This window comes from Emydura macquarii, unplaced genomic scaffold, assembly GCF_026122565.2.
Source record: "Emydura macquarii macquarii isolate MOO-44397 ecotype Brisbane River unplaced genomic scaffold, CSIRO-AGI_Emac_v2 contig_3128, whole genome shotgun sequence".
Lineage (NCBI taxonomy): Eukaryota > Metazoa > Chordata > Testudines > Chelidae > Emydura > Emydura macquarii.
The window spans coordinates 289,940-1,402,415 of record NW_027133265.1 but is presented as its reverse complement, the minus strand read 5'-3'; the positions used below and the strand labels follow the sequence as shown (position 1 = coordinate 1,402,415).

Sequence of the window (1,112,476 nt, the reverse complement as noted above, 5' to 3'; positions counted from 1 at the left end):
GCAAGAAAATATGCACACTACTGGATATAGATTTATTCCCTATCTCAGCACTGCCCACATTTACTTCCTTACTATTGCCTGATTGGAAAGCCTGCCTCACTTGTTTGTTTAGCTGATCTTTCATCAAAAGCTGAGATATTCATACATATCTGATTTGTAGGAACAGACAGATGAATTGAGCTCCAGAGCCATAAGTAAATAAGCTATGCCATATTAGATCAAATAATTGGTCCATCGAGTCTGATATCCTAACTTGAGCTGTGGCTTATATGTGAAGCTTCAGAAAACAGTGTGCAAAAATAAAATTAAAAAAAATACACAGAGAAAAAACCAGACAGAAACTTTAGGATGTGTCCATAACTAATCAAAGCAAAGGGGCTAGTCTAGGATTTAGCTCAAAGGTCACATAAACTAACTGGTTTTCTATTATGAGCTTAATAGATCAGATGAAATTACAGATGTATTGATTTGTCACTGAGACTGCTTTATTTTTAGCTACTCTACTTCGGTGTCTCCAAAGATTGTAGATCTAAAACCCAGCAGTATGTCATGCTATTGGAAAATTTTTGCTATAAGGCTGAACTGGCCGCCTAGTAAGAGCATACCATACTGGACAACAGGGGATATCCAGTTTAAAATACCTAAATCAGTCTCTCACTCCCAAGCTGGGAGGCATTTGGAAGTGTTACAGCACATTGCTTTGTTTTTGAGTAACTCTCTTTGAAGGGGTGATATTAATTAATTATGAGCCTGAGTTACCTCAGAGCTAGAGTGGGGTTGCAACTTCCCAAAAGGCTGGAGTGGGAGAGGGATGAGAGTGTTATTTAGATTTTTATTGACAATAAAGAACACCCACACAAAGCACCAGGGCACTGTACAATAGATTTCTAATAAATCATAAACAGAGAAAAACCCAAACTGCTTTCATAAAACTACAGACAAACAAAAAGCAGACAAGAGGAGGACTCTGCATAGGAAAAAGGGGAAGAGAAAAGGTTCTAAATCTGGCGGTAAAATTAGTTATAATAAACAAATTTATACCATTAACAGGACTTTAGCTACTTAAAAGTGGAGATTGTAGTGCTGAGATGGGTATCAAAGCAGAGGGGGAGAAATTGGGGTAAGAGTCCCCTCTAGCTGTCATATAATAAATTTAAATAAAGTTAGCGAGAATATCGCACCATGGCACTACATCAAGGGCCTGATCCTGTGTACACTGAAGTCAATGAGTTCCAACAGACTTCAGTAGTGCAGGATCAGGACCCACGACAGGAGCAAATTCCAACTATTTCATTTAGAAACTTCTTTGAATAGAAGATAAATGTAGTGTCATAACAGCACTTGCAATATGTGCAATAACTAAGGAATGATTAACAGCTATGTCTGTGGGCAATTAAACTGACTATCTGCCTTCTGTCAATACTGAGATGTAATTCTCTCCTGTAACCTACACAAAATATACTTTACAAATATAAGTTTGTAGACAGAATTGCAACTTTGGACAAAATTAATTGAGATTTCTTTTTCTTCTGGGACAAAATGCAGGTCTGTCATTGCAGAAAAATCCAGGACCTGTTCATTTTTTTTGCTCCTTAAATGATACTTCCCTGAAAAGAACTGAGTCGTGGCAACACCATGTCACGTTCTGGTTTCAAGGCGGAGAGCCATAGTCAAGAACAGGTACAAGGGTTGAAGCTAGCTGTACAGTAAGGACAGGGCTGAGGGTTGCACTGAAACCAAGGCAGGGGACGGGCCATGGATCAGACCTGAGGTCAGAATCTGCAGACAAGTTAAATCAAGATAGTAGTTGCAGTCCAGATGCAGGCCGATGCCAAGGGGCCAACCCACACCACCTGGTGGGCAGGCCCAGGTATAGTACTACCCGCCGGAAGTGCAGGCGCAGAATGGGAAGGGGAAATATAAAAGCAAGGTCTTGTAGCTTAGTCAGGGGAGAGGAAGGATGTCTCTCCCCTGAGGCTGGGACATGAGCTCAACTGCTGCACTGCTGAGGAGCTGCTAGAGCTGCCTACTGACTAGAGGATCTGCCTGTCCCCTGCAACCTGCTGGAGCTGCCTGATGCTGGAGCTGCTGAGGGAGGGGCCTGCTGACGCTGTCCCTGGTGGTTTATCCTGAGGCGGTGGGTGACGACCAAGGCCGCAGGTACACGGACACAGGCAGTGGCGTACCGAGGGGACCAATTCTTATATTTGTGCCCCCTCCCCTTGTTGGTGGCAGCACCCTGGGGGGGGGGAGTCTGTGGACCTGTTTCCTGCTCTCCCTCCCTCTCCCCCCATCAGTGGGTGCGGTGGGGAAGCAGGAGTGGGGGAGAGCTGGAAATGGGCCTGCAGATCTCTTCCTCCTGTGGGGTGCTGATGAGGATGCCACCAACTGGGGGGGGGGCACAATTATAAATATGAGGGGGCTGCCTGGTGGTGGGGGGCATGATGGGTTCTGCCTTGGAGCCCTGCCTTTGGCTGCCTGGCCCCTGTGTGGCTGGGATCCCTGGGGCTCCCTCCTTGTGCCCAGTGCAGGTTGGAGGGGCCAGGTGGACAGGAGGCGGAAAGGCCGGGTCAGCATGGCCGCCGGGGATGTCAGCAGCTCTCCTCTGAGGGCCCAGCTGGGGTCCCCCACCAGGCTGGTGCGAGGGGGCATGGCCCCTCTCACTTCCCCCTCGGTATGCCACTGGGCACAGGGTTGGAGGAAGTAGCCCAGGCGTAGCTGACCTCAGTCTGACTGTGCTCGAACTTGAGCACTTTACAGCGAGTTTTGACTGGAGCCCTGCTGACCCCGTGGTGGAACCCTCCGCCACTGCTAGGGCCCTGGACTGTGACGTGGTGGAGGTGGGAGGGCCTGCGTCCTTCCTCCCCCTTGACACCCCAACCCTGGGGTGACCACCTCACCAGGCCTGTGAAACCTCACTGGGCTCCAAACTGTTTGCCTGCTTTGCCCTGCTTGAGGGCTGGGGCTCATAGACTCCTTGAGGGACTGCCTGGATACAGACTGGCCCCTACCAATTTACTGCCCTGCCCTGCCCTGCCCTACCAAGGGCCTAGGCATATAGACCAATCTGTTACACAGGCCAAAGGTCAAAGCCAGGTGGGAGTTCTTCCAAGGGTCTGGAAGCAGGTGCAAGGCTGGAGTGGCACAGTAATAGGGCCGGAGCACAGTCAGAGTAGGGCACAGGCAAGACTGAAGCTGACTGGGATAGGAATAGGGACTGGATCAAGGGCAGGCTGCAAGCCTAGGAAGTCTGTAACACTGTGAGGCAGCAAGAGGGTTCCTGGCCAGTGTTGCCTGATTCTTGGGTGTTTGATAATTTGAATAGGTTATAGGCTCGCCAATTGATCTGCTCAGAAGATAATGAGGTTTTTGTCCTGGAATCAGGCCACAGCAGGGTTTTACAAGGACCCTCGAGGTGCACAACAGGAATTCTCGCACTGATGACTGAATATGTATAATTTTACAAACTTTTATTGAGATAACATAGAATGATAGACAAATAACTAATCAAAGGAAATGAATAATCAAATGGATAATGATTAGAATTAGTCTTGTTCTAAGGCACATATGATATATAGATAATTGTATGCTTTTGATTAATATACTCACACCCTTCCCTGATGACCTGGTTGAGAGAGATGTCTGGTTCCTCACTCCTTGAGTGGAGGATGGAGAGCTGGGCAGTGCTAGAGAGCTCAGAGCTATAAGACTAAGGCTAAGATTATGAATAGTACTAAGTATAGACTAAGAACAAAAGATCCTAACAAACACCAACCAAAAGAAGGCCAAAAGAAGAAGTAGTTGGTGATCACACACCAGTAATATGGTTTGTCCTTTTTATAGCTTGAACAATATGGGTCCTCCCTCTAAGCCCAAACTTGACATCTTCACCCACAAATTATTAGGGTATACTTATTCTTTAGGCTGGCAGGTTTGTGTGTATTAATAACACATCCATATCCGTTCCAGATGCTTTGCTCATCTCACCTTTGTTATTTCTGGCCCTTTCTGTATATTTTGTGGCATACCTGTGAAGTTTACTTGGGGCATAAATCGAAGCAGCCTCTCCGCCCCCAATCTTGATGCCCCCTGACTTATCTAGGTAAAGGTTATAACCATATATGTCTTATCCTTTAACTCATCATTACTTATCTGGGCCAAAGGTCCCGAACATATGTATGCTAACGGCCTTAGCTTTCATACAGGATATGGCCTGTAAGGTACCTTGCATTACAGTTATAATACATTAATATGAATCTATGACTCTAGTATAGTAAAACAACAATACTTAAATCTATAAGGAAAGGTGTATATACGTGCAAGCAAGCAGGCTAGTCCTATAGGCTACACTAAGGACTTATCTACTCTTCACAACTGCAGCTCTTCAGCAAAGATGCTACCTACACTGACAGGAGTAGTTCTCCCCTCGACATGGCTAGCTACCACTTCTCAGGGAGGTGGAGTAAATTGATGGGAGAATTCTCCCATCGACCTAGCACTGGCTATGCCAGGGGTTAGGTTGGTTTAACTGTGACCCATCTGTGCCTAGGGTAGCCACCTGAAAATGCCAAGGTCAGGGCAGGCTGTAAAAGGAGAGCAGTTTCTCCCAGCACTGGTGGGTGACACTGAAGTGAGACTTCCCAGCCAGCCACAAATAATGCTTCTGATTCCTCACACTGGTCATCAAGAAGCCAAAATAAAAATGTTCACAGCCCCCTTTACTGCATTCCAGTCTCTGGCTCCCAATCAGCCAGTAGGTCCAGTAAAGAGACCAGTTATTTAAAACTCTATGCTCTTTACCAAAAAGGTTTCTCCTGACCCCAAAGAGTCAGCCACAGTATCAGATCAATAAAAGTTTAGATCTTACCCAAAATACCATGCTGTCAGCCAATCCTTTAGTAAATAAAACTAAAGGTTTATTATAAAAAGAAAGAAACAGACTATAAGAGAAATGTTAAAGGATTAAAGCAATCAGATACATACAAATGATTTGAAAGTCCATATATATCAGGTTTCTAGTAGAATTGTGGCATTTGCAGGCTTGTATAGTCTCTCTGGTATACATCCAGTACCTGGATGGGTTTCAGTCCTTTGTTACACAGCTTCAGTTCAGTTGTAGATGAGTTGATCCAGAGGTAGGTGAAGACTGAAGACAGAAGACAGACTAAAAGACAAAATGGATCTCGGGCAGCTGCCTTTTATGTCCTTTGGTCTTTGCCATGCTGCTTGTGGAATTTTACAGGAATAAGATAGTCCAGAGTCACATGAGTAAGTCCTGGCAACTCATCAGGTATATCCCTGGCTTCTCCCTGTGGGCCCATTGTACCTGTAAATTTCCTTAATGGGCCATTAAGCAGGCTAGCGCTGCAGCCATCCTGTCTGGGGTGTTGCCTAGACACAGTACAATTTGAAATACAGATATATCAACCATATTCATAACTTCCATTACACATATAACACATGAATATAAACGTTATTATCTTACTTAGCACATTATAGCCTTTCTAACAGCACCTGACACGGCATATCTCATATGAATTATTATGATTTGACATACTGATGTTAAATAATATAATAAATCCCCCTTCTCCCCCCCGCCCCTGCAATCTAGCCAGCGTGACAAACTGCATCACTTGGGAAGTTGATTTTTCACACTCCTGAGCACCATAGTTATAACAACTTAATTTCCTAGCATACACTAGGCCTAATTTACAGTCTGGCAGGATCGATTCTAAGGTCAGAAAGGACCAATATAATCATGTAGTCTGACCTCCTGCACAATGCAGGCCACAGAACTTCACCCACCCACTCCTGTAATAAACCCCTAACCTAGGACTTGTTGTATGATATCCCAGTCTTTCGCTGCATTAGCAAAACCTCCCAACTTTGTATCATCCGCAAATCTTTATTAGCACACTCCCACCTCTTGTGCCAAAGTCAGTAATAAAAAGGTTCAATAAAATTGGTCCCAAGATTGATCTATGAGGAACTCCACTTGTAACCTCCCTCCAGCCTGACAATTCACCTTTCAGTATGACTCGTAGTCTCCTCTTTAACCAGTTCCTTTTCCACCTTCCAATTTTCACATTAATCCCCATCTTTTCCAATTTAACTAACAATTCCCCATGTGGGACCGTATCAAATGCCTTACTGATATCTAGGTAAATTAGATCCACTGCATTCCCTTTGTCTAAAAAATCTGTTATCTTCTCAAAAAAGATCAGGTTGGTCTGGCACAATCTACCTTTTGTAAAGCCACGTTGTATTTTATCCTAATTACCATTAACCTCAATGTCCTTAACTACTTTCTCTTTCAAAAATTTTTCCAACACCTTGCATACTACTGAGGTCAAACTAAAAGGCCTGTAGTTACCCGAATCACTTTTTTCCGCTTTCTTAAAAATAGGAACTGTTAGCAATTCTCCAGTCAGACAGTACAACCGCTAAGTTTACAGATTCATTAAAAATCCTTGCTAATGGCCTTGCAATTTCATGTGCCAGTTCCTTTAATATCCTTGGATGGTGATTATCCGGACCCCCTGATTTAGTCCCATTAAGCAGTTCGAGTTTGGCTTCTACCTCGGAAGTGGTAATTTCTACCTCCATATCCTCAAACCCATTAGCCCCCCTGCCATAATCCCTAAACTCTTTTAGCACAACCTGTTGCCTTCTCCTCTTTAGTCTGTTCTTTACCCACTTTACAATTCTTGTACAAATCCCTACCTTTTTAATGTAACTAATAATTTCCCATGTGGTACTGTCAGATGCTTTACTGAAGTTGAAGTATATTAGATTACTACATTTCCCTTATCTAAAAAAATCAGTTACCCTTTTTGAGAAGGTAATCAGATTAGTCTGGCCCAATCTACTTTTGGGAAACCCATGTTGCATTACATCTCCCTTTTCCTCCATGAATTTAGAACAAATTGTGAAAGACAGAATTAAAGTTTTGCATACTACTGAGGTCAGACTAACAGGTCTGTAACTGCCTAGATCACTGTTTTTCTATTGCTTAAATACAGGTATGGCATTACCTATTTTCCAGTCATTCGGTAGTACCCTTGAATAGATAGAAATTATTGCAAATCCTTGCTATCAGACTAGCAATCTCATGTGCCAGTTCTTTCAGTATTCTGGGATGGAAATTATCCGTTTCCCTCAATTTGAGCACATTAAACTCTCAAAGTTTTTCTTCCACCTCAGATGTGGTAATTCCATTTCTATATACTCATTTCCATTAGCCATCTTGCCTTCATACCCACGCTCCATCTTATCCTTATTGAAAACTAAGGCAAAATAATCTAGATAGTCATTTAGGTTTTTTGCTCTATCTTTAATCTCCTTCCCTTACATATTGCAGAGCAGCTCAACCTCATCCTTCCTTATTCTTTTTATTAAAATAAAAAATGTTTAGTTATATAAATTTTCTTGGCAAGAGCTAATTCATCTTCACTTTTATCAATTCTTCCTTTATCCCTTACGTTTCCAAGATGTAGCTTTCTTAATTGATCAATCCCTTTTTCAATTCCCTGTAGGCTCTCTCTTACTCCTAATTACCATTTTGAGGCGGTTATTCATATAGTTAAGTCTGAAGCCTTTCCCTACCAGTTTTTTCCCCTTACTTGGGATACATATTGCAAATTTTTGTACACTTGTTTTAAATAAATTCCAAGCCTCCTCCACATTTCAGTTCTAGAGGGCTTTAGTCCTGTTGACTTGTTAACTAATTTCTTTAATTTCCTAAAGTCTGCCATTTTGAAATAAAAAAAATAGTTGATGGCCAAGTTTTGATTATCCTTCCATTTCATTTAAACTGAATCAACTCGTGATCACATGATCCAAGGTTATTTCCTATAACTTGCTCTCCTGTGATGTCCTCACTACTTACCAAATCCAAGTCTAAAATTGCATCGCCTGTTGGCTCAGTGACTATTTGATGAAGAAAACTGTCATCTATCACATCCAGGAGTAACTGGGCCCTACCAGTATTAGTAGCATTTATTTTCCAATATATATATCCAGGAAGTTAAAGTCTCCCATTATGACACAATTCCTGGCAGTATTTATCTCTTTTTAATAATATTAAAGAGAGATAGCTGAGTCCAACCCTGCGGTCCTACAGCAGACCCTTAACACTGTCTCAATAGGTCCTCTTTGATGATCCTTCTCTTAAATGATTTTTGACCCAACCAGATTCAGGTTTGTCAATACTATCATTTTGTATTTCTTTAGTTTACTGCATCCTTGATGTACAACAGTACCCCACCACTTTACCTTTGTTTCTCTCATCTAAACAGCACATACTCTTCAATACCTGTATTCCAGTCCTAAGTGCTATTCCACCACATATCTGTAATCCCTATAATATTTGGTTTGACTTCCTGCACAAGTAGGTCCAGTTCCTCCATTTCATTGTTGATGCTCCTTGTGTTCATATAAAAGAATCGCAGTTTCCCTCGGACCACACCCAATTTCCTAGCTGGATTAGATAGTCCTTTCACTAACTGATCACTTACCTGATTACTATTCCATCCAATATTTGTACTTTCTTTCTCCTTGTCGGTACTCTTACCTTGTGTGTTCCCTTAATCCCTTACTATATCTTCATTTTAGCTGATCATCATGATCATCTAGTCTGAGCTCCTGAACATTGCAGGCCACAGAACCTCACCCACCTTCTCTTGTAATAGGCCTATAACCACTGGCTGAGTTACTGAAGATCTCAAATCTTGATTTTTTTTTTAAGGACTTCAAGTTACAGAGAATCCATTACTTACTCTAGCTCAAATGAGCAAATGACCCATGCCAACACTGTGGAAGAAGATGACACCCCCCTGAGTCTCTGCCAGTATGACCTGGTAGAAAATTCCTTCCCAACCCCAAATATGGGATCAATTAAACCCTAAGTGTGTAGATGAGACCCACCACCCAGACACCTGGGAAAAAATTCTCTGTAGTAACTCAGAGCCCTCCCCATCTAGTGTTCCATCACCAGCCATTGGAGATATTTGCTGCCAGCAATTGCAGATCGGCTACATGCCAGTGTAGGCAACCTCATCATACCATAAATTTATCAAGCTCAGTCTTGAAACAAGTTAGGGTTTTTGTCTAATTTCAAGCATAAACTTGTTGATGGCCAGTTTATATCCATTTTGTTCTCATGCAAACACTGGGTCTTAATTTAAATAATTCCTCTCCCTCCCAGGTATTCATTCCTCTGATGTATTTATAGAGAACAATCATATCTCTTCTCAGCCTTCATTTTGTTAAGGAACTTGACATATTTAGCCTAAGTCTTCTCTTATAAGACAGGTTCTCCATTCCTCTGATCATTCTAGTGCCCTTCTGTGCATCTTTTCCAGTCTGAATTCATCTTTCTTAAACATGAGACCAGAACTGCACACAGTATTCCAGAAGAGGTTTCAGCAGTTGCTTATACAAAGCTAGTAATACTATCCTGTCTACTGGAAGTACCTCACCTAATGTATCCGAGGATTGCACTGGCCTTTTTCACAGCCACATCACATTGGTGGCTCATAGTCATCCTGACCAATATGTCCAGGTCTTTTGCCTCCTCTGTCATTTCCAGCTGGTAAGTCCCCAGCTTATAACAAAAATTCTTGTTCTTTGTCCCTACATGTATGACCTTGAAACAGTGCTTAATTTTCCCCAGCAAGCCTTGACACAAATTAAGCACTGGCGGGGAGGATGTTAATTTTCCACTCGGCCAAATCCATGGATTCTGTACAAAGGGGCTGTGGGCCTCAGCACCTAAACCTGGATCAGGGTGCCTGCCTGGCTGGAATGCCCTGGAGGGGAAGAGCACCCCATCCCTCATGCAAGGGGGTCCAAGATAGGGCCCAGCTCTCACCTCCTGCCGGTGTGGGTCCCCCAGGAGGGTGCACCAGGCAGTGCTGCCTGCCAAGCATGGCTGCTGCTGTGGGCTGTGGCAGCCAGGGTCATGGGCACCATGGTAGGGCCAGCACCCCCTCAGCTGGAGCATAAAGCTGTCTCCCTGCCTGGTCCACCTTGTGCACTCAGCTTCGACTGCTCCATTCACCTACTCCGCCTCCCCTGGCGGGCCCTGTCTCCAGCACCAGGGATGCCTCTCAGAGCCTCCCTCCTGCCCAGTGCCCGGCACCCCCTACTGGATCCATTGCTCCCCTACAAAGGGGCTGCTGGAGCTGCAGCTTCCCCTCACCAGTGGGAGGTAACAGCTGGAGCCTACAGCAGCCTTTCTGCAGGGAATTGGGGGTGATGACAGCTGGAGCCACAACCTTTCCGTGAGTGACAAATTAAGCACTGTCTTGCACTCTGCACTGTTAAATTTCACCCCATTTTAATTATTCCAGGTGTCAACATTGTCAAAATCTGCTTGAGTGATATTCCAGTCCTTCTCTGTTTGGTAGTACCACTCAACTTTTTGTTATCCACAAACTTTATTAGCACACTTCTGCTTTTTGTGCCAAGGTTGTCAATGAAATTTGTTTAAATAAAATTGGTTTCAAGACTCTACTGGTAATCTCCCTTCAGCCTCACAGTTTACCTTTCAGCATGACCCCATTGTAGTCTCCTCTTTGACCACTTTTCTACCCACCTTTCAATTCTTAGTTAAATTGGACAAGATGAGGATTAATATAATTTTCTTTGTGGAACTGTATCAGATGCTTTATTGAAATTCAGGTAGATAAGATCTACTGCATTTCCTTTGTTTAGAAAATAAGTATCTTCTCAAAGAAAGAGATCAGGTTGATCTGGCACAATCTACCTTTTGTAAAAACCATGTTGTATTTTATCCCAATTTTCATTTACCTCTGTGTCCTTAACTATTCCTTCTTTCAAAATTTTGTTCTAAAATCTTTTTGAGGTCAAAATGCACTTGGAATTTCACAAATCACTTTTTTTCTTTCTTAAATGTAGGTCCTATACTTGTGCTGTTATGCCGAAGTTGGGAAATAACACCTATTTGTTGTAGACCAATTCGCCAATCAAGATAATATTGAATTCTAATCTTTTTCTCCAAAGTGCTTTCAACCCCTCCCAGTGTGGTGTCATCTGCAAATGTTATAAATGTTATAATGTTATAAGTTTGTTATTCAACAAAGTGTGTGTGTTCAAAACACTAAAATGAAATAAGTTTAAAACATGGATAATTAAAAAGCAGGAAATTACATTTCCAACAACAACTTGATGAACTTTTGCTGTTCATAGTACTGAGCTGCTTCTGCCATTGCCCAATAGGGATCAAATGCCAGTTGCCTGGTACTGTTAGTATTTCTAAGAGCCTCTTATCAACCACAATGTAAGTCTTTCTCTGTGTAACTTTGGGGGGAAAGACTTTTTCTGCTTATTGTGGTTTGACTTTTTTTCCAGTGGTTCCACTCTGAAGTTAGTTACAGAATACTTTTTCTCCTGCTGTACAGTGTTATACGTTGGCTTAAATTTTAAAGCAAACAAAACGTGGTTAACACCAGTTGGAGCTGGCTGTGGTAGCTTATGCACTTCAAGCAGATCAGTATGTGAAGGGTCATTTAGTTGTATGGGGTAAAGAAAGGGAATAGGGGAAGGAAAAACAAATCCGAACAGAACAGCCATGAAAATCTAAATCTGCTGACTATTGTTATTCCTTGGATGTTTGTCTTCAGAGAAGCGCCAGTGGAACTAAAAATGAATGAGACAGTAATGCAAGCTAGAGTGGACTTTGACTTCATCCACTGAAATGAATATGTTGTCTTACAGTTCTGTTTCTATCTCCCTCCCCTTTTGCTGTTTGCATATCCTATATGGTGTCATGTACATGATAACTTCATTCTCTTTTTTAACTAGTTTTAGCTAATATAATCACTCATAAAATAAACCAGCACCAGAACTGGCACGCTTCCAGAAAAGGTAGTGTTAATGTTGGAGTGGTTGTTACTTGAATTATTTTGCCTTCCTGTAGTGGAGGGCCTATTGAAAATCATTCTGGATTTTTCTGAACTTCTTTGGGAAAGCAGGTTACCACACTTGACTTATGCTCTTCAGAGACTCTCTGTTCTCAGTATTTACCTGAAAGTACTTCAGAGCCATAAAAGTGGGCATATACCAATACATAGGAGCAAGATGTAGTGCTTCAAAATAATAAATCAAAGCAAGAAGATTTTTTTTCTTTTTTGAAGGAAGGGGTTCTAACCACTGCTTCTCCCCCCTCCCCTCCCCAAAGAGAAGGGTAGATTACTGAAAAGAAACTACCACAAAGAAAGGTAGGCAAAGTGTTCTACGTTTTCCATTTCTTCTCTGTGAATGTAGATCTTCCTTGCTGGATCTGATGATTGACTGGGAGCAGGCTCGTGAAGAACTTTTGTTTTGTCAATGTTCAGGGTTAGCCCTAAGCTTTTGTAAGCTTCTGAGAAGCCGTTGAGGGCTGTTTGTAGATCCTTCTTTGAATGTGCATATAAGGTGTTAAGTCAGATGCACAGTTTAGCTGTTAGTCTCAGTTTCAAGTACTTGTGAGTTACTTCATATACATGGTATCAATCCTATTAGCTGAGAAATAAAATGCGGAAGATTTGAGATGAATATTTATTAATTAAAATTGAACTTTCTAAATATTTCACAATAGACTCTCTCAAACGCTCCAGGCAACATTTTTACATGGATGTGATAAATCTGTGAATCAGTGCTCACCGGTGTAACTTTGGCTGACCTGTAATGGAGTAGAGCAGGAGTTTAGAAGGATTCACATCCAGGGCTGGATTACAGCAATCCAGGGCTTTAGGTGCACCACCTAGCACTAGATCCCCAATTATCAGTATAGCTATACCTACATACTTGGGCTGTGCCTTCTGTTTCAAGATTTATTATTATTACTGTTATTAATTATATTATTGTAGCACAGAGGAATCCCAGTTAACCAGGGCCCTGTTGTCCTAGGCACTATACAAACACAGAACAACAGGACAGTCCCTACCCCAAAGAGCTTACAGTCTAAGGCCTGCTCTACATTACAAAGTTTTGTCGACCAAAGTCAGCCTTTTGCACCAAAACAGTGGTTTTATACACACTACAATCCTCACCCCCCCCCCTCTGCCCCTAAACTCCCCGATTTGGCAACAAAATAAAATCGCTTTGATGAGAGGTGCAGAGCTTTTTGCACCAAACTTTTAGAGACAAAGCATCAATCTAGACACTGTGCTTTGTTTTGTCGTGGTAAATGGCCTCCAAGAGGTGTCCCACAACGCCCATCCTGACCACTCTGGCCATCAGTTGGATGGCTGCAGGGCAGCAGAGTTCAGCTCCTCCTTTTAAAGGTCTGAGAATTTTTGAAATTCCACTTCCTGCTTGGTTGGTGTGGAGAACTCACAACGCATCTTCCCAGCTGACCAGGGTGGCTCCATGCACCAAACGCTCTTCTGCTTGGAGCACACGCATTTGGGGAGAGGAGGCTGTGCAGTCCTCGCTCCTCTCCAGCCATAGGAACTTTGACAACTATGGTGAAGTCATATTTCTTGTGGTATGGTGGAGAAGGACTATGAATGAGACATGCTGCAGTGCTTTGTGAAAATCAAGGAGCTGTGGCAGGCGTATCAGAAGGCTGGGGAGTCAAACCTTCACTCTGGTGCACAGCCAAAAAGCTGCTGCTTCCATAAGGAGCTGGAAGCCATCCTTGGTGGCAACCCCCACCTCAATCTCCAAGAGACTTGTACACACCTTCGCGGGTCTGGAGACAGCAGACAGTGGACTCACCCATGAGGATGAGATCGTGGATCAGGAGTTAGAGTTGGAGGACAATGTGGAGCAGGTTTGTCCTTAGCTATCTGCATCAATCTCCCAAACAATCACCGAGAACCTTTTCCCCAGCTTGAGTGTCCCCTCCTCCCAGACACAACTCACTAGGCTCTGGGTGATTGTCAAGCTGTGCGCTTGCCAAGGGATAGTGAGAATGAGGTGTATTTTACGGTAGTGAATCAATGCTGTTAGTGCACTAACAGTTGTGCTTCTGTTCATTGTTTATTGTACTTGTAGAAATGTGCCCTTGAGGAGAAATCCCTATGCAGTGGCCAAGCGCTTGCAGCTGATGATAAAACGCCTGTGGAGGTGTAAAGAAGAGATGTTCCAAGAACTCTTCCAGTCGTCTGAGGGGGGAAAAAAGAACAAAGGGCATGGAGACACAGTGTGATCAAAAATAAAAGAATCGATAAGCAGGAGAGGAGAGAAAGCCATGCGTGAGTCACAGTAGGTCACAAACGCATGATAAAAGCGACAGAGGAGCAAACGTGCTTCTCCCCCCCGCAGCGGATACAGAACTGCTTTCCCTGCTCTCCCCAAACTCCCGTTCTGTCTTTATACCCCATTCAGTACACCCATTCAGACAGCTTCCAAAATGATAGCTGGACTTACACCCGACTGTGATAGCCCATACTGCACCTCACTGCTTTCTCCGCTCCAGTCTAGCATTTTGTGTGTTGTGAATAATTGTTTGTTGTTTAATAAAGACATACTCTGTGAAATATAAGCAGTCTTTATTTGTCTCCTGCACATGGTGGTTGAAGCTTACATTGATACACAGGGCAAGCTGGCTAGAAGTCCTAGCATGGACCAGTGCTGTTGACAGAGACACCTTAGTGGTGATCATTGTTAAAATGATTCTTGAGGAACCTGATTTGAATGACACTCCCCACCCCCATTGTGCCCCTCTAATACTTCTGACATCCGCTTGCTCCTGGTCAGCTGCAAGATGATCCACCTCTGCGCTCTACTCAGGGGGAAAACTTATCACCCTTATCTTCACAAATATCATGGAGCACAAGCAGGCAGCTATAACTAGGGGAATATTTTCCTCATTTAGATCTAATTTGCCATCAAGGCATCGCTAGCGAGCTTTTAATCTGCCAAACGCACATTCAATGGTCATTCGGCACCTGCTCAACCTATTACTAAAGCACTCCTTGCTACTGTTCAGGTTGCCCAAATAAGGCTTCATGAGCCATGGGAGTAAGGGGTAGTTTAGTCTTCCAGGATCATGATGAGCATTTCAACATCCCCCATTGGAATCTTTTGGTCTGGAAAGAAATTCGCTGCTTACAGCTTTCTGCACAGGCCTGTGTTCCTGGAGATGCATGCATCATGCACCTTTTCTGACCAATCTGTGTTGTTGTCAGTGAAATGCTCAAAGTGATCTACAAGTGCCTGCAGTACTATAGAGAAGTACTTCTTTCTATTGATGTACTGCATTGGTCTGCATTTTGGGATTTGTGCCATCTATTGCTCCACCACAGTTAGGGAATCCCATTGCTGTGAAGCCATCCACTCTTCCACGTGCATTTCCAAGACTCTCAGTCCTTCATAGCAGAATGCAGTTAATGGCCCTGAACACTTGTGATAACGCAGCCCTAAGAGTAGACTTCCCGACTCTAAACTGATTAGTGACCAACTGGTAGCAGTCTGGAGTTGCCAGCTTCCACACTGTGATTGTCACCCACTTCTCCACCAAAAGGGCAGCTTTCATTCTGGTATCCTGGTCCCGCAGGGTAGGGGCAAGCTCTGCACACAGTTCCATGAAGGTGGTTTGGTACATTCAAAAATTCTGCAGCCACTGCTTGTCATCCTAAACCCGCGTAACAATGCGACCCCATCACTCAGTGCTTATTTCACGCACCCAAAAGCAGCGGTGCACCATGTGCAGATGCTCTGTGAATGCAAAAAGTAATCCAGCATTATTTCTTTGCATGGCACACAGCAGGTCAGGCGTCTTGGATTTCTATTCAGATTGGGAGCTCATGATATACTGCATGAGTAACCACGATGTGCTCAAAACACTGACAACAGTGGAGCAGTGCAGGATCCATCCTTTCAGACAGAAGGTGGGAGCACAGGAAATGGGCTGTTGGAACATGCCCCAAAACACAGTTGAAAACCCATGGAATGATGGGACAGAAAACTGCATTATGGGACGTTGAGCCCACACCCATGATGCACTGTGATCCTCTCCACCTTCCCACAACTCCTAGTGGCACAAGCTGGCGAGTTGCATAGTGGGATAGCTGCTCACAATGCTCCGCTCTCACTGTTGATGCTAGAGCACCAACTGTGGATGCACTTTGGTGACAGAATGAGTGCTGTGTGAATAGACACATGCGTTGAAATAATAGTGCTTTTTGATCATCACTGTAATTTGTGTCAACAACACTCTCTAACATAGACAAGCCCCAAGTGTAAGGCTAGAGACAACAGGTGGATATACACAGACTGATGAGGGCAAGTACAAGGAAACAAAGTGAGAATATCGATCACAACAACAGTGGTCTCAGCACCCCAGCAGCCTCGCTGTTAAGTAGTTTGTAGGTTTCATAGCAAAGGAGAGTTTTAAGGAGGGTTTTGAAGGATGATAAAGAGTTAGTTTTGCAGATGGTTACAGAGAGCATCTCCCAAGCATGAGGTGCAGCATGGGCAAAAGCATAGAGGTCCTTGCTTGAAAGTTTAACAAGTGGATGATGGAGGTTGGCATAAAGGGCCAACTGAAGGTGGGAGCTGACTTTTTTATTCTGAATGAGAGATAATAGGTATGTGAGAATAGGTTGTTAAGACCCTTGAAAGTGATTTAGCCACGTGTATGTAAATATGGACCTATAACTCATTCCTAGTCAAACCCATAAAAGGAACAGCAGGAAGTGGTGATATAACTGGATCTCTGCCCGAGTCTAATGAGGATAGTTTCCTGGGAACCTGGACTTTCTTTGTCCTGATCCTGAGACAATCAGATGGCAGCCATAATGATGACACTCATGCCTTCTCCTTCTTTCAGTCAGTCAGCACCATTCTTCCCTTTGCCTGTCAAAAATTTCTTTTAGGGAGCCCCAAAAGAGGAGTGATGGGCAGAATAGTCCATTCTTTCATTATTTTGTTCACCAATTGGGCCTAACTTCCTACATGACAAGTTTAGTCCATTAACTTCTGGTTCCATTCTTTCCTTGTTTACCAAGTATGGTCTCAACACAGTCCTTGAGTTATATCAGTAAAGCCCTTTTGTTTAGACTAACTCAATCTTTCTATCTCCTTTCTGCACATTTTCCCACCAATATCTGTTATTAAAGGGTATTGTGACATTGTGTGAACTTTCACTTATTCTTCACAGTTGAACTCACAATTAGAGTAAATTTATAGGTCCAATCATTCCAATAGGTTCTAGCAGCAGCTTCACAAACAGTGCTCCCTCTCTCTGCCCCTGTCACGCATATCACTATGCAGCTATAACATATTCATGTTTTCCAGAACCAAGGAAAGGCTTGTTAGTGAAAATGTATCATTTATCTGTTGATAAATTATATACTGTTTGCCTATACAATAGAACAGAAAATAATTGTGGTATATCAAATACCAATGGTAACTGTCAGTAAATTTTAAACAGCAACCATTTTCTCTTTGTATAGAGCCATTTTCTCTTTGTATAGAACCATAAATGTAGTGTACATTTATGTTTATTGTAAAAATGGAAAAATTTCCATTTTAAAAGTTTAGAAATTTAAACTCTGTGATTCCCCCACTCCCATTCAGAGATCCATCATAACCGACAGAGTTTATGAAACATTGCTTTAGATAATTTGTTCTTTCCTTTTAACATTCTACAGTATATTTCTATGATAATACCATGGACCAATTGATTTTTGTCCCCAGATTGATTATAGTCAGATTATAGAATCAGAGAACCATAGCATTAGAAGAGACCATAAGGGTTATCTAGTCCAGTGTTTCTCAATCTTTTTGATACCAGGAACCAGCTTGCTGCCTTCCTAAACTGTGTCAGGGATTCGTGGTGTTGATAAAAACATGTACATAACAGAAGAGTTTGTAGAATTGGTTCCTATCACAACAACAGGTGACGATATCTTTAATAATTTGGTGGAAACTTTGGACAGATTAGGTCTGGATGCAAGCTATGAGTTTGTTCTCAGGGACCAGCGCCAGTCAATGGACTGGTTGTTGAAAAACACTGATATAGTTTGGCCCCCCTGCCAAGATGAAGGATTTTTGTGCCTAAAGCATCCAAGACAGATGGCTATCCACACCCTTTTTGAAAACGTCCAGTGAAGGAGATTCCACAATTTCCCTAGAAAGTTTGTTCCATTGTCCTACTGTTCTTACAGTTAGAAAGTTTTTCCTGAGATTTAATCTAGATCTGTTATGCTGTAGTTTGAACCCACTGTCTCGTGTCCTGTCCTTTGTGGCAAAGAGAACAATTGGATTGCTAGGAAGAAATTGGATTCACCTAACTAAGACAGGGAAGAGCATCTTCGCAGGCAGACTGGCTAACCTAGTGAGGAGGGCTTTAAACTAGGTTTGCCGGGGAATGGAGACCTAAGTCCGGAAGTAAGTAGGGAAGTGGGACACCAAGAGGAAGCACAAGGAAGAGGGTGCAATAGGAGAGGCCTCCTTATTCGTACTGAGAAAGTAGGGCAATCGGCTAGTTATCTTAGGTGTTGGTACAAGAACGCAAGAAGCCTGAGAAACAAGCAGGAGGAATTGGAAGCCCTGTCACAATCAAGGAACTATGATGTGATTGGAATAACTGAGACTTGGTGGGGTAACTCACAGAACTGGAGCACTGTCATGGATGGGTATAAACTGTTCAGGAAGGACAGGCAGGGGAGAGAAGGTGGAGGAGTTGCATTGTATGTAAGACAGCAATGTGATTGCTCAGAGTTCCAGTATGAAACTGGAGAAAAGCCTGTTGAAAGTCTCTGGGTTAAATTTAGAGGTGAGAGCAACAAGGGTGATGTTGTGGTGGGTTTCTGTTATCCACCACCAGACCAGGAAGATGAGGTAGACAGGGCTTTCTTCAGACAACTAGTGAAAGTTTCCATATCACAGGACCTGGTTCTTATGGGGGACTTCAATCACCCTGACATCTGCTGGGAGAGTAATACAGTGGAGCACAGACTATTCAGGAAGTTTTTGGAGAGTGTTGTGGACAATTTCCTGGTGCAAGTGCTGGAAGAACCTACTAGGGGCTGTGCTTCTCTTGACCTGCTGCTCACAAACAAGGAAGAATTGGTAGGGGAAGTAGAAGTGGGTGGTATCTTGGGCAGCAGTGATCCTGAGATGGTAGGATTCAGGATCCTGACAAAAGAAAGGAAGGTGAACAGCAGGATACAGACCCTGGACTTCAGAAAAGCAGACTTTGACTCTCTCAGGGAGCTGATGGACAGGATCCCCTGGGAGGCTAATATGAGGGGGAATGGAGTCCAAGAGATTTGGCTGTATTTAAAGAAACCTTATTGAGGGTGCAGGAACAAACCAGCCCAATGTGCAGAAAGAATAGCAACTATGGCAGGCAACCAACTTGGCTTAACAAAGAAGTCTTCAGTGAGCTTAAACACAAAAAGGAAGCTTACAAAGAGTGGAAGTTTGGTCAGATGCCCCAGGATGGAGTATAAAAATACTGCTCAAGCATGCAGGAGTGAAATAAGGAAGGCCACAGCACAATTGGAGTTGCAGCTAGCAAGGGTCGTGAAGGGTAACAAGAAAGGTTTCTACAGGTATGTTAGCAACAAGAAGAAGGTCAGGGAAAGTGTGGGCCCCTTACAGAATAGAGGAGACAACCTAGTGACAGATAATGTGGAAAAAGCTGAAGTACCCAATGCTTTTTTTTGCATCTATTTTCACATACAAGGTCAGCTCCCAGACTCCTGCAATGGGCAGCACAGAATGGGGAGGAGGTGAGCACCCTCTGTGGTGAAAGAACATGTTCAGGACTATTCAGAAATGCTGGACATGCACAAGTCCATGGGGCCAGACACAATGCATCCGAGGGTGCTGAGGGAGTTGGCTGATGTGAATGCAGAGCCATTGACCATTATCTGTGAAAACTCATGGTGATTGGGGGAGGTCCCAGATGATTGGAAAAAGGCAAATATAATGCTCATCTTCAAAAAAGAGAACAAGGAGGATCTGGGGAACTACAGACCGGTCAGCCTCACCTCAGTCCCCAGAAAGTCATGGAGCAGATCCTCAAGGAATCCATTTTTAGGCACTTGAAAGAGAGGAAGCTGATCAGGAATGGTCAGCATGGATTCACCAAGAGCAAGTCATGTCTGACCAACTGATTGCCATCTATGATGAGATGACTGGCTCTGTGGTTGTGGGGAAAGCGGTGAACGTGATATACCTTGACTTCAGCAAAGCTTTTGATATGGTCTCCCACAGTATTCTTATCAGCAAGCTAAAGAAGTATGGGTTGGATGAATGGAATATAAGATAGATAGAAAGCTGGCTAGATCATTGGGCTCACTGGGTAGTGATCAATGGCTCGAGGTGTAACTGGCAGCTGGTAACAAGCGGTGTGCCCCAGGAGTCGGTCCTGGGGATAATTTTGTTCAACATCTTCATTAATGATCTGGAGGATGCGGTGGATTGCACCCTCAGCAAGTTTGCAGATGACACTAAGCTGGGGGGTGTGGTAGATACGCTGCAGGGTAGGGATAGGATACAGAGTGACCTAGACAAATTGGAGGATTGGGACAAAAAAAATCTGATGAGGTTCAACAAGGACAAGTGCAGAGTCCTGCACTTTAGACGGAAGAATCCCATACAGAGCTACCGACTGGAGACCGACTGGCAAGGCAGCAATTCTGCAGAAAAAACCTGGGTGTTACAGTGGACAAGAAGCTGGATATGAGTCAACTGTGTGCCCTTATTGCTAAGAAGGCTAACGGCATATTGGACTGCATTAATAGGAGCATTGCCAAGAGATCAAGGGAAGTGGTTATTCCCCTCTATTTGGCACTAGTGAGGTCACATTTGGAGTATTGTGACCAGTTTTGGGCCCCCCACTGCAGAAAGGATGTGGACAAATTGAAGAGAGTCCAGCAGAGGGCAACAAAAATGATTAGGGGGCTGGAGCACATGACATATGAGGAGAGGCTGATGGAACTAGGCTTGTTTAGTCTGCAGAAGAGAAGAATAAGAGGGGATTTGATAGCAGCCTTTAACTACCTGAAAGGGGGTTCTAGGGAAGATGAAGCTAGGCTGGTCTCAGTGGTAGTAGATGACAGAACTAGGAGCAATGGTCCCAAATTGCAGCAGGAGAGATCTAGGTTGGATATTAGGAAAACCTTTTTCATTAGGAGGGTGGTGAAGCACTGGAATGGGTTACCTAGGGAGGTGGTGGAATCTCCATCCTTAGAAGTTTTTAAGGTGCAGCTTGACAATGCCCTGGCTAGGATGATTTAGTTGGGGTTGGTCCTTCTTTGAGCAGGGGGTTGGATTAGATGATATCCTGAGGTCCCTTCCAACCCTAAGCTTCTTTGATTCTATGATAATTTTTCTCAGTCTTTTTTATGGTGACCTCTCAAGTATTTGAAAACTGCAATCATGTCTCCCATTTAATCTCCTCTTTTCTAAACTAAAAATACCCAGTTCCTTCAGCCTTTGTTTAATGCTTACCTTCCATTCCTTTGATCATCTTTGTTGCTCGTCTCTGGATCCTTTCCAGTTTCTCTACATCCTTTCTATACAGTGATATTCAAAATTGTACTCCAGCTGAGGAGAAACGAAAGCCAAGTACAGAGGTATTATCACCTCTTGTAACTTGCATGCTATGCCTTTGTTAATGCAAACCAAAATTGCATTTGCTTTTTTTGCAACAGCATCATGCAACAGCAACATGACTCATGTTAATGTTGTGATCCACCATAACTCCCAGATCTTTGTCAGCGATGCTGCTGCCAAGCCAGTTATGCCCCATTCTGTATTTCTGCATTTGGGTTTTCTTCCCTAAGAGTAGCACTTTACACTTTTCTTTATTTAATTTAATTTTGTCATCAACAGCTCAGTTCTTCAATTTATCAAGATCCCTTTGGATCTTAGTTCCATCCTCCAAAGTGTTTTCAACCCCTTTCTCCCCCCTGCTTTGTGTTATCTGCAAATTTGATCAGTATGCTCTCTATTCTTACACCCTGATCATTAATAACAGATCCCTATTATTGAGCACTTGATTGTGAGACTAGTATTTACCGATATGGAACTAATTTATCCATAGTATTATGGCTACAAAATGATTTAATATGCATTTATTGCTGATGATCTCATTTTAAGAAGTTTCAGGTGTTTCTAATTTATTTTTCTAAATATACAGATTTTGCCTTGCCTTAGAAAGGTATATTGTAAAGGCAGTTAGAATGACCTCAACCTCAGATGAGAAGTTAAAACTGGCAAATTATATGGGAGACTATATTAAGATTAATACTACTTAAGTAAACTATATATTTCAATAATAAAGAATTTTTGGTGCACAATCATAGTTGCAACTTTATTCTCTTTAAATGCACACAAGTTTTTCTTTTGTAACCTAGTTGTTTTTTCCATTACAACATAACTCAAAATTGGCTGGAGTAGGTTTTTCTTAGCTTTCCCAAAATGCAAATTAGGAATGAAAGTAAATATGAGAAATTTCAGTCCACAAGGGATTGTTTTGTGGAAATCAGAAGAGAATGGAAGCAGGAGACAGGAAAGATTGCACTCACAACTCCTGTTGAAGTTAGTTGGAGCAATGGGGGCTCAATGCCTATGAAAACCTATAAAGTTTCTTTATTAATTCCTCATCTTAAAACACAGGGATAAAAATAATCCACCTGCACTCTCTTTGAATGTTATTAACTGATGAAAAAGTTAAAAACAATTAACAATGAGAGGGACAGAGGAAAAAGGGAATAAACCAAATATTATAGAAATAACATAACTGAATGTCTGAGCAGAAGATATATTCACAAAAGCCTTATGAAGAAGTGATACTAGCTTTTAAAAATTATGAATCAACACATAATAATTATAGTTTTACAACCAGGTGTTAATCTTATCTAACTGCCTTTTCTGGGAAAGTGACCCTGGTATTATAATGAAACCTTTTATTTTATGATTAATTAGTGCCACTTACATCTGGTAATCTAGTTAAAGATTCACACTGAAGTTAACAAACTCACTATCAACAGATCAAAATGTTGAGCCTTGTTGCCTTCTCCAAAGCCCCTTAAATGCGCATATCACTTTAAACAGTACAACTTTTTCTTGCAAGATTAATTGCTACTCATAAACAGGGATAGAACTCAGATCCTCCTGCTCCAAAAGCTGAGGTCTTGGCCAGTAGATCTTAGGGAGAACCCCCGTTTGCTGATAGCACAGGATTGGGCCTATGACGCACAGTGGAGCAGGTCTGATTTCATATAGTATTGGACAATGGCAGATACACACACTTGACATAATGATACTGTAAAATACTTTAAACAACCATAATTATTTCTCAGTTATATTGATGCTGTTGGTGATTTGAGTCTCAGGAGCTCACAAGCTATCCTTCTCTCATGCAGGAAAGAAGGAAGGGGGAAGCCACTTGTAATCCATAATTCTTTTTCTTGTCACCTTGGGGTCATCCCATAAATTGTAAAATCATTTATAAAGACTCCTTAGGAATCTTGCATTAACTTCATTGCCTTCTGCTTAAAGATAAGAAGTTGCTGAGGGTGTGTGCTCTTTGTTTCACTTAACCACCCAAAGCAATAGTGTCAGGAATGGAAAAACTCCACAACCTGCAAAACCAGCTGGAGAAAAAACGTGGTATGACAGCTATTAAAGAGGTGGACAGGAGGAGGAGACGGCAAGAAGAGTGACAAATGGGTTGTCTCTGTATCAAAGGAACAGTAACAGTAGCAGTAACGCAAGCGGGCTGGTGTACCTTGGGGAAAGGGATCAGGAAGCACTGAATGATTTCTGCAGAGTTCTAGACAACTTCAGAGTGTGACAACTTCATGGCTTGCACATGATGGGATGCTGCCGCCGAAATAGCAGCCGCATTTACTCCATATTACGCCAGATGGCGCTGTTGCGCTCAGCCCTCCTCCCCGGGGAGCAGGTTCGCACCGGGTGGTGCTGGCACTCAGAGTGCAGCAGTCAGCTTGGACTAGGAGGCTTAACTGTTGATCTGCATTTTTTTCAGTCACTAGGGATAGAACCTGTTTCCTGAAAGAAAGAAAGAAAAAACATATTTTCCGGAGCGATGTTTCTCCTTTGGAAAGAAATTCTGATGGAAACCTTCTTGGGTAGGTGACCCTGACTCTCTGACCTGTGCTATTCATTGCTAATAGTTTCTTATGCTCTTAGAATTATGTGTTAAATTAATTTTACTTTTGACGTGTGTGACTAGCTATCAGACATGGGTATCTAGTCAGAAGGATATTGCTGCAGCAAACTGCTCTGTAGAGTGAGGGGTTAATGCTTCCAGATCACACCTGCCAGGTCTCTTTCACTGAGGTTAGAGAGCGAGTCCCTCATTTTGAGACTAATGCTAAGGGCAATGTTTAAAGTTTTTCCTTTTGGAAATGGAATATTTTCTGTGGGTGTTTTGATGAGAGATTTAAAATCATCTGCCTTATTCAAATTGTCCTGGCTTCAGAGAGATCTCAGACAAAGAACTAGAAACAATGCCCACTGCAATGAGGAACTAACTGATTGCTTTTTAAATATTGCTAGCAATATGTGCTGAGGGAGGAAAAAATCTTTTTGCCGGATGATGGTTTGAATGAGTTGCTTCTTCTGACGTTCCCTAGTTTCATAGGGTCAGAAACAGGATGAATGCATTTCACTTAGTTGCCACTTAACTAGGTTTCTTTATTGGCTGCTATGGATTTTTTCTATTACCTGAAAGCCAATAGAAAAAACCCCAACCCTATAATGTACAGAATTAACAGAAATAAAATTGTGGAAGGCTTCTGTTGTTTGTGTAATGTGTTACTCTGTACTGTGGTGTTCCACCTCAGAGGTGGCTACATTTCAGTGATAGTCTCTAAGGTTGAGAGTATGTTAACATCTTTAGATGAAAGATACAGTGCATCATTTGAAAGCTTTCAAAATGGGTTTAAACAGGCCATCAGTCAATGACTATGTGCAGAATATTCATGGCAGCCCTGGGTAAGTGCCCAAACAAGTGTGCAAATATGTGTCTATAAGTACTTTCCTGTACCACCTCATCACAGGGAGCAGATAGTAGTTTTGTGTTTTAGTAGTTAGCAACTTGCAGAGAACATATGAGAGAGAGTGCAAAAGAAAAGCGTTGAGCTAGTTGATGGTGGGGGAGGGGAAAGGGACTATCTTGTTCCTGGTGTGATTATACAAATGAGTATAGATCATTTTTTTCCTGGCTGCTGTAGAGAAAAAACTGAATGGGATACTGTTAGCTCAAATTTGGCTTCAAATTTAGTCTTTGCTTATTAAAAAAAACCAAAACAAAACACAAACCCCAAAATCCTCAGCTTTTACAAAACCTAAAATCCACAGATAATGTTTATTGAAGGTACTTTAAAATAAAATCATCCAGTGGAAATAATAAGAATAAGAATAAAAAACTCCTGCAGAGTTTGCAACCAGAATCACACTGATTGATATATGAGAACTTGTATATGACACTGACTAAAAATAGTGTGTGTGTGTTAAAAAACAAACAAAAAACCAAAAACCAAAACAAACAAACAAAAAAACCCAACAGTATTTACATTGTTGAAATTGTGAAAAAATGTAAAAAGAAAATAGCATACCAAATGGAAAAGTAGATTTAATTTTGGTTTTAATGGGTAGGTAAACATATTTTTAGTAATAACTTTGTTTAGTGTATCCCTTTTTTAAGTTTCATCATAAGCATGGTGAAAATGATGGATGTTGAACTTGCACCATAGAACAGAAATATCACACTGATAATTTTGGAATTTATACACATAATACCATAATTCTTGGAAAAATATTTTTAGATCATCTTATGGCATTCATTTATTTCCTATCAATCTGACTCTACTTCTTCATCTTTTAGGCATAGTGGGGAATTTCTCACGTTTCCAGTGAAGGATGTGCTACGTGTTTGTAAGACTTGGGCCTTACATTTTGTGGGCAGCTACAATGTCAGTGCTAAAGTCTGTCACAGAAATTCTTTACCTGTTTGGTATGCTGGTGTAAACCAAATCATTTGACTTATACATAGGACTCTGATCCTGCTGTCAGATCTGTTTGTACAGATCCCTGCACCTCTGCAGAGCTTCTTAATAGATTTTTTTTGCAAGATCGGGGCCTTGGTCTATTTGACTCACAAACACTTCTGTTTAAGATGTGGTATGGCTCTTCATCGGTCTGCATTCACTGTTTGGTAGAAACATTTCTCAGTTAGAATTAAAAATAGTGTGGCCATGTGCCTTCCCCCCTGCAATCTGGACTGGTGTATAGCTGTGTCACCCCAATTCCTCACTCCTGGGCCCCGACTTATCCCGCTTTGCTGTGTGAACCACCCACGCCTAGGTCAGCCCATGCCCAGGTCAGCCCACGCCCAGCCTCTTGCAAGTAGTCAGTCCCTGATCTAGTGAAGGAGTGCTTCTGTCCAGCCACTCATGGGATAGACTCCCAGCAAACACCCCCAGTCCCAGATGCAACCCTGGGAGCTGCTATTTTGCAGGGTTCAGTGCGGTACACTGCACCCTATAAGCTCATTTACATTTGTCCGTCAATCTATCAAAGAAATTGATGCACACCAGCTCTGTCACTCTAAATTAGGTCTCTGCACACACTCAATCCGCTTGCAGTGTTTTAGATAAAATAAACAAATAAGTTTATTGATACAGTAAGATTTTAAGTGATTCTAAATCAGATTAATATAAATCAAGAGATTAATTATAAATCAAGGAGTTGGTCACAATTGACTAAAAGACAACTTGCATCTTAAACTAAGATTAATATTTCAATAGCTTCTGTGATGTCAGCTTATCCACAGCTAGTTGCAATGCGTCTTGCAGCCAGGCCCCCCCTTTTGCGTAGATTCTCAGTCCTTGGTGTTGCTTAGTGGAAGATGGATTTCAATGGAGAGCCCAGAGACAAAGATGCTTCTTTCTTTTAATAAGTTTCCTCGACGCCCCCAGGTGATTGTCCATGTCTGACAATGGGCATGATTTTTCCCTGTAGAGCCAAAGTGCTCAAAGGTGCTTAGCCCAGTCCATTGTTCCTGCGTGCATGCCTCTGCAGGACGTGGAACCACAGCTTTGGGCTTGTTTGCATCTGTTCAAATCATGTGAGATACACGTTTGGGGATATGACATAGCAGATTTTCATATCTGTACATATGTATGACATTGCAGGAAACATGCTACCATAACAATAATGTTCAATATGCCATGAGCATTCCAAAAACACCTTACATGACATACTTTCCATTAGACAATACACTGTTACATTATAAGGGTGAACATGAATGACACACAAATCACACTATAAGGGTGTACATGGGGTACAGTGTGTCACAGGCCAACTGCCCATCAATATGTCTTCTGATTTGATGAACTGTTGATTATTTCCTCACTATCCTTCTAGTTTATATAGCGAATATAGTTATTTAACATGAAATAGAAAATATCTTTCTCTAAAAAAACCACTGCTGTTATCTAGTCAAAGTTCAACTTTCTGAACTCTAAGCACTACTTTTCAGGCAATCTTAAATTAACCATGTTATGAGAAATACATAATGTAATTGTTTTCTTTATTTTAGGTTACATTTCCTGGTCACTGTACCATGCTCTTCCACCCATGATCTATTACTTTCCTCTACAAATATTGGGACTTACTGGTTTGGAAGCTTTTGCTGTTGCTTTCCTTTCTCCAGTATTATTAATAATCAGTCCTTTTTGGAAATTGGCTAACAACAAGTACATCCTAGCTTTGCTAAGGCTGACTATGGTTGGTAAGTATACTTTGTGGTTTGCTTAACATTTAATCGATATAAGGTATTTCTAATGTACCCGTGACCCATCACTGTGGTATCTAGGTGCAAGATTAAACATTCCAAACTGTCTTAAATTTTGAGTGACTCTGAAAACACATAGGAATAGACGGTCCTTCCCCCCCTTTCTTCTCTTAAAGCTTTTCAGTAAAATATGAGAAATATCTCATCCGTTTATGGCATTGGTTTTTAGAACAGGACTGCATAGCCAAAGGCAAAGCCAATTATAATTCTGCTTGTAAACAGAGCCTCTTATTTTAGCACAAAGTCTTACTCTGTAGGAAAAATGCTTTTTAAACTCTATTACAAAAAAGAATTGGCATGCCAGAGTGGATCAGTGGTCCATTTACACAAGTACCATGTCTCTGACAGCTGCTAGGGACCAGATGTTTTAGAGGAAGGTGAAAGAAACCTGATGACAGACAATTATGAAATAACCTGCTCAAAAAGAAAGCTTTTCCCTAGCCCGTCAGTTAGCAGCTGCCTTATGCCCTGAAACAAGAGGGTTTATTTCCCTTCATTATTATTATATATATTTTTTAACTGCGGCTATTCTCATTCTTTCTGACAGCTAAGGTCTTGGTCTCAATGATATTTTGTGGCAAACAGGTTCCATGGGTTAATTAGGTAAAACTGGGTAAAAAAGTGTTTTATTGATCATTTTTAAATATGTTGCTTTTCAGTTTAGTTGATTGTCCCCTCCTTCTTGTATTGGGAGAGTTGATAAACAGGACATTGTGTTCACTTACGAAATAATGGATGGTATGGAGAATGTCGCTATCATATCACCTCTGAGATGAGGTATATAGCCACACTGATGAGAAAGGTGGCCCTGCATGTGGGACTAGCCCCACCCTTGTCAATCATATATGGCAGTTGGTAAGGAGGAGGTATTTAAAAAGGAGGAAACTGCAGTCAACTGAGGGAAGAGATCACCTTTGGCTGGAAACTGCTGGAGCAACTCCTAAAGTCATGGAGGGGACTTCCATCTAGCAGATCTCCACTTGGACCCTACAGGAAGTGCAGGGAACTCCCAGAATAAGCCTGACAGAGTGCGCTGATTCAGCAGCCTAGTCAGAAGGATTACTTGAAAACCACTGCGCAGATGGCCCCTGAAGTAAGAAGGTACTGTTGGCCTTGTTTCCCTCCTCCAGGGCTCTGGGAAGAAATTATTCTCTGGTGTGCTGGCACATTTAATGTTCCTTTTGATCCCCTACAGAAGAGATTTAAGAAAGTCCCCCTGCAAGAAATAAGGAACTGGGGCCTGTGTATAAGCCAACTTGTGTAAATAACTGGCCATGATTAGGGTCTCCCACCATCTAGGAGAAAACCCTAAGGAGACTCTTTTACAGCCTTTTACTCCTCTCTGCTCTGTACTAAGCATCTTGTCTGTTCAGTCTCTGATTAAATGCAAGTTACTCCAGGACCCTAATAACTTTGTTGCCCATCTCTGACCCCCTTTGATTTCTGCTGTATCATTTTTAGAGATAGGGCAACCAGACTAGAACACAGTATTCTCAGTGAGGATGCCTCATTGCTTATACACATGGTATTATATTTTCTATTTCATTCCTTGTCCATCCTGATACATTTGTTGTTTGTTTTTTAACTGTGACTGCACATTGAGCAGCAACTTCAATAAGCTTGTGATGCTCCAGGGCATTTTTCTCTGTGATTACTGTTAATTTAGAGCTCAGTAACAATACAGATGTGGAATAATACAAAAGATCTGTGTTTGACAAACATAAAATAATTCTTCTATTTAGCATTGTTACCTCCAGGTAGGTAGAGAGGTTAACCAACTTTACCAAGGTCACACAGGAAGACTGTGGCAGAGCTGAAAAGAAAACCTGAATCTCTTGACTCGGTCTTGTGCATTAACTATTGCAGGTTTATATAACTCAGCCAGAATATCTATGACTGGTACAAATAAAGGAAAAAAGGAATCTATTTGCACTGATGAATGACGACTGTGTTTTTGTTCTCAGGTGGTTGAATAGCAGAATTCTAAATGGAAAATGTGCAGGAGAATAACTTTGAAAAATGAAATGCATTGGTTAGGAAGAGAAGATTAAAGGCAATTCATAATAAAAATGACAGAAGCTTCTCAGTTCTTTTAAAGACATCATTAGGTTCTGCTTGTCATCCACAACACTATACACTGGTGAACAATGCAGACAACAAATCTTCTCCCATGAATATTTTTACACTGCAGCAAACTGGGAGGGTGTATCTAGTGGGGTCCTGCAGGGATCAGTTCAGGGTTTGGTACTAGTCAGTATTTTCATTAATGATTTGGATAATGGAGTGGAGAGTATGTTTATAAAATCTGCAGATGACACCAAGCTGGGAGGGGTTGTAAGCACTTTGGAGGGCTGGATGAGAATTCAAAACAACTTTGAGAAATTGGAATTCTGTCAAAACTGTTTTTCAGTGGAAATTGGGATTTTTGATTAAACATAATTTTCCTCTGTCTGTTTTTTACAGAAATTTAAGTGTTTCATAATTTTTTTTAAAAATGATAAGCTGACACTTTCTTTGGAAACCATCCCACCTCCTGTTTTTCCAACCACCTCTACCTCTCACTTTATTTCCATACCTACACAACTCATTATACCTTGGGTATACTGTTTTATTTAAAAAAAACCAACTCAATCCTATAAAATTTGTCCATTTTTATCTATATATACACAACATACAGTGTGCAACTTCTCATATATTTACATTTAGTAGGCCAAATAATAGTAATGTTAAAGCAAGGGTAAAATGATTCAGGAGTAACTAATACTGCTTATACCAGAGAAGATATATATATTTTTTTAATCTGGAAATTCTGTATTGTAGCCATAGTCATGCAATTATAGTAGTGGTATTAGATTAGGAAAATCTAGAGCAAAATGCTACATCTTTGCCATGGTCAATATTTATCTCTTAGTTCAATAAATCTCATGTTCAAATTTACAGAAATGCATACCTGTTTGATTTGTATAATATCAGAAGTCTCATTTTGCTATAACTTCAAATAGTTGGGATGGGGTACGGAGCATATTTATCAAAAACAACTTTTTTTTTTCTTTTTTAAGATATGGTTTGCAGGTGCAATATTCCTGTCAGATAAACAGGCTTTTTCCCTCACTTCCACAATCTGCTCATGTTTAAGAGTGGCTTAAAATCATTTATGGTAAATTAACAAAGATGCATTGTCCAACGTGGGCAGACGTATATAACATTTTGAAAGCTCTCTAAGAAATTATTTATGTCACTCTACATATAGAGTAGATTAGTTTTTAATTATTTTTCTAGAGATTTTGGTGGTACAATAGATGATGTATGAACATTAGCTGGGAGCATGATGCAATGCGCTATGGAAGGTTGCCAGGAGTGTAGGATTATACTGTTCTCGTACAAATTTGTTTTAAGGCACATATGAGATACATACATATATAGTATGCTTTGGATTAATATACTTACACCCTTTCCTGATGACCTGGTTGAAAGGGATGTCTCGTTTCTTACTTTTTGAGTGGAGGGGTGGGAGTTGGGCAGTGCTAGAGCTATAAGGCTAAGTAAGACTAAATGTACAAATAATAATGAGTATCCTAAGAACAAAAGAGTCTAACAAACCCCAAAGAAGCTCACAAGGAGAAGTAGCTGGTGATTACACCCCAGTAACATGGTTTGCCCTTTTTATACTTTAACAATACGAGTCCTCCCTCTAAGTCCAAACTTGGTTTCTTCACTCCCAAAGTATTAGGGTACACTTATTCTATAGGTTGGCAGGTATGTGCGTATTATTGAGACACATCTATTTTTTTTTAGATGGTTTGTTCATCTTCCCCTTTTGTTATTTCTAGCTGGTTTTGTGGTGTACTTGAGTTTATTTGGGGCATAAACTAGGCAGCCCCCTCCCTGTTTTGATACTGCCTGACTTATTTAGGGTAAAGATTATGACCATACATGCATCTTATTCTTATCTGGGTCAAAGGTCCTGAACATATGTATGCTGACTGCCTTAGCTTTCATACAGGATGTGGCCTGTAAGGTACCTTGCATTACAGCTATAATACTTTAATATGAATCTGACTCTATTATAATAAAACAACAATACTTAAATTTATGAGGAAAGGTGTGTATATATGTGCAGGCAAGCAGGCTAGTCCTATAGGTTACAAATCTCCCCTTTGATGGGGTGGTTGCAAAAATGAACCTCATTACACAAGTGTGGATAGGGATGGTTAATCACTTGTGGTGACAGTCTTACAACCCCCTTTTACAAGCTTATGGTGGAGGTAGGATATCATAATGAGAGAGGGTTTTTTTATGTTTTGGTGCCTTACAGTTATGGGTACCATGGATCCATGTTTTTTAATATTATTATTTGGTACCTGTCGGGGTCTGGGTTTTGGCTTATACTTGTTAGTTTTACACTGCATGCATTCTAATAAGATGAAAATAATTTTTATTGCAATTTCCTGTACAACAATCCATCCCTGTAATTTGACTTTTATTTAGGGGCTTACTGAAGGGTTTTTATTTATTTATTAATTGGGTAATGGCTTGTTTGGCCTTGGTCATATTACTAGTAATTTGTATGACACAGATTTTTTTAATAAGATTTTAATGATAACCCTAATGGGAGAATATAGACAAGGAATATTGGTGTACTTGTATAGTTAAATCTTGATAGGCTGGATCAGACAGCATGGTAGTGATGTTATTAAAGGTGGGAATTGGGAAAATCGCTTGATTTCCAATTAAAGTAGGTTGCTTTGGAGTAAAACAAAAATTTGGGTCTGTGACCTGACACTTTAAGGGACCATAGTGGTACCTTCTTTGATCGGTTACCACACAAAATTGGCCATTTTTATCATAGGACACCCTTTTAATTGGAGTTTTTTACTTTGTCAGCCTTACCAGGCATGATGAGGACAATTTGTTTTGTAACTCTTTCTGTAATTTACACATTACACCTACAGGGCCCTTTTTTAGAGCAACAGGCCATTTGTGGAACTTTTTAAGTCCGAGTTGAAGTGTGATAGACCACCAAGGGAGGCACATTGACACATTTTTTGTAGCTATCATCTTTCAGATGACCTATGGACTGGGCAACTGCCAATTGCTTGTACACATTTTTGTTTGGGTCAAACACTGGTAAAGAAATAGTGAATAAGATATACAAGGACCGTGCCATCGTACAATTTTTGGAAAAAGAACAACTGTTTTGGTTAAGAACAGGTGTTACAGATTTTATTTTTTTTTGTTTTTCAATGACAAATGCTGGCATAGATTCAAACATGTGGATTGCTTTCTTTTTAGCCTTTGAAAACACCTAGGGCAATACCAACTTAGTAATTGCTTATTTTTTATTAGGTTTGGAACCTTTTCCAATTTTAGAGCTTGCAAGGTATTTGTGATGGTATTTATAACATTTTTTATATGCGGAGCAGATAATTTTTTTTTTTTTAAAGATATTGGTTCTTTTGCTGATTATTGTTTAAAATGATCAGTTGGTTAATTTTAAGTTGGGTTTTATTAAACAGTTGGGTTATATTATGCATGTTATAAATGGTAAATTGCTTTTTTTTGCACTAGTTCCTTTATTTTCTGTAACATTGGGTTGACTACCTGGTTAATTTATGTGTTACCAAAAAAAAAAAAAAATTTATATGTTTGTGAATTTTTCAAACATTTATTTGATTTCAGATTGACATATTTTTAACCAAATAGTTCTGTTAAGGACCCCAAAATGTCAAGAGGATTTAAGCTGCATTTTTTAAGGGTATGGAATTTGTTGCCCATTCCTAGCAGAGTAATGTTTTGTATTTAAGTTGCAACCTTATTTACTAGGAGCACTGAGAAAAAGGAAGCCACTTTGGTATGTTTGCAATAACTAAATTTACCTAGAGATCCATTAGATAGATTCAATAGCACGGGTATATGCATGAACCAAACTTGATTAACCAATACCATTGATATAGGAATTGTGGTAAGACTGCTAGTGGGTCCTGGGTTTACCACTGGACAAGTTACATTATTCTGTATTGGATTATTATATTTATAGTTGATGATTGGATTCCAGACTTTTAACCTAAAAGTTACATTTAGTATGTATTTTTTGTTTTCTGATTTAGTTTAGAAGGTTGCTATGATACATACTTTATATTGTTCTTTATCCTTATATTTAATTTTTGTATAAGGTTAAACTATTACATCTGGCTCTGTTTTTCCAGGTTCCGTAAGGTACTTTAAGTTTCAAGAAAGTTGAATTTGTTGGTGAGGAGGTATAAGTTTTACGTTCCCCCCTCCCCCCTCCCTCCTTTGAGTTACCATCTAGGGGCAAGATTTTTTTCCAGCCACTGGATGGTAATGCAACTACTTTACCTAATTTATATTTAAAGGTGACATCTTACCCTTTAACTTCCAAAACTTGTTGAATAGGGATGTGGACAAGTTTTGGATTAGAGCCTAAATTCACAATTTTAAAGAGAATATTTACATTTGATGATTGGACTTTTAGTTTGATGTACTTCCACCAAACACAATTATTAGGGAGCTTGAGGGCATGAGCTGCTGTGCACACTCCTGCTCTCTATCTACCAGACATGCGTGGGGAAATATCATGTATGGTTAATGCCATTTTATTAATTTATGCAGATAATTTAGGGTTTTTTAGTGTAGTTACTATTCATTTTTCCTGTTTCAGTGTATTTTTTAACCCAAAATTAGCTTAAATCCTTTGAACTTTAAATTAGGTGAGGGTTTTACTTCTGTTTTTCTTTTAACTTCAAACAATGTTTATCACCGCATTAGCACTTAAAGCATTTACAAAGTAAAGGAATGAGTTTATAGAAGCATTTTTTACTGGTTTGGTATGCATTATGAAGGTAATTTTAAGGCCTGGATTGATCATAAGACTTTGTTTTTCTACTTTTTTAAGTGTGTTTTGCTTTAAATGTTTAATTGAGCGTATACATGTTGCCATGTTTTATGGTTTTGGGTAATTTTGTATTTTTAAATTTTTAATTTTTGGCTTAGTTTTACCCTTAGAGCGATGATACGGGCGCAGTAAATTAGGAATACCAGTCTTCATTTTATGATGGCTGGCTGCTGGGCTTCAGCAGCAATGATTTTAAATGTTGTTTACCTAGCTCCTGAGGAGGAAGTTGCTTTCGAGACCTGGATGATTGATACAGCTTTACCTGATTAGCGTGATAAATTTTGTCTTTATTATGCTTGCCTCCTGTTATCCTAATTTTATACACTGCTGAACTGAGTTTATTGAATATTTGGAAAGGTTTGATCCATTGGTTACACAGCCCACGCTCTGGTGCTTTGTAAGTTAACAGCATTACTTGGTTGCCAACCTTCCAAGTATTTTTTGTTGAAGTAGGCCTTTGCCTTTTGTTTGGATTTTTTTTTTTAATTTAACAGCCATCTGCATGTGGACCTGATTTAAATGGTTTTGCAGATTTTGCAGGTATGTATTTATTTTCACTCCCTCCAGTTGAGTGCCACTGGTGTGCCAGATTACATGTTTTGGTAATTGCATATTTTGGCCTGTTATCACCTTAAAGGGTGTTTTATCCGTAGATGCAGCAGGTGTTGCCCTCAGTGCCATTAGAATTAGAGGCATGAGGGGTCCCAGTTATGCCCATTGGTATCATATAGTTTTCTTAACATTATTTTTATTGTTTGATTGGTTTGCTTCACCATCCCAGATGAGTGTGGTCTATATGGGATGTGTAGTCTTTGTGGGACTTCCATTTATTTAAGGCAGTTTTTAAAGAACTGTCCTGTAAAGTGTGATTCCCTGATTTGATTTCACCTTTGCAGGGATTTTTCATTGAAAGAGAACTTGTTTTACCAGAACCTTGGCTATGACTTTTGCAGTATTGGTTTTTAGAGGAAATGCCTTAACCCACTTTGAAAAATGATTGACAACTACCAACAGATATTGGTTGCCTTTTTGGGTTCTTGTCAAAGGACCTATGAAATTAATTTGCAAAGCCATTTATGCGCCTTTATATACCTGAGATTTTAATGGTGCATTTCTTTTGGATGGAATAGGATTGGCTTGAGCACATGTCAAACAGTTGTTCCAGTATTGATGCACATCCATCCTCAGAAGTGGCCACCATTCCACAGATACAAGACATTGGACAGTTTTATCCACTTCCTGATGTTTTCCTGTTGGAGTGTTATGAACCATATACATGTTTTTTTGTAGGTGTTGGAACTACCCACACAGGGAAAGGACCTCTTGTATACATCAGAACTTTGTCCACTACTTGCAAATACTGTTTGTATTTTTTTATCAGGAATTTGTGAATTACCACTTATCTTTTGTTTTGGAAAGCTCTTGGGTTACGTTTACTATGTCCTTATTTAATTTTTGCATTTTTTGTAAAGTTAGGTATGTTAGTTTTTACAACCTTAGTTGTGGCAATTGGCACACTGGACTAGAGATAGTAAAGGAAAAAAAAATAAAGGCCCACTGTAAATTAAAACCCTATGCTATAAAAAACTGGAAGGCCAACCAGAAAAATCCTGAAGTAAAAATAAAAAATATTCTATTAATTGGTCTTTTTGGGGTAGTGAGTTTTGCTGCTAACCAGTGGATGTATTTTAACAGCGGTCATACTTAATAGGTGACCTGTCCAAAGATGTGAACCCATTAGTTTTTCAACATGGTAGAAACTCTGTAAGAGAATTGCATACCCATGCTGAGTCTGAAAATAGACAAATATTTTGATGTGCAGTGGTGATGGAGAACTGCACACAGTACTCCAATACACAAGCCACTGCTGCTAACTTAGCATATTGGGCTGAACGTGGGATGCATGAATATTCTTTCTTCCAAGGTCTTCCTATTTCTTTTGATGGAACTGCATAGATTTTGAACCCAGGTTTATCTTTATGATAGTAACTAGAGCCATTTACAAAGAAATGAGACCCCTTGAAAAAATTTGCTTTTTGTACTAAAGGTAGCCCTTTGATCCAAGTGTGAAGTATTTGGACACATGTGGTTTCCCTTTGTACAGTAGGGCAGTTGTTAGGACACTATCTCTGTAACAAGGTTTTACTGCAGTATCTTTCCCTTGCAACAGCAGTGCCTAATGGGTTAAGCAAGCATTTGAGATTTGCCCATCTTTTACCCGATTGGACAAAAAAAAAAAAAATGGAAGGGGTATGTGATGAGTGTAATAAGATGGGGATGAGGCCAATTAGAAAAGAAAAAAGTTGAATGGCCCAGCTTGAGTCCAATAAGTACTTTTCACAATTGTCCTATTTAAGCTCAATTGGTGACATTAAACGTGAGGCATAAGCCATGGGTTGGATTTTCCCATGACTTTCTTGTGAAGCCACAGCAGCTAATGCATTAACATTTACCCTATCATCTAAAGGTGGCAGTATTTCTGGATTTGGAGTGATCAACACAGGAGACTTGACAATGGACTGTTTCAACTGGGATACTACTTACATGTGTTGCTCAATCCATTCCCATTGAACACTTTTCTTTAACAGTTGGTACCAGGGACCTGCAATGGAAGCAAAATTGGGAATGCAGTCTTTGTGGTACCCAGTTAAACCCAAAAAGGATTTTAAAGCTGTTGCGTCCTGCAGTAGGGGTAACTTTTGTATTGCATTTACTTTCTGTTGCGCTGGGGTTTGACCCCGTTTTGTCAAAGTGAGACCTAAGAAAGAGGCAAGTAGTTTTTAGCTGTGCCTTGTCAGGATTACACTTTAAACCTGCTTTCTTTAGAATTTGAAGGAGCTCATCAAATCTTCCCATGTGCTCCTTCTTAGTATTAGTCGCTAACCAAAGGTTATTTATGTACTGGAACAAAACGGTCGATTTAGAAAATCACAACAATACCTACCTTATTTGCGCATGAAACAACGTAGGAGAATTTTTATATCCCTGGGTTAAACAATTCCATATATATTGGACCCCCTAGAAACTAAACGCAAATTGGTACTGGGAAATGCGGACTAATGGTAACGTCCAAAAGCTATTACTGAGATTGAGGACCGTAAACTAGGCTGCGTTTGGATTAAAGGACTTGAGAAAGTTTGGCATTTTGGCCACAGTAGAGGCTCAAGTAGGTGTTACCTGATTAAGATGTTTGTAATTGTGAGATGCCAGGAACCATCTGGTTTCTTGACAGGCCAAATAGGGGAATTGGCAGTGGAAGTACATCTGAGTAGTACTTCCTGTGCTAGTAAAGACTTCATAGTTTTGTTTGTATGGTTTGGCTTGGTTTGGGTAAGGATATTGTTTCTGGGCTGGTACATCGCCTTCTACAACAATAGTGACGGCCATACATCCGCAGTCATGTTTGTGTGTAGCAAATGCATCCTCATGCTTGCGAAGCAAAGCTTGTAACTCAGGTTGGTCCACGTGTTTAGCCACTTTTGTTCCAGTTATAGTTTGCTTCCAGTTTTTCCACTGGAGACACCACATTCAGGCACCATCACTGGTGGGTTGTCAATTGCCTGGTCTGTAAGATACAACAACTGGTTAAACAAATTAATAACACATTCCTGTTTGTATAGGAAATCAGATCCTAGTAAGCTGTTGCTTGGGTTTGCCAATTTCATTAAAGCAAAGATATGTGCTTTTTGCAAGCAACCTATTTGTACTTTGATGGGTTTAGAAAGTATAGTTATGACCTGGTTGCCTGCAAAAGTTGATAGCGTTTTTGTATGCCCTGAAGACCGAGGAGAGGATTTAGGGTCTTTGACATGAATAATGCTTATCATTCTCCCAATATCTATAATTAAATTCATGTGGCAGCCCCCTACCACTGCAGATACTGTGGGTCTTCTCTTGCATCTCTGGCTAAATGGGCTAGGACTTTACTCAGGGCCTGATGGCATCATGATGAATATTTTGAAGACAAGTAGTTCATGGGCTTTTTGCCCATCTTCTTGGGGGCAGCCAACCTTGTAGGAGGGGAAGCTGTCCATGGGAGAGAAGAAAACGAGTTAACGGAGGCCATGGGCCAGTCCAAGGGTACCGGGCCTTGGCCTTCCAACATTAGCTTAGTTAGGCATGTCCAAAGTTCACAGATATCTTGGTGTTGAGCTTTTAGAGTTTGCTGCATTGCTTTAAGCATTGTCACTACCAAGTCCTTATTTTGGCGGGGAGGTGATGAGCTGGATTCCTGTGGGCATGCTTGGTTCTAAGCTGTATCTAAAAGAAAGGAACATGCTTCAGGGGCCCTGCACTGGGTCTGAATGTATAACCCTGTTGAGGGGCATGCCCACTTGAAGGTTCAGGATTATTACATGGGTTAGAATTATTTTGCCAACGTTGGGCTCTAGGGAATTTAGAAACACCGTGGTGTAATCCTTGAGGTGATGTACTCAAAGGTTCCTTAATCCTTACAGTGGGATTGGTTTGTGGCTCCTGAAGTGTTGCAGCAGGGGCCCACGCCGATCTAATTATGGCCTCCCAGAGACTGTGCCTTAGCCAATAAGGTCAATGCATCCTTCAAGGAAGTGTTATTGACATGCTTGTTAATCTTTTCCTGCAAATGGGGCAGAGAATTATTGATTAATAAACTAATGTATTGTGGCCCATCTATGTCCTTTTCATGTGACTGTGCCAAACTGCAGATAACTGCAAATGAAATTGATGTGGAGACTTAAGTTTTTGCATTAAATTTGACAGGATATCCACTTCAGCTTGCCCTGGGTGCTGATTTCGTTTCAATAGGGCAACTGTTTTCTTAAAAGATTTCTCATCCACCCTATACTCGGGGAGTAATGTACTCCATAATGCTTGATTTACCATGAGCTGTAGGATTTTAACCCAGTCTTTCCCTGGTAAGCCAAACACTTTTGCCATTTCCTGTACATGTTGTGCATGTACTGCAACAGAAGAATCCTCCATCATTCCTACTTGCTTAGCCACCAAAGTAAAGGTTTTAAAACCTTTAAACTACTTCCACAGGATAATTTGAATCTGAATCTGGGGTTCTCCTACCTGAACCTGAATTTGAATTTATGATTTTTGGGGTGGGACTCCCCAAATTAGGAGATGGGTTATTTCTATCCTGATTAGTACTCTCTTTATTAGAGCTATCGAACTTTCCTTTAAACACAATTCTAGGGTTAGACGGTCAGGATAGCTTTTTATAAAACATTTGCGTTTTCCGCTTAAGGATTTTTTACACTGGTGCAGGACATCTTTGTTCTTGAAGAGGTGTACTTGGGTGCTCTACAGGTACACCGTGTGATATCAGCATATACCAAGGGGGTGACCTAAGCCCACAAAATTTAAGGGATCTAGGTAGTACTTGTAATGATTGTTTGACTGACAAGTGACCACCCGAAGGGGTTAGATCTCTTGAGCTATATGGTGCCAATGTAACATTAGGTGGGGGTGCAGGGATAACATCCTTGGGCTGTTGTATTACTTCCTGTTGTAATCTAGAGATTACTATATTATGGGCACTAGCTGCTTGTGTCACTTGTGAAACTGCATCTTCCACGCCCTGCACGATCACAGACTCCAAAGGCACTCCCTTTTTTTTAACAAGGACAGATGCTAACGGAAGAGAAGATATCTTCTTCCCTTTTCTTCGCTTGTCTCATTCTGTACATTACCAGTCACCTCCTTTAAGATGATGTCTGACTTCTGCTCTGGCTGTGCCACTTTAGGACTTCTCTTTTCTGCTGACAGACTGCTCACAACTGCTTTACCACTAACTTTCTCTTTTGGCTTCCTCTGTGACTTCTGAGATTTAATTTCCAACTTTGCTTTAAAAGGTACCGTGTCAGATTGAACTAACTCTTTCACCCTGTACTTTGGTTTTCCCCTGTCACTTCTACCATACCAATGGGGATGGGAACTGATGCTCCAATCATTCTTTAACTCGTTCCCTATTTCTCTCACAATCTGTGTTACCATTTACACCTTTTTGCTTACTTTCTCTTTCAAGGAGCTCACAGGTGGTATCTTTGCAGCTCTGCTGTACTCCGGTGATGCCATGCGCTGATTTATCTTTTCTTTCCAACTCAGTGATTCAATCTAACAGACTACGCTCTGATTTATAGCCGTCCAGTAGAGCTTCCAACTCACTGATTCAGTCTAACAACTGACCATGTTCTGATCTATAGTTATTCAGTGATCTTATGCTGGCAGCTGCCCATTCCTGCCAGCAACAAATTTTCTCGTCTGCTTTCTGTATCTGATGCTGACTTCGTTTTAACTTTTTCTCCAACTTCTGTCCTTTTTCCAACAATTCCTAATTGGTCCTCTAAAACTTCACTTAGCTGACTTGCTAACTTCTGAATAGTCTCTTCTTTCTCCTCCAAAGTTTGCTGGGCTTTTCTAAGTAACTCTGTTTTCTTATTCAATTTCCACCCAGGTGCGCTACAAGCCGTCAGCAAACACTCTACAGCAATTCCTTTCACCTTTTTAGCCTTCCTTTTCTGTTGCTTTATTTCCAGATCAAAAACCTGACTCATAAAACCCCATGGATTACCATGTTCAGAGATAATTTCACTATCTCTTAGTTGTACTAAGACTCCTCTGTGTTCCTTGATGTATTTTCTGGCAAAGTTTTCCAGAGCTGTACTGTGGGCAACGCCCATGGACTCTACTACCCTTGCTTTACTCATCTTAACACTAAAAAAAACTTAATCAAGATCCAAAATAAATAACTTAAACTCTAAAATTTAAACTCTATTGGCTAGCCTAATTTCCAACACTATAGAAACAACCACTATATTCTATATTCTTAACTTTAACTCTAAATCTGGAGACATTCCTTTAATAACAAAAAAAAAAAAAAAAAAAAAAAAAAAGGGAGAAATAACGCCCCTGGCCGGTCTCAACAATTACTTCAATTACTTCAAAAAAGTGTCAAGAAAAACAACAGATGGGTGGGGGCAAGTTTCCTTCTCTTCCCTCGATGGCTAATGTACTCTTAGCTGATCAAGAGGTCTTTACCCAGTTGGGACCTACCAAACAGCCAGGGTAAGCTGGTGGTGGACAGATGTGGGCGCAGCCTGGGAATGTTGTGGGGACTGAAACTCTGCAGCCTCTTAGGCGGCTTAAACAAACAGAAATCAACTCCCCCTGGGTCACTAGGCCCCGGTGCTATTGCAATTACTTATATTTCTGATACCTCAATATTAATCCTCCTTCTACATTCAAAGGCCCTTTAATAGTACAACTTTCTTCCTCTTGCAAGATTAATTGCTACTTATAACAGATTCTATAGTGCAGTGAAAAAACAGGAAAAACTTCTGGGTGCATCACCAAGAAGCAGTCAAGGGAAATCAAGTTTCCACTGCCTTTAAAGCAGTCTACTAGACTCAAATACACAGACAGCTTTTTTGCTCTCTTTTGCTCTCTAGCTCAGTTTACCTCAGGTGAGTCTCCCAGGTGCCTGGAAACACCTAGAATTCCTAAAAATTCCTGTCACACTCCTCGAGCCTCCTGGCTGGCTCACCACTTGTTGCCTGATTCTTGAGTGTTTGATAATTTGAATGGGGTTATAGGCTTGCCAGTTGATGTGCTCAGACGATAATGAGGTTTTTGTCCCAGAATCAGGCCACAGAAGGGTGTTACAAGGACCCCTGGGGTGCACGACAGGAAATCTTACACTGATGACTGAATATGTATAGTTTTACAGACTTTTATTGAGATAACAGAATGATAGACAAATGACTACTCAAAGGAAATGAATAATTAAATGGATAATGATTAAAATTACAGTTTTGTTCTAAAACACATATGATATATAATATAGTGTGTGTTTATATAATATATATATATATATAGTATGCTTTGGATTAATATACTCACATCCTTCCCTGATGACTTGGTTGAGAGAGATGTACGGTTCCTTACCTCCTTGAGTGGAGAGCTGGGCAGTACCAGAGCTAAGAGCTATAAGGCTAAGTAAGACTAAACGTACAAATAATACTGAGTATCCTAGGAACTAAAGATCCCAGCAAACATCAAAGAAGCTCACAAGGAGAAGTAGCTGGTGATCACATCCCAGTAACATGGTTTGCTCTTTATATACGCTGAACAATATGGATCCTCCCTTTATGTCCAAACTTGGCTTCTTCACCCCCAAATTATTAGGATACATTTATTCTATAGGTTGACTGGCTTTGTGCATATTATTGATACACATCTTTTTTTCCTAAATGGTTTGTTCATCTTCCCCTTTGTTATTTCTAGCTATTTTTGTGGGTTTTATGGTGTACTTCAGTTTATTTGGGGCATAAACTAGGCAGTCCCCTCCCTGTTTTGATACCGCCTGACTTACTTAGGGTAAAGATTATGACTATATATACATCTTATTCTTAAGACATTATTGCTTATCTCGGTCAAAGGTCCCGAACATATGTATGCTAACTGCCTTAGCTTTCATACAGGATGTGGCTTGTAAGGTACCTTGCATTACAGCTATAATACTTCAATATGAATCTATGACTTTAGTATAATAAAATAACACTTAAATTTATAACGAAAGGTATATGTGTGCAAGCAAGCAGGCTAGTCCTATAGGCTACACTGGGGAAGAAATGAATAAGCCTTTCCTGCTTGGAAAGAGAGGAGTAGCCTGATCCTAGAGGAGCTGAGTAAATATGTCAGCCCTGTCACAAGAAATGTTCGGTCCTGTTTCATAGGAAAGCTGTCCTATGAGGAAGCTTGCTGGCCCTGGAGAGCTGTTAGAAGGACAGGGAGAGATTAAGTTTACTGTTTCTGTGAGAAAGGAGAAGAGCAGGCCAAGAATGGATTTAGGTGAGTCTAGGGAGGATTTGCCTGGGAGGATAAATATAATAGGGAGAAGGAACAAACCGGCCTCCTATGAATAAATATGCTAGGCACAGTCAGTCTTGACACTGGAAGGAGCTCAACTGTCAAAAGGGTTTCAGTGTCACCAAGCCTGTTTCACAAAGTAAATGACTGAATTGCATGGCAGTGTGTGCAGCTCTACCTGGGCAAAACCTTGTGTCAAGCTCAGCTACATGGTGATCCCCTTCAGATAAAGCTGTAAAGGTGCAGTTTATGAGTTTACTAGCTTGTGATTTTGTTCTTTTTAGAACGTGTCACTTATGGAACAGCTGGCAGAACAGACAAGCACCAAATCATATTGGCAAATCAGTGTGGTAAAAATTGTGAAAACTAATTGGCTATTAGTTTAATGAAAGCTTTATTTTGTGTACTGTAGTTCCAAACCAAGTTATCCTTGATATATACATAATCACTAAGTCTCTTGGAGGTACTTGGGTAGGAATTTTTCATTTGATATTTTGACAGGCTGTAATAATGGGGTTGTCAGGGCCAATTTGGGGTTATTATAGCTCAATAATAAAGGAGGAGTCATCTGCAGTATTTGCATGGGGAAAGATTACTTGATCTCTTTTGAAAATATAGCCCTTAAAAGTCAGTGCATGTGTTTGTTTGCAGGAAGCATAGCTTCATACCAAGCTCCAAATGCTACACTTCGAATATTGATCTTGGCTCCAGGTGTTTCTTCCTCTCTGGTGGTTCAAACAGTAACATGGTGGTCAGGAAACAGTTTACAAAGGTATTGTCCATAGTTATTAAAAAACATGACTGCAAATGGCTTCTCTTTATTTATAAACTAAACATCAATTGAAAAATGCTTATAATCGAATGTAACATTTGTGCAATAACTAAGGCCCGATATTCACTATAACACTTATTATAAAATGCACCAGGTACTCAAGAATTGATTCTGTATTTACAGGTATAACAAGATCTGGGGATTCATACTGGGGAAGATTCTTCTACTGGTGCTCCGAATCTGGTATACTTCACTAAACCCAGTCTGGAGCTGTCAGACTGCCAACACCATCATACTGATGTTAGGTTTCATAGCAGCTGTTGAGCGAATTTATGCAGGTAAGCACAGCAGGGCCATATTATCCATTAAGCACAGTGCTTAGGGCCTACGAAACTTTCAGGGCCTACAAAAATTTTTTCTATATATTTTTTTAATTTTTAATTAAAACTATTTATTAATAGCTTAAAATCAAATTAGTTATTTCAGTTGGGGGGCCTACAAAAGTCTTAAAATGGCCTTGAAGCACAGTGTGTGGTTTAAAAAAAAAAAAAAAAAGAAAAAAAGAGAAAAAAGCCCAGCACACTTCTGTCACTATGCAGGGCTTAATGCTGCACATAAGCAAACTTAACGTCTCTTGTAATATCAGCTACTGTTCCTTGATGCATCCACACATTTATAGACTTTATAAGGTGCGTTTGCTTGTGTATCAGCTGGCAGGATTAATCCCTCAAAGAGCAGTTTTCTTCATTTAAATGGGTTATAGTACATAGATGCTACTAGTGAAGCACATTGCCAATATTAATAATGCAGCAGCACACATTGCATGCCCCCGAAGTGTGCTGTTTGGTTAGAGCTGTACCTAAATGGTGTGGCAGTGGATTGTCTCATACAGAGCTAAGCTTCAACCCAAAGTCTGAAATAGTGTTTGATAGGGTGCTACTCTGAGAGTGTGAGACCTAGGTTCTATTTCTAACTCTTCCATTGGCTTGCTATATGACTCTGGCAAGTCATTTAGCTAATCTCTCTTTTCCCATCTGTAAATTGGAGCTCATGCTTATATTAGTAAGGTACTTTGATATCTGTGGAGTAAAACTACTATGTAAGCACTAAGTAGTATTGTCTATTAGATGTGGTCTTTCCAGGTCAGTGCTGAGGCATGTTGGCAAGGCAGTGTGGGGAGGCTAGCACTGTCCCTGCTTGTGCTGTGTCTCTTTAGTGGCTTAGTCCCTAAGTGGCAACCAGGGAGAATGAAACTGGCACCTTTCACAACAACTAAATCTACTTTAAAGTTTCTTTAAAAAAAAAAAAAAAAAGTTGTTAATATGTGTGGTGTCATCCACATAAACTACCTCCCTATAGTAGGTAGCGGCACTTGCCTCCCAAAGCTTCCTATGCCATGCATTCTTGGCCTCTTATCTGTGCTTTGTATTTGGTGTCCTACTTATCATTTTGTGGGGGTGGGACATAGTGAAGGGAAAAGAATGGGGACAGAAGGATATAATAATCTTTCAGATTTAATCTCCTAGCTGGCTCATAGGCAGCAAAACAAAAATGTATGTGTGGAGATGGATAGAGGCTCATGCCTGGTGCTTTCCACCTCTATTTGTGTATTTAAAGCAAGCAAACAGACAAATAAACCCAACTTATAAAACAAAACCAGGTTATCCACTCATCTGTATATAAAGATACTGGACTCATTCCTCACCCACATAAGATTTGCACTGAGTGCTCAGAGCAGCTGGGGCATTGGACAGAGTGTTACAACAGTGATGCCCATTATAAACTTGTATGTATTTTAAAACCCTGAGAGGAAACACTGCCAAGAAAAGCAGTCAAAGATGGAAGGGCTGGTTCTAGGCAGCCCATCTTAAATCCTCAGAAGCACAGTAAAAGCTCAGCTTGAATGACCCATTACTGTGTGTGTGGATTACATGAGGATGTGATGTATACATTTTATCAGATACGTAGGGAAGGGAACGTCACTCAAGTGGATTATGCCACGTGAGTGGTGATAAAAATATGCATATACCACACTACAGTCATGCATTCTGTATATGCCACCTATGCCACAGAAACTATTTCAGGAGTGTTTGAGTGCTTAGTAGTCCTATTGGGACTTACTTTTGTATCCTTCCACATGTGAAGGCCTCCGGGAGTCATAAAAACTTCTTAAATGACCATAGATTTTTCTATAACCTCCCATGTAATTTTTGAAGTCTAATGCCTCAGCACCTTAAGGTCTGGAGATGAGTGCTTGTTTGATTGGGAAGGTGAGATTCTCCCAGTAGCTTCAGCAGGATGTCACACAGCACCTCTGAAAATCAAGCCACTTTTATATAGGTGCCTAACTATGGATTTAGGAAAACTGATTTTGATTGCCTGGATTTGAAAATATTGTCTTAGAAGCTTTTAGCTACCCATAATACAGAATGTTTGTACAAACAGACGCTCTTAATAACAATAGTATTATTCAGAGCATGCAAATATCCTGTTTTTAAAGAAACAGAAAACATGCTCCCTTTTTTTGCTTTTGAGGGGTTTAATAACAGGCCTTTCACACATTTAGTTATATTCAACAACTGGAGTTCATATCAATCAAAGATTTTAAAGTGAGAGTTCATTCTGATTTTCAAAGTTTTGTAATCTTGTTTTTTTCCTTGAGGAAAATATCATTTGATTGTACAGGCCTAGCAATGTCAATCATAGAATCACAGAAGATTAGGGTTGGAAGGGACCTCAGGAGGTCATCTAGTCCAACCCCCCACTCAAAGCAGGACTGACCCCAACCAAATCATCCCAGCCAGGGCATTATCAAGACGCACCTTAAAAACCTCTTAAGGATGGAGATTCCACCACCTCCCTAGGTAACCCATTCCAGGGCTTCACCACCCTCCTAGTGAAAAAGATTTTCCTAATATCCAACCTAGACCTCCCCCACTGCAACTTGAGACCATTGCTTCTTGTTCTGTCATCTGCCACCACTCAGAACAGCCTAGCTCCATCCTCTTTGGAACCACCCTTCAGGTAGTTAAAGGCTGCTATCAAATTCTCCCTCACGCTCTTCTATTCTGCCGACTAAACAAGCCCAGTTCCCTCAGCCTCTGCTCATAAGGCATGTGCTCCAGCTCCCTAATAATTTTTGTTGCCCTCCACTGGACTCTCTCCAATTTGTCCACATCCTTTCTGTAGTGGGGAAGCCCAAAACTGGACACAATACTCCAAATATGGCCTCACCAGTGCCAAATAGAGGGGAATAATCACTTCCCTCGATCTGTTGGCAATGCTCCTACTGAAGCACCCAATATGCCACTAACCTTCTTGGTAAAAAGGCACATTGTTGACTCATCCAGCTTCTTGTCCACTGAAACCCCCAGGTCCTTTTCTGCAGAACGGCTGCCTAGCCAGTCGGTTCCCAGTCTGTAGCAGTGCATAGGGTTTTTCCGTCCTAAGTGCAGGACTCTGTACGTGTCCTTATTGAACCTCTTCAGATTTTTTTGTCCCAATCCTCCAATTTGTCTAGGTCACTCTGTATCCTGTCCCTACCCTGCAGCATATCTACCACTCCCCCCAGCTTAGTGCCTCTGCAAACTTGCTGAGGGTGCAATCCACCCCATCCTCCAGAACATTAATGAAGATGTTGAACTTGGTGAATTCACGCTGACTGTTCCTGATCACCTTCCTCTCTTTCAAGTGCCTCAAAATGGATTCTCTGAGGACCTGTTTCATTATTTTTCTGGGGACTGAGGTGAGGCTGACTGGTCTGTAATTGCTTGGTTCCCCCTTTTTTCCGAGATAGGCACTATATTTGCCTTTTTCCAATCATCCGGGGCTTCCCCCAATCGCCATGAGTTTTCAAAGATAATGGCCAATGGCTCTGCAATCATATCAGCCAATTCCATCTGCACCCTTGGATGCATTGCATCCGGCCCCATGGACTTGTGCATGTCCAGCCTTTCTAAATAGTCTTGAACCTGTTCTTTCAGCACTGAGGGCTACTCACCACCTCCGCACTCTGTGCTGCCCAATGCAGTAGTCTGGGAGCTGACCTTATCTGTGAAGGGAGAAGCAGAAAAAGCATTGAGTACTTCAGCTTTTTCCACATTATCTGTCACTAGATTGCCCCCCATTCTTAAGGGGCCTACACTTTCCCTGACCACCTCCTTGTTGCTAACATACCTGTAGAAACCCTTCTTGTTACCCTTCATATCCCTTGCTAGCTGCAACTCCAATTGTGCTCTGACCTTCCTGATTTTACTCTTGCATGCTTGAGCAGTATTTTTATACTCCTCCCTGGTCATCTGACCAAGCCTCCACTTCTTGTAAGCTTCCTTTTTGTGTTTAAGCTCACCAAAGACTTCTTTGTTAAGCCAAGCTGGTCACCTGCCATAGTTGCTATTCTTTCTGCACATCAGGATGGCTTGTTCCTGTGCCCTCAATAAAGTTTCTTTAAAATAGGCCAGGTCTCTTGGATTCCATTCCCCCTCATATTAGCCTCACAGGTGATCCTGCCCATCAGCTCCCTTAGGGAGTCAGTCTGCTTTTCTGAAGTCCAGGGCCATATTCTGCTGTTTTCCTTCCTTCCTTTTTTGTCAGGATCCTGAACTCTACCATCTCATGGTCTCTGCTGCCCAGGTTACCACCCACTTCTACTTCCCCTACCAATTCTTCCTTGTTTGTGAGCAGCAGGTCAAGAGGAACACAGCCACTAGTAAGTTCTTCCAGTGCTTGTACCAGGAAGTTGTCCGCAACACTCTCCAAAAACTTCCTGGATTGTTGGTCTGTGCTCTGCTGTATTGGATTGTTCTCCCAGCAATACAAAAAAGCCGGATACTCACTTTTTAGACAGGAGACAATCTAAATCAAATGGAAAAAAGCGAGGGGAAGAGTGTTTTTGATTTCTTTGGAAGTATCAAATTTTGTTATCTGTGGTCAGGGTTTCAGAAAGCAGATCCCTTTCAACTAAATTTAGTAACTTTTTTGATTTAATATCCCAGATTATTTAAACTGTGCATGTGTTTAATTGTTTTAAAAGTTTTTGCAAATAACCTATGCTGGTGTGAAACAAAACAATAAGTTGAACAGTAAGTCACCAGGACCAGATGGTATCCACCCCAGAGTTCTGAAGGAACTCAAATGTGAAATTGCAAAACTGTTACCAGATTTGCCCGTTACCTTAGGGTATGCTCATTTATTAGGGTTACTTTTCTTGGGTGGGGGAAGTGGAGTGGCGTCATTTGTGTTTTCATATGAAAGCTTTGCTTCTTCTGCAGGTCCCCTCCCAATGGAGCTACCCTGCAGGACCTAAGTTTTCTGGGGCTGGAGGCATCCAGCCCTAGACTCAAACACCCACATTCACACACACCCACATTGACAGATTAACAGAGCACGTCTTAATAGGTTGGGTCAAAAACAGCACTTTCCAGCTGCCACCCGTATATACCACAGGTTCAGCATGCTGCTATCCCCTCTTTCACTCTACAATTCTGGTAGTAACTCCCTTAATGAGCAAACCCCACAGGATTTTAGGGCGTTACAGGGATTTTTGGCTTAGTTAAAAAATGATGCTGCAGAGCAATATAGGGAAGCTGAGAACACAAAGGTGTAAATGAAATTTGGAGAGTCTGGCAACCAGTTTGTTTATAAAAGTTATTTGATTGCCAGGTATACAGAGTAATAGCCATACAAGGAGAGACCAATAAACAAAACAGTTACAATATTACGTGGTTTCAATTGTGGTATTGAGGCAATCTAGACCAAGTTTGATTACAAGTCAGGTTTAGAAAGTTATACCATGAGTGAGAGAGAGATTAAATTAGATCTGAGGGGGAAAAGTGGGCTTAACCGGGGGTGGAGAGGGGAGAGAGAGTTGGGATCAGTGCAGCTTGAACCGGTCAAAGGTTCTCAGGAGACAGGCTGTTCAGCTTAGGGTCTGGAGTGCTTGAGACAGGCCAACAGGGTCAGGAAAAGGTGAAGTCCTAGTGGAACTGATGCAGCTTTTGGATCCAGGCATCAGAACAGAATTTTGAACTTGGGTAGGGGTTTTTTGTAGAGAAGAAACAATGGTTCAAGGGAAAACACTAGGTTTGTTTATGGGTAAACGATGACTCAAGGGAGTATACCAGAGTTGTTCTGTTTAGGCTGGACAATAGGAACTGATCATTCCTGGTGATGGGCAATGTTCCTTTGAGGGAGTTCACAATACAATCAGGCAGATTTAGTGTTTTGGATACCAACAAAGGCTCTATGACTAGAATTGGTCTGATAACTGCTGAGCTGGGTGTGTGCAGGCCTGGTTTCATTACCATCTGGAGCAGAGATCTCCCATCATGCCATGGTTTTCTGCTTCGCTGATCCCAGAGTTCAGTGAGGTCCCTGCCTTGAAGCTTGGTTCTCCATTCAGTATGCTAATAGAGATGTTTCCTTGTTCCATCTTTGATGTTGATGAGGCTAGAGGAGTTATCTTAATCCTGTCACCCTTGTCCAGAAGGTTTAGGTGCGTCTCTTACTGCCTTTTTATTGCTTTTTGTAAGTCTTTCTTCTGATCAGTTCTGGTTCAAGCAGAGGCTCAGGGGAGTCCTTGAGTCAGACAGGCTGGATACTGTGCCCTGGTTCCCCAATAACACAGCTGACAGGTAGCAACTACTAACTGTGGTATGTCACCTATCATTTAAATCAGCTTCTGTACCAGATGACTGGAGGATAGCTAATGTGATGCCAATCTTTAAAAAAAGGCTCCAGAGACAATCCCAGCAATTACAGCTGGTAAGCCTAACTTCAATACCAGGCAAATTGTTGAAGGACCTTGTCAAAGGCTTTCTGAAAATTGAAATACACTATATCCACTGGATCATCCTTGTCCACATGCTTGTTGACCCCCCTCAAAGAATTCTACTAGATTAGGAAGGCACAAAAACCCACGTTGACTCTTCCCCAACAAATTTGTGTCTGACAATTCTGTTCTGTACTATAATTTCAACCAAAGGCCCTTAAGTAAAGTAAGCTGTCATGGGAGAAGAGGATAAGATCCTCCCCTGGATCAATAACTGGTTAAAAGATAGGAAACAAAGGGTAAGAATAAATGGTCCGTTTTCAGAACGGCAAGAAGTAAATAGTGGTGCCCCCCAGAGATCTATACTGGGAACAGTATTGTTCAACATAATCATAAATGATCTGGAAAAAGGTTTAAATAGTGAGGTGGCAAAATTTGCAGATGATACAAAACTCCTCAAGATAATTAAGTCCAAAGCAGATTATGAAGAGTTATAAAGGGATCTCACAAAACTGGGTGACTGGGCAACAAAATGGCAGATGAAATTCAATGTTAAATACAAAGCAATGCACATTGGAAAACATAAACCCAACTATACATATAACACGATGGGGTCTAAATTAGCTGTTACCACTGAAGAAAGATCTTGGCGTCATTGTGGATAGTTCTCTGACAACATCCACTTAACATGCAGCGGCAGTCAAAAAAGCTAGCAGAATGTTGGGAATCATTAGGAAAGGGATAAATAATAAGATAGAAAATATCGTATTGCCTCTTGATAAATCCATGGTATGTCCACATCTTGAATACTGCATGCAGATCTGGTTGCCCCCATTCAAAAAAGATATATTAGAATTGGAAAAGGTACAGAAAAGGGCAACAAAAATGATTAGGGGTATGGAACAGCTTCCATATGAGGAGAGATTAATAAGACTAGGACTTTTCAGCTTCGAAAAGACTACTAAATGGGGATATGGTAGCGGTTTATAAAATCATGACTAATGTGGAGAAAGGAAGGAAGAGTCATAACACAAGAACCAGGGTTCACCCAATGAAATTAATAGACAGCAGGTTTAAAACAAACAAAAGTCAGTATTTCTTCACACAACGCACAGTCATCCTGTGGAACGCTTTTTGCCAGAGGATGTGGAGAAGGCCAAGACTCTAACAGGCTTAAAAATGAACTAGGTAAGTTAATGGAGGATAGGTGCATCAATGGCTATTAGCTAGGATGAACAGGGATGCAAAACCATCAAGTGTCTCTAACCTCTGTTTGCCAGAAGCTGTGAATGGGTGACAAGGGATGAATCACTTGATTACCTGTTCTGTTCATTCTCTCTGAAGCACCTGGCATTAGCCACTGTCAGAAGACAGGGTACTGGCCTAGATGATCCATTGATCTGACCCACTTAGACTGGTCTTTTGAGCTGAGCAAAATTGCTCACTTAAGATGGGTAGACTTTTTTTTTTTTTCTTGACAGTCTAATAAAATATAATTACATTTTCCCATTATCAGTCATCATGATAAACAGGAGGTGAGTAGATTTTTTTGTCCTTGAGTTGGTAAATTTTCATGACTGTTTTGTGATCCCAACTATTAAATCCTGCTAAAAAGATTTAACTTGTTGGCACATATGTACAGTTTGTTCATGTCATTTTTCTAGGCACAGATAGTATGAAGCAAGAAACAAACAAGACTGGTGATGCAGTGAAAGAAGCCATTTCTAGATCTAACTGGCTTTTGTCAGGAGCAGCTTTTGGCAGTATAATGTTCCTGATGCTCTGGATTTTTGGAGAGGTCTCACTTGTTTCTAGGTGGGCTGTGAGTGGACATCCATACCCTGGGCCGGATCCTAATCCATATGGGTGAGAGGTGTTTGGTTTTTTTTCATTCTTTACAAAGTAGTAACTGAAGTGCCAATCCTGCAATGATGTTCATGTGGATGTGGGGTTATTCCTACACAGAGATCATGTCAGGATTGTAGCCCATATGTATTAACTGGAGGACATAATGAGAGAAGGAATCAAGTCCTTCTCAGTTCTTTTCAGATGTGCTTTGTCAAGGGCCTCACTGTGACTTTTACTGATCTGGGTTGAACCCCAAAGAGTGTCACTAGCACAATTAGTCTTTGATCCTTGATTGAATCATCTGGGTTCTACTGGAATAGAATTATTAATGAGAATATTTAGCCAGCCTGATTAATGACATAAGATTTTTATAATCTGGGAGGAGATCTGGTATTTCAGCTATACATCTGATTTATGATCCCAAAAGTGTTTCACTGAATTGTCTTAATTTTGACTTATTTTAATGCAGTAGACTTTGCTGTAAAGTACAATAAATTGCCTTATTTACAATATAAGTAAATTCAAGAAGCAAATTTATAAACTAACATGAAATTGGATCACTTTAGAACTACACAGATGCACTAAAGTAAAAATTCTAGAGCAGCGGTTCCCAACCTGGGGTGCAGGACCTTGTGGGGGGAGAGGGGGCAAAGATTCCAGGGGGTCCATGAGGCTTCAGTAATGAGGTAAGTTAGCCCCCCACGCTCTGCACTGGGTGCAGCAGCCTCCAATTCCACGGTGGCTGGCATGAAGGAGCAGCAGCCCTGAGCTCCACTCTGGCTGGAGCAGAGGAGCAGCCCCCGACTCCTTCCCAGCCCTGCATGGGCCAGGCACCCGGCTAGAGAAGAGCAGCCCCATGCTGGTGGGGGCCTGGAGCAGCCCTGGCAAACCCCCCAGGGCCTTCCTCCATTACTCTCCATCCATGAGGGATGGAAAGAGGCGGGGCCACACAGGGTGTGTGGTAGCAGCTGTGCCAGGGAAGGCTTAGCTTCTTATTCAGGTTGAGTAATTAATTATTTTATTATATATGTAATTTAGTTGTGTATGTTTATGGCTGGTGAGGGGGTGCGTTGGGGGGGGGGGAATGCATGTTTGACCTTGTTTTAAGCAGTAGGGCTTTCACCCAAAAAGATTGGGAACCACCGTTGTAGAGCAAAAAAGGGCCAGATCCTGTAACGATTACACAGGTGTCAATGGGAGTTTTGACTTGAGTGTGGACTGGAGGAACAGATCCTCAGTTATATATTGCTCATCAGAGTTCCAAAACCTAGAAGAAAACTTGATTAGTCATTCTGGGAGTTTGTTAATCAACTCTGTGTCCATAGGGGCACTGATAGTTTGTGGCTCAGTGTGCAAAAGGGCCACCTAAGAGTATTAGCAGTACTATAAAATATACAGTCCATTTGTAGAAGCTATGAAAATATTTCTGTTCAGCCTGGATTTTTCCCCTTTCCCCTGTCTTCTCTCTTTTTTTTTTTTTTTTGCTGCCTGAAATTGCAATTATTTGTTAATGATGCAGCTGAACCTGCTTCACATGTATTTCTATTATTTAAAAAAACCTGTGATACTCTAAACCAAACACTTTGGCTTCACTGCAGGATGAAATGGAAGATCTGGGTGCAGGATAAAGAGATGTGTGTTCAAATAAAAGTTCTCTAATAGGAAAAAGGTCATAAAATATTATTGGTAACTTTTTTTTTTCTGCACAAATATTTTCTGGTTAGTCTGACAGTCCCCTTTTTCAGCATTCTGTATTACAAGATTATAGTAATGTGTACTTTTTTTTTTTTTCCAACAGAGGTGCAGTTTTGTTGGGACTGGCTCATGGAATGATGCTTTCTTTTTTGTCTTGGTCTCCTATCGCCGGTTTTGCATGGTGTCTTATAGGTATGAGCAAATCTGGTGTTGACATGCTGCACTTCTTATTTCTAATACCTCACCTAAAACCCTCCATTTTTTGTGTGTGCCCTCATGGCTAAATAAACGTTTTGTCTTTCTTCATTACCTGAGTAAATGGTAAAGAAATAAGTTTTATTAACAAGTGGCATCAGTTATCTATGTGCAGGCTATTTGATCCCACCATTCTTCCAGTACTAAATGTATCACTTTTATTGTACCTATACTCTGTAGGCCAGTGGATAAGAATCATGGACCAGAGCTCCAGCCTGGTGTAAATCACTGTTGCTTCATTCACTTCTGTGATTTACATCAGCTGCGGCCCCCGGAGTGCAGTCTGATTGTTCACCTTACACAATATGTGCGCACTGTAGGACTTAGTCAGCAAACACTTACTAGAGTGTAGGTTCACTGCAAAGTCAGGGGGAGTGAATATTGAAGGTGTACCTTTTTTACCAACCACTAGGCAATAAAATAAGTGCAAACACTTACTGTTTAATCAGAAATTCACTTTGAGGCAAATCCAGTTCCTGCCTCTGTGGCTGCAGAGATTGTGTCTCTGATTCTGCCAGCACTGATGGCACCAATGGTGAATGGATGCTAGGGAGGGGCTATTGGATCTAGGCTCATGCAATCAAGTGGCTAGCATCTCCTGTAGAGGGATGACAAATGGCATTCCAGAACCTGTGGAAGACCATGAAGGGCCTGCACTGCTCTTAGGTTCCCTGCTCCCTCAGGAGAATTTCAACCGTAATGAATGCAAAATGGAATAGAAAAACGACCTCTACTTCATGGAATTCTGTATAAATATCCATAGGTGTATTTGGAGAGAAGACAAGACGGCATTGCCAACCCCAAATGTTCAAAAATAATTTCTCTTCCCTCTGCTGTTCCCTGCTCCCCTCCCCCAAAATAAGGAGATTTTTAAAAAATAAAAAGAATCCAACATTTAATTTGCCTTCTGTTTTTTAAGCCTGAGGGGTGTTGTAGGGTCACATTTTCAAGCTGTTTTCCACAACCACAGGGACTAGAAACTTTTATTTTTAATGGAAGCTGAGGTTCTCCCGTAATCACTTGTCTCCAGGAACTGGGACTTTAAGTAAAATACCAACTATCATGACAGTAACAATAAAATCTTGAAAGGTGACAATGCTGCAAACAGAAGCTGTCTTAATAAATTCTATTATGTCGATGACATTGGTATAGTAAAACACAAACATTCTAGCTGTATTGTTAGTATCATTTTTATTTTTGTTATTCGTAGATCACTTGTTCTACCCAAACATCAATTAGCTCTTGAATTCTATTTCTATCATGCATTTGCCATGCTAAAAATGTTAGTAATTCACATCATCATAGGAAAATAGTTAGAAACTTTTACTAATATTCATTATCACAAGACAATAGTTATTTGAGTAGAAAAATATTCACCACCTCAAAAATACTTTTAAAATATTTTATTTTTATAAGCATATTCTGTATTATCAATATTCTGTTTCTGGCCAACTCCCATTGCACTTAGTGGGAATGTGGTAAGGTAAGTACATTGCAGTCTGTGAAAGGTTAATAGGTTCCTGACTGTCACATGGCTACTCAAGTAGAGTACAAAAGTAAGGGGAAGCTGGGTTGAGAGAGAGATAAGAGGAAGGGTGTGTACTCTTTCCACCTAATACAGCCTGCACTGTCCTTACATTATCCCAGCAGTCTTTCTGCAAGAGAAACTATTTGGCTACAGCTCTTGGTATTTTCTACAGACTCTTACCCAGCTGAATGAGCAATCTTTAGGAAAATGAGCTCACTCTTTCATTGGATGTAAGGAAAAGCTATCCCTTATAATACTATCTAGAGTGCCCATTCTCACTCCAATCACACTTTTATATTTTCCATTCAGTACAGTATATTTCTGGCTACTATTCCTTTTTTTCTAAGCCTTTTAGAAAACAATTTTTCAAAGCAAGTGTGAACATCAGGAGGAAAATAAAGTGTAACTGATCATCAATGACTGATACCATTTTGTGTCCCTCCACAGGCATGGCATCTGCAGCTGGTCTCCTTTATTTAAAGACCTGGGGTGCAGCTATCGCAGGCAACATCCTTGCTGTCTTTACCATGTGTATGTGGCCTCGACTGACTGAACGTTTTGTTAGCTGTCCGCATCCTGGAAAAGCCATGTCTACAGCCATGCTTGTCTATATTCTAGAGATATTCTTCTGTGTGTGGTGTACAGCTTATAAATTTGTACCAGGAGGAATTTATGCTAGAGAGAGCTCCCACCTTCTTTTAGGTATGTTTGTGATCTTGAGCCAAGACAACTAAGCAAATATAGTTTTTTAGCCTCAAGCAATCATTTAAAGCAATGAGTTAAATTATGTGGTTCTTCTCCATGCACATTTCCTATTGACTTGAATGTGGTGGGAGTTATCCATGTGGAAGGACAATCAGATAAGAAAAATAATTAAACATTACAAATCTACTAGCTTCTGTTTTATTTAAAATTAGTTTAAAATATGGACACAAAAAAAAAATTATATTCAACTTGGGGAAAATGTAAAATGGAGTGGGAAATATTTAATAGAAAAGAGATCTGGAAATAAGAGACCTACAGGTGACAATTGCCAGTAAATGACTTGAGTTTGCAATGTGACATGGAAGCAAAAAAAGGCCAGTACAATGTAGGCCTGCATTCATAGCAATGTGATCTTAGAAAGTAGGGAGGTAATAGTCTGTCTTAATGGATCTTGTGAAAATTACATTTGGCCAACCTTATCTTTGCTGTAATACTCACCAGTTTAGATCTGAAAGATACAAATAGGAGAAGAACAAAAATGGTTAGGGTATATGGAGAGATTGGTTTAAGAGGGAAATTCAAAAAGAGCTAAATCTGTATTTTGCAAAGTGGCTGTTATGTGAGGTTGAGGAGGGGGAAACATAATCTCTTTTGGTTTGTCTATGCTGGCATGTGAACGGTGTTAATGGGTAAATTTGAAAAGCATTACTTAGCACTTATGGTAGACAAACATGGCTATGTTTAAAAATGCTAGCTGGTTACTTAGGGTGAGCCATGCCCAGGTAAATGGTATTTAAATGTGATTGATTGTTATATTTTGATTGGGGAGTGAGGAATGTGTTCTTTATATACTTACTTGAATCATGATTGTCCAGACAGTTTTAAACTTCAGATATGCCTCTGCTATCATTCTCCATCTTTTTAAATTCTCAGACTGAATATGTGTGTTTCTAATACTATAGGAATCATTCACAGCTTTTTTATTTACATGTATTTTTTAGCTTTCTTTGCTCTTGGAATATGCTGGAGATCTGGAGATAATTTATTTAATTTAAATTTTTTTTTTTAAAAGCATGTGAAGAAAGTACTTATCAGAGAAGGGTCAAATACTTTCAGAAATAACGCTTTTACAGAGCACAAATTGTTATATCAATCAATTTCTAGGACACTCCCTTGGAAATACACATTTGTGATTCAGAGGGCAGGGCCATTGAGTGATAAGATAGAGGTGGCCCCAGACACAGCACCTTTAGTTGGCAACATCAAAACTATGAACTGGCAGTCAGTGGAGCTACACCAATTTATACTAGCTGAGGATCTGATTCTTCAAAGGAAGATATAGGGACATTATGGTTTCTGGGTATTTAGTACCACTCTGATGCTTACAAAAACTTTTCATCTTATATCCAGAGACTGTTTTTTGTTTGTTTGTTACTGTATTTCCTCCCTAACAGCCTGGCTTTCAGCAAATGTCTGGTTTCTTTCAGGTGTCAGTGCTATTTCCTGCTCTCTCCTCCTGTCCACTATCCTACCTTTTTCTCACTGCAGCTTGGGTAGGGAACCACCCTGTGGGAAATAATGAAAGTAAGATCATTATATTCATTACTGTGCTTCTTCAAAGTGATGATACTGACCTCAGGCCCAATCCCATTGAAGTCAATGAGTCTTTCCATTGACTTTAATAGACTTTGGATCAGTCCGCAGTCGAGAGGGTGTTAGTGTGCCTCTCATTCACTGAGCCTAGAACTAGCACTGCAGTTTGCAAGCATTCATAACATTAGTAATGCTCAAAATCAGTGAGGAAGTTAAACTTTCATTTACATAACTCTGCTGTTTGACAGAAATGAAGCGTAACTTTTCGAACTAGTTAGGGACGTGTGCTCCCTTTAGTGCACATTCTTGCATCCCAGCAGAGTCCTATAGTGTGCATGCTTTATGCATCCAAATCTCCATTGCAGCCAGTGGGATTCTTTGATGCATAAGGAATGAAGGATAATACCTATACTGTGAATCTAAATTACATATATTGAGAGGAAAATATACTCCTCAGATTGTATTGCAACAGTAAGCAAATTGAAGCTTCAACTTGGCTTTTTAAATATGTCAGTATGTAGTTGTCTGTTCTTAAAAACCACAGCGCCCTCTATTGACTCTCAAGATGAACACAATACATTGTTTGCCACATTAAACTGGCCTCTAAACTTGACTCTTACAGACCCCTTACACAAGTTTATAGGACATAGCTGAAAAGCTGGCCCCGTGGCTCCTATATAAACAGTGTCTCGATGAGAGAGCAGTGGATCGTAACAATAAGATATTTAGAATCCACAATGTATTTTCCAGCAGGTTGTTGTTTTAAGGCATAAACTGTTGTACAGATGAGTTCCAGTAAATTTTAAAAGGATTGGTCTAATGTGGGAGTTGTATTGCCCAGCAGAACCATTCAGGGTCATTTATCCAGTGTATATTAGAACATAAAATCTAAGACCTTGATCTTGCATTTGGACCTGGTGCCCTGGGGCATTGCATTGAAATGGTTGGGACTCCGCAGAAGATTAGTGGATCTTGATGCGGAATCATGATGTAATTTTGTTTAAAAAAAAATCTTCTTAAAGAGCATTGTGGTAGTACTCCTGATCTCAGAATCAACATATGCATGCAGTAAAATAAACTTACAGTGTTTTAGTAACAAAATGAACCTGATAAAATGTTAAAGTAGGAACCAACAGCACCCAAGAGTTATCTCAGCAATTCCGTTATAAATAATGAGTCAAACCCTCAGGACTGGCCATTTAGCACCAGGTGCAGTTTAGAGATGGGGGCTGCAAAACTAGCTGTAAGTTGACTCCCTTGATCCCTGGGCTGCTAGGCACTTGTCAGGTCCCAAGGAACAAGCTAGAGCAGCTCAGTTGCACGGGCTCCATAGTCTCCCCAAGAGATGCAGAGGGACTGTCAGAACCCAAAGGATGTGTGCAGGGAAAAGTATAGAGTTGTCTCTGGGAGTTCTCTATGTAACATAATCTTCAGCTGGCTACTGCCAGAACAGCACAAAGCAAGCTTAAAAAGGATGACACCCCATTGTCTTTTTTTCCCCAGGAGTTCTATAAATCAGTGTTTCCATTTGTTCTAGGCATATTAAATCTTATCTCAGCAGGGATTTATTAAAATTAAATGTAAAATATTATTCTGGCTCTCCATAATTTTTGTTTAGAATAGGTGTACAGTGAGGCTTTAAATAAATAATTGGGATACTCTTATTTTGAAATATTTACAATTTGTGGCAAATTTAATTTTGATAAACAATGAATGTATCCTTAGTAACTGATCGTTATTGTATACAATACACATCAACAAGTATTTGGCCATAATTTTGCATTTGATTTAAAGTGTTACATGCATTAGTGAGTATCATGCCATTGATAAGTGGGGTCATAACAGCCAGTATAACTTGTGTGCATCTATTGTATTACTATAGTTGGTATTACATTATCTATATTTGCTATGTGGGTATGTTGTTGCTGTGGGAGCCATACCTTTGAGTGTCCATAGAGACTTTGCATATGTAAATTCTCAGCCATAAGATTGTATTATCAAAGTCTCATTGCATTTAGTAAGTAAAAGGTACATGGAAAAACTAATGTTATGTTTGTTACAGGGGTTGTCATGTTGTTTATTGGGTTAGACGTACTAATTGGCTCCAGGAAGGACTGTAATTGTATATTTCAAGTCAAAAGTAGTCATAAGCCACTATTCAAACAAAGTGAAAAATATATCAAACTATGTAAGTATAATTTTGCTTTCTTTCATCAAGTACCTCTAAATTAATTGTGCTGTTGAATTGGGAATGATTTCAGTAAGAGAAAAGTAAAGCAGTGCAGGATTTTCCCCAGTCAGTTTTCAGAGATGTTTGTTCTAGTCCTTTTAGATACTAGGCCAGATCTTCAATTGGTGAAATCCTGGAGCAGTGCTGATTCACATTAGCTGAGGATCTGGTCCACTATTTACAGTATCTTTCTTATCCATTTGCAGAAGTAGTCTTAGCTCATGGAGTGGTATGAACAGAACTATATTTCCTTACTCCACTGATAGTGACAGGTTTTTAAAATTGGTCTGAAAACCAAAACAAAAGAACTGGAAAGCTGTTCCTGTTCTAACAATGTTTATTTATTTTAATTAACTGAATATTGAAATCATAACTGCTGTTGGCACTTTAAATGCTTCGGTTTCATGCAGCTATAAAATATATTGTCTGGATTTAATACTCCATAAAAGATGCTGGATTGATTGGCTTGTTTATTGATAGAATTTTAAAACAATCACAATAGTAGTATGTGTGATACTATTTGATCTTTTGACTGAAGTTTCTAAACTTGAAAAATGACTTATCAAAATAACCTTTTTTCCTGTAAATAGAGGGAATTACTGGTTGGCACACACATGTCCTAAGAGGCATAGAAAAATGTGGAACACTACTATATTGCAAATAGCATTAGTGACATATTACAAGGCTTTAGTAATTTTATTAGTGAATATGCTAATGAAAATGATGGGGTGCGATTGCCCACTGGTACTCAGGGGAGGTTTTAGGCGCAGAGTACAGATCAAGGAGAGAATATGGTCCTAGATTATTAAAGTTGCTTTATTTGCTGCTTTTGTAAAGGAGCCAATAACTAAACATTTGATACTAAGTGGGAAAATATGCCAAAAACATTAACCCTAGGTGGGGGGAAACACTTTGAGTCACAGGGCCAGAGTCTCTGGTTTATCAAGTTACCTATGTCAGCTGCACCATTCAGTCCCAGCACAAGGAGGAGAAGGGGGCATATCAAGGATGGGAGGGTGAGTGGTAGAGCAGAGTTTCACTACACCTGATCCTCTACAGTATTGCCAACCCCTAATGTTCAAAAAATTGAGTCAGGACTCAGAAAAATAATGAAACATTTTTTTAAAAAGTTGGATTGTTTTTATTTATTTTTGGCCTTCTCATTTTTAAACCTTCAGGATGTACTTGGGTCACATTTTTGAAGCTTTTTTTCCTGCATGCATGAGAGATTAAAAACTTGCTTTCTTATTTTTTTTAAATGAAGAATAAGATTCTCACAAAATAACATGATTCTATGAGCTGGGGCTTTAAGTAAAAAGAGTGCCAAATATCATGGTACTTGCACTAAAATTGTGAGTTGGCTACATTGTTCATACCAGTGACACAACTGGGCACAGGACTCTGACTTGCTGTAATGTCTGCTGGGCTGGCAGTTGAAGATCTCTGTGGCTGCCACTCTCCGCTACAGTTGAGCACATCTGAGACATAGTGGAGAATCAGGGTCACCTAATCCAATAATAGCTTTTCAGTTAGAGAAAGAATTAGAGAAAGATGGTCTAGGACAGGGAGAGGTTAGGGCATTAGCCCAGGATGTGGAAGGCCTGTGTTCAAGTCCTTGCCTGCCATGACTTCCTGTGTGACCTGGGGCAAATCCCTGAGCTTCGTGAGAGCTTAGTGAGTCTGTCTCACTTCCCCAGCTGTAAAACAGAGGTGGTGGTACGTCCCTACCTCTCAGGGGTGTTATGAATATTATTAAAGATTGTGAAGTAATCAAACAGTGATAGCGGCCATATAAGGTGTACTAAAATATATTTATAGTCAATGTGAGAAGTTTTAACACCCCAAAACAAAGCCATTGGCCTTGTTATAACTTCAGAAGAGTAGAACTGTAAAATGCCCTGTCTACTGTCTTCACTACACAGCCTTGTGTAGCTATTGATATTAGTTATTGTAACATTGCCTCTGTCTTTGCTTCCCCAGCATTCTCAGACTTTATTGCTCTCTGGTTAATTTCTCCCTCAAACACCTTTGTGCTTTATAAGGCGTGTAGATATGTGTCCTTTTTTTTTTCTTTCCTGCCGTTACTCATGGTAAAATTTGCTTAAATGCGCATTAGTTGTTTTACAAGAGTTTGATATGAATGTAAAATTAATGATCTGGCAGTTTATCACTGTTTATTTAAGGATTTGATGAATGAATTGACTAGAGTTAACTGAGTTTTTTGGTAGGCATTATATTCAAAGGCACATGTGAAATAATCATAAAGTGATATAATCATCAAGTTATGAAGTGCCAAACTCTGAGAGTCTGTAGCTGTCCACTGCTGTGTTTTGGCAGAAGCAACAGAAAAGCTATGATTTGCATTATGTGAGGTCTTAGTTCTTCTTCAAGAATCTGCCAATTTGTACATTTAGAAAAGTGTTTCTATGGAGGTTTGGCAGAGACTGCATCTGTTGGGTTCCAATGCTGATAGCAGAGGACGAGGGAGGATTCCACTGCTGATGGCAGAGGATGCGGGACGGATAAAGCACAACAACCAATATGATTGCAAGCAGAATCGTTTATTCCATCTTGTTCTCCAGCTTATATACCTTTTTATCATCTTTGCATACAATGGTCACACAATTGCTGATTGGCTATTATATGATTTCACCTACTTCACACGGGAACAGCTTACATATTACTGGTAGCTTCTTAGCTCACACAACTATCTTGTTTTCGACCTTGAATACTTTCTACTATCTAGTGGATGGCGGCCAAGTCCCGGGAACTTGAGGCGCCTGAGTGAAAGTGGCCACCTTCCAGCTCCCTGTAGGCAGCCTCACTTGACCCGGTGTCCAGCACCAGGCCTGCTGTAAGTGTCCACTAGGTAGCCATCAGGTCAGCGTACAAATAATACACTCCCACATGCATCTTTCTGGGATCTGGGAGTTTTTAAAGCAAACTATATCTATTTGATTGGCAAGATAATATTAACAAATTACTATTTCTGTACTCCAGAAGGATGTCTGGTACAAGACAGGAAAAAGTGCTTTTTCTTTTTGCCATTATGAACTTTCTGTAATAGGTGCTTCAGTAGAGATCATTTTAGCTATATAAAGCCTATGCTATACAAAGGGAAGTGCTATACGAAGCCTGCTGATTCTGCTTTGCTCTGGAGGACACAAATTCAAGGCAAATAGATTCTCCCTCCTTCTAAAATTAACTGCATACTGCTGGGCAGATACTTTCTAAGTACACTTCCTTGGGACTGTATTATTGTTGACATGTGGAGATTTAAGTATAACCTGACAGTATCTCCCATTCCTGGAACATTAATCCCAAGAAAGAGAATGTACCCTTCCATGTTTAACCAAGACCATGAAATTAACTTCTTACTCTTTCCCTTTCTTTCTCTAACAACTAATTTCCTGTTTTCTGTTTCAAGTCTTGTGGCTGTTTGTTGGTGTGGGCTTGCTAGGATTAGGACTGCGATATAAAGCTTATGAGAAGAAATTAGGCCAAGGGGTGAGTAATGCATTTATTTTTTACAAAGCAACATATTTTCAAACACAGCAACATGTGCAAACGTTACCTTACAATCCTTCCAGCAATACACAGCAACCATAAATCATTCAGTATATGCATATGTATTGAACAGAGGAAAATGGTCTTGAGGTTGAGTCACTGGACTGTGTCTTGGGAGATCTAATCTGAGTTTGACTTTGCCGCAGGCTTCTTGTATGACACAGGGTAAGTCACTGAATCTCTGTGTCTTACTTAAGAACATAAGAATGTCCATATGGGGTCAGATCAAAGGTCCATCTAGCCCAATATTCTGTCTTCTGACAATGGCCAATACCAGGTGCTTCAAAGGGAATGAACTGAACAGGTAACCATCAAGTGATCCATCCCTTTGCCCATTCCCAGCTTTTGGCAAACAGCAATCCCTGTCTATCCTGGCTAATAGCCATTGATGGACATATCCTCCATGAATTTACCTCATTATAGTCTTGGCCTTCACAACATCCTCTGGCAAGGAGTGCCACAAGTTGACTGCTGTATGAAGAAATACTTCCTTTTGTTTTTTTTAAACCTGCTGCCTATTAATTTCACTTGGTGACCCCCTAGTTCTTGTGTTATGAGAGTGAGTAAATTACACTTCCTTATTTACTTTCTTCACACTGGTCATGATGTTATAGACCTCTATGCTATCCCCCCTTAGTCATCTCTTTTTTTCAAGCTGAAAAGTCCCAGTCTTATTAATCTGTTCTCATATGGAAGCTGTTCCATGCCCCTAATATTTTTGTTGCCCTTCTGTGAACCTGTTCCAATTCCAATATCTTTTGAGATGGGATGACTAGATCTGCATGCAATATTCAAAATGTGGGCATACCATGAATTTATATAGAGGCAATACAATATTTTCTATCTTATTATCTATCCCTTTCCTAATGATTCCCAACATTCTGCTAGCTTTTTTGACTGCTGCTGCACATTGAGTGGATGTTTCCAGAGAATTATCGACAGTGGCCCCAAGATCTCTTTCTTGATGGGGTCTAAATTAGCTGTTACCACTCATTTTATATGTATAGTTGGGATTGTTTTCCTATTTGCATTTATTAACATTGAATTTAATCTGCCATTTTGTTGCCCAGTCACCCAGTTTTGTGAGATCCCTATGTAACTCTTCACAGTCTGCTTTGAACTTAAATCTTGTAGTTTTGTATCATCTGCACAATTTACTAACTCACTGTTTACCCCTTTTCCAGATCATTTATGAATAAGTTGAACAGTACTGATCCCAGTGCAGGCCCCTGGGAGACACCACTATTTACCTCTCACCATTCTGAAAACTGACCACTTATTCCTACCCTTTGTTTCCTATCTTTTAACCAGTTTCTGATCCAAGAGAGGACCTTCCCTTTTATCCAATGACAGTTTACTTTGCTTAAGAGCCTTTGTTGAGGGACCTTGTCAAAGGCTTTTTTAAAATCTAAGTACACTATATCCACTGGATCACTCCTGTCCACATACTTGTCGACCCCCTCAAATAATTCTACTAGATTGGAGTGGCATGATTTCCCTTTACAAAAACCACGTTGACTCTTCCCCAATAAATAGTGTTCATGTGTGTCTGAAACTTTTTTTGTTATAGTTTCAACCAATTTACCTGGTACTGAGTACTTCCCCATTTGTTAAAATAAAATGGGGATAATACTGCCTCTCTTACCCTTTGTCTGTCTTGCCTATTTGAATTGCAGTTGTTTCAGTGCAGCAACTGTCTCTTGCTCTGACATCTATTACACTGGGTCCCTGACCTTGCTTGGGACTAAGTGCTTCTGTAATAGAAATAAAAAATGTGGGAATAAATGAAGACTAAAATTAAGTTCAGAATTTCCTCCAAAGCACTTGTCAGATGAGACTAATGAATGACTAACAACCATTAGTATGGTGTAAAACTGAGGAGAGGAAAAGAAGTGGGGAAAAAAGGGAATGGTGCAGAGAAAGTGTAGGACAAGAGAAAGGAAAATGAGACAATGTAAGAGGAGGAAGTGGGAAGAGAGAGCAAGTGAGAACCCACTGGACTGTGAAGTGTAGATCTACAATATAATGACCCCAGAGGCTTTTATGGCATAAGATATTTTGAGACCTCTCCAGGATTGGGAGAGTTCAAAATCTTCAAATTGCCTCTCCTTGAGAAAGTGACTTTCTACTCCCTCCACCCTCCTTCCATGATGAATGTAGATGGTGATTCTCATTTCCAGTCTGATTAGGGGATGATAGTGATCTTTCCAGTGCCTCAGTAAAACTGTCTTGTATAATATAAAGTAGTCTGTGAGGACACTTTTGTTGTTGTTTTAACATAGGCTGATGCAGGGTTACCTTCATCAGGGCAGAATTTAATTTGAGGAGTAATGAGGGTGTTCATGTGCTTCATTGATGTTGGTGCAGGTAGTTGCCCATGTGTTCATGTGTGACATGCCCTCAGAATGTCGGATAGTGAAGCAAGGAAATGGCTTTGTTCCCAGCATGTTGGAGATGCTGAGCTCTCTGCCTGTAACTTGGCTGAGCCCTAGTAGAATCTGTTCAAATTTTGTTGAGTTGGGCAATGTAGACATGTGTATGACTTTGCATCAGATTAACTTTCAAGCTTCAAATTCATTGTTGATAAATGCAAAGTAATGCACATGTGACAACATAATCCCAACTATACATATAACATAATGGGATCTAAATTAGCTATTGCCACTTAAGAAAAATCTTGGAGTAATTGTGACTGTTCTCTGAAAACACCCACTCAATGTGCAATGGCAGTCAAAGCTAACAAAGTTGGGAATCCTTATGAAAAGAATAGATAGAAAATATCATATTGTCTCTATATAAATCCATGGTATGCCCACATCTTGACTACTGCATGCAGATCTGGGCGCCCCATCTCAAAAAAGATATACTGGAATAGGAAAAGGTGCAGAAAAGGGCAACTAAAATTATTAGGGATATGGAACAGCTTCCATAAGAGAAGAGATTAATAAGACTGGGACTCTTCAACCTGGAAAAGAGACAGCTAAGGGGGATATGGTAAAGATCTATAAAATCATGACTGCTGTGGAGAAAGTAAATAAGAAAATGTTTACTCCTTCTCATAACACAAGACCTAGAGGGTCATCAAATGAAATTAATTGGCAGCAGGTTTAAAACAAACAAAAGGAAACATTTCTTCACACAACACATAGTCAACCTGTTTAACTCTTTGCCAGAAGATATCGTGCAGGCCAAGACTATAACAGGGTTTTAAAAAAAAGAACGAGATAAGTTCATGGAGGATAGGTTCATATTAGCAATGATGGGCAGGAATGCAAAACCATGCTCTGAAGTGTCCTTAGCCTGTTTGCTAGAAGCTGGGAATGGGTGTCGGGGGATGGATCACTTGATTACTTGTTCTGTTCATTCCTTCTGAAGCACTTGGTACTGGCCACTGTTGGAAGACAGGATACTGGGCAAGCTGAACCATTGGTCTGACCCAGTATGGCCATTCTTATGTTCTTCATACATCCCCCTTCATGAGAAGTACCAAGTTTTTGTTCCATTTTGACCTGAATAAATGAAGTATGCGTACTGACTTTGATTAAAAAGTGGAGTGCTTTGATTAAATTGTAAATTTATCCATCTAGAAAGCATTTTGTTTGGATCAGGTGAGTTGGAATTAAGTTCTTTATTAGCTGGAATTAAATCCTTTACTTGAAAGCAGTCACATGCTGCTTGTTTGAAATGCAGGCTTAACCATGACTTCTCTCTATTCTGATGTGGTAATGCTCTATTGCTAGAAAGCATAGCAGTATAAGGTAACTGCAATGAAAAACTAAACTGAAGCTGATACAATGATCTGTTGTGCTGCCATGAAGGAGAACCAGTTTTTGAAAAGACTGTGGGACACTTAGCCCACAAATTCATTTATACAAGACAAGTAGGTCACTGTATGGCTGCTAGGCTGTCTCCCCAGCCCAGGAAGAACTAATGCTACTTTTGAACTCTATCAAGGCCCTTTTTTCAGGGCACAGTTTATTCTTCAAACACAAACTCACAAAATTATTCCCCTGACCAAAGCAGGCTTCAAGGGCCCCAGGCCTTCCCCGTTGTCTCTTCCCACTCCCCTGCTCCAGAAACTGCCACAGGAGCCACCTTGCTTCCTGCAGCTCTCCCTTCAACGGAGTTCTTTAGGAATCACCTGATCCCTTCCCAGCTGAGTCTGATAATTGAACAGGGCTAGTTGGTCCCAGGTCCCCTGACCCTAATGAGGCAAACTGCCTTATTCTATGTCACTCTGAATGGAGCCTTTCTGACAAACTATTCCAAGTCAGATGCATCCTTCTCAATTGATTCATTAAGGAGATTTGATTTGGAAAAAAAAAAAAAAAAAAAAAAACGGGGGGCAGAGAAGTTGTAGGATTCAAGCTTCCTACCTAGCTTAAAAGAGCTGAGACAGCTTTAGGTGAAAGAGGTTGTTTTTATGCTAAAATATTTAAGCATGCAGTTTACTTACAAAGATTAGTGTTGCCTTGAGTATTCAATAGTCTCAGTTTGAAATTAGAGCTGTTTGATTGGACACAGGTTACATGACCTGTTTCTGTTCCATGATTGGGTGATTGTCATAAAATCAAGTTTCTGGTGTGAATTGCAATTATGAATTAGAAACTTGCTTTCTGTGACTATCCTGAAATATTCACTCAAAACTTGCTTTTTAGACAACTATTCCTACTACTAAATGTTTTCATTAGAATAGTCACAGATGGCAAATAGAAAAAAGGGTGTGAATAAAGGTAATGCAAATACACTATAATGTGAGTGAGTGTCTGTGGGTAACCTTTTTGTGTGCGATATTTTTCCAGGTTTACGATACATCATGAAGGGGGAGGGAATAACCCCCTCCTTATTAATTTGCCTATATTATTTCTGTGGGTGCATTTTAAATGCCAGGACTAACTAATTTTTCTTTCTCTATGGAAAAGATGTGCTATTAATACCTACAGACCTCTGTGATCTGCTTATCTGTGTTAGGAGCATGCAATGATTAAAAGGTGTAATTTTAGATCTGCTTTATTGCACTTTAAGAGATGAAATGACATAATAGAATTTACCAGGTTTTAAAATCTTTATTCTCTTTTCTTACAGCTTCCAAAGAGAGACTTCTCTGCTGCAATCTGGCCTTTCAGGTTTGGATATGACAATGAGGGGTGGCCAAACCTGGAAGGTTCAGCAATTCTGCTTAATGAAACAGGTACCCTTTTTTGTCAACCTCAGTTTTTTTTTCCTTTCCAACTCAACTTAAAGATGAAATCATAGGAGCTAGAAAGAAGAGAACCTACTGGGTCATTGAATCCTTTCTTCTGTTAGCACAGAACTGTTCCTCATGACATTAGGAAAAAATAGTTTCATTTAAATTTTTGTGTATGTAGCGGTTCCATTATGATGGATCATAGAATCATAGAAGATTAGGGATGGACGGGACCTCAAGAGGTCATCTAGTCCAAGCCCCTACTCAAAGCAGGACCAACCCCAAATAAATCATCCAACCCAGGGCTTTGTCAAGCCCAGGCCTTAAAAACTGCTAGAGATGGAGATTCCACCATCTCCCTAGGTAACTCATTCCAGGGCTTCACCACCCTCCTAGTGAAAAAGCTGGGGGGTTTTCCCCTAATATCCACCTAGATCTCCCCCACTGCAACTTGAGACCATTGCTTGTTCTGTCATCTGCCACCACTCAGAACAGTCTAGCTCCATCCTCTTTGGAACCCCCTTCAGATAGTTAAAGGCTGCTTTCAAATCCTCCTCACTCTTTTCTTCTGCAGACTAAATAAGCCCAGTTCCCTCAGCCTCTCCTCATAAGTCATGTGCCCCAGCCCCCTAATCATTTTTGTTGCCCTCCACAGGATGCTCTCCAATTTGTCCACATCCTTTCTGTTGTGGGGACCCCAAAACTGGACACAATACTCCAGATATGCCTCACCAGTGCCGAATAGAGAGGAATAATCCCTTCCCTCAATCTGCTGGCAATGTTCCTACTAATGCAGCCCAATATACCATTAGCCTTCCTGGGAACAAGGGCACACTGTTGGCTCATATCCAGCTTCTTGTCCACTGTAACCCACAGGTCCTTTTCTGCAGAACAGTTGCTTAGCCAGTCGGTCTCCAGTTTATAGCAGTGCATGGGATTCTTCCATCTTAAGTGCAGAACTCTGCACTTGTCCTTGTTGAACCTCATCAGATTTCTTTTGGTCCAATCCTCCAATTTTTCTAGGTCAATCTGTATCCTATCCCTACTCTCCAACGTATCTACCATTCCCTCCAGCTTAGTGTCATCTGCAAACTTGCTGAGGGTGCAATCCACCGCATCCTCCAGATCATTAATGAAGATATTGAACAAAACTGGCCCCAGGACTGACCCCTGTGGTATGCCGCTTGGCACCTGCTGACAATTAGACATTGAGCCCAATGATCTAGCCAGCTTTCTATCCACCTTATAGTCCATTCATACAACCCATACCTCTTTAACTTGCTGACAAGAATATTGTGGGAGACCGTATCAAAAGCTTTGCTAAAGTCTAGGTATATTACATACATGACATATCAGTGATACAGTTAAAAATCCATTTGCATGAAACAAGTCAGAGGAAGTGATATTCCCTTTGGTTTTAAGTGGGATTTCCAGCTGGAGAGAACTTTTTAATAATCAGTCTCAGATTTTTTTTTTTTCTTGTAATAGAGTGGAATGACTTTCTAAACACATTTCTGTAAATGTAATACATAAGGTGAAGGGGGCAGTTAACATCTCTACATTTGTAGGACAAAGAGTTAGTGGATGACAGATTTATAGTAATGAGCTATATATCCAGTGTCTTTACTAAATCAATGATTTTTTTTAGTGTCCAGCAAAGTTATGAATTTCAGCTCCCAAGCTCTGTCCAGTTTTCTCTGAGAATTAAAAGATCAGATATGGAGTGACTGACTTGTGAAAAGTGACCTCTTAGTCCTTGTTCTCAAGGGAAACCTACACAATTATTTCAAAAGATGAGCCTGTGAGTTGAAATTCATAACTCTGTTATATTTAAAAGATTGTAATGAGTCATAAATCCATGGCCACTGTTGGAAGACAGGATACTGGGCTAGATTGACTATTGGTCTGACCCAGTATGTCCATTCTTATGTTCTATGTTTTTATGTCTTTATTGAATCAATCTGTAACCCTCTAACCTTCCTTTGTCCTATGACTACAGAGATGTTTTAACTGCCCATTTCACCTTGAATGGTCTCTTGCAACATATGGTAATTCCTTATGCTTAACAATCTGTTCCACCTTGTATTTAGCTGTGACATTCTAAGTACCTTTCCCAGACCTGAAGCAGAGCTCTGTGTAAGCTTGAGAGCTTGTCTCTTTCCCGCAACAGAAGTCAATCCAATTAAAAGATATTACCTCATCCATTTTGTCTCTTTCTAGCAGTATGTATGTATATATGTGTCTGGATTGTCCCTTCTGCTCTCATGAATGGAAGGTTACAAGCTCAGATGACGCTGGAGTGTAGGTGGGCAGCTTTGTAGCATTTTTCTCACAGAAGCTTCTCTGCAGATGCACAAAGGGCATTAGGCAGGAATGATGGTGATGGGGTTAGCATTATGGCTTGTGTGTTCTCATTCTACTAAGGGAATCATTTATTCCTCTGAGCAGGGGTTGTCTCACTTGTCTACACTAACGCTGGCACAACTTTTGTCACTCAGGGATGTGAACAAAACGCCCCCTACCTCCCCCCTGAGTGACATACATTTTGATGGCATAGTGCTGTCCACAAAAGCACTTATGTCAGCAGATGTTCTCCTGATGATATACCCATCGTGCTTGTTTAGGTGGTTTTATTATGTCAGCGGGAGAACTCTCTCCCATTGACATAATGCGGCTAAAGAAGCACTCTCACAGCAGTGCAGCTGTACCAATACAGCTGTTCTGCTGTAAGTTGTAAGTGTAGACTAGCCCTTGCTGTCAATGAGCAGTTTGCAGGCACTGACGCAGTACATCGGGCTGATGTGTAACATGGGGGCTAGGAAGCAATAAGAAGCACTAGGCTACTGCATAGATATGCTGACCTCCTCAAGTGCCCTGGTGGTTTTTAATGTTTAGGGGGCTGACACCTCAGCCCATTCAATAGGCAACCCTCACCCTCTGTAAAAACCACTCAGAACTCCATGAGCTGAAAGTTGGGCCACTTTCTGGCCTCTTACAAATATAACAATGTAGCCCATGGTTTGTTTGTTTTTTTTTAACCTGAAAGTATCCAGATAGGAAATTTATTGAAAGTATTTTTTCTGATGCACCTTAAAACCCATCAACTGAGGCCTCCATGAACCAAAAGCATAAATGATAGGATCAGTAATTTACTTTATTTCCTTTGAAAGTTTCTTTGCGCTAGTGAATTGTTTTATTTCCAAAGAAGCAATTCAGACATAAACAGTAGTAAGATGTTTCAAGACAAACATTAGATTAAGAAATCTTCATTTCTATCTACTGGTGATATAGGACTAATATAAAACAACAGAATTCTGCAATTTTATGTAAATATTGCATGACTTTCTAGGAGATTCATAAATGCACTAATTGAGGCGTAGCAAATTTGAGATTCCATCCTTTCAATAAATGATCAAGCATAGCTTTGTTTCTGATAAATTATCTAATTTTTTATGAGAACCATAGAGTAAAAACAGCATGTCTCAGGGCAGAGCAAACTTCTCCCACATTGTCAGCTGTCAGCATACCTCAACCTTGGAGGGGACCTCTCCAATGGTGAGTGAGTAGCTCAGTCCCTGTGCTCATTCATTTCTAGTCTCCTGATGACATAGCCAATAAAAGAACCAGACGTGGTGGTTTTTGTGACTTGGACACCTGTCTGTTCTGAACTGGACCAAGACCAACTTACTTTACATACATCAACAGTCATCCAATAATAACTGCTTTCAATCATTACCTGTGTGAGCTGCATTTGAGCTAATCCCTAGAAATGAAGAGTTCTGTATCCCATTCACATCCTCGGAGCCACCAGGTCCTCCACTAATAATTTTATTGTACTAAATAAAACGCTCAGTGTTCATGAAATAAGGCTGTAATTCCATCCTGTGGGGATGCAGGAAAGACTTTTGTGCAATGGGCTGAATTGTGGATGTAAAGGGTCCAAACTGAGTGGTAACTCAGCCCCTTCCTCCTAGGTTAGCAAGGGCTGGGAGCACATTAGAAACTGCGTACACAACCAACGGAAGAGAGAACACCTTGCATCATTATTTAGTAACCTCTGGTCAATGTAGGAGTGGCACTGACTCGGGGTAGAGGGAGCTGAATCCATTCTGTGTGATCAGAATAATTTTTTTTATGGATATAGTTACAGTTTTTCAAACTTTCAAACTTGTCTACCAGGTGCCGATTTTATTACTATTCTGGAGAGTGATGCCTCTAAACCATTCATTGGGAACATTGATGCAACCATGTGGTTAGGAGAAAAACTGGGCTTTTACACCGATTTTGGTCCAAGTACAAGGGATCACACATGGGGGTGAGTTATCTCTGGAAACACTCACAGTAGGTGAGGAAAGACATGGATTTAAAAAAAAAAAAGAATTAAAATGTCACAAGCTTAATTATAAAATTATAATTAGCAACTTAATGTACAATACACCCCTTATTTTTCTAAAGGTGGACGAGGGACACTCAATCTTGGTAAAATCAGGGAAGCTGGACAGCAGACTTTGAGAACATGTGTGCCGAGTTCCTAGCTACAGAACGCAATGAAGAAGATGCCAGTTCAGAAAAGGCCAGTCTTCAAAGTCTGCCCTCTAGATTCTTCTACCCTACAGCGGAGTGAAGGGAATTACCATTGGTTTGTAGTCTGGCTAGACCTGAGACTATGACTACACTCCAGTTTAAATTGACCTAAATTATGTCGCACAAGGATGTGAATTAGCCGCCCCCCTGAGCGACACCATTTATGCCAATTTAAGTCTCAGTGTGGACAGCGCTACTCTGGTGTGAGAACTTCTCCTGCCGACGTAGCTACCGCCACCCATGGGAGCTGGAATATTTAAGACGACTGGAGAGCTCTCTCCCATTGGCTTAGAGCAGCTACGCTAGAGAGCTTACAGCAACGCAGTGTAATCAGTGCAGCTGCAGTGCTGTAAACTCTTTAGTGTAGCCATAGCTTGAGAAGAGCCATGTTCCAATTATAGGTAGCTGGTATTTCTCTTCAGTGCATTCTGGGCTTGGGGGGTTCGGGGTTCAGGCTTAGGTACAGTATAAATCGAGGCGATGTAACTGTGCTGGGAGTAACTTGGAATTTTGATTAACATGCGTTTAAATCCAGCTTGGACTTTATGCAGGGAAATATACAGAAAGATACATCTGTGCACGTTCTTTGTGGTCAGGTCTCTGGTATCCAGTTCTACTCTGGTATCCAGTTCTGCATTACTGTCTGACCAGCTGCCACTCAAGTATACTTGAAGGTCTTTCCTGCCTTGAAATAGCAAATTTTATGATACTGGATTGTTTTAAGGGGAATTTTGAGGTTTCAATGGCATATGGAACTTCCTAGTAACATTTATTACACTTTATATTTCATTTCTACCCTGTGGTTCAACACTTAGCAGAACCTGGTTACAGGAATCTTCCATCTCTTCTATTTTTAAAGGCTGAGGAATGAAGTAGAGAAAGGAGTAGTTGGTCACGCCCCACAACATTTCCCATTAAAATACTACGTCAAAATATTTTGAAAGTAAAACGACACTTAAAAATAAGCATTGGATTGGACCCCAAATGCTAAAATCAATCTACATGCTGAATTTCATGTACCTTTCTTAATGCTCTGTAGAGCAGCATTTGTGGTTTTTTTTTAAGTGTGTGTGTGTGGGGGGGCTCGGGGGTGTGTGGTCTACTTGTTTATGGGCTACCTCATCATGTTTTACAACTGAAAAAATTAAGTTTACTTCTTTTTCACTATAGGATTATGGCTCTGTCAAGATATCCATTTGTGAAATCCGATCATCACCTTCTCCCATCTCCTGAGGGAGAGATTGCACCAGCCATCTCCATGACTGTCAACTTCACTGGGAAACTGGTGGATTTTGTTGTTGCTCACTTTGGAAATGAAGAGTGTGTGAATCTTTTGATTTTCTATGTAATAGAATTTAAAAAAAAAAAAAAAGAGAGAGAGAATTTAATTGACCTTAAGCAGTGGTTTTTATAAAGCAAATGTCCTCTAAACATTTCCACCATAATAATTGCTTTTTAACCAGGCACAATAGAGGAGAAACTATGATAAAGTTAACGGTTGGGGAAAGGATCTTGATTTATTATCTTAAGATAGAAAAGTATTCTGCAAAAATCAGTCATGCCTGAGATATGCAGGTTTGTTACTACAGACTTTGCAAAGCTACTGTGCTGATATTACAGACTATTTAGTGAGTACTTAAAGTCAGGAGTGGCTTTGAGACTGTAGGAGATTACTTCCCTCCCCCCCAACCTCCTCTCTCTCAGTAGATAAAGTTCCATTCTGCTCCATCAGGTAAGGTAAACTTCTGTTGGTCAGACACAAGCTTTCAAGCTACATGGTATGTCTACCCAACAAAGAAAAACCTATGGCTGGCCCATGCCAGCCAAGTTGGGCTCATAGGGCTCAGTCTGCAGGGCTCTTTCATTGCTGTGTAGACTTCCAGGCTCGGGCTGGAGCCCAAGCTCTGGAGCCCTACAAGGGTCCCATCAATGAAACAGTCCAGTAGCCTGAGCCAGAGTTGGCTGATATGGGCCAGTGGTGGGTGTCTAGTTGCTGTGTAGACATACCCACTGCAAGTCAGGGAAAGGTACTCTGAGCGTATGGCTCGAAAGTGTCTCTCTCTCGCCAACAGAAGCTGGCCTAGTAAAAGATACTACCTCATCCACCTTGCCTCTCTAATATCCTGGGACTGACACAGTTACACTGACACTGCCATAAAAACTAGAAGAGACAGTTAAACAGCTTCCAATTTACTCTACTTTCAGTTATTATTCATAGTGCTCCTTAGTGTACTTTACAACTAATTAATGGGTCATACTAAAAACAGATTCTGTCCTGAGGAGATCACAGGCTAAAGGCACAGAAAAAGTGAGCTGTACGAGAGCAGCGAGTAATTACTGGTGACGATGCCGTAAACTACCTAATTATTATAATTATGTTAGAAAGCAATTTGAAGGTGTCTGGCCATAACCAGCTGTTAAAAGGATGGCCAGGAGCCAGGGGAATGTGGGAGATAGTTTTAAAATGACCAGTTTCCTTCCTTTTGCACACCCACATCATAAGGACCTGCTCACTCCATCCCCTCTTCATAAGATGTACTACCAGTTAGCTGGATCTCTTAGAAACTGTCTTACTAATGAAACTGAATTGGTCTGAAACAGCTCCCAATTTGGCTTCTAAAAGAAAGCTTAAAGCAGGCAGCCTAGTCACTTCCACTTTTCTGTCCCAATTTTGTGCTCCCACCCCAAAGAATCTGGTTGTCAGGGTAGAGGAGAAGTTGGGATGTGCTTCTCCTCCAAGGAAGGAGTGAGAGAAATTCCCCAGGGAGAGGGGGAAGCATCTGTTTCTCTCAAAAACTGCAGTATGGGGGAGTCAGAAAAATGCTCAGATACACAGAGAGAGGAGCAGAGGGAATGCTGCTGGAAGCTGTGAGGTTAACTCTAGGCCCTCCACCTGTACATCAGCGGGCAGGATGGCCCACCTTGGTTGTTCTCCTAGCCCACTGGTACTTCTCAAGCTTGGGGTCAGGTCACGACATGGTTATATGGGGTCACCAGTTGTGATCCCCGATCCCAGCCAGGTGTGGGGCTGTGAGCTCCACCCAATGTTCCTCTGTGCCCCAAACAGGGTTCTGATGGAAGTGAGGAGCAACTCCAGGGCTCCCTGCATCCAAGCCACTTTCCTCACCTGGGCTGATCTGTGAGACAAGCACCAATAACTGTTGCTTCCTGCCCTCCCCTTATGCAGCCCAGGTGGGGAAAGTGACCTGGATGCAGGGAGCACTGACGTTACTCCTTGCTCTCCCCACTTCCTCTCCCCCACCAACCCAGCACAGCCCCACTTGGGGTGTGTGGAGGAGCAGCATTCAATAGGGAGCGAGCCGAAATACTAGCCTCTCCGTGCATGCAGGTCAATTTCCCCATGTGGGCACAGGAGATGGGTGCAGGGGCTAGGGGTGCAGGGGTTTGGGGCAAAGGGAGAGTGGAGAACTCATGGCGGATGGGCAAATTTAAGCAATAGGGTTTAAATTTAGCACTTAACATAATGTTAAATATAAAAAATGTCTTTAATTTCTAGGGGGTTGCACTCACAGGCTTGCTGTGTGAAAGGGGTCATCAATACAAAAAGTTTGAGAACCACTGTCCTAGCCCTTTGACTTGCTAGGAGTAATGCTGAGTGTCTTGCTTAGTGAGTGGTCCCTTTAGAAGGTGAGCATGAGATAACACAGCAGGTCTCCTAGCACTTAATCAAAGGGCCAGAAAGAAAAGAATAGAAACAAGCAGCCCAGCTGCTAGTTGTGCAGGGGAATGGAAGGAGCTCAGTGCCTGCATTTCTACCTGCTGATCAGCCTTGAGTTCCCTCCAGTGGTACTCCTCCCTAACCACCCCCTCCCTCCCCTTCAGCAGCATTTTCCTGGAGACCTAAAGCCTCCAGCTCAGCTTTCCGTTTATTTAGGGGAGAATACTAGTATTACCAATTCTTGCAAATTTCTCAAACCTTGTGATATTTGGCTGGATTTTTTTCTTAAAGCCCCAGCTCCATGATTATTAGAATCTCAGCTTTCACTTATGAAAAAAAAATTATGAAAAAAATTCTAGCTCATGGATCCAGAGAAGTTTAAAAACATGACTTGCATGCATGTCTCAGAAGCCTCCTTTGAGGGAGGAACTTGCTTCCCTTCCCTTCCCCCTCCCCCCGAGCACCAGATCCTTTGGAGAAGGGGCACAAGATCATTCCATATCAAACATTACTCTGTTTATCAGTCCATACTGTTACTGTCAGCTGGCTAAGGAAGCAGGTGCAAAATAAATTGTGTTGTGAGACTAATTATGAGAACTCATATTCATAATGGAGGGTTTATAATGGTGGGTGTGTGTGTGTGTATATATATATATATATATATAATCTTTTATTGCTGCTTTTGAAAGTGGGGAATGATCATCAGAAATCGTAACTTTTAAATTAATAAAGGATTCTGATTTTTTTATTTTATTTTTTTTAAAGGGTGGGGGGTGGGATTATATCAGTGCAGGTCTCCTCTCATGGAGACCCAATGTGGAAGATAACTAGTTCAACATAGAGCTTTGTATAGATCTGGATCATTGTCTTGTTTAAACCATTCCTTTGTTTGGCTTGTGTTAAGTGTTCATTAGCTGTAGGACGAAGCAAACCAGCTCCACTACTTGGATTACTGATATTTTTATTGGAGTCCCTTAGAAACCCAGTAAATAAAATAAGAACATTGGAAAAGTATATTCCAACATAAACACTTTTTATCTGCGTCTGTCCAGCAATACCAGTGCAAGGCTCTACAATACAAACATACATGAAAATAAAGATTTTTTTCTGGTGTTGTCTACACACAAAATTTTTATTGGTTAACCTAAAATCAGTCTTTAAATCAATTTAGTTAAACCAATGCAAACTCCTATGTAGACACTCTTTAAAATTAGTTTATGCCAGGCTTATTGATTTAACTTAAATTGATTTAATTTACCAAATTAAGCTAAATCGATATAAGCCTGGACTGAGCTGATTTTATGAATGTCTACAGGAGTTTACACTGATTTAACTACATCAACTTAAAAATTAATTTTAGCTTAACCAGTGCAAATTCACTCATTCACCCCACTAGCTAGTGAGCTTGCCACAGTGATGATTGCACTATTCCTCTTCAGAAAAGTAGCAATGTTTGCCCTGCTCTGTTTCTGTCTTGGCACTAGAGAACCTAAATGCAGCTCACTGGCTGAGCAGTATTTGGCCCCAAATCTAAACATAGAAGAGAACTCCCTTGACACAGCTGGTGAAAGCTGATAACATGAAGAAAACTAGAAGAAACGGGTCACTATACTACACCTAAAACTGAGTCAGGGACCTGGTTACAACATGGCAGTTTACAGGGACATCTGATACACTACTGTTTTTAACCATGTTGGAACAGGGTTCTATGACTCTGTTATAGTTATAGACTACACTGAAGTCCCATAGTGCACAATCGCCTGGCTTGGTGTGTCCATGTTCCAGCACCATTTTTGTTAGTAGTGTTTGTGGGACAGTTTTTGAATGGTGTTAGAGAAGTTACATTACATGTGTTAGGCTTATGTTACGTTATCGAGGCTTTAGCATCATTCTGTAATGGATCTGGTTATCTTGTCCACAGTACAATTAAAAGAACATGGATATCTCATGTTAGAACATGGATATCTCAAAACGTGCCAGGCAGTTATGTTCCAGTACAGTTAAACTTATAGTTTAGACAGACCTAAAGTCTTAACTGCACAAGACTCTCAGATACCATGGTGATGACAGCTTTGTTTAAAAATTTAGAACCAGCTGTTCGTGGAGTGTGTTGAGGAGAGAAAAGCTCTTATTTTCAGCTAATTTGTGCCATAGGTCAAACATTTCAAAAGCATCCTAATTTTGTAAGTTTTCACACATCTTTTTCCACTGCAGAGCCCATGATTTTCTGTGCTGTATCAGTGAGAATCTTTTTGATCCTTTTATAATTTTTTTAAAATAACCATTTCTCACTTTTCAGAGAGGACTTGGACAGAAAGCTCCAGGCTATTGCTGTTTCAAATCTGTTGAAGAATAGCTCTCGACAGCTTGTATTTCTAGGATATATCACTTCAGCTCCGGGATCCAGAGATTACATACAGCTAATTGAAAATGGCAATGTTAAGGTAATGTAGAACTATTACTACTTATAACAGTTTACAAAAAATCAATTCAAGATTCCAAATCTACTGATTACAGGATTAAAAAATACACACACTTTATTTTTAAAACATCTTGTTTTAAAATCTGTTCCATTTTTCAATTACCTGTTAGGGACAATTAGTGTAGAATAAAATACCTTAAAAAAGCAGTCTTCCTTTATTTACCTGCCTGGATCTGGTCTGCATCAGGATTTTGTTTTCTTTGCAACTTTTGATTACATCTCAACAAAATAATTTCCTTGTTCTTGATCCACATACCGATTCTGTTACTGAGATCTGGTCTATATTTAAAATTTAGATCAACCTAGCTATGTTGCTCAAGGGTGTGAAAAATTCACACCCTTGAGCACTATATATTGACCTAACCCCTGGTGTCAATGCAGCTAGGTTGATGGAAGCATTCTTCTGTCAATGCAGCTATTGTTGCTCAGGGACGTTGATTACCTACATTGACAGGAAAAAAACCTTTCTGTCAATGTAGGAAGCATCTGCACTATGGCTAGGGCCCTATCAATTTCACGGCCACGAAAAATGCATCATGGACCATGAAATTGGCCCTTCCCTATGAAATCTGATCTCCTCTGTGCTGCTGGAAGCACTTCTGATCTCCCCCGTTGCTGCTGGCAGTGCCTCAGCCCGGCTGGGACTAGCAACTAGAGCCTCTGGTTGGGGCGCTCCCAGCAGCACAGGTAAGACCCCCCACTCAAGTGCCTGCTGCCTTCAGAGACCAGGTCTGAAGACAACACAGAGGTAAGGGTAACAATCCTGCCCCCCCCCCACAATAAGTTTTTCACACACACCCCCAACCCATTTTTGGTCGGGATCCCCATGGTTATAACACTGTGAAACTTCAGATGAAAACATCTGAAAATTGACCAATTTGCAAATCCTATTGCTGTGAAATTGACTAGAATGGACCATTAATTTGGTAGGCCCTAACTATTGCACTACAGCAGCATAGCTGCAGTGCCCTTAGGATAAACATGATTTGACCTAACATCCATCTTTGAGGAAACCTTGTCTCATTTGCTTTTTTTTTTTTTTCCATAGGATATTGACACTACAGATAATGACAGGTGGTGTGATTACATCATGTATCGTGGACTAATGAGGTACATCAAAATGGATAATTTACCCATTTGTTTTAAATATGTTACCATTATCATTTTTAGATCTCACGATAGAAACCTTTATAACTCGTCTGAATAGAAGAGATTACTCACTGTATCTAATTCTCATTTATAATTGACATAAAACATTTTGACTGGCTGAAGGCTGACATGCAGGCAGTTAAGTATCACATGAAGTAATGTGGAACCTGAAAAGTGGATCTCAGACTTAGTGTGATTCTACTTTGTAAAGTTACTCTGTAACAAATGGCACCATGGGGGTTCCAGCTTTGCATTTCTAAGACTTCCAGATCAAATCTGCTTGGTTAATATGTAAAGACTTTATTTTCCTAAATCCTAGCTCTGGAATGTGAAAGCCAAGCAAGGGGTTCATTCTTGCTCACTCATCACCACCAGTGATATGAATTCTGAAATGTTAACTTGGGGCTTGATTTTGTGAGGTGCTGGGCACTCTGGCCCCAATCCAGCAAAGCTTTGCACTGAAGTCAATGAGAATACTCATGTGCTTAAAGTTAAACACACTCTTAAGTGCTTTGCTGGACCAGGGCTGAATGCTTAGCATCTTGCAGGATTGAGCCCCTAGCAATGAATTCTGTTGGTGCTTCATTAACCAGAACAGAATCCAGCTCACTCTGACACAGCTGTGTAGATTCTGCAGTGTTGACAGGAATAAAAAGTAGTAAACTATATTGTTGACAGTGAGGAGACTGAATACACACAGGGAAAAGTTGTATTGAGTAAGATGCATTTATAATATGACTTTTATTATTATGCCTGTATTTTAAGTTCAATTATCTTCCCTGAATACTTATTGGAAACTTTCAAAATGTTTTAACTGAAAAAAGTTAAAACATGCCAATATATTCTAATGACTGTAAACCACAACACAGTGCTTTCTAAAGAATATTCCTAATCCTGTATCTGTGATCTCAGGCACTTACACTGTTTCTCAGTTTTTTTCATCTGCAAAATGGTGTGAAGCTCATGTTTGTAAAGTGCTTTGAGATCTTTGGATGAAAAATGCTATAAAAATTAAAATAATTATATTGAGTTAAAATAATTATTAAAACATTGATTTAAAAGGCTTTGATGTGGTGATATGACTTTGAGCTATTTCTTCAAAGTAATTATATGTTTGGATGTGATAGGTTGGGATATGCCCGCATTTCCCATGCTGGCCTGAGTGATTCAGAAGTTCAGATGGCCAAATTTAGAATCCCAGATGACTTGGATAATTATGTTGAAAATGACGAAATCATCATTGACCCCAGCCAAATTCCTGAGGACATTCATTTCAACCCCAGGTCAGTGTATCAGAAAAATAATTGAAGATGATCATTATTATTTGTATTACCAAAAAGGGAAAATTTGAGGAACTCTTACATTCCAAGGTGTCACGTTCCACACCAGTGAGGGGTTGTCACCACCTGCTTCACAACCTTGGGTGCCTCACAGTGCTTTGCTGTTGTAGCTCCCAACCAGGGCCACTGACAAACAGCCTAACAGCATGCAGGTCACAACCTGAGTGTCTGGGTATAGTTGCAGCCCTGGTCAAATAATGCTGATCCCAGCAGCCTATCAGCCACACTCTAGTTACACTCTGGCTTTCACCCAGCCTTGGTTTATACTTGCAGGGTGACCCTAACATATTCCCCATTCCAAATATTCCCAAAATGGGTGTTCTGCACTGTCCAGCCTTCCTTCTCCTGGACAATTCAGATATTAAAGGTCCGTTGCCCCTGTAAAACAGTCAATATGGAACAGTTTGCTCCCTTAACTGGAGTTACCAAACAGTTCAATTTAAACACAACACTGGATTAGTTTAGTCTAAAAATAGAACAAATGTATTTAACTACAAAGAGAGGCTTTAATTGAGTACAAGGAATTAAAGTCAGAAATGGTTTAAAGACAAAATGTTTTCTAGTAGCTAAACTTAAACTAGCTAGACTTGGTTTAAGGTAAATCCTTAACACATGTTCCCAGGCATAGGGTTGACCAAATTCTCTGGTCTGGATCTCACTTCAAAGTCAAACAGCAGGTTTCTTTGTCTTCTTAGGTGAATGAGAGAGAAAGAGATCCCTTGGGGTTTTCTTCCCCTTTCTTTTATAGTCCAGTTAACTTTTGAAGTGGATTCTTCTAAGGGTTACCCCTCAAAGAAAGGTTTATTCAAAGAGTAAAGAAGGTAACTGGAGTCTGTGAAGGAGGCTTCATGTTCTTTTTTCTCACCTGTGTTTGCTGAAATAAAAATTAATTTGGTCTCTGGCCCTCTTCTCTTCCTGTTGTTTCAAGGACCGTTTATTACTTATATGTAAACTGAGGTAAACGCACATTTCTTTGTCCAGGATACTTCTGTCTGAGCAGGGCTGTGTGGTTTTGAACATGTGCTAAGAACATCATGCAGAGGGATTTCAAAACTTTACTTAACAATGTTGCTACACACATTTCTCCCTTATTATTGAATAGTGAGTTATTAGTTTTCAAATGATACCTAACAAGACATATTTTGTACAAAGATTATTACTATAGTGTACAGGGAGTGAATACAGGGGTGCTTTCGGTCACAGGAACAAAATTGGGCTTTATGAATATAACATTGGAGGCAACATGGTCTGCTGGACTGAGAACAAGATTAGGAGGCCAGAGCCCCTGATTTCTAATCCCATCTCTTCCACTGATTTGCCATATGCCTTCAGTTATTTAACCTTTCTGTATCCCAATGTACTGCTCTGTAAGGTGAAGATACCTACCTCATACTGGTGATGTGTGGATTAATTCATGTTTAGTGCTTGATCCTGAGAGATGCTGAGCATCTGCAATTTCTTTTAAAGTCAGTTTGATTTACATGTTGCATGTTCCTCAGCACCTCAGGATCAGACATTTTATGTAGTGCTTTGAAATATAAAATGCAATATAAATACTAAACAGTCACTACATAAAGATTTTTAAATGTTGTATCTATCTAGAATAGTATGTCATCATAACAGATCAAAGCCCAGATCTTTGTCCATCTATTTCAATGCAGAATAAGTTTCTTTCTGTCCTAATTTCTTTTACTCCTGCTTGAAAGCAGGAAAATGACAGCCTCCCAAGAATTTTTTTTTGTTTTAACTATAATTTTTTTTTAATTTCTATTTTTGTCTAGTTAAGTCTGACGTTTTTGAATAAACAGAGCTGATCTTTTTGTACAAGAAAACATCAGTAATAGTTAAACTGTAATTAAAAGCAACATGTTTAAGTGTTATGTGAAATGTACTTATCTCCATTCATCTAGGGTTTACAGCTTTTTGGCATAATTTTAAGAGTAGGGGTTATGGACAAATAGTGAGTCTGAGCCTTCAGGCACTTTATGGATGAAATCCTGTCTTCATTAAAGTCAATGGCAAAATTCCCATTGATTTCAGTGGGGCCCAGGATTTCACTCTGTCTGTCCAATTCTCATTCAACTGAAGTTCTATTTATGGAATGTCCATAGTATTGGACTGTCATTTATACTGTATATTTAAATATGTTCATTATACTCACTGCTTCATAACTAGAGCGTGTAGGTAATTATGGTTTACTTGTCCAGGATGTAGTTCCTGATTCTGACACATGTAGACTTGTGGCATATTGCTGTAGTAGACTAAACTTTTTGTTTTCCTAAAAGGAAACTTCTGTTTTTGCTTCAGAGCTGTCATGCTGTTTAATTTGCCTTTCACACATGCTTGCTTTTTTCTCTCATCTTTGCTTTTTGAAAAAAATGTATCCTCAACAAATCTACTTTAAAATGAAGCTTAGTTTAAAAACAGGGGCTTCAGATTAAATGTTAATTACATTATAAAATTGTGAGATTTAATTGCATGGATGAATTCATTTTAGCTATATTGTGATGCTTTTGCTTTGTTGTTTTTTCTTAGATTTGGCTCCTACAAAGATGGACACAACTTTGAACATACTCATCATTTTCATATGAGCACACCTAAGTATTTTAAACAGACTAGAATGAGAAAATAACACATCAGTGTGACCAGAAAGAGAGAGAGATGTGTCGATCTAAATCCAACTGCCAACAAACCAAAACTACACCTTTAGAGACTGAACAACTTCCAGACAGTATAACATTGTTAATGTCTGTGCAATACATGATGACTAATAACTTATGAAATTGGGAAACCTTTACTTTAAGGTTCACTTATCTTTTTTTAAGAAAGAGATTACCAATCAAAATGGTCATTAATGTGGGAGGGAGGGAGGAAGGGTTTTGTTAGATTTTATAAGGACAAGTTTGTCTGTTAAGTGGATAACATGTAGGCCAGACTCTGCTTTACACTCATCAAAGCAGAGAGTGGGGGCTGTCAAGGAACTGGTTATGGCTCTTTAATTCTTCCTGAGGTGGCTTTATCCTGCACTAGCTGGTAATGCTTCTCAGGAGACTAATTAGAAGCTGAACATATCCTCCTTTCCTGACATGCCCCTGCACTGGGGACTTCAGGGAAGGAGGGTATGCCAGCTCTGTATCCCCAATGACTTCCCTGTGCTGAGAGGATCATGAGCAAGGGGGATGAAGCTAGTTTCTGCTCCTTTTGCACCAACCGAGCAATAAGAAGAAACAGAGCAGCATAGAGAATTTGAAGAGGAGGTTATTTACCTGTAACTAGGTTCTTCGAGATGTGTGGTCCCTATTTGTTTCCCAAACGTGGGTGTGCATGTGCCCAATGCACTGGAACCCAAAGGTTTTCTTAGCAGTGTCCATTGATCTGCATCTGCATCCTGCATCTCCTAGTGCTTGCAACCAAGGATATAATAGGCCATACGGGTTGGTGACTCCCCAGTATACCTCATACCCCTGAGTGGTCCAGTATGTGACAGAGGGGATAGAGGGCGGGTGTTGAATACAAATACGGACCACACATCTTGAAGAACCTCCAGTTACAGTTAGAATCTCCAGTTAGAATCTCATATACAATGTAACTGCTCAGCATGCCTAGCATTCTCCACAAGGATCCATAAGTCAGGAGATGCATGGTTGAAGCTTCATCTCCTAGAGAAATCTGTGAAGGCCTCTTTAGACCTTGAGGAGACAAGCATCAGAGTCCTGAGAGCAGACAAAACAGCTTCATTCAGCATCCCAATTAGCACACAAGTGACCCCGAAGACCAGCACACAGAAGAGTGCCAAGAAAAGACCTGGTATCAACACAGACACCCCCGGCACAGAAGCCAACTCCAGTTTTGCCACAGACACCATTGTCACTGAAGCTGATGCTGTCGACATTGAACACAGAGGCAGAGACCTCAGGCAGAGTTCAATGGCTTCCTACAGGGACAGAATACTTTAGGAGACAAAACCATCAAGTCTTGCACAGTATCGGGCTGGAGATAAGAAGCAACCTGCAGCACTGTGTGAGACTTCTCCAGCACCCACCCCGGATCCACTGATGCATCCCTCAGTATTGACACCTACAACTGAAGATGTGCCTCTGGAAGAACCAGGACCATCATCGGTACAGATGCATCTACCTACAGACTCCAGTACCGAGAATGCCATATACCTTGGATTACCCCTAGATGGGGTTTATTCCTTCTCTCTGTCACTGGGGCATACATTCTTACAACCTTTTGAGCACAGAACCCACTCATCTGAGATCCATGGTGACACCATAGAAAGTCCTTTTGGCTTTCACTACAAGGCCTAGCTGCCCACTCAGAAATGGCACTGGACTGGCCAATATCAAACAAATCAGCCCTATCTCTCCAGCATGCTACCATGGCCCTGCTGGGCTTATTCAGGTCTGCCACTGCATGCCTCCAGGAGCTAGCGTCCACTGCACTTAAGAAGTTGCACATCTCTCCACTGCACTCTCCCAATTTGCTTCTGAGGTAGAACAGACAGGTGAGGACTACTAGGAAAAACCAGACTTGGAGGTAGGGCAACAATAGCGTCTTGGTGTTACCACCAAAGGACCTTTCATTTTCATCATCAAATAAAGCAGTGTCCTCAAGGTGGAAGACTTCAAGAGTTCCTTGTGACAATTACAGAGACTCTAGAGATAGACATCAGTCATATCAAAGAAATCTCACTAGCTGTTTAACATTCTCAAAACTTCTGATCCAGCCCAAATCACCCTCCCCATAAATTAGGGATTGTTCTAACTAGCAAAGGCCATGGGCCACTCACTGGCTAGGATAACACCCACTGCAAAACAGGTAGAGAAGCAGTACCAGCTCCCTCAAAAAGGGGTTGAGTACTTTTATGCTCACACCAACCTGGGCTCCTTTAGGTGTCTCAGCAGCATGCAAAAAATCGAAATAAAACAAGAATACCCCTGAAGATAAGGACCCCAAAAGTCTCGACCAGTTTTGGGAGAAAATCTTGCTCCTTGACCTCCCTGTAACTGTGAATGGCAAACTGTCAGGCCTGACAGGCTAAATATGACTGTCTGTCCTGGGCCGGAGTGACACCCTTTCTATTCTATCAAAACTCCAACAAGACAAAAGGAAGGAAACTCTGGGAAATAATTAAGGAAGGCCACTTAGTGGCCAAGATAGCTTTACAGGCGGCAACGGATGCTTCTGACACCATAGCCAGATATATAGCCATGGTGGTCACAATGCACAAAGTATCATGGCTCTACACAGTAAGCATCCCTAGGGAGATACAGCTCATTTCTGCTTGTACTTGAATACTTTGCTGATCAGAGGAAGATGCCAACAGGAGACTGCTGCAACCACAGAGTACATCCTTTCCTTGTTCTCCCAAGTAGGACTCCTTACGAATTATGAGAAATCCTCTCACACACCATCACAGATGATAAGAGTTCATGGAAGTCATGACAGACTCCTGATTGGGAGGTAAGCTCTTGCCAGAGGACAGGTTCTGGTCTCTCCATCTGATAACAAATGAGCTATAATCAAGTCCAACAATGACAATGTGTACATGTCTGAGGCTACTAGAACATATGTTGGTGTGTACGTATGTGATGCTGCTTGCCAGACTTCATCTCTAGCCATTACAACTATTGCTGAGGTAAGTATATTCTCGTGACCAGAAAAAACACAGTCCTGCCTCAAGTCTTATGAAAACTTGTGGTGGCTGGACCCAAAGAACATTCAAAAAGGGCTGTCGTTCTTTGCCCCCACCCCAAAAATGATTTATAGACATCTCAGGGACAGGTCGGGGTGCCACCTGAATTATCTACAGATGCAAGGGACTAGGTGGACAAGGGTTCTAGGTGGACCTGAAACTATGTATGAATGTCCTGAAGCTCAGGACCATCAGATTGGCCTGCATGGTGTTTGTGCCTATTCTGCAGAACTCCACCATGCAAATTTTGACAGACAAGAAATCCACAATGCACAATATAAACAAACAAGGAGGCACTCAGTCGTCCCCACTGTGACAGAGTCCAGGCACCCTAAGAGGAGAACAGGAGGTTTAAGCCCCTCCAAAATAAGTAATTAAACCTACTGATTGCATATTGTCATTGTACTATAAAAAGTAAGTCAAGTAAGGTCTTTTATAAAAGCATATGTTCTGAACTTGATAGTCATTATGAGATATGTATAGAGACCTTGGTTATGAATGTATATATGTGTACATATAGAAAACTGTAACTTGTCCCTGTGGTGCAACTTTAGCATCACCTCATAACAGGGCACTGAAGCAATCAGGCAGAGAGGGTCTACCACCCAGGCCAGATGTTTTAAAAGAAACCAACTTCAAGTAACCATCCATCCATTGTCCAACCCCAGAAAAAGCAATGGTGAACCATTAAAGTTAATGGGAAGACAGTCTGGCTATCAACTCAAGAGGGAATTTCCCCCACTCTGAATTACCATGAGTCACCATGCCAGAAGAGAGGGAGAAAAAGGGGGTGGGGTGTTTTTAAAAAGGACGCCTGATGCTGAAATTTTCATCCAGAACTCGGATAGTCTCAAAGATGGGAGGCTCTGTGAATGCTGGATTTCCCCCTAGGTAACTTGGGTTTGAAAAGGGATTTTATCTAGAAGAGTAAAGCCTGAAGTTGCATCTGTAGGTTCATTTACTGAGTAACTTGTATATGTGTGCTCTCCCTTACTGATTCATCTTTGAATCTGTAGTTTTTCTATTAGATAAACCTTTTGTTCATTTTCACCACCAGTAAGTCTCTATTGTCCAAACTGTATGGAGTGTGTAAAAAAAAAAATGGACTGGTGTTTGGAGGACTGCTGTTACACATTCAGGGCTGATGAACCAGAGGAGAAAAATCAGTGTGTCTGGTCCTTAAGAACTTGGGAAGGATGGAATTGGGAAGACTCAAAACTAGAAGGGCTGTTGGTGTCATCCTGCAAGGAATAACTAGGTTGCTGAAAGCCAAGGTGAGACTTGGTGTTCGTGGACAAGCTGCTGGTGTCAGGGATCTAAGCCAAAGCTGCACAGCATTAAGGAACCACACTGTTACAGGGCAGGCAGTGACAGAACCCCTTACTGGTCTGGGTGATCTCCAAAACATCACACCTACATCTGCCAGGAAGCCATTTTGCTTTGGACATAGTATCATTAACAAAGGGAAACCCCATTGGCTCTACACCTTCCAGGAGCCAGCAATGACCTAAGCAGGCTTCTTGAGCAGACAGTGGTAACCAACGACAAGTGCTCACTGTAGAAGTCTATCACAGAGCTGATATTTCATCAGTGGGGACTCTTGCAACAGACTTGTTTGTCACAGACACCACCACCAAATGCCTGAACTTCTGCTCCAGAGGAGACTTGAGTCTGGGCTCACCACTGGATGCTTCTCTCCTTTGGTTATCTCAAGTTCTCCTATATGCTTTTCCATTGATTTCTCTGATCCCCAGGATAATGTCCAAGATTAGACATGACAAGGCTACAGTGATTCTGATAGCATCCTGCTGGCCAAGACAGTTTTGACTGTCAAACCTATTGCAGATGTCTAGGCAGCCTCCCAAACTGCCCAGACATAAGATCTCAGAACCATGGTCAGAGACCGCATCCAGACCCAGTTGTTGCACTTAATGGTTTGAATTTTGGCTGGTTGAGCACTACTGACAAAGACTGTTCCCTGCAGGTTCAGTAAACTATTCGAGCAGGAATCCTTCCACTAGGAAGACCTACTCCTCAAAATGGAATGGATTCTCCCAATGGGAAGCCCAACACCAATCTAGAGCCAGTAGAGGCCTTGACACCAAAGATCCTCGACTACATGCTATACCTGAAACATGCGGGACTAGCATTTAGATCTCTCAAGGTCCACCTTGTAGCAATGTCAGCATGCCATGCTTCGGCATGGTCGTACTTTACCTTCTCACATCTGATAGTATTAAAATTCCTCAAAGGCCTCCTTTATACTTACCCACAGATGGCAGACCCAACTCCATGTGAGAATTCAATGTAATTGTCCTAAAATTCAGGGAGCTTCCTTTTGTGCAGCTGTCAGATTGTTCAGTACATCTTACCATCAAGGTGGTTGTTCTAGTTGTCATCACCTTGGTACAGAGAATCAGCAAGCTCTGACAGACGCTGCTATTCAAAAGAATCCCATCTTGTTCACATGAGGTGCATGCACACCTACAGTGGGATCTACACTGATCACAACATCCCAATAATCCAATTACCATAGGGTGAGTAACCGTTCTTTTTCACTCCGTCCATATTGTCAAAACTTCCATTGACCTAAATAGTTCTGCTTGACGAAGAACTGGGTAAGGACTTCAGGTTTGCTCACAGTGCACAAGATGCATAAGAATTAGGTATAGAAATTCAATTATTTAAACAGAAACCATCACCTTTAAAAAAGATGCTCTCTCATGAAAGCAGAGTACTGTACTTGTGCTCAATTGTATAAAGGGAGATCTCAAACTCATAGCAGACAATAATCCAGAAGTTCTATGCCACTACTGAGGAGTCAGAGCAAGTAAATAAATGAATGTAGTTGCCCCCTGGGTGGGGAGTATGAAGTTGGGCAGTGAGCAAGTTGGATTAAGATGGGCTGGAATTATTCAGATGAGTGATTTGGAATCAATTACATAAATGCAGTTGCCCCTTTGAACCACATGAGGTCTCCTTTATCCCTAATTCAGTAATAGAGCTATGATATTGTACATGAACAGAGCTCACTCTTGTGGAGCTCTGTTGTATTTCCTAAATTAAATCTTTTCAGCAGCATTATGTAAAACTGTTTTGTTTATTTTTAGTAGGAATTCATATCTGTAAATGATTGATATGTTTGATTATTAGATTTTTCTGTATGTATTGTTTCTCTAACCCACCCTTTTGTTCTGTTTCTGTGATATGGCTTTTTTTCCCAAGACAGCAAAAACGAGAGTTCTGTAGCACTTTAAAGACTAACAAATTTAATTTCTGCAGGCATAAGCTTTCGTGGGCTGCAACCCACTTTGTCAGATGTAAGGAATAGAAATCAGATTGGGGGTATATATATACATCTAAGGTTAAGGAACAACAATGGGGAAGTTAAGTATAAGCAAAGTCCATTCAGTTAGAGTAGTTGAGGCCTATTCACAACCATTGATTAGGAGGTGAGAATGTGTGAACAGTGACAATAACTTCTTGTAATGAGATAACCATTCTAAGTCCCTATTTAGACCTAGTTTGATTGTGTCAAGTTTGCAGATGAGTTCCAATTTTGCAGTTTCTCTTTAAAGTCTGTTTTTGAAGTTTTTTGTAGAAGTATAGCAACTTTCAAATCAACTACAGCGTGTCCTGGGAGGTTGAAGTACTCTCCGACTGGTTTATGGATGTTACCATTTTTTATGTCTGATTTGTGTCCATTTATTCTTTTGCGTAGTGACAGTCCGGTTTGGCCAATGTACATGGCAGAGGGGCATTGCTGGCACATGATGGCATATATAACATTAGTAGATGTGCAGGTGAATGAGCTTCTTATGGTGTACTGTTGCTGGTGGGTATTACCATACACCATACAAGAACACTGACCCAGGAACATACCCCTGCAACAAACCCTGTTACCAACTCTGCCCACACATTGACTCTAGTGATACCATCACAGGTCCTAACCACACAGTTTTGCCAGCTTTGGCAATATGGCAGAAAATTCTTGCTTTTACAAAGACTTTTATCCATGGGTATTTGGATTGTGCTCTGATTTCAGAGTTAGGGTATGACGTTTCCCAACAAGTATTAGCAATGCATATTCTGAAATAAAGTTTGTCTCAGGGTTAGCACAAAAAACTAGGAATTACTGTACAAGTAAATGGTTCTGTTCCCATTCTTTGTGTGACTGTTGGTGAAGTTACTCAGCTTCTCAGTGCTTCAATTTCCCTTTCATTAAAAGGGAATTAAACTTCATCGGTGTTGCCTATGCAACTTTATCTACCACTTTGTGCATCCAATCTGTGCACCTAATAAGGTTAGGATCTTGTGGGAAACATAGCATGTGATCATGTAATTAAAGCATGTATCATAACGCATATGCACAAGGGAACAACATTAAGGCTCTTTGGGAAACCACAACTCTGGTGTTTCCTACCTTTTGAGTCTGACTTTGTAAACTAAACTTTCTTTAACATAGGGAATTTTTTTTTTTAACTTAAGATTTTTTCCCCTAAGGTAAAAACAACTTCTATGGTATGTACAGCTATAACCATGCCTCATTATACATCACTAGCAGGCTTAAATCCAAAACCTTCAGCATTGTGTCTGCTTTCTTCCACTTAAGCTACAGGAGTAATTACATTAGATGGTAGCAGAAGGCTATTATGCCAGCAGGACTATGGGCCACTGGCACTATGTACTTGGTCTAGAAGGATGGATGGTAGGCAGCTGGACTGCTAGCTGTATCTCTTCCCTCCCCTATGCCCAGAAATGAGGAGCGCCTTCCCTATGTGTTGCTCTCAGAGGGGGAAATGAGACACTAGGTAGGTACTGTACCTAGTGGAGTTTAATTAGGTGAAGGGAGGAGAGACCCTTGCAGCTCCAGCTGTTTTGTTGGTCTTCAGGTGTTCCCAGGACAGTACCTACTCCTGCTTTGCAATGTCTGACTCTTTAGCATGTGGGGCGGGCGCTGTCATTTTGGCAGGCTGCCAGAATTTTCCTACAGAAAGCAACAAGAGAAGGACAATGGAGATTTTGAATAGCTTTTACATCAGCTAAACCTGAATGATGATCCATGAGACAAATGAATGGCACTCCTCTAAGCCAAGGACTTTCTTCCCTGTCACATTTCAAATGCCTATTTATTAGAGTTTTTCTCAAAAACACTCCCCAAAACAACCCACTGCCAACCACAAAGCTACAATAATATTTTGTTAGGGAAAATATTATACAACCTAAATACAGGCAGTTCTCAAAACATGAATGGCCCCAGGCAGTTTTTAGCTTCCTGTGAAGAAGTCAAGCAAAAAAAAAAAAAAGCTGAGCAGAACAGCAGTATGACACCCAGAGCAACCACCCTGCTCGACTTCCCCTAGAACCTACCCCATCTAGAAGCTCCCATGTAATACTAAAGGATCGTTTACACAGAGTACTGCAGTTTAGTCAAGACACAACCTTCTATGCCGATGGGACAGCTGCTTCTTTCGTCATAGGTACTCCACCTTCCTGGAGATACGGCGCTGTGTACACCAGGAGCTCGGTTGGTATAACTGCATCGCTCAGAGGAGTGGATTTTCTACCCCGGAGCGATGTAGTTATATCGACATAAGTCTATAGTATAGACCAAGCCTAATATGCTTTTATTTTATTAAAGATGGCCTCTTTAGTCAATGTTGGCCTGTGGATTATGGGTGTGGCTAAATCATACACTAAAATACAAGGAGGTACATTTACTGCCAGTAGCTGGGGAACTGCAAATTTTATTTTACATCTGAAAATTTTAACAGCATAAAATAGCTCAGTCTGCTATTTGACCAAAGATCAGCTTTTACTTATAGCCGTGTTGTTCAGTCTACAGCTCCTTTTGGTACTATGTGTCTCTCATATTACTGTCAGCTAGAGAGCTGGTTGTGCTATAGATACTTTCATAACCACCAAGAACTTATTTTAGGTATAAAGTTTCAGAGGGGTATCCATGTTAGTCTGTATACAGCAAAAACAAGGAGAATCCTGTAGTACCTTAAAGAAGGTGCTATAGGATTCTCGTTGTTTTTGCTATTTTAGATAGGTGATTGAAAACCAGCCACTGGTATGCTGGACTCACTCATGTTCAGCCTATTCGCTTATTTCCAGATACTTTATTGGCAAAACAGTGTTACCACAGTGGAAAAGACAGATTTATATCAGAGGTATGTATGATAACTCACCTATTCTAGCTCCAGGCAGGACTACACGTTTGGGGTCTTACCTCCTCTGTTCATATGCCATTCTTGAGCATGCCTGCTGTAGGTAGGTATGGTCAAGAATAACAAATGAACAGACAGAGCAAAAGCCCCTCAGGCCTGGTCCTGTTTTGGTCGGGTGATGCACAGTTGTTCCCTGATGGTCTTTCCTGGATGTATGACATCAAACTTTCAATGAGTATAATGTGAACCTTAGAGCCTTCATTCCGGCCTCACTTATACCCTCTACCTTCTGTAGTTTTCCAGAACTTTTTGTCCATTTACTAAACATCAAGTTGCTGCATGTTTCATCATGATAAATCTACTCATCATGTTTCTCCAGGAGTAACTGACCTTTTCAGACATAAGCTAGTGCTGCTGTCCCAGCCATTCTCTACCTCTGTGGCTGTCGGGGAAGCCTGTTCCTCCCCTTGCGCTGCAGGGAGGTCAGCTCTCAACACCCTCCCGCAGGGCATCTCTGCACAGCTCCCTGCTGGACCAGTCTAGGTGTGAACCACCACCGCACCTAACCTCCCTAACACAGCATCTTACTGTCCAGTCTAGTCCCACCCGCTGCAAGCAGCTGGTCTGTTCTCCGCTCCGCTCTCTTTAACCAATCACAACAGGCCGAGGGCGTGGTCCATTGCCTCCCAGACCAATCAGATTCACAGGAGACACAAAGTAGTGTTCTTTGCACGCGCTCTCAGAGCCCGAAATAATTGACGGCGGCAAGGCCCAATCAGTATGGCGGGGAGGCCGTACTCGTTGCGACCTTTGACCAATAGGAGGGTGGAGGTGGACGTGTCGGGCAGTGTGGGCCAGGCCGAGGAGGAATGACAGGTTTGTGGCCTAATTGCGCAACGAGATACGCCTCGGTGTGAGCCAGCCCGAGCCAATGGCGTGCATGTGTGGGCGGGGCAGGAGGGCCCGTGCCTGAGCTCTGTGATTGGGAGAGCGAGACAGAGGGAGCCCCGGTCGGGCAGTGTGTGCGCTGCACGAAAATGCACTCGGATGCCGCCGCTGTCAGTGAGTAACGGGCCGGCCGGGCCGGGCCGCTCGCCACGTGCAGGCTGAGGGGTCTCTGCCCGCGGGTCGCGCCGGCGGCTCCCACAGCTCGTTGTGGGGGGAGTGTCCGAGGGGGGAAGCCCGCGGGACGGGGCGGCGCGGGGCCTGCTGGGGACATTTGCGGAGGCATCTGGTGACGGGAGCCCGGCACCTGCGAGCCGCGGCGGGGCTGGCTCGGCCGGCCGGGGGAGGTCAGTGGAGACCCCCTAGATGCCGGGGGCGGCGAGCAGCTCGGTGCCGGCTCTGCGGCGGTTCCGGGCGCTGACAGAGGCTGTGACGCAGTTTCTCCAACCTTGTACAGGAGCCCCGAGTCCGACCCTGGCCCTGCAGCGTCCCTCTCTGGGGCCGGGTGTGCGGGGGGCCGGCCCGGGCGCCGCCCTGCGGCTCGTTCTACCGGGGGTAATTTAACGGCTTCAGTGTCAGCCCGGTGCGGAAGAAACGGGCTGTGAAGGGGAACGGGTCCGGTGCATTGTGGGAGCGGGAGTCTATCCTGCTGCACAGCGCGGTTGGCCTCAGCGCCGGGGGGACTACGACTCCCAGCGTGCACCGCGCCGTGGCTCACCTCCCCCAGCTTAGGGAACTGCAAGTTGCAGCCTGATGCTCTCGGGCCAGCTCGGGCACCCCGCATTGGACATCGGCCTAGGCACCTTGCGGGGGGAGCGCGGGCAAGGACGTGCTCCCCGCCCGGGGGTGCGGGACGAGGAACAGCTCTCCCGGGGTGAGGGAATAGCAGGGGAACCCGGGCAAGGCAGCGTGTGAGCAGCGTGCTGCCCGTTGCGAGGAGGGGGAGCACCCATTGGGCTTTGTCTCCGGGGTAGGGTGCAGGGGTCCTGAGCACAGGCAAGGCTTTGTTTTAGTGCAGGTTGCCTGCTGAGGTGGGGGATCGCAGGGATGCTGGGCACAGATGTGCTTCTGGAACTTGTTCCAACTCTAAAAGGTGGGAAGGAGGCTACAGTTCGAAGCACAAGACTGTCCCAGTAACATGAGGTTGTTGACTGATGTATGTGACTCTCAGTAACATGCTGTCTCTGATGGATGAAGAAACACAGCACTGAGAACAAACTATGGCGTTTCACCATTTATAGCATTTATTTATCTCATGGCAAAGTCTGATCTAGAACATCACTATTTCTTCATATTTTCTTTCTGATTTTGCATGATCTCCACAAGCCTGAAAATAGCTATTGGAAGAGAAATTGTATACATCTTGGATTTTCTTGAACCCATCTTCTATCTGTGAAAATTAGAGATTGGACAGAGAGAGAGCCTAGCATAGGAACATAGTGTAGATGTAACCATATAGGGTTGAAACATTGTTCCAAGTCTGATGATTATTAATTTGTATTGCTATAGCTCCTGGGAGCCAGTAACCAGCACTTGTTCTTTCAAAGGAATGTAAAAAATACCACCCCCAAATTAACATAGCTAATAGCATAGTGAGATATACATTGGTGAACAAAATTCTCTTGATCCCTGCACAGTTTATACCTTGAAGCTACACTAACTATATAATGCCATATGTTTATCATCATATAGAAAAACAGTAGGATAATTATCCCCAAATACTCTCTTTACCATACAGATATCACGGGGACATAAACATGTGCTTCATGTTCTATTCAGTCTTTTCAGAAGTTATTACTAAGAAAATAATAAAGGTGCAAACCCTTATTGTGAAGATGTGTTAGGTGTAGCTGACAGACACTTCCCATTGCTCCCTCATTTGAGATGTTTATCCAGTTATCCAGTTATAGGTTATCCAGTGCCCACTTAAGATTTTTTTTTTTTTTTTTTTAATTTTTCAGTAGAAAACTTTCAGAGTGCTGTTTCCTGTTTTCCAGCTGTCACTGACTGCTGATTCTCCCCATTTTTCTCTTCCACAACCTCCACTGAAATGCATTTGGATCTTCTGTCCCTGACAGTTCTGTGGATTTCCTTCTCTCTTTTTACTCACTTTCATAAAATCATTTGGGTATAGGAAATCTCCAGTATGTCAACTAATCAAGCCTTGCAAAATGTGCTTATCAGGTGTGAGTAATTTATTTTCAATACAGATTTTTAAAATAACTTTATCATTGGTATTATGGTTTGAGTGAGTAGATGTCCTGGGCTGGTAAGCTTTTATGATAATTTTGCAAGACTGACTTAATTCTTTAATTTTTCTTCCCTCTTCCACCTAATCAGGAAGGACTTAATTATTTCTCAAACATCTCTGATATTTTAATATCTTGAAAGAAATTTTGAAAATTTTAGTGATGGAAAGTCTTTAACTCCTTGGCAATTTATAACCTTGCATATCTACTTAAATATAAATATTTCCCTAAATAAACACGCTTTGTTGTCTCTAGTTTATAGTTCTATTCTCATTCATTAGTGTGGATGATTGAGATAAGAATTAACTGTTTTCTTTATAGCACACCTGTACGTATGTTGACGTGAGCCTAGAGTGAGACCAAGACAAGACATGACCAGTCCTCATTCTTTTACTCTTTCCTCAGAGCTCTGATTTTGCTAAACCTCTGTTGTTTGTCTCCTGTGATATGAACTGCGTCAGTCCAGTTTCTAACTCTTCTCCATTTTTTTCAGTCCTCCTTTGTGGATGACTATTTGCTGTGAAACTTTCCCTGAAAGATGTGAGGTATGCTTGCCCACTTCATCCCCAAAGCAAACATGTCATCTGAAAATTTCTTGCCAGTTCAGTTAGAATAACTGGAAATCACTTCTGTCTTCTGTATTATAAGGTCACACAATGAGTTTCATTAATGGTAACTGGGTGACTTTTTCTCCTCATCACCTGTCTCCATTCTTTCAAACTAGGGAGTGTTGGATGTGTGTGATTCTAGCACTTTAGTGCAGGTTTCTTCTTATTTGTGGAGTACTCTGACATTTTCATGTAAAGGTACCAATTCTCTGTTTCCCTCCCTTTTCCTCTCTCTGGCTTTGGGGATACTGAAACAAAAAGATTTTTCTTATTCTCCCTCTCTGGTCCTGTTTGAATTCTAATTTCTCTGTCTTAGGGGAAGACTCCCTTAGATACTATGTCTCCTGTGCTTTTCTAAAGGCACTGGGCTACTGTTGGCTACAAGGCTAGTGATTTTGCATGAGTTTTGTGTTTGAGGAGAAAAAAAGAAGTTCTGAAGGACCCATGACAATATGCAACTCCTATATCCATTGTAAATACTTGAGTGCTCGGCCCTATCACTGGATCACTCTGCCTATATATAGGGATAAATAAAACTAACAGAAACTGTATACAAAATATGGGTTAGCTCAAATCTGTTCTTAATCAATTTAAGGGAAACTGAAATAAACTGGGTTTAAAATGACTATCCACACAGCCTTTTTGTATTGGTTTAATTAAAATTAATGTAGACATCACACCTTAAATTTAAAGCAGTGCAATACTGTAGGTAGGTCAGCTCTTACTGTTAACATTTTTCAGATTCTTAGTAAAATAAGGGTTTTCTCCATAAAGAAAAGTAAAATTATTTTTACATTTCCCTTATGTGTAACATGCAGATTGAAATAAGTAATCTTGGAATCGCGAGTTGCAGGTGGCTGACTAGTAACTGCTAAGTGACTAACTTTACACTATAGCTGAGTTTAAAAATAACATATTATGCTTTGAGTTGGGTGTACATGTGCATCAATGACTTGCCTCACTGAATCAAATTTTGTTTCTTTTCTCTGCTTTTAAATAGTTAAAATTTATGGCTTTATCTTTAAAGCATACCAGAACAAAGTTTAATAGGATTCTTTTTAAAAAAAACAAACAAAAAAAACCACCCAAAAAACCCTAATCTTCAACTTTTTGTTTTCTGCCTTTGGTTATGTATATAGGCGTTTCAGAACTGTTCATTTTGGAAGTTGTGGGTTTTAGGCCTTGTTGAGAGTCTTGGTGCATTTTAGATCTGGGTTGTCATTTAAAATGTCTTCACGAGATAAACTGATATACTGTTATGAGTCTGTAGGCAGACCTAGGTCTTGTCAATGCGAAAACTTAACTGTTTTTAAAATTGATTCCAGTTAATGTGGTTTTCCTGAGTGAGAAGAGGTAATTTATTTTTAAGTGGCTTTGTAGATTAGCTGGCATGAGATTGTGTAGTTTGGAATTTTTTTAATCTGTTCCTCTGGGCTGGCATACTTTATAAAAAATAGGTTCAGGGAATAAAATTTTGAGCATACTCCCTCTTTTTTTTTTTTTTCTTCTTCCACAAGGGATGTTGGCTTCAAAGTCAAATTATTATAATCTGATTGCTGAACAATGTACTGGGAACATCCAGCAATTGGATTTTCTTGCTGTGTCCCAATGTTTCATAGCACGCTGCTGCATGTACAGCAGTTACACTACAGAGTTAGGTCAATGCAAAGCACTTACGTTGACCTAACCCTGTTAATATCTACACTAAAATGTTGCTCCCACTGATGTAACTTGCCCGTTACGCCAATTTAATAACTCCACCTCTGTGAGAGGAGTAGCGCTTATAGACTCAGACTATAAAGTTAGAAGGGACCATTATGATCATCTAGTCTGACCTTCTGCACAATGCAGGCCACAGAACCTCACCCACCCACTCCTGTAATAGACCCCTATTCTAAGACTGAGTTATTAAAGTCATCAAATAATGATTTAAAGACTTCAAGGTATAGAGAATCCACCAGCCAGTGATCCGTGCCCCATGCTACAGAGAGAGGTGAAAAACCGCCAGGGCCTATGCCAATCTGCCCTGGGGAAAAATTCCTTCCCGACACCAAATATAGCGATCAGTTAAACCCTGAGCATGTGGGCAAGACTCACCAGCCAGACACCCAAAAAGAATCCTCTGGAGTAACTCAGAACCCACCCCATCTAACATCCCTTCACAGGCCATGAGGCATATTTACTACTAGTAATCTAAGATCAGTCAATTGCCAAATTAGGCTGTCCCATCATACCATCCCCTCCATAAACTTAACAAGCTCAGTCTTGAAGCCAGTTGGTTTCTTGCCACCAGAACTTCACTCCTCTGATTGTTAGAAACCTTAGTCTAATTTCAAGTCTAAACTTCCAAATGGCCAGCTTATATCCATTTGTTCTTGTGTGCACATTGGTGCTGAACTTAAATAACTCCTCTCCCTCCCTGGTATTTATCCCTCTGATGTATTTATAGGCAGCAATCATATCTCCCCTCAGCCACCTTTTGGTTAGGCTAAACAAGCCAAGGTCTTTGAGTCTCCTCTCATAAGGCAGGTTTTCCATTCCGCAGATCATCCTCATAGCCCTTCTCTGCACCTGTTCCAGTTTGAATTAATCTTTCTTAAACATGGGAAACCAGGACTGCACACTGTATTCCAGATGAGGTCTGACAATGCCTTGTATAACAGTACAAACACCTCCCTATCTCTACAGGAAATAGCTCGCTTGATGCATCTAGGACTACATTAGCTTTTTTCATGGTTACATTACATTGGTGGCTCATAGTCATCCTGTGATCAACCACTACGCCCATGTCCTTCTCCTCTGGCACTTCCAACCAATGTGTCCCCAGCTGATAGCAAAAGTTCTTGTTATTAGTCCCTAAGTGCGCATGGCCTTGCACTTTCCACTATTAAATTTCATCTTATTTCTATCAGGGTGGATTGATTTAAATCAAGTTTCCCACTGATATTTCTTAAACAATGGTGCAAATCTGATCACTAAAACATGTTAACTTACAACTCAATACAGCATTTTACAACATCTAGGACAGTGTACTTTGTGTAATTTTTTAGATAACTTGATTTTTAGTAATTTCGGAAGTAGTACATAATACTCATTACCTATGTCAAGCTGCAGATGCAGCAGCAGCACATTAGGAATGGTAAGAACTAAATCACACACAAATACAATAGCACTTATTATATTTTATTAAACTAAATCTTAAATGTTACATGTTTCACAGTTGCAATTGCAGCTCTTGAGTTGACAGCTGTCCTTAAACCTTTTTTTAGTTTTCAAATTTTATTAACTCTGACAAATCACAACACTAAACGTACGCTGTCCTTAAAACTTCTACAACTAGCTCTCATCTTCCCCACTCCTACTGTCATTTTTATTCCTAGACAAACAGAAATACGAGTTTTCCTGCTTTTTCAACTCTCAGTCGATTTCTTAGCTTTGAGTGAATAATACCAAATGATGAAAATATTCTCTCTCTGCCTACAAAGGAAGCTACTGCTGTGAAAAGTTGGCTTAGCAACTGAAGGAACCGTGTTTCAAGGTGCCTGGCTAATGATTTCTACCAATTCAGGAGAGTGACTTTGTTCAAAACATCATCAGTAAACATGTACTGTTTAAATGGTTCCACTCCAGCCCTGAAATTTATTATGACTGACATAACTGAGGAGTGATTTTGAGATGCCCATGCCATGACAGCAACATCTTCTTCAGAAGTTAGGCATCTACCTTTATATCTGGGGTCTAGAATGTTTGAAAGAAAATGAGGTGGAGTTAGTTAGTGCTTGATCCATGTGCTTCTTTATTGCCTGCAGTTTAACGTTCTGGTCAGGTATTTCTTTCTTCAATGTCTCTTGAAATGCCTTCCAAATTTCAACAGCATCAGCAATGCAGCAACAATTTCTCTGAAGTTTGTTTAAGGCTGTGGATATAGCCTTCAGTATACTGAGCATATCCTCTAGATTCCTCTTTAATCCAATGTTAGATAGATACTTTGGATGCGATACTTCCGTCTGTTTTATCACGGTTTTCTTCACAAAGTTCTACGAGAATAGGCCAGTTAATACATTTTTGAAAAAAATCAACCATCAAACATTTTAAGGGAGAATTAGTTTGGCTCCTCCTGCTCTCTTCAGTGATGCTGAAGCAAAATGGTTGTTATGGAAGTATTTTGCGACTTCTCCAGGAATAAAAGAAGATGTTGAAGACGTACTTAAGTCTTTGGCTAAAAGATGCATTAAATGGGCACGGCAGCCATATGTTATTAAGGAGCATCCTTCCGTTTCTTCTTCCAAGTATCTTCTCATCTTTGCCACAGTTGAAGCATTGTCTGTGACAAAATTGTGCACATGAGAGTTGGATTTTTGTTCACAGTTTATTACAATTTTCACTACCACTTCTTTTAAATATTCTGTTGCGTGGGCATTTCCCAATGTATTTATTGTTTCTGAAAGATATGCAACCCCATCTTCTGTTGTCACACAGGCATATATTACTGGATTATTATGTACATTGCTCCACCCATCAAGGCTTAAACTGGCAAATTTCCCCTCAGTATTTCTTGCACAGTGTTCAAGCTCCTTCTCATACACTGTATCTAGCAACCTTCCACCAATGTCTGCTCTACCAGATGCAGTGTAGCCTTAATTTTGGATTAAGCCCCATAGAACTCACTGGCACTTCTGTTTTTTGAGAAAAAAAAGTATAGGATGGGGTTCCCTTGGGAAAGCTGAGTTATGCTGAAGTAAAATAGGGAATAGAATTATGGCATCACCATTATGGTCTGTGGCAATGATGTTCCAAAATAAGGGGCATGTATTATAATATAAAATAAGAAAATGACACCCAGTGGCAACTGGCAACTCTAGATTTATCTTACTTCAGCTTTCTGTATCATATACTTGGGTGATATATTCTAAACCTAGTTACCTAATTAAACAAGCCATAAGGATTAGCTAAGCTAAATTTTTTTTCTAGCAACATCAACATAGCAAGCAGCTTGGGAATTTACTTGTTCAATCACACTTATACTAAAAGGCATGGAGAGAGTCTTGAAGAATGATGCATTACAAAATTAATTATTTACATTACTAACCAGTTGATCCACACTGTTCTTCAGACATATCTACATCTTCATCCACATCATTTTCTCCCAGTAATCAGTTTTCATTATGATGTTTCATTCTTGCAACGAGGCCCTGTATCTCCTTCTTGCACTGCTTACACTTGACACGTTTTCCTTTTTTACCCGGGGAAGGAATTTCTTCAAAATATTCCCGGATAGGGTCTCTCTTATGCCCAGAACCCATGACAATTTTTCTGTGGCAAAAGTGTGGGGGAATATAAGAAGTTGTGTGTGTACTGAATAATGTCTTTCCTTTTTCTTTCCAATCCACTCGTGTACCTTTCCACTCTGCCTCCATCCTTTGTCTCACTGCCTTAAAGACAGAGTCTTAACTAACTCCTCTGCCTTGCTTGGCCCAGCTCCACCACCACATAAGCACAGAACAACAGTCCTATCCAGCCTGTGTCTTTCTTTGCACATGTGGCTTTAGTCTTCTAAGAAACAGACACTGAAAGCCCAGAACTTTGAAGCAGCAAGAGCTGGTAGTTAGGCTGGATAGACTAGAGCCATTAATTCATTTTTATGAGCTTAAGTGTAGGTTTAGCATATTTATGATGAGATTTAATTGTAACTTATTTTTTAAACGAGAGAAATTTAGTGTTTTAGTGGTGATTTTAAAAAAAATCAAATCCAATTTAAATGAAAAAAATTGGATTTTTTTATTTAAAAAAAAAATTATTGATTTTTATCCACCCTGATTTCTATTACTTCAGTTTACAAGGTCATCCAGATCTTGTTGTATGAAATCCCTGTCTTTCTCTGTATTAGCAATACCTCCCAACTTTGTATCATCTGCAAACTTTATTAGCGCACATCCACTTTTTGTGACAAGGTCAGTAATAAAAACGTTAAATAAGATTGGTCCCAAGACCGATCCCTGAGGAAGTCCACTAGTAACCTCCCTCCAACCTGACAGTACACCTTTCAGTATGACTTGTTGTAGTCTCCTCTTTAACCAGATCCTTATCCACCTTTCCATTTTCATATTAATCCCCATCTTTTCCAATTTAACTAATAATTCCCCATGTGGAACCATATCAAATGCCTTACTGATATCTAGGTAAATTAGATCCACTCCATTCCCTTTGTCTAAAAAAATCTTATCTTCTCAAAAAAGAATATCAGGTTGGTCTGGCACAATCTACCTTTTATAAAGCCATGTCGTATTTTATCCCAATTACTGTTAACCTCGATGTCCTTAACTACTTTCTCTTTCAAAAATTTTTCCAACACCTTGCATACTACTGAGGTCGAACAGGCCTGTAATTACCTGTATCACCTTTTTTCCCCCTTTCTTTAAAATAGGAACTATGTTAGCAATTCTCCAGTCATATGGTACAATCCCTGCGTTTACAGATTCATTAAAAATCTTTGTTAATGTGAAATTGCAAGCCCATGCCAGTTCCTTTAATATCCTTGGATGGTGATTATCCAGGCCTCCTGATTTAGTCCCATTAAGCAGTTCGAGTTTGGCTTCTACCTCAGATGTAGTAATTTCTACCTCCATATCCTCAAACCCATTAGCCCCCCTACCACTATCCCTAAGCTCTTTATTAGCCTCATTTAAAAACTGAGACAAAGTATTTTAGATACTGGGTCATGACTAGGTTATCCTTAACCTCCACTCCATCGTCAGTGCCTAGCGGTCCCACTTCTTCTTTCTTTGTTTTCTTCCTGTTTATATGGCTATAGAACCTTTTACTATTGGTTTTAATTCCCTTTGCAAAGTCCAACTCTACTTGGCTTTTGGCATTTCTCACCTTGTCTCTACATGTTTTCATCTCCAAGAGATATCTTTCCTTGCTAATTCCTCCCATCTTCCACTCCTTGTAGGCTTTCTGCTTTCTCTTGATCACCTGTCTGAGGTGCTTGCTCATCCAGCTTGGGCTACAACCCTTGCCTATGAATTCTTTCCCCTTCCTTGGGATGCAGGCTTCAGATAGTTCCTGCAACTTTGACTTGAAGTACTTCCAAGCCTCCTCCTGCCTTTAGATCCATGAGTTCTTCAGTCCAGTCCACTTCCCCAACTAATTCCCTTAATTTTTTAAAGTTAACTCTTTTGAAATCAAAGACCCTAGTCACAGATTTATTTTTGTTTATCCTTCCATTTAGTTTGAACCAAATTAGCTCATGGTTGCTCGAAACAAGGTTGTCCCCTACAACCATTTCTTCTGTGAGGTCCTCACTACTCCCCAATACAAAATCTAAAATGGCATCCCCTTTTGTTGGTTCAGCAACTACTTGATGAAGGAATCTGTCAGCTATCAAATCCAGGAAAATCTGAGCCCTGTAATTATTACTAGCACTTTATCTTCCAGTCTATATCTGGGAAATTAAAATCTCCCATAATCACACAGTTCCAAATCAGATCCTGGTGGTCTGTAGCACACCCCAAACGCTATCCCAGCGGAAACTCTAGCCATTTTCTTCCCCAATGTGATTTTTGCCCAGACAGACTCTGTCTTCTCCATTGCATCACTTCTAATTTCTTTAGTCCACTTCATCATTGATATACAACGCTACTCCACTACCTTTGCCTTTATATCTGTCTTTCCTAATCAGCATATACTCATCAATACCTGTATTCCAGTCATGATTACTATTCCATCATGTTTCTGTTATCCCTATAATATCTGGTTTCATTTCCTGCCCCAGTAGCTCTAGTTCCTCCATTTTGTTACCCAGGCTTCTTGCATTGGTGTACAAACATCTTAATTTTTGCTGTTTGGCTTCGCTCACATTCCTTACACAATTCACCACAGTCATTCTACCGCCAGCATCACCTGTTAGACTGGTATCTACACCACCCTTCCTCTTCATGTCCATTCTCCTATCCACTGCTATATCCTTTCCTATTTCATTTTCCTCCCTCTCAATGTTAAAATCAGGCATGGAGATCAACCAGGCATCTTCCAGCCATCTCCCCCAGATTCCTAGTTTAAAGCTCTCTTAATCAGTTGTGCCAATCTCATCCTAGAAATCTATTTCCCTCCCTATTCAGGTGAAATCCATCCCAAGAGAACAGTCCTCTGTCCATGAATGCCTCCCAGTGGCCATACATCCCAAAGCCCTCCTTATAGTACCACTGCCTAAGCCATCTGTTGATCATCACAACCTTCTCATGCCTTTGTTGTCCTCCTCTAGGGACAGGCAGAATACCACTGAAGATTACCTGAGCCTCCATTTCCTTAAAAATCTTCCCAAGCCTGGCATAGTCTCCCTTGATTCGTTCCAGTGAGACTCGAGCTGTATCATTTGTTCCCACGTGAAGGACAATCAGTGGATTCTTTCCTGCTCCCGCTAGGCTCCTCTTCAGCCTCAGGTCCACATCTCATATCCGAGCACTGGGCAGACAGCACACCCTTCTGTTCTCCAGATCAGCTCTGGTTACAGGCCTGTCTGTTCTTCTCAGGAGGGAGCCCCCAATAACGTAGACCTGCCTTTTCCTGGTGACGGTGCAATTCTGTGGTCTCTCCCCTGTTCTTTCTGGCTGCAAGTCCTCTCATCTTCTGTTCTCCCTTTCAAACTTCTGCAACCCATCCTGGATCCCCCTGGGGCTCTTATTTGGTGATATGTCCATTGGCTTATCCATTCTTTGTATAGGTCTAGCTGCTTCTCTTCTTCCTTGCTCTCCCACCTTCAGTTATTGCTTGCTGCGCCGCTTTTTCATTTTCCATTTTGCAAACCTGTTCCTGAGCTCTGTTTCCCCTTCACTAGCCCGTCTATTTCTCTGACAGGTTCACGTAGTCACATGATTCCACTGGCCACTTTCCTTACCCAGCATTCTCCTCTCAGAGTTCTTTGGTCCTGCTTCTATCTGCAAGTCTGGGCTTTTCTCTTCAGCCACCTCACGGCTTTGCTCCATCATTTGTTCAAATCCTCTTCTATACTCAACCAGAATTTCCACCTGCATATCCAAGCCTCGGATCTTTTCTTCCATCAGCTCTATCAGGCGGCACTTCATATGAACAAAGCTCTTTTGTGGTACCCCTCCAAGACTATGTACATCCCGCAGCTCCCACATCTAGTCATCTGCATTGTCTCTTCCACTGCTTGGGTCACTACCACTGTTGCTTCTGTGTCTGGCATAGCTTCCTCACCTATGTCCTGTTCATTGCCCCTAAGGACCAGGGGCTTGACTCCTCCCTTCTCCAACAGAACTCCCACTCAACTACCCTGTTTACAGCTCTGTTTGCTGGCTCCTGTGTCACTGCCTGATTGGGTGGCTCCCTTTATAGGCCCCCTAATTATGGAAGCCTGGCTCCTTAATCAGGCTCAGCTGCTCTCATTGTCCTGCCCAGTACCAGTCCCTGCAAACTGGAGGGGAAAAACAAAACACCAAACACAAAAAACCAAACACAATAAAAGGAACAAACCCACAAAACTCATTCACTGCCCCTAAGGACCAGAGGCTTGACTTCTCCCTTCTCCAACAGAACTCCCACTCAGACTCCCTGTTTACAGCTGTTTGCTGGCTCTTGTGATTGATGTAGTTAGGGTGACGCAGTGTCAGTGTAGACACTGTTACTTATGTTCCCTTTTACCCTCCTGTTACCTTCAGGAGTGAACTCTGCTAAAATCACCACCTTCTGTGGAAAATGGTGCCAGTATTTATTTCAGTTGCCCTATCTGCATATATTGATGCCTGTGTGCTATCTCTCCCATTATTGTCCCAAACCGCCCCCTCCCCTCTAGGCAGTACTCTCACCTTAGCTGTGACTGCTGCCGTGCTCTATGAATTCCAAGGAAAAGTGAAAATGCAGTGCTTGTAACTTGTGTTGCTCAAGAGGACCGAGTTCAGTATACCAAGTTTTCATTTATCTTGTGAATACATTCACAATAGTACCTCTGTGCATTGTATCTTTTGCAATTGGAAATGTAGCTTCGAGGGTCTCTCCATCCACTCTAGTGAAGTGGCTCAGCCAGATGAGGAGAAGGGAGAGGATGCAGGATGATATGTTCCAAGAGATCCTGCAAGCCTCTTGTGCTTTGGATACTGAGCACAGGGTTTGGATGGTCACCCTTGTGGACAGAAGGGACAGGGATGGTGCAAAGAATAGAAGAGCACAGGAAAAGGAGAGAGACTTCCAGCAGGAGTTGCTAGCACTTCTCAGGCAGCAAACAGATATGCTGGAGACTCTTGTTGACCTTCAGCAGACCATAGAGAACTGCATTCTGGGACCTCCTATGCACCCCCACCACCCATGCCCACATTACACATGGCGTCTGAGGGCACTGCGTTACGCCTCCCACTCCACCCCAGGGGAGAGTACAGACAATCACAGCTGCACATACATTGACCTGTGAGAGACAGTTGGTGTTTGTGAAATGAAAATGACCATTCTTTCCCCTTCAAAGGTTCTTTGCCCTGTGTTTATAAAGTTTCATTCAGTTATAAATGTCTGTTTGCATAGGTTTGGAATAAAAGTCTATTTATGGAAACTTAATTAATCTTTATTAATTCACAACATATGCTGGCTGGGGGTGACATCATTCACTGATAATAGCAGTAGATGCATTTGCAATGTTGTAGTATTACACATGGAGCACTCATTACAAGGTTCATACCGAGGTACAAAATAACAATGCCAGGCAGAACACACAGCAGCATCACATACTATTGTGGCTCACTATTAAAATGGTCTTTCAAAGCCTCCTTGAGTTGTATAACTTTCTGTTGAGCTCTTCTTAAAGTCCTGGTATCTGGCTGCACAAAATCAGCAGACAGCTGTTCCACCCGTACCCTCCACCCCCGTGGAAACTTTTCCTCCTTTGCTTCACAGATATTATGAAACACAGCAGGCAGCTATAACCATGGGGATTTTTTTTCACTGAGGTCTAGTCTCGTGAATAGACAGCAACAGCGGCCTTTCAAGTGGCCAAAGACACATTCAACTGTCATACTGCACCTGCTGAGCCTCTAGTTGAAGCACTCCTTGCTGCTGTCGAGGTGGCCAGCGTACAGCTTCCTGAGCCATGGGAGTAAGGGGTAAGCTGGGTCTCCCAGATCACTATTGGCATTTCAACATCCCCAGTGGTAATCCTTTAGTCTGGAAAGAAAGTCCCTGCTTGGAGTTTTCTGAGCAGGCTTGTGTTCTTAAAGATGTGTGCGTCATACACTTTCCCTAACCAGCCTGCATTGATGTTGGTAAAATGTCCCCACGGATCCACCAGTGCTTGCAATACCATAGAAAAGTAGCTCTTTCTGTTGATGTAATCTGAGACAAAATGGTCTGGTATCAAAATAGGGATGTGTGTGCCATCTGTCATCCCACCGCAGTTTGGGAATCCCATTGCTGCAAAACCATCCACTATGTCCTGCACATTGCCCAGTCACAGTTCTTCGTAGCAGGACATGATTAATGGGCCTACACACTTGCATGTAGCAAACCCTACAGTGGATTTCCAGTGATCAGCAGCAATCTGTTGTTGCAAGTCTTTCACACAGTGACTGCCACTCACTTCTCCACTGTCAGTGCAGCTCTCATTTTGGTGTCGCTGCACCAGAGGGCTGGGGCAAGCTCTGCACACACTTCCAGGAATGTGACCTTGCAGATCCAAAAGTTCTGCAGCCACTGTTCATCATGCCATACCTGCATAATGATGCTATCCCAACAATCAGTGCATGTTTCTCGAGCCCAGAACCAGCACTCCACCATCTGCAGTTGCTCTATGAATGCCAACAACAACCTTGAATTGTTTTTTTGAGTCCCAAAAGCTACCTCACCATGGCTCCTCTGGTGTCTGCAAATACTGCAGGATCAGGTGCATTGTGCTTGCAATGCTCATCACAATAGTGCAGATCTGTGCAGGATCCATGCTTCTCACACAGATAGCAGATGCATGGATTTGTGAGGCTTTTGAGAAGAGGCGTGAAACGTGGTGCAGATAAAATTATGGGATAGAGAAAAATGCATCATGGAACGCTGAAACCATGTTCCCAGTCCCCCTGCTGCTGCACAACTCATGTGCCTACATGAAGCCTTGCAAACCCTTGCCCAAACACACTGTGCTAGATAGTGGTGAGTTCCATAATGGGGTTGCTACCCACAGTGCACAGCTCTCTGCATCTATGCAAGTGCTGGTACTGAGGACGCACCCCGCCAACACAAGAAGTGATGTATGTACATGCAAAAGCGATTTAATTACTGCGGCGGCTGTATGTCAACATAATTTAGGTGGATTTAATTTTGTAGTGTGGATTTGCCCCCAGTAATAGAAAACAATGAGTTGACTCTGATCTGGGTTTTAAAAGAGAGTACACATAGAGGGGAAATAATAAATAGAGCTAAACCACCACATAAGGGGGTATTAGTTGGAAAGTTAATTTTTCAATATAAAGAGTAGATATGGCAGTTACCCATTGTTTTTAAAGTATTTCATTAAACTGACATGCAGGGTATTAGAGAGAGATTTCATGTAGTCTCCCACATACCCAGATAAGCCTTCCAAAATTTTAAGGGAAGTTTTATTTGTTTTTCATTTACTAATCTATTTAAATACCAGTGCTAATTTATAGTGAATTGGTACTGTATGCAGTAGTTATGGCTCTGTTCCAGTTTCATTTATAACATTTCTCAGTTACTCAATTTTGTCAGACTAATTCCTTTAGTCTTAAATTTTCTACTCTGTTCAGACCTAGAGGTGCCTTTTTTTTTTTGTTTTTGTTTTTGAAAGCCCAAGTGAAATAAATCAGTTTGTAGTTCATGCAAGTGCATGTGGGTAATACTCTAGGTTGTATGTTCTAATCAGGTTTGCATGTAGGTTGCTCGACAGCAACTGAAGGTAGATAAGATTTCCAGTGAGAACTGAAACACAAGCCAAGTTTGAAGAAAATTGGTTCAGTTTTAAACTTTAAGTGTTCAAGTTGGAAATTTCACAAATGCAGAGTGAAATTTTACTAGGTTTTAAAATCCATTCAGCCTTTTTGGTTGGGTTTTATGCATTGAGTTGCTCAAGCAGATCTTCCTGGGGGATTTGTAGTCTTAAACTGACTCTTACCTTGACAGTAATCTGTTTCTTTTAGAAACATGCCAAATATACTGCAGATTCTTTTGCTTTGGTCATGATTGTCAGACAGTTGGTGAAGGGCATTTTGGAAACACTATGTAGTTTTTTCTCTATCTTTGTTCTGTAGATTTGTTGTTTTTGTATACATCGTGAATTATCATGACTAATTGACCTGCCCAAGCCATGTGTCAACACTTGTTCATAATTCAAGCAGTGTTTTCTACTGAACTTCAGACCAAAAAGGCTTGAATCTCGTAGTCTTGGACTTCTGGCAACTGAGTGTAGGGATTGGAAAATATCAGCAGTATTTCCCTCTTCAGCTATATTACATACTTCATTCTGAAGGGTCACAAAGTATTTTAGGAAATCTGGAGTTAGTAATTGCTTCACTCACCAGTGAAATGCAGTTAACAGTAGGGTGGAAACCAGTGGACAAATATACACAGTACATCAGTTTTGGCAAAGGACACTGAGGCAAGCCCCATATCTTATGGAAAGTGCCATAAACTAGTCTTTTGCTAGTTTGCCAGAAGCTGGGAATGGGCAATGGGATAGATCACTTGATGATAACCTGTTCTGTTCATTCCCTCTGAAGCATCTGGCATTGGCCACTGTCTGAAGACAGGATACTGGACTAGATGGACCATTGGTCTGACTCAGAATGGCCGTTCTTATGTTTTTAGTGGCCACAGAGCAAGCAGACTCTCTGGTGGGCTTCTTGCATTTAGGTCTCATCCATTTGACCTGAACACAATAAATTGCATTCCAATAAATTGGAATTCAGCTACCATAGACTACTTTACTTTCCTGCAGGAAAAAACTAAGTAGTGTTTGACAAATCAGTGTACTTGGAGACCCATCACTCATTCTACTGAAGAATATCTTTTGTGTATTAACTGTCCCACATAAGCCTGAGTAGCAGGTTATTGTGTTAGCAGTCTTCTTGCTTCTGACTGTAAAATGCCACTTTCTTCACTATAATTTTCCTTTCTTGAGGGAATGTTTCCAACTTCTGGAAATTGGTCTACTTTCAGTTAAAGTTTAAGTTTTATTCTGGCTCCATGCATTGTCGGACCATTGGCCTCTCAAAGAACTCTCCTCTCTACTTTTCTGGGAAGAAAGGGTTGAGGTTTGATTGCATTTTCAACTGGTTCTTTCTATCTTTCCCGCAGTAATTTTGGCTACAGGATATTGACCTTGAGAAAGGGGAGGCAAGAATAGTTGTGAAAATGTTACCATCTCTGCTCATGTAGAGCTTTAGTGGGAAATAAAATCATTCTATATCTTGTCCTACTTTCACTTCTCTGAGATGTGGGTTCAGTTTGAAAAGTGGTGTATAAAATCAAAGTATTGCTAAAACCAGGCCCCATCCTAAAACTAATCAGTTACAAAACCAGAGTTGTAGAGGCATGGTCATCTTAATAGATTACATGATTCAGGGTGTTGATACAGAAGTCTTCTGCCGTCACTGTCAAATTTGCATATCCACACACAACTGAAGCCTAACTTTTTGTATGTTGCATTCTAAGAAAATCTGGGCAGCTATTCCTCAGTGCTTTTACCGGAAATGAAGTACCCAGAGTTTGTTGTCACACAGTAGAACCATTTAACAAATGGGATAATACACTTCGAGTTACACACACTCAGACCTACAGAGCTAGGAAAGGGGGCGATTGGCCTACGTGGTGACACAGGCATGCTTAGGGTATCCTGTTAACATTCCAAAGAAAGTTTCTTGAGCTAGCCAGACTAGGCTACTGGCAGGCAAAACATGAGCTGCCTTGATTATTACTAACGGTGCTTAAGTCAAAGGATGAATGGGGACCATGTATAAAGCCAGCAGTACTATTAATTGAAAAACTTAGTTAAAGTTGTAGTATGGACAGACCTTAGTCTTTCAAGACCTACTTTATTTCCAGATTTGGAAAATTAGTCCATGTTGACTTTATTTCTTTTCTTAAGATTTTTTCAAATAATCTTAGGTCTCCAACTCTACTCTTTATTACTAGCCTCAAAGACACCAAATTCTGGCAAACTGGGAAAATGGCATATAGGAGATCTAAAGACCACCAAAGGAGAGAAGCATCCTGTGGTGATCCCAGGCTCAAGTCTCCTCTGGAGTAGAAGTTCAGGCATTTGTTGGTGTTTTCCATGACAAACAAGTCTGTGATGTAAATCCCCACTGTTGAAATATCAGCTCTGTGATGGACTTCTGCAGTGATTGCTTGTCGTTGGATACTGCATACCTGCTCAAGAAGCCTGCTAGATCATTGCTTACTCCAGGGAGGTATAGAGCCAGTGGAATTACCCCTTGTTAATGAGACCCTATTTAAAACCTGATTGCTTCCTAGTAGATGGTGTGATGTTTTGGGGATCACCCAGACCCCTAAGGGAGAGGTGGTTACTGCCTGCCTTGTGATCTTGGGGTTTCTTAAAGCTGTGTTGCCAGCTCAGAAGGAGCTTAATGTGGCTTTCCAGCATAATGGCTACTACTAGCCTTTACTTTTCATAATTATCTTTTCCCTTTTGATTGGAGTTAGAATCATCTGTTTTCCCATTATCGTTAATAATGTTCACATGAATACAGTCAACTGAGGTTGGATTAGGGTTTAACTGCTTCTATAAAAAATAACTAGAAAACATTTTTGTGTAGGTCCCATCAAATGTGATAAACAGCTTTAACTCTTGAATTTTTTAAAAAATTCATTTAAAATTTGAAGACATTTCCATCAGACTATAACTATGAGAAACTATATTCGATATTAATATAAATTGTGTCTTTGAAACCCCTAATCTAAATAATTCTTTCTTTTAAAGGGACACCAACTTAAATCACGTTTTAGATTGAAAATATTTTGTCTAACATTGTTACAGGTACCACTCACAATTACTGTAACTATTAGTTTAGAATTATTCAACTTTTCCAGCTCTTTTACTCTCTACACTCCATTATTCTGGGTACTCAATTTCAATTTCTGTGTGGAACTTTCGCCTAGCTACAGGGAAAAGAAAAATACTTAGATTATGAAATCCTTAAGGTACGGTTTGTATCTCACTATGTTTGGACAATGCCTTGCCTATTGTGGGTGTTACTGTAATACAATTGACTAGATAATATTTTTCAGCAGGAAAACTAATTATGAAAGGACAAATTGTAAAGGGGAGCCCAAGAAAAAATTTAGTGCCTGAAACTATTTTTTACTCATTTTGATTGAAATGTCCAGATCCTTCTTGAATTACTGCTATTTCACATCTTCGATAGGAAGGTATACAGGTAGTATTGCAAGCACCTTGTGATGTACTGAAGATTCTCCATCGTTGTCCCACAGTTGCAGTAGTTGTCATTTCAGCAACTGATAAACAAAGAGATTCTTCTGAGAATATCAGCATATCTTTCACTCTCATCATGGCAGAGTGTACTTCAGGTGCAGTGCTTTCAGTCCCTAAAGGTTTTTGGATTGAGATTTCTTTTTGAACAAGAAGTCAAGCCCAAGTCTTCCATGTAGCGGTGAAGTATACTTACCACCATGTCTTGGAAAGGTCTGCAAATGTTTATTTTTATTGACTAGTTGTTGATATTTCAACTAGTCTCTTTTAAAGGAATTTCTTCTGATTTTGCTGTTTTGTCCCTTCCTTTAACTCTCTTTTTTTGGAATTATTTGTGATATGGAATGGATTATTTATATAGGCTAACTTGGTTTTTGGCTTTCACAGTGCAATTTTTTTTATCAGTCTTGTTTGGCTGGCAAATATCAGGCTAAATCAAACAGTATAAGAGAGAATCTGGCCAGCATGATTGATAGAACATAGTAATAAGACGTGGTCTGCCCTTGAATTAAGCTATACTAGGTATGGTAAGGAATAGAATTATAGATCAGCAAAATTACTCCTTCTAGCCAAGGTACTGAATTAAAACTTATGACTGTGTCTCTGAAATGTTTAAAAACAATGTTTTATCCATATGATGAGAGAATTCCAAATTCGTGCACAACATGGATTCTTAAAAAGTTGGGACTTCCCTCAGCTACACCTTTTCACTTACAGCAGTGTTCTTCCTATGAGAATAATCTGAATTGTACTGTATTTTGAACATAGACTTAGTTTTTAATGCCTCACATAGTTTACTTCTGTACTCTGATTTCCATAGAGTGTGTGTTCTGAGGACTATTTTAGAATATTAAAGGTGGAGGTGTGGAAATAATTTTTTTCCTTTGTTTTGTCACTATTTTATTTATTTAGAAGCTGGAGAGGGACCAAATGAAGTGTTCCCTTGAGGAAATGCTTTGATATAATGACTGGTATTAGTAGGGTGACCAGATGTCCTGATATTAGGGGATTTGTCTTATATAGGCAACTATGTTTCCTTCCTTCTCTCTCTCCGAAAAAAAGGTGTCCCGATTTTTCACATTTGCTATCTGGTCACTGTAGGTATTAGTGGATCTTCCATGTAAAATTCTTTTATACAGGAGTTTTGTGCTGGTTATGTGGTTGATGTCTCTTTGGCTGTTCAGATAGCACTGCACAAATGTTCACTACAGTTTTTGGTCTCATTTAAATTCACAGGTAGTTGTAGTTATCACTACATTTGTTGGTTTTGAAAAGTATTCACTCTGGTTTTATATCAGAGCCTGGTAAGGATTTTTTAAAAAAAGAAGCGAATACATAAAATCTTGTTTATAGGGGTGAAAACTATATTCTATAGCATAATTTAAACCAGGATAAGAGACCCAACTAAATTTTATTTTTCCTCTAGATTTTCAGCTGAACTCTCATCTATCAACACTGGCAAATATTCACAAGATTTACCACACCCTCAATAGGCTGGTAATGACTTGCAATCTTTTCTTTACCTAATAGCTAGTTATTTACTCTTGAATGCATTTATTCGTGCTATTGAATATTTAGGTTATTACACTTAAAAGCTTTTTTTTTTAATTTTCTGATGGGAGGGGAATGGGTTTGAGGGATCCACATTAAAGTTACACAGTTAACTGTCTCTTCTTGTGTTTTAATTGCTTAAGGTTGCTTGTATGTGCACAGGTCAGAATTAAGTTTTGGCTGAGCCCTTTTCTCTGTATGTGTACATTATGGTATGCATGGAAGCATGTGTGAAAACTGCATGTTCCTTGTGCTTACAGTTAATGTGGGAAAATATGTACTGAACACACAAATCAGTCCATTTAGAGCAATACAAAGAACAAGGCATAAGCTGTTGACGATACTTACCTCCTTCACTGTAGTGTCACAGCATTTTCCATTGCATGGCATAGCTAACCATGCACACTTTTACAGTTGAGAGCAGCCGCACCTCTGTTTCTCCCAGTGGTCCAGCAATGCTGCTCACTCCCACGCATTCAGGTACTCAGTTGTTGCCCCTCCTTCATGGAGACACGTGTCCCGCTACCTTCTGATCAGAGTATTTCTAGGCTGCACAGATGCCTGTCTTCACTGTGCATTTCCCAGCACAGATAGTTGCTTAAAGACATCTGCTCGCTTTCATTTAGGGGTGGTTAACAGATGTAAATTATAAGGTACCACAGAACACTTTCTGTGCAAGCCTACTTTATTTTTAAGGTAAAAAGCATTATAGAAAAAACATTTAAAATAGTAAACATGGATGCTAATAAGCTTACCAGAATTAACCACAGCCCTAACATGACGTCTGACAGGAGCTGTCGTTCAACCTCCCCACCCAAGGAGATTTCTTGTGGTTACCAGTTTATTACAGCTTCAGCTCAGAACTAGCACCCAGTCTTATGTGAGGCCAATAGGCCCAGTCCTTCCAACCCTATCCTAAGGATTGGGGCCCTCCCTGGACCAGGGGACTTATCCATATGCTGGATCCGGAAGAAGGCCATGAACCAATTTAAAGACAGCTTATTTATTTAAACATCTTTTTTGATGTCTTGGTTTCTGGAGAAACCACTTTGATCTAGCATATGTGGACCTTTCTAGGGACGTGGCTTCTCTGGTGATATTGCAACCTGAGTGAATTTGCCTAATTATCCCCTGCTGTTCTCCTATTTACCCTTCTCATGGAAATACATACAATTCCACAATAACACATACATAATTGCATTTTTAATGAAACAATGAACTCCAAAGAAGTTAAAACTAATTCAGTAAGGTTTAATTTTATTAAATTAACTTTAGTTAAGATATTGCAAGAAATTTAGTCTGTTATATCTCCCTCCTACAGAAGTGGATGTTGGCTGGCACCCTAGGAGAATCCATTGACTTTTTGTTTGTGTTGGTTTATTTCTTGGATGGCAGTTCTGCTATTTTGTAATTTCACATTTTCCTGTTTAGGTAACACACATTTTGCTAACAAGCCAGCATATTTTCTACAAAACATTGTTTGGAGTTGTTTGATAACCATTCTGCATCTTTCTTTAGAATCTATATGCTGATCTTTACGTTTTTAATACAGTGCTCTCCAAAGATGTTAAAATTAATTAATTAAGATTTAACTTGTTAAATAAAATTTATTTAGGATATTGTAGGCAATTGTTAGTCTGACTCTAACACACAAACTTCCTCTCTCTCTCTCTCTCTCTCTCTCTCTCTCTCTCTCTCTCTCTCTCTCTCTCTCTCTCTCTCTCTCTCTCTCTCTCTCTCTCTCTCTCTCTCTCTCTCTCTGCAACCTCCTTTAGCTGCATACTTCATGAGCTTAGTGGACAATGTGTATTCAGAGTATGAGTTATAAACTTTTGAAAAATCAGTCAAATCTCAACTAGTTTCCCTGGGAACATATAACAGTACTTTTCTTCAAGATGGTTTCCATGCCAAATTTCAACTTTTTGCTGCTGGATGCTTCAATACTAAAGCTCTTTGAAACAGCATTGCAAGATTTTTCTCCTACAATGAGGACTTTTGTGTTTCGCAATCTTTTTTTCTCAAAATAGCTGAATAAGTTTTGCTCAAGTTTTGAAATATTTTAAAAAGAGTACTCTTGGTTAGATTCCCAGCCTGGAAAATTTCAACTCAGAACAGTAATGCTTCAGAAAATTAAGAACTGAAAACTGGGTTAGAATGGAAACCATTATGCAGCCTCAGCTAGAGCAGTTGCTAGTGCATCTGTGATAATGAAAATAAATTGGAGTACTATGTCAAGTGATAGCTGAAAACACTATTATAGAGCTTTATATTATAAAGGCTACCATATCCCTTAACTGCATTGATGAAAATGTCTTACTTACAGAATCTGACAGAAGACGTTGGTCAAGACGATCACCAGACAGGTATTTGATAACTATTTAGTAGCAATATACTGTAGAAATTTAAGCATGCTATCTAAAATGATTAGTTAGATATCCATTTAAGGTATTATACTAGAAAATAACAAAAACAAATTTGTTTTCTAAAGCAGTGTTTTGAAAAACATTTGTGCTTCTAATTTCTCCAACTGTGAATGGTTCTGGTAGGTCTCAAGGACATCTGCCATTTTATTGCTACTTCCTAACACAAATTCGCTAAAGACTCTATCTGTATATGACTCTCACTTCTGGGATGTAGCTTCTTAGCACAAGACAGGCAGCATCCTCCTTGCTCTTAAGGTGTTTGGAGTCTTGTGAGCAGTAGAGGGAACAGAGCACAAGCCAGGCCCTTGCTGGCCATTGTGTGGCACCCCTTGCTGCACTTCAGATACTCCAGTCAGCTTTTTCTTGACTGGGATTGAGGTAGGAATCTTGCTTAAGGTCAAGGAGGTGAACCTCTCTCTGTGTTACTCCAGTTCTTCTCCATATTCCAGTTATACTTGTTGAGTGCCATTTGTTGGTTATAACCCTGCATTCTAACTGGGTCCAGAAAGTGCTTTGAGCCCTTTATTTTGAATGTTTGGCAGTGTTGTGATGTTGTTCTCTGTTAACTGGCACCAAAGTTTTCTTACATGGCTTGATGTTTTACAGTGTGGTGCTTGTCTTAGTGCTTGTTTCTATTAAGCTAGTGCTGTCTTTGATGTACAGTACCTTTCTCTTTAATTTAGGTATTGTATCTGGGGAAAGATAAGTTAGTGGCTTCACACCTTGATCATGTAGTAGAACAGTGCCTTAAGACTGAACATGTTTGTCATGTTATCTGCCTCAGAAGTGTTAGTTCTGTTTGCAGGTGTCACCTTGAGCACTGAAGAAAAGTGGGGAGTGCCTGTAAGTCCTCGAGACACCCCAGGAAGATTCTTGTAAGTCCAGCATATGGTCAACACAGAGCAATTAAAAAGACAAACTCATGAAGCTCAGGGCTGACGTGGCCAGGACTGTTGAGTGCCAAGATTTGGAGCCTACATGTCTTCCATCCTCCCTTGGTAAACCTAGTGAGATTGTTTCACCACTGAAGTGCCTTCTACCATCACTAGAGAAGGGCTTCACCAGATGTTGGCTCCTGAACCCACTCAGGACCTTGGCATTTGAAATTGCTGATACTGAGTGTGGCTTATGAGATGAATGAAGCCTCTGTATGAGAGGCTGAGTTAGATGATGTCGAAGGATCAGAAACTTCCCAGTGTGCATATGTCAAAACCCATGACTCCATCTCCACGTTGAGACCTCAGGATTTTCTCTTCCTGTATCTATATGCTTGAAGTAGAGATGGTTAAGTTGATTTGGGTATTGGAATATGCTCTGTAATTTGGCCTAGTCACTCCAGTCCTTTGTATGGCTGCCGTGAAGTCCACAGTACCTGTTTTGAGATAAGTCTCTTGCTCTGCCTCATCCAGGGTAGGAGCTCTACATACATTTGAAACTCTTCTTCTCAGTCTAGCGCTTGTATCCCAAGAGTCAGTACAGTAAACTCAAGCCTCAATGCTGCTGCTCTTGTGGTGGGGATTTGTATGCAGCCAGGATTAGTCCTGCCAGTGTCAGTGCCTTATGAAACATTTAGGATACTCCAGGTTTCCTTGTCGCCTACATAGATCTAGCCATTGAGCTGGGGCAGGCTGAGAATTAAGGTGGTATGCTCTGTTATATGAACTCCTATTAGACAGAGGAGTCTTTTGCTTCCAAATACACTTCCTTTATGAGGAACACAACAATGAAGAAATCCTACCTTTACCATTTCTCACGGAGACTGTCCAAGACAGCTGATTTTGAGTTAAAATCAGACTAGAAGCCTACAAGGGTTATTTCTGAGCAGTAGATGGCTGAGGAGTTTCTATCCAATAGATCTGCTATGCTTTTGCATCCTGTTCTGGGTATGCTGAGGGAAAAAGGCTTGATCGATCCCTTGCATATCTTTCCCAGTCTTGAAGGCAATTGAGAGAGTATTTGTTCTCTGGAGACAAAGTGCACGTGCAAGGAACTATTTTGGCTTTTCAGGAGCTAGTTAAAGATATACCAGTGTTGTCTGTTTCTTCGGGGGTTTGGCACTTCAGAAACATCCTTTTTTAAGAGGTTTCTACAAATCTAATGAAAGGTCCTTTTGAACTGCTCTGTTCCTGGGACTGTAAGTTTCTTAGATGGAAAGTGACTTTTCTGGTGGCAGTGACTACAGTGCTTGGTTGAGAGAGTTTCAGGGCATAATGACTTGACTTATCCTAAATTGCACAAGGCTATAATTGGTGCTGTGAACTCCTCTGACACTCCACTGCAAGGTGGCATTTGAGGTGACCTTAATGAGTTTCACCCATCAAAATTTTTCCCACCTTGGCATGCCTATCCTGGGGAGAATATTTTTCTCTACAATATGCTTAATAACCTAAGTATCTTTCGACTCTTTAGAACAAACAAAGCCCTTACAGGCCACTCAACTTTTTGTTTCTTTTGAGACAAGTCTACTGGGCAGCTTTGTTAGTAAGTGAACCCTTTCTATAAGATGGAGTGATTCAAAATCACTTGACATTTTTTTCAACCATTGAAAATTAAGTGTTTGCAGGATCAGGGCCATACGCAGGTCTGTAACTCTACTCGCATGACTAGTCCCTTGACTTCAATGAGACTACGTTATGCTAAGTTAAGCATGTGTATAACTGCAGCATCTGGGGTTAAAATTGGATTTTTATTAAGAACTTAGTGGCGTAACATCATTGTTGCTGCAAAACTAAATTACTTCAGTGTTAATAGTGAAAAATTATTTAGAGGTTCAGTATATTATAAAGTTATTATGAACTCGTTTATACACACAGGTCAAATTTTTCAAAAGTAGGAGCCTAAAGTTATGCTCCGAAGAATGGAATTTTCAGAAGCACCTGAGTGATTAGGGAAAACAAGTCCCATTGACTTCAAACTGCAAACCCTAAGTAGGAGAGTATGGCCTGATAGAAGCATTTTAGCTTTCATGATATATACAGTTGGAAGGTGATGTTGATTGCAAAGATAGCATGAGCTTTTTACTTATCAGTTTCAAATGAGTTTGTGGTGGTTTTCATAGTAAGGGTATTAATGAGGTCCTGGACTTGTCTTTTTCAGCATAATGAGTATTAACTGTGAAACTATCTTAGTTGAAAAAGTCTCTGTAAAATCTGAAATTCTACTAACAATTAAGATGAACTACATCTAATATATATTTCTCTGTTTATCTGTCTTTCTGTCTAAATAGTCACTTTATAACTTCTGTGGTCCCTATTGTTCTTGAACGTAGACAAATTCAAACTAGGAATAAGGTGCAAAATTTTAAGTGAGGGTAATATGCTATTGGAACAATTTATCTGGGATATGATAGATTTTTTCCATCACATGAGATGTTTAAATACAGATTGGCTGTCTTTCTAAAATATTTGCTGTTGCATAACCAGAAGTTATGGGCATGATGCAGGAATTCCTGAGTTAAATTCTTTGTTCTGTTTTATTCAGGAGGTCTGACAACATGACCATAATGGTCCATTCAGGCCTTGAAACCTGTGAATTATAAGAATACATAGTATTGTCCCCTCCCTCCATTGTAGGACCAGTCTTATTTCACTTCTCTTTCCCCAAGCACATACATTCTGAGAAGTAGCTTATTGATTTTGCAGTCCCGACCGTTGCTTTGGTAACTTACTAGGAACTCAAGGCCCATCCCTCTGTTTCATGTAAACGTATATATTTTATATAAAACCCCAGTGCCTATATTCGTATTTATATCTTTATTTTTATATATAGTAATTATTGCCTGAGTGTCCTGGAAATCAAACTACAGTTGATCAGCTTTGTCTTTAAGTTACACTTCGAGTGGAAGGAGTGGCCATAGGCTGTATTTAGCATTAACGTGTATCTTGGGCAGTCACATTAAAATTTAGGGGTACCCTAGAACCCATATTCCATTTACTAAGTTGTTGTGTAATGATCTAGTTGGAGGGGGGGGACAGTCCATAAATCTGGTCCTCTTGTCCTTCTCTAAACAACTGCTCAGTCCTGTTGTCATCTTAAGACTTTCAGTTTGTGCAGGTGTTTTATCTGTCTATTCACTTGCTGGCAGAATCTCTAGAAACTTTTTAAAAGGCCTGAAAAATTGCAACCTTTCTTATTTTTAGGCATTACAATATTGCGTAAATGAAATTCAGCGGATCTATTCATATGGATTTATCACTAAAAAGATGACATAGTTCCTTTAATCCATTCTATATTATGCACAGTGAAGTATATTTTGGAGCTTTTGACACCATTTAGATGTCTGTTGTTCTTCTCAAATAGCTGTCACTAGGGCTCTCATCTTTTGCCTCACAACACCAGCAATGTACTGCTTGGAATTCTTATTGTTTAACTAGTTCCTTAATTTATACTTAAGTCTGGCATAGTAATTTTTACAGTATTTAAGAGCTCTTTTAAGAAAAAAACTAGCGTGCATGAATTTATTATTTTGGAAGCCTTCCGGAGAACATATTTAATATTTACAGCACACCTTCTCTTGTCCTTTTCTTTCAATAGTATCTTCTATTTATTTTCCTTGTCTTTTCTGTGGTTTTCTTCTTTTGCTCTTTCCTAACCCATTAGCTATGTATATTTCCATAGATGAGCTATTTTGTTTTTACCTCTTCCCACATTGCACTCCTCTCTAGCATCGGCTTGACCACTCAGTACTTTCCTGAATAAAACAGATACATGAATGCTGGGGGTTTGAAGAAGACTTGAACATCACAGGTAGGTCAGTGCTAGGGAGAATTCCTGAAACTGAGAGAACCGCCTTGCTCCCCACTAAAACAATGTGAACGGGAGGGCAAGACCAAAACCAGATAATAGATAGGAGAGCATGATCAGCTGAGACCAAGTCAGTATATTTAATACCAAAATTAGCTTGAACACCATACTCTGTACTTAGTACAAAAATATACATTGAAGCTATCGTGTAAGAATGTATATACAAAATATAATACAAACAGATCCTATGAAGTTATCTCAGTTGTGCATCTGAACTTCCTCATTTATATTGCTTTTAGAGCATTTGGGAGAGATTTTCAATGGCGCAAAAAGCAGTTAAGTACCAAACTCCATTGCCTTTTGATGGAAGTTGGACACCTATCTTCAACCTGTGCCATTGTGATGCCTAAAAATGTAAAGTTTTATGGTCTGATTTGTATAAGTCTTGAGCAATGAAACATATTTAGAGGATTATATGAGGTTTTAGTATACTATTATGAATTACCTTAGGTGCCATAGGAGCTACGCAGAAGGTGAACTAAAGATTAACTATGAACACTACCCTGTTCTGCTGTTCCTTGCAGTTACCTTAGCTTGGCTTCTCTGCCTTTTCTTACTCTTAGCCTTCTCTCCGTTTCCTTGTTGAGTTCTGTGCATGCTACTCAGAGCTGTGATGACTCTTCGAGCTGTTCTTTATCCTGTCTCTTCTCTTATGCACAACTTCTTCAGGGTTCTGTGCTGTGGTTATTTCTAGTTAAGGAGTGTTGGACAAAACTCTCTCTCTGGGATCAGTCATTGTGGCTCCTAAGATAGTCAAAGCAAAATGACAAGGGAGCTCCCTCCCAGTAGGTGCTGAGTATACCCCTCCCTGTAAAGCACTTCCTGTTCTTCTTGGGCCAGAGAACAAGAACTTGGGTTAAGAAATCAAACAAGGGGGTCTTTGAGATGTATTGTGCTCTAATCACCGGGCCATTCCTTTATTTTGAGAAGTGATGGGCAAACCTCTGGTTTGAATAAATACGCAAAAGATAAGATGCTTCTCTGAAGTTCTAACACAAACTTTCTCAGGAGATTTGGGGCCCTTATTTATAATAGAGAGATTGAAACTAGCTCAAGACTACTCTTCATTCCTGTAATACTTTTCAGTGCTTTAGATCTTCACAGAAACCAGGAAGTAGAGTGGCACATAAAAATGGGTGGCACTTTATTTTGAAAGGAGAAGGGGGAAGTTTGTTTAACTTTAAAATCTCAGTTCTTTTATTCAAGTCAATTCACTGGTCTCTAATTTTTTGAGGAAAAATTCACATGGATTCACTGTCCTGCAACTATTTTTCTTCCTTGTGCTTATTTTTAATTCCCTCTATAGGAAGTCTCCGATCTTGCAGTTCATCAGACTGCTTTAGCAAAGTGATGCCTCCAAGGAAAAAGAGGAGACCTGCCACAGGAGATGATTTATCTGCTAAGAAAAGTAGACATGATGGGTATGTCATCTTAATGTGAACTAAAAATGATGAAATAACATTATTGATGAATAGCTGGTGTGATCATCCACTTGTGAAATGGTAAAAATGGCACTGAATGTGAGATTCTGTGCCTCAATGAGGAAGGATGGCTTTGTGGTTATGACCCTAGATTGGGATTCAAGACCTTGGTTCAATTCCTGGTTTTGCCAGAGACGTCTTGTGTGACCTTGGGAAAGGTAGCTTAATTTTTGTGCTCCAGTTTCCCAACTAAAAAAATAGGCATAATACTTCCTTTGTCTTGCTTTTTTTAAACTAAGAGCTTTTAAGGGCGTGTGTGCCCAGGACCTAGACAATGGGGCTTGCGCTATATTGCTATATTGTATAATAAATGGCTCAAAAAAGCAAATGTACCCCTAATAAATGTCCTCAAATGTAAAAAGATTTTTTTCTAATTGCCAGCCTGAAATCGTATCATAATACCTTATTCAGATTTATTTCTTTCCCTTTTGTTCACTATTAATAAAGGTTCTTCAAGCCAAATTAGGCCCCTAATTATGTCTAAGCAACTTCATTGGGTTTAATGGGGTTGGACAACTGTTACAGACTTGGAACTTATTAAACATGTTGATGCTGATGACAGGAATAGAATCCAGCTCCCCTTTTCTTTGCTTTGTTGACTCTGCAGTACTAACAGGAACAAAAAGTAATATACATTTCTTTTTTAAGCATTTTTTTTACTGATTTTCAGAAATAAAATTAAACAGTAAAACAGGACGCATAAGAAAAATTACAGCATATTCATAAGAATGTTGCAGAAGTACACACACAAATGGCAAATCGAATAAGGAAGTCAAACCAGAAACCACTTTTTTTTTTTTTTTTTACGGAACCTAATAGAAATGTTTATATTGAACTTTTCCTCTACTGAAATGTTGAGACAGTAAATGAGATACAGACAGCATTGCTCTCTGTAAACAAGGGAAACTGACTTTAGTGCAAATAGTAAACAAATGGTGAAAAGCTAATTAGATTTCTAACATTTTTCTGTTTTAATAATCTAAGGTAGTGTGTGTTACACAAGTAAAGAAGTTTAAAAAATATTCTGGAAGTGTAATTTTAAGGGTCTTCATTGGGTCTCTCAACATTTAGATGTATAACAAATAAAGTCTTTTCATCCTGTTAAACTCTGCAGATGTATTTCAGTCTGCTTTTAACTTTGGGGCAGAACCAGAGCCATCATTCACTGGCAGCAGGGGAATGCTCCACTCCTTGAAGTTCCTTCCAGTTTTATCTGCCAATGGCTCAGGCAGACCTCTCTTCTTCAGAGCTTTTCTGAGGAAAATTTCACCTTTTATTTCATACTTCTCACTAAAAAACGTGACTCACTAATTTGTTGATAATTCCCAGCTGCGACCCAGGACTACATTTGTCTTTTGGGGAGAGATTCCCCTTGGCTGTGTTTGCTTTCTGAGGTATTTGTGGTGTCTGAAGCTTGTTCATAGGGACAAAGTCTTAAGGGGATATTAAATAAATTGTCAGTGCTGGTCCTTTGCTTGTCTTCAGAGGGCAGTATGGTGTATAATCCTCAATGCCTGGTTCCCCTGCTCACCTTCATGGAGTGTAGCATGACAAATTCATGCAGGAAAAGACCAGATTACAGACATGCTGATTATCTAGGTGCCCATGTGTATGCACACAAAAAGGGGGGATTTCTTCCTGCGTAGGGGAGGAAGATCAGCTGCCTGAATCAGAGTTACAGGATAACGTTATTTCAACCCTCAGCATAACTCTCAGGTGGCATCAGCTCAACAACAACAAAAAAATAATTTAAAATTATGAGATCTCATTTGACCCCATCCAAATGTTTCACAAGCAGTGCTAATGGTGGTGAACAAATATTATAAAGATAGTCCCTCTTAGCCTAAAAATCCTATAGCATAAATGCTTCCCCCGAAAATGATAGTGGGAGATAAATCTGTTTCATACACATATAATGGAACCTTGCTTACTGAGATCAGATGCTCAAAGAAATCAGTTCCTCACTCTCTTAGTCCTACAGTGAGCAACTTCATAGAGGGCTTGAAGCTATTCAGAATCACTGGAAAAATAGCTTTTGCCTGATCCTGTAGAAAGGAGTACAGATCACATGGAAGCTGAAGTAGTTCTTGAAAGTGCAACAAGGGAGAATGTCACTTTGCAAGTGATAGCTGGAACAAATCCAGGATGCTATGAGTGTGGTCAGTAGCTTTCCTTAGTTGTCTCAGCAATCTGCATCACTCCCAAGCAGCCCTGTGTTGAGTTAGAATGGTTCCAGGCACTTTCAGTGTGGGAGCAAGGGCTTACCTGCAGCTTTGGTTAAAATGAGGTCATTGGACATTATCCAGAGTGGAACTGTATGGACTTGTATAACAACCACAGGCACAGTTTTGTCCCTGTCACATTTTCAAGCACCCCAAGGAAGTGCCAGGATATGAATGAAACCATACTTCATTTTCTTAATATCAGAGCAAAATAACCCATTCATGATCCTATTTCTAACCTCAAAGAATCAAGGACAAAGAGCAGGAATTAATCTGAAACATCTGAATACGTTTTTAAAGGATGCTTATCTTCACATTATTCTTTGAGTAGTGTCCCTCTGGGTACTCCAGTGTAGGTGCATCCCTGCACATCAGATTGGAGATTTTAGGTAGCATTGTGTTCAACCCACACATGTGCTCTCTCTGACTTTTGTGTTGCCTTGAGGCTGTCTAGTGCTATACGGATGAACCACCCTCAGTTCCTTCTCAACTGCCCTTCGCCTGAGACAGAGCACTAGCAGAGTCTGAGAGACGATTCAGTGCTAAATCTTACTTTAGTTTATGGAGTAGTTAGTAGAGTTTCCGTTATTTAGATTAATACTATTCCCTTTCCCATTTCTTTTACGATCATCGGACTAAAGAAGACTATAAATACCACTGTTTACCTCAACACCAACGAACCAATTGAGACAGACCAATTACCACCATCATATTGCAGGAATTTAGTTTCTCCGAATCGCTGAAATCCCCACTACTCAGTGCTGGTGTCACGGTACCAACCACATTTTGGTCTCTGGACTTCCCTATGGTACCGAGATACCATCGGCCTTTTTAATCTGCTCCACTTCTATCGAGCAAAGAAGAGGGTGGTGATAACTTATTTTCAGTCTCAATGCAAAGCTCCTCAGAGCATCATCAAGTGACACATCACTTAGAAACACATACAGAACCACAATACTGACAGGACAGACAAAGCCCACCCACTTAATATGGACACCTTTGGGCACCACCAGCCATGCCCTTCGCACCACCTTAGTGGCTGTATTGGGCAACCTTGGCAGCCTATAGACACCAGTTCTTTAGGACCTCGAGTATCTCCCATAGAGATAGAGGCAGACAATCTCTCTCAGCTTCCCTTTCTTGATCCCCTGATCCTCAAGATGAGACCTTTAAGGATCAGGAGGCAAGAAATTACTCCAGCAACAAACATTTCATCATCCTCTCCAGATGAAACTGTAATGCCCGCTCCACAATCTATGGAAGACAACTTCAAACGGCAGTCAAAAAAAAGCTAGCAGACTATTGGGAATCATTAGGAAAGGGATAGATAATAAGGCAGAACATATTGTATTGCCTCTTTATAAATCCACAGTATGCCCACATCTTGAATACTGCATGCAGATCTGGTCACCCCATATAAAAAAGGATACATTAGAATTGGAAAAGATGCAGAAAAGGGCAACTAAAATGATTAGGGATATGGAATAGCTTCCATATGAGGAGAGATTAATAAGACTGGGATTTTTCAGCTTGAAAAAGAGACGACTAAGGGGGGGACATGATAGAGGTCTATAGAATCATGACTGGTGTGAAGAAAGTAAATGAGAAAATATTATTTACTCCTCATAACACAAAAGCTAGGGATCACCAAATGAAATTAATAGGTAGCAGTTTTAAAATGAACAGAAGGAACTATTTCTTCACACAATGCACCATCAATCTGTGGAACTCCTTGGCAGAGGATGTTGTGAAGGCCAAGACTATAATAGAGTTAAAAAAAAGAACTAGATAAGTTCATGGAAGATTGGTCCATCAATGACTATTAGCTAGGATAGGCAGTAATTGCTGTTTGCCAGAGGCTGGGAATGGCTGATGGGGTGGATCACTTGATGATTACCTGTTCTGTTCATTCCCTCTGAAACATCTGCCATTGGCCACTGTCGGAAGACAGGATACTGGGCTGGATGGACCATTGGTCTGACCCAGTATGGCTGTTCTTATGGTTTTATGTAAACAATTTCAGGACTTTACCAAGAGAGTGGCAAACTCACTTCAGATCCCCCTTGAAAAAGTGAAGAAGTCGCAACACAAGCTGCTGGATGTCCTGCATATGTCCTCTTCAGTGCATATTGCACTCTCAGTCAACGAGGCCCTACTAGACCCAGCCAAAATCATTTGACAAACACTGGCTCCGATAATGCCAACATGTAAAAGGGCAGACAAAAAATGCGTCCTCCGTAAAGATGTGGACTTTCTTTTTTCCCATTCATCACTAAATTCCTTTTTGGTAGATGCTGTAAATGAATATGGCAGACAGCACCGCGCTAAATTAACACTCTACAACAAGGATTGGAAAAGACTGGACTTAACTTGGGAGAAAATCATACTCATCAGCAACCCTGCTCATTATTAGGCCCTGATGGTGCAGTATAATTACATCAATTATGGGAAACTTAATGTCTTTATTGACCATCTCCCAAATGATCAAATAGAACAGTTCCAAGCATTTCTTGCCAAAGGCCAGCTTCTGGCAAGAACAGAACTACAGACCGCATTAGATGATGTGGACATAGCTGCCTGCTTCATATCAGTAGTGGTAGTAATGAGGAGAGCTTTGTGACTTCACCTTTCCAATCTTCCAAGAGAAGTCCAAACGATTGTGGAGGACCTTTAATTTGAAGGATCCAAACTTTTTGTGGAGAAGGCAGATTCTTCACGCCACGCACTGAAGGAATCAAGCCACATTATATTCCTTGGAGATCTATGTGCCTGCACAGAAAATGAAGTACTGCAAATCGCAGACATCACAAAGATCCTGAGCAGCCCAGTTCCCTCCACTCCAGAGACACTGTGAACCCCAGCAGAAAAGATAACAGATGCAAAAACAAAAGCCGACAGCCCTCCAAACTTCAACTGTGCAGTCCTCAATGTGGAAACATCAATTTTGAGACATTGGTCAAGGCCCCAAGCTACCACTCCCACCATCAATTGCTGCAAAACTTGAACTAGTTACATCCCTTTTGGATACCGTCTTGTTCTTTCAGGATAAAAGGGGGGAAAGATAACCTCAGATTAGTGGATACTGGAGATCATTTCCAATGGTTATTCAGTCCACTTTACTTCCCTCCTGCCTACCCATTTTCCCTTCCTGTCCCTCTTCGGGGACCCTTCTTATGAGAACCTGTTATGTCAGGAAATAAATCTACTAAACCTTTGTGCTATAGAACCAGTTCCCAATCAACACAGAGGGAAGGGATTCTATTCCAAATATTTTTTTATACTGAAAAAGAATGGAGGATGGAGACCCATTCTGGATCTGAGGTCACTAAACAAATACGAAAAGGCACAAAGATTCAAGATGCTTACATTAGCAGCAATAATTCCATCTCTAGACCAGGGAGACTGATTCTTGGCCCTCAATCTACAAGATGCTTACTTTTGTATCAAGATTTAACCATCCCCCAGGAGGTTCCTGAGATTCACCTTAAGTGAAGACCATTTTTAATACAAGGTGCTTCCCTTCAGCCTGTCATCTGCACCCAGAGTGTTCTTGAAGGTCCTATCTATGGTAGTGGCCATATTCACAAATCAGGGATCATGATATGTCCATAACTAGACAACTGCGTACTCAAAGCACAGTCCTTCAACACCCTGATAGCCACGCAAAAGACTATAGATGTAGTCATGCAGTTGTGACTTCAACTGAATGCTCAAAAATTGACACTGACTCCAGTGTAACATCTAGAATTCATAGGAGGCTATTCTGATGTGACAAAGGCTGATGCTTTCCTCCTGCTACACAGATACATCATCATAACCATCTTAATCAACACCATTGAGATCAGCCCCCATACCTTGGCCAGAAATTGCCTTCAACTACTCGGGCACATGGCGGCAGGCACCTTTGCGATAAGTCACACAAAGCTCCATATGTGCTGCCTTCAGGAATGGCTCAAAATGGTTATAGACACCAAACAGAGACAGATTGAACAAACTCCTGTCTATGCCCTTGACAGTCAAAGATGCTCTCAAATGGTGGAAAGATTCACAAAATGTCTGTGCAGGGGTCCCCTTCATGTAGCCACCTCCAACATTGATACTGACAACAGATGCATCTTAACTGAGCTGGGGAGCTCACCTAGACAATCACATGGTTCAGGCAAATGATCCCCCTTGGATTCAACACTGTCTACTGACTATTGGAGCTCAGAGCAGTCAGGAATGCTTGTGCATATTTCCTACCATTTGATCAAGGGTAAACATAAAAATCAGGACAGACAACATAAATAGCCAGGGAGGAGTGAAATCACCATCCCTTTGTGCAGAGGCAGTGGCACAGCATCATTATATCAGCAGCCTACCTGCTGGGTATGCAGAATACCACAGTGGAAACCCTCAACTGAACATCCTTACAGGAACATGAATGGGAAGTGGACCTTGTTGTTCTCCACAACATATTTTGGCATTGGGGAGTCCCAAAAATAGCTTTATTTGCCATGACCAAAACCAAAAAATACTCCCAGTACTGCACCAGACCTGGTCTGGGACACCATGCTCTAGGAGATGCCTTCCTCTTTCACTGGACCACAGGTCTCCTTTACGCATTTCCTCCAATTCCTCTGATATCAAAGGTACTGCTTGAGATAAGAAAAGAGAGCAAAAGTTATTCTCATAGTTCCCACATGGCCAAGACAATACATGGTTCCCATACTTTTACTCAGTTAGCGATGTGCCCGCCAATCACTCTTTAGCCCCTTCCTCACATCCTCTCTCAGAATGCCAGACACATCCACCATCCCAACTTACAGGTTCTCCAACTCAAGGCATGGCTCCTCGATGGTTTGAAAGCATAGAGATGTCCTGTTCAGAGAATGTGAAAGAGGTGCTGTTCCACAGTGGAAAAATTAACAACTCTTCACACATATATGCAGAAATGGAAAAGATGTTTGTGACTCAAAACACATTACCAACACATCCTCTCCCTTCCTGCTAGTATTAGACTACATCCTAGATCTAAAAAAAGTCAGGATTATCCCCATGTTCAGTAAAGGTGCATCTCGCATCTTTCATCATAAGATATATGGCTACTCTGTATTCACTTATCCTACAATGACAAGATTCCTCAAGGGTATTGGTAATCTCTTCCCACAAATCAGACATCTTACTCCAACATGGGACCTGGTCCTCAAGTGCCTGACAGCCCATGACGACATGCTCACTTATGCATCTATCTGTGAAAACAGCAGCCATCACCTTGGCTTGAAGAATTGGAGAAATAGAGGCCCTAATGGCACACCAAACTTCACAATTTTTGGGGGGGATAAATTCACAGTGAGCCCACATCCAAACTTCCTCCCAAAAGTATCCTCTGACATCTATATTAACCAGCTTATCACCTCCCAACCTTCTTCCCACAGCCACACCATGACAACAGAGAAGCAATATTACATACACTTGATGTCAGGAGACCTTTGGCATTCTATTTGGACAGAACAAAAAACTTCAGAAAATCTCCTAAATTATTCCTTCCAATTGCAGAGAGGTCTAAAGGATCCTCAGTCTCAAAACAAAGACTCTCTAGATGGATATCAAACTGCATTACCTACTGCTATCATACCTGCAATTTTCAATCTCCATCTGGAGTTTGAACTCATACCATGAGTTCTGTTTTCACTTCTGTAGTTTTAATCAAAAACGTTCCCATCACAGAAATATGCAGAGCAGCAACTTGAGCATTTGGTCATACTTATGTGGAACATTATGCAATCAACGTGAGTGAGCATCCAATGCCATGTTTCGCTCCATTGTATTATCATCAGTACTAGACTTGACTCCGTAGCCCCATCCCTCCATCAGGGGTACTTCTGTAGAGTCACCTACAGTGGAGCACCTATAGGGACACTACTCAAAGAAGAAGGGTTTATTCACCTTGTGCAGTAACTGTGGTTCTTCGAGTTTTGTGCCCCTGTGGGTGCTCCATGACCCGCCCTGCTACTTCAGAGTTCTTAATGAGGAGCCCTGCAGTAGAGAAGAAACTGGGGATGGTTTGCCCACATAGCGCTAGATAGTCTCAAAGCAAGACACGAGAGAGGAAGAGGGTATGTGTTGGCCGAACAGATATTGCTTCCTAAAATTTTCAATCTGAGTTGCAGGGATGTGGATATACCTACAGTGGAGCACCCATAGAGAGAGACATCTCAAAGAGCCACAGTTACTGTACAAAGTGAGTAACCTCCTCTTCTGGTCTAGATATTACTTAGTTCTGCCATGAGTGCAGGGGACTGGACTAGATGACCTCTCGAGGTCCCTTCATGCCCTATGATTCTCAATTTACCATTATACAATTATCCTGATTTGCATATAGATTATAGGGTTTTTTAAACTTTGATTATTGCCATTTATTCTGACATTTGCTCCCCATGTCTCTTCCAGGATTATGCTAATATTAATATTGGCTTGAAAAAAAAAGAGGGAACTCACTTCTCCCTCTTTCTGGAAAGATTTATTGATCAGGGCTCTGTATTGAGAGAGAGCTGAAACAAACACACACACTGATACAGTTTCTGGAATAGCTTTGATTCACAATAAACAGACTTATGGTGCTGGAGAGGTCAGTCATAGGCCTGGGCTGGGGATGAATCCTATTGAGCATAAGGATCTCAGAAGAATGTTAACAGCATATGAAGATGGGCATAAGGAAAAACAAGTGACGTCACAGAAAAAGCTAAGATTTCACTAAGAATTTTGGGATTGCTCATCACATGCACAGATGTGCTTCAGTAAACCTCAGTTCATACGAGCCCTGTCCAGTAATACCAGTTCCCTTCTTATTTCACTCTAGACAATTTGCCAACAGAAATTATATTTTCTTCGCTCTCAGCTGGTGAATGTAGTGAATTATGGTGTCTGTTTTTTTTTTTAAAGAGATCAACTAGTGAACTAGGCAGGCTCATCTTATTGCCTCTACATGTGTCAGGGCCCAGGATGAGAGATGTTGGATGATCTGTCACAAAACTGGGCAAGGCCTCTGCTATATGCCTTCTTACCTTTTCCACTGCCTCCCAGGACCAGGAAGGAGGGAATTGCACTGATACTGGTGGTCTTTCTGGCTGAATTAAGCTATAGTTCTCAGGCCTGATTAACCTAGTATTGGACCTTTCAATGTCTCTGCCTCATAGATTTCTACTATTGCGCCAAAAAAAAAAAAAAAACCCAAAACACCCAGGACCAGACAGGTTCAAAATGAATAATAGGATGAAAAGATTATCATCCTTGTAGAAACTAGTAAGAAGAAAACACACAGAACTTATCCTGTTGGCTAAAATGAGATCCGTGGTTTAACTGCCACAATAAACAATTGAAACATAGCCTTGAATTTCTCTAGGAGGGCTTTATTGCGTGACTGAGCAAAAGAGCCCAAGTGAAGTTGCTGTACTATGATGTTCTCAGAATGTTCAAGAAACAGTTTGTACAAATCCTGATGTTAAGTGCTTCTTTAGAACAGCTACCCTGATTCCAGCCCCACAAGGTTATGAAACAAAATGCTTGAACCTCATTTTGGCACTACCCCAATGGCAGCTGTTGTCATATTTCATATCCAGTAAGCAAATTTCCTGATAACTGCTAACTATACCACTATCTCCAAACTGATGTGTTTAGGTTGGTAGTTTTCTTGGATGAGACCCAGTACTGTACTTTGAATTAAGACAAGTATTCCTCACAACTATCATAGCATTTATTCCCAAAGTAAATTCAAGAAATATTCTTCCTTCTCTCAAGCACCAAAATCCAATCTGTAGGAGCATAAACAATCTCGGCAGAGAAGTCAAGTCTCTTGTAATGAGACTTGCTAGGTGTGGGCATCAGTAACTACATTCACTGAATTCTATTGGTCATTCAGTCTTAGCCAGTGCTATTTTTTGACAAAAGTCTTCTCCACGGCTCAGTGCCGAGGAAGAAACAGAGGATATATAGTTTACCTAATTTTGGATGTCCATATTTGAAAGATGATACTGTGTCTCATCTGGGACATATGTTGCTGTGAAAATTCCATTATAACAAGATCTGTGGACCTTAGCACAATGAAGAATAGGAAAATGTATCTGTTTGCCTGAAAATTTCCATCACACTTTGGAGACATACAGATCATCCAGAACAGAAATGGAAACTGATATCCATAGGTTCGTTTCATTAGATGAAATTATCCCCATTATTATCCCACAATTATCTGCTATAGGACAAACTGTGCTTTTTGTTGAAAGTAATAGTTAACAGTCTTGTAATTTAAAAAATAGAATGAAATTTTCCAGCCTATGGAAGTTTTCAGCTGGAGGAATTTCAGTGGGCGATGCATTCCTTAGTAGCCAGTGACCTGACTGACTGACTGGTCTGGTTCTGTCTCATGCTATCAGTAGGCTGAAGTACCCACTGTAACGGATAGGTAGTCCTTATTGCTTGAAAGAAAATTTTCAGGTAAGCACAGATACATTTTTCTTAACTCACATTCTATCTTCGAGTGATTGCTCATATCCATTCCAGTATAGGTGTGTGCGCGCCCCGTGCACAAATCCCGGGAACTTTTTTCCCTTAGCTAGCCCTGTAGGGTCAGCTCCGGCGCCCCCTGGAGTACTGCGCTCATGCTGCAGTATATAGGGTGCTGCTGACCCTGCAGCCCCTCAGTTCCTTCTTTCCACCAGTGATGGTCAACGGAACGTCTGCCTCTTGCATTCAAACGCAAGTAGCATCCCTTACAGTTAGCCCTTATTGTTAGAGTTTGTTGTTTTGAATAGAATAGTTAGTAGTTAGTTGAGAGTAGTTAGTGCCCTTAGGGGCTAGAGTGGAGCCATGCCTGGCTCCACAGGCTTTAAAGCCTGCACTCAATGCACTAAAGCCTTCCCTGTTAGCGACCCCCATGATCGTTGCCTTCGATGTCTGGGGGAGCTACATAGGAAGGAAAAATGCAAAATCTGTAGGTCCTTTAAGCCAAGGACCCAGAAGGAGAGGGACGCCTGCTTAAAGGCGATCCTCATGGAGTCCGCGCTTCGGCCGGACTCCGAACCGTCGCGCTCCCCGGCGGCACTGAGTGTTTCCTCGGTGCGGAGCGCTCCGCCGGCACCGACATCATCGGCACCGAGCGCATCGGCACCGAGTGCTCCGGCACCGACAAAGAAGAAGCAGCGTGTGGCCGCTCACATGGACTCCCCCCTGCTACCGGGAAAGCAGGGGGTCCGACAGGAGATGCCCCAGCCACGTACTGTGGAGAGGACACTGGCACCGGCATGTCCTCGCAGAGAGCCTCCCCCGACTCCTGGGGGTGGGGGAGCGCCTCTGCACACCGTCGACACCGGAGGCTTTCGCTGCGGCTCGCGCCCTTATGGGTCTGACTACGCCTCCATCCCCCCCTCGGCTGAGGGTTCCAGGACCGGTGTCTCGGGGCAAACCTGCGTTGGGTTACCCCGGTGGGTGGAGGAGACAGGAGTCGAGGTCTCCCCCCAGACGGCCAGGGAGGGTTGAGAGTGTGGGCTCCCCTCCCAGCTCCGACTCACAGTCGTCGAGCTCCCCTGCACCGCGGCACCGAGGGCGGTCCAGGGAAAAATGCTCGAGGCGAAGGAGATACAGTTCCGCCTCGAGTGTGGACCTGAGCATGAGCTTTGGCACTCCGGTGCGGAGCCCGGCCACTCATCGTTCCCCCACTCCGACGCAGACCAGTCTGCCTTCCACAGCACCGGGACCCATGACGGCACCAAGAGCCTTGGCACCGCCGGCACCGCTTCCACCGCCGTTGACACTAACTGTTACGGCACCGACAGTCTCGGCACCGAGCGCCACGGCACCGACAGTCTCGGCACCGAGCGCCACGGCATCGACGTCGCGTTCCAGATCGATGTCACGATGTCGCCGTCGGCACCGTTCCCGATCACGATCAGGAAAATATCTTCGCAAGTCATCCAGGGGGAGGGGCCGTGATAGCTACAGCTCTTCCAGCAGCCCTTCCCCTCACAGACACCGCAGACGTCGGCACCGAAGATCCTCCTCATCTAGGAGCCGCTCCCCTTCCAGAGCTCACAAGCAGAGGCGGAGTGGCTCGAGCTCAAAAAGGGGAAGGATGGAGCTAAGCCAGCAGGCTCCTGCACCAGCACCTGCGTGGCCCCAGGGCCCCTGGCAATGGCCATATTGGAGGCCGTGGGGTACCCAGATGGGGCCAGGGGCCAGGGACCAGCTCTGTACATATCTTGGTGGCCCTGCCAATGGCCCCCACAGCAGACCCACAGGAGGGTCACCCCTCTGAGGAGGGGTCTGACCCAGATGAAGGGCCTTCCACAGGACCCATTCCACAATCCTCCTCCTCTTCTCCAGACGAGGCGGTGGCCAGAGACACTAGAGCCCCCCTCTTTGATTTTAAAGGCCACCAGGACCTTCTGAGGAGGGTGGCGAACAATCTTGGTCTGGAGATTAAGGAGATGTCTGAGGAGGAGGATCCCCTATTTGGTGTCTCAGACACAGTAGGCCCATCACGTCTGGCACTGCCTGTCCATGAGAGGGTAATGAAAATTGCAAAGACCCTCTGGCAAACTCCATCCTCAGTAGCTCCCACCTCGAAAGGAGCTGAAAGGAAGTACTATGTTCCAAAGGAGGGGTTTGAATTCTTATACACTCATCCCACCCCAGGTTCGCTTATAGTAGATGCAGTGAACCAGCGGGACCGTCAGGGTGGTCAGGGGAACACCCCTAAAGACAAGGACAGCAAAAAGCTGGACCTTTTTGGGCGCAAGATGTATTCCACTGCGGCCCTACAACTGAGGGTAGCCAATCACCAGTCCCTCATGGGAAAGTACGATTTAAACTTATGGTCCTCATTACAGAGGTTCTCCGCGGGGCTGCCCCCCGACCAGACCACAGACTTCGCCACGGTATTACAGGAGGGAGTGGCGGTAGCTAGGGCGGCTCTGCAGTCCGCCAGTGATGCAGCGGATACAGCCAGCAGGGCGATCGCTTCGGCCGTCGCCATGCGCTGCTGCTCCTGGCTCCAAGCCTCAGGGTTGTCCCAGGAGGTCCAGCAATCCATTCAGGACCTTCCTTTTGACTATTCCAGCCTCTTTTCAGAGAGGACCAACGAAAAGCTTCATGCTTTGAAGGACTCTTGGGCCACCCTGAGATCCCTTGGCCTTTACACACCTCAGGCCTCGAGGCGCCAGAACCGGCCCCAGGCACAGAGGCAGCAGCAACCTCCGCTGAGGCTGCCCCCTAGACCTACTCAGCCCGGGAGGGGTAGGGAGAGGTACCGGGCGCCTAACCGCCGCGACTGACAGGGACCCCATCAGGGGTCACAGCAAGGCCCTAACAAGGGTGGTGTACCCCATAAGAAGTTTTGACGGGGTACACGAGGGCGGCATTTATTCTCCCCCCCTGGATCAGCCCAAACCCTTTCTATACAGACTCCGGCCATACATAGCTGAGTGGGAAGCTATTACCACCGACCAATGGGTCCTCGGCATAGTTCGCAGGGGCTATGCACTGCAACTTATGGCTTCCCCCCCCCATTTTCCCCCAACCCAGTCCCTCTTCAGGGACCCATCTCACGAGCAACTCCTCATATAAGAGATCAATTCCCTCCTCATGCTGGGTGCAATAGAGGAGGTCCCTACACAGGAACAGGGAAGGGGATTCTATTCACGGTATTTTCTAATCCCCAAGGCCAAGGGAGGCCTAAGACCTATCCTGGACCTACGCCGCCTAAACAAGTTTCAGGCGAAACAGGTTCCATATGGTTTTCCTAGCTTCCATTATTCCCACCCTAGATCCAGGGAACTGGTATGCCGCCCTCGACTTGAAGGATGTGTACTTCCATATAACCATCCTTCAAGACCACAGAAAATTTTTAAGGTTCATGGTAGCTGGATTCCACTACCAATTTTCTGCCCTGCCATTTGGCCTCTCATCCGCACCGAGAGTGTTCACGAAATGCATGGCAGTGGTAGCGGCTGCAAAGGGGTCCAGATCTTCCCCTACCTGGATGATTGGCTGATCCGGGGCAAGTCCAGGGCCCATGTCAAGGACAGCCTAGCCTTACCTGCGCCACATGCACCAGACTGGAGTTGCTCATCAACGAGCAGAAGTCTATTCTCACCCCGGTGCAGCGCATAGAGTTTATAGGGGCCATATTAGATGCACGAGAGGCCAGAGCCTTCCTTCCTCAGACCCGGTTCGAGACTGACCGCCATAATCAACGATCTCTACAGGTCCCCCACGATGACAGCCAGGCATTGCCTTCAGCTGTTGGGACATATGGCGGCATGTACTTATGTGGTGAGGCTGGCTCGCCTCAAGTTAAGACCTCTCCAGGGGTGGCTGGCCTCAGTGTATGTACCGGCCAGACACAGACTAAACAAAGTGGTAACGGTTCCCGCCCAGGTATTGTCCTCCCTAGAATGGTGGAAGGACCCAAGGGAGGTGCTGAGGGGTGTTCCGTTCAGGGACCTGGATCCCTCAGTGACGTTAATAATGGACGCCTCGGACAACAGGTGGGGAGCGCACATCAGCAGAAACCTGAGCACCCAAGGGCTATGGTCAATACACGAGAAAGCCCTCCACATAAATGTCAGGGAGCTCAGAGCAGTCCACTTGGCCTGCAAGGTGTTCATCAACTTCCTGAGAGGCAGGACAGTTCAAGTCCTCACGGACAACACGGCGGCCATGTTTTATGTCAACAGACAAGGGGGAGCACGCTCATCAGCCCTTTGCCAAGAAGCCATTCGACTTTGGGATTTTGCCGCAAGGCATGGTTTTCACATTTCTGCCTCTCACCTCCCGGGGGTCAGGAACGACGAGGCAGATCGCCTCAGCAGGTCGTTCTTACCCCGACACGACTGGTTACTGCACCCGGAGGTAGTGGCTTTCATCTTCCGGAAGTGGAGGGTTCCCCAACTGGACTTGTTCGCGTCGTCCTGGAACAGGAAGTGCCCGAGGTTCTGCTCGCTCCGAGGTCGCGAGCCGGGCTCCCTTTCTGACGCGTTCCCTCTAGACTGGAAGGGACCCCTCCTGTATGCGTTTCCCCCTATCCCGCTCCTACCCAAGGTCCTCTTGAAAATCAAGAGGGACAGAGCGGATATGATACTGATTGCGCCAGCGTGGCCACGACAGCATTGGTACAGTATGCTGCTCGACCTGTCTATCAACACGCCGCTCCCACTTCCGAGGCGCTTCGACCTGCTCTCACAAGACCAGGGTCGCCTGCTGCACCCGGACTTGGACTCCCTCCACCTGACGGCATGGAGACTCTGTGGCTGACGGCGGGAGAGAGAGCCTGCTCGGCGCAGGTCCAACATATCCTGCTGGGCAGCAGGAAACCTTCCACACAGGTCGTGTACCGGGCCAAGTGGAAGCATTTCACTTGTTGGGCGGAATCCCGGGGTGTCCCACCATCCACCTCGCCCATACAGGTGATATTGGAGTATCTACTCCACCTAAAGCTCCAGGGCCTGGCACTGGCGTCCCTGAAAGTGCACCTGGCAGCTATCTCCGCCTTCCACAGGCCGATGGAAGGGCATTCACTATTCTCCCACCCCATGTCAGTCAGGTTCCTCAAAGGGGTGGAGAGGCTGTATCCCCAGGTCCGTGACCCGGTACCTCCCTGGGATTTAAACTTGGTCCTCACCATGTTAACAGGACCCCCCTTCGAGCCTATGGCTACATGCCCGCTGCTCATCCTGTCTTGGAAGGTAGCCTTCCTGGTGGCCATTACATCAGCTAGGAGGGTCTCTGAACTTAGAGCTTTAACATCAGAGCCCCCCTACACGGTCTTCTATAAAGATAAAGTCCAACTGAGGCCCCACCCAGCCTTTTTACCTAAGGTGGTGTCTCAGTTCCACTATAACCAGAGTATCTTCCTCCCCGTGTTTTTTCCAAAACCACACGGTTCGGAGGAGGAGAGGAGATGGCACCTGCAGGATGTCAGACGAGCCCTGGCCTTCTACATTGAGTGGACGCAACTGTTCGTGGCGGTAGCAGACCAGATGGAGGGTTCACCTGTCTCCACCCAGCGCATCTCCACCTGGATCACCGCCTGCATCAAGACCTGCTATGAGCAGGCGAAGGTGCCGCTTCCAGGAGCTGTGACAGCGCACTCAACCAGAGCCCAGGCCTCATCGGCGGCCTTCCTGGGAGGAGTGCCCCTGCAGGACATCTGCAGAGCCTCGACTTGGTCGTCGGTCCACACCTTCACGTCCCACTACGCCATCGTAGAGCAGGCGAGAGAGGATGCAGGATTCGGCAGAGCAGTACTGGCGAGAGTAGCTCGGCGCTGACTCCTACCCACCTCCAAGGTATGGCTATTTAATCACCTATGCTGGAATGGATATGAGCAATCACTCGAAGATAGAAAACAGGGTTATTAACCAATAACTGTTGTTCTTCGAGATGTGTTGCTCATATCCATTCCAAACCCACCCTCTGTCCCCACTGTCGGAGTCGGCAGAAAGAAGGGACTGAGGGGCTGCAGGGTCAGCAGCGCCCTATATACCGCGGCATGAGCGCGGTACTCCAGGGGGCGCCGGAGCTGACCCTACAGGGCTAGCTAAGGGAAAAAAGTTCCGGGGATCTGTGCACGGGGCGCGCACACACCTATACTGGAATGGATATGAGCAACACATCTCGAAGAACAACAGTTACTGGTAAGTAACCCTGTTTTTTAGTAAACTTCACCAATCAATCTTTATAATTCTGGGGAAACTTGACTATCAATAAGCAAGGTGGCAGATATAATGTTCTTGGTGTAAGACTCCTGTACTAGAACTAAAAAAAATGGGGGGAGAGAGGGTTTGAATATCTGCAGATTAGTATGTTTGTATATGAATATAATGGATCCACGTCTTTGAAATAAACATTTACACTCTCAAACTAAGGTGGTTTATAGTATAGCTGTGTTGTAGAGAAGTGTACTTTCTCATGGAAATTACTCGAGGGAGATTTTTGTCATGTAAACAGTAAAACATCTATGTCTACTTTAAATAAAATCTACACTAACCGTTTTCATATATAGTTTCTATTTGTTATCAGGTGTTAATATTGTATGTCATCAAAGCAGTTTGGTGGTGGACTTCAAAAAGGGTCCTTTGTGCAATAATAACCAGCATCATTTGAGGAATATTATTTCTTTTTGAAAACTTCCTTTCTACTCGCAATTATATCAGTTAGATGGATGAGAATTTATCTTCCATGGCTTCTCCCCTTCCCCCAAATTAAACTTTAACCAAAAGTGGTGTCAGTTATATAGTAGCTTCATTTAAATGAAGCTGGTGTCTTGGTATTTGTTCCCTATCATCATATTACCTGAGTACCTTGTATACATTGATTTTTATCCTTGCAGTGTTCCTCTGAGGTAAGGAAATAGTATTTCCCTTTCTTTACAGATGAGGGAACTAAGAGAATTGCTGATGATGTCATAGGAAGTCTGTGGCAGAGTTAGAAATTGAACCCAGATCTCGAGTCCTAGTCTAGTGCTTTAACAACAAGATGATCATGTCTTTCCTTGTTTTCTTCTCTGTACTTAGTGACTTGCTGAAAAAGATTTGAATGTGAAAGGTTAGATGTGAAATAGCCAGAAACAAACTATTTTGTAAATCATCCAAGCTATTTATGGGCTTCTTGGAAAAAGTATGACATACAGGCCATTTCTGTTAAAAATTAGTAACGGATTAAGTTTTCTATCCAGCCCTGTTTTATGAGCAGGTTGCAGTCCTAGTACTAAAATACCTAAAGCTCCTTCTACAAGAGGAGTAAGTCTCTTGACTGCTTGTCTCCAGGACATATCAATTCTTAAGTAGACATATTACAAATTTGGAGTTCAGTTCACGTGTTCTCTTGATTCAGAGTCTAGTTATACGCTCATTTGGGAGGACTGTGTGCTTCAGTCTTTTCAGTTGGTAATTACCCTCCTAGATATTGCTGTTTTGCTAAATTCTGATGCTTGTAATTTCATAAAAGTGAAAGATAAGTAATGCCATTAGCTGGTGTTCAGCTTATTAGTTTCTACATAGATCCATTGTTTTCCTGGAGTCTTTAAAACAGACTTCATAGAAGTAGTGAGAAACTGAAGGCTAATAGGTGGCAGGTTATTTATAACTGCATTTTGAAAGATTCAGATCTCTGGTTGAGGAATATGTGCCTTTAATGCTTTCATTCTTTCTAATGGCTGAAAGTGATGGTAGCAAACTTCCCTTAGCATGACTTTGCAGAAGCAATATTGTTGTAGCACTACAGTGTATTAACCTTTAATTTCTTCAGATATGTATCTGTATGGATTGTACTGCAAGTGCACATGCTACTCGTGTGCGAGTGGATTTTTTTTTTTACTAATTGTGCCCGTGAGGATTACACATGCACCCTGCGCCACCTCATGCTTTTATATGAGGGCAGAAAGGGTTCCATGGTTGTGACCCTCCCTCAGTTCCTTCTTGCTGCAAATGGTAGTGAGATAGAGCCTGGCAAGTGTCCATGCCACTAGTTTTTAGCTCAGGCTAAATGTGTTTAATATCTTCAGAACCATTTCTGATCTCCTGTTTTGAGCATTGTGAACTGATCACCAGTCATCTGTCCAGGGATTTTCAAATGATAGATTCAAAACCTTCAGATTTCAAGCCCTGTCTATCCTGTGATAGACAAATACCCATGAAAGATGGGCACAGTATTAGGTGTCTCTTGTGCGTGGGGGAAGCAGTCCAAGATAATGCTTGGAATGCTTTTTCCTCATGTGGACTTGAAAGTAACAAGATGCAAAGCTGAAACTCCACCTTCTGAAGCAATCCCTGGAGGTCTCAGCAGACTCAGAGGAAACAAGCTCCAAAATTCTGTTATTGGACAAGCCAACATCATCTAATGTCCCATTGAGCAGAAAGGTGACACTTAAGGTTACTGTGGAGAAGATGGTGCTGAGAAAAGACCCAGTACTGACATCAACTCTGGCACCAGCATCAACATCAGCACTAAAACTGGTACTGAGCACTAAGGCAGAAGCTCAAGAAGGAGTTCCATGTCCTCCCGTAGGAAGAGAGAGACAGCAAAGCCTCTGGAGAAAAGTCCTCCAAGCTCCCCACAGTGTTGAGGGATGGAGAGAGAAAGGGCAGATTGTAATACAGCAGATTCTCTCTGTACTTCACTGACACCACCAGTGCTCCCTTTAGTATTGTTCATGGCCTCAGAAGATGAGGCTTGGGTAGGACCATCATCAAGACGTTTTTTGGCACTACTTCAGACTCTGGTACTGAAAACACTTTATACATTGGTGCTTCACCCAGAGAAGGTCTACGCCTCACTGTCATGGGGCATTCAGTCTCCCTACTGCAGACCAGAAAACCTTCCCCTTGGAGGTCTGATCAGCACCACCGAGACGCCTATGGGCTCCTGCTAAAAGCCTCGTCTATGCTCTGTCCCATCAATGCTGGCATTGATCCAGCCAGCAATCTGCAAGTCTATCTGTACTCATATATTATGTCACTGTGCCGTGTTGAGAGTACTGAGGCCTGCTTTCACAGGTATACAGGTGTACAACCCACAAGAGGACCACCGTAACAAACAAGTCGTTCTCCCACCATGAGTGGTAACATCCCTGTCATGGTGGTGTGATCCATTGAAGGTTCTGGTGGGCACCATCTTCCTCTACCCGACACGATGCTTACTACAGATACCTCACTCACAGGCTGGGGCACCCATATACAGGGTCACACAGCCCAGGGCCTAGAATCACCTAGAGAAGCACGGATGCATATCAACATCCTGGAACTGCAAGCAGTCCTGCACCCTTTCAAGCACTCCTTCCTCTTGTCCATGCACGTACAACTCCTCTCGGACAACATGACTGCACTAGTTTGTATAAACAAGCAGGGTGGGGACAGGTCTCCATCTCTTTGCCAAGAAGCAATCCTATTATGGAACTGGTGTCTACGTCATAATGTCACACTGCAGGCAACCCACTTACCAGACACGGACAACATCCTGATGGACAAACTGAGCTGATCCTTGCATCACACCCACGAGTGGGAACTCTACGACCCAACTCTTCGTTCCATCTTTGAATAGTGGGGCACTCCCCGATGGGACCTGTTCACCACAACCATCAACCATAAACTTCCCCTCTTCTGCTCTAGGGGACCTCTAAGGTGCAGCTCTCAAAGGGATGCCGTCCTCATCCCCTGGACACCGGGTCTTTGATATGCCTTTCCATCCATCCCGCTACTTTTCCAAGTACTCTGCAAAGTGAGGAGGGATCAAGCAATCCTCATACTTGTCGCCCCCTTCTGGCCCCGCTAATATTGGTTCACGGACCTCCTTCACCTTTCAATCCGCCCCCCAAACTGCCTTCCTCTCCTCTTGAACCTCCTCACCCAGCGGCAGGCTGAATCCAACATCCCAACCTGTATCCCCTCCACCTCATGGCCTAGTATTTGGATGGGGCTCAAGGGTAGATATCGCATGCTTCATGCCGGTATGAGACATACTCACGCATAGCCAATGCCTCATTAATAGGGCCTGCTACCAAGCCAAGTGGCGGTGCTTCACAGCATGGGCGTCCAACAACCATCACATCTTACAACACATATCCATACTGAGTGTCCTGGACTGTCTACTCCACCTTCATCTCTGAGGCCTTGTCCACTCCTCCATATGGGTACACTTGGCGACGATCAGTACCTTTCTTCTGCCAGTTGATGGCTTCTCTGTTTTCAGCCTCTACTCGGTTCCTCTGCAGCCTCCTTATTCCCTTCTGTCAGGAAGCCCACCCTGTCTTGGAATCTCAACCTTGTACTTTCAACCTTCACTAAACTGCCATTCGAACCCCACGCCATGTGTCCACTCACCTACCTGTTGATGAGGGTGATCTTCCTGGTGGCCATCGCTTCTGCTTGGTGAATCAGTGAACTCGAACCGTGATAGCAGACCTGCCTTTCACGGTATTCCACAGGGACAAAATCTCCCTATGACTCCACTCCAAATTCCTCTGCAAGGAGGCCACAACATTCCATCTCAATCAGGTTATCCATCTCTCCACCTTTTACCCTAAACCACACTTCTCCAACAGGGAACGCACGTTGTGCTCTCTGTGTTTGCCAGGCACTGGCCTTTTATCTCCAACCACCAATGCTTTCCACACTTCACCTAGACTTTTTGTCGCAGTAGTGGAATGCTGCAGGGGCAGCACCCTCTCCTCCCAATGCATCTCAAAATAAATCTCCCACTGCATCATGGAGTGCTATTCCCTATCCCAAGTTCCTCCACCCCCCCGCATCACAGCGCACTCTACAAGAGCGCAAGCCACCACATCTGCCACCTTCGCAGATGTCCCATAGCATGAAATTTGCAAGGCAGCAATGTGGGCCTCTAGTCACATGTTCACAGCACATTACACTATAGCTAACTCATCAACCACAGATGCGCCAGTAGGCCATCCAGTCCTACAAATTCTCACATCCTCCGAGCCCTTGTGTTCACCTCTGCGCTGAATACTGCTTGCTGTGCTACCCATGTTTGGAATCCGCATAGGGACCAGCACTCAAAGAAAGGAAGGTTACTTATTGTAACTGATGGTTCTTCAAAATGTGTGGTCTCTATCTGGATTCCAATCCTGCCCCCCATCCCCTCTCTGCGGCTCGAGGCCTGTCAGTAAGAGGAAGCTGAGGAGGCGTCAACCCGCACAGCCTCATATGACCTTGAACGTGCTACGTGGGTGATGCAGGGGCATGCATGCTTGTCGACGGAGACAGCTCTAAACAGTTCCATAGCATGACAGGCACACGCACTCACGTTTGGAATTCAGATAGAGATCATATGTCTCGAAGAACCATCAGTTACAATAAGTAACCTCCCTTTACAGTTCCTATAGCTATCTTGTCTATGTTGAAAAAGTTCCAAACTTTGAAATAGCAATCCTTATTTGTACATTCAATATTTCTAATATTTAGTTTTATGGTATTTATTCTCTTAAGCACTTGTGCAAATTAAGTGGATGTATGAGGGCAAGATGTTGAGTAAAATGCTAAAAATTAAGTAAGGCTTCTGACTTCAGATTTTAACTGGTAAACACCAATTAAACACCCCTGATACCAGAATTTAAAAAAGAAAAGAAAGGAAACTGATGTTTATGCAATAAACCTGGCAATGGTTACTTTTATCTAAGGACTTATCTGTATGGATCAGTAATGCAGACTATGGAAGTGTGATTTCTAAAACTCACTTGTATGTTGCACGTTAACTGGTCTGTGTAGACTCTGCTGAAGTGCATTAATAGTTCCCTAGTGCGCTTTAATGGACTGCTGCTTGAAACAATACTATATTAAAGTGTGCTAAGGAAGATTACCAAGAGATTACTCATTGCAGCATATACTATTGTAATGAGTAATATGTATAATATACATTACTTATTACAGTATATACAGAATTTTGGACATCTACCTAAAGCTCAAAAATTGCCAAAAATAGCACTCCCTCAAAATGAAATTAATAAATCTTGAAAACCAGAATCCCTAAAACTAAACTATCCATATTAGGAAAATGATATTGCTATTTGTATTGGCTAACTGTATCTTGACTACAAAGATGTTTTTTAAAAATGTAAATGACTTACCAATTGTTTTTTCCATTTTTAGCATGTATAGAAAATATGATTCAACTAGAATAAAGACAGAGGAAGAAATATTTTCAAGTAAGAGGTGCTTAGAATGGTTCTACGAGTATGCAGGTAAGGTGATATGTACCAATGCCTAATCCTGACAACTGTCTAAATTTATATTGACATTTAAAGACCATATCAAATGAGATTTTTTTCCAAGGGATTTCAACCTGAATATAGATGTTTCTTGGTAAAGCAAAGAGTTTGAAAAAGAATCCTTGAATATCCTGTTTATAGTCAGAAGCCAAAGAACTCCAGATGCTCCACTGTTTGAAAGAATAATTAGCACAGTGGAGAAAATATATTCCCCAAACAGAGAACATTTCAAATGCAAATAATGTGTCATTATTTTGGTTACACACAGTTAAAAATTAACTAGTAACTGTGCATTAAATAAAATCAAGCTTTAATTGTGGTTTATTGCTAAAATCTGTACCAGAATTTATTGCTAATAGCTGTACCTTAAATTAGGTTTCCAACTGAAGTTTAACTCATTGGTTTAGAGCTTTGGTCCCTTACAATTAAGAAGTGTAGACATGTGGTGACATGGGGCCGATTTTAAAAGGGGAAGGAGGTTAGCCATATTTAATTTCACTGCTAAATCTGGTTCCAGTTCTAGGCAGAAAATGGAACTGATTCCTGAGATCACATTCCCCCAGGAATCTTTCCTTTGAATTATTTTTCATCACTAAGCATGAGAGTATTAGAGAGAGTGAGAGTTAAGCCTGAGATTTTAGCTTCATTCTCATTATTGTATGTTGAACAGGACTTGAATTGACTTGGCAGTTTCTTCTGGAACCACCTATTATGATATACTGCATCCTCTGACAAAATACAAGCAGTGAGTGACCTGCTGTTTTTGCAGAATAGAACACAAATCTCTCCTAAAGGAAGCAATTAGAAATGGCAGAAAATAAATCTCTAGTACAGGAAAGAACACTGAAGTGAATAGATGGTAGATATGAGAAATGGGAACATTGGGTAGTTTCTCTGAAAGCATGCCTAGAACTTGAGGTGGTAAACGATGTATCTTTTTTGCAGCTGCTGATTTGGATGCATGATATTAAATTCTCTCACCTACATTCCTCTTTGGCATCTGTACAACTAATAAATTACCACTTAATTTTTGGTGGTAATGCTGTTAAAGTGAAACATGATTTATATGAACCAAACTAATCTGGGGTGTGTGTCTCTGGCTGGTTGGGAGAAGAGAGACAGAGACAAGGTAGAGAGAGAGGCAGGCACCATATTACCAGATTCATTGCCTTGATGGCTTTGTGGATTTTCTACTCTTGTTCAGAGATTGTGAGGTAGAATTTTGATTTGATTGCTGCTCTTCTTGCTGTTGTATTTTCTAAAACCTGTTTATATAGCAATTACTTTGCAGAGTTATAGAGGGATTTGTGTGTGTGTGTAGTCTCCATAATGCCGTGTGGTATGGTATTGTTACTGTGTGAATAAAAATGGGCATGAGAGTCTTATTTCAGATTTTTTTAAAATAACTTAATGGAGATAGTTTACAATAAACAAGTAAATGGTGTAATAGGTTCTGGGAGTCTCAATCCCATAGTAGTATAATATATAATTGTTAGTCACCTGTATTCTCTTCTTTAAAAATACCTAATGTATTCTAATAAAACTAAAGATTTATTGGCTGCTTACTATTAAGATAATTTTAAACAAATTTGTTTCCTGTCTTGAGCCTTTAATAAGTTCCAGTAACCACTGTGTTCAGCTCACCCAGTGTAGCAGAACTTTGGTACTGAACCAGTTTCTGTAGTCTTTGTCCTACAGTGCCTTCCTTATTCACTTTCCATAACTGCTTCAATTACTGGGTACCATGGTACAAGTTAAAAATAGAACGGAAGGATATTGTTGATATTTTGTTTCTCTCTTTTTACCCCTTGTCACAGGTAAATTTTTAGTGTAGTTTAATATCTTCTCGTAAATGGTAAATATTTGTATAAAGAAAACGGAATCCTACCGAAGTTCAGCTTATGCTGTATGAATACTTCTCTTTTACAGTAGTGATGCGCTTGCAGTGAATTGACATTTCACATTATTGTTTAAATTAAATTTGTTTGCAGGAACTGATGACGTTGTAGGTCCTGAGGGCATGGAGAAATTTTGTGAAGATATTGGAGTTGAACCAGAGAATGTAAGTTTTATGCTTCTCCCAAAATATGCTTATGCCACTAAAGTGAACATGAGCCTGGCTTGTATCTCGCAATCTCTTATCATCCAAGTTGGAAAATGTTTAAATGGAAAATTGAAGAAGCCATTGTTAATGGAGAAGCATAAACCAGGTGGGTTTATTTAGTTGTTTTGGCACACTTGAAAACTATTTGCCTTGACTTGAAAATCAGTAACTGTTAACCTGTGAAAGCCCAACCCTTCCAAAAAGTGTTTATTTTAATTGAAACAACCTTAGAGGTTTAAGTTAGAAATGAAGTGGATTTCTGCACTATTGGGCTCATATATTTGTTTCACGTTTCTGAGGGAAAAATATTGTCCCATTTGAAAATTTGCTAATCTTGTCCACTTGATTTTGAAACCAAGTGAAATGGAAAATTTGTGTCTGTTACAGTCAGGGTTGTCTTGTGAATTGTATGATACACCCGTCTTGTACAAGAAAGGCAAACTTCCTAACTTGTCTTTTGTGGGATTTTTAGAGCATTAAATCTGGCTAAATAAAATAAGAATTCTGTATTAACAGATTTATTTGAAATACAAGACACAACTCAATTTTGTAGTAAAATAACACACTAAGCCCTTTTGGTTGGTGGAGGACTCACTTTTTGAGCTCTTGGGAAAATATTCCTGTAATTATAATTAGCCACAGAGTCTTTAACTGCATTAATAGCTGCAAGACTAGTGCCTGACTAGGTTTCAGGCTTTAATAGCTGATCTTCCTTTCACTCTGTTTCACAGGGACAGTTGTCCTGCTCCTTATCTCAAATGTATCTTAAAAGTTGTGTCTAAGTTCCTGAATTAAATCTCCCGTTATTTTTTTCCAAACCTTCTTTCTCTCCTGGGGGAATCTAGGCTTCATAGCTGAGATCTCAAAAAGGTTTTGAGTTTTTATTTGGATGGGACTTAGCTATTTAGGAATTATTCTATGCTTTTTGTATCTTTTGAGATTCATTCTAGAGTGCCATTTTCACTCAGCTTCTGTAGGTATTGTCTACACTTTGAGCTGGAAGGCCTCAATTTCAGCTCAAGGAGAAACAACGAGAGTCCTGTAGCACTTTAAAGACTAACAAATTCCTGCGGGCATAAGTTTTTGTGGGTTGCAACCCACTTCATCAGATGCTCAAGGAGACTTACCTGTGCTAGCTCTGATAGGGCTTGTGTGCTAAAATTTGAAGGTAGCTGCGTCGCTACAGGTGGCAGGAGGGGCTAACTACCTTGGCTCGAAGTGCAGGCATATCTTAAATGGATTAGATTGTGTACTCAGGCTTACTGTATACTAGCTAGGCTGACAGTACCTGAGATCCTTAGGGCTAGGAGGCAATCAGCTGCAGCCTTGTAACATTTCCCCTTTGGAAATCTGTAGGGCTGTAATCTTGGATTTCATTTAGACATTTATTTGACACTACTCTCTAGAATTGATATCTAGTTTTCATGCATGTTGTGGGAAATCCAGTTCTGTAATCTTTGTTTAATTAGAACTTCCCAGTCCATGTTTCTGTGGACTGTGCTGCTTTGAAGACTCCCCCAAAAGGGAGTATGCAATGACTAACTTGAAGAAAAATAGTAGATTTAGTGACTGTGGTTTTTGAGTATATTGGCTCTGCATATTTGTGCTACCAGCCAACAATCCCCATTCCTCAGAGTTCTTCTCTCATAGGATCCTCGGACTAAGTGGAAAGAACTGAGGCAGTTGGGGCCACGTGGCCCTTTTATAGCCTTTAGCTCCAAATGTTTCATGTGTAAGGGTATTTGGTTGAGCCAACAGCTGTAGCTTTTAATAAGGTTTCTGAAGTTTTGGAACACTTGGGAGGCACATACAGAGGTGATGCTCTTTGGAAGAATCACAGTAACTGACAAACATATTTGTAGGAGAGTCCTTATGCTATAATAAATCCTACCTACAGCTAGGTAAAGGAGGGTTTCAATCACCTTCAATTACTTTGAAATTGGAGTCAAGAGTTGGACCACTCTTCTTTATGTAAATAGTCATTACTGTTTGTGTTACAGCAGTGTTTTAGGATATGTCTACACTACATAAAAGACCTGAGACACAGCCGCAGCTGGCCCAAATCAGCTGGCTTAGGAGGCAGGACTATAAAACTGCAGTGTATACTATGGGGCTTGGGCTGGGGCCTAGGCAGTTTGATAGCCCCACAGCCCGAGCCAGCTTATCCGGGCTCTGAGACTCAGCACTTCTTGTTTTTTATCACAGTGTAGTCATACCTTATAGGTAGCATACCCTGTCATGGTAGATGCTGTACAGACAATTCCTGCTCTAAAGCTTAAAGATGTAGTTTGACTGACAGACTTTGTACGTAGGCTTAACAAATTGAAAGGTAGGGTAGAGAGGGTAATTTAATACAGAAGTGTTTCTGCATAAATGAGCAGTATGCTCAATTTGCAGAACTTAAAAAAAAATATTTTAATTTTTCAGTAATAAGAGTTTCAACATCCTGCCTGTTCCACTCATATTTGAATGGCTCTTACTCTAAACTGAATAAAAAGATTAGGCAAGATGTCTAGTAAAGAAAGCTATTGTCCCCCTCCGTCCTAATATTGTCTCATTTTTAAACAGGTAGTTATGCTTGTTCTAGCTTGGAAATTGGATGCACAAAACATGGGTTACTTCACATTGCAAGAATGGTTAAAAGGAATGACATCGCTGCAGTAAGTGCCTTGAAAAAGGTTATAAGTCCTAATTTTGCTGTTGTAAATGTAATAATGTAAAATATTTTTTGTCCAAAAAAGACATGTTGGTTTACCACACACCAATGGAAGACTCTGCTCTGGAGAACTCGGCTATATGTAGCAGTATGGCTCACTTGCAGACATCTGTAAACCGGTGTTTTCTTGCAGTTAGGCTATGCATACTTGGCTGACTAAACACTCATGGCTTAAAATGTTTACACTTTGGGCAAAATGCTCATGTCAAGGGGCAGGGGGAGGGATGCTTTAATATGTTCCAGACTGAAGGAACAATGCATCTGTAACCAGACACTCTTTTGCTTCAGCCCACTCCAAACAAGATTCCAAACTCTTCAAGTCTCAGTCAAAATCTTCTCTCCTTGCAATTGCTGTATTAATACAATGCCATATCTCAAACATAGTGACTGCTCTGGATTCTAGTCTGTTCACCCAAATTATTCCCACATGCAGCTTATTTGCAAGGGTTCTCAGTCACTCCTTGGCATTCTTGGTTCCTTTCAGTGCTAACTTTCAAATGCACTTCTGTAGGAAGTCCTCCAGCCAAGCTTTCTCCCCAGGCTTTTTCCCTCTTGGGGCTCCTCTTGGCACGTCTGGTTTATCCCACATCTCAGCTCTGTCATTTTAGAGTGGACCAGTCTGTTCAAGTCCCAGAGTTTCAAAGTCAGTGTGGATGTGTTAGGCCACATTGTCAGGCTGTTATATTACAGCATCCAAGGTTTAACACATCGAATAATTGCAATATTGTAATAGGTGCCAAAGTTTTATCTGGACAGGAAAATTGCACTGGTGTAACTTAAATCAGTTTTTAAATTGGTGCAAACCCTGGGTAGATGGTCTTACTTTGATTTGAGTGGCTTACTTAGGTTTAACTTTAACTTGCTCCCAATCAACTTAAACTTAAAAAAAAAAAAAAAAAAAAAATCAGAAATCCCTACTCTTAAACCAAAATAAGTGTGTCCCCAAAGGGGTTTGCACCTGTTTAACTAAATCAGTTTCCATTCACACCTTAGGTTAAAATGGGGCAATGTTCTTGTGTAGATAAACCCATAAATGTGTATGTAATTTTCATGCCGGATGCATATATAAGGGGGGGAATGAAGACAAAGCTATGTCTATTAGGGATATCTTTTTCTAAACGTTCAGATGAAAATCTAGTGTTGGATTATAAATATTTTCTCTTTTGTAGATGTGATGCGACAGAGAAACTAAGAAATTCCTTGGATTACTTGAGATGCTTATTAAATGAGCCTACAAATTTTAAGCTAATTTATAGATACGCATTTGATTTTGCACGGGTGAGTAATCCAGGAGTCAGTGTGAGGTTTTTTTTAATTGCTTTCTGTGGGTTCACTTTCACGTACAAGAGCTAAAAGGCAGGGACTAGTTGTTTTCAGGATGCCAGTTAAGATTGCTTCCAACACAACACACATAAATGTACTCTCTTGAAAACTGATTTTAAGTGTGTTTTCAGATACTGTGTATGCCAAATATCAACATTACAGAGGAAAAAAATGGAAGGACAGTCCAAGGGCTAGCGTGTTCATTTTGGATGCAGGAGATCCCAGGTTCAATCCTCAGCTTCACCAGTGACTTCCTGTATGATCTCGGACAAGTCAGTTGGACCCTGATTCTGTGCCTATTGAAGTAAATGGCAAAGTTTCCATTGACTTCAGTCACTCAGGATCAGAACTTTGGTGTGTGCAAAGCTCCCTTCCCCATGCAGCAAATGGTTAATGCAGTTTGTAAATGGGAGCACTTACTTACCAATTAACCGTTTAACCATTTTGATATTTTACATCCCTAACCTGTTAATGACTGTCTTGCAGAAAAGTCACATATTTGTGACGCTGAGCAATAACCGAGCCCAACATAAGTTATTTAAACTGTTACAGGAGGCTAAAAGCTGCTCTACAGCCAGGAAGAAAACCCTGGTCTTTAAATGTACAAAATCTAACAGTAATCTTCATTACACTTATAGGGATATCAGTGTCCCCAATGATATTCTTCAGAAGGTTGATACAAGACTTAGGAATGCCAGTTATTTTTCTTCTCTAATGTTTTCCGTAAGCTTATCATGGAACTCCTCAATTGCGCTATTAAAAAAAAATGGGCTAGAGCTTTCTTTTAACGTTTAGAAATGAGGAGGTGCAATGTCGTTGCAATGAGGTTTAAAAGCAGAATGATGCAAAGTCCTTTACAGTACATGAAGGAGGGGAGAGAACATGTGACAAAACCCTTCAGTATGAAGCCAGAATTTCCTTTACTGGTGTTCTGAGCCACATAATGATCTTTGTCAAGACAAAGATTAGACTTTTTTCTTTTAAAACCACACACGCCACACAACCCAACAATCTGATGTGACAAAAGCTGGCTGTGATATAAATACTGGTTCATAACTCTTTTGAAAGATTATGAATTGTATTCTCAATACCTGTTAGACAGACATTCTGATTTGACTCTTCCAAATACAAAATCTGTACTGGTAGTACTGTGCTTGGTATCAGGGCTCATAATTGATGCACCACTATTCCCACACAAAAACATTGATAAAGTAACTTGGAACTCCTCAGAGTCACTAGATATAGAGTTGGTTGGGAATTTTTTGACAAAATATTTTTTTGTCAGAAAATGCTGATTAGTCAAAACCAAAACTTTCTGCATAAATGTATCTGTGTTTATTCACTGAGCCACAAAGGGAGAGTGACTCTATAGCCAGTTTATCCAGAATCAAGTCCCTGCTTTACCTGATTTAGAGCAAGGACTTAAACGTGGATTTCCCACATTCCAGGTGTGTACCCTACTCACCGAACTATTGGCTGCTGTGTCTCTGAATTTTTGCAAAAAGGGTCTGTTTCTTTCCAGTGCAAAACGGAACCTCCATTTTTTGCGAAATGGAATTCTTGTTTTCTGACCAGCCTTAACTAGAAAGCATATTGATCATATATGTATTGGAAGGAAATTTAGATCAACTCTTCGTGATGTTAGCGCATACATAGAGGAGCTTACTGAAGTGGTCAGTTTGTGTGGCAAGACAGAAGATCAGACTCAAGTAAAACAAAAACTTCCAAAGCACCAAAAATTGATAGTAAATGGCTAATAGACCAGACATTACAAAAATAATTTCATATGGAACAGAAGAATAGATTTTAACTGCTACAAGTCTTAGATCCACCACAAGATGTCAACACTGATATGTCATTGTCCTGCATGATGGTATCATAGATGCTGCAACAGCTGTAGTTGGTTCCTAGATAAGCCAATCTATAGTCTGCAAAAGTTGAGCATATGTGGAGGAAAGGAAACAAGCCAAAGCAAATACATCCACTCCTCAAAAACATCTCCAGAAAAAATTGCAGCAAAATATCTGTATAAAACAAAGACAAAGTAGTAAAAAGCAACGCAAGAAGAGACAAGAGAAAGTACATGGATAACATCACCAAAGAACCTGAAGTGGCTTCTGAAAGAGGAGATATTAAAACATGTTATCACCACAACAAGGTTCTAACTAGCAAATTTTCATAAGCCAGAGGGCTTGTTAAGAATATACAAGGAAAGACATTAACAAAAAGGAATGAGAGCAATTGGCCAAGCACTTTTCAAGAGGTGCTAAACAAATGAACACCACAAGAAATTAGTTACTTGGTAAAGAAATTAAACATCCAGTGTAACACTGGCTGCAATGACTCAAGAACATGAGTACCAACTTCAAGGCAGACTGTTAGAATGCATAGCACAAACCCCAAATTGATTGGTGAAATCTAAGTATAGAACTCCCAATCAGTTATTAAGTGAACTCCGACATTATAACAGCCTTAACAAGAAGTCAGAGACAGTCCCTTTGGATACTTTTATCTAGCTTGACATCTGGGTGAGCATACCTTTGTGATAGATGGTCCTTTACACCAAGAATCAGCAATATTCAGAATACTTCCAGTTCCAAAAGACCAGTTGCTTATACCAGGTCAGTTGCATATCACACCAAAGACAATGCTTATAACCGATCCTATAATAAGCTTTATCTATGAAATAGGAAAAAGAAACAAGAGAGTTACTTACAAGTTAAAGCAGGTAAACATATATACACAAATGAGTTACAATTTAGGTTTCAAAAGATAACAGAATCTTCTCTAATAAGCAAGCTCTATATGTCCCTTAGGGCTAACCCAGGCTTAGCAGCTGAGGATCTCTTGCTTATGCCTAGAAATATTTTGTCCCCATAGAGTCCAAGCAGCATAGAGATAATTGGTTCCTTCTTGTTAGGGGTTTTATTCTCTTCTACTCATGTCCTTGAAGCTGCAGACTCAACTGATGGGAGGAGTTCACTTGTATTACTCATCTTCATAAGGAGGTCTTTTGTCCTCTTGTTGACAGTATGTAGGTAAATACCAGTTGCAAGGTTCCATAATAGACTATCTGGTATGGAGGAACCTTTCCTTTTTGGAAGGGCGTAACACTTTCTGTTGAAGATCAGCCCTTTGCGCTCATTAATGTGTCTCCTGTCTGATGATTTACGCAGACACAGAAGTTCACAATGCAACTGCTCAAATATTGCCTTACAATATGGGATAAAGATGTTATAAGTGAGATTAATGCATGCAGCAACTCACAAGCATCCAATGAAATCTAAACATTAAATACATTCTTCTAATACCTGTTTTAACAGGTGAGCCAAACTGATTCCAGCTATGTATTTGCCAGTGTTCAGTTAAGAAATGGGGACCTTGATATGAGGTGCCACCAGGTCTGCTGGTGGCACACTCAGAATTAGACATAACATCTCACGGATAGGGAGGTAAAATATCAAACAGTTAAATGGTTAACCAGTAAGTATTAGTCATCCTTTTTACAAATTGCATTAACCGTTTAACTGTTTGCTGCATGGGGCAGGGCTGTGCATATGGAGGGTGAGTTGGGATGGGGTGTTGCAGGGAGGGACGATGTGGGGGGCTGGGATATGCGCTCATGCATGCGCAAAGGAGAGCCATGGCGGCTTAGTGGTTTGGTGCCAGCTTGAGTAGCAGTAAGTCGGGTGGCTGAGGTGCTCCCAGATGAAGGGTCTGCAGGGGTCAGGTGGGCATAAGGGGTGTCCCTGGTCCTGGGGCAAGGCCAGGAGCCTGGTGGAGGGGGGAGGGGCAGATGGGCTCAGTGGATGGGCAGGGCACCAAGGTGCTTTATTGTCTCCTCCTACACCCGCAGGGCAGTGGGCTCCAGGGGCAGTGGCACCCTGGCTCTGGAGAGCCCACTCCAGGGCAATCGGAGGAGCCAGGGTCCTATGCGGTTGTGGGGCTGAGGTGCGGTGGGATGCCCCCCATCCAGTCCCTGCGTGCCCCCCATGTCCCCTTAAGGATATAAAATATTATATTGGTTAAACATTTAACCAATATAATTTTAATCATTTAAATGGTTGTTTTGTTAAATATTTTACATCCCCACTCACAGCACAAAGTGAAAAACAAAATAAAAAATGTAAAGTCTGAGGAAGCTGTAGCAAATACCAATTCTTCAGGGAAATGTTGAAAACTTGCGATAATGACCATTGATAAAATTGCCAGTTTAGTCAACATTATAATCAAAATATCAAAGAGAAGTGACCTAAGTACTGCAGTAGCAGGAAAGGTATTAAACTTGTCACTGAAAAAAGTGTTTCTGCAATATCATCTTAAGCAGAATAAAAGGAGTGGTTGAAGCAAAGCTAAGGGAAGAGCAGGCTGAATTTCCAGTCAGAATATCATGTGTCAACCAGATTTCCACCCCAAGAGTAAGCCCAGGGCCTGCTGCTTTCCAGAAAGTTCTGAAATTGTACCCCAAGAGTATATGCTTCTGTGGACGTGTCCCTGGGACCGGGGAGCAGCGTCCGGGTCTGGCTCCCTCTCTGGGTCCTCCTCAGAGGGGGACCACCCCTCCCGGCTACCTCTCACCGGGAGCAGTCTTGTGCCCTTCTCAGGGCAAGCAGCCTAGCGCCAGGCCCTCAGGCAGGGCTGGCGAGGCAAGCAGTCCAAGGCCAGGCCCTCAGGCAGGGCTGGCCGGGCAGACAGTCCAAAGCCAGGCCCTCAGGCAGGGCTGGCCGGTGAGCAAGCCACTTCTGGAACGGCACACCGGGGGAGGCTTCCTCACAGAGGATAGGGAAGGGGGACGCAGGCCCGCCCGTCTCCACTGCGTCCCAGCCCAGGGCCCTGTCAGTGGCAACGGCGTTTACCACTGGGTCGGCGGGGCTCCGGCCGCAACACGCTGCCCGGGTTGCCCCTGACTCAGCCACTAACGTGTGGCGATCCCTGGGCTTCTTCCTCCCTGAAACCCCCAGTACCTGCCTCCTCTGGGTCGCTGAGGTTTGGTAGACCTGGTAGGCCCTCCTCGTCCACAGGCAGCAGCTCAGGTAGCTCCATGGGCTCATCTTCGGAGGGTAGCTCCTCCAGGTCCTGCGGTCCCCAGGCCTCGGGCAGGGCCGGTAGGTTCTCAGGGTCCCAGGCTCGGTATTGCTCCGGCAGGTCCGCTTCCGGCTCCCAGGCGTCTCCAGGGGGTTCTCTTCTGGCTCATAGTCAGTGGGGAGTTCCGCTGGGCCTTCCTCCGGCTCCCAAGCCGTGGGGGTCTCTGGTGGGCCTTCCAACTCCCAGGCCGTAGGGTACCTAGGGGAGGCCTCGGTCAATCCCCAGGCTAGGTTTAAGGCCGGCCGGCCACTCTCTCTCAGCACAGCTCCCCGGCCCAGCCTTTGCTAGGAGCTCCAGAGGAGACACATCCTCCCCCTTCAGCTGTCTCCCACCAACTGAGTTCGCCAGCCTGGCTCTTAGAGGCCTAGCTCCGCCCCCCTGCTTCCGGTCAGGTGGGGCCACTGGGGCCTTTAAAGGCCTAGACCCGCCCCCTTGCTTCCGGTCAGGGGTTTCCCTGGGGCAGGCCTCTGTCAGCCAGGGTGGGTCTGGTTCCCTCTCTGGGTCCTCCTCAGAGGGGGACCACCCCTCCCGGCTACAGCTTCATCTACATTAGGGATTCTTGAACTACAGTTAGTATGAAAAGCAATTGGTCTTTCTATATAGCATGGCCATTAGCTGTAAAAAAAACAGAGGTTTTCATTAGGAAGTCTTACGTTCTTGTGTATGTTAAAACAATACAGTATTAGATATACAGGTTGCCTGCAGTTTTAGCAGTAGTTTTTATGATGTGCCAAGAGTGAACAGTGATTTAATTATTGATGCAAATGAGTAACATTGAGATAACATTTTAACTTTGTTTTTTCCCTTCCAACAGGAAAAGGACCAGCGCAGCCTAGACATAAATACTGCCAAGTGTATGTTAGGACTTCTGTTGGGAAAAACATGGCCTCTTTTTCCAGTATTCCACCAGTTCCTAGAGGTACACAACAAAGTTTTAGTTTGAAAAAAATTCATGGTTTGCTTGGTTTTTCTCTGAAATATTAATATTTTAAATGATATGTTAGTGCCAGTAGACTACTGAAATGAGACTCAGTGCTTATATTCAAAGTTGTCATTTTGTTTATCTCATAACACTTGAAATGCAATGTCCGAGCCCTAAAACTACACTTTTCCATTGACTTGGAGCTTCAATTATTACCCTTTATTGGATTTGAGTCCTATTAAAAACTTGCAAATTTGAAGTGATTTTTCTTTCATGTTGTGAACTCCAAGTTTGTTTTTATAACTTATGCTTCTTATCTTAAGCAGCAATCAAAATACAAAGTCATCAACAAGGACCAATGGTGTAATGTGCTAGAATTCAGCAGAACAATTAACCTTGACCTCAGTAATTATGATGAAGATGGAGCATGTAAGTATTCCTTTGGTTTTCTCTATATACCCCTACTCCTCCAGCCCCTCGTCCAAGACTTATGTAAAATATAATTATTTGATATCTCTCTACAGGGCCAGTGTTGTTGGATGAATTTGTGGAGTGGTATAAAGGGAAACAGATGACATAGGAGTTTAACTATGCACAGCCGCTCAAGAGTCACTGTTACCACAGTTATGTCAACCATTAGCCATAAACTGCTGTTTGTATCAAAGCGCATGCTGCTTTTCTTGCACTGTATCCCTTTTGCAGGGAACTTTTGGTGTTTGCTATTTAACAGGCCAGCTATGCTTGCTGTGTAGCATTGTTCTCTTTGAAGGCTGCTTTGCATTTTGTATTTACACTACAGATTGGTGAGCTTGCCAGCGTCCTCACTGTGATTATGTGTATATTGCTGTCTAAATTTTGTATATGTGTATAAAAAAAAAAAAGCTTCACCTAGGGATTATTTCTGCAGAAATGTATTGTAAAAATAATTTTGTGGCATATTTCTAGTCACTTTCAATGAACATGTAACTTCTAGTTTTTGTTTTTCATTTGGTCTCAAATGTAGCATTTCAGAAAACAAAATTAAGACTGTTTGAACATAGTTACCACGAGGAGGAACTGTTGGCAGTTCTAATGTTACTGTTTAAGATGCCATTTTTTGAGAGGAGGAGAGGTGCATTAAGATTTTCTTCACAGGTGTATGCCAAACATCACTTTTATTTAGTAAGAAGTATTGATGTCTTTTTTATTATTATTATTAATATTATTATTAAAACTGTAATAGTTGTACATGCCACAGATGATTTCCACTTAGAGAAGAAAGTACTGGCTTTTTAATGTCAAAACTGCAGTAGTATGAATATAGGTACAAGTGAACAAATTAAAGTACCTTTTAAAAATGGGTTTTAGACTTTTGTAAATTGCCTTTGGCATATTCCTTTTATTTTTGGTGTACCAAGACTGTTTGAACTATGTTGCTGCAAAGTGAAATTTAAACTTTTTATCTAAAATTAGTGTTTAGCTAGGGAATTAAGGTTCATCATTCCCAACCAACACAGTTCACCTATGTTTGGTTTTTGTTTGTAACTTTAATTAGCCTTTCCCATGCTATAATTTTGTTTCTAAGTAAGTAAAAATTATATTGAATAGTGAAAACTTTCCTGCTGGGGATTGAATTTTCTTGGCAAAATGCTCATTGCAGGCAATGGATGCATTAAACACCAGCATTAAGGAGTTAAATAGACAGTACCTTTTATAGGGGCCACTTCTTAATTTCATTAATTTGATTATTTGTATAGGAAAGTTTTAGCCATTTATTTGAGGAAAATGAATGACTGGGATGTATTTTAACTTCTGTATTTTGCCATGTCATCTTTGACTTAATGCTTCATAAAATAACATCAGTATTGATTTTTAAAAATAGATTGTCAGAATTTCTGGTGCTATTAATTTAAATTTATACTTTGGTCCCTAAGGATTTGTGAAAATGCCCCCCAAATGGTATATTTTAACAAAATCAGCCCCTGAATGTTTTGGAATAAAGCAGTAACTTTGCTTTGCTGTAAAATATTTTAAAAGGTTATTAGCAGATTTGATAGCCTTCTAGATTGTGATCCAGAAAAAGTACCTTAAATTGAATTTTCAGCTGTGCTGAAGGCTCTATTCTGCTGTTACTGAAGTCAATGATAAAACTCCTGTTCATTTCAGTGTGTGCGGAATTAAGCCTAATTGACCAAAAGCATTCCAGTCTTGCTGCCCTGGACCAGAATCACAGTTCTTTTGCTATCAGTGGTCATTTTGTGTTTAAACTTGTTTTTTCCCTAATTCAGCCACCTGAGACAAATGTTACTTATGTATATCCAGTATATTCGCATATACAAAATCTAAAATCACGTTATGGTAAGATGCAAATACTGCCTTCCTCCACCATGTTTTATCATGGGATTAAAAACAAATAGAAATCTTAAATTTCATAGCGACAAAGCATACATAATTGTTGCCTGTATGTATGCTCTTATGTTAAACATAACTTACATGTTTGATGCCAGTTTGCACAAGACAGTAATTAAACGGTGTTTGGTATTTAATGTTTACAATAAGCCTCTTGTTAAAACACATGTTTTAATAAGACTTCTGATGAAAATGTATATATTACAGTGAGTATAGCCATAGGGAAAATATCTGTGGAGCTACTGGTTTAGTTCTTTTAAAAAATAAACTTGGAAGCAATATAGCTTGTAAAATTAGGCTAAATATTGGTTGCTGAAAAATTAGGTGAAATACTTGTGTGTTCTTAAATGTTAGGCTAATTACAATTCCAGACAAGTTTTTAGCTTAGAGTGACACAGTTAAAATATGAGATTTTTTTGCATTACGAGTTTTATAAATCATGAATAATCTGGCTTCCAATAATGGAGGCAGAAGCCAAAGAAACTTGTAATCATTATTATAACTAAAACTGTCATAATCAGGGTCAACAGAAATCTGTTCAGATCACCTATATATTTTTTGTAGATTTTACTATGTTTAATGGAATCTAAAATTTAATTAACACCCCCCCTCCCACACACACACCTTTTAAGGTTACTTGTGCTGTGTAAATTGATATACTGCTCTCATTTGCTTTACACGCAGTTCATTGGGAGGCAGGGTCCAAGGAACTGGTTTGAACATGAAACAGATTAATGGTGACTGAAAATACATACTTTTTCATCTGCTTCCAGTTGCCTATATGAGTCTCGGGTGAGTTTCTAACAGGTGTCCTCTTAAATCAAACCACTAACATAGCTGCAGATAATTTTCACCTTTATTGACATTTATAGTGTAAAGGCCAAAAAAAGAATGGATCCAAGATTGAATTGATTTACCTGTCCATGTTGACTAGTTAATGTATGGAAACTTGCACTCCTGCTGCTTGAGCTGTATTTGGTCGGTGAATAAACAGAGGATTTGTTCTTCATGGCTTTCAGTGATAAATCTCAAATACACTACCTTTTTTTTAACAATGGGAACTCCCTAAACTTCCCTTTGCTTTTTGTTCTGTACAATTTTTTTATATGTAATGAAATGACTGGCACTTCAGCTTATTCTTTGTTTTGCTAGAGAAGATGCACAAAATTTGCCAACTTGTTGGCTTAGAAACTAAATCTAAGACACAGGTCATTCTGGCAAGATGTTGCAAGTTCTGTGCATGTTTTTCTAATGTAAAATAATTGTGTTGTTGAGGTTTTAATGATTTACGTGTTAAGTTTGGTATTTAAGAAAAATGAGGCAAGGAATTGGTTAGTGAGGAAATTATCATCCAGATACTACAGTGATTACAGGAAAATGTAACAATATCAAATTTACATGTCTGATTCCTTCTACTGCAAATAGACTAAAACAATCTAATACTAATAGATGGGAACTTGCTCCATTTAATCCTAAGTATTATCTTTATTGCCTCGGTTAGATCAACCTCCCCCTTTCTTTCTTTCTTTCTTTAAGCAACTCTATTCAAGAGATTGACAACTGATGCTGCCAGTCTAAACAACCTATTTCAATGTTTTTTAAACAAGAGTGCAAATTTGGAAAGAATGCAGATAGTGTACTTTAACCCTTTAATAATTAAATTCTCGGCTTTTTTCCTGTTATATCACAAATTCATTGTTTCATTATTTCATCACAGATGTACCTAGCACAATCAGTTAAGTAAGACCTGGCATAGGGCTACTGACTTAATGTTCTGCAGACTTGTTTTTGGAGGAATAGAAGTATACCTCAATTTTGCTAGGATTTTTCCAGATTTCTGTTGGCCCTTGGTCACAAGTCTAACAAATTGTTAAATACTTTTGAAGTTTATACAGACAGCTTTAAAGGTTAGCTTGTGCCCCTGATTTTAATTATAACTGCTATAAAATACCTCTTATAAGCCTTTATACTTTAGCCTTTCCTATTGTTGTAGAAGTATATAGAATCCATCCACCAACTAAAACTGTAGGTTGTCTGTAATTGAGACCAAAATGTGGGTTGATTTTGTGTTGTCACAAAATAGTTTCTACTGATACTGCTGTTACAGGAACAGCAAAGCTGTGAAAGCTTTTATGTCTTAGGTATTTGCATATTATCTGAGGTGTGCTAAAGTCCTGTGACTCACAGCCTGACTAAAGTACTGTTATGCCACCTTACCTGAGTTCAGCTGATTGGTTTTTAGGTTTTGCTGGAGTTAATGTAAAATGATATCCCACAAATAAACAGTATTTGTGTTGGTTTCAGAAATGGACTTCAGATTTTTCTGTGGCTCACTCTTCAAATATTCACTCATCTGAACTTGCCACACAAGGTGATGGTCTAGAACTGTTACTTTAACTCATTTTAGCTGAGTTTAATTTCTGATTACACCACCGATTTAAGATGCATTTATGCCTATATAATTCAGAGTTCTTTCTCTTCTGATTCATTAAATTGAGTTAAGCTTCAGTGTTTAGGCTTAGTAGCAGTGCAGAACATTTCTGTGCTGCAAGTCCCAATATATTTTGCTAAAGGGCACTTATGCAATCTCATGCTTCTTAATGTTGATAATATAAAGGCAAATCTATTAAAGAAGAGTTTGCTAGAATATACTGCATGCTTCAAAAGATATCTAAGGGGCTAGTGTAATGTGAAAGGAATTTTTTATGAAGAGACAATTTCTTCAAGCTCATCTATTCAAGAGGAACTGCACAGTGAGTATCTTTGTAAACTGGTCTTCTCTTAAATCATACATTATTCAGGAAAAGTCCATGAATGATTTTAGGATAACATGGGAAGAAGGGGATGTTCAAGTCAGGTTAAATGTGAGTGATACTTTATTTTAGAAGCTGTGTGAAAAGTCAAGTACATACATTTGTCTTTCTTTGGAAGGAACTACTTTTAAACAGAGTATCTGTTTGTTGTAAGCCATTCAGTTTATTTTATGAGGAAAAAACTGCAGCCTACAGTATAGTAAGACACTTTTTTTTTTTTAAATCCGCCTTTTCTGTTGTGGCACAGTTGCAGATCTGTTTTTGATTTAGTGACCTAAAACAATGCAGAAGGAAATAATGAATAAGGCTGCAGCAGCTCTGAGAGCTCTGTCCGTCCTTGACTGGATCTTTAGCAGCTTTTTAAGATATGGCTCCCAAGGCTCACCACTTACCGAATTTATTTTAAAAGTGATAAAACTTGTGCCAGAGAAGCGATGCCTCAGATATATTTGGACTAATAACCAAGGGTGGGCTTGTTTTCTACAGTTTAAGAATGTAGAATCTGCTGCTTGTATTTACTCGATGACTTGAATCTTGATCCTCTGTACCAACTCATCTTCATGCTATTTCCCATGAGCCTATTTGGACTCGGGGGCAATTATTTATTACAAGCGTTTGTTACAAACATAGACAAACGCTTGTCAGGGATGGTCTAGATAATACTTAGTCCTGCCTCAATGCATGTGACTGGACTAGATGACATATCAAGGTCCCTTCCAGTCTATGATGCTGTGGTTACTGTCTTCACAATATCTGAATACACTGTATGTAACTTAATTTAAGGCCAAAAAAAACCCTCCCATGTATAAGTAACTACAATGATACACTATACTGCCCATCAAGCTCCATGACTTTGAAAAGATTGATCGGTGAGACCTTGTACATAGATCAAATGATCAGGGAAACCTAGCTGGCAGTTATCAAAAACCTAGGACAAATAGGTGAGTGTTCAGAATGTGGCCAGCCTATGGTTTGTGGTACTGATGGCTGTCTGTATTCTGGAGCAAACCTACCCTCAAACTCAAAACCACTGTTCATGAGCAGTTTCATCACAGGGAGAGCAATAACACCTTGTCCCTTCAGCCCTCTTATCCTTTTCTAATGATGCAGCCAGACAAGGATTCTCTGAGATAAGATCAGTCTGAAGTAAAAGTCTAAAACAGAACTGCTGGTGCATCTAACAAAGTGAGATCTCCAAGCCCCCTTTGGATAAGACTTCTGTCTTCATGATCAGCCTGCTCTTTATGGAACCTCTTTGTGGATAATCTATTTATCCAGTATCAACAGTGTATACAGTGGCTTACGGCTTGTCTAAACATAAATGTTGTACAGCATTAATTATGCCAGTATTGTTAAAACAGTACAGCTCCCTTACTGTGGATGCAGTTATACTGATAGAAAGATGTCTTATATTCGTGTAGCCTATTTCAGGAAGGGGAATAAGCTATACCAGTTGTATTCCGCTAGGGCGGAGTGTTCGTGTGAGTGATCTCAGCGGCGGAAGAAAACAACCAGACAAATATCCAAGCACAGTTTTTATTAAAGCAAAACTTAAGGCAATATTACACATCAACTTCCTCATTGAAGCAGAAATGATTACAAATCTGCACAAATATCACATAAGAGCCAAAGCACTATTACCCAAGCAGCAAAGACCCCAAAAAGTACACAGCCTGCTATGAGAAAGATCGGACACTCCATTCTAGACTGAAGGGAAGTGCCCACAATTACAATTATTATTCTTATCTGAGCAACAACAACATTTAGCAATCACAAGAGCAAGGAGTAGGCCTGCCAGAAGCACACCCACCGCAATGACCACCTGCAGGCCCATAAATGATACTAGTATTAACTCTTAAGCACTTATTAGCAGTATCGAGAGAAAGAGGAAGAATAATAGTATTTGCTAGAGAGCCAGAGTACAGCAGACCACACTATTAAGAAAGCACAAATGGTACCTACTACCAAGATTGCATGAGGCCCTAGCTGTATAACAATAATTGCTCGCAAAGGCACAGGGTTATGTCTCATAGCAGGAGGACCCCTTAAGCATCCTAAGCAGGGAAGAGGGCGCTTACCCATACGAAGGCGAGGAGACCATTGTTCGCATTGTGAAGCGAGTAGCGACCAAGGAACTGACCTATCCGAGGCATCCGACAGCGCCTTAATGGATCCACGGAGAGTCTCAATAGGGTGGTGTCCAGGGGTCCCTTTATATCCCTTATTCCCTGCTCCCAGCAATAGGTTCTGCCAGACAAGAGCTGACGTATATCTCAATCCACTTGGGGATTGGGCCTTAATCTTGTTTTCCATTAATCTATTGGTTGTTAGTTAGGGGCTTTTTGCAATAAGGTGACGTTAGTTGTTTATTACTAAAACTACCATTTTTATTGCTGAACTCATTAATTTTATTGCTGAAGCGGCTAATTTCTTGTGGACTCTAAGGTCAGTTGACTTCTGTATTCATCTCAAGGGTATTTCCAGACCTGGGGCTAGTTCCTCTTATCTTAGGGGCTTTCCAGACAAGTCTGGTTCTTGAGAGGTCTAGCTCTTGCTAAGAAGCCTGCTGCTATTGTCTAGGGCCTAGCTCTTGCCATGCTACGCTGACCCCGAGTTACAATAATCTTGCGCGCCCTAACACCAATATAATTGCATCCACTTTAGGAGGGGGTTGTACTGGTATAATTTCTTCTAAATCATCTCTAACTGAAGTTATAGCAGCACAATTTTCAACTGTAGACCAAGCCTTACTGTGTAAGCCAGGCATGAAGGATTCTAATTTGGAAGATTTAATGTAAGATGGGAAGAAGAAAAGGTTCAGTTCACAATCAAAGGGAGACTTCTGAACAGAAGGGTAGTATGGAAGAAAATGAGTGGAAGGAAATAGATGGAATAAATGAGAGGGTTAGGCTAAATGAAATGATGGGGGAAGAGTAAGAATTGTAGGAAAGGTCAAAGTTCAGAACCTTGAAGGAGCGGGGAAGTAGCTTGAACTTGATATGGAAAGCAAAGGAATCTAAGGGAGCCTCATGTTAATATGAGCAGATGGAGGAAAATGTTAGCTGTAGCATTTGGAATGCACTGATGAGGAAAGGGAAGAGGCAAATAAGGCTGTTGCAATAATTGAATGCAGTGCATTAAAAAAGGGTTTTAGTAGTAGGGATGGAGAGGAAAAGTCTCTTCTTAGAGATATAGAAGACACCAGAATTTGGCAACTACCTGGATTGGTTGGGAGGAAGAGGGGAGTATATACAAGATGACGGGAAGATAGTGGATTTTTATGTGACAGACAAAGATTCAGGCAGAAAACTTCAGTTTGTGGTAAACTCAGCTTGAGTTGGGGGTGGAGTGTCAACAATGAGATGTTGAATGAGAGACTGAATAGAGTGGTGGAGGTCCAGGAAGGAAATGTATACTTGAATTATCAGCGTACAGATAAAGGTTGAAGCTCTGGGAGTGGATGAGATTAATTGGATAAAAGGTAAGGAGGGAAAAAAAGACCAAAGACAGAATCCTGAGGGATTCAACAGTGGAGGAAGGGAGAGTTAGGAGTCACTAGAAATACTAAAGGAGTGACTGGAGAGAAATAAGAGAGAACCAAGAGAGGACAGCACCATTGAAGCCAAAGAGAAGCATGGAGAGGTCAGCTGCCAAAAGTGGCAGAGTTGAAAGTACTTGAGAAGCCTTCAGGTTAACTATGAGGGAGGTCACTGGTGTCCTTGGTATAATCAATTTCAGTGGTAAGGAAAATAAATTAGATTTCAGGTGATTCTAGAGAGGAAAGTAGACAGTGAGAGTAGACTAGTGTTCAAGGTGGTTGGTGCTGAAAAAGTTTGTCTGACTTTTCTTTGAGGTTTTTTATCATTTTAAGTTTTTTCTTTTGATTTAGTCCTAGTTTGGGGGGCTTTCCAGCCTATGTTGAGGGCCTGCTGACTATCAGGGAAACCTAAGCCAAAGTCCCTAGAGATCAAACCTTGTGCAGGCTGCAGGAAGCCTACACTTCATAGTGACTCTCACCCCTCCTACTCAAGTGTTTGGGTGAGGGCCATATTAAAGATAGGTGTTCTGTTGTGACTTGAAGCGTAGGATGAAGAAGCTGAGGGAGGAGTATCTCTGATATATCCTCATGGAGGCTGTCCATAGACCAGCTTCAATCATCTAAGAGAGGCTTTTCCAAGACTCCTTAAGTTCTCCCCCAGCTATGTCAGCTGAAGGAGGTCACAGAAGATCCCGTTTCCGGGACTGACCTCTTCAACTCCAAGGGAGTTGGAGTCCCAACCTTAGAAGCACAAGCAAAAGTCTGCATTTGGCTTTTCAAAGCTTAGAATGCGAGACTGTTCACACAGAGGTTCCTTCAGATACCAAAAGTAGAACATGCACTTTGGCTTGCCACTCCCGAGTTTGAGCTGTTGACTCTGGTGTCCTCTCAGTGACTTTTGAGACCAGTTATTTCTACAGTGGTGACAGATCAGGCTTCTCTGATCTCTCAAGGTCAGCAGCCCATGTCAGGACAGACTATGCTAAAGGTTTATGCCAGACCTAATGAGTTTTTATGCCTATCAGTACAGCCATTGTCTTTGCTTCAGGGTGAGAATCCTTAGGATTTACCAATGATCCCTAGATCCAGGAAATTAGGTGATTTCCATCGACTTACAGGACACCTGGAATCCACCCTGGCCACAGGAAGTTCATGAGATTCATAATAGGTCATAACCACTACTAATTCACAGCACTGACATGTGGCCTGTTGTCAGCCCTGAGGGTTTTTACCGAGTTCATGGTAGTGATAACAGCTTACCTCCTGAAATGGGATGTATGTGTATATTGTTACCTGAATGACTGGCTGGTTCGGGACAGCTCCAGATACCAGGTTCAGGCCTCTGTTCATCAAGCATTGTGTCTCTTCAACTTACTGGGCCTGCAACTAAACAGAAGTCAATTTAATCACCTATCCAAAGGCTTGTATTCATTGTGGTGGTACTGGATTCAGCATCTGCCAGGGCATTTCTGCCTCTTTCCAGGTTTCAGACTCTGCAAGACCTATGTGTGTCACTCAAAAGATATCCTCAGACCTATTGTAAAGAATTGCTTCAGGAGTCTAGGTCAGTCCTCATGCCAGACTGCCTTTCCAGGCACTACAGATAAGGCTGCACTTGGTCTGTCATCTCCAGGTTCACCACCTGGACAAACTGGTTCATATTCCAGACACGATGTTGTCTGTCATCTCTGGACTGGTGAATGAGTCAAGTCAGTATGTGCAGAGGACTTCCTTTCTTGCCTCATCTCCCATCTGTGACTCCGATAACAGGTGCCTTGGCCATGGGATGGACAACGCATGTGGGCACCTTCCAGGTGCAGGGGTTGTAGACTACCCAGGAGGCCATACTCTACATAAACATTTTGGGGTTGAGAGCGATATTTTATGCCTGCTGGCAGTTCCTGTCTCATATCAAAAGCAAGACAGTCTAGGTTCTCACCAACACCACCACAGGAATGTTTTATTTGAACAGAAAAGTGGTGCCAGGTCCAGCAACCTTTGCCAGAAGGCAGTCAAGTTACAGAACTGGTGTATTCAAAGTTCGGTCACTCTAAAAGCATCCCATCTACTAGGGGTTCAAAATGGCTTAGCAGGTCATCTGAGTTGATCCTTCAGTTTAGACTACAAATAATCTCAGAATACACACGTTTTGGCTTGGGTGTTTTGCATGGCAGGTTTTCTGTCCATGGACCTATTTATGACCTGGCAAAACAGGAAATGTCCCTATTTCTGGTCCAGAGCATGTCATAGCCATAGGTCAAAATCAAATGCTTTCCCATGGAAACAGGACAGGGCCCACGTCTGTGCATTCCCTCTAGTGCCCCAATTCCTGGGGTAATTATCAAACTCAAGCAAGAGTGTTGCAGAATGATCCTTATTGCTCCAGCCTCACCAAGACAGACATGATTTTTAGACCTCTGCAATCTGTCCTTTCAGGAGCCCTTATTGTTGCCAGTTACCAAAGACCTCTTGACACACTCTGGATGAGTACTGTACCTGAATCCTGAAGTGCTTCATTTCACAGCCTGGTTCATCAATGGTTGAATGAGGAGGAAGCACATTGCTCAGCAGCTGTCCAGAATATTCTTCTTAATAGTAGGAAACCTTCCATCAGAGCAACTTACCTGAGTAAGTGGAAATGTTTCTCCATCTGGGAGGCCTCCCAAAATGTGTCTTCAACTCAGACTAGCATTCAGTCAATGTTGGACTATCTTTTGCCACTTAACAGGTCAGGTTTAGTATTCAGCTCGGTTAGTGCATCTAGTGGCCATTTCAGCTTTTCATCATTTAAAAGATGGCAAGACTGGTTTTAATCACCCTGTCTATCATGACCAGATTCTTGGTTATTTTCACCGATCAGAGAACCAACACTTTCCTGGGACTTGAGTTTGGTGTTTTCTGCACTTAATGGACCCTTTTTTTGATTTATTGGCATTATATGATCTTTTCTGTGTCTATCACCTCTGTCAGGAGAGTAGAACTAAATGTGTTGATTACAGATCCACCATATAGTTTTCTACAAGCACAAGGTCCAGCTTAGATCTCACCCTACGTTCCTCTAAGAACTAATAATAGGTGGAAGTAACTAAGAGTGATTACTCCCAGCTGAGCCACAAGCATATGCTGTGAAAATAGAGACACCAGAGAAACTCAAAATACCTGAGACAATCCATGTATTGGTGGATACTGTACAAAAAAGTAAAAACTCTGTTCCTCAAAGGCCATGTGGGGTGCAAGAGGATCTGTGTCAATGACTGTGGAATCATTGTTCATAGAGGCATTGTAGAGGTCACTGAGTGCACATTTGAGGCTATCTTAATTACCAAAGCCAAGTTCAAATAATCCTTGGCTGAAACTGCTACATAACCTGTCTAAGGAATAAATCATGGTAATGGTCATGTCCTGAGAGAACCAGCCAGATAAATACAGGAATGAAATAAAGTATAACTGATTGAGAGACAGATGGGTGAGGTAATATCTTTTACTGGACCAACAGAAGTTGGTCGAATAAAAAATATTACTGCACCCACCTTCTCTCTAATATCCTGGGTTTAATCAGTGTCCATCTAGCGAATCCTTGGCCTCCTGGTCAATCCTATCGTCTGTTTCAGGTCTCGCTGATGGCTGGTGAGAGAGAACCTTCTCAGAGCAGAACTTGTCCTTTTATACAGTTCCAGTCCCTTCTGTTAAGTGATCCCCTCTCCCTCAGTGGCTTCAAGTCCCTCATCAAGTGATTTGTTACTTGAATTCCAGCCAACCTGAAATCCAGACTGGAACAACTGGTTCCCCTGGACTACAGCCAACTCATTGTTCTAAGGTGCTTCCATTTGAATGGAAGACCATCCACACTGATGACTCTTGATTGCTCTCTAACGTTAGCCATCTGCTAGGTGATCTCTCCTGACACCTTTTGGATGTTCCAGCTCAAGTTAGAGGCTGGAGTGCCAAAATGGTATTCACAGAACATATTGGGGATTGCAGCTTTGATATAGATATATACTATATTAAAAGTGTTTTTAAAATTCTATAATTGCTATTTAAGTGGTCCTTTATCAGCAACATGCTTAAAAAACCATTTACAAAAAATAAAGTTGACAATGTTCGTTTGTCAGGCAAAAGGGAATAAAAGGATATTTTACAAGGAGACCATTTCCAGGTGGGAAATATCTTTTAAGGTGCCTTAGTAGCTAAGCACAAATAATAAATACTAAAAAGAAAATAGACCTATTAAAAATGAAGCAGAGAGAAAATTAATCTAATTTTTAACTTCATTGAATAGTCACAGCTACTACAAGGCTTACGTATTTTAGAAGGCTAGAGTATATTATTCTACTAAAACCATTTTGCTTACTAAAACTGACTTATTCTATTTGTTTTGAACAAGAATTTTTCTACAAACACACTATTTTTGCCAAAATATGTGGCTCTTTGGAGATTTGTAATCTCAAATGGACACTTTAGCCAAATACTAGCAAATCAAAAATGAAGTATGGTTGTGTGTGACACTCTGTTCACGACCCACAGAACTGTAAGTAGCTGTGTTATCCCACTGCTTCAGTAAGAGTCAGTTTTGCTGGAGATTAGGCTGTGCACCAGCTCCCTGCCACATTAGTTTATCTGCTTCCCCAGCAAACTCCTCGAGCCTCTGCCAGTCTAAACCTTCCTTTGCGGGTAGCAAGCAGTGAACCTCACTTCCTGAGTTCCACCTGAGATGTCTTTCTGTAGTGTACAGTCCCGCTCAGTAGACACTTACAAAAATGAAGTTTGCTGCTTCCAAAGAGATAGTATACACACCACCCTGTTTGGTTAGCTGAAGAAACACTTTACTTCAATATACAGCACAGAGATGGCTTTGTAATAAAACAATAAGTTTATTATTAAAGAAGAGATTTAAGTGATACTAAGCAAATGAAAAAGAGACAGGTATAGTTACAAAACAAAACTCAATCTCTATTGTCTAAAACTTAATTTTAGCAAATTATAATCTTTGCCTAAGCATCTTTCTCACTTACATCCAGCTACCAGCATCTCTAGCCCTCCTGACCAGGGGACCCACATTCACAGGCAGAGGGGTGCTGTAACCTATGTCCCCTAAGTGATGGATAATTAACATGTCTTTTTGCTCCTCTTATACTCTCCAAAGTCCATTGTCTCTGCCTTAAGAGCCGGGAATACTTCATAGGGGTGCAAACTCTGTCTCTGGGTGTGCTTATTAAGTTGCAGCTTGTTAGTTTGATTGCTTTGTTTACCTTATACATAAATGTTCTTTCATTTTCCTCTGCTTGTAATCAAGCAGGTCAGACAGGGGAATCCATATTCCTTTGATAGGACAGGCTGAATGCATGCATTACCTTCCAAACAGATTTTAAAGAACATACTTCCAGTACACATTATATATAATCTCATGCACGTAACACATTGATTTTTGGGGCCAATTTACCAGTTTACATATGATACCTTACATGACACCTTTTGGATGCATATTATGACAACTGTGTGTTGCAGGTATTGGGTGTGTTAGGCCTGGTACGAGTTACAATACAGTGGACTCTTAGGGTTGTACTACTGTCATCCCTCTTCAAGTTTAAAATAGTTTTACATCATGGATTTCTGAAATAACTCAGGGCAGATAATTATACTGAGAAAACTGGGCATGTTGGTTGGGTGTTTGGGGTTTTTTAAGTTTAATATTCAATATTTATCAGTATATAATTGAGGAACCATACTCCATCTTAAACTAAGCACATTTTGACATTCACTTAAGTACTATGTAAGATTGTGTACTCCTAATAAATGTTGCAGGGAGCCTTAGTACAGTCATTTAACATCCTACATCTTATTCAGTGGAGTCCGTTTTCCTACTTTGTAGAACACTTGCAAAACCATCAAAAGCTCTTTTCTTCTTAACAAAAAAGCTGCCCTCTGCTAAAAGCTGCCCTCTTATGACTTCATTTTTTTGATCAGGTGTTTCACTTGAATTTTGGAGGATTGCAACTGTTCTAGAACTGTTTTCTAATTCTGCCAAAGAAGTTTCATTCTCAGTCTCATTGGTTCTGTTGGCGATTGTATTTCCTTGAGCATTTTGTGACTCCTTGCATAAACTATGTTGCACATTTTCATTAAAGAAGCTCAGGGGTTGTGATGAGAAACATACATTCTCTTCATTCTGATGATCAACTTGTAAGTATTTTTCTCCATTGAAAACTGATTGCATTGTCTCAGAAGAGGTAACAGGGCTTGAATTTGTCATAATATTGTGAAACTGCAGTTCCATTGTACACAAGCTAGAATTGCTTTTATCTATTCCAGACAAAACTTCTTGTTCTGTGTGTTCATCACATTCCTTTTCATTAAAACCCTTTTGCATTCTTTGTGCACAAGTCCCAGACATGTTCATATGCTGTTGCTGTTGCACTGTTGAGCCCTGTCTCTCAGTAATGTTTACAACAGATTTTTCATCAGTGTTCTCAGAATGAGATTGAAGAGATGGCTCATCAGTGGCTATGTTGGAATGCAGTAGTGATGCTTTATTAGCAAAATCAATAGAAGTGAATATAAAATTATTGTTCACATGAGGAGTGTTAATATTTGCTATATTTAATGTAATGCCATCTTCCCCATAACTCCTCTGGGAAGTACTGTGAGCTATATGATTTTCTTCTGTATTGATCTCAGTAACATTTTCTTTTTGATCAGTGGGAGTGGATCTGTCAAAATGCTGAGTTAGAGTAGAAAATTCACAAAGCTGCAAACAAGTGTCTTTAGAAATAATGTTCTCTGTATCTGGCATAGACTTGGGAGAATACTTTAATGGTGGTAATGTTACATAATTAAAACTTATGTTTTGTTCACATTCAGAATTAGAAAGTATATTTTGTGCTGGTGAATTTGGACTGGTAACATAGTCATTCATATCAGGAACTTCGTAACATGGAGGATTATTTGTGTTTGAATCTGATAGGGTTACATGATCATCAAACTTATCAATATGAGATGTGTCATCTACATCAATATGAGATGAATCTATATGAAGAACAGATGAATAGGTTTCAGACATGCCAGGACCTGATCCAGAAACAATAGCTGTTTCAGAATATGTTTCATTCTTATTTTCATGTTTTTCCATAATATCTTGAAATCTAGTAGTAATGTTAGGATTCTGCAGCAATGTGGTGAACTTGCCAGTGCCACTGTTTAAGCTAATCACCTGCTCTGCTACAGACAGGTTGGTCAGATGATCATCACCAGCATTAGATTGTTCCAGTTCATCTTCTGTTAAAGAACTAGAATCACTCAGTGTGAAGGCAGACCCTTCCTCTGTAGAACTGCTGTCACTAAACATGTCCACTGGATTGTCTTTATTTCTAGTATTTTCTTCTTTACAGTCATATTCTTGAATATTAGCAGGAGAATTTTTCTGTGTTTGGTAGGTGTTTGAATTTTCAATATTTATACCACTTTCATAATTAGGAGGTAAAATAAAATTCTCACTGTTATTGAGCATATTCATGTTGTCATTTCCATCAACCTCTTTATCACAGTTATTCCTTCTGAGCATAAATTGCTGAATAATCAGTGGCTGAGTGTGGGAAGTCATTTGTCTCATCTTCTGCGGAGATGCTGCAATTTCAGACTGCAACAGATTAGATCTGTTTGCATCATTGTATTCAGAACTGTGTGCATTTGTTTGTATTTGTGCTTCAGAAAATGGAAAGTTAGTTTCTCTTGCAAATGGTGAATCTAAATCTGAAGATTCAATGTGGAGTGAGTAAGAATCCATGTTAAATCTACCGGCAACATTTGAATCATCACATGATGAAATGTCATTGTTCGTTAATTCTCTTTGAAAGGCTTTATTGCTGTACTGGTGATCTGACATTGCAGAAAAATTTTCTTTATCATCAATGCCTATATCTGCTTCACCAACAGAATTAGTTGCTTGGCTATTCTGAGACACCTTTTCTTTCTGTACTTTGATATAGTTGCTGCTTTGACCTCGGTTTGCTTCTTCTGTAGTTGGTTCAAGTACTCTGTTATGAAGGGCAACTTTATGCACGCTAGAAGCTTCCACAAAGTAAGAGCCTACGTTTCTTGAAGAGTTTCCACTACAAAAAGACAAATTTTGCCGTACACTTGTTTGCATGTTGGCAGTGTTATCTCTTGTCAGTGTTTCAGATGAAAATCCTTGATTAGAAAATGTATTTTCTGAAGCTGAGCTTCTGTTTCTGCATATTTGTCTCCAGATGCTGCCAATGTAAGGTCTAGTGAAAGCACCAAGACAAAAAGCACAAATAAATGTAATGAGCACTGAGAGACAGATTGCCAAGGTGAAATCTCCTTCTGTTCTTCCTTCTCTAATAACAGCATTGATGTCTCTGGCATTTCTAACCAAGAATGATGAATATTTTTGCTTCACATACATGTCATAGATGAGATATTTCATCTTCATTCTTTTACAAATACATGCATATAGCCCTTCTGCAGGTTTCCCAACATTGTATTATTATTAAGTTTTTCATTTCATCCTGTCTAATATGAGGAAGCCAGTTATCCTTGGAAATTCTGCCACTGGGTGTCCACCAATATATTTCTTCATTCCCTGAAATGAAAAAAAGATAATGAAGCACATCTTAAAAAATGTAAAATGGTTGTTGCATAGGGCTAAGTAGTCTTCTGTGTGGCAGCCATTTCTATATGGACACTATGTCTGATCTATCTTTAACAATTTCACGTCATTCATTCTTAAATATTAAATAAAGCCCAGCTTCTACTTATTCCCCAAAAGTCCCCTAATACCTTGCCACCTTGCTGTTAAATTACCATACCTTCTCATCCACATTTCCAATTTGGACCATAGTCTCTCAAACTTCCATCCTGTGTATACTATAAAAATAGAGGGAAATTACTAGAGATAAATGAATATGCTTTTGGTTCATACTGGAAATCCTTTACCATTGAACCATGTTATAGATACATATCTGTAGCTGAATCTTTGTGACAACCACTTAAAGCTTTAACTGGTGCAGATGTGGCGGCTTGTTAATTACTGGCGTCTCTTTCTGGGAACCTATTTACGTATCTGCATCTGTGTGGGCTTCCAGTTCATCTTTGGGTGCAAATGAATGTATTGATTTTGATCAATAAACCCTTTATGGTTTGGGTCCTGCACATCATAGAAATGGCCTTTCTCTTTGTGTCCAACCATGGAAATAGATATTGGCTGGCATACCTGCCAGTTCCTATCCATCCATCCATCCATTTGGGGACAAAGCATTTCAAATGGAGGGTCCAAAAGCCTTCAATTTACTTTCCCATTCATCTGTCAGAGCCTATCTTTGCTGAACCTACAGGATCATGCAAAACTTGTTTATTTATTGGACCTATCTTAGAGAGAGAGCTAAGTGAAAAAAGTCTTAGCCCTTGTGGGCACTGTTAACATTGAGAGGGGTTAGTGTTGATAATGGGTCAAGACTCAAGAAGAATTTGTTTTCAAAGTGAATTATTATGTGTTAGAGCTTGGATAGCCACACACATAAAATAAATAAAAACAACCCTCTCCCCTTCACACATGGTTTAGATGGTCTTTATATAGGTCTGTTTTACTTTACCCAGTGAGAACAAGTTACCTTTAATTTCTCTACAAACAGTCCAGAAACACTGTCCCATAGTCATCACTCCAGTAAGGATGGTAAAATTTACTCTGCCTTCACCATCCTCCAAAATATGTACTGATTTAAATTAGATCACCTGTTCTTAACTTCCTGGTATGACTGATTCTGCACCATAAATTTGTTGGATCAGAATATGGAGTAGGCCATCAACATTTTAAAATAACTATTCAAATCCAAAAAACTTTTTTAATCACAACATTCTAATGTTTTAATGTATCTTAAATATATTTATTGTATAACTATTCTTCATGAAGATTTTATCTGAGGAATTGGCATTGTTTCCTTTATTGTGAATCAAGATAGATTATCATCGTATATGTATTTTACAGGAACTTAAAATGGTGGATGATTATATAATTGTTACACATGCCCCATATTTTATCCAAGCCACAATCTAGCACAGCTGTTTCTCCTATTGGGAAAGCAATTTTCTTAAATGTTGTCTATAGCCATTGCACAGTTTAAATTAAACCTTTTGAGAGACAGCAGAAGTTGTCCTGAGTTGCTGACTGGTTTATTGCATAAGATATTCCATTTTTTCCTCAAAGATTCAGAAAGAAAACTACTGAAATGTTTGAAAGCAATTAGCCTGCAGTTGCATATCCAGGGATTATTTGATAAATCCACTTCAAATTGAAGTATGTTCAAGTCAATGAATATCACTGGTAGAAGGGTTGTCACAGCATTGTTGCTGAGGTTCACAACCTATTTGAAAGTAAGTTACTAAAAATTAATTTATAAAGAGCTGTATAGAGAGAATGGTGTCAAACTTTTTTGTATATTTAGCAATAACATTTATTTTAATAAACCAGTTTTTATGTGCTAAGCATTTTTAAGGAACCAGGAAAAATAGCTTCCAAATGTTCCAGATGTAACTATTACATCTTTGTTTATTAAATGAGTCAAAGAAGATTCCAACATCAAACTAAGAATAAAGGTTATTCCTCACAAAAGATTATGATAATATCTTTAGAACGCCTTCATCCTCAATGTGACTACTCCTCCATAGGGCCTGGAAGCTTTGTGAGGTTCTATCCATGAAGTTTCTACCAAACTGTAGAATTGTACTCTTCCTTTGGCAAGGAGGAGTCCTGTTTCTTTCAGTGGTGTTAATATCAGATGCTTCAAAGGAAGATAATTCTGCAATATTTTCAAATATCTTCCTGACTCAACTGATGAACAGTTTATGCTCTGAAGAATGAGTCTTCAGTAGCTAGGATTAAAATTATAAGGGTAACTATATTAAAAATAATACCTGTTTTAAGTGTACTGTTCTTAATTTTATAATGTCTCTTTGCTCGTATGTTAGGGGAAAAAATAAATAATACACCTAGATAAGCATTCCCACCTGATTATTTTATATATTTCTATCATATCTCTTTCTGCTCATCTTCTTTCCAAATTAAATAATCTTGGATTTTTAAATCTCTTTATCTGTTCATGAAGCAGACATTGATAGGAAAAAAAGTCCTGAGATTTATGCACTGAACTGTGGTCTTAATTCTGGAACTACATGGCTTGGCCACTAAGATGCGTGCATGTGTACATATGATGTAAAAGCAGTGTTAATATACATCTATATTCTGGTCAACAGCAGGCCCATGTACATTGCTCGTGCTTTTAATCTGCACCAGTTTGTGAGTGTGGCTAGAGGCCTTTACCATGGTTCATGAAGCATAAGCATTGCCCTGTGAGGGATCCATGTAGCAGGGAACCTGGATTGGGAGATGTTCTGCTATGCCCCCTGCTGTGCATCAAGTGCCCGAAAGCACTTTGCCGCCTGTTAAATTTGGTTCAGATAGTAAGCGATCCCATAAAGGGCTCTGTTCTGGTACTTGTTTTCCACTTAATTTAAAAGGAGCTGTGTAACACACACACTCATTTAAATTACACAATTATTAATATTCTTTCACTTTGAAATTGGTGTGTATGCACATATCCTAATAAGGTTTAGGAAATATATAGAGTGGAGTTAGCCCAGAAGAGAAGATGAAAGGTTTGCCCTTAAAAATTAAAACACTTATGAAGGTTTACAAGAAAAATGTGTATATTTTACAACTTTCCCCAGCTAGCTGTGGTTTAAAGCTGTTGTCACAAGACTGTGTTTGAGGATTTTCTCAGATAGACCTCATTTTCTTTAGAATAATTTTTACAATTGTATACTGATGGGGTTGTGGATTAATATCTTAATGCTAAAGAGTTATGATGCTTAATGCCCTTAACAAGTATTAATATACACCACTATCATTTGTAAAATTATAATGCCATATTTACAACCTGCAAGCTTTTGAGATTCTTGAAGGCATCGGGATGAATTTTAGTTATCTTGTTGATCTGTAAGTAGATGTTCTTTAGCTGAGAACAGTTTTGAAAATCATTCTGATCAATCTGTGATATCTCATTAGATGACAGATGCAGACTTTGTAATGATTGCAGTTTCCCTAGTCCTGAAAATACAAAAATGTTAAATCTAACACACTTGCCTACCTTAAATGTAAAGCCCAAAGTGCTGTCTCAATGTTCTATCAGTTTCCTCTGGTAAAAATGGTTTTCTGTTGTCTTGACAACAAAGTTTGTTTTACTTACTACTACATATTACAAATGGTCACTATAGTCTTTGGTTTATCATTCATATTCTAGTCAGCATTATTGTCTTATTTTTAAAAGGGTACAGAGTATCAATACCATCATTTTAATCTTTTGGCAAATCAATATCATCTGAAATTTTCTTTTCAATTTGTGAGTCGGTTATAGCATAAAATTTCTCAGTGCTGTCAAAAACATATATATTTCCTATCTGCTGCCCTCTGTAGCTCCATGCAATTTATAATTTTTAATTAACATAGTAAAACAACTAGTTGTGGACCACCTGGGCTCCAAAAAAAAAAAAAAAAAAAAAATTGTGATATCAGTCTTAAATTTGTTTGAGTGTGAATAGATTATATGAGTATCTCTGATTGCAGAACATAAGCACTAAGTGGCATCGAAGGGGTGCCTAAGTTAAAATGTGCTTCCCAGTTTGGGTCACAGAAGAGATCTAGCTCGGGGGTAAAAAACTAATTCAAATTCTCAAAAATGACTTAAACATTTAGAAGCGTAAGGGAAAGTCTACATTAGAGATGGAGGTGTAGTTTCCAGCTCGGATATACGTACCTGCTCTAGCTCTGATCCAGCTAGTATACTAAACTAGAAGCATAAGCAGCCATGGCGTGAGGGGCAGGACAAGCTAGTGGCCAAAGTACGAACCTGATGTTTCAGATGGGATTGTATTTGAGACAGCTATACTCTATTTTTAGTGTGGTAGCTTCATCAGAGCTAGCATAAGTATGCTTACCTCAGCTGGAAATTATACCTCCATCGGCCGTGCACATCGACCCCAAATCTCACTGAAAGTCACCAGGACTAATATCTCCTCCATGCTAAGTAACTTTTGAAAATTTTACCCTAGGGCTCAGCCACCTCATTGGATCCCTTACATGAGAAAACACTGGGCTGGATGAACAGTTGCCCAATCCCACCAGCTGGGACCATTGTGAAAAGTAGTATCATTCCCACCCAGGTGTTGACTCGTCCGTTCCTGCATTAAAGTCAACCATTCTTGTCATTGGTATCAAAGGCTCTGTCTTATTTGTAATAATTAACATGAACATTTGAACCCTTGTACTTTTGATAAGAGGAGATCTTCAAACAGAGAAACCTACAAAGTATCCTTCCTGTACTCACGTCAGAAATGCAAGGCTTCCAGAAATGCTGCCTCACTTTCACTAATATTCCTACAGGGCGGGTTAGAGTCAGGGCAATAGATTAGATGTTTTCTTGACCAAGAGATAGTGGGATGTTTTCCTGAACTGGGGCCTAATAGCTTTTTAGTGAAGCTGGCATTCTGCTCTCCTTAAGGGAAGCATTAATGATGTCTCTAGCAGCAGACACTACATCTCCTTGCTCATGTCCACTAGCCAGGAGGGACATGAGTCTGACTTACAGACAGTGGCCTGAAATGGGATTTTCAACAGTGCTTAGTGTTGGCCTAACTCTGCTCCCATTAAAGTTAATGGAAATGTTACCATTGACTTCAATGGGAGCACAGTTAGGCCAACACTCAACACTATTGAAAATCTGACCCTGAAGCTATGCTACTACTTCTAGCACCTTGTTGGAGAAAATTGGTCAAAACTCAACCAGAAAGAAGCTGGATGTGTCATTTGTCCCCTCCAGATATGGGTGTGTGTGCGCCTCAATAGAAATGGCCAAATATGCTGATATGTGCCAAATATGCTGATATGTGCACTTCTTTACCAATATAAGCTGCTTCTAAACTTTTGGCAAAACTTTTCTACTGTAGACTAGACCTCTAACAAGAATTGATGTTTAGCATCTCCTACTACAAAAACTATTTGAGGTGAGTGATACCTACTTCCCCGATTCTCCAATTTTATTTTATTTTTAGGATGCCTTTATTTTGCTTTCTATGTTTATTGAGAAGTTCCTTGGTCTTCTCTATAATTAAAAATCAAATTTTAATGCTTGTCTTTTTTAAAAAGAAAAAGTTGTTTCTGTTTATGGTGTATTTACTTTGTACCCCCTTCTACTTCTAGTGATATTTTGAATGTTCCGATATTGTCATTGTTTGGATGTTTATATTTACGGAAAGAGCCTGGAGCAGTTCAGTCTCCAGCCTAGTCAGGCTCTTAAAGTATTTATTTTTGGAGAAACAATGCCTGTAATTGGGTCACTGATAACCACATCTCTCCTATCCTATCTCTTGATCATCCACCTACCTCTCCTTCAAACAGAGGGTTCCATGGGCACTTTTTGTTGCATCTTTTTTAAACAAAGATTTTTAGTTTGTATCCGCCTTTTAGCTTGAAAGGAATGGATGACAGCATCCAGTGTCCCCTGCTGAAGCTACTAGCTCACAGCTTGAGCTATGGGTGTTCACTCTCCAGTCTCTGCTATTTGGCCAATGTACTGATCTGCTGCGGTTAGGTATTTTTGGAGAATGATAGTTACAGGCAAATAATTATTTCTTCTTGATGTCTTAAATATCAAACTTTAGTGTAACATTGTTACTGCATATTTATTATTTAATTGTTTGTATTGCAGTAGCATCTAGAGGCCCCATTGTGCATGCATTTTGCGCTCACACAATGAAGACAATCACTGCTCCCAGAGTTTACAAGCCATGCACATTCATATTTATACATTTATTCCTGTGGAGGGACTTGTAACTTCTACATGCTTATTTGAAGGACACAGGCACAATTCCCCTTTAAATCACGAGTCATGTCTGACAAACCACCAGACAACAACATTATTCCAGGGAGTGTAATAATGTTAATTTTTCTATTCAGGTAGATTGTAGCACCATTGTGCTCCTCAAGTAAGTGTGTAGCAGCTACCCACTGCTGCGGTCTTTGTTGGGACTGGAGTGTTATGGAAGGGGAGAGGAGCTACTGATAAAGTGTGAGTTACTTGTTGAAAAAGTTGCAGAAAAGAGATAATCACCCTCCATTTGTCCATAAACTAACGATGAGAACTAAATTTTGTAGTAGGACAGGTCTAGTAGCATATCAGAAATGTAAAACTATAGCCTTCTTGCTATTGATTACATATGAAAGGAGGTTAGCAAAGAGTTGGAATAATTTATGCTTCGAACAGGATTTTCAGATAATAGAATAGGAACAAGTTGCATATTGTACCCACATGTTTTGGTTAACCCATATGACCAACTTTGGAGCTTTACCATCAGTAATGTACAAATCACATGCCCAAATTTTACTCTTGAATTTGCATGCATAACTTCTAGTGAGGTCAAGTGTAGCTGCATGCATGTATCTAAGGGTATAATTTAGTCAACAATTATCTAGATTTAACTTCCAACCCCTAATAAATTGCACAATCTTGTCCTTATGTATGTATCACTAATTTCAATATTTGTTACAAATATCCCATAAGTGCAAAACTACATTATATTCATGTAAATCATGCCAAAGTTTCCCTGCCTGGCATTTGCATTTACCATACACTAAGAATCCAGCATTATCTAATTTGTATAGATTCTATATCGTATTCTGTGTTGATAGTTTTGGTACTGCATTCCAATATTTTCATCTGATTACAAACCACACCAATGTTCCTCTATGAGAGGGAAAGGTGGATTACTCTCTCCCATTTATGACATCTTATCAAGCATGTGATTATATTTAGCTAGTAAAACAATCAGTAATGTTCTAATACAAGCTGTGGCTAAACCCTTCACAGAAAAGCCTGATTGGTCCAACAAGATAACAGTGCAAAACATTTTAACTATGTGCTCTGGAATTATTTGGAGATAAAAGGGCGGAAGAGTGGGGTAAAAATTAATACACTTGCTGCTGAGAAGGTGCTTTTTCATGTGCTGAAGGAATTGTATGACTTTAGGATTGTTCAGCCTGCTGTACAGAAACTTTGCACCTAAATTTCCTTGTCTCTGCAGATCATATGTTTAGGGTGTGTCTAAACTGCATTCTTCTTTCAGCAGCTGTATATGTACTTGGGTAGGCTCCTCCCCTTGCACGAATATGACTAGTAGTGTACATTGTGAGGTATGGCTTAGGCAGTGAAGACACACCTGAAGGGTATTGGTATGTACTTGTGTACATACCAGACGTGACTCTTGATTTGTCCAACCCGTGCCTCCGTCTACACTATTTTTAGCAGTGTAATGTCCTGCTGCCTCCTCGCTGCTGGAGTCTTTCCCGGGAAAGACTGGCAGTGGGAAGGAAGCAGGGAAAGGCTTCAGCAGTTCCTTATGGCAGGAGCTGTTCTCTGCTGCAGGGACTCAGTGGTGGGAAAAGGCTCTGGCAACAGGGAAAGGCTTTGGCAGGGGGGAGCTCCTGAAGCCTTTCCCTGCTGCTTTGCCTATGAAAGAGTCTTTCACTGACATGAGTAGCTACATGCCCCAGCATGGACGCAGTGCACTTTTCTCTGCAGTGTGTAGCTACCTTTACCCTATTCTCTGCCAAAAGTGGTGTAGACATAGCCTTAGACACTAACGTTTGTGAATCTGATAGCATGATGAGAAAAGTCGGTCTAAAGAGCACTCTAATTTTCCCTATCCTTCAACACACCAGGAGCATCATGAATAACAATACATATAGATATTCTTCTGTTACTTGCTCGTCTTAAATTTAAATCATGAGCTCTTTAGGATAGTTTTGTTTCTGTAAGGTGTTTGGCATACTTCAACAGTGTTGGGTGAATAAATACACTGCAGAAAGTATCTGAGCCTTAAATCTTTCCCCTCCTCGCCCCAGTTGCGAGTTTGGTTGAACTTTTTATTGAACTGCATTAAGATACTGCTAAGTGTTTGGCAAAATATTTATTTTGGAAAAAAAATTCTCATAATTTGCCTGTTTTTAAATTTGTGAATCTTTGAAATTACTGCAAAATTTTTTCCATTTCTTAAGGTAATGTATTATAAAGTTCCTCACTTTTCTCCACCTATATTCATGTGAATTAGGTGCTGGACTGAGACTCAGAAAATCTGTGTTTTGTTCCCAACTTTCCCAAAAACTCGCTTCAGTTCTCTGTCTAGAAAATGGGGGACAATAATACTTCTGTACCTCAGAGGTTATTGAGGATAAATTCATTAATGTTTAAGGCCCCAGCTAATAAAGTGATAAGGGCCATAGAAAAGACTAAAAATCTTGTTCTGAATCCTTTGTGGATCTTTCATGTCCACTACACGTAAAACAGAACTAAATGAGATTCAGATTTACATAACACATTCAGCTAATTAAAACAATCTACAAAATTATATACTTGCAGTCAATTCTCTTAACTACTACTCACCTCGTGGAATTGCATTAAGATTATTTCTCTCAATGGACAAGACTTTTAATGAAGGAAGGAAATCATAAGTATGAACTTTTCTATGTTTATCAGTCCAGTGTACTGGTTTACGTATATATCCAGTGTGACGTAGTGGATGGTATTACCACTGAGATTTAGAGTTTCCAAAAGTGGAAAATTTCTAAAGCTATTAAAAGATTATTACTAAGATTCAGGTGTTTGATATCCCATTTTTCATCTTTCCAGTTTGACCACAATAAGGTAGTAATATTATTATAACTTAAATCAACTATTGTTACTGTTTGTGACATGTCTGTGGGGATAGTAGATCTTCCAGTGAAAGAACAATTCATCAAGAACTTCCCATCCCACCAGCAGTCAGAATTGTTATAGATACCACCAGTCTGCTGCAATTTGGTCTCTGACAATCCAGTAAAATTCAGGCAAAGGACCACAGCTATGACACTCACATAAGGATTTGCCATAATATCTAGAAATAAATATGCAAAATTATAATTACGGACTAAAGAGAAATAAAAAATCTTAAGCATTGTTTCTTTAAAGTAAAGAAAAAATATCTCACTGCTAGTTGATATTAAACATTGTTTCATTAAGAGCTTCACAATTACTTTACAAAATGTACATTGTCTTAAGTTGCTAAAAACGTATTTTCAAGTTTTCTTACTTTTCTCACAGATGATCAGTCCATAGCACAGTCACTCAGAAACTCGTGAAGTATTAACATCAGGGACTTTTGAACTCCAGTTTCCTCTATTGTACATATTTATCATGGAGCAAAGTCTACCTGTTGTAATATGACACACAGATGTGGAATGATTCTCATTATCTTAGTTAATAAAATACTTGTATCATTATGAGTAAACCAACACTATATTTTAAACTAAATTTAGTACACAAAAAATTTCAAAGCAGAGAGTCTAGATTTTTAGAATTTATTTGTTTCACTTCAAAAACATAAGGATTAGAAACTTAACATTCTGTTTTACATATTGAAACATCAGTCATTACAAATGCTGAGGATAACTTTCATCAAGAACAAGAGGGTTTAGAAGTATATAACACTTTTACAGAGGCTTGTAGTCTGTATTTTCAATATTTCTGGACTCCCAAATGTATCTAGTAGTTAAATAAATAAAAGAGCACATACAAAATCCTCTACTTAAACAAAAACATCCAGAAAATATAAATGGATGCAGTTAGAAGTTAAACCATAAATAAATGCACAACACAGGATGGATATGGGATCAATATTTTTTCAATCTGTGTAACCTTTATGAAGGGCAACCAAATATATTAAGAAAATTTACAAATAATTAGCAAGCACCATACATATGAATCCTTATATGAAGAAGGATTATTTTTGCAAATTTTCAGTTACAAATGGACATTTTAAACAAATCCAAAGACATAATTAAACACTATTAGTTTTTTTTAGACAAGTTCTTTCAAACACTGCATTTAGTACCTTAGTGAGAACTCTGAATCCAGGTACTATATACAATCATGTGGTCATGCACATAAACTAGTTAAAATTATCAATATTAACCATATAATGGCTTCAGTATGCTCATACACATTCTACTTCTTAATCAAGGTATTATTTAATTAACCTTTTTTCATATACCTTTGACAGAAAGTGCTGCTGAAAAAAACTTTTTAAAATGAAACTTCTATAAATTGAAGCCCACAAAGTATTAATCTGCAATTAGTAATATAGAGTGAAAATACTAAAATCTTTCCATTTTGTTTCCTTGCCACATTGAGCTATAACACAAGAATTCTATATACCAATACTTAAAACAGCAAAGGCATTTGTACGTTTTTGGGGAAATGTGTATATTAAAGAATAGTAATATGGATAATAAATATCCACTTCTATAAAACAGTTTAAGTTTCTTGAATGAAATGTGGTATGTACATGAAAAATGTTAAACATTTATTCCATGTCTGAAGTGAGTGAGACAATTACTTTCACTACTATGATTTTTTAAATTAAACCACTGAGTGAACAATCACATTGCTGTTGCCATCATTCATCCTCACACCAACCCCTCCCTCCTGTTTGACACATAGTTGTTGCATCATGTTTAAAGCCCCAATCCTGCAATCCACTCCATGTAGGTAGATTCCTGCATTTGTGCAGAGTCCCACTGACATCAACTGGGCCCAGTGCAGGATCAGGATCATAGACTGTATGCTTTAAGGAGCAGAGACTGTGCCTACCACACCTTTGGGCACTGTACAGCAATAAAATTAGATTAAAATATATATTTTCATAACAAGTACCACATTCAGTGGTAAAGTTAATGTGTAACATTTGTACACCTGTTAGTACTAGAAATGTATTGTCTAGTACAGTCTATTAATAACCATTCACAGGAAATCATTTACATGGCCTCCATTATTAAAAATAATGGAAGCTGTTAGAAAACAACATTATTTCAAGCTAAATGTAACAAGTATAATTTTTTTTTTTTTTTTTTTTTTTTTACAGTGGAATATTTGATTCTCTCTCCAAAAACAGTTCAGGGGTTTTTAATAAAATCATAGAATCATAGAGTTGGAAGGGACCTCAGGAGGTCATCTAGTCCAACACCCTGCTTCACAGCAGGACTAACCTCAGCTAAATAATCCCAGCGAGGGTTTTGTCAAGCTGCAGCTTAAAAACCTCTAAAGTTGGAGATTCCACCACCTCCCTAGGTAACCCATTCCAGTGCTTCACCACCCTCCTAGTGAAAAACTTTTTCCTAATGTCAAACCTAGACCTCCCCCCCTGCAACTTGAGACCGTTGCGCCTAGTTCTGTCATCTGCCACCACTGAGAACAGCTGCCATCATTCTCAGAGTGCAATGATTTCATTAACATCTCAAATTTGTCATGATACATAAGAAGTTGCATAACTTTAAACATGTAAATAGTCCCATTGATGTTAAATTTAGGCAGATGCTTCCATACCATACAGAATTGGGTTTTAGATTACTGTCATTTTTAGAACTACAGATCATCTGCTCAAATCAGAATTTAAATACCAGGCTCCTTAGTAATAAATTTTGCATTTCTAGTCATTGTAAATAACATTTTTCATTTGTTTGGTTTTTGTTTTTTTTTTTAGAAAAGTAATGGTCTCAATCACTACAGCTTGAAATAGTGTTATTACAGTGTTTTGAATCCTCATGTATAGAATACCACAGAATATTTTTTATTAAGGTACCCAAGAAAAAAATGTGTTCCCTTAATATAAAAGAGGAAAGCTAATATCAGTACAACTTTGCAACACATCACTTCAGCAACATAAATAAAATATTTTATAAATACTTTATATACTTCAAATATATAGCATAACTAGGCTGGTGCTTAATAATGATGCTGGGAGCGCAAGAAATACTTCTGATAAATCACAAATTTCAGTATTGCCAACTAAATATTTCAAACGTGAAAAAATGAATGATTCTGCTGACACAATAACTGAACTAATGTTGATGTATGGAAATATATTTTCATAGTGGTAATTCTGAATCTAGAGAATTTTTCTTTTTTAAAAAACAGGCATCAAAATGCACAGCAGAAGCTACTGGAAATTAAATGGGATTTGGCTGTAGGCTCTTTCATTAATATATGATAGGGATGGCATATCATATAAATGTTTTGGGAAATGGTCAAAATGCAAGCTCATATAGGATGGGATTTTCCCATACATATATGTCTATTAGCCTGCTGAAGGTTGATACTGCTATTCCCAGTATAGGAATTGAGTCCATCCACAATTTTTATTTGGATATCTACTTAATGGCTTTCTATTGCTTTGCAACAGTTCAATTCACAATTTCTTCTCTAAGCTTCTGATTGAATAAAGTATGGCACATCCTTACAAAGAAGCAACTTATTCCCCAAAGAAAAAATACATATGTTACTAGCTGGGCAGCAGCTACCATCTATACTGATTCAAATCATAGGTGTGCTTTGAAGCCAGAAAGTTTATTATCCTTTGATTCCTATTAAGAATTTGTTTTGTTACAACTCTTGTTTCTATCTGTGAATTGTTATTCTTCAACTTTCTGTATTAATTTCACATTTACTACTACATGATCATGTATTTGAATACATGCTGCTTTGCTACCCTCCAAAAATAAATAAATGGGTTTTCAAAGTAGAAAACAAGCTTCTACATATCAAAGCAGATACAATAATTGACTGTCCCAGTTCTGCCTAAAATGTTGGGCACAGATTTTTCTTAAAATGCCTTAACTGAAAACAACAATAATAATCAAGGGTTCATATTAAGATTCTAACAGTCAATATGCGTCAATTGCAAACAATCTATCTGAATAAAGATTTCACTGCATTCACAGGGTTAGTTTTAAAAGCTAGCTTCTGCTTTTGCATCTAACGTGTGAGTATGGTTATTTGGCGATGGAGAAAAGGTCACTTAGATGTAGATACAGATTTTTCTCTAAAAAGCAGTCATTTAGATGACTGACCTTCCCTGCACTCTAAATAATGAAGGTTTGGTTGATAGTGGGCTGAAAATAAGCATACAACACATCTATATAAAAGAACCCTGATTGCCCTGTGGCCCCTTCCTGTAAGGTTTATCGCTAGAGAACTGTAAAGATCCTCCCCAATTGTTCCTTTGTGATTGGGCTCCTGCTACCCTCACAAAGCATGACTCCAATGAATCTATGCTGGCAGGGACTCCCTCTTACCACAGTTACCCCAAAGTCTGCTTCTTAAAGAATGATCTGCACAACAAAAAAGGGACTCTATAGAACAAGCTGCAATCTGTATTGCCTTTTCAAAAGAAACTCTGCAGAGCCAAAGGTGGACCAGTGTGCATTCTCCAAACACCACCCCTCACCCTAGGCAGGTTCCAACAATTTCTCAGAGTCCTGGGGTAAGAGGAAGTAAAACATTTCAGAGGCAAGAGGTTGAGGATTCTTTGCAAGAGTGCTCAGCATCTTATATGATCAGTTGCTCAGTAAATATCTCTTACTGGCCTCAGTTCAGCAAGGTACTTGAACGTGTGTATCTTGAAGTATATACTAAATCAGACCCATCATTATGGTAAATGCTCTATTGTAAATACTGAAATTATGCAATAGACAATACTGCTGAACATAACATCCTGTGTTAAAAATGTTATGTAATAAACATAATAAACTTTATAAAAAGTGAAATCCTTGGCATGCAATTGTTTTACACACAAATGTAAAAATGTAAATGAACTCTCCTCATGACTGCTCCTGTCCAAGAGCTTTGCATTTAATGTGTGGTTCCACAAGGATTGACTGAGGTTTGACAACCCATGTTGCGAGTCTTCACTTCAACTCGGAACAGAGTTCCATCTGCACACATACAGAGCTTGTAGCGCAGCCAGTCAACATTATTAAACTTTTCCCCATAAGAACTTGGCAGTCGAGACGTGCTGAGCATCACAGTTCCATTTAAGATAATGCTGTTTTCCTAATAAAGAATAATTATACAATTTATCGCTTGTCAGAAGTAGGGTGTTTACTTCTAAAAGAATGTAAACTAAAAGTTTATTTTCAAAGCTATCCCAAAGATAAGATGTAAACAAAATTAATAATCTTTCTATTAAGTCCTTGCTTAAGATTTTATTTTAAAAAAATTACGAATGACTGTAGTGATCCATTATGACTTGCAACGCACCTTGCTGTTCCACTCAGAGGCCAATATTGAGCAGACTACTAATTTTGTGGTAGTTCTATATATGATGCACAATACAATGAGCCCACCAAACTTATCTTTGCTTATGAACCAGTGTAAACCAGACTAAACTATACTAATGGGTGAGAGGTGATAAGTCTCTGCTTTCAATAGGACAATTTACAGATTTGAATCCATCCAAAAATTAAGCCTAATTTTTTTTCTTGGTTTTAACATGTAACTGTTGGAAATATTTTGGTCAATTTAAAATACTTACTGCCTTTAGTTCCAGATCACCACCCATGTGAAACTCAATGGTTTTGCCCATAATGAAAACACCTTCATTTCCACGAACAATGGCACGTCCATCAACCTTTATATTTAGGTCACTGGTAGCATTGCTGGTAATCTTAAAGGAAAAAAATATCCAAGAAGAATGAAATAATGGTAGAGTTTTAAAAGTTCTACTTTTTCTTGTCTTTTAGTAGTTTTGTCAAATTAGTTACCTAAATGATAGTCACACAGCTAAAAATTTGAATAAAAACACAAGTCAATGCATGTTGCACATCACTCTCTCCACGTCTCTAAAGCTTCTACAATTTTTTATTGCTCTGAACAATTAGTCAAGGATTGCTTATTCTGGAAAATTTCTGTGTCATGGTAAAAAGTTTAACTTTCTAGGCTTACACTTGCATATCACTTGGCTATGTTTAGTAAGAATTATTCAATTAAAAAAATTATTGACTTTCTAAAATGAATGTTAGAGAATTTAGAGGAATACAGACATAGTTTAGGTGCCAAATATAACCTGCCTTATAAGTCTCTCTTATTCTGAAAAGTGATTATATAAAAATGGCTCCTCCTTAACCATCAGATCTGTTCCTTGTGTGTATTCAGAGTTATATCTATTTACTTCAGGTACAAAAATAAGCTCACTTTTTATTCCTGTTAGTGCTGCACAGTAAACATCACTGAGGCCTGGTCTACACTTACTGGCAAATATGTAGCTTGAGTATTTTCTGTCGACTTCCTAAAGTCCGTTATGCACACTCTCTGCTATGCTTTGCCAACAGGAAATACATTCCTGTCAATGCAGCATTACTCTTTTTCCAGGAGTGGATTTATGATGTTGATTTCAAGATCGACTGAGCGGGTCTTTACTTCCACTCAATCGATCCCGAGAAATCGATCTGATGGCGGTGAATTTGCTGCTGTCAGTGAAGACATACCCTGAGAAAGTGAGCTGGATTCTATTCCTCCTTGTGCATCATCAAGAAAATTGGTCACTAAATTCCAAGTACATGGCCAGTTGTTTGTGTAAACTTATTGAAGGCAATGGGGGTTGTATAGTTGTGACTAAGGTCTGCAGACTTCTCTGGCCTGAAGACCCTTTATTACAGATGGTGATGTGCAAGAAAGAAACCTCGGAGCTTGAGTTTCAGATCCCATATTGAATTTGTAGAGTTGGCAGTTGGAAAATGTCATCTTTTTTCCTAGTAAATGGAGCATATTTGATCTGGAAGTCAAACTGACAAACATGGAATCCTGCAATGCCATTGTTATTCACTTCTCAGTTTAACTGCATCTAAAAATTGTTATATTGTGCTGGAAATTGTCATCTAATTTCTGAACATCTGATTATAACAAATCTATTGCCAAGGAAAAGAAAGCAAACAGGCATAAGTTCTGCATGTGCACACGTGCATATTTTTTTTTAAATTGAATTTTTTTTTTAAATCTGAATTCCCCCCACTCTCTGTAACAGTAGTAACTATATAACATACTATTTCTGGAACTGTTAGCTGTACACATCAATAATGCTGGGGCATGAACAAACAGGAAAACTCCAATGGGAAAAAGAAAAATAAATGTGGGTATTCTGGTCCTGATATGTTAGGGTGGTTAGTTAGACATTTTAGTTTATCTTAACTTATTCTCTTACTTGCAACAGTGTACAGTCAAATAAACATGGCTATGACTTTTCTTTAGCATTTTACAGATTACATTTTGACAGTTATTTTCATGACAAAATATTCTTTTGGGTTATGCTTCTGTATTTACTCGAATATGGCCAAGTCACAACCCAAACTGCATTCCCACTTTGCAATAACAAACAATTCCATAGATAGATCACTTTTTTCTTTTTTATAAATGCTATTAAAATAGTTCATACCCTCTCTGTAGATGCCTTCTGTACATTCAAAGTTTTCACTCCATTTGGCAAATGAAACTCATGAGTTTCATAATCTGTGCTGAACAACGTATTTTGTGTTCTTGGATCAACAAATTCCATACCAATATCACTCGTAATGGAGGTTTTGTCCTTTTCAACACTGAGCTTTGTTGTTCCTTGCTGAAACACAATCTGCGGAAACAAATCATTAACATTATTTTGAAACATGATGTTTCTACTATGGTTACAATTAATAATAATATTGCAATTCCCCCATATTGTTGCCCGCATACATTCAACTCATGATGTAACTTACAGGCTGGTTATTTCCAGTGATAACCAAATCTTCATTACGCCTGCCTCCTACTGTGCTTTTATATAATGGATGTATAACTCCCATGTCGGATACTTGTTTAAAGCGCAGTAAGCCACTCTCATGAAACTCCATGCTGTCACAACCATTAGGCCCAATACGAATCACAGCCCAGATGACAAGTGTGATCTAAAAGAGTAACACCAATATAGTTTTATATTTACTGTAATACTACTGCTGTGGGAAAATCGGATTTTTGAAAAAAAATTTTAAAGGACTGTTTAATTAGTTATTACATTTGAAATAACTGCAAGCGTACAAATGATTTAAATGCTAGAGATTTTTACAATAGGGTGTGAAAGGAAGTTTATTTCTAAGACAATATTTTCCTTTGCTTTACAGTATTTATGCTTTCTCCCCACTGAAAACACAAAATGCAGTTAATCACTATTCATATTTATGATTATTTTCAAATCCATCTGAAATATGATTTAAAATAGTTTGCAAAAATATTATAAAAACCTATATTTTCCATACACATTAAATTAAGTAATGTGTACGATAACTTGATAAATCTTCCTGTTTGAGGTAATTAATGACTGTATCCTTAAGCTAAATAAACTCAAGGGGAAAGGTCACTGTCAATCTTGAGTTAAAAGAAAGGACCCTTCAGTGTTAGATGGTATACTGAAATGCCTAACTGAGAAATAAAACTTGTATTATTTGGAGGCAGTGAATTGCAGTAGCAAATCAGACTGCAGATTGTACAGGATGAATTCTGAAAATTAATGTACAGTTCAATTAGTAACTATACAGCATTCTTGTGATCTGATGGGTTGAGACCTTCATTTCAGTACAATTATTCTTAATGTGTGTATGTTGCACTGGTAATATTTTGCATTGTCGGTCATGTACAGCTCTGGTTGTGGGAATAAACAGAAGATTCCTGTTCCTGATGAATATTAGGGGCATAGGCTTGGTTGTGGTAGTGATACATGTGGTCTCTTAGATGAGAGGATATAAAAATAAGATTTAGAGTTGAAGCTTTTTGTGGCAGGAACAATGTATTTTTAATCTCTGTAAAACACCTTGCAACATTACATTATTTTTAATAAAAAGAGAGAACTTTTGGGAGAAATGCAGCAAATGGAGGGGGGAAAAAACATTGCTCTGTTTAATTATACTAAGAAAAAGACAAAAAAAGATTGGGGACTTCTTGCTAATAAACAAAACATCCTGAAATAATCTTTTTGAGACTACAAATAAGCAGAAAAGATAGGGAAAAAATTAGAGTAATCTTCCTTACTACGCTTTAAGCTTCTGCTTTCCAGAATATTCTGATCTATGCTGGAGAAGGTTTATATTTAATAAATACTCAATTAAAAATAAAACAAGCATGCCCAAATGTCACTTGCAGTCTAAGTATTATACTCACAATCAAATTGATGACAGCCAAAATAAAAAGGAGAACAATCACACAAATAGCCAAGTTGCCTTTCCTGCCCCGTAAGCCTGTTTTATGGAGACGGTCTTCATCAATTGGAATATATCCAGCCTTAAAGTTACTGTTGTGTTCTTTATTAACATTTCTCCGCTCTACAGCTTTCTCACGCATAGACTTCTTTACAGGGCCATTAGAACTTTGCTATAGCATGACACAAAGCATGGGTAAATGGTTATTTTGCAGGTAATCAAAATTTATAATAAAAGTAAAAGTTTGAACTAGTAGAATATTTGTCTGCTATCCCAATGTTTAGTTTGTCTATTTTTAACTGACACCAATACAGAGGTACTTTTAAACCAGTTATACACATTTTTTATAACAATCTATAAATTAGTGATGCTGTTGCAGTAACTAATTACATTTCAACTGTAAAGAATTTCACTATGTATTTACATTTTGGGGCCGATACAAGATGTGCTCCTTATATCTAACTGGATTATTTACAGACTCCCAAACATTTATTTTAGTTCCCTGTGAACTAATGTAGAGTCTCTAAATTTACTCAGGTAGGTAGCAAAGTGGATTTACTCAAGAACGTAGGAAAGGATAAGGATACAAGCCACAAAATTATCTCACTGGTTGTACAAGGCAGAAATCCAAAAAGTTGAAAAAATTAAAATTTTAAAGGCACACCATCAATTAAAAAAAATCATGCTTCTTTGTATATTGCTTAATCATAGGTAACGATTAAGATTGCTCTAACAAAGAATAGAGAAAAAAATCTTTCAATTTTATTGTATGCATCTGACAACATTTTGTGCCTAGTCAGTTTCTCTGCTTACTGTGGATCATTTGCTTTAGGAACAGGGAAGAGGGAAAAAAAACATTGTAAAACCGCAAAAACTAGCAGAGAAACTGGTGGGCATGTATAACTAAAATAGTTTGAACATTGTTTTGAACTGACAAGATCTCAAGGTGACAGTATCCCTTTCATTGATATTACTGGAGGACAAATTAACAGGTAGAGCTTTCATAGAAAGGTATTGTCAGGGATAGAAAGTGGAAGGCTTGTAAAGCTTTGTACAAAACCTTATGCTACCTTGTTCTTCCTCCCTATTTTTCTTCTCTTTCAATACAGCAAGCTGCTATTTTGGGGTTTAATCCTGCAAACGCTTTGCAGATGTATTTTACTCACATAAGCAGCATAACTGAGCTCTATTAAAAATGTGCAAGATCGGAGACACTACGTGCCATTCCCTCTTCCGGCCACAGGTAATGCTGCTTCCATGGATGATTGATGATGAACTCTGAGGGCACGTCTCTCTCCCTTCCCCTACCCCACCTAGAGCATCCACCCTCCCATCTTCATCAAATTCAAATGCCAAGAAGAGCCGCAACTTTAAATATTCCCGGTTTAGCGAGGCTGAGGCTAGCCTCGCTCAGAGTTAGTTTCTTCCGCCAGCAGGGATGGGGAAGAGCGAGCAGGTTTCCGCTCCCCCGGTCCTGGCTTTTAACACCCGACTGACGGGGAGGGGAGAGCGCGGTGTAGACGGGTTTCGCTCCCACCCAGCTCTTTCGGGCCGGGGCAGCTAATCCGAGTCCGGGACTCCCGGCTGGCTCTTCTCCGGCTATCGCAGGCGCGGAGCCGATGGAGCCAGGGCGGCGGGGCGGGCCCGCCCGGGATTATTAACGCTGCGAGGGAGGGCCGGGCTCTCCCAGGCCGTGGGCGGAGGAGGGGCTCTGGGGCTGGCTGGAGTACGGCCTGAGGCCGCACCCACTGGCCTGCCTGCCTGCAAGGCCAGCCGGGCCCCCTGGGGCAGCGGGCCCATAGGGGGCAGGCTCGGGGCCTGGTTGCAGCGACTTGGTGGGGTCGCCCCGGGGAGTCCCCAGGGCTGGCGGTTCCCTTCCCTTCCCTTCCCGGGGGCGGTGCCCGCACAGCCGCCTGCGAGGGGCTTGTGCACGGCCGCTCTCCCTGCAGCCCGGGCCCCGCTAGGGCTGTTCTGCCCACGGCGATGGGGGCGGCCCGGGCACAGACCTGCTCGGACGCTGCTGCTGCTGCAGCTGCTGCCGCCGCCATTTTCCTCTCTGTCCCGCTGCGCGGTCCCGTCAGGTGGAGGGGGGGAGACTAACGCCGCCCCCCGCCTCCTTTCGACCCCGTCTGTCGCCGCAGGCCGCTCCCTGTGCCGGCTGGGCTCGGGGCCGGGCCGAGCTCTCTGCGCTGCCCGGGCCCCGGCTGAACTCTAGGGGCAGGGCCGGGCATTCCTGGGAGTGACGCTGGCCCACAGCAGCCAGGCAGGGGGTGGGTGAGTCTGACGCATATACCCTGGCACCCCAAAATGCAGGGCTCCTGTGCCAGTGGCAGGGCGGAAGCATGAGCTTACATTGAAGGTTTTGTGGCTGGGGGGGTCAGGAAATCTGGGTCTTGTTCCTTGGCCTGCCACAGACACTGGGCCACTTTCCGTCTTGGAGGCCGCATGAGTAAGAGGGAGAGAATATTTCCCTACCTCTCAGGGCTGTTGTGAGGATAAATTCATCATTAATGTTTGTAAAGTGCTCAGATAGCACCGAGAGAGCGTGCACACCACAGAGAGACCGTGGTAAGCTGAGCCACAGCCACTGGCTCACATCTGCAGCACCCATGGTGAGTATGACACGCAAAATTGCAAACAGAGCTCTTCCCCAGCCATTCCCCCCCGGTGAGTGTGAAACTCAACTAGTCCGCCTCTGTGACACACTGCACATGAGTCTGGCACCATCCATTTCAAACCTGCACCCCCAATGAGTCTGACATGTACATTTATTAAAAAATCTACTTTGGCTCCTGAGGTGAATCTTACACGTGAATCTCCACTGGCATGAGGGGTCTGACACACATCTTCCTACATCAATGTTCTGGTCCCAGGTGAATCTGACACGCACATTCCCCTTCATCTCTCTTCATTGTCTTGATAAGCTATGCAAGTGTTGCTAAGTGCATAAGAGAAAGGCGGTTCAGGCATCTCTCTGCCCTAAGTAGTAGGATTTGTATCTGAATGTGGCTGATGCATAAATTCCCCACATTCCTCTACACCCAGTTGTGTCTAAATTCTGCACAACACTTCATCCTGCTGAGTTTGACCTGTGGTTCTATACAGACAAGGATATCATCGTTTTTATAAATTGTAACAGGTTTTCTGTATTTTAAAAGTTAATTTACTGCTCATTAAAATTGCTGGGATTGATAATTATATACCACAGTAAAAAGTGCATTATAAATTCCTACAGAGACAGCCTCAAAAAAGCCTGCATTAATGGATTTGGGGGATGTAAAGGAGAATCTCAGCTGTTCTTTCTTTGTAAATGTTAGCTTTTTTCCTTGTGAAACTAGTTTTGAAAACATAAACCAATGGAAGCCAATCACTAGGTTTGAAAGTTTATCATTTATCCTTCCTAAAAGTCACAGATTATTCACAGACCCTTCAGTCCACCCACGGCTCAGCTTTGGAGTCCAGAATAAAACAGGTATAGGTCTCATGTTTTTTGAGAGTATCTTAGATCAACTTAAATTTCCAAAGTTACTTCTCTTGAGTCAGCCTAGATTGAGTGAGAGTGGCCACACTGTGAAATAGCACTTGAGTTGCTGCATTCACTTGCATGTGGCGTTAAGAATTTGGTGGGCACATCCTGTGATTTTTAGCATTGCAGTAAGATGAGCAGCACTGTGAATTATTTTCCAATGAATTGTGTGAGAACGTTTCTGTCTTGTATGGGTATATGAGGGGATTTTGGGAAGGAGTTGGAGGATTAGTAGCACTCGAGGTTGTGTTAGCAGCTGACAAGTATGCTCACTATAGATTTAGCCCATACCCCCTCAAGCCAGCCATCTTCAAAAACACCACCACACTTGAGTTAAGGATTATGTGTGTGGAGAGTAGTCAAGATAGGGACTTCACTTAAGTGATAACTCTAATTAACTTTGTAACTTGAAGGCAAGTTTAAATAGTATTTTGAAGAACAGGAAAAGGAGCTTGAATTTGATTTGTAAGGGTTTGTTTACATGGGGGAATTGACTGGCATAACCACAGTGCAATATTCCTATATGGATGCTTTATTCTGGAATAATTACTCCTCTTTCAAAATGGGGTATATCATTTTCCCACTACAATATAGCTCTGTTGGTCAGTTTCCCCATCTAGACAAGACCTACAAGATGGGAAACCAGTAAAGAGGTTCAAGGGAAGGGCACAATGTGTTTGCAATATCAGAAGCAGAAGTTTACTTTGACAGTAATATTTTGGATAGATTGAAAGGAGGAGAAGTGAAGAGCATAGAAATTGCCACACTTTATCCAACCTGTGGTCCATCTAGTTCAGTATCCTGTCTCCGACAATGGCACCAGATGCTTCAGAGGAAGGTCCAAGAAACCCACAGTAAGCAGGTGTGGGATAATTTGCTTCTCGTGAAAATCTCATTGTAATCCCTAATAGGTAGAAACTGCTAAACTTTTGGCCTCAGTAACTTCCTTTGGCAGCAAGGACCATGGTCTAATTATGTGATGTGTAAAAAAGTTTAGAATTTTCAACCTTTCCGTTTCATTGAATATCCTCTTATTCTTGTCATGTGAGACATGGAGAATATAAGCTCCCATCTACTTTCTCTGAATCATTCATTATTTTATACACTTTTATCATGTCCCCATTTACTTGTCTCCTTTCTAAAGTACACAATCTCAACCTTCTTCATATGAGAGTTTTTCCATGCCTCTAACCATTCTTGTTATCTTTCTCTGAACTCCCTTTAACGCTGTGATATCTTTTTTGAGGTGGGGTGACCAGTATGGCACAGTATTTCAACTGAAGGGGTACCATTGATTATATAACAACATTACAATTTTTCCCGTATTATTCTCCATCCTATTCCTTATGCATCCTCACATTTTGTTTGCTTTTTTGATCACAGCTGTACACTAAGCAGTGGTAGAATCCTGAAAGGTATATAAGGAATAGAAGTTTACAGTAATCAGTGTGAAAGAAGACTAAGAGCTTGGCTACATGAGAAAATTTACTGAATTAATTATACTAGTATACCTCCGTATTGGATGCTTTTATTCTAGAATAAAGATGCTTTTCTCTGATTTTGCTAATGTTGCTTTGGAAGCAGTATAAGATAAACACACACAAAAAAAGCCCCCTTATTCCAGAATAAGAGTGTACACATGGAAAGTTATACTGGTATAACTTTACTGATATAATTATACTGTGCCAGTATATTTTCCCATGTAGATAATCTCCAAGACATGGACAAGGGTTTTTAACAGCATGGCTAATGAAGAAATGGCGGAGTTTGGTTTTATTTAAGTGAAAGAAGCAGCTAATTTTAGGGCAAGACTAGAGATGGGTGGCAAATGAGCAAGTAAAGTAAACAATGACATTGAAATCGAGAGCCTGAGAAACAGGAAGGATAGTGTAGTTCTTAATGGAGAGAGGTTCAATACAACACTCAACAATCAAGTCAGACCCACACTTCTCTGCTCAGATGGTCCATGAGGTTGTCAGTTGTAGTGATGACTTTGTGATATGACATATGTTCTGTTAGGAAATCATTGCAGAACTGTAATCACACTGCAGCTGACAGAGAAAAAAAGGTGTCTTTATGGCATTGTTATGGGCATGTATGGTTTTTACCTCTGGGGACATAAACATTTATAATTCCATTTAAACAATAATGCTTGATAAGACATTTTCTAGCACTTCTGCTGTGAAGTCTGTATGAAATTAGCCAATTGAACCACTCATTAGGAAAATAAAATAATTTAAAAAGCTTCATTTCAATATAAGTCTGTACATTAGCTCTCAATGAACTGAGCCACCATATAATCATACTGATGTTACCCCATCTCCTGCTCTTTCACCCCCACTCCTCTCTGCTATATTGCTTTCCTTTTGTTACTTCATGTCTAATTTATGTTCCAGTCTTGCAAATATGTATGCATGTATTTTAACCATAAATAAATGAATAGTCCCATTCACTTTACTGAGATTACTCATATGAGTAAAGTTCAACATGCATATAAGTGTTTGTGGGATCAGATCTCTTATGTCTTGGTCTTTTAACCCAGTTAATCATAGACTCATAAACTTTAAGGTCAGAAAGGATCAATATGATCATCTAGTCTGACCTCCTGCACAACGCAGGGCACAGAACGTCACCCACCTATTCCTGTAATAAACCTCTAACCTATGATGAGTTACTGAAGTCCTCAAATCATGGTTTAAAGACTTTAAGGTACAGAGAATCCACCAGCAGGTAAGCTGTGCCCCATGCTACAGGAAGGTGAAAAAACCCCAGAGCCTTTGCCAATCTGCCCTGGGGAAAAATTATTTCCTGACCCCAAATATGACAATCAGTTAAACCCCTGAGCATGTGGGCAAGACTCACCAGCCAGGCACCCAAGAAAGAATTCTCTGTAATAACTCAGAACCCACCCCATCTAACATCCCTTCACAGTCCAGTGGCATATCTACCACCAGTAGCCAAAGATCAGTCAAATGTCAAACTAGGTTGTTCCATTATACCCTCCCCTCTATATATTTATCAAACTCAGTTTTGAAGCCAGCTAGGTTTTTGGTCCCCACTGCTCTCTTTGGAAAGCTATTCCAGAACTTCACTCCTCTGATGGTTAGAAACCTGCATCTAATTTGAAGTCTAAACTTCCTGATGGCTAGTTTATATCCATTAGTTCTTGTGTCCACATCAACTGCTAGAAAATACCTAACATATAGGTAATGGTTTATTTTATAAATGATTTATATTGAAAAGGGAAATGGGTTAAAATCATACTATTTTTAAAAACAAATGTCCTTTTCCAGGTAACTAATATTTGAGATGATTAAAAGTGAAATAATTTTAAACAATCTAATTTTCTATTTCCAGTCAATACTGTTAGTTCACATTTTGTACTTCATTTTGGACAATGGAAATAGTCAACCCATTGAACAGCTCACTGATGAATGGCTGACTTGGGACTTCAGAAGTGTATCTTCTGCTTCAGTTCCATGAATATCTCATTGGACAGTGGGATTGTGACATCAGAGGTATGTCAACCAACCATCACTCTTCTCTCCTTTTGTCTCACTCTTCCCAGTGAGATTGTTATATCAGAGATAATAAGACATCTCCCTTTCTCTTTACTCTTTATCCTTCTCTAGCTCTTCCCTGGGGGGCATTGATCAGCATTCACATTGCACTCCCCATCAACATCTGGCCCAAGCTGGGGAAGCTAACGATCCCACCAGCAGACCAAATTCAGTGATGAATCCTGGTCATGTGCCACCTGAGGCACGTTGTGCATATGTTAAGAAGAAGCTCTTCCTTTAATTAATTTGCATAGTGATGTTCAGCCTACATGCCTCATTTGCCTTCTTCAACCATCTCAGGACTTTCTTCCATAGCCCTCTCTATGCGTAGATTGCCCTTCCTGAGCTGGTTCACCAAGCCACTTCTCCTAATTTAGATCTAGTCTTCTTCATTCTGTCCATTTATCAGAAAAAAAATTGTTTATACAGCATGCTGTATAATGGTTTTACTGAGCAACTGCATAATCTTACTGATATTCCTCTGTTCACCAAGTCAGTTCATAAAGGTCACCAAATAGTAAATAGAATGTTTTGGTCATTACCGAATTGGATCTGATTTGAAATAGTTGCCTAGAGATGACATTCTGCCCTTCTTGAAGAAAGAAGTGTATAAGGCTAAACTGTTGTCTATCTGCATGTGCTCTGCTGGCAGTTGTGTTCAGAAACTTTGGGTCACATGCTGTCCTCCTATGAATAAGTCCATGGGAGTGTAAAACATGACCCAAACTCTGATTTAGCACCCACAGAGTTAAAGGGATATTTTAACCTTTGGGGAAGGACTTGGGTCAGGGCAAGGGAAAATGGACGCCTGTAAAACCAACAGATCCATTAGAACTACTGGGAAATCTATGCAGACCCACCAGGATCTTAGCCCATCCTCAAAGTGAGCCATTCAGGGCCCGTCAGAGTTTCCTTCCCCCTAGCAGTGTATAGCAGTTAAGTTGTGCTCTCATTGATTGACTCTTGCACTCTACTCCCTTCTCAGAGAGTGCTTTCAGACAGAAGAGAATCACAGAGACAATTCCAATGTACGTTTCTGCTGGGAAATCCATGCCCTATGAAGAGCAGCATGTCATGTCCATCCCCTTTTAGACCTCAGAGATCTTGTGCAAACCAGTTCAGGAGGCAGGGGTGCATGTTTTGGAGACACAGATTACCCTGTTTTTACACAAGAGTGGCTTTTCTCCCCCATTTTACTCCTTTCCACATCCTGTAACAGCAAGAAACACATGGCTTTTTATTTTCAAATATATTACATTTTATTACTACTCATGAGTGCTTATGTTTTTTAATGTTGGGGCTAAGCAAAATGGTTAGTTTCTTACATACTGTAATATGAAAGATAGAGGAACAACATTGTGTGTGTCACAGATTAAAACCATGTAACATTTATCTCTAAATTTAATCCCATTCATTGCTATTTGGATCCAAATTCTCAAGCAAATGTCCCAAATCTGCATGATACACCTGTCCTATCTCTGTTAGCCTTTGCATTGGGATAGCTGAATTAATTGAAAAATAAGTAAAATCACCTCCCTATTGGCTACACATCTACAGAGACTTGAGAATGCTAGTAATTACCTCTACAGTGTGGAATAAGTTAAACTTGAAAAGTGTGCTCTAGATATTTTGCAGATGGAAAAATAGATATACATTTTTGTGAATGCAGTGTCGAAATCTCCCACACTCTATTTTTAAGCTATTCCATCACAAAGACAGAACACACGTGTTAGCACATTTTTGAAGGAAAACAGGATTCTGGCAGAATACTAGTTTAATGCAGAGGCTACTCTAAGGCCTGGTCTACACTTACCTCAGAGATTCAGCGGCAGTCGACAGGAGGTACGCAAAGAACTTACGTAATCCTGTCGACTTCTGTGCTTCTCTTCTGTGCGCCGTCTTCACTGCACTGCGCTCGACCCAGTGCTACATCACTTGAGGAGGTGGTTTTAGTACGTTGACTTCTGGATTGACTGAGTGGGTCTTCACTGACCGCTCAGTCGATCCAGATAAGTCGATCTGTTTGCTGCCGTCGGTGTAGACATAGCCTCAGTTATAATAATAACATAATTAGTAAAACACCCATTCTTTCATTTTTTGGATCTTTAATATGAAGATCTCAAAACAGAATCTGACCCAATAGAATAGCATTTAGCTTGATTCAAATGGTAGCATACAAACAACATTTATTTCTTTTACTACTCTGCTCTCCCAAACACATACATGCATTCATTCTTTTGTGAAAGAATGCTTTTTGTGGAGATCCATCCTAAGTGCAAATCTACTCTTTTTGTTTGTGAACAGGAAAATGCTGTCTGATGTAAGGCCATAAAACACATTACATTCTTCCAAATGATTAAGATTTGCACTATGATTCTCAGTGATGAATTTGGTTCTTGAAATGGACTTATTAAAAGCTCAGTTTTGTTTCATTTAAACCTGTACATGTATAAAATGATGGAGCAAATGGAAATTTACATGAGCCCTTGTTCTCTAGCCCTTTCATAACAGAAGTCTTTCACTTTTGTATACTGAGCCAAAGAGTGTAGGTTTTCAAACTTTTTCATAGTGTGGACCACATTTTAGAGAAATTGTTACATGGAGGATATCCACATACATTTGCAATTGCAGATCACCTCCTCTCTCCTTCACCATCCTGTAACAACCCAGTGGCAACTACAATAATTGTTTACATAGGGAAGTAATATTAAGAAAATAATTAGCTATGTTAGCTGTCTTTAAGTGGGATAGGATCTTGTCCTTATTGAAGAAAGTTAATCACAGGTTTACTTTTGCTCTTCATTTCATTTCCTCCTCCCATCTGCTCTGTTTCTTTCTGCTGGAAAAAGGGAGGAGAGACACCATGACCAGAAGTGCTTTGCAGAGCACCAGTGGTCCAGTGACTACAGTTCGGGGGACCTCTGTTTTATCGGCTTAATCTGTGATCCCTTTCCTGTGTGTCTGAGCTCAGCCTTAAACATCAAAAGTGCAAGACAGGAAAGCTGTGGAGAAACTCCCTGTGAAAATACATTTTCTTTGCTAACAGAAGCAATTTCACAGTGTCCAGAAAGCCAACAGCACAACTAGAGAGTTCAGATATTTTTCAGACAGCAATCAGTCAAGTCCTGCCTGGATCACGTTTTGCATCAGCTGATCCCTTTACTTTGTCTGTTTTCAGGGGTTCACAGTTTGTTAGGGAGATAGATTGAAATCCTTTGGCCAAGTTAGAGCGACTTCAGCTTCAGTGCATTTGAAGTGCCAGACAACAGGAGCAAAGAAGGCAGCTGCTTCTCGCTTACTCGGTCCCGCAGACCTACCCGGATTGACCAGAGTACATCCTTTGGGGAATATTCTTGCCGGATCATCCATGGTGGATGTGAAGGGGAGATCTGCTTGCGGAACCAGGAGAGAAAACGCCCTTAAAAAAATGCCCCGATAGGGTTTTTGTTCAGCCAAGTTAAATTGCATCTCTTTTGCGTAATAAAGGCTACTTTGTTGTCTTGCTGCGCCTTAAAGGCGCCTTGAATTGAAACAATCAAGAGTGTCTCAAGGGGGGGAAACAATCAAGAGTGTCTCAAGGAGAGGAGACAGGCTGGGGAGGGAATGGGGGTATCAGGTGGATCCTGGGAAAACTCCTCTCCTACATGCTTTTGATCTGTCCCTGCCCCAGCTGAAAACATCCTCCTCCCCTTGGCGCGGAGTAAGTGATTAGCTGGAGCCGTCTCCAGAATTGAAGCTTCTTTCTCCTTGTGAGTGTGTGTGGGGGGGAGAGGTTTTACAGCGTTGCTACAACTAAAAAGCGGCCCCTTCGCGCAGCCGTGGCGTCCCTGGGTACACGTCAGTTTGTTTAACAATCGCGGGGTATAAATGCTCAGGCGATCGAGGCGGCTGCAGGAGGGAGCAGCGCCGAGCCCAGGCCAGAGGCGGTGGCACTGGCCGCCACGGGGATCGCCTCGCTGACCTCTCCCCGTTTAGTGCCCCGGGGCTGCTGATGTCGAATACCAGGGGGAGGATTATCTATGCTGTTAGTCCCGTAGGAAAAGAAACCACCCTCCCCCGGACCGAGCCACCCCACCTTGCCTCTCCATCGCTGTGCGAGCTGAAAGGGAGCCATGGCCGACGGCTTGCGGAGATTAATCAACAGCGAAAGCTGCCGGATTTTGCAGGAGAAGCTGGAGCACTGGCATAAAGATTACCACGTGAGTGCGTGTGATTTACCAAACCTCTCCTTCCTTTTGTTCTCGGCCGCCGGGCTTTAAAGCGATTTGAGCCCCCGGGTTTGTCTTGTGGGAGGCCAAAGGGGCAGCTGAAGCCCCAGGGCATTTGCTGTGTTCCAATAAAGGTGTTTTGCCACGAAAAAAGAAAACCTTCCACCCACCCCAGCTTGACACAGTGGGGGTGAGACCGTGCTGCTGGTCTCCACGTTTGTAGCTTCAAAGAGGTTTTGTAGCGTGAGCCAATTCAGGAATTAACGTTTATACCTTATCACATAAAGGGGAGAGAATACACACTAGAATTGTGGCTGGTTCCGAGTGTGAATTTAGGCTATTGGAGGAAGGCTATGGTGAGGGACTAATCTGTGTTAAACGGCTCCAGTTAGTGCTGGATACCTCGAGTGATTTCCCGGGAAGGCGGTAACCAAGGACGCTGGTTTCCAGACACTGTTGTGGTTGCTATAGTTACTGACACCCATTGACACTGTAAATGCAACATATCAAGCCAGAAACAACTTGCAGCAGCTGATTTCCCCCTCCTCTCCTCCTGTTACTCTGATTCAGACATCTGATCAGATGAAAGTAAATATCAGTTGCCAAAATACAAGTTCACACTTCTTTTCAGACTCACCAGGGCCATTTACACTCTTTCCCAGTGACTAATACTACATCAAAAGTATATTTCCCCACAAAGAATAACAGTGGCTTCCATTTGATTTTATAACTCCTTATATATGTAAATACTTTTCAAAACACTGTTAGATTTCCAAGCACAATCGCTGCACTGTAAGTTGTTGAGTATAATAAACATCAAGGAACATAAGAAGACCTTTAAATATCAAGAAAAGTTAGACAAGAACTGCTTTATTGATTGTAACAAGACTGCACCAAGATAATATAGCTTGTTCTGCTAAGGTTCTCAAAGGCCTCTGGCGAGAATCTCATCTCCTGTTGCTGTTGTGGAAATGGAATATGATTTTTTTGACTTTAACATTTCTGGATATTTTTAACTGTACCTGATTACAGTGCCACACATTTGAGGTATATCAGTTTGAGAACTAAGAATTCCTATTTTAAAAAAAATCAGAGCCATTAATAATGGTTAGAAATTCAAAACTAGAACAAATTACTTATTTTATGAAAGCAAATTCAGTTTACAGCTATTTCATGTATGATGCAACAAAAACAGTTTTACAAAAATGTTTAACTGAAAAGATACTGCAATTATAATGTATTACCAAAATGAAGTTATTCCTTGCAGATAATATAGCTATTGAACATGGTATTGAATGTTCTTTGTAGCTGTTCTGTTAGATGTTACTTGTGGTACTATGACAAGTTTTGGGTGTTGGTGTGGAGGAAGAAGAATACAGAACTGTTATTACGCCATAGTTTTTGAAAGCTGATTCTGTAAAATAAATAGAGTTGATTGAAGTAGCACAATTGTTTCATGTTTAGCAGAGGATTTGACTTGGTCTCTAGTCACTTAAGGTGTCTGCAATTTCTTTTTATCAAATAGTCACAATTAACCTAAAATATGGTAAACATCAGCAGAAGTTTTTGTCCTAAATGTGCTGCAACATCTGAACTTGCAACATTAGAAGATACTCTAAATGTAAAGGTATATATTGGTTACCCAAACTAAGAAGAATATGCGTGGTTCTTGGCAGAGTAAGTCTGGTGTGACATAATGGATTTGCACGATTGCTTGCCTAACTGGTCTGGAGCTTAAATCTCAAACCATTGACTGGCTGTCTGACTAGTAGATTGGGCAATTAAAGCTGTGATCTAAATGACAGAAACCTTAGCACATGGTAACTGCCATTTATAGCACTTTGGTGATAAAAACACATTTTCAAAGGAAATAGTCAAATATAGGGTGAAATACGCTCTCCTCTCAGATAGTGTTCTATATTCTAATCTCTGGTCTGTTCATCTGAAAACTATTTGTAATTTGTTTGGCGAGACAATATTTATACATACCATAATTTAGGGCTTACATACCTAAGTGATCCATAGGAGCTTAAAACAAATAACTTTGCATGGTGTTGTACATACATTAAAAAGGCAAATTTAAACAAACATAGAACATGAAAGTAAGACAAAGAAAGTGGACAGAGAAAATAGGGATGAGAGTTAAAACAAATAAAAATAATATGAATTAATCAGACTTCTGTAAGGTCTGATATTTTAAAATATAGACTGAAAACTTGTGAGTGATCTGCTCCTTCCTTCTTGTTTTCAGTGAGAAAGCAAGGTCAAAGAGATTAGAGCATGGGTTTTGAGGATAGATTCGAAGGAAGAGAGTGAGAATACTTGGTGCACAGGAAGAAGGATGTCATTCCTGGTGCTGGAAATTTGTTTATTATGGCTGAGGCCAGACAGTGGTGCTTGATACACAACACAAAAATGAAGACAGTCCCTGCCCCAAGAGTGTGTAAATCTAAGCCCTGGTCTACACTTATCGTGAAATTCGGTGGCAGTCGATGAGAGATATGCAAGCTACGTAGAGCAGCTTCTGTATCTCCCGTTGACTTGCTAAATTCTAAATAGCGCAGCATCCCCACTGTGCTGCGCCGACAGGAAATGCCTTCACATCAATGCAGCATTACTCTTTTTCCAGGCATTGATTTATTCGTTCGAATTCCGGATTGATTGAGCAGGTCTCCACTTCTGCTCAGTTGATCCCGAAGAACTGATCTGACGGCGCCGAATTTGCCGCCATCTGTGAAGACATACCCTTAGACAGATGCAGAGAAATCACATTGGTTTGGGAAACCCAGGAATTTCCCTCCCCCCCATTTAATTAATAATTTGCTTTTTGTTGGCCTCAAAGGAAGTGAGTTTTCAGGAGTTTGGGGAAATTACTACAGGGTAGTAGATGATGGGTGAATCGTGATTGGGAGGGCATTCAGTGCATTGAGGGCTGTGTGAAAAAAGGTGTGGCAGGAGATAAATGAGGCATCGAGGCTGGCATGGTTGGCAGAAAAGAGAGGATGAGTGGGTATGTTGTAAGAGACAAGGTCTGAGATGTACATTGCAATAGATTTGAAGGGAAGAATGAAAAATTCAAACTTAAGGTGATGGACAAGTCGAGGACACTGAGGAAGAGCAAGGCTGGTGAGAGAATAAAAATCAAAGAAGGGGAGGATTTTGGTAAGGGACAATACCATCTACATAGAAGAAGGGAGGTGAATGGAGTTTAACAGAGTTCAGTCTGAAGAAGGCAATGAAGTTGGAAGGCAGGGAGGGAGGGCTAGAAGTAGGAGAAATATGAGAATAGGATGCCAGTGCAATAGAACGTCTCTAAATGGAAGGCCAAACAAGCTTTCTGGACCTTTTTTGAGTGGGATGTGTTAGAGAAAGAAAGACTACCATGAGAGAGTGCAGCTGTGGAGGGAGTTTTAGAAGGTGAGAGACAGGTTTCAGTAAAAACAGGGAGTTCTTTAGAATTGGAGCAAGAGAAAGATGGAGAAGGGCAATGTGAGAGAGGACACAGAGGAGATAATGGGAGAAGGAAGAGAGAAAGGACAGGCAGAGAAGAGTGGGGTGCGAAGGGGAGATGAGATTTAGGTAAAAGGCAGAGCTATGCAAAGCCTTAAAAGTGAGGACAAGGTGTTTGAACTTTCCCTAAAGATGATATCATGGCAGGATTTTTACTTCTGGGCCTTAGTTTTTCGACATAGGACTGGCAGAGCTCCCCAGAAATTTAAGGTTTTTTAACCTTTGAGGGGAGTGATAGTGGGGTTGATGATGAGACAGACCCTCTACTTGTGATCATGTGCCACCTGATCTGATAATAAATGCAGCTCTTTGAGCACTAGCCAGTTCCTTTTTGACCTTGCTCATTGAAGGAGCTCCCTACAGGAGATTACATCTCATTAGCCATTGCTCCAGCTCCTTTCACCATCCCTTCTCCTGACTTCCAGTCAGGTCTTGTACATTTATGCTATGTAATTTGGCCACCTCAACAAACATCTGTAGATCTTTTGTTCCCATTTTTTAGCCTGATTTTTCTCCACTTTTGACACTTGCCTCTGTGCATAGGTGAAGAGAAAGTTTTGATGCTTGCCATTCTTTGGGTTGATGTTCTCAGTGTTTCTAAACAACATGTGGGATCCTTTTTCCTTGATACCTCTTTGTGCACCAATACCTCAGGGTTCCACAGTTTTTCATTAGGGTACCTAGTTTGACAACTTTCATGGTGCTTGTTTTTTCCACTTGGTCTGGCACGTCCTTCAACACACACCAGTGTTGGCAAGTATGGCATCTAGAAAGGGAGGAAACTGGTGGTGGTTTCAAACTCTGTCAGCACAACACAACAATGTCAAAGATTGAAAATTCTGGATGCCAGACTGCCTGCACATATCACCAGTGTCCTGAGGTGGAGAGTGTCTTTAAGCCTTCCTGGAGGTGTCCAATAGAGCAGTGTTTCCCGACTGGTGTGCTGTGGCACATTGGTGTGCCGTCAGGCCACAGAATTTTTTAAAAAACTACTTGAAGAGTTATGAATATTCGTGAGCCAATTCAGGAGTTCACTTGGAGACTATATGATGGTGTCCTTCAAAATAAGTAAAGATATCAAGGTGTGCCATGGCAGAGAAAAGTTTGGGAATCACTGCAATAGAGACTCCTGTAAGTCTGGCATGAAACTGGCTAGGATGGAGTGATTCAAAGGGTAAATCCTTGAAGCTAAAGCTCAGTTTTTGTACAACTGCTCAATATACGGACAACCGTGTTTGCTCAGACCTGCTCCCCACTCCAGTAATCTCAGCTAGACATCTTCAACTCAGTCTCCTGCAGCATCATCGCCAGTGTAGCTAAGGGCACAAGTTCAGGATGTGGCGGTACTGAGTCCAGGCTAATGGGATGGGGACGGACCTCCATGCAGGAGTCCGAGACAGAAAGCACCAAGACAGCATCAGCAATTCCCTGACATGCTTTTGCCAAAGCCCCTGACTCCTGGTAGCTCTAGATCAAGGCCTCTGTATGTTTCACTCTTCCATCTCTTCTTCAAGAACGTGAATGCAGGTGGTGATTACAGGTATCAATTTATAGTTGGTGACCTGGACTGATCACTTCTGGCTTCAAAACATTCCTTGTCTTGGTTATCAGGCACAGGAAATCTCAGTGCAGTTGGAAATCTGTTTGCACCAAAATCTAACCTTGCATCCCAAGAATCAGTTCTCCTTGTGCAAGTAGCTCTGCCCTCTACACTGCCACTGCTTGGATTGGGAATTCTAGTGCCACCGGTGTCCGTGCTTCTGGAACTTTGATGATACTCCAGGCTTCTCTGTTACCTGCACAGTTCCAGCTATTGGAGCAGAGTCAAGGTGAGGATCAGGGTGATGAGAACTGGTCTTCGCACTTAGATTAGGCAGAGGACTCTTCTGATGCCAAATACATCTCCATTATGAGAATACCAAGACAATGACTCTGTGGCAGAGGATCCTGCTTTTCCTCAGTTCTTACAGAAGCTTTCCAAGACTACTGATTTTTCATTTAAAACCATGTCAGAAATATACAATGACCATGATTAGGAGGTACCTGGACAAGGAAACCACGTCCATCTAATAGGATTGCTGTGCCCTTGCACCCTGTTTTTGACAAGTTGGGGATAATGGAAGTTCCTTTACATAGCTGTTCCAATCTTGAAGAAAGTTAAGTAAACAGTACATCCTCCCAAAAGACTGCCACAGGCTATGTCTTCTCCACTCTCAAGCCTTCCCCCCTCAAGCGCTTGGTGGTGGGGGCTGGACACACTTATGGTATTTTACCCAGAATCCTCATCTGCAGTGCTGTAATTCATTTAGAGAAAAGGTGTGGCTGCAATCCTCAAAGTCATACACTACCAGGCCTTTGTGACCAAGAGTCAGGTGGAACAATAGAAGAAATTCTATCTTTGGTTGATTTTCTTCCCCAGTAGAAATTCCAGAAGCATAAGAAGCTGATCAAGAAGGCACAGATTTAACCTGGTATCAGGCATGGGCAGCTTTTGACTCTGATACAATGGTGAGAGCCGTTGCCTTCAACGGTGGGTGCCTGGAGATCCAGAGAGCTTAACTACCTGTCTTACATTCTAGACAACTTGTTTGGGAGCAGATAGGGGCCTCTATACAGAAGGCAAAGGAGACAAAGGCCACTCTGCATTATCTTGGAACTTTGTCTTGTTCCTTGGGTCCCTCTTTCAAGGGAGGGAAGAGAGAGGCTTCATTTTAAACACTGGCTTTCATGCCTATAGCTTGCTTTAAGGGAGCTCAGTCTCCACCATGCACATGGTGTTTGGCCTCAACGCTCCCAGAAATGAATGGCCCTACGTTCCCTTTCAGCAAGCACCAAAAACTGAAGGATTTGGAAGGTTAATTAAAATCAAGAACATTTCAGTGACCATAAAAATCCATTTAATAGTTTTTGGTAATTCCGCTGATTGGTGTCCAACTTTTAATTTCAGTTCACAGGCCCCTACCCCAATATCTTACTTCCATGCTAATTGCCACAGAGATGGGAAACCTGCACGACAAAACTTGTGGATATGAACATGAAGAATTTTAGGCAACATTCATATCTACAGCCATGCCACCTCAAGGTGACATCTTATCAAATCTGAAAAGATAGGTTGGATTAGTTGAGGTAATTAATTGGTTGGGAAAATTCTGCAGAAAGCCCTTGCACTGTAAGAAGTGATGATTCTCCTTCGAATGATTGATTGTGCTCACATACATTCTACTGCTGGTGTAGGTTGCAGCTTGAGTGTATTGAGCGCACACAGAGCTGCAGTGGAATGTATATATGTGCAACACATCTCAAAGAACAACACTTAATGCATAGGTGAGTAACCATTTTTTCTAGCATGTTGTAGTCATCTTTCTGAGGCAGCACTGTACCAGTACATCAGTGTGGTGTTAAGGGCACAATGCTGCTGCAGGTGTAGTTCTTTCAGATGTGAGATGTAAACTGAAATTCTGGCCGCTTGTCGTTGGTAAAGACCCTTTAGAGCTTTTCATGACAGGTATCGCATTAGCAGTAGTGTCCTGGACAAATTCCAACTCCAATAATTCCATGAGATAGCTGAAAGCTTTCTGTAAAAGTCTTTGCTGCATTTTGTCAAGGGCATAATGCTGGTTTCTTCCTGTTCTTGAATACTGTTAGCTTATAGGTGATTTTGCCTGTTTTTAAGACATATTGAAACTATGTGTAATTATTGACACTGCAACAAAGTAACCTTATAAGTGGTTTATTCTAGCTAGCCTGTAGAAAATATTTTGCATTTATATAGAACTTTTCATCTAATGATTTTGTATCACCTTTTAAACATAAATGAAGTTTCATGCCACTTCCATGAGGCAGGTAAGTGTTATTGCATCTATTTTATGAATGGGGAGAGCTGAGGCATGGAGAGGGTGAATTATTTCTGTCCCCTAGTAAGTCATTGATAGAGTTGAAAATAAGACCTTGAAGTCCTGGCTTGCAGCTCTTTGGTGTAACAATTAACGTGTTACTTCCAAGGGGAAAAAAGTATCTGAACATTCTAATGCAGTTTAGGAAGCAGTAATGAAGTGATAGACAAAGTTATAGAGCAAGTCTTACATCATGTTCATGTACATCATAAACATAATTATTTAGAAAAGTCAAAACAAAAAAACCAAACATATTTTAAATCTTCTGATTTGCAGATTAACTCATGTGATCAGAATCTGAACCAATGCTGTGAAATCATAGAAATGAACTCCTTGATTCAGGGACAACTCTTCACAATCCTTAATCAAACAGCTCGAGAAGGTGAGAATTTTCCATGTCTTTCTGGTTTGTATGTATCACCTCCATTTGCTTTTTAAGCTCAGGCTAAGAATTGATCTCTGCATTTTCTCACATGTTCCTGGCTTGTGTGTTTCTTAGGTGGGCATTATGCAGGTGTAGAGACAATAAAATCCCGTCTTCTGCCATGGCTAGGGACTTGTTTTTCCAGTACTGCTTCAGGAAAGCCCTTTGAAACCAGTCTTTCTCTCATTCAGGTATGCTGAAGGTTTATTTAAAGATGATAAAAGAATATAAATCAAAGACTTCCTGCAATTAAAAATCAATGTTTTTGTACTAACAGCTTTCTCACCATTTGCCTTCTGAACTATTTCCATGGTTGTTAATGGTGACAGTTATGTCATATTTTTAAAAATACTTTAAAAGGGGAAGGAAAGAAGTAATTGAAGTTAATTTGACTAAATTGATTTAGCAGGGATTAAGGTCTTTTGTCTTGTCCAAGAAACTAGATTCTTATATAAATTTTTATATCAAGATAAAGAAATATGCTAATTATAAGTTTGCGGTGACATCACCATAAGACTTTATGCCATATCTGTATTGGAAGCAACTTAGCGTTTTGTGAAACTCTTCATGTGAACTCAGGGGCCCGCATAAGGTCCCATGTCCTCTAATTGTTAGTTCTCATTGTTCTGACACTTGTGCTCTAATATGTGTGTTGTCAGTCATTTTTTTATAGGAAATAAGTATAAATCGTGATACTATCATGCACCTCCCTTCCCCTGCATGATTCATAAGATTTACATAAGGTGCTGTTTACAATACTTCTGCTGGAGATGTATACTTTCTGTGACACTTTTGTATGTTTTGGAAGAAAACAGTAGTGTTAGCTAGTGGAGAGATTTGGAAAAATATATTGAAGATCATGAGGCCCAGTAGCAAATGTTTTCATCCCCTCCCTGATTTCCCAGTTTAAATCTTTTACCAAAAAAAATCGCTGTTTATAGTTTAAATAAGCTGATTTCCCCCTGAGTAGATGAAAAATGACATCCATATGGACTAGGGTTAATCTGGCTAGGGTCTATACTTGGTACCAGCTATAGAGAAACTTTTTCTTAGTTTACTTTTACAAATGACAACATTTAAAAAGGTGTAGTGAAAGAAATAATCTATGTGATAATTTATGGGGTTTCAACTGCATGTGTAAATCAAAGGAAAGCCTCCAAAACAGAACAGTGCACAATTTCTAGTTTATTTATAGTTTTATTAGGGTATGCAATATGTTATTAAAAGCAGAGTTGCTTGTGCGAAGGTGTATCCTTTTCTGTTATACTAGTTGCTTAATAAGCTCTCCTGATTTTTCCCCATTATTTTGCATATCCAGTAATGTATAAAAAGTGAATTAATGCAGGTTTAGAAAGCATTGTTGGCATATTTAGTTCTAAGTTTACTAGAAAAAAAAATGATGGACAAAATGTTGTGTGAGTGTTTGGGTGCATATCCATATGTATATCTATCTAATATCTATCTATCTTACAATGAAATAGTAAAGAAGATGGAAAAGCATAACAATATGTAACTTTTTCCCCAGTGTAGTTTAATCTCTCTCTGGTTGTTCTGTGCTTGCTCTCTCTCTCTCTCTCTCTCTCTGAACAGGTACAATGTTTTTGATCAATTTAGAATTATGCTTTACTGCCTCATTTCAGAAATGCACAGTGTATCATGAGCTGTTCTAAGGAAATGCTGTATAACTTTCAGGCATAATGTTCAAACAGTGTGGTATTTGTATTTCACTGTAGGATTCACTTGAGAAAGAAAGGCAGCTGAGGGAATTTGCCAGCACTCGGAACCACGAACTACAACAGCTGGAGAAAGATCTGAACTCAACTCGTTTACAGCTCAGCTTAGTGCAACAAGAGTAGGAGAACTAGCTGTGTATTTTTCAACAGCAACTTTTTTTTCTCCTTAAACCTCACTTCTAATAGAGATTTGCAAAATGTTTAATTTCTGCTTTGAAATAAGAATTTAAAATGTATCTAGACTCTGGATTTTCTGAATTTGAATGATATGGGACTATATATCCAAGGCATTAAAAGTCTTCTAGTAAGTAAGTTAAACTTTGGTTGGTTGGTTGGTTTGTAAAATTAAAATAATTAGAAAAAATTATATTGGCTGCCTGAAAGATAGTAGGCCTGGCAGAAAATAAGCATTTTGCCATGAAAACTTTCCATCATAATAGGGGTAGCTTATTCAATACAGATTCTGTACTGCATGTTGTTGCACAGGGGAAATTTTCGTGCCACAAATGACATATGACACATTTTGAATATATCCAAATATATGTTTTTTTGTTTGCAGTGTTGTTGTAATCATATTGGTCCCAGGATATGCAAGAGACAAGGTAAATATGGTAATATCTTTTATTGGACCTTCTTCTGTTGGTGGAAGGTACAAACTTTCGAACTGCACAGAGGTCTTCTTCTAGTCTGGGGAAAGAAATCGGAGTGCCTGAGCTAAATACAAGTTGGGACAGATAATTAAGCAGATTCACAGGATCTCTGCTATGTCCCAACTTTTAAACAGTCTCTTGGAGGAGTCATGTTAGTGTGGCAGACCCGCAGGGAGCCCTACACTTTAGCTTCAGGGTAGGCCACCCAGCCTCACCACCTTCTAAAATCTAGACTGAACTTCTAGGCTCCAACATTCCTGCTTCATACCATAAGCTCTGCCTAGTGAGTCCAATTTAGATAGATTCCTGGTAGAGACCTGTACACTCTTCAGGGACTAATGCACCTCAGCAATATTTGCAGTGATAACCAAGCAGTGTTTTCATAACAGAGTAGGATTTATTATACAGCATTGGAAGTCCTTAGGTTAGCATAGTGAAATCAAGGTTCAAGCATAGTCCATTCTGGTCAAGCCAGAGCAAAGCTGTAGTGGATTCCATCTTAAGACTGTCTCTGTCTCTCCCTCTCTCTCTCTGACTCCTTAAGAGTGCTATCTGTCCCAACTTACATTCAGCTCAGACATTTTTGATTTCTTTCCCCAGACCTGAAGAGGAACTTGGTGCAGTTGGAAAGCTTCTACCTTCCACCACTATAACAGGGTTCAAAAAAGAACCGGATAAGTTCGTGGAGGATAGGTCCATCAATGGCAATTAGCCAAGATGGTTAGGGATACAACTCCATGCTCTGAGCGTCCCTAGCCTCTGTTTGCCAGAAGCTTGGAGTGAATGACGGGGGATGGATCATTCGATGATTGCCTGTTCTATTCATTCTTTCTGAAGCATCTGGAATTGGCCACTGTCACAAGACAGGGTACTGGGCTAGACGGACCATTGGTCTGAACCAGTATGGCTGTTCTTATGTTCTAACAGAAGTTGGTCCAATAAAAGATATTACTTACCTAACTTGTCTCTCTCATATCCAAAATATGACATTTCATAGAATAGGTGTGGTTGAAAAGAATGCCCAATATTCTTATCCTGGCTAACTATTTACAGTTATGCTTCTCAATAGCTAGGAATACTAAAGGTAGGTCTACACAGCAATTGGAGGTCTGACTGCAGTATGTGTAGATATACCAGAGCTTATTTTGATCTAGCTAGCTTGATTAACAATAGCAGTGAAGTACAGGCTGTACAAACCTGTCTGGGACGCTGGCTATGTACTAGATTGAGCAGCTAGCTTATGCTGCTGCTCATGGTGCCACAGCTTCTCTGTTGCCATTATTACAGGTATCCAGATCAAAGCTAGCTCAGGTAGGTCTATACGTGTTGTCATCTCACCTCTGACGCAGTGTAGTCGTACCCAAAGAAAGGGAGAAAAACCCTTTTGTCATCTGTATCCACCCAAGAGATTTCTGCCTTCCTTAAGTGGAGAATGAAGCAGCTCCTATGCATCCAGTGAGCTATATCATGCAAGTACTTTCTGGGGTAGATGCTGAGGTAGTGGGTTCTACAGGGCAAGAGATATCTAGTTACAGAGCATCAGCACACTAATACTCTAGTGTTAGAAATTATGACTGCGATCTTGCTCCCACTGAAGTCCATTCCAAAACTCCCATTGGTTTCAGAGCAGGATCTGGCCCTGCTCCCAAGAGACCTCCTGTATATATCAAACAACATATGCATAGCAGAATAGGTGCTTAAGGGACACCACATTTTAGTTCCCTTAGTAATGACATATAACCATCTGTTCCCGCCAGTTGTCTCCGGCCTTTTATATGTGAGTGGGGGACAGTCACAGCAGTAACTTCTTTGACACTGAAGCATCGATTTATATTCATAAATAACTCAGTTATGGATAATTAAATTAAGCTAATAAATAAAGGTAGTAAATGAAGATTAACATCTTAATGTTAGCTAAAACTAAGTTATTATATTTGCTAAATATAGTAACGTATTATTAAAAATAAAACAGCAATGAATTGTGTCCTGTAACGTTTTCATTGTTGTCATAGGCCAGTGGTTCCCAAACTCTACCACGTTGCGTACCACCACCATAAAACGCTACTACTCATAGTACCACCACTAAGAAGAAGCAACTGGCTGAGAATCACTAAGCTGTCTGCCCGTCCAGTTGCCAAGGTAGCTTAAGCGGAGCGTTGGCAGCAGCTTAGCCTAAAGTTCGTCGAGCAGCTTAGTGATTCTTGGCCGGTCACTTCTCAAACTTCCGGCTTCTGGTCACGTGGTCGGAAGCCGGAAGTTCAGGAAGTGACTGGCTGAGGAACTAAGCTGCCTGATCTTCAGTTGCCAAGGTAGCGTAAGCAGAGCATTGGCAGCAGAGCTAAGCTGCTAAGTAGAGCTAAGCTGCTGCCAGCGCTCTGCTTAAGCTACCTTGGCAACTGGAGGACTCGCGCAGCTTAGACGCGTACCATTGGGAGGTGGCCTGTGTACCACTGGTGGTACGTGTACCACAGTTTGGGAACCCCTGTCATAGGCAACTAATACTTTAAAAATGGCTGCTAGGAGGGAATACATTTTTGCACGTTTATGTTTTAACCACTTAAAAGTAATTTCACCAGAAGCTGCACCCAAATAGCAATTTTCAAGAAGAAAACCCTCAATATTTGAAAGCAGCTAGGACTTGATTCGGAAGGAGGGTTGTTGGTTATACTAAACCCCAACTTCTCACCACTGCTGGTGGAGAGAAAAGGAGGAGGGACTTTATTTTGTCAGCTTTATAAAAAGTCTGAAGTTAGTACATCATCAGAAATGTAACTATTCCCTAGTGTGTAAGGCCAGTCTTCTGGCCTACATACCCTACACCCTTCTGCTGCCATAGCTATGTCGGTCTGGAGTATGAAGAGGTGTAAACCTTGGCCCACACAGTTGTTTAGAAGATGTCCCTGTAGATACAGCTATATTTGCAAAGCTGTTTAACAGATATAGCTGTGTACGCACTAGGAGCACTTGACCAGTACAGTATACTGGTATTCCTACTGGCATATTGGTAAAATGCTCCTAATGTAGATGTGGCCTAAGTTACACATTGGTAAATTGGTGTAAGTGCAATAGGCTTAAGATATGCAAACAGAGCAGTTACCAGTTAAGCTTTAGACACCTGCATTTTGAACACTCAGTTTACATTTTAGCAGGGTTCTTCCTTAGATCATCATGGTAAACCACAAAATTTAAGGTTGGCTGGTTGGTGATGTCATTACACACACATAGCCTCAGGGGTTTAAAGTCTTATTCATAGTTTGCTTTCGTGTTGTTTTATACATTTCGGGGACACCACAAGGAAACCACATTTTAATAAACAAAGATGTTGTTTATTGAAAATATATGCAAAGTGTTTCTTTGCTCTAGAGCTGATGATTATGTATTTGTAATGGTTCTTTGTGTTAAAGTAAAATAACATATTTTTTTGGATTTTGCGTAAAACTTAGTTTGCTTTCAAGACAGAAATGCATAGTTTATTGTGTAGGGGCCTGTGAAGTCAGCAACAATTCAGCTAATTACCTGAGAGATTATTTATGAAGGTGTCCATTACCCCTGCACTTGCATGTAGAGCTCCCATGGAAAAGTTTGATTTGGAACAAGAAGTCGGATATGAGAAATGTTCCATGGAAGAGACATTTACCCAAAAAAACATGTTTGGGAGAACGGAGAGGGAATTTTTTGGAAATTTCTGGTCGGGGCTCCCTATTAGCTCAGCAGATGGGTTGCTAAGGCACTGTGTGCCTGAAAGCCCAGGGGACCCTAGCTCAGCATGCTGTCAAGGAGCCTGGGAGATTAGCAAGCTGGCAGGAAACAAGTCAGGTTTCCATCAAAATCAACCCTTTCCTGCAGAATGTTTCCATGTTGACAAATTGGGATTTTCTGATGGAAAAATGTTCTGTTGGGACATAACTGACAAGCTCTATTTGCATATCTTTCATTAATTGAAACAAATACAACACTTACAAAATAGGTCTTTCCAAATAACTCTGTAAAAACTTCCTTGCTGTGCTCTGATGTGATCCCATTGTCAGTTAGAGGCTTGGCGACTGTGATTTTATCAGGTAAGTCTTCCATTCATGCCTGGAGTGTGCCAGATTCTCATGGATCACTAGATGGAGCAAAGTCCAAAGGTATATACTCTCTATTGGGAGTGCCCTGCTGCCAGTCCTAGAAAGGTATAGCACAGGAGCCAATAACATGAGCATCTCAGCAGATCATAATCACTATGACAGGACAGAGGAAGAAATATAGTTTCTCAAATAACTAGCTACGACTGAAGAGCTGGCAACTAACATTTTGAACTGCACACAATAGCCTCTGTGAAGCATGGAGCACTGGTATTATCAGATCAAAATGACTTACCCTACTCAAGAAGCAAATCACAGCACACTGCACTTGCAGACCACATGAAGAAAAGTAAAACATTTTGTATATGTTTTGTTCTTTTTTCATAACTGCAGAAATGCCCTTGAAAGTGACATGCTCAGCTATTCAAATTGCTGATCACATTTCATGATCATTGGAGCAAAGTAAAATAGTATGTGAAAGACAAAACCGTATTCTCCTCAGTCACAACTTTGCGGGTTTGCCTTCTAAGCAACACCAAGAGAGTACTGAATGTTTAGAAGTTTTCTAAACATCATAGGCTGCATCATCCCCAGATATAGGAAAACCCCAAGAATTTGAACCTTCAGAGTTCGCCTCATTGAGTTCCTTCTTCATAATCCCTTCAGTATATGACAGATGTTTTATAGGTCTGCCAAGAGCAAGTGGCAGGAGGAGATGAAACTGTATAGATTTTCTAAGAATTATGTGGTTGTCAGTCCCCTTTCACTTCTGGCAGGGCAGCTCACTAAAGAATTGTGCTGACCGCCTGTTAGTTGATCCCCACACTGAATAACAAAGGGGATTAATGTTGAAACTGTCAGCTGTGACTCTTGTGGGTTTGCAGTGGGATGATGCCAGGGAGAGTAGTTATCCTCCATTTTGGCACTCTTAATCCTCAGGCTGATATGCCCACCTGTGTCACACTAATAGTGATTAGAGATGGGCAAAATTTTTAGCCTGAACTTTCCTTCCCCCTTTCTCCACCCCTTCCCCCCCAGCCAAAAAAAAAAAGGCAGATTTGAGTCAACCAAAACATTTAGTGAAATTGTGGAGATTTTGGTGAATTATTTCAGTCAAAACAAAAAAGAGAAAAGTTGGAAATATTGAAACGGCTTTTCAACCAATTTTCAATTATGGTAGACAGTGAGACATAGGAAGGTCACATTTCAATAAAGGCTTCTGTATGAACAGGAAGAGATGGTTTAATTGGACTGAGAGGAGGAAGTACTAGAACCGTAGAATCATAGGACTCAAGAGGTCTTCTAGTCCTGTCCCCTGAGCTCAAGGCAGGACCAATCATTATCTAGACCATCCCGGACAGGTGTCAGTCTAACCTCCTCTTAAAAGTCTCCAATGATGGCGATTCCCCAACCTCCGTAGGCAATTTATTCCTGTGCTTAACTACCCTGACAGTTAGGAATTTTTTCCTAATGTCCAACCCAAACCACCCTCGCTGCAATTTAAGCCTATTGCCTCTTTGTCCTGTCTTCAGTGCCTAAGGAGAACAATTTTTCTCCCTCCTCCTTGTAACAATCTTTTTGTACTTGAAAACTGTTATCATATGCCCCCTCAGTCTTCTCTTCTCCAGACTAAACAAATCCAGTTTTTTCAATCTTCCCTTATAGGTTATGTTTTCTGGACCTTTAATCATTTTTGTTGCTCTTCTCTGAACTTTCTGCAATTTGTTCACATCTTTCCTGAAATGTGGCACCCAGAACTGGACACAATGCTCCACTTGAGGCCTAATCAGCTTGGAGTAGAGCAGAAGAATTACTTCTCATATCTTGCTTACAACACTCCAGCAAATACATCCCAGAATATTTGCTTTTTTTTTTTTGGCAACAGTGTTTCACTGTGGACTCATATTTAGCTTGTGATCCACTATGACCTCCAGATCCCTTTCCACAGTACTCCTTCCTAAGGAGTCATTTCCCATTTTGTACGTGTGCAACTGTTTGTTCCTTCCTAAGTGGAGTACTTAGCATTTATCCTTATTGAATTTCATCCTATTTACTTCATGAATTTGAAAATGAATTTCAGATCATTTCTCCAGTTTGTCCAGACCATTTTGAATTTTAATCCTATCCTCCAAAACACTTGCAATCCCTCCCAGCTTGGTATCATCCGCAAACTTTATAAGTATACTCTCTATGCCATTATCTAAATCATTGATGAAGATATTGAACAGAACATGACAAGGCTAGATGAAAAGGGAGTAAAGTACAAAGAGTGGTTCATAATATAGGCTGGAGCAAGTCTGCAGTAGATTTTAATACAAAGGAAGACAATTTTGAACTGGATCTGGTAATGAATGGGGAATCATTGTTAATGATACAGGATGATGGTGGTGTAGTTGCATTTCTTTGTACAATACATATATAAAAGTGGACAGCAATATTTTACACATTTGGAATCTAGAGAGCAGGGATTTGGGGATAGAGATGTGCTAGTTAAGTCGAGGAGAAATGAATGAAAATTTCAGCAGCAATGCCATCAAGGCAGTGGAAAAACAGGCAGTGTTGTGGAGCTGGGGATGGGCAGGTTTGCAGATGGAGAGGTCATGTTCAGAGATGATGCCATATTATGGATAATGGAGACAAATTTGGACATCTAAATTAGAGAGAGAGAGAGGCACTGGAGCTGTGATAAGATTAATACCAGTGGGTTGCAGCACAATAATTCTGTAGTTTATTCAGATATGACTTCTGCAGGCTATTCATGTGATGATATACATGCAGGTGACCTGCAAGAAAGATAAGGCTGCTAAAATATTTCGTTTGTCATGCAAAATTGACTGTGAGAATCTGTACCTTTAATTTAAAGGTATTTTTCTGATTATTAATTTCTCTTGCAGTCTGGCAGAAGCCCAGATGTCTCTTGAAGACACAAAGACCAAATCAGCCACTACCCTTTTGGCAGCAGAGGATGAAATTGTTCATCTAAAAGCAGCGTAAGAAAATTCTGATGTAGGGATATTTGTGGCAATAAGGCAGCACACAAAGACACAGTTTGTGATTTGTGTTTGTGTTTTGTTTACATTTTATAATGCTCAATTCTCCACCCTCCTGTGCTACTCCAAATAAAGGGAATAATTCCTCCTCCTCACATGTGAAACTAGGCAAAGGCAAAGCATTTGTGATGTGGTGTTCCTCTTTTAAAGTTGATTGGCTGATCCTGCTTGATTTTCTTCTAATCTCTAGCAGTTGAAAACTGCTCTTTTGGCTGGATAGGCTTTGAGGGTTTTTTTTCTGCTGTCTTTGGAAAATATCTTTCCTCTCTCCAGCTGTCTGGATTTAGTTACAGTCATTTAGGCAGGGATTATTTAATAATAATTTCTTTTAAAAAAAACACCTCACTTTTCTTTGGAGTGTTTAGAGATATGGCCCATTAGTTGCAGTTTCATTATCTCTCTTGGCCAGAGAATACCCAGCAAAAAGCAGCCTTTTGGTTTGGACACATTGGGCTTTCTCTTAACAGCCTGTTGGTTGGAGCTTTGGCTCTGTATATAGGGAGCCCCTGTGACTTAATGGAAATAGATCCCGTGTGAGAGGTCCCATGTTGACTGTGTGTCCAGTGTGAGTAAATTATGTGTGAGAAGCTCCAGGAGTGTCATATGTAAGACCTGAGATGTATTAACAGGAGTGTTGTATGTAAGACTTGGTAGATAATTGTCTCCTCTACTTGCCATTGATGAGGTCTCAGCTGGCGTACTGTGTCCAGTTCTCGGCACCACAAACAAAGAATTACGTGAACAAATTGGAGAGAGAGTCCAGAGGAGAATAGTAAAAATTGTAAGATGTTTAGAAAGCATGACTTCGGAAGGGAGGTTGAAAGAATAGGCCATTTAGAGAAAAGAAGCGACATTGAATCACAGAAATATATGGAAGGGAACCTCAAGAGTCGTATAATCTATTCCCATGCACTGAAGCAGTCCAACTATACCTAGACCATCTTGACAGATGTTTATCTAACCTGTTCCTAAAACTGTACAATGAAGGGGATTTCACAGCCTCCCTTCATAACCTATTCCACTAGTCAGCTAACCTTATAGATAGAAAGATTCTTCTAATGTCTAACCTAAATCTCCCTTGCTACAGATTAATTGGGTTACTTCTTGTCCTGTGACCATGGCGAACAATTGATCATCATGCTCTTTATAACAGCCCTTAACATATTTGAAGATCATATCCGGTCCCCCCTCAGTTTTCTTTTCTGAAGACTAAACATTCACCGTTTTTTTAAAAACTTTTCCTCATAGATCAGGTTTTCTAAACCTTTTATCATTTTTGTTGCTCTCCTCTGGATTCTTTCCAATTTGTCCACATCTTTCTTAAAGCATGGCTCCCAAAATTAGACACAGCATCCAGTTGAGGCTTCAGCAGTGCTGAGCAGATTGGAAAAATTACCTCCCACATCTTCCTTATGACACTTCTGTTAATACACGGCAGAATAATATTAGCCTTTTTCACAAGTGCATCACATTGTTGACTCATTCAATTTGTGATCTGCTATAATCCCCAGATCCTTTTCTGCAGTACTACTGTCTAAGCAATAATTTCCCAATTATTTTTTGTGCATCTGATTTTTCCTTCATAAGTGTAGTAACTTTGCACCTGACTTTACTGAATTTTATCCTGTTGGTTTCAGACCAGTTCCCCAATTTGTCAAGGTCATTTTGAATTCCAGTCCTGTCCATCAAACCTTTGCAACCCTTCCCAGCTTCCTGTCATCCACAAATTTTATAAATATACACTTTACTCATTATCCAAGTCATTAATGAAAATGTTGAAATGTACCAGACCCAGAACAGACACTTATGGGACACCACTAGTTACATCATCCTAGTATGATAGCAGACCACTGATAATTTTTCAACCAGTTTTCACCAATAGTAATTTCATCCAGACCACATTTCCTCAGAAGTGACAGCATAGTTGAATAGTCAGTTCATTCTTATCTCCAAGTCAATTCTATCTTTTCTGTAGCAGAAAAGAAGCTTTGATGTAACAGGATGTAAAATTCTGATATTTGGCTTTCCAAAAGAGGTGATTTATTCAAGCTTGTTAAGCAAGATGCCTGCACTCTAAATGTAAATGGCAGTGTTCCACTGTTTGAAAATAATGGAGACCTTATATGCCTAATCACACTATAGGAAAAGGTATCACTTTTTTTCAATTCACCTTTCCATTCAGGACACTTAACACAGAGAATGGACTGTTCTTGACAAGAAACCAGGCCATAAAAGCTTTTAAATCATGTTCTACTCCCTTAGACGAAAAGCCTGCTGGGGTTGCTTGCAGCCCAAAGAATTGATCCCAGTATTTCAGGGTTGATTAAGAAGTCCATTCTCCAAGAATGATTAAGAAGCCTGGTTAGCTGGCCCTTGTGAAACTGATGTACTGGAAAGAAGAGTTCTTGACTTTATGAACTTTCCAAAATTTCAATGCTTGGGTAAGTAAGATTTATCCATATATCTTAGATAATTATAGGACATCTGTCAGCTTGGTATCTAAGTACCAAGAGAGACTAGTCCGTGGATTGTGAAACTGAGGATCATGTCTCTGCCTTAATCCAGTTGGTGCTGGTTACAGTTTAGGTGTGCCTGCCAGTCTGGAATCCATGTTAACATGTCTGGATATCATGTTTTGAATGCATTTTCCTAAGTGTCTCTCTAACTGTGGTTGCTTAGCCATTGATCACCTCAGTCTGCGCTCTGTCTCGCTATTCTTGTCTCCAGATCTCAATATTAACTCACCAGATGCTTGCAAGATAACAGTAATTGGCAGAATTCAGCTGTGGAGTCCCAAATAGGTTCTGGAATAGATTCTCAGACACTAGCCTTTTGAATAGAGTGACAACTTGGGGCATAAAGGGATCCATGCCTATGGTCTTTCATAGAGATGGGTTCCCTTCATCTATTGGGTAGAGACTAGATCATGCAACTCATCGCTTCAACCTGAAGTTTAAAGGCCATGTAGTAGAGATCCAAATATAGCATGCCTGCATAAATTGAGGTTTGGAGATGGAAAGAACAAAGATCTAACACATGGGGACCCAGCCCATCGAAGTTTCTTGTAGCAAGAGAGGAATTTTCTACCATTTTCAGTCGTTTATGGATATAGTAGCCCTGAATTTCATGGCAGTCTGCCAGAAGAATTGGAACTGCATGAGTCCTTATTCTTGATGATATCTTTTAAATGACCTTATGGGTTCCTAAATAAAGTGCAAAGTAGCGAGAATACTGTTTTTTGTATTCTGGGAATCATTGCCTCTAAGGCTGAACACTTTAATCTATGGGTACTTCCCTCATCTGTGAATGGATAGCCAATTCAGCAGTCATCTCAGCTGATCACATGTGCACACCCTGAGACAGGCTCCTTTGATCAATAGATATGTTGGTCATGAGGCTCCTGGTCATCTTTGTTTATTAGCCTGGTTCTTGAGCACGTGCACATGAAGAGTTCTTTAGAATGGTTATCTCACTCTGCCTGTGTGCAAGCAGGCTATGTGTTCCACATCTTTGTTTCTGTGGCATTTTGATCAAGGCTTACTCCATGCAAAAAATCAACCTCATGCTCTTTAACAGGTGATACTTATATACCTTTCAGATCATTACAGATTTGAGTGTTCCTCCTTTGAAATATAGGTCCTGTATGCTGCAGTTCATCCATTTTCTCAGTTTTTCCTAGATATACCCTCTGTTCTGGTACTGGGTACGTGAAGTTCCATTTTGCCTAGGACATAGAAGGATGTTGGGGACTGGTAATTTCTTGTATGTTAATTTGATTTTTCCGTATCCTGTACATAGCAACCAAGACATCCATTTGTTGTTGTTGTTGTTCTGTCTCAATTTCAGATAGTTGTCCTGGATTTTTTCTTAATTTTCTATTGTAGGTTTTTTTTAAGATGAAGTCTTATTACTCAGGAAGATCCTAACTGATCAGAGCAGGCAGCCCACTTTTCGAGAGAGTGGTGTCATAAAACTTAGCCTTTTTATTTTCTCCGTCTGCTGGAAGGAATTACCTATACCCACTTATCTGGTTTGGTAAAGTGGAATTTAGAGAAACAGGATAGAACTCCCCCTTGAAATCAATGGGAGTCTTTACATTGACTTCAGTGGGACCTGGATCAGGCCCTGAGACAAATATATTATTTCCTCTTTTCTCTCCCACCTTCACTACACTGTGGGTTTTTTTAATTTTTGTTATGTTTTTAATGATATTGAGAAATTTATGCATAAATGAACAAGAGAAGTTTGTTCTTTGGTTTCATGACAAATGATAGCTGAACATTCAGTAATTGAACATTTTCTAATACATTCATATATATATATATATAGTATATTACTGTACGTCTGTTTTTTCTTTAAATGAAAATGCCAGAATATTTTCTGAAAGGGCTTAATTTTTAGTGTATATTTTCAACCCCTATGAAAGATATAAAATTACTTTAATCTCAGCATGCTTTCATCACAATTTTTTTCCAAACATCCTCTTCTTATCCCTGTGTTTCTATGTTAGTAGACCAATAATTAATCTGGATTTTGGCATTGTGGGTCTGTTTTTAGGGCTTCTAAAACAGATTGTATTTTAATCCTATTCAATCTGTTTTTCTTTTCTTTAAATGTTATTGCTGGGTTGTTTATTATTTGTTCAATTGATCATAGTTAAGGCTATTGACTGTTTAATTTGGTCTCTTTTCTAATTGTATTCCTTTTTGATTTTAAAAAATCGGATTGTTCATTATTTTATAGCACAACTTTTAGTTTTTAATGACCACTCATTCTCCCACTCCAGAATTACCTCTCAGACTGTAATCAGCCGGACACCATCAGTACGAGTCTTAGAAACTCCATGACTCACTAATGCATTTCTGGAAATGACAGAATTTGGATGGGCCATTTGAGGAGAGTGGAACATCGATACAGAAAAAGTTAAATATCTTACAAATTAAGATGAAATAGTCAGCTGGTACGATTTACAATAAGCAGAACAAACAAAGGAGCAGAGGACATGCATTCATTAGTTCCAAGTAGAGGCCATCTAGTGTGTGTCATCTAAAGAGAGGGGATTCAAGGTTGGTTAAAAGATGAATGGGTTTACCGTCACAGGCTTACATAAAGCTGAATGAAGGAGCAAAGTACCAGCCTTATAGTATGCTGGATTATTTTCTCTTTATAAATAATAATTAATGTGTGAGATTTTAACTTTTTCTGTATCGATGTTCCAGTCTCCTCAAGTGACCCATTCAAATTCTGTCATTTTCAGAAATGCATTAGTGAATGATGGAGTTTTTAAGACTCATGTTGATGGTGCCTGGCTAATTACAGTATGAGAGGTAATTCTGGAGCAGCAGAAAAGAAAATTACGTACAGACTAATATATGTGAAGATTTAAAGTCTGAAGGAAGCTAAATAACAACAAAGTGTAGGGGGCCAAACAAACTGATGAGGCGTTAGTAAACCATGATGATGTGAGTATAGTAAACTATGATGATGAAGATGAACTATATGTAATGTGGTAGCATGAAGAGGCCTCATTCCTGTGGTGCTAGGGGCTGTACAAACATATAAAGAAAAGATGGTTGCACCCATGTACACCAGCACTGAATTTGGGTTATTGATACTACAATGGAGCATGTTTGAGCTGCTGAAATTGACATTCTGTGGCCTTTTTGATTTAACACTAGTTTTCAGGGGCTTGCTATTCCAATGTTGTAATTTGGGTTCACTTTAGAACCTTGACACAGAATTTCTTAGGCTGTGCAATTTTATTTTATTTTTTTGAAAAATTAACTTCCATCAATTTAAGTTGTCTGTTTTATTTTTAAATAATGTATAGAAAAGTTTAAGAATCTCTGGTAATTATTTTATCCTTTAACTGAAAAGTTATTTTAAAAACTGAAAATTAATAAGCAAGTCACCATGAATGTGTGGTATACTGGTGCCTTTTTTAAACAACAGATGAGTTTTTAAGGAATGCACGTGATATTCATAGTTGCTTTTCAGAAAGCATGATTTTCACAGAACACATTATTTACTTGATTTGTTTCTATTAATATCCCCTAAAGTCCCTATAATGTTCAGAGCTTTGTACTGTCAGTGGGAAAACTGATATTCTACTGATTTTTTTGAATCCATAGTTTTATAGTAACTGTATAATATTACTAAATAGAACATTTAAAACAACTTAACACCTGCCCAAGTAAAACTAGGATTGAAAGGGGATAATGTTAAGGCTTTCAAAGGCTAGAGCTTGGTCTACTGTATATGTCCCATAAAGTGGGTTTTTTCTTCTAGTGCTTTGTTTTTCTTTTCTATATCTTTAAAAAATTAATCCAGTTTATGGTGGCTGGCTTTTTTTTAATTTGATTTAGTGTGGGATTAGCAGCGAACATAGCAGGGTACATGTACAAGCTATAACATGTGGCACTGTTTTTCTTATGAGTAAGGCAGACACCTTTTTAAGTAGGTGTCTGAAGGGGCAATAATTATTTGCAATTATTATCTGCAGTTGTGATAGTAATTTCAGATAAAAAGATGGAAACTCTTTAGAAAGTAAGAACTACAACAGAGAACTACAGACGAGGATCATCACATTTTGTACTTAAAGGTCTTGACGGTGTGCTTGTGAATAGTGTTAATTGACAAAAGGCAGGAAATACTGAATTAAGGTTGTTGTTCTTTCCTTGTCCGATCTTGTTGTGTCTTGTTATTGCAGACACCCCTTGTCCTTTTGACACCTTGCATTACCTAGTCATGATAGTTGTTAAGAACACTGTGGCAGATGAACTGCATGGCAGTTTTTTCTTTTTACTACTTTCTTATAAGAACATAAGAATGGCCCTGAATGGTCTATCTAGCCCAGTATCCTGTCTTCCAGCTGTGACCAATACCAGATTCTTTAGAGGGAATGAACAGAACAGGGCAATTATTGAGTAATTCATCACCTGTTGTCCACTCTCCGCTCATAGAGTCAGAGATTTAGGGACACCTGGAGCATGGGGTTGCGTCTTTGACTGTCTTGATGAATAACCATTGATGGACCTATCCTCCAGGAACTTATCTAATTATTTTTTGAACCCATTTATACTTTTGGCCTTCACAACATACCCTGGAAACAAGTCAGAATAAGAGAATCTGAGTGTTAGAAGGGACCGCAAGGGTCATTTAGTCTAACCCCCTGCCAAGATGCAGGATTTGTTGTTCCATAGGTTGACTGCATTATATGAAGAAGTACATCCTTATGTATGTTTTCAACCTGCTGCCTATTAATTTCATTGGGAGGCCCCTGGTTCTTGTGTTATGTGAAGGGGTAAATAACACTTTCCTGTTTGATTTGTCTACATGATTCATGATTTTACAGACTCTATTGTATCCCTCCTTAGTTGTCTGTTTTCTAAACTGAACAGTCCCAGTCTTTTTACTCTCTCCTCCTATGGAAGCTGTTCTATACCCCAATTCCTAATAAACCTAAATCTCTCCTCTCAGCACCATTGCGTGGATGAGACAATGACCCTGCATTGGGTCTGACTGGCCCTGCGTGTGGAACTGGAAGCATTTCAGAGAATGCTATCATGAAGGTCCTGGACTTTAGTCTCTTACCTAGTAGCCTATATTTGGCCTGTAGGACCCCCTCCTACCTTTCCCTATGTCATTGGTACGTGTACCATGATCCACTGGCTACTCTCCAGCACTGTACATAAGTCTATCTAGATGTCTTGAGAGGTCTGTATCTTTACACCCAGTGGGCAATTCACCATGTGGTTCTCCCAGTCACCACAAACCAACAGTATATATGTCTAATAATCAAATCCCTCCACTCCAGCTTGATGTTCTTCTTCCCGAAGACTTTCATCCCCCTCAACAGCACAGAGCCTGTCAGGCTGGGGACTGTGTCCCTGGAAGTTTCATCTATGTATTGCTGCCTTAGCTCTTCCAGTTCAGTTGCTCTGGTTTCAAGAGCTTATTCTTGGTTTCTGACGGCCATGAGTTGTTTGCACCAAATGCACACATACACCACCTGCTCACAAGGCAGGTATCATACATGCTGCATTCAGTGCAATAAATTGAATAGCTCCCACTCTGCTGCAAGACTCTGACTGCATTATTTTTACTCCTGTAGGGTTTGTTTCTTCTGTTGTTTTTTATGGATGGTTATTGGCCTAAATTTAGAGTATGTTTGTTAGGTGTATCTGCCTCTTGCACTCTCTGTCTAAACTGCGTTGCAAAACTCCCCTGTTTGCTGCTCCTGTTTGCTAGCTCCTCTGGTCACTTAGTAGCTGGCTTTTAAAACTCCCATTCTCCCTGAGTTAGCCCTGTCCCCTCATCAAAGGATTATGATGCGTAAAAGTTTTCCTCTCCCACCCATCTCCAGAAAAAGCCACCCTGGTTTTCTTTCCTGGTTATTTATTTCATTGGAAATATCTGGTCTCCTCTTAATTCTTTTTGCTGGAATTCCTTGCTGTAGGAATTGGAAGACTTGACTAGTGATGTCACATGAAGCTATCATTATGGGCAACTTTTCCTGCCTCACGTAAGAGGGACATTCCCTGCCCTTGGCACAGTGGCCACTCTTGCATTACATGTAGCTCCTCCCTCCCTGCAGTAGAGGGAGAAAGAAGATGTGCAGCTCAGGTGGCAGCCTCAGTTGGTATTGCTAGTCAAGTCCTCCAAAGATCTCACCAGTAAAGAAAGGGAAGGAAGGATCTAATGTGTCTAAAAACAAGCTGTAGAAAACCTCAGGAGTTTTTGTTTGTTTTTTGGGGTGAGGAGAAGGAAAAGAGGAAACTTTGAGACATCTCTTCTACATAGTCAAGAAGCAGTAAAGGGCAATATAAACATGTATAAAATTGCTTTGCAGGGCATATAACAATGTTTAAGAATCATCATTCTCTCTCCCTCTTTTGGAGTGACGGAACACTTCAGTAAGGCTACACCCTCATGTAACATTATTCATGGCCTCCAAAAATCTTGCCAAGGAACTCCTGCAGCGAGAGGAGAACGAGGACCTGATCGAAAAAATAAAATAATTTTTTTAAAAAGAACCTTTACAAAAAATTGTTTTTGAGACTCTAAGTTGTGACATGTAGAAAAGAGACTGACCTTGTTCACCTGACATGGTTCTGAGATACATAAGGGAGATTAATATCCCGTCACATGATGAGAGTCTGTATACACAGTGTCCTGTTACACTGTATTTATATATCTTAAAGTAGCAATTAAGGAAAAAATAAACAATTTTGGGTTTGCTTTGCAGTTCATTGTTAACTATGGAGTTCTCTGTGTTTCTCTCTAGAAGTTAACTTCTCCATTATTTTTACAAAGCTTTTTGTATCTAATATGGATTAATAAATAGGGCATTTAGATTGGCAGAAGGGCCCCTTGTGACCAGTTTTATGTCATATGATTAAGTCTGAAGGCTTCTCAAGCACAGGAGGAGAGCGCTTTGAGGAATCTGGATCGTCTGAATGATTATGAGCAACAGGTTCAGATACTAAAGGATGAGGTTGCCATCTTGGGTGCCCAAAAATCTGTTCTTCAAAGCAGGTATGGACCTAATCTGACAAATCTTTAAAACATACTAAGGAAGTGAACCAATAGCTGAATAGTAACTAAATTAGTTTTCTAAAATTTAATTGTATATTCTCCCATGCTAGGAGAACCCATGCTGAGCTGCTACTGCGGAGAAAGAGAAATTGCAGATACATAGTTCTAGATTGAAAAGTAAACATAAACTAAATCTCTCCATCCTATAATGAAGCAACATAAACTCTTTCACCACATTTATTTTGAAGAAAGAAAGGGAAGGAATGCACAAATATTTCATTTCAGTCTGTTGTGTTGAGCTTCTGGAAATATATCAAAAGGACAGCCTTGCAGAATAAACTGAGATAAACTTCTTATGGGCAGAAGCAACGGATTATTTCATGTTATAAGACTTTTTGAGCACCATGCGGTTGCAGTACAAGACTGTTTGCTAAATGTGTCACTTAGGGTATGTCTACACTGATGGCAGCAAAGTCGCCACTGTCAGATCGACCTTTCTGGATCGATTGAGTGGTCAGTGAAGACCTGCTCAATCGATCTAGAAGTTGACGCTGTAAAACCGCCCCCTCAAGTGGCATAGTGCTGTGTCGACGGGAACATGGTTCCTGTCAGTGCAGTGCAGTGAAGACGCTGTGCGGAAGGGAAGCTATTCTGTGTAGCTTGCGTAACTCCCATCGACTGCCTCCGAATCACCCGGTAAGTGTAGACCAGGGCTTAGGCACTATCCATTGGTAATGGAAGTTCCAAAAGTTTTGCTCTTTAAAATGCTGTTTTTCTGGTACAAAGGGGTTTCCTTCACACATTTTTGGAACTGCTTTAACTATATTGATTTAGAAACCAATTTATGGGAATAAGCTATACTGGTGTAAGCACCTTTATACTGGTATAACAGCATCCATATTAGCGCTTGTACATCTTTAACTATATCAATATAAAACCATACCCTTAAGCAAAATAGTTAAATTGGTATAAAAACTGTGTGTAGACCAGATCAAAACATTCTGAAGATAATGAGGTGACTTTAAAACTACTCTTCATCTCTCTCTTTTAGACTTGCACGAAGTCGCTCTCCTTCTCCACGGCCCTGCCGAAGTAGATCACCTAGTCCTCTTCCACTAAGGAGCTGCTCACCTGGCCGAGCCAGGCTTACAAATGCTGCACGTCATGCCCGGCTGGTGGCTTGTTTTAGTGACATTTATGCTCAAGAACGCTTGGATGCACAGACCCTTCTGAGGACTTATATCGATGATCTGGAGATGGTGCAGAGGATAATATATGTTGCAGCTGTGGTATGAAATGTTTACAGTGTTTTTTTTTCCACTACAGTTTGTGCACATAATACAGACTTTATGTAAAATAATTTGACCAAACTGGATTACAATTTAATTGTGTGTGAACTAATATTTCTGTGAATTATGGAAGAAAATGCTTCACTTGAAACATTTTTTGTGCTATTTTTCATTTCAATTTCCTCAGTTTAATATCCTTTTTATCTTTTCTCTAAGACATAGCAGTTCTTGGCTTCCAGGCCCATTGTTATTACATTGGATCACACTACTTCATTTAAATTAGTTTTAAAAACTAATTTTTCCAAGAGATTAAGACCTGTCCATAAGATGCTTTACATTGTCACACAAGATATCTAGATACATGTTTTCTGGTTGTGCTGGCTACCATATAAGAACCTATGTAGGTTACTCATGGCTTTCCACAGCTTACTTTGGTCTGGTCTACACTGACCTGGCGATTCGGCGGCAGTCGACAGGAGTTACGCAAGCTACGCACAGTAGCTTGTGTAACTCCTGTAGACCGCGGTGCTTCCCTTCTGCGCAGTGTCTTCACTGTGCTGTGCCACTTGAGGGGGTGGTTTTACAGCATCGACTTCTGGATCGATTGAGTGGGTCTTCACTGACCACTCAATCGATCCAGATAGGTCGATTTGATGGCGGCAACTTTGCCGCTGTCAGTGTAGACATACCCTTTATGGCCTGTGGCAGGTTGTTCCATTTTTTTGTGCTTCATTTTCTCCTTCTATAAAATTGATATAGTACTTAGCTATAGCAGAAAAATATTGTGAATCTTAAAGGATCTGATCCTGAGAGGTGCAGATGTCACTGGGATTTGTGCGTGCTCAGGACTAAGTCTTGATAGCAAGCATTGTTGTGTAAATGCAAAGTGTTGTTGTTCCATAAAACAGCAATTTTTAACCAAATCACACGATCAAACTGCAAATCTCTTACTAATAGACAAAGTGTACTGCTGTAGACATGTTATGCTATAGCACGTAAGATTCTAAATGCTAGGTCCTGTCCACTGGTATCTTTGAATATGTTAAACTGCAGTACTTGATTTTTGCAAATGATGGAATCTTATGGGAAAATAGAGAGTTCTAGCTGGAGAGTCTAAAGCATTCTAATCTGATTTGTCATCTGGAATTTAAAAACAAGTGTTGTGTGTCTGAGAATACCATCCTTAATGGACATTGTTTATAAACTTCACCATTTTAATACGAGAATATTTCTCCCCAGAAAACTATAAAGATATTTGACCAAATTTATCTCTTGATATCAGTGAGGTTACTCTGGGAATGTGTCTGGACCATTGTTTGAAAATCAGACCTATTTTCTTACTCACAGAGTTCTAAATGTAACTGGTTGTTTTAACATTTGCAGGAGTCTTTCCATGCAGCGAAGATGGCCTACAGACAATTCAAAATGCGTGTGAGAAAGACTGTGTCTCTAACTTACTCAGGGCCTGAATCACTTGAAGACATTGTCCTGGATTATATAGTTCGTCATGAGGATCTATATGATGTTCAAGCCAGTGTCAATGTAAGTCAGAGGGAATGTATTTCATTATGTAATGCAGCCAGTTAATATTTTTTATGAACATGAAATTTGTCTTACTTTGAAGTAGTTTTATCTGGAAGAAGTTAACATCATTCATTTAATTTTGTTGTAGCAATAAGTTTTCCCATACAGTAATATAACATGCTAGTTTTTGTATCTGTTTAATGTATTTTTATCTGTGACTGTAGTGTCTGTCTTTGCAAAATAAATGCCATTTGCAAAATAAAATCTAAATACAGGAAATAAAACAATTGTATGCTGCTTTCAGGGGTATTCTAAAAAGCAAGATACTGCTCTTGAAATCAGTATCCCAGTCGTAGGGCTGATGTAAATACACTTTTTAGAGGTAATAGTTCCTGAAATAACATAAGACAGCATCTTTAGTGTTCTGTGTACCTTTTATTAAATTGGGTTTTATGGTAGTGAAAGTTAGGAGGGCCAAGGGTTTCAAACCTGCCAGTCTGTAATTACAAAGCTTTGGTAAGCTGAAATTCATCATCACTAGTGAGTAACTAGATATGTTTATTTTCAGGAAGTAATTCATGCAATGAACATCAATCCTAAGATTTCATTCCCACCAGAAGTTGACTTCATCATGATCAGCAGTTTGATTCGGGAGTTGTGCCGTGTAGCTTTTTCAATGCAGACCTTGGTTCCTCCTCTCGATATTGCATTTGGTGCAGATGGAGAACTTTTTAATGAGAGCAAGTAAGAAGAACTCTGAAATATTCAGTAATAGACTCCCATCATAGAAATTAGAGATGGAAAAGATCTATCAGGTCATATAGTCCATCCGTCAGCCAGTTCAGCCTTTTACATTAAGGTTTAAGATTGCTCGTAAACTTTACTTGTCTAGTTTAACACCTATTTCCCTATTATATATTAAATTTGGTAGATAATTCATGAGTTCTGATGGAATATAATTTTCAAATTATGCAAACTGTGGGCAATATATTTCACTATTAGTCACTTTTTCAACCAATAGGGCAGCAATTTTATCTGTAAACTCGTTTCATGTGTATATTTGATTATAACCTTTACTAAAAATATTAAGAACAAATTTCCTCTCTCTGACTAATTCCCCTCTGCCTCTAGTGTTTTAAAAAAAAATTATTTTGGCTAACTCCTCCATTGTTACTTGCCCCATTCATTAGAAGCAAGTTTTCAGTGAACTCTGACTGATGGTGCATGCCTTCGAGGTTCATACAAATCTCAGGATCCTCTGCACATCCTTTCTGGTGCCATGGCAGATGTACTGTGGATTCTGAGCGCTTTGATGCCCCATCTCTTGCTGCCACAGCTCAGTATGGAAGAGAAGCCATTAGCCAAATCTGTGTAGAAATAGGATTTTCTTTAGCATTTTGTGAACCAGGGGTTAAAGGCTCTTTCAAGGCTCAGAATTGCTTGTTGTGTGAACTAATAGAGTATCCTAGAGCACTTCTGAGCCTTCAAGGCAGGCACCAGAAGCCACAGCTCAAAGGAAATTTGCTTTCAAGGAGAAAGAAATTAAGTAAGAGGGAGAAAAGGAAGACAACAACAGGAAGAAGGCTTAAAATAATTACTTTAAAACTGGAGGGAGTCAGAGGGGAACAAGTGAAGTAGTCGAGAGAGAGAAGGAGTGAGAGGAAGGTAAAGCTTCAACAGGACAAAGAAAATCATACATGATCAGATGACATGGGGTTAGCCAGTTGCTGGCCAGTCTGCTGTGTTGGCTTTATTAGAAAGGCAATGACACTTAACTATTTTTAGTGTTATCATCTTTCTCAGGCAATTAGATGTGTTTGGCCTTCAAAAGACCAGGAATGGAGACAGAAGATATAACCAATACATTAAAAAAATTCTAAAAATACTAAAAATAGGTTTTCTAGACTTAAAAAAAGTCATAGTTTTATAGACCATTATCTCAGGATCTTTAAGGGCAAGGAAAGTCATGTGTCCCATTGGAAATTTGGGACTCTCCAGTTTTAGTGCCTGTTTCTAGCATTTCCATATGGATCGTGAGATACTAGATTTTAAATTTATTTTTAGTCAGGATTGACCATTGACCGTCCCGCATCTAAGACCAGAGTTGCTTTGGGAGTGAAAATATTAAACTTTTACATTATTTAAAAAGAAAGAATTGCAGCTGTTTGAAGCTGCTCAGAGATTTGGAATATTAGAAATGGGCAGGTAGCAGCTGAGGTAGTCAAAGGTGCATGAAAAGTGCAAGTTATAACATGGCCCTGCAATTTATTATCTGGATATCACCAATTGACGTGTGGTGTAGATAGCTTTGTGTAGATGTGTTTATATAATATGCAGGTATCATGAAACAAGTGTTCTGACAAAACTGTTTTAACACAATGATACATTTTCTTTTGTGGCGTAAAATGAACAACTTATTGTTGCCGTCTGTGGCTTCTGACAAGACCAAATATGGAGAGTAACTTTATGATGCTGCTTTGATTGACCTACTGAAATCCATGATGCAGGATAGATTCTTGATTCATAGGAGAAGACCTCAGATTGAGGGATAGTCTTATGTTTAACATGGAACTGTGGGGGACTGACTGAGTGCATTGGTCAGGGAGGGAGGAAAAAGGATAGATGTCGGGGATTTGTGGAGGATGTACAAAAGAGGAACAATTATTGGGAGAAAAGAGGTTGAAAGGATTCGTGTCTCCCATGTTAACTTTGCTGAGGCCCCCAGAATCCGAAATCTGGCCTTGCTAACTAGAGGCCCAAAATCTTTTAAACTGGTTTCTTTGAAGGAAACTGATGTCCATTAAATACCTACTCCTAATTCATTTTTATTATTGTATCTTTTATCTAATTGTTGGTTGACAGGGAGTCCCAGGAAGATGTAATAGGCATTGATTATCCAAACACTGCACTTCATTTTGCCTATTAATGATGAAAAGGCCCTTGCTTGTACCTGGGCTGTATAGGTGTGCATCTGATGTGAACGATTATTATACCAATAGTTCTCTTAGCACTGGCAAACCACATACTTCTACATTAGATGGCTTTCACATAAATACATTCCTTTTATATACTTTCTTTTTACATGTACCGTTGAAATATTGTTGAGAAATACATTTACAAGCTATATTTAATATTCTGGCCTTATCAAGCCTATACAGTATTTCTAGCCACTACTGCTTTGTTTTACATGGTAATATCCTCTTTTCTGTGTTTGAATAGGTACCGTCGCAGCTATGACTCTGATTTTACTGCTCCTTTGGTGGTCTATCACGTGTGGCCTGCTCTGATGGAAAATGATTCTGTTATTGTGAAGGGAGAGGCAGTCTCAAAGAGAGGTGCTCTGGTAGGTACTGTTGGACTTGCTAAGGGAATTCATCCTGTTTAATTCTCCTACAACTCTACTGCAGGTGGGATTATTGTGTATCAAATATCGATATTTATTTAGGGTCTGATCTTGTCAACACATGCCATGCATTTAATTTTACGCATCTAACTAGCACCATTGACCTCAGTGTGCTGCTCATGTGTTTAAAGGTAAGCATATGAATAAGTGTTTGCAGGAGCAGGACCTTAGTTAGTGAAATATTCTTCTGTTCATATACTCAAGCTTTGACTTCAGCAAAGCAAGGTTGCTTCCAAATTTAGTTTTAATGAATGTTCTTTTCTTAATATAGAGCTGTGTCACACTGTGTTTTGTTGTAGTGGTCTCGCAGGAGTAGAAGCAGAAGCAGAAGCCGTAGCCGTAGCATGAGTCCTAATCTATGTCATTCTGCAAGCCCCAGCTGCACCTTGGTACAGTATACCACATCAGTCACTTCACACTCAACATAGTTAACAGAATCTAGGCATTCAGTAGCATTACATGCCATCTACACATGTTGAAACTGAGAAATAGGCACTCATGTTGACACTCTTGCATGGAATAAAATGAAGCATTATACCTACAAACAGGTATTTATGTACATCTGTTACTGCACAGTGCAAAAATAGGTAGTGTATTACCATTTTAGCTAAATACATAAATGTTGTTGATAAATGGTATAGGCAATTGATGGACCATACTTTGGTTCATTCTGAAATATATTTAAGTGGCCAAATAATTACTCCCGAGGGAATTCTGCGTCACTGTGCAATGCAGAATTTGTGCAGAATTAATGTTCTGTGCAGAATTGGTGCTGCAGAGCTGTTAACTGCCACTAGGGGCCACTGGACTCAGCAGAGCCTGGCTCTCCAGCTCGCAAATACAGGAGGCTGCCGGGGGATGGGGGAGCTGGTGGGTTCCCAGCAGCTGCGGTTCCCAGCATGTCCTGAAGGGAGGAAGTGGCATTCAGGAAACGCTGTACAAACCTGGGACCCAGAATCAAGCCATTTCTCCTTCTGGATCCCTGGGCTCTGAGGGTAGGGGTTGTGGGTGTCTGGGCTGGATGGGCATCCCACAGCTGGGCTCTGGGGGTTGGAGGAGCGGATATCTGGGCTGGGGGAGTCCCCGTGGCTGGACTGTGCAGGTAAGAGGTGTGGGTGTCTGGGCTGTGGGGCACCCCGCAGGTGGGCTCTGGGGCTAGAGGGTGCAGGTGTCTGAGCTATGGGGCACCCCACATCTGGGCTGTGCGAGGGGAGGGAGAGTGGGGTATCTGAGACTGGAGACGCAGAATTTTCTCCCAAAATGTGCCCAGCTGGCACGTGTGACACAACGAGACTGAGATGCCCAACAAAAGCATAACAGAGAAACAGGAACTGAGTTGTCGTAGGGGTTTGTTTAACGCTCTACTCCTGGGGGAATCTTTTTTGTTGTCAGCAAGTATGTCTGTTACAATACAGACAACTATTTTGAAATAAATTACCAAAATAATTGAAACTGGTGTGATTATATTGTGTTATTTAGGCAAATAAAATATGCAGAATTTTGCAGAATTTTAAAATATTGTGTGCATAATTTTTGATTTTTTGGCACAGAATTCCCCCATCAGGTTTGTTGTTCTAAGCCAATAATGATATAGTAAAGGAAAATGGCTCTGTATGATACCATTCTCTGGGAAGCCATCTTGTGCAGCTATGTTACATTCACCTTATGCAGAATGTGGACTCTCAAAGTTTCATGTTTCTGCTAGTATTTTTTATATGATGATTTTACAAGTCACACATGTCTTTACATATCATGGGGGGTTAGACTAAATTATGCTTGCGATCCCTTATAACTCTGGGATTCTATGATTCTGTGATCACTAAAATCCACTCTTTGTTCCAGTCCCTTAACTTTTTGTTCTGTTACTTCCTTATCTTTGTTTTGCATGCTAGCATTTGAGGTACTGATCCATGAAGGTACTTCTCTAGCTTGTACTAAGACACAGAACAAAAGTATCTTGATTTTTGATAAGTTTCCGATTTGCTTCTGCCAAATGCTTACTTCAGCAAATTCAAGGAGTTATGGGATACTTAGCATAAGTGAACAGGATTATGGTATTGGGCAGTATAGGCTATATCACTGTTAGAACATTTGTCCTTACTATTATTGGTGCTTAATGCATACTTAAATGGAGTGGTGTGTGTGTCTATAGCCAGCATATATTAGTCAACAGTTTCAATGAAAAACTGTATGGTAAACGATCCTTATTGCAGATCAAGTGTAAACTAATGAAAGTATGAGTGATTGTTGGTCTTATGTATATTATTTGCTGTCCTTCCCTGTCCAGTTTACAAGTCTCCACCCTCTCTGACTTCCAGTCTCTCCTAAATTATCAATTACAACCACCCAGAAGAATTTTAGGTCCTTCACAGTACATATAAATAGCTTATTGTCCCTGCTTCTTGGAACTAGCAGTCTAAATTTACCCTCTAATGTAAGACAGGAGCAACAAATCCATGAGGTGGGGATAGAGAAGGAAAGACTTGGCTCACAATAATAAGATTATGTCAATGTGCAGCAAAGTTTTGCTGATGATATTATGGAATTTTTTAATGATATTTGAATAGTTACATATCTATATCTAATTTAAAATTGTTGGTAGGTCATTAAGGTATTTATTCCACATATATCATATACATAGAGCGAGAGAGTGTGTGTGCATGTTTATTTTTATATATAAATACACACACACACACAGACACTGTGTGTATAAAACATGTGTGGATGCATATGTGAAATACATACCTTATCATTAAAAGTGTCTTGGTAGATTCACTTCTTGTGGTTGTCATGAAAGAAGAATAAGAGGAGGTAACTTGCTGAATTAAGCTTGGAGGTGGTATAGAGAATTCTCCTTCTAGATGCCTGGCTGGCGGGTCTTGCCCACATGCTCAGGGTCCAACTAATCATCAGATTTGGGTTGGGAAGGGATTTCCCCCTAGGTCAGACTGGCAGGGACTTTCTGGTTTTTTTGCCTTCCTCTGCAGCAAGAGGCACAAATCACCTGATAGGATCACCTGGGCTTATCCTATTTAATTAATTCCCTATCATTGCAGGGGCTTCAGGCATTGATAGCAACTCAGTTTCCCCTGTTCTCTGCCTGTGACACACAACTGTTTAGTCTTCTGAGGACTGAAATGCTTCAGTCTACTTATTGGGCTCAGTACAGGGTTTCAGGGTGAAATTTAATGACCTGGACATATAGGAGATCAGACTAGATGATTTAGTGGTCCTTTCTGGCCTTAAACTCAATGAAATCCACTCCCATGTAAGTCCCACTTTGTGCCATTCGTGCAGTTACACCAGTACAAATTTGCTGAATGTAGATAGACCCTGAGATGCTTGTCTGGAGTGTAATGCCTTTTATTGAACCTGGTCTGATGACTTGCTCTGTGCTGTTTGCCTTGCAGTTACCTCGGAGTCGCAGCCCTTCCCCAATAAGGAGCGGAAGCCCAAGTAAGTGGGCGTATTCAGTACACAATGCCTCATGGTTTTCAAATTAAGTGCTTGAAAAATTGAGTAAAGAGATCAAATAACACTGTGCAGGTCTTTGTCTCTGACCCACTTGTCCAAGCGTTGTTTTTAAAACGAATGTCCCTTCACTTTTGCATTTTGTAAAAAGGCCAATGTTTCCAACTTTTGTAGGGCACCTTCTTTCTCATTCCTTCCAAACCATTATCACAATGTATCTTATTGCTGGTTGCCTTTATGCTATGGCCAGCCAAGTACCCCTACAGTTTCCTACAGAGCTGTCATATATAAGTACAGTTTGGCCCCTCTTCCATGAGGGAATCAGTCAACTCCATGACGACTGCCTCTGTACCTACCAAATTCCAAATGGACTGGCTAACTAACCAGGATGAAATGAGGAATTTTCAAAATTTCAAATGAAGGCCCATCTTGACTCCACTTAGAAAAACAGTCATACTGAAATGTGTATTTTTCTCCAATAGGACTTTAAATTAACTGGATATGTTTCTGTGATTCTGTACATCCGGATCAGTCAACTTCAGTGGTGCCTCCTCCTGTACCAAGAGTACCTCAAACCTCACTTAAGATAATGTGAATGGCAGTTTTGTGTCACTCCAAATGGAGGGTTAAATGTTGTTTTTGCTTAGTGTCTTTTTAGCAGGTTTTTTATCATTATAGAAATTAACTGAATCAATTTGATAAAAAAAAATTACATAGACATTTAGGATCATACTCATTTGGCAAAGAGTTTACACAGCTTTTAGCGACCCATGAAGGAATAGAGCAGCAGATCTAAGGTTCACATTTAGAACACTTTCACCTGAAATGAAATGAGGTCATTTATTTTGATAGCATATTTAACATCACAGTTAAGTTATGAACATCATAACTTATTGAGATTAGTTGTTACTTGAAAACAATGTTGCTAGATGGTGTTTATTTAAATTTCTAGAAGGCAGCACTAATCTCAGGATGTGAAACTCTTTATTACTTGGATAGCATTGTTCTGTCGTTGATGTGTCAACTGAAGGTGGTCTCTGTTATCTGACTGATGAAATACCGGTAGTTGATTCTATGATGACTGGCATGTGTGACTACTGTATTTCAGTCTCCAGGTCTTCAGTTACATTTATTTACGAAAGCACACAGCTAGTAGGTTGTATGAAGTGATGTGCTGGTTTTGGCATGGAAATCACTATGCTTGTTAAATCCAGTTCGTTATGAAGAAAGGAATCTCGCTAATGGTTGTAATTTGGACCTTACTGATATTTCAAAAGTGTGTCACTGAATATTTTGAGGTTTGAAATACTTGCTTGGGGTGCATTGTTTATTCAGTGTCTCTTCCAAGTGCATACAGAAAAAGGCTATTAGAGTCTCCATTTGAACACAATCACAAAAACTTGGCTATTAAAGATAGTAATTTGTTGCATTCTGAATTAAATGATTATTTTGGTCTCAGAAGTATATTGTCTCTTCTGCCATTTTAAAGATTTCTTGTCCATTTGTAAAAGTTCATGTTCATATCAGAATATTTGTTTCTAAGAGAACTGATTTTCTTGTTTCTCTCCTGAACCTCTTCTGTAGGGCCAGCTTTAAATACAAGCAACACAAGTGACTGCTTAGGGCCTTGCACTTTTACATAGGAACCTACCATTTGTAATAATGGATCAGACATTAGTTCATCAAGTCCAGTTAGTATCTTGCTTCGGTCCACTACCTGATGCTTCAGAGGAAAGTGGAAATTTCCCATAACTCACCTTTCCCCATTGTAGAATGTAAATGGCTTCAGGGAGGAGGAATTCTTTCCTGTCCCCTGTTGCAATCACCTTATGCCCCGGAACATGAGATTTCATTACTTTTATTGTAACAAAATCCATAGTTGCACATGATGTTAGTCATGAAGTTATTTAACCCTTTAAAAATTCACCTACATTCATTCATTCCAGGACCTCTTTTAGGGGGTCTTGAGCAGACTTGGTACACTCTCTTTTTCCTCCCCACATCTTTGGTGCTGTTTGACATCTGCTTGAGGTTCTACAGACTTTAAGACCAGCCCAGCCCAACTTCGGTAGACAGTACTGTAACTACAATGTCACAGTTGGTGTCTGTATACAAAACTGGGCCTGACTCAGCTCTGACACTGGTTTTATACATGTGTAATTTAACCGACTTCAGTGGAGTTGCCCCTGATTTACACCAGCGTGAGAGCTCTGTGAGGGTCAGTATATGAAGAATCAACTCTACAGGCCCTCAGAACGAACTGGATGAGACACTGAAATGGAAAGGGCACCCAAGGATGTGGTGGACTCTTTTTTTTGTCTGTGAAAGTCAATGCACATATGGCCTCTGAAATGAAAATGTAAAGTCATCTGTTCCAATTTAAAAGTTCTTCTGTTGTCAGTTACAGCCAGGGAGCTGAGGCAATGGTTATCCTACATGCTTACACATCAGTCCCACTATTAATATCTCTACAGATATGGCCTGATTTTGAGCACTTGCAGGTCCCACTGAAGTCTGTGATATCAGGCCCCTTCTTCAGGTGTCTAAACATGGATTTATGTGGCTAACTTTTTAGGCCAAGATGTTCAAAGTTGGGTGCTTAAGTAATCAGAATCTAAATTATTTAGGGCCAAAGGGTTATGCCCTGGTGTACACTTACCTGGAGATTTGGCAGCCGTCGACGGGAGTTACGCAAGCTACGTGGAGTAGCTTACTTAACTCCCATCGACTGCTATGCTTCCCTTCTATGCACCATCTTCACTGCACTGTGCCACTTACGGGGGTGGTTTACTAGCATCAACTTCCTGATTGATTGAGCGGGTCTACACTGACCGCTCAATTGATCCAGAAAGATTGATCTGACGGTGTCGACTTTGCCACCATCAGTATAGACATACCCTATGTTTTTGTTTTATTAGCCTTCAGATTTTATGTATTATTTGACTTCCATATGTTCATTACAAAGACACCCTAGATCACATTCTCTCACATTTGAGACCTATTATTCTGACAAGAAGTAGATTTTCATAACCAATTATAAGAAAATTAAATGTCATACAAAAGAGGCACAAACATATTTAATGGCCTAGGAGCCATGATGAACTCTGAGACACACCCTAGCAATATCCTTAAATGTGGTATCCTGCAGAGAATTAAAGTGCAAGTTCAGAAACAAAGATTTAAAACACTTGAGGTTCACATCATATAGCTCACAGTATTCACCAAATGAGCTAGCTGAGTGCTCCAGTCACTTATCTCAAGGCAATAGAAAAGTTTAAAAGAGTTAAAGTGAGTGCACATCAGCTTTTGCAGGGAGAAAGTGGCTTCAGATATACCTTGTAAAATATAAAAGTTAAAAAGAATAAGCTTGATAAACAGTTCTCACTCTTTACCATGTTGGCCTGTCAAGCCAATAGCATTTAGCAAGGTGCATGATGTTATTAAGAGAATAATGCTTTTTTACTGGGCTTTATTTCAGCTCATTTATAGTCATTTAAATTAGGGAGTAGGTCGAACAAGGGATTTTTTTAGTGATGAGTCAGATATTAACAGGCTATATACTGCCCTTTATCTACATGCACAACTCCTCCTGACAACAGTACAATTTGTACATGCTGATCAAAGTCAGTGTATGACCCTATGTGACTGATTTACATGTACAATAAAGCACAGTAGCCTTGTAAAAAGGAGCTCTGTAATTTCTCTCAAGTGCTATCTAATTAGCTAAGTTAAGTGGAAGAATTCCTACATATGAATTGTATAGCACACATACACATTAATAAAGTATTAAAAACCTTCAGTGAAAGCAAATGTTTTATAACAAGTCCATGCAAATGCCATACTGGTAGTCATAAAAAAAATACAGGTGGCATAAGTGCAGAAATGTTTACTGACATGATTTTTGTAAGGTGCAAAATGAATGTGATCAGTGGGTTTATGCTACAAGATTGTTCCAATACAGTGTTATTCATGATGTCAGTGATAATCCTGAAGTGTTGGGCCAGATTCAGAGCTGATCCAAACCCTGTATAATCCCACCAAGATAAATGAGATTTATATCCCAGGCAATCAGCACTTAATATGGACCAGTGCCTTTGTGTGGACGTTGTGTATGTTTTATATAAACCCTGTAATAGCTGATGAGTTTCCCCTGCACATCAGCACTTTCCAAGCTGATTTTGAATGGCTGAAGAAGAGCTCTTCGGATAGTCTAATCTAAATCTGGTATCTTTTTTATTACCTCTTTCTGAGGAAATAATGTGGCATCAACATGTGGATTCTCCTTCACTCTCCCTCCCTTCTTTATGAGCAAATGATTTTAATATATCCCAGAATATCACTGTATACAATCAAGAGTTACCAAGATGGATGGCTCAACTTACTACCACACAGTGGGAGATCAAAGTTCAGAAGCCATGAACTTGTACTTCTTTTCCACCTATCTTGGGGTGGAAGCTTTGCAGTGGTGATTCCCTCAGATGTTGGACCATGGTAGTATACATCACTCTTGGAGGACCTGGAGTTAAATTACTGCAATTATGGCTTTGCAGAGGAGGCAAAAGCTATCAAATTACCCAAGGTGGTAAACACTCTTCCATCTTCCTGGACCAGTTAGTGCCTTTTAATCCTTCTTTCCCCTTGTTGACAGTCTGTTTTAAATGTATTGCAAAAGTATGTCTTTATATAAAAGTGCCATTAACAATTGATTCTCTTCTTTAGCCTTTAATAACCTAGCTTTGTTATAAGTCATTCATCTTTGATTGCTGTTGACTAGATAATTATTTTTTGTTTGGTTTGAAATAGTCTGGCTTTGCATTAAAGAAACTTGAAAAATGAATTTGTTTGCAAGTGTTTTAGCATATAGTGCATTCAGACTGAGTGCTCTGTCTGTGTTTCTGGCTTGTACTGTATCTCTCCTTCACACAGTATGGATCAATTACATTTAAACAGAAATATCTGCATCTTATTTCACAGTTGAACCCAAACTTCCAGGTACTGAAAAATGTGAGCAAATTTGTCAACATCGTGCTGACACAGCATGTGGGCTTTTTTTTATTCAGGAAATACACCTTCTACTCAGCGCATTGTTATACCAGTTCTTGTCACTGTACTTTTTGAAGGTGAAAGTAGAAACATAAACAAGGTAATTTGTACATCTGAAAACTGGCTGTTGAATTCTAAGAGTGCTGCTTCTGCAAGCAAGAAATGCTATAACAAAATTTTCTATGAAAATGACAACTGATTTTAAACAAAACAGTCAGTATGCAGATGTTATTTAACTTTGTGTCACTTTCTGTGAAATAGACTGTCTTAGAGGGCCTCATGCCCCATAACCTATATACTGACTTTTTTGTTTAAAAAGAAACATTTTATAAGGAAAGATAATTTTTAAGCTAATTTAAAACTAAAGCTAGTTAGCTAGTTCTTCCTTTTCACAGCATTACATCTTAGAGGAAAATATTCAGTTTCCACACATGTAAAATGAGGTTAACTTACCTTTGTCAAGTGCTTTGAGGGCTTTGGATAAAAGATTATATGTTAGATGATCAAAATATCTGGAGATTCCTATGATGAAAAAATATTAGGTGAAAAATATTTTCTCTTTTATTACTTAAAGTCTGTTTTCTGGAAAAGAAGGTGAAATGTCTGTAGCGCAGTGGGTTTCTCTATCTATGGAAAGAGACTGTGGAACAAAGAAAATTGAAAACCCATGAAGATAAACACAAATGGGAATGACTCAGCTATATCCAACTAGTTAGCACTGAGCCATTGAATATAACATTCTTTACTTTCTGGAAATATTTATTTTAAAATTTTGCAACTTTCATAAGAAATGATTTGCCATGTAGTTTGGTCAGATCACACATGATCGGAAACTAAAAATGTTTACCAATCAAAGGGATTTGCAGTAGTATCAGATTCATTTGCTTTGTTAGGCTTGGGCTTTCTAACATCACTCATGGTGGTGTGTACATGTTGTAATGCCACATTTACCAGGGTTGGAGCTGGACAGTTTCCCTTGAGTTTTATGTGTTTGTTCTTGGCTTTAAGTTTAATTCAGAAATTTAATTTCTGAAGACTCATGTATTGTACTAAATGAAATTTAAAAGGAGTTTCCAAATAAATAAATTCCTGGCTTCCATTAAGCCTTGTAGGCAACTAACTTAGGTCAGGAAATATGAAATATCAGCCATAAGACGAAGTTTTCAGTGCATCCAAATTTCCTGCCCTAAAGAGTTTACAGTTTAAATCAGCCGCTGATTTCAAATTCTTTAAATTTTCAAATCAGTGGTGTTCACGTTTGTGTGTGTGTGTGTCTGTAATGAAACTCTGTCTTTGGTTGATGAATACTACTTATTGAGGACCATATGTTTGTCTCATTCAGACTGGAATTTCACAGATGACTGACTATAGTCTAAATAACATGTCAATTCAAATTGTTCTTGGCAAAACACCAAGAATTCCATGTTTTCACTAGTACCTCAAAAATTGTCATTAAAAACACTGGATTGTTTTGTTATGGAATTACTAACCACCTGCCCCAAATAGTCTTTGTATCTTACACTACCAATGTCTGATCTAAATTAAACTTTGTAAAAGAATAATGCATCTAGATCAAAATGTAAATCTAAACCACATTTCAGTCTACTGTTATTTCAAATAGAAATGTGATTATGACCCTCAAGAAAGGTTTATGAAGAGCAGATGACACAAGCTATGGTCCCTCTTGGTGAAGCAGTGAATAGGCTGATCTCACTGATGCAAGAGCACACAGACCCTGAATTAAGATCCAGTCTCACCCCTTTGCTGGGTGGGACATGTCCCTTTGCTAGTAACTCAAACAATAGCAGAACATAAATATCAGGCTAAACTTCCTCCCTGAGCTTGTCTGTTCTTAGGTGGCAAAAGGAAACGTGCTAAGAATATCATGTTCCATTTCTATTTACCACTAACTCTCAGCTGGTGGCTCCAAAACACAGTCTTCATCTGAAGACCAAGAAGAAAAATTGCTTAGTTGTGCAGAGAATTACTCAAATAGATTATAGTAACGTATGTTTGACTGCAGCCCAAATCTGAATTGTGGCCTGCTTTAATTTTGGCCTTGGACACTTACTCCCTTAGGCCAGCCTTGCCTGTACAGCATGGTAGTAGTAGCAGAAGCATTGCGCCAGCTCTTTAGCCACACAGCAGGCAGCACGCGCTCCTGTGTAATGCTTAGTGTAAAGGAAAACAGAACAATCAGTTACCTTCTACATCAAGAGCCTTGCACATTGAATTAGCTAAAAGCAGCAGATGAATTGGATCCTGTGTTCCTCGAAATTTTCCTTTTGCTGCCTGTTCTTCAGAGAACGATGAAGGAAACAAATTAATCTTAGTAATTTCCCCTCTGTATTATGAATGACATTTTAGACTCCAAAGGGTTTCAGACCTCTCCTGTGAGTAAAGCCTGCTGCCTCCGTAGATTAGAAAAAGGAAGCCAAGAGGTACTAAACAGGCAAAAAGAAAAAATGTACAAAACAGGTGCAAAAACAGGCAAAAGGGATGGAAATCCCCAGAAAGTGGGAAAGCGAGGAAATGGCAAAAGTGGGTGGTACATAAGGGTGTAGCAGCAAAAGAGTCACAAATAGACATAAGCCAAAGAGAAAAATTGGGGAGTGTGGACACGGAGTGGGGGGAAAGACCTGATGATCAGATTTCAGAAAATCATCTGCTTTCTAGATCTTCCACAGGCATATAGGCTGTTGCAGAAAGGAGGAGGTGACTGAGGAGATGAGGAGGTTGGACTAGATGACCACCTGAGGTTCCTTCTAACCCTAATCTTCTATGATTTTGTGACTGCTGATTGCATTTCCCTGGGGTCTCAGGCAGAGAGGTTGGTTTGAGGGAGACAAAGGTGTCTGCCCAAATCCCAGTGTAGCTAAGAAATCTTACTACAGCACCCTGAAAAATTGTAACTGTGCATAATTTATGTTGTATCTATGTCAGCTGAATCAATATTTGCTTACAGCGAGGTGAGTAGTTCATGTGCTAACCAAAGGAAACTAGTTTTGTTTTGGTTTTTTTGAGAGAGAGAGGAAGGGGCACTGAAGGTAATAATTCTGCACAATCTTTCCTTTTGGATTTTGTTTGAACACTGCACTCCAGTCAACATGACAAATACACATTTTAAAGGAAATCCTAGGGCATGGTACAAGGTTTGGGACTGTGAAGTTAAATAACTCTATTTTCTTATAAACATACGCCCTGGAAAACTTGTCAAGTGATAGACATACTATTTCCCACAAGATGGCACTGTTGCTTTATCAATGGAATTTGTGTGTGTAATATAAAACTTTGTATAAAAATATCAGCTGCCAATAAATCTTTGCAAATGAAGTTATAAATGTTACAAATGAAAGCAATATAAACAGGTATGTATTCATATCTGAGTTTCACCAACATATATAAAATTGTACAGCTGACTTATTCATTAGACATAGCTAGAACATGAGGAATACTTAGGTGCAACTACAGCAACAAACCAGATGATTATTAGAAAGCTGCAAAGAAATCTTTGATGGCAAGTTGTTATCGACATTACGTTCTGGGTAATGCTCCTATTTCCTTTTCACTAACGCTGGTCAAAACTGTTGTCAAAACTTTTTTTTTTCCTCAATGAAAAACTTCTGAACAAAACAAAGTTTAATTTTTTGAAAATTTTAATTTTGGCTATCATTTACTGAGTTTAATTTAAAAAAAACCCTTTATTTTCAGCTTTTACTAAAAAGTTCAGTTTTGAAAACCAAAATATTTTACTGAAAACAGAACATTTTTTAGATTTTGGATGAATGTTTTGTTGAAAAAAATCTAAAAAAAATTAATTGAAAATTTGTTTAAAATGAGCATTTTTCAATCAGCTCTCCTTTTCATCACCAAAGATAATATCACAGCTGCCTAAAGAAAACATAGAGATTTGCTATAATACTTGTCAGGTCTTTATCAGTTTCTAGGTTAAGAAAGTGGCAACTTGCAGTATTAATCTATTTCAGCTGCTTGTCTAACAACGATTAAGAGCTGGATGATCTGTTTTCCATGTTTTTCCTTTCTTCCATGATTTACAGAGGTATTTTCTGTAAAAATATCCATAAAAAAAGGCTCTTTGTTTGCCTTTACCCTTTTTGAACCTGAATAGTGCACCATTTTACTGAGCAATCACTGTTCTTCACCTTCTGCTGATTTCTACCTCATGGACCAGGGCAAATACACATTTTGAGTCATCTAACTTCTTTTTGTCTAAGGATGTCTTCTCCTGGTGCTGTGTACAATATGGACCTTCATTCATTTTTGTGGGTTGATCATTTATGTTTGGGAACCTAGGTTGCCTCTCTAAACTTCTTCATTAATTATGGATCTCATAGGTATCAGAGGAATCCTATGGCACTCTTCCCTCTGATGTTTAGAAGGGGAGTTGGTACAAGGAGGCATAACAACCATAATTAATTGTAAACAGGCAGGCTGCCTCAGTTTCTGCAGAAGCAAATGATAATGCCATCCATGCATAAATATATGTTATCAGGGTCCTTGTGTATTAAGAAATAATACAAGATGCCATCTCACGGTAAGTTAAGTGAAGAGCATACTACTGCCAGCAGCTCAGTAGCAGTAAGAGTAAATCCAGGATGTTTGAAATCATGCAGAGCAATGTTTTCTTTAACAAAATTTCTATTTCACATTCAGACTATCCTTTGTCAGTAAAGGAAATAAGCATGCTTGATTAAGAATTTTATCATAAATCTTGAAAAACAAAGCATGGTACAATGGAAATATTGCATAAAGCGTGGGCCAAAATTTTGGCCAGAAAACTGTGGCCTGTGAGCATTTTTTAGCAAGTTTGTATAAGGCTACTTTATGATTTGTATATTAGTGTTAACATAAAATAATAGCCCATCTACACAAAAATAATGTATGCTTGCCTATGTGTTACCTGTGTTATTAATACTTTGTTGCAGGGGTCAGAGATCAAATCAAATACCTTATTGCAAATCTAAAAATATTACCTTTTGTATGACTTATGGTATGACCTTCAGCTCCTGCTAGGATTCTTTGCATGAGTGCTTGATTGATTTTTCTCAGGAGTATCAACTCCTGCTTCTTATTCATGCCTTAACCTTATGGATTTTAGGAGATCATAATCATCTCCACAACACATAGAAAGGACTGATGTCACAAACAAAATGCCTCCATGCAAATGCCTTATGCAAGTCCAGAGATCGGTGGGACCTTCCTGTGGCTCTCAGGACACCTTGGGCTTTCAGAGCAATGTTCCCTGCCTGTTCTGTGAAGGACACACCATCCCTCCACATCCCACCTGCTGGGATAATTCAAAGGAAACTAACTGTCAATTTCTGGAGTTGGCTCTTCTGTGATTTTCCCAGATTAGGGATGATTTGACCCTGTGACTTCAAGAGAGAAATATGCAACTGATAGCAGCAAGGCAGGTGACCAGAAGGGAGGGCTAGTGTAGTTACCTCGTTAATTTATATCTCTATGCATCCACTTGTTCAGATTACTGTTACCTTCATTCTCTCCCTGCCTCCACTCCCTCTGTGTATTTCTTACATCCATTCATTGCATCTTGTCTTAATTTAGATTGTAAGGTCTTCAGACCAGGACTGCCTCTTATCTGTACAGCACCATGGTGACCCACCTGATATTTAATACAAATAACAATAATAATGATCGTAACATGGGCAGCTAAATTAGAGTTTTAATGCATGTGTTCCTAGCAATAAAAAAAAGAGGGAGAAATGCAAGAAATACAACATTGAAGCAGATAGTCTCTCAATAGAATACTTTTCTAAGATTTCCATGAAGCCTCAGTAGCTTTTAAGCATTCTTGCATATAATCCTATACTTACCCATCAGTCTTTATTCTTCAATAGTTTTGAAGGCAACTCCCTTAATATCAGTGAAACACATAGCACATTTAGCAAATGAAGCTGTTTGGGAGATCTGAATGAGCATCTTCATAGGACAAGCTTCCCCCCCAGCTGCTGCCTAATACACTTTTCAGAGCTTGAATAAATGAGTTGTTCTCATCTCGAAAAAAAAAACAATCCCCTTCCCCCCTCCCCCCGCACACACACAACCCAAACCCTGTAATTATATCCAATAAATGAAGACTTCAATGAATGGCAAAAGTTGCCTGAGAGAAATAGTTGTTGGCAACTGTTCCTTCTAATTAAAATGTATGTCTGAAAAGCCTCAGTCTTTGGGAATACTGAACAAAATGCCAGCACTAGATAAGATACAGATAATTCTTTGTGTCTATTAACCACCCCTTACAATTAGTAAATGTTGGTTCAGCCAAGCTAAGCCTGATTGTTCTGTGGTATGAAGGAAGATTTTCTGATTAAAATTAATGGAGCACCTGTTGCCTGCCCTATTGAATAGACTGGTTCTTTAAAACCTTTAGAGTAGTAATAATAATTAATAAATAAAACATTAAAAAACCCAGTGCTCCCCGCTTGCAAAAACGAAAACACTCAGAGAACAAATCCTGCTTAGTTAACATAGAGAAATAAGAGGAACTATAAAACTGATGCCAGGTTGGAAATTTATACAGATTAAGTTTCACACAATCAAGTCTGCTGGCAGACAATAGTGAAAAATTCTCCTTACCCTGCATTCAATCTCAGAGTCAGTTGTTATGTTTTTCAGTGAAGCAATATTAGAAACCACAGTCATTACAGCCTGGGCAACCTTCAGTGTTAAAAAATCATAAGTCAGGCCTCAAAAATGATGAGAATAGTTTAAAATTATGAATTTTTTTTAAGTTAGTTTCTTTTTATTTGCCTTCTGGCTTCTGAAATTTCAGGGTGCACTTAAGTCATGTTTTCAAGCTTTTCTCTTCAAGCATGAGGGCAAGAAACTTGCTTTTTTAAAGAAGAAAGAAAACTGAGCTTTTAATGAATTCTCAATTCAGGAACCAGAGCTTAAAGACAACCATCAAATAGTGTGAGACTCGCAATAAAATTGCAAGAGTTGGCAACACTGATTCCTAGAAAAGAGGGTCTTACAGTCAAGGCTTAAGACTGGCAGTCAAGACCTGAGTTCTGTTCCCAGCACTGGGGCAGTAGACTTCAATGCACTTCCCATTGAAGGCCCTGATACTACAGTGATGAAGGCCATATAAGTACCTGGCTAGATAGATAGAATCTCTCTCTTCTTCAGTTTTCTCTTCTGTAACACAGGGCTAATAATACCCACCTACCTGACAGGGATGTTGAGAAGCTAAATTAATGAGACCTGCCAAATGTCTGGGTTTGGCTGGGACAGTCCTGACATTTTAACCCCTGTTTTAGGTGCTCTCAGTCCCAGAAAGCCCCAGGAAGCTTATGAAAAAATAATGTGGGCTTTCTGCCAATAAGCAACATTGTAGAGAGCAGGCGGGGGACCCGGGGCTGGTTGAGCAGACTTCTGCTTGCCTCAGCGATGGTGCAAACTGAGGCATGCATTAGGGGAGACACAGAACAGGAGAAGTGGACACAGAAGGAGGGGGAGGCACACACATTGGGATACAGCAGGTCACATTGAGGTGTGGGGAGGCATCTATGCTGGAGGACACTGGGAAACACCCATCCTAGGAGACCAAGGACGGCTGGGGAAGAGATGAACTGGGGAAAAGGGAGAAGCACTGGTATGATGGACACACATACAGACATTGTGGGTGGCATAGAATGGAAGAGCACAGTGGGATGCAGACATGGAGAAGGGGACACAGTGGAGGTAGGGAATGCACAGTGAGACAAAGAAGAATGAGAGACGACAAGAGAAACCTGTGGGCCAATCATACTCCTGTGGAGAGTGAACGAGTGAGGTGCCCCTGAATGTGTGTATGGGGCAGGAGGGTTTCAGGCTACTGAGCCTCTTCCTAAATAAAAACCATTGGAGATAGGAGCAGCCTACTCATGACATAGGGCTGGGAGCTTCAGATCCTAGATCAAAAAATAATCTAAAATGATATTATAAAGTATAAAATTAAATTATAGCCGCTCCTGACCTCTCCACCTTGGCATCCCCAGCCCTTTAGAAAGTTGGCCTGGACAATTTTTTTAATGTTGGTAACTATGATTAATGAATATTTTAAAGTTTGTTGAGATCCCTGGTTGGAAGGCATTATTTTTTAGACCAGAGTATTAGATACTATGAGAGCATTTAAAAAAAAAAGTAAAACAATGAAAGATGTAAATTTTGGCACGTGGATGAAACAGGAACTAACGCTGCAGTTGTAACACAAGTGAAAGCAAATTTTCAGTCTCATTTCCAGTAATGGGCGAAATATCACCTGAGTACATTCGTGTATTTCAGTGATCTCATCAGTAAGAACTAGGATCAAGGTACTCTGAGGATAATAGTTGGAACCTGTGTTTCAATCACTTCATCCCACTTGTTCCATCATTCCTCAATTAATTCTGTCATTAACCTAATACTGGTAAGTCAGTCTCTTTATTTCCCTTCATTCTTGTGACATAGTCTGCTAACTGTTTTGCAACCCTAACATCTGATCTTGCTCTCAGTGAAGTCAAGGTGAGCTTTGCTACTGACTGCCATGTGATCAGGGACCAGTCTGTGGTAATGAAATAAATAGTTCCACGTGACTGTAATAATTCTATCTCCATATCTCCTGGGAATGCCATAGTCCTTGCTTTGAAATGATTTTTTCACACCAACGTGGACCCAGAGGTCCTAGTGATAGTTGGAATTTGATTACATCAGAGTGCTCTACTTCTAGCTCATGCATTGTGCAACCAAGCAAACCCTTCCCCTAGTGCTCTAAATAAACCAGTTCCTCCTAGAGTTTAGTTCCCTTTCAGTTTAGTGACTAAAGCTGTGAGAGTTCAGGAAAGCCTGCTTGGTGAGTAAATTCTCTCTCTCTCTCTTTTTTTTAAAGTTTCTGCACCTCTGTTCACCTGGGGAGAATTTGCTTAAGTCAGTGGAGAAATTACACAGTTAAATGAGCCCTTGAAGTGTGTCAAAACATGCATGGGGAAGTTTGTAGCTGCTACTGCAGTCTAGTGACTGCAGGGTTCCTGTGCCGCTACTCCACACTCTGATTCCGGGCTGGGTGGAGCAAACCCACCAAATCCATAATTGATGTCCCTTCCCTTGTACAAACTCTGTTTGTATCAGCTTTGTGCGGAGGAGTGAGGATTTGGCCCTATGCTCCTCTCTGACTGGGAATAATCTCAGGACAACCTCCCCCCAAACAAAACAAAACTCTAATCAAATTTATAAACACTGGCAGCTTTCAGGCTGCATTTCTTTCTGAGCCTAATTTAAATGAACACCAGACAATTTATGGGCTTTTCCAAGTGAACCTACAGGGCTTGTTTGCCAGAGTCTGACTCTCAGACAGCTCACTACAAGTCTAATCAAAACCAGACTTATTCTCATATGAAGCAGACTAATAAGTATTGATGGTGTTACAAAGGACCAGGCTCATTGTGGTGAACAATGAGGCACTAGCATAGCAGCAGTCACCGTCACTGATGTTTAGCACACTCAGACTTAGCATCAGCAAATTTGCCTTTGCTTTCCCTCCGCTGTACAAGGAAAGTTAAGATGTTTGGGAGCCAAGTAAAGGAGGGTTCTCAGTAGCAGATGCCTCACCTCTGTCATTCGGAGTTTCTAGTCTTAACACTGAGGAGAATATGCCTCTCATGTTGACCTCTCAGCGGGCGATGCAGAATGAAATGTTCCTCAGCTCTGGTCTCCCCAGATTCTTCAGGAAAAGCTGCTGGAATCAGGCCCAGCCTGCAAGGAATACTTCTTTCCCATCTCATTGGCCGGTGTGAACTCTACAGCCTTATAGAAATCAAACTCTATAAATCTGGCTCTGGTTTTGATGAGATGAACTTGGACAGTTGAGATCCACTGACCTTGATTCAGAATGAATACTGAGATGATGCCCATTGATAATACCTAGCATTTCTATACTGCAGTGTTTTACATGTTAAAAGCAATGCACAACATAAGCTAATATTCAAAATCCCTCTGAGGTATTATAGTCCCTTTTCTACAGATTGGAAAAATAAGGCAGAATTTAAATGACTGGTCCAAGGTCACACAGCAAATTAAGTGTAGAGATGGAATTAGAACTGGAGACTCCCTAAGTCCCCACACATTCTCTATGCATTAGTCCATGCTGTTTACTGATTTGACAGGAGTATGCACATATACCCAGAGGGATCAGATATCATTTGCTGAGGTGGAATATTCATGTACATTACATGATAGGCAGAGTGTGAGCACAATACGAGCCAGGAAATACTAGTACTCCAGTAGGAAAACACTAGAGAACTGATAAGTAGAAAAGTATGATTTGACCATTGTTTCCTCCAACTGCTTTCAGTTTGATTGACTCGTACTGGTGGTGTGACTGAGCTATGCAAGTTGAAGATTTAATGGATAATGTCTGATAAAATGGCCCACTTGATGCACCATGGATCCTCCTTAGATTTTGTTTTAACATAAAAAATAAGATACTAAATGACTGAAAAGCAATAGATTGTGACGTAATTCTGCAGGAAAAACTGGCATAACAAGTAGATGTGATAAGGAAAAGCTTCCAGAGTCAGCAAACAAAATAAGTAATCTACATTGGTGCAAGAGAGCTGGACCACCTCTGGAAGGCGAAAATACAAGCATATTTTACAGATACTTCCTTCTTTTGTGGTGGGGGTTAAGCTGTGGAAGCTATTCAATAGACAGAGCGATCTTCTTGCTTTGTAAGGCTCTAGCAGAGGTTGTCATTAAAATCTTTCCACTTTGTCCTTTTCAAATATGCTGCAGTGTTCCCAATATCCCCTATCTTTAAATAGAGCAGTGCGCAAGTCGAGAGGGAATGCTGTGGTAACGTTAATTCCTTGCTAATACATTTACAGGTTGTAACTATGACCACTACATAGGCTTTTCTTTCTTCCTGTTAATGTTCCTAGTGCTGAGGCTTGACATGTCATTATCCTGGGGTGTCCCGTCACATAATGTCACCCTGCTTAGTGCAGGGCCTTGCCACTGTGCAGCACCTGCCATCTGGATCAGACTTTCCTTCTTTCTCCTCATGTCTTCAGCTGAAATGTTAGTAGAGGCAGTGAGCTGTTGAAACAGAGAGATACAATTGGGCCATTCCAGGTTACAAGGAGATGCAAAGGAGAAGGCTTATTTGCCTCCAGTGGTAAGATTGTGCTAAAGAACAGAGAGGAAACCAGTAGATGAGCACAGTAGAGAGAGCTAAAGAGTGAAATCCCAACCTGGTTGATTTCTTCACTGGGGCCAGGATTTCACCCAAAGTCTATAAGCTGGGCCAGACAAGTCCATGGAGAGCGTCCAGGCAAGGAGTGTAATTTTGATTTGGATCCTGAAATGAACGGGGAACCTGTGGAGCTGTCTGAAGATAGGAATGAGGCTGTTATGCTTATTTGTATGTCATGAAGGCAGCATTCTGGCAATCTGGCATTGAGAGAGACCAGAGGAACAGAACTGCCCTATGGAGAGGGAGCATGAATGATAATATCAGACAAGGTGGAACCTAGATAGCCTGGGACGTGGGCAATGCTATAGAGCTTGTGATAGGCAGATTTACAAACCTGTGGGACACATGGGAAAAGAAGGACAGTTCACGGTCAAATATGATGTCAAGGTTATGGACTGTGTGTGAAATCCTGGCCCAACTGGAGTCTTGCCATGTACTTTAATGAAACCAGGGATTTGACCCAGTGAAGGCTTAAGCTGGGGAGAAAGAGAGAAGATAAAATATTAGTTTTCAGATGAGATTTTGTTTACACCTCTTAATCTCTTCTTCACTCTAACTCTGGAAAGCATTCTGAGATAAAGGGCTTGATTGTCTCCTCACACAGACTTGCCATCTGTGTAACGCCACTGACTTCAGTAAAGTTATTTCTTATGTACCAGCGTGAATGAGGAGAGAATCAGGCCCATGATTTGTATCAAAAAGGCCTGTTCCTGCAGATGTCAATGTGAGTGCTGCATGCAGAGCAACTACAAGACTAGGCCCTGAAGTTGTACTGTCTGAGCATTGGAGTCATTTCTGGCAAAGTGATATAAATATGTCTCTCTCTTATATGGCCTTCATCACCTTTGTATCCGAGCACCTCACAATTTGTTATGTAGTTATCCTCACAACACCCCCGTGAGGAAGGGAAGCGCTTTTATTCCTATTTTTCAGATAGGGAACGGAGACGTACAGTGTCTAAGGCTATGTCTACACTACTGCTTATGTCGGTATAATTTGTGAACAAACACACCCCTGCATGACATAAGTTACATCAACATAAGCACTGGTAGGGACAGCGCTGTGTCAGCGGGAAAAGCTTTTCCCTGCCATAGCTATCACCGCTCGTTGGGGGTGGTTTAATTATGTCAATAGGAGAGCTCTCTCCCATCATCATAGAGCGGCTACACGAGAGATCTTACAGCGGCGCAGCTGCGTCGATACACCTTTGCCACTGTAAGCTGTCTAGTGTAGACATGGCCTGAAAGATTTATGTCAGGTCACCCAGGATGTCTGTAGAGGAACTAGGTGTTGAATTCAGCTCTCCAAAGTCTGAGACCTGTACCCTAAGCACTAGGCCAGCCTTCCTCTTTCCAAGCTATAAAGCCATTATCATGTGCTGAGTTTATCTACACAGGTTAAGCCCTTTTAACTGTAATTCCTTCCAATAACTTAAAAAAAATGATATTCACTTTGTTAAAAGTTGGAGAGAATTCAAGCTGCTTTTGAATTGTGTGTCCCTCTTTCTTTCTAGTGCAGTCTTCTTAAGTTTTCTATTTCCCTGTTGAACTGTTACATGATTATGGAATTCTTACCACTGGATGTCAGCCAGCATTGATCATAGTCTCTAAAGTATGGTACACCTATTTTCTTTAAATATTTGCCTTCCATTAAAAATCAGTCACTGGCTTTTCCATGCTGTACCCAGAATTCACCATTCACTGTAATTCTTTAGTGATTTTAAGGCCAGTGGGTAATAATGGTTTCTGCTATGTCCTAGAAACTTCTTATTCAGAATTAACTGCTGCAATTTCCCTTGAGCTGAATATTACTTAATATTTCCTGTTCAAGTAAAATTGGCCTTTTTGTGTTCATCAGTCAGCTCTTGACTGAGGGCTTCTAGTCAAAAAAGTGACTGTAGAAATGGTACTATGAGATTCCATATTTATTGTGTCTCAGTGATTTTTGGAATCAAATGTGCTCATTTCTCAAGTAACAGCTGTTTTTATGAACTCTTAGCCCTGCAACCTCAACTCTGGTTCTAAGAGTCAGATTAGGTTTTTTCTATAGCATGATCATTGCTCGTGTAAAATGCCTGTCAATTTGTACTATTCTCATTTGGTAACATTTTACACCCATTTTGAACAAGTGTAAATAACAGCATAAAGTGCAAGGCAAGTTGTAATGGACAATCAGGTCCATTATCATTATACTATTTATTTTCTACAAATAATTAAGTGCTGTTACATTTAAAGTAGTGTACATTCTCTGGGCTTAGCTCTGTAGGATAGCAACTGGCTCCTGTGAGGTGCTACTGAGTGCCCTCCACTTCCACTGACTTGGCAGGATTACAGCCTACCACTATAGGATCTACATAACTAACAGTAATAGTAAATATTGATTTTCCTTTGTATGTTTGTTATCATGAAATATATTAACTCATAGAAGATGGAAAGTGGAGATGAACTCAACCCAGGTAGAGTAGATCCTGACTTTGCTACCAAGCTTCCAAATTTCCAGGTGTTCAGATCTGGGGCTTTGATTTGTGCACAGTTTTCTTGATTATTCTTTTATTTCATACAAAACCAAAAGAAGACAAATGACACGAATTGTATGTGCCATCTATTTGACTTTGATGTTATTATTTTTCACTGCTCTCTGGAGAGTATCATCTGCAATTTCTTCATCTCCATATTTTAGTCATGTTTTAGATCCATTTGGACACCATTTGCAGCTTATGTGTCTACTGATATACTACATTACAACATGATAACCATCTTCTTTTAGGAGGGTGGATGCTAACAGATAAAACATTATTCTGTTTTGGAGATGTAGAAGGGATCTTTTGCTTTTATTTTATGAGTAATATCTAACCAGAGTGCCCCATCCAGTATAAATCAAAATACTTACAAATACTTAAGCTTTTAATCTTTATCAAATATAGATGTGTTGACATTTTTTAAAAATCACCTTTAAAGAAAATTCCTTTTTGGATGGACTATCTAGGCATCATATTTTTTAGCCTTTCTTTTTAATCTCTCAGTCTCTATGTTGTCCCGTAGCATCACTGTGACTTTCAGAAATGAGAATTTCTGCTTCTATTCATGTTAGACATGAACTGAAAGATTTTTTTTCATTCCCTGACTGAAAAGTATCAGAAATTCAGTAGATAGCCATGGTAGGTGAGTAATCATCTCTTATTAGACCAACTTTGTTGAAAGAGACAAGCTTTCAAGCTTACACAGAGCTCTTCTTCAGGTCTGGGCATCAGCAGGTCTGGGCTTTTATTCCTTATATGCAGAGGATGAAATAATAAGAAGCCTTCTGAACCAGATTTTAACAGGAATACTTTTCAGTTAGGCCAAGGAACAGACTTCACTTAAACTGATAGACAGACCGTAGTGCTTTCTCTTTCATTGTGCAAACATTCAGAAGCCTTGATGATGGTTTGGTGTAATAGAGTGGGTTAAACATTCAGCCCCTTTTCTATGAACATGAGTGATTACCATTTTAATGACCTATTATGCAAGCATTTGGTTTGGATTTGAAAGGTCTCATCTGATCAGTCTTAACTCATCAGTGATTCACATCCAGACTCTCCATGCTCTACTAGCCACTTGAATACCTTGGCATCTATTGTACACTGAGTGTTGAATGGAACATTATACAGCTGTACATTGACAGTCACATCCTGCTTGTCCATTACTGCAAAAAGCTTGCTTTTAAAAAAGTTGTCCCCCAAACATGTTGGAAGGTGGCCTTCAATAGATTAATGGTTTGATTTGCAAAAAGCCAGGTGCCTGTGGCTTTGCATAAAGATGTGTGCACAACTGCACAATTAATTTGTGCTTGCCACTGCATACACAGAGGACCCTACTGAGTTTTGCCCTTGACTTCAATAAAAGCAGGAACAAGCCACAAATTGAGTATTTCACAAAGAAATGACCAGGCAGGTCTTGCAATGGCAAATGGCTATTGAAAATTCTTGATCTTGCCTGTGCACTTGTGTTAACTGAATACTCAAATTATATGTACAATTGCAGGAAACCCTAAGTTCCTTTGAAACACAAGCTTTTAGGAAATAGAAGCATAATCTAAAATGTTAGTAATTAAAACAAATAATATTATAGCAAGTTACATGAAAAAAATCCCAGACTTGTATGTGTTGGGGATCTTACCAGGATCTAGCATTGACTACATATGTGAAGTTGTATCTAAGAATGTATCACATCATTCTCATCTCACTGACAGAGCCAGTTTCTCTGACTTCATTAAGCAAAGGGAGTCAGGCATATTAATTTACAATCTCCAATCAGTAAAAACCATAATTGCATAGAGTGGGTCAAATCAGTCTCACCTTACTCACACAGGTAGTCCTTTGAAAAAGCTGATCCTATTGAAGACAGTGGCACTACCACATGAATAAGGTGCAAATGAATTGGTCGTATGTGGTTGCTGATTTTATTTATATTAGTTTGGGCCAGTTTCTGATACCCTTACTAAGGTTAGCTCCCTATCCTGTGAGTGGGGTCATTGATTTAAATGGGACCGCGAGTGGAGTAAAGTACTATTCAACCTTAGTAAGGATATTGGATTTTGGACCTTTATTTTCCTGCAGATGAAGTGAATTAACATGTCTGACTCTGTTTATTTACAGTGATGTAAGTGCTGGTTTGATTCTGTGTCTTGCTTTGACTCACAGTTTGCAAATGACCTAATAGCCGAACTATGGAAGGGAGACAGTTTGTAAAGGATTACTTTCTGGAGAGAAAAATTAAATTGGTTTTCAGTTTGAACATAGAACTTTCTAAAGGCAGCAGTTAAAAAGTGTAAAGCTAACCCAGATGATTCCTCTCTCTTCAATATTATCATAAAACATCCTAAAACTTGTTGGCCTCTGGTAGACAACCATTGCATTCCTCTGTTAATATACCATGAAAATGATAACATTAGCAAAAATTTGGAGATGGTGTTTCAAGTATGCGCCAATTTCCTGTTTGAAAATAAGAAGAGATGCAAGGATGTCCTTTCTTACCTCTCTTAATAGTAAGAATGTCTGTCTCTTGCACCTTTTTAAAAGAAAGCACACAATCATACATATGCAACATATATTTTTGCAATTTCTTTCTGGTTGCCAGAAGATAACACTGGGGTTTAGGTTTCATTTACACTATGCGTTCTGCAAAAGCCTGAATAGTGTGCCAAAAGACTTAAAACCACCCCTGAGAATATATGAAGAAGAAAATTAAAGTTATCTGTGTTTCCATTTATTTCTTGCCAAGACTTTTCAGCTGCAGGATACAGTAAAGGCCAAATGGCTTGAAACTTATTAGGACTGTCAGGACAATCAAGGGGAAGTGCATTTGTGATAAAGATATGGAGCTATGCCATGGAACCCTTATGTAATTATATATATATATATATATATATATATATATATATATATATATATATATATATATATATGATTTTAAATTATATTTAGAAACTTCCCCTTTCCCTTTAGTTTAAATTCTTTGAAGGCAACATCTGCTCATAATGATGTGGCAACCCACAGGCAGATGTTCCAAAGCTGGAGTTAAAGATTTTACTCTACTATGAATTGATATTTTAACAATTGCTATATATTTTGATATGGCACTTTCAGAACAGCATATATTTTAACTTGGAAAAGATAAATTTAACCACACTTATTTTCCTATGGATTTTGACACCAAACAATTGTTTTCTTAAAGCAATGAATTCCTTTGTCTTTTTTTTTTGTTTGTAGCATCCAGGTTATGTGATACTGTCCAAGGTTCCCAGTGGAAGAAGGAAAGGGCAATGCAGGCCGTTTGTTCAGACTTGTGAATAGTCAAGTTGTTTTGCCATTAGATGCTATGTAAAAGGCATTTCAGGCCCTACACAAACTCCCACCAATGTTTTGAAGTTATCAGGAGAAAGACATGGTTGCAGCACAAACAAAACATTTAATAAGATTCGCACCCAAATCAGCTTTTGCTAAAATAAAGTAAGAGGTCTCATTTGTATAAAAAAATGCCAGGAAATTCATGGTTAAGCCTGAAGCCTGGGGCTGCATTCTTTCCTTTGAGTCCACAGAAGGAGATGAAAAGAAGGTAAAGCCACATGTGGGGCTGGTAGAGGGGAAAGGCTGCCTCCATTACATTAGCAACCCTTCCACAATGGGAGCCCCCTTATGGGAACACGTGGACACCAGGCTTGTGGAAGGGGGCAAACCAGGGACAGGACCAGGTTCACAGCCGCTTTCCATGGTGTTGTGCTCTCACCTGTATCAGACATTAGCAATAAATTAACATTCTGCCTCATCATCAACAATGTTCCTGCTTTTCCCTGTGATGTAGAATGTCTCCATGAGCCCTGAGTTCTGGGGCTAGTTGCTAGAAAAGGAGTTCATGCCGGAGTTGTGCTACAGAGGGGACAGAATAGGCTGGGCGCTGGGAACCAATGATTAATCATAGAGGTGCTCTCTGGACTATGAATGATCATTGATTTTACAGTAGGCCATGTTTTGGCAGGGCAGACTTTTATGACTTTGAGGTCTTTGTTCCCCTCTATTCATCTCTGAGGAAAGCAAAGGAGCAGAATTTTTTAGCAAGTGCCCTAAACCCATACTAGGTAGGTCCTGGACTAGTGAGGCAGCATCTGCGTCTTTCCACAGATCTCCAGAACCCAATGTTCCTACTCTGCTCTACAGACCTTCAGGCCTGGAGTGGAGTGGAGCGGGTGATAGAACAGGGCGAAGCTAGCCAGCAGCTGCACTGACTGGTTTGCGTCAGTCAGGACCCAAGAGATTTCCAAGCAGAAATCTTCGTGAGAGTCAACATGACAGAGTTCCCTCCCTGGCTTCTATTGCATGGGACCAAGTGAAGTGTGGAGGGGAATACCCTCTGTGCAAAGACCCTGGGACCTGAGGAGCTGGTAACAAGGTTGTCTATAGATCTCTTGACTCCACAAGTTTAAAGAGTACCTCCATGGCCCTTCTCCCCCCAAAAGGAGGATTTATTGGACTGAAGCTCAGTTTCCTGGCTCTCATTTGCCTTCACTTCAGGTTTATTATGGGAGGTGTAATATAGTCTCAGATTATCATCACCCGTTCTGAAGAGAGAGTTATTGTGAAAGGCTGATAAATTCTAAATTGTCGCATAAAACAATTGTGCTTCTTTTTTGAAGTTAGACTTAATATGTAAACCACAGAGAAAATTTACATTTTCACTTCAGAGCTGTTAGAAGTCACCAGTGCTCTATAGATTAAACCATATATGTGGCTGCAAGGTCTCAATAGTACAGGCACCCAATACACACAAGCTTTTATATGGAGTACAATGGACCCTATTTATCTGGGTTTGGTGCAAGGTGATATTTTATTTCTCATTGATAATTAAGTTTTCTTTAGATTATACTAAAAACCAAACCCAAACCCAGTGAATGTATCAGTCTGGGAGGTTTGTTCATAGTTAAACTGAAGATATATAGATAAACTGAAGCCATTAGATTGTTCCAACAAATACCTCAGAAGTTTGTGTAGAAGTGATGGAAATCAGCTGCTGCTGAACTGAATTGCTATGTGTTAATGGGTAAACATACTGCTTTCTGCCATCAAAAACATCACCGAATTCTGGACAGTGATGTCAGTCCCCTTGATCTAAATGATGGATATTAATAATTCAAGGATGCAACATGAAACTTGTGAAGACTTATTTGATTCTATCAATGAGAACAATTCCACTGACCTTGAGGACAGCTGTTCCAGCTGTGTTGTAGGGTGAGGATATTTTGCTGGCAGTTTGAAAGGGGAAGAGAAGGGAGAACGGAGGGCCAAGAATCAGGGAGAAGAGCTAGAAGAGGAGGAGGCAGAAGAGTGGAGAGAGAAGAAAAAAAGGGAGAACAGAAACAGAGCCCATCTAATCTAGAAATGCAACCACAGGAGTGACCCAGATAAAGCACAGATATGTTATATAGCTGTTATTAGCTGTGTCCTTGAGCCATGCCAAAACCATACACTGCCCAGTTGTTTAGATGTTAGGTTGTATACTCAGTAGTCTGTCCCTTGAGAGGCAAGTTCTTGGACAGTCCAAGACCTCAGCACAGTTCAATGACATAGCTAACATAGTCTGCAATGGAAAGTGAAACTGCGCTTTAATTGTATTGGGGATAGCTGTATTTCATTTTTTGGTGCAGGCAGACCCAGAGTTATGTATGACATTACATAAAAAAACTACATTAAAATAATATTAAAGTTACAAAGTCAAGCACTGAAAAGTTAGGAGAAGGCAGTACCACCTTAATTCAGCCTCCTTTTTGAAGATTTATAACCTGGTCAGATTTGGGTGGCAAACAGACAGGACCTCTGTTCCACTGAGCGCTCCAATCCTTAGGAATAGTTGGAAGGACCTGGTCTCCTGAAGCCACATAAGGCTGTGATAAACTTGTGACCACATAGGAAACCCCTTGGGTGAGAGGTTGAAGGACTGCTCTTGCAAGAGCCCATGTTGGAGTTGGGGTGATCTCTGGTAAGCTTATTAGTGTGTGTGTGTGATTTTTAACATGTTTTCTCTGTAGTGCTTTTACCCTAATCGTAAAATAGGCTTGCACAGGAAGTGCTGTGTGAGCCCTTTTAACTGTAGCAATTACACCTGTTAATTGTCTTGGAAAAGAAAGCAAGCAGATGTCCACAGGCAACCTGTTTGGGCTGGGAATAATGTAGTGATGGCAGGGAACTCTGCAGCCTGGAAATATCCCAGTTAGAAGGGGTCTTCACCCAAGAAAGGCAATGGCTGGGGAGCTGGCAGCCGGAGAGTGGAGGCCCTGGCTGGACCACTGAGGGAAAATACAGGTGCTGTTGTCCTGAACTGCAAGAGTAGCCTCTTTAAAAAGATTTTACAAACAATGAGTTTAACCCACACAACACGTCTGTGAGCTAATTTTCAGCCCCTATGCAGAGGTACAGAGAAGTTCAGGGTTTTTCTACACAGGACATTACTGCACTGCAAGCCTGGGTGTGAATCTACAGCCCCTTAGCATGCTATGCAGTTATGGGTGATGTGGCCACTGCTGCAGTTCACTAGAAGTTCTGTAGTGTGCTTTGATGTACTCCTATTTCACACAGCGGTATGTCAAAGCGTGCTACAGCGTTCTAGCACACAGTAGCGACGTTCCCACAGTAGTACTGTGCGGCAAGCTATTGTGCTGTGGATTCAGATCCTGGCTTGCTGTCTAGAGGGTCAGGCAGGAATTTTCCACGAGGTCAGATTGGCAGAGACTGTGGGGTTTTTTGCTTTCTTCAGCAGCATGTAATGTGAGTCACTTGCTAGGGCCATCTGTGTATCTCATTGAATCAATTCCCTATTGTTGCAGGGGCTTCAGGCACTGGTGCATGTTGGTCCCTCCTATTCTCTAGTTACGGCACACTACAGTTTAGTCTCCTGAGGGCTGTAATGTTTTGGTTTAATTCTGGTTGTTGTGCTTAGTGTTGGGTTGGGTGATGTTTACTGGCCTGTGATATACAGCCAGTCAGACTAGCTGATTTGATGGTCCCTTCTGGCCTTAAAGTCTATGATATTCCCACAGTCATACAATGAATCTGTGACAGAGCCAGAAATCTTGACTTCCAGTCTTGGTCTTCAACCACTAGATCATACTCTCTTTCTGCATAGTCCCTGCCTTGTAACATCACAACCCTGAACTCTAACGATTCTGTATCTGGCGGTCAGGGGTTTCCATTAAACGTATTTCAGAAATGAATAGCATGCAGAAGCTTTCATAACAAAAGATTCCACCACCGTCTTTAAAATATTTGGCTGCAAGACACCTATACATGGAGTAAAGGGGAAAAAAATAAATCCTATTTAATCTCAGAGTCCGAAGATTTTGGCTGATATTTACAGATGCCATGTAGCTGGAGCCACTGGACATCTGGGATGTAGGCAGCTAAATCTCCCTTCTAGTCTCTCACTGGAAATACAGTCCAAGAAGGTCTCCTGACAGCCCTAATAAATCAACATATTGTCCACAGGGAAGCAAGGCGATAGCTGGAATGATGCATGAATTCTGTTAGACTCCCAGACAGACTATTTCATACCTTTTTTTCAGGGGTTACTATGAATGCCTTTGCAGGAGAAACAAAATAAAAGGCAGCTCTGAGTAAGCTCTTATGAATTATATTTTACTCACCTTTTAGAAAAATATTCATGCAGGAGGGTGGCTGAACAGAACTCTGCCCGGCAGATATTGAGGTAAAGTTCCTATCTAGCCACATGAGATGAAGACATTGCTGAAACATTGTTTGAAGCACTTAGCCATTTTTGAGTTTACAGGAATGATAAAAACAGTTTTGGTGGTTTCAGCCCCACCCCCTCTTTCCCCCCCCCCCCCCCCATCACTGAAAAGTAACCTTGTGTTCTGCATCAAACATTGCAGGGGATGGGAATTGATTTACTACTATTTTTTGTTTCTGTGGATAGAGTCCCCAAGCTCTGTAGCCCTTTGAGAAACATGGAATTGTTGTTCTCTACAAGGTCAGCGGAGAATATTCAAAGCCTGCACTACATCAGAGAGAGTTTTGTTTCAAGCGGAAGATTTGCCCTTAACCAACCTACTTGCTTGTACCCAAGCACTGGGAATGTGGGACTCCAAACAGCGTGTTATGTTACACATGAACTGTGTCTACACTAGAGAATAAGCAGGCAGGATGGGCAATGTAATCATTCCCCCAACACTCATGGTTGGTGTTAATTTAACATCATTTATCTGTCAAGTTACACCGGTAACTGTTTTTCATGCCTTAAAAACAAGGGCAGAGAGAAAAGGGATGCAGCCAGATAAGAGCAGCATGCTAATAAGGTGCTGGTTCCGGTGCAAGCACAATGTCCCATAAATGCTTTGGCTACAGAGCTCAGCGTGTAATTGGTTGTAGTAAAATTCACCTTCTTTCACAGTTGGCATATTTTGGTTTTTGATTAATGTAAAGAAATTGTGTCCCTGCTTGTCTGCCATTCTGAAATGTGGCAGGGTTCAGCCCAGCCCATGCAGAAACTGCAGCCCACGCTGTTGACAGGGGCATAGCAGGAGTTACTGTGGGGGATACTGACGTTGGGAAAGTATGGCAGAACTGTACTGCATGGGTGCTCAGCAGCTTCTGCTTGTGATGGCACACAGGGAAACTTGGAAAACTCCTGCACCTGCTACATCAGTCTGATTATATATTGCATATAGACACTCAGCTCCTAATTTTCTTCTCTTCTTAACCAACTTAGCCCATCTCTGCTGCCATGGGTCCTGGGATTCACTGAACAGAGTTGAGATCCCACTGAGGTCTCAGGCATGTCCCACTTCAGCTACTCATTGCTGTAGTCTTTCTGGTTCAGAGAGCTGGGTTTTGTTTCCCCTTCGTCCCTTATTTCAGCAGTGCGTGGAGCCTCTGTGCTGTCTAGCAGCACATGAGATCACGTGAGTGATCGGCGTGTTCTGCCACATCTTCAAAGGAAGGCCAGACTATTCTTGTCTTGACCCTGATTAAACTGGACCTTAACACCCTCGATCTTTTCCCATCACTGACCAAGCAATGGCAAGGTGCTCAGACCAGAGTGTTTTGAATGACCAAGTTAATCTATGTCTGAATTTCTGTAGCAGCCCAGGCCAGTTGGCAGTATGCTCATAAGGAGGCTTCCTCTGGGATATGATAGGGACAAATGGAGTAGAGTATTATGGTGTTAGCTAAATAATGCACAAATCAGCTCCATGGTGTGTGTGGCTTTGTTTGGACAAGTGGCTTACAGCAAACCTGACCCCTACGCAGTGGAATGCATAAAGTAGACCAGACGGGCTTCCTGATGAGTGATGGTCACTCTGTAGGGGGGGAGTGGGAGGGCTTTTTTCACTGTTGGGACTCTTCTACCAGTGATTCCCATTGCTGCTGGCACGGTACCAGTGAAAATTGGCACTGGGGAGGACCACACATTGTTAGCCTCTCTCAAAGCAAGTATGTTCCACATAGTAATGTGATCCCTCATGCACCTTTGGGAGCGGATGTCTAGTGTGTTACAAGTGTGCTGGGAACCAAATGGTGGTTAGCATGCCAAGTTTTTCTTCTTTAGACAAGGTCTCAGCAGGTCAGATCCTGCAGCCCTGGTGCAGAGAAAACTCCATAGGAGTTATGTCTGTTTCAGGATTATAAGCCCAGGCCCCATATGTGCTGCTCTATGAGTTGGCTCACAGTAGGAGTTTCAGCCTTGTCCCTGAATCCCTTTTCATTACTGAGTTTAAGGCAGACTCTTAACATTACTTTTCTTTATCAAACATATGTTCAGTTTGATGTGGTTAGTATTTGGTGGTAACTATGCTGCTGCTGAGGAAATCATGCGTGGTAGCTTCTTTGCTAGTGTTTATGGTAATTTTCTTTCCTAAGACGTACAGATGAACAATAATTACCCTGTGTATTAATTTGCTTTGAGGCATTACACCACACCTGGTGACATTGCAGATCCCCAGCCTTTGTTTTCTTTAAATAATTAGTTGCTGTTGTTCAGTGTTTGGCCCAAATTCAACAATATAAAGGCTAGAAGTTATGTTCTAATTAAAAGCATCTTTACTGAGAACTTCCAAATTATGAAGGATATTTGCCTTTTCACCTCTGAACACCCTTCTCTTGGACACTATATATTTTAATTAATAAGAATTGGATTTCTTCAGTGACTTTTTTCCCCTTTTCTTGAGCCATAGCAATAAGGTCAATGGCATGTGTTATATATCAGAGAAGCACTCAAATGGTTAAGAGAAAACCAGAGGACTGCATTTGATCTGTTCCATAAGAGTCTCTCATTATGACAATTTCTTTAGCAAGGGGGGAAAAAATAACTGACGTTAGCTGCAGGCTTTGCCAAAACAGACATTTGTTTTCCATTAGTTGCACATATCCTTTCTTACAGGCTTACTATGAATTGAGATACAATTCTGGGCATGGTCCTGGTTTATATGAGACATCTTATGATAAGGATAAGAAAACCTCACATGCTAAACTCTTTTTCCTTCTGGGCTTCTTCTAACTTGATATGGAATATCCTTGTTCTTAACACCCAAAGGTCTCCAAGTCTGTCCTGTGCTAAGTGTCCCAGAATAGGAAGGGCTGATAAAATATGAAGAGTGTGGATAGTAATGGGCCTGCAGTAGTTCTGCACTACTCACACATAAGAATAATAAGCTCTTTGAGTCCTCAATACAGTTCTCAGGCTGTAAGATGCAGCCCATCTGTTCTTCAGTGGAAAATAACACTTCAGAGGATCTGCTTTGAGCTCTGTAGTAAGGGGAAGGGAGGAAACTGTTCCAGTTATTCTTTATTTTTGATTGAGAAGTATATTGGAAGCAATTCATTAGCCAGTCTATGTTATCAGCAACCACGTGAGTGTGTCAGCTATAACTTATCTCCTTCTGGAATAAGACTATCCCTATGTTCAAGACACAAGATGTTGCTGAGGGTAGCACAGAATATAGGGAGGGTGAGAAGTTATTTTTATTTATTTATTTTATTTATAAAATTTAAAAAAATCTAGCCTAGACTCTAGCAGCTTGTTTTTCTGCACAAGTATGGTTTTCACCGACGCGAATAGGAACTCAGTATTTCTGAAAATCAGGCCATTGGTGCTGTAGACATAACATTAAAAGCCTCACAAATTCATACAAAAAAGGTAATAAGATTAAACCAAATCCAGCAGTATATCACTACCATAATAGCTCCAATGAAAATTAATAGCCAGAACTCTGTAGTTCAAAAAATATTCCATTTGTAACCTTTCGGCGCTGGCAGCAACCAGGGCCGGGTTGGCATTGGCAGTTGATAGCAACAAGGGCTGGTTCAATATCTAGAGGTTCCTTTCAACAGTACAACACAAAATCGGCTTGAGCCCCCACCCAGTAACCTGGGACAATTACACGCCACCCCTTGGGTGCCTCTAGAGGCAATGCTTCCCTCTCGCAAGCACAGAGACTGAGTGTAGAAAAGAGACTTTTAATAACCTGGCATTAACCTGGGAAAATGCCGCAAACAGGATTCACACACATAAAACCATGAACAAAACACCTACCCCAGAGTACACTGGCCAGTTTCCTTTTCCTTCAGGTCCTTAAGTCCAGCAACAAGAAGTTCCTTTAATGTGCCCTTCTCTTCACAGCACCTCACTCATAGGTGTTGTCCTTAGTCAGGGCGGACCCAAAGTCTAGACATGTTGTTGTGGAGTTCACCCCCGACCCTGGTTTGCCGGATGGGGGAGAAGTCACCTTGCTCACACCACTATCCAGTCGCTACATTCCAGCTGCTCTGCTGACTGCTCTTTGCTCCGCCAGCTGTCCGCCCTTCACCAGCCACTTTGCTACACGCCATCACCTTCTGCTACCACCTGCTTCTCCACTGTGACCTCTGCAGGTCAGTCTATTGAGGGTCCACCCGGCTCTCTGACCCTCGGCTCTCAGTGATTGTCAGCTCTTAGGGGGTGACCTTGGTGCTGAAGCTGGGGGGTAGCACAGGCACACAGTAGATGATTTCAGCTTTAGTGAGCACTTAACAAACAAAAGACTCCTAATGGAATCTTAAATAGCTCTGTCTTTGAACAGTCGGAAGGGAAGGTTGAAACATGTCTGAGCTCACAGACAGAGCCCACCCTTCCAGACAGGAACACCTGGCCCCACCCCCTGTCCACATTCACAGGGCTCTGGCATCCGAGTCCCTTGCTTAGCCAGTTCTGTTCAGATGATAGTGAACCTTCAGTCAGAACGGGCTAAGTACAATTCTTCTGCCCTTTGCTCATACAACAAGGGGAACAACATTTCATTACCCTGCATTTAACACTAGAGTGATTTGTAACGTGACACCAGCCAAAGGGATCATTTGGGCAAAGCAGCCCATCATGCTGAGCATCTAAGCAGGGTGAGTGCGCTCATGCAAATACAGTCTGGCCCTGATGCTTGTTCCCTCCCCGCCCCCAGCCAGCTTGGCAGGATGTTCAGACCCTGCTTGCACATTTAACACCCCCCACCCCTGCTCCAAACTCCCAGACCTCATCCTGTTCTCCCATCCGCAAAAGCCAGAAAAACAGATGGACGTTGCAGCAGGCCCTGATGGTCAATGGATTTGGACTTTTTTAGATCAAAGGAGAGGACTGATTTCTACAGTTAAGGGACCCTCACAGCAGCTCCCACCTTCTCTCTTATACCCAGAGGTCTGCAGCTCAGGCACCTCCACTGATGAAAAGCAGGGAGAGAAAAACCGACGTGGAATTGTATAGGTCAGAAGATCCAGTTTACCCCCACCAGACTGTAATCACAGTAAAGGAGGTGCATCTTGCAAGCTGTGACAGTTTGAAGGAGAGGGAGCAAGAGCGTACTTTACACGGATAAGCCAAGAGCCTAATCTTTGAAATTGAGGGAAAACTGCAACAGACAGAAAGAGGGGGAACTGAAGGAGACAGTGCAAACCCTTGAGGCATATACACAGGGTAACTACAGGCAGGAACAGAGCAGTGGGAGCCTGAGATTCTGGCTGGGCCTGAGGAGTACACAAGATACCCAACATCCTCAGCAGGGAGTCTTGGTTTAATGAAATCCCTGCTCTAGAAGTTAGTAACTGAGGTCAATTTCATCAGGCATGACTGGCAAGGCTAATGAAGGAGCATTTACCATTTCTGCCTGTGAGGTCTCTTAGCCATTGCTTATGAAGATTAGCAGCTCAGAGAGGATGCAGCTGAAGTGCGGGTACGGTATCTCAGCTATGTGCCATGCAGAAAGAGCATGGGGACATGTCAATGCAGTCAGAAGCACCCTGTTGCCTTTGGAGGAGGCATGGCTGAAAGCAAAGGCACTCTGGCTTATGGGCAGCCCCAGTGAATCACAATGTGCAAAACACTGAAAAAATTGTGTGGATTGGAGTAGGTGATTGATTTCCCCCCACATCAGTCCTACATGACAAGCAGCACAGCAGGGGCAGCATGTGTAAGGGGTTAGGGGGAGGCTAAGCCTCCTTCAAAAAGGCCAACCAGGCAGGAGGGCAAATGCCATGCATGTGGCACAGATCACTTCCCTTTGGAGGTGTGCCAGCCCACCGCCTTTGGAGCGCTGGAAGCGACGCTCCCTAGAAGTGGCGGGGGGGAGGGAGGGAGAGAGGCCTGCACTTTGCCCTGAGTCCCTGCCCCTTCCCCCAAAGTCCCACCTCAGGCCCCTGTCCACCTGCCACTCGCTTTACTCCGTCTCATAGAGGAGTGAGCAGGCAGGTAGGCCTCGGAGAAAGAGGCAAAGAGGAGCAAGCGGTGGGCTGGGGGAGGGGCCCCCAAACTTCTAGGGAGCTTCCGGCACTCATCTGTAAGCCTCCCCAAACGGAAGACTCACATGCCACATATGCAGCATTGAGATATAAATCACCTTTCCAAGGAGAAGAGAGATCAAACCAGGAAATGTTTACCCAGAAAAGTGAAAGCTGTAGCAAACTGCAGCTCAGATCTCATTATTTTGGCAAATATTCGTTGGGTGAGGATCTGTACTACTAAAATATTTGGAATTCCCATGCTACACATGGTATGGAGAAGGGGCCAGGTTAACCTTTTCCTTGTTATACCATAGTAGTTATTAAACCAAGGGAGATTTCTCTATTGACATTAATTTGATAGGTAGTCACTTTATTTTTATAGTATGCGTGACACTTTACGGCAAATAGAAAGACAAAATCCCTGCCCCAAAATTAAATAAAATATGAGTGCATCAGTGTTGGGCCTGGAGGTCTGTTCCATCTGCTCCAGTTTCTTTATCAAATGATAGCTTATAGAGAAGTGCCTTTGCTAAAAGGATTTCCTCTATAGTGTAAGTCAGAGCCCCATGGTCGTCAGTTTAAGGGCAGATGGTTCAAATATGGCAGTTTGGGTGTGGGATGGCCATGACTGTAAGGAGGTATTTATTTTTGGTTAATTCAATGCTGGGGAAAAATAACTTTAAAAAGTCTATAAAATAGGACTGGTTTTGCATTACAGCTTTGAAACTGCAGAGACAAATTTCATAGGACATTCAGATGCTGTGTGCTGCACAGCGCCTCCTGTAAGATGCTCAGTGCCCTCCCATGAAATCAGTGAGAACCAAGAGCAATATTTTTTCCACAAGGCATTTAGAACCTCATAAGATCAGGCCTTTATTCATCACTGGTGTAAACTTACTGACTTAAATGGAGTTACACAAGGAATGACTTTGGACCCCCTGGCTCTTGGCTCTTAACCTTAGATGGGTTTCTAGTTCCTTCACTGCTGGTGCAGCAGCTAGGGGTCTACTGTGATCCTTAGGGGTTTCCTTCCCTTGTTTTGGGTAGGCAGGCAGTGAAACTCTTGCTTTATCCTTATCCCAACCCTGTGTTGTCCAGGACTAAGGCTACAGAAAAGCTGAAATGGGCTTCCTACGTGCCTTGGAACACCCCGCACTGGAGCTCTGGCATTCCCACCATAGGGAGTAGATTCCAGAGGCATGAGAACAACCTCTCACCATCCATGGAGATTTTAGTCACATGAACTGACAGAAAGAACAACTGAGCAGATTAGTACTCCCATGACTAGCTCCAAGGAGAGGGGAAACTCCTCAGATAAAGTCTACCAAATATGACTTGGCATAGATGTACTTGGCTACTCAAAAGGAGTAGGGTGGATGCTTAATGTGGGTATAAGTAATGGCAAAACTCAAAACAAATGGGCTGATTTCTCAAATAAGAGCAACACAGATGAGGGTTTTGTTTGTTTGTTTTTTAAAAAAGGACCATTTAGAGGGGGATTCTGTGTTCTCTGTAGTGTCTGGCAATAATAAGAGAGACTATAGTTTAGCCAAAGTAGGTAATGGATACAAATTCTTTACCATCTGATTAATTTTAGCTTAAAGGATTTATTTTGTTTTTCACTTTTTTTTTTTTTTTTTTGGCAAATGAGGTTTGAATATGTAGCCCTTTCTTTCCCACACCCAGTGGCAAATAGAGAGATTCTTCTTTCCAAGGCAGTAACTTAGGATATTATGCTGGGCTAAATGAGATCATGAAGTTTATCTAGACCTTTATCCTGAGTCCACATATTATTTCCTCTTCTAAAACAGGCTTTTTTTTTAGACACTTGTGCAACTAGTTTTGTAGCCAAAGAGCAGATACGAGGCTTGTTTTAAGGCTCACATTGATTTTTTTTTAACTTACTAAATGTATAACAGCACAACGGACACCTTTACAAATCTTGTTCTCAGAGAAATCACGTGTTGACTGGTTTTAGTCCCTCCAATCTAATTATAACCTCTTTCTGCTACCTTTTAGTAGATCTGTAGGTGGCAGACATGGTCTCGCTATTTGTTACAGGTACCCCTTAAAGATATTAGGAGAAATCTTGTCCCCATTGAAAATAATGGCAAAAATCCCACTAACTTCAATAGGGCCAGAATTTCACCTATTAAGTGTTCCAAAAGTACACCCTTCTGCTGAACTATGCCAGGGTTATTGTGACAACGAATTGTTTGTAGCAGGGAGTAGCCATGTTTGTCTGTTCACTGTCCGACTGCTGGGGTGACTTTGTAAAATGGCATACCTGGGTAGGTAGATTGTTATTCACCTTTTATAGAATTCCTATCCATGCTGGTTTTTAAAATATATTCCTCGGAGCATGGCAGAAGGAATAAAATAATGGCTGCCATCCTCATGGGGAGGGAATACCAAATATCTAATTCTTATTTACCTGAAAGAGTTAATGGATGCTTGAAGAAGGCATCCTGCTTTCAGATGCTGCTACTGTTCTTTAATTAGTCCAACACTATATGAAATCACTGCTGTTTATTGCGGTGGCCACGTGAACTGACACTGCATCATCCCATGATACATTGCAGTGATCTGCAATATTCCTGATTCTGTATGATGTTGGGCACTTTGCCCCAATCCAGAAAAGCACTTAAGCACATGCTTAACTGTAAGCATGTGAGTAGTGCCACTGACTTCAAAGGTCATTCTCTGGGGAATGTTTGGAGGGAGGCAAAGGCATGGAGCTAGTAATGGCATTGCTAACAAACACAGAAGAAGGAAAGAGAGGAGTATTGTTGCCATAGGACTTTTCTCACTCTATATCAGTTGTTCTACACTAGCTTTTCCTTTCTTCAAATTCCTCACTAGTGCTAGCAATGAGAGAAGCTCTAGTACAGACAACATGCAAGTGGCCAAAGGTGTCTTTACCATTGTGTCATCTAGACCTGTCCAAAGCAAGTGATTAAAACTGTGTATGTTGACACTCTCACTCTTTCTGCTACTGGATCTGCACTAATAACAGAACCATGAGAAATTTGGAGAAAAATGCTATTTTGGACCAGACTTGGAGTCTTCATGATCTGTGTTGTGATCACTGTTTAAGGTAGGACACGTGGATAGGAGCTGTCTTTGATTTGCAGGCTTGATGTTGCATTAAAATGGAAAACCAAGTCAACCCAGCTGTTGTATTTACTTTGGCACTTAGTGGGTTTGTCTACTGGCTACTAACCCTGTTAATGAAATGTAAGACCAAACATAAAAAGGTTTGTGATGGGCACACCCTTGGGGTGCCCCATGGGGCTCATGTGTAATGTCACCGGTATCCTCAGCTCCAGCCGATCCTGCAAGGTATCTGCCCCTGGTTCTAGGTCTTCTCTGGCTCAGCCCTCTGGCCAACTCAAGTGCAGTTCAAAACCCTTCTGCAGTATCTAAAGGTTCCACTCAAATGCCAAAATCAAATACCCATATTAATAGTCCCTCTGTTCTTCTCAGGCTCCACCAAAGTCCTCTGTCTTTTTGGCCCATTCGACTAGCCTCTGCAGAGCTTGTGTCACTTTGCTGCCTCTCTCCCCCAAGGTAGGGTGACCACATGTTCCATTTTGTCAGGGACAGTCCCCTTGTTAAGTTCTTCCCAGATGTCCCAACTTTTTTGGCCAAACTGGGCATTGGTCCCATTTGCTCCTGCCAACTGATCATGGCAAGAGCAAACAGGACCAAAGACCAATTTCCAAACTGTGACATGGAAGAACATTTGGGGGGTGGAGGGGATGAGCGGTGACGCCAGGTGGCTTGGGTGAGCGGTGATGCCAGGCAAGGCTTCACACCCTGAAGAACAGCAGCAAGACAAGGAACAATGCCAATAACTACTGAAGTGTAAGTAAAATATATGAAACGATAAAATATATGAACATACATATAAAATACTGTAAAACCCGCCAAGAGTAACCACCCATGGGAGGTGGCAAAATTGGTCACTTGTAAAAGGTGATCTCTCTTCAAAGGGATGTTATTGCCACCCTTCCTTCTGCACTGCTGCTGGTGGCAGTGCTGCCTTCAGAGCTGGGTGTCCACCCAGCAGCTGCTGCTTTCTGGCCATCCAGCTCTGAAGGCAGCACGGAGAGCAGTGGCCGGCACCCAGCTCTGACGGCAGAATGGAGAGCAGCGGCTGCAGGCTGGGCACCCGGCTCTGAAAGGTGTAAGAAAATGTGGTTGCTGATCACAGATGACGGGTGGTTGCTCTTCACCGTTTCTTCAGTTAAATGATAGGGGAAAAAGTTCTGTGGCCTCTGGAAGTGGTCGCTCATGATAGGTCTCTCTTCAGAGGTGGTTGCTAAGGCAGGTTTTACTGTATATGAAACTGCCTTATCTTTTTCACATACTGTAAATAAACTCGGCTGAGCACTGACCATCTCGTACCTGGTGTTCTGTTCTCAGTGTAGGAAAATACAGTCACCCTACCCCCAGGGATTCTGACAGCTTTCCTTAGGGATCTTTCCGCTGCAAAGCTTCTCTTATAACTAATAGGCCTTCTGCCCCTCCTGGGCACCTCTTCTGTTCGCTTACCCTCATCAGCCCTGGCTCAGGACTCTGCTCTCTATGGGGCTCTCAGCCTAACTTCCTCAGGCTCTTCCTACAGGCAACTCCCCTTGTTCCTCCCTCAGGATCTTCCTACTTCTACTAAGTTCTCAGCTCTATTTAAATAGTGTTCCGGTGCTTCACCACCACAGCTGGGGTCAGTTTCTAATTAAGTGCCATTATACCCAGCTGGGGTCACTAATTAGCCTTTATGTTGCCAGCTTATCAGTGAGGCTGTGGAACAGCTGCTAAGTCATGGGTACGGCTGAGCCCAGCTTGCCTCAAAAGGCCAGCCAACCTATAACAAGGTTACCCAGGAGAAGAGAAATGGATGGGAAGAGAAATTCAGAAGTCTTAAATATAGAAAGGATAGTCTACATACAGGAACAGTAATCGGTCACAAGCCAAAGGCAGCTATAAAAAAAGAGAACATCTGGGGGAGGATATAAATATGCCAAGGAGGCAAATATTTACTAACATCTGTGTAGAAACTGGTGAAAAAGCTGGTAGGTTACAACCAAAGGACGGTGTATAACTAAAAATTTGAACATATCTAGTTAAATGATGGTAGTGAGAGCTGTCACTGAATTATGGCTGCCTTCCCAAGACAACAATCTAGAGAGGGATTGATATTATTTGTGTTGGTACCTGCTGAGTTTGTCTCTTGACTATTCAAGTCTTTAGTCTCCTTTCTTTCTCTTCCTGTTGCACCCCTGGATTACTACTATCTCTGCTTCCTGCATCCTCTCACTTCTGCTTTCTTCATCCTGTGCTTACTCTGAATAATTTTGACATTTGCATAAGCCTCTGACCTTGAAAATAAGGGAGTACAGTAACTCCACTTATCTGCAGTCTCAGGGGATTGAGCACACTGTAAACCTTTGTTATAGCAGAAACTGTTACTATACTTCAAGGGCCTTCCTTACTGATGCAATCTTCCATATCCAGGATTGCACACAAATAGTCTCTTTATAAGGAGTTAGGTATAATTTACACTGCAGCATCAAGGAATGAGTTAGGGTCCAACCTTTCAATGTACTGAGTGTGTGCTTGGATGTAATCCAATCAGTAACAGAATCATTACAATTTGCCTTTGAATGAAGCCAGTCAATATGTTGATCATACAGGTTTACACTCCTATGATTGAGTTCTGAGAATGATGTGAAGAGACACTCACTAAAAATCCAAGTAAAGATATCATCCTTGTAACTGAATGTAGAAGTTGGAGCTGCAAGCTCTCATAAAAAAGTCATGGGAAACAATGGTCTGGCTTCACAAAATGAGAGAAGAAGACATTTAGTTGACTTCTACACTTCTAATCACCTGGTTGTTTCAAATACTGTCTTCACCCAACATCTTATACTTTAAACACATGGTGGTCAACTGATGGTCTGACAAAGATCCAAATGGACTATGTAATGATACAGCAATGCTGGAGACAGAGGAAAGTGGGTCAGACTGTTAGCCTCATGTATAAAAAAAATACCTAAAAAAAATATGATGTTCGACAGGTCCACTGTTAACCCGTTAACCTCCTCGATCCCAGTGTGCAAATTTATTGTCTTGTATGACGGGCAAATAATGCATCAAAGTCAAGAAATGGGCTACAAATGCACTGAAAAATAAGGCATTCAGTAGCTTAACAAATGGAGGAGAGGACTCTGAAGACACTCCTCACCTGAGGCACCATTTGATCTAGGACTGGCCCTGACCAGAGTAGTTCATAGTCAATTCCAGGCTGGGGTTGATACCAAAGATCAACGTCTGAGTCAGGTTTCAGGATCTGGGTCAGAAGGAGAGGTCCAAATCACTTTGAGGTCAAAGCCAGGAGTTCAAGAACAGGGATGGTCATGGCAGCTTCAGGAGATCAATGCTGTTAACTGAACACTTCCTGGAATGCCCCTTTTGTTTATAAAGGGTGGAGAGCCAAACAGAAGCCACGAGGTTGTTGCCTGTCAGACCCGCTTGATGTGGGACTGCCCATGGTCCGTGTGCACAGCGGTTCGTGGATGTTGGAGCATGAGCTAGTTATAGCTCCTGCCGGGTGGCAGCAGCCCACTGGGTGATGTCCACTATCTGGCAGGTCTGGGTTTGAGACCTGCTGGGCCTCACAATAACGTCTGTCCAGAATGGGTTTGAAGCATTAGCACAGGTGAAAGAGGAGAACAACCTCAACAAACTTTAGATTAAAATGAAAAACTATTATGCTAAAAAATTCCCAAGCACACCTTCCAAAAAAGTCCGTGTCAGACTGCACCATAATTAACTTAGAAGGTGTTTGAGCTGGAGGAAAAATGTTACAGAGTCAAAGAGAATGACTTGGAGTCAGAAGAACGTAGGAGAGAGAGAATATAAGGAACTGGGCAGACAGATTCAAAAGCAGACTAGACAAGATAAGAATGAATATATAAGGCCAAAATGTATGGACCTGAGAATTATTGAGAGTAATAATACAAAGGTAGGTTTACAGTGGTCAGACTTCTTACTAAAAGGTTTTCTCTATGATCAAGTATAATAAAAGATCATGATGGCAGAGTTCTCACTGATATTAAATGCAGATGGATGGATTACTGTGCCAATCTGTAGGGCTCACCAGAGCCACTCATAATATAGAGTGATAGAAAAGAGAGTATGGATCTGGAGCCATCAATCCTGTGAGAGAAAGTGGCACTTGCTTTTAAGACAGTGAAGCCTGGGAAAGCATGAGTGGTAGATAACATGCCTGCAGAATTGTTAAAAGCAACTGGTGATCAACGTGGTACTGATCTTATGTGGATAATTTATAATGATGTATGGATGACTAGAAAGTGTCAGGAGGACTGAATGAAGGGAATCCTTCTCATTTTACCAAAAAAGGGAAACATAAGAAAGTGTAGTAACTATCACTCTCCCTGATATCACATGTGAGCAATGTTCTGCTCTACATAATCCAGGATTGCATGAAAAGAAGAATAGAAGCAGAACTACCACCACAACAAGCTGGTTTCAGAGAGGGCCAAGTTGCACCTGACCAAATCATGACTATCCATCACATCACTGAAAAAATGCAGAAAGTACAATCACCCATTGATTATATGCTGCATTTATTATTCAAAAGCATTTGGTACCATCCAACATGACAGTCTTTGGAGGATACTCTCAGATGTGAGGAATCCAAAGCATCTCATTGAACTCATCACAAGTCTGTACTGCCAGCAACTTACTCTTCTTTGGCTATCCCTCAATATGAAGATGATATCTGCACAAAGGATTAGTTGGTGGATTTTTAGGTGGCTAAAAAGCCCAATTAGCGACCTGCAGATTTTCTCACAGAAGTGGTAGATGTAATCTTGGAGGAGACCTAGTTGTTGGCTAGTGTTATGTCCTTTCTTTCCTCCTTTGTCGCTTCTCTGTCTCATGAGCACATCTGTTCTCCTCAAAATGGGCTGTATCTTGGTGTATGGAATGGTGCCACTGTGTTCTGCTCCATACCAAGTCCTCCCAGTTTGTTGGATTGATACCACCCTCTTTAAGATGTACTTTCAGTATGTCTTCAAAGCACTTCCACTGTCCTCCACAAGCCCTTTTTCCCTGACTTAACTGAGAGAAGAGGACTTGCTTCAGGAGGTGAATGTCAGGCATACATGCAGTGGCCAACCCAACAGAGTTGGTGTTTCATGATCTGTGCTTCTACACTGCTGATGTTGGCTGCAGAGAGAATACTGATGTTACTGCATTGGTCTTCCCAACTGATCCTAAGGATCTTCCTAAAGCAGCACTGCTGGAACCACTCCAGCCACCTGAGATGTTGTCTATAGGTCACCCAGGTCTCACACCATAGAGGTGGGTGGGGATGACAACTGCCTCATAGACCATTCAAGCCTACACAGCACCTTCCATAGGGCAACACGATTGATAGAGTTAAAGGCCCTAGTTAGGTCAATGAATGCCATGAACAGTTCCTGGTGTTGCCTTCTGTACTTCTCCTGAATCTGTCATGCCATGAAGGCCATGTTGGTTGTACCTCAAGATGGCCTGAAGCCACACTGTGATTTGGGGAGAAATTCCTCAGCAAGGGAGAGGAGATGGTTTAGTAAGATCTGGGCAAGGATCTTCCCTGTGATGGAGAGGAGGGCAATACCTCTGTAGTTCCTGCACAAAGATTTGTCCCCTTTCTTGAATATTGTAACAATGTTGGCATTGTTAGGGTCACGGGGAATTTCTTTGCAGGTCCAGATTTTGTCAGGGATTTGGTGGAGTTTGTGCTGGAGCTTGTTCCCCCAGATGTAAAAACCTCAGCTGCGATGCTGTCTGGGCCAGGTACCTTGTGATTTTTGTCTGGGTGATGGTACGTCGGATTGCCTCAGAAGATGGGGGATGAGCAAGGTGTTCCATTGCTGAACATTATGGAATAAATTCGATGGTGTCTTCAGAGACCATGGTTTTGTGGTTTAGTAGGTTCTCAAAATGCTCCTTCGAGCATTGTTTAATGATTGCATTGTCCTTAAAGAGGGTGAGCCATTCTGGGAACATAAGGGGGGTTTGGGCTTTTGGAACTTGGCCCATATATAGCTTTTGTTGCTTGAAAGAAGCTTCTCATGTCATCGTGATCTACGAAATTCTGGATCTCAGAGGCCTTCTCTTGCCACCACTTGTTTTTGATGTCACGTAACCTCCTTTGGACTTCGGCTTTTAGCAGGTGATAGCCTCATGTTTTCATTGGTTAGAGGAGTCATTTTGCCAGTTACAGAATGCATTTCTTTTCTATTGAATTAATGCTAGGATTTCCTCATTGTTTTCATCAAACTAGTTTTGGTGCCGATGAGTGGAATATCCTATGGTTTCAGCGTACATATACCGTGAATGGTATTTTTAAATTGATCCCAGTGCTCTTGAATGTCAGTGATGTTAACAGACAATTTAGAAAGTTTCTCAGAAAGTTTGCCAGAAAGTCTCGCAACTGGCTTGGTCTTGAAGTGCTTTGATGTTGTACAGCTTTCGCTTAGTGTAGAGCGGATGGCTGTCCCTCCCTGTCAGTTTCGGAGGGAGACCACACCCACTCCCTACCCTGCTCCGGCAGGGATTGGCCCAGCCCGGGGCAGGGAAACAGTCTCCGGGCTCAGGCAGGGCAGCCCAAAGGCAATAGTCCAGCGCCCCAAGGCGGGGCAGCAAATAGGTCAACACCCCCTGGTGGGGCAGCAAACAGTTCAGAGACTCCTGGCTGGGCAGCAAATAGTCCAGTGCCCAGGTGGGCCAGCAGCCAGTTCAGAGACTCCCGGGGTGGTCAGAGAAGGGAGAGGGGGGACGCAGGCCCACCTGACTCCACTGCGTCCCAGCCCAGATCCCTAGCTGTGGCAGAGGGGTATGCCACAGAGTCAGCAGGGTTCCAACCGCAACATGCTGACTCACTGTCCGGTCCCCCTGTTCCTGGACCGGGTGTCCCCTCCCCTGGGCTACTTCCTGCCCCATTTCCCTTGGGTACCTGGTGTGCCACAGCCCGTCGGGGTAGTCGCCCAGGAACAGGTTGCAGAACGCCTCAATATCGTCAGGGGGTGGTAGGTTGGGCAGCTCGTCAGGGAAGTCGGCCTAGGGATTTCTTCCAGGTCTGGCCCCGTCAGGGCCCTTGCCTCGTTGTCGTCCTCTGGCAACTCCTCTAAGGGCAACTCCTCCAAGTCTGGCCCTGTTATGGCCATCTCCTCCTTGTTCGTGTCCAGCAACTCCTCCAGGCCCTGGCCCCTCTGGATCACCAGGTCTGGTGGGGTGTTCGGCTCCGGGGGTACCTCTGGGCCCCAGGCCACCCGCCATTCATTCGCTGGTGCCCGGACCCAGGGCCTGGTTTGCATGCCTGGGTACCAGGCCACAAGCAGCTCTGCAGAGCGGGGAGAGATATCCTTCCCCTCCGGGAGCTGGCTGCCGACTGAGCTCCTGGGCCTTCCTTTTATACTTCCTGTCCTGCCCCCTTGCTCTGGGCAGGCGGACAGGCAGTCTCTGGCTCTGCCCCCACAGGCCCAGTCTGTTCCTCCCTGTCCGTTTTAGAGGGAGGCCACACCCACTCACTACAGTTAGTCTTTGGGTGTTTGCGGTATGGTGGAGTGAGCTGCAGGTACATGATTGATCTTATTAAGTGATGGTCTGTCTAACAGTGATCTGTACCTCTCATGGCTCATGGTATGATCTTGGGCTCTGACTATTACAAAGTCAAGGAGGTGCCAGATATTTGGACCGAGGATATTTCCAGGTGGTCTTAAATTTGTTGCTTTGCCTCAAGATGGTGTTTGTGATGAGCAGATCATGCCCTGCACCTTTGCTGAGAAGGAGAATACCAGTGGGGTTTACATTTCCCACCCTTTCTTTGCCTATTATGCCACTCCAGAGTTGGCATCTCATCCAACTCCGGCACTGAAATCTCCCAGGAGGATGAGTTTGTCTTCCTTAGGTGTGGTTGAGAGGATCCGTGGATGTGTCTCTCTTCAGGTGGCTTTCCTTTCCCAAAGAAGGTATAGCCACCTCCATCCTCTTTTAATTGGCTCTCATTGGCCTGGTGGGTCTCACTAAGGGCTGCAATGTCAATGTTGAGTCTTGCCAGTTCTCTGGCAATTATGGCAGCTCTTCTTTCTGGGCATTCACTGTTATGAGAGTCCATAAGGGTGCAGACATTCCAGGTGGTGAAATTCATTGTCTTGTATCTCTTATTTCAGCCACAGAGTTGAGTGATCCCACTCAATGCAGCCATTCCAGTTGGAGGAGTATGAGACAGCCTATGTTTTGGGAAACCTTTTTTGGGGGAGGCCACTGTCGAAAGAAAGGATACTGGGCTGGATGGACCATTGGTCTAATGCCATTCTTATGCATAACTCCTGGATGGAAAAAAACCCGAATGCCTATGTTAGAAATATTATTGGAGAGAAGCAGACCTTCCTGCTGGAAATCAACAAATGTAAATGTATATTCTTTGGTTACATAAGGCATAGAGATGGAAATAACTTCAAGAAAGTTATCATGGAAGGAAAGGGGGGAGAGTCACTGTAATAGGGGATGAAAGATGGATAGATGATGTGCAGCAGATCACTGAAAGGTCAGCTGCTGCATGCTGGAAGTTAGCGATGGATCATGAAGGCTCCTGAAAATTCTGTTATGATGTCACTGATATTCAGACATGAACAAATGGATTTTCATACATTGTTTTTTGCTGCAGAAGTTAATTAAGATTTATATGTTAGTTTGTGAGCTACCTGTATCTGTGTTGCAGACTAAAACTCTTTTCCTTTTAGGAGTCAGTGTAGAGCAGTGGTGGTTCAGAAATAGACTCTAACACATAAAGATGAAATACTGTAAGATGTGGATGGTCTCTTGGAAGTTTCTGAGCACCCACAATTCCCTGTTGGCACTGAAGGCACTCAGTACCTCACAGGACCAGGTCATTAGTCCATATGGGCTGGATTGTTCCTTCATATGGGCCTATGGAAGGTCTTCTCCATGAGCAGATCTCCTGCTTTCCATCCAGACAGAGGTGAAGTAGCAATATGAGACATCTACAATGTGTAACATTATCCACTGTTCTGCATTGCATATCCAAAGCAAGAGCCTCTAATACACAGTGATCCAAATGATCAGCTCAGAGACTGAAGAACTGCAGGGGTGGGGGGTTGCCCTTTACTAAAGAAGAAAAAAAAGGGCTTTGAAAGCTAATCAGAAATCATAGACTCATAGACCAGAAGGTCAGAAGGGACCATTATGATCATCTAGTCTGATTTCCTGCACAACACAGGCCATAGAATTTTACCCACCCACTCCTGTAACAGACCCCTAACCTATGACTGAGTTATTGAAGTCCTCAAATAATGATTTAAAGACTTCAAGGTACAGAGAATCCACCAGCAAGTGACCAGCAAGTGCCCCATGCTGCAGAGGAAGGTGAAAAAACCCCTAGTACCCATGCCAATATGTCCTGGGGGAAAATTCCTTCCCAACCCCAAATATGGCGATCATCTCCTTCAAAGCCTTACAAACAAGTATGTACAGTAAAATAGAACCAGAGGCTATCTGGTTTCCATGTCCTTGAATTCATTAATTCAGGCCCATTCTAGAGTGGGAGTAGGGTCAACTGTGTGGTTGCTGTCAGGGTTCTAACAAGGTTCACAAATGGTCTGTGTAGACAGACCAGAACCATCTCTCTGCCCGGTGATGAGGAAAACATTTAACACTGAGTAGTGTATAGCTTGATGTAGTGTATATGTGACTCGTTTCTCAATTTGAAATCTGGAAAAAGGTGTGATGCTGGATGTATACATTTGTCTGCTGGTACTCTAAATCCTCAGCCGGGCTCTGAAATCAAACAGGAAGGCCTGGATTTGTGTATGAGAGCATCGAATGCTTTGCTGTATGTTCATCTAGATGTGCAACACATATTAAAAATATGGAGCAAAATAACAAATCCTGGGATTCAAGGGGTTTGAAATTCATTAAGCTGATACAAGACAGATAGTATGAAAGCAGCTCACCTTTACCAACTCATGTTGACTGTGAGTCTCTGTAAGGCACAACTGTCCTGATCTGTGATAAGAGACCTATTTTTGACTGTTGGCAGAATTGGAACATTTTAAAGGAAACTCCAAATCAGTGAAAAGTAGCCTGTTAGTTACTCTTATGAAAAAAATACATAGCTAATTCCTTAAAATTGCAGAGACTGTACAAGGCAGGAAAGCAGGATCCCATCGAATCCTCTGCTGTAATAGTTATTATTTTTCTATTGATCCTTTTTATTATTAGTCCAAAATATATGGATTTAAGTGGACAGCATCTGGCATGCAGCCTTCAGTGAAATCATAATTATAAAGTGCCTTATTTCCCTTAGGAATTTGATATGCTAATTAAACCTGTACTACTACAATTGATTTGAGCCAGATGAAAACAAAGCCAGGAGTCTATACACCTTGATTTTCAATGGTTTGAATTCTTCTAGGGCTGCACCAATTCGAAAACTTCAGAAACCAGCTGTGGTTCCTTGGAAGCTATAAAAGGTGAGGTAAAATATGATTTAAACCTGTAGTACAAGCAATAAACTGACTCACACTCTACCAGCTGTTGTGCATTTTGAAATTGTCTTTAAAGCACTGTGCTGTAACTTGACCCTGTATCCCAGCTCTCTTTTTTAGGACTCTGTATTTTTCTTTTCATCATATCAGTACTCTGTGTTCTGATCATTATGTATTTTGAGATGTGATGATCTCTCAAGGATTTTCCCTCTTGTGAAGACCTGCATGATGCTGACAAGAGAAATAACTCTGGGTCATGGGCACTTTCAGGCAAGATGCTTTGCTCCACCTGAGAAGAGCTGGGCACCTTGATTTCCTATTGAAGGTGCTCAGTGTACTTCTCATGAGGCATTCGCTATCTCAGGGTTTGTCTACACTGCTGAGTGAAGTCGATTTATTTAAATCGACTTTCACCTGCTGAAGTTTAGAAGTTGCAGAAGCGTGATCACACCATGCTCATTGTGTCCCCACTAGCCATGCTTGGGTCAACAATCAAAGCAGTGCACTGTGGGTAGCTATCTTACAGTGCAACTAGCCAGAGAGGCTTTTGGGAAGGTTGTAGTCCTCCCATGATGCAACATACTCCCTTCTCCCCTCCCTTCTTGTCCCAGTCCAAACAAACAGATGATTGCCTTTTTGCGCCATTTTTTCAAACCCTTCACTCTCTGCTGCATGCACGCCATTGCCTGAGAGAAATGGACCCCACTCAGCTCTGCACTATTATTGTGAGCATAACAGATACCTCACAACTTATTCTGAAGTATTTTCAGGGGCGAGACAGGAGCCCCAGCCCTGAAAATTACGATGTTACAGAGGCTGCCTTGCTACAAACCACAGAATGAAACAATTCCCATTTGCTGCAGGCTGCCACGCACCATCTGCAGTCGGTGGAGCGCCATGTCTGGTCTCAGGAAACAAGCAGTGACTCGTGGGATTGCATTGTTATGAAGGTGTGGGATGATGAGCAGTGGCCGAAGAACTTTCTTTGAACTTTGAGGAGATCTCCCCCAGCCCTGAAATTCATGAATACTCACTTGAGACCAGCTCTGACAGTGGAGAAGAGAGTGGCCATCACTCTGTGGAAGCTAGCAACTCCAGATTGCTACTGGTCAGTTGGGAATCAATTCGGAGTCGGTAAATCCACTGTGAGAACAGTTGTGATACAAGTATGCTTGGCCATTTATAAACTTCTGCTAAGAAGGGTAGTGACTTTGGGAAATGTGGAGGACATAGTGAAAGGCTTTTCTGCAATGGGGTTCCTAAACTATGGGGGGGGCCATAGATGGCACGCACATCCCTATCTTAGCCCTGGACCACCTTGCCACAGAGTACATAAATCGAAAAGGATACTTCTCAATGGTGTTGCAGGACCTTGTGGATAACAGGGGGCGCTTCACCAACATCAGTGTGGGGTGGCCTGGAAAGGTGCATGACGTGCGTCTCTTTAGGAACTCAGGTCTGTTAAAAAAGATGCAGGTGGGCACTTTCTTCCCTGACCAAAAAATAAAGATTGGTGATGTTGTAATGCCAATAGTGATCTTGAGGGATCCTGCCTACTCCTTGCTCCCCTAGCTAATGAAGCCCTGCACCAGGCACCTGGACAGTGAGAAGGAACATTTTAGTAATAGACTCAGCAGAATGGTGGTGAAATCTGCATTTGGATGTTTAAAGGTGTGCCGGTGCAGTCTGCTCACTAAGTTAGACGTCAGTGAAAAAAAAATCCCAATAGTTATCTCTGCCTGCTGTGTGCTCCGTAATGTCTGTGAGATAAAGGGGGAGAAGTTCCCATTGGGTTAGGTTGTGGAAGCAGATAGGCTGGCCACAAAGTTTGAACAGCCAGATGCCACTACAATGCTGAGAGCCAATCGCGGAGCGCTGCGTCTCAGGGAAGCATTGAAAAACTGCTTTTGCAACGAGACACAACAGTAATATGCATCGCTTATCTGTGCAGTGCTTTCACTTCGCATCCTCTACCCATGCCCCACTGATCCAGTTCCCCTCCCTTCCCCCTCACTCACCGTTCCAGTCACCACCTTCCTTCCCCCTCCTTTTATTCCCTTCTTATCAATAAATAAACAGTAATGAATTGTGAAGCAGTATGCTCCCCCAACCTTTCCCCTCCCCCACCGATCCATTTCCCCCCCAACTCTCCCCTCCCTTTATTCCCTTGTTATCAATAAATAAACAGCAATGAATTGTAAAACTGTACTCTTTTTATTGGTGATCCTTCACAGAAGGGGGAAAAGGAAGATAATTGAACGTTCCACATGCATTGTGTGGGGCCTGAGAGGGGATACAGAGCCCATTTTGGCTGTGCACACATGAAAGAATCATACATTCCCACTCCTTAAAGGTGCCATCGCCTTTTTCTGCTCCCGTCAACCGGTGAGAAGTGCAGCACATACTGCACCCTGTTCAACCTCGTCCTAGACTGCTTGGGGGGTGGGAGCTAGGAAAGAATGCGTTAGCTCAGAGTTTTGCAGGGGCTGCAGATGAAGTCTCTCTTGTCTCTGAGCTTCCTGAAGCTCAACCAGACCCCTCAACATGTCTGACTCATCACGCATTATACACAGCATTTCTTCTTATGTTGAACACTCATACTCCGGTGCTGCCTTTCTGTTGTCCATGTCCATGTTCAGCCCATCAGATAATGAAATCCTCCACGCTCTTAGCTCTGTGTCAGCAGCTGCAGAGGTGTTCATTATCTCATTAAACATGTCATCCTGGGTTTTTTTTCCTCCTTCTTATCTGTGACAGGTGCGCTGCAGGAGTATGAGACGGTGGTGTGTTGAAGGCCACATTGTCCACTCTAAGGGAAGCAAAGCACAAGGTACTCATTGTTAACTCAGCCCATGGATGAAAAGCAATGTTACAATTTATAAATAACTCCCCTTAGCCTTCCCAAGGGAAGGCTAGAACTTCATACCCATTGCCTAACTATTGCAGGGGTCAGAGTGCCGTTCCGGCTATGGTAAGTAAAGGGCTACTGCATCTATGTTAGGGAAATCCCCGGTGCCCATGCTGCACAAGTCCATGATCCCTAGAGCAGCATGGATGTCAGACTCCCATTGATCAGGCTTTTAACAGGCAGTAGAAAGGGTGAGGGGTGGGTATGGGTTAACCGTCTCTGGAGGAAAAAAATGGGAACCTGTTTGTGGATGCCCAAGGGCCATAGCAACAACGTCCTGTTTAGGAACTTGCAGTGTGCTGAATCAAGAAACCATCCCCGGCTGTGGAATAACACACACTTTAAAAAACTTTATTGGGCTGGTACTGTAAATGTGCGCCATCTTTCCTAGGTAACCATGAGTGATAGCCTACTGAGAGCACACATGCGGAAAGGGAGGATTTGCTGCAAGCATATGGCTACAGGCCTGGCCTTTATGCTGCTATGCTGTGTTCCGCGATGGCGCCTGCACAATTAATAACAGAGTAGCAGGGAAAAGTGTCCTCCATGGTGGAAGAAATAAGGCTGCCCTCCCAAGAAACCTTCTGCAAAGGATTGTAGAGTACCTACATGAAAGCTTCCTGGAGATATGCATGGAGGATTCTTGGAGCATCCCTGTGCACATAAATAATCTTTTCTGGGGTGAACCCAATGCTTAACCACACCAAGTACGAGGAATCACAACCCCACCACCACACACACCACTTTTTCCCACTGGTACAAGATTATGGATGGGGGATATAACGAAAGACATGCAATTTGCAGTACATACTCACCAGATGTGCCTTCCCTGGCATCCCGGTCAGTCATGGTATCCTGCGTCTGGGTGGGCTGCTCCTGTGTTGCAAACAGCTCCTGGCTTTCAGGGAGCAGGAATACCCCACTTGCCTGCCCTCTATTCTCTTCATCCTCCTCCTCCTCCTTGTCTACAGACTCGTCCTCATTCATCCTGGCCTTGGATTCCCCCGAGGTATCAATGCTGCATGGTGGCATAGTGGTGGGGTCTCCGTCAAGAATTGCATGCAGCTCCTCGTAAAAGCAGCATGTTTTTGGTGAGGAGCCAGAACAACTGTTAGCTTCCCTGGTTTTCTGATAAGCCTTCCTCAGCCCTTTGATCTTAACGCAGCACTGCTGCACGTCCCTGTTGTTCTCCTTCTCCAACATGCTGTGAGATATCTTCTCACAGATATCCAAATTTCTTTGCTTGCTCGGAGCTGAGCCAGATCAGGCTCTTCGCCCCACACACCGATGAGATCCAAGACCTCAGGTCAGCTCCAGACTGGAGCGTGTTTGGGGTGTGCAGTCGCCATGATCAGTTGTGCTGGCAAGATCTCTCCATACTGACCAAACAGGAAATGGGAATTCAAAATTTCCCAGGGATTGAGGGGAGGAGCTATTTCCTGTTTATGTGGCCACAATGCAGCAGATGCGAATGTGCAGAGTGGTCACAACAGAGCATTATGGGATACCTCCTGGAGGCTAATGACATTGATTTACGTTGCGCTCTGCCTCCACTGACGCTCATTCGACCCACAGAATTCGACTTCAGCGCTACTCCACTTGTGGAGGTGGTTTTATTAAGTCGAATTTTACTGTAATTTAGGTCAGTGGAACTGATGTGCCAGTGGAGATGCATACTTTATGTGGTCAACGGAAGCTGCATTCTGTCGACCTACATTATCAGTGTAGACCAGGCCTTACAGAATGATGTCCTCTGCTTGAACCACTCTCACATCTTCAGTGAATAATTATGTTTGTGCAGTTCTTTGAAAATGTAAAGCATTATATAAGTGTTGTTATTGTTCAACAGTTGCTAATCCAATTACTGACAACAATAGCTGGACACATTTGGTTTTGAATATCAAATGTTTTTGTTGCATCATGTCACAGGTATAATCCAGTATAGGTGCAGAATGATCTACCAAATTAAGACCTAAGAATTTATCTTTCTTATCATCATCGCAAGAGTAAAAAACATTCTCTGAGGTTAGGGGAGATGGGTTCAAGCATGATGTGATATATGCTTTAAGGCTAAAAAAGGATTAAAATGCTTATCTACCAGGATATCAGATTTTTTTGGCTGAGTAATTTGTATGCATGGATGGGAGAGGATTCATATATGGAGTTTTCTTTATACTCCTAAGCAAATGTTGAAAGACTCTTAACACGAGTTATTTGCTGAACTAATAATGACATGATGTGTTTTCTAAATAATTTTTAAAAAAGAGGATGGAAATGAAGCCAAAATATATCAAATTGATAAGGCTTGGAGCAACAAGAATACATAGTTCTACTTGTTTTCAGTTTTACTGACATTAAATCAAGAGCAACAAATTAAGAAAAAACAGATTAGTACATAAAGAACTAAAACTAACAGGAAGGAAAGTACAGCTAAATCTAGCACAAAGCTGAAATGTGGTCTGATTTGGGGAGGTTTGCAGAAAGTTGACTTTTAGCTTAATTTTGACACAAAAATTATCTGAAAAGTAAAACCTCTTCTTTGAGCATTTTCTGAACAAAAGTTGGTTTCAGCTGCTGCCTTTTTGAATTGCCTTTTGAAGTGATTAGAGCATGAGACTAGGAGTTGGGACTCCTGGGTTGTATTTCCAGTTCTATCACTTACTAGTTGTGTGAACTTGGGCAAATCACTTCAGCTTTCTGTGCCTCCATTTCCTTATATATAAAATGGCAATTGTCATATATTTTTACCTGGTACAAATGTTGTGAGGAATAGATGAACATAAGAATTGCCACACTGGATCAGACCTGAGTCCTTCTAGTTCAGTATCTTGGCTCCAGCAGTGGCAAACATCAGATGTTTCAGAGGTTTCATAAGAACCCCACAACTGGCAGATGTTGGATAATCTGCCCCCCACATTAGGTCTCATCCTGGTCTCTTGTAATTAGAGACTGGCTTAAACTCTGAAGAATGAGAGTTAATATGCCTTCAACAGTTTTTCTTATGGTTAATTATGATAGCTCTGGATATTTTTCCTATCTATATAAATGTCCAATCTTTCTTTGAATCTTGCTAATTTCTTGGCCTCAACAATCTCCTAAAGCAATGAGTTCCACAGTGTAATTATGTGTTGTATGAAAAAGTATTTCCTTTCATCAAACAGTTTTAAAGTTGCCACCATTTAATTTCATTGAATGGCTCCTTGTTCTGGTGTGTGTTCTTGTGTGATCCTCAGTTAAAATGTAATATACAAGAGTTTATTAATTATTTTGATTTACTATAAGCAGATATAAGTTAAAGTTCTCACTGAGATCTTTCCAGGTTTGCAGAATGAAGTTTTGTGCCATAGATAGCAGACCATTGACAACTCTGTTCAGCAAAGATTCTTCTTTATAGGAAAAAGATATGGTTTGGTTGTGCAATCCACAGTCATATTGGATATCATTATTCCAAAAGCACATATCTGTGGCCAGAAACTGAGAGTTGGGGACAATTAAAAAAAAGGGGGGGTAGAAAAGATTTTGTTTACTGGTTCAATGCAAATTAGTATCTTTAATATGGGGAGGAACAGTTTAAAAGTAGGACTGAATAATCACTGCTTAGTTACTGGATCTCTTCACATAGGACTGAACAGGAGTCTATTAATTCTGGAAAATAATGTCAGCTTTCAAGCCCACTCCCTGAACTTTTCAACCCCCCACAGATCATGGTGCTTACTTAAGGAACATGTGATAATGATCGTACATTTAGTTAGTACCTTTCATCCTAGATGATCCCAACGTGCTTTACAACTAGATAGAGACCACTTTATCTACCATTAAAAATCAGCCAACACTGAGTCAATCACTGAAGCTGTTTTACAGCATACAGCCACATTACAGTTTAGGCCAGCAGGTGGAGAAGACAGTGCAGGGGAATTAGATAAATAAAATCTAATGACCAAAGCTGGAATTTTCCAGGACATCAGAGTTAACATTTCTTCTCATATAAAGAGTGTCATGGGATATTTAATCACCACAAGTGCTCAGGATGTGAGGGTTACAACTCATGAACAAGATGGTATCTCAATAAGCCTATTATCCCATAGCATGTTAATAAGATATTGAATCCGAAGGAAGAATTCCTCTCATTAAATTGCTAAAATTGCTTTCTTCAGCATCTAGCTTGAGATGCAGATTCATACTTGCCTCCAGACTCACCTCAGATAACTGAATATCAGCTGTGCAGGGAGGATTCTGAGGCAGGACGTGGTTGGAGTGGGTGGTAGATTGGTCCTACACCCCTGTGATTCTTTGCACATGCAGTAGCCCATAGGAGTTGTTTCAACAGGGATACAAATTAAGGCATCTCTCCAGGTTGTCTTAGCTAGTGTCAGCATTCAGGCTTCTTCTACATATGCTGTTTTCTTTCATCATGCACTTCCTGAAAGTAGAGGTCTCTAAGTTCCCATAATTGTACTATAGCTGTTAGGTCACTAGCAGGCATGAAATAGACATAATCCAGCATTTAGCAGGGGCAGCCAGAGAAAATGTCAGAGGTCAGATGATTTCCTGCTCCTCCCACATATGCACTTAAAGCTTCATAGAGCTACTTCCACATGGAAGGACACTTGTACTCAGAGCAAGAAGGTGGGGGTCAGTGTCAGTGCCAGTGCCACAGAGTGACTTTCGCATGGTTAGGAGAAGATGAATGTGCAGATCCCCAGGGACAATCCAGGCCATGGATAAGAGGCAAATGTTACTCTTTGGAGCATTCTGATCTGTGATTGCTCAAACCTTCCCCGAGGAATAATAATGACCCTCAGACTAAAGGAATTTACAGTTTCTACTGGTAATCCAATTATGAAAAATAATGGTAGAGGAGACAAGGGAGCTGGGATAAATAAAAGGACATGAGACATCATTAAACAATATTGCATAAGTAACAAAAGGGAAGTCTGATAGCACCACAGCCATAAAGCAGAGCTCTTAAAATATCCATAAAAGATTTATTTCACCTTTTTCTCCTCACTGCTCTTCATGCTTTATGTCTGCAGAGTATTAAATCTCAGTGAGGCTGAAATAATAATCATTTAAAAAAGGATCCTGCTTAAAGCAATAAACTTTGTTGGGGACATTGTAAGAATACTTTTAGCTAACGTATTTAGAATTCATTGCTAATAGCTTTTGACAGAACAATTTGTCAGGCGTCTGCCTTCATCAAAGTCATATTTGAAGTTTTATGTGGGTGTCAGAATACCACTTCCTGTTGATTGAGTGACTGAATGTGGGGGATCTCATTCTTAGGCAATCTTGAAAGTTAAACTCCAAATTGAAAGACTAATTACTTTCCTAAGCTTCTTTTTTTAAAGTAGTGTTATACCCTGAAGCATATAACATATATGATAGGTATGTGAACCTACTGTTAGGTATCTGCTGCATGATAAAGGTGTAGGGATTGTTTCCCTTTATATTCCCACGTGTTAGTAACTGAACAGATGCCTGAAGCAGTTCCTTCTAGTGAAAAGAGGAACAGTTGCGCCAAGAAGGAAAGTTAAACAATACAGACTGCATAACAATCCCTCCAAACAGACAGCTATAGATAGATCAAATTGATCCAAGAGGGGAGTTACTTGTCAGCAAATAAGCTTGTATACAACCACTGCCAAAATGTAAAATATAAACATATATAGACAAATTAAATTCTCATTCAGTCTACTCAGGCAAGACTCTCATTTCAGTCAATGGAGACTTGAAGTCCATGAGAATTTGTTTGAACAGAGACTGAGTCAGAACTTTAGGATTTGGCCTACTCCAAACAAAAAAAAAAAATACAATTCCCTCTTATGATAGCATTTATTACAGTCTGACATGATTGTGTTTCTCATCCATACATTCCTTTGATGTGGACACAGCAACAAAATGAGGAAAGACACATGAATGGAATTAAGCAGCAGGCTGCAACTTTTATTAAACTTTAACACAAGGGAGGAGGTGCTACCTTCCCATCACTCATACTGTCCTGTAGCAGGCCTCTAATTGATTCCAGTGTGGGTGCTACAGGGCTTCTTTCCATATAACCCATTAGGTGGGGTAGCCTGGCCTCAGTAATTTACCTTAACCAACTTCTGCCACTGGGGGCAGGAAGAGCAGCTGCTGGGGCTGGAGCCTGGAGAAGGAGGTGCTCTCTGCTCAACTGCTGATGGAGAGCACTGACTGGCTGGCTCCCGGACTGGCTGCAGCCTCTCTGGTAGAGAGGTAGGTACCAGCCCTGGCTGCCAGGAGTGGGAGGGGAGGAATTCCTCTCTGCCTGCCCCTCCAGCTTCTGTGCCCCAATTGCTCCTGTCCTTCACTCTGGGGACTGCTCCCGCTGCCCTGCTGTGGCCTGATTGCTCCAACCCCTTGCTCCAGAGACCTCCCCCCCATCCCACTGTGCCCCGATTCTCCCCACCTTGGCCCCTCGCTCTGGGGACTGACCCCTTCCCTGCCCCACTGTGCCCCAATTGCCCCCTCCCTGGCCCCTTGCTCTGGGGACCGACCCCCCATCCCCTCAGACTAGGGACCCACCCCCTCACTATGCCGTGCCCCGATTGCCCACCTCCCAGCCCCCCTCCTTGGCATGAGCAACTGTAGTCTATTTTGATGGAGAAGTTACATATGCAGTTGAATCCTGAATATCTAGTCTCCTTTCTCTATCAAACCTGTCCTTCCAATTAACTGCCAGAATGCTCCTTGTTCTAATGACTCCATCATTAGACAATATTGTCTATTGATTATCTCATAATTATTCAAATAATTCAAATAATAATTATTCACCCCCAATTTAAATATCCTTTCCTAAAAAATGTCCCTGCCATCATGACTTTTTGTTCTACTTGACTTATTGATCAGAACTCCCAATTATCCAGACATATTTGACCTCATCATCCAGCAAGTTGGATATTCAGAATTCAACTGGTTTTGCTTAAGAGCATTTTTCATCTTCACAAAATTACCCAAAAGAAGTGTCAACTGTAGGTAAGTGTTTGTCTCAAAACTGTTGAAATATGAGCTACATGGGTAAAAATCTGGCCTGAATTACTGTGGTTGTTAGTTACTGCACAATCTTGCCTTCAGATCTAGATAAAAGGGAAATGGAACTTTGGGCTCATAGAGACGCAGCATCCTTTAAACATTGAATGTTCATGTAAAGTCCAAATGTTTAATGAGATGCTACTCTATTTAATGATATTATGAACCTCTGGGGCTCTCTGCAGCTCACATGGCTTGTGGCTCGCCTTGACCTTACTGTTAACTTGATCATACTTATTAGCCATGGTGGCTGTTTTCCTAAGAAGTGTACTAGTTTGATTTTTTTTTTTTTTTTTTTTTTTGGCATCAGTTGTGTATCCTTTTTGCCTTATTTTTCCTGATTCTTTTGGGACTAGGGGCTTTTTTATTGGAGAGACAGATTCTTTGCAGATCATGAAAACACTGGGATATATAGAAAGTCTTTTTTATATGAAGCAGACAGTAGGTTGTAAAACAGGAGTCTCTTTTACGACATATCGCTTTATGTTCCCCCACTTGACCGCATCTTAATGATCCTTGATATTTGGAATCAAGGCATCTTATATGTTCATCCATTTCTCATTCTTTTTCTAAACAAATAAATAAAAAATAGATCAACATATCTGCCTTAGGCCAAAGTAGGAGCCTGAAATTGCTTCTGTCAAGCTCACAAATACTATTCTCTTGGGCTTTGACTTGGGTCGATGCACAGGCCTGGTTTTTCTCAGCCACAAGTCTATATTTGACACATCTGACCATAAAATTCTACTCCAATACTCAGAATCTTAAATAAGAATTACTATTAGAGTCACATTTTGCTTTGTGGTCTTACCTCATTGGTGAAATTCATAGAGTGTATACATGGATGGAATGACTTACAAACCTGTGCTCCACTAAAAATTCCAGTGATGACATTAGATCCTAATCTTTCCTCTGAGAGATAATTCATTTCTAAAGTCAGAGCCCTCTTTAGGCCCTCTGAAACAATATTGTCAAATTATTCTATATCTTTATCAGAAAAGTTGGGACCATGATCTATTCATTCATTTCTCTAAGCTTTTATATGAGTTTATCCTGCTGCCTTATTGCATTTATTACCAACAGATGCCTGATCTGGGAGTTTCCTAAATAAGACATAACTTGTATGTAGCGTGTGTATTATTCATTTTGCTAGATTTCTAATCATTTCCACAACCCCATCTGAAATTACAGGTTTGTTTCATTCCCATTAAGAAATCTTGCTTGGACTGCTGTAAGAGCTTGTGACAGGTTGCAGGATTGTGAGTTATATTGGAAATAATGCTTCAGTAGGCATTGTAATTTGTGCTAACTTGTCTTTGGCTAGACTAGAAAAATCTCTGGTGCCAACCTTGCTTTTAAATGACATGAAATGCCCAGAGCTTGGGCTGGGTGCCAGATAAATAGAAACAAATACATTGATTAATAAAATAAACCTTTTCAAATGAAAGAAGACTGTGAACCAAGAAAACAGATGTAGTCTCTGTGTTTTCTCTCTAAAAGTTGCCACTGTGTGGCAGTGTTTCATAAGATTTAAAACCTGCAGCTCAGTAGGTAGATGTTTGCTTTGTTTTGATTGATTGCACTGTTGTAGTACCTTCTTCATTATATCATTAATAACTTAATAGCAAGAATGATAGTTATGATTTCATTCAGACTTGCATTATAATCCCTTGTCATCACTTGATAGCAAGTTTCTGTAAAAACATTGTCAACAGAAGACTTCCAAAGCCCAAATGTGAATTTTAGTGGAGAGCATGAGCAAAATCCATTCATTTCGCAAATGTGAAAAATAAGTACCTTTTCTGCTATAAAAATGTAATTGTTTTTGCACATCTTAAAAATAGCTAGCTGATCTTTATAAGCTGAAGATTTAAAGAAGGTCTGTCTTCCCTGAAAATGCCAAGATAATTTAAAAAGTTACTATAAGTGATTAAAAAAAACTCACTCTGGCCATGCACAATATAAAATATTCATTACATTTAGCATTATAATCCTATTTATAGGACCAGAGACTAATGTCAATATTGGTGCAATTTAGTTACATATACATGTTTCCATGCTTCTGTTTCACTGTGGATTTCCATGTGGTAATTGTCCAAGCTGTTTTATTAGGGCAAACTCACACTTGCTTCATTGAAATGAGGATTGGTGCCAGGAATTTTGGTACAGCTGTGAATTTCTACAGCAGATAGACTCAGAAATGAGCTGGCACAGTGACTGAACTGCTGGACCTTTCCAAGACAGAATGGTACCTCAGTCTAGATAATACATGAGGGTTATTGTGAAGGCATCTTGCAGAAACTAACACTGCAGTTGTGTGGTTCTACCTCACCTGTTCTGAAGACGAGATGCTTTCAGTTTTTATTGTTTATACATTTGAATGGCAGAAGCACAAATATCTATTCACCAATGTAATTGTGTGAAGAGATCAATAAATAAACAAATGTATCCTTAAAGCTCACCAACAAGAGACACAATGGGGAATCACAAATCTTGTCCATAAGTTAACCAGCTTTTTACTTCTGTGATTTCAGAGCCATTGGCTCTTATCTTGGAAAGCTTGTGGCCATTGGGGGAGGTCTGATGACTGGAAAAATGCAAATATAGTGCCCATCTTCAAGAAAGGGAGGAAAGAGGATCCAGGGAACTACAGACGGGTCAGCCTCACCTCAATCCCTGGAAAAATCATGGAGCAGGTCCTCAAGAAAACCATTTTAAGGCACTTGGAAGAGAAGAAGGTGATCAGAAACAGTCAACATGGATTCACCATGGGAAAGTCATGCCTGACCAACCTGATTGCTTTCTATGAAGAGGTGACTGGCTCTGTGGATGTGGGGAAAGCGGGGGTATGATATATCTTGACTTTAGCAAAGCTTTTGATACGGTCTCTCACGGTATTCTTATCAGCAAGTTAAAGAAGTATGGGTTGGATGAATGGACTATAAAATGGATAGAGAACTGGCTAGAGCATAGGGCTCAATGAGTAGTGATCAATGGCTCATGTCTACCTGGCAGCCGGTCACAAGCAGAGTGCCCCAGGGGTTGATACTGGGGCTGGTTTTGTTCAACATCTTCATTAATGATCTAGAGGATGGGGTAGATTGCACCCTCAGATTTTTTGCAGATGACACTAAGTTTGCAGATGACACTAAGCTGGGGGGAGTGGTAGATACCCTGGAAGGTAGGAATAGGATACAGAAGGACCTAAACAAACTGGAGGATTGGGCCAAAAGAAATCTGATGAGGTTCAACAAGGACAAGTGTAGAGTCTTGCACTTAGGACGAAAGAATCCCATGCACAGCTACAGACTGGGTACTGACGAGCTAGGCAGCAGATCTGCAGAAAAGGACCTGGGGGTAACCTTGGAAGCTGGATATGAGTCAGCAGTGTGCCCTGGTTGCCAGGAAGACTAATAGTATATTGGGCTGCATTAGTAGGAGCATTGCCAGCAGATCACGGGAAGTGATTATTCTCCTCTATTCGACATTGGTGAGGCTGCATTTAGAGTATTGTGTCCAGTTTTGGGCACCCCACTACAAAAAGGATGTGGAGAAGTTGGAGAGAGTCCAGCGGAGGGCAACAAAAATGATTAGGGGGCTGGAGCACAAGACTTATGAGGAGAGGCTGAGGGAACTCGGCTTGTTTAGTCTGCAGAAGAGAAGAATGAGGGGGGATTTGATAGCAGCCTTTAACTACCTGAAAGGGGGTTCCAGGGATGATGGAGTTAGGCTGTTCTCAGTGGTAGCAGATGACAGAACAAGGAGCAACGGTCTCAAATTGCAGTGGGGGAGATCTAGGTTGGACATTAGGAAAAAGTTTTTCACTAGGAGGGTGGTGAAGCACTGGAATGGGTTACCTAGAGAGGTGGTGGAATCTCCATCTTTAGAGGTTTTTAAACTGCGGCTTGACAAAAACCTCGCTGGGATTATTTAGCTGAGGTTAGTCCTGCTTTGAGCAGTGGGTTGGACTAGATGACTTCCTGAGGTCCCTTCCAACTCTATGATTCTATGATTCACTAGACCTGCATGTGCTTGCCTGGAAATGAACAATGAATACTTATCTTTCTCTCTCACACGCACATGTATATCATTGTTTTATTTTTACTACAAAACTCAGTGCTTAAATGGAAGGATGTATTTACCCCTGCAAAATTAATAAGGCTGTGTTGTGCTTTTGTGTCTCAGAGCAACAAACAAACCTTATTATTTCTCTGAATTGTCTGGGAGAGGGCTGGACATTGCAGAATACATAGTTTTGGGGGAATTTTGAGAAAAAGAGTATGTTGGGGTCACCTTGCTGGTTGTAACTAAGGCTGGTGAAAGCCACAGTGGGGCTGTGGAGCAGTAGATAGGTCAGAGTCGCCAACCAGGGCTGGTTGCATAGCACCCAGACACTTATGGTGAGACCTGCATGCTTGTTGCTGACTGTGAGCATCCCAGGCTGGGAGCTACAGTAGTAAAGCACTGTAAGGCATCCAGGGTTACAGGGTAAGAGGTGACACAACCCCTTACTGCTCTGGCTTGCACCCTGAACCCCATGATGCTCCTACACGCTGCTTATTAGCTTTATCCCTAAGATACCTGATCTTTTATACTCTACTGTAGGTATCATGGCCCTAGTCCTGCAGTCCTGGTGCAGGCTAAACTCCCACTGTCTTCCAGGAGACTGCAAAACCTGACGTCATGTGAGTTCTCCCTTTAGTTACAGCTAATTTTACCTGAAATCAGAAAAGAAGTGAACTACTAGTCTCCAGATGAAGGTCCGGATGTTGTCTGGGGAACAGAATTTGTGGAAACTGGGGGATAGAATTTTACTTAAACCTCAATATTTCTAATGCAGCATCTGAACCAAAATGGTGAAAATCTGTTCTTGCAAAATCAAGTGATGAAAATGTCTATTCTCACATATTTCTCTCAGTTATACCTCCCCCACCCTACCAACCACTTACTCCTCAATCCTCCCTCTTTCTGCTTTCACCCTCACTCTGCTGTGAGCTATCACTCATTGTCTTCTGGGCGGAAGGGTCCCTCAAGCCTCTACTCATTTTCCAGCATCCTCCGAGGAACACTCCTTGAATGTCCCCTCCCCCCAGCCTCTTAGGGTGGTGGCTAGGTCAAACCACTGCCTCTCTGGTCCTAATCCAACAGAGATCTCTGTGTGGCAGCCAGCATGGCAATAGTCCAGTGTAAACACCTGCTGCTGGAATTACAAACCCAATAAATCTTTGCATTAGAGCCATACCTCAAAGGTATGTAGGCACCTAGCTCCTATTGAAATCAATGGCAACTTGCCATCCTCTCCAAATTACAGTATATAGAAATGTATGCTCTCGCAAATGAGATTTAAAAGCATGTGTAATAGGTATATGTTCACATGTGAGCATGTCATTGTAATCAACCACTGATTTCAATGGGAGCTAGGTGCCTACATACCTTTTTGGGGATCTGGATCTTAGTTTTGAATAGAAAAGTGAGACTGGTGGTCATTTTTGATAGAAAGAATAAGATCTGGAGAAAGAGAGAGAGAGAGGAGACTAGATTAATAGGTTCAGAAGTGAATTCCAGCAGTGGAAAGCCTTACTGTTAGAGAGTTACGTTCATTTCGGCTGAGGGTTTCCAAAGTTAATTTTCCATGCAAAAGAAAGACCATTAAAGTTACTAATTCATGTGTGACTGGGGATAATTAAAACCTCTTCCCCATTTCCTGTTCTGTTTTTCATCATGGCCATTGTGTGTGTGATGCTTCTGTGGAAGGATCTTAGATATTTTTCAGCATGAATTAATGAACTCAAGTAGGCACAGCCTCACTCTAGGCTCAGGATGCCTTAACTTTTCAGTGTGATTGCTGTTTATCCATGGTTCTTTCACCTTTTAAAAGTCATGATAGAAATAATAATCTTTATAAGACAACTGGTGGCGGCTATCGTGCTGCTGAGTGTGAAGTCAATCCCTTGGAGTATTTCCAACCAGTAATTTTGGCAGTGTTCCTGGAGAGTCAAGAGGACTAGTCATATGTTGTTCCTGACATCTGGTGCACCCTCTGAAATCTAAGCAATTAATCCTGATCCAAGGTAGAATCTCTGTAGACCAGCTAAGAAAGTATGTTTAGCAGAAACCTTGTGGAATTCATTAGGAACCTTCCACATAATTTCCAGCAGGTAACTGTATGAGGCTTAAACAGCACTAGGGAATATGTTAGCCAGAGCTCATTCTGAAGTTCATCTTTTGCTTTCAGGAAGGCAAAACAGAGATTAGTTACAGAGGGATATGACAGAACAAAACTAAAGCTGAGGATGATAAACAATCTGTATGCAATTATTGGAGATGTGTTGAGACTAAATACAGCTCAGAATAAGTCTAAATAGAATTTGTATAGAATAAGATTTTTGTCCTTTTTTTATCTGCCATTGTGCAATATTCTTGTCCTTTAGCATTATACAACAACAATGGGTGGTTAATATCAGCCTACCCTGCAATCACGATGTAATAACCTGGCGAAGTGTGGATGATCATGACTTCCTCTAGTAGCTGGCTCCCTTAGCATTAAGAGCCTACTTCTTTCAGCTGATTAAGTTATTTCTATAACTCAAGTGGCTGCAACTTCTGCATTTGCTACTGATGAACAAGGAAGAGCATGACCCAGGGTGTCTATAGTGTGTGGCCACTGCTTTTTTACAATGGCACTCTCACGTGCACATATATATGTTACACATGCTTTTAAGTCTTATTTGCTTAAGATTCTATATGCCATAATTTGGAGAGGATGGTAAATTGCCATTCAAGCCACAATGGGTTAAAAGAAAAAACAAAAACAATATTTTGCATTAATACCACATTTTATGGGCCATGTTCTGCTCATTAATACCACTAGAGCAAGGGCAGAATCTGTAAAAAAAATGCCTGTTCCTGCTCTCTTTGAGTGGGAGTCATGCCACTGATTTCACAGGGAGAAATATTAGCTAATTAATTGATCCTCACTACATCCTGTGAGGCAGGGATTATAATCTCCAAGAAATCACTGCAAAGATTTCAAAATATATGATATTCTATCGTGTGCCAGATGTGTTAATTATCTGAAAACTGCACCAAAGAGCTACATTTTCTTTCACGTGCATTACCATGCTGGCTATAATTAAGCAGCAGCCCATGGGGCAAACACAGCCCAGGTGTAAATGGGTGCAAGTCCAGTGAATTCAAAAGAGTTGGACCTGCTTGCACCAGGACTGAATTTGGATCTCCTTACACCATCACTTAATGGGCTTACTAGAATGTTTGGGGTTGAGATTAGTTCTTTGTTGTCTGGCCAATGTTTATAGGAACTCATTAAAGGGCAAAACAGATTGGCTTCACACTTGATCATGTGATAAGACTATTAATCACAGATAGGAATTAATTTTAGAATCATGGCATAACCACAAACTTTTCAATAATATTTATTTCCTTTGAAAAAGAAAAGGATCAGGACTAAGCAGAATTCATTAAATCCACTAATTGTGCATTCAAATATTTGTTTATATGGAACAAATAAATAAAAGAACGCCCTTTTTGTTATTTTTTGGTAAGGCTTGAGATCTTGCAGTACAGGTGCTTGTTTAATTTAATTGCTGCATCTGGAATAATGAAATGTCAGTTAACTTGAGCAAAAGAAAATCATCATGCCAAGAAATTTTCTAGTTTGTAATAATGCATAGATTTTCCAGCATCTAAGGTTAAATTGTTCTCAGTAGAATACTACATAAATAAAAAAATTAGAGTGCTTGAAAAATGTATGTAAATTTCATATCAGTGAAAGTATTTGGGAAACAAGGTGGGTGAGATAATATCTTTTATTAGACCAACTTCTGTTGGTGAAAGAGACAAGCTTCTGAGCTTACACACAGTTCTTCAGGTCTGGGAAAGGTACTCAGAGTGTCACAACTAAATACAAGCTAGAGAAGATGGTTGGCATATACTTATGCTAAACATCTTCCTGGGCTACTTGAAGGAAGAAGAATTTCTGGACAAATGCACCATGAAACTAATGATATACCAGAAATATATTGATGATATTTTCCTCCTCTGGAAAGATGACCTAAATCTCTCATAGATTTGCACCACAACTACCACCCATCAAACTCTTAGTAGAACACTCCCATACAGTTTCCTGGATTGCACCATCAACTTCAATACTGTTCTACATACAGTTATATACAAGAAACCCACAGATCATCACACTAACCTTCAAAGATTCAGTCATTGTCCCAAACACACCAAGAAATCTGTCATCTACAGTCAGGGCTTCAGATACCACAGAATATGCTCAAGGAGAAAGTCTGGGATACATACCTTAATACAGTTAAAACCACCTTCACCCAATAAGGACAACAAAGATGTAGATTGCATCATGGAATGGGCTACCCAAATATCCTAAGAGAACCTGCTTTGATATGGGGGAGTGGGAACCTTCTGATCACACACCCTTAGTTGTCACGTAAAACCCTGCACCGGAACCCGTATGGGGTATCATTAAACCATTATACCCCATAGTTAGTGGGAACCACATCTTGAAAGAAATCTTTCACTAACCCCCTTTTCTGGCCTTCAAACAACCCCCCACCTCATCAAGCTCATCATCAGAAGTAAGCTCCCCCAAGATCAGGACTCACCCACTCAAAGTGGCACCAACCCTGCCATGATAATCCATGCAAAACCTGCAGATATAGCTCCACTGCTATGACGATCAAGACCCCACACAATACACCGTTCAAGATTCATGGGCCCTATCCATGCCTATCACAACATGCGGTGTACCTCACTCACTTCACTAAATGCCTCCAATAACAACTATGTGGGTGAAACCACATACTCACTATGCTGTTGAACAAACTCACGCAGAAAAACAAAAAGAGACAAAAACACTATAGCGCCAGTGGTTGAACACTTCTCACAGCACAGTCACTCCATATCTGACCTCTCAGTCCTCATCCCCAAAGGAAACCTGCACAACACTATCAAAAGACGAGCGTCGGAGCTTAAATTCATAACTTTGTTAGACACTAAAAATCTTAGCCTCAGTAAAGACACTGGATTCATGGCTCATTACAGCAATCTATAGCCCACTAATTCTCCTTTGCCCTATGATCGCAGAGTTGTTAACTGTCCACTTCACCTTGAATGATCACTTACAATATATTAACTCCTTATGCTAAACAATCTGCTCTAGCTTGCATTTAGCTGTGACACTCCGACGAAGAGCTCTGTGTAAACTTGAAAGCTTGTCTCACTCACCAACAGAAGTTAGTCCAATAAAAACTATTAGCTCACCCACCTTGTCTCTCTCTAATATCCTGGGACCAACATGAGTGCAACAACACCGCAAACTAGTTAAAATACTTGTCATTGCAAAATTCCAAAACTAATGGAAGGAATATTTCTTAGCATTGAAGTTCTCAGCACTCAGTTGATTTTTTTTGCTTTATATCAACTACAGCTAATTGAGGAAGACGTTAATGATTTAGGGTCCAATCCTGCCAGATGCTGAGCACACTCAGCTCCCATTGAAGTAAATTGGAGCTTAGGGTGCTTAGCATTAAGCAGGATCAGGGCCTTATATCCTGACACTGCATCTGGAATACATTGTTCCTTTAGCCATACTTATGTCCCTCTCTATCCCTTTCTTCTTCCATGGCCCTTTTATCTGTCCCCTCTATCTTTACCAGAATTTGGTGCTCATTAGCTGGTCCTGCTGCAAATTACTTGGCCAGACATAACATTAGCGCTGCTTCCAAAGGACCACACTGCTACAGTGGGAAAAAATTGTTAGCATTTTCCCTTTGGGAAATGTGTTACATTTGATGATGTTGCACTTAAATCACAACCTTGGGGCACAAGCCCACCACTAACTAAGTTAGAAAGAAACTTCTCTAGAGGCAGAGTAGCTCAGAATTGTTCACTGTGTGGTTTTAGCCCCCTTCCTCTGAACCATCTTTAGCAAACTTTAGCAAAGCTTTTGGTACGGTCTCCCGCAGTATTCTTATCAGCAAGTTAAACGAGTATGGGTTGGATGAATGGACTATAAGATGGACAGAGAGCTGGCTAGATCATCGGGCTCAACGGGTAGTGATCAAGACTCGATGTCTAGTTGGCAGCCAGTAACAAGCAGAGTGCCCCAAAGGTCGGTGCTGGGGCCAGTTTTGTTCAACATCTTCATTAATGATCTGGAGGATGGGGTGGATTGCACCCTCAGCAAGTTTGCAGATGACGCTAACTGGGGGGGAGTGGTAGATATGCTGGAGGGTAGGGATAGGATACAGAGGAACCTAGACAAATTAGAGGATTGGGCCAAAAGAAATCTGATGAGATCCAACAAAAGACAAGTGCAGAGTCCTGCACTTAGGATGGAAGAATCCCATGCACTGCTACAGACTGGGACCGAATGGCTAGGCAGCAGTTCTGCAGAAAAGGACCTGGGGGTTACAGTGGACAAGAAGCTGGATATGAGTCAACAGTGTGCCCTTGTTGCCAAAAAAGGCTAACAGCATATTGGGCTGCATTAGCAGGAACATTGCCAGCAGATCGCGGGAAGTGATTATTCTCCTCTATTCGGCACTGGTGAGGCCTCATTTGGAGTACTGTGTCCAGTTTTGGGCCCCCCACCAGAGAAAGGATGTGGACAAATTGAAGAGAGTCCAGCGGAAGGCAACAAAAATGATTAGGGGGCTGGAGCACAAGACTTATGAGGAGAGGCTGAGGGAACTCGGCTTGTTTAGTCTGCAGAAGAGAGGGCTGAGGGGAGATTTGATAGCGACCTTTAACTACCTTAAAAGGGGTTTCAGGGGGATGGAGCTAGGCTGTTCTCAGTGGTAGTAGATGACAGAACAAGGAGCAATGGTCTCAAGTTGCAGTGGGGAAGGTCTAGGATGGATATTAGGAAAAAATGTTCACTAGGCGGGTGGTGAAGCACTGGAATGGGTTACCTAGAGAGATGGTGTAATCTCCATCCTTAGAGGTTTTTAAGGTGAGGCTTGACAAAGCCCTGGCTGGGATAATTTAGCTGGGGTTGGTCCTGCTTTGAGCAGGGGGTTGGACTAGATGACATCCTGAGGTCTCTTCCAACACTAATTGTCTATGATTCTATCTGGTACTGACCCTTGTCAGAGACAGAATACTGACCTAGGTGGATCCCTTGCCTGATCTAATAGGGAAACTACTAAATTCCTTCTTTCAGAGATGGGCATTGCGGGGCTTATTCTGATTTCAAACCACCATTCACTTCAGTGGGATTACTTTGGGTTTATCCTGATATAAGGAAGACTAGAATCAGGCCCTGTATTTTTGAAGACCCCCCCACCCTCCCATTTTTTTCAAATATAAGTGCTTTACTGGCTAAGCATTCTGTGTTTAAACAATGCTGCAGACAATTATCTGGTGCAATACATCTTTGTGTAATAGGCCTCTTTGGATTTTGCATGGAGACTTTTTTCTCAGATACATAGTAATACAGTGTATGGTCAATATTTAATGTTCACAAAGCCGTCTGACTTCTTAAACTTTGTAAGTCCCGCTGCACCATCTGTGCATTCTGTTAGGGTGTGGGATTCTGATCAGCACTTTCCTGTGCTTTACGAGTGCCAAAATTGAGCCTGAAATCATCATCATCATCTCTTTAGAAAGGAGTTATATGTAGTGCTCTGTCCTGTTGCAGGCCTCAGACCAGTAGTGCCACTCTGAAATGACTCTCTAAATATCTTTGGGATTCAGTCAAACTGCCCTATGATATCATATGCACAAAAGGTTTTTAAGGATAAAACTGTAACTGTGCAAAACAAAATAAAGTCATAACATTCTTTTAATAAATAAATGTAATTCATGAATATGCAGCCGGCATGTCTTAGTTTGCCCAAATAAAACACAAAAATAAACTACTATTAATATTTTATGTTTACAAAACTGACCTCTTTAACCTTCTTCTGTTTTTTAATATAAATATCTTCGAAAGAGATTAAAATGCTCAAAGAAATGATCCCACTCCTATGTCCACCTGCTGAACTATCTTACGTGAATGGTTCCATTGACTCCAAGGATGACTTGTGAGAAAGGTGTGATTTGTCCCTCTATCTGCCTAGACAGATGTAAAGCTTAATGGTAATTGATGGGTGACATGATAACCCTCACAAGTAATTTTTAAGCAGCTCCTATTAAATGTTAAATCTGAAAAGGTTTAACTCATAAACCTTGCAAAGAACTGTTACCATGGGACAAATGCACATCTCCATTTTGTGCTGCTAAGGGAATGGGTTTAACTATGTGAAATTGGGTCCAAAATTACAGAAAGAGGGGAACGGAGTCCAAAAAGCAGACACTGATCTCTGGTTGTGCTATCGGGGGGTGTGGGAGTATAAGGTACAAAGAGACAGACACTCCATATGTATCTCCAGCATCACTGGGTTGGATCAGGAGACCATACTCTCTGTATGAAAAGCCATCCCCTTGGCAGCTAGCTCCACTCCAAAGGGAGCTTGTATTGGGAATCTGGAAATTCAAACTCACAGCGGTTTGGTCTTGGATTTTCATCTTCCACACATTTGTTTTTTAACAGAAGTGGTCAGTGTGGCATTGTATGTTTGAGTAAGATAGCTCTGATTTAAACCTTTTCATACCTAGATCTCAAAGCACTTGACAAAGATGGTCAGTTTAGTTATCCCCATTTTACAGATCAGGAAAATGAGGTCAAGGTCACCAATCAAGCTAGTGCTGAGCTGGAAATAGAACAGATCTCTTGAATCCCAGGCCAGTGCTTTATGCACTAGGCCACACTGCCTCTCTGCAGGCATTGTTTTTTTCTGCATGACCTTGGGGTTTTTCTAGATTCATCTCTGCTCTTGGATGGTTGACATAGTGCAGGCTACACCTTCCATCTCTGGCCTATCAAGGCAACGTCCATTCCTCTTCGATGAAGACCTAGTATTGATGAGCTACATGTTCATCATTTCATGAGCAGACTATTGTAACTTCCTATACCTAGGGCTCTTGGACATGTCCACTCAAAACTTTTGTTTGCACAGTAGGCCATCTTTTGCATGGGACTAGCTGTCAAGAGCAATCACATCAGTGCTCTGCATCATTCATTGGCTCCCCATTTGATTCTGGGTCCATACTATAGCTAGATACAGAGCTGGTATCGTATTTTAAGGATGGCGGTTCTGTGCTTGAGGAAAGTGAAAGAGCACAGGATCTAGATAATGGAATCATGTGTTTTTCAGTGCTTCCTGAAGAAGTAGTCTTAACTATCTTCAGCACAGGAGGAGGAACTAAGTAAACACATTTCCATGCCGACTCAATCTCTGTGGTTTCTGTTGAGTCTGGTAAACATTTCCCAGCATGATAAACCATATTGTATTCTGTGTGGTATTCTTAATTATGTTACCTAAGGTCCCCACTATCCCCAGGCTTTTGGTTTAATAAGAAATATTCAAAATCCAAACCATGGAATGCCGGTCTAATACAAGAAGTAAAATGTTAAAGTTGAGAGCTCCTTGTAGGCAGTTTTTTCCACACTCCCCATGCAATCTCTCATGTTAATGTACTGCATTCATCCAGGATTTCCCTGGGGTACATTTAATCACCTTTAAAAATATTTAAACACTTATTTTAGGTTTCAAAGCCCCAAGAAAACAATTTGCTGATTTTTAATGACCATATCATGCCCCAAGAACTGCCCCATGGGGAAGGGAAGATTCAGTTGTCTCCATGGTGACACTCCTCCTTTACTTGAACCCTACGCTCTCAGGAAAGTCCTGAATCTCTGTTTGAGGTTATTGGAGGTTGGCCGGGGGGGGGGGGAGAGAAAGGTGGAAAGGATTTACATCTTCCTCTAATTAACCACCCAGGGACTGCTGGGAAAAGTTCCATGACCCCTCTACGCAGTGGAGCCCCTATTTAGGTCAGGAGCAACTGACTGCAGCAGAAGCTTTGGTACAAGGCTTCAATGGAACTGTGCTGTAAAAGGGCAGAGGAAAGTTGCAGGGGGCCCCAGATTTTGTGTGGAGACACAGGTATTTGCATAGATGGCCCTGGCCTACTGTGGATCCTTTGGATCCCCTGGTTTTGAAACTGGAATCCTTGAATTGTCTGTTAGGGTAGGGGCTCCTCAGGAAAGAAACTGGACACTCTACTTCATGGAATCTTCTTTTCAAGGCCCATTCTGCAGGAAAATCCAAGGAGAGCATGACTTGATTTCTAAACATCAGCTAATTGATAGAAGAAACAACTCTATTTTATGCCACTAGATGTCAGAAAAACTGTGTGATTCAGCTGAAGATTAAGACAAAGCTTTGATTTTTGTGCTTGCATAACCTCTTGGACAAATCCCAACGAAAACAATTAAAGATTTAATTTTTTTGCACAAAATAGCATATTTAATATTTGGAGCAGATTCTCCTTTCACTTACGCCAGAGTAATTCAGAGTAACTTCCTGTCAAGAGAGTTACGCCAGTTTGGTGAGAAGTGAATCAAGCCCTCTGGCTGTAGAGTCTTAGTTTATCAGACTGTTTTGTTTCTTCAGCAAAGGCTCCTTTTTTTTCTTTCCTTCCAGATTTATCTGGAAAAAGCTGGTTTTCAGATATTCAGAAAAATTCTAGTGAAATGGTTGTGAAACATGACTGAACATAAAGCACATCGTGGATGTGAAAACCAGAGTGTAGTGTGAATTGCTTTGTATCTGAAGCAGACACACTGGGGTTGATTCTGCTATAATCAGGAGTAATGGTAGTGCCGTTGCACCAGTATAAAATTGGTGTGAGAACAAGGTCTTTATACTGTGATTTTGTGCTTATACCACCAATGCCTGAAAGCTGATTACACTTGTATGTGATCACAATGGAATTTCTCCAGATTCACTTAAGATTAGAATGTGTTCTGGTCCCTGACCAGTCATTTTTTAAATAAACAATGTAAAAGTTGGTCTTTACTGCTACTGTTGTTTTATTTGCATCACTGAGCGAGCTACAGATTTTAATTTTTTATAGCTGGTTGTAATTCATTAAGAAAATGGGTTATCGAAATTATGCTTACATGCTGTAAATAACATTAATAGGTCAGGTCTTGGCGTTTTGGACAAAGGCATACTTTGTCTGAAAATTTTCTTTAAGCTGCTGAGTTTATAAAAATAAAAATCCCTTTGGAGCCATAACCATTACTGGAAACATTACAAAAGTTCATGCTCAGTGTATTGATTTTATAGGCATATACACACACCTCCCTCTGGAAAACAGTCACATTCCACAGAAAAAAGAATATTGGTTGTCAAACATGAAGACTTCTGAAGTGATTCCATATTGTTGAATGCTTGATGTTGATTATAGATGAATGCAGTATTCAATATTTTGGATTCAGACTATGACCTTTGACATCAACATTGCCGGGAAAACTGGGGGGTTGAAGGAAGACCAACAATAGAGGATTTGCAAGAGTAAAAATATAACATAATTCAATTTACTCAGCATCTAGAATTTCTAAGTTCACTATTGTTCTTCACTATGAATTACTGTGCATGACTCTCAGCAGCAATACTGAAAATGAAGCTGAACAAAAGTTGGGTGAGTACAGATTATGTTGTTTAAAAAAGTATGAGATTTTACAGTGCTGGTAATAATAGCTAATAAAATAGCATTCACACATGCAGTCAAATGAACTAATTCTTCACATAATTGTATTATTTTGAACTAGTATCAATTTCAGCATTGCCTAATCCATATGTTCAAAAATCATGAGTGAAGCCCCCAAAATCATGATATTCGCTTAAAAAATCATGATTTTTAAAAATTGTGGCCTTTTAATTTACCTTCTGGTTTTTGAGCCCTTTTAGGGTTCATCTTTTCAAGCTTTTCTGTGCCACGATGAGGACTAGAACCTTTGGGTAGTTTTTTTTTTTCCCAAATGAAAGCTGAGATTCTCAAGTAATCACATGATTCCAGGAGCTGGGGATTTAAGAGACATCAAATATTGCAAGACTTGTGATATAATCACAAGTTGGCAACACAGCGATATTACGGGCCTTTACAAATAAAGAAGAGAGGCTGCATTTCCTGATATAATGCACAAAGATATTATCGTTGTTATTGCTATTGTTTCTTTCTTTTAATATGAAAATCACTGAAATAACATCATAAATTACCATGGCATGTAGAAACAGAATAAATAACATTCTCTGCTTCAAAGAGTTTATAATCTAATTGGCTCTATTGCGCTCTGTATTGTACAGCTGGCCAGAGCTCTCTGATTTAGCCTGAATTAATATCTATGAAGCACTATTCAAATCCTAAGTGAGGAATAGCCCCAGAGGAGTGCATAGCATATATGAAGCTGGCAAACACATCCTCCTACGAATAGTTTGTAGCATTTTGTTTTAGACTCGGAACTCTCAACTGTCCTTCATTGTCACACTAGCTATAATGTTGGAACCATGTAATATAGACTCATTAGGCCTGATTCTATTCTGATTTTTGTGCATGGGACAACATCCATACTCCCTATATTCTGGTGCCCTGCAGAGGCCCCAGAATGAACTAGAACAGCTTTGAAGTTCCTCTGACATATGCACTGTTTCTCATGGTCCTCTCTGGGTTCAGAGAGGCACAGAAAAGCAGAAGTGTAGTGCATTCTGGCAATGCCGTTGACACATTCCCAATCTGCCTCCTTCCCCAGAGAACAGGGTTAGTTTAGAGCCCTCATGCCAGGTCTCCACCAGCTGGAGAGGCCCACAGGAGATATTCTATTTTATGGACCCCTGGTTCTGCGTCCTTTAATTATTCAGCCCCTTCCATTTTTCCAAGTGTTCATATAATAGAGGTGCAAATTGCTGTGCATAACTCCAGCTAACTGGACTATTGCTACTGCCTCAGATCAAATCCTTCTGAAACCTCAGTGACTGATATTAACGATGAGCCAAAATGATATATAAACTCTTGAATAAAAAAATACAACTAGAACTCAAAGGGAAGAGTTACTGGTTTCTTTAAAGAAAAGAACATGATGTTTAACATGCTTCACTATTAACTTAGAGTTTATTATGGGCAAACAAAAACAGAAATACACCATTCTTAAAAATCAAACCAAACTCCTCTGTTCCTCAATCCTTGTGAGTGTCTATAGGAAGGAGACGCTTTTGTATCTTTACCCTTACTATATGTAATGGGACAAATCTGGCGCCATCTTGGGCAGGGACAGGAACAGAACAGCAGGTCACAAAGTGGCCTTTCAAAAACTTATTTCTCAGCGCCAATAACAGTGGAGACCTTCTCCTCACACACAGATCTAAGGTTCTCCTGCCTGACATTTATTCTCCTGCCCAGTTGCCCAGGATGAGAACACTTAACTGATCATTCTCATTCTATTAGAATCATAGAATCATAGAATATTAGAGTTGGAAGGGACCTCAGGAGGTCATCTAGTCCAACCCCCTGCTCAAAGCAGGACTAACCTCTGCTATATCATCCCAACCAGGGCTTTGTCAAGCTGCAGCTTAAAAACCTCTAAGGATGGAGATTCCACCACCTCCCTAGGTAACCCATTCCAGTGCTTCACCACCCTCCTAGTAAAAAACTTTTTCCTAATGTCCAACCTAGACCTCCCTCCCTGCAACTTGAGACCGTTGCTCCTTGTTCTGTCATCTGCCACCACCGAGAACAGCCTAGCCCCATCCTCCCTAGAACCCCCTTTCAGGTAGTTAAAGGCCGCTATCAAATCCCCCTCACTCTTCTCTTTTGCAGACTAAACAAGCCCAGTTCCCTCAGCCTCTCCTCATAAGTCCTGTGCTCCAGCCCCCTAATCATTTTTGTTGCCCTCCGCTGGACTCTCTCCAACTTGTCCACATCCTTTTTGTATTGGGGGGCCCAAAACTGGACACAATATTCTAAATGCGGCCTCACCAATGCCGAATAGAGGGGAATAATCACTTCCCGTGACCTGCTAGCAATGCCCCTCCTAATGCAGCCCAATATGCCATTGGCCTTCTTGCCAACCAGGGCACACTGCTGACTCATATCCAGCTTTTTATCCACTGTTACCCCCAGGTCCTTTTCTGCAGAGCTGCTGCCCAGCTCGTCGGTCCCCAGTCTATAGCTGTGCATGGGATTCTTTCTTCCTAAGTGGAGGACTCTGCACTTTTCTTTGTTGAACCTCATTAGATTTCTTTTGGCCCAATCCTCCAGTTTGTTTAGGTCACTCTGTATCCTATCCCTACCTTGCAGGGTATCTACCACTCCCCCCAGCTTAGTGTCGTCCGCAAACTTGCTGAGGGTGCAATCTACCCCATCCTCCAGATCATTAATAAAGATGTTGAACAAAACCGGCCCGAGGACCGACCCCTGGGGAACTCCGCTTGTGACCGGTTGCCAGCTAGACATGGAGCCATTGATCACTACTCGTTGAGCCCTATGCTCTAGCCAGTTCACTATCCATTTTATAGTCCATTCATCCAACCCATACTTCTTTAACTTGCTGATAAGAATACTGTGAGAGACTGTATCAAAAGCTTTGCTAAAGTCAAGGTATATCACATCCACCGCCTTCCCCACATCCACAGAGCCAGTCACCTCATCATAGAAAGCAATCAGGTTGGTCAGGCATGACTTTCCCTTGGTGAATCCGTGTTGACTGTTCCTGATCACCTTCCTCTCTTCCAAGTGCCTTAAAATGGATTCCTTAAGGACCTGCTCCATGATCTTTCCAGGGATTGAGGTGAGGCTGACCGGTCTGTAGTTCCCCGGATCCTCTTTCCTCCCTTTTTTGAAGATGGGCACTATATTTGCTTTTTTCCAGTCCTCAGGGACCTCCCCCTGTTGCCACGAGCTTTCAAAGATAATAGCCAATGGCTCTGAAATCACCTCAGCCAACTCCCTCAGCACCCTCGGGTGCATTGCATCCAGCCCCATGGACTTGTGAATGTCCAATCCTTCTAAATAGCCTTGAACCTGTTCCTTCAGCACTGCGGGATGTTTGCCTCCTTCCCATTCTAGTGCATACAGTCGAAGAGTCCAACAATTCCCTTTCCCCGCAGCACAGTGAAGGAGGAGAGTTACATTTACTGTAGCATTTTTGCTGATATTTTTAATGAATTAAAATAATCTGCCTCCTCAGTGTGCTCTGGCTAGATGGAGGCAAAGAGATAATAACACCACTGACCTTACAAGAGACTAGATGAGAATGCAAATGAAAAGAAGAAAAACAAAGAAAGGACTTATTACTATAAGTAGTACGAGCATGTGTACTTTCCTATCCAGTTTGATGGGAGGTTGCAGTATTGCGTGTTTGCCAATATGGGGGTCAGCTGCACTTCCACACCTACTCAGAGGATTCCAAAATGGTGTCTTTTAGCAGCAGCTAGGAACTGCAGGCTTCTGCTCATCAGGGGAAACTTAAAGCATCTGGGAAATATCGTCTAATATAGGTGAGTGCACAGTTGGTTCTCTCTTTCAGTAATGTTAGGATAGTAAAGGAGGATGAATGTGTTCCCTGTAGCTGGTGATTCTTACTCTGTCTCCATTTTAGGTGTCATAGAAGGCATTTAATATACTTGAAATCCCCTTCTGGGTTAATCCTTCAGTTTCTCCCTCAGTGGGTTTTCTCTTCCTCAGAGGAAGGGTAGCTGGGGCACACACAACAATGGTTTAGTCTCACATTTACCTCTGCCCTGCAAAGTTTGCAGTAGTTAGCTCACTTCTGTTATGAAACGTATTTACATTGAAACACTGAATCATAAAATTAAGTTTCATAGGGGATTTTAGTCAGGCTAAAGAATTGTTCCCATAGGATTTTAAGTTTCTGTCACTTATTACTCTTGTGTCCCTCACTTTAGGTTTCTATCACATGGCATGCCCCACATTTGGGCCCCTAAAGGATGAAAGGCATGGATAGACTTAAGTTGTTTTGTCATTTTTCCTCACCTTGCATCTGCAGTGTATGACTTTTAAATAACTAGAGAGAGAGAGACACTAGCAGTCTAATGTGGCTACCTTTGAAACACACTGTTACCTCACATAAGAATTAGAGGGACATATCTAAGCATCATATGAAAACAAAACAGGAGTTATTTGGTGGCCAGGTAGCCTGTGAATTTTTCCCTCTAAAAGTAAAACTTTGCGTTTCATTGTTCTAATTGACTTTTAGGTCTGCAGGATCCGACACAGGTACAAGACTGATGAATGATTGTTGTGGCAGGTGTCACGAGTAGTGCTGTTATAGACTTCTGAGTTATTTTTCTTATCCTGCAAGCAAATGTTCGCTCTGGGAAGACAGGCTATGTGGTGTCAGTTTTGGGTTTTGCAAGGTTCTGGGTAGAGAGAATTATATGAGTAGCAGGACAGTTTGCTCTCTGCTTTAGTCTTTGGTTGGACTCAGTTCTTGAAGCAGAGTTGCAAGGCATTGGAGTTGAGCTGAGATTCCTGAAAAGAAGGGATTGCCTGTATACTGCTTGTGACCACCTCTGTTCCAGGACTGGGCCTATGTACAAGTGAAACAAGTTACATTTAGAATATATCCAGTCTCCATCTCACTGATTTCTTCTCCAGGAGGAAGCTGACCTGCAAGGCCTTGCATGTCAGGTACTGCTTGGCAGAGGGCAGTTTTATGTTACCATAATTTACAATTTTATTAGTTCCAGTATAGATTTGACCAACAAGGAGTACTATATAGCAAAAACAGTAACACTTTGGCCTATACTCAGACCATAGCAAAAGGCTTAGCAGGAACTGCTTTCTGTGTTTCCTAGCCAGCCCTACTCACAGAGCTCAGAAAATTGACCCTGTTCAACTCCAGTCAGTTTATAAGTGTTTTTTTTTCCCAAGCGCTCTTTTTTGTAGCAAACGGCACTGTCTTAAACCGATGACCGCATAAGCATCTTTGTTTCCTATGTTGACCATACTTTTGCCACACATTTCGGGGGAAGTTGATAAGTGATTACCTTTGTTCCATGCTTGCTTTGTACCAAAAAGAAAAAAGAAAAAGGGCAATTTATAACTTTCTTTTTATCTGTTTGGTGCTTCCTTGCTGTGTCTTGCCTTACTATTGGATCTTACTATTATTTATTTAGTATGATTTTTACTAAGGGCTTCCTTGTGGCCCTTCTGTTATAACCCTTCTGATAAGACTCCTCTCCATCACAGTTATGGAATATTTTGTGAGATATTCCTTAGCAATTTTGCTACAATATATGTAGAAAAGGAGCTTTTTAAAAGTTAATTTTCAAATATGGGACCATAGTGTACAGAAAATGTACAGCAAGCTTTTTCCATAAAATGTAAATGTGAGGAACTGGGACAGCATTTTACCATCAAAAAGGCTTTGTAACCCTGGAACCAATGCTTTAGCCAAGTTTTTAAATGTGCAGAAGTAACACTTTACATATCCCTGGTGTCAAGGGTGTGAGGGAGGGGTGAATAGTGTGCTCAGGCCTGCAGACGGGGGGAGGAGGGGCAAAGGAGGCAATCTCCCAGGGGCCCAGTGATTTAAAAGGGCCGGGGCCATGGGTGGCAGGTGAAGCTTCCCCTCAAGAAAGCTAGCTCTCCATCCCGCCTCTTCTGTCCGTGGCCCCTCCCACATTCCATCCTTGCTTTGCCCCAGGCCCTGCCCCCTCCCCCATTTGGCTCCCTTCCTGCTTGCAGCATATGTCCCTCCCTCCTTCCCACCACTGCTCACCAGGTCCCTCATCTCCTCCTCCCCACTCACCCTCCTCCTCCACAGCCCCCTTCCTCTGCCCCTCCCCTGCGCCAAGTTTACTTATCATGCACCATCCAGGTTCCTGGGCTGCTCAGGAGGCGGTATCTGATACTCTGATTCCCCGGGTCCATCAGTGATCTCCTGGGGAGTCCAGGGAAGCTGAGTAGCAGATATCACCTCAGTAGCCCGGGAACTTTCCTGGCGCATAATAAATAAGCATAAACTTCCAGCAGAAGCTCACTCCAATTTGTTTAATACTGGTGCTGTAACTGGAGGGGGGGGGGTGTTAACTAGATCAAGCAATGCCACAACTTACGCCTCGTGGGTTCTAATGTGTTATTAATAGGATAAAAAGGAGAGTCGTAAACCTCAGCCATCCCTTTCAAGGGAGGGCCATTGACTGTTCTGCCTTGAGGCCCAGGATTGCTGTCGGCGGGCCTGAGTGTGCTTGTACTATCACAACCCATGAGAATTGTCACATTTATCTGAAAAGCATATTCAGAATTTTGCTAAATTGAGCAAATGTGTGAGATAGCTTAAGAAAGTGCTTTCACACTGATCCATTAAGGAAAAGCTGATACGAAAGTGAGCCATGTGATTTTAATTTCAGTTGCAGTATGGCGATGTGATTCAAACTGGAAGAAAATAAGAGGGAGGCAAGTTGCAGTCAGAAAGATTGGGGGTAGTACGCTCTGAATAGGGAGTTAGTGAAAACATGATGTTGAGGGTAGTGATTACAGTTCTGTGTATTTATTGTGTAGGGTTCTGCAGGTGGTTCAGATTAAATTAATCTGTAGGTCTGCCACTGTGTGGTTGTGCCACTGTCTGTCGTGACAACACTGGTGAGTGCCATTTATGACCCCACGTTGACACTGTTGTTACCACAATATATTCAGGTGGTGCTTTACTATTGGCTTTATACACGTTTCACATACTGGTGATTAAACATCAGAGAATGGGACAAGGATAGTGAGATGTTCTCATCACAGTAATAGCCCTGAGCATTATACAAAGTACAGTATGTAAATAGATTGGGAAACTTTTAAAGTTAAAGTTTAAAATATGGGTTTTGTGGCTCCTTTCTATTTACATTATATCACTTTCAGGTGGCCTTGTGGCTATTAGATTCATAATTTGACTCTCATCACTCTTTGGGTGCATTTGTAGGGTTTCTGAATGCTTCCAAATTCCAAGACACATTTCTCAATAACACTTCAATAATATCAATCAGGGCAGTTGTGGCCTGCTCTTTTCCTACACCTCTTGAAGAAGGAAAGCAGTCTTGCCTGTTTTCTTGCATTTAACCTTTTAATACTTGCATGAGATGGAGTAGTTATCTTCCAAATCAATATTTAGTACAGCATGAGAAGCAGATTGCTAAGCAGGAAAAATGCAGAGCATTTACTTTTTTTTCAGGTTAACCTTTTCCATTGCCTTCTTCATGTGGATGTTATCTTAAAAGTGAAAACACAGCTGTTTATCACTCAGTGTATGAGTAAAAACAATCTGGGCCTCTGTAGTTAAGAACCATCAAATGCACAGAGCCACCAGTCACATGGACAGCAAAATGATTGAGATCAGATATGTCATATTGCATGTGACTGATGATTATACATTTAAACCCATGCCAGCATATGTGATGATTAATAAAATGTGTTTTAGTGTTTTAAAATTAGAATTACTTTAATTTTGGTGGCTCATCCATTTTGGTATGTGGAAAGTAGAGATGGACCAAAGCGAGAACATCTTATTTGCCACCATCACTACCCGCCTTCACTCCCAAAAATAAAAAAATCCTTCAGCACCAAACTATGTGGTATGGATAAAATTGAATCCAAACCACTTCCAGTGATGTGGATAAAACAGAATGCAAAATTAAAATTATTCTGCACTGGATTGGCCATTATAGGGATGGAATGTAACTTTTCAAAAGTTGAAGAAGTCTTAAAAAATTTGAGAGTGTCAGAATCCTTTTGCTTCTCTGTCATGCTGGCAAAGTTGGAGACGTTTTGAAAAGCTAGAGGAAAAAGGGAGGTGGGGAGAAAAAGGAACACGCGGGGGGAAATATCTAACCTTAGATATTATTCATTTTCATGCACTCGGGGGGGAAAAAAGGGGAGAGGGGAAAAGAATTTTTAAGTTTTTAAACAAGTATTTTGCAATTTTAAAAAAATGTACCATTTCAAACCTGATAAAATTGAAAAATTCAAAATTTAAAAAATGTTCCTGACATTTTTATATTTACATTTTTGGCCATCCTGAGACAAAAGTAAAATCTGTCAAGAAATTGATGTTGGACCATCAGGCCTGCAAATTTCTACAAAGGTAAATTGGTGTCCATCAGACTCAGTCAGTAGGTGAATAAGGCACAGCAATTGTAAGAATTGACATCAGTCCCATGATGTTGCTTTTCTGGGAGCTGGCATCCTGAGATTTGATGCCCAAAAGTAAGCCTGAGATTTGCCATTGGAAGGGTTGCTGTCCACAGCCCCAGATCTTTGGAGGAAAGACTGGCCAATCAACTTCTTACATGTGGCAGTAGTGCATCTGCTGTACCATGCAGTGAATGGTGCTGCTCAGAGAACCTGTCAGTGCCCACTTTGGCAGTGGGCTTCCTCTTATTTCTAAAAGGTTCAGACACTGGTAGAGCTATCGCCACCAGCTACATAATACAGAGTCTTTACTTTGTGCAATCTTGATAAAGTGCAAATATGAAAAAATGAGGAAACACTGCAAAAAGCCAAAACCCATAAGCCTGTTTCCCTCTTCTCTAAAAGTGTAAATTAAAAAGACAATTGGCTTAAAAAAGCATGCAAAATTGGACTATGAAAATAATACTTTCAATAGCAAGTCCTGTGTTTATGTGAAACTCTAGACAACCCCTGCAGATATTGGAGAAGTTCTGCTGTGATTGCAAAAGGAATGGCATCTGATTAAAAACAAAAGTCTGCATTGAAAGCGAAGAACATATCAGTTTCTTTGTATAGTTTATTTTGCATATATGTAAAGAATCAAGATTCTAAGCATCAGTTTTAATGGCTTTGTGTGTATGTAAGTAGGGTGGTACCCTAGTAAATTTGCACCTATCATGCTTTAGCCCCAGACATGTACAAAATATTGTGTTTATGCTGAAAAATATAGTAGCCTGTAAAATGATATTCTGTAATCCATGCCTGAATATGTAACCAATTATAAAAATGTTGGTGTACAGTATACTTATATTGCTTTCCTCGAAAAGACGGGAGGGAGTAAATTCAGAGTTAAGGCTGTGTCCTTCATCTACTCCAATATGACTACAATATGCACTGCAGAAGGTGCACTGAAATATGTAATTATAAGATTGTATCATAGAATCATAGAATATTAGAGTTGGAAGGGACCTCAGGAGGTCATCTAGTCCAACCCCCTGCTCAAAGCAGGACTAACCTCAGCTATATCATCCCAACCAGGGCTTTGTCAAGCCTCAGCTTAAAACCTCTAAGGATGGAGATTCCACCACCTCCCTAGGTAACCCATTCCAGTGCTTCACCACCCTCCTAGTAAAAAACTTTTTCCTAATGTCCAACCTAGACCTCCCGCCCTGCAACTTGAGACCGTTGCTCCTTGTTCTGTCATCTGCCACCACCGAGAACAGCCTAGCCCCATCCTCCCTGGAACCCCCTTTCAGGTAGTTAAAGGCCGCTATCAAATCCCCCCTCACTCTTCTCTTTTGCAGACTAAACAAGCCCAGTTCCCTCAGCCTCTCCTCATAAGTCCTGTGCTCCAGCCCCCTAATCATTTTTGTTGCCCTCCGCTGCACTCTCTCTAACTTCTCCACATCCTTTTTGTAGTGGGGGGCCCAAAACTGGACACAATATTCTAAATGCGGCCTCACCAATGCCGAATAGAGGGGAATAATCACTTCCCGTGACCTGCTGGCAATGCCCCTCCTAATGCAGCCCAATATGCCATTAGCCTTCTTGACAACCAGGGCACACTGCTGACTCATATCCAGCTTTTTATCCACTGTTACCCCAGGTCCTTTTCTGCAGAGCTGCTGCCCAGCTCGTCGGTCCCCAGTCTATAGCTGTGCATGGGATTCTTCCTTCCTAAGTGGAGGACTCTGCACTTGTCATTGTTGAACCTCATTAGATTTCTTTTGGCCCAATCCTCCAGTTTGTTTAGGTCACTCTGTATCCTATCCCTACCCTCCAGGGTATCTACCCCATCCTCCAGATCATTAATAAAGATGTTGAACAAAACCGGCCCCAGGACCGACCCCTGGGGAACTCCGCTTGTGACCGGTTGCCAGCTAGACATGGAGCCATTGATCACTACTCGTTGAGCCCTATGCTCTAGCCAGTTCTCTATCCATTTTATAGTCCATTCATCCAACCCATACTTCTTTAACTTGCTGATAAGAATACTGTGTGAGACAGTATCAAAAGCTTTGCTAAAGTCAAGGTATATCACATCCACCCCCTTCCCTACATCCACAGAGCCAGTCACCTCATCATAGAAAGCAATCAGGTTGGTCAGGCATGACTTTCCCTTAGTGAATCCATGTTGACTGTTCCTGATCACCTTCCTCTCCTCCAAGTGCCTTAAAATGGATTCCTTAAGGACCTGCTCCATGATTTTTCCAGGGATTGAGGTGAGGCTGACTGGTCTGTAGTTCCCTGGATCCTCTTTTCTCCCTTTTTTGAAGATGGGCACTATATTTGCTTTTTTCCAGTCCTCAGGGACCTCTCCCTGTTCCCATGAGCTTTCAAAGATAATAGCCAATGGCTCTGAAATCACCTCAGCCAACTCCCTCAGCACCCTCGGGTGCATTGCATCCGGCCCCATGGACTTGTGAATGTCCAATCCTTCTAAATAGTCTTGGACCCGTTCCTTCAGCACTGCGGGATGTTTGCCTCCTTCCCATTCTGTGCCATCCAGTGCAGCAGTCTGAGAGCTGATCTTGTCTGTGAAGACAGAGGCAAAAAAGGCATCATATCAACCATTCTCAGGCCACTGCATGGTTAAGGCTTGTTTAGAATCTTTCTTCACTATCCATTATGTTAAAGAGCAGCTGAGGAAATTGATGAAATGATGACACTATCCGCATCCTTAACTCCGAGGGCTCAATGATGATGACTATTATCAAATCTTGACCCTCAGTAACTTCACAATATGGTTGGGCTTGACAAGGATAGTAATGCCTGATGTCATTGTTCGAAGAGTTTTTTCTCAGACTTCTTGCCCCCATCCAGGAGTATTAGGACTCTAAGGGAGAAGTGGGCAAACACTTCATGGAGGAATGGATCCAAGTGGAGCTGAAGGTGTTTGGTGGATCTATACGTCCCGAACATGCTAAAATTACAAGTTTTAAATAATACCAGGTATGAACTTATGGGTAGTGAATCATTCCTGATTTCTGTGAATATATTTATTATTCATTTTGGCTGAATCTGAACACAGGAAAGGTTGAGGTGATGTTGGTTAGGAAAGAGAAGTGCTTAAAGAGCTCACCATCTCCAGAGCATCGTCATTCACTGATGAATCTATACTAGAAATCTTTTGAGATGGTCCTCATCAGCATTCATCTGGACTGTTCACTTGTCCTGGGTACCTGAATAGTTACGGCTGCAAAAAAGCTCTCTTCCACCAACAATTGGCCAGGATGCTGAACCCCATTTTGTCAGACATGATCATGGTGAGGGAGGCATTCATATCTTCCCAGATGGATTACTGCAACACATTGAACCTTGGAATGAAACTGCCCACCTAAAAAGATGAACAAAAAAGCTCCCTCTAGTTGGTCCAGAACACAGCACCTGCCTTACTCAGCAACACAGACCACCAACGGCTTGATCCTGCAAGGTGCTGAGTACGTTGACTTTGATTCCACAAAGCTCTTAAGTCTGTGCTTAAGTATGCTGCTGGATTGGGGCCAGAGTGCTCAGCACCTATAGAACTGAGCCCCAAAAGCAGATGCTCCACCCTTTTGTTGGTTTCCCACTGAATACAAGAGCAATTCAAAGTTTGCCCTTATTTTCAAAGGCCTCCATGGGCCTGGCCCAATTTACTTGTGGGACCAACTTATTCTATTGGATTTGTACCTACATTTCTTTAGCGAAATATAAGTATCAGGACACAGGACATAGGACACAGAGTTTTTTCAGCTACTGACTCAGGATTGTGTAATTTGCTTCTGGAAGAACTCAGCATGACCACAAAATTCATTACCTTCATCATGAAGTGTAAAATTCATGTCTGCAATTTAGCCTTTCATAAGCCTACCTGACCCACATATTAAAATACAAGTAAAAACACTCCCTAAAATTTGAAGAAGGGAGACTGAGATTCACAAAGAAGGAAAAGGTGATGGAAAGGAGATCTGAAGAAAGACACAAAACAAAAAACAGCAAACAAAAAACTCAACACAGAAATAGCTAATTTGTAAATGAGACCCAAAAAAAAAATGTCCTGGAATGCAAATGGTGGACAGAATCATAATCAAGAACAATGATTACTTTATGTAGAACTGGTTTACTTGCGTTTACAGCAATGTGTTAAGGAAAGAACAGGAGAATGCAGTATTTCTGCAAGACGTACATAGGTCACTGGTAATAATACAGCACAAATGTGTTCCAACAAACATGCCTCTGAGTATATGTTTTCTTCGGCATAGCTGTGTAAGATGAAACACAAATCAATTTGTGTTGGCTTAACTCCTTGGTACATTATGATAAGTGAATTCTTGCAGGGCTTTGCAGGGATATGTTATGAGCTATATTACGGCCCTAAGAGTGAGTGGAGATCTGGAGGAAGAGGGTGATTTAGTGGTTATAGGGTCCAAGTACTCTTGCCAGAGGCACTATATGTAAAGTAGACTATTTTCAGGGGCACGGGATGGAGCGTGCCTCTGCAGTGGTGCTTGCTTTGGCTTTACCAAGTAGTTTGCACTCCTCATCTCTGGTATATTTAGTTAATAATTCCCATTTCACAGTCCCCCAAAGTGCTTTCTGTGAGAGCATGTTCTTAAATTCTTAAGCCAGTGATAATATTTCACTGAACTCTGCTAGTTTGTCAGGTCTTATACTCTGGGAAACATCTTCGCTTTTGCTCTCCTCTCTCCCTGTCTCAAGTCTTGAGTAATTTATATCTCTTAACTTCTACTCTGCTGTCTCCCTCTCCCCACTGCATCCCATTTGGAGCCTGTTGTGTATTTTGTGTCCTGCCTAGCTTGCTGTAGCTAACAGAGCTAGACTATTATGGGATAACTCAGCCAGTTCTCTCTAGTGTTAGGGTAGGAGAATAAAGTCAGTCTGCGTGTGTTTACATCTCCTAGTGTTCCTGTCTGCTGGTTTCTCTCTGAGTGCAAATAACTTCCAAGTATCCAAACATAACCGAGCCCCCAGTTCACAGAAATGCTCTTCTGCTTTTGCAGTGCTTCTTTCAAACTGATTTCTGCCCCTTTTCAGAAATTTTAACAGGCAGCTTGGGAGCAGACCAGGCCAGAGTGCTGAGGGATCACATCTACAGCACCTAGCTGAAGCAGTCTGTGGGTGAATGAAGCCTTGGCCTTCACTGTGCTTGTGAGCCCACTGGGCCTTGTTTACCTGAGTTGGAATCAGTGCCAGACTGCTCACTGCAGCTCTATTTGTCTCCTGCTGGAGTGAAAGTTCAGCTTTTTGCACAATTCTCCTGCCTTAACTTACAAATCTTCTTAACTCTAGTGTTTGGGGACTCAGGTCTGCTGCCACCTTTTTATTTGATTTTTTAAAAATTCATGACTGGATTACCTGACAGTTTTCAGCATCACTTTTTTTAAAGGATTCTCTTATCTTGGCTTGCCATATGGTTTTGCTTTAAGCACAATATGGAGATCGATAGACAGCCAGTGAGCTCCCAGAACACACATTATTCCAAAACACAAAAACCGAGAAGACATTGATTCCCAGCAGAAAGGCTCCTTACATACAACTGTGGGAAGTAACTGTAAAGTTCTGGAAAAGTTAAGCCAGTAAGCTGCCCTCATTTAGGTCATTTTAATTTGTTTCTTGTGTCTGACTGTAGAAAATGCTGAACAATGACAGAGGAGGCTGTTCTTATTTAAGTACACATAAAAAAGTAACAATTAAAGAAAAATTGAAACTAGCATTCATTTCATAGCTAGAACTAGGGAGACTGGCCCTAAATTACCACATCCATCCTCTAAAAATAGACTACCTGGACAAGATTTAAAAAAAATATAGTTACACAGTAAAACTATTGTAGCAAAGCATCTTGTCTGAAAAGAGGGTTGGTTCGCATTTTATAGTCTGCGATGAAGCAAAAAACTGTGGTTTCTAAAAAGATATGGAGAAATTAAAGCAGCGGAATGAACAACAACATTTAAATATTGTCCCCAGTTTCTAACCCCAGTGCGTGCTATAGATGAATGTGTGTGTTGTAAGATCAAAAGAAAGAAACTCATTTCTTCCAGAGCACAGGGATTGGAATTGTGTAACTCAAAACCCATTGTACACTTTGTCACAGTTTTAGGGTAATTGCACCTGCAACTCTGCGATCTACCCCAGAAGTGCTCAGACAGGCCTCAGGTCTCCAGCCATCACCCATCTCTGGGAAGGGATTCTTTTTTCCAGCTCCCTTCTGCCCACAGGTTTTTAGGCTGCTGTGTTCCACACTTTACACTGTGATATCCAGAGCAAGCCAGTCTATCTACACTTTCTTTGCAACAATGTATTGCCAGCAGTTACCAGTGACCACACAACTTGAAGCAAGCACATATATTCTTAAGGTAAAAGCATTACAGAGAAAACCATAATAAAACCAATAAGCAGACTTAACACACACTGAACGTATCAGGAGTCACCCATCAGTCTTTTGGGGACTCTGGACAGACTTTTGCCTACTAATCTTCAGTAGGATTGGGGCCCTTCAGACAAAATTTCATGTCTGTTTGCTAGATCAGAAAGAAGGCCCTGTGTCAGTTCAAACTCATCCTTTTAAACCAAAAGTCCTGTCTTTGTTTCCTATTCTTTCGAAAACGCAGCCTGAATCAGTATATTCAAACCACCTCAGGGAGTGGAACATCTTTGGGGTTACTTACCATCTTATGGGTAATCACCCTCCACTTGTTTTAGTTCCTAGAGGAGCTCTGGTAACACCTCCCTCATGAAGTAGAACACAATCATACACAACTTATTCATAAATTTAATGCAATGGTCCCCGGAGATACCACATGGGGTTGCAAATCTGTCATACACTTGGACACAGAGACTCAGTATTTTTAAAGGAACTCTGTCCCATTACCTGGAATCCATTACCCATAGCAATAGTCACCACTATTTATAAGCCACCAAGCCAACATTTGTGCACTTCAGACTGAAGATTTTGCCTCTGAGTACTCAGCATTCATTTTCAGCATAGTGTACATTGGGAGTTAGTCATTGTATAAAATATGGGAAGTATGGATTATGGACTTTTTTAGTAATTGAGGTGTTTATCTAGCCATTGTACAATTTCTATTTTCAGTTCTTTACCCCTCATTTAAATAAAGCCATTCATGGGGAACCTCCCTCATGCTGTGATTGTACTGTCCTTATATATTGATAAGCTCCTTGGACTGTAAACATTGCTCCCTTTACAGTGTGTGCTCTGGGTTTCTGCTCTGGGGTGTTGTGACGAAGTGCAGGTATTCATAGTGTTTCCTCGGAATACTGTGCATGTTTCCCTATGTGTTACTCATGTATTTTGATGATGGGCCTAGAGTGTGTGATCATTGCAGAGACCACAAGAGGGCAGGTGGGCCTTCCTCTTGCTGCAGATACACAGACAATGGCCAGGGATCCCCTGCCCTTGGACCAACCGGCTGCGACAGGTTGGGACAGGTAGAAACAAGGAGCGGTGACCACCTTGCCTGAGAAATAGACACCAGACTGAGGACGGGTTAGGGGTGGGTCGGAGGCTGGCAGCAGGAAGGCCCAGTGCCCTGTGGGGGTTTCCCAGGAGCAGAGCCCAAAAATGGGGCTCTGGAACATCCCCAGATTGTCATTGCTATAACTTTCTGATTCATCTGCTAACAAAGTCTGTCCTACACTGCGTTCCTGAGAGCTAATAAACCCTTCTGATTTCCATGCTGGCTGTGAATCACTTCTGACTGCGAGGGGAATGGATGGCCCCTTTGGGTGCGTGTAAGAGCTTCCCAGGCATCCCATCCAGGGGGACTCACTGCGGGGAGCTCACGGCGGAGCAGGGGTGCTGAATGCTCTGAGTCCAGATTCAGGAAGCAGCTGCATTGGTGAGAGGGGCCCCGAGGGGAGACTCGCTCCACTAGAGTCCTGGCTGGCTTCACCCCGCGTAGTTCCAGAGCACCGTTCCTGTGGGACTCCATCACACATGGCCTGAAGGGGTTAAGGTGCTAGGTGTGTCAATTAACCACCTAGGCTGCACCTGGAGGAGGAGCCAGGGAGCAAGGAGGACTAATTAGAGATGGAGCTCAGCTGGGGAGGATCAGGAGGGGTCTGTTTAAAGTAGTAGGGGGCTGCAGAGAGGGGGGCTGCAGAGAGAGAGAGAGAGAGAGCAGCTGCAGTCACTCTCAGGGTGAGAGAAGGCAAGGTAGGAAGTAGCTCAGGGATACAGCAGGAAGGTTTAGGGATGTGCAGACCTTGACTGCTTGTGGTAGGGTCCCTGGTCTGGAACTCAGTGTAGAGGATGGTCCTGGGTTCCCCTATCAACCACTGGGGAAGTGACACCTTTAAGGGGCAGTGAAAGGGAAGACAGCTTGGGACAGTGTGTCCTGAGAGATTTTGACACACCCTTGCCCATGGAAGGGAAAAGACTACAATGACCTGGCCAGAGGGCCAAGCTCTGAAGCGGAAGCCGTCAAATCCCAAGAGAGTGAGACTGAGAGAGAGAGAGACCGAATGAGCAACCGCAGGAAGGAATGTGAGACTGGCAGAGTTAATCCTCAGACGCAGCCAGATGAGGTGCTCCAGTGATGAGCACAACACCCCATGGCAATTTCCATGTAAAGTTTTCTGTGGGCACTAAAGCCAGCACCATAGTACAAGGACTGAGTCCCCAAGTGGAGGCAAAATGCATTCTTCAATCTGTTACCATTCTTATTCTTCAGGAGAGCACCACAAGGTTCCAGCAGACCATTCCAGTGGTATCCACTCCTTTCAGCCTGAGGGCTAGACATATTATTTCAAGAAGCTCAAGTGGCCACAGTTAATTTTGAAAGAAATTCCCAGCTCTCTTACACACCTTGTGCACCCCTCAGGCACAGCTCAAAGCACTGCTAACTCACCTGATGGATGTAGAGTTGCCAGAAGGCATAAGACCAGCATAGCGGTCTCCAATGCCTCTCTCCCTGAAGCCCTTCATGCAGAGGGACATGTTGGGTGGCAGACAAGGGAGGCAGAGTGGCTGGAGTGCACTGAACTCCAGCTGTGCCCCACTGAAGTATATTACCAGACTGCTCCAATCTCCTTGGGGGCTAGGGCAGGGAATCATGGAGCTGTAACTCATTGCTTCCTAGCTTTTCCTTCTCTTTCATGGCTTCCCTGGATTGGGTGGAAAGCCATCCTTTGCTAGGTGCTCCCCCTTGGCTCCAGTACAACTGTTTGAGCTTCTATTCTAGTCTCCCTGGGGCTGCCGCAGCCTGACAGGTAAGCAGGCAAAGAATAGCTAAAACTGCTCTCCCTTTCCTCCTTATGATCCAGAAGGTAGCCAGTGGGGAAGCTGCAGAGCACTGCTGAAGAAGGGGGACAGCAGCTGCCGGGAGCACTCGGGATTCCCATCAGATCTGCTCCTGAGACTGCAGGGGAAGCCATGGGTGGTAGATGGGGAGGCAGTGGTGAGGGAGCTAATAATAGCAGGACACAGCTCAGGGAACACATTTTCAAATTGTGAGCTAGTGCAGACTTTCTTAGCACAGCCAACCATGAGGGCTACAAGTGTCCCTTGGGCCATTGGTTGGACACCCCTAATAGTGTCTGTTTGTAGTTTGAAGTCTGAAGACTGCAGCCCAGGTGATAGCACCATTATGCTGAAGCAAGTGGATTGGGTCTTCATGAGGGTGGCATTTTGAATATATTTGGCTCATATAAAAGTGGCTTTAAAGGAATCTAAAAAGAAGTTGCTCTTGCAGCAAAATAAATGCTTTCCTCAGGCAATCAGGTTGGTTAGGCATGAATCCATGTTGACTGTTACTGATCACCTTCCTCTCTTCTAAGTTCCTTGAAATGGATTCCTTGAGGACCTGCTCCATGATTTTTCCAGGGACTGAGGTGAGGCTGACCGTTCTTTAGTTCCCTGGATCCTCTTTTTTCCTTTTCTTGAAGATGGGCACTATATTTGCCTTTTTCCAATCATCAGGGACCTCCCCCAATTGCCACGAGCTTTCAAAGATAATAGCCAATGGCTCTGAAATCACATCAGCCAACTCCCTCAGCACCCTCGTATAGCACCTCGAATGCGTATAATAATGCATCTTTCGACTTGATAAAGAAGGCGTCTTCTAGAGATTGGTAGCTGTGACCTGCCCTGGAGCAGAATTGATTGCACTTGCACCTTCAAAACGATTGTTTGGGTTGGGTTGGTTGAGAACAGGCGGAATGGTTAGACATTTGCCTTCTCCTCTGTGATCACTGTTTTTGTCTGTTGCTGTCATAGGGCCTTGGTTGGCGATTGGAGGAGAAGTCTCTTTGTTGGTAGGGCTGTTATCTCCTACATTTGAAGGATGGTGTATTTATGCCCAAGGTTCTGAGGGTCGTTTTGCAGTCCTTCATAGAGTGTAGTGTTTCGTCCGTCTTTTTTGAAAATAATTTGTCATTATTGAAGGGTAAGTCTTCGACTTTTGTTTGCAGGTCCTTTGAGATGCCGGACGATTGGAGCCAGGAGGCATGGCGCATATAACGGCTGTGGCTGTTGTGCGAGCTGCCATATCAGGTACATCTAGAGATGCCTGCAGAGCCATCCGAGCAATCAGTTGTCCTTTGTCTACTAAGGATTTTAACTGTGCATGCTTTTCTTCAGGTAAGTATTGCATTAGCTCATTTTCCCATAATTATCATGATCGTATTTGGCCAGTAAGGCATTATAGATGCCCACCCTAAATTGCAAGGTTGCTGAGGAATATACCTTGTGTCCAAATAGATCCAAACGTTTGCTGTCTTTGTCACCTGGAGTGGACTTAGGCTGGGCTTGTTTGTTCCAGTGGTGCACTGCATCCACCACCAGAGAGTTGTGGGGAGGGTGGGTGAATAAAAACTTCATACCCTTTGATGGTGCATAATATTTCCTGTCAGCCCTCTTGCAAGTTGGAGGGACTGACGCTGGTGTTTGCCAGATTGTATCGGCAGGTTGCATTATGGCATCATTAATTGGCAAAGCTATTTTAGTATTGGCAGTAGTGTGTAGTATCTGGAGTAACTTACGTTGAGTCTCCTCAACTTCTTGTAAAGGTATGTCTTGCAATAATGCTACCCATTTGAATAAGACTTGAAACTATTTGAAGTCGTCTGCTGTGGTCGGAGGAGGAGGCATTACTGCTTTGTCCGGTGACAAGGATGAATTGTGGGCAGGGCAAGTCTCCTCCTGCATGCGGTCATCTGATGTTTCAAGGACTTCGTCATGGGCAGATGACTGTGAAACAGGCTTGTCAGAGGTTATAACCAGCGTTGATGGCATGTGTTGCTGAAAGCTGTGGGATGTGCTTGGATCTCTTGTGCTATGTGAGCGGGAAGATCTCTGAGAGAGAATCTTCATTTGTTCAATCCATTCTCCCATGGTTTTCTCAGTTTGGGGCAGTGATTTAAGTGAAGCTATAGATTCTATTCTGTCTGGGGAGGACTGATATGGAGAGAAGACTCTCTTATGTGAGCCTTCCTCATCGTCACTTGATAGTGGAGTATGAATGGATGAAATAGAAATTGTGATGCTCACATACAAGGCGATCGGTACCGTAGAATGGAGAGTGTCTTCCTGTGCGTGGTGCCGAGAGTGTATTGGTGGTGCTGCTGGTGCCGAGGTTGAGTGATTCAGAGGTTCTCCCTGTGTGATTCTCAATACCACAGTTCTAGGTTTCTCTTTTGTTAGTGCCAGTGGTGGTGACGGCACCAAGGGCGGTGCCGAGGCCGGCGGCATGAGTGCTGGTGCTGCTTTCGGTGCCGTAGCCAGTGCCGTTTTTCAGCTCAGTGCCCCAATGAGGCCTTGTTCCAGTGGTGCCGTCAGAGGTAGGTACCATAGTTGAACTCTCCATTGAGATGGATGGTATGGGAGGTAAAGACCTGGCTGGAGACCACTTCTCTTTTGGCGCATCTCTAACAAGCGAGGTTGTGGCTCTCTTCTGTTTTGAGTTGGAAGTTTGAGCTGGAGTGGTGCCTCTCTCTCCAGTCTCAGACTCGGAGGTAGGACTTCTCCATTAAAATAAGTTTGAGGCGGAGATCCCTGTCCTGGGTCAGTTCACTCACAGTCTCTTGCAGATAAGCGGCTCCCATTTTAGTGAGTGAGTGCTTCTGGCCAGTCACTTGTGGGATTCTGTAATGGTGTGACCCCCAGTCAACATCCCCAGTCCCAGATGCAACCTGCAGAACTGCTGTCTTACAGAGTTCAGTACTGCCCAGTGGGCCCTGCAAGCTCATTGGTTAGTCAATTTATCAAAGAAATTGATATGCACCAGCTCTGTCACTCTACATGAAGTCTCTATACACACCCAAACCACATGCAGTGCTTTAGATAAAACTAACACATAAATTTATTAAATTCAGGAAGATTTTAAGTGACCATAAGCCATAATAATATGAGTCAGATTGATCAGGAAGAAATAAAACAAATCACATACTAAAATAAACACTCCCCCTCCATTCCCTCCACCTGTGGGCAGTCTGTTAGTTGCTTGTTGTTGCTTTGAAGATGGATGCCAAGGGAGAGCTGAACAGACAAAAATGCCTCTGCCTTTAACATGTTTCCTCATCACTCCCTGGGATCAGGTGATTGGCCATGTCCGGCAATTGGCATGATTTCCTTCACTTGCGTCAGATGAGCATCGCCTTACCAGGTGCTCAGGCCAGTCCATTGTTCCTGTATGCATGCCTCTGCAAGGCATGAACCCTCACTTTGCTTTGTGTTTGCCTGGATCTATTCAAGCCATGTGCAACACACATTTGGAAATATTACATAGCAGAGTTTCATATCCTTACCTATGTGACATTGCAGGAAACATGCTACCATAACAATAATGTTCAGTATGTCATGAGCATTTCAAAAACACCTTGCATGACATACTTTGCATTAGACAATACACAGTTACACTATAAGGGTGAACATGAATGATACACAAATCACACCATAAGGATGTACATGGGGTACAGTGTGTCACAATGGCCCTAAATATCTATTTCCTATAAAAGCTGGCTGGTAGTAATGAAAATTGCACGGCTGTTTCTTTTAGTGCATTTTGCAGGTGCAAATTTCAGAAGGTAATGAAATTTTGAAATCCAGAGGAGGAAGGAGGGAAAAAATCCCAAACAAAAAAACCCCACCATATTGGATTGGATACACTGGAGTTTTAAATTTATAAATGTGACAATAAGCACATAAAAAATACAGGATCTTTTTACATGCATTTTAAAATACAGTTCAGATATGCAGTACTCAAGCTCCTACAAACTTTACATGTCTTGGGGAAAAAAAAAAAAGGAGGTGCAAAAAATCACAGGCATCCACTTCCAATAAAACAGACCAGGAAATTTGCAATAAAACCTTAAAAAATATGCACACACAACAGGCGCTGATCTCTGCAATGATGTTAAAACACAATAAAAAAGTCTCATTAGCATCCAGAAGTGAACTGCAGCTAGAATATAGCAGTTATAAATACTTTGATGCCAGCAGCTAGCATGGGTGATAAAGATGAGGAATGTCTGAAAAAGAGCCCAAAAATCACGTTCTGGTTCAGCTTAGTTGGCAGGGTGTCGTGTTTTGTTTTGATTCCATTTCTTCTTCTCCAGAGGAAAATCTGCCTGAAATCTCCAGTACTGTAAATGCTTACCAAAAGTATATTGTGTGCCAAATTCAGCCATGGTGTAGCCCCATTGTGTTTAGCAGAGTTATGCTAGTGATGAGTTTGGCCTCAATCACCTGGACTTCCCTTTGGCCTGTTTCAAGATGTTGAACCTGCTGGTAAAATTGGGAAGGCAAGTTTATACTTCCTATAAAGCTCCCATAGGTGTCAGTGAGTCTAGAATTATTTGCAACTTGCCTACTACATTAATCAATAGAAGCAAATTGGCTTTCAGTTACATGTCTTGGAAGAGTCCCCTGCTGTGTTATCACTTTGGTTGAAATTATATTGCTGGATTTTCAGGATTCTTTTAGCTTCCTCTCTCCTTTCGTTGAATTTTTCAATTGAAAAGTAAAATGGTGAAACTACTTTATTGAAAAGCCAATCTACCTTGTTTTAACCAACCTCAGTTGAAAGCAAAGCACCGTAGGTTACAGATCTTCACTTCTTGCCTTCTGTTTTTGTAAAAGCAATTAAAGAATTGCTGGAAATGGTGGGGAGAGGGTACCAGTATCAATGGCAGCCTGGTGACAATAAGCAAAAACTGCTGAACTTGGGAGAGTTGAAGTGCACAGTCCATTATCGCATCCACTTGAACATCTCTACCTGAATCTTAATTAGTGTATATGGTACTGGTCAGCTGCTGTTGGGCTGGCACCCTAAAAATACATACTATAGATTTTAAAAGGAAAACTTCATGGCAGCTGTCATGCTAGCTGGATTGGGGGGAAGGAGGGGGGGGGGCATTTATAATGTTGTTTAACATCAGTATGTCAAAATCATAATTCATATAAGATATGCCATGTCAGGTACTGTTTGAAAGGCTATAATGTGCTAAGTAAGATGATAATGTTTATGTTCATGTGTTATATGTGTAATGGAAGTTATGGATATGTTTGATATATCTGTCTTTCAAATTGTGCTGTGTCTGGGTCACACCCCAGACAGGATGGCTACAGAACAATGGCCTGCTTAATGGCCCATTAAGAGAACCACATGTACAAAGGGCCAGGGGGAGAAGCCTGATGAGTCACCAGGACTTACTCATGTGACTCTGGACTCCATTTTGGTTCCTGTGAAATTCCATAAATAGCATGGCAAGGGCCAGAGGACATAAAAGGCAGATGCCTGGGATCCATTTTGTCTTCAATCCTGTTAAGCCTTCAGCCACCTATTTGCCTCTGGATCAACTCATCTATAACTGAAGCTGTGAAACATAGGACTGAGATCCATCCAGGTACTGGATGTATACCAGAGGGCCTATACAAGCCTGCTAACTCCATAATTCTCCTAGACACCTGATATATATGGACTTTTAAATCATTTGTATGTATCTGATTGTTTTAATCCTTTAACATTTCTCTTATAGTTTGTTTCTTTCTTTTTATAATAAACCTTTAGTTTTAGTTATTAAAGGATTGTCTGGCAGCATAGTATTTTGGGTAAGATCCAAACTCATATTGATCTGGTACTGTGGCTGACCCTTTGGGGTCAGCAGAAACCTTTTTAGTAAAGAGCATAGAGTTTTAAATAACTGGTCTCTTTACTGGAACTAGTGGCTGATTGGGAGCCAGAGACTGAAATGCAGTAAAGGGGGATATGTGTATTTGTATACTGGCTTCTTCAGAACCAGTGTGGGGAATCAGAAGCACTGTTTGTAGCTAGTTGGGAAGCCTGACTTCAGTGCCATCCACCAGTGCTGGGAGAATCTGCTCTCCTTTTGCAGCCTGCCCTGACTTTGGCATTTGCAGGTGGCTGCCCAAGGCACGGATGGGTCACAGCAGCCACTCGTAATCTTGGCATGCTGATTACCAAAGGGCCACCATGAAAAGAAGGGCGATATATGTGACTGCACTTTTTGTACAACCCTAAAACATTCGTGATAATATACATAAAAACTCTCACTCTCACTAAAATAAAAATTCCTACCCCTGAGCCCTGGCAATTCCTGGTTGACCTTAAACTTCTTTGCAAAATGCATTTTGGCCTAAACAGTTATATGTATCTTTCATAGTGCTTTCTTCCATAGATCTCAGATCTAAATCATAGATCTCAAAGATGCCTGCATAGTGCAATTTTATGTGGTAACATAGACTCAGACCCATTTCTGGCCCAATTTGGAGACCATGTAAGCTTCAGAGAGTGATGTGCACCCTTTGGAAATACCATTGTTTGTGTGATCTTCAAAAGCTATCGTCTTTTACTCATTTTTTCTTTCTTGTATATCATCATGTGTGTATGTGTTTCTATATAAACTCAAACACTTTTCAGGCTGTATTGGTCAGCCACAGGCCCCCAGGCAGTATGAGGGTTATGGGTCCAATACCCCTCCAGCCAATGTATGCTACACCTGGGGCCCTGCACTCTGGAATAGGTCGGAAGAAGATGGCCTAACCCAGGGCTACATCAAGTCCCAACTGTCCATTTAACTTCCAGCCTTTCACAAAGTCTCTTCAGTATTGTGTGAAGCAGCAGTGTGGAAAGTGCTATGTTAGCAAGCTTTTATATAATGGTGCCCATTGCAAGGATTTTGCTGTGCAAACTGGAACAAATTTGTTTGTGTCTTTTCTTTTTAAACTTTTTTTTAATGTACCCATTATTTTCTGAGTTTGAGTTGTATTTACACAGGGTTTCCTTAAGAGAAATGCACCAGTGTGGAACAGCTGTAAATGATTCCACCCTGAAGCAGACCTTGGCGGGAATCTGAAATTTACATATGGTCTGCAGTTCCCTTCTCTGGCAAGAACTGTAGTCACACTCTCCACACTTGCCCTGTGTAGTTTTAAAAGCCCACTGTGCACATCTGAAAGGCAATCGTGTTGAAAAATGCAGTACATTTAAAAAAACAACACCAAAAAACTTTCATCTGGTCTATCCAACAAGCTATAAAATGAATATTTATTTCGGCTGACTAAAAAGCTGGCACTTCGCAAAGCCAGCCAGCTGGAAAATTGATGACTAGTAAATCAGCACAGTTAGTAATGGAAGACTAATACACTTCATTTTTGCAATGGGAGGTGAAGGTGCTACATTATCAGAAAACAAAACAATAGTTTTAGCGTGGAGCATGCCTACCTCCTGTCCTTTCAGATTTCTGCTCCCCCGTCCTTCTGCTCTGCCAGTGATGCCAATTTTGACACCCTCCATTTCTTCCCGCTGTCATCTGCCTTCTTTTAACTATGTTATCCCCTGCGTGCAGAATGCTTTTTGTTGTGATAATGGGACCAACCAAAAACGGCTGCACTGAGAGAGAGAGAGAGAGAGAGAGAGAGAGAGAGAGAGAGAAACAAATTTTAAGACCTTTATATGGTCATCCTGGAACTTGGAGAAAAACCTACAATAATTTAACCAAAGTCATACCAGGAAGAATCTGACTTATGCTGGAAACCATGTTTTGATATGTGCGCTTGTGTTGAAATGTTTTGGACTGTTTAAGGGCATATACATGTTCCAAGGCTGGTAGAGCAGGAATATTTTGAGTGTTCAAGGTTCCCCTGTTTTTACATTAAAGGTGTTTAGGTTTAAAAGCCTATTGGAAACTCTGGATGCACTTTTATGAACAGCCCATTAGCTGTGGACTGAAACACATAAAACCCAGACTGATCTATGTGAAGAGGGAAGATTTTTTTTTTTTTTTGCACTGTCTGTTTGCTTTTCTTTTCTTTATTTTTCTTTATTTATTTGGGCCTAGTGTGGATCTGTGGGCCAAATCTTTTGAATCTTAGGCCATGTCTATGTCGACTTATGTTGGCAAAACTTACGTTGCTCAGGGGTGTGAAAAAAATACCCCTCTGAACAACATAAGTTTCGCCGGCATAAATGGTAGTGTGCACAGCGCTGTCGGCAGGAGAGCTTCTCCTGCTGACATACCTACCACCACTCATGGAAGTGGTTTTATTGTGTTGGCATAGATCAGCTACGTGAGTAATTGTACAGCAGTGCAGCTGCATCAATACACCTGTGTCCCTGTAAACTCACTAGGGTAGACATGACCTCAATCTCACAGTGAGTGAGTTACCCCTTTCCTCTTTTCTAGTATGAAGAAAAATTTCAGAACTGTTTTTAACTTCTGAAAGATAAATATGAAACTTCTTGTCCTCTACTTGAGGAATATGTTGCCATGTGTGCTCCGCTGAGGCGAATGGTTCATATTTTAGGATCTCGGTGGCGAAGAGAAACAACCAGACAAGGCAATACCCAAGCGGAGGTTTATTACAATATAAAACAAAGGTAAAGAGTCACAACAAATCTTCCTCACAAGCTCTACACAAAAGCCATATCACAATTACCCAAGCTGTTAAAAGTATAAAAAGAACACTATCCACTAGAAAAATAGAGAAGAACATTCAACAAATAGAAATAAGCAGTCTACACTAGAGGAAAGCGCCCACAATTATTGGTGGTATTTGAGCAACAACAGCACTTAGCAATTAAGAGAGCAAAAAGCAAGCCCACCAGGAGAACGCTTACTACGATGATTACCTGGGGGCCCATTAGTGTTGTGAATACAGACCGGGGGGTCTTACTCTTACGCCCCGACCTACTCATGCATGGAAGAAGGCGCTTACCAATACGAAGGCGAGGAGACCCATTCTTCGCCTTATGAAGCGAGTGGCGACCAGGGAACCGATCTGCCCAAGGCATCCGCTAGCGCCTTGACGGATCCACGGAGAGTCTCAGGCAGGGCGGGGTCCCGGGGTTCCTATATACCCCTGTTCCCTTAGGTCTTGTAATAAGCTTTACCCAGTAATGGGTGAGGTATATCTCAATCCACATGGGGATTGGGCCTTAACACTTGTTTTTCATTAATCTATTAGTCATTAGCTAGAGGCTTTTCGCAATAAGGTGATAGTTGTTTATCACTCAAACTGCTGACTTTATTGCTGAAACTGCTAATTTACTGCTAAAGCTGCTCATTTTCTGCTGACTTTATGGTCAGCTGGCTTCTATATTTGTCTTGAGGGTATTTCCAGACCCGGAGATAGTTCCCCTTATCCTTAGGGGCTTTCCAGAGGACAATTTCAAGTCTGGCCTCTCGAGAGGCCTAACTCTTGCTCATAAGCCTGCTGTTATTTCTAGGGCCTAGCTCTTGCCATACTAAGATGACCTCACATTACAATAATCTTGCGCGCCCTACACCATGATAGTGACGTCTTATTTTAAAAGACCATGAATCAGCTTCATAAATACAGCTTTTATGCTACCGGTACTACTCTTAGCCTTCTGTCATGCATCCACACATTTCCAGTTGTCTCTGGCATGTCTTCCTGGATATCCCAACTCAAAGACAGATAGGATGAAAATTGAGCTCTGTATTTTCACTCCTCTCATGAAAATTCCCCCATATTCTCCTTGTTCCCTATACTCACAATCTTATGTCCTATTGGGTCCCTTTCTCTCCCTCTCCCCTACATACAGGCTGTTGCCAAACCTTGTTAATTCTTCCTATCTAATGTTTCTAAAATCCATCTGTTCCACTTCATGCCCATCACCAAAATGTCTCTGTGCTCTAATCCTCATTGAATATTGTAAATTGTAATTTGCTATAACCTGCCTGACGCTCCACCCTTCCCTCCATCGATTACGCATATACCAAGGTCATCTTCCTCACCCACTGCTTTAGCAATGTCACTCCTCTTCTTCGATCTCTTCCATGGCTTCTGCTTACATTGTACACCAAGTTTAGGAGCCTTGTCTTCCTTTCAAGCTTGTGCTCCACTCTGTTTCAACTCACATCTTTATGCTCATCTCTTACTACTCCATTCTGCTTTCCCTTTGCTCCGCTGACACCTCTTAACTTATCCCTCCTTTTTGGTTTCTATTCCTATGCTTGACTTCCTGCCTCCTTCCCTGCTTTCCCAGGACCGGGGGGTGCTTTCATTATTCTGATGTAGCAAGGTTCTCTCCCTCTTCTCTTGCAAATACTTCCTTAAACCATACTTCTTACAGTTATAGTGCTAATAACACTGCCATGAAAGCAGCACTTTTGGAGATGTAATGATTCCTTTTTCTTACTGCCTGGTACTTTTATCTGGTGTTGTCTACTTTGTCTTCTTACACTGTAAACTCCTTGGTTTAGAGACTTTTTCTACTCAGTGTTCTGTACCGTCAGTGCAGCACATACTTTGTATTCAACAACTAAAAATATAATAATGCTAAATACTGATCATTCCAGAGTGCCATGTAATTTCCAGTTTAGGTGAGATAGACTCTACAAGGTGATGTTATATCTAAGACAACATGACATCTGTTTTCCCCAAAGATTTACTCACACTCCTTCAAATATTATCTGTAAGGTAAAATAAAATGTAGTTTTGTGTCAGAAAGAAATTACTGATTCAACTGAAAATCTCTATTCTTCTTCAGTGCAAATTTTCCAGCTTAAGGTGACTTGTTTTGGTTTGTCACCATCCTTGTTTTGAAACATATCTTGTTGTACAGTTCCATCTTTAGTTCCTTTTTTACAAAAACATTTCAATACATGTTAATACAAAAAAAACAGCAGCTGTTAGTTTTTTTCTCGAAATCTGCACATATAAATTAGTCTGCAGCCACCTCAAAGCTCACTCTTCCTTTATAGATGGTGGCTACAGTATTTATATATTCTTCCATATTAAGGTGCAAATTATCCCCTTTCTGAGGTGTGCTGACTGCAATAGTTAACCCTTCAGATTACCTCCTAGTTCTTCTTTGTTTCTCTCCCTACAGGTTTAAATATCTGAAGGCAGGTCTACACTACAAATGCTGCATTTGTGCTGCTTCACTTATGCAGCTGTCCCGCTATAGCACTTTGATGAAGACGATCTAAGCCAATGGGGAAGAGCTCTCTCATCAGCTTAATTACGCCACCTCCGGAGGGACAGTAGCTATGTCAGCAGGAGAAGTTCCTGGCACTTTAGCACTGTTTACACAGGGGGTTAAAGTCGGTATAACTATGTTGCTCAGGGGATTTTTCACACCCATGAGCGATGTAGTTATACTGAAGTAAGTGTGTAGTGTAGACCTGGCCTAAATGTTTGTTTGAAGCTCATTCTTTTGTGTATTTGATATACACGAATTGTAAATATTTTATGTCTGGAATACTATTAAAAATGTGCAGCCATTTACAGGATAAGATGCAGGAAAGATGATTGAAACTCAGAACATGTAACATCCAAAGTCTTTAAGCAGCTAAAAATATATGCTTGATTGAAATGATTGACAATGCTTGTTTTAGAAAGAGTAGCATATCTCGCTCCTACTGAGATCAGACTTAACAACCAACAGTCTCCCAGAAGGAAGAGACCTTGAACAGTAATGGAATAAATCAAGGCCAAAGCACAATTTTCTGAGTTTTTTTCTTGCAGTATAGCTGGAGCTTAAGAAGTAATTATAGGTCTAGGACATGCTCAACTGTACAGTGTGAATTTATGCTGCATGGCAATAGTAGAACTGGGTTTCTAGTTAGAAAAAAACTGATTCTAGTTGTCTCAGCTCAATCCCCTGTGACTATCAAACTCACACACATATATACTATGTCAGGATTTTCTTTTGTAAAATGCTTTAATATGGAATATGGGGGAAAGGAAATGCATGAACTCCTAATCTGTGTTTTAAACCAGGTAAAAACTCTGAATGCTATAGCTATTACTGGAAATGGGAATACAAATGTGACATCAAAAGTTTACTGTTTTAGTCTTTCCACAAGTCTAGCAACAAACAAATAACACCCCCTTCAATGACATAAATGACAACAGAAGTCTTCAAATTCTAAAGAGAATATTTTATATGACATGTAGTAAGGTAGATGAAAAGCCAAATTCTGCTTGTGTAACTAACACAATTCATCACATTGCTTTCAGTGAGACAAATTATAACAGTAAAATGCATAGAACTTGGCCTGTATTATATAATTCAAGTCTAATGCTTAACAATCTATCCCAGCTTGTATTTAGCTCAGACACTCTAGTTTCCTTTCACATACCTGAAGAAGAGCTCTGTGAAGCTCAAAAGCTTGTACCTTCCACCAACAGATGTTGGTCCAATAAAAGATATTACCTCACCTACCTTGTCTCTCTCCTATCCTGGGACTACCATGACTACAACACTGCAAACAAGTGTGGAAGAAACTTCACAACATGAAGAAGAGAGAAGCCAGATTGAACAGCGACATGTACTTCCCGAGCAAATGCAAGCAACACAACCTCTCCAGAGGACTCAACCTTCTGATGAATACATACAACTCCAAATATGCTGAGCAGCTCTGCAAAAGGACATCAGAAAACCTGAAGAACCATCTCCTGCACCTCACATGCTCCAGAAGAGACCTCAAACAAGAAATCATCAGATGCTCCCAGACACTAGAAGGGGAAAAAAATCAGGACACATACCTGGAGATCATGCAAGAAACGCAAAACAAAAAAAGAAAAAACCAGCTCTGATTATAGTCATCCAACACAAAAACCGAAAATGGAACCAACTACAACTCTCAACCAACAGAAAATCGCTGCTAGGACAAATCAAGACACCATGACCCATCCCATGGACACTGCAAGACACCCCAACATCATCGACCTAGCAAGACTACCTCTAATGGATCTGAAATATCTGAACTCACCAAAGAACTGAACTTCTGCCCCTCCAGATAACCTGATATCATGTTAACATGTGGAGAAGTATAATAATTTTTCCACTGACTCCACCTCAAGGAATTCTTTCACAACAAAGACAGCCCCACCTACAACTATCATATCCTCACTGACATTCATAAGAAAAAAGAATCATCTGACTGGATACCTCTGTGACTCTAAAAGCATCCCAGTGCCAGAGAGCAAGGGGCTCATTGGTAGCAGGTAATGAGTTTGGTGACCAGCTCAGTGTATCCCAATTCACTAATATCAAAAACTGTATCTAAAAGGTGCCATGTAATGTGTCGTTGGAAGACTACTAATTCACTGATCACTGATATTCTTGCATGATATATCTACATGGTGTGTATTAAAATTTATGGATATATGCTGGAATTATGACTAAAGTGTGTTTATGTCAGGGGGAGTTGGCAAACAGGTCTTCATAGACAAAGTAATGTGTATTTGCTTCTCTGACCATCCTGGTTGTCTGGCAGAAACAATGAAGGTCCATTTACATTTTAGGTAAACAAAACTATCAAGCTAACAAGTGGGGAGGTGACAGCTTCCAGCAGGGAAGAGAAATTTTGTCTGGGCTATAAAGACAGGGAGGAGGGGCAGCTGAACTCAAGGGATAAGCGATTTAACTGATTGATATTATACGTATTATTGTACTATAAAAGTTTATTAAATTAGGTCTTTTATGAATGCCTATGTGACACTAGTGATTAATTGATTGTAAAATGTATGTATTAATACCACATAAGGAACTGTGGATACTCATTGATACTAGGTTTTACAGTCTATGTCCAAATAAAGGCATAAACCAGTCTGTCCCAGACTGTAGGGAATGTCACAGCTATTTAACTATCTCCTATGTAAATTAAGCGGGTTGGAACCAAAACAATAGAAGGCCTATTTACATACAGAGGGACAGGAAGCCGACAGGAAGGGAAAAATAGCATGAGGTCATCCTGCCTCTTGAAACAAGGACATTGAACTTAGGAAGATATAAATAAGGACGCAAGCCATCTTTGGCGTCCATCACTAGACAAACACAAGGGAACAGAACTCTTGCAAGCTGAAAGAGATGGGTCCTTCAACCAAGCAGGGGTGGGGGAGGTTGACGTTTCTGGAAACTGAATATAGATGAGGAACCTGCTTAAGCAAAGATCTTTCAGCTAGGAAGACCAGGCAAACCAGCCCCTTGTGCTGTTTGGAAGGTCCTGACTGAGAGAAAGTCAGCCACGGCTGGATAGAAGGATTGGTAAGAAATCTACCTTGAGCAAAGACTGTAGCTGAAGTCTTACAAAGAGTTACAAGTAAAACAAAACAAAAAAGATGGTTTCTAGTGGCCATCTTCATTCCTTAATACTATATTGGGTTTTTTTTTTACTATAAACCAACTCAGTGCTCTGTCTCAGGCAAAGTGGGTATATATGCCAGTTGCGTTAATAAGCTATAATGTACTTTTGTCTCTTTAAAGGAACAACAAACTTTCTTATTTCTCTGGGTTGTCCAGGTGAGGGCTAGACACTTCAGGGCACACAGTTTTGAGGAAATTCAGGGCTGGCAAAGTGTTAGAGTCACTTTGCTGATTGTATCCCAGGCTGGTGGAAGCCAGAGTGGGGCTGTGGAGCTGTACACAGGTAGCTGGGGTCAGAGCTGGTGAACCAGGTCTGTCTAGCACACGGAAACTCAAGGTGTGACCTACATGCTTGAAGCATCTCCAGGTCCTGTCGGGACTTATCTCCCTCCTCCAGAAGCATGGTTTGGCATGCAATGAACGCTGGTGTGCAGGATGGAGCAGGTCTTGTCAATCGCTCCCTGGCACCATGCAGGGAGGTCAGAGACTTTGTATCATTGACTCTAGTTCCAGCCCCATGGACTCTAGTTCCAGTACCATTGAGGCTGGTACTGATGAGGACAACACTGGCTGCTTCCATGCCAGCGGCATATCTGGCAGGAGCGAACCTCCTCTGCCTTTCTGTCCTGATCTCTCCCTTGGTCCAGGACTTTGCCAGAGATGAATCCTTTATAGCCCCATTAGCTGGCCGGGCCACTGAACTCATGGGTCTGTCCATGCCTCACCTGGATGCTTCCCTTCCACACTCAGTGGAAAAGTGGCCGGTGCTGGACTCAGCACAGAGGACCTCCTCGACACCGGGAACTTTGGTACCGCTATGGTCAGCGCCACCAATATTGCTGTGGCAGCAGTCACCACCTTCCAGCCCAGCACCGTCACTTGCTTTGGTATTGATGCTGACTTTGGGATCAACACCTCCCCCAGCACTGGACGTGATAGAAGAGTTCTCAGTGCCAGCAGTACCGTTTCCACCGTCGGTGCCAGCCCCCATGTCACTCGGTGCCACAGACAAGTCAGACTGGCTGTTCACCCCTCAAGGCTGGCTCCACCACCATCCCCTGTAGCCCGAGACCCTTTGGTGTCCGAGTTGGGATCTTCCTCTTCCTGCTCCCCATTGCCTGGGTGAGTACTGTTCATGCAGTGTTATGGGTACGAGGATAGTTGCTCATCTCTTGATCAGGACAGAAATCACTGGCCTGATGCCTACTGGCCACCAATGCCCTATCCATACCAATTGCCTCCATGGATTCCGTGGGATGCTCTTTGGTCACAGAGGTCCTGCTCCTCGTCCCACTCCAGGCTGAGATTGTTATCCAGGTCTGTGGCAGTGACTACTGATCTACTTCAGATCCAGGTACCGGTGAGGCTTTCCCTCGAGGAGCCTCCGGAGTGGTCCTGCCTGGGTCAGTCAGCCCTGGAGCAGAATCCCATTCAAGTGCACTTACCTGCCTCCTCCTCTTTCCTGACTGATTCTGTGGTGACAGGCTCTTTCTCCACTTTGGTAGCGGAGGATTTCAAAGCGCACCAGGACCTGTTGTGTGACATGACTGCCTCCCTGGGTATTCAAGCAGAGTTCCTGCAGGAGAACACCTACAAATTAGTGGATATCCTGTAGCTGTCTGCCCCTGGGAGAGTTGCCCTCCCTCTTAACAATGCACTAGGGTCCTCTGGAGCATGCTGGCTTCAATACCACTGGCAGCTAAGCACATGAAAAAGGCCTACTTCATGTCTCTGCAGGGATTTAAGGGTTTTTATTTCCCCTAACCCTAAACTCCTTGGCGGTAACACTGGTGAATGATAGAGCCTGGCAGGGCAAGTTTAAGTCCGCTCTCAAGGAGAAGGACTCTTAGCACATGGAACTCATGGGCAGGAAGTTTTTCACCTTCTCTTCCTTGCAGATATGAATCACTAATCAGCAAGCATTGCTGTCCAAGTACTACTTTGTCACCTGAACAGCTATGTCCAAATTCACAGACCAGCTGCCCAAGGCCTTGAAGGAGGAATTTCAGGCATTTGTCACCAAAGGCTGCTTGGTGGCTAAGATGGCTTTACAGTCTGTAGTGGATGTCACGGATACTTCAGCCAGAATGATGGCCTCTGTGGTGACGTGAAGAGGTCTTCTTGGCTGCAGAATTTGGGTATTGTCAATGGCCTGCTGGCCACTGGGGCATCTGCTGCAGAAAGCCGGAATAGTCAGCTGGGAAGATGCTGTGTGAGCTGTGCATGTTGAGCAAATAGGAAGAGGAATTTCAAAAATTCCTGGGCCTTTAAATGGGGGAAGGTGCATACTTGTGTACCTTCAGGGCAGCAGAGTTCAAACTGCTAACTAGAGTGGTCAGGATGGGCATTGTGGGACATCCCTGGAGGCCAATTAGGGTGACATAACCAAGTGCAGTGTCTACACTGATGCTGTGTCACTCTAACTACATTGCAAAAAGTAATGTAGTTACATTGTCTCTCATCGAGGTGGTTTTATGTTGGCGTAGCAGGGGAGTCATAATGGCAGGAGGAGTATTTCAGTGTGTACACCTCCAGTGTTTTGTCAATGAAAGCTGAATTTTGTCAACAAAGCTCTATAGTGTAGCAAGGCCTAATTGTATTTGTGTTTACCTATATCTTGTTAATGTTTAACAGTGTGATCTAATTAACTTGTAGATGCTAAAATTCAGTTCTTGTCTGTAATGTTTCATTATATTTTGTTGATTCAGAGATCAAAAAGGGATATTGACATTTAAAAGAAATGTGTTGTGTAATAATATCATTGTCTTTATTTCTCTTTGAAGTTTGTAGTAAACTTCCTATGAACCATTTGAATGGTTAGTTACCTTATGCAAATCAATGCAACTAGTTATTGGTATATGCCCAGGAAATAGAGATTGAATTCAGAACAACAATGTATATTACCTATTCTTCATGCAAGGAATGCCTGCTGTGATCACTTGCTGCCAAGAAGTTTATCAGCTGAACTTCAACTATAAAGGAAGCTTCGGGCCTGATCCTTTCTATCTCAGATCTGCTTAAACTGGTCAGGGGAAGTTCAAATCACAAGACTGATGTCTCCAGGTGTATGCTGGATTATCCCTGCAAATTCTCATGGAAGAATTTGAACACATGGACTGCCTATTGAACTATAATTTATTGAACTGATTCTAGAAGGACTTTTACAAATCAACAGCCTCTCTGTAACAGGATGCTGGGGGGTGACCCCCTGGCCAACCCACTGTCACGCTAGCCTAAATAGCTGCGGGGCAGCAGAACTGGTTAGCTGGGCTGTTGCCCCATTGCCTGAGGGAAGGCAGCTGCCAGTGTACGCAGGCTGAGCAGTTGTCCAGGCTTGATTAGGCAAGGTACAGCAGCTGCCTAGCTGACTCAGGAGGGTTTATATGCCAGCCCAGAAGGAAAGAGGAGGGAGCAGAGATGGGAAGGGACTGTGGTGGTTCTGCCTTTCTCCCTGAACCACTCCAGAGACTGCTGTCTGAAGCAAGGCACCGTAAGGTGGTGGGGAATTCATGTGCATCTTGTAAATAAAAGCACTGGTGACTGCAAGCCAGAAGGTCTTTGAGTCCTTTGTTCACCAGAGGGGAACTGAAACAGAGGGGCTATGGCTGAGGAATCCCTTAAACTCACCATCTCTCATCTGATGGTGACCTAAGAACTTTACCCATATCTGTATGTATAATGATCTTTAACCACTGTAACTTTTTTCTTTTAATAAATATTATATTCATTTAATAAGAATTGGCTGTAAGTGTGTATCTGGGTCAGATCTGAAATGTTTATTGACCTGGTAGATAATCTGTCTGATCTCTTGGGATTGGGAGAACTTTATGGTGAATAAGATTTTAAGAAAACCTCATTGTATAGACAAGGATGTTTGAGTGAGAGCCAAAGGCTAGATTGCTTAAAGGGAACTGTGTTTTAGCTTCTAGGTAACCAGTAAGTTATTGGGTTACTGGCTTGATGAAATCTAATGATAGAATAAACCACACGTTGTGGGAATTGTCTGCTCTATTCTTTGTAGTTTGCCCTGATTGAGCATTCTCAGTATAGCCCCTCAAGCAACACAGTCACACCCGTATTTTTTCCTAAGCTGCATTTGTCTCTGGAGACACAATATCTCCATACATTAGATGTCAGGTGATGTCTAGCCTTCTGTATGGAGGAGACTAAACCATTTTGTGCTTCGCCTTGCCAGTTGGTGTCATATGCAGATTGCATGAAGGGTCATATAGTCTGTGAAGAGACCATCTCTAAATGGATAATATCCAATATCAAAACTGCTTATGAGATCGCTTCAGCTATGCCCCTCTCAGTGGATGTGAGCTCATTTGGTGAGAGTGCAAGTAATGTCAATAGCATTCTTCAGTGACATTTCCATGTTGGAAATTTGCAGGACTGCTTCATGGTTGTCCATTCATACATTTATGAACCACTATACCATTACTGCATCTTCCAGGGCAGCTCCAAGCTTTGAAAGGGGAGTCCTGCAATCCTTGTAGAGGCAGAGCCCCGCCTCCTAAGGGGAGTACTGCTTGTGGGTCACCTAAGTGGAATATACAGCCGCATCTACTTGAGGAAGAAGAAATGGTTACTTACAGTAACTGTAGTTCTGCGATGTGGTGCAGACATGTATTCTATGACCCACAGTCTGTCCCCACTGCATCGGAGTCTCCTCTCATGGGTGTTCCATACGAAGGAATTGAGGGGTTTGGGGGCAGCATTGCCTCATATAGCCAAAGGAGGGACTATAGCCACAAGGCATGAGTGCCACCCCACCGCCCCATGAGTACTGCTAGGCAAAATTCTCCAGCTCTGGCAAAATGGGTGCGCATATGCCTAAGTAGAATACATGTTGGCATCACATCTCAAAGAGCCACATTTACAGTAAATAACCATTTCTTTTTGGCTGTGTCCCTGTCTATACTTTAATTGTGGCTGGAATTTTCAAGACAACCTAAAGAGAATTAGGGGCCCAGCTCAACTCCTGTGGGATTTGGGCACCTAACTCCCTCAAGGCTCCGCCTGTAACTCTTTTTAGTCTGAAACCCTGCTACTTTTTTGGAATTATTGCTGTGTCCTCAATGTGTCCCTCCTCCCCATTCAGTTGTAATTTCTGTCCAATCCTCTACTTGTTGCAGAAACACCTTTGTCAATAACACAGAATTATCTCTGCATCCAGTACAGGCACACACGGCCTGATCCAAAGCCTGAATCAACAGGAATCTTAATTTACTGCAGTGGGTTTTGGATCAAGCTATAAAGCTTGTGCACATGACAGGCCCATAGAAATCCTTTGCTCTGGTTCACTCACCTGGCACTTGCATTTTCTCTTTTAGTAGCTTTTATCTCTTTATAAGCCCCTTGGCCCTTATTAGAAAAGCCTGGTCCTGTATGGTACCTGATTTGCTTTTTGAAAAGATATGAAAACTTGAACCTGTTTTTTAAAACATTGCATTTCACATATGCTTTATGATTTTGCTTTACATGTCCATAGTCTTACGTTTTAATACAGTGTATACGCATTGATCTCGTAGTCTTGGATTGGAACTTCACAAGGAGGCCCCCACACGGACACATCACCAGGGACTAGTAAGCATGTGGCAAAAGGATGACATTTTTACAAGCTTTATATACCAAGGAATGTAAAATCCAAGAGATGAAGAAATCCACTTCCCTTTCTCTATTTCTTTGAATATCTTAGCTATGCAAACCAATATGGTGCTGGCTAGTAACTTGGTGTTACTTAAATTTATTTCTCCAACAAAATAAGTTGAGTGAACTTAATGCAACTTAATGAAACAAAATATGTGAAAATGAACAAAATGAAATAATTAGATGTTACAATCTTATCCCTCTATTGAAACCTTAGTTTGCTACCTCATCAGCTCATGTTCTGATTAGCTATGTATTTCATGTTAACAGGGCAGAGTTCAATATCATTACACCCTATGGGGAAATCAAACAATAATAGTTGTAATCTGTTCCCTGTATTACTGATTAGCCAGTACAGAATAACATCGCTGAGTTACGCTAGGAGGTAACAAAAGATCTACTATTACAGAAAGCAGCCTTTTATAGTAATGAAAAAATAACTCCTATCTTTTGCATCAGATGCACTGTTCCCTAAGCGAGTATGGTCATTTCTTCCTTTTGTTTCAAGGAAAGTGGAAATGTGTCACTGTGTGATGTGGTATGCACTGTGCATGTAATACTGTAGAAAAGTACATGCCTTTCTCCAGCTCAAGATTTCATGCACAATAAACAGCTAGCATGAGCGACCAATATCTCCATTTTAACATTGCTTATTGTAAAGCGTGTCAAAGTTGCAAAGTGCAATGTGAGTGCTAATTATTATTATGATGAATTGTTAATAAAAGCAGTAACACTAGTAAGCCAACAGCAGGGAGCATTTATGCTTTTGTGTGTGTGTGTGTGTGTGTGTGTGTGTGTGTGTAAATCTAAGGCTAAAAAAAAGTTTTAAGGGCTCCAATTTGAGATGACAACCAGTGCCCAGACACGGACTTAGCCTAATAGATTTCTCCACTTACAATACAATGTTATCTGGTAAATGTTTCTCCATCTTGAGAGTGTGATAGGGAAAAGAGTACTTAGCCATAAAACTTTAAATTAAAGGATGATTCTTCCTCTTTCTCAAAGAAGAAAACAGACAAAAATTTGAAGGTCATTGGTTTCAGTGGAGCATAAAGCTAATTCACACCAGCTGAGAATCTGGCCCAAAGTTTTCACATACTGGAGCATGCTGAAGTGTAGGGAGTTTTGCTACTGTTTTCCAGGAGAACAGTAACAGCCCCTTGATGATTTCTGCCTGCAGTGGACGCAGGGACTGCAATGAAATTGGGATTCAGAGAAGAGCAGCTTAAATCAGAGGTAGCCAGCCCACCCTCCTAAAAAGGAGACTGCAATGAGTGGCTTTTGAGATTTGTCTTGGGGCAGCGGAGGCCTCAAATGTATCAGGAGTAGCACTGTCACTCTTGTCATTTCCACTCTAATGTGGTAAACCTCACAATAAATAATACGCGTGAGGCTTTTATTCTTAAAATACCTTTTTCAGTTAGAAAAGGATTAGGTTGGCACGTCATTGAAAGCTACTGGCAGCTTATCTGCAATGGGAACCAGCCCGTTCCAGAGCTGAAGTCAAATGTGCTCTTGAAGTAGGTGAATGAAAATTTTGAGCCAGAACAAATGGTTGAATGGAAGGATCAACATCATGTGGATTGTTGACTCAGCCTGTAACCTGAGAGAGAGCCCAAAAATCAAACATTGGCCTTTAAATAGATCTAGTGAGTTGATTAAAACTTTTTGAAGTAGATTATCTGCATATTTAAAATCCTTACCTTGAGTAGTATGAGCCCTAGCTTGCAAACAGTTATGCTCCTGCATAGAAGCTTCCAGATCACACATTATGCTTATGCCGGAATAAAGCTTTCAGCCAAGGATCTCATAGTGCTTTACAAAAGTATTAGCATTTTCATTTCACAGCGGTGGAAATGAGTCACAGAGAGGTTAAGTGACTTTCCCAAGATCACAATGAGTCAGTGCCAGAGCTGGGACTAGATCCCAGATCTCCTTATTGTTACTCACCTCCAGACACTGATGTGTCCCAGTTTAATCAAAGGATTGCTGGAGAGGGTTTTATCCTGTATTTTAGCAGTGCTACGAGAGCTGTTGAGTGTAATTTTACTGAACACTTGCTTTTAAACGTGAAGCAACAATGATCTAAGGCCAATGTTTAAAACAGCAACAACAAACCCCTAGTGATTTCTCAGGCCTCAGTCTTTGGGTGCCCGACTTGAGACACCTTATACGGGCCTGACTTTCAGAAGATGTTGATCACACAACCTTGGAAATCATGCCAACTTTAAGGTATATCAAGTTGGGCACCCAAAATAATAATAGACAAGAAACTGGAAATGATGCTGTATTCATTTCCATATTATGTTTGCACAGTCTCTGTTTTCATGAATCAACATTTTTCATGTCAGTAAATTAGAGCACTAGAGGGATATAACTGCAGCTCATTGTAGGATAAAGGTAAAACTGAAAGGAGGATGCTCCTTGGTAATGAGGTGTAGAGTTGAAAGATATGCTGCATGTTGGCCTTGGAGAATAAGTGCTGCTGACACCCGGTGCTTGCACTTATAATACTTAACAGCATTGTTTATCATTGACCAGCTATGTGAAGCGTGGCAGGCTGTAATTGAATATAAGTCCAAGCATACTGTGTAATATGCAGCTTTAGAAAGAAGCCTTTGGGAATTGGGTTGGAAATGGTCCTTGTAGGCCTCCCCCCGTAAGCTGGTGTAGGAGAGGAAAACAGGAAGTTTTATTCATCTTGCGCTCTGTTTTCCAAGTTACAGTCTCCAGCTGTTTTCTGAAGAAATGACCTCTGTTAGAGAATTGTTAAGTCACAGTCTTTCTTTAAAGTAGCCCTTTGTTGAAACCTGTGTTGTCCTCTTTTTAATTCCTGAGTAGTCTTCCTCACTCTTTTCTTCTTTTCCCAAAACAAACATCTGATACTTAGCTTCCTTCCAGTTTGAAAGAAAGCTGAAAAAAGCAAAGAAAAGAGAGCGAGATTGGGGGAGAAGTAAGTTTGTTTATATCCAAGGAACATGAATATGTAATGGCAGACCTGGGGATTCTGCCAGATGTGACAAATAAAAACTCACTATTGCAACATCTGTTGGCCAGCAGCAAAACTGGAGCAGATGTGTGAGGACTTTTTTCGATTGGTCTAAAATTAACATTTCACAGACAATGGGATATAACATTCCTAGATGAATATAGACTGCAGCATTTATCCTTATTGCATGGGACCACACGTTCCTCACTTGCATAAAAATACTTAAAACCACAGGATTTTCACATGCAGAAACTGGGCCGTGTTCTGTATTTGCTTCCTTTGCTCTGGGGCAGGCAAAGGCTGGGGCCAGAAACTGCTGGAAATTCTGGAGATTTACTACAAACCTTGTTCCCAACCTGTGGAGCAATTGGCTCCTGACCAGCAATTGCAGTCTTTGACACCCCTGATGGAAATAGTTAATGTAGCAGTTTTCTCCCCTCTACCTATTTGTATTCTATTTTCTCATGGATACATGTGAAATATTTGTGTTTTTACAAATATCTAGGAGCATCTAAAGGAGGAGTAAAGGAGCAACTTACATAGCTACCTTCCCCTTTTGCACATTTTCCCCATGATTTTGTTCTCTACCGAGCTACAGAAGGTGAAGAAGAGAAGGGGAGATCATCCTTATCCAGATACTTTATCTTTACCAAGATACTTTCAACAAGTCTGTCTCCTATTTCCATCTCAACCTCAGTCCAAGTGTATACATTTTTTAATATATACAATACACTAATATTTAATCATCCAGTGTTAGGACCAAATTATAAATCCCCTTGTATGTGCTTTGGAGCAAGAGCTTGAAATCTGGCAGGGTTGGCAGCTTTAGAGTCGTAGATGTGCCTGAGACATCATGAAAAGCCACCCAAATTTGGCCAAGTAATAAGCCTCTGGAAAAAATGCAGTTTGCTCATGCTCAGGAGAGAATTGTAAAGCTTAACAGCTAAAAATCTCGGAAGATTCCATCATCCCCTCTCAGCTCCTAGTGCTGATCAGTAGAACCTGTGTGGATACAAAATTTGTGTCCGCATCCAATCTGCAAAAATGATCCGTGGATATAAAGTGGATGTCTCCAGATTCGCAGGGCTTTAAATATAAAATTTGGATCCTCATCCATCCGCAATCTGTAAAAATGGTCTGCAGATATCTGCATCCGCATCTAGGGATGTGAATATTTGTGAATATAAAGTAGATATCCGCAGATTTGTGGGGCTCTACTGATCAGACTGCATATGCGCCATCCTCAAGAGCAACTGAGCATGTTCCCTGCAGCCCAGGGCTACAGGAATGAACCCAGACTTTCCTTGTAATTGTTGGATGGCTTGGTGGGGCTGGGCATGAGGAACTGATAGGACAGCCTGTCTCTCCTGTATTCTCAGTGACCCACTGCTAGAACCAGGGCAGCCTGGAGGAAGAAGCCATCTGGCTCAAACGCAGAGGGGACAAAAACTGGACCAAAGGGGAAAAAAAAGTAGATTGCAACCAGGAATCTGGTGTGAATGGTATTGTTGTAGAGAGGAGAGACACTACAACTGGGAGTTTAGGTGTGTGTGATGGGGTATAAAAATCCCACACTGGGATAGAAGGGGTTAAAGAATAGTTCTGGGCCCAGTGGCCCTGCCCCACCCCACCACACCTGTGACAGCTGGAGGAGGATTTTAGAAGACAGCTAGGCTGCTGGGGATGGTGCTGGATGAGCAGATAGGATAGGGAGATGGACCTATTCTGAGAGCTCCTCAGTTAGACACAGTGGGAGTTCTTGCTGCAGGGAGTGGGGGTCTGCAAGTGGCAGCTACCCCAGGCCCTGGAGAAGGGACTAGATTGTTCTTAAGGTTTAAGGAACTCTTTGCTGTATCTCTTCTTGGATTGTTTGTGAGATTGTAACCAGAACCTGGACTGGGAAAATATGTGGTAGGAATTAGCTCAGGAATGCAGCCTTGGAACACTCCTGGGCTCTTGATATTGCTACCACCTGTAGGGCCCCGTAGGGAGGGAGGACCAGGATGCCCCTACCAGCCAGTCACAAGAATGGCATACAAAAACACACCAGCTTTTAAGATTTAACTCAGAACCAGAGTTGAGGCAGCGGTTCTAAGATGATAGCTGAGACGATTGAAGAGAGTTGTGTATAGGGTGACCAGATAGCAAGTGTGAAAAATTGGGACAGAGAGTGGGGGGTAATAGGCACCTATGTAAGAAAAAGCCCCGAATATCAGGACTGTCCCTATAAAATTGGGTAACCCTATTTGTGTATGCATTATGATACACATTTTAAAGACATGATCACATACTTTTTTTTTACAGCATCCCTGCCTCATTCAGTGCAAAGGATGGACTTGCTATAGGAAGGAATCAGAGTTGCTTAGTAAAGGAGGCTGTCATCTTAGAACCTCTGCCTCATTTGCTGTGGAGTTGAAAGGTGTAATGAATGAGGCTGGAAGAAGAGACGGGATGGCCTGGTTGTATGGTGAATGCAACTGAATGCTACTCTGGAGATAGGATTCTATCCCCGCCTCTGCCACAGAGTTCTGATGTGATGCTGGGCAAAGTCACTTAAACCAAACTTTTCACAAATACTTACGTCTTATGTGTTCCTTGTTTTCTGGATGCCCAGCTAGAGCCCCTTGGGACTGATTTGCAGAAATGTTGAGCACTCACAGCTGCAACTGAAGCCAATGAGAGCTGTGCTTTGAACTTATAGGGTGCTATATAATGCTAAGCTCTCTGAAAATCAGGTTGTCTCAAATTGGGCACCCAAAATTAGTGAAAAATTTTTCCCTTCATATCTCTGAGCCTCAGCTTCTCATCTGTAAAGATGGGATAAAACTATCTCCTCTCCTTACAGGGATGTTATAAAGATAAGTTAATGTTTGTGAAGCACTCAGATAGAAAAACACATAAGGAAATTAAGTTATTCTTTCTTCAGAGCAAGGTTTGAATAACATGCAGTAAATAAGATATGGGGACACACACTGAAAATCTAGGAGAAAACAAAATATTGAATGGAATGAGCACCATCCACTGAAGGAGGCCAAGGTCCTGTGAAAAAAAATAGTATGGGATCATGTAATTAATTAAAGACTATACCATAGTGCATATGCATAAGAGGGCTGAATTAATGTTGAACAGACGTCCTTAATTCTGGCACTTTCTAACTTTTGAGTGCATGAGTTTGCAATGTTAATGTTCCTTTAACATTGTTTTTGTGTGTAATTATATGTTAGATTTAAACTCATAAATAGCTAATTCTGTCTCCCATATTCACTCTCACTTGAATTATTGCAAAAGTCAACTCTTCAGTTACGAGGTCTTTCAAATAAAAATAAATTAGTCCCAAATACAAAGCAGTAGTAGAAGCAAAAGGGAGAGGAAGGGGAGGTTTAAATGTATTCACCCACCATCATTCTCCTTTGGACCAAATAGATCCTCGGCAACTGTGAATAGGAAATTACAGTGGGTTTTGTTCCATATGCCTTATTCAAGAAAGTTTCCTATTGGTTCCAATGGGAGTTTTTCCAGCATAGTCTGTGAAACTGGACTTAGTGTTTATAAATCAGCATTTCTATTTTCTTTATTTATATAATTTCAGGAAAAAACTGAGCGATTAGTGCCTATAGTTTGTTTGAGAAAATCTTAAGGATAAGATCCAAGTATTATGAAGTGATTCATCAAGGCAGAACAGTGTCTCACTTTTTCTTTATTGGTTAGATTCCAATCTGTTCAATAACATTATAGCAAGAGGGACCACCCGAATCCTGCCCAATATCTGTCTTTCAGTGTTGAAGTATACAATCTAAAGAAAAATCAGGCTTTCTCAAGAATATTATCATTGACTTCAATGTGAATTATAATTTACAGGATTGGATGCATTAATAGTAACAATAAAACCAAAATGATTTCCCCCAAAATAATTAATGCTGCTAAAAGAGCAATGAATACGACTATAAAGCAATCAATGATAATATGTGATTAGAAAAGCACATTAAAGTACCCTTAAATATATATTAGGAAATTTGTATGTTATAAAGAATGACACATGAAATCACTTAAATTCTGCAGCTGTTTTATTATCCAGCTGGTAGTATCCTTAACAGATACCTTCGCTAACCTTTACTTGCATATGCCAACAAGAGTTGGCCAAGACGGAAGCAAGTCAATTCTGCATAGCAGCTTCTCCTTTAATTGTAGGAAACATTCAACCAGTGAGCCAATGATGCATGTGCAAATGTGAATTACTCCTCCAAGGACTGTAGTAGTATTCTTTAGCAAAAGCTCCACTTCAGCACTTTTCATACGATGTGTCTCATGTCTAGAAAAAATATAGAAATGGAGAATGAAACCAAAAGAAGAGTGAACCTGACAATAACTAGTCTGGCATAATATTATTTTTATTATGTATTTTGGTAGTGCTGACAGGCCAGGGCCCTATTGTACTAGGCCTTGCACAAACATAACAAAAAGACAGTCTCTGTTCATAAGAATTTGATTAGTTTGAAGCTTTAACTTTGAATGAATAAAAGCATAAAAAAATAAAATAAATCTCTACTGAGCATGTGTAAACTTCAGTTTTTCAAAGGTTTATATCTTGGATCAGTTTGGGAAAATATTCACAGGAACAACAAAAGGCACATCTCTGACACAAAGGCCACCCCACTCTCACTCCTGGGCCAAATTTCAAGTCCCTGTTCCAAAGCATGGGGGCACTATCTCTGTTCAATGAAAAGGGTGTATGAATTTTTTCACATGGGTAAATCAATGCATTTTTCCCTTGTCTCAGTCTTGGAAATAGCTGAAATGTTTTGGCTGAAATTCCCAAATAAATTCAGCCTGAGGCACACCCAGTGTCAATAATTGTAGTCCATATGGGCAAAGTTATAAGTAACTGATACCAGGGTCCCATAATGGAACTTGTCAGGCAACCTTAATGATAGGCAGCACTACCTTATAATAAACCAAATAAAAATTAAATCTTTTTATTTATCATTGTTTATATTACAGTAGTGCTTAGAAGCCCCAGCTGAGTCAATGTTTCATGGTGCGAGACGCTGTACAAACATGTAGTATGAAAGGATCCCTGCTTTGGAGAGCACAAATGGTCAGAGAAAGTCGTAGTATCCCCTGTTACAAATGGGACACTGAGTTATAGAGAGATTAAGTGACTTGCCCAAGGTCACACATGAAATTGGTGATGGGAAACTGAATCCTGATCTCCAAAATCCCAGTCCAGTGCCTTAACCACAAGACCATCCTATCTAGTGCTTTGTAAATTTTTTTTAAAAAAGTCAAGATGGAAAGTGGGTTTCGTTGGAGTCCAGCTAACATGCAAAATAATACTAACTTTCTTGCAAATATTCTACAAAACCTAAACATTAGAATGCCTGGGAATGAACATCTTAAGGGTCCATTCAATTACCCACTGCCATCTAATCCTTCATTATTCACTATTACCCCACCCAATTTACATTGCCTACCCAAACATAGCAAAACATAGACAGAAAGGTCAAAATAATACATTTCTAAGAGAATAAGAAATGTACTTTTTATAATCTCCTCTTGTGCCCTTTTTATGTATTTGAGCTTCAGGGCATGTTGTAAGAGTCACCTGTTTTCCACAGCATTTTCAGTGAGTGGGGGTGGTTGATTGGGGTTAAGGTAGTAGAGATGTTTTTAAGGAGAGTCTGTCAAATTTCTTCACCATGTCGTAAATCTGATTATTGTGTTTCTTCTGATGTATATTTTTATTTAGAAAACTCCAGCTGTAAGCAATATATAAATCGAAATAAGCTGAATGAGTCAGGACTACGTGAACCCCAGTATTTTCACTACTAAAGACTTCCACACTGTGGGTAAGCTATGTGATATTTTGTGTGTATTAGAGCATATCTAAAAAGTAACATTAAAAAAACTGAGAAGGAGGGGGACGGGGACAAAAAAAACCTATGTGAAGTAGCCACCATTCTTTACACAATGTCAGTCCAGTCACCGAATTCATTATCAAAGAAATGGCTTTTGTCAGCAACAAGTGCAAGGTAGCTTCATAATAAAGGAGAGAGAACGGACTCAGCAGGCTGATAATTGTGATTCTCCTGAGGCTGCCATTTCTGCTGCCTCTTTGTCCTCTGCTTTAGTGGGACTGAATGCTGTCCGGGTATAGCTCCAAGGCGTACACTGTGCAAGGAAGGATCCTGGCGCAGAAGATTACAAGCATTAAAGGAGAACCCAAAATTTTATCACTAGGTGTTTAATTATATACATGGGTATTAAAGTTATATTATTGCACTTCAAATGCATTAGCTGATAAACACCAGTAGAATTTCCAATTTTCCAGTGACTATGAATTCCTGTTATTGTCTGAACTTTGCATTTTTGGCAGCGCACATTGCTGATTACAATCTGTGATTTAAGTCCCTTTGATTTAAATCAAACAAGAAACCTTAATTTAAATAATCAATTTTGATCTTGTTTTGCATTTGTACATTTTGGCTATTTTTCTAAAGAAAGGTTGATTCTTTCTGGTTGGTAACCATTAAAACATTGGATCATGGACTCATAGAATCATAGGCTTAGAAGGGACCTCAAAGGTCATCTAGTCTAACTCCCTTGTCAGGATGAAGGATTTGTTGTATCTAAACCATCCAAGACAGATGACTATCCAGCCTCCTTTTGAAAACCTCCAGTGAAGGAGCTTCTACCACTTCCCTAGACAGTCTGTTCCATTGTCCTACCGTTCTTACAGTTAGGAAGTTTTTCCTAAGATTTAATCTAAATCTACTATGTTGTAGTTTGAGCCCATTGCCTCTTCTCTCTTGCCACAGAGGGCAGGACAATAACTTTTCTCCTTTTTTTTTTTATGATAGCCTTTCAATATTTGAAGGTTGCTATCATGTCATCCCTTAATCTCTTCTGCAAACAAAACATACCCAGTTCCTTCAGATTTTGCTGAGATATCTGAAACAGGCTCAGCAGGTGGGTTGCTTAATCATCTAAACCATGTACACCCATGCAACTCATCCTCCTACCTTCCATCCCAGCCTAGCGGCACAATCATGGGATTGGGAGCCGGGAATTACCAAATTCTAATCCCAGCTCCCTCTGACACTTGGATGAGTCACTTGGCATCTGTGCAATGATGTTGATTTGCAATTACATGTAGTCTTTAAATGAAATATGGTGCTTCTTTTCACTAACCAGGAAGATACATTATATAAATATACATTTACATAAGCAGTTATGTAGTTTAATTTACATTTATATTTATTCAAATTCTTAATTTTCATATTTTGTATTATGTTAGATAATGCTGAATGCTGAATTTCTAAATTACCTGAGGAGGACCGATTTTTTTTTTTTTTTTTTTTTTTTACTTGTGATTTGGTCGCCATGCCCTTTAAGATTTTAGAATTAGTAGATCTCATCCCCTCATTCCTAATTTTTATTGATGGTTGGAAGAGGAAAACAAACTTTCCTGCTTTTATTTAACTCCCAATAGGTGTTTTAAGTCTGAGTGAATGGGTCCTTGAACTGAACTAGTCAAAAAAACTGAAATGAAGAAAAATATTCCCTCTACACCTGCAGAAGATGCTACTGTGGTCAACAGCTAGTTTAGCACTTCAACAAATGCTGATTCCAGGTGCCTAGCTGGTGACTTCCACCTGTTCAATTATTTGACTTTCTTTAAAACTTGGTAGTAAACATGTCCTGCTTGATACTATTTAAAAAATAATAATGTCATGTTTTTAAGTGTTTATAGTAAACACCTTAATATAGTTTGTCAGAACTTCAAATTTAATTTTTAATAGGTTACGCACAAAACTGTATTCAAATAAAAAGAATCTGATTTAAAGAAAAACATCTGATTATTTTTTTAAATTTAAAAAATGATTGATTTTTTGGTCTACCCTGATTTTTAGCCAGAGATGACTACTCCAAGGAGTTTAGGACGCTGAAGGAGTGCAGTTTTCAGACTGTCCATAAATATATTTGATAAAGGAAAATAGAAAGTTACTTGGATATTTTGTACACAGGTGGTAGAAATAACTGAACTTATTGTATCAGAAGCATTGGGAAACATTAGCTTCTTAACAGAAAACTTAATCCTACAAGGTGCTGAATGCCCCCTGCGAGCTCCTAAGTGGTCTTGATTCCTAATGCAGCTGACGAAGTGGGTTGCAGCCCACGAAAACTTATGCCTGCAGAAATTTGTTAGTCTTTAAGTTGCTACAGGAGTCTTGTTGTTTTTGATTCCTAATGAGTGCTCAACGTCTCCTAGGATCAGGTCTCTGACAGCAGTGCTCGCGCATCACATGCAAAACCAAGTATTCAGCAAGAAAATTAGTATAGGCCCACTCAGGAAAATCTTCAGAGCTGTTTTATAGTAGCTGTGATTTCAAAACATTTTGTTGGCTTTAGAATCAGTTCATTATTTGAATGGCCTCAAGTAAAGATTGTACCTGCAAGTGGATCTCAATCCCAGCTTCCCCAACGTTTAGCTGTGTTTGGATTTGGTGTCTGGCTCAGCACATTATAGAAAGCTGATCACATTCAAAATCTGGATTGGATCCAGATCCAAACTTCCCTCACACTTGAGGTATTCTGATCTGGGCATATTACTAATTGAGTGTTTAAAGTTCAGTAAGTGTAAACAATGCTTGTGACAGCAGAGGGCAGCAAGAGACAAAAGACAATTTAACAAATAAGGTCAAATTCCATTTTCTGACTTCTTTTGCTCACAGAAACATTTGAATGTAGTAGTTAAAAAATTGTCCATAAATTCTGCTGCATGCTTAGAATACATTCAGGGCTTTGTAGGAATCAGGCTGAACTGTATAAACTGCGGGTGTGTGGCCAAATTCTTTCCTGGTGTAACTGTTTAAATCAGTGGAGAGAGTTTGGCTTATTGTGTCTATTATCTCAGCAAAAAAGAAGTTGGACTGGAAAATAGACCATGTTGAATTCAAAGAATATAGACTTAGCTCCATTACAAAGACACCACGTGGCATTTTTTCATGTTCTCATGATGAAAAGCTTGTAGAAATCCTAAATTAGCTATAGTTAGTATTCACCCCACAGTAAAACATATAATTTATTTTACCTACAAACAAATGATTTTTCTTATATAATCACAAGATTTGCTGAATTACATCACCTTTCTACAATACTTTGCAAATCTCTGAAATTTTTTAATTTTTTTAATTTTTTTATTTAGGAAAACCCAATCCAGGCATTGCAAGGTTGAGATTAACCACTATGCCAAGGTTTTAAATAACAAATTCCCATGTTAAGAAAGATTGTACATTTGTGAAGTTTAGCACTCATGGAAACTGACATCTTTTATTTATCTAGCTACAGATCACACACATAGGCAGCAGCAATGCAAGTTTCCCCATGTTGTCCTGCCTCTATCCCGCCTTTATCCTGACCTGGAAGCATCATCTCGAAGTGTGAGAGATTGGAGAGGTGAATCTCCGTTCAGTTGTTGTCCTCTTTGCTGACACTGCTAATAAAATCAGCAGTTTTCATTTGGGATGACAATTTTTCTTATGAGGGTACCTGTCCACTAATAAATGGACTGAAACTAACAATTTGTTTCTGCTCCACTCCCTAGCAGACACCTTGTCTTCAGATCCATCTTTAAAGTGCCTATCATGGTGTTGGTGATAGATAGATAACAAAAGCACCTAACCTTAAAGACCTTAAAGGCACCTAACCATTTACACTAGAAAGCACCTACAATAAGTTGGATATGTTTGTTCATTTGTTAATTTGGTTGGTTGGTCTTTTTTTTTTTTTAGCAGAGAGCAGGAATTTACCTGTGCTTTTTTCACTTATTTGACAAAGGGACTAGTAAATGAAGTAGACAGATTTCAACTCTTCCCATAATTAAGTTTCTTTTATTCAAATACATTATTCTGGCACTGAACAAATATTTATTTAATTACTTGCAAAACACAATATAAGGTGCATGTTATAGATGTTGGAGCTGATTGTCCTCTCCCTTGCACCAGGGTAATTCCATGGATTAATTCCTTGTTTATGTTAATATAATGGAGAGGAGAATTGGGCCCTATCCTTTCCAAAGGCCTGTCTTCTCTCATTTAAGGATACAGATGCTTAAAGGAATATGTTATGGAGATCATGCAGGGGAGGAGGAAGAAATAGATTCCATATTTGGTTTTGTATATTCTTTCTTACATTTTTTCAAATAATATTTTGAAAATAAAACTTTTGATTTGTTTGTTTTTTATATTTCCCTTTAGTGCTGGAAACAAATGCAACAAGTTTGTACTAGTACTTAAGATTCCAAGTGAAATATTTTATAAGCAGAATGTGAAACTGACCATTCTAGTTTTATTAAGCAGCCTTAGGTTATGTCTACACTTGGAGTTAGGGATGTGATTGCTAGCTCACGAAGACATATTTGTACTGGCTGTCAATGAGATAGCATGCTAAAAATAATAGTGTAGCTATGGTAGCATAGAAAGCGGTGAGCAGCAGCATGGGCTGTCTGCCCAAGTACATTCCCGCCTGGCCCCCCACAGGGACATACTCGGGGAGGCTGCCCTTGCTATGATACTCCAGCTACATTACTATTTGTAATGCTTTAGTTTAATGAGAGCTAGTGTGAATATGTCTATGCAAGTCTGGAATCCCAGTCCCCGCTCCAAGGGTGGAAGTAGCCTGAGTGAAATTCAAGAAGTAAACAAACATCCTAAATACTTAAAAATCAGTAGAATTTCAAAATGTCTTTCCTTTTACTTAATCTAAGGTGGTTTTTAGTATGATTTTTTTTAAAGTATGGTTTTTATCTCTACAGTCACTGTCTTTCTAAGGCAAGTCATTGGCACTTTACTCAGAAGCAGTTGGAAAATGTGGACTAGAAATGAGTGGATAATAAATATTGATGTTCCTCTTAAGTATGGTAGTACCATTGACTTGCTTTGAAAAACAGCATACCAAGTCATACTGTCTGCCTTCACAGTGAACAAATGCTTATTGTTTGATCTATATCTATTTTATTTTAATGAGACAGATACCAGATGTTCAATACTGAGCACTTTGGTTTTGAAACTGCAGCAATCAGATAAGGCACATTAATCTCACTTTCCTTTACATTTGAAAATTGATGAAATGTGCGAGTACAAGACTGGGCTTTATTAAAGGCATATGTCATCTTTGAATGAACAAGTGACATGCTAGAGATTCAACACGACAGAGCACACATCAGTGGTATATAGTGACTATTTTTTGAACCGTTACACGTGCAAAAACCCAAACACATGCTCACGTTGAGTCCAGTCTATGGGGACAAATGCTGTACTTACAAATGAAGTACTTATGTGGGACCAGATTCTGATATCCTCACTCATGCTAAATAGCACCTTATTCTATGAGTGATGCATTGAAATCAATGTCAATTAGTACATATCGATTAGTATTTTGGTCCATTCAATGAAGAAGTAATCTTGTAACAGTACTGAACAACATGACTAAAGGTCTCTGTTTCTGGCCCTTGGTTTTTATTCCATTCTTACTCAGGTGAAATACCTATTGAAGTGATGGAAGTCTGCCCAACTAAGTGGCTGTTTCAAGGTTCATGGGAATTTTTTTCATTGACTTCAGTGGGCCTTGAGTAAGGCCTTAAGAATGGAGTAAATACAAAGTGGAACTTCAGAATCTGGCCCTAGACTTTATACGTAAGAATCCATCACTTAATATTAATTAATCTCTTATATGTTTATGGGCAATGCTATTAAACTTTGATCTGTTTCCATAGCTTGTTGTTTGTTATAGACCAGGGGTTCTCAACCGGTGGTACGCATACCACTAGTGGTACGCGGAAGCCGGCTCGGTGGTACGCGAGGCAAACCGCGCCGCCGATTCCGCCGCTGAATCCCCCCCTCCCCGCCGCTGAGAAACCCTGCTGCCGCCGATTCCCCCCCGCCCCCGCTGAGAAACGCTGCTGCTGATTCCCCCCCAGGGCCGAGAAACCCGCCCGCCGCCGTTCCCCCCCCCCCGCCGCCGCTGAGAAAACCTCCCACCGTTGCTCCCCCGCCCGCTGAGAAAAGCCGCCGCTGCCGTTCTTCCCTCCCCCCGCCGAATCATGCCCCCTTGCTGCCGCCGAAAATGGGCAAATGGCTGTAGGGTTTCGGCGGAGGATATTGATTGAAAGTGCTTAATGCGCTTATTTTCCGAGTAGTACTCTGGCCAGGTACAGTCAGGTGAAGCGGTACTCGACCTGACTCTACCTGACCGGAGTGGTACTCGGGAAAAAAAGGTTGAGAACCGCTGTTATAGACAGTGCTTGGATGAAATTTACTTTCTTGAGCTTCACCATCAATGTCTTCAGCACTATAAAAAGTAGAACACTAGTCCCTGTCCTAAAGAGCATGCAAGCAAAGAGGGTTTTGTCATTCATTGATCTTATTAGGAGCAGGATTAGGCCAAAGTCAGACACTGACTATGCGCTGCAGATACATGGTGATGAGCCAATCTTTGGTTCATCAGTGGAGATAGTTTTAACTTTAGGATATTGTGTGTATTTTTAAACATATCTATTGTTGCTAGATTATCATGAAATGACTTTGCAGAACAAGTGTCACACAGTGGGGTGTAGGTGGTGTGACCTAGTGGTTGGAACAGAATCATGGGGGCTGAATGGAGGCATGGTCAGGGGGCAAGTCACTGGTGGGAACCAGGAGTTACAATAGAACCAAAGAGCAGAGCTGGAGTCATGGTCAGAAGACAAGTCAGTGGTCAAAGCCAGGAATCAAGAGTTCAGAAGTAGGTTGGGACCAGGACTAGAGCAGAGATGGCGTAAGGGCTAGCCAGAAAGCAGATCCAGGACAGCTGTGAGCTTGGAATGCATTGAGCAGCCACTAAGCTGATCTTGCTACAAGTCTTAAATGGTGATCTGTTGTTTCTTCTGACCAATCAGGGAGCACAGTTACTTAGTGAAGGTTTATTGGGCCCATCTGAGCTCCTTGGGTTGCTAGGCAACTGAGTTTGGAGGCAGCTGGGCTCCTGACAGTATGTTTTAAGGAAGACTTTGAATGCAGAGAGGATTGTTGCTTGGTGCACAAAGGTAGGAGTTCAAAGTGTAAGGAGCTGTATTTCACCTTTTTACTCAAAAAAATATTCTTTGTGAAATTAACAACTTTTTAATTTAGTTTAGAGTTACATACAGTACTGTATAAATGTCAAATGCCTCTTGAGAATGCACAGTATCTATCCAGAAATAACTAATGCGGAGTCTCTCTAATGGAGACTGCCCTTGACTTATTCAGGAATAGATTTAGAAGCCAGCAGTGATGTAAATTACAATCAATTTTACAAAGCTGTTGCTAGAATTTGTATGCTGTAGTCTGCAAACAAAGGAATACATTGTATCTTGGGGAGGGGAAGAATTTGTCAGGTATATCAACTAATAAAACACCCACACACATGTACTATTTTTTTTGCAGATCCTCTTCATTATTTGAGTAAGCCCCATGTCACCCTACCTATTGTATTAATAGAAATTTCAATATTCAGAAGGCCTGTGGGGTATAAAGTTAATATTGGAAAGTTAAATGCTATTTTTCTGTTAGTATGCTAACAAATGAAGGGGAAAATAAACTAAAATTGTGATTCCAACTTTTTAGATGCTTATGGGTGAATATTTCTCAAATGTGATGTATATGGGCTGACTTTCTTATGCCTCTGAATAAGATACAAGAAGAAATTAAAGAATGGAACTTATTGGCCCAGAGTTTCATGGATCTTTCTGAAGGAAGCATTTGGTCCTAGGGAAATGCTCCATAGGATTTAATCCACTCTAATATTTTTCCAAAAATGGTTGCAAAATACAGCCAGATATTTTTAGTTATAATTTTCCCTTTACCAAACTCATCCATTTAAAAATGATTTTTTACCAAGAGATTTCCATGCCTATCTCTTCACTGAAGTATCTCTGCATGGTGAAAGACCCTCCATGCGTATTAATGAGATGGAAGAACTGAAGTCTTTCTCTGCCTTGAGGCATAACAGTATAATATCACTCCATACGACTAGCTGCTTACAGAGTATGCCCTTCTATTGCTGTTCATGGCATGGATTACAGATTACTTGCTGAAATTTGTCTCTTCACCTGAGGCAGGAATCTGCCATTTGGTAAATTACCAGAACATGTCACCCACCCATCAAAATAGATTTAAACCCCTCAGCTACAAAAAATCCTTTTTCTCCACCTGGAATTTAACAATGATTGATTTCCTACCTAAAGCAATTAACTCCCAAGTGAATCAGAAATTTGACTGGCCTCCCTTCCAGTTAGGAACTATGTGACAGGGGTATTTTAATAACTAGCCCTTTGTGTCAGGCTAACCTTCTGAACAAATTCAATTTCTCTCCCTTACTGTGCATATCGTTACCAAGCTGCAATATATTAAATGCTAAAATCTGCATTAAACCAAAGGGAAAGGTCAGACTTAATACACACCCAAGCAAGAAAATTCAGATTTAAATTAAAGCAGCAGCCTTAACGGCTCCCATTGTGCTCATTGTAGCTCATAGGGTATGGAAAAGCCCTCATTTTCTGGGACCCCTCAATAAGGTAAGGGCATGGGGCTGGCTGTTGTGCAGGAGACCTGTGTTCTAGCTTTAATTCTGCCACTTGCTCACTATGTTGGCTTGAGCAAGTCACTTAGGCCAAAAAAAAATGTATCTATGAATTTTGAGTGCCTCCATTATTGGGTGTCTGACTCGAGACACTCAGGGCCTGATTGTCAGTGGAGTTGACCAATGAAGCTATCTGTGCTCAGCATTTCCACAAATTGAGTCCTAGTAAAAGTATTAACCCCTTTCCCAAACAAAGAGGAAAAACAGGGAGGAAATTGTACACTGTGTCAAAAGCTCTCTGTATGGCCAAGTCACCTTCAGTGTCATGGTTAGTAAAACTGATTTCTGTCATGAAATTGGCATTGGGATTTTTCTGCTGCAATCTGTTAATGTCAGAATAAATAAAAAGAAACCTGCTCTCCCTGAAAACTATTCCCCTAAAAATAAAAAATAATTAATCCTTCTAGATTTAATATCTTGCCTGGTGTCTAGATACTGCAGTGTTGGGTACATTAGAAATGTCTGTTAGAGCTGATCACAAGAGTCTTTGAATCTCATTAAAATAGTTTTGGAGATGGGGGCAGGAGTTCTGCTGCTATATCATGATAAACTTATCCTAATGGATTACATGTCAAGCGGGAAACATTTTGCATCTGGATTGACCATTTTTATGCAAAGTTCCATTCTGATTTCACATAAAACTGTTAAGCTAGAAAACTCCTAAATAATGAGATATCATTTCCATTGTAAAAGTTTGCCCTTATTGCCAAGAAGGCAAACAGCATATTGGGCTGCATTAGTAGGAGCATTGCCAGCAGATCAAGAGAAGTGATTATTCCCCTGTATGCAGCACTGTTGAGGCTACATTTCAAGTATTGTGTCCAGTTTTGGGCCCCCCACTACAGAAAGGATGTGGACAAATTGGAGAGAATCCAGCAGAGGGCAACAAAAATGATTAGGGAGCTGGAGCACAGTATTTATGAGGTGAGGCTGAGGGAACTAGGCTTGTTTAATCTGCAGAAGAGAAGAATGAGGGGGGAATGAGCAGCCTTTAACTACCTGAAAGGGGAATCTAGGGGGGGATGGATCTAGGCTGTTCTCAGTGGTAGTAGATGACAGAACAAGGAGCAATGGTCTCATGTTGCAGTGGGGAAGGTCTAGATTGGATATTAGGAAAATCTTTTTCACTAGAAGGGTGGTGAAGCACTGGAATGGGTTACCTAGGGAGGTGGTGGAATCTCCATCCTTAGAGGTTTTTAAGGTGTGGGGATGATTTAGATGGGGTTGGACCTGCTTTGAACAGGGGGTTGGACTAGATGATCTCCTGAGGTCCCTTCCAACCATAATCTTCTATGATTCTATTTATCTATGGGCGCTATGTTCCACAATGTGCTAGTTGCCTACCTTACAGACAAGAAGAGTTCACAATCTAAGGATCTTCATACAATTGGGGTGGAGGTTAGGGAAGTGGAGATGGATGGTAGATCAGCTCAACAGATGAGGAGGACAGTCAAGGTGGTGCTTGAGAAATCTCTCCAGAACTCAGTGTCACAAATTCAGTACTATAATATGGTATTCACCAAGGTTTGCCCTTAGTTACTAGCTTTCAGGTTGCACAAGGGATAAATGAGGATTGTCTTTGACCTGATAGCAACTCCCAGGTAAATTGCTACATATGCTGGGCCAAAGTCTGATCTCATTTACACCTCTGCAACTCCATTAGAGTGAATAAACTGTGTGGCTCTTGGCCCATGATTTTTCTGTAAATTCCATACCATAATTTTGATAGCAATATTCTCCCCCTATACTGTACATCACATACTGTAATCCTTTTCACTGTGTCATGAACTTCAATCCCACCTGCTTTTGTACTGGCAGATTTGATTTTATAACCTAGGAGCTGAGTTCTTATGGCTACAAACACTGCTATGTGTGCAAGCTGCATGTAGTTTGCAATTCAGTGCTGAGGCAGTCATTCATTTTGGAGATTTTCTGCACCATACATTCCTAAACCACTAAAGCACACCCTAATGACTGACTATATAAAATAACTCCATTGATGCAGTGTGGGACGGCAAGATGTAGGGCTCTACTGCTGCCCAGCCAAGATTCCAAAGAAGTCCCTTATTAAACTAAAAGATAGATTAGAAAATATTAGAGCTAATTGGGAAATGAGTTTTTTCCTGCAATTTTATTTTTCACAGGACATTTTGAAATGACATGAAAATGCTTGTGTCAGTGCAGTTTTTGAAAACTGAACATTTTCAATTTTTGGATTTTCAAGTGTTTTTTTCTTCCTCTTTAAATTTTACTTTAATTTTTTTATTTTTCCCTCTTTGGTTCCACTGGAAAAAAATAAAGGGACGGGGAAGGTTTAAAACGAGAGAGAGAATTTAGGGAAAAACATTTTCTCACAAACATTTTTCACTTTTCATATTATGTGGTTAATATTTATACACTGGGTCATTTTAGAGTAGTTAGTTGGCTCATACTTCTCTGTCCCTTGCCCTCTCCCACCCAAAATATTTTTTGCTCCTGGAAATTAATCACATCTTAGGTCTTGATATACTTTGGTATACAAATATATTAGGACAGTGTCAGTGCCTTTTCATCAAGCATATGATGTACAGCCTGAAGCACTCTAGGTTAATGGTGTGTGAAGCAAAAACACTGCTCTTACAGCTTCATCCTGCTAACCTTGACCCAAGGGCAATTTTAGTGTTTTGATGAGTGACAGGAAATAAGTGTGTGTTTCTGAGAATACTAAAGTCCTACCTCATCTGCATGCAGAGCTATTGCTATAATTTGCATCCTGAAAGAGCAGTAGATGAAACCAGGTCAATAACTTACAAATGGATTTGATTTCAAGTCAAAAAAGGGACCACTGAAGTCAAGATGTAGGACATTTTCAGATGTAGGTTACATTCACTTGGCTACCATCAATCATTTATGTTTAGATTTATTTTTCCTTCAAGAGATGATGAGTGAAGTCAGAGAATGTTTAGAGGGTTATTTCAAACAGTTTTTGTTCTTTGTGCATGGGTGTTGTCTTGTTTCTGATTCTGTTTTTAGTACTAAGTGTTCTAAAACTCCAATATTGAGGCAATTTGATTGCTGCTTAATGCATAAGTGTAAGTAAATTTCAATGTAGCATACAACAGAGATCACTGTAGATTCAATACAGCTGAATTAAAACTGCATAACACTGACTCCTGGATACTTAGTAGTTTGGAACATGACCCAATCATCCATTAAAATTCTAGTAAAACATTGGAATCTTATTTCTAAAGCTGTGGCTATAACACATTACTGTGTATTTTTCTCAAAGGGGATCCTTTCTTTAGAATTAGAGGAATTTATCCTGAAGCAGATCTAAAGGTTTTAGCACAGAAGATATACAACAGATGTTATATTCTACTCTTGGATTACATTAGCATGTAGTCATACCCTAACCAATACCTTACATAGAGGCAACACAGTGAACTAAAACTGGATCAAAGAGAGGTCAAATGGAAGCTAATATCATCATGTTAAAATTAGAGATGGAGCAGATCATGAGTTGTTCTGCATAACCAATGCCAGGGGCTGATGGGATCCAGAACCCATTTACCTGAACAGCCCAGGTTTTGAAAAGTTCAAATAAATGGTTACAGATTTGTCCCATATCTGTTCTAATAGTTTGGGATTTTAGTTTGCAAAGCAAAAAGCAGGGGATTGTAGTCCCATTTCTCTGAATCTCAAAGTCTGAGATCGGAGAAGCTTGGATAAATGGTCCATCCATAAAGTGATGAACAAATTTATTTTTAAAAATAAAAGTGGCAGTCTTTTAGGGGTAAGTATTTTTTCTGTTCAGCAAACACTATTAAAATTGCACGTATGTTGTAATGAGTGTGTACCACTGCTCTCTACTGAATGGTATTAAAATGACTCAACTGTGTTTCACAGGCCCTATGCTGCTAACAGCTAAAGGAGATAATCAAGTCTAGGGGGCCAGGTTATTGAAGCTGGCAGGTTTGGGTGCTATCCTCATTGCTGCCATGAAGTTCTGAGTGGCTGTTGTGTTAGAATGATGACTGATTTCGCTGCATGCGTTGCTGACTGAGAGTCAACCATGGGTAACTTTGCTTGAGTAGATATGGTTTAAATGAATAAAGAAGCCCGTTTTTAGCCCTTCATGCTTTGCCCCCTAATTTAGGGCATTTGATTTGAAGAACTTTTACATCTGCATTATACTAAGGAATTGATTTCAGCAATTACTCTGGGAATGAATTTGGCTTAATCTCACTATTTTAAACTGCTAGTCAAAAATAAGTGGAACATCAATTTGAGGAGGACCTGGAACAGATGGATGGAGTTGTAGCACAGTACCTGAAAGGTGGTGGTTGGTGGGAGACACAAAACCGCATGCATGGCCAGAAAGAGTGTTGCCCCCACCCCAAGTCTGCTGCCTTCCCATGGGTTGGGGATGGGGGACCAGGTTAGCCAATAGGTTCTTGCATGTCACCCCCCCTCAGAGCCCTGTATATTTAATCTCTCCTGGGCTTTTCAAAAAGTTCTTGCTCCTTCTAGCTCCCATGTCCACCCTCCATCCCCTTAGGTGTAGCATAGGAGTTGTGTTTTTAGGAAATCAGGATGCTTCAGGTCTGACCATTTTGGGATTAGGAAGGAATTTTTCCAGTTGGATCAAACTGGCAGAGGTCTAGTGAGGGTTTTTTCCTGCCTTCCTCACAGTATCATTGGGGCACAATTGGTTTGTATGTAATATGACTTGAAAGTTTAGTATTTGGAAAGATAAGAATGTTTAACTTGTTGCAAGTGTGGATAAAAGCTAAAAAGGCCTAGTCCCAGAGGAAAATGAGACCTGGGATTTCACTGGTAGGCCATGTGTATATAGGAGAATGGGAGAGCTGAAGTTTTCAGAGATTGAAGTCATCCCCCATTTATCTCTAGATAGAGGGGATTCCAAAATGACCTGAATTGTAGGGATGGGCCTAGGCAAGTCCACATAATGTTATTGGTTATATAATGGGAACCTGGTAACCCTATACTGGACCCAGTTAAATGTGTGAGAGCAGGGGAAGAGCACATAGTTCCCTTCCCCAGTGCTAAATTAATAAAAGTTTCAGCCTGCCGCTTAAATCCATCCCATGTGTCCATCATTTATTCACCTGCATCTCCTGATAAAAAAGATAGGATGATTTCTCTTTTAAAGACACCAGTATTTTGAAAGTGTTCTTTTTATATTTGCAAAACAGTTACAATAGCTATCTGAACGCATTCCTCCTTCTCTGCTTTTCTTTATAAAACGTAAACATTTGTTGGAGGTGAGGATGACATCCGTCGGGCTTGGTGGGTCTTCAGGTGACTGGGGAGCCTGATTCTGGATGCACACATTCTTTGGCAGTGGGGGCATATTGTTACGTGGGGGAGTGGAATTCACAGCCCTAGGTTGGTTTCCTTCTCCTTCCTCCACTGTTCCGCCTCAGTGTCGAGTCGTTGGGCCTCAACATGGTGCACACATTGATGAACCAGGTGGTGCCACACAGCGGTCAGCAGCTTGCTCCTCCCAGTCATTGGTGTCAATGCCTCTGTGCTTGAGGGCGACCTTGAGCGTGTCCTTGTACTGCTTCCTTTGGCAGAAAGGGCTACAGTCCACTTTGGTTGTAATCTTGTGCTTTATATGGAAGTATTATTATTTTTACTGTTTACGTGGACAGCATCATAAAAGTTCACGATGCTTTACAAAGCAAGTAAACTCTGAATTCCTGTTTCAAAGAACTGACAAGAAAAGAACATGAAAAGAAAATAACAGCATAGAGAGAGAATTATGGAAATACCCCAACCCAGCAAAGCACTTTGATCCCATTGATTTCAGTAGGCCCCCTCACATGCTTAACTTTAAGCATGTGCTTTGCTGAATCAGTGCTAGTGTGGGAATGTGGTCCCCTAGGCGAATAATGCACCTATCTTAACGGTTACATGTTTTGTTAGTCTTTGTAATTATTACTTGTGTATTCATTTTTTATAGTTAACTTACACATAAATATATACTAACAGTTTTGAGCCTGATTCTGAATCAAATTTTGATTTATAAATCAAAAATAACTCCACATCAATAGGATTTTGTCTGGTGTTGAGAACCAGAATCTGGCTCATACTTTGTAAGTCTCCTTGACCAAGCAAAGCTTATAATTTAGTGCAAACTGCATGCCCATACCACATCCAGGAATAAAATACTCTAAACTTTAAAAAAATAAAAATAAAAATAAAAAAAAGAGAAAACCCCCAACAACTATGGGGAGTAAATACAAGCAGCTATGTAAACAACAAAACCAATGCAAACTGGTGGCTGAAATATGAGATTGAGGTCTTTTCCCTTATTTATCCAGTGTTGGTTTAAAACAAATTGCAGGATTGCATAATGTGTTCCTTTGAGGACATATTTAAATTAACAAAGGCTTCAGATTGTGTGAAGAACATTTACATAACAAGAAGTTTACTAAGAACTAGTTGCACAATGTTTTGATGTGTTTCATTGATCTGTTCCTCTTAATCCCTTAATGCTGGTGCTGGAAGCTTTTACGGTCAGCATGATCTTTATAAATTTGTTGAGCACTGTGCCTGAAATTTTAAAGCAGCCTAAGGTTGTTAGGTGCCCAACATCCACTGAAACTCGGTTGGGTTGGGCACCTGATTAATACATAGAAAATGTTTCAGATATCATTGTTTGCACACTTTAACTCAGGATTCACACACCTAGCTTTGCATAGCACTTGACTTACATTAGTATTATTGTCCCTATCTTCAGCTGGAACAGAAATAAGTAACTTGAGAAAGAAAAACGTAACAGACAACACATTTAACTACTTGAGAAAACTCTAGTAGCCTGGCTTTACAAGCTCTGATAATGGAACCAATGTGTTATGTGACATACATGATAAAAAAAAAAATTGTTTGTTTGTTCTGTTGTGTGCACTTTCTGAATTTCAAGTCTATGGGAAACAGGTCATGATTACCTCAGCCATTCTGCTAAATTGTGGGAGAACATAAATGGGATACTGGTTTGTTTGGGTTTTTTTGTTTTTTTTTTTTAAACCATTAAGTCAGTGGTTCAAACATTATCCCAGATGGTTAGAAACTAAAAATTATTACCCTTTGATTGTAGTTTTCCTATCCGGTTGCAAAAGGAGTTTCTTAATGAACCGGAATCCACATCACAAAAACTATCAGCACATCTAGCACCATTGTTGTGACAAGCCTCAGCAGATAGGCAGGGGTGAATAAGTGTAGAGATGGGTATGAAATCCCCTTTATCCCAACTGATCTTTTTATGTTAGGACTCAGGAGCATTACTATTCCTTTTCTTTGGCTAATTAAAATACTTTGTTTTCCTGTGCCATCATCTCTGTAGCTTTCACGAGCAATGAATTCACCATAATTACTTTTCTTAATTAAAAAAGAAACAAGCTGTAGTAAATAGTAAGGTACTGTGCAGCAAGGGGCAGATTCTCAACTGGTGTAAGTTATCAAAGTGCCAAATGAGTTCTGATAATTTATCCAGCTGATGACCTGACCCGGACATTTCCATCTGTAATAAAAAGTAGCCTCTTAGTTTTGATGCACTTTAGACAAGTGAAATCTATAATCCCATAATGGACCACAGTGCATGACTAGCATGCAAGAGAGCTTGCTTTGGCTCATGGGTAGTGATGTTTAATTATATATTATTTGATGCTAGATTTCAAAATATAGAGGTCACTCATAGATGAGAACAAGTGTAAACTGATCCAGCTCTTGTTTTCTAGTTTTATTCCTTTGATATGCCATGGCCTCCTATTGAAAGAGTCATATCTTGTCCCAGGATTTGTGATAACATTTTTTTTTAAATGCCTGAAAAGAATATCCCCTCTTGCCTTTTCCTATAATCCTCAATTCTGTAGCAGGATTGCTATAATCAGAGATTTACCATCTTGAAACAAGTACACTATAAAGAAGGTTAAAAACGATTGAAATAAAGTATGATGGCCACCCGCATTGCTAATCCATTGTTTTGCCATGGAAAATGAGTGTTTTTACATTCTCGTCTTGTAAGAGACCACATTAGACTATCTGAGATGTAAAGCTGAAGTGTGAGCCTTGCTTTCCTGAACTCAAACTTCAAAGAGCACAGAGAGAATCTTTGAGTATTTATTCATCTGTTTCAGATTCATACTCGCAGAGTGGGAGAAGCTGAAGGAAAAAAGAGAAGCCATTTAGTAGACAGTTACAGCAAAAATTGTAAGTTTCTTACCCTATCACAACCTGTTAATTAATCACACAGTCCCTAAAAATCAGCTTGATGTGGCAGAGATAGAGATATGATTGACATATACAGGGGCAACACGCCTCTCATTTACAAATAGAAAAAATATGTTCCTTAGTGCTAATTGTTGACTTTCATTCAGATAACCCCCAGAAAATTTGTATTAATAGCCAAAGATAACAGAAATTCCAGTTAAAATATAAAAGAGGTAAGGGAGTTTTAGGATAAGATAGTTTGTGGGTAGAGTAATATGCTTTGTTTTTTATTTTTTATGCTCTCCAACAGACTGAAAGTTTTAACTGCATGTCAATTTGGTTTTTCCTGGAGTTAGATTATTCAGATATATAATAGTTTGGATTGAGGATGCTGTTTTGGGTGGGACTTGATGCAGGCACAGATCTGAGACATGCCTAAGGATTCAGATTCCAAATATTTATCAAGACAGATTACATGTGCAAATGTCATTTACCTGGTACCTGTTATTACACAGCAAACGGTGTGTGAGATGATTGCACTGAAGATTTTGCAGACCAAGGAAGACTTGAGTCTAACTTTTGTTTTATGTATTTATTATTTGGTGCAAAATTCGTAAAAAGCTGGTGCAGTGAAACCTACTTTCAACCAGCACCCAAACGTTCAGCAAAAATTGGTTGCCCAGAAGAGGTGGCTTAGGTTAAACAAAATTGTGCTGGGGATGTAGCAGGTGAAAGCCAACCTCCTTATAAATTAGGACAGAGCCACAAAAGTTAATGAGTTTTCTTAATAGATTGGGCAGTAGGTGGCAATGCTGCTACAACAAGGGGTCTCCTAGACACAGAAGAGAAACTTGACATAGATAGACAGTAGCTGAGAGGCATCTCTGTGCTTTTACTCTTCTTCCTTTCCCTCCCCTCCTCTTCCCCCCCCTCCCCCCCCCCCCCCCCGGACATACCAAGATAACCCCACATAGTTAGTGAATTATAAGTCAATTCAGCAGCATTCTGAACTGGCTCCATTGAAGTCAATGGGTCTCCTTCCAATGACTTCATTGTGTGTTAGGTTCGCTCCAAGTATAGAAAATAAACCTTGGATTTACTCAAACTGCTACTTAAGACAAGAAATACCTGTTTAGAAAAAGCACTAGCACAAGTGGCCCTTGTTCCAATTTTATGGTGTTCTTTAATAAATGGAAAAGAGCAGTGCTGACAATGTCATCCAAGAGCGCAGAGGAAAGGTAAGATGTTAATAAGAAAAATGCAAAGATTACGCTGTTCCAATGTAGGGCCTAAGAATGTGGAAAGACAGGTCAGGCATTTATCACATGGCCAACATACACTTGCTTATATTTCACAGGCCAGCTATCTGAGCTCTGTCTTGAAATTTGCAAGTAAGAGAACAGTCAGAAACAAATGAACATGACGGCTAGTGTGCTGAAAAACAGACTGTTTTTAGACAAACTCTGTGTAATATAAATTAATCAGACAAAAATGTAAAGTAAATCTGCTAGTATGTTTAATATATAAAAAATCTAATGTAACTGTCTAGTGTTGTTCATTACCATTTTCTTTGTTCAAAGAAAAAGGGTGGCTCTGGAATAGCATTTTGGTGATTGACAGGTCTGAGGAAGCCATTGCTCTGGTGGTTCCCATTTGGATCCTCTTACTATAAAATGTAAGAACAGAAGCAAAGCACTGGAACCAAATCCTGCAAAACTTTACTAATGTGAGTGAGTTTTACATGAGTATCCCCTTGATTTCAGTGAGATTATTGATATGAGTGAGGATTTATAGGTTTGGTCCCATATCTTGTAATGAACCTCTAATTAGACAACATGCATACTTAGATCAACCACATATTACTATAGAGATGATCTGAAGCAAAATCCCAGATCTGAAGACTCCTGGGGGAAGTGTTTTTTAGAATTTGAACCCAGATCTTGATCTGAACTTCAGAGCTGACCCTGATTCTTAGTTCCATAACAGGCAGAATCAAAATCCTAGATATTGAACATTCCCAAATGTCACAAGGAGGTTGAAATACAGCTCAGAATTTTGCAGCTTAGACCCATAGCTAATAGTAATTACATTTTAACATAAACAGTACCTACTACAGTAGAATCTCAGTTATGAACACCTCAGGAATGGATGCTGTTTGTAACTCTGAACAAAATGTTATGGTTGTTCTTTCAAAAGTTTGCAACTGAACACTGACTTAATACAGCTTTGATACTTTACTGTGCAGAAGAAAAATGCTGCTTTCCCTTTTTTTTTTCTTTACGTAATTTAGGTTTAATAGTCCTTTACTGTGTGTGTGTGTGTGTGTGTGTGTGTGTGTGCGCGCGCGCATATATATATATATATTTATATTTGACTCTGCTGGTGCCTGGTTGCGTAATTCCAGCTCAAATGAGGTGTGTGGTTGACTGGTTAGTTCGTAACACTGTTGTTCATAACTCTGAGGTTCTACTGTATTTGCAAATTACAACAATTTTTTTTAAAATGCACAATTTGCAGGAAGGCGAGGAAGGGTCAGTATAAAGTATGTCAGACTCCCTTCCTATATCTCATAACTTCAGTGTGTTCTTACCTACTCCACCTGTGTTCCCATATGAAGAGATCAGGTGCACATTTTGCAATCAGAGTGCAAAGACAGGAAAATAGTTGATTATTATTTAATATATTTCATATAGATCATTGCAACATTAGCTGTTTTTGTACAAGTATTTTTCTGATCCTTGCATTTGTGCATTAAACTACTGTAGTAGTAACATTAATAATAGACATAGCACTATATACGCGACATTGATTTTTTGCATAAAGCGCATGTTGACTGGAATAGGAATTCTGCATATGACACATTGGCAGCATATGATCCTTGGTTACCTTTTTGTATTTTACACAGTATAGACCAACCACATCAGACTTTACCATTTTTATTTATTCTCTCCTAAATTCACATCAGCATTATCTGATTAGATTTACCTGATTCTTATTTCATACCCTGCTTAGAGCTGATGTTGAGTTAGCACTTACATTCTAACACCTAAGTTTTAGAGGCTTATAATTTTCTAAACTGTTATCTTTTAGACTGAAATCTCCCATATTTGTTCTCAGCAAAGGGTGGTGGTGTTTGTGTGTTCATTTGATTTTTGAGGATAAGAATTTGGAATAAGGGCCAGTGACACTTTTGTCAAAATTCTTATTGAAATCCATTAATAATGTTAGAATACCAATAATCTATTAGGACTGATTCACTTTCCCAGTGCTGGTAGATTTGTGGAGAGGACACATAGGGATAATTTTCCAAAACCCTCCTTCCTCCAGCAGGCTTGGAGACAACTGGTACAGCCCAGCTGGTGGAGCTAGCTGGGAGGGCGTGGCGCCAGGGTACCTGGGAAACTAGTTGCAGCTTGCATCTTTGGCAGCCTCTGCTGGTCAGCCTATTGTCCAGAAGTTGGTTGCCTTTCCCCCACAGGAACCCTTAGGGGGAAGGGTTATAGCAATAAACGTCCCCTGCAGCATTTATCCAGGCTAGTGCATCTTGTGCCTCCTTGGGCTTGCAAGGTTATCTCCAGTCTTCTGTATTGACTGAGGTTTAACAGCTACAATATGGATAGATTAAACACCATCTATATGGTCACTACAAAGACATTATGAATTAGCTTGGGAAGAAGAAGGTTGTGAGGACTGTCACATTTGTGTGTGTGTATTCCACAGAAGAATAGAATGCTCCAGTGCTCTGCATTGTCTACACTTGGATAATACCACTAAGGGTTAGTAATTCTGTATCTATTTGTCATTCAAGTGTATGCTAAATAATGAGCCACTGGCATGAAATAAAATATGCCTCTTACTTAGACTTTACTACACAAGGAGCTGCATTGAAATAAAGCTAGTTGGATGGTGGCAAAAAATGCAGATGTGAGAAAGTTAGGTAAATGCCGGGAATTTCAATAATAAATTCAGCTAAAGCCTTCAGGCAGATAGAATTTGTTCCTTCTTTAAAATAGGAACCATTTTAAGAGACTGGGGGGCGGGAATAATTTTTAAAGGGGGTTAAATTCTTTTTTTTTTTTTTTTTTTTTTTGCTTTTGAAATTTGAATGTTGAGACTGTGTGGGCTCTAGAATGTGTGAACAGTTATCCTGGCTGTAGTTAACCTCATGCTTCTCACCTAACAATAGGGTGGTGTAGTAGCTTAGCACTTTCACCTCTGGAGAGAGATGGGTTCACATCTGGCCTTTGACCATATGTGAAAATGGATTTGGTGGTTGCCTTTCCCTCTTCATGCATTCCTTACTGAAAGAGTGTCGCTCTGCTCCCTAGATGCAGATCTGGACTCGCACAGGTGCTATAAATCATTTTAATTCAATTCAGTGAAAGTCAGTCCAATTTCCTCCCTCGTGGTATCTTCACTTCAGCCTCATGCCACCTGCCTTCTCTGTTCCCCTCCTGTCACTGTCTCATTTCTCTGTTTTTCTCTGTCTGGGGAAAAGTGTTTTGACACATGGTTGAAGGACTAACACCGAGGGCCATAAAGACTGCAGTCTACGGCCATTGACTTTGTTTCATGGGGGTGGACCAGCAGTTGATTGTAGGAAAAAACACTGATAGACACAGGGGCCTGCTGGGGGAGGGGGAAGCATGAACGGTGGATATGGAGCTTCTCAGTACGAGCATGTGGCACAGAGACTGAGGCTATGCCTACACTACAGAGATTTCAGCATGGCAGCTGCACTGCTGTAGTGCTTCTAGTGCAGATGCTCTAAGCTGATGGGAGAGAGCTCTTCTGTCCATGCCAGGCCCCGCAAGTGGCGGTAGCTTTGTCAGTGGTTGAAGCTCTCCCTCAGACACAGCGCTGTCCACACCGGCGTTTAGGTTGGTGTAACTTACGTCGCTCAAGGGAGTGGCTTATTCACCCCCTCGAGCGATCCAACTTCTATCGACATAAGCTGCAGTGTGTGAGGCCCAATTTACGAGTGTGGTTCTGCTCTCTGCAAGGGGCCACGTTCTACATGTCAGAAGGGCGTGCAGGAGACCGAGCGCAGGATGGAATCTGCCCAGCCTGAAATGCTGACAAACCTCAGGCTCACAACAGCAGTGAGTTCAGACTGGGGAGGGCATCTCTAGGGACTTCTGTTGTTTTCAAATATCTGTAACTCTCAAGTGCTTTAAAAGTAAAGTCACTGGGGTTAGGAAATCCTTTGCTAAGCAAATGGTTCTTGCTTTCCTGCCACATTGTCCCCAAAGGGGTTAAACTAGTAAACCCAGAAAGCCTCCAGTGTAGGGCTTGGTCTACACTTACCTCCACGATTCGGCAGCAGTCGACGGGAGTTACGTAAAGTACGCAAAGAACTTGCGTAACTCCTGTCGACTGCTGTGCTTCTCTTCTGCACGCCATCTTCACTGCACTGTGCTGACAGGAACTGTGTTCCGTCAACGCAGCACTACGCCACTTGCGGGGGTGGATTAATAACTTCGACTTCTGGATCGACTGAGTGGGTCTTCACTGACCGCTCAGTCAATCCAGACAAGTCGATCTGACGGTGGTGACATTTGCTACCATCAGTGTAGACATAGCCCCAGTGGAGCTCTGAGGGAGCATTTATAAGTGACTTGGGTGGCTTGGGAGGTCTGACACTGATTTTTGGGGAGTAGGTTGACTGGTTGGCGGTGTCACACCCCCCCAAAAAAGGGTTCAGACGAGGTGTGCCCTATAGTCCCAGAACGAGAAACAGTAAGTAGATTCTACCCCTTTGCTTGGAAGCATGTGGAAGTCAGTGACGGAGTCCACTTGCAACAGACTGGTGACCATACAGTGTGGTAGTCGGCCAGTTGGTAACACTTAAAATTTCAAGGTGACAAAGGACAATCCTGACACAGGTTAAAAAAAAGTGTTGGATCCTCTCCCATTGAAGTCAAAACTCCATTTATAAGGCCCCAAATAAATGATCCAGTTATTGCAGTCTAAATGTGCACTTATTAGCCTATAAACAAACTACATATAGATAAAATGAAACTGAGCTTAGAACAAGATGCTTCAAAGCATACAAATATATTTGTTCTACAGCTGGCTGGGTTGGGAATCTGAGGGACATGCCATCGCTCTCCATTGCTTTCTCACTGCCAAACACAACACTGATTGGTGTATGCTTTGAGCCAGTCTTGTCTCCACAAACAGGAACCAGCATCAACTGTGTGAAGGAGCTCCTTAAGTCTACTGTTCTCCATGGAAAAACTGGTTTCCGCCATGTTTTAGAAAGGGGGTTTGAAGATGTTTTTCTTTGAGGCATCTGAAACCCTACTCCAATGTAAAATCAGAAAAGGATCTCAAATGAAATTTTAAAAAGACACATTGATAAAAGGCACATCATGAATGGGTCAGGTGGCAGGGTAAGGAATAAGATGAGTTTCCATGTCTTTATTTTGGGATAATAGAATTAAGAATTTCTCAGAAGAGCGCAGTCAATCAGAGCAGAGTCTCACGGTGATGAGGGAAAAAGCCTAGACTTTGACCCATGCCACAGAGTTCAGATATAGAGCCATGCTTCCCCAAAATTTAGCTGATATTTGGTCTGGATTTTAGTTCAGCCCATAATAGAAAGAAGAGCTCGCTATAAAATTTGGATCTGGATCTAAATTTTGGGGACATTCAGATCTAGACCATCTCTAATAAAGAGAAGTCTAGATTTTCTTGGCCTTGTATACTGAAGTCAATTTCTATAGTCGGCTCCATTATGTCTAATGGGGACAAAAAACACCCAAAAGTATTCCTATCAAGACTAGCCACTAGTCGTCACCCAGGGAAGAGGAAGGTCTTTTTGTCATTTATGGAAACAAATCTTACCTCTGCAGTCTCAAATGCCTATGCCACAAAATCTGCACACACACCTCAAATCTAACAATCCATTACACCAAGTTCATCTAGCTACATTTAAAGATAATTTTATGTGCTCATAAATAAATTATTCCAGTAGGGAATGTCAAGTGTTTTATATGCTGCCATTTTTAAAAACTCTTTCAGAAGCTCAAAACAGAGGAATGAAAATGAATGGGTGAAGGGTTACTGAGAACTTTTTATCTGTTTCTTCCAATCAGACTTGGTGGACTAGAGTGGATTTTTGTCAACATTTTCCTGATGGCACTGTAATTGTTAAGTAGGGCAGTGAATGCAGAATTTTGTACCAAATTCACATAAGAACAGCCATACTGGGTCAAACCAATGGTCTATCTAGCCCAGTATCTTGTCTTCCTCCAGTGACCAATGCCAGGTGTTTCAGAGGGAATGAATAGAACAGGTAATCTTCAAAGGATCCATCCATCACTGTTAATATTAACAGTCTGTGTCAATTGAGTTTCGTTTTAGAGGGTGGAGATTTTGCCAAGTTCTAAATATTTTTTTACAAAATGATCGAAGTGTGCATGCTCGTGCACACATAGACAGTACGTGTTCACTTTTGAAAAACAAGCGCATATGCTCGGGAAGAGGTTCCCTTCCCTGCTGTCTTAATTCTTCCCTTTTAATTTAATTTTAGGATGAGAGCGCTTTTAATCATATTCCCTGCAAATAAAAATAGTCCCTGATTTACGGAAGCATCAGGACATGTCAGGTCAGGCATTCGTTAATCTGCTGAAAGATCAGGGAGGACTAGGGGAACCTGAAGAAACCACAGATATAAGTGAAAGAAGGGAGAAAAAAAATCTCACCAGTAGAGAGTGTTACTCTACCACACAACTTCACCTTCCCTGCTCCCCAAAGAAAGATCTGTGATAACCACTTTGCATCAGTTGCATTTCACAACCTCAATGATATTGTCCTAGAGTATCTACTGTGGGTCTTTGACCATAAGACATGAAAGGAAGCAATGTAACCATGGTAAATAAGGGTTTCACTGCACCAGTGTCTTGCTCAGCAGGAACTTCAGGATGCATTGTGTAAATTAAAATGCATTATTTAGTATAATAGTTGATATTGGAGTTCACCCTTTTGACAGGTATTTGTGCATTCAAATTTAAATTTTAAGCATTTTTTAAAAGAAATCTGAATTTATGTAACTTTTTAAGATAGTTTTGTTTTAAATATATATTTTCAGCTACAGTGCAATTCCCTGGCGCCACTGCTGACATTTTTGGTTTAGAGCTGGTTCTTTAGAAATCCTGCTCTCAGTTTGGCTGATGTAAATCTAGAGGAACACTACTAAATGAAAGGAGTTACACCAAGTAACTGAGAGCAAAATTTGCCCGAGCCCAGAGCCCATTTATTTTCATATGAAGTAATTTCTATTTAAATAGGGACTTGGGCCAATTTAATGAGTTTCAAGCTGCTTTGACGTTTGTCCCATAGCTGCACCCATATTTACATACTGGGAACATACACATTTCAGAGGTCACACCCAGACAGCAGAACATGTTGTATACACCAGATTCCAATTCATCATCATACTCGAGTATCCCAAGGATATAGCCCAGTAAATTGATATAAGGAACAGTAGGTAGTTTTATAAGATTATTAGGGTTGATTGAGGGTTCAAAGGAAGATGTAATTGATATGACTCTCACAACCAGGCCTGAAACAGAATATTTGATGTGGATGGAAATGAGAATTAGCAGCACCAAGGGATTTTCTGAGCAATAGCCAAAAGAATGACATGGAAAAGGGGTAGAGTTGAAGAAAATGAGCAATCCTATTCCCACCCTGCTCCAAGAAAAGTCTGACATGCTGTATAAGGGTCAAATTTGTCCTCTTCCTTTGTTAACAAAGTAACTATTAATAATAAAAACATTAATTGTAGCCAAAGCTTTCTCCCCAGGCCGGGTTGTTCTTGTAGGACTCCACCCTCTGCCTCCAGGGACACGCTTGCCTCCTTTATATCCTAGCCAGGGGTGGAGTTAACAAGCCACACCAACCGCAGTGAGTAAGAGTGAATAAGCAGGAATCCATTAGCATTTCTCAGCAAGGTACCCGACACCTCCTAATAGGTTGAGTCAACAGAGGAACCCTGCTATCTGTTACAAGGAAACAGTACCTAATAAGTTTATTTTTTATAAAGGTAAAAGTCACAGAATGTTACTGAAAGGGGAAGAATATTGAATTGCTTGTAATAAAGATTGTGAAAAGCTTTTACTGTGTGGAGGCATCGTAACAAAAAGGACTGTACTCCAGGAGCAGATACATCAAATCCATGCCCTTTCTAGGGGCCAGATCCTACAGTTCTTATTTAAACAGAACTCCCATTGAAGTAGAATGGTAATCGAGAGAATTAAGCTTGGAAAAGGATACGGTGATTGAGTTAAATTTACCGGGGAGGAATTGTTCTAAAAGTGTAAGTGTGTATAAATAAGAGACTGCTGCTGCTACCTTAAATTTCACAGGCATAATCATTGCTTGCTATATTTCATTGTGTATCAACTGCATTTAACTTTTTAGTACTTAACTCCATAAAATATATTGGGATTGTTTATGTGACACACTCTGTACCAAGCAAAGTTGTATAGTTAACTGAGCTATCTCAGGGTACTTTAGGGGATGGGGTAGAAACGTTACCTGAGTTACAATTTGATCTGACTTATAATGATGGTTGTGTCCCTTTGGCTATTAGTTAGAATGTTGAATACTAAATAGCCACAGGCCTTCAGGAAGACATGGCTCAGCACAGAAGCTAGTGAACCAAATTCATTCATAGTGGAGTACATGGAGTTAATTGGATTCCGCCAAATCTTTCTGAAATATTGTGCAAGTTTACATACCCTATATTGTGTTCAAATTTTAAAACTTTACAGTGGGTTGAAATATAAATAGTCTCGATCGTCCGCTTTTGCTTTAAAAGTCATGCCTCCTTTCCCCCTTTCTCAGTAAAGCTAGTATTAACTTGTTTCTTACACACAGTAAATGTAGCAATTAGTTTCCTTATGTTATGTTCCAAAAGACTTGCTGTACCATGGTTGACCATAAAAATATCAAAATTAAGTTCACATCCACTTATTTAAGCAGTACAAAGCATGTCAGAAAGAAGGGTCATTAAAAGCTAGTTTTATACAGTTTCCATGGGGATTTTTCAAACAGCAATAACAAAAGGCTTAGATTTATTTAAATTTAGGATGATTGTTAAGTGTGTTTATGGATTAGAACATGCTCTGTTTAAACTGTAATTTGTCCCAAGTGACCAAATAGCATAAAATAACTACATGTAAAATCTACAGGGCAGTATTGTTCAAATATTTCAAAAGACCACCAAAATAGTTCTGAACATGTTGCTCGATATTTTTTCCCCACAGTTAACATACACTCTAGACAGGAAAAATAGTTCTGCTAGTTTAATCTCACTTGTAATCTACAGATGGCACCACAATTTTTGCATTAGACTACTTTCTGGAATGCATTTTGGCCTTGCCATTTCATAACAAAATTCAGAGGTTTATGATGAGGCACTTAAAACTTCCTGACAATGAATGGGATGTTGTTCCTGGAAGAAGGATTGCTAGGAAGAGATGGGATCCACCTAACAGAGAGGGAAGAGCATCTTCGAAGGCAGGCTGGCTAACTTAGTGAGGAAGGCTTTAAACTAGGTTCGCTGGGGGTCGGGGACCTAATCCCGGAGGTAAGTGGGGAAGTGAGACACCAGGAGGAAGCTCAAGGAGGAGGGTGCAATAGGGGAGGCCTCCTGATCTGTACTGAGAAAGTAGGGCAATCAGTTAGTTATCTTAAGTGCTTGTACACGAACACAAGAAGCCTGGGAAACCAGCAGGAGGAATTGCAAGTCCTGGCACAGTCAAGGAACTACGATGTGATTGGAATAACTAAGACTTGGTGGGGTAACTCACACAACTGGAGCACTGTCATGGATGGGTATAAACCGTTCAGGAAGGACAGGCAGGGGAGAAAAGGTAGAGGAGTTGCACTGTATGTAACAGAGTAATATGATTGTTCAGAACTCCAGTAGGAAACTGGAGAAAAGCCTGTTGAGAGTCTCTGGGTTAAATTTAGAGGTGAGAGGAACAAGGGTGATGTCGTCGTGGGCGCCTGTTATAGACCACCAGACCAGGAAGATGAGGCAGGCGAGGCTTTCTTCAGATAACCAGGCTCCTAGTTTCCAGATCACAGGACCTGGTTCTCATGGGGGATTTCAATCACCCTGACATCTGCTGGGAGAGCAATAAAGCAGAGCACAGACAATCCAGGAAGTTTTTGGAGAGTGTTGTGGACAACGTCCTGGTGCAAGTGCTGGAGGAACCTACTACTTGACCTGTTGCTCACAAACAGGAAAGAATTGGTAGGGGAAATAGAAGCGGGTGGTATCCTGGGCAGCAGTGACCATGAGATGGTAGGGTTCAGGATCCTGACAAAAGGAAGGAAGGAGAACAGCAGGATATGGACCCTGGACTTCAGAAAAGCAGACTTTGACTCCCTTAGGAAGCTCATGGGCAGGATCCTGTGGGAGGCTAATATGAGGGGGAAAGGAGTCCAAGAGAGTTGGCTGTATTTTAAAGAAACTTTATTGAGGGCACAGGAATAAACCATCCTGATGTGCAGAAAGAATAGCAAATATGGCAGGCAACCAGCTTGCCTTAACAAAGAAGTCTTCAGTGAGCTAAACACAAAAAGGAAGCTTACAAGAAGTGGAAGTTTGGTCCGATGATTAGCAGTATTTTTATACTCCTCCCTAGAGACTGCAGGAGTGAAATCTGGAAGGCCAAAGCACAATTGGTGTTATAGCTAGCAAGGGGCATGAAGGGCAACTAGAAGGGTTTCTACAGGTATGTTAGCAACAAGAAGGTCAGGGAAAGTGTGGGCCCTTTACAGAATGGGGGAGGCAACCTAGTGACAGATAATGTGGAGAAAACTGAGGTACTCAATGCTTTTTTTGCCTCTCTCTTCACAGACAAGGTCAGCTCCGAGACTATTGCAGTGAGCAGCACAGAATGTGGATGCAGTGAGTAGCTCTCAGTGCTAAAGAACAGGTTCAGGACTATTTAGAAAGGCTGGACATGCAGAAGTCCATGGGGCCGGATGCAATGCATCCGAGGGTGCAGATGGAGTTGGCTGATGTGATTGCAGAGCCATTGGCCATTATCTTTGAAAACTCATGGCGATTGGGGGAAGCCCCAGATGATTGGAAAAAGGCAAATATAGTGCCCATCTTCAAAAAAGGAAAGGAGGAGGAACCAGGGAATTACAGACCAGTCAGCCTCACCTCAGTCCCCAGAAAAATCATGGAGCAGGTCCTTAAGGAATCTATTTTGAGGCACTTGGAAGAGAGGAAGGTGATCAGGAACAGTCAGCATGGATTCATCAAGGGCAAGTCATACCTGACCAACCTGATTGCCTTCTATGATGAGATGACTAGCTCTGTGGATGTGAGGAAAGCAGTAAACATGATATACCATGACTTTAGCAAAGCTTTTGGTATGGTCCCCCACAGTATTCTTATCAGCAAGTTAAAGAAGTATGGGTTGGATGAATGGACTATAAGATGGACAGAAAGCTGGCTAGATCATTGGGCTCAATGGGTAGTGATCAATGGCTCAATGTCTAGTTGGCAGCCAGTAACAAACGGAGTACCCCAGAGTCAGAGCTGAGGCCGCTTTTGTTCAACATCTTCATTAATGACCTGGAGGATGGAGTGGATTGCACTCTCAGCAAGTTTGCAGATGACAGTAAACTGGAGTGAGTAGTAGATACCCTGGAGGATAGGGACAGGATACAGAGTAACCTAGACAAATTGGAGGATTGGGCCCAAAAAAATCTGATGAGGTTCAACAAGAACAAGTGCAGAGCCCTGCATTTAGGATGGAAGAATCCCATGCACTGCTACAGACCGGGGACCAACTGGCTAGGCACCCGTTCTGCAGAAAAGGACCTGGGGGTTACAGTGGACAAGAAGTTAGATATGAGTCAATAGTGTGTCTTTATTGGCAAGAAGGCTAACAGCATATTGGGTTGCATTAGTAGGAGCATTGCCAGCAGATCGAGGAAAGGGATTATTCCCCTCTATTCGGCACTGGTGAGGCCACATTTGGAGTATTGTGACCAGTTTTGGGCCCCTCCACTACAGAAAGGATGTGGACAAATTGAAAAGAGTCCAGCGGAGGGCAACAAAAATAATTAGGGGGCTGGAGCACATGACTTATGAGCAGAGGCTGAGGAAACTAGGCTTGTTTAATCTGCAGAAGAGAAGAATGAGAGGGGATTTGATAGCAGCCTTTAACTACCTGAAGGGAGGTTCCAGGAAGGATGGAGCTAGACTGTTCTCTGAGGTAGTAGATGACAGAACAAGGAGCAATGGTCTCAAATTGCACTGTGGGAGGTCTAGGTTGGATATTAGAAAAAACTTTTTCACTAGAAGGGTGGTGAAGCACTGGAATGGGTTACCTAGTAAGGTGATGGAATCTCTATCCTCAGGTTTTTAAGGTGTGGCTTGACAAAGCCCTGGTTGGGATGATTTAGTTGGGATTGGTCCTGCTTTGAGCAGGGGGTTGGACTAGATGACCTGAGATCCCTTCCAACCCTAATCTTCTATGATTCTAAGAAGACTATACATTGGCAACCATCCAAGAGCCCCAGGGTAAGTTGGAATTCCAAGTTTATATACAGTGTTAAAGGGGGGGCGGGGGGGGGGATGCACACAATCATACTATTTGCTCATACTTAAGTCTGGCTAAAAAACTAATAGAAATTGCTTCTTGTTTGAATGTCACCAGCAACCAACAACTTTAGGCAGTAATGTTTCTTCAGTTACAAACAAAGGGTGTCTATAGGCCACCTTGTAGAGGTCACATATTATTACTTTGCAGGTTGAACTTTGAGACCCGCAGACTTAATTTATCCATTTTAACCATTCATAGCTCATTGCAGGATGAAGACTTTTCCATATACCCTTGGGGGGTATTTGAATTAATTCTCTCCATGCTTGCTCTGCATGGCATACAAATCATTCAAGCATGTGCATAACTTTGACGTCAATGGGATTACTCATTTAAAGAAACTACTTGAGGTTTTAAAGTTATGCACCTGCTTAAGTATTGTCCTGGATGATGGCCTATGTGTTGGTGGGGCTAACACACCATTAGTGAAGTTTATCTTTTTCTACCTGTACCTGACAGGGATTGCTATGAATAAATAATTTGGGAGTAGTATTGCTGTGTAATCAGATTTTCACAGGTCTGATCTGACATATGTTTAGGAGATTTTGGACTTCATCCTTTAAGGTGCTAAATGTCCTGCACCTTTGCCTCAGCACCTTGCAAGATTGGGCCATTGGGCCCAGATCCACAAAGGTATTTAGGCATCTTACTTTTATTGAAATTAGTAGGAGTTAGGTGCCTAAATATCTGTTGAGGATCTGGGCCTTAGTGGTCAGGAATTACCTCAGGTTTGCATCCTATGCACTGAAACCCTAACAAGTTTCTAAAATGGGACCAAAAGTTTTAGTTGTTCTTTAGTTATGAATTACAAGTGCTGCAGATGGAGTTTTTTCACAGCTAAAATCCAAGAAAAAGGAACAAGCATGTACTGAGATTGTATTTCTGGTTTTGGCCTTTTGATTTGATGTAGTCTACTGGTGTTTAAAGCTTGCTTCTGTGCTAGGCCCCTGCCTGTCCCCACTCCTTAGGAGATTGCTCCTACACAAACCTTTCAATTGCACACATAACTGCCAGTTGGCAAAGAGGGTTTTCTTTTGTTGTATAATTACTTGTTTACTTCAGATGACTGAGGTGAGGCTAGGAAGATTACGATACTTGTATTCAAACGTTTTCTGGATGCCTTGTTGGGAAAAACATAGCATCACTGTCCACCAGAACTATGGGGCAAACTTTAATCCACCTCAGATGAGTACATAAGGACAGCAGTTCTGCTGCTGTGGAGAGAAACCACAGAAAACTCCACAATACTCTGTGCCACAGAGCAGTGCCTTGTGACAGTTTGCTCCATGTCATCGCTAAGGAGGGGTTGGATATAATAGTATACAGGGTGGGACTAGTGGGCCCATGACTACAGAGATTCTTAATAAAAGCCTCCCTATGGAGGATTGCACAGGCAGCTGTGCAGGGAGGATTCTTTTCCCCTTTTGAGCCTGTAAAGATCTCCTTTTCAAAGCTTATTTACTCAGACATCATACAAAGGCCAACATTTGGCCTTGAACATTACATGAGTGGCCTTCAATCTGTTCAGAAGTGAAAGTCTGATTCTCTACTCCATACACCCGTTTTATGCTGGTGTATTTCTGCTGATTTCATTGGACTTGCAACAGAATGGAGAAATCTTGCCAAATCGAGTGTGCAGCTAGCACATGTGTGGAAATTCCTCATTCCTTTCAGGAAAATTTCGAGCAGTAAAGTATGGGGACTTCACTAAAACTTCCTTTTTAAAAGAAAAAGGAAAAAAAGGAAGGGGGGGAGGGCATTCTCACCAAGGGAAAATGATGAGCATTTGATGACACTGACTGACTTCACTTTAGTTACCTGCTCCCTTCCTCTCCTTGGTAACTAGCTGGGTGTAAAATCTGTGCAAATCCTGGGACTGGAAAAAAAAAACCAACCTAAGGGTTGGATTGTGCTTTATTGGTAGTGCCCTGCACTGTGAGTGGTGCAACTCTAGGAGGCAATATGCTTCCTGGAGAAGCCTTTTCACCGCCAGCTCCACCACAGCAGTAGATCTGCTGTCTTTGTGCGCTCATACAAGGTGGAACAAGATTTGCCCAGGAGTCAGCTCTGCTGTGATAAATGCTGATTTTTTTTCCTGGCAAGGAATGGCATTCCTGGTACATAGAGGCATGTAGGAGGTGCCTGGCTTCTCCATTACCACTTGAGAAGGTGCAGAGTGTGTTCCTTGCCATGGCTAGCCTGGTACTGCTCCAATGAATCTCTGTTTATCTGCAGTTCTTTTAGCATTATCCAACAATACAGCTCTGTGGGTCAGCAGGGAAATCCCCTACTAAAACTCAGGAGGGTTGTGGTACCAAAACTGAGAGCCAGTGCATTTAATAATCAGTTTGGGTGGGGAAAGTCTGAGCAGCCAAACACACCTTTTGTTTTTGTAAAATAAAAAAATTAAAGGAATTCATTAGACACTTCACATGTGTGCATGGAACCTTCTTTTGAATGCTGCATCTTCCCTTTGAGCTGGTTTTATTGGAGGGCCACCCAGCATTCTGTAGACGTTGACACAATTATTTATCTATTTAATCTATTCAGCTGCTTTTCTAATACTACCACCTTCATATCAAAGTGTCATACATAGAATTAAAAATTGCATCCAATGTAATCCTATATAGTCCTAAACTCTCCATTTCTCTCATTTTAGCTGCTCTCCCGAGATCAACTTTGAGTGAGGGAATTGGAACAAAACACTGGACTGTAAATACCTAAATCTTAGTGATAACATCAATCCATGAGATTAAACCAATTAGTATATGCAGTAAATGTATTTTTAGCACAGTCATCCTTGACACAGAAGAGAGGTATTGCCATAAGAAGGTCAACTGTAGAAACTCTGACATACAAATCCTTATTGGTTATTAGTGTACTTAATTTTATAGTACAAAGGAACTCTCTTAACTAAACACAAAAACAAGAAACTGTTTGTTTCTACAATGCAATATGTACAGTAGATTACTTCAGCTAAATTTACCTTGGCATTACACCAATGCATAACTATAAATAGCAGAGGCAGGTTATTAATTACCTGTCCTTGTTCCCTTACTGTCTTCATGATTCCATGGCAAAAGAAAAAAACAAGAGTCCTGTAGTACCTTAAAGACTGACAAATTTCTGCAGGCATAAGCGTTCGTAGGCTGCAACCCACTTCATCAGATGCATGAAGTGGAAATCACAGATAAGGGGTGTATATATATACATCCAAGGGTAGGAAACAACAACGGGGAGAGCAAGTGCTAACAAAGTCAGTTCTAGATGAGGCCTATTCACAACCTTCACCTGCTTTGCTTTGCTGTATGTTTATGACCATTTCAAATAAACAATATAAGAATCTCCAATTCTTATCGGTTTTGTTCTTATGAAGATTTTATTATTGGCTGGCATAGAGATGATGTGACTCAGTACATGAATGGTAAAAGGTGAACAGCAAAGCAAATACACATAGCATTTATTTTGGTCTTTTATTGCTTTTTTTTTTCTTTCCTTGCTTCAAACAATTGGCTCAATTTTATTTTAAAATGTACTGTTTTTTACATTTGAAATAATCAACTCTTCACTTCTTCATTTTTGCTTGAGGAACTTTGCAATTTATACCAACAGAGAATTTGACCCACTACTTCTGATTCGCTCCATTATTAAACCTGGCATGTTGCTGGGTTTTTTTCAGTATAGAGTGCAGGGCTACGACAGTTTGCCCAAACAGTGGGCTTGATTCTCATTTACACTAATGCCTCTTTGCATTGCTAGGATGGAGTAAAGGGAATTTGTTCTTAATGAGAATGAGACCCAATTATTTGTGCCAATTTTTAAGATAAGCATGAAGTACACTCAGCAATTTGTAAAACCAGGCCACAAGACAGAACTCCACATTTAAATATAGTAAACTCTTTAAGTAGAAGAGAGCAAATGGGAATCATGTAAGTTGTATGATATAGTCTGTCGGATAACAACTTATTTTTAAGAAAAATCTTGAGATAATTGCAACCAAGCAAACAACCTGAGTTATTAATAAGAGAAACATATGCAAATATGTTGGCTCATTTAATAAAGCAGCAAAAATTAATGACATCTGAAACAGGTGATTGTTTTAATTTACATTAAACTGTCAGCATGATAGGGGTGGTTTTCTTCTGAGGGCAGGTGACATTGAAATGTTAGCAATTTTTCTTTGTTGTGTTTTGATAATGTAACTCAATAATTACAGGTCATCTGGTGGTCTCTGGCTCAGTTTAGGTTTACCAAGGAAACGGAGGTGAAATAGGATAGACCTGTCCTTGACTGCTGCTGGCAGAAGAGATTATTTTTATATTCAAATAATTTTCAGATGACACATCCAGGTACCGAACTTTCCTTTATACCTGGTGTGATTAAAACGTTTACAAGTTTCTGCTGTGACAGCCAGGGGCCGACTCCTCTTCCCACTGAAGACAATGGCAGAGGGATCAGTTTCACACTGGTTTGGACAAAGGGGGTATTTATTCACAGTAGTGAACTACAGCATTTAGTTAACAAAAATCCTTACTGTAAACACAACGCAGTGCTAAACAAAAAGTAAAATTGTTTATTTAAAAATAGTAAAATAATTTCAGTTCCGCATTCAAAAGCCCTCTATACAACGTTTTGCTCTTATAGCCAATATCTCAATGCCCTTTACAGACATTAGCACACCTGTCATGTAGGCAAATATTCCATTACCAGTTCTATAAACTGTGGCACTGAGAGGTTAAGTGACTTGCCCACGGTCACATACTGAGTCAGTGGCAAAGCCAAGAATCAAACCCAGGATTTCTGGTTCTTAGTGCCCTCCTCTAATCACCACACAACTCTTCCTCTCTCACTTCTAATTTATAGTAAACACAGGGTGGGACTTTCAAAAGTGTTCAGCATTGACCAGACTCTGCTACCATTGAGATCAGTAAGGTAAGTGTTAAGCCTTTTTAAAAAGCCCATCTGTATCGTATACATGAATTAGTGAATCCAGTTTGAAATCTATTTTACATTTTAAAAAGAGATTACAGCACTAAATAGTTAATGACGAGAGCTCTTGATTTATACCTGAGTATTATTCTCTAATACACATCCTCAGTGCTCCTTGAATCAGCTGGCAAATTGTCTTATGACTTTTTTCACTTTGCTGTTTATCTGACCTCATAATCTTGTATTAATAATGATTGTTCCCAAAGAAAAGAAAAAATTGTTTTAAAATCCATCTTCATTTTTCTCAGACATAACTGCTCACTTCATTGTCTAACCCTTTTCATGAACATTATTTCTTCCAATGTTTCTATCAGACTCTATAAATAAAAAACATCACAGTAAATTTTAGGATATCCTGTAGGTCAACACTCTGTCCTCAAACTTCATGTCCTCTGCACCTCAGAACTAGTCAATATTCCTTATTCTGTACTTACTCAGACAGCTTTCACTGTCTGATTTCAGTGGAAGAGCTGTGTGAATTGGGAGTCTGGAACAGGACTTCTATAATGTTATCATATATGCTGAATCAACAGCATTTGGTTGGTTGTGCCTTTGTGATAATCTAGGATAGCCTTAAAGTTGCACTGCAGTTGAAATTACAAAATACTACACTGGTGACATAAGAGTGGCAAAAAAGATGTGAAAAAGGAAAGAGGTATTGTGTATGGGTAAAAGAAGATTAAAGAATTTTAAGAGGTTATAAACTTGGATAAAGTTGTATCTTTAAGAAATTAAATCCGATAATGTGTCTTGAAGAAAAATATTTTCATGCTCACTTTCAAGCAAATGAATGGATGATGGTCCTGTAGAATTTGGAGTCCGTGTCTCTAAAAATTCTAGAAGGAGAGAGTAATGTCACTTGGTAATTTCACATCTAGGTAGGAGATAAGAAGCAGAAAGAATGACAAGGAGTGTATAAAAGTGGTAACAGCAGAAGCAGAGAAGACACAATCTCTGGCCAGTAAATACAATGTAGGAGACAGTGCATGTTTCATGCTATATTAAGACCCTGATTCGGATCCTTGTGGGAGCAGGAGTCTAAAGCATAAATCATTTTGGAAGACTGGGACCTAAGTGTGTGTGTTATACCTTGAAAATAAAGACAGATTCAAGTCTTCTCCTTTTGTGGTGCTATTTTTGCCCCTTAGCTAATATAAATTTGGGCAGTTTCCACCCACAAGGAAATGTTTGAGGCTTGTCACTCACTGCTGCAAGGCTGCAGGCACTAACCAGGAAGAAAAAATAGCACTGACACATTTGGTTTTGGTTTTTGGTTTTTTTGGGAGGGAGAGGGAATCCACTGAAATTGCATTGAATTTGCAATTGCAAACAGGTGTTTTAAAAAATTAGGTCAAACCTGGGGTATTGATAGGTGCCTTTTTAGTAGAAACCTATCTAGAAACAATTCCCAGACAAGATTTAGGTTGGAGTTAAACTGGCAAATTCATAAGAAGAACTTAAGTACTAAATTCATCCTTGGTCTAACTATAATCAAATCAACAGAGTATAATGGAGAATAATTTGGCCCTCTGTTTTTTCTCAATAGAACATTGTCATTTCCATGAAATAGTTATTGGGAAAACTAGAAAATCAGATCTTAAAATTTCGTTTTTAAAAAAGCCCAAAGATTAAATTTTTTTAAATAGTTTAAAAATTCAGATTTAAGGTACCCAGATAACCTCAATTCTTGACAAACTCCACCTGAATTATGCTTAGACCATGCTGTATCTCAGATACATTGACATTCTGAGCTACAACCTCTGTTATGCTGTCCCATACTCTGCATCCTGTGCATCCATTATATATGTGTTAAGGGTCAATGACAATATAAATAATTAGATATAGAATAAAATTGTGTAAAAAGTAGAACAGATTCCATTTTGTTGTAGATGAACTTCATGGGTTTTTTTTTTTTATTCTCATTGAAAATGGCTTCTTTGTAATTCATAAAGTGTGTGTTGCTTTTATAACAGCAAACACATGTTGCATTCACATAGTTGAGGTCAGAAAGCATTTTCTGCTGTACCACTGACTAGATATATTATTCAGGGTTCACTTTCCCTTGAAGTGTTAAGTGTGGCCACAACTAGAGGCAAGCCAGACTAGATAAATGGTATCCCAACTGTTACAACATGGCAGCCCTCGTGTTCCTGTTTAATGTTAAGGGTTTTCCACTTTGAGTCAAACAGGTATCAGAGTGGGGAAATAAGCAACGGTTTAATCTGTTTTGCAGCTATCCCAGAATTATAAACAATAATATGTGCTCTAGAAAATCGGCAATGTACAACACACACACAAAAAGGACACTTTTTCAAGCTAAATATTTATGCTGCGCTGAAATTTAGTCTAAGCCAAGAGAGAACTTGACAGTAGGATTTGTCTTCAAACATGTATTTACCCCTTAATTTGACTCCCTATCTGACTTGTGATTTATTATAATTTATTTCTATTACAGTAGCGCCCAAGTGCCTCATTGTGACATGCACTGTATAAATGCCTAGACATGATTCTTGCCCCGAAGCTCTTACAATCTAGACTTGTTAATTGATTTTCTGTTACTAACCATAACCTGCTAATACTCACCCTTGATTCTCACCGCACCAGTTCTGTGTTTTTTCTTTTCCACCATCTTCCCTTCTTTTAGCTTCTCTTTTTTTATATTGCTCCCACTAGCTTTGCCACCTGTTCTCTCTCCTCCTCTTTTTCACTCCCCTACCTCCTTAAACCCACAAATCCACATCCCACCTCTATTACCTCCACCCTAGCCCTCCCTTCTCTATTTCTCAGAAACTTCCCCACCACAGCCTTTCACCGTCTCCCCAGCCCTTGCCTTTCTTTTCCCAGCTTGTCCCTGTGCCCACTTTTTCCCATCCTTTTATCCTGATCCTTCTGGAATGCTCATCCCATTTCTAAAAAAACTTCACCAGCATCCAGGTCCTCCATCTCCGCCTTTCTCCATCACTCCAAGGGACTCACTGAAACCTGGCTCCTTTCTCTGGGTGCTGCCTTTGAGTTGTTCTCTTGCCTGGTGGCCTCTCCTCACACTGACTCCCAGTCCTGCCACTTCCAGCCAATCCTCATTTGTTCTCTTTGGAACAACATTTAATTAAACATGGTTCTCCCCTTTCCCTCCAGGTTGCTAACTATCATCACCTCACTGACATCTCCTCATTCTCTTTCCCCTCTGAGTTTGACACCTGGCTCTTTTCTTCTTTTCACCAAGCTCTACCTTTAACATTGTGGTATATACTGTATATAATAAAAAACTATGCAGTAACAAGCCTAGCAGAAGACTCCGTTGAGTACATTAGTGCATCACAAATGTCACCAGAATCCCTCAATGGAATTATAGTCTCATTTGGTATATTTGGCATGATTCAAAGGTATTAGAGATGAAACAGGACTGCCAGGATATCCAGTCCAACCTTTACCACTTCAGGATTATATCCTACAACATATTTTCTATTACTTTGGCTAGCATGGTTTTAAATGTCTCACACAATCACTTCCCTTGAGTCTTCCACGACCTCACTGGCAGGAAAGACGTCCCAATATTCAGCTTCGGTTGCACTATTATGGACTATTTATAATCAAGGTCAATGTGTTTACTTGCTTTTATTTGGTCTTACCTAATTACAAGTTTTGCTTTTCTATTGCTTCTCTTTGTAATTTGACTGCACTCCTCTCTATCTTATAAGCTTCTCAGTCAGCATCACTTTCCAGGGTTTGAACAACCATGGCCTCTGGAGAACCAGACACTTTTGCTGTCTTGCTTAAGAAAGCACTAGTAGAACAGCAATGATATGTTTCCATTGCAAATGCCACTGTTTTTCCTCCACTCTCTTGATGAAAGATGGGAGTAATTCTTCAAATCCCAACTACTCCCAACCCATTTCCTTCAGTCATATATAAATTAGCAATGGGGGGAAAAAATCTCAATGACGGGGAGGGGGTGGGGGAAGATGGGAAGCCCATACTTGTCATTAAGGGAGACAACCAATAAATACAGTAAAACATTTCAAATAAAATGAAATTGCAAAATGCACAGTGGGAAATTAATTACTTTTTTATTCATGTTTTTAGACTGGACTAATATGGCCCCTCTGACTACAGCATCTGTTTTAGATTATAGCTGAGGGATTTCTCTGAAATGATGCACTTACACAGGGTTCACAGCTGCAGAAATAATCAAATCTACTAATGTTTGGTCAGTCCAAGGAGATCTTGACTTAAGATATATATTTTTGAATTAATATATTGGAAATGGGGTTGAACTCAAACATCCTTCTCTCCTAGTCCCAACAGTTGACGATAATATCACTGCTAACAGCAGACTTTAGCACTCCACAGTATCAGGAAGGAGGCTGATATGAATCTGCCTGGCTGCCTGTAAAAGTGTCCTCTTACAATGAAACAGGAGTTCATTGTACTCTAGCTTTTAAACTTTTGTTATTGTAAAATTACTCCCGAGTCCCATCAGGTTGGCTTGGGGAAAGGACACCCAGTGTAGAAAGGGGGATAAGATGCCTCCATGAACATATACGCGCCTTCACCGCTAGATGCTGATATTGCAATAAATTACATTATGGCCCTTTGCATAATACAGAATCAAAACTATGGACTGTATCTATGAATGTTACAGTCAAGAAGTTTAATAGTTGTTAAAAGCATATGTACAGGGATACCATACAGCATTCAGCAGTCACCATTAAAAAACATGTCTCTCAAAAGATACAGCACAGTTGCCATTTCCAGTTCTAGGTATACTGAAAAACTGAGGAATGTCAGATACTATCATGCAGTAACTGTTAGGAAATGCTGCCTTTATAATGCTTACTACTCTGGGTCCAGTTCTGCTGCCACTGAAATCAATGACACACCTGTGCAAGCCTGGGTCTCCTACAAGGAATGGCAGCAGTGGCTAGGTGTATTTATTCATATGACCAGGCACCTAGTCACACTGCCATAGCACTAAGACTGCTGACTCAAATAGAACTTGAAGCCAAGTCTGCACCCAGCAGCAGCACACCCCGTCCATCACTGACATGAAAGAAAATACACCCTGACAACAGGGAGCCGCTGTTCAGACATCATTTACAGGGGCCTCCTTTTAATTTTGGACAGTCTGCATTTCCCACCTTTGAGCCCTTATGAGTTGGCAGCTCTACTCAAATCATCCCCAGGTGCAAGGTTTCAGAAAGACCTAATGCTGCATGTATGCCAACAGCAGGATCTTCTGCACCGGAGCACTTGCGTTTGAAAATCTCTGTCTTGCAGATTTTAATTTGGTGTATAAAGGTTCTGCTACCTTTGTATGTAAAGAAAATGTGTTCATTTTCTATATCATATACTTTAGTTAGGCCAGTTTTCTATTGCTATTTGTCTGAAAATATTTCACTATACCTAGGTTTGTGCTTTGGTTTGGAGCACAAGAAATATCTGGACTAAAAAAAACCCCAACTAAACAAACAAACAAACAAACAAAAAAGACTAAATATTTTACAGTAGTATGGAAAGACCCTGGCACTGGGCATTGACTTTACATCAATTATAAAACACCCCAATACATCCATTGTAGTAAGAGAGGGTGATCCATTTCATCTTTCTTAGAGAGATAAAAAGGCCTATTCCCGCAAACACTTAAGTATATGAGTAACTTTTATTCATGGAGGTAGTCTCGCTGAAATTAAACAGAACTGCTTGTGAGCAAAATTAAGCACATGCATAAGTGTTCGCAGAATCTGGGCCAAGGTTTGGAATGCACACATCAGATGGGGGGGATCAGATAGCTAATTAGTAAGGTAGAGTCAATCCTATGTCTGTGCTGACTGCCACAATCCAAACCTGTCCCCTTTTTCCATAGGATATTTGAAAGATTCTTCCATCAGGCTCTGAGTCACCAATGAAAATGAATAATATAATAAATTGAATGTATGTGTGTGACTGACTTTTAAAGATTATTTAGATGCATCAGGCAATATTTTGGATACCACTGACTGTTCATATGTATTTAAAATGAAAATACTGTCTTTAAGATAACATTTTGGCATTAGCTAGATAATTAATTTGTGGCCTGATCCTATTCCCATTAAAGTCAAAGAAACATACTCACTGACTTCAATGGGAGTGTCATTGAGCCATGATAGAAAATGTGTTGAGTTATACCAACACATCATCCACATATCCAATTCTCTGCACATTTGCATTTTCAGCATGTTCCTCCAGTGTGTGTTTCCATATTTCTTTCCTGTTATTTAAGGAGGAAAACAAAACGAGCAGATTAGTGGATTCTCTCAACATGCTAAAGCAATACACTAATTCTCACCCTGGAAATTTCCAGGCATTACCCATGAATGCCCTATAATAACCATTTCCCCCTTCATTTTACATTGGCCTGTACCTGTGCTGATCTTGAACTTTGATTTGTTGTAGGATAAAATGGGTTTGAACATCATCTTGATTTTTGTCTCTCTGTTTCTTGGCATTACTTGCTTCCTAATGAAAAAGAATAACAGCTTATTACTGATTCTTTCACATTTCTAACCATAAAGGTTAGTCCTTCTAAGGTTCCAAAACCATTCTCAGATTAATCACTTATACTTTGGATAGGACTGTATTTATTTTTTATGCATTATCAATCTTTATTATAAGAATTCCACTCATTTTCCTCCTGTGCATTTGATTTCTTCATAGGCTTGCTTTTCAATTTAATTTTTTTTTTTAAATCTGAAATAGTTATTTGAACAGTTCTCTTATGGAGATGGAATTTCAAATCTCCAAAGTATAATAAAGAGGGCATTTAACAATAAAGTCTTAGTTTCTGGATCATGTAATAAGATTTAATTTTAAGAACCATTTCAGAAAAATATATAAATTAGAATGAACAAATGAATGATCATAGGGCTCTCCGTGAGGGTGAGAGCAATTCTGAGCATCTGTAAGGTGATGAAATCAATATATAGTCGGGGGGTGGCGAGGGAAGCAGAATCCAGATTACTCCCCAGAGACCAGAAACATCAAAGACAGCACTGGAGGTAGCTAACTCAGTAATGATAGAAAGCTAAACATGGAATTAATTATGAAAGAGAAAACCAGAACATGACACCCATGTTGCAATATTTAAGAGAGAGAGAGACACACACACACACACAGATATAAGCATAAAAACAGAGCACTTGGAGCAGGTGTTTACCTTACTCTATCTATCCCCTGGGTAAGTATATTTTTGCCTTGCAGACATACAGTTCTCAAAATGTGCAGAGTTTCAGACATAAACCACTCATTTGTCAATATCTACAGAACACCATTCATGCACAGATGAGTAAACAGAGAGAGAGAGAGAGCGTGAACTAACCCTTAATTGCAGGCTCATGTGAAGGTCTTTGTGAGTGAAGGAATCTGGGATGAGTGTTTGCAAACACTCAAGTTTACTGTAGTGCTCAGCAGAATGGGCACCATTTTATATGAGCACTGTGTGACCAAGAACCTGCTTTTATACAACTGTTTACTAACCCTTGTGAGGAACTGCAGCAGCATTTCCTAATACATTTCTAGAACACATGGACTGTCTCTGACAAGCTGCCAAAGACACATTTTTAAATGGCATAAGAAAAACACAGCCTGGTGGTCGCTGAAAGCAGAGTGAAAGAAATGTATGTGGGGGATTAAAGGTGTTCCCTAACAGTTCATCTATCCAGTTCTGCACAAAATGAAGGAGCAGGGTGAAAAATGCAGCTTTGTTTTCATTTCCAGTGGATGCTTCGCATCATCTGTTCATTATCAAATGAGCATTTACTACAGCTGGGACATTTCATTCTGTGCTTCATGGCTCAATACAGGAAAGGCTGGTGTCTTATGTTAAAGTCCTACACATGGTGTGGGGAGATGGATATCCAGGCTTATGGAGTCACCTGAGAACCAGGATGCAGTAGAAAGTACAGAAATATACTCGTCTTTGGGGAGGAAGGGGAGGATAAAATTATGCCTATTTTTGGCAGCTATTAGTGGTTAGAATAATAATGAGACTCAAATGTTATTAACTCCAGTCTCCCAAATTGCTGGGAAGACGGGTATGTACAACACAGTGGATTCTAAAAGCTAATCTTGTGATTCTAGCAATCAGGCCCCATAAAGCTTCATTGTAGTGTATCACATAGCCACTATCATATAGCTGGGAACCATTTGTAATAAGTGAAATAAATGGTGTAGAGATGGAGGGTCATTTCAAGTGTCTGTCTCATGTGTTTGAGGTGGATGAAGAGGAAGTGAGGAATAAACTGATATCATTATCTTAAAAACTGGAATGGGTAATTTGTATTTACACAATCAATAGAATTGATACCACATTCCTTCATGTCTGAAGAAATTAATTGGAGCAATTTCTACTCAGAACCACATACAATGGGAAATGTTACTTTCCTGGTCAGTGTTGGCATGTAATTTCACACATCATAATACTCTCACTCACAATAACTAGCAACTCATTGTTTCCACAGAGATAATGTAAGATAGATAATACAATCACACGATTTACATATCTCATCAGAGCCAGAAAGATAACACCTGAACTGGGCTGGCCCTAGATTTTATGGAGGTCAATCCATCTCCCTGCTCACATGACACACCAGTGTATCCATACAAAACCTTGGAAAACACCTCCATATATGTACTCCCTCTCTGTCCGTGGCAACCCCCTCTCTTTTATAAAGTTCTCTGCTTCTGGTTGCATGAATCAGGAAGCCAGATATAGAGCCAAAAAACAATTTTCTAAGTGGAGAGCAAGGGAACAACATTTAGGGAATAATGGCTCTTACATCTTGCTACATTTGGAATCCAACAGTGAGTTGTCTATGGCGCTGTGCATCAAGTGTGTGTAATCTGGAGAGCTTAGACAAGTTGGGACCATATGTAGTTCCAGAAAAATGGTGTAGGCCTAGGGCTGCCCCTATACCTTACACTGCTGCATGCAATTAGGATAGAATGAGGGGTGACACTCCAAAGGAAAATAACTGGGATAGAATGAAGGATTAAGAAAACAAACTGTGACCAAACTGAAAACTGTCTCATGTCTCTAGTCACTGTCTCAAGAAGCCAGGGGTCCATTAAGTAACACTAATTGAAAAGACAGTTCATGATAAGATAAGATTGATGCCTGAGGCCACTTATCACAAAAAATTCATTCTTCAGTCTCAAATAGCAAAACCCCAAAAGTACTGTTTATGTAAAGCTTCTACAACCCTTTACTTTTTCCAAGTTCTATGAGTGGATTCTAGATATCATCTAGACTGAAATACCTAAGATATCACACATACATTTGCTAGAAAAAATGCACAGCACTATTTTTATTGTATACATACCATAGCATATAAAGCACATGACATATTGTATTCTATGGTGTTAATTAACTTCTGATCTTTATTGCTTACTTCTGTGGATCTGAAGATTATGTCAAAACCTAAAGTCCACTTTGGGCTCTTGTCAGTGAACATTTCCTGCCCCAGTTGCTTTGCCATCTCAAATGTTACCTGGAAAACAATATTCTTAATCACTAGTCTATTAATGACATATCTAATGGAAGTCTCAGAGAAGCCACCATTGCTTCCCGACCTTCTCTTCAATTGCTCTGTGCATTCTTTAAACGAAGCTGAGGATCTGGGCCACTTTCTTTTTTTCATTTATAACAACTTGATTTATAAAACATTTCTTTCATGCACAAACAAGCCCCGGTTTAAAATACAACAAAAGACTCACTTACCTATCATTTTTTTAAAACTTTGAAGAAACCCCTATCCCTACTACCTATAATCACAAAATATAATGAAATCTGTCTTAAACAAACACTCAACCTAAAATGTGCTTAAAGGAGACATCCTTCTAATAGATGTGAAACAGAATTGTATGCAGAAAAATTGGGAAAACACCGGTGTGGTCAGCTAAAACAGAAGAGTGCCTAAGAAGGATGGTGACTTGTATAGGTTTCACTGTCTAAGCAAGAAGTATTTAATTGAGATTATCATGTATATTTCTTTTTCTTAACTGAAAAACAGCTAGTTGGATTTTTATGAAATTTAAATTTACAGACCTAGATGTCTAATCTTGAAGTCCGTACTCAGGAAAAACTCCTATTGATTTCAGTTGAACTATTTAGCTGCTTAAAGTTAAGAATGCATTCAAATACTTAGCTAGAATGGGGCCTTAAACTAGCAAATATAATAGCAAAAATTATTTACATTTTCTCAGTGTACCCTTTAATCTAAAGCATACTTTTTAAACAATACTGAGCAATAAAAACATTAATGAAAATGATTGGAATATACTTACTTGTAGATTTTTTTTTTTTTTTTTTTAGAAATTTGTGTTTTATACAGTATGCTACAAAATGCCTTTTAAATCTACAAAACATTCCTAGACATCTAAAATAAACCATTGGAAAGCTGTTTGATGGAATAGTGCTGAAAGGGGAGCCAGACGGTGGGGTGGAATGTCATTTATTCTAAAAATTTCCCGGCATAAAGTAAAACAAAATTGTCAAATTATGTGTGAAGGTCTAATCCCCAGACAGTATTAATCACCCAGCATGAATTAAACCTGTTACAAAGTGATGCATGGTATGTGGATTGTTTTTCTTCTGATTCTGATGACCCATACTGCCATACTAGTTGGACTCTCTGCATGGAGTTACCACTTTAAACAGGGTGGGAAGTATGTGTTTTCTCCTAGAAGGTCTCTTTTCTAGAACAGTGAAATAGTTTGGACTTTTGGTAGATTTAGGCAAGCATTGCCTACAAAACAGACACTTAGAAATAGAAAAATCAAGTAATGATCTGGCAGGCTTAGATTCTTGGAAGGCTCCTCATACCAGCCATCACCTTCCATATCACCTGAATAAAAAAATATGGAATAGGTGCACACTACTCAGAGTCCATCATTAGTATCAATCTTAGAGCTTGCTGGAAATTTTCTGACTTTTTTTCATCAGAAAAATGCCATTTTGTCAAAATTGAAATGTTTGTGGAAATATGTCTATTTCAAATAAATTTCATTTTGAAAAAAAATCAAAGCATAGTGTTTTGATAATGTTGAAACATTCTGTTTTGACATTTTCCATATGGAACATTTTGTTTTCTCACTTCAAGACAACTTTTTTTTTTAATTTAACAAAAAAATATTTTAAGAAAATTATAAACAATTTAAAATTATTTTAAAAGGTCAAAATAGGAACAAAAAGTTCTGATTTTTAATCAAAACAAAACATGCCAATTGACTAACTAATTTTTTAACAAATTTTCATTTCACAGGAAATTTTGATTTTTTTTGTTTTTGTTCTAATTTGATATGAAAACAAAATTTGAAATGTTGGAAATTCTGAGTTCTGACTAGCTCTAACCATTCTAAAGCCCTGGGTTGGTATCTGACTTAGCTAGCATTTTGCAAATTCTGTGCAGGTCCACAGTGACATGAGGACATAGTATAAGAAGAAGACACGGGTTCTTTAAGGGCCTGTGTGAATTCCCACTTGTAGGAGTTGTCCCCTAGCAGTGACTCCTGCAACTGTGAATGCATAGAAGTGATTCTCAAAGAACAGCAGTAGCTCGTAAGTGACTTCTTTTAAATAGACAGAACTAAATGACTCTTAATAACATACTTTTGAGGGCTGAAAAGCACCCGTTTTAATTTTAATGATGGAAGAGAGTGATGCAGTATATTTACAGGCGAAGGGTGGGGATGGATGAAAGGAAGCAGTCTATCTAAGGACATGAAATATCAGTGGGAAGCACCCTGATGGATGGTTAGTCCGTTACAGTATGTGAGGAGACATAAAAGATGTTGGGACAGCTGAAGGATCATTGGCCAGAATTTAGGTTTCTAGGACACAAATCAATAGTTAGAAATAACCTGGTTAGGCTATTGGTCTCTTGCTAGCAAGTGCCAGCCAGAACTAGTCCTTAGTTTTTATTAAATTTGATCCTCAGCACAAAGTCCTACCTTCACAATCACTGTCTTAACTTTGCCATTCACAAGATAGCATTCACAGCTTTCAGAAATCCCCTTCCTATGACTGTGTTGGTTAATAGTTTAGTAATCTCTCACTGGATCAGATAATGGCTTTGGCAGGAAGTGCTGCTTCTGCTTGGGTATGCAATGGGCAGTCATTTTTCCTTTTTGACTCACCATAGCTCTGACCTCGAACTCTGAACTAAGAGAAATGTTCTGCTTCTGATTCAAGGTGAAAGCTTTAATCTTTCTTTTTTAAAAAAAAAACCAAACCAAACCCATAATTGTTTAGCAGATTAAAGCAAACCAATCATTTTCTAATGCACTTCTTTTAGATTTTTTAATTGCAATTTCTCCTCATTCTTTCCATTGTTTTAAGAACAAATATAAAATAAGTGTTTAAGTAGAAAATGAACTATGGGAAAAACTGGTATTATTTCCCAGCACATACATATCATTTATTGCCCATCACCACTGAAATGTTTCCCTTTTTCACTATCTGAAGTTTTATCTGGACAATTAAAATCTTGCTCTATAGGTCTGATCCTAAGATGCTATACATTCCAGGCATGGAACTCCAGCAGAAGTCACTGGGAGTTTTGCACATAGAAGCAACTCAGGATATGCCCCTTGTTCATTATTTTTGGTGGCTTTTTGGTTTTCATTCTCTGAGCCAAAAGGGGCTAGATCCTCAGTTGCTGTACATCACTGCAGCTCCATCAACTTTTGGGATCAGCTCTTCAATTGATGTAAACTGCCATAGTTCAATTGGCTTCTCTGGGCAGATTCGCCACTGCTGGTGTAAATTGGGATAGCTGTAGCAGAGTCAAGGATCTGATTTTTAAAATGCCCTTTTCTATTGACATTGGATTGCTCCAAGACACCAATCTGAACACCTCAATCTGGGAGGGCAGGGAGGGTAGGGTATTTGAAATCCAAATCTGGACATGAATCAGAATTTTGTCATTTGAGCCATCTCTAATTAAACCCAACTCTCTGTAAGTGAATTATTTTTCTCCATAGAAAATTCCTCATTTCATTTCTGATTTTAACTCTTCATTATTTATCAAAAAGGTTTGACCTGCAGACTTTCCAATTAAATTTCCATCTGTCTCTAATAAAGCACCAACTCCCTTCTGGGGTAGTATACATTTGGAGTTTTGAAACAGAAACTGTTTGTCTTCTAGACTAGTTAAAATAAAGTATCAGAACTACAGTGCTTCCTTTTTGCCAGGCCAATAAAGTTTAAACCTTCTTTATAAACTCTATGACAAGGCAAAACTTATTATTCTTGCAAAACCACATTAAACTGAAAACAACAACAAAAGTATTGCTGGCATTGTTTAATAAAAACCAGAACACTCTAGTGGAAAACATACTGAGAAGGACAGTCTGGATTAGAGAAAAGGCGCAACGAGGGTAGATTAAAGACCTTTCATTTATAAAACCTAGAGATTGAACGTAAAAGGGTGGGTTTGAAGGAGGATTTAATTGAAGTATATGAAAATGTTAAATGGTTTAAGATAAGATCAACAAGCATAACTACTTTCAACACAGATAATATAAGCAGGGGCACACATAGAAGTTCAAAAGAAACTATTTGGAACAGACTTAAACAGGGGAAGAATCCCAAGAACAGTGAAACAGAGGAAACCCCACTGGACCAAGGACTTTAAGAGAAAAACACCAGTTGCTCAAAAAAAAACAACCCAATCACATGAAAAAAGTGAATTTAAATGGAGCAGAGGCCAAAAGACAAATGGTTCTTTCTTAAAGAAAGAATTTTAGAAACTGGGTGAAGTTTATGCTATCAAGATACCCTGATAGTCATTTAAAATCAGCCACTTCAATGGTGAAACCCTGAAACACTAGGAAAGATCAATACACAGCCCTACATTTCTCCAACTTTAAATTACTTAGGCCATACTGTGTGTTTCTTTTTAACATGTTACATAAAAGAGCTTTTATCTACTCAAATATGCTTTTAGCTAACTAAACTTGTGAATGCAAAAAAAGAAAAGCAGGATGATGCAAATTATTTCATCTTCAAAAGAATGTACAGTTACATCAACAACAACAAAAGAAATCAAAGAGAGAGGGGTTTTTACAAAAAATCTCTCTCTCTCACACACACACACACACACACGTCTCAAGACTAGTCCAGCCAGTTGTGCTGTCAGCCAGTTGTGCTGTCACATACTCCTCACACTTCTTGTCAGGAGCACTGGGACTCAAATCCTTTTTTCCCCTCCCTCTGAGACAATGAAAGTGCAATACCTAACTCCCCAACCTGCTCTGCTAGAAAACTCTCACCCAATCCTTAGATGTGTTGGCTAGAGGAATCCATTGGAGCTGCATTGTTTAGTTCGGGCTCTTGCAAAGCCAAGTGCCAGTCCCTTGGCCCCAGATCTTCAATGGTATTTAGGCAGTTAGGCACCTAACTCCCATTGATTTCAGTAGGGGTGAGGGGTTAGTACCTAAATGCTTTTGAAGCTCTGAGGCTTGGTTCCCCTTTGAGCTGTTACACAGCATTTAAAAAACAAATGAACCCACTACAGGTGAGTGAGTGGCTGCAAAACCACAACATTTGTTGTGTTGTGGCTGAGACCGTTTGCATGAGTCATAGAATAATTTCTCACAATAAATATTTTCTGGTGGTTCTGGGAGTTAACAACAACCTGAATAGTTACAAGGGTTTCACCATTTGACTGACTTACTGGGTTTTGTTTTTTTTATGAATACTTAAATAATTCTGCCCTTACATTTGCCACTTACCTGATTTTTGACATATAGCTGATAGATATTTTTTGTCTGACAGATTTAGCAGCTAAGTGTGACCTTTACCAGATGACTGATCTTGTCATCTGATTATTTCTTGCTGTGTTATTGATTCTGCCATGTTAACTGATCCCTCTCCATCTGACTGATCTGTCATTTATATTGTATTGTTTTTAACCACTTTATACATTGATTATTGACATTTGATCACTTCTGTCAATGAACTGATTTTGCCATCTGTGCTTTAACCCTACCATCTGCTGCCTTGATTGAATAATTTATGCTATAATTTCACTGTGTGAGCCTCCTTCTTCAACTGGTCCTATCATCAATTCCATATTCTAATCTTTCTGTTCTGAGTCCACCATCCCAACCTCAACAGTTATGTTTAAAAGCCAACTAGCCTGTCCCTACATTATGCTTGTTGTTCTTGTTTCTAGATCCTCTCCTCTCTCTTTTCTTGCCCTATCCACTTGTACCCTTCCAGTGTATCTAAAACATTGCAGCTAATGTAATAATCTTCCTCATTCATGTTTGGACCATGCTTGGAACCTAGACATTTCAAAGCTGGTGCATGGGCTGTAAACAATCCCCCTGGTGATCTTGGTCAGGATTTAGGAGCATTGGTAGAACTATGTGAAGAAGCTTACATGGCGCCTGCCTGTACCACGTCTGGGTCTTTCTAGTGCCTTCGGACCATTTATTGCATTAGCACTTAAAACCTCTTTAAAGTTTTTATAAATCTTTATTGGGTGTTTCCAAGAGACACACATTATATCATTGGTCTTAAAATAAATCTGCTACAATATGTTTATAAATGTTAGGTTTAGCTTCCCTGGAAATTTCCTCTTGAATGACAGTAGTTTATATTGAGGTAGAAATACAAAATAAAACAAGAAGCCGGTTATGGGAGAAGTTCTATTTTGGCCTGAAATAAACTAAACACTGAGTGGTATAATTAGGAAAGGATTGCTAACACAATGTTTTCCCTTTTGATTCAAACTGTAGCCTAGGCAGAAGCTTACTTATAAACATCATGAGTCTTGTTGCTTAGTTTCCATGTTTTTCATCTAGATAGGCCAAGGCCTCAAGATTCACATCTGGACCCTGAAAGACCTTACCACCCTGGCTATAAAGTTTAGATTAGGGGGTTAGCATGAGCCTGTAATTTTTTTTTTTTATTCTGTAAGCCTAAAACTACAACCATTCCTAGAAAATTTGAAAACAGAAGGTTTTACCCAATTCTTTTTTGCCTCTATACTGATATGTATTTTGAATAATGTTCTGAAAAGTTGTTTGATGCAGTAGGGGACAGGTGGTCTAAGTTTAAATTACAACAACAGTGGCTCTCAGTTCAGGTAGATAGCACCATCCACCACTAGAGCAGGCTGGGGAGTTGGGGTGGAGAATAGGCAAAGTCTGTAGATGCTGGCCAACATGACCTAAACATGATGGTATAGATACTAGCAGTACACCTCACTACTGTTTCATCTCGCCTCCCTGGAGAAAGGAGGAATTGAAGGAGACATAGCAACTCAGGGTGTGTCTGAGGTACAATGCCTCCTAGGGCTACTCCTTGGGTGGTGCTGCTCCTTGTGTACTACCCTTGCTCAGGGCTGTGCCTAATGTGACAATCTTTCTCAAAAGGAGTTGTAAAATTTTATCATATAGGTTTTCCACATATAGGGTTGTCCTGCTACGCCCAATCATGACTGTGTGAGTTTCCTCATCTTCATTAACGTCTATCCCAACCTTAATGTTCATTCACTTCCCTTTTTTTCATAGTAGATTTGTTCTTTGCTCTTTTAAACAGTTTCAAAAATGAAATTGTGAAATTATGGGAATAGTTTTTGTTTGTTTCTCAGTCACTTCTAATATTCAAACCCTGCCCTGAACAAGAAGATAATTATTCTTAATAGTAATTTATAGAGAGCAATAGGTGTGCATTGACTATTACAATCCGATAAAAAGACTACTCCATGGAGCATGGTATATTCACTGTGAGTAGGGTTATCATATTCTGGACCTAAAATGCTGGTAAGGGGCAATAGATCAGAGAGAACATGCCCCTTAAAATTTACAGCCTGAACACCTGATCCTGCAACTCTTATGGGCCAGATTCTGCCATGGTTACATAGATTCTGCAACTTTACTTTCAGTGGGACAAGTCATGGTGTCTGCCACTACTCAGCATGAGTAAGTGTGGCAGACTTGGCCCTTTGTGATCAGTCCTTACACCATAGTTCCATCAGCAACTGGGCTGCAGGAATTAGATCAAGATTAGATAACAAAAAGTACAAAAGACTTTGTTGAGTAGGAATAGGTAAAGAGCACTGGGAAAGACCTTTGTATACTCAGGAAGTGGAAAGCAGATCATTTGAGAAAATTACTATCACGTTTTTTGTTGATTACTTGGTATTTTAAAACGTTTAATATAGATTAAATAAATTGAAAATCCAGTGTTTGGTGGGATCTAATTGGAAAGGCCTTCTGGTGTTTTAGGGGAGAGTAGCCTGAACTTGAGATGTAAAGCAAGCAGGAACCAGTGAAGGAATTTGAACAGGCATGTGGTATGGTCCTAGATCAGGAGAAAGAGAGACTGTTTTGGTAGAAGCATAAACTGAAGGGAAAAAGGTGAAAGAGATGATAGTGACAGATATAGGAAGGTTATTCCTGAATGGGGGCAGAATAGTAAAGCCAATAAAAATTGAGGTTAGTGGAACTCAGAACCTCCCACAGAGATATCCAAAGATTTGCTTTTGAAGAATGAGCAGGAATGAAATCCTGGGAAGCACTATAGCAACTGTCACCAAGGATACCATCACAAATCAGAAACATTTATCCAGAAGAATTACAAGCTGTGGGAAGGGATGACAAACTCAGAAACAGTATTTTGAAAGTCAAAACATTATTACCTGGTAATAACTATGGTATATGAATATGATGCTTGTGTGTCAGAATGAAAGAAAGCTATTTTAAAAAAGATACAGCATTAAGATATTACATGCCATAAAATGGGCCTGACAGAAAAACTAGGACCCATATACAGAATTGCCGACAGACAAATAGAGGTCAGGTCTACACCATGAGTGCTACAACAGCATAGTTATGGTGCTGTATATTTTTGTCGGACAGCAAAATTTAGGATTGTGTGAAAAAATAGGAGCGATCACTATGCATGTACTGACACCAACTCATCAATCACTGCTAACAGCAATTCTCCTAATATAGCACCCAGACTAAAGTAAAACTGAACAATTTTTATAACTATTTTTATTTATTCATTCATTCATTTTGCAGTTTCTTCCTCAGTTATACAAAGACAGGTATAATTCAAGTTTAGCTGCAATTCTGAACTTTAAAAAACAATGAGACAACCCTCTCAACAATATACACATTTATATTGGACTGTTTTCTTCTGTATAAGATATAGTTATGACCTGGAAACCAACGTGGTAAGAAGCACAGTCTCATAATCAACATACTGTATGTTTGCTGCTTACTTTATGGAGAAAAGCAAGTTCTTATTATTTCAGAGCCAATACAGGTATTGGAAACCAAGTGAGATTCTATTTTGCTAGATGCAGCTGTAAATTTTGGTAATATAACAATAATACTTGACACAGAGCCTTTCATCTGAGGATCTCAAAACACTTTACAAAGACACTCAAGCATTTTGTTCTCATTTTACAGATAGGAAATGGAGACACAAAGCATTTAAGTGACTAGCCATATATCAACAGAAACTTCTCGGAGTCTACTTAAATTGTGGAGAAATCACACATTTTTTGTGGGTTGGTGACAGCATAAATAGCAAATATAGTGGCTGTGTTCATACCAAGCCACCCTTACTTTTGCGCTGCTGCTGGAGGTGGCGCTTCCTTCAGAGCTGTGCACCCAGCTAACAGCCACCACTCTCCGGCTGCCCAGCTCTGAAAGCAGTGCAGAAGTAAGGTTGGCAATACCGCAACTCCCCCTAAAATAGGCTTGCAACCCCTTTTGGATTTGGACCCCAGTTTGAGAAATGCTATGTATTTTTGCACACTTTTACCCTAGGGCAAAAGTACACAAAAGACCAGATTTGGACAAACTACAGAAATGGTCTGAAGTAAATTGGATGAGATTCAATAAGGAAAAAATGCAAAGTACCTCACTTAGGAAGGAACAATCAGTTGCACACATACGAAATGGGAAATGACTGCCTAGGAAGGAGTACTGTGGAAAGGGATTTGAGGGGTCATAGGGGATCACAAGCTAAATATGAGTCAACAGTATAACACTGTTGCAAAAAAAGCAAACATCATTCTGGGATGTATTAGCAGGAGTGTGGTAAGAAAGGCACGAGAAGTAATTCTTCCACTCTACTCCATGCTGATTAGGCCTCAGCTGGAGTACTGTGTCCAGTTCTGGGCGTCACACTTTGGGAAAGATGTGGATGAACTGGAGAAAGTCCAGAGAAGAGCAACAAAATTGATTAAAGATCTAGAAAACGTGACCTATGAGGGAAGATTGAAAAAATTGGGTTTGTTTAGTTTGGAGCAGAGGACTGAGGGGAGACATAACAGTTTTCAAGAACAGAAAAGGTTGTTACAAGAAGGGAGAAAAATTGTTCTCTTTAGCCTCTGAGGACAGGACAAGAAGCAATGGGCTTAAATTGCAGCAAGAGCGGTTTAGGTTGGACATTAGGAAAAACTTCCTAACTGTCAGGGTAGTTAAACACTGGAATAAATTGCCGAGGGGATGTTGTGGAATCTCCCTCATTGGAGATTTTTAAGAGTAGGTTGGACAGACACTTGTTAGGGATGGTCTAGATAATGCTTGGTCCTACCTTGAGTGCAGGGGACTGAACTAGAAGACCTCTTGAGGTCCCTTCCAATCCCACAATTCTATGATTCTTTGATTTCCTGGGAGAAACCAGATTTCACAGTCCATGATGTATTTTTCATGGCTGCTAATATGGTAGGGAATTTACTAATTCCTTACTCTAACAGCTAGATGACATTGCCAGTGTTTGTTAACAAATTTAATCTTGGTTGAGACCTTCTATAGCAAGTTTCAACCAAGAGGGGTTTAGTTCATGTTCAAGTTATACACTTCTGAATTTGAGTTAATAATGAAAGTGCTGGCACAAAAGATTACATCATCTTATCATCTTCCAATGTAATTATTTCATTGCAGTTTAAAACGTCTCTTACCTATACCATTAAGATAATCTTTTATTTCCCTCACTCAGTTTTCCTTGAAAAACTATTTGATTTTGAATGCATTGTCAGCTGAGATACAATGAGAATCTAAAAGGATATCCTTTAGTTTAATAGCTTTCATTCTATTATCAAGTCATCACTAGAATAAACAAGAAATTGTCTGAAGTCAGGTTTCATTTGAAAGAGACAAAAAAAGATCTAGAGTTAAGTTCACATTTAAGAAAAAATAATCTTTTGAATTTTAAAACTGCAAAATTTGACCTGGAAATAATTGAGAGAGAATAAATATGTAATCCAAAATATTTTCAACAGAATTGCTTTTCTGACTATAATTCCATGTTAACGTATGATACTCTAATATTTTAAGCCAAACCAGCATTTTGGTGAAACCCACATTTTTGTCACTCTTGAACTCAATGCTGCTCACTCTGAAATCAGTTGAAAGCTAATTATTCGCATCAGTGAGAGCAAGATCAGACCTGTGGCCTTAATAATTTAATAAAATCACTAGAAACAATGTGTCATGGGCAGTGTAAAGATGCTCACTCTGTAACATAACACACTGTTAAAAGGGAGATCCAATGATGTATAATGTTTCTCTAGACAAAAACTCCCTCTTGTAATGTATTGTCTTATATTTACATAGCTAGAATTTTTAAATCTGTTAAAACTTCCTAAATAAACAAATAGTTTAAAAATAAATGGTTCTGGGATATAGGAATTCAGGATTCTGTTGCTTTCCTTGTTATTAACTCATTATGTGAGCCACGGCAAGTCACTTATTCTGTCTGCTTCAGTTTCACCAACTATCAAATACTTATTTGCCTCGCATGTATGATGTGGAATTAATTAATACTTGTAAAGTATTGATGTTTTTGTAAGAAGACATGCTAATACATGAGGTACCGAAGATACTTTTTAAAGATACCATCACTCCCCCTCAGTGGTCTGAATGCAAAGAATTATATTCAGCCCAATTGCCATGGAACCATATTGCCTTAATCCCCTTCACTTCGGTTTAATGTGGGGATCAGGATCTGGCCCCCAGTGCTTTTCTTCTAGTTGCAAAAACTGCAACAGCTGCTGCCTTTGTCAAAAAGATAATTAATGAAAGTGACCTACCTAATGTGCTAGCATGTAAAAACATGGGTTTATACTGTATATACATAGTCAAAACTAAAGGCTTTGCTCTTTTGTATGTTGCTATAGAGATGCTTACAAAAGACCCTTGCAGAAGACATTTTTAGTGGTTAGTTTACAGGCTTGTGATTTACTTAGTAGAGTGAAAATAGTTACAAAGTAACCAGTAGTCAAAGAACAGACATCAATTTCAGTTTAACTATTTGGCTTTCAGATGCCACAGTAATGAAACCTGGAAATTTAACCAACAGGGGAGAAAAATGCAGGCCAATAAAATAGAAGACTCAAATTACAAATTATTTGTGTACGTATTTATGTCAGTAGAAAATAAACATGTTTTCCTAGAACGGAACAGAAAGAAAGCTTTCTATATATTTCGTGAAAATTGAATGCCAATTTCTACTCAACTCTCTTCAGCCTTCCCCATTCCCAAGACCAAAGGTGATCCATTCATTAAGCAGATTCTTGACCAAAAGACAAGCTGCTTTGGTTACATACGATAGGTGAGAGCCAGGCACAAAATGACAAAGATTCAAAAATACTGACCTCCAAAACCAACTGCTCCATGGTGAGCTGAACTGCTCTTTCAAATGATATTTCCTCCAGTACCTTGACTCGTTTATCCTTTTCACACTCCAGTTGTCTGGAAGTTGTCATGGAATATGCAGGCAGAAATGATAAAAGGTTTATAACCTGCCAAAAGCCATGCTCTGCTGAGGTTCAAAATCTTCTGATTGCATTGTGTGTTTCAGTTTAGTACTACCATTTACCCAGTTATGAGCTCCCAGAACCAGTTCTGCCAACACCATTGGATAAATTCGGCCCACATTTACACTATTGAAGTCAGTGGGGTGTACTGTGTTTTTGGCCCAATATCTATCCACTTGTGTCAAATATACATTACATGAGTCCAGGGAGCAATAAATAACTAGTGTAATTTTGGGGGTATTTGGATTTGAGGTTCTGGCTTGGATCCTTCCTTAGTCATCACATGCTCATCAAGCCTGCCTGACATATCTTGCTCCTTGATTTTGTGAAATTCAGATTAAAAAACCAGGGCAAATTGGCTCTTGGACAAGGGAAAGAAACATTGAAAACAACACCCAAGATGATGAAAATGCATTAACAATGTCAAAAACTATCTCCCACTATGAAAATATGTTGCATTGGATAGATAGGACTGCAGTTTTTCCTATAGCTATTTTTCTCTCTTGATTGATATTCAGTTGTACAATCTAGAGGAAATCAAAGTAGTGAGGGAAGCTATCATTAAAACACAAAGGGACATACAATAGGCTTTGAAAGTAATCTGTTGAAATTTTGAAAGTGACAGTAGAATGCAGAGTAGTACTCTGATTAGCTATGAAGAATATTCTGCAGTGCAAGGATACATGTCTTGAGGCACGTGTGTTATGTAGTCATCCATCAGTTTTTCCACCATTTCACCAAGTAGTTCTTGAACCTTAGAGACAGGATATTTCTTATTTGTAAAATCGGTAATCACATTGTTAGAAAAAATCTTCTTAATTCAGAGGCGCTTGTGTTATATGATTTAATTATTCTTCTAAATTTACCCATTATATCACCATTTAGCAGATAAACACAAGTTGTCTTTTTTCCACTAGTCAAGTTGGATCTAGAAGTCCAATAAACACAACCTTAGTCCTAAGAGTCATTCTGTTAGATTCCATCAGTGGTTTTGGCTTAAAGACAACATGCAACAGCCTTACTAATGATTAGCTAAAGCCACAAAATTTGGATCTGGATTCAGATCTGTATCTGAACTTTTTTAAAGTTCAGGAGTACTCAGATGAATGTTTTGGTCCAGGACCAACTCTAATTCTTAGTTTCTCAAATGGGATGAAAGGCTGGCTTAGCTAACAGTGTACAAAAAAGTTATAAGAAATTCAAAGCACAAACCATTTTCATGTCTTGTAGCTGATAGGGCTCAGTGCCAACTGACGAGGACTCTACAACATAAGGTCTTAACTTCTTCTCATCTTCTCTGTAAAGCTCCTCTCTGTATATCATCATTTAGGGTTATTTTGCATAATCAAAAATATTTTTTTAAAATAGTTCTTGCTACTCATGTTAAATAGCCCTTTCTGTCCTTTTAGATAAATAACTAAGTGTTCCATTACACAGCATGTAGAAAGTAAATTCTTCTAGCCAAAAACTTTTTCTGGCTAAAATATCCATTACCAACTATTGGAAGCCCATTCCCCTACCAATGTAGGATGGGTCACCGCAGTTCATCTTCTAATGTTTTGTCCAGTCCCAAGTAGTGGTGCTTTCTTTGGAAGGCTATTCTATAGAGCTGGGTGGGAAATGTTTTTTCCATTCCATGAAAATTTTCAAGATTTCAAAAAAATTTCCTGAGTTGAAACAAAAAGTAAAAAATCTGGAAAATTTTTGTTATCCATACCAACCCACTAAAATTGGTCTGAGTCAACTGATGTTTCATTTCAATAACTTAAAAATGTTTCATTTTGATTTTGACCTTTTTTAAAAATTATAATTAGCTTACATTTCTACACAAAAAGTCATTTTGAACTGGAAAACTAGAATTTTTCATGTAAAAAATATTGAAACAGAAAGTTCCAACAGTTTAGAAATTAAAAAAAATATTCAAGTAGAGAAATTATTTCCCATGAAAAGTTATGGCTTTGACAAACTGTTTTGTTAAATAAACAGCTTTAGTATTCTATAGCCTAATTGATATAGTTCATTATCCATCTCTCTCTGACTCTAATTCTCTCATTGCCAGGATAATTTCCTAATATTCAGCCTAAATTTTTCTTTGTAAATTTCATCCCATAATTCCTCATTATACTCCCATATACCACATCTGTACTCCTTCACACAACACAAGAACTAGTGGTCACCAATGAAATTAATAGGCAGCAGGTTTAAAACAAACAAAAGGAAGTGACGGGCTCTGTGGATGTGGGGAAAGCGATGGAAGTGATATACCTTGACTTTAGCAAAGCTTTTGATACAGTCTCCCACAGTATTCTTATCAGCAAGTTAAAGAAGTATGGGTTGGATGAATGGACTATAAAATGGATAGAGAACTGGCTAGAGCATAGTGCTCAACGAGTAGTGATCAATGGCTCCATGTCTAGCTGGCAGTCGGTCACAAGCAGAGTGCCCCAGGGGTTGATACTGGGGCTGGTTTTGTTCAACATCTTCATTAAAGATCTAGAGGATGGGGTAGATTGCACCCTCAGAAAGTTTGCAGATGACACTAAGCTAGCGGGAGTGGTAGATACCCTGGAAAGTAGGGATAGGATACAGAAGGACCTAAACAAACTGGAGGATTGGGCCAAAAGAAATCTGATGAGGTTCAACCAGGACAAGTACAGAGTCCTCCACTGTGGAAGGAAGAATCCCATACACAGCTACAGACTGGGGACCAATGAGCTAGGCAGCAGTTCTGCAGAAAAGGACCTGGGGATTATAGTGGATAAGAAGCTGGATATGAGTCAGCAGTGTGATCTGGTTGCCAAGAAGGCTAATAGCATATTGGGCTGCATTAGTAGGAGCATTGCCAGCAGATCGCGGGAAGTGATTATTCCCCTCTGTTCGGCATTAGTGAGGCCGCATTTGGAGTATTGTGTCCAGTTTTGGGCCCCCCACTACAAAAAGGATGTGGAGAAGTTGGAGAGAGTCCAGCGGAGGGCAACAAAAATGATTAGGGGGCTGGAGCACAAGACTTATGAGGAGAGGCTGAGGGAACTAGGCTTGTTTAGTCTGCAGAAGAGAAGAACGAGGGGAAATTTGATAGCAGCCTTTAACTACCTGAAAGGGGGTTCCAGGGAGGATGGAGCTAGGCTGTTCTCAGTGGTGGCAGATGACAGAACAAGGAGCAACGGTCTCAAATTGCAGTGGGGGAGATCTAGGTTGGACATTAGGAAAAAGTTTTTCACTAGGAGGGTGGTGAAGCACTGGAATGGGTTACCTAGGGAGGTGGTGGAATCTCCATCTTTAGAGGTTTTTAAGATGCAGCTTGACAAAACCCTCGCTGGAATTATTTAGCTGAGGTTAGTCCTGCTCTGAGCAGGGGGTTGGACTAGATGACCTCCTGAGGTCCCTTCCAACTCTATGATTCTATAAGTACTTCTTCACAAAATGCATACTCAGCCTTTGGAACTCTTTACCAGGGGATGTTGTGAAGACCAAAACTATAACAGGGTTCAAAAAAGAACTAGATAAGTTCCTGGAGAATAGGTCCACCCATGGCAATTAGTCAAGACGGGCAGGGATGCAACACCCTGCTCTGAGTGTCCCTAGCCTCAGTTTGTCAGAAGCAGGGGATGGACAACAGGGGATGGATCACATAATGATTGTCTGTTCTGTTCATTCTCTCTAAAGCACATAGCACTGGCTACTGTCGGAAGACAGGATAGTTGGATAGATGGACCATTGGTCCATTGGTTCATATGACGTTATCATCTTTCACATATTTGTGGTCTTACCACATGCTCTGATTTAGTATATATTTTCATTATGATATAAAGAATACAACTGAGATTTATCATTTTGATAATTATACACATGCCCTAAGCTACTAAGTCAACTGTGACATGACTATAAGGTGAAATGGTAAAATTAAGATATGATATGAAATCATAGATCTGGAGAGCCTGAAGGCAGATGCACAATAGAGCAAACATTAATTATTACTCAAATGAAATGGAGCAAATGCTTCCAGGGAATATTTTTTCCAGAGGCAACATCTAACAAAGAAATGTCCTCAAGCTACATTTTATTTGAATATGGACTACTATGCTTTTCTTCATTGAGGACCGGATCCTGTAGCAACTTAACTTGAGGAACTACTGTTTACTTCGATGGAAGTTCTGTGCACTGAGATGGCAGTTGTGCACAGGATTGGGTCATTAATTATTAATTCAAAGTCCAAATTTATCAGAAACCCTCATAACAATGTTAGGAAAGTTCTTAAGAAATTAACACTCTCCATGGAGGTGTAGTCTTAGAAATACTGCATGTTTGCCCCATTCTTATTTTACTTCAGTAGAGAAAATCAAGTAGAAAGCTACCTGAGGTTCTGGACTCCGGCCTCTAGTTTAGGCAAATTCTCCATCATAGAGTGGATTCGACTCTGCAGAGTACATTTATTTTCCATGTCTTGAGGAGACACTTTGAACTCTAAAAACACAACATAAATTAATAGAGGGAGCTTAATCTTGTGCAGGATCCTATAAATTAACCATATGCATTGTTCAGAAATTTTATAAACCTGGACATCACATACTGTAAGATCTTTACAGCATTACATGTTAATAATAATAAAATAAAATTCAACCATGAGATTTTTTAAAAATCATTTGAAGTCAGTGTTTATGAAAGGTGAGAATTTAACAAACCCTTAAGGCTAATGGCCTTTACTCATAGAACCGGTACAGCACTGTGCAGCTCCAAATTTCCCCATTAACAAACATGCTTAAGGCCTGACCCAAAGGAATCATTTCTGGGGTGCAAGAAGATCTCTCTCTAGCCTTTTCAATCTTTGGCCTCTCCACTGAGGTGGCAAACAAGCATGCCAGTTAGTACCAGTTCTTGTAGGATTTCCTGAAGGGTATAAACTTGTCTACTGGGAAATTGCACTGGGACCACCAAATTATTTCATCCACGCTATCACACAGGCATGAGATAATAGCAACCTGTGGAAACTATTGACCAGCTCTGGATTTCAGCTGTCAGTCTAGAGATGAAGGCTCTCTAACCTATTACAAATCCCTGAAGCTATCCAGTCCCCACAAGCTAACAACTTGATTTCAATAAGCTTTGACTAAATGTACAATCACAGTGGGCTCAATTGCCCCTTGGGTGAAATTACATATACTGGTTTTGACTTGATTCAAGAGGTCCTGGGAGCAGAGAAACCCCGGTTCAAGTTCCTGCTATAGAGCGGGGATTCAAACATGGGTCACCCACATCCTACATGAATACCTTAACCAGTGGCTGGCTTACAGCGTATAAAAGGATGGGGGAGGGAATCAGCATCACTGTCACCTCCTCCTAAGTGGTGGCTAAGTTCCCTTATGAATCTAACCCAAAAGTCAAAACAGTTCATTTGGAAATATGCAAATGATCCTTTACAAATATTTCTGATTTTTTTCCCCCGGTTTTTTCTGACCAGAACAATTTGCCAAAATTGACACAAATACACTAAATGTTCCGGTCAATCCAAAACTGCATTTTTCCGCAAAAATAATTTCAATTGAAAAATTTCATCCAGCTCTACTTACACATATACTGAATTCAACAGGTCTGCATATGCTTAAAGTTAAGCACGTACAGGGAGATCTGGTAAACTTCTGATTTATTTTTATGAAAGAATATGTGTGACTTAGTTTACCCTCTCATTTTGTATTGTTACCCCCGGGGCAGCCAGGCTTTACTTCTTTCTTGAAACTAGATAAAGCAAAGTAGTGACTGACAGGAAGTCTTCTTACATGAATGAACTATCAGGATCGGATAATAACTTGGAGTTCATTACTGCAACTCTTTAGACTGGTTGACAAGTTAGCGGTAGTACCACCTCCTGGTGAAATTGCAAATACTGGTTTTAACTGGGTTCAGGAGACCCAGCTGATAAAGAACTGAGAATTGTATAAACTTGGCAGCCTACTACAAAGGAGTGTTGACCTTCACTCGATGCAAAAACTGACACAAGACTTTAACCAAGAGGGCAAAACCCCGCTGGAGAGGTGTGAAGACTTGTGAAACTTTCCAGGTTCTCCAAGTGGTAGATGGGTGACATCAGGTGGGACAGACTAAGCTGTTTATTGTTTTCACAATATGTTTTCTCTGTAATGCTTTTGTCCTAAATAAGTGTATTGTGCTTTGTGAAAGCTGGCTGGTCACTCATCGCCCTGTCATAGCCCCAGGAGATAACAGGGCTGAAGTAACTGGCGGAAGTGATTCCCATGAAGAAGAGGAGAAATTGCTACCTAAATCCCCAATCTACAGTGAGAGGGATGCAAGTTCCCTCCCAGAGAAAATGGTGGCCAGAGGCCTAAGTAGGGTTGCTCTTAACAAGGCCAGGAAGAGGTCAGAGGTGCAGTTACTCTGGAACTGACACAACATGCATAAATGTTTGCAGTAGCAGGGCCATAGGGAGCCCATAACTGATTATGTATTAGCACATCAAAATCCAATCAATCAGAAAAAGTTTTGGACTTAGGCAGAATAAACAACAGAAGAAACCTATTAATCCAGAAATCTCAATCAGAGTAATCATATTTAGTATTAAAGTTTCTATATAAGCGTAATGTAAATTGAGTGATACCATACCATGCCGAAAGGATTTCTTTTCTAATTGTAACTCCTGAAGCTTTTTTTCCAAACACACTTTTTCTTCATTCAGCTTTCTGGGAAAACCAAAACAGATTAGATTTTCTAACGCTCTTAAAAGGTTAAATTCTGTTTTTTTCTTAGATTTTTGACCGAATACTTCCACTGTGTTATAGATTCAGTTTTGTTGGGTTGTTTTATTTTTTCCTGTTTCTAGATGACCTTGTAGTATTTACAATAATTAATATCAGTCAAAAGCCATTGCTCCTACTACGCAAAAATAGAAAAGTTCTGACTGAAGAGTTTAAAATGATAAAAATACACACTATTCACATACTGTAAGATTCTGCTGATAGTCTTCTAGCCCCTTTAGATAATATTTCAAGGGGTAAAAATTAGATCAAAAGCAGCAAAACTTTGGCTTAAATTACTTCAGAGCTCCTCAATCAGGATGCCAGTAACAGACTATACAAATTTATTATGGGATCAAACTATGTTTTCTGATTAGCATGTGACCCATTTCTGTACTTACTTGCTATGCGGGGAAAACTTAAAATTTCTCTTTGGGCCTCAGAAAAGGTGCTTGCTTGCAAAAAAGGGGAATTCAGTTTCTTTTAATCTTTTCAAGAAAAGACTAAACTAAATAGATAAGATCTAATGTACCAAAGTTGTCTGTGGAGACCATAGAGAATACATCATGGGGATATCAATCTCATAAAGTGTCATAAGTAACTTTACAGAAAGTTTGATCAAAGTAAAAATATTATTACTTGATCATTTTGACCCTTTGTTTTTGCTTTGCAAGCCGTTGAATGCTTCTCCTGGCCAAGATGTTATCAATCATCCTCTGGCTGGGGAGTGAAACTGCTGCATTTGACTGGTTCCCTAAAGGGAAAATATATACTAAGTAACTTTAAGTTGGTACCATTTTTAATTATGTGGATCTGATACTATACTTCTTGTGCACTCAAAACTCCTATTGACTTAGCTGGGAATGTTGTATGCACAGATAATGCAGGATCTGACCCCATTGGTTTGTTTACAAATCTATATGAAAAAGACCATACAATTAATTCTGATCTTGCAGTCTTGGGTGTAAACAGGAGTAACTCTGCAGAGAAGTCAGTGGAATTACACTAGTATAAAATCAGCACAGATGAGATCACAATCAGATTCTCTAACTCCACAGAGAATAAGTGCAAAACTGAAAAACATAAACCATAAATTAGCACTTCTCATCCTCCATACCCTTCCTGTAAATTAACCATTTGTTCCTTAGAATACCCCCAGGAATTAGATAATAGCTCTGTTTTTACAGCTGTGGAAAGTGAAATAGAAAGATTAAGTGAATTGCACAAGGTCTCAGAGGGAAAAGCTACACAATATTGTAACATATTACCTTGCCCTCTTTAGGCTGATTTTGTTGTTCATACAGTGCTTGCCCTTGAAATCTTGTCTACTGTGTAAGATAATGTTATAGGTGAAACTGTAAATAACATGGTAACATCTCATTATCTAAAGCAAAACCAGAATGCTTTTAAGGGTGACCACTGAAGATTGTTGTTCAAATTAAACTCTACAGACAACTTCTAAAAAGGGCACGAGCTAAGTAGAGAACATAATGGACCAAAAATTACCACCATAATAGCCCAATGAATTTATACCAGTACTTGTGGATACAGCAGCAATTAACTGCCTAGGCTTGGGAAGAAATTTCCCTCCTTAACTGTCTGTAATGAGGTTTCTTACCCTTTCCCCTGAAGCATGTGAGCTGTAGGACACAGTATGCTGGATTTGATGGACCAGTGGTCTGATCTGATATGACAACTCCTCTGTTGGGTTGCCTATTATTCCTCACTTTGGATCTGATCATTTCCCATTGACTTTGGTTGGAATCAAGATTAGGCCTTGTTGCTTGGAAACAAATTTAAATACCACTAACCTTCTAGTAAATGCTCAGAATATATTTGCCTCACTGAGTCCGCTCCTGACAGTCCGTAGAGCTTTTTAATCTCTTTGTAAAGTTCTTTCCCTGTCACATAATGGTCAGCTATCTTTGCAGTCTGTAAATCCCCACCATTGAAAGGTGTTCTATATTTATGAAAAGAAGGTATCTGAAAAGAAAAAAAGAAAAATAATCTTAAAATCCCTATTTACCTTTCCCCTTGTATTACCAGACTTTTAGATTTTTCCTCCCCCACAGAAACAACCTGCAAGGCCCCAAATATTGGCTTATCACTTAGCCTAATAATGGGTAACAGTACCTTAATGATAATATCTTCCACTTATACAGTGCTTTTCATCCTGAAGAATCCCAAAGTAATTTATAAACCACCACATGTATAACTGTAGATTCAAGTAGAATGGGTATATAGAATTTATTCAGATTAATGACGTTTCATATAAATGAGGAACATTTCAGTGCAAATGTTGCGTAGCTGGGGATACAGCTCATTATCAGGTAGTGGTGCTTTTTGGATAAGATTACATACGTAATAAATAGTGTGCAGTGGAATGTTTCGTTCTCCCTGTCACTGCAGAGTGAAGGATTAAGTGTTAGCTCAGGAGAGGTATAGCAACTAACCCAATATAATAGGCAAGTGTATGCTCTTAGTGGATCTCTTCCCAGTGGAGTCACTACTAAATTAAGACAGTAAACCAATCTTGTCTATTTCATCATTCCACTTGCATATAGTGAGAAATTGTGGGGCACTGCCTGCTCTTGTAATGCTTCACTTGTCCTTCCTCATCCAAGTCCATTCTGTAATTACATCAGTGGAGGCTAACTGAGTGAGAATGCACATTAACTTTTCTAACTAAACACATACATAATATTGCTGTAAAGTGAAATTGGTCATCTTTTTTATGTGCTATCTTAGAATCATAGAAGATAAGAGTTGGAAGGGACCTCAGGAGGCCATCTAGTCCAACCCCCTGCTCAAAGCAGGACTAACCTCAGCTAAATCATCCCAGCCAGGGCTTCTCTGGAACATGGTAATAAATGCAAGAGTAGAGACATTGGTGGTGCAGTTGGTTGTAGTTTGCATCAGATAAAACTATTCTCTTAGCAGTCAAAATTCATTGGCAGAGAAAAGGGGGCAGAGGTGACACAATAAAAACCCAAGTTGATAAGTAGAGAGAGGCAAAGCTGTGAGAGGCCTTGAAGGTGATGACAAGAAGCGTCAACTTCATGTAATGGAGAAGAAGGAGCTAGTGGAGTCATTCCAAGAGTGGAGTGATGTAATGAGGACAATGGGCAAGGAAGAGCATGGCAGATATGTTTTCTGTTGATGGCAGGACACCCTTTAAAAGTCAGGGAGGCCAGAGAGGAAGAGGTTACACACCATAATCAGAAGGAGATGTTCCTCACCCCATTGAGCCCTGCACGAACTTTTCTTGCTTCTAACCTTACAGCCTCTACTCTCCAGGTTTTCCCCAAAATCACTTTTTCCTCAGATACTACAACCCCTCTTTTTGTCTCTAACTGCCTCCAGACTTTAAAGGGTTAACTTAAATCTAGTTGCCTCTGCCCTGTATTCTGCTGTGGTGCTTCTCTGTGTGATTGGCCTTCTCCTGTGCTTCAGAGATAGGATCTTGAAATTACAGTGTGCAAGGTCTCCCTTGGCTGAATAAGTAAATCTTTCCCCTTCAAAACAGGAAGCAACCTTTGGCCCTCATGAGTGGAAACTCATGGAAAATGGTCCAATATTCATGGGGCATCTGCTACAAAGACTGTTTGGGACTGGGCTATGGCCTCTGTTGATAAAATACTACAAATTTACAGTGATCTAGGGTGGAAACCAGTGAAAACATTTGGGTTCCTCTAGAGTAAATTACTGCAGAGCTGAGTGTAATGTATATTCTTACTGTGCTGGTTGAAGCCTTATACGAAGTGCTACAATGTGGATATGAGGTTTTGTTCAGAAATAGCCTCCTTTATGTAACCCAATGAATTGACAACCAGCACTTAAACACTTAAAAAAAAAAAAAAACTTGCTGTAAAGCATGGTGACAATAATCCTGTTTACTTTTTGGTTGTGATTGGTCAGCAATACCAGCTTCTGATGGATAGGTTGGACTCCAGCATGGTGTGGTGGTAGCGGTTGGTCGAACTCTCTGCCTGGGCTACTCATATAGCAAGAATTAGAGCGGTCGATATTAAGGTCACTGTACAAGACCTCAGAATACTTTTGCAGATCTACAAATAGAAAAAAAAAATCTAGAACTGAGAAATATAAAGAACCCAAATAAATGACATAGTCCAGGTCAATCTAAAATGTCCGCATAGGTGCCCATGATGCGAATAGCTTTTTCAGGGGATTCAGGCTTCAGAAAGTAAGGGATTGTCAGTGTAAACTCCCCAGCTGACCTCAGCTGCTCTGGCAGATTCTGGGGAAGAGAGGCTGTTTTTTGGATAGCCAGGGATCAAGTCACAGTTCATAGTGCTGAACAGAAACAAAATGAACACCTTGCACTGTATCCAGAACTGAATAGGACACCAGTGAAGTTGTTGAAGAACTGCTGAAATAAGTTTCTCTTGGCTAACTGACAGGCAGCCACATTCCGTACAAGCTATAGATATATTACTTTTAATACAAATTATATGATTTCTCTTATTTTGATCAGATTAAATGGAAGATTAATTTAATTAATTACTTTGTAGGCCACTTTGAAGATGAAAAATGCTGCATAAAAGCCAAGTATAATCATTAACTCAACCAGTGATTTAATTGAGTGTTACACTTAAGTGTTACCTTAGGTTCTGTATAAACTCAGTCTTGAGTTGCATTTTCAAACTACAGGGCGAAGTCTCGTTTCAGTTTGAAATCTATTCCAGACTTTACAATGTTACAACTACACACAGGCTAGAACTCTTTGTACCTAAAACTTTGTGTAGGTTTTGTAAGAAACAATGTGCTAATATCTGCTCCCATTTACCTTGGTACAAATGTATAAGCTGTACTCAAGATTCTCAGTGATGTAACTGAGAATAGAATTTGGGGCCTATCTGCAAATACATTCTTTCCTGGTGATTACTAAAGCAAGTGATATCTAGTCTGTAGAGCTGGGCAGAAACCAGATTTTCTATTTCATGGAAAGTAACACAATTTCAAAATCTTGTCTGTTCCAAAATGGAATGAAAACCAGAAACCTGAAAATTTCCCAAAAAATATCATTTAAAAAAAATTCAGATCAGTCAGAATGTTTTGTTTCAATAAAAACAAAACATTTCATTCTAATGTCATATTATATTATATTTATTATATTATGTAAAATTTTTAAAAATGAAAGTCATTTCACAATGGAAAATTAAAATGTTACATTCCAAAAACAGAACATTTTCATCTGATCAGAATGCTCCATTCCATAATTTTCAAAACAAAATTTAATCAGAATTAACACATTGTCACAAAACATTTCACTTTTGATTAATTGGTTTTTTCCAGTAAAACATTTTTACATCTGAAAATTTTCAACCAGCTCTACTGGTTTGGCTACTTACTCTTCAACATTTAGACACTTTGCAATCTTTCCACACAAGCTACCTACTTCAACTGAAAGTAAATAGGCATCAAAAGAGCACATAGTCGTTTATTTCATTATTTAGCTCAACATCTGATGACTAGGTTTTTCTATAACAAGTATTTTAATTATCACCTCCTAAAAGACAACTCAAATGATAAAACCCCACCTTATGTTGAAATAAGACCAAAACATATGAAAATGAAGCAGTGATAATGTGGTATTGCCATCTGTGCAAACAAAACTGTGAGATATATATTTTACCTTATTTTTAAGCTCCAAGCTTGAGAAATCTGAAGAAAAGTGGGGATGTTATTAAAATAAAGACAGCTAACATACATATTACCTTCCTAACAAAGTGTATCCTGCCTGACTGGGCAGTGTTTAGTTGTTATGTATAGTTGCTATGGGTGTGAAATGTAATTTTGTTGAGTTAGCATCTCCATGGTTCTACTGCCTGAGAATTTTTTTTTCCCAAATGCATGTAGATTTGCAAGGAAATTAAATGTGGCCATGGGGCTCTTGGCAAATGTAATATTCAGCATTTCAAATGTTTGGCCAGTCCCAATGTGTGAAATTTTAAGTCAGATGAGTAATAATATTTTCCCAGCATTGGTTGCATATTTACCAAAATAACAGAATATTCAGCATTTTTTATTTTGCTAATGTGTGTGAAAACACCATAATCTAAAAGATTGATCTATCTCACATCTGCAGAAGAAAAATTTAAAAACAATTGGTTAAGCATCACATCATAGCCAATGGGCCAAAATCCCTTCTGGTGTAAATGAGAGCAATTCTATTTATCTTAACAGAGTTGTGCCCACATACAACACCAGTGAATTTGGGTCCCGGGTCATGTTGCGTGAATTGCTTAGCTAATATATGTTTTATACTACCCATTTGGCTTGTTGAAAGTGTTTCTCTGTATTGTTGAGATTGATTTCAGTCCTCTTCCATCATTAAATTTCAAAATCTCCTTGACTCAGTTAAAAGCTTTCTTTCTAATAATCTACAAAGAAATCTGAGTGTGATTCAAGGTCTTTGTCTTCACAGGAATTCTGTGCCTTAGATGTGCAGTGTTTCACTCTCCAATCCTTTGATACTTTGATAATCCATAAATCTTGTCACATTGGCTATAATTTTAACATATAATCTTACAGCTATGTTTGATTTTGGTTCTCTACGGGAGTAACAAGAATCCATTTAGACAAGGAAAGAAACTCCAGTCTGGGACTTGCTTGCCACTATAAAAGGTAAATAGTGTTTACTAATGAATAATTTCAAGGATATGAGCAGACTGAGAGAATCTTCCTCTTCTCTGACAAGATTTCAAACTTCATTAGCAAACACTTTCCCACAGCAGTCACAGGAAAAGAAGGTGTGTGGATTTGCCTGTTTTTCATTATGCTCAGTTTCAGCTGTTCTCAGCAACAAATGTTCCTGGTGGCAAGGTCAGTCATGTGATTTGAACAGGTGCTGCTAGGTCATGGAATTTTGTGTGTATTCCACCAAAACAACTGAAGTGCTGCAAACTAAAATTGTTCACTAAAATCACATCACAAATAGTTAACCCAAATGGAGAAATATTCTCTCTCAAAGAGATCCTGTAAAAGACATTTAAAAGGCAACAGTGTTGTTGAAGAAAATAATTTTTTTTTAAAAGGACAGGTGCCTTCATGTTCATAACAGTCCATAAACAACCTACATTGAGATGCATGTTACATCCTGAATAAAGTCCATCTAGAGACCCAATTCTACTCCTATTCAATTCAATGCAAGCTTTACCACTGTCTTAAATATCACTTGTTTAAATATACATGCAAGAGTGTAAGCAAAACAAGCCACAGTAACCAACTTAAGCATTCTTTTTATTGACAAACGTAAACATGTTTAGCAAACAGAAAAAGACTGTTTTCCTGTGTTAGCACCTTGATATCAAACTGACACGTACATCACACCTCTGTGGATACTGTAGGCTTATAACATGTGAATGACTAGAACAAACAGACACAAAACATTGTTATATCAGAATTAAAACTCTAATTGTGACTCCCCATGATACTTCCCAGAGTTGAGAGGCACCTTGCACCATCTGCCCTTAGCATGAGGAAGCCTGGTCTGTGTCTGCCGTGGGTCAGCTCTCCAACCCCACTGGCCATTGGCAACACAAGCCCTCCCAGCTAGGCTTTGCAGGCCCTGCTGTAACTCTGCAAGTTAGCGACAGGCACCCTCCAGCTCTCTGAATGTTTCCCTGGGGTGTCCACCCTTTGGTCCATGGGACATTCACAGTACTCACTGCTTCACTGCTTCCAGAGGAACAGGACTGCTTACCAGTCCCATCTCAGACCACCGGTCCACATAACTCACAGCCCTTAGATTTGTTTACAGTGAAATCAAATGTAAGTTTATTTAACAAAGCACAGAGATTCAAGTGACAGCAAGTAGAAATATTGGAAACAAATGGATAAATAAAAAATCATAACACGTGCTCGAGCCTGGACTTAATTAACAAGGTAGTCTCATGGGTATTGCTCACCCAGAATCCTTGCAGCGCTTTACAGCCAGCTTGGTTGTCACCCTTCTTTCATAACACATTCACACAGTCAGCTAGCCTCCTAGGTGAAGGATTCAATGTGTGTCTTTGCACTCAATCTACATCGAACCATCTCTTTATTCATAAACAGGCCACCTCCTGCTGTTTATTTTGTCCTGTAGATTTCCTCTCTTGTGGATTTCTCAATCTCTCCGTTTGCACCTGGCTCAGTGTGCAAATAGGAATACAGTGTGAGGTGGACAAAACACAAATGTCCAGACTGGGAGATAGGTGCCAGTTACCACCTGCCTGAAAGGAACATCTCTGAGATATGTCACCTTCTGGTGACCTGCCTTAACTCCAAGACCTTAAGAGCATAATTTTCATTATAGATATATAACTCCATAAATATGATCCACATATAGATTTCACAATGATTATGACGATCGGTGGGCTACTTGATCTCAGTAAAGACCTCGCATGCCAGCCTTCAGTGAACTATTATGCAGATATCCGACCCGGGGGGATCCCTGTAAAATTCTATGTGTCCCTCTGTACTCTTTGACAGTTGGTATCAAGAGGTTCCCTGGGTCACATCATCCTCCTAATAGTACCTAACTTATATATAGCACTTGTATCAGTAGATCTCAAAGCGCTATATAGAGAAGGTCAGCGTTATTATCCCCATTTTACAGCTGGGGAATCTAAGGCACAGAGAAGTAAAGTGGCTTGCCCAAAGTCACCCAGCAGGCCATGGAAGAGTCAGAAATAGACCCTGCATATCCTGAGTCCCAGGCCAGTGCTCTATGAAGTAGGCCGTGTTTGTGTTTTGTATCACCGTAGATGACATACCCTTACATGAAGATTCACCATACTATTTTTAAAGTGGATCATGACTAGGTGTTCGTAATTTTAAAGCTTCTTGCTCCAGTTATAAATTAAAAATAAAAAATGTATTTCACATCCAAAGTATTGTAATAACTTATTATGGTTACTTTTCTTTTTAAAAGAAAGGAAACCTCCTGAGCTAAAGAGCACAGTTTTTTCCCTGCTACATTCTTGTCTTTGGCCAGTCTAGATCATTCCCAAATAATTCTTCCCTTTTGTGGAAAGTACAATTAATAAGATAAACAAGACAAATATGAAATATAAGGAAGTGAAGCAAGATCAGTCTTTGAAACACCAGTAAAGATTCTCATGAGGAAAATTGTCTGGTTTTTTGTATCTCTGGTAAGGATTCATCTTGATTATAAAAATTAAACCTTCCACAACTCTGAAATGTTGAATTCTGAAAAGTATTTTTTTCTCTTTGAGATGCTGAATTTTATAATTAATCCTAAAATATCACAAGTAAATGTGTATTCAATCAAATGCCTAAGATTATACAATTTTCTACTGTATCCTCTACATTTACTACATCCATTGTTAATATTTTTTAGCTTGTCTTCACAGTGTAACACGTAGTAATGCTCATGTTCTCAACTTCAGATTGGACTAGAAGTTTCCAACATTTTAAACTTATTTTCCTTGTGCTCTACCAATGTGATTTTGGGGCAGGGGCCGATATACATACCATTTTATAGCCTTCAGACAACAATACCCTTGTCCTACCTCCCTTCTCCCCTGTATCTCTATAGCATACAGTGACCTAACTCAAGGACAGCTAAGAAGACAAGTATGAGTTATGTAATTTCCATTGGTCAGTATTCTCTAATGAAAGCCACTACTACAGCTGAAAGATTGGTTCCATGAGAAAAATCACTTGGGCCTATGCTATGACCTGGTATTGATGCACTGTTGGGGAAGAGAAGGCTGCCACAATTACTAGGAGAATACTAGCAAACTATATGGTGTATGAACACACACCACATTTAGAGCTAACCATACCAAAATTGTAGTGTTGACAGGGCACTGCACTCCTTAAGTACAGGCATTTTTTAAAGTACTTCTCAGTTCTTTAGTGTGGCTGACAGGCTGTTCATTGGACTGTAGGTACCTTCCCAGAGGGTCTGCTTCTACCTCTTGGAAGTCCCTACATGGAATAGATAGGAAGCATTGCCTAGTGGTTAGAGCATAGGTCTTAGTTGCAGTAGGAGTTTGGGCCGGCGACCTGAGTTCCAGGTCCTGCCACAGCCTTGCTCAGTTTACCACAGATAAATCATTTACTCTCTTTTTAATATTACATGTGCTGGAGCTGCCGTCTGCAAGAATCTTTCTTCTAGAAAGAAGCTCTAGGCTGTTAAATTGACAGCAGTGACTGGCCCACAGAAGTTAATTTATTTTACATTGTGTGATGCTCTATGCCTTGATAGTCCAATGAAGTGGAATGATTAAAGAATTATAGTATAGTAACTAAGACTGTTAATAAAGGGAGTCAAGATTGGCCTCATGTCTAATCACTCAGGCAAAGCCAGCATACAAACCTCATTGGGGGGAAGAATCACTAACTAGTAAAAAGACTCAAGGTTAGCCCAGATGGCCACACCAGGAGGATGAATGCCTTCTAATCAGTTTTACTTGACTTGTGTGCAAAAGGGGTATGTTTCACTAACAGGTTCCTGTATCCAAGTTCAAATCATCCCGTTGAAGTACCACTGGTTAACTGGAAGGGTATTAAAAGCCTGTTTATCAAAGCCATCCGAGCATCAGTTAGATATTGAGTGCTAGCTTAAAGTAGAAGAATCTATTCAAAGCTGTTGTATTTGAGAAATATCCTGGACTATTTTTAAGTGACCTCAAAGAGGATTGTCTAAAATGGTGATGAGGTTATTTTCAGCACTGGTATATACAATAAACACATGCCCATACAAGAGCTTTACTGACAAGCTCGGTAGGGGCATCTTCCAATAACCCAGAGATGTCATGGACACTGACCTAGAACTAATGTATGGTGTTTACAACAATATTTATCCAATCCAGTTATTTCTTGCATTTATATGGGCACAGGGGATGGGAAGGAGGGTGAAAAGGAACTTACTCTCCCTCCATGCCCCCCCCTTGCATCTCCAACATAAGGGCTAGGGATAATTGCAGCTCCTGATCTTAAATACATTAAAGACTGTGAGGTGCTTGTATGTTCTGGCAAAGGGGGCCTTACAAGTACGACTGATTGATAGAAGCTAGGGGAGTACAGGGACTGGTGTAATTGGGGGGCAGGGAATGGCAGAAGGCAGAAATAATCCTGCATTTGGGGAAAAGAAGAAAACATTTCTGTAGCAGGTGGATTTTTTTATATGGTGGCCATTTGTACTCCTAGATGGACCAGCAGGCAGAGAGCCGGAGAAGCTGTAAAATGTGCATAACAAATACAATTTGTCATGTAGATGCTACCATCACATATGTGAGTTCTATTATATGTATCACTCATTTAGATTTTAGACTTGAAATCAGTTTTTGATTGGCTAAGCAAACCATGGTAAACCATATCTCAAAAACTTAAATGTCTTATACAACATGCAGTGTAGTTGTAACACTGCCCTTCCCGGGATATTAGCGATAAGGTAAGTGAGGTAATATCTTTTATTGGACCAAGTTCTGTTGGTGAGATAGAGATGCTTTCAAACCACACATCTGACCAGAACACACCAACTCAACGCAGCACCAGACCCTGCCAGAACAACATAGGCAAAACCTGCAGGCATATCTCCACTGCTACAATAATGAACATCCCCCACAACACACCTTTAAAGATCCCTGGATCCTACATATGCCTATCACAACATGTGGTGTACCTCATCCAGTGCACTAAATTCCCCAATAATAGCTACGTGCATGAAATCAGACAATTACTACACTCTCAAATGAACCCACACAGGAAAACGATAAAAAGACAGTAACATGCTGTCACCTGTGAGTGAACACTTTTCACGAATCAATCATTCTATGTGTGATCTCTCAGTCCTCTTACTCAAAGGAAACCTGTGCAGCACTTTTAAAAGATGACCTGGGCCTTTAAATTTGTTACTCTGCTAGACACTAAAAATCATGGAGTGAACAGAGGCACTATATTTCTGGCTTATTACAAGGATCTGTAACCCACTAACCCCCTCTTTTTGTCCTATGACTGCAGAGGTGTTAATGGGCCATTCCACCTTGAATGGTCACTTACAATATTTTAGCACGTATGCTAAACAATCTGTTCAACTTTGCATTTTGCTGTGATGCTGGGAATAACTTTCCCAGACCTGAAGAAGAGCTGTGTGTGGCTGGAAAGCTTGTCTCTCTCACCAACAGAAGTCGGTTCAATAAAATATATTACTTCACCCACCTTGTCTCTTTGTATACAATATTCATAGACAATTCTCTGGATAGTTTTTTCTTTTTTGTGTTTGTTCTGCAAACTTTATTTTAGAGGCAGAGTGTTAAACTGATTGAAATTCACAAGATTGACATTATTGCTTAAAGTGCTTGGGTCAATTAAAAAAATCAAAGCACATATCAATTAAAACATAAGGCTAAGCAATATTAGTTACACAATTAAATAATAATTAATCAAATACAGTAAATAGCACAGTTACTAAGAAATAGAAGACAAATAAATTAATACATAACAATGATAAAAGATACTAGAGTAAAATAGGTATAAAGGAAGAATCCCCTAACATTTTAATACACATTAAATTGTAAAAGATAGTGCTCAAACTCCTTGGCCACAAAACAGAAAACAAGAGAAAAAACATTAAGGACCTGTTGCCAAGTGGTGCTGAGTCATTGAAAGCTGCAAGTGGTCAACACCTCTCAGGATCAGGCCACAGGTGCACAATATCATAAGACATATGGTTGCAAATTTCTATGTACTATTTGAAGATAAAAGCTATGTGTAATAAAATGCTAGAATCAATTGTAATGTTGCATAAATTCCAGTTACATCTTAGTTCAAGTCTTAGACTATGGCTACACTGTGGACAGTGGGGTGGACTATGGGGATGTGAATTGTAGAGTGCATCAAAATGCTGTGCACTAATCGGCCCATGTGGATACTGCTGGCACAAACTGAATGGTACCTAGTTTGCATTAACTTAGTGGTCTTTCAAACAGGACTATATTAATGCAAACTAGATACCTTTTAGTTTGCGCAGCAGCGTCCACCAAGGGCAGTTAGAGCGTAACATTTTGGTGCACTCTGCAATTCACAGCCCCATAGGTTGCACTGCGGCACAGCAGTGTAGACAAGTCCTTAATGCCTTTGTTAAATTCAATGCATAAGAAACACATGCTGCTTTTTAATTTTAACTGGTAACAGAGACAGACTTTAAAATGTTAGCCTATTGAGCCACATCTGTAATCCATTGAAATGGGATGAGTATTGGCATCGTTGTGCACATCTTATTTTCCACTAGATATTCTGCTTTCATTGATCCTCCTTTCTCACTGATTCCTTCTTTTGTTCCTATCCACTATGTTCCAGAAATAGAAAATATATAATATGCTGACAGCTTGTTCTGTGATACATAAAGTTTGGGTCTGAGCTTATCCTCCAAGATAACTGTGTAATTAGTTAACATTTCCTTGGGTTTAGTGGAATACCAATGTAGAATAAAAATGTTCTTTTCTATACATAAGACCATTGTAATAAAATGTGAGGATGAACAACTAACAAGTAGTGGTGTTACACAGAAAATATATCTCATGCAAAGTCACACAAAATGACTAATGAACTTAAATTATTCTTGGGCCTAGTCTAGTTGGAGCTCAGTAAACTAAAAAATACATGATAGAGGAGCACAGAATATTGTTAAACATCTGTGCTACTATTTTGTTTCTAGAATGGCTGGCTAGAAAAGTCTTGATTGTCCCATATTCTCTCTGTTCTTTTCCTGATGCACTGGAAGTGAAAAATATAAGTATATAAAATGTATGAAAAATGTACCATATATATATTAATCATCCAAGTAAATACATTTACATCATGGACTCAATCCTGCAAGGTGCTGAGCACTCTGCCACCAGTCCAGCAAAGCCTTTATACGTGTGCTTAACTTTAACTAAGTGAATATAGTTTTTTGGACTTCAATGGAGCTACTCACATGCTAAAGTTGAACACATGATTAAATGTTTTGCTGGCTGGAAGCTAGGCTGGTGGATGGAGCCTGAACTGACGATGATGATTGTATCATGACTGCAATTTTTTTGATTGACAAACAAAACAAAGTATGCAGTAATTTAACTGTTGCTAAAATAAAATTCATATTGACATTATGCACTTCATAGTCTTTCCATGATTTCTCCAAAGTTGAAATCCGGTCATTGATTTTCTACTTGTGTTAAACCATTACCGTAAACCTTTTCTTGAGCTCACACAGCCCTCTGATTTAACAACCCTGCAGCATTTTCATAGAACTCCTCTGGGTCCACCTAATGTAGCACAGAAATGTTGACAAGCTTCCCTCCCCACCCCCCATAAAGTGTGGGAAAAAAACCTGCCATGATAATTTTACTGTCAAGTGACAAACTGTAATTATCTGAATTATCCAACCTAAAGTCTTGTCTTGCAGTCTGGAAAAAACAAAATTAACATATGCCGAATCCTAGATGTTAGTGTTACCTATTGCTGCAATACTCAAACCTTATTAACTAACACAAAAACCTCTTTTCAGTAAACTAATTCCAAATATCTCAAGCATTTCCTAGAATCCGACTCATTTTAAAATAATTTCTCTAAGTAAAATTGTTTTTCATACAAACATCAATCCCAAACATTCAAGTTATACATTAATAATATCTTCTTTTTTGTTGTTTTGTAAAGTTTAACACATATCCTAAAAATGTTTGGCAGCAAATCGCAAAATACAGAATGTTTGCCCAACCTTGGTTAACTTTGATCTAAGAAGTGCATTTATTCACAACCAGAATACAGTCTCACTTACCAAGCGAAATATGGCCACATTTATTACCTGGAAAGACGTGAATGTTCATATAGATTTCATTTAAGAAGGCAAGTGATTTTACTCACTTTAGGGCCAGCTCCATTAAAATCAACAGAAAACTGTAATTGACTTCAAAGATTGCTGAAGGCCCTTATTAAGCCAGTCTAAAATTAAAAAACACCATGGTCCTGTATGGTGAAACTTCCATCCTACTGTGAGTAAAAGAAAAAGGTGTTTGTACGTGTTTGGGCCCAATCCTCCAACCTTTACTCACGTGAATGGTCCCACTAGAACACTTGGACTACTCACATAATAAGAGCTATAGGATGAGATCCTGTGTCTGATCTGTTGGATCAATATAATAGCATGATAAATAATCACTAATCTTTGAATACGAAAAATCCACTTTTGTTTTTCTTCCAACATAAAGTGCTATACTCCATATTTTGCAAAATAGCCATTGATAATTCCAAATAAACTTCAAACCATGTTGTACCAAAGGCTAACAATTCATGCTCACTAAAAAAGGTAACAAAAATAATTTCACTTTCACAGTAGGCTGTAACACAACTAAGTTTTTTTCACTCTCCCAAGAGAAATTGAGCTATCAGATTCAACAGTGTTTTAAACAATATTTGTTCAGACAAAAAGCTCAGTGACAAAACTACAATTGGACCTATACAAGAGTTCTGAAAGTGACACTATCTAATAAATATGCAAAGTTAAAAATACAAAACAGTAAATACTGTGAGATGATGATGTTTCTTTCTAGAATTCCTCCTCTTCTCCTTCCCTCCCCTCTCCTCAATATGGTCAAATCCTGGTTCTATTGAAGACACTGGTAGTTTTACCACTGTCTTCAGGGAGATCAGGATTTGATCCTTGAAGTCCATATAGCCTGTGGTGAAGTATAATTGTCAAATCCACCAAGTCAGCTGTCAGACAGAAAATTATTCTCAACGAGCTATCAATCCCTTCGCTTGCCCTATTGATACTTCCTTTTTCCCCTCCTTCCTTGCCAAACATTTCCAGTAATACTTGCATAGCAATTTATTAGATGGAACATGACCAGTGCCAACCAGGTTTGAAAAATAAAACATTAACAGTCACATTATGTCTTTTAATATTTCTAGAACCATGTACTCTTGAACCTTTCTGATACCATGGTGGTTGAGCTGTTGACAAACATGATTATTGATGCTAAGTGTGGTTAATATATCACTGCAGGCATAAACTATGGATTATTACATGATATAACTGGTGCTCTACATTGATAAACAATGGGCCTTGCCCTAGGTGCCAAGTATCTACAGTTCCTATTGATGTCATTTGGAGCTGGGGGTGCTCATCACATGGTGGGATCAAGCCCAATGTCATATACTGTATTAGCAACATTACTTAACTAGACTGTGTAACTCTAGCCCTGATGGAGACGTTTTGTGTGCACAATTTTGGAACATCTGCAAACTCAAGTAAGCCAACACATTCTCTTACGCCTTGTGGCTGAAAGATAAGCTCACTCCTTAGAAAAGTATCTCAAGTGAGGAACATCTTCCTCCACTTTTCCCCACAAAACTCTTAGTGGAATTGAGAATCAAAATGACCAGCTCAGCTGCTCAACTCATCAGTGCTCTCTCCTCAGGATGAACCGGAAGACTGGACACACTGTATCATTTTGCTGCAATGTGATTTAAATCCCTTTATGTGAATTGTAGTCTTGAGGTTACCCATTTAAAGTTTTTAATAACCCAAAGCTTAACGGATTTGGGGAGAATGTTTTTCTAGCAGTGAAGAGTGATGTGATAAAATCCCCTATGCAATTCCAACTGTTATTAAATAGATTTTTTTTCAACACTTAAAATGGATAACCGTACATTTTAGTATATATTTAAAGGAATGCTTCAGAAAGTGATATCCCAAAGCTATTTAGAAAGTTTAAACAATTTACCCTAAATGTAATGCATACTTCCATAGAAAACACTATTCTAGCTCAGTTGAATTTAACAGATGACCCCAAATCCTATTATCTGTAAATGTTAGTCCATGTAAATTTGACTGCAATTCACTGAGTCATACTAAAAAAAAAGTGCTGTATGTCAGAAATAAAGGGTTATAGTTAAGAACACATAAACTATTTAGTAGATGACAGACAGGATATCATTGTTCGACCATTCAGGATGTAAAAGTCAATTGACAGTGCTGATCAGTTTTCTCCACTTGCAGCATTTCACAGTTCTCCACGTCACTCTCTTGACTGATAGAATAAAATATAACCAGATTCTGAATTTTTTGATATATCAGAGGTCAGTCCATAGAATTCTTCAATAGCTTGAGCATCTATTTTCTGCAAAAATAAATAGAGTTGTTTAAAATGTTTGCTAAGAAAAAAAATACTCAACTTGGATTAAATGAATATAGAAATGCAAACACAAGTACGTAGTTATTTGTCTCAGGGTAATGATTAACAAGCTTTGTTAGTGATTCAAGAAGTGAACGGGAAATTTAATAGTTTAGGAGCCAAATCCTGCTTGCTTCATTCATTGAAGTTAATGGGATTACTGCTCTGAATAATCCAAGCAGGATTTGGCCACAGGTAAATAATGAAGAATTCATTTCATAAATAGAGAGAATATTTTCTCTGTTACATAATAGCAAGCACGGGTGAACTGTGATTTAAGTTTTCTATAAAGGCAACAGTAGAAGGTTTCTAAAATAGTGATACTGCATTAAACTTTTGCCTTGCCACAGGGGTTCTCTACTTCCCTCCTTTTATTTTCATTTTACTCATCACTGTGTCTTTTGGGACAGATTCTGCTCTCCTTATGTTTAAGCTCTCTCTTTCCAAACAATGGGCATGATTCCTATCTCACATCAGTTTCACTCTGCTATAACTCCAATGACTTTACTCCTGACTTACAGTAGCGTAAGATTAGAATCAGCCCCTAGTCTTGGCAACATACTGCAGTGATTTCTAGTGTCTGCTTGGGACACTGCTGCACTATGAGCAGACTGCATCTGCACCAACTGTAGGCCAGATTCTGCTCTGATTTACAGTCTGATTTAAATCCAGATTGAATGCAGAATCCAGTTTTATTTAGTGATGTAACTTGACTTGTACTTTTCAAAATGGAAAGTACCATAGTAATAAATATTGTTTTAATTTAAAATCTACACTCACTTCAGTGGTAAATGACTAGTGGTCAAATTCTGCAGTCCTTAATACAGCAAAATTGCCACAGGTGTCAATGGGAGTTTTACTGTATTAAAGGTTGCAATGTGTGGCCCTAGACCTTGTAGATTTTAATGTATTTGGGGTTGACTTGATTAGATTCAGACAAAAAATTCAAACTAACTTAAAACAGTCTGCTATAAAAAACATTGTATGTTTATCTGAGATAAAACAAACTCCACTGATGTCAATGGGAATTTTTTCTGAATAAGGACTGAAGGATTGAAGACGTTTTTTGTAATCTTACATTTTAATGGAAATGGGCCTGCATCAAAACTCACAAAACACTCCCAGACTTTATAGAATGGCAATTAGTGCGAGAATTGTAAGCTTGTTATCAAACTGGCTAGAGGGAGACAGCAACAGGTTGTGCTGAAAGGTGAACTATCAGACTGGAGGGAGATTACTAATGGAGTTCTTCAAGGATCTGTCTGAGGACCAATCTTATTTAATATTTTTCTTAATGATCTGGGCATGAAAAGTAGGAGTATACTAGTGAAATTTGCTGATGATGCAAAGCTGGGAGGCATCGTCAATACAGAGGAGGTTCAGAATATTATACAGGAAGATCTGGATGACGCTGAAGATTGGAATAGCAAATGGGATAAAATTCAATAGTACAAAGTGCAAAATCACACAATTAGGGTCTAATAATAAGGGTTTCTGCTACAGTCCAGGTTCATCAGTTGGAAGCTACAGAGGACAAGAGAGAACTGGGTATGCAGGTCAGTCACTGGGTGATCATTAGCCACCAATGTGATGCAGCTGAGGAAAAGGCAAATGCGATCCTAGGATGTATCAGTTGAGGCATTTCCATTAGAGACAGAGAAATATTAATCTCATTTGGAATACTGTGCCTAAGCCTGGTCAGTCATGTTTAAACAGAAAAATGAATTCAAACTGGAACAGGTGCAAAGAAGAGCTATTAGGATGATCAGGGGAATGGAGGGCCTATCTTATGAGAGGAGACTGGAAGAGCTTGGCTTGTTCAGCCTACAAACCCACCCCCTCCCCCCCACCCCCATCAGAGATGGTCAGGGCTGGAGACGGGACACCGGCTAGGAAGGCCAGTGCTCTGAGGTGAAACCCAGTTTTTTTTCCCTCAGGTGCTTGGCTGGCTGGTTCTTGCTCACATGCTCAGGCTCTAACTGATTGCCACGTGTAGGGTCAGGAAGAAATTTTCCACAATGTGGGTGTGCGTCACTTGCCAGGATTATTTGAGTATATTTTGGTTAATCATTTCCCTGCCATTGTTGGGGCCTCAGACACTAGTGCGTCTCCAGTCTTTGCTATTGTTTGCCTATGTCTCATAAAAGTCTAGTCTCCTGTGGGCTGTAATACTTCAGTCTAATTTTGGTTGTTGGGTTTAGTGTGTGAGTGCTGAGTGGTGTTGGTGGCCTGTGATGTACAGCAAGATAGACTAGATGAGCTGGTGCTCCCTTCTGGCTTTAAACTCTGAGATCAGACTGGACCTGCAGGTTACAGTGGACAAGAAGCTGAATATAAGTCAACAGTGTGCCCTTATTGCCAAGAAGGCTAACGGCATATTGGACTGCATTAGTAAGAACATTGCCAGATCGAGGGAAGTGATTATTCCCCTCTATTTGGCATTGGTGAGGCCACATTTGGAGTATTGTGTCCAGTTTTTGGCCCCCCACTACAGAAAGAATGTGGAGAAATTGGAGAGAGTCCAGAGGAGGGCAACAAAAATTATTAGGAGGCTGGAGCACATGACTTCTGAGGTGAGGCTGAGGGAACTAGACTTGTTTAGTCTGCAGAAGAGAAGAATGAGGGGAGATTTGATAGCAGTCTTCAACTACCTGAAGAGGGTTCCAGGGAGGATGGAGTTAAGCTGTTCTCCGTGGTAGTAGATGACAAACAAGGAGCAATGGTCTTAAGTTGCAGTGGGGGAGGTCTAGGTTGGATATTAGGAAAAAGATTTTCACGAGGGTGGTGAAGCACTGGAATGGGTTACCTAGGAAGGTGATGGAATCTCCATCCTTAGAGGTTTTTAAGCTGCGGCTTGACAAAGCCCTGGCTGGGATGATTTAGTTGGATTTAGTTGGATTTTGAGCAGGGGGTCGGACTAGATGACCTCCTGAGGTCCCTTCCAAACCTAATCTCCTATGATTCCATGACCAGGATCAGAATTCCAACCCTCCTGTTTCTGTAGTGGGGTCAACTAAACTGAGATCCAAACATTCCTTGAGCTCTTGGGGAGGAGAGGTTCAAATCTAAATCTGAATTTTACAGATCAGGCCCATTTCCCTTTACGTAACAGAAAGAACTAGACTCTGCATTTTTTTTACAGCATGCGTTTAACAGCCTCTTTTTCTTTCTAAAATGTGTTTACCTTTTCTTAAATTGGGAAAAAGGGAAGGGGAAATCAAGTCATCATCAAAAGCTGATGGTCTCTGAATGGTAAACCACACCAAATGGACATGGGAATTTACACACCAATAATCTTCTCATGATCATCAGCATACTGACCTCTACAATGTCATCATCAAACAAAAGCCAAAATCCATGACTTTTCACAATGGTAATATAATGGCCACGATTAGGTCCACTAGAAAAAAAGTAATTAAAAAAGTATCAAGAGATACAAATGGGTTGGTTTTGATAAGTCATGTGTTAAATATATATTATATTTCCACTGATGCCCCTTGTAAGCCAACGTGCAGTGTTAAGTAGACATGTGCATTCTTCTTTTTCCTATATTGGGTTATATAAAATGTATTAGTCAACTGAAAATCAAATGCCCACTCATTATCTGCATTATGGTAGTTTATAAATCTAGCTAAAAAGCAACTGACAATTAGTTGGTGGCAGATATAAACAACGACAAATATTTTCAAAATTGCTCAATGAAAAATTAAAGAAGAAGAAAACAGGCTGATATTAAACATAGAAATACAATTATGTATCTTCTTCTAGGTGGGGAGAGCAATCATTCACATTCCTTTTGTGCTCTAAGAATTCTTCCATTTATTTTTCCACACTTGACCATCCCTCACATCAGAGATCTCCTATTAAAGCTACCATTCTTCATTCTAACCAGTCATCACCAGTTGTTAAAATCAGCCAGCTGAAGCAATCACTATTTAGTAAGAAAAAAAATATACAACCACTGCCTCCTGCTAGAGTCTGAATTTGCTGTCTCCAAATATTTCCAGCCTTGCGGAAGTAAGACACAGAGGGCCAGATTTTAATCTTAGTTGCACTGGTATATAAACAAAGTAACTCTGTTGAAATTACTTGGATTTACACCAGATTCATTTATAAAAATCTGGCTGAGAGACTAGGTATGTCATATGCAGAATATTACAGCTATGACTCTGGGCTGGCCCATAAGTATATATTTTTTGTCCAAAATATTTCATCATAATCCAATTTTCGGTAACCTAAAGTTGGTCTCAAATTCGTAAACAGTTTGGCACAGGCAGATCCTTACTTTTGTGTGTTGTCCCATTGACTTCAAAGTGACCTTGCAGACTAATAAAGGTCTGTATATGCAAATTTATTGCAAGATCAGGCCCAGAGACAACATTCTGTATTGTCAGATAGATGAATTAGACGACTTGATAGATCCTTTTCTATGTTTCATTTCTCTAGTCCTATGATACCAGTTTCAAGCAGAGCTGGCTAGGAAACGGAATTTGACATTCATGAACAATTTGAAGTTTTTGGAAATTGTTTTGTTCTAAATTAAGGTGAAAAGCCAAAAACGTCGAAATTCTTTTGCAGAATTGAAATGTTCCCAGGAACATTTTGGTGTTGCCCAAACAAGTATACCTTCGGGCTCCCGGGGAGCCTGGGAACCCCACCTCCACAGTAGTCTGCCAGGTGGGCTGGCCAACCTGCAGGGGAGTCTGGGGAAGCCTAGCTCCCAAACTCCTCACCAGGTGGGCTGCTGAGGAGCCTGGGAAAAAAAGCTCCAAAGACCAAAAAAACCCAAAATGCATCTTCAAAAATCTTCTGAGTATATTTTGAGGCCCAACACATGACTTCTGCACGTTTGAAATTGGCAATACTGATAACAGTTTGGGTATACCTGAATGCACTTTACCTGCCACAGTGAACAACCACAGCCACCAAGTCATACATGCGATCCAAGTTGACAGCATCGCCAGATGTGTTGAAGAGACGTAGCTCCAGAGGAAATACCACGCGGTAAGAGAGTTTGGTGTACCTGTGTAACTGCTCCATGTACTTGAATCTCTTGAGGTGCAATGCAAGGATCATTGGCAGCTTTTTTACTCTCATCCTGTGAAACCATGAATGGGAATCGTAGAGTGTATATGATGGAGCACTGATCAGTTCACTATCATACTTTCCGTGTGTACGCAGGGTCTGAATGAGCCCCACCCTACCGAGCTGGCTGCGGGCAGGGAAACAGGCGCCAGGGCCAGACTGTATTTGCATGAGCTCACTCACCCTGCTGAGATGCTCAGCATAGAATCATAGAATATTAGAGTTGAAAGGGACCTCAGGAGGTCATCTAGTCCAACCCCCTGCTCAAAGCAGGACTAACCTCACCTATATCATCCCAGCCAGGGCTTTGTCAACCCTCAGCTTAAAAACCTCTAAGGATGGAGATTCCACCACCTCCCTAGGTAACCTATTCCAGTGCTTCACCACCCTCCTAGTGAAAAACTTTTTCCTAATGTCCAACCTAGACCTCCTGCCCTGCAACTTGAGACCGTTGCTCCTTGTTCTGTCATCTGCCACCACTGAGAACAGCCTAGCCCCATCCTCCCTGGAACCCCCTTTCAGGTAGTTGAAGGCCGCTATCAAATCCCCCCTCATTCTTCTCTTTTGCAGACTAAACAAGCCCAGTTCCCTCAGTCTCTCCTCATAAGTCCTGTGCTCCAGCCCCCTAATCATTTTTGTTGCCCTCCGCTGGACTCTCTCCAACTTGATGGGGCTGCTTTGCCCAAATGATCCCTTTGGCTGGTGTTGGGTTACAAATCACTCTAGTGTTAAATGCAGGAGCAATGAAATGTTGGTCTTATTATTGTATGAGCAAAGGGCAATAGAACTGTGCTTAGCCTGTCCTGATTGAAGGGTCACTATCATCTGAACAGAACTGGCTAAGCAAGAGGCCCAGATGCCAGAGCCAGTGAAGGTGGATAGGGGGTGGGACAGGTGTTCCTGTCTGGAAGTGTGGGCTCTGCCTAAGAGCCCCAGGCATGGTTTAACCTCCCCACCGTTCAAAGATAGAGCTAATTCAGATTCTATTAGGGGTCTTTTATTTTGTTAAGTGCTTGCGCTACAGCTTAAATCATCTATTGTGGGACAGCACTATCGCCCAGCTTCAGCACTGACGTTCACCCACTAAGCTGACGGTCAGTAAGAGCTGAAAACACTGAGAGCTGGGTAGAACCTCAAGAGACCAACCTGTGGAGGTCATAGTGGAGAAGCAGGTGGTAGCAGAAGATGGCGGTGTGCAGGAGAGGCTGGCAGAGCAGCCCGTGGAGCAATAAGTGGCCACCAGGGCAGCCGACAGAGGGGCAGGCAGTGCAGCCAGCAAGGCGGCCGGCAGAGTGGCGCGCGGTGCAGTGGTGATGGCCCACGAGGCAAGCAGGGCGCCTTCTTCCCTGCCCCAGCCACAGCGGGAGGTGAATTCGCTCAGCTGCACCCCTGAACTCTGGGTTATCACTGACCAAGGACAACTACTGCAAGTGGGGTGGGGGGCGAGAAAGAAAGGAGAGGCAAAGGAAACTGCCCAATGTACTCTGGGGTGGGGGTTTTATGGTTATGAATCCTGCTTATGCTGTTTTCCCAAATTAATGCTGAGTTACTTCCCTCCTTTTATTAAGCATCTTCTTTCTGCACTCAGACTCTGTGCTTGTGATAGGGGAAGTATTGCCTTTTGGCGGTGCCCAGGGGGAGGCATATAATTTCCCAGGTGCCTGGGTGGGGGCTTGAGCTGGTTTTGTGTTGTATTGTTGAAAGGAACCCCTAGATGTTGAACCTGACCCTTGTTGCTGCTGACTCCAGCTGACAGAAGGGTTGCACTTTGTAATCCTATAAGTAAGCCTGCACAGTACAAAAGCACTTTGTAAATACAGGTATTCTATCAGCAGTAGCTATAGAGCAGCAGCGATGGCTCCACCTCTTGGTTTTAAGGTCCACATGGAGTGTGTGTGTGTGTGTGAGAGATGGTTGCAGTCACCAGGGGCCAAGAAGCTTCAGACAGGTTCAGGAGGAGGTTCACTGCAACCTCCGGGGGATCAGAAGCATGAGACTGGGAATGTTGTGCAAACACAGAAGTTGGAGGACTGGATTGCAGTTTAATGTGTCAGGCCACACTTCAGCAGTGATGTAAATTTCTACTAACGGTATGTCTACGCTATGATAAAAAACCCATGCCACCATGTCCCAGACCCTCCCCCCTTGCAGGACCTCAGAGCCGAGTCCAAACATCTACACTGCAATTTTATAGCCCCACGAGCCCAAGTCAGCTGACCCCGTCCCAATGTGGCCGTGCCACGGGTCTTCTATTGCAGGGTAGACGTACCCTACGAGTCCAGTTTAGCTGAACAGGGATTGAACTGCACTATTCTTTACCCACCTTTTCTGTGCCTCTTGTTTACTGCAGCAAGTTTCACAGTAGTACTTCTGTTCACTACATAGTGTTTCTGTGTTACTGAAGTCTCTGTAAATAAATATAATGATCAGTTCTTAAAGTTTCTTGAACCTCCCTCCAATATCACACTTGGACGGAGGAGCTGAAAAGCCAGTAAGACACAATGAATGAAGCCCTAGCCCCACTGAAATCAATATGAGTTTTATCCAGTTTCTAAGACATGTTATTTTCATCATAGCTTATACTCAGTATACCCAGTAAAGCACTTAAATCAGTAAAGCACTTAAACTCATACTTAAATACATGAGTAGTCCCCTTGCTTAAACTGGAGAACATGTGTAAGTGCTTTGCTGGTGGCATGCTAAGAATTACTTTTCTTTGAATACCAAGAGTTTTGTTTGGCTGTTTGCTTCACTTTGGCAATTATTTCACCAGACAAGACTTTTCAATATAGTATTCTTTTATGAAATTCAGCATGCATGCTTTCCATGCATATAACTCTCACAGAAGTTCATGCAAGATCTGTGTGCGTAAGGGCTGCAGGACTGGGTAACGTATTCCCAACAGCTGCAGCACTCAAGACACCCCTAATTCTCCTCCATGTCACTGAAACAGAAAAAAATAACTTTGAATAAGTGTGGTTAGAGGGAGCAGAGGGGAATTTTTAAATACTTAGAGACACACACACACCCCCAAGCTATTTCAGGATTAGAACAATTTGGATTATTAAAAATAAAACCCAGTTTTCTTGTCAAGATTTATCCAACGGTCAGAAAGGTGCCTTCAAAAATAGAAAGTATGTTGGTGTTACTTGGTCATGTAGCCAACATAAATAAAAATATCTTTTAATGGGAAAAAAAATTATAACAGAGACTGGAGTTGAAAGTTGGGATCAAATGGACTGAGTCAACTGGCCTTTGCAACTTGGAATGGAAATAAAAATAATTGATATATAATTCATTTTGTTGTTAGATGAATTCCTCTCCTGCTCTTTGCCAGACCTGAGACTCAGGGGAGAAGATTATGCTGGAGGCTTGTATTCTTTGGATCACTTAAACACATAAAGACCTTTTCGTCCAAAGAAAGAAATGACTAGAAAAGTTTAATCTGTAGTGTGAAGAAATACATTTTATCGAAATATTGAACACTTTCTATTTACTTGTTCCTCTTTTCAGTGCTGCAGTATTTACATCATGAAGATGCAGCAAAAGCAGCTTTTGTCATAGAAAACAGGCAGTGAAATTTAATAACATAACTTCACAGAAAATAGCTGCAGAGGCATCTGTTCATTTTTTCACGAGTGATACGGTATAATAATGCAGCTATGGGAGGCCTGTGTTTTAGCTTTACAAATGTTTAATTAAAAGAGGCTTTTCTCTTTTTTCCAAAGAGGGAGATGTGCGTCTTGCATAAAAGGACATCACAAAGGATGGCAATTGCTGGTTCTCTGCCTTCTGTGTTTTGTAGGTAACAATCTGGAGCCACCTTCTCAAAAAAGGTTTGGAGTATTTTCAGCCTATTTTGTTCCTGCAATGGAGGATGGAAAGACTACTTAAAGCAAGTGGCTGTTATACTGTTCACCGCTGGGGTTTTAGTTATGTCAGTTCTGTAAACTACCCTATGTGTATAGGAGGTTGTCTGGCAAGGCTATTAACCCTTCTAGCTTCTGTTTTAGGTGAAAGACATGTGACATTGGCAGAGTGTAGGAGGAAAGGAATGGATTGCACAGATTCAAATGACAGCATTAGCAAAGCTCTCAGTTCCAGATTATGCCCTTTTTATTGAACTATGTAGCCTTGAAGAAGAGAGGTCTTTTTAAACAATAAATTTCTTATGAGTTTAACGATCAAGAGGTTAGATAAAATATCAACCTCTGTTTAGAATATCTAGTATAACTTATTCTTGCATTTTGTTTTTCATATGGTTGATCATGATACAATTGCTTGTTTCAATCTAACAGGCAGACACTCAGAAATATAATTTAGGGTACTTTCACATACCGGGGATAGATAGTTTTCAAGAACAGCAGTTCCTAAAAAGTTTACCAGACTAAGATTTTGGCTGCAAAAGTCAGTCCTTGCTGCCTCCTATTTGCAGTCTTTGTATGCACTTTAATCTTCTGTTTGGAGAATCCTAAGTGCCATTGTGAGTTTGAATGCATACAGCTGTATGCGAGATGACCAATGGTGGCCCACCAGTGACTAAGGTCAAGAGCCTAAAGTATCAGTGACAAAAGGCTGCAGTACCAACACCAGTATGTTTACCAGTGGTCACGAACGCTGTTCTAAAAGAATAGAAAAAGGACATCCGGTTATCTAAGGCAAAGTCCTTTATTGTCCCAAACTAGCTCCACTGGTGCAGACATAATTATGTTGATGAGCATCAGTACAAAACCCTAAAATAGACTTGCCTGAAACTGAACAGAAGAACTCCCCTGAACCCAGAGTTTTGAAATGAAATAGTAATTACCAGGCAAAGCTGTGATGTAGAGCATAAGTAACATTCCAATATGCACTAATCATCCCCCATCTCCAGAGCTCTGTGGAATGGTGCACTTGTGTCTGATTCAGGAAGCTGTTAATATCCTAGCTGTTGCTCTTTCCCTGTGTTTTTAGGTGTGGTATGCTATGTAAGCAGGACTCTCCTAGACTCTGAAGCTTCATTTTTTTTAAAAGTTCTAAGTAACTTTGGACCTTGAAAGACTATTTTGGCCTTCTGATATTATTTAATTAAAATAACAACATATTGTTTTAAACGTAGAAACCTATCTACTGTAGTCAGTGCCAGGACTCATGCTATTTTAAATCCATCCAGTGCAGTCAGTCCATGTGAACCTGGAAAAGGTATTTTTTTTAAATCTTTCAGGGATTATGGTTAAAATGTTGTCAGTTTCTGGTGCACTGCAGCTTCCCTACACAATTGGAACTTGCATTAAAAGTCAAGATTCTTTTTCCTCTATAATTTTAGGATGACAGAGTAGCAGATCACAACTTACAAAACAGAAAATTAGATTTTTAAAAACCCTTGTTTCCAGGGTTTCTGCCCCAATTCAGCAAAGCACGTTTATTTTTTAGTATGTGCATAAACCCTAATCAGCAAAGCACTTGAACATAAGCTTAAAGTTAAGCACATACTTAAATAACACTGAAGCAAACTTGTTTTCTTCCGCAACTCTTCTGGTGAACAGATGATCAGTTTCTGCCTCCAAGAGGGAGCCATTCTCTCTCTCTCACAGACACACACACACACAAAATGAATTTAAAGTAAATTTCTTATTGTTCTATTGCACCATGAACATTCGATTTATTTCCCTTTTCTTTTGCTCAGCAAAAGCTCAGTTAACATTGCACAGTTTGTCTTGCATTTCATCACTCAGGGATGTTCCAAAAACTTTTACTTTATTGGACTGGGAGAATCAGGGGGAAGAAAAAAAAAAAAAAGATTTAATTGTGTAAAAACATCTCCAAAACCGATGCATTTATGAATCTTCCATTCATTTACCTTAGACAGTGCGTAATGGATGTGTTCTGCTCCACGTCAACAGAAAGGTCAAGAAAATCCTCGTCTTTGCTACTAACCTGTAGCAAAAAATACATATGTATAAACCACACATCTAAATGCAGTTGAAACCCATATACAAATTTTGCACTTGAAACAATTACTACAAATACAAATTGTACAAAATAACTAATTTTAATATTTTCTAAACATATTTCTGTTTTTGTGTAAATACATTCCCCATATCAGTCATCAACTCCACTTTTCACACCATTTCAGTTCTGTTTCTGGCACTTATCCGAACTTATTGACCATGACTAAGTAATCATCAATCTCTAGTCCTCACAGTGGCATGGCTTTGCACCACCATATTTTTGGAGCAGCCAAATTTTAGTTCATTTGTGATTTTCAAATGCTTGAGCAAGAAACAAGAAAGTAAAACATAATTGATTTAAATATAAATAACAAGTGTTTCACCTCTTTACCCTCTAGATGATCCAATAATCTATTGGCACTGCTCTATGATGAATTTTAAAATAATATGAAAATACTTTTGCCAGTTTTAATTTTTTTTAAAGTGCACATTGTATTAGAGCTTTCTTGGGTCTTTTACCTATAATATACTGCATTATATGCACACAGCTAAAGTCCTACATAATTATATTCACACCTGTGCAATGGAAGTGCAGGTGCAGGGGTTAGGAGAAATCAAGAATGGGCATGCATGGAGAAATATCATAGTCACCAATATGGATACTATGTGGTTTTTGTTCTCTCTTCTTCAGTGACAAGCATAGCATTTTTGTACCAAATTTCTGTTGCTATTTTTGATATTTAGCCTTGTGTTTAGATCTGGTTGGGAAAAAAAAATCAGCAGAACAGTTTTCCATCGGAAAATGCAGTTCCATAGAAAGTGAAATGCTCTGCAAAATCATGTGTATTTCATCAAAATTTCATTTCAGAGAAGGAAAAGGGGAGGGAGGGAGTTCTAATAATACTGAAATGTCCAATTTCATTTCAATATTTTTTTGAATGAAACATTTCCATTTTTCCTTTAAAACAACTTTGTTTTGAATTTTTTAAATTTTGCATTATACCATTAACTGAAATTAAAATTGAAATGAAATGAATCCAGTAATTGTGTAAATACATTCCCCATATCAGTCAGCAAATCCATTCATCCACTTTCCACACCATTTCAGTTCTATTTCTGGCACTTTTGATCAAGCTGAAACAATGTTTTTTCCTGTACTTTTCTTTCACAGAGAATTTTACATGTTCAGCTTTCATTCCAAGCCAAAAGAAAACAAAAAATTAAATATCAAAATCTTCTGCAAACTGGAATTTCTGTTCTCTGCCCTGCTCTACTCACGTCCCTTATAGGCCACCTTAAAGAATTTCAGTCAATTACAGGATTTAAATTTGGGGAAACTATTGGGGTGGAGGGTTGTTCTTAGGGTTGCCAGCCAGGTAGTCTGGATTGGGATCCTGAGTTCTCCAAAATTCAGGAGTGTTCACACCTTAGGTTTGATTGGGATCCACCTTCAATGAACATAGACTATGTCACAGGCTATGTTCAGACTGATAGCGGCAAAATCACCGCCACCAGATCAATCTTTCAGGATCGATTGAGCGGTCAGTGAGACCTGCTCAATCGATCAGGAAGTTGACTGAGTAAGTCCACCCCCTCAGGTAGCGTAGCGCTGAGCCGACGGGAACGCTGTGAACAGTGTGAACAGCGCACAAAAGGGAAGCAGAGCAGTCGATGTCAGTTACGCAAACTACTCTGCGTAGTTTGCGTAACTCCCGTCGACTGCCGCCGAATCGCGTGGTAAGTGTGAACCAGCTCTTAGAAGAGTCTCGAGAGACATAAATAAATGTTCCTAGCATCTAGGTTTATTGAAAATAATAAGAAGAAGACACACACATCCTCCTTTAGTTCATCCAAGATCAGCAACCACAGAAAGGTTCTTCAGTATGTAAACACATATCATATGTTTAAGATTGAAAATATGCTCTGTTTCAACTGGTCTCCAACTGTTGGTCTGGAAGCAGAGTGATGTAGACTGTACTAAAGTTAACTGGAAAAGTGGATTCAATCTGCATTCATAAGTGAGAATAACACTGTCTGTATCTAAATAACTCTTTGTAGGCTGTGTATATATATATATATATATATATATATATATATATATATTACCTACTATTGGTTACTAGAATTATTATATCTGAAATACACTAGAGCAAAACACTGTCTTTCAATATTTCCCTTTGTTTCTTCACTTTTGGCAAGATTCTGATATTGTTACATTCTGCAAGTAATCTTATTTAGTTCCAGGAGACTTTTTGTGCAGTTCAGTGAGTGCTATGGTACATGAGCAGAGGCAGCAGAATCTGGCCCTCTATATATATATATATATATATAAAGTGCTGTCAAATGCAATCAATTTCCACTGTTCTCCCAGAATAGTCAGTTTCCCTGTTGTTTGTGTGGGTCTTTCACACAGCAACAAAGGAGAGAAAAACAATTTTTAAATAGGAAAATGCAATTGAAAAACTACAAAAATTGGCAGGGGACTCACTGTCCGGTGTACTAGGTGGAACTATTCTGTACTCATTTTTCAAACTGACTAGTTTTCAAGTTGACGTATCCTCTTAAAATCCTGGGGAAAAAACCCTGAAAATATACAGTGTGTTTGCAAATACTTTCAACGTTAATGACATTCTTAGGGATGAATTAACACAAATTGATCTGAACTTTGCCACTTGTGAATTATGCAGTTATCCCTAACTCATGGAATAATGAGGCAAATTCGTTGTCCACAGTTGCTGCATACATATATTAACTGTTTATAAATAAAGATGGCTTGGAGAAAAAGGATATATCAGATTAGCTAATGAGGAGTCTAACCATATAGATATGTATTATAATTGCAAGGTTTGGGACAGGTTAGTCAAGTTATGCTCTACAAAAATGTATTTTTGGAAAATAATATACTCACTTCAAGAAGTGAAGTTATACAGGAATATCCACATTTCTCAGGTGGCAGAATAGATTCACATATTTATATATATCTATCGACCTATTAGTGCGTAAAAAAACCAACCACCCCAATGCTTACGGTTTCACAGTTCAAACATCTAGTTTCGTTAGTCAGTGTTCCCTGAAAAATCTCATGCACCCAGGTGAGTTCTTGTTTATTGTTCTCTTCAGCTTCCTTCGTGTTGCCATTTTTTAGTTTCCCATTTTGCTTTTCCTGCTTCTTCTCCTCCTGCAGGATATCTGCAATGGTGTTTAGCAAGTAATTTAAAAATTCATGTGCATCTTGCTGCATGTAGTTGTCAAAGAGATCTGCAAAGGAGAAAGGCAGAATTGTCTCTTTCTAAAGTTACCTTGCTCCATGCAGGAAAGGATATACTTACATTCAGGTTTTGCACCCAAATACAATTATAAGCCCCAATTCAGAAACATATTTAAAAAGGTGCCTACTTTAAGATTGTGAGTAATCCCATTGACTTCAATGTCCATGTTAGGAATGTGCTTAAACTGGGCAATAAAAAACATAGGTGAGGACTGAAGGTGGGAGAGGCTGACACAAAAAGGTGTGGGCTTTTTTTTCAAAGGGCTATGTTTTCCCACAGTAATTTGGTGAGTACGTTGCTCCTGAAATTAATTCCTGAGTCTTTGTTTCTGCCAATAAAGCTCAATAAATAATGGGCCAGATGGTGCGCGCACACGCACAGACACCAGAAGGGAACCCATGGGAGGTATCTCTGTGGTGATGTCATATGAGATGCTCCCCTTTCAGAATTTCCTTTGAATTCTTCCATCAGCAGCTTGGTTTGCCCCATCCCACTCTCTGTTGAAGAAGCAGGAACTTCTGTTCCCCAAAGACATGTATTTTTATCCCCTGCAACCCTCTCCAACCAAGGTACACGTGACTCCCACAGGGGGTTCCTTCAGAGGCACAGGGCCATCTGTGTGCAGACCCTGTGCCTTTACACTGTCTCTGATATGGCTCCCATGCAGAACAGACTGCTGTGTTACCAGGGACTGCCCTCTTCTCTGATGTCCCTTAAGCCCACGTGGAGGGGGATCTCTCCAAATGGAGTGCGCACTACTGCCTTTTTTATCCACAAGTAGTTTTTTATCCCAATGCTCCTGTGAAGCTGGATCACAGTCATTATTCCTGGGAATGGGAGAAGCAGCAGATGGAGTTCAGTGCATGTGTGCACATGCAGAACCCCACAAACCTATTGGTCACACTGCTGTCTCTCTTCCAGCTGCCCAAAATATCCATCTCCATGGTACTGTCTAGAAAGGCACTGCAGAGCACTTCTCTGCAATATGCAGAGACCTTCATACCCACCCAACTGCCTTCTGCTGGCTTTCTACTGCCTTCCCCTCCATGCAGTGGAAATAGCAATAGACCAGCTGTGCACCCATGGAAGATTTGATCCTTAATTGCAAATCCTAGAATAGTTATTGTCAACTGCTACATACATACACACACAAGGTAGCTGTATGTATACACTAAAGAATTCATAGTTAGGAAACAAAGATCTAAAAGCTTATTACAAATCTAATCTGACTGATTAATTTGACCACATTGTCCAGTGTTTTTACCTTCCTAGACATTACATGAGTCTCTGAAAGGAATCAGAATTTGCACTCACCGTTCTCCTTTCGTAACCTTGAAATGAACTTCTTTGGTGGAATCACTCCAACTTTTTTCTTCTGAGTAGCAATACTGTGGAAAAGGTCTGCCAGGCATGTCAAGAGGTTTTCCTTCTTTTTCTGTTGGGCCTTGTATGCCAATACATTCTCCCGAAAGGGCCGGCAAAAATACAATGCCTGTAGCACAGAGTTACAGTAGCAGGTGTTCCCAAACTGTCAATGTAAAAGCAAAAATGCTCTGAATTGCTGTGCAAGGTAATATAAACTAATCACTTCATCCAGCCTCTGCAATCTGCATCCCCAGTAGAATACCCCATCAATTACCATACAGTTGTTGACTGCACTTCAGTTCAGGTTCAGTACTATTTACTGATTGTAACGTAGTAAAAACAAAGTATAATATTAAAAATTCTTAACTGACTAGGACTGAAAATAAAAGCTCAAAATGTAAGGCGTTATTTTAAAAGTATTCATTGCAATGAGAATATCTTTGATAATAGTTCCTATAAACTAATATTCTCTGGAATGGCCTACTCCTGTTCCCACTGAAATCAATGGCAGAATTCCCAATGACTGCAACAGGAGCAGAACTTAAATCAGTTTAATTCAGGACATGGAAAACACCCTTTAGAATGAATGCTTTCCTTCAATCACTTTCCACCAGGTAAATAATGCTTTCTGACAGCTACACCTAAGCATATGCCAAATTTTAACAATGTAAATAGTCCAGTCCCATTGACTTCATGCATACTGATTTAAAAAGCTGAAGGGATCAAAGTGGGGTTTTGGAGCTAAAAAAAATATTATTTAACTTTACTTAGGATCAGGGAAAGAAGTGGATGATAAAATGTTAAAACTATACAGACTTCACTAAGCCGTTCTCCTCAAATGGCAGAGGTCCTCAAATGTTTGACTTAGCAATGACCAACTTTCAACATATTACCTAAAATTTCCTCTGGAACACTAGTGGCACCCTCCCAAATTCTAGCCTTAAAGCAGTGTTGCACTGAAAGTCATTGAAATTAAAGCAGCATCACACCATAAAAGAATCTATATAGTTCTCATTACAACAGTATATGTACAACAATATAAAATAGTATGTGGTTCACCTAACAGAGCTGGTACTTACATTGACCAACCCAAAGTAGTGTTCATTGATTGGAAACTGCTCTGGACCAATGTCTTTTTCCAGAGCAGAGGCATTGGTGCCCTAAAAGGGAAAAAAAATCAATTATCCTCCATTTCAGATTCATATTCCAAAATAAAGTTATGAATAATCATCAGATGGAAACACTTTTCCCTTTCATGGGAATAACTAATCAAGTTAAATCTGGCTTTAGGAATGGACAATCTGTGAGTTGCTTAGGCCAACAAAGATATTTGCATTGCTAGATAATGGCCTGGCTGACCTGATCCTGTAGTCTCAGTAATGGTTGATTTGAGGTGAGTAGGACACCATATTGGTAGCCTTCCCACCATAACTTCCCTGCATGCAGGAGTTCATGAGGGTGGGGAGAGGCAGAGGAAACAATTTTCATTAGCTGTATTCCAGCTGAGATAAGTAAATGACAAGCAGAGTGCAGGATCCTTCCTTTCTGAAAGAGGGAGTTGGAACTGATGACCACAAAGTTGCCTTTGACCCGTATTTATTAATCAGTCTATCATCCAAAAGCACAGTCTGTTTCCCAGCTATATATAACATGCCAATATTTTAACGTCAGAAGGAACCACTATCACCACCTCATCTGACCTGCATAGCAGAGACCATAGAATTTCACCAAGTGAATTCTGCATCAAGACCATAACTACAGCATATCTTTAAGAAACACACATCCAGTCTTGATTTAAAGACTTCAAGTAATGGAGAATCCACCACAACCCTAGGCAAACTGTTGCAACACGTAATTACCCTCCCTGTTTAAAAATTTCACCTTATTTTTAGTTTGAATTTGTCTACTTTCAACTTTGAGCCATTGGATCTCATAATATCTTTTTCTGCTAGATTAAGCAGCCTTCTAATATCAGAATACTTAAAGATTGTGATTAGTCACTTCTCAACCTTCTCGTGGTTAAACTAGTCTTACTACAAGGCATATTTTTGTATTTATTATTGTAGTTCTTTTCTAAATCCTTTCTAATTTGTCAACATTGTTTTTAAAGTGTGGTCACCCGAATTGGACGCAGTTATTCCAGCAGGGGTCTTATTAATGCCATCTGCAGTAGCAATGCCACCGACTCTTTTTTCTATTCTATATTCCCGTGTTTATAAATCCAAGGATTGTTAGTTCTCTTAGCCACCATATGGCTCTAGGAGCGCATGTTCAACTGTTTATCCGCCCTGGTCCCCAAGTTCCTTTCAGAGTCACTGCTTTGCAAAGTACAGTCCCTGATTCCAAAAGTGTGACCTGGGATCAGTGTCAGGCTAGACAGCCTATATTTACCCGGGTCTTTCCTTTTACCCGTTTTAAACATTGGCACAACATTCGCTTTTTTCCAGGCCTCTGGAACTTCCCCAGTGTTCCAAGATTTGTTCAATACAAATATTACTGCCTCAGAGAGCTCTTCAGCCAATATCTTTAAATATGCTGGTTATAGATGTCAGTGATTTTTGTTACTTTTTTTTCTAAGTCTGATCTAAATTTTCTTACTACCCCTGGCATCAGCCAATTCCTTGTCATAATAGATTTCCTGTCACTTGCTGAAAGAAGCCACTTCCTTTCAGATGAATCAGCTGTCTGAAAATTGACACAGATGGTATTGGTGATCTTGAAACCTTCCAAGTAAAACGACTTGCTTGAAGTTAGCAGCTTCCAGTTTCAAGCATCTTGCATTTCATATCCCTCTTTCAGACTTTTCCACCACCCACATCTTTCATCTTAATTCCCAGGGGGCAACTACGTGTTTGAGTACGTTAATATTTCCAAAATGTGCCACCTGAAAACAAAGTACTTTACTTCATTTTTGTCATGCCACAATAAGGCTCAGTTCTCCAGTTCATTCCAGCAGAGTTCAGATGTAGTGGATGAGTGGGGAAACAAAGGGCCAATCATGGTTATTTGATTGTCAGCCACTTGGCCCCAGGAGAAGTTAGAGCAACAGCAGGTATACAACTCCCTGGCATACAAGCCCAGCCTTAGTGATAGGTGAAGTACGCAATTGCCTAGGGTGGCAAAACGTAAAGGGTGGCATATTCTTATTTTATATATTGAATTATTCTCCCCTGCTTGTATTCTATTGTGATGTCATGTAAAATACATAATGTGTTAATTAGCGATGTAATAAATGTTTAAACGGGGAGCAGCGGTCTTACCGTTTAATGATTTTAAGTAAACGTTTAATTAAACCCCTGTGGGCTGCCCCCAGGTCCCAGCTGGGAGCAGCTGTGGGGGACTTCTCCCCTCCCCACTCCCAGGTCACATCTCAAGGAAACTTTGCATGCCTTTGCAGCAAAAAAGGCCAGGCGAGTCATGTTTGCATAATCGGTAAGATGTTTTTTCTTACAAAAAGCCAATAAGTTGTTTAGGATAGTTTATATTATTACTCTATCAGGGATTCATGGTAAAACTGAATGTTTTAGAACTATTGTTTGTGTTTCAGATGGGAGAGTGTAATACTCAAATTTTTCTGCTGGGGGCGGGCAGATGCACGTTTTTATTTTGCCTAGAGCGGCAGAATATGTAAAGCTGGTGCTGCTGGCATACAGTCACATTACACAGACAGAGGACCAAGAGAAGTGGAGTTCTGCTTAGCCAGGCCGCCTTTTGCCCACACCCCATTCCTGACATGCCCCTGTATTCCCCCTATGTGAGCAGCTGGCACAGGAACTAACAAAATGAATGAAGTAGCTGCAGTGTATTCAGTATTGAGACAAATGTGAGTTTCTGATAGGAGTCTGTTTAACTACAAAAAAGAGAAGTGTCCATACAAAATGGTTATTGGCTGCATCTCAATGCAGATGAAAATATGACATGCTACATACATTACAAACTCCATGCGAGGATTAGTTTATTTATTGGAAATGACACCCTCCACTTCTGAGCTAACTCAGCAAAGACACACCAATTCCATAAAGTACAAAACAGCTGTTGCTGAGAGGGAGGAAAAAGTATTAAATTAAGATATACAAAAGGCTAGTAGGAAAGCAAACTGCCATCATTGCTGGTCTTAAAACTTTGCCTGATAAAAGAAAATGTTCTCGTGTGTAAATATAGAAGCTTAATGTTGTTTCTTTCTGAACTAAGCTGTCTTCAGGTTACTCAGATCAAAGCACAGATATAAGGACTCAGGAAAAAGAAAATGGCAATTTAAGTTAATCTAATTGACCAATAGACTTTCTTCTGTTCTGTGACTAGCATACAAATCAACCCTGGGACAAGACAGCTCGGGTAATTTTTTTTTAGCTTTGCAGAAAGTTTTTTTTTTTGTTTGTTTTTTTTTAAAACGTGAAGAAAAAAGTCTAAAGGCCTTAGAAAGTAATGACATGTAACACCCTTCTTTTTTGTAACCCACTGTGTAAAGAGGGTAGAAGTTTTATTAAACGTGTGGAAGACAAATGCTATGCTTATACATTACTCCTGCATTACCCACTTGTGAATTCTCAAAGAGCTGACTCCATGGTTTCATACTTGAAAGAATGCCAAATGGCTTTGACAGATATTTAAAATATCTCCTAAACATTGTGAGAAACTGCAAGAATCAGGATTTAATAGATGAACCATCATTGAAAACAAAAAAAGTCCATGGGTGTGTACTATCTAGCTGTGTATTGCACAACCTCTATTTAAAACTCTGGACTCTTAACGGCTTTTCAATATGGAGAGTGATACTAAGGTCTACTCTTTGCTCTGAAGTTTCTAAAGCACACCTCACAGAAACAACATATGTTTAGTAATTGCTTGTTACTCATTACAGAGCTTACACCTTCTATTTCAAAAGTAGGCCTTGGACATCGCAATCAATTCTACAATAAAGCACTGTATGACATCTTTGAAGAAAATTAAACAGGGAGGGTCAAATTCAGCCCTGGAGTAAGCTAACACACCATCCATGGATTTCATGGGAAGTCATGCCAGCTTACACCAAAGGTGAATTCAGCCTGATAACTATTATTTTAAGGTGCCTGAGAAGATACTGTCAAATTCAGCTCCGGGGTAAGCTGGTACAACTCCCATTGACTTCATTGGGAATTGTGCCAACATACAGCATGCTGAATTCAGCCTGCAAACTATTACTTGAAGGTGGCCGAGAAGGTACTGTCAAAATTACATGGGGAGATTTAGAGGCTGTAAACTCCAGTCTAGTGAGCTGATTTTTAACAGCAGATGCATTTTCCACACAGAGGAAGAAATATCAATACAGTATACTTTAAAAAAAAAAAAAAAAAAAAAAAAAAAAAAAAAGCACTGACTTTACATTGTAAATGTTTTGTACAGGAAGGCTTTCCAATAAGTAATGGAGGTCAGAGAAGAAAGAAAAAGTTGACATATTCCACCTAGACCATTTCTACATTAGGAACCTGTATCATGTTAGATAAGTATTTTAACCAGTGTTTTTAACTAACATGATGTTAAACATGATTTCACCCCTAGTGTAGAAATAGACAAGCTGTGTTTTTAAAAAAAAACACACATTAGTGGTTGTGGTTAATCTACCCTAGAGTTATTCATGACTAGCTAACAAGTTTTTAAAACATTACTGTCCTGGGTCCCACTCAAAGCAAAATCATATTTATTAATAGATTACTTATAATGGCTAACACACTTTCTAACATGAAATATTTTCCTCAGGGTAAACACGGTTCTATGCTGTATCTCCACCAGGAATTTTGGCAACATTTTCCTACCATTCCCAATGCCAATTCAATTCCATCAGAAGTAGCAATGGTGGGAGTCCTAGTATAGAAAGATTCTGCACTGAGGAGGCCCTGCAAAGACAGACACTGGACTGGGATTTTGGGATGTTAATTCCCAGCCAGGAAGGAAGACAGTTAGAGACTTTTGTCAAGTTTGTGTCAGTTTGGGTTAAACCAAGACTTCTGCAATAGAAACAGAGCCAATCAGAGTGCTTTTGGTTTCTGATAATATTTTTCTCTTGTTTTGTCCCTGGCCCTATTCCACTTGAGTTTGCTGATCATCATCTCAACTCAAATGTCTGATAATGTAGTTAAAAGTTTGATTTGATTTTTGCACTGGAGGGCCATGTGAAACAAGAAAGAATTGCAGACTAACTTAATTACTACTGTTCATTCTCAAAGTTATTGTGGAAATATTGAAGCAAAGAGTAACATTTAATTTATTGAATACATAAACCAACAACCTCAAAAAACAAACAGATTATCATGATTAAATCAGATTAGATTGTAAACTCTGCAGGGCAAGGAGAGAATCTTCGTTTGTTTGCAAATACCTAGCATAGTTTTGAGTGTTGTATTATTATTTTGTTCTAATTGCTTTGCCTCCTTCGGTTTTGATCACGAGTCTTCACATTTTACCTCTAATTTTATAGGCTTCAATGGAATACTATCCAATTATGGAAAAATTTTTATATATACTCTTTGGGCGAAGGGCTTATCCACTACCTTCAAGGCCCCAAGTACTGCCTTTTGGACAATATAGTCTAGGTGATACTGTACATACATACAAAACACAAATTAGTTGAGAATGTCAAGAACAAGATTAAAAGCTGAATTCTGCTCATGGAATTATGTGCAAAGCTCCCACTGACTTAAATGGCAAATAACAGCTGTCTATGGAGATACTGCAAGATTTTTGTAATGACTGGTCTGGTTTTTTCATAATGATTTAGAAGAGAGTAACACCAGTCATGAAAGAAAAATGATATAAAGAATCTAATGAGATTAAAAATATGGTAAAAATATAACAAAATATTTATTTTAGAAAAAATATAAACTAATGGATCTTGGCTAAAATAATTGAAACCCAGATATTTTATTTGGAGATAAAAAATGGAAACCAGTGAATCTGAAAAAAACAATCTGAAATAATCTTGCAGTGTGGTAGAGCAAACACGTGTGCTTAACTTTAAGTACATGAACGGTTTTTGCTGTAGTCAAGCCAGAAGGAAAATTAGAAGTTTTCCAAAGTTAACTGCAGGGAGTCCAACAAATAGGATTGCTTTTAAGAAATTAATGTACTAGAACTGTAATCTCAATATTAATGACCATGGAAATAGCCGGAGGGTTGTCATGAAAGACACAGATGAATGTGAACTGTGAAAACAAACATTAACAAATATATAAGGAGCAAGACATTCATGAAAAGAACCTGCCATTGAAAGGAACTAAAGATCAGATACGGCTTGGAACTAAACATTTTTTGTCTTAGTGTTCACCAGGGAAAGTGAGAGAAACATGCTAGAAGTCAAGAAATTTCCTGGGGGGAGAACATGAAAACTTAAAACAAATGAAGGGTGATATCAGAACTGGTAAAAGAGAAATTAGAATAAGTATAGAAATGGCTGTGGGGCCAGGCAGCCCACCTCCCAGAATTTTGAAAAAGGTAGCATAAGAGGGGAGGAGAAAGAAAAGAAAGATCTACATCTGCCAGCCTTGCCTGGTAAAGGCAGTGCAATGTAATTGGGACAGGAGAGAGAACTATTATGAGTAAAATCAAAGCTCAGCTCTGAGTCAGCATAAGCAGAAAGGGGGTGCAAACAAGAGAGGATGCACCTTACATCTCACTCAAGCAATTCCTCCTAACAGAACACAAAGTAGCACTATTTCCAGAGTTAGGCCTCATCTACACTCAGAAACAACCCACATTCACCAATCAGTGACCAGAAATTGGTATAGCTGTAGCAATGCTGAGAAGGACAAGCTGAGGTTTATAGCAATTGAGCAGAGATGTTTGGGGGGGAAAAACAGAATTCTTATCCAATGGGAAATTCCAAGTTCCAGCTTTCATTTCATCCCAAAACAGAATGGAGAGTTGAAGTTCAGAAATGTTCATGTTTTCAACAAAAAGTTTAATTTCAACCTCCTAGAAATGTTTCATTTTGATAAGATCAAAAGGTTGGGTTTTTTTACTATCATTTTGACTTTTATCATATATGTTATAGTATCATATATCATAAAAGTCAAAATGATCAAGTTGGAATGAAACTTTTTGATAATTTCCCATATAAAATGTTGATGAAATCAACACATTCCCACAAAAGGTTTTATTTCATCAAATTGGCATTTTCTGATGGGAAAACACTCCAACGAAAAATTTTCAGCTAACTCTACAACTGAGTTATTTGGGATTTACCCCTGCTAGGAGACTGGAAAGAAATGAACCAACCAAATTTTAAATGGGAGCAAGGAAGGAATTAAGAGAACTAGGAATCTAAATGGCCAGAGACCTGAGTGGAGACAGCTGCAGTGGGAGCTTGTTCCTGATTGGTCACAGGCAGCTAAGACATCTTCTGAGCAGCTGCTGCCACCAGAGCCCCCCAGCTCTGGTTCTAAGAGGATACTGCTTCCCTAGCCTCTCCTTCCTCATCCTGGACACCTCTGAGCCCAACAGAAGCAGGTTCAGCTGCTACTCACCCCAATCACTGCTTCATGTTGCTCTGAGCTGCCAAGCCTTTCAAGAAATTCTCCTTCTCCACTGCCTACTACCACTGCTGAGCCTGCAGTATCAGCACTCCAGGGAGCAAGTTAGATGAGAGAGGAAAGCAATCTGCCTAAAACTGGGTGAGGGGAAAGGGGCAGAGAAAGAAAGGGAGTGTGTGTCCATGAGGAGACGGCAAGAAATTCATAAAAGGCAAGGCAGAGGGTTGGTCACAGTGGGAATGCATGTGCACAGAAAGATAAGTTAATGGACAGACTGACTGAAAAGGCAATTCAGCCCTCATCGCCAAATGAGTTTGATTACCCGTTTTAAACTAACTGACAACACAGAACAATTGGAGAGAAAAAGTAGGGATAGTGAAAAATCATTAACATGGATTTATATAAGGTCTCTTATTTTTTCCTCACCAGCATCCTTGAAAAATTTACCAATTTTTCCCTTTCAGAATCTCTAAACTACATCTCTTCCTAAAATGAAGGGGCTGGAGAGGGAAAAGTAAGTTTTTAAAATGAAGCCATATCCATACATTTCATAGGATTATCAAACATGTCAGAATCTACTGTGACTACAAATGTATGTGACACGTGATACATTGTATAACAAAAGATCCTCACAAGTTGTCATGTTAACACTGTACATTAAACTGACATTGATCATCTTGCACTGGAGATCAGGTGATTTCAAACACTATTGAAAAATATTGGGAAGAGGATCTAAAATCTGTTTTTAGCAATGAAAGGTGTATTTCTCTTGTTCAGAGCACAGGCGGTCCAACAGAGCTTGTTAGGTCTTTCTATACAAAAATAAATAAATCAGTTTTAATAAGTGATCAGATGTAGTTCTTACACAAGACAGAAACATTCTCTAGGCTGCAGCTGCAGCATGAGCTTAACTGAGAGTCCTAGGCTGAATCAGAAAACCATCAACAGAGAAACGCATTGCAGAGGATTTCAGTAACAGTCTAAAAATTACAACACACTTATTCACCTTTGGACCAAAGATTCTATGGTCTAGTCACACTGGTTGTCTTCAAGGAGCTTTACAGAAGTGGATCACAATGCATTGTATCCATATTGAACTTGCAAGTACACACAGGTACAAAAAGAAGTCCCTAATTTCAGCTGGGGTAACATTCAGGCATGGCCATTCCCTAGAACAGAGTTTCTCAAATATATATCATATAAGTCTTCCCCCAAGCAATATTGCTAATAAACACTTTTATACCACCTTACATGGTCAGAGCACTATGCACACATAGCACTGTGACTGCAAACATTTGACTAATGATTTCTCACAGCATGTCAGGCATGTAAGAAGGGAAAATTGGGCCCTGATCCTACAATACATTTGAGCTGAGCAGATGGACCTCTGTGGCCACACCAACAGTCCATTGACTTCATTGAGTCATCATATGAATGCAGGTGTACAGTTGTGCAGAACAAACTACAAGATTAGACTTCACCTACCAGTGATGGCAATTTTGTTTTTGTGGGGACAGGAGAAGGACAAAGCAAAGAGCCTTTACTGGTCTGTTTTGGAAGTTATAGGTTGTTGTTTTTTTTTAAACACATGGGCAAGGATACCTGCTAAGTTGTTCTTTTACTGGGACAAGTCTCCTCAAAGTGTTGCCAACATTTTGCTTTGGGCTCAGGAAATGAGGACTGATCTCCTGAATATGCAGTATTAGATTTTGATTTTTTCAAACAAGTTAAAATATTCTCTTTCACACCCTTGTTTCCCTACACCTGTTTTGGCCTTCCCTGGAAAAGGCCAAAACCTCACCATAACCCAGGAGACTAGACTTACAATTTGAGATACTATACCCTCAGGCAGTCAATTAAATCATAACAAGCATTTTTCCTGCTACTCTGACTAACCCAGTTAGATCCAGCTAATTTCACACTATTAATTCTAATTGTATTCATTTTATCTAGAGACCAGCATATACACATTTCCAAACAAAAAATCCTTGATCAATAGAGGACTACAATCCAAAACCTATAATCCATCATTACATCCAATGCCTACCCCTGACTGACAAATATTTATAGCAGCACAGGTGAGCAAATACCAAGCAAGCAAGGTTTTTATTTATTTTTTGTCTGTCAGGGAATGAGGGATGGGTCCGTGCATACACCTTCAAATGGAAGGGGAACTAGAAGGATAAGGGAAGAAGAACAGAGTGAGTTTTAAAAATTTCTTTCAACTAGGAAATGAACTCCAAATATATTTCTCCTTTAACTGGTTGATTCTTAGGCCAAAGACACCAAGTGGCTCAAATCTTCAAGCACTGAGCTATGGTCTGAGATTAAGACCTGGCCATTACAAATTCTGGTTGGAATTTGTACTAAGATCTCTAGGGTCAATCTAAATCCATATAGTACTGCCAGATGTACTGATCTTCATCCACCCTTCTCCAATCCCACTCTTAGTGCCTTTTCCCCTCCTTCGGATTTTATGCATTTCATTCTTGTCTTCCTCCATTCTTATTTGTGTCAGTCTCTCTCCTCCCTACTTGTTACTTTTCTTGGCCCTCTTTTGTGGAAATCTTTTAGGATCCACTTGCCTCCTCCAGCAACAGGCAATGCATCGCAGCAGCCCTCCCATATGGGGTTGACATAGCCTCCTCTAGAGTCCCGATAGAGCTCCTTCATTCAGATGAAAGTTGTTATTAGAGAAACAAAGCTGCACAGCATTGCCAACTCTTGCAATATTTTCTGTTTTTAATCATAGCCCCAGCTCCTGGACTCTAATTATGTGAGACTCTCAGCTTTCATTATTCAGGTTAACAAGTAATTTTCTAGCCCTGAAAGGTTATAGAGAAAAGCTTCTAAATAAGACCAGAGTACTTGAAAGACTCAAAGAGCAGAATACAAATAAAAAGACACTCCGCCCTTCTTCCCCCCCATGCTTAGACTGGGTTTTTAACCCAATCTTCAGATTTGCTGGGGTCCAACTTGTGATTTTTGACAGTGTTGTATGCAAGGCAAATCCTTTCCCCAAAGTCCAAGTCTGCTCCTCCCATGTTGTTGCCACCCCTGATATGACAAAGGGAGCAAGAAACCAAACTTGGTCCTGAACATGAGGCTTCACTAGACCATCCTTCTTCTGTTCTTGTGTCCCTTTTCTGTTTGAGAGTCTAATTCTCCTCTTTAGTCCTCCATTCTTAAATATGTTACCCGTGCAGCTGCCTACTGATGGTGGTATGGACAGCAATAGCAAAGGAAAACTGATGCAAGCTAGTTGGTTTTGTTCTGTCATCCTCCTATACCTTAAGGAAAGCACAAATGCATTCCTGCAAAAGAATTTGGGCAGGGGGTGGAAACATGGGATTCTTAAGATTTCATGCCAATGTGAAACCCTTGTAACCATCTAACAATCTCCAACTTTACTTCATGCAGTGCTGTAGCATGCAGTCTCTATGTGATCACACCCACCTTTCATCAACACTGAAAATTGAAGCCTGCATACAGGGTAGGTAAGTAAGTTCAGGTTTTCTCCCCAAATACTGTATGGTTTCTTAAATATTTCTATGCAATGTATTTGCCTCCTATTCCATAGGGTTAAAAATAAGAACGGAGAAAACTTTAGGAAACCACATTGGGGAGGGGAGGCAAGAACCTAGGTTATCTTACCCCAGGGATTCTCAACCTTTTTTCATAATGTGACCCTGACATTCAGTCCTCCAGTAATGCACTTCAGAACAAGTGCTTCAAAGGTCTCATTGAAGGCCTTGGAACAAATGTCTCCATCTCAGAATGACGTTCCAAGTGACTTAAACTGACTTCAGCAGAAGACTGGAGACATGGAATGGAACAGGCCCAAAACCCTCACCACCTTAGACAGCTCTGGTGATCCCCCCCCGAGAGTCATGAGTTGCAGGTTGAGAACAACTGCCTTACCCTATAGGCAGGCTCCATTCTCCAGTGCTGATGAATGGTGGGTGTGACATCACTAGCAAAGGCCATGCTGGGGCACCACATGGAAGGAAGCTGGCGACTGCATGTAACTGTTCTTGAAGGACCTGAAACAAGGGTGTTGGGAGGGAGGGAGGTATATAAACTACAACAACAAAGGATGCTGAAATGTGTTCTTTTCGATTTATTTGGGGACATTTATCACTTACCCCTAAAATTGTTTTCTTTTGCAGGCCCATTATATAATTCATATAAACCTTTGAGCCCTTAAACAAACTATAATCAAACAAATCTTAAAAATCCAAAGGCAATATGATCTAAAAAACAAACCCCAAAGTCTGTAGAGTCAAAATGAACACCATCCTCAAATATGAAAAGAAATCTTCCTGTCATATCTTATTGGGGCTGAAAGTAACAAAACCCAACACAAAGTGAAATATGTTAATGTTTTAATTTATTTTTTCTAAAATCTTTTAGACTATTCTTGGGGGGAAAAGTTAAGTATTTCAAAAATAGATTAGAACCAATATCTCAGCCCAAAGCCTATTCTCATTTATATCCCTTGCAATCCCTATTGGTGTATAAAATCAGCCCAGATTCTGATCCTGTGGCCATTTTCAAAAATAGGTGCCTAAAGTTAGGCTTCTAAATCCACAGTGATAAGCCTAAGTAAGTGGCTTGATTTTCAGAACAGCTGAACCCCAAATGCTCCTATTGACTTCACTAGGAGCTTTTGGGTGCTCAGTAGTTTTTTAAATCAGGCCACTTATTTAGGAGCCTCCGTATGGAGTTGGGAACCTACTTTTAGGAATCCAGTTTTAGAAATATTGTCTAAGTGGGATATGGAGGTGGGGAAGCAAGCTGCAAACTCCCTCCTTAACTTGTCAGCCTGTGTAAATGTCACAGTACAAAGGATGAGACCCTCCACTGTTCTGCACTCCTTACTATACCTGGATGCAGCCCGGTGGTTGGACAGCTGAGCTCTGAACTCTCCATTCTTTGGGGAGACAGACTGAGCATCTACATTTATTCTGGCTAGACTTTCAGTGCCAGAAGTCGGTAGAAGCTCCTCAAGCCACTGACTACACTGTTTTGAATGAAGTCTCATGCTTTTCTTTACATGGCCTTTCAGTTCGCCAAGTGGACTCCACCCACTCCCAGATCTCACCAGTCCCTCGAGAAGGGACTAAAGAGGAATAACCATAACTTCTTTACTCCCCAGTGCACCTGGAGAGGAGTCTCCTTCCTTCCCCCCTCCTCCATCCTGGTGTCGCACCATGGGGGGCTGTTGAGGTGTGTCCCCCTCCCTTTAAGCCAGCTGAGCGTGCGGCTCCGCGAGCCCTTACCATATTACAGATGGAGGCGATGTTTCTGACAGTCATGAGTCTAGAGGTTGCAGCGATCCCGCACCGCCATCTTTACAAGGTGAAAACAGAAATGCAGCTCATGGTTGGAAGAGCGCGGGGAGCCGAGGAGGAGGGGGTGTCCGAGGTTACGCTGGGGGGGGGGGGGGGGGGCCGGCTCGCTGGGAGAAAAAGCAGGCGGAGAGAGCGGTAAACAGCCGCTACCCCCCTCTTGAGTCTGCAGCGGAGAGAGGCGACTCGCAGAAAGGCCCTCGGCTGGCTCCCCCCGCTGACCCTTCCGCGCCTGCCTCGCAGCCCGGCCGGGCGCTACCCCTCCGAAGGGCTGAGTCTGACCGGCCGATCTACCAGCGAGGCACTAGCAGCCGCCGCCGCAGCAGCAGCAGCATCCCTCCCCCTTCCGCCGCTCGCTCCCCGTTCACTGCATGGTCCGGAGCTAGGGGGTCCTTCCTTCGGCTCCCGCTGGGGCGCTCAGCCGCGCCTCTGTCCCGACCCGGGCCGCGTTAGTCGCCCCCTCTCGCCTCCCCCTTCCCTAGCGGCGGCTCTTGCCGCTCTTCGCTCCATTGCGGCGCAGCGCCCGGCGATCCACTTTGACAGCGGCGGGGAAAGGAACAAGGTCAGCGAGCGCTGCTAATTGGCATCCGCCGGCACCAACCGGCAGAGCTGGTCCCGGGGAGGCAGCTGCTGCAGGAGCCAATGCGGCGCCTGGGCGGAGAAGGCGATCGCTGCCGCTCCCAGTCCCTGCTCGCTCGCTCGCTTTCTGCTGCTTAGGCTACACTTTGCCCTGGGTGTCCACGGCGCAGGTGGGGTTTCAGGGCTTTTCTGCACGCAACAGGCTAAAGGGGACCCACCGGTGCCCAGATCCTTTAGCTCTGACACGTGCACAACGAAACTCCCACAGGCTTCAGCGGGACTAAAGGATCAGGCGCCCCAATCCATCCATTCATGTAACAGCCTAATGACAAATACAAGCACAAGGCGGTTCTGCTGAGGGATAAGGTCATTTGTTTCGCTTGATTTGCTGCTTGAGCTGAGTTGGCTGCGGTGTGTGCTAAAGCTAAATACTGCTTAGCTGACCTATAAGATCCTATACAGTCCACAGATATTTGTGTGAAAGAATATGTGCTGATGATTTGAAGGATGAGGGGCCAATGTACAGATGGCAACATATAGATGTATAATGATAATTATACATTCATTGTGCTATACCTGTAACATTTAGCTTTACAAATTTTAACATTTGGTGAGCATGTATACACACATGGCTATATATAAATAAGGACTAGTATACAGGCTCACATGCTTTATAGCATCTTCTGTCCAAGGATCTCAGAGCACTTTACAAACATCAATAAATTAAGCCTCACAACATTCTCTGAGGGAGATAAGCACTGGTATAACAACTTTACAGGTGAGATAACATGTATTGGATGTTAAATGACTTGCCTAAATCCACACAGCAAGTCTTTAGGAGAAGCAAGAATGGAATTCAGTTATAGAGATGCTACATCTTGGGCTTTAATGCTGATTGTCCTTCCTCTCCATTTTTTATTAACATACATTGTAAACACTATCATTGCTAGTTTATTATTCTTCCTCTCCATGGAATGGTTCAAATGAAGAAAGAGAACTCTAAAAAAGAAATCATATATTGAAAACATCACTATACAGATCTGAGGACGTGTTTTTCCCCATGCCATCATCCAAAATAAATAAATAAAAAGCAGGAACTTAAAATATAGAAATTTGCACTTGGGTGCATTTTCAGCCACAGCTTGATACTGGAGTATGGCACCTTCAATGGGTAGAGGCCTGAACCTTGCAGACCTTGCTTAGGCAAAACACCCTGAAGGCAAAAGAAGTTTTTCCAGAGTAATGACTGCAAGCAGAGTGAGATCAGGCCTTAGATAACTAATTAAAATCTGACACCAGTCAATAGTAAATGAAAGATGAAGTCTCACCATCAGAATGCTGTGAGGTGGCCTAAGTAAAATCAGTTGTTGTTGGCCTCAGTCCAGTTCATAGTGGACAGGTGTCCACATTACAAAAGTTACCATCAAAACTGGCACTAATTGGCAGTCTTGAGAGTCTCAGCCAAGGCCAAGGATTGAGTTATTGTGGAGATAGAACTACCTGTGCATCCATAGTATCTTGAATTAGATAAACCAACTCATGGTAGATTTACGATGGAAGGGCACCTTGAGAAAACCTGCCCTTCTAATGTCCACCCTGTGGATAAAGGACCAAGACTATCAGGCTACCTCCTTTCACAGCACTAAATTAACTTTATAAAAGAAACACTGAGAAAAATTCATCTTAAGTGTAATTCCATTAACTTCCTGGAGTTACACTACTGATGAATTTGGCCCCATGTGTGAAGTTCATTAAACTTTGAGGGCTGGATTCTCCAGTAGTTGCACCAAGGCTCTGCTTGGCACAGCTAAGGGGATGTGGCAGAGAAGGAGAAGTAGCATTCTACACCCCACTCCTCAATCCTACGGCAGTTGAGATGTGAGTTAGGCCATGTCTACACTAGCCAGTTTACAGCAGCACAGCCGTATGGATGCTGTAAGATTGCTTGTGCAGCCACAAGAGCTCTCCTGTTGACATAATAAAACCACCTCGATGAGCGGCAGTAGCTATGTTGGCGGTAAACGCTCTTATGTCACTCATGGGAGTGTTTTTTCAGCTCCCTGAGAAACCTAAGTTTTGCTGACATAAGCGGTATCGTACACATGACCTAAGCCTCCAATTCACATTAGAGCAGTGCCGGTGGGAAATTCTAATACATACTGGCTACCTGTGGGCCATTTCAGCAGCCCAGGAGTGTTGGCATGGTCTGTACTTTGGTCATGGCTCCTTCCTCCCTCTACCCCCCAATCCCAAAGCTGATTGAGGTAATTAGATAATCAGGCTTGAAAGTCAGATGAGATTAAAGAGCCACTTAGCCCATCAGCTCAGAAGGATAAAGAGATACAGGAAGATGGTGCCTAGGGTGAAAGGCTCAGGACTAACTGAACCTAGTTTCACAGAGGCCTTAGGGAAGAGAGGCCTCTGCTTCTCTCAGGTCCTGACCAGAGGGCCGAAAGCACCGACGCTACTAAAAATAGACTGTTGTATGGGGCCTGCAGGGTGTTGATGGAGGGAACTCAAATAAGTGGCACTGTGAATGCACAATCAGCAGAGTCCGTGCAGTTTCTGTGGGGCAAAATGACAGGAACAAAGGTGCACCCTGTTACACACACACACGCAAATGCAACGCTGATTGACCAAAAGTACAGCCCAGAGAGAATGAAACATCTTTAAAAACAGAAACTACTAGATACCTGTGCAATTACAATCATACTGATCTTAGCTTACTCTCTCATTTTCTACTTAAAAAAAACCAAAACAAAACCACAAAGCTGATTAACAGTATTGCAAAACTCTTGATTTAGCTTTTAACATTCAAAGGAAAAATCCAGTCTGCCTCGTGTGTCTCAGTCAGAAGTGTTCAGGTTAGGGATGTTTTTCAGGAACAGGAATTAATATGGAAATGAATATGAAGCATTTCAAAATAAAAGATATTATACTGAGATAAGACCAGCTTTATCTGAAGGTAAACCAAGAAACATGAACGAGATCAATCTTTAAAACTTTATATAACAGAAATGATGGGATGAACAGATGGCTTGAATGAAAGATGAATCTAAACACAGTGTTTAGGACTGTAGGTGGTAACAGAGAAAAAATCACCAGTGGCAGGACTGTGAAAGGAGTTAGTGAAATGTTTATAATTTACTAAGAAGTGATACCAAAAAGTGTGGTTAATGTGGCATTGGGTAATTTATCAGGCTGGAGTGGAATCTGTTAAAAAGATTCCTACTTGGGTTACAACACTGTTCCATTACTATTTTCTAAATGCAAAGGTCTTTTGTTCAGTGAACCAAGACCTGCCCTCAGTTAAACCATCTTCCTTGCACCATATTTAATTCAATTTGCATTACTGAAACAAAGATAACACACTTGGTAATTATGGACTGGATAATGGAATAGAAGGAGAATGAATGTATTTTGTGGGTGATTAAATATGAAAGTGAAATCAAAGATTTGATAACTGGAAAAGCTACTTACTGCAGGTATATTCCAATGCTCTGAATATCATTCCTATAGCATGATCACACAGAGAAAAATGAAACAACCCAGCACATAAAAAGGAACAAGGTACACAGTATTTTTCTTGCTTTGGGAGGTTTTGAAGGTTCTATGCTTCTGCTTCTGCTTTCTGGGATTTCTGTATTTCACTTTGAGGCAAGACTTGAGCAACTAGCTTTTTGAGCTTGAAGCTTCTTATTTGCTAATTGTCTGGGGGAGCAGCAAGTGTTGAATGTAAGATTTCAGTGCCTTTCAGAATTTCTGGACGGCAACTGTTTGAATTAGGAACATAGGAACTGCCAAACTAGATGAGAACAGAGGTTTGCCTAATCTGGTACCTGTGTCTGGCTTCAGAACAAAGCGCAAAACCCCGCAGAGAACAATTATGTCATAGGGGAAGTTTCTTCATGGCCTCCCCCCCCCCCCCTTGCTCAGAGACTTATGGACTGAACAATGAAGTTTCTATCTTTCCAAAATGTTTAAAATGCCTATCTAGTGTAAATATGGAAGTCTTCATTATGTGTTATTTACGTAAATCCCTGTCAAACCAAGGTTTCCAAACAAAGGTCTACAGGGCATATTTCTATCTGCAGTGCAGAGTTCTACTGGATATTCTGTAATCATTCTGTGCACCAAACTTGCAGTGACATCAAAAGGAGTACTATGAACAGGATAGAAGCAGAAAATTGAATAGCAGCATCTGGAATACGGTTCAGAGAGAAGAACTGTGATTCAGCTGACTACCTAAAAATTTTTAAATAGACATTTCACGCCACACTGGTTTCAGGGTGTAGGGTATTTATTTATTTATTTAATATATTTATTTATTGGTGGATTTAAGAAAATAGGAGAATAATGCAGATGCTCTTTTGCTCCACTTTAGCTGCAGGATATCATTGACTTTATTGCTCTTCATCTAGAGATATTTTTTAAAAAGGAAACAGCAAGGCAATATATTAGTTAGAATGGGCTTTTCTTTGTGCGTGTGGCAGATCTAGCAAAGTTTATTCTTGTGGCTTTTTAATGATAAAAAAGTGATGTGGCAAGCAGCAAACACTAGTTCCTTAACAGTACAGGAACAGTACAAATAAAGAACAGTGAACAATTGTTTCCATTGTAAGGCTTGAGGTTTTCAGCTAACAAGTTGTAAATCGAAACTCATTTAAATGGTTAACGAAGATACCTGAGCCTCAAGGACAATGGCTAGTGTAAACATCCGATGGCTCAGGAAGCCAGATGTCCTCTTAGTGATTCTAATTCCAATGAGAACAGCACATTTGCTTTTAGAATTTCTGTCTCATCTGCCACCTATATGTAAGGACCCCCCCTTCTTCCTCCACCCTACCCCCACCCCGAGTGTAGCCCTAGCATCCTTGATGTAAGTAGAGTGATTAAAAGTGTCTCTGCATGTATGTAACGACCATTATCACTGTTGTTCTCTCCAGATGGGAAAATGTCTGTATTTGTAAGTGAATAGATAAAGAATTTAAAACGTACTATGTAATCGATAATAAAGTGTATATAATTGACCACTGTAACACCATGAAGTTGAAGCTGATTTATCAGACTTCCTGGTATCGTGAATAAACCTCTTCAGTATTGTCTGTGCTGCCTGATTCTTGGAGAAAGAATCCTTGTGCTTTATACCACTATTAAAAATCAAAGTACTGCAATATCTCTTCATAACGAACAACTGTTTTACTACAGAAAGGAAACACAAAGAACTATTTATAACCTAACAGTGTTTATATAATTTATACACCTCTGTATTTCCTTCTAGATCAATCTTGGTCATCTGGCTACAAAACTACTAACAAAAACCTACTTGAAGCCTCTTATTTTGCTGTATAAAACTAAGTGCTAATAGCAAATAGCCCACCTGGCTAACAAAGGTTTGGACTTACGTAGCAATTTGATATGACATTTGTGAAGTGTTTTACAATTAATCTCACAACACCCATGTGTAGCAAGTATTTAGTCTATCTTACAATGAGGGAAAATGTGGAACACAGAGATTAGTGAGTTACCCAAGATCACACAGGAAAGTCTGTGATATTAACACCAAGTAAAGAACCCAGATTTCATCCTGAGCTACAATCACAAGACTATCTTTACCCTTTGTATTGGAATCCTCCAAAAGCCACAAGAATAAACTTTGCTAGATCTGCCACACACACAAAGAAAAGCCCATTCTAACTAATATGTTGCCTTGCTGTTTCCTTTTTTAAAAATATCTGTAGATTAAAAGCAATTTTTATCACAACAAAACATGGTTCAGAAATGGGTCAGTTGGCCTGGCTAAAAACGTGTGCTAAACAAGAAGCAAAATTAGCTCCTTTCATATCAAAGGATATATTTTCAAGCTGTTACAAAGAGCATTTCATTGGAAGTCAGCGGCTAAAACCATGTACAATATTTACAAATTTAGGAGTAAGAGAAAGTAGACATTGACTCATTACACTATCAATACTGAACATGTGTTTGGATTTCAAAAGGCTGTCAGTATTTCCTCACTACCAGCCAGCGTAATTTGTAAGCCACCAGTTACCCAAGATCAGCCATATTCAAAGATGAATTTGGGCCAATATTTCTAACAGTAGAGTTTAATTCTCTGTGCATCATATTCAGGCTATAAAAGGTGGTGGTAAGACTTGCTAACTTTTTGTAGCAGTAGCTGGAGAGAAAGCATAACACTATTAGATAATCCCTTTGGTGTCCAGGAAATATCTATTCTTTTTTCAGATCCTTAAAGAAAGGTAGTTGAGATTATGGATGGCCAAAAAGTTGGCCCTATCCTTGTAAAATAACCGTTCTTCTTCTTCTTTCCCTTAGAGACTGCTATTTTCAGTAAGAAAACAAAATAAAAACAAAACATCTGGCAGTTTTTTGTAGTTAAAATATAAAAAAATTTAACAAAAATGAAAGATTACAAAATAAAATAGAAGCAAATATATTAATATCAAATATAATAAGACCTGTCTGTCAATAAAGTGGGTTTATATTTTTATGGCAGTAGCAGTTTTGTGGTTTATTCCATAAACAGTCTGTTTTGAACAGCCTTTACAATCAGTTTGATGCAATACCCGAGGGTGTGATTATCTCATAATATACGTTCTCCCACTTTTACCTTCCTGCTTAATTATATTTCAGAAATCTGTATTCCTTATGTAAATTAGTAATTTTGTACAAAAAGTAACAATGAGGCAGCTTTTGCATATGGAGCTACGGCTTCAACCATTTACATAATACTTATCTTTATTGGTGCTCTACTCCATTAAAAATATACCCTGGCTTCTACCAGGTGGAAGCTTGCATATTACTGCAAAAACAATCTCTTTGCAGATAGTTTATTCAGCAAGAAAAAGCATTTGTGAATTTTACAAGTTTGTTTCTTAGATATGCAAAATGTGCTTGAATAAGAAAAAGTGTTTTATAAGTGCTAATTACTAGGCATTTTGCACAAAAAGATGAGCCGAACCCTTCAAAGTCACCAAAATATGCAATTTACCAAACAAGAAAAGAACAAACATAACATAAAATTAAAGTTTCTAACAAAACTGCAAAATGCTATTTGTCTCTGGAAAGGACATACCAATGTCATTGGCCCTCCTCTCCACCACCTTTAAAATCTAATCTACATGTCCTAATTATAGGGAACGTAAATTCTGGAAACAAAATTAAGAGGATATATTGACAGTAGGTGGGCTGTAAATGGAACATGGTCTATTTTCATCATGAATTTAAAATAACCCTTTAGTTCTATGTAAATTGTGGTATACATTCATGAGATTATTATTTTTTATTACAGTAGCATCTGAGAGTTCAAATCAAAATCAGGGTCCCATTGTGCTAGATATGTAATAGACTAGGTTCCTACAACTGAATGTCCCAGTCCCACAAATTACTTCACATGGGTAGATCCCTACAGCTATTTGTTTGGGCATAGGGTTTGTTCACATGGTGCACCTGCCAAACTGAGCCTAATTTGAAAAAAGATGCAACAAATGGCCATGACAAAGTAAGAAAGTGGGGAGATAATATAAGATCAAATAGTTATTTAGTTCTTGCATAATTTGGTGGTTCTGACTCATCTGACTTCTTTTTTAAAATACATAAAAGTCTGCAGCATTTTCTAGCCATCATTTCATGTTGGTAATTAGGATAACTTTCTATTTATCTGGTTTTTATACCACGTTTATCACTGTAGTATCTGAATGCCTTCCAAAGCTTCATTAAGCTACATGACTGCACATCTGTCACATTTTGTTTATTCTCTCATCCTCTCCCCAAAGGGAGAAGCATGTGGAATGTCTTGTTTTGGTAGTTTTTTGGTTTTGTTTTTTTTTATATACACCTGTTGCTATGTGTGTATATTAGAAAAGGTATTTTTTTTTAAAAAGTGCCTGGCAAGTGATGAGGTTTATGATATTCCTAATTCTGGAGGAGTTCATTCCACAGTCTCACACCACCCATGGAGAAGGTGCTGTTTCTCACAGAGACAAGTTTTACTCTTATTTCTAAGGTTAAGATTTTGTCACAGTTATTTTAGTAAAAATCACAGACAGGTCACGATAACAAACAAAAATTCACTAAGCCTATGACCTGTCCATGACTGTTACTAAAAATAACAGGGGAGGGGCTGACCACCAGGGGAGACTGAAGCCCGAGTCATGTGGGGGGATGGAATTGACAACCAGCCCTCACTGCAGTAGCTGCTGACAGCTCCAGCCCCAGCCTTGAAGCCAAAGAAGTCACGAAGGTTTATTAAAGTCACAGAATCTGTGACCGCCATGACTAAATAGTATCCTTTCTTATTACTGTTCTGTCATGCCAGAGGAACAAAGTTGTCAACCATGGTCTTAATTTCAGACCTTTAAATAGTCTTTTAGGTATCCTGGGCCACAGAGTGCTTTGAAGATGAGGATCGAGACCTTAAACTTGATTCGAAATTCTATGGAAAGCCCGTATAGAACGGAGGATAGGTGTGATATGCTCACGGTAGTCTGTGTTGCTGAGGGGATGTGCTGCAGCATTTTGTCCAAGTTGTAATTGTGCAACTTTGAGTTTTCTAAGTGCTAAATGTTTCATGCCCAGATATATTGCATTGTTGTAGTCCAGCTGACAGGTGACAGCATGAATAACTGAGGCTAGGTCTTTGCACATCAGAATGGGATGAAGTCTCCTAGCCTATTGCAGATCATAGAAAATATTACTTGTGGCCATTGCAACATGATTGCTCAGCATCAGCAAATCCAAGAGTATACCTAGACCATGGACTGAACTGACTGATTATGGATGGAACTTTCAATAAAAGGAGACTGCACACTCCTCAAAATACTTGCCAGCCAGCATCACCTCCTTCAGTATTACTCAGCTGGATTCAAACCAGTGACTTCAAGGTAAAAGTTTCTGTGCTCCACTACTATGAGAGGAAGGACTATCCACTACTTAGGGCACTAGCCCTGGAAGACAGGGTTCAATTCTCTGCTCTCCCACATGCTCCCTGTGTGACTTTGCACGTGTCACTTAAACCCAGATCTTCAAAGTCATTTAGGCACCAAACATGGGGCAGGAAGGGTACGCTTTACCAGGGCCCAGAGGGGCCCGGCCCAGGCTGCAACCCCATTACCATGAGGAAAAAAAATGTCATGGCTCATGAGATTGTATGTATGGGATGAGAGATGATGGTATGTGTGTGGGAGGAGGCCTGTTACAAGTTTGTACTGGGCCTAAAAAAAATTATGCTTGGGCTCTGGCACCAAAATACTTCTGAGGATCTGGTGCCTCAGTTACCCAGCTGGAGTGAGGGAGAGTGAAGCCTTGTCTACACTAGCACTTATGCTAGCAAAACTTCTGTCTCTCAGAGGGGTGAAAAAAAAACCCCACCCCCAAGTGACATAAATTTCATGGGCATAAGTGCTTGTATAGACAGCGTTATGTTGGCGGGAAGTAGCAACCGCTGCTCATTTAGGTGGTTATATTATGTCGGCAGGAGAGCTCTCACCCGTTGTCATAACGCGGCTACACAAGCACTCCTAGAGTGGCACAGCAGGACTGATACAGCTGTGTGGCTGTAAGTTTTAAGTGTAGACTAGCCCTGAGTGTGTGTTTGGGAGCGTGGGTACAGTAATTGCACCTCCCTGCCCCCCCAAGGCTGGTCTGAGGATAAATATGTTAAAGGATTGGGAGACTGCTGCAGCAAAAGTTCTCACACAAGTCCTTTAGAGTGACAGACACCGATCCTCAGCTGGATTTCAGAGTTCTCACAACCCCTACTCTGCCTTTTTGCACCCACTGCTTAAGGCTGCTCCCCCAGCCTAAGGGGAAGAGCCACTGGACCCAGAATGCAACTGAATGCTTGGGACAACAAATGAAAAACCAGGAAGGGGTGTGGGGGGGTCACAGGTGTAAACGAAGGAAACCGGAAGGGGACACCAAGCAGAGAGCCCCAGACAGCATCCACGGCTCCTGAAAGGTGTCAAGGGAGCCAGCGGATGCCACCCAGAAGAACTCTGCCCGGATACGAGAGTGAACAAGGGAACGGAAGTAGGCCCCACAGTCACAGAGCACCCCCCCCCCACCACCAATCTCCTCTCCCTGGTCTTGTAGATAGCCAATTTGGCCAGGGTCAGGAGGAGGTTGACAAGAAGGTCCTGCGACCTCACGGGGCCAGGGATGGGGTGTGCATAAATGAACAGGTGTGGGGAGAAGTGCAGCCAGAACCTCAACCCCTACTCTGGGCGGAGGGGCAGGTGGCGCCCAAGGCAAAAGCTGTGACCCCAGTGAGGTAGGAGGGACAGGGTAGCTATGCATGGGCTACTGCTACTTGCTGCAAGCGCACTTTAGGCAGGGAAGTCCTGCATCCCCACCCCCGCCCCACGCCGGGTTCCAGCCTGAGGCCCGGCCCCACACTGCAGCGCGCCCCGGCCAGTAGCAGCCCTTAACGGCCGGGCCCGCGGCGGTTGGAGCGGTTAGTGGCCGAGCCTGCGCGCGCTTGGCCTCCGCTGTGACTGGCGGGGCGGTGCACGCCGGGGCCAAAGCCGCGCGGCTCCTCGAGAGCAGGAGCCTTCTCCAGCAGCTGGTCTAGGCCGCCCAGGCGAAAGCCCATAGCACCGTGCATTGGCCCGGCCCGGCCCGCCTGGCGAGGCGATTCGCCTGCCTCCCCCCACCCCGGGCCTCTAGCGGGCCGCGCGCGCGCGACTCGGGCTTGTGTGACTCGACTGGGGAAGTGGGGGAGGGAAGGCCGGGGGCCGTAGAGGGAACGGACGCTGTACTGCTCCCGGCTCACCCATATAGGTCACGAGTCACGTGACTCCTCCCCCCCCCCCTCCGAGCCGCGCGGCGCGTGGGTGTGGATGGAATCGCCCCCCGCCCACCAAGCACCGTTCTACTAATGGCTGCCCCGCCCTCACCGCGCGGAGAGGACTAGCCTACGAAAACGCGTGCGAGGTCTCGCGGTAACTGCCGGCCGCTATTTAAGCTCCCGAGAGGGGGGTGCTCGCTCTCTCGTTCCTTGGGTTGGGTGGTGAGTGAGAGGGCGCGTGCAGGGAATAGGGTGACGCGCGCGCGGTTTCCCTGCCAAAGGCTGCACCGCCCGCCCACGGCTTTTAATGGTGGCTGGGCTGCTGGAGGATCGCCGGCCATGCGGCCGCTCTCCATGGGGGGGCTGGACCCGTGCCGGGGAGGCCGGGCAGAGCGCTCCTCGTCGGGAGCCGCGTGACGCTGTTGGGCCTGCGGGGGGCCGCTCCGGAAGCGTGTCCGATGGGGTGGCAGAAATACCGAGGAAGCCTGTGCAGGTAGCGAGGGATGCCTTCCCCCCCCCCCCCCCCCACCCGCTGTTCCCTGCGGGGCACTCAAACAGTCCCCGGCTGGCCGCGCCGCTCCCTCCCCTGCCTGCTCTGCTCGCTTGGGACACGGGGAGCGGGTGTTTGTGCACGGGTAGCTGCTAGCTAAGCTGTGCTGTCAGCAGGGCCGTTGCCTTCCTCTTAGAAACCATTGGCGGTATTAATGACAAGGCTTTATAGTTACTGTGACTCCGATAAGTAACAAACCAACAAGCTTCATAACCTGACCGAGCCCGGCACGTGGCTAATTGAACAACTTGTTTAACAAAGTGCAGCGCGAACTGCTCTGAAAACTGACCTCCGGTGCTTCCTACATGGAAAACCTGCTCTTAAAATCCTCTTTGGGATCAGATTGTGATATTTGACCCCTGCCCGTCACCCATAAATCCTGACTGTCCCGACATCGGGTCTAGATTTCTCTTCACTCCAATCTCCCCCCACAATTTAATTGCTGATACAACATTTTCCCTCCTAATTTGTATGCCTAGCATAGGTTGAAGTTGAACAATCCTGGGGCTGTCTTTTGCCCCTTCCCAAGTAGCTCTCTAGATTAGAAAGGCCCTGTGTCTCATTTCAGAGAGATGCTGGCACATGAAAATTAATATTTGATGTATAAACTGCTCACCCTGCATTCAAATCCTATGTTGTAAATCCTGAAAATAATGAAAGAAATATCTTGCATAATTAATGTTCATTTAACAAATTGCATTTTCCTCAATGTGAACAATGAAAATAATCTGTTTCATTTACAGGTTCTTGTCCTTCTCTTCCCCCCCCTCCCTCCCACCCCACACACCCCCCCCAGGTTGTATCTTAAACATCACACTGAAGATAAATTCTTAAACAAAACTGTTTATTGAAATTTTTTTAAGTAGAAACCTTTCTATTGGTTTTTCAGGTTTTTATTCAGTTTTAAAATCTTACATGTCCTTTTAATAGTGTTCAGATTCATTGTGTGTAACTATTGCCATATGCTTTGATTTCTACACAGCTTGCCTGCACTGTTCATATATATATATATATATATATATATATATATATATATATATATAGTTTGTTACAATATGTGTCTGATTCCAGTGAAAACAGTTACTGAATTGTAAAGGTGGCCCTTTCACTTAGATACTTAGTAGCCACATTAAAGTGATATAGGAATACAAAAATCCATGTGTCCATTATTAAAAAGATACTAATAGAATGATTAGTAACTTATTGCAAAAACATGGCTTATCCTCTTTTACTTTCTAGGGCTGAAGCTGGCTGCCGCTTTAGGAAAGCCAATATTTTTTCCTAGGTTTTTGAACCATTGACTTTTTGCTTTAGAATCTTTGAATTGGTTATTCATTAATTGATTGGATTGTATTCAAGAGATTTTATACACTAAAAAGCCAAATATGGTCATTTGAGAGTAATTTTTTTTTTAAAATAAGCAAGTGAATTTGTTGCTTTTATCTGTTGAAAATGTTGAACTTTAAACATCCTTTAAACATGGCATAGTAATGTCCTTTAAAATATTGTGCAGATAAATGACCACACCTGACTGAAATGCTAATAAAGGCACCTCTTAGGAATGAAGTTCCTCTGCTGGAAGGTAAGTGACTCTAATGTATGAAAGTTAATAGCTTGCCTTGATTATTACTGTGTGGTAGTTGCTGATTGATTAGAGAAATTTTTATGAATTACCTACAGATCTAAACTACACTAAATTTGTTGAGAATAATAAACTGTTAAAGATACCTTATGATTGTAATATTTCCCCTTTTTTGCTTTGCCCTCTTAAGGCAAACTGTGCTTTAAGTGGCCAACACAGAGGGGTATAGTAATTCTCTCTCAAACCCAGAGGTGAGGTTAAAACTCTTCTCTGGATCCTGTCGGGAGGCACAAACTTATGAGAAATCAATTTAATGTATTAGTTTTATTCGAGAATTGTATCTCTTCTTCAGGTTCATTGACTTGAACTGTTGATGCTTGCATCAGATGTCATGCTTAGCTTTGCTTTATGGTGTTAAAGAATGATTTGTGATTACATGAAGTTTTCCCTCATTTCAGAGTCCTCAAGAATGCATTTGCAATTATCAGATGCCTAGATATACTTCATAGAATTTGCAAGATACTTATTTGACATGAAAGAATCTTCTTGAATGTAAAACTCTTCTTAAAAAATGACATTCCCAGGTATGTAATGTAAATAGGAGTATCACACTGAAGGTGGCCGAGTACATAATTTTCTGTACTCGAAAATTAATGTAAAATAGAAGAAATTCTAAACTCATATACTTGGAGAAGCCTTGGAAGGTTAGCCATGGAAACTTGATTGTTCCTCTGAATAAAATAAACACTTCAGTATAGGATTATTTCAGAACCTCCTGCATCATAAAAACTTAGATTTTTATTTTTGCAATAAATGCTTACTACTAACAGCTGATAGGGGTCTGAAGTGACCTAGTATCACATGACTACAATTAATTTTACTGGCATAAAATTATTCTTCCCCTCTTAATGGCTTGACTTTCATTCTTGGCTCTTTGGATATTATCAGGGCACTAAAGGCCTTGTGTACGTTACAAGTTCACTGATCAAACTATAAAGGAGTGTTAAAATTGAGCTAGTTAAATTAGTGAGAACCCCAGTGTGGGCACTCTTAAATTGAAACCTGGCTTACATTGATTTAGCTGACCTCAACTTTAATTGGAAATGGCTGAGGAAAGCTTCAAGCATATTGGAGGCATGACAAATTATAACATCTGAAATTCTGATGTCAACTTATTTTTGGTTATTCTTCAGGTTGGTGGGGGGAACTTTCACTGAGAAATTTAATTGTACTGATACTTGCATTACAAAATGGTTCCTAATAAGGACTCCAGTACCTTGCTATGGAGTAGTACAACTTAGTAGTTGAACTCTATTCCCACATTGGTGCAGTTGTGCATATTCATATAGCCTGTGGGCTTGTGCTAACTACCACTATATATTGCAATTGTGAATTATTTTGCTCATGTTGAAACTTCTTTTACTTTTTTTTAACAGGGAAAAATCAACCAATAAGGGATTCAGACTTACAGCTCCTAATTTGGTGAAAGTGTGCTAGTGATTACTGACTTCCTCCATGATCATTAATTGTTTGCAGTAAATGTATCATGTCTAGAAAAACTTTAGAATAAGAAGAAATAGCTAGAACAGCACAATAGTTGGTAGAATCTGTTTACATGGTTAAATTTTTGACCCCGCTCATGTTTCAGTTCTAAAACTGAATAAAATTAGTGGTGTTAATCTTACTGCATTGCCTATGAATGTGAAGATTTAACTGGAATGTAAGAGGTTTACTTTGAATAACTCTTGCCTGGGGTTTTGAGACAAAAGTGTTTGGAGAATGTTTTTACATCATACTCTAACTTAATAAAGAATTTTGTTGTAAGATGTGCCTGGGCATTTTTGTGCATAAATACAGTAGAGGATTTGAAGTATGAACTGGATGCAACTGAAACATTAGCAGATACTATTCCTATATCTCATTGCAGATAGCCTCAGGTGTGCCTAGCCCTTGCACATCTGGGTCACAATCCAGCCAATATGCTGCTTCTCAGGCTGAGACACAAACAGGTCTCTTGTGGTCCACAGATTGAAGCTGGAGCCATTGCATGCTCTCTAGATGTTCCTATATAGCAGAGAGGAGATGAAGTGGTCATATTAAACAGTTAGCTATCATGTGGGGCAGACTCAATCAAGTAATGGCTTGACCTCATATTTGGCAATCACAAATATATGAAACTAAAGCACTGAAACCTCTGCCTTGCCAGAAAGTCAATGGTCAATAAGGCTGTTTTATTTCACATGGTGCAGTGAAAATAAGGATCTCTTACTAGTCTCAAACTTGAACACAGCAGTTTTACATGGCACGCTATTTAATTCAAACTAACCAATATATAAAACCATTTATAAAAATAAACGTAATTACCATGCCCAGTAAAATGACACTTGGTTTCAGGATAGAAAGATATACAAACCTTTAGTGTCCCTTTGTGAAAAGTGGGTTTTCAACAGGGTGGATTTATTTAAATCACCAAGAGACAATCATTGATTTAAATCAAATTTCCCATTGATACTTCACATATTTCTTAAACAATGGTGCAAATCTGATCACTAAAACCTGTTAATTTACAACTCAGTACAGCATTTTACAACATCTAGGAGGGTATACTTTATCTAAAAAATTACACAAATTAATAAAAATCAAGTTAGGAAAGAGTACTTCATACTCATATTTCAACAGCATCACGAATGTAGCAACAATTTCTCTGAAGTTTAAGGCTATGGATATAGGCTTCAGTATACTGAGCATATATTCTACTTTCCTGGACAGACTAGACCCATTAATTCATTTTAGGTTTAGCATGTTTGTGATGAGATGTAATTTTTTTTAAATTTAAAAATCCAATTTAAATCAAACTGATTTTTTTTAAATTGATTCTTATCCACTCTAGTTTTCAGAAACTTAAGATGTCCTTATATGCTACTTCCCACCTCCATCTGAGGAAGACCTTGTTGCTATTCTGCATTCTTTGCAGTGGCAGGCAATAGAATAGTGAGTTTACAAGCCTACTCTGCCAATGTATAAAGAAATGGAATGAAATATAGTTATCTGTGGAACCTTCTATTGTATTCTGCCTTCCTTGGTCTCAAAACTCATGTAACTACCTTATAATTACACTACTGGATCTATGTAACTTAGTGGACAACCATACATTTGCAGTTTAAGGTCCCAAGCATGTGGAGTAAGTGAGCTGTCATTGGAAAGTCTTAAACTTAAGGCTATAAGGGACTTTGTCAAATGCAATAGAACTTTGGAGGACTTGTTTGGGTTATATTTGTTTTATTTTCTTTTGAGCATATGTATGGTGTTTGAGAACAGGTTGTGCACCTGATGCATAAACTGTGGAAAAAAAAAAAAGAGGTAGTATATTTTCTTTTCAAGTGTACATTACATCCTAGGTTCTATGCAAAAAGACAGGACAAACTATCTTGAAGAGTACTTAAAATGTTTTCTTGTGAAAAAAGGACAATTAGTACATAGAGAGATCCTACAAGAAAGATTTAAGTTGTTGAAAAGCAGCATAGTAAAATCACCACACACAACTTGTAGAATTAAGCTTAATTTTGGAGTATTTATGTCTTATTGAAGTTTGTAGGTCCAAAATCCAGACTGCTTCCCTACACCATTGCTAGGAGCTCCATTTTGGAGCAATTCTTCAGACTAGTCTTCACCTTTAACAATGTTTGTTCTTTTACTATGGTGAAAGTGTTATTGTTTTCCCTGTTACCTGCCACAATGTTTTTTTTCCCCTCTAGCTATAGGACTTTATTGCTACTGCACTATCCTAGTGATGTACAAATGTCTGTATGCTAATGGAATACTTAAAACAGGTGTTTCTCAGTTAACTCCTCTACCACCAGCTAACTTAACTTTTTGGTAATTACTAATGTCAGATGCAGGTGATATGGCATGAGGAGGGTGTGCAGAGGAATAGTAATATTATAGAAGGCAAATTTGTTTCAACATATTTTGTCTAGAGGGAGTTGTAAGGATAAAAGAAAAAATATGCCTTTCTAACCCAGAGAACTGGATCTATAACTCTGGAGCTATTCAGAAAATGTAGTCCCCCCACAACTTTGTTTAATGCTCAAAACACTAAGTGAAAATGCAGTATTGACTAAGGCCTGTTTTACCTTACACACTTAGATTGACGGAAACTGCCTTTTGTTGACCTAATAATGTATGCATCTACATTACCAGGTCCCTTCCACCAACCTAACTCGTCTGTAATGTCAACTTAATTGCTCCACCTGGGTGCAAGAGGTAGTACTTAAATAGATGTTGATGGGTCAACAGAGAGGTAGTGTAGACGCTGTGTTGTGTAAGTCAAGTGACTGGGTCTCCAGGAGGTGTCCTGCCATGCTCCACTGGGATCATGCTGGAGCACATTTTCAATTCTGTTGCACAGAGCTAGGTACACAGGAAACATCCCTGCCCTTGTTCAAGCCTGGAGTACTCAAGAGATGGTGGATCTTATCAATCTTTGGGGAGAAAAAGTCTGTGCAGGCACAGCTCTGATCCAGCTGAAGAAATGTGAACATCTATGAAAAAATTGTGGGGGCTAGGGGGGAGAAGGGCTATGTCAGGGACAGGTAGCAGTGCTGCGTGAAAATTAAAGAACTTTAGCAGCTGACCCAGAAGACAAGGGAGGCAGACAGTTCTGGTTCTGCACCATAGACAGGCCGTCACTTCTACAATGAGCAGCATGTGATTCTCAGCAGCAACCCCACCATTACCCCTAAATGCAGTGTGGAGACCTCCCAGGAGTCTGGGTCCTGGGCCAACTCAAGCAACAATGAGGAGGACGTTCTGGCTGAGGAGGAGGAAGGAGAATTGGAGACATGCAAGGGAGGGAACCATTCTCGCCAGGAGTTATTTTTAGCAAAGATGCAAAAAAGTATGGCTTGTTTGCCATTGATAGCAGGGGGAGGGATGTTCCCATTCCTTCTGACACAATGTTTTGGTTCCATGAGGCTTTGCAAGCCCTTCCCAAAACCCTCTGCGGCTAGGGATTGCATTGTGGGATAGGTACCCCCAGTGCACTGCTCTGTGCGTAAATGCAAGAGCTGATAGTGAGGATGTATTCCACTGACACACACGTGGTAGGGATATGCCCATTACTGTAGTGTCTGACTGTGCACTTATATTAAGTCAACTTCACTTCATAGTGTAGATGTGCCCCAGATATCTAGTCATGGAACTAATGTATACAGAAGTTAATGAAACTGGCCACTTTCAGTATACATAGAAAATGGCTGCCAACTGCAGTACATTTGTTTCTATGGCAACTATAGGTTTTAATGTACAGCTTTTAGAAATGGTTGAGAAGTTTTACAGTAAAATTGGTTTTACTAAAAAATCAAAATGGATTTGGATTTTAAACATCAAATAGAAATGTCAATTATATAGTGAGCACTTTTAATGTTCTTGAAGATTATTACTTTTCAATAAATTACTATAATTGTGCGATAAATCAATTAGACATCCTTCCACTTTACATGGATAAGATTTATATTTTGCAAGAAGTGCTGTACATAGATTGTGGTTTTGAACTGGTGGATGTTTAAAAGTATAATAAACATTGATTAGAAAAACAAATGACTTCATTGAACAGCCAGTGTCTTAGACAATTTACTACTCATTTAATCTTAAAGTAATTGAGATTAATGGAAAGCTGCAAATATATTGTATTAAAATAATGGAATGAACACACTTACTGTTTGTTTCCTTCAATTTTTAGGTACATTTACACAAACAAAAATCTTAATAGTTTAGGAATCAATCACTTATTCCTATTCATACAAAATTATAACCCCCCACTCTGATTAATTGATTGGGATTAATTATGTTCTACGGCCCTTTTAATACTGTAAAGAATGAAGTATTACATTACATAGCTATTGTGACAACAGCCAGGAATAAGTAGCTGGAGCAAATGCAAATAATGCGTGGAAACACAAAAACTGTTGCACTACATAGGCTGTGATTCTGCAGGCACATTCATGCAGGTAGATCCATGCAGCTGTATAGTGCCTCATTGACTAGCTGAATAATGTCTTTTTAAACTAGTTTTTTTTAATCTTTCCCAGGCACTATGGTAATGCAAAGAAATTACTGGTATTTTTCTCCATTAATTCACTGGAAGAGATCTAAAGGAGAAGTGGAAGGCATACATTCTCAGGCGGCACTGGAAAATAGTTATTCTAAATCACAAATGGCCAAATACTATTGTCAGTCACACACATGTAAATTTGAAGTAACTCATTTAAATTTAGTAAAGTTACACAGGTCTAAATATTGGCAGAATTGGACTTGGTATGTGTTTCTTACATCTTGTAGACTTTGGTAGTATGTATAATTTGCACAGCTGAGATTACAAAGAATAACAAAAAGGAAAATGCATTTTCACTACTGCTCCTCCCCCGCCCCACTCTCTTCCATCTCCTTTTCTCTCTGCTTGTCTCTCCTGTTTTGAATCTGATTGGTGACTGCAAATTTAGGTTAGCACTGACTTGCCTGCACTCAGGCATTTTACCATCAGCTCCTGCTTTGAATGGAATTGACTAAATATGCAAGATTACTATAAAATTTATTTAACAGGTGTTTCTCTAAGTCCAGTTTTAGGAGCTAGTTGTCAATCAAATAGACATTAGGGGAAATGATAGTTTGACATCCATTCATTTGCTTTGTGTGCTGGCAACCCATTAATGAATGAAAGCCATAGTGTCATCTGACCCACTTTCTTTAAATCAGTGGATTGTTACCACCAATTTGAGAATCACTGATCAAAACCAAAAAGTGTAGATTAAGAAATTGTATTTCTTTAGCCTCATTAACAATGCTCTTAATCTCTGCAGCAAATATATGGGGCAGGAAAATTACTTTTTAAAGGAAGTAACCTAAATGGTGATTCATCCATGCCAGAGGTTTTTGCTATTTCATAATCTGGCATCATACTCAATATTGTCTTTTGATCAAGAAAAATACAAAACTTTTGAACAACTTATTCATCAGACTAATCAATCAGGCAACCATTTAACTCTGGGCTCTCTGACAAATACTGTATTTACAGATCAGTTCCACAACTTGTTTTTGTTAGAGATGGGCCAGAGCTGAGAAACTCTGATACAAACATCCTAAAGTTTGTGGCGGCTTAGCTCTGGTATCCTGGTTCAAGTCTGTCAGTGCTGATTTTTTAACTACTGTATGCAAATAATAAAATATATTCCGTTGGTTTAGTTTTAAACTTTTCTCACATACTGAGAAGGATAGTTCCTCCTACAGATGTATAACTATTGCATGCGATTTGTCTTTTTTAGACTCTATTGTACAAAATTATATGCATGCTTCCAAAGGAAAATATATCCCTACATATTGCATATCATGGTGTTTCTGTGATTTAGTCCTTACAATAATACTTTAATTAGTCCACCAGTTAGTTTTCTTTACTTTAGATATTTCCATTATCCAGAATTCAAAAAGTAATAGGGAAGTGGTTTCTCCACTATTGCAGATCATTCCACACATCTCACTCCAGACTCTACTTCTTAGCTTCTCTATCTTTTACGCTAAGGAAAAAGATACCATTATGAGGCTTATTGTGGTTATTGACGCTATGATCATTTGCGTGTGTCAGGAGTAGCATATAAGCCCTCTTCAAAGCCAGTGTTTTGGGGTGTTATCTTGATGTCAAATGCCTTAGCAGCAAGTTCTCTGATATTGACTGACTTTTGCTCCTGACCCTGATGTCAAGTTATTCTGGATATTCTCAAAGCCTGATGTCTGCACACCAGCTGCTTTGGCATAGGGTGTGTCTGCACTGAGCTTTTCTATGTTGTTGCCTTGGAATCCGATATGTGATCTCAGGCACTGAGGAGTTGGGTCCAAGTGTTGACTACTAGCCATGTCATCTCTACCGTTAAGCTAAGTATTGGCCATTGGTTGAGCTCCATTGGAAGTGGCTCTTTCTGCACCTCCTGGTAGTCCTATTCTTCTTGGGGCCTGAGCAGAGAAATCTCACCTGGGTAAAATTTTCAAAAGTGCTTAAGTCCCATTGACTTTCAGCGAGACTTTGACTTAGGAGCCTGTTCTGAAATTTTAACCTATACCTGTGTCCTTCTGTCTTTATTAAAGTAAGATTTTTCTTTGAGATGTGTTGCTCATGTCCATTCCATTATAGGTGTGTGCACGCCTCCGTGCACGGTTCCTGGAACTTTTTTCCCCTTAGCAGAGCCTGTAGGGCCGGCTCTGGCGCCTTCTGGAGCCCCACGCACATGCCGTAGTATATGAGGCGCTGCCGGCCCTATACCCCGTCAGTTCCTTCTTTCCACCCGTGCCGGTTGCTGGAACTAGCCTTGCTCTCAGCAAGTACCATTCCCCTTGTTTGGACTTGTTTGTTATTCTAAGTAGTTTAGTTAGTCAAGTAGTTGTTAAGTGTTGTTAAAAAGAGTAGTTAGAGATAAGGCAAGTCCCTGCAGACTTAGAGCGGCCGGGCTATGCCCCAGTTTCTGGGATTCAAGCCATGGGCCTCCTGTGGGAAGGCCTTTCCGCTCAGCGACCCCCACAACTGCTGCCTTAAGTGCTTGAGGGAGGCACACAGAAAAGAAAAGTGCAAGATCTGCAGGGCTTTTAAACCGGGGACTCAAAAGGACCGAGAGATCCGGTTGAAAGCCCTGCTGATGGAGGCAGCGCTCCGCCCGGTGTCTGAGCCAGCCCGCTCCACCTTGGTACTGAGTGTGACCTCAGTACAGAGCACACCACCGGCACCGGCCTCAACTCGGCACCGAGCAACATCACCAGTACCAAAGAGGAAGAAGCAGTGCGTGGAGTGCGGACACGCCCACACGCTGTCCATACGAGCAGGGTCAAGTATGGAGATGCACCATACCTGGCCTGTCGAGTCTTTTCCGGTGCCTGCATCTCCGGTCAGGGAGCCTCCCCCAAGTCCTGGGAGTGGAAAAGTGCCCCTCCCAACACCGTTGACACCGGAGGCTTTTCAGGCGGCAAGAGCCTTGTTGGCCTTGCCTACACCACTTCCGCCCTACCTACCTACCTACCCAGACACACACCCACACACACACACACACACCCCGGCCGAGGGACACGGGGCCGGTGTCACGGGGGAAACACACGTTGGGTCCCCCTGAAGGGTGGTGGAGATCCCTGCTATGGAGAGGAAGAGCCGGCCTGCTTCGACTCAGGACGCGGAGTCTCCCTCTTGGCGCCGACGTCAATCCCTGGCACAGAAGACAACGCAGGCCAGGAAGCAGCACCAGTCGAGGTCTGCCAGGAGGCGCTTGGATAGCTCCCGTCCCAGTTTCCCGGCACTGAGGAGTTTGCCCATGCCCAGATGGCACAGAACCTGGTCATCGTCAGAGGACCCGGCACCGAGGAGTTTGCCCGCACTGAGGCAGCGCAGAACCCAGTCACCATCGGAGGACCCGGCACCACACAGTCCATGACGCAGAATCCCGTCACCAGAGTCCAGCTCGGCACCGAGGAGCTCGGAGCGGTGCCGACCTTGGTCACCAGAAGGGTCTGCTGGGCTGCACAGCAAGCGGTACCGGAAGTCATTGGGACCGAGACGACGCTCTGGTGCCTCTAGCTCTTCAGAGCACATCTCCACTCGTCAGCACTATTTGCGGTGACGGAGCCAGGCCTCATCGTCCTCCAGGTCAGAGGTGTCGAGAGGGCGGTCCCTGACATGGAAGGGTGCCCGGGACCGAGAACATTCACGGCCCCGCCGGTCCAGTGACTCAGGGTCTCCCAGGGGGGACAGCCATCAGGCGAGCCGACGCCCCCCACACAGCGTCACAACCTGTGGCGCAGTCAGCCCCTGGTTGGCCCCAGGGTCAGTGGTCGCAGCAATGGCCTTATTGGGCCCCATGGGGTATCCAGATGGGGCTGGGGCCCCAATCCACCCTGTCATTAGGGGGTGCAGTCCGTGCCTCCAGCACAGGAGAGGGCCCATAGAGACCACTCCTCGGATGAGGAGTCGGACCCCATGGAGGGACCCTCAGTGGGTGTAACCCTTTGCCAGGAGAGGGTGCACCCGCAGGATGTGCTTCGACAGTCCTCTTCCTCCTCACCGGACAAGGCAGTCTCCCGGGACCACTCGGCGCCACTGGAGGATTTCAGGGCACACCAGGAGCTGCTCAAGAGGGTGGCTTCCAACTTGAGGCTGGAGGTGAAAGAGTTAGAAGAGGCTGAAGATAGCCGCTTTAATGTGCTAGCGGCAGCTGCCCCCAGCGAGAGTGGTCCTCCCAGTCCATGGAAGGGTCCTTAAAATTGTAAAGGCCCTGTGGCAAACCCCTTCCTCGGTCGCCCCTACATCAAAGGTGGCTGAAAGTATTACGTCCCGGCCGAAAGGTTTGAGTATCTGTTCACTCACCCTGCCCTGGGAACCCTACCCTGGTGGTAGACGCGGCTAACCAGTGTGACAGGCAAGGTCAGCCAGGGTCCACTCCCAAAAACAAGGACAATAAGAAGCTGGACTTGTTTGGGAGAACGGTTTATTCTATGGCAAGCCTGCAGTTCAGGATTGCCAACCATCAGGCCCTCCTGGGTAGATATAATTTCAACTTGTGGGACTCCCTCAGGCGGTTTGCTGAGGCCCTGCCCCAGTACCAGGCCTCAGACTTTAACACCATCGTGGAGGAAGGAACCACGGTGGCTAGGGCAGCGCTCCAGATGTCCTGTGATGTTGCTGATTCGGCAGGCAGGGCCATAGCCTCTGCTATCTCTATGAGAAGGTGCTTGTGGCTGCAGTCCTCAGGCCTGTCCCAGGAGGTGCAGCAATCAATTCAGGACCTCCCCTTCAATGAGTGAGCCCTATTCTCCAACCAGACTGATGCGAAGCTGCACGGTCTGAAGGACTCCAGGGCCACACTTCGCTCCCTGGGCCTGTACATGCCCCAGGCTTCCAGGCATCAGTCACAGCCCCAGGCACAGCAGCAGCCAAGGCCTCCGCCCAGGCCTTTTCAACCCTATAGGAATAGGGACAGGAATAGGGGGTTTATAAGGAGAAATCAGTCCCCCAGCTCGTCCTCAGCCCCCCAGCAGGGGCCCACCAGGGGGGTTGAGCAACCAGAGGAGACAGTTTTGATGGTGCGCCCGAGGGTGGCACCCTGAATGCTCTCCTGGATCCGCCCTGCCCCCTCCTAAACAGGTTAAGGCCCTTCTATCCCGAATGGGCAACGGTCATTTTGGACTGTTGGGTCCTTGGGCTAGTCTCAGGGGGCTATGCCCTACAGTTTACCCCCTCCCCAACAACCCCCTCCCTACATCCCTCTTCAGGGACCCCTCTCACGAGCAACTCCTCTTGCAGGAAGTGGACACCCTCCTCAACATAGAAGCGATGAAAATGGTCCCTCAAGGCAGAAGGGGGAAGCAGTTCTATTCCAGGTACTTCCTCATCCCCAAGGTGAAGGGGGGGTCTGAGACCCATATTAGACCTGCGTCGTCTAAACAAATGTCAAGCAACTCAGATTTCGCATGGTCTCCCTAACCTCCATTATCCCTTCCCTGGATCCAGGAGACTGGTATGCTGCCCTCGACCTCAAGAACCCATACTTTCATACTCCCCAGCCACAGGCACTTTCTCCATTTCACGGTGTCTGGCTCCCACTACCAGTTCACAGCTCTGCCCTTTGGCCTGTCTTCGGCTCCAAGGGTGTTCACCAAGTGCATGGTGGTAATGGCTACCCACTTGAGACGAATGGGTGTGCAAATTTACCTGGATGATTGGCTGATCAGGGGCATGTCCAAATCCCAAGTGCAGGAGAGCGTCACCCTCACTTGCTCCACGTGCAGCAGGCTGGGACTGCTCATAAATGAGCAGAAGTCCACACTAACCCCAGTGCAATGCATAGAATTAATTGGGGCCATTCTGGACACTTCCCAGGCCAGAGCCTTCCTGCCTCAGCCACGTTTCGAGGTGATGGTCTCTATCATTGCCCAGCTGCACCGATATCCCATGACAACAACCAGGCACTGCCTACAGCTGTTAGGCCACATGGCAGCCTGAATGTACGTAGTGAGATTAGCTCGTCTGAGGCTCAGACTGCTCCAGGCATGGTTGGCCTCAGTATATGTGCCGAGCAGACACCGAGTGGTCACAGTTCCCTCGCCCATCTTAGCTTCCCTAAACTGGTGGTGGACTCCCAGGGCAGTGACGAAGGGCGTCCCGTTCAGGGAACTGGTCCCGTCGGTCACCCTAAATTCTGACACATCGGATGTAGGATGGGGAGCCAATATCAGCACCAATTTAGGCACTCAGGGACTCTGGTCAGGGAAGAGGAGGCTCCTGCACATCAACGTGAAGGAGCTGAGGGCCATTTGCCTGGCGTGCAAGGTGTTCCTTCGATTCTTGACAGGCAGAGTGGTGCGGGTGCTGACGGACAACACTGCAGCCATGTTTTACATAAACAGGCAGGGGGGAGCGCGCTCTTCAGCGCTCTGCAAGGAAGCTACCCGTCTGTGGGACCTGGCCATGAGGCAGGATTTCCACTTGACTGCCTCTAACCTCCTGGGAGTGAGGAATGACAAGGCGGATTGCCTCAGCAGGTCTTTTCTACCCCACCCCCACTGGTTGTTGCACCCACAGGTGGTGGCTATGATCTTTCAGAAGTGGGGAATTCCCTAACGACCTATTCACGTCGACCTAGAACGCAAAATGTCCGAGGTTCTGTTCACTCCAGGGTCACAAGACTGGGTCGATTTCCAACGTGTTCCTCATGAACTGGACGGGGACTCTCATGTACGTGTTTCCGCCCATTCCGCTCCTGCCCAAAGTCCTGCTGAAAATAAAGAGGGACAGGGCGGATGTTATACTCATCGCTCTGGCCTGGCTGGGACAGCACTGCTTCAGCATGCTGCTAGACCTTTTGATCACCCCACCCCTGGAGCTCCTGAGGTGGCATGACCTTCTATCCCAGGACCACAGTCGCCTGTTGCACCTGGACCTGGACTCCCTGCACCTCACAGCCTGGAGGCTCTGTGGCTGACTGAGGGAGAGAGCCTGCTCAGTGCAGGTCCAACAAACCTTTGACACAGGTCGTGTATCGGGCTAAGTGGAAACGGTTTACCTCTTGAGTGGAGTCCCAGGGTATCCCGCCCAGCCTCTCGCCTATACAGGTGATCCTGGAGTACCTGCTCCAGCTAAAGCTCCAGGGTCTGGCGCTGGCCTCGCTGAAGGTTCACCTGGCGGCCATTTCGGCCTTCCATCAGCCGCTAGAGGGGAGATCGCTCTTCTCCCATCCCATGTCAGTCAGGTTCCTCAAGGGGGTGGAGAAGCTTTATCCGCAGGTCCGTGACCCAGTACCTCCCTGGGATCTCAACCTGGTCCTCACGAGACTCACGGAGCCCCCCCTTTGAACCCATGGCTTCATGCCCTCTGCTCATGCTTTCATGGACGGTAGCCCTCCTGGTGGCCATTACCTCAGCTAGGAGGGTTGCCAAGATTAGGGCCTTGACCTCGGAGCCCCCTTATACAGTATTCTATAAGGATAAGGTGCAGCTGAGGCCACATCCAGCCTTCCTGCCCAAGGTGGTTTCCCAATTTCATTGTAACCAAGATATTTTTCTCCCCGTGTTTTTTCCCAAACCACACGGTTCAGAGGAGGAGAGGAGATGGCATTCGCTGGACGTGAGATGAGCACTGGCCTTCTACATCGAGCATACAAAGCCGTTCCAGAAATCGACGCAACTCTTCGTCGCAGTGGCTGACCAGATGAAAGGCTCTCCTGTCTCCACCCAGCGCATCTCCTCGTGGATTACATCATGCATCAAGTTCTGCTACGAGCATGCAGGGGTGCCACTTCCGAGAACCATCAGAGTACGCTCAACCAGAGCTCAAGCCTCGTCTACAGCCTTCCTGGAGAGAGTCTCCCTGCAGAACATCTTCAAAGCTGCCACCTGGTCATCGATGCATACCTTCACATCCCACTACGCCATTGTTCAGCAAGCAAGACAGGGATTCGCAGAGCAGTGCTGAGAGCAACTGACCAGTAACTCCTACTCACCACCAAGGTATTGCATGTTAGTCACCTATAGTGGAATGGACATGAGTAAGCACTCAAAGAAGAAAACAAGGTTACTTACCAGTAATTGATGTTCGAGATATGTTGCTCATGTCAATTCCATAACCCAACCTCCCGTCCCCGCTGCTGGAGTTGGCAGAAAGAAGGGACTGAGGGGGCGTAGGGCTAGCAGTGCCTCATTTACTGCGGCATGTGCGCAGGGCTCCAGGGAGCGCTGGAGCTGGCCCTTCGGGATTTGCTAAGGGGAAAAAAGTCCTGGGAACCATGCACGGAGGCATGCAGACACCTACAGTGGAATTAATGAGCAACACATCTTGAAGAACATCAGTTACTGGTAAGTAACCTTGTTTTCCTCAGACTTTAGATCTGTGGACTGCTTATTAATCACCTAAAGCAGAGAGGCTTGCAGGCAATGCTTGAAGCAGAATGAGTGGTTACTTTCCATAGTAACTCTTGTTCCTTGAGATACTATGGAGGATCCATGCAATCAACCTGCCATGCTTCCCCACTATTCTATAATCTTTCAAGAGATTCTTGAATTTGTAGAAGCAGAGTGGTGTTTGGGCTGTAAGGACATAGGCAGTTTTGCAAAAGTTGTACACTTGACTGGCCTGTACCACAGCAATACCTGTAAACCCACTATTTTTGTGATAGGAAAATGTTCCTTTTGCATACATACTAGAGTTTAAAAATTTATAATGCATTATTCTGCAGCTTGTTTTACATCTCATTTTAGAAGCAGCTAATATCTGATGTTTTAACAAGTCAGTCCTTCACTTTTCTTTTTATAGACAAGCAAAGGCTAGAGGCTGAGTGCTGTGAAGGTTTGTCTGTTTAGAGGTCTTTGAAGTAAAGGTCTGAGGTTATTCCCTCTCACACACAGACTTCTTATGTTTTCAAGTACTACTGCTCTGATAACATATATAAGCACTGAACATAAAAAGTATGATTGTTTTCAGCATTATATACTTAAAGGAGACATCTATAGAGAATAAACAGAATGATTTGTTACTTTCAGATTAATTATGCATCCGAAAATGCATCGTAAAACTCATAAAGTTAATTAAGCTGTAACTCCTGGCTTTAATCCTAAGAAATAGCAACTATTTTAACCTGTTAAAAATGCATCTCAAAGATCTTGCCCTGCTCTAGTTGAAGGTAACAATTATTGAAAATGCAATTTAATGGAAACTGTTAAGTCAACATACTCAAATCCTGAAGTAAAAAATCTATGTTAAGAATGAGAGCACATATTAATAACTTTAAGGTAATTGACATTCTTGGCAAGGAAAGCCTGCAGATCCATTACAATGGGTGTTTCACCTGCTTGCAGTTGCTTAGAGGCAGAATCAGACCTGTAAATCAATGTAGACTGAGAGAAGCCATACCCCTGAAGACCTCCTCAATTCAATCTGCCTCCAGCAGCTGCAGGCAGGCCTAACTTGCCCTCCTGCTCTGAGCAACACCAAAATGGGATCTTATTCCTAAATTTCAGCTCATCGAATTCCTCATTTGGGGCTCTCCACTTCTTCAGCTGCTAGAGTTGCTGGCTGCAGCAGTTTCTAGCACAGCATGTTTAGGCAAATCTCTCTGACATCTCTCAGGAAACCAGAGGAATAGAGAAGTAATCAGGAAAAGCCCTAGATACACCCTGGCTACCTTCACCGTAATGATTACTGACCAGGTTATCTAACCCACACAAGCCACCATACCCCACCCATTGTGCTTCCCACCTTCCATTTCAACTGCTCACCCCACAAGCCACCACATCCCATTAACTAGACTACCAGGCCTCAGCTTATCCTATGAGTCACCATGCCCTTCTGACTGAGCTATCCACAGCACAAATCCACCATGCCCTGCTAATGACGCCTGCTAGTCTCTGCTCACCGTGCAAGACACCCTCCTCCTCCCCCACTGTTAGCCATAGAGGGATGAGAATGAGAACAGCCCTGATCTGGAGAAACAAGCAGATTGTTAAGACACTTGTTGGCCCACCATTTATTTCCATAATAGGGGCAGGGGAACTGGATAGAGGTATGGGTCAGCTCTTACATTATCTACCTTGCTTTCTGTGGGACTCAGTGAAACAAAATTGCAGCTTACTGTGAAGGCTTCCCCTGCCCATCATGCAACCAAGGCCTCTGGGAGCATCTCTAAAATTCAAAGAGCCAAATAGGGTTCATCTCAAAAGAGTGAATGCTTTCAAGTGTTACACTTCACTGGCCAAGCAAAGCGAGGTCCTACACATAACGTTTGTCTGTTTAGATATAATGTGTGAATCTTTGAATGCTGTATCTGAGCAATTTCTAAATTTAATGGAATGTTCTATGCATTAATGGGCAGAACCTTATTGATTTGGGGGGAAACTGAAAAATCTGAAGAGGAAAATCGGTGACATGTGGAGCCCCTGGCATCTGATTAGCAGACCCAGCTTCATAACTAGCTGTAGATTAAAGAATTAGTTGATGGCAATCATTAATTCCTCCTGGCATAACAATACCCCCCCAGCTCCGCTCTGCCCACATTCCCATCATAGTTTGATATGTTGACATCTTGAGTGTCTTATCTTTCAGACAACTGTTAGGAAATTTTGAAAAGAGGGGTGAGGGCTGCGGTACCACTTTCTGCTTCAGTGGAAAGCATTAGAAATGCTCAGGGGCTGAAATGATTAATTTATGCTGGAAGATTAAAAGAGCTAAGGCCCCGAGCCACAGCGGTACTTAGGTGCCTTAATCTCAGGTATAGGCTCTACTGCAACCCATAAAACTCCCACTGAACCCTGTAAGAACCTGCCTTTCCAGAGTAAAAGTTCCTTCTGCTGCCTCACTGTAGGTATCCAGATGCCTATCTCCCACCTAAGCCCCAGAGTGATTCACAAACCAGGGGAAGATAGGTGTTCATTTGCCTAAATTGCAGAGATATGTTAGCTGTAGATTATAATTTAGAGACGCTCTCTCATCAGGACAGTATTGTGAACATAGGAATTTAGAGGTGTGCCCTGGAGGCAGAGTGGGAGGGTGAGAAGAGCAACAACAAGGCTGTGTCCTCTAGCAGTACTCTAAGGCTATGGCTACACTGACGGTATTTCTCTGGATCGACTGAGTGGTCAGCGAAGACCTGCTCAGTCAATCCAGAAATCGACGTACTAAGACCACCTTCACAAGTGGTGCAGTGCAGTGAAGACGGCACGCAGAAGAGAAGCAGAGAAGTCGACAGGAGTTACGCAAGTTTTTTGCGTAGCTTGCATAACTCCTGTCGACTGCCACCGAATCTCAGAGGTAAGTGTAGACAGGGTCTCAGGAAGCTCTCCAGTTTATTTTATTAAAGTTCTATTCCTTTCCCATTCACTGGTTTGTTATTTAATGAACCCCAAAATCATTACATGGTGTGAGAAGTGCTGAATGAGAAGGAACCTGCAGTGATTTTGAAGATAACGCCTGTATTTGCAAATGAAAGCAGGGACGAAGGAAGGCACAAGACCCAGCCTTGGCGTGGAGCATCTAGCCACAGAGGCTTTTGCAAGTAGGTGGAGAGCACAATAGTAGCTTGACTAGCTTAAAAGACAAACAATTAAAAGCTAAAAATGGATGTGTTGCCACCTCCTTCCAGTCTGCAATTGTCAGGCAATGTTGCAGAGAACTGGACAAAATTCAGACAGATTTGAGTTGTATTTAGCAGCGACAGGCGCTGAGCACAAAGATGAAAAAGTAAAATGATCTATCTTGCTTGTTATTGGGGAGAAAGCATTGGATGTTTATAACAACTTTAAGTTTGAGAATGTGAAAGCATGAAGTTAAATAAAATACTGACAGTTTGAGGAACATTGCATGCCAGAAAGGAATGAGACCTTTGAGAGAGACACTTTTTTACATGCATGCAAAAACCTGATGATACCAGAGAGCAATGTCACAGAATTAAAGAAACTCAATCTGGTAAAACAGGAACTCTCACTACAAAATAATACTGAACCCGGCTATGAGGCACTCTTTGAAGAATATCATGCCCTGTTTCAAGGAGTAGGGTGCTTAAAAGATGAACATACAATCTGGATAAACAAGCTGGTCCCTCCAGTTATCCAACCATCCACCCATTTGCACGCCGTGATAAACTCAGCGCTGAGCTTACACGGATGGAATCAATGCAAGTTATAAAAAAAAACTGAGGATCCAACACAGAATGGGTGAGTGCCCTAGTCATTGTGGAGAAAAGTAATGGCCAGCTGCGCATATGCTTAGATCCCAGAGACCTCAACAAGGCTGTACAAAGAGAACATTTTAAACTACCAACCAGAGAAGAGATTATGGCTCAATTTGCAAATGCTCAATAGTTCAGTAAATTGGATGCATCCTCAGTATTCTGACAGCTAAAATTAACTGAAGAAAGCTCAAAATTATGCACATTTAATACCCCATTTGAAAGATACAGATTCTTGCGCTTACCCTCTGGCATAGCATCAGCACCAGGAGCGTACCACAAAACCATAGATCTGATCTATGAATTTTCATGGTGTTGACACCTCAATGGATGACATTATGATATGGGGCTCAACGAAAGAGGAGCATGATTGTCGATTTCAGGAAGTCCTGGATGCAACTAGAACAGCAAACCTCAAATTTACTAGGGAAAAGTATGTTTTAGGAGTTACAGAACTGACTTTTGTTGGGACATTATTTCCAGTGAAGGTGTAAACCCTGATAAGAGAAGTTTTCAATCATTGAAATGATGCCATGTCCACAGTCAAAAAAGATGTCTAACGGTTCCTGGGAATGGTTAATTATCTTGGAAAATTCATACCTAATCTATCAACCAAAGCAACGGCTTTGAGAAAACTCCTAGAGGATAAAAATGAATGGTGTTGGGTGCTGAACAAGAGGAACTGTGGGAAGGTTTAAAACAACTCATACAAGAACCAGTATTGAAGTTCTATGCACCAAGAAGGCCTATACAAATTTCAGCAGATGCTTCACAGTCTGGTTAGGTGCAGTGATTTTACAGAAGCATGAGGATTGTTGGCAACCAGTGGCATATGTGTCTAAATCACTGACCGAGGCAGAAACTAGATATGCACAGATCGAGAAGGAGCTTTTAGGAATATTGTTTGCCTGTGAGAGATTCAGTCAGTTTATTTATGGACAGACAATGGAAGTTGAAACAGACCACAAACCCCTGATAGTGTTATTTAGCAAACCGCTAAATGACTGTACCTTAAGGATTCAAAGAATGATGATAAAAGTATAATTTGATTATGACCCACACGCCCAGTAAATTCATGTTTACAGCAGATGCATTTTCCAGAGCAGTGGCTTCCACGAAAACAGAGAAGACTTTAGAGACAGAGATTCAAGCCTATGTCGATTTTATAACAGGAAACTGCAACAAATAAGAGATGAAATATCTAACAGGATGAAACAAATATCTAACAGGAAACTGCAACAAATAAGAGATGAAACAGAGAATGATAAATCATTGGGAATCCTTAAAGAAGTGATAATAAAAGGGTGGCCTGAAGAAATAAGTAGCTGTCCCAGTATATGAGACTATTGGAACTGTAGACACGATCTTACTGTGATAGATGGGATGATTTTCAAGGGCGTAAAGTTGTAATTCCAATGAGCCTCTGAAAAGAAAGGCTACAGAGAATCCACGAGGGTCATTTAGGAATTGAGACGTGCAAACAACAAGCTCGAGAGGTGCTGTATTGGCCATGGATCAATCATGACATCACTAATGTGGTAAGAAACTGCTTTTCATGTTTGAAATTCAAGTCATGCCAACAGGCAGAGCCACTGAGACCTCATCCAGTTCCACAAAGGCCTTATCGGAAGATAGGCACTGATTTATTTACCTGGCAATTAAAGGATTATTTAATAGTCACAGATTATTACTCTGTATCCAGAAATTTGCACGCTGCATGCTACTAATAGTAAGTCAGTAATAGCCGGCATGAAGGCAATCTTTTCCAGACATGGAATTCCAGACGAAGTTGTTAGTGATAATGGGCCACAATTTTCCAGTGCAGAGTTTAGGCAATTTGCCACAGATTGGGGTTTTCATCACAAAACATCCAGTTTAAATTACCCCCAATCAAATGGACTTGTGGAAAGGTCCATATGGACAATAAAGAACCTTATGAAAAAAGCTTTTGACAGTGGGGGTGATTTGTATAAAGCATTACTGATTTTTTGAAGTACACCCCTGGAAAATGGCTTTTTTGCAGCTCAACGGTTAATGGGACGAAGCATCAGGTCTAATTTACCCATTGCTGATAACTTGCTGCAATCTCTTAACAATGCAACTGTTTGGAAGGTGAAAGAAAACCAGAAGTAGAAGCAGAAATATTATTTTGACAAAAGAGCCCGTGATCTCTCCTCTCTTAACCCAGGTGATAGAGTGTGCTTGAGGAATCACACCTCTAATACTTGAGCCCAAAGGGTATCATTAAAGAACAGCTGCCTCCAAGATCGTATGTAGTCAAGACAGACCAGAGCAATGCATTTCATCGTAATTGACGGGATCTTCGAGTCATCCTAGATAGCTCCAACACATTGACAATAGATGTCGACTCTAGCATCTCCCCTCCGACTGATCCTTTATCATTAACACACAAAGGAGAAACTGTCAAGGAATAAGAGAACAACTCAACTCTAATGAAAGGGTGATACTGATGATCAGAGTGGGAGATTAAAGTCTGGAGAATGGGTATGGAGGAAGTGAGTGGTAAAGACTCACTCAAGACACACATCTTCTTTACACTATTGAGCCCCAGTTTCACCACTGCGCTTTACAACAGATGTAAATTCAGTAACAGCAAGAGATACAGGTGATCATCCTCTTTCCAGGAGTGAGTAAAAGTACAGAAATGGAGAAGCATGTTTTGTTCAATCTAACAAAGAGAGATATTAAAAATACAATCTATGTTCATCAGTGTGTGTGTGTGTGTGTGTGTGTGTGTGTGTGCATATATTCCTCTTTGAATATCTCTAAGGCATCACATCTGTTAAATCACATAATATGTCAAAGAGCTAGTAACCTCACAGTTACATCAGCTCATAAATGCATTTTTCAGGCTCTCCTGTAATTTGAGGTATCACTGAATGAACATCTCAATTGTTAGCCCATAAATCTTTTTCTAAATTAATTTGGTCTTTTTGATCATGGATTACCCACCCGCCTGAGTCCCCCTCCCTCCCCCCCCCCCCAACTGTTTAGTCAGCTACTCCCAGGAAATAAATTTTGATAATTTACAATAATTACTCTCAATTTTCCAGGCAGCAGTCAAGATAGCACAACTGCTGCTTCTTACAAAAGCTGTTTTCACTTAATTCATTTATTTTTGTATCTGTTCTTGGGAAGGAAGAGCAACATCTTTGAGTTTTCAAGAAGATTATTTTTATGGCTGCCTGTGTTGTGTCCTTGTCTCATTACTCAGAACTAGTTGAGATCATAGGTCCTGAGCCCCATTTATTACTCAGCTACAACTCCTTTTGAACATGATGGGGATTTTACCACAGTTAGGAATTCAGGGTCAGACCTCCCCACCCCCACCCCCAGCATGACTTCCCCTGAAGTAATTTGAACTGAATTCTGTAATGAGCTCTGCATGAGTGGAGCCCCCATGATTTGTAGGATTGGGTCCTGAGTGAATAAGGGACCATCCTTAAGGGCTTGATATTGCTCCCAATGACTTCTATGGTGCAGGATCAGGGCCTAAGATCCAAAGAAATGAAAGAAGCATTTCCATAATCAAAATGGCTTTGAAGTCCCCTTCCTTTCCAGGTTTCTCATTAGACTTTCAAAATATTGACATATCGTTGATTCTCTTGGGGGTGGGGAGACGAGGGGGTTTGGTCAAAGATACAGTTGGAGAGTGGCTCTTCCAAGAGAGGGAGATCTGGGAATTGTGACAGGTCTGTCACAGGGAACAGAGAGTCAGAAGGTCAGACAGAAGATCTGTCTCGATTTGCCTGGCAGGCTGGGCTAACTGGAAAAGGTTTAGTAGAGCTCTGAGGAGGACATCTGAAGAGAACTCTTGTTTCTAGCTCCAGAAGCTTCCCACATAAGTAGATCGTGATGGCCTTTGGAGAGGGGAGGTGCCTCAGAGAAAGCGAGGAATTCCCGATAACCCAGCAGCAACGGTTGGTGCTGAGAGGTAACATCAAACACAGACAGGTATGTCTGGCACAATGGGTATGGATATTTGTAAATAATTAAGAAGCTCAAGACTGACTTACATAGACAGGGTAAGAAGAGCAGTTTCTGTGTTTAAAAATGTATTTCTTTAAAGAAAAGCTTCCAGTTTCTTGTTAGATTGTATTTGTTCTTGGTGCAATAAATAAGATTCTTTGTTTTCACTAACTCTAAGACTAAACCTGATATGTGATACGAGTTATTTAGAAACCTGACTGCCACTTCTAAGTCTCAAACAGCCAAGGAGTGACTGCTGGATGGTGGCAGGAAATGTACCAGATAAAGAGTCACCATACATGTATGTGTCAGCTATGCATCAGAGCGGAAGCAGGTCATCACAGAAACATCTGCATACCTAAAATGACCTTTGGATTCTCTTCCTTTCCAGGTTTCTCATTAGGCTTCCAAAATATTGGCCTATTGTGATTCTCAAGCATTTCAGTATGTCTTTCCCATGCTAACAGATGTTTAACTGTTGTTGTAGTTTGTAAATATATATCTCCCTCTCCCCAACTTTTGTATTTTAGTCATCCCCTTCTATTGTGAGCTCTTCAGAGCAGAGACCAAGTCTTCTGTGCTTGAACAGCACTAGGACTTCTGATTGAGACCTTTGGGTTCTAATATACTCAAAATACTAAATAAATTATTTAAAATTTGCCACTAGTTCCCCATTAATAATCAAACTAGCCTTTCGTTCTCTCTAGTTCTGCTGCATTTTCCCTCCCGTGTCCTGTTCTGTTGTGTCTGGTTGTAATAGTTAGATATTGTGAGCATATCTGACAAGCTGTCAGTTTCCCTTTGAGAGACTTTATGCTCCCGAGGCTCCCCTTAGGTTTCTACTTTTACGATTCTGTAAATACCACTGAACATTTTGATTAAAAAACTAGACTGAAATAACATGAAACATGGCACATATTAAATGGATTAAAAACTGGCTAACTGATAAGTCTCAAAATGTAACTTTAAATGGAGTATCATCACTGTTTCCAATGCAGTCCCGCAGGGATGGGCTCTTGGCCCTGTGCAGTTTAACATTTTTATCAATGACCTGGAGGCTGGAAGAAACCTATCCACAAATCAAGGAGGCTGTTGATAAATTGGAGAGGGTTCAGAGAAGAGATACAAGAATGATTAACAGATTAGAAAACATGCCTTATAGTGGCAAACATAAGGAGCTCAATCTATTTAGTTTAACAAAGAAAAAGTTAAGGGATGCTTGATTATAGTCTATAAGCATCTACAAGGGGAACAAATATTTGATAATGGGCTCTTCAGGCTAACAAAAAAAGGTATAACACAATCGAACGACTAGAAGTTGAAGCTAGACCAATTCAGACTGGAAATATGTATATTTTTAACAGGGAGGGTAATGAACCATTGGAATAATTTATCCAGAATCTTGGTGTACTCTCAATCACTGACAATTTTTCTGTCAAGATTGGATGTTTCTCTAAAAGCTATTCACGAGGAATTATTTTGGGGAAGTTCTGTGTTATACAGGAGGTCACACTAGATTATCATAATAATGATCTGGATTTATAATCTATGAATCCATGAAATCATGGTAGGGAGCTCCTGACCATGAAATCTGATTTCAGTGCATAACATTCATAAGACTAGATAAGCTTTATTTTTATTTTGGAATTGTGACTAGATTTAAAAAAGTTTCTTAAAAAAGATGCTTCTATGTGAGAGCTGCAAGAAACCTCACTCAACAACAGCACTGCCTCTGGCCAGGCAGAGCATCACACCTGAGTTCACTCAGTTTGGCAGGGTGACCTGTCAGTTCCTAGTGCACAGGGGAGCTAAAAGAACCCTCTGTTCTTAAATATCTCTGGAGTTGTTTGGGGAACCCAGGCCCACCCGCTCCATTAGGTTCCAGCTCAGGGCCCTTAAGATGGACAGGCAGAATCTGGCCATGCTCTGAGTTCTTTCCTACCTCCCCTGGTGTCTTTAGGCTCTTCAGCCTGTCACTCTAGCCATCCTTTCTTAAGGTGCTTTCTCTGAGCTGCTTTTCAGGAGCTTGCTAGCAGGTGTTCCCTTCTCCAGCCTGCTCACTCCACTGGCAGCTGCCCTACCCCTCTACATCCTGGCTTTTTTATCCTCTAAGCTGCTGTCAGGCTTCCAATCAGCACTGGCCGGCAGTACCTGCATTAACCCCTTGGTTGCCGGTATATACACTCCATGACAGAATGACACGGCCATACGCCACTTTTAAAAAAGAAAGACACAAGCCCTTATAAGAGTTCCATGAACTGATGTCACCTGTGGCAATGTATCACAAAGGGATTGTCATTATAGCACCTTTTACTGTTTCTGACCAGGTCAATGCTCAGTGCAAATTGATGCTCATTTTCAGTTCCCCCTTCTTAGTGATCTGCCTCTGACACTGACAACCCCGCTGGCTATTTTTCACAGGACTCCTCAGCGTGGCCACGTTGAATCTTAACAAATATTTCTCAACTGGGTGTTGAAAGTAGAAATGCGACATGACAATGAAATGGAGATGACCAAGATTTCAGAAATAGGATCTTGAAGTGAAGGTCCTAAAACTATATTTGTAATAAATGGTCAGACTGTGGCCCATTCTGCACACCTGCCCCAAAGAGTAAGGGGCATAAGGCAACTCCTTAGGCCACTGCATGGGTTTCCCATCCCCTGCATGATCCTCTGTGAGCTGTTACATCCCCACATATGGGAGGGAACGGGCAGGAGGGGATGAGGAATGTGTGGAGACCAGTGGTGCCAGTGCATCATGGGATGTATGCTGAATCACATGGGGCTGGTGCAAGGTTCATTCCCCTCTCCCAATCTCTGGGCTGTAGTGGGAAGTTGGGGATATGTGTGTGTGTTGGGGAGGAAATTAGTTTCCTGGGCGGCTCATGGGACTGTGCAGCAATGTACTGCCCCAAACAAGGGCATCATGGCAACGCCACAAATGAGCCCTAAGTGGCCTGATTTTTCTAAAATGCTGAACACTCAGTATCAGGAAGGTACAACAACCACATTGTAGTGGAGACTTCAAGCCGATGCAGCACAGCAATTATTTTTATTTGCTAAAGTTGTCTATAATGCAATATGTGCAAATGTATCTCCTTATCATCCTGCCACTAAGAAGTAAGTTTTATCATGATGAGCAATTCAATTTTTGATTGTTATTACATGAACACCATTGGACAACTGCCTTGGCTACCAAGCAACTCTTCTGGTTGTACAAATTCAATGTTCCAAGGGCCTGAGTCAAGAGAATTTCCAGTCCAGCTAAGCTTTAGACTTGTACTTCCTACATGTTTTTAATTTAAATATTCAGTTCCTGTTGAATGTCAGATTGTCAGTGCTAGAGTTAGAAGCCTTCTGTTTGTTCATAGAACTAGAACAGTGTGAATTTTCTCCTACTGTTCCACAAGGGTATGTACCTAAAACCTTGACTGGGATGAGGATAAGGAGGGAGTTTTATCCTAAGTAGTTTCCACTAAGGCTGCGGACAAGTATGTCTACTGTGGAGATTTCTATTGCTATTATTTAACTATATTACAAATGCCTAAGACACATTCAAGGATTATACTAGGTAATCTACTAGTAAAAAGACTGAATCAGTCCCAAAGAGCTAGGATATGATAGAACACAATAGGCGTATGAAATAAACAAATAGGATGGGGGGAGGGGAACAGAGGAAGACAATTAAAAAATAAATGCTTTCTAGCACAATGATCAATAGTCCTGATGTGGACATATGCTGAGACTAGACTGGCCACAAAATTAAGTTCACATAGGCAATCAGTCATCTGCTAATTATAACTTTTGGGCTCAAGCAGAAGAAACTGGAAGACTTTAATTTATACTGTGATTGTCATGATAAATTCTGATTCAGTCAACAGAATAACTTACTTATTTGTTGATGCTCCTGGTCTGCTGGAGAACTGGTTTAAGGTTCACATGGATGGTGTCCGAAGGATTGAACTGAGTATGTGCCCACAGACTGTCCCTTCACAGAAGAGGACTCTTGCATAGTGATAGTCCCTGGCCTAATGCTAATAGTCAGCTGGAGGGGGAAAAGATGCACATTGGCTGTTAATGAAAGAACAAAATTAGCTTTGGGGAGGAGGATTGAGACAGGAATTCAGTATAAAAACAGAACAGCATGATAGTGTGAATCAGATATAACAGTTATAAAAGAAAGCAAATCTACCTGTTTGATGCAGTGTGATATGCTTAATAATAACATTAAATATAACCATTACTAATACATTGTTGTTGGTTCATGGTATGTGTTTGCCAGAAGCTGGGAATAGGCAACAGGTGATGGATCACTTGCTGATTACCAGTTCTGTTCATTCCCTCGCATTGGCCACTGTCAGAAGACAGGATACTGGGCTAGATGGACCATTGGTCTGACTCAGTATGGCCGTTGTGTTACGACTTTCAAAACATTCAAGAAGGATGAACCCTACTCTCAGGGTCTTACAGTCTAAAGCTGGATGGATAGACAGACAAGTAGACACATGTTAAGGAGAGGGGAACAATAGTCAGCAATTTATGTACAAGTTAATGATCCACTGTAAACAGTACAAATGGGTCTCTAAGAGGGACTTAAATGTGGACAGGCTAGGGACCCCAAATTCAAGTGTCTGTCAGAAGTAGCAATGAGGTATGGTAGGAAAATAAAGTTAATTTTAAAATGATTAAGATTATGTGAGCTCTGCATCTGTAAAGTAAGCTTTTACCTGTTACTTGTTTTTTCTTTAGCTCAAAAGATTCATTTGAGAGAAGGCCACAGAGGAAAATACACTATAGAAGTTTTAGTGTAAACAAGAACACAGGACAAGTGTAAGGGCCTGCTCCTGCTAGGATGTATTCATGGGGGTGCAGGTTCTCTCTCTCACAGTCCCTTTGGCTTTCCAGCAACTGTCTGCAGGATATGGCAAGGTAAATAGGCCGCATGCAGTTGTGAGCACCAAAGTTTTCCCCTTAACCACACTTAAAAAACTGTTTATATCTACCAAAAATGCCAGTGAACACACAAAATCCCTTTAATTTGCATTAGATGCTTACAAGAATAGCTCCACCTGCTTTAACTACATCTTCCTGAGCACATAAGCCATCTGCACTCAGAAAATGGCTGGTAGGTAACAGCCTTGCCAACTGTGATTCTTCTCCCCTAGCAGTCAAACCATTCCTGACACCAAGGTAGATCTTTTCAACATCTTCACAGGAAGCATGCCAGACATGTTCCATCAGGGCTCTTGTATGCTTTTGGTCACAGGGGGTGAAAATAACTCTAGTTTGGATAATATAGGCAGGGCCAAGCTATGTTCAGCACCCTTTGGGAATGGAGTGTTGCTAAGATCATTTACCTAGGTTAGGCAGGCAATTAGAGCACTAGATATGCTCTTTACTGAGGTAATGAGTATGAGTAAACTCAAATCCAGCTCTACCCATTGTCTATCCCTGTTAAGAGCCCTGCTTCTTGGGCCTCCTTGCTGCCATATGTGATCTTACTGGCACTCGGAGTGCTGGTGCTCACGTTCCCTCTGAGCAGGCCAATAATCTTGTGCTGCCTGCTTGCTGTCTGTCTCTCCTAAACGATCGTATGGGGCATCTTCTCTGTTCCTGGCCTGACTTTACAATGTGATCTTTCTTTGCTCCCAGCCTGAGCTGCCAGCAGGTAGGGGAGGAGAGAATTAGAGGGGTGGATTGGGTTGAACTCTCCTCCCAAGTGTCCCAACACTGCATTGCCCCACCGCCCAAACAGAAATCCTACCTATCGCAACACCTATTCCCCCCACCCAGCTGAAATCATGACAAACTGGCTAACTCTCCTGGAGCTAAACGTCTGGGAGATCACCACTGTGCTAAGAATTAACAGGTGTTTTTTTTTTCCAAACTAATCTTTGGCAGTTTTTGTGAGTAAATTTTGTTTTATTCTGTTGGCATTTATATCGAATTATAAATCCTTTTTTACATGGATTGTTCAGTGGTGAAATGTTCCTAGTTAAGTATCTTGACAGGATGAAGAGATGCAGTCTGAGTTGCAAAATCATTTCTGTTTACCTTAGCAAATGCTTTTATTTGAGGACTTTGGATCAGAAAATAGGCTTCGTTGTGTGTTTCTCTGCAATTGCTATGTAAATGGGCCATGATATTTGAGAAGAATGTTGCCCTGTCATCGCTGTAGGATCAGCATGTTCTATTGTGCACCTGCACAATTCTTCTTGATAAGGCTGGTCTTAATTCCTTTACTCCGTCGCACTTGAAGGAATGTGCATGTCAGCATGAAATCTAGTAGCACAAGAATTAAGCAGTAACCAATATATAAACAGGAAAAACTACTTTGCCTTTTCTGTTTGTAACTTGCAAGATCTATGTATGTTTACAGTGAAATAAACCAATTTAGAGATGCACACAGGTTGAAAAGTCTGGATTTAGATTTTGAACCCCACAAACTTCAGGAATGTTCAGATCCTGGGGTTCAGTTCAGACTTTATAAAGATGGAGACCATTGGCAAAGTTTAGATATGCATCTGGATCCAGAATTTGAGCATCCTGAGAATTAGAGTTTAGATTTCGGTTATAGTGGAGGCCTAATTGTAACAATTATTTTAGAAGCTTTTTGTCTCCACAGTCCATAATACCTCTAATCATTAGAGCTATTAAAGACATAAACTGAGCATTCTTATGTGATTAAGATGCAGCCATATGTTGCCTCTTCTATAAAAAGCTGTTTTAATTTTTCAACTCCGAGCCTGTCTTTAAATTTTTCTGTGCCTCTTCATGCTGAGAAAATACTGTCTTGAATGTTAATATCCGAGTGATAAGGAGCTTTCCCTGTGTTCCATTTAGGAAACATTGAAACCAGTATTCTAAAGTCTTATAATCTGTTATGCACACTAAAAATAATTATTTATTGTTTGTAATGTACTAGCACCAACTGAGATCAGGGCTCCACTGTGCTAGATCCTGTACATACTTGTAGTCAGATGGTCTCCACCTTAAAAAGGTTACAATTTTAAATAGAACAGACATATAAAAGGTAGGAGCAGTATTATTATCCCCATTTTACCATTGGGGAACTGAGGCAGAGACCCTGACTCTCAAGTTCTTGAGCACATGCTTAACTTTAAGCACAGGAGTAACTGTTACATGAATGGGATTACTCACATGCTTAACTGTCTTGCTGAACTGAGGTCAAGGAGATTAAGTGACGAGCTGCAACTCACACAGGAAGTCCATGACAGAGCTGGAATTGAGATTAGACACAGAAGCAAGGCTTGCTCTGCCTGGAGGGAGGCAGTTTAAAAGGGGAAAGCCCCTACAGGAAGTGGTGGGCTGACTGGCTGGTCCTGGGGCCTGCAACTCAGGGGCAGCTTGGGCTGGTGGCTGGCTGGCTGAATAGAGCTGGAAAGACAGGTTGAGAAGGAAAAGCTGAAAGTTATGCTGGAAAATGAGGGTGAAGAAGTGAGGAATTACTTCTATTCTTTTTTTTCCTTCTTCCTAATCTGAAGAGGGCGCAGACAGGGATGGAGCAGAGAATCAAGAGAAGGATCAGTGTCTTATAGTTATCAAATCACTGGCTGAAGATGTAAAGATGGGAGATGTTAATCCTTGGAAAAGAGCAGAATGGCTGTGAAGTATCAGATATATTAAGAGCGGTAAAAATGCAAGGCAGAGTTTTCTTAGTAGAATATAAACATAAGGAACTGGTTGAGAAATTTCTTAAAACTACAATACAGGGAAAATAAAAGTAATTTGCCAGCTACCTAGATTTACCCCTCTTGCTTCTGTCATAATGTATGGGGTTCCATTAGCATCACTGAGGATGAAATTAAAGGGCTATAGGCAAGGACCAAGTGCTGGCAGAGGGGGAGAGCACAAACCATCCACAGCCATCCAACTAACACTTCAAGATGCAGCGCTACCTGATACAGTTACTAGAGGATATCAGGGCTTCTGGATTAATTAAACCATATAATTAATTAAACAGCCTCATTGAGATGTTATAAATGTCAAAGGTTTAGGCATGTGGCAGCTATCTGTATGGGGAAAACAAGATGTAGTAAATGGAGAACACTCAAATGAAAACTATATGGAAGGAACAGAACTAAATGCAGCAATGGTGGGGATAAGATGAGTTCAGCATACAAAGGGTGCATGGCAGCAGAATGAGCTAGATACAGAAAATTAAAACTATCCATAAAATATCCTATGTAGAAGCTACCAAAATATATTCACGGCGTAAAGTGGAAAAGGAGGAAAATGTTAATGAGGGGAAAACTATTGGTACAACATCATGCAGTTCAGAGCAAGAAAGAGAATATAGGGGATGAGATGTACTCCTTGTAGGCAAAAAGAAAATTATAGAATTTATGATAGAAGTGATTAATTGCAATTTACAGATTGGGAAGAAGATTGAAAGAATAAAACTTGTAACAAAAGCAGCAGAAAAGTATTTGCATGTAGGCAATCTTTCAACAGACCACATTCATGCAATTTTAAATGAAAGTAACAGAATTTAAACATGGTTCTAATTTTTTGCTGGCCTGCATATAGTTTAACACATGGTCAGGAATGAAAGGAAACCGTTTTTAAATGGAAAACAAACCTGATGTGATTACGTGTACAAGAAACATGATTAGTGAAAACTGATGTTTAGACTTTCAGGGTATGATGTAATCAGACTTGACAGAAAAACAACAAACAGGGGGGGAGGGTCTGTTTATTTATAAAGGAAAGTCTTAGTTACATTGACAGAGATGTACAGAACTTAAGTTTTGAGTACAGTGCTGTTGAGATTCCTCTGCAGAACAATAGCACCTTTGTAAACATTATGAATTTGTATAATCTATGAGCAAGGTCTGAATGAGCTCTCCCCTGCTGAGCTGGCTGCAGGACCAGACTGTTTGCATGAGCACACCCACCCTGTCTAGGTGCTCAGCAGCATGGTGGGACAACTTTGCCCAAATGGTCACTTTGGCTGGTGCTGGGTTACAAATCACTTTACTGCTGAATGCAGGGGAAATTAAATGTTGTTCTCCTTATTGCATGAGCAAAGGGCAGCAGAGCTGTGCTTAGCCTGTCCTGATTGAAAGGTCACTCTTATCTGAACTGAACTCAGTGAGCCGGCGGCTCAGATGCAGACACCTGTGAAAGGTGGTGGGGGTGAGGCAGATGTCCCTGCCAGGAGATGTGGACTTTACTTAAGAGCACTAGGAATGGTTTGACCTGTCCCTTCTCACTCAGATAGAGCTAATTAAGGCTCCAGTAGGAGTCTTTTTGTGTTAAGCAAGCTGAAAATCACTTGCTGTGGGATAGCATTTCTCCCCAGCATGCCTTTTCAGTGAAGTTCCCTCACTAAGAGCTGGGAGCAACCTCAGGAGACAGATTTGCAGAGAAGCAGGTGGCGGCAGGAGATGATGGTGTGTATCGGAGCAGCTGGCAGAGCGTGTAGCGGCCAGACAGCAGAGCAAGCAAGGTGCCTTCTTCCTCCTCCCCCAACCAGGGGGTGGAAGGTGACTCCTGCAGTTGCACCTCTAGACCCTTGGTCTGTCCTGACTCAGGTCAACACCTGAGTGGGGTGCTGTGAAGGGAGGGGCACATTAAATGAACTTCTTGTTGCCGGACTTAAGAACCTGAGGCAAAAGGAAATGCCCAGCATACTCCGGTGTGGTTTTTGTTCATATGTGTGAATCCTGTTTGTGGCATTTTCCCAAGTTAATGCCACGTTACTTTCCCCCTTTTTATTATGTCTTTTTTCTACACTCAGTCTCTGTGCTTGCAAGAGGGGAAGAAGCACCCAAGGTGGGATATGTAATTGTCCCAGGTTACTGGGTTGGGGTTCAAGCCGGTTGTGTGGTATTGTTGAAAGGAATCCCTAGATATTGAACCCAGCCCTTGTTGCTGCTGACTCTGACTGGCAGTTACATTTTTGGGGGCTCATCTGGGATCCCTGGATCAGTACCTCTCACAAGCACATTTTGTGTGATCCGTTACTGATTATAATGGCAAATGCCTGGAACAGTTCATTGACAGCTTGGTATTGCTCAGTATTGGAGCACCTACTGGGTTTAATTTGGTGGATGGAACCTTTTCGTGTTTAGATCTGGAAATTACAAGAACAAGGCAGCAAATAAGTACAGCTGGGAAATCTGTAAAGAAGATGGAATGGGAAATGATCACTTCCCCTATGCTAATTACATATCAAGGCCAAGGTAATTGAGAACACTCAAGGAATTCCTAATGGAGCCTTAGAAAAGCAAACTGAGGATTCTTAAAGAGTAAGTGTGCTGAGTATCAAAGTACCAATTAGATAAGTGATAATAGATGAATTTTATGATAATATAATAAAAGATTTGCAGCAGCAGCAGCCAGCCTAGCTATAGGTAAGACATTGAATTGTCACCAACTCAGTAATCCAATTCTCTGGTGGAATAAAGATTGTAAAGTAGCAATTAAAGAAAGAAATAAGGCTTACAAACAAGCAAAAAAGAACAATGAATAGCAAGGACATAATGAACTCTAAATGCTGCAAAGCAGTGGCATAAAGAATTATAAAAAAAGCAAAGAAAGAGAGTTGGAGAAAGTATTGTGGGAAAATGGACAGATTCCAAGATTTCAGAAACGTTAAAAGAATGGATGGGATACAGAGTTTAAAAAAAAATGTATACCTGGTCTTATAGTAAATGATAGTTGAAAGTTCTAATTAGGAACACAGGTTGATAGCTGTCTTTTTGAACATTGAAAAAGTGTCTGACATGCTGTTAAGGGAATGCTTGCTGTCTAATCTGGCCATAACTAGAATAAGAGGAAGAATGTTCTTGTAGATAAGAGACCTCTAAGTGATAGAATCGTACAAGTCAGAGTGGGGTCTCAAATATTTATAAACTCACTAATGGCACTCCACAAGGGCATGTTATCAGCCCAACCCTGTTTAACATTCTGATGAATGATCTCCAGAGTATAAGAGCAGGACTAGGTATTACTGTATTTGCAGACTGTGCTATATGGGCCAAACACAGCAGAGTTAAGATAGCTGTGGGGAGAACGAATGAGGCCCTCAGGGGGATTTCAGAATGGGAAGGTAGTTGGGGATTTAAGTGCTTACCTGCTAAAACAAAGGGAATGGTCTTCACAAAAAAAGAAGATTGGGGGAGAATGGAACTGTACCTCTATACCCAAAAAAAAAAAAAAAAATACAGGTAGTTCAAAATTTTACATTCTTAGGATTTCTTTCTGTAACAAACTAAGTTTTTGAAGGGTCAAGGCTGAACGTAAAGGTAGGATGAATCTGTTTAAAAATTGTGCTGGGAACAATTGGGGTGCACATCAGAACAAATTATTGATGCTATAGAGGGCATTAAGACTCGTTCTACATGATTGAGGCCCAGCTTTAACTCCGCTTCAAATTAACACTAAAATGTAGAGCAAATTCAATCCCAGACTCTGTAAATCTCACGTGGTGTGCGTATTATGACTCCACTGTGTGGTGCTGTGAGTAGCAACTGGAGAAATAAAGCGAAGAATGAACTTGTTAGATTTAATCTTTCGGGCTAAGGTTAATGGAAATAGTGAAGATAAGAGTACTAACTGAATTAGGGATATAAAAATCCCTTTAATAATCTGTTTAAACATTCTAAAAATAGAACATCTAACTGGTTAGATGCGTGGCAGAGAGGCTCCCCCCAAGCGCACACTTACTGAGCTGCAGCTGGGCAGCTTTTGCTCAGCAGGGAGATGCACTGGGCTTGGCACCTCTCCCCCTCCCCAGGGCAATGTTTAAACTAATTGGTAAATGGTAAGACTGCTGTTTACCATTTTAACGTTTAGCTGCTTGCATCCCTAAACTGAATATACCAGGACTGCTGAGAATCACGTAGACAAGACACATGCTAACAGGTCAAAAGGTGGGTAAAAGACTGGGGTGACAAGGAAGGTCTGGAAGAAACTAAAATTTTTAGTCATGGGAAATCAAACGAGAGCTGGATGGCTGTATCTCCAGCTGTGGCTTTTGAATTATATGAAAAAAGAAAGGGAAGAGCAGGATTGTCCAATATGATGACTCTGATTTGAGTTTTTACGTGTCAAATTGGAGCAGCAGTACCAAATCTATACTGACCGCGCTAGAGATGACAGCACAGGCCTTTTGTATCCCTGAGTTTGGAATTAAGATCTGAGACTACCAAATTTTGTGGCCATTATGATGGCTGAATTGATGGGCATGCTGCTGGCATAAGGGATGTATGCCCAGCTCTGACTGCTATCCTATCTGACTCTATCAGGTATAATGGTCACTAGAAAGGGAGCCTCAGAAAGCAGGAGTGACTTAATGAAATATTGGTCTTAACTAAGGAAATAGTACAATTGGGTATACGTATATTAATCATGTGGATTCTGGCACCTTTCAGGACATCAAGCTATAAAATGGCAGATAAGGCAGCAAAAAAAGCCTTAAAAAATGGAGGTTGATACAAAGATCTCTCTGAGTACACTGGACTTCAAAAGTTTGGCTAAGAGAGAACTTAAGAAGGAATGGCAAGAACTATTGACCAAAGAGCGAAAAGGACAAAGGTTCTGTGAAATATATGTCCTAAACATGAAGATAAGGGTATACTTACTTGCTGTGATAGAAGTGACATAACTACACTTAAAGTGCTAACAGGTCACTATGACCTGAATGGTGAGTTACACTTACTCAAGCCCAAAGATGGGTTGTGTGACACATGCAAAGTCCAAGAAACAGTTGAACATCTGCTGTGGTGTGATGGGGTGTACAAACCCCATACTGGGCTACAAAGGGTTAATGGATTATTTCGGGCTCCGCCCGCCCACCTCACCATACCTGCAGCAAATGCTCTGTCTGGTGGAGGAATTAAGACAAGGAAACTGCTCATATGGGGGAAGACCTGGCAGATGGCAAACCTCGAGGAGAGCAGGCCTGCATCTGCAGCTCCTGCAGCACAGAGCAGAGGGAAGGCCAAAATCTAAGATAATTGCCCGAAAGGGTCATCCTTGAGGGAAGGGAGGACCCACTCCAGAAACAGTCACTTCCCCCGCATATGGACCTTGAACACTGGCAATTCCTTTTTATTTTCTTGGTTTGGACTACCCCAGCAGGGCAGGGGAGAGCCTTGGATTGAACTGGGTGGGGGAAAATAGGAAGTGGCCCACAGAGGGCATCCTTAAGCAGCCTCAGTTGCCATATCACTGGCAGCCCCAAAGGGCCCTGGGTCAGAGCCCTGTGCAGTAGGAGGGCCCAGGCTCTCCTACCAACAACCCCCTGCTGGTTACTTGCCATAGCACGACCACTAGGCCATGCTTCCTGACCAAGCCCCGAGTGAGGACTGTTACACAGAATCATAGGCCTGGAAGGGACCTGAGAGGTCTTCTAGTTCAGTGCCCTGCACTCAAGGCAGGACTAAGTATCTAGACCAGGGGTGGCCAAATTTACTGACCCCCTGAGATCCCCCTCCCCACTGGGCAGAATCATTTAGCCTCACTGCCCTGCCACAGGGCAGAAGCTTTGAGCTCCCCATATTCAGTCTAGGGGAGAAAGGGGGGCTCCATGAGCAGCACTTTAACTGTAAAAGAGCTGCATGAGGCTCACAAGCCACAGTCTGGCCACCCCTGATCTAGAGCATCTCTGACAGGTGTTTGTCTAACCTGCTCTTAATCTCCAATGAGGAAGATTCCACAACTTGCCTAGGCAATTTCTTCCAGTGCTTAACTACCCTGACAGTTAGGAAGCTTTTCCTAATGTCCAACCTAAACCGTCCTTGCTGCAATTTAAGCTCCTTGCTGCTTGTTTTGTCCTCAGAGACTAATGAGAACAATTTTTCCCTTCCTTCTTGTAACAACCTTTTATGTACTTGAAAACTGTTATGTCCCCCCTCCATCTTCTCTTCTCCAGACTAAACAAACCCAGTTTTTTCAATCTTCCCTCATAGATCATCTTTTCTAGATCTTTAATCATTTTTGTTGCTCTTCTCTGGACTTTCTCCAATTTGTCCACTGGAGATCTCTGGAGATCTCCTTGGCACCGAGGAGTTCGCTGGGCGGTGCAGAACCCAGCATCGTGAGACAGCCTCGGCACCGAGGGGGTTCCCCCCTGTACCGAGGCCTGGCATAGTTGGTCGCCAGAGTTAGACTCGGCAACGAGACACATGTAGAGCACAAAGTCCTCGATGCAGGGATGATGCTCTGGTCATCTCAGCCTGCTGAAGCGTTGTCCATATACTGCTCTGGCCACAGCACCCACGACAAACCTGGTAGTCAAAGTCGTCATCACCGAGAGGTCGCTCTCTGGAGCGACGGTACCACATAGTAAGAGGCTTTTGGGCAGCCTCAGCAGTGGTCTGTCAATGGTGCCTCAGAATCCCTTCGGGGATGCAGTACCTGGGGGAGCAACCATCAGCGGAAGATGCCAAAGCCCCAGGCGGATGGCCTCAGAGGCAATGGTCACCCCAATGGTTGCATGACCTTGGGGATTTCCCGGGGGGACAGGACCACGATCTGTCAACTCCTCAGGGATGCAGTCAGTGCCTCGAGTACAAGAAAAGGTCACCATGCGCCCTCAGACGACGGCTCAGCCCCACAGGCAGAGGCTCCTGGGGGGACCGCCTGTTGGCGGAAGAGGGCTGCGGCTTGCAGAGCCCCCCCTTCTCTCCTTCCTGCCAGATGAAGCACGCGCCCGAGCCCTGGTTGATTCTAGGGCACAACGGGAACTTCTCAAGAGGCGGCCTCCACCTTGGGGCTGGAGCCCAAGGAGGAAAAAGGGGCTGCAGACTACCTTTAATGTGATACCGGTGGGCTCCACAGGGTGGTATTCCTCCTGGTCTCCAGAGGGGTGCCAGGCATAGAGAAGGTCTCGTGTCAACTCCCTTCTCCGTAGCCCAATGCCTAAAGGGAAGAGTATTACACCCACCCAAGGGGTTTGAATACTGTTCACCACCTTGCCCCAGGTCCCTGGTGATGGTGGCCGCCGATCACGGGGACGGGCAGGGCGGACAGGCTCTATTCCAGAGAACAAGGGTGACTGCAAGCCAGACTTGTTGGAGAAAATTTTATTCAATAGTGCTACCAGCAGGTAGAGAGGGAGCCCTTGTGGGGACTCGGTGAGCCCCTTTGCTGAGGCTCTGCCCGACAGCAGGTGCAGAACCTGTATGCCATTGCAGAAGAGGGTACCACGGGAACTAGAGCAGTGCTCCAGGAACCGTCAGGCGCTGCTGATTTGGTGGGCTGAGCCATGCCCCCCGCCACCGGCATGCCCAGAGGTTAGTGGCTGCAATCCCAGTCTAGCCCAAAAGGTACAGCAGTCTATCCGGGGCCCACCCTTGGAAAAGTCAGCCATCTCCTTGGCTCGGATAGAAGTGAAGCTGGATGGTCTCAGGACCTCCTAGACCATGGTCTGTTCCATAGGCCGCTACGTGCCACCGACCTTCAGGTGTCAGGCAGGTCTCCAGGGACAACAGCAGCAGGAGTGCCAGCCATGCCCGTCTCCTGACCTATGGGCAGTGAGACAGAGTCAGGGGGTCTGGGAGACACCATCCACCCCAACTGGCCCCTTAGGCCCTCAGTAAGGGTCCTCTTGGCAATAAGGCGATGGGAAAAGGCCCTTCTACTGGTGAATGCAAGAGCAGCGCCCTAACCTATACCCTCCTGCAGGCTTGGGTGAGCCAGAAGGCCTTCAGACCACTGGGTCCTTGAGAGAGTTTGGTGGGCTAGGGGCCCTGGTCGTCTCCTCCCCCCCCGGGCCCTCGATGCCACCTGCTTCCTACCTCTTAGTGGCATTTCCACATCCAGGAGGTTGAGGGCGCCTCAGCCACAAGCAGCAGGAGAGATCCCTTAGGAGATGGCAGAAGAGTCTCTACTCAAGGTACTCCCTCCTTCCCCTCCTCCCCCCAAAAAAGGAGATTTGAGGATGGTGGCAAACCTATGTCGTCCCACAAATACTGAACAAGGGGCTCAACTCTCACATGATTCCCCCAGCTCCAGTAGTGGAAGCATGCCAACCTGGATGTCAGGGACGCACATCCTCAAAGGTTCCCTCACTTTGTAGGGGTCGGCTCCTTCTAATGCTTTACGGTCTCTTTCTTGGCCAACAGTGTCTACTGAAGGCCTGGCAGTGGTAGCCGTGCGCTGATGGTGCATGATCTGCCCACGCAGGCCCAGGTCCCAAGCCCAGAGCAGTGCAAGCCAGTCAGGCATCTCTGGAGGCCAGTGGATCCTGATGGTAAACACACGAGTTCACGTTAACGGAGATCCAGTCTACGGAATGCATCGGTGTGACTGGTTGCTTCCTGTACCAGACTTTCTTGCCCCAGCCTTGCTGTGGGACAGAGTCCCTCACGGGAGCCCACTCATCAGGCTTATAAAGGGAACCTATCGGTCCTTAGGACCTGGTGGTGATCACCTCCCGGGGGTGAGGAACGGGAAGGCGGACCGCGTCAAGGGGTCGCTCTTCCTCACCACGAGGGGTTACTGCACCAACTAAGGGCATTTACAACCGTCTGGAGAGGGGTTTCCCCAAAGGAAATCCGTCGGTATTGGACTGCAGCATGAGTACTGCCCTCTCCCTGGTCAAGGGGCAGGGGAGCTCGCCAACGCCATTCATCTGCAGCGGTCAGAAGCCTTCATATTCACTTTCCCGTCTTCCCCCCGCTGCATACAGCCCTGCTGAAAGCAAGGAGAGGCTAAACTGATGCCATCTCAATTGTTCTGGCCTGGCCATGCCAGCACGGGTTCAGCATGCTGCTAGTTTTCTCAATTGCCACCTCAGGAGCCTCTGAACCAGCACAATCCCAGCTCTAGGGATCACGGTCACCTGTGGTGCCCAGACCTGGCCCCTCAGCACCTCAAGGGGTCATAGATCGGTGGCCAAGAGGCGATGAGCAAACTGCTCATAACAAGCCCAGTGAGTACCGATGGGTAGCAGGAAGCCCTCCATGCAGGTCGTGTACCGGGCTAAGTGGAAATGGCTGTGGCCTGCCGGGAGCAGTCCCGAGACACTCTGCCTGGCCTTTCACCAGTATAGGCGATCTGGAAAATGCTTCCCGCAGCTAGCAGCCATATTGGCCTTCCATCAGCCGCTGGAAGGGGGATTGCGGTCCTCCTGTCAGATGGCAGTTCAGTCCCGAAAGGGGGTGGGAGGCTCTACCCATAGGCCCATGACCCAGTGCCTCCCTGGGATCTCAACCTGCTCCTTCCCGGCCCACGGGCCCCCCCTTCCCAAAACCCACAGCATCACACCCTCTACTCTGGCCTTCCGGGAAGGTGGTCTCCCTGGGGGTATATTACCTCAGCAAGGAAGGTCTCCAGGATCAGAGCTCTGACCTCAAAGCTCCTTCCTTATACTGTAGTCTATAAAATAAGGTTCAGATGGGACTGCACCAGGCCTTCCAGCCCAAGATGGTTGCCCAGTTCATTGGACCAATCATATATTCTCCCCAGGTTTCCCCGAACCATAAGGCTCGGAGGAGAGGGGAAGGCAGCACTCACTAAAACGCGAGTGGAGCCCGGATTCTACACTAGATGTATGAGGCCTTTCTGAAGAGCGACGCAGCTCTTCCTCACAGCATCCAACTGGATGAAAGGTTCACCGGTCACTGACCGGTGCAATTTCCTTGTGAATAAATTCCTGCATCGTGTTCAGCCACGAGCAGGTGAAGGTGCTGCTTCCGGACGCCACAGCTCTCCCAGCAGAGCTCACGCTCCATCTACAGCCTTCCTAGCAGAAGTGTTAGTGCATGGCATCTGCAAAGGAGCTGTCAGGCTGGCGGTACGTACCTTCACGTCCCACCATGCCTCTGTCCAGGGCGCGGGAAGGAGTGGGCTTCAGCAGAGTTGGGCTGCAAGCAGCTCACTGCTAACTCCGGCCCACCTCCAAGGTACTGCTTGTTAGTCAACTATACTAGAAATGGACATGAGCAATCACTCGAAGAAGAAAACAAGGTTACTTACCAGTAACTGATGTCCATTCCACAACCCACCCCCTGTCCCCTCCGCCGGAGTTGGTGGAAAGAAGGGACTGAGGGGGCGTAGGGCCGGCAGTGCCTCATATACCACGGCATGTGCGCAGGACTCCAGGGAGCACTAGAGCAGGCCCTACGGGATCTGCTAAGGGGAAGAAAGTTCCGATAGCCATGAACGGAGGAGTGCACACACCTATAATGGAATGGACATGAGCAACACATCTCGAAGAACATCTGTTACTGGTAAGTAACCTTGGTTTTTCTTTCTAAGTGGAGTACTTTACATTTGTCCTTATTGAATTTCATCCCATTTACCTCAGACCATTTCTCCAGTTTGTTCAGATCACTTTGAATTTTAATCCTATCCTCCACAGCACCTGCAACCCCTGCCAGCTTCATATGGTCTGCAAACTTTATAAGTCTACTCTCTGTGCCATTATTTAAATCCTTGATGAAGATATTGAACAGAACTAGACCCTGAACTGATCTTTGCAGGACCCCACTTGATATGCCCTGCCAGGTTGACTGTGATTTTACTAATAACTACGCTCCGGGAACAGTTTTCCAACCAGTGATACACCCATCTTATATTAGCTCCATCTATGTTTGTTTGTGAGGAAGTCATGTGAGACCATATCAAAAGCCTTACTAAAGTAAAGATATACCACATCTATTGCTTTCCCCCCATCCACAAAACTTGTTACCCTGTCAAAGAAAGCGATTAGGTTAGTTTGACACAATTTGTTGTTGCAAATTCATGCTTACTGTTACTTATCACCTTATTATTACATGTGGCAATGCAGGGAGAATTACACAAAGTTTCTTTATGAAGAACTGAGATCTCCCCCCTCAAGGTGAAAGAATGTAGTCTGGAAGGATTGGTGAGAGTACCAGGAAAGAGGGGTAGCATTAAAAAGCATTACTTTCCTTTTTTTAAGGATATAGAACTCAGTGACAGGACATAGAATTTTTTTTTTTTTTTTTGGCTTATGTGAAAACTGCAGTAGGTGGTGGTCATACCCTCGCATGCTGAGGTTGCTGCACCATAAAATGACTAAGAGAAGAAGACTGAGGGGTTGCAACTCAGGGGAAGTCTGTCATGCCTTGGAGATAGCTGGCTATAGGGATATATAGATTGCAGGGACCGGGCACAGAGCAGGGGTTACCAAAAGGAGGGAGCTTAAAGACAGACCCTAGCCCTGATCAAGGACAATAAATCTAACAGGTAAGCTGAGTCCTAAAGGGGTGATCAAAACACTACCCAAAATAGAACACCATTTCAAACATTTTGATTCTCCCTATCCCCAGGCAGGGAGAGGAAAAGTCTTTGTCTGGAGACACTCTTCTTCTCCAGCTTGTGTTATAGGACTCTGAGTGCTAGAGAAGAGAAGCAACCCCAAATTGTGGTCTGGTAGGGAATCCAGGAGGCTTTTCCCCTCCCCACACAGTTCTGCTTCAGACCTATTCAGGGGAGCACGTCAGCCCGACTTTTAAACTTCAGCATGTGCTGAAGCAGTGTTGTCTTAATGAGGGATGGACTTAAGCACATGCATAAGTGCTCTCCTGAATCAGGGCTTCAGAACTGCTTTTGGTTCTTCATACATCTTAATAGCAGATAAAAGTACAATTATTAGCCTTTAGTGCAAATTCACTAAACCCAATCATGACTGTAAGTGCTCTCCTGAATCAGGCCCAGAGCCATGCTGCTGCTGCTTGGTTCTCTGATCTCCTTTCAACCACTCAGTCCTCTGTAGCTGAGGCTGCTGCTAGCAGAGGAGATTAATATATCCCTGCAAGCGTGGAGAGTTTTGTCACAGCCAGAGTGAAAGGAGTCTGAAAAAGGCTCATTAGTATCTAATTGATAGAAGGTTCTTATGTGCCCCCCTGTTACTGTAGTCTGAGCGCCTCACTGTTTTTCATGTATTTACCCCCCACAACACCTCTATGAGGCAGGGCTGTACTATTAGTGCCACTGAGGTATGGAAAGAGAAAATGTTTGCCCAAACACGTGAAGACATTGAACTTGCACCTCCCAAGTCCCAGACTACTGCTGCTAATCATTAGACCGTCTTTGCTCTTAAAAGTAGGCTTTACTTAATACAGCCTTAATCTTGGTGATCAGCATTTTCCCAACAGGATGTGTGGACTTCTGAGATTTTATATTTTGAACTGTCTTGGGTGTTTCATCTGACACTTCTTTAAAATACATGTGTAAAAGGTTTTTCACAGTTCGAGTTGAGCCCCTTGGCCATTTTTAGCTTGTTTTATTGATAATGCTGGAGTATCATTCAAGACTCTTTTTTATTAATGATTAGTTCTTCTGAATGCCCATCTGGAATAACACCTGCAATTCAAATGGTGAATTTGCACACTCCCTTTGTGAATGTCTCAGGTGCTCTTTATGGCAGACACTAAAGAAAAGATTTAAATGCTTGTTTGTTTTTGTAGGAATCTGGGTACTGCCCAAATAAGACTTTTAGTCCCTTGAGCCAGGAGTAAGAAGGAGGATACTTAGGACTTACATAATGTTTTATCTTTAAAAAAAATCAAATTGATTTTTAATTTTTCTTACAGTAGCATCCTGGCACTCCAAACAGGATAAAACCCTGCTATATTAGATGCTGCCTCATTCACTGAGCACTGTGCACTGAATCCAAGGGTCCTATGGATGAAATGGTACATGTTCATGTAATTAATGACTGTATCATAATACATATGCACAAGGGGGGATAAATAAAGTTGTAGAAGAATCTTAATTCTAGCATTTCTTAGCAATTGAGTGCTTGACTTTGTTAAAGAAGCAATGTTCTTTTAACACAGAATTTTTAATATGGAATATGCTAGGTTTAAAAAAAAATGAAGAAACAGAAAAGTTCCATCATATGCAAGTGTAACATCCTTCCCCCATAGATTATCCGCAAAGTGTTTACTGGACACTTCATATCTACACCACAGACCTCTACCACTTAAATTAAGGGAGCAACTCTATTAGCAGATAAGAGTAGTAGGCTATTATCCTTTGTTTAAGCCACCTGTTAGAGAGGCATGACAAATATTTTGTTCGGCTACATAACTATTTGTTATAAAGCATAAGACAGATAGGAATCAGAATTCCATCTCTGTTCCTGGCTGTGATAGGGGAATGTTGTCCAGTGGCTAAGCAGGGGACTGAATGAGGCCTTCTGAGTAACACTAGTCGGTTTGGCCTCAGCTGTGCTATTTGTTTAATGATGATTTGCAGTTAAATAGGCTCATTCATAGATATGTTTCAAAGCAAAATGACAGTGGAGATGCAGGAGTAGCCCCATTGTACAGATGCCACAGACAAGCACACAGATTTGGGGTATTCGTTCTGAGAGGCACTGGATAAGTAGATGAGATTTCAGTCTTCCATCACAGGGTATGTCTACACTGCAAATAAAAACCCACAGCTGGCCTGTACTAGCTGACTCTGGCTCCCAGGGCTCAGACTGTGGAGGCTGTTTAATTGCAGTGTTGATTTCTGGAGTTGGGCTGCAGCCTGAGCTCTTGGACCCTCCCACCTTGTAGGCTCCTAGTTCCTGGACTCCCACCCAAGGCCAGAAGTCTACACAGCAATGAAACAGCCCTGCAGCCTGAACCCAAGTTGGCTGGCCTGGGCCAGCCGGGGGTGTCTAACTGCAGTGTAGACATATCGTAGGAGGCCTGGATTCTTTATTCTTAGCTCAGCCAAAAATAGTCCATTGGCTCTGTGGGAAGGCTTGCACTGCTTTTGCCTATGTTCTATGAACAAAGAGAGCTCCTTCAGTTTCCAGGGCTGTCAATCTGTCACCTTTCACAAGCACTACATTCCCTAAAAAAAATTCTTTTGTCTTACTGGTTTTAATTGACTTTTGCTACTTGTACATCTGTCTATATAAACTTGGGGAGAGGGTTCCTGCTTCCATTTTGGAAACAATGCTCTTCGGTGTCTCAACCAAAAATCTTTCACAATACAAGTCTATCCTTAAACAGACTTTTGAAAAAAGTGGGAAAGGATGGCTTTTTAAACAGAACAGGGCGGGGGGTAGAAGAGTTGTTGTTAACGTGGGCCACCCAGAAATAGAAAATTCATATTAAGTAAGAACCAAATGTACAATGTTTATATGCGTTGTACTTATTTATAGTGGCATGTTGCAACATGATTAAGTTTGTATTTCCTAGTCTAATTATTAAAGCTCCTAATGAACTGTCTCTCTCTTTCCCTGAATGACTGTCCCTAATCCAGCAGCAACATTGTGAAATCATTTAGCACACTTACTCAAAACAAAAACAGCAACATTTCCAGTTATTTCTTTTCAGGCTTTTGCAAGATATATTATCACCCCTTTTAGTAACATGAGGCTCAGGAGATGGGAGGTGAAGCAAGACAGTAGAACACAGTGTTTTAAGGAGTGTTATTCCCCACATTATGCAATCACAAGCCTCTGATCCCAAACTACGTTTTTTTTAAAGGAGCAGGATGAACGCTCATTTGAAAGGGACTTTCAAGGAGTCCTGCTTTGAAATGCTCTCTAGGTCACAACCTTTGTGGCCTCTAAATGTATAACACTGGACTGGATAAATCCTGTCCCACAAACCTCTTGCCCAACATAAACATCTCTAAGGTTATAAGAATTCAAAGAGGTATAAGTGACAGAGGAAATCACAGAAATTTACATTCATATGACCCATGAGCCCTCAAGAAGTTTCCAGCTCCAAATCAAGAAATCTTAATCATTTAAAGAAATAAAATAAAATAAAAAGCGGGGCAGGCTTAGAATTACAGGTCCCCTGAAGAATAGCCCATACTAGGCATTTTTTCTCTTATGATGGTGTGGCAAAAGTGTTTCTTACAGGCCAGATACGCTCCAGTGTGCCCAGCTACACTGGTGAAATTCAGGAATCGCTCCACTGAAGCAAATGGTATCAATTAGTGTAAAACAGTGGGAGGAGAACGGGGTCCACCAAGCTTGTGGCATGAAGCTATCCTAACTTTGACTACTGAGGTACAGTACATGTGGCTGCTCAGATGCTGGTGATAGTGTGTGTTGTCTGTAGACCTGGGGCTCCTGGCAGATTATTTGTATAGCTGGCAGGGACACCCCCCCCCCCAAGGTTTGTCTAACTGTGTTGTGGGAGGGATAAAATTTAAGAAATTTTCACTTGCTTTCATGCTCTAGTCTGACAGCCTCAGAGATTACAATGCTTAAAGGGAAACTGTCCATTTACACATCAAGAGACCAATTCTCCATTGCTATAGGGACCCTTGACATCACTCTGGCATCTTAAAGGGACTTTAAGGTACTGGATCTCCTCATCAGGATATATCCCCTCACCTGGGCTTCCCTGGATGGTGGAAAGTTGGTACAACTGGTGGTATGGTGGTATGCCCTTCCACCTCCTAATACTCTGGTGTTGGGGAGGAGTGGGGGCATGCCAAGGATATTTTGTGTATTACCAGAGCACTGAGGAGTGGTAGTCATGGGCCAGGACTCCGTTATGCTAGATGCTGTACAAACACAGAACAAAAAGACAGTCCGGGCATGCTGTGCTCTGGCTATTCTCAGCTGACACAATGGCCGCAGAGGTCCATTGTAAACTGAGCCTAACTCAGCGGAGCATATATTCATTGAAAACACTTCTATAAAGTTCATTTTCCTAACTTGTCACTTTGTCCTCTTGTGTCCCTCCACTAGTTCCTTCTCTACTACATCAAAAAAAAACCCAGCCAACCAAAAAACCTATTTGTCTTCACTTTTAGGGCACTTTGTGGTTTATTCCCACTCTACCAATCAACTCTAGTATACGACAGAGATGTCAACACCCACCTCTACTCTGCCAATCATGCCTGTTTTGATTGCCCATTTGTCAAATTTTCCACCAAGTAACTTTGTGTTTTCTTCCTAAGTTGCTTTCTACACTCAGAAGGAGCTCCCTGCAAACATCCAAAAAGCCACTTCATTTTCCTCTTTCAAATTTTCCTCTGTCATGATGCCTACAAAAATTTGGCAGCTGGTGTGCAGTGACTACTGCTTCTTGCGCTGTTAATTGTTTCATTGGTACCCTCTGTTTCCTATTTCTGTGGCCTTTTGTTTAGACTTAGACTGTAAATTCTTCAGGGCAGGCACCATCCTTATATGTATTGTTTGTAAGGGTTTATCACAGGATCTTAAGCCTTGGTGAGGGCCTCTGCAATACAAATAATTAGTTAACATAAATTAGAGCAGCCTCAGGAGTCTCAAACTGCTCTAATTTATGCCAGAGGTTGACCCTGGATTATGAGTAAATGTAAAGTCACCTTTGCTCACTTCTTTTCCCGCACAAACCTTAGTGTGGTTGGCACAGACATTCGGACCCATAAATTGTAAACAAGAATATTCCTTGACCTGGATTATTAACACTGTGGGTTAATAGTCACGATGATGCTCTTTAGTTGTCACAGTTCTCTGTTTGGACAATGAACTTTAAGGAAGTCAGTTTTCATTTTTATTTCTAGTCTGTTTTTCTTTCATGTTCTTAGTGCTGCAATTTTGGGGCCTCAAACACTGCAGCGGAATATTTATTTGTTTTAAAACAAATGCTTTTAAAATGTAATTTAAAACAAATCATGAAAACATTTCTATTGGGCTTAGGTTTTAAGTCTTGGGCCAAAGTTAAGTTAACATTCCTTTTAAAAGATCAAACTACAGCACATAGCCCATACATTATGTACTGTTACCCAGGGAGCTGATGATATGACACCCAATATATATATCCACTTTCCTCTACAGTGAAGTTAAATAAACTTTTAAAAGCAAATGCTCCATTAGCTTCTGCTATCAATCTTATTGTATTAATGGAGGCTGTTTTAAGCCAGATGGACTTTTCCTATTCTATTAAAATATTTACATTGTAATAACTCAGTGAGACTTTTTTCTAAATGTAAAGCCCATAAGTGGGTGAAAGTATTTTAGAGCCGGGTGAGACTGAAGGGATATGACATGTTGTTGAACTGAGGGCCCTAGAAGGTGAGGTCTGTGCAATCATAAATTCCAGGAATGCGGATGTGACTCTCTGAATGTGTATATGAAGTTGACAGCATTTGACAGCTACCATCTGTGAACAATAAGGTATAGAAAAGCAAGGCTGCATGATGCAGACTGGAATGTACCTATCGGACTCTAAGGACTATAACAATTTACTACTCATTATCAGTGACCATGGCCATGATTAGCTGCAGGGCTTGGAATTAAACTTGGAAATTATGAGAACAAAGTCTCTTTTGTTAAACCAGAATAATTAGTTTAATACATATGAAGAGAAAATAGGCAGGAGACTGCCTTCTTCCCCCCACCCCCTTTTTATTAAGTGTTTACCATCCAAGCACTGTAGAGGAGTCCTAAAAAACCTGCAGACTGAAAAAATGGACAGAATGTTGTTTCATTCTGGATCCTGTGAAAAATAAGAAAATGGCTTTTTTTGTATTCTAGGACTTGAGTTTACCAAGTCAGCACTTTCCTGCCTTATACCATCCTTACAGCAGAGGATGACAATGAGGGACTATGATGATAAATGTATTTGTTATCCCATTGATCAGCTAATGTTGTTTTCTTGCTTGTCCATGCTTTCCAACATTCCCTGAGATCACAACATTCTGGCAGGAATGCCTGCGTTGAATAGGAAGTTTTTGTAAGGATGGTCTCAGTCCTACAGATGAAGAAGGGATATTCCATACTGTCTCAGTTCCCTGTATCAATAGTTGTGTTCATCTGCCTGATTGCCATTTAAACTGATCTTTACGGAGTGCTGGATACCGTGGTGATGAATGCTGCATGAGCCCCGCAGAAAACCAAGCTAACTTACAGTCAAGGTTGCTCAAGTGCATTTCCCACCAACACAATCACGAAGGACCAGGTTCTCAGCTGGTATAAATTGGCATAGGCCCATTTAAGTCAATAGAACGCTTACACTAAGCTGAAAATTGGGCCCTAAAAATCAAGGAAATCACTAGCTAGGAAAACATGCAAGCTACCCCCTGCTATCTATCTTCATTCCCACAGATAACATACATGCCCACTCCCACCCTACACAACATATTCCCTTTCTGTACAAATGACCCCAACACACTATCAATACACAGGTAATTGTCAATATCCGAATCAAACTCAGTCTTAACTCCAACAAAAAGTGCTCACATTTTTAGGGAAGATGTTTGTCTTTGAAAAATATCTATTGTGACCTATAAATTTAAAAAAATAGCAAGTCTTTTGAGCAGGAAAGATGTATTAAATTCTGTTTTAATTTTTAAAAAGGTTGGTCTACAGTGCATGTGTGAACAGAAAAAAAAGTGTAGTAAGAAAGATTCAGATAGTTCTGCAGTGGAGAGATAACGTATCAGACCCTGACTACATTAGAGAAATTTGTGCTGGCGTAACTTTTTCAGTTGTAAAGCCCTTAATGTAGCCCAATATAAAGCAAGGCTTACACTGATGTGACTTTGGTAAATGCCTGGAGTTAGCCACCCTAAAATAAGCCTATTTTTACATTGGTGTAGCATGTCCCCATTAAGGATTTGCACATTGCTAGTTACCCCAGTGCAAATGCCTCTTATTTAAAAAAGGCTCTAGTAATAGATAGGACAGGCTGAAAATTTTCCCCTGAAACTTGTTGGTGACTAAATGAAATTTTAGTGCCTGCTTTTTTCAGTTTTTCATTAGAAGACTAAAACCACAGAAATCAGAAAAAATAGGTTTGGGGTGTTTTGTTTTTTTTTCTTTCAATGGAAGATTGAAATTTTCCACTGGGTGGGCATTTTCTAACCACCTCTGCTTAGTACTGTAAGAGACTCTCGCTTCTTAAAGGAAAATTATGTGTCGGAGCTAAAGTTGTGCGTTTGATTTTGATGGTAATGGGGATAGGAATGTGGTGGTGTAGTTTTGTGATAGGTAGTGTATGAAGCGTGTTATAACCTGTTAATAAACTTATATATATAAATAGAGAATTTTTAGGACAGACCAGATAGTCCTGAACAGGCATATCTCAACCAGCGAGAAGTGAGATTTCCCTTCCAGCCCTTCGTTTGCACTTCTGTATGTTCAAGCCTTGATTTGTTTGCTGAGACTGGATGCCAATTAGTGGTGGCCACATTAACTCATCTTATACTTAGATGTGAACTCTATGGGGCAGGGACCATCTTTTTGCACTAGATGCCATGCAAACACAGAACAATGAGGTTCTGGTCCATGACTGGGACTTCTAGGCTCTACAGTAATGCAAACAATACATAATAATCATAAGTAATAGGCTACCCAACAGCCATCAGAGACTAACAACTTTTGACCACTACTGACTTGGACCAGATTTGAACTAGGTGGCCACAGATGAACAGTTCCATTGACCATTATTATTCCTTTCTCCCTTCCAGTCTGTCTTGTAACAGCTTTGATTTCCTGGTAGATGCCAATCATAATGACTCAAACTGACACTAATCTTACAATATACATTAATCAGAGATGTAGAAGGGTCTTTGCAGATTGTCCTTGTCTAGTCCTAGCCTTTTGGCAGCACTATTAAAATGCTTTCTGTATGCAAAGAGGGATGTTTATAACAGAGTGCTTGAAATGCTATTAAATCTTGGAAAAAATCAGTTCTGTCTATATCATGCACTGAAATGTCTCCGCTCAGATTTCACTCCTTCAGAGGGAAGATCAGTTAAGAGGTGATTTATTTTTAAACCTTGTTTGAGCAATTCCTATAGTTAGACATAAAACTTCTGCAAGCACACAGTGACTTTTAAAAGAGGATCACTTTCACAGCACTCCATTCTAACTCAGGCAATATGATGCATTCCCTTAAAATTGTAAAGAAAATAGTGATGAGAACAAGATTGCCAGTAATTTTCCTCCCTCCATTTGATAGCAAATTACATGGTTACTTTGTTGTTCTCTCTCACTTTTTTAGGTGAAAGCAGTTTTTGAGGCTCCAGGGTCTCACATTACTGGACATTCCTTCCCTCTATGCTTTAAAACATTGATAGTACATCAAAATTTTCATTTTTTCTTTCTTGCATACTTTCTCATACACATACATATACACATTCATATATATGAAGACACGGAAAGTTTTAATACATTTTAAGTCTTCCTATTCTTATCCTGCTCCTAAACTAAAGTATTGTTGATTGCCTTTTCTTCCCTCCTCCCCCTCAAACCATTAGTATACTCAAGCTGGGTGATCTGACCTCATTCTCTAGTTTTTTTTCTTGCGTGATTCAAAATCCATTAGCTATCAGCCAAGAATTCATCTCTTAAGTTCCTTAGCCTTCCAATTCTTCTGGACATTGTAGCTGCCTGGGAATGATAATTCAACTGAAAGACTTACCTCTGTGTTTATATTCTACAATAGTGCTGCGACTTGTCACTGATAATGGGCTTGATCTTGAAAAATAGTGAACTCCATGGGAATTGTGGCTACTCCACATCTCTCCGGATCAACAAAATCCATAACTAATCTGCTTATTGTCATGAGGTTTTTTGAGATATTCATTGATTTTTTTTTCCAGCATATTTGATTGCCTTTGATTAAGTAGAAAGTCCCAAGAGAGTGTGTGAGATTTTTCAAAAGCACTCAATATTGATCTAGCTCTGCTTCCTCTGAGATCAGTGGTAAAACTCCCATTGAGCTTCTATCTTCAGTGGCTTTGTTTCCCTCATGTCTTCTCACAGTAATAGGCAGTGAGTCTTGTAGGATTTTTCCCCTGCTATTAAATATCAGTGTCAACCTGTCTCTTGTCCCCGCAAAACTAGATGGAAAGTAATGTTTGGTTTTGGTATTAATGTTCCTCTCCACTAGATAAAATTCATTGAACTTTTTTATGAGAACTGCTGTTGCACTCCTACTTATGCAATATCTTTGTGTGTGTGTGTTTGTAAAAACGTGTATATACATTTTGGTCTGTGTAATTGAAGCATCCTTAAAAGCAACATTCCTCATTTTCCAGGACCAGTGTCTTGGTTTATATGAGATTAATAAACTCTGGAGACTTCTCTGGGAACCCAGCACATACATTCAAAAGTAGAATTTGACTTTGCTTTTGCAAGGACACTGACACTGAAAAAACTAGAAGCCTTCAAAATAAGGGCTGCAATAGCATTAAAAGTTCAGCTCTTGTCCAGCATGTCTACACGTACAGTGGTGCGTCTGGTAAAGATGCTCTATGCTGACAGGAGAGAGCTCTCCCGTCAGCATAATAAAACCATCTCTGCCAGTGGTAGAAGACCTAGCGCTGTCCACACCGGCACTTAGGGCAGTGTAATTTATGTCGCTCAGAGGGGTGTCTTGTTCACACCCCGGAGCGACATAAATTCTGCCAATATAAACAGTAGTGTAGATCTAGCCTTAGTTCGGTAAGCCAATGTCCACAGCACCAAATCCAGGGTCAGTGATGAAAGTTAAGCATGTTGCCCTGTCCTGATGCTCTCTGTTGGCTCTGTTCTCATCGCTGAGAAGGAAACTGACCTTTACCTTAATTCTGCTCTCCAATAATTTCAAAGGTCTGTATCATTGCCAGTTTCAATCCCATGCTGGATCTTGACAATGGAGCCAGTAGGGGAGAGAAAATGAATGATGCAAAATGCATGTCCATGCCCATAACCCTAATAAATTTAATCCCCTGGATGAGTTATTGTTGGGTGGCCCAATTTACGAGCTGGGATTTTAACAGCCCTGGTCTGGAAGAGTGAAAGTACAATATTCTAGAGTACAAAATGGATTTATAAATGGTGTGTATTAGAGAAAGAGAGAGCATATCATCCCATGTGTTTTGTATATCACCCAGCCTTAACTGTAGACTCAGCCTTAACTGTAGAATCATTGCTATAAAAAAGAAATGAGGCTGAATTCATCAACGGCATTCAAAGCTGATATCTTTCACGTTACGAGTATAAATGTGTCATTGGCTTGTTTCTATTCAGACTGGATTTGGCATCGTAACGGCATTTATGGAATTATCTTTAGAGAAAATCTTCTATTTTTCAGTAATGCAGGATTCTGTTCATGCTATTACCTTTGCAGCTGGGATGAGAGCTTATAGTAATCATGCCAATTCCTAACTTTAAAAGAACAGGAGTAAGTGCCAATGATTCTGATCTGGGTTTAGATCTAAAGGGGAAAAAATCTCTACTTTGTAAAACACTGGGTACAGATTGATTTTTTTTTCTTTGCTCAATATTTAATAATTCACCTATCTCAATATGGGAACTGCAACTTCAGTAAAAGATTGATCAGTTCTATTCTGTATATGTTCTTATACTGTCCTCTTCACTGTACTATCTGAGCACCTTCCAGCAGTATATTATGATGTGACTAACATCCATCACCTGTGATTTGTTCTCTCTCATCCTCTCCCCAGGATGAGGGTATGTGTGTGTGTGTGTCGGGGGGTTGTTTGGGGATTTTTTGTTTACATGTACAAGCTGCTATGTATTTGTTAAAGAAGGCACATTGAAGAAATGTGCATTCTGTACTAGATGGAGTTTCCTAGAGTCAATGGCTTCAGGTACATTGCATTGCTGTAGCTCAGACAGGAGGTGACAAAGGCATGTAACAACTGAGGCTGTCACTGTCCACCATGTTGACTTGGAGTCTCTTAGCCATGCATCGTAGAAAGCATTACTCATGGATGCAGCTATGCAAGTGCTTAGCAGAATCCAGGAGCACTTCTAAACTATAGACTAAACCGACCAATTGTGGGTGTGTATTTTCAACCAAAGGAGACTGGGCTATGGCTGCAAACATCTCAAAGTGCTTTCCTTTGCCCACCAGCATTACCCTTTTTCTTTCTTTTTGTTTGGTTTAGCTTGAACCAGCTGTTCATCCATGAGCTGAGCTCATCCAAGCAATGGGCTGTCTTGATGATAGTGGTATGGATAGTGGTATGTATGAAAGATAAGTTGAGTTGTGTGTCATCTGCATATGGTGGAGGTGCAATTTCCCATCATTACTCTATGAGTGTGTCCCTCCAGGGACACAGTATTCCCTTACACCCCTGCCACTTCCCTCAAGAAAGATAGCAGTATCTCATAGTAGATGGTGCTGAAAGCTGGAGAGACGTCCAGGAGGATGAAAATCAATGTCTGATCTCTAACCATTGACAGCAGATTATCATCCATCAGTGCCACTAAAGGTTTCTGTCCCATGTCCTTACCTGAATCGAGATTGTGCCAGGTCTGAGATAGGAGCTGCAATGAAATGAGCTTGTGGTTGGCCTTTAGGTAGCTTTTCTCTGAGATTGCGCAGGAACAGAAGGTTGGATATTGGGTGATAGTTAAATAGAACCACTGTATGCAGTGTGGGTTCTTCAATCTTGGTGTGTCTGAAGGAGGAAGGGAATACCTGAATGAGGTATTTGCTATTTCAGTTAGGAGTGGTGCTAGTTGCTCATGACTTTTTTTTCTCAAGCCAAGATGGATCTCGGCTAGATTCACAGATGTGAGTTCAAGATTCCTTTAGGGCATCCATTACGTCTTGATGAGTGAATGTGAACTGTGGGAATGCAGATGGGCTGTTTGTTGGCTCATACAGAGGGAGCAGATTCATGCTGTCTGAGAAGCCTTTCCAATTGTGCATGATCTTTTCAGCAGGTAGGATGATAGAACTATGAAGAACTGGCTTTTGTTATGGGCTGTAGGCACTCCGGATTGATAATGTCTAATCCCCATCCGAAGGAGCTATCCAGGGTAGTAAACCAAAGTGGGTGACTTAATAAGGGATTGGCAGATCCAATGGAGACTGATGGGAAGAGTCTCTTGGCCTGTAAGACAGCCTCAATATAGACTTGGAGAAGATGATAGAATAGGGTTAGCAGGGCTCCTACTAGCACTTTAAAAATAGCTGTGTAGACAGGACTTGGAGGTTGTGGCATCCCCATTCCTAGGCTTCAGAGGTAAAGCTCCAGCCCAATCTGTGATGTCTACACAGCTATTTTTGGGTCATGGGTCTCATGCTACCTGCTAAAATCTGTTGACCTGGCCTGGGTGGCTCACTGCTGCAGGTTGTGTAGATGTACCCTGAGGGGTCGGTGTATTGATAGCCAAGGCTAGTGCACAATGATTATCATTCAACAGGTCCTTGGTGCCTTTTCCTGCAGCTGAAGTGCTGCTGTCTTTTAACATGCTTTGGAATTTGATGGTATTTAAGAATTTTCATGATCATATTAGGTCATTGGTCTTTTTTTGTTGCCTGGCATCTGGGAGAGCTCAGACCACTGCCTTGGCATGGGGATGGTCTGGCCAAAACCATGGCTGTGTTGGGATAGCCTTGATATTGACATCTAGTCTGAAGACCAGGCCCAGGGCATAAATGGCTGTGTGGGATGGATCAGTCACCAGAGATGACCTGGAACTGGAAGAGTCCTAAGAAGGCAAGTAAGGACATGAATTTGGGGTATTTTGCATCTGAGGCCTTATCAAAATGAATGTCAAATCTTCCAGGAAGACATGTTTAAGGTATTTTATCACCAGTGTCAATAAGGTATCAGTAAGCTCCTTCACTAACCCTTTAGTCTGTGGTGGTCTGTAAATTAGCATAAAATCTATGTTAGCTTTGGCTCTGATTTCTATTGCTAAATGAATGAATTTGAATGAATTTATCTGATTACACAGCTTCTGTCACATACCCCCTGTAGCTTTGGCTGGAATTCTGGTTTGTAACGTCCTATAGGAATGCTCCTCGGTATATCATAATAGATATCCCTATATCTCCTACAGCAACTCAGCACATGGGGTATATTTTGCATTGCTCTGCAGGAATAGTTGCTCCCTTGTGTTACAAAACACTGCATTACCTGTACATTAAGGCAAAAATATTTCCTCTGCTAATTAAGGTTCATTTAAGAGGCCAGCTCGTGCCTACTGAGATCCACATGTGTAAGGTGCTTCACACATGGAAAGGGGATTTAGGTGCCTTTGTGGAACTATCCTCCCTCACCCCATTGAAAGGGATCTCCATGTAGCCCAAGCACCATGTGGGCAATGGGGGGGGGGGGGTGTCAAATCAAGATGGGGGGGGCGTGTAGGCTGTGAGGGGGATGCACATCTTTCCCCACACACTCTGGCCCAAAAAAAGTGTCCAAAAAGTTAATGTAGCTTTAAGATGTATTCACTTTCCCGTGGATCCTCCCACCTCAGGGGAAAAATTGCAGCAAGAGTGGCTCCATTGGAAGAGGGTGCTATTCACTCCTGGTCCATGAAAATTGCCTTGTCTTCCTCTTGATCTCCTGGGCTCCAGCAGATGTGGATTGTGGCTTTTCCACAGAGGGCAAATCCTGTCTCCCCAGTGGGATAAGGCAGGGGAATCTCTGTAAGGAAATCCTGGAATTTCCCTTGCAAAAAGTGCCCCTGAAACTTTTACCTTTGGACAGAATGATCTGATCCAAAGCATATGCTAAAAATCACTTATTAATTTTTTAAAATCCACTGTTTTAATCATAACAATACATCACACTTAATAGCACAGTCTCCCACTTTACAAAGATGGGTCAAGGTTATTATCCTCACTTTACACATATAGAAACCAAGGCCTGAAGCAGCAAAGCTTGCTTTTGTTATAATTGGTTATTGGAAATACTGCAGGATTATGGAATAAAACAATATGAATGTTTTAATATTTCAGAGCAGCTGAAGTCACAAATGTTTTAAAGCTAAACGAACAGGAGATTTAGTGTTTGAAATGCACAGTCTACTATGGCCTCAATCCACATGTGCGTTTTTAATCCAACTGCAAAATTGTAAGGGGAAAATGAACAGCCTCTTGAACAGTTTCTAATTTTACTGAGACCAGGAAATCCACTGGTTGTACAAATACTTTGTTTCTAATTTTTATTTTCTTGTTTAGTAAGTTTCTTCTAGGTAGAGCTGTCTGAGTATTGGGGATTCAAGCTTCACAAAAGACTAGCAGCTAGCACAGACACTGGTGGTGTGTATTAAGTATATTCCAAGCTGATCCAAGCATTCATATGGTTCTTGTATCATTGGTCTTGTTTGGAACTCCTTTCATTTTCCCACTAAACCCATTGTGGTTATTTTGAAAAATCCTGTATACTGGAACCTAGTGATACAGCACATACTGTTTCTATTTGCTTACATGAAGGATCTTGTATATCTTTACCTGCAATTTGTCTTGTCTTTTTACAGATTTGGAAACACTTCTGAGGTCACAGAAGCTTGCATTAGTTCTGCCTCCAAAGGACGCCAGTTAAGTCCGCTCTTTCTTCCCAAAGGATTGCAAGGCAGGACAAGTCAGCTGAATTGGCAGGCAAACCAAAGCTGTTCGGAAACTAAGGAACACAACTGCTACACAGCTTAAAAGCCCCTTCTGGAATGCACACTGTGATCCGGTACATGTTCCTTATAATTTCACAACTGTTCTCTTCTTTGGAGAGCAAAATCTAAAGCTAAAGCCACAAATAAAATCTTACAGTATGTGAATTTTAATATTGTAACAGCAGATTAATTTTCTAGAAAATTAAGTATTCATCCACAAGTAATTTGTGACAAAATTTAATTTGTACAATATTTTATATTAAATCTTGACATCTTCTGATGCAAACCAGCATGGTAGCACCTCTGTGCAGGACATCTGTGCAGGCTCTGTTATTCCTGCTATTCCTATTTTCTCGCATACCTCCATTTCCTGGCAACAGCCACACTTGAATCCAGCCCCAGTCTCCACAAACCGTTTGCAGTTCCTTGCAGTAATCACAATTCCCTAATTGTGGGTGCCAGGAAACCAGGAGTGGCTTTTGTGTCCCAAGTGGGAAAAAAATTGAGAACCATTTGGGCTAGTGGACTAAAACATAGTGCTGGGAGCTAGGCATTCTTGAGTTCAGATCCAGATTCTTCCACTGATTTGCTGTGTAGCCTTTATAAGTCATTTAATCTCCCTGTGAGCCTGATTGAAAGCCCACTGAAGTTAGTGAAAAGATTCCCAATTAGAGATGGTTGGGGAATTTTTTGATGAAATAGTTTGAGGCACTTTCCAGTGAAAAACTGTGCTGAAATATCAGTTTTGATTAAACCCTGCGTTGGGAAAGATTTCTCAGGTCCAGTCTGGAATTTCTTGTCAAAAGGTGAGGGAGAGCAGCCCATCCTAGAATAGCCAATAGCCCAGTGATTGGCTCCTCATCTGGAAAAGCAGAGACCTTGGTTCTAGTCCAGGTGTGTGTCCAGGGACTTGAACCAAGGTCTCCCAACTCACAGATGAGTGTACAATAACCAGGCTATTGGCTGATCTGGGGGCAGGAGTGATCTCTCTCTGGTTTTTCATGAAAAAAGTCAAATGATCTTGGTTCCATCTTGATGCAGATGTGCAAATTTTCGTGGTGCAGGAAAACCATTTCCCACCCAGCTCTACTTCTAATGACTTCAGTGGGTTTTGGATTAGGTCCTTTGCTGAGATATCACTGTATTGTAGAAATAATACAGTATGAAAATTATACTTATGTACCTCAGTGATGTTATAACAGTTAATTGATAGTGCTTTGGGGATGTAATCCCTGGAGTAAATGTTAAGTATTGTCTTCATGGCACACTTAATCTATGTAAGATTATAAAATGCAACAACTATAGACTGCAACTGTCCTTTTGGGACTCCTTAGTTCTTTGTGTGCTACATAATTAGGACACCTTATTGTGTCTTTCCCCCTCCCCAGTCAAATTGTTAAAGCCAGTGGATCATTTTCCCATTTGGCCTACCTCTGGAAGTGTAGGAAGATATATCTACAGACTATAATGCTATTGTTCTTCCAATACGACTGTATTCCTTGGAAATGTGGCAGGTGGTGGAAGTCCATAACAGGAAGCTTGAATGCACCAACATAGCTTAAGAAGAATCTTGGGAATTCATTGGAGAGATTATGTAACGACTGTGGAAGTGTTGCAGCAGACTGCAGATTCAATAATTAGACAGCTACAATGGTTTGGCCATGTCATCGGGCTACCCCATGGCAGAAACACAAGGTATGTGTTAGATTGGATTCCACTTGGAGGGAGGAGAGGATACGGAGGACAAAGACTGATCTATCATAGGATGATCGAAAAGGATGCCATCATCATGGAGACAATGTATGACGGAGTCAAATATCTTGCTTTGGACAGATAGCAGTGGGGAAAAATGGGTTTCCTTATGTGCGACTAGGCACAGGAGATTCTAAATCTAAGCCCATGCTGGTGTTGGTTTGTTTTTATTGCAGAAGTTCCTTTCTATTTCCCAAATTAGATTTGTTGCCTTCCTCTTCCCCAGTATTTGAAAAGTATTTTCAGGCACTTTTTCAAATGCAATAGATCTACAAGCCCCCAAAAAAACCAAGGCTTGCATCTTCTTGGTGTAGTTTTTGCTTGTATTTGATTTAAAACAATAAAACATGATAAATAAAATATCTTGCTTAATTTTTAAATTTCCTTGCTAACTACAGGACAGTCTGTTCCTGTGTAAGGAAAGTTCATAAGTGAAAACATCATCTGGCAAATATTCAGCAAAGTTATGCTCTTGTTAAAAAAATGCAGTTGCTTAATATAACTCTCAACTAATCTTTTCATTTGGCCAGTCAAATAATAATGCTAAGCAAGTAACAAAGGACAATGACTAAAAAATTCAAATGTTAATTTAGAAAATACTACATAGGAATTAAAACCAGTTATACTGTTTTATAATCATGCCCAGTTGCTCTCTTTTTGTAAATACTTCTGTGTTGGACCCTTTATTTTTCAGAAGTTTTTTTTAGGGCTATAATTTTAATTTTATCTGCCCCGAACAAGAGGCAGCGTGTAGCTGCATTGCCCCATGAGCAGACCAGGGAAGGAAGTGTAATTTGGACCCTTTTCTAGGTGTGTCATACACCACAAGATACTGTGTCTTTTATATGTTTGGTGCCTTCTGGTATTTTGAAAAAGGATATATTTTGAAATGGCTGAGATAGCACTTACTGTTCAAATATAAATTGAAGAAGCATTCTAGCAACTTTTTAATGTTTTTTTCATGACTGTGTGCAATATTAATGCAAAATATTTTTACTTCTCATTTAAAATTATCTGTTTATGATGTTTCAGCTATTTTAGAAATAGCTTCCTCAGTCAGAGACTGTGTGATTTTAAAACAGTGAACCAGCTGTTGTCTAGGTTCCTTAGCTGAGTAGTGTGGAATGGACAATATCTCATTCCATTGATGATCCAATTATTTTAATGAAAATCTGTTCTCATTGCTCCTAAAATCATTCATCAAGGCTACTGAGAAACTGAATTAATTTCGTATAGCTAGAGGAGTCCACACTGGATGGCTCTTTAGTTAGCTAGCAACAAAATACAAGAGATAGTAAAGGGATGGTTATCTTTATTGACTTTAAATGTCTACTTGGAAAGTATTGCCACCTATCTGAGAGTTGTAACCAGAATTGTTCTTAACTGATTTATTGTACAAATTTCTGTTACATAAACTCATCAACCTTTTATTTTAATATGCACTTAATGTGACCCTCATTTTCAGTATCTGAACCACTTAAAATCATAGCAGGCTCAATACAGATCAGTCTGGATCAGAATTATTTTTTTAATGAAAAATGTATTAATCCATTTTAAATGTACAAATGTCAAATACCCTACATTTCTCAAGCTTTCTAGATAACATTTTGCCCTGATTGAAACCAAAGAAGGAAATAAATACATAATGGAAGACAAATGATCAGGGTCTGGTCCTACACCGTTGAAATCACTGGAATTTTGTTAGACTTCAATGGGAGTAACATCAAGACCATAGAGAAATATATGCTATATTGAAATAGCAATACATAATGTATTCTACTACAAAATACTTTAATGTAGTAATGGTAGTACTTTGCACTTTTGTTGACCTTTCATCTTAAACTCAGAGCACTTTATATTTCAAGATTACAGTAGAGTTGCAATCTTAATTAAATATAAAGTATGTATTACCATTCCCTTTTACAGAGGACTAAAAGGATACACTGAAGTTAAGTGATTTGCCCAAGGACAAATAGTGAGTTAGTATCAAAGTCATGATTAGAATGTAGGAGTTCTGACTCTCACAACCACTTTACAAGCTGCTCTAACCACTCCAACACCCACAATAGTCTTGGTGGCAGAGCATACAAAGTAGTAATTTGCTTTCATGGATCAGTAGATGCTGAAATGAAGCTGTGACATTTACAAACGTGATCATTCTGATTATACATCAGGGCATTGAATATTTTTATTACACAACAAGCTGAATGAAAGGAGCTACAATCAATCAAACCCCACATAATTTAAAACATATTTTTATTATCTCACCAGGGTTTGAAAGTTCTATGTTGTTGGTTTCTCTAGCAATGTTACCTTGAATAACTTGTTCATGGGTGAGGCCAACAAGTGAATGATTGTCTGAAAGAATGGCCTGCACAGAAAATATGTAATCTGGTTGAAAACAGAGCTCTTCTTCAGGTCTAGGGAACTTAATCAGTGTGTCACAGCTAGCTACAAGGTGGAACAGATTGTTTAGCATAAGTAGTTAACATATTTTAAGTGACCATTCAAGGTGAAGTGGCCTGTTAACACCAATCCAGTCATAGGAGGAGGGGTTAGCAGCTGGGAGGGACCGTGGGTTATTCAGTACTATCCTTTGTTCAGACCCCTCCAGAGATGTAGCTTAAATGAATAGTTGTTTGAGAGTAGGTTGAAAAGGGAAGAACTTTTAATGGGAGCTGCCTGTGTGGAAAAGAGGTAATGTGAATGGACACAACAGGCCACAATAACACAACTTGTAAAACACCCTTTGCTTTGATCTCTTCCAATGAATCCCATCCTAGGAATATGGGGAAAGAAGAACATTTTTTTCCCCAAAGATGCTGAGCATTTCGTGGAGGGGGAAGACAAGAAGAAGAGAATTACATGGAAAAAGAATAAGATTGTCTTTTGTTCTTTATCCTACTTGCTAGCAATGGAGCGGAAGGGAAAATGTCCACAAATTGACCAGCCATCTCATAAAGTTCCCTGCTTCCTAAAGAGAGAGAGAGAGCATCTTTTAAAAGGGAAAAAAAAGAAAATGACTAGTCTCTTTAAATATGTTGTTGTAGCTGTGCTGGACCTCACTCACTTTGCCTCTCTCAATGTTACTAAAGTGGTAATATTTTATTTGAACTCCTACGTCTTTAACAATCTGGAATTTAATAGACTGCAGTTATCATGGGGCAAAATAGTTTGAGTTCTGAACAAGAAAATGAAGATAATGATCATGAAGGTAGTATAACCAGTTAAAACTGGTTCTAGCAAACAACTGAAGTTATACCTTGAAACACTTAAATCCCAAATGGGATTCGATAGATTTACATTCCAGATGAAATATTAATGACTTTCACACAATAGTCTCAGCAGAGATGCCCTAGCATACCAACCTTTGTGGTTTTGGTAGTTGGAATTTGTAATTCGTCCAGGAGCTGCATTCTTCTAAGTGTTACTTCTATTTTTGGACTGACTCCATTCTTTACACAGAAAAACAGTGCTCTTGTCAGACCAAATGAGCCAATATGAGGCATAGCATTGACTTACCCTTCTCTGTTATGGTACACTTCATCTTAATCACAGCAAGATTTATGGAATTCCAACATTTTTGACAGGGTCCAGTCTCAAGCTTCCTGTGTTTAATTCCTGTTCGTGTTTAACCATCTTCACAGTATGCTGTTCAAAAGTGGATTATTATTAGTGTGCTGGATGCTGCGGTAGCTCCAATTTCTCATCTTTGCCAATAAAAATGAATAGGGTTTTTTCAACTTTTGGCTGCATATCTGTAGTCAACTGCCTGAATGATAATTGTCTGAATACTAATGACTGTCTTTGATGAATAGAAAGAACTTGAGACTGTTATACAACATGGTAGGCTGCAGAGCGAGTTCATTTACATATCTTAAACCACATCCCTCAATCAGGCTCATCCCCTTTCATCTAAGGCAAGAAGAGAGACTGAAGGAAAAATGGATCATATTCATATAAAGCACAACCATGTTTATCCAGCCTCATTTAGCCCAAACTCCTTCTTATCTAGAATGTAGTTATGTCTCCCCAGTGGGAATCACTTATCCAGTTACTCCTCGGGTTGGCTTAATTCCTGTTTGTTTGGCTGTTTTTGATTATCCTTGAAATGTGATCTCATTTCTGGAAGCAAAATAAGTGGGCATTTTCCTGATCATTAATTACAGCCAATTAGTGGTAATTTTACTAATACTTATTTTCTTTATTCAGGATGAGATTTTTCAAAAAGTTCCTACAGCAGTGAGGGTAGGTATCCAGGTCCAATTGAAAGTGAATGGGAATTTGGTGCCTACTTCTTGATTCGTTTTTGAAAGTCTCGCTCACAGAGCCATTGATGTGCTGGGTGCTTTGCAATCAAAGGACATGGCCCCGCTCTGAGGAGCTCACAATCCGTGAGCTCAACTCTGCAAAACCTTCCTCATGCATGGAGGCTTTTCTCGCATCAGTCTTTCCATATGTAAGTGGGCAGCAGCTGATTCCTTCTGGAGCGCTACACCCAGGTTTTTGTTTTCCATCACTGTGTCTGCTGGGAATGCTGGAATTGGTGAAGTTCTGGGGTCAAGATTTCTAAATGTTTTGGTTGGATCTGTTTAATGCTAGCTTATTCCCCGTTTTGACAAAGCAGAGATTTAAAAAAGAAGGAAAAAAAGACTACTTGCTTGTATGATGGCCAGCTCTTTCCCACAATATTTACAGGCCTCACAGAAGAGGGTAAAATTGGGATAATACCACCTGATAGGGGTGCTGTAAAAATAAATTAAGTAGTATTTGTAAAGAACAAAGATATTTCAGTGAGAATGCCATAGTAAAACCCAGGAGGAAATTAATATATCTGTATTTGGTACAGGGTTTGGATGGTGTGCAGTAAACAATGCATAGGCCCAGCCATTGAGTGATGAAGATAGAAGTAAACATTGAATAATTAGCTACCCTCTCTTTGAATGAGGCAGGGGCCCTGTATAAGCTCATATAATTATAGAGGCCAGGTCTACACTACAGGTCGATATCAGTATAACTACATTGCTCAGCAGTGTGGATTCTCCCCCCCTGTGTAGATAGTGCTATGACTATGGAAGAGCTTCTTCCATCAACATAGCTAGCACCTCTCAGGGAGGTGGATTAACTATGCTGATGGGAGAGCTTCTCCCGTGGGCATAGTAGTTTCTTCACTAAAGCTGTGTCACTGAATGTGAAGACCAGCCCAGACGGTCTCATGTAGCACTTCTGAGTGCTTGACTTTACAATCTTAACATCCTTTTAATGTAGGGTTTTTTCAGTGTGATATGACTTCTTTTCAATTGTGTCCTTTCCCCTAGGAAGAAGACCGTCTATGAAAAAATCCTAGGATATTTACTTTTAACGTTCGTTGTGGCCTTTTGATAAGAAACAATGTTTTACTGAAGTGAGTATGAGAAAGTAAAATCCCTCTGCACCATTCACAGTAGATTGTATTTAGAGAGAAATTCTTTAGCTTGAACTATTTTGCAATTTCTTTCTGCCTTTTCTTTTAGCGAGGAAGAGGTAGCAAATATGCCAGTGATCTTCACTATTTTTCAAGCAGGGCCCACTTTGGCAAAAAAAACCTTCAATGTGAGACCACGTGAACTACTAAATGAACACATTGGTTGCTATGGTAATATTACAGTTATTAGACAACGGATATACTTAGCTGTACTTATTGACCACATGGTACAATGTACGCCAATGTGACATGTAAAGAGGCGGCCTTTGATAGGCTCGGTACATGTTCTAATGTTAAAAATAAAATAAAATTGGAATATACACAATTAGTCAGGAAGCCACACTTAGGGTCGATGGGAGCTGCCACTGGCTCCTGGGCCTTGCAATGAAGAACACTGGAATATGCTATAAATTTGGAGATTCTATAATCTTCCTCTTCAAATATAATTATTTATACACAAGTGCTAGAGAAATTGACTTCAGTATTTACATGAATAAGTGCTCGGAGGACCAAGGTCGTTGTCAGATGAGACACTAGGGCTGGGATAGTCAAAGGATCCTAAGGAAATTCAGTGGAATTTGGGCTCCTAACACCCAGAGGACAGTCCTATACTTAAAACTTTTGCAGCTATAGTAATGTCAGTTAAGAATGTGTTTTTTGGGCATGGGGGGTTTAACCAAAAAAAACCCATAAAAACCCAACATATCCATGCCAGTAAAGGCCCTACTGTAGATGAAGAAAAACCACCATAAAAGTGTTTTGCCCATGTAGCTTACTTAAGGAACCATTATAAGATATACCACCAAAAGACTTTTGCTAATATAAGCTCTATCCACAGTAGGAGGGTTTGCCAATATAGCTACCTTTATAGTTATATGCATAAACCTTTTTGAAGTAGACTAGGCCCCTGAATTTTTAAAGGAGCCTAGTCTACTTGACACCAAACGAAATGAAAACAGGCAGGGGGATGGTTTAGTAATGCTGTCTTATAGAGAGTTTCATGTAGACGCCCATGGCATTTTTAAAATGAATGTACTTTTTTCTGAGAAAAATCCTGCTTATTGCAAGTTTTGGATGAAGGTTAGAGCCTGGGTTTATTTAGAAGAGTCTGTCATCAACTTTTTTCTCAAACAATCAAGTTCACATGTTCTGTGAATTACTTGTACTTTAGAAGACACAAACTGTGCAATAAAATAAGAAAGGCACATGGACTGTTCTGGAGGGGAAGAAAAAACCTTCCTTTTCACTTCTTGGCCCAGAATTTACGTTACATAAAGAGGAAAAGGAAAGGGGCAGGAGGATGGGACACAAAAGCTTAAGAGAAGATAAAATCTGATTAAAATGCAGACTAATATAATCGCAGAACATTAGTCAGTCTTACTTGTGGAAAGAGCATGTCTGCTATTATGCTGCTATAGAAACCAAGTAGGATATGTGGATGTGTGAGGGTATGTATATGTATGTTTCTTTCCTCCTGCCTCCCTCTGTCTTGGAATGAAGATCGTATCTCACTCAATAAGCTTTGCGCTTTGTCGCCCAGATGATCTTTCCCAGTACAAAGAAAAGTTGTTTGTTTATTTAATTTCTCTTAAAATTTCAGTTCTCTCCCTCTTTTGGTCTGTTGACGAGTGCTGCATCTCGGCGCCAGAAGCACAGTTAAAATAGTCTCCATGGTTTAACAGCCTTCCCTAGTGGTTGATCCACACTGACTTACATAAGTGCTTGGAACATGGGTACGCTGAGGCACTGGCCCTTCTGATTGTAGTTACTTGTACATAACAGTACACATGGTCTCAAGGAGGCTTTGGAAAGTAAACACTGACCAGGAAGGAACACACATTGTCTGTGTGGCTGAACGCTGTGTCCACACAGCTTGTTTCTTTTAAAGACGTATGTTGGATGTTACATGTCACACACATTAAGCAAAAGAGAAGACAGAATCTGTTATAAAATTAAACTCTGCCTCATTGTCTGTACTGCCAATAAATTATCTTTATGAAGCTTTAGAGACTTGTGCATGAACTGTTTCTCTCTGAACAACTGCACAAAAGAAGTGTATTAAAAGCCCCTACACTGGGAAGAGTTCATAGGAGTTGCCACACTAGAGTAGACCCAGGGTCCCTCTAGTCCAGCGTCCTGGCTCTGAGAGTGGCCAGAATCAGATGCTGTAGAGGAAGGTGAAAGAAACCTCACATTAGACTGGTTAATAGGTGGGATAATCTGCCTCCATGATACTTAGAGACTGGTTTAAATCTTGAAGCATGAGTGTTCATATCTCTTCCAAAATTCATATTAGCATTAACTATTGTAAAAGTGGCATTCTTGTTATCCATATAAATGTCTAATCTCTCTTGAATCTGCCTTTCAGCCTCATTGACTTTCTGGAGCAAGGCGTTCCACAGTTGCAGCAGGTTCTGTGAAAGAGTAGTTCCTTTCACCAGGTTTGAATTTTCTACCTTTCAGCTTCATTGAATGTCCCCTTGAGGCAGGGAGAATAGCAGCGCCTGATCTGCCTTCTCTAGACCAAGCATTATTTTATATACTTTCGTCACAGCCAGTGGCACTGGAACAATTTTTGTAGTGGGGTGTGCGGAAATCCAGAGAACAAAACTGTAAACCCTGTAGATGTTGGAAACTACTTCAAGCTGGGGTGTTGCACCCCAGGACCTCTGGTCCCATCCCTTCCTAAAGATAAACAAGCCCAGTCTCTTGGGGGGGGTTGGGGAAGTGTCTTCACTTTCACTTATGAGAGGTCCAGCACACTTCTCAGTCTGCAATATCCTTTTTGAAAAGGTGCCCCAGTACTGCACACCTTGTTCTAGATGCGGTAACCCTTTGGTTTATATAATGGTATTATACTATTCTCTGTATTATTCTCCATCCCATTCCTAATGCACACTAACATTCTATTTGCTCTTTTTTTAAAACCACAACTGCATATAGTGTTGGTCTCAAGTTAGCTGGCCATGCTGATGTCCAGATCTCTCTTCTGAGATGATACAGTACCAGATGGATCCCTCTTCTGAGATGATACAGAATCCTGTAAAATGCATGAGATAGTAGCAATATAATGCTTAATTCCTCCTCGCCCCCCCAAAAGGGGTGGCTTTTGTGCCAGTTGAAGTCTGTGGGGCCAGGATTTTCAACACAGGGTGTGTGTGTGTGTGTGTGTGTGTGTGTGTGTGTGTGTGAGAGAGAGAGAGAGAGAGAGAATATGGAGGATTGTACTTAACCACATGTGTAAGGGGAATTTATGGAGTCGGAATTTGCAAAAAGGCAGCAAAGCAAAGCTGACCTGTTGACTTCGGTGGGAGCTGGCTCAGCCCCTAAGGAGGAGAAAGTGTACGTTTCTGGGGTGAAGGGGGTGTGACCATGAGGTTAAGTGCCATGTAGGAACGCGAGTTTGGTGCTGAAGAGCTAGGCCATCCCAGAGCCTGTTGTTACTCTCCAAACCATGTGATCACTTGATGCCAGTGGGGTGCTGCAGAAGCTATTGTGGGGAACTGCAAAAGAAGCTGGCAAGAAGGTGAAGACCAAGAAAACATAGGGAAATGTATGTGGTCATTAGCGAACAGAACTGCAAGGAGCTGGATATAGACAAATAAGTGGTGGTGGTGGGGTCTCAAAGCTAGTTCTCTAAATGAAAATTGGAGCAGTAGGGTGAAGGTGCCTCCTGACTGTTGCTTTGATGATCTATGGGGCGGTGACACTCTGGTAACTGAGTGCAGTTTTATATATCATTTATTCAGTGTGTCAATCTTCCAGTAGCAAGGCCCTCTGTACCAGCTTCTGTGCCTTCCATTTGCCTGCTGTAGGGAGGCGCACAGGGTCTCTCTACATTCCATTGACACAGAGCTGACCCAATGGCCTGCTGGGACCATGAGCAATTGAGCATCAAGTAGAGGATTCCTGAGATGACTTTTACACCAGTGATCAGCCTCAGGGCTAGGCAGACCAACCAGAAGAGGAGGTGTTTAAAGCCACTTTTCCAACCCCTGCCTCCTGAACTGTGCAAAGTGCAGCTTGGACACAGCCCCAGCTCTTTAAACCTTATCTCCCATTTATCCTCCTTCTTCATTTTTTTTTTCTTTCCTCCCTCTAGTCAATCCTTCATCAGCCCTCGAGCCCTTACCTCCCAACTGGCCCCTAGTCCACAATTATAGTTATTTTGTGGGAGTTGCCTTCTTATCATGAACCTCCTGCAGAAACATATTGTAAAGAACACCGAGCTACTGACTGACACTAGAACTAGTTCAGTATTTCATACAGCAACCGCCAATGACGTACTAAAAATGTCTCAGAAAAACTGCGCTTTGCTGGCTTTTTCTGCCCTATGTGAAATACATTGTTTATATAGCCTGAGTCCAGTTGCCAGTGGCCTGATGGCCTGTGTCACAAAGTCACATGTGTTGGTAATCTCAGCAAAAAGGCCAAGGATTGACCTGACATGAGACAGAACTGCCCTCTGACCTGTAGAGGTACTTCCTCCAGTCTGTATTCCACCCTGGTCCCACTGGGGATATTAGTTGGCGGTTCCTTCATGGTGCATGTACCTGACACGGTTCACGTTGCACCCACCCCAACACTTGCCCCGTCTGCAGCATGAAGGAGCCTCTGGTGCACATCTATTTTGAGCAGCTCCTTTTCTGGTTCCTCCAGAATCTTCTCCGTAGGTTCTGGCTGCACTTTTCCCCACACTGCCTGATTTACACACACCCTATCCATGGCCCCATGAAGTTGTGAGACCTTCATCAACCTCCGCCTGGCACTGGCCATTCATCATACCAGGAACAGGTATGCTGGACACGGAAGTGGTCTGCAATTGCAGAGCCTATTTCCACTTCTCCTGCCAATCACGCATCTGGGCAGAGTTCCTCTGGGCCACTTCCACTGTTCTCTAGACAGCTTTGAGGAGCAGTGGACGCTATCTGGGGTTCTCTGTTCAGTGTCCTCATCTGCTTCCATATGTTTGATCCTGTAACCCTCACTCCCATTCCTGTTTTTTCATTAGCTGTCCCTAAGACTTGCTTGAGCTCTGTGTCTGGTAGGTCCTCCCCTAGCCGGGGGAAGGGCAATTAGCTGTGGGCGGGTGCAAGCCTGCCCATCCCTGGCTTCCCAGTAGGTGTAGAAATACTTCCTCCAGTTATGGTGAAGTGGATTGACTTCACCGTGAGGCTGCTGAGGCTGGGCTATTGCTGCTTGTCACCTGCTAGTTGGTCAGTGGGTGAAGAAATGACTTTGGTTGCCAGGACTGAGATTGGTAATGAGTCATCAGCACTAAATTAATACTGTGCATTCACAGTGGGGTGGCCTGGGATACTTGTATTGGACAAGACACGTACTCAGCTAGAACACAGAACTTGAGAAGATCTCAAAATCCATGCAAAAAATGTCTGATTTGGAGCCTATACTGTGTCAGTATGTCATGCCATTCCAGATGAAGAGCCCCTTTAGAAATGGGTTTGCCTTAATATTTTAATTATTTGCAAGGACCAGGCTTCAGAAAAGAAGTAGATGAGGTCAGAGAGGACAGGGCCAGCAATGACTAGTAGTCAGGATGGGCAGGGATGCACAACCATGCTCTGATCTGGCCTTAGCCTTTGTCAGAAGCTGGGCATGGAGGAACAGGATGGATCACTTGGTGATTACTTGTTCTGTTCGTTCCCTCTGTAGCACCTGGCATTAGCCACTGTTGGAAGACAGGCTACTGCGCTAGCTGGACCATTGGTCTGTCCCAGTACAGCCGTTTTTTTATGTTCTCATGATCAGTGGTGTAGCTACGGGTGGGCCATGACCCACCCGCTTTGAAAGCAGGCCCACCCAATCAGATGTTTAAGCAATTCATCCCAAGTTTTTGTCAGCCTCTGGTTTGCTTGTGACACAAGGCTTGTGCCCCGGTGTCAACCACAGGCCCCCGCCAAAAAAAAATCAGTTCTGGCTCTGCCTCTGCTGATGCCCAGCTGTTTGATGACTGTCCAGTGCCTAGCTGATAGGGATTCTCGGTGCTAGCCTAATACAAATAATAAATGACAAGCCTCTGTCTCTATCAGAGTAGCTGACTGCAGGCCAGTTAACACCCTTCCTTTGCAAGCTCTGGTGATGTTTTATTATACATGTATCTGGCTAACAAGCATATGCTGAGTTACAGTAACGATACATTCTTTTCAGCGGGCACTAAGACAGTCTTTACGGATCAGAGGTGGGGGAAGGTTACCCTGCTCTGTGTGTGTGTGTTGGGGGGGGGGGGTGTATCCCGTCTGCTAAAGCATATCCCGTTCCTGGACTAAACGGGTCAAGGGCAAATGCCAGCGTCAGTTCTAGGACGGGGACTTTGAAACTGTGCCGGGCTCCATGCTCGGCACTATTCAGCCAGGTACGGTGGGTTTAATATGTCAGGCGTGGAGCGGGCTGGCGTTTTGGCCCCCTCCTTGGTTTACTCCTTTACCTTGACTTAAGCGGAACCTAACCGTAACGTAGCAACCCGACAGTGGGACCAGCCCAGGCCAGGCGCGTGTTGTCGCCTTACTTCCTCCCCAGCGTCTGCCCAGGTGTGCTGCAGCAAGATCCGCGCCCACAGTCACCCGAGCCCAGCTCCTGCGCCCCCTTGGCCGCCCGCCGGCGTTACTCAGCGCTGAGGAGCCCGTCAGCGCCCCGGCGCGCACGCCGGCCGGCTGGAGCGGGCGCCAGGCAGCAGCTGCTCGGAGCGGACGGCGCGGAGCTCGGCTGCCGGCCTGGCAGTGGCGGCGGGCGGCGCCGGGGGGGGCCGGGCTGCTCCCGGGAGCTGTGAGTGGCCGCTGGAGGGGGAGGGGCGGGGTTTGTAGGCGGGGCGAGAGAAGAGCCGAGCGGCTCCCCTCCGGGGCTGCTCCGCAGTCAGCGCAGAGAGGCTCCGGAGGCGCCAGGCGGCATCGCTAAGCGCGGACGCACCCAGGACCCTGCCGCTGCGCCCCCTCCCCTCCGCCCTGCCTCCAGCGGACCCCCGCCTCCCCGCGCGCAGCTGCCGCTCCGCTCCCGGGGCAGCTGCGATGCGCCTCGTCCAGAGCATGTGCACCATCGCCGAGTACCCCCAGGCCGGCAGCGCCAGCGGAGACGGCTGCAGCGGGGGCGCCTCCGGCCGCCCCCGCCTCATCAAGATCGCGGTGGTGGGAGCCAGCGGCGTGGGCAAAACCGGTGAGTGTTGCCCGCTTAGCCCCGGCTGGTGGGATCGGCCGGCCCGCCACGAGGGGAGCAGCGCGGCACGGCCGGGCCGGCTTCGCGGGGATGGGCGATCGCCTGGGGCAGCTCAGCGTGGCGAGAGGCAGGGCGCCGGGCTCTCTGCTGCCAGGCGCAGCCCGGGGGCCGGGCGAGCTGCGAAGCAGCTGCCTCGCGTGCCCCACTCACCTCTCATCCCCCCACCTCCACTAGGGTACCCGCTTGAAACTGACCCTCTCCTGCGACCCTCCCTCCCAGCCTCTGGGGAGCATCTGAGCTGCGGGAGGGTCCTCTGTGCAGACATCCCAGGAGGAGAGGTTTGGGGTTTGTTTTTTTTTAACCGGCTTTTTCTTTGGTCAATTGCAGCCCTGGTGGTGAGATTCCTCACAAAACGCTTCATCGGAGACTATGAGCGAAACGCAGGTAAGGAGCCAGCATGTCCGGGCGGCTTGTTTCTAGGGCACAGCGGCGATCATGCTGCGCGGTGGTGCACGGATACAGCTTAATAGCCCCTTGCAATTTCAGCCGAAGTCGTCAGGACATAGATTCCATTTAGCAAATGTAATTTGTGCTTTGAAGAGTGAAAATCTAAAACCTTTCCCCCAATAAACACCAAAGATCTGCCTGGCTAACTGTAGCATCCAGGGGACATTCACCATTTTATTAGGAAAGCAAAAACTATTCTTGCACTGTAGTTTGCTGAACCCTGGCTAAAAGCAGACTATGAACTTCTATTCCTCCTGCTATAGAACTAAGGCAACAAATACCTCCGAGACATTGTGGTAGAGACATATCACTTCAAAATCTGGAGCCCACATAGACTTGAAATTCATCCAACCGAAAGAGAAAATATTTGTTCCAGTGCAGAACCCCTAATTGTCAAGAAAACTGATTTCTTGTAATAAATTTGGTTGGTTTTTGCTGCTAATTAAAATTGTCCTGTTCTCTTGGAAGGTGTAATCAGTCCCAAGTCTTTTATAAAATTAAAGAACTGAAAATGTGCAAGCAAGTCAATGCAAAACTAACTCCTACGGGTTCTGATAACATCACAAAACCACTACAACCTTCCCTCTGTCATTCTGTTAAAGCTGTCAGTCGCTTACTGCAGTTGCTTACAGTGAACATATCAGTGGTGTGGCTAGCGATAAAATGCTTCTTAGTCCTGTGCTTTTAAGTGCAGCCGTTTATTCCCTCCTCCCCCAGGCAATTTTTGTGTCTGTTCTTATAGCTGTGACTATATTTGTAACAAAATGTTGTTGTTATTGTTAGGTAACCTTTATAGTAGACAGATCCAAATCGATGGAGAGATGCTTGCTATTCAAGTGCAAGATACACCAGGGGTTCAGGTGAGCTAGACATTAATGCATCTCTTAAAATAAACTTTAATCTTTATATCTTCTTTTGCCAGATGAGCTGTTCAACTATCAATATTTCTAGAAAATGTTTTACTATCCCTTTTAGTATCAAGTGTTTTGAATAGCAGAACTGGTAACCTGGTTTATAAACAGTCAAAGCTTGATGTACTACATGTATATAGTGCATTGACAGTAAAAGACAACAACCTACTATTTCAATTAATCTTTTGTACTCTTGGAGACACAAGCAGTCTTGTATGGGAAGGCTGATTTATCCAATACAGATTTACATTCTAATGTGTTAGGAACACAGGCTATGAAGAAGGAACATTTTATTTTTGTGCCAACAAGAAATGCATTGGAAAAAACTTGGAAGGAAAAATTTCATTACTACAGCCTAATAAACTTTAAAGTTTCACAAATGTGCACAATAAAAATTAAACACCACAGTATTGTGGCTGCATTCAGTAAGATTTGTTATGACAATCTTGTATTATGGAAAGTTTGAATGTGTAGACGGAGTAATACTGGATTTTGCCTTTTTGAACTGGGCAGCTCTCCAGGTTTAAATGCTTCCAGCTCATATCTTTGCTTCCCCAGACTTACTGTCTAGCCAGTTAATTTCCCATTCTGTGGAACTACAAAGCTTTTCTCTGCATGCAGAACTACTCAGGTCAATTTTTCACTGGAGTGTGGCAAACTCCAGTGTTATTTATTCCAGATTTCTGCAGCTGGATCAACATATGTTACAAAGGTGCAAAAATATATATATATATTAGCTTTATTTACAGCATGAAATACAAATCTATCATAATATAAAATGCATTTAGCATTACAGGCTTTAAATGAAAGATTATTTTTTTCTGTCATAACTATCTAATTTAAAACAATTCCTCTTTCTCAGATTCATGAACACAGTCCAGACTGTAATGAACAGTTGAACCGATGTATTCGATGGGCAGATGCTGTTGTGATTGTCTTCTCCATCACAGATTATAAGAGCTATGAACTACTTAGTCACCTTCACCAGCAAGTTCGACAGTTACATCCCGGAAACAGAGTCCCTGTTGTTGTTGTAGCAAACAAAGCCGATCTTGTACATATTAAAGAGGTGGAGCCACAGCATGGACTTCAATTGGCAAACATGCTGGGTTGTACTTTTTATGAAGTGTCTGTCAGTGAGAACTACAATGATGTTTTCAATGCCTTCCATGTCCTGTGTAAAGAAGTTAGTAAACAACAAATAACTAGCACCCCTGAGAAGAGAAGAACCTCTCTTATCCCAAGGCCAAAGTCACCAAACATGCAGGATCTGAAGAGAAGGTTTAAGCAAGCTTTGTCTGCTAAAGTGAGGACTGTCACTTCTGTCTGAAAGCAAAGCTAAGTGGGGGTTTTGTCTTCTCAACCTGTTGTTACAAAGTTCCAACTTTGGAACGTCAAAACACTGGCATTATGGAGTCCAAGGCGGTATGAAAGGTGGTTCAGAAGTTCTTTTGAACTACTGTAGAAATAAACGATTGCTTAAAGGTGGAACCATCAGTGAGGCTCCTTAAGTGGTTCTAGCAAGTGAGTGATAGAACATCTACCTTCATTTTAAAACCAAACTTCTAGTAATTGAAAGCAACCCACAAAACATCCGTCTTGCTTTCCTAGGATGGGACACAGTTGGTTTGATGTACAACCACATCACTTAACATCACTTAAGTTTAGTGACCAAAAAAAACCCCAAAAACCCTGAACTGCAGCTTACTTTTATTGGAAATAACTATTTGAGTCTTACAGTTGTATGCTTGTTTTTGGTATTGGATGAAGGACAGCATTTGTGTACCATGTATTCTGAAGTACAAATGAGCTTGTTTTGAAAAATCAGTATAAAATGAGTGGCTGTGACTGGGTCTCATGACTGTAAACAATGCTACACTATTTTTACTCATACATTATTACTGATGGTTTGACCAGAAGTTTTGTACACAGAAATATTGTGCACAAGGACTAAGTGTATTTTACCATTACCAGTAACTTGTTTTTTTTACTGTCTGAAAAATAGTCTAGATTAATTTTAAAATATGCTCATCTGTTACACTACTGCAGCTTTTCAGATACGAGCCCTGTGATGGCATGATGGTTCTTGGTAACTGCACGGTGCAAAACCTTTTCCATTTCCCTCCAGCCCCATTGTGTGTAGTAGGCATGGAAACAACTCACTTTGTCAATTCAGCATTGTATGATGGCTTTAGGCAGTGAAGCTGGTTGGATCTTTCTTAGCTGAGCCATTTCTCTCCAAGTTAAATGGGATATTCACCTTTAAGCACACATAGCAGACGTATGCATTTTTACATTGAGCCAATGAGGTTGGAGAATATAGGCTAAAGGCCTTAAACAAATGCACTTTAAAAAGCCACTTGTGCTTTTGCTTGAACTGTAACTTATTTATTTTATGTACAATAACTCCTTATGTGGAGCAGACTTTTCACTCCGGCAGTCTGTTTCAGCATTAAAAATTTTTTTGAACTGCATATTTTCTCATGTAGCATTTTTGTTTTAAAAACAGAATTGAAAACAAGCAATGAACTCTGGGGACAAAGCATTGCTTTATAAGTATTTATTTTTCTCACAATTGCCTGTATGTTATATACTAACTACTCTTTAAAATCAATAGGCAGAAATATGAATTAAATCCTCCTTCTTTCCATGTTTTTATATATTCAAGTCTTATGGGCACAGGAACCTTAGGTACTGGGGGAAGTACTCAGAACCTTTTATGTACCATATATAATGTCCCTTGATGCAATTATGCAGACAAAAATCAAGGCCTTTCAATCTAGGGTTCAGCTCCATTCCCCCCTGTTCTGACATAAAATCCTAATAACGGACCAGTGGGGGGTGAGGTTTGATGTTACTTAGATATAAACTTATTCGTGAGCTAAACACTACTACTTTCAACCTGTCTCTTAGAAACTAAGTATTACCTGCACTGCAATTTGCTTAGCAATAAAGATGATGCACGGAAGAATTAAAGTGAACTTGATCTCTGTATTAAAGTAGATTGGCACAAACCTCTTGACTTTCTTCCATTCACATAGAAAACTAGATTGCAGAGACATACTGATTGGAGCAAATAGCACCTAGAGCCCAACTTTTTCACACAATAATAATGGGGAAACACTAATTCTTGAGAAAAAATGTGGCTGTGGCTGATCTCCTAACCACAGACTACCACATAGACCCAGCCAGCTGGCTTAGACAATAGACCCGGAAATATTTGGCCTTCTTAAAATGGGTTACAGTTGTCCCAGGCCAACCCCCAATAGCCTCTAGCACTAGGTTTCAGTGTCCTGAGACGACACCTTCCTTTTCACCCAAGAAAAGGACAGTAACCACTTGCCCCAAATTCATTTCCAGTTGATTACAAAATGTCACCTGAAAGAAGACTATCCTGCCCGAGGATGCTACTAGTCATTGCTTGGCTGTCACCTGGACAGTGTTTGCTTGCAGCCAACCTTCCAACCCAAGCAGATGGAAAGTGCTGTAGTCAATATGTGAAAGGCCAATTACTGGCAGTCACTAAGCTCCCAATCCCTCTCCCCTCCCCACCCCCGACCTATGGCATCCCCACCTAATGCCAAGCTAAACTATATCATCTTCCACCCATCAACTGCAATAGGGGAGTTGCTTCCTCACCACACCTGCTGCGGTAATGTGCAAATATACCAGCCTGGCCAGAAGGCTCACAGACTGCAACCTAATCTAGTCTCATTTGAGCTTCACTAGTTGTTTTAATGCAGATGTGTCAACTAAATCATTCTCACCCAAGTGACTAATACCCATGTCAGACGGGACAAAGTACCTCTTGCAAGCCAAAACGAGGGCCGGTGTCGGGGGTTGCGAGTGCCCTGCCTTTGCCATGCTGCTAAATTGGAGTGGTGCTGGTATGGCAAAAGGGGATTATGGTATGGAAAAATGATGAGGGGCTGTTCAACACTATGCATTATCAACCCATTGGTTATCCAGACCACTGCTCTCTCTGAGCCGCAAAGCCGCTCTCTCCACCCCCACACTCGTTTCTCTACAACAACTAATATAGGGAAGCATTCCAAAAACAGTTGGTCTCTTATACTATCGTTTGACCTACCCACTTCTTTGGCCATCAGCCTACACAGCCACGTGCAACATTCAATCCTCTGCTGCAGTGGAGAATGACAGTGTCCCTCACCTTGGAGATGAGGTTTGCCTGATGAAGCAGAGGTATCTTTGAGCTGCGCCTGCTGGTAGATGACTGGAGGGAACTTGAAGGCCCTTGAATCCTGTTGCGTAAGGAGGGCAGCGGGGGCGAAGGGGAGGGGGGGAAGGAAAAGTTTCCACCAAGAGATGAGCAACAGACACCTGGATATCTTGTTTCTGCAAAAAATCTGCATACTAGCCATAGAGCCTCCTGCCAGTTCACAGCAGGCTCCACGCAGGACCCGGTTCCCAGCCATAGCTCTCGCTACCACACCCTCCCTCAGAAATACAACAAAAATCATACTCATCCCCCCCGCCTCCCGCCCCCAAAGGAGGGGGCACAGCCACCATCCTCCTTTCCAAAATCATCCCTACAGGCCCGTTTGGCCTTGAACAGCAGCCAATCACCTTTGTCACCTTTCAGCCCCTGGCTGCCTGACTGCTCTCCCTGCTGCTGCAGTGTAATGCTCTAGCCCGCTGTTGCATTTTGCCATGGCAAACTGGCTAGGAAGGACCCCTGAAAGGTGGGTATAGAAAATTAGGCACCACCCCTGTATAGGGACTGGTGGAATCACAGGAGCTGTGGGAACCTCCAACACCAAAGCCTACCTAAGCCCCAACCCTGGCTGGTTTGCTCTACAGTAAAATAACTCATGCATCATGTCCTCAAATTACCATGTCAGGGGCCTGAGAGCTAAGGATGAGAGGAAGGAACCGCCACGACTGCAATAGCATCTTAGGACTGGTGACCCAAGACAACCTGTGCCCGCCAATAGTGAGGGGTGGGGAGGAGGCAGAGTGAGGGCAGTGGCTTTAGCAGATGAGTGTGAGTATGCTCAGTACAAGTCAAGCAGCAACCCGGGGAGTGGGAGGAAACATGACCTGCATGCCCCCCCTGTGTCACTTCTGTTGGTGACCACTTCCCTGAGGGGTGGATGGCTTTCTGTGGAGGAGCCTAGAATCTCTTGGGGCTGTTGAAAGACTCGGGGAAGGGCCATAGGATGTGGAGGAAATGCTGGCCACGCAGAGTGGGCACGTGACTCTGAGTGCCCCTTTTTGGTTATGTTGCCTTTGTGTGTGTTGGGTGGGAAGTGGGGGAAGAGCAATAGAATGCATCTAATAAAGGTGAGGGGTAGGTGTGTAGGAAAAAACCAGGAAGATGAGTAGATTTTGTAATCTTTGCTTTATTCTTAAGTAATTTCCAAAACATCTATATTCTTATAAGGTAAACCGTGCAGAAGAAGAAGAAACGTAACAACAGAGAATGGCTGTTTGCTGTCATTTCTCTAAGTTGCTCAGTCAAAAAGACTTCATAAGCTTTTAGCATTACATATGTGTTTTGTTTGATATGTTACTTTCCCATCAAATACAGTGGAATGTAACATTGTATTATATTCATCATCTAAATCTGTTTCCATAAAGGCAACTTTGCCCATGCTTCAGTCTAACTGTTATAATCAGGCTTTTGTTCCTTTCTGGCGACGGAAGTGCACCATTAAAACAAAATTAAGACTTCAGAAAAAGGTTACATTTAACAGAACTTAAACTAGCTAGTGATCAAAGGTTAAAGAACTAGTTTCTATTTAACCTAGTCTCTGGGCATAATAAAGAATGCTAAAATAGGAGAACTTCACTCTATATAGAAAGAGGACCTAAAAATGTGCCCTAATCTCCCAGTATAGAATGTAGTTTTAGCATCCCTGGCATGAACCAAGTGGAAAAATACACTGCATCTTTGTGGCTCCACTGTTTTATGCTGCATTTTTATAAAGCTCAGTGCTGAATAAGGATTCCAACTGTAACCAATTATGTTTTTCTTCTCCAAAGATTAAAGCAAAATTAAAAAAAAAAAGTTACATAACTTAGACAGTTTGCCTTGTTAAAGGCTGTTGCATAATCATACATTAAAATCAAAAGCTCTTCCTACACATATTATTCAGAAATACAACTTTAAAAGATTGTTCTACTTTTGGAATCTTAATTTTTTTTGCAAATGGGGATATGTTATTTATTTGATGTGCTGAGAACAGCATTCTTCTAGGATTAATAAAGTGAAACATCTAATCATCTCAGTCCACATGTTCTCCAGTGTGAAATCATGCAGAGGAGAATGTCATCAAAGAAAGTGACTTTTTCTTATGGGTCTATGACTGGGGCAAACAAAAGAAGAATCCAGGGATCTGCAGGAGAGCCAGTACATGGCTCACCAGCTTGATTATGGTGAGATTCTCCATCCATGCTTTCCTCTGCCTCTACCCTATCAGCAGTAAAGCCGTCAGTGGGCTTATAGCTATTCTACTGCTGACAATCCAGTTCATTTCATGGCATCTCCCTGGGGTTAGGATCAGACTGCGCAGAAGGAGTTAAACACTAAATAAGGCACACAGGTTTTGCAGGGAAACTAAACAGGCTGGGGCTAGATACTGCTACTGTTACTCCCACTTTACATTACAAGGAATCCCACTGAAATCAGTGGGACTACTCACAGTGGAAAGTACTACTCAATGAGAGTAAGGTGGAAGATTCTGGCTCTTTGCACCTGTTCCACAATTAGCCCCTTTTCTGGGGAACTATGACAGGCAGCCATCATTCTCCTCTGTGCGATGCAGTGGGAGGGCCCATGTTAGCACACAGGGGATTTAGCATAGCAGTGCAATATCATTCAGCAGGGAGGAGCTGAGTGTTAGCTTGACATTACTGAACAAATCAATGATTTTTCAATCCATTCAAGTCCCCTTGCAGCCAGCTATCAAATCACTTGATTCAGTTTTCAATTACAGTCACAATTAGTTTTTAGAGCATTTGATTTTTGGAAGCATATTGGAAAAGATGACAGGCCAGAGGGTGGTATTTCCAGTGAAGGCTAATCACTTATCTTCCCAGCAGATCTGCAGTCTTCAGATGCCTATGTCTGGTTGTAGATGGTCTGTTGCAAATAACAACTCAAGAATGTTAAGTGGCGTCAGGAGTGTTGAGGAGAGCACAATTACCTGAAGACAGAAATAAAAAATACAATTAGGGGACTAATCTTGTTTGCAATCAGAACAAGATCTCTAAACATATACCTTCACTTACAGAACAACAGAGGAGTTATCAGTGTCTTATGCTCACTGTGAGGTGGCAATACAGCTTGTCCAATGCTATCACCTGCTCAGCTAATAATTATAGCTGAACCCATCTTTATTGAGAGCATAACAGCATTTATTGTCCCACTCCTAATGCATTGTAGTTTGACTCATTCTACCCACACCCTACCAGGGTAGCACAGTGATTGTTATGACTCCCATTGTGTTTACTTGTGAAATATGAGTTGATCAACCAGCAGTTTCCCCTGCCACCGCACTAATTTTTGTCAACAAGTGACTCCAAATCGCAGCTGTTTCTTCTTTGTTTAGGCTGAGGTGGAAATTACAGAGAGCATTGGCTGCCTGCTGTGGCTAGTCAATGAAATACAGTCAACATTCAAAAACTTGCCATTTGAAATAAGCAGCATGGTATTCCAACCAGCAGGATCGCGGTTCAACCAAGGACACAGTTTGGATTATCTTTATTACTCTTTTCATAAGGAGAAAATAGGTCCTTAATGAAAGGCAGCATCACCCACTATTAGAACTGGTCAAAACCATTCTTTTTCCATTGATAACCAAAAGTGTTTGGTGGAAACTTGTTGGTTCTGACACAGTATTCATTGGGAAGGTTTCTCAAGTGCAGGAAGGAATTTTTGGTCAGAGCCAGAGGTGGAGGAAAGCCAATTGGAAGCTTGTATTCTGTCTGATTCAGAGTAAGGATTTCAACCTGGGTCCTCCCAAATCCCAGACAAGTGACCTAACCACCAAGCTTTAGAGTCAGCCTCTCTCTCTCTGGCCCAATCAATATTTAATTTTTTACATAAGATGGAACAGTGCCCACATCCAGCATTTGGAACAAAAACTTCAAAACCTAAATTTTTTTCACAAAGCAGAATTGTTGTTTTCTGGCCATCCTTTTCTTTTCATCCTTTTAGCAGCACAGCATCACAAATTGATTTTTGTACACAATATATATTTGTGTATGTTTTTTCTTCCCCAAATGACAGTGGGCATGCAGGTCTCTAGCTAGATTTTACTAAGTTCCCAATCTTGCAGATCTAATGGAGTGTAGGGCTTACTACCATTAGAGCCAATGGGGCTACTTAGTATGATAAGCACTACTCTAATCAGTGTTTGTAAGATCAGGCCCAAAGATTACAAACAGGACGAACTGGAGAGGAGGGTTGTACTAGACTCTTGTAAAAATGAACTCGCTTTCTCAATGTAAGATTAAAGGTTTATAATTCAGAAAAATCCAAAATGAGGAAACATCAATTATGGCAACTGTAATTTAAATGCCAACAACACTGTGTATGTACCTATGTTCTTTTAGTAATTGATCAAATTGTGCACACTCTACATCTGAGGTAAAAAGCATCAAGCATAAATATGTTATATGAATATTCAAACATTTCAGGTGATTTAAAAAAAAGATACTAAATATCAAAGACCCCAGATCTCAGTAGTACTACACTTAAGCTTCCCACACTTTCTTTTCTTTTCATCTTCTCTTTAAATAAGGAAAAGAATCCGGCGTTAAATTACTACACTTTCTTTTGTGCTAAGAACCTCCTGTGCTCTCCCATACAAACTAGAGCAAACCGACACTGATTATTTCTTCTAATTTCCCACTGCTTAACACCATCTCTGTAATTTGCAGGTGCCAAAGGCTGCCACTTTCCTATTTATATTGTGGAGGAATCAGAGCACAGTACAGTGTGTGCACTGATCTTCCTATGTACTCAGCTTAATTCTAGGAATATGAAGTGATGTATTACTTATGTTTTTTATACATGAATCAACAGGCCAAACAACAACCAGCACTCACAGAAAAAAGCAATTTCATCTTGATAGTATTATCACTAAATTAGCAGGGTAGATGTGCAATTGATACAATGAGTCTGCACAAACGAGAGTGATGATTGTAACTTATTCTGAAGTAAGACGACATCTTAATGCCTTCCATCCATGCACACTGATACCAATAGGGGTTTCAGATGCGGATGGAGGACAGCATGCGGTCCTCTGTTTCTATGGAGAGCAGATGATCCAATCTTTTGTACAACTCACTATAAAATAAATGTCCAGGCAAGTCTCTTTAGGAGATAAATTTCCTTTGCAGATCCTCCCCCAGCTTATATTTGTGTCCTTGTCTGTGACACCTTCACTGAGGGATACATTTCCTCATGACAGCCACCATAAAGTGGCCAGAGGGTCATTCCATGATCCACTGCACTGTAATGAGAAGCGCACAGTAAACAAAGAGAAGGGTAGGAAAAGGTCTGTGTAAAAAATGAAGAGAACTGTGAAACAGAAGCCAATTATTTGGCAAATTAATCATCCCACAATGAAAACACCCCATGCGATGGTAGTTGGTAATCTTGGATACCCCAGATACCTGGCTTGCAAGGAGACACGAGGAGGCTGAATGCAGAAACTGTGAAGTTTCGGACTACACTGCTCAGACAATACAATGCAAGCAGCAAAACTGGTGAAAACACAGTACACTGGGTGAAATTACCTGGGCAAAACTTCCATTGACTTCAGTGGGGCCTGGATTTCACCTAATATTTCAGAGCTGCTAAAGAACACAAATCAGTGACACCCACATGGTTGCCAGGGGTGATGATAACTTTACTTCATAAATAACCATACTGTTTTACAGCATTTCATGTAAGGCACTTTTGAGACCTTGCAGAAATAATCTGGACCAGTAAAAGTAAATCACTTAAACTGAATATGAATAAACTGGGCATGCCTTTATATTTTTGTTCTCATCTGTGTCACTGTTCCATCAGTAGAGTTGGAATACAGTAAACAAGATGCAGCGCTGTCACGTGCCACCATTATCGGCTGTAGATGAGATCTCTGGAGCTTGTGTGCATGCATGCATGAATATATTGGTATGTGTTCAAACACCTGACGTGGCACAAGGGGGGGTTAAAACATCCACTTCTTCCTCTTTCCTCCTCTTTAGTTTTTTAATTATTTTTTTAAAAGTTATTCTCCTCCTTTCTTGTTAGTTCAGTTGTTTCTGCCTCTTCTCAATTTAGATGCTTCTATAAATATTGATTCATTACAACTATGGGGTGGTATCTGCAAGGAAGAGGTAGGTAGAGCTATTCAGCTCCATCCTAAAAGAAACGATGCCTGAAACACACAATTCTGTTTTGTGTCTCACAATGAGAAGAGATGAACCAAATGTCCCCTTATGTACACTAAAATATGTATTTGTTCATGTGGCTAAAAACATATGTTTCCAATCTCCAGACTTAATTTTCATTTGCCTAAACTCCAAACAACTGCTGGAGCAATCAGTGGGAAAACTGATCTGCTGAAAGGTTTTCTGTTGTTGTTTTATAAAATTCTTTACTTTCACATCCACAGTTCAACTCCAATTTAAAAGAAGCACCAATAATTGATACAAATGTCAGTGTTTTGTGTAAGTGGAGTGGAACAGCGAGGCCTATGTTTTCATCCTGCCCTGATGTCTGAAACTGATCGCATGAACATCACAAAAACAGCTCTGTTAAACACTGGCTTGCGGTAGATGAATGCCTGGCTCTTTGAAAAGAGAGTAATCCCAAACAGGTGGCACATATTCACAGCTGAACTGTAGAAATCCAGGTAAATCCAACTAACTCAGACACTTTTATATGTGAGACTCAAACAACCATTTCTTTTCTTCCTTTTTTCCCCTCAGGACTTTCCCCTAAAGCCCTTTAGCTCCTAATGTAACAATTTCATACAAAGGCAAGTGGCAATAAAAGCTGCATCAACTCTAAATTCTTTGGGAATCTGCCTCAAAGGGTGACCTCCCACCAGGGTCAACCAAAGCAAAGCAACACCAAATTCCATGTCACCACTGTCAAAACTCAATCCCTTTTAGAAAGTTAGCCAAAAGCATCCTTGCATAGTTTTACACCATCTCCCTCATTAACTCTATACTTATCTTTCAAGCTATATTAATATATTTAGAGTCTGGATTAAGTTGTCCATCAGTATGTCACAATTCAGTCCCTGTTCTAGATAGCAAAGAATTTGGTTCAATGTGTTCAGGAGATAAGTGAGAAGCTAATTGGAGAGAAACATGTTATCAGATGAAAAAGTGTTCTTGGAAAGGGCATTTAATCTTATAATAACTCAAAGATGCTGTTAAAGCGAGGAAAACATGCTCTCAAGCCAGGGGCTGCTCTGCCTTGGTTGGCTCCACTTTGCTAAAAACTTTTCATTAGTCAGAACTGTATTCTGCAGGAATTAAAATAAGAGACTTTACATCCAGCCCTTGGAACAAGACTGACAGCTGGTTATGGATTGGTTTCTCGGAATCCCTCTTGCAGCTTTAAGGATCAATATCTGTACCTGCTCCATCCAGGAGAAATCCAGCTGTTCCCATACACCTTCCTCCAAATTCACAATTATTAATATCTTAGACCTGCCAGAAATGACCCCCGTCCCCAACTCCACTGGGATGACAATGAGTGCAGCCAGGAGCTGCTGCCAGAGAATGAAAGCGGCAGGGACCAGTCAGGGACTTTTTTATCTCCCTTCCCAGGAAACCCCACCACCAGGAGCTACCTCAGAGGCAGACAGTGTGCCCAGGAACAGCAGGCCTTCAGACGCTTTCCCACAATTTCCTCTTCCCCTTAACTGACAGAAGCCAGAGTTCTTTTGGAGGGTGTGCGGGATGAATGAATGGCACCTTGGTGCCAGGAGCATCTGGACAGAAGAGAGGAGATGGGGCAGGGGAGGAGGTTGGTTTGGAGAAATAAATCTGGAGGGAATGCAACTAATATTTGACAGGTTGCCTATGTGGTTGTTTATAGACTTTGTCTGTCTTGTTTATTCAGTTGCAAACTCTTGGAGCAAGGCATATCTTTTACTCCGAGGGCCAGGATGGGAACCAGGTTGTCAGCTTGACCGCAGAACACTGAACTGCAGTAGGGAGGAGAGGGATTTTAACCTAGGAGGCTGGAGCAAACTCTTACAGCAAATGCCCTGGGATCTGATGCCCATACAAAGCAGCTAGGATCTTGGTTTTTAAGGTCTCATCCCAACTCTCACTCAGTAAAGAGTAAAGAAACCATTTATTCGGTACAGAAGGATGAAAGGCTAAGTTAGCCCCACAAGGATTCAATCTTGTTGCTGCAGGGAGTCGTAGTAACTCAAACCTGACGGTGAGAAGTTGGCCCTGCCTACGGCAGATCATACAATGGCGTGTTTCTGCCTCAGTTTCCTCTTAAAATGCACCTAGACAAAGGCACATTGTCTCTCTTAGCAGCAAATTCAAACCCTTTTAGTAATATAAAGTGTTATAGTCCGCAGATGCCTCCTAGTAAAGACAGTTCTTCTCAAAACTCCAGTGTAAAACAATGTTACAATACAGCAGCTCTTCAACTGCAGTCAAGGGTCACCATTCCAGGTCAGCCACCTGAGAATCATTAACCACTCTGTCCCAGTCCCTTTAGCCCATTACAGGACACCCCCTTCTCCAGGCCTTCTATCCAAGAGTTTCTAGACCCACTTCTCTACCACAAGTTTTCTTCTGAAGCACCCAGTCAGGTTTCCCACAACAGAACTCAGCTCAGTGTTCCATTCAGCCAGGCCTCTCTGCCTGAGAGTCCTGCCCCAGCCCAGGGCATGTCCCTCCAGGACCAAATCTTTGTTCTGGGCTCAGCTTCCTGCAGCTTTCCAGTCAGGCCTGCTGTAAGAGGGCTTCTCACACAGTGTTCCACTCTGCCAGACTCTACCTATGATCCTGCCCCTGGTTCTGAGATCCGCCCTCCAGGATCAACACTCTTCTTTTGGGTTTATCTGCTCCTAATCAGGCTGGTTCTTCTCTTCTTCCTAGAAGCATCTGTACAAGTTCTCCTCTAACTCATTGGGGGTCCCCAGCTTTGGGCAGTTCTCATCATCAACCTTTTGCTCTACCTTGGGGCTCTTTGTAGCAGCTCGCTGCTGCCGCTGTCAGGGACTCTCCTTTCCTCCTCAGGCAGCTCTCACCTGATCTTCTCTCTCTCTCTCAGGCAACTCTGCCTCACTAGGTCTCTTTCCCATAGGTCCCAGGCACCATCTTTTAAGCCCAGTTAGGAGACAGCTGAGCAGTCACAGGTGCACTGGCCTTTTCCCTCTTAAAGAGTTAGTATCACCCTGTGACATTGACACATAGGCCTCTAACACCATCCCTTTCCGCCTCTGAGGCCTTTAATCCCAGCCATTTTCGTTCTGACTGAGGAAAACTGAACATTTTGGAAAGAACAATCATTTATGGCTTCGCTTTGTGGGATCAATGCTTGCAGTTCAATGTGTGTGTGCAGATTTCCAAGCAAATGCTTATTCACAGAAAATTGCATGTGCAAATTCTGAAGCTTTACTGAAGTTCCTTTGGAATGATCTGGGCCTCATTGAGCCTAGTGCATACAACAAACTTTAAATAACTGCATCTGAAAGTTGCTTGCCTGCAGATGTTTCACAACAGAGACCTGTCACCATTATTATCCTTATTATGATGTCACGGTGTCTGTTCAGTACCATGGCAGTAGTATTCAGCACTATAAACAACATTTTGTTTGTTACTCTTCTTTTGTCCTTGCTCAGATAGAAATCACAGTCCTTAACATACCTGGATACTGGGTTTGTGTGCTGATATTAGGTCCCTCACCATTCTGACCTCAGAGACCGTCACTCCACCAACCATATAGAAGATCAGGAGAGGATGATCACGAGGGTGGGGACGACTCACCTATAAAACAACAAAAATCATTATTCATATGGTTTCAATTTATTCTGAAACACAAGTGCCCTTCACTGCAAAATCGCACTATCAACAGCATGTTGCACTGACTATTATGACTGGTCAAGATAGAGTATTGAAGGATTAAGAGGAAACCCGGAAATTAATTTTTAAAATACTGGTTTCTATGGAAGTTGGATAGAAAATTAAAGGGATGCTGTCAGGTTAAATTTAAATCACTGGAATGATATTCAGGTGTGGTGTATTCACAGGTCCTACTGAGGTCAAAGGGAGTTGCATGGACTCAGCAGATCCGAAAATCAGGCCAATGATTTTCAATGGATCTAATGTGTTTACACCTATTATCTTATATTGTGAAATCTGAATTACAAATGTCTAATGTGCTTTGCATCATTTAGATTAATTACTCTTTGCAATTTATCCAATATAAATAGATTAGTCAGGTCTACTTTTATTTAAAATCAGTTTCTAGACAGCCTCATGTTGATACTCTCCTGCAGAGTCCAGTAGAACAATGTTGCAACCACTGTATGGGAATGTTTAAGCCCAAACAAAAAATACTGTTTTCATTTAAAAATAAATAAATTAAATAACACAAATACTTATCTTCATTTTAGTTGTTGTAAAACTGTACTTATTTTTAAGGAACCTAAATGCAAGACCAAAAGTAATTAGCCGTGTCCTCTTTAACAAATTTTACTGGTTCAATTATCTTGCTTATTTTGCTGTTTTCTAGAGTTATGTTTTGATAGGACACTTCCACTGATATCGTCCTGGGTCAGACTAGGCAGATCCTTTGCACATGATGCAGTGGAACGATCACAATTACTCTTGTTATAACACCACATCCCCTCCTCACGCATGACACTCAAAACGTTTGGCTCTGAGGACTAAGAACAGTTTAATTTTTTTTTTTTGTTACTGTTTTTCCCAACATGCATTCTATAAAGTGGAAGTCGCAATCTATGTTTTGGTAGCACATGGTTCCATTTCCTTTCCCCACTCACAGCATCCCTCTTTGAACCTGGTGGCTCCAGCTCCCTGGATTACAGCTCCTCCTCTGTTCTGTATGGTGGCTGTCCTATATTTAGTCTTTGGGCAGTTTCTTGGCCAGCAGTCCAGTTCATGATTTCCGTCCTGGATCTGACTGGCAGTCTTCGGAAGAGGACGTTCCCTTTGTGGCTTTTCCCTTTGAAACAGGCAGCAGGGTTCCAAGCTCTCCAAGTAAATTGCCTTTGATGAGGCAGTGGTCTCGGTCAAGGGCTGCTCCCAGGTGCAGAGCTCTTGGGCTCTTCAGGAGTTTGAAATTAATGCAAATCATCTACATACAGGTAATTATGTAATTAGTGCCTTCACACTGTGTGTGGATGATGTTTGCTCTCCTAGCCTTCCCTCATTCATCTTTATTCTGTGGCAGCAGGGAGAAGTATGGTTATTGCATAATCATGCGTACCCTCAGGTTGTTCCTTTCCAATTAAATCCACAAACCACCATTAAGTCAATGTAACTCATTTTTTTCTCTATACAGGCTTTCCGTTTCCGGCTTTATCTAATTTCCCAATGCAGAACAATGGCTGCATAAAATGCATTGTTATCCTAATTAAGATACAAAATCCATTTTTATTACAAATACTGTGAGGAGTTCAAGTAAGGTCTAAATAGTCAGGTAAAAAATAGATCAGATACGATTAGAAAACTAGCTCAGGTACTGGAGTATTACAAAGAGTATACAGTGAATTGCTTGGGCAACTGTCACAATGCTGAGGAACAAACCATTCACAAAGATGTTAAACATGAATGATGGTCAAAGCGTTTGTGCTAGGGTACTCCTAAGTAGTATAAGAACTACTTGCTTTAAGATGTCAGTCCGAAAGCTAGTTGCAAATAAACTTTACATGGATGCTTCCCACTTCCTAGTGTTATTCTAATTGCCACACATCACATAGGTAGTGATCAAAGTTATATTTGAAGAATTTAAACTTTAGATATTCACCTCCAAATGTCTCTCCTTAATAACTTTATCAAGTGACTAAGAAACTCATTGTAAACATGCACATATTAAACTGGAAAGTTATTGTAAGGTTACCTAATGCAACCTTTCATGGGTGTAAAAAAAAGAAAAAATATTTGACAAATCATTTCCTTCAGTCAAAATAAGCCTCTATCCAAACATGTGGTTCATATATAAAATGTATTCTTTTTCAGAAAATTGAAGTTCAAACCACAAATTCCAGAAATGCATATTAAAAAATACCAACTATTAGGCATGCAAGCTCTAAATTAAATTAAAGTTGCAATGAAAAGGGTTTTGGAACCTGTAATTTTATGATGTTATGCACAAGTGTTTTGGAGGAGGACAATACTTTGGGTACAAAATATTTGGCTGTGTTAAGAATGTGGGTTTCTGCCTAGATTTTTCCGTTTGATATAATACAACCACTCAACGCTCTGCCTTTGGAAGAGGCTAGCTACATGTGGCTAAACACAACTCAACTCTGTGCTACGGAAGAAGAATAAAAATGAACTGTAACAAAAAGCAACACACATTCTGTCATACTTCTACAAACTAAGCCCAGTTAAAATTGGAAAAGTTTTTTTTTCTTTTTTCCCAAAATAGCACACACTTTTCACCAGTTTGTTTCACAAAGTTTTCAAGTCTTCAAAATCTGGTTTTTAATATGAAATTTCAGGGACCCCAAAATGTTTTGCAAATCACGTACAGAAATTCACTTCCAGCTCAAAACAACTTGAGTTAGAAATTTTGCCCAGTTTAAAAATCATTAGAAATTACCATGGCAACCATCTTTGGTAATTTAGGTTGGTGGAGAGAAGATAGGAAAAGACAATGCAACAGACAGAAAATCTCCTCTTAGAGGCACATGGCAGAGATGCATACGTGGTGAGCTGTGGCCAGGGACACATGCATTTTGGCCCCATCTCTAGAAGTGGCCCAGAAATACATACCAAGCCTCAGTCCTGCAAATATTATGGACAAGACGTATAACTTTACACCACAAATTTGGGCATATAAAGTATGAGAAGCGAGACTGACACTGGAAACATGGTTGCTGGCATTACTGATATAGCGTGGTAGTAGAGAAGCCAACCTATTTGCCAGCAGGATTCCACAGTGCACCCAAGACTCCTAAGACTAGTATAACTATAAGGGCAATAAAATAAACATGCAAATCCTGGCATGAATGTAGCCAAACCATATACAAAGATCCAGAGTGAATCAGCTTCACTGTAGCCAGACTACATATACAAGCACATAGTAAACACTATGTAAACATAACCAAACTATCAAATAAAATCTAGTGAAGGAGGAACCTTGGAGTTTGGATACTTATCTGAAGCTAGCTGGTCATGGGCACCTTTGTCCCTACAATGGCCCATTATGATATTTTCACCTAGAAGTTTTAGAGGTTGGAGTGCTTTCCCTTTGGTGTATTTTGGAGGTCACCAGGCATGGCCAATGCTGCTCAACAATACTGTATAGACTTCATCAGCGGTTCCCAAACTGTGTCATGCATATCACCGGTGGTACGCGTCCACCTGCTGCTGGAGGGCTGGTCAGGAGCCGCTCTAGCACTTGCCTTGCCCCCAAGAAGCACGGCGGCTCGGCCATTCTGCCCCACTTCCCCCAGATACAAAGTGGCTGGCTAGGAGCCACTCCAGTGCTGGCCCCACCCACAAGCAGCATGGCATCCCGGCTGTTCCATCCCCCTTCCCCTTGGACACACAGTGGCTGGCCAGGAGCCACAGTGGCTGGCCAGGAGACACTCCAGCACCAGCTCTGCCCCCAAGCAGCACGGCGGCTACTTCCTCCTCCCGGCCCTGGCCCTTCCCCCCGCCCCTACAGGTGGTGGCGTTTTATGTTGGTGGTATGCAACGTGGTAGAGTTTGGGAACCGCTGGGCTATATGAAATGGGGAGGCAAAGCAGGTTCCGAGTTGCGGCAGGAAGTGGCTCAGTTGACAGGTTTGTTTTTACTAGTTTAGAAGTCACAAAAATGCAGCCATTTCTTCTGAGAAAATCATAAGAACAGTCATACTAGTTCAGACCAATGGTCCATCTAGCCCAGTATCCTGTCTTCCAACAGTGGCTAATGTCAGGTGCTTCAGAGGGAATGAGCAGAACAGGTAATCATCAAATGATCCATCCCATCGCCCATTCTCAGCTTCTGGCAAACAACAATCCCTGCATATCCTGGCTAATAGCTATTGATGGGTCTATCCTCCATGAACTTATCTAGTTCTTTTTTGAACCTAGTTATAGTTTTGGCCTTCACAACATCATCTGGCTAGGAGTTCCACAGGTTGACTATATGTTGTGAAGAAATGCTTTTTTGTTTGTTTTAAACCTGCTGCCTATTAATTTCATTTGCTGACCCCTAGTTTTTGTATTATGAGGAGTAAATAAAACTTCCTTATTTATTTGCTCCACCTCAATCATTATTTTGTAGACTTTTATCATATCCCCCCTTAGTCATCTCTTTTCCAAGCTGAAAATTTTCAATGGCAAAAATTTAACACTAAGAAATAGAAATGCTCAAAAGGTGGCTATACTGGTATAGAGCAGGCCACTGCTGCACTCTGACTTAAAACAAACCTGTTATTCTGTCTATCTAACAGCCTCAGGATACAAGGCTTTTCTTTCAGTTCAGCACTGAGGTAAGTTTTAGAGCTAACTCAGAAAGCTCAGTCAGGCATCTATGCAAAAGGGCAAATCCCAGCCCTTCTCTGTGGTGTAGAGATACCTTTTTTTGAGATGAACTGGTGTGGTTCTGCTGGGTATGTGAGAGATAGGAGTTGTGAGTCCAACACCAAAAGGGTACCCAATGTGCAGCTGTCCACAGAGGGGTCCTTCAGAACAGGGCAGGGATGGGCTGGAGGATCCACCATAGCACAGATCCATCACACATTCCCCCCCACTATTCAGAGAGGGGGCATCTAGCACCATGGAGGCTACTCCAGCCACTATCCGTTGGCCTAGGAGGAGAAAGACTTCTTCCTACTTGACCTTTCCCCCAAAAAATATGCCCAACACTCAGCTGAGTAACAGGGCTGGGCACCAGGGATAGGACTTTCCCTTGAAAGTTGTGACTTATGAGATGGAGGAAGGAAATGGAGGGAGGGAAAACATTTTTGAATATCCCTAATAGGCAAAAAAAGATGCAGGAGGAGCTCAATTCAGAAATGACTATCTGTAGGCTGAGTGATGTTGGATTGTCAGTGCAGTACAGAGAAAAGCCCACCCTGAATGTCTAAAAGTGAAAGCTCCTCTACAGGAAGTTGTGGAGTGGTTTGGCGGTTAAGAGAATGTATGTAATTGGGATTTTCCCATCTCACACGCCTTCATACATGTCTTTAACCACCTCACTGAGACCACACAGCCCGTTAGTAACCCACTTGCAAGCTCTCCAGGAAATCCCAGGCCTTGAAGTTCAAGTTTGAATAAAGACAGCATCCATTTATTAGGGGAATCTCTTCTGCCTGTGAATGAAGTAGGGAGATAGCTGTGCACTATAGTATAAGGCAATTGATATAATTGAAGTGAGTCTTTAAATCACAAATTGGTTTGGAGTACTACTAAAGATGGAGGAATCTTTGACTCAAAAGAGCCTTTCCTTATCTCCTTGGCTGAGCTCCAAAACAGACACGTTGGCCAGAGATACAACTGCCTGGTGAGCGGCATCTTTAAAATTCTTCTCTAGCTAAACAAATATCAGTCAGCCAGGTGAGGGGTACATTGAACATAGTAATATGTGGTAGGGTCTTTCCTTAGGTGACTACTGTTGAGTCATCAAGCATGCCTGGCGAGTCCCCAGATATTATATTCCTAAAGGTGGCAATTGAGAACGCAAGGTCACACATTATTCTATGGAAAGTAACTGTCCTAGGCAGATGTGAACTGAATGAAGAAATAGTCCCTTTGAGTGTAGCTGTATCATCCAGGAGGGTGGTGTATTCTAACATACATGGGCTAGTAGAGGCGGCTTTTGGCTAGACCCTTAACACATAACAACTCATCAAATGTAACTTTAATTATCAAACTCCGCTTGTTCGATTTGTTTGAGACTTCACACATTTAAGGGACAACAAATTTAAGGCTGCTTGTGAAATAATCACAGACTGACAGTTGTAAAAAAATGGGGAAAATCTGTGAAACATCTTCTGTGTGATGAATATAGATAACAGGCTGGCTCAATCTCTCACAGCATAATGAAGCACCCTGCCAACAACTCACAGGTGTAAACAACATGCACAGATGAAAATGGGATTATAAGGGATGCGATGACAGTTTTGTGTCCATGAAATATTCATACCTGCACATCTGTTATGCATTTATATTTGCATTATATTACTATCAGATTTACAGGCATTTAAGGTGGTAGGTGTATGTTGCTGAAAGACCATCAAAAGAAAACCTAAAAGCCTAGAATGATTCAAATAGCAAGGTATAAATCGCTACAAGGACAAGTGAAAACAATGACATGGATTATGAAGATTTTAAAAGTTTTCTCTCTCACAGACAAGGGAAAAGTTTGTGGGGGATAAAAATTAATGAATATATGTTTGTTTGTGCACATCCATTTGTCTGTTTAATTGTCCCCCTTTCCACTTAATACTAATTTTCCTACACCATAATTACACCTGCTTTTTGGAGTCTCACTTTTGCAAATGGCAAGGCTGATGCTACCAAACTCATATATTATGTCATGGAATATATTCTTAGGGGTTTTGAATCTCTCATCGCAAGGTGTGAGCAACTCCCATTACTCTCAACCTGCAGCAGAAGAATAAGGCCACAGTTTTGGTATGTTTAAACTGAGGTCCCAAAAGGCAGCACTTTTTACATTCCCCAGAAGAGTTCCACCTTTACTTTGGTATATCAATATGTTTTTGTTCATTCCACTTAGTAGATCAACAGATTTCCAATATCCCTGAAATTGCAGGGGTTTGAACTAAGGATCTCTCTCTATGATGGACTGATCTGGAAACACAACTCAGAACAGTCCATATTTAGAGGGAGGAGAGGGTATGAAAATCTTACCCAAACCTTGATCTAAATTCTACTAATTGGGCTTCCCTAAAAAGGAAGGAGCAAAACAGATCAATTATACGCTGATAGGTAATGTAGTTTCTTAATCTTTCTAAGAACCATGACTCAGGCAGGTAAACTTTAGAAAAACATGGGTTTAACAAAATCACATCTAACTAATGTGCACTGAAGTATTTCCTTACTCATCATAGCTAGTTCCTATATTTGGGTGCTCCTAAAAAGCTCTCTCCTTTATAATTCACTTGCTTCATTCACTGATGTCTCAGTAAATTTTTTGTGACATCATACTTTGTGATCATGGAAGAAATTGTGATATCATAAATGCTGAATTTTAACAGTACTCAGGGAACCATGGAGGGGAGCATAGTGATTACACTGCCTTATTTGCCTGTAAAATGCCAGGCACATCTGTGATGCTGTATAATAATAACCTCTTGGAGCCTAAGAAACGGCTGACACCCTGCTGACATGGGTGATTTTGAAAGAGTAACTGGTGGCTGGGTGCTAGTTCTTAAAACGTTGAGCAGACAGATGAAAAATGTCCAGAGTAACCAAAGGAAGAGACCCGTGGCAGAGCGACAGAGGAATGACTCATGACAGCTACTGAGAGAGTGAACACATGTATGATTACAAATCTTTTAGTGTCTCAAATTTTTCAGAAAAAACTATTTCAGATGTCAGCTCAGTCACTGGCTGTGCCCATAACACCCTCTCTTTTCTGCTGTTTCTCAAGGAATTTGTCCTGTCCTCCCCACCCCTAGTCCTTCCCCTCCATAACCCCATTAGTTAGTGCCCTCCAACCTGTTATATCTTGCCAGGGGCAGCACATGACTCCTGCCTTTGGGGAGGCTGGGTGGGGTCAACGGCACTTGGATCATGGCCCTGTCCCTGCTCTGCCCCTCCACCGAGGCCCCGCCCGTGTTCTACCCCAGGCCCCACTCCCACTTGGGCTTCTCCCCAAGGTCCTCCCGCCTGCTGCTCAAGCCTCTTTGCCCCCTCCCGCCCGCTGCTCGTGACTCTTTGGGGAGAAGGAAAAGAAGCGTGAGTGATGGCAAAAAAGGCGTGTGCGGCAAGTGGGGAGCCTTGAGGGAGGGGATTGAGCAGGAGCAGGGTCTGGGGTGGGGCAGGGGTGGAGCATGGGGTGAGCAGAAAGGTGGAACCCAGGCTTCCAGCACCGGCTGTTTGAGTAGGCTTAGCCTTCCCAGGACTATTATGCTGCTGTCTATGTATCTTGCCTTAAGCAATCCATGGAAATTCACCATTATGTCAGTATGGAGCAATACCAACTCTAGTGGGGCTCTGTGCAGGCTTCAGGGTTTGTCAGCACAGATCCAACTGCAGGAATGAGGCCCGAGATTGTACACTCTCTGGGAAAGAGACTGATTTTAGTATATGACTGTACAGCACCTAGCACAATGAGACCTTGGCTTACATGGCATCTAGGTGCATCTACTGAAATCAGGGCTGGCCCTAGCCCAAATGGCGCTCCGAGTGAGGAGTATCTTTGGCACCCATTCCATTTGAGGTTCGAGGAAAATGTAGTTTACAGAAAGTCTGGAAGGTTCCATGAGATTCTACAAAGGTCCAGAACATTCTAGGAGGTTAGTGAAAAATGAATCCAGATACCTGAAACATTTTACTTCAAACATTCTATTTTCCCTTGTATTGCTAACAAAAAAACCAGCACCCTGTGCCCAGTACACCCAAGCTCGGCACCCCAGGTGGTTGCATAGGTCACCTGCCTCTGACTGCAATAGAAATAGTAACAACAATAACAATTGGGTAGACCTAAAAACTGGTTAATGTTGAAAATGGCTCTATCTGAATGTTATACCTTCTGGAGCTCATACATATGCTTTTAGAAAAACTTATTTATGTTTGTGCTTCAAAAATAAAAAACAAACAAGCAAATAAAATCAAATAAATGCAGGTATGAGTTACAGAGAACACTCCAGTAATAAAACCAGCCATATCAAATATCATGCATGCACCAGCTCTTTTACACACTTTGACAGTGGAATGTTTTTGGTTTTTCTTTCTTTCTTGGAGTTGCAGTATGAATTGTTTTTAAAAAAAATCACACAGGTGTGAAAAGATCTTCCAGAGGCAAAGAACTGTGGGCCAGTTTTTAGGTCTGCCAACCCTGAAGTGCATCCTTATACAACAGCATCAGGGATCTGAGTACAACAGAAGCTGCTGGGTGCTAAGTGTTTTTGAAAATCTGGCCACTTCATTTAGGCACCTAAATGGGCATTTGGATCACTTGAAAATGTAGATCCAATTATGGGGCATAGACATGAAAATTGGGCACAAAAATAAAGGCATATTACACTTTGTGACTAATAATAATTTATTCTAAACTAACACAGCAAGAATCCTCTCATAAACTGATAGCAAGTACAAAGCATTTTTGGCAGGGCTTGTGAGGTCTTATATTCAACGCTGCCATTTCTGTTTGTCTGTCTGTCTGTCTCTATTTAATACTTCTGAATGCCACAACCAATCAATTTCAAAATTTCAGGGAATGTTCTAGGTAGGGCAGAACCTCTTGATTTTGGGGAACATCGGAAAACTGAATGAGGGAAAAATGGGGATATGTGGCGCCCCTGGCATTGGTTAGCAGAGCCACAGATAAAGCACTTCTGCAATTGTGTATAGATCAAATAACTGGTTGATGGAACCCATTAATGCCTTCCAGCATAATAATACCTGTGCTCATGCTCCTGTCACAGATTCAGTCAGGCACCCCCCGTCTGCTGGCCACCAGATGGCTGAAGGGAATCCAAGCTTCTGGATCACTGGCTGGTTTAAGCCTCCTGGAGCCTGAATGGAGTCCAGACACTGCCCCAGTCTCTGGGATCCATAGGTACACTGTCAAATTGCACATGCTATGTCTAATACTCCCTCCTGAGAGCTGGTCCAGCTGCTTAGCTCCTGGGCTCAGGGCTGATTCTTCAGCCTCCCCCATTGCTTAAATACATCCTCTCCCAGGACTCCCCTGCCAAGGCAACCTTCTGGTTTACCATTTAACTCTCTCAGGGGCACATGGCAGTGGCGAAGCATGTAGCTCACACACACACAGGCACTTTGCACAGATTCTAACTCACTTGCACTTAATCATAAATGCCTAAGAGAGAGTCCAGATGACACAGAACACAATCACCATAACTGCAATACTTTCACTAGCATCCCTTTCCTTTGGGAGTCCTTGGGGGATAGGGTTGCCACCTTTTTAAATGCTAGTAACCAGACCCCCAAGGCCCTGCCCTGTGTCCTGCCTTTTCCACCCAAAAGGCCTGTCCCCTTTCCCTGCCCTCCCATGGGCAGTCTCTGTTGTACAGAAACAGGACGCAGCACACGGAGATGATGACAACGACAGGCACTAGGACCCAGGAGGCAGTGTCCCGGAGCTGCCAGCCTCAGCCAAGGAGAGGGAGCCGGCATAGCATGGGAAGGACAGAGCACCCCTGACAGGCTGAGCCCTGCTCAGCGCTCGCAGAAATCGGGGGTGTGGGGTAATGGGGGGCAATGACCACCCAAATGACACCCATGGCTGGAGCGGGTTGATGACTCGGTGCTTCCCCCCACCCAAAGTAACCGGACTTTTAGTGTCTGGTTCTCTTTTCGACCAGTTGAAAACTGGACACCTGGCAACCGTATTTGGGGACCATCTGGGTTTAGGAAGATAGCCAGGTTTCTCTGCCTCATCCAGGCTTCTGCATATTGGGTTACCCCTCCCTCATGAGCTGAAGAAAAATGGCCCCCAAAAGAGCAGCTCTTTCCCCTTTTTATAACATTTTGTCCCCTTTGTCAGATGACATCTCCTCAGCTTCCCCAGGTGATCACAGACTCCTGCCTGCTGACTTAGTTGTCAAGATGACCTCTCCACGGCCAAACTTGTTCTCTGGGTTGGGAGCCAGTCTATTGTTTTGAGTTATTCCATTTTGATAGGAGAGCACTTAATGTCAATGGACCTCTCTCGTTATTCTTTTGCTACCAGCCTTTTGACTTTCAGCCCAACATGGAAGCAAACAGACAATAGAGAAGGCAAAAAGGCTGCGCCTTCAGAATGGAGTTGTTACGGCAAGATACATAGAAGGAGTTCATAATCTCACACACCGAATTCAAAAACTGTACAGACAGATTCCCCAGTTCATCACATCTTCCAAAAGAGTTGAACATGTTGACACCCTGAATGATTTATCATTCAGACAGAAGGACAGTAATAATGGGGTGGCAATAGAAAGGGGGGCATGCACACAGCCCCTGGGCATGGGGAGTGGTGCGGAACCCTAGTATGCGGAGAGAGGATAACAGAGGAGCACAGAGAACTTCTGCAGGGGGGAATTGGGGGACCCTGGCATGAGGGAAGGGAGCAGAAGATCCCCTGGCATGGGGGAGAATTAGGAGGAAGGAGGAATGGGGGACAGACAAAACCCCAAGGGGGGGTAAGCTTGGGGAACTCTGGTATGGGGGGAGGGAGAGAAGGGGAGGCACATGGAACCCCTGATATGGTTGGGAGGGATGAGAATGGGAGGGAAGGGAAGACACACAGCCCTGGCAAGAGGGAAGGGATGGGTGATTTGCAGGGAGTCCCTGACATAGAAGGGGATGTGAGGGTGGCCATAAAGGCGGTTAGGGGTGGGGGAAGCAAGGAGCCCCTGGTGTGTGCAAAGAGCTCAGCTACAGAAGTCTGTGACCCTCCCATTATGATAATGCAAGCAATAAAATCAAAAGGATCTTCACAATCTTATCTGAAATAATCAGCAGGCCAAAGCTCTTGCCACATAGATAAGAGAATTAACACTTTCCTTCCAGACATGTAAAACGTAGGCTACATTACAACAATCTATCAGATAAAGCTACTCCATGTTGTTACCCATTACACTGTTCTGTTCTGTACAGATACTTTGATGATGAGGCAGTATAAGTATATGAGCACTTTCCAGTACAGATAACAATTAAATCATAATAAAATGTAATTGGATACTAATGTATTTGATTAGTATATTTCAGTGTGTACAAGCAATATACACTTTGTGTGTTTGTGCAGTCATCAGGCATATTAGAAGTGCATGTACAGTGAAGCATATAGTTGGGGTTGCTGAAACATTTCCATTTTAAAGGGTCTTTTTTAGATGATTATAACGGTCTAACTTTTGGGCTTAAATTTTCCATGTTCGTTCTCAACTCAAGAGCAATTTTTTAGTGGAAAGTTTAAGCAAAAGCAGCCTTTTTCCAAAAATGAAGAGAGAGTAACAAAAATGTTGCAGCCATTTATTGAACAGCTCTAACACCTCAGAAGTTTTAGGGAGAAAACTGAAATTTGGCGGGGACATAGTTCTTAGGGCACAATGTGCAATTCAATGGCCTGGAGAAAACCTATTTTGATTTGGCTGAATTATAAGGGTTTAAAAAAACATATTTCTTGTACGTGCTCTGGTTAATTGTACGATAAGATGCTTTTTTTTTTTTTTTTGTACTAACAATCACCCAACATTCTACTGGCCCTCTGCATATTGGCATTCGTAAGGTCATTTGTAATGTGCAGATGCATTTGGAATAAGATCTGCTTTTCTAACATAGCTTTTGAAAACTAAAATAAATACATATATGTAATAACATAAGTAGACACACATTTATATCTCTCCATATAGCTATATACACATATGTACACACACATATGTCTATGTATTACTGGAACTCTTAGGTTTTCATTTTCCTGAGCATTAAAATCATCCACTTATTAGAATAACCAAGGCAAATACAGTTGTGTACCACTTCCCAGGCAGCTATATAGTATCAATGGCTGAGATATTAAACTATGGATGGATGGAGATTTTATATATAAACTTGGGATGATAGCTTTACCTTCATGAACATGCTGAATCCAGTTTTCAGGAGATCAGTGAGGCCCGCAGATATGTGTTCAATATCAACAGAGTCAGGTCGATCAGAATTAAATATCTCTTCTACCACCTGCTTCAGCAATGGCTTGTAAGTGGCCTGCAAAAGTAGAATATGTGCTGAAAATAAAACTGCCTGTACTTGTACCAATTGCTCTTCTTAGCATTTCATTTCGATTAAAGGAAACAAAAGCTTTTGTCACAGAATGGAAATTGATTGGACACTTTTACAACCTTGAAGCAATAACTGTGTTTGCAACATTATATAGTAATGATGTGCACAGAAGTCTCATCTAACTGAAAAGACAGATATGTCATATATTTACCCAGATGCTGCGTGTAGTCCATGCGTAAAGGGAGGCAAGGAAGAAAGTGTGAAGCTTCTTGTGGGAGAAAAGGTCAAGTGGCCAGACAAGGCTGTTATTAATAGCAGGGTAGAGCATATGGGCTTAGGTTTTTCTCCATCCCAAGACTCCTTTAGGGTAATACAGAGAGGGCAGTCGCACTGTTGCCATACCTGTAGGTTATCTCAAATGCAGAAGGAATAATTTCAAGGAGACGTGGCTTTGTTGAACACTTAAGCAGAACTGAGTATTATGTTCTGTTTATTTTTAAGAGAATTTAGTGCATTTGAAACAGGCTGTACTGGAAGCTGCAGAAGGACATATCACGTAATGTGCGAAATAACAATTCAACCCCCCACTCCTAGGCCAGGGAGAGCTATAGGAGGAATGATCATGTACTTCTAGCTCTACCTGCCTGCAGAGCCAGCCACTCCTGCCTCCTAGCTATATAGGAGAATGGGGACAGATTAAGATAATCTGGGGCCCTAGATCCATAACAAGAAGACATGCATAATAATAATGACATGCAGCCTCCTGTGATTCTGTCCTCCCAGATCAAACCTCCATTTAGAGTGATGGCGGCAGGCCCAGGGGCCCCTTTCCCCTGCAGGTGTGGGAGTATGGGCCCCGTCTCTTTGGAAGTGGCAGGAGTGACAACAGGGGTCTCTTGTCTCACACAGAGTCAGAGAGCAGTAGAAGGACCCCCATACTTACCCTGGTAGTCAGTTACTTAGGTGGGTGGTCTGGATGTGTCTGCCACACACTAAGGCCTGGTCTACACTGAAAACTTAGGGGTGTAAATTTCACATGAGCAACATAGGTTGATCTGAGAGATATAGTTAAGCTGACCTAAGCCTCGATGTGGACATTGCTGGGTTGTGGAATAATTCTTCCATCAATCTAGCTACTGCCTCTCCGAGAGGTAGATTTACTACAGTGACAGGACAACTCCTTCAGTCATTCTAAGAAGTGTCTACACTACAGCACTACAGTGGTGCAGCTGTGCTACCGTAGAGTTTCTACTCTAGATTTACCCAGAGTCCTCTGTTTGTGTGGTGCTGGCAGAGTCACTAGAGTTAGCGACTCTTGGAGTTAAAACACTGCTGAGATCCTGGAGCTGTTCACATCCCTCAGAGTTATTACAGTAAGCTCTCGTTGTAACAAATCCCTGGGGATCCAAGCTATTTGTTTGGTAGCCAGCAGTTCATTATAGCGAGGTGGGGGAGAGGGTGGGTAGGGGGTGAAGAGACAAAGCTCCTCTGGCCCCAGGACCGGAGGAGCTGTCAGTCCCTCCCCCTTGCAGCCCACGGGCTGGAAGAGCTCTCAGCCCCGCACTACAGTGGGTGGGGCTGAAAGTGGGATCGAGGGACCACATTTGCCCAAGGTTCACTATTGTGACGGGCATTACAGCAAAGATCTACTGTATTTCAGGTTGTCTGCAAACTTGTGCAGGTATCACTGCACTGGTGAACATATCACTGGTGTTTTCTTCACAGCCATGATGGCTAAAAACTTGGTTTTGTTTTTCTAAATGAAAGCTGAGATTCTGACATAGTTTCCCAAGTGGGAAAAGAGGGGAAGACCCCTTCATCTCTGTTGTCTCCAGGGTATGGCCAGCTGGTCCCCTTCCCAAAAATTCAGGGTTAGTTGAATGCCACGTCCTCACTGAAAGCTGAGGGAGTATACGGTCTGCGCTGCCTTTCCCTGTTCCCTGCAGCAGCAGCTGCACACGGAAGTACTCCTCTTGCTCCTGATAAGCTACATCTTTAAATCATATGGCCTAGGACGCACACAGTGACATTGGACTAATGGGAAACCTTATCTGATGGCTGAGTCCCTAGCTAGCACACACTGGTGTGTCTGAGCTTCTGAATGTTAAGGGGCCAGTAAAGGTGGAGTATTTAAAGGTGTAAATCGCTTCCTGTTTCTCTGAAGATATTTATTTAGATTTAGGGTGGAGAGAACCTATTTGTCATCCCTGGAAAAGGACAGAAAGAGGAAGGGGTCTGTCAGTTGCCTTTGAAGATCCAGGAAAATGCCAGCAAACTACCCCTGATGATCTGAGACTAGAGGGATCCTCTCCTAAAAGGAAGAGGAGAAGTGATCTCCGGGGGGAAGCACTCAGACTCAGATCTGAATGGCATTCATATTTACAGGTCTGAGTATGAGAGCATCAGGGCCCTCTGAATAAAAATATCATCCAAATATTAAAACACCAAACACAAATACCACCTACACACCACTCTGCAAACATGCCCTCAACCATTTCGAGACACTGGGTCTGATTTTACTTTAACTTACACCAGTGTAGGTGAGAGGAGTGGTATTTTTTGTGACATGGACATCTGTCAATTACTGAACAGACTGAGACCACAAATTCTTTTCATAGTACACCAAACAGCTATCTGGGGATGACTTTCAGTGTCCATCAACCTGGGCTCAATTTGAACTGGTGATCTAGAGAGGAAAGGGTCCATATCGTATTACCAATGGCTTGAGCTATCCAGTCACCCTAAAGACTATTTCTAAGGCATTCTCTAGATGAACATTTAGTTTGCGGCAAGCTGGAGTGTGAATCTACCCTGCACTAGCCTGCCATGCATTAACTGTCCATGTTTATCTTGCTGACATGCACTAACTAGTTCCTCTTTTAATGAAAATTCTATCTGACTCAATTTATAGTTGAGGATACACTTGTCTGCTTTCATAGGTTTGCTGAAGATTAAAACATTGAAAAGTAACTGTAATATTTTCAGGAAGGAGTGCAATGACCTTAAAACATTAGCTGGTTCCAAATCAAGTATACAATATTTCCCTGCTGTGCTATTCCAGGAATGTCACATCTCTGGTTTCCTAGAAAATCTATGTGCAATTTCACTCATGCTTTGTAAAGGATGAATGAAAGAAGCATCATTTATGATGCATAAAATAAAGAAAAAGAAAGTGAAAAATTAGCCACTTATTATGCAATTTGGAACATGAAATTTTCTAGTCAATATTGTAATTAAAGAGATACTTTTTGTCCAACAATTTATAGTGTGAGAAACAAATCTTACACTTTAGTAAACAATCACATCAAAGTAGATTTATGTATCTCTTCTAGTTCTTCCTACAACATATGAGCATTCTTTTAAATTAAGCCAATAAGGCAAAACCATAACAGACATTAGTTATATTCTTTCTGTAATAGGATATTCCAAGACTTGTGTCAAAGCTAGTCAGTAAATGAGTGTCAGTAAATGAGTGCCTGAAATACCACTCAAAAGCTTGAAGTAATGTGTAAAACTCTGTGTAATATCCACTTAAAGCCACATATGAGAAATAGAAATGCATTAAAAATGAAACATTTGGAGCAGAGATGAAAACCAAAGCTAAACAGAAATCTATTATATGAAATAGAGGAAAAATATCATTTGAATATTCATAGCTGAATACTTACCAGCTAAGATTTTCAAAAGTGACTAATGAGTTTGGGTAGAGCTGGTCAAAATATTTTCGAAAAAAATATTCAGCAAAAAATGTTGTTTTGTAGAAACTGAAATGTTGCATGGAGCATGTTTACATTAAAATTTTCTCAGGAAGGTTTCTTGGGTCCAAGATGGAATTGTCAAAATGAGAGATCCACCCCACAATGGCGGGGGGGGGGTGGGGGAAGAAGAGAGACAACTACCTGGGATGTGTGATACACAGGTTCAGGTTCCCACTTTGCTTGATTCAGAGCAAGGACTTGAACCTGGGTCTCCCACTTCCCAGGTGAGTGCCCTAACTACCAGGATACTGGCTAGTCTTGAGTGGAGTTCTCTTTCTTTCCCTTATGTTTTTTTGTGAAAAAATTCAAAAGCTCACATTTCTGTTCTGCACTGCAACAAAAACAAATGTCAAAACCTCAACATTTTTTGCAAAACAGAATTGATGTTTTCTGGCCAGCCCCAATTTTGGGGCCTGAATACCCATGCTCTGAAAATCAAGGCCCCTCAAGTGTCTCAGGCTGACCACCGAAAAATTGAGAGCCATGAAATCACTAGTCATTTTTAAAAATCTTGGCCACAATATTTACAATGCTTTAAAAAATAATACAATAATTTTCAATTCCTATATTAGACTGACAATAACAAAGAACTTCTATCCCAATGCCTATATTAATATCTGGAGATTTGACACTACTAGCATTTTCGTATAAAACTGCTTAAACACAATTCTTGCTCAGACATTGCTAACAAGCTGACCTGGCCCATATAGACTGGTCATACAGTATATGTAACCAGCATGAGGAATGACAGGAACAGAGCAGCAGTTACAAGAGCAGACAGAGCAGAAACATTAGTTGTGGAATCTTGCGGCACATGTAAACATGAGGATACCTGATTGTCTAACTTTGCATAAACATTCATTAGCTTGTTTAATACAGGACACTCATAGTGATAAGAAAAGTCCTCTTAAAATTTTTCTAGAGACTCTGTTAGCATCAGTATATTTTGGGATATGAACTCATGCAAAATAACTGCCTTAAAACATACCAATGCTGACAAAATGTCTATGAAAGATCAAGAACTCTAGATAGGTGCTAATACAGTTTCAAATCTCATTGTAGACATGGCCACAGGCAGAACAGCCTGAACACTGTGGGCTTTATCTGTACATAAAAAAGATTAAATAGGGTTTTTAAGAGTGGGTTCCTGGCCCTACTTGTTTGCATAGCAAGGAGCCATAGACTGGGCTCTGTTTGGAGGCTTAATCAAACCTACGGCGGTAAACAATAGTCATACCCAGAGAAGAGCATAATGCTCAAGTGGCCATCCAACTCTTCCCACTAGCTCATGTTTTGGTCCCACCTGACAATGCAGTGCCTCCTGATTCCCTGCAGTGGGTGGATCCTCTCCGACTGACAGACAGTGGGGGGAGCATGAACAGTGCTACGCACTCTTACTACAGCACTTCTTGGTGGGAGCTCTGAACAATCCCTCTACTCAGAAAAACCCACAGCGCCCAACTCATAAAACGGTAATTTTTGCTCTTTTCTGCTTAAAAGGAGATGGTCCCTGGGTCCCTGCATGTCTCTCTCCTTGTAGCAGCTGTAGCATGGCAGTAAGATCTAACTGACTACACAGGGGGCAGAGGACTTGGGATCCATCCACAGAGGGATGCTCAACTGAAAAGGAGAACTAGTTTGTATGTGTCCCAGCCATCGCAGAGCTCCTCACCACAGTGACTCTGCAGATCTCTTCCTCCCCTCCTTCTGCATGAAGATGACCATCATCAAGACCAGTTAGCCCAGTACAGAGCCGGATTAGGCAGCTGTAAGGGGCTAATGGATCCTTTACCTCCACAAAAGGCATTCCAGGATTTGGCCCTAAATGAGTAGAAGTGGGCTAAAACCAAAGAACATAGTGATGCTAAATACATTTCTAGGAATCTTTCAGAAGGACTTTTCTTATCAGGCTGAGTATTCTGCATAGAACTACCTAATGAATGTTTTTGTGATGTTAGCCATATCAGCCATCATTCTGCTCATAAGTGCCAGAAGGTGTCAGGATTAGGTTTTCTGTTTTGACAGCCACTGGAATTGTTGCTTGATCCCTGTCACCCGCCTCTCCTACAGTTTTTCCACTACCCGGGTTTGTCAGCAATGTTGTGTGATACCCAAAGTTATTGCTACAAATTCATTGCTACACAGCACTGTTTAACTTACCACCTCAGTAATTTTATCCATTTGTTGGTCTGCAGTACACTGAAGTTTGGGAGGAATCTTTCTGGCTAAAGACCAGGGACAAGTTTATTGGTCTTTTAAAATCTTAAATTAGTACATGTGCTTTCCACGTTGCAAATGTCCATTTCCAACTGAAGAAGATATGCAATTTAGGAAAAAAAATAGCTTTGGTCATGATGACCTGTATTAAAAAAAAATGACATTACTTTCAATAAGCAGAAGCTGTATTACCAGCCAATTTTTACAGCAAGAACTGACTCTTGCAACTGTGGAAATCTGAAAAACAAATACTCTGAAACATAGTCCCATGTAGGTACCTAGACATCATATCATTATGCAGTGGTGGATTCTGGCCCAGTGTAGTCTAGACCTAGCCCTGCCACTCATATTAAATGTATACGGTATCACAACATTGTTAATCAAATCCTGAAGTCCTTACTCAGGCAAATTCCCAATGAAGTCAAGGGGAGTTTCCTTAAGTCAGGACTGACTAAAGATTTCAGGAGGCTGCTGCTGATTAGGTCAGTTCTAAAATCTATTTCCAAAAACATTCCATGGGGTTGCAGAATACATTTTGTATTAATTCACAAGTAAATTAGTTACATTTGTGAAACTGCAATTTTGACTGAATGCCTGAACAATATAACTCAGAGGGAAAAAGGATTATTTACGTGCCTGGCAGGTATTGCTTCCTGGGACATGTACAGAATTAAACTGTTTCATGTGCATTCGAGCTCTTGTAACATCCCTGAGGGACTTAAAGATATTGTCCACTGCAACCGTGGCCTTCTGAAATGTCAGGTTAAGAGATGGTTCACAGCCTGAAACAACACAGAAACACATGGCTATGTGAGCAAAGTATTTCAATTTTTTGATAATGAGCAGTGGAAAAAGGATTATGAGGAGGAAATTTTAAATTAGTTTAATATTTTTAGACTTTAGAAACTAACATGTATATAACAGCATGTTTCCAGGATGGAACATTTTGATAAATCAGCCACAAATCCTAGAGAGTAAACAAAGCCAACAATGGATAAATTACATGTGCATCTTGGATTATGAAACAATTTAACAGCAATACTATAAATCCTGATTGCTACAGCAGGCAGAAAAGGTAGCTATGTCAGCAGATCTTTAAGGAATAGGATAATGCTAAAAAAACCACCTTCATTTTTCAGTCTGTTCATTGTGACACCACCTTCCAAGGAAGTTTACTCACGACATAGTACCTGAACCTTTGCCTGCAGTCCAGTGACTCAGAATGCATTTCTTAGCTGGGCAGAACAATCTGGACAACTTAGTGACAAACATTCTGAACTGCCATGGAAGATGCAGTATTATCCAAAAGGAGATATGTTCCTCAGTAATTCATAACTACTGTAATGTTTTTGAATTTAGTTGCTTAAAGCAGCTCAACTAAGATGTGACAGTTAATTTTCATCGAGGCCTTACTTTTTAACCCAATTTTCTCTGGACCTCCACAAGGTGGAGGCACAAATGAGTGGATTCCCCCAAATCATACACAATAGCAAGACAATGACTTAGAAGGAAGGATTCTAGTCCTTGTCTCTACTCACCACACCACATGACCTAGGTTTATATTGAGGTGCTTGTCCTTCTCGCCAAAAATCTGCACAACTCTACCCTTGCCTACTTTTCTGATCTCATTTTTCATCAAGACAAACCCCTGTTCTCATCCTTCCAGATAATTTACCACTGGGGACTCAGGAGGCATTCTGTTTTGTTGGTTTATATCCCGATTCTGCAATATGATTCGCATGGGCAGGCCCCTTACATCTGCTGCAATCCCAATAGCATAAGTGGGCATGAAGGACTGCCAACATGCATCACACTGCAGGAATGGGCTCTTCTTAGACTGTGAACTCCTTGGGATGGTGCCTTGTAACAGTGCTTAATAAATACTAAAGACTTTGGTTCTCCATGAATGAAATAGTGGGCAAACGTTTCCATGCAGCAAACAGGCAACAAGAAAAGCAAAACTGTGTAGATTTAAAGAGATACTGTGACATTCCCCCAATGCAATCTGGACCGGTGTGTAGCTGTGTCACCCCAATTCTTCATTCCTGGGCCCCAACCTACCCTGCTTTGCTGTGTGAACTACCCACTCCTGAGTCGGCCCACGCCCAGCCTCCTGCGTGTAGCCTGTCCCTCGCCTAATGAAGGAGCACTCTAGCCAGCCACTCATGGGATAGACCCCCAGCAAACACCCTCAGTCCCAGATGCAACCCCGGGAGCTGCCGTCTTGCAGGGTTCAGTGCTGCACCCACTGCACCCTACAAGCTCATTTACACTTGTCTGTTAATTTATCAAAGAAATTGATACACACCAGCTCTGTCATTCTAAGTGAGGTTTCTGCACACACTCAATCCACATACACTGTTTTAGATAAAATAAACAAATAAAATCTTGCTGAGGCAATAAATGTAAGTGAATCTAAGTCAGAATATTAATAAAGTCCAGGAGTTAATCACAATTAACTAAAAGATAACTCACATCTTAACCTAAGAGTAATATGTCAGTCTGTATTCAGCTTACCACAGAGGCTGGTTGCGATGCCTCTTGCAACCAGGTCCCCAACCCCCTGTGGGTATATTCTGTCTTTGGTGTTGCTTAGAAGATGGATTTCAGGGGAGAGCCAAGAGACAAAGATGCCTCAGCTTTTAACAGGTTTCCCCAGTGCCCCCTGGGGTCAGGTGATCAGCCCTGTCCGGCAATGGGCATGATTTCTCCCACTTGGCCAAAGTACTCACAGGAGGTGCTTAGGCCAGTCCATTGTTCCTGTATGCATGCCTCTGCAGGGCGTAGAAACACAGCTTTGTGTTCGTCTGCATCTATTCAAACCATGTGAGACACACGTTTGGGGATATGACATAGAAGAGTTTCATATCTGTACCCATGTGTGTCATTGTAGGAAACATGCTGCCATAACAGTAATGTTCAGTATGCCATGAGCATTCCAAAAACACCTTACATGGCATACTTTGCATCAGACAACACACAGTTGCACTGTAAGGGTGTACATGGGGTACAGCATCTCACAAACGCCGAACATTAAGGCCATTGGAATCATTACCTGTCAAACCACTCATGACACTATTCTGCACAGCAAACATTAAAAGAACTTTATAGGGCTGAAGGATATTCCTACAAGATTATTATTAGACATTGGGGCTGAAGGATCAGATTCTTTATTTGTCCAAATACAGCTGATAAAGAATCCAGGTCAAATCCACAGCTGGTATATCAGGGCAACACTCCATTGGATTTTCATTTGTGCTACAGCTGAGAATCCGGCTCTCTAACTATTCATAACCATTGTGTGGTATAATGCACTGGAACCGGGAGCCAGCAACTCCTGCATTCTAACTCCAGTAGGGACACTCACTCATGAGTCCTTGGGCAAGTCACTTGAAAACCAGTCAATTTTTTGAAAAGCCGTTTCGGGTACTATGTTTGTTCAAATCCCTCTGCAAACTGTTCTGATTTTACACTAACAATTTCCTGTTTTTAAAACATGCTTATATCTCCCTTGTTGCTGTGTGAACAATCTGCACAAGCTAACTAACTTAGACCCTGACCCTGCATTTGACAGGTGTACCTGCTTCCTACCAATGACAGGACTGCGGCCCCAGTCCTTTAGACAGTTACATATGTCCACATCTTTACTCACATGAGTAGTCCTATAGACATCAGTTTACTCACAGATAAAGTTATGCATTTGTTTGAAGGAAGGCTGCCTAACCGATTCTACAGTGAAACTGCCAAATACCCACATTTGTGCTATTGAATGCACAAAGTAAAACTGAAAAAGATAGTTTTTCCTCTAATATCTGCTAGCTGCAGTAAGTTTTAGTATTATTTGTAACAATAGTAGCTAAAAGAATTTAGATAGATTTTCAATTGACAATGTCTTTTTAATCTCTGTCTGTCTTGTTTTCCCTGTGAGTAAAATGAGGGTCCTAACACTTCAGTAGGCTCTCTAATACTTATCTGCCTTTATGGGGGTTGTGAGGATCTACTAGCTAATAGTTCCCCTCTCTCCAGGATTTTCAATTCCATAGGAGCTAAGCTTTCTCCTGGTATGTACACACTGGAGGAAAGCTTTTTGTTGCTACCACAAGAAGTTATTTTTCCTTTGTATAGAGTGCTTCCTTCAGTCTTTTACAAGAAGAAATCCGTCGCTTTTTGGCCAAAACACATCTGGAATGTTTTCTTTTGCTAGCAAACCTCAGCACTCTTTGTTAAGCAAGTTCAGATAAAGCTAAACCATATGAGACAAAGTTTGTTGCTTTTGTTTTGGACACATCTATTTTTCAAATTTTACTTTTTTTGTATTTCAAAGTCTGTTGTCTTGCTCATTGCTTTGCACTTTGTGCAGTCATTTATGTTTGTGTAAAGTGGGCATGAAATGCTATTACAAATGTCTGTTAGCAGAAAGTTCTCATATGGCAGCATGTTACAACTCCATTGTGTTTGTGTGTGTGTGTGTGTGTGTGTGAATGACTGACTGCACTGGGGGCAAGGCAGTGGGAATCAGGCCCTGGATGTATATGGTGCCATGAGATAGGGACTCCGTAAAGATACACTATGATAGCCACAAACTTTAGCAACTGTCATTGTGTGTTCTTCTGCTTTTATTTTCATAATTTTTAGCCACAGTTCTCTTCGTGTATTTTTTTTGGAGCTTGATGATTGTTTGATGGTTGTTCTCTCTGCATTTAGCCACATGATCACAGCACATCTTGTTTTGCAATCTTTGTTGAGACCAACCTGTTGTTAATAATACATTTCTTGATTAACTGCATGTCCTTTAATTACTAAATTAACTACCCAAATCTCATGTATAGAGAAACAATGATTTTACATGTACCCGTTATTTTTCCAGTTTATGTTAACAGGTTCATAGATTTTAAGGCTAGAAGGAACCATTAAATCATCTTGTCTGATGTCCAGTATAACACAGGCCATATTATTTCACCTAACAGTTACTTGTGTATTGAGCCCAATAACTTTTTTTTTTTTTAAACTAAAACATGCTTTCCAGAAAGGTATCAAGTCTTAATTTAAAGCCTTCAAGAGATGGAGAATCCACTACTTCCCTTGGTAGTTTGTTCCATTGATTAATCATCTTCATTGTTAAAAATGTGTAACATATTTCAATTTGATATTTGTCTAGCTTTAACTTCCACCCATTTTTAAAGATAACATTTTAAAAGGAACTTGGTTTTATGAAATATTTATAATTTGTTTAATGTAAATTTCTGTGCACTCTCTAGGACTCACTGGCTTTAAAATTAAACAAGAAACAATAAATTTTTATACCACATTTCTGATTCCAGGCAAGGAAATAAGGAATCCTTCTCTTTAGCCTAGAAACAGTTAGATTAAAAAAATTCAGTCAAGAATCTTCAAGACAATTTACAGTGACCTAATAAGCGTGCAGTCTGAGACACTAAGATAATCTTATATTATGAAAAGGCTTTGAAAAATTTACGTTGTGGAGTTCAAACAGAGAAACTTACTAATAATAAATATTCTGCTTAGGGTTTCATTGAGTCAGGTTGATTACAAATATTTAGTGAATACTTAGGTTTCAAGCAAATAATTTCTTCCTCTGACCTTTCCCATTTTAGAGCTATATTCTTTTCCACAGTTAGACATCCATGGCATACTGCACAACGGGGTATAGATTATAAACCATTGTAAACTCCCCTTGGAGGGAAAATAGTCTACTCTAATAATGATTCTAATTGATTAAAGTGACTTTAAGGCACACAGTTATGAAAACCATCTTACTGACATTCTTTAAACTGTTGCAATAATTGTTTTTCAGATCCCACCATTTCAACTAGGGATGTAAAAATGTCCTTTAATTAACAATCCATTTGAATGTTCTAAAAATAGTTAACTGTGGTTAACTGCGGGGGGGGGGGGGGGGGGGGAGAGAGAGAGAGGGAGGGAGGGAGGGAACGGGGAGTGCTGGGCTCGGCTCCTCACTGGCAAGCCAGAGCTGCCCAGCTGCGGCTCCCCGCTGACCACATGCAGAGCCGCAGTTGGACAACTCTCGCTTGCAGGGAGCCGAGCCCAGTGATGAAGTGTGTGCCTCAGGGAGGCTGGGTACCGATGGAGGTGCCTATTTTCTACTTTCCTACCGAGAAGTGGGGAAGCTGGCATTTCTCAGGTTTTGGATCCAGTTTGGAGTCTGAGGATGCTTGGATCCAGAGTTCTAGTTCAGGGCCATGTCCAATCTCTTTCCTTCACCTATCCTCAACTCCTTTCACATGGCAACAACTGGGTACTCCAGTCAAGCTGGACTTTTCCAAATAGTTCTTTCTTTGGAATCAGAGTTCGTCTTTTGTCCTTGTTAGTGGTTTGGTCACCCTGGCACCAGCAGGACACTGTGTTTTAGATAAAAATTGCTCACTCCAGCATATTATAAAGTAAAGGAAGTGCTGCCGAGGTAGGAGGGGGTGCAGGCCTGTGCTGGACAATGAATTGGCATGTACTCTTGGTCTACAGTAAGGATTTGGCTTTCTGGTCTACTGTTCTGTGGCCACGCCTACAGAAAACACTTGTCTGTCATGCCTTTCTCCATCCTCCTTTCTCAGTTGCCCACACAGGGGGGAAAGAAGAGCACTCCTTTTAAAGCCTCCCATGTCCATCACAAAAGTGGCTGTTTTGGGACTCTGTTGATCCAGCAAGCTCAAATGACTAGGGAAATCAAGTCCTTCTTTTCTCTATTCAACAGCATGACAGTTACATTCTTCTTCTTTTAAATGTATTTTTATTTTTTCAATCCCTTATACAAGGCATTAACAAAAAAATCCCAGGTTCTTTGAAGCCTGTTATGTATTCATTGTACTGTAATATATCTGTAAAATGAGAGCAACTTTGCCCTGATCTGTCACCAAAATCAGGAAAACAAAGGAAGTTGTGTGGTACAAATGACATGCTCCTACAAATCATCCCCTATTCACACCTTTCATGTCAGTAGGAGTTGTGTGTGCATATGGAGAGAAGAACAGGACCTTTATACTCTAGCTTGCTGACGTTACCAAGAAATATGTTCCTTTTTACAATAATGCAGAGGTGGAATATATTAGCTGGAGTATAGCTCATGTGCTAATTAAAATACCATTTGCTGTTACTAATTTTTCACTAAAAAAAAATAATGTAATGAAGCCAGTGTATCAGACTGTTTCCTCTGAATCCCAGACTTGTTACATGTAGAGGAAGGAGTTTAAAGGAGTATCTGCTATGGGAATTTTTGGACATTGCCTTATTATTGGCAAATGTAAAATAACCCCACTTGTGGAAATGGGAAAATCCCTGTTAAAGGCTTGTAGGACTGGAGATCTTCAAGAAGTAGCACCCATCTAAAAACTCTGATATTGCACAAGGAGAAAACATTCAGATTTTGTGCTAATCCGAGTCTGCTCAGCTTCTACTGACTTCAACAGGAGTTGAAGGGGTTTAAAACCACACAATTTGCATTCAGCAAACATCAGGATTCAACCACTGGTTGGCCCATGTGTTGGCCTACTTTGGATTTTCCCAGTCAGATCTACTAGATCTTGTTCTGAGTCACACTATGGCTTTTCTTTCATGAATAGCAGAACTATTAGAACCAGAACCAGTGGATTTCCACAAGAAGTTTAGAACAGGAGAAAAATGGAGATGTTCTTCTCTTTAACCTACAGTAATTACTGAAACCAAACTAACATGTTTGTTACTCTACACATTTCTAGAATAACTGAAAAATAAATAAAGGAGGACACAAGATAGATCTGTACTGTGAACCTATCAACCTTGTCAGTGATACTTTAAGTATGTCAGTGCAATAGTACTTTATTTTCCTCTGTGGGAATACATCATCAACTGAGACTTTAAGGAAGACTCATTGTGTATCAGAAAATACATTTTTACTATACGCTGTGTTTGTTAGTAGATAGTATGGGCATTCAAAGTAAACTGTTTTTTCTTCTAAAATAACACATAATTATTGCCATTTAACATGAAGCCGATGTTCTTTCTGAGAGATGCCCTTAATACAGACAATGCTGCTTGCAAGGGTGCATGCTTGGGGAAAGATCAAACACTCTTTAAAAGCTCATGAGTTCACTGAGGTTCACAGTGCAGGGCCATTGTTCAGAACAACTGAGGCATAGTGCAGCCATCACCAGAACTGTGACAAGTGAACTTATAAAGTACCTGCAAATAAACAACCAAACCCCACCCCCTCTGAAAATCATGGTATTGAGTAGGTGGGAAAGTTGATCTGTTCTAAGAGCACAAGAAAAATGATGAGTTGAAATAAAAGTAATCACTCAGAACAACAAATCCCAGCACCATGATCTCATTATGAATGTTGCTTTTTTGTATATGTGCAAAGTTAGCTCACTTGGACTATTACGCTTCAGCAAAAGACAAGGAGAGAACAGATGGACTGAGTGCCTGGAGGGCGAAGACAATGAACACAGCACCATTTTTTAAAAAACTAATCACAGAATCATAGAAGATTAGGTTCGGAAGGGAGCTCAGAAGGTCATCTACTCCAATCCCCTGCTCAAAGCAGGACCAATCCCGACTAAATCATCCCAGCCCAAGCTTCGTCAAGCCGGTCCTTAAAAACCTCTAGGAATGGAGATTCCACCACCTCCCAAGGCAACCCATTCCAGTGCTTCACCACCCGCCTAGTGAAAAAGTTTTTCCTAATATCCAACCTACACCTCCCCCACTGCAACTTGAGATAATTGCTCCTTGTTTTGTCATCTGCCACCACTGAGAACAGTCTAGCTCCATCCTCCCTGGAACACTCCTTCAGGGAGTTGAAGGCTGCTATCAAATCCCCCTTCACTCTTCTGTTCTACAGACTAAATAAACCCAGTTCCCTCAGCCTCTGCTTATAAGTCATGTGCTCCAGCCCCCTAACCATTTTTGTTGCCCTCCGCTGGACTTTCTCCAATTTGTCCACAACCTTTCTGTAGTGGGGGACCCAAAACTGGACACAATACTCCAGATGTGGCCTCACTGCCCTGAATAGGAATAATCACTTTCCTCGATCTGCTGGTAATGCTCCTACTAATGCAGCCCAATATGCTGTTAGCCTTTTTCGCAACAAGGGCACAATGTTGACTCATATCCAGCTTCTCATCCACTGTAATCCCCCAGATCTGTTTCTGCAGAACTCCTGCTTAGCCAGTTGGTCCTCAGTCTGTAGCAGTATATCAGATTCTTCCTTCCTAAGTGCAGGACTCTGCACTTGTCCTTGTTGAACCTCATCAGATTTCTTTTGGCCCAATCCTCCAATTTGTCTAGGTCACTCTGTATCCTGTCCCAACCCTCCAGCATATCTACCATTCCCCACAGTTTAACGTCATCTGTGAACTTGCTTAGGGTGCAATCCACCCCATCCTCCAAATCATTAATGAAAATGTTGAATAAAACCAGCACAGGACTGACCACTGGGGCACTTCGCTTGATACCAGCTCCCAACTAGACATCGAGCTGTTGATCGCTATCCATTAAGCCTGATGATCTAGCCTGCTTTCTATCCATCTTATAGTCCATTCATCCAATCCATACTTCTAACTTGCTGATAAGAATACTGTGGGAGACTGTATCAAAAGCTTTGCTAAAGTCAAGGTATATCACATCCACTGCTTTCCCCACATCCACAGAGCCAGTCATCTCATCATAGAAGGTAATCAGGTTGGTCAGGCATGACTTTCCCTTGGTGAATCCATGCTGACTGTTCCTGATCACCTTCCTCTCCTCCAAGTGCTTCAAAATGGATTCCTTGAGGAGCTGCTCCATGATTACTCTGAGGACTGAGGCGAGGTTGACTGGTGTGCAGTTCTTGGGATCCTCCTTCCCTTTTTAAAAGATGAATACTATATTTGCCTTTTTCCAATTATCCGGTATCTCTTCCGATTGCCACAGGTTTTCAAAGATAATGGCCAATGGCTCTGAAATCACATCAGCCAACTCAACTCCCTCCGCATCCTTGGATGCAATGCATCTGGCCCCATGGAACTGTGCACATCCAGCTTTTCTAAATAGGCCTAAACCTGTTCTTTCAACACTGAGGGCTGCTCACCTCCTCCCCATACCGTGCTGCCCAGTGCAGTAGTCTGGGAGTTGACCTTGTCTGTGAAGACAGAGGCAAAAAAAGCTTTCTCCACATCATCTGTCACTAGGTTGCCTTCCCCATTTAGTAGGGGCCCACACTTTCTCTTACCTTCTTGTTGCTAACATACCTGTAGAAACCCTTCTTGTTACCCTTCATGACCCTTGCTAGCTGCAACTCCAATTATGCTTTGGCCTTCCTGATTTCACCCCTCCATGCTGATTTCAGCTCTGCAAACCTCACATTTGTTCCTTTACTTTGTATTAGAGGAATATTATGCCTCTCTTTTTCTAGCAGATTAATACAAAAACATGTACACACCTCCATCCCCATATATTCCATAAGAGTATATTAGAATGTGAAAGTTATGAAGAAAAATGTACGGAATGCGTATGTTGATATACATACTACATATATGTATGTCTTTACACCTATTAGCTTGGAAAAAAGAGGCATAACAATAGAACTAAAGTTGTATTTACGGGATATCACCTTTAGCCCTGATGGATCACAGCATGCTTTACAGCCATAATTACATATAAGAATTAATTCACTCCTCACTGTGGTCAAACACTAAAGCTGTTTAACAGTGACATCGCAGGACAGTTTAGGAGATGGCAAGGAGTGAAGAATACCACTCTATCCCAACTGAAATTACAGGAGAAATTTAGAATGCCAGAATTTAATTACACAAATTGGAACTTAGTGAATTAAGTGCTTGGAAAGGGATCAGCTTGACAGCCTTGGAGAATGAAGTCATCCATTTATTTACAGAGCACATAGACAATGTGTAAGCTTTTCCACACTGCTCACCAACTTCAGCCCTGCCTCCAGGGATGAATGTTGTTCATTTTCAGAGCTCATTCAGCCCTTGTCTTCTCTGCTGAAACTGTCCACACAGATGCCATTTAGTGCCAACTGTGGATGTAATTTTTGTGCTCAACAGCTTTCCACAAGGAACTAAACCAGAGGTTCTCAAACTTTTTTTCCTGGGATCCTCTTTGAAAATATTTCAGGCTGTGATGACCGACCAAAAAAGTGATAACCTCTCCTAGGCCATGCCACTCCCCCCCCATGCCATGACACCCTTACTTGTGCGCTACTGTTGGGGGCGGTGCTGACTTCAGAGCATGTCCGGCCATGCAGCTCTGAAGAGCTCTGGCTGTTAGCCATGCAGCCACAGCATTCATGGGGGTTGACAGCTTGCGACCCCCCATAATAACCTCACGACCCCTTGGGGGGTCCTGACACCCAGTTTGAGAACCCCTGAACTAAACTGAGACCCACTAACTTATTGCACAGAGGCCACTGAAGGCAAAGACCGAGTCATCGCCATGATGAGCTGGACTCAGACTGGGCTTGTTCTTCTTGTCAGTGATCAACTGTGATACTACAGCAGCAAAGAGTGGCTAGGAGGAAAAGAAAACCAAAGAAGTGCGCAGGGGAGGGGGGGCGGGGGGGGGGAACGACGACGGGACGGACGGGGACGGGACACGACACGGACGACACGATTTTGCAACATAGGATTTAGCTTTTAAGTGTGAACTTTAACCTCCCGCCCACAACTATTTAGTAAATGAGAATCAGAGCTATGATAACACACAGATCAATGATGCCTCAATATCCAATACTGAGAACTAGGAGTGAAATTCTGATCCTGCTTAAGTTAATGCAGTTTTGCCATTGACTTCAATGGAAGATTTCACTCTGTCTAACCCCAAAGGAGTGTGCAAAACTGACAAAACTGATTACTACATCTTACTTTAATTAGTATTTGACTACGAATAATGAAAAGAAATCTAACAAGTAAAAAAATCACTATAATTTGCTCTTATGTAACGTTTTTCATCTTAGAAACCATTTTATAAACATTAACTGATCGACCCTCCCAACACCACTTTGAGGGAGATCAGTTATCTACAATTGACCGGTAGTGAAAGTGAGGCACAAACTCCCCAAGGGCACTGACGGGGTTAGCATCACTGTCAGAATTAGAGCTCTGCTGTGAGTCCTGTGCACAGGCCATTCCTTTCTCGAGTATACAGAAAATATTTAAACAACAATTAATAATACACTGCAAATCCTAGAAAACAGAAAGATAAATGGAGTGGATAAGGAAAGGAAACCAGGGTACAATGCAGGAAAAAATTTCAGAAAAGGGAGAGAAAACAAGAATAGCAATAGATTTGATGTAGAAATGAAAGAGGAGGAATAGTACTTTTTCTGCTCTGGATTACAAATGAACATTTTATATAAACATGTTTGCAACCTGAAGTCTGTATACAGGCTTATATATAAAACTCCAGCTGAATTACAATTTTAGAAGAAATCAAATGGGATCATTTGAAAAACTACAAAATGGAGATGGTCAACTCCACACTTCTATAAATGTCAGTTTCCAGACTGACTAGGGCATAGAGAATGAAAACAAAGTAGCATGCAGAAACACTCTGGAGCAGTCAACAGTATCAAGGAATTCAAACTAAGACCATGAATGTGGTTTCTGTGACTGAAGGAGGGAGCATGAGGCAGAGTTGAAACCTTGCCAAAACAAACGCTGCAACCTTTTGAAATAGCAGTGTGAGCTGCAAAGGTGCAATATATTGTTTATTTTTATCACAACAAACACCTCCCATTTGAGATTTAGGCAAAGGTTTTTTAAAAGTGGATAAACTAAGGCTTCCAAATCTGCATTTAGGCACCTAAATAAGTATCCTGATTTTCAGAAGTGCTGTGCACTCAGTGGCTTTCTTTGGCCCCCGCTGAACAACACAACAACATACATAACTTTAAGATTGTGAGTAGCCCCATTTACTTTCACTGGAATTCCTTGCATGTGGCTAAGTACTTTGCTGAAACCGGGATCTTTAAATTCAGTGGGAACTGCTGTGTGCTCAACACATTTGAAAATCTGGCCATTTATTTAGGTACTTAAATATGGTTTTAGAAACCTGACTTTGGAGTCTCATTTTTTAACATCTTGGTCTTAGTGTTTATTTCTAACACATCTCATTACAGCAAAGTTTCTCTTCCTCTTTCCAAAAATCATTGTATTTTAGTCTAACATAACATGTAAGATTAATTTTTATGTAATATTAACAAATTCCATACTGCAGGCTCTTATGTTACATGAGATTAAATCTAATCAATTTAATGAACAATTACAGAAAAGACTACAGTATGTATTAGAATAAATTACATAAACTCATTGCAGGAGAAATTAAGTCATACTCAAATGTGGTTTCTAAAGAAAATTAATGCAATAGTTCATTACTGAACAACTGAGCTGTTTCCTCAAGTATATCAATTTAAAAAGCACATACTTTTAGAATATTAATAAAAGCAGCTGTGGTAAATGCTTTATATATCTAATAAAGTTTCTTAATAAGGCTTTGAAAGGTGTTAGTAAAACTCCTTGTACTACATAGGGTTAAAAACCTCAATGACATTGTCACTTTCCAGATCCAGTACAATTGGCTGTTCTCATCCGACTGCAGTATAAAAATTCCTAAATTTGCAGAAACCTTTGGCCTTTTGGCTGCCCAGTGCATGTATGATATGGTTAGGCTAGTCTTTCTTCATCAAAGACCCTATACCATGGGTGACCCAGCCAGTGACAGTCAGTATTGGTGATATAGCTCTAAGATTTGTTGCCTCTGACCTACCTACAATAAGGTGACCTGGCAATATCTAGAATATTGAAGGGGCAAAATCATACCTGAGGAAGGGAAAAAGGAGTACCACCCAATCAGCCATAGTGGAGGCAGTATGTCTTACTAAGGCCCCTGGCTGGAATGTACTAGACAGGAGAACTTATTCACCTCTGGGACAGCTTTACTGGCACAGAGGGGGCACAACCATGACTTTGCTTACACCCCTCCAAACATATCCTCCATGGGGGTATTAACACAAAGCCTTGCACTTCACAGACTATCCAAATGATGGTTGCCCAATATCCAGTTCTAACAGTTATTAGTACAGTATTTCACATGACATCTGTTGAAGAAAACCTTGTGTTAAGGGAAAAAAGTGTTTCTTAGTAACTATGTTAAAAAAAGATCTCAATAAGGAAGACATGTCAGAGGTCTATCTAATGTTTGAATTGAAAAATCAGAACATTAGGAAAGCTACTTGAACAGATTTTTCCTTTCTGAAAAACTTACACATGATAGAGCCCAATCCACGTCACTTCAAAAACAATTAAAGAGACGTGAAGATTTGCAACAGAGAGAGGCTAGTGATTTTGGGTACTTCTAAGCTTAGGTGCTTTACATGGGGCCTGATTTTCAGAAAGTGCTAAGCAACCACCTCTAAAAATCAGGACCCCTTTATGTCAGCTTAAAATTCATTTATTTTAAACAAACAAACTTCCTTATCTATGTTAATAACAACACTTCCGATCTCTAACACTAAAAAAATTGTATAATCTCGTTTACTATTCATTATTTATGTTACTTGTTGCATCTTTTTCAGCATGGACAATGAAAATTAATGCTGTCAGTTACACTTATGTACACAGTCAGTTTTAATTTTACATTAGCCATGCTGCAAGGTTTGGGTTGTAAGCACAACCGGGGAATATTTATTTTTAAAAACAACAGGTCCACTTGGATTTTTTAAAAATACATGAAATTACAGGATTTAGACTCTGTAAAAACTCTGTTGTTATGTTGTGTAGAAATGCCTAAGAAAGTCAGGTCTTTTATTCAAATGTAAATTCCAAGCCAGATTTGAACTGACAATGTTCTTTAATTGATGAAAATAGAGCTAAGCACAAATATAAATGTATAGAAAAAAAGAGATCATATTGCTATTTTCCCACAACAAAAACAAATTATAACCTATTTATAAACTAACGAAATAAAACAATATTCTCAACACAAAGACAAAAATAATGACATTTTAATGCAGTGCACAATTACCTGTTCAAAAAGGCCCCTATCCAACATGTTATACAATAAGTGAAAAACCATCTGAGAACTGACAAGGATAATAGATACTAGGCTCCCTCCATTCAATGGATTTATGTAATGGTAGATGATAATTGTAATTTTGACCCGTTTCCCCCCCCACCCCACATTCAGATTCACGGAATTACATTATATGCCTAAAATACCTTTTTGTCTCCAGTCCATAGCAATGCCGAGAATGCTTTTCTTGGTTTTTTTTTTTAAGGAATAAATTATATTTTATGTGTATTCTAAAATTAAAACTTTATCTGCATGTAGCAATAATGTAAAAGGGCTCAACATTTTCCAAACACTAGAAGGTTATTCTACAGGAGAGATAGCATTGAAAAGGCTACATAACTTCAATGACAGTACTGTATTCTCCTGTGCTGGATGAAAATTAACAGGTTGTAACATGTTTTCAAAGTTGATCGCATCAAGAAGTAGGGCTGTCAAATAAATAAACACATTGCAAATTACAATATTAAAATGTTTTGAATTCAGTGCATGAAAAATCTGTTAAGTAATATGTCATCCTTGTAGTGTTTTAAGTACTATTCTTAGTACCATACGTCCAAGCAGGGATAAAATGAAAGAACAAATGCCAAGTTTGCTATGATTAGCAGAACAAAAAATATGCTTGACTTTAATAAACACTAACCCTTTCAAACTGACACTAAAACAGTTATTCTAGTGATATTCAAATTTTATAGTTTAATTTTGTTCTCAAAGAAAAAATTCTATTCTCTGCTCTGCACGTGCTGATTTCTGAGGCCCCAGTCCAGGAAAGCATCCCTTTGAAGAAAGGATGTTTAAGCATGTCCTTAAGTCCTATTGAAGGCCAATCATAATAGCTTTAAGTCCTATTGAAGGCCAATCATAATAGCTTTAAGTAACATTCTTAACTATACAAGAAATAAAATCTTTGCTATTCCAATGTTGTTGCTGTCAAGTACAGTAGTACTTTTATGAACAAAATATGAGACCCATACTAGTGATTCTGACCAAAAGATAATCCCACATTTTAAACAACCAGTTTGACATAGTCTTTCCCACAGACATTGGTTCAAATTTTAGTTAAGGTTGTCTACTGGTTCCCTTATGACATTTCACTGTCATTTGGTGCTGATATCCTTTTATTCACAGTATAGTCAACCTGTGGAACTCACTGACACAGGAGGTAGACTATTCATACACTGTGGTTGAATTTTCCAAAGGCTTAATAATTTTACAATCACTGAGTGGAAGGATAGTCGTGTGGATAAGGCAATAGCCTGGAACTCAGAAGCCAGAGGTTCAATTCTCAGCTCGACCACAGATTTCTTGTCTGAATTTTGGCAAGTCACATAGGCTGTCATGGGGCAATGAGATGTCTGTAAGTAGACTCTTACACTTGTGTCTTGTTGACTTCAAACATAGCTTTAAGTCAGCACCATATGGGTGCATGATCCAGTCAACATGCAGCTCATTATAACATTGAGGACTTAATCTCACTTGCCTAAAGTGGGGATACTAATGCTTCCTTCTTCCCACCCTTTGCTGTCTTATCAGTTTAGACTGTAAGCTCTTATGGGCAGAAGCTGTCTCTCATTATCTGTTAGTAACACAGTCCATTGTACAATGGGCCCCTGACCTTAGATAGTGCCATTAGATGCTACTGTAATCCAAGTAAATAACAACACCACCTTTTGAGAAGGCTCATGGCTTGTATGCATGGCACTGCAGTTCGGATTATGGGGGTGTGAACTGAAACATGCGGTGGCGTGCTGCTCTGTAACTCCCCAGTGTAGACCCCATGGATGCAAACTAAAAGGTACATAGTTTGCATTAGTGTAGGCCTGTTCAAAAGAAGACTATGTCAACACAAACTAAGGACCTCTTAGTTCACACCAGCAGCATCCACACGGGGCAGCTAGAGCGCATGCTAAAATGCATTGCAATTCAAACCCCTGTAGTTCGCATTGTGGGGCTGTGTGAACAAAGCCTAAAAGAATGACAGGATAAGAGAATGATAAGGATAATCAAATAAGCTATAAAGCATAATCTGATTGCTAGAGGAAGTCAAGTTGGAAATTCCTTCCTCCTGACATACCGCACTGTGCAATGGCTAAGTGCCATATAAGAGGAGGAAGAAAGCTTTGTTTTTTTTCTGAAAGATCAGGTATTGGCCAATGGACTAAATGGACCAATTTTCTGATTAGGCAGATCTTACATTCTTATATTATTTCCTGCTAAACTTTCATAAGAAGCCTCAGAATTTTAAAGTGCTATACTTTAGATATCTATATAAATACAAATATATATACACAAACAAAAATGTTGGAAAAATTGCTGAAAGTATTACAGTAGCCAAGTCAAAGAAAAGAGAAACATTGCACCTAATTTCCTGCAAATTAAAATCACCCTAAACTAAACAGAGGAACTCTTGGGGAAAAATATTGGAAAATTTATGGCACGGGACTGCATTGTGTAAAATGAATATATCCAATGCAGTCCACAGTACGGAAATAAATTCAATCGCTGCAATTTTTCACCCTAAAGTCTTTAATTGTAGCTTAATTGTCATCTACTATAAAATAAACCACATATGACATATGTACTGTAGCTATGCTGGATCAAGAACTCGAATACTACAATATTCTAATCTGCATCACGACAACTCTCAGCCCTCAGTTGCACCCGCTTGCTTAAACGATGCTGCATGAACGTATCTGATCGCAAAATTTGGTGTACTGCATCTAACGAATTCTGAATGCAGATAAGGAACAATATTAGTATACAGCTTTCTTGAGCCTTTGCATTCTATGCCTTTTGCTATTATATTTCATGCTAAAGAAGAGCGATTCTCAAATTGTTTCTCATTCAAACTTTAAAGAAACAAAATTTTCTTTTCAGCTTGAAGAGTCACAACATTGTCACATAACAGTAGAAAAAGTGCTGGCTAAAGCAAACATAACATACATTTTTAATGTATTAGCAACATCAAATTTCTATTCTTAAATGAAATGTATTTTATCTTCTGCATACAACACATACTCTGGAGATAAAATTCTGTCTCCAGTGAGACAACATATTGATCTGACCTGATTAAATGCAATGCCAGTAGTTCATCATGCGTTTTTATGCATAGTACATAGAGGAATCCAGTCATCATTTTTTATAACTAACTGCCTGCCTAAAAAGCAAAACACTGTATCTATGGATTCCGGATGTGTGAGTCACTTTTTAAAGCTATGAATCATGAAAAATTAGCTTCCAGCGAAGCGGAAAGCTGAACTGTCATTCAAGCAGAGTTTAATATTAAAGAGTTTTGTGAAAAAGCTTGCCTAGACACACTTACCTAGAGCATGGGTAATTATGTGAGTTGTAGTAAGCACTGCACCTTGTTGAGATTACAAAAACATTTTTTGCAGAGGTGTTTACTCTCGTTTACATATATCAGGAATCTCAGGATAATATCCATTTGAAAAACGTATTACACTTTGACAGAGAAATACAAAAGAAGAGGTCATGCGAACCTCTCTCTTGTTCCTTTGTCTATACATTTATACTCTTAGATCACATTCAGTGCAGATACTTCATTTGAATTCATCAGTTTGGATTTCTCCCTCACACAATATTTAAGTCTTCACATGATAGCCTATTCTTCCTTTTTTGGGAATTCTTCAGATCAGCAGCCAGGAAAACATCTCTTAAAAACCGCAGTCACGGCAAAATTTTGTAATATATAAAACAACTGTCATTATAAAAGACTTGGTTAACTTTGAAACAGCTACCTGACATAAATAAATCTTTATTAATGTACTCTATTTATAACTATAGCTTTGTATAGTACTTTACAGAGACAGAAATGATATATGGCCCCTGCCCCAAAGAACTAACAATCTACAAACAGAAAATGAAAACAAGTAAAAACTAAGTGGAATGGAAGGGTGGGACCATAGTGAAAACAAATAAATCACAGGTGCTGTATTGTATTGTTAATGAATCTAAGTTCTGTTAATTTTTTAATGGAAACCAATGGAGGACAAGAGGTAGCGTAACAGTGGAGGGCAGTGATAAAAGCAAGGTGAAAGAAGGTTTTGAGGAGAGATTTGAAGGAGAATAAGAACACCTGGTTCACTGGAAGATGGGCCACATGGTCTTCTTCAGTCCCAAAACACTACTATGTTATGTTACATGTTAACACAACAGAGTGCTATAGTCATTCTAGCTGTGTACTCACCCATTTCTAAAGTCTGTGCCATTTGATATCAATCAGCTAACACAATACCCTGTATTATCCATAGCAATTGCGCGCGCGCTCTCTCTCTCACACACACACACACACACACACACACACACATATTATGATCCGTTGGTCTACATTAAAGAACAAAGACAAACACAAAAGTGTTTTGGAACTTTATCTTTTTTCCTGTAAGTCAGGGGAGAAGTTATTTTAGTATAGATTGTACATCGTTTTTTCATAGCATGCAAATGTCAACTAATGAAGAAAATGAGACGTCAGTAAGTGCTGTAGACACATATGCAGGGGAAGAAAGTGGCTTAAAGTTTTAATGGTCATAAAAGAATTAATGGAATAAGTACAAAAGACATAAAGAGGTGTCAATAAAGGCACCAATTCATGAAGGCACTTCAGCATGTGCTTAAGTTAAAATATGTGATTAGTCAATACGAATTAAAGTTAGACCCATGCTTAAGTATCTTGGTGAATCAGAGCTAAAACACCCAGTATAATGTCAGAAGTAACAGTGCTGTTTTTAATTTACCCAATGTCTGCTATAGTTGTGAAACCAATTTATAATATTTTGTCGTCTCTTGGTGGTCTTATGAATTAATATTTTCTGGATAAAATAATCAAATATAGCTACAGAATAATACACATCTCAGTGGAAGTACTCTTTTTCAACTATGCTCAGGTAGAATAAAAAGATAGAAAATGTACATGATTTCCCAGTCACAATAATCATTTACTATGAATTGTTAATATTTCCAGGAAAAAGTAACAGTGAAAATTATTTGTTATGTTGTAGTCACATTTTAACACCTAACACCTGTTTGTTTATTCTGCCAGAGAGAGGTAATGAATAAAAATGATTTATGTTTCAAGCCTATTAGACTAACATAAGGCTTTTTTCATTAAATTGTGCTTACAAAAGAATGTGTGCAGTTTCAGTACTCAAATGCATTTTCTATGATTATATGTGAGAAAGCTAATAAAAACAAACAACAACAGAGCCTGAAGTGCTGGCTATGGTCTTTCAGGGCCAAGTTCTGCCTTGACTTGGACATGTACAATCCTATTGCCTTCAGTGGGACAGAAAGAGTGAAACTCAGAGGAAAAACTTGGTCCTAGATTATAAAGTCTTTGGGATAGTCAGGGACTATCATTTACTATATATGTTTGTACAATGCCTAGCATAAAATACATTAACAAAAACAAAAGCAATAGTAATAATAAATCTTAATGAACAGATTCAAAGAATTGATGGACAGCAACTGACATAGGCAGGCCATTTGTCCAGTTCTAAATTGGACAATCTTCTTTGTGGGTGGTTTGTCCCATTTGCTTCTGAGACAAAACCAGACAGGATTTTGTCCGGTATTGGACAGGGCACGTCATTTTAAAGAGTGCCCTGCCCTGCCCCTGCCGGCATCACCTTGCACAGTCATGCCGGCGGAGGCGGAGTGTTGTGCTCTACAAAATGTCATCCTTCATCTCCTCACGTGTGTGAGGTCACACCAGCGGGAGTGGGATTACGCCAATGGGAGCAGGCCCACTCCACTCCCCAAAGTACCAGAACGTTCAGTATTTTGGGAATGCTTGAATGGCCACCCTAAACTGACATGAATTTATACAACATTAATTGAAACCATAGTGCGCTATGGGCATGCTCAGGATGGCAGAATTAGGCTCTTGGAGCTAATATTCAGGTGTACAAAGCATGCACATTGAACCTCGATGGGAGCAGGGAGCAGTGAGCACTCAGCACTTTTGAAAATCAGGCCTCAAAGTCAACTTTTCTTGTAGCAAAGTGAATGTTCACAATATGTTTCAGAATATCAACCTCTTCTTTTATCTGGACTCTATACGTTACCTACACTTTCACCCTGCCCTCTTCTTCTTTAAGGATGCAGAATAACTCACTGCTTCTGAACCTGAGGTCCTCACACATGCCAACTCCCATTGACATCAATGAGAATTTGCCTGAGTAAGGACAGAGTAATAACTGAAGAAGCATCTCAGGATTTACCCGTTTTTGGTTAGTCAACGGTACTGCATGTACACACAGTCAAGATTGCACTTAACATAGACAGTCTTCCCCAGAGTGTAAATTCAGCTGCCAGAGTCAGGGGAAATCTTTCACAGTTTTTGCAACGGTTCACTGTTGCCTAATTATTTAGCACTGCATTACTAAAATGCTTCATTAATTTCCCTCTATGGTCCTTTCCCACATAAAAACCACATAGAGGAGAACAAATAAATCAAAAGTCCATGCAGGTTTTGAAACCAAGCTCTTGGCCTCATTCTTCCCATCTTCACCCCTGTTCTGAGGAACCACTGGAATTGCACAGAAAACAGTGGGAAGGACCAGGATAACAGCAGAGACCAGGTGTCCATGTGCAACCTTGGACTCAAGCCTGTGTGGATGTTCTCCTGCCATGGCTCCTCTTAGACCATCTCAAGCAGTGGCAGCACAGTTAGCTCCTGGCCCGGCTTCCATTTGCTACTGACGGGCTATTGGCATGCTGCTTCCTGTGATAGTCTGATGGGAGTATGATGGGAATTTATCCTGTCTCAAGTAGCTAGTTATCACCTCCTGGCTGCTTTTATTTCACATGGATTTTAATCTGCAGCAGAGGGGAACATACACAATAGAACAGCTCTCCAGCTTCTTCACCAGCTTCCTAAACATGTTCCTCTTTTCCTGGGCTGCACAGACTTGCTGCAGACATCTTGTTTCCTTGCTGTACTGTCCTTCCAATGACTTTTCCCTGTAACTCTGCTCCCCTGGTACCATGCAGCAAGCGAGAAGAGGTAATATCTATACATGTCAATATGCCTAGGTTCTCTTACAGTGCCTAGGAGCATACATAAGAGCGGGCAAGTTCATCTAAAAATATGTATTTCTGCTCCAGCCCCGGCAGCTGACTGCCACTTGCTGCCCCCGCCCCGGCTCTAACATGTCCCTCCAAAAGCAGTCAAATGTAAATTCTTGTGCATGCCCCTGATTGTGCCCATCACATGGTTTGAGTGCATTTGCTGTGCAGGATTTTGTGCATCATTCATTCATGTTATCATAGAATCATAGAGTTGGAAGGGACCTCAGGAGGTCATCTAGTCCAACCCCCTGCTCAAAGCAGGACTAACCTCAGCTAAATAATCCCAGCGAGGGTTTTGACAAGCCGCAGTTTAAAAACCTCTAAAGATGGAGATTCCACCACCTCTCGAGGTAACCCATTCCAGTGCTTCACCACCCTCCTAGTGAAAAACTTTTTCCTAATGTCCAACCTAGATCTCCCCCACTGCAATTTGAGACCGTTGCTCCTTGTTCTGTCATCTGCCACCACTGAGAACAGCCTAGCTCAATCCTCCCTTCCAGGGTATCTACCACTCCCCCTAGCTTAGTGTCATCTGCAAATTTGCTGAGGGTGCAATCTAACCCATCCTCCAGATCATTAATGAAGATGTTGAACAAAACCGGCCCCAGCACCGACCCCTGGGGCACTCCGCTTGTGACCGGCTGCCAGCTAGACATGGAGCCATTGATCACTACTCGTTGAGCCCTATGCTCTAGCCAGTTCTCTATCCATTTTATAGTCCATTCATCCAATCCATTCTTCTTTAACTTGCTGATAAGAATACTGTGAGAGACCGTATCAAAAGCTGTACTAAAGTCAAGGTAATATCACGTCCACCGCTTTCCCCACATCCACAGAGCCAGTCACCTCTTCATAGAAAACAATCAGGTTGGTCAGGCATGACTTTCCCTTGGTGAATCCATGTTCACTGTTCCTGATCACCTTCCTCTCTTCCAAGTGCCTTAAAATGGCACTTATATTGCCTACTAATGAAAAAGTGGCTCCATTATACACTAGGCTTCCATAAGGTAAGTGGAAATGAAACAAAAAAGGTGTGCCAGAATGCTGACATACTGTAGCATCTCTTCATAGAATCACAGAATATTAGGGTTGAAAGGGACCTCAGGAGGTTATCTAGTCCAACCCCCTGCTCAAACCAGGACTAGCCCCAACTAAGTCATCCCAACCAGGGCTTTGTCAAGCCACACCTTAAAAACGTTTAAAGATGAAGATTCCACCACCTCCCTAGGTAACCCATTCCAGAGCTTCTCTACCCTCCCTAGTGAAAAAGGTTTTCCTAATGTCCAACCTAGACCTCCCCCACTGCAACTTGAGACCATTGCTCCTAGTTCTGTCATCTACTACCACTGAGAACATCGTAGCTCCATCCTCCCTGGGACCCCCTTTCAGGTAGTTAAAGGCTGCAATCAAATCCCCCCTCATTCTTCTTTTCTGCAAGCTAAACAAGCCTAGGTCCCTCATCCTCTCCTCATATGTCATGTGCTCCAGCCCCCTAATCTGGACTCTCCAATTTGTCCACATCTTTTCCATAGTGGTGGACCCAAATCTGGACACAATACTCCAAATGTGGTCTCACCAGTGCCGAATAGAGGGGAATAATCACTTCCCTCGATCGGCAGGCAATGTTCCTACTAATGCAGCCCAATATGCCGTTCTCCTTCTTGGCAATAAGGGCACACTGTTAACTCATATCCAACTTCTTGTTCTATTATTATTTATTATTTGTACTACAATAGCACCTCCAAACCCTGACTCATGGAGCTTTGACAAAGAAATATTACTGAGATGTGGTTCTGCTCTTACTCTTACTGAGTCACTGAGCTGTTCTTTGTTCAGAATTTCTGCAATTATGACAAAAACTGACAAAATCTCTCTTTAGATTTTTTAAGCAAACTTGAAAACATCCTTTGGCATTACATAATGAGAAAAATGACCTGAAAGGTCTTCATTACATTTGATACTTCACACAAAGCACATTACATTTTACAGCATCTTCTGCAAATGGTTACTTCACACACTGTAGTGACTCAGTAGGAAATAGTTCAGCATGGGTCATACGTAAATGATTGCTTGTGTGTTTCTGTTATGTTATCAAACTATTCAGTCACTGTTTGATATTCTGAATAGGGAGAAACAAACAAAAACCTTCCACCTTTGCAGCAAGAGAATAAAAGCTTCAAAGAGATACTTTCATGGCTGAGAGCCCAAAAATGTAATCCCAGATCTTCAGTTAGGTGAGTCACCAGCAACTCCCACAAGCTGCCGAGTGTATTTATAAACCCACACATAGATGTGATTCTAGCATATGTCCAGAGCTCCCTCCCTGGGATTTAAAAGACATGGTGGGAGCAGAGGACACCTGGAGTTAGTGGGATTGCACTGAGATGATTTCAGTTGTTCTCCTCAAACCTTTCTGAGAGGGATGTCATGGAAACCTTCTCCTTCACCTCAAGAACCTTTGCTTGCATAGTCCCCACAGAGATCCAGATTCTCCCTTTCTAAAGATTAAAGCAGCAGCAATATCAAGATAAACAACTAGCTCTATATTTCCCTTACCTCAAGTGCAAACAGCACCATTTCTCAGGTCTCCAAGGGCTTGGCTCAGATCAGTAAACAGATGAAGAGCACCTGGCTGAAAATGAATTTTGAAATAAGACAGGTGATCCTGATGGCGAGCAGGAATCACTCTGAAGAGCTCCCTATTTCATCACCCTCCACAGAAAGCATCTGGCCTCAGATTGTTGAATGGCCCACAAGGTTTTGCTTGCACCTCTTAATGATTCTGGATACCCTAATAGCCACAACTACCGAAAACTCTACTTTCCATTTATATCTGGGAAAACGACCGCACCTTTCCCAATTAGACTCAGATTTGAATAATGGGATTCAAACATTTGTGACCTTCAGACTCGATTATTGTAGTTCTCTGTACCTAGTATGAAATCGTCAACTTGAAAAAAGTCTCTACTGGTCCAGAATGCAGTTGCTTGGAAATACAGACTACCAAGAGAATATCATTCCAGTGTTCTCTCTCTTCAACGGTTCCTTGATGAATACTGGGTCACATTTAAGGTCTTAGAATCATAGAATATTAGAGTTGGAACGGACCTCAGGAGGTCATCTAGTCCAACCCCCTTCTCAAAGCAGGACTAACCTTAGCTAAATCATCCCAGCCAGGGCTTTGTCAAGGCTTTTATCTTGTCAGGGCTTTTATCTTGGTCTTCATCTTCAACATTCTCCATGGGATTGCCCCAAATAACCAGAGGGACAGCCTTACTCTGTTTGATTATGATCTCTCACAACACCTATGTCCCCCAGAACAATGGAAGTGTCAGCCTCAAAAGTGAGACTTGTACGTGAAGGAGACAATGCTTTCTCAGCAACAGGCACATGTTTCCAAAACCATGAATCTCAGCACCTTCAGGATAAAAAGTTAAATCTATTTCTTCATCCCATAACATCACCAAAATTACAGACCGATAATTAAAAGCACAAGGCAATACGCAGGAGGGATTCCTCCAGAAACGTTTTTGCTTGAGATACATCTCACCATCTAGATTGAAAGTCTCTCTAGTTATTGGGGGTGAACAAACTGATTCATTACATGGTAGACTAATAGGCTCTAAGACAATGTCCTACATAGTTCTGAGCAATATGATGATATGGAATACCAAATCACTATTTAACTTTACCCCATGCACTCCCATATCTCTTTCTCTGTCCTCTCCTTCTACCTGTCTTTTTCTCTTCTCCAGCAGTAACAGTGGCTAGGAAACAGAACTAATGTCATAAGCAGAAACACTATACACACGGAGCTGGCTGCAGACGGATATACTCACTAGGATTGTACAATTCTAGTCAGTTTTCCTACTCAGCCAACTGCAGGTGCAAATTACTTCTGCACTTGTATGCCACAATACTGAATGGATGACAATGACAAAATTGATGACAAATTCAGACTGGAAAAAAGATGTACATTTTTAACAGTGAGAGTAATTAACCATTGGAACAATTTACCAAGTGTTGTGGTAGACTCTCCATCACTAGCAATTTTAAAATCAAGTTTAGATGTTTTTCTAAAAGATATGCTCTGTTTCAAACAGAAATTATTTTGGGGAATATTTATGGCTTATGTTATACAGGAGGTCAAACTAGCGGACCACAGCAGTCCCTTCTGGCCTTGGAATCTAGGAATATTCACTGGCAACTGCAAGTTGTCATGCAGCAGTCTGCCAACCAAGATGTACTCGGCCAGGTGGGAAACTACCAGTAGGGCTGGATGGCTCGTGTGCTTAGGCTTACTAGATTTCCTGTGTATAGAGAGTTTTGCTGGAAACAAGTCACTGCACCATGCATTCACTCTCCCCTCTGATCACTCTCCTCCTCTGATCTTGCCAGCTGACAAAATACAGAAATTAACACCAATGTTACTTATTCCAGCTGGAAGTAGGTTTCTTGTCATTTTCAATACCCTATCTGCCTGCTCACAAACAAGGAGTCAGCCAGGTGATCAGAAAGACAGCATGACTTACATGTGGATGCCCCAACAAACGTAGTTGTGATAACCAGATGTGCAATTGGACAACTTTTTCAAATAAGAACATCTGGACTCTCTCTTTTGGATACTAAGATAGGGATGCAAAATCTACAAATGAATTTATGACCAATTTTATTTTAAAAGATGATATGCTGCAAGGGAAACAAAACAATGTTGCTTTCTTCTGGATGACCCCCAAGGCAGGGGTTTAGGTGTAAAAGCACAACATAAGATCACACAGAAATCCCCTGAATAAATAAACCTCATCTCATAAATGGATTGGCAAAACGTGACAGAGATGTAAAGGTTTCAGAACAGTCAACAGGAGAACATTAAGCCAATGGACAAAGCCTGTCTCAACCCTTTTATTGCTGTTGCCTCAGCCAGGTTCCCCAACGAAGAAGCAGCTAATAGATAACCCACCAGTGGCACCTGGTCCTTTGGGTCATGGTCACAGCCTGCATCAATGTTATGATGCCCTCCTCTGCCCTTTCACTCTGACTAGATCAGTAGGTTTTACTAACTCTAATGTAAAATGCTGTTTATTAATTCCATGTTTTTCAATGTAATTTGATCTTCTTGTCTTCCTGAACCCTGAGCTTTTAGTAAGCAGATATTTTATTTTTAGGTATTGTCAAATTAAATTTTACAGTTAACAAAATAAAAGGCTCAGAACAACTATATTACATTATTTGGAACGATATGTAATTCAGGGCAGGTTCTGTTCTCATTTATGTGCACGCACCGCCATTGACTTTGGTTGAGCTGAACAGCTACAGCTGAAAGCAGAGTTTGACTCTGTAACCTTGTAGATTACTTAGAAGAGATTGTAAGACAATGAATGGAAATATTTAAAAATACATTTCCATATTGCCTGCTTCCAGTCCAAACGGAAGGAAAATGAAACGGGAGGGGAGAGAGCAGCAGACCTATGCCTCTATCAAAAAAAGAAGCAATCAACAGCTTGGGAAGAAGCAGTCATGGAAGATGGTCTCATACTCACTCAGGAAACATTTACCCCTGTGCATAGGGGCCAGTGCAAAGCTTTCGTGTCACGTAAATCCCACTTGAGCTTTCAACAGCAGGCTTAGGTGGGACATAAGTGCTGCACGCGTTTTGGGCTGGTCCTCTGCACAGGGCGCAGCACAACAGATAGTAATGACACAGAGGCACACCCCAGAATCTCATCCTAAGAGGTGCAGCGCAGGACTCACAGCCTAATGGCAGGGGGAAACAGGTGGTTTTTCACCTTTGCACCCTGCAGATTCACAGCTGCTCAGGGAGCTAAAGAGGCCTCTCATGTAACTAAGGGAGCCCTGGGGGCCTGTCTGTGTTACAGCAGCCTTAATGAGCTGCCTTCTGGGTGTTAGTGCCGCCAGGAATCTCCACAGCACTGTGCGATGAGGCATCCCACTGATGTGCCCCACCTGTTCCCAGTACACTCCCAATGCCAGGGCTTGTGAGCGGGTCCTTGAATGGCAGCCTGACTGCTGTCTCCACAGCACCTGTGCTGGGGGAATTCTCCCTCAGCTGGAACTAGGACATTTAGGGCCCCTTTATGCCCCCACCGCCTTTTCACCCAGCATAAAGAAGCCAGACAGAGGGTAAGGATCTCACCCACGGGGCCGATCAAAAGGCCATTCTATGCGACTTTTTCCACTGACTTCACTGAGCTTTGGATGAGGCCCATGAAGTTTATATTTCTGTCCCCAAATGGCAAAATAGCAGCTGTTGCTCACCAAAATGAGGCAAGATGATACCATAAAACCTGTGCTGTGTCATCTCAATGTTACAGCACCGGGTCACAATTCAGTACTCTGTCTGCACTACTTGAGGCTAAATTAGATTAATATCTACAGCATAAGCTTTTTTATTTTCATTTTTTGTGGTAGAGAGCAGAGCTGCACCTTGGCTTATTTGAATTACAATAGAACCAATCTTATGAATGAGCAGTTATACAAAACAATTTTCCCAACAAGGAACAAAAATAAAATAAAATCACATAATGAGAGTGATGTTGTCAATGGAGAAGTTGATGTCCCTTCACATACTGATGCCTTCAAAGCATTGGAAATCACTTTGCAGTGGGTTGAAGGACAAGATGACAGCAATGCAGTGAGTGCACCATACCAAAACTTACGCACTATACCTGCTGCAATTTTGAAATGCTCACTCTGATTAACTCCTCAATCCCCAATTAGTTTGTAAATTAGAGGTTCTACTTTATTGGTTATTTGGAATATACAGGTGCACAAAGGTCTATGAATTAGCTGGCAAAACAGAGGTTATTTTATCAGTACAACAGAGCTATCTGTTAGGAAAAGTATAAGTAAGTAAAAGTGATATAAATACTATTCTTTTTAAAGTCAGTTATGATTAGAAAAGTCACTAGAACAAATAGCACGTTCTGCTCCCTGGGTACACTGAATATCAGGGCCATTTACTTTACAGACAAATAAATTGTCCTATTTTTCACTCGTTCCAGCACTGCAGAAGCTACACAGCTAAAGGGAACTGAGCAAGATTCTATTCTGCCTTGTGTATCATTAACAGAACACCTAACCAATCTTCATGGAATCTTTATTATTTGTAATTTTTTTTTCTTTATTTACTGTTTTACATAGCCTCTCTAGCAGCGGTACATAGGTACTGAACAGAGCACAAAACAAATAAGCGCCCCACCCTCAGAAAAATCTGCCTGGCCTAAAACTTCCAGAGAGAGGGAACCAGAAGAAAAACAAAACAAAATAATGTTCAGCCAAAAGCCTGATTGAACAAGGAAGCCTCACAACATGATCTGAAGCTCTGATGTGCAAGCCAAGAAAGACACAGCTTGACTTTCAGATCCTCAGGGGTGTTTGTAGGGCTAGCAGCTAGAAAAAGCATATCTGCTGTTGTAAACTGAGTAAATTTGATATGAATCATAGAAGCAATAAACTTGGAACCTTGCAGTATTATCTGAATGTCACTTTTCTGAGTATAACCACCTGAATTCAGCTAAAGACAATTCAGCTCTTTAAAACAATTTTTATATTTCAGTTATTGAAAAATAAAAAGTTTATTTAAGGACAAATAACTTGAGCTATCTCAATGTATATAAACATTGCCATGAGAGCTAATGCAGAATTTTGATTATTAACAGGAGTAGAAACATTCTGGCAGCATTTGTTAAAGTCCAGTTCAAACCAGCTGCAGGCTTCTGACCAGTTTTGGCAAGTGCATCTTTCTATCCTGACAAATGATTCGGTGGACAGCCATGGGATGGGCAATCTGAAAGTTTTACAATCCGTTACTGACAAAGCACTGAATGTTGGAAACTGGTCTCTAATAAAAATGATAATATTTTTCCCCAGGGAAAGTTATTTCAAGTCTCCTTCCTTCTCTTAAGATATAAATATAATCATTTAGGTAACTTGCCTGGCCATTGGAAAAGACTGGGAGTAATACGAAAGCTATCAGAAAGCACAGATATATAGTTCTTTTTCTTTCTTAATACACTGAACTACTTCAGTGATAAAGAAGTGTTAAAAAGGTCACCAAAGAAGCAATGTAATGAAAAAGTCTAGGCTGAAAGGAAAGCATAAGGCTTAAAATCTATCCTATATTCTCTTTCTAGAAGACAAAGGGAAACAGTAAGTTTCCTTGTCTGAATATGCTGGTAAATATATGATGCTGTTTGACCTACAATATATTTTCACAGAGGAGGGTTTTCACCAGATTGTCCCACACAGCATGTAAAAGCAAATACATCAGTTCAGAGCATTCAAAAAAGTTAGACTGAAGGGGAAAAAATAAATCAAGCTAGTCTGATACACAGGCAGTAACACTCCCTGACTAGGGTGTCCATACGTCCTGTTTTGGCCAGGACAGTCCCGGATGTCCCGACTTTATTTTGTGCAAAACCGGGTATTTGTCCTGTTTGCTCTTACCAACTGATGATCAGCTGGCAAAAGCAAACAGGACAAATGCCCAGTTTTGCCAAAAAAGTGAGGCATGCCCCCCTTGTGGGGCATGGAGGAACATTCAGGGGTGTGTGGCTCGGGCCAGTCTTGCATATGGGGGGCGGTTTGGGCCAGCCCCATGCCTGAGGGATGGGGGACGGGTCGGGCAAGTGGCTCAGGCCAGGTTTGCATGGGGAACGGGGTGGAGGGCTTGGGCTAGCCCTGTGTGAGGGAAAGGTGAGGGGCTCCGGTGAGTCTCACCCGGTGTCCTGTTTTCCCTTTGAGAAATATGGTCAACCTATCCCTGACCAAAGGATAAGAATTTGAGGGTCAATGCTGTGGAGCAGAGACTGGGACTGGGCAAACAAGGAGAATGGGACTGGGGAAAAGACAGGATTGGCATAGGAATAAATTGGAGGGGGATGAGGCAGAAGTGGTTAAGATGAGGGAGGAACGGACAGAAAAGTGTCTGACCATTAGATCACGCAGCCCTCCACAACTTGTAGTGAAACCCAATATTTCTGAGTTTCACCATTTCTTTGCTGACAGCAAATAGCTGTGAAAACCACTGGGAAAGTGTATGTCTTGTCCTCCCTAGTGCTGGTCCATATAGAGAATGACAACATACACACTAATGCATACACACTAGGAGGCCAAATTAAGATTGCACAGGCAACCTTAATTCTGGCATTTCATGTCTTTTGAACGATTAAATGTGCAACCTTAACAATATTTTTTTACCCTAGTTTTTACATGAGGGATATAAAATGGAACACGATGACATGCTTTGTCGTGTCTTGGCTTTTGGATATTGTTCATCCAAAGCCATATTCTGGTTGGGGCTTTTTGTTAATGTTGAATCCTAGGCTAAGGCTGCATCCCAGCAAGCCTCTCTGATCTAATCATTGCATTGACTCATTTACATAGTAATCTCCATATGCATAGGCTATTAAGATAAAAAGCTGTGTGAAGAGATAAAGTCCATATAGAAAATGAGTAGCAGAAAACTACTACTTCTTTCAATGTCTAGTGATTTATTAAAATATAGAGGAATTTTTAAAAAATAAAGTCATCAACAAGTTTATGCTGGTGTCAAAGCACAATCCGTGCTTACAACTAAACCAGCCTGCTGTCTACCTTATTAAACCTTTCTCTCACCAGGTCAGCATCATAAATTTTAACATCTTGTTTTTATAGAAGACTCAAGAAAACTCTTAATATTTGAAATTCTAAATGGCTCCAATCAAACCTTTGCATTGACAAGGAATGCAAACAAAACAACATGACCTTAGCAGAAAACTGACTCGACTGTTTCACAAACAAAGGACAATAATAAACATATGGAAAGAATTACAGAACTGGGGGTCAATGGAGCTGAGAGAATGAACTAGTTCACAAGAGAAATAGAGGTATTAAAAATAAAAGACAAGTAGAAGACAAAGAAGAAGAAAAACAGGTAAGTGTAGCAAAATGAGTCAAGAATGAAGAATGCACCTTTTCCTATGGGCAAACTGTTTTTATGCTCTTGCCAGGATTTGAAGGGCAGCCACTGCAAGAATGCATACCATACCATTGAAAGCAATCATTTATGTGATACATGCAAAGGCCGTGATTCTGGCAGGGCTCACATTTATGAAAAATCACAGCTTCAGCAGAGTTTGACGGGCGAAAATCAGAGAAGCGTTTAAAAAATGTTGAAGTCACAGACATATGAAACACATACAATTACTCTTTTAGTTGTAAAATCCCACTTCCCCCCATTTGTAGATGTCTAAGGGCCTGATTCTGCCAACACTTATACCAGGTGTAGCACTAATACCATGACTAGTTTCATCAGTCCCCAATGGGAGTGAGAGCAGTCCCGTCACTGGTCTAACTTATATTGTCTAAGATGACTTTACATGGAGTTGTCTGGCAGGCCAGAATAGCCACAGGGCACTGCACTTCAGCCTCCCCCAGAATTACCTTGTGTTGTGCCAGCCTTATGTCACTGGGAAACTCCCTTCATATTGGGGGATATTCCCTAGCAGGCATTCCTGAAGTGCAGAGACCTTAGGAAAGCCCGTAATCAGAAACACTGTTTGAGTTTTAAGCAATCCAAACAGGATAGAGGGCCTGAACCTGCAAGGTATGGTGAGCCTTCAGCTCTTACTGAACTTGGTGCAATATTTCAGGTTTCCAATGCAATCAAAATATATTTATCACGGAGAAAAAAAACATTAAATGCTATAAAACAGACTCAGATGGCTGGGAAGGGAAACAGTTACTGGATATTGTGAATTCATTTCTTCACAGGCTAGTATTAATTTGTATTAGCTTGCAATCTTTTTATTAGCTTGTAAATTACTGTCAGCATGTTATTTTTATATTTTTATGAGAAAATTCCACACAAAGTTGACACCAACTTTTTAAAAAGTGACATGCTGGATATGTTTCTGTACCAAGAGATTTAGCAGTAAAATTGGGCAGCAGTTTTACAAATCCAAAGGTTCCAGGATTGCTAAGGCCAAAGCTTTCATCCAAGTTAGTTAGTGTCAAAGAATCGAATGCATCTACTCAGGAAGTACAAACTTAAATCTGGATCATGAGTGGTTTTGTCTGCAGAGACTGGGGGAAAAGAAAGTGTCTTGACTTAGGGGGAATAGATACTTGAGGGAAACTGGAAATGACACAGCACCATTCACCTCTGAGCATTGCTCTGAATCTGATCCTGCTCATTAGTGACCAAAAGTCACTCCTATCCGACAGGTGTATGGTGCCCTGTGTGAAATGACTTGGTGATCTCTGTTCAGCTCTCGGTGCTTTGATGTCCTTATCACAAGAAAGACCATCAAAAACAGTATGCTCAGTATAAAAGCCAAAGACTGAAGGGGCATGGAGCCGTACCTGGTCCCTCCAGGCGCGCGCGTGTGTGTGCGCGTGTCGGGAGGGGAAGAGGGGGCAGTGTGGCAAAATTTGCACTGCATGTGGTGCATCTATTTTGTTAAAAGTAGAATTTCAGTCTCCATGACTGTCTGCTTGCATTTTCAGCACTGAAAATAGCAAGGCAGTCATTTAGCCTGGAATTTTCAGAAGCTCTAACTATTGGCCTAACTCTGCTTCCATCGAAGTCAATGAGAGTTTTACCACGGACATACACGGGAGTAGAATTATACCAACACTGGTATTCCACACTTTTTGAAAATGTTATCTTATTTGTGTTACTATAGATCCAAGATGTTGAAGGCTCATTTATGTATTGCAGTTTTTGGGCTACAAATAAATTAAATAAAATCTGATATGTTAGCAAGATGCCTTTTCAGATTCATTGCATCTTTACATGCTTTAACAATTAGCTTTGTTTTCTTGGATAATGCTCTGCCCACTTGCCTGCTGATTCTGAATGTACCTGAATACACTCAGAATTAACAAACGTTATCACTCAAAGCTGTTCAGACCTCTTTCTGATGATGATGGCATAGTTTGATACCACCATCAGATTTATTTAACCAACCTACCATACGCTCCTTATGGGAATGAGATAACTGAAATATACTTCAAATAGTGTGAAAACGACGGTGGTTCACATTCTTCTGTCAGTTACACCAATTAATACCATAATAACTTTCCATACTTTATACTGGGGTAACCACACACAGAATTCACTATCTATTAAATATTGGTTTTCAAAGAAAAGTTTTATTTTTTCCACTTTGACACTATTTAAAAAGAGTGATAGAGGGTTTTTGTTGTTGTTTGGAGTCCTCTATTACACTTAATTTAACCAATACAGGGCAAAAGCATACCACTAAAGCAGTACTAAAATTTCCCAGAGTGTTGAAAAATAGCTGTATTTGGGTATGATGTAAGGTTAACTTATAAAAGTATGAATCTCAGTGGGTTTTTGTTTTGTTTTTTGGGTTTTTTAAATAGAACTACCTTGCAGATGCTCCTTGGCCACAAGGGGATATATGGGGGTGGCCAACTTGTTTACATTTGGTGCCTGCACAACCTGACCACCTTGTCCTGGAAGTGCTGACTCCATTCCTGTTCAGCCAGCTAGACCTCCTGCATGCGCTGCTGGGTGGCTGGAAAGGCCTCTGGGAACGGATGGTTTTGCAACGGCTTTTTCAGTCTGTTGCTGCTGTATCTTTAATGATAAAATTTCCTCCACGTGGCCTCACCTACAGGAAGGAAGGTTCACGTCCCTGTTCAGGCACCACATGTAAAGGAGTTGGCTGCCCCAATGGGCCCTCTTGTGGCCGGGGTTCCTCTGCCTTGCCCTAGACTTTATTCTCCCTCTTCCAAGTCCTTTTATCAAGACTCCATACACTTGCTCGTCCGATCATTACCCTTATTGGGGCCTGGGTTCTTTCAGACAAATAACTCGCAACTAAAACTCAAAGCACCACAAATCTGTCCCAAGGCAAGGCTCTCACTTCAGAGCCTGGGTGAGAGAAAGCGTCCCTCCAGAGTCCTTTTTTTAAAAATTCTTAGAGGGCGACCCACTCTGGGGTTCAGCCTGAAGTTGTCCTGCTCAGAGCTGACCCCCTTGCCGCCTTCCCACAGTCAGCCCTGCAGCCACTTCAGCTCTCTCATAAGGAATCAGGGGCTTGAGGTTCCGTCCCCGCACCAGGTGTCTCTGGTGAGTTTATTTAGCAAGCCTGCTCCAGGCTTTATGTCTTCTACAGTCAGCATCCTCACTCCTTCTACTCTCTTACATACCACATCTTAACAGATGGGAGGAGATCCATGAGACAACCTTTCTCGTACACAATATCCCCGATGATAACTGCAACAATTGCTTATCTGGTAAAGTACTACTAGGAACATATGTAATTTATTTTTAGCTAACTTTTAATGATGCATCGCAGGTACAAGCAAGGAAGAGGCACTTTGCACCATGTAGCTAGCCAGCTTTCCACAGATCACCAGCATGGGCTCCAGAGACCACCAGCATCTCTAAGTACCTCTTTGATGAAATCCCATTTATGTAATTTAATATAGTAATGTAAGTCAGTAAATCACAACAGCCCTACCTATGGGTCCGGCATCCCCAATGTATTTGGGAGATTGCTAGGTTAATTATCATAACAGATAACCACCCCACAGCAAGCAAGAAAGGTATTTAGCACATAAGCCAGTGCAAAAAAACCAGTTACTTCAAGCAAAACAACAATAAAAACCATAATCCCCAATAAAAGAATAGGGTGGGTTTTTTTTTTAAGGAATTCTACAACTGACTTGGAAAGAAGCCTAAGTGATTATTACACACTGACTTAGATTTAGTAGGGGACATACTGCTGCATGTGAGCATGCCTTACCTCAGTGTCCCTTTGCAGTGTCTGATGTTTCCATGCATAGCCTTAGGGAAAGGAGGTGAACTAATGAGAACTGGGCTTTATAACTACACCTGGGTGGCAGGGCATCTTGTTTTGGATATTATAGTGAGTACCATAAATTACTAATTGTGGTTCAGAAAAAAGTTTTGCAAAAATGCAGAATAGACTTGAAGCGTATGAGTGTCAGTAATTAACACACATCCCTCCCTCCCAATGGTGTACATGGAGAGATTTTTTGCCTCTGTCTTCACAGACAAGGTCAGCTCCCAGACTGCTGTACTGGGTGGCACAGAATGGGAAGGAGGCGAACATCCTGCAGTGCTGAAGGAACGGGTTCAAGACTATTTAGAAGAATTGGACATTCACAAGTCCATGGGGCCGGATGCAATGCACCCGAGGGTGCTGAGGGAGTTGGCTGAGGTGATTTCAGAGCCATTGGCTATTATCTTTGAAAGCTCGTGGCAACAGGGGGAGGTCCCTGAGGACTGGAAAAAAGCAAATATAGTGCCCATCTTCAAAAAAGGGAGGAAAGAGGATCCAGGGAACTACAGACCGGTCAGCCTCACCTCAATCCCTGGAAAAATCATGGAGCAGGTCCTTAAGGAATCCATTTTAAGGCACTTGGAAGAGAGGAAGGTGATCAGGAACAGTCAACATGGATTCACCAAGGGAAAGTCATGCCTGACCAACCTGATTGCTTTCTATGATGAGGTGACTGGCTCTGTGGATGTAGGGAAGGCGGTGGATGTGATATACCTTGACTTTAGCAAAGCTTTTGATACTGTCTCTCACAGTATTCTTATCAGCACGTTAAAGAAGTATGGGTTGGATGAATGGACTATAAAATGGATAGAGAACTGGCTGGAGCATAGGGCTCAACGAGTAGTGCTCAATGGCTCCATGTCTAGCTGGCAACCGGTCACAAGCGGAGTTCCCCAGGGGTCGGTGCTGGGGCCGGTTTTGTTCAACATCTTTATTAATGATCTGGAGGATGGGATAGATTGCACCCTCAGCAAGTTTGCGGACGACACTAAGCTGGGGGGAGTGGTAGATACCCTGCAACGTAGGGATAGGATACTGAGTGACCTAAACAAACTGGAGGATTGGGCCAAAAGAAATCTAATGAGGTTCAACAAGGACAAGTGCAGAGTCCTCCACTTAGGAAGGAAGAATCCCATGCACAGCTATAGACTGGGGACCGACGAGCTGGGCAGCAGCTCTGCAGAAAAGAATCTGGGGTAACAGTGGATAAAAAGCTGGATATGAGTCAGCAGTGTGCCCTGGTTGTCAAGAAAGCTAATAGCATATTGGGCTGCATTAGGAGGGGCATTGCCAGCAGGTCATGAGAAGTGATTATTCCCCTCTATTTGGCATTGGTGAGGCCGCATTTGGAGTACTGTGTCCAGTTTTGGGCCCCCCACTACAAAAAGGATGTGGACAAGTTGGAGAGAGTGCAGCGGAGGGCAACAAAAATGATTAGGGGGCTGGAGCACAAGACTTATGAGGAGAGGCTGAGGGAACTGGGCTTGTTTAGTCTGCAAAAGAGAAGAGTGAGGGGGGATTTGATAGCGGCCTTTAACTACCTGAAAGGGGGTTCCAGGGAGGATGGGGCTAGGCTGTTCTCGGTGGTGGCAGATGACAAAACAAGGAGCAACGGTCTCAAGTTGCAGGGCGGGAGGTCTAGGTTGGACATTAGGAAAAAATTTTTTACTAGGAGGGTGGTGAAGCACTGGAATGGGTTACCTAGGGAGGTGGTGGAATCTCCATCCTTAGAGGTTTTTAAGCTGAGGCTTGACAAAGTCCTGGTTGGGATGATACAGCTGAGGTTAGTCCTGCTTTGAGCAGGGGGTTGGACTAGATGATCTACTGAGGTCCCTTCCAACTCTAATATTCTATGATTCTATGTTTTGCAGGAAGATCCTGAGTCAGGAGGGAAGGCAACAAAGTGATAAATGCTATCCTGAATAGGAATGTAAGTATGTGCTTAACTTTAAGTTTATGGGATTTAAACACATGCTTAAAGTTAAGTACAAACTTAACTGCTTTCCTGAATCAGGATCCCATATATATGCTCTATATAACTATACGGGGGAAAGGCACATTAAATCTCCCCCCTCCTCCAACAAAAGCCACACCTGCATGCACAGTAAATCCAGACAGTATATTTATGCAGATTGAGTCAGGAACAAAATCACGATATCGCTTTTAATATTTCCTAAATATATATTTGTATCATATTTGATTTCTAATATTACTTATTTTATTTTAAAAATCACCATCTCTAGACGCTGGAGCAACTAGGTCACATAATTCTGAACTCCTGCAGATTTACAGGTGTACAGAAGTTGTACAACTGCTCAAGAACACCAAAACCAAATGTATTAAAATACCAGTTCATTGTGAGATGGCACCTTCAGGCTAATCTACACTGTTATTCAGTTTATCCTGCATTGAATCACTTAAAATAAATTCTAAAAGCATTCTTAGGAAAATACCCTGTATAACAAATGTGCACTAGGGATAATGGGGGGTAAATTTTTCAAAAGCACCTGTGTGTCACCCATTTTCAAAAATGACTTCGGTGCATGGAAGTCTGTCTCACTGAATGTTAATGAGATCTTGGGGCTTGGGTTTTTTTTTGCCTTCCTCTGCAGCATGCATTGTGGATTGCCTGTTAGGATCATCTGGCCATGTCCCATCCAATCAATTCCCTGCTACTGAAGGGAACTCAGGCATTGGTGGTACCTTGGTCACTCCTATTCTCTGCCTGTGGCACATAACTTAGTCTCCTGAAGACCGAAATGCTTTAGTCTGACTTAAGTCATTGGATTCAACAAGTGGAGTGTCGGGGTTAAATTTAATGGCTTGTAATATACAGGAGGTTACACTAGATGATCTAATGGTCCCATCTGTCCTTAAACTGCATGAAACTATACCTACGTCACACTGAAAATGTAACTAAGGATCCTAAGACATGAAAATGTTACCCTTAGAACTAAGAGTACGTCTACACTGAAGTAAAAAACCCCACAGCACCAAGTTTCAGAGAGGTCAGTTGACTCAGGTTCGCAGGGCTAAAAATCACAGTGTAGATGTTCAGGCTCGGTCTGGAGCCCAGGCTCTGAGACCCAAACCTGAACATCTACACTGCAGTTTTTATATCACTGCAGCCTGAGCCTCACTAGGCTGAATCAGCTGACCTGGGCCAGCTGCAGCTGTTCCAAAGGGCTTTTATTGCCGAGTAGACATACCCTAAGATCCAGACTCTGATACTCTTACTCACACTCAGTTGTTCTTTGCTCTGCAAGTAACGGATTTAAATGGGATTACTTGTAGAATAAGGTGCTACTCAACATGAGTAAGAAAATCTGTCTCTACTCTGCACATCTTTCAAAACCCGCTCCAGACTCAGATATGCTTTGAAACTTTTTAACTATTATACAGTGTCCAGTAGCCAACATAAACCTCAAGATAGATAAGGTGCAGAAAGGAAGGTGGCATGCACAATAAAAAAAGCTATTACATACCAGAAAAAAGCACCACGAGACACATTGTAGTGCTGGTGTAAGGGACATATGATTATAAAAAACAAAAGTAAATTTAATAGGCAGCAAATAACTGTAAGACCTGTAATTATTAGAAAATGGCCTGAAAATAACTATGTATTGCTAGGTACATAGAGCAAAAATCAATCAAAAGGAGATGCTCTGGCGTTGGCGGGGGTAGGGAGGGAAGGGAGATGTAGAGATGCTACTAACAGGATGAGCCTGGAAATCAAAAAATGGGTCCAGTTCACTATATTCCAGGAAGCACACACATGACAAGGAAGGCTTTTATCAGAGCTGTTGTTAATGGGATAATGTTCAGACTCTGGACAAGACATGAAATTGTTTCAGTGAATTCATAGGTCCTCTTTCAGTAAAGTTGATGGAAGGGAACCAGTTCAGGTGGATGTGCTCAGGGCTACAGAACAGGAGTAGCAGCCACTTTGTGGCACATGTTCCCCTGACCCTGAGACCAGACAGTCCTCTTCTGCTTCATCTCTGTGGCTTTGGAGCTCCACATTTCAGTAGGGTTATGCCTGAGTTGACAGGCAGAGGGATTGAAAAGCAGCTACACTCCCCACCAGGCTGGCTGTCCTATGGATACACCTCTGGCTAGCGCATGGATCTTTGCATGAGATTTAATGCTGCTCCACGTAGCTTTAACTCCAGCAGAAGTTCCTCCACTATTTGTGCTGTGCAGCTTCATGGGTAGCAAATGTCAGCACAGGTTATATTTCTACACTTGTTCTAAACCTGGGTCTGTGGGACCTGGGCTTGTGGACTTGGCATTTCCAAGCCTCTGCTTAAGCGTCCACACTATATTGTAAACCTGGGCTTACAGTTGCTGGACCCGCATCTGACAGATGTGCTAATGCATCCATACTGCACTATGCAGAATTCTGATGCAGGTCTAATGCATCCATACTGCACTACACAGAATTCTGATGCAGGTCAGTGGCTTGAGCTGAGTCCACACTGCAAAATGACAGGGCTTGGACCTGAGACATAGCAGGACTCGGGGTCTCACCTAGCCCCTGTGACACAGAGACCCATTTGTGGTTCAACTACTCTGTGTCAGCAACTCGTCAGGCCTGACCCACTCACTACACCTCACACGCTAATATTTATTTAAAAGGCAACGTAATATATCGTTTGAAATCTAACAACACACTGTTCATTAATGTCAGTGGGAAATGTTTGTAACAACTCGGTAGGTGAAATTACAGATACTCTCTGATATTATGGCCTGCAGTCTGTAAATAGATAAATGTGACAAAACAGGATTCTTCTATATAACGGGGAAAGAAAATATGGTGGCAGATGCCTTGTCCAGGAAAGAGGACTCTGACCTGCTGCCTCTGGGTCAGCAAGTGGCTAACCTGGCTGAAGCTTTGTAAGAGTAATGTGCCCCCCTTACATCCCAGTGCCAGAGGGTATGGGGCTCACTTGTATCAGGTAATGAGTTTCAGCTGGCCGGATCAATTCAGTGTACCCCTACTCTCTATGGTTATAATCTGCATCTAAAAGGTGCCATGTAACATGTCATTGGAAAACTAATAACCCACTGATCATTAATATTCTTGCATTATGTATGCCCAAGCTATGTACAAATTGTTAATGGATATATGCTGGAACTGTGACTAAAATGTGTTTACCAACTCCCCTGATGTGCCTGGTTTAAACAGGTCTGCCCTAGATAAAAGAGTGTGTTTGCGTCTCTGACCAGCTGGGTCATCATGCAGAGACAATGAAGGTCCATTTACATATTAGGTAAACAAAGCTATCAAGCTAACAAGTGGGAGAGAAGACAGCCTGGCGTCTACACTCAGCAGGAGAGAGAGGCATGGCCTTGGTTTTATTTTTCAAAGAATACAGTGAAAAGGTTTACTTGTCTATAAAGCTGGGGAGGGGGAGGAGGGAGGGCTGAACCTCAAGTTATAAGTAACTGAATCAACTGATTATATGCCATTTTACTATAGTATAAAAGTGTATTGAGCAAGGTCAATTATGAAAGCTTATGAAACATTGGTGATTAATATCATTGTGAACTGTATGTATTAACATCACATAAGGAATTATGGATACTCATTAATATTAAACTTTACAGTGTGTGACAAACTGAAGGGAGAACAGGTCTCTTCCAGACAGAAGAGAACAGCACAGCGATTTACCTGTCTCCAGTGAAATTAAGGAAGGTGGGACCAGAAACAATGGAAGGCCTATTTACATACAGGAATGGAAAGCCCACAAGAAGGGAAAAAAAGCATTAGGTCATCCTGCCTCTTGAAACAAGGGCACACAGCTCTGGAAGACATAAGCAAGGACAGAAGCCATCTTTGGAATTCATCACTAGACAGACACAAGGGAACTGAGCTCTTGCAATCTGAGAAAGATGCGTTCTCCGACCAAGGGGGAGGAGGAGTGGTAGAAGTCTCTGGAAACTGATTATAGGTGAAAAACCTGCTTATGCAAAGATCTTTCACCTAAAAAGACAAGGGAAGCCAGCACCTTTTATTCTGTGCAAGGGCCTGACTGAGGGAAAGTCAGCCATGGCTGGAAAGAAGGAAGATTGGTGAGAGAAACCATCCGGAACCTTGTACCTGGCTAGATTAAGTTTTAGACTTTTAGATGCGTGTTTTCACATGTATTTGGTTGTAACCATCTCTACTTTTATTTTGTACTTGGCATCACTTAACCGATGGCCTTCTGTTAATAAAGTTGTTTTGTATTTACTATAAACCAACTCAGTGCTGTGTTTGAAAGGAAGGGGGTATTTACCCAAATTAAGTTAATAAATTGTGCTATGCTTTGATCTCTTTAAAGGAGCAACACACCTTATTACTTCTCTGAGCTATTCAGGTGAGGGCTGGACAAATCAGGGCACACGGTTTCGGGGAAATTCGGGACTGACCAGTCACCTTGCTGGCTGTAACCAAGGCTGGTGGAAGCCAGCGTAGGGCTGTAAACAGGCTGTTGGAGCTAGAACTGCTGAACCAGAGCTGTTTAGCACACAGACGCTCAGGGTGTAACCTGCCTGCTTGTAGGCTGACTGTGAGAGTCCCAGGCTGGAAGCTATAACAGCAAAGCATTGTAAGGCATCCAGGACAAGTGGTGACACAGTCCCTTACTAGTCTGTTTGCACCCCAGAATGTGACAATTCACTAGCAGGGTCCTAGGACCCAGGTCCTGAGCAATTGCTGACCCGAGTCAGAATGATTTGTGTGTGGACAGAAGGGAGGCTTGGACTCAAACCTGAGTCAGAGCCTGAGTTTAGTTTGCAGTGTTGACAAACCCTCTGGGATCAATGTTGTCACTGTGGGCCCCACTGCCCTTTATCATCTCAGATGGTCAGGCCTTCACTGGAAAGGCTCCAGAAGCTTGGGGTTAAGTAGCTCCGTTCTTTGCATTTATCTGGGCTCTGCAAATTTGGAGGCTAAACACCTCAGTGCCCTCCAAATCCCAAATGGATGCTGTAGGAGGGAACTTGAAGAGTTCCTTGCAAAGATTCTTCTGTCTTTCCCCACCAAACACGCACACAGGTTTTTCCAGAGAGTTCATGACTCAGTGATGTTTCAAAATATAGCTGCCCTTCTGAAATCTAGAAACACATCATCGTTAAAATCAGAAATCCCAGTGTGTTTCTCATTAATTGGCTGCTGCCAGTCCTTCACATTTAAGAGGTCCAAAGGGCTGCGTCCTGGTGTGGAAAATCAATTATGTGTATACAACACTAACAATAATAACAACCACACTACAGAGCAATCTTACCCATGTACAGGAGCTGAGGTGAAACAATGATAACTATTTCAAAAGAGGCTGCAAACAGAGCTTATTTTAGAAGCAATTTCTGTAAATGTTTTCTTCCAGGAAATACACATTATTTTATACTTGAATATTGGAGATGTTAGCTGAACTCAATAGTTTAATTTCCTTCCCTAAGCTTTGCTCCCAGTGTTCCATTTGGTTTTTAAACCTTGCAACTCCTGAGAATTCACACCATATGGGGGGGGGGGGTGTGTGCGTGTGTGTGTGTGTGTGTGTGTGTGTGTGTGTGTGTGAGATTGTCTGCAAAAAGTTCTCTGTGCTGTTAGGCTTTACTGTCATTAGGCTGTCGCTTGACTGAAGGCTCCTGTGACATCAAGGTATCTTATAAAACTACCCCTAAAAACAATGTGCAGAGTTTCTTACTCGTTTTCCTTTCGGCGGTGAGGTTTAACTCATGTCTCAAGGAAGAAAATGAGTTTCTGCTCTTCTCTTAGCTACTGAATCCTTGACGATCAAGAAATTTGAGCGTGGATGTTTCTGTTATGCTGTCCAGTTCTACTGATTACTGGTCACCATGTCTCCTACAGGAACCAAGCTTCCAGAGACTCCACCTACTGTGGCTGCTGCCAGAATCCCACTGAAGATGGGTGATCTGGCCTTGGTCTGTTTTGGTCTTGTCTGACATGGCTGGGAGCAGAGGCAGTGCATGCTGGAGGGTTGAATTCCCCCCCTCTGCAGGCATAGTGTCTCCTCCATGCCCAGACAAGAACATGGGGTTTTAATCAGGATGGGAAGTCACACAAAAATCCTGGATCCTCACCTATGGAATCACCCAATGATATGTGATTATGGAACCATTACAGCATGATTGTAACTCAGGGGAACCACATTAAAACGTTGGACTGTCTCCCAGTGTCTAAGGTCAAAGCTGGGCAGTACCAATTTCAGGTATAGCACTATGATTCCAGCCTCATTTAACTTTGCCTATGGACTAAAGGGATGTTCAGATTATTCTCACTACAGAGCTACGTAGTTGCTGGTATATTTATACAGTCCCAACGATTACTGAATGTGATTATATATCTTCATGAAAGAACAAATTTTTGCCTTTTTACCCCTTTGTGGTATCATACTATACTGTTACTCTGGACAGATATGCTAAGTAATTCTATTATCCTGAATTATTCTAAATTTAAACAGAATTTACTGCCACATTTTTTGCATTCCCTAAAGTCAATAGAATGCTATTAGTTAAAATAAATAAAACAAAGATATCAATATAAGTAATGGCATTCTTGACTTTTAGCCCATTAAACAATTTTGGATTTCAATTACAGTATCTCTATAAAACAGAGACCTCTATTTAATGACACAAAATGGAGTTTTAAAAGCTTCTATCACTTTACTGATGGAAACAAAACATAATTCCATAAGCGCCTGTATTTTATCTCTACATATCCCGTTTTAAAGATTTGTATCCAGTTTTGGTATTCAAAACAATTGTGCCCTCTGCTGTTCAATACTCAACTTGCTACACTTAGGTGAAAAAATAATTGGAAAGTGAAATCTCTTCCTATCTAACCATGTGAAAAAGTGGCGTTTTAAAGTGCACTTTTAAACTGTGCTTAGATATGGTTTAATTTAAGTATTTCTACAACATAGTTATGAAAACATATTCTGGAATATTAAAGTATATATTATAAAGTTGTGCTTCCCATGTAATAAGAATGACTAGAAACACCTTTCAGCTTTATCTTCCTTGCATTTTTACTGCGGGATAACTACTTACTCCGGGATAACTTTACTCTGGGATAATTAGCTACCCCTCTGCAAAATTCTAGTGGAGACAAGGCGCTATTGTTTTACCAGGAGGTAAACACAGTGAGGTTAACCAAGGGCAGTGATAGAGTTTTGATATCACTTACCTGGTGGTTAGCTATCCCACTGTAAAAGCCTCGACCTTTTTTGCTGTCAAGACTTCGCTTTAGGATACAGTTACATTGTACACATCTTTTGATGGTAAGTAGAATACATACCTACACAGTCCCCTTACATGGATATAAATAGCAGCATAGTTGGTGAGGTAGGGCTCAGGTAAGCAGAGTAAAGACACACCTGAAAGGTGTGGGTAAGTACGGGAGCACATATCTTACACCCCCTCTATCTGTCCAAGTCATGTCTCCTTGTCTACATTGCTACTGTTAGAAGTGTAGTGTCCAGTTGCCAGAGCCTCTCTCCTCTTCAGGAAATGACCCCCCCCCCAACGGGGAAAGGTTCTAGCTGGGGGGAAGGGCTCTCCACTGTTGGAGATCTTCCCCCACCACAAGGAAAGACTCTGGCAGCTCCCCACTGCTGGATCCCTTCCCTGGCTGCAGGGAAAGGCTCCAGCAGTGGGAAAAGGTTCTGGCAGAGGGGAGGCAGTCTCCCACTGCCTCCCCCTTGCCAAAGCCTTTTCTTGCCACAGTGAAAGGCTCCAACAGTGGGGAGCTGCTGAAGCCTTTCCCCAGGCTTTCTTTCTGCTAGAGCCTTTCACTAACACGTGTAGCGACATACCACAGTGTGGATGCAGCCTGAGGTGTGTAGCTACACGTACACTACATGCTGCTGCCAGTGGTGTGCAGTGCAGATGTAGCCTTGGGTCCAATGCATCTCACATCTCTTTTAAAACTGGAAATCCAGTTAACATGATTTAAAGTGTGGTTCAGTTTGAAAAGGGACAATATCAAAATGGGCTCCTCTTACTCTGTCAATCTGTTCCATGTATGGATTCAATTTTATCTGCTCACATTAGTGACAAAAAGTATGTTTTTACTACTGTCAGATCTCCAGATCCAACGTACCTCTGGGAGAGTAAACTAATACGTTATCAACAGAATTGTTCCCTAAGTCCCAACCGCACAGCCATCTCCGTAAACCCCTTCCAAATCTGTCCTCCATTATGCAAGTGCAACCCTATTGTCATCAGTGGATGTCACAGGTGAAATTCAGGCATAATTGGTCAACAGTAGGTTTGTTCAAAAGTAAAAAAAGGCAGCAGTGGACCTGGAAGTATCTATATAGTCAGTCATCAGTGAAGATACACAAACCCAGAAAAACAAGCTTGATTCTCTGATCTCAGGCCAAATTTGCAGGGCAGAGAGAAAATAAGACATCTTTTACTTGTAAGCTAAATAAGTAAATACCCACTTTATCATAGTCTAAAGAAATATAATCTTACAGAGCTTTTGTGAGTTTAAAGAAACTGCATCTCTAACACAAATTCAGGAACAGGAACGGAAAAAAAGATATGGACCTGTTAAAATGATGACTGCCATTAATTCTGTTTTAGGCAGTCTTCATTTTATAATTGTATACTGTATCTCCTCTAGGTTAGCCATTTAATGGAATTATCTGGCTCTAAACTGTCATCATGACTTCATCCACAACTCTACAGAGAGGAAAATAATTATGTCTAGGGTACACCATTAATATTCTGTTATTAAGAAATCAAGGACTGCAAAATTGCTAGGGTATCCTACAGCCTTCAAACATTTTTCATAATGAGAATAGTGACCTCTGCTGTTTTACACAAGACATACTGTTTAGAAAAGCAATAAGCACAACTTAGAGGCTTTCTCCCCTTATACCTTGCTCGGTAAAAAAGCAGCATAATTTTACATGAATGCACTTTCTGTAAAAAAAAGAAAAAAGGAAATAAAAGAATGCTTGTTCCAAATATTTGTATTCCTGTTTAGGCAGGAAATCTGGCAATTTTGTTATTTTTGGATCCTAGTGAGGTGATTCTGTTATGAGCTGTATGTTTCTGTTAAAGCAATGAAGTGATGATCTGAGAGAACACTAATAAAACAAAGATGCACTTATTCCCTCCTGTCATTTAGTGATTTTTTTTTTTTTTAACATGGACTGCAACCCTGCCACATCTCACAGCAGAGCAAGAACTGGTCCTTAATTTAAATGTACTCTGGGAATCATAAACACCTTGCTGACAGAGGTCACAGCCACAGTGGAGTTCACAGTTGATTAGTTCTCCACAGAGCTTTTCTATCCAGTGGGACTCACACTATGGCACAGACGTGCCGAACTAATCGGAAACAATTTGAGATGATTGCTAATTGTTGTATCTGCCAAGTTCCTAAATAAGTGGTAAACTAACATGAATTCTGTAGCAGCTTTCAATGATTTTGGTGTGTCCGATACGTCTGGATTTTGGACAGTATCAGTGATTTTCCAACATGTTGTATCATATAAAACTGGGATTCACAGCTACCAATTCAATACAAAAATGTCACTTAGGTAACATGAAAATGATCCACTTCATCAGTAAAACACTGTCTGCAGCAAGAGGGATTTAGGTTAGATAGTATGAAAAACTTTCTAACTATAAGAATAGTTAAGCTCCGGACTAGGCTTCTATGGGAGGTCGTGGAATCCCCATCATCGGAGGTTTCTAAGAACAGGATGGACAAACATCTGTCAGGGATGGACTAGGTTTACTTGCTTCTGCCTCAGTGCAGGGAGCTGGACTTGATCTCTCGACGACCCTTCCAGCCCTATAGTTCTATGATTCTCCTAGATTTAAGCTGCAACAGTTAAGAGTTTACATTTCATCATCTCTTTATTTGATTTTTGTAAATTAAACTAAACACAGACCAAATTTTGGTCCCTGTTTGAGGCCATAAGGTGGTACCACAAATATAATAATAGTAATAAATATAAATAAAAGCTTGGAGTGAGACAAATTAATTATGATATATTTGTAATTACTGAGTGATACAATCACTGATAAACCACTGCAGCCCTGACCCAAGATAGCAGCAGGTGCCTTCTAGTGGGGAACAGGTTGAGCTGCATTAACCACCCTGTTTGCCTGAAAAACTCCCTTTCAAAAGAGTGGAGGGAGATTTAGCAGATGCTAATAGTTACACCAGGGATAGTTGTTTTGCTGTGTAGCAGTTCTGAGCCTGAGCTCTGATTATTATTTTTTGTCTGGCATGATACACACCAGATCTAGAAAATATTCTAGGCAAATATTTTGAATTAGGGAAATAAAATAAATTTACAAGAAGAAGAAATCAGTGCCTGCAATTATACTGGAGTGGAAATATCAGATGGCCATTTCTTTTATCTTCTCTTCTGCCCCTCCACTTCCTTTTTCTTCTCCCTATTTTTACTGATTTTCTCTTTTCCTCTACAGTTCCTTCATTTTCATTGGGTTTGTTCGATTTCTCTGTATTTGTCCGCTGTGATGTTCTGTTATTGTTACACTTGTACCTTTTAGTGCCCGTGCAACTCTCAATAAACAACATAAATAAACTAAATGATACAATTCAAGGCATTATGGACAAACAGAAACATTACATACTGTATTAAATGAATATTAAGCTACATTAAAGATACTAAAGCAATTAAACATTTCATATCCCCTGTTCTGTCAGTCTGCTTACTATCTCCTCACCTGCATTAGACAACTCCTCTGCCAAATCTTACTTATGCTTTCAGTCATCTCATCCTTTGCAATCTCCTCACATCCTAATTCTTTAACCTTCATCCTGTTCAGAATGACTTGGTCCCTTTCCAACCAAATCGCAAAGCAGGAAAAACTTACCTCACTGCTGAATCTCAGGTCGTTTCCTATCCTCTAACAAACAGCAAATAGTATGGCCAATACCTTTTGAGTGGCTCAAAAAATTCAGGACTTCTTAATGTCCATCAGTTGACCCAAACCATCAGTTTGTGTAAAAATATATAAATACAATTCGGGATTATTTATGAATATTTTAGTAACACATTTTAAAAAAACAATTAGAGTGCAAATTGCTATATCTCCCTTGCTTTTCTGCTTTCTCTTTCCTTTTTCCCTTCTTTTACTCTCTCTTTTCTTTCCTTCTCCAAGGTATCTCGTAGTAGTGTCTCCTCAGTCTTGGTCAGTGTTCTGCATAATGTTAAACAACTGTTCCCTCTTTCCTTATCTCTCCCTCAATCTCTTTCCACCCTTCCCTCCCCCTTTTGCATTTTGTTTTCTTCCTCCTACCCCAATATTTTCTTTCAGTGTTCCCCTCTCTGGTCTTCCTCTGTGTCCTCATGTCTTCATTTTTATCCTTTTTACTCATCCCATTTAATCGCTCCCCATGTCCTTTCTTCTCTATTTCTCAGCATCTCTCTCCTTTTCCTGCCCCCATAACCTCATTGCTAATCCAACAATCCAGCATTCAATAAAGTACCATAGGAAAATCCTTGAACATGCCACAAGTACAGAAGTTATAAGCAGCAGCAACATGTAAGACTGTCATTTATAATCTTTTAAATCAGAGTGCTGGACAAGGGACAAAATGTGAGAGACTTCACTGAAAATCTGGATTGCTTTGTGGCTCATGGATGTTAAGTTTTCATATCAACTGACCTTAAAGAAAGAAATGTTCACAACTCAAATACACGGACACACATATATGAAATGCAGGGGAAATATTAACATAAGAAATAAATTGTTATTGTATAAAAAGCTTAAGACTCTTTTAATTGTATATAATCTGATGTTTTAAAATGCTGGCAATTTGATTTAAAAATGCAGCTCATGTAAGAAGAGTTGTGCCATTACTGGTGTTAATGGAGAGGTGCTGGTGAGCTGTAGACTGATTCACCATACATTGTAACAACGAACATTATTTTATTTAGGTTTTATTTGCTCTAACTTCTTTACAACTAAATGTTTATTTATGAAATTTACAGAAAACTGACCAAGACCCCGATCTGGCTGATTTGGGTAGACTCTGTAAAGGCTGACTTCATAGAGGGTCTATGTGGCTCCTGGGTCCACTCATGAGATTAAATTTCCAAAATTGGGGACCGATTTAAAACATGCTGTATGTGAGTGGAACTCCTCCAGAAGTCAATGATGTGGCACCCATTTACACCAGGTCTGAATTTTGCCCAACAGTCAGAACACATCAAACTCTGAATGCAAGGAAAATGTGTTCTACTGTATGATAGCTCTTTACTTTAATATTACACTTCGATGTAGCTGCTGCAGCCAGTGACAGCTATAGTTAAGACGCCTGCTTCCATTCTAAAGGCACTTTTTCAGTTGCTCATAACCATTAAATGTTAACTTTTGGGACAGATATTTTCTACATCTGATTTCTTCTCAAAAGGGTGAATGTTTTTTGAATGTAGAACCAAAAACAGTTCAGCCACTTCTGAGAACATTGACTGTGGGAACAAAAATACATTTTTGATATTCTAAATGTTTTTTGCAACAGAGTTTTGAATAGTTCCAGCATCTAGGTGGTAGTAGATAGAAAGTTTAAACCTGGGCCTTAGAGGTCAGATATATACCTTACAGAGGTCTGTTCCAAATACATTTTAAAACTGAATTTTAAAAATGTACATTGTGGATGAACAGTTCAATTTTAATAGCCTAGAGTTACTTAATAAAATAACAAAAACAACTTGAAAATCTATAGCATCTTCCATCCAAGGATTTCAGATTGTGGTTAAAACATTAATCAGGGAATTGAACCTCACAGCTCTCTCATGAGGCTATTATTTATGTTATACAGGCTGAGTAAACCAAGACACAGAAAGGTTAAGTGACTCAGCAGCACCAAGAAAAGAACCCAGATCTCTAGCCACAAGAACAGACTGTCCCTCACATGACATTATATGTACACAAAACTGCTAATTTCAGTCCCATTTATTCTGGCCTTTTTCTATTTTCACTCTGAACATGACATCACTGAGGTCACTCATATAATACCAACAACTGTATTTTAATTCCTTAATTCGAGTTCTAATAGGGGTAAAGAGTATGATTCAGGTTTATTTTAACACCTAACATATTCCCCCACAGGGGAGGGCAGCAATGTGAAATGTAGTCTCTACTAGCGTGGACAGTGCAACCTGCACCCTCCACTCTGCACCAGCCAATGGGCTGGAGAAGATAAAAAAACCTTTTGCTAGAACTTCCTACCATGATTCACTTCCATCCATGGACAATAAGTATTGGAAACATTTTATTATATTTGTTCTTTCAAGTTGTCCTGATATACATAACTTCACAGTGGTATTTACATACCAGCACAGCATGTTTCATGCTCGTTTTCAGGGAACTTGTTACCCATCCAAAAGAAAAAAAATAGCACAAAAAGACAGACTCTGACTAATTGAGTCCAGCTCAGCAAGAGGAGATCTATGAATTATTACATTTTTGACCTTCTCAGCAATGCAGATTCTGGAGCTTGCCAAGAACAAATTAGGCTGTCTGTATTTGTTACTTCAACCCAAGGAAAAAAACCTTCCTTCTAGATGGAAGAAACAAGATGCTCTGCCAATGCTAGAGAACAAAAAAAAAAAAAAGAAAAGAAAAGAAAACCTTAAAAGATAAAGATTTCCTTCCCAAAGTCTCATTTGAAGAGTTTCAGGACTTTTCAGACTGATGATAGGACTAACTATTTTAAAAATAAACACTAATTAAAAACCCTTAAAATCAAGACATGAATTTTCCCCTGAGAAGGCTAGGCTTTGAATTTCCATGGCTTTGCATCAAACAGATGCCTCCTGGTGGTCCCTCAATGCCAAAGTGTGAAAAGAGCTCCCACCTACCCTGCATCTGGGACTTCTTGGGCTCTGAAGGAAGGTAGCAATCCACATATGCCTCCCAAGCATGCTGCTGTCTTCCCAGCGTGAAAGAGAATGAACTGACCAGGACACACACAGTTTCTCAGAATTCCCAACCCCAAGTTGGGATTACCTAGAGAGGTGGTGGAATCTCCATCTTTAGAGGTTTTTAAGCTGAGGCTTGACAAAGCCCTGGCTGGGATGATATAGCTGAGGTTAGTCCTGCTTTGAGCAGGGGGTTGGACTAGATGACCTCCTGAGATCCCTTCCAACTCTAATATTCTATGATTCTAAGTTTTCAAACAGCAGAAGCCAGTCCCTAAAAAATCATGAGATGGATTTAAAAATCATGAGTTAGTTTACGTAATAAAATGTATATTATTTTTATTTGTTTTCTAATTTTAGTCTTCAGGGTGAACTCACTTCAGGTTTTTAAACTCTTCTCTCAAACTATCAAAACTAGAAACTTGCTTTTTTAAAAAAAAAAAAGAAAACTGAATTTTATTGTGAAATCTGAGTACAAAATGGTTTTATCTAGATCTTTAACCACATTTGAGGAGCTGACCCAGGAGCAAGCTAGAACAAAAGGTTTAACTTTTAAGATATACACAATTTTGACTGAAAAACATGTTGATAAGAAAACATCCCAGATTAAAAGGTGGGAGAGGGATATGGACAAAGAAGTTGATCTTGATGAGTGGGTCGCTATATGGGAAAAGGAGATATATGTCTTCTCCTTCTATGGAATTGGGATATAGTAAAATATGGAATGCCCTTATGGAAAATCTTTCACACTAAGTACATAAACTAGAGAAGCACTAAAAACAGGAGAGGTATTTAGAAATCTGATCACCCTTCTAAATGTACTCAGAGGAGGAGGACTCCTCAGCCAGCAAGCCAGAATCTTTAGCCAGGTTTTTTTAAATATTAATCTGATCCTGAATAAGTAATAAGTAATGCACAATACAGTATGTTAACATTATTTGTACCTTTGCCTTAATAACAGATTTTTTTTTTTAAACTGAGTTTCTCATACAATCACTGAACTCCAAGTAGTTAGAGCTTTAGGAAAAAATCATGACATTCAGTAACACTGTAATTAAGATTGCATTTCCAAAGGTCTACATTTCTTGAGATGTACTACATTTCAGGAAGCCTGGCTCTCCTTTTGCTTCTAACCCAGTTCATACAAAGAATCAAAATACGGCCTATTTAATTGTTATCAATACAAGAAAATCCAGATGAGGATAAGAAAAATGAGTAAATGATTGCATAAGTGTTACAGAAAGAACAGAAGAAAACTAAACAAAAAAGCCTAAACCACATTCTTGTGAATTTGTCTTATGCTATGTCTCTTTAATAGAAAGGAAACAAAAAGGAATAGAAAGGAAATAAAAAAGAAATAGCTATGTGCCTCATTTGCATGCTGAGGATCACATTTCATCTGGATTTTCCTCAGACATCCCCATTCTCTCACCTCCTGTTTTGGTTTTCTTACCCTGCACTATGTAAAAAAAGGAAGTGTGGTTGTCCAGGGGGCTAAAGAGTTGTTTCTGCCCAATGAGGAGGACTACCCTGCATGCTGAACTTCACCTGCACCCAAGCCTAGCCTCCACTCATAGGGATGGTAGAGCACAATTACCTTGTACTCCCCACTGTGCGCTCTGCAAGGCTTTGTGGCATCATGTACTTTTCATTCTTGCAAGAAAAGAAATCTTCAAGACTTTCATAGTAAGTAAGACAATCTCTTTCCTCTGCGAGTGGTAAACCTGCAGTTATTCAATTGCACTCCATAAATCTGAACCATATGACCACTAGGGAGGGAAAGCATAGCTGTTGCAGGCTACAGCTTTAGCATCACCAAGTACCAGATCCTTTAGATCCTTGCACTGTGACAGCCTAGCCTGTGTACCTCAGACCTGTGCACTAGTTGGGACATTGCCATAACAGATACTAACTCTCCCCTTCAACATCCCTGCCCCCAAAGTGTTTTGCCCTTGACATGGATTAGCAGATGCTAATCTCTCTCTGTGTCCCTTCATTGCAGGCCCTGGTATCTCTTTTTCTTCCTATCAATTTTCTTTATTTTCTGTTCTCTTTCTCTTCTGTGTTTTCTCCTTTCTGGATTTTCTGTCCCACTCTCTCTTTCTGTTTTCTACTTTATTTTTCTTTATGGGCTTTTTGAAAATTATTATATTTTCCCCCTCTTCCCTGGTTTTTGGTCTCTCCCTGCTGTTAAGACTCATAGACTCTAAGGTCAGAAGGGACCAATATGATCATCTAGTCTGACCTCCTGCACAACGCAGGCCACAGAATCTCACCCATCCACTCCTGTAATAAACCTCTAACCTATGACTGAGTTATTAAAGTCCTCAAATTATGGTTTAAAAGATTAAGATACAGAGAATCCACCAGCAAGTGAGCCGTGCCCCATGCTACAGAGGAAGGCGAAAAACCCCCAGAACCTTTGCCAATCTGTCCTGGGGGAAAATTCCTTCCTGACCTCAAATATGGCGATCAGTTAAAGCCTGACCACGTGGGCAAGACTCGCCAGCCAGACACCCAAGAAATAATTCTCTGTAATACCTCAGAACCCACCCTATCTAACATTCCTTCACAGGCTATTGGCATATCTACCACCAGCAGTCAAAGATCAGTCAATTGCCAAACTAGGCTGTCCCATCATACTATCCCCTCCATAAATTTCTCAAGCTCACTTTTTAAGCCAGATAGGTTTTTTGCCCCCACTGCTCCCCCTGGAAGGCTATTCCAGAACTTCACTCCTCTGATGTTTAGAAACCTGCGTCTAATTTCAAGTCTAAACTTCCTGATGGCCAGTTTATATCCATTAGTTCTTGTGTGCACATTGGCGCTGAACTTAAATAACTCCTCTCCCTCCCTGGTATTTATCCCTCTGATGTATTTATAGAGAGCAATTATATCTCCCCTCAGCCGCCTTTTGGTTAAGGCTAAACAAGCCCATTGGCTCCCCTCTGTAGGAAAGCATTTCTGCACAACCTCTCTATTCCATTCCAAAGTTCGCCAGTCGTGCTGAATAAGACACACTAGGGCCAAGACTGCAGCCATGAAGCTCATTTCACTGGTGGCCTCACCCCAATTAGAACCAAGAGCACCCAGTGGTGGCTCGGTGGAACTGGACTGCAAGTGCCCTTGCACCTCAGCTGAATGCCAAGGGAGCAGAAAAGGGAAATGTGGGATGTCTGGCTGCTCTCTGACCCTGCTGACCTGCACATGGGCAGTGCGCAGCCAGACATGAGCTGGGAAGAGCAGGAACAGGGAAGAAAAGCAAGTGTCTTTCAAGGAGTGGTTCTGCAGATGTACTCCCAAAGATGCAGCGGGCACATGATGGATCCGACATCACTTAGCTTTCTCTGTCCTTATAGTTTCTTTACTATGCCCATGTTCTACCCTCACCCAATAAATCTAGGATTCCCCAAGGGGGCCCTAGCCCTGGTTTGGGAAACGCTGCTTTACGAGGTTAAAGTTCAGATCTTGTTCATTAGTTAATTTACAGTTGTCTGCAGGGGACAACAAAATTACTGTCAGAAGCAGTGTTCACACCATCTGTTATTCCTGTTATTCGTATTATGATAGTGTCTAAAGACCACAATCAAGTTTTGCAGACCCATTGTTCTAGGCGCTGTATAGACACATAAGATGAAATGCCCCTACCCCAAAGAGTTTACTTTTGTTTCTTCATGAACGCTTGCTTCATCCCCACAAAGTAAGGAATCTATAACCAGTTCTCCTTCCTGATTTGTCTGGTTGTCATCTTTCACACATACGCAGTGTTGTAGCCATGTCAGTCCCAGGATACTAGAAAGACAAGATGGGTGAGGTAATATCTTTTACTGGGCCAACTTCTGTTGGCGAGAGAGACAAGCTTTCAGGCTACACAGCTCTCTCACACTGCCTTTTCATACACTTGTGTCCATTAGACAAGGGGCCTGATCTTGAATGGCCCATTGAATTCAGTGGGAGTTTTACCATTGACTTCAATGGTAGCTGGATCAGTGCCAAAATGTTAGCCACTGTATTCCCCTTAAGTCATTTTCAAACAATATTTCTTTAATCAGGGAACAAGCCTGCGGGATCTCAATTATCTTCTAGCTCTCTCCTGTCTATCTCCAGAGTCTATGCATTGTATAGCATGGGCAGGAAGCATGTGAACAGAAGGCCCTTAATCATGAAAAGCACTCTTCTTCACTAGCTATATTTTTTCTCAAAGGAAGTTTGTTACTTACTCCTTTGGGAATAAAAATGGAAAAATTAAGAAGAAAGTATAACTTTAAAAAAAGCTAAGAGAAAAAAATAGGAAAAGGTAATTCTCTAGTATGTTGCCGGGCTCGACAAATTTGTTTTGGAGCTAGGAGTCAGCCCAAAAATTAAGGAGCCAGACAATGTGGGCTCACCGGCGGGTTGCCCTGGCCAGAGCGCAGCAGCCGCTCTCCCCCGTCCCTCTCCCACAACGTGGACTCAGCGACAGGGAGCCCTGGCTGGAGCGTGGCAGCCGCAGCGCTCCCCCCTTCCCAGTCCTGCCACATGGGCACAGTGGCACCCTGGCCGGAGCATGGCAGCAGTTCCCCCCAGAGAAATACTAGGCGCCAGACTTAAATTTCTAGGCGCCATGGTGACCTGGCACCCGGGGTTTGTCGAGCCCTGGTATATTGGAAATAGAAGCACCTTGAATTTTAGAGGGAAAAACTCACTAGGATGCTGGCACAATTTTAATTTTTTTATTATACTGGATGGAAATGTGCTATAAGATAGAGGGGTTAACCTAACAATATTTTTCAAATCTTTAAGGAGTTTCTCACCAGAAGAAAGTAAACAAGAGGAAGGGGGATCCTATTTATTTTAGTAAATACATAGTTCAACAAGTCAAAAATAATCTTGATTGATTCTCAAGTATGATCCTGGACTTCCAAATGAATACTTTGGTTCCCTTTTAACTAGAGAATCGGATAGTTATAGTGTTCTATAAAGAGAAGCTATACTTAGACATTTAGTTTTTAGCCACAAAATGAAATTCAGCAACAACACACATGCTCAGGACTTGCATATGGCACTTGGTAAATGATGAAATGGCTATAGGAGACAACGAGTCTGACTCAGAACTCCAAAACAAGATGCTGTCCAACCCACCTCCTGTAAATAAAGCCCTTGTATTGAAAGTTTGGTATGAAAGAAAATATACTTATAAAAACATAAAGGGAAAAGCAACCCAACTTATACAACAATACTAACAGACCGACATTATCTTAAATAGCATACTTCTCAGATTTCCATGTAATATAGATAAGTTACATTAATCTGCCACACAAATTAGAGCAGATTGTCATTCTGACTTTATAAAACTCATATACATCTCAGGCAATTTGACAATTACACTGGGGGGGTGGGGGGGAGGCAGCCTCAGAAAAGGTTAAACAAAAAACAACAAGAGGAAGTAGTGCTGACCAGGAAGTGCAACTTAAATGTATTAATTTTTTCATGAAACAAATACATGAATAAATACAATATGAATGATGCACATAATGTTAGAACTGCCTCTGGAAGAATTAAAATGGCTCTAATGTAACTAAAACCACAGCATATCATGTTGCCTCAGCCTTCTCCTACTAGATATTTCTCAAGATAGTTTACAAGGCAATTAAATAAACAAAGTCTTTGAGTCACAATGGTTTCTTTAAGTAGTTTTGCTCATGGCGCATTATTGGACTACCATATCATAGCGAAGTTTGCATGAAAAATACTAAAACATTTTACTAACTAAATAGTGAAATAGCATGCAAACCTTATTAAATATAGGTGTTACCGACACTCTAGGGATGTTTGTGGTGCCTGACATTTCATAATACATTCCAATCAAATAGGAGATGTAGTTGCAATACCTTCAACAGGCAAAACATGACTGCATGTTTAAAATAGAGAAATAGCCTGGCAGTAACGGGATATACTATTATATGGGGATCAGAGTTTGCAATTTAACTCTGGCCGCTTGAGAAAATTTCAGGAACAACACTGGTGGGCTTCAGCATTGGTGTGTCCAACCTGCCTCTGCTGGAGAGCAACTGTGGAAGAAAAGAATAATTTCAAAACAAAGGTGTCTAGGAGTTATACAACAGCAGCCATGAGTTGAATTCTGGGCATTCTTATTTAATATTTACCTTGCTACCCTATAAAAACAAACACCTTTAAATCAACAGTAAATTATGGTGCATTTGTCAACAGGATTTTATAAAGCTTTTTCTTCTGGTTAAAATTCACCCAAGCACAAAAGGGCTAAGGTCCACTGCCTTAACTAAAGGTTGCTATGAGGCTGCACGAGTAGGGGAATAACTGTATGCATACTGCAGATGGGGATTCCACACCAGAGTAAAATAGGTCAGCACAAGAAAGGCTGTTTGAGATGGACTAAGGGAGAACCCCAGAATCTGTGTTAGCATTATGGACCTCATGCTGGAACAGTGACTCTGGAGGGCTATGTGATGAGTTTTTTATTAAAATAAACTTAGTTTTCAGGTATTTTTAAAATAGTTGTTTTAATTTGGATATGTAAGTGTGTGAATTTAGCTTATTAGTGGTTATTAAAGTTGAGTTATGAATTGTGCTGGATAGAGCTGGGCACAGTGCAGGTAAAAAATATACAAACTACCAAAAACAGCTCTGACAATGAACATCATTTCTGAGAACGCCCACTATTCCATTCAAAAGACTGCCAATCATCTTGAATAAGAATTAATCAGGGGCAAAACTGAAACCATGAATCTCATTTCACTGGTGGCCTAATCTGAATTTGAACCCAGCTCTTTGGACAGGTAAAACTAAGGTTATAACCCATTATGCCAACTAAGCCTCTCGATACCACATTTACTTATTGCTTCATATACATTAGGAGCAAGAGAAAGTGGAATTGGAAAGTGTAGGTCCTTTACTTAGCAGGGAAGGAGAGCTAATAACAGATTATATTTAGAAGGCCGAGATCTTTAGAGCCTATTTTGCTTCAGTCTTCACTACAAAGGATAATGGTGACCAGATACGCAATACAATTAATATTAACAACAGGGGGAAGAAACACAAGCCAAAATGGGGAAAGAACAGGGTAAAGAATATTTAGATAAGTTAGATGTATTCACGTTGGCAGGGCCTGATGAAATTCATTCAAAGGTACTTAAGGAACAAGCTGTAGTAATTTTGGAACCATTAGCAATTATCTTTGAGAACTCCTGGAGGACAGGCGAGGACTCGGAGGACTGGAGAAGGCCAAACATAGTACCTATATTTAAAAAGGAGAACAAAGAGGACCCAGGAAATTACAGACCGACCAGCCAGCCTAGCATCAGTACCTGGAAATATACCGGGGGGGAAAAAATCAATATGTAAGCACCTAGAGGATAACAGAATTACAAAGAATAGCTAGCATGGATTTATTAAGAACAAATCATGCCAAACACAACCAATATTCCCTCTCTGATAGGGTTATTGGATTAGTGGATGGAGGGAACCTGTAGACATGCTGTATCTTGATTTAAATAAGACTTTTTACACAGTACCACGACACTCTCGTAAACAAATTAGTGAAATGTGGTTTAGATGAAGTTACTGTACTGCACAACTGATTGAAAGACTGTATTCAAAGAGTAATTACCAATGGTTCACTGTCAAACTGGCAGGGCTTACCTAGTGAGATCCCACAGGGGTCAATCCTGGGTCTGGTACTATTCAATATTTTTATTAATGACTTGGATAATGGATTGCAGAGTATACTTATAAAATTTGCAGATGATGTCAAACTAGGAGGGGTTACAAGCACTTTGGAGGACAGGATGAGAATTCAAAATGACCTTGACAAATTGGAAGAGAGTCCGGAGGAGAGCAACAAAAAATGATCAAAGGTTTAGAAAACCTGACCTATAAGGAAAGGTTTAAAAAACTGGAAAAAAGAAGATTAAGGGGGGACCTGATAACAGTCTTCAAATAAGTTAAGGACTGGTATAAAGAGGATGGTGATCAATTATTCTCCACACAATTTAGGTTAGATATTAGGGAAAACGTTCTAACTATAAGAGTAGTTAAGATCTGGAATAGGCTTCCGAGGGAATTTGTGGAATCCCCATCACTGGAAGATTTTAAGAACAGGTTGGGCAAACATCTGTCAGGGGATGGTCTAGACTTACTTGCTCCGGCCTCAGCACAGGAGGCTGGACTTGATGACTTCTTGAGGTCCCTTCCAGCCCTACATTTCTAGGATTCTATGACTGTAACCAGTCTGAGACACTTTCTTAGACAGTTTGTAACAGTAGAAAGAAAGAGAAGAGCTACACATAGGTAGGTTCTGAGGTTGAAGTCATACAGAGGAGTAAATAGTTTCATTTGAAGAAAAAGAAATGGTGCTGGGAGATCTAGCTGTTGGTGTGACACCATGTCCATTAAATATGCTATTGTTATGGGGAAGCAGCAAAAGCTGATGCTCTTTCACTAAATACAAAGGCTAGTTTTAAATGTTTCAACATGATCAGACCCTCCGGCAGCCAAATAGGAATTTTTAACTTGTCCATGTTTCATGATGATACATAATTATTCTACGTGCTTGTATAAGCCACATGCCAGTACGCTTATTAACACTCCACTCTCCCGTTTTAAATGGTACGCCATATACCCAGATTTGTTGATATCATGCTGGGATTTTGCTTTCAGTACTACTTTAATTAATCAAGCCCTAAAATGTTATTAAAGTAGATGAGACTAAATACTGCAATAAGTCCACCAAGAGATCTGTGTCTAGTCAGACAGCAGAGTTAGATGTGTCATGGATGAATTTCTCTGAACAATCCATTTTATCTAACCACAAGAATGAGGTTAGAACATCCCAAAAAGACCATTCTTTTGGAAAGCTATCATCTAGCTCTAGACAATCTTTAATAGGTAATACATTAAGTTAACTCAAGTCTTTATATTTCTTTTCTAGTGAGGTCAATATTTTATCCTTTTGATTTCATGTCTAATAACTGCTTTTCAGATATCAAAGCAATACACAGAAATACCTTCAGGAAAACAAAACTATATTTAAAGATTTCCAGAACATGTCTTGACGAAAACCCGTGCAGTAATTCAACAGGAATACAGTTTACTACGGCACCAGAAGTCTGACTGAATGTTTAACATTTTGAAATAATTTGTGACTCTTTGCATTTCATTTCTCCCAAGATGGAGGAAAGGGGAGGAGAGACAGGCTATAATTTTACATGTTTGCTGTTTTGACAATTAGAACAATTCAGTTTCTATTACCAGAGCAGTATTGTCATTGGCTTTGCTTGTAATAAAACCTTCATACTAAATCTCTGTGCACTTTATGAATTTCACTCCATCTTTACATAAAAAATCCTCAGGTTCCTTTAATAATACCAGAAAATAGTTCCAGCTTTCTACAGCTGCAGAAGTTTGCCCTCCCTAGAGATCTGCAATGGTACAATGCATGCTTCCAATCAAAACAGTGACATAGTGGACATGATTTACGGTTTAGAGGGGTTTGATTAGGGAATAATATACTACAGAGCAAATATTAAACAACTAAAGAGAATTTTTAATATGTAGTTCTTTCTATCTTCACAACAAAAACAAGCCAAAAACAATTTCCTGCCCAAAAGTTAAGGGAAATGGGAACTTGTATTTAAGGTTTCTTATCCTCTTTTGTCAAGGTTTCAACCAGCAACTTTCACTTATAACTGAGACTGGCTCCTTAAACAACTTTATCCTTACAATTTTAAATAGAAACCATCTGCACTTTTACACCAAAGGCAAGGCAATACTTAAATTGTAACAAGGAACAATATTTATAAGGTCAGCATCAGACTAAAAGCATCTCTCAGGTAGATCTGGCAGAGTCTTCCTGACTGAATTCCTGGAGATTAACTAATGAAGGGAGCAATCAGAAAAGTGAAAGATTTATTTTGAAAGCATCAATTTGACATGAATATGACATTTCCATTTCTGCAAGCAAGCAGAAAATCTTTGTAGGCTATTCTTTTCTGTCAGTCCTAAGAGCCCTAACTCTTTTGTGATTTCTTTCAATTGTTTGCATTATATTAGCCTAAAGAAGGGAAAATTTGGAAACTATGTACAAAGTCTTCATAAGTTTGATTTTCTAGAACTAATAAAAGTTTGGAAATGGTTTAGACTACAGTTACATACTCAAGAATGGCAATGCGTGAACAGTCTAATTTACTGTATAATATCGCTTTCAGTATCTGGCAAAGTTTTAGCATCTTAATTTTGATGTGTTCCAATCTACTTGCTTTTTTAATACCTATCTAGCTACATACATTTGCATTTTGTGAAAGTGAACTCATTTGTCTTCAACAAAATATACATGTACATAAAAAGAGCATAAATTGTGTATTTTAACATTGTCTTAATGGACTTCTGCCACTTGAATTTGACTGGAGAAGTGGAAAAATTGCAGAAGCCTAAGGGTCAATGTTACAAAACTTTCTCACTTATGTATTCATGCATGGCGATTTTAAAAAAATTGTAATGCTGTGAGCTATGAGAAAACCACAATGACGCTGTAGTGATTCACCACTTGACAGAGATTTCAAGCCACAAATACAAACTGTACATGAAGACTTTATGAATTGCAGGGTCTAACTATCAAGGGATATGTCTATTAGTGAAATATTAGCAATTGTCAGTATCCTCATTATAAAATTGCAGAGAAATATCCGGTGAAGAAAGAAGCAATACTGAAACTGTTAGTTGCAATTCTAATTCTAAATATATGGTTAGAATCTAGTATTATCACATGTGTTACATATTAAGAAGAAAGCCAGAGGCTATTTGTCTGGTCTACAGTTAATCTGATGTTCCTTTTTTTCTTTTGTCTAAGAAACTAATTTTTTAAAAGTTAGATTTTCCACCTATTTTTCTAACTCTTTTGTTCTCATGAAATAAAATCCAACATGTCCTCTAGAATTATTTAATGTTGTTAAGATTTTAGTTTTCAGAGATGAAGCAGTCCCTTCCCAGTATAGATCATGAACCTATTTCAGTTATACAGTTAAAAAACATCTGCCTTTATGGAGTTAATTGTCATCTTATTAATTTTAGTCAGACTTTTTTTTTTTTTTTTAAAGAAACATAATGAAAACCATGTTTATGTGCTCAAAGGCACAGAGGAAATTCATTACTCTGAGGAATAACACACTCCACAAGTTAAATGAAAGTAATCTTATTTATGACAGGAAGAGGCCTTCACTAGACTGAACTCCACCACACTTGGACTGATACTAGCAGTCTGAAAGAAGCTGCAAATTCAGGAACTAATTTTGAATGGAAGCCTCATCTCAGCAATAAACACACTTGCAGTTTAGTTTTGAAAATATTCAAAATCCTTAGAAGAGGACATACCCTGCTGTTCTAGCCGTTAGCCAAATTAAACAAAATATGGATAGGAGCAGAACACAATAATGAAATGAGAAGTAATAATGTAGTCATTCATATTTGACTTCCTTCCCCCACTTTAACATAAGCTTCCCTGTGTTTCACAGGCTCCTTATGTCAGTATTCACGACACACACCTGTGTTGACAGCCAAGCTTCCTCATTATCAGAGGTGGCCATTTAGCATTCAGTTTAGTAGCATTACTGTAGATTGCTCGAATACCCAACTTTCACTATTGAATTTTATATCCTCTGGAGTTAAGTAATTTTACAATTTTATTTATTTTTGGTGACAAGGGACTTGAACCTCTGATTGACTCTGTATCAGTCTGTGGTCCACTGTGAACAAAAAGTTGCAGAATTGGGGGCTTAATTTGTAAAATAAAACTGATTTTGAAAGTCTCAGGAGGCACATACCATACTATACTCAATAAATGACCATTTAAACAGAAGAGCAAAAAGCCTTCCTTAAATGCATTGCCCCACCTACCCAGCATACCAGTGGGCGTAAGCCTAAAATTGAGAGGTACCTGTTTGCATTTATGTATGTTTTGCCTTAATTTTAGATTAAAAACAAATTTTATTGGGAAGAAGGAAAAAAATGAGAGTGCCTGAAAAGCTATTTTTACAACTATTTCTGAGGAATAAGATACCTTTCACCTTGAACCAAATGGATAGAGGTGCTCAGCATCTCTGAAAAATAAGACAAAATAGTAATTTTATTAATATGAAGTTGTAATGTGTGACAGACGTCTTGGTGCATCTGTATGTGCTTATCACTGCGCTTGGTCTTTTAGCCATTTTGTCTGAGAAGCGAAAGAAAGGGAAAATAACATTTATACTAAGCAGATTTCATTTGGCAGTAAGACATTTTGTCCACAAGGTGGCACTATGTATTAACAAATAAAATGCGGAGGCATGTTCTCTGAGTTTATTGTCAGTTTTTGCATTCTTGTTGACTTCTGCTAACTGCTCAACAAAAGAATTGTGGGTTTATCTAACATCATGAAGAACAGCTGCCTTTGTTGGTATGCGTATGTTCGGTCAGTTCAAGTTTAGATGTTTGACTGCTGTTTGAGATAATTCCTTAAACACGGCTAAAAAGCTGAACTGTTGCTGTTGTGGACCTCCCCTCAAAGAGATACTTTTACACTAGAGCTAACTTGAAAACATTTAGGTAGAGAAATGTATTTGGCTATTCCTTTTCTATATTCCCTTTGCTAATATATCATTGAGTATTTGAATAGATACTTTCTTTCCTTGTAATCCAAATTCTCCTTCTCCTTGATCCCACAAGATATAATCCCTTGTTTGCAACATTACAGTTGGTTGTCATGGAAATAAATGTGATGTCACAAATTTACCATTATGACCAATTCAGGACCAAATATGAATAGAATAGGTTGTTTTTTTTTAAAAATGGCTTGATGACTGCTGAACATATCAGAGAACCATATTTTGAAAAGGTATAGAAAATGATTAAAATAGACAAAAAATAAATGAAGTTTTGCTTAAGTCTGAAAATTCTTCCCAGCATTCAAATCTTTCTTTAAATCTTATGTATTTTATTTTTACTGAAACCTTCTCAATCTTTTTCATCTAGACTTGAACTTGTTGACCAGGGAAGTGAGATTGAAAATCTCCTTTCTACTAGACCAATGATTTATTTACTGACAGAGATGAGCAAGCAGTTCTAACAGACGATGTGAACAGTGGTAGTGATATTTTCCTTACGCCATATTTTATACTCTCCTGTAAATAAGTATGGAAGGGAAAGAAAAGCAACCTTAAAAATATGGATATGAAGAAGTGGTCCCATCCTCTCTAACATTTGCACATCTCAAGTTGTTGGAAACTGCATAGCATGGTCTACAATTTCCAGGGGGGACATGACCAATGGATGGAATGGAGCAACGGTACATATGGAAATAGAACAGCCTTGCGAGATCTGCATCTGGGGATGATGGTGTTGTGGACTGGGAAATGCAGTGCTAGCAAATGTACCTAGGCTGCTAAAGGACAGAAGAAACTGCTGTCATAGCCTCATGAGCAGCATGATAGATAGCACCAGACACCTACTGAGACTGTGGAGGTGCCAGACAAGCTTTAGCCAGCCAAAAGATGTAGTGCAGAGAAATTTGCTGAGAGCTGCATTCTCCCTTCCAGACTTACAAACCTCCGCCACCCCACCACAGCTCCAGTTTCACCCTGCTCATGTTAAATGGCTTCTATTGGGTCAGACATAGAGGGAGGGGTGGCTCTGCTTCCCTCCTTCCATGATTTTCAAACCTATTTGAACATGAATGTCAGATTTTAATCCATGCTGTGCCATGCAGCAAATGTGAGCACAGGCCCCTGTGTTTAGAATAGATAAAGAAACAGAGATTATACAGAATATTTTCCCAAATATCTCTTTTGGAGGTTTCTAATCAGCATTTTTCACTATTTGCATCTTTGTAGGAGTTAGTCTTGCCTCTCTCACTCTCACACACACTTAAATGTTAGGCATCTAAGATAAAACTCTGTAAAGGAAGACCTTTTTGAGGAAGAAACGTGAATGTTAAAATAAAATCATCATCCCTAGCTCCTACATAGCACTTTTCATCCATCGATCTCAAAAGTACTCTACAAAGGTCAGTATCATTATCCCCATTTTACAGATGGGGAAACTGAGACACAGCAAGGGGAAGTCACTTGCCCAAGGTCACCTAGCAGAACCAGGAACTGAACTCAGGCCTCTGAGTCCCATCCAATGGCCATGAGCTCCTAAATTTAGGACCTAAACCTAGCACTGCTGTAAATTGTTCCATGTCTAAATATGAAAGTAGACAATGGTCCCAACTGAATGCATGAAGCTAGCCCAAGTGAGATGTCACCTATCCACTGTATTCTCTCATTAAGGATGTTTTGCAGCAGTTATTCAAAAACATTTCTAAAACATTCTTTTGCTAAAATAATTTAGACTAACTTCAGGACCCAGGAAGGTCTATGTTAAAATAATGATGAATCCTCCCCATAAAAACTCACCATTTCTACTCATGTAACATTATACAGATACAGGGGAGGGTGGGTGACGTTCTGTGGCCTACATTGTGCAGAAGGTCAGACTAGATGATCATATTGGTCCCTTCTAACCTTAAAGTCTATGTGATACAGTCAAGTAACAGCTTAAGCCAAAATATAGGTCTTGTAATAAAATAAATAATAAATGTATATTACAAAAACTAATCTTAGCACATCACATAAAATTACTACAAACAGATGTTTGGATATAAGTATTCACCTGGAACATTTGCACTTCAATCACTACGGTAATATGGGTAGTCTAAGAATGAAACTGAATATAAACAAGTCCAGTTTTACTTCTTGGGATCCAATCCTGCTTCTGGATTTGCATGAACAAATTCCTGTACAGATCCAACTGCAGACTGGGGCCCTATCACAGAAGATTAGGGTTGGAAGGAGCCTCACGTCATCTTGTCCAACCCCTTAGACTGTAAAAACTTTGGGGCAGGAACCTGTCAGGATCCTGATAAGGGCAGTCAGGACCAATGGCCAGAGCAGGGTCAACCCTGAGGCTCAGAGTAGGGAAGAGTTCATACTCAATTTCCAGGCCAGGCTTGATACCAAGGATCAGAATGCAAGTCGGGTTTCAAGGTCCGGCTCAGCAGGTGAGGTCTAAATCGAGCAGAGGTCAAAGCCAGAAGTTCAATGGTTCTGGTGGGTACAGAAGATCTATATTGTTGCCTGGACACTTTCTGGAACACTCCTTGGGTTTATACAGGGCAGGAGCCAATCAGGAGCTATGAGGCTACTGCTGACCAGACCCCTTGAGGCAAAATGTCCCATGGAAAGTGTCTGCAGCGGGTCATGGGTAGTGGCATCTGAGTTGATTACTGCAGCTGCTGAGTGGCAGCATGGAGGTGTTTACTGCCTGCCAGGTCTACAGGCCCAGGTCTGAAAGCTGCTGGGCTTTACAGAACCGTGTCTACACTGGTAGCCCTAACCCTGCAGAAAGTTCCATGTGAGCAGACCTTTAGGCCTACCTGGAGTCCCAGCAAAGTCAGTGGGGCTCCATAAGGTTCAGTGACTTGCAGGATCTGGGTTTAAGTTTGTAAAGAACATTGGGTCCCTGGTCCCAATAAGGGCTACCTTAATATTAAATAACAAGTGTCTAAGCGGAGTGAAATGTGTGAATGGTAAATTGGATTTTTAAATGCATCCAGTTTCAGTAGAGTTCCCTTGTACCAGTAACACAGGTAAGGGTTTAGGCTTTTCAATCTATTGGGCTGGATTTTTGGCTCCCCATTTTCAGGGGAACTATCTGCCAGGTAAAAGTTGGCTGAGGCAGCTCAACTATATCCTGCACTCACAACCCCCCCTCCCTTTGGTGAAAGGGGAGGGAGAAGTCATGTTGGCAGTGTTTGTAGGAAGGATGGGGCTGCCCTCATACTGTGCTCAAACTCCACTCAGCTGCAGTCAAGAATCTGACCCATTCGTTTTTATCTTAAATGTCCCTTTCAATGTTACTGCTAACTGCAATTTACAAATGCTTCAGCTTTCAGATGTTTATTTTTCTGTGGCTTCTCCAGCCACATACAGCTCTCATAGGGTGATACCAACCCATGTCATTGGCATTCTCTCGGGTAGCAATCAAATCCTTCATCCACCAGTAAAGACTCAATCCAGTCCGTGGCCAACAATTTGCATTCACAGTATTTTCTTTATAGCTAGACAGGCATTTCCTGAAAATAGATCTCTGTATTTTCTATGCTTAAGATCATATATAAACTTCTCAAAGAATATCCAGGAAATATAAATATAACAAAACCTATGCTAGCCTGACCCTACTCATTAATACACGACCATGTACGTAGAACACATGTTCATACAGAACTTGTAGACTGTACATGTACAATCAAATTAACCTTTGAACTGCTGGCATTTAGAACATAATTTACTGCAATGGGTTCCCAAATGTATATACTGTGCTCTGCTCAGTGCTGCTGCTACTACAGAAATACTATCCTATAAAATAAAGTAGGCTGATAAAAGAGTTGAATGTTTCAACTTCCACTAAATCTAGTTCGACATTCTTGGATACTCAACAGAAATGTGATTAAATTCTGTAGCTGTAATTATTGGTATTTACATTGAACAAATTGTTCAGATTTGCAATCTCTTTCTAAGAAATGGCCCAGAAAAACTTGAGGTGGAGGAAAGGGATGGGAAAGAAAAGAGGAACTTGGCACCTTCCCCCAGTCATTGATTCAATTCAGATTAATGCAGTAGATCTTTGGTGGCTGAGCCATTGCATCACTGCCCACTTCTCTGCAGCCGGTTCCACACCCCTGTTAATTATTACTTGAATGGGATGTGCTTCTCAAAGGTTAAAAGGTCAGTCTCAGAAGCCTCCCTGTAATTTTTATTATCCTGTCAATGAAAAAGGACTGTCACCCCCTGGTCTGCTGAGTTAAGATGAAGTATTCTAGTCACACAAGAAAACCATGGGCCATTGTCCATCTGAACCCAATCTTCAATGCCAGAAATTAGCATGCAAACTCCCTCCTATAGATGCTCACCTCTCGCATGTCTAATACTAGGCTGCCACCAATTATTTCCAACCAGACCACTCTTTTTTGAGCAGGAGTTTCTAGGCATTGCACCCACATGTTAAATCAATACAAAGGCTATACATAAGTCTCATTTTTCCAGAAGTACTTATTTTAATGACGCCATAAAGGCTTTCAACAGATATGCCTGAAACAAAACATTTTCTAAAAAATATTCAAATGGCCTTGGGTGATGGTAAAAAACAATCACTCATAACACCTGCAAAGTTAGGGCCAGGTTCCCTAGTGCTGGAGCAGGGAGGTGTAAATTATATCTCTCTACACCAACAAAGGCCCCTGCACCACAGAGAAATTCAATCTAAGCATTACCATTACTGCTGCATCCCTCAAGGATTCGGTCAGTTTCACTTTAGTTCTCTTTAGTTTTGCAGCTGAGATTGAACTATACTCTGGATGGAGCAGGTAAAAATGCACTACACATATTGGGTCAAATCCAGTAGTGATGTAACTGGTGATGTAACTAATACATCAGTAAATTGATTAATTTAAAAACAGAAGGGAATGGAATAGGGTGAACACCCATCCCTAATTGGGTGGGACAGTCCTGAAATGTACATTTCAAGTCCCGGTCTCGGGCTGAATGACTCCAGAACAGCATTTGGTCTGAGAAGAAGATCTGGTTGGGGAAGCAGAGATGGGCCTTAGCTCCCCCTTACCAAGAAGCCCCATCCGCGGCTCCTCCTCTTCCCCAAGGGCCCTGACCCTGGCCAGGCCAGAAGCCAGAGCTGTAAATAAGAGCTGCCCACCGAGCCCAGGTCGCTGTGGGGAGTCCCAGAGTCCTAGACCTTTCTTCTGCCTTCGGCGGTGTGCCCCAGGGGCTCTTGGGCACCCCGGCATCCTGCCCAGGGCAGGTGGAGGGTCAAGGGCTCTGCGCAATGGCTTGGACTCCTTGGGTGGCTCTTACCACTGCCTGGATCTAGCTTCCAGCCTGGCCAGAGGACAGCGCTTCAGGGGAAGGAGGAGTAGCAGGGCTGGGGCCATACGGGGGCGGGGTTCCTGCACGTGTCCTGTTTTTGCATTTTGAAAAGGTGGTCACCCAAGAATGGAAAGGTGGGCTTCTAGCTTGAAAACCATCCAACATGGCAGGAAAAAATTAAATAGGGAGAGGCTATTTCATCCTACAGCATCTGAGCTCCTCCTAATGCTAGCTTTTCCTGCTCCAACCCCAGCTTTACCCTTTTGTTCCTGTGGTACACTATCCTTTACATAACCTCAGGATTTGGACAATGTGCTTAGTGTGCTTTTATTGCTTCCTATGTTAGGACATCACATTTTAAAAAGTCTGCCACAGTTACAATATTACCACAATGAGGAGATGTCCAGATATTAATGGGCAAATTCTCCTCTCAGTTACCCTTATGCAATCTCACTGAAATCAATGGAGGTGTAACTGAGAGCAGACCATGACCCACAGAACGTATGTACTGGGCTGACGAGGGGGAAAAATGAGGGGACATCTTACTGGGGCCCTACGCTCACGGGACCCCCAAAATATCTGTAACATCTGTGTAAATAAAGTGAAATCGGAGGGGTGGGGACCCAGGGAACATGATGTACCTGGACCCCAAACAACAGGCCTGTGTATGTAACAATACAAGTGCATTACTAACTTCATGTGTTTGTGTCCCTAAGGTGCTTCACATGGTGTGTAACTTACGCTATCCTTTACATGACCTCAGGATTTGGACCAATGTGCCTAGTGTACTTCCCTGTATTTCATATAGGTTAATATATATCTCTTGGACCTATAAATCTGAATTGCCATCTCTACAAAAGTGAAAGGCCTGCTTACTATTTATGAATAAGTGTTCAAATTACTGCAAAACAACAGTGGAAGTTTGCAGTATTTTCTGTTCATTCAAATGCTGTTCTGCACTTCCTTTAACATAAACTATATCAGCTGACAGAAAAACAAATGTTTCTGGACTCTGGTATTTTTAGTTTTAGGGGAAGCAGTGTGGCTTAGTGAATAGAGCACGGGACTGTGACTCAGGAGAACTGGGATCTATTCCTGGCTCTGCCATGGCCTGCTGGGTGAGCTTGGACAAGTCATTGCACCTCCCCCTGCCTCAGTTTTCCCAGTTGTAAAATAGGGATAACAATATCTCCTTTGTAAAGTACTTCGAGATCTCCTGACGAAAACTGCTATATAAGAGCTACGTATTAATATACCTAATGCTATTTTTCAAAATATATTGGTGATTTTTACAATTACTGCATATACCGAGTTTCCATATTTTTTTGTTATATAAACTGCAGTTTTCCTTTAGCAAATTTTAATGTCAGGCTAAGTTTGTGGTGCCAACTTGTTTTAGTTAATTATTTTAAAATAAGTACTCTCATATAGTGCCATAAACATTTTGTTTCAACATACCCAATACGATATAGCATATAACTTTAAAAAACTTAAAATAGAGGGTACATAATACTATGTACTTCTCTTTCAAATCATATTTCAGTCCTTTGTGCGGAGTAAAATGTGTTGCAGAGGGATTTCTCTTTTCAAAACAATGCATCACTGCTTGAATGTAGTGATTAGTCTGTGATTTTAACGTAGGCATTTGGTGCTGTTTCAGAAATACACGGCGTGCGTGCACACTCCCCCATGTTCTCAGTGCAAACTTTTGAGGATAAATCTACAATGCTTTGTTTTGAGAAAGACAGCTGTGTTCTAAAGCTTAAAAGAATGCAAACTTGGACTCTAATATCATAGCTAAATTTATGCTCACATACTGTATAGCACAACTCAGAACATGTAAATAGATATTTCTCTTTTTGATGAAAAATAACATAAAACATTTTTGTTGTAAAATATTTTGCTCCTTCAGTAAAAAAAGAAATCTCTCTCAATAGACTTCTATTACTTCAAAACTGTAATCTCTCTCCTTTTACATAAATCAGCACAATCTTGTTTTCCTAAAATAAAATAAACATTGCCAGGAGATGAAATGGATAGCCTGTTCTTTTGCAAGGCCTCCAGTCTTGGCATTGTGAACAATTAGATAGGAACCAAGTGACACCTTTTGGATAAAGGTGCCAAGTCAGCAGATGGAACACATTACAAAATTGGGACAATTCTGTCTAAACAATTGAATGCCAGGATCTCAGGATAAAAAATAAAGAGAGGTTAAAGGACAATGCATTATAAAATATGCTAATGACACTAGAGATGCTGTTGAGTTTTTCATTTCAAAGCAATTTTGGTGGCTGTTGGAAATCCTCCTCACACTTAACCCTTTTGATACAAATATAAAAAGCGTTAAACCACTAGTAATTCCAAAGGACATCTTGAGTCTCAGTAGATTTCAGAGAAAGTAAGAAAATGATGGGCTAAAGTGCTTCTCAAAGAAAGTGAAGCAGAAAAGACTAACTGTAAATCATAATATTTAATCAAAGATTTTGATTAAATTTTTTCAACATTTTTCAACATTTTTTATTGTTTTTAACAAAAATTAAAGACAATTTTGAAACAAATCATTTTGAACCAAAAAGCAAAATGTTTTGTTTAGAAAATGTTGAAATGAAACACTTTGTTTTTTTCTAAAATTGTTTTAGGTTTTTGTTTTTACTAGTACTATTTGATGTTTTGATTTTGTCAAAAAGAAATGTTATGTTTGACCCACAAAAATTTTTTGACTTTTCAATGCACTGAAAATGTAAAATAAAAATAAAAATATTAAAAAATGATTTTTCATTTGACCCAAAATGATTTTTTTTTTTTTTTTTAGTTTTTGGAATTGCCAGAAAACAAAAAAGTCATTATTGGCCCAGCTCTAATCCTGACATTGTACAGGAAAGTATGAGCCTGAAGGTCCCCAAAGTAAAGCCATACTGATGCTGTGTCCTAACCTGGCAGTTTTCAGTTCATTTTCAATAGCAATCATTTAAATCCTAACTATGGTAACAATCAGTAATAAAATGTCTTACAGCAGTTGAAATTAGTCATTTTATAAAAGATTTTGTTCCAAGCATTATAAACAGCTTAAAAATGGAAAGCTTCTAGATGACACGTTAATGTTTGAAATATTCTCAAAGCAAAGCAATTCAAAACTAATCTAAAGCTGGTTTGGAAGATAAACTCCAGCAGGCAATGGGAATGAAAGCAGGGTCTCTGAAAATGCTCCAGCTGGTGCAGAATGCCTGAACAACAGATCCAGGATTCTGCTCTTCATCTGCACAGCCTTCCATGAATTGGGCCTGGGCTATCTCAAAGACTTCCTTCTCCTTCTGAGCTCAGGCGTTACCATGAAAATGGTTGAACTGCACTCACCAAGAGCTTTGGAATTGGCTGTTACTAGGGTGAAACTCACATTGCAGTGTACAGGGCATTCTCAGCAGCTCGACAACGGCTATCGGACTCTAGGGCTGATAATCACCAGAGATCTTACCACAGTCAGGATGAAATGAAAGACCCATCTTTTCAACCTAGGTATCCCCCAAAAACAAGACTAAGACACTATAAGGAATTTAAACCCTACCCGCTGAAAGCCTAATACCTGAAACATGTTTTGCTGCTTCTTTACTTCATATCAGACAATCAGATTTAACAGTATAAATGCCTACAGAGATAGACAGACATTGCTGGCTACTTTGTACATGTGCATAAAAAAAAACAAACCCCAAGCAGAGCAATGTTTTCAGGGCTCACCAGAAATAAACCAACCCTAATGGCAATTTTCCCAAATCCCCATGGAGTCTACAAATTTGTTTACTGGACATTTTTGGTGCTGCTGTAATGAACCTAAGTTTTGAAGTTAGACCATTCAACAAAAAGAAAAAGAACACTTATCCTCATTCTTATTAACCATCTGAATGAAATACCAAAACTAACATGCAAAGTGGGTATTTTGATGATACACTTTTACCAAGTGTAGTTTCCTTTTGCTTCTAATTTTCAGAAATAATCTAGCCACAACAGTGCTAGATTACTTAAACAGTTCAATGTTCTAAAAAACGCAAATCACTAAAAATGAGAAGCTATAAGTCCAGACTGTATAGTGTAGCAGTCCCATATGGAACATATTAAAGGGCCTAAAATAATGACCAAAATTATTAATTGGAGAAAAAGTGTAACAGGCTGTCAGTGTTTGTCTGCTGTTAATCCTGCTGGAGAATATTAAATATGTTCCACTGACTCGCTGTTGCAGGTGCCTCAATACATTACACATATATAAGGGAGGCAGAAGAAGTTCTCATGAGAGAGACGATATAATGTGTGGACTGAGAAATTCTGAGGGAGGAATTCTAGGAACATCCAGACCCGAGAAGAAGATCTGAGCTATGCTTTACATTAGTTTGCTGTTAACGTAGGCATTAGTAAAACCAAATCTAGGAAAAGGGTGAGTTTGGACTCTACATATTATGTGGACTGTGTCTAAGAGCAGTTTGGGAATGGCACATATGGTGGAATTTTTTAAAACCATTCTGCAAAGGAGATATCAGAAGGGCAAGTGGCAGAGATCTGAGAAGGATGAAGGAACAGCAGGCCACTCATCAGCAACAGATTTTGCTGCAATTCATGAAGGAATCACACCTTAACAGGAACAAAAACAGGTACAGCTACTGGAGCAGATGTTCCAAAGCTTGCTAGTCCAGAGACACCACCGAGAAGTGAGTGAGTGTCTAAGGGCACACCTACACCACACACTACAATCACACCTTAATTTGTGGTGCATACATACCCTAAGAAGGGACTAGATAATGACTCTAAGCCTTTCCTTGTCAACTTTCAGTGGGTAGCCCAGGCCACTGAGTGGAAGAAAGAGTCTTGGGCTATTTATCTATCTTCTTTTCATTAACAGGAGAGGCTCAAGCTGCTCATTGGGCTGTGGGTAGGGACACTGCCACCAGTTACAAGGACATCAAAGCTGCCATGTTGGACTGGTTGTGGATCTCTGGCAGCAGTTACAGAGGTGTCCATTTCCCCTTGGACCTGTGAATGGATGTTTCTGCTCAGAGACTGACTGGCCAGCTCTCTGGCTCAACCTTGAATCTCAGACAGTGAGAGAACTGAGCTATTTAGTCATCCTAGACCAGTTTCTATACAGTCTGCTTAGGACAGCAGACATGGGTCCATCAGCACCAGTGGTCTATGACAGCAGAAGTTGCGTGACAACAAAAAGCTACATGGACAATATGATGTCAAAGGGACTGCAATGTCTGGGCAGTACCTATGGCCATGAAGGACCAAGAAACCAGCAGAGATAAAACAAAAGGGATTCAAGGACTCCCAACAGGAGCCTAAAAGGACATTCACTCAGTCTTTTTGAGCTGCAGTCAGAACCCCCTATTGATGAGTTAAAAAAGTCAAACCCCAGGAAGAATAAGTATGGCACTCTCTAGTGTGTGGACTGTGTTTGAGAGCAGGTTGGGATGGCACCTGTCACACAGTTATATCAGGGAGTGAGTGGAAAACCTGGATGGAAGAAAGGCAGTAAAATAATGAGATGATATCAACAGCTCTTGTTTTTGTCATTTATATCTCAAGGCCTGGTCTTCAGCAGCTATGAAATGTGATGTTTACTCGGATGCTTAGCTAACAGCACCTTAGGTACCAATCCTGCTTCCACAAGAGAGGAAAAAACTCTCACTGAATTAAATGAGAAAAGGAGCAGGTCCCTGGTTTATCATATACTACAAGCAGTTTACATTTTCTGAAGTGGATGAATGGTAGTTTTCTCTCCAACTTTGGTTTGTTTTCTGTTATATCATTCAAAGGAATTTTCATGAAAGTTACTGTGTAAAATAGTCATTTGCCAATGGGGAGAATTTTTCATTTTTCTCTTAAAAGACAATTAAAAAAAATCTTTACTCTGTGGACTTATTTTACTTTTTTTTTCTTTTTAAAAACGTACACAATTTACACTTCCATATGGCTGCATTGTGACACAAAGTAACCAGTTGTCTTTGACTTATAGTACATTTCAGATATTGGAAACAGGTATTTACAATCTTGAGTACTATATAGTCTAAACAATGGTCACGCAGCCACTATTGTTTTATTTTGGCATGTTTGTAACAAGCAGGGAGCTATATTCCCGGGTGGAGGCGGTGATCCAACTGTGAAGCAAAATTAAATTAGGGCAAGAAGTGCTGGGAATGTTTGCTTGTGTCTGCATCAAGAACTGTCGCAATCAGAGCTCACATTTCATGGCTATGGTCAATGCCAGATCAGTTTACACAGGGGGATGTCAAAGACACCTAATAAAATAGCATTTTCAAATGAAAGTCTTTTATTTGATTGCTCTGAAGAGTTTTTGTAGAGTTCTTATAGGAGAGGCTTTTTGGAAAACCCACACAATCTCTTTAAAATAAACCTATACCCAAAGTCTGAAAATATTTTACTTCTTTGTGGACAAATATGCACTATCTGCCTTTTACTGCACTCATCATGAAGATCTTTAAGATATTATATTCAAAGATTTAAAAACATCTCTGTACTGTAATGGTACCAAAAAGAAAAAGACAGTGAAACATTGGGAATACAGTCTCTATGTTCTGTACATCTGCAGTAAATATAGTGGCCAAGACAGTTGGCTCCTAAGTCCTTATTTAGGCACCTAAATAAATGGCAGATGTTTATGGGTGCTCAATGCTTTGGGAAATTAGGCTTCTCAGTTCGAATATTTCTCCTACACTGTGTTTTAAAAATTGCCCATCCATGCATAAGAACGTTTGTGCTATATTTTTTTTTGTCAAAGACGAAGTTAACAGACAAGTTATAAAGCTGGGGAAATAAAGTAGATGGATGGTAGGAATAAGTCAGAGTTAAGGTTACCTTTCAAAGAAATCCAAACATGTTTCGGCACAAAATGCACAGTTAAGGCACTCCAAACATCTTAACTGTGCCTGGCGTGACATCATGTGATAACTATATGACTAGAGTTAAGGTATTTTAGTGTTTGTGATCCCAGATTAGGTTAAACTCTTTTGTAAAGATGCTGTCCATTTCCGCCCCCCATCTCTCACTGTGTCACTACCAGGCAGAGTTAAGGTTGTTTGAGTGCCTGAGTTGTACATCTGACCTTAACAGGTCTGGACTTCTTTGAAGCAGAAATTTAATTCTGAATTCCTTGGCTTTATAATGCTTGATTTTTGAGATAATTACACTGTCCCTGTAATCTTTTTTCTTCTTAAATAATTGATATGTACACTATGTGCTTGTGACCCTGCACAGAAGCACTGGTCTACATAGGGGCATCAGTGACTGTACCAAGTGAAATGAGCAGCATCAGCCAGTGCGAGTCTGACATGTCAGGGTTCTCTCTTCCTCCTCCTCCTCCTGCTGCTCCATTTGAAACTCTGTCAGGTGTGTTTGGTGAGTCAGAAAGTGCTGCTGAAATGTCCACCAATGCCTCATGTATGATCTGACTATTTTCTAGCACAAAAGTCAAAGCTGCTCAAAGCAAGAAAAATTCTTGGAAAGGGACCTCCTCCTTATTGGTGGGCAGGCTGTATTGGTGGGCTGGTCATACTTCCTGTAACATGCAGGGTGTGCAGTAGAGTTTTTCCACAGTGCACCACGGTCAAAGGGCTACAGCAATCACATTTCAGGAGAATGTTGGTTGGGCTGACTCAGGTCTGTGTGCTGCAATGTGGATACCAGAGCCCCAGATCTGAGCTCAGGTTAGAAAATTCTTAATTTAGGATTCAGGATTAATGTAGATGCTCAAATCCTGGGTTTTCTAACACGGGTCAGCTGACTCAAGTCCCATTAACCCTAGGCTTACATTGCAGTGTAAATGTACCCATGATGACCCAACAGCTAAGGAAATACACCTTTCTTGGATAAGACCTTAAGAGATCAGGAGTTTGGAACCACCAAGACTGACCAACTACTCTATCACACAAAAACGTTAAGAAGTACTTTTAAAAATAACGTTCCTCAACTGGCACTTCTTTAAAGACGCTAAAAAGATTTTTGTCTTCTCTTAATTCTATAGACAGCTGAAGCCATGTGGACAATTTCACCATATAGATATTCATAAAGAATTTCACGGAATGTAATTCGGAAAAAATAATTGCTACATTGTTAGAAAATATCCAGTGATTTACATTTGCATTGCTCAAGCTTTAAAGTTTCCAAGGTTCATTGCTCATAATCATGTATGCATTTAATAACTTAATTTGTCTAACTCCTAATAATGTTTCAGTCTACATCACCTAAAATTATACTGCTGCTGTAGGTTAAGTGTCTGCCAGTGTTGTCATAATAAACCCTGGCTTTCAGGGGGTTTATAATGTGATTGTAACAGTTCACTTTGGGCTAATAACTGGCATAAACACAGGCTAGGAATGAACGCACCAGGTGAAATCTTGCTCCTGTTGAATTCAATAGGAGTTTTGCCATTGACTTCAAATTGGGTCAGGATTTCACCCCGTGTTTTTAGGTATTCTGAGAACAAGTAATGAACATTTCTGTTGTTTTAAATGTTCTGAAGCTAAAAATAATAGTTCACTAATTTTAAAAATCTGGTTTTGAACGTGCATTACTCAAAACTATCTTGGATGAAGACAAAAGAAAGCTGCACTATCACTGAGCTTTACTGATGAGCTAATCAGCATGTGCAGAACATTTTCTAATTTTTCATAAAGAGTTTAACATGGGACTTAGAGCAACACATGTACACCAACTGTGCTGACACAAAAATAAACTTCATGGACTAGAAGAACACATTAAAAGATATTTTTGGTTAATAATAACCTGCAAATTAAGGGCCTGATCCTGCTGCAATCAGGCAAAACTCCCACTCACTTCTGTCAAAGATGCAGAATGAACCCAGTGAAGCCTCTGATGAAGGAAAGCTTAAGAGTTCATGAGATTTTAATTCAGAATCCTGACAAACACACTGTCAGACCTGCTAAGATTCCATGATGGATACCAAATATCAGAAAATGTGTGTGCATGTAAAGAGAGGTAGAACAGACCTTGGATTGGGTCAGGAGCAACAGAGAACTGTAGCCCAGGCTTTGAGAAAGACAGATGAAGAAAGAAGCCAGAGTACTAATTGTATTACAAAAGAGAGACGTGCTCTATAAAACTGGTTGGCTAGGTAGGAGATAGCGAGATGCATGGGAAGCAGAGAAGGGAGACAAGACCATACAAAGGCTCAGATTTATTTAGATACGTGAACTAAATTTCTGGAGGCACTTATCTGGAACAAACTACAAAAGCTGTTGGGGTTTATTCATCACTACATAAAATGGGGCCCTGTCCATACATCAGAAACTGTGTTATCGAAAACTCATAGGCTCAGACTCTAAGCTCAGAAGGGACCATTACGATCATCTAGTCTGACCTCCTGCACAATGCAGGCCACAGAACCTCACCCACCCACTCCTGTAATAGACCCCTAACCTAAGACTGAGTTATTGAAGTCCTTATTGAAAACTATACTTGAACACATTGGCAGTGATGGTTTCTATGACAAATCTGGACAGGGTTTTTGCCCCTAGCTAAATAGCGTGATATAGACTCCAGCGGTTCTCAAACTGTGGGTTGGGACACCAAAGAGGATAGCAACTTCATTTTAGTGGGGGCGCCAGGGCTGGCATTAGACTTGCTGAGGCCCGGGGCTGAAGCTGAAGCCCAAGCCCCACCGCCCGGGGCTGAAGCCCTGAGGCTTCAGGTTCAACCCCCGGCCTGGAGCAGCAGCGCTCGGGTTTCAGCTTTGGCTCCCGCATCCAAGGTGGCGGGGCTCAGGCTCAGGCTCAGGCCCCCCTTCCAGGGTCACGTAGTAATTTTTGTTGTCAGAAGAGGCTCCCAGTGCAATGAAGTGTGAGACCTGCTGGGTGGCATGGCTTTGTAACGTGCTCATTACAGGGTTCTCAGAAAGAAAGAATCTTTGTCAATACTCATCAAGGAATCTGCATTACAAGACTGCTATGAGCAACTGTGCTAAAACATTCTTTGTAGCACAGTTTTGCCAGTAATGTGGAAAAGTTCACTGAAACTCAGCATTTCAGATTCAGATACATGAATTTATTTTTCAGCAGGTTCATCTAAGCCAATATCTGATACTAGCCTTACAAATTACTTTGCCCAGCCAGTAATGCTGCCAAATCAGTGCTGAGGGTATATCAATTCAAGCTGGTGTTGAAAAACAGAACAAAAGGACTGCCAACCAAGAGAACTTAGGAATGAAGGGAATGTATTTTCTACTATTTAAGGAAAGGACACTCCAACACAATACAGAACTACTTTCAGAATGAAGCTGAGTCATGACACATTACCTTCAGTTGTCTAGATAAAAGGGTCTGATCTCCAGATGGGCCAGGGCAGTGCTCAGTACCATCTTTCTTCCTCATCCATCCTAGTTGCTGCTAGGACAATCTCAGGTACACTTTAATGTGTGCCAGTGGATAGCAGCTACCAGAGAGCTGCTCTGTCAGTCAGGATTGCTGAAGTACTTTGTGCACTGGCCATTCCCCTTCTCTGCCCTGAAATGGCCCTATGCTTCAGAAGAAGATTGTGCAGGGCTGCCTATGCCACCCATACACCTGAGGATTCCCTTATGATGGGTATTATTGGCTGCTGTCTTAACGTGGCTCTAAAAAAACAATTTAATACATACATTTAACTATTTCCTTCTTTCTTCCTTTCATTTTTTAAGTATGAACAGCACATGGCCAGATTCTTAGTGGTTTAAAGCACCATAACTTTATTGAAGTCAATTCTAAGCCATGGCTATGCCCAGATATTAATCAGGGACTCAAAAAGAGCTGGCCACACTGTCAACTCTAATGTCCATTTAGAGAAGATGTAATGCTGTCCTATTTAAAGGGAGAAAATACCCTCTCCATAATTACAAATGTATATGCACCATCAGTTCAAACACCACTAATTAGTTGGGAGTGGAGCTGTTTCAAAGGCTTCTACCTCAGGTGCCCTTTTTTAAAACATGTCGTGTCTTGGAAGGAGGCCTCTGATTTTGTATTAAAGGGATATCCTGTTCAAAGAATTTATGGTCACTGGGAAGTTTTCCATTGGAAGATTCTTCCTAACAAGCCATGCCTCACAGTGTCTTTCACTTCACTGGGATGAGTCCTTGCACGTCCCTGGGAATCCCATTGATATATATCTTAGGGATGCTATGAAGAAAATCACAAAGACTATTCTAAAACAAATCTGTAATGGAACATCCTCAAAAAGAAGAATACCATACTTTGGAAAGGAGCATCACATACACCAGAAAAACCAGCTTGATAGGACATTTTTTGATCCCAAGGAATATCACTTATTCAGGGAACACTTTAAAAACATTTTATCATTTGAACCCCATTCTCAATGTTTCTATAAAGAGTTTATCTAGTATATAAACAAACATTCTCCTCTCTGTGAATAGTTATAAACTTAATATTTCAAGAGCTAATTTTTAGAATATCATCGACTGAAACAAATAGAGCATCCTTTTTTCCTTGCAGACATTCAGTGAGATTTTAAATGTCCATAAGCAAGATTATATGGCTTCCATAAAAGATTTTGTTTGCATTTCCAAGTCTGGAAGGTTCATACACTGCATTTGTGATCGCAACCTTGCAAAATTCTACTTGCCCTCTCAGCTGAAACAAGTGATTTTTAGTGTGAAATAATGTGAAATATTAATGTGAAATATCATTAGTTTATCATCATCGTGGCAAGTAAAGACAACTAGAATTTGTGATTAAGCTGCTAAATTTTCATGACAATATTGCGAGGTTGCTTTGTCTTTATCAGGTCTAAGAGATCCACAAAAATATTTTAACAAACAACAAGGTCTGTTTGCTGTACATACCTTCTATGCATCACTGTGCAAATTTGGATCTGTGTATTCAAATGCCAAACAGCTAAGTGAGTTTTAGACTTAGCATTCAAATCACTGCAATTAACCAGTAGAAAAACAGTTTCCTAGTAGCCACTCAATGCAAACATTACTACAATTCTTAATTAAAGACTGCATTGATTTCTTGCTGTACAGTGCTTCAAAATCCATTTCCAGCTACATATTATCATCATTGCCAGCAGATCAGAATTTTTCACATGGCTTAAGTCCTTTTAAAAATACTAAGTTACAGAAAATAATTTACTCACAGTCTTTAACAGCATTGATTTATTAAAAATGTGCGTGAGGAGATTCTCCAGTGTCATATGTACAAATAGCACTGTTTCTCCTGAAGAAGGAATACTGTCTAGAGGTAAAATGGAATGTCCAAATACCTCTGTCCTCTGGAGAATGGGGCCTGTTGCTGCAGTGACAGAGTTATAACTTGACTAGGATGAGTATCTATTTGAAGGAAGGTTGAGCCAGATGGAAGTCTTCTCTCATGGGTGCATTGGCACTGTTGACACTTTAAAAAGGAACTTTTTCATGGATATGCTTCTGGGAGGTAAGCTTAACTTTATTGCCACCAATGGAAAAAGCATTTCACAGGGTGCTGGCAAAAGGTACATCAGGCAAACAAACCTTAGCAGAACAGATGACAGAGTAAGGAAAGCACTGACAGTAGGGCTAATGGACACAGGATGCTGTTTTCAGACAAACTAAGATTATGTAGTTGAAGATCCCAAGCGATTCACTAGGGGCGCACTATAAACCACATGTAAATAATGTATAATTTTCATGCAAGTCTCCAGGGGCTGTTCAATACGTTTCTTCCCTATATTTCTGTGTGTTTCACAAATAAATCATCATCCATTTGGGAAATGTGTCTGGCCTCCTCATTTCCCTAACTCCAAAACATTTCAATTGCCATGTTACCATATGATGAAAAAAAACACCATCTGCCACCTCTGAATGCAGTCTCATCCTTTACCACTTATTCCTTACAATGCACACTGCATGTTTGCATCAAATTTGCCTCCTCCCCCGCCAATTAAAATTCTTTCTTTCTTCCTTCAAAGTGCAGAAAAAGGCCACCATGATGAAATGCCACACACTAATCTTAGTTTCAGTTCAGCGTGCAAGTCATTAAATTTTTCTTCTTACATTTGCACACTTTTATGGTGTTAGATTTGAATCCAAGAAAACCCACAATGACTTTTCCCCTATATCTGCAAACCAAGTTTTTGCTAATTCATTTTTTTTAGAAGAATGGGAACAAGCATTATTTAGCTTTCACTGAACTGAGAGGAACATTTTAGTATTATTGCACCACTTTTGCTCTCAGCTGTAGATTTTTCTGGCTCTCAGATGTACAGATTTTTACAACCACAACTTCTAAAACTGGGTGGATTCCAGAATCCAATACTCCCTTTCTGTGGTGAGAAAACTGCTGCTACATTTGGTCAAAGCAAGAAAGAAATGAGCATTCAGCCCTCTGTCATCTCTGGAAAATAAATAACAGAGAGATTTTCAAAAAAATTAGCTTTTTGGGGGATTTGTTTTGGGGAGAGGGGGGAGGGTCTTAGATAATGATGGTCCCAACATTTAGATACTGAACACAGTAAGAACTATTTATCTTATTTTTTATTGATGCCAAAGAAGAGGCTCACAGGTTATAATATGGAGTCAAAACTATACTTAGTTACTGGCAAATATCTGTGAAATAACGTCAAGCTTTTCTTTGTGCATGCAGAAGGAGTACCATTATTATTGTATTTATATTCATGTATGAGTGCTGTACCAAACCAAACCACACCACATTTCCCCTGCCCCAAAGAGCTGTCAGCCTTAGGAGCACAAATTGGAACAGTACAAAGTAATACAGAATGATGTAATAATAAAAAGTGACAGGTGGCCATTTGAACTGGAATGCAACATGGAATGGGGGGGGGGGGGGGAGGAGGGATATTATATGAAGCAAGAGTGATGGGAGTTTGCATATATTAATGGAGTGGCTGTTTCAAGCATAAGGACAGCATGACGGAGGCACAAAATTAAAAGTGACGTTATCTAAATTTCCACTTTGAGCAAACAGTGTGAAGAATGCTCCCTACTGAGAATAGCATCCAATTCTTTTTCGACTGGGATACAGCTACTGTATTTGCACATTTAGGCTTGCCAGATGATAGTATCAGGTATTTTGGTAGCTTTCATTTTGTTAGGTTCAGGAGTTAGATAAAGCTACAGAGATGCTCTTGGATCTCGGAACACAGGAATTGCCATACTGAATTAGACACGTAAACTGGGATTTTCAGAGGAGCCTGAGGGAGTTAAGCACCTTTAAGCACCTCTGAAAATCCCAGGATAGACCAGTGGCTTATCTCCTCACTTGGTATCAGATGCATTAGAGGAAGGTGCAAGAAACCCCTTCATGGATGATTGATTATGAAATAACCTGCCCATAAGGGAAGTTTCTTCCTAACTCCAGACAGTTTATGTTTGCCTTATTCCCTGAAACATGAAAGTTTATTACCTTTGAGAGGATTCTTTGTTAGATACATTAACACAATTAAACTAAAGCACTGATCAATAAGTAAAAACACTAATTAACACACCATTCTCATATTCTTGTTTAATCTAGGTCATTAACATTTACTGGTGTTTTCTTCCAAGCAGATATTGGAAGAGACAGAATTTCAGGCCATTCCTTTACATTATGGGTGGAAAAGAACAGCACTTTCAAGAAGCCACATACTGCAGCTGGGATTTTGAGTCAGAGAGATGGCCAAACTGCACTAAATTGGAAAGGAATAAGGTCATACACAGGGAAACCTACCAGATCCAGATGTGCTCCGAGTGAACTTGGGTGGTAAAAATCTGCTTAAAATTTGTTGATGCTATAATCTGAGTTAGGTTTTTGTAGCCTAATAATTTTCACAGGGTGTTCTGGGCCTGGCCTGACATGTCTAGATGACCAAGGAAATAGAACATAGGAGATTTTCTCACCTGGACAGTGTCCAGTTGCCCAAGACTGAAAAGAACATTTTAAACTCACATTTGGAAAATGATTGAAGGATTAGATTAAGCAATGCTGTGGCTATGTGTGCATGAGACAGGAAAGGAGAAGAGTAAGACTAAGTAAGGAGCCTGTGGAAGAGGGGAAAGCACAATCCAATGGTTAGAAAAACTAGCTCTGCCATTCATCACAACCTCTCAGTCATTATGTCCCTATCTGTAAAATGGGGGTGATAATTGCTCCTCCCTCTTTGTAATGTGCTTTGAGATGAAGGGATGGAAAGTGCTGTATAAATTACATTAATAAGTATTATATTTGCAAAAGACCGGATCTAGCCAAATATATGTATTTGGATAGTATCAACAGCGTGTTAAAAAAAGACATGAGATATAGGGTGAGATCTTTTACACCCAATAAATGGGCTAGATGGCATAAAAGGAGTCTAAAAGCCCCATATCTGTGTGAGGGGAGATTCCCCGGGCACATGCACCGCAGAAGATCTCTGTAAGGCTGCCGTCTGAGGACCCCTCACCATTCCTGGTTTACAGGACATGCTGGCAGCATGGCTGGAAGGGGCAGGGCCACATCACACAGTGCTGTGGAGATTCTGGGCCGCACAATAGCTCACTGTGCAGTCCCACAAGGCTACTATAAATTATGTTGTCTACATTATTTTGGGGGCCCCTCTGTCCCAGGAGCCCAGGATCAGGAGGGTGAAACAACCACCCTGCAAGTTTTGCACCGTGCCTCACTCCAGAGGCAGAGAACTTTGACGTGGAAAAGGTGGCCCTGATTTCCTAACAGACATGAAAGGGGGTTGCAGTCAGACACAGAAATTAGAGATGGAAAAAATCTTATAGAATCAGCTAGTCCATCTTCACAGGCAGTACTGTAAATATAGCTGTGGGGAGTACGGAGGCATGTGTGTCTAATCACAGGGCGACTGGTCCTTTTAAGGGGCAGGACTAAGGAAGGTGAGGTGATGGATTAATTGACACCTGGGTCTTATAGAATGGACCAAGAGCAAGATCAGTCTGGAGTTGGATCCAAAGGGAGTAATCAGGCTCCTGTGCGCGGCCTTGAGCCTGGCTCTGCAAGGAAAAGGGTACTTCTCCAGGGTAACCAGCCTGGGGACCCAGAACTGGGAAGGACACAAGGACACAAGAAAGGGGCTGGGAACAGGGCACAGAGGATGGACTAAAGAAAATCCCAAGGACAGAGGGACCTTTTTGTTTGGTTGGGACTTTTTAGTTTGGACTCTTGGTACCCAAGAAGGGGTTATGTTTGTTGTGACTTGGCCAGAGGGCTACGCTACATCTCCAGCACAGACTGGTGTCTGGGAAGCTGAGGAGACCAACCTCGAAGAAGAAAACTGGCAGGGAGTGCCAGCTGCACCAAGAGATAGCCACACCTCTATGACAAGTTGATACTAGAAGTGGGATCACTCCCATCAAGGAGGGATTAAGGGGCAGGGGTAGAGATGCTTCCTTTAGCTGGGAAATCTCCACCTTCCCAGGCAGATGTATGTGGGGTGGGATGGGATGGGTTTGATGAACCCCTTTCTAGCACAAGGGAAAGGAATGGAAGATATTCTCTGCGGGTTGGTGGCACAAGAAAAGCAGACAGAGGCAATCATCCTGAAGCTGTTGGAGGGCCAACAAAAACAGCACTGGCATGGTGTGCCCCTGCACAGGCCAGGGAGAAATGGCCTGGTGTGTTTTAGGTGAAGAAAGATGGAGCACATAAGAAGGGCCTCCCCATGAAGAGCAATGGATAAGTCCATGAGGATGGAATGTTTCTCGTGTGGGAAGATAAGATACATTAAAAGGCTCTTCCCACTAAGAGCTTGAACGTTGTGGAAAAGGACTGTAGAAAGGAGACAGTTAGGGACCCCAAGAACAGGGATCAGATGGTGAGTCTTGGGGTCATAACTGTTCCCTTTGCAATTGAGGCAGATGGCAGCAGAAAGGAACCACCTTAAAGAGCACTTCAGAGATGAAAGGATCTGGAGAGCCAGATTCCTGCCCTTCACAGGCAGATAGGGACTCAGGCCAAAAAATTGAGAGGTGTGAACACAGAGGAAAAACTGTGCTGATTAAGGCTTGAACACAGAGGCAGTAGGAAGGACAGACTCTGCAGTTGTAGCAGAGATAGGAACTATGCAGTATTGGAGGGCACAACTGCGAATGGCCCAATTTCTGTAGCAGAGAGATCCCAACTGTAGGAGGCACTCCTGAAAAGGGACCGGCAATAAAAGGACCTAGAGGAGACATGTGCTGCACATGGCAAGGTTATGGCAGAGGCCAAGAAGCAAGAATGGGAAGCGGTCCAGGCCAGGCTGGACAATGAGCACTGGAGACAACAGCATGGGCTACAAAAGAGCCATGCCCCTATGACATTTATGTAGATAGAATGTCTGAAACCCCTCTTTTAAAGGGAGATGTATTGAAGGAATTGGAGACATCAATGCATCTTTCATCAAAAGCAAGAATTTTTGGTTCTCTCATTAACAGGAAGATATTACTTTCAGTTACACCCTTGATCCCAACTGCAATTTTTTAATTTTTCTTGCTGTAACGAGGTTGAGTGGCCTCCTTCTGACACTGACAGGGAAAAACCACTTCCCACCCTGTAGTGGTCAGAGCCAGGCCGGGGCCACCCCATGTGCCAGAAGCGGAGGGGCGGAACAGGAAGTATAAGAGGTGTGGCCTCCTGCTCAGTTGAGGGAGAGCTAGGGAAGGAGTCAGATGCTGCTCCCTTGCTGCTGACCCCTGAACCAGGGACCGAACTGTATCAACCCCTGCCTCTGGAGGAATACCCTGAGGAGCTGCTGGAACTTCCAGCTGCTGAGGACCCCGAGGACCCATGAGTGACAAAGCCCTACGAAGAGGGAGGGGTAGGAAGTATCCCAGGGAAACCAGACATTAGTTTGGTTGTGTTACTGAAACTACAGTCGGTGTGTTTTGGCAAGATCCCCACTGACCCAATGGCAGGATTCCCCACCACTGTTAGGGCCCTGGACTGGGACCCGGTGGAGTAGGGTGGACCCAGGTCTCCCTACCCCCTGATGCCAACCGCACCCCTGGGGTGGCAGCCTGCCCACCTTAGGCTGGATGGCCTGTGTTTGTTTGCTTTCTGCTCTAGCCAAGGAGCTGGGCCACAGACTGCTTTTGCCTGACTATTCGCTATTGCTCTGACCTGCCCATAGGGCTGAGTCTGACCGTGCTAATCCTCTGAGATTGGTTCTGAGGTGCTATGTGGTGCAGCGACATGGAGTGGCCTCCCTCTGACCCTGACAGAGAGGAACCATTCAAAGCCACTACACTTGGCAAAATGAAAAACTGAAGAAAAATTCATTCAATCCAAAATAATTTTTCATTATGTTTTCGGGTGATTTTTACCTTTTTAAAAAAATTTAAACAAATCTAGCTAAATTTCTATTCAAAACATTATTCTGAAATGAAAAGTGCTGTTCGTTCACCCAGAACTGCACTTTTCAGCAAATTTACTATTTGACTGAAAACGTTTCCCCAGCCCTACGTAAGTACCTAGAAAAATAGAGAGAGCTAATGGGCCATATTCTCAGCTGGTGTAAATCAAGATAGCTTCTTTGAAGTCAATGGAACTACACTGATTTACACCAACTGAGAATCTGCTCACTGTTCTCAGACTGAGGTCTATCTACTGGTGAGGCCAAGAGCACTAAGATATCTAGATCTCATGTTCTTTGCTTTATATAAGAATTTAGGTAGATGGAAGATGTGCAATTTACTTGAAAGGTCATCATCAGTATCTATTACTTATATGGCATCACTGATTTTCCATTATGGGCCTGACCCAAAGTCCATTGAAGTCAATGGAAAGAAACTCACTGAGGTCAATGGACTTTGGGGCAGGCTTGAAGTTAGAGATGGTTTAACAGTTGTATACTTCTACCATAGGTAAAGCTGTAGTCTCTCTATTTCCAAGGGTTGTGTTTACTAGTTTAATTAAACTGTGAAGCACAAAAAATAGGAGTTTGTCACTTTTAATGCCATATGGCCCAGCTTTCTGCATTACCAATGTATGTAATACAACTAAACACACATAGTTGGAAATGTAAGTTGCATCCTGAAGGGAACAAGCATTTCCAATACCTATAAGAACCACCAGCCTGGCAGACAAGAAACCACACAAGAAAAGTACAGATCAGTAAATATCTGCATTCTCCACAGAAAGAGAGCCAGCCAGGTTCACAAGATCCTTGTATAAAATGTATGGTACTTATAGGAACCACAACAGATAGAAACAATTATTAACTTTAGGTATGCTGGCGGTTGGAAGAGTATCCTGTTTATTTTTGGTAAAACTAGGGAGCTATGCATTTTCTGTGGCTGCCAAGTGTTCTGTTTATTAAAGTGTACCTATCTGTTTGTACTGTCTTTACTCAGATTGCAATGATAATGACTGCTGTGTGGAAAACTGACCACCATCAGAAGAACCACCACCTTCTTGGAAGCTCTTTCTGTGGTCCATTCTCAGTCCTGGTACTTAACGAAAGGGAACAACTAATGGCAAGTAGAATATAAGACACTACTATATGTGGTCTTCTAAGCCTGGCACAATCACCAAATTCTTTTGCCAGATTTTGACAAAAAGCACTTTCCAAAACCAACATTTTCAGGGTGTTCCACTACTCTTAAAAATAGCTGACTTTCTAGCATGAAAATCCAAAAGGAAAAAATTTAAAGCTGACAGGTCTATGAAAACAACAATGTAAAACGTGTAGGACACAATAAAGCCTTGTACTTTCACTGCTCCTCTGCATTCAGACATAATCAGTGAACCTAGATTAAATCAGTTTAGTGACCTCAGGCAAGTCCCAAAGGGAATTCAGTCTACATATCACCAGCAGTCTGGCTTTTGCACAATTTAAAGCATCTGGACCTCATCTTCGCCCAGAAGCTAACATGTAATCTGAATTATCTGCCACTCACAAAGAAGACAGCTCCTCTGAATCAAGGATGAACTTATTATTAGGTCTATGTACAGAAGCTTGTAATACAGAAGTTTTCATCATATCGTAATAGGTTGGTTGGCAAATTACAGTTCTAAGTGCAGCTTATCTCTAAATATTTACCAACTTAACAGGACACTGTCAACTTTAAAAAAAAAAACCACACACACTTCTGTCTGAAATTTTTTTTTACCTCTTCTCATAAGTGACACAGTCTCTATAACTGTAAGATATGGAGAAAAAATATTTTCTCTGCTTTTTCAATTTGTTGACTTGGTGGATTTTACAGCACTTTGTGTATAATCAGCTCTACTGCTTCTCCTATACAGTCAATTTCCTCTGTTAATTGTGTGGGGGAAAATGTTTTTAAAAATAGAAAATATATGACTGTAAAAAAAATCACAAAAATTGGCAGGGGATGTGAAGTACAATGTAGTACTTTAAACTTTTTTTTTTTTTAAACAATTAACTAGGTAACTGAAAGCGTCACTTTAAATGTAAAATAAGGAACCAATTCTGCAAGTTACTCTGAATACAGGGAAAGGTCCACATGCAAGGAGTCATTTGTAATTTACAAAAAGTACCTTGTTTTCAGACATTAATTCATAATTTATGTTGTTAAATGACTACAGGCTTCTTGATTTTCTATATCCCCCCATAATCTTCCAACCCTAATCTTCTATGAGTCTATGAAATCTTCATAATTTCCTAGAGCTCATTCTACATGCCCTAATGCTAAGAACGCTGATGTACCTTTTAATAATAGTTAACTACTGTAGAGAAGGATGCTGTAATTTTAGTCACACAGACATTCACCCTTATGGCATTTATATTCTCCTTCTTCAGTATCACAGGAAGGGGACTGCTTCATTTTACTGCTAAGTTCATGAGCAAGATAGAGGAATTTGGAAAGAAGGAAGAAGGGAGAAAAAAGAAAAAGCAGGAATGAAGAAGTGGGAGGGGTTGGAGAAGCAAAAAAGTGAGAAATTAACAGAAACAGAGGGAAGGTCAGGAGGAAAGCAGATATAATCAATAAAGGGCAAAGAAGTAGAAAAGAAGAAATATGGAAGTGCAAAAAAAAGTGAAGCAGAGAATGTAGGTGCATGTCTCAGGGCAACTGGCCCTTTTAAGGGGAATGAGGGCCTAGTCTGCCCGTGAATGGCGTCTGGAGGCCCACTTGGGGGTAACTGACTGGCCAGATGGTAATTTAAAGGTTGATTGGTAAACAAGCACCAGGACCTCATAAAAAGGTTACCTGAGCGTAGGTAAGATAGATACTCTCAGGCAAGAGGTGATTTTAGACTGAAGACTCTCATAGAGAGAAGATGTTCTCCTGGGGACGGGAGTTCTCAGGAAAGCTCACTGAGGAAGGAGCCTAGAAGGAGATACCTAAGAAGAAAGCTACAGTTGGTAGGCCACAAGGAAGGACCCAGTGGCAGGATGCCCAGCATGTCAGGAACCACGGGGGTTTTCCTGGAAAAAGAGCTACAGTTGGCTTCCCCTGGAGAACTAGGGAAGAATTCTTCCCAGACAGCAGCAAGAGACTGGATACCAGGAAAATGACCTGAGTCAAGAGAATCCTGCTAGTAGAGGGCCTGGCAGAGATGAGTAGTGGCCTCAGGATGGATCAACTACAAGTGACTCTGTCACCCAGCTAAAATGCTGGGTTGAAAGTTTTGCTTATGCTCTGTGTTGACTTTATCTGTTAATAAATGGGAACCTCCACATGGGGTGCTCTTTAGTATCTGAACATCTTCCTGGACTTGTTTATACCCTGTGTGAGGGGAAATCAAGACAGGTCTCACCCATGGTGCCATGACTTATTGCAAGGGGGTACTCTGAGGTGGCCAGCCCTATAACAATGCACCTCTAGAAATGAAGCAAGAGGTGAATACAACTAAAGAATTTCAGAGGGGCTGGGCCAAATTAATCACTGCTCAATCCAGCTGAATTGCCTCAAATTTTTTGCCATAAATTGCAAAGAATTACAGATAAAGATGCATGATGCCTTGTGCACGTTCAGCTCAAAAGAAAATAATCTCTAGGATAGCATAGTAATATTCTGATCTGGAAAGAGCCACAAATGCTCCTGGCTTTAACATATATGGTATATCATGGAGGAGGACTAGCTTGGGTTTGAATCTTGCATCCTATTCTGTCTGAACCCACTGCACCTGAACGGAACCCCACTGACTTCAGCATTAATGGGGTCTGCTCTGGTGGAACAGTTTGCAGTATCAGTATCTAAGGTGTAACTCAAGATATTGAGAATAGGATAGAAAAAACCAGTCTAAAATTGTTCAAACGGTAGCAGTGAAAGAATAGTGAGTGCACACATGTACTCATGCATCTGTACAAAATAGGATTAATTTGTCAATTTTTTTTTGCTTCTTTTCCCCTAAAAAAGTGGAAATAACTAGCTTGTAATTTTGGCACAAATCTCATTTAAACTGTTCCATTTATTCTGTGTTTTTACTGAAGTCCTGCTGATGTGAAGAATCTTTATCCTTCTTAACAAAAAGTTTACATGAGCTTTTGCACAATACAAAATAAAAGTCTGCATCATCTGAGACTCCTCTGATGTTCTAAGCACAAATATACCTGAATACGTTTTATATTACATATTTCTACATAGTGTTCTACTGTGTCATGAGAATTCCAAGGGATTTATGCCACAACTATTGTACAGCACCAAGGGGAGAAAGGAATATTGATGGAAGTTCAATAAGAAATCTTTCAAAAATGTATGCTAACTATGATAAATAAACAGGTCAAGAGGGTCAGGTGGTCAGATATGAGATCACCTAACAATTTTAAATGGCCAAAGAATTAGTTTGTTACAGAATACTCTAAGGTATCAGGAAACATTTACTGAAATTTTCCCTGCTGCCATCAGGCCTATTTTCTCCTGTCTAGATAACTGCTGATTTGAAATTTCCACTCTGTTTCTGCATTAGACCTATCATAATAAAGCAGGATTGCTTCCAATTCACTGTGGGCTAAACTGTGAAGACTGTACTCAGACAACATTAACAATAGCATCTATTGAAAGTTCTCCTTGACCAAGAAATAAATTTGTGGGAGAAAAAGAAAAAGAGGGTGGAGGAAACTGATTATGCCTTTAACCTGTTCTCTGGCTCCCCTTAGCCTCTGCATTGTACCAGTGATGACTTCCTCAATACTTCTCATGTGTCTTTCTCTCACAAACACTTCCAAACTTTCTTTCACGCTTCCTTTTATACCTGGAAGACCCTTCCAAAATCTATTGCCAAGCCTCCACCCTCATCTCATTAAAATCACTCCTAAAGACCCATTTTGGCAGCATTACTTATATCAATGGCTTTTACACTTAATTTTTTTTAACCACCATGACTTTTGGTTACATAAAGTGACTAAACCTGTTAGCATATACCCATAACCTGTGACTCCCCCTCTCTTTTGCCTCCTTCCTGTTATTTATTTTTAGCACAAAATGACTTCCTTTTACTTTTCCACATTTGTTGTTAGAAAAAACGGAGTAACACACATGTCTCAGCTAATAATTAGCACATGCAAGCAGGACTATGGATGATTTATGGAAGTATTACGCTTCCTATTTGTGGGTGGGCCTGGTTCAATCACCACTAAGCATGCATGCCTCTTGATGGAAGTTGTGTGTGTGTGGAGCAGCTACAAAAATGAGCTCAACAAAAAATGCACACATATTCATAGACTAATGAAGAAACAGCTATGGTTCTCCACTCTGTTATTTAGATACTGAAAATACTGGTATTGTAATGTTCAAAGCAACAAATGCTATTTTGTTTTTGTGCATCAAAACTACATAGGGCTTTCTAGATCAATATAGACTATTTAGTGCAACCTTTAGGAACACAGTGACATGAGGGTGGGGGGAATGGATACCATGTTTAGACAATGAAGAAAACTGTCGGTGTTATAAATGTTGGATAATATGACATTGCTGTGGATCATAAGGAGTTTCTGATAACTAAAGCATGGATAATAAACATTGGACTGTGTATCTTGAATGGTGCCTCAAAAGGAAGTGGAAGCCAGTGTAGAATAGGTGCTCTCTGACTCAGCTCTGACCACTAAGTGGGCAGTCATAGTCTGCATTAGATAAAACTTCCATCTGGGCTTCATGGGTAGCCCCACGTACAGCACAATGCAGCAATCCAATCTGGACATCAAAAAGCATTTGATAACCCATCACAGAGGAATGGTTGCAACTTAACATCTAGCCACAGATGAAATAAAGCTCTTTTAGCCACAGTTATTAAGTGAAAATTCAAGGAGTAGCTGTGATCCAAGAGGTCCCCCAGACTGCCCACCTCATTGACAGAATGGGCATATACCACATCAGCCATATCCTCGAGATACACTACCCATCTACACATTTTAATATTTTCTAATTTAATAGAGCCTCTTCTGGTAGGAGACATGCTTTCTAGACTTTCCAAGCTATGGGTTCTTTTAACATACACTTGTAAGACTGTGCATGATACCCACTAAATGACTGTATTTATCTTTCATAAATCTATGGGCCCCAAGGTGCAATGTTTTATTCTAATCTTAAAGTCTGCCATTTTGAGCAATATAGAATCTTTGTAATATATGGTATTTTCATATTGCTTACAGAAATTAGCATATCAAGGCCCGCAGACTGTATCCCTCTTTTCGTCTTCAAATTACTCAAATTGTAGTTGTTACGTCATAGAATTTCTGCTGTGTCACGAAGAAAATGCACTTTCCACATTTGCTTGGTGGGGGAAAAGCTGCTTGACATTAAAGGAAGAGGATTTAAATAAACTATGCGAATAGCAAAGTTAAGGCAAATGAATTATTCTTTCCCATTTGTAGCATGTACAGGAAAAGGAGGGAATAGCCCTTTCCACTCCTTAGGGCTTCTAAAAATGGAGATGGTAAAGACATACTTCACTGGATCAGTGTGGTTGTGTAGTAGTTCTCATCAAGAGAGAGTATAGGAGTGGAAACACTGGGTTTCATAAAAGAGAATTTACACCTAGCTATTAGGATAATTTACATGGCACCTATTCATACATTTATCAACTAACTAGATTTACACAGAATAAGGTCCTGAATTGAGTTTGAATTCATGTAATATGGAAAAAGATATAAAAAGACAGCACATGCAAGCTTTAGCTTGAGAGAAAGGGAGACCACAAGAGAAGCTATGGATACCATCATCATAATAAAGAGTACGCCATACTGAGAAGAAAAACTGCATGTGCTTTGTAAATCTCCTATATTATAGAGTAAAACATTCCTAATAGGTAGATAGAATCACTCTTCTTTACTATCACATCATCATATCTTAAAAGTTTCTATATCACAATGACTCATTCATTAAGCCACATTACAATCTTTTCCCAGCTCATGCATTGTCCTCTCACAAATCTAATCTCTTTTATCTGTTTCAGATTATTTTTGCCCCTTTCAAGTATGAACTGCAAAATATTCTACCTCCATTATACTGTTTTTCTCCTCTCAAGATTCTGAATCATTTTATCTTCTTATAATTTATACAAAAACATTTTTTTTCCCTGTACAACCTTTGCATCAATAAAGATCAGTCAGATTATTTTTGTAAGATCCTGCTACATTCCCTTTATTTTGAATATTTTTCTTAGTAAGAGTACTATTAAAATATAGCTAATACTATAAATGAGTAAGACTGCCGAATTCAGATGTTCACACAATTTTATTCACTAAACTCCTGAGTAAGAACAACATATGTTTTTCATTTGCTTTCATGCTACTGTATTTATTTAGCTACTCTTGTGTGGGTAAAATTCAAAGTAAAAGAGAATGTATGGCAAGACCAGGAAGCAAATCAAGAGAACTGGATTTTTATCTGAAAATGTTCCCTTTAACATGAGTAGCTTTAATACCACCATTTCTTCATGAAAGAAAAAACACCACACATCAAAGCATTGACCAGGACTAACTCTTCAATCTTGAAGTTCTTAAGGTTGGATTGAAATGCTTGACAAGCTAGGCACACCACTCTTAATTCTTTGACACTGATACGCAGGGTCAGTTCCTCTGGCGACCACAGGTCCTGAGTTTTGAGGTGTCTCAAGTGGGCTCCCCATCCCATGTCTGAGGCATCAATGACCAGTGATATTGAAGGGGTAGGCCTTGCAAAGGGGATGCCCTCGCACACCGTGTCTCGGTCCAGCCACCACTGAAAAGCAAGAATCACTGCAGGTGGAATTGTGACCACTTTGTCTAATGGGTGATGACCTTGTATATATACCAATGACAGCTGGGACTGGAGGGGTCTCAATCTGACTGAAGCATGCTGTACCACATAGGTAGAAGAGGCCATGTGACCCAGAAGCTTCAGGAAGTTCCTTGCTGTGGTGATGGGGAAAGCTCTCAGACCATTTATGAGAGCTTCGATAGCTCTGAAACAACTCTCCGGGAGGGAGGCCTTGGTCTGGGTTGAGTTGAGGACTTCCCCTATAAACTCTTATCCTTTGGACTGGCAAAAAAGTTGACTTTTGTCTGCTTATCAGGAGCTCCAGATTCTGGAAGTGGACTGAACAAGCCTCACATGTGCTTCCACAAGCTCCCTAGACTGGCCCTTGATCAGCCACTACTGAGGAAAGCTGCCACCACTGCGAAGACCCATGAAGCTGCCAACAGGCCAAAAGGCAGCACCATGAACTATAATGATTGTGGCCTACTGTGAATCGTAGGTATTTCCTGTGGCTTCGGAATATGGCTATGTGAAAATATGTGTCCTTCAAGTCGAGAGCAGCATACCAGTCCCCTGGATCTAGGGAAGGGATAATCAAGGATAGGGAGACCAGGTGGAACTTCAATTTCTTCATGAACTTGTGGAGGTTCTGCAGGTCTAGTATAGGCCTAAGATTCTGTTGGACTTTGGGATCATGAAGTACCATGAGTAAAACCCATGACTCTTAGTTCCGAAGGAACCTCCTCCATGGTTCCCACCCTTAGAAGCAACTGCACCTCCTGGATTAGTAGTCTCTCATGAGAAGGGTCCTTAAGAGGGACATGGAGGGGAGGAGGAAGGAGGGGAAGAAATAAATGGAAGGGTTTATTACTGAAGCAATAAACTGAAGTATCCGACTTCTACCATGTGGAGCATTCAGTGATCCAAGATGACGTTGACTCATGCCTGGTAAAAGTGGGATGAACGGTCCCCAAACATAGAGATAGGATCCAGGTTCCGGACTGGTGTGCGACCCTTGGGCGTATCTTCAAAAGTTCTCCTTAGGGCCCGATGGTTGTCTCGCAGGTGCAGATGAGCCAATGAATAGTGGGGGGTATGCCTCCTCCTAAAGCCCTTGTTTTGTCACTGCCCAACATCCTGTCTCTGCTGGTGCTATGGTGGGTAAAAAAGACCCATAGGTTGGGGCTTGTAATGCTTTCAGGATGGGGCTGGAGTCTGGAGGCCCAGCGACATCAAGGTGGCGCAGGAATCTTTCAAGCTATGAAGCCGTGAATCTGTTTGTTCGGAGAAGAGGGATTGTTCCTCGAACGGCAGGTTCTGCACCGTCTGTTGGACCTCATGGGGCAGGCCTGAGGACTGAAGCCAGGAGCTTTGTCTCATTACCAAAACTGTGGCCATGGCACGTGCTGCCGCATCTGCAGCATCCAAAGCCACCTGGTGGGATGCCTTGGCTATAGTTCTGGCCTCCTCCACCAACATTGCAAATTCTGATATGGACTCTGATGGTGGAGTTCCTTAAATTTTAATATGGCCAACCAGGAATTAAAATCATAACAACTTAAAAGAGCCTGGTGGTTTGAGATCCTCAACTGGAGCCCCCCACCCGTGGAGTATACTTTCCTCCCTACAGGTCCAGTTTCCTGGCCTTGTTAGCCTTAGGCAATGGACCTTGTTGCCCTTGCCCCTCTCACCTGCTGGCTGCAGCCACGACCAGGGATCCTGGTGGATGGTGAGTATACAGATATTCTTACCCCTTCAGGGGTACGAAATATTTCCTCTCGACCTCTTTTGCCATTGACTGGAGGGATGTGGGAATGTGCCACAGAGCTTTTATTGGCTGCAAAATAGACTCCTTCAGAGATAGGGCCACTTTTGCCAGTCCAGAGGGTGTAAATATGTTCACCAAGGCCAGTGCTGATTCCTCAATCTCCTCTACTTTTAGATCGAGGTTCTGAACCATCCTATGCAAAAGCTCCTGATGAGCTTTGTAATCGTCCCACACCAGCGCTATGGATGGGCCCTCCACTGCCTCGTTCAGAGAAGAGGACAAGGTGGCTCAAACTGTCTCAGGGTCTTGACCCTACTCTGGCACTGACAGGCCCCCTACGGAGGTATCCTGGGTATCCACAACTTCTGCCCCCGGAACTGAATCCCTCTCCAACGGGGAAGATGGGGGTACTCTCGTCTCAAAGGGTGCCAAGTGTAGAACGTCCTGTGTAAGAACCTTGGAAGACATGAGCTGCCCAAGGGGCCCACACTGGCCACTGAAGTGGCATCTGCCATTGGGTAGGGGGCCATGCTAGCCCTGCAGTGTGGGTATTCCAAGTGCCCTAACTAAGTGCTTAAGCTAATTGACTATTTACAATCTATTTACAGGAACACCACCACTAAGGAGTATCGCTTGCAAAGCAAAAGATGAACAGCATTCCAGTGGCTGTCACAGACGGAAAGAAGGAACTGAGGGGGCGACGGGGCGGCAGCTGCCTATATACTGCACTATGAGGGCGCCACTCCAGGGGGTACCAGAGCCGACCCAGAAGATACCAATAGGGAAAAGCTTCTGATGACAGTGCATGCTGCGTGAGTACACCTACATTGGAATGAACATGAGCAAGCGCTTGAAGAAGAATGTAAAAAAATAAAATGTGCGTTTACAATTTTGATCACATGGTGGATTTTTGCTTATACGTGCATTAATGTATTTTGATTTAAAAATGCACCCATTTAAAGTTCTGGGCACCTGTGCACAATATTAATAAAAATTCCATACAACATACATAGCGATCTAGTGTCTAAAACTAAATCCCTCCCTACACCTCCCGTCCAATATTCAGACTCTCCCAGCACACCTTCACCATTGCCAACTCTGGAAAATGCCTGGGAAAACAGATAAGCTCTGTAGGGTGACTGGAAGGTGACCAAATATGTGCTCTTTCAGTGTAACAGAGTAAAATGGGAAGAGAAGATTGTTCCAGAACAGACTGCCCTGCTTCCAGGCTCCTCTACTTCAAACAAGGGAGCTGTCAATTCACGTGGCTTAATCAGAGTTGAGGAGAGAGGCAGCCAATATCCAAACCATTTTGAGTGGATAGACGAAAAACAACACCTGAAACTTCTGTCAGAGAGCGGTTGCCTGGGAAGACAGATAGTAAAGCACTATTGTAATATGCTACTTATGGGAAATATCACTTAACAGGCATGAAATTACATTTTGTCATAGCTGAAATTACTGAATTATTTCAAGGTGTACACACCTGTGGAGCATGCTGCTGTAACCTAACCTCATGGTGACCAAGGCATATTATATTTAAGTGTTGTCTTAGAATGCAAATTCTTTGTAGCAGGGGGCTGTCATTTTTTTAACTGTCAGTGCTTTGCCTAGCACAATAGGGTGGTGACAAGAGCTGGCTGGGAACTTTTTGATTAAACAATTTTTGTTGGAAAATAATGGTTTGACAAAATCATAATTTTTTTTAGGAAATGTATTAGTTTTGACTAAACCTTCAGCTAGAAGGTTTCTGAGGCCCAGGATGGAATTTTGGAATGAAACCAGGGAGAGAGAGAGACCTCAGAATAGGCAATAGCCTGGTGGTTAGGGCATGCACCTGGTATGTATGATGCCCAGCTTCGAGGCCCTGCTCTGCCCGCATGCCAGATGAGTGTCCCAACCGTCAGACTATTGGCTATTCGGGGGTGGGGTCTTTCTCTCTTGCTGGCTTTCACCATAAATTTGATCCTGGTTCTGAGAAACCTACCTGATGAAAGTTGTGTCAAAATCAATAGAGGGGTGCTCTGCCTGATTCAGAGCAGAGACTTGAATCTGAGTCTCCCACACCACAGGGAAGTGCCCTAACCCCCCTGGGCTATTGAGTATTCTGGGGGCACCTCTCTCCAGTGCTGTTTTTCCATGAAAGATTTATAAAGTACTTGCTTTTGTGTCACACTGGAACAGAAAATGTGCTGAAACCTTGAAATTTTTCACTACGCAGAATTCTTGTTTTCCAGCCAAGAGTGACCTAGAGGTGGTCCCACAATATAAATAATAACAATATTAATAATAATGGATAACTGTGCTGAGTCGCACATCTACTTTTTCTGTGCCAATATGAGGGATCCTAGGGCTGTGATATGGATTTTGGTTTCTTAATCTGATTATTCTATTTAATAATCTATTGATCACAAGCAGCAGAATGCAAAAGTAAAATGTCCAGTTCTGTGCAACAGATAAATGTTAGAAAGAGCAAATTCCCATTCTACTATAGGAAATATTGTCAAGAGCATCCTGCGCCATGGTTAACAGAATTACTAAAGGGTTTAGCTGGTAAGAATTGCCCCAAGGCTCTACGACCAAGTATCTCTCAACCATTTTTTTTTTTTTTTTTTTAATTTTCACTTTATTTTCCAAGACTTAAAATGAGATTCCACAGACAGAGGGAAAGTCATGGATTACTCTTGCTGTCAGAAAGGGTAAGTAGAGTAAATTAGACAGAACAGAACAGGATATATGGACATTTAAAATAAATCTAGAATATGTATGAAAATGGTCAAAATTCTACATAAAACCTAACTGAGTTTACATGGATAATATCATACAATCAGCTTAAAAGCTGCCATAAAAAGTAAGTGTTAACTTAATTCAAAATTACTGGCTAAAAGCCACTTTTTCTCCTGAAAGACAGATTGATATTAATATTATCTCAGTAGTTGTAAGCATCTGGGTCCAAATTATATCCCTTCCACCTTCTTTTTAGAGGGCTGGGAAAATCTAATGGGTAAACACTGAACTTCTATTTTAATCTTTATACAAGATACTATCATTGGCAAAGCTGAAGAAAAGAAAACTCTTCTTATAGCCCCATTTAACTTCAGACGGATGTGCATGGTACAAAGCCAGTGAAGTGATAAATAGGTTCTGGCAGCACATTCTTCCTACCTTGAGTAGTATTACAGTTTATCATTGGGGTTAGCCATTCCGTACAGGAAATAGGGGAAGTAGTGTGGTGTTGTCTCAGTATAAATTCACAGATACTTCATAGAATTCTTTGGCAAATACTCAGTATGGACTAAAAAAGCATAAAAAGTGGCTTTATTTTAGGAGCAGATTCATCTCAAAGGATCTGCTAGGGAACTCAGAGAAGGGGAAGCCTAGGCTTGGGTTAAAATAGCTAGTTTATTCACTTCTGCACAGGGCACAATAGCTTTACTCATTCACTCCACAAGTCATTTGCTAATTTTGCACCTTGGAAATGGCCAGACACACATACAAATTAACATCATTTACCATCCTAAAGAAAGAGAGGATCAAATGGCTGCTTTTCAAACCAAATCATAGTTAAAACTTTTTCACAAATGTTTTATAACAGCTATTTATAACTGCTTCTCTGATAATACTATAGTCAAAGGGCCCTATTCTGTCTCACTCTCAGTAATTACTCCTGCAAGCTGTGATATTGGATGCAATGGAACAATTTACATATGTTCTGCTCAACTAAGAGTTGCAGAATCAATCCTCAGTGATTTGCAAAGCTCTTTTTTCCTAATGAAATCTATCATTCATAAAATCTTTTTAAAATTAATCCTATACCAGATTTCAAAACTCCAGGTATCAACAAAACACAAACTTTCAGCAAATTCTTTTGCAAGTAATTCTAGCAGTAGAAGTAAAGTTCATTCAATACACTTTCCCTAAATCCTGGGTTATTGTCCTTTGCCAGAGGGTTTTAGATAATACCATTAATTTGAGAAATTAGGAAAAAAACTGGTTTGAAACTAACATTATGGGCCAAATTAACCCCAATGTAACTCTACCAAAACTAATGGAGAGGCTCCAGAAATTAATTTGGCTTTATGTGTTTAACACTTGTCATTTGATTTAAGAATAAAAAGGTGCCACATTTCTTGACACTTTATTTATAATTAATCCAAACAATAGCGTGAGCATTTACATCTGCAGGATTCTTCCTGGGAAGAATGGATTACATATACTACAATGTAATGAATATCAAATGTAAAGAATATAAAATGCAGCAAAATATTAAAAATGAACAAAGTTCTTTGTACTGCAGAATTTATGAGCTGGCTATTACTTCTTGGCAAGTGAATAGCACAATACATTACAAATTTCTTACATTTAGTCTACATGCTGTGCTGCAAAATATGATTAACATTAAGTAGAAGCACAGGAAAAAATATTTTAATGTTTCTGACATTAAAAAAGAATAATGAATTCTAATTCCTATTAAAATAAAGGAAGAAAAATGTAAAAATCAAGCCCCATTTCATTAACATGTACAGTGTTATCTAATGCATTGTATAGTACTGATGTAAAAATCATTCATATGACTTATGTGCTTTATTCCTCTCTGTAATAGCCTGGCTGAATTTGGGACAGCATTTTGAAGTATATTGTTATAAATAAAGTTAAGAGCCCATAAAGAGATGGTATTTAGACAGCCAAAAAGAAGGCCATGACAGGGAAAGACTGGGAACCTCAGATACATAGGAATGAATGGGAATCGTGTCTGCACTTTCAATTTGGGGCATAGTTCCAATGCTTCCCCAGTGTAATAGTTCACAGCTCTAGGGCCCTTTTAGATCCTCTGCTGCTTCTGGATATGCAGACTATAACTTCTCTAACATGCAAACCTTACCACAGCTATCAATTCTATCATAACCTTTAGGCTAGGTTACTGAATGAACTCTTGGGGCACTCTAGAAGCTTAATCTGAGCAAAGCACAGCAGTCTGCTTACTGAGTGGGGTAGCTCAAGGTAAGCCCACAACTAAAGCTAACTAGAAAACAGCACATTTTGAGATTGCAGTTTGTTTTTGTTCCAATGTGTAATGAAAACAAGATCTTTCAAAAGATTCACAAAATGGAGGGGGCGAGGGAATAATGAGGTCAACAGAGAAGCCACTTATTATGCTTACTGACAGAAAGGGTAAGTAGAGTGAACTGGGCTGAATAGAACAGGATATATGGACATTTAAAAATGTAGAATATGTATGACCCTCTTTCTGGTCAATCCTGGGTTAGAGAGTCAGAGTATCTCTCCCTGTTCATGTTTATTAAATGACAACTTCAAACAATAACCAGAAACAACAGTAGGGTCAGTACACAGATATGAAAAAAAACCACCCAAACCCTCCACACCTCACACCCATTGTCCTGAGAATGAAATGCCAATTTGACATCATAGGCCCCCCCCCCTGCCAACTGCCATTTCGCTGAACTCAGCAGTTTTTTCTTAGCCTTTACTAGCAACTGAATGACTGTATAAATAATTCAAACGAAAGATTTAGGTAGGTCATCCTGTGCCTGAAAACAGGTCAAACAATGGCTCTGCCATAGGTAATATAAAACTGCTGCATTAAGTAACTGCTGTGAGAGTTTCCAAGAAAATACTTGGCAAAAGCCTATCCTTACTTATCAAGGTAGATGCAGAATATTCAGAAAAAATCAAAAAGCCAATTGTCCATAGGTCTGGCCATGCAACAGGGGAACACTCAGTTTTGAGGACAGCAGATCCTTAATATGGACACTAAAGGAGCAGCAGAATAAAAAGTTTTCCATAATCTCCTCTGATCCAGAGCAGCCTTCCTCAGGTATCTCTCCTCAGGCATTTCAATTATGTGCTTCCCTCGTAGATTGCCTCTGCCATACAATTTACCATCAAATACCTGTCACCCTATACTTGAAGGGAACTCTTATTTCAGAGGTGTAACAATAATCTTCTGGACAATTCAATACTGTCACCTGATGTTCTGAAAGATACTCCTTAAGCAATCTCAGGTATCGCGCTTTCCTCAACTGTGAGCTACCATGCTGGAGTGCTGTTCCCTGAATTTGCCCACGGGAGACACATCTTAAAGCTAGTGTGTATAAGAAGTAGCCTGAGGTGCTGTTATGGGAAAAGGCTGCCTCTCTGTGACAGTGAGTACAAACCCCACACTAAGCAAGAAGCGATTAAGGAACAGCTTTGGGCCCAGGCAGCCTTGCCTCGCTGCACCTGTGAGGTATGCCAGTCTTGGAGGAAGAGCCGTGAAAAGGGAGAACCTCAGTTCCGAAGGCCCCGGCCTAGGAAGGTGGACAGACCTCTCCCCCTCAGCTCCCAGAGAGGAGCACAGCAGAGAACCAAGCTATCTTAGGTTGACCGTGAGCACAGAATGATAAGACAGTAGCTGGAGTCGTTCTTTATTACTGTTAATTGAGTTTCTTTTCTTCTGTTACTTTGAGGGCTAAGACTAGCGGCTGGGCCCTAGGGCAGACCCTTGCTGAGACTATGAGCCCAATGAGAAGAAGGTGGACACCTTGTAGGAAGTAGCCCAGGCAAGAATCCTAACCAGACAGATCTTAACCACTTTCCACAAGGATCACTGGGCTAGAACACAGGATAGAGGGAGGGACTGGTTCCCCTACAGCCTCACCAAGAGGACTAGCTGAAAGACCCCAAACTCAAGGGGCCAGAAGGATTATTGGACCTGGACCAGGACAGTCAACCTGGTATGAGGGCCTGGGAATATTGGTTTACTTGGTTTACTCCAAAGGGATGAGACCAAAGGAGAACAGGCCAGAGAGCCAAGTCACAAGACAAATGGGCATCATTAATGGACCTGGGTGGCAGGACTACAGAGCACAAAGCCCTGGAATGTTGCTGCTAGCCACAAGGCATTGCACTGACTGTGTCAAAGCAACCCGCTGATCCCCTTTTTCCTACCAGTTACCCCAATTCTTCCTCTGTAACATTTCTCAATAATAATGGAGAACAAGTGGCCATTCCTTACTGTCAGCCACATGAACCCTATGAATAGGGGACTGTATCCTGGGAATCAGTGACTGAAAAAGATTTGGGGGTCATGGTGGATATCAGCTGAACGTGAGCTCCAAGTATGTGATATTGTGGCGAAAAGAGGCAGTGTGATTCTGGGATGCATAAACAGAGGAATCTTGAGTAGAAGCAGTGAGGTTGTTTTTAGCTTTGTATTTGGCACTGGTGTGACTGCTACTGCAATACTGTGTCTAGTTCTGGTGCCCACAATCCAAGAAGGATGTTAATAGATTGGAGAGAGCACATATAAGAGCCACAAGAATGATTAAAAGATTAGAAAACATGCCGCATAGTGATGGGAACTCCATCTATTTAGCTTAACAAAGAGAAGATTAAGGGGGGGGTATAGTTAAGATTTCAGTCTATAAGTACGTACATGGGGAACAAATTTGATAATGGGCTCTTCAATCTAGCACACAAAAGTTTAACGTGATCCAATGGCTGGAAGTTGAAGCTAGACAACTTCAGACTGGAAATGAGAGTACATTTTTAATGGTGAAAGTAATTAATCACTGGAACAATTCACCAGGTGTCATGGTGGATTCGCGATCACACACAATTTTTAAATCAAGATTGGATGATTTTTCTAAAAGATGTGCTCTAGCAATCATCTGGGGGAAGTTCTGTGGCCTGTGCTACACAGGAGGTCAGACTAGATGATCACAATGGTTCCTTCTGGCGTTAGAATTTATGAATCTTTGAACCATCCTCTTATTTCCCCTCATAGCCTCTATATATATGTATGTATTATATTCCTGTTTACCACTGCTCTGGGTGCAGCTGAATAATTAAGGTGTCAAAAATACATTGCTGTCTTCTGTACTGTCCACCAGCACTGTGACATCCTCTGCATGAGCAAATATTTTCATTGACAGAGTGAAATTCTTCTCTCCACAATTCACACTTTCCAGAGCTGAAATCCCCCATTACCATACACTGCCCCACAACAAAGGTCCAGAGAAAAACAATACGACAATGAACTAAAGGGACAATCTTGTCTTATCCCAGAATGTATCTGTCTAGCCTACCCCCTCCATCCATTTGCTACAGGGATACCCTGTACATGAACATATAAGATCTATTGCTAGGTAATAAATTACAGAGGAATACAATATTGAGACAGGACCAACCATACATTAGGCAGATTCACACTATCGACACCTTTGGCCTGATCCAAGTCCAAAACATAACTCTCCCATTGTCCCTGTTGCCCAATTTCAAATACTTCCCACAAATTACACTGTGTAACCCTACACTGCATAAAACTAACTAGGGGATGTAATAATTTCCCTGCTATTTTCCCCAGTCTCTTTTCTAGAATGGAAGCCCAATTTTGTAATACCTGCTCAAAAAGGCAATAGGCTTTCAATTCCCGATTATCTTCAAAATCCCCCTTTTTGACCAAAAAAATCAAAAGGCTTCCACAAAAGGAAGATTCTAATGAGCCTCTAGTTAAGATGTAATTCAAAGTCCATGAAAGTACCATAGAAAGAGGAATCAATGAACCTCTCATAAAACTCTGCTGTCAATCCATCAGCCCCAGTGAAGTCCTCTTTTCTGTTGACTAGATAGCTACATGAAACTTCATCTCCTCTATTGGCCTCACAAGTAAGTCCTGTTTCTCATCTGCCAAAGCCAGAAAGTCCGCAAGCCGATTAAAAAACTGCTGTTGTTGAAAAGGAGGAATAGTCTATCCCTGAAAGAGCTCACTGTAATATTCCTGAATTATTCTCAACATACCAGCAGGGCTCCTGCACACTTGCTCAGTATTAGGACCCCATAATCCTACCATATCCCACTACATTATTTTTTTCTTGCAACCTGGAAATATACCAGAGAAGGCTGCCCTACCTTTTGTCATAAATTTAGCTGATTCCAGCTTCCTCCTTCGATACTGAACCATTTCCTTCTTATCTTCCTCTAAGACCTTCATGTTCCACGCATTCCCCAACTTTCAATTGACTGTGAAGATCTCTAAAGTGACTTTGCAATGCTAACAACACTTGTAATCAGTTATATACAGATGCCATGAAAAGGAACATGGAGAGGCCACCAGGCTGCACTTGGACAATTCCCACCGTTCCATCTGAGATGCAAAAAAGTCATGAAATGTTTCTTGTTCCATACATATGCATTCAACTTTTCTAATAGCAACTGCATTATTGAGTAAACATGTATTTAGTTTACAATAACTCTGGCCAAAAGTCACTATCCTGTACTCCCCGAGTTCAATTTGGACCAAGCAGTGGTCAGAGAACTCTACATGCTGTCCCGCTGTCCAATTGTCCAAACGCCGACACATTATCCCTCTGAAAAATGTGAAATCTCCCTCTCTTCTTAAACAAGGATGCCCCAAAACATCCTTTAGCCATGCGGCATCACATACTGCTTGTAAGTTTCACCTTTTTGTTATTTCACTCTGTTGTTTCACTGCAGCTAAACAATTAAAATCTCCTTTAAAAACAGTTGTTGAGCCATCAACAAGAAAGTAACAACCTCTATAAAATGATTTTCCCTCAGCTTCTGACGTGGTGGGCTGTAGACAATGACACAGCAATATCTTACACCCAATCATCAACAGAAATCAACTCTTAATCTCCTTCCCGACTGCAATCCTACTATCCTCTGTACCAATAATGCATAAGTATGAAACAGTACCCCTATTTCATCATAAGTATCAGGCCCAATGGACCAAAAAGGTATGTTCCTCCTCCAATCCCACTGAGCTCCCAAAATGTCACATCTAGAACATAGTCTTGTTTCCTGGATCCCCACTAGATCTAAATCCTGCCCCCTTCAAAAACTGAAAGATCATCTGCCTTTGTTGCACACCCTGAACGGAAAGCATGTTTCTAGTTGCTATTTTCAGTCCCACCTATACAAAGGCTCAGGTCCGAGCTGTTACAGGTACTTGTGATCCCCACTTAGTTGACAGCCAGGTCAATGCTACTAATCCCTCCAATTTACTCCTCTCTCTCTCTCTCACACACCTTTTCTTTAGTCACTTTTTTCTTGTTGACTGGTTCATTACTCTCAACTGGGCGGCCTCCCAAGTCCCCAGATCCTGATCCCAACTCAAAAGAGTTCTTTCTGAAGTTGCTCAAGCCTGGTAATTCCCACAATCCCCAGATTTGCATTGTGTGTGCTGCACTGGCTATTTATTCTGTTCCACTTACAAAAACAAGGTGTTATTCTCAATTTAAAATTCTACATGGTCATGGATCCTGTTATATAAGAGATCTCCTCATTCGCTATAGCTGACCACATTAGCTGAAATCCTCTAGGCTGTCAGTGCCTGGAATTCAGTTTTCCCAGGTCAGCAGAAGGGCATTCATAGCTGCAGGCCCTCATTTTTGGAACTCATTCTTCCACGACTGTCTGTCAGACGTGGATTTAAGCAAGACTCCAAGCAAGAGGCAAGGCTTTTTTGATCGATCAGGCCTGTGGCTGAACAATATTTTATTTTCTATTCCTTTTATTATGCTTTGCTCAGATAAACTGGATATCCTAAGTGTGTTTTACTAAAAGGCAAAACTGTAAGTTTGGGGGGGTTTTTTGTTTTGTTTTTTAAATAAGTACTGTTTGTTTCTTGGTACTTTTGTTTTAGACAGTATGAAAGACATCAGATAAATCAATTAAATGAATTACAGAATAAATTGAATGAGACTCAAAATTGTAATAAAACATACACACAAAATAAGCCATAGATGTAAGAGGGAAGGCAGTAAAATCAGAAAATAAAAGGTTTTGTATATTTTTGAGTTAGGGAAATGCCTCCAGCTACCAGAAGAGTATCACAATTTGTAAAGATGGCAGCACATTGCTCAATGCTATTAAAGTCAGACAGCAGAGTAGCAATGAGATAATACAGCTGCAATACATATGAATTATTGGTAGCACAGTACACATAGCAGTACTCTGTAGGGTGAGAGAGAAAAGAGCAATGCTTTTGATAAATCTTCTAATATGCAATGATTCACAAATTTCAAAATGATGACAAGATTTCAAACTCCCTCAAACAGTGGAAAAAATACACAAACCCAGTCTTGGCTACAACGTATTTCAGGTGATCATTTTGACTTCCAGATTTCAACAGGGGTTAACATGAGAAAGAAGCAGAGTCATCCTTGTTACTTTTAACTGGTCCAAAAAATGCACGTGTTCGAAGAGAATAAGAAGTGCTTTCACTGGCCTGAGGACTGGAACTTTTACTAGTGGTAGTCAAAGAAAATATTTCGTTAGCATACAAACCAACACTGCTCCTGTAACATGAAATAAAATCATGCAGGAGTATTGCATTGAAATGTGTACTGCAGGTGAAATCCTGGCCCCACTAAAGTCAATAGGAGTTTTGCCATTGACTTCAATGCAGCCAGGATTTTACCCAGCATTTCTCTCTCTCTCTGTTTCTTTTTTCAATAGCTTTTTTAAAATGGCATCCTGATTCTTTCGAATCTTTATTAGTGAAGTTAGCCAACAGGGTCACTGGCTGATCGACGTATATTCCCCCTTTTTTTCGAATACGTCAGCAATTTGTTTCAGTAACACCTCTGCATGTGACAGTTATTAGAGCACAAATCTATGTTGGATACTTGCTAGCTCATCAGGTCCAGCAGTGGACTACTTGAGTCAGCTTGACAAATGGCCAGAGTTCAGAGTCTTTCCATAAATAATGACTTAGTCTTGTCAGTTGTTTTGGCTTCCACCATACAGTAATATGTTTTCAGAGCAGATGGAGCAACTCTTGTCTGCCATTCTCTGTCTTTAGAACTTCCTGTTCAGTGGTATGGTTCTCATCAACATTGATTCTGCGGAGAACACCTACTTTATAAGGCTGATTTTTTTTTTTATAGCCAGAAAGAAAATGGCTGAATATTTTTGTGGATTAAAAGACCAATAAATAAATAAATATATAAATATATACAGAACTCTTGAGTGAAAGTTTTAATTATGACATGAGTTTTAATTGACAACAGTTGGGCCTTTTAAAAGCAGTTTTTATCAGGTCTGAATTTCATCATACATCATTAAAAATGTGAGTTTACTATACAACTGCATTTTTATGATTTTCAACACTTCCTCATGTAAAGGTATTTTCAACCATGTACATCTACAAATCCCACAGTCAAAGCCATTCAGATATGTACTGGTGCCTTCTGCCTTTTAATTTCCGGTCCCAAGTTTCAGAGCAGTCTCTAGCATTGCTCCTGCAATATTTATGAATGCATCAACATGCAAGCACAAAACATGACATTTATGGATTTATGTACGTTTGCCTGAGTAGCTGTCCAGTATGCATGCACAAATGCTCATAACTCTTGTAGATGCATTTTAGAGGCCTTCTTAGAAATTTGCTTCATTGCATCCATATGTCCAGGAATTGTGAGAGATTTGGGGAACTGATTATAATAGAACTTTATGTGAAGTTGTTCATTAAAGCAGTGTGCAAAGAGTTTTGCATTTACAATTTCTGTTGCGTATGGTAATTTAAAATTACATGCACATAATCAAATCTTGTGAAGAACAGGATAGAACTAACTTGAAAAAAGAAAATTGCAAAGATGTATGTATTTCTAAAAGCTTACAAACTTGGGGCTCCATGCTTTTCTCTGCTCCTCAGTGCAGAAGGGTGCAACAGAGTGGAAATAAGAGCCCAAAGAAGGCTATGCCCACAAAAGGCAGAGAGCAATGTCTACATGGCAGACTATTTCTCTTCCTCCACACATACAGAAGCACATCTGTGCCAGCTCCATAGAGTATGTGCTTCATGGGATTTCAAGGCATGTGCCAAGGGGACATGAGAAAGAGGAACTAGAGAGCATCCTCTTGGAATTCCTGCTGAAGAGAGCTTTTTTGGGGAGATGCAGGTAACGGATCTCCTACACTGAGGAACAGGCCAAGAAGAATTGTGGACAATGCCAGTATGCAGTGTGCAGGCCCAGGAATCTACAGGATTATGCTACAGAACCTCTTGCTCCATTAAGTTTGGAGGCTGTGCTCCTTGTCTGAGCCACAGTGATGAGTGCAGGAGAAATGCATAGCTAGGCAGAGCTTCAAACTCTTCCTTCCTCAGAGAAGAACCTGGCTGGAACAACAGAAGTGTGAACTCAAAGTGTTCCTCATTCACCTTCCCCCCACTGCTATGAGCTGAACTGTGGGAGAAGAGAATGAAGCCCATGATTCTTCCCCTTGCCTCCTGCCCCTTCCCTGCAGCATGTTACAAATGTGTCATATAGTGCAAAATTATTGCATCTATAGTGTTAGCAATCCAAACCATGGCATGCTGATTGTATTCGAGCAGACCTGTTAGGCCTGCAAATCCTTGTTTATCAGACTTACATGGGAAATCCCAAGGATGGGAATGTTGATTGCAAGGCTGCCTCTAAGCATCCATTATTGATTGACGTTTGAGCCACATAGATACTACCTGAGATTTAGCTTGGCAGGAGGGGAGTTTGTCTGCCCTGCAGATCTCCTGTCTTGGGTTCACTTGGCTTTGCAGTAACACCAAGCAACATGTTTTGGGGTAATCCAATCAGGGTTTCCTGTTGCTGGTGAAGGAGCATTAGTGGCTGACTGAAACCATGTATTCCCAGCAAATGATGATGCTATGAACTACATAAGTAAGATACTTTGCCTTGTAGTCTTAGAGGTAAATTGAAGGAGAGGGGAATCTATATGGTTTGGTAGTGAACATGGAGAGGGCCCTGTACTTACTTCTGAGTCTTTCATTTTGCAACTTTAGCATTCTTGTAGTAATGATTTTAATAAATATTTGCAAAAAATGTTGCCAACTTGAAGCACCATCCCATCTTGATTTGAAAAAAACTATTTCACTTATAAGGTCTTCAGGAGTTGCAAACAGGGGTGTGCAAGATGTTCACAACAGATAGTGTGAGACTTGCCTGATGGATATGTGCACTAATGTTCATAAACTCACACCAATTAGTGGATTTGCATCAAAATTCAGATGAGCCTGAACTAGAACGTCATTACCGACTGTCTCTTCTCAAATATCAAGAGGATTCAGAGTGAAAATTACCTTTAGACTGAGATGAAGCAAGGACATTTTCAATCCAAAAGGAGCGCTTTTGAGTAAGTTGTAAGCATCTGAAAACAGGACTTCATAATCCAGCAGCCAGTACAACCTGAAGGGAGGCTATAATGCTAAAAATTAGGTAACATTAAGTTTGTATGGTAGAGGGGTAATTTTATATTTAAAATTAAGAATAGTATGTTCCACTCATAACTCTTGCATTTACCATTCATTTCAGTTTGAGAAAGAGAAAAATTTTCCTCTCCAGTTTTTTCATTTACTATCTACAGTGAATTGCAGGCATAGCGTACAATACACTTTTTATAATGCAGTTTATAAAGTTTCTAAGAATAATATTTTTTGGCTCAAATAATAGAAATCTGTATGGAAAACCCAAGCTTGTTTTGGCAAATGGGAGAAATTTCCCCTGCATGTTGCACAAAAGGGTATGAAAACATTTGTCCTGTCTATTGGATAGCTAAAGAGTTTTCCAGAGGAAGTAGCATGACCTGTGGTATGGTAAACTTATAAAGCATTGATACTTAAAGATTTAGTTGCCTCAGGTCCATAACTAAAAACGGCTTTCTGAAACCATTTGACCTTTGGCAATCTGCAGTCCATCATAGAGGCAGAGGATATATCTGGCAGACAAACTCTTTGACTTCAAATCTAGGAGTTTCTGAAAAACGAAGATGCTCAAACATACCAAAATATCCTTGAGATATCTGGGGACATTCATTTCCTTGAGCCTTTTCAGAAAAGCTATTTGGGATTTAATACCCCCAAAGAGAGTTTCATGAAAAAGTGCTGACTTCCTTGCTTTCCAGGGCTAAGTTTTGGGATTACCATGAACCCTAAAGTAAGGGACGGTGCATAGTAAGGGACAGTGCTCCAGGAGTACACCAGGGACTGAACTGTGACTTTAGTCACAGTTCAGTCCTTGCTTTCCCTTGCTCCAGGGGGAGAGTGAGGCAGGCCAGGTGAGCTTACTCCACCTCACTCTATATGCCGTGTCAGCTGCACTGATCAGAGCATGGGGAGAGGGTGTTTGAGGCCAAACACTGCCCACCTCTGCAGGAGAGGAAGCAGCAGCCCACAGAGACAGCTTATTCAAATGCACAAGACACACACAGCTGGTGATCAATCTCCTTAATATTTAAGATAGCCATGAGCACATTTGCAAATTCTCTGTAGGATCTCAAAGAACATATAATCTCCAGTTCTGAACTAGCTGATATATTTTTTCCATTCTCGTTTATGGCACTGATATAGCCACTGTAGATTGCAGCATTATGTTATATAGGTACACTAATGAGGATCTATCCTCGTAAGATGGCAATTTCATGCCCCAGTGAGATTCCTTCGTTTGCCACATATCTGGAAATCTCTCTTTCTGCTGTGAAAACACAACATATTCCCCTTAGTTGTTCTGTTTTCATGCGGAGACATTCTTGTGGCAATCAGAGAGAAAACACGAGGGGACCCTAATCATTCCAGACATTGCTTCTACCCATCTCTCAGAAAAATAGTCTCTAAACAGAAGCAACATTTCTTTGGAGCATTTATTTAGATAGGATCCCTCAGAATATAATCCACTTTTGTTGCCTAACACTTCTCCCAGCCCAAATAGAAACTAGGTCAGAGTGGGCTGGGAAGCAGGCACTTACTTAACAGAGTTTAAAACCACAAGACACAGGAGGACCCCAATGGTCCTTACTCTTTCCCTGGAGGCAAAGGGAATGGAACTGTCACGGACCGTTCAGAAAAACAGGAAAGGGATGTGGGAAGCTCTCATTTAACTATCTGAAACTATTTTGATTCTGTCGGTAGATATATCAATGTCCAATTTTCAAACATTCTGCATAAACTTACATTAGGCATATCTAGGCAATGATCTTTTAATGCAAACATTTCTCCTGGGTATATTAGAGCTGGCCCTGTGTCAAGCAAAAGACCTGGGAAAATCTCTCCCCTCCCTGATGAATGACTTAGCTATGATTGTAACTGAAGGAAATACCTAAGGCAATATTCTTTCATGTCCATTGATTAAATGATATGTTACTGAACTAATTGGAAAGCTTTGATACATAACGTGTGCAAGACTATGATCCACTTAACCTCCTATGAAACAGAAATTATACCCACCATTAAATCTGCATTTGAAATAATATTTCAAACTGCTATGTATCTTGATGCAGTGAGTGGACAGAGCTTATTTATATTGTAATGGTCTACCCAGATGGAGATTTCTGGATTTAAAATTTCTCATGATATTTTGTGTAGAGATATTGGACATCATCAGCAATTCACATATTCATGTATTCTCACCATTTTACTAACCCAATGGGAAAATGCACTTTTGCGATTAATTTTTCAGTGTTTTTGTATTGGAGCTATCCCCCTTCTTTTGGAATTTTAAAATCTATGTTAAACTTTTCCCCTCCTGTTGTTAGAACTTTTATGTTCAGTCAGTGCTGTCACTTTGTAAGTGTGGATGCATGATTTACCATATCTTGTCAAATTAATTGGTAGCCACCAACATGGGATCCCTCCTTTTGAAGCAACATGTTGTTGCTATGACCACTTTCAAAACCTGGTTTGGTACTGCAAGATCATATTTTTCCAATGACCAATATGATTTTGTAACAGAAAACCAATCAGAAAGTGCTTTAAAAAACATCCTCAAGGAGTTGGCAGGAGGAATTTCATAGTTCTTCTGGAACCCTAAATATGATGTGCTTGGAATTCTAACACTTTTCAACTGACAGAAATTTTCAATACCACTGGCACTTGAGAATTCATTAGGAATGTGATGTTTGTATGGATATTCTGATTAGTGGAAAAAACAAATAGATCTATCATATGATTTATTCAAGCTACTCATCCCATTTATTCACATAAAACATTTTATATATCACTGCATACTTATTGTAATTATTTATTAGTTTACAATTACACAAGCTTACAAACACACACAGAAATGGTTTGCAAGCCAGCCTTTTTGGACCTATATGCTTTAAATTTCAAATAATTTTTTATCTGTGCTCCCCTTCCCCAAATGCTTTCAAGGTATCTTTCTACAAAACAAGCACTCAGTAGAATAGTACTTACAACCAAACTTAAAATAATAAAATAACCTTGTACATACAATGGCGTATAAAGAATGTCAAACTATTTCTCATACAGTAATTTAAGTATCTTTTTATTAATTATTTTCATCTGAAAATCAAGTCATTTTTTGTCTAACGCATGGTCACAAATGGTACCTGAATATTCCGATTTGTTTTTATATTTACTCTGCACATACGATTTTATATATAGCCAGCGTTTTTATAGTCAGAGAATCTCAGCAGTCATATATATATATATATATATATATATATATATATATATATATATATATATATATATATATCTTTAAATTGCTTGTAATAAAACACATGAAACGATGCCTCTTTAGCTATACTGTCTCTGCTGACAATTTCTGCATCGAGATAGCATGACTAGTGCTACGCAAAAAAGACCAACCAATTAAGCATTTATTGTAAAAGGCCTACAAATTTCTAATCTATGTAAGCTATTTTAGGTACTTATACAGTCATATAACTGTAGTAGTTGAGCATGTCACAACTTTAATAAATTCATCCTCAAAACATCTCTGTGAGGTAGGGAAATACTATTATCCTCATTTTAAAGATGGGGAAATAAGGCAAAGAAAGGCCATGGTCCGGATCCACAAACAGTTTTAGGCACTGTTATGCTGAGAATTGACACATCTAACTTTTAGGTGCCTAAAAAAATCACCAGAATTTACAAACCCTCAGTTAAGGTACCTATACTGCATATACAATGTACGGGGAGTCACAGGTACCTGAAAATGGGATCCACAAAAGCCAGCACAGGAGGCAGGGAGACATCTAAGCTAGCCAAAGGCATGTGATGACAAGAGGGGTGTGTTCTAAGCCCAGTCTCCCCTTACAGATTTAGATGCCTAAGTCTGGGCTACTGGGAAGTGCCTATTTCTACTTGCAATCCATAGCTGGGAATCCTCCCCTGGTGTCAGGCGCCTTAGCTATTTCTTGAGAGAATGGCTTAGGTGCCTGCCTAACTCTACACAAAACAGCCGAAGGGCCGGAGTTGGGGTGGAGAAGAAGAGGAGGCAGCCTCCCTTATAGCCCAGTGGGTAGGGTACTCACACGGGGTCAATTCCCTCCTCTACCTGATGAGAAGAAAGAATTTGAACACCTCCCACCTCTCAGGAGAGTGCCTTAACTACCAAACTAGAAATTCATTCTCACGCTTTCCAGCCCAATTAATATTTTATTATTAAATACAAAGTGGAGTGGTTTCAGCAAGAGAGACAGAGATCCCCACATCAGAATAACTCAAAGCCTAGTGGCTAGGGTTCTAATCACCTCTAACATCAAAGGCTGTGATTTTCTAAAGGTGCCTAAATGGATTTTCTTATTCAGAATTCACTTTTAAAGTGAATTAAGCTAAACTGAACTAAGGTCACTTTAATTCTGAATAAGAGTATCCACACAGGGATTTAATGTAGTTTAATCTGTTTTAAAAGCTAATTCGGATGAACTTTCCAGAGTGTCGCCACATAGACAAGCCCTAAGAAAGTTATCCACCCAACTCCCACTAAAGTTAAATGGGAGCTGGGCATCTAATTCCTTCAGAGGCCCTTGAAAATCTAGCCCATGTACTTAATTCCCAACATAAATAAATAAATCAAGTCAAATTTTCCAATAGCAACTCTTAAAAATAAAGTATCAAATGAATATGAGTATACAACAATTCAAAATATACGGTTGCAAAGAATATATTTTTAAACCACTCCTGTTTTCTGAAAAAGAAAACAGTTTTGTAAACACTGTGTACAGATGCCTACTTTCTCTGACTGGCTTGTTGTGCAACAGAAATCACACATAAATAAGTCACGTCAGAACAGACATGTATTTGAAGAAACTGTCCTCAAAATAGATCTACTTAGCAGATACCAAAGAATCAATAGTACCCTGGATGGTAAAAATAAACAGAAATAAATCCACCTTTCTGGAAACTGATATAAACTAGCAGACTGCTATTAAGAAAGAAGAAAGTTTTCTGCTTATGTTAAAGTCATTAAAAGAGAGACTAGAAGGTAGTTGCTGATAAACTTAATATTAGTTCTCTTGCAACATAAGCTCATTCCATTCAATGAGATAGATAAGGAAGAATCTCTTGCAGGGCAACAGAGCTTATATTATTCCCACTTTACAGTGCACCTGAAATACAGCATGCTCCCTTATCTCATGCTCCCTTGTTCATGAGACTGCTGGGAGAGGGGAAAGCTCCATACCGTCTATATCACACTTCTGCAGGAAGGATAGAAATTAAAAAAGGTATGTGGTGAGCAAATAGTTTCATTGTTACTTAATGAGTGACGTTTTTAACCCTTGCTCTAGTTTTGAACAATTTTCAGGATTAAAAAGAACAGGATTTGTTTATTTGTTTCAGCAAACTAAACATAGAAAGGAAATAATACTTTGCTTTTTTACAGAGCTTTCCAGCCATTGATCTCAAAGTGCTTCACAAGAGGGGTGTTCATTTAACATTATATCCATTTTACAGATCATGAAACAGACAGAGAGAGATGAAGTGATGTGCTCAAGGTCACACAGCAGGTCAGTGGCAGAGCCAGGAATAAAACCAAGGTCTTTTCACTCCCAGTCTTGGTCCCTATTCACTGGACCATGTTCAGACTAGCATGCCATTAACTACTATGAATACCTTGAATCATACTGCTCTGCAAACAAAAATGTCTTCAGAAAACATCTATAAAATTTTAAATTAATTTTTAGAGGCATATTTATAAAAATGAATCTAAATGGAAGTTAATTATGACATACTGTTCTGTAAAGGACAGCACTTTAACTTTTGACACCTGAAAATTACAACACCTTAAAACTTGAATAAGTGCCTCAGCGAGGAGATTTGTAAACACTGCTAAGGTGATCTGTGACACAAAACAGAGATGAGGATTCCTACACACGTGGTATCCTTTGAAGTGTCTGACTGTGAAATATGGCATTTTATTTCCAGTTTATCACTACCACATCATCACTACTAATAGATCATATCTCACCCATATCCAGTTACTATTACTTACAGTTTTCAGTTCTTTGAGTGATGCTTTTGGTTTTCACTCTACCTTTAAAAATGGGAGAGGCTGGACAACTAATACATACAATACATATACTGCAACATTGGGTATTTGGGCCCCAATCATTCAGAATTTCCTTAGGCAAAAGCCTGAGAAAGGAGTTCAACTTTATTTCATGCCTTTATGGCAAATAGATTCTAGCTCTAGTAGAGTGTAAGGAAACGTCTATACCTTCTGAGTATATCCTAAAATAAACAAACACAAATTCTGGTCTGTCATCAGGAAATGGATGAAAAAGTTCTTTCCATGACACACCCCATAAGAACCCATTTTAAATGTGAAGCATATTAATTTCACAGAGTGTCTCCATATCAAGGATAACTAAGAACCTTTGACTAGGTTTTTCCGTAAAAATCCTATTTTATATTTCTTCTCCTTTTTCCTTTCCACACTATGGTGAATAGGCCTGGTTTCTTTATACAAACTCCTATTCTACCCCATTCCTCCAATCATTTTCAGTCTTTTTGCAGATCTTTTCTATTTCCATTTGTGTTTTCTTCGAGACAACATGACCAAAACTGCACTCAGTATAATAGGTAAGGACGTTATGTCAATTTATAAAAAGGCACTATAACATTTCTCTCATGACTGTCTATCTGCTTCTTAATAGAGCCTAACATTTCTTTAACTGATGATGTCCAAGCACAGAACGGGTATTTTTCAATGGCGGCCCACGTTGTCTTCTAATTCTTTCTCCGAAGAGGTTACAGTTAATTTTTAAATTTACCAGTGTATATGAGTAATTTAAAGTGTTTTTTCCAATGCATGTTACTTTGCGCTTGTTAAAAGTGAAGTTCACCAGCCATTTTGTCACCCAGTGTTCTCGATGTATTTTGATTCTTCTGGAGGTCATCACAATCCTCCCTCATCTTGGGTAACGTAATGATTACATAGAATTATTTATATTTCGATCTCTACTATTCATTCCCTCCTCTAGGATGTTATGATGACCCAATACTGTCCTGGGTCTCCTATTCCTAATCTTTTTCCACACTAAGAACGAGCAATTTATTTATACTTCTGGCTTTATCTCTCAACCAGTTTTTAATTCATGACAAGACTTTACATCTCATAGATACAAAGTTTCCTTAACAATCAGGGGACTTTAAAAAGACTGTCAAATTACCACATTAAACTCAATTGTGCGCAGGCCTATATGGCCATTTCTTCCCCCACTTGCGTGCCTGCACCTGGGACAAGCAGCCCCATGGGGTAACAGGGCTCTGCCTCTGCTAATACCACTAATACTGCTAGTTACTCAAAAAGAGGCATGCTGTGTAGGTCAAGATGGGGAGTGCACACTCCATGTGGTGGAAGGGTAGCAGAGTTGTCACTATACCACAAGCTCCCCTGTGGGCTTCCAGCTGTAGCACTATTTCTCTGAACCCCTCCAATAAGAGGCCCGGCTTAAAGGCCACAATGCAGTAGCTCACAATATCCAATTGTTCTTCCTTATCTTCTATGCTATTCAACCTTTCAAAGAATTCTCATAAGGCTTGAGAAGATGCTCAACCCTTATGAAAGCTGTGCTGGTTTGCCCCTAGCAGATGATACTCAAGTAGATCAGTGTTTTTATTTCTGTTTTCAATACTTTCCCATATTGTTCTTCCTGATAGTAAAGTAACACTGATAATTACATCCATTTTTTGAAGCTGGGTGTGTGACATTGGCCACCCTCCATTTCTGTGCTCTAGTAGCTGTTTTTAATGATAAGTTACATATTATTGTTAGTAACTCAACTACTTCATTCTTAAGTCCTGTCAGAAATCTTGGATGAATGCCATCCATTCCTGGTGACTTATTGCAATTGCATTTCTCCAGCTGATTTATCATCTCTTTTATGCATACCGCTGTCTCACCTTCACCACCTGTAAAGAGCAACCCCAAGTGAGACAAAGACCTGTGTGTGAACACAACACAAAACCTCAATGCCTCAGAATGACAGATCAAAAATAAAACAGAGACATCCTGATGTTAATGAAAATATTCACAAAAGAAACTCTCGGTATAGACAGTGATTCACAGAAGAAGCAAATTCATTTTATAACGTAAATATAAAATACACTCCAGAGATGCCTTTGAAATAGAGACTGCACTTCAACCTGTGAATAACTATTGGTGGTCACAATAACTTGTGACAATACAGCAAGGGCTCAGCCTGGAACAACATCACCACAGCATAGTTCAATAAAGAAGGATGCATGTCTGGAACCTCAAGTCCTGATGCTGAAACATGAAGTACCTTAGATCATGTTGGTGCATTTTGTAGATAAAGGACAAATTCCTAGTACAGTAAGGAATGTCTATTTGTGTACCATAGCTGACTAGTCACCCTATGCTGTATTTCTGAGTATATACTGTACAATATAAAATACAAAATAATTTGTTTTTAGACAACAACCATTCCATAAAAGACATCACTCAAGAAAGCTGCAAAGAGTGGCACTCGTGCATGCAGGAAGGGAAAGCAATGTAGGAAGGTGGAGAAGATTAAAGTGAAATAAAGCAGAGAGTGAAATGATACAATCAAGAGCTCTTGCAGACATTGTATTAAGAGAAGAATGGGAAAATGTGGAGGTGAAGAAGGGAAAAGGGAATGGGATTTAGTGTTAATTATTTCACATAACTGACAATTTAGAAGGACATGGGTATAAGTTCCTCTCATTAAATAAAAGTGAAATGCACAGGGTGGTGAGAGCAGGAACTAGGCAACTGAAGCCCCAACTTCAGCACTTCCCAACTGATTTTCCCTGCCACAGAGAGGGCAGCCTGATGCATTGTTCCACCAATCAGTTTAATGACTTGAGAGAAAACAGACAGAAACAGACGTGTCCAGGTGCATACAGCCAGTTTATTTTAAAAATGGAAAAGCCATGAGATCTGCTATCCTTGTTTATAAATTGCTAGTCAAATGTTATTAAAGCTTATGGGTCAGATTCTCACTTGGCACAAATTGGTAAAACTTCTTAGGAATGTTAAGAAAGTGGCCCAAAAGGCCAGCAAGTTTTTCACTGTTTATCATTACCGTGATGTACGGAAAGAGCTTTTTTCCACTGGATGATATTACGCACTGAAATGTTTTCTACGTAATTCATATACTAAGGGCAGAAGAGACTATCAGTCATCTCTAGTCTGATCTCCTGCACATTGCAGGACACAGAACCTCACTCACCCATTCCTGTAGTAGGCTCATAACCTTTGGCTTACTTACTGAAGTCCTCAACTCTTGATTTAAAGACTTCAGGTTACAGAGAATCCACCATTTACTCTATTTCAAACCAGCAAGTGACCTGTGCTCCATGCTACAGAGGTGAAAACCCTCTGGGATTTCTGCCGATCTAACCTGGGGGAAAATTCTTTCCTGACCCCAAATATGGGGTTAAAAAACAGAGCAGAGCTTCACATTAAATTATTCATAAATGTCTAAGGATCTAATTTTGGGTGGGCAAACTGTGAAATTCTGTGTCTGACGACCATGTTTGCAAAAACAAGTGAAAGTCTGTTCTGTAAGCCTGCATGCATAACTTCAGAGGTTACTTGAAAACTCTGACCCATACTGTTCAAAACCAAGTAAATGCCTTTAATTAACAAAATTTTTAAAAAGAATAAAAACAAACTGTTTCAGGATGAACTACTTAGAGAAATATGCCATCTACTTCTTCCATGTTTCTCAAGTGGGAAAAAGAGAAGAATAAAGCTTTACACTTGAAGTCAAACTGATCATGGCGAGGTGAGAGGAGTGCTCAAGAAAATGCTTTCCTTCTGTCCTTCCCTGCTCCTTTCAGGTAAATGTACTTCCATGTAAAGATTCAGATAATAATTACTTGCAGGCCCATAAAACCCATTTCACTTCCATTCTAGAAAGTATCATCTTCTTTCATTATCTGAGTTGATCAGCAAACCTGATATTTATGTTTTATACATCAACTTCACTTTAATCACCAATCATGAGCCTGACATTCCAAACAGTACAGACACAAGGAGCAAAGAACATCTTGCACATTAACTTTCCTCTTTGATTAATCAAAGCTTTACATTTTCTTGAAGATGTATAGTGCATATATCAAGCCTACTTGCATTACAATAAGCAGTCAGACACATGACTTAAAATTTTCTGCTGATGTACGGAAAATCACATAGCAGTAATTTCTACTGATACTGTGATCGTATGCAAGTATTTTCCACACAATGGACTCTACATTGTATTGAAGTGCCTTCCATTTTTAAATGATTTTTGTTTACATCAAGTCTATCATGCTCAGCCCTCAGAGGAATAGTTCTGCTGTCTAAATCAGGGACTCCCAAACTGGGCCACAGCCCAAAGGTGTGCCACCACAGTCCAGATGGTCTGTTGGCGCAACTGCATTCTCCAGTCAAACTGTTTGGTTTCAAAGATATTGAAGCATTTCTTTGAGAGCATATTGTTAGGGATTTCTATCATTACAATTGTTTACATTAAAAGGAAACATGTATTTTGTTAATTTACAGTGTTATAGTTTAGGTGTATGTAATAATTAAAATTAATAATTTTCCTCAAGAAGTCTGAAGTGGGCCTATTGCAACTGCACAGATGGGCCTCGGGGGGAAAAAGTTTGGGAACTCCTGGTCTAAAACATAACACTGTTTTTAAAAAAAACAAACTGGGGTCAGGATTTTCAAAGTGCCCAGCATTGGCCTAACTCTCCTCTCATACTGAGGGTGATGATACAAGCTGAGCACTTTTTGAACAATCAACCCTAAAGGACTAATTTCACACATATCACCAACCAAGTTGTGATTTGACATAGAAATGTCACTGTCATTGTACTGTACAATGTATAACTAAAGGAGTTCATCTCAACAGTACCTTGGCAAACACTCCATATCAATCACAACCACTGTTTCATTGTGATTTATTGTGTTTGGTGTACTCCAAAGGGAAACTAGTGTAATACAGGTGGGAGTCTCTGAACACTTGAAAGCAAGAACAATTATTTCTGCTGCTCAACAGCACCTCTGTTTTTATTAATTGAAACTCAAACATAAGAGCTGAAGAATTGCAAAATGTTTGCTATAGAAATAATCTTTTTCCTGTTTATCAAGGAAATACTTTTAGCATATTATAAAAACAAAACTGGAAAATAGACACATGCAATTGGAGTAACAATTTCCAGTTTCCTACTGTGGTTTCAGACTTTTTCTTTGGCTAATTCAACAACAGTGCTCATATTTCAACAACTAATAATGCTAAATGAGCAGCTCATGCCACTTGCTGCTGGATGGCTAAACAAACAAAGGGAAACACACTACCATCTTCCACAAGCCTGGGTACTGTGCTGTCGTACAACAAAAATGAGGAGGGTCGGTTTGTGGTTTATATATTATCACACTTTCAAACTTTCTGGTAAAGATCTTTCCATTCTTATTTGTGTCATCTTTCTGTTCAGACTCTACAGAATTTTCTAGAAGCAGCTCTTCATAATTTCTCTATGTTCTTCATTCTCTAGAAATACTTTCTTTAGTGGTGCTTACAAAAAAGCAAGAACAGTCCCATCGATTTGTAATCTAGAGTATAATGGATAAAATATGGCCATTTGAAACTTTTCTCATAAAACAATCCCAAAACGGCTTGTTCTTGTCACTCCTGAAAATCAGTATTTTATGTTGCTTGTAAAAGTGACTGTAGTAGGACATGTTAAGTTGTATATGTTTTATCACTTCGTAACGTATACTGTATCAATGATGGTTTACATTTAGGTATACTGTATACAGTTTGTCCTGTCTTACATACTGGCTCATCCTGAGTATTTTTGGTTGAAGGGTGTATTTTCTTTCTTTCTTGGGTTATTTTATTTGATAGTTATTTTGGAATTAGATTGCCTTATAGAGTTATTAATTCATGTTATGTTGAATACATTCATTCACTAAGTATTTACCAGACTGATCTTCTTAATAAAAAAATTAAAATAATGCAGTAGTTTTTTAATAAAAAACGTATGTTTACTCCTTTCTTTTTGCTATAACTGTTTCTTGGAGTAATACAGGTGATTTATTAACTTTCAGCCTATTTGTCTTTTTGTGGGTATATTTCTTTTGGACACTTCCTTTAGGTTTTTAGCTTTTTACTAATGAATCTGTTTCAAATACACACATAATCCAAATATTTTTTCAATATAATTCAATAAAAAAAACCCTTAAAAATAAAAAAATTTTATTTCAAGAATGAGGCATTATTTACCTGAAATAAATACTGAAACCCCAATCTTAAATGTATTCTCTATTGCAGAAGAGCAGAATATTTGTTTCTTCATTGCTAATGGTGACTGGGAACATAGAATTAGACTCAGAATCTTTTACCAGGCATATTAGCCAGATCACTTTCTATATTTACAGGATTTGGATTTACAGGATGAGCTGTTTTCTCATATACATCATACAGGGTTATATTCTTCTCTCAGGTATGTATTCCCATATTTATCTGATTCTGTGCGTGCACTTCTGGCTATAGTTTGGCCCATTTTGTTGTGTATAACACTAGTTTTCATTCTATAATCTCTTCTAATATTCTTAACAGTTTATTCAGAGCATGACCCCAAATCTGTTGAAGTCAATGGAAAGCTGCCTATTGACTTCAACGTGCTTTGGACCAGGGTCTAAGTAAACTGAGATACATAAAAGCTGCTCAATTAAAAATGATAATGCTGTTGAGACTATGTAAGGGATAGAGTAGTATCCTACATGATAAATTGTCAACTCAGTGGTATTAATGATCCTGTGGAAAACTGCCATTTTAAGAGATGTCATTTCTTTGATAAAACTGATGATCTGGATAGTATGGATAGCAGGGAAATAATCTGATTAGGTACAAACTAATACAAATTTAGGTTTGTCACAATCCTTAAACAACAGTAATAAGGTTTTCTACAACTCTGCAAACCACAAAGTTTATAGGACAAAGATTTAATCTATGGGCACAGACAGGCAACTTCTAATAAATGAAAAGGGCCTAATTTGTGCAGAACTGAAGATGAATGCTCTTGAGAAGATCATTTATGGGGCTAGGTAGGCAGGTTTTCACTCATTCTTGACAAATTAAAAAGTGACAGAATATTCTTTTTTATTTAGAGAGGGTTTTGGAGATATTTGGCCTTGTAAAAATAAATTGATAAAGTAGATTAGTTCCTTCTTTTAGAAATGTTTTAATGTTTGACAAAGCTCATTTTCAAGCTGTCTGGAGTGGCTCACAAGCATGAGTACCAGTCTCAGGGCAGACTGTGAGGAAGCAAGGCACAAACCCCAAACTATGCAGCTATGAGTTCTATATTTAGATTTCACCAACCAAGTATCAAGTGTGAACTCCTGAAGCACTATAACAGTCTTAACATGGAGTCATGGAGAGTCCCTTTGGGTACCCCACTCTATCTTGCCATCCAGGCAAGCTTGCCATTGTAATAATGGTCCCTCACACCAAAAATCATAACAATATTCAGATTACTCCCAGTCCCAAAGGACAAGTCATTTACCCCAGGTTAATTGCAGCCTAGATCCTACACCAAAGACAATGCTTGTAATCAATCCTATAATAAGTTAAGTAAAGGTTTTCTAACTAAGAAAAAGAAATGAGTTATTTACAACCTTAAAGCAGGCAAACACACATACACACAAATGAGTTACAATCTTAGGTTCCAAAAGGGTAATAGAAGCTGCTCTAATATGCAAAATCCTCTAGGGCAGTGGCTCTCAACCTTTCCAGACTACTGTACCCCTTTCAGGAGTCTGATTTGACTTGTGTACCCCCAAGTTTCACCTCATTTAAAAACTACTTGTTTACAAAATCAGACATAAAAATATAAAAGTATCAGCACATTATTACCAAAAAATTATTTACTTTCACATTTTTACTATATAATTATAAAATAAATCAATTGGAATATAAATATTGTACTTACATTTCAGTGTACAGTATACAGAGCAGTATAAATAAGTCACTCGCTGTATGAAATTTTAGTTTGTAATGACTTTGCTAGTCCTTTTTTTGTAGCCTGTTGTAAAACTAGGCAAATATCTAGATGAGTTGATGTACCCCCCGAAGACCTCTGCATACCCCTGGTTGAGAACCACTGCCTTACGGCTAGGCTAACTCAGGCCAAAAACCTGGGGATCCCTTGCTTATGCTTAGAAATCTTCAACCTTCAGCGTTCAAACAGCATAGAGAGACAGTTCCTTCCTGTCAGGAATTTTTATTCACTTCCCCCAGAGCTCAAGCTGACTGGACAAATCCATCTCCTCTTCAGGGATGTGGGGGGAAGCAATCAACAAAGTATTTGTTCTTTGATATTTCACAATGGCTCATTTGGTTCCAATGGGTCTTCTTGGTGGGCAAGACCTAACACCTTCTGTAGGAAGCCAGCTTTTCTACATTAATCAATGCTCATTTCCCATTTACAGAAGATCACAATGCAAACACTTAATATAACTTTATAACATGGGATACAGATGTTATAAATCAGATTATGAAATGCTTATAGAATGTATGCATGTAACAAAGTCTAAACACTAAACCTATTCTCATAAACTTCACATCTATTTTAAATATACTAACACACAGATGAACCAGACTATGCATTACTATGCAAATGTATGTATTTGTCAGTGTTCACTGAGGTCCAGGAGTTGGCATCTGGTCTGTCAGAGTCACACTCATAGTTTACTGAGGCCTGGTCTACACTAGAAAATTAGGTAAGTTTAGCTAAATCAGTCAGGGGTGTGCAAGAGCCACACTCCTGAACAGTGTCATTAAACTGACCTAAATCCTCATGTAGTCAGTGCTAGGTCAACAGAAGAATTCTTCCATTGACTTAACTATTGTCTCTTGGAGAGGTGGATTACTTACACTGACAGAAGAATCTCTACTGTTGACATAGGTAGCAGGATTATAAAGAGGCATGAGACACTCAATTCCTATCCATCTGCCAGGAATACTATCTCTCTGAAGGAGCAGACAAAGCAAAAGTGGATCTGTGGAAGCAATATAACAGAAGACCTCCACTTACTGTTCTGTCACCTAGTTTTCCTCTTCAAAAAATTGCCCATGTGACAGGAAGCTATACATGAATATGTTATCATTTTACATATTCTTATCATCATGACATTTATTACAGATCAATTGATAGGTTTTCTAAACAGGAAGGCTCCATGAGCAAAGGAAGAACCGTAAGGAACTAGCAGAAACACAGCTCAAGACTATGTATTGGAAAACACATTGATGGTGAAAGAAGAAAGAGGTGAACTTCCAGGATCAGGCTATTTCTGCCAGGAGAAGAGGCTTTCACACTTTTGAGCAAACAAAGAACAAAACCAGCTATGAGCAATAATAATACTGCTGACACCCATTATCTCTTGTAATTTATGTTTTTCCAACCGGTAATCTGTAATAATGCCTATTCTGCTGTATTCAGATTCTTATACTGCATTTATCACTGTAATATCTGAGCTCCTTCCAATAGTGCATTAAGTGACATGACCAATATCGATCACGTGTGTTTGTTCTCCCTCAACCTCTCCCAAGGGTGAGAACTATGCATGCAGTAGACTATTTTGTTTTGGTAGAATTCTTGGTATCTATATGGGAATAAAAGTAATTTTTTTCTTAATATTTTGTTTCTCACCTCTCTTTAAGAGTCCACTGGGCCAGAGAGAGAATGAGAGCACAAGTATGAGAATGCCTCTGTAAAGTGGTGGCTACAGCATTCATCTGGGAGGCGGGAAACTCAGGACCTCTGCTCCGGTGACTCTTTAGCTATATATCCAGAGTGCAACAGCTTCAAGAGAAGAGAGACTGCAAGAGCCTCACATCAGAATAGTCCCTAGCCCAGTGGTTTGGGCACTCACCTGAAAGGTGGCAGATCCCAAAACTCGCCTTCTCAGGTGGAGCAGAGACTGGAGCCAGGGGTTTCCCACAGCTCAGGTGAGTACCCTAATGCCTGAGGGAAGTCCTTCTCCTCCCTCCTGTTTTCTTGATAACAGCACGGGCATCAACTGCCAAGAGAAGGTTCACAGCTGAGAATCCCAAGCAGACACAGGCACTTCCTGGAAGCCCAGACTTAGGCACCTATCTCCAAGACAGGGCTGTGAATAGCACACATACCATGTTGTCAACATCTCCCACTGGCTAGCTTAGGCAGCTGCCTGCCTAGCATGCTGACTTTTGTAAATCACGGTCTAAGATGTCTGTCTTTCCCTGTCCATTGTACTGGAGCTCAGGCATCTAACTCAGGCTTTAAAAATCACAATGATTTGTTAGGCATTGTAATGCTCATTGTAACCTAACTCTTTTTGTGCATTCAGGCCCTTGTTCTTATGGAAAATGAGGAGTGGAAGATGAGCCATGAATTTGAAGTCTGAAATGAGAAAGTGAAACCAAACCTCCATTGTTATTATTATAGGAACTGCAACTAGTGATACTTATGGTTCAGGTTGCCTGACATTTTCCATCATAAGAGAGTGTTTTCATTAGCTCATAACTTTGCCAAACAAAGAAAGTGGGCTGAAATTTTCCATGCTGGCAGTCTGTCTTTGGCTGAATTAATGTATTTAGAACAGTTCAGCTATTTTTCAGAAGAAGATTAGGAAAAATACACTGTTTTGCTCATATTAATAAAGTTAAAACTATTGCTTTGTTGTGATGCTCTAGCACCTCCATACTTGGAGCAGAGACTTGAAATTTGGCAGCAGGTCTCCATCGTTTCAAGAATGTGTCTTCTGCTACCCTTGTGAAAATTAAATGCCAAAAAACATTGTTAAGGTTGCCTAGTGATAGTTTGTGCCCTTCCGGGACATAACCTTCAGCAAAACTCAAACTTCTGAAAACCATAAGTAGGTAGGAAGGAGAATGTGAAGGAGGTCCAAGTTTGAAGTAAACAAGTACAGCTAATTAGCATATCAGACAGCTAATTGGTTGAAAATGATATCACCCCTAAGTGGGAAGATGCTGCTGATTGAGCTTAAGAAAGCAACCAATCAGAAAGAGTCAGAAAATTGTATATAAGGCAGATATCTGACAGGCTTGAGTGTAGGCAACTAGATGATGGAAGAAAAAAGACAGCAGCAGCAGCAGCAGCAGCAAGACACAACAAGCAAAAATAAGACAGAGCAGAAGGACCTGAAACAAAACAGGGATATAACCACAAAGAAGGAGAATAAGTAAGACTCTTCTAAATATAAGGAATGAATGGGTATGATTGTAAATAAAGCTGGATGCTTGTGTTTGAATGATCTCTAACCCCACGCATTCTAAGATTGCCTGATCAACATTTATAGAATGTCAATTTGTAGCAGTATTATTAAGTATGTAATTGTAATGTCACTGTATAAATATGTGTGGAATTGTATGTTGTATTGTAATAAATTTGGTATTCTAATACAACATTATATTAAGGTTTTATACATATGTATGCAGGATTTCTTTATGTTATATATTGCAACATTGTCTGCTTATTATGATGCGCCGCAAATAAGTATTTATAGCATTCTAATATGTGCTAAGGAAATATTGTATTGTGTTATGAGTACTATATTGCAATTTTAGAATTTAGATTATATCTATTGGTGCTACACATTAAGTTATATAGTTTATAGTATTGTAATTTATAGTCTTGTATTTTCTTAAGTGACTTATTTCATGTTACATTGTGTTGATTTTCTATTTAAAAACCAGCTTATTAGAATTAGTATTTAATAAAGAGACATTTTGTTTTTGAAGAAATTACTGTCCGAGTGTCAATACTTTGAGCAGAGGGCTGTATCCATGTCCAGTCGAGGGTAAACCGAGGCAGGCAGGTCTAGTGAGCTCTCCAACAATTTAAATGGAAATACATAGTAAACTCTTGTAAATCTCCTAGGACAGACCACTTTTGGTTACTCGCTTATAGAAGTAAGGCTTGGATTGGTTCATTAGCATACCCAAGACATTATAGGATTTCATGGGTTCCAAAGTTTTAGGGTAACAATTTGGCATCCCTGAGTGGGTCTACAGAGTTATTAGAGGCTAGAACAGTATAGTGCCCCCATGTGTATTAGAGGATGATTGACACCTGATAGTAAAACTTTTTCTTTCTAAAGTTTTAAATAGAAAATCATATTATATAGTGATACAAGGAGAAGTTAATGGTGTTTTAAAGAGCTCCATTGGTGACCTGGTCATTCGTAGTTTGGGCTGTTATACCTGAATGGAGAAGTCATCAGGCACGGGTGAATAATCAAGATGGGATTGGGGTATTCGTTGTTTGGGCTATCATACCCAAACACAGGAATCGTTGTGCCCCGGTGAATGTGGGATAGTCATAGTTTGTGCTGTCATACTCAAATGCAAGGGTCGTTGTGCCCCGGTGAATGTGGGTTATTTATTAGCTCAGGCTAGCAGATCCAAACACAGGGGTCATCATGCCCCAGTGAATAATCAAAGTCAGGTAATTTGTTAATTTGGGTTATCCCACCCAAAAACAGGGGTGGTTGTGCCCTGGTGAATTAATAGTTTGGGTCAGTATGCCCAAAAACAGGGGTGGTTGTGCCCCGGTCAATAGCTAAGAATAAGCGGTTTATTAGTTTGGGCTGTCATACCCAGAAACAGTGGTTGTTATGCCCTGGTAAATAGTTGTTGTTGAGATCCAAAGGATCAAGGTAAGTGTCGTTGACAAATATTTGGTTTAGGAGACCCAGTTGTGCAGGTAGCCAGGGTCTTGTAAATAGGGCGAGGAGGCCCCACAAGAAAAGAATCGGGCACCAAAGGCGAGAAGGCCTGAGGAAGGCAGATTCTGGCATCAGGCACCGAGTGCAATGAGGCCCCTGAAGACAGACTGGAGAAATTGTCGGAACCTCAAACTAGGAGCTCAATTCTGAGGAAAATAGTGTAATTTGTAGATTAAAAGGGAGGAAATTGAGAGTCGCTGCCTGAATTTCCACCTGGTTAAAATAGTAGAAATAAAAATCCAAAATGATAGCAAAAGGGAAACTGAGTCACAATAGCATTTTGGAAATAATGTTAGGAAATAGGTTAGAAGATTTTATTAAGCAAAAGGGAAATGGTCCCTAGAAAGAAAGTGTTTTTACTGAGCCTGGTACCTATCAATAATTGTGTCAGCAATGGGAACAATGGGTTCAGCCTAAAGGAAAAGGGATTCCTTTTTGGACCCACTGCAAAAAGGCAAAGAAACAGACTGCTTTGCAGGGTTTGCAAAATGGTAACTGTAGTTTTAAATAAAGAACAGGAACAGAGGATCAGAGAAGGAATTAATAGACAATCTCAGGGCAAAGATGCAGAAATTAGAAAAGGAATTGGCTAATCTACAGAAAGAAGCAGTTGATTCAAAGATAGAGGCTGACGTTCTTAGAGCCACAGTGTTGGCACAGAACACTCAAAGGTTGCCCTGCAGAAGGAATTGGCCAGTGCAAAAGCAAAAGTTGATGCGTTGGAAGCCACTGTGTCAGTATAGACAGTCAGACAAAAGCCTTACAAAAAGAAGTCAGCAACGCACAGATAGAACAGGGCAAGTTAAGGCAGGAGGTAGCAGAGTGAAAACAAAAAATGTGAGATGGGCAAGCTGTAGTGGAAGCAGTGCTCACAAAGAGAAAGAAAGAAAATAAGGTTACCCATGGGATCTCATAGTGCCAAAAAAATGCTCCAAAAGATGAACTGCAAGTAAGAGAAGGAGTAGCAATGGCAGCAAAGGGGCAAGAAGAAAGAGGCTGGGATGATGAAATCCCTGAATGGTGCAATAAAAGGGAAAGGACCAGTCTTTGTGATGAGAATTCCTCCAGTTTGCACTGTGAAAAGGATAACCCCGAGGAGTTCCCTCAGAGACCTTATGTCAGAGAACAAAGTAAGGCAAGTCCACAGATCCCCCAAATAGGAGTATAATAGCCAGTTGGTTGACTAAAATGTTTGATATGCCTAAAGACAACAGGAACAGATGTCTCAACCAGGGTTGCAAAAGAACTAAACAACTACTGTATGTTTCAGTTAGAGGGATCCAAAAGATGAGAAGATTTCTCAAGTCAGGATCAGCAGTTGCTCCTGCAGCAGCTGGAGTTTTGGTGTAGGGAGGAGGCTCAGCTTGAAACTGAGAACTCCATACTACAAGAGAAAGGTGGACTGCAGACTAGAAAGCTGCAGCACACTTGTGATAAGCAACGGCTTAAAATATTAAGGGAGCAAGATTATTGCTTAAGGAAAACTGCCACACAGGTAGCAATAGATGTGGTTCTGAATTCGCAAAACCAACAGACTGTATCTGACCATGCATATTGCAAACAGAAAGTGGGTTGCTTACAGGAAGAGCTGCAGGCTATGCAGGTAGTTAATAGCACAGCTCAAGGAAGCAGTGCTATGGTGAGCCAAAAAAAAAAAGGTTGAGCTCACAAAATTGAAAGGAAAAAACAGGGATAGTTCAGGCTTAGGTTCAGTAGTAGGTTCAGAAGTAATACTAACAGCCTAAAGGTAAAAAAGGTGAAGACTTTCTTCCCAGGAAGGAATTCTGATTTTGTAATGTGCTCTCCTAAAGAGGGACAACTGGTACAAGAAAAACAAAAAAGTCATGTATGACTTGGGAATTGGTGCATGAAAATCCTGAATTAATTAAGGGAGGTAGTGTGTATTGTAACACAATCTGAAGGAACATTAGTTCACAATTTGGCCTAACAATGAAAACAGCAGTAATGGATGAGAATTCAGGTGCTGCTTTAAATAATGTAGGACCAATTATATGTGAAGTACAGAAAGGATGGTCACCTCCAAAGAAAAAAGCTGGATAAGGTATTAGTAGTAATCTTCTCTAAAATTGGTCCACAGGAAAAAGGTGACCAATGGAACGAAGGGGGAAATAAAAGCAGCAAGGTTAATAAAGAATAGAGAAAAACTCTTACATCCGGCAGAGTTTGGCTTTGGGAAAAATTGTTGCAGTATGAGTCTAGGGATCAGATTGAAGTAATTTTTCAATAGGTAACCCATCAAAGGGTAGCCACCCATGAGGGGAGCATGCCTATAGCTCCCTCACCCTCCAAATTCAAGTATAGGGAGGCTGAACGCCCCCATCTCCCCAGTGTCAGCAAAAAATCATACTGACCTAGTGGCACATTTAAAATATGATGTATGGGGGAGACCTGCAGTATACGTGATATTTAATAAGGGAGTGTTTGAACAAGATATGTTGATAGATACAGGTGTCACTTTTTCTTTAATTTAATACTAGAAAAAAAGAAGTTTGATTCAAACCTACAATAGTAACAACGAAAATTACAGGGATTCAATGAGGTAGAAAGTAAAGTACTGTTTAGCCCTCCAATAAGTTTTCAGTTGGGAAGAAAACAAGAAATGGGACAATTTGGTCTAATAAATGTGGATGGCAATGGTATAATAGATTTGGTGAATAAAGTACTGTGGAAAATATGCTTAAATGAAAGTGAGGTTCTAGAAGCAACCAATAACTCCCCGAATGAAGTTAGCTGTGTCAAAGGAAGCATTCTTCTATGGACAAAACAGCATCTAAACTGGGAATTAGGTCAGTGTAGCTATGGCAGTTAGCAGTGTGTGTGTGTGTGGGGGGGGGGTGTGTCACACCTCTGACAGACGTGGCCACATCAACCTAACTTTTAAGTGTAGATCAAGTGCTTATAGTGCTTTTCATCAGTAGATCTCAAAGAACTTTACATAATTATCCCCATTTTACAGAGGGAAACTGAAGCACAGAGAGATGAAGTGACTTGCTCAAGGTCACCCTGCAGGCCAGCTAAAAAAAGTCTCAATCCAGTGGTCTTTCCACTAGGCCACATGGTTGCTGTGTGAATCCTAAGTGTTCCTGCCCCCTCCTATACATTTTGTTATAGTGGAGTGGAGATAATGTCTGTGCTTTGAAATGTTTGCATTATGTAGTTCCTACAGGGCTGGTGAAAGAAATCTCATCCATGGTCTGTGTCCCAAAACCTTGACTGTTTTATTACATGGTGGTTACAGTTACTTTAAGCATGTGAGAGAAGACTGGTGTGTGTGTCCTTTCTTCATTCCATGTCCCACCATTTCTGCAACATGTTACCCCCACCACCACCATTTTCAGTTCCCCCACCCGTTCCTACTTCATGAAGCCATTAGTTAGCAATGCAGAAGGCATTAACATGTAAAAAGTTGATCCTTGTCTCCTGCCCTATGCATATACATATCACAGGCAGCAGTTTACTGAAGGGCCACACACTGCCTGGATTATATAACCTGAGCTGCAGTGAGATGGGCCCCGCACTCCTATTACCCACCACCAGATGGCAGTGCTGCCTCTGCTTCAGCCAGGTTTCCCCAGCCATGCCCAAGGTCCACCCAGTCTGCCTCTCCTCTAAACCGGACCCCTACTCTCGCATCACACAGGGGTAACATGTATTTTAACTATTCATTTTTCGGATATTAGATATTTAAATCTGCATTACCTTCAGTCCTCCCACCCCATATCTCAGCTCACATGAAGAACCAGGGAGAGGAGTTCAGATACCCCAAGGAAAGCAGATTCCTCCAGATCCCAGAAGACAGCAGGCAGGGAGAGGGGGTCTGACCGCTGCAGAGGGGTAGGGCTCCCACAGATTCCAGCATACATACAGAAGGAGAGAATTCAGGACTAACAGCCTCCCCCACTCTACCCCTAAACCCTCAACTTCCCTTGCCTTCCACCCCACATGAGCTCCCTTCCCCTTACCTTTGCCCCCCCCCCCACCCCTTCTTTTTTTTTTTTTTTTTTTAAATTAAAAAAGAACATTAAGGTTGCAAAGTCAAACATTTGATGTTAAGGAAATGACTGAATTAGGGTCACCTATGCAATCTTATTTTGCCCCCCCATGTGGAAATAGTATGACACTGCCTTTAACTACATGATCACTTGCTATTCTTCCCCACAACACGCTTGCCTCTTTCAATGCCCAGGATGGACAGTGCTCTGGGAATGTTTCAGGAAAAATGCAGAAGTCAGAAGGTGTGTTGTGAATGAGGCAGAGAAGTGCAGGAAGAGAAAGAGAGTTGTATGATTAAGGCAACTGAATGACACCTTTGGATTCTATCCTTTCCTCACAGAGTGTCCATATGATTCTTAAATCCAACTTTTCACACATGGTCACTAACTGTATGTTCCTCATTTTCTTGGTGCCTGACTTGAGACACCTGAGGTCTAATCTGCAAAGTGCAGAGCCCTGAAGTCTATAGGAGCTCTGCTTTGAATTTATAAAGTGCTATAAAAATCAAGCCTTAATTCTCAATTTGGGCACCAAAAGTTGGTTAACACTTTTGATGTTTTTGGCTTTAATCTCTGTGCCTCAGTTTTCCATGTGTAAAATGGAGATAACACCTCCCCTCACAGCTGTGCTGTAAAGATAAATTGATTTGTGTTTGTAAAGAACTAAGATACAACAATAGCAGCACTATAGAAAAGACCAAGAGGAAAAATTTTGAATTCAGTGAAGGGTTGTATTACATGCAGTAAATAATGCATGAGGACACATGTTGACAGAGGAGGCAAAAAATAAATACTGAATAGCTATGCACTGAATCAGGCAGACGTCCTATGGAAAAAAATATGTGATCATGTAATTAAAGACTTATCATAATGCATATGTTGCAGGGGAGCAAATTAATTAATTAATTCTGGTGTTTCTAACTTTTGAATGCTTGACTTTGTAACCTTAAAGCTCTTTTAATGTAATTTTCTGGATATAACTATTATTTATAACATAACAAACGTGCATGGCACTTTACAGAACACACAGTTTAGATGGATCATTGTTCAAGTGATCTTACAATGTAAGTTGGATAGCAGCAATACAAACATTTAAAGCATGATACGTTAAGGTAAGACAGTAATTGAAGTCCAAGCCAATCGGCAGTGGAAGACTGGGCTAAAAAGTGGACTTTCATGAGAGATTTGAAGAACATGGTAAGCTTCAAGCTGATCACTCCAAGCTTGCTCTAGCTGAGTTCAGAATCTACACCAAAGGGAAATCAGGTCTGGATGTAACACGTTTCCCCCGTCTGGGAAGGAGAAGGTTAAGCATGATTGTCAGAAGAAAGAGGCCTCATCAAGCCAAATCCAGAGACTAGAATCGCAGAAAACTGGTGAGGTCACAGAAGCATTATTGTATGACGATCTCCTATCCTGCCTTGTAAACTGCACAGGAAAGGAAGAATCTTCTTTCCCAATGGAACTGAAAGGTGTCTGAAAGAGGCCTCAGACTTACGCCATTCTGGGCACAGAAGTGCAGATACTTGACACTGGCTTGGGAAAAGAAGTTATTTTCTGGATAGCTCCACTTGCTCAACAGGCAGCAGAGCCTGTGTGCGCTTATCAGGATTCCTCAAAGGCTATAGTGTATTAAGGATCATGTGGCTAAACCCATGCACAAGCTGTTCAAAATGTATCCACGTTAACTTTGAACAGAAAACAAATCTAATCAAAATATTCAAACATCTGCTATTGAACATGTACCTCTAACCTGCAAAACATTGCTAAGCTATGAAAACTAAAATGAAGGTATACAAAACTAAAGTAACATTTCATAACGTGTGCCCTGATGCACCGTAATGACTATATATGTATAGCATAATGGATGAGTGTGCGAAGGGGGGGAATCTGCATAAAACAAGGAGTCTATGTGATCTTTACCCCCTTTTCTCACTTTAAAAGAATTCCACATTAGTCAACAACATCAGTGTATTGTTTTTCATTATATAAACATGCCTAATTGGTTATGACTGGCTGCTGCCACTGATCATCAGACAGGCATTTCCAAAACAATGTTACTGTCATGAAAAAGGAAAATAATTTTAAAAACAAGATTCATACATCTGCTTATAAATTAACATAAGTAAGACATATTGCTTTCTAAAATTATGAAGTGTATAAACACTGTATTCTGTTATTCATATTAAATTGTTATGAAATAGAACTGCCTTTGCTTAACTGTGCAGCAATGTCACTCGTGTGTACCAAAAGCAAGTCCATGAAAGAAATCCTGCACTGTGGTCTGTGAACTTTTATATCTTGACAGATAACAGCCCGCATGCTCATAAACCAGAGTAAAAGGGTCAAAGCAAGACGTATCTTGACCTGAACTTTAACTACCAGAGGTGCCACTTATGCAACCGTTAAAACTAAACAGAACAAACAGGGAAGGAGAGAACGCAGGAGTCATCTACTCTATATAGAACTAAAATACAAGACAATTTAGTATCTCCCTCAAAAGATAGTCCAGAGACATTTCCTGCTCTGCAGTCTTGGGTATAGAGTAGGGAATACGGAGTGTATATGAAGATGTCTACAGAACAATATTTGCTTAAATCCAAATAAGAGCTGTTTATTTGATCATTTGTAATAGATTAGGAAATGGATGGTAACATTTTATATCGTACTGAAAAACAAGAGCAACACCATACATTATATAAAGTATACCATATACCATATTAAAGTGTGGGATAATTGTTCATTTATTACATTTTTAGAACAGTTTTTAAGGAAAGCAGTAAAATATCAGAGTTGTACCCATCAAGTTTCAGAGATCAACTGAAGTTCTGAAGACTGCTAGCTTATGCACATCGGCCATAACACAATGGCTGAATTTGATCTCAGCCTTTTTTGAAATAAAGAAGCACCTCATCAAATGTGTATTTTTGATATGGATGTAATTGAAACTGGCCCTTAATTATTTTAAGAGGGACAGATTCCCTCTTGGCCAACACCAGGAACTGAACTGGAGTCCTCCAGAGCTAAAAGTATGAGTCACTAAAAGAGTGACTAAAAGAGCTAAAAGAGTCGGGCTTTGTCATTAGAGTCTATTGCAGACTCTCATCCTCTGTGGAGAGGGCACAGAGCATGTAACACATGCTACATCTGCAAAACTACATTTATTTAAGTCCTAAATTATTAATAAAAATCAGAACATTTGACCTTAGTGATAAGCAAAATATATACCAGTTTTAAGAAATGTTCTTTTGTGTCATTTTCAGGTTCTAAAATTTTAGTTTCACACATACTATTAGACTTTAAAGGCACCAATGGGCTTACGCAATAAAAATGATTATGATCAATAATTCAGGACATTTATTTGGCTTTGAGCATAACCCTGGGATGATGTACCCTTGTGACTCTTTTAAAATCTGTGCACAGCTGTACATTGTAATATTATATTTCAATATACCGTATATACACTAAAATCTGTACAGACTTCTAACTTGCCATAACTGCCCTAAATTCAAAGGATCAAATGAATCCCTGGTATAACTCCACTGAAGGCGCTGGGAAAAGCCACTGGGTAAATTTGACCCAGTAACTATAAATGTCCATTTCTGAAAATAATTATTCCTGCTTTCTCAGATGATGCATTGTTGTCTAAACTTGTGCATTTCCACCGAGAACAACTTGAAACAATCAAGAGCATAGTGGACAATTGTTCAGAACCACCATCTATAAGGCTTAGCATGTACTGGTAGTGCTGGTTCCTGGCTCCTAAAAATATATCAAATTTGAACAAATGGTAAAAGATATTTGCTGAATAGTTTAGAACCTTGAAATTCTTTAAAGAAGGTTACTGAAACTAAACAAAGAGGCGAAGTTTCACAATCAGCTGCAAGTATCCTAACATTTGATTCAGTGTGTGAAAGAGAAACAAAAACAAGCGCCAGTTTTATTTTATATGGGCAGTGACTACTAAGAAATCATTTTTAATCATATTATCTAACAGCTCCCCATTTTTGCTTTGCCAGGTTGGGTGTGCGCTGCAAACTAGCAAGAATTTACTCATATTTTTAAAATTAGTACATTACACCCTGCCAAAACTTGGAGTCTTTGCAAGGAAGTGACTTGTATGGAAAAGGAGAAAAAAATAGAAGATTTGACTTCACCACATATATTTGTACAAATACTTTTTTAAAATGTCACCTAATTTTAAAAAGGAGCTTTTGTTTCCATTCTGCAGCTTACTTAAACAGGAATATTTGATGTCAGAATGTCCTCTAAATGTTATTACATCTGCACAATGAAAAATAATATAAATGGTTAATGAATATTGCACCATATCAGTTTCCTGTTCCAGTTGGCTGTCTTGTTATGTTGGCAGCAATTCAGGGGCCTGCAGAGCTGCAGGCATATGTCTCATGTTAAAAAGTCTCATGTTATAAACACTTCAATGAAAATTACTATCCAGTTTGGAGCCAACTCCAACCAGGTGCTGAAGACAAAATAAATAGGTAACATATGAAAGCAAAATCAAAGTTGGGCTTCTACGGGGATTATGTTCTATGCTACATTTAAAATGTCAGTTTGAAATCTGAACTAAAATATCCCTGGCCTGCACAAAAAAGTCTAATTCTCTTACCATCTTTGATACTGACCAGTTTTTCAACTGAGTCTTTTGTTATAAAACCTCCAACAAAAAAATGTTTATAAACAAATACCATATTATGTATTTGTCAATACTAATTTAGAGTTAGGCTGAACAAAAAGACAGATAAAATTTGCCTCTCTCCCATTCTGAAGCCAGAGAAATCTGAACTGGACATTCCATGCCTCTCATTTTCAAGGGCAGAGTGTTATTTCCTGATTATCATGTATAACTAGAGAATACTCATGGAAACCAACCAGACATCAAAACGGGGTTGTATTCTAACACAAATGACATAGGGTTTGATCCTGCACCATTCAAGTCAAAGAGAATTTTTCCATTAACTTGAATGGGAGCAGGATCAAGCCCTTAAAAGAGTCCATAGCAGAAAGTTATTGGAATCTTAGAGGTCTGTGCAGTCCTGCAGAAAAGGCAGGAGACTGGGAGTTCTGCTGTTTGCCAGAAGCTGGGAATGGGTGACGGGGACGGAACGCTCGATAACTGCCAGTTCTGTTCATTCCCTCTGAAGCACCTGGCACTGGACACTGTCAGAAGACAGGATACTGAGCTAGATGGACCATTGGTCTGACCCAGTTTGACTGTTCTTATGTTCTCCTGCATTCTGTCCCCGGCTCAGTCACTAACTGGAGCAAGTCACTTCACTGCCTGAGTCTCCCCATTGCAAAAGTGGGTATGATGATAACTAGTCACAGTATAGAGTGAGGTGCATTTAAATTTGTCATTTTGAGATACTTGGGGTAGTATGAACTCCCAGTTGCTGCAAGGCAAAGAGAAGATGGACTGAAACACCCAGTCACTGAAAATGGGAAGAAGCTAATTCACATGACTCTCCGCCTCTCATGCGGCACCATAATTGGCCATGAAGCAGTTTTATGTATTTTTGGCATCTCTGCCACAAAGTCAGATTCACCATCTTCTAGGGTTTCTTGATCACAAATGTTTTCAGCTGGATTTTGTCCAATATATGTCAAGTAAATGATTGAAAGGTACCCGAAGATCATTTTCATGTTTAGTTTTATAGGTACACATTGCAAAGGCAGCGAAGGGTGCATTTTAAGTTTTGGTAATATCAGCTGGTGTTGCAAGAGAAAAACAGCACCCTGAACTGGGATCTCGGCAGCTGAAAAACATTCCAATGCATCTTTGAACAAAGTGATCTTGTTTTATTTGGTCCTGCAGTAACAATTTGAGCACGATGCAGGACAACTAGTGAGCATGATCAGTAAAGGCCATATTTTGACATTTACTATAAAAAGAGAGAACTCATGCCAATAAACTCTGTTATCTCTATAGTACATTAGTGGGGTCTATGCTGGCCAAAGGCCAATCTCTTAGCTACTGAAAAAAACTTCTTATAAACTGTGAAGGGCTCCAGTTTACAGTTTGATTGTGGCCCATCTGTCACTCACCGACATTTTCTTCTATTTTAATTAAACCATTATGACATTCAGAGACATCACGGCTCCATGACCATGACATGCTTCCATTCAAATCACATCAGAGTGGTCTACACAGTCCCTGCCCAATGGAGTCTTCAGCCATTTGCTCTCATTACAGAGGAACATTTATGGCATGAGGCTTGTGCAATAGGGTAGATTCCTGCAACAATACCGTCTGCAACTGAGCATGTTTGGAGCATAAACCAGTGGAATGAGATCTTCTTAGTGATATAAACTGATGTGCAGTCGTCTTGCTTATACCAGACAGGAAAGTAATCCTTTTATTCTAATAACAGGGACTGGAGAAAGCTAATGTGTATTTGAGTGAGCAGTACTCCTGGAAATTCAAAATGTTTTGCTGTTTGATGCTTTGAGGCATTCCCCCACCCCCTGTAATCACCCTATGAACTTTTAAAATAAACAGTTTAGTTTATAAATCTTAGCTCTGGCCGGGAACAGATCTGTATCTAATAACCCCATCTATAGGCAGACGCCCACACATGCCTGAAATCAAGGAGCAATCCTCAACACCAGGCTCTTGCACCCTGGCCACTCCAAATTGCTCTGACAAGGGTTTAATGCATTATTTTTATACTCGCTTTTCTAAGCGGACAATATGAATGGGGACAGCCAATCCCCCAATAGTAGACAAAGTGGAAGCATTTGAGGAGGGACTGGAGGACAGAAGATGTAGTGAAGACATTCTATGAGATGCAAATGCACGGTATAAGGATCATTAACTTTGAAAGTCCTGATTCATGTGTGTTTACATTTCAACAGGCATTTGTTCTAGTATCCAAATTTCTTTCTGTATAATATGAAAACTTAAAATATATACTTCACCTTTAACCAGATTCAATGCCAAAAGGTTTGCCTTTTCATGACTCTCGCTTAGTAATGCATTGAAATAGAAGTTTCATCCACTAGAGCAGTAGTTCTCAACCTTTTTGTGCAGGTTTTCCATGTCTCATAATAAGGGAACATTCAATGAAATAGAAAGGTAGCACATTTAAAACTGATAAAAGGAAATGCCTTTTCCCACAACACATAATTAGACACTAGAGCTCACTGCTAGAGGATGGTAGTGAGGCCAAGAATTCAGTAAGATTCAAAGAGGCCTTGGATGTTTATATGTCTAATAAGAATATTTAGAAGTGAAATAGCTAATAGTAAGGAGCTAATTGGTTCAGAGTTTATATCAACCTCTAATTGCTAGGGGCAATATGATACCTTCCTGGGGCAGATTATCTTATACCTGCCTACTTTGAGGTTTCTTGTACCTTCCTCCAAAATTATTGGTATTGGCCAAGGTCAGAGACAAGGAATCTGGACTAAAGGGAGCATGGGTCTGATACAGTGTGGTAAGTCTTATACTTCATGAAACCCGAGACAGCAAAACAGAATATTGTCCTGCAATCCACCATATTCCAGTGGCTATAAAGAATTGTGGAGTTGAGTCACAGAAAAAAACAATGGCAAGTTTTTAGGTACTATGGGATAGAGCTACTGATGTGACTGTTGGGAAGAAGATGCATCAGGTCTCCCTGGTAACCCAATTAGAGGTCATATCCCATGAGTTTAGAATTACTATACTAGTGTATCTCAGGTGGCTTGCCCTTCAGTCCAACAGACCTTACAAGCCTTTTGGTCTTCAGTGCACACCATAAAGTCACATTTGTTCTTCTACACTGTGAAGCGGGGAATAGAAGAGCTGTTTGTGGAAACTGCAAGACATATTTTGGAGTTGTTTTGTGGGCATATTGGTATTTTTTGCACGTTTTTATTGTGTACAGCTCTGGATGGGTGCTAAAAACCTAAATAAATAAATAAATAAAACCTTAAAATACATAGTGTACTTTATATCCCATTTTTCTACAGCTGACAAAGAAAATCTATTTGTTGAAAAGCATCGTTTTCCATTATAGTTTAAATCACTGTTTTGGTCTAATCATTTCCTCCGATTTCCAAAATTTCTGCAGGGAACAGTGATGAAGAACATATGTCTGTTGTAAATTACACCTCTGAAAAATCTTGGAACTGTGACATTCAGTTTTATTATCCAAGATATTAAAATAGTCCACCACAACACTAGTATTGAACAGCTACATGAAAAGAAGCTACGATTGTATCACATTTTAAAATGGATATAATGTACAAAGCATATCACATTTGCCATTCAATTTAATTAGGCAATTATCCTATTATGCTTTCAGTTTAATTAGTGATTTCAGGATGTTTTGAGCTTCACTGATATAAGATGTTATACAAGTACAATATTATTACTGTGCATTTTTACATGAAAAATGCTGTGTTCATGCAACGTTAAGGGTGGAAAATCAAAAGTAAGGAAATTCCAAATTTTTATGTTTCTCCCACAATGTAAACTTAGGCAAGTGGTAAATCCTAGTACATTTTACAATAGACATTAATAACTCAGGCCCTGTTTACATTAAGGAAATTCACTGCAATGTAGCTATGTGGATGCAGTTACATCCATGCAAATCTCTGTTGCAAACATGCTGCACAACTGCAAAGAAAGGCTTATCCCAACACAGTTTAATTCGGTAACAAACTAAAAAAAGCACTGGTGCAGTGCATCTGTTAGGGATTTACTACATGAATGTAGTTACACCAGTACAAATTTTCTAAATGTAGACAGTACCTAATAACATATAATACATGTACATTTACATCTAACAAGGAAAACAGGAATAGAAAATGGAATGACAGTTATTGTTATGGGAGAATTTCCTGACTTTGGATTACTTGACCTTGCAACTTTAATAAAGGACATTAAAAAAATGCTTTAACGCTAGGTTTTTGTATTTTATTTCCCTAGTGCTTTGAATGGCATGGAGAAGACATAGAAAGAAAAAATGTGGATCTGTTCAGCCTGCACATCTTACAAGCTCTGCAAGTGAAGGGGTGAGCTAAAGAGGGTGGACTAGGGGTATAGGCTAAGGTTCAGAATCTCAATTAAGGTCTGGGTTTTGATTTCAGCCTCATCCAAACTAAAACCAGAAAAACAGGCCTGGTAAAAGTTTCTATCTGGGAAGTACAATACAACACCCCTGAAACTCAAAGAGGTTCTGATTAACAATAAGAACATACGTACAGCCATACTAGGCCAGACCAATGATCCATCTAGCCCAGAATCCTGTTTTCCGATAGTAAGCAGTGCCAGATCCTTCAAAAGGAATGAACAGAAGGGGGGCAATTATCAAGTGATCCACTTCTGGCAGTCAGAGGTTTAGGGACACTCAGAGCATGGGGTTGCGTCCCTGACCATCTTAGCTAATATCCATTGATGGACCTATCTTCTGTGAACTTATCTAATTCTTTTTCAATCCACTTATACTTCCGGCCTTCACAACACCCTCTTGCAAAGAGTTCCACAGGTTGACTATGCGTTGTGTCAAGTACTTCCTTTCGTTTGTTTGTTTTAAATCTGCTGCCTATTAATTTCATTGGGTGACTCCTGGTTTTTGTGCTATATGAAGGGGTTAATAACACTTATCTATTCACTTTCTCCATACCATTCATGAGTTTATTGACCTCTATCATATTCCCCCTTAGTCATCTCTTTTGTAAGATGAACAGTCCCAGTCTTTTTAATCTCTTCTCATATGGAATTTAGTCCATACCGTGTATCATTTTTGTTGCCCTTCTCTGTACCTTTTCCAATTCTAATATATCTTTTCTGAGATGCAGAGACCAGAATTGCAGCAGTATTCAAAGTGTGAGCATACTATGGATTTATATAGTGGCACCATCATATCTTCTGTCTTAGTATCTATCCCTTTCTTAAAGGTTCTTAACATTGTTAGTCACAAAAAAAAAAAAAAAAAAAAGCTGACACTGTACATTGAATAGATGCTTTCAGAGAACTATCCACAATGCCTCCAAGATCTCTTTCTTGAGCAGTAGTAGCTAATTTAGACCCCATCATTTGGTATGTAAATGCATTACTTTGCATTTATTCACACTGAATGTCATCTGCCATTTTGTTACCCAGTCACCCAGTTTAGTGAGATCCCTTAGTAACTTTCTGTAGCCAACTTTCAGACTTAACTATTGAATAATTTGTATCATCTGCAATTTTTGCCAACTCATTGTTCACCCCCTTTCCCAGACCTTTTATGAATATACTGAACAGCACAGGTCCCAGGACAGATCCTTAGGGGACCCCACTATTGATCTTGCTCCATTGTGAAAACTGACCATTTACGCCTACCCTTTGTTTCTGATCTTTTAACGAGTTACTGATCCGTGAGAGAACCTTACCTCTTATCCCATGACTTTGCTTAAGAGGCTTAGGTGTGGGCTTTCTGAAAGTCCAAGTACATGATATCAACTGGATCACCCTTGCTGACTACCTCAAAGAATTCTAATAGATTGGTATGGCATGATTTCCCTTGACAAAAGCTGTGCTGACTCTTTCCCAACATATCATGTTTATCTAAGTGTCTGATAATTCTGTTCTTTAGTAGTTTCCACCAATTTGCTTGGTATTGAAATTAGGCTTATTGACCTGTAATTGCCAGGATCACCTCTGGAGCCTTTTTTAAAAACTGGCATTACATTAGCTATCCTCCAGTAAATTGAGACAGATTTACATGATATACAACGACCCTTAGTATTTATGTAGTGCTTTTCATCTATAGCTCTCAAAACGATTCACAGAAGGTTGGTATCAATTAATTTTACACACTGAAAATTGAGACACAAAGAAAGTAAGTGATTTGCCCAAGGTGACACAGTGAGTCTGTAACAGAATCAGGAAGAGAACACCTGACTATTAACCTCTAGTGCCATTCGCTATCCACAGGAACTTGCTGCCTCTCTTCAAGTTTGTAATTTTGGCCTGGTTTTACTCATAGATCCTTTACCTGCAAAATTAGGTGGCACAATTACCACTATTTATTTATGATATGATACTTCATTGTTAGTATGTTGTATATGAATGTTTTATTCTACACTTTTCCACTCCTTTGTGCCACCATCCTGTGCACTGAATGAGGCACTGTCCTCTGGAAAACCAAGTATGTGATGATGTAATTAAAGGCCACATCAGAGTGCATACATAGAAGAGCTGAATTAAGGTTGCACAGACAACCTAATACTGGCATTCCCTAAATTTTGAGTGCTTGACTTAGCAAACTTAACAACATTATTTTAACACAGTCTTTTGGTATTAAATTTTCTAGGGTTTTTATTATATTTTTAGTTATTTGTTTGTGTTTATATTTTTATTATGTGCAACTGTAACAAGATTCTGATCATGCATCATCAGCAGGGTCTGAACGCTGAACCTTCAGCACTGCTACTGCTTGAGCTACAGGACGAACTTAAATCTGCTCTGCTGCTAGCTACCAATCTAAGAAGGGGGATGGATTGTGGAGCTAAGTGTTGGGTCCCAGGGATGCTGGAGGAAACCTGGTCTGGTTCTATCTCCCCACCTTGGGAGTGGTAGGAGCTCTGGCCCCTTGTGGCACCCACAAGGGGGATAAATGGAACAATGTGCTGGGTCCATGTATGTGTGTACGTAAGGCACATGCAACCTTCATTTTGGCTATTCCTAACTTGAATGTTTAAGTGGGCAATTTTAATGTTGTCCCAAAAATTTATTTTTATGGAATTCTCAAATAAAAGATAAAGAGATTTTTCCTTTGTTCTACTAATGAAAACAAATTTATTAAAACTAGCTTGAGTTTAATTAAATTTTGCAGCCATTCAAAAGCAAAACATACTGTTTAATTTAAAAGAAAATCAGGAGATATTATAATTCGAATATTCCGGATCCTCAGTTGGTGTAAACCAGCACAGTTGCATTGAGTTCAAAGAGAGATGCCAATTTACATAGCTAAGAATCTAGCCCAAAATATTCTCTTTCACAAGATCCTTCTATGTCTGTAGGACAATTTTTGTTCTTTTTAGTTAGTCCAATAAAATGTTGTCACCAACAGCTTCTTGTATTTTTTTTTTTTTTTTTTTTTTGTAATTGGGCCAGCAGAACTGACACTTCTAAATAAAACACAAACCACTACATTATAAGAGATCAAAAATGTGACAGCAAGCAGACAATAGGTTATATAGTAAATCACACAGGAGTATAACATAACTAACAGATGTACTAAGAAACTGTTCAGCCACCTCTTTAAAAATATCTTTTACATTCAGAATTTGTCTCCTAATGATGTGTTTGTAATGTTGTGTAAATACTGGCAGGTTGCACAGGCAACTGACCTTTGTGATCTACAATTAACTTGACTGTGAATGATACCTTTTATCTGAAACATAAGTCTTTATAACCCACATCAGCACGAACTTTTCAAAACTTTTGGTCAACAGCTAAAACCACCCAAACTAGTGAAGGTATATTATGCAGACAGAGAGCTCAGTTTTCAAATGTGCATAAATTATGAGATCCAGCTCCATATTTGGGTGCTCAAGTTAGTACAAAACAAATATTGAGATGCTTAGGAGCAGATGTGCTCCTTTATTCAAAGAACATGTCCACAATGTGAAAACGCAGAATTGTTTTTTCAAAATACAACCCATTTGTACTTGGACTTTCATTTACCATTTTTTGTTTGTTTCCTTGACGATCCTGACATTTGCTTCCACTTAGCAAACCTACACTTGCACATTGGAAAAAAGTAAGGAAATCTATGCATAAAAATATGGAAATATGTATGTTAGAACTTAACATAAAGGAAGTTACTCAGCATTAATGATGGTTCTTCGAGATGTGTCCCCTTATGGGTACTCCACTAGAGATGTACCTATGCCCCTGTGCTTCTAATCAGAGATTTTTGGTAGCAGTATCCATTCAGCCTGCACATGCGCTCTCCCTCCCTTGTGGTCTGCCTTGAGGCTGCATGGGCAAACCCTCCTCAGTTCCTCTACCACAAAGTCCCTTAAGGAAAACTTCAAAGTACAGGGGATGAGGGTGGGTTGTGGAGCACCACTAGGGATACATCTCAAAGAACCATCGTCACAGCACAAGGTGAGTAACTTCTTCTTCTTCTTCGAGTAGTGTCCCTATGGGTGCTCCACTGTAGGTGACTTCACAGCAGTATCCCCCATCGAGGGCTGGGGTTTGAAGTGGAGTCTGTTACTATTGAAAGTATTGTGGAGCTGAAGATGGCATCTACGCCAAACCTCCAGTAATCACATAATGTTCTGTGAAAGTGTGGACAGAGGCCTAAGTCGCTGCTCTGCACATTTCCGAGATAGGGACACCTTTAAGAAATGCGACCAAGGTAGAAATTGACAGATAACAGAACAAGCAGCAATGGTCTCAAGTTGCAGTGGGGGAGGTCTAGGCTGGATATTAGGAAAAACTTTTTCACTAGGAGGGTAGTGATGCACTGGAATGGGTTACCTAGGGAGGTGGTGGAACCTCCATCCTTACAGGTTTTTAAGGCCCAGCTTGACAAAGCCCTGGCTGGAATAATTTAATTGGGGTTGGTCCTGCTTTGAGCAGGGGTTTGGACTAGATGACTTACTGAGGTCCCTTCCATCCCTAATCTTCTATGATTCTATGACCTTGTGGAGTTCATACAGAGTCTAGATTGAGAAAACAGGTTGCACCCTTGATAACCGTGATTAATGCAACCAGAAACCCATTTAGACAGTCTCTGAGCTGACATTGCAGAGCCTTTGGATGTTTCCGCAAGTGAAAGGAAGAGTTTAGGGGGCTTCCTGAAGTCCTTAGTCCTGTCAAAATAGAATGCTAATGGTCTTCTAACATCTAGCATATGCAGAATTGCCTCCCTGTTGTCACTATGTGGTTTTGGGGAAAAAATCAGGAAGATGATCTGTTGACTCATATGGAAAGTGGAGGCAACTTTAGGAAGAAACTTGGGATGCAGCCTCAGAGTTACTTTGCCTTTAAAAAAGACTGTATGATGAGTATGCCATCACGGCTGCTATTTCTCCTATGTGCCTAGCCAAAATGATGGCAATTAGAAGAAATGCTTCTTCATGGACAGGTGTAAGAGAGAGCAAGTTCCCATTTGCTCTAAAGGAGATCTAGTCAAAGGCCTGAGAACTAGGTTAAGATTCCAAGCTGAAGTGGGTGGTCTCACATGTGGGAAGAAATTCCCAATGCCCTTAAGGAATCTACGGGTCAGCGGGTGAGCGAACATCAAGTATCCGTCTACCTGACCGTGGAAAGTCGTTATCTCCATGAGATGTACCTTAAGGGAGCTGAGGTAGAGTTTTAATCACTTGAGGTCTAAAATGTAGTGTAAAATCAGAGAGGGGGGGGGGGGGGAAGTCGAAGTTGAGCCTATGTGCTTAGAATGACAACAAACTTGGAATCGTTTCCATTTTCAAAGGTAAGTATGTTGAGTGGTTGACTTTAGGCTGTGTAGCAGCACATCTTTCAACTTGTCAGGGCATTCTTCCTCTAAGCCTTGGAACCAAGAAGGAGCCAAGCTTGGAGGCAAAGGACCCGCAGGTTGGGGTGAAGGATCAGCCTGTTGTTTTGAGAGAGCAGGTGAGGAATGGGCCAAATAGGAATCGGAGGACATATTACCATCTATGTCAGGTAAGGCACCTCTTGAAGCAGGGGGAGCCAGGCATGCCCATGGGAGGTGGAGGTGGCTATCACCCTCTTGCAATGAGGAATGCAGAAGAAAGTTCTTCTCTTTTCTTTTTCTTCTTTTCTTCTAACTGGAAAAAACTTAGAGAGCCTTCTAAATACCCCTGGAGGGGATCCCCTCGCATGGGGCAAGAAACAAATTAAAGTCCTTTTTCTTCTTTACCTTTCTTTCTTTGTTTTTAAATCCCAACTGGGTAAAAAGGAAACACTAACTATTAAGAAGAACAAAAGAAACAAAAACAACTACTACTTATGCTAAAAACACAGATAAGAAAGGGACAACTGCTCCCTCCCTTCAAGGCCAAAGGCAGTGGAGAAGGAACTGAGGGGGGTTTGATGGACTGTGAGACTGTTGAAGTTTCTGGCAAAACCAGAAAGCAGTTTCCCTGCTGATTCTTAATGAAATTAAATAATAAATAATTCAACACCTCTCACTTTTCTTTTTTTGTTAGTCACAAAAGGGAAATAATAAAACAGTGATTCAAAACATTGATCAACAGAGAAAAAAGCTAAACACAAAGATGAAGTTCTGCACAGTAGGGTTTGGTCTGCACAATATCCAACAATGAATACCACTGAGGTCATTTGGAAACATTATATGGAGCACAAGACAATAAGCATGCACTGAAAAAAATGTCACAGAAATGGAATGCAAAAAAAAAATAGGAACTCTCACTCACACACACAGCTACCTAGAAATTAAAGGGCAAATTAGACAAACAAATTGAAACACTACATGCTGTACACCACTAACAGTAATATGGCTAACCCAGGTCCCACTGAAATCAATGGAAAGACTCCAACCAACATCACTGGGCTTTGGAGCATTGTGTAAGTGCATGATTCTTGCGATGTACATTACGGTGGAACACTTACCTCCCAATACTACACTCACAAAAATAATCATAAGGGCTTTTATACATGTGGAAATATACCAATATAGTTATGCCCAGTACAATTATTTCACTATAATTATGTTCATATAAATTCCCATGTGGACACACTTATTCCAGAAAAAGAATGACAATTTATGGTTAATTTATACTGTTCCCAGAGTGACATAAGATAAACCAGAGAAGGGCACTCTTATTCCACAATCAGTGTCTACATGGGGAATTACAGTGGTATAATCATGCCAGTAAATATCCCTGTGTAGACAAGCTCTTAGACAGACACGGAAATTTAGACTTTGGGGGCAGGAATAATCTTTTTTGTTCTGTGTGTCACTAGCACAATGGAGTCCTAGTCTATGACTGAGGCTCCTAGGCGCTAACACTGTACAAATAATAATTATACCTGCCGTTAGGCAGATGAACCCATGATAGATGGGCAACTGAGCCTCCCTTCCATTCTGAAATACTACTCTTGTGCTACAGTTCTACTTTTTACAATCTTTTTGAACAATTTTCAAGTATGTGGCAAGGACAATAGCAAGTTAGTACTTTTCTATTCTACAGGAGGAACTAATAAGTTACAGTGTTCACCAAAAAGGTCTCACTATGCCTATTGTTTGAGTAAAAATGTCAAAGTTAGTTTTAGACACAATTCTTTTTTATGACAGACAGGACATTTCTTAGCATTCACAAAGCTGCAATTCGCTGAGCATGTTTCCAGGATTAATTTTGACTTTGCAAAGTCAACTTTACACTGATCAATGTAAGAAAATTGTGCAAAAGATTACTTTATGAAAACACACTAACATAGCAATCATTAACAAAAAGAACAAATTACAGAGCTTTCACTAGACTCAGCACTATTCTGGATAACCTGTCAACATTTCGCTTTCGTGCATGTCAGTGATGGAATAATCTACAGGAAATCCTCATGCTTACTCACTGACCCTAACCACCACAGACAAGTCACACTACTTCTATGCTTTCTGTAGATACAAATTTCATACTTACTGTTTTCTCATTGCATCGAAATATAAACTCACCGGTTATTTTCTGCAGTAAGGAAGATAGTTCTGGTTCATCACAAAAAGCCCGAACTAGTGCCTTTTTCACCTCTCCTTCAGCTTCATCCAGCTCTTTTCCAGCTTTGATTTCCCCAACTACAGAGTAAATGTACACCAGCAAGATAAGGAAGTCTTCAGAGGTATAGTCATTATCTGTCCTCTCATTATGAGACTTGATCATAGGCAGTAACTGGTTCAAAACACTGGGCATCTCTGACTCCCCAATATTCTGAAAATAGAGAAGAGAAGGTCTTGTTTTCCATTATATATACATTTTTTGTCAGCATCAGACAGATGCTGCTGCCTATATGTGGAAACACTCCTCCCGAGCTCTTCTGCAAGGCTGCCCACATGTTCTCATTCAGATTCTTCCTGAAGACCACTTCTTCCACACTGCCACCAAGTCATTTATTTAAGACAAATCCAAGCACTCTCTCTTTCATTATGCCATGCACTAACTGTTATGGAGCAACTGCATAACCTCACTGATGTTGCCACCTCTCCTTCTGTCATGCCCTTCTCTGAATCAAATTTATAAGCTCCTTGAAGCACGGATTGTGTCCTCTCACCTGGATTATGAAGTGCCTAGCAGCTTCTTGGCAGAGTAATATACTCTTCAGCATGAGTAATGGTGATGGACTCGGGCCCTAGAAGTTTTTCTGTTTATGCACTCTTACGTGACCTGAATATTTTCCAATGGGAATTACTTCCAGCAAACAATTACTATGTATTACACACACACACACACACACACACACACACACACACACACACACACACACACAAAACAATCTTAAAGGAAAATTTATTAAGGTTGCAAAGTCAAATACTCAAAAGTTCAGAAACACCAGAACTAAAGTTGCCTGTGCTGCTTTAATTTGACTCCCTGGTATGAGTTACGACAGTCTTCCCCTTCAGAGCATGCTCACTCTGTGAGGGTGGCACATGTGCTGTCTGGTCAGCACTATGAGCTAGGAAGGGTTGGAGCATACCCAGGAGGACAAACTCTTCAGAGATTTTAGCTTCTAATACTGAAGAAGTCTCTACTAAGCATGTGCGAACTACAATTTTCAAAGACATATGTTGGACAAGTTTGAAGCTGGATGTGGCTGACTCTTGACAAGCACAGTGGTGTACATGGGAAGAATCCAGCCCATGATTTTTTTTAATTAGCTTAGCTTTAATTTTGTATAATTCACCGTCTTTTGAAAAGCAGTACATTTTTGGTGACCCTGAAATTATTTCACATATATGCATACACTGTTGTTATTATTTTAGATCAACACTGATCTTAGAATGGAAGGAGACACAACTGAAGAAAAACCAGTTATAAAGAGCTGCATGGAGTAAGCCATTTGGGTGCAGAACAACAACTTTTTATTGGTCTCACAAACACCAATTTAAAAAAAAAAAAATCAGGCACAAATTCTCATACAGGATATGTTCTTTTTTTGCATGCACCCTGTTTAGGTGTATAAGTTCACCAAAATGGATATGTTGCTTGGAGATTACAAAATGGAGCATACTCATGTTCTACTTGAGAGCACAAACGGGAACCTAAAATAAATATGTGCAAAACTGCACACAAACTTTTATACACAAGATTGAAACTTTGACTAAACTTTTAAAGGTATTTAGGCATTGCAACACCTAACTGATTTAGGAGCCTTGGTCTTACGTTCAAATGTGATTTAAGCACTTAGGACCCTAAATCCCACTGATTGTCAAAAATGTTGTCTAAAAACCTGTGCCTTTCCACCTATATTTACAGAGCATTTACTAAAGAACAGGTATAAACTAAACTTAACACAACAACCCATCTTCAAAGAAAAAGGAAAGAAATAAATTAAGTAGCTACAATCAATTGTCAAGTTCAAAACATGCATTTGCTTTTTTGGGTTATGATCTATTTTGAAAGGTTTTTTTCTTACCACTTGGGAAATAGTGTTACAGTGGATTTCAAATGTAAATGCCAAATTTAAGAGGCTATTTTGTGTAAACAGGCCAGTTGGACTGTAACATGCATGAAATTAAGGGACAAGCCACCTCTTTTCTGAGCCAAATACCACAGGGAGTTGGGAAATTTGTCTCAAACAAAACCCTTAGCAGTTTGTCATTATCTAACCACCTCTAATGATTAAGGAGCTCTCTGTGCCACGTTGCAATCAATCAATTACACTGATTGAACAGCCCCTAAAACACAAGTTTTAAAAATGCAATTACCCATGACCCACATTTCCTGCTGGTAATGTTGGCCTGAGGTTAGCCCTGTTTGTCTATCATCAAGGGAGTCAATAAAAACAGGTCAATCCAGAGCTTTCCAAAGCCTCGATAAAGAACATTCACAGTGCTCAAGTCTGCACCAACTAAGAATGAGACTCTACCACCCTCTCCCTCAGTTGCACTGTTTGGACATTTTAACTCTATAATCGAGTATTCTTCAGACTCCAGAGAGAGTTACAGAGTAACAGATTTTCTTTCTTTCTAACTTGAGCTGAGCAATAATTTACTATTCCTAAAGGCAAATGAACTGACGTCAGTTTCCTGACTTCTGCTAAGGGCCTGTTTTTGGCAGATTGGAGAATACAGGAGAAAGTAAAATATAAGTTTCCAAACAGAGAACATGATATTATGCTTCAAAAATTACATTTAAATCTGAATTCAAGGCTCTACAGCATTGAAGAGGGAGTATAATAAATAAAAGATAATATTTTGCACTTCTGTAGAACCTTTCAACCAAGGACAGTTATTGCATATATTAATTAAGCCTATGTGCACCTTGTCCATTAGGCACCATTACACACCTTTTATAGATTAGGAAAGTGAAGTGCTGAGAGGTTCAGTGACTTACTCAAGGTCACTGAATTGAGAAGAGATCTCAGGAGCCCTAATTTCAAGTCCATGGGATAACCAACAGACCACACTGCTGCATTAAAATTATTTTGGAGGGGCGAACACAGAGACAAGAACATTTAATCTATTTTTGGTTAAAACAGAGAAATATTATTGAGATCATCTGCTTTATTGTGCCAGTACTCAAGTGATATAAGATGTAAGGACTATTTTATCTTTTTAGTGTTGGTTAAGTTAAAGGAATTTTTTTGGAATTTAAACCATATAGTCTCACAACTGCAAGTAGTTAGAATTATAGGTGAGACTAGCAGAAAAATTTGTGGAAGTCTCCATTCATTTACTGTCCTTCCCCAACACCACACAAACTTCAGGCAATTTAGGTATCGACCCCCGGTGAGATTTCAGCAGAAATTGTTACATAAGATCTTTGCAACGTACAAAATAAATATGATCATAGAAGCTAGATCAGGAAAACACTAGTCAACCAAATCCCAATCTCTTACAAATCCATATAATTAGATAACGTGTATATTTTATCTATTTAATAGAGGTTTGCTTGTGTCAATGACAGAGGTGGACAGGAAAGGTTAGTAAGCAGTGGCATGACCAATATCTGAGTCAGCTTTTTTGATTCCTCTTTGAAGAAATAGAAATTGACAAGAAATGAACCTTTTCCCCCAAATTAAGACATTAATTCCCCAAATTAAGACATTAAAAATATTTTACAATATGAGATATGTGCCAAAGCCAAAAATATTTTTCTCTTGATACTAGCTCTAATATTGCAGTACATGATATAGAGTTTTGTTTGCTTTTGCAAAAAAGTAAGGGCAGGTTTTAGACTGAAAATGTAAGATGCAGTGGAATAATAGAACCCACTGTCAACAATAAAACCTACAGATTCAATTTTCAAAATGGCATAGTTAAAATGTTTGTAATTCTAATTTTGAATAATGTTTAATTTATTCTCTCTCTGTAGCTAATGTCAAAGAGACTTTGTAAGTAAAAACTGGTAAGAATAACTTTTTGTCTGTGTCCCATGTATGTAGAACTCTACTGCTGCTTGTTCTCCTTTTCTACTCTCAGAATAGGTAGCTTTACAATCCATCTCCTCCACCCCCCACACACACACTTAAAAGAGTACTGCGTTATCATCCTACCATGAGCCTGAAGGACACATTTGTTATGCATGAAAAGGAACACCATGCATCCATTTACTTTTAATGTGTGGTTGCAATTCATGGAAACTAGAGATTTTAGTCTCCATCTTCATCCAAGCACTTAGATCAAATGAAGACCAAGTTAAGCATGTACTCCAAGGGTTTCACCTTTATAATAAAAATTATGGCTGCATTGCAGAACTCCATGGACATGCACATACATAGAGTCCCACAGACCCCAAAGAAGGGGCGGGTCTCTGCAGCTGACTGAAAATGTGTCACTGAAATCCTTAGAGAGAGTCACATGATTTTGTGGTGGAATGGCACTGCCCTCCTTGAAGAGCATCCAGACCCCTTCATCCACAAGGGACACCTACTTTTAACAAATCTTGTATCCTCCCTATGGCAGTTCCATGGGAGTTACTGCAGTGGTAACCTCAGTAAGAATAGAGACCCAGCCAGGACAAAAAGGAACTCATCCCCTTCAGCTGCTCAGCAGATCATGACAACAGATATGCCCCAGACCTATCAACTCCCCAAGATTTTACCTACTAGAAATGTAGCTCCCCTGTGTGTGAGTAATGGGCCTGTGTGCCTCCTACTCTCATTAAACAGGGTCAGGATTTAGCTCTTATAGAGTGACTGCTGTGAGTTACGTCTAGTGTGACTTAACACACTAACAAAACATTCAAAACAAGATATTATCAAGTAAATTACAGCAAAATATCACCAAGTTTCAGTGGAATGGAGTTAAATTTGGGTCTAATCAGAAGAATGTCCTCATAGTGAGGGGGATTTGAGAAGCGTGCACTCACTCTGACCTCTAACACAAAACTTTTTAAATTTCAGAAGCCCTTCAGTTATGTCCCAATCTGCAGGATCTTTCCCCAAATGCAATTTACCTGTTTAATCTTGGATGACAATGTCCTTACTTCCCATATCTGAGACTGAATGCAAGAGATCAGGCAGGTCCCAGGTACTGAGCAGGAAATCTAACACAGAGGCAAGACAATTAACTTCCCTGTCTCAACCCCAGGTTTACACAAGTGTAGGATTGACCAGCTCCAGCTTTGTGGATGGAATGAAGAAAAGCCACACCCCAGCTGTTTTGGAGATAGAAAGAAAGCAGATGAGGCACCCAGCAAGTTTGTAGTGGCTTGAGGGGATCGGGTGGTAGGTGTTGCTGAAGAAAGCCACTCCAGGTAGAAAGATGCAAATAACTAAGAGTAAAGGCAGAGATGGCATTTTTTTCCACTTGGGAGTTGTAATTGATTGGCTTGCTGCTCTTGGGGACAGTAAAGAGAGAATGTTGCTACTGGTGAAGGGCAGAGAAGGAATGAGAAACTCAAAAGATTGTAGCATGATACACAGGCTCCATCTGTCTTTACTCTTACTGCCCTCTCTCCTTGGAAGCTGCTCCTTAAATTGTCAACCCTGCCTTCCCTCCTCAGGCTGGGCGCTTACTGGACATATCATCCCTTTAAATGCTGGTGCTCAGGATGATACCCTCAAAACTTCTGAGATTCAAGTTTCCCCACTCCCGTCATTTCCTTTAAGGTGAAACTTTGCTGGAGGGTGCCTGGATGAGGGAGAGGGAGAAGAAATTTTCTTTCTGTTAGTGTTCCATCATAGCTTATGGCCTTGCCTGTCCAGGGCTCCTGGTTGCTACCTGCTCTCCTGTTTTCTCTCCCCGAGGTTGCCCTCCCTGATAATCCTACATACAATCTCAAATTAAGCTGGTACATGGCATTTAAAATAAAAACACAAACACGCAGATTGGAGATTTAGTTAAAGAAGGGAAAATGTTAATTGGGGCAAAACCAAAATGCTGATCCTCTTTAAAAATGAAGTTTTAGCACTGAGCCAGTAACTCCTGAGATCTATTCCCAGCTCCGACACTAAATTATTATATGAAATTGAGCAAGTCAATAAACCAGTTTGGCCAGAATTTTCAGAGGGGGTCAGCTCTCATTGAGCACTTTTAGTTTCCTAAAAGGGAGCTGAGAACATTTAAAAATTTGGCCCCCATATGCCTCAGATTCCACATAAAATGAGATACTTGCCTGTAATACCCTTCAAGAGTGATGTGATGATGAAAATTCTTTACAGACTTGACTAGTGGAAGATGAAAAGCTCTTTGTAATTCATAGAGCTAGTTGGAAAATGTTATTTCAAATTTTCTGTGAAAATTCAAATACTGAAATATTTTGGCCAAACTCCAAAGAATTTCAATTAAAAAATGCTGCTATAGTGTGTTATTAGAATTATAGTTCACATGCCTCATGCTCCCATTCTTCTCTATAGGCTAAGCTCCTGCATGGACTACTCTCGGTCTCACTTCATGGTAAAAGGAGATGGTTGCATCATGGGAGTTTGCAGCCAAAGTGCATCATGCAAGATGCAGTCTGATTGGGGAGCCCAGTACATAGAGGAAAATGGGGATATGAGGCAACTGAATTACAACTCCCATAAGGTCATGCAGCAGTAGCATATCCAAATCAAAATATTTTGTTTCCAGCTGAAGTATTTCAGTTTTCAAGTGTTTAAGTTTCTCTTTAAAATAATTATGTGGAAAGCAGAAACTTTTAGCAAAAAAATTCATTTAGTCAAAGACCCAATTTTCTGCCAAAAAAACCTGTTTTGATGGGAAATTTTCACTCAGCCTTGATCAATACAACACTCAGAGCCTAATTTAAACAACAAAAAAGTTTTTTTTTAAATTCAGATTTATTAATAAACTCCGTCCTTAACCTACCCTGTCCTGCCTAAGTTTGCCACCTGACATAGTTGATGATAAACCAGTAGAATTCTCTACATAGTAGAGCTCTACTATGGAGCTACATCAGTTTACACCAACTGAAGATACAGCCTAAAGTAGCTATTTAAGGTCTGACACAGAAAAGAATAGGAGATCTTTTATTTTATTGGTGTTTACTGAATAACTGAGTGACATATCAAAGGGAAATGATAACTCATTGTACAAAGCTAAACACATTAAATTTATAAACTCTTTGGGCCAGGGATGTTTCTTTACTGTTCTTGTACAATTCCAAGCACATTGCTGACACATAAATAATAGTTAACACACAATAATAATAGAAGTGTTTGAAACAAGCTGTTCAAGCCACAACATTTTGTTACAAAAGGATGGAAAAGTATTTTGAGTAAAGGACAGACCTAGCCCATCTTCATGCCCTGAAAAAGATTATTTTCTGATTTGGTTACGCTGCATCACCAATTATGGAAGTGTATTTCATTAGTTTTTTACCTAGTTTCCCCACGGGCCATACCAAACCCTTTTTAAACAATATAATTAATATTGCCCTTTACTTCCTTTTTCTCCCAGCCTCTCCAGGACTCCCCAATTGTTTGAGTGGCAATTTCCTGATTTCATTAAATTCTCATCATCTTCCCTCATTTCTTGTTTCTCTTTAGTTATATGCCTGTCAGATTCAGTTGTTAATTGTAATACCATACCTACAGGGCTTAAACATGTGTTCTAATAAAAAAAATTAAATACCCTTAGTTGTCCAACGCAAAAGCTCCCTAATAAACTTACAAATAACTAATCTGCTAGTGGACATAGTACAAAAATCAATCCTTCTCAATGAGTTATGCCGTCTGGCAATGTATCATTGTAACACAATGTCCAGTTTCTCTAGGTCTCTCTTTGGAAACAATATAAGTTCACAGCTGTGTTAAGATATTTTAATGAGTTCATGGGGGCCCAATGGCAACAGGATGTTAAAAGAAGGAGATATAAAATGTCTGGATTTTATTATGCAAATCTCTGCAAGGATAAGAACAATTTTACTTAAAACCCTAAGGGTCTGTCTACACTGCAATAAAACACCCGTGGCTGGCCTGCGTCAGCTGACTTGGGCTCATGGGGCTATAAAACTGCAGTTTAGAAACCCCAGAGCAGGCTGGAGCCTGGGCTCTGGGATTCCAAGAGAGAGGAGGGCTCCAGAGCTCAGGCTCCAGCCCAAACCTCGACGTCTACGTTGCAACTTTATAGCCCAGCAGACCAAGCCTCAGTCAGCTGACAGGGGCCAGCCACAGGTGTTTTATTGCAGCACAAACATACCCTGAATGTCCAACAGAAGAGAATCATCGACCAGGAAACAGTTAATGTAGGTTTAAATCTATCCCTGCTAGGTCAAAAGTCTTTAGCCATGGTGACTTCCCTCAGGGCATGCTTAGCATAACCATGAATCAGCAAAGTGAGCAAATCCGTCAGAAACATGGAAGAAAGCAACATGTGAACTACCAGCTGCATGGACGCTGCAGACATACATGATGGGAATATGTGAGCAACTGTGTACTACAAGCCAAGGAACATTAAACTATGTGTAACGAGTGTTTAGATGATCTGAGGACGACGGTACGCAACATCAACTAGGGATATTCATTTTTAAATCATCAAGCCCAGGTAACTTGCACCAAAAAGTCCTAAAGCAGTTGACTGGGGAGCATCTTTAGCCCACTCATGTTAATTTTTAATACATCTTGGAATACTGGGGAAACTCCAGATGACTGGAAGAGTGCTATTGTTGTGCCATTATCGAAAAGGTCAAGTGGGATGACTTGGATAACTATAGCCCAGTAAGATCGATATCACCCTGAGCAAAATAATGGAAAAGCTGATTCAGTACTCCATTGATAAAGAATTACAGTGTAGGAATATAGTTAATGGCAGTCAACATGGTGTGACACACTGCATCCCCATGTACACCCTTACGGTGCGATTATGTATCATTCATGTTCACCTTTATAGTGTAATTGTGCAATGTTTAATGCAAAGTATGTCATGTAAGATGTTTTTGGAATGCTCATGGCATACTGAACATTATTGTTATAGTGATATGTCTGTTGCATTGTCATGTGTATGGTTCTGAGGCTTCACTATGTAATATTCCCAAATGCTTGTCTCATGGCTTGAGACAGATCTAGGCAAAAGTCTACAGAGTTGAGAATCAATTTACACCTCATTAGGACTTGTACAGAACAACCCAGCTCAGCATTCCAGGAACAAAGGACTGGCCCCAGACATCAAAACAAGGTTACTTACCAGTAACTGTTGTTCTTCGAGATGTGTTGCTCATATCCATTCCAATGTAGGTGTGTGCGCGCCCAGTGCACAGATTCCCGGAACCTTTTTCCCTAGCAAGCCCCGCGGGGCCAACTCAGGCGCCCCCTGGAGTGCCGCGCTCATATCGCGGTATAAAGGGCGCTGCTGGCCCCGCGGGCCCCCAGTCCCTTCTTTCTGCCAACTCCGACAGTGGGGACGGGGGGTGGGTTTGGAATGGATATGAGCAACACATCTCGAAGAACAACAGTTACTGGTAAGTAACCTTGTTTTCTATCTTCGAGTGATTGCTCATATGCATTCCAATGTAGGTGATTAATTAGCCATACCTTGGAGGAGGGTAGGAGTTATCGGTGACCTGCTCTGCCGAACCCCGCATCTTCCCTTGCCTGCTCCACGATGGCGTAGTGCGACGTGAACATATGGACCGACGACCAGGTCGCTGCTCTGCAGATGTCCTGCAGGGGAACCTGCTCCAGGAAGGCTGCGGAAGAGGCCTGGGCCCTAGTAGAGTGAGCTCTTACCGCACCTGGAAGGGGTACCCCTGCCTGCTCGTAACATGCTCTGATGCAGGCAGTAATCCAGTTGGAGATTCGCTGGGTGGAGACAGGAGAGCCTTTCATCCTGTCTGCCACAGCTATGAACAGCTGTGTCGACCTCCGGAAAGGCTTGGTCCGCTCGATATAGTAGGCCAAGGCTCGCCTGACATCCAGCGAATGTCCTCTCCTTTCCTCCTCCGAACCATGGGGTTTTGGAAAGAACACAGGAAGGAAAATGTCCTGATTACAGTGGAACTGAGACACCACCTTAGGCATAAAAGCCGGGTGAGGTCTCAGCCGGACCTTATCCTTATAAAAAACTGTGTAGGGGGGCTCCGAGGTCAACGCCCTTAGTTCGGAGACCCTCCTGGCCGAGGTGATGGCCACCAGGAAGGCTACCTTCCACGATAAAAGGAGAAGGGAGCATGTGGCCATGGGCTCGAAGGGGTGTCCCATCAGTCTATTGAGGACCAAGTTGAGGTCCCAGGGTGGCACTGGGTCCCGCACCTGAGGGAAAATCCTCTCCACCCCCTTAAGGAACCTCACCGACATGGGGTGAGAGAACAGGGACCGCCCTTCCATTGGCTGGTGGAAAGCTGAAATGGCTGCTAAGTGTACCTTGAGGGAAGCTAGGGCCAAGCCTTGCAGCTTAAGCTGCAGCAGATACTCTAAGATAGCCTGTATGGGTGAGAAGCTCGGATGTAACCCTCTCGATTCTGCCCACCCCGAGAACCTCCGCCACTTAGCTGTATACGTTACTTGCGTGGACGGTTTCCTGCTGCCCAGAAGGACCTGATGAACCTGAAAGGAACAGGCCCTCTCTCCCTCCGTCAGCCACAGAGTCTCCAGGCAGTGAGGTGGAGGGAGTCCAGGTCAGGGTGCAACAATCTCCTGTGGTCCTGGGAGATCAGGTCGCACCGTCTGGGTAGCGGAATCGGTTCGGTGATGGAGAGGTCGAGCAGCATGCTGTACCAATGCTGTCTCGGCCAAGCTGGGGCGATCAGTATGATGTTTGCCCTGTCCCTCTTGATCTTGAGAAGGACTTGGGGCAGGAGCGGAATGGAGGGGAATGCGTACATCAGATCCCCCGTCCAGTCTATCAAGAAGGCATCGGACAGCGAACCCGGTTCTCGACCCCTGAGCGAACAGAACCTCGGGCATTTCCTGTTCCCAGCTGAAGCGAACAGGTCTAGACGGGGAACACCCCACCTTTGGAAGATTAAAGCCACTATGTCCTGGTGCAAGGACCATTCGTGGCGGGGTGAGAATGATCTGCTGAGGCGATCCGCCTCGCTGTTCCTGACCCCCGGGAGGTGAGAGGCATATAAGTGAAATTCGTGTCTCACCGTGAAGTCCCACAGTCGGATAGCTTCCTGGCAAAGAGCCGAGGAACGCGCCCCCCCCGCCTGTTCACGTAGAACATGGCCGCCGTATTGTCCGTGAGGACTCGGACCACCCTGCCCTTCAGGAAATGAAGGAAGGCCTTGCAGGCCAACCGGACCGCTCTGAGCTCGCGTACAGTGTAGAGCTCTCTCCTCCGGTGACCAAAGCCCCTGGGTGCCCCGGTTGTGACAGATGTGGGCTCCCCAACCCATATCGGAAGCGTCTGTGATGATCGTCACAGATGGGATAAGTTCTCGGAAGGGAACGCCCATCATCACTTCCCTTGGGTCCCTCCACCAATTGAGAGATGACAGCACCTGTGGGGGAACCATGACCACTCTAGTTAGAGAATGCCTGTTCGGTACATACACCGAAGCCAACCACGTCTGGAGAGGTCTAAGCCTCAATCGTGCCAGCCTCACTACATATGTCGAAGCTGCCATATGTCCCAGCAGCTGCAGGCAATGCCTGGCTGTCGTCGTGGGGAACCGGTGGAGATTGGATATAATAGCCTTCATTGCCTCGAACCTCGATTGAGGGAGGAAGGCCCTGGCCTGTACCGCATCCAACCTGGCTCCAATAAACTCTATGCGTTGTACAGGAGTGAGTGTGGACTTTTGCTCATTAATAAGCAATCCCAGTCTGGTGCATAACTCGCGAGTGAGGAGTAGGCTATTTCTCACATGAGTCCTCGACCTCCCCCTGATTAGCCAGTCATCTAAATAGGGGAAGATTTGGACCCCGCTGCGGTGCAAGTGGGCCACCACCACCGCCATACACTTAGTGAAAACTCTGGGTGCCGAGGAGAGCCCAAAGGGTAAGGACCGAAACTGGTAGTGTCGCCCAGCTACCATGAACCATAAGAACCTTCTATGGGCAGGCAATATAGAGATGTGGAAGTATGCATCCTTCAAATCCAGGGCAGCATACCAATCCCCCGGGTCTAGGACCGGAATAATCGTGGCCAGGGAAACCATACGGAATTTAATTCGTCTGATATACTTATTCAGACGACGTAGGTCCAGAATGGGCCTAAGGCCTCCTTTCGCCTTGGGGATTAAAAAGTATCTCGAGTAAAAACCCCGACCTTCGTCGGCCACTGGGACTTCCTCCACCGCCCCCAGCGTGAGGAGAGACTCAATCTCCTGTACCAGGAGTTGAACCAGGGCAGGGTCCTCAAAGGGGGACAGCCTAGGAGAGGTGTCGGGGGGGAGGCAGTGAGTTGGAGGGTATACCCTTTGGCAATCACCTCTAGGACCCACCGGTCCGTAGTAATGGCTTCCCACTCTGTAAGAAAGGGGCGAAGCCTGTCTGCAAACGGACGGTTTAGATCCCAGGGAGAAGGAAGAGTGCTACCCTCCTGCACCGGGTCAAAAACGTTTATTATTACCATTACCCCTTTGGACGGCCCTTGTTGGCCCCCCGCAGAGGACCCTTGACGGCCTCCTCTGCCAGGACCGTGGTAGCGCGCGCGACCTCTCCTCTGCTGGGCGGGTCGAGGAGCCTGCCTGGGCGGAGGCGGCGGCTGCCTTTGGACTTGTGGCCTGGACTGCCGTCTTGAGGCCTGGGGGGGTATACAACCCAAGGGACTTCAGGGTGGCCCGAGAGTCCTTGAGCGCATGGAGCTTCTCGTCAGTCTTTTCTGAAAAAAGACCTAAGCCGTCAAAAGGCAAGTCTTGTATAGCCTGTTGAACCTCCTGGGTTAGGCCAGACGCCTGCAGCCAAGAACAGTGGCGCATAACTACCGCTGAGGCCATGGCTCTACTAGCCGTGTCCGCTGCATCGCTAGCAGACTGTAATGCAGCGGTTGCCACCACGGCCCACTCCTGAAGCACCGTGGCGAAGTCCGCCCCTTGGTCAGGAGGCAAGTGGGACGCAAACCTCTGCATCGAGGCCCATAAATTTTTGTTGTACTTGCCGAAGAGGGCCTGGTGGTTAGCTACTCTAAACTGCAGCGCTGCAGTAGAGTAAATCTTTCTCCCAAACAAGTCTAGCTTGCGGCCCTCCTTGTCCTTGGGAGTATTCCCCTGGTTCCCTTGGCAGTCTCTCTGATTAGCCGCATCGACCACTAGAGAGCACGGCGCTGGGTGGTTATACAGGAACTCAAAGGGTTCTTTAGGAACATAATATTTCCTCTCCACCCCCTTAGATGTGGAGGGTAGAGAGGAAGGGGTCTGCCAGAGACTCCTGGCAATCTTCATGACCCTGTCATGAACCGGCAGGGTCGCCCGGGATGGCCCGACAGCACTCGAGGGCCCAAAGAGGGGGTCCTCCTCCTCGGACATGAGTCTGAACTCCATGCCCAGGTTCTCAGCAGCCCTTTTCAAAAGGTCCTGGTGGGCACGAAAATCAAACAGGGGGGCCCTGTGGCCTCTGGCCGCTGCCTCATCAGGAGATGAGGAGGAGGAGAGGGGTAATGGTGCTGTGGAGGGTCCCTCCCCTGGGTCAGAGTCTTCCTCCGAGACCCGCTCCTGAGCCTTAGGGAGCGGGGGCAATGGAGGGGCCGCCACCGATTGTGTTGAGATCGAACCCTGGGGCATAGGGGCATTCCAGGGTCCCCAATATGGCCACTGCCAAGGGGCCTGGGTCCAACCCGGGGCTTGCAAGGGGGGCGGCTGATGTCTCGCGGCCCTCGTCTCCTGAGCCTCCCATACGCCGCTTGCTCCGTCGACGTGTGGACCGGTCAGATGACGAAGACGATGTAGACCGGTGCCTACGTCTGCGGTGCCGGCGATAAGAGGAGACCGGGGACGACGACGAGGTGGAGGACCTGCCCCGACGTCGAGAGGACTTGCGGTGCCGCTTACCCCCTCGAGAGCGTGAGCGGTGCCAACGATGGCGATGCTGAGGAGACTCCTCCCTCCCAGCCATCGGTGCCGGGCCCATCGGTGCCAGGCCCATCGGCGGGGACTCCCAGGGTACCGGTGCCGCTGGGTGTGGACCATCGCCTCTCGAGGCCACGGACAGCAACCTGGATCGATGCCGGGACGGGCTCCGCACCGGAGTTCGCGAGCCCGACAAACGGTCCTTGCCCGGGTCAGAGCTGGACCGGCGACGACTCCGGCGATGGACTCGGGACCGCCCACGGTGCCGCGGTGCCGAGTCGCTCGACGACAGAGTCGGAGCTCGGAGGGGAGCCGACGCTCTCCACCCTCCGTGACCGTCTGGAAGGAGACCGAGATTGAGAGCGTCTCCAACCACCGGGACCACCCAGCGCGGGTTTGCCCCGAGACGCAGGTCCCTTGTCCCTCGGTCGAGGGGGGACGGAGGCGTAGGCATGGCCATAAGGGCTCGTGCCACAGTAAACGCCTCCGGCGTCGACGGCCCTTGCAGGTGCACTCCCCCACCCCCAGGAGTCGGGGGAGGCAACCCGCGCAGAGACCCCGGGGCCGGAGTGATCTCCACGGCCCGTGGCTGGGGCGTCTTCTTACTCCCCCCGCTCTGCGGCGGCCGGGGGGAGTCTTTAGGTGCGGCCAGAGGCCGTGCCATCTTCTTCGGCCCCTTGGAAACCTGTCCCGGTGCCGAGGACGGTGCCGGTGGGGGGGGCGCTCCGCACCGACGACACACTCAGTGCCGACGGAGACCGGGAAGGCTCGGATGCTGGTCGAAGCGCCGACTCCATTAAGACTGCCTTTAGCCTCGCGTCCCGTTCCTTTTGGGTCCGAGGTTTAAAGGACTTGCAAATGCGGCACTTGTCTCGTCGGTGCTGTTCATCCAGGCACCGGAGACAACGATCGTGCGGGTCACTGACCGGGAAGGCTTTAGCGCACAAGTCACAGTTCTTAAAGCCTGAAGAGCCCGGCATGACTTCCAAAGAAAAAAACCCCGTCCGGGGTTTTACGTAACACTAACTACTAACTAACTTTAAAACAACTATACAACAGTGAAAACTCTAAAGAACAGTAACAAAGCTAGGGAATGAGCTACTTGCACACAGCAAGAGCGATAGTTCCAGCAACCGTCACAGGCGGAAAGAAGGAACTGGGGGCCCGCGGGGCCAGCAGCGCCCTTTATACCGCAATATGAGCGCGGCACTCCAGGGGGCGCCTGAGCTGGCCCTGCGGGGCTTGCTAGGGAAAAAGGTTCCGGGAATCTGTGCACTGGGCGCGCACACACCTACATTGGAATGCATATGAGCAACACATCTCGAAGATAGAACAAACGAATCCACAAAGGACCACAGTGACTCAGAGCATGCAGGGAGCCATACACAGACATTACTTGTCACCTGACCCTGAGGGGGCAGTGGCAAAGCAACACTTTTTTTTAAAAGGAGGGACATTTTGCTGCTCTCTTCCTCTCTTCCACCTCTAGCTACAAACACCACCAAGCAACTGAAATGCTGGCCCCAGGGACAGCCTGGCTGGATGCAGACTAGCCAGCCTGTGGTGAGAATCATCTGAGTTTGTAAGATTGCTGAAAGTGTTAAGCTTTGTTTATAATGTGATTTGCCTTTTATTTACTTTTGAACAAATCTGACCTGCTTTCCTCTGACTTATCACTTAAAATCTTTCTGTACTTAATAAATTTGGTTTTTTGTTTTATCTAAAGCAGTGCATGTAGTTTAAGGTGTGTAGAGACGCCATTTGAAGTAACAAGACAGGTGCATATCAGTTTCTTTGACAAACTGATGAACCAATGAACTTGCAGTGTGCAGCATTGAACATTGTATGATGACAGTTCCCAGGGTTGTATCTGGGACTGTGGCTGTTCGCTACGGTCATACCATTGCATAATCCTATGAGTGACTAGCTAGAAGCACTCACTCACTGAGCTAGGAGCAGCTTGCTTGCTGTAGGCTGTACGTGGGCTGACCCAGGAGTGGGGGTTCACACAGCAGAACAAGTGCAAGACGGGCTCCAGGAATGAGGGTTTGGGGTAACACAGCCATACACCAGTCCAGATTGCAGAGGGGAACGTCACACGTGGTTTTATGGAAACAGGTCTTGTTGAACAAATCTGATTTCATTCTTTGATGAGATTACAAGTTCAGTTGATAAAAGGTAACTCTATAAATGAAATATACTTAGACTTTTATAAGGTGTTTGATTTAGTGCCTCACAACATACTCATTAAAAACAGCACTATTCAGTATCAGCAAAGCACATATTAAATAGATTAAGAACTGGTTAACTGACCAATCACAAAAAGTAGTTGTCAATGGGGAATTAAAATTGAATGGGGGTGTTGCTAGTCAGGTTCCACAGTGATAGGTCCATCACTATGCCCAACACTATTCAACATTTTCATCAATGAACTTGAATTTAATATAAGAACGGCCATACTGGGTCAGACCAATGGTCCATCTAGCCCAGAATCCTGTCTTCCGACAGCATTCAATGCCAGATGCTTCAAAGTGAATGAACAGAACAGGGCAATCATCAAGTGATCTATTCCTTGTCTGCCAGATGCTGAGGCTGGACGTCAGAAGTTTAGAGATACCAGAGCATGTGGTTGAGTCCCTGACCATCTTAGCTAAGAGCCACTGATGGACCTATCCTCCATTAACTTATCTAATTCCTTTTTGAATCCAGTTATAGTTTTGACCTTCACAACATCGCCTGGAACAAGTTCCATAGGTTGACTGTGTGCTCTGTGAAGAAGTACTTCCTTTTGTTTGTTTTAACTTGCTGCCTATTAATTTCATTGGGTGACCCCTGGTTCTTCTGTTATGTGTTACTCCACACCATTCAGTATTTTATAGACCTTTATCATATTCCCCTCCCCACTTGCCTCTTTTCCAAGATGAATAATCCCAGTCTTCTTGATCTCTCCTCTTATGGAAGCTGTTCCATACCCCTAATCATTTTTGTTGCCATTCTCTGTACCTTTTTCATTTACAATCTTTTTTTAGATGGGGTGATCAGAGCTGCACGCAATATTCAAGGTGTGGGCACAGATTTATTTAGTGGCATTATGACATTTTCTGGTTTATTACCTATCACTTTCCTAACGTTTCCGTTTTTTTGACTGCCACTGTACACTGAGCAGATGTTTTCAGAAAACGATCCATGACAACTCTAAGATCTCTTTCCTGAGTGGCAACAACTAATTCAGATCCCATCGTTTTGTACGCATAGTTAGTATTATGTTTTCCAATATGCTTTACTTTGCATTTGTCAACACTGAATTACATTGGCCATTTTGTTGCCCTGTCACCCAGTTTTGTGAGATCCCTTTGTAACTCTTTTCAGTCTGCTTTAGACTTAACTATCTTGAGTAATTTTGTATTATCTACAAACTTTGCCAGCTCTCTGTTTACCCTTTTTTCAAGATTATATTTATGAATATGTTGAACAAAACTGGTCCCAGTACAAATCCCTGGAGGACACCACTCTATACCTCTCTCCATTCTGAAAACTGCCCATTTATTATTCCTACCCTTTGTTTCCTATCTTTGTAACCAGTTACTGATCCATGAAAGGACCTTCCCTCCTATCCCAGGACTGCTTACTTTGCTTAAGAGCCTTGAGGAGGGACCTTGTCAAAGGTTTTCTGAAAGTCAAAGTACATTATATCCACTGGATCACCCTTGTACATATGTTTGTTGACTCCCTCAGAGAATTCTAGGAAACTTGTGAGACATGATTTCCCTTTACAAAAGCTTGTTGTCTCTTGCCCAATAAATCATGTTCATATATGTGTCTGATAATTCTGTTCTTTACTTTCAACCAATTACCATTCAACCAAATATCTTTGCTAATAAAATTTGCATATGACAAAAAGATTGGCAGAGTGACAAATAATCATGATGACAGGATTGCATGGTAAACTTGGCCATTTTAAACAAAATATGTTTTAATACTGCCAAATACAAAGTTATCTATCAAGGAACAAGGGATGCAGGATGTATTTAAAGAATGGGGACTATATTTTGAAAAGCAGTGATTCTGAAAAGGATTTAGGCCTCAAAGTGAACATGCAATCAAATATAAGTTCCCAGTGTAATGCTGTGGCAAAGAAAGATGATGTGATATTTGGACATATAAACAGAGGAGTAATGAGTAAGAGTGGGGAGGTGATTTTACCTTGTACATGCCTCTGGTGAGAAGAAACTGGTACCGAAACATTGTGTGCTGTTTTAGAGTACACATTTTTAAAAGAATGTTGATAAACTAGAGAGGGTGCAGAGAGGAGCCACAAAAATGAGCTAAAGAAAATGCCTTACAATAAGAGACTTAAAGACTTGATCTGTTTTTTTTGTTTGTTTGTTTGTTTTGGATAAACTAGATTGAGAGGTGACTTGATTACAGTGTATAAGTACCTTTACTAGGGACAAAATACTGTGAACTAAATAACTCTTCAATTTATCAGAGAAAGGCATAATAAGAACCAACATCTGGAAGCTGAAGTCAGACAAATTTAAATGAGAAGTTAGGCACAATTTTTTTTTTTTTTTTTTTTTTTTTTTTTAAAAACAGTGAGCCCCATTAACTACTGGAACAAACTGCCAAGGGAAGTGATACTGCCTTTCTGGAAGATATGCTTGAACCAAACCCAAGTTATGATTTAGCCAAATAGAAATTATTGGGCTCAATACAGGGGTAACTGGGTGAAATTTAATGGCCTGTGATACACAGATCCGACTAGACGATCTAATGATCCTGACTGGCCTTACACTCTACAAATCTATGAAACTACAGTAGTAAATACCTTAGAAATATTTATTAAATATATAAGTAAGAAAATAATACAGCCCTGCAAGTTCACAACCAGGATTTTAAGGCAACTTTTGTTAGTTTGCATCACTGATACTGAATTGTTGCATACATGTTTTTTTATTTAGGCTAGCTCTTGAAACCACTACGGTTTCCTCAGTTTATTAAAAAGCATGGTGTTTTTTGTTTTTGTTTTTAATTCTTGCTTAATATATACAATGGGACTGTGTTTTGGGAAACTTGCCATTTGGATTTAGTTGAAGAAATCGTCCCCATGCAAACTCATGAAGTGATCTAGTCGTGACCTCTCTTCTGAGCTCAGCTTAAGTTTTCCCATTTCTAACATATGGGAAGATACTTTAAGAGCATTACGCAATTTTGCATACAGGAATGTAAGGTTACTGTTGGTTAAGGACAGAAAACAAGAAAAGAGAGCATATCCTCAATGGTACATGCAATACAACACTAAGCAGGAGAAGCATCTGGTGAATAAAACTGTAAACCCTTTAGCACGTGCTTAATAGCACTGGGAAAAAAACAAAACTGAAGTTGTGGACTGCACAGGGGAAATAATTTAGGAACTGCACAAAGGACTAGGATGGCCACTTTTTAAATATTGGAAATGACTCTCCGGGCTATTATGCATTAATAAATTATAAAGGAGACTGTTCATAAATAAAAACTGCCCCACGTATTTCTTTCTCCTGCCACCCTGTGTTGTCTCCCTCTAGCTCCACCGCATCGTCTCTCACCATTCTTTCTGTTTACAGTCTCTCTTCTCTGCACCTGTCCAACCTTTAGCTTTTGGGGGATTTCTCAAAGTCTCAGGAATATGCCCAGACTTTTGAGAGTGTGGCAGTCATTGGTGTCACAGCCACAGGCACTAGAAGCAGGAAATTGATGCTGACTACAATAGAGCGGAATGGAAAAATGTATATTCTCCAGGCAGGCTGCAAACAAAATAGGTCGAGCCCCTTACTTCCTGGGGTTCATTAAAGCAGGGTACCTATGTGTGCAGGCTGCTTAGATAGGAAGAATTTGGTGGAGTTAGTGAGGGGATCATTTCTTCGGACTGTCAGAAGGTAAGCTGCGGTTTAATAACTAACTGTCCTGTACAGGAAAATATGCTTGGACCATAATGAAGCTGTGGATACTGTTTTGATCATCATCATACCAAAACAACAGGGTGCCTTGTTTAATTTAGTGTTATTACTTTGATCCCAATTTCTCAAACTAAAAAAAGGGGAACAAATCTTCCTCTTCCTCCGCAATATCCAGCTGCTATGTTTTGCTTGCCTGTTTTGCTTATCAGATATTTTGACAAATAAACCCAAGACCAATATTTCTGCCACTGGAAGTTTAATGTTTCTAAAGCCACAAACACTAGTGACTAGCCAATTCCCATCAGAGAAACGTGTAAAGTATCATACCAGCTAAGGCAGAGCCTAATATGCACTTCAAAATAAACATCAGCAGTTTTCAGACACTACTGAACATGTTGTGTGTTATGTTATATATGCCCATTTTTCACCAACCCATACCCCTTTTCTAGTTCTACCATCCGATACTGGGCAGCCATACAGGCAGATCTGGAGCAGAGCATATTTGGGGAATACGGAGGAATCTCAAATTACATCGGCTAAGTTACAACCCAAAACAGACTTCCTTTAAATTACTACTCAAAGATACGACTGTACAGGATCTGACAGCAGAATCCCTTCAAGTGGATTGCTGTCACTAGAAAATAGTATTAGTACTGCTCATCCCGAATTCAAGCTGTAAGTTTTTTAAATGGTATACAGATATCCTGAGAAATACGGAAAAAGGGGGTTGATAAGAGACAAGACAAACCTTCTTAAAAATACCCCAAGGAATTCAATACAAAACCATCAAGAAAAATGCACCACTAAAAACTGTAAGAATGAACCATTATATTTGAGAACTGAAATTCACAGAACTCAGGAAACTCACAGATCTATTTCCTGTACCAATGCAGTCTCTGCACCTTTCCAAGTATGCATTTTTATGATAGGGGCTTTCATTAGATGATCACAGAACACTATGCAGTCGGATATATGTTGCCAGATTTTACAAGAATGGGGTAATATTAACCAACTTTGAAATATTTTAAATGCTTGTGGGAAATGTTACATGTCCACACAATGCATCTTCTAAAATACAAAGAAAATCTATTAACTGTATTTGTGTGTGCAGGAAAGCAGTATAGTTCTCCCCACAGTCCCTGCTCAAACCACACAAAGGAGACAGAATGGCAATACAAAGACATGTTGAAGCATTCCCCCTGCAAGAGGGGGAGGGTCCCCGAGCCTCGGCTCCAGCCCAAGCCCAAACATCTACTCCACAATCAAACAGTTCTGTAACCCAAGCCTCATGAGCCCAAGTCAGCTGATGCAAGCCAGCCGCGGGTGTGTAATTGCACTTTAATGTATGTCTACAATTACCAATCACAGTGTAGTGCCAAGCCAGTTAATTAGCATTGTAAATATTATCACAAAGAAATACTGATATCTATAGCCTCTGTACAAGATCCACCATGCTTTAAACAGGACTTTGGCTTTTAGTGTGATTATGTATCAGTAGTCAGTAACTTAAAAGCACCTAGTTCATATTTTATAAACAGAATCCTTCATCTGTGGGACATGTTTTATTGGTGGATGCCCAGTCCACTATGATTATCATCAGGGAGCATATTTTCTTTCCCCTTTCTCCAGGCAAGGAAAGATAACACCGTCTATAATATGTATCCATATCCGATTTCATCTTAAACTTTGTATTAGGTAAAGGCCCAATTTCCCTGCTATTAAAATAAGATCAGTTTACCAATCTTTTTGGGAGGGTGAGGGAATTGAGAGTGGTACTTCAAATATGCTAGTATTATTCTTTTTTCATATTGATGTAAGAAAATGACAGGCACAATAGGCTACTGAGTTACGAATATAAAAAATGTAGGCATTTAATTATTGTTTTCCAAGGTGGTGCTTGTGTTAGGAGATTTATCCCTGCCCTGAGACCACCCATTTTTTTCACTTCTCACCCCGTCACGGCACAGCATGTGTGTCGTCTACATTCAAAAGACAGGTTTCTAATACTTTTATTTCACTGACATGTCTGCTAAAATGTGGCCAAGTCTGACTTCTTTTTCAGTGCAGTTATGTTCTCTCAGATATGGGACCTGATTCTTTGGCCTGGATGACCTACATTGGGTGGCCATAAAAGTGGATTTGCTGATCCTGAGCTGGCTCCCAGCTCCACTTAGAGCAGCCTCAGGGCCTCTCTAAATTGTGTCAAACCCCAACAGCCCTTTCAAGGGCCATTCCAGCTCAAAGGGATTGTTGAAACACAGCAGTGTTTCAGCCATACTCCGCCCCTGTCCGTGTCTCCAATAGGCAGCAAAAGGGAGGAGAAAGAAGGCTTAGAACCAGCATGGTTTTATCTAAGAATTCCCTCAGGCTCAGCTGACTGCTTAAGCCAGCATTATGGCCCCTTATGGTGTGAGATTTTAGCAAACGGGATGGAATGGGGCAAATATCTGGTTCCTGGTATCCAGAAAATGTTTAAATAAAATTATAATATTTTAGCATAAGCAAAATAGCAATGTTAAATTACAATATATCATTTTTCATATATATATATTACTTCATTGATTCAATTTTCAGTCTGCAGACCTGAGGGAAGGTATGGTTCACGTCATTTTAAAATTAAAAAAGAAAATAAGGGAGTCCGATTTTATCTGTCCAAAGCTACTTTTATTTTTATTTATTTATTATTTTTGTGTGGAACTAAAATGCTCCCAGGATTGTCCCTAAGCCACAGAGCGTTGAATGACGACGTTTACGCATTCAGACTTTTAACGATAACCAAACACTTGTGAACACACATGTACAGCATGCTCCATGTTAAAAAGTCAACTTTTACTCTGGTATCTCAGAGTCCAACATGTGGGTATTTCATTCATATTTTTAGTGGGAAAGAGAGGAAGGATGGTGCAGTGGTTTACAGTGCTAGGCAGGGACTTAGGAGACCTAGATGTGATTCCTTGCTGTGTTGCAAACTTAATGACCTTGGGCAACTCACTTAATCTCTCTGTGCCTCCATTCTCCATCTCTGAAAGAGGACTACTACTACTTGCTTACTTCACATGAGTGTATGGCTTGTGAGGCACCCAGACACAGTATTATGGTAACGGGTGCCAGCTGAATGTGATAGTTAGGTAGTGCAGAAATTTCTATTTCAGGCACCACATTATTGTAATGGTGTATACATGTTTACTTCTGGTTGGGAATCACTAGTGAGCTCCCAGCTCACTCCACACCAGTGATACTTTCTGACTCCCAAACAGTCCATTTTAACTCATTCTAAGACTAGAAGAATCAGAATTAGTGCCAAACAGGAATATAACAAATTCTTTTGGGTAAACTATACTGCCTATGGAGCTCAATTACTATTAATAAGGAAGAAGCAAGAACACTATTTGGTGTCTGGGAGATTCCAGGGGCTCTCAATTATATATTACAATACACAAAATACCTGGAGACATTTATATGAGATGTGCTTATCACCCCTACTCTGGAAAGTAAGATAGTAATACTCATGTTCTTTGTGGAACCATAGTTTATTAACACAAACAAAATACGAAAAACACTTTCTGTTAAAAGCAGGACCACAAAAACATCTTCAACAAATATATGAAATACACAAAAGAAAGTGACCTAACAGCGACTAGACAGTACTAAAGAGCACTGCATATTAGTTGTTATTAAATAAACAAGAAAAATAAATTAATTTCTGCTAGACTGATGTATTATTGTATGCTTCTAAAAAAGACCATTACTTACCTTGTAACTGTTGTTCTTCAAGATGTGTTGCTCATGTCCATTCCATTGTAGGTGTGCACGCGCCTCCATGCACGGTTACCAGAACTTTTTTCCCTTTACCTGTACTCGGGGGGGGGGGGGGGGGGGGGGGGACGACCAGCTCCAGTAGCACCTGGACCCTGAGCACATGCCGCTGTACATGAGGCGCTGCCAGCCCTACGCTCCCTCAATTCCTTTTTGCTGCCAACTCCGGCAGTGGGGACGGGGGTGGATCATGGAATGGACATGAGCAACACATCTCGAAGAACAACAGTTACAAAGTAAGTAACCATCTTTTCTTCTTCGAGTGCTTGCTCATGTTGATTCCATTGCAGGTGACTCACAAGCAATACCTTGGAGTTGGGCCGGAGTTACAGATGAGCTGCCTGCAGCACCGCTCTGCCAAACCCCGCATCGTCCCACACCTGCTGGATGATGGCGTAGTGGGATGTGAAGGTGTGTACAGACGACCAGGTGGCAGCCCTGCAGATGTCTTGCACAGGCACTCTTGCTAGGAATGCTGTCCATGATGCTTGAGCTCTGGTTGAGTGGGCTGTAATTATCCTGGAAGGTGCACTTTCGCCTGCTCATAGCAGAACCTGATGCAGGAGGCTATCCGCAACGAGATGCGCTGGGTGGAAACAGATAAGCCTTTTATCCGATTAGCCACCGTGACAAAGAGTTGTATAGATCTCCGAAACGGCCTCGTGCACTCAATGTAGAAAGCCAACGCCTGTCCAACATCTAGCGTGTGCTACCTCTACTCCTCCAAACCATGCAGTTTGGGAAAAAACACAGGGAGAAAAATATCTTGGTTATAATGGAATTAGGAGACCACCTTAGGCAGGAAGGACAGGTGTGGCTGTAACTGAACCTTATCTTTATAAAACACAGTATACGGAGGCTTTGAGGTCAGCGCCCTCATCTTGGAGACTCTCCTTGCCAAGGTAATGGCCACCAGAAAGGAAACAACAACAACAGTAAAGGGCATGTCGCCATGGGCTCGGAGCGGGGGGTCCCGTGAGCTGAGAGAGAACCAGGTTGAGATCCCAGGGAGGCACTGGGTCATGGACCTACAGATAGAGCCTCTCCAACCCTTTCAGGAACATAACTGTCATTGGAGGAGATCAGTTTTCTCCCACCCTAAGACTGGTGGAATGCCAAGATAGCCACTAGGTGCACCCTCAGTGAGGCCACGGCTAGGTCCTGAAGCTTTAAATGCAACAAGTACTCCAGGATCGCCTGTATCGGCAACGATCCAGGTGAAATTCCCTGAGACTCTGCCCAACAGGTAAATCACTTCCATTTTGCCCAATATGCGACCTGTGTGGAAGGCTTCCTGCTACCCAGAAGGATTTGCTGGACCTGTGCCAAACAGGCCTGCTCATCATGCTCAGCCATGGAGCCTGCATGCTGTGAGGGGTAAGGAGTCCAGGCCCGGGTGTAGCAAGCGACCGTGGTCCTGGGACAGGAAATCGTGCCACCTTGATAGCTCCAGTGCTGGCGCAGCCAGGCCGGTGCAATCAAGATAATGTCCACCTTGTCCCTCTTGATTTTCAGCAGGACTTTGTAAAGAAGAGGAATGGGCGGAAACGCATACATGAAGCTCCCCGTCCACCGCAGAAAGAAGGCGTCGGATAGGAACCCGGCCTCTAAACCATGGGGGGAGCAGAACTGTGGGCATTTCCTGTTCCCTGCTGATGCAAATAGGTCCACCTGGGGAGATCCCCACTTTTGGAAAATCAAAGAAACCATTTCTGGATGAAGTGACCAGTCATGGCAAGGTAAGAATGACCTGCTGAGGCAGTCTGCCTCGTCGTTCCTCACTCCAGGTAGGTGAGAGGTTATTATGTGAAAATCATGCCTCACCACCAAGTCCCACAGACAAATTGCTTCTTTGCAGAGAGCAGAGGAACGGGCTCCCCCTTGTCTCTTGATGTAATACATGGCCGCTGTATTGTCTGTCAGTATCTGCACTACCTTGCCCACAATGAGACAGAGGAACACGCCACAAGCTAGGTGTATAGCTCGTAACTCCCTCACGTTGATCTGCATGTGACTCTCCTCCCTTGACCAGACCCCTTGCATGCTGAGGTTGGTGCTGATATGGGCCCCCCATCCTAAGTCCGAGGCATCAGATACCAGAGTGACCGAGGGACTAGCTCCTCGAACGGCACACCCCTCAACACTGCCCGGGGACTCCGCCACCTGTCCATTGTGGCCGGAACCTGGAGGGAGACTGTGACCACCCAGTCCAGGGAACGTCTGCTTGGGACATAAACCGAGGTACTGAGGCAAAGCATCTGCAAAATGCTTGAGAGAGTCCCAGAGGTTGAAAAACAGGGTTATTTACCAGTAACTGTTGTTCTTCGAGATGTGTTGCTCATATCCATTCCATTATAGGTGTGTGCGTGCCCTGTGCACAGATTCCCGGAACTTTTTTCCCTTAGCTAGCTCCGTAGGGTCGGCTCAAGCGCCCCCTGGAGTACCGTGCTCACGTCGCGGTACGTAGGGCGCTGCCGACCCTGTGGTCCCTCAGTCCCTTCTTTCTGCCGACTCCGACAGTGGGGACAGAGGGTAGGTGTGGAATGGATATGAGCAACACATCTCGAAGAACAACAGTTACTGGTAAGTAACCCTGTTTTCTCTCTTCGAGTGATTGCTCATATCCATTCCATTATAGGTGATTAAATAGTCATATCTTGGAGGTGGGTAGGAGTCAATGGTGAGTTGCTCTCATCAGGAAGGCCCTGCCAAAGCCCACATCCTCTCTCGCCTGCTGCACTATGGCGTAGTGGGACGTGAAGGTGTGGACTGATGACCAGGTCGCTGCTCTGCAGATGTCCTGCAGGGGCACTGTTCCCAGGAAGGCCGCCGATGAGGCCTGCGCTCTGGTTGAGTGCGCTGTCACAGCTCCTGGAAGCGGCACCTTTGCCCGCTCATACCAGGTCCTGATACAGGTGGTGATCCAGGTAGAGATGCACTGGGTGGAGACGGGTGAGCCTTTCATCCAGTCTGCCACTGCCACGAACAGCTGCGTTGACTTCCAAAACGGCCTGGTCCGCTCGATATAGTAGGCCAGGGCTCGTCTGACATCCAGGGAGTGCCATCTCTGCTCCTCCTCCGAACCGTGCGGTTTAGGAAAAAACACGGGGAGGAAGATATCCTGGTTATAATGAAACTGGGAGACCACCTTAGGCAGGAACACCGGGTGGGGTCTCAGTCTGACCTTATCTTTGTAGAAGACCATGTAGGGGGGCTCCGAGGTCAAAGCTCTTATCTCGGAGACCCTCCTAGCCGATGTAATGGCCACCAGAAAGGCTACCTTCCAAGAGAGGACAAGCAGCGGGCATGTGGCCATCGGCTCGAAGGGGGGTCCTGACAACATGGCGAGGACCAGGTTTAGATCCCAGGGAGGCACCGGGTCACGGACCTGGGGATACAGCCTCTCCACCCCCTTGAGGAACCTGACTGACATGGGGTGGGAGAACAGGGTACGCTCTTCCATCAGCTGGTGAAAAGTCGAGATAGCTGCCAGGTGCACCTTTAGGGAAGCCAGTGCTAAACCCTGGAGCTTCAGGTGGAGCAGGTACTCCAATATTGCCTGTATGGGCGAACCGGATGGTGGGATACCCCGGGACTCCGCCCAACAGGTAAAGCGCTTCTACTTGGCCTGGTACACAACCTGAGTGGAAGGTTTCCTGCTGCCCAGCAGAATCTGCTGTACTTGCGTCGAGCAGGCCCTCTCTCCCTCCGTCAGCCACAGAGTCTCCATGCCGTCAGGTGGAGGGAGTCCAAGTCCAGGTGCAGCAGGCGACCCTTGTCCTGTGAGAGGAGGTCATAATGCCTCGGGAGCGGGAACGGCGTGTCGATGGACAGGTCGAGCAGCATAGTGTACCAGTGCTGCCACGGCCAGGCTGGTGCAATCAATATGTCCACCCTGTCCCTCTTTATTTTCAAAAGGACCCTGGGCAGGAGTGGGATGGGGGGAAATGCATAATGAAGGGTCCCCTTCCAGTCAATGAGGAATGCGTCGGAGAGGGAGCCTGGCTCGCGACCCTGGAGCGAGCAGAACCTCAGGCACTTCTTGTTCCAGGACGACGTGAATAGGTCCAGTTGGGGAACCCCCCACTTCTGGAAGATCGAAGTCACCACCTCCAGATGCAGTGACCAGTCGTGGCGGGGTAAGAACGACCTGCTGAGGCGGTCCGCCTCGTCGTTCCTGACCCCCGGGAGGTGAGAGGCAGATATGTGAAAATCGTGCCTCACCGCCAGGTCCCAGAGAAGAGTGGCCTCCTGGCAAAGAGCCGAGGAGCGCGCACCCCCATCTGTTTATATAAAACATGGTCGCCGTGTTGTCTGTAAGGACCTGAACCATCCTGCTCTTCAGGAATGTGATGAAGACCTTGCAGGCCAAGCGGACTGCCCTGAGCTCTCTGACATTTATATGGAGAGCTCTCTCATCTAGTCACCATAGCCCCTGGGTGCTCAGGTCCTTGCTGATGTGGGCCCCCCAACCCTCATCTGAGGCGTCCGTTATGAGGGTCACTGAGGGGGTCAAGTCTCTGAAGGGGACGCCCCTCAGAACCTCCCCGGGGTCCCTCCACCAGTCCAGGGAGGACAGTAACCGTGACCACCTTGTTCAGCCGGTGTCTGGCCGGTGCATAGACTGAGGCCAGCCACCCTTGGAGAGGCCTGAGCTTGAGGTGAGCCAGCCTCACCACATAAGTACATGCCGCCATGTGTCCCAACAGCTGAAGGCAGCTCTAGCTCAGCTCTAGCCCCTAAGGGCACTATCTACTTAACTACTTACTAACCACTATTAAAAAAACAATGAACTAGAACTTGAACAATAAAGCTATAACACTAAGGGATGCTACTTGCGTTTGTATGCAAGAGGCAGACGCTCCAGTAACCGTCACAGGCGGAAAGAAGGAACAGAGGGGCCGCAGGGTTGGCAGCACCCTATGTACCGCGGCATGAGCGCAGTACTCCAGGGGGCGCCTGAGCCGACCCTACGGAGCTAGCTAAGGGAAAAAAGTTCCGGGAATCTGTGCACGGGGCACACACACACCTATAATGGAATGGATATGAGCAATCACTCGAAGAGAGAACTGTAGCTGCCCAAGAAAGCCGATTGCTGATTGGCAATGCGAAACTGCAGGCTTTTGTCGAATATATTTCCTCCCAAACAAGTCCAATATCTTATTGTCCTTATTCTCAGGCGTGGAACCGGGTTGTTCCTGCCTATCCTGCTGGTTGGCAGCATCTACCATGAGGGTACCGGGAGAGGGCTGGGTGAATAGGTACTCAAACCCCTTAGCCAGAACATAATATTTCTTTTTGGCTCCCTTAGAATTTGGGGCCACCGAGAAGGGGATCTGTCATAGGGCCTTTACTATTTTCAAGATCCCTTCATGCACTGGGAGGGCCACCTGAGCTGGAGTTGCCACTGCCAGCACATAAAAGAGGCTTCTGATAGCCTCCTCAAACTCCTCCGCCTTCAGGCCCAGACTGGAAGCTACCCTCTTGAGGAGTTCTTGATGAGTCCTGATGTCATCCAAGGGCGCTGATGACCCTTGAGTGACCACCTCATCTGGGGGGGATGAGGAGGACTGAAGAGGTAAAGAGGGTGGTGGCATCCCCTCCTGCTGTCGAGGGTCCCCCACCGAGGTCCCCTCCTGAGGGTCAGAGTCATTATCTGAGGCAGAGTCCTGGACCTTCTCCGGAGCCGGTGATGCCAACTGCACCCCAGAGGGCCTGTATGAAAGCAGTCCAAGTCCCACCGGGAAAGCCCAGGGACCTCAGTATGGCCACTGAGTTGGCCACTGCCCCTGAGGCCATCTCTGAGGTGACGAGGCAGGGGGATTTTTGGGTGCCATCTGCAAACGATGGCGTCTCGAGCAGTGCTCATTCCCTTGGGAGGACCCCGACTCACTGTCCGATGACCAAGAAGGGGCTGCTTTCGAGGCTCCCACTGACCAGTGCCATGTGCATGAGGAGCAATGACCCAACATCTAGGAACCCCAATGCTCTGGTGAACGTCTTCTTGGCATCTGCAAGGCAGACGAACTCCGGTGCCGGTTCCAACAGTGGTGCTGTGGAGTCGGGGAATCACGTCCTGACGACGAACTGGAATGCCAAGAGTGGCGCCTGGGCACCGATGACTTGTGGTGCTGCTTGCCCCTCGGTGCCCGCTCTGCCTCCGGTGACCGGATTCTGCACTGCGTCATTGCAGGCAAACTCCTTGACGCTGGGGAGTGGAAGCAGTGCTGGCCCCTTTCTGGGGAGCGTCCATGTGAGGGCGACCTAGACTGACGCTGCCTTTTGGGTCAAGCTTCGCTCGGTGCCAGGGATCGTGACCGGTGCCAAGAAGATGACAGTCTTCCCTGCTTCACTGGTAAGGAGTACTCCAGCAACCGTGACTGAGAACGTCTGCTCTGAGACCTGTGCTGTGACGACGTCTCCACCTACAGTGACCAGGTTCTTGGAGATGCCCTTCCACTCCCCGGAGCCAGGGGTGGCTCTCTAGGCAGAGACGTAGTCTTAGGGGGTGAGCTGTTATGAGATCAACTCTCTGCTGCCTGTCCCCAGTGCGGCCCCGTGCTCGAGCCCAACTTCTTCGACGGTGCAGGGGAGTGACCTCGCTCCGTGCATTGCTTCCGTTGTTTCTTCTTCAATGGAGGTGAAAAGGTTCAGCACCGTGGTGGAGCTGGTGCCGACTGCACGCTCTGCACCGATGCCATACTCGGCACCAAGGCAGAATGTGCCAGCTCGGAGGCCGGTCAAGTGCCGCCTCCATTAGTAAGGCTTTCAAGCGAATCTCTCGGTCCTTTTGAGTTCATGGCCCGAGAGCCTTACAGATTTTACACTTCTCTTTGCGATAAACTTCCCTCAGGCACTTTAGGCAACTATCATGGGGGTCGCTCACTGGAAATGGCTTTCCACAAGAGACGCAGGATTTGAAGCCCGGTGACTGGGGCATATCCCACTCAAAGGCAGAAGTCCCAGTCGGGACTATCCCTATGCTAACCACCATTAACAGAAATTTAAGCTAATCTACCTAACTATAGAACAAACAACAACTAATTAACAGGATCTAAAGTGTTCTGAATAACACTTGCGATGCAAGCCGCAGTAGTTCCAGCAACTGTCACAGGCAGAAAGAAGGAACTGAGGTGGTAAGGCCGGCAGTGCCTCATATACCACGGCATGTGCGCAGGGCTCCAGCGGGTGCCAGAGCCAGCCCTATGCGTACTACTAAAGGGAAAAAAGTTCTGGTAACCGTGCGGGGAGGCATGCACACACTTACAAAGGAACCAACATGAGCAAGCACTCTAAGAAGTAGTAAACTTACAAACCAACATCAGCACATAATATTAGTTATTGGCGTGAAAATGTCTTACTGGAGAATAGCTACTCCAGTCAAACTCTGAGCTAGACACCCTAGCCTGCTTTTTTAGTTTTACTGGAGCAAACATTCCAGACCTAACCATCAGGCTCTGATCCATGCCCTTCTACCGATCACAACAACAGGATATCGACATTCTTGTTTAAAAATATTGGCATGTAAAAGCAAAGAAATTATACAGATTTGGTTAGAGTTATTTTTCTTTTTAAAAAATTTACACTGCATTTTTACAGTAATCTCTACAGAAAAGGGATTAGCTAAACTTGTCTCAGAACAATAAGTTTTTTCCCTTTCTCAGCATGTTTTCCCTCATGTTGGTCAATGCCAATATTTTCAGCATCCAAATAAATTACTGGCTGGTGGTCTGGTTGTTCCACACAAAGATATACTTTAATTAGTCAGAGCCCTGAAAAAAAAAATTGTTGTACAAATACTGGCGAATCTTCAAACACAAGGTCCATTTTATTCACAATGAAAAAGCTCTTGAAGAGATTTCGATAAAGATTTGCCTGCTGCTTGCAGCCCACATTTGTAATGTTTATGTAAGTGGGGGATATAAATCTTTTTCAAATGAACCCCACAGTTTTTAAACCAGACTGCTTGTTATAAACTGCCTGTTTCCGTTTTGCCTGCCTAAGCAAGCAATGCACAGCCTTCTCTGGATAGACTGGAACTAATTTAACGTGCTCCAGGTTTAATCCCCCATCCTCCCAGCTTTTATGGGTAGATTTTACACAGAGGATTACTGCTGACTTTAACAATGATTCATTTGATAAGTGGGTTTTGATTTGTTTTTCCACATCAGAAAATATGCAACAAAATTGCCATCACCATAATTTTAATAAAACAATCCTGATTCAAAGAAAAAGAACTAACAAAGAATTAAACTTTCACATGAAAACCACTCCCATATAGTTAACAGGACTACAAGTTTGTCCATGTGAATTCTTAGTTTTCTTTGCGCTAAGGAAAGAGTTGTTTGCAGACTGCTACATTTGGTTTGGAAGGAAGCTAATATTGATACACTGCAGGAAAGAACTCCTGCTTATTAGTAAAAACAAGCAAAGTAGCACAGGAGAGAGACAAAAGTATCATTCTTTTTCCAGGCCGAACTGATATCGTGTATTGTTCCCCCAACTAATACTGTTCAATTTGAAAGATTACAACAAAAAAAATCAACAAAGACGATGCCATTGTATCTTACACCATTGTTATTAATTTAAAAAAAAATCAATCATATACTGGAACTTATATGTACCCCCTTGTAATGGTTACAATCATTGCTAGCTATTATTAACTGCTTATAATCTCACACTTTGTGCGTGTATGTTTTATTGTACACAGATGATCGTGCAGGAAGTGAGATCTCCCAAAACACAGCATTACAGTAGATGGCAGTATTGCACTATCCTGGTGGTTTGAAGACACCAAAACATAAAATGCCATTTGAAACTATGTAACAACCTTTAACTTAAATTTCAGCCATCTCATAGTAATTACCTACACATAACAAAATTGCTGCTGAATTACCAGTATGAACTTCCTTATTTTGTTCTTTTTAATTTATAGAAAGAAAATGTCAATTAACTCTTTAAAACTCAACACAGAAAAGCAGACACGTTTTATAAAAATGGAATAAAAATAATTTTCATTTTCACATTATATATGGCTGGATGATGAAAGCACAGCTGATTGACAATATTCAGAAATCATCTTCTAAAATGCAGAATTCCCCAGTGATTTACACAACAATCCAGATGTTTCTTATTACAAATATAATTCCTCTTAAAAAAAACACCCTGCATACATCATACCTGAAATAAAAGAGGACCTAAATACACTGAGCAGTGTTTTCAACTAGTCAGGATAGACAAATGTTTGTGACAAGTGCAGCAATCTTCTTCTATTTAGCTGAACCTCTCTTTGGCCTAGAAGACCCTTGGCAGAAGTGTTAAGAAAGGAAATTGAAACTGCTTGTATTACATGCACTGCCTTCAATGGCTTTCATTCCCTTTGGGTAAGCCAAGTAAAATCCTTTGCCAGGTCTTGACACTAGAATCAGTCCACTGAGAACTCTTTATAAAGGACAAAGGGTATATGTTACACTGGGAACAGTAATTCTTAGTCTTCTTCATTTCTGTAGGGGTAACTGGCTGATGGAATCTTTTTGCCATATCTGATTCCCTGAAGGTCACTGAAGAACCAGGACGGAGAATGACTGATGATTTAACTATTAAAGTAACAATCTTAACCTCACAAAAACTTTTGGAGAATGTGAACAGGCTGAAAGGACACAGGGGAATAGATAAACAACAGACGGAATGACAGATTTTATATGTTTCTTCGGGCTGTAAGTTGCTCTTAATTTTTACCTGTTTACTCAGGGAATGATCATGACCAAATTATTACTATGAAACACAAAAATCAACATTTTACTTTCACACCTTGGAACAGCTGATTTTACAGATGCTAGAGTGAGGGCAAAGCACCTCTTATTTGCTTCCTGTATGGCCATGACATACGATTCTAAAAAGTTTTTATGATGTAGTTAAATTTATCCCGAGACTACTTCTATTGTAGGTGTCTTCCCTCTTGCTTCATTGGTTGCCAATCATCTGTAAACTGTGAGGATTAATCCATGTAAATTCTTGATAGTGGAGCACTACTGCTCTACTGGAAGGATTACATTTTCCATGAGGCCCTTCTCAAAACCCTTTTGTTCCATTAATTATGAGGTTGAAAAGCTCAAAATCCCAAAAAGAGAGGTGAGTCCCCACCTCAAACTGCAGGAAGCAATGATCAGGTCATGACAGGAGCAAAACATCCAGACCTCCAACCCCAACTGAAACACCAGAGCAAGAGCATGAGTTGAATTTACCCTGTCCCTTCTGAGAATGTTTTGATGGTGGCTATGAAATCCTGAGCAGAATCAGAAGCAGCAGAACCTATGTGGCCATTGAAGTCACACTGCACAATCAACCTTGGTGACTCCAAAGACAAAGCAGTTATGATATCATCAGGTCCTGCAGTGACTTTGGAAGACAAATGGGGTGCCAAAACTAGCTCTATATAACTCCATCTTGGCATTCGAATGTCAGGTGGATATGCTGTATTCAATCAAGCTTCAGCTGGACACCTTATGTCATACGTAACAACACAGCACCACCACTTTCTCAACCATCTTTTTAGGTTTATGGTGCAATGAGTTCCTGGCCTTAATAAACTGAGCCAAAACTCACCGTGTCATATCATTCAACCAATTCTCTGTGATACATGCACAGTATGAATGTAAGGCCTCATCCTTAATTAAATCATAAATTTTACTGGCCATCAATCTGGATTACAAAAACCAAATAAACCTCAATGCCCTGTCCTCTTGAAAAGTCATTAGATGTAAGACCCGTAGCAATGGAATTGAAACTAGACATTTCAGCTGACGTCTACACCTCACCCTTATCTGTGTTGTCATCTGCTACCCACTATCATAGGAAGCAAAGGATCCAAACCATCACAGCTAACTCTTTGTCCCCCCCACCTCCGTATCCCCAACATATGGCAGCATCGTTTTATCCTCCTGTTGACCATAAGGTGTCCATCCAAACGCTGCAGCTGTCATGCCTGAGTACCTGAATAATGACTTCCAGTTGTTTGTTACACCCCAAGTTATCCATAACCCCACAGACAAGTCTCTGAAAACCTTCATAATCCATGTCCCCAAAGTAGGATCTCACATGCCCATATCAACTACTCTTACCTACCCCAATCCTCTCATCTTTCCTTTCTCCATGTGCTTCCCCATATATTCCTATGCCCCAGGGTCTCTCCGTCCTTTTGATTCCCTCTCTCCACCACATTGATCATGTCCTGAAACAGACAAATCCTCAAAGTCCTGTGAGGCTCTCTCTCCTAGGAGGGCATTTCTAACGCCAACCCAACCTTCCTGACTCCGTGGTTAAGATGTGAATATGATCATATATAGGGGAATAAATATCATTCCTATCCCAAGAGATCTCTCAACCCTTTGTGGCTCTCACCCTGCACTGATTTTGCATTTTAAAATCCAACTCTACTCTCCGGCCACTAAAGAAGTGTACAGGTTTAAAAGGAGAAGAGAAATACACTGTTTTCTTGCCCAATCCTTGCGTTACCCTAGCCTGCTATCAGCAGTGGACCTGCCAAAAACACTCATTCAAAATCAAACTCTCAGCTCCTTAAGAATTGTCACCATGAAGTAAAAGGTTGCCTCACCCCAGCTTCCCCCAAGAAGCTGAATTTATAAAAGGAAAAGTATAGTACAGGAACATAACCATTTATATTCTTACAAAAATCACCATGACCAGTCTCCGTTTCAACCTCCCATACCCACTCCAACTCACAAACCACCTCTACTCCCAGCTTGTGGGACCACTTTAAAGTGCCTACCTCCTTTACAGCTAACAGACTTTGGATAGGGGGGAAGGGGAAATGGAGCTAGGAAGATCAGCTCTCACTTCCAGTTCAGACTCTGTATTTGAAGTCAGTGTTCAGGGCTTCTGAAAGTTGACAAATTGACAGAACTGTATAGAACAGATAAAGCAAGCAGGCAGAAGTACTAGGGTTTATAATGTACTTCAAACTCTCTTCCTATTCAATCTTTGGCCTCTGCCAATTTGGCACCAATTAGCTCTCTAAGAATTGGACTGAAATCTGCAACTCATTTCACACAGGCCACTGCACAGCTGGGATATGGCAATGACTTTCAGTCAACAACAACCTGGGTGGAATTCAAAGCAATCACCTAGAAGTGAAAATTCCATGGTGGTTAGTTGCACTGCATGTCTTTTTGGACTATTTAAAGTTTTAACACCTCTGGTCTTTTTCCTTAGAGTTCTGTGAGCAAACCAAATTTTTTGACTGGTACTTATTGACTCATCACAACCTGTGTTTCTCAGACAATGGCCAGAAGTTAGCACAACCACTTATGCAGGATCTGCAGCTTCATCTTTTACAATGGTCTACATAAAGATGAAAATAGGCAAAGTTAAGTTGATTTTTCAGTGCCAAGCTTTCTACTTGTGGATGGAACTCTGGGGTTCAATGTTAGTTCCACTACATGGTATCTAACTTCCCAAGAACCTATCTTCTAAAAATAAAGTCATCAGCTAATGAATGATGAATCCCCATGATAGAAATTAAATCATTATAGAAATTAGACTTTCTGGTCAATTTCCCTGCCAATATAAGATTACTCCCTAAAGTACCTATTTTGTGTATGGGCTAGTCACATTTTTAAAAGACTTGAGACATGGAAGTTTCAGCACCGCCCCCCCCCAAGAGTCTATTCCACAGTCTAATAGACCTCTGATTTAGAATTGTTTTTCTGGTATATGGCCTAAATGTAAAATGCTTCTCACAATCTTGGTAAGTTTGCTACATTGTTCAGCTGATGGCCCTGTAAGTTTTAAGACTGTGAACACCAAGGATGTTTGGCTATACAAAGGCTATACAACTAAACAAAGTTTTGGGACAAAGGCTAAAGCAATTAGCTTCTCAACAAAACCTGCCAACCTCTGGTTCCTGAAAACCTAAAGCGTGCTTTAGGACAGATGAGGAAGACTAAAGGAACACATCTATTAGTAGTGAGGCTCTTAGAGGTACTGGAGTGGAGGTGGAGAGAGAAAATTAGACAGGTTATTTAAGAAAAAGATATATGTAGTGAACAATATTTTGGGTGAAAGTTGATTTTTCCTGTGAAAACCACAACTTAAGCTAAATTCAAGTTTATTCTTCTCATTCAGTTTATGATCTCATCTAGTCATCTAAGATGATTAAGGAAGTTTTAGGATCTGGGCATTTGTTACTTGCTGTGGAAAGGGAGTTATTTATCCATTCTCAGCACTATTTTGCTCATTTTAGCTTTAACATTCCCCTCCATGTTTACATCATGACAATAAAGCCACAGCTTTATTTTGCAGAAGCATAAACCTTTGTTTGAAATTGATGCTGGTGACACAGTGAATCATCCAGTAGAGGGCACTGAGTGTAAACAATGGAAATCCTCTTACATATATGTAAAGCGTGTGCGCTGCATTTCTGAAATGTACCAAGCCCCCTCCAACAAATGTTGACTTGGGCTCGGGTTCTGCAGTTGGAATGGTCATTTTTCCATGCAGTAAAATTACATTCATTTAATCACCTCTCTCAAGAAAAGTACTTTGGCCTTTGCCAGTAAAGATCTTGACTTCAAATGTGAACACATTTCTGGTACCTGTTAACTATGTCCGGCTGAACTAGGTCAGATTCATACACAATTAGGAAAAATAGGAAAAAAGGAAACCAAAGTAATTAAATTTTCTTGTTGATTAATATCAAAGCATTTTGTATTGGCGTTAAGTTTTAAACTGAAACATACAGTATCCTCAGAGGAGATAACTGAAAAGGTAGTGGCCTAGGTAAAGCCATGTTAGCAAAAACATCAATCTTTTCACTCTACAGAAATGTTTGTTTGAATGTCCCAAGTTTGGCTCCATATGAGCCACAGTGAGGGTTTGTGCATGAACTCTTCAACCTGAGAGTTTTAGCAGAAAAGCTCCTTTACAAGGCCTAATTAAAAGCAGGTTTATGTCAGGGCCCTCGCTCACTCTGGTTTTTATTTTGGCCTTCTCTCTGTGTCAAAAGTCAAGTCTCAAAAGAGAAATGAAGTTCATTATTAAGTCAGTAGCATTTTTTCTCCTTCTTCATTCTAAGCCCAACTGAACATGTTTTAGGTTTTGGTTTAGCGTTGTGCACCTCCAAATGAGATTTTATTTTATATGCACCTAAGGGTGAAATGTAAGAAGATACCTATCACAAGTCTGAACTTTGCCCTACACAATAAATAATCTGTGAAAAGTACAGTGCAATCCCACTTACATGCAATGGATTTGGTATTGGGAACCAAATATTCCAAACAGATGGTGCTCACACTAGAGATATTTTACTGCTATAAGAAGTTCACAATAAATCCAATGTCATCATCATGCAATATGGTAAATGTTTATGCAACCAAATTATAAAAATGCATGGAATTGTACTACATAGATTTGTAAGAGAACCTTTCAGTTTGGAAAACATTCTTCATTTCTAACTCCATGTAGCACTAATGTTGATTGTTTAACATACTGATAATTAAGTGTTCCTATATTTCTTGGTTACTGAAATATTACAGTTAATAGTTGCATCTCATTTAGTTTCCTCTCTCTTTTTTAATATTGTGCTAGCAGTTTTTATGGAATACCTGATCGGAAACTATTTAGCATCAGTAATATAAGAATTGCAACAAACAAAACAAAACAGGAATGAAGAAAAAATAGCTCACAGATTACTATAAACATAGCAGGAATTTTTTTCTCCATTCTTAGCCACTTAACTCATGCCTAACCTGTTAGACATGGCCAGAAGGAGCACATCTCTAATGCTGCCTGAAATACCAGTACAGTCATTACAATCCATTGCAATTTCAATGGAACATCAAAGAAACATTATCATACACAGATGCAAGAAATGAGTACCAATAGCGAGGCAGCTAATCATCTAACTTAGTTCTGTTATCCTTAATTGCGCAATAGCTGCTTTAGACTTCAGTGTGCTCTGCTTGCAGCCAACAGGAGAAGCAGATTAAAGAGCACAATATTTGTAGTACACATTTCCAAGCACAAAACGTGGTGGTGCTTTTCAAAAGGCCCCTGAATGTTCACCAGATGTGAAGCACATATGGCACTTGGACATAAGAGAATAACGCGACAATGAAGTTTAACCTAATCAATTCAATATGTAATAGTAATTGCACAAAGATGACATGCAAATACTTAAAAACAAAAAAAAATATGTAAATTGTTTTATAGTTCTTCAGGCCAGCAAACAGGTCACCTGATCATACATGAATTTGTGTTTCCATCCTTCTCAGAGTCCATCTGCATGAAATATATTACTCCCTTCTGAGATAGCTATTTAGGCTGTTGCACCTCTTTTATAAAATATTGAATTTCTTCCTCATTATATACAGAAAACCTGTCTTAAAGAAAGTCATCATCCACCCCATCTTATTTCCTGAAAGTGGAATCCTTTCTCGCTGCACACACTGATAACACTTAAGAAAAAGCAAGGCAACTTTAGTACTCATGAAGGATACGTGACTAACAAATCTGGAGATTATAGTTCTCCTTTGATTTCCATAACAAGTACAGCCTGGGAAGTAGCAGTACAAGCTTTCCCACACTGCTCTATCTATGTGTCCCAACCAGGAAGTGAAAAGGTAGTTCAGTTTCCATGACCAATCCATCAGCCTTTAGCATCTCTGCCAACAGAACATAAGTAGCTTTTGTTATGTGGAAAGCTGTCCAGTAGGAACCCCAATTTCATACAGGAAACCAAACCATCTTCAGGTAGTAATATTTGGGGGTCCAAATTGCATGGACTGAATTTGCCTGGAGTTCAAGAGAACTTCTGTCAGCACAGCAACTACAAAATTGGGTGAAATCTGAACGTATGGCCTAGAAGGTAAAGGTTCTCTATCCCATAACTAATTTTCTCAGCTACACAATCCCCAAAAATGTACGCTAGCTTTAGCGTATAAATTCATAGCTGATGTGTATATTAAACCTGCCAATTAAGTCCAGACAGATACACCATCAATACAATGGTAAACCTGTGCTCCTGAAATAAGTAAAAGGGTAAATAAAAATAATATGGTACCAACTTCCCTATCTACTTCAATCACTGATGCTCACTTGAATAGTCAGCAACTCTTTTTTCTTAGGCTGTTGCTGTCATCTCCATAGATGTAGTGAAAATTAGTTTTTAGCAATTTTTACTAGAATATCTAGCTCCCAAGTGTGAACTAATGGGTCACTCTTAAACAACCTGTCCTTTTCCTGTGGGAAAACAGGAACTCAGATCCTTCAAATCCATGAACAAGGTAGATGGAGAGCACTCTGAACCAATGAGATTGTATTGCTCCTGTGACCTTCTTAACTGTTATAGAATGCAGTTTTTGCAGGGATGAGATACATATGTCATTCACTAATATACCTGGCAGGGGGGAAATCTATCTCACAGGGAAAAAGGGGTAATTCTATTAATATAAGACAAAGAGGTATATTCATGATGAGCAAGAAGATCAGAAGTAACAGAATATGGCTTCTCCTCTTTCCTTCTCGATAGATGAAAATTTTGACTGAAACATATTGCTATAAAACCTGCATACTGCATAAAACCTAAGTCCGGATAAGGATACAATCCATTAAAAGGGTAGTTAACCTTTAACTTTACATAGCAAAGTGGAGGTACATGACATCAAAAATTTTAGATTCTGTCTTGCTCCATAAAGAGAGGCTTTTTAAATTCCCAATCAGTTTGTTTTCAAACAGATGTTTATCAGGAAAATAAAGACATCAGAAGTTTTAGTGTCTTAAAAAAAACAAACAAACAAACACACACACACACCAAAAAAAAAAAAAAAAAAAAAAAAAAAAAAAAGGAAAAAAACCAGGACAAATCAAGACTTAGGGTTTTAAAAAAATATGTGAACAAGAATCAATTCCCATCTTTAGCAAAATATCTGTCAATGATCAACTGAGAAGCCACTCTGAACTTTCTTGGCAGTACATTTTGCTTAGTAACATTTCTGTTATTGTCAATTGAAAAACACAGCTTAGACCTGGTGCATTTTATGACTCCAACGGATCAGTTTGATTTCTAAATGAAAATAGCACTTTGATCTCACTGAATTTAGTTGTACTCTTTTAGGTCCAAAAGTCTTTCAGTGCAGTGTAATACTGCATTAAGAGGTTCAGAAGAGGCACTGGAAACATTACAAAAAAGAAAAGAAAAAATACTGCTTTAAAACAATGATTTTATTGATATGCATCTTCCCTCTGTTAGGCAGAGCCAGCAATATTGAAACAGAAGAGGACAGATGAATCACTTCTGAGTTAACATTACTGTATTTCTGAATGCCTTTCTGCCTAAGGCCTAATAATTATGTCAATTTCTCAAGCCTTTTAGAAATAATTATATAGACATGCTAGAAATGAAAATAATGGTAGAAATTAACACTATCATGCTCTGACCTTTGGTGAACAGAATTATATTTGGAAAGCTTCTCACTTCTGGAACATTGCCTTTTTCCCATTCTCTTATTAATATCCCTAACTAAAGAGACTGTGAAACTTTTTTTTTCCTTCCCTAGTCAGAGAGCTAGAAAGAAGACTATTTACTCTCATCATTTACCTAAATTTTACTCCCATAAAGGGTAAGTCAAAAATCAACTAGACACTTCTGATGATGGTAATGGTTTATGGACTAACTCATCTATTTTCTGTCACTACAACTAGGTATTTTAACCAATTAGAAAATTACAATACTTATCATTAGTAGTCTAAGTTAGAAATCTATATTAACTAGCTCTAAGGAATCAAGATTATTATAGGAGTAATCAACAAGCTACCCTTTCACAAAACATGTTTGCATAAGAGCCATGAGGACAGACTAAACTTTTGTCAACTCCATTGAGCTCCATTCTGTGAGTGTGAGGGTATATATGCCAGTCACTATCTTCACGCTTTAACAGATACAGGTATGCAAATGAACCACTATCAGACTTCATTAGAATATGAGAGGTTTACATGTCAGAGAGTCACTATCTTTCCAGAGCCAACATTCTAATCAGAATCTTAGGAACCCTCATGGAAGTATACTGTACTTGTTTTAAAGGTATTTAATGCACAAAATCAACTAAGGACAATTCCTTTATAGGTGACCTGCACAGAGACAAACACCACAGAGACAGAAAGTCAGACAGAACCTCAGAGAGGAAATTTCATTTTTTCCCCCTTTCAAACTAGTTTCATTTTGTAATTGTAAAAAATTTTGTGAAAAGGTAAACAAACATTCTTACTAAAGAACTGCATTAAAAGATATTAGGCCAGATTCAAAAGCAGCTACAATGGCCCAACGAAGTAGGTGGAGAAAATATAATTAAACTTAAGGCTCCCCCATAGCAAGCTGAATTAAAGACTATGGGAGAGCCTAGAGTTTACCTTAACCTGCTAACTTGTGTGAAAATAAACTGCCTTGTCTTCTCTAGGATTTTAACTCAAGTTAGCTAATTCGAGTTAAGAACATGTCTTCACTAGGAAAAAACGGTAATGCCTTTAAGGCCTAAAGATGACTAACTCCAAAGAGCCTGAGCACAGATGCAGCCCCAGTTCAGAGCTCCAACCCCACTGCAGAAGCAGCAGCGGGGGCCCAAGTGGGGGACAGCTGAAAAAGAGTGACTGAGGAGCTGGCCAGCCTATTGTTCCAAGGAGGCAGCAGATAGAGAGGCCTACCTGGGGAAGAGGATAGGATGGTGTAGGGAGGAGCAGGAAGATGCCTGGAACCCAATAAGGGTGGTGGGGGAGGATGAAGAAGGAGAGACAGTGTCCCAGCGGGGAGAAGGAGACAGCTGGGGGAAAAGATGGATTGTCTTCTTGTTTTCAGGGGGAGCAGATGGGAGTTACATCAAAGAACTACTGAGGGGCAAAATGTATTTATCAAGAGAGGGGGAAGACCCCAAAATTGGTTTGTTGGTTGATCTTATTTGGCAGATCCAAAATGACATGCAAAGTGAGGGAAGGTCAGGAATATTTTGGCAGAAGAGGAGGGTGTCAAATTGGCAGCCCTAACCCTAATTTGGGGCAGCAGCTACAACTGTAAACATTTCCCACATGTTATTTGTGTTTCTTCACTTCACTCATACCAATTCCCTTTGATATGGCGTCAGTAAGAGAAGAAAAAAGGGAGCCGCTCCAGCATAATTTCCAAAGACTGCGAGCAACAATGGAATCAGAATTGACAGGTTTGAAATAGAAATGTAGTGTTGGTACTGAAGAAATCCGGTTGATTTGTACACAGTTCTGACAGTTCTTTACAGCCTATAGTTTAGAGTTGCTATGATTTATGGCTTCGTGGACTTGCCTCTAATGATAAGATTAAATGTTGGCATCTGCATTGTTGTGCTGTTATTATGTCTATTATAGGAGCACCTAGACGACCCAACTGGGACTGTGGCTCCATTGTGCCAGACATGGTATCAACACACAGTAAGAAAAAATCCTGTTCTGAAGAGATTACAGTGTAATGAGACAAAACAGACAAAGGGTAGGATGGGAAACAAGAATAAGAAGTGAAATGACTTGCCCAAAGGTGCACACCAGCTCAGTGGCAAGGCTTAGAAAAAAAGAACTGGTTTCCCAATCCAGTGCCCTAGTCATTCCATACTGCCTCTCTAGTAATGCTCATTTCTTGCAAGAATAAAACATTGGAAAAAGACTGAACAGCAGCACGGTGATTTTTTTTTCAAGTCAATACTGAGAAAAGCTTTCCAAAATAACTTGTTTGACGAACGTAACTCAAAATGAAGGTTAGAATGGGTGTCTTCCTTTGGGCCTTCTGTTACTAGGAGGCAAAAGGAACAACAGGGAATACTTCAAAGTTGTGTTTGTTTCTGTGTGACCACAAAGGCCACATCTAAAGACACCATTTCTTTTCCATATTATATATTTACAAGATGTAGCTGGCCAGGGCTTTGGAATCCATCACTTTGTTAGCTCTGAAATATGTCCAAGACCTTTTTCTGTACATTTGGTAGGCCAAAAAGCCTGGGTGGTGCATTGGACTCATTTTTCCTATTTTCTGAAAGGTTTCTGCATTTTTCACCACTTATTACAACTTGTGGAATTCATTAATTTTATATTAAGAAAAACTGTGCTGAAGTTATTTAATGAAGTTTACAATCATCTGTTTAAAAATTTAGGAATTGGGGCCAGATTCTGCCACCTTTACTCCCATTGAGTACCTTATTCCTTATATAGAGCCATCAGTGGGACTACTCACAGAGTAAGACTACTGACACTGAGTAAGAATGGCAGAATCTGTGCCTTTGTGAGTAAATTAATCTCTATAAAAATTCCCATCAGATTAATTTATATATTTAGTAAACAAATGTTTTTAAAAAGTACATGGCAGTTAACTCCCTGTATCATTAATTCCTTACCCTTATAACTCACACAATCACTGTACTTTACATTTGATCCCTATTAGTGAAATGTTTAATAGGAAGTGAACAGTTCATAATACAACTAGGGCTGCGGGAGAAACAGAGTCAGAGTGACATGTGATTGACAGGAGTACATAGACCTGTAACTCTTAATAAATTCCAGAGGGGTAGCCATGTTAGTCTGTATACAGCAAAAACATCGAGAGTCCTGTAGCACCTTAAAAACTAACAAATTTCTGCAGGCATAAGCTTTCGTGGGCTGCAACTGATGAAGTGGGTTCAAGCCCACGAAAGTTTATGCCCACAGAAATTTGTTAGTCTTTAAAAGATGCTACCGAACTCTCATTGTTTTAACTCTTAATAGATTCCCGTGAAGCTGATGAATGGTTCCGACAAATCTCAAATGACTAATTCTCTTACAAAACCAAATCTTATACAGTACTGTTTAAAAGGAAGCCATATCAATTGCAGTATGATTTCATCATGTTATTCAAGGGAATATTGACAAGAAAAATCTGTTAAATTCTTAATCTTGTTATAAAATAATGTATGTGTTCTTAACAGCTGGTTCCCCTAACAGTCATTTATTTAATAAGATTCTAATATTTTAGAGCACATGTTTTGTTTTGGTACATAGAAAATTCATTTAACATCTCCAATTCACATAGTGCATTCAGAGCCTTTCCCCCCCCCAAGGCTTTTTAAGTTTTATTGCTGTAGGGATTTGTTCATTTAACAAAGTTGTTCTTTGACTAGGTATTCACTTTAAAGGCTTTGTATGAATTTTATTTGGATGCACAACATTTCTTCTTTTAAAAGATATTCTTTTAAATGAGAGTCACAGGCAGTGTAATACTTTTCATTTTCTAGAGAGGACTACAAACAAGTAGCTGCTACATGGGCATAAAGGGACTCCCCACCATCTCATTATGATTGTTCCAATGCTGCATAATGAAAGATATTTTCAGCCTTTGTCAAGTCGTTTTAGAGGTCCTCAAAACATTTTTCTTTAACTCTTTTATCAGTAGGAATTGCACTAAATATGGTGGAGTTATAATTCCTATCAATATTTTTTTCCTTCAAGTTCAGAAACCTAGCAGGAGGGACAAACAAATTCTTTTAATGGTGGGAAATTAATTCATACCTAATAACATTCTGTCTATGGCTCAGATTTTCAAAAGTGATTAATGATTTTGAGTGCCTCGGGTTTTGGTATCCAACCTAAGAGGCCTTGAATCAATGGGCCTCATTTTCAGAAAGTGTTGAATATGAGCCCTGGTGTGCAAAGTTGGGTAACCAGAAATGAAGGCACTCAAAATATGTAGTGACTTCTGAAAATGTAGGCCATTGTTTTATTTTCTGTATTACAGTAGCACTTAAGTAGTCACAATTAACTCAGGGGCCCTGTTTTGCTGGATGCTATACAACACAAAAGACAATTCTTGACCCAACGAGATTACAATCTAAATTAACATAAAATATAACAGGTGGGTGTAATAAACAAGCAAAGAAGATAAGAGAATGATAGGCTTGTCTGGGCCCTGTAGACTGACTACTTGCATAATCAGCAAAGCTTTTTAAAAATCCAGTTATAAATAAAGAATAGATATTAATGATACCAATAACACTGGAAAAGCAATGGCAGAATGCAAATGATTTAAATATGTCTAACAAAACTATGCAAAAATCACAATATAAACCAATTTAAGAGTTATAGATATAAGAAGCTAAGGTAAGAACTTATAGTAAATGGCAAGGAACTTTAAGTATTTGATCATTGTAAGGACTATTTTCTTTTCAGAAATCATCACCAAATTAAATTTGATAAATTCGTCCTCTTTTTATTACTAGTACTAGACTGAGTCAGTATCACTGCACGTTATTTCTTAACCTGAGTGCCCAGTCTGCAGTTTAGCCAGTAACATACTAAATTCCAGAAGATGACCTGTATAATCAATATGACAGCGTGTAATATTCCTGCACAGCAGATGCATTCCATATGCAGTTTCATGGTTGAAAAAGTATTGATCTAATGGCTACTCTCCTCTTGTTAAAATCAAGGTCAAATCTCACATAGCAGAGACATTAAAACCATAAAGTGCATTTTTCTGAAGTGTTTTTTAGAATGAGATATTACTAGTTAACTATGTACAATAAAACTTCATGGTGATTACAAGTATAGAAGACATAGTGGAGTCAGTGACCCAAATAACAGAAATCTAAACTGCTACGTTTAGCGAGTAGGTAAGTATTGAAAATCAGGTATCTGTCAATTGCAAGAATTTGGGATATTGAATTCTTTTAATCTTCGGAAATATATTCTGTACTGGTTTTTTTTTATAGATCCAAAGGTCAAGTTCAATACAAAGTTATGGGTTTTTTCCCCTTTAGAAGTGATACAATATTTTTGAAGATAATTACTGGCAAACATTGCAGCCGAACATAAAGGCAACTTGTCACATTGAACTTTATTTTATTATTATAAACTCATTGTACTAATTCTATGGAATAACAAAAGGCAAATAATTTTAATCCCTTCTCAATGCACACGAATCCTAAAAACTCTTTCATTAACTAACAGAACAGACTCAGTGTTACTATTTTCTCACGTGTTAGCAGCAGCTTTGTATCCATAATTTACTAATGAACAGTGCAACAGACCCTTTAAGGTGCAGAGTTCTTGACATCCTTAATTAGCGCTCCTGAACACCATACTCAGGCTTCAGATTGGTAATCAGAATGAATACTGTCACCTACTAAATGATGAATACCACTTCCTGCAGGATATACTGTAATAGATGTATGTAGGCCCCAATTTTACAGTGAACTCCATCAGGTGGAGTCATATGTCCATGCAGCACTACAGGCAGGATCATGCCCTTAGTTTGCAAATTCCTTGGCACGGAGACTGTGTTTTTGTGTGTGTTTGGGGTGGGAGGGGAGTGGGGGGGGCGCGAGGTGCTGCCTAGCACATTTCTGAGTGCTCCAAAAAACACAAAAAAATAATAATCATAACATCACCTGTTTAAGTACTGCATCAGCCAAACCCTGATTCATTTTATGAGACAGGACAGAATCACAGCACCAGGTGGAATGACTGCATATCTACACTTCAAAGTTATTACTTTTTAAAGTTAACCTATATGTGTTATTGAAACATAAGAACATCCATACTGGGTCAGACTAATGCTCCATCTAGCCTAGTACACTGTCTTCCAACAGTGACCAATGGCAGGTACTTCAGAGGGAATGAACAAAACTGGCAATCATCAAGTGATCCATCCCTTGTCATCCATTCTCAGCTTCTGGCAAACAGAGGCTAGGGACATTCAGAACATAGTGTTGCATGCATTTAAACACTAGTTATAATGTAAAACTTTAAACAGTATTATAGTTTTTTCCACTCCTTTTTCTTTAGCTTGCACTATGGCATTTACAGGAGAGAGAATTATGTCATTTTATTAACCTCGTAACTTTCCTCTAGGAGAGGAATAAAAACATTAGACCAGCTGGCATTAAGTTTCCGTTTTCTCTTTTTAAAATATATATGCATATAATTTTATTTTTTCAAAAAGCTTAGCAGAACAAAAAAAACACTATTCTGCCTTTCAAAAAATTTTGTGAACCTAAGAACAAATTAAATAAAACAAAGGTTAAAACAACTAATTATGTTGTGAACATTGAGACCATGAAAATATTGTACTCTGTCAATATTTATCTATCTAGGTACTTCTCTAGTTCCCATCACCACCATATTCAACCTACTCACATTACCAGGAGCCACCACAAACCTAAAACACTCTACCAAAGTAACTAATTCCTGAGCTGGCCTGGAAGTTTAACAGCAGCACAATGCAGTGTCAGACATAGCAAATAAGATTTCCAGTTGCAGTCTTGGTCCACTGTTCCTGGTCCATCAGAGGCTGGAAGTACCTTGTCTCTATGACCCACTCTTGCCAACTAAATAACTTGCACTGATAGATTCTGAAAAAAATGAAGCACCAAGCTCCCTGATGTCACTTCCAGTAGTGAATGATAGGTGGGGGGAGGCCAAAAGTTTTGGCACCCAGCAATCTATTATTATTTGTTGTTACTGAATTATGGTGGACTCAGAATGTGTCATGTCCTGTCCACACACACAGCAAGATACAATCCCAGCCCACGGAGCTCACAGTCTAAGAAATCAGGTGGTAGACAAAAGCTGAGGGAATTTTATTTGATCATGGATCCTAGGGTTAACCACAACCAACCAAAACAGTTGTATCCTGGTCTATGCTAGCATTTTCCATGTAATGAATGAATTACATTTGTTAACACATTAAAACATGACAGTTATTTCAAGTGTAGACAAACCATTAGATTATGTGATTTACACAGTATTACACAGCAAAACCACTGACAGAACTGGGATCAGACCACAGGAGTAGTGGGCCCCTAGTCCAGGGTTAAGTCTACTAACCCAGTGTTTCTTAACGACCGGTCCATGGATCAGCACTGGTCCCTGAGATCTCCCTGATACAGTATAGGAAGCCTGAGATCTCCCTGGTATCAAAAAGGTGGAGAAACATTGTTGACTTTCCAAGTGCTTTGCAAAACAATGCTACTGCAGGTTTAACTATTTTGTTCCTCATTTTACAATAGAATACAGCATATAACAAGGCTCAACGTTATGTAGTGATTCTTAGACAAATTGGCTGGGTTAAGGGAACTTCCTTTCCTTTTTTTTGGCAGTTTAGCTCTAAATGTAATGTCGTTTTAGTTTAATAGTTTTGTTGTGTTGAATTGTACACTTTTTACCATAAATTTATCCCAAAGTTATTAAAACAGAGAAGAAAAAACTCCTACTAAAGAGGGTTCTCCCTTTAAAAATAATAATGCACAAAGCAAATAATTGTGAAAACATTTCAGCATCTATGGTCTGCCATGTTTGGTGGGGAGCGGGGGAATGAAATAAACTCCTGCTAATAAAATGTTTCCTTCTGAAGAGTAACTCAAAAATACCAGTGATACATCATAGAAACAAGCAACTTTGTTTTTCCAGTTTAAATGATTTTCCAAGCATTATATTTTTGGCAGAGAAAAAACAATGTTAACAATCATAGGTAACCGCCTATCTTTTCCACTGTATGAGTCCAAATATGGTAAAACACTCATAGGTGACAGAAATGGCAATTTAAATCCACTTCATTTACTAGATATATCTGCATAATAAACTCTGCACGGGATATTTTGGCTCAAGAGAAAGCGTGAAGGACAACTATATGTCATACAATGTCAGTAGTTAAAATGCATTTAACCTGCTGTCAGACAGAAATCATGCCAGTAGGAGTAAAACTATTTTTATGACTCAACAAAATTCATTTGTCAAGCCAATCTATATTAATCTGTGGTCAAATTACATCTGCCCTTTTCTAAACTTTGTTCTAAATCTGACATACAGCAGTAAAATTTTAAAATGCTACCAGGGGAAAAATAGATGTTTTAAGTAATCCATCTAAACGTATTTATCCACCTCTGATATTTAGAACAAGATTCTGCAACCCTTACTCATGCTGAACAGTCCTTTACTTAAAACAGTCTCACTGAAACAGATAGAACATGGAATAAAGTCACTGTGAATAAGGGTGGCAGATTCTGGCCACTACTTTTGGGCTAGATTGTGCCAGAAGGAAAAGGCACACAGTAAGGGGTGGTGCTTTGCTGTGCTGCCCCAGGGAAATCCCACAGAAAGAATTAATAGAATCACAGAAATGTGGGGCTGGAAGGGACATCAAGTCCAGTCTCCTGTGCTGAGGCAGGACCAAGTAAATCTACACCATCCCTGATAGGTGTTTGTCCAACCTATTCTTAAAAACCTCTAATATTAGAGATCCCACAACCTCTCTTGGAAGCCTATTCCAGTGCTTAACTACTCTTATAGTTAGAAAGTTTTTCCTAATATCTAACCTAAATCTCCCTTGCTGCAGATTAAGCCATTAGTCCTTGTCTTATCTTCAGTGGACATGAAGGACAACTGATCACTATCCTCTTTATAACCACTCTTAACATATTTAGGTCTCCCCTCAGTCTTCTTTTCTCAAGACTAACCAGACCTAGCTTTCTAGCTTTTCCTCATAGGTCTAGTTTTCTAAATCTTTTATCTTTTTTGTAGCTCTGCTCTGGACTCTCTCCAATTTGTCCACATCTTTCCTAAAGTGTAGCACCCAGGATTGGACACAGTACTCCAGTTGAGGTCTCAGCAGTGCCAAGGAGACTGGGACAATTACACCCCAGAAAGATATTAGCCTTTTAAGCAACTTCATCATATTGCTGACATATTCAATTTGTGATCCACCATAACCGCCCCCGCCATCCTTTTCAGCAGTACTACCACCTAGCCAGTTATTCCTATTTTGTAGCTGTGCACTGGTTTTTCCTTCCAAACCAGGGTGGATAAAAATCAATGATTTTTTTTTTATTTTATTTTAAATCATCAATAAAATACTGAATTTCTCTCTTGTTTAAAAAATAAGTTACAATTAAATCTCATCACAAACATGTTAAACCTGCACTTAAAATCTCATAAAAATGAATTAATGGCTCTAGTCTGTCCAGCCTAACTACCAGTTCTTGCTTCTTGAAAGTTCTGGGCTTTCAGTTTCTGTTTCAGTTTCTCAGCAGACTAAAGTGACATGTGCAAAGAAAGACACAGGCTGGATAGGATTGTTGTAGTTTTGTGCTTACGTGGTGGTGGAGCTGGGCCAAGCAAGGCAGAGGAGTTAGTTAAGAAACTGTCTTAAAAACAGAGAGACAAAGGACGGAGAAAGAGTAGAAAGGAACAGTGGAGTGAACTGGAAAGAAAAAGGGAAGACATTATTCAGTACACACACAGCTTCCCATATTCCCCCACACTTTTGCCACAGAAAAACTGTTATGACTTCTGGGCGTAAGAGAGACCCTAACTGGGAATATTTTGAAGAAATTCCTTCCCTGGGTAAAAAAGGAAAACGTGTCAAGTACATGTCTATCGATGATGTTTTGAACAAAGTCACTCCCCTGAATTGGTGGAAATCATTAGCCAGGCACCTTGAAGCACAGTTCCTTCAGTTGCTAAGCCAACTTTTCACAGCAGTGGCTTCCTCTGCAAGCACAAAGAAAATATTTTCATTGTTTGGTATTATTCACTCAAAGCTAAGAAATCGACTGACAATTGAAAAAGCAGGAAAACTTGTATTTCTGTTTCAGTCTATGAATAAAAATGACAGCGGGAATGCGGAAGATGAGAGCTAGCTGTAGAAGTTTTAAGGACAGCGTATGTTTAGTGTACTGATGACTTGTCTGTTAGCCTTAAAAATATCTGAAAATTAAAAAAAAAGAGTTTAAGGACAGCTGTCAGCCGGCAACTCAGAAGACTGCTGCAATTGCAAATGTGAAACATTTATGTAACATTTAAGATTTAGTTTAATAAAATATAAGTGCTATTGTGTTTATATGTGTGATTTCGTTCTTACCATTCCTAATGTACTGCTGCTCCATCTGCAGCTTGACACAGGAATAAGTATTATGTACTATTTCCTAAATTAATAAAAATCAAGTTATTTTAAAAATTACACAAAATATACCCTCCTAGTTGTTGTAAAATGCTGTATTGAGTTGTAAATTAACATGTTTTAGTGATCAGATTTGCACTGTTGTTTAAGAAATATGTGAAGAAGTATCAGTGGGAAACTTGATTTAAATCAATGGTTTTCTCTTGGTAAATCAATGATTTAGCCTTGATTTTAATCAATCCACCCAGTTCCAAAGTGTAGTATTTTGCACGTGTCTTTATTGATTTTCATCTTGTTGATTTCAGACCAATTCTCCCATTTGTCAAGGTAATTTTGAATTCTAATTCTGGCCTCCCATGAGCTTGCAACCCTTCATCTGAAAATTTTATAAGCACACTCTCCACTCCATTATCTAAGACACTAATTGTGAGCTCGCTCCGCCATGCTCCAGGGAGTGGTAATTTGCAGAGGGCCTGTATGAGTTAAGCCACTTACTTTACACTACCTGCTGTTGCTGGATACTTTTATGCTGAATTTAAGATACTGAAATCCCTGTTCTGTAAGCACACATTTAGAAAGACAAGCTAAGAGCTTATCAACACAATGTATTAGCGCACACCAGCTGAGATGTAAATTCTAATACTTCATGCAGTAATTGTCCTAAAAGTTCCCTTCAGTTTGATATAGTACTGTTTGAAATGGGACAATGTCAATGCACATGAGAAAATGTTTACTGTGCACCAGGAGGACCTACATGGACAATCAGTGCACAACATGCTGGTGTGCACTAAAATTTACACCCCAGTTGGTGAGCACTAATATATGGTGTAGACAAGTTTGTGTTTTTGTGTCTCAGTTTTCAAAAAAATACACTTTGTTTAAGCTCTGCAGAGTGCTGCGTTTTGCTTCTACTGCTTGAAAAACAGCTAGCTATGGGCATAATGGGGATATGTCCGAACCCAGGATGAAAGCTAGGGAAAGACTCTCTTTTCAACGCTCTTTTTCACCCTTTCTCCCTGAATGTTTAAGCCCTCACCTGGAGGGAAAGGAGGCAGCAGAGTAGGGAGCAGCAGAAAGTTTGAAGGCTGATCTACACTTAAAAGGTTTTGCCTGCATAGCTATGTTAATTAGGTGTGTGAAAAAAATCATACCCTTAAATAACATCTCTATGCTGGCAAATGTCCTAGTGTAGATGCAGTTAAAATAGTCCTTTTGCCAGGATCATTTCGTTTGTGAAACTGGTATAAGCTACACTAGCAAAAGAACTTTTTTGCCAGTATAAAATGAGTCTACACTAGGATACCTGTTTGCCTGTATAACTATACCAAGAAACAATTTCTAATGTGGGCAAATCCTGAGACTGCTTAGTGCACTCTCTCCCATCCCACCAATCTGCGTCAAGGTGGTGGGGAATAAAAGGAAGGAGGGAACTTATACTGTGGGGAGCCTCTAAGGGTCTGTCCCCCGCCCTCCCTTCTCTTTGCTTCTAGGATGTGTAGTTTAAATTCACAGTGCATACTACTAAACACTGCTCCTGCTTAGTGATAGTTCTCAGTCCTGCTTAATACACTACCTGAGGGAAAAGCAGCACAATACAGTAAAAGCAATCACTTGCAACACAGGGAGCATTACCCTGTTCTGAATCAAGGGCTTGAGCCTCTTCGCAATGAAGTCAAGGGGAAAATTGCCAAAAATGCTATTGGACCTCTAATTCTGTAGTAGCATTTTAAGAGCACCAAGCCACCATAAATAAAGACGACCAAATTCCACCTGAAATAAGTACACAGCTGCACTGATTTCAGTAGAATTCAGCAAATCATACCAAAGATGAACGTGGCCTACCGACTGGTTAAAAAAAGTGCCAAGATACTGTATACTGTAAATCTAAAAACAGCAATTCATGAATTTTAATTCTGATAAACATCTGGAAGTAGGCTCTCTCTTTACAGTATTTACCAGTATGTTCTAAGAATAAAGAAGCTGAAACAATAAGTGACAGCAGCAGCTGTGAAGCTAGAAAAAACAGAATAAGAAATAAAATGGATGAGTCCAAAGAAGGGTTAGATTAAAGGTTGTATGCCAACTAAGTGGTTTTCTGAGAAGCACAAGCTGACAATAGAGAACCGGAGAGACTGGTCATAGATATTCAACTAAGAGGGAAATTCCAGCATAGGGTAAGTTATTCCTTCTGGGAAACTGAGGATCCTGATGTGGCATCTTGAAAACTGTGTTAAAATTATAACTGAACACTTTAAATTCTCTACAGTTTCTCTGGTCCTCCTTTCAGGTTAGTTAGTTCTCTGGTAGGGAAGCATGTGATCTGGGTCTTTCAGCTCTTAGTCTGCAAAGAGCCAGCCTAGAGAGAAGTGAGGTGAATTGTGCCTCTGTGCCTTAGGGAGCAGCCTGCTTTCTTTCACTCTGTTTTTGGTTCCAGTGCGGTAAGGTTCTGGACTTTAAGAAATAAAGTGGTGTTACATTGCAACTTTCCAGGAACAGTATTTTATGGGCTTTTTACCTAACTTCTCTATTTGCATGCCATGAACATAAAACCTCACATCAGTCATTTAGGGTGAGTTATCTACTTTGCATTAGTTGAAGGGTCTGGTGCGTGACCTGTGAAAAATCTGGAGAGCCTGTGTTGATCACAGTCTATTACTTCTTCCAATGGGCCTTGCACAAATACGTTTTTACCTTTTTCTAGACCCTCGGATATATCAACAGTTTTCATGTTGGAACAATGCTCTGTGTTTTCAGTTTTAAACGTGTATCTTTAAAGTACAGAAATCTAGAAGATGACAACAAACCTATTAGCAAAACTTCTGAATAGTCCTGTTCTTGGATTAGACTATCGCATCAACACATAAGAAAGAACATTATGTAGAGTACTATACGTTAGCCATCCAGGATATTTATATTGTCAAAAGATCATGTCCAAGTTGAAAGATTTTATAAGAAATGTCCTGATGCTTTCTGGGTCTCCCAGTACCTCTCTCTTCCTAAACATCCCTGTCAATAGACTGGAGAGGTGCTCAAAATAGACTATACATCTCAGTCTTTGTAATCAAAATATACAGTTTGTGAAGACATGCATGCATTATGGATTATGTAATTTAAAAACATTGTTATTTGAAATGCAGAAAATGAGTATGTGCTTAAACAGCAGTTATAACATTGGGCTAAAAAGTTTGTTGTGACTAAAATGTTTAATTTATTATGATGGGTTGAAGGCAATGAACATAATCCTGAGTTGAATGTGATTATGAGAACACTTGTTATACATTTCATACATAAAAATGAAATGCATATTTTAAAGTGTTTGCTTTCTCTTGGTTGTCTCTTCCCTCTGTTTTTTGCCCCAACTGATTTAGGGTTTCATAGCTTTTACAGGCATCTATCTGTATAAACAGCGCTGAGCATGCATTTTATTTTGATTCTAGAGCAATCAAGAATGGTATGGCCATGATTGTTTTACCCAAGTCATGTTACTTAATGGGAGAAGATATGTTATGGAATACTTCAGACAATGGGTATTAGCAAAAATTATTAAATGTTAAGAAGAGTGAATAGTTCAGTTAACGACTCTAGCACATACTTGCCTACATTAATTATGTTTTGTCTTTTTGCTCTTCAGGAAATATTTGTTGGTATAAATCATAGCAATCCGCATAGGCTGGGATTTTCAGATGAGTGTAGGGCTAGGTCTTCATCAGTCAACAAAGGTGAAGTTTTGTTTTGTTGTTTTTTTATACCACGATAAGTGGATAAGTCACAGTTAGTTCTCACTTTGATGTATATAGCTGAGGTCACACTATGCTTTGTCCCCTACCCAAGATTCACTTTGCCTATCTACATTAAGGTAAAAACTACAAAGTCTTGTCTCAACTAGGATTTTACAGTGAGACAGCTAACATCTTCTTAAAGGTAGGCTACCTTTAGTGCCAAAATAGGTGTTAAATAAGAGAGTGAAGGCCCATCTCCCATTGAATTTCAATGGGATTTTGGCACTTAACTCCCTTAGACTCTTTTGAAAACTTCTGCTGTATTCAACAGGATGCAGTCTGTTCACCACACCATCTACTCAAACTCCACCAGAAAAGTTCAGCGGTAGCATAGATAGTAAAATAAATTACAGGTTTGTTAGAGTGTGGCTACCAACAGGAAGTTGTAAGAAGTTGTGAGTGAGTATGGATGTGTGAGGGAACAAATTAATATCACATTCTCCTAATGGTGGCTTTTCCTATTAAATCTCACCCATTTGCTATGTAAATTACATCTCTAACTGAGTGTAAGCTTGTGTAACATATCAGTCTAAATCTCTGAATTTGACTACAACAAATATTATCTATGTAGGTTTCCCATTCTTTTAAATAGCTTGAAGTGTATCAAAAACAAAAGCTCAGGAGGAAGATTTTTAATAACATCATATAACCCAAATAAAATTGCATAAAATTTGAAACTAACTACTTAAAGAAACCTTATTTACTTGGTATAAAGTTAAGTAAGCTCATATAATAGTGTACCTGCAAAAGCAGCCTTTCAAAGGCTAAGAAGTTGTCCCATTTGGCATTCTGGGGGTGTTTTAAAGCCTGGATTGTGGCCAGCACAAGCTGTAGAAGTCCACAGTGGTTCTTGAGAGCTTTGAAATTGTTTTTGAAAAGCTTGACGTATGAGCTAAGCTGTTCTGGGGTGACTCTACCTGTTAAAAGAAAAACAACCAACATTCCATGACAGTGAATAATCATAAATATCTCAACAAACATTTTTAATGACGATGGATTATATGTACAGAGCGCTTTGCATTCAGAAAATAAGCTTTTATAAACTATGGGCCTGTTCCTGCTTCCATTGCAGTCAATGGAAGTTTTGCACTGCATGTTAATAGTAGCAAGTTTGGATTGCATAGTACTTTTCTGCAGGAGTCACTTCATTCATGAATGAAGTGCAGTCATTTTAGATAAGGAATCTGGTTAATATTTAACAACATACAGCAATGCCAGAGAGCAATTTAAGACACAAAGTGAAAAATATCTTCTCTAATTCAAACATATGAGGAAATTTAGGTAAGCTACCAAAATCCAGTACCTCTCCCAGACACTGGACTAACATCTTTACTTTTGGGAAAATTGCAGTGGGAATTTTAATGACCACACGGAGACGGCTCCTCAGTCTCACATCTCATCCACGACACCACACCTTCCTCTGGCAGCATAGTTTCCCATGACACCCAGCTATGACATTTGGTTTGATACTGACTCAGAGGAAGAGTACAATTTACTGAATCACCAGTATCATTTAGTGAAACACATCTCAGAAGAGAATCCTCCATGTGATTTTACCTTTCTCAGCTTATGTGAGCTGAGGAGATCACTGAACAAGACAGTATGATTTCACCCATTATTCAGACATATATGCATTATTACCCAGAAAGTACACAACTGTCTCCTTAATGCAAGAAAAGAGTGTGATTTATTAAGTCAATATATCCTCTACTGTATATATTAAGAAGTTTATCATATAGTTAATCCTGAAATAAACATTATTCTATGAGATATTAAGGTGTAAACTATACTGCTTGTTAAATCTAAAAAAAAAAACCTCCACAATATTTTGCCCTGTGACCAGGCGTAAGGCACACTATAGTACCTGATCATCAGGGAACAAGATGTTAACTCTAAGATTCCCCTCTCTCCTTGTACAAGCGCTCAAGGGGAGAACTTTAATATCTCGTCTACCCCTTACTCATCGCTGAAAATAGGTATCACCAATGTGCACAGTTGAATTATACTGAACATGGGTCAACTGCATGGAGAGGCCAGAACAATCCACGCTTGTACCATTTCATGGCATATTACTAAAAATGAGCAATTTTCCTAACACAAACTAAGCCTAAGAGCGGTTGCTTGGAAGATCAAATAGGGAGAATTATTTTGGTATAGTATTAGTACTATAGTAATAGTTAGGGACAGCTCCACAACCTGGATCACAGTAGTCGGCTGAACTGAAGGCAGGGGTTTTCTGTTATTAATTATTATTATTTATATTCTGTTGATTTTTTTTAATCATATATAATTTTCCTTCAGGAAGAGACCTTGCTGACTGCAACTGTATCTCTTTTTTCTTTTTGGCCACTTCACCAGTTTACAAAGCCCCTGTCTCTTTTCTTCTAAGATGTATTCACAAAGATACAATCTTGAAAAGATTTCCTTTTAGCCCCAATGATTTTAAAGAGCTAGCATTGGGAGATACAGCTCTCCAAAAGGATCTCTAAAATGTGGAAAGCCACAAAACAAAACAAACAAAAAACCAAACTCCATAGGAAATTTAACTCAAAGCATCAAGGCAAAAAGTTAGCAAATTAACACATAGCTCATGATGGCAAGGCTTTAATGGGATTAAGAGCTGACAAAAGACTTCTACAGTTAGTCCACATGGGCTAAAACAGCAACCACAGCCATATGTGTTTTTAGACTAAACATTGGCACTTTTAGTTGTGTTTTATTTCTTTTAAAGCTGTGTCAGGCAGATTTAGATGGTAATTGGAAAATGTCATCCCATGATGCTTTGCAGCATACTTTTGAAAATGAATTCATTTTTACTTTTAGCAGTCATAATACATAGTAGCTCATTCAATATCTGATCACTTGCTGCAACTGAGAAAACATGAAGCTGCAAGTCTTACTCTACTCCCCACAATATAGTCAAATATGGGAATTAGCAAGACCTCTGATTTCAATTTAGAAAAATAATTACATCTCATTCTATTATTTATACTATTCTTTATACAAATGAATCCAGAGGCATTATGGGGTTTGTTCATTTGCAATTCTTTCAGCATTTTATTAATGTATTATCTCTGTTAGCTCCAGAATAGTAAAAAGGAAAAGTTCCATGGCACATGAAATCGTAGGGTGAAATCCTGGCCCCATTAAGTCGCTGGCAAGAATTCCATTGAATTCAACGGAGCCAGGATTTCACCTGAAATATTTTATTTCCATAATTTTTTCTCTGTACCTGCCTAAAGTGTGTGCATCCCCCTTTGACCTTCTCCCACCCCACTTCCCTTCCAGCTTCTCTTTTTTCATACTCAACTCCAGAACACTGGACCTATGCAGAACCCTGCTGATTTTTGAGGAGGCTATGTATGGACACAAGAATCTGACTACAAGAAACAATTTGCAGGATTGGGGCCTATAGTAGGCTAGCAAAGTAGCTTCCTATTACCTAAGTACCCTCCTAGATAACTGAGGTAGAGGCCACATTGTCTTCTAAGGCAGCGGTTCTCAACCTTTTTTTCCCCCGAGTACCACTCCGGTCAGGTAGAGTCAGGTCGAGTACCGCTTCACCTGACTGTACCTGGCCAGCATACTACTCGGAAAATAAGCGCATTAAGCACTTTCAATCAATATCCTCCGCCGAAACCCTACAGCCATTTGCCCATTTTCGGCGGCAGCAAGGGGGCATGATTCAGCGGGGGCAGGGAAGAACGGCAGCGGCGGCTTTTCTCAGCGGGCGGGGGAGCAACGGTGGGAGGTTTTCTCGGCGGCGGTGGGGAAATCGGCAGCAGCGGCGGGGGGGGGGGGGGAGGAAAACGGCGGCGGGCGGGTTTCTCGGCCCTGGGGGGGGGAATCAGCAGCAGCTTTTCTCGGCCGGGGTGGGGGGGAAATCGGCGGCAGCAGGGTTTCTCGGCGGCGGGGAGGGGGGGATTCAGCGGCGGAATCGGCGGCGCGGTTTGCCTCGCATACCACCGAGCCGGCTTCCGCGTACCACTAGTGGTACGCGTACCACCGGTTGAGAACCCCTGTTCTAAGGGATACAAATAAGTTAAAAATATCCTTTCTTGCACAAAAGTTAAAAACTAAGTAGAAATTAGGAAGTGAACTTTGACAAGGGATACAGCAGGAGGCAACCATTTATTTATATTTGTAAAACAAACAAGCACTCATCTCAGACTTTGGCCACCACTACATGAAGTTATTTATTATGAAAATTAATAGACCAGATTAAATCCCACTCCAGTAGTAAATATACAAACAAACATGATAATACATGAAAACATCTCTGCAGAAGGCAAAATAAGGAAAACAATACCTCTAAACCTCAACCCACCCCCTTCTCAAATGCCTGAGAAGGAAAATCAGGGGTTTTGCAATATGCCTGAAATGTTAACAGATCCAATCTCTGGCAGAGCAATGACAGGAGTGAATTCCAGTCTGAGGACCCCCTCAAAGAACATCTTAACAGCAATTTTGTTGTTTGGAGTGAGGGAGAACCAGCTGCTGATCTGAGCTCTGGCTGCGTGTCCAAGAAAAGAAGCTATTTCTGCCAAAACTGGGCCCCAAAACTTTTACGATCATGTAGGCTAAAATCAACACTTTGAATTCCACCTGGAAACTACTGGACATCAAGTGAAGATCCCAAAACTACCCGTTATACAATTTATACTTTGTAGAAAAACAATAACTTCTATTGACACAAGTTATTTTTTCCTTTACCAGAGCAGTGTTCAATTCACTTTGTAAGAGCTTTGAAAACAGTAACTGCAAGAACACACTAAAACTGAGAATATTAAATGCACAAATAATGACCTACATTAGCTTGAGGTGGAGTGAAAAGGGGCAAGTGATTTGTCTTCCAGGAATAAACCCTTGTACAATTTTTTTAAAAGCGTAATATTACACATATTTGGGTGAAACATTTAGGAAGTACAAATAACATAAGGACAACATTGGAGGCCTGGTCTAAAGTTTATGGTGAAGAAAGACTAGTGGAAGGGTAGCAGATGATTCAGGAAACTCATAATGAGACGAAGATTTTCACTTCAAAGTTAATGGTTTGAATCCAGTTCAGCTCAACAACACTGAAAACTGTTATTGCTTAGCTGCTCTTACATTGCCCTCAAACTCAAACTTTGGCTCTTCTAGAGCGGTGGAGGAAGTAGGTTCCAGAAAAGTACACTTTGAAGTCCCTAAGAATACACTGCTGCTGAGGAAAAACTCTCTCTCTTCCCACAAATCAATACTGAGCCATCAGATGAAACACAGGAAGGGAGACAATCCCTCAGATCACAAGTTCCCATACCAAATGGGGGATTATAACTAGAACCACAAAGTTCCCTCACAAGTTATCAGGAATCCAGTTCAGAGAATGGAGCACTGATGCTCCATGCTTACAATGCCTTACGCCATCTGCACTGACTGATACTTCTGAATCCTCCTCAAGGGTAGCCCTTAACAGTAATTTAGCCTTGAAGTTACAAACATCTGGCTCACTGGCAAGGTCTCCATGAGAAAGAAACAGTCACAAGTTCTTGGCCACCTTTTTCCCCATCAAAAGAAGCACTGTACACCACTGCTGTCACCCAAAATGTCTAGATGCGGCAATGCACCCAATAGCAACAGAGCCTATGGAATACAGGGTTGATCTCAGTTGGTGTAGTGGATCTCAGTTTGAATCCTAGCAGAAGGCATCCATGTCAAACACCATCACTACAATAGGCATCTCTTCTGGCATCTCAGCAGAAAGAAGTGACAAGGTAGAGAGACTGTACTACTCTTTCTTACCACTCAGATGGGTGTAAGCAGCACAGGGCTAAGGTAGGACAGAATGGGAAAGTATGCAACTTTTTTTTTTTTTTAAATTGTAAATGGGTTATACTGCTACATTGAGGAGTACGACGAGATTTACAAAGTAAAACAGGACATGCATTATTAGACAATAGGCCCACAGCTTTAAATTTTGAGAAATCAAGCTGAAGCCCATGTCTTCTATCATATTAAAAGTACACAAATGCGTTATTTAACAGAAGTCCTTTTTGTATCTAATAAATTAATCTAAAAATCTTTTGTGAAAATTAAATCATATTCCCCAGTTTGATTTTTTTTTCTTCCTAAGTTATGGCTGCAATGTAGTTTTGTCTTTTCTGTGATGCATGCTGTTATGCAAGCTTCCTTTAAGAGCGTGATTATTTTTCAAGATATGGTGCTAAAAGGTGGCAGGCTCCTAAAGAAGCAAGTTATTCTTTACACCACAATTTATGGATGAATGAAATGTCTGAACAGCAAAGAACAGAAATATTGATGCATTGTTCCAAATACATATAGCATTTATTTTTGCATTTAACACCTTGTTAATTATCTCTGTAGGGACCAAAAAACAAGTTATTAGAGAAGTAAGCTTTGTGAGGTATTGAGCAAATAAGTGGCTACCTTCCTGCACATACTGATTCTGCCAAATATCTGCAACTTTGATGTCTTGTATAAAATTGAACTCTCTGAACTTTATTGACTAGATAGATGGTGGTAAACATTTGCTGAGATTCACATTTCACTTGACAGAACTAAGAAAAAGGAGTTTCTTGTGATCACTTATGTTCACAAGGAGGATTCTACAATGGTGTGGAATATCAAATAAAACGTTTCCCCCCCACAGTCTCTTAGGAATATAGAACTCTCTCATTCACTAACTTGCCTGTAACTGTGTCCAATGCCGAATGCTTCAGAGGAAGGTATAATAATTCATTTAGCCAATTGTGCAATAGCACTGCTGGGGAAGCAGGATTTTTGAGTGAGAGAGAGATCAATTTAGGCCTGGACGCATTAGTATTGATGGCCCTTATCTCTTTTATCCTAGCTAGTGCAACTTCCAGATGTTATTGTTATTTATGTAAATGTGAAATGCTTTCATGCTTCCTAGGAAGCTGCAATAATATTCTTTACCAGCAAGTTCCACTAAAAATAATCTGTATTTTTGTTATCATTTAATTCCAAAAACATCGTGGGGGAAAAAAGAAGAATGCAAAATGACCATTAATTATTTTGGGAGAGAAGGTGGCTATTAGAGTTGGGCTCTCACCAAAACCCTGAACTACTGCATGTAGAAGTATGATTCTGGATCTGAACATTACTGACCTTTGGCTGCAGAGTTTGCAGATTCATTTATAGTAGAACTACTCTACTTTGAGCTTGGCTAATTCTTGCTCTGTATCACAGTCGCATGTTATGTACCTTCACTGGGCTTCAGTTTCCTTATTTGTAACACGAAGTTAGTAGCTTAGCTAACCCCACAGGGATGTTGTATAGCTAAATTCATTATTATACAGAACTGTGAAATTTTTTAATTGAGTGCTACTATATTATATTTTGTATTCATACACATATGTATCATATCACATTTCCTTACCCTTCTTTTCATGCTAGCCCCAGTCTTTCAAATCTAGCCTGATATGAAAGCCTCACACCTATAATAAATGTTGTTGTCCTTCTCTGGAAACTTACAATTTATCTTATTTTCTTTTTGTGACAAGGAGATCAAAAATGAACAAAGTAATCAAGGTGGACACATATCATTAGTTTTTACAATTAAAATATAAAACAATGGCCAAAGTTTTCAAACCTTGGTGTCTAAAATAAAGCTTCCCAGTCCACTTTTAGGTAGCTAACTAGGTGGCCTAATTTTCAAAAGTCAGGCACTCAGCAGCTTTAACGGGAGTTTTGAAAAATCAATTTTTAGGTATCTAAATATGGTCTCAGGAGCCTAATTTTATACCACCATTTGTTTGTTTGTTTTTTAAATCGTGGCCAGTGCAAAAATATTTTCCATGTAATTATTTATCTCCTTAATATGCTCCAATACCTGATTAGTAATTACCCTTTTTGACTCTCAAGTCATGTGAAATGAACAGATCTTTCCATTCACTGTCCACAATTATGCACAGATCTTTTTCTTGAGTGAACAATTTATTTCAGAATTCAATGGCTGAACAACTGAAATAGTTTCTCCCAATATGAAGCATCCTATAAGCAACTGCCTTCATAAAACTTCATCTGCTTCATCATATTACTCAGTTGATTAGTTTCTGGAGTAACTCACACTACTTTCTTCATCTTGACTAGTGTAAATAATAGCATATCATGGACACATTTTTCTTATTATTCACCTCCTCTACCAGATTATTAAATATACACAGAGCACTCAGCCTTGTACTAATCCTTGGGGCACTATCCTACTAACCTATTTCCACTCTGAGGTTTGAAATGTATTTCTACATTGCGATTACAACCTCATTACCGGTGTTTAATCCAGAAAGTTTATTTATTTACTTTCTTTATCTATCCACTGCTTCTTCTGCATGGAATGCACTTCCTGAAATTATTTGTAAGGCTACTAACTTCTCCACTCTCAAATCTTTCTCAATAACCACTTCTGCTGTGACACCTACCAGAAATTAAACTTGCTTTTAGTGGGTAAAGACTGAGGGGCATTTTTATCAGGCAGCTGAGGAGCATTTGGGGAAAGTACATATTTATGTACTGGCTCACAGAAGGAGAGCTAGCCCTTCTAAAAGGAGATACGTTTCAGCCCCCCTCTGATGCAGCTGATTTGCCTCTCCAAGTGAAAAAATTAATTAAACCACATCAGAGACAGTCACGTGAATAAACCGTGGGGGGGGGGGGAGAGGAGGAGGCAGCGCCGCCACCAGAAAAACAGAGGCATGTGGACAGCCACAGGGTGATAGCAGTATAAGGCTTCACGAAGAGTCTCCCACAGTGGTCCCTGAGGAATGGAATTGTGGCTGGGTAGAAAGACCCACCTAGAAGTTTTGTTTTCCTTCTGGGGAGAACGCAAACAAGACAGACCAAACCTTCTGTCTTCTTCAACGTGTTAGAGAAGAGTTAGAGACAGTACCTCAGGAAGGAGGGGCTGTGCCTAGTTTAAGATTAGGGTGGAATATCTTTCTGAGTTTATTTTGAACTTTATGTTAATAAAACCAGACCCTAAGAAAGACTGTTATTAGACTTGTGAAAGCCTTTATTTCAAGTAGTTGAAGAACCAAGAGGGGGAAATGAACTGCAGAGGCTACAGAGCCACACCTGACCATGAGGAGGTGTGCGGAAGAAGGCTGTCCTGTTACATGTACATAAATAAAATTATATACTTTCCTCCACATGTGCTTTTTATCATGTTTTTAGATGCAATTGAAATGGAGGAGCCAGAGTCGCAAAATTTAAAGTGAAATTTAAGTACTAATTGGCCATGTCTATAAAATGACTGGAAATCTACAACTTTGCTTGGTTGAGCCATCTCCTAGATTGTTTTGACCTCTAGAGAGATGAGCTGATGGAAAATACATGCCCAGAGGATTTCAAGTGGCTTTTTAAAATGTACACATCCTCATTTAGCATTAAGTCATGTGTTTTCAGACATTCTTGAGTGCTTCAGCGTGTTCTTGGCAAGTTGTTCCAAAGACAAGCAAATCAGGACTGATTATCTGTCTGATGAAGCTTTGGACAACTTCTACAGCTGAGAATACTTAAAGGGTCACCTTGGGCATGTTGTAATCCAATGTGAGTGGAAACCATGATGATGTATATGGTTTAGGGGTACAGTTTGTGTTGCTGTAACACTTTTTAAGGTAGGGTTCTGATTCCAATTCCATTAAAAAGGTGGTGTGTGCAGGTCATCCAGATTCAGCGTCATACGATGTTCCACTTAAATGTCACATTTGGAGAATGCATAACCACACAAATGTGTATTGCACCTTCATTTTGTGCTCTGAAGACATCAACAGCTCTAAAACCCCATAGAGTAGATCTTCCTCATAATGTCTTGCTCTTGTACTTTTCTTGTTCCTCTCAGATAGAATTCTCTTTCCAATGAGAGAACTTCTGTGTTCTTGGACTACAGGTGTCATTGTCTGACCTTTGTATAAATAAATCAAAGTTCTTTATTTTATCCCCAAGTTATAAAACATGGTGATGTATTTTACTAGGAGACTTAACACCAACATCCATAGTGTTATGGTCAAAGGTATTTGCCACCCTTTTCATTATGCATAAGGAAGAGACAGTGGTATCAGTATTTCCAAGCAGGTTTCCATAGGATCCTTTGGGGATAGAGAGTATAGATTTTGCAGTTGATCCTCCCTTTGTCACTTAGGCTATGTTCAGACTGACGGTGGCAAAATCGCCGCCGCCAGATCAATCTTTCTTAATCGATTGAGCAGGTCTCACTGACTGCTCAATCGATCAGGAAGTCGACTGAGTAAGTCCACCTTCTCAAGTAGCGTAGCGCTGAGCAGACGGGAACGCTATTCCCGTTGGCTCAGTGCAGTGAGAACAGCGCGCAGAAGGGAATCTGAGCAGTCGACAATTACGCAAACTACTCTGCGTAGTTTGCGTAACTCCCGTCGACTGCTGCCGAATTGCGCGGTAAGTGTGAACCAGCCCTTATTTTGAGCAAGCCCCGCATGGGGCGCAACTCTCAGCAGAATATGTTAAATCTTTGTCTTTGAAAATAGTCTGATTTTGTTCTGCAGATAAAGATTGTGCATTTCTTATATCAGATTTACAGTTGACCAAGATTCTCAGTGGCTCCATGCTTGTGTCTGTTAATTGCTATTTGTTTTGGAGCATCAGTCCTTTCAGCTTGGTAGCCTTTTAACACAACACAGCTGCTACTTCTTCAGACTTCAAGCCAGTTTCTACATAATTAATTTTTCTGAAACTGCATTTTCTCTGTGTGTCCTATATGAAAATCGGAAGTTTGAAAATTGGTGATGAAGTTGGCTTCTTGCTGTGACATACTGAAGCAAAGTGCTCGTCCTCTGCTAGGTTCTGTACATTGCGGACCAGCAGATACAGCCCCTGGCCCAGAAGGCTTAAAATCAAAATAGATAATGAATAGATAGATAAAAGGGTAATGGATAGGATGAGATGTACCAAAAGCAGATGTCATAGGAGCAATGGTGAGAATGCATTTGCCTTTTGGTTTTTTGTTGTGTTGTTTTTAAATAGGTGTTATTTGCAAATACTTCTTGAAAACAGTGCTAGCACTTCACGCCGTTCAGAAAAAATTTCTGTACACAAATGCCACAGGTTCTCTCTCATGAGGATAGTGCCCTTTGTGCAGATATGGTTAAGCACAATTATGGCAATATTGCCTGCCTTCTAACCAGCAGGTATCTTCTTTTTGCTGTGTATGTACACTTAATAAACATTTGCAACTAGACCAGGCCACCATCTCTTGGGCACATAAGGCAAATATTTCCAGTCCTCTATCATGTTGCAAGACTGCCATAGAAGCCATTTCTATTTCGTTGAGCATATCTGGATAGTTACCTACATATAAATCACATTATTATATTGTACAACTCATCTAGAGCATGGAATCTTGCCAAATCAAAATTTGCACAGCACTCAGAGGGCTAACATTTATTTATTGTGGTGCTTTGTAAATTCTAGAGAGACATTTTCAATTTGATAAGTTACATTTTGGTGCAAAATGTTTACTGAATCTTTTCTACAGTGAATATATGTTAGATTGCTCTGGACCTTCTTGCAGGTTATTTACCTCATGTAGATTTAAAAGCATAGTACTAGATCATTGAATTCTTCTTTTTATTATCATTGGTGTTGTCAATGGCTTCTAAGAAACATTTCCAACCCACTGACACCACAATTCAGCTGCCTACACCAGCATGAAGGTATTCATTTCAATGTGTTGTCTTTTTGCTGTACAATGAGCTTTTTCCTCTTGTGAGAAAATGTAAAATAATAATTACTACAAAGATGTAATGGACTTTTCTTGATCCAATGAATAAAAGAAACATCCATCTGTACTTACAATGTCATTATGACACTTTTAGCAGAGACCAAAGAGTTGCACTGCACCCATTTTCTCATTGTAGGGCACAGTGGGTACCTAAATAGGTCAGCATTGTCAGATAGATTTGATTTATTTATAGGTAAGTACAGTTTGTTTCTATATAGCAGGGACACTGACTTAGTTTTATATATGCTAGTGGATAATCAGTGAACACTGATGGAGATATTTTTTTGGTACATCTTGCCTAATATCTCAAGATTCATGCTTAAGATGGCCTCAACATGTCATATGATGACCTGAGGGTCAGAAGTCTCTTGCAGACACTGTCATGTATTACCCTTTCATAAACATTAGAAAGTGTAAACTTAATTGTAATGGGTTGAAATGATGTATTTCAGATAATCCCAAACCAAACATTTCATTATTTTCAGTAACCAGTGTAAGTAAGTAACACATTATTTTTGACAGTTTCTAATGCCACAAAATCATGGTCCTCCCATTTTTAAAGCCAATCCAAGTTTCAAAGGAATTACATTAAAAGAATTAAAATACAAGAAAGATAATGCATGTTTAGTTTAAACCCTTGGACTTCCTGTAGCCAAAATGAATAGATACGCATCAGTGCATTAATGTTTACCATAATTAATCACAGGAAAACAGGCCACAAATGATGTAAAATAAGAGCAAATTGACAAAAGACTAATTCTATTTTATTTTCTTAGCAGACCCACTTCTGGCCTTAAAGTCTATGAGTCTCTGATGAAGTTGATATTCGCTATATGCAATTTTACAATATAAAACAACATAATACAATTGGATTTAATTGTAGCATTCTTACAAGATCACACTTCTGTTTTCTTTAAAATTTTTAGAATTATCTTTAAGCTGTAAAAACAACCAGAGACAGACAGACACCTGGCCATGAATTCAAATTAAGTGTTTGAGTTTTCAGTCTACAACGAAAATTGAGATTAAAAATATAAGAGCTTTATTCAAAAACTCCAGACACACAAAAAGACTATTGTCAGCAAACTCCCTTGTTAAAAGGAGTAACAGTAAGGTTAGCCAAATAGTACTGTTGCCATGTGCCAACTATAATTAAATCAAAGATAACACACTACCAATATATTGCTGTTTTACATCACTGCACTGGATTCCAATAGAGTCTTACTTCCATCTGCTAATGGTTTTACAGCAATAAAGTGAAAAGTAAGTGAGCTATGAGGCACTAATATGATATGCCTTACAATTTTATTATGGCTTGAATTGTTATCCATTTTACACCATTGAGATTATAGATATAAATAGACAGCATGCTCTAGGGTTATTCACTGAGTGAAGATAGGACTGAAATAGTTTATTTGGAACATTGAAACATAGTTTAGCCTATAAGCTCTGAAAAATATATGAAGCAGCAGAATAAATTACATAGGCTATAGTATACACTTGCTGTAATACAAACGCAGAACTGAAAATGTTACTGTAAACTGAATTCTTGTATCTTATTTTCTTATACATTATAATGGACCTTAGTATCTCATCCTCCAAGGTAAATGAACATAGTTAAGCAACTGTGAAACATACTTAGAAAAATCAGTCATTATTCAGCTGTTACATAAGATGAACAAAAGACAAGCCCAATATTTACCTACTACAGTAGTATTATCCTAAAGTATCAGGGGCCAAATTCTGCTCTGACCGATGCTTCAATTATATTTAGGCTATGAAGATTTATAAAGTTTTTAATGTTCAAGATACATACTTTCCTGAACAGGCTGAATTCATTCAGTCTTTGGGTCACCACCATCTCTGCTAAAATGTTCCTGCTAACCTGCACTGGCTAACAATTTCATTCACTTATGAATAAATTTCACATTGCCCATTTCAGTCTCCCTGCTAAACAGAGCAAACTTCCTTTAATAGCCTCTGCTCTGTAATTAATGCTTTTAAATTACTGAGAATATTTCCATAACTATTTCCACCATCTCCCATAGGACCTATATGTGTTGCCCCATTAACAGAAAATAGTGGTTGTGATTCACTCCAGGAGCATCCAGGGTCGTGAGGCACCTCACCACCACCTGCCATTGGCATGAAGCAGTCTTGTCTGTGCCTGCTGTGGATCAGCTCCCTGAAACCATCAGCTGCTGGCAGCAAAAGCACTGCCCGCCAGGCCTTCACAGGTCTCATTTTCTCTGTGTACAGGTAGCAATGGAGTCACCAATCCCCAAGTTCTCAGAACACTCCCTGCAGTGTTCAGACTCTCCTCCACTGTACAGTTACAGAATTACCAGGTCTGCAGTCCCCAAAGAAACAGTACACACCAGCTTGTAAGTTTCAACTCAGGATCAGCACTCTGCTTAACACCACAGCACTTAAGCTGTATTTATAGGGAAAACAAGAATACGTTTATTATCAAAGAACAGACATTCAAGTGATAGCAAGTGAGAAGATTAGAAACAAACGGCCACACATAAAACAAAATCCTAACACACTTTTTAGAGACTCAACTTAACTAACAGGTTAACCTATTGTCTAAAGAAGTTTATCTCATCCAAAGTACTCATCAGCATTTCCAACCAAGCCTGATTGAGAACCCACTTCCATGAGGCAAACTTGCTGTCCCATTTGCGTCGTAGGTGAGAGATGCCAGGGTATCTTTGCCCCCAAACATAGTAGAGCAAACCTTTGAACTGCACCTCAAGATAAGGTTCTCCTCTCCCACTGTTTCTCTCTTCATTTTAGTTTCTTTCTGAAGTTCTTACAATCTTTCATTTGCATTCAGTTCAGAGTGGTGATAAAATACCCACTGTGAATGAGACTATACTCAATTTACATGTAAACAGATAGATGGCTATACATCTCTTGTCTGACACAAAACCTGTTTTTCTCTTTGCTGCTGACCAGTACCTAGACAGACTTTAAGAAGACACTTTCAGTATATATACACATAATTCTTTACACAACATCTGTACATGCATGTGTAATGATACGACCAGTGTGACACCAGTTTTTATCTGAGACATCATCGGACATTCTTTGGTGAATGAGAATGGGCATACCAGACTCAGGAGATTCCTGTAACCCCTATGCAACCATTTTGTGCCCACTGCCAGATAGCACTAAGAGGTTTCCGAGTCAGAGCGGCATGGTCTACTGTGTTTTGAGGACAGTTCAGGTGAAAGTTAAATATCTCAATGCACTTTTCAGATAAGGTATATATGACGCAGATTGTCTGATCAACATTAACTGTCTCAATAGACCAAACTTTAGTATCCAAGGCTGTTAATCAGCTATGACAGACTTCAGCAGGAGGTTTGTATGAGGAAAGTCTGCAGGGTATGGACCAAAATTGGTACTCTGCCTGCAAAACGCTTCCAATATTTGGAGTTGCTGTGTTTTTCCTGGCCTGAAAAAAGAACAAAACCTACTGAAAGACCAATTAAAGAATCTCCCCTCCTCCCAAAAAAGATCGCTTAGTTTAGTAAATCTACCAACTTTTAAGGCCTCTCATTCAGATTTGCTTTCTTAATACCAAACCACCACCAAGTTTCAACCAAAACGATTAAAATGTGCTAAAACCTTGATTGAGGGTGACGTAGCTAGGCAAAATTTGAATTACACTCTCCTTTCTTCTGTAATATCACTACCACAATTTTCCACCATTTTTGATGCAGAGAACTAAGAGACAACCTCCTTCATAAACAGTTTTGGAGTAGAAATTTGAATCTTCAAATTTAAATGCCTGTAGACAAGGAAAGACCTTAGAATCTTGTTCCAATAGCCATGTTTCAGCCTCCTCTTCTTGTTCTGGGCTCAATCTATGAACTTGTTAGCAGGAAGAAGTTGGCTAAGTAATAGAAGTGTAAAAACACGTGTTGTGTTCTGATCAAAGTCCTTATTAACAGTGCAAATTTTAAGACACTTTTTTAATCAATCAACAAACCAAACCAACTAACCAGAGGCTGATGGTAATTGCATATGAAATTTTGAACTTCCACAATGTGCTTTAAAATTGCATTAGGCATTACTTTTGTCTCATAATATTTAAACAGAGTGCCAAACACCCATACTGGAGAAGTTATTTAGACTAAAAACTCTTCAAGCCTACTACTTTGTGTTTGTAAAGTGTCTATCACAATGGCGTCCCAATTTTTGGTTGGTGCCTAGGTGACACCACAATAAACATTAACAATAATAATACAGGATTATTGCACCTGAGAAATCATCTCATCTTTTTTGTTTATTTTTGCTGTTTGAGTAAATGGCAAGGTCCTCCTTGTTATATTTTTCTCGGCATTATTGAATAGCATCTTCAACATTTTGAACACAATATTCTGTAGAATCAACACATTCTTCCCTATCTGGATGCCTATAGCTATTATCTGGTCATTTCTCATGTTCAAGCTATTATCTTGTATTAACCATAATGTTGATCCTTTTAGTTTTTTATAATTCTTCCTGTGTTTCTTCATTTGCAGCATCTAGTAATGAACCTGTGAGTTTAAATCTATTTAAAAGTAGTATACTCAGGATTAAATTTTTCAATCCCATTTTTAAAAATGTCCATTTTATGCTATACTGAAGGTAGCCATCATAAAGAATGGTTGCAAATTTCTTATCAAGTTCAAGTCTTTCCCTTTCAGTTGTCTTTATGGCAGGATGGATAGTTAATCTTTGACTCCCAAGCCTATGTTCATGCCATTAGCACACACTGCTCTGATTACAAGACATAACACAGGAAAGCTACAACTACAATCTACAGACACCTTTGTATCCGATAGGAACTCAAGGGAGAAAAACATGAAGCAAGCTACTAATAGAAACAGAGATGTAGGTCTACCTAAAGTTTAACACCAGATCGGGCCATCAGATCATCCATTCCAACTTCCCACACACCACAGGCCAGCAGCACCATCCAACTCCTGCACAGTAAACCCAACAACCAAAATTAGACCGAAGTGTTACAGTCCAAAAAGACTAAACTATTATTAAACTCTAGTACACTCAGAAACTAGGGAAGACCAAGGTGCATCAATATCCAAGACCCCACAATAGCAGGGAAATGATTAAGTGAGATATCTCCAGATAATCCTAGCAAGTGACCTCACACTACAGTGGATGGTGAAAAAACCCCAAGGTCACTGCCAATCTGACCTGGGGGAAAATTCCTTCCCAACCCCATGTATGATCTGTTAGATACTGAGCATATGAGCAAGAGCCAGCTAGCTAAGCTCCTGGGAGAGAGAATGCTCAGTGCCAACTCAAAGCACTGGCCCAACCCATCCAGTGTCCCATCTCCTGCTATGGCCATCTCTGCTGCTTCAGATGAATGAGACCAAAAACTCCTTTCCTGATCCCTGCAGGTGACCAGCTGAAGCTCTGAAGCATGAACTGTAGGAATACGAGACGTAAACTGGAAGGGATACCTTGGGCTGCTGAGCCCTGCTCCCCACCATCACATGCAATCCCTTCAGATAAACCCACTCTTAAATTTGTCCAGCTTTGTCTTAAAACTAATTACATTGTTTGCCTTCACAATTCTCACTGGGAGACTGCTCCTTGGATCATTAGAAACCTCCTTCTAGTTTCCAGCCTGAATTTGTTCTTGGCCAGATTATAACCATTTGTTCTTGTGCCAACATTGTCCTTTAGCTTCACCCTCCCAGATATTTACCTTCTTAATATATTTATAGAGACATCATATCCCCTCTAAGCCTTCATTTGCTAGGCTAAACAAGACAAGTTCTTCCAGTCTCCTCTCATAAGACAGGTTCTCCATTCTGCGGACCATCCTAGTAGCTCTTCTCTGCATCTGTTCCAGTTTGCATTCGTGTTTCTTGAACATGGTTGACCAGAATTGTACACGGTATTCCAAATGCAGTCTTACCAATACCTTGTACAATGGCATACTTCTCTCTCGCTACTGGAAATGCCTTGCCTGGATTACATTTGCCTTGTTCATAGCCACATGACATTCGTGGCTCATCATCACTGTGAAATCAACCAACACACCTAGGTTTCTCTCCTCCTCTGTCACATCCAGCTGAGGGGACTTGAGCTTGTAACAGAAATTATTATTATTAGATCTTAAGTGCATGACCTTACACTTCATACTATTGAATTTCATCCCTACCTGAATTTTTGCAAGCAGTTCATGAAAACATAATAAAAATGTAAATAATAGCTTAAAACAGAATGAAGCTAATAGAGAAGCCTGACATAATGACCTCTGCCTTTTTTAAACCCTAAGGTTTCTAATAAACGTGCCTTTTAAAAAGAAATTGATAGTGGGGCTTTTCTTAATACAATAAATTTTAATAAATCCTCGATTAAAACAAATACATTTCAAGCAATTGAAAGATCCAGTATAAATTCCTGAAATCACTGTTCTCTTTTACAGATTTTCATGCACAGATTCTGAAATGCACCAGTAATTTCCTTTTATACACTTATGCAAAAATTACATCTTAGTTCTTATGCTCCTCTAGATGGCACTGGTAACATATCAAGACAACTATCAACACACAGTAAGAAGTCACTGGGATACATACCAAAACAGGGCACACATACCAAGGGAAACCTTTACAAAAATAAATTTTCTGTGTTTTTAAAACTAATAAAATAGAGTCCAACCACATCAATGAGAAAGAAAGGCAGCATAACTAAATTGCTAGAAAGGGGCCAGTGGGATAGGAAGGGAACAGTGGATCTGGGAAGCCAGGCTCTGTAGATTCTTGTTGGACTACTGGCACTAGTGCATTTGACTTTTGTTTAACAAAAACAAACAAACAAACAAAATAAAGCAGATGTTGCTCTAGTGTAAGCATGTCTGTAGGACCTGCACAGATAAGGCTGTGATAGTACGAACAAAAAACAGGGGCATTTTTAGGTAGAAAAAAAATGCTATTTCAGGGAAAGAGAGACCAAAATTAGTATTTTAAACCCCAAGTGAACATCACAAATTGTATACTTTGAGCCAGTGATTGTAATACTATTGTGAAAAAAAAAGATTAAAAAGTGGTCGATCATTTTTCTTCCTATACTTTCAACTTTTAATTCTCTACAAACCTTTAAAATAAGCACTCCAACTCTAAACTGACCTTTACTGAAGAAATGAGCTGTGCTTTGCCTTGTACACATGAGCTACTCAGGAGAACTGTACATTTACAGGTGTATGAAGGTATGTCGAGGAAAGTGTGACCGTATATATTTGGCTATACAAGAAAATCATTGATGAAGAAATTTGTAGAAAGTCTTATGTACAAAGGCTGCCAGAAGCATAAGAAAAAGATCAACTGAAAAGACAAAAAATGTGTGTGGAAAGAGCTTTAGATGGAAGAATATTTGTAATGAACAAAATCTACCAGTGATTGGGGAAATGAATTATTAAAGCTGAGACAATCTAAATTCTATTTCCATATGTATTTTGGGTCAGGAAGGAAGCATTTATATATTTTATTTATGTTTATATTTTATTATTATTTATATTTATATAATTACCAACTTCAAATGGGAGGAGATTATAATTAAGATTCCATGTACCTACTGACATTCTCAAAGAAAATGGTATCTTCTGTAAATTTCTTCCAGGAAGGACCTGTGCAAGGAGATCCTTTTGGAGATTTCTTGTCCCAGAATCCTCTTCAATGGGTTTTAACACCAGAGGGAATAATCGGACCCTAACTATAGTTGTATCCCTGACACCTTAAAGGAAACAAGGAAAAGTGCTAGCTACAGTCTATACCAGCCACATGCACGGAGAAGGCTGTCATAATCACTCTAGAGCAGTGCCAAAGAAGAAACTGTTGTGGGGAGAATTAGCACAAGGCCACACAGGCTAAATATACATGCTGATCCTAAGAAATACAACAGACAAGTAGTGGTGTATTTGTGAATAATTATATATTGCAGCATGCAAAACTAAGTTAATGCAGTTAAGGTTTATATTTTAGGCAGAAAAGCCAGTCAACCAGAATTCCCCTTCACAAGTATAATTTGCAATATGGTTGCAATGCTGTGATACAGTAATCAGGTAATCTTTGTGAAAAGTATTAGAGACATTCCTGAAGTTTATTTGATCCCTTCACTTGGTAGTATTGAGTCTTTAATACTTTTGGACTAATGCTGTCTTTAGAAATAGCACATTAATAAAGTGATTTTTTTTAAAATGATTTTTTTTAAAATGTTGTGATTTTTTTTAAAATGATTTTTTTTAAAATGTGATTTTTTTTAAAATGTTGACTTCCTATTCGCTATCTGCTTCAAATTTCAGATATTGCATTTCCGCAGCATAGGGAAAAGTTCCTGGTCTACTCTTTGTAAACAGGAGTTCCAGATCAATTTTCCACGGGGGAAAAATCCCACAAGCTAATGCCCATCCCCAACCCTCGCTAAGTTATCTCATATTCCCTAAGGCCAAGCCAAATAGTTTGGAAGTTCAGTTCAGTTCAGACCTTACTCTGGGAGTTACCACACTACTCTGGGGAGTTACAGTGTTCTTATCCCACCATCCTTCACAAAGCCTGTAGGTTGGGTCCTCCTAGGCTCTTTAAAAATTAAAAGTCTTAGTTTTTAAAGTTAACTGTATACTTTAATAGGAAGAAACGGAGAAGGCTTTTTCCCATTAATGAGGGTTAAAGTAACAGCAAAGTGCACTTTGTTTCTGTTACCATACTGGTGTTTCAACTTTCATCTTTCACTACGTCAATAAAAGGAATACAATAAAGGGATTCAGACTCAACCTAGATTTACCATCCTCTGTTAAAAACTACCAACCATGGCTGTTTTTTGAGACCACAGAAACATATTTGTAGCAAGGTTTCTATTACTGCCAAGTAATATGCTAATAGCACAGCTTTCAACAACAGAATCAGGGACCGTCACATTCAGAGAATCACAAAGATATACACAAGATTGGCAATGGAGTTAGAGAGGAAGTCAGGACTGGACAACTAGCAGCACTTCTACTGAAGCTGAAAAAATAGCAACATTTTTCATCTAGTTTAAGTGGGTCCCTAACTCCAGAATGGAACTCAAAATCTAACTGCACCTATGTTACTGATCATGAATAATACTCTCAAAGTCTGTTAAAAACAATTTGACTCTAATTGAGCAAAAGCAAGTCGCATCAGACCTCCATTCCTAAATGACTTCTTTCTCCTCGGATATCACAAAGATCTTTAAATATAGTACCTCCAAAATGGTCTCAACAATAGGTTTGTTGAAAACAGGCTATTTTTTTTTAAACTGTTTAATTGAATGATTTTTTTTTTTTTAATAAAAGCTACAATGTGTCTAATGCACCAAAATACAGTAATGGTTAAGTCATCAAAACACTGGCAAATCAGAACTGCATTGTATAAATATTCCTCTTCTCTTGGTATCTAAGGCTACGTCTACACTACAGCAGTGCAGCTGCACCAATGTAGCTGCGCCGCTGTAGCGCTTCTGGTGAAGATGATCTAAGCTGACATGACAGCTTTCTCCCACTGGTTAACTCCTGCCTCCACGAGAGGAGGTAAGTATGTCAGCAGGAAAAGCCCTCCTGCTGACATAGTACTATCCACACCGGTGCTGAGGTCAGTATAATTTACATTGTTGAGGAGTGTGGATTATTCATCACACTGAGTGACGTAAATTATACCCAAGTAATCAGTTGTGTAGACATAGCCTAATAGTACTAACCTGCACACCCACTATACACAAAGTTGTTTGAGAAGCAGAATGGAGCTGATTATTTCATTTTCATTTACTATTTTAAATAATACAGTATCAAGGTATTCCAACTCTCTTGATATAAATGGTTTCTCAAATATTTATGGAAATCTTAAAAAACCAGACCAACCAATCAAAACAGAGTTGCACGTGGACTTTACAGACTAGTTGGATCTGCTCTGGGGGAAATATATCCAATCAGAAGCCATTAACTAGGGCAACTCCAACAATCCTCTGATCTTTTGCCACAACAACAATCTCGACCCCATGACTTTAGTTCCACTCTTTGAACATTCTCAATATTCAGTGTACTGCAATAAATAGTAAGCAAAAATGAACAAGTAATCCACAACAAAAAATACTAATGGTAAAAAAATTATTATTGAACACAGAGAATTAACTCTTCAGAAACCAAATAACTATAGAAAATGTTTGCATATGGATTGTAAAACACTTTCACATTAAATCTTGGTATTAAATACCAAACCATTGCTCTGGGTAAGCTCAAAATCTGGTCTGTCTCTCTCTCTCTCTCTCAAACCATTGATAAATAATCCAAATATAGCCTAAAGATTCAAAAGTAATACGTTTCCAATGTAAAATACCTAGAATTTAGTCTGCCTCCTTCAAATCTCATCTGAGATCTGAGTTTTAGGATTCAAATACGCTCTTTAGTTGAGATGCAGAGTCATGTGGATAAAAGGAAATCTCTTTTCCCTAATCTAGCAGTTCCTAAAAACATATTTGGATGCCCTATGGAGGAGCAAGTAGACTCGTACTTTTGGCCTCTATTAGGCCTTCAAAGGCCCTCTCTTTGCTCTTTGTCTTGTTCTGTGAGATGGTTCCCCAGGCCCTCAAGCTTTTATTTGACAAAATTATCTGAAGTTCATCCAGACACCGCTTTGAAGCATCAGCACTTTTGACAAACATTTCTGAGGTGTTTTCTAGCAAGTCAGCTGGACAGGAATCTCACAGTGAGATTGTACAATTATGGCACCACATCGGTCTTTACCATGTTTGCTGTTACTAACATCTTAGAGAAGCTGATTTTCCTTTTGACACCTTTGGGGGGAAAAATACTCATCTGAAAATGGCAAGCACTCCAAAGAACACTTATCCTCACCTGGAAACTACAGCATGAGCTGACTGCAGAATTCAGAGGAGAAAACGGTGCACACTCAGCAAAACTCCTCAGTAAATGCCAGGGAGATCTTGCCCCCTTCAAATTGTATTTGTTTTTGAGCTCCCAGAAAAATTCTATTGGTGCTGCTTTCCTCATCTTGCTGCTCTTCCCTTGACATTCAGGCCTCTCACAACAGTCTCTAGCAGTTCCAGACACTCTCTCACCTAACTTGATGATAGTTTTGCCAGCATGATGTTACACAACCAAAAAGAACCTTAGAGCAACACTCCACAACTTGCCTACTCAGCCCAGTACTATGTCCTCAAAGTTGTTTCCCACCACTTCTCTAAAGCATTAGCCTCTATAGACTAAATCCTTTTAAAACAGAGGAGTTCAGAGGGGGGATTTAACCTCCCACCTACCCTTCCACTCCTTTCAACTAACAAACCACTGTAATTCACTCAGCTGCTGCCTGGGGGCAGTTTTTACAGGTCAGTCATAATTCCCATCTTGCTCAGTCCAGTCTTGAGAATTCAGAAGGTAAAAATCACCACAATTTTTTTAATGGAAGCCTAAAGGGACAATAATGAGATCCCTGCAGCTGGTGAACACTTTGCTGAAAAATATCATTTCGGACACTGGCAGCACAGGGGCCGTATATACACAACTGAACAGTAGTTTCCAAAGTTCTCCAATATTTAGAGTCTCAGAGTTTAAGGCCAGAAAGGGCCACCAGACCACCATCATCTAGTCTGACCTCCTGTATGTAACAGGACACCCACACCACCCAACATTGGCACAATAAACTAAACAACTGAAATTAGTCTAAAGTATTACAGCCCACAGGAGACTAGACTATTGTGTGCCATAGACAGGAACAGGAGGCCCACCAATGCTCAAGGCCTTGCAATGCCAGGGAATTGATATGCAATAGGTGTGCAGGATCGTATCTGGTATAAACCTACTGTGTCACTTTATCCCAGGAAAGAACTAGGCCCATCGCCCACTCCATTAGAAGTATGTTACAGGTAATTCTAGCCAATATGTTAGTTTGGCTTCAACAGTGCTTTTAAGAACACAAAGATTAGCAAGAAGGGGTTTACCTGACAGCTAAGAAGAGGATATTTAGTGGCTAATAAGGCATGAATACAATTCCACATCTGTTTACGAATGGCGATTTGTATATAAGCTTAAAATGGTGCTGCTGCTTCCTGGGATTCCCCTAATCAATCTTCATCTTTACCATTCAGTGGGAGTGTTAATGCTTAAAACTTCATTTAAGTTTAAATAATAAAATGAGACTCAAAGACTTTAATAGTTGCATACTAGTGAAGGCTGATCACAGAAACGCATCCTAGCACCAGAGACATTAAAAGGCAGCCCAAGTGGTGGGTCCAGACTTCTCTCATATTCACAACCCCCTCTTGGCTGCTGGAAGGGCCAGGAGCACCTGTTCCCTCTTTATCCCTCCTGGCAGCTATGCAGAATTTTTTTCCTCTGTTCATCCTTGCAGCTTGAAGAGTGGAGGAAATGGAGCTACCAGCAGGTGCTAAGAGAACAGTTACAAAGACTATTTTTCTTCTTCCACAGCTGGTCTCATACGCTTTCTCACTCTCCTTCCATCCCAAGGTGGGAGGACAGATGCATTCTTCAGCACCCCTCAGAGGTGCTGAGCATTCTGCAGGATACAAGGGTATCACACAGAATAAGCGAAAGCGGTGCTCCTATGACAGATGCTCTGTTCCTGTTACATAAGACCAATCACAGAAAGGGAAAAGCTGGGCCTTAGTATTTGCCTGTCTGGGAAAAACATGCACAACACACACACATAGGAAGGCAGGAGAGGGATTTGATTCATTGCAGCGAGTGGTTAAGGGTATTTTAGAGCACTGAAAAAAAGCAGAAGTTGCTTTTCTCTCTCTTCACATATTAAAGAAGGATAGAATATGGTTTATAATCTCTGAGTCAGAACTCCCATGCTGCCATTGTCAAACATGATGCAATTCTTCAGTTAGGTGCCCACAACAGAAGTCTCAGAAATACCAAATGGAATTTAACACTTTGCTTCCAAAAGCATTTCACTCATGTCAAGCATAAAAACGGTGTTTACCTTCTGACAGCTGACTTTAGTAAAACCATTAGAGATTTTCTTCATGTTAGAAAATGCTGCCTGTGATATTTAATATGAGGCAGGGCCTAAAAGTCCTCGAAACATCCCCTGTAAATATTGGAGAGACCGAGGTACTAGTCCTAAGCAGCAGAAGACAGTGCAAAGCTAACCGAGGCAGAGGGTCTGGAGACTCAAAGCACCACCACCTTTTCCCCAGCCTCCACTGCCACATATCTTAATCATACTGTAAGCAGGTGGCCTTTCGACTAAATAAAGGCATCTGGCAGAGAAGAGGTTGCTAAAATTATTTTGTCCTAGGCAAAATAAACAAGTAATAGGCAACATGCTACTTAATTTCTTGCTGCCTTAAGGGTTTTTAAGATGTTCTATCTATAGCATGATAGATTTGGCACTGCACACTCAAAAAGACATAGAACAGGTTTAAAGTTTCATTCAATAGTTATGCATCACTGAACAATTTTAGGTGCTGACATTAGGAGCAACTTCCTGAATTTATTAGTCAATGAAAAGCTAGAAATTCTAACCAAGTTAGATTCTAGAAATCTCACACACATACCCCAGACACACACACGTCTGCCCTCATTTCTAGCTTTTTCCAAAGCTCTTCTTCGTTGCTCTTCTAGTTGTGAGTTGATGAATCCATAGTTTAGTAAATAAATGAGACAGACAGACATACAAATAGTAGTAATTTATATCTGTGTTTCAAACAATGTTTCATGCATCAAATAGTATTTCATGCACCCCACTGCCATAACAAACAAAAAAAATCCCAAACAATAAAAAAAACCAAACACTGACTAGGTGGCCTCAACAGAAACCACTTTTAATATCAATCCTTAAAGAGGAAGAGTTGTTGTGGCGCTACTGTGGCCTAAATCCAGCAAATGCTCCTCCTTGCCTGTAGTCTCACTGAAGTTTTTGCTCACTTGAGTAAGAATCTACAACACTGGACCCTTAATTTGAGACAATGGGGATGGAGAAGGGAGCACAGAGTGGAGGCGGGTTTACTGGTTTATTAGCAATACAAAGCATCAAAGGTGGCTAATGAATCGTGAAGTCTCAAAAGTGAGATAAACCATTTTTAAAAGCAAAAATGAAATCCAACACTATAAAAATTAACAAGTCATCCTGATGGATGCTCACACACATCGTTAGAGGTTATTTAAAGCAAATATTCCCAATTTACTGTGCCCTTTTTCTTTTAGGTAGATTTGTGACAACAGCTCTACCACATTTGCCATCTTCCCACTCTTTCAAAACATCCCAGATGGCAGTGTATTGTTGGTATCACCTGCACTGATAGAACAACAAATTTGTTTAAGGGGTAAGACAAGTCAGTTTTTATTCCCTATTCAATGTTTTCTATTATTGAATAGAAGTGAGTATAAAATACAAATTTTGCTTTTTAAAAACTACCACTGAACATGGAAAAAAATTCAATATATTTTCCTAGTAAACCGGTTTTCTGCTTCATATGCAGCTATTTATGTTAACAGCACAGTGCATGTCAGCATGTCTTGGGGCAGGAAATCTGGCTGGAGGAGAGCTGTGTCATGGCCCTGAAAAATATACAATAGAAAAAGTACAATAATGGTTTATTATGGCTCATCCAAAACTTCTATTGAAAGAGACCTGTTTTTTCCATCTTTGTTAGCACACTGATCAAAATACATTAAGTTCACTAAAGAGCAAAGCACACATTTTTGAACAAAAAGTTGTTCAGGAATGTTTTAACTTCTATTCAGATCAAAAGAAAAACAAAACCCACATCCATCCTTAGACACTGTCCAGTGTAAACATTTTGTAAAATCTGAATATAAATAATGAAGTGATCAGGCATTTAAAAAGAGTGTCACTGCCAGATATGCACGGAAGGAGAGTCCTATTATATAACTGACACACTGAGCAACAGCATGGAGCCATGCAAAGACAGTGGTCCAACTTTATAGTCTCACCAATGATGTCTAATGTGTTGATTAGAGGCCTTGAGATATCTCATCCATTCAGTGCTTTCCCTCCAACCTCAGGGAAGATCTGGGGACTATTATAGTCTTTCACCTCCTTAGTCTAGAATCTGATAATACGTTCCCTTGTCCTCTGAGCCAGAGCTGTTCCCCCCAACTCCCCAGCTCGCTCCCAACTATTGTCCAGCTAGGCCGGCTGGAGATAGGGTGGAAATTCCAGTGCCCTTCCTCTAGTCCCATGGAGGGGTCAGATGGCTGCTAGTGGTGCTTCTCCTACATCTCTTCAGGATCATTAAGGAGGTCCTCAAGACATGAAGATTTTCTTTAACATCCTTAAAATATGTCCATGTATTCACAATTGATTGGGGAGGAGGGGTGTGTAAAGAATCTTTACTTGCTCCCCAACCTCTCCAAGAACTGGAAAAGCACTTTGTCAGTCTCCAGCGTTTGCTCTCTTCTCTTATTTTTTCCCCAATCTCTCTTTTCTCTTGAACAAAAAAACAAACGAACAAAAAACATACACAACTAAATATGTTAATAAAATATTAAGGCTGTAATTTAAACATAAATTACACATGAAGTGAACATGTTAATATTTGCTTAGTAATATTGGCCTACCCTCTCAATATAGATGTAGTATTTCTGATTACTAGTCTATTGAAGTATACTTTAAGTATACCATAAAGAATACACAAGAGGTGAGATGAGGGAGTTAATGCTATCACAAGAATTTTCCTCTTTTTTTTTTTTTTTATTTCATCACTTGTTTAAATTTGTAAGCCTACCGTTAACTTCTTGCATCTCAATGTTTTTTGTTTTGTTTTGTTTTTGTCCAAGAATAATGTTCTCAAAAAGCTGCAAAACCTTTATGTCCTGCAGCTAGCATAGTTCTAAGGACTTTAAGTCTAAAAACTTATTAAATATTAATTTCAGCTTTTATGAGGTAGTCTTGCTTCCCAGAAAACTCAGTAAAAAAAAAAAAAAAAAAAAAAGAGAGAGAGAGAAATCAACACAAATTCCAACCACTCCGCTACTAGCTAGACTGTCTACTTGTTGAGAACAGAAGCTCAGCAGACTCTCTGTAAACATGCCCCAAACTGCCATGCGTCGTAGTACAAAGGCAAGAGGTAACATTAAGCATTTGCGTCAGTGCATTTATCATCCAACATGAAACTCAACCACTTTATAGGTTTTTTAATCCTTTTCAAAAAACAATTTTTTTTCCACCAATAAGCTTTAAAACCACAAATGCATCATGCTTAAGCACAAATTGTTCTCATACAGCCTCAAAGTTCATCAGAGGCCAACAGACGATGTTGGGATAAGAATTTAAAAGAGTAATATAAATGTTTGGGACAGAAGGAAATATGGATGCTGAAATATTCCCTATTGTAGCCACCTGGTGAAGGTATATTATAATGCTTACCCATGCTCATCTTAATGGGCAAGTTTTCTCTGCTTGCAGCTTCTACCAGGTGTCTTCTCACTTCCATCACAGCTTCCTTTTGTCTCAGATTAATTAAGGACTCCCAGAGTGCACTGGCAGCTGCATCGCTGTTAAAAAATAAAACAAAAACAAAAAAACAGAAGAGGGTTACAGTAAACATCTGTTGAATAATGAAATAAGTTTAAGGCAGCATTTACATTTTAAAATGTGTGTTCATACTTAGTAACTTCTATGAGGTGGACAGTATGCAGATTAAAGATTCATTTTAAAAATGGTTACTGGGATTTTCTATATTAAAAGCATGTATTTATTAGCTTGTTGCAAAGTATATTGCATTACAAGTCACACATCAACACACAAAACAGCCCAGATATAACCACTATTGGTCACTTAGGATATATAAAAAAATGCTCTGAGGTTTCTCAAATACTGCAACTGAACTACAGATGGGGTCCAACTCCAAAGTTTGGGTCTGGATCTTGGTGCAAACCTTTCTACAGTTTGGGAGGTGCTTTGCTGATTTGGTACAATGGGCACGGTAACTCTGGGCTTTTTGTATTCTTCTCATACTTCCATATAAGAAATGGACAATCTGCAATAAAGCTTAACAGCCCTGATGTTTTTGGTATCTACAGAAAGTTAAAATTATTTAGTTAGCTTTTAATAAAAGACCCCTAGCATTTTATTTGGCTCATCTACATTCATTTCCTCTTCAGTATTCTCTCTCACCCAGGATACTGTATTTTATATCATGAATGGCTCCAGTGTTTTCTCTCGAACACACTTGCCTTGGGCTAAGTCTGCGCACATTTGATTCACTAGGTTGGGTTTTTTGTTTATTTTTAAAAGCTTCCTTCCGTCTTCTCTCAGGAAATTTCCCCCCCCCCCCCCCAAATTTCCTCTAGAGACCCTTCCCATAAGTTTACAGTATGCCAGAAATAATAGTTTTGTTTTATGAAATACTCATGATTGATTTGATATCTGCTGTGCTCTCTCCACTGTAACAGGCTGGTTTTGTTAACTCCAACATAACATTCCCCAGCACAGGTGAAATTGCTTTCCAAGCCCTTCTCTTGGCAGCCCAAGATCCCCTCCTCTCCCCCAAACCTCTATTTGGAGTTAGGAAGGGGCATGGGGAGATGGGGAGGGTGGGAAGGAAATTAAACACTTCTCTTAGCTAAACCAGCCTGGAGGGAGGGTATATTTTATATCTGTATGAATAAGAAAGCAAGCATTTCATCTCATTAATGTGCTCTAAGACAATCCAAGCTAAATATCAGAGAAAATTTGAAGTAAAATGGGAAAGAGTCTCCCCAGAAAAATAGTAGAAGACCCATCACTTGAGACATTTGAAAATTAGTCTTGATAAAGCACTAGAAAAATATCCTGTACAACATGATCCTGCATCAGCAGAGCAATTGACTAGCGGACATAATGTGTCTCTTCATTTCTAATTTCTAGGACCCTGTTACATCTCTCTCAAGACAATGAAGCCTGGGGGACGGCTCCTTTCAGAGACCACTCCTGACAAGCGATACAAGTCACTCCCCTCGCAAGGGTGGTCTGAGTGCACTGTCATGATGGCCAGCCCAGGACCAGATTGTGATCCCTTGTAACACAAAATGTAGTCCTTTTTGATACAAGGACTAGAATTCAAGACAAAGCAGAGGTTTCTAGAGTAACAGTATGCTTCAACACAACTTCCTTAAATTAATGCACAGCTGTGTGTTACTTTATCACCATCATATGAAAATATAACTAACTGACCCTGTTCAAATCACTCATATAGGGCATGCGTACACTATCGTTTTAAACTGTGTCTGAGACTTAGGTTACTACAGTGTTATCTCTTGATCCAATTACAGCACTTGTACACTCTGCAGCATACATGGGATCCTATAACCAACTTCCCAAACCATGGGAAAGCCTTGGACATGACTTGCTCAAGACTTTGTCTGGAACCTAGCTGTATCCACATCACACTACAAAATGAAGCCATGCTATAACTAGGCCCCCAACACCTAGCATGATGGGAACATAAATAGGTCCCAAAGTCTTCAGCAAGAGATCATTTACAATGGTGCTTGGGGGGAGTGCCCCTAGTTGGCTCTCCTCTCTCTCCCCACCAGTACATGTTTTCCCCATTGTTCATCACCCCACTGTTTTCCTATTGTTCACCACTCCACTCCCTGCCACAGTTTTTTCCATTGTCTGTTTCTCATTATGTCTCAGCTAATCTATGGGCCCATGTAGAGTGTACATCATCAGAGGGTTTTACACAATTTTTATTCTGTACATTCTTTCCCCTCTGTTGATTAGCTATTTGTTCCAATGACCCCCCCCCCCACACACACACACACACACACACTCTTACAGTCTGCAGCACTCTCTCCCATGCTCTTTCCATTCTTCGTCCTCCATCCCCTTACTTTATTTTTTTCCTTTTAGCTGATCCCTTTCAGATTCTGTATTACCAACCCCAAGCACACAAATGTCATGAGTTTAGCTCAGAATATCAGGAAATTGGCTTAAAATCATGGATAGTTTTTTAAAGAAAATAATAATCAAAATGTATCTTTTCTGCCTTCTGGTTTTTGAGACTTCAGAGTTCACATTTTCCTGCTTTTCTCCACAACCATGAGGCTAGAAATATTCATTTAAAAAAAAGAAAGAAAAAAGAAAGAGGTTTTCACACTATCACATGACTCCAGGAACTGGGGCTTTAAGAAAATCACTAAATATAGCAAAGCTCCTGATACAATTGTGAGACTTGGCAGAACTGTTTTCTTTCCTTCTCTCCCACCCTTGGCCTATAATATATTATAATTAAGCATAAGTAATCAAATTTAGAAGTATATGCATTAGAAACAGCAAAACACGGAACTTTCATGTTGCTTTGTTCTGCTTATATGTTATATGCTTTTCCCTCATCCTTTGACGGTCTTGTCTAAGCAGTGTTGCCTAGTAGATAGAGCACTGGACTGGGACTCAGGAGACCTGGGCTAGTCCCAGCTCAGGCGCTATGCTGCTGCGTGACCTTGGGTGAGTCACATCCCCTCTCCATATCTCAGTTTCCTCATTTGAAAAATGGGGATAATTATACTGGCCTCCTTTTGTAAAGTGCTTTGAGATCTGCTGCTGAAAAGTGCTAGTATAACAGCTAGGTATTATTATTTAGATAATAGATTTTTTTAAAAACAAAAAACCACACCCGCACTTGCATCTCAGCCAGACGGATGTACTAAAACAAAGCTCTATGTTTTTCAGCTGTTTCTCATAGCTTTTGACCCAGTGAGCTTTCTTTATTCTTGCTGGCTTAATTTGTTGGACTGAGGGTTGTTTTAATGTGCAAAAACTGCAAAAAAAGACAAGTGAGGTGGAGCCTTAGAGCTGACTGGGGCCTCCCATACTCCCTTATGCACAGAGCTTTGCACAAATTATAAGGGAGTATTTCCAGACAAGATTCTGGTTGCTTGAGCAGGAAAAAGACCAAGAAGGGTACATAATAGGGGAGATACCATAGATGATATTTTTATTACATGTATAGAGAAACAAATACCCAGCTCTAGGTCTCTGTATAAAAATATTTTAAAATACAAAAGAAAAGGAATCTCTTAATGCAAAATACTTTATTGCTCAAGGCCAATGCTCGCAAAATAGTCCACTTCACAATTCAGAATGCCTCATTAATAATATTCCACAATTTCTCATGTCTCTCCTTCCTGAAAAGCCTGAGAAAGCAGATAAGCCTTGCAGCATGCTCTAATAGTGAATAGACACGGGCACTATGAGTATGTCTACACAGCAATTTAAGCCTGGGTCTGAGCCTGGGCTCAAGCCAAATAACCCTTGCGTCCACACTGTAATCGTGCTAATCAAGGACCCAGAGCCAGGGTCCCAGGACCCTGCAGGGCTGGAGGGTCCAAGTCCCCGTTAAACTGGGACCTAGGGTCTGAGCCCTATTGCTTTCCTGTGTGCAAGTGGCCTCAGTTTGACTGAGGTGCCGGATGTCTTCTGGACGTATCCCAGAGTTCCTGGCATTAAAGGAGCTGCCATTACTGCCTGGCCAAGAGCACTTTCCCTATCTGCTCTAGCTCATTCTCACGGCGGAGTGGAGCTTGCTCGGAGCACCTCGCAAACCTGACAGGAGGGAGGTGGCTCCTGGGCACTGGGATGTTGGGAGTCATCCCTCCCCTGGCCATGCTGAGCTGGGAGCCCTGCCACGCCCCCTCCTTGCAGGGTGGCATTTGGTTCCTACTCCGCTCTCCAGCCCTTGCTCTTGGGCCCCCCTACCCTCCCTGCGGCTGCGTGCACTGTCAAGGTGGCAAGTGGGAGCCCGCCCCAAAACTTCCCGCGGCCTCCCGCAACAGTAGCTCTGGCTCCTCCTTGCTGCAGGGAAGTTTTGGGGCGGGCTCCCACTTGCTGCCTTCACAGTGCATGCAGCCCAGCCACCCCTGCACACCCCGCCCCAGGGAGGGCAGAGGGTCTGGGAGCAAGGGACCAAGAGCGGAGCGGGACCAAGTGGCTGCCCTGCAGGGAGGGGGAGCAGCAAAGCTCCCAGCTCAGCATGGCAGAGGGAGGAATGACCCCCAACACCCTAGCTGCTCCTCTTTCTTGCAGAGCAGCTGCTTGGTCCCACTCTCTGCCCCTTGTTCCCGGGCCCCTTCTGCACTCCCTGGGGCTACATGTGCAGGGGCACCCAGGCAACATGCACCGTGAGGGTGGCAAGTGTGAGCTAGTTCCAAAACTTCCCTACAGCCTCACGGGGATCCCTTATCAGCTGTAAAATCCATAGATATACCAGCAAACTGACATCTTGCTGGGAAAGAGGACTCCACCCAGAACGCATAGCTTTACCAATCTGTGTCAAATGGCTCCTCAAGATTTTAAAGCAGACTTTTATAGATTAAAGATGTTCTATCATTGAATAGCATGGCATCAACAGCAAATCCTGTCTTCCACCAGTGCTACTTCAATCTGGATAAAGCATTAGAAATAGTTGTGGCATGCAATAAATGTCAAATGAAATTTGCTAGAAACTAACAGGAAATGCTAATCATTAAGATAAAATGTGAGCCTGTTTTAATTTCTAAGAAGGTTGCTAAGTAGTGAATCATGGGAATGACTCAATGACGTGCAAAGCAGAAAAATGGAGTGAGTGGAGAGAGAAAAAAAAAACAAAACATATCCCATGGTCACCAATACCTGATCTTTCAAAATGAAAATAAGATATGTATTGTTTATTCATGGCACAAGACCAATTTACTCACATATGTTTTATCATCAGGTCACATTGCTTTTTGTTACTGTGGTTATGATTAAATTATTTTAATAACTAGTTTAACAGAGAACAACTCTGAAACTCAGTAACTAAAAGCATTTAAAAACAGCCTGTTTTTGCATTGTGAATCATATTGTGGCAAGTGCCAGTCGGTGACGGATTTAAAATATAACACAGAAATGTTCAGATGTACTCTTCTGCAGTTTCTCTTTCTCCCCCTCTACTGCAGGAACCCTAAATCACTTTAAAAATATTAACTCTCACAACAACAACAGAACACACATTTTAGAGAGAGGAAAAGGGGAGGCAGAGAAGTTAAGCAACTTGCCCAAGGCTATGGAGAGAGTTTGACAAAGCAAGGAATAGAATCCAGGATTGAAATCTTCCCCCGCCACCCCACCCCCGCCCCAATGTCAATCAGTATTTTACCATGGATTTCACCCCAGGCATTTTGAAGCGCTCTCTTATTTTTGCCATGTGGTCTCACTACCTAATAAACCAGCACAACCCGCAGCTACTACTGATGTCCTACAAGTCCAAATTGTTGCTTTTTTTAAATGTTTCCGTGAAGTTATTTCATGACTGATCATAAAGCATGCAAAACAATTATGCAACATCACATTTACAGTTAAGGTTTAAAAAACAGCTATCTATAACAAGACTTCTCAGTAAGAGCATCATCATTCGATCCTTAGAGAACATGGTTTTTGACTCACACCCAAGTTACTGAAAATCCCTTTTTTTCCCCAGTCAACGGCTTCATACATTTCATAGAAACGAGAAGTGGAAAACATCTTTCTGTATACTACATTTTGATTGCCTATCCAGTTTAATTTTACACGTAAACAAGGTATTTTTAAAATGAGAAAACCTGTGGTTATATTGGATATGGTACTATATCCATGAAAACCGGGGGGGTTGTAATAGAAGTTAAGCTGCAACTTTTATACTTCATGCCAGAGGATGCTATTGTTATCCTCTAACGTGGTGGCTCCTCCTTTATGAACTCAAGGAAACTTACTACCAAGAGAACAGGGAGCATATACAGAAGGTACTACACTGAAACATACTCTCCTTCACCCCTGTTACCTCTGCTTAGAAATGATTGGCCTGCATGTCAACTTACATATTTTACATATATATTTTTTTTAATTTCCTCTCCTCTTTGAAAGAGCATTTTCCCCTGTTCCTATATTGTGAAGGGACAGAAGGGACCATTGCGATCATCCAGTGATTCTGGTCTGTGCTCCAGCATAACACAGGGTATAAGGCTTCCCTAAATTAATTCCTGTTTAAATTACAGTATATCTTATAGAAAAACATCCACTCTTGATTTAAAAATTTCCATTGATGGCAAATCCATCACAACCCTTGGTAAATTGTTCCAATCGTTAATCCTCCCCCCCATTAAAAAAGTTGCACCTTATTACTAGCCTAAATTTGTCTAGCGTCATTGGCTCTTATACCACAATAAACTAGATTGAAGAATCCCCTATTACCAAATTTCTGTCCTCCATGCAGATATTCATAGATTATGATCAAGTCACTCCTTAAGCTTCTTTTTCATAAACTAAATTGATTCAGCTTCTTGAGTCTATCACTCTAAGGCCTGTGCGACAGAGTGCTGAGAGCCAGTAGCTGACCCAGCACTCTGATTACTTGAACGTTAATTAGTACCACCCAGAAAAGACCTAATGGAGGAGTGGAATACTTAATTACCTAATCAGAATGGGGTCTGATGAGCTACAGAGCTAAATTATCCAGTACCTGAGAGGGTAATTAAAAAGCACTGAAAAGAAATGCAGGGGGGATGCCAGCAGAATCCAGAGCAGGGGAAGTCTATTTTTTGTCAAGGTCCAAATTTCTTGGTCAAGATATAGTCAAGGTCCACACTCCAGGACTAAAGAAAACTGCAGACGGAGTTGCTGCATGGGATTGTGATGGTGGTTTGGCAGAGGTAATACAAATAAAACTCATGGAGCTGTTAAACAGCAAGTGGAGCTTGCCCTGTTAGAGTACATTTTTCAATCCTTTAATTATCCTTGTGGCTCTTCTCTCAACTCTCTCCAATTTATCAACATCCTTCTTCAAGTGTGGACACCAGACCTGGACACCGTATTCCAGCTGCAGTTGCCCTGGGGTTAAATACAGTGGTAATGCAACCTCCCTATTTCTTCTCAGTGTTTCCCTCTTTATATACACCCCTTTTTCAGAGTCACTACTTCCCAGGATAGAGTCCCCTATCCTGTAAGTATGGCCTACATTCTTTGTTCCTAGATTTATGACTTTACATTTGGCTGCATTGAAACGTATGGTTTGCTTGCGCCCAACTTACCAAGCAATCCTGAGTGCTCTGTATCAGCGACCCATCCTTGTCTTTATTTACCAGTCCCCCAATCTTTTTTTGGGTCAGCTGCAAACTCTGTCAATGATGATTTTGTTTTCTTTCCAGGTCATTAATAAAATGTAAATAGCATAAGGCCAAGAACCAATCCCCTTATGATCCCACTAGAAACACACTTGGTCAGAAATGATTCTCCATTTTTACAATTGCATTTTGAGACCTATCATTTAGCCAGTTTTTTAAGTCCATTTAATATGTGCCATGTTTATTTTGTGTACTTCTAGTTTCTTAATAAAAATGTCATGTGTTACCAAGTCAATTGGCTAACAGACATCTATTTCATGGCGTTGATGGAATGTCCTTTATCAACCAAAGTTGTAGTCTCATCAAAAATAGCTATCAAGTTAATTTGACAGGATCTATTTTTCATAAATCTAGGCTGACTGGTATTAATTTTATTACCCTCCTTTAATCCTTTATTAATCCATCCTGTATCAGCAGTTTCATCATTTTACCCTGCATTGATATTAGACTGACAGGCCTATAATTACCCAGGTCAACCCATTTATCCATGTTTAAGTGTTGGCACAAGACTAGCTTTCTTCCAGTCCTCTGAAACAACCTCACTGTTCCAGGACTGATTGAAAAACCAACATTAATGGTCCAACAAGCTCATGGGCCAGCTCTTTTAAAACTAAAAAAGAGGAGACAGTACTTATGGCCACTGCCACCCTATCAGAGCTCTGAAGCTGAGGAAGAAGGAGAAGTTTTTACTCTCCCTCCCCCCCCTTTAAATTGCTTGGTATGTGGGTGGAGGCTTAGCCTTCCACAGGAGCAGTGGGGAAGAGGGTATGTGGGGTACTATGGGTGAAACTTGGTAGGGAGTGATGGCAAGCAAATGGCAGTCATATCTGCTCCTGGCATCCTGTGGGCAACAGCTGGAGTACAGGGGATGGCATAAGTGAGAAAATATCTGAACCGTTGGGAGTCAGTAACTGTACAGCATTCCTGTCTTGATTAGCTTGGAGATAATTGCATTTCAATATAATTGAATGTAACCATTTACCATCTTTTAATCATTTATTTTATATTTAAAAATGGAGGGAAACCATGAGAGAGACTGTACAGATTCTGTGGTTACCAAGTCAGCAGAACTACTTCATTTGATGTCTGTGTAACCCAATTACTTGCGTATATTTTTTGCCAAAAGGAAAAATAAATGAGTCAGTACAGATTAAATTAGAGCTTCATTAATTCTTCACTGCTGCCCAAGACTGAGTGATTGCTAAGAAAATGAGCAGGTAGCTAGTGTATCTTTCACAGCAGCAATGTATTTGGTCACAGGTTTATTTTAAAAAGGAGGAAGCAACTTCCACATTATTTTTGAACTACTGAGCAATTAATGTGATTGTTTTTTCCTTTGCTGTAACTTATCTTCTATTATCAACAATGTGTCATTTGAACCCTGATAAGCCCAAGACTGGGACAGGCGGTATACAATTTGGCCACATGCCCTGAACAAGAGTCACAATCTCCATTCCCATTCCCCTGCTGCTTCAAGGAGGCAGTAGTTGTGCTGAGTCCATATCTGGTGTAGAATATACTCCAGCTATGCTAGCTAGTGTGTAGACAAGACTCTGACCCAGTCCCTACCCTATTCCACACCCTTCTGCCAAAGTGAATTATGTGGGAATGTATCAGAACCCATTTGCCTTACCATGCTTCCAGACAAGATACAGATAGTTGACATAGGAGTGTAAAAGAGGGAAGGGAAGGCTCTGAGTCACTGCACTAGCCAGTCACAATTTGGCCCTAAATTAGAATAATAGAATATTAGAGTTGGAAGGGACCTCAGGAGGTCATCTAATCCAACCCCCTGCTCAAAGCAGGACTAACTTCAGCTAAATCATCCCAGCCAGGGCTTTGTCAAGCCACAGCTTAAAAAGCTCTAAAGATGGAGATTCCACCACTTCCCTAGGTAACCCATTCCAGGGCTTCACCACCCTCCTAGTGAAACTTTTTTTCCTAATATCCAACCTAGACCTTCCCCACAGCAACTTGAGACCATTGCTCCTTGTTCTGTAATCTATTACCACCATTGAGAACAGCCTAGCTCCATCCTCCCTGGAACCCCCTTTCAGATAGTTATGATAGTTCAGATAGGCTGCTATCAAATCCCCCCTCATTCTTCTCTTTTGCAGACTAAACAAACCTAGTTCCCTCAGCCTCTCCCCATAAGTCTTGTGCTCCAGTCCCCTAATCATTTTTTTTGCCTGCCACTGGACCCTCTCCAACTTGTCCACATCCTTTCTGTAGTGGGAGGCCCAAAACTGGACACAGTACTCCAAATGCGGCCTCACCAATGCCAAATAGAAGGGAATAATCACTTTCCTTGAGCTGCTGGCAATGCTCCTACTAATGCAGCCCAATATGTTATTTGCCTTCTTGGCAACCAGGGCACCCTGCTGACTCATATCCAGCTTCTTATCCACTATAACCTCCACATCTTTTTCTGCAGAACAGCTGCATAGCCATTCAGTCCCCAGTCTGTAGCTGAGCATGGGATTCTTCCATCCTAAGTGGAGGACTCTGCACTTGTCCTTGTGGAACCTCTTCAGATTTCTTTTGGCCCAATCCTCCAATTTGTCTAGGTCACTCTGTATCCTATCCCTACTCTCCGGCATATCTACCACTCCCCCTAGTTTAGTGTCATCTGCAAAAATGCTGAGGGTGCAATCTACCCCATTTCAGATCAACGAAGACATTGAACAAAACTGGCCCCAGGACCGACCCCTGGGGCACTCTGCTTGTGACCGGCTGCCAGCTAGACATGGAGCCATTGATCATTACCTGTTGCGTCCAATGATCTAGCCAGTTCTCTATCCATTTTATAGTTCATTCATCCAACCCATACTTCTTTAACTTGCTGATAAGAATACTGTGGGAGACTGTATCAAAAGCTTGGCTAAAGTCAAGGTATATCATGTCCGCCACTTTGCCCATATCCACAGAGCCAGTCACCTCTTCATAGAAGGCAATCAGGTTGATGAGGCATGACTTGCCCTTGGTGAATCCATGCTGACTGTTCCTGATAACCTTCCTCTCTTCCAAGTGCCTTAAAATGGATTCCTTGAGGACCTGCTCCATGATTTTTCCAGAGATTGAGGTGAGGCTGACCAGTCTGTAGTTCCCTGGATCCTCTCTTTCTTCCCTTTCTTGAAGATGGGCACTATATTTGCCTTTTTCCAATCATCAGGGACCTCCCCCAATTGCCACGAGCTTTCAACGATAATAGCTAATGGCTCTGAAATCACATCAGCCAACTCCCTCAGCACTCAAATTAGCAGCACTCCTTCATTTCATTTTTTTGACAATGACAATGTGACTCTGATGTATAATGTAACTGGCTCTAGAGATGGACAAGTTTTTTTCAAAAATGAGTGCCTGGCATTATGAGGGGACAAACTGTACACTTTGCTAGATACAATACAATTAACTAGAATTTAATTAACTGAGCACATGGCAATGATTTCTGCTAAGAAAACTAAAAATAAAAACCAAAACATTTAATTCCAGAACAACCATAATTGCGAATCCAGGGTTTGTAATACTAATGTAACTAAGTTTTTAAACCATTCAAATGGCTGATATTAGTTGACTGAACTTTTAACAGGGGTGGCAAATCCATTTGTGCTGATTAAAAACGCCTTGTAGATTATGGGAAGAGTTAATAGCTCGTTGCTCAGTTTAGCTTTTAACAACAACATGTAACACTATTTTATTAAAAATTTCTGTCTCACAATCCTAGAATTATAGGACTTCATCATCATTTGGATTAACTGTGTTTAAATGCCCTCAGTGCATAGATTTTTCTAAAATCACCACGTGCAAATGGACATTTAAAAAAATCAGATATCCAATATTAAAGAATATAAATGTTTTCTTGAGTAATTTAAGCTTACTTACCACTCATTCCAAACCCTCAAACCACTTGGTTGGTGTAATCTGCTCTAGACTCAACTGTGCCTGTGTATTTTGGCACAGATTCAAAATGTTGAGGTTATTGTTTGATTTATGTGCCAAGAGTCCACAGATAAAGGAGTAGTGACAGGCTGCTAGCTTCATCCTTTACATAGGCTGTTTGGACAGCCTTGCCCCTCACCCGCTTTCTGCATTTACTCAAGGAAGACTGCGCCACATCACATCAAGTTAGCCTATTGTTAGCATAACTTGATTGATAAGTCTATCAATTCACTGGAAGTCACTGAGAGTGCTCTTGCTTCAGTTAAAACGTACATAACTTTTCTGTGTCTGAACCATGTGCAACTTTTAAAAATTTGCCTCCCTCCCCCCCCCCCCTTTTTTTTTTTTTTTTTATTAACACAGAGTGAAAAGCAATGTTTAAGCAATCATCATGTGGTAGAAGACTGAAGATAAGAGTCAGCAAGAAGAAGTCTGTAAATCAAGGTAAAAGTCACAACTTTCTTTTTGATCAAAATGAAATAGAAGCACATCAGAGACAAAAGCAACAGATCTAGTAGGAGAAGATTAAAATAGGCCAATGCAAAGCATGAACATGGGCATTAGCAGTGAAAGAGCCCTGTAATCCCATTTTTTTTAATTAGAATGTCTCTCAAAGTAGGAGCCTTTTATAAAATAACTTTGATTGAAGTGGAAAGTCCGATAGTTCTGAACCTTCAGCCAATATGTTATAGAATGAAATTAAAGAAAAAAGAAAATTCAGGCTGAATAGCCAGAAAGTTTCCTAAGGGCGAGATCTATTCGACTGTAGAATGTCTCTTAAGAGAAAAGGTGAAGGCATCTTTTGCTGGGTCTTTTAAAACTAGACTGATTAATACTTTAGTGAATACACAATAAAGGAACATTGTTGAATTGGCAGGGAGTTAGTTATGGCAGATGACCTCACAGATCTTTTCCAACTGTAACCCTTCTGCCAGTCAGAGTAGGCAGCAACAAGGGCCAGGTTCAATATCTAGGGGTTCCTTTCAATAATACAACACAAAACTGGCTTGAGCCCCCACCCAGTAACCTGGGACAATTACACACCACCCTTTGGGTGCCTCTAGAGGCAATACTTCCTCTCTTGCAAGCACAGAGATTGAGTGTAGAAAAGAGACTTTTAATAAAAGGGGAAAAAGTAATCCAGCATTAACTTGGGAAAATGCCACAAGCTGGATTCACACGCATAAAACGATGCACAAAACACCCACCGCAGAGTACATTGGGCAGTTTCCATTTGCTTCAGCTTCTTCAATCCAGCAACTAGAAGTTCCTTTAATGTGCCCCTCCCTTCACAGCACCCCACTCATAGGTGTTGTTCTTAGTCAGGGAAGACCCTGAGTCTAGAGGTGCAGCTGCAGAGTTCACCTCCTCCCCTGGTTGGGGAGGGGGAAAGAAGAGACCTTGCTCGCTCTGCTTTCCAACCGCTATGTTCTGGCTGCCCTGCCAGCCACCCTGCTGGCCACTCATTGCTCCGCAGGCCACTGTACCAGTTGCCTGCCAGCTGCCCGCCAGCTGCCCTGCGAGCCACTCTGCTAGCCAATCTCAGTGATTTCAGCTCTTGGTGATCATCAGCTCTTGGGTGAACCTCAATGCTGAAGCTGGGCAGGAACATTGTCCCACAGTAGATGATTTCAGCTCCAGCCACCACCTTAATAAAAAAAAAGACTCCTAATGAAATCTTAACTAGCTCTATCTTTGAATAGTGGGAGGGGGGGGTTAAACCATGCCTGGGCTGTTCGGCAGAGCCCACACTTCCAGATAGGAATACCTGTCCCCCACCCCCATCAACCTTCACAGGGCTTGTCTGGCATCTGAGCCCCTTGCTTAGCCAGTTCTGTTCAGATGATAGTGACCCTTCAATCAGAACAGGCTAAGCACAGTTCTACTGCCATTTGCTTATACAATAAGGGGAAGAACATTTCATTGTCGCATTTAACACTAAAGTAATTTGTAACGCAACACCAGTCAAAGGGATCATTTGGCAAAGCAGTTCCATCATGCTGAGCACCTAAGCAGGGTGCATGTGCTCATGCAAATACCAGCTTGGCAGGGGAGAGTCTGTTCAGACCCTGCTCACAACATTAGCTCTGAGATATAGAAGAGACTTATTAGGTAATTAGGAACTACCAGAGTCAGTTACCTTTCATTGTTGGGCAAATGGTCTTTGTGCAGTACTAGTTTATAGAATGTTTTGACATCCTTTTGTATTAAAGGCATTATATAAATGTGAAGTTATTATTTGATTCAGTTATATTCATTATGTTATATGTCAAATGAGAATATCATTTGCAAATGAAACTAAGATGCTGGGTGTATTGGTTTGTGAAGTTTAATTCCGGTTTAAAAATCCATTGCTAACAAAGAGCGCTTATACTGAGAAAATTGCAATGTATCTTATTTCCGGCAACAATCAATGAGCTATATCTTGTAAGTACAAAGTATAACCATTGCCTATTTTACCATGGGATGATAGAGAGGAAAGTCTTGGTGGCTAAACTCATTCCCAGTGTAAGTCCATTTGAATCAATGGAGTTCCTAGACATAAATTTGGCATGTTACATTTTGGCTTTCATGTCAATCAATGAGAACAAACTTTTCTTTAATTATTTTTAAAAGAAACAAAAGACAAACATAACTAAAGTGTTTATATGACTGATTAAACAGTTATGTTGGTCACTCTGAACCTGAATTCAGATATCAAGATTATAAGAAAGTCTCACTTAAGTGTATTTTAATTTCCTGTTTATAGTTTGAACGGTTTAATAGATGTGTACAGTAAGTGATTAGAGAACAGACTTCTTGAAAAATCAAACTCTTATTTGAATTATATTATGAGCTGGACTGGGTTTAGTGGGAATGGAGATGGTCAGAGTCTGGAACAAGTTTCCAAGGTTTTAACAAAGCAATCTTGTGTCTCACAAGTGGGAAATAAAAAGAAAGCTTGTTCAAAAGCACTTAATTTACCACAGATTGAGATTGACTGTCTAAAAGTGATTTTCACTTTTTTTTTTTTTTTTTTTTTAATTTGGAAAGACGATAGGGAGTACCCAGGCAGCTTAAAAATCCATAGGTAGCAAAGAGAGTTTATACTGAGAAATATGCAATAAATCTTATTTCCAGGAAGGTAACATCTAGCAGATCTGTAATAAGCTGACTCACACCAGTGTATCAGTTTGATGAAGGACTTTGAGGACCTTTTATTTTAGCACCTCTTCCTTCAGCAGCACACTGGTGCAGCAATATGGCCAAAAAAGAAAAAGAATTGCCTCAATTTTTTTAAAGAGAATACATGTTTTGGTACCAGTGGATTAAATGGTTTAGACATACATTTCCAGGGGCATGGTGTGTGGAGACAGTGGCTTTTCAACTGGAAACAGCTGTGAATAACCCAAGGCTATAACATTTCTGGAATTCTTCCAAATTCTATTGGTGACCATGGTTTGGAGGTCTGAGACTAATAAGAGTATTGTTTTATTCAGTTAACTGATAATGGAAGGAGTTTTGGTGGGGTGGGGACGACAATCTGTCAGTTAAGGTCTGTTATGACGTTTCCAAGATATTTTGTGGTACAATATTTTTCAGAACACCACACTCTTAAAGCAAACAATACAACAGGAATAGCCATTCAGAAGACCAATACTTCCACTCAACCGTCATGTTTAGTGGTGCCAGTTCCATTCAAGATATTCACGCTCATTCTCCCCTGATTAGAAAGCGTTAGAAACTTAAGGTAGTAGTTATCCACAAGGAGTAAGAAGTACCTATACATTTTTTTAAACAGTGGCTACAAACTTCTCCAAACAAAAACCTATATATTTGTTACCAGCCAGGGGTTAACAAACTTCATTATTAGAAACTATTATTTCAAGTATTCTTTAAGCAAGACAAAAGGATCCAACTAATATTGCAGCTCTCTGTTCAAGAAAGCACTGGAAAGACAAACCAAGATCTGAATTAGTGGATTAGACCAATGGACATTACTTGCAAGAGTCTTCCCATCTCAGTCACATGGAGTATATATGTACCCCACAGCACAGGACCAGCTCAGTGAAGTAGCATATGCCCTAAACTAAGGAACTCTCCCCTCCCCCATATATTATTCTACTAATTTATTTATTTATTTTTATAACGTTTAAACTTGGTTTAAACACTGATCCAGTTAAAATGGTTTCTATCGAAGTTTGGCCAGAAAGTACGAATGGAGTCAAAAAGTTTTAAAACTATGCTCTAGATTAGGCTATATCTACACTACCACCTATGTCAGCAAAACTTCTGTTGCTCAGGGGTGTGAATATTTCACCCCCAAGTAACATAAGTTACACTGACATAAGCACTAGTGTGCATAGCACTATGTCGGCAGGAGAGCTTCTCCTGTCAACATAACTTATGTCGCTTGTGGGGTAGTTTTCTTATACCAGCGGGAGACCTCTCTCCCATCTGTATAGAGAGTCCTCACCAGACACGTTGCAGCGGCCCAGCTGTATTGGTACAGGTGTGCCGCTGCAACACCGTGCATGTAGAAATGGCCTTAGTTAGGACCACAATAGCTTTCTATATAGCCATAGAAAGTGTTTTAGTCAAAACTGCCTTTCCTAGATACAGTAAAATATCTAGTGAAGATGGGGCCATAGATAAGTTAGTTATATTGCCATGTTTAGTACCATCAGTCTCCTTTGAGATGAGTAATTACATTTTTGGATTTTCCCCAAATCATCTCTACTGTTAGAGGAAAATTAGGCAGGATGAGCAGGGATGCAAAACGATGTCCCAGCCTAGCCTGTGTTTGCAGAAGCTGGCAATGGGCCACAGGAAATGGATAACTTGATTATTACTGTTCTGTTCATTCCCACTGAAGCACCTGGCATTGGCCACTGTCAGAAGACAGTATACTTACTGGGCTAGATGGACCAGTGGTCCAACCCAGTACGGCCAATTTTATGTTCTAAGATCACAAACATCATTGGAGAGGGGGAAGATTGCACACTTCATGGGTGGGCTTAGTGACTTTTTAAAAAGTAAAAGAAAAAAAGACAAATATTGTCTCAATTTGTTAAGGATCCTCTCTAGAGGACTTAGGTTCATCTTGGTGTAAGCAGAGTAGCCAGAGGCTATTCATACTAGCTGAGGAGATGTATATTCCACAGAGGTATTCTCAAAATGTTTAAGTGGTGCCGAGAATGCATAAAACCACAATTGCGTTTCAGCCAGAAAAGGATTATGCAAAGAATTATGGTGTTGTTTTAATGTTACTTTGAGATAACATTAAGTTACAAGATTATTCTGTTTTGTGTAAAATACTGTGTTCCTATAAAACTGACCACTGCACTCAAAACAAATGTATTCCCAGTCATTTATGGAGCGTGGGAGAACTTGAAAACAAACAGAATTCAAAAGGTTCTTCCAAGCACAGAAGAGTTAGACATTCTGAAATGCCCTAGAAGCATCTCTGATTAACCCAAACCGCTCTGCAGAACACCAATATTTTACTTAATTCTTGCTTTACAAGTAACCATTAATGAAGTAATTTTACTCCATTTGATGTATTTTTGTCCAGAGAGTGAAGTGGAATGTAAAACAAAAACGGAAGGCTTACTTACACAAAAAGATTTGCTATGATTCTGTGCATATCAGAGATAACCTCAGAGAAAAAGAAGTCACATAGCATGGTAAGGTTTATCAAGTTCTTAGAAATCTGATTGTATCAGCTGCCTCTCAAATCTGTATTACAGATAGATGCATGCATGAGGTAGAATGTGTGTGCTGTCTGTCTGCTGTGGTCAACCAACATTCTAAGCGAGTTCATAACTTGCCAAACCACCAACAAAACCAGTATCTGCAGTTTTATCAAACATTTCCTGCAACCCAGTATCTTGTAAACTTGCAAGAACAAGCATCTTAAACCACAGTCCTACTTAATGCTGACTAAAAGTGTGCTCAGACATACAAAAACATATGAAGTTCCTAGGCTTTAGAATGTCAAAGTTTAAGATGTATTTCAATCTCTGTAACATGGAACAACTATACATGTTAATCGCTGCATATGCAAGATATAACCCAGCTGTCTAGGGAATAACATTTCAACTCAGCTCATTGCATCCTCCAACTTCAATAGTAACAGTGTGATTCAATATAGTTGCTTTATGCTAATCCAAGACAAGAAAAATAACCAAGAATCGTAGAAAAATAATCTTGGGAACCATATTATACATTTTAAGAGTAGTCAAACATGCACATTATTCCTAAAAAGAAAGGGCTGGCACAAAGTAAAACAAACCTATAATTTGGTTATAAATCTGTGATTATAAACCTACTTATCTAGACAAATGAATAAAGAATTCATGTTGAGGAAGAACACTTCATTGTTCAAATCTGACCAATAAACATTTTTTTAAAAAGTAAAAATGCATAACCAATACTGAATGCTGTTGGAAATATTTCCTAAAGAGCTTCAAAACTTATTTGTATACAACTTTTTGTTGTTGTTGTTTTTTTAAAGAGAGGTGTTGTCAAATTTCAGCCATTCCTTAAAACAAATGGTACTCTTTACAAGGTGAAACATTGTAGACAATATAGCATTTCACTATGTTAAACAAAAATGAAAGTGCACAGTTCAATGACACTGTGTACCATATAGTCGTTTAGTAAACTATGAGCTCTCACCGCCTTTCTGTTCTGTTTAGTTTAGCTGTATCCAAGGCCATTAATATTCACTTGAACCAGTAAACTTTAAGGTCAAATGAAGGTGAAACGTAAGAAAACCATATGATGTGAAGCACTTAACTGGACTATAACATGTGAGCCATTATGGCAATATTTGTGGTCTTTTACATTCTTCCATTTCAAGAATGTCAAGAAACAAGGAAGACAGCATACAGTAACTGAAGCAGAATTTGTAATGCAAAGGATTTGGAAGATGTTACTGGCACCTTTTAGATAGGTACATTTTAAGACAGATAACAGTAGCTCCCTAAAGAAATTAGTCTATTCACTGTGGTGCTATATCAGAGCAAATGGGTAGAGTTCAAGGAATTCTACCAGCAGAACTATATTTTATAGGAATAAATACAAAAACAATAGTGAAAATATGTATAATAGGGCAGGGGTATTGTCTTATTTTTGCATGAAAAACACCATACCTAGCTGTAGCGCTGTATAAATAACATATCAATAAAGTTGATCTGTCAAGCAAACAATGACTACCAGTTAGCAGTAAGTAGCTCCTTACTACCAGAAATGCAATACTCTAGCTCAAAAGAAAATAAATTGCCATGATTAAAGAATAATCTGAACTGAGTGTCACAAGAACCTTCTTGCTTACAAGAGGCTGCACAAATATTTTTAAATGTTTGCAAAGAAAACCGTAAGCTCTCTGGAGCAGGGACTATCTCTTAAGTTACGTCTTCACTGACGGCAGCAAATTCGCCGCCGTCAGATCGATTTCTTGGGATCGACTGAGAGGTCAGTGAAGACCCGCTCAGTCGATCCAGAAATCGACTTAAGAACTCCTTCTCAAGTGATGTAGCACTGTGTCGACGGGAACACGATTCCCATTGGCGTAGTGCAGTGAAGACGGCGCACAGAACAGAAGCAGAGAAGTCAACGGGAGTTACGCAAGTTTTGTGCGTAGCTTGCATAACTCCGGTCAACTGCCGCCAAATCTCAGAGGTAAGTGTAGACAAGCCCTCAGTATGCATATCTAACACAATAGACTCCCTTCTCAGATGGGGCCTCAAGGTAACACTGTAATATAAACAAAGGTCAGTATAAAAAAAAAAAAAAACCAAAAAAAAACCCACCCAATTACAAAGAAACATCATACTTTAAACCAGTGGTTCCCAACCCATGTACGCAGGTGGAGTCTTTCCAAGTGGCCCACCGCTTCCCTCCCGCTGGCTGCAGAAGGGAGCTGCTGCCTAAGGACCCAGGCAGAGTGCATTGCCGTAGGGCTACAAGATCAGTGCAGGCTCCTCGATACAGCCAAGGGGATGGGAGATCAGCGCTCCCCTCCCACAGCTCCAGCAGAGAGCAAAGCATTCTGCCTGGGTCCCTTGGTGCTGGGGTCCCTGCAGAAGGGGATGGGAGATCAACTTCTTCTGTCTGACTGACTGGGGGGGGGGGGGGTGTGGTTTTAAACTGACTCAGGGCCTTCTTTCTGACCGAGCAAATGGACAGGACCTTCTGTCCAAGGGGGGCCCCAAACCTTGAGGAAGGGTTGGACGGACTTTGGCCTACTGGGCCCCATAAGACTGATGGATGACTCTCGGTATATTTTAGCATAGTTTTAAATCTGATTATTATTTTTATTGTTTTCCCTGTTTGCTTAGAAAGAGCTGTGTGGTAACTTGTAACTGCTGGCAATACACTGTTCATAGTCCTTGGAGAGAAAGCAAAGAACAAGCACTGGCCATTAGGCAGACTGGCTTGCTGGGGATATCACAGTGTAAAGCAGGAAGCTGTGCAGACTTAAAGTGCCCAGTCGGAAGGGAGTGGAACAAAGCTCCCTTCCCAGATAGGCAATGGGTGGAGACCTGAAAGGGCCCTCTTGGAGTGGATGACAGAGAGGGGATACAGGTGCAAATACCCTGAAACTGTGACAACCTACTTTATTCACAATAAAGCAAAGGGGAAAAAACAAGGGCACAAAAATAGCCACATCAAATCAGACCAGCAGTCCAGTTCTCAACAGTGGACGGCACCAGAAACAACAGGGGAAAATGCAAAAAACCCTTCCTCCCTCCGACTCAATGATTATGGAATATCCTACTCAACTGATTTTTTTTCCCTTTGTCATATTGGCAATTAATGTATACTGCGAGAATAGTCATAACAGATTCTCCCTCTTCGCACTCTGAAGAGCAAGTGAGCAGCTTTATTCTACAACATTTGGGCTTCCTTTTAAGTGGACGTGGAGGCTACAATTTGACACACATGAAGCAATCTAGTCCAAATACAACCGAGCATGGTAAAGTTTGCACCCAAGAGAAACAGGAACATTTTCTAGATAAGCAGAACATAATAGCCACTCTTGCCCACTATAACAATATGGATCTTAACACAGAGACCATGCCAACATAACCCCAAATTGCCACTCCTTTTTCTCTAGTTATGGCCAAACTCCCTAAAAAACAGTATGCATGAGCTACCTCCACAAAACCCGTTAGTCACAAGTATCACTTCAAACCTGACCGAGTTTTAACTAGTTGCCTCTTATCCCAAGAAAATTATTCTGTAAACATTTTATTCATACAAGCTGCAAGACTATTTTATAGAGAACACCAGACTGAGTTATAAATTGTAGTAATCTAATTAACTGAAAGCTTCCAAGTCAGATATTTTGCACAATATAAAGTATATTAAAACCTTTGCCAAGTAACTCTTTGTGAAGTACATATTAAAGAGTCACTTGTCAGAGATTTGAATTTAGTTTTTGGACAAAGTAAATGAATTATGCTAAAAATAAATTCTGATTCTAACAACGTGCACTACTTGGGAATTCTACATGTAACATAATAATGATTTAAAATAACCTCTGTTCTGTTTTAACACTATTGCATAAGGTTATTTTAATAAAAACGATTCCAATGAAAGAGCAGTTAGTAATGAGGTGCTGACAACTGAATCTACGTTCAGGGATTATATTTAGAGTGCCAAGTCCATTTTTACAGATGCGCTAGCTAGTGATCCAATAGATGTTCTTCATGCATGTAAAACTAATATATTTTGAATCACTTTTTGCAGGAGAAACAGATAATATGACTGAAAATGTTCAAATACTTTTAAATTGTATTTTCTTCCATTTGTATAAAATGAGAAATGGAAATTCTGATACCATGGAATGCCAGGAATTCCCTTGCCTCTGAATGTTTTCTATTTGCAAGGCCACTCTTTGGTACATGATCCTCTGACCTCTCGCTCGTTCTCTGGCCTTACATGCAGTTACCTAAGCAACCTCTCAACTTGGAATTCATTCATCTGTAGGCTGTGAAGCTTCTCTGCCTGTTTAATGCAAAGGGATGGTTTTCAGAAACCAAGATGATTCTTTCACTAAATGACACAGCAACCACAAATCTTCATATGAATTTTTATTACACTGATCTGTTAAAACACTTTTTCTGCCAATCCAAACTATTCTAGTAACAGAGACCTAGAGCCCACAGAATAAAATAAATAGATGAATTCATCTAAATCAGACTCCACATTACAAAGTTCTACTATTTTAAATTTGTTAAGCATCAGCGTAGCTCCCACCGACTTCAATGGAGGTATTCCAGTTTACACCAGTTGATGATCTGGTCCTGTAGGCATAGAATGGTTGACATTTATATTTTCTTTTCTCTCCTTACTTCAAAGTTGTATATGTCATTACTTCAGTACAAACTAAGATTGAAAACTACGGTCTTACTTTTGCAGACCTCATGCAAGCCTAATCTGGCTGATTGCAGCCATTCTAATAAAGTCTAAAGCTCTTACTTCAGACTTTTTTGTATAACGGTTTCCATACTCAGAGTGATCTGCTAAGAAGACCGAGATAACCATTCCTACATTGCCAAGGTCATCCATCTTCTGGAGATCCTCTCACAAAGGACCAGTTGTATTGCTGCCTCCCACAGAGTGACTAAAAGACAGAATTTTGGCCTACACCAAAATCTCTGAATTTTATTTGGGTTTATGCAGGTCTTCAATATTGACAGTCTACTTTGGGGGAGATATTTCCTATTTGAGCAATTGTCTTCTGGTGCCATCATCCCCCAGGCACATGTGCATGCTTGCATGCATGCACGCACAGACACACAGGAGTGTGCGCAGCAATTTAAATTTCACTGCTTTTGGAGGGACACATTCTGTACTCTCGCTGTGGCCCCAGCACCTGAGGAGCTTGGTCTCCCTGCTGCGGCTCCGGGGCTGCTAGAGCTCTGTGCCCTCACCAATTATTGGGGAGGGGGCACACCCTTGCTTGCCCCCCCTCGTGGACACACAAGGAAAGGGAGAGGCTTCCACACAAAGACGACAGCTGAGGGATGTTGCCACTTAGCAAAGAGATGGTGGATATGAGGCTATGACTAAAGCGTAACTCCTTTTTATCATCATTTTTGTATTTTCTAGCCTCGGTGAGAAGTTTCTGAAGCCATGTCATGGCCCCATGTCAGGAATATAACCTGCAAGTTTTACCGTCAAGTTTTATTTCCTTCTTCTCAACTGTATATCTACAGCTTGGACAAAGTTAAACTATGAACATTTCATATTCTGTTGCTGTTTCTAGTAATTAAAAATGGTTTAACACTTATTTTGTTTAAATAAATACATTAGGGGAACAACTTAAGCCAGGCCTGAAAAATTCACTCTCCCACAGTGAATAGGAATCTTTACTGATTGAGTACCAAACTTCTCCAGAATCTATGCTTTTTAAAATAAAAGAAATGAAGAGATTAGCAAAGATTTCCAACCACCAGAGATGGGACACTGGATGGGGAGGGTTCAGATATTACACAGAATTCTTTCCCAGGTGTCTGGCTGGTGGGTCTCACCCACATGCTCAGAGTCTAACTGATCATCCTATTTGGGGTAAAGAAGGAATTTTTCCCCAGGTCAAACTGGTAGACATCCACGAGGAAAGGTTTGTCTTCCTCTGCAGAGTGGAACAGGAGTCACTTGTTGGTTTGCACTAGAGCAAATGGTGAAGTCTCTGTAAATTGAAATCTTTAAATAAAGATTGGAGGACTTCAAAACTCAGCTAGAGGTTACGGGCCTATTTCAGGAATGGGTGGATGAGGTTCTATGGCCTGTCACATGCAGGAAGTCAGACTAGATGATCATGATAGTCCCACCTGGCCTTAAAGTCTATTCTTCATGGACAATTAATACCTTTCAAATATGAACTGAGTAAAAATCAGTGCAATGCTGTCTTCCAAAATCTGAAGACAGCTCCAGTACCTCTGCTGCTGGCTCAGAGCTTTGCAAACAAGTGAAAACTGTTCTGCTTTGTTAGTTTTTACTGATGCTATTGGGAACCCTCTGAGCAGCTATGAAATTGACAAGAATTATTTCAGTGTCACCCTGGTCTATCTTGGGAAAGCAATGAGCACCAGTAGGTCAGGTACTGGAGCTATTCACTGGGACCTAGAATCCATCAGATGTTGAGGGAAAGTTTAAAAAAAAAAACCATCCACAATCATCATCATCCTCACAGATCTGAGGTTCACTTGTGGTGAAAGAGGCAAAATGCTCCTTTCTCCCTTCCAGCGGCCAGAGAGGATGGGAGTTTCAAACTGAATAGAAACCAACTAGCCAGAGGCTACAAAAAAACAGTACTCCTGAGAAAAGGTCAAGGGACAGCTTCCCAATAGGAATCCTGCAATGCAGGCCCCATTGCTAGAGGGTAGGAATGGTGACATGCCTTGACTTGCCACTGCACAGAAAACCCACTCATTTTATAAAACAGAAGATTAAATTAGGTGTCTAGTAAAAAGGATGTGGGGTATAGAGATGGCTGGAAAAGAGGGGGAGAGACCAATTATTAGGTATTTTATAGTACCCACTAGCGTGCTAAGCACTTCACAGGAGACAAGTAACTGCCCCTTACAAGGGTCTTCTTCCAAATTAGAAATGAGAAGTAGGGAGAGGTGATGGATTTCAGGGAGAATAGTGGAGGGACAGAAAATACAAAGGAAGAAGCAGAAAATGTGGGGAGTGAAGACGGTAAAAGAATGCAGGGAAAAAAGAAAAAAAGATGAGAGACACTTGAAAAAAGTGTGGTAAAGCTATAGAGGGAAAGAAGACCTAACAAAAACATGAGAGATGTAGGAAGCTCTGTATTAAACAAAAAGGGAATTACCAATAACTTGGAATTAAATAATTATTTTAAAATACAGAAGTTGTGGCAGTGCAGTATTTTGCAGCCTGGCTAGTAGGCTTCGTTTTCAAACCAGTAGGTGCCAGATAAATGTTTCATACCCTGAACTTGAGTTTTAGTCTGTATAATTTGTAACAGCAGACACTGAAGCTTGAGTTTGTATTAGAAACCTTGAGAGACTCTTAATCATACTTCAAAAAAACTGCAACAAAACCAGTTGCCAGCTATGAGGCAGACCTTATTTTCCTTTCCAAATATTGCTCCCTCATCCGAATACGCAGCTTTCATTTGTTCTTCCCATCAGTTTATTATATCATCATTTTCTCTTTTGAGAGAAAGCAGGTTTATTCTACTGTATGGGCTTCTGAATCACCCTTCCACTCACTCATATTTTGGTATGGTACTAGAAGAACCAAGGAAAAATTCCACAGTATATAAAAAGGCTGATATGGACAATTGCATTTTGGAATTTTTATGTCAACTTGAAAGTAGCATACAAAGTAGAGTGGGAACTAGTCTTCAAAGAGGACCTCACAATATTAGCCACCTTTATACAGAGAGTAACATTATACAAACAATGGTGCCCATGTTGGCTGCTTAAAGGAATTTTGTAAGCGTATGAACCCCTCCTGATCCCCTAAAGTAGGAACCTGTAAAGTGTTGCCACACCTGAGCAAGGACTGCAAATATAAAATGTCTAAGGAAAGAACCCCAAAGAACTGACAAATGAAATAGAATTTTCAAGCCAGGTTTACTAGTAATAAAGAAGGGAGAGGCTGGTTAAAGATAGATGAAAAGAACTGGATTTTTTCCATAGCTCTAGAAGAAATGCTGCTACAGTCCACAAACAGTAAGAAGAATCTTTAAATAGCTTACCACTTCTTTGTGCATAGACCAATAAGTAGGCCTTTAGGAGGGACATCATTTTTCTTTTTTAAAGTCAGAAAATCAATTCTGTGACATGCATTTTAATCAAAAAGAAATACAACTATGAAGCACTAAAGAGCATAAATGCATACCTATACTTTTATTCCCTAATTTACAAGAAGAGACTACAGCACACAGGAAGGACAAGGATTTGCAAATCTAACTGTTGATTCAGGGTGCTTAACTTGAGATGCTTTGAAGGGCCCTGATTTGCAGAAAGCGCTGAGCACCATCCCCTTGGGGGAACACTCAAAATCATTAGTTATTTTTGAAAATCTTGGCCAAAAAGCCAAAGTTTATTGATAATATATATATTAGGAAGGCATATTTTCCATTTTCTAGAAGGTCTGAATTCAACTGATTGTGTCGTTTGTATATTGCGCGCGCACACACTACATTTGACCAGGTAAAGTTTTTAGCAGCTTGGAGTTAATAAAATCACTTTTTCCGAACAAGAGGTTAAGCAGATAACTGGTCTTGCTTTTGAATGAAATATGCTCTGCATTTCAAACACAGTATTACACCTGGAGACTGCACAGGCTGCTGCATACACTAGGAAATTACAATAGTTATTTAATCAAAGAGTTTGTATGGTTCCATTGGCCAGCTCAGTGGCACAGTGGTGATGAGTTCTGGTTTAATAAGGGATATCATCTTACAGAAGATACAACTACAGATAAGGAAGTTAATTGCATCTTTATCCTGTGTGGACACCTGCTGCTCTGTCAGTCCAGGACTTGTAGGAAACAACAAACAATAGAAAACATCCTCCTCCCAGATAGACAACGCATGATAGTACTGGATACCACAGACAGTAGAGGAGAGACGTAAATCTCTTTATCTGTCCAAGAAAAAGAAATCAGCAACCTCCAGGCTTCAGTGGCAGGAATAAAATCTCATTTCCTTCCTATCGAACCACTTGCAAATAGGTTCATCTGAAAGAACCACCAATTCTCAATAATCTGATTGATTTGGCTTCCATTCTTCTACTTCCAGTTCATGCAAGCTATGACAGTCAGCCTGTCGCTTTTACTTTAGATATATATGGCTTTGTTGGACAGACCCTGTTGTTCTAGGCACAGTAGGAGAGCTCATTTCATGACTCACTTAGGCTTTTGATTTTGAGCCACACTGGAGGTTCGGATATATCACTATGGTTTTTCCTGTCACTTTCCATGGGGGGAAATTTCTGGAGCAGATTAAATATTGCATTCTTTACCACCTGCAACTCCAGGAAATTAGTGTTATATTGGGATTCCCAGAATAACCGTTTGTTTTGAAACACTGAGGAGCCCATCTGTATCCCTCACCCTGATACGCTGGCATTAGTTGTTATTCTGATTACTGGTAGATTGGTGAGAGGCTTGCCCTTCAGTTTGCAGTGAACAGATACCACATAAAAGGATAGCTACACTGATGAAGGAAGGGTCAGAAAATATCTTGTTTCTGGTAGTTCCAATGACTGGTGAGAAAATTCTCCAAAGACAAAGATATGGCCTTGGGCAATGCTGCTATCACGCTGATCATCCAAAGGCGCTGGTGAGTTGACACTTGTTAGAGTGCTGAGAAATCCTCTGATGAGATGTTGAAACCTACTGAACCTTTCTACGAGCAAAGGAACCAGAAGCCAAGAAGCACTAGCAGAAAATGGAAGTGGCCCTCTTCAATTACAAAGCACAGGTAGTCCTAATAATGAGCACAAAGGAAAATTACAGTTAGACATCCTTAAGGTCTATGGAACAAAGCCCTGAAGAGGTCAATTTTGCCACACTGTCCAAAATTTCCATTTTTGGGTCTTAGGAGCAGATTAGGAAGGTAAGATCATCAAGTCTAAAAGACTATTTAGATAATGAGTGTACTAAGGTTTCAGGGCTATATGGGATTCACAGCCACCCTGGACTAGAAGTCTGTTCAATATTTGTGTGGAGCAAACAGATGATGGGAGATTAAAAAGGATTGAGAGGCAGAGAATGGGCACTGGTTCTAGGGCCCTCCTCCCCTACGGTTCTAGACACTATCGGATACATAAATATATAAATGAAAGCCTGCCACTTTAGTAGCCAGGCAGTGGGGGACCACACTTCAGGCATTTTTGTTCCCTCTGACTGACCAGGTACTTCCTCCTGGCAGGCATCTGACTTTTGATAATTGGGAGAGGCGGGAGAAGCTGCCAGAGAAATCCTAAAAAGCCAAGACCTGTCTCTGGAGAAGAACCTCATATGGTCCACAGAGTCATCCCACTGCAGGGAGGGAAGAGGGAGGAAGTGACGAGTTGCAGGAACACAGATCTGAAAGGGGAAGCACCTTTGATTTTAAGATTTGGGTCTGCTGCAACTTCTGCTATTGCTGGGAAGAAAGAGCTAAGAGAATTCTCTGCTTTCTATCAATCCTTCGGTAATGACCCCTCTCACTCTCACTCTCACACATACACACCAGAATGGTTTCTCAGCTAGTACAGGGATGGAGGCTAACAGGGCCATTATCCTGTCTGGAATCAGGGTAGTCCTGAAGGAGAACTCAACAAAAACCTTAAAGTTGAGGCAGGACACTGGTTTCCAAAGATGAGTGCAGTACCTCAAACCTTGCAGCAGGGGGAACTGTCGAACAACTGAAAAAGTCACAAAATGAATCTCTACCCTCCAATGCAGGAGACAAAGGCAGAAAATCCCAGCAGCACTGGACTAATGAAGCACCAAGTCTCGACAATGGATAAAAGAGGAAAAGACCAATACAGAGAGGAGTACAAACTTATACATAGACATATATTTTACATTTAAAGGAGCCTCACCCTCCATCATTCTAGGATATTTTCCCCTAGTCCTTCAACAATAATATTCAATTAAGCATGATCTGGATTTTATTATATCATCATCTAAGGAAACAAGATATCATCAACTTGCCATGGAGGTAATTTAGTCATTCTAATTATGAAATAAAAATTTTCATTCAAAAACACAACAGTTCTGATTTACCTTCTGAAAACCAAGGTTTTTCATCACAAGACAAAAGAGAAAAAATTACAAAGAGAAACCATTATCCAATATGACTGTTAAAGTTAAGTGTGTCATATTTATTCAGTATTAAAGAGAAATAGTGCATCACATTTTTTAAAAATTGTGTTCAAGAACACTTATCAAAAGGACAAAGCATGTATGCACAATATCTGAAACAATGCCTTGCCACTGGAAATAAGGTTTCCCTCCACCCCTGTATTTTTTCTGTTTTCCAATGCAGGTAGAAAAAAAAAACCCACCAATGTCTTTTAATGGTTGTGCTAGTTGCTCTTTTTCTTCACTATGCAAGAACAATTAAGCTTATCTTAATTAATTTGCATTATATATGATTGTTGGATGCTCACTTTGACATATTACAGTAGTACTAATATAGTCTCTCACCAATAAGAAGCCTAATGCATTAAAAAATGGTACTCTACTAAGATTTATAGGTGATGCAATGTTAAAGAAAATGAAAAAATAAACATAGGCAAAGAGTCTCAATAACTCAGTGTTAATTATGTTCACTGGTATTTATTAAACCTCAGTTGAGATCAGGGACCCTTTTTGATGTGCGCTGTTCAATCACATAATGAGACACAGCTCCTATCCCAGAGAGCTTACCATCCAACACAGACAGTGAGGGGAAACAGGCACAAAGAGATGAAGTGACTTGCCCAAGGTCACACAGCAAGTTGATGGCACAACTAGAATTAGGACCCAGGTCACCTCACTTCCAGACCAGTATCCTATTCACAAGGACTATCATCATTAGTGTGCTCAAAGCTTTTAACAAGACACTTAAAAACAACCAGCGCCCAAAGAACACTGACCAGAAGCCATCTTGCACTTTTGGGGCCACATGCTGCCCCAGATCGGCACTCACAACTGCCTCTGAGGTTATGAGGAGTTCGATATGTATGCTGCATGACCCATGATACCGTTATCATTTGTAAATATAATGAAAGAGTTGGGGGGGGGGGGGGGTTAGGCAGTACCTTCTTCCTCGTTTAAATTCTAAGAAGTATTTTTTGAAAAATGAAAATTTACAATTACAATACAATTACAAGATCAGAGTATATATCCAAACAAAAATGCTAACTGTTTAAGACAAAATGAACATGCATGTATGCACCCACACACCATCCAAAGATAATATATGCCTAAAGTTAAGCAGGTGCATTATTATTTTTAGGAATGAGGAAGAGACATACCTTCAGCTTCTGAATATTCTTTGAATGAGGCACTGACAAAAAAAAAAAAAAAAAAAAAAAAAAAAAAACACCCCACCCCACCATACTTTCCCAATGGATGATTAAGTTTCCACTGCCAGTGTTTTATATGTGGGAAAGTTTTGTAGTGTATCGTATTTTAAACATTTGGTCTGCACTTCCAGGTTTACTGAATCGCACACCCATGAACAAGATCACCATGTTTTCAGCTTGTTATTTTTACCAATGCAAACCCAGATGATTTAATGATTCTAACTGCTTTGTCAAAAATGTCTAGACACCTTAGCTACTACTGGCCATTGAATTGCTTTAGGCACAGCAGTCCAAATGTTAAATGTATTACAGTATGTTTTTGCATTTTCATGGACAAAATGTTTATAGTAAGTAGCTAATAGCCCATTTCATGTTTTATAAAAACTGTTTATCTTCTGCATAAATGTCTGGCCCTTTACTGAGCTATATTTTACCACCAAGCTGGTCCAAAATGTATACATAGGAGAAATTTACAAGCTCTCAAGTGTCCCCCCCTTTTTTTGTGGGAGAGGGGGGGAGAAGAATAAGGGGGGGGGGAAACAAGCTGTATTCAGGAAGTCACTTATATATGTATAACCAACATGATATTATAATTTGGCTAATCTGATATTGAACACACATGATATAAGATATGGTTGAGTAACAAAAGATACCATTTAAAGAAGCTTTTCATAAATTTCCCACATTTCAACACCATGTTAGTCAGTATTCTTTGTTCTTATTCATCACGATCTAGTGGTTAGGACATTAGCCTAGGTCTTGTGAGACCTGGGTGCAAGTGCCTGCTCTCCCACAGACTCCATGTGACCTTGTTCAAGTCACTGAGCTTCTCTGTGCCTCATAATACAGCACAGGATGTTGTGAGAATAAATATATTTAAACCTAGAAGGTGATCAGATACTCTGGTCATGGGGGCCACACAAGGATCCAAGACAGACAGGCACTTTTTTAATTAAGATAAATGGCCAAATTCTGCCCTCAAGTGGACAAATAGTTCACAAGTCAACAAAACCCCAGATATCCAACCAAAGAGGGGACAAAATGTCCCCACAAAACTGCCATTGTCTTTAACGAGAAAAGTAACTGAAATGATCTGAATATAAACACGACTCCCAAGTATTCTATAACTCATCTAAATGGGTCATTAAATATCAGCCTTTCATTTTTATCTGCATCTCCAACTGTTCCCATCATACCATTATCTCACTCCTATTGTACATTCTTTGTCTGAAAGAGCAAGGCTTTTCTGCTTAAGAAATATGGAGAAGCACACAGTACTGATCCAACACGGATGTCTTTAGCTCTCAGTCCATAAACTTTTTCATTCTTTAAATCGGAAAAGTCTTGGGCTCTTTTCAAATATTTCTTGATTAGCAGCCATTCCTGCTGGAGCAGCAATGTGTCCATAATTATAGTAACGCCACATTTGTTCCTCCAGTTTTTTTTTGTACTAGTAATACTACTAAAATTGAAAATTCTAAAAAAGCAATTCTTGAACTTTTTTCCTCGTCAAGAGATCACCTTCAAAGTATAACAACTTAAGCAACATATGGCATTTAAATTTTCATTTAAATCTTTAAAGAAGCCCATTATTTCCTTAGGTTTAAGAAAAGAACCCTGCTTTATTTCACCACACCAGCCATAAATTATTCATTAATTCTGTTTGCTAACCCCGTAACTGAGCCCAGATGTTTCTGTTGGAGAAACATTCCTGAAAAACGTTAAACACAGCAAGCTGTGTGGATACAGCAGACGTTTCTCCTCCTCCTCCCCCACCACAATATATTTGAATATTAACTCAGAAAAAACCCACTTTTAATTATTTGAAAATATTCTGAATATAGAAGTCAGCAATTGTGAAATGACATTGCTTTGGCACAACTGTTGAATCCCAGACCATTGTGTGAAGAGCCCCCACTCTGCTCACTGCTGTACCACATTAAATTACTAGTCCTTTACAGAGATGCCATTATCTTCACTACATACAGTAACTGGAAAATTTACAAGCAAAGAAACACTTCTTGCCATGCATAAATTGCACTTTATATTTGCATGCTAAAGTTTTTAATTACAACTGACATTTTTGAGCTTGCTATCCATTGGCAACAGCTATTTTGATGAAGGGTGAGATCACTCACAGCACCATCAGCATGGGAGCTCATTGTCAAGGATTATAAATCAATTTCAGTACTGCAGAAGAGTGTAGCTATTTCACATTGAGCAACATTTATAATAAAACAGAGCTGTGAAGAAGAAGAATGGAAACTGGTTTACAATAGTTAGACTTCTCTTCTGTCATGTCGCTGATTCAGCATAATGTTCTAAACTGGTGTCAGAAATGCCAATGGTAATTGAAAACAATTTTCAATTACATTTCATAATTTATAGAAATGATTCAATAAATTGAGCCCGAATGATCCAGAGAAGCATTCTGATTGGGGATGTGAACTTTTTTTTGGGTATGTAGCACTTCTCCAGTTGAGAGTGATGTGGAGATACAAATGTAGTTGTATAAGTAACACAAGCACTTCTAGCTAGCTACAGAACAAACAAAAACAAGTAAAATGTGCTAATAGCCACCCTGGAATCTGCTTTACAATAACCCTGGGAGGTGAGGGGGAGGGGGAATTGCAATTTAAAAGGGCCAGGCCTTTTCTGCCCACAGCCCCACCCACACTTCTGCCACCCCCACCCCCCTGTACCCCAGGCCCCACTGCTTGCTGCATCATTCTCTCTCCCCTCCCCTCCTGCATTCACTCACCACTTGCATCCTTCCTCCCCCACTTGCCCCATCCCACCGCTGCTTGTTCTGTTCCTCCATCATCCCCCCACCCCTGCACTCAGCCCCTCTGGCTGTCGCTTGCCACCTGGGGGAAGGGGGAGTGTGGAAGAGAGGAGGGGGACTGGGCAGGGTGGAGAGAGACATGGCAGGGAGCAGATCAAGCAGGCCCGGTGGGGTCTGGGGCGGAGCAGGGGCAGACTGTGGGCAGGGCTGTGGGTGGAAGAGGCGGGACGGGACTGTTCTGCCCTGGGGCCTGGAATCGCTGTTGGTGGGCCTGACAATAACTCAGCCGAGCAGAGCTGTTTCCTAGAGTCTGAGGAGACCACATTCTTACAGCGAGGCTCAAAAGGCCAGTTAGCATCTTGGAAAATGGTTGGTAAAGCTCCAACAAGTGGTTTCTTTTAGCTAACCCGATCATCAGAACAATAACCAAAGAAAGTCCATCTAGCTGAGCAAAGGTATCCCCTCCATCCCCTGAAGAAGAGACTGAAAAAATGTACAGCTGTGCGTTACTTCAGAAGCTGAACCTGGCAGCACCTAGCTAATTGGGGTGGGAGTTGGGAGAAGGTAATGCGCGCAGAGGACCGCTATAAAATAAAGATTATAGGCTGAAGTGTAGGAGATCTGGATGTCCTCTGCGAGATATCTGGGCAGGAGGACTCAAAAGTTGTCATCCCAGAAAGAACAAAACACACTTGATAGCCTCTCCCAGAAAAGAATTTTCCAGCATGAGGTGGGGATGTGGTGGAAAAAGGAAATAACCTAATACACTGGTTCCCACCATAGGGCTTCAAGAGCAGTATGCTGAGCAAGACTGGCATAACTTTCTAAGACAAAAATAGTTAGTGAGCTTTCCATTTTTAAAAACAAGAGCGAGACAGCAAGAGAGATTGATTGATTAATTGATTTTATGCTCTGTTTTCATACTGTAATGGAATCAGTAGTAACACAGCAATTCACAAATAAGGAACTACATCTAGAAACTGAAATTTCAAGTTGGTGCATTATATAAACAAAAATAAAATATTAGTTTTGAATTAAACACACAAGGCAAATTCAAGTGATTTCTTTTAAATGTCACTGTGATGTTTATGTATTATCACAGAGTGGGATGGCCTTTAAAGAAAGGTGAGCTTAGCCCTACCCGTGCCTAAAACAGCTGCCTCTGCCAGTGAGGTGTTTGAAGCTAGGGATATGGTGATAGGCTACAAGACACTTGGTAGCCAGCAAGCAGTTCAGTAAGGGGTACAATCAGGTTCCTGCAGGAGACAAGACCTGGAAGGGAATCTCCACCCCCACTAGGTGGAACACCTAGCTGGAGATACTCGCTATGTGGGAGCAGACGTTTTGTGAGGTAGAGCTTTAGGAAGGGCCAGGTAGCAGGATCTGTTTTGATTTATTTTGGACTGTTTTAGTTTTAAAAAATAAATTTAGCCTGAAGAAAAGAACTGAAACCCTGCCGCTATCAGGAGCTTATTTCACCCACTGATTTACATGTGTAGGTATGGATTATTATTTCAGAATCTATTTGAATAGCACTAAAACCATAATCTTCAGTATTTCTGGACATAAAATTTTTGTTCTCTGCTCCTCTCCCACACTACACACAAAAAGTCCGCAATTTAAAAAGAAAAAGGAAAGGAAAAAAAGTTTTACTTTGGTTGTGCCAAACAGCCAGGTGCTATAATACTGCAAGTTTCATCTTTAGTCTTCAGTGCAGTGAGTTCTACCATATTAACCATCACATCATTTGTGTGGCCAGGAAGTCTGGGAAGCACAGATAAAATCTTCTCTGCTAGGCTGTCACCATGATGACCAACTGCCCCTGGGAAAAGATAAGAAAACAAGGAGTCAGATACAAACATGGAAAAAACAGTATCAAGAGCAAAAATCCATCAGATTTCTAAGGAGAGGAGATTAAAAATGTTTTAACACAAAAGACTAACAAAGTTACTTTCTATAAAAAAAAAGCCTGGGACTAGCCAATGTTAAATTAGAAAGATCAGTACTTTTTAAAAGAATTTTTAAAAGTAGGATTTAAATTGTCTTTCTGATTTTAGAAATATTTTGGGTTTTCAAACAAGAATCTAATTCCTTAGCTAAGGAATAAAGTGGATAAGAAAGTTTCCAGTGATTATATTAAAAAGAAAAAAACAAACAACCCCCCAGAAACTGGCACCACATTTTTCTTACCTAAATGAACAATGGTAAACTAAACTTCCCCTTATATATAGGCAATATGCCTCCTCCCAGGAGTGTGGCTCTGCATGACTCCTAATGTAGGCCTGTGCGTCTCTGGCATAATCTGGCTCCAAATGTCTTTCCTTGTGTTATCTCTGACCAGTTCTATTAGCCTTCATTTGTCCAGAATTTATCTCATTTTATTATTCCCTAGCTAAGCTCCTAATTTTTCTTGCTCCTTTTATTATTCTTGTTCTTTCTGGTGTTAACAGCATCTCCCAATTTAGTACCATCTGCATATCAGTACAACTATCTACTACAGATCTTGGAAGAAAAATGTAGGAATTCATATGGAAAGGGCAAGGATCCTGTCCTTGGACATGTGATACAAACTACGATTTGTAGCTCAGTTTTGTAATCATCCCCTTATTTTGACAGATAGTTGCCAAGAAATGGTTCAAAGAGGAGCCACTTCACAGTTAAATTATTACAGTTATGAGTAGTTTTAGACTTCTACTATAGGGATTGACAGCAGTTGAAAATATTTCAGACAGGATCAAACAGTACTGTGTTCGGATATAGTTTGTGAAGAGTCTGGCACTTATTAATTAAGCAGACTGCTATATCTAGAGTTTTTATGGTGGCATTCCTGGATTCTTCAGCAGTCAGTTACAAAGTGCTACAGCAGTTTCAGAGAGGTCAGCAATCTATGATGGAATAACTTGAATGTTTTTTTAATGCTTAAAACAAAGCAGCACCCAGTTAATTTAGTGCAGGGATTTGACAATTCCCATGCTTAGAAGCCGACTTAGGCAGCAGCTCAAACCTTTCCCATCACCCAACATACTGTATACATTTGATCAACACTAATGGCTCAGGTTGCCACATAAAAAAATAAGGAAAATGGCTGGCTCTTTATATATGAGAAAGTACAGTTGTTAAGGATATCATTTTGAAACAATGCATAGTTCATCTTGCAGAGGTAATAATAGATCTTTAAGGCCAGAAGGAATCATTAGATCAGCTGGTCTGACCTCCCATACATCACAAGCCATTAAATTCACTCAGGTACAACTGCATCAAGCCCAATAACTTGTCCAGCAAAGCCTTTCAACGACAAACACAAGTATGTATTTCCTTTTTTTTTTTTTTTTTTTTTTTTTTTAAAGTGGGTTTTAAGGGAAATGGTTTGTTGCAAAAGGAATCTGGCAAATATTCCAAGTATAGGGCAAGGCATGAGAAAATGGAGTAAAGTTACCTTGCAGAATAGTGGCATCATTACGGTGGGAATCTCATGTCAGACTATACATTAGCTTTCTTTTTTGCTTATAACAAGGCCCTTCCTTTTTGGTCCTACCTCTTCCTTTCCTTCCATCTATATTAGGCATGAGCAGTTTGCTCTCAATTCAAAACATACAAGTGAGCAGCAGGCCTCAAATTTATTATAGAAGAGACCAGGGTTTAAGATCTAATTTGGAACAAAAATAATTTGTAACCACACAACGATATTAACACCTATGATTTTGCTCTTTTATCTGCTAGTCAACCAGGGAATGGGATGGGGGAGAAGGAGCTCTGAAGGCCACTTTAGGCTTCCATCACTGCAGTTACATGTTCACATGTTTCTGAGATCTGATCATCAGATTTGTTCTGGGTGCTGGAATAGTTTAATCCAACCTGCTTGTGTTCAGTGGCTGATTTTAAGTCCTTGCCATTGTGAGAATTCTTATTTTACAGAAATATTTTATTCAGACGCAGACAGAGATGTCTGCTTCTGTGGAGATAGGGAAATATTTTAGAGGACAAATGCCAATTCTTCTATCTTAGCGTCAAGTCACTGTTCCTATCTGAAGTACTGGAGGTGGTGGGAGAACTTTGTTCATAGGACTGTGACCTATGCTGTACCTGGCTCATGGAAAAATAGTGAAGAATCACCATTGGCAGAGATTGTCAATGCTTTCTTGAGGGAGAGCAGATTAGTGGCTTCTGTTTTAAAAAGTACATGTATGGCTGCTGCTCCAGAAACAATATGGCCAACTACAGCTCTATACTAATCTTTCATTCTCTTTTTTTTAAGCTTATTGAAAAGGTGGTGACAAAAAAACTTTTGGTATCTTTTTCCTTCAAATCTCCTTGAACCTTGGAAGGCAGGGCACTAACCAGGCACAGACATAGCAGTTTGCATTGGTAGATGATTTTCTCCTGCCAATGAATGCATATCAACTACCCATGCCAACAGTGTTAAATATGTCGACTTTCTTTGAGCATGAGATATTGCTGAGTTGCCTAGAGACTACAGTTGGAGTGTGAGGCGCTGCTCTTGCATAACTTTGTTCTGTTCTCTTGTTGGCCATTCTCAAAATGTGGTAACAAGCAATTGCTCCTTTTTTCTCTAAGTGTGCTCTCACGCAGTTCTTTGAGATGGTAAAAATATAGATGAAGTGTTCTGATAACTAAAAAGACAGCAGTTATCCATCAGAGCTTGAAAAATTCAACGGTAAGTAGGAAACTTTCCCTAAAGAGTAGGGGACTTAAGCTATCAATTTCTGTAAAATCTAAACTTTCATTAAAGAATATTAAGTTCGTAGTTCTTATGGTTAAGTCTATGACCTACTTAATGTGAACCAATGAAGAAAGACAGATCTTGTACCAATGTTACTGCTAGCAGATTTCCCAAACCTCAGCATGACATTAACATCACTCATGTCAGTTTCACAGTTGCTGTTCAGCACAGTGTGAACAGCTATGAAACTGACAACAGTCAAGCAAAGATACACTTAGGAGGACAGATAATTGTACTGAAAATATTATAGCACCATAATGTATACCAATGGTGCATCCTCACCTGGATACTTAAGTTTTGGTATAACAGAAATAAGATGTATAGAGAAGACTAATGAAAATTCTTGATAGCATAGAAAGAACTCCTTAAATGGAGAGATTTGAAACATCAGGGTTTTGTTGTTGAGCGATGAATAAATGGGTAGACTTCAGAAGTTTACAACATAATGAATGGCATAGAATAGGTCAATTTTGTGCTCCTATCTATCCTTCAGAATACAAGAGCGAGGGGACAAAATGAAATTAATAGGTAAATATCAAAGTTATAAAAGAAAATTCTTTTTAAAGATCCCATAAAATTAACTTCTGAAATTCACTGTCACAAGGTACTGAGCCAAAGATCTTAGCAGGACTAAAAAAATTAAGTATTTATGAAATTAAGAGGATCTATAGTTATGATATTTAGAATATAAGAGTCAGATTTTCAGAAGTGCCTGAATGATTTAGGAACACAAGTCCCATTGAAGTCAAATAAGAATAAGGACCTGTGCACCTAAGGTCATAAGCCAACCACTAACTGCCTGGAAATAGGAAGAAAGCCCCTCAAACACATTATCATAAAATTATCCATTAAGGGGATGGGTTGTATACATCTTCCTCCAAAGCATTTAGTATTGGCTACTGTCAGAGACAACGATATTGAATGTTGATCAGATCCAATATGACAGCTCATAGGTCAGTTATCCTTTGCTGTTCCTTGGGAAAGTTCTGGGATACACAAATTATTTATGGGGTAGGCTGTTGTGAAGTGGAGGGATTCTACTCTTTCTCTAGCTTTTTCCGAACCCATTTTCCTTGCCTTCTCCAAGGGGAGAGAGCTCGTGTATCCACTGTCCCTCTCTGCAACAATCCCAAGACCCTGAGATGAAATGGAGTGGGAGAAGGGAAAGATCCTTTCCCTTCCCTTACCGGTGGGAGGCATTCAAACTTAGACACCTAACCTGCCAGATCCTGTGGCCTGGGCTACATTTACCTGGTGATTCGGCAGCAGTCAATAGGAGTTGCGCAAATTAAACTGAGTAACTTGTGTAACTCCAGTCCACTACTATGCTTCCCTTCTGCGCAGCATCTTCACTGCACTGAGCCACTGGATGGGGTGGCTATAGAGCACTGACTTCTGGATTGATTGAGCAGGTCTTCACTGATCGCTCAATCGATCCAGAAAGGTTGATCTGACTGCAGTGATGTTGCTGCCATCAGCATAGACATACCCTGATACAAAAGATGGAAGTTTGGCCTTCTCACAAGGCCTTGTTGGTGACTTCTCTACTCAATTCTTTCATTTCTGCCTATCAATATCATTTTTCCAACATCTATGTCTTGTAATTTTTTCAATCCCTGGGCATTTTATCCTCCTCCTATTCTTTCCTGTTAGGTTCTTATGCTACCCTCATCACTGTAATATGTAAGCACCTTCCAGGAATGCATTAAGTGACATGATGACATATTCCATGTATGGTTCATTAATTCATCCTCTCCCCAAGGGGAGAGGAGTGTTTTGTTTTGTTATTGTATTTACTAAAATAGCTTCTATCAGGACAACTGACATATAAAACCTGAAAACAAAGTTAAATAAGATGCAACTCAGGTTTCATCTCTCATTATAAAAAAACTGTTTGCCTTTATGTGGCATTTTAAATCCAAAGTACTTTAAAACCATGATGAAATAAGTGTCACAGCACATTTCCCTCTCCCTTTTACACCCTCCTCTCAGGATTGGAAACCTGAGACACAAAGAAGTAAACAGACTGTCTCTACATCACAGGGTCAGTGGCAGAACCAGGTACAGAACTTACAGAACCTAGAAAATATGCCAGTCTCTGCTTTAAACACCAGCCTATGCGTTTGTAGTCACATCTCTTATTTCCACCACTCTCAATGGTCCACTATCACCACATTTGTGTCTGTGCAAACACTTCTAAATTCAGTGATCACCATAATAATGTAAATGCGGTCTACAAAGAAGCATAGCTGGCAATTCTGGTGTCAGCCAGCCCAGCTATTAAGCTTCTTACCTGTCAGATCCAGTGTCCTGTCTATGAAGATGACAGAGGCCCGGTTTTGTGCTGCCTTCCTCCTGTTTTTGGCCTGGGAGTAGTTGGCCAAATCCCCCGCGATAATCTTGCTCAGAGCCCCAATTGCAAAGCACTCCTCTCTCACATTTAGGCACTCAAACAAGGAGCTCAAGCCAGACACCAGGGTCCTGATCTGAAGCTGCAGCTCAGGCGGCAGAGACGAGAAGTCAAGGTCGTTCAAGCTGCCCAACTTCTTCTTCTCAGGCCTGGCGGAGTTGATGCGAGCCAGGTCCTGGAGTGTCATGGGGAAGAGCGAGGCAAAGGCAGGGGTCACGAAGAGATGTGGGGAGACGGGCGCCAGCAGCAGGGGAGCATGCAGCACCTCGGCGGTGTAGTTCATGTTGCCCATCCACTGGCACAGCTTCTCCTCGAACTGCTCGAACACCGCCTGGCTGCCCCCCTCCGGCTCGGCGCCGCCGCCGCCAGCCGCCCCGTGGGCCAGCAGGTGCACAGCGTGGCTGACGGCCGTGAACACCACGCAGTACTGGAAGCGGCTGAGGCTGACGATGTCGCGGATGATGTCCACCGCCCGGCCCTTCAGCAGGCTGCTCACCACGAACAGCGCCTTGGGCTGCTCCGCCGCGCCCGCCTCGAAGCTGGAGAACTCTCGGACGTCCAGGGCGCCGGCCTCCAGCAGCCTGCCCGCGCCGCCGCCCGCCCAGTGCAGGCTCTCCGCGCACGCCGCGTCCACGAACACCACGGCCCGCCTGGCCTTGCCGAACACCGGCGCCCAGGCCTGGCGGCAGGCGGAGAGGGCGGCGGGGCAGCCGGACATGCTGGGGCGGGGAGCGCAGAGAGCCAGGTCCAGGAACAGCCCCGCGGGACAGGCGTTGGCGGGGGGGGGGGAGGGGAGGGGCGGCCGGGACAGCCACAACACAGCGCACGTGCCGGGCGGTGGGCGCAGGAATGTGACGTGTAAAGCCCACGAAGGCCGCTGATTGGCTACTTGAAGACGAGGGTGGGGTGGGGCGCAAGATGCGCCGGTGCCGGCAGCTGAGCTGATGCAGCACCTGGGCCTGCGCCCTGCCCTATCTCGAGGGGAGGAGCTGGCTTGGGAGGGGCCGTGCCGTGTTCATCCGCTAGGAGGATCCAGGTTCTGGGCCCGGCCCCAGCTTTACTTAGGGTGTTAGTAGACTCCAGTTATAGGCCAGACAAGGCACAATGGTCCTCTCTGGAGAGGTGTCTGGCCCCTGTGCCATTGATGGATGTATGCTCCATGAACGTACCTAGTTCTTTTTTGAACCCTGTTATTGTCTTGACCTTCACAATATCTGGCAAAGAATGCCACAGGTTGAGTGTGCGTTGTGTGAAGAAATAGGTACTACCTTTTGTTTGTTTTAAACCTGCTGCCTAATAATTTCATTTCATTCCCTATTTCTTGTGTTATGAGGACTAAATAAAACTTCCTTATTTACTTTTCACCATACCAGTCATGATTTTATAGACCTCTATCATATTCCCCCTTAGTCATTTTTTCCAAGCTGAAAAGTCCCAGTCTTCTTAATCTCTCCTCATATAGAAACTGTTCGATACCCCTGATAATTTTTGTTCTCTTTTTCTGTAGTTGGATCACTTGATAATTACCTGTTCTGTTCATTCCCTCTGAAGCACCTGGCATTGGCCATTGGTCTGACCCAGAATGGCCGGTATTATGTTCTTAGGTACTTTTTCCAATTCCAATATATCTTTATTGAGATGGGGTAACCAAATCTGCATGCAGTATTCAAGGTTTGGGCATACCATGGATTTATAAAGAGGCAATACAATATTTTCTGTCTTATTATCTATCCTTTTCCTAATGATTCCCAACATTCTGCTAGCTTTTTTGACTGCCGCTGCACATTGAATGGATGTTTTCAGAGAACTATCCACAAGGACTCCATGATCTCTTTCCTGAGTGGTAATGGCTAGTTTAGACCCCATCATTTTATATGTAGAGTTGGAATTATGTTTTCCAGTGTGCATTATTATGCATTTATCAACATTGAATTTCATCTGCCATATTTTTACCTAGTCACCCAGTTTTGTGAGATCCCTTTGTAACACTTTGCAGGCTGCTTTGGACTTAACTATCTTGAGCTCTTTTGTCTCATCCGCAATTTTTGCCCCCTCACTGTATACCCCTTTTTCCAGATCGTTTATAAATATTTACCTCTCTCCATTCTGAAAACTGGCCATTTATTCCTACCTTTGTTTCCTATCTTTTAACCAGTTACGAGTCCAGGAGAGAACCTTCCCTCTTATCTCCTGACAGCTTACTTTGCTTTTGGTGAGCCTTTGGTGAGGGACCTTGTCAAAGGTTTTCTGAAAATCTAAGTACACTGTATCTACTGGATGACTCTGGTCCACATGCTTGTTGACCCCCTGTAAGAATTCTAATAGATTGATAAGGCATGATTTCCCTGTGCAAAAACCATGTTGACTCTTCCCCAACAAATCATGTTAATCTATGTGCCTGATAATTCTGTTCTTTACTATAGTTTCAACCAACTTGCCTGCTACTTAAATTGCCTGTAATTACTGGGATTGGCTCTGGAGCCTTTTTTTAAAATTGACATCACATTAGTTATCCTCCAGTCATCTGGTACAGAAGCTATTTAAATGGTTACATACCACACTTAGCAGTTATGCAATTTCACATTAGAGTTCCTTCAGAACTCTTGGGTGAATACCATCAGATCCTGGTGACTTATTACTGTTTAATTTATCAATTTGTTCCAAAATCTCCTCTAATGACATGTGAGTCTGGGACAGTTCCTCAGTTCCTCCTTTGTCACTTAAAAAGAATGGCTCAGGTTTGGGAATTTCCCTCACCTCCTCAGCTGTGAAGACCATGCGAAGAATTCATTTAGCTTCTCTGCAATAGATTTATCTTCCTTGAGTGCTCCTTCAGCATCTCGATTGTCCAGTAGCCCCACTGGGTTGTTTAGCAGGCTTCCTGCTTCTGATGTACTTAAAAATAATTTGCTCTTACTTTCTGAGTCTTTGGCTAGTTGTTCTTCAGATTCTCTTTTGGCTTTCCTAACTATATTTTTACACTTCATTTGCCAGAGTTTATGCTCCTTTCTATTTTCCTCCATAGGATTTAACTCCCACTTTTTAAAGGATGCCTTTTTGCCTCTAACTGCTTGTTTTATTTTGTTGTTTAGTCACGGTGGCACTTTTTTGGTTCTCTTTATATGTTCTTTAATTTGGGGTATACATTTAAATTGAGCCTCTATTAAGGTGTCTTTAAAAAGTTTCCATTTATAGTATATATACATAGCTTCTCAAATAATTTATCTCTACATACATCTCACAATGGTTATGATGACCAATATGCTACAAACTTTCATTAGAGAACTTACATGACAGTCTTTTGGTGAACTCGTTGGATTGCTGTACCCTTATATGTGCCCTCTGCCATTTGGCATCGAGAGATTCTTGAGACATGGTGTTGACAAGTGGAAAGTAATGTGCATAGAAAGGAATAAATGAATTACTCATATACCTAATGGTTCTAAATTGGTAGTAACAATTGAGGAAAAATATCTGAGCATCACCAATCAATAAAGACCTCTGATTAATATGCAGCAGTGATCAAAACAGAAAACAAAATATTAAGATGGATAAAGAGTGAGATGAAGAATAATAATGAAAACACTAAAATGTCATTATATCAATCAATGGTATTCTTTGACCTATAATACTGTGTTCAGTTCTGGTCACCCTATCTCAAAATGGATGTAGCAGAAATAGAGCATTCAGAGATAAATAATTAATATGATTTGAGTCATGGAAAAGTTCTGATGTGAAGAAAGACTGAAAAGATTGAAGCTGTTTACCTTAGAGAGGAGACATGATAAAATATACAAAATATTGAGTGGTACAGAGAAGGTAGATCAAAAAGTTTATTAATTCTTTATTCAAGAATATTTTTCATACAAGAACAATGGGTTTACAAAAATGTGACAAATTTAAAATTGATCAAAGGAAAAACTTATACAAACAGATTTAGCCAAGAACTCATTGCTAAAATATATTGAGGTAAAAAGCATAGCAAGATTCAAAAAATGATTTGACATTTGTATGGATAACAATATCCAGAGTTATAATAGTAAGCATTAAAAACAAGGTAGCCTGCACATTTGGAACAGATATAAGCCTTCCTGCTTCATAGTATAAACAACCTGTAATTTATTAAGTTATGAAGAAACTTGCTGTAGGAAAGTTATTCCATAATTGCCTTTTGCAAAGTTTCTTGAACCTCCCTCCTAAATAGTTTGTACTGGCTGTGACCCTTCCCGTGCCCAGGGTAGCCCCCTGAAAATGCCAAGGTCAGGGCAGGCTGCAAATGGAGAGCAGATTCTCCCAGCACCGGTGAGTGGCACTGAAGCCAGACTTCCCAACCAGCACAAACTGCACTTCTGAATCCCCACAGAAGCCAGTACACAAATACACAGAGCCCTCTTTCCTGCATTTCAGCTTCTGGCTCCCAAACCAGCACTGTGTCCAGTAAAGAGACCAGTTATTTAAACTCTATGCTCTTTACTAAAAAAGTTCCCTCTGACCCCAAAGGGTCAGCCACAGTACCAGTTCAATATAAGTTTGGATCTTACCTAAAATACCACGCTGCCAGCCAATCCTTTAGTAACTAAAACTAAAGGTTTATTGTAAAAGAAAGAAATAAACCATAAGAGAAATGTTAAAGGGTCAAAGCAAATCAGATACATACAAATGATTGAAATTCCATATAGATCAGGTTTCTAGAAGAATTGTGGAGTTGCAGGCTTGTACAGTTCCTCTGGTACACATCCAGTACTTGGATGGGTTTAAGTCCCTTGGTTCAGCTGCAAAAGGAATTGATCCAGAGGCAGGTATATGTCTGTAGCTGAACAGGAACAGAGACAAAATGGTTTCTGTGGCTTGGCCTTATATACCCTCTGGCCCTGGCCATGCGGTCTTGTGGAATATTACAAGAACTAAAATGGAGTCCAGAGTCACATGGGCCAATCCTGGTAACTCTTCAGGTATGCCTTTATTTTCTTCCTGGCCCCTTGCATCCATAAGTGTCTTAATGGGCCATTAAGAAGGCTATTGTCCTGCCACCATCCTATCTGAGGTGTTGCCCAGGCAGCACAATTTGAAATACAAATATCTCAAATATATCTATAACTTCCATTTCACATATTACACAGGAACATAAGTATTATCATCTACCTTAGCATATTATAACCTTTCTAACAGTACCTGACATGGCATATCTCACATGAATTAATATGATTTTGACATATTGATGTCAAACAATATAACAAATGCTCTCCCCTCCATCTACCCAGCATGACACTGGCTACTGTCAGACAGAATCCTGAACTAGATAAATCACCTGTTCTGATCCAGATTAGCAATTTCTGTGTTCCTAAAGTCATGAGATGTTATAAGAAATAAACATATATGGTTTGGGTCATAAATAAATAATATAAGGCATTGCCAAGGGAGACTCTGAGTCAAGTTCAGAAGTAATCTGCAAGATGTCTGGCAACTGGGATAAAGTAGGTCTAGCCTAGTTGTCAGAACAGATGTCAGGCCTAGTGGTCGGAGCAGTATCAAGAACCAAGGACTAGGGTCAAAGCCAGAATTAGTAGTGGGAAGCTGGAGCCAAGGATCAAGTTAGAGGTCAGGCACTGAAATACCAGAGCTAAGAGTCAAGCCGGAGTTGGTAGTCAGAAGCTGAAGCCAACGGCCAAACCAGTTCCTGCCAGTTCAAAGCTGAGGGTCAAGCCGCAGTCAGAGCCACAGATCAAGCTGGAGGTCAGAAGCTGGAGTAAGCAGGTAGCAGGCAAGGAGAGATTTAAGGCAGGGGCAGGACAGAGGCAAAGCCGGGTGCAAAGAACGAGCAGCAGGAACAAGGTAACACAGGAGCATTTACAGTGGTGAGTGTAAAAATTGAGCGGCCAGTTTAAGATCCAGCCTGCTGGCCCCTCCAGACAATCAGGTGGCATGGCCAGTCAGGAAGCCTGCTGCAGGCCAGATGTACTGACATGGCTGCTTGGAGACTAACGCTTCTGTAGGCCCTGATTCCTGACCGTAATCCCCCTGTCTCTGGCACCATGAAGGGGCCTTGGGACCTGGTTTCTCAGGATAAGTGTGATGAAAGGCACACAGGAGATCTGGGGCATGGATGTATTCTGCAAATTCCTGTGAACATTAATCTGGGCCATACCTGTCCCAATCAGTTAGATATTGCAGTTTTCCTCAGACCCCATGAAAGTCTAGGATCTGCCAAACCATGTATTCTTTTTGACCCTGAATAGTTATAGGTGAAGGAGGGGGAGTAGTACAGAGTAGGAAAAGATTCTTAACTAATGGTTTTAGAAGACAGACATGAAAGACAGGGTAAATCTTGAGGGAATCTGGTGGCTGTAACTTGAATGTAATAGGCTTAATCTGTTTCATGATCTGGAAAGCTCCAGGTATTTATGGTCCAGATTCATGGAGGGGCAGATAACCATGGCTTATCCCCTATCCCGAACCCAGGTGTTGTCTGGCAGGACCAGTTGACATACAATTTGAAAGTTGTCTTGGTGACTTTTAACTGCCTCTGGAATTCTTGGGATATCTTCTGGATGTGGGCCATGAGTTCGATAAGAGCAGGCACTGACGATTCAGAGGAGAATCTCTAGATGAGTGTGATAGTTAGCAAAAAAAAAAAAAGGAATCTGCTTGGTGGAGAAGTTTGTGGCATTGTTCTAAGTAAGCAAACTCAGCATGAGGGATCAGAGACAGCCAGTCATCTTGATGATAGTTTAGGAAGTTACATAATTACTGTTCATGAACCTGAGTGACCTACGATGACAGAATAAACCCCTGTATTCACACCTTACATATTAATGCAATAAACTTGGTACAGATATGCGTTGAAATATATCATTTGAAAACTCATTATTTGCTGGTCAGTATTGTCCTGATAAAATATGTGCGGTAATATTGTGTCTGAATTTATAAGATTTCCCTGTATCATGTTAACACATTCCATGCCCCACAGCCCTGCCCAAACAGAAGTTGGCAAACAGATCTGTCCTAAGCAAAAGAATGTGTGGTTGCCTTAATTTGCATTTAAGCAGTAAACTGAGTCAGCAAGCAGGATGAGGGAAAAAAGGAAGTTCAAACAGGTGGGAAAAAACCCAGCAGGGAATATCCTTCCACACTGAGTCTTTGTCTGATGGTTCTCAGCTGGATATGATTTTCAAGAGGGCAACTGAAACAATAAAAAGGAGGGGAAAACACCCCACGGTACCTCCCCTCTCTTTCCCTGCCCATCACATTCTCTACACCTAAGAAGACAAAGGAAATAGCTGTAGGACTCTGGGGAAGGTAATCCTGCTGGAAACATGTGGTGAGAAATTGTGCTTGAATCTAATGTAGTTTGTTTAGTTAGGCACTAGTAACCATTTTATCTTTATATCTTATAACCATTTCTGACTTTTATGCCTCATTACTTGTACTCATGTAAAATCTCTCTCCTTGTAGTTAATAAACTTGTTTTATTGTCTCATCTAATCCAGTATGTTTAAGGTAAAGTGTCTGAGTAACTTCATTTATCATGGTAAGCTAGTGTATATTATTCCTTTAGTGGCATAATGGACTTAATATATTTGGACCGTCCAGGAGAGGGCTGGGCAGTACAAAACATACATTTCTGGGGGAAAGTCCAGGATTGGGGCTGTGTTGGGGTCACCGTGCAGTATAACCAAGGCTGGTGAGAGCTAGGATGTGACTGGCAAGCTGCAGTTACACATATACATCTGGGAGTGACCTACATCCTGATGGCTGGTTGTGAACAGTCCAAGTTGGAGGTTGCAACAGCAAGTCACTGCAAGGCACCTCAAGTTACAGGGCAGGGGTGGCACCCCCTCCCTACTAGTTTGGATTGTACCCCATTATGTCACACCCACTCAGCCTGGCCATTGGTGCTTGGGTGATAGGCCATTGAGGTTAGGGCATCCATACTCAGACAGCATAGAAATTCTCACCAGAAACAGAAAATAAACTGGGATCCTAGGTCAGCTACACTTGTAGGCGAGCTATGGAGATGAAAGATGTTCATAAACAGATGAGCTGTCTCCTGAGCAGAGGCAGGTGCTTGGCATGGAACAAAATGCACTATCTTTGTTAAGTGGTCAACCACATTTAGAATCATAGAGTGGCTTTAGGAATGTAGTAATTCCATGGTAAAGTCCATGGAAATGATAGCCCAAGGCTGGGAAAAAGTGGGTAAGGGCTGGAGGAGACCAAGCAGTCTTGTAAGGAGGTGGTCTTGGTCTGGGCTCAAAGATTGCAGGAATCTATGAAGGGCTCAACAGAAGCATGTACAGCCAACCATTCTGTTCCTGGAATCTGGATCTTGGAATGACCAAAGTGGAATGGCTAGGTAAACATCATGGTAGTGTTTTAGGACTTGAAGCTGAGTGACCCTTTAGGGTACACAGATGCATCCTTTGTGGTATAGGATCACATCCTGTAACATGAAGACTGAGGAGGGCTCGTCCTGGGCATGGTCTGGATGGCAAAGGGATTGCTCGGTAACTGAGAGTGGATGGCGGATAACAGGTCAGAGGCTACAGTGCCAAAAATGAAGTCTTAGGGCTTGAGAATTGTGGATGTAGGATCCTCACCAGGTTTGTAGTACTCATCCTTTTGCGACAATGCATTTACCTTCCCGTTCCTTGTCCCAGGCTGATGGGTGACCACAAACTTGAATTCAATGAAAAAGAGGGACTGGAGTGCCTGTTGCTGGTTCAGGTACCTGGCCGTTTTTAGGTATTTCAAGCCGTTATTATTTATCAGAACTTGGACTGAAAACCTAGCCCCCTCCAAAAGGTTTTCAAAGGCTGCCTTGATGACCTGCAGTTCCTTGGCCAGGAGGTCAGCAGCAGCAAGTTTTTGCAAGTAAAAAGTGCACGGGTGAAGCTGATCATCAGGAGCAGCAGGTTGGAAAAGGACTGCCCCTAGGGCTAAATTTGAAGTGTCTGCCTCAATCATAAATGGTCTGGTGGGGGCCGAGTGGATCAAGATGGCCACTATGATGAATCTCTGTTTCAAATTATCAAAGGCAGCCTGTGTTTCTCAGGATCATAAAACTGGATTCTCTTCCGCAGCCAAGCTGTGAGAGGACTGGCCAGAGCAGAGAATTCTAGGATAAATCTTCTATAAAAATTAGCGAAATCTAAGAAGCATTGGATTCCAGGGACAATCTTTTGGTGCCACCCAATTCATGATGGCTATTATCTTGTGAGGATACATTGTCAGTCCCGTGGCAAGATAATATATCCAAAAAATTCAAACATGTCCCAATCAAACTCGCATTTCTCCAGCTTGGCATATAAATAATTGTGTGCATTGTCTTTATGCACATGATGAGATAGGTCTTTGGAGAAAATCAGAATACTGTCAAGGTAGTTAATGATGAAGTTGTACAGCATATCCCTGGTGGTTTTGCTGGAGCCTTGCATAGGCTAAACAGCTTAACTAGATATTCATAGTGGCCATAACAAGTATGAAATGTAGTCTTCCACTCGTCTGTCTCATGCACATGCACCAGATTATAGGCCCCGTGCAGACTGAACTTCATGAAAATACGGACTGTGCATAGAAGATCTAAGAGCTCATTGATAAGTGGAAGTGGGGAGCGGTTTCGAACAGTCACCTTGTTCAGGGCTTGATAGTCAATACATGTCTGTCCTTATTGACAAAAAAGATCAACATGTCTTTTGGGGATGTGGAGAGTCCAATGAAACCCTTTTGAAGGTGTGATGCTTCGTGGAATGTGAATGACCATTTAAAATATTACTGATACCAATATTACAGAATTGCAATAAATATTGTATAGGATATACCATGCAAGATATTGAACGAAAAGTCATGATTCGCTAAGATTGATAAGCACGTTTATATGTATGTATCAGTTTTGTATTATAAGTTTTAAAAATGTATAATATATTTGTAATTCAAACTTGTGCTGTGTTTATGGGTGACACCCCAGAAAGGATGGCAGAAGCACTAAGCCTGCTTAATGATCCATGAAGGGAACTCAAATGTACAATGAATCCAGTGAAAGAACCCAGGGGCTATACCTTATGAGTCACCAGACATGTAAGAACATGCCTATGGACAGAGGACTCTGAGACTTTTCCATTCCATATGCTGTGTGGGTGTGTTTGGGACAAAGGAAGTACAAGCCTCATGGCAGAAACTATCAAATGCAGTGGCACCATCTCCATTTTATCTTCATTCCTGCTTCCTACCTTTGGATCAACTCATCTACAACTGAAGCTGTGAAACAAAGGACTGAGACCCATCCAGGTACTGGATGTACACCAGAGGAACTGTACAAGCCTGCAAACCCCACAATTCTGCTGAGAATCTGATATATATGGATGTTGAAGTCATTTGTATGTATCTCTTTGCTTTGACCATTTAACATCTCTCTTCTTGTTTCTTTCTTTCTTTTTATAATAAACCTTTAGTTTTAGTTATTAAAGAAGTGGCTGGCAGTGTACTATTTTGGGTAAGATCCAAACTTATATTGATCTGGTAATGTGGCTGATCCTTTGGGGTCCAGGAGAACATTTTGGTAAAGGGAATAGAGTTTTAAATTACTTATCTCTTTACTGGACCTAGTTGCTGATTGGAAGCCAGAGACTGATTGTGTATTTCTTGTTGTAGCTTCTTAATAACCAGCACAGGAAATCAGGAGCACTGTTTGTGACTGGTCGGGGAAGCTAACTTCAGTGTTACCAACCAGTTCTGGGAGAAACTGCTCTCCTTTTGCAGCCTGTTCTGACCTTAGCATTTTCAGATGGGTTACCCTAGGCATGGGTGGGTCACAAAAAGTTCTCCTGCAAGTATGCATGGAGAGCCTGAAGTTCAGGTTTGGAGAGGGCATATATCCACCTGAATGAGATCTCAGCTTCAGGCTGGAGATTGATCTGGCTATTGTAAGTTGGATGTAGAGGCAGGATGTCTTCCTTCCCCTTGTGAAAAACATTGGTGAAGCTGTGGTATTTGTGGGGGATCTCGGCCACGATAGGCAGAGATGGGGGTGGGGGCACTGAGGGTCTTGGCAGTCTTGCTCCCTGAGGGTCAGGGTCTTCCAGCAGATAATGTGAACTTCAGAGTGTACTGGTCTGGTTCTCAGATCCTGGAAGGCAGGATAGTTGACCCTACACTATAGTTCTGGGTATTGCCCCCTTCTGCCAACAAATGTGGGCATCCTGGGTGGTAAACCAGGGCATACCTAGAATGACGGGAGTGTCAGGAGCCCAAATTAATCGAAATTGGAGGTTTTTATGATGCCCCTGGACAATGATAACCATTATTAGCAAGGTCAGGTGGGTTACTGGTCCCACAGAGAGAAGAGACCTATCAATAGTCTTGACCAGATCTGGAAAGTTCTTGCATATGGTGGGAACCACATAGGTCTTAGCAAAATTCAAGTCCATAAAGTTACCAGAACCCCTCTCCTCCCCGCACTAAGCTGACTAGGGCCTGTAGTTGAATCTTGGTAGTTACCAGTAGTCAGATCAATAGAGGTATATGGAATTGCATTGGAAAGTGATTTGGGGGTCCTGCTGTGTCAGTTGTGCCCTTGGGTACTGGGAACTTACAGAGTGGGGAGAAGACCAGCTCTTCCCGGACCTACTCCTTGGGGCTGGGGATCTGGCATTTCCCAGCCCTGGTTCTGCCCATCTTTGTTGGACACGTCAAAGCAAGATGGCCAGGTTCCTCACAATACAAGCACAAACCTAACACCAGGTGTCAGTGCTTCTTTGAGTCAGAAAGCTGCGGGCAAACCTGGTTGTCTTGCAAGAGCTAAACTGCCAGGGAAGACCCGTGTGGTTGGGGTGTTGTGGGCAGGGTGGCTGGAGACCTCCAGAGAATCAAGCTCACAGCACTACTCTGTGATGAGATACTTGATTCTAATGTACAAGTCAATCAGCTCATTTCAAACTTGGTGAAGGCTCCATACGCATGAGCTTGTCCTTTATAACCTCATTAACCCCAGGCAGAAATAGTGGTGCTGTGCTGTCTCATTCCACCCAGTGTCAGAAGCCAACATTCAGCTGTATAGCTGGTGATGAGCTGGCATTCCTGCCAAAAGGCTTGAAGGGTTGTCTCAGTCATCTGTGCATTGTTGTGGTCATCAAAGATAATGTATATGGCTTGAATGAATTTCTCTAATTGTTGCAAGAGGGGGCTGGACTGTTCCAGGAGGAGGGAAGATCAGGTCAAAGCCTCCCTAGTCAAAAAGCTTAAGATGAGCCGCACATGGGCCTGGTCTCTGGGGAATGACCTATGGCATAATAAGAACAGGAGTCAACATTGGTTCAGGAGCCCCTGAAACTTGTACCAGTCACCATCAAATTTGTTAGGCAGTGGAATCTTTGGCTCCCAGAGTAGGGGCAGAGGAGGCGGCAGAACAACCTGCACCTGTGTAAATTTGGTTTGAGCTTAAATACATTTTATCATCCTGGAAAGATTACATTTGGTTTGATCTGTAATTAAATTTATGAATGAATATTTGGTACTGTAGGAAGCCACCGTGGCCTCCCACGGAGCCAGAGCCCGGGGAAGGGCCCGAGAGCTCTGATTGGCCCAATTCACACCCTGCCCCAGAGTCTGCCCGGCAACAGGGGACCCGGGCCATGATAGGGCCACCCGGCCAGGCCAATTGGCAGCCCCGGGGCGGAGCCCCAACAGGAAGGGGAAATACAAAAGCCTGGCCCCTGAGCTCAGTAGGGCCCAGACTGCCGGCAGAGGCAGACGTGCTGCCCTGCCAACAGAGGCCTAGGCCGGAGCCTAGCCGCCGCCGCCGCCGCCGCCGAACCCCGGCCCCACCTGGGACCGGGGATTGGATAGGGCCCTCGAGGAGCTGGACAAGGCAACCCGGCCAGGACGACTGGGCCGAGTTACCCCGACCCCGAGCCCGGGGCCGTGCTCTGGGACCACCAGACTGGACCGAGACCCCAGAGCAGCCCGAGTGGCGGACACCCCCGGAGGCCGGGCCAGATTTGGAAGAACTGCCGGCTGCCGAGCCCCTCCCTGCAGCAGGGCAGGACTTGGAGGAGCTGCCCGAGGCCGACCCGCTCCCCTCCTACAACGACCTGGAGGAGCTGCCCCCTGAAGAGGAGTTTCCTGCCTTACCCCCGGTCGACGAGGAAGGACTAACAACGCTACCCCAGGTGGACTACCTTTGGGACACGGACGCAGCAGGTACTAGGGTCAGGGGGAGGAAGTAGCCCAGGGACAGCCACGGCCTGTGGCTGAGTCCGCCGTATTGCCGGTGTGTTGCGGCGGGAGCCCCGCCGGCACAGTGGCAGCCGCTTCTGCCACTGCTAGGGCCCTGGGCTGGGACGCAGTGGAGACGGGTGGGCCTGCGTCCCCCTCCCCTTCCCCCGTTCCCTAGCCACCCCAGGAGAATTGCTCTCCTGACCCCGCCTGAAGCTGTTGCCTCCTCTGCTCACCCTGCCTAGGGGTTGGAGCACTAGACTCCTGGTTCGCTCGCCTTGCCTGAGGCCTGAGCGATCTGCCTCTGCTCACCCTGCCTAGGGGTTGGAGCAATAGACTTCTGCTCTCTCGCCTTGCCTGAGGCCTGAGCGATCTGTCTCTGCTCACCCTGCCTAGGGGTTGGAGCAATAGACTTCTGCTCACTCGCCTTGCTTGAGGCCTGAGCGTTCCGCCTGCTCACCCTGCTAGGGGTTGGAGCAATAGACTCTTGCTCACTCGCCCGGCCTGAGGGCGAATTAACAAGACTGATCTCTCGCCAAGAGCGAGCTATTCCCCTTGTAGGAAGCCACCGTGGCCTCCCACGGAACCCGAATCGCCTACAGGTACCATGTGCAATTCTAAGCACTGGGTCATAAACCTATAGGTTATGTGCAAAGAGCTATGTGTCTTGTGCACCTACAGGAGTAACGGATGCAAAGGACTTGAAGTGCCATGTGCAAAGATGAAGATGGAAGAAAATTAGAGCATCCCATTGATGGAACAGACTGCATTTAAGACTGTGGACAATTTACATCAGTGCTATCCTTCATGGTGGCAGCAGTCCAATGGTACACAAGATGAAGATCTACAGATCAAGCAAGAAGACCAAGTAAAAGAGGTACCTTGTTTCTGTGTTCTTGATCCCCCTGGTTCCAGTTTCTTCTGGTGTTCCTGACTACCCAATCCACTTTGTTCCCGATCCACCTACTGATCCATTCCTAGAGAGCCAGTATCAATAGTCAGAAGCTGTTGCCAAGAGACAAGCTGGAGGTCAGGAACTGGATACCACATCCAAAGGTCAAGCCAGAGTCTGTAGGGAGAAGCTGAAGCCAAGGGTCAAACTAGAGGTCAGAAACTGGTGCAAGTAGGGTGTCACAGTCTCAGGTGCAGTCCAGACCAGTGAGGAGTTGTGTCACCACTAGTCCTGTAACCTTGGATGGCTCACAGTGCTTTGCTGTTGTAGCTGCCAACCTGAGCCATTCACAACCAGCCCACCAGCATGCAGATCACACCCTGAGTTTTTGTATGCTAGATAGTCCTGGTTCAGCAGCTCTGACTCCAGCGGCCTGTGCATAACTCTGGCTTTTACATCCTTGGTTACTAACTTCAGGGTGACCCCAATGCACTTCCAATCCGAATTTTCCCAAACTGTGCTCTGTAATGTCCAACCCTATCCTGGACAGTTTGGAGAAATAACATGGTTTGTTTGTTCCTTTAAAGACACAAAAACACATCACATCTCATTAACTTAACTGAGGATGAATACACCCTTCCCTTTAAACACAGCACAGAGTTAATTTATGATAACATTCTCTCAGTCAGACCTTGTACAAAAGTGTCAGATGCTGGCTTACCTTGTCTTCTTAGCTGAAAGATCTTTACTTAAGTAGGTTTCTCACCTATATTCAGTTCCAGAGACTTCAGCCTTCCCTTGGATTGAAGGACTCATCTTTCTCAGCTTGCAAGAGCTTGGGCCTCTTGTATGTCTAGTGACTGATGCCAAAAGTGCCTTCTGTCTTTGCTTTTATTTCCCAAAGTTCAATGATCTTGTTTCAAGAGGCAGGATGACCTCATGCTGTTCTTCCCTTTCTCTGGGTTTCTCATCCGCCTCTATGATTTCAATGTAAATGGGACTCCACTGTTTGAGTCTATCAGGCTTAATTTACATAAAAGACAGGTAGATAGCTGTGCCATTCACTACTGTTTGGGCAGACTGTACAGCTTGATATCAGTGAGTATTCCTAATTCTTTACATAGCATTAATATATACTTTTTCACAGTGATATTATTCACCAGTGTGTCATTAGCTTTCAGAAAAGACCCTTCGCTATACAATTTTATAATACAGTAATGTAGTATAAACAATGAGAGTCCTGTAGCATCTTAAAGACTAACAAATTTCTGCGGGCATAAGCTTTCATGGGCTGCAACCCACTTTATCAGATGCATCAGATAATGCATCAGATAATGTAGTATACAATCAATTGATTCAGTTGCTTATCACCTGAGGTTCAGCCACCCTGTCTTTATAGACCAGTAAACCTTTTAAATGGATTTTTTTAAAGGAAAACCAGACCAAGCTTCTCTCCCCTGATGGATGTAGATGCCATGCTGTCTTCTCTCCTACATGTTAGTGTGAGGTTTGCCTCCACCCCTCATTAGTTTGATGGGTATGTTTATTGTTTATATGTAAACTGAGGTATACACACATTCCTTTGTTTAGGATAGCTCTGTTTAACAATTCCCCCGACATACTTGGTTTGAACACATCTTAGTTATCATTCCAGCATCTAACCAGCATAACTCTTAATATCCACCACATATATATATACATGATGCAAGATTATTAATGATCAGTGAGTTATTAGTTTTCAGATGTTACCTCACAAAGCATATTTTGTACAAAGATTATGTGTGGGGTGTGAACACAGGAGTGCTTAGTGTCACAGGGATTTAAAGGCGGGGCAGAACAGAGGCAAGGCTGGGTGCAAGACAGAAGCAACAGGGACAAGGTAACACAGCAGCAGTTACAGTGGTAGGATGAGCACTGAGTAGCCAGTGAGCTGCTGCTGCTGCTGCCGGCCCCTACAGCCAATCAGGCAGTCTGCTGCAGGTCAGCTGTACTGATGAGGCTGCCTGGAAACTAGATCTGCTGCAGGCCCTGATTCCTGACATTTACCATTAAGGTCCCAAAACTGCAAACACAACACATGTGAATATTCCTATTGGGATGTTGTGACAAAGTGAAGATATTCTTGGGGTTTTCTCTGAGTGCTGTGTGCCTCAGTTTCCCTCCGTGTGTTACTCAAGTATTTCGGTGAGGGGAGCCGAGTGTATGAGCATTACAGAGACCACTGGAGGGTGGATGGGCCTTCCCCAGCCACACGTAGGCAGTCCTGGCCAGGACCTCCTGCCTCGGCACAACCAGTTGCAACAGGTTGGGGCAGGTAAAGACCAGGGAGAGTGGTCACCTAGCTCGGGAAGGAGACAAGGGACTGGGGAGAGCCTAGGGGATGGGTCTGAGGGAGGTTGGGGGAAAGAGGTCAGTCCCCTGAGGGCCTGGCGGAGAGGGAGCCCTGAGAATGGGGCTTTCCAGGTGGTCGCTGCTGTAACTCCTAGTTAAGCTACAAGTAAAGTCCTTCTATGCTGTGATCCTGAGAACTAATAAACCCTTCTGACTTCCAGGCTGGCTGTGAATTGCTTCTGACTACAAGGCAGGGTGCCCGGCCCTTTGGGCCTGGAGGAACTCCCTGGAACCCATCCAAGGGGGTGGGTCCCGCAGGGGGAGTTCCTGGTGGAGCAGGAGTGCTGAACCCTCCGAGGCCAGATGGAGGAGACAACTGTGCTGGGGTGGGGAGACCCAGGGTGGCAGACCCCTTCCGAAGGGCTAGAGTCCTGTCGGGTTGTGTTGAGAGAAGTCCAGGGCACGATCCCTTTGGGGACTCCATCACAAGTGGTGGCAGCAGTGGGATGCACACCACAGATGAGGGCATCTGGCAGTAAGTGATTTGGGAGCAGTGGGACTAAGGGTAGAGTTAGAGGAGCAGCGAGATGGAGTATTACCTCTCCTTGAGAAGGACATTGTGGAGCTGAGCAGAGAGGGAGCTTTGCTCTTTGGAAGGCTCAGCAGGACGCAGTTAATCTAGTTGCCCAGTGGGAGGAGAGCAACTGAGCAGACCCTCCCGCAGACAGGGTTGACAGGGGGGGTCTGGGAGTGACCAGCATCCACAAGACCTGCATCCCTAACCAGGAAGGGGTCCCTCAAAAGAGTAGCCTGGACAGGCTTGGTGGAATGACTGTGTCTCTTTGAGACAGGACCCATGTTCCTGTAACTGCCAAGGATTTGAATTTGAATCCAGGGAACCAATTGGCTGAGACTCAAGTGGTCAGTAAAAATGCAAATGACCTGGATGGCAGGGGGAGGAGCTGCTCATCTTGGGATACCTGCCTGCCTGTACCCAGATCCCAGGAGCTGAGTGGGACCAAGGGGGATCCCCGCTTCCCTGCACATGGGAAAGGTGGCTCATCCTAGCTCTGATGCTGTGACTAATGCAGTGGGCTCACAGCCACTGAGTGGAACATGTGAGCATGTTGGAGCTGTTGCCCAAGGGTCCAGTCAGAGTGGACTCGCAGAGAGGAGGCTAGGGAGAGAGGCAGGGGTGCTGAAGGCTCAGAGGTGCAGTACTGGGAGGTGGAGCAGCCTAAGGCTTAACCCCCAACAGAGAGTATGCCCTTATTTAGGGTCCATATGCTAGAGGGTGGTTCCTCCCAGGGACCGTACAGAGCAGAAAGAGCATCGTACCTGTGAATCCGTGTCAGCTCAGGCATGCTGGAAAAACAGAGACAGTACAAACTGGGGGTGGCTGAGAGGGCACATGTTGTTCAAATAACAAATATCACAGGATCTTTTTCAGGGGATAAGGCAACAAGCCACTTTTATTGTGAATACAAAAATTTGGTAAATAGTATCAATAAAAAAGTGTCAACAGTGTAACATCAACATCAATATTGTTCTTTACTTAGTGGAGTAGTATCAATAATGTAAATACTAGGAAAACAGTATCAACATTGTATCAATACTACAATTACAGAGATTCTTGTTAATAAAATATACTTCGTTGATATGTTTCAATTGGTACTTTCATTCACACTCACACACACTGACAGGCATACACAGACAGGGAGACAGACAAATATACATAGGGATCTCACAGATGTTATAGTTACCAGCCTCTTGGTGCTCATGGTAGTCACTGGCCAGGTGACTGTAGCACAAGGGTGAGGAGCAAGGTTCTGCCGATGCGCATCAGTACTCCTGAATGGTGTGGTGATGTAGACTCTAACCTCCAGCCTTCATCTTTCTGTCCCATTTTATAGGGAAAAGACCCCATGTAAGTCTATGGGTTTTTGCTCTGTCATGCTGCATCTGCTTTTGGTGTGATCCTTAATCACCCACATTGTGGCAAGCCTGATCAGATTTTGTTCTTTGAAGTGGGCTGACTCCAAAGTTATCTGGGTGGGCTCCTCTTCGGCCAGTTGAGTGGTAAAAGTTATTATCTTCGCTCCTTTCTTCCTCCCTCAAATGTTTTTGGTGAGGCTGGTGTTTTCTTCCTCTGTTTCGACATCCCTTACTCAGACCAATTGTTCAATCACTCTCCCTGTCTACACCCACCTCAATTGCTCGGCCATTCACACTTCAATCACTCAGAGCCAACTCCTAGCTGAAGAATTCACATATTATTTTTAAAGCAAACATTATTTAATTTTTGCCAGTGTCTTTCACAATTAGGTAGGTATATTACATTTCACAGTGTGGCTTTTTATACTTAAAATAGGGTTTTTACAAATATATTGAGAGTGGGTAAAATTAACAGATAAAATGGTCAGTGGAGTGGTTTTACAAACAATCTTAAAACAAATAGAATTATAGAAAGTAAAGACAGATTTGAATTATTATGCAGTAAATGGATATTTTAAAAAGGTTGAAGTGAACATTTAAAAGGGTAGAACAATAAGTCAGTTGAGGTTTTAACTTTTGATTAAAGTTACAATGTGTCAGGCTGAAGTGCCTCTTGGTATGAAGGGTGTGTGTGTGTGTTTGTGGCTTTGTTCTTTCATGTATTTCATTAAAACAGGATTGGGCCAACACACATATATGCTAGCTTGCTGGTCCCGCTCAAGGAGGGAGGAGATATAGATGCCTACCTCACTACCTTCGAGAAGGCTTGTAACTTGCACCAGGTAGCCCCTGCAGATCGATTGTGGTACCTGAAACCCCTCCTGGGGCCAAAAGCCATAGGAGCGTTCAACTAGATGGACAAGGTGGAGACCAGGGACTATGAGCGATTCAAGGAGGCTCTGCTGCTCTGACCACCAAGGCATACCGGAAAAGATTCTGAGCCGTGCGAAAGACCCCAGGGGTGACCTACGTGGAAACCACCACCCTGATGAGAGATTGCATCTGCCAATGGGGTATTGGAGCCGGGACTGTTAGCATCTTTAAACTGATGGGTTTGGAACAGCTGTACGAGATCGGTCCCCCTGACCTGAAGCTGTGGATGAAGGACAAGAAGCCTAAGACTCTGCAGGCAAGGTGGCTGATGAGTTCGTGAACAGTCGGTCGGGACATGGACTGGGTCCAAAGGGGGATGGGGTCAGGTTGGGGATGCCACATGGGACCAAGAGGGACCCCAGAAGAAGGACCCCAGAAAACCTCCCTCCAAAGGGACAGCTAATAGTGGGACAAACCGACTGATCTCCAGAGACCAACAAGACTGGAGGTGCCCTTACTGTGGGCAGGAGGGACACAAGTGGGTGCAATGCCCAAGGCTCAAGGATGGGAGGGGTAAGCCAATCTCTCAAAGGGTTAATTGGGTGGGGGCTTCCCCAGAGGAGGAGCCAGCTGCCCAGGGGGATGCGGTTGGCAGCGTCACAGAGTCTTGGGCAAGGAGGCTGCCAGACCGGCTCTCTGGGGCAGGGCAGAGCTCCTGACTCAGAGTTTGCCATCTGCCAGGTGAGCGTGGGGCCTCCCTGAAGGAGCCAGCGCTTCATCCCCCTTGAGGTGGACGGAAGGAAGGTCCAGGGGTTCTGGGACACGGGAACTGAGGTGACGCTGGCCCTGCCTGAGGTGATGGGCCCAGGCCGGGTGGTGCCCAATACTTACCTAACCTGAAGGGGGGTGGTCAGCCCCCCTGGTCAAGGTACCCATGGCATGGGTGCATCTGAGGCGGGGGGCCAAGGATGGCCCCAAAGAAATGGGGGTGCATGACTGGTTGCCAGCCAAGGTGTTGATGGGGAGTGACCTGGAGGACTGGCCGGGCGAACCCCAGAGTGCCCTGCCATTACCCGTAGCCAGAGACAAAAAGGGGCACCCTAGCCTGGCACCAGGGAGACCCCCCAGCCAAATGTGTGGAATCCTGGGAGGGGGCTGCTGAGGCCAAGACTTAGTGGGGCAGGGACCCCAGAACCAGAAAAGGGGGTGTCCCCGGCAGCCAAATTCCAGACCGAGTTGGGGTCATTAATGAAGCTGGCCATGGGGCTGCAAAATCCCTTGGGGAAGATTGCAGGGAAAGATTCCTGTGGGAAAAAGGGTTCCTGTACTGGGAGAGGGCTCCCCCCGGGAAGGTAAAACCGGGGAATCAGGAGACAGCTGGTGATCCCCCAAAGATATTGCAGCAGGCTATTGTACCTGGCACACGATGTCCCTGTCTCAGGACCCAGGGGATCCAGCACACCAGGCAAAGGCTGCTGCAGAACTTTTACTGGCCGGGGATCTTTGATGCGGTCCGGCTGTACTGCCAGTCCTGTGACTCCTGTCAGAGGGTAGGAATGGCCAAGGTTACATACCTGAGCTGCAAGGTGGGGAGTGGCCTCCTAAAGACAGAGCCAGCTAAGGTGGAGACAATCAGGGACTCGCCTGTCCCCCAGACTAAGAACCAGATCCAGGCCTTAATCGGGATGGAGGGGTACTACCAGAAGTTTGTACCTCACTTCAGCTCCATCACTGAGCTATGTAGGAAGGGGAAGCCAGACAAGGTGGCCTGGACCGAGCCGTGCCAAAAAGCCTCTGTTCACTGAAAGAGGCTCTAGTCCAGGACCCGGTTCTGGTAAATCCAAATTTCGACAAGCCCTTTATAGCATTCACAGACGCCTCAGAAAGGGCTAGGCACAGTGCTGATGCAAACTGACACGAAGGGGAAGAGGCATTCCATTGTGTACCTGAGCAAGAAGCTGCTGCCTCGGGAGCAGAACTATGCTGTGATAGAGAAGGAGTGCCTGGCCATGGAGGAGGAGCTCTTTAGAAACTGCAGCCATACCTGTTTGGTCAGCTCTTCACTGTGTATATGGACCACTCTGACCTAGCTACACCAGACGAAAGGGGCTAATACCGAGCTCCTGAGGTGGAGTCTGACCTTCCAAGGTAACGATATGGAGGAGGCCTACATTAAGGAAAGTGTCAATGTTATAGCTGATACCTTGTCATGGAGAGGGGGCCTGAACTTCCCCAGGTCTCCAGCTGAGGTGACCATGCTCAGGTCGGTCTCGAAGGGGGGAGAGATGGGATGAAGTAAAGATATTCTTGGGTTTTCTCTGCATGCTGTGTGTGCCTCAGTTTCCCCACATGTGCTACCCATGTATTTCAGTGATGGGAGCCGGGTGTGTGATCATTGCAGAGACCAGACGTAGGCAGACCTGGCCAGGACCCTCTGCCTTGGCACAACCAGTTGCAACAGGTTGGGGAAGGTAAAGACCAGGGAGAGTGGCCACCTAGCCCAGGAAGGAGACAAAGGGCTGGGGAAGGGCTAGGGGATGGATCTGCTGGCCTTTAGACACAGGACTTGTCTACAAGGAACACTGCTGCATGGCAGGGTGCAAATCTACAGAGCATGCTGCATTGTAATGTCCCATGTGGACAATGCTACAGCAAGTTGAAAGTATATCAAATGACTAACGATGTAACTTTTAGAGTACTGTAGCAGTATCCGCATGGGATGTTACTGCACAGCAAGTTAATGTGCTGTAGATTCACATTCTGGCTTGCTGTGCAGCAACATCACGTGTAGACAAGTCCTCAACTGATTAATTTAGAGGCAGGGCCCAATAATCGTGTTCCCAATAATCAGTTGGAGCAAGATCAAACCCGGATGTGTAAGCGTCATTAATTAAATATTAACTGGTGGGTGGGAGCCTAATTGAGTCTCAGAAGGCAGAAGAAGTTGTAAATTAGCCCTTTGAATTATGCTTCAAATTAAAATCCAGTCATCTCCTGTCCTGCTGTGAATGCAATTTTTTCCCCTATCCTGTGGATACATTTCCACTTGCCAACTCCCACTCATAGGATCCAGAGTGGAAAACCAGACTGAACCTGCTACAGCATCTTATCAATTATCTATTTATGATAATTGATAAGAATCCTGTAAAGTTACTTGATTTAGATTTCTATAGTCCACAAAGAATCTGGTGCTTCCATCTTCTTCCTTAACCAGAACTGCGGGTGAAGTCCAAGGACTGGTTGAAGGCTCATGGCGATCACCTTGGATTTTCCACACTAGCATCTACTACTTTTTCTGGTGGGCTGTTATAAGGAAAGATTCAAGTTCTGTGGCAAATTCCACAGTCTCTGGGAGTATTCTTGGCCTCCTTTCACAGATCTTGATCTGCAAGTCCAAGTCCAGCTGATCATGTATAAATTAGTCCACTGCTAATATATCCTGGCAGTTCTCACTGGTATCTAGATATGCCAGGTGCACAAATGTCCTCAGGGCCTCTACCAGTTGAGGTGGGGTCTTTTCTTTCCTTTTCCTTGCTCTCAGTTGCACCCTGAGCCTCTTATGTTGATATCTGACTCTAAACTGCATATCAATACCTTGTACCAAATATGGATGATTTAGGTTCTTTTCTTGGGGTAAGTTCTGCAAAACCATTAGAGCTGTACCATTCAAATTGGCTGCTAGAAACCCCCTTCTCTGTTCATCTGGGCTATGTCAAAATGAACCAAATAAGCCTCCCTTCAAAGAAAGTTGGCTTTTGTATTACCTGAGTTGGAACAATCAAATCTCTCCCCTCTGAGCCTGTTGGTTACAAATGGGGTAGAAAAGTGTTGCAAATGTCCTGTTTTGTCCAAGTGCTTTGGCTGGCGCAATTCGTCTTCCAAGTGGATTACTTCCACTATAGACTGTGACATTTTGATTGACTTCCGAAACTGAATTTTTTAGCTCCTTAAGTCTTTGCTTCTCTTTGTTAGGAAGTTCCAAATTGGACAAAGTTTTCCTGGTCTCTTCTATTTCTTTGGAAGACTTGTCCATGATAATCAGGTTGCTGGTTACCTCATCAATTCACCTTGCCATTCCAGGCTGAGAGTTTTGCATTTGGGTTTTCAAATCTGTCCAGACAAAGATTTGTATCTCCAACCACAGGTCTCTCAGTCCTTGCTGGGAAACCTCTAGATGTTTCTTTAATTCCTTTTCCAAAGTCTTCACCTCCTGTTCTAAATTATTTTGAGAAGTCTCCACCTCTTGTTGTAGACCTTGTTTTAATTCTGTTTTGGGCATGTGTGTGTTCTGTTAGCACCTCCATTATGGCTCAACAGGAATACCAGCTCACAATTTCTCTCCTTGGAAATGCTATCTCACCACTAATACCAGTGTTGCCTCTTGGCCCAGTTAGTTAACCAGTATTTGAGGTATTGGGATATGATATGAGTCAGGTATTTCTTTGGTGCAATCCTATTTACAAAGAACATACAGATTGTCCTGTTTCCCTGAGTACAGTAGGAACATATTGGCAGTATATTTGCTCACAATTTCTAAGCCTGCCTTTCCTGTACCTGAAGGGGCTCTGACTCTGTTCCCTCTCAGGACTGTGCTCATCACTGCTTCTCAGGTTTTCTGATGGCTTTCACACCATTTGCAACCACTCAATGCTCCAGTCTCTGTTTCTAATCAGTCCCTAGGGAAAATACTCGGCCTGAATGGCTTAGCTGCTTATAAACTTTGCATGTGCCCTGGTGCCTTGGATGGTGGCTTCTATTGTCTCCAGCTATCTTACTCCATGAAGAAGTGTAATTGCTTCTTCTATTTAGTCTGAATGGAAGATGGCTAGCATGGCCATAAGTTTATAAGGGGATATGGTTACTATAAATCATAGATACTATTTGATGGCAGCCATTAACACCCTCCAGCATAACCATAATACCTTGCTCTTATATCTTAAAAAAAAGATGATTCTTTTTTACACCATCCAACTTAAAATTGAACAATAAATTATTGAAAGGTAAGTAGTTCAAAAATTATTCCACATGTTGCTTAAATACCAAAAATAAATATTTAAAATTTGTAAAGTACTTAAAAATCAATCATATGGTCACCATTAAAAATAACCGTCCACAGGCAACTTTAAAAAATTTCTCCAAAATATCTATCACTTTAAAAATTACCATATTTCATCTAGTAACACTGAACTCGCAAAACTGACAATAAATTCTATTGATCTTCTGTGGTGATGAATGGCAGGGGAATGATCTTTTAATTCCAGTTCTGGTTTGTCTCCCTCTTATACCCACTCAGATTCACCTTTTTTCTCAGCTCTGATTTGAATCTTTGTTCTGTTCTAACTCTGATCTATTATTTTAACCTACTAGCTGTGATGTAAAACTTTACAATGCTTAACAATATGAAAGATAAGATTAGTCTGGAAAGCTATTTTATGTGAACAATTAATGCCAAAAAAGGATTGGTGATGGTTGATCACCTGCATAGGTATAGGCAGAATTAATTCCTTGTCAGATTGAATTACTTTGGAGGCTAAAAATCTTGGAGGTTTTTCTTTGACATATCACAGACAAAGGCTGGAAAATTGTGTTTTTGTTTTCTTCTGCTTTTCCAGTGTTATGTTTTTATTTTTTAATGTTTTAACTTCCATTATTTTCAGTTATGCAGAATCAAAGCAATGGAAATTCTGTCAAGAAATCATGATGGCTTTTTTTTAATACGGTACAGAGTGCAACTATTTCTCTTATAGGCCAGTCTGGAAGATGACTAGCCAGCGCACAAAATCAGATTAACCAGTGTAAATCCACAATGATTCCATTAAAGGAAATTTACATTGGCAGTTATTTGTAGTCTATTTTAATTTTTACTTGTGCAAATATTTAAGCATTCCTGAAATAAAAAAATAAAAAAATCAGTATTGATTTGAAGACTCATTATAAACTTGAAATCTTGTAGGTTTTTTAAAAGTTTAAAAAAATGTTTCATATTCTGCACCTGCCTTTGAGTCCTGTCAATTTTTGTGGGTTTAGTATCAGATCTTTTAAAATTCAATGTTTTATTTTCTCATCTGTGAGAAAGTTCCAACAAACAAATAAAACTCACTGACTGTACAGGGGAAAGAGTGTGTAGACTAAGGGCCCAATCCTGCAAGACACTCTTCTCAGGTGGATCATCATGCCTACACGAAGCATCTGGTAAGATCAAGGTCAAAGCACTGTCAAGTGTACCAAGTAAACAAATGAAGACGAGAGGGGAAAGAGAAATACTGACCCTTAATAAAAGATACAAGTTCCTTGAAGTGTATAGGAAGTGTATAGGCCTGAAAACTTTCCAAATCAAAACTCCTTCCTCACTTCACTGCTGATTGCATAGTAAACTAGAATTGACTTCTAGCTATGAAAATGACCTGCTGACTTCATTGCATGGTTAAACCATTAACAAAAGTAATGTACCATCCATCCTCATCACACCACTTTCAAACATTTAACATTTATTTCAAAAGGAAATTTCTCCAGCAAAGTGAAAGTTCACTCAAGACTACATTTATGCCAAGTATGAAGCTGTAAAACAAGGTTGGAACTGTGTAGATGATTCAAAGAATGAGCTCTTTGCCACAGATAGAGCTTTTAATATTTGCACAAGCTTCTGTTTTGATTTTCAGAGAGTGGAGTGGGGGCTCCAATTTCAGTGTTTGCAGTGGGAGCCTGGGAAAAGGAAAATCCTCATACCTGGGGTGAAGTGGACCCAAGGAGGTGGGCCAAACTTGTTTCCACTGCTATTCTTTTTATTATGAGGCCTTGCCTTTGTTGGTGTGGGCCTGAAACCACACTAAAGATGGCCACCATTTTTCCACAGCATTTGCTACATGTGAAAGGGAAGCTTCCCTTAACAAAGATGACAGCCATCACCTACTGTTTTTCAGAAGGGATTGAAGCAAGGCTGCCTTTAAGGAAAATGGTCTCCCTTCCTGTGCTAAATAGACAGGAGGAGGACGACTTGGCAATTTAGGGAACAGTAAAAATGCCTAATGGGAATGGGGGAGGGAGGTGAGTGATAGAGAAGGAGAAGACCAGGACATGGGCTTGTCAGGGGAAAAGGAAGGAAAATACTGGAGAGAAGCAGGTGAAATAGAGACTTTAGGAGTAAGGGGGAAAACGTGAGCAGGGCAGAAGCCTGGATGCAGTGTGGAGGGATGCAGAATAATGATACAAGTGGGTGGCAAGACCCAGAATGGCAGCCCCCCCGGATAATGGAGGCTAAGCCCAGCTCCTCTTGCCAGCAGCTTGGGGAAGGCCTCCATCAATGCAGGCCTATTCAGGGCTGGATTCTCCAAGCTGCAATGAGGACGCTCCAGCTGGGGAAGGGGAGGGTCCCCTGAGACTCAGCCCTGCAAGGCAGAGTCCCCAGGGATTTGGTTTAATTACTTTTTTATTTTTGGGGCTGGATCTAATAATTCAGGATTTCTGTAGCCCGGGGGGCTGGCAAGTGCATTTCCTCCTCCCCCGGCTGATGGCAGAAGCCCCCTATTTTGTGGCACCAGTTAGCCGGGCTGGGGGAAAGGGCCCGAGCAGGCTGGCCCTGTACCCTTCTCCCCAGGGCGGCCGCTGGGAGGGGATCCTCGCCCCGCTGTGCCCCATGGAGAGGGGCCGGCCCCACTCCGCCTCCTGGTGAGACTGGGGGCAGGCCGGGGCCCCACAGGCCGGCCAGCCCCGAGCCCGCGCGTCCCTTGGGGCGGCGGAAGCCGCCCCTTTTCCCTGTGCGTGTGTCAGTCACTCGGCTGGGGGAGGGGAAGCACTGAGCGAGCGAGCGGCTCCTCGGCGGGGGAGGGGCGGGCGCTGCGCGCACACAAGCCGCGCCGCTCCGAGCTGCTCGTGCTCGGCTGCCGCTGCTGAAGCGAACTGCTGCGGGCCCCCTCCCCGCGCGTGGAGCCGGCGCGGCGGGTGTCTGTGGCTGCTGCGCGCGGCAGGGGCCGGCGCGAGTCCCGAGGGAGGCGGCCATGGCGGCCGGCGAGGTGGAGCGGCTGACGGCGGACCTGAGCGGGGCCGGCGGGGATGAGGAGGAGGAGTGGCTTTATGGCGGTACGGACCTTCCTAGGCCCCGAGCCGGCCCGGCCCGGCCGCCTCGGGCTCCCTGGCGCCGCAGAACGGGGAGAGGCCGGAAGGGGAGCGCTAGCTAGGCCCCAGTGCGCAGCAGCCGCTCTCCCCGCCGCCTAGGCCGGCTCCCTGGGCTAGGCCGGGCCTGCTGCCCCTGACCCCGCTCGCCCATCCCCCGCATGAGCAGCTGCGGCGGCAGCCAGGCCTGGCCCTGCCCGTTGGTACGGGAGCCACCTGCTTGTGCGAGCGGGCTGCAGGGCCCGGCGCACCCCAGGTCTCCTAATAACCAGTGTAACGACAGTCCGTGATCTCCCCGCTCTGCGGCACTGGGCCCTCCCCGCTCCATTTATTGCCTGGAGGGGCTTCAGATGTTCCCCCTTCTGGATCTTCCCCTCTTTCCCTCCCCCTCCCGCAAAGGGCCTAAGGATGCTACTGATTGTGTGTTCCCACAAATGCTTGTCCCCTTTAAAAAAAAAAAAGTCCATGGTTCTCTCTGTCTGGTCTTGTAATTTAGCAATCACCATCCTATTTAGGCATTTCCTGTATCTGGAGGTGACAGACTCCTTTGAAATACCAAAGGTTTAAAATTTGTGTTTCCACTGTAATTTCCCATCCTGTATAGTGATTGTACTATTGGCTCTAGAAGAGTTCTGGGGAAAAGGCTGTTTGGACATTAGGTTCAAACTTTGCTTCAATCTTTAATCTGTACCAAATCCACTCAGTTTGGATGGGAGGGTTAAAAAACAGTGATTGATGAGAAGCATGCATGGGTGCTAAGAGGTGTCTCTTTTTTCTGAGAGGTAGCAGTGGCTCAGATACTTTGAGGAAATCTTGAGGTGTGATTGATATGGGAGTACTGAGTACACATTTAGGGCCATTCCTGCAGCCCTCATTTACCAAAGTCCATATGATTGCTTGTGTGAATAAAGATTGTAGGATCAAACCCTTATATTCTGTAATGCCTTTCGTATAAATTGTCTCAAAATTCTTTGATTCTAAACACCAGTAAACTATTATAGGCACTTCCTGCTGTAGATCAAATTTTCACATACATAATTCACATTTTAATATAATAACAATAAATAAGTGATCTCAAAATGAAAACAGGTTTGAAATAATCTCATTCTTTTTTATTTGAAACTTGTAGAACTTGACTTCCTTGGGTATGTCTACACTGCAGCTGGGAGTGAGCCCCCTAACCTGGGTACACAGATTCTCACAAGTGGGGCTTGAACTAGCATGCTAAAAATAGCAATGTGGATGTAGCTGTCAAGCCTAGTGGATTGTGTGGGCTTGAGAGCCTGAGCTACAGCCCAAGCCACAACATCCACCCTGCTGTTTTTAGTATGCTACCTTGAACCTTGCTAGCGCAAGTCCCTGATTGCGAGGCTCGCTTCCAGCTGCAGTGTAGACATACCCATTTACCCTAAACACATTAATACTGTCTGCAAACTAAAACCCTGATACTGCAAAGGGTCTGTTTGTGGAGCTCTGTTGGCTTTAATAGGGGGTTGTGTGGGCTCAAATGTCTGACCACATGGATCCAACTCAGGATTGGATGGTCCAAAATTTTATTTAGTGGTACATTAAAAGCAAACGTTGTTTACATACAGTCATTTGGTATAGGATCAGAATTAGAGCTTGCAAAATACTCTGATATTTTTGACTCTATGGTTTCTAATACATAATTCTTAAATAGTATGTTTTTCTTGTGACAGATGAAAATGAAGCAGAGAGACCAGAGGAACAAAAAACTAGGTGGGTGTCTTGATAGTTGTGAATCCGATAATGTAGTTGTGCAAAAAATATATCCATAACAAATCATTTCACACCAGTTTCTTGCAAAGTGATAGCCACTTGAAAGTCATTGGGAGTTAGACACCTAAATTTGTGTCTTTGAACATTTCCCTCATGTCATATATGTGATCTGCCAGTCCAGCTCACTTTTTAAATGGTTATACCTAGAAATTTGGACTGTTCAGTCTTAAATATGAAAGTCCACTTTTATTTGTTAATTGCAGGGTTATCAATATCGCTGTAGAAAGGACTAACAGATTTCTTTAACATAGCTTTTGTTACATTGGGAGCCTACTGCTGTAAAATGAGGGGAAAAAAACTCACATAAATGGAATATTGTGGGAGGTACAGGGATATCTGCTGTAATTTACAGTACTTGCTATGAAGGTGCAACATAGCATTTCAGTGTAGAAACTACAATGAAGTAAGAACATTTCATTCTATTTTCCAGGGGGGTTATTGCTCTGTTTTGAGGGCAAGTGAAACAATAGATATTGAGCAAGTAAAGGCATTCAGAACAATAAATATAACATTAAAAATATCGGCATGGAATCATTCACTTCTGCTAATTCTTGGTTTTCATTTATTTGACTACATTAGTGTGTTCCTAAAGTCAGATTATAGGCCTGAAACATATACTGAATGTTCCCGGGGATTGTCTTCTAAGGGATATTCATATTAGATTACAGTTGAACCCTTTTAAATTAATTGTGCCTGAGGAGTGGAATTGTCGAGAATGACTGAGATTCCTGAGCAGTATTTTCTAGGTATCCTGTGCCAAGGCCACTTAGCGACCTTATGCTAAGGACTGAAATCTTCTACATGATATGATTTTCTGTAGTGAGCAGAGGGCAGGTGTGATGTGCTTATAGTAACTTGTGTTAGTGAGGAGATGTGCTGCTGCATTGTATACTAGCTCTAATTTCCTCAGCAGTGGAGCTGTCAGGCTGACGTAGATTGCATGGTTGCAGTTCAGACCGGAGATGACAAAGGCATGAATTACCAAAGCCAGATCGTTATTCACAAGGATAGGACATGACTTCTGGCCAGCGAGAGATGGTAGAACATGTTACTTGCAGGTGCTGCTATGTGAAAGTTTAACACCAGCAAGGGCTCCAGGAAAACTTCCTAGACTGTGGAGTGCCTACAAACTTCTTTTGGCACTTTCTTTTACCTACCAGCATAACCTCAGTTTTACAATGGTTTAACTTCAACCTTTTCTTCATTCAAGAGTATATCTCAGCTAAGCATTGAGTTAACTTGGTGACAGAGATCATCCAGAGGTGTCCCTACAACTACGGTTGTGCTCTGTGTCCTCTCCCACCACAGAATGTGGAGACTGAGAACCTGCCAAGATACAACTCTTCATTTCTAGGCTGCAGCGACACTGAAGACTTTGGCCCAGATTTTTAAAATATGTAGATATTGCTGTGCTCAGCGTTGCAACACCTGTTTTAGTGTCTGATCTATGGATTTAGACTCCTAAATGCCTAAATCCCATTTGAAAATGAGATTTAGGCTCCTAAATCTGTTAGGTGTTGTGACGCTGAGTGCAGCAATGCCTTAAATACCTTTACAGGTCTAGGCCTTTTAGCAGTTTTCCTGTCGTTAATCTAGTGCAGTGCAGTGCAGTTCAGCTGATGCTGATGGAAACACTAAAATAGATTGGAGCTCTGACATCTTTACCCTGTCATCTAAACTTGGCGTTTTAGTGTGTTTTTTCACTACCACCTAGGTTTGGCAGAACTCAGTTGTTTTTTTTTAAAATAATTTCAGCAGATATTTATTGTTTAAATTGATAAACATTGAAAAATGCTTAAAAATAAATTTGCACAGTGACAGGAAATTATGGGGGGTCAGACAATGAATGAATGAAAGTAGATGTTAAGATTGAAAAAGCTAAAGCTTTGTAAACCATTAAAACACAAATTTTCAGCATTGTGTCAAATATACAAATAAATATCCTTAAATTAACAAGTTATACCTGTTTTTACTATTCATTCATTGTGCATTTGTAAAGTCTAAATCATTGAATTTTGACTATAATAAGCAAGCGTCATTTTTATTACTCTGCCTATCTGTACATTTTTGTTATCTATGGAAATATATTTCCACTTTTGTGTGTATGTGTGGAGAAATCCACATTTACCAGTAAAAAAATCTGATCCTTCCAAGCCTACTTATAATTTTTACCCATAGTAACTAGCTCAGAGCAGGGTTAGTTGACAGTGTTAAAAAGGCATACACCAATTTATTCTAGCTTTTCCACCTTTGCTAACACTGGTGACGAGGCTGCACTGGTGTTTGACTAATGGTGGAAGAATTGCTAATGTTCTCAGTGTGATGAAGGCCACAGTGTGGAGTAGCTGTAGTAAGTGCTCTATTCCCTGCTGCAAACAGCTATTGCAAGACTGGCCTTCCTTTTCTGAATTTTCTGTTTGGAGCAACTGCATCAAGTCTGGATTTTTTTTTTTTTAAACCATTTCCACACAGGGCAATGGAGGGGTAGGGATGATCCCTTTGAAATTCAGTGCTTTACACTTGTCTATTATATAATGACTTCTGTGTTCTACAGTGGATTCAGTTCAAATGGAATGAAATTTTGCAATAAGAGGAGTGAAGCGTCCCTATGTGAGGAGTGAAAGTCCACTGAAATGCACTCACAGTTTTGGACTTGCAGTCTACTTGCATTCTACTTCCATATGATTGGTTAGGATCATGTTCCACTGTATCTACTTCTTGTAAAAATTTGAATCCAGTTTTGTTATCCAAAGTGGCATATTTGTGGTCACGAGTCAGTGAAAAGTTAAACAAATTTGTTGAAAAAAATGATGGAAAAAATGATGCCTTTTGTTTCTGTTTTCTGATACAACTTTCATATTGGTGAGTCTTCTAATATTGATGGTTGAGATTATGCTATCTGGTTTTCTGATTTTTTAAAATATCTTCTGTAACCAATCTCCAGATTCTTCTTTTCCATAGTGTTTCATTGCTATGACCTTGAGCCTTTCCTCTTTTCTATGGTTTCAGACCTTAAGGGCTAGATTCACAAGGAGGCTTAGGTACCGAAGTCCACCATTTATGTGCCCATGGCATTTAGAGAACTGCTGATCAGCTGCTGCCTAACTACCTTTGAAGGGTATACTTAGGCCTCTCCCTCTCATCATTTTGTACTGATTAGCATAGGCAGCTCTCCATCAAGCATGCTGGCTTCTGTGAATCCTTTTTTTTAGACACCTAAGTCTCCCTGTGTGTTGTGTGGGGATCCAACTTGGGGTTATGAATTCCACTGGGTGGCAGGGGGCTTAAGTCCTCAGTGTAGTTATTTGATTTCCTAATCTTGCTGCCACCAGCTCCATTTCTACAACTCTTGTCAAAATGGCTATCATGAGCAATGTGCTGGTTTGCTTGTTTAGGTGTGCAGTAAAAGTGTTTTGTCTCATTTGGGTACAACTGATGATGGAAAAATACTGAAAGAATACAGAGGCATGAGAAGTTTAATAATGTATCTACATTCTGAGATTCACTGTACTTGAGCATGTCTAATAAAAATATGTTCATGCATATTGGAGCCAGCCTCTGTGGCATATAAACTTTGGATTGTATTTGCCACAGTAATTAAAATATGCTAGACTAGTTCTGTGATGTATTGGTTACTTTTTAAGGCTTTGTAGTGATATCATTATTAAAGTCACACCAGAAATACTGTTTTCTTTTCTGAGTGTTGGCTCTGTGGGAGTTAAAATGATCAGCTGTTAAATTAGTTGGTTTACTGAAGTTTCTAGTCAGTAGTACCACACCTCACCACAAAACAAATTATCCTGATTGAAAATAATTGGCATCACCATTGGCAGTCTCATTCATGTACTGAATGAATACTAAACTATCTCCTCACTGCTAAAGTGGCTTATTTCAGGTTGAGATAGAATGGGGAAGGTTGTACTACTACTAATGCTGTGTTTCTGTTCTTGTAATTCCAGCACCATTCACAAGCATTAAATTCAGTGATTTTTTAACTTACCAGTAGCCAGTATGTCATCCTAGTAGACAGTGGTGTGGAACATCTAGGTTTGAATCCCAGAACCAGATTCAGCCCTGGTAACAAGCAGGTGCGACTCTCATGGAAGCATTGGGAGTATTGTCAACTTAAGTTAGGACTGAATTTGTTTTTTGGTTTGATTGCCCATCCAGAAAAAGCTGAAACCGCAGAACCCACTTAAGGGTTTGAGGAAATATTTTTATGTACCCAATATTCTCCTTTTCAGTTATGGAGCTTTGGTCAGTATATTGTTTTGTTTAGGCAGCATAAACAAGCATGTCAACAAAGCTATAGAACTTAAGTTTAGTAGTTAGTTTTTGCTGTGTCAGAAGCAACAAAATACTGGTTAATGAGTTAACTTGTTTTTATAAATTTCAGAGTGCCAGGATGACTTAAAAAACAGACAGTATTTTCAAAACTAGTGGACTTTACAAATATGATTACAATACATTTAAAGGCTAATTAAATGTTGTATCTAAAATATCTTATACTATTGTGCCAGATAAAAAGAGAAAAAACCTTGATAGAGATTTTTTGAAGCGTTCTTGGAAATTTAGGTATACATCTTTCAATATTTTAATGGAAGATGTGTCTAAACAACTTAGTTGTAAAATCTCAATCCTCATTTTTGCATACTGAAGATCAAATCATACTTCATTATGCTCAGTGGAAAAGCTGCCTTTGACTTCAATAGAAGCAGGATCCAAACATGGAGAAAAATTAAAAATACTCTGTAAATATCTAGTTAGTATAATTTGTGTCACCTAATACTATAAAGCTGACATTAAGTTGTTATCTCTTACATTTTTTTTTTTGCTTAGCAGTCATATAAAAGACTGCTGGGACCTTGGCTGTACTTCAAAATATGTATCAGTGCTTTTTCACTGTAACATATTGGTACACATAGTAACTAGCTTGCATTTTCTGTTTTTAAGTGCTCCACCTCCTTCTGCAAATGAAGAGGAAGCTGCTGAAAATGGTGTAGTGAAAACGGTAATTTTAAATTTGTATTACAGATGTATTATTAGTTAATATGTTTTGCTTTCACATGGGGCAATGATAATTTCAGTGATTAAAGAACTTTCTTAAAGTAACTAACTTTACATGTTAAGTTCTGTTACTTCATTTGACTAATTTTCAATTCATTTTTTACGAGCAGTTCTTGTCAGAGATTTCTTAATAATATCCGAAACAGTACTTATTGTATGACCTTGTGCATGTCAAATAGGTTAACCTTTTGCTAAAAGTTAACTTTAAAATGGGTCTAACACTGACCTAACAAGGATGTCGAAGCTTATCTAATGTTTGGAAAGTGTTTTGTGGTTGTCCGATGAAAAGCACTGTGTTAATTACTATTAGTGCTGCAAAGGTTTTTTTTTTTTTTTTTTTGAGGGTGGGGGCGAATTCTGATTTTGTAAATAAACAGTTGTTTTAATATTTTGGAATCATGGAGGCAACTAATTAGTGTAATGTTTTAAATGTGTATTCATGTTAATATTCATTTCTAATATCATCTTCCCCTTCCCCCTCTTGCATCTCCAGGCAATTAACTTACATGCTAAAGAGAAGACAGTATATTATTAAGACATTTTAATAAAATTAGGGTTATCAAGGGAAAAGGGGGAATACATATAGGGCAATACATATAGGGTCAATAGCAGGTTAACATCAGTCTAAAAAGCATACCTTAATGTTAAAAGTAACAGGAAAAAAATTAAATAACTTATTCAAGGACTATTATTGGTATTCATTGAATAAGTTATTTGATGAGTAAAGCTATAGAGAAAAAAAGTTGGCATAAATTATTTAATGAAATTTTGTGGTGATTGCTGAATAATGTATCTGAAAATTTGTTTTTACCAGCATTTTTATATATATATATATATAATATATATTAGTATTTGATTTGCAGTGAATGTGTATTAAAAGATGCAGAGATCTTGGTCTTACTTATTTTTATGTTCTTTCCGTGCTGAGCAGATGATGGTAGAGCTGTTATGGACTCAGTAGACAAAAAGAGGTCTTGGGTAGCCCAAACCAGTTTTTCTTTACTTTGCAGAACTTTAAGTTTTTAAATATGTATTACAGACCTATTATTAGTTTAAAAAATAGCATATTGACATTCAAGATATTTGTCTTATCACCACTTTGCATCCATATATCAGCAGCATTCACAAAAACTCAATGGATAAATTTTGTTTTCCTGTTAGGATCCCTTTGTGCTAAACAGTAAATGTCAGCTGTAAGCCAAAAAGTATAAATTAACTTGTTAACGTTCATTTGTTTTTCCCCCAAAGTTTTCTGGAATGGACGCTTAAGTCTACGATATTATAAAGAAATGTTTAATTGGACCTTTCATGTCTGTTTTTGTTGAAGAAGGTGACAGAGGCTGAAGATGACAGTGACAGTGACAGTGATGATGATGAGGATGATGTTCATGTCACCATAGGAGATATTAAAACAGGAGCTCCACAGTATGGGTAAGTTATTTTTAAATATTCAGGGGGAAAATTTTCACTACCTGAATATTAAGTGTTTGTCTGAGACCTTACAGCAAGTATAATGGTTGAAATAGATGACAGCTAATTTGTTCTATATACTTCTGTTTCTCTTTTCATCTGGTTAATCAGTTAAAATGTAATTATCAAATTGATCTGAAAACAGAAAACTGTAATATAAAATTTCTGCAAGGAAGAGTCAGCAGATGGGTTACATTTTCACTTTCAGTTTCTGAATAACAGTTGTATTGCAGAAACATATAGTGACTGAGGCTTAGTTTTAATTAAGTGGCAATATAACTGAATTCGAATTTATGATATATCGACTTTTCCTTTGCAAACTGGAAAGTATTAAGCACAAAGAGAACATTAAATATGTTTGTTCTCCATCTAATTTCTAGTAGACAAGATGCCTATTAAAAACTCCATCACAGTTGGCATTTTTATGATGTTCACAGAGGATTTAATGGACATCAAGATTGAACTGCCAGTCCCTAGAGATGGTCCCTCAAGGTTAGGGCTCAGGCACGAGGTTGGGCTGTGTAGAAAAACTTGCATTATCATTTTTCTGTAATTTTTTTTCCTGTGAATAAATAGAGGACTTAATTTTCTCTTTCTTCTACCCCAACAACTTTAAAGAGCACTAAGTTCATTTAAAATTATGGAATACAATTTTCCAAGTGAATTACATGTTTACAAGGATTCCGAAGGAAAAAAACCCAGTAAAAATGGAAAGTCTGTTTTAGGGTTGCTGTTTATGCATAGAATAAAATTATATTATTCTGCTGCCTATGGTAATACTGTGAGCCAAATTCTGCTTGCTTTTCTCACATGAATAGTCCAATAGAACTATCAGGATTTAATGCTGTATGTGCTGCAGTTGTACATTTTCTAGGCATACTTTGTAAAGGGTTTGATATTCCAGAGTTTTAAATATTTCATATATTAAAATAACTAAGTTTGCAAGACTGTACCATAAAAAATGCCAGCTCTGTTTCTGATCAATATTTGTGGTTGTTTGTCACTTCACCAGTATATTGTATGTTCTGGAGTGGGTCATCCTTGGGTAAGGAGAACCTGGGAAAAAAAAAAAAAAAGATAGGGTGGATGATTGGGATTACATTCCTAATGGTCAGGGTGCCCCTCTTACCCTAAGTACATAGGTTAATCAGCAGATTATACTAAACTTTATTAGTCTAAATTCAAGGAATTTTAAATAAAATGACCATTTTTCCCTAAAAAGTACTGCCGGAGAAATTATGCAATGAATTTGTCAGCCACTCCTGTGTTTATGTAAGGAAAAAAAACTTCTAAAATGAATTCAGTTTTACAGTTTAAATAAACTTCAGTGCAGTAAGTTATTTTACAAGTTTAAATTATCTGTACATGTAATATTTAATTTCAGCCATTGATAAGAGAACTATAAAGATTTTCTCAGCAAAGTTTTGTACCGGTGTAGCATGTCATATCAGAAGAAAAACACTTTGTCAGTCTTGCCTTATTGCAATGCAAATTACTTTTATTTGGGAAGAGAATAAAAGAGAATAAAAACATATTGCAGGATAGCTATGCTGCAAATTGTACCCTTGTTTTTACTTTCCAAGATTATACAATAAAAGTGTCTTCACCATGTTTAGGGGCAAATACTATATGTGGGGATGAGCCACTTGCACATATTCTAAGGTAGAATTTATCCCTTGGTGTCCTGAGTGACAGCACCGGTACTGAACCTTTTCAAGTGACAGCACTCTATTATGAGAGCAGCAGTGTCCTCTTTTTAGTTAATGCATTTTTATATATGCACTGGAAGTTCAAGATCTATTGGTGTCTGTGAAGAAAGTTCTATTGGCCTGATTTTTGGACACTGTTTTTATAACATTGTATTGTTAGTGTAAAGGTGCAAGATAGTTGTTTGACTGAGGAGTATTTCAGATGGTACAAAATAGCATTTTCAGCAAAAGACACAAGGGTATGTACTTACTGAAACTACAGTAACCTTTCAGTCAGTTTTGATAAATGCTTATTCTTCCTGCTTCAATACAGATTAAATTATATTAAATACTGAAACAACAACGAATATTTATCTAAAGCATTCTCCAATCCTTGTCCCCTAGCATCCTCTGTATCCCTAACTGAGCGCCTTTTAAAAAAATTATTTTTCTCTTTTGGTCCTGTCCATTACTCATTACTCATTATGCTTTCAGCCCCAAAAATGTGATTGAGACTTTAATGTCCTTTATTAATTGGAGAAGTTACTACTGAGTGTTGGAGCAGTGCACTCTTTCTCCTAGATTTATCTCTCTAATTGTGCATTGTTAATTTGGAGAGCTAGAGATTCAGAATAACAGTCAAACCTAGGTCCTGTTTTTGTTTCTGGATATTGGTTTTGTCAGTTTTCTCTACCTAATTCAATTTTGTTAATTTCTTGAAGCTATGGAACAGCTCCTGTGAATCTCAACATCAAGACAGGAGGTCGAGTTTATGGATCTTCTGGTAAAAAAATTTACACATTTATATCAATAGAAAATATAGATAAATGCAGTAATCTGTAGTAATAGCACATGGTCTGTTTTTACATAATTTTTGCATAAAGTTTCCGTGCAGCGTGTTCATGAGTTAGACAAATATAAAACCTTTAACATTTTATTTAAAGCCTGTAGATCCACCGATATATTCAGAATGTGGACCATAAAATTGTAATGTATAGTTGCATTATATATCATTTAATCCTAACATTTAAGGTAATACAAATAATGTAAAATAAAGTAAATAATATATTATCAATTGTACAGGAGAAACCCCTCCAGAAACATAAGTTTGCCTTTGTATTTACCATGTATACCATAAGACACTCAAAGCGTTAAAAGGTAACATTTTGTTAGCCCCTGTTGCTGATTTCTACCATTGCTGTGTCTCAGCTATCTCATAAAAATTCTGTTTGCACTCCAGCAGTGATGAATGAGGTATAACTACTTAGATAATATGAGCTAACAAGATGCATATCAGGGGTCTCATGATTTGCACTGTTGTCTTCCTTTACTGTATGTCTAATTTAGTTGGTATAACTGCTTGGAGGAGGGACTTCTTTCTTACCCTTCTGTAAAAAGCACCATGTATATCTATGGTACTATGAAATGATGATAGAGCTGTACAAATTAATGAGTCAAATTACATGACTGAAATATATATAGTTTATGATCGTGCAGTGGAAAAGGTGTGGTGCCACAAGGCAGGGCAGGGCACGGCACAAGGAAGCCATAATTGGAGACTACCATATGAGTGCATAAATAGAGCACAGCTCAGATTACAATAGAAGGGTTTCAGGATGTGACTGTTCAGATGGTCTGTACCCTGACCTCTTGATTTTGGGGCAGGAGTTGCCTGAGAGGAGGATTTGTGTTTCACAGGGACTTTTTTCATGTCACACACTTAGGTTTGTTGGAGACAAGAAATAACTGTGACACCTCTAAAACCAGTCCTGAAAACAGCAATTATGTTAGTCTACATTTCTGATAAAACAAACACAAATGTATAAAACTACTGTTATATGAGCATTTGGTATACAGTAGTTAGTCTACAAAAATTAATTGCAAGCCATGTAGTTGCTATTAGTTTGCTATAGGTAAGTTGGAAAGAAAAAAATGCTTTTAAGATAGTAAAGAAAATTATTTCATGTAAATTACAAGGTCTTTGGGGGAGGGATCTTTTCTTCATTCTTGTCTGTAAAATGCCTAACACTCTTGTGCTGTATAAGTTATCAGTAATAAAGTTTTAATTTTAGGAAAGTCACATGAAAAGTGTTGCATTCATTAAAATCCCTTTTTACAGAGATAAGTTATGATTTTTTGTTACTTTTCTTTATAGGCGCGAAAGTCAAAGGAGTGGATCTTGATGCACCAGGAAGTATTAATGGTGTTCCACTGCTGGAAGTAGATTTAGATTCTTTTGAGGATAAACCTTGGCGAAAACCAGGTAATACTTCTGCATTATATTCTTATATAATTGTGAGTAATTCATTTTATCTCATAATCATGTTGAAATACAGGTATTTAATAGATTATTTTGGATTGTTTCTACCATAGCAGATTAGTTTAGTGGTAACGCCCTACAAATGGAAGTAATATACACAATCATGCTAATGTTCAGATGTACAATTAATGAGCTAAATCATCCAGTCCTACTTGAAAACCTGTAAAAGTGGTTGAGTTACTCTGATGAAAATGCATTAATGACAGGGAGTTCCTAGGGCAGGGGTCGGCAACCTTTCAGAAGCGGCGTGCCAAATCTTCATTCATTCAATCTAATTTAGAGTTTTGCATGCCAGTAATACATTTTAACATTTATAAGGTCTCTCTCATACTGTACTTGAACTATTGTGCATAAACTAAATAAAGATTTTAAACGTCTTAAGAAACTTTCTTTAAAATTAAATTAAAATGCAGATCTTACTTGTTTAGTGTGATCCTTGCCCTTGCTTTTCCTTGCCGAGTTTTCCAATGTCCGGTACATATTTGGATACTTTAAGCTTTATACGGGCTTCCGAGTGATCAGTTGTTAACTGGCTCCGAGAAGAACAAAGGACCGATTTCATGTGTGAAAAAACCTGTTCACACAGGTATGTGGATCCAAATGCTGAAAGCATTACAAAAGCAATTTTCTTCAAACAGTTAAATTTCACTTACAGGGACGTCCAGCAGGTCAGAGTAGATGCCCCACAATCTCTCTCTCTAGCTTCAAGAAGTATGCTCCACAGATCTCTGAACTTTGATGCCCACAATGCTGAGCTTTTTAACTTGAGCTGCATTTCAAAATCTTCAACACCCATCCACTGAAATACAGACAAATTCAAGTAGCTTTCGTTGAAGTTTTCTGGTTTAATTAGAAAAGAAAATATTGGGCCAAATTGCTGGAAATCTTGAAATCTGTCAACATTTGGATTCCAGTTCTTGCATGTACATTCCAATTTCATCGACACTGACAGTGCAACGTGTGGATAGCTCTTTTAAGTGTTGGAAGTAATGGAAAGTTTACATTCGAATATCCCGAGGAAAAAAACTGCTAGTTTTGCAATAAAGGCCTTCCAGGTTTCATAAAGATCCAGAACCGTTTCCTCTGCACCCTGGTGACGGAGGTTGAGTTCGTTTAGGTGAAGTGTGATGTAAGTTAGAAACATGAGCTTAAAGAGCCATTTGTCGTCATCCAGTTTGGGGTAGTTTTGCCCTTTTTCCAACAAAAACGTCTTGAATGCACTAATGCAAAGTACACCAATACCTTTCCACAATTTAGCCATCGACTGTTGCTTTGCAGTGGAATGTCCTTATACGCACTGTCCACCTCTTTCAGCAATGCTTGAAACTGTCTGAGAGTCAAAGCAGATCAAGCAACAAGGACATTCACAATTCGCACCACTGTATGCATCACATTATTAATCTCTGAATTAGAAATTTTAGCGCACAAGTTTTCTTGGTGGATGATACAGTGAAATTTGACTGTTGGATGGTCAATTTGATTTTCAAGTAACTTTACAAATCCCGTCTGTTTTCCGACCATGGCAGGAGTACCATCAGTTGTCTCACAAAATATTTTTCGGATGTCAACTCCTTGTTCTTCAAAATGTTTTACAAAACTTTTCTCTATATCTTCCTCCATTTCCTCTCGGATTTCATCAGAAGCACAATATCTTGCAACAACTGTCAAGCATGGAACATCATTTATATCCACACTCTCATCGAGTGCAATGCTAAACGGCTGTGTCTTTTAACTCAGTTGCCTGCTTTTTGTTAATGTTTTCGGCCATTTCGTTTACGCATCTCTTAACTGTTCTGGCAGAGACAAACAGTTTTTTTAATTCTATATATGATCACGTCTTTGTTTGGCAAATCATTGAACAAAACCTCAGAACAGCTAAGAAAAGCTTCTTTTATATATTCCCCATTTGTAAATGGCTTTCTGTCTTTTGCAATGCACTGTGCAATTTTATAACTTCCTTCCGTGGCTTGATATTTACCTACACTTAAGTGTTAAAAAACACTGCCTTGCTTCTCATATCCTGCTACTGCCTTTTTGATCGATTCAGTCTCGTCCGCTTCGTCCAGAAAGGTTTTCTCGTGCTTCGTTTGAAAATGTTGTTGAACACTTGATGTGCGACCAACAACACTTTCACAATAGAAAGTACAAACAGCACTGTCCTTCTTTTGAATAAATCCAAATTCATCTGTCCAAGAAGGCTGAAATGAACTGACATCTAACTTCGCTTTCTTAGGAACCGACATTTTGTCAACTCTACCCCTCAATTTACAATGAAGTAAAAATCACAACAGACGGCCCAACTTAAAATGCAGTGTAGTGTTCTGCATGACGTGTTACTGATGTAAACATTGAATCAGGACTTAAAAATATCCAAGTAATGAATAGAATACATGTATTAACTATTTAAGTGATATACATCTTTTCTCAAAGTAATATACCTTCTTGGGATAAGTAAATGACAATAATTTTTCTTTATTACTTTTTGTGTTATTTGGACTAGCAGTGTGTGTGCCGCTGAGAATCCTCTTGCGTACCACAAGTTTCCAACCTCTCTCCTAGAATATCCACTGCAAGTACCTGTCAGCAAGAGGGGGGCATAGCATATGCCTGGCTAAATTCATTGATATCCCTGAGAGATACATTTCTGGAATATCCAAAGTTCTCTGGGGTTGTTGCTATTGGCTCCATGCCTGCATGTGCTACAGGAGATAAAGCAGAAAGGAGTGTTACTAGCAGAAAAAGCTACATAGAATGCTTGTCCCTTGACTCTGGTTACACTCTCAGCTATATTGTGTTTATGCAGCGGGCACCCACAGACTTGAGGAGAAGGGTGACTGCTAGGGTCTTTGCATGTGTTCATTGTATTCTGCCTCCTCCACCTCCCCTTGCATATGGTAGAGCCAGATTTGACTAGTATTTGCATTCTTTTTTTCCCTCTGAATCTTTCATTAGAGTGTTTTGTAAATTGCTTTGAAAACAGAAATGGTGTCTTTACAAAGATATAAAAGGCATATTACTTTTTGATTATTATTTGAAGTCTGATCTCTGCAAAATTGGAAGGTATAGCGTGACCAAAATAGACATAAAATATGTTGAACTGTAGAAGGTTACGTATTGTTCAGTGTAAGAAATTTGTAATTCTTAACATTGGGCCTTTTCCTTTATTTATTTATTTTTTTAAATTCATTCTATTACTGTAAACAAAGCAGAAGTAGAAAAGGAAAGATGAGTTATATATGCTTAACTCTTAGAATTTGTGCTTTTCTGTTTGAAGGTGCTGATCTTTCAGATTATTTCAATTATGGGTTTAATGAAGATACCTGGAAAGCTTACTGTGAAAAACAAAAGAGGATACGAATGGGGCTTGAAATTTTACCAGTTACCTCAGCTACAAATAAAATTATGGTAATTAATTAAATTTTTGTGGTATTCCATAATATGTAAATGCTTCTCCTCCTTTTCCCCCCATAAAGCTGATATAGTGCTGTGTCACTGTTTGTGTGTTAGAAACCTCTTCTGTCTGGTACAATATCATTGTTAATAAGTACATACCTTATCTTTCCTTTCCTACAACCCAGAATCTTTCTCCATTGCTTCATTGACTATTTGTGCGGATAGTGGCACTGCTAGGCTGTAACCATGTGTTAGTCATGATGTAGCCCATCAATTCAAAGTTGTGTGGTATCTTAATGGGCAATGTGTTATTTAACTTAGGCCGAAGACAATTCTATGGAAGTAACACCAAGTGCAGAGATTCAAGATGGCAGATACCATCTTTTTAAGGTGAATTTTAGTAAACTTTCCTTGGTTGCTCTCATTTTTGTTGAGTATTGCTTCCCATACCACTCCCAAGTAATAAAGGCAAGATTGAAGTGGACATAGCTGTTTTTTCAAGCTCTCATTTTACATCAGTGATTTTCAGTGTATCTCACAAACTTGATAGATTAAAAAAATATTGTTTGTTGTGTCATCACTGCTGCAAGCATGTGAGTTAATGGCCTAGTGTACTAACAAGTGATAAGTGAAACTATTCTTGCTTTATGTGGTGGGTTTTATTTATTTTTTAGTTATGGTGCATTTTTTGTGCCAGTTAAAGAATTAATGCAGAGATGCTGGAGAAGCTTTGGAGATTATGGCATGATATTTTACTCTTCAGCCTTCTAGTTTTTTTACTTTGTTTTGTACCCTTCATCCATGATGAATCTGAGATGTAAGATGTCTTTTCTTTTAAGTTCTTCTGTTGTCTAATGTCAGTTAGATATACTCTGCTTTATTTTCCATCTGATATTTGTCTAAATGAGGACAAACTACCATAAGAAAATAACAATATTTTAATACAACCTAGCTACCTGTTTTTATCTTCAATAGACTGGAGTGAAACATTGACTTCAATTTTCTCTTAAAGTCACTCTTTAATTTATATTAAAACTGCTTTTAATATAAATTAAGTTTCTAAATTCAGTTGCAGTACTAAAGTCATTTTATTTTGATTGTTGAGTTACAATGTGTGGTAAGTATTTCATTCTTGAGCTTCATAAAACCAGTTCAGAACAGATGATAGCTGTTCCTCTGTTCCAAACTATAGTAAAAGAAACAGCAATTGTAGCCCGACATTTTTTTGCGCCATTCTTTCTTACTCATACATTGTTGCAGTATCCAATAGTTTTCTTTTCTGTCTCAGTGAGCACATTTTTTACAGTAGCTTCTGTAGCTTTCCTTTCCTCCATGTTCATCATGGAAGAGTTCAGGAAATGCAAGCTCCCATTGCAGCTAACCATTACAGGGTCAAACTCTCTTCTGCACCTGCTGCTTGCCCTGATAGGGGGAGAGTTAAGTGCTCCAACTCAGAGACTGCCTCATCTGAGTCTGGGGATTGAGGTTTGAAGTCTAACAGGAAGACAGCCTGGGGGCAAGAGCTAGTGATCTGTCACTGTTTAGGTAAGTATTTTCATTGTATAAACCCAACAGATGATTTGTCATACCTTTGTCATACCTTTTCTGGGAATGTCATACCTTTTCTGGGAATGAGGAGAATATTTATTTTTAGGTTATGTACATATCTCCTATAGATGTCTGAGGACAATCACATTTTTTCTTTGAAGTATATAGCTTCTGTCTGCTTCAGTACAGAATCTATCATTTTATATTGATCTTGTTAATTGCCCATAATGGAAACATGAATGAATTAAGAAAAATAGCTTTCATTTGACTACAGATTGTTCATAACCACTCCAGACTTCATGTTTGAGCTATGATTATAATTAGAATGTGACAAAACATAATTATTGGTAAATTTTGTAACTGTATGGTTTTAGTTATTGAAAAAGCATTTTATGGCTGATCATTTGAAGGGTCTAAAACATGCATTTAAAAGGGCATACATTTGGTTAGGATGAGAAACGAGTAAGCTTAACAGGGTAATGAAGAACCGTCTTATTTTATCATTTAGTTAACAAACATTTTTCATTCTCCATTGAAACTATAAAAGCCATAATATTATATGCCTTCATCTGGTAGGTTTAGACTGGCCTCGAAGTAATTAACAAAAATAAATCTTACAATATTTACATATTTTCCAAAATCGATCAGCCAGTAGAAATCTTCAGGGATTTTATCCCTTACCTGACAAGTCTGTAATAATTAGTTTTTAATTCAGTTTTTCTATCAATTACCCTTTTTAGTTTATGGATAAAAGAAGGTCATTAAAACTATAATGTTTTCTGAAAGTGAGCTATTGCAACATGCATTTTCTGGCTGAAAATTTGAACAATTATGTCAATCTTGTGCATGTTCGATTAACATTAGATAATTTCTAATCAAAGTATTCGTTTAAAATCCAGGGTGACCATTGCAACAAAATGTTGAATATAAAATTATTTTACATTGAAATAGCTCCACAATGATTTTTCTTTAAACTGGATATCCTATGAGGTTAAAGAATCCAAAGTTCTTTATTATCAGTACTAATTACTTAAGCACTGAAAGTGTATGAGGTGTTTGTACGTAAAAATGTAAAGGCAGACAATTCTTGCTTTAGACAACTTACCATCTAAGGCCTGTGTCCTACAACTTCTTGTACACAGTTGGACTACTGTGTCTGTGTGAAGCTCTGTTTAAGGCATTGAGGCCATGCAAAGGCTCTGCAGTCCACTCTTTATGTGCAAAGTTACAAGATCAAAGCCTATATGGAAGTATAACATGATTTAGCTAAATTCCCATATGAGATTTTGAGATACTGGTATCTTAACAACTATCCAATAAATGTTGTTAAATAAATGGAAATTGTTTTACAGATGTTAAGGACTGGAAAGTTGAGTGTAGATAGTTTAAAAAAACATAGGAAATACTTTTGTTACTATATTTCTCATTCTGCATTTAAATTTTGGTTCTTGATTCATCTTATTAGCTAATGCATATATCATACAGTATACTTTAGAAAAGTCTTAGTTTTTTTTCTTGCTCCTAACTCCACTTTTGCTACTGCATTTCCAAAGAGAGTCTCTGAAGAGGTGGCATCTGTGTCGGCAGCAACAGTTAGCATGGCCATTCCACCGCTGAAGCACTGTCTTTTTTATTTCTTTCCTAGTACTCACATATTTCTCTAACAAAATCTTTAGGATATTTTGCTTATATACTATGTCACTGTCAGCTGAAAAATGTGTGGGGAAAACAGGTGTTATAGGTATTTGTACCAGAAGTACATAATAAAATAGAAATCTTACAAAATCTTGCAATACTTTACAAACTTTTCTATATTTCTGATATTTCTTACAAAACTGTAAATGCCAGTAGCTGCTTGGTTAAAGTACATGAATTGAATATTCTTGGTGTGACTTTCAATAGTGAAGTAGTTAATTAGGGTGTAAGTTAGCATCTTATTAAATGGAGAATGATTTCACCTTGTTTTGCAGTTTGTTTTTGGTGTGAAGACTTTATATTCCATTAGTTCACTTGATGATGAGTGTCTCTGAAAATAATTTTCATATTTTAAATCAAAATGTTATTTTATAAAATAAGACATTTTGCAGGAAGACTAACTTAACCCAGATTTTATTGTCCTTGGTCATATGCCTTGAAAAGGTTATGAATTTTTATCTTCTTTTATCTTGGAAATGTGGAATTCTTTAGCTCACTCAAACACACACCCTTTTTTAATGTCGAAAACAATTTCTGACAAGTAACACTTCCATATAAAATATGGGAATTTATTAACTGCGAGAGTAACTGTTTTAATATTACTCAAGAGGTGAATGATGTGATCTATCTTTTCAGTGTGTGTTGTTATATCGAGTGATGGTACTATTAAAATTCTGAGGCTGAGCTAATGAAGAAAACATTATTTTGAAGGTACAGCAGGGCAGAACTGGAAATATGGAGAAGGAGGTGCCAGTGCAATCGACCAAAGCAGAGTTTACGTCTCCTCCCCCTCTGTTCAAATCAGGAATCCCAAACAGGTCAGTTGGACAGTCATAATTTCATAACTTGTTGTAAAGAGATTTTTCTTTTTAAAGGTTTTGTTCTCTGGTAGGAATAAAAAAAAAGAGTTTTACTAGTTAAAAATATGAGAGGAAGCATGATCTTACTCAGTTTCCACTCTGTAACCAGCTCTCAGTGAAGCGTTTCTGTTTGTGCCTGCAATGCAGCTCCTTTGATGTTCCTAAAAGAAAAGGTAGAATGACAGACCAGGAAAAAGTAATAGGACTAAACAGGACGACAACAATGAAAATCCCAATGTTGGTATCTCTTGTAGTATTTTCTGTATTGTTACTTTGGCCCCCAAGAGTAGAGTAGCCATCAAAATGTCTCTTGTTTACACTGCAGTACCAGGCACTAACACAAATATATTTTTTCTAAATAAACAAAATTTAGAGTTGGAAAGCTAGAACAAAACAACTCAGGGCTTCTGTCAGCTAATCCCCTCCCTGCAAGGTATCTCTTATTTTCTTGCACTTGGTTGACACTTAGTGTACTTTTCTTTAAAAATGAAGGGAATAACTTTAAATAATTTCATTATTGTAGTGTTGTTCCACACCCTGGCTTTAACATGTTCTACTTGTCTCCTTCTCCCTAAGGAGAGATGTAAGAGGAGTAAGCTGTTACTGTGTTTGTGATTATGAACTTGGCTCTCTTTGGAGTCCATGCCCCTACTTTGTGCTGGTTAATAGGTGCCGTTTCTGTGGGTGCTTTGGGGCTCAAGCATCCACTGGGGGGGGAAAAAAAGGGGGGTGTATGTGCTCAGCAACCACGAGCCACAGCATAGGCAGCAGGTATAAGAGGCTTTGGGAGGCTAAGCCTCTCCAAACAAGGCAAGAAATGCCAAACGCGATGCACCTCCCTTTGTAGGCATGCCAGCCCATGGAGCATTGCTGCTGGAAGCTCCCAAGAAGCAAGGGGGCCACTGGTGCTGGACCATGGCCCCACCTGCTCTCTGCCCCAGGGCCCTGCTTCCACTAGGCCTCTTCCCTCCAAGGGTGTGCCTTCACTCCGCTTCTTCCTGCCCTCGCTCTGCCCTTCTCTCGAGACCTCCCCACCTGCCGCTTGCTCCCCTCTGCCCTCTGTTCTCCCCCCTCCCTATCCCAGTTGCTAGCCTTTAAGGCAGGAAAAGGCAGAAAGGAGCGAGCGGGGGGATGCCTCGGGGGAGGGGGCAGAGAGGAGTTGTGCTGGTTGTCAGATGGTCCTGAAGAGCAATTCTGCTGGTAACTCAAAAAAATCTAAAGGCATTTTATCATAGGATCATAGACATTAGAGATGATGGAAGGGAAAATGTATTGAGTCATCCAGTCCCACTCCTCCCCAATTCAAGGTTTTTCGCTGTTCATTTTTTAGTACTATCAGGATAATTTTAAATGTCCCAAAGAAGAGGGCTTTTATCACATTTTTGAAAGGCTATTTAACAGGCAAATGCATCTCTCTTTAAAGAAATCCTTGCTTGATATTAGGCCAAAATGTTCCCTTCCTGTTGCTCCTATTTATACTCTGTTGTACTACACTAAATAATTCCCCTCTCTGCTTTGGGCTTACACTGTTGAGATGTTGGTAGGTTATTTTCAAGGCTTTCCACCAACCCTTTCTTGTCCAAGAAACTGTATAATTTTTAAACTTTCCTCATTAATGTATCTTTTTAGCCCCCCTACTAATTATTAAATAATTTTTATTTCTCTTCTCTGAACTACCTCTAGTTTGTCTCTTTTGGTAATGAGCTTCCCAGACTGAACACAGTATTCGAGGTCTGATCACTTTAGAACTGTGCAGAGTGCCATTGTTGTTCCATAATCAGATACCTTTGTGTAACGAAGCCCATTATTTCATTGGTATTTTAAATACTTGAGATAATGTTAAATATATATCAGTTCAGCTGAAGAAATGTGGAGAAAACTGGTAGTGTAGATATGCATTGCATATTCTATGGATGTATATTATATGAGTGTGCTGTTTTAGTTTTTTTAGCACCGTGTGTGCGCGTGTGTGTGTGTTTGTGCGCATCTGATTTAATTTGTTGTTTTGTAAGGAAAATCTCTGTGGCATGCTTCAGCTGGGATAAGTATTTCATGGCATGCCTGTTCCCTTTTCCAGCTTTTCTTGCCTACTTCTATTTCCCCTCACATCCCTTATCTTTGAGTTCATTTTTCTGATTGTTCAGTGGTACTAAAGTCAGTAAACATTGTCTGTTAATTAGAGAAGTCTTGAGCAATTGGAGGTATGCTCCTTTTCTTAAAGAGCTGAGTTTACTCCCTCTCTAGGTCACCCAACTTTTGATAGATTTGGAAGTGGAGACTGGAAATCAAATCTGGTTTTCTTGCCTGGTGACTTTGAAAGAAAAATATTTATAAATTATTATGACTGAGTTTTGTTCAGTAATTAGTTTTGGATCATTTGCAATGCATGCTTCTACTTACTACATTTTTGGTAGATCGTAGTAGCAGCGGTGCAAAGCTCACCACCACCACCATCCTCCTTACACCTTGTTCGTATATATGGGAAGGTTACTCTGATTTTTTTTATTGCCAGTTAGTGGCTTAATGAAAAAACTTGGAAAAACTGTTTTAAATGTTCTGATCCCTTAAAATGAGAGAATTTTAATTAGGTATGGATCATTTCAGGTGGTAGGATTGCACTGCAATCCCAGTCTGATGTCACCTGTTAAAAATTCCCAGTGTAGTATGAGCTGCTAGGAGTAGTATTGTATGTAAATTTGCTAGTAATGCTTCTTATCTTACATAAGAACTCCCGATAGCTTTTAACAGTAGATGATATGCTGGGTGGAGGGAGCTGAAAAATGACAGTGGAAATGGGAGTAGGGAAGAGAAGAGGAGATCAAAGAACAGAAAAGATAGAAATACAAGAAAAAAAAGACCTAGAAAATTTATCTCACCAGAAACAGCGCCTCTTCTCAGTCACAGACAAGCACTGCTTCCAGAAAAGCCAGTTCAGGCATCGGGAAGTGGCAGGAGCGATATGGGAGGGCCGAATCACCTGAACTAAGGTAAGAAAAACAAAAAATTAGGGCACAATCCTTATTTAACATCCCCACTCCCACCCAGGTTTTTGTCATTGGTGGGACATTGTCCCACTTAGACAGATTTTGGAAATCTACCTAGTCAAGGCTGCCGTGTGGTTTCCTGGATGTACTCTTATGCCTAGATATTGCAGCACATATTTTCCCTCATTTGGGAGTCTGAGAACAGGTAGTGGTCCTACCATATAATATATATATGTGAAAAGCAAAAACTGAAAAGCATTTAATTTTAAAAACATTTTTTATCTAGTGTTTGAACTTAGAGCCTATTAATCCCTTTCGTCCAATGGCTTATCAGCTGGAACACCCTAATACCCAAATAACTTTTCCTCTAGTATATATATCCGTAATAGTGGTCAGCCAGTAGCATGGAAACTTGTTCAAATGATACAGATAAAACTATCATTGGCTATTAAAAAGCTAAGTAGCCATTTTAGCTAGGTGGTAATTGAATTTTCTTTCAAATGAAATCTATGTACAATATATGAATACTCCTGTAGAATGGAAGAGTTCCATTTGATTGAATATCTTTAATGATATCTCATCTATTTATAGCTCTGTTATTAGGTTTATTTAGAAACTGCAGTATAAATATAATCATGCAGAAGATTAAAGTTTGTTTAATAATCTAAAAATATTCTGTAATTCTGAAAGAACTAGAATACTATGGAAATAATTTAGTAATGTCTAAATAACACAATATTTGTTTAGGATTTTTAACATGTTAACAGAGAGAGATAATTACAGGGTGGATCTTGTTCTGACAGTTATTGGACTATTTGCGCCACTGTCCCATGTTTGGGGTCTCTGTGAGAGCACCATTGAAAGGTGTCAGACCTTGCACTCATGGAGTGAAATTCCAGTTTGCCCACTGTCATGCCAAGACTTATGTTACAGTTCCTTGAGTATCAACCATAACTAATTCGGCAGATTTTAGTGTAGTATGACCCTGAAAAGTTTTCTCTTTGGGAGCCTGTGACAATGTAAGCTTGCAATGAGAAAGATACAGCTTCTTCAGAACAAAACATGATTTATTTTGCCCAAAGGATACACAGTGCTTAAATAAATGGATATAAAATAAGAGGTCTTACATGCATATTCCCTTACCTAAAATTAATCTGTCTATCCACAGCTCAGGTGGGTCTGACTTATTTCCCATCTCTTATTTCCCATCACTCCTGGTAGCCTCTGTCTGAGTGCATCCTCCCAGCCTAACAGCTTTCTTTCTTTCCCAAGACTAGCTCTTCCAGCTCACCCCAGAAACCTCTTCGGTTCCTGCCAGCAGCACCTTTTAACTGGTCACGATCTTTTGATCTCAGATATCTTTTGATATCTAGATTTGATTAAAAAGTGAAACATTCTAGCCTGGATGGAGCCAGCTAGGTAACTACTCCCTCGATTGATAGCTCAGCCATTGTGTGTGTAGTTGCTTTGAAGGCTAGTACCTGAAGCTGTCAATTGTTTTACCTTTCTTGCTCAGTTCTATAGCAGCCTCATTACAGCCTTGTTTGATTTAGCTCTCTGTATTCAGCCAGGCACCAATATAAAACTGATTTACACATCCTATTAATAAAAAAAAACAACTGTACGTTTTCTCAGTTTATCACAATGATGACCTTCATATATAGTTACAACAAATATAAAGCAATGAAGGAACCTCTTTGAATGTATTGCTTGCTAGATTGTGAGCAGATTTAACATTTATGAAGTATATTTCAGACTAGTTTAACCAGCCAGCTCACAGAAGCTTTAGGTGTTTGTAGACTGTTCTGTTCTCACAGGTCATATTGCAATGTTTATAAAAATGGTATGTTTCAAACACTCTAGGTATGAACTTGAACAGTGAAGTACAACATTTCTTGCATCTAGATTGTAAATGAGATATAGTGTAATTAACTATCCATAACTTTTTTGGCAGTATTCTAATGTTGTTTATCCCTTGTCTAGTCTGTTTATTTTATTATTAAAGAAGGAGCCCATTTTATATTTGTAATGGAAATTTCCATTAGGGGAAAAACGACTTGTCATCTTGACAATTATTTTTTATCTGAGTTCTGTATGGTTCAGAGAAAAAGCACACTAAGTGCCATAGAACATTGTTCTGTGGTTGTTCATAATTACATAGGTAAATACCTCAAATTCCCTGAATCAGCATTGCAAGATTAAAGGGTGAAACGTCAACTAGATCTTAGATTATGTTGAAGTAATGTCTGTTCAATAAAGGTTGTACAAAATTGAACCTGGATTACTTTGTTACATTTATTTGCTTACTTGTGCCCAACAAATAATAGCAAATAAAACTGTTTCAACAAATCCCTGGTCCTTGTAAGGAGATACAGCGTAACAGAATGTACTTATGGAGATTGGACAAGAGGAGACAAAGAAAAGCATTATTTGATTAGTTAATGGTTTGTAAATCACTTTGAAGATGAAAAGCACAATATAAATGTACAGTTGGTACTGAGTAGCCTAGTCAATTATTGGTATCTTTCAGATTTTATGAGCTTATACATTTGGAAAAGGTTGAGTTTCTGTTAAAATGCATTTCATTGTTCATAGTCTCATATCTGGTGAAGGTATGAAGCAGTTTATAGCAACTATGAATTTGTTAACAGTTGTATTTGTATTTTTTCTTCCTTTTCATTTATAAAATTTAAACAAGTTCAGTGGCATATGAGAGAGTCCCTCTTTGAACTAGATATCCTTGGAACTAGATATCCTTGGAGAATACTGATAGTGTGATTTGGATGGTTTATAAATAATCATTCTCTGCTTATAATGGAACCATTCACTATTTGCTGCTGAAACATTCTTTTTTCAGTGATTGTCCATGTAGATAATATTTCTGGTGTGCATGTGCCCCATGTCAGTCTGTAAGACAAGATTCTTTTTGTCCCACAGTGTCCTTTGGGGCTGTGCCTGCACCCTAGGTGCCTTTGAGGCATAAAGCACAGCTGTCTCCCATTTCCTTCTTACTACCCATGGCGACAAGGTGGAACCTCTGTAGTGTCCACTTACACTGTGGTCGTCTTAGGCTAGTTAGTAGTAGTTTAGTTTTTTGCCCATTGGCAAAAACCAAACCGTAACCCTTTTAAAATAGATTAGGAGATATCCTCAATACTGGAACTCAAGACACTATGACTGAATTCAAGTCCCCAGAATTGAAAATTTGTCCTTGTGAGGCTGCTCTCCTGCTCAGTGATGGGTGTGCTCTAGGTGCCTCTTATGCTTTGGCGAGGGGCAAATCTCTGGTAGGTTTAATCTGATGCTCCTTCTCCAAGAGGACACAGAAAGCAAGTGAGACCTGCCTCAAACTCTCTACTGGAGTGTTCAATGAAAAGCGTCTTCAGAGACTGAGAAAAAGAACCCTTGAAGCCTGAACTTTCAGGAAGTGCTCTTGTGAGCTGTGGCTCTTCTATGAGTTTCTGGGCTCATGCTTCATTGAAGAGATTGAACTCTTTGACTACTGAGTCTGGAAAAGCAGTCACGACCTCCTCTACCCAGTTATAAGGGATAGGAATGACCATCACTGCAAAGATAAGAGTAGGCATGTCACTCTTTCCGGTGCCTAGTAAAGTGAGGCAAAAGGCCCATCGTGCCTCTGTATTAATTCTTGCCCTTCAGTTGAAAGGGAGTTCACAGGCTAGATTCAGGTATGATGCCGCTTTATTGGCTGGTCACTGAGAATCTGTGGTACCATCTGAAACCAAGTTCCATACTACCTCCAATACTATTGACTTGGTACCAATGTCAGCATAGCACACTTCGTACTGATAACTTCGGTGCCCATGAATCTGATTTTAACCTGCATGGTGCAGACATTTTCAGCCCAGGTTGTGAATACCAGTTAATCTCATGGTGATCACACAACTGGAGTCAACTTTATTGTACTCATCTGTGGCTAGAGGTGCATCTGTCTTGGTATCGATTGCAAATGATGAGCTCTTCTGCTCAGGTTGTCGATGGGATGTGGTAGTGCCCTAGGACACCAGACAGTGTCTCTCCCTCCTTGGAAGAAATATATTCATCCAGACTCATAACTGGGGGCACCTAGAGCATAAGCATGGCCCCAGCAGACACTGCTAGTCAAAAATAATCCAGTCTTGCATGCATGGGGAATACATTCACCAGGAGTGGAATCCATGTAGATAACATATCTCAAAGAACCAGTTATTTTAAGGTAAGTAACTTAGGAGAGAACTCTTCACTGCTTGTTTTTCAGGAAGTAGACAACAAAATCTAAAGTAGTTTTTAAAATGGAAGGATTTTGAACTGTTGAATTTGTATTAAAGAATTCTGTTAAGTAACACTTTTTGCAGCTTCCAGTGTATTAGTTACATGTGTACCTCACTCTTACACAAAGCAGACAAAGTTTATGGAATGCAGAAGGGGAGAAGAAAGGGAACAATCTAAAATAAGGAAAACGATGCATGAGCCTTCATATCCCTCTTTCAGTATCTGGAAATCTACACAGTATGTTGTTTTTCTGTGATTTTGGACAGGTATTGTATGTGTAAAGTGGGTGATCTGGAGACCTATTCTCTGGTTCATTTATTTTTCTCAGAATGCTATCTGAGAACCACCCTATGGAGTTTCCTAGAATGTGGCAATAATTGCCAGCAGTCGCCTTGCCAGACATTCAACGTCAGCTGCTTATCTCATAGACCTGTCTTGTGCTTTCACTAGGGAGTTTTGTATAACAGGTGAAAAAATTTTAATTGTATGAGTTTCAGTATAGTCTGTGGAGGTGTAGACTGACTTCTAGCTGGACCAGTCTGCTTCCAAACACTGCCTTTGCTTTTGCTTTTTAGTTTGTAGGTGACTTAATTGTGAAATCTAGGAACATGCTTTAAGTAGTCAAAACGTATTTAACTCTGAATTTTTTTAGCTGATTATTCAGATTTTCATTCTTTGGATTTAAGGGTTTGTAATCCAAGACCTCTCATCAGATTATGTACCTTAATTGTAAATACTGGTAGATATTACTCTCCTTCTCCCCCATCATCTCCTTTTTTCCTTATGTACACGCAACACAAATAGACATCTATTTTTGTCTAAGCACTAACTATATATACTATATGTTCACCTAGCATTCACCAATTGTATTTTGCTCTTCATCTCCTTTTAGAAATTGAGTGTGAAACATTGGTGTGATATGTCCTGTGTCCCCCCTTCCCCCCCGCTTAGAAAATCAGCTGATAACGTCTGTATTTAAGATTAAGTTTCCGTGTTGCCTGTATTTTCAGACCCGAATAGCAAGGTCTTCCATTCTTTTGTCCCTACCTTCAACCCACTTGTTCCCAATATGTTGCAGTCTCCTGTATCTATATTGACTAATGTCACTAAAAAATTAATCTTCTGTTGATATGTTTTATTATATATCATGGCAGTTTTATGACATTATTTTTCAGTTTACTCTATGTACGTACTGCTTGATTTTCAGCTATGATGGTATATTTTCATCTATTTGATTTAATTTGTGTAAAACTGATGAAGCTTAGCTTTTGGTAGATGCATGTTCACCTTCCTTATGGAAACAGTACCCTAGTTTCAATCTAGGCTCTTTTTCCTGCAAAAAATTACTTTCTTAGTTCAGAAAGTTAATTTTGGGGATTGTTAGTAGCAGTGTTTGGAGACAAATTGTGAACTGTGAGCTGAGATCTTAGTAATGGTCACTTTTCTTAATGGACCTCTCTTCTGGCAGACAAAGGTGGTTGGAAGTTGAAGTTTGACAATTCATGCTTGAAATAAGACATACATTTCTAACGAGGGTAGTTAGTCATTGGACCAACTTACGAAATGTTGTGATGGATTCTCCATCACTGGCAATTTTAGAATAAAGGTTGTATGTCTTTCTGAGAGAGATGCTGTAGTTCAAACAGGAATTAATTAAAGGAAGTCCTGTGGCCTTTTATGCGGAAGGTCAGAGACAATGATCATAATGGTCCTTTCAGGCCTTAAAATGTGGGACTCTGGTTCCAAAGTCCTCTGTCTAATAGTGCTGCTTTTTGAATTATTCCTTTTTTTCTCTCAATATGTTCTCTATGGCTCTGTTTAGTATCACTCTTAAAAAAAAATTCACGCCTTTGTGACCCATATAAATGGCTAGTTCTTAAAATCAGAAGGATGGCAGAATGTAAAAAGTAGCAGAATTTCCAGTTGACCAACTGACAAGTATTGCAGTGTTCTGTTAATTGTCTGGTTTACTAGTAGCTGGGTTTTTAACTAGTGCTAGAGAATTGTCTGTATGTAGAATAGACTTGTGTATATACTATATGATTTGATTCCTTATAACACACTTTTTTCTTTCCTTATTGCTGTTATTAAAGATTCTAGTACTAAAGAGAATAAACCAGGGAAAAGAGGCAACCTCATTTTACTCCCTGTTCCCAGTTCACAAAATTACATGCAAAAAATGTGGTTAGAGTAAAACAAAAGAAACATATTGAAAGACAAAATGTTAAAATTCTCATACTGTTTACAGCTGTATCATTTCATAAAGGGAGAGAGAGACTAGAGCACTTGCCCAGGCGGGGGTAGGGGAGGAGGTGTGAGAAAAATGGGAACACATTGACTCTTTGGACTGCTGCTCCTAAAATGAAAAATGTGTGTCAGCATCTCTAAGGGACTGAAGTTGCTATATTCTGTTTAGCCTAGGTTTGCCTCTTTAAATGTGCATGTAGAAGATCTTTTCTTTCTCCTTCCTCAGAGTTGGTTTCCTTTAGTTTTAGAAGTCCTCTCCAAAATGCAGACTTCTGGGAATTACTTGATGCTCAGTGAAAATGAGTAGTCCAAGTTTCGTGATGGGCCATTATTTCTCTCCTACATTGTCAGAGCAGTATATCTTGTGAGAACATTTTAAAACGGCTCAGATTTGAAAGAATGCAGTGAAACATATCTGAGGAGAGAGTACATAGAGAGAGGAGTATTAGTGCAATGCTGAAAGTTGATTAGTTAATTTCATTAGAAGGTGAAGAAAAGTCTCTGCTGGCATAACGTGCATGTTTTATTAATAATTTGAATTTAAGGTGAGTTTCTTATAAGGGTCTCAAAGAGCATTATAAACACTGAATCTCTCAAAACATTAAGTAGTAAGGTTTAGGACATTTAAGCAGCGCTTGTAGTATGGCCACCTCTGTGGTGACATGTGGAAACTGTTTACTGGCACACACCAATAGTATTCAACAGCTTAGAACTGGAAGGGACTGGCAAGCCAAGTGAAATTTCAGGAGGAATTAGGTAGCCAGGGTGCAGTTAGAGCTAGAATTTGCTAAGTTACCAAGATTAATAACCTGCTCTAACAAAAATGCCTTGGATTCTTTAACAACCACATCTTTTTTTGTTATATTGTATGAAAACCAGAATCTTAAATTAATGGTTTTTCAAACAAAGCTACTGTACATGACCTTTGTGAAGATACTTAATGTACTTTGAAAATTGTCAATCAGTAGAATTCTGAAATGTATTTTCATCTCTTTCTCAAATCTCTGTATGATTGTGATCCATTGCTCCCTGTCAAGAAGGGTGATGGTTGTGGTGGTGATAGGTCTTCAGTAACATAAAGTGACAAAAAAACCAAGATAGAAAATCTTCAAGGATCTCTGAGTGGATGTAGAGTAGAACTTCTGAACTGGTGAGTCAAGACTCTCTGGTGGTTCATGAGGAGGTGACCATTAGGTTGCACCTTTCAGATTGAAGTGGTGGAAACAGCAAAATCCTGCAGACACTAGGACCCAGCAGGTAGAAATGAAGTTGATAGGAGGAGAAACTCAACTTCCTCCTGCTACTCCTTTCTATTAAAACTGCTATTCCTCTGCCTTCATTTTAGCTCTGGGGGCAGCATCACTTCAAGAAGCTGTGTAATTGGTTCCACAGCTGCTTAAATGTACTATTGGACCTCACTGTTGTGGAGGCAGGAAAGGGAGAAGCACTTTCACCAGCCCTCCCACCTGCCTGCACCCAAAACCAGTTATGGGTTTATGCTCTGAATCAGTCCTTTGAATCATGAGTATTTGGCATTTGGGCAAGAAACTACAGATGTATTTTGGATCTTGGGTGAAAAAAGATTGAGAAGCAGTATTGTAGGGGTCCTGCCAAAAACAAAAAGTAAAACAAAGTCTGGAGAGAGGCTTGAGTTGAACTTTATCCTACTATTTCTTTGTTAATAAAGGCATACCTAGGAATGGGCTAAGTGTTTGCCTCTACTTTATTTTTAGAGCAGTCAGAGAAAGTCAGCTCCTTGCATATCTCATTTCTACATTTTGGGAACTGAGGTACAAAAGAATAAGTGGCTTGGCTTGAGAGGTTTGCCTGAAACTCAGAAGCTAATCAACCCAAGAACAGAATCCAGGTCTCTTGGCTTCTAATACTCTGTTCCGTTTGACATTACCCACTAGATCAGCGGTTCTCAACCGGTGGTACGCGTACCACCGGTGGTACTTCGAAGAAGGCTGGGTGGTACGTGAGCCGTACCGCGCCGCTGTATCCGCCGCCGAAAGTCGTCCCCTCCCCCCCCAATGAAAACCTGCCGCCGAAAAGGGGCAAACGGCGGCAGGGTTTCGGCGGAGGGCATTGTTCCCCCCATGTAACTCCGCTGCCACCGCAAGTCCCCCCGCTTTTTTTCCCCGAGTGGTACTTGGGGAAAAAAAGATTGAGAACTGCTGCACGAGATGGTATGTTGCTATGTCTAGATGTTGCAGAAGCCCAAGGATAATGGGTGATTTCATGTAATATGTGCTGCAATATCTACAGTATGCACAGTAGGGGTGGCTAACAGTTTTTATCAATGCCTCATTATTTATCTTGTCATTCTTTCCATCTTCCATGGACCAATACAGGTATAGTTTCTGCAGCCTCAGGTCTAAATTTCCTGAGTTTTGATAGTTTCCTGTAATACTTTTATTTTATTGCATTTGCTAGTTTTGATAGAATTTCTCTTTAGAATACTCTTTTCTTATAGTTACCAGTATTCTTTAATTGCAATATTGCTGATCTTTCTGTTTTACCAGAGGCAGAAACATATGGCTGTTTACTCTAGGGAGCGTAGAAGTTGAATGTGGACACATTCACCCTTAATTCTTGAGAAGGCTGTACTGCCCCTTTCCTTAATTCTAAAGAAACAAGAAGCTGAGATTGTAAGATTCAATAAATGAAATGTGTTTTTAGCATCTAGCATTCTGCAGAAATATTACATGACTTGTAAATTGCTCTTATACCGGGGAAGGAGCTTATGGACTTTAATTGATCATACATTATTTGCCTTGGCAGCTTGTTAATTGTCTTGTCTAAGCTTTGTAAAAGTCCGTGTGTAGTACTTTATGCTTATTCCATTTTATCCTGTGTTACAGGAGATTGTCTGGGACCATAGATGTGATTGGACAAACCATCACTATCAGCAGAGTAGAGGGAAGGCGGCGTGCCAATGAAAACAGCAACATACAGGTTTCGTATTGCAGATTTACACACATTCTGTCACTGACCAAAGAGGGGCTTTTCTTCTTCCATCTTAGCTTCTGAATAAATAATTCTGCACTCCCTGGATGAATGATTGTAAGAGGAACAATTAAGGAAAAGAACAAATATCATTTAAAATTAATATGTTGCACTTAACTCCAAGAAACTTTTTTCTCTGTGAAATCCAAATTGATGGAGTTTAATAAAAAGTACATTAACTTTTTTTCTTTTGAAGAGAAACAGTGGTCCAACTTCTTTGCTGACTTACACCCCGGGCAGCCACATTGATTTAATCGGGCCTGTATGAGCCCGTATGGGCCTGTAAACACACATACATATTATAAATATAAATGTCAATTATGTGGCAAGAGTGGATGTTATATTGAAAATAGTCCTCTGTCATCCATGATTTCCCTTTCCCCCCAAATGATACTGATGTTAAAAAGAAGTGAGGAGAAATCTCTTAATATGCAATTTAAGAAGTAAAATCTTCAAAAAATAACTGACTTGAAGGCATAAATGGCTTGTAATGAAGGGAGACATTTTAATGAAATTCTGTGTCACTATGTTCCACTAGATCACACTAGGCAATAAGACATTTTAGTGTTTGTGGTCCCAATTAGATTAAATTGATTTTTGAAGTTAATCAGGGTTTTTAGTCTTTTCCCTCATGGCATCACTCTGTGGCAGAATTAAGGTTTTTGTGTGTTCTAGCTGTATTGTTACACTTTAACACGTTAGGATTTCTTTTAAATTTAACCTTAACTCTGAATGTAATAATTACAACTCTCTTGTAATTTTTTTTACTCTTAAATTACTGATATGTAGTCTCAATCCTGACTCCAGTTTCATGTATTTTTTATCTAGGACTTCAAAAGCATTGCTGTTTGTTTTTTAATGTTTAGTTTGAGTCATACAAAGCATTTTTTGCAAATGTATATTCCTTACATAAATATTTAAGAAGATATTTTTTGTGAATGTATGTTTCTTCCCTGGAAAGAACTAGAAAGAGGTTGGAAAATATAGTTTTTTTCTTTCTCTATACAACAATTGTAAATATAGGTTTTGTGTCTTACAGGTTCTTTCAGAAAGATCCAGTGCTGATGTAGACAATTTTACCAAGCCACCTCCATTTTTCCCTCCAGGAGCTCCACCCACCCACCTTCCACCACCTCCTTTCCTCCCACCTCCTCCAAGTGTCAGTACTGCTCCACCTCTGATTCCCCCACCAGGTAAATACTGTGTTTTGTAGAATTATTGAAACAGGAATGTGATGTTTTAACTGCTTGTTTTTTTAAATAAGTAAGATCCTAAATTCTTTATATTTGAAATCCTAAGAGAGATTTTTCAGAATTAAACAGGAAGGCAGAGACTGAAATCTTTTTTTCATCATCAGCACTTATAAACTAAAGACCTGGATACTCTGAAATAGCTAAAATTGGGAGATTATCAAATTTTGAGTGGTCTATCCTTGAAAGTGTCCTTTTAAGCCTGAGGCTTTTGTTACAAATATTTTGCTATTGTTAATATTGCAGAGGCATGTTTTAAAGAGGAGCTATAGATGGCAAAAAAGACTGGAGGGGAGAAATGCTAAAAGTTCAGTGGAGCAAGGTGAGGAAGTTCTTGAGCAGAGGAACAGCTGAGTGGGAGCTCATTAAGATTGGGAAGGTATACTACTCATGAAGAGAGAGACTGATTCACGATGGGGCTAGAGAAGCACTCTCCTTTTTTCTTATCCTCCTCATTGTTCTTTACCTTCTCTGCTGCCCCCACTGCTTAGCAGTTTTCCTTCCATTCTATGGTCTTGCTGAGATCCCACTCAGCCATTCCCTTCCTTGATTGCTTCCCCTTCTGCCTGGTGCTCTTCTAGAATCCCCCCTTTCAATCTTCTCCACACATGAACTAGGGAGGGAATACCTGATATAGCGGCAGCACCCTTCCTCTTCAGTGGTTTGTTGGCCTTTCCATGGTCTGGATTCTTCTCTTGGAGGAGGAAGCCAGATTCCCTGCAGCTGCTGCTGGTGACCTTTAGTATTGTCACCTCCCAATCTCTGGCAAACAGAATCCTTCTCAATTGCCTGCATCTAGGAAATGGTGCAACCTAGGGAAGATAGAGGAGAAAAAGTTAAAAATAAAATTCTTCCCTTGCCTTCGTCACCGTGTGTGAGTGAGTGTGAGTGTGAGTGAGTGAGAGAGAAATTACAGGTAAAAATAAAATGTGGTGGAGATACAAATTTGATGAGAGAATGCTAATACTCTGGAACCTTTGTAAAAGTAACGTTATTGTTAAAAACAGTGGTAATCAAACTTCCAACTTTAAAGTGACCTTTTTAAAATAAATGTGTACAATTCATTGGAAGGAGTTTGAAAATAATTATCTTCTTTATAATGGTGGAAAGGATCAGAGTTGCATACTATGAAAGTTAGGCTTTTTTTCCTACTAAGTGAGGTGATGTTATGTAGGTGTACTATAATGTTTTTATAAAACTTTTCATGTGTCGAGAATAGGCATTTAATGAAATATACACATGTGTTGCAGATCTGTCAAGCAGGTTTGGCTTTAGTCTTACATTTTACAGACAGGTTTATGATATGCACTTGTTCAGAAAGTCTCCTTCATCATCCTTCCGTGCTTCGAGTAATTCAAAAATAACCATTAAGAGCTGTGGCTTTGGTTCTTCCAGTCCCGTGCTTTAATTGTGCTGCTGCCAGCTCTTTATCTTCAAAGTTGTTACTAAAATAGAATCTGCCATCCTTCCTAAGTTCAGTGGAAAAAAACTCCACTGTTGTTACCTAATATTAACTGGGACTACTTGCCAGAAAACTTAAGTACTCCAAATATAAAACATCCTCCAGAAGCCCCTTTGAAAAAGGATCCTGCTTTGAAGTTCTGTCTCTTGTACTGTATTCACTTACAACGCAAATGCCTTTTGAGGAAAAAATACTAATATTGTTCAGAAAGTTGAACCTGGAAAATTATGAAATACTCCTAAAAAGTCACTCTAATTGCCTGTGGTAAAGGGTGTGTTTTTTTAATTTGCTAGGATAATTGAAATCTTTGAGGAAAAATATGTAGGTGCTATTGTGATAGTTTTTAAAGCTTATTACCTTTTTCTTTTTAATATTGCATTTAAAAAGATGCCATTTATACATTTATGATGTAAAAATACTTTTATATTATTGCATTCTCATTCAAGCATATCACATAATTTTAGGATATTACTGATTCTTAGTGCCAACACATTGTGGCACTGCTCCCCATTAACAGAAGCTGTAACATTTTGTGGAGATTTGCCACACTTGGACTGAGTGGGGTGGGTTAAAGGCAGTATCCCAAAATAAAGTGATGGAAGTATATGAGGTCATCTGTCTGGATTAGCCTTCAGGTGAAGTCCAGCATTGCAAGGGATTAATTTATGCTTCAACACTTTCCTCTCACAAAAGAAATAACTGGATCGAACTTACTTACATCACTCAGATGTGTGAAAAAGACACTCCTGAGCAACGCATGTTACAGTGATCCAAATTCTGTCCACACTGGCGCTATGTCAGCAGGAGACGCTCTCCCACCAATATATCTTCCGCCTCTCGCGAAGGTGGAGTAATTATGCCGACGGGAGAGTGCTCTCCCGTTAGCCTACAGCGTCTTCACCAGATGTGCTACAGCTGTGCAGCTGCAACAGATGTTGAGGAGTTGCTTGAGTTCAGTAGTTCTGTTTCCTCTAGCTCCAAAACCAGTAGGCTTTTGGAGCTTGCCATCTCCTGATTTTCTCATTTCAGGTGGAAAATTAACTCTTAAATTTCTTGGTTTGGATAACAATCTATGTTTTACAACGTAAACTATTTAATTGCCTTAGAAATAAGGTTGTTGAAATGTATTATATGTCAACTCACTCATTACAAAACAAGCAAATCACTATTTAATATAAGGTTTATCTAGTACTCTATCTCAGCTTGTATACTTAACTACCCTGCTCTCATGCATAAATGAGACAGGAAAGCTGGTAAGACAGTACAGTCTGAAGTGCCAGCAGAATGTGGCTGACACTCAGTTATACTTTCATTTTATGCCCTAATACCCAGATATGCTCAGACTCCACTGCTGCACAATAAATTCACTTTCAATTCTAGAATAGAATCCACTCATAATATATACATCTAGTTTCTTTTGATCACGCTCAAAGCAAAACCTTACTGCTGACTTCTGCAAGGTGAAAGGTATGTTACCTATAGAAGTGTAGTATTTTAGTGCATGAGAAAGTCTGAGGATGGACCCAATGAATGTGATTGGGTCTGAGCTTTGTTCGGTGTGCATATTAAGAATCCTCACAAAGCTAATGAAAGCACCTTTCCAAACGCTCTTTCTGAATAACATGAGGGAGAGATTGGAGTCTTTTCGGACTCCATAGATGATGGTTCTCCTAGTGGAAGCACTGTTGTCCATAACGACCTTTATGTTGCTGTTAAGTCTGCCACACTGCTCACGTGCCCTATTTTGGATTCTCATTTGTGCTGTTAACGTGAATGCCTTTTTAGAGTACAGTGCAGCCCATGAATGTTACTTTGGGAGTTTTAGCTCTTGATTTTCATGGCTTTTGTGCCTTCAATACTTCAATGTTAATGCAGCGTGGGGTTTTTGTATTGAGTTTTGTCCACACACAAAAGAGAAGAAAAGGGCAAACTTTTAGTGATTTCATATTAAAATAAATTTCCAATATATTTGGTTATTTGAGTAATTTCTTGGTGCTGTTACTGAAATATGTCTAAATGGAACATGTTTGCTTCAAATTATCTCTGATTTTTTTTAGTTTTTTATATTTTAAAAATGTCCTTTACAATGTTCTAGAATATATACATACCTGGAGTCTTGTGAAAAATAAATTATTAGCAGATGCTTTCATATTGAAGCTGAACATTTCAAGCTGATCATGATTTGATGATTCAATAAACTTTCTGTAAATATTTACTGTAGTAAAATAACAAATTGTCACCTTTTCACGCAGAAAATGGTATATTATTTGTAGTTACTTTAGACAGGAAATTTTGCTTTAAACAAAACCTTAAACATACTATTTTACCTGTGGTATAGGACTGAAAAAGATAATTAATACAATCTGCACAGATCCTTAGGCAAAAGTTTTTAAATTTGAGTTCCTAAAAGTAAGACACTTACATCCATATTTAGACACCTAAGGAAAGTATCTTTGCTTTCAGATGTGAGCATCCATAATTCCGATTGAAATCGGTGAAAAGAATTGCATTGCAATGAAGTAGTGGGACTAATGAACACTTACTTAGGTGTTGAACTTTAGGCACCCAAGTTTGAAAATTTTGATCATAGTCTTTTAGTCTCTGATCCTGCAAAAACTTGTCTTTTAAAACTCAGCAGAACTACTTTTATGCATAAAGTTGTGCATGTTCATAAGGGTTTCCAGTATTGGGCAGTAAGATGCAGGATTTGCCAGTCTTTCCACTGACGTCAGTGGGATCTGAATCAGAGTCAAGGGTAGATATGTGTACTTGGTGAAATATTGTGATACATATTCTATTAAACCCAATTGTAGTTGAGGTTAGTTTGGAGTTTTAGGGGAGTTTAAATTATGTAATTCAGCTTTGCTCCCAAAAGGTTACAGTTCCTTTTTTGACACGTTAAAAAACAAACAAAATGACAACACAATAACAAAACAGCCTTGGCTGTTTTTTATTTGCTTTCTGGTTTTTGAACGTTTAGGGTGCGCTTGGGTCACGTTTTCAAGATATTGTTTGCAACTTACTGTTTTTTGTTTTGTAGTTTTAATTGAAAACAATTCTCGGGAGCTGAGGTTTTAAATAAAACACCAAATATCATGAGACTCGAGATAAAATCACAAGAGTTGATAACATTGTGAATGCCATGATTCTTTCTTTAAGGACAGGAAAATTAAATACTTTTGTTCTTTATTTTGATGACATAACTTTAATTATCTCTGCTAATAATGAACACAAATTATTGCTTAAATTGACTTAGTATGCCTCTCATATTTTTATTTCTTAGGAATACCAATAACTGTGCCACCACCAGGTAATTTCTTTACATAATTTTCTAAAGCATTGTTGAGAAATCTGAAACTTAAATTTGAATGTGCAACATGCAGTTGCCTACATCCGCCTGTTACTATCAAGATAAAAATTCATAAATATAAAACTATATTTGTAGATATAGACCTGGTTGATTTTATGCAAAGTAGAGATGGAACAGTTTTAATATTCCTGATTATGGGACAAACGTACCACTTCCTTGAGAATTACACTTTTTTTTTTTTTTTCCAGAGAAGAAGCTCATTAAAATTATTCAGAGACTTGTTGAGCTGCTGGTACAAAGCATTTTTGATAACCTTTCAGGAGTTGCATCACAATAGAAAATACTTAAAAGTAAATGTTTTAAGATTGATGACAGATGAAATTAAGACACTGAAAATATGTACATATTTAGGACTTGATTCTGCTTTTCATTACGTAGTTATGTCTTGTGCAGTCTTACATAATCACTTATTGCTCACTAACTGTAGGTGGTAATTCTTTGCTTCAGCTCAGATTCTCTGGAATTAGTATGCCATTGCATAGCTAACTCAATTTTTGATGTTGAATTAAATATTTCAGGTTTTCCTCCCCCACCTGGAGGTCCGCCACCTTCTCTTATACCAACAATAGAAAGGTAAATTTTGTTTGAAATAATTTATTAATCAGTATTCAACCTTTGTAAAATAAGACTTAAAAAATATTCTTACAGTAACCGTAACTGTTATGTTCCTTATATAGAAATAAATTCTGCTTTTGTCGTCTTTTTCTGTCTTGGTTTTTCCCCAGAGTTACGGTAGTCTAAAATTTCAGAAGGCTTTAATACAGCTAACATGGTTTGTGTATAAAGTACTTTGCTATCTGTCATTCTTTAGAGCTATCTAGGTATATTGATGCCAAGATTTAAGAACAAAGCAGCTATCCCATTAGTTAGGATGCTGATTATTCAGCGATTCTCTGGTTGTCTAGTGGCTTATCTAACTTAATTTTACTGTTTTTCTCTGGAACAGCATACATACTTCACACACACAAAAAGTTAAGGTTGCAAAGTCAAGCACTCAAAGGCCAGGAAAGGCTGGAAATCATGTTGCCTATGAAACTGTTGACACTCATTGCCATAGTATCAGAGTGCTTCACAACATCCCTATAAAGTAAAAGGTAAAATTATCCCGATGTTACAGGTGAGGATCTGAGACAGAGATTAAGGCAAGAATTGTCATGTCCACAAGTATAGGGAGTCTAACTTGAGATAAAGAGGGCCTGATTTTTTAAAAAAAATAATTAACATTTTTATTGCACTTAATGTTGAAAACTCAGGTCCCATTGACTTTAGTTGCAGTTGTGAGTATTCAGCACTTCTGCAAATCAGACCCCAGATATCTCAAGCTGGATCCCCAGATAATGAACCATGCACAGTGGTCACCTGTGAAAAGTTGGTTTAAATTCCTTCCCAGCATCACATAGGAACTTTGTGGGGGAAGCAGGGATAGAACCTATTTCTCCAAGGAGGCATTTCAGTTTTCTAAACTACAAGACCATCCTTTCTCTTCCTGTAGTTCCCTGCCTTATTTTCTACATACTTTCCTGCTTTGCAGCAAGTCAGGTTCTGCCTGCCACAACACCCACTAATTCAGACCTGGTCTACACTTAAAAGATAGGTCGGTGTAGCTGGGCACTTTTAAAAAAATTCAAAACCTTGTACTGCATAGTTAAGCCACCCTAACTTCTAGTGGATATGCAGCCAGGTCGATGGAAGAATTCTTCCATAGACCGAGCTGCCACCACTTGGAGAAGTGGACTACCTATATCGATGGAAAAATTCCTTCCATTGCTGTAGGAAGTATCTGCACTATGGTGCTACAGCAGCATAGCTGCAGCTTTGCCTCTGTAGAACTTGTAGTGTTAAGATGGCCCTGAATATCCTGTATGCTGAATAATTAAGGATAAGACTTTTGTCACGGAAGTCACAGAATCTAGAGACCACCATGAAATTATCCTCTTCAGCTTCTGCTCTGTGCTCTGGGGGCTGTCAGTTTCTGGGGGCTGCAGGGTCCCCGGAGCTCTCTACCGCTACAGGCAGCAAGGAACTCAGAGCTCTGGGGAGAGGAGGTAGTTCTCAGCTGCGGGGGACCCTCAGCTCTGAGCTGCTGCCTGTGGAAGCCCTGCTGAAGTCAGCCGCAGCGAGACCCCCAGCTCCAAGCCAGCACAGGCGGCAGGGAACCCAGCAGCTCCCAGCTGCTGCAGTTGACCCTGCAGCTGTGAACTGGAGTCGTGGAGAGGGGACCCCAGACCCGCAAGCCGCTGCAGGCGGCGTGGGCACCCGCTGCTAGCAGCAGAGTCCACGCTGCTGTCTGCTGGCATGGGCAGTAGGAACCCCTTGGCTCTGTGCCGCCACAGGTGGCGGGGAGCCCACAACCATGAGCTGGGGTGGCAGTGAGGGAGCCACTGTGGGCAGTGGGGGCTCTCCACTGCTGTCCACCTTGATAAGTGCACCCCACCAGAGCCCCGTGGTGGGCGGCAGGGAATCTGTGGCTCTGAGCATCTGCCAATAGCAGAGTTCACGCTGCTGTCTACTGTGGCTGGCAGGATGGACCCCCTGGATCTAAGCTTCCACAGACAGTAGAGAGCTTGGAGCCAAGAGCTGGGACGGTGGTGAGGGGATCCTGGAGCCCCAAGCCACGGCAGGATGCAGGGACCCGGCGGTGGCAGGGACCCTGCGGCTCTGAGCCACTGCCGGCAGCAGGGTCCTCGCAGCCCCCTGCCACCACAGGCAGCCCCCATCAGCGAGGGGACTCTGGAGCCACAAGCTGTTGCGGACAGTGGGGGCACTCTAGTGAGCACATGCAAACTGGGATTTTTCAGTGGTTTATAACTTGGCCAAATTTAGGTGGAATTTCACAGGGACTGTAAAGGTACATTGCTGACATCAGAGCAGCCCTTTGTCATATTTCAAGTCCTTGCTCCACAGTATAGAGGGGATAACACTTCTCAGTGAAACAGCTGAATTTTTTTTAACATTGGTCATGCACAAATATACATTCCCACCAGCCAGAATGTTAAAACTCACTGAAGGAAATAAAATACTTAATATTTATATAAAATATTATCATATATGAAGCCCTTTTTGCCAACAAAGGGGACACAGCCAATACAGAGAATTGTTTTAAAGGCCTGAAGTGTATGTTAGCTTGACCATTTTGTTTCTTTGGATCATTGTGGGGGTTTTTTATTGCTATTTTTATTAATTATGAGAATAAATTATATAGGTTCCTCAGTATAGTAGAAATTTAAAAAAAATTTATTTAGTTTATATTAAAACCTTGAATCTCCAGCTTTGAAAAATATCCTAAAATGTTGAGACATTGCACAAGGCTTTCATTATTCTATTTTTAAAACCATATTGATCCAAAAGCCTTTTTATACTGTGAGGCTGTCTTTAAGAACTAAAGTAGCACTTAAGTAAATGTGTTAAATAAGGTGTAGATGATTAATTCAAGCTATCTAGGAAACGATAAAACTTATCAAAGGTTATGGAAAATTGAATTTAAACCCTGTGCGCACATCATCCTTTTCAACCTCTATATTTTACCTATTTAAGTTGGCTACAATTGAAAGAAGTAGCTCTAGAAAATATGAAGTTGATTTAGAAGAATATTTATAGAACAATCCATTTGAAGCCCACCTGTTTTTATATACATATGTGTTTGAAAAAAATTGGATTCACTTGCATACCTACTTATTTAACAGGAAGGATAAGAGGAAGCTTTCATTCACAAATGTGCTTGTTGCCAAGCAATTGGGCATGGAGTATGATTTCTTTGCCAATATTTGTAACTGTTTTTGGAATAAAAGCAACATATTGAAATAGAAAATCCAGTGAGGACAAGACAGAATAGTTTATATGTTCTATAAAACATTCAGATATTTTTGGAAACAAATGTTTTAAAAAAATGAGGAATGTTAAGGGAGAATATGAATCCTTTCTACATCAGTATTAATTAAAATATTTACATATTAGACATCTGTGTTTGTTCATTGCAATTGATAATTAAATTGTTTTTATAGTAGGAAGGCTTACAATGGAGAATATATTATTTAAATTTATCTCTTTAAAAAAATATACTGTTTTAGTCACATATTTCTAAGAATTGTGAAGAATAAAATCAGGTAATAGGTAGGTGTGGGCAGAAACCTGACTTGTATATTTACCTTTCAACAGTGGACATTCCTCTGGCTATGACGGCCGCTCTGCTCGTGCATTTCCGTGTGAGTATGGTATCAGCTTTGAGGATTTTACTTAAGCTTTGTTAAAAATTGTTTAAAATAGCTATAGCTGCATTGTTTCAGTTAAAATGCAAACAAGAATCTATCCACTAATCAAAATAAGATGGTGCAAAAGATCAAAATGAGTATCATCATGACTGAATACTGGCACCTCATATTAACAGCTACTGGTAAATACCTGCTATTTGTTGATTCATTTTCATGATGTCTAAATTGAAATTTCTATGGTGGGCATCTTCCCATTCTGCTTCAATGCAAATGTGGGGGGGGGTTTTTTAAACTTTGCAAACCTAGTAGAATTCAGAGTGTATCAATAGCAGGTGGACAAACATAATTTTCTCTTCAGGTACGTTCAAAATTGTACCCAACAAAATCTGTAACAGTGGCTGGAAAGATGCATACTCTTTTTGTTAAGTTATTTTCCCTACAGGATGCTGTAAACTTGTTAGCAGATGTCAACAGAAGGAAAGTAGTTGAGTAATTCAGTATTTTCTTGGTATAAATGTGTGCTGAGGGGCACAAGATAATATAGTAAACTACAACACTCCCATTGTGCGTGCGTGCGCGCCCCCTTTCCAGAGCAAGTTTTTCATTTACTATTTAAAAAAAAAAAGTAAGGAGGATTGATTTTAAATCACAGTTTGTAATCGTGACTTAGATCAGCAACAGGAAACCTTCATTTAAATCGTGTTTTAATTGTGTTTTGTATATGTACTTTCGTTCTTTTCCTAAAGAAAGATTGATTCTCATTGGTTGATAACCATTAAAACATGTTCACTTGAAACTCAGTACAGCCTTTATACTAAGTGTGGCACTTTTTTTCTTTTTTTGCTAGCTAGGAGGATACACACTGTATCTTTACACATTTACTTAAGCAGTTTATATAACTTAATTTACATTTATTCAGATTCTTAATTTTTACATATGTTAGAAAATTGTGAATAATGAATTTCTTCTTTACTAGATTATGATTAATTTTTTTCTTGTGATTTGTGTCAAGCTCTGTTTGGATGGTAATTTAAATTAATAGAATCATAAAGGATTAGGATTGAAAGGGACTTTAGGAGGTTAACTAATCCAGCTCCCTACTCAAAGCAGGACGACCCCCAACTAAATCATCCCAGCCACGGCTTTGTCAAGTTGGGCCTTAAAAAATCTCTAAGAATGGAGATTCCACCACCTCCCTAGGTAACTCATTCCAGTGCTTCACCACCCTTCTCGTGAAAAAGCTTTTCCTAATATCCAACCTAGACCTCCCCCACTGCAACTTGAGACCATTACTCCTTGTTCTGTCATCTGCCATCACTGAGAACAGCCTACCTCCATCTTCTTTGGAACCCCCCTTCAGGTAGTTGAAGGCTGCTATCAAATCCTCCCTCACTCTTCTCTTCTGCAGACTAAATAATCCAGTTCCTTCAGCCTCTCCTCATAAATCATGTGCTCCAGCCATCTAATCATTTTCATTGCATCCACTGGATTCTCTCCAATTTGTCCACATTCTTCCTGTAGTGGAGGTCCCAAAACTGGACACAGTACTCCAAATGTGGCCTCACCAGTGCTGGATAGAGGGGAGTAATCACTTTCCTTGATCTGCTAGCAATGCTCCTACTAATACAGCCCAACATGCTGTTAGCCTTCTTGGCAAGAAGGGCACACTGTTGACTTATATCCAGCTTCTCATTCACTGTAATCCGCAGATCCTTTTCTGCAGAACTGCTGCTTAGCCAGCCTATAGCAGTGCACGGGATTCTTCCATCCTAACTCTGCACTTATCCTTGTCCTGATTCTTCAGTCCTAACTCTGCACGTGTCTTGTTGAACCTCATCAAATTTCTTTTGGCCCAATACTCCAATTTGTCTAGGTCACTCTGTATCCTGTCCCTACCCTCCAGCATATCTACCACTCCCCCCATCTTAGTGTCATTTGCAAACTTGCTGAGGGTGCAATCCACCCCATCCTCCAGATCATTAATGAAGATGTTCAACAAAACCCGCCCCAGGATCGACCCTGAACCACTCCGCTTGATACCAGCTGCCAACTAGACATTGAATTGTTGATCACTACTCGTTGAACCCAATGATCTAGCCAGCTTTCTATCCACCTTATAGTGCATTCATCCATCCCTTACTTCTTTAACTTGCAGGCAAGAATACTGTTGGAGATTGTATAAAAAGCAATGCTAAAGTCAAGATATATCACATCCACACTTTCCCCATATCCACAGAATCAGTCATCTCATCATAGAAGGCAGTCAGGTTGGTCAGGCATGACTTACCCTTGGTGAATCCATGCTGACTGTTCCTGATCACCTTCCTCTCTTCCAAGTGCCTCAAAATGGATTCCTTGAGGACCTGCTCCATGATTTTCCTCTGGACTAAGGTGAGGCTGACAGGTCTGCAGTTCCCTGGATCCTCTTCCTTTCCTTTTTAAAAGATGAGCACTATATTTGCCTTTTTCCAGTCGTCAAGGACCTCCCCCCTGATTGGCTCAAGTTTTCAAAGATAATGGTCAATGGGTCTGTAGTCATATCAGCCAACTCCCTCAGCATCTTCGGATGCATTGCATCCGGCTCCATGGACTTGTGCACTTCCAGGTTTTCTGAATAGTCCTGCACCTGTTCTTTCGCCTTTGAAGGTGCTCACCTCCTCCCCGTACTGTGCTGCCCAGTGCAATAGTCTGGCATCTGACTGTGTCTGTGAAGACAGAAGCAAAAAAAGCATTGAGTACATCAGCTTTTTCCACATCATCTGTCACTAAGTTGCCTCTCCCATTCAGTAAAGGGCCCACACTTTCCCTGATGGCCACCTTCTTGCTAACATATCTGTAGAAACTCTTCTTGTTACCTTGTCCCTTGCTAGCTGCAACTCCATCTGTGCTTTGGCCTTCCTGATTTCACTTCTGCATGCTCAAGCAATATTTTTATACTCCTCCTTAGTCATCTGTCCAAGCTTCCACTTGTAAGCTTCCTTTTTGTGTTTAAACTCATTGAAGATTTCTCTGTTAATCCAAGCAGGTTGCCTGCAATATTTGCTATTTTTTCTGCAATCAGGATGTTTTTTCCTGCACCCTCAATAAGGTTTCTTTAAAATACAGCCAGCTCTCCTGGACAACTTTCCACCTCATATTAGCCTCCGAGTAGATCCTGCCCATGAGCTCCCTGAGGGAATCAAAGTCTGCTTTTCTGAAGTCCAGGGTCAGTATTCTGCTGCTCTCCCTTCCTTCCTTTCTTCCTTCCTTCCTTTTGTCAGGATCCTGAACTCGAACATCTCATGGTCACTGTTGCCCAGGTTGCTGTCTACTTCTACTTCCCCTACCAATTCTTCCCTGTTTGTGAGCAGCAGGTCAAGAAGAACTCAGCCCCTACTTGGTTCTTCCAGCACTTGAATCAGGAAGTTGTTCCCAACTCTCTCTAAAAACTTTCTGGATTGTCTCTGCACTGCTGTATTGCTCTCCCAGCAGATGTCAGGATGATTGAAGTCCTCCATGAGAACCAGGGCCTCTGATCTGGAAATTTCCATTAGTTGTCTGAAGAAAGCCTCGTCTACCTCATCCTCCGACTCTGGTGGTCTATAGCAGACGCCTACCACAACATTACCCTTGTTGCTGTCACCTCTAAATTTAATCCAGAGATGCTCAGCAGGCTTTTCTCCAGTTTCATACTGGAGTTCTGAGCAGTCATACTGCTCTCTTACATACAGTGCAGCTCCTCCACCTTTTTTCCCCTGCTTCTCCTTCCTGAACAGTTTATATCTATCCATGATAGTGCTACAGTTAATTGAAATAAAAATGCACAACAGCACGTTCATTTCTTTATTAAATAAAACTACCATAGGTGCTGGATACATAAGAAAAAGAAATGTATCAAAACACGTTTTGCTTTTAAAGCTAGTTATTTATTAAACAAAGGAAGTATTATCTGTAGTTAATTAATTAAACCTTTTGTTTCTGGTCACCTGTCTGTCAGGGCTTTAGAATTAGCAGATCTCATCCTCTCACACTTAATTTTTATTCATAGCTTGGAAGAGGAAAACAAGCTCTTCTATTTTTTCAACTCCCAGCGGATTTCATAACTTTGAATGAATTAATAATTTAACTGAATTAGTTGAATAAACTAAAATGAAGACAATATTCTTTCTGTATCTGCAAAAGAGAGGCTTTCAAAAAGCTGTTCTAGCACTTCACCTGACTCTCTGCTTCTAGGTCCTTAGCGAGTGACTTCCACCAATTCAGTAGTTTGCCTTTCTTTAAAACTTGGCAGCAAACGTGTACTCTGTAGTATTAATTTTTTGTATTTAATGTAATTTATTTAATAGATTATTGAAGTGATTATAATAAGGTTAGGCCTTAACATAGGTTGTCAATTTGAAGTTTAAAATTAAGTAGGTTTATTTAAAAAAATTAAACTGTATTTAATTTGAATTAAAAAAACATTTGTATCTACCCTCTGAAAAAAATAATTTAAATGTTAATGTTACACGGGTAACCTTAATTCTGTCATTCCTAACTTCTGAGTGCTTGAGTTTTCAAGCAACACTTTTTAATGTATTTTTTGTAGTTTTTTTATTTCCTAGCTCTTTAAAAAAGCTAATTGAAAAACCAAAAATTCCATCCTGTGTAATCATATTGATACCCAAATTACTTATCTTCAGGATTAGAAACGTAAGATGAACAGCATCTGCGACTTGAGCTAAGAGTAAATGATAACAGTAGTAGTTGTCGTTCTCTATGTTGGCCAGCAACTAAAGTGAGATAAGGTGCACATTTTGCCAGTCACCATCCCTGCTCTCAACTTCTCATTCCAGTCCCTGTGTCCCCACTTTGGTTTTTCCATTACCATCTCTTTCTTTTTCTCTCCCCTGCCACTTCTCCCTGCTCTCAATTACTGTGCTCAGTGCCAGAGGACCTCCTGGCTGCTGGAAGGAGCAATTGCAGAGAAAGTCCTGCTTTAGCCCCTGCAGCCCTGGGACATAGTATGCTTAGTACAGACTGAGTCTTGGGTCTGGTCTACACTAGAGAGTTTTATTGACAAAAGTCAGCTTTTTGTCAACAAATAGTACTTGTGTATGCAGTGCAATCACATAACCCTCACATCCCCCCTGACAAAAGACTTTTATCAACATAACTAGGGCGATGCAGTGTCAATGTAGGCACCATGTCCCCTTACATCGGTGGTGGGGCTGTCATTCTTGTCAATTTCACTGCTCCAGCGGCTGGTTCCCGCTCCCAACTAGGAGCAGGGCGAGAAGCCCAGGCTGCTGGAAGCCTGGGCGACTGGAGCCCAGCTTGTGGCTGCAAGTCAGGGAGTGAAGGAGCAGCCCACAGGGAGCCCGGGAGCCTGTGGGCTCCCAGCAGGGAGCTAAGAGATGGGGCTCTCAGCTCCCCACACTGCATACCTTAGGTTGATAGAAGTGCTCCTGGTGACGATGCACTCCACCAACCCAAGGAGGACAGTGTGGACATCAGCCACCAGTGGCTGTAAGTTAACCTGTATAGGTCAACTTATTTTTTAAATATAGACAAGGCCTTCAGAAAATTTACCTGCGAAACTCTTAAATCCCTAGTTGAGCATTTGCAAACTGAGATTTTTAGAGGCCCATAGCTTGATCAAATTTGGCTGGATTTTCATGGGAATTGCAAAGGATGTATCCTTGACCTCAGAGCAACCTCCCTACCAAAGTTCAAGCTTTTACTCCAAAGCATGTTCTTAATGATTCCTAGAGCTTCTTAGTGAAACCAAAGAATTTTTGAATATGGGCAAAGCAATCTATTTATCCTTAACTTTGTTCTCAGAAATAGATGAGCCATGCTTCCTGAAATTTCTCCCCAAAAAATCAGACTAAGGTAGACACCAAGAATGGAAAATTTCAACCCACATATTAAAGTATTTCAAAGTTATAAGCAAATGAAAAAGGATCTTACCATAGAAAGAGTTGTACATTAATTATAGATGTTGCTAACTACACTGCCTGTTATAAAGAAAAAAACCCCATCCATTACAGTGTGCTCTTTTGCCTGGTGCTTGTACTCAGTCTTTTTTTTTTTTTCCACTTTGGGAATTTTTTATAGGGACTAAGCTTATTTCCAGCCCACATTTGTTGCTGCTCCAGATCGTAGCAGACTCAGCTTAACATCATTTACTTAAGTAGGCTGCTTCCGCGTTGATGTTCATGTCACACTGAGATTGGCTCTCCCAAGGAAAAAAAAAGTTCACATAGAGATAATCATATTTGCAATAAATATTTTCTTGTCTCATGGGCAAAGTAAAAGAAGGAGCAGTGTGTATGTGGTTGTGAGGACCAAGCACAAGTGAGAAAAAATGGAAAGTTGGAGGGACATTTGGTTGTGAATGGCATACTAGAATTTTATTTTCAGTTAACTGATAACAGATGTTGGTCAAATTGACTCCTGTAATTGAAGACAGATGTGATCTGATTAATGCATGTGTGCGAGAATTTACTTTTTTTTAAACTGCCTTTTCAATGTTAAATAATATAGTATCTGGATTTTTCCCCCCTTCTTTTCTCTTATTCTTTCTAACAACATCCATTGTGGTGAATCTCTTCAGTGAAGACAAGCTAAAAATGGCTCCCTCCTGAAACCTATGAATGTTACTCATTTAAGTCAGTTGGAGAGGCTAACTTAGAGAGAAACATGAGGTGCTTCCTCTCCTTTTTTTGCCCCCTCTGAGCGCAGAGCTAGCTCAGGTGCAGACAGCAAATTTGAAACCCTAACTTTTGGAGCATCACTTTTTATTTCAGAGAGTAGGAATATATTAGCTCCTTAAAACATGCAAATCCAGTACTTGATTTTTCAAGCCTCACAACTTCATTTCTAAAAGGCAAAACATTTTACAGTTGTCAAAATACAGTACAAGCTTCAAGTGCCTTTTAGAACTAACCATTTGTATGGATGGCTTCTCTGTGTTTCTGTATGTTGGAATTGCAGTAACTCGAGAGAAAATGAGGGGCTTAGTTCTTCATCCCATTTAATAAAGGCACTCAAGTTTCAGTACTAATTTATAATTTATTAGTTAGGTCAAGTTTCCTCACATACATTTTAATAATACTTCTAGTTTAGTTCCTGTTTTAATATACATTAAAATTTTATTTACTGAATGTCTAAAATGTGCCATCAGTTTTCAGTGGGAATATCTATAGTATTCAAAAAATAAGTTGTTTTCAGAATGAATATATTTGTCTTGGATACAGTACATATTTCATAAGCAGCTCTCAGATGAAATCTTGCTTATAGATGGCTTTTGCATCATTCTTTGAGGGTCAGTAGACTTGGATTATGTCAGGCAAATATGGAGAGCAATTGTGTGCGACAGAGACATCCTGTTACCTACTTGCAGATGTTCATGTGTAGCAAGAGGTTCCTAGCTGATCTCAATTGTTGCAATAGAGTATAGAGAGAGAATAACACTGACCAAAACCATGCAGACCTTTATAGACTAAACCTTGCATTTGCACTCAGGTGCAATTTGGAAGTTTGCAGTTTTCAGAGAACAGAATGTCTCTGTGGGTGATATAATAAAGCAGGGTGCTGCTATATACTGTGCTGGTCCTAGCTTCCCAAAAGGGAATTGAAATAATGACTGCCACAGTATGCAACTGAGAGAAGTGGTTGCAAACATTTTAGCAGACTCAGATAGGAAAAATAATACTTTGTCTGTAAATGTTGCCTGAGAACACAGGAGTAATTGAGAATCCAAAAATATAACCAGATTGTGGGCCTGCTTTGAAACAGGTGGTTGAGCCCCTATAATAACAGGAGCAGGTGCCAGGTTTGCCATATCCATCAGTTCCTTACCCAACCTACTAGGACAGAGTATCTCTTCAGTTTTGCCTTGGATTGAGCATCAGATTGCTTTCCCAGAAATTAGAATATGAAAAAAGAGCAGACACTGGACTATCTGTTTTTGGAACAAGGCATCAGGCTGTGTTACCTGCACACTGATGATTTCAGCCCAGATGTCTTGCTGTCTTCTCCAGTGGGCTCATAGACCATTGAACAGAAGGGATCATAATAAACTTTGTGAAACCCTACACAAAAGAGCTCTCAGAAGAGTGATTACCCATCATCACTCTCTGAAATCTCATTGAAAGGAGAATTGGCCACTCACGCTATTGATTGGGGAGACAGGCTAGTAAGACAAAAAAAAGAAAAAAACACCTCATGGTTAGTGATACCAAAGTCTAAAATAATTGCTTTAGTTCTTCAAAGTGCCATCTGTACATTCTCTGTATTGGTATAAGGCACCCTGATAACGTGGGACCAATGGAGCATCTCAGAAAGAGTCTAGAAGGATTAAAACACTGATCCAGTACTAGCTGCTGCAAGAAGCTCTGGTATCATGACTCTGGGAGACTTTCTCTCCTAAATAAGTCTCCAAAGGCACAAGTAATGAGCTGCTATTTCTCATTTGGTGCTGAAGCCTGATGCAAAGTCTCAGAAAGAGGCTGTCTTGTAAGTGAGCCTTGTCAAATAATTTCCAGAGACTCAGCTTAAAAGTTCTTTGGATAGAGCCAAGGGAAGGAACTTCTGGCTCTAGTGACTTCGAGAGGCTGCACAATGCAGAAAAGATTTCCAGTAAAGATTCTGCCATCAGATCCAGCCAGAGTTTGATCTGATAAGCATCACTGTATCTTAGAGCGAAGGTCTGGACCAGTTGTCTGATTCATCTGAATCAGGATGCTCATCTGATATCAGCTGCCAGAAGACAAAAAATCCCAAGAGGCATTCTTTGAGGATGCTGATGGTGAGATATTGGATGATTGGAACTGTCAGTAATGCCGAATGCCAGTTACTTTCCCAAAGGGCAGAGGGACAGAGTTGAAGGAAACCAGACAGAGCTATGTGATGAGGAAAGAGGGGGGGAGGGAAAGCCCAGAGAAAACAAAAAACTGAGATGAATAAAGACATCTTCAACATTAATTTAGACCAAAATATTCATGCACTCAGTAACTCATGATACAGTAAGTGGCCCTAATGTTGCAGAGCATACTCAGTGACCCACAAGGTGGAAACATATTGTAAAGATAATTTTGAAAACACGAAAAACATTTTTAACATGAACAGTATGTTAAATATAAAAATGTCACTTTTGAGAAAAACAATATGTTTTCAGTGTATCCTACATATTTTCAATAATTTATAGACATATAGTTTGTAAAATGTTTTATGGAACATATGTTAACCGATGTAATCATTCTCATATTTACATATTTTCTTCTTCATTACATAGTAGTTTAAACATAATTAATCATATATTAGGTATATATAAATGCTATTCCTTTATATGTTATACATTTGACTAAGTAGGAGCCTTGCTGTTCCTTACACTCAAATTAGCACTTTTCTCATACTCTGCAAATCAACAGACTTCTCTTGCCATGATCCCTGCTGCTTTGGCTTTTCAGACTGATTTGAAGGGTGATGCTGTCTTAAATTGTTATTAACTAAATATTTATTTTTACTTCTTAAGAACATTTTCGAATGCATAGAAGAACTTGGCCTACTATAATCAACTTCATTAATGTTGCTTGAACATACTAGGTTTTTTAGACTGAATTTTATGAAGAAGATTATAAAGAAAGAAGTTTAAAGGTGACTGTCAAGGAGCAAAAATTTGATGTCTGGTTTTTTTTGCTTCATAATGTATAAAAAATGCTTGATAGTGCTCTTTTAGAAATGAATGTTATAAAAGGGCTTTTTTTTGTTTTTGTTTTCCTGCTGGTGTTTTATCTTGTCTTCCCGGGCTTTGCTAGAAGTCTGAGATGTGGATTGTGAGCTCCCATAGTTCTTAATTGAAAGGACCAGAGGTGTTTGAATCCTTAACAAACACATACTTTCTCCTGGAAGTTGCATAAGTACTAACAAAAATTTAAGTTTAAAATCACTTAACTTGCAGAACTTCTCTGTTATAATGCTACCAGTTCTCCATAGAGTTACAAGGAAAAATGAGGTAGACATGATCAGAATTTCTAATCGTCTACTTACCCTACGAGCACTTTTCTGCTTTTTCCTGTCCTATTCCCTATGTATGGGAAAGATTCCCCATAAAATTTTGTAAAACTGCCACATTATCCTCTCTTTACCTGCTCCATGTGACCCTGTCAGATGGCTCCTCCAGATTGAGATACAGTCCTGCTTTATACATAGAACACATGTTTTGGAGAATATTGTTCTTATAGCTGGTAAGGAGGGAGGGAGAAAAAGCGGTGGTAGCTAACAGCAAATGGGGGTGAGGAGGACTGAAAAATATCTGAAATGAGATGTATAATGAAAGTTGTTCTCAAAGGTTAGTAATGATTAGCATTATTCTCAATAGGAGGAGGCTATAAGTCAACTATAGATTTTCATTTCCAATCTGTTTGTATTATATTTTCATTTTTTATAAGATACCTTATTAGAAAGCAGTTTTTAAGGGAAATTCAGGAATATTAAGTAGTGGTATTTTCAGAGCAAATAAATTATAGATGAAAAAAACTTGAAAATAATTTTTAAATTGGGTTTTGAGGAAAAGGCTGCATCTGTCCATTGTTTAAAATTCCCAAAGGAATTTATGGACAAAGCTTACCTAGACTTACAAACTACCTCTTCAATTTTTAAAGAATATATTTTGAGCTTTATGGACATTATTTTTCAAAGTAATACATGTCACTATGCTGTTATCAGGTCCTCAGTAAAAAGTCTTCACCCTAACTGAGTTTTGAGGTCATGTTTATTCATAGCTTTGTGAGCACTGATACTCTTCTCAGTCTAATGTTCTCTATCCATTTAAAATGGAATTACAGATTTAGTACAAGTATTGCAAAAACTGTTCTAAAAACAGCTTTTTCTACAACACAAATAAGATCAGCAAATGTTTTGCTGTTTTACACGACACAGTAGTCTTATTTGAATCATAGAATCATAGAATATTAGAGTTGGAAGGGACCTCAGGAGGTCATCTAGTACAACCCCCTGCTCAAAGCAAGACTAACCTCAGCTGTTCTTCAAAGCAGAGTTAATGTTTCCAGATCTATTGACTGAATTGAAAATTTCCTGTACCTGAAATCTCAATTATCCAAACTTATTTGGTGCTCCTCTCTCCCAGTCTAGAAAAGATCAGTATCACTGTTTTGGTGTGAAGTTTAGTACAAATCCATCAGAACTAACAATATATTGGGAAATGTGAAATTTGTTCCTAGTAGAAAACACAAAATACCAATCTTGATTATGTTTGAAAACAATTTTATTTTTTAACTTCTTGTATGTTGAGAACACTTACAAATAAAATCTGGATAGCCATAATCGGAGCTATATAAAGTCAGAGCATTGGGTCACATTAGGTCACTGAGATGCAAATGATATACTTTGCTTATGTCAGATGAATTTTCTGGTGTGTTTGTCTGACAAGATATGGAGCTCACTGTACTTATTGCGTAGAACGGAGCGGACAGAATCAGCTTGGATGTATATTACATAATAAGTAAAAATTATTACCTTTTATGTTTTATAACTTATATTTATCGTAACCAATAGAATTTAAAAATAGAATTTCATACTTTTAAATTGTAATAGAGTCTATCATCCAGTTTATTCAAGCCCTGAAGACCATACATACCTTGTTGACGTCATGGCACGTTAAGGAAATTAGCAATCTTTAAAGTCCAGTTGTTTTTTTGCTATTTCTGGCAGCTTTCCTTAGAAGAATTTCAGTTTTGGCAGCATAATAAACAAAACACTGTTGTTTTATGATTTTTCTTTAACTCCTTGTTTTTTCTATATATCCTAAGTCAAACATCAACTAATGTTTGTTCAGTGTTTTGTAGATGTAAAGCACTGTAACTGCTGCTGCTGCTGTTATGCATTATATGGGTTGTCATTGGAAATAGTATTTTAATGATGAAGTTCCTTTCCCACTCCTCCTCCTGGTCAAAGGGTCTTTTGTATTACTTCACGGAGCCCTTAGCAAACCAGTATTTTACACTTCTGCTCAAGCACTCTGCTGCTGCCACATCCACAGGCATCTTAGTCAAGGAAGTCTGAACATGACTTTCAGCAGAACCCTTTAGTGCTGCTTCTTTATAGTAATAAACGTAGCACTTATGCAGCACTTTAAATTTTTGAAAGCTCTGTACAATTGTTAACTTGCCCTCATAACACATGAGTTAGATAAGTATTATTTTACAGATGGAGAAGTGGCAACTCACTGCAGTTAAACTGATTTACCTAAGGCCACACAGTGAGTTGGTAGCAAAGCAGATACGAGCACTTAGGAGCTCCTGACTTTGAGACCCTAAGTCCACTAGAGAGTGCTATTTCTCAGTAAAATAAAGAAGTCACTTTTAGGCTCCAGTTGACCCATAGAGCATTATCTTTGGGTCCTAAGCCAGACCTTTAGTCATTTTGGTATCTTCCTGATGGCAGAACATGCTGAGAGTCTTTTTATTCCACTGCTGGTTACAGAAAATTCTTGAGTGCCAGACAATGTTTTCTTATCAAGAAGTCTGATTACAATTTTTTCTCCTCTTAACAAGTATATTGAATTTTACAAAAAGTCTTAAACTGAAGGACATTGTATTTCATTTTCTCAAAATATAATATATTTTAGTAGTAACATGGTTCTGGTGAACGTTTATTAGGCTGGTATATTTGTATAAAATAAACAATGGAATTATTTCCTTTAGATAGTTATAATAGCTTCCCCAAAGCTAACTTACAGAATTATTATGTTCTGTCATCAAAAATGCTTTGAAAAATATATAGTGTAGAATATGAACTCTTGAGAGAAAATATGGAATGTAACTATCAAAAAATTGTGTATTTAGTTGCAACTAATTTTATTTTGTGCGTTTTTTACTTCCATAATGTTTTTCTTTAAAAAAATTAAACTGAATAAAATTGGAAACATTCTTTCCTCACCTTCTTTTAATTATACTTTCAGAGCCACAACATTTAAAAAGATCCATGTTTGTTCTGGCTCTCTTATTTCCTGTTTGTTTTGTAAAAGTAAAACTAAGCTAATCATGTAAAAAATCTGACTCTTCTTAGAAAGTGTTTGCGTGACTGTTTTATTTGTAGTGACCTAGAATTCAGACATTCTGCATGATGTATATCTGAATAAATAAAATGTACACTCAAAACCATACATCTTCAGAATTAAAATGTAATAGAAGAGTGTCTGAGGCTTTGAATTGCCATCATAGTAAAATACATAGTTTCAAGTAATACGTGGAGCTGTGGAAAAAAAATGTTGTGTATGTACAAAACTCTCATTTCAAGAGTGAACCATATTACATTTTTCAAACCTTACCAGCTTTTGTTCTTTCTAATACCTGCATTTTTTTCTTTAGTCTCTTTTCAGCACCTTGCAGGTTCTGCTCCTTCGTGGCCTAGTCTTGTGGACACCAGCAAACAGTGGGATTATTATGCACGAAGAGAGAAAGATAAGGAACGAGAGAGAGAGAGAGACCGAGAGAGGGATCGGGATCGGGATCGTGATCGTGATAGGGAACGAGAACGGACCAGAGAGAGAGAGAGGGAACGTGATCACAGCCCAACTCCAAGTGTTTTCAACAGGTTAGTAATAAAATAGTTAACTACAATACTGTACTTAAGTGTTGTATCCATATTAGGTAGTGTGCTTCAACACTTAAAACCTTAGTGTACAGCTGTATGTTCTCAAGGGATGAGAGGGTGTGGTTCTCCTTCCTCCTTTGTTTTCTCCTGGAAACTATAGCAAAATTTTCCAAATGTAAAACAGAAGTGTAAAAATATACTTTATGTACTAACTTCTTATAGGGCTGCAGGCATTAAGAATGTGATTTAAGCTTTGTGTATGAGGGAGAGAAGCAGCTCTTTGACCTCATTAATTCCAAAAACAACTATAGAATATGTGGATTCCCTATTATTTTACAACTGGAATTTCTGTTTCTTTTCTAAGAGCAATGTCCACCTACAATTGACTCTAATTTGAAACAGTGGTCTTACAGCCTGTTAAAAATGGGTTGGTTAGTTTGGTGAGTGGGGATGAATAATGTTCTGTCTAAGCTATTTATTTGTGAATTGCAGGCTTCACTTAAAGGTCAAGAACTTTTCGTTTTCAGACAGATAACTCCCTTATTGGCATTTCAGCTCTTTAATATTTTTTATTTTTTAAGTGATTAAACTCAGACACTACTACTATCTTTGGTATGTTTGTGTGCACAAGAACAGAGCATTTAATGTTGAATTGGATGTGACAAATGAGTTGAGATCTATAGACTTACAAAGTTAGTATAAACTTACTTTGCTCAGGCAGTTTATTTTGTGCTTTTCTACTGGTTGCAAAATATTTTGGGATAAGACCCTTGACTCTTCAGTTAATTGTTTTGATCTCTTTCATGTTTACAGGATATACACATTAGTCATTAAATTGATTTTGGAACTGTCGTCATAATTATTTTATATTGCGGTGTGTGAGGAGAACACCAGGAATCAGTATCACCTTAGTTAAGAGAGAGGGGGGATTTTTTATCATCTTTATCAATCATTACAGGCATAAGAGAATTGTTAAAGAACCAAATTAGGTGCTAGATAATTTAGTTCTTATTTTGTGCAGATGCTCAGATTGTGGTGATGTGGTCCTGTACTGCGCCTGTGTTTTGTGTTACAAATTACAGGATCAGTGTTTAAGAACTTAAGTCCAATTTAAACATCTGTTTCTCAGGCAGTTTGATTGAAGGCCAGAAAGAAGGCTGGTCATTCAAGGGTGCTTGAAATGAACCTTAATGACTTCCAGGCCTAGAGAAGTCTCTGTGTTGCTGCCCAGAGATATCAGTAAAGGAGGGGGAAGACGAGGCCTCAACTTTTTTTTTTTTTTTTTCCCCCTCCCCCCCTTAATGTGACTAAATTATCCACCATCTGCAGCAAAGCTGCTGCCACATGGCTATGTAAGAAACCAAGAGGCCCTTAACTGGTAAAAAGTTAATTTGGGAGTAACAGAGAAGGTGGGAGAAGATTTAAAAAGACAGATAATTCACATACAGTGATGTTGTTTTTAAGGCTTATTTACAGTTCAATTCACTTTTCAAAAATAAAAACATCCCACTCCCCACCGTTGGAAACGGTGTCTTCTTGGTTGTAATCTCTTCAGGGCTATGATCTTATCTTCCTTTGTGCTGAGGTGCAGTTTTAAAGTCGGTTATCTCTTACAATGTAAAGTGCAAATACCTGATTGACTTCCTCCCTGTGTTGTAGCTCATTCTCAGCAGGGTATCTTATAAAGAATGAATTCTACTGTTAAAGCAATTTGAATGGTTTTAGCAAAGTACATGATAAACCTCTCAAATATGATGCCTTAAATTAGGTATCTAAATAGGAATGGGATTTTCAGGTGTGCTGAGCATCCTTAAATTCTCACTGAAATAAACAGTATTTGTAGGTTCTCAGAACCACTGAAATTATGCCCATTTCTGATTAACTGCCTAAATATGGATTCAGATTCTGACCTTTATGCACCCATGTTTGAAAATTGTGGACATAAAGTGTGTGTGTGTGTGGGGGGGGGGAAGTATACTAACATTTATTGTGTGTGTATATTCAAATATTGTGTATGCGCACACATTATGGTATCATTTATATGATAAAATAGTGGAGTCATGATAATTTTTTATTACAAAGTTCTGTGTTTTGTCATACTCGTTTGACTGCGCTCTACACACTAATCCATCTCATTGGGAGTATTTCTGACATTCAGAATCTGAGCAGCTTCAAATACCCACAGTTTACTGTTTTAAGCTACCTGTCAGGAAGACAAATGTTGGTTCTTTCTGTCCCAAGTCATGGAATCTCTCCTGCTGCTCAGAAGACCCACTGATCCATTGCCCAAGGCTGGCTGTATTTGTTCAGTCCTGTACCAGTGACTCATCACACAACTCTGAAGGGCAAAAAAATGAGCTTTAAATTATTGGAAAGGGAGTGTGACAGATATTTATCTATCAATTGTTCATTTTTGAGATACAACAGAATATAGATATGAGGGAATAATAAGAAAATACAAGTACTGTCCCTCTAAAGACACACAGTGAACTAGATTCAGATTGAAACGTATATCTAGAAAGAATTGATATACATACCAGGATCCAGTCACCTTTACACTTTAGAATGACTAAGGTGCAGGCAAGATTAAAAAAAGCATTTAAAATGCTAGGTTATCAGAGAGGAAATTGAATAACTCCAGTAGGGATGATAGTAAGTAGATATAGGTGACAGTAACTATAGTACAGACTATTCCACTTTTCCTCATCACTCTCCTCCCAATGGCATACATAATCAACCATTTCATTGTTGAACTACTGTTGTAACCTAGTGCTGCAGGCCTGATGTGATGATGGATTGTCATAGCTTTAATGACAAAAAAGGTGACCATAATGACCAAAAAGCATAACATGGTTGATTGATCTAAGACTTGTGGCCTGCTTAGAGGGCTAGAAAGAAACTGGTACAGAATGCCTGTTTTAGAAATCTAAGATAGTGCTTTTTCCCTGTAACAACATATGAATTGTATTTATCTGGAATTAGGTTTTACAGAGTTTAGCTAAATATACTAAGCATACAATTTCATTTGGTTTAATCTTATTTTCTTGCTCTATTTTAATTTTTTTTTAAACTACAAACCATGTGGCTTTAGACTGAGAATTTCATGCAGACCATCGTGAAGAGGTAGAATAATTTCAGCCTCCTAAGAAGAGGTAATGGAAGAAGCTTATGTGGATCCTATCCCTACTTGGGTTTCTCTATCAAAAAGAGCACTGATTAAATATTAGAATCCTCTCCTACCGATTCAGGGATATGGTCCTCCAAGCACACAGGAAGTGCCTAATGACTCCAGATGCAAACCAGGTGTAAAGTAGAAATTCCTAGCCTGCCAATGGGATACATAGGACTTGTTCCTAGCCGGGAAGGTCCTAACATATTGGACCTTTCAAATTGTGATTTTTGTTTTGCATGTAGAAAAGTTGTTTTTGGTCATGTGTAGAATTTTTCATGGTTCCTGCCAACTTTGTCATCTGCATTTCGTGGTAAGATCTCTAACTGTCAAATAAGAGGGATAAAAAAATAGTGTCAACTTTGAAACCTCTCTGGGATATTTCAAAATGATTTTCTGTAATTCTCTGTGGTGATTACAGAATATATTATGGTGTGATGAAAAAAGATTTTTGGTCTTCATTTTTTAAACTTGAAAGCATGGCAGGTCTTTATGAGTTCCTGGGTTAAAATCATCAGAGGCAACATTCCATAGTCCAAAGTTAACTTTTTGCATTAGACGTTAACCAGTAATATTTTGATCCTGGGAACTAGATCTCAGGTAAGGGAATCCACTAAGTTAAATTTTATTTCTCTCTGGTTTTGTTTTTTGCTACAAAGAGATGTGCTAAACACCTCTATTTCAAGGGTGCCTTCATTCAGGGAATTATTGTCCAGTTATTTAAAATTTGGTACTTAATTTCTGTCTCTTTTCCCAACTTTTTTCTATCTCTTTTTCCTAACTTTACCCATTTTAATGCTAATATGTATGACATTTTTGTGGATTTTAGACATAGGGTGAAAATTAGGTTTATAATTTATTATACCTGAAGTGCATGGAAGTATCATTTATATTCAACAAGTGTTGAAATAGTCACAAAACCCCTAGTTCTATGGTGTGAGTGCTCACCTAACCTTCCTTTTTCTAAACCTATATGTTATCAATTTCAAGATGATGGGTTGTTGGATGATTATTTTTTATTATAAGACATTTAAAACATTTTACTCTTTTTAATAGAATGTATATATACTTTAAAATCGATTGTTAATTTGATGATCAAAGACTAAAAGCAGTATCTAGAGCTAGATAGATGTTATGTAAGCTTCCCATAAGCTCTATCAGTGCTTCTCAGTTCTAACCTGAAACAATCTTTTTATTAGAGAGCTGAGCCTCTCATAACTAGACTCACTGGTCATGACTAGTGACTAGACTAGCTCACATGTTTTTGTGACATGGGCTAAATTTCAGGATTAGGACACCCTTCCACTTCAGGCCAAATCAGGATTGGAAACCTGAACAACAAAAGTAATATCAGCTATGCACCAAGTGTTTCTTAATTCATGTTAAATAGTTAGCGTTTCTAATGCTGTATAGAGACTGCATTGATTGAGAAAGGTCTGAAGTACTGTACCACATTGATCTGTGCCCCACTGCAACTCCACTCCACAAGGCCCTAACGTCTCCTTTGAGTTTATTCAGTCCTTTGTCCTGTATGGGTATTGTTAACCTGGGCTGCCCATCTCTCCAGTATGATATGTTTTGGAAATTGGGGGTTGATATTTGTGGAATTTTCTGCTTAACTTTGGCCTTCATATGAGGTTTGACATGGGAAGGTTTGATTGGTCAAGTTCCCCCCAGTGGAATGGAAGTTTGGTTACAGACATTTTCCCTTCACAGCAGCTCATGATAGAATGGAAATTGAGGGGTAAACTCATCAGTTTCAAATTGGTTATACTTTCACTACAATCAGGAAGATGATTATAGGTGCAGTGGTTGGGGTTCAGCAAAGTTTCTTTTTCTAGAGAAAATACTTCACATGGCCTTGAGATACATATTGGGGTGTTGGGCACCTAAGAGGATTGAGAGAGTGTTGTGGATCCAACACAATAAGCACCTTGTGTGTTCCACATAGCTTAAGTACTACCCAGTGCTCCCCAACCCGTCAGAACAGTCTGATTTGAGCCTTCATCTGTTCCCTATATGTGTTTCTTGTTTTTAGTATAGATATGTTTAATTGTAGGGTTTTCTTTTGGGAGTCAGAGTGTGAATGTGCATATCCCTTTGAATAAATGTATATTTATTTTAGATTTAAAGTATCTCCCACAACATAAGGCTATGATTTATATCAAATTGTATACTCCCTCATCTTTGGTTGAGAGTGCGGTTAAGTTTTTATAATGCAAAACATTTAGAAGAACATTTAGTCAACCCAGTTGTATTACTTAGCAATGAAGCATTTCTATGAGTTAACCAATGATAGCTATTGTTTTCTCATATTGACCGATGAAGTATTTTAACATATTGTGGAGAAACAGATGACATTCTTTGGCTTCCTTTTTTAACTTATCCATTTGTTAAACTGCTGTGTAATATTTTGGGAATTAATGTTCTGTAACTTCCAAGGAAATACTTCAAATATTTAGCCAAGATTTAACTGCCAATAGCAGTCCCTGATTTTACTGCTCCACAGCAGTAAAAATCATGTAAAGCAACCTATAGAGACCTGTAGTGAGACTTGGCAGTATTCGTTCAGGTGTTGGTTTCGCACGCACGCACGTCCATGCTCAGGCCTGGAGTAATTACATATGCAGTGGTCCTATTAGGGAAATGGCCACTGGAGCCATATTGTGGGAGATCAATCTTCTCTCATCCAATGCATTGAGATATGGGGAGTCTTTGTGGCGCTGGGCTCTAATGTCTGTAGAACTCTGTGCTCAGCCTCCCCAAATCCTTCCCGATAGTTGGAGCTACATGAATTCTTCTGCAAGCGGGGTTCCCAGCACCATGAAGGAAGTATCAGTAATATTTTGCTAGTAAATGTTGGCTCAGACTGAAAATGTGAAGCTTCAGTTCTTGCTTTAACTTAATGACTTCTAAGTTCTTATTCCTTTTAGCTAGCTTCTCTCTCAAAAAAGTTTGATCACATCAGTATGGTGCTTTTTCTTTCAGGATCTTGCAGAGATCTCCCCTGTATTTTCTGAGCGATGGAAACTAAGAATTCATATAACATTTTGATATTCAGTCAACTTATCTTCATTGAACGGCATAGGTCAAATTGCATCTATGACACTGCAGCTGTTTTTTAACCAAGTAATAAATAATACCCAGCTCTTTCATAGCGCTTTTTCATAAGCAGATCTCAAAGTGAGAAGAAAGTAGATTGGATACATATTATTAGCAGCAGGTGCAAAGGAAGAAAATAATGTTTGTTAAAATCTACTGTATTTTCTGCTGGGCTAAATTCAAATAGGTATTACTGTCACAACTTCTTTTTTCTTGCAACTCTTCATTGACTTTTTGTTTGTTTTTAGTAGGACAGGAACATGTTACAGTACACACTTAAACTGAGATGTAATGAAGCCTTACCAAAGTTACAATATTTTGCAGGATCTTATATATTTTATAGTATCTTTTACAGTGCACTGAGCTCCTAGTTTCTTTTATACCTAGTTTCTTCCTTCATAGTGATGACACACAATAACAGCCAAGTCTTACTGAAGATTTCACTGAACATGCTCAAATACTTTAACATTACAGAGGTGCTCATAAGAAATAACCAGTATGTTCTTTAAAAAACTTCATATATACAGTGTGATCTCAAAACTGTATAACCATAACTCCTCATGGATTAGGTATAATAAATTTTCACTGTATGTGATTTTCAAACAAAGTTTGAGTTATTGCATAATAATCTGTGCATATGAGATATTAACTTCTCCTTTTTCACCACCCCAGTACAGCCTTTTGTCCAAATATCAAGACTTCTAAACTAGTTAATACTATTCCTAATATTCTAGCCCTTAGGCTAAACAACTTCATGGTTTTTTTTAAACATAGATAGAATATGGTATTTATGAACCCTGACAAATATGTTAAGGCTGTTTTGCCATTTGTTGTGTAAATGTTAGAATGTGTGGCTTTATCCCCAGGCTGCTTTAACAATTCACTAGCTTGCTGAAAGATTTTTCTTTTCTTCTCATCAGTGATGAAGAACGATACAGGTATAGAGAATATGCAGAAAGAGGCTATGAGCGTCACAGAACAAGCAGAGAAAAAGAGGAACGACACAGAGAAAGGAGACATAGAGAAAAAGAAGAGACTAGACACAAATCATCTAGAAGGTTTGATCTTTAATAGCATATGAAAAACACTTCTTGATCCGTAGGAATATGACAGTTGGAATATTGTGAAAAGGTTGCAAAGATCCCCATGTGGTGCTGAAAAGAGATGTTGGTCCAGGGTACCTGTTCAACATCTCCACCAGTTTCAGCTGGGTACTGTATAAAATCCTTTCAGTCTGGACCTTACTTGGTATACTTTGTATAAGGAGCATAAATGATGGGGGTATAAAGAGGCAGAAGGGAAACTACCATCCAGCAGCATTGTATAAGCACATCAAATAATTGCTGCAAAATAAATCGAAGAACCTGTATGTATTCAGAATAATCATAAAAGTTCAACACACTAGTAATACCTTCTCAGTGGAAGGGAGTAACAAAAACATTAAAAGAATCACAATAGGGATTTCTAAAGATGTTGGAATATGAGAGATAAGTAGAGAGGAGAGGATTTGTCACTCCGGGAAAAAATACAGTGTAGATGCATATAAACCATTTATTAAAAATGAAGCTTGATTGTGATGCATTTTTATGTTCTGATGATCACTTCCTAGTTTTATTTGTCCACATTTTCAAGTACTGCACATGACATTAAAACTGCAGGTGTCAGTTTTCTTATAAGAAAAGTAAGTGGCAGATTTCTCATATGTTATATTTGAGGGCCCGTTTAATAGCAGAGTGCCTATCTATGTCTGAGCATTTTCCACTCTTTTTCTTAGTAACAGCAGGCGTCGTCATGACAGTGAAGAAGGGGACAGCCACAGGAGGCACAAACACAAAAAATCCAAAAGAAGCAAAGAAGGAAAAGAAGCTAGTGGTGAACCTGCCCCTGAACAGGAAAACACTGAAGCTGCTCCTGTGGAATAGGCATGTGAGATATTTGCCTACTTGCATATATATTAGTGCCAGAAATAGATTACTATAAATCTTATTTTTCTGGGTATTGAGGAAATTTGCTCTTAATCTTGTTCTGTTAGTACGAAATATAAGGTTAATTTGTTTTTTTGAAAATAAAAGAGTGAATTTTTCATGTTAAGTTAAGATTCACGGATTGACTTTGTCTTATTTTTAAGATACTATAAGAAAAAGTGCAGCAATGGCTCTGAGGTCTAGAAGGGTGGTGCTGTTGCAGTACTGTACAGGAAACCTACACCCAAATACTGGACTCTCTCTCTTGTTCCCTAAGCCAGTAGAAGCTGTGGAAGTGTATTCTTCTCCTGGGCTGAGGTTGGTTTGCATTCATGTTACTGCATACTAACACCTACCCAATACATGAAGGTTTAAGCTTTGCCCTTTGAGATCATTATATAAACAGGTCATTCTTTTCTGTGCCACAGGAGAAGAGTGAGAGGCATTTGAGATGCTTGTGCTGGAAAGTATAGCAGAAACATTAGAAAAACATAAAATATGCACATTATTTTTGGTATAATTGGAAAGTATGACTATTATTTACATTACATATAAAATGTTAAACCTCTGACTCAGCTTTCAAATGTATGAGTGAGTGCAGGAGGGTGACCTAAGTAGCTCAAAAGATTGGAGGTTGGATAACCAGTTTAACAGAAACCAAAAGTAGTTATCCCATCTGTCCTGCTACTCTGGCCTATATAAAGTGAAGTTGGTCTTAGCATGTTTTCTAGAGACAGCTGTCCACAACACAATAAAGATTAATGGCTTGATCATTTTCCCCTTAAAGTTAATTGGAAGGAAGATCTGACTTCAAAATATCGATAATTTTTGATAGAGAGACCTCTAATTGTTTAAGCAAAGAGAAACTACAATCTCACCCTTGGACATATTTCCTCCAGAAAAGAGTTGAGTGAAAATGTCTAGCAGTCTAGCAAAAGTTTCACTGACACTAGCCAAGTGGATAATTAGTAGTCAATCTGGCAATACTTACGAACACTAACATTTACTTTATTTATCCATGAATTTTTAAAAAATTAAGTATGAAGTCCTAATCCTCCTAGGTTATCTGCAGTTAATCAGAAACTTTGGGAAGAATTATAATTACTTTTTCTGGTTTTCTTGATGAAAAAAACATGTCTGTACAATAGTTACATTTATTTTTAATAATTTTAGAAATAAAATCTCATTCACAGTATTACATCCTAACAGACAAAATATTTGAAAGTCTTGAAAATATCACATCATACTGACCATGAAAAGGAACATTATTTAACCAAAGTGCTTTTCAAATGTTGGGTAGAAACAACCAACTGATTTAATCATTAAAAAAATATTTCAAGTTTATCATTTCAAGAGTCTGCCAGGTATTTTTCCAAGTTACGTGTCCAAAGCCTTTTTTATGAATTGAAGATGGTACTGAACAGAATTGCTGCTGCTTCTTTGTGGACTTTGATTATTATAATGAATCAAATATAAAAGTACAAACTTAAACACATGAGGATTGTACCCTCATCTATAATTTCAGTAGCTTTGCTTTTTTTCTAAAGTGCATGTTACTCTGACAGGTGCCATGTTTTCTCAAGACCATCTTGACATGCAAACTTACATTTCACAAACTTTTTTTTTTTTTTTAAAACAACTATACAGTTGACCAAAAAAGTGTAGGAAAACTGATGTCCATAGTAAGTAGCTTGTTTTCTGTGTCAAATGATTTGTCATTTTTCCATGAATACTTTTTTATAAAAAAGTGCCAGGCCAGGACACAAGTGTGAGTGTAATTTTTCCTTTTAGTTCTTTGAGCATTCTTGCCAGACAGGCATGCATCATTCCTGATGTATTCCTGCCATTGACAGCAAGGAGGATATCACCGCATCTGGAAAATTAAAAATGTAGATAAGATTTTAGTTAAAACACTTAAAACCAAAATGAGATTCTGATCTCAGAAACCTTTCTTGCCAATTGAGCTGCTTTGGCTGGCTCTATAACATTGTGTCACTACTTTGCCAGAAGGATGGCAGCCACTAAGTGGGACTAAAAGAGTGGAGATGAAAAAATTCTGAGGCTTCTGAAGGTAAGCTGGTAAAAGAATCCATGTGTACTTACTCTATCATGCATATTTGTTCTTTCCTGGTATTCCTTTACAAATGATATATACAATTATAGACATATTTATAGATACATGGAGGAAAATACGAAATCAGAGCCCTTCTTTCTGATCTGTGTGTGCAAGGTAAAATTAACTGGTTATTGGTGAGTAAAACTGTGTCAGAATTTACAGGTCCTTCATTTGCCTATGTTTTATCTCACACACCTGGTACTGGATTTTAATTGCATTTTTAGCTGTCAATGTAGAAAAAATATATGTATAATTGTTCTAATTTAAGATAACTGTTACTTTGTAAATAACATATAATAAAAGACATCTGTGAAGTAGTATATGTGGATGTTGATAGTTATACATTTGATAATATTCTGCCAGGAAAGTAAGTTGTTAAAGCACAGGATTCTATTCCGGGTTCTATTCCCAGCTCTGTCAAAAAGGGCCCGATTTTATACTTGACTGGTTTCAATGGACATTTTCATTGGACTGGTATGAAATTAAGCCCTCTTTGTGACCTTCAGCAAGTCACTTGGCCTCTGTGGACCACAGTCTCCCAATTGTAAGATTTAATTCTCTGAATATTTATAAAGTTCCTTTGAGTTCCTTGGATGAAGAGTACTATTTAAATGTTATTTTTCATTAGTTATCATCTTTACCTAATTCTTCCATCATTGTATGCTGGTGTCCCCCCAACGATGGATTTGATAAAGAATGGTTTGTTCCCAGTGTGTTCTTCATAACCGCCTACAATGCTGAAGCCCAGACTTCCTGCTGTATTTCTTCGTAATACAATTTCTTTGCAGCTGTACAAATACCTGAAACAAATCAGTCTAATTAATGTCTCAGGATTAAGTTAATTGTTGATTCATCTGCCTTTCTTGGTACTGGTAGCATGTTTTGAGACTGCTAAAAAGCACCAAAGTTCCACTGAAGAAAATAGATTGGATTTCATTTAAATCATAAGTTAAAAATGACACTGACGCTGTCTGCAGGAGTTAAGTGCCTTATTACCTGCATCTGATCAGCTATTCTATCAGTAATCGCTGTCATGCTTTTAAGAAATGCTTTTAAAAAAATACCCCAAAACTCACTGGATAAGGATGGAAATGAATTCTGGTGTTCTACAGAGTTGAGTAATTCAGATGTCCATGAAAAAAGCCTGAACCAAAAAACAGATATCACACAAGAAAAAATACCAGCTCAGGGAAGGGATTTGTAGCTTTGCTTAGTAAGTAACATAGTGAGCGATGAGTGGGGATTGTGCATAGAAGAGTACTATAGTTTCATAACCCTAGCGGTGAAGTGTTATGGCGTAATTATGCTATTATTGAGAAGGTGGCTTGTTACAGGTACAAGATAAGTGCAGTGGTTTTTTTGACATTAAGGAAGAATTATTTAAAAAACCTCTGTTCTTTGGTTTGGTTTACTTAGTTATAATCCTGTAGTTACATTATGTTAGTAGGTAATATATTGCCCAACTATACATAACTGATGCTAGTTTGAAGGAAAAAATGGGAATGTTATTTATTAAGCTCTTATTTTGTGGTATGTCTTAGACTTGCATTAATTTAAATGCCTATTTTGTTAATTTTAATGTTTGTTATGAAACTAACGTTCTAAAATATTTCAATGTACCAGTCAGCTATTTGCTGAAAATCAGAAAAGACTGTTGCCATCTTAGATACACAATAATGCAAAATTTTGCCCCGGCTACTGATAAGCTTTTACCATCTAGCCTAAAGGTAGAAGATGAAGCTGAAATCCCTTTGCTATTTCAAGTTTGAAATTTGGTGTTAAAGTAGAACCTCAGAGTTATGAACATCTCAGGAATGGAGGTTGTTTGTAACTCTGAATAAAATGTTATGGTTGTTCTTTCAGAAGTTTACAACTGATGGTTGACTTAATACAGCTTTGAAACTTTACCATGCAGAAGAAAAATGGTGCTTTTTACCCAACCATCTTAATTTAAATGAAACAAGCATAGGAACAGTTTCCTTACCTTGTCAAATCTTTTTATAAACTTTCCATTTTGTTTTTAGTAGTTTGTTTAACAGAGTCTTGTACTGTGTTTGCTTTTTTTTTTTTTTTTTTTGGGGGGGGGGGGAGGGGGGGAGGAGGAGGTTCTGCTGCTGCCTGATTGCATACTTCCAGTTCTATATGAGGTGTGTGTTTGACTCATAACTCTGGTGTTTGTAACTTTGAGGTTCTACTCTATAACAGACTAGTTAACTTTCTGCACGTATTTTAAGCCAATCCATTACAGCTGAGTTTAATCTGTACTGAAAGACATTTTAAAATTCTCATTGAGAGCTGACCCTTCTGCTGAAAAAGGCAAAATTGCACCTTTAAAGAAAAAGTGTGTGTATTTTTTAAAGAGTTTGTCATATTTTTCTTTTAAGATAATATGCGTTTGCTGAGTTTCACAGCAGGATTTTACAGTATTACTAGATTATTCCCCTAGGATCTACAAATATTCACCTGCTGCCAGGATATTAGGTATAGTGTTTGCACAACAGTTCACTGGCTGCTAATGTAAAAAGCAGGTGACTCTTGGTTCTTCCCCAGAAGGCAGGCTCTATTACTTTCCCATCTGTGGGGTTTTAAGCATACAGAATCACTTTGAAGAAAATGGTGGGGGAGGGGAACCAACCATCTTAAACTCACAGGATTTGTTAACAAGGTCATGACCAAGTGTTGCCAGGACTTAGTCATTATTAATTCAGCCTTTTTTGTGACTGATACGCAGAATGGATAAACTTGCTGAATTTAGATGTTACTTGTTGCCTTAAGCGGGAAAGTTTCTCACCCCTTGAATAAGGGCAATTTTACAGTAAACACTTACGTCCATTTTTTTTAAAAGGGGAGTCAGGTCTTGTGTCCATAGCTGCTAGACCAAGAATAATTACAAGGAAATAAGGTGTATGAGTACATGCTATAGGACTATCAGCTAAATTACCACCATTAGACTATAGGGCATATCTTGTATGTGTAATCTAACTGCTGGATTTAGGTAACAGTGCTATGACATGCTGCTGATGTGATTGATGTATGCATCTAATTTGAACCAATTATGTTTGTGTAAAGGTGTCCAATTGATGGTTAATTGTGACTTTTGGAGTCCTATTAATAACAAATTCAAATTCCAGATGGCAAAATGATTTGGGTTCTGTTGTCCATTGCTCTTAGAATTTGAGACAGAAGAGGCTAGCTCTGGAATGCTATCTATAGTTGGTAACCTTTCTTCTATGGCTGTGAATAACTTTGTCATTAGCTGCACTGCTTTGTCTAATTAGGTGTTCAATCTTCTAATGTTCACACCCAATAGCAGCACACTCTGCAGGAGCTAGATTTGCAAGAAACAGTCAGATACCTTTGAAACGTCCCTGTACTAAAAAGCAGAATAAGGCAGAGAATCAACTTCCTGTTGTCTAAAGTATCCAGTTAATTCTGGAAGAGGTTAGGCCAATATTTTGCTCCAATGAATGCAAACAAGGGTTCATTAGCCAACAATATTTCTCTGGTTCAGATGAAAATGTAGCAGCCTGGCACTGTTGTAGACTTGATCCATGGGGCACAGAAGCCAAATCCAAGAGGTGCCATATTCTGAATCTTTGTTACTGAATAGGGACAAAAAACCTGCATGTTATTCACCTCCCCCGCCCAACTCTTGGAGACATATAATGTACTCTGTAATTATTCATAGGTTTCCCTATATCTTCCTAGGAACTAAAATTATGTTCTGCACCTGGCTGAGTCTTTGGGAACACCGTGGTTGCTGGGCTACCGCGATGGAGAAGGAGGGGGCAGAGCTGTTACCACAGCCTACAGGAGGTGATGGGCTGACTGGGGTATAGGCACAATTCATATGCCCCTTATGTCAACACTTTGGCTGAAAATCAGCTATTCATAAACAGTGAGCTTCGTGAGCCAGAAACTGGCTTCCCTTCCTGAAAATGCACAGAATATCATGAAAAGTAGCATAGATCAAGCATTTTTCATGGGCTAGAGAACATCTGAGAGAATCCTAGAGTTAAGGTAGATGATGTGGGCCTGAGGTGGCAGTACTGGAGTCCCATAATAAACATGAACCCAGGAGACGACATTGCCAGAATGGATAGCAACTTGAGCTCTACTAGGAAACTAGTGCTGTGTGGCAGCTTCTCTAGACTTGCCTGCTAGCAGTGGTGTGTTAAGCTCAGAAAAGATGGACACCCTTAAAGCAATATGTTTTACTCCTGGCTTTTACCCTGAACTGCTCTTTTTCCTAGCTGGTTGTTCACTGGCCCTGAAACACTTGCTATAAATGCCTAGTTTTGGATATCGATGGCTAAAGGGGCACATCTGGTCTTTGAGCGCTGTAGGTAGGTGGGTGAAAAATGTGACAGCTGCAGGCTGGATTGGAGAAGAAAACTTCATAGTAACTGTTGCAATAACTTGGCATTGGCCACTAGGAATTGCCTAGTGCTACAAAGAAAAATAGATATTTTTATTTTTACTACTAGAACTAACTTCTTAATTTCTACTTTAATTTCTTGGTGGGCTGGCTAGAAATACAAGGAATTGAGGCTAAAATGTTCAAAGTTGGGTGCCCAAAGTTAAGCATTTAAATACACTGTTAGGTGGATTTGTATTCACACAAATTCAGTGTTCTGTTTTTTCATTGCTTTAGCAAAGTCATGACTAAGTCACAGCCGTGCACACCCTCTATATGTTAATACACTGAAATGAAGGCTGAGGACTTGAAAGGTACACAGAAACAAGGAATAAGTAAGGCTGTCATTAATTTGTCTGGATATTTCAGCACATAAGAAATGAAAAGCCTCTTGCTCTTCATAGGCGAGGGGTGTGTGTGTGTGTGTGTTTATAACTAAGAGAATAAGAAGGGGATAGTTTTGCTTGCTTTGAGTTTTGTAATAATACAAATTAAGTTAAATAGTACCACAAAGAGAAAATGAAACGATGTGCTTGCATCATCCGTACTTAGTGTTGTAGAGCAGATATGGGGTTCTTGGTTTACAAGGGAAAACTGTGGATCATTGATCTAGTTAGATCACGATGGTTCCTTTGAAGTTGCTGCAGCAGCATAGGGGACAATGTCCACTTGAACCATACTAATTCACAGATTACCACACTACAGAAGATAGCTATCAGTAATTTTTTTATGCTTATGAGGGTTTTCTCTGCCTATAAACATACTCATCAGATTAGGGACAAAAAGTAGCGTCTGAACTACCTTGAGGATAACAGTGCTGCCAGAAAGTTGTTTATAACATCATAACATTAACAGGGGCATCTGTATTTGTAATGTGCTCAGCAAACTTGTCCAGCACTTGGTATGAAGCTTTCCCTGATGCATTAGGAGATTAAAACACAGTTTGATTTCTCTTTACTTTATGTCTTAGATTCAAATAGTAAAAGGTATAATGCCTGCTCCTGGCTGCTTCATCGTTGTTGCTGAATCCTGAAAGATATTTTTAAAGTCAGTTTGACATTCATACTTCAAAAATAATCACCACTGTCAGCAGACAGAACTGATTTCCCTATCGTGTGTATCAAATTTAATCAGTTTTCCCCTTGTTATAATGGATCAAAATTAAGTTTATTTCAAACTTTCACTCTGATCATGTAAAACTGGCATTTGCTTGTGTACTTTATATGAAGTAGTCAAAGTTCTGTTTACAACATGACAAATATATGTTCTGCCTCTAATGGTGAGAGTGGGGGAAGACTGCATATCCAATCTCAGTTGTTTCATATCCAGTTCTGTCATTGATTGTGTGCGACTTGGCCAACTCACAACGTCTCTGCTTCACTTCATAGCTAAGTAAGGTCACTACTGTTCACAGTGTGTCTGGGAAGTAATGTTTGTAAGTTAGGATAGTCAGCTCTATAATGTATTTTTAAAAGCAGCGTTGGGGGGAATGTGAGGCTAAAGAGAAAGAAGGAAGGGCAAAATTAGCAAGGGTAGAAAAATGACCAGCACGGGGGAAATGTAACTTCACTCTAGCTGCTCTACAATATTTCCTTTATCATCTTCAGGAGTATAAATTTCCATCAACAATAAATGACCTATAGTCCTCAACAGCAAACTGAGTAGAAAAAACCCAAATGTTTGGAAATAACTATGCTGGCTAGGGATGATGATTAGTCTTTACTTCAACAGAACTCTGGCGGCCAGCAAACATACCCTCCGCTTACATGTGGTCCCTGGTATCTAGCTCAGACAAATGTTAGAAGCACACTGTGCAGCTGTTTCCTAACCACCACATAGTGTATCATACTACAGAGTGAACAGACAGTAGTTATTTATACACTAACAAGTCATCTAAAAATGACTCACCAAAGCCGAGTTTTAAAATATTGAAATGAAATTTCTGCCCATTTCTTGTGAGCTTTGCCAGTGCTTACATACTTAAAGAATGTAGGAAGGCAGTGATTTCTGGTGGTTAGAGCCAGGAACTGATGAGTCAGATTTCACTTCTAGTCCTGACTCTGCCACTGACTTGCTGTGCGAGCTTGAGCAAATTGCCTAATCCTCCACATTTATTTCCTCCTCTGTACCAACCTTTGTAATGTGTATACGACCCTTGGAAGAGAGGTGAGCTAGATTAGTGCAATGTATTACTCATTTACGGTATTTGTACCAGCACAAAAGTATGCCCAGGGAAACTAATCTTAAATCATACAGCTGCATGCAAAGAAAGAAGGGGGGGGAGGAAACAAAACAAGTGCTCCAGGTTGTTGCTGAGGCCTATGTCTCTTCTTCCTTCTCTCTGTCCCTTGCCCCATGTCTCCATATCATGTTCTACATTTTCCCTCCTCACAATTTTCTCTCCTTTCTGTGTCCCCTTCCTATCATTGTGCCTGCTCTTCCTCCTCCAACTTCCTATCCTGCAGGACCAGGCCTGCTTCTTGTTCCTTGCATTTCTCTTGCTTAGGTGCACTGTTTCCTGCTGTTGAACCTTAATTATGGTACCGCAATGTTCCGCACTCTTAAGACTTCCGCCCATTGCACCACACTTGCATATTAAGCAATCTAGATTAATACTGACTAAGCAGAGTTGTATTTTAATTGGATCATCTTTTCCCAAGACAAGATTGGGCAGCATAGCAAGCCTTTTGAAAATATCCTTGAAATCCAGTGGAGAGTGGCTCTTGCCAACAACATACTGGAAGCCTAATAGTGAAAGGTTAAATTCTCAGACAGGAGGAAGTGAGTTAATGTGGATTAATGATACATGTGCTGGTGACAGAACTTGTTGAAGGACTTCCAGATGTGTGGTGTGGACACCAGAGAGTCAGTGTGAGAACAGGAGGGCAACCACTATTTGCACTAGATATGATTGAAGTATCTGATAACATGTATTGTTAAGTGAATAAATCCAAATCTGATGCTTGGGGCCTGCCACACAAGTAAGTATAAATAAAGGTGACATACACTTCTGTTCCTGTCCATGCTAATCATTTTTAGTCCCCCCCACCCCCTCTTCACCCTTTTATCTAAACTTAAGAAAGCCAGTGTACCAGTTCAGCATACTAATTCACCTAGTCTTCATCCACACTGTGGCCCTTCTCTATGAGTTGAGTTGCAGCTGGGGACATGATTACAATGAATTTCCTGTTTTCAGACATGCTGACGTGGGTAATTTTCCTTCAGTTAAAAGGGTAGGGGGAAGGGATGTACATGTGCATTTTCTGGAGCAGGGAGGACAATAAACTCAGATGCTGCTCAAAAGAGTAAAATTCCCTTCCAGCACAGAAAGCCAAAGATATGGGACTGCTTGATCTTAACAATGTGCTATTTCTTGGTATTCTGCATCTCTAACAGTAACTTTATCTTGACTGCTGAACCCAGGACAGGGTGACCACAGTCAATTGGGGTGAGGTTCCTCCTGCAGTGTTTACAGGAGCTGCAGTGAGTTGACTGAGGGAACGCTCCCTAAAGGTAGACTTAGCAATAATGCTTCAGTCAAAATACACTGCATTGTTTGAGGAAAAAAACAGTTTGGGTAAAGTTTAAATTCCTGCTGGTTTAGGGGGGAGAACTGGAAATTGTACAGAGGAGACCTCACAGTCTCTGGGGCACAGAAGGGTTAGCTATGCAACAACACAGAGGCACTGCTGGTGTTGTCTAAGGCTGTGCTCCAGGGGTGAAACTGGCAGCTGATGGGTTCACCACAACTGTGGCACAGGGTGTATTAAAATCAAACCTCTCCACGAATAGCAATATTCTGATAATACTCCAGTTTCTACATAAAAGTAAAGAAGGGAAAATGTATTGGTCTAGGCCATCTTGCCCCTGAAAGAAGAGCTGTACCTGAACCCTAAAGAGGGCACAAGTTTGCTTTTCACACTTTGTGCTTTCTTCACCTACCTACACATGGAGTATTCTGTCTTTGCACACTGAGTTCAGAACCACCTCACCCCAGGCCTAATGCAGTATGACCAACAAAAGACAAAGCAGCTTTACTTTGGCCTTCCCAGAAGGACTTGCTGGAAGTTGAGGAAAAGCACAGCAAAATGGCCCAAGGTGGAATAGTAAGGCACAGAATCTAGCTCTAGAGTATAAATGCATTAAAAAAGCAGAACCATGAAGCTGTGTACATAAAACCGAAGTAACCCAACTGGTTTCACCCTTGACCTCCATGCAGCAGAGCCACCTGCTACTGCCCGTTGGAAAAAAAAAAAAAGGGATATTCTGAACGGCCATTGGGTTCAGGTGAATGGATAAAACACATATAAACTGTTGTGTAATCACTGATACAGGGCAAATCTTCAGTAAAAGCTCAGGTTCAAACAAACAGTGCCAGATGCAGATTTAGGTACGCTGAACATGTTAAAATGCCCTGTGTATGTAAGAATTAAACTACACACTATGTGGCTTATTATTTTTACTAAAACTACAAAACAGCTGCTTCCTGTATCTTACAAATGAACTTTTCTCAGGCAGGTGGTGGAGTCGGGAGGCGATTCTGAGAAACGCACCAACTGCATGCACTTTTTAACATCTGGGCAAAGTCAAACAGTTCAGCTGTATTTAACTAACACGGAGTCTGGGAAGCTTGAGCGCTGCAGGGGTAGTTTTGGACGTTGCAGGGTGGTCTAGAGGGCTCAGCTCCCAGACCTAAGTTCTATGAGCTGCATCCATTCAGACTTTTCCCTTCATTCTCTGACTGCCAGACACATTTTCAGGTATAGGAGTGTTCAGGATCTTTCTTTCCTCTCTTAATAGCATCCCTACATGTCTGTTTTCCATATATGTATACACATTTACAAAGGGAAGGTATTTAAAATAAAAGTTTTTTGACAGAGCCTGGATTTAATTAAGATGTCAGTGTAATGAATCAGGCCAAAAGCAAGAGCTATCCAAGAAAAACATAAATCTTTCCTCCCACCCCTTCAACACAAGGATGTAATTTTCGAACTTACCGTGGCAGCTCAAGCCACATAACCCAGGAAGGTGACCATTCACTGTTATCAGATGTGTTCTGATTGGTGTCAGGGAGTGATACATTGTTCATGTCCTCCTGGGCCTCACATTCTTTAATTTCCAAGGCTTTGAGCACTACAGAGGAGGTGGTGTTTTTCAACAGGGCTACTGCCTCGCTACGGCTGACACCAGTCAGGTCAATTCCATTTACGTTCAGCAAAATGTCACCTAAAGGACAGTAAGTGGAAACATTATAAAAGGAGAAAATGTTTTAAGGCTTTAATTAATTTTTCCTTTTAAACAAAATGGAATTCAGTACTAGGCCAGGGCTAGGAACTTGTTGCCTGTCAAAAGTGGTGGTTAATATTTCCATATGAAATAAATGTGAGGCATAAAATAAACCCTAAGAATGAGATGAGGGGCTGAATCCAAACATGCACCAGCACAGCTTGGGGGGGGGGGGGGCAAATGTAGCTTATTTATTTATTTATTCTGGTCACTGCTCCTCTAGCCGAGGGCAACCAAGGGCCGTGATGGAACAGAGCAGTCTAAGGGCTGCTGAATAACATAACCCACTCACTGTCCAACATTAACCATTTTAAACAAGATTTGAGGTTTGGCATACATAGACCTCATCCTGCTTTGTACAATGGCAAACACGCTATTAAAAATCCTTTTAGCCATTTATTAAAGAGACAGAAAAGAAGGAAAAACAGTTTAAGGTTTTCATTTTAACAACATTCCTTTCCCTTTAGCTGGCAAAAGTTTTTAGATGGAAAACCCCAGTTGGTTGACATGCTTTTAGATTATATAAAAGATGGTAATAACTGTCCTTTTGGGGGAAACGAGAAGGAGTTCGTTGAGATGGGTTGGAGCAGTTGTTAAAGTCTGATTCCATTTCCTGGAAGACAAACACACACAAGAGGGAAGAGAAAAGAACAGCAAAGATAGAAAATGCAGTTTCTGTCTCTGGTGTTGATGTTCACTTGCAACCTCACTGTGGAAAAACAGGCACAGCACATGGTCTTATCAGTCACTCTCATATCAGCTTCAGGCTGTGTAGAGCATTGCTTTAGGCTGCCTCTTTCTAGTCACCATCTTACAGTAGTGTTGCAAAATATACAGTCTGGGCTGGCTAAGCCAAACTCTCATTAGACACAAGGAAAAAAGGAGAGAGAGGAAAGAGAATAAAAATAAGGTATGGAAGGAAAAAGACATGGGGTGATGTGGGAGGTGTAGGGAAGAGAAAGTGTCTCTCATAGCCCTGGTGGGTGGCTGGATTTCAGCTGGTGGAGATGGAAATCTCATCTGGTTTCCTTTGGCCCAGTGTGGTCAGGATTAGGCTAAAGGAGGTTTGGCATCTCAGAAGATGGTAGGAGTGGCAGTCATGGTGAAGCTCACTCCAGTAGCCAATTCCTCCCTCCCAATTTTTCTCTAAGCACTCCAAAAGGCAGTGATAAGCAGAATAGCCCATTTCGTTGTTACTTTATCCACTAGGTCTAGTTTTTGATGCACCTATTTTTGGTTTACTGATTTCTGGTTTCACACTTTATCACAGTACTTGAGTTATGTCAGCAGGCCTTTTTATTTGGACAAATTCAGTCTTTCAGTCTTGCTTTTGCACCTTTTCCATCAACATTTGCTGTTAGAGGTTGTTGCAACATCTTTTACAGTTGATGGTAAATTATGGTAAATTTGTAGCTCAGTTATCACAACACGGCACTCTAAACAGGACTGGTGTATAAATGGCCCATTAGCATGGTTATGCTGGGTGAGGTTCTCCAAAGAACAGAGCTTTGATGAAATCTCCACCAGGCCCCCCACCAGCACAGCACCTACCGGAGGTGAGGAGCTGGATGGGAGTGCCACAGAGCTGTCTACCAGATGAGGCATCCCTTACTTGGAGGCAATCACCAGCTGACCACATAGGGCAGCTTTAAGTCCTCTCTGAACTGGTGCAACAGTGAAAATGGGACAAAATGGGGCTGAAGAGCATGGTACTTGAATTCTAAAATTTGAATCCATCTTGCATACTTATTCCCTCCATGATTATAAGCTAGTTACGATCTTTCTGCCTCAGTTTCTCTAGCTATCATGTAAGGATAACACAGAGCCTACCTCACACAGTACTGTGATAGTTAAGGTCTGTGAAGTGCACTTCAAATACTTTTGTGTGTGCTATTTTTTTACATTCAGATGTTTGTTTTTCAAACTGAATTTAAAATTTAGTGGAGAAAGGGTTTTTGGGGTTTTTTTGTTCCTCCCCCCAATGCTATTACTTGTCCTAAACTGAGGACAGCAAATTTAGCAGGTTTTCTATACGCTTTTTTACCAATGTATTTTTAATGTTTATTTAAATATGCTTAATGCTTCTAACTGCCTAACACAATACAGCAAATGAAATACAGCAGTTTTATAAATAAGAAATGCAAATCTCACCCCATAATTACTAGTCAGCAAACACAAAAGAAATCTATTCGTGTCACACCACTCTTGAAGAAACAATAATTCACAATACAAAGTGCTACCCTACAGTTTGGAACAAGCTAAAAGCTTCCTAGGGTGCTTCCCATGCATTTTGTCTGATCTGTGCCTGCCTCTTAGGCCTGTTCTACTCTTAAAACATAGGCTAACGTAACTACACCGTTTAGGGCTGTGAAAAATGTCACACTCTGAGCAACATACTTAAATTGACTTAATCCCCACTTTAGATGCAGCTAGTGGACAGAAGAATTCTTCCGTCGACCTAGCTACGGTTAACTACATTGGAAAATCCCTTCCATTGATATAGGAAGTAATGACGCCTGTACATGAAGTTACCCAAGATTTTCTATTATAAGGTTTTGTTTTCAGCTGTTTATAACTTTGCCAAACTTTAACTATTTGGGCTGAAATTTTCCATGCTAAATGTCTGCCTCAGGCTGAATTTTTCTGGGGGGAAAATTTAAGCCAAGATGATTCAGCCATTTCTCAGAATGATGCTAGGGGAACATATGTTGTTTTATGTATAAAATTCTTACATCTGCTTTGCTAAGAAGCTCTAGCATTTCCGTGCATTGGAACAAGTATACTTAAAATTCCCTCTGGATGGTGCATGTTCTAGCCCAGGGCTTCAAGGGCGGAGCATGACTTTGTTGTCAGGAACAGAGTAGGGAGACACTTTCGCTCAGTGCTCCTTCTGGTGGCACCCAGGTAGCAAAGAATAAAAAGAGGAAGCAGCCAGACTGAAATGAAGAGGGATTAGAAGGACGGGGATTTGGAGCTCTGTGGAGGTGGGAGAGGGTATTAGAATGAGGGGCCGAAGCGGGATGCAGTCTGGGACAAGGACAGGCTGGAGGAGTCTGAGGGAACGGGACTGTAACCACTATAGCACATTCCCCTCAGAACCTGGACTAGAACCCAGGATTCCTGAATCTCAACATTTATCTGCTCTCAAACCCACTGGCAAAATGTGTCTCTCATCTGCCTACAGTGGTTGGCCCACAGAGGATGAAAACCTACATCTGGTATTATGCACTCTGTTAGCTCAAGAGTCAAGCAGTCCTGTGGATCTAAAGGTTCTAACTCTGCTGATGAATCATGTGATGTAAATATGGCTTCACATGATGGAAATTCTGTTTGTTTTTTCCAATTGGCTTTTTTGAAAACCTAGGAAATTACATTAAAAATACTGCATTAAAAGGAAGTTACGGTTGCAAAGTCAAGCACTCTAAAGTTAGGGTATGCTAGAATGAAGGTTCCCCCTGCATCTTTAGTTTGGCTCCCTTACCTGTCTTTAGTTACAGGACCACATACTGTTTTTTCCACAGGACCCCTGCCTCATTCAATGCACAGAATGGATGGTGCTCTGGGAATAAACCAAGGTTATACAGAGGCTGTTGTTTGTAAGACCCTTGCTTCATTTGTTGCAGAAGATGGAAGGTGTGTAGTGAATGAGGAAGGGACAGAAAGGCATGCTTTGGGTACTTAAATGCTGCCCTGGAGAACTGGATTCTCTCTCTTTCTCTGCCACAGAGTTCCAATGTGATCTCAGGCAAAGTCACCTAACCCAAACTTCAGCGGTGGTCATTAATTGTGTCTCCTCATTTTCTGGGTACCAACTTGTTTCCCTGGAGTCTGATTTGCAGAAGAACTGAGCACTCACAGCTGCAACTGTAATCAATGGGACCTGTGCTTTGAACATAGGATGTGCTATATAATGCTACATAATCTGAAAAATCAAGTCCTATGCATCTCTAACTGGGACTTAATTTTGACATTAATACTATTGTGAGGAGCACGGCTGAAAAGCCCATGAGGAAATTAATCATTCTGTGTATAGAGCAGGGTTTATATAGTGTGCAGTAAATAAGGCCCAGAGCCATACAATGAGAAATGAGGATAAAACAAAATATTGAAAAGCTGCTCATTAAGCAAGCACCTTGCATCCTGTGCACTGAATGGGGCAGGGATTCTGTGGAAAAAAAGTATGTGATCATGTAACTCTATCATAACGCATATGCACACGAGGTGGCCAAATAAAGTGCACGAGCAACCTGAATTTTGTCCTAAATTTGAGTGCTTGACTTTACAACCTTAACGTTCTTTTAACAGAATTTTTGAATGTAATAAATAACATAGGCCCATTCATCATGGTAAAACCCATGGGAGTAGGGACTCAAAAGGAAATCTCTGCAAGGATCCCTTTGCTAAGTTCCACTCCATCAGCCAGATGGATGGAGTTTCTACCTCCCCCCCCCCATGGAAAACACTGGGGGGGAATGGAGGCTCAGTAGTAGAGGCTATGTTATCTTTTTGATTAACTTCAGGAGGTCTTTGGGGGTGGTGGGATGATTTACATTACATTACCATTCACCCTTCCCCCACTCCCCACTTGTACTGCCTCAGTGCACATGCAGGACCCCATAGAGAGCGACCACAGGCTCTGATGGGGATGAGTAAGAGGATGGTGCTGCAGAGATAGCTGAGAAAAGCAGGGACTCCACAGGTGGAAGGTCCCTACAGTTACAGAGGGTCTCAGAGGCACAATCTCAGCAAAGAAATTTGCCTTCTTTTAAAAAGCCTTCCAGACTAGTTTCTTTCTAATCTCAGAGAGATATCTGTGTGTCCACAGAAACGTACAGTTCATGGCACCCTTTTATGATCTTTCAGTTCGTCAAAAGGGAGCTTTCAATTCAAGCAGGCCTCCAAACGCCATTCGCTTTACCTGTTTTCATTCTGCCGTCTCTGCTGATGACTCCTCCAGGTTCAACACTTATCACATAGATGGGCAAATCCCATTCCCTGTGAGATGCTCCGCCTGCCACAGTCATTCCCAGTGACTCTGTGTGATCTTTTCGGACAGCCACCACCTTCTCGTGACAGGTGACGGCATGCAAGGCATTCTGTGGAAGCCAAATAACAAGAATAAATGCAGAGTACGCATACAACCGTCATCACTTGGAGTTATTGAACTGGAATTAATATGCAGTTGTATGATGACTACTCGGAGGATCTCAAAGCACTTTACAATCCCTGAGCCTCCTGCCACTTGTGTGGACAGTAAGTATGTCTACCCTATTGCTTGGGATTCCACAACAGGGTCACAGCTATGACCAAAGCACTCCAAACTTGGATGAGTCAAGTCCGTCACCGAAATCTGCATTTAGGGTCCAGTACTACTCCCATCAAAGTCAGTGGTGGTTTTGTCATTTACCTTAATGGGAGCAGAATCAGGGTGCTTGGACACCTAAATCAGTGGTCTGATTTTTCAGTTAGAAAGCACAAGTAAGAATTTCAGGTGTTCAGCACCTCTCAAAATTAGGCCACTTATTTAAGTGCCTCGATTTACATTTGGGTGCTTAACTTTTGGCGTCCAAATTTGAAAACTTTGTCATACATATTTAACAAAAAAGAAATAATATATGAACTATAAGGAACAAACCTACAGGCGATGGACTAGATGACATAATAGTTCTTTTCCATCTCTAATTGCTGTGGTTCCATGAAAATCTCTGATAGAAACTGGCTAGAAAAATATGTATTTAACTAGGGGGAATAACAAGGACTTTTATAGAATAAGTCCCAAGGGCTCCTGGAGTGATTCATTTATTGCTGATTTAAAAGGTCACTTCTGTGATGGCCGTATCCAATCTATAAGGAGATTCTCCCAAAAGCTAACCAAGTTATTAGTCAAGTGTTCTCAGTTTGTTTATACTTTGTGAATAAGGGTGAGGCAAATCAATACACACCATCAGATACCGAAGGATCAAAAGGTAACATAGGTTCTAAAATGTAATACTGGCGGGGAGAATGTTTCTCGTATTTGGATAGAATTCCCTCCTCAGCATGTGACCTGAATGTGTGAGTGTTTCAAAGGACCTCAGTCCCTACCAAATAATTTGTGCTTACAAAATGGACATGGATTTTGCTCCAAAAACTCTAGATTTAAACCTTAACGAATAACTTTAACTTCCCTAAATAATTAATAGGCTGTGTTCCTGGAATTACTTTCTGAAGATTCCAGTCTCTAGAGCAGAACTGGCACACTACTTTCAAGTTTCAATAGATAAACATAATAAATGTGCTGCAGGGCTAACTAGTGTATATGAAATGTTAAAAAAGATCTCATCATTAATGAGTGTGACATCACAGCAGTGATATGCAAAAAAATCTATCAGTCTCCTTCAGGGCTGTGATAATCTCATTGAAATTTGGGATTCAACCAAGAAATCCCATTTCAATTTCAGTGGTGTAGAGAGAACAACAGTCAAATGTATGGCTTTTCTGGCAATGGCTAAAGTAAACTTCAAGGAAAAACAGCAGTAGGAAAGTAGGAAGAGGGAACAGTTGCACTGGAAAATCTGCATATGAATGATTTGTGGGCTTGAGAATGTATATTATTATAGCATTTTATTTTTAAAGGCACATTTAGAATGATGAGACTATAATTCCATCACAAGAGTTCTGTGATTAAACAAACAAACAAACTTCATTTATCAGCTGCCCATCCAGCAAAGGACTTCTAGACACTTCAGACAATAAGCAGAAAATATCAAAATGATCACATTCCATAAAGCTTCAAATTAATAAAATCACTATACTCCATCTAAGCAGGCTCCTTCTTATGTTGTAGGGACAGGAATTGCAAAGGTAGCACTGGTTTGGGTGCTCCATACCACGTAACTTCTGACCTGAGATGGAGCACAGAGAGTCCGAATTTCTGTAAGAAGATTTGCTATTGTGGTTTGAGAGCAGCGGAACACTTCCAAAGGATCTACACCACGGCTGTGTGAAATCATCAACATTTTTTCCATAAGGTTTTTCACAAAAAATGTTCATTATCCTATTTCAGGTAGTTTCATTCCTGCAAAACATTGCCTTGTTTTTTCAAAATTAACTTTTTTTACATGAATGCATAAAATTGTTGTGACTCCATCTTTACTCAAAAATAAACCTAATTTTGCTTTGCTTAACCCATTTTCTTGCAAAAAACCAGCCCTTTTCAACCTTAGAATTGGTTGATTTAACCGAGAATTGCCCTTTTCACAAGGCGAAAAAAGTGCTATTTTTTCATAAAAGGGCAGTTTTTGATTTTATAACAAAATATGAAAACTGTTCAAAATTATAATCTTTGACTCAGACTATGCTTGTTAGCTATTCTATGCCCATTCTATCTCAGACCTCAAGAATGTTACTGATAAAAATAGGCTGTTTATGCCATATTTCTGAAGAAACAGTGCAGACATTACCAGCATTTGAGAGTTATGCTGAGCAACAAATTATCACAAGTTACTTTTCAATTAAAAATGACAAATGAACTGCGCTCGCTCGCTCGCTCTCTCTCTCTCACACACACACACACAAAGTAGGGTGATCAGATAGCAAGTGTGAAATATCGGGACAGGGTTAATAGGCATTTACATAAAAAAAAGCCCTGAATGTTGGGACTGTTCCTATAAAATAGGGACATTTGGTCACCCTAACATTAACACATACACACGTACTATATCTAACAATCAGCTTCCCTTTAAAGATTCCTTGCAGCATCTTAATTTTAAGATGATTATAGATAGATGGGAATTGTGAATTCTCAAATGAGGGGAAGATAGTGATGAAAGGAAATTAAAGCCTTTTTAATGGACACATGGAGCGCTCTCTCAAAGGCATTGCTGATAATGAGTAAACCAGTTAAAAGTCAATGTTTATTAATGAATGCATTTCAATACATTCTCTTCTAAACAACTGCCCTTCTTCATCATTTTGAAATGACCTTGGAGGCCATGACGGGGAAAACACATAGCTTGTCCCTTTTTTTTAAAGTTTACTGTAAAATAAATATTTACAGCAAATTATCACAACCTCAAAGTCATGACGCGTGTCTCAAAGGCAATGGACACAGCTGCAGCTGTTCGGAAAATATACATTACCTGCAGCTACAGAACATTACGTGCCTGAGCAGCAAGGGCAATGGGATCAGTTTTTAAGGACTGGACAACAACTTGTTATAGACAATCAATAGGAGTAGAAGAAACAGTTTCAATTAAAACCAAGTGCTATTTTAGTGTCTAGTACTGCATCTCTATTGAAGTCAATGGCAAAACTCCCAGGGACTTCAAAGGAGCAGGATCTGGCTCTATTTATGCATTACAAATCCTGTTTAACAGATCCCTCTGTAGTACACGAGAGTGTTTCTGACATCTTTCCTATTTAAGTCCAGGCAGCAACAGCAACTCAGGTTTTACATTCTTTGTTCCTCATACATGAGAGAATAGCTTAATAAGAACGCTGTCCATAACCAATCATACACTACACTGAATGCAAAATGCACTCCCACCATCACTAAGGAGGATGTATTTAATACAGATTGTCTTGCTACTTCCTCACTGCTCTGCTGGCTGTCCTTCTGTTTACCATTGGCATCTGCTTGAAAGAAAGCCTCCTTTCTGCTCTTTCCAGATGGAGGCAGGATGTCATGGAGGGCAGTCACTGGGCCAAAAGGGATTCCTAAGTCATTATACAATAACAAATAAAGCTGTAGTCTGGAGTTTATTCTTAGCACGGAATATGGTGGAGACCTGAAGGCAAAATCCTGCACACATTCACATCTGTGTTACACAGTCAACCAGGACAGAATTGGTTCTCTCAAAGAATTAAAAGAAGGGACCAGTGATGTTAAAAAATCCACGTCTCCCAAGGATGAATTATCCCCCATAAACTTCAAATTAACACCACCACCACCACCAGGTTAAGTTAAGTAGCAATTTCTCTATTAGCCACATTTAATTTAACAATCCCCACTGATGAAACCAGATGTAAGATTCACCAAGCCACACATCCAAAGGAAATTGCTTTGACTTGAAAGTGTGCCCAAGGTGTCCATTATATCTAAGCAAGAGCACATATGGCCAGCCCTAGACCAAATGGCACCTGAGATGAGGGTCATCTTTGCTGCCCCTCCTTCCTCAATTGTTAAAATTTTGAGTATCTGACGAAGTGAGCTGCGCCTCACGAAAGCTTATGCCTGCTAAAATTAAATTTGTTAGTCTTTAAAGTGCCACAGAACTCTCGTTGTTTTTGCTGTATACAGACTAACATGGCTACCCCTCTGGAATTATTTTTTTATTGCATTTGTAGCCCATTTCATGACTTTGATGCACAATTTGCATGCAAGATTTATCCCTGTCATATAAGATGATAAATTTGCACACTCGGATCTGTAAATCTGTATTTATTGATGCCATATATAAGCAAATAAAAAAATAATTTCCTCTAAACTTACAGAAACTTTTTAATTTTAAGAATAACTGAAATGTACAAACATCAAGAAATTGAACTGTGCACCAACATTGGGTGGACTAGTATTAAATAGTGTCTATGTTCTGCAGTCTTAGAAAGTCATCAAACATTACGTGCTAAGCGTGGCAAAAGAAGTAACAGTATTTCTTTTATATTGTTGCATGGATAGGGGTTCAATAGATATCTCGGGCGTCACATTTATTAGTCGCTACTTAAACTCTTCAAGTCTTAAAACGCAAGTCCACTTTCACAATTACACAATAAAACAAGGTTCAGAATACCGCAGATGGACTCTGACTTCTCTTCAGTTCGTTCTTATATCTCACTGACTGACTGGCAATACCCCACCCCTTATATACCTGCGAGGGCATGGGTGACAGCTTTCTAGGGGGTTCGAGGAAAACGTAGTTCTCAGAAAGTCTGGAAGGTTCCACGAGATTCTACAGAGGTCCAGAAAATTCTAGGAGGTTAGTGAAAAAGGAATCCACCGATGGAATACCTGAAACATTTTACTTCAGACATTCTGTTTTCCCTTTTGTTGCTAACAACAAAAACAGCTCCCTGAGCCCTGCGCCTTCCCCAACCCCGGCAGCCGAGGCACTCACTTGGGTCGCCTGCCCCTAGATCAGGCCCTAAGAGCACATACTATATTACAAGACTGCACAGATTTCAGGTTTACAAGCTGAATCCCTGCATTAAGGTCTGGTTTAAAAAAAAAAAAAAATCTATGCCCCCATGGCCTGCAAAGCCTAATTTTAAAGAGAGTGAATTATGAAAGAGTATGTCAAAAAAAAAAAATGCAGGATATTTACTGAGAAATATCTGGTAAATATTGAGACAAATCCAGACCAACACTCATATGTGCCTGACAGAAGGCAACCAACACTACAACAGCAAGTTAAAGACAGAGTGCATCACAGCAAAACTTTACAGGGCCTGCTGATAACCAATCCACAGGCTATCTGAGCTCCTTTGGAGTTGTTCAGTCTTTTGAATCACTGCAAGAGCCACGCTGGAAGAGCAAAGGCTACATTCTAACTACCCAGCAGGAGTGCACTACCGGGTTGTGGGGAAAGGGAAGCAGAACCCCCTTCCTCCTAGTGCACCCTTTCAGAAAGAATGGGGCTGTTCGCACACCCTCAGCTCAGTGGGAGCTAAATGGTGCCAGGGGCGTGCGTATGACTAAGGGTGCATCTACATGGTGGGTAATGCACACTCCAGGGGTGTGATTTCTAAAGAGCACTAATATATTGCACAATAATTGGTCCATGTACACCCTGCTGGTGTGCACGATATTCTTACATTTCAAGGCCAGAGGGAACCATAGTGATCATCTACTCTGACCTCCTATGTAACGCAGGCCATAGCATTTCCCCAAAATAAGTCCTAGAGCAGATCTTTTAGAAAACCATCCAATTTTGATTTTAAATTTATCAGCGATGGAGAATCCACCATGACTGTTGGTAAATCGTACCTGTGGTTAATTACACTCACTGTCAAATATTTACTCCTTAATTCCTGTCTGAATTTCTCTAGCTTCAACTTCCAGCCATTGGATCATGTTATACCTTTGCCTGCTAGACTGAGGAGCCCATTGTTAAATATTTATTCCCAATGTAGATACTTACAGGTTGTAATCAAGTCATCAATTAACCTTCTCTTTATTAAGCTAAATAGATGGAGCTCCTTGAGTCTATCACTATAAAGCATGTTTTCTAATTGTTGTGGCTCTTCTCTAAACCCTCCAATTTATCAATATCCTTCTTGAGTTCTGAGCACCAGAACTGAACATGGTATTACCATGGTTGTGTCCACCCAGGGCCTCATCATTCCCAAATGGGGAGGTAAAATAATCTCTCTGCTCTTACTTGAGATTCCTGTTTATGCATCCCAGGATTGCATTAGCTCTTTTGGCCACAGTGTCACACTGGGAGCTCACGTTTAGCTGATTATCCACCAAGACCCCTACACTTTCTTCAGAGTCACTGCTTTCCAGGATAGAGAGCCCATCCTGCACATCTGGCCTCCATTCTTTGTTCCTAGATGTATACATTTACACTTAGCTGTATTAAAAAACATCTTATTTGCTTGTACCTAGTTTACCAAACGATCTAGAAAGATCACTCTGTATCAGTGACCTGTCCTCTTCATTATTTACCACCCCATCCTCTAATCTGTGTGTAATCTGCAACCTTTACCAGTGATGATTGTACGTTTTCTTCTAGTTCATTGATAAAAGTTTCCTAGTACACTTTAATGCAATGTTGCTTCAGTACTAGGCTAAAACACAGTAGGAAACTTTTTGTGCACACCAGCAGGGATCAACTAATGTGCACCATTTTAGTGTGCTTTAGAAATCACACTGTGTAGAAAAGCCCTAAGTGACCCGAGTACCATGCTGCAGTAACCCCAGAGGCATCTCCATCCCATCCACAACCCCTGAGTGTGGGGCTGATTCTCAAAGCCAGATCTGAGCCCCCACATCTAAATATCCTTTGAGCTGATTGATGAAGCATTGAGCTGTGCATATGGATAACCTGTTTTTCTAGCAAAATACCTATGGTCATGAATGGTCATTATCTCAGAAATACCAAGGCACCTGTTAAACCGACTTCTAAAATTGAATCAGATGAGAATTAATCATAGAATCATAGAGTTGGAAGGGATCTCAGGAGGTCATCTAGTCCAACCCCCTGCTCAAAGCAGGACTAACCAGACTGAGTTCTGAGTTAAAGGCCTAAAGACTCAGGATCTCCTTTTGCTGGGGGTATGGAGGGGATGTGTGAAAGGGAAAGGCCGCTATGCAGCCTGTTCTCCCCAGTCTCCATTTAACCACCACAGGATCTCCACGGAGCCCATCTGCCTTGTGGAAAAAAAATGTTCCAAGGCCACACCCTAAATCTCACAAGTCAATGTAGTGCTCCAGATCAACTTGTAATTAATCAAGAATTCCTTTCCTGCACCTCTTTATCAGGAAGGGAAGATAGGGGCTCAAAGTTTAATGGATTAATGTAGTGAATTCCCCTATACCATACGCATAGACCAGTCAGACAGATATATTCAATACAGCACATACTCAGTCAGTCACTGGAAATCATGTGGTAGTGACAGGAGTTAATTGCTATCCCACTCAGAGATCTCCCTAGGGATCATGAAGCATTATTTCATTGGGAAGTAACGACTTGCAGATGCAGTATCAGACAGGAATGTCTTTTGACAGGATGGCAGCAACCCTGTGTCATCTTTGCTGTTCCTGACAGCAGACCTGGGTCTGCTCTTAAAGCACGAGGGAGGAGCTATGCCTGTGAGCTACATGCTAGGGGACAGGTAAGATGGAATATGCTGCAGGACGTTTAATTTCCTAAGGGGCTGAATGAGCATAATTGATAAAAGGGGGAAACAACAAAGGGATGTTTATAAACATTTTTAAAACATGGGCCCATGCTTGTCTCCCACTGACAGCTGTGTAATGCAGTCTAAGAGGCATGTGGTCCTTTAAGGCCACAGTTGCCTGCTTAACAGTCAGGATTGACTATAAATGAGCCCTGCTGTTTTTTAAAGCCCCTAGTGATATGGTCCTTTCTATATGCAGGACTCTCTCTTTGCTGGATAGCTGTGCTGTGACACTGATCACCTTTTAGGGATTCCATCCTTTTCACTGTCGCCCAGCAGGCAACTCCAGATTGCAGAACATGCTCTCCCTTTACATCTGCTTTGCTTATGTCTCCCCACGTCACATTTATGTGGTGTATTTAGCTATGACTCTGCTTTCTGTGTACTGTACTTTTAAATGTAAGCATTCTGCCTGCCTAGCTTCCAGATGGAGGATATTCTGAGCTGAATGACACTTACACTGCTGTCACCTTCATAAAACTGTACATTTGTTCTTTGTCATTTTCCTTAATTTAATAATACCTAGTCCTGTTATAGCACTTTTCATCCATAGATCTCAAAGCACTTTACAAAGAAGATCAGTATCATTATCCCCATTTTCACAGATTCATAGATTCCAAGGCCAGGAGAGACCATTATGACCATCTAGTTAGACCTTCTGTATAACACAGACCATAGAACTTCACCAAAATAATTCCTAGGGCAGATCTTTTAGAAAGCCATCCAATCTTGATTCAAAAAATTGTCAGCGATGGAGACTCCACCACGACCCTTGGTAAATTGTTCTGATGGTTAATTACTCACACTGTTAAAAATGCATACCTTATTTTCAGTCTGACTTTGTATAGCTTCAATTTCCAGCCATTATAAAGTTGTTATATCTTTATCTGTTAGACTGAATAGCCCATTATTAAATATTTGTTCCCCACATACATATTTAAAGACTGTCCTCAAGTTATCTCTTAACTCTTTTTGTGAAGCTAAATAGATGGAGCTCTTTGCGTCTATCACTCTAAGGCAAAATTTCTAATAGTTTAATCATTCTTGTGTCTCTTCTCTGAACCCTCTCCAATCAATATCCTTCTTGAATTGCGGGCACCAGAACTGGACACAGTATTCCAGCAGTAGTTGCACCAGTACCAATTACAGAGGTAAAATAACTTCTCTACTCTTACTTGAGATTCCCCTTATGCATCCCAGGATCACATTAACTCTTTTGGCCACAACGCTGCATTGGCAGCTCATGTTCAGCTGATTATCCATCATGACCCCACAATCTTTTTCAAAGTCACTGCTTCCTATGATAGAGTCCCCATCCTGTAAGTATGGCCTGCATTCTTTGTTCCTAGAAGTGTATGTTTATATTTACTGTATTAAACACACATTGTTTGCTTGCACCTTGTTTACCAAGGGATCCAGATCACTTTGTATCAGTGACCTGTTCTCTTCATTATTTATCACTCCCCCAATTTTTGTGAGATCTGCAAACTTTAATCAGTGATGATTTTATGTTTTCTTCCAAGTCATTAATAAAAATGTTAAACAGCATAGGGCCAAGTACCCATCCCTGATGGATCCCACTAAAACACACCCACTTGATGACGATTCCCTATTTACAATTACATTCTGAGACCTATCAGTTAGCCAGTTTTTAAACCACTTCATGTGCCATGTTCATTTTATATTGTTTTAGTTTGTTAATCAAAATGTTGTGCAGTTTGAAGTCAAATGCCTTACAGAAGTCTAAGCAAAGATTTTAAAGATGGTGAAGCAGAGGTACAGAGATTTCCCCAACATCACTCAGAAGCAGAGACAGGATAGAACCCAGACCACAGTAGTCAGAGTAATCATCAACCAGATGGTGGGAATCTCTCAGCCAGTCTATGCAAGCTTCTTGCCTTCATGCTTTGCTCCAGATGGAGTAAGTGCAGATAAGCCTCTTATTTTTGTTAGACTGCATTACATTTTGCTGGCTCAGATTGGGAGGCAGGTTTGTGTACAGTATAGTACGTGTGTATAAAACTTTCATCTCATTATTATCCTTCAGCTTTCTCTCTCCCCATCCTTCCAAACTGAGTCAAGACAGAAGCACTTCCTAGTGTATAAATAAAGATATCAGTTTTTACATTTATACAGCAAAATAAGATGTGCTTCTTCTGGTGATACTTTCTAAAGACAACATCTAGAGGCAACAAAACACCAACCAATCTACTAGTCCCTGTTTCCCACAGAACGAACAGTAAATATAAGAAAGATCCAGGCCTCACCTTGTTAGGATAGTTTCTTTCCAAGGAGCAGGGCTGAGGACTGCCACTGTTATTCCACCCAGCCTCCTGCAAGATGTCAGGGGTCTGCTGTCTGGTCTGCCGTGACACAATAAAGTGAATCCGCTTCTCACTGGCCTACATGACGAGACACAGATGTAAATCCTGCTGTTATGCAGCTACAAAGCCAACTTTTCCAGCACTAGAAATTCACATAGTCCAGGTCTTATTTAAGCTTGCTGTTATTTTAATTTCCTTTTAAGAGGATATTTTGGTCGTAGATTTTGGCCAACTGAAGGGCAATTCTTTTCTGAGCCTCCACCCTTATTATTAGCTTGTCACAAGAGGAAACAATAATGCAAGATCAGCTCTGTACAACATAGACTGCGAAACTGAAGTTAACTCTCTAAAAGCCTGTTATCGTGCATTCAAAATTTCTCCTGAATTAACAATCCCATCACATGCTAGTGCTGCTCAGTTCTTGCTTTGATATATTTATTCTGTTCACCTAAGTACATTAGCACAGGTAACTAGTTTGATGTAAACAGTAGGAATATATAAAACTGCTGTTTGATGGAAACTGCGGAAGCAATGCCGCTTCTCTCAAAATGATGAAATGCTCACATTGAGGGGGGCTAGTGGCAGAATTTTGTTCAGTAGGATGCCGTTAACATGATTAATGTAGCTTTCATTTAGAGAAGGGAACATGCTACTATTTTGAACAATAAAATCTTAACAGACTCATGTAACAGGAAGGAGACAGCATGACTAATCACAGGACTGGGAGCCAGGCACTCCAAAATTCAAACCCTGCCACTACTACTTACTCAAGTAGCCCTCCGAAAGTCATGACACTTTTTGGTCTGTCTACTTTTTTCATCTGTAAAATGGGGATTATAAGACTGTATCCCACAGAAGGGCTGTGAGGATTCACCAATTTGTACATCGCTTTGAAGTTGCAGGCTGCTATATTTGTTTAATTATTTTGACTATTATATGATAGCGAAAAGCCTCTGTGTGGTTGGATCAGTACTTGAGAGGCCAGTCCTACCTCCAGGAGTAGACAACCAAATTCTGCTCTGAGTTAGATTGGTACAACTCCACTGAAGTCAACAGTGCTGTACAGTATAACTGAGAATACAATTTAACTGAGTAAATTCAATATGTGGTACTTTCCTAACATAAAATCAAACTAATACAAATAAAGAAAAATGTATTGGTAGTTCCAGCAGTTTAAGACATGCTGCTATATGGGAAAATCCAAAGTTAATTTTAAGAACTGTAATCTCTTGTTCGTCAGGCTGAAGAGGCTGGAAATGCTGCAGATTCAAAAAGCTCAGTTCTTGGGGACAAGGAAAGCCACTAATGGCTTCCCAAGGGAGCCCTTGGGCTCAGGCTATTATTGTAACATAGAGCCTCCTTGTCAGAATTTAAAGAGGATAAAAAACCACAGTTTCAGAACCCTAGGTATATTGGTCTGGGTTGGAAGAGACTCCAAGGAGAGAGTTGAGGGTGGAAAGGCTTTTAAAAGGAGATGTAAATCAAACCTGGGACTCAACCCTGCTCTCACCACTGTCAACTCTCTCTCAGTAACTTCCAGTGGGAGTCAGATTGGGCCCTTGAGTTTTGTTAAATTTTTCTTTACTGGTTCAAAATTCTTTGCTGTGATTTCAAAAAAATGTTTTTGATGGGTTTTAAAATAACAATATAAATAATCAATATTTCCAGTCTGAAATCCTCATATTGGGCTAGATACTACTTCAAAACAAGTTATACTGTTGATCTCAATGGGAAACGTGCATTTCCCTGTGAACTTTCAAATCTTTGGAGGTTTTGCCTTACGTTGGATTTTATCAGCAACATATATATCAACAACAGTTGCATCCGACGAAGTGGGTTTCTACCCACGAAAGCTTATGGCCAAATAAATGTGTTAGTCTTTAAGGTGCCACAGAACTCTTGCTGTTTTGCTAAAAGCAGACTAACACAGCTACCCCTCTGGAACTCATATATATCAACCACTCTCTCATGAGGTATACATTTTGTATACGTATACTCACACACAAGTGTGCACATATATGCATTTTAAAAGACCCTTAATATATCTATTCTAGGTATTTGTACCATAATCATCACTATGATATATTAACACCTGGAACTGGAATCTGCCGGGTACCAGAGAATGGAAGCGTGGGTGTTGGGAGAAAAGAAATATAGTAATCCCTAACCTATGAAGGTGTTTAAAACCTAGAAGCACAACACAAGACTAAATGACCTAATGGTGTAATACCCCTTAACACGCAATTCTACCGTAAAACAAACATTTTACAACTTCAGTTTAAAACTTCTCTCTCTCTTAAAACTCTCTTTTACACTAGTCTCATTCTGGAACTACTTTGTGCAGGATATTCCCCAGCACTGTGCTAGAAGAGCCCAGGGCTGCTCTAAATACACTGCAATAGTCACAATTATTATTGTTATATGGCATCAGCTGATCATCATCAGTTGAGATGGGGCTACACTGGGGCACTGTACAAACCCATAGCAAGAGAGAGTCCCCATGCCAAAGAGTCTACAGGCTAACCAGACAAAAGCCAAAAAGACCAGGGGAGGTTCTGTGTAGCTCAGGAGATTCTGTCAACACCTCTTTTCCTCCAGCTACATTAGCAGCAGGGAGAGTAAGTGGTGCCCAAACCACAGCTTTGTCTTTGGGCCAGACTTTGCAGCCAAATTTAATGTTGGGTCTGTGCAGAGTCAACACACCGCACTGGAGGAACTAGCCAAAAAATCTTGACAAAAAGGCAGGTGAATAATCAACCAGATCACTCCTCTGGGCAGTTGATTTCTCCACAGTGAAGCAGTGGGCTCCATTGTACTCATTTTAAAAATTCTTCTTGCTTTGGCTTGACACTCATTCATTCAGAACAGAAAACTTGTATTATATGGCAATGTCTAGTGTGAAAACATATCCAGAGGAAGAGAAAGAAGATAAGCAATGTGTTGCTGTTACTATGTTTCCTGAATTGACACTGACATTCATATAGGCTGAAGCCTGGTTCTCCTCTCCCTTGCACAATTTGTTGTTATTTGCACCTGGGCAAAGTGGGTATAGAATGTTACAATCCTGGTTTGGTAGCCTCTTTACCCATAATTTGCATTCCCTTTGCATAGGTGTAAATCACTGCGCAAGCCACAGGAACTGTGGAGAATCAGCTCCTGGAAGTGTGGCTGAGGGGAACATTTGGCCACTGCATTGAATAACCAATCAAGGGAGATGTTGATATGGAAAGAAGTGATTGGATGGCAGATGTAAAAGTCAACAAGATTTCACTGTTTCTCATCTGAAATCTTGGGAAGCATAATTCTATGACTTTGCTGCATAATTCTGGGGTCTCTGCTTATAATTTAGCTTTAAAGTGCGACATCTGATCCATCCTGACCATAGGTGATGGGGCAAATGTGAAAAGTCCAAAATACAAATTTTATGATTTATGCACATCCCTAATTATCACCTTAACATTTTCTTCGTTTCAGTTTTTGTGACTGAGTCTATAACAGCCAGACACCTAATCTACTGATTAACAAGTACTTAATATATGCTAATATCTAACTGCTAGGGCTGATGAATCAGACCTTTCTCAGTTGTCCATCATTTAGGAGCCAAATCTAATCATGCTCTCAGAAACCTGATTTTCTTTCACCTATATTCTGTGAAATGAGTCAGGAAAGTGAAGCTATAGGACAAGAGAATAAAATGATAATCACGACCTCCACCGCCACTTAAGGCATATAGTGCTTTACAAATGTTAATTAAGGTTATTTATATTTTAAAATCTGATCTCATATTTTGAACTTCCTGTACTGTTTTTTTTTTTTTGGTTCCTTGTCTAAATGAGAGTCCTACATTTGGGTCTTGGCAGGTTGTTGAGAAATCTGGGGATGAAGTACTGCGCTGTGTAAAAAGCAGATGCAAAACATTTGTGGCCTTGATATAATCGTTCTCCTCTGAAATAATGTGGAAACAAGCAAGGAGATTTATGAAAAACATGACAAAAAGGACACACAGTCTGGGAATTCTGTGTTAGGCAAATATGATTCATGGAGCTCACATCAGTGCAATGTAATCCTGGCATGTTTGGAAACATGAGTCAAAGTCTTTGATGGGCATGTTGTTTAAATCCTCAGAGGCTGGTGTGCGTTTCAAGCATTTATATAAATAACATCCATTCTTTGGAACTAGTAAGAGCTTTAGTTGTGTTTTTAAACATTTGTGTGAATGGTCTCATTAGTCATTTTTTCCATCTCTTCCCAAAGCTGAGGGAGTGTGTGTTTCCTGCATATAAAGCACTATTGCTTTGTTTTTTAAACTTATGGAAATGTTCTAGGAATACCCATTTTCATGAAGGTTTCATTTCATACATTGCTCTCCGCACAGAATATCCCCCTTTCTATTCGTGATCTACACAAGGAAAACCAGAACAACACTCAGCCACGATTCCAACAACTGATATTATGCAAGGTGGTGTACACAATCTCACTCCACAGCCAAAATGTACTCTACTTGGATTAGGCTGACTATGGAACACATACCCGTTAACACACAACTGAGTAAATGAACATTTCTCAGCTCTGTTACAGACTTTCAATACACACTGAGCACAGAAGCCCATGAATCGATGCTAAAATATAAGCCTGTTAAAAACAGTACACTAAGCTGAAGTCTCTTCTCAGGGAAGCCCATGTATTTACACTGCAGTCAATAAGCTTATACAAAGGACAGAGGGGAGGATCTGGCCTGATTTGTTGTCTTTGCATTTATACATGTGAAATGCTTCCATACATATGAATCGTACATCCCACTAAACCAGACAAGCAAAATAAGCACAATGATTCTGCCGTAAATGCAAGAGTTAGCAGTAAATGACTCTAGGTTGTTTTCCTGGTAGCATTATGGCATCCTAAAGAAAATCGCAGAGATTAGATTGGAGGGGGGATGTGGAAACACAGGAACAGCCATACAGGGTCAGACCAATGGTCCATCTAGCACAGTAGCCTGTCTTCTGACAGTAGCCAATGCCAGCTGCTTCAATGGGAAAGAAATCAGGTAGTGGGGAGGGGAGTTTAGTGTTCTGTGGGCAATTTAAGTGCATTTATTTTTGTAATTTTGGTAGGGGTGCCTAGTACCAGGGATAGATGCCACTTTTAGTTATTTGTATAAATATAAACAAACAAACAAAAAATTGACCTAATCTATACAATCTGAATGCAGAGCCCATCTTTCCCAAAGTACCGGGCTCCGCAGATGCAGGGTTTACGTTTGGCCCATCTCTAGCACCTACTAGTACTGTAAATGGTATCCACAAGAAACTATTGAGATTGGAAGGTAATATATATGATACCAATATTTTTCTCTTCTTGGCACAGAGCATGGGTTCAGGGCAATAGAACCCTTAATATCCTTTGACAAATAGTGTTAATTCTAACGCTTCTCTCACCCCTTACTGTGATGCCTATCCCAAGAGTCATATTGAGCACATCAGCAAGTCTGGCATTCACCAGGTTAAAAATCCTACTGCTGACAAGCAGAATATCCAAAGAGATTAAATTTAGTTTAAAATCATAACTAGGCCTCTTGAATAGTCTTGCACATGTAGCAGATGTCCATTATTTTTATGGAGTTCTTGGCCAGTATGGGCAAAATTTTCACCCATGTGCCCTCCCTGAAGGCAGTGGGGTTGCATAGGTTTAAGTGACAGCAGAATTTGGTCCGTCGCATCCACCTTGATATGGCTCAGAGTGTGGCAGGGACATGGAACTGGATGGGGGAATGATGGATTTTTTTCAGTCTAGTTAGAGGAGTTCAGAAACTGGGGTCAAGTCATCATGACAAACCTGTATCAGCTGGGCTGCATTTTCCGGACTGCCGTACCAAAGATCATGCCCATTAATAGCTAACACCTGGTCATTCTCTCGAAGCTGTCCATCACGGGCAGCCACACCTCCTTCCAGCAAGTTGAAGATGAATACCCCAGGTTCATCTGCCTTGCGGACCAGCTTTATTCCTAGCTGCTCATCTGGGCTGCTTTTATTTAGAACAACATGAAAACTGTCATCCCGGCTGTAGTGAGCCTCAAGGGAAAGTCCATTGTTTCGGCATCGGTATCTCTGCTCTCTGAGCACAGTGAGACGGAGCACCTGACAGGGCTGCTTCAGAACTGACAGGGCATAGTTGTGAGGAACATTGTTGATATCCATGCCATTCACCTGGAAGAGAGAGCCATAAATCAGCCATGTAAAGAAGCATCTAAACTGAACTGGCACTGTAGACAGCTGATCTATTTACACAGATGTCTCCACGTTAACTGACATGCAGTATTTGAAACTGTGTCACACAAGAGGCCAAGTTTTATTATATAATATCCTCCCCCCAAGGACAGGACGCAGCATACAGATGCTTACTGTCTTTTTCCTCTCTCACTGATTATCTCCAGACATAACTGTTATTTTTCAGTTTATTATTGTCCCTCCTCAGGCCCCAATATCCTTTTGTGTATCTTCATTTTATTCCACTAGTGTCTGATGTCAAACCATCTTACCAGCTATCCTTCCTCCTACTCCCACTCCTTTTCTGCAATGTCCTTGTTCATTATCTTACAACCACTGTGGTTACGGTAGACAGTCTGTATCCCCAATTTCCTACCTCACTAAAGAGCTTCTAATTGTAATGGAGGAAAAAATCCCGAGTAGTTTTAGTTCACTGTGTTCCAGAATCTCAGCTTGAAGCTATGCTGATTTACATTAGCTGAGGAACTGGCCCTTCATGTTTTCCTACATTTCTGGAGTCAGAAGAGTTAACGTTTCTTTCAGACAAAGATCTTTAAAACAATGCTGCAATTTTTGTTTTGTAAAACTGACTGGCTATTGCGCTTTATCCTTACTAAATGAAAAACATTTGCAGGGTTTTAATTTGCTGGAGGAAAAACCAAACTAGATAACAGCCTCGATGCAGTTTTACATTATAATAGCATAGCCGTTTAAACATTTTAAAATGTTTCCATACTGCAACAAAAATGATCCCCAGCAGGGATAAAACAACTCAGCTTGGCGTGGTTTTGTAAACAGCTTCTGTGGCCACTAAATGTAGTCCCTGCTAACCTGTTATCATCTTGAACTATCAGCAATGCTGCAACTCTGCTACTCTGAGCTGGGACCAGGACAAAAGAAAAACAGACAGGCCATGTCTACACTTAAACAATTACAGTGGCACAGCTACACTGGTGCCATAGTACTTCAATGGAGATACTCATTACAGCAATGGGAGGGGTTCTCCTGTCACAGTAGTTAATCCACCTCCCCAAGAGGCAGTAGCTAGGCTGACAGAAGAAATCGTCCATTGATCTAGTACTGTCTAAACCAGGGGTTAGGTTGGCTTAACTCTGTCATTAAGGGGAGTGGATTTTTCACACCCCAGAGCAATGTAATTGGGTCGACCTGATTTTTTAGACAGGGACTGTGAAAGGAGGCATGCCAAGCTGGCTGTTAAAAGTTATAGCTCTGAGGGAATCCTGTAGTATAAATATACAGAGGCTCCATCAACTACACATTCTCAAATCATCAAGGCAATGAAAAAAGGGAATTAGTACTGTCTTTATTAAGTACCACTGTGCCATTGCTCTTCTCTTTTAAGAATTGAAATACTATAGATTTTAGTAGCCAGGCGGGCCTCAGAGCCCACAAGCACTGTGAGAGAAATGGCACTTTTGCAGCCTTTGTTCAGAAACCACAGTTGAAATATTCAAAAGAGAGATCATTTAAAAGCAGTTGGCCTCATTTTTTACCCATCCCTCATCTATTTCTATAGAAACAGCCAACGTCACTGAGTTGTTTGAGTTTCCTCATAGATTTCAGCCATGGCAGCTGACTCAGCTGTTTATCAAAAAGCACCTACTGAAATAGGGACTCATCCTGCCAGGTGCTGAGAGTCTCCCAATGTTGATGAGAACTGAAGGCATTAAGCACCCACTGGATTGGGCCTGTAAGAAGCCAATAGGAGCTTCAGGGCCAAATTCACTGCTGGTGGAACTCCATTAAAGTCAATGGGGGTTGCATCAGGTGAGAATTTAGCTCTCAATGTATTCACAACATTTCCTTTAAAAAACACAAACCCGCAATATTGGAACAGTCTTTATAATCCCTGAAACTCAATTAAAGATTTAAAAAAATGAACCTTTCTTTTATTCAAATGTGTGAACATCCCTAAACATTCCCTTCCCCTGCCAGTTCATAAAAGTACCTGTGTATTTCTAGTAGTGTGATTAAACCAGACTCCAGACAGTGATGGGAGAACTTAAAGGTTTGGAGCTTCTATTTGGTTAAGCAACGTTTTGTTTATCAGAAGCTTATCTGAACATCTTGGCTCTCATTGTCCTTGCCCTGCAGCTTGTGTAGTCATTAGTGCAAAGGGGGTGTGAAAACTGTCAAGCCAGAATGGTCGTGTTTCACACGCCCTTTGCACTAGTCTCAATCAGTAAACAGGGCAATGGAGAATTAGGCCCCTTTCATCCAGAAGTGGGACTCGAAATGTCACAAGAACAGGCTGAACTGTACTTCCTGATCCTGGCTGGGTCAGAAATGGCACAGGAGTACCCTCTCTTACTGCATTTTGGTCCTTCCACCTCAGGCCAGAGAGCAGAGGGGCCTGAAACTCAAGAGAAAATGAGTAAACCAATCTGTAATTTTCACAAAAAGGTTTGGTTGAAGTTTTGAGCAAAGGTTAGGTTCAATTCTTATTTGTGCAATTCAGTTCATCCATCCTTATTTACTGAGGCCCCAATTCGGGAAATCATGCCTATTCAGGGCAGCACCTAAGCACATGCCTGTGTGATTGAAGGAACCATATCAAGCACCAGAATATGCAGTTCAATCACACAACTTTTCATGCGTTATGCTTCTATATACACAAACAGATAAGTCTTACATCTCTACTGCTGTATGTATTTATACTGATTTGTTCTTTGTTAAGATGTTAACCCTTTACCTGGCATTTCCACAGGACTGTACCTTTAGTATCATGTCTCCTGGCAGTAATCTTCCATCTCTGGCAATCACCCCATCCCGATAGATATGTTGTATAATGATGTGCACCAAAGGAGTCTCACTGCCTCCCACAACCCTAATGGCAAGGCTTTCTTTCGGATCAGGACGATTGATCCTGATACTGGTGATTTCTCCATCTGGAATCAGGTGATATAATCTGGGGAAGACTGAAATGCACATAAAAAGATATTTATCTGGAGTAATAATTTTGCTTAATAAACTTCCCGCACCCCACAACTTCAGGTCTCTGCAGCAGATCCAACCAGGTTTTAGCAGTTGATATGGTTTATGTTAAAGGGGAGGAAAGGATGTCCTTGTTTTCTCAGGGATTGCTTTCATTAGTAAATTCAAGCTTTAATGTTTTTTTAAATCAGTTCTTTGCATCTTCTACCTTGATGAACTGCGACTTCCCCACTCATAAGAACAATTCAACAGAACACAGCTGGCACCTTCAGAGTGATCCAGGCAGGTGAAATGTATTTAAAGGAAAACTGCAGTGATTTGTTCTAATCTCTTAGGAGAACGGAGCAGATACTTTCTCTCTCAAATATCCTCCCTTCCCAGGCAGTTCTTTACTGGCTCAAAGACTGTATTAGAGGGACGTGTGTAATTACCAAACAAACCAAGAGCCTCCAGGGGCAGCAGCCTAACCTACTAGCCCAGAACCCATAACTGTTGTCATAGACTTTCTTCACTTATGTGAGCATGCGTCCAGGGCTTGCCTAAGCAATACCTACTATTGATTTAGTAGTCTGGGTTTCAGCACCAGAACAGAAAGTGCTTGGCTCACAAAACCTGAGGAAGTAGAAAGTTTCCTAATATCCAAATTAAAAGGAATGACAAGATCCTCTGGGCTACCCAAAAGACGTGACATTTTCTTTACAGGAGCTTTTCTACTTCACTGTATGGAGCTCAAACAAACTCACTGGAATAGGAATCCCTTGCTCCTCACCTAACTGAAGTGTGCAAAGTGTCCATATTAAAGCAGCATGCTTGGACAGAGAGAATCTGTGGCAGACAAGGCTCTCTCCAAATGTCTAGGACTTTCCAAACTCACGGGCCCAACTACATGAGAAAAATGACTCATTGCTGACAAACCAGCCATATCCAATACATAAGGCTTTAGTTAAAATTCTAATTGAGAAATGCAAGCTTAAATGTATCTCTACATGGAGCCAATTTAGTGGAAATGGCAGATGCATCTGAAGTCATCGATAGGGGCTGTGATATCTCCCCGATATCTTCCACGCCTAGTGAAACATTACTACAGACTCTTAGTTTTGGACAAGTCCAGCTAGGCAGCTGAGTTTCCTGGTTATTACTACATGGTGTTATCTCCATCTACAGCAAAGTACTATGGCATTATTCCCAATGCATAGACCGATTCTGCCAGGAACTTAAGAATTCGCTGAACTTTAAGCATATATATATATATAGTCCCACTGAAATCATGGGATTGCTCACTTTCTTAAAGTCTGTGCTTTAGTACTTTGCTGTAGCAAGACTTTACCATACAGAGAGAAACTACTTTGGATCTTAGTAACAGGAAATGTATCTGCAGGGAACAATGATCTTATTTTCCCTTGATGCCGGTATATTTTTCACCTGACTTAAGAAATCCCCAGATTGCACAGAACCATTTTGTATCCTCAGCTGTACGGTGTGGCGCTCTGCTGTTCTTGAGGATCTGAGCGTAGGTGTATTATCTTTTTAACTATAATTTACAGTAGAAGTATGTTTCTTTCCCAAATTTACTTTTTCAAATGGCACATTTGTCTGTGCAAAGTTATTGTAATTTTCTTCCCTTTTAGGAGTATTAAAACTTTTGATCCAAATTCATTCCTTGTATAAGTCCAAGTAAAATCAAAGAAGTTACACTCAGGAGGTATTTGGCTCAATATTATTTTACACAAGCCTTAGTATCTTTTTAATGTATTCATCTGTCACAAACCATCTATTATAGAGGTAAAGCCACCATATATAAAAGAAGGCATTTTGAATTTTTGGCACAAGGGATCTTTTGATCATAACAGAGAGCTCATGTGAATAACCCACAAGTACAAAATAATGTAACATCATTCCTTTCAAAGAACTGTAATGACCTATTTTTAAAATCAAAGGGCTGAGTTTGCCATTAAAAAAGCCAACACTTAACTAGCATTACAGCAGAACAGCATTTCCAGAAAGCTCAGTATTTCCTAGTCTAAATTTACCAGAGAGAGAGAGAAGCTGAAATAGAAAAGTAGCATTGTGTTGCATCCCTTACCACTCCTTTGATTGTAAACTATTCAGGACAGGAAACTCTCCTCCTTCATGTCTGTAAAAAGCACCTGCCAGTAGCACAGACTTGGACTTCATTGTTTACATACAGTAGAAAGAGTTTACCACCACTCTAGGTAATTATACAGCCTCATCACTGCAGTATCTGAGCATCTTACAGTATCTTACACCCTCCTTTTAGTTGTTTCTGCTATAACGCCAGCCCCTTTCCGTTTTGCATGTTCACTAAATGTCAGATAGGTGGAAGTCACGTTACTTTGCCATATACACACGTTCTTTGGACCAGGTTTTATCCCGATTGTAACTTACCCAATGACTTTAAGTCACCTCTTGAATCTGGCCCCAAATGTTTTTATAAAGGACCCACACTTTCAGGGCCTGATTCTCATTTCAGCCAAGTGGGTGTATAACTGACAGGTGTAAAGAACTATTGTGTAAATGAGAAACAGAACCCTAATATATTTCCTTATACCTAAACACCTCAGTAAGCCATCTCGTCTGCCTGTCCTAGGCATTTTTCATGCCCTCATCACTGTATTATCTCGGTGCCAATGGAATCCTTGTAGTATGACTAATGCAGCTGCTCAAAACACCGCTTGACTTTCACATTACATGGCGACTTGTTACGGCGTCTAAGAAATTGTACCATTTGATTTTATCAGACTCTGTCTCTGCCTCTTAATCTCAGAACCTTTTCTAGTTATATAATTGTACTGACTAGTTTCTTGACCAGTTTAACTCTATGGGCCTGATATACCACTATGTTATTCCAGCTTTACACCAGTCTCACTGTAGATTTCAGCTGTTGTACTAGCATAAAAGTGGAGTCTCCCTATGGTGAGTCAGAAACTATAGTTATATAGTTTCATTTCTTGGCTTCATGTGTATTTGATGCTTTTAAGTATAAAGTATAGTATTTTTGTAACCTATTGAGCCTTTCAGTGGCATGTTCCTGTCCTCCACTACAAACTTTTACAGAATCATAGTTGCAGGTATACCAAGAAGAATTTTAATATCTAATTTGCTTTTACTCTGATCAAATCTACTCTACAAATCTAATCTAATCTACAAAGAAATCTCCACAAGAATTTTCTCTTTTCTTGCCAGTCACCAATTCCACAGGTGTTCCTCTTACACCCAGCTGTGTGCATTTGATGCCTGTAAAAAACATCCTGTAAAATACAGAATGCTCTTTTTAAAAAGTATACACTTCTGCCCACACTGGTCAAGCAGGTGAAACAACTGGATTAAACAACCTTATTTTGGCTGATGGTTTCTTTAATGCTCTCTTGAATGGTCTATATTCATAATATCCATTTTTACTTTGAGCCAGGGTTTACAGCTATATGTTTGTCTGAACTGTACCACATTAAAAATTAGCTGCTGTTTTGATAAAGTATGTACTCTTAGGCTCCTTTTTCAGAAGAACAAATCTATTACCCACTTTCACATCACTGTCCATATAAATTATGAAAATGGTGGATTAAAATGTACTTTACCTCTTTTAAATAGTAATAGACAAGAAAAAACTGAATGGCCTTTCAATTTTCTAACATATTTATTTTATCCAAAAGAGTCTTAGCCCTTGGATCCAGCAACTGCTTGCATATGGGTGGATGCCTGTGCCTGAACAGAGTCCCACTAACTTCAATGGGGCTCTGCATAGGTGCAAATTATGCATCACACACAACTAGTGGCAGGGTCAGAGCCTTAATCTGTGTGCCGCCCATTTATCCCAGTCTTCATTGTATTCTTCATTAAGTAATTATCCCGCATCCTCTTTCAGCAGGTTTTCCAGAGCAGGAAAACCCCTAAGTATTTCATACCTTTCTTTCCCCATATACATTTCCAGTCTTTACATATCGTTGAACGGCAGAATCTAGAAAGAAGTAAACTTTCTGTCTTGTTTTTGGTGACTCTGCTTGCAGATTTTTCTCCATACTCTTGTATTTTTTTCATCGGGAATGGTATGGAGCACTCTGAATCTGTCAATAATAATAAAAGGTCATCTGCGTTCAGAAATATCTGATGTACTTACTTCTTCCTCAAGAAATATTCCTTGATATCAGCATGTAATACTATTGACATTACAGTTTTAAATAATACAGGAGAGAACGGCCATCCCTGTTTAAGACAGTACCTCTGCTCACCTGAAAAGATGTAGGACTCAGAGTTCATTAGTACTTTAGCTACAGGATTTTTATATGAGATTTTATGTCCTTCAAACGTATGCAACTTAACGTAAGCACAAGTTCAATGCTCAAATTTAACAAACTCATGTACTTCTTATGCACCTACTGAAATGCTGCTAGTGAAATATCCTGTTAGTTTAATTTCTGACATCAGGTGTGATGAGCACTGGATAATTTCTGCTATTAGGTTTTAATCCATCTTGATCAGACTGAATCATAAATACAATTTGCATCCCATGCTGCAAATCTTTATTCATGCTAGTAGGCCTGACTCACACGAGTAGCTCACTAAAGTCAATGGGTCTCTCTGCATGACTAAGGACTACTCACCTAAATAAGGCAATGCAAGTGCACGCCACCATTTTCTTTCCTTGTTTCCAGAATTTAAGCAAAAATGTTAATAATTAATTGTTAGCAAATACACAGCTCTATAATTTTCACACACAAGTTTAACCCGGTTTGGTTTCTGTATTACACTGGAGTTACCTGAGGCTTGCACATTATCTTTTGTAACCTGCTTTAATGTTAGATTTTCTTAATGATTTTTAGTCACTTTGGAGATTGAAAAAAAAAAATATTGATCATTCCTAATTCTCCAGTAAAATAGTCTATACTCTAGGGATTTTACCTTTTTTAACATCTAACGTTTTCTGTGGTTTCCTCCAGTTTCCTCCTTCCTCAAAGAAGGTTTGGTAGGACTGATAATAAGATTGTTTAAGATCTTATAGATTTTATCTGGGTCAGTAATCACATTTTCCTTTTATATTCTATTCTTGCTGTGCACAGGCAGGCTAAAACAGGAATTTATGTCAAATGGTGGAAATCCTACAGGATTACTCTTTTTCTAGGTATTTATACCTTGTGCATCACCATGGAATCAGAGCGCTTAAGATCCATCCTTATGAGATCTCCACCAGCTGTTCTGTGAGATTTTGGCTACAACTGAAAGTGAACTGGCAAAAACAGAACCAGAAATTCCAATCTGCTGTGGTGGATTTAAATTAGAAATTATCGAAAGGGGGTTAGACTCCACATGGTGGGTTTGGCCCACCTCTAGAATAAACTTGATTTTTTTGGTGTTCTTTCTTTGGTTGTATAAACCCCTTTCCTTTCTTCATGCAACAAGCCTCACAGGCATGAACTTGAAAAGGGGATTTTACTTCCCTAAAGCTCTTTCTCACCCCTATAGCACTCCTACTCCAGCCTGCCCACAGTCTTGCTAGCAACTCAATTGTATTGAGCCCCTGCAATTCCACAGTGTACAAGGAGGCAGAACTTCTGGCGGTGTCCACACCAGTTCTACTGCCCTCTGCAGCTGAGCAGGAAAGGGTAAGATGTGGCCCTCACTGCAGGGTGTCACCCACAGCACTGCAGTCCCTAGGAGGCAGCCAAGCCTCGTGAGACACAGACAATGAGAAAAATTCAGAAAATCAGCTATTTTAAAGTTCTTTTAAGGTAAAGCCCATTTTAAAAAAATGTTTCAGTTAATATAACAATGAGTTTAAATTAACCAATTTAATCTTTACCTTAAAACAGCTTTGAAGTTGTCTGAGTTTCAGTGGTTTCCAATGAGACCTGAAGTTTTTTAGGCCTACCTTAGTCTCTTGAGATTGTCAAGATGACCGCTCACTATTCACTCACCTTTTTATTCTTATGCCTTTTATAAAACACTGCAGTTTCTCTTTAATTCCCCCCTCCCCCCTTACTGGGACAGTTTTGGAGAATGCTAGAGGGACCACAATCAGACCACACACCCTTATGCCAAGATACATCTGCTGTGGGGAAGTGTTTGCTCTATGTTTGTCCAGCACCTACCACAATGGAGTCCTGGCTTCTAGGTTCTACCACAATACTACTAATAAATAATTCCAGTACAATTACAAAAATGCTGCAATGCAGAACACATCCCATCTAAAACAGCAGGTAATGCCATTCAGCGATCAAAATATCCAGTTATTTTACGACACAGCTTCCTAAAATATCTAATGAGAGATACTTAAAACCCTTAGCGTGGGTTCCTGTTAAAGGGAAAGACCCAAATGCCTGTTCCCACAGTTAGTTTTAGCCCTACCTGGTTTAAAATCAATACTGTAGACTGCTTTGAATGAGGAGTAGATATGTCTCTGTTGGACAGAAGTAAACATAAATAAAGTGACGCCAAACTAGGAATAGATAGATATCAGTGGGACACACCATAGTTGTTACTGCCTTGCTCATAGGTACTTGATCATGTAAGTCGACTGTTGAAGTAACTCACGGTGACAGACCTAGTCATAGGAAATTACATCTTAAATGCAACACAGTTGGAGAGGCTGCTCCAACCCCCCAACACTTTGTTTCACTTCTCAAAATGAAAAGCCATTTATTTTCAGACTCTCTTAGCATTTCAGGGATGAAGTAGAAACTATTTATTAGACTCTGTGTCCTACGAGTTAGACAATTCTCATTTAAACACTGTCAGCTTGGATACCACATTGCAAACAAACATTTCCTTGCCCATATTGCCAGAAAATATGTTAAATTCTTAAAAATGAAAGAATTATTAAAATCCAGTTTACTTGCCAGTATTTATGCTCTTTTTTTTTTTTTTTTTTTTTTTTTTTTTTTTAAAGCATTTCCTCCATCTTGCACAATGAACAGTTTTTGCTGAAACTTTCAGAAAAATTCAAACAGAGGCAGGGAGCAAGTATACAATGTTTTAGCTTAAAGGGTTAGGGTTTGACAAAGTTATCAGCAACTGAAAACTGGGGCTTACAATGGAAAACTGGGACTTACAGAGGTAGGCAATCTTAGCGTTAGGTGGCACTACCAGCTCCAGCTATAGTTTATCATTAAACTCCTAAGAGAGCCTCTAGGATGCCATAATACAATGAGATTAGAGAAGCAACCAGCATTGTTTAATATTTATTAAATGTATCAGCGTCCATGGTGAGTGAAAGAACTGTGTAAGGGCAGTACTATAAAGATCTCAAGCTAAACAGAGTCAAGACTATTTCCCTATTTCCGCCTGAATGAAAAGCATGCTGAGGATGAGTATATATTATCACCTCAGGCACACAGTAGCTAGTCTACCGGTTTCTCAATATCAGAACAGTGCCACAGTGATGATATTTGACCCCAATATACAGGAGACTATACAAGACAACAAGGGCTATGGCAAGGAGGTAATTTTATTCTAATATTAAATGCTGTTCATGCTGTGTGGCAGTAGGAAGTGCAAGCAACACAAATGAGGTTCTTGTCCCTTATTCCTGGAGACCTTGTACCTGAGGCACAGAAAAACAAGATAGTCAAAGACCCTAAAACCAGGCCAGACAAAGGAGTTCTGACAGACCAGCAGATCACCACAACGGACATAAATAATACAAACTCAGTTCAGTTTTTGTCAGACGGATGACAGCCCCTTACAAAAAGGCTCACCTTTAATAAGTAATATGGCATTATCAAAAATGTTTACTTCAGCCTGATTGCTGCTATTCAGATGGCATGGGCATAAAAACCATGAACACTTTGGGCCTGATTTTGCCCTCACACTGGCATAAATCAGGCGACTCTTCACTGATGTCAATAGAGTTACATTGGTGTAAAGAAAAGGAGAGGCAGACCCTCTGTCTCTGGGGAAATTGAATAATTTGGAGAAGAATACCACCAATAAAGGAGATCTATGTGACAGTGTAAAGCTGGCAGAGCCAACTTCATCTCCTGTGCCAAATCTCCAAACCACTCTGGCATAAGGGACATGGTTGAGGGAGTGTGATGGGGTGTATTAGGCATAGAGGTGCTCGCTGGAGGCCTCGTGATCTACCACACTTTGTCCCAGAAAGCAGCGGTAGCGAAGTCCTTCAGGCTGCCTAGAATGGCTGCGAGGGGAAGCAGCCATTTGGACAGAGGCGCCAGGGAGCAGCCAATCAGGGCCCAGGAGAGCCATATAAAAGAAGCTGCAGAGGTGGAGACAGTCAGTTGCTGCCTGTAGCTGGAAGAGTGAGGACTGTGTTCCTGGCTGGCTGAAGGAGCAGTAGGTCCAAAGACAGATAAGTTGTTGGCAGGAACCGGGGGAGGAAGAGGGAGCTCCTGATGGGTTGCTGGGACTGAAGGTAGAAGAGTTGAGGACAGAAAGGCCAGAAAGGGTGAAGAGTCTTCAGGGAGGAAGCCCTGGGGGCATAGCCCTATACCAGAATCGAGAGACTATTTGAAGGCTAGCCTAGAAGGGGAAGTGGGATTGATTAAGGACTAGCCCTGGGAGGGCTACAGGAAGACAGTGTCTCCAGGGAGGAAGCTTGGGCATACAGCCCCTTACCAGGGTTGAGATTATTTAAAGACTGAGATTGGGTAGGGCTACAGTGACGTTGCCAATGAAGGGCTACTGGGATAGGGTCCCTGTTGGACTGTATACCCCAGAAGGGGTCTGTTTGTTTCACATACAGGCTGTGTGTGTGACTTGGCCAGATGGCTGAGTTGTTGAAAACCCACCTGGAAAACCACCAACAGGGGTCACCACTGACTAAGAGTGCAGGCACACACACCCAGCAGGGGGTGCTCGCAAGAGCAAGAGGTGGGTGCTGTTCCATTAGAGAGAGACTGAGGGCATGTTAGAGGCAGGAAGGAAAGAGGAGAGGAGAGGGCAGAAGGCAGTTCTGCTACAACAATTCATAGCTGGTATATGGTCCCTTGGGGACCAAAGTACGCTGTCATAAATTACAGGAGCCCCTAAGCTGTTCTAATTTGGGCTGAGGCAGCTTGAGAATCAAACCATAACTGGCTTCTTCATGGCCCCAGTGTCTCCTGCACTGAGAACTGCTCAGCACAGGAGAAAAATCGGGTATTTTGAATCCCATTTTGACTAAACATGGAGTGTCACAGGACTTATGTCTAGAAATAAAGTGAACTGAAGTTGATAACTACAGAAAAAAAATTAAAACAGGGGCAGCTAAGCCATCTGAACTGTTGCTGACCTCTGTGAAAGCATGAGGAACAAAATATAATTTTGGTAAAGCCAGCCAGATCTTGAATCCTGCCAAGATTCAATTCATCCAAATATTTACCAGCCAGGATGATCCCGGATGATATGAGGCAATGCCTGGAAGCCAATGGGCCCCTAAGAGAAGGGCATCACTTCCTACACAGCACCACATTCTGCACGAGATAAAATCTCCTCCAAAAGGATAAAAGACTAAGGCCTGGTCTACACTGACAATGTAGGTTGACGGAACACGGCTTCCGTTGACCACATAAAGTATGCGTCTCCACTGGAATGTCACTTCCGCTGACCTAAATCGCGGTAAAATTTGACTTTATAAAACCATCTCTGCAAGTAGCGTAGTGCTGAAATAGAATTGTATGGGTCAGTGTAGGCAGAACGCAATGTAAATCGATGTCATTGGTCTCTGGGAGGTATCCCATAACGCTCTGTTGTGACAGCTCTGGACATTCGCACTCTGCTACACTATGGCCACGTGCACAGGAAACAGCCCCTACCCTCAAGCCCCAGGAAATTTTGAATTCCCATTTCCTGTTTGGTCAGCATGGAGAGAGCTTTGTAGCTGAGCTGCCCATGGCGACTGCACGCCCCAAATACGCTCCAGCATAGAGTTGACCTGAGGTCTTGGATCTCATCCGCTTGTGGGGTGAAGAGTCTCTTCTGGCTCAGCTCAGAGCCAGCAAAAGAAATTTGGATCTCTATGAGAAGATATCGCACGGTATGGTGCAGAAGTGACACAACAAGGACATGCAGCAGTGTCGTGTTAAAATCAAAGAGCTGAGGCAGGCATATCAGAAAACCAGAGAGGCAAACAGTCATTCTGGCTTGTCACCAAAGACAGACTGCTTTTATGAGAAGCTGCATGCAATTCTCAGCAATGACCCAACCATTGAACCACCATGCAGCATAGATACCTCCATAGAATCCCAGTCCAGGATGAATGAGGAAGACTCCATGGATGAGACGGATGAGGAGAACAGGGGGCAGGTGAGTGGAATATCCAATCTCCCTGAGAGCCAGGACTTGTTTGTTACCCCAGAGCAGTCCAGCCATATGCAGGACAGTGCGACTGACCGAGATGGTGGGGAAGGAACATCTGGTGAGTGTGTATAGCAAATCGTATTTCTGTGGTTAAAGCCCAAGTCCAGTTTCTTATTTCTGCGAAAAAAGGAGTTTGTGTGTTCGTGGGGATGGGCTTCCTGGGTGTTGGTCCATTTAAGCAGAGGGTTATCCCCGGAACAGACTATTTATGTGCACAGGGATGCTCTGAGAATCCTCAGTGGATATCTCCAGGAAACTTTCATGTAGGTATTCTGCAATCCTTTGCAGAAGGTTTCTGAGGAGGGCAGCCTTATTTCTTTCACCATGGTAGGAAACTTTTCCCCACCACTCTGCTATTAAATGAGCAGGCATCATTATGGAATACAGCATAGCAGCATAAGGTCCTGGCCTGTACCCAGATGCTTGCAGCAAATCTTCCCTTTCTGCCTGTGTTACCCTCAGGAGACTGATATCAACATGGTCACCTAGGGAAGATGGCGCAAGTTTACAGCACCTGACCAATATAGTCACTGCGTGTTATTCCTCTGCCATGGACATTGTCCTGGGCCTCAACACACAATTCCTAGCTATGATATTGTTTTCCTGGATATTAGGGGTCCAAGAATGGGTGCCCCTATGTTTTCACCAGCGACACTTCACCCACACCCTCCTCCAATCCCTTTCGACCACCTCCTCCCAAACCAGTCTTTGGGATGGTAAAGGGGAGCCCAATGATCCTGCGCCTTGGTTAAGTGTGGATTGAGGAATTTAGTGCTACAGAGACTCCCCTTACTTACCATGGCTGGAATGCCACTCCAACCTGTTCAATAGTACAGATTGGTATGCGGGCCTGGAATTGCCTTGTGAATATGAAGGGGAGTTCTTTTTATATTGTAACGTTGCTTTTCGTCCATGGACCAGCTACCAATGGAAGCTGTGTGCTTTTCTTGCCTTACAGTGGACAGCTTGACCTTTACCCCAGCTTTTACTCTTGCAGAGCGCCTTTCCCAGATTAGAGGGTGAAAAAAACCAACTTGGGATGACATGTTCAACGAACTAATGAATGTCTCCGCAGCTGCTGACACAAAGCTCAGAGCCTGGAGGATATCATTGTCAGAAAAACTGAACATGGACATGGAAACAAAAAATCAGCCCAGGAGCAGGAGTGTGCAATGCAAGAGGAGATGTTGGGTATTATGAGGGATCAATCTGATATGCTGAGGCATCTGGTAGAGCTCCAGAAAGAGCAGCGGCAGGACAGACTCCTTCTGCAGCCCCTGCAAAATGCTTAGCTGACAAGCTGTTTCCCAGCCCCCACCCCCAAGCACTCTAGGAAGAGGTTGAACAGGGTGCAATAAGTGCTCCATTCCATGCCGGTGGAGGGGAGCAGAAAGAGGAGATGGTCCCTTTAAGAACCAGGAATGTGCGTGCTTTGCTGTTTGCACAGTCATACTTTGCTCTGGATCCCCCAACAGCCTTATGAGAATGTTAAATTATCTTCCTTTCCCCTTACTGTAACGGATCACCAATAAAACTTTACTGCTTTAAAAAACATTACTCTTTATTCATTGAGAGCTCGGGGATTGTCGGCGAGGTATGAGGGGGAGGGAAACAATGGTGCGAGGGGACGAATGGGAAGGGAAGGGACAGCAGTGACAGAGACATAAATTACTGCGGTTCATTGCAAAATGGGGTTTCAAGGCTTCCCTGAAGCACAGCGCTCTGCAGTTGGCTCTCAGCATTGCACTGGTATCTGGCTGCTCAAAATTTGCGGCCAGCCTATCAGCCTCCACAACCCAACCAGCGGGAACTTTTCCCCTTTTGTTTCACACACATTACTGAGCACACAGCAGGCAGAGATAACAGTTGGGATGTTGCGTTCACTGAGGTCTAGCCTAGTGAACAAACTGTGCCATTGGGTCTTTAAGCGGCCAAATGCACAATCTACCACCATTCTGCACTTACCGAGTGAGCCTATTATTGAAATGCTCCTCTTCCTGTCCAGGTGCCCAGTGTAGGGCTTCATTAGCCAGTGGAAGAAGGGGCAGGCAGGATACCCCAGGATCACTATTGGCATTTCAATGTCACCAACATTTATTTTTTTGTCGGGAAAGAAAGTGCCTGCCTGCATCTTTTTGAACAGACCCGAGTTCCTAAAGATGCACCTTTCCAGACCACCCAACATTGATGTCAGTGAAGTGTCCCCTGTGGTCCATAAGGGCCTGCAATACCATTGAGAAGTATCCCTTTCGGTTTATGTACTCTAGCAAGGTGGTTCGGTGCTAAGATAGGGATATGAGTGCCATCTATGGCCCCCCCCATAGTTTTGGAACCCCATTGTGGTAAACCCGTCCACTATGTAATGCGCATTTCCCAAAGTCGCTACCCTTCTTAGCAGAAGTCTATTAACAGCCCTGCACACTTGTATCACAGCAGCTTCCATGGTGGATTTACTGACTCCGAATTGATCCCCAACTGACCGGTAGCAGTCTGGGGTTGCTAGCTTCCACAGAGCAATGGCCACTTGCTTCTCCACTGTCTCAAGCGAGCATTCATGTATTTCAGGGCTGGGGACAGTTCTGCACAAAGTTCAAGGAAAGTGGCCTTTTGCATACAAAAATTCTGCAGCCACTGCTCATCATCCCACACCTTCATAACGATGCGATACCACTAGTCAGTGCTTGTTTCCTGGGACCAGAAGAGGCGCTTCACCGACTGAAAATGGTGTGTGACAGCATGCAGCAAAAGGGAATTGTTTCATTCTATGGCTTGTAGCAGGGTGGCTTCAGTAACATCACAATTTTTTGTGCTGCAGCTCCTGTCTCGGCCTTGAAAATACTGCCGGATAAGTTGTGGTGAGGTATTTGTGATGCTCATAATTATTGTGCACAACTGAGCTCGCTCCATGCCTCTCCGGCAATGGTGTGCACGTGGCAGAGACGGGTTTGGAAAACTGGCACGAGAAAACATTTGTCTGTTTGTTTTGGACAAGGGAGAAGGGAGCACATTACATCATGGGAGGACGACAACCTTCCCAAAAGGCACTGCGGGTAGTTGCACTGTGGGATAGCTACCCACAGTGCACTGCTTTGATTATCAATGCAAGCGTGGCTGGTGGGGACGCAAGTCCCCGACACAACACACGTGGTGTGATCACGCTCCTCCGACTTCTTAAGTTCAGCAGGTGAAAGTTGACTGAAATAAAATTGACTTCACTCCGCAGTGTAGACATAGCCACAGCAAAGCAGGAAGAATCTCAGCAAGCTTTAAACCCTGCCTGCAGATCTGTGCCCTGTTTGGCTATCAGATTCCAACCATCTCCAGAGTGTGACCCAGTGACAGCACAATTAACAAGAGCCAGACTGTAGACAACGAAGAACAACTGAAGGAGCCCCCACACCCACTCAGAATTGGAGTATTCTGCTGCCTGTCAAAATGATTACAACTGTTTCAGAAAGAACTGTATTCAGTTTCTCCTCCAGCAAGAGGAGAGAGACGGGCGAGAACCTTGGAACCTCTACTACACAAAGCACCTGTTGTAATGAACTGTCAAGTATCAAAATCACAGATTCATATTCAGGATGTATTTGAATCGTTGCAAGTTATTTGTTTATATGCTTGTTTCCAAAATGCATTTAGAGACAGATTCCCAGAACTGTAATCACACAAGTGAATGCCTTTTTTGAATTTGAGTCCATACAGTTGTAGTAATGTCCATGCAAATAGCAAATATGATTGGACATTTGAATGAACGATTACTGTGATCATTGTGATAACTGAATTACAAATTACACACATGGCTTTTCATGTGCAACAGCCCATCCAGAGTTTTGCAAATCGACGTTTTGTAAAGCTTGCTTGCAATCTTGAACTTTAAATATATACTTGGTTCAGTGAAGTTATCAGTGATGCTAGCAGGTCAAAGATTAGAATCGTACTATCTTTAGAGAAAGGTTTATGCATCTGGAATTACCTGGTTGTCATTAAGTCCAACTTTTAAGTCAATTCATAAATGTAATGTCTAAATATGTGGAATAAGAACTGAAAATACAGAAACCAAATGGAATTTTCCGCATGGAGCAAGCAAATAAACTGTGAGATATGTTGGCCTGGCTCCCTGTTGTGGTACACCTTGTGTAGTCATTTACACTTGCAAAGGGGGTGAAAAATGCTATTGTTCTGACTTGGCAACATTTTACACTTGTTCTACGCAAGTGCTAATGACTGCAGTGCAATGGGGAACTGGACCCTTTGTCTTCTTAAAACACTGACCTAAGCAGACAGCAAGATGAAATTGAATATTTGATTTGGGGATAACAAATTCTGTGCCATTTTCCTATTGCTGAAGTTTAGAGCAGAGAAATAATGAGCTTGATTTAGGCAATCATCACTCCAAAGATGTTGCCACTTCCCCCAATGCTGATGGCTGCTGTGTTGGCATATGGTGCAGAGCAAGTAGTTAACATTTATGTAGTGCTTTGAGTATATCAGGCACTAAGTATTATTTTCCACCACTCACTGTTATCACCAACAGATAGTATATAGTAACTTGTTTCTACATCCCTATGACAGAGCACAATGCTCTTATAGCATTACCTGTCTGGCCCTGTTAGCATACATCTGCCACCAAATATCAAACACAAGTGCTGGAACACTGATGATGATATTTTATATTTGCATAATACCTGCCATCTGCAGATTTCCAAATCTTAAAAGTATTAATGAAGCCTCACAAACCCCTTGAGATGTGTAATAGGCATTATCCAAATTTTATGGAGGGGGAAACTGAAACATACACTGGATAAGCGGCTTGCCCAAAATCAAAGATTGAGTCAGGGGCAGAGCCAATAACGGAATCCAGATGTCCTGACTTCCAAACCATTTTTTAAACACTAGGCCACCCTTGTCTCCATAGTAAGTGTTGTGTTGCCAGAATAGCCCACGTCAGATTCCACATATTTGTAAGTTCCTCCTCTTCTTAATTGGCCAGTACATTAAAAAAAACCCAAAACAATGAAGTATTTTAAAAACACAAACAAATCCATGACTAAGGCTCCCAGGCACTAAAGTCACACAATCCAGAAATAATAATAAAAGTATTGTATGACCCAGGTGGTTAAATCATGTGAATGAGGACCTACCCCATCATGTTATACAGAAAAATACACAAGCCAAACAAAGTGTTACCTTCCTCTGTGGCAAGACAGTTTTCAACATTCTCCCTTTCCCGGTCAGCCTGCTTGGACATGGCACTGCCACTTTTCGTCCTTCGAAGGACACTGAAAGCTCGATTTATTTTTTTAAAAGACCTGCTTCTTATAGTGGAACGTTCGAAGTGCCGATCTGCAACAGAGAGAGAAAATAAACAGGATGCAGCAGCTTTGGGCTGTACATCCTACAGAACCAACTCACTTCTGTAACCCCAGCTATGCGTGGCTGTAGCTTCCCCGCCCCCTTCATTGCATATGGCTTCCCTTAAGTTGTAACTGGCTTGAAATGGAGTTTCAGTCTGGAGAATTCATTACCTGTAATTCTAAGGATTGCTATCCTGCCTCTGGCCCACACCACAGGATCTCCAACTCCAGTTGTTTAGCCAGCCAAAAATGTAGTATTGATTTCCGGGGTAGTGGCCTGTGAGCAGTACTATTCGAAACCAAAGTCATACTATGGATTGGCTAGTGGAAAATGCCTGTAAGGGAAAGGGCTAGTGCCACAACAAATGAGCAGAGTGTGTCCCCACTAGCCTGCAGGAAAGAAATTGGAGGCTGTTGCTAGGTCTGCTATGGAAGCAGCACATGGCACTGCTGCAAAGTCCCCCCTGGTGGCCCCTCTAGCCCCCGGCCAGAACATTTTGCCTAAGATTTTAATGGCTAAAATTAGCAGTGTCAAGAACTCCTAGGCCACACTGCATTCCATCCGCCTGATTAGGAGTAATAATTAGGAGGTGAGACACTAAACGGGTCCCAGTTCAAAAACAGGCAAAAACTTTTTCAAAAGATTTTTAAAATTGAGCAAAAATGATGATATGAAAGAAGAGAGAAAACAAGAGCAAAAGGGACCTGCAGGAAGGTACAAATGTATAATAACTTAAATATTCTTATTTCTATGGGGCCATAGGTGTGCATAGCACTTATTAGTTCGTATCTTTCAGTACAATACATGTACTGTGCATTACCATCTAGTGGTACAAAACTCCCACAAATTAGGTTTAAATCCCCACAGCTCAACCAATACAGCAGGATTCAATTCTACGATGAAGGTCTTTATGCCTTCCCCTGCCACCTTCCCATCTGCCCTCCCACCCCATACTCTCAAGACAAAAGCTTTGATCTTGGATTCCTAATTCAATTCATTTTAAATCTTTCCCATTTAGCCTTGCATGCATCCTCCCAAGACAAAGTCCTTTTGGCTCCCATGCCCCCACAGATACTAGTTCTAACTGTACTATACTCTTCTTTTCACTGGCTACGCTTCTTGATGGCTACTTTTGGCCATGCTGCATTTTTCAAATATGCTACATTCATTGGGGCTGGGCTGGGCAGAGCAGGGGAGGAAGAAATAGGGAAGGATTTCTTGGTCTGGCTACTTCATTACTGTGGTTAGTTTTAGCAATGTCAGCTCCTCTCAGCTTCATCATCTTGGAATGTTGGCAAACAATCCCCCAAGATCATGGGTTCATTTCCCTGGGAAAATTTTATACCCACAAAACATTGGTTCATTTCAAAATATTTCCCAATGCATTTTTCACCTGAAATATATTGGTTTATTGAGAGCGCCCTTTAACATAACCAATAAGAAAAGGTTATTAAAGAAAATAGACAAGTTTTTCTGCTCTCTAGCATTTGTAAAGCTTCCTGCAAAGTCAATTTTAGAGAAAGGCCCTTAGCCTCAGAGATGATCCTACTTACTTCTGTTTCGGTTGCTTCTCCCGGGGTCCCCAGAACTGCTCCCTGACTGGTTGTCTTCAGAGGCAGGGCTGAAGGCTGGATTAACTAGGCCCGGCTCATCTGTCATTAAGGCGATTGCTGCAGCTGCGGAGAGCTCTGGGCCAAGAGCTGCTACTGTTAAAGTGGCACTACAGTCTGGAGTCTCATCTTGTGACCGTCTCTTTCGTTCCTTGGTAAGGCCATAATGGGATGCTCCTTTACATCTAAGGCAAACAAAGGAAAAGGACACATTAGTAAAACGTGCATTTAAAACATTGCCTGCTTATAACGAGTGTCTGACACTGACAAATGATTCACTGTACCAAGTGTCACCATTGCAATTAAACCTTTTTCTTGACCTATGAAATACGGCCACTGAACAATGTGGGAAAATGCCAGCCCTGTCAAGGTTTCACAGAATTAAAAGAGACTGAATTGATGCCATTGAATAATTAGCTAAATTATTATTTTACTTGAGGAATCTACTTCAAGAGACAATTAGAGAAATGCAGGCCGTTTGTAGCGGTAGTCCAACAGGATATAAACGGGAAAGACAGGCATAGCAGGTGACTGATCAAATCAAAGACTGGAATCTATAATCTGTCCTTTGTCTGCAATTAATGAAAGAGGCCAGTGTGAGGCTTGAAAGCTTGTTTGTGTCAGCTTGTGCCTCTGAAAGAAAAAGCCACATGCACAGTATCTTAGTGACTCCTCACCATGACAAATAGTCTCTGTCATAGGAGCCGTCACTCTGTTAGTGTAGCAGCACCCCTCTGTCTGCAGAAGACATCTCTACCTCCCCTTGCTTTTTTAAACCCCTTCCTTGACAGCACCGACTTCAAATCTGGGCTGACAGCATCAATGAGCATAAGCCAGAACTTCAGATATGAACACCCCTGAGTATTAGTGTATTCAGCAACAAAACCTTAGATCCAGACGCAGCTAGCTTAGCTTGACTGAAAACCCCACTTCACACTAACACAGACACAGTTTAACACCTTTCGCTCGAAAAATTAAACTGTTTTAAACCATGTCTGCGCTGGTGTTTACGTGGGGTTCTCGGTTGAGTTAAGCTACCTCCATTAGGCTAACAATCATAAAAAGCACCTTTTTTCCTCCTTGTCTAGACAAGACCCAAGAGACAGTATGAAGGGGCCAGGAGAGGGTGGAGGTCTGTGTGTTATACCCAGAACATAGCAGTGTTGAGTGGGGACTGAGGAGAGGCAGAAATGACAAAAATCTCAAGACAATAGCTGTTTGTTGGAGATAGCTGCTGTTTGCGGTTAGATGCTGGATCCAAACTCAGATCCAGCCTCTTCTCACCAATAAAAATCCAAAGCCTGAATTCTAACCTTGGCACCAACCAAATCCATGCCAGCTCAATGCTAGTTAACAGACGTTTATTCTTTAAAAAAACAAACAAGCTAGGATCGCTAAAGATGTGGCATCGTAGGAGAAAAAAACACAAGTCTTTTAATTTTAAATATACTTACTTTGGGAGCCTATTGTCTATATGTGATTGATCCTATATGACAGAGCCAGGACCACATACACACTTGCTTTCAAAACTCCTTGGACTGCCTGAAGAAAGAAGGGTTCTGTGCCCTGACTGTTTCCTTATTTAATCAGAGTCACACAATAACCACAAAACTATGGGGTTCAAGGGAATAGCACCTGTCACTTTTCTCCAGTGTCATTTCTACCCATCACTGCAGCCATCACAAACATGTTCATTGTAATAAATTCTGCCTTTTAATCATTGCCTAATGAGCTTGCCCTACTTACTGTTACTATTCTATCTTCCCCATGGCTAAGGTTAACTGATGACTTTCATATAAATGCCCGCTAGGATGAAATCACAGAAATAGCTGCAGAAGCCGTCAGGGACACAAAGCCTTTCGTAATATGTGGCACACACATATTGCAATGCATAATACATATAGTACATAATGCTGGTGGGGTATGCATCAGGGAAACTGTAATACATGTAACAGAGACCCAGGAAATAGAAATGGCGTCTGGAGATATTTTGGAGGCTGTAGGAGAGGGGTAGTCTACTCGGATGGGAGGCAGACAAGTTACAGAACTTGGTATGTTCATCTCAGAACAGTATTTGAATTCAGCTTACTATTAATTAGGGCAGTGGTGTTTTTAAGAGAGGGAGAATTAAAAATGGCTCCTGCAATTCTAAATTATGTTTTATCCTCATTATTGTGATACTGGTTCTGACATCAGTTTCCTCTTAGTCAGACAGCTGCCTCAGCTTACTCAGCTTTTAAATATTTATTAGAGCTGAGCGACAAACAGCAACTTTTTTGGTGCATAGTTATTTGAACTGAAAAGCAATTTTCCATTTGACTGTATTTGTGGCGCATTAGTGTTTGCTTGCTGTGAACAGTCAAGTGGTCGAGCTGTCCTAACACAAATACTCCGGAGAAGCAAGTCTTAAAGCTTGAATCTTCACCAAAAATGTATCTCCAGCTATATATTTGACTGTAATATTAGAAATTCATTTGGTGCTGGCTAGCGACGTAAGTCACCCAATTGGGGAACAGAAACAATACCACATGACTTAGTACCTAACCACCCTGTGTACATTTCAGAGTTTGGCTATGGACATCTGTGGCAGAGGCCAGTTTCAGAGCTTTCTCCTAAAGAGCAGGAGACACCTGAGGAAAAAAACTCCCCTCTGGGAGAAAGGCCTGGCTAAATATTTTTTAGAGTCAGCAAAAAATAAAAGTGTCCTCTAACGGCCCTCAGATCTTGTGGGCTGCTTATTCCAAAACAAGGCTCACAACAAAACCAGCAAAATAAAAAGTACCTAAGTTTGTAAGGACTCCTTCAAGGAGTGGAGAGCTTTCCTCACTGTAGCAGCCCTTTCTAGCAGACTGGCCTTTTCTTATACACTCTGGAAACTGTATGCAGCTATCCTGACTTAATCCCTAAAGGTCCTGAGAGAAGTCCCCCGACTCCTTGCTTCCCATCACCCAGGCAGACATTGCCTTCTTCAGTTAGGGGAAACTGTGAGTGGAGAACCAGGACCATGAGGGTCTGCCTTTTGGGTCCTGAAAGGTCTATATTATGAGTACAGCTGGCTGGAAAATGGAAATCCTTTCCTGAAAAAAAATGTCACGCACTGAGTGCACCCTTGGCTCTCCATCTCTCTGGCCCTGGAGTAGGGGGCAGGCTAAGAGCCAGGAAGGCAGCAAAACAGAGAACTCAGCCTCAGCTGGTCTCCTGGAAAGCTTCTGTCCATTTCATTTTCAGCCAAGCAGAAATTTAGAAGAGCAGAAGCCAGGGAGCCATCAAGTAAATTTTCCCAATGGATTCTTTTTCTTTTCCCCCCAAAACAGAAGTTTTCCTATGGAAAATTTTGGTTTAGCAGAAAAGGCCATTTTTGTCATAAAATCATTCCAATGAAAAATTCCCAATCAGCTCTACTCACGACGACAAATGAGTCACAAGTTAGTTGTGCAGGAAATAAAACATGTGGAGAATTTGGAATAACCAATTTCAAAATGTTGCAATCGTCTTGTGAACATTTAATCAACAAACAAATAAACAAAATGTTTGTAATGAATTATCTGCTAATCTGATTACTGTCTTCCTCACATAGACATGTTGCAAGGATTCAGGATTAATAGGTTTATAGCAAAAATAAAACAAGTTTATTAACAAAAGGACATAGTTAAGTGATACTAAGCAAAAGAGATAAAGGTAGACATGGTTTCAAGCAAATAAAAATGAAAACAAGTATCTAAAAGACTAAACAATCTATCAAGATACAGTTAAGATAGTTCTTTTACCCCCCGCCCTCCCTGGTCTTCTTTCCAGCTTTTAGTGGTCAGGATCCATCACAAAGATCAAATTGCTTGGATTCTTTGTCTCCTAAGGTGAAGGATAACGATGGAGTTTCTCTCTGTTCCTTATATCCTCAAAGGGATGTCTTTGTTTTACAAGTCAGGAAGGCAACTTGGGGATTCAGTCTCCTGTGTATCTCTGTGGTGCAGGAACCATGTTAATTCTCTAGCTCTCTCGAGTTCAGGATCAGGACAACTCCAGCCAGTTTAGCTGGATGATTTTGTTTATTGGTAATATGTAAACTGAAGTAAACCTACAATCCTGTCTAGGACAGACTTGTTTATCACCTTTACCTAGGCTGGGCTGTTTGGTCTTAAACATATTCTAGTAATATCCTACAGGGGAATTTATAACGTCATACCTCATGTTAACATATGATTTTACAATGATATTAATAATCAGTGTGCTATTAGTTTTCAAATGATACCTCAAAAGGCATGTTTTATACTAACATCATTGCAACATCATTGCGTATGGTGTGAACTCAGGCTGCATAGGGTCACAATATTGTTAGGGACTTTCAAGTTTTAAAACCAATGTCTGGTAGTTAATTATCTAAGGAATTCACAGCTAGAAATCGGAGTATTTTTACCATGAAACCAAGGTTCAGTTAATTACACACCTAGGCTCCAGTCTCGCAAATGGATCTGCAGGGGCAGACCCTTACATTTGCCTGGAGCTCCACTGGAGAAAATGAGACTTTGCACAGGCATACAGGTTCACCAACATGAACTCCATTGCTGGATCAGTGCCAAAGTACTTTCTTTTACTTAAACTACACCTCACTTTCTCTGAGCATCCTGAGTTGCTGATGTTTATGCTACAGACAGACAGTTAATAAGATCCAGCCAACCTGTTTGTTTCAGAGAACAATTTCTTCTAATGTACATGTAAGCAAGGTCTGAGTGGCACTGGCCCTGCTCAGCAGCTGAAAGAGGGGCACATTATTTGCATGGGCTTTGTATTTGCATGAGTACAATTAAGTACTCAGCATATTGCATAAGCACACTAGGTGTTGAGCATGATGGGAAATGGTCAATGTGTCTGGTATTGTGTTATGAGTCACTTTTGTGTTAACTGCAGGGGTAATGAAATGTTGTCCTTCGATTATATGAACAAATGGCATCAGATCTGTGTTTGGTCTGTTCTGATAAAAAAATCACACTCACCCTAACAGAGCCCCAAAAGGGTGGTGGACGGCTGTTTCAGTATTGCAGAGGGGGAAGTGAGAAGTCTCCTGTTGAGATTGCACTAGCCCTGGCAAAGGGCTACCCTCAGGCATGGATTGATGATCTCCTCCCACTGTTAAATAGTAGAATTAATGATTCCTCTTGGAGTCTTTTGTTTGTTAAAAGCAGGGACATTGCTTCTGGTCAGCAGAAGGTTTTTGCATGAGCTGAAATTCACTAAGAGCTGAATCACTAGAGAGACTGGGAAACCTTGACTGACAACCACCAGAGAAGTGCCAGCAGTGGGCAGCATCTGCAGACGGTGGGATCGGTCAGCAGCAGTAGATGGCAGAAGCAACAGCGCTCAATGCCAGTAGATGGTGGGATCAGTTGGCGCCAGCAGTGGGGACTCAGTGAGGCCCGGAGGTGGCAGGAGGCAGTAACGGAGGAGGCCTGGTCAAGCCCGCGTCTGGCAGGAGCCTACAGAGGGGGACTGGCTGAGCCCCAACCAAGAGGCGGACATTGCAACTACGATGGTCAGTACAGGGGAAAGCAAGAAGGGAGAGGCGAAGGACATGCTCTGTACTCTGGGATGGGTTTGGCTCATTGAGTTCATGAATTCTGTTTGCACTGTTTCCTACACCAGTACTGAGTTACTTCCCTTCTATTATTAACAGGTTTACTTTCTACACTCAGACTCTGTGCTTGCGAGAGGGGAAGTATTGCCCTTTGGGGCATCCAGGGGATAGTGTGTGATTTCCCAGGTGACTGGGTGGGGGTTCGAGCCAGTTCGGTGTGGTATCATTGACAGTGACCCCTAGATATAGAACCCAGCCCTTGCTGCTACCGACTCTGTCTGGCAGAAGGGTTACACACAGATGGACAACAAGGTTTAAGATGTGGCTGACTGGCAATGTGACCTAAGGTGAAAGACATCATCTTCTAATTCTATTGGAAGAATTTAAAAGACAGCCAAAGCTCTTGAAGTGTGAGCACCAAATCTGTACCCTAAGTCAGAGGCTCTCAACCTTTCCAGACCACTGTGTCCCCTTCAGGAGTCCGATTTGCCTACCCCAAGTTTCACTTCACTTAAAAACTACTTGCTTACAAAATCAGACATAAAAATACAAGTGTCACAGCACATTATTACTGAAAAATTGCTTACTTTCTTATTTTTACCAAATTATTATAAAATAAATCAATTGGAATATAAATATTGTATTTACATTTCCGTGTAAAGTATATAGAACAGTACAAACAAGTCACTGTCTGTCTGAAATTTTAGTTTATACTCGCTTTGCTAGTACTTTTTCATGTAACCTGTTGTAAAACTAGGCAAATAGCTAGAGGAGTTGATGTACCCCCTGGAACACCTCTGCATAATCCCAGGGTACATGTACCCCTGGTTGAGAATCACTGCCCTAAATAACTGTGGCTGGCTAACTCAGCAAGGCTCCAGCAATCTCATTTCAGATTAACATACTATCCCTAGAAGAAGAAAAACCTCAAACTTGTAATAATATCTGCAATGGCATCTCTTCACTTTCAAACATCACTGTTTCACTGATGATGACACTGCTGAGATAATAGAAAACAGAATTAAGTGAATATGTTTCTCTAGCCATGAATGGAGGTGATTGCTTAAGTGGAATCATATTGTATAGTTTCGACTTCCTTTTTTCCCCATATGGCCACGTTTGGCTCTCCAAACAGAGAGATCCATGAAAGAGCTACATGCCATTGCTAATTTTCTCTCTTGTTGTGACTAATACTAAGCCCCCTGATTTATGGATGAAAAAGAGGGCTAGAAAGGAAAATAGGATACCTGATTAACCTGGACAAGTCATAAAGTGACTGGAACACTGATCAGTGGCCAAAGCGAATTGCAGATTTATGTTCTCACTCAGTTGTTCTGGGCAGCAAATACTTTTGTGCTGCAACAGGATACAGAAACACCATGAAGGCCACAAGGAAGAGATAATGCAAATTGTCCTTTTACAAAAATATGCATTGTTGAATCAGCACCATTCAATAGGTGTCATAAGGTGTGAAAATTCCACACCCCTGAGTGACGTCATTATACTGATGTAAATTTGTAGTGTAGACATAGCCTAAGCACTGGAACCAGGAGGTTTAAAGGACACCAGCCACTGAAATTTGGTTTTACAAAAAAGGAGCTTTGACCAACAAACTCAAGACCAATAAAAACGTTGCCACGTTTTGAAAATTCCAATGAAAACAATAGTTTTTAAACAAATATTTCCTTTGTAGCATCTGAAACCCAAACACTGCAGCAGGCATGGTCTGAAAGTGAAGCTGACTTCAGGGATTTCCATTGTTCAAGCTAAGAGATAGACAACAAGTAAATAAAGAGCACAAACAGTGACAAGTACATCACTTTTAAATAATCTCATGTTATCAGCAGCCTGGACAAAGAATGGTGTTTGTGTATAACACATATTTAAATTGCTGGTGTCCTTTCTAATCTATGTCACTTTTGGGGTTAAGTTTGTTTTCCTTAATCCACACCTGACTTTAATAAAAGTGACAGACTAAGAAAAATTGCTTGAGCCAGATATAAAATAGACAGGCAGCATGCAGGTCTCTTCTGCTCAGCTCTACCAATCCACTACAGCCCTGACCTACAACAACCCGTTACGCTGGTGCAGGCAATAGTTTGTTTCAGCAGAGCAGCACTGAGCCCATTGTCAGGATGCAACTAATAATAAACAAAGTAAGTGAGTGCAAGAAGCACTTACCATTGCCCAGGGGAAGAGAACACTGCACCGAGGGTCATAACCAGCTTCCATCATCTAAACTGTGACGAAAGTATACAGCTGTGCTTCAGCTAGACCCCAAGGAGGGTGTAGTTTCTGAGAGGCATTCATAGTGTCAGGGGTGTAAATTGGGCTAAGGGAAGACCTAGTGTGAATCAGGATCGCAGTGCCAAATGTCTATCCCATCAATTAGCATAGCCTACTTGCTGGACTAGTCTTTAGTGAACGGATCCTGTGGAAAGGTTGTCAACCATTGACGGAAGTTGAGGGCCAGCTGCAAGGAACGATGAAAAATCAAGTGGCACTAACCCTCTCTCGGGAGCTTTCTCAACCTGAGTTTGATCAGACGTCCTGGTAGTCAGGCTATGCTTCTCTACCTTGTCTTAAAAAGTAGCTTTCTATGGGCTACATAAAATCCTGTGTGACATTACCAACACTGGGCTATTTGTTTTTCTTCCTCGACAATGATGTGTAAACAGTGTAGCCTTGAAGCACACGTTGATAATTCAGAAAATCAATTCAGCTGCCTGGTATTAGAACAAACTAAAGGCAGATTTGAAGAGTTGGCAGATTCTATTTGCTCTGGTAGTAGCACTATAGCTTTTGCTTGTCAAAGAAAAATCAGGTCATATTCAAGGTCGTGAGTCTTGACTTCAGCAATAACCATCATATTATCTTAATGGTGTAAAAATGGAGAAACCCAACAAAATGTGCAGCAATCCCTGTAGCAACTATTTGCATTTGCTACATCTCCCATGATCAGAGGGACTTAAAACACATGCATTAGCAATGTATCACAATTGCATATAAATCACAACTCAAGGCACCTATGCCCTTAGGGTGTCTAGTTCCATAGTATAACCATTTATAGCACCTTTCATACCACCAATAGGTCAGCCACACATAGATCAGGCTAAACTGCTAAACTTTCCAGTCCTCCAGAAGCAGCATGGTCTGGTGGACTGAATGTGGCATTAGAATACATGAACTTGTCTCATCCCAGCTTGGCTTTGCCACATCTGTAAAATGGGGAGAACAATACTTAACTACTGCAGAACGGTGTTGCAAGGATTAATTAGTTAATGCCTTTGGTATATGAAAAATGCTATATACATCCTTGGTATCTTGTTCATCATCTTGAACCCATAATTCCTTTCTAGAGGATCATGTCAGGTTGACAGTATTCCTTGGAATCACTGCAATCGAGGGCTAGGACTAGGAAGCTGCTGTCTATAGTTAGCGTCCATAAGTCTCTGTAGAGAAGCATTCTTCGCTGGCAAAACAAAGCTCCATGGTCAAAATTTCTAAATTAGTTGTCTAAACATTAGGCTCTCAAATCCACATTTAGACACTTAAACAGAAGTGGCTTGATTTTCAAAAATGCTGAACACTTCTATAGACTCTCTCGATGCTTGGCACTTTGATTCAAGAGAGGTCTAAATATGGATTGAGCAAACTAAACTTCAGGCACTTAGGTTTTAAAATTGTGACCTAGGCTGTCTTTACCATTTAGTTTGTCAGGGTTCTTCCATTTTGTATGGAAAAAGCCCATGTTTCATATAAATCAAGTGCAAAACTGTCCCATCTGTTATTTCTCATCTACATTCATAGAATAATAGAAGATTAGGTTTGGAAGAGACCTCGGAAGGTCATCTACTCCAACCCCTTGCTCAAACATTACATCCATTTATCAATCCTCCTATAAACAAGAGGACTTTTAAGGACAACTTCTCAACTATTGGTGATAGTAATACAAAATGATGACAGTCGGAAGGGACCACTTAAGTCAGCAGTCTAACCCCCTATGTCTAGAATGAGTGACTTTATCCTATACTTTCCATAAATCCAGCTGTCCTCAGTTTCAGCATCTCTATCAAGTTTGAAATAACTATATTACAATCCTATTTTAGACAAACTGCTTCCTCATCCAGTTGTCAGAATATCTAATTTCCATTTTCCTTTTGTTTCTTATTGCCAATCAGTGAGCCTTGCTTTACTCCAAGTGTGCAATAAATTTAGTGTTTTCAGTCTGTTGCATTACTAGTCTATGAATATTATATAGGCACAGATCCCCTTTAAATATTATTTAAGATGAATAAATTTAAGCTGCAGAACCTTTTATTGCAATACATATTCTTGAGTCCTTTCAGCATTGTAGATAACCTTCTCTGAATCTTATCTATAATCTCAAGTTTTGTTTTGTTTTGTAAAGTGAAGGCATAATTCTGCAAAGTACAGTGCAATCTTATCAATATAGCCTAATATTGCCCTACATTTTCCCTTATTCTACAAAGATCAAATCTGAATGTAGAATTGCCCTTTTCACAAAGCCCTTATGCTGTGCAGCCATGGAACAAAATGTATTCAAATATTATAGCAGGAGCATGTGTTTTGCATATCAGACATTTTTGATGTCAGATATTAACTTACATGCACTAATAGGAAAGTAGCCCCTTTCCTATATCAGCATACATGCAACTTGTATGTAAATAAAAAATAATGTACTGCCCAAGCACCCTTCTATAAGAATGAACTCATTTGTAGTTGGTTATCCCACAAACGTCTCACTTAATGATTGTATCTTAAATAATACCAGTTCATTTTTATGGATACTATGAATCATTCTGTAGTATTCTCAAGGAAACAGGGATTCTCAGGTTTCAGTTAAATGAATTTACTGAATAAACTATTACTTCAAGAATATAATGGATGAAGCTGGATTTAGCTTGAGACTCCCCAAACTGTCTCTCCAAATCGCTTTTTAGTATAATTCCTCTTCCCTTTGCACTTCCTGTTAGATACATACGGTGTACACAACCTGACTTTGTGCCCCATATTTTTCCCTTTACTAACTGGACTGCTTTACATTAAAGCACAGCTCACTCTGGTCCACTTGTACAGTTCAGCAAGTCATAGTTCTGTTTGTGCATTCTCCTTGTGTAATACCTAGAGAGACAGGACAAAAGTACTTATCCTGTGTTTTCAAAACCAGGCCAATTAATAACAATGGGGATAGTGTTTGCCGTCCTATCACACACATTTGTTATTAAGCATAAAAACAAACAGAGAAACAGAATTCAGCTCACTGCTTCCCAAAATTCCAAAGACTAGATATGGAAATATGAGCAGTACTGGACAAAACTCACTTGAAGCAAATACATTGGACTGGCTTTCCCTGCAATCCAGTGGAAAAGTCCTCATTTTCGTGTTGCAGATTTTAATGGAGATTGGGGGGAAACCTAAGATTTTCTAAGCATTTTCATGAGAATTCAAAAATTTGGTCAAAGGTTGAAATTCTACATTTGAATAAAGTATGAATTTTTGTTAATTTCCATTATGTGACATTTTACCATATTTAAACAGTTTTCTTAAAATGAAACAAGATATTTTATCATCAGCCCTGGCTTTTTTTTTTTTTTTTTTTTTAAATTATAAAACATTTATAAATGGAAGTGCCCAAAAGCCTCAATCACAATTGGGATCATTGTGCACTGAACAAACGTGTCTCTTTTATCTAATCATTATCCTAGAAGGTTCCCCACACCCAACTCTAGTTTCCTGTCGTCTTATCTCTTCTCTCTGCCTTTTTTTCTTTGTCTGTGATACTTCTGAGGCTACAACTGTACATACCTATCTTTAGGCATATAGTCTGAGTTTAAAGGAAACAAAATTGATTGCAGTGGTATTACCAATCTGTAAGGGGAGTTTTAAATTGCTAGCTACAGCTAAGTTGGAATTTAGGCTGGAAATGTCAGCTTCTCTTATGAATTAGCAAAATGGAACTGCTTTAGTTATCTTTCCTAACAGAGCTACTTCTTTGAAAAGCTAATGCTTATAATTCAGTTTATGGATTCACCTTCTGTTTTTTCCAAATCATTAATACTTTGAGACACAGCACGGTATCAATGACCTTTTCTCGCTGCACATTTCAGGCTTCTGCTTCAGACTACAGCAATAGGTTTCACCTCCCTTTGACACGCCAATGTCACTCTTAAATGTAGTGTTTGTAATCTAGGTGTAGAGCAGGAGCAACAAAAATGAGGAAGCAAGCTAGGGAGGAAGACTAGAAGTCAGCCTAATAATGATTATATGCACTAAGAATACTAGACACTGATATTATTCATCACAGGAAAATCATTGGCTGCAAGTGTATAATCAGGATGATCTTGTAACACCAAAAACCGGGAGCTACTATTTCTGTAAACTTATGTGGTGAGGAATTAATGGCTTTAAGATTAACCTAACAATATTAAACACACTCACACACACATTCAATCTTTTCAAGTTTACTGTCACAGGTAAGGAAGAGAGAGAGCCTGGGAGAGATTGGATGTTACTTTTTTACTTTTGGGAGGAGCTCAGACACTAGTGTGATGAAGGTCACACACACGTGTAGACAGGCAGACAGATGGATGTGCGGAGTAAGACACGGAAAAATAAGGTACTCAGGGCTGGAACTTTTGGGGTGCAGAGAGCCTTTGACTCCTATGGATGGTGAATAGGACCTGAGGGCACTCAGCAACTCACATATTCAGGCTTTAAGCTATTTTACCCACCAATCCTAAAAACATGCTAATGGGCCTGACCCCGAGAAGTGCTGAGTGAGCTCCCTCAACTTCTGTGGACTCCCAGTGGTGGTGCTTGGTCAGAACTTCGTACCATTCACTCACTACCTCGCAGGATTGGGCCATTTTCTACAAGACACCTTTTAAAAATGAAATAAAAGCTAGGACTTTTCTGATGAATACGTCATTTCAAGAGGGAGACCTGAAAATGTTAATTATAGAAAAAATCTGTTCCCAAAAAATTTGATGATGGAAAACCTATGATGCTCATTAAATACCAGTTGTCCCACAGTGCTAAAACATTCTCATCTCCGTTGATGATTAAAGATTATGTACCATAGATTAACTATGAGTACATCTCCACAAGGAGTTAGCCTGGCATTTGGACAGTTCCACATGCTTAAATATTCCCCATTAACAACTTTCAGCTTCACATCTGGTTTCTGAATCCTTCCAGGAGCCTCCAGAGACCAGCACTGGTATTAAGCAGGCAATCCTGACTATCAGCTTTGTCTTATAATAATACAATGATAAACACAATCCTTTCAATAGCAAATGAGCACCACACTTAGTGAGACTGCAGATCATTCCAAGTTTCTGACTGTTTCAGATTTTAACTGAGGGGTCCATGTTTTCTTGGCAAAAGAGCCTAACCAAAATCAGAACTTCTGTATAACAGCTCTACTTTTTTATAGTGGTCAAGTCAAGTTGTTCGGTGCAAAAATAACACAAGTGAAACCGAGTGAAATTTGCAAAGCCTTGCAATTATAACTCATACAATCTGCCACGGTGACGTGTTTTGCAGACTACGTGGAGGGATTCATTATAAACTAGATGTTAAAACACACCTACAAATCTGTTAATGGCTTGACATATTTTTCATTTGTTGTTCAGTGTTTTGATCATTTGATTATATTTAAACAAATATAACTAGCTACCCAGAAATGTCAAGAATATTTCAGCATGATTTTACCCTCCCACCGTACTTTGGACGTGTTATGATGCCATGTGCAAAACCTGCCTGCAAGAGGGAGAAGGGATTTGGTTCTTTAAGAAAATTGAGTAACAGGGAGAAGGCAATATCAGCACTGGCAATAGTAATACAATTCATAATAATAAATTAGGGGGAGTTGTTTTTATGAGTTGTGGGTTTATCTGTGATTTGATTATAAAATCAAAGCCTTTAAATGATACAAAACACATCTTACATTAAAGAAGGTTAGTGGATCATGACGTATTTTTGTTTTCCCAGTGTTGCCGTTTAATTTTTTGAGAGAGGTTATTGCCTGGGGGTGGGGTGGGATGGAAATGGAGCACTTTGAAATAGTTTTATTTTAATCTTTTTTGTTGGCAGATTAATATTTTGCATCTTATACATTAATTCTGCACACACACTTTACATAACATTTTGTTGACTAAGGCTAAATCAAATACCCACCGAGTAACAGACTAAAGACACCAACTTACTTGAGATCAAAATGTCTGGTTTTAAGCTATTGTTGACATAAAACAAGAATATAAATATCGAGATTTGAAATATAAACCAGTTTAAAAGCATCAATTTCATTCAACTTCAGGGAGCTGCCAAGCGGGACCTTATTTTTATTAACATGCAGCCTGATGCAGTTGGAGATTTTTGACAGCAACCCCAGGCATATTATTACAAACAATGAACACTGTCTTAACACCGTGTTCCAGCAAATAAAAAGGTGTAAATAGCTGCCCAGAAATTAGGATTTAGTGACACTTGTCTCTGACCTTAATGACCCTAAGATCCCCCCAGGCCCCTTTTAGGTCAGCCTAAGTATCCAGATTTCCACTGCAGGCATGTCTTGCTAGAGACTATATTCTGAACAAGGATCTGCTTCATGCCAGCAAAGGTCAGAAAATGGCCTCTGCTAAAAGGGTGGTAAAAAATGAAGATGTAAATCAGGTGTCGATGTAAGTATTGTGTGTGCATGTGTGTGGACAGGAGGGGATGGGGAAAGGATGTTAAAATACTTTTTTTTGTTTTGTTTTTTACTTTAAAAAGTGATTCTCCTGACCTGTTAACTTGGTGTGACCTTTAAAAAGGAGCAAAACAGACTTTAAAACATAAGTGTATCAGAGTGTCTTGCACAAAACCCTAAGACAGCAGGGGCTCCTTGTAAGGGGGAATGGAACATTTCCTGGCTTACTACAGAGCTTTAGTTACTTGGCTTTCAACGTAATCTTCTTTTTATTCCAGTGTCAATACTCATTTAAGTCACATTACTGAATAAACTTCTCGTTACTCTGGAGGTTCTGTATACCTAACATATCTCGCAGTAGATCTTGCTCATCTAACTGTAGTAAAACACCATGCTGGTTTCCAGTCCTACCAGTGCTCTTGCTAAGATTATCCCTGGAAGAGGATTTGGTTAAGGGCGATATTGTGAGCTGATGTTCAGAATTAGAACTTTCCTTTTTTTTTCCTTATGCCTGTTGGGTAGGCAAAATCTCCATTGGTTGATGGTTTAATGGGATTAAAAAACATCCACTAGAATATAACAAAATAAAATAGAAATAATAATAATAATAAAAAAGAAAGAGCCTGGCATGTTGGAGGCATTCTGGCAATCCATTAAAATACATACAGGACAAAAACAAATACACAGGTTTGAGAAGTCATTGTTCAGCCACAGTGCAAATATCACTGGCATATTGGTTACAGTCCACTGAAAGCTTACGTGATAAATAACACTGATTATGCTGTACATATTACAAAAGGCACTCTCCTTTTAAGTTCCGACTTTTTTCATAACAACAGAATTGTTGAGAATACAAGCTATTTACTTACCTAAGAAATGAGAGCATAATACTTGTCAAACTGCCATTGACTTTAATGGGAGTAGGACCAGGCCACAAGGGAGGGCATGAGATATACAAGAGAAGAGAATATCAAAGCAGAGATGGCATAGCTCCTATGTAATGCTTTTTATCTATAGAGCAAAGCACTTTAGAAAAGATGGTAAGTATCATTATCCCCCTTTTATAAATGGGGAAACTGCGGCACAAGATAATGAAATGACTTTCCCAAAGTCACAGAGAAAAGTAGTGTCAGAGCTGGGAATAAAATACAGGTCTTCTGACTTCTAGTCCAGTGCCCTGCGTGCTGTACTATGCTAGTGTAGTATAACCAAAGAAAATTCCCTCACTAAAAAAAAAAAAAAAGTCATGGAAACATTTCTATTGATGTTAGGCTTCATAAAATTTGTTTTTGCCACATTTGAATTTTGGGCCTAAATTGCCCAGGAAGATTCCCTTTACATACCTAATCTTACTGGAAATGCATGCTTTTTTCATGCTTCTTAAAGTGAAAGTTACAGTTAAATTGTAAATTAACTGATGAATTAAAACGTTTTTACTGATTCTTTAGAACCATCTTTTGTACAGTACCTAGCATAATGGGGCCCAGATGGTGATCTGGATCTCTTGGTGCTAATGTTATATAAATATTAAATAGCAATAATTTTTTAAAAAATTCTCTAGCACTATGTCAATTACACTTTGATCAAAGTCACTCCTGGAAACCAGCATAACACTCTATACTTCCATGCACTGAGGATTTTCTGGGGAATATATATTACATACACACACACAACTTTGCTTCAGTCACTTCAGGTCTGTCAGACAATTTGTCTCTATGTATGATTATAAATTAAAAAAACCCAAACCAAACAAACAAAAAAACCTTTTTCACTATCAGTTTTTTAATTAAATCCATTTAGCTAACAAAGATTCCAGGTTTAAGTGACTGCCACCATACCAGCTCAGTACAAAATGCATTCGCCCATATGCTCTCCCTCCAATTAAGATAGAGGGCATAGAAAAGAAAAATAGTAGGAAGGAAATATTCTTTAAGATTTTTTAACACAATAGAGCATTATGACCACATGGGGAGTTCAGTTTTCAATACCTAAATTTGGGTGCTTTGTTCCAAATCTGGAAACTCAAACATGGAAATAAAATAGGTAGCTGAGCACAAAAATATCCAATGGCAGAATTGGGGACCCAAACTTAGGGACTGGTGCTTGAAAATTACACTCTGGGTGTACACTGATCCCTCTCAGTCACATTCCCTAGGAATTTAATGAGACATGATGCCTTGTGCATGCGGTGCACATCCTGCTTTACCTTGTTGCTGCTATAAAATGAATCTGGGTTGTTATTTTTTTTAAAAAAAAAAAGCAATGAGACACTTTTCAAATTATTTCAAACTGTGTATTGTTTCTGACAGGTTCTGACATCTTGGTTGCTCAGTCAGTCTATCAGCCTGCGGCCATACCATCTCCGGCTGTGATTTTGTTAGTATCACAAGTTAAACTGGTTTGGGTCTAGTTAGCAGTGATGGCAGACCCTCAAGGAAAACCAAGTGATGTAGGAAATAATGCAGGTTCAATACTGACTCGGAAAGGAGAATTACATTCTACTTCCCTAAAATTGTGATAACCATACTCCTTCAGAAGTGAATAAGCAGCTCGGAAAATATACTCAAGCAGCACATTCACTGCATGGCTCACCTCCTGCTAAAACTTGCACAGTGGAGGAACTAGCCACATCATGTAAGCACAAGGTGACCCAAGGCCATTGGTAGCAGCAATATCTAAGAGGTCCAGTGGGACATCGACACTTGTGTTCAGCAGACTGCAATACACTGTGGGTACCGGATGTGCTGACAGACTGACCCCAAACATATTTAAAACAAATCTTGCTTGCTTTCTGTAAATATTACCATTACAGCCTGTCAATGCAGATGGCGAATCCACACAAACTGACCAGCTTTTCAATTTGTAATACTCTTATAGTTACAATAGGAAATTTTCTTCTATTCAAAAATAAATAAAAACAATCCTTGAAATGAACATTGTGGAAGTTTTTAATCACAGGAGACACTAAACAAATTAACTCATGCATTCAAATATTTATATTAATGACAATCATCGGATTCTATCTTTGTGGTTGTTTGCAATACCCTGTACATTTGGTCCTTGGTTTATCTAGTTTCACCTGATTATACCTTTTGTGATTTAGGCAGAATTAAATTGCTAGTGGAATGGGTTCTCTTCCTGGAAGGCTGGGAGAAGATTCTCAGCATTCATCACGTTTTGTTTACAAGGGTGGATATATGGGGGAGGAGGAGGAAAAGGGAAGAAATACCTAACAATTTAATGGCTGTAAACAGAACAAGAGACTCACCGCAAACTATTTTCTGCCTTTTTTAAAAAAAACCAAACTAGTTTCCTGGGGATGTTACATCATGCACCAAGAACAGTTGCATACTTAGATCTTCGTGTTACAGGAGAGCTTTCAAAAAGGAACTCGAACAGTTCTACAAAATTTACCACTCCATCTTATGGCTTTCAGTACATGGTATTATTTACTAAGGACGTGTCTACAGGGGAAAATTGACCAGAATAGCTATTATGGAATAATTTCCCTTGCTGTTTCCAGTGTTGTTGTAGCCATGCTGGTCTCAGGAGAGTAGAGAGACAGAGTAGGTGAGGTAATATATTTTATTGGACCAACTTCTGTTTGTGAAAGAGACACTTTTTGAGCTACACGGACCCGAAGAAGAGCTCCGTGTAACTCAAAACATGTCTCTTTCATCAACAGAAGTTGGCCCAATAAAAGGTCCTGCCTCACCCACCGTGTCTCTCTATTACAGAATAAGGTATTCTACAATAGCTATTCCAGAATAGTTCTTCAAATGGGCACACTATTGTGGAAATAAGGATGTCTCTTTCTCTGGTTTAGTTTAATCACAGTAGATTAAACTAAACCAGAAAAAGGCACTCTTATTCCAGAATAGCTATAAGCATTTTAAATACACACACTACCTTATTCTAAAATAACTTCTCTGTGTAGACAAGCCCTCAATTAGGGGCAAATCACCCGCTCATCACAAGACTCTGGGTACTGACTAGGAAAATCCTCAGAGGAAAGATGGGGTGGAGACGGAGTCTTCCTTACGCTATTCCACAGCTATTGTTCCAGGTGCTGCAGCCACAACTCTCCACAACAGGGTAATGTGGGGTAGGACCATAGCATCTAAAAAAAGGGGGGTCACTCTGTCCTCCCTAGCTGCCCCTCCATACAGCCAGGTAGGGAGCCACTGGTGAATTGGTTCCACATACAGAGACACCCCACTAAGGCACAGCCTCCCCAAATTCTACTTCCCCAACTCGTGCACTGGAAGCACACTGACTTTGATGCAAGCAGATCCAGTGTTCCAGATGAAGGGTAGATCTCACTCCTTTGAATGCAGAAGCCACTATTGCTTGTGTACGTCTCATAGTTGCCATATCTGCACCCACACCTCCTTTGTGCAAGAATCAGAATGTCTTCTCCAAAACAGGCTTTTAAGTCTCAGACTTGTTCCAATTCCATCACATAGGAAAGACCCTGAAAGCAATGATCTCAACCTAAAAACTCTTTTAAAATTTGATTAAAAGAAGATTACTACAATGTTACTTCTACATGCAAGTCAATGAAAGCCTTTATCCCCTTACTCTGGCCCACCCAGGGCTCAGGTATACCTGAGTATGGACAGGTTTGCGCAGGGATGTGAGTAACACAATGCTATGAATCAGCAGATCGTTCCGATATTGGGGACAATTTCAGGTTATTCTCTTTCTTTCCTTTGCAATCTTCTTTCAGCTGATTCATCTTTAGAAATATCACTAACATAGGTACTTTGGCTTATTTGAGAAAAAACTGTCTTAAATTAGAAGACATTTTTCTTGGTTAGCAACCTGTACAAAAAGTAAATCCAGTTATGGCTGTAGCTGTGGTTCAATGTCAATGAGCAGGTGATCTCGTCTCCCAGTTAGAGCAAGGCACTAGGATTCAGAAAGAGGAGTTCTGTTTCTCACTCTCCCACTGGCTTGCTGTGTGACCATGGGAAAGTCACTTTGGCTCAGATTTTCAGAAGAGGTCTCTAAGGTTCTGATCCTTCAAACATTTAAATACCTGCTGACGTGTATGTACATGAGTAGTCCCGTTGAAATTAATGGCACTACTTGTGTATGTGAAGTTAAATCCATTCGTAAGTTGTTAAAGGATCAGAGACTATATCAGATGCCTCATATTCAGGGTTGCATTTATGGAACAGAGCCAGAATTTGGTCCAAGAGAGGCAGTTTGATCTAGTGAATAGATGGCATGGGACTCAGCAGACCCAGATTATATTGCTGGCTCTGCCACTAACCTGATGTCTTACTTTGGGAAAGTCATTTTACCTATCTGTGGCTGTTTCTCCTCACACTGTGTGTTTAACTATTAAGACTGAAATCTCTTTGTAGCATGGACTGTTTTTTACTATGTGTTTGTATATGGTGTTGCACTGATCTCAGGTGGGGCTTCTCTGTACTACTGTAGTACAAATACTAATAGTTAGGAAAAAACCCTCCTAGATCCCTCACTGTACAGAGAGCATTTTCATGATATTTCAGCACTTCTACCAGGAAGAACAGAAGGGAATGAAAATAAAATCCAGGCATTTTTGAATTCCTAATTAGTTCAAGGTTTTGGGTTGATTTATTTTACCTGGAAGCTAGCTGAGCCTGGGATCTGAAATGTTATCTAGATCCACATCCAAATGTTGCCCAAAGTTCAAGGTGCTTGGATCTGGGGTTCCAGTTCTGGATCATTGCTCATCGGAACTAGTTAGCTCATCCCTGGTATTTACAAAGTGTCATTGGCTTGAAAGGTTGGCTAAAAATGAAAAAGAACAATTTTTCTGCAGTATGAATATTTTAAAAGACCTAGAAATAGTGTTCTTCATAAAAGATGCCAGAGGAGAGGAGGAGGAGAACAACAATAGCTTCACTGGCCCCTGGGACCTTGGATGGAACAGCTGTTCTTTTTGGAAACATTAAAAGAAAAAAAAGTGTGACGTGAGGTCATTAGCAGACACCACACTAGATGTTTCCAAGCTGATGCTTTATATTTCAGATTCTTTTCTTTAAAATGCATCTTAAGACAGTCTGGGCATGACAAGCTTTATGGGCAATGAAGGGAGTTTTAAAAACAAATTTGATTCCATGAGAGAATTATAATCAAATCACCAGCACAACCCTATGCCTCAGCAACCTTCACCTTCCCTTACAGTCCCTTAGAGCCACTGGCAACAAGCAGAAAGAGGAGCAGCCTGATCTAACCCCACTTTCAAACTTCTTTAACTTGCAGTGTGTGTTTGTGGGGAGGTAATCCACCCAAAACAGCAGCCCAGGGGACAGCACCTTAGCACACCTCTTGCACTGCTGTGCTGAGTGCATCTTAGCTGCATCTAAGGATCTGGCACTGCACTGGATTGTCTCATTTGATTTGGTTGGGGTTGGTCCTGCTTTGAGCAGGAGGTTGGACTAGATGACACCTGGAGTCCCTTCCAACCCTAACCTTCTATGATTTATGTGCTTCTCTATCAGGAATATCAAATTAAACAGATATTTTTCTTAAGTGTAACAAATAATCGGCTGAAGTCAGAAAGACAGGGGGTTCATTTCTACCAATAGTGGAAGATAAACAACAGAAACATGCAAAAATTCACAGTTACTTAAGATCTGGTTTCATTCCTGCTATTGTCAATAGGGAAAGGAAAAGCTCATGGACTCTGAGGTCTATGAAGCTCACAAACTATTATTTTTGGGGTTCACAGGATTTGCAGGAGTTCATGCAACTTTATTTATGTAATTTAAACCCATTCATTCCTGTACCTCCGAGGGTGATTCAGTTTTTAAAAATTAATGTTGTTCTAGCTAAAAGGGAAGCCAACGCTATGAACAGAGATAGAAGCACTCTGCTCTTAAAAAAGCTTGCATTCCCCTTATACAGAGAGCATGCGTGTTCATACATATACACCTATCCACATACACAAGGTCTGTTTCTCCTCTCATTTACTCTGGTGTAAAAAACAAGAGTAATTCCACCAAAATCAATAACACCAGTACAAAACTAGTGTAAGTGAGAGAAGAATCAGGCCCACTGATGCGACTTTCTTCCCCTCCCTGCTCTGTTTTTCATAGTCTCTCTGTGTTTGAGTTTCACCCACCCCACTCCATTTTTCACACTTTTTTTCACTAGATTTGCCTCCCCACATGCACACACTCCTTTTAAAAAATAGTCTCTCCTAAGCGAAGTACAAACTCGAAAGCATCAGAGCCAGACTTCTGAACTCACAAATTTCAAACTCACCCATCCTCAGCTGTCACAGTAACTATTATCAAGGGCCAAATTCTCCCCTCAATCCTGATTTTGGCAGTGTAACTGCACTGACTACAATGAAATTATTCCAGATTTACATCAGCATTAGTGAGAGCAGAATTTGGCCCTTTATTTTAAAAACAGTCCTATTATTTGTCCAACGTCCCTGTACCTCTCTCCTCCCTCACGTGGCCAAAAGGCAGTGTACTCTTCTGGGGCAATTCCCTGTTAACCATGAGCCATACTACTACTACCAATAGTGGGCAACTTGGAAACCCTTCGTTGTCAGTCTTGTAGGAGAGGACAAGGAGATTGAACGTGATGAGGTAAGAGACAGGGAAGCAAAGCAGGGCTTCAAGGAGGAGCAGAAATGTGGTTGAAGCAAGGACAACACAGACAGGACAGGGAGGGAGATCCAGACGACCATGGTTAAAAGTAATCAAGGCAAGATATGACTGTGGGATGGACAAGGGGTGGAAATGACAAGGCATATTGAAGGATACCAAAGGGAAGTATTTCTGTCAGTTTGTTTCACACATGCATGTTCTCTCTTATTCAAAATATCTGTAAGGTAGAAGCAGCTACCCATCTGTACGAGGCGGAGGTAAAGTTACCTACCTAAGAGTGGGATTGAGAGGATTAGTTAATGTTTACAAAACACTTTGAGGAGGTAGAGACCTAAGTAAAGCGCTAAATATTGTTCGTTTAACCCTGTTGTCCTAAGACAACATGCATACAAATGAGGCTCTATCAGCAAAGCAGAAATCTTTGGTCTGTTGACTACCAGCTATCTTGGTGCTTGAAAGCACCAGAGGGCCCAAAATCACACTAGGATTTTTTAAAATTGCTTGTCAAGATGTATTTATTGGGAATTTGAAATAGCTGAGGAGATAGCAAGGACAGAACAAAATCTGCCTAGCGATTAGGTGACTTTAACAACAAGCAAAGAGATGATCACAAATCTTTAAAAAGCATTTTTTTGCATAGCTGCTAGCTAGGACAAGCACTCCATAATACTGCTGCAAAATGAGCACAAGGGATGAAACACAGTGTCAGCTGACAGACAGGACATTGTTGGGGGAGAAGGGGGGGGAGGATGGCGGGGGAGGGAAGCTTTCCAAAAGTATCTAGTATGGATTACGGTTCATCATCTGTACAAAGGGGTCATTTGGTCTAAACCTCCCTTTACAAACTTCCTTTCTTCATTCAGGTCACATTACTATTAGTCAGGCTTACAATCTGAAAAAAGCCAGATTCGTGAGGCTTTACATTTATTTGCTCTGTCAGCTCTATGTATTAAATGCACGTTTAGATGTGCGCTATATATATCTTATTAAATGTTCTGTCCTCTGTAGCTCTGTTCTCATCTGACTTATTTTGAATTCAAAGACTGTGACTATAAGTGCCTTCAAACCTACAGATGCTTAGACCACTGGGGACACAGCACAAAAATGTGAAATGCAGCAACCATTACTGTCCGATCTCATTACGCTCATGCCTTGGAAGGATAAAATAAGAATGCACTGGAATTCAATCTCTTCTACGAAGAGAAATTGGAAGCAGAAAATCTCACTTAGAAATTATGTGCACTCAAGTGCCTGGAAATGACCATGCTAAGAAAAATGTACATATAGGCTATATCAAATGGGGGATAGTAGACAACTAAAACACAGCACCAAAGAAAATACATATATATTCCTAGTGCCAGATCCTTGGCTCATGGCAATGCATAGTAGCTGGAAAACTAGCAAACCAGGAGACTCCCTAGTGTAGGAGGATCACCAGGTGGTATAGGGCTGGCATAGCCAGTCCTGTGCCATCTCCTATAACCCTTCATAAAGAGGGCATGGCCAGAACACTACTGTGTACTGGCAATCCCAGGGTACCTAAAATGGCCACTCCTCAATACATCTAATTTGAATCAGCATCATATATTAATACAGTCACTCCCCATGTATTTATGCAAACAATTAAAAATAAAGTGGATAACACTTCTAGTCTTCCTCTCTCCCCAAATGGATTCCAATGATTAAATTAACCACAGTAGCACCAATAGCAAGATAATTAACAATGCATTCACGCCATCCTCTGGGAAGATAATTGTATTCCATCTCTTTTTAATGAAGACTAGTATTATGATCTTAAGGGTTGTTGTTCTTGTAACTATTAATTGGATATTAATACATCAGTGAGATACTTGCCAAGGCTTTAAACCAAACTGACCGGTGATCCCTCTTTTGGGTGTTGGCCAGTGCAAGTCACAACTTCCTCTTGAGATTCCTGCTTCACAGAGTGCTACTGCAGAACCTGTTCTGTGAACTGTTGCATTACAACACATGCTGTATACAGTATGTGGGCTTTTCCATATGTAATGTAACTCCTCAGCAAGAGGCTCTGGTAACTATTAAGAATATTAAGTAGAACAACCTTACTTCTTACTCATAAGTTTCAGCCCAAACATTCACCACCATCTAATAGAAGCACAGTGTACTCACTGCCTTCAGTGGGCCACCTCTGAGTCACAGAAGTTACAAATGAAAAAGACCTATTTGACCATCTAGGCCATCTCCCTTCTATACAAGATTGTTCATTATGGTACAGTTTCTAGCATTTCATATAGTCTAGTTAAAAAAGTCTCAGGTGAGGAAGCCTCCACCGCTCCCTTAGCTTTAGATAGAAGTAGACCACTAGCAGGGATATTTTCCTTTCATACAGGGAATGTACTGAAAGCATTAAGGGGCACATCCTATGCTCTTTTCACAGCAGAGCAAGACTGCCCTGCCATGGAACTGAGGCAGTTCTGCTGCCAGCCACAAAGAGCCAGAGAGAGTTTCCTGACTTCTTACAAGAGGTGCTGACAAAGGAGGTCACATAGCCCAGCACCTAGTGAGGAGTGGACCAAAGCAGGGTGGGAACAGGGTAGTGTATGGATCCACCGGCCCTTGCTCCATTTGAACAAAGACTATTTAGACTGAGAATGCTACTATGGTGCTCTGACAGCAGTAGCAGCCACGGAGACTTCTGTTCCTCCAGAACGTGGGAGAAAAAAGGGCCGATTTCTTCCTCTCCCACCTCAACCCCACAGGACTTCCCTCACATCAACCCCGGTGGCTCCGGTTTGGCACAGGAAGGAGAGAACATATGCCTCTAGGCTAGAGTGGATAAAGACAATACTCTACCTGATGATAACTAAGGTGCCTGACTGCCAATGAACTTGGGGAAGGCAGATATAATCTATCAGTGAGGTTTTATCAGTAGGTGTTACAAAAAAATCCAATCCCCCCCCCCCCGCACCAACAAGTCTATGCAACATAGAGGAAAGATCATGTTTGGAGAACAAGGCCTTTAAATCTAACTTAGCTACAGCTGTGCCATGTGATGTTCATTGCCCCATGATTTCTCTTAACTGTGAGCATTTTAGAAAAAAAATGCTTAAACCCCATAATTTTGCACAACTGTAAAAATTTAAATTGTTAAAAATAAAAAATGCTTTAAAATAAACAGCAATATTATCCATCAAAATAATAAAAAATAAAAATAATTCTGCCAAACCTAGTGATACAGAATATTTTCACTAAAGGGCTGATTCAGCAAAAGGGACCAAATTATTCACAAATGTGAATCTCTAATGAACTGCAAAGATTCAGGGATACTTTCTACTTTATTATCCTAATGTTGCTACTTGTGTTGCCTCTGTAGCTGGTGCTGTTGGTGTCTTCGCACACATAGTCAGCCTATAGCTCAAGCGGGAACAGTTTGGATTCTCAGTCATATGTCAAGATGCCGAAAATCAATTCTAAGCCTTAAAAGATAGAACTACTCATGGAGAAGGTCACTAAACACAACCAGCTGCTCTGCTGCACTAGAAGCTTGAAGGCAGATTCTACAGAAAGGTCATGGGTGTTCAACACACACAAAGTCCATCCCCTATCCCCACTCTGCTTCAGTATTTTAAGAGGAATATTCCTGTAGGGGACCTTAAATATTTATTGAGTAGGATTTACCTTATATCGAGCACATAAAAACAGGGGACTGAATGTTGATCCCTGGTGTTGTAGCATTACAGAATTCTGCCCAGTTTATCAGAGAAACAGGCAAGATAGGTAAAATATTACCCATGTTGTGCTGTCAAGGTCAGTGATACACTGGGTTAATTGTAATAAAGCGAGGCTGCACAAGTTAGGGCAGTTTTAGGGGTTGGCAAGTTGAGTCGATTAGCTTTTTTTTGCCCCCTCCCTCCTGTCAAAGTGCCTAGGGCAGCCTTGGTTATGAATCAGTCTCTCTTGCTTGGTAATACCTACCCTACACCTTTTCCCCTTCACTTCCTACCCCATTTCAGTGCTCAATCTCTCCAGTCCCCTCCCATCATCTCCTGAGCAGGTCACCTGTTGTGAACCAGCCTGTGATAGGCAGAACCCTATATTCTGATTATACACACAGGTTATATATGAAAGGTGTGCAATGCAGGTTTTTTTAGGCAACTTACACAAAAATCCAACTTAACTGAGGCATAACTAATTCATGAAAAAAGATCTTTGTGCCAACTGCAATTATGGCATTACTTTTTCAGCTTGGTGTGGTTTAACTTTAGCAAATAATTCAGGTTTTGCTTTTGGCTATAGAAGTATTTACCCTAATGAATGTCGCCTGGGCTTACTTCCCAAGGGGTGTGTGTGTGTGTGTGTGTGTGTGTTAAGAGCCAATTAGTGCACCTGTGACTGATTGATTGCCTCCTGGCCTGGGTGGGGTGAGGCTGAGAGTGAGCTAGGTGAAGATCATTAGGTATCTGGGCCTTATAAGGAAGCTGTGGGAACTCAGTAATGGGAGATTAGACTCTCCTGGAGAGAGAAAGCACAAAAAGCAGGCTAACCCAAGAAGGTAACCCAAGAGTTCAGCAGAGAAAGGAAAAGCTGGGAGAATCTAGGCAGAAGCCTGAGAACCAAATGGAGGTTGTGTTAAGCACAGGTTGTGGGGAAGCAGCACAAGAGGGCTTGGGGGAAAGAAGCAGCCTATGGAAATTCAGGGCCCCTAGGCTGGAACCCAGAGTAGAGAGTGGGTCAGGGTTCCTCTATCAGCCCTGAGGAAGGGGTATGCAAGGAATATTGAGCCCAGGGTGGGGCTCAAGACTCACCCCAAAAGACAGGCCAAGGAATAGACCAATAGGCCAAGCTGAAGGCTCTTTTATGGTGGGACATTTGGTGAACTTTCATATTGGACCTTCTTGTTACTCCTGAAGGGGATAGATCTTTATGTGACTTGGCCAAAGGGCTGGGATACAAAAGACCTGGTGAGAGGCAGAAGCCTGCAGGAGGTGTCAGAGACAAGGGGCCCTTGCAGCATCACACCCTGACACAAAGGGGTGCTACAGATACTGCGTACACTGCCTTGCATAGCCTAACCTCAGGCTTTCCTAAAACCGTTGGAAAAAATATACACAGCCTCATCGCAGATCAAATTCTGTCTCCAAGGGGGAATGTGCAGCTATCAAGGAGGTAAAAGGAAATGTCACTCAGGCACCAGATGGGACAATGTGGTTTGATCATTTTCTTCTAAATTATACCAGGTACACCAGCCTGGTGTCTATGAAGAATTCCCAGGTAGAGACCTACGGGAATCTATAAAGGATAAGTGTTGTTGTCCCTAGTGTAACCCCCCTGAAATGAATGGTACTATACCCTAGTAATAAATATGGCCCAATACATTTTTTTAAATGGCCCTTACTTGTGTTACTTACAATGTTCAGCCATTATATAGCATGCTGTATTTTCAAAGTATTGTATGTAGCGGGATCTAGAGACAGACAGTGGCATCAGCAATATGAGTCAGTGCTGGACTATCGGGGGGAGGGGGCCTGAGGAATAGCCACAAGACTGGGTGGCATCTCACCCTCCAGCAACTGGGGGCATGCCCTTTCTGGTAGGAGGATTGCCATTGGTCATTCACTAGGATTGCTGCTGCCTATAAAAAGGCAGTGTCAAGTGGAAGCAGCTCCTTTCTGCTTTACCTGCTACCCAACAGCATCGCTTGTTACAATCTGTCCTGGCGAGTTTTACAACATTGTCAGCCCCAAAAGTTCAAAAACCACAAGTTAGCTCCTCCGCCCCCAAACCATGAGATTGGCTTAAAAATAGATATTTTTAAAATAAAATAAATAAGTCGGGGTTCTTTTCATTTTCTTTCTGTTTTTTGATCCCTCCTGGTGCTCTTAGGTGACCCTCTCAAACTTTTTCCTGCCACCATGAAGAATAGAAATTTACTTAAAAAAAATTCTCCCATAATCAATTTAGTGTAGGAGCTGGAGCTTTAAGTAAAGTACCAGATATCATGAAAGTTGGCTACACTAGTGATGGTTTGGGGTCTGCCCTCTCAACCCCACAAATGTTATATCTTTTCCTTTGATAAGGCGCCTGTACAACAAGCAATGTTGTTGGAACCGGAATCCACAGATGCACTCTGTCTGTCTTAGGGCTTTCTACAGTTCCCCTCACTCAGGTGTCTAGGCCAGGGACAACTGAAGATAGCACTGCTTGTTGGCAGTTTTCTCCCAGCACGTTTGTGGATTTCTCACTGACATAGCATGGATGGGTCTGCAAGCCTGTTTAGGCCTTGCATAGGTTAGATGCTAAGTAGTGTAAGTACCACTGCGTGTGCAAGGAGAGGATGCAGGGATAGAATTGCACTGCTACACCAGTACTGCACGGTACCTGTTGCTCTGATATATTCATCTTTTGAAGTCCAATTAAATAAAGTTATAGCATTTTGGACCTGCTTTTGCAGCCTTAACTCAGGCTGTGAGCACTTTACTCATGCAGGTAGCACCAGGGGGTTCAATGGGCTTCCTTGTGTGAGGGTTGCACAGTCTGGCCTCTTCTCTGTGCTTTTCCATCTGCCTTTGTTGGTCTCTGCACTCAGCAGGAGAAAGCTGCTGAGGAGAGGAAAGGAGCAAGACCAAGAAAAAAGAAAAACAACTGAAGAGTGGAGCTGGTAGAAATGGAAGGGTAAGTCACAAGAAAGGAGTGTGTAAATAAAGTTAAAGGGACAGAACAGATATTAAGCAGAGGCCAGGACTGGAAAGACACACCACGGTGAATGAAAGGGAGAGTGAGTGTAGGACCAGACACCAAATAGGGGTCATCACCCTCAAGGTGGGGGAAGTGACAATGATTGCTGTTGGAAACTGGAAGAGATCCCAGGAGTTTGGTGGAGCAATAATGATGGGAGGCTCTGCTGCTCTAGTGAAGGGGTTGGGGAGAAATAAAAAGGGAGGCTGAAAATTTCCACCGCCTGTTACTCATCCATCCTGCAGTAGCTGCTCATCCTAAGTGGAGGGCTTAGAGCCAGAAGATAATATCCAGATCAGGGGAGGCCCAGGGAAGATATCAGAGACAGGAAGTCTACAGAACCAAACAGACTGGGGAGCTATTTACCAAAGACACCACAGGCACCAAGGTTCCAGCACAGCCCCTTTTGTAAGGCTGTAGAGTACATCTGAGGCTAACACACACAGTCCAAAAATAATATGTAGCTATTTCCTCTTTATTGCTCCTCATTTTTGTTTTTCTTGTGATCCATCCAATTCTAGTGCACTGGAAATAAGATTAATTTATTTTGTGCTAATTTAATTTAAAGGTTCTCAGTGGTTTCTGCTCAAGAACGACATTTTCTTTCATTTGAATCTAGGCCTGCATTACATTCCAGTTTCTTAAAAAAACAAAAAATCCTAATTCAGGGACAAATTTTCCTCAACTAGGCCATTTGTGTGTGCACAGTCAGTGGCATACGCAATTTTATGATGCACCCATGTGCAGATGGAATTTGTGTTTATAAATTATGTTGTAAGTGACAGTGAATGCAACATGCACTGTACTCTGGACTCACGGCTGAGCTCCTTAGCCCCATCCAGCAAAGCACAGGGGCACTTACATTTAAGCCTGTGAGTAGTCCCAACTCAATGGGACTACTCACGTTCTTAAAGTTAAGTGTGTGGTTAAGTGCTGTGCTGAATTGGGGCCAGAATACTCTGCATCTTGTAGAATTAAGCCCCAAAGCATCAATCCTACAAATACTTATATTGAAAACGTACAATGCAGAAATTAACCAGTGCAATAACTAGGCCTCGAGTCTGCAAACCTCTAGGATCAGGAATAACTTCACTTATGCTGGGGTTACTCATATATGCAGTTACCCACATGTGTAAAGTTTTGTAGGATAAGAGTCTATCCATCACATTGGCAAGTTGTGCATGCACAAATACGGGACTTTTATTGAAAACATGGTCCTTTGGTCTTATTTGTCTTGAAACCAATCCTTTAAATTGTGCAATAGTTTTTAAGTCTCACCTCTCACTATGTAAGGAAGTCTTCATTTCCTAGTAGCTTGATCCAAACTGTGCTTACAATACATGAAATATATCTGAGGAAACTAGAGGACAGCTGTGTTTGTTTTTTAATTTGATGAAAGAGAAACTTCTGGAGGACTAATTTTTACAGGAGAATCCATAAAGCTCAGCGTGTTGTTTTAAATGTGAAGAGAATAGTCATCCTATAAAAATGAAATGGGAAACCCAATCCAGTTAATTTGGTGAGGTTATTCTGGACTTTCTAATGCAAAAGCAAAAAGGAATGCAAAATAATTTTCAGCACTACACAAAAAACAGGTAAAAAAACTTAACTTCAACTATAAAGCAATGGATTAAAAAAAATGTTTAGGTTCAAATTAATGGTGCTCTGAAGTTGGTCAATGAATGGCATTGGCTAATGTCAGATACTGTGTAAGGTTTACCACACAGCACTCAATCCTGACAACTGTTATTCCAGTTTTGGATCTCTACTGCACACACAGACTGCCAAAGCCTCTGAACTGAATGGTTTTGTGAGTCTGGTCAAGTGTCCACTAGGGATTAGGTTAAAACCAACCAACAAATTCTTTGCACGGCTGAATTCAGTTCCTCAGAGGTAAAAGTTGAGTAATATCCACCAACTGGAACAGCATCCTTCCCCTCAGCATTTTATTTCTTGCAAGTTTATTTAGGGCCAGATTTTTTTTGATGTCCTTACGTTGACTCCACAAGTAATGTATGGCTCTTACATACTGGCTGTTACTTAAGGAATGTTCTTGTAAAACGGCTTCATGTCAATATGCCATTTACACTGATGTCCACATGTTCTGTTTTCAAATTAATAAGAAATCTATTCCCATTCAGAAGAACTTCTTGGACATATTTATTTTTAAACAGTACAATTCCGTTTTATCGAAGTGCAAAACGTCATCTGTTGGAGCTGCTTTGCCAGGAAGCAGAGGAGGGGAAATGGATCCTAAAAACAATGCGGTTGGCCTAGGTCTTCCCTCCTGCATGGATCTCAGGGGTTGCGTGGGTTTGTGTCTGAACACCTTGCCCACATTGCTGGGACAAACAAACTCCCGTCCTCTGAACAGTGGAAAGGAGACTTGGCAAGGGGCTTGCCCTTACAGCGCAATCCTCAAGGCTCCTCTGCAGGACGGAGAAATCTGGTCTAACAATAAATGCTAATAATATTAAACATCTGTCAAATATTCAAATGACAGTCATGTGTATTATGTATCCTAAAGGGAGGGGACATCCTCCCTGCACAAAGGTGGGGAAGTGGTTTCAGTGATGATGATTCTAACAGGAGATTTACATTTTGAGAATACTTGTAAACTACCAAATATTATTTTTCCCTAATTTGAACAAACTACAAAAAAGTAGAAAGCTACAAATCCCAACATCCCGCACTCTACTCCAGGGAAATCCCAGAGAAGATGCTTTTTCTTGGCTTCAGGGAGCACTCCCCTCCCACACCTGCATCGTTATCTTCCCACCTACATGGTCCCAGATGGAGATCCCCAAGCCTCTTTGGTACTCCTCTCACCAATACCCCCTCCCTCAACTATACCAGAAAGGAGACATCTGAGGCTCCTCCGCTCTGTGCTCTACAATAGCCTTCAGCCCATCTTCGTTCCTTCTCTACTCCGCTGACAGAGGACAGCCAATCCGCTCTCCACAGCTCAAGAACATGTCTCTCTAGAGGCCGGAGAGACTCTGGGGCTATATCCCCACTCCAAAAGATCATCCATTCTGCTGTTGTGTAGAACAAAACCTGGCATTCCTACCTTCAGTGCCCCATTCCTGGCTTTCTTGCAGCCAGGCCTGCTTATGGGGGGGTCAAGGAAGGCAATTGCCCAGGGGCCCGGCAATTTAAAAGGGCCCAGATGGATGGGAGGATAGATATGTATCTTCCCCTCCTCCACATCCCCCTTCTCCCAAGGCCCCGGCCGATCATGCTCTCCATCCCTCCCCTGAGCCGAGCTTATTTATTATGTGCCATGCAGGTTCTCGGGTGGTTGAGGAGGTGGTATCTGCCTCCCATCAGTAATCTGCCTGGGGAGTCCAAGATGCCTAGGTAACAGATACCGCCTCCCCTGCTGCCCGGGAATCTGCATGGTACATAATAAATAAGTAAAAACCTCTGGTGGAAGCCCACTCGGACCTCAGCCAGATCCTTCTGGGGGGGGCCACTGACTGTTCTGCCCTGGGCCTCGGAATTGCTGTCAGTGTGCCTGCTTGCAGCTTAGGACCTATTAAATGATGGTAGTACAGGGTGATACAGAAAAGAGACAGAGAGGAGGAGTGAGTCTCCTGACTGCCTCATTCCCTAGCTCTTGTCTAATGTGGATTCCAAGACCTTCATCTAGCCTCAGACCAATGGCAACTCATGCTCAGAGTGCACCAGTCTTTCCCCCTGGTAGCCACTTCTGTCCCATCCTGCCCTCTCAGATGATCCCTTTTTGGTGCATGCCAATAAAGTGAGTTCCAATCAAGTTCAGTATCTACACTTGGCTGCAGTCAAAAGTGTAGGTGGTGATAAATAATATTCCCGCTTATTGCAACCTAATTTTCAGTGACACCCGCAAATTCGTCTGCTGCACGCAGTCATGGACTAACTCTTTCTGTTGCCTGTGTCAGGGATTAAAAATGTCGCATTCCCTTAGCCTAGCCCACTAAAGGGCAGGGGGTTAAAAACTTGCCTATGCAGCCTGAAGACTGTCTAGGGTGCTGATGCTGAATTTTTCAGACAGACAAATCATTAAGAATACACAAACACACACTGGACACTGTGTCCTAGTAACCAGAAAAGCAGCCAACAAGCTAAAAAAAAAAATCATGCAATCTGATTAAACAGGACTGAAAACGGCATTTCTCTCTTTCAGCTGCTGATGTTACAGTGAATCCTTGAATCCAACCTTGTGGATTCAAAAAATTATAGTAGCCAATTCTAAAACTAGCACAAACTCCCTGTTGTCCTTCTGAATTATGTCAAAGAGAGAAGACACCGACTAGTGCTCCTGTATGTTAAAAAAAATAGTCTTCAGTCGTACAATCCATACCCTGTCCTCAGTCTTTTAAACTACTCTTTTGTGGCTGGGTTGTATTTCAGTACAATTCCCAGGGGAATAGATATGCACCTCCCATTACTCATAATTGGAGATGCACATCCAATTCCAGAGCCACTGGGCAAAGAATGTGTGTTTCTACAAGAACAGCTACATAGTGTGACTAATATTTTTGTGGGCTAGAGAGTAATGTAAATTAGAGATGAATAACTACGGTATATCGTAGCCCTTGATCCCTGTAAAACCAATGAACCAGAATTCCCCAAGAAAAAGCAACGTGTGTGTGTGTGTGTGTACGTGTGTACACAAGCTCTGATTAATCTCATCAGTTTGCTTTCCCGGAAACTGGATGTCCCAGATGCCATTGTTGCCATTATAAATGTTCATCTGCTCTGCTTTCTGCTTGATTTTTTGTAGCATGCTTTGCTTAACCGATTTACCTTTTTAATGAACTTTTTAGCCACAACACTATTAAATTAAAAGAAGAGTAGAGCTATGATCCTCTAAGCCAGATTCTTTTTAATATTTAAAAAAGATTGTATGGCATATAGAAATCCTGAGTAGCATTATAAGGATTACTGATTTATTAATAGCTGCCATGCACATCAAACAAGAATTTCAAAAGGGGACTTTTTGTTATCTCAAATGCTACTGGTTTTGTGCGATAGTAGAGACAATACAACCACAAACACACTGTGAATTAAAACTATTCTTACCAACTCCTCTTCAAAGGGTAGTTACCTTATAATTCCTGAGGAAAATAACCCACTTCATTCATTCATCTCAAGCAACATGTTAAAATTAATAAAACGTATTTTACTTCTGACCATATTTGCTAATATTTTTATAACACATTGCTGTATCTATCTGCATTCATAAAGCACTTATTACCATTGCATTTAAGCATTAATTAAAATAGCATCATTTACTGCCCATGCATGAAGTGACAGAATATTTATTGTAAGGTTTGGCAAGGTCAATTATGTTTTTAACACACCAGATGATGTAAATGTGGATCATTGCATTTCAAATATGCAATATTACAGAGAAAATAACATTCTGCTGTGGGCAAAAACACAAACATGGGGAATTTCTTTCCTTTCATAAATGAATTATATATGGTGAAAGGGTTCTCGGCAATGGGGTGTTTTACCAAAGGGGTGCAATTTACACAGAGAACACAGGCGCGCGCGCACACACACACACAGAGTGATCTACAAAGATGTATCTGAGATCCCATGCTCTACTCCCATCTTCTGTTTGAGTCTATTTATGGACAGAAAAGGAGACACAAAGGGGTGGGGAAAAAAACCCAACCAGAAACACCTGCCCAGAAAAGCAAAGTTGACAAGGAAACAGAAAGACTGCTTCGCTCAGCTTGTCTCAGCTGCTTCCCACATTTCAAAAGTGGAAAGTGCTAGAGAAGTATTGCTATTATTAGTCCTTCAGATCAGATGCAGACTGTATGTAGCATTGATTAAAGCTGTTGGCAAGATGCATGGGTTTACACGCATGCAAGTATTGCATACCAAGAATTTCCCCCATTAAAAAGACACACAGACACACACACAGAGCACAACAACACCACGACTGTGAGTACTCACAGCTCTGAGTACAGGAAGTGCAGATTGCCCACATTGTCTATGTAGTTTGCAGGACTTAGCCAAGGTAGGACCAATAACAGAAGAGCCTTCATTTTCAGCGGAGGGATGGCACTGCTGCTAGGTTTCCTCCTTCCCACTTTTTCTCTGTCTGCTGATGGGGCACAGAACTTCAAGCTTTTATGTCAGCCAAACCTTTTCTAAACGAGCCTTTCCATTTCAATGCAATTGGTAGCACATTATGAATCAAATTTAAATCCCTTAAACGAAGCTATGCTGAAAAATCATTGACCTGTAAGAGGATTACTTGATCTGATTCTCAGATGGGTAGATGTGAGGGTTTAGGGACAGCACAGCATGGTTGGCGAGACAGTGACTTATGCTGCATAGCAGGCTGATGCACAGGAAAGAGACCTGCCTCCTGCAGTATTCAGAGTGGTTCTTCAGAAGCAGCTGGTACATTTACATCACTGGCCAGAAGCAGATGGATTATGAGCTAAACTGCATCAGAGAAGGGTGTAGTAGTCTCAACGTAGCAAATGAAGCCCCCATGCAGTTCCAAAGCAATGTAGGATGACCACACCTTTTTAAAGTAAAATACCACAACGGAGCTGAACTGATTGGTTATTGATTCCAGTTCAATCTAAATTCTCAATGTTCAGTCAGATTTTTTTTTTTTTGGCAAAGGTAATTTAAATATGAACCCAGGACACATCTTCTCTTTCTTTTTTAAATAATATGAATAACTCATTTTAAATGAGAATGTTTTTAATGAATGTTTGTGCCGATTCCAGTGATAAGTTCTCTTATTAAGCACAAGCATAAATGCGCAGGAAACTCACCTTGTCCTATCAATGATCTCATCTCTGATAAGGGGGGAGCTTTCACTTTCTCTCCGAGAAAAAGAATGGGCAGGAGGCTGATTTATGAAAGAATGTGACAATAACCAGCTATTACACTGATGATTCTAATAGAATCCACTGATTTAATCATGAAAACAACAGTCACATTTAGCTGAGATTTCAGACTGGGTTTGAGTCACTCCCTCTACAAGCATCAGGCTATTTTATTAGCAGAATCACACACCTTCTCCCCCCTACTGATTTGCCAGTATTAAACAGAATTTCCATCTGCAATGTGCCTCAATAGGATGGATTCCTAGCTTGAAGAACACGCAGCCCTTTTCATCTCCTGTACTATTATGAGCTCAGTTCAGACCGCAAGTGGGGTTTCCACGCCTCGTTGAACTAAAGTAGTCAAAAGCATAATAGTGGTAGTGGTAATTACCAAATGGTTGTATTTAAACACTTAATACGCTTCTAGGTAACTACAAATATAGGGTTTGAAAGTTCCCTAGGTAGGTCATTCTGGTAGGGGCAAGGAAACGCAGCCAGTTGGTACTCATGAAGTTTCCTCCTAACTTTTCCTTTGGGGAGGGGTGTGCTTGTGTGAGTTGCCTCATGACCTCATGGAAGGTGCAGTGGGTTTGGCCCTCTAAAGCTGTAGATCTTGGGGAGCTCACCCAAGTGATATTCACAAAGAGGCCCAGCACGCTCTGCATTTCCCCCTACCTTTCATCTAGCCCCTGGCTCCATTGTAACTCAGCCCATGGAACCATCCTCAGGTAGCAGGGTGGGTTCCACTGCAGCGGGGGAACCAGTTCAATGACTTGTTCAGCATTAAGTTGCCCTGGGTTAGCCCACAGGTTTCAGGGGTCAGGGAAGATAGCACTAGACTGGCCACCATGTTTTGGTGGATGAAACAATACTGTCTCCCCCCAGCCACACTCTCTCCAGATCTGCAGAATTGGAACCTGGAGGAGCACCTGTGGAGGGTGTCTGCTTTGTCAGGCATGGTAGGAGAAGGGAAGTAGGCGCATGTGATTGAGCCACTTCTCTCTTCTGATGGACCCAGGCCAGATGGGTCAAAGGCTCGTGCTCTCTTCCACTTTAAGAAGCTGGGGGGGCCATTGACATTTGGTAATTATCATTTTAATATTATTTGCTAGTATTTTACAATGTCAAATCACCATGCATAATACACGTCTCCTGCAAGCTGTGTGGTATCATCCTCATTCCACAAATGGGGAAACTGAGATAAATAGAAAAAGCAAGTAACTTGCCCCACACAACACACTGTGTGTCAGTATCAGAGTGGAAATCAGGAATCGTGAATTCCTAAATTCTGGCCCTATACTTAAGTCCATAGAACATGCTGCTTCTGTGTAAAAACTGTTTGTTACAATTCAAAAATAAACAAATGGTCACTAGGAAACACCACGTTTTAATTGACTTCTGGAAAATGAAAACTGTATCTACCTGCTACCTCTGAGGTCTTTGACCCACTATGACAGATCAGTAGGTGCTTCTCAGGGACATCTGTAGTGACCGAGTTACTGGGTGTTTGTTTGGTCTTTGCTAGGTTTATTGACAGGGCTCCTCTGCAGAGAAGCCTACAATAGTTATACAATCATCAGTTCTACTGAGATCTAGTTGAGAGGTATCCAAAATACATATAAAAACTGAATGGGTTATGGAGAAGAGAGAGGTTAGTGCAACTAGAGTCTTCCAACTAACGAAGTCTTGACTCAGATACACTTACTGGAGAGGAGCAGCAAAGTTGCACCATGGTTTATAGTCAGAGTACCATAGTTAGTTCACTGCTATCACTATTAATACTCTTATCAGAGGTATGAAAAAAGATTTGGCCAAAGGTTAAAACTTTCAGTAACATTGCTAACCCATCCCTTTAAAGAGAGAAAGCTAAAATTAAATAGAACACACCACAACTGAACAAAAAACCAATCAGAACCAGAAAATAAAAAAGGAGGTGAATAAATCATGAGTTTTAAACAGTGGGCAATGAAATCTAAATTTCAAGAGTACATGTGACCAACATTCACCTACACATGATGGTTGCACAGACACCAAGGCACAAGCACATGCAAGTTGGATGCTTACATTTTTCAAAATCTGGGCTGATGTTTTAAAATGTCTTTTGAGTTTTAACAGTACAAAGCTGGCCAGATCCTTGGGTGGTGTAGATCAGGATAGGTCACAGGTAAAGTGCTCGAATGCACCTAAGTGACTTAGGAGCTTAAGTCTCATTTTCAAAAGTGATTTAGGCACTTAGGAGTCTAAGTGCCACTGACATTCAATGGGATTTAGGTTTTTAAGTGCTTACGTCACTTTTGAAACTGGGCCTGAAGTGCTTTTGAAAATTTTACCTGACACATTTTCTTCTCAGTTTCATACACTGTATAGGTAACTTTTAAATAGAGAGAGAAAGAAAAGGCAATTTATATCCCATTACGGCAACTACAAAATATTTAAGATCTCCCAATTCCCCAAAACGCAAAGATCATTTTGGATTATTAAATATACACTTTTACTGTATAACTTATCATGAAGATATCCTCCAGGGTCAGCCCCATGGTACTGCCCAGAAGAACTTGGTGTATCTGCGTTTGTTTGTTGTAGAGAGGAGAGTAAGATATACTCAAATGAATGGGCCAAATTTAGCCCTAACTTAACTCTAACTTTGAATACAATGGGCTTATACCAGGGCTGCATTCGAGAAATCTGCATTTAAATTAACTGTCCATTATAAGCAGATTGTATTGTATTCCTTTCAGGTTACTGATGCTTTCATTCCTTTCTCAGACAAAAACAAACAAGCAAGGAAGCAAAAAACAGAGGGTGGGGGTGGGACTTACCCATTTTGGAGATGTTGTTCAAGGTCACAGCGTTGCAATACCTCTGAGCAATGTTCTGTGAAAGGGCAGCTAACCATTAGCTTATCCAGCAGTTTATTTACTAGGATGCTGGATTTTCTGCAAGACTGTAGAATCACAATTTTGCGATCCACAGGGCAGAAGTCTTTTTCCACTAGGAAGTTTGTAAGGCAGGCTGTACAGTAGGTGTGACCACAAGGAGTGTCCAGCGGCTGGATCAAAGCTTGCAGGCAAATGTGGCATATCAGATCATCATCCACTTCTTCTGTGTAGCTGTACAGGTGGTTGTCTTCTGGTAAATGGGGTTGGCCACAGGTGGTGCATAAGGGTTGAGGGCTGTCCTCCACTTCTTCTGACGAATCTTTTTGACTCATGATCAGATCTGATGTGATGCGAAATAGAGCAAATAACAACTGCTCTGTATTTGGAAGAATACCAGCAAGTTCTGTGAGACAGCAAACCTGTAGGAAAAATCCAAAAAATTACATTTGGGGATAATTGTTTTTAAACAACATTTATGATTTATCTGGCTGTGCTGTGTCTTGTAATAAAATGCTTCAGGGATTTTTTACAGAGGGAAAGCACCATTAGGATAGGAAAATAAGAAAACGAGTTAACCCTATAACTTAGATTTTTTTGCTGTCCTCCATCTGCTCTCCAAAAAAGGTATTCCTGCAGGCAGTGGGGTGTTAATAGGGAGGGGAGGGGAGAATGTTGCAAAAATGTAAGGCTTAAAAACATCAAAGAAACATAAAATCAGAGTCTGAGAAGTTTAACTTCTCTGAGATACCTGAGTTTAAAGCATGCAAGTCAGCTGATTATTTTTTCCTACAGGAAAACTTTTCAGTGACAAAGCACCACGTGAAGGCAAAGCAGCGTGACACTGCATGTAGAAATATCATTAAGAATAATGGTTACCTCCCCTGCCACCAGCCCAACACAGAATGGGATGCCACTTGTAAAATAGATGTAAAGGAAAATGGTTGTGTTCCAAATTAGCCCTACTCCCATATCATATGCTGCACTTTTCTGCACTAATGAAGTTTTATGACCCTTTTTCTAAACATTGCCTCAGCTGTAGAAGAAAAGAACAATAGATATAAAACATATTGTCCTTCAAACAACCAGTGAGCAAGAGTATCTCCTTATAGAGATCTGACGGACAGATCTTTGGGGCAGAAAACAATTGTATTCTAATGTATAGGGTCTAATTTTGATCAGCCTTTACTGGATTTACAGGTGTGTACTTCCACTCTCTTCAAAAGAATTCCTTCTGATCTACAGTGCATGAGGTGAGATGAGGTCTCATATATTTTTATTTAATAGCTCTCAGTCTTGGTCCAGTGTCTAGTGGAAACATGTCATCACCAAATCTGGACACCCTATTGGCAGTCCCAGAGGCAACGGGGATTGAATGTGAAGAATCAACTACCCTCTTGCCCCTAGAGATGAAGTCTCTAAATCATGGTTGACTCAGGCACATTGCTAGAGAGGTTTGCGGAAGGATTGTGTGCTGCTGCTACTGCCCATGCTGCACCGGTTCCGTGAATAAACCAGACGATTTCGGTCTTCAGGGCTGTCAGCCCAGCCTCTTTCACAAATTATACATTTACGTTTACAAAAATGGGAAACGTATATTGGTCCAAAGGGAAGTGTCACACTATATACCACAGAGAAATGCACGTGAAATACGTTACGGCCAACCACCTTCGGGGTCTTGCTTATTGACCAAAACCAACAAACATGAAACTCAATCACTACCTCCCCCAATTATATGTAGATTTTGCAGATATTCTCTCTCTACACAAGAGTACATTTTACCGATCATAAATGCCGCACTAGCTAGCTGCCGCAGGGCAGAGTAAGCGAACACCGAAATGTCACTTTTAATTTTGTGTTTTCATTTTTGAATCCCTCTATGACACCACCAACCATCCCTCCAAAAGAGTCAAAGCTGTTACGGGCTCCCTATTCTGAGGTATCACATCACAGAGGTAACAGTCTAAGACCTGGTCTACACTTACCTGGAAATTTGGTGGCAGTCGACGGGAGTTATGGAAGCTATGCAGAGTAGCTTGCGTAACTTCCATCGACTGCTGGGCTTTCCTTCTGCGCACCGTCTTCACTGCACTGCACTGATGGGAACACACACAGCGCTATGCCACTTGAGGGGTGGATTAACAGCGTCGACTTCTGGATCGATTGAGCATGTCTTCACTGGCCGCTCAATCGATCCAGATAGGTCCATCTGACAGCGGCGACTTTGCCGCCGGCAGGATAGACATACCCAAAGACTCTGGTGAGTCTTCCCCATGGCCTACAGCATATAGGCTCCAGTTCAATAAAGCACCCCTAATTCAGGACCCGCCTTGGGCACGCTCTTCAGTCCCATTGAAATCAACATGCTTAAGCATGTGCTTATGTACTGTGCTGAATGGCAGTCTTATTTGGACCAGCGTGTTATCAAAAAGACTGGACATATTTGAAGGAATTGTCCATGAGGAAAGATTTAAAGAACTGAATACATGAAGTTTACCTAAGCAACAGCGCAATGGTCCAGGGAGGGTGGAGAGGAAGATTTTCACACTTGGATGCCTAAAGTTCAGCATGTAAATTCTTATTTCAGTCCCTTAATGAATAGGCTCTCTTTTCAGAAGTGCGGAGGGTCTCAGATTGAGGATAATTGCTCCTGTATGCCCCCCCCCCACTCTGTGGTCTGCCCCAGGAGTGTCCAGCCAGGTTTCAGCCATCACCTGTCTCTGGGAAGGGACCCACACCACATTCCCTTGTGACCCAGGAGTTTTAAAGCTGCAAAGCTCTCTGCCGTACACTGTGATTTCCCCAGCACACTTTCGGAAAGTCACACAGCAAGGTAAGGGTTAGAGCAAGGAACAGTATTTAGCACTCCTGACTCCCAGTTTATTACTCTAATCCCCAGAACATTCTCCCTCTCCCACATACAAAAGAGATATCCAGTTCTTATTAGGTTCAGCTGGAAATGGTGCTATATTTCTAAGTGACTGAGATTATTTTCACAGCGACAACAGAGAAAGAGAGACATTGCTTCCCTAAGGCCACATCCGGCTGCAATAAGAAAGATCAGCAAGACCCACTGCAAACAAGTCTAATTGACACGGCCCTCTAAAGTGACAATGTGTTAGATACACTGACAGACTCTGGAAGGAAGACTCTTGTGGTAGAGACGGTAGGCAGCAGTATGCCATGGAAATGACATGGCCTGTGTCAAATTTAAGGGAAATGCTACTGGCTGTGTTTCTTTAGCATACCCTTTGTAAGCAGATTCAGAACACAGTATTGTGCTGACTGGAATAACTTTATCTCTTGCTATATTAAACAGGGCAGTACCACGGAAATAGCTAAAACAAACAAAGAAAGTGAGACAAAATCTGTCCTAATTTACACCCCGCACATCCCTAGATTCCATCAGGCCCATCATATGTATTTTCCATGGTTATGCAGTACACTCTTTCTTCACCTGGTTTACAACTATTAATAAGTGTGTGGATATTATACCTGAATGTCAAAAGCATATATAACTGCAAGTACTTGCTAGTGTGCAAAAAATCAGAACACAGTTAAATTCTTATGGCTTAACTGTGATCACTTTATATACACAAGCAGTCCTGTTAAATCATTGGGTCTGCTCATGTGATAAGACCATCACAATCTGTCCTTTAATAAGAGATATTATCATCTATTTTGTATGCAGGTATGGAAAACATTTGTCTAAAAGACTCCAGGAGAGGGAGGAATTAGTCTGTGATGTTTACAATAGTTTATATTTATAGTATTAATGTGTTGTGTACTATGTGTTCCATAATTCATTTCATGTCTTTTTTTACTGGCATGAGGCTAGTGTTAAGCTAGTGTAATTGATTTTCCCTTCAAATATGTATGAAGACTAACCAAAACGTTTAAAAGAAAAATGTCATTTTAAATTACTCTGAAACAAGGATTCAAATATTTGGTGAATTTTCATTAACTGCAATTAATAAACCATACATGATTAAGAAGCATGGTACATGTAGATGGTGCTTCACAACCATGCTAAAAGACAGCGAGCTTGGTCCTGATCTCATTTGCGAGATTATAATCAGGCCCAAGATTTCTTCCTCAAGGACTTTACAAATCTTCCATCACTGAAGATAATGAAAGGTGCAATTCTGGCTCCACTGAAGTCAATAGGGAAACTCCTGTTGACTTCAACAAGATAGAATTTCTCCCTCTGGGAATTTTGCCATTGTCTTCAAAAAGGGAGAGGGCCTGGGCCCGTAATGGCCTGATCATATAAAACCTTGTTCCCAAAACTCGTTAATGAGACTATTTGCATGAGAGGGGGTTTGCAGTACGGAGCTCTTATAGGGTATGTCTATATTCCAGATGGGAGAGAGCCACCCAGCTCAGGTAGACAGACTTGCACTAGCAGGGCTTGAGCTAGCACACCAAAAATAGCAGTGTAGACACCTTGTGGCTGGGGCTGTAGCTCAGGCTCACAAACCCACCTGATCCCCATTAGCTCTTTAGGCCACGGATTGTCCTTTAGTGCATCTGTACACTGCCGAGCACACATGAATCCCAACTTTGCTGAGATAAATAATAAATAAGACAGATACATAATATGTAAATAATAGGAACCAACATATCAGACGTTCAGAGGTGATACTCAGGAAAATCAATCAGATAAATATAAGATAGTATCATCCAGGAGATTAACACTGAAAAATGTGCAGAAGAAAGGACTTTTTTCTTATTCCGGTATTAAAGTTTTAAACAACTTTATACCCCACTAATATTTAAAGTTGAAAGAACCACATTAACTGAGAATGGGGTTCTAAAATGCTGAATAAAAACATCAGCTTGCTGACGTTAGTCGTTACAGACATTCTCAATGCTAGGCTGGTTTTTTAGATTGCACTGAAGCGGAAATTTCCTTTATTTTTATTTTTTGTAATTGTTGTTGGGTATCTTGTATGTTGTTTTATTAAATGAAGGAGAAAGGAGGATAAAATTTGCTAACTGAGGCTGTAAATTCCATAATCCAGAATCAGTTGGTTTCATGGCTCCTGAACCCAGCTGCCCTTGAACAAACAAGTATAGACCGTTAGTGGGATGTGGATTTTTGTCCCCATCTAGTGGCTGGTCCACATAAGTGGTTGCAAGTTTATTACATCTGCCAGCCAGTATAGAGTTACTCATTTAGCTCAAATTGTAGCAACTCATGCATTTTGCAATATAGTTCCAGGGTTCAAACCGCAGTATCAGCCCAAACAGGGTCAGTTATAAAAGTACACAGGAAAACATACCCCTTAACTGTTATTTTGTAACTTATGAATCAAATCACCATAACAAAGAATTTCACATATATTGGACCATTAAAGTCGATGGTGAAGACCTCATGAAATGGATATCTGCAGAAGATCTGCAACTGGTCTTCGATCCCGAAGAGTGAGCAACTTTCCACTCTGCTTGCTGGAAAAGCAGTTACAACCCGGACCTTCCCATTGTTTCCAAAGATCAAAGTAGGAGTATGCTTCATGCATCCCATAAAATACTTCCCAACTTCCCCAACAGCCAGCACAGGTCCATCATCACCCACACTGGCATTGAAATCCCCATAATTCTGTAGAAACGACTCCCATAGTAGAACCTGGCCAAAGCCAACAAGGACTACTATAGGGAAGCCTTTGAAAAAGTGGTAATCCGAATTGTCACAACACCAAAAAGTTATCACTGGTTTGTTTGCCTCCTTACTGCTGCTGCCAAGAAGAGTATCCCCCAGGCTGTCTAGGAAGAATACACTCTCAGCTGGACAAAAGAGACCCAGAACCTACACTGGCAGTACAACCAGTCAGGCAGCCCTCAGGTTGAGAAGGCCCTGTTAGAGTGTCTAGACTCAGCCAGAAGCCAGTCGTGTATTGAGTATGTTGAAGGTCTGAACTTCACACATTTTAGTCGCCATGCCTGGGCTTTACTACGATATCTCAAAGCCGTTAATCCCATGGAATATCAGACCTCAAAACTCTGGCCCAACTCCATAGCCTCCAAATTGGTGGAGAGAACAAAAGAACCACTCGACAAAAACACCAAGCAAGAGATCCATCGTCAGCTACATCGAACAATGACCTCAATCCCTCCACAAGACCCCATCATCATCAGTACAGATGAAATGAAAGAGGGTTTAGTTGCAATAAAGAACAGGAATGCAGCTGGTGGAGATGATATCCCCCCAGAAATTTTTAATCAAGTAGGTCCCAGGGGACTCCAATGGCTGGCAAAACTGTATACCAAAACTATGAAATCCAGATGCATCCCAAAAGCCTGGTGGGAGGTGATAGTTATTGCCATACTCAAACCGGGCAAGCTGACCAATGACTCAGGAAGTTATAGGCCGACATCACTCCTGTGAACTATCTTCAAACTCCTGGAATGTATCATCCTCTGGAGAATCAATCCTTTCGTCGAGTCAGTGATCCCCGAAGAACAAGCAGGATTCTGGCCTAAACACGGTTATTGTGACCAAGTTCTGGCCTTTGTAATGCACATAGAGACCAGATTCCAGAGGAAATGTAAGACTGGCACAGCCTTTGTAGGACCTATTATTGGCCTATGACACGGTCTGGATTAAAGGCTTGATGCTGAAGCTCACAAAGATCATCCCCTGCTGCAAAACACTACATCTGCTATGGACGATGATGAGCAATAAATGGCTACATGTCCACTTGGGCAACCAAGTCAATTTGCTCCAGTTTCTCAACAGAGGACTGCCACAAGGCTCAATACTTGCGCTGATGCTTTTCAATGTTTACTCAAGCGACATGCCTCCAACGAAGTCTCAAAAATTTGCATATGCAGATGATCTTGCCCTGGCAACGATGGCCCTTGTGTACTCTGTAGCTGAGTACTGTGCACTGGTATGGACCAGAAGTAGCCATACGTGACTTGCTGAAATCCAACTGAATATGCAATGCAGTGCATCACTGGAACCCTCAAGTCAACCCCAACACCTTGGCTGCTGGTACTGTTGCACATTGTTCCCCCATCCATTCGCCATGATGTGCAATGATTCAAGAATTCCAGAGGATCATGTAAAACGAACGTTTTCCCATCCACCAGGACCTAACAACGTCCCTCACCACTTCTTGAAGTCATCTAAGCCCTTTTGGACCCACACATTTAACCTTCACCAATGCAACTTCAACCCTGATGAAGCTTGGAAAGCTGAATGAAGTTTACGAGAAGTTACAAATAAATACCTCATAAAAGACCCAACTCAGAAGACCTCTGGTTTTGATCTCCCACAGAGTTCATGGGCAACCTTAAACTGCATCCACACAAACCATGGCAGATGTGGATGCTTGCTGCACAAATAGAAAATTAAAGACTCTCCAATAGGCGACTGTGGTCATCCAGAACAGACCATGGAACATATAACAACTCAATGCTTGATTCGCAAATACAAAGAAGGCATCACAGCAATACATGGTTACAATTATCTGGCATAACCATCTGAATGTAAAATTATAGTTGTTGCTCCACATTTACATCAGCCATATGAAGAAGAAGAAGATTATCAAACTAAGCAGTTTTCTGGGAGTGGTCATCTTAATTCAGCATTTTCCAGTAATGTATCCTCTAATGCACCTTTGCATTTAAACAACACTTTTCACACTGAAGTACTCTGCATACTCAGCCACCCAATTTCACTACTTCTGGCATGAATTGAAACAGCCGACTGGCATTTGGGATGCTGTACAACAGTGGTAGCAAACATCATACATCGACCCCTACTCTTACAATATGCACCACACATTCTTTAATACCTACAAAAAGCAAAGGGGTGCTTTCATTTTTAAGGTCTTAACTGGAAAATTCACATAGTAAATTGCATAGAACTCAGTTTATCTGTCTATAGGCTGAATACCTGAGCCAACCCTCTCTAGAGATGAACCTTTGCTGCCAGGGCAACAAAATATTTCAAACTTGACGTTTAGACCACTAAAATATTCTCTCCTTCAGATCTTTAAAGCACAATTCCTACTTACATACTAGGGCTGATAAGAAAAATTCCAACACATTTTTGTTGTCAGTTTTGCCCATTTAGCAAAATTGAGAGACTCTTCGATTTTGACAAAGTTCTGAAGGGACCCTGGCAAGAATCCAATGAAACCCTGACTGCCGGGATCTCTCAGAAACCTGCTTCGTTTTCTGCCAGTTTGCCTGCTGAACTGCCTCTCAGTCTGGGACTCCAGGTCTTCCAGGGTCTGTGGCTCAAAAGAAACCAACCAGGCAGATTGCCCCACAGCCAGTGCTCTGTTCTTTTTCTCAGAGAATTTCAAAATTTTGGTTTTCATTCCACATCAGGAATCAAACATGCATATCCATAAACATGGATCTCCACAGTGCCCCCAATGATCAAAGCCACTTTAGACGGAGTCAAAAAACTTAAAAGCACAGTACTGCAAGTTTATACTTGCAAGTTTTTAAGCTTTAGATCAAGTTGTGAAACCTGATACTAAATCCATACTACACCTGCATGTAAAGTACCTCAAAAATTACTGAACAAATTTCCTTGTTCTCTGGATTTCATTAAAATGTACAGAATAAACGAAGTTGGAGAAATTGGTATTTGTTGAGTTTTTTATACAAAATTTCTGATCAGAACATCCCGAAATATTCTCTTTCCAAGCACACACACCCGTCTCAAAATGCCTCTGCTGATTTTACTTACATTTTCACAAATACAACATTTCACTGTGAGATCTTGGATGGAAAATTTCAGACCCAAAATAAATTATTTAAAAATATTAAGAGTAATTGGACAAGGTATGTGGGGTGAGGGAGGGACAGGGGATAGAACAAAGAGAAATATAAATGAGACAAAATAAAAGTTGCAGTTCATCTTTTACTATAGCTGTTACTCACACTACGATGAATATAAAAATAAATGGACTTACCTTGGTAGTATGTAGTATTTCTGATGAAATTTGGCTTTATTGCTTGAACTGTTCAAATGGTCAATAATTTGAAAATTTCCACCACTGGTATAAGAAATAATTCAAAGTTCCTATTTCTTGTACGGTTCAATAAAATCAATGTTTGACAGAAAGTTCCATGACTAAACTACAAGCTAAATTTACAAGTACAAAGACGAGTTGTGACAAAATCAAGAGACAGAGGCTAACTGCTTCACAAACGCATGCTATACCTATACAGAGGAAGTCCATCATGTGGTTCAAGCCAGATCATGTGAGCAATGATGATTGGCTCCTGAACTGCTTCCTAAACATGTGCTCCACCTAATTGCATAATAAATGCCATCAGCATTTCATGCACTAAATTGCACTGTATAATAGCATTCATAGTTATGTAAAATAAATTGCATTACTCTGTAGTTTGATTGATAGCCCTAAAATACTTTTATCAAATGGGTAAACTCTTTAGTAGCATGACCATATTTAAAGCCATCTGACCAAATGACAACATTTTTATTTATTTGTAGAATTGCTGGTATGACTTCCCCACTATGTGTTACAAGAACCCATCAAAGAGAGTCCTGTATCATAGAATCATAGAAGATTACGGTTGGAAGGGACCTCAGCAGGTCATCTTGTCCAACCCCCTGCTCAAAGCAGGACCAATCCCAACTAAATCATCCCAGCCAAGGCTTTATCAAGACGGGCCTTAAAAACCTCACTATGTTAGCAGCTATAGAATAGAGTGCCTTGCACCTCTGGATTTCTTACATGCACTCAGCTCATTAATCTAACTCCATTGGGAGTGCTTTATTCCAGCATTTTTATACCCAGGACATCAACTCTAAAAGCCAATTTTATTTCCCCCCACCATCTATGGCAGCCTGAACCTGGTAAATGCCCATATTTCCTGATCAGTTACCCATCAGGGCAGGGATTTGTTCCCTAGCCACTACCCTGGTTTCTAGCTGACCAGCGATCAGGAAGTAAATCTACTTTTCTCCATATTCCAAACTCCTGTTTCCCATCCTCCTTCAAAGAAACAGGCTGGCCCTCTCCTGCTCACTGGGGAGCAGATCTGCAAGCTGCTCCTCGGCTCTTTTCATCTAGCTGCAAAGAAGAGCATCACTCTTGTCCCTAGCTCTGTCCTGCCAAATAGGGAAATGGATCCTAAGGATATTCCCAGGCTGCCTTCAGTGGCTAAATAGGGGGAGAAGTAAGAGACTGGGTGGGGGAACAAAGTGGATAAGAGAGATAGCTAGGTACCTGGAAGGGGACAGGAAAAATACAGCTAGAATGGTGATGAAAGGAATTATGAAAAGGTCCTTAACCTCATTTTGATTTAGAAAATATTTCCTTAGAAGTAAACTATTTTTGCATCCCACAGCCTTGCCAGCAGAGGATGTTGGGGAATTTCCCACACTTGAGCCACTCTTTTTAGGTGACAAATCTGAGGAACTGTCTCAGATTGAGATGTCATTAGAGGAGGTTTGGAACAGATTGATAAATTAACAGTAATAAAACACCAGGACCAGATGGTATCCACCCAAGAGTTCTGAAGGAAATCAAATATGAAACTGCAGAGCTACTAACTGTAACCTATTGCTTAAATCAGGCTCTATACCAGATGACCGGAGGATAGCTAATGTAACAATGATTTTTAAAAGAGGCTCCAGAGGCAAACTTGACAATTACAGGCTGCTAAGCCTAATTTCAGTACCAGGCAAACTGGTTGAAACTATAGTAAAGAACAGAATTATCAGACACACAGATCAACACGATATATTGGGGAAGAATAAACAAGGCTTTTGTAAAAGGAAATCATGCCTCACCAATCTCTAAGAATTCTTGCAGGGGATCAACAAATGTAGACAAGGGTGAACCAGTGGATATAATGTACTTAGACTTTCAGAAAGACTTTGACAAGGCCCCACACCAAAGGCTCTTAAGCAAAGTAGGCAATCATGGGATAAAGGGGAAGGTCCTCTCATGTATCAGAAACTGGTTAAAAGATAGAAAACAAAGGGTAGGAATAAATGGTCAGTGTTTACAGTGAAGGAAGTAAACAGTAGGGTCCCCCAATCTGTATGGGGACCATTTCTGTTCAACATATTCATAAATTATCTGGAAAAAGAGGTAAACAGTGAGAGGGCAAAGTTTACAGACAATACAAAATGACTCAAGATAGTTAAGTCCAAAGCTGACTGCAAAGAGTTACAAGGGGAGTGCACAAAACTGGGTGACTAGGCAACAAAATGGTAGATGAACTTGAATGTTGATAAGTGCAAAGTAATGTACTTTGGAAAACAACAAATACAAAATGATGGGGTCTAAATTAGCTGTTGCTACCCAAGGAAGATTTTGGAGTCACTGTGGCTAGCCCTCTGAAAACATTTACTCAATATGCAGCAGAAGTAAAAAAGCTAACAATGATAGGAACCATGAAAAAAGGGTCAGACAATAAGACAGAAAATATCATCATGCCACTATATAAATCCATGGTACGCCCACGCCTTGAATATTGTGTCTGTTCTGGTTGCCTCATCTCAAAAAGATATATTAGAATTGGAAAAAATACAGAGAAGGGCAAAAGAAAAACAAAGATTAGGGTACAGAACAGCTTCCATATGAGGAGAAATTAAAAAGACTGGACTGTTCATCTTAGAAGAGAGATAAGTAAGGGGTGATATGATACAGGTCTATAAAATCATAAATTGTATAGAGAAAGTGAATAAGGAAGTGTTATTTACCCTTTCACGTAACACAAGAACCAGGGGCCACCCAATTAAATTAATAGGCAGCAGGCTTAAAACAAACATAAAGAAGTACTTCTTCACACAACACACAGACAACCTGTGGAATTCATTGCCAAAGTATGTGAAGGCCAAAAGTATATCAGGGTACAAAAAGAATTAGATAATTTAGTGGAAGATAGGTTCATCAATGGCTATTAGCTCAATTGCTCAGGGATGCAACCATATGTTCTGGGTGTCCCTAAACTTCTGACTGCCAGAAGCTGGGACTGGATGTCAGGGGATGGATCTCTCAAAAACTGCCCTGTTCTGTTCCTTCTCTCTGAAGTATCTTGCCCGAGCCACTGTCAGAAGACAGGATACTGGGCTAGATGGACCATTGGTCTGACTCAGTGGCCATTCTTATGTTCTAAAAACCAGGTAACCTTAGTTAGGCAATACGGTAACTCAGCCAACCAGACTATCCAATTCATAGAACACCAAAAATTAATACAGCTGAAACAGGCAAACAACATAACTCTCTAAAAATGTCAAAGTAGCTTTTCTCCAAAATGGGGCACAAACACATTTTGTGCTTGTGCAGTATAATATTTGTGTTGGCACTGGTTTAGAATGACCTGCCTGACTAACTCATGGTTTTGTAATTTGGGAGTAATGCCACCAACCCAAAATTATCCCAACAACTTTATACCACTCTACCAAACATACACTCTATATAGACAAAATACTACAGATGACCCAATACCACCACAACAGATATAGTTTATAGATGAACAGACCCATCATACAGATCTAAAATGGCATGAAATATCTACCCATATTAATATTTTTCATGAATTGTGCTCCCTCTTTATAGAAACTAATAAATGTTAACGTGTTTGGATCATTGGGGGTTTAGTCAATTCAGCTGGCAACCCTTGGGGAAGCTGGTGGGTGGACAGTTTTGCTCTCCTTTGGTCCTCATTTGACTGGCTTTAGGGAAGCCAGCTGGCTCCCTGCTGACTATCCTCCAGATTTCTGGAACCCAAGTGCTGTGAAAACTGCAGTATCACCCAGGACATATAACTAACCTTCCCATCACTTACAGTTTCAGTTAGCTGGGTGAAGGTACCTAGGGGTTTACTGTTTGTTTACATGCCGTAACCCTAATAACCCTGGACACTAATGATGGAACATTTCCCCAGCTGCTATGTATCCTGTACACGTACTGTACACCGTGTTCCCATACTCTGCTTACAAGAGCCATATACTAGAAAGTTACAGAAAGGAAAATATATGGAAATTTGAAAATCTTAATACAGATTTACTAATATTCCTAATCTCTCTTTACATTCCTCTCTCTGGCCTCCAACTGGGTTAGCAGAGCATATTGGAAGTATTAGATTTACACCCTGGACTGAGTCTATACCACCAGCACCCAAGGTCATGCAGCAGCGGGGCACTCATTCCTGGTTTTAGAGGAATCCATTCTCCTTGTACAGCTTTGATGAGTACCCTTGTCTGGCTCCTGTGCTTCAGGTTCTGCTGTAGCGAGTCCTTGGACTGGCTCTCCCTCCGCCAGCTCCAGAGGAGAGGGGAGTGCTGAACAGAAGTGCTGCTAGAGCAGTGCTAGGGAAGTGGGGAGCTCCTTATACTGTACGAAGGAGTGGTGTTTTTAGAAACAAAAATACACCCCAGGACTGCAGGATGATTACTCCCAGGACGTAGAACGAGGAGGGGAAGGAAGGAAAGATAAGGTCAGAAGAAGGGTTCCAGCAGGAGTGTTAAATGGGGGGGAAGGTATACTCTGAAAGGGAAGAATGGTAATTGGGCACTGGGCTAATTGGGCTTGAAAGGTGAGCACTCACATTCTCCCCCTGCCCCATGGCCCTGGGTCTTCCACTGGTAACTTGGAAGCCTAATGCTATCAACTGATGCTTTTTCGGGTTGCAGAAATTAAATTTGCTCTCGTAATTTTCTTCAAACTGCTATTTCAACTAGGGATAACATTTTAAGTGACTGAAGAGCCTCAAGTCTCATTTTCAAAAATGACATAGGCACTTAGGAGCCCTAAAGTGCATTAAAAGATAGTGATACTCAGACTCTTCTGTGCCCAAGTCACTTCTGAAAAGGGGATACCGCTCAAGAGTAAAAGTTTCACAGATGCCGGATACATCAGATATTATTACGTTTGCTGGCAACAAACAAATAGGATGTTTTCACAGTACCGTGCCATGTCCACCAGATAATATTAATAGCTTAATTATAAAACATAGTACAGGTAATTGGTAGCTGCATTAATACGGTAGCGGTGAGTATTCTGCATTCATTATACTGTACACTTACATAACGCCTTTCCTCGACAGACCTTAAAATGCTTTACATATTATTTAATTCCTTCTTGCAACACCCTATGTGAACTTGGGTTTTTTAATGCCCATTTTTTAGACTGATCAGTTCAGCTGCAGAGAAGTGAACTGAATTCCAGCCTCACACAAGGAATTTGTAGCAGTTAGGGATAGAACCCAAGAGTCCCGACACCCAGTCTGTGGCACTCTAGATCACACATTGTGTTATAACTGTAGAAACATTCTCGTATCCTGGATGTGAGAAAAAACATGGGGTTGTTTACTTTCTGGGCCTGATCTGTATAGATTGGTGACTGCAATGGAACTACACTGATTTACACCAGCTGAGACTCTGGCCCTCATTGTTGACTTGTCTGAGCAGAGTCAGCATTCTGGGGGAAATACCAGTCCCATTGAAGTCAATGGCAGAACTCTGATTGAATTCACTGGAACCAAGATGTACCTAAATCCAGTGGAACCAAGATATACCCTCCGTACCTAAACATTACTTAGAGAGCTCCAGTTCAGATTCTGCTGATTAGGATAGTATTTTGTTTCCGATTCAAATACAGGGATTGGCTCTCAAGCATACTGGAGCTGGCTGCTTACCACTGGAAGGGATTAGAATTGAATAAGGAGAGAATGATTTCACTCATTCCACTCAACTCAAGGTGGAGACAAGTTTTCAGAGTATAGGGTGAGGGCTGGGTTGGTTGAATTCAGCAGCAGGCAGCCAGTCTTACAGGAATGCCGTCAAGCAGAAACAATTTATGGGGAAGTAAAGCTAAGAAAATTGGCTTTAGGTGCATCTAAATGTAAAGGTAGTTATAGTTAGTGATGGGCAAACTTATTCAGATATGGTAAGAACATTGGTCAGCTTTCATCCATTCTTAAAACCTCAATTGAAATTTGCGAGATTCTGATATGTTTGGATAGAAGTACTGCACTTCTTGTTTCCAGCTGGAGGAAATCAAAAAGCTCCCCACAGATGACCCCATCTGCCTCCAGAGAGATCAGAGATGTCTAGTCATTCCCGCCAATCATATCCGTGTTCCTTCCCCACAAGATAGACTCTCATCCACACAACAGGTCCAAGTACTCAGACACCACAGTGATGAGTGCAATACACATGCCTGGATATAGTTCTCCTCTCCACATGAATCATTTCCTGTGAGTGCAGTAGAGAAAGGCCTGGTGGTTTTCTGCTTTACCTCTTGCTACTTCTAGGAGGAACTGGCCTATCTATTTTCCACCCTGCACCTGGATTTTCAGAGGATGGCTCACTTCCCACCAGCAAACAATCCCGATGGAGGAAATGTACAGAAGCAACGGCCTACCCTCTACTCTTCTTTAATGCAGTGAGACTCAGGAATGGTGTGGTTGCTCCTGGTAGTCCATTAGCACTCACACCCTGAGTCCCTGGAGAGGAGGGATAGAGGTGAAACAGGGTGGTGAAGTAGGCCAGTGGACAGGCCCCTGAATATGCTGGGAGACCAGGTCCTCAAAAAATATGAGACAAAGGGGAGGGGGACTTTCAGGTGGTTTGAGGAGGCCTGGTTTAAAAAGTTTGAATGAGCATCTGAACCTTTGGATATTTTTCTAAACTGAACTTCACTGCTAGGCAGAATGTAAATCACTGTGTCAAAAGAAAGACACCATTTAAAATAAGCGAATAAATTGCGAGACAAAAGTGTGGCCTGGTGGTCCAAATAATGTGGTTTGAGTTCTAATACTGCCTCTAATTCCTACAGGGCCTTGGACAAACAATCCACCCTTTCTTTACCTCATTTGTAAAACGCAGTGATAGTGCACACTGCCTATTTTGCCTATAAGAGCACTAAGCATTACAGGAAGCAATTGCTATGGTTAAGTTTTGCATAACTGATTCCATTCTAAACCCCTCTGTTCAGCAGCCTACTAACTAAAGGCCCTGTCCTGAAAATACTTATGCATATATATTTGCTCACATGAGTAGCCCCATTAGAGGACTGGGCCCTAAACTATAAAAAACACATCCATAGGGCCTGATTCTGCCACATTTACTCATGTTGAGGAGCACTTTATTTTTTGAATAGTGCCACTGAGTAAGGTACTACTCACTGGACTTGATTAATCTTTACACCTGTTTCATGCAAGTGTAACTCCATTAAAATAACCCTTTAAAGTACTGTACTAATTAACATTCATACTTTGTTATCCCACTATTAATGCACTCATCACATTCTTCTCAAAATGAAGAGGCTTAATAGAATTCTGTTTTGCCAGCCAGGACATGCTGGTCACTTATAACTAAAGAAGATAATTAACTCTGTGGCTGAATTCACGTCTGCTTCTAGGAACTGGTTTTGTGGCTCTAGAGAGATCATTTCATGCAACTTAATCCGGTGGGAGGAGGCCAGTTAGTGTGAGTTCATAACTCCTGTTCTGCTCTCTATGGGCACATGCCACTGGATCAGGTGAAAGTGGTTGCATGGATCAAAGTTTTGTATTCAATTTTTTATTTTTATTTTTCCTCTTATGAATCTTAGCCATTTGCAGTAACTTCAGACCCGATCTGCCCAGTAAGGCCTCTCAGAGTCTATATCTCAATATCCTCTTAAGTAGCTGTAGAGCGATTAGATGACCTCATTTCAATGGAACTACAAGAAACAGGGATGTGGTACAAATTTCCTAGCATTAAATTCTATTTGCAAAATACTGCTGTAGTCCTGAAGCTGTGCAGTACATTTTTTATGCTATGAATGTCTGTGCACCAAAATCAGCCTTAAAGGTGAATTGCAAAGAAAAAACAGAAATTTTTATTTTCTAATAGCAGTATTTAAATGGTACTAATAGGCTTTGATGTTCACATCACTGAGCAAATGGGTTAGAGAAGGGATGAGATCCCACCTTTCACACTCTTATGAGCCAATCCATTCCCTGTCATGGACAAATCTACAGGAGGCAGCCATAGGCACCAGAAAGCTCCAGTGGGTTCAGCTCATGAAGTTTCCTGTCAAGCAGCATCCAGTGTGTATTGAGACAGATGGATTTAAGGGATGTAGAATCTGGTTTAAACAAACCTGGGTCCATCCATTTGTTGTTAGCAGAATTCTCGTGGAAAGTTGCAGTCTTGCATCAGCTTTCGAACAAGACAACTGCCATGGTGAGGTTATGTCCGACATCCAAAAGAAGGTATGCTTTTACAGAAGGTTTATGGAACGGAGGTTGAAGGAAATGAAGCAAAAGGCCAACCACAAATGAAGTTGGAAGACACAATTTTGAAGGACTGAAGAAACCTAAATCCTCTCATACTGACTCTTGCTGAAGGAAGAAGACTTGCAAGGAACTGTGCAGGATGAAAGTCCATTCTACATCATAGCCAGGTGAGTGGAGGTGCTGTTGTGAGATTTACTTAACGTGAAAGTTTCCATTTGCACGTTCGATATCCTCAAGTCTCATATTTTATTCTGATCTCAGGTGTTTTTTTTTTTAAAGCCAAACAAGTACAAAAAATCAAAATTTGTGTTTTGGGAAGTTTCATAGGAAAAGATGTGCAGCTTTGCATGCCCTGATTTCTTCAGGTGAAATTTCAGTGATGTAATTATTTCTGCACATCAATCATATGAAAAAATTGAATTTCTGCATGTCTTCAGTGTATAGTCATTTTCACTTAAAAAACCTGTCTTATTTGCACTATAAAAAGTCAGTCCACAGAAGTCAATGAAGCTGTGCATGGGCAAAAGGGGTTTGACCATGCAGATCAGTTTACAGGACTGGGGCCATATAAAGTAGGTCCCATTTTGGAGTTGTCAGTCCTGATAGCATCCCTTTAACAGACAGTTTGGATAGCTCTCTCACTTTGAGAATCCTTTGATTGTTTGCCTTCCTGCTTGAAAAAAGATTTGCTTGATTTATTGGATATTTTTATGTGCAACACAATAATTGAATGTTCTACAGTGAAATGAAGCTTATCTATCACCTCATCCTGTGTGCGTACTTTATTGGCATTTTGCACAAAAATGTTATCCTGGGGGAGATATTGAACACTCTTCAGAATTCTCACATAGGATATTTTAATTTTCTCCTCTGATAATCAAGCACGATATTGAGTCAGGGACCTTCCTTTTTCCAACTCAGTGCTACAATAAAGCACTGCAGCAGTTAACGCCCAAACCCACAAGTATACACAATCCTCTAAATAGCACTCTTAGTGGAAGGGAGACCAAGACGGGTCCCAGGTGAGTAAAAGGAATATTTTCAGGTGGCAAGAGAGGCTAAGAGACAGCTTGTTTCAATTTATATTTTTGGAAAATATACACACTAAGTTTTTGGGTGGAAGAGTATAAAACAGTAAATTACTAACAGATTACTTTCTTAAGAAGAATTTTCTAATTCCATCTCAGGAAAGAAGTGGATTAGAGTATTTAGAGTAGAACTCTGCAAAGAAAGCATCTTTTCGAATGTCTTATATAACCCAATGGTGAATCCCAGCATTCCATTTATAGATTAGTGCTTTTGTTGTTCTAACAATAGCAGATAACATAAAGTGCTGTTTTATTTCACAGGAACAACTGCCTTGCTATTATACTGCAAGAATCTGACTGAGCAAATAGAAATAGATTCTAGGGAAAAACCAGGCCCTCAATTTTTACATAGGATTCCACATAGTGCAGTTCCTTGTTAAAAAAAAATAAGAAAAATAAAAAAAGATCAGACACCTGATGTAGCTCCCCAGTGAGAACTTTTAAGGCCAGTCTTGCTCTTTTTAGTGCTGGCTGAACAATTTGTTACCAATTTGTTTGTCATTAAAAGGAAAGCATGAATAACCACAGCTGTGTTCTGTATATTCTATTTATGATATTTTTTAGATATTTATGTATCTAAGACCTCAATTCAGCAGTCCATCCCATCCCAGCAAAACTCTGAAGCATTTGCTTAACTTCAGGCACCTGATAAAGTCCCTTTGTCTCAATGTGCTGTAGAATTTTGCAGGAATGGGATGGACTTATGTACATGCTTAAACACTTTGCTGAAATTGAAGCCTTAGCATGTATATGACAATATCGGGTCCAGTCCTGTGAACACTTTTGCACAAACTTAATTTTACATATGTGAAAAGACCTGTAGAAGTTAATGGGACTAGTAACATCTGTATAATTATTTATATGCATAAACACCTAGAGGATCAAGGTCATAGTCTGCAGCTATATTATTGAAAACTTTAGTTGCTTTAAGTTAAAATTTGACTGTAAGATTAACCTAGTGGAAGATAATATGTGCCAAAAGCAAATTAATGCAAATTGAATTAAATAGTCTCTCTTTTCAAATGTAGTTCAACATTTTGATCTGAGACTAGAAGATACGCTAGGACAGAATTTGGCCCTGATGTACATTCTATGGTTATATAATGAGTTTGCATGGCATGTAAACCAGAAAATAATTTGGCTAAATAATTCCCATAGAGGAATACTTGAACGGAAGCAGTCTGCTGAAGTAGTTTCAGTTCAGGAAGTGTTCCTCCACAGGAATCATTTTGATTTTCACATATTTTACCACATATGAAAGTTTACTTAGAAAAATACAAATATAAAACAAAACAAAACTAGCAAACAGAAATTTAATGGATGAAGGTTACCACTATCCTTACCTGCTAGACTAGTGTTTTAAAAGCAGTTAGGAAGAAAAACTGTAACACTGCAATAAAGTTACAAGCCTTCTCCTCTGGAGCATGAAAATGATCAGTGTAACAGGTTGTGGAGAGACTGGGCCATAGTAAAAATTCACTGCTGCCATGTTACAGTGTCATTTCATAATTATAAAGGCTGAGATATTGATCCACCTTTAAACAGTCTTTTCCTCTGCAAAAGTACAATGTTTTGTTCACATGATCAGTTCCTTTCACATTTGCTTTAGACAAACATGTGGCCAGCAGAAGAATAAAAGTCAGAATAAAATGGTTTAAACTCACCTTTCTGTCTTTGACTCATATACAGGATTGTGTGCTGCTGCTAGATTCATGCAGGTATAAATCAATGAACTTTGGCAGATGTTCTGCCCGACAACAGTGTTTTACGTTTCAGTCTGAGCTCTGTAGAAAGAAAACTCTTATTGGTTGTACCACACAAGGAAATGCATGACATCACAAAAGGTAGAAAAGACAAGCTTCGTGGCATACACCTCAGTGATTTAAAGCTTCAGCAAACTACGCCCTCTGGTTACTTACCACAGAGGAAGGTAGGCTGCACACACCTGCATGTTCAGACTTCTCAGATAACAAAAATCATTTGGTTTTCTTTTTAACATGCACAAATTCCATCTGCATTTATGTTTTCCCTAGTATGTCTTTTCTCTTGCAGCTTATCAACATTTAGTACAGGTTTAAAGAGCTGAATGAAAAGCCTAAGGACTGGTTCAAATCAAGACAAAGATTCGTCTTTGTTTTCCCCTGGAAAAGGAAGAGGCAGCCAGAAAAGACTGAGTAACCCTAGATTTGCTTTAGAACTTTTGAAATTTAACCTTCACTTGTTTCTTAAGAAGATGCACTTTGAAGACAGACCTAGGTCTCTAACAGTCAAGAATCCTGTATTTTATTTCAGGCTCTGCCATTGACTTGCTGGGACCTCAGGCAAATCACTTAAAAATCACTTACCCCTCTTTGCTTCTTTCTGGTGCATAAAGGAGGCCTGAGCAATTTTTGCTGTTGACTTCTTTTTTTAAAATAAGCAGTCAAAATATCAATTTGGTTTTCCTTGTTTTTGCTGAAGGACCTCTGGGAGGAATCAGAGAAAGTTTATTGTAAGATCTAACACCTTAATCACAAGGACAAAGGTGCTGAATTTAAAGAAAAAATTCCTTTATCCATAATATTAATTATTGCAATTACACAGGTGTTAGCAAAAACAATTAAAAACAGACTTTTAAAAATAGTTAACTAGAAATCACTTCCCCCCTCAATTGCTCACCTTTCACTTTCTTTTGAGATGTCACCATTTCACTGATTTTCCAGTCATCACACAGTTTCAGGCCTAGAATATTTTTAATATAAAAAACAAGGGGGGGAGGTGACCTTTAAAAAAATAAAAAAAGAGCAAGACCTTTCAAGCCTTTTTTAATATCATACACAGCAGCAAAAAAGACCACAACCTATTCCCCCCTCCTTGCAGGTCTCCTTTATCCTAACTGTTTCAGTTTATCCATCTGTAAAATGGTTATATTTACCTGTTTTACTGGTCTTTAATTTTTCTAATGTTTGTTCAATAGCTATAGAGGAATAGTACTATGCAAGTGCTAAATATTTTTCAGAATACTGTTTTTGTGAAGCAAAAACACAATTAAAAATAATTTTATATAAATATTCATTCCTGAAAGTCCATCATAGCACCTTCCCCAAAATGTGATAGTTATACTTTATTTTTGTATATTAAAGTTAACAAAAACATCTCTCTCTACTTTTAAATTCATACTTCAAACTCAAAAATATTTGTATCCACTCTGAAAGTAGAGTATTCAGTCAGATGCTACTGACCTATTATATGCTGCAAGCAAAGTGGTTTAAATAACTCAGGTTAGAATGATGCAAAAAGAAAATAATCCAAAACCCACAAGTATTAAAAAAGTCAATATTTTAGGAGTCAACAGCTGAAGAATCAAAACTAGACTGACTGGTCTTTTAAAAATTAAAATTACTCCATATCCATAATCTTGATTTCAAGTCTGACTGTTTTAGAACAAGCAAGCTAAACATTACAAAAAAACTTACCTTTTATAGATAGGAATAAAAAAAAAAAAAAAAAGTACAAGGCCATAAACATCTAAGAGATAAAAAGGCATACAGGTATATTGCAATAAAATGACTGAGCATGAATGTTATTATAACAACAAAAACATCTCTTTTGTCTGAAAGAATATTTTCATTGGAGGAAAATTAGTCTAGTGATGACATGAATCACTAAAAATACAGTGCCTTCAACTACCATAATAATAATTTTTCCACTAAGAAAGGAAGTGTTATTCAGTTCAAACATTATTTTCAAAGGAAGGAAGGTCAGTTCTGACAATGTACTCGTTAGAAAACTGATCCTTGAGCAATCCTATTTTATGTTGAAAACAAAAGAAAAAATTCAGCAATTACTAATGCAGATGTATGTGGCTAATGGATCTTAGTTTATGTCTTTTGATTCATGCTTGTAAATTGTTTTGTTTATCTTTTAAAATATTCTAAAAACTGAATTGCAGTGAATTAATATAAAGTCTAAGCTAAATATTTACCAATGAAATGTCATTATCATATACAATGAAGTTTTAAAACAGTATTTAAACTACGCAGGTTTGACAGTAAGCAAGTGCTTAAGTCCATTCTTATTCAGCAGTGGGACTTAAACACTTGCTTTGACATCCACGAGGATTAAGCACATGCTTGAGTGCTTTGCAGAATCAGGTCCATAGGCTGGTGAAGTGTCTTTTTATGTGAGGTCCTATGTTAAATCTGCCTCTTATTTACCCAGGCTGAGTACACTAGGAGCTTCTTTGAACTAAAGTCTGGCCCTGCTCAATTAACAGACCCATTCAGCTGGTTCTTTTGAATAGTTGGAGGCGATTTTAGATTTTCTTCAGCAAAACCATCAAATAAAAAGTGGGAATATTTCCAGTTGGGATTCATTCTACCCCACTGGAATGAGAACAAAGACTTGAAGGCCTCAAGCTGGAGATGCACCAGTTAATGAAATTGCCCCTCATGATTTAGAAGTTTACTTGTGGCATGCAAAAAAAAAAGTTCATTATTGTTTTGCTGTCTTTAATTTTAACACATTGTACAGTTTGCCTGAATTGACTGAATACCACAATAAATGCTGGTATATCCCATCTGCATTTAATGAGAGGCATTTCTAATTGAAGGCATTTTATATTTGCAAATTGCTGAACAGATTTACCTCAGGACAGCATCGTGTACACTGGCATACTGGGCTTTGTCAGTTATTTATATTCTTCAGTTAAGTTACTTCAGCTCCTAGTGTATTCATTGGCACATGGTGTGGGCTCAGTATAATACAAATTAATAGATTAGTTGAGTCAAATGACCAAAAATGGTAATAATCAAAATGTTAGATAATATTGTTATAGGGACCATCTGCGTTGGGCTCTGAGAAGAACATTAGTCTTTTTCTACAAACATATTGTCCACGCAGCCTCTACTGAAGTTTCTCCCAAAGGGTGAAATTGCCCTTCCTCACAAATATAGGAACTTTTTGTAGGGAACTCTACGGAGGCTAGGGTCAGAATTCGCACTAGTCTATGGTCATCTGTGCAGCTCACTGATAATCACTATTACAGCCCATTTTAGTCCTTCCAACGGAGGATGTGTGGCCAGTAGATATCTGTAACTTTGGAGCCAGCGGCTATATCGAGCCCTATAACACCCTGCATGCTGGACTATGTGGAGATGGCATGGAGCCAAGCTGTGCAATATGCAGAAGACGCAGAGTCCCTTGAATAATCGCTCTGCAGTCCTCTTCTCTGCTCTTTTGTGATGTTGATGCCTTCTGTGATTTCAACTCCCTGGATGAATTTTCCCGAGTGCCAAAATGTGCCTTCATTTGTACTCCCAAGGCCACATTAAGGCAGGGATACTAAAGGCCTGTGGTTAGGACCCCAGTTCCTGAAGTAATATGATTACATCAGAATCTAAACATTCATTTAACAAAAAAAAACCCCAAAAAACATTGAAAATGTGACCCAAGTGTAACCCACGCAGAGACATCTGTCTGGGTCTGAAGACAGGTTGAAACAATAACTCAGAGGGGGTGAAATTCCCCATTCCTCTCCATAGGTTAACACGCAGCTGTGTGGGGAGCCTGCCTACACCATCCCAGCAGAGGACTGTGTGAGTGATGGAAAGGAAATAGTGCAGCAGGGCCAGCCTATCCACCCACCTGCAGACACACACTGTGGTGTTGCTGAAATAAGTGCTGAGGGGATCCTGCTGCCACTCCTGCCAGGTCAGGAGTGAGAGAGCACTTCTGCTGCTCCTGAAGGGAAGGGGCTCCTGCTGCTGCTTCTGCTCCTGTGGGGAACAAATGGGGCCCCGCTACTCCAAGTAGCGTTGGGATGCAGGGGCAGAGCCACTGAGAAATGCTGACTGGTGATGTGCCTAGATCTCCAGAATGGTTGCCTTAGTCTGACTCTGGTTATATCCATACAGTTGTAAGGAAACCAGTAGGCCAGATTCTGATCTGGGCATAAGTGGTAAAAATCCCTTGATTTCAATGGAGTTGCATCCATTTATGCTAGGTCTGAATTTGGCCCATTGAGTTTGGAAGAGCAGATCTGAGAATGGAAATGGACCCTAAACTTCCCGTTTAGTAATGGCTTTAGGTTTAAAGCCACTGTCTTTGTTTCTATTCCCCCCCCCCCCCTCTTTTGGGGAATGTACATTTTAAATCGGATTACAAAGCCCAGAAATATAGACTACCATGCTGGAAAGAGAGTTTACCATGGAGTCTCTCATAACCACTTAGCACTGTGTACCAGTCTGCTAGGAGATGGGATTGTGGACTCTCTTTTAACCGCTAGTCAAGTGATGCCAGACTGAAAACATCTTATACTGTGAAGTTCTATGCAGGGGTCTCACAATTGGCACCATACGGTACATCTACACAGCAATTAAACACCGAGGTCAGCTGACTGCAGCTCACGGGGCTGAGGCTGTAAAACTGCTGTGTAGAGGTTTGGGCTCAGATTGGAGCCTGAGCTCTGGGACCCAATGAGGTGGAAAGGTCAGAGAGTCCAGGTTCCACCCCGAGCCCATTATCTTCACAGTAATTTTTAGCCCCATAGCCCAAGTCACAGGTCTTTTATTCCAGTATAGGCTCTCTAAGGGTATGTCTATCCCAGTGCAGTTTGCAGGACTTTCTGTGATGTGAATTATTCTAGGAAATAAAGTTTGTCTTGATGTACAGGTCTCTAAGACCTTTATCCAAAGCCCATGGAAGTCTTTTCATTGACTTCAGTGGGATTTGGATCAGGCTCTAGGTAAGATGGAATGAATTATGTGGTGGTATAAGAGGCTATATAATTTATGGTTTAATTTTTTTCTGTATTGTACCTTTAAATTTCTGGAAGACTGCTGTCTACAGAGACAGACACTATTTCATGATGTAGAGTGGATGTAGCATGCCACCGTGGAGATTTTAATATTATTCTTTGTCCTACTGCTTCCTTTGCTCTAAAATAAAAGTACCTAGATAATGAAAATGCATGTTTAGCTAGTACAGTGGGCACTCAAAAATTTTCCATTCACCAATATACTGAATAGAGACTGGGAGTGGCTAGCCCATTACAAAAAATAATGTTCCCTCTTTTGAGATTCACACCTTCTCCTCCACTATTATGAAGGGCTTCATCCACCCTGACTGAATTTACCTCGTTAACACTTGCCCTCCTCACAGTGATGTAACTCACCCATCCTTGCAGGTGTATACATACCTACCAAACTGAAATTTCCATTTCATGCATCCAGCGAAGTGGGTTTCTGCCCACGAAAGCTTATGCTCAAATAAATTTGTTAGTCTTTAGGGTGCCACAGGACTCTCGCTGTTTCACCAATATACGGTATATCCCTTTTAAAGTTATTTGTGATATTTGCAACAATTCATTATTCTACATATAGGAAATACTGCACAAATAACAGTAAAAGAGCCCAACATTTGTTTGTTTGTTTAAATTTACAGAATATTACCAAAAAAGGCACCATTCTTGGAAATCTAAGTGGCTTTTACATAGAGTTTGCAGATAAATAATAAAGCTAACAGCTGGCAGCTAATTCTCTCAACAAAAATAACCCCCCAGCAAAGACTTCCACAAAATTCCCTGTCCTCACACAAGCCTCAATCCCCATTACACCTTTAGATGCTTTAGGGCTTGTCAGCCTGAAGAGCTGCACTGGTTTAATTTTACATGTGATTTTGAACTAATTTAGTTAAACTAGTTCAAGAGCTATGTGGATATTGTTATTTCAGTTTAAATCAGGTTTATTTGGTTAAACTGAAGTCAATTAGCAAGTGGTTTAAGATATACTGAAAGAAGAGTGTCCACACAGAGGTTTACACCAGTGTACTTAAACCATTTAAATCGAATTGGTGCAAATTTGTGTGTAAACAATGTCTCTATAAATAGATCTGGCTTGTGGAGTGTCCTGCATGTCAAGAGACCCTAGCTGTTTCAGTTCAAAGAGAAGTCACTTCATGGAGAATTCTCTGCTGCCATCCATTCCTTTTTAATCAAAGGAGATCCAGCTTTGAATAGCATCTAAGGAAGGCTTGTGCTACTGACTGAAATGAAAATGTAAAGTGCATAGATGCTTATAAAATTTAAAAAAGTAAGTACCTTGGAGGGACACGAAAGAGTCATATATAGTATTGCCAACCACAAACATTCAGAAATCAGGCTAAAAAATGTATGAAATTGGCTTAAATACTGTGAGATTTTAAAAATAATAAATGTACGTGGTTTTTTATTTCTCCTTTCAGTATTTTTAATTTTTTTTTGGCAACCATGAAGCTTACTATTTTTTAAAGGAAAGATGAGATTTTCTTATAATTCCATATCTTTAGGAATAGTGGCTTTAAGAAAAACATTAAATATCACAAGACTCATGATAAAATCATCAGACTTGATATCACAGTATATAAAAAGTTTTAAGTCAATAAAGGTACACCGAACTTTTAAAACAATGAAATTATTATCCCTATAAAAGAATGACAAAGTTACAAGAAATAGCACATGACCAGTAATTGAAAACCATATAGTAATGTGTGTGCACAAGTGGGCGGAATTAAGTTTACATGTGCAACATGAATATGCCATTTCTTGACTTCTGATTTCTTACCTGTGCAACCTTCACATTCTGCTAACAAAGAATGTATTAAATGAATGTACTACTGATGTTGAATGCTGCCATTTAATCATTAAGGAGTCATTCTAGAAATGTCTCCAAATATTAATCCCACTCTCAGCTTTCAAACATTGAATCATCTTAATAGTGTCCAAATTGTCCTTGTGTCCATATTATTAAAAAATCTATATTATAATTTGTCTCATTTTCAGAATTACCTTTGGAAATCTAATCAACTGAGAAACAGAACTTGGCCATAATAAAAAAAGAAGTTAAAAGACACCAAACTAGAATCACCACTTGTTATAAATTAGCAAAATAACAAGCATCAGGGTCAAAGGTACAGTTTTCATGGGTTGAGTGATCACAGCATTAAACATGGTGCCATCAGGCAATTTAATAACACATGCTGTGCCAGCAACTAAGATAATTCTAGGAGTAAATTTACTTTTAAATTTAGGAAGATTTCATAGTGTTAGTTCACAAGGAGCTTAAATGCCAAAAGCCTGTAAACCTAACTGGAGATACACTCAGATCCACATCTGTACAATCTGCAGTGAATAAAGTGGGTCCTTCCATCTTCTATGTCTATGGTAATACAGGTTATAGAGAGGTCCAGTGGACAACTAATACAACTACAATTCTCTCTTTGGCTCCTATGAAATGATAATACTACAGATAACATGTTCTATATGTTATCTTAGGAGAAAAAGTTAAGTTAAAGGATTAATCTCTGCTTTCAGCACATTCATTAGTTAAATTGAAAAGCAAGCTTGTTACATAACCAATCCTCTGACAATTATATCTATCTCAACCAAAGTGAAGGGAATGATTCCATGGAGATGAAAGTGCTTCGATGCATTAGAAATCTCCCATGCACTGCAACAATTTAAAAATGAACTTTTTTCCCTACAATAATACTTTGCACTTACATAGCACCTTCCAAAGATCTCAAAGCACTTCAACATTAATGAATTTTGCTTTACAACTTCCCAGCGAGGTAAGGAAATGTTCCCATCTTACAGATGGGGAAATTGAGGCACAGAAGTGAAGTGACTTGCTCACAATTATAAAGGTAGTCTGTGGCAGAAGTAAGATATAGATAGATTTCCTGACTGTCACTGCTAAACTTTAACCAAGAGGCCATCTTCCTCTTATAGATTAAATGTAATAAGACAGAATTAATTAACCCTGAGTAAAGAGACCATCATTTAGCCAATGACACAGTAGCTCAGCTGGGAGAATGTTTGACTGAAAATCCAAAGGTTTCCAGACACTGTCATGCCTCTCTGCTTCAATTACAGGTCAGACTGGCGGATCACAGTGTCCCTTCTGTCTTTATAATTATGAATAATACATTTGTCTATTACACCATTGTAACAATTTGGGGGTCTTGTCTGTATCACTTCTGAATTGCAGATAATTTTATGAAATTGTATTATGAAGTTACCCTGTCACGGAAAGCCTCCATGTATGTATAGAATCATAGAGTTGGAAGGGACCTCAGGAGGTCATCTAGTCCAACCCCCTGCTCAAAGCAGGACTAACCTCAGTTAAATAATCCCAGTGAGGGTTTTGTCAAGCCATATCTTAAAAACCTCTAAAGATGGAGATTCCACCACCTCCCTAGGTAACCCATTCCAGTGCTTCACCACCCTCCTGGTGAAAAACTTTTTCCTAATGTCCAACCTAGACCTCCCCCCCTGCAATTTGAGACCGTTGCTCCTTGTTCTGTCATCTGCCACCACTGAGAACAGCCTAGTTCCATCCTCCCTGGAACTCCCTTTCAGGTAGTTAAAGGCTGCTATCAAATCCCCCCTCATTCTTCTCTTCTGCAGGCTAAACAAGCCTAGTTCCCTCAGCCTCTCCTCATAAGTCTTGTGCTCCAGCCCCCTAATCATTTTTGTTGCCCTCCGCTGGACTCTCTCCAACTTCTCCACATCCTTTTTGAAGTGGGGGCCGCAAAACTGGACACAATACTCCAAATGCGGCCTCACCAATGCCGAATAGAGGGGAATAATCACTTCCCGCGATCTGCTGGCAATGATCCTACTAATGCAGCCCAATATGCTATTAGCATTCTTGGCAACCAGGGCATACTGCTGACTCATATCCAGCTTCTTATCCACTGTTACCCCCAGGTCCTTTTCTGCAGAACTGCTGCCTAGCTCGTCGGTCCCCAGTCTGTAGCTGTGCATCGGATTCTTCCGTCCTAAGTGCAGGACTCTGCACTTGTCCTTTTTGAACCTCATCAGATTTCTTTTGGCCCAATCCTCCAGTTTGTTTAGGTCCTTCTGTATCCTATCCCTACCTTCCAGGGTATCTACCACTCCCCCCATCTTAGTGTCATCTGCAAACTTGCTGAGGGTGCAATCTACCCTATCCTCCAGATCATTAATGAAGATGTTGAACAAAACTGGCCCCAGGACCGATCCCTGGGGCACTCCACTTGTGACCGGCTGCCAGCTAGATATGGAGCCATTGATCACTACTCATTGAGCCCTATGCTCTAGCCAGTTCTCTATCCATTTTATAGTCCATTCATCCATCCCATACTTTTTTAACTTGCTGATAAGAATACTGTGAGAGACCGTATCATGTAGATCCATGCTAACGCCTGGTCAGCACTACAGAATTAGGTGGATGTAAAATGTCGCTCCCATGGATGTAACTTGCCCACTATATCGACTTAACATCACCTCCATGAGGAGCATAGGCTTCGGTTGCTGTAATTAGGTCAACGTAGTGTCAAAGTAGGCTCTGGGTTGCTTACGTCAACTGTTGCTACTTTTTAGAAGCTGTCCCGCAATGCCCCACACTGACAGTTAAATTGGAACAAACACTCCTGATGAGGACACCCACCGCCAACACAAAGAGTGTAGTGTGGACATGCAAAAGCGATTTAATTTCTGCAGCAGCTGTATGTCAACATCGCTTAGGTCTACTTAATTTTGGCTGTGGCTTCACTGACAGCAGCAAATTTGCTGCCATCATTTCAACTTATGTGGATCGACTGAGCGGTCAGTGAAGACCCGCTCAGTTGATCTAGAAATCGACGTCCTAAGACCACCTTCACAAGTGGTGCAGTGCAGTGAAGACGGTGCACAGAAGAGAAGCACAGAAGTCGACAGGAGTTACGCAAGTTTTTTGCGTAGTTTGTGTAACTCCGGTGGACTGCTGCCGAATCTCTGAGGTAAGTGTAGACAAGCTCTTTGTAGTGTAGACCCTGAGTCAGCAGGGTTGTGTCTTCTTTCTGTGGGGCCAGAGACAATTGTGAACCATCAGCACTCAACAATTGATCCTCTATTCAAAGTAAATAGCTTGGGACAATGGGTTTGCTCTGTGTGGGAGAAGACACTCCTTCCACTTCCCTGAAGGGAGGGTGTAATGAAAGGTTAATGGAAAGTTACCAGGAGGAGAACAAAAGAAGGAGATGACACTTATTTTGCACCAGATTAAGATGAGGGGGAGGCTGCTGCTGGGACAGGGAGGCAAGGGGGTGGAGGACCCTATCCTACCTGCCTGCCTGCCTGACAGAACACCAATGATCCCCCAAGGACTCCGAATGGAAGGGTGAGCTACTGAGGGACATTGCGTTTATGCTGTTTTTTTGTTTTGTCTGATCAATACTCTCCTGTGCTTTACATGATCCAGAATAAAAGAGCATGAAGATGTTAGACTGGGCAACGTGGGAGTGTGCCGACAGCTTCACAATAAAGAGTCAGGGCAGGTCTACACTCAAAACACTGCAGCAGCACAGCTGTGGTGGTGCAGCTGTGCCACTGTCGTGGTTCAGTGACGACTCTACATGCGCCAACAGGAGGGCTTCTCCCATCGGTGTAGGTCCTGCACCTCCCCAAGAGGCAGTAGCTATGTCGACAGGAGAATTCTCACATTGACATAATGCTGTCTACACTGGGGGTTAGGTCGGTTTAACTGCGGCACTCGAGGGGTGTGGATTTTTCAAACCTCTGAGTGACACAGTTATACCAACCTAATTTCCTGCTGTTACCTGGCCTCAAACTGTAAACCAGAAGCTTCACATCTTTGGGGTGGAGTTATGAGATGGCGGGTGTTTGAGTAGTGGAGAGGCTGAAGGGTCAGCACTATGCCCAGAGGGGCAAGGAGGCTGGACAGCAGGTCCCAACACGTGAGGAGGTATGCCAGACAGAAAATCTGCACCCGGACAGCGTGCCTAGCAACCCTGATATTGGGGCATTGGCTGGACTTCGTTCAGGCTCTGGGGGCTTGAAACACGCTGAGATTCCCCTCCCAGCAGTCCTAGTGGGAGGCCAGTAAGGGGTGTTTGCTAGGATCTGTTACAACTATTTGTTCAAATCAGTATGTACAGACATGCACCAGATACACGAGTTATCCTCAGATTAACATTCAGTTTTATTTTCAGAACCAATTTAATAGATTCATAGTGTAAGGCCAGAAGGAAACATCCAGCCATCTAGTCTGACCTCCTATATATCACAGGCCATTACATTTTACTCAGTTACGACTGTACTGAGCCCAATAACTGGTGTTTGACTAAAACATATCTTCCAAAAAGGCACCCAAAGACAGAGAGTTCACCACTACCCTGGGGAGTGTGTTCCAATGGCTAATCACGCTCACTGTTAAAAACCTGTGCCTTATTTCTAACTGTCCGGCTTCTGCTTCTAACCATCAGTTCTTGTAAGGCCTTACAGTGCTAGTTTAAGGAGCCCTTTAGTACCTGGTACTTTCTCCATGTGAAGGTACTTACACACTGTAGTTGAATCACCTCTCAATCATCTTTTATATTAAATGGACTGAGCTCAGTTTCTCACTGTAAAGCATTTTCTTTGCTCTGAAATCATTTGTATGATTCTTTTCTGCACCTTCTCCAATTTTTCAACACCCTTTTTAAACCATGGACATCAGAACGAGATGTGGTATTGTAGCACGGGACTCACCAACGCCACATACATTGGTACGTTCACTTCCCTACTCCTGCTTGTTACTTCACTGTTTATACATCCCAAGATTGCATTCTCCCTTTTTGCCACAGCATCGCACTAGGAACCCATGTTCAGTTGCTTGTCCACTAAGACCCCTAAATCCCTTTCAGCGTCACTGCTTTCCAGAACACAGTCCCCCTTTCTGTGGGTATGGCTTGCTTCCCTTGGGCTACATATTTACAAGGGGGACTTAGGTGCCAAACTGCCACTTTAGGGTACTGAAATCCAACATTTAGGTGTCACTGGTATTCACAAAATCATCCCTCAGCTTCTGCCTAAATTCCCTAGGCACCTATGTTTCTACTGGTTAACTCCCTTAGGTGTCTACATTTGGCCAGCAGGCATGTGCAAAGCCACCTAAGTCCTGACAGCACCGAGCAACTCAGCACCTAACTCACACATAAGCCTTGGTGGGATTCACAAACTAGGCGTTCCTCTATCTTTCTTGCCTGTGGGGCCCCATCTGGTAGGTGTTCTCATAGATCACCTAAGTGCACACCTACTGGACTAGGCCCCACACAAAACATTGCAGCTGCCACTTGATATCATAGAGCCCAGTAGCTGGAGCACTCAGGATGCAGGATATGCAGGTTCAAATCCCCACCCTGCCTGATTCAGAGCAAGGACTTGAACTTGAGTCTCCCACTTTCCAAGTGAATGTCCTAACCATTGGCTATGGAGTATTTGGGATGGGTCTCTCTCAGTCTCTCCTGTTGAAGCTGTCCCACTTTGTATGAAATACTGAAATATTCATTGGAACAGGGGCTGGAACCTCGGTATCCCCAGTGAGTGCTCTCACCACTGAGCTATAGTTTCCCACTCTCTCTCTCTTGCCCAATGAATATCATCGGTGATTTTATCACTCCAGCCATGGAAGCAGTCCCATCAGCTTTCTGTAATGCCAAGTATATCCAGTTTATTTTCAGAAATAAGAATTTTTAATTCATCTTCCTTGTTACCCAGATTCCTAGCACTGGTATGTAAGCAATTGAAAAAAATTCTTCGCTTCACATTCTTTGCCACATCTTTTCAATTTGTTCCTGACATGGTGAGCTTGAGTTTGTATCACATATGCCGCCTTAGCAAACCCCTCCCCTCCCCCAGCACTGTCAGTTTAACGCCCTCCTTAGGGCTCCAGCTATTCTCCAACCTCACCGTCATGCAAAACAAAGATTTCTGCCTTCTGCTACACCCATACAGTTCCACTGACTTCCGTAGTATTGTATGTGTTGTAAGTCAGCAGAGAATTTAGTCCTATGTTGTTTTTGGAGCAAACAACAAACACTGTGTATGTTTTTGTTGACATGTGGGATGCTGACACAAACTGGATGAAATATTTTATTTGCACTACGACTTAAATAATGGCATTCAGGGCTGTTCTTTCACATAGAAACATTCTGTTTTTGCAGGTGGCTTTGTACATTAATCCAACAAGTAAAGTCGTAAATGTCAATGCAACAATTCTATTTCCATCATGCAGTCAAGCTTAATGACATAGCTTCAAAGGATCACTGTCCACAGACGTCTAATATAAAGCCACAGTGCTCAGCTCCACCCTTAGCCAAAAAGTATTGTTGAAATGTCTTTAAAGAGACACGATTACATTTCACACAACAAGAAGAAATAGGTTGCTATTATGTGAGACTACATCATCTTGTATTCATCTGTGATAGTAACTGTTACCTACAGGTAATTTAGCCCTTCTACACATACCACATATAATACCACCAAGTCTTCTGAGGCCTCACCCTGGAGCAGAGATGGCAGCCATCTCAGTGCCCCCAACTGTTAAACAAGCAATTCATGGATGCCACTCTGGTACCCACCTCTCCGTAGGAGGACAAGGCAGTTTTCTCTAGACAGTTTTATATATATATATATATAGAGAGAGAGAGAGAGAGAGTTAGTGCATGGCAACCTGGAGTGTAAATCTACAGTGCACTAGCTAGTCATGCACTCACTGGTTGTGTGGATCTTGCTGCCGAACATCAAAAGTTCTATTGTTATGACATAGTAGTGGAGACGGAGACCAAGAGAGTGAAATCCTACAAGGAAACAATAATCTTGTAGCGCCAGAAGCACTTAGCAGCAGCAGCAGCCCCTCACCCAGCTGTGATGCGCACCCACTTTCACTTTCTACTTCCTGTTGGTTTTTCTGAAATCAAAGACTACTACTTCCAGCATATAATCTCAGATCTAGAAACACCACTGTAGTGTGCTTTGATCTATTTCCATTTCAACCATAAAAACATCAGGCAGCATTTTCCTCAGCTGTGGCCATGGTCTGTAGTACGTAAAGCCCACATACACAAACTAGGAGGTGCAAATTCAAGTTAGGATTTTGTGGTCCAGAACAGGCAAAATAAGTCCTCAACATTTCAGAGAGATGTGTCAATGCAGAACGTTACATCCTAATGGGACTTTGTGGAAGTCAAGGGTCTGCACTGATGCATTTGTTTCTAGGATCAAGGCTGGGGACAGGTGCGAGGCTCAAGCAGAGTGTGTGGGCAGGAAAGTTATTAGTGGCAGGCTAGGAATGTTGTACACAAAGGCAGCTTGTAGAGATTAAAAGGAAAAGTGCTCACATAGGGCCTTATTCTACAGTCTTCACCGAGGCAACGTTTCCATCGATTTCAGTTGAGATTGTCAGCTCTTTGGGAGACTGTTTTTGCTATGTGATCTGTACAGCACCTAACTTTTAGCAAATAGTTATAATAATAATGGGAACTGGGCCTGAATAAGTAGGAAGAGGGGGAAGGGGCGTGCACTGAAAGATTCTGCAACCTAAGCTCATTTACAGTACAACCCCATTTACCTATTTCAAACCGTGCTTGAAAGCAGTCTGCCATGCACCAGCTGAACTGGTCCACACACACTGTGGGGTCCTTTCTGACCACACACACTGTGGGGTCCTTTTCTTGGGAAGAAAGAAGCGTCTTCCCTTTTCTCACTTCAGTCCTAGTTCAAACATGGAAACAATAAACATACCTACCTATAGGATGAATAGGGGCAGGAAAGAGGACTAATAACCTGAGATAACTATTGATCTTTCATTAAACAGCATCCTCTTTAAAACATCATTTCCTTCTAAATAGATTGACTAGTTCCAATACATGCAGATTTTGTTCAATCGTCAAGTCCATTTCAAGCAGGAAGCCTGACCGCTGAAGCAGTCAACCTTGCTAGTTTAACTAATTACCTCAGAAAACCTGGGAGGGTACGTATCATTCAATGAATTTTTGTTTTGCTAAATGAGTCCATGTAACGTGTACCTAGGCAGAGCACCATTTCTATGCAAAGTAAAAGTTTGCACTGGCTGTTCATTTATGTAATGAGGAGTACAATGCATCTGGGATAAGTTAGAACAAAAGAAAAACTAAAAAAAATTCATGAAGACATACAAAAAGGGCTCTTCTTTTAACAATATCCATTGCAAGTTAGAAAATAGTATTAGGTGAACCTATAAACACTTCTCAGTTTGGTTCAGATAAACACCAAAAGCTCAGATGAACAAGTGCTGCTTTATTCTGAAGGATCTACTTTTACTTCAAAGGTTTAATAAAAGCCCTTGGTTTGCTGCTGACTTCCACTATATGGTACAAGGCCTATCTGTTTGGTAAAGCTTTTGCCTGAGGACTTGTGTCCTTTTGTGTTTCTTTATAGTGCATGGCAAAGGCCTGATTTTTTGTTTGTTTGTTTAAATCTTCTCCTTTAGAAATTCAGGCCTTGTCTATTGTAGAAAACTATAATGAGTGGAAATCTAGCTGAATGTCACCAACACAAAACTCAGAAGAGGGAAATACCCCTGCTCAACAAGAGGTCTCCTCAGTGAATGGATGCCGAGTGTCTCTCTCTACCTTGTGATATACTGAATCAGTCTTTTGTCTTTACTAGCAGACAGGGCAATCCCTTGTCTGTTACAATGTTCCTGTTTACCTTCGAGTGGTTTTGATGTTCATAGTTTATCTGTGAAAGTTTTCCATTGGCTTTTCTGGGGTAGTTGCAATGGCGGACAAGTGAGCAATATATTACATCATTGGCTAGCCAGGAAGGAATGTCAAATCCCAACTGGTTGAATGGACTATCATCAAGATATATAATTCCTTGGTGGCTCACTTTTACTCCAAGACCATAAGGGCATAATTTTCTATATAGCTACATTATTCCTTAAATATTACTCATACGCACATCCTTCAATGATCGTGAGTATCGATAAATTACAAGCTTTCAGTGGAGGCCTCTCATGCTACCCTTCATGGATAAATACCAGAAGTGGTGTATTAGGTGCAGTGAGTGTGTCAGGTCTGAGACAGGAGTTGCTTGTAAAGAAGAGTGAATGCTTTGCTTCTTGGCACCAATGCTCCTCTATGCCACAATATTTAATTTAATTCATTTACAAGTCAATTTGTGGATACCAGCCCAAAATTCAGTGCTCTTCCCCTTCAGTCAAGGTATTAGAGCTCGCCATGAACAAGCTCTCACACACCAAATTAAGCAAATTAGAAAAGACCAGACTTCATGTCAATAAAAAAAAACCAAAAAAAAAAAAAAACCAAAAAAAACATTCAGATCTTTGTTTCAGGTCTTCTGTGCTTGATGAGTTTTGCAGTTAACATTGTGCTAATTCTGATATAATTTAATGTGTGTGGATTTATATCAGTGACATATGTGCACCTAAAGAATGTGGTAGGAGCATTTTATAAATATACTAAAAAGGGTAAAGGCAGGAGCTTGAGCCACATATGACTTGTACATTTCTTTACACATCTCTGCCAATGAACCTCAATCCTGGTCTGCTATTCTAGTCTTAGGCTTCTCTGGAGCAGAAAATGAAACATCCTGAGTTTTGCAATACCCACAAAGCGAAAGTAGGACTAAGACCACCAAACTAGGTTTTGTACTTACCCTAAGACAGGAGAGGAATTGAGGTCTGCAAAAGTTTAAAACGGATGCACTAATCCTACACCTACACTTCCCTTGATAACTAATTAACTCATGTGTTTGTGATCAGAGCACATCCCTTACTGGGTATTTAGAGAACATACACTATTTTTAACTGTCAAAGATTTCAGCAGTAGCAATCATGTAACGTACTATAAAAATGTGTTCCTACTTCTGACAGAATAACTTTGCATTAATGTATCACAGGGGGAATTGCCATTTAGATTCAGAAATTGTGTCATATTCACAAAGTTCCTTATAAATATAGAAGATCTGTTTGCTTTTCATTTGGGAACATGGTTCAGAAAATACTGGCAATTTTCAAAATGCTTGCCTTGAATTTCAATGCCTCCTTCTTGTGATAGCTAACAGTGAACTACTGTTGGAATACACTAGGTCCCTCACACCACACAAAATATGTTGACTTGTCAAGTGTGTGGAGATGGCAAACTCTCTCAAATCCCCCTCCCCTCCCAAAAATGTTAGCAATGAACCATTATCTTTGGTTTTAACATCTGAAGAGAGGATGCAAACACCAGGAAGGAAGTTTTCAGAATCTGTATAAAAATACTCTATAAAAGATCTTCCAAAGGGAATATTACAACAGGATACAGTAAAGGAAAACGGGAAGGATTTGAAGGGGAGAGGCTCACACTGTAAATGAAAAATACTTCTGAGAAAAAACAAAAAACACACCAAACACAGCAGAACTACTTTTGCCTAATGGAAAATATATCATTACTATGTTAACTACTTAAAATAGACTTTAAGCACATTGATGGAATTCTTAAGCAAAATTAATTTGTACCTTCCTGACTATTTTATATAGTACAAGAAATGTGAAGATATACTTATAGTCAATGTTTGTGCTACTTCCGCTAGGCCACCAACATATCGGCAGAAATGGATAGATTACATCCTATGTGCTAGAATTCAGAAATCTTTGAAGAAATTCCCTCCCATACCCCGAACACTTCTTGAAGGACTAGGAAAAAAAAAAAGTAATATTACTCACTAAACTACAGACTAGAAGTCCAGGTCCAGAACTTTTCAGTTATAGCTGGTCCTGATAAGAACAATCATGAATTACTGCACTTTGAGGTAATGATTTGCATAACGTACAAATATTGCATAGCATAATATGATCCAAAGCAATAGCAAAAATAATGTCAAATATAAAAGTTTAGATTTTGAATGTGTCAAATTCCAAAATCCCAGCATTTATTTAAGCACTGACAAAGTGCTCAGTGCTATACAAGACACAAAAATAAAGACAGTCCATGCATCCAAGAGTTAACAAGCTAAGAAACAAAACAGAGAAGACAGGATTGCACAAGGGAAGCCAGAAGAACTTTGTGTTTACAAATTTTTGCTTGTTTTTGTTCACATCTTGAAAGCATCACGGAAGAAGTGAGTTGTAGGGAAGGACTTGAATAGGAAGAGACTGATGGCTTAGCAAACGGGAATAGTGAAACTCCTTATAATTATGGAAAGTAGCAGATCACTTTAAATCAAGCTTTTATAGTTATTGGCAAGATGATCTCAAAGGACAGGATTAGGCGTAGAACTATGCCAAAGGTCCACAACAGAACTTCTCTAGTTTATAATTGACACTTAATTATTGAACCAGTAGGTTTTTGTCTGAACTTTTTTTAGGCTCAAAATCCTTATGCCAAAATTGGAATGGATATTCGTTGATCTACATGGAGAGATGCAGATTTGTCAAGGCTCAGGTTTTGTTGGTTTGAACTGAGTTTAGAGTGACCAGTCAGATGCAGTAAATCATGTGGTAGGTATTAGAGGTGTGATTGGCAGTAATTATATGATCTGGAGGGAACAAGTACAACACAAATCATGGTTGTGCCATCACAGACGGGGGCTAAGTCCCACTGAACTCTCAGTCTGCAATACAAAATCAGTGACACTGCACAGTCCTAATGAGAAGCTCTCTTATCTGTGTAAATGCTAAACAGCCTGACTGTAACAAAAGATACAACCAGGAAAACCAAGACTGAGGTGGGGAGGGGGCAAAGTAAAATTTTCCAACTGCAAAGCAAATTCAGCCTTCGCTTTTCTTTTAATGAAATGTGCAGAAAAGGCTATGTAATTCTTAAAAGGTACAATTCAGATCCTTCATAACCACTTTTCTATTTCTGAAGTAAAAAAGCAGACCAGAACATACAAACTTTACAAACTAATATTTTTGAGGATTCAATATGTAGCAAAAAAATTCTTAATAATCAAAGCATGAAAAAGGTAAGTAAGCATATACTCTCCTATCAACACTTCCATGCAATAAACATAAAACTATTAATTTATCCTTTAAGTTGCAGTTCTCCTGCAACAAGTTGCAATTCATTGCTACATCACTAGGTGGCATGTGACAGTGTGAGGGTAGACAAGTGAAGGTTGCTCTAGTTAGAGTGCAGTACTCAAGGACAATAAAGTAGTATTATAGTTAATCCATTGCCATCTGTCTTCATGACAACCCACTAGATCACACACAACATTCTTCCACAAAACCCCTGAAAAACTATACAGAAATAGTGTCAAACAGTGCATGGTTCCCCTTCAATGGCTTGAAAGTGAAGCCTCTCATAAAATGAAGAGCTATTCCCTCAAGTGGCACTTGTGTAGCACTGAATAGCCTTTGCAGATGTCTTTACTATGGCAGATTAGTTTGTATAGTGCAGTGTCATTCGTCATATTTATGAAGACAGGGGGTGGATGAGGAAACAGAAATAGGAGAGGCTGCAAAGAGCGTTCTTGGTCCTTAAGAGATAAAATTCATGAAAGAAACTATTGATTCTGCTTGTTTGTTCAGTCCTTTAGGTGACTGATGGAGGGCCAGAATCATCCATCTTTCCCAACAGAAACCACATGGGCATCCCTAAGAGGACACGTAGAAATGCAAGCAGAAGACTGAACCTGTAAAATGGCCTAAAATGGAGAGAGTGTTTTGGAAGTCAATCAGCCAAAAAACCTACTCTTCGTATGCTTTCAAAATGCTGTCTTGTAGAATAGTCATCATTTGAGATTTCTCTTCTGTGCTAGGGTGGTCTGTGACCTCCTGCTAAGAAAGCTCACAAGTCATAAGTCATCTTTATACCCAGATGCCAGATAACAGGATTGAGAATAAAATAAAGTAGTTTCTTTTCTTAGCTGAAGATGGGATGGACGGTTATAATACTAAAATAACACCTGCCTCAGCCTGTTTGACATTCATTAATGCTAAAGTACTGCAGGTAATTACACGCCTACAGTGGTAGCTGAAAAAAATACAACACAGGTCTTTTGATACGTGAACCTAATTCTCTACCCACTGAGACTATTGGGGCATTCAAGCAGTTTCATGCAGTCAATAATTTTATCTACATGTGTTTATTGGTTTCCACATAGAGAGACACATTTTGAAAGAACAAAGTGGGTGTTAGAGGTTTTGAACCTGGATGTCCCTTCAGTGCACAGCTAATAAGCAAAGGGTGCATGCTACCAGAGAAGAGGGAGACAGGCCTTGGTATGTACACTTCTCAGGGCAAGATTCTACCAGGTTTATGGTCCTGGATTGTCCTGTGCCTGCGGCTGTGCCTCTCAGCTTGAGCAGTGGCTATCCAATCTATCTGCCAACTAGCACTAGCTGCTGGGAGCAGCATAAATGCTAGCCTTCTCTGCCTGCCTCAGAGTGGCTCATGTACAGACACAATAGGAAGGCCTGTTTCCTTGTACACTCCTATAGGCAGTGGAATGATCCTGCCCTGCTGCTTATCTGCGTAGATTGTTGGGGTGGTCAGAGGGAGTATGAGGAAGATGTTCCCCAGCCTACCCCCCAATTTTGCCTACTGCAGTGATTTAGATTAAATCTCAGGAAAAAAGCTTCCTAACTGTAAGAACAGTAGGCCAATGGAACAGACTGGCTAGTGAGGCTGTGGAAGGTCTTTCATTGGACGTTTTCAAAAGGAGGCTAGACAGCCATCTGTCTTGGATGGTTTAGACACAACAAGTCCTGCATCTTGGCAGGGGGTTAGCTAGATGACCCTTGTGGTCCCTTCTAATCTTATGAACATGCAATTTCTCCTGTTGAAAGCACCAAGTGTTTTTAATTGTGACACATGACAGCCTCTAGAAAAGATTCTACATTCACAACAAGGCCCGAAAGGAGTAACCACAGCATATATATCACTGAATAACTGCTATAGGGATTGTGATGCTCCCCAGGGCTACCTAGGGTTGTGAGGCACCTCACCACCATCTGCCCTTAGTGAGAGAGAGTTTTGTCTGTGCCTACTGTGGATCAGCTCCCTGAAACCACCATCTCTGCCAGGCCTCCACAGGCCTCACTCTCTCAGTGTACAGGTAGGCAGAGGCACACACCAAACTCTGAATTCTTAGAGCATTCCCTGCAGTGTCCAGCCCCTTATCCACGGAACATCATCAGAGTTACCAGGTCTCCTGTTCCCAAAGGAACAGTACACCGCAGCTTGTAAGATTCAATTCAGGACCAGCACTCTGCTTAACACCCCAGCACTTAGATATGTTCACAGCAAAAACAAGAATAAGTTTATCATCAAAGAAAAGAGATTCAAGTAATAGTAGGTAAGAATACTGGAAACAAAAGGTTACATGTAAAACAAGATCATAACATGCTTTCTAGAGACTATACTTTACAACTTAACTCTCTTTCTAAACAAGTTTATCTCACCCAAAGTTCTCCCAAGCATTTTCAACCAAGCCTAGTTGAGACCCATCTTTCATGAAGCAAAAGTGCTTTCCTTTTCTCTCTCAGTGAAGGGTACCTGGATTTCCCCTTTTCCCCCTCAATTACACTCAACCAATCCTATGATATGCATCTCAAGATAAGATTCTCTTTCCCTTGCTGTGTTTCTCTTCCTGTTAGTTTGTTACTGAAATTATTTCTTACAATCCTTCATTTGCATAGAGTGTAGATTGGTGATAGGGGACTCGTGAATTAGACAATATTCAATTTACATGTAAACAGATAGATGGATAGGTTTATTTCTGACAGGAGATGCTTGTTTTTCCTATTGGCTGGTGACTAATACCTTGATACAGCTTTTAGGAACGTATTTTCAGTATGTATACATAACTCCTTACACAGTATCTGTACATACATTTCAAAATGGTATTGATGACCAGTGTGACACCAGCTTTCATTTGAGAACTCATACAACATTATTTGGATAACCAGAGTATACATCCCAGAATTAGCAGATTCCTGTAACCTGTCTGGACCCCCTTACCATTTGGCATTAAGAGGTTCTAGTGGCACAGTGGCTTTATTATTTTATTTAAAAAAATATAGAAATACAAGTCTAACCACTTTTACATAGAAAAACCTCTCTCTATTGCACGTTAGCAAAGCTAGTGTATGTGCCAGAGAGGAAGGAAAGGAAGAATAGAACATTCTGTAAAATCATAAAATGTAAACAACTAAAAAACATTGACAATGGGAAATTGAGACAGAGAACAATGAGAAACTAAGACACGACAATATTTTTCCTGGATATTTTAAAACCTAATTATGATCTGTGGGAGAGAGTGGATTGCACTATTATACACAATATCTATCTGTAGTCTGTAGAAGGAGTAGGTTTTTAAAAGTAGGAAGTGGGAGATATAAAAGCCAAATGGCATTCTTGTGGGTAGAGTCTGATTTTCCAGAAATCTAAGCTAAGCGATCATCTGATTTTGCTTGTTAAGTAACTAGATGTTTTGGAAAGCTATGTATTTTGCAGGTTGGCTTTACATTTGAGATCATTTGATGTTGCATGCTACTGTCTCCAGTCACAATTCCTTCTGTTGAATATCCTCTAAATGCTGGCTGATATTGTGATGAAAAGTTAAGTAGACAGCTCCTCTTTAGAGCAAATGACTAATTGCTACAAGACTAGTTGGGCCAGTATCTCAGACTTTTCCTGATTCTTCTCTTACCCCACCTTATTTAATTTCTTGTCACACACCTATAAATTATATTCCCTTGTTACTCTTAGGTTTCTGTTTGGCATGACAAACGGTTGCTACTACATTAGAGGCTGCTTTCCAGCTGGGTTCCTAACAGTGGCCTTCAGCCCATTGAAAAAAACAGGTGGTTTACGGCAGTCATATGTAACTGGTATTTTCAGTGTGCCTGAGAAATAAATGTCAATTTGTTCACTTTTCATTTAGGGCCTGATCCAACTCCCACTAAACTTAATGAAAGTCTTTTTATCGACTGTAATAGGATTTGGATGGATTCTTAATTTGAGCTCCATAAAATCACCAGAATCTAGTGAGGGACCTGGATGCCAAATAACAATGCTTTATTTTTATTTAATAAAACCACAAAGTCCTCCAGCAGTCCGTCCCTGAGAAGTTAAACAAACCTCCTCACTTCCAACCCCAGTAGCAACTCGTCTTGTGGGAACTTCCCCAAAACAATATTTTAGGCTGATGTGATCCCGCTGCTAAGTCTGCAGCAGCAACTGCTAACTAATAAGCCTTCTTCTTAGCTAGGAAGCTGAGGTGGAGACAAGGAGGTGAAACATCCAGTTCCTGGCATTCCTTTGCATGCTTGGGATAGTAGGAGGAGGGCAGCTTTCTCTCTTTCTTTTAGGGGTTTGATAGCTGCAAACTCTGACTCTGACTCGGCAAATGAGGCTGAATGTTACAAACTGTAGGAGCTTTTTCCAAATGTAAAAAAGGAAGCCAGAACATATGTTCTCTATCTTCAGGTCACTGTATTATGACATCTTTGTTTTTCTTTCTTTCATCTTTATTGGAAGTTCTCAACAATTAGTTCTTTATGCCACTGTTATTACCTCAGGCATTTTGGCAGTTTGAAAAAAGAGAGAGACAAAGCATTAATTTAGAATTACTAAAATAACAGGCTGTTTAGCACTCTCTGCCTTCACATCTGACAAGTTCTAGCTGTCACCCTCCTCCTCTGCTGTTGGACTGTCCTTTCTCCTGCTGAGTCAGATCTTCTCTGGGCAAACTGAGCCTGTAGGTATTTTTTCACTTCACTTCAGTGGATGCCTGCTCTCAGAGTCTGTAGAATTCTTGACTCCCAAGGACATAGAAGATGTTGAAGACAAAGTTTAAAATCTGCTTATTCTGCCTTAATTATTTTTGTTCCTGGACTACAAACACATTGATGTAACGATAGGAAGTCTGAATGAAGAGAGGTGCTTTGTCTTACAGATGATCCTTTTGCTTTGCTTATTAATAATTTATTAAGTGATGTATTTAGTTCTGTTTACAAACGGGCATGGTTCTTGGAGATCTTTGTTGAGGAGAGGTGATTTATAATTAAGTGGTCTCAATGGAGCCATATGAAACATGAAGAAAAATAGGAAAAACTGAACAATTGAGATTTTCCTCTTTCACCATCTGCTCCACCGTACATATATGTTTATGTGATTTTTTTCAATGCCTATAACCTCTGTGTTTAGAGCAGTTTAAAGTTCTGTTTTATTTTAAAAGAGAAAAGTAAAACTGTTTCACACTCCATTTATTGGCCAGCTGGAATGACAATGCCTGTTCCTGCTTATTTAAGAGAATTCAGAGAATTCAGATGGTAGACATCACACAGTTGATATTCTCCAAGTAAAAGATGTAAATGGGAAACAAGGGAAAATAGCTATAAAGGGCTTCCTTAAAAGAATAGAGAGGAGTTATGAATGAGAACTGATCTCATTAGTTTGATTTCACAAATCTCCTCTCCAAAGCCAAAATTACTCATTCACTGGCAGTAGCATCCCTAGATAGTATCCATCCAAAGCAAGTTCTATGACCTTAGAGTGTCATTTTCACCAGGGGTGTGAAGTTCCAGTAGGGCCACAGATCCAAAAACCAAGCTGACATGTCATTATAATGTAATTATACCATATAATCACAACAGTCATGGAAAAGGAAAGTGCATAGCAGCAGAAAATAGACTGATTTAATTGGAACAACATTTGAGAAAACATCTCTTCTAGTTTTAAAAAAAATGTTCTGGTTCTCATTTTTTGTGTCAGATCCTGTTCTTTTATTTAAATGGTACATTTGAGATTTTGCATCTTTTTTTATGCAGTATGAGATTCATTTTGCTATCTACACTTACTTCAGTTTCTTTGGGTCATTATCTTTATACTTCTTTCATAATGAAATATCTGTATGTCAATAATGGGTAAGTTTATTGCAAATTAAACATTTCTGCCTTTTTCATGATTATCTGCAAATTCCTGCAAAACAGTCCCTGAGAAATTGAGTTAGAGAGTGTCCAGAAAAAAATGCTTTCTTTGGTCTAATGCTAGCTAATGGAGTTTAAATCCTGTCTTTCTGCCTGTCTTAGGGTTTTCTATAGTATCCATCCACTGTAGTATGTAGCTGGGAAATGCTTACCTTACATCTGTATGGGAATATCCCTAATGGACTTCATGGAGTCATTTGCTCTTCTCCTCTGGCTGCTTATAGGAAATTGTGTTTGGGGTAGACACACAAGTTATGGCTTTGGAGAGTCTTGCAGCATGCACTAAAATGTTAGACTGCTCTAATCTCCTCTGGAGGTTTTTTCTACAACTGAACTCCCTCCACTGAAAACGATTAACCTCACATTTTTCCTGGAGATTTGTAAACAACAGCATTGTTTCAGAGAAGTACAGCTTTGTTGGTGGGTTCTGGATGTGAACATGGTCACTGATGCAGCTGCCCTCCCACAATGAAAATGAGGACCAGGGTCTTGGGCTGGCCGGCGATAGATGCAGAGTGGGATCCAGACAAGGGATGGGAGCACAGAAGTGATGTGCTCCCAGCCAGTACATCCTGTCGAGAACTGCATTCTGCACAACCTGGGGTCTTTGCATTGCTTCCATCTTTAGACACAAAAGCTGGAGAGAGATTGAGGCGTATGAGTGCTGTGATAATAGCTTCTATCAGTTTCCAAGAGGAGCTCATCTTTTAGTGCTACGAGGGCTCTCTTCAAACTGCACCCTGCCTGAAGCCCTGACATGCATTTTAATCCACCATGCCACTTTGAAATATTAAATAATTGGAAATACAGAAGTGCTGATTGACTGCTGTGTGACAATTACTTATTAAGAAAAATCGATTAATTAAAGTTTTTAAATTTAGCTAACCAAAAGAAACATGGGAAATGTAAAATCTCACATTTAGTTTTAATTTGTCCCCAAAAACTTTTGATTGGTTTAAAAAGATTTTTTTTTTTTTGCATTCACATTGCTGTCAAGCTCAGAAAAGTAACAATCTTCAGCAAAATGTTTTGGCTAGATAAAGATAGTTTGCCCTTTGAAAGCAAGACATCAAGAGTGCCAAACAAAAGTACTGATGGAATTTATGCCATAATCTCATAAAAACTCAGATGTTAGCAAAGAAGAAAAGATTTGAACTAGTGACAACAGTAACAGACCAAAGGAAAACATCTAGGGGCAGTCCAAATTGGGGAAAAAAAGAAATTATGTTGGCGGGGGTTGGGGGGGGGAGAGAGAAAATAATCTGGAGGATATTTCTCTTTATTCTTTGCAAGAAAATGCTAATTGTCTGCTACTTGACAAGTGTATTAATTAAAAAAGACAGCATATATTTCTGAGACTAAATAGGCTAGAAGCAGTTGGAAAACATACATAAAATGTTTTGACTCGAGTCCTCTGAACTGGTGCCAAAAGCTGGGTGCATTCCCACCCCCTCCTGCGTTGGCACTCAGCATCAAAAGTAGTGACAGATGCACCTTTATAACCGCATTTCAATTGCTTAAGGTGGGTGTTTGGTTTGGCCTACTTGTTTGCCATGTCAGCTTTTCAAAATCTACCAGTGTGGCTTTTACGTTAACAACCTATTAGGAAAAATGGGGAAATTTACACCTAGGTGGTGGTATCATCACTTCAGTCTGCCTGGATATAGCGTACTGCACAAGGAAGTAGTGCACTGATTTACATATGGAAAGAGCAACAGTTTGGCTGCTCAGTTAACACACAAGGGGGAAGTCATAATTCTTGTATCATTCCAATTGACATGGAAGCTGCAGACTCACTCAGGGTATGTCTATCCTGCAATTATACACCACAGCTGGCTAGTGCCAGCTGACTCCGGCTCGCAGGGCTCGGGATACGGGGCTGTTTAATTGCAGCGTAGATCTCGAGTCTTGTGCTGGAGCCTAGGCTCTAGGACCCTGCGAGATGGGAGGGTCCCAGAGCATGGTAGCAGCCGGAGCCTGAACATATCTCTACATTGCAATTTAACAGCCCCTTAGCCTGAGACCCATGAGCTCAAATCAGCTGGCATGGGCCAGCTGTGGGTGTTTAATTGCAGTGTTGACATATTCCCAAAGACCTCAAACTCTCTGTCCAAAGAAACGATGCTTTAACACTATGTTTATACATAGATTGCAGTAAAACTGGTTCTAATGCATGCTGGCAGGTCAAAGGGGCACAAGTTGTGTTACTCCACTTTCTAACCCATTTCAGTGGCATTAACCGTGTTTGGCCTTTGTTCACATAAGTCAGCCAAATTGTGTTAGAAACAGATTTGCAGCACCTGCATCTGAATTATGTTTCACATGGCTTTTAAATGCAGTCCTTTGGTTAGTTACTGAAAATATGACCACTGAGGTAACGCAGCACAGATTTACCTAATGAAATGGTCAATGATTAGTTTCGAAGTTGACACTCCATTAAGAAAAGTGTGGCAATAGACACCTTTAGTGGTGGATACACAACCCATATATATTTCCAGTATACTTTCTCGGTTGTGAGTTCAGGTGTCATCCTTTCAGTCTGCCTAGCTACAGCTGACTTTGAGGTAGTATTGTACTGGCATACTTAGGGAAAGTTCTCTTCACAATCAGTGGGGCTAAACAAGACTTAATTACTTGTATAATCAATAGCTTCCAATTCAGAGGCACTTATTCTTGAGGCACTCTTGGCATCTTTACAAAAAATAAGTCAAAATATTGTCTGACAAGCAGGGCAATTTGCCTGAATACATCCTGGAGAAGGAGTGTGTGTCTGGGTGTGGAAAAAGTACAATCATGCTGTCCTGGCACACAGACAGATGCTATCAGGAGAACTTTGGGAGGAGCATTGGCTATAGCTTTCTGAAGGTGAAGCACATCTTCCAGCTCATTGCATTTCCCCCAGTTCCTATGAGGTACCCTGCCTTAGACGAGCATGTCTCCTGCCCACTTCCATTATACAAGCTTCTTCTCCCTAGCATGCATGATTTAGCCCTGACTGCTCTTGCATAGGGTTACTTGAATCTGTTTTGTACCTCTGCATCTTAGAAAGTGGTACAAACGCATCTTGGGATATAAAAGAAGTCAGCTGCAGTAAAAAAGAACTGTACCGTGCTATGCTAGAAAGTCTCCTATAAGGAGGACATTGTTCAGACAGCCAGGAAGTGGAACTACACAGTAGAAATAAATCCAGACCAGGCAAGCATTTTAAGAAGGTAATGGTCTGTGCACTGAAAAGACTGAGATCACCTGTGGGGAGCCTAGAATCAGAATGAATTTCCAAAAGCCATGCATATGATGCAGCTGGACTGTAATTCTCAACAGACAAACCTCACTTTACCAACATGAATAAAAACAATTAACTACAATGGTTTAAGATGCAATTGTCCATACTGGCATCTGATTATGTTGTGCACATTTGGAATCAGACAGGAAGTGTGTCTTCATCTGGCAGGCTGCTTATATATTAATATATATATTATGGTCTTGGTTTGCATTATTTTTCTAACATGATAGCTTTTTGCTAGACTTTGTTGTGGGCAAGGCATGTACGTGTTCTCCTCTGGCTGAGTTTCCCCACACCGAATGGTTTAATGGCTCTCTGGTGTCAATGCAACTCACTAGAGGTTGCAAGAGTGGGTGTTCTTGGGTAGACAAGGAGTCAGTTGCCGCTGGTATTTCTACCACTGTCTCATGTAGATTTCCTGTGACCAATGTTAGACCACATGGCAATCACACAAGAGAGCCAGTAGATGACAGAAGTCTTCCAAGGCAGAGAGGCTGGCTGAAGAGGAGAATAAGGCCTGGTTTACACTTAAAACTTAGGTTGACAGAGCTATGGCACTCAGGGTGTGAAAAATCCACATTCTTGAGTACCCCAGCTATGCCAACCTAACTCGCAGCCTCGAGCACAGATAGGTTAACGGAAGAATGCTTCTATTGACCCAGCTACTGCCGCTCGAGGAAGTGGAGTCACTACAACAGTGGAACCATCGCCATAGTTTGCATCTATGCTAGGGGATTACAGCAGCATAGTCACGGCACCACAGCTATGCTGTGGTAGTACCTGTAGTGCAGACTTGACCTAAATTGGCAGGAGGCAGAGCAAATAGAAGGCTTGGGGTGAGTGAGGGAAAGTGAAAGGCCACAGAAGGGATATGAACCTCTCCTACCCGATACCTCCTCTACATTTCCATTCATAATGAGATCTTCAGCTCACATACTGTGCACACTGAGCTACCAATTGCCTACTACCCACATCAGAGAGGCCACTGAGCCTTCTCCAGGTCATGAGTGTGCAAAACCCCTATATGTCTCTTATCTCTATCCAGCTAAGACACAACACCTTCCTTCCACCTTTCATTTCACTACCAGCCAGAGCAGCTGGTTAATTTCATTCACCCCTTTAAATGGAGATAGGAAACACGGTTGTATTGACGGTACTGCATCCCTCTTCCCAACACAGGAGACTCTGACACTGAGAAATATTCACTTGTAGTAATGATCTGAAAAGTTTCTGAAACTGCTGTAATGTTCATCATCTACAGTTATCATCATTAGGTGGAAAGGGACACTAGGTGCTATGATATGGGGTCAGGGCCTGTGGGTCTGGAACTATGTGGATCCATTAAGAGAGAGCACAAAGGCCCTGAGGCTGCATAAGTGGCTTCAGAGCAGCTCCAACACTTGATGGTCTGGTGTGGAGAAGTCTTTCTATCGTGGCTCCGCACAATCCTCCCCAACGCCCAGCCTAATTACTTAAGCTGTGCATTTTAACTTTCATTCAAAGCCATATAAACTGACTAGATCTCTCCCAGATGCAGTTGGACTTCTGTAAGCTCTGTTGACAACAGCATTTCTAATAATACTCATCTGCTTCAAAGTGCTGTGCAAATACTTTTTAATCTTCATGAATACCCCTGAGAGATAGGTATCTGCGAGCAGGCACCTTTCACAAGATGTTCTCTAGCACAGTTCACACACTGTCCAAACACTTCATGGGGTTTGGGTTTATTAGTGCAGAAATTAATAATAACAAAGCATAAAGTTCAGCTCAGACCTTTTCCCCAGACTTGGCTGCTTCCTGGGGTTACTAGCTTAAAACTGTTCAGCTCCTCTCTAGATCTGTCTCTAGGGGGTCACACCAGCCTCCCTCATATCCCGCTGGGGTAGCTAGCCACTTGCCCAGTCTTGTCTACACTAGGAAAAATGGTGTATTTTAGGTGTGTTAGCACACACTTTTTTAATGTACTGCTGTTTAAGAACATGTTAGAGTCTAGTGCAGATGTGTTTTAACACCTTTATAAACATATTGGCTGCTCATGGTCAGCCCTAGCCTAGAATGTTTTTAAAGGTGTTAAAACTGATCTACATTGTACATTGACCCTGTCTCCATGGGATCAACAGCTGCTAATGGTGGGGAGGGTGTTTAAAACAAACACTACCAGTCTGTTATCATTGGGTCTTTTTTACATATGGAGAAACAGACATTTGGTGCGATTCTCCAGTGCCTTGTCCCTTGTATTGTCATTTACAGCTGCACATGGTGTGCCAAGTGGGTGTATCATTTTGATCTGGTTGTATTTTATATCCATTTTATACTCGATGGACCAATTCTTTATTCTCCCAAACTATACATGCACAGGATAAGAGGGTAGAGGTAAAGGTGGTTTTAATCCACCTTTGCATCCTGTATCCTTGGCCTTCTCTAAGGCCTAGCAAGCCATGACAAAAATGAGAGCACCCACAGGGGTGCTTTAATTACGCTCAGCTGTAACGGCCCCAAGAGGTCATTCTGCCACCGAGAATAGCTGGAGCGGAACAGTGTGCTCCAGTTGCATCCCCTACCTTCCCCTCCCCTGACACGCTCCCACACTGAGGGGGTGCCAGAGCTGGCATAAAGCTATTCCAGCAGCCCTATTCCACCTGGAGAATCTCTTCACACTGGATGTATTTCCTGGGGCCATTTCCATTGGCTTTCTAGCTTCTTTATGCTGTCAGAGAGATTTAAAGGAGCCAGGCTGCAACTGTGAATCTGGCCCATTGATAGGAACGCAAATGACCACACAAGGTGCAGGTCAGTGTATTATCAGGTCTCGAGAAAGGTTCAATGATTTGCCTAAGGCCCCTACGTAAATCACCGACATAGCCAGGATTATAACTCGGGGACTCCCTGTGCTCAGTCCACTGCACCACACTTACTCCTTGCAGGCAAAGATCAAAAGACCCAGAAATAATTGTTTCCTGTTTTGTTTTTCCTTCACCGAGAGATGCCATGCCATCTGGGTGCCTCACATTCAATTGAAATTCAGCAGATATAACTCTATGAGTCACCCAAACAGATGACTCTGGAAGGTTAAATATAGATCATGCCTCACTGTGATAATTAAACAGCCAGAGTAAACAGGAGAGTCCGATGCCATGCCTTGAAGATTGCCCAATTGAGCTGTGCAGTCTGTCAGAGGAGGCAAGTTCCACAAGGGCAAGCCCTCTCCTTAGAATGTCCTGCTGCTAGCCTCAGGGGGTGGGGGGGACGACACGACACATCCTTTGGACCTAAAATGCTGCAGAGCTAAGACAAAACTATCATCACTGATCTACCTATTAGAGCTGGTCCTACAAATCTGCAAGAGCTGCTTATAGAACACCAGTCTATCAATAATTCAGTACTAAAGCTCTCCTATTTCTTCTAATATCTCCAATGGACAGGTTCTCATCTTAGTTATAGAAGTGTATATCAGGAGTAATTTCAGTGAAGTCAGTGATTACTCCTGGGTAATACCGGGTGTGAGATCAGAATAAGGCCTCATTTTGGACTACATTCAGCTTATTTCATGACATCCCAGCAAAGCTGCAATTACACCTAGTACTGTTTGCTTACAATTTCAAGGTTACTTGGAAGTCATTGTTAAAGTCATTAGGGCTTCCCAGAATAATGACATTTTCCTTAGGATCCTATCAAGGCCTGTCAACAATATGAGCCCTAAGGAGTCTCCCAATCCTCAGGGCTCTTATGTCATGTCACAGGGATTGTGTCCCCAGTTGAGCACAGAGGGCTGTGTCTTCATCCAGAGTCTATCAGCGTTGTTCCTGAAATCACCCCACAGCTGCAGAGTGACATGCAATCACCATAAACATGACAGACAGTGACCTCCAAGATGTGGATCTTATTGCAGGACATAGTTTATTCCTCTTGCTGTCTCATTTCTCCTTCTTTTGGTCCTGCACCTACACTTCCTTTCCTTCTATTATATTTTCTCTTTAATACTCTGTCTGCCTCTCTCTCACGAACTTTCCTCACACCCCCCCTATATCTCCTCTTCTTTCCCCTCCACCAGCTGCTGCTCATGTAGGTCCCTTTCCCATTCCCTGGAGTAGCAGAGCTCTGATCACAGGGAGTGAAGCAGACCCAGCAGTCTGCTCTCACATTGAAAGACATACCAACATTATGTCCAGGAAAACAGCTGAAAATGGGACATGCTTCCAAAAGCAAGACACTTGAGAGCATGGGGCTGTTTGTGCTGCCTATCTTGCATTTCTGGTCCAGGAATGAAGGGTCCCTGTATGTCAGTGCAATTTGCTACTACTAGATCTAACAACGGATATTTCCAAAACTATCTTAACACACGTGTCACTGAGACATTTTCTCCCTTTAGAAGGGGTTGTTTCTCTCACTCGCCAACCACTGACATTTTTGATGCAAAAATAGATCCTTAATTGACTTTAATCTTGTAAGAAAACTGAACAAAGTGCATGTCATAATATTGTGAAATGTGTTTTCTCTTTATTTTATGGAGTTATAAAAATGCTGGATGGCTGTATGAAATTTACTCTGAAGAGAAGATGTTAATTTAAACTGAAATACAAAGGAAAGTGTTTGATAGCAGTTGTATTTAATTTATTCTTGAGCTTTCCTGGAATGATGACTTGAACGGCAACCTCCAAACTTCTTAAAGTAAAAGCAAACCATTCGCTTTTAAATTTTTAGCCAACCCTAGTTGCAACTGGAGTTAAGCCGCTGCCACAATACTGTCAAATTGCATGATGTGCTCCCAAAAGGCGCTCAGGTACTATAGTCATGAGAGTGCAGCATAAGAACCTATATAGAACAGAACATACCTACAGTACAGGCAGTGGATTTGAAGGAAATGTTTGCTATTCAGATAACCAATCAGAGAACAAAGCACGAAAATTGGAAAATTACAGTGTTATTCGCAACCACTCCTGCCAGCCAATCAACTTCTCAAAGGAAAGGGCTTGAAACATAGGGCTGGGCCCTGAAACAGTAACAAAGAAAGAAGGCATATGGCAACCAGAAGAGGTGGACCCAAAACACAACTCCATTGTGAACAGCCCCAATAGTTAGGGGAAGTTTGGATCCATATCTAAATCCGACTTCACAGCCAGCCCCATATCTCTGCATAGGACTCAGTCGAAACTTTGGATCCAAACACCAGGGCTGATTAAAAAAATGTGGGGATCCCTATTTAGCCCATCTGCAAAGGCGAACCTTCAGTTTATCACCTTCCCACCTCAAACCACCTCGACCAATTCTATCATGCCTGATTAGGGGGAAGGTGGGAGGGGTGGAGGCTTTAGATCTAGGGGTTATGGCCAGTAGCCAAGGTCACCAGAAACTGGCTTGTGCATTTTTGCCTAGGAGCATGTTACCTCCACAAAGCTCTGTCAACACAGAGCAATTTGCTCCCCACACCAGCAGGTCCTGGAGAATGAGTAGGAAAGATCCTACTTCATTTCAGTTTCTCCATGGCAGGGTCCCAATCTTGAGGACTGGCCCCCCACCCATACTGATGATGCTATTTAGCACTTTCAAGGTTGGCAGGCTCAGAATTCAATCTACATTTTGTATTCATTTTAAAATTCCAAGGAGGAGAACACCGTTCCTTTCTAGCTGTGTGGCTATTTTACTATACCTTAATAAAAATCAAATACCTCCTAACATGTGAGGAACAGAAGGAACTTCTAGAAGTTATATGTGACATCTGAGAATTTGTATATATTTATTTTTATGATCAAGATGGCAGGAAATACTAAATATCTATGGCCCCCATTACCATAGTAATTGAGCACCTCACAATCTTGAATCTGCACAATACTCCTGTGAGATAGGGAAGTGCTATGAGCAGCAGAGGCATGGAGAGACTGGGTGATTTGATCAGCATCCCAGATGAGGAATGAAACCTGGGTCTCTCAAGTCCTAGGTTAGCACTCAAAATACTGAACTTGACCATCCTTTCTCTCTTGGATAAATAAAAGTCTCAATTTCTAATAATGAAATTACTAACCATCTCAAACTATAATACTACAGGTGTCCTCTGATTTTAAGGTATTAAAAGAGTACTAATAAAAATAAAAATTGAAGGCCTAGGGAGACACGATGTTTGAATTAAAGTGGAATTATTTCAGAGTGGTAAAATGTTATGGAAAACATGTTGAAAGAAAATTATGTTTTTAACATGAAACCACGCTTTTAACTCGCCCCTCCCCACACACACACAATTATACCACCAATAGAGTTTGGAAATACCACACTTTTAAAGGACAGAATGATGGAAAAATAATTCTGACACTCCAAGAGGACAGGCAACCCAGGCCGTTGTTAGTCAGACCCTCCATTGGTACTCAAAAAGGTTCACAACTTTTAACATGCTACCACGTGGTAGTGAGGAAAATGTAAGAATCCCAACATCCTGCTTTAAACAAAAAATATATCCCTTATGGGAAAACAATGCAACAATTGCTTAAAGCTGACATTGGTTGTACTCGCACGGAGGAGCTAACTACTATCCTAATAACATTTGCTTTATTTCATCATATGGTTTTCTTTGTCTTGCTGCTGTTCTTTTATTTTCTATTTTAGATGAAATGTGGGTTAACCTCTCCTAGCGACCAGGAGATGCAAACACGGGAGTTTTTTTGCAAGGGAGTTTTCCAGGGGGAGGAGGAATGATTACATGGCTGTTGGGGTGAGTTTGCTGTCTGTTTGTTCTTGTGTGCTTTCTTGCCTGCTTAATTGAAGTTTATAGCCTAGTCTGTTTGGAGGCTGTGTGCTGAGTCTTCTGGTCAGCGAGGCAAGGCTGAGAGCTTCCTAATGATGTTCTAGCCTGCTGTCCTTCGATCCCTAATCCCTTTAGGGTCACTTGACAAGGGGCAGGGCTAATTCAGGGTGAACAGGGGTTTAAGCTACTAAGTGACCAGAGGACGTAGTGAACAAAAGCAGCAAATGGGAGTTTTGTGAGGAACTTTAGGGAGGGGCTGCAAGAGCCAGATGCACCTAACAAACATTCTCTAAACTTAGGCCAATAATAGACTCCCCCACCATAACCCCCCCCCAAAAAAAAACCCAAAACAAAACAAAACCAAACAAAACAAAACAAAAAACCTCCCCAAAAGAACAAACAAACACCACCCTCCCCAGCAAGAGTAAAAATAATGCAAGCAGAAGTCCAGTAGCAGAGTGTGGACTATTCAGTTTATTGCATTGAATGCAGCTTGTATGATTACTTGCATTGTGGGCAGGTGGCATGTGTGTGCATTCGGTACAAGCAACTCATGGCTCTCAGTGACCGAGTATGGGCTCGTGAGACTACAGTGGCTGAACTGGAGGAGCTAAGGGAGACAGAGAGGTACACAGATGAGATTTTCTAGGACATAGTACAGCAGTCCCAGCCCCAGTTCGACAGTCTCTGTGCTGTTGAGGAGGATGAAAGTCTCAGTCCACCAAGCTGGAGCAGAGGGAAATGATCCCATAGTTGGGACCCTTCTTCCAGGTGGCCTGATGATATTCTCTCACACTGAGGATGCCCTTTTGGGAGAGGGGACCAGTTATTAGGAAGAGACAGGTAATAGCAGTGGGGGATTTGATTGTTAGAATTATAGATAATGGGTTTGTCATGAGCAGCACAGTGAATTGCCTGCCAGGTGCAGGCTTCTTGAAATATCTATACAGATATATGTGAAGCGCAGTGTGGTGGTTGTGATACATATAGGTATCAATAACATAGGGAAAGGTAGAAGAGAGGTCCTGTAGGCCAAATTGAGGCTGCTGGATAAGAGATTAAAGTCCAGGACTTCTATGGTAGCATTCTCTGAAATGTTTCCAGTTCCATGCACAGAGCCAGTTAGACAGGCAGAACTGCAAGGTCTCAATGAGTGGATGAGACAATAGTGTTTGGAGGAGGGACTTCGGTTCATTAGGAACTGGGGAATCTTTTGGGAAAGGAGGTTCTTATACAGGAAGGATGGGCTCCACCTAAATCAGATGGAACCAGATTTGTGGCATGTAAAATTAAAAAGATCATAGAGGAGTTTTGAAACTAAGAGTTGGGGGAAAACCAACAAGTGCAGAGGAGCACATGGATTGGACAGAGACATCTCTTATGAGAAGATTTATTAGAGGGGATACTTTGTATCCTAGCAAAGAGGAGAGAACAGAAGTTGATAAAGTACAGGTAGGAGCTGAAGAGAAACAAGCAAAAAAAGAGTCCCAGTCAGTTTCACCACATGAAGGCAGACAAATATTGACAAATTTTGTAAGTGCTTGTATATAAAGGCTACAAGCCTAAATACTATGATGGGTGAACTTGAATGCCTGGTATTACATGAGGATGTTGATATAGTAGGCACCACAGAAACCTGGTGGAACAATGATAATCAATGGGACACAGTAATACCAGGGGACAAATATATAGGAAAGACAGAGTAGGCTGTGCTGGCGGGGGTGTGGCACTATATGTGAAAGAACGCACAAAGTAAAATATATAAAAAATCTAAAATGAATTAAACCATACCATGGATAGAAAGTCCACACTTGAACAATAAGAGTATAACAGTAGGTATATACTACCAACCACCTGTCCAGGATGATAATGATGGTGACTGTTAAATGCTCAGGGAGATTAGAGAAGCTACAAAAACAGAAAAACCAATAATAATGGGAGATTTCAGCTATCCCTGTACTGACTGGGGATGTCACCTCAGAATGGGATGTGAGATAAAATGTTTAGTCACCATTAATGACTGCTTCTTTCCTGGAAAGTACATGGAAGAGTTAGTTGATTTAGTTCTAAGTTGTGCACAGGAGCTGGTCCAAGAGGCAGAGGTGCTGAAATTAGAGGTATGGAGGGTGCTGCCACAGCCCCTGGCTTGAAGTGGTTTCCATTATATACAGGGTTTATAGTTTGGTTCAACGGCTTTCAGTACCCTCACTTTAAAACTTGTTCCAGACCCCCTGCCAAGAAGTGAATATTGCTGAACTGCTTAGTCACAGTGACCATAATATAATTAAATTTGACATCCTTCCAGGGGGAAAATACCAAAGAAACCCATCACAGTAGCATTTAACATCAAAAATGAGGAAGCTAGTTAAACAGAAATTAAAAGGAACAGTCACAAGAGTGAAATGCCGGCAAACTGCATGGAAACTTTTTAAAAACAACATAATAGAGCCTCAAGCTAAATGTACACTCCAAATTAAAAAAAAAAACTAGCAAGAGGAGCAAAAAAATGCCGCTATCTCTAAACAACATTGTGAAACAGGGGGTTAGAGTACAGAAAACATCCTTTAAAAACTGGAGTTCAAATAGATAGGAGCAGAAACTCTGGCAAGTCAAGTGTAAAAGTATAATTAAGCAGGTGGAAAAAAATGTGAAGAATAACTAGCAAAAGCAATAAAACTAACAAAAACTAACAAATATTTTATGTACATGAGAAGCAGGAAGCCTGCCAAACCACCAGGGGGGGCCACTGGACGATCAGGGTGCTAAAGGAGCACTCAAAGAAAGTAAGGCCATTGCAGAGAACCTAAACGAATTCTTTGCATCGTCTTCACTACTGAGAATGTGAGGGAGATAGATTTCCACACCTGAGCCATTCTTTTTAGGTGACAAAGCAAAGTAAGCAGTCATGGGATGAGAGGGAAGGTCCTCTCATGGACCAGTAACTGGTTAAAAGATAGGAAACACAGGGTAGGAATAAATAGTCAGTTTTCCCAGTGGAGAGAGGCAAATAGCAGTGTCTCCCAAGGATCTGTCCTGGAACCACTGCTGTTCAACATATACATAAATGATCTGGAAAAAGGGGTAAATGGTGATGTGACGAAGTCTGCAGACAATACTATATTACCCAAGGTAGTTAAGTCCAAAGGTGACTGTTAAGAGTTACAAAGGGATCTCACAAAATGGGCAACAAAATGGCAGATTAAATTTAAAGTTGATAAATAGAAAGTAATGCACATTGGAAAACATATTTCCAACTAAACATAGTAAATGACGGGGTCTAAATTAGCTATTACCATTCAAGAAAGAGATCTTGAAGTGCACAGTTCTCTGAAAACATCTGCTCACTATACAGCGGCAGTCAAAAAAGCTAACAGAACTTTAGGAACCATTAGGAAAGGGATAGAAAATAAAACAGAAAATATCATATGCTTCTATATAAACCTAAGGTATGCCCACAGGTTGAATACTGTGTGCTGTTCTGGTTGCTCCATCTCAAAAAAGATGTCTTAGAATTGCAAAAAATACAGAGAAGGGGAACAAAAATTATTAGAGTTAGAGAACAGCTTTCATGTGAGGCGAGATTAAAAAGAGTGGGACAGTTCAGCTTGGAAAAGATACAACTGAGGGGAGATATGATAGAGCTCTATAAAATCATGAATAGTGTGTGGAAAGTGAATAAGGAAGTATTGTTTACCCCCTCACATAACACAAAACCCAGGAGTCACCTAATGAAATGAATAGACTGCAGGTTTAAAACAAACAAAGTATTTCTTCACACAGCACACAGTCAACCTCTGGAACTCATTGTCAGGGGATACTGTGAAGGTCAAAAGTGTAACTGGGTTAAAAAAAGAATTAGATAAGTTCAAGGAGGCTAGTTCCACTAGTGGCTATTAGCCAAGATGGTAAGGGATGAAATCCCATGTTTTTGGGTTCCTAAACTTTGACTGCCAGAAGTTGGGACTGGACAACAGTGGATGAATCACTTGATAATTGCTCTGTTCTGTTCATTCCCTCTGAAGCTTCTGGCATTGGCCACTACCGGAAGACAGGATACTGGTCTAGACGGACCATTGGTTTGATCCAGGGTAGTCATTCTTATGCTCTTTCACTCCCTCGTATTATGTAATATCTTAGCCTAGAAGTAACAGAGAATCGGGGTAATTCAACTGATGCAAACAACCAAATTCTCTCTGACACTTAGTTTTTTGTTTCAATAAACAAGTTTTGGTTCAATTCTCACGCTATTTTACTGCCTCTGCATCACATTCCAGTGATGGAGAAGTGGGTGTTTGCCTGTGTGCCAACATGACCAAAATCCAACCACTAAATTGTATAAATAATATTTGTATTCCTTGTGGATATTAGAATCTCTGCTGCCAGATCTTAAATCATATTTTCATATGAAAAAAATTTGACTTTTACTTCTGCTTCTTCCCCCCCCCTTAAAAAGTGTCCCAGAAAACTTGCAGTCTAGACAGTTATGCACATAACTATGGTTTATTATTTGTGTTAACAGTGGCACCCCATTGTGCAAGGCACTGTACAAAGACAGGGATGGGAAAAGGAAGTATTATCACCCTATATTTCAAGATGGGGAACTGACACACAGAGATAAAGTGAATTGCCCAAGGCCACACTGAAAATCTGTAACAGATACTGCATTTGAATCCTGATCTTCTGATGCCTTATCCAGTGACTCAACCATTATGGGAACAAGACCCTTGTGGCATCTGAGCACCATTTTCTATTCCTGACTGCTATGTATAATGTATCCAAGAACAAGTCTGTCTAATAGTGTATTGAGCTATGTATGTCTGCTGAGTGTTGACTGAGTAAAGGAATACGCTTCCCTTTTTGTTATTGCACACTAGGATTTTGTTCCTTCCGTGGTTCTGAGCTGTATAGGTAGGAAGACAGATGGAACAGAATGCTCATCTTTTAAAAAGATAGGACATCACTATTGTATTATGTCTGACTATGAAGCCTAACTGTACTCATCCTCTCACACACAGGTGCCTGCATATGGTTGATTTATACTCATTAAAAAAACCCAACAATAAACATAATTTTTTTTAAAAAATCAGGAAATAATATTAATTATTATTTGTGCTTCTGGACCTAACCTCAAAAGTACAAATGCAAAGCACAGTTTGTCATTTGGAATCTGCAACCCAAGTATTTAAAAGTTTAAACTAATAAAACTGCATCGTTCTCACCTCTGCAGGAAGCTTATGCAGATAGTCCAAAAGAGGCTACTTCCTGCTCATATCCTGTAATCTCTTTCACAAACGCACAAAGGAAATAACAGTATGATAGTGAACTAGTGAAAACAGGAGCAAAACTAAACTCTTCCCATGAAGCAAAAGAAATATTCTAAAGCCCTGAATGGCAAATACTTAGCTAATGTGAAACAATGTAAAGAACTTGTTTCATGAGTAAAGTAAATATTCACAAAAATACCTTGGGTATATGCAAATCCCTTACCCCAGGCAGCCTGTCAATTAATGCTACTGCAGCTCTGATATCCCTGCTCTATAGCACCTTTCTTAAGAGAAAACTTCATGGTTTACATGCAAATTGGAATTGCAGGTCATTGCTTATGAGGTCTGACTGTAATTATCGGCAAAGCAAACCGGCAAGATTTACCCTTCCTTTGCACATAGGTGGTGCCTTGGACATTAGAGAGCGTTTACACTGAATCATTTGGCTACTACTGGGATCAGTTCAATGACATTTGCAGCATGCCTGGTGAATTTCCAGCATATACAATAAATGGGACTGATTAGTATTTCGATGGTTAAATGAGCAACAGATGCCTTTAGTGACAGAGCTTCCACAGCCTTTCTCCTTCAGGGAGAAGGAGACCTTTCTGATCAAGCAGAATTATGTGTAGGTAGCTCCTTTAAAATATTCACTTTAGTCACTTGTTAATCAGGGCTTGAACTGTTAAATGAAATGTTGGGGGGGGATTGAAATTTACCTTTAATAATAGTTTTGGGGGTAACGTTTTATTGATTGTTAAACTGAAATCTGAAGTTACTAATAATTAGAGCTGAGTGAATAGTTAATATTTTCAGTTATGCATTCACATTTGAAGAGAACTTTGATTCAGGCATGAACATCTGAGTGTTCAAGTTTACTATTATAAATATTGGCTAATGGCAAACTTTTATCTCAGATTCTCAAATATTTATCAAGAATGGATTTTGACTGCATGCTTCATTGTCAAATTCATGAGTCACAATTCACAATAATGTTAGTCTAAAATCAAGAACAACAGGAAAAAACAACAGATTCACACACAGTACTGCAGCAACCATAGCCCTGTCATGTGGGGTTAGATGTTCTCCAGTACCTTCTACAGAAGTTACATAAACAAATCCTCTATTGAAACAAGTTCATGGCCTGGCAGAGCTTAGGGGCTTTTCTGTTGAGTGTGGGGTTCTCGTGTTTTCACATTGCACTGAGTGTAACAGAAGTTAGGCTTCGTCACCTTTTTGAACATATGACTATGGACTTTTGATATCCCAGGAGAACCTACTTACTCCCCCAGATTTTAAACAAGGCACTTTTTTCTTTCATTACAAATTGAACAAATCAGAAATGACTTGTCCTGCAGGCAGCCCATACTAAGTTCTTATGCTGTACATAGACATTCTAGAATACGTTCCTCTTGATAAAAAGAGCAAAAAGCCTTGGTTGGTCAGTAGGACATTTAAACTCCAATCTGTACAGTATTACTTCTGATCATAAATTATTTAAATTAAGAAGTACAAAA

The 1,112,476-nt window shown here is 40.8% G+C and overlaps 11 protein-coding genes, 4 long non-coding RNA genes and 1 other non-coding gene across 34 annotated transcripts; 10 read left to right on the top strand and 6 right to left on the bottom strand.

The window, feature by feature from the left end:
- The first annotated feature begins 24,025 nt into the window (after positions 1 to 24,025).
- Positions 24,026 to 85,715, top strand: CWH43 (cell wall biogenesis 43 C-terminal homolog). The gene is made up of 16 exons (XM_067531156.1): positions 24,026 to 24,068; positions 27,545 to 27,736; positions 44,220 to 44,340; positions 44,524 to 44,678; positions 52,774 to 52,975; positions 54,756 to 54,844; positions 56,883 to 57,137; positions 60,796 to 60,921; positions 64,391 to 64,470; positions 69,616 to 69,721; positions 73,898 to 74,033; positions 75,473 to 75,622; positions 80,281 to 80,425; positions 81,512 to 81,573; positions 82,740 to 82,895; positions 85,488 to 85,715. The coding sequence occupies exons 1-16, from the start codon at positions 24,026 to 24,028 to the stop codon at positions 85,582 to 85,584; spliced, it is 2,115 nt and encodes a 704-aa protein (XP_067387257.1). The 3' UTR covers positions 85,585 to 85,715.
- A 10,004-nt stretch (positions 85,716 to 95,719) lies between these two features.
- DCUN1D4 (defective in cullin neddylation 1 domain containing 4) lies at positions 95,720 to 161,827 on the top strand. Of its 4 annotated transcripts, XM_067531255.1 has the most exons (12): positions 95,720 to 95,888; positions 98,514 to 98,565; positions 116,511 to 116,581; positions 118,959 to 118,998; positions 125,168 to 125,282; positions 148,201 to 148,292; positions 150,311 to 150,381; positions 152,992 to 153,083; positions 154,309 to 154,417; positions 160,362 to 160,466; positions 160,793 to 160,898; positions 160,994 to 161,827. In XM_067531255.1, the coding sequence occupies exons 5-12, from the start codon at positions 125,212 to 125,214 to the stop codon at positions 161,047 to 161,049; spliced, it is 702 nt and encodes a 233-aa protein (XP_067387356.1). In that variant the 5' UTR covers positions 95,720 to 95,888; positions 98,514 to 98,565; positions 116,511 to 116,581; positions 118,959 to 118,998; positions 125,168 to 125,211; the 3' UTR covers positions 161,050 to 161,827. The 4 variants fall into 4 exon arrangements, with proteins under 4 accessions (XP_067387356.1, XP_067387352.1, XP_067387351.1 ...); XM_067531251.1 differs by lacking the exon at positions 98,514 to 98,565 and having other exon boundaries at positions 160,796 to 160,898; XM_067531250.1 differs by lacking the exon at positions 98,514 to 98,565.
- Positions 161,828 to 174,212: 12,385 nt separating this feature from the next.
- Positions 174,213 to 187,197, bottom strand: LRRC66 (leucine rich repeat containing 66). The gene is given in 6 exon segments (XM_067531196.1): positions 174,213 to 177,709; positions 179,352 to 179,584; positions 181,157 to 181,326; positions 186,713 to 186,814; positions 186,817 to 186,885; positions 186,888 to 187,197. Coding segments are annotated over 6 exon segments (3,549 nt in total). The 3' UTR covers positions 174,213 to 175,044.
- A 454-nt stretch (positions 187,198 to 187,651) lies between these two features.
- Positions 187,652 to 197,595, bottom strand: SGCB (sarcoglycan beta). The gene is made up of 6 exons (XM_067531163.1): positions 197,523 to 197,595; positions 196,319 to 196,528; positions 194,887 to 195,072; positions 194,571 to 194,762; positions 192,675 to 192,806; positions 187,652 to 192,193 (listed from the first exon to the last, which is right to left on the bottom strand). The coding sequence occupies exons 2-6, from the start codon at positions 196,496 to 196,498 to the stop codon at positions 191,993 to 191,995; spliced, it is 891 nt and encodes a 296-aa protein (XP_067387264.1). The 5' UTR covers positions 196,499 to 196,528; positions 197,523 to 197,595; the 3' UTR covers positions 187,652 to 191,992.
- A 9,746-nt stretch (positions 197,596 to 207,341) lies between these two features.
- On the top strand, positions 207,342 to 248,226 carry SPATA18 (spermatogenesis associated 18). 3 transcript variants are annotated; one of them, XM_067531127.1, is made up of 13 exons: positions 207,342 to 207,641; positions 215,330 to 215,435; positions 215,553 to 215,668; positions 217,211 to 217,329; positions 224,819 to 224,914; positions 234,377 to 234,511; positions 235,563 to 235,800; positions 237,184 to 237,342; positions 237,893 to 238,068; positions 240,544 to 240,667; positions 241,027 to 241,116; positions 244,138 to 244,183; positions 245,783 to 248,226. In XM_067531127.1, exons 1-13 carry the CDS (start codon positions 207,555 to 207,557, stop codon positions 245,839 to 245,841), a joined length of 1,551 nt encoding a protein of 516 aa, XP_067387228.1. In that variant the 5' UTR covers positions 207,342 to 207,554; the 3' UTR covers positions 245,842 to 248,226. The 3 variants fall into 3 exon arrangements, with proteins under 3 accessions (XP_067387228.1, XP_067387226.1, XP_067387227.1); XM_067531125.1 differs by lacking the exon at positions 245,783 to 248,226 and having other exon boundaries at positions 244,138 to 244,292; XM_067531126.1 differs by lacking the exons at positions 224,819 to 224,914; positions 245,783 to 248,226 and having other exon boundaries at positions 244,138 to 244,292.
- Positions 248,227 to 258,048: 9,822 nt separating this feature from the next.
- On the top strand, positions 258,049 to 364,485 carry LOC137142037 (uncharacterized). Of its 2 annotated transcripts, XR_010916833.1 has the most exons (5): positions 258,049 to 258,095; positions 290,288 to 290,345; positions 334,852 to 335,020; positions 362,408 to 362,507; positions 364,151 to 364,485. It is a non-coding gene; the product is annotated as an uncharacterized lncRNA (long non-coding RNA). The 2 variants fall into 2 exon arrangements; XR_010916834.1 differs by lacking the exons at positions 258,049 to 258,095; positions 290,288 to 290,345; positions 334,852 to 335,020 and adding an exon at positions 359,031 to 359,128.
- A 5,167-nt stretch (positions 364,486 to 369,652) lies between these two features.
- Positions 369,653 to 381,073, top strand: LOC137142010 (uncharacterized). Its single transcript, XR_010916818.1, has 3 exons — positions 369,653 to 369,742; positions 379,461 to 379,533; positions 380,891 to 381,073. It is a non-coding gene; the product is annotated as an uncharacterized lncRNA (long non-coding RNA).
- Positions 381,074 to 402,797: 21,724 nt separating this feature from the next.
- LOC137142009 (uncharacterized) lies at positions 402,798 to 424,433 on the bottom strand. Its single transcript, XM_067531178.1, has 7 exons — positions 424,345 to 424,433; positions 421,202 to 421,301; positions 420,673 to 420,743; positions 419,828 to 419,924; positions 407,591 to 407,689; positions 404,566 to 404,660; positions 402,798 to 404,412 (listed from the first exon to the last, which is right to left on the bottom strand). The coding sequence occupies exons 1-7, from the start codon at positions 424,428 to 424,430 to the stop codon at positions 404,325 to 404,327; spliced, it is 636 nt and encodes a 211-aa protein (XP_067387279.1). The 5' UTR covers positions 424,431 to 424,433; the 3' UTR covers positions 402,798 to 404,324.
- Positions 424,434 to 438,973: 14,540 nt separating this feature from the next.
- USP46 (ubiquitin specific peptidase 46) lies at positions 438,974 to 474,043 on the bottom strand. 3 transcript variants are annotated; one of them, XM_067531147.1, is made up of 10 exons: positions 473,363 to 474,041; positions 472,002 to 472,123; positions 460,656 to 460,736; positions 459,526 to 459,739; positions 457,971 to 458,200; positions 454,852 to 454,928; positions 451,336 to 451,419; positions 448,828 to 449,025; positions 447,249 to 447,327; positions 438,974 to 443,873 (listed from the first exon to the last, which is right to left on the bottom strand). In XM_067531147.1, the coding sequence occupies exons 2-10, from the start codon at positions 472,080 to 472,082 to the stop codon at positions 443,772 to 443,774; spliced, it is 1,146 nt and encodes a 381-aa protein (XP_067387248.1). In that variant the 5' UTR covers positions 472,083 to 472,123; positions 473,363 to 474,041; the 3' UTR covers positions 438,974 to 443,771. The 3 variants fall into 3 exon arrangements, with proteins under 3 accessions (XP_067387248.1, XP_067387249.1, XP_067387250.1); XM_067531148.1 differs by lacking the exon at positions 472,002 to 472,123; XM_067531149.1 differs by lacking the exons at positions 438,974 to 443,873; positions 447,249 to 447,327 and adding an exon at positions 447,347 to 447,473 and having other exon boundaries at positions 473,363 to 474,043.
- A 10,974-nt stretch (positions 474,044 to 485,017) lies between these two features.
- On the top strand, positions 485,018 to 488,770 carry LOC137141983 (uncharacterized). Its single transcript, XR_010916806.1, has 4 exons — positions 485,018 to 485,307; positions 486,878 to 486,946; positions 487,405 to 487,530; positions 488,383 to 488,770. It is a non-coding gene; the product is annotated as an uncharacterized lncRNA (long non-coding RNA).
- LOC137142066 (small nucleolar RNA SNORA26) lies at positions 487,124 to 487,241 on the top strand. The gene has a single exon (XR_010916845.1). It is a non-coding gene; the product is annotated as a small nucleolar RNA SNORA26 (small nucleolar RNA).
- A 68,761-nt stretch (positions 488,771 to 557,531) lies between the features above and the next one.
- RASL11B (RAS like family 11 member B) lies at positions 557,532 to 561,708 on the top strand. Its single transcript, XM_067531270.1, has 4 exons — positions 557,532 to 557,816; positions 558,204 to 558,260; positions 559,107 to 559,183; positions 560,097 to 561,708. The coding sequence occupies exons 1-4, from the start codon at positions 557,672 to 557,674 to the stop codon at positions 560,562 to 560,564; spliced, it is 747 nt and encodes a 248-aa protein (XP_067387371.1). The 5' UTR covers positions 557,532 to 557,671; the 3' UTR covers positions 560,565 to 561,708.
- A 2,869-nt stretch (positions 561,709 to 564,577) lies between these two features.
- Positions 564,578 to 867,734, bottom strand: SCFD2 (sec1 family domain containing 2). Of its 3 annotated transcripts, XM_067531266.1 has the most exons (10): positions 866,835 to 867,734; positions 861,454 to 861,622; positions 827,312 to 827,439; positions 799,868 to 800,043; positions 743,774 to 744,023; positions 592,932 to 593,077; positions 586,171 to 586,305; positions 573,104 to 573,223; positions 571,060 to 571,200; positions 564,578 to 566,403 (listed from the first exon to the last, which is right to left on the bottom strand). In XM_067531266.1, the coding sequence occupies exons 1-10, from the start codon at positions 867,667 to 867,669 to the stop codon at positions 566,311 to 566,313; spliced, it is 2,193 nt and encodes a 730-aa protein (XP_067387367.1). In that variant the 5' UTR covers positions 867,670 to 867,734; the 3' UTR covers positions 564,578 to 566,310. The 3 variants fall into 3 exon arrangements, with proteins under 3 accessions (XP_067387367.1, XP_067387368.1, XP_067387369.1); XM_067531267.1 differs by lacking the exon at positions 571,060 to 571,200; XM_067531268.1 differs by lacking the exons at positions 564,578 to 566,403; positions 571,060 to 571,200; positions 573,104 to 573,223; positions 586,171 to 586,305; positions 592,932 to 593,077 and adding an exon at positions 596,868 to 597,047.
- Positions 867,735 to 874,185: 6,451 nt separating this feature from the next.
- Positions 874,186 to 888,218, top strand: LOC137142029 (uncharacterized). Its single transcript, XR_010916830.1, has 3 exons — positions 874,186 to 874,269; positions 880,842 to 881,037; positions 886,055 to 888,218. It is a non-coding gene; the product is annotated as an uncharacterized lncRNA (long non-coding RNA).
- Positions 888,219 to 893,225: 5,007 nt separating this feature from the next.
- Positions 893,226 to 958,891, top strand: FIP1L1 (factor interacting with PAPOLA and CPSF1). 8 transcript variants are annotated; one of them, XM_067531141.1, is made up of 18 exons: positions 893,226 to 893,311; positions 896,001 to 896,040; positions 901,054 to 901,111; positions 902,498 to 902,598; positions 905,048 to 905,109; positions 906,481 to 906,588; positions 909,920 to 910,050; positions 910,360 to 910,428; positions 913,993 to 914,099; positions 917,021 to 917,128; positions 926,509 to 926,602; positions 927,693 to 927,846; positions 932,649 to 932,675; positions 933,254 to 933,308; positions 936,891 to 936,937; positions 950,299 to 950,524; positions 957,716 to 957,853; positions 958,570 to 958,891. In XM_067531141.1, exons 1-18 carry the CDS (start codon positions 893,266 to 893,268, stop codon positions 958,715 to 958,717), a joined length of 1,719 nt encoding a protein of 572 aa, XP_067387242.1. In that variant the 5' UTR covers positions 893,226 to 893,265; the 3' UTR covers positions 958,718 to 958,891. The 8 variants fall into 8 exon arrangements, with proteins under 8 accessions (XP_067387242.1, XP_067387241.1, XP_067387240.1 ...); XM_067531140.1 differs by having other exon boundaries at positions 902,495 to 902,598; XM_067531139.1 differs by lacking the exon at positions 893,226 to 893,311 and adding an exon at positions 893,976 to 894,267.
- Positions 958,892 to 959,899: 1,008 nt separating this feature from the next.
- Positions 959,900 to 1,071,402, bottom strand: LNX1 (ligand of numb-protein X 1). Of its 2 annotated transcripts, XM_067531136.1 has the most exons (12): positions 1,071,281 to 1,071,402; positions 1,070,600 to 1,070,719; positions 1,050,559 to 1,051,037; positions 1,012,220 to 1,012,461; positions 1,010,499 to 1,010,654; positions 994,785 to 994,987; positions 991,617 to 991,988; positions 985,728 to 985,862; positions 975,497 to 975,674; positions 970,290 to 970,518; positions 961,517 to 961,675; positions 959,900 to 960,632 (listed from the first exon to the last, which is right to left on the bottom strand). In XM_067531136.1, the coding sequence occupies exons 3-12, from the start codon at positions 1,050,948 to 1,050,950 to the stop codon at positions 960,497 to 960,499; spliced, it is 2,202 nt and encodes a 733-aa protein (XP_067387237.1). In that variant the 5' UTR covers positions 1,050,951 to 1,051,037; positions 1,070,600 to 1,070,719; positions 1,071,281 to 1,071,402; the 3' UTR covers positions 959,900 to 960,496. The 2 variants fall into 2 exon arrangements, with proteins under 2 accessions (XP_067387237.1, XP_067387238.1); XM_067531137.1 differs by lacking the exons at positions 1,050,559 to 1,051,037; positions 1,070,600 to 1,070,719; positions 1,071,281 to 1,071,402 and adding an exon at positions 1,037,835 to 1,037,898.
- Positions 1,071,403 to 1,112,476: the final 41,074 nt, after the last annotated feature.

Coding starts and splice junctions, on each gene's coding strand:
- RASL11B (XM_067531270.1), top strand. CDS start 557,672: ATGCGCCTCGTCCAGAGCATGTGCACCATCGCCGAGTACCCCCAGGCC. Junction 557,817..558,203: donor CAGCGGCGTGGGCAAAACCG/GTGAGTGTTGCC, acceptor GGTCAATTGCAG/CCCTGGTGGTGAGATTCCTC. Junction 559,184..560,096: donor AAGATACACCAGGGGTTCAG/GTGAGCTAGACA, acceptor CCTCTTTCTCAG/ATTCATGAACACAGTCCAGA.
- DCUN1D4 (XM_067531250.1), top strand. CDS start 95,864: ATGCACTCGGATGCCGCCGCTGTCA. Junction 125,283..148,200: donor AAGAAAAGTAGACATGATGG/GTATGTCATCTT, acceptor TTCCATTTTTAG/CATGTATAGAAAATATGATT. Junction 160,899..160,993: donor TTATGATGAAGATGGAGCAT/GTAAGTATTCCT, acceptor ATCTCTCTACAG/GGCCAGTGTTGTTGGATGAA.
- LOC137142009 (XM_067531178.1), bottom strand. CDS start 424,430: ATGGAAAATAAATGTACTCTGCAGAGTCGAATCCACTCTATGATGGAG. Junction 420,744..421,201: donor AGCTACAAGACATGAAAATG/GTTTGTGCTTTG, acceptor CCTGTCTCTAAG/GTTCAAGAACTACTTGGTGA. Junction 419,925..420,672: donor ACACACGTGCCTCAAGACAT/GTATCCTTGCAC, acceptor GACAACTTCCAG/ACAACTGGAGTGTGAAAAGG.
- LNX1 (XM_067531136.1), bottom strand. CDS start 1,050,950: ATGAGTCAAAAAGATTCGTCAGAAGAAGTGGAGGACAGCCCTCAACCC. Junction 975,675..985,727: donor AAAGAAACTATCCTAACAAG/GTGAGGCCTGGA, acceptor TGGCTTCCACAG/AATGCCTTGCATGCCGTCAC. Junction 970,519..975,496: donor AGACGGCAGAATGAAAACAG/GTAAAGCGAATG, acceptor ACTGTCCTTTAG/GTGACATTTTGCTGAACGTA.
- CWH43 (XM_067531156.1), top strand. CDS start 24,026: ATGTTTCTCCTTTGGAAAGAAATTCTGATGGAAACCTTCTTGG. Junction 52,976..54,755: donor CCGGATCCTAATCCATATGG/GTGAGAGGTGTT, acceptor TTTTTCCAACAG/AGGTGCAGTTTTGTTGGGAC. Junction 80,426..81,511: donor TTGAAAATGGCAATGTTAAG/GTAATGTAGAAC, acceptor TTTTTTCCATAG/GATATTGACACTACAGATAA.
- SCFD2 (XM_067531266.1), bottom strand. CDS start 867,669: ATGTCCGGCTGCCCCGCCGCCCTCTCCGCCTGCCGCCAGGCCTGGGCG. Junction 861,623..866,834: donor CAGGACACTGGATCTGACAG/GTAAGAAGCTTA, acceptor ATCTTTTCCCAG/GGGCAGTTGGTCATCATGGT. Junction 571,201..573,103: donor CACACAAACCCAGTATCCAG/GTATGTTAAGGA, acceptor TCTTCTGTCCAG/ATGCTCCTGGCACCAAGGTG.
- FIP1L1 (XM_067531138.1), top strand. CDS start 894,186: ATGGCGGCCGGCGAGGTGGAGCGGCTGACGGCGGACCTGAGCGGGGCC. Junction 926,603..927,692: donor ATGAAAACAGCAACATACAG/GTTTCGTATTGC, acceptor TGTGTCTTACAG/GTTCTTTCAGAAAGATCCAG. Junction 927,847..932,648: donor ACCTCTGATTCCCCCACCAG/GTAAATACTGTG, acceptor TTTATTTCTTAG/GAATACCAATAACTGTGCCA.
- SPATA18 (XM_067531127.1), top strand. CDS start 207,555: ATGGCCGACGGCTTGCGGAGATTAATCAACAGCGAAAGCTGCCGGATT. Junction 217,330..224,818: donor CTCAGCTTAGTGCAACAAGA/GTAGGAGAACTA, acceptor TTTCTCTTGCAG/TCTGGCAGAAGCCCAGATGT. Junction 240,668..241,026: donor TCTCAAAGAGAGGTGCTCTG/GTAGGTACTGTT, acceptor GTTTTGTTGTAG/TGGTCTCGCAGGAGTAGAAG.
- USP46 (XM_067531147.1), bottom strand. CDS start 472,082: ATGTGGTGCCCCAGCATGGCCTTTGCTAGTGATGTCACACCCACCATT. Junction 458,201..459,525: donor AAGGTTACGAAAGGAGAACG/GTGAGTGCAAAT, acceptor TCTCCTTTGCAG/ATCTCTTTGACAACTACATG. Junction 451,420..454,851: donor TCCATTACGCACTGTCTAAG/GTAAATGAATGG, acceptor ATTTATTTACAG/AGACTTCAGTAACACAGAAA.
- SGCB (XM_067531163.1), bottom strand. CDS start 196,498: ATGCGTGAGAAAGCTGTAGAGCGGAGAAATGTTAATAAAGAACACAAC. Junction 195,073..196,318: donor TGGCTGTCATCAATTTGATT/GTGAGTATAATA, acceptor TTACTCTTTTAG/ATCACACTTGTCATCTGGGC. Junction 192,194..192,674: donor GTGATCTGGAACTAAAGGCA/GTAAGTATTTTA, acceptor ATTCTTTATTAG/GAAAACAGCATTATCTTAAA.